This window comes from Geotrypetes seraphini, chromosome 18 (assembly GCF_902459505.1).
Source record: "Geotrypetes seraphini chromosome 18, aGeoSer1.1, whole genome shotgun sequence".
Taxonomy (NCBI): Eukaryota; Metazoa; Chordata; class Amphibia; order Gymnophiona; family Dermophiidae; genus Geotrypetes; species Geotrypetes seraphini.
In genome coordinates this window covers 26888019-28041451 of record NC_047101.1, presented here as the reverse complement: position 1 = coordinate 28041451, position 1153433 = coordinate 26888019, and the positions used below count along the sequence as shown (strand labels likewise).

General features: G+C 43.5%; 8 protein-coding genes, 1 long non-coding RNA gene and 1 pseudogene across 19 annotated transcripts; 3 read left to right on the top strand and 7 right to left on the bottom strand.

Moving 5' to 3' along the window:
- The first annotated feature begins 10782 nt into the window (after positions 1-10782).
- On the top strand, positions 10783-53422 carry LOC117351839. The gene is made up of 3 exons (XM_033927685.1): positions 10783-11183; positions 44742-45377; positions 53406-53422. Exons 1-3 carry the CDS (start codon positions 11060-11062, stop codon positions 53420-53422), a joined length of 777 nt encoding a protein of 258 aa, XP_033783576.1. The 5' UTR covers positions 10783-11059.
- Positions 53423-87676: 34254 nt separating this feature from the next.
- Positions 87677-89585, bottom strand: LOC117351838 (putative nuclease HARBI1). Its single transcript, XM_033927684.1, has 3 exons — positions 89289-89585; positions 88881-89172; positions 87677-88017 (listed from the first exon to the last, which is right to left on the bottom strand). The coding sequence occupies exons 1-3, from the start codon at positions 89583-89585 to the stop codon at positions 87677-87679; spliced, it is 930 nt and encodes a 309-aa protein (XP_033783575.1).
- Positions 89586-117609: 28024 nt separating this feature from the next.
- On the bottom strand, positions 117610-211787 carry LOC117351778. Of its 2 annotated transcripts, none has more exons than XR_004537510.1 (4): positions 211598-211787; positions 141991-142276; positions 141706-141915; positions 117610-118688 (listed from the first exon to the last, which is right to left on the bottom strand). It is a non-coding gene; the product is annotated as an uncharacterized LOC117351778 (long non-coding RNA). The 2 variants fall into 2 exon arrangements; XR_004537509.1 differs by lacking the exon at positions 211598-211787 and adding an exon at positions 150736-150796.
- Positions 211788-295944: 84157 nt separating this feature from the next.
- On the bottom strand, positions 295945-299119 carry FOXI1 (forkhead box I1). Its single transcript, XM_033926925.1, has 2 exons — positions 298506-299119; positions 295945-297440 (listed from the first exon to the last, which is right to left on the bottom strand). Exons 1-2 carry the CDS (start codon positions 299068-299070, stop codon positions 296890-296892), a joined length of 1116 nt encoding a protein of 371 aa, XP_033782816.1. The 5' UTR covers positions 299071-299119; the 3' UTR covers positions 295945-296889.
- A 40141-nt stretch (positions 299120-339260) lies between these two features.
- Positions 339261-940788, bottom strand: DOCK2 (dedicator of cytokinesis 2). Of its 5 annotated transcripts, XM_033927247.1 has the most exons (53): positions 940536-940788; positions 911425-911544; positions 826294-826377; positions 822592-822632; positions 816224-816279; positions 812238-812334; positions 811372-811520; positions 803699-803831; positions 795352-795506; positions 789889-789970; positions 781479-781614; positions 773295-773370; positions 747024-747100; positions 718827-718952; positions 696973-697088; positions 687555-687653; positions 685296-685368; positions 681686-681789; positions 680240-680423; positions 680058-680155; positions 654942-655031; positions 634386-634486; positions 607632-607766; positions 605141-605249; positions 604057-604127; positions 600666-600772; positions 585037-585179; positions 575200-575295; positions 573313-573411; positions 567870-567964; positions 549737-549815; positions 545426-545526; positions 536212-536270; positions 534780-534928; positions 523111-523196; positions 512262-512418; positions 509026-509066; positions 498102-498192; positions 458085-458204; positions 457266-457355; positions 432999-433103; positions 411368-411509; positions 408720-408801; positions 407441-407525; positions 398104-398190; positions 394027-394203; positions 391358-391441; positions 384476-384613; positions 381488-381615; positions 372307-372487; positions 371674-371791; positions 353830-353969; positions 339261-339605 (listed from the first exon to the last, which is right to left on the bottom strand). In XM_033927247.1, the coding sequence occupies exons 3-53, from the start codon at positions 826349-826351 to the stop codon at positions 339534-339536; spliced, it is 5418 nt and encodes a 1805-aa protein (XP_033783138.1). In that variant the 5' UTR covers positions 826352-826377; positions 911425-911544; positions 940536-940788; the 3' UTR covers positions 339261-339533. The 5 variants fall into 5 exon arrangements, with proteins under 5 accessions (XP_033783138.1, XP_033783143.1, XP_033783141.1 ...); XM_033927252.1 differs by lacking the exons at positions 911425-911544; positions 940536-940788 and adding an exon at positions 878288-878547; XM_033927250.1 differs by lacking the exons at positions 911425-911544; positions 940536-940788 and adding an exon at positions 878350-878403.
- Positions 878384-913661, top strand: PAIP2 (poly(A) binding protein interacting protein 2). 6 transcript variants are annotated; one of them, XM_033927255.1, is made up of 4 exons: positions 878384-878509; positions 883663-883828; positions 894821-895000; positions 912355-913661. In XM_033927255.1, the coding sequence occupies exons 2-4, from the start codon at positions 883685-883687 to the stop codon at positions 912409-912411; spliced, it is 381 nt and encodes a 126-aa protein (XP_033783146.1). In that variant the 5' UTR covers positions 878384-878509; positions 883663-883684; the 3' UTR covers positions 912412-913661. The 6 variants fall into 6 exon arrangements, with proteins under 6 accessions (XP_033783146.1, XP_033783149.1, XP_033783144.1 ...); XM_033927258.1 differs by having other exon boundaries at positions 878397-878509; positions 883668-883828; XM_033927253.1 differs by having other exon boundaries at positions 878493-878607.
- Positions 940789-941089: 301 nt separating the features above from the next.
- On the bottom strand, positions 941090-983478 carry PFDN1 (prefoldin subunit 1). Its single transcript, XM_033926912.1, has 4 exons — positions 983357-983478; positions 971582-971748; positions 947758-947842; positions 941090-941383 (listed from the first exon to the last, which is right to left on the bottom strand). The coding sequence occupies exons 1-4, from the start codon at positions 983396-983398 to the stop codon at positions 941300-941302; spliced, it is 378 nt and encodes a 125-aa protein (XP_033782803.1). The 5' UTR covers positions 983399-983478; the 3' UTR covers positions 941090-941299.
- A 582-nt stretch (positions 983479-984060) lies between these two features.
- LOC117351570 lies at positions 984061-984293 on the bottom strand (annotated as a pseudogene).
- A 16964-nt stretch (positions 984294-1001257) lies between these two features.
- Positions 1001258-1122653, bottom strand: HBEGF (heparin binding EGF like growth factor). The gene is made up of 6 exons (XM_033926882.1): positions 1122511-1122653; positions 1121942-1122088; positions 1121135-1121315; positions 1078231-1078386; positions 1060058-1060136; positions 1001258-1002267 (listed from the first exon to the last, which is right to left on the bottom strand). The coding sequence occupies exons 1-5, from the start codon at positions 1122548-1122550 to the stop codon at positions 1060064-1060066; spliced, it is 597 nt and encodes a 198-aa protein (XP_033782773.1). The 5' UTR covers positions 1122551-1122653; the 3' UTR covers positions 1001258-1002267; positions 1060058-1060063.
- A 19542-nt stretch (positions 1122654-1142195) lies between these two features.
- On the top strand, positions 1142196-1146130 carry LOC117351835 (dynein regulatory complex protein 1-like). Its single transcript, XM_033927680.1, has 2 exons — positions 1142196-1142232; positions 1144780-1146130. The coding sequence occupies exons 1-2, from the start codon at positions 1142196-1142198 to the stop codon at positions 1146009-1146011; spliced, it is 1269 nt and encodes a 422-aa protein (XP_033783571.1). The 3' UTR covers positions 1146012-1146130.
- The last annotated feature ends 7303 nt before the right edge of the window (positions 1146131-1153433 follow it).

Here is a 1153433-nt window from a genome sequence, read left to right as displayed (position 1 = left end):
ATCGGAGCTTTTACCACCACAGCCAGCGATAAAAAACCCTAACACAGCTTCATAAAAGGGGGGTATGGCGTCAAATACTGGCACAATCCCTTCCTCCTCCTCCATGTCCTTCCAGTAAAATGACATGAATTCTTGTGACTACAGGGTCAGAATTGAAGGGCAAAATATAGCTCTTGCCTACTCTTAGTCCAGCCTAGCTGGCACAGAAATCATGACTAAAATTTTAAAACAATGTTCCAACCTTTGTGTCTATAGCTCAGTTTGGGTTTTTTCTTGAGCTTCAGATTCCTTCTTTTAGATAAGAATTTTCTTCCAGTCTTCCTTCATCATTTCTTTTCCTCATTGTATATTTGTGTTTCTCTCCTCACACTTTCTTTGTTTTACTCCTTCCTCACCTTCATGTCTGTTCTCTCCACCATGATCCCTCAGGCTACTTCCCCCCCCCCCCCCATCCCACAATGCTGCTCCCTAACTCATTCTGTTTTCCTTTCAGGCTACCAGTGGAATTGTTTTCTATCTCCCCCTTATATTATTATTTTTGGTTAACTTCAAGTGGGTCACACTAATCTTCATATTTGCAGTACAGACTCTATGGTTTAAAATTTTCATTTCATCCTTTTGTAGAAATGCTTATCTATTGCACCAATTTACAGAATTTATAACAGGAAAATATGATTTCATTTATTCAAGATAGCGTTTACTATTCCTGCTCTTTAAGGTTGAAAAATGGAGCTGTAAAAAACTATTTTATTTAGTGTAGTACCATACAGCAAACAGCAGGAGGAGCTCTTCCCCTTCTTTATACAGTACAGTATATTGAGCTTATTGTAGAAATAAGCATCAACAAACACATTTGTTGGTCAAACACTTCTTGGACTGATTCATTATCTCTTCATCAGGTCAGTTACACCAGGCTTAAATAGTAAAGTGCCAGCTAGGCCTAAGATTATTTGCATGTACTGTTACTCATCCATTCTCAAGTGGACTTACTTTTATAAAGGTTCTTAAATATATCGTAGGCCACTTTTTATTGCAGCATCTGTGCTCAACTGCCAACATCTGAAAACCTTACAAAAAAGGAGTTCTAGATAAAGAGCAAGCACATCCTTAAAATGTGCTGGAATCAGGGACTTAAATGGCAGGAGAGACTGGCATAAAGAAGGAATCTCACTCCGAAGCACTGCTTGTGGAATCTGCTGCCTCCCAATTGACTTAAATGTGGAGTTTATAATACAGAGAAATTTGTCATTCTGAAATTCTTTTCAGATGCAACTGTTTATGTAAATAAATCATTGTCTGCTTATCCCCTCCAAGTGCCAAATGTTAAGGGGGTAATTTTGTAAAGCTTTTTCTGTATCTGTAAAGCCTCTTGTACATGCTGAAAAAGTCTTTTATAAAATTATATGGTCGCTTATGCACATAAAAAGTAGATGCATGGAAAGATTGTGCCTAATTGCAATCTGCATGTAAGCATTTTGCGAATAGTTTGGAGCAGAGGTGGGACTGAAGTGTACGTGTATATAGCATTACTCACTGATGCTTTCTGCACTGTAACAGGTGTGATATGAACATAAGAATTGCCGCTGTTGGGTCAGATCAGTGGTCCATAGTGCCCAGCAGTTCGCTCCTGCAGCGGCCCTTAGGTCAAAGACCAGTGCCCTAACTGATCCTAGCCTTACCTGCATACGTTCTGGTTCAGCAGGAACTTGTCTTTGTCTTGAATCCCTGGAGGGTGTTTTCCCCTATAACAGCCTCTGGAAGAGCTTTCCAGTTTTCTACCACTCTCTGGGTGAAGAACTTCCTTACGTTTGTACGGAATCAATCTCCTTTTAACTTTAGACAGTGCCCTCTCGTTCTCTCTACCTTGGAGAGGGTGAACAACCTGTCTTTATCTACTAAGTCTATTCCCTTCATTATCTTGAATGTTTCGATCATATCCCCTCTCAGTCTCCTCTTTTCAAGGAAGAAGAGGCCCAGTTTCTCTAATCTCTCACTGTATGGTAACTCCTCCATCCCCTTAACCATTTTAGTCGCTCTTCTCTGGACCCTTTCAAGTAGTACTGTCCTTCTTCATGTACGGCAACCAGTGCTGGACGCAGTATTCCAGTTGGGGGGTGTACCATGGCACAGTACAGCGGCATGATAACCTTCTCCGTACAGTAGCATGATAATCTTCTCCGAACTGTTTGTGATCCCCTTCTTAATCATTCCTACCATTCTGTTCGCCCTTTTCGCTGCTGCTGTGCATTGCGCAGACGGCTTCATTGACTTGTCAACCAGTACTCCCAAGTCTCTTTCCTGAGGGGTCTCTCCAAGTACACCAAATATCCTGTATTTGTGTATAAAATTTTTCTTACTGACATGCATCACCTTACACTAATCCATGTTAAACCTCATTTGCCATGTCACAGCCCATTTTTCGAGTGTGTTTATGTCACATTGCAGGTCTTCGCAGTCCTTTTGCGTCCTCACTACTCTGAATAACTTTGTTTCGTTTGCAAATTTAATCACCTCTCTCATCGTACTAATTTCCAGGTCGTTTATAAATATGTTGAAGAGCACGGGTCCAAGCACCGAACCCTGCGGCACTCCACTCGTGATGCTTTTCCAGTCCGAGTATTGTCCATTTACCCCCACTCTCTGTTTCCTATCCGCCAACCAGTTTTTAATCCACGTATTTCACCCTCGATTCCGGGAAAGGGACCCTGGGGTGTCTCAAGATGGAGAAACAATGTGACAAGGCGGTGAACAAAGCAAAAAGAATGCAGTTTGCGTCAACTATTTCTTGCAAGACGCAACAAAATCACTTATCTTTTAAGACATTTAGTTAGGCTTGCTCTTTCCATTCAATTTCTTCAGAGTGTTGGGAAGGGACTGGTCGACATGTTTCGCCCTTAGGCTTTCTTTATTGCTGTGTACCATCCCGACTGTGCCGCTTTGAGTTATTATAAGCGGTATATCAAGCACCAATAAACTTGAACTTGAAACATCTAAAATCGGATTTAAACATCAAACTGAAAATGCCCCTCCACATCTCTTTCACCAGGTGGGCAAAGTTGTTCATCCTAAGAAACATTCCTCTCTTAGCAACCATTATCCTATATAATAAAAAGCTAGCCGCGCATGCGCACTTACCTGCGTGCTTCCATGACGCCTGATCTGTGATCAGTAGGTCTGTGGCCAGCAGGAGTGCGGATGGCGGCTAGACAATCGGGAAAGCGGAGAAACAGCACAGCCGGCGGCTCCCCCCTCCCCTCCCGCCCTCACTCAGTGCCAAAACCACCACCGCCAAAGCCTCCTCCTCGCTGGCTCACCCGCATTTAAATTGAGAAAAGCACTGCACCGCGCTAACGCTGGCCTCGCTGTCTTCTGTCCACTGCGGCCCGCCCTCTCTACTTCCTGTTTCCACTAGGGTTGGCCGCAGTAGATAGAAGACGCCGAAGCTAGCGGTAGCGCGGTGCAGCGCTTTTCTCAGAATTTAAACATAGCGGCTGGGAAGGGAGCGGCGGGAAATGTTGCTGCTGTACAGGCAAGTGTGTGTGTGTGGGGGGGGAAATGCTGCTTGGGGGGAGGGGAGTATCAGACTTTAAACATGTGTGCTACTTTCACAGAGAGCTAAAGGCACTTCCAGAGTAGGTACAGGGGCACTGAACAGCCAACGTGTAGGAGACGTGAAAAGACGCGATTTGGAACTGGGGAATGGAGGATTTTTGGAGTTTTCACTTTTTCTTTCCTGCAAACTAACGGAGATTCCCCATAACTTAAAATGTTAACTATAAGGGGGGCGCTGCTGAGCCCGCACGAGATGGCAGCATAAGACCGAAGCTCCCTTGATCTCCCGCCTAAAAACGAAGCAAACGGCGACATAATTTGAGCATTTCATGAATCGAACGATCGCACTCGATCATACAAGCGTGGGGCATAATTATAACATACCTTGCCAGTTCCAAATATCAGCGATGACGGATAAAAAGGTGGGTAAACGGCACAAGCCAGACCCTGTGTCCCCGTCCAAGACACCACTTCCTGCTACATTGGAGGACACAAATCGCGAGATTTTAAATGAACTCAGAGAATTAAAAGAATTGGCAGCAGATACTAAAACGAGCACAGACGAAATAAATGAAAAACTATCTGCTTTAACTGCCGATTTCACCCAAATGCAAACACGTGTCTCCACACTAGAATCCAAGATGGAGGCGTCCTCTATACAAATCACTGAGCTCCGCAGACAAACTAATAGAATAAATTTGCTAGAACAAGAGCTGGAAGATAGTAATAACCGCTCCAGACGCTGCAACCTGCGCATATTAGGTGTTTCAGAAACTGTGCGTGACTGTGATCTAATAAAGCACCTTGAAACACTGCTGCCCAAACTGCTTGACATCACCTTTCAGCGCGACTTCGAAATAGAAAGAGCTCACCAAGTACCCTCCTTTCGTATGCCTGCTGACCGTCGGCCCAGACCAATTGTACTCAAATTGCTGAGATACCAACAAGTGCTGGACATCCTTCAAAAAGCGAAGATAAAATCTCCGAGTCAGCATGAGGGATCCACAATTCTATTCTTCCCTGACCTGAGCAAGTCCACAGCCTCCAAACGCAAACAGCTCCTCTCATACAGGCCACAACTCAAAGCTTTGAATGCTAGATTTGGCATGATGTATCCAGCAAGGCTAAGAGTGACATTAAACAACCAAACTAAAGATTTTACTGCCCCGGAAGAGCTGGCTACATACATTGAACTCCATTCACCAACACCGATTAATCAGGTTTGAATGGCCCCATGATTTATCTGGCATGATCTCAGTGTCTCATAGAATCTCATATAACTGTATAGTTACTGCTTTGTACTTATTTCTGGTTTTCACTTTCACCATAGATTATGTGGTGTTTGCTCAATCCACTATTTGCATTGCTCTTACTTATATAGATTTGTGATAAGTTACGTTTGCCTGTTAAAAATACTGACAAGATTGGGAGTTTGGGTTTTTTCTCTCTGCCTCTCTGTTAACTTAGCTGTACTCACGCTGTGTTATAGAGGTGCACACTTTTGCACCATTGCTTACTAGATGTACACCTTACAGATAAAATCGAAATGGCTCTCTCTTGAACTGCTCAGGACATGTATAATTGTATGGTTTGATACTAGCTCCATGACATTTTTTCCATTATTAATATGCATATTTGAATGCCTGCTTGTATATGTTATTATACCTCACCATCACAATGTCTTTTAATATTATTTCATTGAACACAAAGGGTCTCAACAATAAAGTGAAAATGAAAAAAATCCAGACATATATTGATAAATTTAACCCTGACATAGTTATGCTTCAGGAAACTCATCTTAATAAGGAATTCTCCTCGAAAGTTCATTTCTCATGGTCTTTGAATCCATTTTACTCTCCTGCTTATGACCGTAAGGGAGGAGTAATCACCTTAATCCGTAACAGACCAGACATCACAATAATTTCTTCAACTACGGACCTTAATGGAAGATGGGTCAAAGTTAAATTTAATATAACAGGTGAGACCTACTGCCTGTTGAATATATACGGCCCCAATGCTGATAAACCTGAATTTTTCCATGAAATTAAAGCAACAATCCTGGAAGACATCGACTCACATGTGATACTGGCGGGAGACTTTAATATGGTACTGAATCCAACAAAAGACAGAAAATCTAACTGTGCCTACAAAAAAAACAAAGCATGGTACGCATTACAAGATCTAATCACTGATTCTTCGCTCCTTGACATTTGGAGACAGATGCATACTAATGACAATTCTTTTACATTCTTCTCTCCCCCACATTCATCCTATTCCCGTATTGATATGTTTCTGATCAGTGACTCTCTCACAAATTCAGTTGTGAAATCTGATATCTCTCCTATCTGTGTCTCAGACCATGCAGCCATTACTATCTCACTTAAATGTTGTCTGACCTCACCTCTGCCTAAGCAATGGCGCTTTAACAACTCGTTGCTGCTGGATCCACACTTTTGCACCCTGATGAAGTCCAGGATAGAAGAATACTTTCAACATAATAAACCTGAGCACACTACATGGATATGTTGGTGGGATGCCTTCAAGGCATATATCAGAGGTATTACTATTACCTACACAGCACACAAACATAAACAACTGAAAGAGAAGACCAGTCTCCTAGAACATGAGATATCAACTTTGGAGAACAAACACCAGAACTCACCTTCCGATGTCTCCATATTGATTCAACTAAATAAAGCGAGATTTCGCTATAATTCTCTATTGAGCCACAGAGCGTCGCAGGAGATAACACAGCAATCAGCATCATATTTTGCAGGGAACAATAAATGTGGGTCTTTACTGGCCAAATATCTTAAAGGGCGTAGAGAAAAATCCACTATTGCGGCCCTTAAAGCGGATACAGGCGACGACATTACTGACCCATCAGAAATATCCCAAGCCTTCATGGAATTCTATCGTACTCTTTATACATCAGAAATCCAACTACCACACAGAACTACGGAATTCTTAGAACCTATTCCGCACAATTGTCTTTCCCCAGATGACAATGAACTATTGGATGAACCAATAACCCTTGCAGAAATCTCTTCAGTAATAAAATCCATGGCACCCAAAAAAACTCCAGGACCAGATGGACTGACTGTGGAATACTACCGAGAATTCCAGGATGTTCTGGCTCCATATTACTTACAATTTATTGAACACCTCATGGAAACTGGTGAAGCTGCCGGATCATTCACAGAAGCGACAATTATTGTCCTTCCCAAACCGGATAAGGATAAGAGAATCATATCCAATTACAGACCATTATCATTAATTAATGTAGATGCGAAGATATACGCCAAATTACTATCTACACGTTTGCAAAAAGTCATCACTAAACTTATATCAGCAGACCAAACTGGATTCATTAATGGTCGATACTCCTGTGAGAATACACGTACCTTCTCTCACGTTCTTACACAAGCACATACCCAACATCAGGACATTCTCGCAGTAGGGTTAGATGCTGAGAAGGCATTTGACCGTATTGAATGGCCCTTTCTTTTCCAAACAATGCGCTGGTATGGCTTCTCTGAGAATTACATTACCAAAGTTAAGATCTTATATTTCAAGCCTTCCACCAGAACATATGTCAATGGTCGCCTATCAACACCTTTTCATCCAACTAGAGGAACTAGACAGGGTTGCCCCCTTTCGCCACTCCTGTTTAATCTGGCACTCGAGCCCTTGTTACAAAATATACGTCACAATCCTAGGATCACCGGTCTCAAGATGGAAAGTCATGAACTTAAATTATCGGCGTACGCGGATGATGTCCTGCTGTACATGACTCCTGCTTCATTCCCTCACCTGCTGGAAACCATCAAGGACTATGCTGCAGTATCAGGTTATAAATTGAACACAGGCAAGACGGAGGTGATGTCGATCACTTGCCCGGCTGCTGAATTTGACATAACATCACATGGGGTTAAATGGTCTTCTTCCTCTATGAAATACTTAGGAGTGCTCTTTGGTCCTACCATATCTGAATCTATTCAACTAAATTGTGCACACCTCCTGGAAATTCTTAAATCGACAGTAACTAAATGGTCTCCCTTAACATTGACTTGTGGGGAAGACTTGAAACCATCAAGATGATGTTGACCCCTAAAATCAATTATATACTGTACATGCTCCCGTTTCAGTTGCCCTCTCATTTCTACAAACAAGTTGACTCCATACTTACGAAGTTTTTATGGAACTCTAAACAGCCACGCATTGAGTTAAACAAATTGAAGGCTCCACGTAAATTTGGAGGGGTTAACTTCCCGTCATTCTTTCATTACCATAATGCATTCATCATGAGACAATGGTCGCTGGGGCATTACCTTATGGTCAGAGATCCTAACCCTCCAACATGGATACGGATTGAACGAGAGCTATATGGGGAACATAGACTTCAACTATTGGCGGGTGCGCTCCTGTCTAAAATAGACGTCACTGACCCTATTCTTCAGGCCTATAAATCAACCATTCATAATCTTGACTTAACTTTTAAGGATAAATGGGAAACATCGACCCTGATTCCTATTTGGAGGAATGATCGCTTTAAAATCCAAAACTCAACTGTATCCTGGAGAGAATGGCAAGGATGTGACATTTGGACTGTGCAAGATTTAATGACTTCAGCTGATTGGACTCCGTTTCAAATACTTGTAGAGAACAAAGGACTTCCTGCCACCCAACATTACAGATGGTTACAACTTCTGCATTGCATTCGAAATTCCATACCTACGATACTCACTTCCAACGTTGACTCTGGTCTACGAAGTTTTCTAAATAGGAACACTGGACAGGTACTCACCGCATCAATATGGTATAAAATCCTGCAGATGACAGCTTTTCCTGGATCTACAGAACTAGAACAGAAATGGAATTATAAACTCAGTCTCCCCTCCGATGCTATTGATTGGGAAGAGCTCTGGAAGATCTTCTTCAAATCCATTCGCTCAGCTTCACTATTGCAATCTATTTACTTTGTGATTCACAGAGCTGTATGGACCCCACAATTGTCTCATAAAATTGACTCAAAAATGTCCCCTCTCTGCTGGTCTTGCAACTCAGATGAGGGTTCCTTGGAACATTTACTTTTCTCCTGTTCACACATCCAAATCTTTTGGGATAGAGTTTGGGAAACTGTATGTGCAGTTCTTCAGATACATGAAACAAGGTCATCTGCCATACTCATTGGTATGAGTCAATCATTATCGACCCCCATACCTAAACCCTCAGAATACTTACTTACCATTATGTTGGCGTTAGCTTTACAAACAATTCTATATTGTTGGAAAGATCTCACTAAAGTTGAGTTTCATATGTGGTGGAATGCTCTCTGTAACACTGGTAAATATGAAAAAATCTACGCTGAAAAATCTCATTTAATGTCTAAATATTACGATATATGGAAACCATTACTTGATTACTGCTCTGATTGACCTTTTGTGTCTTTGTCATATGCATATCTCATAGGATACACATACTTGGAAAACTTACCGTGAGCAGGATATAAATTGTATACAAATATGTTCATGTGCTTGTCTGAGTTGTTGGAGAGATAACTGTGATTATATGTACATCTGTTCATATGATATTGTATTTCCTCTTACTATAATCAATAAAAACATTTGAACTTAAAAAAAAAAAATGTTAACTATAGCTGTAAGAATTGTAAACAGCAGGGGGCGCCAAACCCTGGCTGGGGAAGCGGGGTAGTGCCTCCTGCTCTTCAAATAGAGGCCAGTGGTACTAGATGCGCTTTGACCGTACTTAGGGGGCGCCCTAGAGTGCTAGGTTTATATGCGTTTCTTTTTCTGGTTCTTACATTACAGCCCCATCACCAAATTACAGATTGAAAATTGTAACAAAATGACACTGCAGACATCAGCACTTGAAATTTGCAGACCTGCCAAGTTATCTATTCCAAGAGGGAGATTTTTAGGCTGGTCCTGTTTTTTGTTTCTAAGTTAACATCCCAAAGCAGTATATAGTCTATGATTCTGTCCATTGGAATCAGGGCTGCAGATCCCAGAATGCACCAGGGAAAAATGCTTCAGCACCTGAATAATTTCATGTAAACCATTCTGAGCTCCTCTGGGAGAACAGTATAGAAAATTGAATGAATGAATAACATATATTCTAGCACATGTTAATGTAACGTGCTTATACACTAGTGTATATATATGCAGCTTTATACATTTACCCTACAGCAGCCAAGTTATCCAGGTCTAGAGGTAAGACTATAGGGCAGTGTATCACAAACTGTGTGCCTCCTGAGATTTCAGGTGTACCGTGGCACACTGGGGAGAAGAGGCAGTGGTTGACTGTTTACAGGATGTGCCTCTTGCAATGAGAAGCATGTCCTGTAGGCAATCAGCCGGTACCGGCGCCTCTCCTTCTCTATGGCCCTCTTCCCTGCTGGCACCATCTGGAGGGCCTTCACGCATGCGCATAATGTCATTACCACGACGTCCGCACACTTCCGGATGCCTTGAGCCTTTGCTGTAAATTGAGAAAGTTTGCAGGACACTGCTATAGGGCAACCTTGGGTTGATAGTAAACCTCATTCTAATGCAGCATCGATTTCAAGGGCTAGAATTAGGGAATAGAAATGCCATACTGCTTCGGGATGTAAGTTCCAAATCAAGGCCGGTCTAAAATTCTCACTCAAACTGGGTAAGATGAAAAAAATGCAGACATTTTTGGTGTGAAAATGGAGAGTAAGTAAGATGCCAGGGCTTATATGTGTGCAATAGGCCTTATCATACATCATTCTTCTCCTTGAGACCAGCTAATCCAGCATTGCTTGACCTTCACTGCATACTATCAGGAATATCTCTTTTTTATTTTTTGTTGATTTGTTTAGAGGCAAATACAGCAAGGAACAGGCCGAGGAGAGTCTGTAGCTACTGACCTTTTCTCTCCCTCTCCCTGTTTGTAAGGACACAGAGATACAAGTGGGCACAAACAGCTTTCGCTTCTGTTACAGGTCCTGGCATATTTTGCAAAGAAACATGGCTTGTTAGCTGTTGAAACGTTTTTTGCATTCCCTGAAACAAATGACAGTATTCTGACTATTTTCTGTTCTCAGTAGTAAACAGGTCTGGGGTGTGTTGACAATGATAATATTATATTCAAAAATATATTTGCATTTCTGTATTTTGTAGACTTTATTGTATTTATATAAATCCCAGAGCTAGGGATTTTCTGAGCACACTAGGAGAAAGCAAAGTGTAATATAACGTTTTGTTGTAGAGCAAAGAGGGCTAGCAGATGCTCTCCTTAGCCTGAACCTATGGATTGGAAAAGAAGGACAAGGATGGAAATACCTTAACAGTTTAATTAGACCTATGGACTACAAACTACAAAGAGAAATTTTGCTTCCTAACTGCACAGATAAGGAGAGCCCCAGGAGTATGATTTCCTATTTGAGATTGCAACCTCGAATCTTATTGCAGCTGAAGAGAAGTAAGGAAATTTGGGGGAAAAGGGGAGAGAGGTCATTGGCATGAGGATTATATGGCCTTTTGGTTCTGACTTGGCATTTCACATAATACAGGTACAATCACGGAGGAAAGATTGCTGTTGGGAACTGACACATGTACAGATGCTGAGCAGATTTCTATATCCAGGTGGGTACAATGAATTATAGGTTGCCCAATAACGAAGGACTATAAACCTATTTCTAGACATGTTTGGGCAAAAGGTATGCTTGTTCATTGTGAAAAGTGACTTTTAATAGACTTGTGGAAAATCACCATGCTTTACAGGAAGTTTGCCAAATCTTTATCTGAATCCCCTTGCATTCAGTTGAGTTACAGGGACTGTTGGAAATAAGCACAGCAGCTGGTGCAGCTATTGCCAGGTTTTGGGGAAAGAACAGCACATGCTGGACTCCAGCTGGAATTCCAACCCCAAGAGCAGAGGACATGGGATGTGCTTGCCAACCACTCAGCTGTGAGCCCTAGAAGGAACTGCTGCAACTCACAGAAAATCAGTGATGTGAAGCTCCCTCCCCCCCAAATATAAGCCTATTATCCTAGTATTTTAGATTTTTTTCTTTATGGATGAGAAGTTCCTTTGGTAGGTGAGTCACTCAACACTTGACCTGTCATGGGTAATGATTTGGTGAGAGAGCACTTAACCATCAACAAAATAAGTAGAATTGCAATGTTTGAGCCACCATTTTAATGCACTTGTAGAAGAAGAAGCATTCATTAATTGTAGACGAGTAACGTGTCTAGAAGTAACCACTGGCCACCATTGTCATGCTGACCCAACTATACCCCAGTATACTGAACAATCGGGTTTTCTTGGACAGAGATGCTAATGTAAATACTAAGAATAATATTCATTTGGTGGAAGGCTATTTGTGTAAGGGGGTGCCCAGATTTAAATGAGCCTCTTCTGGCACTGTTTTGTGAAGACACATGAGGAACCTATGTGACTTTATAAAAGAACAAATCCAGCAGTGATAGCACTTATATTGCAGGAGCAGATATTACATCCACTCGGATTGTAAATGTTTATGCTCATATCCCTACCTCTGTTGTGCTGTTAAAGTGCCCGTTGGGTATGACCTAATTTTATAAAATTATCCTCTGGTAGTCTGCTGAAGGCAGAAATCTATAGGAAGACATGTTAAGGTTATTATCCACTATGGTGTAGACTATAAATTTATTTTAAAAATTTTAAATCAATATTGTGAATCAGAAAGAACTTGCGATGTAGGGGAGAAGACAAATGTGGCCATATGAGCAGATTTATTGGCTGCAACACATGGATCAGGTCTTGCTGAGATCAGCAGTCACATTCTTAATATTGATCTTAAGCTGTGTTTAGGTATATTTCTGTTGTTATACTGTCCTCTGCCAAATAAATGAAGGCTGGGTATAAATTATCACAGGAGATCCACAAAGACCTCATCTCTGTCTTTTTTCAGCAGATGACACAAATTCCTATCCTCATCAGAAAATAGGGCAATGCTAGGAAAATACAAAACAATGGCAAGGTTACTAAAGTCTTCACACCCTAAACTGACACCACAGATATAACAGTTTAGTCCACTGTAAATATAGTTTTTAAAAAAATATATTTCTGTTATTTCTGTGATGTGTTTAATGTAAACTGTCTGGCAAATGGAGAGTAGGTTAATTAAAATAAGAGTGAGAAAGGAAACAAAAAAAACCTTTCTAAATCTTTTTTGTGTCCTTTGCCCTCTTGCTGTATAAATTCTTCCCCAGCTGGTTCTGTTTCCCAAGTGAACATAAATACTTATGAAAAATGTCCACTGTTAGAAGTTCTAATAATTCACAGACGAGATATTGCATAACACTCCCCCCCCAAAAAAAAACACACCACACACAACAGCATTAAAAACCTTTCTCACACACACTTCTCCCTTGAAAAGAGGAGACTGAGAGGGGACATGATCGAAACATTCAAAATACTGAAGAGAATAGACAGCAGATAAAGACAGATTGTTCACTCTCTCCAAGGTAGGGAGAACGAGAGGGCACTCTCTAAAGTTGAAAGGGGATAGATTCCGTACAAATGTAAGAAAGTTCTTCTTCATCCAGAGAGTGGTAGAAAACTGGAACGCTCTTCTAGAGTCTGTTATAGGGGAAAACACTCTCCAGGGATTCAAGACAAAGTTGGAGAAGTTCCTGCTGTACCAGAACGTATGCAGGTGAGGCTAGACTCAGTTAGGGCACTGGTCTTTGACCTGTGGGCCGCCGCGGGAGCGGACTGCTGGGCACGATGGACCACTGGTCTGACCCTGCAGCGGCAATTCTTATGTTCTTTTACACTAGCCCACCATAGCACACATGCAGCATGGGCACAAGGAAGAAATAACTTGCCTTACCAATCTATTAGAATTTTTTTTAAAGTGTAAATAAATATATGGATAAAGGCTGGACAGTCCCTATATTGTATCTGGATTTCAGGAAGGCATTTGACATAATTCCTCATGAGAGACTGATCAAGAGGGGCCCCTGAAAAGTTCTCAGTCCAACCAAGAAGAGAATGATGTGGAGCCATGAAACTCACAAGTTATTCCACACTTTTCTTGACACTTTTTCATTTCATTTCATATCATTGAAAAGAAAAGTGTGGAATAACGTGTTTCATGGCCTACATCATTCTCTTCTAGGTTGGGTTGAGAACTTTTCAGAGACCCCCTAGTGATTTGTAATGATTAAAATCTAGAAAGAAAGAAAGGCTACATGGTGAATTTGCTGAAAGGAGCAAGGGGACTAGGGAACTACCTCAGGGGTCTGTAATGGGACCTGGAAAAGGATGCAGTGAATTAAGAGGATAACATTTGAAGACGATGCAAAATTCTTCAATGTAAAACATGAGCAGATGAGCAGGTACCTTTTTTTGGAGATGAATAAATAAATGTGACCAAATAGTTAGGCAGTAAACATATCAAAGCAATTAGGAAAGCCAATAGACTGATGGGGGTCATTTACTAACACTGTTAACACATGAACGCACTTGTTAGTAACATCTTCAGTAATAGAAAGTAATATGTTACTGCATTCTGAGTCGGAGTCACCACCTTAAGAAAAGATCTTGGAGTCACAGAGAACAACATTAAAAATCTCATTCTAGAAACACAGAAACAGACAGCAGATAAAGGCCAAATGGTTCATCCAGTCTGCCCATCCACAGCATCCACTATCTCCTCTCCCAAGTGATCTTGCGTGCCTTTCTTGTGCTTTCTTGAATTCAGATACAGACCATATCTCCACTGGGAGGCTATTCCACACATCTACCACCCTTTATGAAAAAAGTATTTCCTTAGATTACTCCTGAGCCTAGAACCTCTTATGCCCTATCATTCTGGAGTTTTCCTTCATTTAAAAAGGATGACCTTCTGTACATTAATGTCATGGAGTGGTAGTGCCCAACATCTCCATGCTATGTGCCCCCTGCTCTTGCCTGCCGCTTAAGCAACACCCTGCCCCTCGCTGCTTGAGCACCTGCCCCCGTCTACCTCTTGAAATATTTGACAGTACAAGGAGAATCTTCCACCTGCTACTTGTACCAGCCTCGGTTCCAAGAGGTACACCAGGGGAGCAGAGAAGAGGAGAGTCACCAGCACTGGCGCCTCCACAAAGACGGCGGCCGGGGTGGTCTGCCCTTGCCCCCCTTACTACACCACTGCCATGGAGTTATTTAAATATTTCGATGTATGTATCATACCCCTTCTCTCCTTCCTTTCTTCCAGAGTATTTTGTTTCTGTTTAGGGTTTTTGGTGTTGCTGCATCTCTTCCTTCCAAAAAAGGGATTAAAGGAGTCAAGATTTTTAGTCAATCTTTAAGCTTTCTTAACTTTGGAATGATCTTCCATTTCTGTTAAGGAGTTCCGGCTCACTTCAATTTTTTCGCAAATCTTTAAAAACTACTTTATTTGCTAAACACTTTGAAAATTAATTTCCTGAAATTTAGTCTTTTTTTAATGGTTTTTATTTAAGTTAATTATTGTAAACCGAGTCAAGCTTTCTTAGAATGAAGACTTGGTATATAAAGCCAAGCCTTAGAATAGATTAGATTAGTCCTGGTTGCTCAATTTCAAAAAGTACTGCAAAACCCGAGGGAACAGTACAGTTTAGGGGGTGAAGAACTTAAGTGCACGAAGAGAAGAGTGGGATTTGGGTGTGATTGTATGTGATGATCTTAAGGTGGCCAAACATGTTGAAAAGGTGACGGCAAAAGTTAGAAGGATGCTAGGATGCATAGGAAGAGGTATGGCCAAGTAGGAAAAAGGAGGTATTGATGCCCCTGTATAAGACTTTGGTGAGACATCATTTAGAACTAATTCTTCAAAGATCGCCATAAGCAGCTGTCCTTTTACTTAATATAATTAAGATCTTCTTTTCCTGTCCCCCTTCCTCTCCATTCTCCCTCTGTACCCTTGCCTTCCTTTCCCTCTTCAAGTCGCCTAGAGCCTGTTTATGTGTATGCAACACAAATATTAAATTAGATTATATTAGAATATTGTGTGTAATTCTAGAGGCCACACCTTCAAAAAGATATAAAAAAGGATAGAGTCGATCCAGAGGAAGGCTACTAAAATGGTTGGTGGTCTTCATCATAAGGCATATGGCGACAGACTTTCAATTTCCTAAGGTCTTCCTGCAAATTTTCACAATCTGCATGCACTTTAACAAGCTAAACTTAACCTTAAGTTTATATATCGCATCCTCTCCATAAAGATAGAGCTCGGCACGGTTTACAGCAGTGGTCTCAAACTCAAACCCTTTGAAGGGCCACATTTTGGATTTGTAGGTACTTGGAGGGTCTCAAAAAAAATAGTTAATGTCTTATTAAAGAAATTACAATTTTGCATGAGGTAAAACTCTTTATAGTTTATAAATCTTTCCTTTTGGCTAAGTCTTAATAATAATATTGTAATTTATAGCCAAAGAGACATATGATCAAAAAACTGTTTTATGTTACTTTTGTGATTATGATAAAGATACCGAGGGCCTCAAAATTGTACTTGGCAGGCCGCATTTGGCCCCCGGGCCGCGAGTTTGAGACCACTGGTTTACAGGAACTTTAGTATAAGGAAGGAAAAACATAATAAGAATTAGTGATTATAAAGAGGGTAGCGAGATTTACATTTTTGAGAATAGCCAGGTTTTCAGATGCTTTCGGAATAATTGGAAGGAACCCAGATTCCAAAGCAGGGCTGGAAGGTTATTCCAAAGCTCAGTGATTTTGAAGAAAAGAGATTTCCCTAATTTTCCCGCATAGATAATACCTTTTAACGAGGGGAAAGATAGTTTAAGTTTTTGGGTGGATCTGGTAGTGACAGGTCTTATAGAATTCCAAGATAGTGGAATTGGGGTGGGGGAAGAATGCCATGCAGGATCTTGAATGTTAGGCAGGCACATTTAAAGTGAACCCTAGAAATTACTGGAAGCCAGTGAAGTTTTGATAGAAGCGGGGAAAACATGATCAAATTTACTTTTGCGAAGATCAACCTAGCCGCATTATTCTGGATCTGCTGAAGTCTTTGAAGACTTTTATTGATTAGACTTAGATAGATGGAATTACAATAGTCCAGTCTGGAAAGAATGATTGGTTGTACAAGGATAGCAAAATGTTGATGGTGGAAGCAGGATCTCACTTTTCTCAACATGTGATGACTAAAAAAACATTTTTTTACCAGAGTTGAGATGGTCATTAAATGAAAGTGTAGAGTCAATAATGATGTTTAGTGTCATCTGCAAATTTAACCACCTCACTCATTCCAATTTCTAGATAATTTATAAATGAGTTTCTATGTTTCTATATAGAAAAACTAGAAATGTTCGGAGAAAGGTGACAAATATAATAAAGGGAATAGATCACCTCTCTTACGAGATTTAGAGTTTTTGAGCTTGGAGAAAAGACAATTATGAGTGGGATGGATTGGTTAAATAGGGAATAGTTGTTTAACTGTTCAAACCTTGCAGAATCGCAGCCTGGTGATGTGGAAGTCTGGCACCACCTGCAAACACACCCATTTCTGGGCTTCGGCACTACTAGGCGCCATGGACCCAGGTGCCAGTCGCTGAGGCCACCTAGGAGTGCCTAATTTTTTTTAATGAGTTTTAATTGGTTTTAAAGATGCAACCAATTATTGTGCCACTTAAAACCAATTAATACACACATTAGATGCCTGTAGGCGCAATCTAGGTATCTGCCAGTGCCTAACTTTCAGCAACTTTTTGCAGAATCCAGCCCTTACTACCTAGAAAATAGGTACTGGCAACGGCTCCAGTGTTCCCGCTAAGCTGCGTTGGCCTGCGCTCGCGCACAAAATATTACATCGCAGCGCAAAGTTTCTCTTCACAGCGCACACACGCGTCGGTAAGGTAAGGGGACGCATTGGGGGGATTGCACTTCCCCACAATTGCCATGCTTCGGTTCCTCTTCTTCCTTCCTTCCTCCCTCCCCCCCCCCCCCCGCGGGACCCTGCGGCACCATCAACTCTTACTCCCTCTAATGTCGGCCCTGCAGCTCCAGACTTCCTCGCACCTTCTCCCCTCCCCCTTTGGATCGCTATTATTTTAAATGTTATAGCCGCGGAGCTGTATCCATCAGTGGAGATGTCTAACCTCGGCCTGCCCCGGAACTCTTACTGCAACAGTGACTTCCTGTTCCTGCCTAGACGGGCGGCTGCTGCAGTAAGAGTTCCGGGGCAGGCCGAGGTTAGACATCTCCACTGATGGATACAGCTCCGCGGCTATAACATTTAAAATAATAGCGATCCAAAGGGGGAGGGGAGAAGGTGCGAGGAAGTCTGGAGCTGCAGGGCCGACATTAGAGGGAGTAAGAGTTGATGGTGCCGCAGGGTCCCGCGGGGGGGGGGGGAGGAAGGAAGGAAGAAGAGGAACCGAAGCATGGCAATTGTGGGGAAGTGCAGAGCTGCAGGGAAGAGTGTTGCGGTACCCAGCTGGAGGGAGAAGGAAGATGAGGGAGGGAATTAAAGGAGATGCCAGGGCTTGGAGCGTAGGAGGAAGGTATGCCAGTCTAAGGGAAAAGGAAGGGGGAGATGTGAGAGCATGGAGGGGGAGCGAAAGATGGAAGAAAAGGAAAGGAGAGAGATGCCAGAGAATCAGGGAAGGGGAGATACCAGACTATGAGGAGAGGTGTGGGAGAGGGAAGGCGAGGAGAGAGATGCCAGACCAATGGGGTGAAAGGAGAGATGGAAGGGGGAGGCATACAGTTTCTGGAAGGGGCATAGAAGGAGAGAAGATGCCATATAGGGGAAGAGAGACGGCAGACAGTGGATGGAAGGAAGAGAGTTACAAGAAGATGAGGAAAGGAGAAACCACAGAAGACAAAGGTAGAAAAAAATTTCTATTTATTTATTGCTTTAGGAGACATGTGTCACTGTTTCTGTGAAGCATTGTATGCAGAGTCCAGCTTCTTGCTGGTTCAATTTAACCTTTGTCTATGTATTTTTATTTTATCCCCCCTTTTACAAAACTGTGAAGCGTTTTTAGCACCAGCCTTGGTGGTAGCAGCTCTGATGCTCAGAATTTTATGAGCATCAGAGCTGTTACCTCCGTAGCTAAAATCCACACTACAGTTTTGTAAAAGAGGGAGGGGTTAGTTTGTGATTACATATTCCTTACTAGGCGAAGGTGTTTTCTGTGTTCTGTGTGTTCGAAAGACATGGTTTTCTGTTAGGATTGACGGTGTAGGATTGATCTGTGCTGGTCTGGCTTGTTTAGTTTTACAATGGGTGTATTGATGTACTGCTCACTGCAATATGTAAGATGCTGCCTTTTCCTAGGTACTCATGTGTGACGTGTGGTTTGTTACTAAAAATCATGTTTTTCTTACAGATGGGGGGGGTGCCAAAAAATGATGGGCCCCGGATGTTACATATGCTAGGTACGCCACTGTATGTAAAGATACCAGAAAGCTGGCGTAGCAAAAACTTCTAAGTTTTGAGTATTTAACCCTCCCACAATCTCACGGGCACTCGTTTCAAGTTTATTGAGATTTTGATTTAAACGCAATATCAAATATTTTCAATGCGTATAACAAAAATAAATTTGGGGAAATAAATAAAACCATTTGAACCAGTGTTCCCGCTAAGCTGCGCTGGCGTGCGCTGGCGCACAAAATATTACATCGCAGCGCACACGTTTCTCGTCACAGCGCACGATCGGAAGAGGCGTACGGCAGATGGCAGGGCGGCGAGAGGAGAATCGGGCGAGTTGGCTCATAACTTGCTGGCGCCCGATATTTTTGGCTCACGGTGAAAAAAGTTTGCTCACAACACCCGCCCGCTTAGAGGGAACACTGAACGGCTCATGTGCTGATGGCCATATACTAATCTGGAAATGAGTGCGTGGTCATTAATAGTCAAAATGGAAAATGGGGTCATTTTACCACCACATTAAGGGCTCCTTTTACGAAGGTGCGCTAGCGTTTTTAGCGCACGCACTGGATTAGCACACACTATAGCGAGCACTAGCCAAAAAACTACCGCCTGCTCAAGAGGAGGTGGTAGCGGCTAGCGTGCGCTATTCTGCGCGTTAAGGCCCTAATGCATCTTCGTAAAAAGAGCCCTAAAAGTGGCCTCAGTGCATGGAAAAGAGCCGTGTTGAGGATAGTGCTGGTCACTTTTTAGTGTTTTCTAGAAAAAAGCCCCATAGTAATTAACCTAGTAGATTTGGGAGGCCCATTGCTCATCCCTAGAAATGAGCTATGAGAAGTAAACCTATTTTTTGGGATCTGTGACCCATACTAAGACAGGGTGTTGGACATGATGGGCCTTATGTGACTCCCACCTCAAGAATAGTGTTCAAATCTAGATCTGCAGAAAGACATTGATATAGCAGGGACCAAAGGACTGCTATGCTTCTAACTAGAGACACACAAGGTTGTCTTCCCTGTTTTGCCTTACCACTCTGAAAAAGGAGTCATTGTGGATAATTGATTGAAATCGTTGGGAGATGATATTTAGGAATTATCCAGGTAGGATAACTCCTTCTAGCCAGATCTAACCCAGATTTTCAGCAGTCTTTACTTGAATAGTGCCACTCATCAAGGCAGACTGTCTTGGCATTATTTAGGCCAGTGGTTCTAAACCCTGTCCTGGAGGACCACCAGGCTAGTTGGGTTTTCAGGACAGCCCTAATGAATATGCTTGGAGCAGATTTGCATGCCTGACACCTCCATTATATGCAGATCTCTTATGCATATTCATTAGGGCTATCCTGAAACCCCGACTGGCCTGGTGGTCCTCCAGGCAGTAAACAAAATCAATCAAGTTCAGAAACAGTGGTGTAGATATTTAGGATTACTAAAATCACTCTCTTTATCCACTGTGTACTAACAGTGACACCAAATCAATATATATCTAATAAGATCTTTTTTATTATACTTCTGTTTAATGGTGGGAAAAAGTCTCTGATCTGGAGCGAAAGCACCATCTGTATGTGATAGCTCACAGTGCTCTTGATTTAATCACTGGCAAAAAAACCACCACCCTTCCTGTTTCTTTAAAACTTCCTTCTCTATTTTCATTTCTTTTTCTTTTCTATCTGTTTATTTTTCAGGAAGGTTGTGTAACAGGGCTGTATCCTTCATCCCCACCCATTTCCACATATATCAAAGTCATTTAGGGCTCCTTTTACTAAGGTGCGCTAGTGTTTTTAGCGCGCGCTGCATTGCCGCGTGCGCTAACCCCACGCCAAGAATTAACACCAGCTCAATGCTGGCGTTAGCGTCTAGCGTACGCGGCAATGCAGCACGTGCTAAAACTGCTAGCACAGCTTAGTAAAAGGAGCCCTTAGTTTATATTTGGTGACACTCAAATATGAGAAAAGCTGTCAACATAAGGGAATCCAAAAAGTCTTTTCTTTTAACAATCCAGCCAGTACTTCCAATTTTCTTTGTTCTCCCGTTTCTCCTTTTTTGTAGTAAATGACGTTAGCTGCTTTTTTCTTACCAACACGGCCAGCGTTTCACGGTCTCATTTAACCGCTGCCTCGGGGTATGTTCTCAATAGAATGGCTTTTTTGCCCAGACTCTATATAAACTTTCAAACTGCCAGTTGCGGAACAGTATTTCATGTGTGAATTTCAGTGCAATATAGACAGGTTAAGAAAGAGAAGCTCAGCCTGAATGAATTGTTACTGCATGGTGGATCCAAAAATTCAGTCTTTCTATGGTTTAAAGCAGGGGTGACTAACCTGCGGCCCTGTGAAGTATTTTGTGCGGCCCCGGTCGAGGGCAATGCAGTGTTTTCCTCTGCTGCTCCCGGGTGTTTACCATCTTGCCGGCTCCCTCCTCTGTCTTGCTGCAGCGTGTGCGTGGCCCCAGAAACATTTTTTTTTGGCCAATGCGTCCCAGGGAAGCCAAAAGGTTGGACACCCCTGGTTTAAAGTTTGCAACACAATATTTCATTACATGCATTGAAGTTAAGATGATTATTAATGTTTGGTATTTTATTATGCTACAGAGTTATGTGAAAGATGAGAAAGCATTAGGTCAAGACAGCTTCCTTGTAAATTTGGGCTCAATTTATAAAATCATGAGTTTTTTTTCATGCTTTGCAATTGTCCACAATTCTACTACTTATCATTTCCCTAGTGCTACTAGACACATGTAGCAATTATCATGAAAGAAAAAGGCAAACTATCCTGCTTATGTACAAAGTATTAGCTCAGCCACATCAAAGTAACTCAAAGAAGATGAGCACAAAGTGCAGTGGCAAGGGGGGAGGGTCTGCCCTCAGCATCATCTTCCTCAGGGTGCTGACATCCCTTCACCATACCTTTTTAACTATGGCGCAAGCAGTCACTAACATCATCTTTGGCGCTCTCTCTGACCCACGCCGAGGAAGTGATATCAGAAAGAGTGCCGAAGCCGACGTGGCTGCTTGCGCTGAAGTTCAAAAGGTACGGGGAAGGGGTGCATGCACAAGGCAGAAAGAAGACTTGGAGAGGCCCCACCGCCCCTTGTCCCAGTAGTGTGCAGCAAGTTAAAAGGAAATGACTAGGAGACAGCCCATGAAATTAACTAGTAGCTAGAGCTGGTGTAGTAAGGGGGTGATCTGCCCCAGGTTCCATGTTGGTGGGGGCACCAGCACCCCTCCTCCCCTTGCCACATGTGTGCCCCCCTTCCCTACCCCATACCTCTAGTTGTTCACTGCCACCAGCAACAACCTCAACGTGTTCCTTGTGATCGTTGATGTCACTTCCGGGTGCTGCACATGGGAAGTGATGTCAGAGGAACAGCCGCCGGGGTCGTGAGGAGCACTTTGAAGTTATTACTCGTGGCGGTGAACAACTAGAGCTACAGGGAAGGGGGGAAGAGCGGGAGGCGGAGATGAGGGATTAGGAGGGGCGCCTCTTGCCCTCACTAAGTTACTGGCTGTACCGAATAGCATATTTTACTATTCATCTAAATACGAATAATGAAAAATATTACTCAGCTGTGCACAAATACTGAATCTGAATAAGGGACATGAAGCTTTCCTATAACAAATAATGAAAGAAGCAACATGAAATCAGAGCTCAAGAGTAGAATCCCGCTTATTCATATTAGAATTTAAATCACTATTCGGCCAAATCCAAATAATAGATTCAGGACCAAATCAAATTGAATACAAATATTCGGTATAGCCCTACTAGTAGCAGATTTAAAACAGACTGATGAAAATGTGGTCAAGACTAGAATTAGAAAGTGTGCACTCTTCTGTTAATTGTGCATGCATCTGCACACTATCAGGAAAGAGTGAGCACTCTTTGCACATAGGGCAGGGGTCGGCAACTATTTTACAGCAAAGAGCCAATTTATCCAAAATATTTGACCCAAGCATTACAAAGAGCTTATTTCCCCTCCAACCCCTTGCAGGTCTATGCACCTCTCTTTCCTCCCCTACCCCTTCCCCCAACCCATAAGTCAAGCTTCTCTCGCCTCTCCAGGCCCCTACCCTTTAATCTCCCTCCCAACCCTACCCCCATCCTGGGCTTACTGAGATACCTGGTGGTCCAGCAGAGGTTTTTGTGGCAGGAACATGGGCCTCTTCTGCCTCCTCGCAGCTGTCCTCTAAAATGGCTGCCATGACCTCACATGGCAACTCGCGGTACTACAGGAAATGTCATGAGCAGCTGCGAGAAATTGCACCAGCTATTTAAAAAGGCAGCTGTGAGGAGGCAGAAAAGGCCCATATCCTTGCCACAAAACCTCAGCTGGCCCACTAGGTATCTCGGTAGGCCCAGGGGGATCATGGGGTTGGGAGGGACATTAAAGGGTCAGGACCTGGAAAGCCATAGCCACATGCAAGAAGAGTCGCATGTGGCTCACAAGCTGCAGGTTACCAACCCCTGACATAGGGCATACTTTTTCAAAAAAGTGCACCTTTTCTGCTCATAAAATCAAATTCTATATACAGTATGTAGCTGACAAAAATCTGTGCTTATTACTATTCTATAAACCACTTCTGGTGAGGGTTATAGTGCAAAATAGTAGAAACAATTATCAAAAATAAAATTGTGGAACATGTAGACAAACTTAGCTTAATGGGACAGAGTCAACCAAAGAAGATCTTGACTCAAGTTTATAAAAAATTTTTATGCCTTACCAATTTGCTGGATTTATATATAAATGATCTGGAAATTGAATGATGAGTGAAGTGATTAAATTTGCAGATGACACTAAAGTTGTTAAAATGCATGCAGATTGTGAAAAATTGCAGGTAGACTTTAGGAAACTGGAAGACTGGGCGTCCAAATGACAGATGAAATTTATTGCAGATAAATGCAAACCTTCTGTCCAATGTGTGGCAGCGGCAGCCATAAAAGTAAACAAGATGCTAGGAATATTTTAAAAGGGATGGTTAACAAGACTCTTTTGGAACTCCTCAAACCCACACTCCACTAGACCCTCACAAAAACTGAAACTGTCTTTCCCCTCTATAAAAGGTATATCCCGCGCAGGAAAACTTGGAACATCCCTCCCCTTTAGAACCACAGAACTCTGGAACAACCTCTCACCCCCGCTCAGAAATTCAAGCTCCTTCCAATCCTTCCGCAAACACTTGAAAACTTGGCTCTTTTCAAAAATCTAATTACCTCCCGTTCTCTAGCATCCGGTCCCTCTCTATCTTCTTAGTCCCTCTCCTTTATCCCTTCATTGTAGTTCCTTTCCTCTTAACTTCTGTAAACCGTGCCGAGCTCTGCGCTTGCGGAGATGGCGCGGTATACAAACCTAAGATTTAGTTTAGTTTAGTTTAACAATGTTATAATGCCTCTGTCTCACTCCATGGTTCAACCTCACCTTCAGTAAGTACTGCATTGAATTCTGGTCGCCTTATGTCAAAAAAGTTTTTGCGGAACTAGAAAGGGTTCAAAGAAGAGCGACCAAGATGATAAAGGGGATAGAACTCCTGTCGTATGAGGAAAGACTAAAAAAGTTAGGGCTCTTCAGCTTGGAAAAGAGACGGCTAATTGAAGTCTACAAAATCCTGAGTGGAGTAGAATGGGTACAAGTGGATTGATTTTTCACTCCATCAAAAATTACAAAGACTAGACTAGGAGACACTTGATGAAGTTACAGGGAAATACTTTTAAAACCAATAGGAGGGGCTGCTTTTCCAATAAAAATTATTTAAAAAATAAAAAAAAAAAAGGAGGAAATAATTTTTCACTCATAGAATAGTTAAGCTCTGGAACTCATTACTAGAGGATGTGGTAATAGCTGGTTTTAAAAAAGGTTTGGACAAGTTCCTGGACAAAAAGTCCATAGTCTGTTATTGAGACAGATATGGGGGAAGCCACTGATTGCCTTGGATTGGTAGCATAAAATTTTGCTACTATTTAGGCTTTTGCTAGGTACTAGTAACCTGAATTGGCCCCCATGAAGACGGACTACTGGGCTAGATGGACCCTTGGTCTGACATAGTTAGGCCATCCACATGACTAATATCTAGGCACAGCCATTTATGCCAATGAAAACCAGGCATAAATGACTGCGCCTCAATTGTATGTGGATCTGGTGCATTCTGTTAACTTTTAGAAATGGCCATGAGCTGCCTGTGCCTCTCCCATGGCCATGCCCCTTTTGAGATCTGTGCAGTAGAATTTACATGCACCAGAGGCTGAAAATTACAGACCGGTAAGTCTCACATCGATAGTGTGTAAACTTATGGAAACGTTGATTAAACACAAATTAGATACGATCCTAAACGATGAGAGACTAAGGGATCCCCACCAACATGGATTTACAAAGGGAAGGTCCTGCCAATCCTGTCTGATCAGTTTCTTTGACTGGGTAACGAAAAATAGATATGGGAGAGTCCCTGGATATCGTGTACTTGGACTTTAGTAAGGCTTTTGACAGTGTCCCACACCGTAGGTTATTGAACAAGATGAGTTCGTTGGGATTAGGGGAAACATTGATGGCATGGGTTAAAGACTGGCTCAGCGGCAGACTTCAGAGGGTGGTGGTAAATGGTACTCCCTCCGTAACGTCGGAAGTGATCAGTGGAGTGCCGCAGGGCTCGGTCTTGGGTCCCATCCTATTTAATATCTTTGTACTGGACCTGCCTCACGGACTTCGAGGCAAAATTGCATTATTTGCCGATGACACTAAACTGTGCAACATAGTGGGCAAAAGCACAATGCCCGACAGTATGACACAGGACCTACTCTTAATGGAACAATGGTCCGCAACTTAGCAACTGAGTTTTAATGTCAAAAAATGTAAAGTTATGCACCTTGGCAGCAGAAATCCATGCAGTACTTACACTCTGAATGGTGAGACCTTAACAAGCACTGCTGCAGAACGCGACCTAGGAGTAATCATTAGTGAAGATATGAAGACTGCCAATCAAGTAGAGAAAACTTCATCCAAGGCTAAGCAAATGCTGGGATGCATCCGAAGAAGTTTTGTCAGCCGGAAGCCCGAAGTTGTAATGCCATTGTACAGGTCCATGGTGAGACCTCATCTGGAATATTGTGTTCAATTTTGGAGGCCACATTATCAAAAGGATGTGCTGAGAGTGGAGTCGGTTCAGCGAATGGCCACCAGGATGGTCTCAGGACTCAAGGATCTCCCATATGAGGAACGTCTAGGTAAGTTGCAGCTATACTCTCTCGAGGAACGCAGAGAGAGGGGAGATATGATAGAGACGTTCAAATATGTAACTGGCCATATTGAGGTAGAAGAAGATATCTTTTTCCTTACAGGACCTACGGCAACAAGAGGGCATCCGTTGAAACTCAGGGGTGGGAGATTTCATAGCAACACTAGGAAGTATTTCTTCACTGAAAGAGTGGTTGATCGTTGGAATGATCTTCCACTTCAGGTAATTAAGGCAAGCAATGTGCTCGATTTTAAGAAAAAATGGGATAAGCATGTGGGTTCACTTTGTAGAAGTGCTTAGGAGGGAGGGTCCTTAGAGTGGGCAGACTTGTTGGGCCAGTGGCCCTTTTCTGCCGTCATATTCTATGTTTCATTTTATAGAAAGGCTTAGAAAGCTGTGCATGTAAATTCTAATTAGTTCCCACTGGTGATAATAATTGTTTGTTAATTGGCAATTATAAGTTAAGTATTTCCCTGCAGTTTCATCGAGTGTCCCCTTGACGGAGTGAAAAATTGATCCACCTGTACCCATTCTATCCACTCAGGATTTTGTAGACTTCAGTCATATCTCCCCTCAGCTATCTCTTTTCCAAGCTGAAGAGCCCTAACCTTTTTAGTCTTTCCTCATATGAAAGGAGTTCCATCCCCATTATCATCTTGGTCGCTCTTCTTTGAACCTTTTCTAGTGCCGCTATATCTTTCTTGAGATAAGGAGACCAGAATTGAACGCAATACTCCAGGTGAGGTCACACCATGGAGCGATGCAGAGGCATTATAATATATTTAGTCTTGTTAACCATCCCTTTTTAAATAATTCCTAGCATCTTGTTTGCTTTTTTTGTTGCTATCGATGGGGAAGGTGGTGAATACCATCAGCTACATTTGAGACTACGTTGAAGGAGGTTAACAGTTAAACAGTTTGCACTTTTACTTTCTTGTTCGTGTTGTACATTGTATGCCATAATAAAATGATGATATCAAATGCCATGTTTTTTGCTTCTCCCCTACCAGACTCCTGCACTCATCTCATGGCAACATTAAGAAATACATGTCACACACTTTCAAATGTATATATTAGATTGCCAAAGTTGACGCATATTCAAGAGAAAAAAACATAGTTGCCATGACTTATGAATCAACCCTTGTATATGGAACAAGTATTGTGTCTCTCATTCAGATGCTCACTGGAACAACGACACTCATTTTCTGGCCTTACTTTTTAAAGGTTCTCAATTCAACAAGAACATTTTGTCCTTTAACTAGAACACCTGGCTTTATTTACACTAAATAAAGATAGCCTTACTTAATAGTTGTTTTATTTTGGGCATGCACATTGTGATCATGACCAGTCCTAGCAGGAAAGGGCTCAATTTCCTCATCACGAAGAGCTGATGTGTCCTGTGCCCCCCAAGATTTCTTCAACAAATGGCAAACTGCGATGATGCTCTGTTTATGAAAGTGCTGCTTTTACACTGTAGGAGATAAAGCTGTTACCAAAACAGCTTTTCATATAAGCTCTCCACCCAAGTCTCACACAGATATCACTGTGACCTTGAAACTAGACTCAAGGTTGGAAGGAAGTTAAATACAAAAGGACTATTTCAAACGTCCTTAAATAAATGAAGTCTTTGTTGCTCTTGTTCATCTTAATAAAAGATATCACAGTCTAATTCAAGTGTATCTTTTTACTATTCAGAAAGTAACAATTACAATTGCTGCCAGCACTAGTTCATTTTTCTGTTGTGTTTTAGAAGCACTATTCACATCCACTTGGATGCCGGTCATACATATGGACATCTAATGCTGAGGAATGGCCAAATGGCAGGGAGTGGCCTGGGCAGGTTTAGGAGAAGCCTAAAAGTACAAGGCTCGAGGTTACATTTATTTGTTTAACCACATAAAGGCCTTTACAATAAAATTCAGCAAAGGAAAGAGAAATACAACATAAATGAAGAGACAGAGTTCTCCAAGTCTGCACTATCCACGGTCAGCAGAAATTTACCTTTAGTATGTATTAAAGGCTAGTCGGAATAGATGTGTTTTTATTAGCATTTTGACGGGAAGAGAATCCTGACTACATAGTGCTGTGGGAAAGCATTCCATAATGTGGGCCTTACTACATTGAACATCAATTTCTGAAGGGACAGACAGTAAATATTGTTGGCTTGAATGCAGAACAAATGTCGGGTCGAGTGGCAAAAGATGTGATGACAGAAATCGAGGTGAATGGTTTATGGCAGGGGTCTCAAAGTCCCTCCTCGAGGGCCGCAATCCAGTCGGGTTTTCAGGATTTCCCTAATGAAACAAGGCTGCCCTGTGAACATCTAAAAGCTAAGTTACTCAGCATTTCATATTCTGCTCTTTTCACTGGTTTTCAGCATTATATCTGCTTAATTTCTCTTCTCCCTGTTTCTTACTAAAAAAAAATATAAAAAAGCACAAAAAAATAAATCCTTCTCTTTCCTCTGTTAAATCTTATTTCCTCTTCCTGCATTTTTGTTTAAAATACTGTGTTTTAGGTGGTATAGAGCCTATATTTCTGGTGCCTGTGGCTCAGGGTGACTAAAGTAGGGAAAATCCTGTTATAAATCCTGTGTTTTAGGGTAGCACTGATAGAACCTGCAGTTTTGTTTAAAATACTGTGTTTTAGGTGGTATAGAGCCTATATTTCTGCCTTACTAGTAGTCTTACTTATAGTCCCACCAACCCCAGGGACCACTATTCATATATAGAGACCCATATAATCAGGACTACTCAAATCAAGTCACTTCACAACCAATCAAGATGACCTTTATTCTATGCAATCACTGTGGTGCTTTAATTCCAAGACATACTATTTGGAGGCTTAAGGCTTGCCCCATCTGTCTTCAACTTGCCAGTATTAAGGAGGAGCTCTGCAAACTTAAACAGGAATTGAATACAATTAAAGCAGCTTCCATCACTCCACAAAATCATACCAACTTACCACCTCTACCTCAAAGAATAAAACAGCCCAGGAATAAATGGGTCACAGTAGGCTCAGGAAGACTGCGACATGTAACACAGAAACATCCACCTTCACTAATATTACCTCTACAGAATTATTTCGCTCCACTAGTGCACTGCGATACTCAGGAAAACAGAAGGGAGGTGGGACTGGAACCAATGAAGGTAACTCAAGAAAACAAGCGCACCCTAAGTACAAATAAAAAAGCCAAAAACAGAAAACTATTACTGTTGGGGGATTCCATCATCAGAGGCATTAACCTTGGAACACAGGGCGAGGAGACCAAAATAGTGAAATGTCTTCCAGGATCCTCAGCTACCAGGAGTTCCAGGCAAATACTGACTATAATTAAGGAAGAAACTAAGGATTTTAACACTGATGTTGTTATCCATCTGGGAACAAATGACCTGGCCAACAACTCCACACTTGCAGCACAGAAAGCTTTTCGGGAGCTTGGTGAGGGCGTGAAACCTTTTGTAAAGACTTTAGCTTTTTCTGAAATACTGCCTGCATATGGAAAAGGAGAGCAAAGAGTGAAAAACACAGAGGACTTTAATAGATGGCTCAGAGCCTGGTGTCATCAAGAAGGCTTCAGGTACATAGGAGGATGAGGAAATACATGGAAGGACAAGAAGCTATATTGCACTGATGGGCTACATATTACTACAGCAGGAAAAAGAAACCTTGCAGAGAAATTTAGACAATATTTTTCTAGGCATTTAAACTAGAAGGTGGGGGTGGTGTATGTACGAAGGACAATTATAGAGACCACCCCCGGCAAAAGAAAAGATGTGATAGTAGTAAAGGCTGCAACATAAGCAATATCAGCAACTCATTTCTTAGTATTGCAACGGAAAGTGAAACGACACAAAAATCCATACTAAAAAGGAGATTATCGCTGAAAAATAGCTGGAAAGCGATGACCACAAATGCTCGCAGTCTAAGCAACAAAGTTCATGATCTGCAAACCCTGATATTAGAGGCAGATCTAGATATTGTTGCTATCACAGAGACATGGTTCAGTGAATCACATGGATGGGATGCAAACATACCGGGATATAATCTTTTTAGGAAGGACAGAGATGGTCATAAAGGTGGAGGAGTAGCTCTCTATGTAAAGATCAATATCCAAGCGATCGAAATGCAAGGGACCTGGGGAGAGGAAGAAGCGATATGGATTGCTCTGAAAAGAGAAGATGGAACTTCTATCTACGTGGGTGTAGTCTACAGACCTCCGACTCAATCGCAGCAAATTGATAAGGATCTGATTGTGGATATCCAAAAGTTTGGAAGGAAAGAGGAGGTTCTGCTGTTGGGAGATTTCAACCTGCCGGATGCGGACTGGAATGTTCCGTCTGCGGAATCGGAAAGAAGTAGGGAGATTGTGGATGCCTTTCAAGAGGCTCTGCTCAGACAAATGGTGACGGAACCCACAAGGGAAAAAGCGATATTGGATCTGGTCCTCACAAATGGAGAGAGTATCTCTAATGTTCGAGTGGGTGCTCACCTGGGTAGTAGCGATCATCAAACGGTTTGGTTTGATATAACGGCTAAAGTGGAGAGCGGCCGCACGATACTTAAAGTCCTAGATTTCAAACGTACGGACTTTAATGCAATGGGAAAGTACCTGAAGAAAGAGCTGTTAGGATGGGAGGACATAAGAGAAGTTGAAAGACAGTGGTCTAAGCTGAAAGGAGCGATAAAAATGGCTACGGACCTTTATGTGAAGAAAATCAATAAAAACAAGAGAAAAAGGAAGCCGATATGGTTCTCCAACCTAGTGGCTGAGAAAATAAAGGCGAAAGAGTTGGCGTTCATGAAATATAAAAAAACCCAAGAAGAGGAGAGCAGAAAGGACTACAGGGTGAAACTGAAAGAAGCCAAGAGAGAGATATGTTTGGCGAAGGCACAGGCGGAAGAACAAATGGCTAAAAATGTAAAAAAGGGAGATAAAAATTTTTTCAGATATATTAGTGAAAGGAGGAAGATAAAAAATGGAATTGCTAGGCTAAAAGATGCTGGGAACAAATATGTGGAGAGTGATGAGGAGAAAGCAAATGTGCTAAACAAATACTTCTGTTCTGTGTTCACAGAAGAAAATCCTGGAGAAGGACCGAGATTGTCTGGCAAAGTTACACGAGAAAATGGAGTAGATTCTGCGCCGTTCATAGAGGAGGGTGTTTATGAGCAACTTGAAAAACTGAAGGTGGACAAAGCGATGGGACCAGACGGGATCCATCCCAGGATACTAAGGGAGCTCAGAGAGGTTCTGGCGAGTCCTATTAAAGACTTGTTCAACAAATCTCTGGAGACGGGAGTGATTCCTGGGGATTGGAGGAGAGCGGATGTGGTCCCTATTCATAAAAGTGGTCACAGGGATGAAGCAGGAAACTACAGGCCGGTGAGCCTCACTTCAGTTGTTGGAAAAATAATGGAAGTGTTGCTGAAAGAAAGGATAGTGTATTTCCTTGAATCTAATGGGTTACAGGATCCGAGGCAACATGGCTTTACAAAAGGTAAATCGTGCCAAACGAACCTGATTGAATTTTTTGATTGGGTGACCAGAGAGCTGGATCGAGGACATATGCTAGATGTAATTTACTTGGATTTCAGCAAAGCCTTTGATACAGTTCCTCATAGGAGGCTGTTGAACAAACTTGAAGGGCTGAAGTTAGGACCCAAAGTGGTGAACTGGGTCAGAAACTGGCTGTCGGACAGACGCCAGAGGGTGGTGGTTAATGGAAGTCGCTCGAAGGAAGGAAAGGTGACTAGTGGAGTCCCTCAGGGTTCGGTGCTGGGGCCAATCCTGTTCAATATGTATGTAAGTGACATTGCTGAAGGGTTAGAAGGAAAAGTGTGCCTTTTTGCAGATGATACCAAGATTTGTAACAGAGTAGACAACGAAGAGGGAGTGGAAAATATGAAAAAGGATCTGCAAAAGTTAGAGGAATGGTCTAATGCCTGGCAACTAAAATTCAATGCAAAGAAATGCAGAGTAATGCATTTGGGGATTAATAATAGGAAGGAACCGTATATGCTGGGAGGAGAGAAGCTGATATGCACGGACGGGGAGAGGGACCTTGGGGTGATAGTGTCCGAAGATCTAAAGGCGAAAAAACAGTGTGACAAGGCAGTGGCTGCTGCCAGAAGGATTCTGGGCTGTATAAAGAGAGGCGTAGTCAGTAGAAGGAAGAAGGTGTTGATGCTCCTGTACAGGTCATTGGTGAGGCCCCACTTGGAGTATTGTGTTCAGTTTTGGAGACCGTATCTGGCGAAAGACGTAAGAAGACTTGAGGCGGTCCAGAGGAGGGCGACGAAAATGATAGGAGGCTTGCACCAGAAGACGTATGAGGAGAGACTGGAAGCCCTGAATATGTATACCCTAGGCAGTGGAAAGATTATGGGCAGTAGAGCACTGGAAGGCAGCTCTAGTCACAGAAAAGGAGATGTTTAAATACCTATGGGAAGTGTGTTAAAAAAAATTAGACTCAAAAGTTCCATAGTAACCGTATGAGCTGCATATTGTCCCAAGACTCCGTCATATATAACTGTCTGGTATGTAGTTGGCGTGATGGTGAATTGCCAACTTGTGTATAAGCATGACTGACTATAATCTGGACTGAGTGGTGGGTGAAGCTCTGGCTGCCTTGTTGAGCAAACTGGATGGACCATTTACTGGTTACCAAAGACCTGGATATTCCATACCAGTATCGGGACATGGCAGTAGTCAACTCGCAGTAGTCAGAGCTTTTAAATTTGCTGACTGCCATGCTAGATATTGTGTGTATGTGTGTGTGTTGGTTGTGGTAGTGGTGGGGTTATTTCTGAATGTGCTAGCAGATGGAAGAAAAATGAAGCAACTATCCCCCCCCTTCCATGGGAAAAGAACATAAAAACATAAGAATTTGCTGCTACTGGGTCAGACCAGTGGTCCATCGTGCCCAGCAGTCCGCTCCCGCGGTGGCCCCCAGGTCAAAGACCAGTGCCCTGAGACCAGCCCTACCTGCTTACGTTCCGGTTCAACAGGAACCCATCCAACTTTGTCTTAAATCCCTGGAGGGTGTTTTCCCCTATAACAGCCTCTGGAAGAGCGTTCCAGTTTTCCACCACTCTCTGGGTGAAGAATAACTTCCTTATGTTCGTATGGAATCTATCCGTTTTATCTTTAGAGAGTGCCCTCCCGTTTTCCCTACCTTGGAGAGGGTGAACAACCTGTCTTTATCTACATAAAAAATCAATTCACGGTAACATAGTAAATTGCATAATCGCACCTTTCAACAGATCCCCTCTTCATCTCCTCTCTCAGTTATAGACACACAGAAAACCCTATGCAGACATAAATACACACATATTTTAACACACATGTAAGCATTCATGCAGAAACATGCAAGTGTGCAGACATACATGCATTGACATACAAATGTGTATACATATGAACACAGAGATATATCAGTCCACAAAGATACACACACACACACATATGGATTGGAAAGGATTCCATGAGCCATGCTCTGCATGCTTTCCCCACTTGTTAATCTTTAATTGTTTTATTCCAATAAAGATGGTTTTAAAAATGCATTTCAGAGACAAATGAAAGCAAAAAAACAATCCAACTGGTCTGCAGTGAAAACCAATCAGAACAAACAAAAGAAAAACTGCAGACAAGAGAACAAGATGCAGGCTAAGTTTATTGAAACAAATATATGTTGCGGTTAGTGTCACCACCTTTTAACAAACCAGGGGACCCGACACAGTCCATGTTTCGGTTAACACGCCTTCATCAGGGATCCCTAATTTGAAAGGTATCGAGTAAAACCGCAACTAAATTAAACTTAAGCCTGTAAAAAAATGAATAAAAGTGAAACTGGTCGCCGTAGCAGTAACTCCATGCAAGGTATTGCAATACATTTCAAACATTTTACTCTTGATTGACATCAGGGGAGGGGGGGGGGAGCAATATAATAAGAAATAAGAATAGCCTTACTGGGTTAGACCAATGGTTCATCCAGCCCAGTATCCCATCTTCATGGAAGCCAAGTACCTGGCAAAAAAACAATTAGTAGTAGCATTCCATGCTACCGATCCAGGGCAAACAGTGTCTAAGTCCATCGTCTGTCTCAACAGCAGACAATGGACTTTTCCTTTAGGAACCTATCCAAACATTATTTTAAAACTAGCTACATTAACCACTCTTACCACAACCTCTGGCAATGCATTCCAGAGCTTAACTATTCTTTGAGTGAAAAAAAAAAAAATTTCCTCCTATTGGTTTTAAAAGTAACTTCATCAAGTGTTCCTTAGTCTTTCTAAATCTTGATGCAGTAAAAAACCGATCCACTTGTAGCCGTTCTCCACTCAGGACTTTGTAGACTTCAATCATATCTCCCCTCAGCCGTCTCTTTACCAAGCTGAAGAGCCCTAACATCTTCAGTCTTTCCTCATATGAGAGGAGTTCCATCTATGTCGCTCTTCTTTGAACTTTTTCTAGTGCCGCTCTATCTTTTTTGACATAAGGAGACCAGAACTGAACGCAATACTCAAGGTGAGGTCACACCATTGAGAGATACAGAGGCATTATAACATTCTTAGGTGTTCGTTTACTAAGGAGTGCTAGCCATTTTAGCATGCACCAAACGCTAACGCGTTCATAGGATATAATGGGGCGCATTAGCATACGCCTTAGTAAAAGGACCCCTAAGTCTTGTTTGCCATCCCTTGTCTAATAATTCCTAGCATCTTGTTTGTTTTTTGCCCACCGCTGCACATTGGGTGGTAGGTTTCATTGTATTGTCATTTTCTTGAGTGCTGATCCCCAAGGTGGACCAGGTTAAACTGTATTTATTTATCTGTACCATCTCCCAAGGTAACTCAGAACAGTTTACATGAATTTATTCAGGTACTCAAGCATTTTCCCTGTCTGTCCCAGCAGGCTCACAATCTATCTAATATAGCTGGGGCAATGGTGGGATTAAGTGACTTGCGCAGGGTCCCACAATCTCACGGTGTTGAGGCTAAAGCTTTAACCACTGAACCACACTTTCCAGCTTGGGAATTTTCTGCAGCTACCAGTAGAATCTTAAAGGGGTTTAGAAGTTGGGAATGTTTCATAGAATCAGGCTAGGTCTGTGTCCGGGTCTCTGTAATGCTATCTGCAGCGCTTCAGGCAATAGAGGAGCAGGAAGTACTTTTTAATATCAAGGCTCTGAAGTCTTTTCAGGGAACTGGGACAGTGATAATCCAAGACCTCCCACAGTATTCCTGTACCAGCCAGTTTCCCACCTCTCCCGTCTCTGGATTTCGTTTATGAGCTTTACCTAGTAACAGCCAAATTTCTGATCAAATAAAGCTTTGTGCTTCTTCCCATATCACCAACTTCTGCAGCAGCAGCTGAGCTCATAGAATGGGGTTTGGGAAAGGTAGTCCAGGGGGTGGTGCCTGTGTCCTGGCTGGCGCTAGGTCAGCTCCGTGAAAGCAGCCCAGCACTGTAATTAGCTTGCATGATTGCCACACAGGCGTTGTTTTCCCTGAGCCTTTAATGTTCCTATAAAGCTACAACTTCTGCTGCCAGCTTTCATTTTGAGACGCTTTCTGAAAACAGATACGCGTGGTAGGCGGTGTGTGCAGGGATGGTTTGAACAGGACTGATCCAGGCTGTCTTGGAGTGTGCAACACTTTCTTGTTTACAGGTGAAACAGAGAAGATGCCGGTGTCCTGAGGTGTGCCTGCTAACCCATAACATCAGGCAGAGTGTAAACACACAGAGCCTCCCTTGGCTCATACACCACAATCTGTCCTCTGTTTGCAGGTCCCCAGGCTTGAACATTAATAACAAGCAAAGTCAGCAGCGTTGTCGAAACCTATGTGGCTAAACACAACCAGGAGTTTAAAAAGATGCTTTCATTAAGAAAGTGAAACCTTCTTATCACCATCTTCAGGAAATTCACAGAATAAGGGGTGAGGGTCTGAGAATAATATGGCCTACACTTGTTTTACTTTATAATACATGGGGGTGAGATTTAAGGACTGCAACCAAACTGCACGCCCTCTCAGCGGCATCCCTCCTCATCAGTGCCCGCTCTTCTCCTTGCCATGCACCCCTTGCCTTCCCCAGTACCATTTTTACTTCCCCGGCGCAAGGTTGCTGCCCGTGTCAGCATCGGTGTTCTCTCTGATGTCACTTCTGGGACCCACGCCTAGGAAGTGACGTCAAAGGGCAAGCCAACACCAATGTGGACATGGTATAGGGAAAGGGAAGGGGGCAATGTTTGTGGAAAAATCCTCCCATTTCACTATGCATAGAAAGAAAAATGTGCAAAATATCTGCAGAATTGCAGAGCATAATATAGTCTGACCTGTTAGCTTTGCTCAATGCAGAAGCACAGCACTATGGGGGGGGGGGGGGGGGGGGAGGGAGGGGGATCTGTTCCTGCATAAAGAAATCAAGTGCTTCCAAGGCTTATCCAAGGCTATTCAGGGAATGGGGACTTTTTATGGCTTTGGCATTTCAAAGCTGACATTCAAGAGGATTAAGTGACTTGCTTGAGCAGCACTGGGATTTGATCTCACAACCTCTGGGTCAACCAGTGAGCCACACCCTCATGCGTGCGTGCATGTCCCAAAAGGCTTCACTTAAAACAAGACTATAGAAACATAGAAATAGACGGCAGATAAAGGCCACGGCCCATCTAGTCTGCCCACCCCAATGACCCTCCCCTACCTTTCTCTGTGAATAGATCCCAAGTGTCTATCCCATTTGGCCTTAAAATCAGGCCCGCTGCTGGCCTCAATAACCTGAAGTGGAAGACTATTCCAGCGATCAACCACCCTTTCAGTGAAAAAGAATTTCCTATGTCGACTTCAGGAAGCTGGTGAAAGCTCAGTTCTTCTCTCATACCTTTAATGTAAGAAGCATCTACAGTAGCAGATACTTGCTCCACGTGCAAATTTTCCTTAGTCACCCTTGTTTTCTATCTCCTGGTGTTCTCTCTTACCTGTTTACATGTTGCACCTCTGTATACAGCCCATGCTGTCTATTACTACTATTGCTTCTAAAACTATTAACATGTTTTAATGTGCTTTGCGTTGCTGAGATAGGACAATTGAGGAAAGACAGTGATAGACTAATTGTAGATCTGGCCAGTACATCAAAAGATCTGTAACCTGTCGCTAAAATTCTCTGTAGTGCCTGAAGATTGGTGGGTGGCCAAAGTTATGCCGATTTCTAAAAAGACTTCCAGGGGAGATCCAGGGAATTACAGACTGGTAAGCCAGTAACATAAGTAGGATGACTGATTGGTATTAATAATGCTGTATTGTAACACCTATACAGAAGCTCATGTAGTATAACACTTTTACAGAAGCTTATGCAAATCGCTCTGAATCAACTCCCCAAAAAGGATCCCACTTTAACCTGCTTCTAAATCTTCATCTTAAGTGTGTCCTTGTTGTCCTGTACTATGAAAAATCCTAGTCTCACCCAGCCCAAAGGAGTACAGGTAGAACTTTTCAGTTCTTATACGAGAAGTGCAATGCTGTTTCGCATATCCCATAGCTATGGAAAAGGATCCATTGGAGGTAGGAGCTGGACTGGGGGTCACATAGCTATACACAAGGCCTCTTTCCTTCACCTACTGCACATCATTTATCATTTTTAAAATTTGCTAAATCAAATAGGTAATGGTGATTTACAATATATGTAAACACATAAAAAGAAAGGAATTTCATATTATAGTAGGAATGTACGACATACACACCAAAAAAACGAGAACATCACAACCAAACCACTGATCAACACAGGCAACAGCACTTAAATCTGGTTTATTTAATCCTCTGTACCACTCTGTCCCTTTTATCTTCCCCCCCCCCTCCTGGTGGTCCGTTCTGTGTCTTGTACCACCCGATCCAAGCCTCTCTTTCACTAAAGAAGGCAGCACTTCATGCAGTGTCTCGCTGCTTCCTTAGGCCCTCAGTGGTTAGAAATTTTGAAGAGAAGCTGGTCCAGTCTGGTTTTGCCTCACTGCTACTAAAACCTCACAGGTATGCTGTTCCTATTGTTTTCACTAAAGAAGGAAGGCAGCACTTGTCTTACTTTGTCTTGAATCCCTGGACAAAATTAGACAAGTTCATAATGAACAAGATGTACGCTGGTAGGACTAGTCTCAGTTAGGGCACTGGTCTTTGACCAGAGGGCCGCCGCGTGAGCGGACTGCTGGGCATGATGGACCACTGGTCTGACCCAGCAGCGGCAATTCTTATCTTCTTATGTAAGTTTTTAGCATGTTATTGTATTGTTTTTGTAACTTGTGTAGAATTGTGAACGAGCAATAATTTTTTTTAAGTAAATAAAAATAAGGTGCATCTCACTTTCCTTCTACAATAGATCTTGGTAACTGGTTTTGTTGCTGCTGTTCAGGCTGCACAAGTATCCAGGGGCCTTGCTTTGATTCATCTGGAGCAGCTAAAAGTGAGGAATAGGATTCCAGGGATACTGTATTTATTTACTTTCTTTACCTGGACAGTTTCCATATAAAACGCTGTCTTCATGACATTTTTTTCCCACTTCCATCTATTAACCTGTACAAATAGAAATCTTTCCTTACATGAAAGCAGAAGGAGATTCTTGCTCTCTGTTTTTCCTAACTCCTACATGAGTTACAAATACATAAAAGCAAAAACAAAAACAATACTAAACATGCTAAAAACATGTATAAACAACATAGCAATTCTTTTCATCATTACATCAGGTCTCCTTTACTGATAATGTTGCATGAACAAAATAGTTTTGTTCATTTTCCTAAAACTAATCAAAGAAGTAATCTTTCTAACGTCAAGCGATAGAGTGTTCCAAACCAAAACCTTAAGAACATAAGAATTGCCACTGCTGAGTCAGACCAGTGGTCCATCATGCCCAGCAGTCCGCTCACGCAGCGGCCCTCTGGTCTAAGACCAGCCCCCTAACTAAGACTAGCCCTACCAGCGCACGTTCTTGTTCAGCAGAAACTTGTCTAACTTTGCCTTGAATCCTTGGAGGGTGTTTTCCCCTATAACAGCCTCTGGAAGGGCGTTCCAGCTTTCTACCACTCTCTGGGTGAAGAAGAACTTCCTTACGTTTGTAATAGGACTACGGGATTTTGTTACAGATAGTCTGAAAAATATTCCCAGTCAAAGAGAAATTCGAATGTCCCAGTGGGACTGAGGTGCTCAGGGCACTGTCTTGCACTTAGATTGATGCAGCTGCTGCCACTTACCTTCTGTTCCCTCAGAATTAACTAAACTAAACCAAACCTTAAGCTTATAGACCTCATCTTCTCTATAACGATAGAGCTCGGCACGGTTTACAAAAAATTTAAAGGAAGGAAATATAATAAGAATTGGTGATTTATAGAGAGCACCGAAATTTACATTTTTGAAAATAGCCAAGTTTTTAGATGTTTTCGAAATAATTGGAAAGCAAAAATATTAAGTAGGATATTAAGTAGAGAATGACACAGGGACAAATTTTTCCCCATCCCTGTGGGAACTCATTTTCATGTCCCTGCCCCATTCCTGCAAGCTCCGTCCTCATCTGCACAAGCCTTAAACACTTTAAAATCATAAATGTTGCAGTGTTGTGTGGTTAAGGCAGAACTTACAGGAATGGGGCAAGAACAGATACAAAACTTGCGGGGATGGGACATCAAAATTGAGTTCCTGTGGGGACAGGGGAAATTTGTTCTCGTGTCATTCTCTAATCTTAAGGCATTACTTAATTAATTATGTGCAACCTGCGAAAAATAAGAAAATTCTTCGACAAAGAACAATATAGGCTCATAGTCCAATCCCTAGTCCTAGGACTATTGGACTACTGCAACATCCTATACCTACCATGCCCTGCAAACATGAAAAAACAATTACAGACTGTACAAAACACAGCCCTCAGACTGATCTATTCACTGAACAAATATGACCACATCACCACCGCATACCTAGACTCACACTGGCTAACGATACAAGCGCAAATACTATTTAAATTCTACTGTTTATTATTCAAAGTAATGAATGGCACTGCCCCCACATATCTAAACAACCGCCTAAACTGGAACAATACAACTAGACAAAGGAGAACTCAGTCCCCTTTTACCTACCCCTCATTCAAAGGTACACAGCGCAAGATGTATGATAACCTACTAGCAACGCAAGCCGCTAAACTCGACCAGCCCATATCCAACATGCTGACAACAACGACCAACTTCAAATCATTTTGAAAAGAAATCAGAACCCTGCTATTAAAAAAATTTATCTAGATATCAAAACTCATCCCATGTCTATACCCTCTCTTGTAAACTTCCCCTTTCTTATAAACTTCCCTTTAAAGTCTCAATCATGTAAACAGCACCCTAAATTGTAATTTCCTGGAAATGTCCAGCTATCTTCTTTTGTAATCCGCCTAGAACTGCAAGGTACTGGTGGAATAGAAGTCACTAATGTAATGTAATGTACTCGCAGAACCCTTCTAAGCAGTTTCCATGTAATTCCATCTCTTTTCCACAGGAGGGAGCTCAGCACATGATCTAATCTGGGGACAGAATTGCCAAACCTTCCTCCCAATATAACAGTTTAGAGGAGAGTACAGAGCTCTAGAAAAGAATACCTTCCAAGATTCATTTTTCAGCTCCAAATCAGTGAGGTGTGGGGGTGTGCCAGGCTTTCATTTATAAACGGAACATCCTTGATCCTTGTGTGGTTGTTTCAGGCCGTAATGCTGAAGCATTAGCTGGTAGTGTCTTCTGGAATCTATGGCTCCAAGTACTTCAGCAAGTGATTGGCATTTTGAGTGCTTAACCTGGCAAGATATGGTTCTGCCTAAGAAAGGAGTTTTTGCAATATCATGTTCACCGTTTGTATAAATTCATTTAGTTAGTCCACTGGACTGAACAGATCCAAGATTTTAATGAGATGTCCTGCTGATCTGTTTCATTGTTCTTAGTTCAATCTACTTATTCAGTTTTACAACCACAGCCCCAAGCAAAAATCAGTATTAGGTCAGTTAAATTACATCACAGAAAAATGTAAGACAAATAAAGTCTAAAATTCTGAGGGATTCACTATTAAGTGCCTAATTGTTTATTAATAGGAGAACCAGCCACAAAGGAACCCGGGATCACCGCTATACAATTTAAACATTTACAAACCATTCATTTGCTTTGCCATGCCCGCTGATTTGACCAATTCACCAAACTCATTTTACATTTGCATTGGCTATCAGTACATTAGCTATGTTTAACTCATAGGTTGCTTCATACTGGTCAATCTCCCTACTTATCATACTTGGTTCTTCCGTACTCTCCTCTCAAGCTTTCTCACTATAGCCAATTCTCTGACCCTTCCTAACCCGAAACAAACTTATTATGAATCCACCAGAATGTCAGAATTCTTCTTTGTAGCCCCCAAACTTGAATGCTTGCCCTCTAAATCTTCACTCTGAACCATTTGGTTTCCAAATTCAAGGTTTTGTTAAAATCTTATTTTCTCCATATGGCTTTTAATGTGGAGATTGCTTGATGTGTCCCAGGAAAGGTTGTGACCACGAGGTTTGTCTTGTCCTTTCTTTTAATGAATTTTTAATTATTGTAAACCACATTGATCCACTCGATAAATTTTGCAGTATATCAAGCTTCAATAAACCTTTATCCTAAAGAAATATTGTAAATTGTTCTAGCTCCTAAAACATATTTTGAATTTCACAGCAGAAATTTTCTCAGAACATAGTTTTTTGTTTGCATTATACTTGGTGTCATAAATAGAAATCTCTTCCTCATATTCTAAATATTACATTTGGAAACATCTTTACTTTTAATGTAAAATACACAGTTTCAATATGATGGGGGAAAAAAGTCTGAGTCCAATACCGATTTTACAATTATTTATAATTAGCTTGTGGCTTTTCACCAATAGTACAAGACAAGTCATATCCAGGTAGTACTAACTATTCAAAGTACTAACAATTCAGAGTTTTACCCAAGATGATAGAGTGAAATTACTTTTCTAACATCACAAGTAGCATCAATGGGATTTGAACTCTAGTTTTCCTGACTCTGAGCCTGCTGAAAAGTTCTCATCCCAACCAACTTCCTAAATTCTAAGCATTATTTTACCACTGTAGCTGAAAAGAGTGTTATTTTATTTCACAAATTGCTAATTTGCAGAAATATAATGCTATTATTTGGACATTGTTTCAGACCATGTCTGGAATTTTCAAGTGTGTAATTCCAAGCCGTCAGAATTCCTTTCAAGTGTGTAATTCCTATTCCTGCAGAAGAAAACTCCAAAGAAAATCCATGAAAAATTGAGTGACAAATGCCCTTCATGCTCCACAGTGCAAACTTAAAGCATGGAGATTTTGAGAACAAAGATGCAGCAGGGTCTGGGAGGCCTCAAACAGTATCAACTCCTGAAATTGTTAACCATGTCCAAGACCTGATTTTGGCAAATCAACGAATATCAGCTAAAACAATTGCTGAGACATTACAAATATCCAGGGAATGTGTTGGCAGCCAAGTGGGTGCCCAAATGTTTGAATGCTGATGAAAAATAATGTTGAGTGGACACTTTCAAGTCGATTTTGCAGCATTTTTAGCGAGCTGGTGCCAACCTTTTGGAACAACTAGTTACTGTTGATGAAACATGGTTGCATCACTATAATCCTGAGACAAAACAACAGTCCATGCGATGGCAGCACTCAGGTTCTCCAAGGCCAAGGAAATTCAAGACCCAAAAGTCAGTAGGAAAGGTCATGGCCAGTGTTTTGGGATCAGGAAGGTGTTGTAATGACTGACTATCGTCCAAGGGGCCAAACAGTTAATGCAGAATACTACTGTAACTTACTGTGCTGATTAAATGAGGCACTGAAAGAAAAAAGGAGAGGAAAGCAAAGGAGGTTGGCAAAATGATGGATATTTTGACGCAGTTGGGGTTTTAGTGCATAGACCATCTACCCTACTCACCAGATCTTGTTTCATATGACTATTTTCTGTTTCCAAACCTTAAAAAGAGTTTGAAAAGGTGACAATTTTTGAGAGGTTCGGAGGTGATTGCAGCAGCGGAGCAGTATTTCAGTGATCAGACAACAGAATATTTTTTGTATGGGTTTCAGAAACTGTTGAACTTAGGGGGTGAATATGTGGAATAACTTGTAAGTTTCATGACTCCATGTCATCCCCTTCTTGATTAGGCTAAGAACTTTTCAACCCTCTCAGTGGGTAGACTAGGGGCTAATTACTTTTCCAGCTTCCCATGGAAATGGTAAATATTTGTAACAAGAATTTGTGCACGGTTGTCAATCAATCTCTAGGTGTCCTTTATAGAATCACACCTAGTGGCGCATAAACAAATTTAGGTGTCACTAGGCGTCCATTAGGGCAACTTTTCATTCGCCTAATTTGGCGGTGCCTATGTTGGATGCTTAACGACACCTAACTCAACCACATCTATTCTCTGCCCATAACTACGCCTACTGTTTGATAGGTGTCGTAAAGCGTCCTTAGAAATACCTCCACTTAGGTGTCGCTAGGCACCCTAAGAGTTCAGTGCCAAATTGTTTAATTCATTTTTTTGATTGGTTGAAAACCAGCATGCCAATTAAAAAATCAAAGGCACGGATCCCGAACTTAGGCATTGCTAGGCAGCTGAAATTAGGGTGCCTAGAGACACCCAATGTAGGTGCTGTTTATAGAATATGGCCCTTAGTCTACAGCTGAAATTATGTTTAATTGTTCATGGTATTGCAGAGACATTCTGTTTGTGTGTTTTGTTGACATTGTGATTTTTATCACGTATAATGTGGAAACTGCCTAGATTTAGGCGATGCATAAATAAAATGTGTATGTTTTACTTGTAATCAGCCTAAAAACAAACTGATAGAGCAGAATATAAATGTAATAAATAAAGATAGTGCAAGGTTTAGGGATTATGAAACTTGACTACAGAGAGAGCAGGGCAGCAGGAGAGAAGCGAGGAGTGAACACTGCCAGGGAGAGTCGGGAGATAGGAGAACCCAGGGCAGAGGAGAGCCGCGAGGCAGAGGGAGAAGGCAGGAGACAGTGAGGGGCAGTGGACCGCGTGCTGCAGGAGAGGTTCAGCGGACCAGAGGGGAGGAAGGAGAAGCCGCCGAAGGAGTCGGGCAGAGGCAGGCAGGCAGGAATTCAGCTGGGGTAGCGGTGAGAGGAAGCTCCGCCCACCCCCCCGCATCAGGGGCAGAGTCAGCACCCGGGCTCCCCCTTAAAAGGGGGCGAGGCAGAGGGAGAAGGCAGGAGACAGTGAGGGGCTGCGGCAAGAGTTAGCTCCGCCCACCCCTCCGAGCCTTAAGAAGAGCCAAACAGAACACCGTAGGGCATATCCTTCATTCTAAACACCCTATTGCTCAGATCTCTCTAACACCTAACTCTTCAACTTTACTCCTCAGAGGCCCTAACCTCACATACTCTCATACTATCTCTCATTCCATCTCTCTCTCACATATTTACTCTCTCATACTATCTCTCATACTCTCATACTATCTCTCATACCATCTCTTATACTCTCACATTTACTCTCTCCCTTTTTGTTGTTATGGCAGGGCGGACTAGGAGTGTGAAACCTACAAGCAAGGTCGGCATCCCCTGCACTGAGGTGATCAGGGAGATGACCTCAACCTACGTACAGACGGAGGAGAACATAGCACCAGGAAAGGATGTCTCCGTGCAGACCGAGACCATCCCACAGCAGTACATTACGGCCTCCACACAGACAGAGGAGGTCAGCCAGCAGGATGACGACATCATGCAGGAACTCAGGAGCCTCAGGGAGGAGGTGAAGCGTCTGAGAGGCATTAGAGAGGATGAGGCCTATATCGATGGGATAGTGCAGGAACTGTCCCAAATCACAGAACGGGCCCGTGACGGATCTCCCATGGTGACGCCAGGGCCGTCACCACAGAAACCAACTGTTGGAGTTCAGGAGATGGATGGAGACACTGACTCCTGGCAGTTGGTGACCTCATCCACAGGTAAACGTAGGAGACCCCGTCCCCCATTTACAAACTCTTCACCTTCTTACTCTTTCTCTCACCAGGACAGCTCCACATCGACTCCACATCTGAACCTGAAGAACAGATTCCAGGTCTTGCAGGAGGAGACTACCAACGTGGAGCAAGACCAGGAACAACATATATCTGCTTCTCCGGGGACAATGGATCGACACACCCAAAAGAAGCGTAGAGTCATAGCCATTGGGGACTCCATGTTGAGGGGCACCGAGGGACCAATATGCAGACCGGATATGCAGTCGAGGGAAGTCTGCTGCCTTCCTGGAGCCAGAATATGAGATGTGACCACCTGTCTTGATAGACTTCTCAAGCCCCAGGACCACTTCCCCATGCTGCTCATCCACGTCGGAACGAATGACACTGCCAAGAACACCCTGGAGGACATAGCCAGAGACTTCGGAGCTCTGGGAAAGAGGCTGAAGCAGACAGGAGCACAGGTAGTATTCTCTTCAATTCTTCCTGTTAGGGGCAGAGGAAGGGACAGGGACGAACGTATCCTGAAGACGAATGAGTGGCTACAACGATGGTGCCGGGAGATGAACTTCGGATTCCTGAATCACGGAGAGACACTACAGGGACTACAGGGACCAGACGGACTCCACTTGACCAACAGAGGTAAGAACGTCTTCGGACACCGACTAGCCCACCTACTTCGAAAGGCTTTAAACTAGGTAAGTTGGGGGTGGGTACCCACTTTTACACCAGAGCAGTAAGAACAATCCTGATGTGGCGAACCAAAACTCCGCTTCTAAGTCTAAGGTAAGTACCCTTACTGCAAAAGAATTGCTAGGAGTCACTTTAACTCAAATGGGTGGCTCTCTGCATGAGCTTAGTAAACAAAAAGAGTGGAGAGCTATGTATGTTAACGCACACAGCCTAGGGAATAAATTTCTAGAACTGGAAACAGAAATAGTTAATGCAGACCTAGACGTAGTAGCAATTTCAGAGACATGGTTTACAGACTCTCATGGGTGGGATATAACTATACCAGGATACAACCTGCTTCGCCAAGACAGAGAGGGTAAGTTAGGAGGAGGGGTAGCATTTTACATCAAAGAAAACATCAAGACAACCAGAATCACGGATATCAAGTATACTGGGGAATCCATCTGGGTAAACCTGGCCAGAGGCGGAGAAAAATGCCTGTATCTTGGTGTGGTGTACAGACCTCCAAGACAATCGGAGCACAAGGACATTGAATTAATTGAAGACATTGAGAATATCACCTTACGGGGAGACGTTGTTCTGTTAGGAGACTTTAACATGCCTGATGTAGATTGGAACACACTCTCAGCGACTACTTGTGATAGCAGGAGGATATTAACATCCATGAAGGGAGTACAGCTCAAACAATTGGTATTAGAACCCACTAGGGCCCAGGCCATCCTGGACCTGGTACTTACGAACGGGGAAAGCGTCTCAGAGATCTCGGTGGGAGAACCGCTAGCCACCAGTGACCATAACATGGTATGGTTCAACCTTAGGAAAGGCTTCCCTAGATCACAAACAAAAACAAGGGTACTCAATTTCCAGGGCACTGACTTCACACGCATGGGAGACTTCGTCCATCAGACGCTTTCAAGAAGTAACGGATAATGTGGAGGTTATGTGGTCAACCTTGAAATCGACCCTTCATGAGGCAACTATCCGCTACATAAAATCAGTAACTAAACAACAAAGAAAAAAGAAACCCCAATGGTTCACTGATGAGGTCTCGTACCTCGTCAAGGATAAGAAAAGAGCGTTTCTCTTGTACAAACGCACGGGGGAAAAAGAAGCAAACATTGAATACAGGACAAAGTCTGCAGCGGTCAAAACAGCAGTCAGGGAGGCCAAACTTCGAATGGAAGAAACTCTAGCAAAGAACATTAAAAAAGGGGACAAATCCTTCTTCAGGTACATTAGCGACAGGAAAAAGAACGCAGACGGGATAGTACGCCTTAGAATGCCAGACAGGAATTATGTGGAAACAGATTCTGAAAAAGCCAAACTACTGAACGATTACTTCTGCTCAGTCTTTACCTGCGAGGCACCAGGGCACAGGCCACGGCTGGAAGCAAAAGAAAGCAAGGAAGACCCATTTCTGAATTTTGAGTTCACACCAGCTGATGTTTACACAGAACTTTCAAGACTCAAGGTGAACAAAGCCATGGGACCGGACAATTTGCACCCAAGAGTGCTCAGAGGGCTGTGCGATGTTCTGGCGGAACCGTTAGCCATGCTCTTCTATCTCTCCCTAAGTACGGGGAGAGTCCCCCTGGACTGGAAAACAGCCAACGTCGTTCCTCTGCAGAAAAAGGGTTGCAGAGCAGAGGCTGCAAATTATAGACCAGTGAGTCTCACATCAATAGTGTGTAAACTCATGGAAACTCTACTTAAAGGTAAATTAGACACGATAATGGATGAAGGGAATCTAAGGGATCCCTGTCAACATGGATTCACCAGAGGCAGGTCATGCCAATCCAATCTTATAAGCTTCTTCGATTGGGTGACAGGAAAGCTAGACTCGGGAGAGTCTCTGGACATAGTGTACTTGGATTTCAGTAAAGCTTTCGACAGTGTCCCACACTGTAGACTATTAAACAAGATGAAATCGCTGGGTTTGGGTGAGAAACTAACTGCATGGGCCAGTAATTGGCTGAGTGGAAGACTTCAGAGGGTGGTGGTCAACGGCACCCTCTCTGAGACATCGGAGGTGACTAGCGGAGTGTCGCAGGGCTCAGTTCTGGGACCATCCCTTTTCAACATATTCATAGGGGACTTGACCCGGGGGCTTCAGGGTAAAGTAGCACTGTTCGCCGACGATGCCAAACTGTGTAACATAGTAAGTGAAAGCAACCTCTAGGATAGTATGACACAAGATCTGATCACGTTGGAAAACTGGTCCTCGACATGGCAGCTAGGCTTCAACGCTAAAAAATGTAAGGTCATGCATCTCCGCAGCGGAAATCCATGCAGAACATACTTCTTGAATGGAGAAACGCTAGCTAGGACTTCAGAGGAACGGGACTTGGGGGTAATCATCAGTGCAGACATGAAGGCTGCCAAACAAGTAGAGAAGGCCTCATCAAAGGCAAGGCAAATGATGGGATGTATCAATAGAAGCTTCGTCAGCCGTAAACCTGAAGTCATAATGCCACTCTACAGAACCATGGTGAGACCCCATCTGGAATACTGTGTGCAATTCTGGAGGCCACATTACCGGAAAGATGTGCTTCGAGCTGAGTCGGTCCAGCGGATGGCCACTAGGATGGTCGCGGGGCTCAAAGGTCTCTCATACGAAGAAAGACTGGGCAAATTGCAGCTCTATACCCTAGAGGAGCGCAGGGAAAGGGGTGACATGATTGAGACATTTAAGTACGTCACGTGTCGTGTCGAGGTGGAAAACGATATATTCTTTCCCAGGGGACCCTCGGTCACAAGAGGGCACCCGCTCAAACTCAGAGGAGGGAAATTTAGTGGTGACACCCGGAAGTATTTCTTCACAGAAAGGGTGGTAGATCACTGGAACAGACTTCCGGTGCAGGTGATAAAGGCCACCAGCGTGCTCGACTTTAAGACTAAATGGGACATCCACGTGGGATCCCTACGAGGGTCGAGTTAAGGAACTAGGTCATTAGCATTCAGACTTAATGGGGTGGGTCAATAGAGTGGGCAGACTTGATGGGCTGTAGCCCTTTTCTGCCGTCATCTTTCTATGTTTCTAAAGTGTTGTATCAAGAAGCTTCATAAAATCATATGAAACATCTTCAGCTCTTACACTGGAGAACCGGTTTTTATGCTGTTACTGCAGAGAATCCTAGTCTAAAACTTCTATTGTATCTTTCTCCATTCCCTAACATCGATGCCTCTTCTTATCATCGCTTACAAAAGGTCCAAGTGAGCATCTTTCTGATCCAAGCCATCATGCTGTCAATCTGTCCATAGGTGATAGTCTTTCTCCTCTGCTTACTTTCTATCTTTCTTGGTGCCTGGGATCTTCATTCCACTGTTCTTCATGCTGTTTTGCCCTTTCTGAGGAGAAATGACTGCCATACCTCCCAGCCTTCAAATACTGAGTGATCTCTGGGATAACATTGCTTAACCTAACAAAAGTTTGAGCACCTAAGTACTTTAGGAGATCCTGAATATTGTGATAACACTTAGAATCCTGATTGAACCCCAGTGGTAAAATCTGGACATCTTGCTACATACCCTGTAACTTAGTTTCTCAAATCTTGTTTAACTGTATATTAATAGGTTTTAATTTGCCATTTCCAAATTTACTTCATTGATTGTATTTATGCTTATAGCTGGTCATGTTACTATTGTTATGCTGTTAACAAAATTGTAAATTTTATGTTAAGCTAAACTTGCTGCATACTGCCCTGGATGAATCTCTTCATAAAGGCATAAGAACATAAGAATTGCCATACTGGGACAGACCGAAGGTCCATCAAGCCCAGTATCTTGTTTCCAACAGTGTCCAACCCAGGTCCCAAGTACCTAGCTAGATCTCAAGTAATAAAACAGATTTTATGCTGCTTATTTTAGAAATAAGCAGTGGATTTCCCTCAAGCCATCTCAATAATGGCCTATGGACTTCTCCTTTTTAAACCCTGCTAAGCTAACTGATTTCACCACATTCTCCGGTAATGAATTCCAAAGTTTAGTTACAAGATGTATGAAGAAGCATTTTCTCCAGTTTGTTTTAAATCTACTACTTAGTAGCTTCATCACATGCCCCCTAGTCCTAGTATTTTTGGAAAGAGTAAACAAGTGATTCACATCTACCCATTCCACTCCATTCAGTATTTTATAGACCTCTAACATATCCCCCTGAGTCATCTCTTCTCCAACCTGAAAAGCCCTAGCCACTATAGCCTTTCCTCATAGGGAAGTCATCCCATCCCTTTTATCATTTTCATTGCCCTTCTCTGTACATTTTCTAATTTCACTACATCTTTTTTGAGATAAAGTGACCAGAAATGCACACAGTATTTGAGGTGCGGCAATACCATAGAGCAATATAAGGGCATTATAACATTTTCATCTTTATTTTCTATTCCTGTCCTGATAATTCCTATCATTCTTTTGCTTTCTTATCCATCACCGCACATTGAGCTGAGGGTTTTAACATATCCTCAACAACGACACCTAGATCCTTTTCCTGGGCCATGACTCCTAATGTGGAACTCTGCTATAGCTATAGTTTGGGTTCCTCTTTTCCACATGCATCACTTTGCCCTTGCTCACATTAACTGCCTCTTTTACAAAGCCGCACGGCAACGGCCCCGAAGCCCTTTAAATTTCTATGGGTTTCAGGGCCTTTAATACATCACAGCCTCTAGGGTGGCTTCGTAAAAGAGGCCCTAAATGTCATCTGCCATTTTGACACTCAATCTCCCAGTTATTACATGGCAATAAATAAATACATACCCAACCTTTTAGCCTTATTGCCTTGGGTTCTTTATTTATAATTTTATGTGTTACAATCCTACTGTCCCAGAAGCTGTGTTTGGGAGAACAAAATAGAGGAATGTTTACATTCCACTCCAATCTTCCTACTTTTGATACCTTGGATTGCTGTTGCGTCTGTGGAAGTTGCCTGCCAGTAAGTTTTAAACGGTGACAGTTCTCTGTAGGAAAACACAGGAGTGGTGAGCAGACTACGACCACAGACAGGTCCCCCTTCAGGGCTTAACACTATGGATGTTAGAGGAAGGGAGATCGGTAGCAACCATCAACTCAAACCCAGAACCCAAGGTGAGAACCAGAAAGCTGAGGAACCCTGGCGAAATAATTTGAAATCCTACACTGAACCAAATGAGTGATTGAACAACAACTGAACAAAAAGGTTTCGATTCATCCATTCCAATTAGTTCTTCAGATATGTGAAGGGGAAGCAACCGGCAAGGGAGGAAGTGGGGCCATTGGATGATGGAGACAAAAAGGGAGTGGTAAAGGAGGAAAAGAGATAGCTGACAGGTTGAATAAGTTCTTCACGTCAGTCTTCACGAGGGAGGACACATCCAATATTCCATGAACCGGAGGACATCGTAAATGGGGATCGGGATGAAAAGCTGGTCCAACTAGAGGTAAGCCAAGAGGATGTCCTCAGGCATATAGACAGACTAAAGAGCGACAAATCGCCAGGTCCGGACGGCATTCACCCAAGGGTACTCAAGGAACTAAAGAACGAAATAGCAGAGCCACTTCGCCAAATATGTAACCTATCTTTGAAAACTGGAGAGATCCCGGAGGACTGGAAAATTGCAAATGTCACGCCCATCTTCAAGAAGGGTTCAAGGGGGGACCCGGGGAATTACAGGCTGGTGAGCTTGACCTCGGTCCCGGGAAAGATGATGGAAGCACTGATTAAGGACAGCATCTGTGAACACATAGAAAACAATGGACAGCTAAAGTCGAGTCAGCACGGCTTCTGCAAGGGTAGGTCATGCCTCACAAACTTATTGTACTTCTTTGAGGGGGTAAACAGCCAGGTGGATAAAGGGGAATCCATCGACATCATTTACCTTGACTTTCAAAAAGCCTTCGACAAGGTACCGCATGAAAGGCTGCTTAAAAAGCTGTGGAAACACGGAGTGCAAGGGGAGGTCCACCGATGGATCAAAAACTGGCTGGCAGGCAGGAAACAGAGGGTTGGAGTAAAGGGCCATTACTCAGACTGGCAATGGGTTACGAGTGGAGTTCCGCAGGGGTCGGTGCTGGGACCGCTCCTGTTCAATATATTTATTAATGACCTGGAGGTGGGAACAAACTGCAAAGTTATTAAATTTGCGGATGACACCAAACTCTACTGCAGGGTAGAAACCATGGAAGACTGTGAAGATCTGCAAAGGGACCTAACGACACTAGAAGAATGGGCCAAAAAGTGGCAAATGAGCTTTAATGTAGAGAAATGCAAGGTCATGCATGTAGGGAAAAAGAACCCGATGTTCAGCTACAAAATGGGGGGATCACTGCTAGGGATAAGTAACCTTGAAAGAGACCTGGGAGTGATGGTAGACACAACACTGAAGGCGTCGGCACAGTGCGCCACAGCCTCAAGAAAAGCAAACAAAATGTTGGGTATCATTAAGAAGGGTATCACGACCAGGACGAAGGAGGTCATCCTGCCACTGTATCGTGCAATGGTGTGCCCGCATCTGGAATACTGTGTCCAGGCCTGGTCGCCGTACCTCAAGAAGGACATGGCGGTACTTGAGGGAGTCCAGAGAAGAGCAACTAAACTGATAAAGGGTATGGAAAACCTCTCATATACTGACAGACTGAAAGAGCTGGGGCTGTTCTCCCTGGAAAAGCGGAGACTTAGAGGAGACATGATAGAAACCTTCAAGATCCTGAAGGGTATAGAAAGGGTAGACAGGGACAGATTTTTCAGATTATGGGGAACCACAAGTACAAGGGGGCACTCGGAGAAATTAAAAGGGGACAGGTTTAGAACAAATGCCAGAAAGTTCTTTTTCACCCAGAGGGTGGTGGATACATGGAATGCGCTTCCGGAGGCTGTGATAGGCTGGAGCACGTTACAAGGCTTCAAAGAAGGTTTGGATAGGTTCCTAGAGGATAAAGGAATTGAGGGGTACAGATAGGAGTAGAGGTAGTTTTAGGGATAGTCTGGGACCACTGCTCAGGCAATGGGCCTGATGGGCCACCATGGGAGCGGACCGCTGGGCGAGATGGACCTCTGGTCTGCCTCAGCGGAGTGTTCTTATTAGAAAAATAAAAAAGCAGGCCAGAGGAGTATTTACACTAGAGTAATTTCACATTCTAATGACAATACAATCAATGAGTGACAAACCAGATTCTAAAATTAGAACCATTTGTAAAGATCTTCTGTAAAGGTTTGCTGGCAATGCCCCCTGTTTTGTTCATTTCTGATAAACAAAAGTAAGACATTATGCTGCCTCTCTGTGGACCTGAATATCATTTTTTATCAATAGCTTCTTTGTGCTCAGAAAAGGCAGAAGGAATGAGGCTTTTGTTATTATCCTCTGAATGGATTCTTGCATTAGTGGCAATAAATTACCAAGGAAGAAGAAAAACACTGGTACCGGGGCTTTCCCTGGTTAGGGTTAGCGTATGGCTCCAGAAAAAAGGAGGATAGATTGAGACATCTAGGTTTTATTTCCGTTGTCTCGATCCGTCCTCCTTTCTCTAACCCTGTCCCTGATATTCTCCCTTCTTTTGCAGACTTCATGTGCCCTTAAACAGATGAGGTGATAAGAAGCATAAATTCACATTCAAAATAGTTATGATTTGTGTTTCAATGGCTTGATCTGTGATTAATCACTGGGAGGCAATCAGGTCAGTGAAATTCTGCCCCTTTCAGCAGGTGCAGCTGTCAACCTCCCTACCAGCCTCAGTGCACCACAAACAAGAACCCTGGGGCCAAAACCAAGGCACGGAGCAGAATCCCACACACACATAAATGTAAGCAGACAAGACATGAATGATGGGTTAACTGAACACTGTTCATGTCTGCACCAGTCCAAACAGAATTCTTACTGGAAAAAACCTGTTTTGGGCTCCCACAATTAGCTGCTGATTGGCTACGTTTTAAAGTGCACTGTCAGATGATGAAAAGAAATACCCTCGGATATCTCCTCTACTCATTTGCAAGGCAAAATTTTTTCTGCAGTTATTTGCTGTGGGAATCTTAGACATTTCAGTATAGGAAGAATCTGGCACCCCTTGTACTTTATTTGAGGAGCGTAAATAAATACCAAATTGTCAGCTGTGGGGATTTGGGCATCAGGCTCAGAATCAGTGGAAGATTTGGCCTCTGGGACAACTATACTGCGTGTCAGCACTAAGGGTGACATTGCTAGCATCTAGATGTAGGGACGTTAGGCTGGGAAGTATTCTGCTGCACTTTCAGATATGTGGAGCCTGCACAGAGTGTTGAAAACCATAGAAGAAAGAGTGTGGCCTATGTATTTCCAGCAACTGAATGATTTTTTTTAAAGGGGCTGCGGCAGCTCCAGATTAAGAGTGGCGCTGTGCGCATTCTTAAAGGCACAGAACCATGATGGCGAACAGCCAGCATGGTAGAGAGGTCAGAGAACAGAATCAAAGCCTGATGTCCGAGATTAAAAAATAAATAAATGAAGCACACTGGTAGCATATGATAAGGGGCCTGAAGGGTCCTGTAAGGAATTTAGGAGCCTTTTTATTAAGCAGTGCACAATCCTCAGCGCGGGTCTTTCCCATGAACTAGGGCTACTTTTAGCATGGTGGTAAAATGGATCGATTTTGCATTATTCCAATTAATGCTGAAAATTTCTCAGCCCAATCAACCAACTTCCTAAATTCTGAGTGTTATTTTGCCACTGTAGCTGAAAAGAGTGTTAAGTGTCAATTTGCAGAAATGAAATTCTCTGGTTTGACATTGTTTCAGATCATTGATTGGTCCATAGCCATGTCATTCTCGTCTTGGTTGGGCTGAGAACTTTTCAGCACCCCTTGATAACCAGAGCTGATATTCTGATGTCATAATGCCTTATTCCACCAATAAGAGCCACCCTCATCAGTGATGTCACAAAGGCTTGATTGTCCTATACTTGGTTCACTTTTATTACATGCAAGTTTCCAAGTTTATTAGTTTTTTAATATCCCGACCATCAAGCAAATGTCTGGCCGGTTAACAATGCAAGGAGTTGCTGACAAGTTCTCAGCCCAACCAACCAACTTCTTAAAGAAAAGAGGCACCCACTTGATATCAACATCATATATGCATTTTAGAAAGCTATTAAAAACCCATATGTTCTCAAAATTCTTGTAATCCCTTCAAAGCAGCATACTGATGTGAAACTATTGTTTACTCGCTAATACCAATATTCTATCTATTGTAGCCCATCTCTTTTGTAAACCGCATAGAACCGAAAGGCTTTTGCAGTATATAAATAAAAATGTATGTTATGTTATGTTTATAAAATAGCGCCCTGTTAAAATTATACTCTAAGTATGAATATCATATATTAACAGTACCTAAAAAAAACTATGTAACCCTTACATTTCCTTCCAAACATCCAGCGCACACTGCTGGAGGTAGTAATAGAAACTGCAGGAACCAGAGAAAAGATTGACTTATGATGGTTATATTTTGGGAAAGCTAATTCACTTAACATGTATTGTAATAATTTAAGGTCACTTGCAGAAGAACATAAGAGTTGTTCTAGTGGGTCAGACTGAGCATCCATCTAGCCCAGGGTTAGGCAGGTCAGGTTTTCAGGATATCCACAATAAATATGCATGAGATAGATTTGCATCTCAAGAAGGCAGTGCATGCAGATCCATCTCATAAATAACAGTGGCCAGTCCAAATTACAAACTCTTGGCATAGTCTCAAAAGTAGCAAGATTCCACACTACTTATTCCCAGTGGCTTAGCCCTGGGTAGACCTGGGTTGGGGCCCACCCAATTTGGATTCAAGCTCAACCAAAACTGTGGCACTCATGCTGAGGCTAAAACAAAAAGACAACCTAAGGTGGTTTACATCATAGAAAAATATATATGACTAGAAATATGATGTGAATACAATTTTTTTTTTTAATAAATTGAATATTTACAATATCCAATAATACAAAAAAAAAGGGGATAATCTCATAAGCAATACATAATCAATCATAGACAATTCCTTTTTAAGCCCACATAAATGGGGAGACATGATACATTTTCACCAAACAAATTATAGGAAAAGATAAAGTACAATCTTTAAAAAGGCAAAGACTGTGGAATACAATATTCTTGAAGTCATATTTGTTAAAATAATAAAGGCAAATACATCCACTATAAGGAGCAGCTGACCCAATCGATAGCAGCAGACCCAACACGGTCCGTGTTTCGGCTTATACAAGTCTTCCTCAGGGGTCCTGGGAGTGTGACTAATGGGAAAAAAGATTAGGAGTAAGTGCTGCCATAGTGAAATTCATGGTGCATGGCAGTGATACGACTATGAGGACATCAGCTGTGAAGACATTGTAGGGTGCAAGAGAGATGAAGTGTCTGTACATGGATAAAAAAGGTATAGCTTGCAAATGCACAGAAATGTCAGAGCAGGACTGATTAGATTACAACCAATCTTTACATATCAATGTAAAAAACACTTATTATTTTTAATTATTTGAAAAAATAGAGGGAGAAACATCAGACTTATATGATATAAATAGATCATAGGGCCTCCTAAAACACTAAAGTTATTTCAGGTCCTGATCTACAGACTCAAGCCTTTAATCATTTGAATCTCTCCTCTGGGCTGCCACACCAACATTAATTGAAAACAATTGTTAAAGTTTTTTAAATACTGAAATTTCTGTTCAGCCTAGAGGAGAGATTTCAATGTTTAAAACTTTAAAACTCATTTTCAATTAAAGTTGGCGTGGCAGCCCAGAGGAGAGATTCAAATGATTAAAGGCTTGAATTTGTAGATAGGGACCTGAAATAACTTTAGTGTTTTAGGAAGCCCTATGATCTATTTATATCATATAAGTCTGATATTTCTCCCTCTTTTTATTTTTTCAAATAATAAAAAATAATGTTTTTTATATTGATATGTAAAGATTATATTTACATTTCTGGTCATATATATTTTTCTATGATATAGTCCACCTTAGGTTGTCTTTTTGTTTTGTTTGCTAAGAGTAGATTTATTGATCTGTTTGTATCTTCTACTTCCCTGGCAACTCATGCTGTGGCTGGAAGGGATCCCTAAAACCCACCAGCTGAAGATTTCCTCCTCCTCTTCCAAATGGCAGCCGGCAGCACTTGCCTCAAGCTGACACTGACAATGACCCCTCTGTACATGCTCAGTTTTCATGCATGCGCAAACACTGAGCATGTGCAGCCTTCTGGAAGTGGCAGGAGCTCAAGACAAGTGCTGCTGGCTGCCATTTGGAAGAGCACTGTTTGCCCAAGGAAGGGGAATTCTTCAACTGGTGGGGTTTGGAGATCCACTGCAGCTCAGCTATTAAATATTTTAGATTGGTGGGTGGGAAGGGGCACAGAATGGAGAGGGGAGGGGAGATGAATACCAAGCCCATCCACCTTGGGCTCAAACCTACCCAAAATCAGCCATCTGGCTATGTCCCTGCTTATTCCTAGGGATAAGCTTTCCCCAGGTCTAGACTCTAAGCTAGGTTTTTATTTTCCATTGAAGGGAATTCTTCAAACCCTTCCTTGGTCCTCATCAGCATCTTTTTAGGAATCAATGGCAGGATGTGGCAGTGAAATTATTTGGAAATTCTGGTACAGGCCCGGTCATGACATGGTAGAGGCCATTCTCAGCAGTAAAGTGCTTTGCTTGATTTTCAAGTTGTTGAAATGCGATGGGACACCTGCACTAGGTTCTCTAATGTAATTTTACCAACCTACACAAGCGTTACAATCGGCAGATAAGCTGTGTTTGGTTGTGTCATCCTTGACTGCTGTGAGGCTTTCTAGCCACCATAATACCATGTTGATGATACAAGGTCCAATATGTTTGAATTTATTGCCCTTAGAGATAAGGCAATTGTCGGGCTTGTTACAGTTCAGGAAATTGGTGAAAACTTTTTTATTTGAGCAAACATTCTGTTCATAATTTGTTTTTATGTTTGTTGTATTGTGATTATCTGTTTTTAAGATTTTTAGTTTTAGGGTTTGTTTATTTTTATGGCTAATTTAAGTTTTAGTTTCTTATTATTGTCAATTTGATGATGCTGTATGTTCATTGAATATGTGTGTTTGTTGTTACCCGCCTAGAATTGTAGGATAGGTGGGATATAAATTGTTTAAATAAATAAATAATTTAGGATTGTAGCTATTAATGAGAGTTAAAGAAATAAAACATAATACTTGCCTTTTAACATGCATTAAACAGCAAAACTGTGTGTTATTTTACTGTAATAAGTTAGTATAAGTCACTGTGGGCTGCATAACAATGAGATACAAAGCACCACGTTATTTTTATGCTAGCTGAATAACGCAGCTTGTATTAAACTCCACAAGTGATACACAAGGTGTATCCAGACTTGATCACACTGGGGCTGATTGCTCTAGAAGATCTGGGTTGCTTCAGTCTTATAGCATGGCTCTTGAGTGCACAGCGCTAGCTAAGAAAGGATATTCAGAAGTGGCCATTACCACCCTATTGAAGGCCAAGACGCCATCCACTTTTTTGGCATATGCCAAGTCATGGGATACTTTTCAGTGCTGAAGCAATAAGTATTGTCGGTACTGGCCTTCCTTCAGGAGGGCCTGGACAAGGGATTAGCAGTGGCATCCCTTAAGATACAGATGGCAGGCCAGACTTGCTTTATAGGCTGAGAGAAGCAAGTCTTTCTGGCTGCTCACTCTCATAATGGAAAAATCCACTAGGCTGCATCTTAGACGGCACTCTCACAATGGAACCACAAATATCTAACCTTACGAAAAAGACCATCTACACGTTAACTGCAACTCATAAGATCATACTTCCACCAACACCACTTTGCTCTGATCGTTCAGATGATGGTCCTATCTCAACTGGACTATTGCAACTCCACCTACCTTGGCATCAAAACCACTCTTATCCACAAATTACAACTCATCCCAAACACTGCCGTTAGACTAATCTACAAATTAAAGAAATTTGATTCAATCTCAACCTTCATCAGGCAGCTACATTGGCTCCCAATATCATCCCGAATAATCTTCACATCATCCTGTATCCTATACCAGATTCTATACGGAAGCTCAGCAGCCCCTCTCATCCAACATCTTGGCCAACATCAAAAAGAATTCTTAATAGAATCCAACTAAACCTGCCATCCACAAAATACCTCCACTACAAGTAAATTTTCCACTTTATGTTAACTTATCTAGGTGTTAAAACCTGGAGTGACCTACCAGACACTATCAGGAAAGAGAAAAACTACACCACATTCAGAAAAATCCTGGACAACTCACCTCTTTGACAATTAACTGTCTTAGTATATATATTTTTACTGCCCCAGCGAATAATATATAGAGATTTAGCGTTTGCTAATATTCCGGTCAATTCTGCTCTCTGTCCCCGACCCTGAAGAAAATCTTGAAACGCATCGGTGGGGAACGAGGCAGACCCGGTTTAAAGCTAAGTTACTTACCATGTATTAATTAAGATTATAATGACTTACAAATAATGCACTGACACTTTATAAATTATTACAGCTTATTAGAATTTAAAACTAGCAGTAGTATAGTGTTCAAAAATCACGAAAAAAATGTTCCAGTGAGGATGGCTACCACACTACTTTATCGTGTGGCATTCTGAGGAACTAAGCGTGTCATGAACACTTGCACAGTGGTGGTTTGATTTCTCATTTAGTCTATATATAACACCCCCTATTTCTAGGTCCCTCTTCTTACTTCTCCCACTAAACCTGCCATCCTCAAAATACCCCATCACTTTTCCATGCCCCTCCCCTTTTCTTTCCCCTTCCTCTTTGATCTGTCGCCTTGAGCCTGTATAGGTATGTGCGACTCACAAATGGAAGATTAGATTAGATAAGATAAATAGCACTAGCTCAAAGTTGGCAATAATTTTTCCTGACTAGGAATATCAGGCCTCTAATATGCAGCCCAATGTTGCTAGGTACATAGTAACATAGTTGATGACGGCAGATAAAGACATGAATGGTCCATCCAGTCTGCCCTATGTTAATGGGGCCAGAGCTCCACTGCTAGAGAAGTGCTCTCCTTCCATCTTATTGCTGGAGAATTCCAACACCCTGTAATCCCCATTAGACCTCCTAAAAACCCAGCTTCTGGCTCCCTGATCCCACCCCCAGGCCTCACAAGCCTAACCCAGCCATTCTTAGTGGTCTAGGTGGTTTGGGGCAGGTGCAATTCCCAGGTACTCCTGCCCATGCCAGATTCAAAGGGTTGACCCTTAACAGTAGTATCGTGAGAGTACCATTAGGGATCATCTGTACCATTTTGAGCTCAGTGCCAGTAGGGGCAGGAGTGACTGGGGATTGTTTTGGCCCCAGACCAGGTAGGCCACAAGGTCCACTGGTGGGGAGGAATCTTCAGAGGGGGAACTTGTGCGGAGTGGAGGTCAGGGGGGCCTATGGGAGAGCTAGGGGTCTTCAGGGAGATGGGGAAGAGGGAGAGGTAAGAGGCTGAGCTCCTGTCCCTTTAAGAAAGACTCCCTAGGAACACTGGGTCTCACATTTGTAACCTCGTACTCTAGTGGCACAATTATTCATTTATCACAAGAGTCACTAACCTGTGGTATAGCTCCGTGGTAAACTAAACTGCAGTAAAAATTTAGGCGGCCTTCAAAAAAATAGGCACTATGCTTGGCTGCCTTTTAGTTGTGCCTAGAGCCAGCCTATTTATTGGGCGTCTCCAAAATAAGTGCCGCTCAGCATGATTCACTAAACTAGCAGCCAATTTTACTTGAATCGTGCTAAACAGTGCCTAAATTTTGGCCACTTATAGAATTTGCCCCTAAGTGCTTAATGGTCTTTTTGTTGCTTTTTAAAATAAATAAATAAATTTTCAAATGAATGCACATCTCCGCTTTTTATATCTCTGGAGGAGAGAGACTCAGATATTCCCAAGCATGTCCTTTGCTTATGTAGAAATTGGTTACAGGCCAGCTCTTGGAAAAACAAGTCCTACCTTCTACTGTTTTGAGCAGTCATTCACTCACCCGACTCATTCAATTCAAATCCCTGCACTTCTGTTATCACCTCAAGCTAAATTTCTGACTTCTTCCCAGAGTAGTTTGTATTGTAATGTCAGCAACTTTCATGCAAAGTGTGTTTGTGAAAACCCCACGCAGTGAAAACAGACAAACATAATGTACCAAATACAATCTAGAGTACCCTTCAAGCAAAAAGGTGGAGTGTCTGCTCTTTATGTCTCAAGCCAGGAAAATGACTGGATGCAGGTGATGCTGTTATAGTTGAAACTGTACCCATTGCTCTGTTCAAACCAGACAATTTAGGGAAGTTTTAAAAACACTCTATATCTGTTCCCTGATCTGTCTTGTCATTACTAGCTTTGTATCCAGTACAGTTTTTCCTTAAAGAAATATCTTTTCTCAGAAGCCTTCCTAGAAATATTAATGTGACTGAGGTATGAGGCATGGTGCTACTAGGTGAACTTATTACATAAGCTGTACGCAATAATTGTAATTGTGAAAACTTCTGTACTACCATCTCATCACCGTTTACTGTACTTCAGGGGTGTCAAAGTCCCTCCTAGAGGGCCGCAATCCAGTCGGGTTTTCAGGATTTCCCCAATGAATATGCATGAGATCTATTTGCATGCACTGCTTTCATTGTATGCTAATAGATCTCATGCATATTCATTGGGGAAATCCTGAAAATCCGACTGGATTGCGGCCCTTGAGGAGGGACTTTGACACCCCTGCTGTACTTAATCCATGCTTGTTCATCTAGAGCAGGAGTAGGCAATTCTGGTCTTCAAAAGCCACAGGCAGGTCAGGTTTTCAGGATATCCACAATGAATATGTATGAGATGGATCTGCATGCACTGCCTCCTTGAGATGCAAATCTATCTCATGCATATTTATTGTAGATATCTGGAAAACCTGACCTGCCTGTGGCTCTCGAGGACCGGAATTGCCTACCCCTGATCTCGAGCACTCAATCCATGTTATAACCAAACCAACCAACATCAGAAAATCCATCATTATAAAGCACACTAAGGGCTCCTTTTCCAAAGGTGCGCTAGCGTTTTTAGCGCGCGCTAACCTCCGCTCTACATGGAAAATACTAACGCAAGCTCTATGGAGGTGTTAGCATGCAGCACGCGGGGCAATGTAGCGTGCATTAAAACCACTAGCGCACCTTCGTAAAAGGAGCCCTAAGGTAAAGTGTAGATGAAATGCAAGGATATAATGTTGAAACGAATAAAAGAACAGAAAACCACATAGTGAAGCTGACAAAAGAAGCAGTCCAAAAGAGCTGTATTGTAATCTTCAGTAATTTCAGGAAAACTCAGGATAAAATAAACACGTCATATCAAATTCTGTATATCTAACACTACATAATAATAATATATATATTCATTTTCACTCTACTAATGGAGCTATAGATTTTAATGTGAATTCTATAGATTTTGTCCACACTATATGATTTTAGTCCGGGTTTGGATTCATTGTTTATAGGGAGGATCCCAGGTTTTCCCAGCATATTTGTGCATCGATTTTCCCTCTAGATTTAATCAGTTTCCATTTTGAACCTGGGTTGGTGTGCAATTTTGAACATTTGAAGCAATATATGATCCAGCAGAAGGAACTGATCTCTCTTTTAGAGTCCTGTTGTGGGAATAGACTACTGTGGATACTTTATTTTTAAAGCAAGAATGAGTTTCCAAAATATGCTAATTTTTTAAAAATATATATTTTAATTTCTCTAGTGTTCTTTGAGAATCTCAGAGTACATAAAATCTCTGGTTTTGGTCTTTTATCCTGCTTTGTAGTAAGGACTCTCTAGATTGCAATCTAGCTTTCCTTAAGGCTCTTGACATACAGGTTTTGTGATAAGCTCTTTGAATAAAACAATTTGCCATTGCTTTAAAGCAGTGGTCTCAAACTCAAATCCTTTGCAGGGCCACATTTTGGATTTGTCGGTACTTGGAGGGCCTCAGAAAAAAATAGTTAATGTCTTATTAAAGAAATGACAGTTTTGCATGAGGTAAAAACTCTTTATAGTTTATAAATCTTTCCTTTTGGCTAAGTCTTAATAATAATATTGTCATTTATAGCTAAAGAGACATATGATCAAGAAACTGTTTTATTTTACTTTTGTGATTATGGTAAACATATTGAGGGCCTCAAAATAGTACCTGGCAGGCCGCGAGTTTGAGACCACTGCTTTAAAGTGTCTTTCAAACTCTTGTGAATCAGTGCATAATCTACATAGTCTGAGAAATTGTGAATATGGTAAGTTGTTTTCTAAACTTCTGATGTGAAAACTGGTAAATTGTAGATTCAACAGTTGGGTTATTTTGTAGATAGTGGTGTTAAATCTATACAGAGCTTTTGTGATCATAATGTCCAGATAAAAAATATCTTGAGTGTGAGATTGCATTTTAAATTTGAGGTTTGGATCACATGTATTTAATCATGTAAACAAATCAGATCTGACACACTTTACATTCAAAGTCCAAAACTAAAAGCAATCACTATTTTTTAAATATTTTTTACTATATTTTTTTTGTTAGGGGAAAGGGCCTTAGAAAACCAAACCATGGATAAAAAATATTTTGTGTATCTGTCAGCTCTTTTAGGTTCTACTTTCATTCATTGGTCAAAAAAACCCCTCAGTTTTTTACTTATTCTAAACTTCATTTCATCCTGCCCATTTGTTACTTCAAAAAATTCTTCATATGTCTTTGTGCGGCAGATGGAAAGACCTCCCGCTTTCCTTCTTGGGGAGGGTAGCGCTTGTAAAAATGGTGCTGCTTCCCAAACTTTTGTATCCTCTACAAATGTTGCCAGTGTGGGTCACTCGGAAGGATGAAGGATTTTTTTGGGAGTTGGTTAGCTCTTTCATTTGGCAGTCACAGCGGGTGTGTATTAGTTATTCGAAGCTCACTTGGGGTTGCACGCGGGGTGGGGTTAATTTGCCAGATATCCAGTTGTACAATGTGGCAGCCTTGCTCTGGTGGATTCATGAACTTCACACGGCGCAGCTTATTTTGCGCCTTGTGACTTTTGGTCTGCCTTTTCTCATCCATGTTCGGTGAACAGCCAGTTATACTCTAGAACAGTGGTCCCCAACCCTGTTCTGGAGGACCACCAGGCCAGTCGGGTTTTCGGGATAGCCCTAATGAATATGCATGAGGCAGATTTGCATGCCTGTCACCTCCATTATATGCAAATCTCTCTCATGCAAATTCATTAGGGCTATCCTGAAAACCCGATTGGCCTGGTGGTCCTCCAGGACAGGGTTGGGGACCACTGCTCTAGAGGAATTCAGGGAGGCAGCCTTCCAGGGTTGCTGTGGCCCTTAAAGTTAGCTTGGGACTGGTGGCAAGTACAGGTGGGAGGGGGGGGGCTTTCCCCGTTTAGTGAACTCCAGGCTATTCCTGATTTTCCAGCAGGGTTGGATGCCTGCATTTTTTATGCTTGGATGGGGAGAGGCTGTAGGTACCTGGGTCATTTGAATTGTCCTGCAGCTTGTGCTTTTTCCAATATTTACAGCTTTAACATCATTATATGTCTCTGGGAAGGCAATCAGGACATCCTGTACAGTTCACACTTTTAGATAAGACTTTTTATGCAAATGTCTGTTCCGCACAATAAGCTGTCCACTTGATATGTCATGGGTAGGGAGTTTCAGTCTTCACCCTCTTTTGGGCAGTTGGCTATCTCCTGGGCTGGGCTTAATGTAGAGGGAGTTACGGAGGATGAACTTACTACAGCATTTGTTACGGCCTTTAGAATTACCCCTAATGTGGGCCTTCATGAAATTCAGTATTTAAACTATCGTTGATGCAATATTTGGCTCATAACCTAAAAACTGGGAAGTTCCTCTCTAATAATGGTCACATAATAATAATCCCAATTCTAAAAAATCGAAAAGAATCTTCAGCTATAATATCCAACTATATCCAGTAGCATCAATTCAGTTTATTGTAAAAATTATGGAGGGATTAGTACACATCCAACTGATGGATTATCTGGATCAGTTCTCTCTCCTACATGAAACTCAATCCGGTTTTAGACCGTTATTCAGTACTGAGACAGTAATTGCGGCTATTTTAGACAATCTGCGCCTACTGTTTAGTAAGGGCCTTAATGCCCTGGTTATGCAATTCGATATGAGTTCTGCCTTTGATCTAGTAGACCACGGGAAACTGCTGCAATGCCTAGATGCCATTGGTAACAGGGACGAGGTGCTGAATTGTTCCGTGGCTTCCTTATGTCCCGCACTTATCAAGTACGTTTTAATTATGAACTTTCAGTTACCTGGAGCAATCCATCCGGTGTGCCACAAGGGTCTCCGCTATCTCCATTGCTCTTCAACGTCTACATTTCCTCACTAGGCACGCAGCTAACCCAGTTAGGGATAAAACTATTTAGTTATGCAGATGATTTTACGATCATCATCCCATTCGTTAATTCTATCTCTGAAACTATTCCTAAAGCTTCAGAAGCCATAAACGTGATGGCGCACTGGATGACAACCTTTAGGCTCAAACTTAATTCAGAAAAGACAACTTTCTTCGTTGCTTCGCCACATCCGCTTGACACCAAATCACCATTATGTATCAATAATCTTAATTACCCTATCCAACCTACCATAAAGATACTAGGTGTAACTTTGGATCAGTGCCTAACCATGAGAGACCAGGTGGACTCCTTGATCAGAAAGGGATTTTTTCACTCTCTGGAAACTCAGATCCATTAAAGCTTATTTCAATACAGCGGCATTCAGAACCCTAGTCCAATCCCTTGTACTGAGTCTACTTGACTACTGTAACATCGCCTATTTAGCAATTTCCCAAAAGAACATGCAGCGTTTACAATTGATGCAAAATGCAGTGGTTAAACTGATCTTTGGGCTGAGGAAGTTTGACCACGTGACACCCTACTACCGGCAGCTGCATTGGCTGCCAATGGAGGTGCGCGTAAATTTTAAATTTACCTGCTTCTGCTTCAAAGCACTACACGGACTTGCCCCTAAATATATAACTGACCTTTTCGTCTTCTCAGCCAACAGACACAAGAGAAGCTCACATTCCAACTTCGTTTCCCCCCCCCCCCAGTGAGAGGTTGTAAACTGAAAAAACACCATGAACATCTTCTCTCGCACCAAGCAGCATCATGGGGTAAAGACCTAGAACAATTGCTTTCGCCCACTACTTATGAGGAATTTAGGAAACGTCTGAAAACACACCTGTTCCTAAAGTATCTAGACAACTGATCCTCTCTTCTCTCTCCCCTCTATAGCGATTAACTTGTTCTATTGATCACTCTCTCCTCAAAAATGGATTTCCTGTCCTATTAACTCTCTTTCTTCCTCCCCTCTTATAGTCAATCGATTTGTACCTTTGCTTAATCTTTGTAAACCGCATGGAACTTCACGGTATTGTGGTATATAAGCTGTTATTATTATTATTAAAACAAGCTTTATAACTTTTTACCCTTACCTATTGTTTTTTCCCCTTAACTGTGCTCTTTTTCTCAAAGATTGTAGTTCTTGCCCTTCTTTCCTAACTGTGTGAAGTTAGTACATATGTTTTGGTATGTGTTTACTAACCTATCCTGGTTCTGTTTAGTATTTTAATTTGTTTTTAAGAAACTTTTTTACTCTGTACACAACCTAGAAATTTGATTAAGCAGTATAGAATTTTTTTTTAATAAACTTGAAACTTGAGTGAGCTTCGATGGCAACTCCAGTAGCTGGAACCTAAGCACATTACTGGGCAGACTTCTACAGTTTATGACTCAGAAATATCAATGAACAAAAACCATTGAACTTAATCATGGATTTTTATTATTTATTTATTTCGATTTCTATCCCGTTCTCCTAGAAGCTTAGAATGGGTTACAAGTAGATATTCACAATCATTTGAAGACAGATTAGTCATGACAACAAATAGGTTACAGTAGACAATAACAGAGCTTATTCTAGAGACCAGACTGGTCATAGCGAAGAGTACTAGGAGAAGTATATTGAGGAAGCAGTTTTTAATGGCCCAATTGGCAGAAGAGAAAGGTCTTTGCTGCTCTGCGGAAGGCATTAGTGAGTCTAGCAACCTGATCTGTGTGGGTAGTCGGTTCCATAGCTGAGGTAGGAAATGGCTGTAGGATCGTTTATACGCCGTACTCAATCGGAGGGATCTCCCTGCGGGAATGCTAAGTCTTTGTTCTGCTTTGGAGCGGTGGAAGCAGTTAGGGGTGTATAAGCATTTGTAATGCATGTACCTATTGGGCACACTGGATGGACCATTCAGGTCTTTATCTGCTGTCATTTACTATGTCACTCACAAAAGTACCCAGCACAAAGCAAGAAATGATAAAATGTGAGGGGAGCTGACATAGAATAGACAATGAACACGTGTGGGGCCAGAGGTATAGGGTTTCATGGGTCAAGCATTTGTGATGGGGATGGAGGGGAGGGATGCACAGAGCAGGCAGAGATCATACTGTACTCATATAGTTTTGAATTGTTTGATGAAGCGGGTCACAGACAGTTCTCCTACGGTATTTCAAAAGATCTTGATAGACATCAGTTTACATGTAATTGATTTGCCAGCAGAACTATACAGGTTAAACTTGTTTTATGAGTCTGCCCATACAGCTCTGTGCGTATATATATATATATATATATATATATCCAGAACAGTTAGCCTCCTACAATGCAGTAACAAGGGCAGCAAGATCTGTCACTGGCCATGGAATTGCAGGATTATATCCGAATAGTAGAAACACAGACCTTGTCCCTCTCAACCCCACTGATCCCTGATTCTTTCTCTAATTGGTATTGTGTGGCACTACAGTTTCTCTCGTGCTTGAAAACAGAATTGTAGATCATAGTGGCAGCGGAGGAGAAGATGATACAGGCCACTGCCATTTCTTCATGTTGACTTCTGATTTGTGATGGAATGAATATATGCGTCCTGAGCTTGCCTGTCTCCACGGGCCCTCACACGCTCTCTCCCTAGGACCTGCCTTGCCCTCGAGGGGACACCTGGCAGGGCAGATCGAGGAGACAAAGGGCATGATTGCTGTGTGAACACTGTCTGGTCCACTGTCTCATCTTCCACATCTTGCATGGTGGGCAGAACTTGATCCACAGGGTTGGTCAATTGAGAACATTCTAAAAGGGGAAAAAAATAAGGTTAAAATAGGTTAAAAACAAATCAATAAATATTTACCAGACACTCACACCTTGCACACAGCAGACAAACAACTCACCTTCGTCTGCATAAAGGTCTGGTGACAAACAAGATGATGGTCCCCCGACCTGACCCAGTAAAGCCACACACGACGTCTCCTCCTGTGTATGCTCTGAAGGAAGAAACAAAGCAGTTATTTTAGATAATAGACATAAATATGCACCGTACAAGAATACATCACACCCTCCTGAAATCACAACTCACCATCTTCAAGATTCATATTCGGCGTGGCAGAAACTTGGTCAACTGCTGTACATCTCCTTTAATGTCCTCATCCAACACCCAATGTGCCCTCCTGTGCCTCCTATGAAGGAAGATAGAGAAAGGTATTTGAGATGACAGACATATATATGTAATGTACAATAAAACATGCCATCCTACCTAGATGCCAGCTCACCTTCCTCTGCATTCCTAGACTTCGTAGGGGCAACTGGTTCAACAGTACACAATCTTCTTTTGTGTTCTCTTCCCCTGGGAAATGCTGAAGGGTCTAGGGCACCTTCAGCCCCTGCCTGGCCATTAGACAAAAGAGAATGTGTTTGCATAGTAAGGTAAAACACAAATCAGTTGGAACAACAAAACAGCATAAAACATGGATGTAGAAATGTGAACCCCAAAAAAGGACACTAAACTCACCATTTTCATCATCACTGGCTGGCGCTGATGTGTCCACAACACCAGGGACACTCACTATCTGTTCAGGCTGCAGGGTCTGAGGAATAAGATGCTCCAGGTCAGTCAGCTGTAGAGCACATGGAGGGCCACCGCCGGTACCCTTTCCATGTCTGTAAATCTTGCTGGACTTGGCCTTTATCACGTCATGGATGTCCTGCCAATGGTGCTTGCATTGCGGGACAGTGCATTTACAAACACCGAGGGCGATAACATCAGAAGCTATTTTGGGCCAAATAGCCAGTTTCATCCCAGAGGAAAGCCTTGTGTTCTGGAATAGATCTTTAAACTTTTCCACCATACCATCTACAAGAACAGCAAGCTCTTCATCTGTGTGCTCTGACCCTGTGACTCCAAATCTCCTGCAATTGAAAGTAACACCCAGGTTAGAATAACGACCCCCCCAAAAAAAAGAGTACTCTCATATCGCCATACCCTCCAAACTTAAGGTTTAGATACAAAAATGCCCGTATATAATAATAATGATAATAGTTTTAGTTATATCCTGTCATACCTATTCAGCTCAAGACGTATACAGTAAAGCAGGTATCATGGCAAAATGAAGATTACAGCATTTTAGAGAGTGGGTGCATGTTGGAATTTTAGGTGGGAAGGATGGGTTTCGAAGGATCAGATATACTTGTTGAATAAGTAGGATTTCAGAGATTTTCTGAAGGATTGGTATGATGGGGAATTCAAGAGGAGGGTGCTTAAAGTGTTGTTCCAGATGCCTGCCTGGAAGGATAGTGTCCTATCAAGGAATTTTTTGTATCGATATCCCTTAGATATGGGGAATGAGAATAATAGAGTATTGCGGGAGTGGTCCTGAAGAATGAAGTGCTTCATGAGGTAGGTAGGCGAGGTGTCGAATAGTGTCTTGTAACAGATGCAGCCAGTGTAGTTTTTTGAGTATGGGGAGATGTGGTTGGAATTTTTCAGGCAGAAGATCAGTCTTACTGCTGTGTTTAGTCTCTTAATGTTTTTTTTTGTGGAATCCTAGGTAGATAATGTTGCAGTAGTCCAGTGAGCTTAGAATTAGAAATTGAACTAGCAGCGTAAATGGGGCAAAGTCAAAGTAAGGTTTTAGCGTGCGTAGTTTCCATAGTAGGCAAAAGCATTTATTGATCAAGATGTTGGTTTGGGCATCAAGAGTGAGTTGTTGGTCGATGGTAACACCTAGGATTTTTATGGTAGGGTTGATTGGGAAAATGCTACCATTTAAATTGAAGAGTGGCAAAGTCAAAGTAAGGTTTTAGCGTGCGTAGTTTCCATAGTAGGCAAAAGCATTTATTGATCAAGATGTTGGCTTGGGCATCAAGAGTGAGTTGTTGGTCGATGGTGACACTTAGGATTTTTATGGTAGGGTTGATTGGGAAAATGAAGAGTCGATGGTTTTGTCTGATGGGGTTGAAATGAAGAATTTAGTTTTATCTGGGTTGAGTTTAAGTTTGAAGTTTTTTGTCCATTGAGATACCTAATTGATGACTGAAGAGATGAAGGATCTGGTTTTGGTTGATAGGGTGGGGATGGGGATGATGATTGTGATGTTATCTGCATATATGTAAGATTTGATGTTCAGCTTTGACATTGCTTGGCCTAGAGAGGACATGTAAATGTTAAAGAGGGTGGGGGAGATTGGGGAACCTTGCAGGACTCCACAGGAGTTGACCCATGATTGTGAGTAGGATTGGTCACTGATGACCTGATAAGATCAGTTTTTCAGGAAACCCTCGAACCAGTTTAGAAATTTGTCTGTAATTCCGATAGCATCCAGACAGTTAAGTAAGATTTTGTGGTCCACCAAGTCAAAGGCACTACTCAGGTCAAATTGGAGTATTAGTGCTTGGCTCCCTACACTAAGTAAGTGAGAAATGTGATCCATAATGGAGGCTAGTGCAGTTTCAGTGCTGTGGTGTTTGCGGAATCCTGATTGGCATTCGTGTAGCGTAGAAAATTTATCCAGATAATTTGTTAGGGCAGTGTTGATCAGGCCTTCCATCAGTTTGGTGAAGAAGGGGATGTTGGCTACTGGTCTGTAGTTGGGGGTTGATGATATGGGGTCCTTGTGGTTCTTTATGATGGGAGTGATGAGGATGTGGCTAAGGTCCATTGGGAATTCACCATTGGCCATCCCTTGTGAGATCCAGTCGTAGAGTAGAGCTTTGAAAAGCGTGGGAGCTGATTTCATGATGGTGGGTAGGCAGTTGTCGAAACAGCAGTGAGAGTTGGCGTATTTGTTGTAGAGTTGGAGGAATTGGAACCAATTGTGATTTTCGAAGTGGTCCCAGAGCATGTCAGCTGGGATGGAGACGGAGTGGGGATTAGTGGTGGAGAAGGGGGATGGGGGGAGAGTTTTGGATGAGTGCGCGTAGCATAAGGATTTTTTCCTTGAAGTGAGATGCAAAGGATTCCACGGATGGTAGTTGGGTGGAGGGAGATCTTTTATGGTGGTTAACATATATGTCCTTGAATTTACAAGAACTGCCAGGTTACAACGAACAACCCCCTATCCGAGGGTAGTATCAAGTACAGTACCGCCTTAACCTACAGGTCTCCTCACACCCTCCTCCCTGATCCGCAAACAAACAGCCTATACTATTAAACAACTTACCAAAACAGGAGAAATAAGATAGAGAGTTGTGAAGCCAGCTTACACTGAATAACCTACCTGCCCCCTACCCGAGAGTACAGTATCAAGTACAGTATCGCCTGAACCGACGGGGCTCCTCTCACCCTCCCCCCTGATCCACAAACAAACGGCCTACACTTTTAAACAACTTACCAAAAGAAGAGAAATAAGATGGAGAGTTGTGAAGCCAGCTTACACTGAATAACCTACCTCCCCCCTACCTGAGGGTAAAGTATCAAGTACAGTATTGCTTGAACCTGCGGGTCTCCTCCCCCCCTCACCCCCAAAACACGATCAAACCGGCAACACTTTTAAACAACTTACCAAAAAGAAAGATAAATAAAATGGAGAGTTGTTATGCTGGTTAGAAGCGCGCGCTACAAACTTCGAGCTCACTCCATAAAAAAAGGACAAACTCGAAGAATTCCTCCACCAGCAGCACTGGTCACTGCTTAAACAGCTTGCTCACAAACCTCCGATGCAATTGTTCCTTAAACCTCCAACTTCAACTCCAAAATTTTCAAAAAGCAACAGTCACAGCTTATACAGCTTGCAACAGAACTCAAGAAAAGAAGAGGTTGCTCTAAACTAAAGTTCTTTATATTGCATTTTTTTACGACAACAATGCTTTGCGGTTGGCGCATTTGGAGCCCAATGACATGCGCGATTAAACCCCACCCCATTACTATGCAGTGAAGTCCTAAGAGCTAGTGCATGTGTTATTTGCTTCAAAACCAACAAGGATACTGTGCGCATGCGCTTCGATCGCTCTTACAGTGATCAGTGAGCGAATGGGGGGTGCTTACGATCAAATCATTTGCATGAACAAGCTTTACTGAATCAATCGGCCTGAATGTTTCAGACACATAAGAACATAAACATAAGAACATAAGAAGCGCCATCTCCGGATCAGACCTTCGGTCCATCAAGTCCGGCGATCCGCACACGCGGAGGCCCTGCCAGGTATACACCTGGTTTATTTTATAGCCAACCATACTTTATATGCCTCTCTCAAGGAGATATGCATCTAGTTTGCTTTTGAAGCCTAGGACTGTCGATTCTGCAATAATCTCCCCTGGGAGAGTATTCCAGATGCCAACCACTCTCTGTGTGAAGCAGAACTTTCTGACATTAGTCCTGAACTTGTCCCCCCTTAGCTTCATTTCATGTCCTCTTGTCCGTGTCAAATTGGACAATGTAAATAATCTTCTCTGCTCTATTTTGTCGATTCCTTTCAGTATTTTGAAGGTCTCGATCATATCCCCACGCAGTCTCCTTTTCTCAAGGGAGAACAATCCCAGTGTTTTAAAGTCGATCCTCATATACCAGTTTCTCCATACCCTTCACTAGTTTGGTTGCTCGTCTCTGCACCCTCTCCAGCAGTTTTATATCCTTCTTTAGGTAGGGAGACCAATGTTGGACGCAGTATTCCAAGTGGGGGCTGACCATTGCCCTATAAAGCGGCATTATAACTTTCTCCGATCTACTCGAGATTCCTTTCTTTATCATGCCCAACATTCTATTTGCCTTCTTTGCCGCTGCTGCGCATTGTGCTGACGGCTTCAGGGTCCTATCTATCAGTACACCCAGATCCCTTTCTTGTACACTTTTTCCCAGACTTGCACCTGACATTCTGTACTCATATTCCTTATTCTTACTGCCTAAATGCATTACCTTGCATTTCTCCACGTTGAACTTCTTCTGCCATTTCTCCGCCCATTTTTCTAACCGACACAAATCGCTCTGGAGTTCCTCACTATCCTCCTGCGATCTGATTGCCCGGCAGAGTTTTGTGTCATCTGCAAACTTGATGATCTCACTGGATGTTCCGTTTTCCAAGTCATTGATATAAATATTAAAAAGGATCGGTCCAAGTACTGAGCCCTGGGGTACACCACTAGTCACTATCTCCCAGTCGGAGAACTTCCCATTAATGCCCACTCTCTGCTTCCTGTTATCCAGCCATTTGCCTATCCATCTTTGTATATCTCCCTCTATGCCATGGCTTTGTAGTTTCCTGAGAAGTCTTTCGTGTGGAACTTTGTCGAACGCTTTCTGGAAGTCCAAGTATATTATGTCCACCGGCTTTCCACTATCAATTTGCTCGTTCACGGTCTCAAAGAATTGGAGTAAATTCGTCAAACACGATTTCCCTTTCCTGAATCCATGTTGACTGGATTTCATCAAGTCGTGTGTGTCCAAGTGCTGAACTATGCTATCCTTGATCAGTGATTCAATCATCTTGCCTGGGACAGACGTAAGACTCACAGGTCTATAATTGCCCGGTTCTCCTCTCGATCCTTTTTTGAAAATTGGCGTGACGTTCGCTTTCTTCCAGTCGTCTGGTATCTGACCAGTTCTGATTGACAGGTTTGCAAGTTTTTGCAATAACTCTCCGATTTCAACCTTCAATTCCTTCAAGACTCTTGGGTGAATTTCATCCGGTCCAGGGGATTTGTCACTTTTAAGTTTGTCGATCTGGTAGTATATCTGATCTAAGTTCACTTCAACTGTGGTGATGCTGTCCTCTATTTCTCCTGTAAACAGTTTCTCCGCTTCAGGTATTGTTGAGGTGTCCTCCTTCGTAAAGACGGACGCAAAGAAGGAATTTAGTTTGTCTGCGATCTGTTTATCTTCCTTGATGTACCCTTTTCTTCCCTTATCGTCCAGGGGTCCCACTGCCTCTTTTGCAGGTTTTTTCCCCTTCACGTATCTAAAGAAGGGCTTGAAGTTTTTGGCCTCCCGGGCTATTTTTTCTTCATAGTCCTGTTTTGCATCCCTCACCGCCTTGTGACATTTCTTCTGTTCATCTTTATGTTTGTTCCAGGCTTCGGTTGTCTTTGTGCATTTCCATTTTTTGAAAGAGTCCTTCTTTTCTTTTATGGCTTCCTTCACCTGTATGGTAAGCCATGCCGGTTTTCCTTTGCCTTTAGTTCTCCGATCTTTAGAAATCCTCGGAATGTAGAGATCTTGCGCTTCTGCAATAGTATTTTTCAATAGGCACCATGCCTGATCTACTGTTTCAAGTTTGTCCACCATCTTCTCGGATCGGATCGGACACGGATCGGATCGCTTTGAGGACTTTAGTGAATCTAGCCCTTTGTATTGTCTGCAACAGTTAATATACTCTAATAACTTCATCCTTAACTTCACACTTCTGAACAGGTAGTAGTGCAAGTTAACATAATTAAGGATGGTACGAGAGGCTAGATCTGAAAGAGATGTTTAAATATCTACATGGTATAAATGCACATAAAGCGAGTCTCTCAATTGAAAGGAAACTATGGAAAGGAGGTGGTGGAGATGAAGAGAGAATCTGATTTCAAGAAAGCTTGGGGCAAGTACATTGGATCTCTAAGGGAGAGGAAGGGATAGTAGATGGCATTGATAGGCAGACTAGCTAGGCCATATGGTTTTTATTTGGCCTTCATTTTCTGAATAATGATCCCTTTCCTCAGCAATTTTTGGTTCCAACAGCAAACAGGCCTCTCCCTCCCTCACCCCTCACCCTTGTATTGTTTCTTCTCTGTTTGCTTTACTTTTTAAATATTGTAGTTCTCCCTACTTACCTCTCATTTTGTTCTATGTCAATATTATGTCTTGTTCAGTTAGTCTTTGATTGTTTTCCCTTTTTATCATTGCAAAATGCCTAGAATTCATGATAAGCGTTTAATCAAATTTGAATAAAACTTGGAAACAAACAGCATACTCTGAAGAAAGTCACAGCATGATGGCTGAAACGTTAGTTCTACCTGACAAGATGCAGCAAGACCCGGAAACCCATAACAAGCATGATGCCAGCTGCGGAAACCCTGAGAGAACATATAACCCAGCTACAGTGAGGTGGGACAGGGGGGGGGAACATCTTTACATTCTTCAGAGACTTTTCCATTCTATAGGAAAAAGCCCAACTGATTTTTCCACTAAAAGTCAAATTTGTGACCAACTGACTTTCTCACCAAATTCAAATTGGTGACCAATAGATTTTCCTGCCTTAATCACCTCAATACCTTATCAAACAGGGTTTGAGGACCTACTATATAAAGACAAACTGCAGACCTCACAGCATACCCTGAAGAAAGCCACAGCATGATGGCTGAAACGTCGGTTCTACCTCACCAGACATGGCAAGACCCGGAAAACTGCAACAAGTTTTATAGCATGCAACTCCAACAGGAGGGGCATGAAAGGGTCGGGGCAAGAATTTAAGCACAATATTTAAAATTCTGTGATATATGCACCAGCTCCCATTAGTTGGGTGCTAGCATTTACACTACCCTTTGGAAGGTGCAAATTTTTATTTATTTATTTATTTCGATTTCTAGCCCATCCTCCCCGAAGCTCAGAACAGGTTACATAAGAACATTCACAATGCAGACATTTTACAAAAGTGCAGACATTTTATTTTACAGAGATGACGGCCATGACTGGTCAAAGGGTAGTGGTACATAGAGGGAAAAGTGTTGAAAATTCATAGAGACTAAAGGGCTCAGAGGAGGGAAGAGAAAGGGAGAGGCAGTCTGTTTAGCTGAAAAGGAGGGTTTTCACTGCTCTTTGGAATGTCATTAGTGAGTTCTGAGATCTTATCTGGTCAGGCAACTGTATAAGCGTTTCCGGGCCGTTTCCATCTGGAGAGATTTTCCTTGTGGGATGCACAGTCGTCTTTCAGCGGCTGAGCAGAGGGGGCAATTGTGGGTGTACTGTTGTAATTTGGAAGCTATGTATTTGGGAGTTATGTTGTAGAATCTTTTGTGAGCAATTATTAGAGCTTTGAAAATGCAGCATTTTCTGATAGGTAGCCAGTGTTCTGCTTGGAGAGCTGGAGAGGTGGGGTTGCGGTAGTTGAGGTTATATAGGAGTCGTATTGCTGCATTATGGACCCATTGGAGCCGTCTGAGTTCCTTTGTGGTGATGCTGTTGAATAGAGAGTTGCAATAGTCTAATCTTGAAAGTACATAGGCGAAGATGAGTTGGGTTAAGTCGGGTTTGGAGAAGTAAGGTTTAATCCTTTGGAGTTGTAGGTAGTAGAAGGAGGTGGAGGCTACCTTTGAGATGTGGGCTGAGAGGGATAAGTGGCCATCCAGTATCACCCCGAGGCTACGTACCTGGTCCTTTGCTGTTAGGGAGGTTGATTCCCAGGTTAGTGTCGGGCGGGTGAAGTTGTTGCTTCTTTTCCTGATCCAGAGGAGTTCGGGTTTTGAGGTATTCAGCTGGAGTTTGTTGGCGGTCATCCAGTTCTTTAAGTCGGAGAGGCAGTGTTGGAGATTGGAGAGCTGGGAAGATTGATTTTCACTTAGAGGGAGCAGCAGCTGGAGGTCATCAGCATAAGAGTGGATTTTGATGTCATGTTTATGAGCGATATCTATGAATGGCCTAATAGAGATTGAATAGGAGTGGGGACAATAGGGCACCTTGGGGGACTCTGTATTTGATGGATTTGGGATCAGATTTGCTTGGGCCTAATAGAACAGATTGTGTTCTTTGGTGGAGGAAGGAGGTGAACCATTTGTGGGCGGAGTTCTTGATTCCGAGGTCTGCACTAATAGGAGTTGGTGGTCGATTGTGTCGAAGGCTGTGCTTAGGTCAAGTAGCACTAGCAGGGCGTCGCTCCCTTTATCAAGTATTGACCAGCTGTTTATCAAGCTGTTTGTTTATCAAGTATTGACCACGGACAGATTCCGTGCTATGTCCTAGCTGGAAGCCAGATTGGAAGGGGGGATAGGGCTAGGGTTCCCTGCTCTTCTATGAATGGTAGTAGATGATGGAGGACTATTCATTCCAGGAACTTGGAGGCAAAAGGGAGGTTGGAGACTGGTTGGTAGTTGCCAGGGATGTTTAGGTCTAGGGTAGCTTTTTGAGGGTTGGCTTGATAATAGCTGATTTCCAGCTGTGCGGAATCTTTCCCGTTGCTAGGGAGGTGTTTATGATGAGGAGGATGGATTCTGCTAGGGTGTCTGCTGTGAATAGAAGAAGGCTGGATGAGCAGGGGTCCAGGATCGTGTAGGAGGATCTGAGTTCTTTCAGAGTTTCAAGAAGTTTGCTGTGTGTGGTCGGGTGTAACTGGGAGAGGGTTCTATTTGACACAGTTTCAGCAGTGTGTGGGTGGAGGGTTTGGGGGAGCTTTTACTAAGTGGTATCTAGTTTGTTGCGGATGTTATCAATTTTGGATTGGAAAAAGTCAGAGAGATTTTCACTGTTCAGGTTAGTAGGGGTGTTGTTGTCTCCCTGGGCGGTGGTGAGGCAGTGGTTCATCAGTGTGAATAGTCTTTTAGATCTGTTTGGAACTCTCTGTAGGAGTTGTGTGTAGTATGTTTTCTTTGCTTCTAGAATGGCAGTTTTGTAAGAGGTTGAGAGGTTTTTCCAGTGGGTCTTAGTTTCCCCATTTTGGTTCTTGACCCACTGCTTTTCAGCTTGCCATAGCATTCTTTTGAGGGTGCGTAGGTTGTTGGTGAACCAGGGGGCTGGAGGTCTGTTGGTGGGTAGTCGGGCTGTTCTCTTCTGGGCCAGGCTATTGTTGATGTAGTGCTGTTGCAGGTATTACTGAGGTTGGTTGCAGGTATTACTGAGGTCTCCGATGCCAGCAGCCATAATTTGAGGATTGATGAAGTCACTGGTCTGCGCTTGTGTGGTTTTGGGGGGTCCATTGGGTGGGATGTGGGTCGCTGTGTGAGGGAGTTGCAATTCAATGAGGTGGTGGTACAGTTCACCCGTCAGGGTTCTATGTGTAGGTCTTTGTGTGTGAAGAATAGGTCTAGTGTATTGCCGGTTGAATGTATGGGGGTGGATTTTGCTTGGTGAAAGCCTAAGTTTGTTATGGAGGAAAGGAAGTCCTGACACATCCCAGAGGTTAAGGGGTAATCTGGGAAGTTCTCCTAAGATGGTCACGTGTTTATGAGAGATGTGTAGTTTTGTGATGAAGTCAAGGAGGGTTTCAAGGGCCTCCATGGGGGAGTGGGGTGCTCTATACACCAGGATGAAGGTGATCTCATCCTTGGGACCTATTGTGAAGGCTAGGGCTTCTAGTGAAGGGAGGGTGATGGAGTCCAATAGTCTAGGCGAGGTGTATGATTTGATGATAGCTGCTGTTCCGCCACCCCTTTTGGTGGAGCGGGAGCAGGCTAAGGCTTGGTAGCCCGGGGGGCAGAGCTCACCCAGTGCTACCCCGCTGTTGTCATGGAGCCAGGTTTCTGTGATTATAAGGGCATCCCAGCCTTTGTCTTGGGTCAGGTCGTGGAGGGTGGTTGTTTTGTTTGCAGATGATCTGGTATTGATGAGGGCCAGTGAGAGAGGGTTGTCAGTTGGGGTGGGTGGGGATGAGGTTTAAGGGGTTCCTGGTGCAGTAGCTCTTGTATTGTGAGCTTAGATCACTGTACTTGCCTTGACCTGTGATGATTGGGATGGTGGAGTATATGGTTGCCAGCAGTGTTGGGTTTGCAGAGGTTCAAAGGTGGTTTTGTGGTGGTTGCCATTGTGTGTTTCTGCTCCATGCTGTGGGGGGGGGGGGGGGGTAAGGGTGGAGGGGAGATGTAAGGTTGGGGGCATTGTGGTTCGGAGGATGGTAGAGGGGTCAGTTGAGAGAGGAGTGAGCAAGAGTGTGCTGCAGTGGAGTTGCATATGAAATGCGATCTAAACTAGTATTCTATAAAGTTCCCTTTGCAGAATACTAGCTTAGCCCAGATCATTTTGGCACCTGACTTTGGAGCCATCTGTTGAATTCCTCTCCTCTTGGATACTCTTCTTGTCTGTAGTTGTACAGAGCTGTGTACTTGGATGGGGCTTTACGAATTATATGAAGAGTTGCAAAGATCAAACTTACTAAAACCTTAATGCCTCCCTCATGGACCAGGATCTTCTAATCTCTTCTGGTAATATACCATGGAACAGAGTCATTTGCCAAAGAAAAATATAAACCAATTAAAGATACTTATTATAAGAAGAGCTTGAAATTCAGCCCATGTCTGACAGCAAAAAAAAAAAAAAAGCTGCTTGTAGCCTCTTTTGTTTGACAGTTGAACAGGTTAGACTAGAAATACTGATTTCAAGCAGAAAATTCCACCAACGGTCAGGGAGATTTTAAATCAGGTGCTGGTTTCCCTATCCAGCAGCAGAAACTGTGGCTCTCCACCCAGGAAGCAGCCTGACTGCCAAAACCTCTGCCCCCGCTGTGGGGCTCTGACTCAGAAGTGAGAAGAACTCATTGTCTACAATACTGCTAGCTAGCTCTCTCGCAAAGGTGGCACCTGCTTAGCTGATTCAAAGAACAGCCATTCAATGCAGCTGAACATCTTCCTCTTAAAAGCTCTAATGCTATGTACACTGGGCTAGTTTCAGCAAATGGTATATTGAGGGTCCATTGCAGCCAATTAGTGGCACTGTGAAGGTAATTCTATAAGTGGGCACCACAAATATGCATTCAGGGGTTGCTTTAGCAGTCTATTCTTTAAAGACTACGAATATACAAGCCTATAAGTTAGGTAAGGCACTGATGCCTGCCATAGAGCTGATGTAAGTGTGTGAGCCTAGTACTGGAGATACATGTCCTATCTAGACTCCTCCTTTGTATATGCGCAAAGTAGCGTAGCAGGAGGTGATCGGCACCCGGGGAGGGGATGCCCCTCTCCCACACACACCCGCCCCTTCCATGTACCTTTTTATCTTTGGTGTGAGCAGCCACAAACTTGCTGTTTGTGTCGGCTTTAGCGCTCTCTCTGACATCAGAGAGATCGCCAAAGTTCATGGCTGTTCGCGCTGAAGTTAAAAAGGAACTGGGTGAAGGAAAGGGGCGTGCACACAGCAGGGGGGAGGAGTGGGAAGGAAGGCAGAGAGGAGGGATGCCCCCCAGGAAGACCATGCCCAGGGTGGACTGCACCCCCCCCCCCCCATTGTATGGTATGTGGGTATTTCCAGATCAGCATTTAATTTACTGTTAAAAATTATTATGGCACAGAAACTAAGAAAAACTGGGACAATTCAGGAATTTAAATAATCAATAATTACACACACAGTAACACAGTAAATGATAGCAAATAAAGACCTGCAGGGTCCATCCAGTCTGCCCAAGAAGACACATTCACTTAAAAGAATTTAAAAAAATGAACCCAAATTAATTATTTAACAGAAAATATTTCTGGAATAAATAAAGTTTTCACAGCTCTTCTAAATAACCGAAGATGCCTGATACAAGAAAGATGTTAATTGCCTTTGCTAGCTATCTAAATGAATGGTTGGAAAACATAATAGCATCTAATTTCAAAGGCAGAACATGATCCATCACATGTAATGGTGCAACTCCATGCAACATCTCATATGTTAACATGCACAGCTTAAAATTCACTCTGGCCTCAATCAGTAACCAATGCAATTTTATTTTTTTTTAAATGGTGTTATTTTGTCAAACTTATCACAGAACATAGCTGTATTATGGACTGTTTGCAAATTTCTGATTACTGCCTTAGAACATCCATTGTGATAACAATAATGACTGAACAACCAGATTGAAAATAAGTAATTCAAAATTCTTCCTGATTGATCTGAGTTTTCACAATAGCATAAAAGATTGTTTTTTTTTATTTTATTGACTTGATTTTCCATCAATGATTGGCTTTCTATTTACACCCCTAAAAGCCTCGTGGAAGATTTGAATTGCTATGATTCATTATTTATCTTGAATGCTTGATTATTCTAGCTACGGTAGGTTCAAACATACCCACCATAAAAAAAAAAATTGTTTTCTCCCTGTTAAGCTTCAATTTATGTCTAACTATCGCTATCTATCAGGTCAATACATTCTCTTATTTGTATGAAAGGATCATTTTTAAAAGGGCCTATTGCCAGAAGAACTGTGATATAATCATCACATCAAACACTGTAGGGGACAGTGGAGATCCCTTTGGTACTCTCTATTGGGCTGGCCATGTCTCTGATAGTACTCCCTGCATTTTCACCCAGAGGAAAAGAAGGCCACTATGGTTCTTAAAAGTAGTAGTTTAGAAGATAAGGGAAAATAAATTAGCTTTCATAAACTACAAAAGATTGCAGAAAGAGGAAGACTTCTGTTTCATTTCAAGAAATTAGATTAGGTAGTTGAGTGGTTAACATATAATAGATTAAAAATCAATTCTCAGAAAACATCTACTATGATGTTTTCCTCTACCAAATGTCTACAAAAAACTCCATGTTCACTTTGAAAGGTATTCCCTTGTCATGCTCATCATCTATTAAGATTCTTGGAGTAACCTTAGATAACATGTTGTTGTTGTTCCATTCACACATTTCTAGCGTTGTCTCTTCCTTGTTTCTCAAGCTTTATCAGCTTCGTTCTGTCAGGTCTTTTCTTAGTCACAACTGTCTCTGGATTCTCTTACATTCCATGGTCTTCTCCAAGCTGGGTCTTCTCCAAGAGGGTAATTCCCTCTTCAAGTTTCAAGTTTTATTAAAATTTGATAAAACACTAATCATACATTCTAAGCGTTTGACAATTAAAAAATTAAAATGGGGAACAATTAACAAACTTACGACAGTACTTACATGAAAACAGGATGGTAGGGAGAAATACAATTTTAAAAGAAAAGAGAACAATTAAGGTTAAAACCAAAAGGGAAATGAGAGGGATCATATCAGTGTTGAATATAAGTAAAACAGAATATGGCATGGAAGGACCAAGAGATCATTTAGCAATCATAAACATCTTTAAATAAGAAGCTTTTAAGATTGCCCTTAAATTTATCTAAATTTTTCTCAGACCTTAAATGTGATGGTAACGAATTCCATATTGTAGGGGCTATTGTTGTGAATGAAGTAGCCCTACGTGTACTAACGATTTTTAAGGATGGACTTCCCCAATATCAACTCCGTCGCCTTCAGCTTGTCCAAACACCGCTCTCCATCTCCTTTACTAATGCTCAAAATATGACCACATTACTCCCCTATTTAAATCTGAACATATGCTTCTGATATCCTAGAGAATATCATTCAAATACTTTCCAGATCCAGAACTCCAGACTTCCATCATTTTTGTCTTGTCTGCTGACCCCCTATTCCCCCCTTAGAGTTCTTCATTCTTCTAACCAACACCTGTTCCCTCTTTCAGACAGATATTTCTTGATATTAACCGGACTCTAGTTTCTCAGTCATGACTCCCACTCTTTGGATCGCTCTACCGCTATATTTAAGGTTGGAAAATCTGTTAAGAAATTTAAGTCACAGTTAAAAGCCTACTATTTTATAAAGGCATCTTTGCAGACCTCTTCACTTCGAACAATGTGGTTTGTTTTTTTTACCCCTTCCCTTTGTTGTGTCCCTTCATGTTCTCTCCTATAACATATTGTAAACCTTTCCCTCCCTTGTCATCCCAACTGTCTAATATGTTTTCCTTATTATTGTCTATTTATTATGTTGGGTTTTATTGGGTTTATTTATTTTTTCCTTTTCCCTTGGTTTTATTATTGTTAAACTGCTTTGGTTTAACTTTCTTGTTAATTAATTGCAGTATATCAAATAAATATAACTGTAAAACTGTATAAATATCTGGAAATGTTAAGAGAGGCCGGTCGAATATTCAGGAAAGCAAAGATGCAAATGGAAGAAAAAATAGCAGACAATAAAATGGAGGGACAAGACATTTTTTTAGATATATTAGTGATAGGAGGAAGTGCAAAAGTGGCATTGTGAGACTCAAAAGTGAAGGGGAGGAATATGTAGAAGCTGATAAAGAAAAGGCCGAATTGCTTAACAGATATTTCTGTTCTGTGTTCACAGTTGAAGCACTGAGAGCAGGACCACAGAAAACAAAAGCAAATAGGGCTGAAGGTGTGGTAGACCCTGATCGGTTTTCAGAGGATTGTGTTTGTAAGGAGCTCATAAGAATTGCCATACTGGGACAGACTGAAGGTCCATCAAGTCCAGCATCCTGTTTCCAACAGTGGCCAACCCAGGTCCTAAGTACCTAGCTAAATCCCATGGTGGATAAAGTGATGGGGCCTGATGGTGTATATCTAAGGGTACTGAGGAACTTAGAGAAGTTTTGGTGGCTCCACTGGCTAACAGAAGCCCTGACAGTAGACACTGGAGGTTGCTTCTCCTGTCACTACTGTCAGGGCTCTGCACATGTCTCAATTGCTCACTGAGCAATTGAGTCAGTGGGTTTGCATGCAAATGATTTGCCTAGCCTTGGAGAAAACTGGTTAGCCTTAGTTCTGCTCAGCCTCGCCCTCAACCAGGTGCTGTCACAGTCTGCAGATGAATTAAGGCTCTAATTCAGGTCCCGGTCCCCGTCCCAGCCTGACATCCAAGTCAAACGCTGCTACCAGCTCTCCCTGTGACTCGTTTGTATTCTGTCTCAGGCCCTGTCCTCTCCTGTTGCAGTAATATTTTGCACTGCCGCATTGTCTGTTTGAGGCCCGCCCAATCTCTCCCACTGCAGTACTATTTAGCCTGAAACAGACACTTCGGCTGTGCAGAATATTACAGTGGCGGGAGAGACTGGGTGGTCCTGAGCTGAGACTGGGCGGGCCAGGCCTGTTCTGATGAAACCATCCCCACCCTTTCATCTTCCCACTGGGTGTGGCTGTTTTGAAACTGAAAGTACTTATACCCCTACCCCCCACACATTGAAGTGCTGTGCCTATAGGTAGGTTGAGGTGGAGAAGGTAGTGCTGCCTGATTCGCATTGATTCACCAATTCACTTCGGGTGAATCGATTTGGTTTTTTAAAAAAATCGAACTTACCGATTCGTTGGCCCCTTGCTAGAGACCCGTTCGGGTTTTCCCTCTGTCACCGGAGTCCTTCCATCTAATGTAACTTCTGGTTTTGTTACTATGATAGGTAATTGTGTATGTAGTATGCAACCAATGCACGCTATGGTAACCCTGACTTCATATTCTTACTGCACACAGGTCACGCACAACATGCTGCTGAGGGCATAGCCCAGGAGGTGGTGCAGGACATATGCCTATAGGCAGCCAGTGGCAGAGGCACAGGCAGAACAGGAGGTGGAAGGCTACTCTGCCTCCGAGGAAAGTCTGCCACCTGAGGATGTGGTGGAGGTCTCAGATGTGGAGGACCAGGCCCAGGTGGTAGAGGCAGAGGTGAAGCAGCAGCACATGGTGGAGGAGCAGGGCGCATTGGAGGTCCCTGACCTCTATGAGGATATGCCCCATCTTGAAGGGGATGAAGAGGGTCGTGGAGGCAGCAGCCCCGGCCCCATGCCATGATTTGCAGCCAGCGGCCCCAATAGTTCCTCCCCCTCCTGAGGCATATGGACAGCTGCTCAAAGTTGTGGGACAAATGCGCAGCAAACTGCAGGAGGGGAGGCTCGAAACTATGCAGACCCTGCAGGAGATCGTCAGCCTTCTGCGGCAGCTGGTTTCCATCTTTAAGGAGCCCATTTAGGGGATGAAGGGGCAAGCTGGCAATGGGCCATTGAGGCCCCAATCATGTTACCAACAGTGTCCGTGACAGCCCACAAGTAGCTGGCAGAAATCCAATGACTGAAAGGACATCACACGGCCTCTCCTTCACATATCCAGGAGACTTTACCTACTGTATCTCATTGGGACATACTTGGATGTTAACCTACTTGATGTTACTGGCTGTCGTGTACAATGCTGTCACCATATTCTCTGCCAATGATTGCAAGTGTTGAGATGTGATGTACAGATGCAAACTGTACAGTGATGGTTAAGGTGTGCAATAGTTGCACTAAAGGTGTGTTCCAATCCCATGACTAGAGTAGGAAGACATGCATATGGTGGGACAGTGTTAAACGCAATAAGGGGTACCCTTCCCATATCAGTGGAAAACAGGTATCCAGTGAAATGAAAAGACCCTACCATCAGATGGGATGTGGTGAGGAGGCCATAAAGATTGACACCGAGAAAGTGTGAATGCTAGGCTGCATTTCTGAGGTCACAAATAGCTTCTATAACCTATGGGCCAATGGATGATGATTTAACCAAGCCAGGGGTACAGGGAGCACCATTGAGATTAGAAGCCGCAACCTCTGGAGACAGAGATGGCTGTAGCAGGACAGCCCTCACAGATATTTGCTGACCCTTACAAATGAAAAGGTATGTGGGGCTCAGAACTGCTCGCTTACTTTGCACAGGTTGGAGCAGTGTTAGGCATGTTGAGGCAATTGGACAGGCGTGTGCCATGTTGTTACCATAAGTATGATATTGTATGTTCTCATAATGCGTACATATTTGTATGGCGATTGTTCTATGACAGTCATTTGTGACCATGTGTTCTACCATTCATGTCTACCTCAGCAAAGGTGTATGCATTTATATTTGAATCATGACTACAAAAACAGACCAAAATAAATACCAGATATCTACCTCTAAACTGGGTGTCATGTGTGATCCCTTCATATCATGTCACTGACCTGCACCTAACAAAAGGGCAGGCAGGCAGCCAACTGAAAGTGGGAACGTGGCCATCTTGTAAGTAAGATCTGCCTGAGACCAGGACCATGTCACATGCAAGACCTGAGACAGAGGTTGTGTTAGTGACAGTTCCAGAAAAAGGGGGATGTAGGCTTGTGAGTTCCATGATTTGCAATGGATGTAACACCTGACTGAATAGCTCTCCCTCTTTCTAGAGGCCTGTGCTAACCCTCGACTGAAGGGACATATTTGTAATGTAATGTAATGTAATTTATTTCTTATATACCGCTACATCCGTTAGGTTCTAAGCGGTTTACAGAAAATATACATTAAGATTAGAAATAAGAAAGGTACTTGAAAAATTCCCTTATGATTGAGGACTCATGTAAAAGGGAGCTGGTGACTGCTGTGCAATGCTGCCGTTCATATGCAATAAGTTAAATCCCATAAGTACACATGTGCGAGGTGAGACACTAGGAAGCAGACCAGTGTCAACTGAGAGGGTATCCCCCCTCCCAATGACACCAAAAAGCTGTAACAGCTGAGCCACCAAGGCCACACATACACCTGTGGCCAGGATCAAGGGTATGTAAGGAACGAATCCAAGGGGAGGGGAGTGGGGGGGGGTAAGGTGAAGCAATCATTGGGGGAAGGAGGTGGCATTATGGGATAAGGAGCTCCCCCCCTAGGCAGGGATGGGGGACAGGGAGAGGGAAGAGGTGTGTTCCAGGAAGCTCACCCAGTCTTTGCCCTTACCCTGTTATGGCCCCTATGCAGATTGCTCCCCCCCTGTTTGTCTAAATGCTATTTCAAACAGGCTTTCCAGAGGGTAACCAGCAACATGAGCCCAACCATTTCTATAAGCATGTAAAACATCATTGATGAAGCAGGAATACTTGCTTACCTGAATACAGCCACACGCTTGAAAAGGCAGACCATGTAATGTGTATCATCCAGCAAACGGGTTAGGATTGCATCAGTAGATAGGACGGTGTCTCCGAACAGATAGGAGATGGGCGTTCATGCTGATGTAGACGTATCCTGGCCCCCTGGATTTAAACGTACCAATAAATGTGGCCTAGACGTGTTTCGGATTTGTCCATAACCGACCAGATGGATGTATTATGTGAAGCTGTCCAACTGACGGTTTGTTGGACGTGCTTAATTGCAAATAAATACGTCTAACCTCATATTATCAAAAATGTGGGTACTTTGACACCATGGCTCCCAAACCGGTCAAAGTTCTGTCCCGAAAGCCTAACTTCTCCCAGGCTGAGACTGAAATGCTGGTGCAGGAGATGCACACACACCACCAGCAGCTCTGCTCACCCCAAGGAGAAAGACTCGGGGCATACACCAAGAGTAAAGTGTGGACAGCAATAGCTCAGCGCCTGAATGCAGTCCACCGCCATAAGTGAGATGTGGAGGACTGCATGAAGAAATGGAGAACCATCAAAAGGGAGGTCCGAGCTAAGATGGGCAACCGGCCTCCAGATGCTGACATGGCAGACCTCAGCCCCCATGGACCAGCTGGTGCTCACCTTTGGTGTTTCTTTAAAAGAACCTATTGTCTGTGCTGTGTACAAGCTTCAGCTTATGTACACTGAAGCTGACTATTGTCTGTGCTGTTTACAAGCTTCAGCTTATGTACACTGAAGCTGACTATTGTCTATGCTGTTTACAAGCTTCAGCTTATCTGCACTGAAGTTGACATTAGCCTGGGCTGCTTGTGCAGTCCAGTTAAATGGCACTGGACTGATGGAAGGGTTGGTGGGGTTGTAAAGCCTCAGTTATATGGCACTGAAGCTGACATTAGCCTGGGCTGTTTGTGCAGTCCAGTTAAATAGCACTGGATGATATACTGTCAGGTGGCTAGGGTACAGCATCCATTTCACAGGAAGTGGGTCTGTATTAGACAGTGCCTGGCATTGAACCCTTCCTGGCTGGCACTGTGCTCAACTCTGTGCTGTGGGGGTGGGAGAGGCTCGTCATCATCGCCATCAGGTGGCTGCTGCAGTTGTTGCTGTGGGGGATCCGGCAGTGGCTGGGGTTTGCGTACTGCAAGGTTATGCAACATGCAGCATGCCACAAAGATCTGAGCCACCTTCTCAGGCCTGTATAGCAGCTGGCCCCTCAAGCGATCCAGGCATCTAAAGCGGTTTTTTAACTGCCCAAATGTTCTTTCGATGATGCTCCTGGTGGCTCTGTGACGCCGGTTGTATTCCTCCTCTGCTGCAGTGTGAGGGTGAACAATTGAAGTCATCAGCCAGATTTGCTGAGGATACCCTTGTCACCTATGAGACATAGAGAAACAGAGAGAGAGAGAGAACAATGATGAGTGGCAGTGATTTGCAGATGCAGGGAAATATGATCATGTCAGCCCTCTCCTGAAAGAAGCACACTGACTGCCCATCACACACTGCGTTACTTACAAAACCGTCATGTTGACATTCAAAATCAAACTCTCCCATCAACCTTCCTTCCTCAATAAGCTCCTCATTCCATTGCGCCCTACACGGACGCTTAGATCAGCAGACCAGAACTTACTCTCCATTCCTTCTATAAAGGATTTTTTCTATACCAGGAAATCAAATTTTTCAGTAGTAGCCCCAACTCAATGGAATGCCTTACTATCTCATCTCTCCCATGAAAAACTAATCGATAAATTTAAGATTAACTTAAAAACTTTCCTATTTCAAGATGCTTTCAACAGCTCTTGAATTACCTCTTTCTCACTCAACCAACCGCTTTCAAGAAGCGATCCCATCCCTCATGTTTTACTCCTATCCCTCCATTTCCTTTCAACACCCTTTTTTTTTTCTCCCTCTCCTTTCTAATAATGTAACTTTACCCCTCCCCTTCCTCTTAATCACCACTCTCAACTTTGTCCCGTCTATGTCCTTAATGTACACTCCCCTTCTCCCTAACAAAACTTTACTTTTATAAGCATAACCTTTTATCCCTATTTTAACATTTTATTGTAAACCGGCTAGATACCCGTTGATGGTTGGTATATTAAAAATGAATAAAACTTGAAACTTGAGTGTTGGGATGGGGGGGGGGGAACAGGGTAGCTGTGTCCCTAAGGTGCTTACCAAGAAGCCAAGCGCCATTGAAGTGCCCCTGGGTTGCTCTCCTGTGGAGGCCACAATGCTGCACTTTGTAGGCATCGTGTGTTGAGCCAGGGTATCTGGCACACATATCCAAGATCTCTCTCTGGGCATTGCACACCACCTGCATGTTCATGGAGTGGAACGCTTTCCTATTCCGGTAACTGGCCTCATCTGCCCGAGGGGGTCTGAAGGCAATATGAGTGCAGTCTACCACTCCAATAACGGAGGGGAATTGTGCCACATTGTAGAACTGCCTCATATTGTCCTGTAGGGCCTGGGGAGTGGTGGGGGGGAGATGTAGTCATGGGTGTGGGTTAGGAAGGCATTAAGAAATTGGATGAGGCAGTTGGAAATGGCAGGTTGAGTGAGCCCAGTGCTGGATGCCAATACAGACTGGAAACTCCCAGTTGCCAGGAAAGCGAGGGCTGTTGTTACTTTTAAATGCACTGGCATTGGGTAATTACGGCGAGTGTGGGCCTGTAGCAGGGGCTGCAATTGGAGGCAGAGATCCTGGATGGTGGCCTTGTCGAATCGGTATCGCTCCACACACTGCTGGTCAGTGAGCTCAAGGAAGCTGGAGCGAGGCCTAAGCAGCCTCCTACGGTAGACTCGATGATGGGGCCTGTCATTCTCCAGCTCCTCCTGCAGAAGGAGTTCAACAGCAACAACCACATTGACCCCTTCCATAGCCCACAAAGAAAGCACCTGGCAAAGAAAGCTGAGCTCATTACAGTCTAAACAGGCCCCAGCCAAGCAGTCACCCGACAACCCCCCATCCCCCCAGGGAATGAGGTAGGTGGTGAAACAGAACACTAACTCATGCCACACTACAGAGACCACAGTGCATGAGTAAGCTGTCATAGATGTAAGAGAAAGAACTAGTGATGGTGATAGGAGGTAAGTGGGATGAGAGAGGGGTGTTTACAGAGATGAATGAAATGTGGGGAGACACACAGCAGTGAGAACACAAGTGGGGAGGTTGGGAGAGATGGTCAGAGTGAGGGGGTCCACACACACGAAATTACACACCCTTCCCTTACCTGCACACAGGACGGCACACACTGAGGAACAGCTTAGACGTTCTGAAAGCAGGTCTAAGTCAAAACGCTACTTTGAATGCACAGAGCAAACTGATTTAGCTTTGGTTATCGTATTTGTACGTTTAGGGCCTAAGCCCGCCCTCGGAACGCCCCCATTTTGTACGACTTACGTTAAGACGTTTTGCAGCATAGGACGTGCAGCTGGCCGAACTTTGATTATGGTCGCTTGAACATTTTGCCAAGTAAAACGTCCAAACTCCGACTTAGGCGGTTTTTTAGACGTTTTTGTGTTTTGATTATGAACCCCTTAGTGTTCAAGGCCCAGTTAAAAGCTCATATCTTGGGTTCTGCATCCCTAACCCTATATGTCATGTCTGGCTGTCCAAGTTAGATTGTAAGCTCTTCTCAGCAGGGACCATCTATAAATGTACAGCGTTGCGTATGCCTTTCAGCGCTATATAAGTGAAAAGTAGTAGTGGTAATTATTGCAATTTATTGACCACATTTATCAATGAATTCTTTATTCTTTCAAAAAGTGCAAAAACTAGTGGATGAAGTTACGTGGAAATAATTTTAAAACAAATAGGAGAAAATATTTTTCACTCAACAAATAATTAAGCTTTGGAACTTATTGACAGGCAATGTGATAAACGCAGTCATTCAAGATTCAGTAAATGGCGCTGAAAAATAGTACAGAAAAGCAGCACTCTTGAGTTGTGCATTGTTTCTAGTGCTTGGAGCCAATTTCCATACCAACCTTTGGTGTAAATCCTGGTGTATAAGTTAGGTGCAGATCCCTGGTATTTAGTAATACTGCGCACATCTTTAGTAAATACCCCTGTCCCACCCATGCCCCTCCCATAACCACACCCCCTTTGGAGTTGCAAGCTATAAGGTTTACATGAGGATTTTTGTATAATAGTGTGCTGCAAGTCCAAATTGGTAGAAATCTGGAACGCTCTTCCAGAAGCTGTTATAGGGGAAAGCACCCTCCAGGGATTCAAGACAAGGTTAGGCAAGTTCCTGCTGAGCCGGAAAGTATGCAGGTAAGGCTAGACTCAATCAGGGCACTAGTCTTTGACCTAAGGGCTGCCGTGTGAGCAGACTGGACCACTTGTCTGACCCAGCAGCAGCAATTTTTATGTTCTTATGAATAATTGATTGCTAGTACCAAGAAGTTGTAAAGAATTTTAATCTCTTGGGCTCTTTCATTAAACAAGCAACTAGCAAGGAAGAAATACTATGCAGAATAGCACTTGGTCGCTCTTCAATAAAGGCTCTCAACAAAGTATTCAAAGGCAAGGAAATAACACTCCAAACGAAGATCAGACTTATCCACGCACTCATTTTCTTAGTGGTCAATTACTGATGACATGACGGAAACAAGACAGAAAGAAGATTGAGCTTTGGCACTGGAGAAGGATTTTATGCATGCCTTGAACCACCATCAATTCTGGAAGAGATCAAACCGGTTATGTTACTCAAAGCCCAAATGATGATATTACAACTGTCCTATTTTGGTCACACCATCAGAAAAGAACGATCATTGGAGAAGGACATCATGTTTGGGAATCTTGAAGGAACCAGGCGAAGAGGGCAACCTGAAACAACTGTAGGGATGATGCTGGAGGACCATACTGGAATAGCACAAAACTGATTTATTTTTAGATCTCTAATTCATCAAGTTTCTAGGACTCGAAAATGAATTGATGGCACCTAACATGGTACCCAATTATCAGCACTAATTGACTTTTTTACCAATTTAGTTGTGTGTGCATCTCAAGATAGCATACAATTTTGCCCATGTATATTTGTATGACATTTTTAGAATCTGGGTGTTAGCATGTCTGGCCTTAAAAACGTCAGACAAATTCCTGGAGGAAAAGCTAATAAACTGCTATTAAGGTAGACTAAGGCAAAACCACTGCTTTCTCCCGGGGTAAGCAGCATGGATTCAGTCAGGAACTTGTGATCTAGATTGGCCACTGTTAGAAACAGGTCTGACCCAGTATGACAAGTCTTATGTTCTTATGTTCCTCTGTCCTCCTTTGCACATCACGTAACCAATTTCTAAAATATATGTTATTTGGGAGTGACTACATAGTGGGAAGATTAAAAGCACCAAATTGTCAACAGAAATGAAATAAAAACCTAACTGAGAAAGGAACATCTTAATGAAGGTTTCACATTCACATTAGCTGAATAATATAGAACATTAGTTTTGATTAAAGGTCTACAAAGTCAATTGCTAAGACATGAATAAGTTAATGAGTACAGATCTCTGTTTCAAATTTTATTGCAAAGATTTCTGAATTAAACAATTTTAAGCCCCAAGCAGTTTACTATAATTAAAATATATTGGTTGGGCCATTCTAGGTCTCTCAGTCACATTGTAATATTTGCATTTGCAATATTCTTCATGCTGACAGTAAAATTGTTCAAGAGGAACAAGATATGGCATAAATGCTCAGCCTAAAGAATGTTAATACTGTATAGGATTCATGTTGATTTTGGAGAAAACTAATTTTGGCAGGATATATAACTTGCCAGGTACTTGTGTCTTGGGTTGGCCACTGTTGGAAACAGGATACTGGGCTTGATGGATGTTCAGTCTGTCCCAGTATGGCAACTCGTATGTTCTTATGTTTTTATATTTCCAGTTACATTAACAGAAGACCTGATGAATTTCTGATTGAATTACTGATCTTTCTGGATCAGATGTGCTTAACAGGTTTTCCCATTTTAAGTCACTATGTGCCTTTATCAAATACTGTAGGTTCCCAGATGTAATCCCAATAGTGCAAAAATGGAAGTGTGCACATTATAGCTGAGAAAGATGCAAAGCCATGCACATACTGAACATGTGTGCTTCCATATTTTATAAAATAAGAACATACATCTCAACTCCACCATCTTCTTCACCCAAACTCCATCTCTGGGAACACCTACACTCACATTGCATAAAATCAGGCTCTCACATTCTTTTTCCCCAGATTCTGTATATAGAGCTCAAAATTGTGTGTGGAAAATTGGCTGTGTGCCTAATTTTTGCATACGATGTAATTGAATAATGAACCATTTAGCACTGATAATTGGATGCTAATAATTATCAATGGTAATTGGAAACAATTAGAATTAGGTGTATGCTATAAAGATGTCTACGGAAATCTTAAAAGGGGGCATGGCCATGGGAGAGTCTAAAGGCCAATGATCCCATTCTGCCTTCTCCCCAGGATCTTGCAAATTATTAAACAACCTACATAAAAACCTACCTGCTCGCTTAAAATCTGGACGCATATAGCCCCAGCTTTCTCCCCACAGTACTCTTACCTCTCTCAATATCCCTTCTCCCTCTGAACTCGTGGCTGTAGTCAGCTCCGTTAAATTTTGCACGACGCCCTGGGATTCCATCACTTCAAGCTTTCATCATGTTCTTCATCCATTCCTTCTATGATTTTCTCAAGCTTAACTAATGGCCATGTTTCATCTGCATGAAAAACTGTATCTATACGACCAAAACTTAAAGATCCTTCAATTTCTTCATCTGTCTGCACTATCAGCCAATAGCCAACTTCTCTTTTATAGCAAAAATAGTAGAAACTGTAGTCCATACTCAGGACTTTCTAGACAAAAATAACACTGTATGCCCAGGGCAGAATTAATTCTTCGAGGGCCGCTAGGCACCCAAGTACGCTGGGCCCCCCCGGCCCTGCCCCACCCATGCCCCGGTTTCTGGTTTCTGCTCTCCTCATCTTCTTGTCACTCTCTTCTTTTCATCTTCTTTCTGTGCCTCTTCCAGAAATTGTCTGCCTCTCCCTTCCATCTCTTCTTCCTCCCCCATTGGTGTGGCATCCATCCTCTTCACTTCCCTCCTCCAATGGTCTGGCATCTCTCTCCTCTCCTTCCCTCTCCCACATCCACATGGTTGGACATTTCACTCTTTTCTCTCCCTTCCTCCCACTTTCATCAGCATCTGCCCCCTTTCTCTCCCTTCAACCCAATTCCATCCAGTATCCTTCCCCTTATATCTCTCCCCTTCCCCTGCACACCAATTCCATCAGCCCCTTTCTCTCCTTCCACCATCCTTCCATCCTCCTTTCTCTCTCTCCCATGGCAACGCCTCTCCCCCGCAGCAACAGCAACGCCCCCCCAGCAAAGCCCCCCCCCCCGCAGTAACGGCAATGGGCCTCCCTGCAGTAATGGCAACGCCCCCCCCCCCCCCGCAAAAACGGCAATGGGCCACTCCCCGCAGTAACGGCAACAGCAACACCAACGCGGCCGAATATGTTACAGGAAAGTCCCGCGATGACTGCTTCTGCCGGTCCAGTCCCCTCCGACGTCACTTCTTCCAGAGCAAGTAAGTGACGTTGGAGGGGGCTGGACTGGCAGAAGCAGTAATCGTAGGACCTTCCAGTAACACATCCGGCCACATTGCCGTTGCTTTTGCTGCGGGCGGGAGGTCCGTTGCTGTTACTGCATGGGGGGGGGGGGGGCCCGTAGCTGTTGAAAAATAGCAAGGTGAGTCGCCCTCCTTCAGCAGGCCTCCCTCACAGTTTCGGGCCCTAGGCACGTGCCTACTTGGCCTAGTGATTAATCCGGCCAAGTGTATGCCCTAATCAGACAGGATTTAGGCGCAACCACAATACTGAAACCACTTTATTAGGCATCATAACATATATCTACTATTCCCTAGATCAGTCCAAGTCAGTACTTCTGTCCATTGACCTATCTGTAGCCTTTGACCTTGTAGATCACTCTGTCCTGCTTCACAGACTATAAGAGCTTGTTCTATGATACACTGCATTAGACTGGTTTTCCTCTTATCTTTCCAATCATTCTCATATAATTTAAACTTGGCAAAGAACATCACTCCCTTGTACCCTTGCCCCAGGGGTTCTGAAGGGATCCATTCTTGCACCCACTCTTTTCAACATATACCTGGCACCATTACTATCCTTCAGTCCTTAGACTTTACTTCATATGTTTACGCTGCCTACATCCAGGTCATGTGCACTTTAGATCCCACTGACCAAACTCATATCACTTCCATAAGAATGCTTAACTACCTGACTAGCTAATAATAGACTGCTTCTCAACCCTAGCAAGTTCAAATCACTACTTTTCTCCAAACATGATGCTCTCTTCCCTCATTCTACTTTGCTCTACATCTGTCCCTCCTGTAACCACTACTTGCGTATTAGGGGTCTTCCTCGACTCAGCCTTCTCTTTCACGCCCCAGATTTCTACTGATGTTCAATGATCACTTTAAATTAAGTGGAGCATAAATGCTAAAAATAAATAAACTACAGCTGATCTGCTCTATTCAGAGTCTTCTAAAGCCTTCCAATTTAAATGTTCTGGTCCATTCTTTTGTCATCAGTTACTTAGATTACTGCATCTCAATTTATAAAGGCATCAGAGTGAAAGATCGTAAATGATTCCAGATCATACAAAACACTACCATAAAATTTTTTTACTGGCTATCATAAATTCGATTATGTCACCTCACTACTTAAATCTGCTCACTGGCTCCCCAGATCTCATCATATTACATATAAGATCCCACACTCGTCTTTAAGACCCCACTACTGAAACACCCCTCTAACTTTACAGATATTCAACCCCTACTGTCCCTCTTGGACCCTTAGATCCTCAGCCCAAATCCATCTTATTGTTCCCACTTTTGCAAAATCATTTCAAATACCAGTCACAGCACCATATTTTCCGTTTGGGACCTGACCTATGGAATCTATTCCAACCTCAAAACTTTCCTTTTCTCTGATGCGTTATTGAAGAAATATCTGCATTAGTTATTAGATACATTAAGGAGCTGGATACTAAAAAGAAATCAATACAAGAGTAAGAAGAATGAAATAGAGAAAAGAAAGTATATAACCTAGAGCAGGGGTGCCCAACGCGTCGATCGCGATCGACCGGTAGCTCAGGAAGGCAACGTGAGTCGATCGCAGAGCCCATCCCGGGCTCTGTGATAGACTCGTGTTGCCGTCCCGATCTACCGGGCCTATCAGCCTTCCTCTCCCCGACGTCAAAGACGCCGACGCCGGGGCATCCACTTTAGGCTGTTTTTGTCATTTCGGGGGGGGAGGGGGGGGAGGGGAGCATGGCAGCAGCAGCAGCAGCCTGAAAAAGAAATCATCCTGGCCGGGGTCGGTGTCATGCTCCGGAGCTTCTACAGCCTTCCTATCTCCCTCTCCCTTCTACCTGCTTCCGGCCACACCCCCTGCTCCGCGGCTCTCTTTGGCAACTCAGCAGCAGCGATCAACACAAGCTTCTGACGTCAGGGCCTACCCTCTGCGAGTCCCGCTTGTTTCAACTTCCTTTTTCCACAAAGGCGGGACTCGTAGAGGGAAGGCCTCGATGTCGGCAGCTTGTCTTGATCACTGCTGCTGACGAGTTGCTTAAGAGAGCCGCGGAGCAGGGGGGTTTTGCCAGGTGCAGGTAGAAGGGAGAGGGCCAGATGCAGGACTCGTGGGTGAGGGAGCAGAAGAGAGAGAGAAAGAGAGAGGGGAGGGAAACAAAAGGAAATATTTCATACTGGGCTGGGCCGGAGTGGAGGGAGGGTGGAAAGATTCTGGCTACAGGGTGCATTAACAAAGGAAAAGGGGGGAAAGCTGAAAATGGAGATAGTGGCACAAAGAAGAGAAAGGGTAAGCAGGACCTACTGAATAAGGATAGAGATACAGAGGGGACATGAAGAGGAGTTGAAATAGAGACATAGAAGTAATGCTGAAAAAGTGTGTGTGGGGGGGGGAAATAAAGACATTGAAAGAGCAAATGGTGAACATGGGGTAAAGACAAGGACAGAGACAAATGAAGATTCTGAAAAAGTGGTGAGATAGGGATATAGGTGAGATGGACACAAAGAAGGGTGATGCTGGAAAATAGGTGGAATGGTAATTCTGACAGACACAGAAGGGAAATGCTGGATCAAGGAGAGATGGGGCTCAGGCTGGATGGAATGAGGAGAAATGCCTTGTTGGCCCGGAACTTCCTCTCCTACGTCAGAATTGATGTCAGGGAGCGAAATGCTGGTCAGTGCGACGCTTCTGCAGGGAAAGCTTGGGACGGCGGTGGCTTGGGGGCTGTTCCCCGATGGCGGTGGCAGCAAACCGAGTGGCTTGGGGGAGGGCACGGAGAAAGAAAGAAAGGGGGCAGACAGGGAGACAGAAAGAAGGGGGAACAGGGAGACAGAAAGAAAAAGTTGGGGGCGAGAATGAGGTCTGGAGGAGAGGAAACATACAGGAGGCTGAAAGAAAGGAAGAAAGATTGGATGCACAGTCAGAAGAAGAAAGTGCAACCAGAGACTCATGAAATCACCAATCAGCAAAGGTAGGAAAAATGATTTTATTTTCAATTTAGTGATCAAAATGTGTCGGTTTTGAGAATTTATATCTGCTGTCTATATTTTGCACTATGGCTCCCTTTTACTAAACCGCAATAACGTTTTTTAGCGCAGGGAGCCTATGAGCATTGAGAGCCGCACGAGGCATTCAGCGTAACTCCCTGTGCTAAAACCTACTATTGTGGTTTAGTAAAAAGGGAGGGGGTGTATTTGTCTATTTTTGTATTTTGTTACTGAGGTGACATTGCATAGAGTCATCTGCCGTGACCTCTTTGAAAACACCCGGAATATGAATAATTAACATGTTCTCTGCCTTTCAGTGTGCTTTGTGTGTTTTTTAAATTTTATTGTTGGTAGATCATTTTGACTTAGTCATTATAAAAGTAGCTCGCAAGCCCATAAAGTGTGGGCACCCCTGACCTAGAGTCTTTGTGTAACATTGTCCATGGGTCTATAAGACAAAGTTGAGTTATATCATCTTGTAATTATACTAAGATTTACATTTGTTGTACTTCAAAGTCTAAAATCAAGTTGAAGTCTCCTCTAATAATGCATGCAATGCCTCCCTCAGTTGCAATTAAGTCAGCTATATTACACTCATTTTTGATGCCTCAAATGCTAGACCTGTTTCTGGGTATATTTGACCTGCTGATTCCAAATAGGGCACCAGTTTTCTCTCATCAGCTCTAGTTTCTGAGATACAGAACATTTCCCATATACCACTCTTCACTCTGCTCACCCATTAAAAAATCTGGATATTTTAATGTAGTGATTAAATTAATATCTTTTAAGCATGATGAAAACATATTAAAAATTAAAAGAAAAGTGTACAACATGAAAATCTACTTATTTCATACCAAAAGCATAAGTTTATGATACAAACTTTCCAGTCATTTGACATACAAGAAGCTCCTTTTGTAAGACATCGAAGAGTGAGATCTCCCTCAATATCTTTCCTCATTGCCCCTTTGCCCCCTCCCATGAACTCCCCTATGCCCCCTCCCATGGCCCCTCCTTCGCCTAAAAGCCCTTGTTTTGGGCGTTTGGGACTTAGGCTTTTTTTAGGTTGATTATATGGTGTAAGTTTAGATGTAGTGGTGGTCTGGGCATTTAAACAGCTGAACGTAGAGGCAGACCATTATCAAAAAAAACCTCCTTTCGGACGTTTTTTTTGAGAATGGACATTTTCCCTGCTTCTACTTTCAACGTTTAGAGCCTTAGGCCAAAAGGGGATTTAGACGTTCTTTTTTATTATGCCCCTCTACCTTGTTTCCGGATGCCAGTGAGCCCAGCTGCTTCCTCTGCCGGCGATCCCGCCCTTTCTCTGATGTCAGAGAAAGGGCGGGACCGCCGGAAGAGGAAGCAGCGTAGCGCAGGGCTCAGAGAAGGGGCGGGACTGCCGGAAGAGGAAGCAGCTAGGCTCACTGGCATCCGGAAATAAGGTAGACAGCTTCTCCATGGGGGAGGGGGGGAGGCTGTGGGGGTGCGAGCGGTTCTTCGGGTGGGAGTGCGAGCGGTCCATCGGGGTGGGGGTGCGAGTGGTCCTTCCGGATGATGAATCGGGCGTCGGGAGGGGGGGCATCAGGCTTTCAGGATGGGGACAGGACTTCAAGGGAGGACAGGCAGACCTTCAAGGGGGGACAGGACTTCAAGGGGGGGCAGCCAGAGGAGAGTCGGGGCAGTGAACGGAGAGTCGGGGTGGGTGAAAGGAGAGTCGGGGCGGGTGAAAGGAGAGTCGGGGCAGTGAACGGAAAGTCGGGGTGGGTGAAAGGAGAGTCGGGGCAGCCAGAGGAGAGTCGGGGCAGCATGCACGGTCTACCCGTGAGCGCGGTTTATAAAAATTTCTTTACATAAATGTGTGTTTCCCGTGTGCTATACCCGTGTGCGCGTTTTACACGGGTGCGCGTTATCTACGTGAAAATACGGTAGTATTTGCACTGATCTACCTGTACTAGCAACCCTATTGAATGTCCATGTCAATCTGTCCATTATAACTTCCTGGGTAACTGACCCAACCTCTTGTAATGTAATCTGACCTTGAACTGAATAGGTAAAGGCGGAATAGAAAACCCGATTAACGTAACATAACATAACATAAATATTAGTAAAGCACCTTGTCAGCTTCTCTGATCTCCTTGTTCTGAGATCCAGGTTTAGTGTCTGGCATTTCTTTTTGTAGCCAATCATCTCTTTTCTTTATAAATAAAGTGGCTAATATTCATCCTATAATAACATTTTTAAATAAAAAGTGCAGTGCAGGTGTCTGAGCAAATATGGCCGAGAGCTGCAGAAAAAAATCACAAACATGCCTACCAGTTGTAACTTGCCTTGAATTACAACTGAAAAAGGCATGAGCCAAATTCCAAAGAAGAAATACATATGATGCGCAGTCACTGCTCTCTTTTGCCTTCCAGGGGAAGGCAGTGGTCAGCAGGCTGTGCCTCTTAATCCCTCACTCTTTCTTTGTCAGGGAGACCATGGAGTTCTGTGGGCCTGCAAGAGTTAAAGAGGCAGCAGGAGCCTGGCATGCTCCTGCTGTTTGCTGTAAACACAGGACACAGGCTTCAAGGCAGGCTCAAACCTGCTTCCTGTGATGCAAGAAACAGCTGGCGGGCTCAGCCTAGGGCACTGCACGCACCTACTGGGAATGTATTAAACACTTGCAACACCAGAAAAAGCAGCATCCACCCCTCAGACAGCATTTTTCCACACACTGCCATCTGCATTCCACTAGAAAGTTTGAAAAAGGGCGCGACACAGGTTCCACACCAAATAGAAAGAAGACAAATCTTGGGAAGTGAACATGTGACTCAGAGATCAGCTCTAGAAACTGAGATGCAGTGGATGTGTCTAGATCAGGGGTAGGCAATTCCGGTCCTCGAGAGCCACAGGCAGGTCAGGTTTTCAGGACATCCACAATGAATGAGATGGATTTGCATGCACTGCCTCCTTGAGATGCAAATCTATCTCATGCATATTTATTGTGGAGATCCTGAAAACCTGACATGCCTGTGACTCTTGAGGACCGGAATTACCTACCCCTGGTCTAGGACATCGATTTTCATAAATCACTTAGCACAGATTACTATTACCTATTTGGACCTGACTGCCATAACAAAGAAGGGCATCATTCAATAGATTTTTTTTAAAGTTTTTTTCATTTATTTTAGGTAACAATTCAAACTCTACTGTCTCATTTTCAAAGTAACCCACGGCACGGCACCCAGTTATCTAAATAACCGTTTTCACCACTACCTCCCACCAAGAAGAAGGAGAACACAGAACCTTTTCACCTACCCAACCACTCAACGGTACTCGTCGTAAGAAACTTTACGACAACCTCCTGGGGACACAGGCAGCTAAAATAGACTGACATCTCAAAATTACTGACCAAAACAACAGACATAAAAGAGTTCCGCAAAGAAATAAAAACATTACTGTTCAAAAAATATCTCCCATCACTCTAACCACCACCCAATGAGCTCCCAATCAACGACTTCGGAAATACCCACCTATATTATCTTTTTATCTGTGATCTAGAATGTACTGTAATTCTTCTACACTACACCCGATTTAACCGATCGAGTTGACATGCATTACCTCTGTAAAATGCATTATCTTCTGTTATATGTATTATCTTCTGTAATAAGTATTATCTTCTGTGAAATTGTATTATCATAACTCATTACTGTTCCTGTAACTTACTCTTATCCTGAAATGTAATTCTACTGGACTGTCCCAGATATTTTCTATACTGTAATCCGCCTAGAACCGCAAGGCACAGGAGGAATAGAAATCCCTAATGTAATGTAATTTATATACTGCCTATCAAAGTTATCTAAGCGGTTTACAATCAGATACTCATGCATTTTTCCCTATCTGTCCTGGTGGGCTCACAATCTATCTAATGTACCTGGAGCAAAGGAGGATTGAGTGACTTGCCCAGGAGGAGTGTGAGATCTTCTGAACCCACAACCTCAGGATGCTGAGGCTCTAGCTCTAACCACTCCATCCTGATGATTCCTACATGCGAGTCTCGTGAGAAATGGCGGCAACTATTAAAAGGAGTTGCTCAGGGACGGGCAGGAGCACAGAAAGCTCACTCCTGCCCAGTACACTGCTGGGCTGCGAGAACTCAGGCAGCCATTCAGGGAGGGAGGGGTTCAGTGTGGGGTAGGAACGTGGAAAGCTTGCTCCAACCTGATACATCGCTGGACCACCAGGGATTCAAAAAGCCAAAAAAGGTACACAGGGGGAGGTGGGAGGGAAGTAAAAAAATTGTTAGAGTCGGCCGGGACAGAAGACGGGAGGAATCCCTCCTGAATCAGCTTATCACTGGACCACCAGGTCATACAGCAGGCTTGGTGGAGGCCTGCAAGGCATTGGGAGAGAGGGGGAACAGGGTGCAGAGTCTGGCAGGGAGGGAGGGGGGACAGGGTGGAGAGCATGGCAAGGAGGGAGAGGGCTGAGTGCAGAGCCTGGCAGGAGAGGGAGTGAGGGAAGGAGTGGCAGAGCACAGATCCTGGCAGGGCATATGAATATTAATCCCCCTCCCCCTGGTCTTATATTCTAGTCAACCTTTTTTCCTTCTTTTTGGGGGAGAAAAGGGTACCTCGTCTTATTATTGAATCAACTTATATTCGAATATAGGTGCCAGCATTTCCACAAGCCATAGATATGGACCCTTACATTGGCTGATCAGACCTTATTGACCATATCTCCTATCAAGGAATTCTACTACATTAGAAATATTAATTTTTCTGTTGTAGCTCCAACTTTATGGAACGCCATGCTACTTTAACTCCGCCACGAAAACTCACTTGAAAAATTCAAGACTAAACTAAAAACATTCTTATTCCAAGACACATACCATAACATCTAATTATTTGCTTTTCCAATAGCATAGCAGTTTATAAAACGAATCACTTTTAAGAAGCGATCCCCCTTCCTGGTGTTTTCTTCCACCCCCCTCTTCCCCTTAATTAATTTGTTTTAACGATATAATTATTAATTTTTCCTCCCTCTTCACCCTCAACTCGTGTTCATAATCGTAATTTGTCTATTTAATGTTCAAATTTTCTCCCCTTCAAAAACATATTTTAATATTTTTAGCTTTGTAAACCGGACAGGTGCACGTTGATGGTCGGTATATTAAAATTTAAATAAACTTGAAACTTGAAGGGACTGTTTCTACTATTTTTTGATGCACAGCGCTGCATATGTCTAGTAGTGCCATAGAAACATGATGGCAGATTAAGGCTGAATGACCCATTTATTCTGGCCTTCCAAAGCAAGCACTATCTCCTCCTCTCCCTAAGAGATTCCAAGTACCTGTCCCATGTTTTCTTAAATTCAGAAACAGTCTTCATCTCCACCACCTCCACCGGGAGACTATTCCATGCATCTACCACCCTTTTTGAAAAGAAGTATTTTCTTACATTACTTCTGAGCCTATCACCTCTTAACTTCAACCTATGCCCTCTCCTTCCAAAGTTTTATACCTTTGAAAAATACTCACTTCCTGTACATTAATGTCACAGAGATATCACTATCATATGCCCTCTCTCCCATCTTTCTTCCAGAGCATACATATTAAGGTCTCTAACTCTGTCCCCATACGATTTATGGCCAAGACCACTAACCAATTTTGTAGCAACCCTCTAGACTCCCTCCATCCTATTTATATCTCTTTGAAGGTGCGGTCTCCAAAACTGCACACAGTAAAGCCCATGTACACTACATCTAGTGCCCATCTCGTATCCATCTGTTTGGTCACCCAGTCAAAGAAATCAATCAGATTTGTCTGACAAAACCTGCCTCGTATAAAACCATGCTGTCTTGGGTCCTGCAGTCCATTTGATTCTAGAAAGCTCACTATTCTCCGTTTAAGCATTTGCATTAATTTACTCAATACCAAGGTCAGGCTAACCAGCCTATAATTCCCGACCTCCTCCTTATTTCCACTCTTGTACAGAGGGACCACATCCACCCTTCTCTAGTCCTCTGGGACCACACCAGCTTCTAAGGAAGTATTGAAAAGACGCAACAGAGCCGTCAGAACCTCTCTGAGTTCCTTGAGTACCCTTGGATGTATCCGTCAGGCCCCATCGCTTTGTCTATTTTTAATTTAGCTAGCTTCTCACAAACACAGTCTTCTGAAAATCTTTCCCAATCTACTACAAATCCATTCCCATTTGCATTTGTTTTCTGTGGTCCCACTCCCAGTCTTTCATCCATGAACACAGAACAGAAAGAATATAGAAATGATAAATACTAGTAGTAGAACGTGGTCATGTCACCTAACTTTTAGCATCAATTAGAAGTCTCCCCTAAATCTCTATTTTCCCCTGAAGCAGACTAAAGAAGTCTGCCTGGCACCAGTCCTACTTTCCAACTACTAGAGTTGCCGTTGAAACCCAGAAACAGAAAAATGAAGGCAGAAAAAATCATTACGGCCTATCTAGTCTGCTAATCCTTCATTCAGAGAGCCTGTGTCTTAAAAAAAAGAAATAAAGAAAATAAAATAGAATCAGTTTGTAGAAACGCTTTCCATTAAAAGCCCTGCCATGTCCTGGCTTGTAACTGAAAACTTTCACAATCATTAAGGTAACAGCCCCTGTCTGCAATCCATCAATCACCTGTTTCAATTACTAATTAAGTTATAAAACAGGTGAAACATGCATCAATATGAGTCTTTATGTTAAGTATAGTAGCATAATGGTTTATTTTGTTCCCCAGTTTTTGAAAAGTACAGTACCATATACATCTTTTTCTGCTGGCTTAATAATGCTGACTACCCAAACAAGGACTTCTGCAAATGGTGAAGAGCTGTTTTTAAGGGAAATACAGAGAATGCCTCATTAGAAGAGCTATATTAGCCACAAGATTCAAAGTGCCCCAACAATGAGTTGTCAAGAGACTCAAGTTGAAGCAATATTCTAACTGTACAGAAAACCTACCAAGCTTTCCATATCATATACGCAAGCTGACTTTGAAGATGCATATATACCTTTTGCCCTTCTCTCCACCCCCTCTTCAGTTACTTTCATGGAAACACCTACTGCAATAGCCAGGCCTTTACTACTTTCAGTACCTAAAGAATCCTTTACTGAATTGCAGCAAAACGTGACCTTAGCATGAGCCTTTCCCACATGCTAAGCTGTTTTTACCACAGCCTTAAAATGACCACTTTTCTATTTTTTGTATGAATGACCCTGACTAATGTTGCAGCCAACTGTAATAATTACCGTGTTCGCATTTGCCAACGCCCATTCGGTATACAGTAAGGCCCTGATTCTATAAAAGGTACCTCGGCTGGCACCTAACTTAATTTTTTGAACAGCACTATTAAAAACCAATTGAAAAAATCAAGTTTCAGGTCGGCTTCTAATTTGGCAGGTGCCGTGCAAACGTCTACACCGAGGGTGGTTATGGGCGGAGTGAGTGTGGAATCAGTTAGGTGCCACTAGGCATTTACCTTAGGCACTGGCCTAATGTACTGCGCCTAAATTAGAGACAACTACCGGTGCCAAATTCAAGTTAGGCACCGCTAGGTGCAATTTAAAAAACAGTGCCTAACTTTGAATGGCATGCCATAGGTGCTATTTTCAATGGTGCCTACAGATTTAGGCACCATTTATAGAATCAGGGCCTAAGGACTCCCGCGAGTTTCTGCAATAACTAGCAAGCAAATGATAATGTAGATAAACTAAGCGGCTAGCACAAAAATGAAACACCCCCTCAAAACATTAGAACTCTCTTTTAGCTTGCAGTCATCATGCACATAAGAACATCGTGCCCAGCAGTCCACTCCCGTGGTGGCCCCCAGGTCAAAGACTAGCACCCTAACCGAGACCAGCCCTACCTGCGTACGTTCTAGTTCCACAGGAACTTGTCTAACTTTGTCTTGAATCTCTGGATGGTGTTTTCCCCTACAACAGCCTCCGGAAGAGCGTTCCAGTTTTTCACCACTCTCTTTGAAAAAATTATTAAAAACTTTTTTGTTTCAAGACGCTTTTGATGTGTAATATGACCCATCTTGGACCTCTCACATTTTGCTACGGATATCAAACTCATTAACCCCTTTCACTCCCTATTGTTTTTTTCCTTTTATGTAATTTCCAATAGATAATGAAATTGTAACTTTTCCCCCCTTTCCTTCTTTAATCATGTCTGTCTTTAATATAATTGCAAAAATGTTAATGGACTTATTTAGTTTGTATGTTGTTTAGTTTGTCCAATTGTATGTGAGACCACTATCTAGTGGCTTTTTAAATTGTACATCGCTTAGAAAATTTGTATAAGCGATTCATCAAATGGTAATAAAACTTGAAACTTTGGGTGAAGAAGAGCTTCCTTACGTTTGTACGGAATCTATCCCCTTTCAACTTTAGAGAGTGCCCTCTCGTTCTCTCTACCTTGGAGAGGGTGAACAACCTGTCTTTATCTACTAAGTTTATTCCCTTCATTAACTTGAAAGTTTCAATCATGTCCCCTCTTAGTCTCCTCTTTTCAAGGGGGAAGAGGCCCAGTTTCCCTATCTTTCGCTGTACGGCAACTCCTCCAGCCCCTTAAAAATTTTAGTCGCTCTTCTCTGGACCCTTTCGAGTAGTACCGTGTCCTTCTTCATATACGGCGACCAGTGCTGGATGCAGTATTCCAGGTGAGGGCGCACCATGGCGCACTACAGCGGCATGATAACCTTCTCAGATCTGTTCATGATCCCCTTCTTAATCATTCCTAGCATTCTGTTCGCTCTTTTCACTGCCACTGCACATTGCGCAAATGGCTTCATTGACTTGTCGACCAGTACTCCCAAGTCTCTTTCCTGGGGCGTCTCTCCAAGTACTACACCGGACATCCTGTTTTCGTGTATAAGATTTTTGTTACCAACATGCATCACCTTACACTTATCCATGTTAAACCTCATTTGCCAAGTCGTGGCCCATTTTTCAAGCGTGTTTATGTCACATTGCAGGTCTTTGCAATCCTCCTGCGTCTTCGCTACTCTGAATAACTTTGTATTGTCCGCAAATTTAATCACCTCACTCGTCTTACCAATTTCCAGGTCGTTTATATATATGATGAAGAGCAAAGGCCCAAGCACCGAACCCTGAGCTCATCTAATGGTACTCCATTTTTAGCTGAATTGGGTGTGAGTTAGTGTCTAACCCAGCTTAGTAAAAGGGCCCTTGACTTTCAACGTTCTTGATAAGGAGATAATAGCCTAAAAAGGCAGAGAAGCATGTTGTCTGATAGTTGTCCAGCATGTTATAAATGTAATCTCATTTCTAGTAACCGTTTTACAAGATGAAGTATGAAGGCTGATGCTTTTTATATGATCTATACAATTTTATGATCTAGTGACTTTGATGTTTTTGATATGTTTGTTTTGTTATGTTTGGTTGTAATCTGCCTTGTTTAATTGGAATATAAATAAACTATAACCAAGATAAATGTTATGATCCTAATAAGAAAACAGCCTTGAAAACCAGGCAAAGAATTTTAAACTGCAGTCAACATCTGGCCAGCAGCCAAAGAAGCTCTATAGAGAAAAGAAATTAATGACAACGCATGTAATGAGTAAACATGTCAAAAAGAAGTCTAAAGGTCATGGTGAAAACCTACTAGAAATAAGTATTGAAAATGCTTTTGAAATCTATAAACAATTCAATCATAAAAATGTAAAAAGTGCATCATTCTATAACTCCACCCATGTACATCAAAAGATTTTATCAATGATGTGGACTGTATAATCATTTACTTGCCTTTTAAAAGTAAATTTAAAGTGCACTTATCTGAATATCAGTATGTTTAAAGTCAAACCCTGAAATTAGCATTTTGGCAACAGAATGCCTGTTTCAAGGGGACTTATGTTTATGAAAAGTCATCTTCCAAAAAGGTTCAATTCTCAGAGATATGTACATTATTTGAGAATCACATCTTTTTTAAAGATGACCTTTCAGAAACTAAAAATGCCCTTGACAGAGGTATAGTGTTGCCAAAACACTAGCATCGGGCTTTAACTTTAAACACACTGATATTCAGATAAATGTACTTTAATTTTTATTATGGTATAGATACTGCTTTTATTAATTGCCCACATATACTATATATTTGAATTTGCTCACACCTTTTTTTTTTTTTTTTACTAGTAGTTTAATGTAAATTTTATTGAGGTACTTCCCTGTCAGGCTCACAATGTAATTTTGCATGTATTTTAGGCAATTGAAGGTTAAATAGCTTGGCTAACTCACAGAATAGTGGTGGGATTTCAACTAGGTACCCTTGAAGGTCAAGGCCAATGAGCTACTCCTCCACTCCTAAAGAAGGCCTCACTAGTAACTGATTACGCTTAATTTATAAATGCGTGTGTTTGCATTAGTTAACACATGTGTAGTACTGACAGTAAGCCCTAGCATGATTTTCGGGGTAGGTCTTAATATAAGCCATACTCCAAAAATAAGCCCTAGTCCCTGGATTCGCTGGCAGCAGCACTTCCCCCACCGCACAGCCAAAACTCTGTTGACCCTCCCATCTTTCCATCTCTCCCTCCTATCCGAACCCCGCCAACCCTCCAACTGCGAGACCTATAAAGAGCAGCGTTGGCATCACTCTAAAAAGGCTGCTTCACGGCCTTCTCCCGCCGGGACATTCCCTCTGCCACAGGACTGATGATGTCATCAGGAACTCGGCATTCCCTCTGCTGTATCAGTAATGTCATCAGCAACTCAGCACACGGAAGGCTCCAGCGGGAGAAGGCCACGAAGCAGCCTGTTTAGAATGCTGCCGAAGCTGCTTTTTGCAGGACGATATGTAGGTCTCGTGGTTGGCGGGATTCGGGTGGGAGGGAGAGATGGAAGGATGGGAGGGTCAGTGGAGGTTCGGATGCGTGGCGGGGGAGGGGGGCTACTCAAGGGTTCTGCTGCACGGAAGGGAGGGATAGAAACTGGGCAAGGGATGGGAGGGATAGAAAGATGCTGCAGAGAGAAGGCAGGAGAGGAGGAAAGATGCTGCACATGTGGGGGAGAGAAAGGAAAGAGGAAGAATTGGGGTGGAGGAGAGGAATAGAGAGATTTTCATTGTATATGAAAAAAATAAGACATACCCCCCAAATAAGACCTAGTGTGTTTTTTGGGCCCAAAATTAATAAAAGACACTGTCTTATTTTCAGGGGAAACACGGTAGCAGCAATAGTAGCAGCCATCTATTATGATCAAGTCCTGGCCAAGAAAATGTTACATGGCTCTAGATCTGTGCATCTTTTTATAATTCCTACCTGCAGGACAAGAGAAGACCATGTCAGTGGAGGAGCCATACTGCTGTTGTCAAGCAGCCCAACAGAAGGGTACAAGAAGGGTTTTTGCCTTTACTTCAACAATAAGTTACCATAAAGGGAACATCAGAGGTTAAAGAGGCGATGCCGATACAGCCAGAAGGATCAGAAGAAAAAGACGAAGGATCCTGAATAACACAGAGATAAAACAGCAGCAATAACAAATAACTCAGGCATCCACAAGGACTCAAGATTTATCTTTACAAGGAAAGACATTATCAATGTGGGCCATTATTTCATTGTTAACTCAGGTCATTAGTAACTAGATTTCATTGCATAAAATGAGACCTGTGCTGATAAAATAGCACAAGTTAATAGCAAAATAACTCATCTTAATGATAGTCAATTTTGATAACTTCCCCCTAAATGATGACAGTTCTTGAAGACTCTTCACTTCTCTCAGATATTATTCAGCATGAACAACAACTCATAAAAGGTCCTTCTGAAAGAACTATCATTAGTGTATTGAATTTGCATGTTATAGTTGTTGACCCCTGTTACAGACAGAATACACTGAACCATGGCCTTGTCATGTCAATGTTAATGCTTTGATCTTTTGTTGCAATTTGGACATCATAATAAACCTTGAATCATGGTAGACTCTTGAGTTGTTTGTCAATCCTCCCCTTGTTCTTTTCCATGTGAGAAGGAAGATCAGACATTGTAAAGGCAGAAAAAGAATGCCAGAGCTTACGGGTGATGCAGCTGTGAACATCTTTGCTTGAAGGCCCAGAAAATGAACTGAACACTTGTGCAGAACTCATGTCCCAGAATGAAATGTTTATGGAGGCACCGGCAAGCCTGAAGGGTGAGCTCTGCATTTTGAGCACATGCAGATGATATTAGATAGCTTTCTGAATCAATCTATTCCCTTCTTCTCCTTTCTACTACCTTCCCTTCTTTCTTACTTCTCTATGAGCTCAAGTAGACAAAGTTCTATGGATTATGTTGCAATGCTCCTCAACTGCATTCTCGGGGATGACAATAGGGGTCAAGAGCTCTAATTATCGTCCTATCTCGAGTTTACCATTTTTAGCCAAAATTACAGAAAAGGTAGTATTCCAGCAATTATCAGACTTCATTGACAAAACTCAGGTTTTACATCCTAATCAAACTGGATTTCGGAAAAATCATTCTACAGAACATTCATTAATAGGTCTTGTTACAACTATTCAATATTTTCTGGACCAACATAAATCGGTTATACTCATTTCTGTAGATTTAGCTGCAGCTTTTGATACTATCGATCATTATTTACTACTACAGCGCCTTTCATCCATTGGTATTAAAGATCAAGTATTAGACTGGTTTCGATCTTACTTTTCTGAAAGATCTTCCACTGTGTTTTTCAACAATGCTTTTTCAAAGCCGTACCAAAACAATTATGGAATACCTCAAGGATCCATACTTTCCCCATTACTGTTCAATATTTACTTGGCCCCACTTTTAACACTCTGTCAATCCATAGGCTTTACAGTATATGCCTATGCAGATGATTTTCAACTTTTGCACACTATTGATCCCAACAGTTCACATGACATATCAGAAATCAATCATAAGTTAGCCAAAATTCATGAATGGTTAAATAACAATCAACTATCTCTAAGTATAACTAAAACTTCCACTGTGCTTTTCTCAGGGAAAGAAGGAGTTCAACTTACTAGTCCAATAATAATTGACAATAAGCCCCTCAATCAAACAACTAACACAAAAATTTTGGGAGTCTTAATAGACAACAATCTCACTTTCCAAGCACACATCAGTGCTCTCGTTAAAAATTGTTTCTACAGATTAAAGATGATCCGTTCGCTTGCCCCACTTCTCGATTCATTTTCCCTTAATACATTAATTCACTCCTTAGTTATCGCAAAATTAGATTATTGTAACTCCTTATTAAAAGGAGCTTACCAAAAGGATATAAGACGTCTTCAACTCATTCAAAATATTGCAATAAAGATTATTACAGGTTCCAAAAAGTTTGATCATGTCACACCTCTATTACAAAATGCTCATTGGCTGCCTATATCTTACAGGATTAATTATAAATTAGCTCTTCTAGTTCATAACACATTAAAAACCAATACTCCTGCTTTTATAGATAGGCTCCTGATTCCTTACAGTTCATCCAGAGTTCTCAGATCAGCCTCTCAATCTACCCTTAATGTTCCTTCACTGAAAATTATTGGAACCCGCCGTGCTTCAATTTTCTCTGTTACTGCCCCAATGTTATGGAATTCTCTCCCTTTGTATTTAAGATTAGAACAAGATTTGCAAACTTTTAAAAAGAACTTAAAGTGTCTTCTTTTTAAAGAAGCATTTAACTGATAGTTCTCTTTTTTAATTATATCAGTTAATTCCTGAGCAATAATATCAGTTAACTTCTTTTCCCTTAAATTTATACCTTTATACTTTTATAATGACATTTTTTAGGCCTTTTTATTTTCCTTACCTCCCTAATGTGTTTCCCTTTTATGTTCTCTTTAAACAAAAATTGTATTTCTTCCCTATTTTCCTACTGTTTCTAGTTTTCTTTTTGTCCAAAGGATGTTACCCTAGTTTGTGTAGTATAACATTATGTATAAGTTAGTTTTGTTTTTAAACTCTGTTTTTAATTTTGTAAAACGCTTTGAAATTGGAAAAGCGTTTAATCAAACAATTTAATAAACTTGAAACTTGATAGCCTCTATCTCCCATAGGGTGATGATGGAATAAATCATTTTCCAGGAATAATTTTATTCATGTAAAATACTTTTTAGTTTATGCAATAAATAAAACTTGCAAAAGAATACTGTCCAAATATACCAAAGATAAATGTAATATCAAAACTACATACATAACACAATTACTTAATAGGAAAGATTTTTTTGTGTATGTTTGAAACCGACAAGTAGAAACATCTGTGACTGTCAAACCCACCATCCAAGTTTAAACTTGCTTAACTGTCATGCACTGAAAAATCAGTACCACTCCCTGTTCTTGAATTAAGTTCAGTGAGTCAAACTATTTGCAAGACCCTAAGGTCAACTGTCTAGAAAATAGCTTAGAGCATATGTACAGTATGCAACCCAGGCTCACATGTTATTATTTGAATGCATTTAGAAAGAAGGCACTTGTATTATTTTATTTGATACTATTGTATGGGTGTATATTTTGATTCATTTGTTCTATGATGAGACTGGATTTATGAATTGAAAGAAATTAAATGAGATATATTATGGAAGGGTCCTAATTCCACTGGCAGGGACAAAAATATCCAAGGTCCTCTAATATCTCCCTTGAGCCGTCTCAACCTGGAGAAGAGACAGCTCAGGGGAGATATGATAGAAGTCTATAAAATACTGAGTAGAGTGGAGTGGAGCAGGTAGATATGAATCACTTGTTTACGCTTTCCAAAAATACTAAGACTAGGGGGCATGCGATGAACCTGGAGAAAATATTTCTTCACTCAACATGCAATAAAACTGTGAAATTTATTGCCGGAGAATGTGGTGAAAACAGTTAGATTAGCAGGCCAGAAGAACAGACCAAGCAGGAGGGAGTCCACCAGTGCAGCTCCACACCAAGTTGCCCCGTCTCAAATAAGACTAGGCCTGAAGAGTCCAGCGTGGAAGCTCACGCCACCCCTCCTCCCCTCCCAGCGATCCTTGTGGTGCCTACCTAGGCAATGTGCCTAGCGGCAAGCTGTCACTTGTTAGGCCACCTAAGGCACAATCCAAAGACGCACTCTTTATTGTGCTCCTTTGCGCAGCGATTTCAGCAACAACCTGCTACATGCATCTCCTACTTATTACATTCTTCTATGCCCACAAGTTTCCCTCATCTCATCAAGAATGACCTACCACAAGTGTATATAAAATGAATTGGTTGTATCTGCTAGTAATTTTTCTATTTGGCCAATCAACCCTGGATAAAACTCAATATATGGCCTTCCATGCTATTCCAATTCATTTGTCCAAGTAATGAAAATCCAAAGAATAACTCACCTAACTCCAAGGCGGTTTCTATACCCATTATACATACCAGAAAACAACAACCTCAAAACCACTAAATGCAAAAAAGCAAGGCAATTTATACCCAATTACTATAACTAATCAAATTACCAAACATAAAACAACCACCCCAGTGCACCTATGTCAACGCAAGATCACTTGCAAACAAACTACAAATAATAAAAGATCTACTCATAGAAAATAATAGTGGTATAGCCTTTTTTGCGGAGTCCTGGCTAAATGAGACAAATAGTCCTGAGCTCCCCCATGTCTGTCCTGGTGGATACAGTATATTACATGCACAAAGACACATCAAAAGAGGTGGAGAACTAGCACTGATTTAGAACAGCCTCTTCAATATTTCCTTGCAGGATTTAAGCATTCAACATGATCTTGAATACATGACATGCAAGCTTCAAGATGAAACAGACCATCTTTCCAGCACCATAGGGTTATAAGAATTGCCGCTTCTGGGTCAGACCAGTGGTCCATCGTGCCCAGCAGTCCACTCCCGTGGTGGCCCTTAGGTCAAAGACCAGTGCCTTGAGTCTAGCCTTACCTGCGTACGTTTTGGTTCAGCAGGAACTTGTCTAACTTTGTATTGAATCCCTGGAGAGTGTTTTCCTCTATAACAGCCTCCGGAAGAGCGTTCCAGTTTTCTACCACTCTTTGGGTGAAGAAGAACTTCCTTACGTTTGTACGGAATCAAACCCCTTTTAACTTTAGAGAGTGCCCTCTCGTTCTCTCTACCTTGGAGAGGGTGAACAACCTGTCTAAGTCTATTCCCTTCATTATCTTAAATGTTTCAAGTTTATTAAATTTTTGTTATGTATGCAATATCAAAAGCTTCAAGGCGCATAACATTTAAAAAATGGGGGGTAAAACAAAACTCTTACATAATTATAATAAAATTCTATCCATTCTAATACATAACTGGTACGGAAGGTGAAAGGGGTGAACTACAATCTTTAAAGAGAAAGAAAACATTTAGCGGGGAACACATTTGGTAGGTAACACAAAAAGGAACAAAAAGAGAAAAAAGAAAGGAAGAAAAAAAAAAAGAAGAAAAAAGATGAATCTATAATCTATACAGAAATCTAATTTAGATCTAAGAAGTTTGGTGATTTGTAAAATTGTGTTGTCTATTTTTCAAAAGCGTCCTTGAACAAAAAACTTTTTAGGGAACGCTTGAATTTTTCTAAAGAAGATTCATTACGAATATAAATTGGTAGATTGTTCCAAAGCTGGGGTGCTATAACTGAGAAAATGTCCTCTCTCAGTCTCCTCTTTTCAAGGGAGAAGAGGCCCAGTTTCTCTAATCTCTCACTGTATGGCAACTCCTCCAGCCCCTTAACCATTTTAGTTGCTCTTCTCTGGACTCTTTCGAGTAGTACTGTCCATCTTCATGTACGGCGACCAGTGCTGGACACAGTATTCCAGGTGGGGGCGTACCATGGCCCGGTACAGCGGCCTTCTCCGATCTGTTTGTGATCCCTTTCTTAATCATTCCTAGCATTCTGTTCGCCCTTTTCACAGCCCTGTTTGCCGCCCCCGTGCATTGCGCGGAAGGCTTCATTGACTTGCTGACCAGTACTCTCAAGTCTCTTTCTTGGGGGGTCTCTCCGAGTACTGCTCCAGACATCCTGTATTTGCGTACAAGATTTTTGTTACCGATATGCATCAACTTTCACTTATCCACGTTGAACCTCATTTGCCATTTCGCGGCCCATTCTCGAGTGCATTTATGTCTCGTTGTAGGTCTTCGCAATCCTTCACTACTCTGAACAACTTTGTGTCGTCCGCAAATTTAATCACCTCACTCGTACCAATTTCCAGGTCGTTTATAAATATGTTGAAGAGCATAGGCCCGGGCACCGAATCCTGCGGCACTCCATTCATGATGCTTTTTCAGTCCAAGTATTGTCCATTTACCCCCACTCTCTGTTTCCTGTCCGCCAACTAGTTTTTAATCCATGTGAGTATATCACTCTCGATTCCATGGCTTGCAATTTTTCGAAGTAGACATTCATGCGGGACCTTGTCAAACGCCTTCTGAAAATCTAAATATACAGTGTCGACCGGATCAACCTTGTCTATCTGCCTGTTTACTCCCTTGAAGAAGTGCAGTAAGTTTGTCAAGCAAGATCTTCCTTTGCTGAAGCCGTGCTGGCTGGTCCTCATCAAACTGTGTCCGTCAAGGTGATCAATAATGCAGTCTTTTATCAGCGCCTCTACCATTTTTTCCAGTACCGAAGTCAGACTCACTGGTCTGTAGTTTCCCGGATCTCTGCTCAAACCTTTCTTGAAGATCGGCGTAACATTTGCCACTTTCCAGTCTTCCGGAATCTTTCCTGATTTGATCGCCAGATTGGTTATTAGTTGAAGCAGTTCAGCTATAACCCCTTTAGTTCCTTGATTACCCTCGGGTGGATGCCGTCCAGGCCTGGGGATTATCATTTTTAAGCCTATCAATCTGCCTCAGACTCTTCCAACGGAGTATATGGAACATCCATTCATTAACTCTGGCAGTATCAAACAAACAGGTTCTATTGTGCTCTGTTAATCGTATTAAAAACTAGTTTGCTTTAACCATCATCTGTATTCCCTCTGTATACTGGAAAGTTTGTTGTTTTTTGCTCCCTCCTCCTCTTGCTGCAGTAAATGTTCAAAGCTGCGGGCAGCGGATCTTATGTGCTTCTTGCGGCTGACCCGGAAGTGTTCTCTCTGACGTCGCGATGTCAGAGGGAACACTTCCAGATTAGCCACAGGAGGCGCATGGAAGCCGCTGCCCACGGCTTTGAGCGAACGCTGCAGCAAGATGGAGGAGGGAGCAAATATGTTAGCTTTGGGATATGTGCATCACAATTATTTTTGTATTCAGTGACGTAGTCATATACAGCTAATTTGGGGGAGGGACTGGAGCCCAAAATTAGTGGATGGGCACCAAAGTTTCTCCCTGCCTGAGTGCAATTTATAAATACTTGAGCTGGTTGGGATTCCCAAGCCCTGCCAACTGAAGACATCTTCTTCCGGTCTGGCAACTCAAAATCTCTAAGCTTTGCAGCCAATGGCAATATCCTCAAGCTGCCCCTGCTTTTATGCATGCATGAAAGCCAAGAAGGGGGGGGGGGGCAGGGATGAGGGAAGGCAGCCGCTCTGCAATATTGCTGTCAGCTGCAGAACTTGGGAAGTTGGAGGTGAAGGAGGTGGTTGTCAGTTGGTGAGGCTTGGGGATCCCTACTAGCTACAGCAGGAGAGATATTCATTTTGAGGAAGTCTAAGCTCAAAGTGGGAGGCCCAAAAAAGCAGTAATATTTACCCTGATTAAAAGATCCTCCATGTGCGCTGCTGACAGCTGATTCAGCATCCCCGCTCTGATGAGGCTTACCTCTGAAGAGGCTCACCATAGCTGTAATAGAAGTGAATGGGAGAACCAGGAGCGCGCCTCCCTGCTCATCAGAATGGCTGCTCCCACTGTCAGCAGTGTACGTGGAGGATCACTCAGTCAGGGTATTACTGCTTTTTGGGGTTCCTCTCCACAGTGTCCCTTTAATGAAGGTTTATTATTAGATACGTACATCTTCTATATTAGTGATTGCAAATTTGAGACCTGCTCAACCTTTTTTTTGCTCTTCAGCTAGTGTTAGAGTTTGTGCGGCCCCAGAAAAAAAATTTTCGGCCAATGCAGCCCAGGGAAGCCAAAAGGTTAGACACCCCTAGTCTAAAGTTCTCACTAATCAATATCCAGTTCAAGAAGTCATTATAACAGTCCAAATACTAATCAATTTGCATCTGTGTACTTAACTTCAGCGTTTAAATGGCTGACTCAACTTTCCAGTGGCATGCTGCATTCAAATGGCTCTAAATAAAGCCAACATGAAATCCCTCCCCTGCAAAACACTTTGCACAAACTTGTGCAAAAACCATATTTAAAACTTTACCATACTATAACAGCACTAACAAGAGTAATAACCGCATCAGTGAAAAGGCAGCAATGTAAATATTAACACTACGCCCTGAAACACCAATACACCACCTGCTATGGATCTTTATATAGAAACTACATACTAGCAGATAACCACACCTTGGTAACATGCACAAAGCACAGAAAACCCCTCAGCAAATAAGTAGCAATGCATCCCAGATCAATTATAGAGAGTTGAAGGCACAAGACTGAACTAGAACTTTCAAAAAAGTTCGACTCTGCATACAGCTAACATAGGCCCCCTTTTACAAAGCGTTTTAGTGTGGGCCAGTGTGGTAAATGCCCCGAAGCCCATAGGGATTTAAAAGGCTTTGGGAATTTTGCCACATGACACTCATTAGCTTTGTAAAAGCGAGCCATATAGAAATAGAACCTGAAATGCAAGGTAGTGCAGCGCTTGATAAAGGATAATTTCACACCTGTTCTTTTAAGATTTTGTTTTTATCCAATCTGGTTTTTCTTATATTCTGCGTACCAACAACTGGGACCCCTGAGGAAGGAGTATTTCTTTGAAACACAGACCATGTCGGGTCCAGTCCACATGAACCTTTGGACCAGCAATTTGGATATTTTTATGTATTTCATTTTAATACCTTTTGACTGATTAAAATTCCTGTACCCTGTACATTTCCCTGCAGTTTTGTTTTGTTTGCTTGTTGTGTACCCGTACTGCAGAGTTTGTTGGTTTTCCCTTGCTTTGCCCTAGGTTTCAAAGCTGTGCCTTTCCAAAATTTGACATATTCCAATTAATACATTCAAAGTAAAATACTTTTTTTCTATCTTTGCTAAGTATTTTATTTTTTCCATTCACTTTGGTTCCAGTGTTTCTGTTCTGCTTTCCTCTGTTTTTTTCTTGTTTTTACAGGGTATCTGTTCATTTGACATTTCTTCTCTCTCGTGTCCACTAAAAAAAAAAAAAGAGAAAACTAAAAGAATGCCAAAAAGCACAGAAAGAAAATAAAGAGGCCAGTGGGAAACACCAGGCAAATGAATATGGGATACAAGAAAAACAGTTCTTTATTGTAGGAATACACAGAAGGGACTCAACACAGGCCATGTTTTGGCCGATGCCTTCATCAGGAGTCCATAGAACACTAAATAAAAAGGAGACCAATATGACCATATGACAATAAAATAATGTAATAAAATTAACAAAACAATAATAATTGATGAATAAAAATGACATTTAAAAGTGACTAAGGGGCTCATTTTGAAAAGAGTCCAAATTGCCATTTTTGAAAGATTTTTTAGACAGTTTTCTATGTGGTTTGTCTGCAGTATGTCTGTATATAAAGGGGACGGACATGTTGGGTAGTGTTTTGGGTGGGATTAGGGCAGATTTATGATTTGGATGTTTTTCTGAAATATTGGTAAGACACCAAAATATAAGTTGGGCGTGCCCTAGGACATTGCAGAAAATTTAACTCCCTAGACGCCACCAAAAATATATAAAACTAAAATCAAAATTTTTAAGATAAGAAGCACCCTCAGCGTGAATTTGAAAGCTTTAAAGAGCAACTCAAAGAGCAGCTTTAGAGCTTAAATAGCAGAGCCAGCAAACACTGAGCAGAGATTACCATTCACTGCCAGCCGCACACCATCATCTGGGTGCTCCTGTGTGCTTTAAAGTGCAAGTCGAGTGCAAACAATGTGCAATAAATAAATATATCTAAAAGTGGAAGACAAAAAGTTCACTGTCCTGCAATGCCCTGAATGCCTAACCCACTGAACTGAACAGAGAATGAAAAAATGAGTCACTTGTCCCTCCAGTTACTTAGCTGAATAAAGGTGCTGTAGTCAAATAGTAGCAAGGAAAGTCCAGCTTTTTTTGGGTCAAAGACCAAAGTTAAGGTGCAGTCCTCTTTCAACATGGCTCGACCCAGCAGTGTTTCAGGGCAATAGCCCCTTTCTCAGGAACCGAACAGGCCAACATGACTGTAGGTCAGAGTGATTTCGGGCAGGCAAGGCAAAAAGGGGGAGGAACCGGAGACACAGCAACAGCTTTAAATTCTCAGGCAATTAGCAGCATAATCACATTAGAGTTTACAACAGCATTCCCCTAGCAGGGAAAGGAGAGCCTGGAGAGAAGAAACAACGGAACATTGCAGAAAACATCCAGAGCAAAATTTGTTTAAATAACAAATAAGTGCAAAAAAAGTGGCCAAACTGAACATATGACCACTAGAGGCATGACCCCTTATTCTCCCAGTGGTCATTGACCCCCTCCCACCCACCAAAGATAAGAATAAAACAATACATACCAGCCTGTATGATAACTTCAGATGTTATGGCCAATCCTGTTAGAGCAGCAAGGTCGGTGGTTTGAGAAGGGCCATTTTCTCTACTGGAATTTTGGACATTTTTCCAAAATATCCAAAATTAGATTTAGATGCCACATTGAAAATGCCCCTCCACACATGGCACATGATAGACAATGTACTTGTGCAACACTTAATAATTACGGTACATTAAAATACTCTCCTTCATGTCCACCATCCATTTTCCATCATGCATCTGCATTTCTATTTGACCTGTTTAGCATTTCTCTTCTGTATCCCAGTGCATATCCTATCGCTCCCCCCCTTGTTCAGTATCTGTCCTCTCAATTTCCCCATTCCTCTATGTAAATGCATTACAAGGAGCTCATTAGTATTCTAATGAGCTTTCCTTGTGATGCATGAAAAGGAATTCCCCCCCTTTTATGGTGCAAAAATTTATAGTTGTGCGTGTGTTGTTCCTAAGTCCCTCAAGCCCCTCCCCCATGCCCCTGATAACTCCTCCCATCATGTCCCCACTCAAACCCCCCTCCCCCTGGTGGTCTAGTTACTGGACTGGACTCCCAACTCAAGAACCTTCCCTCTCCACCTGGCCAAAGATAGCCCCACCCATCCCCCTTCCCACCAAGACTCCGCCCAAAATCCTGGTAATCTAGTGGGCTGGGTCAAGTGAGAACCCTCCATCTCAAGGACCCTCTCCCCACCTGCCAATATGGGCTGGGAGCCCCATGATCCCCCGTACCTGATTTGAAAAGTGGCAGGAGGGATGCCCACTTCCTCCTGCCTTTTCAAAATGGTGTAGCCCAGCCCCTGCCCTGTGCATTCTGGGATGAACTGGAAGAGGCCTAAGTACCATATAAGGAGTTTTCTCCTTATATGGTATTTAGGTCCCCCCCAGTGCAATCCAAGGATATGCTAGGCAGGGACCGGGCCATCATTTTGAAGAGGTAGGCCTTAAGGTGGAAGGAAGTGGTCATCCCTCCTGCCTCTCTTCAAAACAGGTATGGGGTCATCGGGTCTGACCTGACCCAGCCTACTAGACCACCAGTTTGTTTTTTTTGGGGGGTAGGGGTGCCCAGGGGGGATAGGGGCTACCTTCGGAGGGCTGGGGGTGGGTGGAATTGGGGCAATTTTGGGGGTTGCTGATTCATGTCTTCCCCTGCAGAGGAGAAGAATGGTGGCTGCAGGCAGGGGGAAGAGCTGTGCCTAGTGATTGCTCTTCTGTGCAGGTGTCTGTCACAGTTCGTTCCCTATTTTATGGGACTATTTCGAACAAATAGCATGCATATGATTTACATGCTATTTATTTGTGCATAGCCCTGTAAAAGAAAATCACTACCACCATGGTAATTTTTACTATGGTGTCAAAGCATTATGCATCGGCCTCTCAGTGTCCTGATCTCCCCATTCCCCTTCTGTTTCTTTATCTTCCTCCTTTTAAGCATTGTTCCTCTATATCTCTATCTCCTGCACCCTTTTTCAGAATTGCTCCTCTATAGTATCTTTAAGAAAGAACTAAAAATCACCTTGTTTAAGAAATTTATAACCTAACCAGACTTCTCCCCTAAAATCGTGGCCTCCTCCCATCCCAAGGAGTCCGTCTACCCCTTCTGCCAAAATTTCTACCTCTAATTGTTACCAGTTTTCCCACAGGTGCCCGTCCTTCGTTCAAATGTACCAAGTTAACAACTTACTTCTCATCAACATCTTATGTTACCTTTCTCACCTTTGCAGTCTTGCACCTTTGTAACTCAAAGCGCAATCTCCTTTCTCTTTCTCCTACTAATGCTCTGAATACCGTCGACTGTATAATGCTACTCATTGTGAAACCGTGTAATACACAGACCATGTAACTCTCCTGTTACTATCACTAGATGTTCAATGCTATATTCTGTAATTCGCTGTCTGTACAGTTTCTCTTCATTGTAAACCGCCTAGAAGTCGCAAGATTGTTGGCGGTATATAAGAATAAAGTTATTATTATTATTATTATGTCCCTATCTAACCTCCTTTCAGTATTGCTTCCCCTTTGTCCCTATCGCTCCCTTTCAGCACTGTCCCTTGGCATCTCTGTCCTTACAGTTCTACCTGCCCCTTCTCTTTATCCATGGTTATTTTTATGTCCAGCTTCTTCCCTCTCTCTTCCATTATTACTGAACCCTGTAGCCAGCACACAACAGAAATACAAAATTTAAAACAACATATTATTTTAATTCTGAAAGTTTAAAATGCAAGGTAAAATGATTTTTAATTTCAATATCACTTGTATCACCCCTGCTTGAAACACTATGCACTACTGGGGAAGAAAGAAGGCTAATTAAAAGCTGGTACCAGAATTGTCGTACTGGGTTTTAAGAAAAACATTTGTAACCTTGTTAGCACTTTAACTGAGATATGAGGGTTTTTTTAAAATTGTTTACTGCTGGTAAAGTTGCTCCTGAGCCCAGAACCAGCCTTGGCAGTAGTAGTGATAAAGTCTGTAGGAAAGGAAAGAGCCTGAAGTTCTAAATCAGGGATCTCAAAGTCTCTCCTTGAGGGCCGCAATCCAGTTGAGTTTTCAGGATTTCCCCAATGAATATGCATTGAAAGCAGTGCATGCACTTAGATCTCATGCATATTCATTGGGGAAATCCTGAAAACCTGACTGGGTTGCGGTCCTCAAAGAGGGACTTTGAGATCCCTGTAAGAGGAACCTGTCTCATCACCCACAATTCTGCCTAGACTACCTCAGCTCCTACACTTGGAGGAGGCTATTGGCATGCTAACATGTTGATTTATTTTGGCCTAATAGGGTTTAAGCCCTGGAGTGGATTCATTCTGCCATAGCACGCAGCTCTATAGCTGAGACATGAGGGCTGAACTTATCCCTTAAAGATTTTAATAACTATACTAAACATACAAGTTGGAATTGTATCTTATTAGGAGAATAAGTGCTTAGGAATAATATCAGGTTAAGACATACATTCTTTTCAGTAAGATTCCTATACAGATATTTCATTGACAGTAGATAATAGTAGGGTTCTCCATCAGTGATCCGAGGAATAACTTTACAGTGACTGCTTTCACAAACTAGTCATTACATGAATTACAGTAACAGCTGGTTTTAAGGGGCAATAAATTGCAAAGGACTAAGGATAAACTGTCATGGGATGGAGTCACCCAGAATTGGATGGTGCATTTCTTCATAACCATTGTGGATCTCTCTGAAGAACAACAGCACATTGATTGAGTCATGTTACCAAACTAATGGCCAGATCCTTCTTTGTGAACTTCAGTCTCAATGCATTCTGGATATGAGGAATGCAAAGAAATGGAACTGAAATAACGAGTCACAATCTGAAATCTTAGTTCAGCAGGGCTTTTGGTTGGCATCCCTCACACAAGTAATGGAAACTATCTTCTACTGTAGTGCTGCATCATTCCATCCAACCTTATCATAGCAAAATGGTTATGAACTTTTAAGTCTCATATTCAAAGTTCCAGCCAGTGAATATTACTTGGCTTAGTCATAATTTTTCAGATTGTGTAGGGATAGTATTGGACTGAAAATCTGACTGAATGATATAGAACAATCCAAATAATAGAAATCCAGATTTGGGGCAAAATGAGGATGTACTGAAGGTATTTGGGAGGCTATGCTTAAGCTAAGTGCTTTTTATTACATGCTATTTTTAAACAACATTACAAGTTAAAAGCTACTTTATGCAAAATTGAGATACATTTAAGAGAAATTAGGAATCAGATGATTTGTCAGTTATGAAAAGGTTTTCCTAAGCTAACTGGACGAGACTGATCCATTTAAAAATAAACTGAAAAGTGGTGGGGTACTTATGTTTGTTACTAGGTGCTGACATCTACACTCATTTAATATAACCGTAGAGTGGCATAATAAAAAAAGTCTAAGTCCATTTTGAGCCTAAGGTGCTAGTCGCTCAAAGTTGGCAGCGTCTAAAGTCCATTCTTGAAAAATACGTACAAAATATTTTTTTTCGAGAATCGTCTACTTCTACGTCCAGCTGTTTGATCATCCAGACTGCTAAGTCGCCTATTTTTATACCCCATTCTCATCCAAAAATTTGTCCAAGTCAAAAACGCCTAGAACAAGACATTTTGGACGTGGGAGGGGTCAGCAAAGTGATGGACTGGACACCCAGACATGGCAACATAGTGGGGCACCTTACAGGGCACTGCTGCAAATTTCACAAAAAGGGTGTCACATAAACATCTCACCACATTCCCTTTAGGTCATGGTGAACCCCCTAAAACACCCCACAAAACCTACTAGACCCACCTGTCTACCAAACCAATAGTCCTTATGGCTGTAGGTGCCACCTATATGGCAGTACAATAGGGTTTTAGAGGGTGCACATTTTTCACCATGAATGCAGTGGTTAGAGTGGCTTATGGGCCTGGGTCCTACTCTCTATGGTTCACTAGCCCACCCCTCAGACTACTTAAGCCACCTCTGTGAAGCTCTACTAGGCTTTCCTATGCCAGGTGCTAATGTTCTGGAAGCAGGTATGTACGTTTTTATTCCAATTTTTATGGCAGTGGGGGGGAGGGGGGGTCAGTGATCACTGGGGGAGTGTGTGGAGGTCTGTACTTTGTGTCTAAAGTGGTTATCTGGGCATTTAGACCTGTTTTTAGATCGCCTAAGTCACTATGTATAAGTTCCGTCTAGGCAGTCTCGTTAAACTTTCAGTTATACTTGCAGTACGACTAAGTCTAGGTCAGCCCACGTCCCACCCAAAATCCCACCCTTACCACTACCCCTAAAATGCCCCTTTCAGCTCTAAAAAGGCCTAGGCTGTTTTTAGATACGCATAAAACCTGTTTCGATTATCGGCACTTGGACGACCTGTCTTTAAGGTCATCTAAGTGCTGATTTAGGCAAGATTTTAGACACATTTCTGTTTCGATTATGAGCCCCGTAGCATATTATGTTAAGGAGGGCATCAAATCAAACAGTCTAAAAATGCTACAGGAGCAGAAACACACCTTGGAATCCCTATGGGTAGAAATTCCATGTGTAAGGGGGAAAAGGATAGTGATAAGAGTGTACTACCGTCCATCTGACCAGGATGAACAGACAGATGCTGAAGTGTCATCAGAAATTAGGGAGGCTAACAAATTGAGTAACACAGTAATAATGGGTGAGTTCAACTACCCCGATACTGACTGGGTAAATGTATCATCAGGACATATTAGGGAGATAAAATTCCATGATGAAATCGAGGACTGCTTTATGGAGCAGCTGGTTCAGGAACCAATAAAAGGTGAAGCAATTCTAGATTTAGTTCTTCGTGGAGTACATGAATTGGTGAGGGAGATGATGATACTGGGGCCACTTGATAACAGTCATCAGATTTGATTTAAGCCCTGGAATAAGTTTACACAGGAAATCCAATACAACTGCACTTAACTTAAAAAAAGAGACTATGATAATATGAGGAGAATGGTAAAAAATGAAACTTAAAGGCGCAGCTACAAAGGTTAAAAATATAATAATAATAATAACTTTATTTTTCTATACACACCAGGCATGGATGTTATTTAAAAATTCCATTACGGAAGCACAGAATAGATATAGTCCCTGTATTTAAAAAGGAGGAAGGAAGCTTATTGGGAATTTTCTTTTCTATTCTAATATGCTGCTGATATTGCTGATAGACAGCGTGCTGGTTTGTTTTTGTACCACAAATTTGACCGAGCCCTGTGGCACTCCACTGGCCACTTCCGACGTTTTGAGGGAATACCGTTTACCATTACTCTTTGAAGTCTGCCGCTAAGCCAGTCTTGTACCCAAGCTGTTAGTGTGTCTCCTAGTCCTAGCGAGTTCATCTTGTTCAATAACCTGCAGTGTGGAACGCTGTCGAAAGCCTTACTGAAATCTAAATATACTATGTCCAGGGACTCACCCCCATCCAGTTTTTTTGTTACCCAGTCAAAGAAGCTTATCAGATTGGATTGACAGGACCTTCCCTTTGTAAAGCCATGCTGGTGGGGGGTCCCTTAATCTTTCATCATCCAGAAACGTGTCTAGTCTGTTCTTAATCAACTTTTCCATGAGTTTACTCACTAGTGATGTGAGACTCACCGGTCTATAGCTTTCGGCTTCTGACCTGCATCTCTTTTTGTGGAGCGGAATAATGTTGGCAGTTTTCTAGTCCAGGGGAACTCTTCCCTTGCTTAAGGAAAGATTGAAAAGCCCAACTAATGGTTCTGCTAAGACATCACTCAATTCACGAAGTACTCTAGGGTGTAGATTGTCCGGGCCCATAGCTTTGTTTACTTTTAATTTTGATAGCTCTTGGTAGACTTCGCTTGCAGTAAATTCCATGTCCCGGAATGGGTCCTCCGAACTATCCTTTGTCTGTATCTGAGGACCGGATCCTGGTTCTTCACAGGTGAAGACTGAGCAGAAGTAGTTATTGAGTGTTTCTGCTTTGTCTGCGTCCGAGTCCGTAAAGTTGCTGTCAGGTTTCTTTAGGCGCCCAATACCGCTTGTGTTCTTCTTCCTGTCGCTAACGTATTTAAAAAAGGATTTCTCCCCCTTCTTTACCTGTCTTGCTATGTTTTCTTCCATTCGAAGTTTGGCCTCTCTGACTAACGTTTTAACTTTTCTGGATTTATCCATATAGGTTTCTTTAGCTTCCGGTCGTTGTGATTGTTTGTAGATAACGAAGGACTTTTTTGTTTGTTTGTTTTACTAGTTCTGAGATCTCTGCAGAGAACCACTGTTGCCCATAGTTTCTGTGTCTTTTGCTCACGGTTTTTATGTATATATTGGTCGCTTCATTGAGGGTGGACTTTAGAGTTGTCCATAGTTCTTCTACATTGTCCGTCGTGCTTTGGTTTTGCAGCATTTTGTAGACGTGGTCCCCTATGCCTTGAAAGTTAGTGCCTTTAAAATTTAGGACCTTGGTCAATGTGTTAGACCTAGTGGTTCCTTTTTTGAGGTGGAACCAAACCATGTTGTGGTCGCTGGATATCAAGGTGTCTCCCACCGATACTTCTGTGACACTGCCTCCGTTGGTGAGCAACAGGTCCAGGATTGCCTGGTTCCTGGTGGGTTCCAGTATCATCTGCTTGAGGCGTGTTCCACACATGGAGGCTAGTAGTCTCTTGCTGCCACTGGTTGTAGCAGAGGGTTTCTTCCAGTCCACATCGGGCATATTAAAGTCTCCCACCAGCACTGTGTCTCCACATAGCGTGATGGTCTCGATGTCTTCTATTAGTTCATCGTCTGCCTCCTCTTTTTGTCTTGGAGGTTTGTCGCCCTTACAATCACTCCTTTCAGTTTTGCCTACTGCATTTCCACTCCTTCCAGACATTTCCATCCAGACAATAATTCCTTGATGTAAACCCCCATCCGAACAAAGTTAGTTTTAAAAAAATCTAGAACCTTTGCTTTTGAATGAGCCCTCTCCATACCCATCTTAATATTACCAGATGATCATCCACAGTAACATCAGAAACACTTTCCCCGTTTGCAAGCACTAAGTCCAGTATGATCCCATCCCATTCTCACACATTCTTTAACTATTGATGAGTTAGACTTCCAGAATATGTTTAATATCAAAGCTATAAAATGAACAAGCACATGAAGAACAGTCCGAAACAGGAGGACCTTGTGTAGGGAGAGAGCTCTAGAATGTGTGACAAAAGAAGTAAAACATTGAGCTCCTTTTACAGAGCGGCACTACCAAAGAGTGTGCACTGAATGTGAAGATGACCATGGGAATTAATTGGGCTTCATTGCCTTCAGTGCATGGCCAATTGACGCTACACTCATTGTGCCCCAGGATTAGCTTGCTACACACACTAACTAAATCAGTTCCTTTATCTTGTATAACTGTATAAACAACTTGCTTTGAGTTTAGCCTCCCATCTGTTTATCCCAATGGACTCTGTACTACCCATCTAATAACTACACTTGGCCCCCTCGGCTATAGGATAAGCCGTACTGTAGAAAAGCATTAGCATCATATCTATGTTATTTGAATGTGTACTTATTAGGTGCTTCATAAGTAACCTGATCTGAGCTCTTTGGGGAAAACAAACAGAAAATGACTTATGTGAATTTCATTCCTATTATTAAGGGCTCCTTTTACTAAACTGCGATAGAGCTTTTTACCGCAGACCTGTGAGGTAAATGCTCTGATACTCATTTAATTTCTATGAGCAGTAAGAAGCGGTTTAATAAAAGCCAGTGAAAGTTTTGATTTACTGATTTTGAGTTCACCTCATTCATTGTATTTAAGTTTACATTTGGTCTTTTTACTGCTGTAAGCTATATGTCGAATTGTACTTGCTGTACTGTATACCACCTAGGGTGAATCTCTTCATAAAGGCGGTTAATAAATCTCAACAAATAAATGGTAGTGCTGCTTTGTAAAAAGAACCCATTATCAGGATTTTCTTCAGTGGTTTCCTTTTTAATGCAGTCCAAAAATGCAATTAGATCATTTCATTATGTTTCTTTATTTCTACTTTGCATGGCTGTGCAATATTTATTCAAACCATATGCAAACCATTCATCTTGGAAGCTATTCCAAGTTGGCTGAAACGTTTAATCAAATTTGACTGTCAGAATGACCTGCTCCTCCACATTTGCATCAGAAGAACCTGAGCCTGAAATTGCAGATGTTTTTAAAACAGCCTTTTTCCTTAATGTGAAGATATCTCAAAATATAAACATAACTGTTTTGTGTTTCTATTGTTTCTTGTCTTTTTCTGCTAATCTGTTTATTTTTTCTTTAATAAGGGAGGACGGGATATAAATTGAATTAAATAAATAAATAGTTTATAATGTAATTCCTCCCTAAAGTCTACTATTTGGCTGTTTATGTTCTGCTAATATTTTCCAAATATTAGTGTTCTGCCTGAATTAAGTTTCTGATTGAATCATCAAAACAGTGTTCCTAATAAGGGTGACTGAGAAAAAACCAACAGATCTACTTAAGAAATATCATTCAGTTTATCTAGAGAAGGGATTGGAGAGGAGTCATACAGCGAGATGGCTGCTGTATAGATGATATAGAAGCAGGACTAGTTCATTTACAAATTAATTTAAGAACATAAGAATAGCCTTACTGGGTCAGACCAATGGTCCATCTAGACCAGTATTCCATCTTCACAGTGGCCAGTCTAGATCACAAGTACCTGACAAAAAAAACAAATGGTAGTAACATTCCAGGGCAAATTCTATAAGAAGCGCCCAAAAGTTAGGCGCCGAAATAGGCACCTTTCAGTGCGATTCAAGTAAAATTAGATGCTCTTTAGTGAATCACACTGAATGGCACCTATTTTGGAGGCGCCCAATAAATAGGCCAGCTCTTGGCACAACTATAAGTTAGGCGGCCATGCGAGTGCTTAAGCACGCTTAAGAGCAGCGATTCTTCAACAAGGCACCTAACACAAAGCCACGCCCAACATGCATAGTGCCAATTTTTTGAAGGCCACCTAAATTTTTAGAGGCGCCTTGTTACAGAATCACTCTTTCTTGATAGGCGCCTAAGTTTCAATTATTAGTGATTAAAAACCTTAATTGAGCTTGTTGTTCAATTTAGATAGGCGCTTATCTAGGTGGGCGCCTCCAAAATAGGTGCCTAACATTAGGTGCCGGTTACAGAATTTGGGCCTCCATGCTTGCTTTGCCTGCATGAAACTAGCAAGATTGACTGTTTTATAAAATAGGTGCCTAAGTGTCTCCACTCTTCCTGTTCTTTGCTCCATAAAATGCTTATGATGCTCAATTTCAACACAAATAGATGTCTCAAAATGTCCCCCAAAAATTCCATCTGTCAAAAATGTCTAAATCACAATTTTCAAAATGCAAAATTAGGACTTGTTTCACTGAAGTTCATCCAAATAGTAAGAAGGAATGTTGGAGATGTGTTTTTCAGCATAACTAGGGTAGGCCCAAAATGAGGACGTCTTTAAGTAATATTGGAACAGGAAGAAAAATCCAAGGCAAAAAAAAAAGGATGTGTTTATCTAGATCTATTTCAATCACAGAATGTGGAAACGATGTTCTTGATTAAAAGTTTTAATGACAAATGTTCTTCAAAAAAAAAAAAAAGCGATACAGTAAATAGAAATCAATCCAAATGATATACAGCAATACTTTACCACTCTATAAACTCTTATCATTCAAACCACCATAAATACAATCAAACCCCCCTGCAGCTAAGGATTTGGCTATTCATTTTCAAGATAAAATAAACACTATGAGAGCAACCATCATTACATCAACTCATAAACAGACATACCAACAACATCTCTTCTCCAATACAATTTCTTGCAGTATACTGTATTGATTCCTTCCCCAGCAGAGCAGAAAAGCACAGTTACTTACCGTAACAGGTGTTATCTAGGGACAGCAGGCAGCTATTCTCACATATGGGTGACGTCTTCAGCGGAGCCCGGATGCGGAAGCTCGCAAGCAAACTTGCTTGAAGAAAACTCGAAGTTTCAAGTCGACCACACCGCGCATACGCGAGTGCCTTCCCGCCCAGCGTAGGGCGTGTCTCCTCAGTTCAGATAGTTAGCAGAGAAGCCAACCAGGGGAGGTGGGTGGGTTGTGAGAATAGCTGCCTGCTGTCCCTGGATAACACCTGTTACAGTAAGTAACTGTGCTTTATCCCAGGACAAGCAGGCAGCCTATTCTCACATATGGGTGACCTCCAAGCTAACCAAAATGGGATGGTGGGAGTGTTGGCAATTTAAGAGAATAGATTTTGTAATACTGTTTGGCCAAACTGTCCATCCCATCCGGAGACAATAGTGAGAAGTGAAAGTATGAACCGAGGACCAAGTAGCAGCCTTGCAAATTTCCTCAATAGGAGTAGATCTGAGGAAAGCTACTGAAGCTGCCATTGCTCTAACTTTGTGGGCTGTGACTTTACTGTGTAGGGGTAATCCAGCCTGGGCATAGCAGAAGGAGATAGAAGCAGCCATCCAGTTGGAGATAGTACGCTTAGAGATAGGATGTCCCAACTTATTTGAATCGAAGGAGACAAAAAGTTGAGGAGCAGTTCTGTGTGATTTGGTGCGTTCCAAATAGAAGGCCAAAGCACGCTTACAGTCCAGAGTATGAAGAGCTATTTCTCCAGGATGAGAATGAGGCTCTGGAAAGAAGACTGGATTGGTTGAGATGAAATTCCGAGACCACCTTAGGGAGGAATTTAGGATGAGTGCGAAGGACCACCTTGTCATGATGAAAAACCGTGAAAGGTGGATCAGCAACTAAAGCTTGCAGCTCACTGACTCGTCGAGCAGAAGTGAGGGCAATGAGAAACACCGCTTTCCAAGTGAGATACTTCATATGAGCTTTGTCAATTGGAGGCTTCATCAGTTGAGCAAAGACAACATTGAGGTCCCAAACCACAGGAGGCGGTTTGAGAGGAGATTTGACATTGAAAAGTCCTTTCATGAATCTGGAAACCACCGGATGAGCAGAGAGGGGTTTCCCTTCGATAAGCTGATGGAAAGCTGCAATTGCACTGAGATGGACTCGTATCGATGTAGACTTGAGGCCAGAAGTCGATAAGTGCAAAAGATAATCCAAAACAGAAGATAGGGAGGAATGTTGGGGCTCCTTATCATGAGAAAAACACCACATAGCATTGTCTAGTGGTAGGTTTCCTAGAAGCCTCCAAAATGGCTCTGACAGGTTGAAAAAACTGCAGAGGAGTCATGTTGAGAGGTACCAAGCTGTCAGGTGTAGAGACTGCAGCTTGGGATGAAGTAGAGATTCCTGACTCTTTGTAAGCAGAGATGGAAAAACTGGTAGAAGGTATAGCTCCCTGCTACTGAGTTAAAGTAGAAGGAGTACAAGATTGTCTCGGCCACCGAGGAGCAATCAGAATCATGGTGGCATGATCGTTCTTCAACTTGACCAAAGTCTTGAGAATGAGAGATAATGGAAGGAATGCATAGAGGAAGAGATTCGTCCATTCCAGGAGAAAAGCATCTGCCTCGATGAGGAGAGTACATCCTAGAGCAGAACTGAGGCTGTTTGTGGTTGTGGGGAGCTGCAAAGAGGTCTATCTGAGGTGTTCCCCACTGTGAAAAAATGTGATGAAGAAGCGAGGAATGGAGTGTTGCAAAAGACGACTCAAGTTGACCGCCAAACAATTTTTCGCCCCTTGGATATAGACAGCTTTGAGGAAGGTGTTGTGGCAGATTGCCCAGTCCCAAACCTTCAGAGCTTCTTGACAAAGGGAGGCAGATCCCGTCCCTCCCTGTTTTTTGACATAATACATGGCGACTTGGTTGTCCGTCCGAATGAGGACTACCTGGTCGTGAAGAAGATGTTGGAAAGCGTAGAGAGCCTTGAGGATCACTCTGAGTTCCAATAGATTGATATGACACCGACTATCTGTACTGGTCCAGTGGCCTTGAGTACGGAGACCATCGAGATGAGCACCCCAAGAGTAGGTCGAAGAATCTGTCGTGAGGACCTTCTGATGGGGGGGGGACATTTGAAAAGCAAGCCTCTGGAGAGATTGGAAGAGAGCATCCACCAACGGAGAGACTGCTTCAATGAAGGAATGACTGTTATGTGTCGAGAAAGTGGGTCGCAAACCTGCGTCATTGAGATGCCAGGGTCCACTGAGGAATTCTGAGGTGAAGTCTGGCAAAAGGAGTTACATGTACTGTGGAGACCACGTGACCCAGAAGGACCATCATGTGTCTCGCCGAGATGGAAGGGTGAAAGGACACTGCATGACAAAGATGGAGAAGAGCTTCCAGACGTTGTTGAGGAAGGAATGCTCTGAGTCCAGAACGGCCCCGATGAATTGAAGAGTCTGAGATGGCTGTAGATGGGATTTGGGAAAGTTGATTTCGAATCCCAGACTTTGCAGGAACCAGATAGTCCGTTGGGTCGCTATGACGACTCCTTGAGACGTGGAGTCTTTGATGAGCCAGTCGTCGAGGTATGGAAATACTTGAAGACCATGGTTCCTGAGAGCTGCGGCCACCACAACCAGGCACTTGGTGAATACTCTGGGTGATGAGGCCAGACCGAAAGGAAGTACTCTGTATTGAAAATGCAGATTTCCCACTCGAAATTTGAGGTACTGACGGGAGGCCGGATGGATGGGAATGTGTGTGTAGGCCTCCTTGAGATCCAAAGAGCATAACCAGTCGTTCTGCTCGCGGAGGGGATAAAAAGATGCCAGGGTCAACATGCGAAGTTTTTCTGACTAGGAATTTGTTGAGCACCCTGAGATTCAAAACAGGTCGCAAATCGCCCGTCTTCTTCGGAACAAGGAAGTACCGGGAGTAAAAACCCTTGTTCTGCTGAGCCAGAGGAACTGGCTCGATAGCTCGAAGCTGAAGTAGAGCTTGAGCTTCCTGAAGAAGAAGGGCAGTCTGGAAGGGATTGGAAGGATACTCTCTTGGAGGATGTTCCGGAGGAACTTGATGGAATTGAAGAGAGTATCCCTCCCTGATGATGGAAAGGACCCAGAGGTCGGTAGTAACCGTCGTCCTCGGTGGTAAAAATGATGGAGACAACCTCCGATAGGGGGGAAAATGGAAATGGCAGAACGACTGAGGTTATGCTCTATTCTAGACAGTCAAAAAGGCTGAGAAGCCTTAGGTACAGTAGGTGGCTGAGGCTTTTGCTGCTTCTGGGGATGCTGCCTCTTGACAAGCTGACGAGTAGAAGGAGCCTGCTTTGGAGGAAAACGCTGCTGATAGATTTGAGGAAGGCGTGTAGGACGAGGAGGAGCTGGCTTCGGTTTCGGTTTGAGAATGGATGCAAAAGACTTCTCATGGTCCGAGAGCTTCTTGGTGGCTGCCTCTATAGACTCCTCAAAGAGGTCATTGCCTGCGCAAGGAACATTAGCCAGCCGGTCCTGTAGGTTAGGATCCATGTCGATAGTACGGAGCCAAGCCAGATGTCGCATGGCCACAGAGCAAGCAATAGCTCGAGCAGACAGCTCGAAAGCATCATAGGACAACTGAAGAAGTTGCAGCCGGAGTTGTGACAAGGATGCAAGGACTTCTTGGAATTCAAAGTGCATATGAGAATCCAGATAAAGCATTAACTTTGGAAGAATGGAAAGAAAGAACTCAAAATAGGTGATGAAATGAAAATTATAGTTGAGGACTCTGGAGGTCATCATCGAATTCTGGTAGATGCGACGACCAAATCTGTCCATCATTTTACCTTCCCTTCCCGGAGGAACAGTGGCATACACCTGAGAAGGGTGAGCTCGTTTTAAAGAAGATTCAACCAGAAGGGATTGGTGAGACAATTGAGTATTGTCAAACCCCTTATAATGTACTGTCCTGTTTCTAGAGTCCAATTTGCCTGGAACAGCTGGAATGGAATAAGGAGTTTCCAGACAGTGGACAAAGGTTTGATCCAAAAGCTTATAGAGAGGAAGCTTGAGAGATTCAGCCAGAGGTTGAGGGAGATGCATGGTCTCGAGATAATCCTTGGAGAACTTCGAGCCAGTCTCAAGTTGAATATCCAAGTCAACCTCCATCTGACGCAGAAAAGATGAAAAAGACAGCTGATCTGCTAAAGCCTGGCCTCGAGAAGGATTCAAGGACTTCAAGGCAGCTTGGTCCAGCGAAGAAGGAGACCTGGATGGAGAAAAAGAACCCACCGGGTCCTCGAGGTTCAGAAGTGGAAGGGTCGATGTGGGCGGTGGAGAAAATTGAAGAAAAGGCTGCTTGCGATGAGGCGAGGCATGCCTGGATGAATGCTTCGAAGAATGCCTCGATCTGTGATGCGAGGTGTGTCTCGAAGCAGGCCTCGATGATCGAGGAGAATGTGTCCCAGTCGAAGCCCCCAAAGAATGGATAGGGCTGGAGGCTGTGGAACGAAGCAATGGAGGCTAAGAGGAGGAACCTTGATGCACTCGCAAAGACTCTGCTCCTTGCTTTGAGTGTGAGGGTTCCAACGGAGGCATTGGCAAAGAATCTGCTCCTTGCTGTCCATGCCTAGATGCCAGACCAGACACTCGCAGAGACTCTGCTCCCTGCAAAGAGTGTGCATAAGACTGAGACATAGGAGGCGGATCGACCACGCGGGAAACCTCGGTATGCCCAGGCAGGATTTCTGAGAGAAGCTTCGGCCCCATGGTAGTAAAGAGCTGAATGAATTGCTTCTCTAACAAGGTATGGAACGAAGCCGGCAAGGATGGATCCGAGTCTCCAACGGGACCACCTGCACGGGCCTCGTGTTCCCTTGAGGCAGTGTGACAGTGATACATAGTAACATAGTAACATAGTAGATGACGGCAGATAAAGACCCGAATGGTCCATCCAGTCTGCCCAACCTGATTCAATTTAAATTTTTTTTTTTTTCTTCTTCTTAGCTATTTCTGGGCGAGAATCCAAAGCTTTTCCCGGTACTGTGCTTGGGTTCCAACTGCCGAAATCTCTGTTAAGACTTACTCCAGCCCATCTACACCCTCCCAGCCATTGAAGCCCTCCCCTGCCCATCCTCCTCCAAACGGCCATGCACAGACACAGACCGTACAAGTCTGCCCAGTAACTGGCCTAGTTCAATCTTTAATATTATTTTCTGATTCTAAATCTTCTGTGTTCATCCCACGCTTCTTTGAACTCAGTCACAGTTTTACTCTCCACCACCTCTCTCGGGAGCGCATTCCAGGCATCCACCACCCTCTCCGTAAAGTAGAATTTCCTAACATTGCCCCTGAATCTACCACCCCTCAACCTCAAATTATGTCCTCTGGTTTTACCATTTTCCTTTCTCTGGAAAAGATTTTGTTCTACGTTAATACCCTTTAAGTATTTGAACGTCTGAATCATATCTCCCCTGTCTCTCCTTTCCTCTAGGGTATACATATTCAGGGCTTCCAGTCTCTCCTCATACGTCTTCTGGCGCAAGCCTCCTATCATTTTCGTCGCCCTCCTCTGGACCGCCTCAAGTCTTCTTACGTCTTTCGCCAGATACGGTCTCCAAAACTGAACACAATACTCCAAGTGGGGCCTCACCAATGACCTGTACAGGGGCATCAACACCTTCTTCCTTCTACTGACTACGCCTCTCTTTATACAGCCCAGAATCCTTCTGGCAGCAGCCACTGCCTTGTCACACTGTTTTTTCGCCTTTAGATCTTCGGACACTATCACCCCAAGGTCCCTCTCCCCGTCCGTGCATATCAGCTTCTCTCCTCCCAGCATATACGGTTCCTTCCTATTATTAATCCCCAAATGCATTACTCTGCATTTCTTTGCACTGAATTTTAGTTGCCAGGCATTAGACCATTCCTCTAACTTTTGCAGATCCTTTTTCATATTTTCCACTCCCTCTACGGTGTCTACTCTGTTACAAATTTTGGTATCATCTACAAAAAGGCACACTTTTCCTTCTAACCCTTCAGCAATGTCACTTACATACATATTGAACAGGATTGGCCCCAGCACCGAACCCTGAGGGACTCCACTAGTCACCTTTCCTTCCTTCGAGCGACTTCCATTAACCACCACCCTCTGGCGTCTGTCCGACAGCCAGTTTCTGACCCAGTTCACCACTTTGGGTCCTAACTTCAGCCCTTCAAGTTTGTTCAACAGCCTCCTATGAGGAACTGTATCAAAGGCTTTGCTGAAATCCAAGTAAATTACATCTAGCATATGTCCTCGATCCAGCTCTCTGGTCACCCAATCAAAAAATTCAATCAGGTTCGTTTGGCACGATTTACCTTTTGTAAAGCCATGTTGCCTCGGATCCTGTAACCCATTAGATTCAAGAAAATATACTATCCTTTCTTTCAGCAACACTTCCATTATTTTTCCAACAACTGAAGTGAGGCTCACCGGCCTGTAGTTTCCTGCTTCATCCTTGTGACCACTTTTATGAATAGGGACCACATCCGCTCTCCTCCAATCCCCAGGAATCACTCCCGTCTCCAGAGATTTGTTGAACAAGTCTTTAATAGGACTCGCCAGAACCTCTCTGAGCTCCCTTAGTATCCTGGGATGGATACTTAGTGCTTGGACTTAGAAGCCTTAGGCACTTTAAGCACCACCGGGGGAATGGGCTGCTGCCCTATCTGACCTGAAGAGACAGAGGAAGGCATCGCAGCAGGCATCGAAGACAGAGCCAGTACAAACGAGGCAGGTTTGATGATGCTCGGAGTAGAAGCTGTGGAAGCCGGAAGAACTTCGGATGAGGTCGAGGGCGAAGCACCCTTCGAGGTCGAAAGCTCCATTGAAGACTCCATGCTGAAGAGCTGCTCCCATAGGATACAATGACGCTTGAAAGCACGAGACTTAAGTGTTGAGCAAGGCCGGCACGATTTCGGGAGATGTTGAGGCCCAAGACACCGAATACAGCGTCAATGAGGGTTTGTGAGGGAAATTGCGCGCTGGCACTTGGAACACTTTTTAAAACCGGTTGCAGGCCGGGACATAGGCCGAAAAAGCGCCGCCGTAAGATCGAAGCCATGGGGCTGCGGCCACGAGGCCTGCCTGGTCGAATGAACGGAAGAAATTTTTTTTTTAAAAGAAAAGAACAAAGAAGAAAACAGCGATTCGTGACAAAAAGAACACAAAACCGCAGTCGAAGGAAGGCACCACGGTGCGGGCGACTCGAAACTTCGAGTTTCTTCAAGCAAGTCTGCTTGTGAGGCATCCGCATCGAGGCTCCGTCGGATGACGTCACCCACTTGTGAGAATACCTGGCTGCTTGTCCTGGGATAACATACTGTTATCAAGTGCAGTGTTCTCCCCAGAAATTTTTTCCAGCCGGGTGGCATGAAAAAGTAGCCGAGTGGGGCGGGATGGGGAAATTTGGTGGTGGGGAAAATTAACCCCCTCTTTTACTAAGGTGTGCATGATTTTTAGCGCACACAAACCCCTGTGCTATGTGGGAAAACTAACGCCAGTTCAATGCTGGCGTTAGCATCTAGCGCATGTGGCAATTCTCCGCGCACTAAGCGCACGCTAAAACCACTATTGTAACTTAGTAAAAGGAGCCCTAAATGTGTACTATTTTTATTAGTTAATTATTATTATTATTATTTTCCAATGCTCAATATGACTTCCTTTTTTAGGGTTTGACACTTGTGCCAGAATATTTTTACTAAATTTAAGAAGTATTTGCCCTCTTTCAAATGGTATAGAGGTTAAAAAAAAGGAAAGGCGTTAATGAAGTCATTAGGTTCAATCTAGCCATTTATTTCTGCATGAATTTAAACAACTAAAAAAAAAAAAGATAAATATAGCTGATCCAGTCATACAAGAAATGGCTCTACAGCAAGGGTGCCCACACTTTTTGGGCTTGCGAGCTACTTTTAAAATGACCAAGTCAAAATGATCTACCAACAATAAAATTAAAAAAAAAACAACAACCACAAAGCACACTGTACGCAGAGAAAATGTTAATTATCATTTATATTCCGCAGGTTTTCAAAAAGGTCAAGGCAGATGATTCTATGCAATGTCACCTCAGGAACAACTATACAAAAATAGACAAATATACCCCCTCCCTTTTTACTAAATCGCAATAGCGGTTTTTAGCGCAGGGAGATGCGCTGAATGCCCTGTGCTGCTCTCGATGCTCATAGGCTCCCTGTGCTAAAAACCGCTATTGTGATTTAGTAAAAGGGGGCCTTAGTGCAAAATATAGACAGCAGATATAAATTCTCAAAACAGACACATTTTGATCACTAAACTGAAAATAAAATCATTTCTCCCACAATTGGACATGCTTAGTTACGTCAGCTCTATGGCTGCTTTAACTGTAAGGTGCCTGAATCTAAGGCTATATGCTACGATTCTGTAATGGAACCTGGGAGCCCATTCACTGCTATAGAATAGGCGTTCCCTGTACAGTCTCAGGGTGCCTATGAGGAAGAACCCACTTGGAGAATTGCCCCTTATTTTTTAAGGATTATAAAAACAGAAGCAATAATGTGAAAAACAAAACCCAGCCTTAAAACAGGCTGAATTAATTTGTGAACGATTATTTAAAGGATACTCAGAAAAAATATTGTTTTCCCTTAGCTTAAATGAAATAAACATATTCCTATCCATCGTTTGACTATAGCTAAGTGCAAAAGAACATTAGCTCGAAAAACCTCATAGAGCTGCAGTGAAATAGAAAAGTGATTTCGTTTTACTGTAATATCTGCATTAAGTGGATTTGCACACCCCAAGCTCCTTAAATCCTGATGCACTTCTAGCTTTTCCTGTATCAGACTTTGCAAGATTAATAAATGGAGCATCCTTCTGCCTGCCAGTTAAAGGATGAAAAACAAATGCCTATAAAGTTCAAATCATAGCTTGACTAAACTTGAACTTTTTTGATTTCATTCTTCCTGGCTGACCACTTTATCTTCCACAATAGGCACCAAGGTTGCTTGGATTGGAGCTTTAAAAGAGCAAGGAGAATCGGGTCTGATGTTCGTGCGTTTGTTTTTCTCAAATGGTATACCACTACACTTGCTGCTTTTACTTGCTTCGGGCCTTCCTTGTTGCCGGATCCTGCCTACTTTCTGTTTCCGCGAAGGCAGGACCCGGCAGCGAAGAAGGCCCGAAGCAAGTAAAAGCAGCAAGTTGTAAGCTTCCCTCCGGGGCTCTATCGTATGCGTGCTGGCTTCCCTTCTCTTCCCTCCGAAACCGGAAGTAGCGTCCCGGGGGGGAAGAGAAGGGAAGCCGTCACGCACACGATAGAGCCCCGGAGGGAAGCTTACAACTTGCTGCTTTTACTTGCTTCAGGCCTTCCTCACTGCCGGGTCCTGCCTTCGCGGAAACAGAAAGTAGGCAGGTCCCGGCAACGAGGAAGGCCTGAAGCAAGTAAAAGTATGCTGGCACAAAAATAAATAAATAAATAAATAAGGCAGGCGTCAAACAAAATTTTCGGCGGCGAGTCAGCCCGGGAAGGAGCATCGGCGGTAGCAGCAGGATTCGCTGGGCGGTCATCTAAATTAGCCGGGCACAGCGCCCGGTTATAAGGCCCTGGGGAGAACACTGAAGTGGCCCCAGCACTTTACTTCCCGCACCCATTCATGCACTCCACTAAGAACTAGGTGTAGAATAGCTTTGCATCAAGTCAGTTCCTGAACCAGCTGCTCCATAAAGCAGTCCTTGATTTCATCAAGGAATTTCATCTCCTTAGCATACCCTAATCTTACATTTACCCAATCAGTATTAGGGTAGTTGAATCACCCATTATTATTGCGTTAACTAGTTTGTTAACTTCTCTCTTTTTTTTTTTTTTCAGTTCAGTAAATTTTTATTATAATTTGAATAATACATTATCCAATGATATAAAGGTAAAAAAGGATCTCTAAACAAAGTACATAATCATTCATACATAATTCCTTTTTAAGCCCACTAAAAGGGGAGACATGATACATTTACAACAGAAAAGTATAGGAAAAGATAAAAGAATTAATTCTCAGATCATCTACGCGAACCTTGAATCATTCCTTACTGTAATGGGGATAGATTTCTCCTCACATTTCTTAGTGATGAAACTGAATAATAATAAAAAATAAAAAAATAAATTAAACTTATTTCTGTTCTCGAGCAACTAAAAATTGTTGTATTTGAATAGGATCCCAAAAAACATATTCGACATCTTTTAGTTTGACTAAGTATTTACATGGAAATTTCAAATAGAAAGATGCCTCTAGAGCCAAACTCTAACTTTTAACCTCAGAAACTCTTTCCTTCTAAATTGAGTGGCTCTAGAGACATCAAGAAAAATTCTAACCAAATCGCCACAAAACTTTGTTAGCCTATTTTTGAAGTAAAGTTTCATAATTAACATTTTATCAATCTCACTCATGCATGTTATTACCAGTGTGGATCGATTCTGAATCACATCTTGAGTGTCTTCCAAAAATTCAGTTAAATTAATTTCAGTTGTGACCAAATGACCCACTTCCTGGGCAGATTCTTTTTTTTTTTTTTTTGAGGAACATAATAATGATTATTTATTGGAAAATTCTCCGCATTGGGCAATCCCAGTATTTCTTTAAAAAATTTCCTTAACAAAATATCAGAAGATAGTAAATGAGTTACAGGGAAATTGACCAAGCGGAGATTTCTCGCTCTATGCATATTTTCCATTGATTCAATTTTAGTATGTATCACAGTAGAATCTTTAACAGCAGATACTGAGACAGCTTGTAGTGTATTACATTGAGCTTCCATAACATTTAGTCGTTTATCCAAACAGCTCCAAGTTGGAATCCACATTTTCTAATTTATGAGAAACAGCCTGTGAAAAGTCCACCGTTTGTTTCATCATTGATCGAAGAAACCCTTCAACCCTAGAAATACCTAAGCACAAGTCTTTAAGGGTAATATCGTGTGCTTCCCCCGTACTTGGGTGTTCCTCCACTACTCCTGAAAAATCCTGTGCTTTAGGTATTTCAGTATATATTAATCTGAGTGGAAGCCACCACTTGTTCGGCGGATATAGTGGGAATGATATTCCTACTTTCACATGATACTGGATGAAGGGGAGGAGATCGTTCAAGGGGACTCATTGAAGCACCTGACAATGAAGAATTCATGTTAATTGGTGCAACTGAAGAATTTTCAGTTACTAGTGTTAGATGCCTGTCCATGGGGCCAAATATGGCTGGTGTAGAATTCTTTGGTTTAATTTTCCTTTTCCCCATGTTAATCTATCACTATTGTACTATATTTAACACCAACTTATCCGTTCCAGCTCCCCACTCCTCGTGGATCCAAGGGGCTCCCAGGGGGCTTGGCATGTCCCTTTGGGCACGCCCCTTCGGCCATGCCTTGTGGCTACAACAGCGGTGGCAGCTTCAATTTATCAAGTTGGAGACGGACCCAGTGATGTCAGAGGTCCGTCTCGGTCAGTGCCTGCCAGCGAAATTGCAACGAAAAGAAACCGCTGCTACGGGAGGCTCGGGGGTATCAATAAGTCACCTCGTTTCCCTCCAGGTAGTTGTCTGGCTCCCCGTTTGTTAACCTCTCTAATTTCTATAACATTTTAGCATCTGTCCGTTCATCCTGTTCAGGCGGATGGTAGTACACTCCTATCACTATCCTTTTCCCCTTTACACATGTGATTTATAGCTATAGGGATTTCAAGGTGTATTTCTGTTCCTGTAGAATTTTCAGTCCATTCGATTCAAGGCACTTCTTAACATATAACACTCTGCTTCCACCAATTCTATCCACCTTATCACTGCGATATAGTTTATACACTGGTCTATACAGTGTCTCATTGGTTATCTTCCTTCCACCAGGATTCTGTAACCAGCGCCAGATCTCATGTCACCAGGTACAGAATGTGTACAATCTACAAAGCCACTGGAGGGACCTGCTGTGATGAACTGCGGTCCCAAGAACAGAGGCAAAAGACCAGGTTTACATGTTTTGCTACCCTAACTAAGACAGCAGCTTCTACATCGCTTTCACCCCTTGCATTTTTGAATTCACAAACCTCAAAGACCCCTGAGGAAGGCATAGATTGCAGAAACACGTCCCGTGTTGGGTCTAGGCTTCAGTGTTCGCTGATGCAGTTAGGAACTTGAAATAAAGATTTTAACTTTATACTCCTGTGTCCAGGAACAGGCTCCACGTGGTGTGCTTTGTGGACACCAGGTACAGAATCACATCTCTGGCAAAAATAGATGCCGGAAATGTAGGTGAGGGGTTTCCTGGCCTAACTATGAAGTGAATTGCACCTATAGAGGCACTTTAGGTTGTGTAACACCACTCCCGGCATTAGCCAAGCTCGCAGTGGCATTAGACAGCCTAAAGCACCTACAGGCACCTAAAAAATTGAAGTCAGTTTGAGAATCTGGGTCTAAATGCTTGAATGGTAGCTCACCTGTTTGCAGGTTACAGACAATCCATGGCTATAAACAGCTGCAAGTGCTTCCTTTGTAGCTTCTTCTTAACATAATGCATCACTCCTTCCTCCCAACAAGTGTTTACATTACAGGAATCACCTCCAATAGCTTGAAGACTTTTATCTGCTCCTTTTTCTTTCAGCTATGCAACCAAATTATCATCAATTATTTCTGCATGAGTCTTCTACCTGCAGGAACAAAATGCCATAGATATCTGCCTCCTGGTTCCATACAAACTGTGTAATATTCCTCTTTTACCATACCTGGATACATTTTCCCATTCTCTTCTGCCTTTAACGTAACGCTGGTATCTTCACGACAACAATCAAACAAAATGCAACTGATGTCATTCTGCTGCAGTTCCTCCTCAAACTGTACATCCAGTTTTTTCATGATTCTCTCCTGAGCCCTCTTCACCTTGTTGTGACCAATCACCAAAGCAGTGGTTTGCTCCGATGGTAACAATGGGTTCTAACGGGTTTTGCCCTCACGGGCTGCTTCAGAGAACCCACACCACTTCTTGCTATGACCAAGAAGGTTCCTCTTTACCTACAATAAATACATAAAAACTCTCAGTAACCGAATTAGTTGTTAAATCAGCTTCCATGGCGCTGCTGGAGGGTACCTTCCGTTCTTCAAAACTGCATTTTCTGTTTGTGACACCACTCCCACTTCGGCCTGTTAAATCACTGAAGTTAGTGAAGAAACGCCCACCACTTGACCTCACGATTGTCTTCCAATAAAAAATCTATGCTTGTTCCCTCTTCCAAAGGCATGCTTTTATATTGCCACCCCGCTCAAGCTTTGGACTTTCTAATACTACAAATCTCAATTCCTCCACTTGCAGCCATTTATAGAATCCGGGCCTTAGTGTTTTGTTGTAGCATTCCTTTCTTTTTTAAAAATTTGTTTATATAATGTAAATTGCTTATATCCTCATGGGCAAGGTGGTATATTGAATTTTAAATAAACTGTAAAACTGTATGTTGAAGAATGAAACTAATTAGGGACATTTACAAAACACTAAGACGTCCAAAAAATGGCCTAAATCGGCACTTGGGTGTTTTTCTCGTCTTTTGGGAAACATCCAAAATCAGACAGATGTTCTATTGAAATGCCCCTCCAAATGTTAGTATCAATATGGGTAAATAAGTAAGATAAATTGATAACTGAGGCACAATATAAAGGACAGCACAATACAAAACATAAATGAAACTATAAAATAAAACTAAATGAAACATAAAATGAAACTATAAAAAACAAAAATGAAAACCGTATACTTTACAATTACTTTGCATTAACTGTCTGCCCTGTGTGATAAATGCAGGGAACACACCCTGAATTCATCACACAGGCTTTGTACTTTAGTAAAAGAGGTCCTAAATAGATGGATTAAGTTAAACATTAGCATTTGACTTACCTCTCCTCCCCCCTTTTACTAAGCTGCGGTAGAGGTTTGTTCCGCGGCCTGGAGCACTAAATGTTCTGACGCTGCTCCGATGCTCATAGAATTCCTATGAGTGTCAGCGAAGCATCGGAGTATTTAGTGCCCCGGGTCACTGTGGAAACCTCTACCCCAGCTTAGTAAAAAAGGACCTTCATTTGTTCACTAGCTGAATAGGAGCTTGAATAATATAATAACAATAATAGGCATCTTCATCCCAAGCTCATATTGCTTTCTGCCTTAGTTCATTCTGCAGAGCTATTGTGCAGTAAAATAAGCAATGGTTCTACCTGTATGTCTGAACTGGTTTTGCAGGGTAACCTGTAGATCTGAGAAAATAAACACTGAAATGACATTATAATTGGAACATTAAGAGGAAATGTAAAGTGCTAACTGTGAATGTGGAAGTTCCCAATTATTCCAGTTATTTAGAAAGAATAGTAACTCTGTGACAGAGTAAAATGGAATAAGGAAGAAACTAGGTAGCCGTGTCAAAGAAGGGCTTTGCACAGCTTAGGAAAAAGAAACAATCTTTCATCTACTACTACTACTGTTATTTTCCATCTATGCTACCAGCTGTGTTTCTCAGATGCTTTATCATCTGGTTCCATTGTTTTTGACCTTGCTATCCAGTTTGGGAAGCTTATGGAGTAACATTAGCCTTGCCTCCATCCTTGATGTCATCAGTACTTGCCTGATTCAAGGGTAAAAGTGTGCCAGTATCTAAGGACTATTATCTGATATTTTCCATCTATGATACCAACTGTATTTCTCAGACACTTTACCACCTACTTCTACTGTGTTTGATCTTGCTGTCTAGTTGGGGTAGCTTGTGGTGCAGCACTAGCCCTGCCTCCATCCTTGACATCATTAGTACCCACTTGATTCATGGGTAAAAGCAGACCAGTTTCTAGGGCACATCATCTAAGGCACAGTTCTTCAACTGCCGGTCCGCAGAAAATTTCTGCCGGTCCACACAGGACCGGCGAGATCAACATCTTCAATTTCTTGCCGGTCCGCGCAGGACCGGCAAGATCGAGGAGCTGTAGTTGCGCAGGGCCGGAGAGATAATGGGTAGCCTCAGACTGTGCTTTCTCCCCTCCCAGCGGCTCTCCTTAACAAACGCAGTGTTTCAGGAAGGAAGCCTTGAAGCTTTTGCTGAGTCGGGCCGCCTCTGATGATACAACTTCCGCTTTCCTCAGAGGCGGTGCGACCCAACAAAGGACCCAAGGCTGCCTTACTGAATCGCAGTGCTGGCAAGTAAGGAGAGTTGCTGGGAGGGGAGAAAGCTGCTGGGCATGGTGAAAAAAAAAAGGGACAGCTGCTACTGGACCTGGAGAGGGAGAAGGAGAGATGCTGCTGGGAGGGGAGGAGGGAAAGGAGTCTGGGAAGCTGCTGGGCAAGGGGAAAAAAGGGACCGCTGGTACTGGACCTGGAGGGAGGGAGAAGGAGAGATGCTGCTGGGAGGGGAGGAGTGAAAGGAAAGGGAAGAGAGTTACTGCTGGACAGGGGGAGGAGGGAAGGGAGAAGAAAAAAGGAAGGAAACGGCTTGCAGGGAGATTAGAGGAGGGGAAGGGGAAGGGGAGAGACAGGAATGAGATAGGAAGGGGGGTCAGCAGAGAAATTGAGAGGGACAAAGATGCTAGATCTGGTGTAGGAGAGATAAAAGTGAAGAGAGCAGTGAAGCTGGAATGAATCGTGTAAAAAGGAGAGAAGGGCATAGGCTGGATGGAAAGGGGAGGGGGGCATAGAAAGAAGACAAATACCATATGGAAGGGGCAGATGCTGGATTAAAGAGACAGAGATGGCAGACGCTGGAAGGAAGAGAGTGAAAAGAAGATGAAAGCAGAAACCAGAGACAACAAAAGGTAGAAAGAAATAATTTTATTTCTATTTTGTGATTAGAATATATCAATTTGAAATATATATCCTGCTAGAGCTGGTGTTAGACATAACTGGGGACTGCAAAGTCCAGGCAGTGGCTTAGGGCTCTCTCTGACCAGGAAGGCAGTTGCCCTAGTTGCACTCCCCTAACCCTATTCCTGCTATGTGTGACTGCGGTATTCTGTTAGCATGATATTTCTGTGTAGCATTCTGTAATAATTTGGCTTATTCAGTTTTCTTGATAGTAGAGGGGATATATGTGAAGGGGAGGGGAGACAGGGGTTTTGTTGATCCTTGCTCTGTATTATTTGTATTTATAAAATGACAATTGTACAGAATATTGTTTCTTTTTATACTTTAATAAAATAAATTCAGTATAAAATCATAACTGAGGCTTGTGCAGATGGGATCAGATGGTTTGCGAGGACCGAGCTCGCAGAGACGGGGCGGAAACGGGGTTTTTAAATTTCAGTCCTAGTAGTTTTCCGGTCCACAAAATAATTTTTTTTCCCCCCGCGGTCCATAGGTGTAAAAAGGTTGAAAACACAGATCTAAGGGGTTTAATGCTTTAGTGTGCCCCTCTATGGACAACTGAAGGCAGTACTGAGATGTCCTTTTGGTGTTTCATTTGGTAGAACAGAGGTAAAAGTGTGGATTTTCTTGTTTTAGAATAGAGTAGGAGTGACATTTATTGTTAGATCATGTAATGGGTAGTGGTGGTATTTCTCTGGCTATTAACCATGAAAGAATTGTTTGGGTACCTCTGTGGGTATATGTAGAAATTCCTATTCTTGTTTTAAATTTTAAGAACTACAAGGAAGCCGGAGGTCATCAGCCGTAAGCTGGAGGTCATCAGCTGTAAGCCGGAGGTCATCAGCCGTAAGCCGGAGGTCATTATGCCATTGTATAGATCCATGGTGAGGCCCCACCTGGAATACTGTGTGCAATTTTGGAGGCCGCATTATCGCAAGGATGTGCTGAGGATGGAGTCGGTCCAGAGAATGGCCACCCGGATGGTCTCGGGATTCAAGGATCTCCCGTACGAGGAACGATTAGAAAAATTACAGCTATACTCACTCGAGGAGCGCAGAGAGAGGGGAGACATGATCGAGACGTTCAAATATCTCACGGGCCGCGTGAGACAGAGGAAGATGTCTTCTTTTTCAAGGGTCCCTCGGCAACAAGAAGGCATCCGTGGAAAATCAGAGGCGGGAAACTGCGAGGTGACACCAGGAAGTTCTTTGTTACTGAAAGGGTAGTTGATCGCTGGAATAGTCTTCCACTTCAGGTGATTGAGGCCAGCTGCTTGCCTGATTTTAAGGCCAAATGGGATCGACACGTGGGAATCTATTCACAAGGTAAAGGTAGGGGAGGGTCATTAGGATGGGCAGACTGGATGGGCCGTGGCCCTTATCTGCCGTCTATTTCTATGTTTCTATGTAAGATAGATGTTTAATAGATTGTTCAGAGAGAATAGTTCATAATATTGAAAACGTTGAAACAAGGAATAGATTTGTAACATCTTATCATTCTTTTTAGGTCAGACCAGTAGTCCATCGTGCCCAGCAATCCGCTCACTCCGCGGCCCTTAGGTCAAAGACCAGTGCCCTAATCAAACATAAATTAGACGCAATCTTGGATGAGGAGAATCTACGGGATCCCAGTCAACACGGATTCACCAAGGGTAGGTACTGCCAATCCAATCTCATCAGCTTCTTTAACTGGTTAACAAAACAGCTAGACTTGGGAGAATCCGTGGACGTCATATACCTAGACTTCAGCAAAGCTTTCGATAGTGTCCCGCATCGCAGGCTGTTGAGCAAGATGAAATCAATGGGGCTGGGAGAAACACTAACTACATGGTCAATGACTGGCTGAGTGGCAGACTTCAGAGGGTGTTAGTTAACGGTACCCTCTCTAAAACATCGGAGGTGACCAGTGGAGTACCGCAGTCTTAGGCCAGCTCCTTTTCAACATATTCATAGGGGACCTAACTCAGGGGCTTCAAGATAAGATAACGTTATTCGCTGACGACGCCAAACTATGCAATATAGTGAGAGACGACAATTCACCCAATAGTACAGGACCTACATTTGTTGGAGCTTTGGTCCTCGACCTGGCAGCTGAGCTTCAACACTAAGAAATGCAAGATCATGCACCTCGGCAGCAGAAATCCGTGCAGAACTTACACCTTGAATGGTGAGACCTTAGCTAGAACTTCAACAGAACGAGGCTTGGGAGTGATCATCAGCGCAGACATGAAAACTGCTGATCATGTGGTGAAGGCTACATCTAAGGCAAGACAGTTGTTAGGTTGCATCCACAGGAGTTTCGTCAGTCGGAAGCCTGAAGTCATAATGCCATTATACAGAACCATGGTGAGACCTCATTTGGAATACTGTGTGCAATTCTGGAGGCCACACTACCGAAAAGATGTGCTGAGAGTAGAGTTGGTGCAACAGATGGCCACCAGGATGGTCTCGGGGCTCAAGGATCTATCGTACGAGGAGACATGATCGAGACGTTTAAGTATATTACCGGCCGTATCGAGATGGAAGAAGAGATTCTCTTTCTCAAAGGACCCTCAGCCACAAGAGGGCATCCGCTCAAACTCAGGGGCGGGAAATTTCATGGAGACACCAGGAAATATTTTTTCACCGAGAGAGTGGTTGATCCTTGGAACGAGCTCCCGGTGCAGGTGATCGAGGCAAACAGCATGCAAGAATTTAAGAGCAAATGGGATGCCCATGTGGGATCCCTTAGAGGGTTAAGCCAAGGGAACCTGTCACCAGGAGTGGGATTCCTAGGATAGTAGACTTGGGGTGGGTCAGTAGAGTGGGCAGACCTGATGGGCTTTGGCCCTTATCTGCCGTCATCGTCTATGTTTCTATTTGAGTCTAGCCTTACCTGCGCATGTTCTGTTCCAGCAGGAATTTATCCAACCTTTTCTTGAATCCCTGAAGAGTGCTTTCCTCTATAACAGCCTCTGGAAGAGCGTTCCAGATTTCTACCACTCTCTCTATGAAGAAGAACTTCCTTATGTTTGTACGGAATCTATTCCCTTTTAACTTTAGCGAGTGCCCTCTCATACTCTTCATCTTGGAGAGGGTGAACAATCTCTCTTTCTCTACTAAGTCAATTCCCTTCAATATCTTGAATGTTTCAATCATGTCCCCTTTCAGTCTCCTCTTTTCAAGGGAGAAGAGGCCCAGTTTCTCTAGCCTCTCATTGTATGGCAACTCCTCCAGCCCCTTAACCATTTTGTTGCTCTTCTCTGGACCCTCTCGAGTAGTATTATGTCCTTCTTCATGTACGGCGACCAGTGTTGGATGCAGTATTCCAGGTGGGGGCATACCATGGCCCGGTACAACGGCTTGATAACCTTTTCAGATCTGTTTGTGATCCCCTTTTTAATCATTCCTAACATTCTTCAGACACTAGATGCCATAGGAATAACTGGTAAAGTTCACAACTGGTTCCAAGGCTTCCTTCAAACAAGATCAAAGTTTTATTTTATTTTTCTTTCCAGCTTATGATTTATCTTTAATCTTATCTATTGTTTTGCCTTTTGTCTTTGTTTTGTTCTATTTCTATCATTTAAATTTCTCCAGAATTCTACTGTTCAACGACTCCCCCTTCTGCTTCTATTCCTTTCTCTCCTCTCTTCTACCTTCCAAAGTATTTAGATCAATGCTGTCTTGTTAAAATGTTTATTTTATTTTTATTTTTCCTCTAACTCTACTTTTCACTTCTCTATTATCCTCCAGGTACTTTAGTTAGATTGTGAGCCTTTGGGACAGTAAGGGAATTTTTCAAGTACCTTTCTTATTTCTAATCTTAATGTATATTTTCTGTAAACCGCTTAGAACCTAACGGATGTAGCGGTATATAAGAAATAAATTACATTACAAATTACATTACATCATATAGAGTTAAGTCAAAAGATATTTTATCTGAACCATGGACAAACCCCTGCGGAGTACCACAAGGATCCCCACTATCGCCCATACTATTCAACCTCTTCATAGCTTCCTTAGGCACTGCCCTAGACGCCCTAAATATAACATCTTTCAGTTACGCAGATGACATAACCATCATTCTCCCATTTGACATACAAGACCCCAGCTCCAATGAACACCTGATAACAACACTAGAAACTGTAGAAAAATGGATGAAGAACCATAAATTGAAACTGAATGCAGAGAAAACCAAATTCCTACTACTAGAGAAGGAACAAAAGCAATCTATAACAGAATTGGAAGTAAATACAATCAAATATCCCATACAGAGCACTCTAAAAATTCTAGGAATACAATTAGATAGACGCTGCACTATGCAGACACAGATACACAAAGTCATACAGAAAGCATTCTTCACCATGCGAAACCTAAGAAAAATAAGAAATTTCTTTACCAAAGAACACTACAAGATCATTGTACAATCCCTCACACTCAGTAACTTGGATTACTGCAACAGCCTCTACCTAACATGTCCTAACAATATGATAAAACAACTACAGACAGTTCAGAACACTGCCATCAGACTCATCTACTGTCTCAGCAAATTTGACCACATCACTCCCGCCTATATAGACTCTCACTGGCTTCCGATAAAAGCAAGAACTCAATTCAAGTTCTATTGTCTGCTGTTTAAGATAACCCATGGAACTGCCCCCTGTTACCTAAACAACCGCCTAAACCATTACCGCTCATCCAGATCAAGAAGAACTCAAAACCTATTCACCTTCCCACCTAATAATGGAACCCGTCTTAAGAAACTATACGACAGCCTTCTAGCGACACAGGCAGCAAAAATTGACCCCACAATCACCAAACTAATGATCAATACAACAGACATCAAAGTGTTTCGAAAAGAAATCAAAACATTTCTATTCAGAAAACACATCATTACCAACTAATATCCTCCCTTTATGCACAAGCTCTCCCTCGATAGAATAACACATTAATTCAATTCTTAGAACCTTTCCTATCATACATACTCTGATTCCTATATAAACATTTTCCACACTATCCAATAAATTTCTTACTTCATTATTAGGTAACTTCCAATCTGTAAACCGTATATACTGATAATCTCCACTATATTCTGTTATCACTTGATTCCCTTGATATGTAATTCTCAAAATTGAATCCTCTAACACACCATTTAATGTACACGAATCACTGTTATGTAATTTATCTAGATAATCTTTATTACGCAATTCTTTTGGTAATTCCTATAATTTGTATTCCGCCTTGAACAATATATAATGTATAATGTATTCGAAATTAATTTTCCTATGAACTGTTTTCCTATCTTATTTTACTCTATGTTTATAACCTAACTAATTTATTTTTCTCAAGTACTTTAGCAAGAATGTGAGCCTTTGGGACAGTCAGGGAACTCTAAGTACTTTCTTTTCATCTTAATTAATCTTACTTATTGCATTTCTTCTGTTTCTACTGTAAACCGCTTAGAACCTCACGGTACAGCGGTATATAAGAAATAAAATTATTATTATTATTCTGTTTGCCCTCTTCACCGCTGCCACACATTGCGCGGACGGTTTCATTGACTTGTCTACAAGTACTCCCAAGTCTCTTTCCTGGGGGCTCTCTCCGAGTATAGCACCGGACATCCTGTATTCGTGCATATGATTTTTGGTACCGACATGAATTACCTTGAACTTATCCACGTTGAACCTCATTTGCCATTTCACAGCCCATTCCTCGAGTATGTTTATGTCTCGTTTTAGGTCTTCACAATCCTTCTGTGTCCTCACTAAATGATCTGGAAATTGGAACAACAAGTGAGATGATTAAATTTGCAGATGACACAAAATTATATCAAAACTGTTAAAAACATGTGAGGATTGTGAAAAATTGCAGGAAGGCTGGGTATCCAAATGGCAGATGAAATTTAAAGTGGTCAAATGCAAAGTGATGCACTTTCAGAAGAACAATCCAAATAATATTTACCAGATGCTAGAGTCCACCTTAGGTGTTAGCACCAAAGAAAAAGATCTAGATGTCATCTTAGACAATATGCTGAATCTGCCAAGTGTGTGGCAATAATAATTATAATTTTAAATACCAATGGTAAGAGAGCTAATGCCATCCAAAAGTTGCTCAGAAAAAGTGAAACTCTGAAGGGAGGTGGATACCTTCCCTTGGTAAAAGAGTTTACCATCCAATCATTGCATTTGTTTTAAAAGGCATCACTCTTTAACCAGGTAAAAACTTCAATTGTATGACAAAATGCTTAATCGACAAAGATTGTTCAAAACTCTTATATATGAGAAAATCTCTTGTTTGCACTTATCTGTGCAGACTTGCAAAACTGTGAATATAAGGGCTCTGGGGTCTCAACGTGGCCCCGTTTCGATAAACTGCTTCAGGAGACCCAATACAATGCTGCACACTGGTGTAAATGTATCTTCCCAAGAGATGATCTAAAAGTAACAACAAAAAATTTTTGTAACAATCACAGCGCAACAAAAACTCAGAAATGAAGCGCTGAGAAACTAAATTGCTTCTTGGCAGCCTAAGGGCAGAGGAGAAAAGCACTCACATACCGTTTGTCAAAATTTGAAGAATCCAAACGACGGAGACCGCTCACCTCCTCACTATTTTTATACTACAGTGAGGAGGAGGGGTGACCTCCAACGGAACGTGATGACGTCACTAAGTTGATGACGTCAAAAAGGTTAATGTATGGAAAAGAGAACACTGTCATTGTGAATAAAGAGCTATTGAAAAAAACTACTGATGGAAAAAACTACTGATGGAAAAAACTGCTGTTAACCCTATGCTGAGAAACCACCAATTCACAAAAACGCCACCCACTCAATCTCATTATTTAATCCGCTGGGATGAAGTGTGTTGAGCTCAAAAATCCACTTCTGTTCCTTGCGCCAGAGGAGTTTGGGTATATCACCCCCTCTGGTAGTAATGACTATGTCAAGTACTGAAAATCTCAAAGTGGAAATGTCATGCCGCTGTTGCGTCCAATGCTGCACAAGGGGAGCTTCTTGTATACCAGAATTTATCCTGCTTATATGCTCACCTATCCTAGTTTTAATACTACGTACTGTGCAGCCCACATAGCTCAAACCGCAAGGACATTGTATTATGTATACAACTTGCTTTGTGTTACAGTCTGAAGCTGTATGGCAAAGTTTTCTTTTAGTGATCAAATTCATGTACTGTAGGGGTACACTGTACTGACACATTCTACAGTGCCCACACGGATGATGTCCACGTGTCCAGATTTGAAAATACTTTTTTGTACCCTTCTGTCTATTGGCAGCAGTTGATTCTTTGGAAACGCTATATAGACGACATTTTTGGTATATGGACAGGCACAGCAGAAGAACTGGACCAATTTGTAGGATGGCTGAACAGTTGTGATGCTAATCTGCAGTTCACTCTATATAAAGATCAACATCAAGTACCTTTTTTGGACATTAACATTCAGTTGAGTAATGGGAGTTTTCAAACATCTATCTATCGTAAGCCTACTGACCGTAACAATCTTCTTCAATATGATAGCTTTCATCCGAAGCATTTAAGGGATAACATCCCAGCAGGTCAGTTTTTGAGACTCCGACGACTGTGTACTTCTACACAGGATTATGTTTCTAAAGCAGAAGTTATGAAGGCCAGGTTTGAAGAAAAGGGTTATCCCGTCTCTGTCATCAAGAAAGCATACAAGAGGGGATTGTACGCTAACCGGTCTTTACTATTAGAAACACATCCCAAGAGTGATGATCAATCTTTAGTATGTGTTTTACCCTACTCACATCTGGCATTTCACATCAAACGGACTATTAAACAACATTGGCATGTCATGCAATACCATTCAGAGTTTCTAGAACCCCCTCGATTTGCATTCTCCAGAAATCACAATTTAAAACAAAAGCTGGTTCATTCCCAGTTCCAGCAATCTTTTCAGGACATTTCTACAAACAGTGGACATCATCCGTGTGGGCACTGTAGAATGTGTCAGTACAGTGTACCCCTACAGTACATGAATTTGATCACTAAAAGAAAACTTTGCCATACAGCTTCAGACTGTAACACAAAGCAAGTTGTATACATAATACAATGTCCTTGCGGTTTGAGCTATGTGGGCTGCACAGTACGTAGTATTAAAACTAGGATAGGTGAGCATATAAGCAGGATAAATTCTGGTATACAAGAAGCTCCCCTTGTGCAGCATTGGACGCAACAGCGGCATGACATTTCCACTTTGAGATTTTCAGTACTTGACATAGTCATTACTACCAGAGGGGGTGATATACCCAAACTCCTCTGGCGCAAGGAACAGAAGTGGATTTTTGAGCTCAACACACTTCATCCCAGCGGATTAAATAATGAGATTGAGTGGGTGGCGTTTTTGTGAATTGGTGGTTTCTCAGCATAGGGTTAACAGCAGTTTTTTCCATCAGTAGTTTTTTCCATCAGTAGTTTTTTTCAATAGCTCTTTATTCACAATGACAGTGTTCTCTTTTCCATACATTAACCTTTTTGACGTCATCAACTTAGTGACGTCATCACGTTCCGTTGGAGGTCACCCCTCCTCCTCACTGTAGTATAAAAATAGTGAGGAGGTGAGCGGTCTCCGTCGTTTGGATTCTTCAAATTTTGACAAACGGTATGTGAGTGCTTTTCTCCTCTGCCCTTAGGCTGCCAAGAAGCAATTTAGTTTCTCAGCGCTTCATTTCTGAGTTTTTGTTGCGCTGTGATTGTTACAAAAATTTTTTGTTGTTACTTTTAGATCATCTCTTGGGAAGATACATTTACACCAGTGTGCAGCATTGTATTGGGTCTCCTGAAGCAGTTTATCGAAACGGGGCCACGTTGAGACCCCAGAGCCCTTATATTCACAGTTTTGCAAGTCTGCACAGATAAGTGCAAACAAGAGATTTTCTCATATATAAGAGTTTTGAACAATCTTTGTCGATTAAGCATTTTGTCATACAATTGAAGTTTTTACCTGGTTAAAGAGTGATGCCTTTTAAAACAAATGCAATGATTGGATGGTAAACTCTTTTACCAAGGGAAGGTATCCACCTCCCTTCAGAGTTTCACTTTTTCTGAGCAACTTTTGGATGGCATTAGCTCTCTTACCATTGGTATTTAAAATTATAGTCAGTTTCTCATTTATTATACATTTACTTCTCTGACTAGCATACATATATGTCCCTGTAAGCCTTCTTGACGAAGTGTGTGGCAATAGCAAAAATGCAAACAGGATGCTAGAACTTATTAGGACATGGATGGTAAATAAGATCAAGAATATTATACTGCCTCCGTATTACTCCATGGTGTGACCGCACCTTGAGTATTGAGTTCAAAAAAGATATAGAAGAATTAGAAAAAGTTCAAAGAAAAGCAACTAGGATGATAAAGAGGATGGAACTCCTTTCATTTGAGGAATAGCTAAAGAGGTTAGGGCAGAGGGAAGATATGACTGAAGTCTACAACATCCCAATTGGTGTAGAATGGGTACAAGTGAATCAATTTTCACTCTTCCAAAAATTACAAAGACTAGGGAACATTCTTTTTTTTCTTAATCTTTATTAATTTTCAAAACTAATACAAAATGCCAGGAATTATACAGACATTAATAATCAACATAAGCACTTAAATTCAATCAATAACAATGCAGAAGAAAAATATCCCTTCCCTCTCATCCAACAATTTAATCAAGAAATAAACCAAAAAGATATCCTCCTCCACCCCCCCCCCCCACTCCATCCTGGATATGTATAAAAATAAACAAAAATGAAATAAAAGACAACTATGTTGAAGTAACAAAAGATGTCAACGGGCCCCAAACCAAAAGACTAGGGAACATTCAATGAAGTTACATGGAAATAGTTTTAAAACCAATAGAAGAAAGTATTTTTCCACTCAAAGAATAGTTAAATTCTAGAGCTCATTGCCAGAGAATGCATGATAACAGCTAGGTTTAAAAACAGTTTGGTTAAGTTCCTGTAGGAAAAGTCCATAGTCTGCTGTTGAGACAGACATGGGGGAAGCCACTGCTTGCCCTAGGATCAGTAGCATGGAATGTTGCTACTATTTGGGTTTCTGCCAGGCAGTGGCGTACCTAGGGTATGTGGCACCCGGGGCCCATCATTTTTTGACACCCCCCCCCCCCCATGTAAAAATTTTTTTTTTTTTTTTTTTTTTTGCAATAACCATGAAATGGAATAAATGGTCAGAATAGAAACAGGCAGTGAAAATTTTCTTTTATTGAACCTCATATATGTAACCATTATTCCAAACATAACATAACATAAATTATGTCTAAATTGTCATGACATTAGAAGTACATATGGAGTAGTTGCAGGTGATGCTTGGGACAGTTCTGATTGTGTTAGTTCGGTTTTATGTGTTTTTTGAATAGAAGGGTTTTTATTTCTTTTTGAAGGTTTTGCAGTCTGTGATTGATATCAATTGGTTGTAGAGTTGGGGGTCGAGTGTTGCAGCTCGAATGGCTAGGAGGTTGTCGAACAGTTTTTTTCTTTTGACGTTTTTGGTTGGAGGGTGTGTGAATGGTGCACAAGTTCTCCTATGTCTGTTTGAAGTGGATTGAATTATTTAGCTGAAGAAATTAGTTAACCCCCATTCCACACACATTAATTCTCTTCCATTTTTGTTCCCATTATAAAAAACACTGATAAGTTCCCAGAAAAAAAATACATTAAAATAAGAAGTGAAAACAAAGGCCCCTACAGATGAGAACATAACATAAGAATAGCCTAACTGGGTCAGACCAATGGTCCATCATGCCCAGTAGCCCATTCTCATGGTAGCCAATCCAGGACACTAATACCTGGTCAAAACCCAAAGAGTAGCAACATTCCATGCTACCGATCCAGGGCAAGCAGACACTTCCCCCATGTCTTAATAACAGATTATGGACTTTTCCTCCAGGAATTTGTCCAAATCTTTCTTAAAACCAGCTACACTATCTGCTTTTACCATAACTTCTGGCCACTTCATTTTTAAGTTTAGATCTTTCCTTTCAAACAGAGACCTTGCTAGATGTCAAATACAGCACAAGGTAACTTCACATGGACTTAGCTGTGCAGGAAATGTGAATCTCCTCATACACCCACCATATAGTGCAAAAATGTGCAAAGGTCTGTTTTTTTCTTTCGATCACTACATAGCCTAATGCCACACAAGCAGCGCTGTTACAAACATATTCTGTAGGTCAATGCTAAGGATAACAAAGTTTCCTTCCTTGGACCAGAAGGAGATAAACCACTGGAAGAGATCCCAAAACAACACCCAAAGACCCACTCAGTGTGTGAATCAGTTGAGTGGAGTGGACTAACTGGGGGGTGGAAATGGGCCCGTAGTTTGCTCAGCAGAATTTCCCAGACCACCTCTTCCTCTCAACACATTGACACGCTGCCACCATCACCACTAGGAACACCTCACTGGGTAGGCCAGCTATGCTATAAACTTTATAAAACACATTATTATATTTTCTTATAAAGCACATATTTTAACTGACCTCTCTGACATCCTCAGCCTTTCCATTCACAAAAATAGAAGGAAGAAAATTTCCCATTTCCTGCTGTCTCATGTCCCCGGCCTATACAATATTTTTTTTCTGCAGACCCTTCAAAAGTCTGACCAAATCCTCGTTTCACTTGCATTATAAAGTACTGAGGATGCCATCTCTCCCCAATCCCAGGTCCTAAAGTCTAAGACAGTAGCGCAAACTAATGCTGCCAGATACAGGAAAAAAAAATTTTGATTCGATTCAGCCCTATTGAATTGGTTTTTCAATTCGATTTTCCTGCCCAGTTGGGTGATTTTTTTCAAAACTCCTGGTGGGTTTTATAGCTTTTTCACCCCCTTTGGCTTCTCCTAACCACACTGGCGCTGTGGTGTAAATAAAATAAAGAAACAAAAAGGACTTTTCCTCTTTCTGTTAAATCCTAGCTCACGTTTGCAGTCCAACACCAGCTCTGGCAGGATACACATTTCAAATCTGACATGTTATAATCACAAAACAGAAAATAAAATTAATTTTTCTACCTTTTGTTGTCTGGTTATATTTCAAATTTTGTTGGTCCAAGGCTCTGGTTTTCTTCTGATAACTTGCTTGCCAGGGTCTCCTTCTTTCTGCATGCTAACCATCCATCTGCCAACTCTGTCCTCCCTTTCCATTTCCCTTCCCTTCCCAGGAAGTCTGGTATCTTTCCTTTTTTTCATCTCCCTCCACAGATCCACCTTTTCTTAAATACCCTTTCATCCGGCATCTCTCCCTCCTTCCCCACCATCCCAGAGTCCACCATCTCTCCGTTTCTTTTCCTAATTACCCTCCTATCCAGTATCTCTATCCCTCCTCCACACCATCCCTTGTGTCCAATTTCTCTCCCTTTCTGTTCCTTCCCTCCCTAAATCCCATGGTCCATCATCTCTCTCCCTCTCCTCTATTTTCAGACCCATTATTTCTTCCCCCCCCCAAAGTTTGGCATATGCATGTCTCTTTGAACACCCCCTTCCCTCTGTGTACTTCTAAATCATGGTCCCCCCCCCAAAGGCCTGTCCCCCCTTAAAGGTCTGCCTGTCCCACCTTGAAGGCCTGCACCCCCCTTGAAGGCCTGTCCCTTCCCCTTGTAGGCCTGTCCCCCCCTTGAAGGCCTGCCTGCCTGTCCCCCCCTTGAAGGTCTGCACCCCCCGAAGGCCTGCACCCCCCGAAGGCCTGTCCCCCACTTGAAGGCCTGTCCCACCCCCTTGTAGCTTCTCCCCCCCCCCTTGTAGGCCTTTCCCCCCTTGAAGGCCTGCCTGCCTGCCTTTCCCCCCTTGAAGGCCTGTCCCCCCTTGAAGGCCTGCACCCCCTTGAAGGCCTGCACCACCCCCCTCGAAGGCCTGCACTCCCTTGAAGGCCTGCACCCCCCTTGAAGGCCTGTCCCTTCCCCTTGTAGGCCTGTCCCCCCCTTGAAGGCCTGCCTGCCTGCCCCCCCCTTGAAGGTCTGCACCCCCCGAAGGCCTGTCCCCCACTTGAAGGCCTGTCCCACCCCCTTGTAGCTTCTCCCCCCCCTTGTAGGCCTGTCCCCCCTTGAAGGCCTGCCTGCCTGCCTTTCCCCCCTTGAAGGCCTGTCCCCCCTTGAAGGCCTGCACCCCCTTGAAGGCCTGCACCACCCCCCTCGAAGGCCTGCACTCCCTTGAAGGTCTGCACCCCCCCCCCCGAAGGCCTGTCCCCCACTTGAAGGCTTGTACCACCCCCTTGTAGCTTCTCCCCCCCTTGTAGGCCTGTCCCCCCCTTGAAGGCCTGCCTGCCTGCCTTTCCCCCCCTTGAAGGCCTGCACCCCCTTGAAGGACTGCACCCCCCCGAAGGCCTGCACTCCCTTGAAGGTCTGCACCCCCCCGAAGGCCTGTCCCCCCCTTGAAGGCCTGTCCCACCCCCTTGTAGGCCTGTCCCCCCCTTGTAGGCCTGTCCCCCCTTTAAGGCCTGCCTGCCTGCCTTTCCCCCCCTTGAAGGCCTGCCCCCCCCTTGAAGGCCTGCACCCCCCCTTGAAGGCCTGTCCCCCCCCCTTGTAGGCCTGTCCTCCCCTTGTAGGCCTGTCCCCCCCTTGTAGGCCTGTCCCCCCCTTGAAGGCCTGCCTGCCTTTCCCCCCTTGAAGGCCTGCCCCCCCTTGAAGGTCTGCACCCCCCCCCCCGAAGGCCTGCACCCCCCTGAAGGCCTGCCTGCCCCCCTTGAAGGCCTGCACCCCCCCCCCGAAGGCCTGTCCCCCCTTGAAGGCCTGCCTGCCTGCCTGTCACCCCCCTCCCCCTTGAAAGCCTGCTTGCCTGCCCGCCCGCCCCACCCTGAAGGCCTGATGCCCCGACCCACCCCGAAGGACCGCTCGCCCACCTGGCCTCCCCGCACCACCTATGAACAGCCGCAGCAGGATCGCGAAGTCAGCGTCAGCGATCCCTGCGCTGCTTCCTGCGCCACGGTCCCGCCCCTCCTCTGACGTCAGAGGAGGGGCGGGATCGCGGCGCAGGAAGCAGCGCAGGGATGCTGACGCTGACTTCGCGATCCTGCTGCGGCTGTTCATAGGTGGTGCGGGGAGGCCAGGGGGGCGAGCGGTCCTTCGGGGTGGGTCGGGGCATCAGGCCTTCAGGGTGGGGCGGGATCGCGGCGCAGGAAGCAGCGCAGGGATGCTGACGCTGACTTCGCGATCCTGCTGCGGGCTGCTTCACAGATGGTGCAGGAAGGTCAGTGGGGCGAGCGGTCCTTCGGGGGTGGCGGGGGACTGAACGGCAAGGCCGGGAACACCCCCTTAGGGCTGGTACCCGGGGCGGCCCGCCCCCCCCGCCCCCCCCTAGGTACGCCACTGCTGCCAGGTACTTGTGACCTGGATTGGCCACTGTGGAAACAGGATACTAAGCTGATGAGGTTGGTTCTTAGGGATTGGTGGAATGAGGCATTATGACATCACAATCTCAGCTCTCAAATGTTGCTACTATTTGGGTATCTGCTACTATTGGGGTTCCTACATGTGACCTGGATTGGCCACTGTGGAAACAGGATACTGGGCTAATAGACCATTGGTCTGACCCAATAGGGCTACTGTTATGTTTTTATGAACCTCTATATAAATCAAATGGGAGAAGTAAAGATTCCCAACCATAACAAAATATCTTATAGAAATCTAGTAAAGCCTGACAGATAAAGCACTGTATACTTAAATCTTATAGGATATTTTGAGAAATCCCAGATTGTTTAAAATGTTCTGGTCCTAACTACACTTTGTTTTGAATCTAGTTTCTTATCACACGCTGTGTTGTAACTTGTGTTTAATACATTACCCTTATATTGGTTATAAAAACAGATTTGCCTGCCATTAAAGCATATGCAGTGTTGATTGTCACGTGTAGAAAACAGTGTTTCTATCCATAAATTATGACTTATGATTAAGATCACTGTCTTGATGGAGCACAGTGTCACCCACTTCCTACACATGGTCTTCATCTGTCATTTTGATATTGTTCCTCTTCTCTTTTAATTAAAAATTTGATTTTTGGCTCACAGCCTGCATTGTCTCTTTTGCTCGTTCAGGGCCAGGATTTCCTGCTGCTTTCTAGTCATACACGGTCATTGTTTATCATAAACTAGAAATGGCACAGACTCAGCACATATTACAAAACTCCCTTCTCTTATGCTAATTCATTTCTTGGCACTTTTCTTTCATTCATAATATTTCCAACATTAGGACTTCACGCTGTTATAGGTTTTTTTGTCATTTGTAAACACAGATGTACACAGATGTACAGATGATTGGAAAATGGTGCTTCTTGAGCTGGTCTTGGAGGAATTTCCCCCTCCCTCCCCAGCTAGTTAAATTTTCAAGATATTCATAATAAATGTGTTTGAAATGGATTTTGTGCACTGCCTCCATTTCATGCAAATCCATCTTGAGCATATTTACTAAGGATATCCTGAAAACCCAACAGGCCAGGAGATCGAATAGGAAAGAAGGGCGGGAGAATTGCAGTTATTTATAGACACTCCTTCATCAAGGATGTTATTTCATTGCCACAAAGATCAACTATCGAATATCTTCAATTTAGATTAAATACAAATCTCCAACTGGAAATGCTGCTTCTTTATGTCCCACCCCCAATAAATTGAGACGTTATTACCCTGTTTCAATCAATATTATTTGACTTTTGCACATCTACAGAAAACCCACTAATATTGGGTGATTTTAATGTCTATGTCGATGTGCAAGAGAATGCTTTATCATCTGATTTAATAGATTTCATCTTCGACTTAAATCTAGCCACCATGATTTCTAAACCAACACACATTGATCCTGGCTTCAAACTCCCTAAAGTCAAATTTTTCGGTACCAAAAATCTATTCTGTACCCTGGTCCAATCATAGTCTAATAACAATAAAATATTTTCAATCACTACTCTAACCTAGATGACTCGTCAGTCGCCTCATCTATTAAGTTGAACATCAACGACTTTGATAACTTGTCACTCGAAGACCAATTATCCAAGTGGGATAATCTTTGTACAAACTTGATGAACGAACTGGATCCTACCGTAAAAAAATTGATTTCCATAAAAAACAAAAAACAAAAAAACAACCCTTGGTATACCGCCGAGTTAACATTCATTAAAAATCAATTGCGTGCTCTTGAACGAAAATGGCGTCAGACTAAAACATCTTCTAATTTATCAAAATATCAGAAACAAGCAAACCACTATAAAATTAAAATAAATGCAGCAAAGAAAGAGTACTATAAGAAATGTATTGGAAAGACAAAAGACTCTGCCGTGCTATTCTCAATATTAAAATCATTAACTATGTTTAAACCCAAAAGAAATATCAATTCTGAAATTTCAATTTCCGCCCAAGATCTTGCACACTACTATAAAGAAAAAATCATCAGCATTAGAAGTCAATTTAGATCAAAAACTGACCCAGACCCCACAGAGCCCGATAATATCTCGCCATTCTCAAAATCTACCATCATTAAGCAACATTTAACGGTTGTTTCAATCCATAAATATAAAAAGCAGTAACTTTGAAATCATTCTGTCTTTTTTAAAAGTTAGGGCCATTCATACATAAACTCATCACCAGCAGTCTAGAAACAGGATCTCTTCCAAAATCCTGGAAACATTTGATAATCCATCCAATTCTCAAAAATCCAAAAGTAAACCACAACGACACCATGAATTTTTGACCAATAGCTAAAATTCCATTCTTAGCTAAATTGACCAAAAAGGTAGTGTTCAATCAGATATCTGAATTTATAGATAAAACAGGTGCACCTCATCCTAATCAAACAAGATTTCACAAACATTATTCAACAGAACACTCGATGATAGGTATGACCACATTTATTTTCTGGATCACCACCAATCTGTTCTCCTTATATCCATAGACCTTTCTTCCGCATTTAACACCATTGATCACCATCTTCTTATAAAAACACTGAAATCCATCAGAATTAGTGATATTGTTCTTCAATGGTTTCAATCTTATTTCTCAGATAGATCATCAAATGTTATCTTTAATAATTCCACTTCAGACATGATCTCTACCAACTATGGTATCCTGCAGGGGTTGATATTATCCCCCCTACTCTTTAACATCGTTTTAACCCCTTTGCTCTTTGTCAATCTATTGGGTTTACAGCATTCACCTATGCAGACGATCTTCAACTTTTATTTCCATTAGATTCATATTCTACAGAGAAATTTCTAAATGTCAATAAGAAATTAGGTATAATTTCAGACTGGCTAGATGAAAATAAACAAGTAATGAACACAGATAAAACAAAAATAATGCACTTCCCATGGAAAGAAGGAATAAAACTCAACGCCCCGATTAACATAAATAATACTCATCTACAGGAAGTTACTATGATTAGAGTTCTGGGGGTTATTATTGATCAAAAATTGACATATCACAACCAGATCAGTGCAGTAGTGAGAAGCTGTTTTCAGAGGTTAAGAATGATTAGATCAATTGCCCCATTCTTGGATTCATCCTCAATGAATGTCCTTGTACATTCACTGATCATTTCAAAGTTGGATTACTGCAATTCACTCTACAAGGGAGTCGCTCTAAAAGAAATCCATCGATTATAATTAATTCATAATATAGCAATCAAAATTATAACAAATAGGAAAAAAATTTGACCATGTAACTCCTCTCCTCAAAGAAGCTCATTGGTTGCCAATTGCCCACAGAATCTCCCTTAAAATAACATTATTAACATTCAAAATATAAACAACTAAAGCCCCATCATTCCTAGAAAGGTATATTCAAAGACTGAAGGGAATAGACTTGGTAGATCAGGACAGGTTGTTCACCCTCTCCAAGGTAGGGAGAACGAGAGGGCACTCTCTAAAATTGAAAGGGGATAGATTTTGTACAAACATAAGGAAGTTCTTCTTCACCCAGAGAGTGATAGAAAACTGGAATGCTCTTCTGGAGTCTGTCATAGGCCAGGGATTCAAGACAAAGTTAGACAAGTTCCTGCTGAACCGGAACGTACGCAGGTAGGGCTAGTCTCAGTTAGGGTGCTGGTCTTTGACCAGAGGGCCACCGTGTGAGCGGACTGCTGGGCATGATGGACCACTAGTCTGACCCAGCAGTGGCAATTCTTATGTTCTTATTCCATAAATTCCTACTAGAAGTTTGAAATGAGAGGACAAAAACCTTCTAGTAATTCCATCGCTTAGAATAATAAATACCAGACAAGATACGATCTTTTCTGTTACTGTACCCAAAATATGGAACTCTTTACCAGCATTTATCAAGGAAGAAAAATCGCTAAGTAAATTTAAAGGGCTCTTAAAATGCTGGCTGTATAAGGATGCCTTTGAGACATAATCCTCGTCGGATTCTTTTTTTGACCACACTCATTGCAGAAACTTTCGTTTCCTCTGTCCCAGGCCTTGAGAAACTACAAAATTTTTAGTTTCCTTTTTACTTTTATTACACTTTTAAAATTTTTACCCTCCCGTTGTACTTACCTTTCATGTTTACTTTACTATGCTTATTGTAGTTCCCCCCACTTCCCCTATGTATAAGTCCTTAATGTCTGTGTGTTTGTGGTAGTTAATAACTGAGACACCATTTTTAATTGTAAATCACTTTGAATTTATGATATTGCAATATATCAAAATTTTAATAAAACTTGATACTCAGGGTCTAGCTTGACAAACAGTAGGGATGGACATGCATTTGAAATGACATGAGAAACATTAATATTAGTTTAATAGAAACAAGAACTTCTTCCTTATTTCAACTAGCGACCTGTTCAGATAGTTATTAGGCCCTCAGCGTCACCACTGAGAACTCAAACGTATCACTGTTCTGAGCTTTACGTGGCAAATCGTCACTGGGTCTAATTTTTCTAATTTTCCATTTTAGCTTCCATCAAGAGCTTTAAATATTTCAGTGCTTATAGCTTTCTATAATTTATAATAATTTCATTTCACTTAGCTTATGTGTTGTTGTCTCTATTTAGAGATGTCTTTTATCAAGCAGGGTGACATAGCCTGAAGTTTTGTATGCTATAAATATTTGATGAGAAACATTAATGGCATTTCCCATACTGTTTTATGTTATTCTGACGGCATATAAAGCACAGTTACTCACCGTAACAAGTGTTATCCAGGGACAGCAGGCAGCTATTCTCACCTATGGGTGACGTCATCGACAGAGCCCAGATGCGGACGCCTCGCAAGCAGACTTGCTTGAAGAAACTCAAAGTTTCGAGTCCCCCGCACTGCGCATGCGCGAGTGCCTTCCCACCCAGCACAGGGTGCGTCTCCTCAGTTCAGATAGCTAGCAGAGAAGCCAACCAGGGGAGGTGAGTGGGTTGTGAGAATAGCTGCTTGCTGTCCCTGGATAACACCTGTTACGGTAAGTAACTGTGCTTTATCCCAGGACAAGCAGGCAGGTATTCTCACATATGGGTGACCTCCAAGCTAACCAGAATGGGATGGTGGGAGTGTTGGCAATTTAGGAGAATAAATTTTGTAATACTATTTGGCCAAACTATCCATCCCGTCTGGAGAAAGTATCCAGACAATAGTGAGAAGTGAAGGTATGAACCGAGGACCAAGTAGCAGCTCTATCAGCTCTATCTGAGGAAAGCTACTGAAGCTGCCATTGCTCTGACTTTATGGGCTGTGACTTTACTGTGAAGGGGTAATCCAGCCTGGGCATAGCAGAAAGAGATACAAGCCGCCATCCAGTTGGAGATGGTACGCTTAGAAATAGGATGGCCCAACTTATTTGGATCGAATGAAACAAAAAGTTGAGAAGCAGTTCTGTGTGGTTTAGTGCGTTCAAGTAGAAGGCCAAAGCACGTTTACAGTCCAGAGTATGAAGAGCTATTTCTACAGGGTGAGAATGAGGCTTTGGAAAAAACACTGGAAGTACAATAGATTGGTTGAGATGAAATGCTGAGACCACTTTAGGTAGGAATTTTGGGTGAGTACAAAGAACCACTTTGTCATGATGGAACACAGTGAATGGTGGATCAGTAACCAAAGCTTGCAGTTCACTGACTCGTTGAGCGGAAGTGAGGACTATGAGAAACACCACTTTCCAGGTGAGATACTTCAGATGAGCCTTATCAATTGGCTCAAATGGAGGCTTCATGAGTTGAGTAAGGACAACATTGAGGTCCCAAACCACAGAAGGCGGTTTGAGAGGAGGTTTAACATTGAAGAGTCCTTTCATGAATTTGGAAACCACTGGATGAGCAGAGAGGGGTTTCCCTTCAATAGGCTGATGGAAAGCCGCAATTGCACTGAGATGGACTCGGATAGATGCAGACTTGAGGCCAGAATTGGATAAGTGCAACAGGTAGTCCAAAACAGAAGATAAGGAGGAATGCTGAGGCTCCTTATGATGAGAAAAACACCACGTAGAAAATCTAGTTCACTTTTGATGATAGCATTGTCTAGTGGTAGGCTTCCTAGAAGCTTCTAAAACATCTCTTACAGATTGAGACAACTGAAGAAGAGTTGAAAGGTACCAAGCTGTCAGGTGTAGAGACTGCAGGTTGGGATGAAGCAGAGATCCTTGACTCTGTGTAAGTAGAGAAGGAAAAACTGGTAGAAGGTATGGCTCCCTGGTGCTGAGTTGAAGTAGAAGGGAGTACCAAGGTTGTCTTGGCCACCGAGAAGCGATTAGAATCATGGTGGCATGATCGTTCTTCAACTTGACCAGAGTCTTGAGAATGAGAGGAAAAGGAGGGAATGCGTAGAGGAAGAGATTCGTCCATTCCAGAAGAAAAGCATCTGCCTCGAGGCGGTGAGGAGAGTACATCCTGGAGCAGAACTGAGGCAGTTTGAAGTTGTGGGGAGCCGCAAAGAGGGGTTCCCCACTGTGAAAAAATGTGATGAAGAGGTGAGGAAAGGAGAGTCCATTCGTGAGGTTGCAGAAGACGACTCAAGTTGTCTGCCAAGCAATTCTTCGCCCCTTGAATGTAGACAGCTTGGAGGAAGATGTTGTGGTGGATTGCCCAATCCCAAACCTTCAGAGCTTCTTGACAAAGTGAGGCAGATCACGTCCCTCCCTGCTTGTTGACATAATACATGGTTGTCCATCCGGATGAGGACTACCTGGTCGCAAAGATGTTGAAAAGCATGAGAGCCTTGAAAATTGCTGAGTTCTAACAGATTGATGTGACATTGACGATCAGTACTGGTCCAGTGGCCTTGAGTACAGAGACCATCGAGATGAGCGCCCCAAGCGTAGGTTGAAGAGTCTGTCGTGAGGATCTTCTGATGAGGGGGCGTTTGAAAAAGCAAGCCTCTGGAAAGATTGGAAGAGAGCATCCACCAACGGGAGACTTCTTCAAGGAAGGAGTGACAGAAATGTGTCGACAAGGAGGGTCACAAACTTGCGTCCATTGAGATGCCAGGGTCCACTGAGGAATTCTGAGGATGACACCAAACTCTACAGCAGGGTTAAAACCACGGAAGACTGCAAAGATCTCCAAAGAGACCTAACGACACTGGAAGAGTGGGCCAAAAAGTGGCAAATGAGCTTTAACATAGGGAAATGCAAGGTCATGCATGTAGGGAAAAAGAACCCGATGTTCACCTACAAAATGGGGGGATCACTGCTAGGGGTAAGTAACCTTGAAAGAGACCTGGGAGTGATGGTAGACACAACATTGAAGGCATCGGCACAGTGCGCCACAGCCTCAAGAAAGCAATCAAAATGTTGGGTATCATTAAGAAGGGTATCACGACCAGGACGAAGGAAGTCATCCTGCCACTGTATAGTGCAATGGTGCGCCCGCATCTGGAGTACTGTGTCCAGTACTGGTCGCCGTACCTCAAGAAGGACATGGCAGTACTTGATAGAGTACAGTGAAGAGCAACTAAACTGATAAAGGGTATGGAAAACCTCTCATATACTGACAGACTGAAAAAGCTGGGGCTGTTCTCCCTGGAAAAGCGGAGACATGATAGAAACCTTTAAGATCCTGAAGGGCATAGAAAAGGTAGACAGGGACTGATTTTTCAGATTATGGGGAACCACAAGTACAAGGGGGCACTCAGAGAAATTAAAAAGGGACAGGTTTAGAACAAACGCTAGGAAGTTCTTTTTCACCCAGAGGGTGGTGGATACATGTAACGAGCTTCCGGAGGCTGTGAAAGGCTGGAGCACGTTACAGGGCTTCAAAGAAGGTTTGGATAGGTTCCTAGAGGATAAAGGGATTGAGGGGTACAGATAGGAGTAGAGGTAGGTTATAGGGATAGTCAGGGACCACTGCTCAGGCAATAGGCCTGATGGACCGCCGTGGGAGCGGACCGCTGGGAGAGATGGACCTCTGGTCTGCCTCATCGGAGGCAACTTCTTATGTTCTTAAGTCTGGCAAAAGGAGTCACGTGTACTGTGGAGGCCATGTGACCCAGAAGTACCATCATGTGTCTCACTGAGATGGAAGTGCAGGTAGACACTGTATGACAGAGTTGAAGAAGAGCTTCCAGACATTGTGGAAGGAATGCTCTGAGTTGGATAGTGTGCAGAACAGCTCCAATGAATTGTAGAATCTGTGAGGGCTGAAGTTGAGATTTGGGAAAGTTGATTTCGAACCCGAAATTTGTAGGAACCAGGTAGTCCGTTGGGTCGCTACAATAACCCCTTGAGACGTGGAATCTTTGATGAGCCAGTCATCGAAGTAGGGGAATACCTGAACACAATGACTCCGGAGAGCTGCCGCTACTACTACCAGGCACTTGGTGAACACTCTGGGAGACAAGGCCAGGCCGAAGGGTAGTACTCTGTATTGATAATGCAGATTCCCCACCCGAAATCTGAAGTATTGACGGGAGGCCGGATGAATGGGGATATGAGATCTAGAGAGCATAACCAGTCGCTCTGCTCGAGAAGGGGATAAAGAGATGACAGGGACAACATTTGAAACTTTTGACTAAAAATTTGTTGAGAGCCCTGAGATCCAGAATGGGCCGCAGATTACCCGTCTTCTTCGGAACAAGGAAGTAATGGGAGTAAAACCCCCTGTTCTGCTGTTCCAAGGGAACTGATTCAATGGCATGGAGAGAAAGCAGAGCTTGAGCTTCCTGAAGAAGGGCGGTCTGGGATGGATTGGAAGGATACTCTCTTGGAGGAAGTTCTGGTGGAACCTGAGTGAAATGAAGAGAGTATCCTTCTCTGATGATGGTAAGCACCCAGAGGTCGGATGTAATTATCGTCCATCGATTGTAAAAATGATGGAGACTGTCCCCTTTTCCCCCTATAGGAGGTCGAGACAGAACGGTGGAGGTTATGCTCTGTTGTAAACAGTCAAAAAGGCTGAGAAGCCTTAGGTGCAGCAGAAGGTTGGGGTTTCTGTTGCTTCTGAGGTTGCTGTTTTTTCAGAGGAGGGCGAGTATAAGGAGCCGGCTTCGGAGCAAAACGCCTTTGATAGATAAGAGCAGGGCGTGCAGGCTTGGCAGGAGCTGGCTTTGGCTTAGGTCTGACTATAGAAGCAAATGATTTCTCATGGTCAGATAATTTCTTGGTGGCTGCTTCAATGGATTCATCAAAGAGGTCGTTACCCTCGCAAGGAATGTTAGCTAAGCGGTCTTGAAGGTTAGAATCCATGTCAATGTTACGAAGCCAGGCAAAACGATGCATAGCTACAGAGCTATCAGCCACTCGGGCAGATAACTCGAAGGCATCATAAGATGATTGAAGGAGATTCAGACGTAATTGAGAGAAAGAAGCAATGACTTCTTGAAACTCAAAATGCATTTGGTTATCCAAATAATCCAAAAACTTTGGTAGAAGAGAAAGAAGAAATTCAAAGTAAGTGATGAAATAAAAATTATAATTGAGGACTTTAGAGGACATCATAGCATTCTGGTAGATGCGACGTCCAAATTTGTCCATAGTTTTCCCCTCCCTTCCAGGAGGAACTGTGGCATAAACCTTGTAAGGATATCTTCAAGGAGGATTCAACAAGCAGAGATTGATGAGATAACTGTGAGTTGTCAAACCCTTTGCGATGCACAGTTTTATACCTAGAGTCCAATTTTCCTGGAACAGCTGGTATGGAAAAAGGGGTTTCCAAGCATCGACCAAAAGTCTGATTCAAAAGCTTATGAAGCTTATGAAGCGGAAGCTTAAGACACTCTACCAGAAGTTGAGGAAAATGCATGACTTCTAGATACTCTTTAGAATACTTGGAGCCAGTATCTAATTGAATATCCAAGTCTACAGCCATCTGTCGCAGGAAAGACGAGAAAGATAGCTGATCTGCCAATACTTTGCCTCTAGAAGGACTTGAGGACGTCAATGCAGCCTGTGTCGAAGAAGAAGCTTCGGCAGGGAAAAAGGCATCAAAGGAACCTGGTGACTTGGACGAGGCAATCGAGACCGGAACATGCTCGAGGTCCAGCATCGGAGACCTCGAACAAGGAGACGGTGGTCTGGTCGAGGTTGAAGTAGATCAAGGCTTCGAGGAAGATGGTCTGTCATGAGAAGAACGATGCCTGGAGGGATGCCTCGATGAAGGCCTCAAATGTCGGTGAGAACTGTGTCTGGAACCAGATCTCGAGGATCGAGGAGACTTTGCCTCGGAGACGTAGGCAGCCGATGCCGATGTATGAATAGGACTAGAGGCTGTAGATCGAAGCTCCAGAGGCTTGGTGGAGGAACCTCGATGCACTCTCAAAGACTCTGCCCCTTGTTTAGAGTGTGAGGATTCTCGTTGAGGCACTCGCAAAGAATCTGCTCCTTGCTTTTCGTGCTTGGATGGCAGACCAGACACTCGCAGAGACTCTGCTCCCTGCAGAGTCAGACTGGGGCAAAGGAAGCAGCTCGACCTTGCGGGAGTATGCTGAATGCCCAGGCTGGATAAGAGGAAGCAGTTTGGGTCCCATGTTAGTAAGGAACTGAATAAACTGCTTCTCTAACATGGTCTGGAAAGAAGTCGGCAAGGATGGATCCGCGACTGAAACCGGACCACCTGCTTTGGCTGGAGGTTCCTTCGAGGTAGTGTGAGTGTGTTTCGACTTAGGAGTCTTGGACACTTTAATCACCACCGGTGGAACCGACTGCTGAGCTATCTGACCTGAGGAAACAGGGGAAGATACAGCAGATGACGTCGAAGCAAGAGCCGCTGTAAACGACGAAGGTCTGATGAGGCTCAAGGTGGAAACAGTAGGCGCAGAAGGAGCATAGGTGGAAGTCAAGGCCGAAGACGCCTTCGAAGTCGAGAGATCAGTAGGAGACTCCATCTCGAAAAACTTGTCCACCAGAATGCAACGACGCTTAAAAGCACAAGGCTGAAGTGTTTGGCAAAGCAGACACGACCTAGGATGATGTTTCAGCCCAAAGCACTTGAGGCAGCGTCCGTGAGGGTCCGTAAGAGAGATCATGCGCTGACACTTGCTACACCTCTTGAAGCCTGTAGCAGGGCGGGACATAGATGGAAAAATAGCCGCCGCAAAGTCGAAGCCTTCGGGCTGCCCCAGAAAACGAACGGAAGAAGAAAAATTTTTTTTTTTTTTTTTTACTAAAATAAAAGAAAATAAAACAGCAATTCGTGAAGAAAAAAAACACAAACCACGGTTGAGAGAAGGCACAAAGTGAACAAAGTTAAATGCAGAGTCAAAGATGGACTTCTCGGCTCCACGGAAAGCTGAGAACTGAGGAGACATGCCCTGCGCTGGGCAGGAAGGCACTCGCGCATGCGCGGTGCGGGCGACTCGAAACTTCGAGTTTCTTCAAGCAAGTCTGCTTGCAAGGCGTCCGCATCTGGGCTCCATCGATGACGTCATCCATATGTGAGAATATCTGCCTGCTTGTCCTGGGATAAAGACCCAAATAGTCCATCCAGTCTGCCCAACCTGATTCAATTTAAATTTTTTTCTTCTTAGCTATTTCTGGGCAAGAATCCAAAGCTCTACCCGATATTGTACTTGGGTTCCAACTGTCGAAATCTCCATCAAAACCTTCTCCAGCCCATCTACACCCTTTCAGTCATTGAAGCCCTCTCCAGCCCATCCTCCCCCAAACAGCCATATACAGGTAAAGGGGATGGTTGCAGGTTACAGGTTGAGTTTGTCTTACTATACAGTACATAAAGTGGTTTACAATTCAAATTTAAAACTTGATATACACTTTTTCTGTGACATGGGGCAAAGAAGTGTTATCTGACTTGCCCAGAGTAAGGTTACAGAAAATCAGAAAACAGAAAATCTGGACCCCCCTAGACCTGCCCCCATCCCCGCCCAGTTCCACCCATCCCTGCCCCATATCCGCACCCCCACTGCCTACTCTCATTGGGCAGGGCATCCGTGCATGTGCAGATGCTACGCAATGATGTCACACACACATGTGCAAGTCATCTCGTGGCATCCATGCATGCGCGGATGCCCTCCTGCCCGATGGAGATTTGTTGGAAGCTTTTCAAAATCCAGATAAAGTGCCGGATTTTGAAAAGCCGTCCAGAGAAATCCGGATGTCTGGTAACCCTAGCCCAGAGTCACAAGAAGCTGCAGTGCAACTTAAACTTACATGCTCAGGGTGCTGGGGCAGCTGCTCTAACCACTAGGCCATGCTTCAAATGAAATGACAGGGAGAACTTTCCTTCTCAGTTGTCTTATCTGCAATGTGAGCAACTATTTAGTGCTTCTTCATCAGAGATGTGATCCAATCTCTATCATTTTATTTTTACTTTTTTCTGAACTTTTATCTAATTTTATTATATTGTTGTTGAGATGGACAGATGAAAACTGCACACAGTCTTAGGTACATTATTTCAACATGATTAGGGTTGTCAAAACAATACAAATTACTCCTTTCTGAACGTAATAAAGGAGCGTGCTCAGTATTGGGGGTACTGTTTACTCAACATGTAGTTGTACCATGAATCTATACAGAGGCAAAATGATATTCACGGCTTTGTTCTCCATATCTTTCTGAATAATTCTTAACATTCTAGTTGTTTTCTTGGCAGCCACGTCATACTTGACTGAAAATTTCAACATGGGGTGCATTTTCAAAAAAAACAAAAACAAAAAACGTCTAAATCCAACTTGGATGTTTCCAGCTGAACGTCCAAAGTTGGAGGAACAAAAATAGCCATTTTTGAATGCAAACTGCTGAATGTCAAAATATAATAATAAAATCATCTACTTATACATCTACTTATGCCCCATTTTCAATCAGAAAAACATCCAGGTTGAAAATGTCCTAATCCTGACCATTTTGACATAGTAATGGTCTGAAATCAAAAATAGGAGAGGTGAGGATGATTGTACAAACAAAATTTTCAGGGCTGTGAAGTCAAAGCAAAATATATGTAAAACAGAAAGAAGACTTCTCAGAAGAAAGGTCACAAACTTATTTTTAGAAGAAGATTCAGTTACTGTAAAGGACACTTAGGCATACACTCAGAATATGTGTAGTCCGACTAAGAGCCAAAGCTCCTATAGCCGAACCCACCGTCCCATCACTGTGTATGGCTAGTAAGTGTTGAAAATAAGGTGTTCTTCTGAAATATCTGACTAAATTTTTCAATGGCAGGAAGGATAAAGAAATCCTACTTAACTTAAATTTGTTAGGAGGTCCCGACATGGGCCATGTTTCGTGGTCTTTTTCAAGGGGAAGAAATGGAAAAAATTCCAATGCCAAAGAAAAGCAGGGTGATGTAGACAAGAAGATAATTCATAAATTTAAGAAACAGCTTCGTGGCGTGATGCCGAAGTTTCCAATGGTCTGGCCACATAGACATCCCGACAGAGCAATGGGACACCTTAGAGGGCACTGCTGTGAACAGTGCCAACTGTATATCTCACCATAAGCCCCTTATAATTTAGGTGAGCCCACCAATCTCCCCCCCCCCCTCAAAATCTATTATACCCTCCTGTGTACCACCCAATAGCACTTATGGCTGCAGGTAGTACCTATATGGCAGTATAATAGGGTTTGGGTGGGCTCACACGTTCTACCATAAATGTAGTGGTTAGATTGGTTTATGGGCCTGGGTCCTCCACTCTATGGTTCATTAGCCCACCCACCAGGCTACTTTAAGACACCTGTGTGCAGCTCTACTAGGCTTCCACATACCAGATACTGCTGTTTTAGAGACAGGTATGTACCTTTTTCTTCTCATTTTTCTGTGGTGGAAGGGGAGTCAGTGAGCACTGGGAGAGTGTGAGGGTGTCTTATCTTGATGCATGCAGTAGTCATCCGGTCAATTTGGGTACCTTTATGGCACTTAGACCCTTCTAAAACTGGTCTTGTTCCAAGCGTATAAGTTCCATCCAGGATGTCTTGCAGAATGTTTGATTATTGCTGCAAAATGTCCATGTCTAACCTGCTCTTGAGACCGGCTAAAGCCCACCCATAACACACCTTCACCACATGCAACTCGTGCTCTGAACGCCTAGAGACTGGAACACCTCGCTAGATGTACAGAAAGACAGTTTTGATTATAGGCACTTGGACGTCCTGGTGATTAGAATGTCCAAGTGCCAATTTAGGATCCTTTTTGGACATCTATGTTTTTTGATTACTAGCCTCATACTGTCCATAATGACTTCAAGATCTATTTTTTGGGTGATGATTCCTATGCCAAACTAAACTAAACTTTAAGTTTGTATACCGCATCATCTCCATAAAGATAGAGCTTGGCACGGTTTACAGGTAATTCAATAAATGCCCCCAGCATTTTGTAGGTGAAGATGCGTTTATTTTTTTCTATGTGCATCACTTATCCACTTTTAAATTTTATTTGTCATTTAGATGTCCAGTCTCTAATCTCAGAAGTGACTTCTGCAGTTCTTTATCAAGCTGCGCTAGAGGTTTTTAATGCAGGCTAGTGAGGCAAGTGCTCTGATGCTCATAGGCATTCTATGAGTGTCAGTGCATTTACTACATCAACCCACACTAAAACCCTCTAGCACTGCTTCATAAAAGGGGCCAAAAATTAGATTGTTTAGCTTTTACTAATTTATGAACAAATTATTTCATGCATCTATGACTTTTAATGGTCTTTTGCATCTTGCATGATACATAGGTTTCAAGAGGCTAGCTACTATACTGTCCAAGATATAAACATTCACACCTGCAAAAATCAAAGGGGGTCAAATTGACCCTTTGACATTTCAGTCATTTTACTGTGGCTTTCTTAAGGGTAAATTACAGGAGTCTAAGTGTGGGACTGGGTTTTTTCTGTAATACTCTATCTGGATGTTTGAGATGCTCTGTCAACAAGCAGCTTTTTTCCTACTAAAGCACATGCTTGAACCAAGTACCTTTTGAAGGCTTCCCATACTTAAGACAATCACCAACCTGTTGACGTGTATCATCCTCAAGTTTCTAGTCCCTTTCTTGAAGGAAAGAAATGTTACTAGATCAAGAGTACAAACATTGTGGGAAATGTGAGTCAGTCACAAAGAGAGGTTCCACCATTGGTGAATAACTTCCAAATGAATCTCTGACATTATGGTGATTAAGCATGGAGATTGAACTCTCACTGTTTACCAAGGAAAGGTAAACCGAGGTTGACCACAGGATACTGGGCTACATGACCCAGTAAGGTTATTCTTATGTTCTGCTGCTGGGCACCCTAAATCCAAATATCCATATTGGAAATGACAGAAAGAAGATGCCCGATACAGTAGATCTATTAATGAAAATCATCTAATTATTCCTTCCTTTTGTCAAATTACATCTGATACGCATTGTTGTGCCATTTTTTCTGTACAAGGTCCTGAACTCTGGAATCTCTTGCCAATCCATCTAAGACTCCACAAATCTCTAACACAATTTATAAAGGACCTCAAAACATATCTTTTTGCAGACGCTTTCACATAATTCAAGATTCTAGTTATCGGCTAGATGCAGACGATTGGTTTGAAAGACCAATACCTTATACCTCACGCTCTTTCCCTCCCACTTTACTTTTTAAAATGAAGTTCCTTTCACTACTTCCTTTATCTTATTTATAACTGTAAGCCACTTAGACATATTTTGATAGGCAGGATATCAAAACTGAAATAAACTTGGAACTTGGAAACTCAAAAGTATTCTATGAAATTGGAATTTGGAAAGTCACAGATGGCCACCCCAGGTTTTCTACAACATCCTTAAACTGTACGCAATACTGTTACTGGCAAGATAAGTCAGCTTGAGTTTATCCTCCAGTTAGCTTTGGAGCTTTGATAGCATCACATCTCCTCAAGAAAGCATAGGCCAGAGGCACCTGCCAAACAGGGGTCTGGAGGAGCATTGGATGTCAGTAACCTGTAGTTCTGACTCCCTTTGTAAATCAAGGTGCGGTGAAAGCCCAACTTTTACTGCACCTTGATAACTTCTCTCCTTAATTAATAGAACCCAGGTTTAAATTATTTTGCCCTAGTACAGAATTAATTGCTTTGTGAACTGAATTAATGTTGGTTTGTTCAGTGGTGAAGTTGCCCACAAAGAACCTTTATTGGGATTGCCAAGTTCCTGGTGGAGTGATTTCCTGGATCATTTAAGTGATTTTGCATAACTTACCTTATTTTTATTTTAACTCATGATTGAATATTTTTGGGATTCAGTTTAGCTTTAAATGACATTTTTTGACCATTGACATTGATTTTCAATAGTCTTTTTCTCCATTACTGGCTATTTATGAATTTTGAATTATCGATAGTGATTACAGCATGGACTGTGTTTTGTACCTGTGTTATACATACATACAGGAGTAAGAACACTGATCTTTGCCTGAAGATTGCTATTATTTCTGTGACCCTTCGGAATTCTTTTGCTTTTCAGCTAAATAAATGTCATGGCAGGAAATTCTAGGGAGGTAAGGATCCTAGATGAAATAAATAACCGATTCATGGAGCAACAAGTATAATGGGATTTATTGTAATAATAATAATAACTATTTTTTTCTATACCGCCATAATCTTGCGACTTCTAGGCGGTTTACAGTGAAGAGAGCTGTACAATCAGCGAATTACAGGATAAGAATCGGTAGGATGTCACTGAGTGGTTACAGGGTACAAATAGGTTACAGTATAATCTTAACATGTTACATCGAAATGGCTGGATGATCAGCAATTTACAGAATACAATTGGTGAGGAAGACACTGAACAGTCGAGTGAAGAGCAGAATATCATTCGAGAAGAAGCGTAATATCAGCATGAAAAGAAAAGCTTTAAATAAAGAAGGGGGGGCATTGTTTGGCTAGGAAATAAGTCTATTGAACAGAGCGGTCTTGATTTCTTTCCGAAAGGCGCCGTAGGTCTGCCTGGCTTTGTCAGTGAAGTTGCCTACCCAGGTTTGCTGTCTGCCAGCTTGAAACTTAAAAGTTCTATCCAGAAAGGTTCTATATTTGCAATCTGTGATCTTCAGGTAGGCAAAGAGGTTGCGATTTATGGTTGTCCTTATGGGGGTGTGAAGTTCGAAATGAGGTAATAGATATGTTGGGGCCATTCCCCACACCAGTTTATAGCAAAAACAGGAGAACTTGAATAAGATCTGTGCCTCAATTGGCAACCAGTGTAGCAGTTTGTAGTAGGGTCTAATGTGATCACTTTTCTTTAGTCCGAATATTAGTCGGACGGCCGTGTTTTGCACAATTCTTAATTTTCTCACTGTTTTTTTAGGAATAACCACATAGATGATATTGCAGTAGTCTAATGTGGATAGGATCAGTGACTGTACCAATAATCTGAAAGATAGAGGGTCGAAATATTTTTTGATGGTTTTTAGTTTCCAAAGTGTGGAGAAGCATTTTTTAGTCACCGATTTCGTGTGTTCGATCAAGGTCAAGTGGGTGTCTAGGGTGACTCCTAATATTTTTATAGTTTTAGATATAGGGTGATCGTGACCATTTAGGCGTATTGTTGTTGTAGTGATTATGTCTTTTGGGCTTGCCATGAAGATTTTTATCTTTTCCGAGTTTTGTTTCAGTTTAAAATTACTAGTCCATCTATTTCTTTGTCCATGAGTTGACCTCCTTTTACCAAGTTTCCAAGTTTATTTAACACTTGATATACTACAATGGAACAACATCTATGTGGTTTACATATAAAATGAATAAAACTTATAAGTAAAGGTAGAACTGCAATATCAATAGTAAAGATGAAAAAGTCAAGAGATGTAGGATTAAAAACAGATTTTGCACCCCTTCTTTCAGATTGGTCTCCGTAAAGCTCCTTATCTCTTGCCAAGTCTCTGAGATGCCTAGTATTTCTAACACTTCATTTGGGGGTGGGGTGGGTGGGAGTCTCATCAAGGTACAGTAAAAGAATTCCCTTTACCACATATTGATTCCTCATGGAATTCAGCAGACTGTGGGATCCTGGTACCACAGGTTGATGAATCCTTCCTTAAAGGAATAACATTGCTTGCAAGCTACTTTGCCAGTGTCAGGTCACACTAAGCTGTGGATTAATATTCCTGGCCTGCAGCTCTTGGTCCCCTCCCCTGACTTAACCCTCCGATGTACAGCCCTCCCCATAAAGGCTACCTGAAATAGAACATTGGAAGTCCGGGGAGGGGGGGGGGGTTCCAGGGGTGGTCTGTGGGTCTAGGAACTCTTTAACCAGGAATGATGCCCAATGGCACTCCTAGCGATAGTTTCATGTGACTATTGCTAGTGGCCATATTTCCTGATTCTCCCAAGTAGCATTAGACTATTTGCAAAGTAAAGATAAGCAACACATGCATTTGCATATTTTGCTTCTCGTTACTAAAATGCTGCAGCTTAAATATCGCCATACTATTTTTTAAAAATGTTAGGGATGTTTAAAGACAGGTTAAGGAACAACTAACATGACTTAAAGATCTAACGCTGCTTGATGAATAGTAATTATAACAAGATCAATAAAAATATAAATTTATTAGTATGGATCCACATTTAGTATGGAACTGGCATTTCACCATGTTTTAGTATGTAAAACGCCTACCTCAGGGATCAAAATAATGCACCATACAGAGATGTTCTAAATAAAATCACCAGTGTATGTAAAAAAGTATTTTGTGGATATACCACAGTCTGAATAACATCCAGTGCTAAGGAAACCTGTGTTTGCCAGTAACACTGGTAGATGCAGTCATCTGCCACACACAGACACTCTTGTGGATCCATATAAATAAATTTATGTTTTTATTGATCTTTTTGGCTCTTCTTCATTTGGAAAGACTGTTGTCCAATCCCACTTCTTTCTACTGGTAATTTTTCATTCTGGGCTTTTGTTTTTTGCTGGACTCCTTCCTGATGTGCCACTGGAAAAAGTTATTTAATCGTGTTTGGTCACCCGGCAATAAGAAAAAAATGTTGTCAATATATCATTTATAGAAACAAATGTCTTGGAAAGGGTGCTTTTGTAAATACTGCTTTTCAAAATGGGCTACATAGATATTGGCTATATCCAGTGCCATTGCAGGGCCCACAGCTGTACCAATTATTTGTTAATAAAATTGGTTTGAAATGCAAAATAATTCTTTGTCAGTACAATCAAGGCCAATGCCAAGATCAGACAATTTGGGATCCTTCGATCAAACTGTTGACCGTTCAAGGTGTTCTCAATGACAAGAGCACTAATCTGGGGGATATTCGTATAATGAGCATCAATGTCCAGAGTTACCAAAAGGATATTTGTCAGATCAGGAGTTATGGTAAAAATAATAAAGAACTGAGTTACATGAATAGCAGTTCATTAATATTAAATTGGATTAAAGCAAATTGTGTTAAAGCCAAGATGGAAATGAAGACAGGGAACTGTCAGACAGCAAAGATAACTGATCAGGAAAAGTGATAAAACAGTGCTCCATATAATTACTACTATCTTGATTAATATACACATCTGTCTCTTTCTAGTAATGCTGCTCCCTGTACTTTGAATGCATTTGAAAATCTCTTGCATGTAACTTCTAAATTACTACCTTGGCTTTCTGCTAATTATTTTAATGCAACAACTTCCCTGTCTCCACAGATTGATTGACTGACAAGATATCCACCAAACTACGCCCCACACTAACCTGTGACAACTCATTCTCTGGCAAAGTCCCTCCACTAACCTCATTGAAGCAGTCAAAAGGTCCATACTAGCTTTGCGTGAGCATAAAATGTTTTACCCTTCTTCCTGTGACACTCATATGGCCCTGCCCTTTGCCCTGCTGAGTTTACTTTACCAATTTACTCTCATCTTATGAGACTTGCCACCACTATTTCACAAACCTCAATAATCTGTCTTGCACCATCATATCCAGGACATAAGAACATAAGAAATGCCTCTGCTGGGTCAGACCTGAGGTCCATCGTGCCCAGCAGTCCGCTCACGCAGCAGCCCAACAGGTCCAGGACCTGTGCAGTAATCCTCTATCTTTATTACATTTGCTTTATTAGGATTTTATATACCGCCTATCAAGGTTATCTAAACGGTTTTACAATCAGGTACTCAAGCATTTTCCCTATCTGTCCCGGTGGACTCACAATCTATCTAACGTACCTGGGGCTATGGAGGATTAAATGACTTGCCCAGGGTCACAAGGAGCAGCGCGGGGTTTGAACCCACAGCCCCAGGGTGCTGAGGCTGTAGCTTCAACCACTGCGCCACACATTCCTCCATACCCCTCTATCCCAGCAGGAAATTGTCCAATCCTTTCTTGAAACCCAGTACCGTACTCTGCCCTATTACGCTCTCTGGAAGTGCATTCCAGGTGTCCACCACACGTTGGGTAAAGAAGAACTTCCTAGCATTTGTTTTGAATCTGTCCCCTTTCAACTTTTCTGAATGCCCCCTTGTTCTTTTATTATTTGCAAGTTTGAAGAATCTGTCCCTCTCTACTCTCTCTATGCCCTTCATGATCTTGTAAGTCTCTATCATATCCCCTCTAAGTCTCCTCTTCTCCAGGGAAAAGAGACCCAGTTTCTCCAATCTCTCAGGAGGAGTGTGTGGCGCAGTGGTTGAAGCTACAGCCTCAGCACCCTGGGGTTGTGGGTTCAAACCCCGTGCTGCTCCTTGTGACCCTGGGCCAGTCACTCAGTCCTCCATAGCCCCAGGTATGTTAGATAGATTGTGAGCCCACCGGGACAGGTAGGGAAAATGCTTGAGTACCTGATTGTAAAACCTCTTAGATAACCTTGATAGGCGGTATATAAAATCCTAATAAACTTTATGAAAGGTTTTCCAAACCCTTTATCAGACACGTCGCTCTCCTCTGAACTCTCTCGAGTAACGCCATGTCCTTCTTAAGGTACGGCAACCAATATTGGACGCAGTACTCCAGATGGAGGCTGCATGAACCCAGCGGAGCTACCCAGTGTACTGCATCGAGTGTCATATGTAGTATGGAGGTAGTCATACATATGACACTCGATGCAGTACACTGGGTAGCTCCGCTGGGTTCCTGCAGCCTCCATTTCTTTTTCCTTGCTCCTGTGGTCCCTCGGTGTGTATGAGTGGTGCCCGGCGTGCAACTAGCTGAAAGAGTAGAGAGAGAAGAGAATAATGTGAGAGAAGAAAAGTACCTTTTTTTATTTATTTTTTTTTTTTTTAGGTCAGATTTTGCTGCTGGGCTGTCTGGGCTCCTTCTCAAGGCTCCTTCGCAAAGGCGCTCTTGCTAAGGCGAGCACCTTTGCCACTCGCCTTCGCCGTGCGCCGAATAGCTGGGCGCCATTGGCTCCCTTCTTCTTAAAGGGGAGCCCGGGCCCGATGCAACCTGTGACGCAGGTGGGGTGGGTGGAGCTACCTCTCGCCGCAAACCCGGTCTCCCATCCTGCTCTGCCTACCTTCCCCTCAGCAAAATATAATAATACAATAAAAATACTGGCTGGCGAACAGGAAACAGAGAGTAGGAGTGAAGGGTCACTATTCTGACTGGAAGGGGGTCACGAATAGCGTCCCGCAGGGATCAGTGCTGGGACCGCTGCTGTTCAATATATTTATTAATGACCTGGAAACAGGGACGAAGTGCGAAATTATAAAATTTGCAGATGACACAAAACTCTCCGGTAAGGTTAGAACTGTTGAGGAATGTAGAGAACTTCAAAGGGACCTGAACAAACTGAGTGAGTGGGCAAATAAATGGCAGATGAGCTTCAATGTGGAGAAATGTAAAGTCATGCACATGGGGAAAGGAAACCCGATGTACAATTACACAATGGAGGGGATATTATTGGGGGAAGGCAACCTAGAAAGGGACTTAGGGGTTATGGTGGATAGAACAATGAAACCGGCGGCATAATGTGCCGTGGCATCAAAAAAGGCAAACAGAATGTTGGGCATTATCAAGAAAGGTATTGCTACCAGAAGCAAGGAAGTTATCCTCCCGCTGTATAGTGCGATGGTGCAACCGCATCTGGAGTAATGCGTTCAATACTGGTCGCCGTACCTTAAGAAGGATATGGCGATATTGGAGCGGGTCCAGAGAAGAGCAACAAAAATGATAAGGGGCATGGAGAACCTTTCGTATGCTGAGAGATTGGAGAAGCTGGGGCTCTTTTCCCTGGAAAAGCGGAGACTTAGAGGGGATATGATAGAAACTTACACGATCATGAAGGATATAGAGAAGGTAGAGAGGGACAGATTCTTCCGTCTGGCGGGGGCAACAAAAACTAGAGGGAATTCAAAAAAATTGAAGGGAGACAGATTCAGAACGAATGCCAGGAAGTTCTTCTTTATTCAGAGAGTGGTGGACACCTGGAACGCGCTTCCAGAGGATGTGGTAGAGCAGAGTACGATTTTGGGTTTCAAAATGGGACTGGACAAGTTCCTGAAGAAAAAGGGGATTGAAGGGTACAATTGAGGGGTACTATACAGTACAAATGCTTTTGAGTAATAGATCACTTACAGGTCATTGACCTGGGGGGCCACCGCGGGAGCGGACTGCTGGGCATGATGGATCTATTATCTGACTCAGCAGAGGCGATGCTTATGTTCTTATAAGATACAATTTCAGTACAAAACTCTCATTAAGTAATTTTCGAAAAGAGCAATAAGATAACATAGCTTATTGATACCCAATTATTAATGATTATGAGTTTCGTTAGCCAATTAATTTGTATGCACATCTCTACAGTGTGCTTGTGACGTGCCGCGTGTGGTCTTATCTGGTCTTCTGCAGTTTGCTCCAATCTATTCTGGTCCACTCCGGTCACTATAATCCCCTCCTGTCTGTCCCAGCCTTTCCTCTCTGGTCACTCGGGTTTACCGGGGGTAGGCATAGGCCTCACTAAATCGGTTCGTGTTCCTCAATTTGGCATTTACCAGAGGATGCTGAGCACATCCCATGGTATACCATTTAAAGTACGATAAGTGTGTGCTCGTGTTTACTGCAGCATCGAAAAGGACCCCTTTGTTAATCTGTGCCACAGATGCAGATATGCAAGCAGAGATGTCTGACCCTGAAGAGACAAGTGAAAAAGAAATCAGTGACAAAATGTGATGCATACGGGGATGCCAAATTTTATAGTACAAGAACAGAAAATACTTTCCATTTCTAGTTAGATATGAAGAGCATGCAAATATTTAAAAAAGTATACAAATATGATCTGAAAGCCCTGACAACGTATCACTGAGGATAATTAGCTTGTCTGTAAGTACAGAAGTAACATTAGAAATGTCAAGTCATTAGCACTCGGACTTAATGGGGTGGGTCAGTAGAGTGGGCAGACTTGGTGGGCTGTAGCCCTTTTCTGCCGTCATGTTTCTATGTTTCTATGTTTCTAAGTATTCCAAAGGAGTGTTTGTCCTTGAAGCCAATTCAAATAGGCTGGGTGGGGAATTCCAAAGTTAGAAGAATGTGCTCCATTTGTAAATAGTATATTTTAAATACAAATGAGAAGCTGTTTTGAACTGATCTTCATCCCCCCCTTGTTCATGTGACACTTATTTTACTATGGATGATCCAGATGGAACAAGGAATTCATCTTCAGTGCCTGCAGTATGAAAACAGCAGCTGACTGCAGTGTCTGGAGCTCAGGATTTGGGAGTGGGAAAAACAATAAGTGAACCTGTTATGTCCATTCTGGGCTCTTTTGGGAGAACAGGCAAAAAAAAAAAATCGAATCAATAAATAAATGATGCTACCCTAAAGCCACATGTTTCATTTGCTCTGAGCCTTCCATTATCAAAGAAGTAGAAAATGATTGCGGAACATCAGCAAAACTAATAACACTCAATGAAGAATGGCACCTGTGGTGTAAATTTTATCTTGTATTATGCTCTGCTTTGACTGTTTTGAGAGGGATATTTACTAAGATGCAATAAACTGCAGTGATATTCAGCATGAAAGTGACCAACCTTTGGTATCTGCTTGCTATACAAATAATTGCTTGTTATTCATCTGCATCCAAAACTGTGCACTTAACTTTGAGCCACCTCTACAGAATCTAGGAGTATTGGCAAAATTAGAACCTATGTGGTCCTTCTGATATAGCTGAGAGCAAAATTTATCATGAATTTCAGTCAACCTATTTTTGAGAACCTGCCAGTTACAAAAGTAAATTTTCATAACATAACTTTATTTTTCTATACCGCCTCAATCAAAAGAATTCTAGGTGGTTTACACAAAAGAGAAAAACTGGACAATCAGCGAAATATAAAATATTACTAGTAAAAATAAAGCATATTAACTAAAATGACAATTAAAAAATGTAAGTTAATGCATAAAATTATTATGTTGAGAATAAAACATCAAATTAAGAGATAACCCTAGCAGGCTCTTCTCCAATCTACCTATCCGAGCACCTTGAAATTGCTGGCCCCTCTCGTACACGAAACACCTACCTGTTCTCCTTTCCTTCCCTGAAAGGCTGCCTCTATAAGAAATTTCTCGACAGATCCCTTGCATTCCAAGCGGGCAAATGGAACAAATGCCTCACAGCACTCATCTCCAATTCCCCCCCCCTACCAAATGTTCAGGAAGGCAATTAAAACCTACCTTTTTGATAAATTCCTCTAACTTCTCCCCCCCTCTTCCTTGGCTCCTCCTCGGACCTTGACTTACCTCAGACTCTCGACTCCTCCAATCCTGTCAGCCACCAAATGGCTTAACAAAATGGATCACCCTATCCAACTAATCACCCCTTCTTCGTTACCTCCCTTACTTAATGCCTCTGCTCGGCTTTATCGAACTCCGCAGTATATATCACCTCTGTATGTAACACTACTGTATGAACTCCGCTATATAAATGTAACTTACAACAAATGTAACTTCTCTGCAATAGTAACCGACCTGTAAAATAACTTCACCGCAAATGTAGTGTTGCCGAAAATGTAAATGTAACTATGCCAAAAAAAAAAAAAAAATGTGTAACTTCGCTGTAATGTACAGTTTCTTCTTCTGTTAACCGCATAGAACTTCCATGGTAATGCGGTATACAAAAATAAAGTTATTATTATTATTATAAATTTATCAAATAGTACTGTCTTAATTTCTTTTCTGAAGGCACCGTAAGACAATATGGCTCCACTAATATAGTTGCTCAACTAGGACTGTTGTTTGCTTGCTTGAAATGCAAGCATCCTGTCTAAAAAAGACCTAACTTTACAGCCTAAAATCTTCGGGTATGCAAATAAGTTACAATTCCTGGTCACCCTCACAGGGTTAAATAGCACAAAATGAGATAACAAGTAGGTAGGGGCCAATCCCCAGACCAACTTGAAACAAAGGCATGAAAATTTGAACATTACTCGTGCTTCCACTGGCAACCAATGTAATAATCGATAATAAGGACTGATATGGGTATGAAATGTGAGTAGGAGCGTTTGCGGGCTGTTTCAGTTTTGAAGGAGTGGCCAGGAGGTATGGTCAGTCATTTTTCTCCTTAGGATCTCAGTGGTCGCTTTGGGAAGTAAATTTATAGTTTAGTTTTCATGTAGTACAGAATCGTTTCATGGAAGGTTTTGAAAGCGAGGACCAGGGCCTTGAAGGTGCAGCGTTTTTGAATGGGCAGCTAGTGCATGGAAGCTAATGCAGGGGTAACATGGTTGCGGAGCCTAGGTTTTTCAGTTTGCGGATTACAGGGTTTTGCACTCTTTGGAAGCGGGATAGAGTTTTGGTAGGCAGGCCCACTAGTAGAGTGTTACAATAGTCTACGCGGGATAGTTGAGCAAATTCGGGTTCTGAGAAGTATGCATGTATGGTTTTTAGCTGGCAGAGGTAGTAGAACGAGGATGATACGAGTTTGGATATGTGATCTGTCACTGATAAGTTAAAGTCAAGAGTTTCTCCTAGGCTGCGGACGTTGTCTTTGGGTGTAAGGGTGTTTGTGGCCCAGGAAAAGGACGGATGGGGGTATATGCATAGATCTTTGTGGATCCAGAGAAGTTCTGACTTGGATTCATTTAACTGTAACTTGTTCCCGGTCATCCAGGTCTTTATTTCAGTTAAACAAGATTGGAGATTGTAGATTTGTGTGTCTCGGTGATAGCCTAAGGGAACATACAAGCCTATCAATCTGCCTGCATACCTCTTGTAGACTGACCGTCAACCCAATCAGTTTCCTGTCTTCATTTCCTACGTATAGTCTGTCGGCTTCCGGTATGTTGCGTATATCCTCTTTGGTAAACACAGACGCAAAAAATGTGTTCAGTTTGTCAGCAATGGCTTTGTCCTCCTTTAGCACTCCCTTTATTCTATGGTCGTCCAATGGCCCCACCACTTCCTTCGCGGGTCGTTTCCCCTTAATATATCGAAAGAACGGCTTGGAGATTTTTGCCTCCTTGGCTATTTTTTCCTCGTAGTCCCTTTTGGCCCCTCTTTTTTGGCACCTGCTTTGATGTTTGTGCTTTTTCCAGTTTTTGTCTGTTTTTGACCTTTGCCATTCTTTAAACAAAGTCTTCTTGTCTCTGATCGCTTCTTTCACTGCTACAGTGAGCCATGCTGGTTCCTTGTTCTTTTTCCGCTTGGATCCCTGGTTGATACGCGGTATATATAGATTTTGCACCTCGGTGACTGTGTTCTTAAAAAGGGACCATGCTTGCTCTAGCATTTTTACAGCGCTTATCCTCTTCTTAATCTTTTTCCCCACCATGAGTCTCATCCCTTCGTAATTCTCTTTTCAGAAGTTCAACGCCGTGGCCGTCATTCTGAATCGTTGCTTTGCCCCCCCATGTCCAGGTTGAAGCAGATCATATTGTGATCACTCCTTCCCAGCATCCCTTCTACTTCTACATCTTGCGCCGGTTCTCGTAGTCCATTAAGAATTAAGTCCAGAATTGAATTTCCTCTTGTATTTTCCTTGACAAGTTGTTCCTGGTCTCCCTTTCGCAGATGGAGATGCCTAGTTCCAGTCTATCTCTGGATAATTGAAGTCATCCATGATAACTGCGTTGCCTCCCTTTCAGTTGCGTTTAATCTCATCCGTCATTTTTCCATCTGTTTCTTCGGATTGCCCTGGGGGGTCGGTAGTAGATACCGATCTTCGTTTCCATTCCATTCGTTCCTGGAATTTTGGCCCAAAGAGACTCTACCTTATTTTTCGTTTCAGACGTGTTCTCTTCGTAGACTCAATTCCCTTTTTGACGTATAGGGCAATACCTCCACCTTTTTGACCCACTCTGTCTCTGCGGTATAGCTTGTATCCCGGTAGCACAATGTCCTAGACGTTTTCCTCTTTCCACCATATTTCCGTGATGCCAACGATGTCAAGGTTATCTTTTTATGCCACAGCTTCCAATTCCCATCTTATTTCTTAGGCTCCTTGCGTTTGTGTACATACATTTGAGGCCTGTTACTTTCTTGCTTTTCCTCCCCTCGTGTCCCTTTTGATCCGTCAGGATTTCTGCCTTGCCTATGATCCGGTGAGTCTTCCCTGCAATCTTCTTGCACAGTATCCTCTGGGTATACCATTTCCCAAACCATCGAACCTCGGTCGACTGTCAGCTTTCCCCTTCTTCCTAGTTTAAAAACTTCTCAATTTCTCGCTTGATGTTGTTTGCAAGTAGCCTTGTTCCGTATCTGCTGAGGTGGTGTCCATCCTTCCTGTATAGCTTGCTCTTCCCCCAGAACGTTGTCCAGTTGCACACAAAGTGGAATTCTTCTTCTTCACACCAGCGCCTCATCCACACGTTGATTGCTTGCAGCTCCATCTGCCTCTTCTCATCGGCCTGTACCGGCAGGATCTCTGAGAACCCTACCCTCAGCATTCTGGTCTTCAGCTTCCTTCCCAGCATCCGGAACTGGTCCTTCAGTACTTCCATGCTGTAGTTCCTGTTGCTCACGTTGTTTGCTCCCACATGGATCACCACCGCCGTATCTTCTTCCTGTCAATGTGGCTCACTATATATTCTATTTTGGTTCCCAGTAGGCAGGTCACCAGAAGATCCTGTCTTCCTCCCGCTACAAAGAAGAAATTAATTTGGCTTAAAGGAACAGCAGTGGGCTGCAGCTTTAGCTATCTGTTTAATACCTCTACTTTGGCATTGAGCCTCCTGTCCCACTAGCCTCTTATTCTTCAATCTTGCATTGACATGGACTTGGGTTAATCTAAACTCATTTGAACTCAAATATGCATACTGCAGTTATGTATTTTCACTATTATTGTAAACATTTGTTCTTTGTTGTTGTTGCTGATTGGCCAATTCTTAAAAACCCACAATGTTCTACTAGGCTCCAAAATTAGCAAAACAAGTATTTCCAAACCTAATTTTAATAGACATATGCATTCTGATATTCCATAGAGTTAAACAATCCAACTCATTGTTACTGAGATCAGAATGGCTCACTGTGACACACTGAAACAAGTTAAACAAGTCAGTCTGCCGTTACTGACCCTTCCAGCTCTCTTTCATTCTAGCTCCCCCAGGCTCCAAATCTGCTTGGTTTTCTTTCTTTTTATCATTGCTAGTAACTTGTCTTTTTATGGGCTGTCACAGTTTACAGCTTTCTCTGAAGCACTGGTACAAACCAGTCCATTTCTTTTCCTTACACTTCCTCCTTTGGTGTTATTTCTATCTCTTTCTCACCTTGCATGTAATTTTTATATTTTAAAAGCAAAGATTGACTTAATTTTTTAATCACTGCTCCCAGAGTGTGTTCTCCAGTTCTCCATGCTGCCTTTGTGCTTTATTGGTGTAAGCCTGCATAGGGTTCCAATAAAGATCTATTCTTCTACTGTCTGTGCTGTATTCATACTTTACATATGTCCATGTGAGATCTGAAAGGATCAGTTTATTTTGATCTATAAAATGGAAGCAATTCATTAGAAGTTTTAAACACTAATACTATGTTTACAAATTATCTGTGATAACATAGAAACATGATGGCAGATAAAAGCCAAATGGTCCATCCAGTCTGCCCATCTACAGCATCCACTATCTCCTCCACGTGCCTGTCCCATGCTTTGTTAAATTCAGGAACAGTCTTTGTCTCCACCACCTCTACACATCTACCACTCGTCTGTAAAAAATATTTCCTTAGATTATTCCTGAGTCTATCACCTCTTAACTTCATCCTATGCCCTCTTATTCCAGAGCCTTCTTTCAAATGAAAGAGACTTGCCTCATGCACATTTATGCCACATCAGTATTTAAAGGCCTCTCCCATCTATCCTGAAGAATATCTTTAAGTTTGTTCCTGTATGCCTTATGCACAGGCAGCGAAAACATAGCTGGAATGTGCATAACTTAGCACTTAAGCAGTTATGATGACCCACATAAAGATGTTAGATTGGTAAAGTCCTTTTTAAAAACTCACCATAAGAGGACACGTGACGTTATGCTCTGAGGAGGACGCGGTTAGCTTCTTCTCCAGCTTCTTCTGTATCTACTTTCTCCCAGTGGCCCCACTACTCACTGCGCTTTTTGTGCACTTGGCCGCATTTCTGGAGTTCGCTGGATGGCCTCCTAAACCCTGCGGAAGGACAAAGATCGGGGCTGCGCGCAGGAGCCCAAGATGGCGCTGGAAGCGAGCCCTGCTGGTCCCTCTTCAACGCTGCCGTGGGTGGCGGCTGTTACCCAGGAGGTGCCCACGGCAGTTGCCTCTATCCTCGAAGCTCGTTTTCTTGCCCTTGATAACAAACTGGACACTTTGCAGGGTAAATTGGAGGCAGTGGGCCACGATCTCACCCACTTCCAACAGCGGGTGAGCGCCTTGAAGGATCGTGTTGGTGGCATGGTGGAGAGCCAAATGACTCCGGGGCGACGATTGGAGGCCCTAGAACAGAAACTGGACGATTTGGAGAATCGCGCCCGGTGGAACAACCTTCACTTTGTGGGCCTTCCGGAGACCCTGCCCGACTCAGAGCTCCGCGTTTTCTTCGAGCGATGGCTGCCTGAATCCCTAGATCTCCCCGCGGAATTGGGCCCCCTGCGGGTTTAGCGCGCCCATCGGGTTGGTGTGCGATAAGAAGGGGCTGAGCGGCCCCGGGTGGTTATCTTGCACATCCTGAACTTTGCCCACTAGGAGGCGGTGCTGCAAGCGCTACGAGGTGGCCGCCAATTAATTTATCAGTCTCATCGGGTGCTCTGCTTCCAGGATTATTCCTAGGGGGTGGCCCAGCAGCGATGCAGATTTAGTCCAATCTGTTCTCGCTTGTTCAACCAGAAAATCCTCTTTGCTCTGTTGTATCCAGCGAGGCTCCGGGTCACCCATAATGGCTCCACTTGTTTCTATGCGACTGTGGCGGAGGCCCAGGATTTCCTTACTCGTTTGGAGGATCCGGGTGGCTCCCCTTCGTCGACGGCGCCATGATTGCCTTCTTTTCACCATTTGTTGCCTTTGCTGCCCGCTGGCCTACCCGCCTCGGTTTTAGCTCCCTGGCTGTTTGTGGCTTTTTGCTGGCTTGCTGCCCTGTTGGACTTCTTTGTGTTTGGGATTGGGACTCCCACCTGATCATGCTCTGATTGCCTTGCTGAAGCCGTCTCCTGGATTGCTGATTCTGGCCTGGGACCCGCTGCCTGCTGGCTTCTTGACCTTTTATCTGTCTTCTGCGGGCCCCCTGGTGGCTATGCTGATCTGACTATTCCCAAGCGCTAAGTCTTGCTGACTGTAGTTTCTCTGTTGTACCTTTTTGATGGCATGGAGCGTTTGCTCGGCATGTCTGGGGGGGGGGGTCGCCTTGTGACTATTTTCTCTCTTTTGGGTTCTTTAGCTGGGGGCAGATGTTGGGTTTGCGCCTGTTATGCTTTTGGCACTTTGGGGTTTCTATCTAATGGGTCCTTTTTTTTTTGGCGTGTGTATGGATTGTTTGGTGTGTGCGCTCTGGTGTTTGGCTTGTTGGTTGAGTTGGATGCTTTATAGTGGGGGTTGGGGGGGATCTTTGTTCTCTGGTTGCTTGTCTATACTTGTGTGGGATCCTCCCGTCCCGGGAGTGGGTTTGTTTTTCCTTTCCTGTGATTAGGTAGGGTTGGGAGGCGTCAATTTGGGCCTGGCTCCTTTGGTGGGAACCTGGATCTTTTGGGGTGGGGTGGGTGGGGCCTCTGGTGGGTTTTGGGGGTTGGTGGGGAGGGGGGTTTCTGGAGGGTTTTGGGGGTTGGTGGGGAGGAGGGTGATGGGGCTGTTTTTCTTTTGCTCTTTCTTTCTTTGGGTGAGCCCGTTTGTTTTAGGTGTGGCAGTGGCTGCTCCTGGGGAGCCCGTTTTTTCTTTGCACATCTGTCTCATTGCTGGATGCTGTAGGCTGGGACGGCATCCTAGCTACCGTTCTTGTCTTTTATTCTGTTTCAGTACTTTTTTGTTCCATTTTTTTTGTTGGTTGAATGGTGCGCCTAGTTACTTGGAATGTTGGGGGTATTAACTCCCCTATTAAACGCACAAAAATTTTGCAAAATTTGCAGAGACTTCGTGTAGATATTGCATTGTTGCAGGAGACACACCTTACTGACCTCGAGCATGCTAAGTTACGCAGAGGTTGGGTTGAACGGTGTATAACCACGGCTACGGTCGGGAAAAAGCGGGGAATGGCTATTCTTTTTCGTAAATTGGTGGCTTCTCAGATTACTCCGGTGGCTGTTGATGTGAATGGCCGTTATGCCTTTTGTACGGCAGTGATCACGGGAGTTACGGTGCTGATTGGCTGCGTCTATGCTCCCAATACCTACTATAAATCATTCTATGCTGGTTTAAAGGCTCTGTTTTTGCGGCGTGCTCACCTTCCGATGATTTTAGGCGGAGATTTTAATGTTGCTTGGGACTCCTCTGTAGATAAATCTCATTCTACTTCAGGTGGTGCGGTGACTGAGGCCAAGGGTCTCCCCCAGTTGTGTCAGCTTTTGGATCTTTTGGATGTTTGACACCTTCTTCACCCCGGGGAGCGGGATTACACCCATTTGTCTCATGCTCACTCTACTCAATCTCGTATCGACTATGTGTTGATCTCTCGATCTCTTTTCTCCAAGGTACAGCGTGCTGAGATTGGGCCTTATGCGATTTCGGATCATGCCTGGGTGTGGATTGATTGGATCTCGGATGTGGGGCTTCGCTCCCTGGGGTCTTGGGCCTACCCCCTCTGCCTCCAGGAGGATCCTCATTTTCTTTCTTATCTCCAGGAGGAGTGGAAAGCTTACCAGTTCCATAATCGTCAGCATGTGGAGGATCCTGTTTTATATTGGGAAACAGAGAAGGCGGTTCTTCGCGGAGCTATTATTAGTTATGTTAGTAGAGTTCGTAAAGCCCGTGATCGGGAGCTGCTCCGTTTGTCCACCCAGTTAACGAACGCTCGCCATGCTTTTGGTGCTCAGCCTACTTTAATTAATAAACAGAGTTTATTATCTCTGCAAACTAGGCTCAATGAGATTTTACACTATAGGGCTTCGCGTTCTCTTGCTTATTATAACTACCGCTTATATGTACATGGCAATAAGGGGGGGTCCTTTTTGGCCCTACTGGCTTCCCAGCAGGAGAGCCATAAAAAGATATTACATCTTCGCACTGGTGACTCAGCTCATGTCACGGGTGATGCTGACATCTGTGAGGTTTTTTGCTGCTTCCATGCTAACCTTTATGCTCCGCCCCCGGATTTGGGGCTTCCTGGTGCCCTCTATTTGGATGGTGTGGATCTTCCTCGTCTTACTGATGAGCAGTTGGCTCGCTTGAATCTGCCTATTAGTTCGGGGGAGGTGGAGCTTGCTATTTCTCAAAGCCCTACTCTGCGAGCTCCTGGCATTGATGGGTATCGAGCTGAGTTTTATAAACTTTTGAAATCTGAGCTTGTGTCGCCCCTGGTTAATATGTTCAATGTGATTGTCAATGCTGAAGCGATGCCTGAACATCTTAATGTGGCTCAAATTATTGTTCTTCCTAAACCTGGGAGGGATCCTACACTTCCGGGATCGTACCAGCCTATATCTCTGTTCAATTTTGATGTTAAGCTTTTGGCTAAGATTTTGGCCAACCGGTTGGCCCGGCTTTTGCCGTTTCTTCTCCATGAGTCTCAGGTTGGTTTTGTTAAGGGTCGTTCGGTGGCGAGGAGCTTGCAGAAGATCTTGACCTCTTTAGAATATAGCACACGCATAGCGTCGCCTTCTCTTCTTATTAGTTTCGACACTGAGAAGGCGTTTGACTTGATTTGGTGGGATTTTTTGTTTGCTACTCTGACCAAGTATGGTTTTCAAGGCCGCTTTGTCTCGGCTATTCGCGTGCTTTATGCTCTTCCCCAGGACACTCTGTGGGTTAATGGCTGTCGATCTTCCTTATTTGAGATTCATAGGGGCACCCGTAAGGGCTGTCCCCTCTCTCCTTTGTTGTTTGTCCTAGCTCTTGATCCACTTCTTTGCGATATTTATTCGAACCCGGATGTTAGGAGGGTCACCCTGGGGTCTCAGAGTTTTAAATTAGCAACTTTCGCGGACGATCTTTTAGCTCATCTGACGGCCCCTTGCCACTCTTTTGGAAACTATTAGAGAATATGGGGATTATGCCGGATTTCGTTTGAACTTGCTTAAATCCGAAGCTCTTCCCTCCTCTTTGGCTTTGAGAGCTCAGTGGGGCGCTTCTTTCCCCTTACTGTGGGCTCCTTTAAATATTTGGGGGTGCATCTTTTGATCTCTATGACCCACCTCTATTCTCTTAATATCTCCCGGCTCCTGGCTGATACTAGGGCTCAACTTGAGACCTGGGGTGACCTTCCTTTATCCTTGATGGGCCGTATCGCCTTGATTCGTATGGTAATCTTTCCCCGTTGGTTGTACATGCTGCAAACTTTACCGCTTCGCCTGTTGAAGAAGGATATCGTTAGATTACATCGTTTATTATCTCGCGTTTGTTGGCGATCCTGTAAGCCGAAGCTGCGCTTTTCTTATTTCGTGGGCGGCTGGAAGCAGGGGGGCCTTGGCATCCCCGATTTTGGTCTTTATAATGAAGCTTGCTTGCTTCGACACTTGAAGGATTGGCTACGGGGTAGCTAACAATATACTCCCTTGGCTTTTGAACGCGCTCTTTATTCTCCTCATTCTCTCTTTAGTCTTTTGCATTTGCCTACTAGGGAGCTTCCTCCCTTGTTTCATTCCAGTGTTCTTTTGAGATCTATGCGTGCTATGTGGGGCAGCTTGGTTGGTAAATTGGGAGGAGACCTCCATGTGACGAATCAATTGCCTCTCCAGGGGAACTCGGCCTTTCAGCCGGACCGGGATAATCCTACTTTTCTTCGTTGGGCTGATCGGGGCATTACCTTGGTGGAATATTTGTTGACTGAGGATGGAAGTTTGCAACCCCTTGCTGCTTTTGCTGATCGTTGGGTAGGTGTTGGGGTGATACTTTTGCCTATTGTCAGGTTAATCACTATGTTCTTTCTCTTCTTTAGGAGTGCATCGCGCGGCCGATAGGAGTCCACCTTCGGGTTTTCTTTGCTGGGGTGACGGTTAGTTCCACCTTGGTGTCGGCTTACCGGCTTTGAACGTCCCAAAGATGTCTCGGGGATTCAGAGGGGTTGGGGTCGGGAGCTCCGTTGCGACCTTGGCCGCTGGGACATTTTGCATGCCTTACATGTCCCTCGCTTGGTAATGGGAGTGCAGTTTCAAGAATGTTATGTTCGAGTGCTTTACAGAGCCTATTTTACTCAGGTACAATTACATAAAGTGGGAGGCATAGATTCCCCTCTCTGTCTGAAATGTGGCCGAGATCCCAATACCTTTGCTCACTCTTTTTGGGACTGTTGGACCATACAAGCTTTTTGGCAGTCCATTGTCCAGTATCTTCGGGGCTTATTTCCGGGCCCCCTTTCGGGCACTGTAGAGAACTTGGTTTTGGATCTTCCAGGGGCTTTCCGCGGCCTTCCCATGGGGGGTCCCCTTTAGTGTTGGAAGGTGTGTCTCCTTGCTCGTAAGTGCATTTTGCAATCTTGGACGACTTCTGAGCCTCCCTCTTATTGGACTTGGAGATCTCTGGTACATACTTTGGCCGCTTGGGAGGCTCGTGAGGCGTCTGGTAGCCCTCGTTGTCAGCGCACCTACCTGCAACTTTGAGGTGCCTATTTGGATTCCCTACCTCCTAGAGGTCGTAGCCTCCTTTTTGAATTCTCTTGCTTAGCTTCCTAGTGCTCCCTGTGCTTATTCCCCAGTTCAGTCACTGCCTTTTTTTTTTCGGGGGGGGGGGGTCCTCTGGTTGTAGCCCATGGGTCAAAAGAGTACGGGCCTTTGGTGTTTGGGAGACCTTTTGGTTGTTTATGCATTTTGCTGGTGGGGGACCCCCAGGGGGATTGTTGTTTTGTGGGGGGGGGGGGAGGTTGGGTGGTTGGATGTGCTCTTTGTACTGTTTTTGAACATTGAATATTGTTGGATGTCATCCAAGATGGCCGCGAGCCGATGAGAGCGTGTGAGACGCCTTCAGAAATCCTAACGGAAAACTTTTACCTGGTGCCGTTTCGATGCCGAAGAGGAGAGGGAAAGGCGCTTCTGGAGCCTCGAGGCGCCTGGAGTCTCCTCTGCAGATGTCTATGGAGGATTTTTTACAGCGTTTGAACCAGGAGGCAGCAGTTGCATCGGGGAGTCGCCCGCTGGAATCGCCGGGGAGGAGTGAGGTCGCGGCAAGCTTCCCTGGGCTGGAGTCGACTCTGAGCCCCGATGCTAGAACCCCGCCCCCTCAGCCGCAGCGTGCTAGCTCTCCACGGGAGAGTAGCCAGCCCGAGGAGGCAGACTTCGTTTCCCGGGAGGCTGGAATGGGCGAAGCACTGGAAGAAGATGAGACTGCGGTGAAAACAACAAGGGGACTTGGAATGGAGCAAGGTTTCCAGAGAGAGAGGACTGCCACTGTAGTGGAAGCTGGGACAATGCAAGCAAGTATATTCTCTGTTCCTAAACCCATGAATGTTACCCTAGACTCAATTTGGGACTTGGTAATTACTCTGGGACAAACATTGTCACCACAAATTAAAGTATTAGAAGAGAAATATTTAGAACAAAGAAATGAAATAAATGGACTTAAACAGGAAAATATATCGATGAAAAATAATGTGGAAAAAATAGATAAAAAGATAATTGAAGTAACTCAAATCCAAACGACACTGATTAAGGATAATCTTAACCTTAGGAGAAAGGTGGAAATGATGGAAAATAATATGCGATTGAATAACCTTAGATTTTTGAACTTTCCAAAGATTCCTTCTTTATCAGCAAAAGAAGTTTTGAAAAAGTACTTTTGTGAAGTTCTTAATGTTCCTAATGATGCCTTTCCTCCCTTTTCCAAAATTTATTATTTGCCAACATCAAAAAATTTGGAAGAACAGCGACCATCAGAACAACAGGGTCAGGGTGAACAAATGGATATAACATTATTATTGGAATCTTCAATGAGGGAGGTAGCTATTCCAGCTACCCTATTAGCTACGGTGGTTTTATCACCAGATAAAAATTGGATATTACAGCTTTACTTTAAGAACAGACATAAAGAATTTCTTGGACATAAAATTCAAATATTTCCAGATGTGACAAGGGAGTCTCAGAAACGAAGGAAAGAATTTTTGCTTCTTAAGCCTGGGGTCACTGCAATGGGGGCATCATTTCTTTTACGATATCCTTGTAAATGCATTGTAAAATATAAATCTTGCAATTATATTTTCTTTGAGCCCTCTCAGTTGACAGGATTTCTCTCTAGGAAGGGCCTTGAAGGGGATAAAAAAGATCTCAATGTATAAATTTACTCTTGGTCCACTCTCATCTGACCGCCTAATTGCAATTTGAATTTATTCTTTTTCTTTTAATAATTCTCACTCAGGAACATCTTGGATCTCAATTTAATTTTGGGACTTTAATTATGATGAGTAAATAGTAATTTTGTCATATAACTGTTACTTCATTTGTTTTATATTATGTTGACTCACTCATATTCTGTACAAGAAGATTATTCTTGATAATATGTTTAAAATTTAAATAAAGATTAAAAAAAAAAAAAAAAAAAATATTGTTGGATGTTGATTCCTTTGTTCTTCTTCTTCTTGCTTTTGTTTTTTCTCACGTTCATAATAAAACTGTTTTGAACATAAAAACTCACCATAAATCTGAGGCTTTTTCTTTCATCCTGAATTAGCACAGTGATGTTTAGCAATACTTTCTGCAGTGGATGTTGCTGAGACCCGATATTCATCCAGGTCTTCAACTACTTCTGCACCACTTTCTCCAGGTCAAGCCCTCTCTCCATCCACATATACGAGCCCCTCTTAACTACTTTAGACTTGAATTACTGTCTGCTGTCCCACTATTTCTGTAGGTATTTCTCTAGGAAGCACTTTACCACTCCAAGGCTGCAGAGCCATAAAGCTTTTCTACATGGCAGGCCATTAAGAACATAAGAAAAGCCTTACTGGGTCAGACCAATGGTCCTTCAAGCCCAGTAGCCGTTCTCACGATGGCCAATCCAGGTCACTAGTACCTGGCCAAAACCCAAGGTGTAGCAATATTCCATGCTACCAATACAGGGCAAGCACTGGCTTCCCCCATGTCTTTCTTAATAACAGACTATGGACTTTTCCTCCAGGAACTTGTCCAAACCTTTCTTAAAACTAGCTACACTATCCGCTCTTACCACATCCTCTGGCAATGCGTTCCAGAGCTTAACTATTCTCTGAGTGAAAAAAATTTCCTCCTATTGGTTTTAAAAGTATTTCCCTGTAACTTCATTGAGTGTCCCCTAGTCTTCGTAATTTTTGACGGAGTGAAAAATCGATCCACTTGTACCCATTCGTTATACTCCATGCAGGATTTTGTAGACTTCAAAATCCTGAGTGGAGTAAAACGGGTACAAATGGATCTATTTTTTACTCCGTCAAAAAGGATGTTCAAGTCCAATTTGGGTGTTTCCCACAAAACGTCCAAACTTGGAAGCACAAAAATATCAATTTTTGAAAGCCAAACTGCTTGACATCCACCCAATTTTTTTTTCTTCAAAAATCATCTACTTGGACATCTAGGCCACTGGGATGCCTAGCCCACCAGGATGCCTTTCTTTATACCCCATTTTCAACCAAAAAATCATCCAAGTTAGAAATGTCCAAATGGACACCACTTAGACATGGGAGGGGCCAACATTCTAATGGACTGGCCACATAGACATCCAAACAGAGCAGTGGGGCACCTTAGAGGCATCACCTTGAACTTCACAAAAAGGGTGTCACAGGTACACCTTCCCCAAAAACTTCCCTAATACCTACAATCCTCACGTACCACCCCTATAGCCCTTATGGCTGCAAGTAGCAAATTATATGGCATTAGAGTACGGTTTTGGTGGCCTCACACTTTTACCATAAATGTAGTAGTTAAGAGGGGCTTATGGGCCAGGGTCTTCCTCTCTATGGCTCACCAGCCCACCCACTAGTCTACTTAAGACACCTGTGTACTATGCTACTAGGCTTTCCCATAGAAGATGCTGCTATTCTAGACACAGGTATGTACTGGGTTGGTTTTTTTATTTAGAAATTTGGGGGGTAAGAGGGGGTTAGTGAGTACTGGGGGAGTGTTGGGTGTCATGCCTCCAGTGGCCATCTGGTCAGTCTGGAGATCTTTGTGGTACTTACTTCTAAAACAGGTCTATGTGAAAACATCTACACTAAGTTCCGTCTACGACATCCTGCGAATTTCTTTCCGCTGCTGATTTTTCACAAGATTAGAAGAAAGCTGTAGTTACTCCCCTACTAAAAAATCAAAGATCTGATTCTACAATTGTAGCCAACTACAGACCTGTTTCTAATCTTCTTTTTGTTTCTAAAACCATCGAGAAAGTGGTTGCTATTCAGCTTTCTAATTTTTTGGCAAAAACTATTGTATTACAACCTCGCCAGATGGAATTTCAATCGCATCACTCTACTGAACACACCCTATATGGGGCTAGATTCACAAAGCAAACCGATCGTGTACCGATCGATTTGCGATCTCTTTGTGACCGATTTTACTGCAGCCCAATTCACTTACCTCTCTGCTGATCCGATTCCAATCCGCGCATGCAAATGAGGGAAACATCATGCAAAGTAGGCAGGGACGCGATTCACAAAACAAATTTTGCAAACCGACTAGGCTGGCCGATCAACCCAAGAAGCGACTGTTGGGGACCAGTTACAAATGTCCTTTCCGACTCTCCAGCTCCATTGCCGCTCTACTCTCTGCACGCCCTGCTCTCTGCTGCCCTGATCTCGCTGCCTTCACTCTGCAGAAGCCCTGGGGCTGGATTGGGAGGAAAGTAGTGGCTGTTGGCTGCATTGTTTAGTACCTCTCGCCGCCCTGCTCTCTGCCCTTCTCCTGCCTTCCAGCCCCGCCGCCCCGATTCTCCTCTTGCCGCCCTGCTTTCTGCCCCAACTCACCACCCTGCTCTATGCCCCAAATTCAAACTCCCCCCTACTCTCTGCTGCCCAGACTGATCTCAGCTGCCCAGAATCTCCTGCTCTCTGCCTCCTTCCCCGCAGTGCGAGCCCACGTGTTTAAAGCGGGGCTGCACTACGCAGTGCAGCCCCACTTTAAACCTGTGAGCTCGCACTGCAGAGGGCCAGTGAGTTTAAGAGGCTGCTGTCGCCAGGGTTTGCCCTTCAAGAGAGTCGCCCCCCCCCCCAATAAAACGGAGCAGAAACAAACATGAATGCATGCACAGACCATCTACAAGGAAAGCAGATGGTCTGCGCATGCTTCTGGATCGCACACTTGCGATCCGTGTCGGCAGATGTGGGTGTTCCTCAGATCGCCCCCCTTAGAATATTGTTGGTTTCTGAATCAATCGGAGCTGCCCGGATCGGATACGGATCGGTCACAATCAGGCATGTTAGTGAATCTAGCCCTAAGTGTCATAAATCATATAAGACAAATTCTTGATAGCAGATGAGATGTTGTTCTTTTTTTCCCTTGACATGTCAGTGGCCTTCGACTTGGTCGATCATGTTATTCTTCTTAGTCAATTGAAAGAAATTCAGGTGATTGGATCTGCTTTTCAATGGTTTCAGTTTTATTTCTCTAACCATACATATGTTGTACAATATTTAAATGCATTTTCTATTTCTAATTCACTGTCATCAGGTGTTCCCCCTTTACTTTTTAATATTTTTCTTGCATCTTTAACTCTTCTTCAGTCTCTACACAGTTTGTCTTTTAAGAAGTGGGCAAAACAAGGATTACAATACATCTTTCAATTGTATATGGAAGAGGGACATTTTGCCTCTTTTGCTTCTTTGAAATGAACGTATGGCTTACCAGAGATGGACATTTTTGCATATTTTCAAGTGCGCCACTATGTACACTTGTTGCCTGCTTGTCATTTAAAGGAGGATTGCCAGGAGGCCCTATCTGAGATGTTTAGTCTCTCTGCTCAACAACTAATTCCTCTTTGATTCCACCATGGATTAAGTGATAGTCAACCAGGCCTGAGCGACAGGAACACGTCTCATCTCTGAAGCCTGAGCCACAGGAACACGTCTCATCTCTGAGGCTTGAGCCACAGGAACACGTCTCATCTATGAGGCTTGAGCCACAGGAACACATCTCATCTCTAAGGCTTGAACCACAGGAACACGTCTCATCTCTGAGGCCTGAGCCACAGGAACACGTCTCATCTCTGAGGCCTGAGCCACAGGCACGTCTCATCTCTGAGGCCTGAGCCACAGGAACATGTCTCATCTCTGAGGCCTGAGCCACAGGAACATTTCTCTACCAAGGCCTAAGCCACAAGAACATTTCTCTACCGAAGCCTAAGCCAAGTACTTGCGTGCTCCCGCACCACCGGAAGGCAAAGGGAGAGGTGCTTGTGCTGCAGTGCACAGGGAACTGTGCCGGCACCTGGGGTCGGGCTTTTCTTCTTATGGGAAAGGACTCTACGACAACATCAGCTTTTCTCTTCACCTTTAGGGAGGGTGGGGAAGGGACCTGTGTAGGCCCAGGTATTACCCTTAAAGTTGGCTCAGTCTGGCCAACTCCCCTAGGCTCTACTGAAGCCACAGCAACAGGAGCAAACAGTCTTCCATCCTCAAGGAACCAGGAACCAGAACGATAGCGGCCATTTCTCAGATCCAGGAAACTGGTGCAGGTAGCTGCAGTCAAGCCTGGCTTGAAATCCACTGCAGAATTGAGGAGCTGTGAGGAACCCATCCATCAGTCTGCTTGAGATAGAGTATACTGGTAGCCAGGAGGCTGTGCATCCAAGATATACCCGAGGATAAATCAAGTGCTCTCTATCTACACCTGCTAGTTGATGGGCATAACCCCACTAGTCTCTGGATTCATCTGCTGTTGATGACAAAGAAGATATGGTTAGATGATCAGAATTGTGGTGGCTTATGGATCTACCTCGTAGTTCAGTGAATCTGGGAAAGCTATCAAGGGCATCTCCATATAAGACAGGGGTGTCACAGTCCTTTCTCGAGGGCCGCAATCCAGTTGGGTTTTCAGGATTTCCCCAATGAATATGCATGAGATCTATTAGCATATAATGAAAGCAGTGCATGCAAATAGATCTCATGCATATTTATTGGGGAAATCCTGAAAACCTGACTGGATTACGGCCCTTGAGGAGGGACTTTGACAACCCTGATATAAGGTTTTAAAAGCCAGACAACACAACTTATTCATTTTCTACTGGGAACCACTGTAATTTCATTAGCAGTGGCGTGATGTGATTGAATCTTAATTTGTAGAATATACAGTAAGTCTTGCTGCAGTGTTTTGTATCAGATGAATTTTCTTCATTCGTTTCACTGAGATTTCTGAGATTAGTATATTGCACTAGTTCAGTGAGGACAGAATCCTTTATTGTACTAAGAACATAAGAATTGCCACTGCTGAGTCAGACCAGTTGTCCTACATGCCCAGCAGTCCGCTCATGCGGCAGTCCTCTGGTCCAAAACCAGCACCCTAACTGAGACTAGCCCCACCAGCGCACGTTCCTGTTCAGCAGAAACTTGTCTAACTTTGTCTTGAATCCTTGGAGGGTGTTTCCCATATAACAGCCTCTGGAAGAGCGTTCCAGCTTTCTACCATTCTCTGGGTGAAGAAGAACTTCCTTACGTTTGTACGGAATCTAACCCCTTTCAACTTTAGAGAGTGCCCTCTTGTTCTCCCTACCTTGGAGAGGGTGAACAACCTGTCCTTATCTACTAAGTCTATCCCCTTCAGTACCTTGAATGTTTCAATCATGTCCCCTCTCAATCTCCTCTGTTCGAGGGAGAAGAGGCCCAGTTTCTCTAATCTTTCGCTGTACAGCAGCTCCTCCAGCCCCTTAACCATCTTAGTCGCTCTTCTCTGGACCCTTTCGAGTAGTACCGTGTCCTTCTTCATGTACGGAGACCAGTGCTGGACACAGTACTCCAGGTGAGGGCGTACCTTGGCCCGGTAAAGCGGCATGATAACCTTCTCTGAACTGTTCGTGATCCCCTTCTTTATCATTCCTAGCATTCTATTTGCCCTTTTTGCTGCCGCCGCACATTGTGTAGACGGTTTCATCGACTTGTCGATCAGAACTCCCAAGTCTCTTTCCTGGGAGGTCTCTCCAAGTACCGCCCCGGACATCCTGTATTCGTGCATGGGATTTTTGTTACCGACATGCATCACTTTACACTTATCCACGTTAAACCTCATCTGCCATGTCGATGGCCATTCCTCAAGCTTGATTATGTCACGTTGCAGATCTTCACAATCCCCCTGCGTCTTTACTACTCTGAATAACTTCATATCATCCGCAAATTTAATCACCTCGCTCGTCGTACCTATGTCCAGATCATTTATAAAGATGTTAAAGAGCACGGTCCAAGCACCGAGTCCTGCGGCACCCCACTGGTGACTCTCTTCCAGTCCGAGTATTGTCCATTTACCCCCACTCTCTGTTTCCTGTGCTCCAGCCAGTTTTTAATCCATGTGAGTATTTCACCCTCAATTCCATGGCTTGCAATTTTCTGAAGTAGTCATCCATGCGGAACCTTGTCAAACGCCTTCTGAAAATCCAGATATACAATGTCGACTGGATCGCCCTTGTCTATCTGTCTGTTTACTCCCTCAAAGAAGTGTAGCAAGTTCATCAAACACGATCTGCCTTTGCTAAAACCGTGCTGACTGGTCCTCATCAGCCCGTGTACGTCAAGGTGATCAATGATGCTATCCTTTATCAGTGACTCTACCATCTTTCCCGGTACCGAGGTCAGACTCACTGGTCTGTAGTTCCCCGGATCTCCCCTCGAACCTTTCTTGAAGATCGGTGTAACATTTGCCACCTTCCAGTCTTCCGGAATCTTTCCCGATTTGATCGACAGATTGGCTATTAGTTGAAGCAGTTCAGCTATGGTCCCTTTCAGTTTCTTGATGATCCCTCGGATGGATGCCATCCGGTCCCGGGGATTTATCGCTCTTAAGCCTATCAATCTGCCTACATATCTCCTCTAGACTGACCGTCAATCCTGTCAGCTTTCCATCTTCGTTTCCAGCATATAGCCTGATGGGTTCTGGTAAGCTGTGTGCATCTTCTTCGGTAAATACAGATGCAAAAAATGTGTTCAGTTTGTCAGCGATTGCTTTGTCCTCCTTTAGCGCTCCCTTCATTCCATGGTCATCAAATGGTCCCACCACTTCTTTTACGGGTCGTTTCCCCTTAGTATATCAAAAGAACGGCTTGAAGTTTTTCGCCTCCTTGGCTATTTTTTCCTCGTAGTCTTTTTTGACCCCTTTTACCGCCTTATGGCACCTGCGTTGATGTTGTTTGTGCTTGTTCCAGTTTTCATCCGTTTTTGACCTTTTCCATTCCTTAAATGAAGTTTTCTTGTCTCTGATCGCTTCCTTCACCTCTACAGTGAGCCACACCGGTTCTTTGTTCTTTTTCCTCTTGGATCCCTTGTTGATACACGGTATATATAGATTTTGCGCCTCGGTGACTGTGTCCTTAAAAAGGGACCAAGCTTGCTGTAGCATTTTTACAGTGCTTATCCTCTTCTTAATCTTCTTCCCTACCATGAGTCTCTCCCTTCGTAATTCCCTTTTCGGAAGTTCAGTGCCGAGGCTGTCGTTTTGGACCAATGTTTCTCCCATGCGTCCAGATCAAAGCAGATCATATTGTGATCGCTGCTTCCCAGCGTCCCTTCTACTTCTACATCTTGTGCAGGTCCTCGCAGGCCATTTAGAATTAAGTCCAGAATTGCATTTCCTCTAGTATTTTACTTGACAAGTTGTTCCAGGAAGCAATCGCCTACAGCATCCAAGAACTTGGTCTCTCTAATGCAGCCGGAAGTGCCTGGGTTCCAGTCTATTCCCGGATAGTTGAAGTCACCCATGATAACTGTGTTGCCTCCCTTGCAGTTGCGTTTAATCTTGTCTGTCATTTCTCCATCAATTTCTTTGGACTGCCCTGGGGGTCGGTAGTAGATGCCGATCTTCGTTTCCAGGGCATTTGTTCCTGGAATTTTGACCCATAGAGACTCTAACTTATCCTGTAGTGTTGGAAAAAGTAGGATATGACTCTTCTTAATGTCTACAGTGTGAGAAAGAATTTTTGAACTAAGTTGTTAACATATTCTTCAAAACTCAATGAGCTGTCAAAAATGACTCTCAAAACCTCAGTGGATTTTTCAACATTGAAGCCAATTCCTTTTCCTAGTCTAATAGTAGATGGGATTAAGTTCACACTTAACTTTATGTACAGTGATGCCAATCTATGCCAAGTTGCCACACTGGGGTAAATATTCAGCTAGCAGAAGTGAGCATTTTGCTGACCTCTTGGAAATTCAATGCCAGCCAAATATTAGCTTTTGAATTGAATATCCTGTTTATGCAGCTCCAGCTAACACATAGCTGGTTAAGTTGATATTCATAAAGATAAGACTGTGTTTTATGTGGTCCCATTTATGTGGCTACCCTGGCTGGTTAAGTGCTGAATATTGACACGTGCTGACTCCACCCCAGGAACCCCCCAAAATAGCCTGTCTTCATTTAAGCACTAAATGCTCATTTTTATTGTCTTTATATAGAAGTTTTACAATAAGTGGAAGAACATTTTTCATACAATAAGTGGAAAAATTTTTTCAAAGAAGCATAACATAAGAACATAAGAACATAAGCAGTGCCTCCGCCGGGTCAGACCATAGGTCCATCATGCCCAGCAGTCCGCTCCCGCGGCGGCCCAAACAGGTCCCTGTCTGAATCATCAGAAGGGGCCCCCTTGCCACCCTGGTTTCCCATTGAAGTCCTATCTTCCCATCGAAGTCCTAACCCTCCGGTTTTGCACATGCACGACCTGGTCGGGTTTCTATACTTATTTCCTGGATACTTCTCTCAGTATCCCACGATCCCTTTATCCCTCAGGAATCCGTCCAATCCCTGTTTGAATCCCTGTACCGTACTCTGCCCGACCACCTCCTCCGGCAGCGCATTCCAAGTGTCCACGACCCTCTGGGTGAAAAAAAACTTCCTTGCATTTGTTTTGAACCTATCTCCCTTCAGTTTCTCCGAGTGCCCCCTCGTACCTGTTGTCCCCTTCAGTCTGAAGAATCTGTCCCTATCCACCCTCTCTATGCCCCTCATGATCTTGAAGGTCTCTATCATATCTCCCCTGAGCCTCCTTTTTTCCAGGGAGAAGAGCCCCAGCTTATCCAACCTCTCGGCGTATGGGCAGTGTTCCAGCCCTCTTACCAGTTTCGTCGCTCTCCTTTGGACTCTCTCAAGCACCGCCATGTCCTTCTTGAGGTATGGCGACCAATACTGCACGCAGTATTCCAGATGCGGACGCACCATCGCTCGATACAATGGCATGATGACTTCCCGCGTCCTGGTTGTGATTCCCCTCTTTATGATGCCCAGCATCCTGTTGGCTTTTTTCGAGGCTGCTGCGCACTGTGCAGATGGCTTCAGTGATGCATCCACCAGCACACCCAAGTCTCTCTCAAGTCTGCTGTCTCCCAACAATGCCCCCCCCATTTTGTAGTTGAACAACGGGTTCTTTTTCCCTATATGCATGACCTTGCATTTTTCCACATTGAAGCGCATTTGCCATTTGTCTGCCCAGTCCTCCAGCTTCTCCAGGTCCCTTTGCAGGTCCTCACACTCCTCCCTGGACCTAACTCTGCCGCACAGTTTGGTATCATCTGCAAATTTTATGACCTCGCACTTTGCCTCTTTTTCCAGGTCATTGATAAATATGTTGAAAAGTAACGGCCCCAGCACCGATCCCTGTGGCACACCGCTCGTGACTCCCCGCCAGTCAGAATATTGGCCCTTTACTCCAACCCTCTGCAGTCTACCCGACAACCAGTGCTCGATCCATCTGTGCACATCTCCTCCCACCCCGTGGTTCCACAGCTTCCTAAGCAGTCTTTCATGTGGCACCTTGTCGAAAGCCTTTTGAAAATCGAGGTAAATGATGTCGATGGGTTCCCCATTGTCCACCCGACTGCTTATTCCCTCAAAGAAGTACAGAAGGTTCGTTAAGCACGACCTTCCCTTACAGAATCCGTGCTGGCTTGTTCTCAGTAGACCATTTCTTTCAATGTGTTCGCAAATGCCGTCCTTGATCATAGCTTCCACCATCTTCCCTACAATTGAAGTCAGGCTCACCGGCCTGTAGTTCCCAGGGTCACCCCTCGATCCCTTCTTGAAGATAGGTGTGACATTTGCCAATTTCCAGTCCTTTGGTACCTCTCCAGTTTTCAAGGATAGGTTACAAACATGCTGGATTGTGCCCGCTATTTCCTGTCTTAGTTCCTTCAGAACCCTTGGGTGGATCCCGTCCGGACCCGGTGATTTGCCGCATTTTAACCTGTCTATCTGTTTGAGGACATCCTCCTTACTTACCTCTATGTGTTCCAATTTTTCCGCCTGTTCCCCACTCATGAGCTCCTCTGAGTCCGGTATATTAGATGTGTCCTCTCTCGTGAAAACCGACGAGAAGAACGTGTTCAACCTCTCAGCTACCTCTTTATCCTCCTTAATCACTCCCTTCCTATCCCCATCGTCCAACGGCCCCACTTCCTCTCTCGCTGGTCGTTTCCCCTTTACGTAACTGAAGAATGCCTTGAAGTTTTTTGCCTCCCTGGCCAGCCCCTCTTCGTATTTCCCTTTTGCTTTTCTAACCTCTCGGTGGCATTCTTTTTGGCATTTCCTGTGCGCCTGGTGGTTTTCCTCCGTTGGGTCCTTTTTCCATCTCCGGAAGGATACTTTTTTGTCATTTATTGCCCTCTTTACTTCTGCTGAGATCCAAATCGGGTCCTTTGACCGCTTGTTCTTGCAGCCTTTCCTGAAATTGGGGACGTACATTTTTTGTGCTTCTTGCAGGGTGTCCCTGAATAGGGTCCAGGCGCTTTCCACAGTCTCCATCTTAAAGATATTTCTGAGCTTCTTCCCCACCATTTTCCTCATAGCAACATAGTTCCCTTTCTTGAAGTTGAGCGCAGTTGTTGCGGTCCTCCTTACTATGGGTGTCCCCCTTTCTAATGTGAATCTGATCGCATTGTGGTCACTGTTGCCTAGTGGTCCTCCCACTTCTACCCCGCTTGCAGGCCCCCCTAATCCGTTCAGGATGAGGTCAAGAGTAGCACTCCCTCGCGTCGGTTCCCTGACCAGTTGCTCCATGAAGCAGTCCCTCACAGCTTCTACAAATCCTGTTTCCCTAGTGCAGTTGGAGTGACCCGTACTCCAGTCTATCCCCGGGTAGTTAAAGTCCCCCATCACTGTTACATTTCCAGTCCTGCACTCCTGTCTCAGTTCAGCTTCCAAGTCGTGTCCGACTCCTTCTGGCGTACTAGGTGGGCGATAGTACATCCCCAGTTTTATGTCTGCACCCTTGTTTCCCGGCAATTTGACCCATAGCGATTCCAGCCCCTCTGCCTTCTTTGCCATATCCATCCCGACTGAGTCGATAGAGTTCTTTATATATAGTGCTATGCCTCCCCCCTTCTTGTGGGTCCTATCCCTCCTGTAGAGCTTGTACCCCGTCAGCGCCACATCCCATTGATTCTCCTCAGTCCACCATGTTTCTGTAATTCCAATTATATCCAGGTCTTCCCCCTTGGCCACGGCCTCTAGTTCACCCATCTTGGCCCTGAGGCTTCTTGCATTTGTGTAGAAGCACCGCAGGTCTCGTCGTTTTTTCTCCACCTCTGCATTCACCTCTGCATTCACCTGGGCCGCCTCTCCTGTTCCCTGTACTTCTGCTTTGCCCTCCGCCTTTACCCTTGTAGCTTTCAGCTTCCCCACATTTCCGCCACTCCACTTCCCCGCTTTTCCTCTGGGTTTTCTTCTGTAGTAATGTCAACAATACAAATAATATCTTAGAAAAAAAAATATCAAGAATCCTTAACAAGTGTATGAAATAAAGATTAAGAGGTAAGTGTAATAAATCATCATAACTTTGAGAGATTAATCAACGGCATCATAAGATATAGAGAAGAGAGATAGCAATTATACAACCAAGAAATTATATGATTATACAATTACCGTAAGTAGTGTAGAATATTAGCAGATGGCCCCAAACAAATCAGCTGTTCCGTTTCGATTAATATAGAATCAGAGCTCAGCGCAGAGCACAGAGGTGCCTAACTTGAGAGGACTCTAGAGAAGGCTGAACCATTTTAATCTATAAAAGTAATATAAGGTTATTTTTATATACTTTCAATGGGGAATTCGGCACAAGTAAGTAAAAGGGAAACACATGTGCGTAAGAGCAAGCTTACTAGTTACAAGCAATCAAACTGCAGCTTTCTTTGCAAAATGGTCTTGCCCTTATCTATTTCACAATCGCATTCTCTTGAGGAGAGGCCTGGTTGGGATGGAGTGTGCCATTTGTTTATGTATAAGCAATGTGCTTAATCCTATCAGCACATGCTGTGTTGACACTGTACATAAAGCTGGAGAGGCAGTTTGTGTTGGGTTTGCTTTGCAGTTCAAGTGAAATTAGTCAGCCTGGTGGATATTTCTTAAAAGCCATTGATAGGAAAATAGAAGGTCAACTTCTAACAATAGTAAACGTTTCCCTAGGTGCCTCAAAATAATTTGGGGGGACTCTACAAGTACCTCAGACACAAATTACTCGGGAAACTGAAAGCTATGAGATTTTATTTATTCAAAAACCTGTCAAGTGGGTAACTTAAACACCCAGAGATTTTCTAAATAAACATTATTGAATAAAACAAAGTCCCAGTTATCCACACAAATTTAATTGGGTAGCATTCAATTGGACTCTACCCAGCCAAAATAAGTTAACCTGCCTGTGTCATGCCTTCAGCCATGCAACTTTTTTTTACTAGGTAATTCTGAGCTGTTACCCTTTTGAACATTGAACTCACAGATGATGCTATACATAGTACTAGTTCAAATTGAGTTTAACAAATTACATTTGTGACAGACACTACAATATTCTGTCTCTCCCTTCCTTTTGGTTGAACCTCAACCTCAACTTTGAATCCTACTGACTGAGCAGTTAACATGTAAATTCTTGCAGACCTGTGCTAACAGTGCAGCAGTTTGACACTGCAAACTAATTCCAGCATTATCTGCCTATGTGGCATCGCAGCTGTTGATGACACTTGAATTGCATTATGCAGTTAGCATGCAGTAAAGACCTTTACATAGTAACATAGTAGATAATGGAGGCCTGCATGGTCCATAATGCCGTTGTACAGATCCATGGTGAGACCCCATCTGGAATACTGTGTACAATTCTGGAGGCCGCATTATCAAAAAGATGTGCGCAGAGTTCAGCGAATGGCCACCAGGATGGTCTCAGGACTCAAGGATCTCCCGTATGAGGAACGACTGGGTAAGTTGCAGTTGTACTCACTCGAGGAACGCAGAGAAAGGGGAGACATGATCGAGATGTTCAAATATGTCACGGGCCGTATCGAGGTGGAAGAGGATCTCTTTTTCCTTAAAGGACCCACGGCAACAAGAGGGCATCCGTTGAAAATCAGGGGTGGGAAATTTCATGGCGACACCAGAAAATATTTCTTCACCGAAAGGGTGGTTGACCGCTGGAATAATCTTTCACAACAGGTAATTGAAGCCAGCAGCATGCCAGATTTTAAGAAAAGATGGGATTGGCATGTGGGATCTCTTCATGGAGGTAGTTAGGGGGTGGGCCATTAGTGTGGGCAGACTAGATGGGCCGAGGCCCTTTTCTGCCATCACTTATTCTTGAGCTGTCCTTGCCATTTTCAGGGCACAAACCAAAGAAGTCTGCCCAGCACTGGCTTAATTTTCAACTACTGCTGTTGTCATTGAAGCACACTCCGGCCCAATCAGATCTATCTGCCCATAATCGGAACATAGATGTCTGCCCGACACTAGCCTTACTTCTCAACTGTTGGATTTGTTGCTTAAACACGGCTAAGTTTTGATTCCATTCTCTTTCCATATAGGAATCCTTTATGCTTAATTCCACATAGTCTTGAATTCCATTACCATTTTCATCTCCACCACCTCCCCCAGAAAGGCATTCCAGGCAGTAACCACCCTCTCTCGAAAAAGTACTTCTCATACTACTCCTAAGTATCAGGTTGGGCAGACTGGATGGACCATTTGGGTCTTTATCTGTTGTCATCTACTATGTTACTAGGTTACTATAAGTCAATCCCCCTGCAACCTTCATTCATGTCCTCTAGTTCTGTATCATAGCACCCCTCTCCCGCCTTTCCTAGAAATACCTAAAACAAAACATAAAGTACATTTTTTTTAATTAGCTTTCAAAGCTAACCCTTCTTCTTCAGTTCAGAAACAAGCAAATGTTGACAAATATCAGAATATACAATATAAGTGTAACATAAAAGCATTCCAAGGACAGTCTCACAGGAAGAGGCATCAATTTATAGAACTGCTCTTCATATATTCAAGTGTAAAGAGTGAAAACACCTGCATAACTTACAACAAATGGGTAACTGATCCATTTAATGTTCGACACTGGATACACTCTAAAGGGGGAAGTTATCAGCATGAGCTGTTACACAGAGTTATTTTGCCACAAATTGGGTTATTTTAGCCCAGGATCTCATTTGTGCAGTGACACCCTGTGCAAAAATAACTTGTCTTGAGGTAAAATAACCCACCTTAACAATAGCCCACAGTGATAAAATCAGTATTTAGGGGAAACATTTAATAATAATAATTTTATTTCTTGTATACCGCTATACCATGAGGTTCAAAGCGGTTTACAGTAGATACAGAAGAGATGCAATTAAGTAAGATAATTAAAATGAAGAAAAAGTACTTAGAGTTCCCTGACAGTCCCAAAGGCTCACAATCTTGCAAAAGTACTTGAGAAAAATAAATTAATTAGGCTAGAAACATAGAATAGAAGAAGGCAGGAAAACAGTACATTTCCATTTGTTTGTCCCTCCTGAATATTTTTTTATCTATTTATCAAATTTCATTTAAATTTTTTTTTTTTTCCCACTGACAGAAAATCCCATGAACCTTGATTCACATGCCTTTGAAAACCTCCCCAAACTATCCCAATCCTTCTACTAATTTTCAACAGGCTATCAAGGTCAATTCAGCTCAGTTCATCCCAGGGAGATCTAAGCTCATATTGGCATGGGTGCTATGGGAAGTTCAGAAGTAATATGAGTTAATGTGTGCAATCAGATGAGTAGTCAGAGAAAATCTTTATTTTAGACTCCTCAGGTGGATATGTAGGAGGGGGTTGGTAAATCAGGATTTTTTTTGGATCCTACCAGTGACATGGGATCTGGATTGGAAACAAGATATTGGGCTTGATGAAACTTTGCTTTGACTTTCTGCTTGGTTCTGGATGTCATGGAAGAGTGGGGTGTCAAACCCAATCACATTAAGGGGTCAAAATCCAAAACACAGGCTAAGTCGTGGGCCAGACCCCGCCCCCCCAATAGTACTAATTATAACACCATTTTTTTCCATTCATTTTCATATATACACACACACACAATATAATTTTATTAACACATAATGGTTAACCACAAAATTAAACTATACAAATCCCACTGTATGCTTCTCAATATTCATTCCTACCAGAACACAGATAACCCCTATGCAAATACAGGACTAAAAACTAAAAGTACTAATAAATATAAATATATATATATATATATATATTTATTTTTTTTTATTTTTTTTTCAAGAGTCTGCAGTACAACCCCCAGAGAAAAAGAAAGAAATGTATTTCTTCCTGAACAGACAGCAGATGAAAATTCTCAAAATGAAAATTAAATAATTGCCCCTACCTTCGTCGTCTGCCTCCCTCCGGCGGGTGTCCGACGCCCCCGGCGTTAGCTTCTGGCCCGCTCCCTCCTCCTCACAGCCGACTCGCGTGCAGCGGCTCTTCCCGCGTTCTGCGCCTGAAGCGGAAGTCCTCTCGCCCACGTCGCGACGTCAGAGGCGATGCTTCCGGATGAGGCGCGGGAAGCGCGAGGGGCCTCGGGCGACCTGTGAGGAGGAGGGAGCCGGCGCGAGGTGCCTAAAACGGGCCTTGAGTTTGACGCCTGTGGAAGACAATTGGCTAAAGTAAGACGGAACTTTTTTGTTGAGGGGTTGGGGAAGGTGGAGGATGAGGTGGGTTGTTGGTATTTTGTTCGTTATTAAATTGTAATTGTAAGGGGGTTGTAAAATTGTAATTGCAGAGTTGGAATTGTTGAATGGTAACGCGCTTCAGGCATCTTCATGCTTAAGTGTATTGTGAAATGGAACCAAATAAAGAAAACTCATGCTTTTGAAAGCTGTTCTGTAATTAGCTGGCACCTGTAGCCAAACAAGGGAGTTTTCATATACCTTCTTGTTCAGTCCAAGAAATAACTGTTTGGAGGAGACAGGAAGTCATCAAATTTGGTTTTCGGGGGGAGGGGGAACTCCTCCTAGAATACCTGGGATAAGTTAAAAACATCAGCTTTGTATTTTCATAGATTAAACCTTCTAAAAATCCCCTCTGTTGCTCTTCTGTGGCAACCAGTTATAGACTGTAATGTCAACAGACACTTGGTGATGGATGGCACCTTTCAAGACACCTTCCCTCACAGTTCCCAATCACCTGGACCCAATCATATGTCCCAGAATTCTGACAATTGAAAAATGAACTTTCAGAGCTACTGTTAGTAATTTCTAATTAAAAAAAAAAACAACAACCTACTACTGGAAAACTGGAAGGTGACCAACGCATCGTTGATTTGTAAAAAGAGTTCCAGAGGTGATCTGGGAAATTATAGGACTGATGTCAGTGCTGGGCAAAATGGTAGAGACTATTAAAAAGAACAAAATGACAGAGCATATACCTAAGAGAAAAAGCCAACATGGATTTAGTCAAGGGAAATCTTGCTTCACCAATCTATTGCATTTCTTTGAAGAGGGAGAATAAACATGTGGATAAAGGTGAACCGGATGATACTATGTATTTGGATTTTCAAAAGGAATTTCACAAAGTACCTCATGAAAGACTTCTGAGGAAATTAGAAAGTCATGGGATAGAACAGACATGGGCAAAGTACGGCCCACGGGCCAAATCCAGCCCGTTTAGTTTTTTAACCCGTGGCATCAGAGGTGGCTGTAGTTGCTCTCGCGCGGTACACGGGCCGCCCGTCCGTCCGCTTGCTGCCGCCCGATATATTTACTTACAGCCCTGCTGGTGCTACAACGAAGGGAATGGAAGGATCAGGCGCGTACCCACAAGCCTTCTCCCAACGTCAGTTCTGACGTTGGAGAGAAGGTCTGGGATTGGCTGGCCCTGACCCTCTCTCCTACGTCAAAATTGACATCGGGAGAAGGCTAGTGGGTATACACCTGGCCCTTCCCTTTGTTGCAGCACCGGCAGGGCTGTAAGTAAATATAATGGTTGAGCGGTGGTGGCGAGCGGATGAACGGGTGGGGAGCAAGCTGATGGACAAACAGGGGGGTGCCGGACCGGGAGGGGGGAGGAGGAATCGGTGGCGGGTCGGCTTGGAGGCAGGCGGGCTTTGGGGGATGGCGGGTAGTAATTAAATGCAGCAGGTGCAGGTCGGCTTGGGGGAGGGAGGGATGAAGGGGGCACTGAGAACATAGGAAGGAGGCACTGGGGCACTAAGGACATAGGAAGGAGGCACCAGTGGCATAGGAAGGAGGCACTAGGGCACTAAGGACATAGGAAGGGGTACCAAGGACATAGGAAGGAGGCAATGGGGCATCAAGGACATAGGAGGGAGGCACAATGTGCAAAAAGAAAATTTGCGAGGATTCAGCAGCTGGCAGCCACGGGAGTTTATTAGGATTTCAAGTTTTATTAGGATTTTATATACCGCCTCTCAAGGTTATCTAAGCGGTTTTACAATCAGGTACTCAAATATTTTCCCTGTGCTGTTTCTTCCTGCAGCATCAGACCCCCCCCCCCTCGTCATGCCCCACCTGTCAAATTTAAGAACCCACTGTGGCCCACAGGTCAAAAAGTTTGCCCACCCCTGGGATAGAAGGTAATGTCCTTTTATGGATTAAGAACTGGTTGAAAGACAGAAAACAGAGAGTAGATTTAAATGGTCAATATTCTCAATGGAGAAGGGTAAAAAGTGGGGTTCCAAGTCCAATGCCAAGCATTTATATTTAAACAAGGAGGAAAAAAGCCTAAGATCCCCTTCCTCAGTCAGAGTAAATCTTGCTGAAGAACTAGAAAGGTTAGACACCTCACTGGCTTCTAAAAAAAACCTCCTCGTGCTTATTGTATGTTTTAAATCTCAATAATAATGGTTGTTAAACACAGACTTTAAATAAAACACAGTTCTATACTTCATCAATTCAACTGTAATGAACAACTTGGGCAGCAGCTACTGTATTATATTATTGTGCCATGTTGCTAAAATCCTTTCTGAGTACGCTGCCAAGGCCCTCATCCCCGCTCTAATCACTTCTCGTCTGCATTGTTATACTGTGCTTCTTGCAGGTTTTACACAAAGCCATCTCTCTCCACCTCAATCTGTTCAGAATTCTGCTGCGTGTCTCATTTTCCACCAGTGTCGTTATGCTCTCTTCAAGTCACCTCATTGGCTCCCTGTCACTTTCACATGCAGTTCAAAATCTTATTGATTACAAGTGTGTTCACTCTGCAGCTTCTCATCTCTCCCTATACTCCTCCCCAGGAACTCCGTTGGTCAGGGAAGTCTCTCTTGTCTGTTCCCTTCTCTTCTACTGCCAACTTCTGACTCCATCCTTTTTGCCTTGTTGTGCCATATGCCTGGAAAAAACTGCCTGGCTCGGTACATTGGGTTCCATCTCTGATGGTATTCAAAACCAGGCTAAAAGCCCACTTTCAGAAAGCTGTGTTTAAATCTTAACCACACCAACTTGTAAAGCACCATATTTGTCTGTCATCCCTTCTGTACTCCCTGACCCTCTCTACCTCTTCATCCCTTTGTATTTCTCTACATGAACTGCATATATTTATTTACCATTTTTGTCCAGTTTGTCTGTCATGTTGAGAAATGTAAAGTATTACATATGGGAAACAGAAACCCAAGGTACAACTATACGATGGGAGGGATGTTATTAAATGAGAGTACCCAAGAAAGGAACTTGGGGGTAATGATGAACATGACAATGAAGCCAACGGCACAGTGCACAGCGGCCATTAAGAAGGCAAACAGAATGCTAGGCATAATCAAGAAGGGTATTACAACCAGAACAAAAGAAATTATCCTGCCATTGTATCGAGCGATGGTGCGTCCGCATCTGGAGTACTGCGTCCAATATTGGTCGCCATACCTTAAGAAGGACATGGCGTTACTCGAGAGGGTTTAGAGGAGAGCGACACGTCTGATAAAGGGGATGGAAAACCTTTCATACGCTGAGAGATTGGAGAAACTGGGTCTCTTTTCCCTGGAGAAGAGGAGTCTTAGAGGGGATATGATAGAGACTTACAAGATCATGAAGGGCATAGAGAGAGTAGAGAGGGACAGATTCTTCAAACTTTTGAATAATAAAAGAATAAGAGGGCATTCAGAAAAGTTGAAAGTGGACAGATTCAAAACGAATGCTAGGAAGTTCTTTACTCAACGTGTGGTGAGCACCTGGAATGCACTTCCAGAGGACGTAATAGGGAAGAGTACGGTACTGGGGTTCAAGAAAGGATTGGACAGTTTCCTGCTGGAAAAGGGGATAGAGGGGTATAGATAGAGGATTACTGCACAGGTCCTGGATCTGTTGGGCAGGTGAGCGGACTGCTGGGCACGATGGACCTCAGGTCTGACCCAGCAGAGACATTGCTTATGCTCTTAGATTGTAAGCTCTTTCAAGCAGGGACCATCTCTTGTGTGTTTAATGTACAGCATCGCATTCATCTAGTAGCACCATAGAACTAATAAATAGTAATAGTATATTATATCATCTTATTAAGGGAACTTCAGGCTACACACTTTACTAAGGTGTTTCTGAATTTCTGAACAGCTGTCATCCTGCCAGTCTTGATCTACACTGGTTTAAGTGGGCAGCCTGGAGCAACTGGGATTTTCCTCTTGCCAAACAAGTTTTAATTAGCAGTTTTAACACAGTACAGAACAAGGTGAAGGCTTGACAGTGACCTTAACTAAAAAGTCTCCTGGCTGCAGGCTTCCCATACAGTATACCTATTAACACCATATAGCAATGCGAGTTGAAGGATTAATGATAGCTCTCAAAATGCATTTTAGGGCTTAGCCTGAAGAAAAAATTTAAATAGATACATCTTCTATTCAGAGGTTCTCCTTCCCATTGCTCCTGGGTGCTTGTGAGGTGTGAAGTACAGGAGATAGACAAAAAGAGAAGGGGATGCCTGAACTAGAAGTTTTGCACCTTATCTGACCACTCAGAATAAAATGGAGCACTAAGATGGTCTGCCCTGCGGGACTAAGAAAGGTCACAGAGAGCAAAATGAAGATTATCTGCACATTATGTCTATTGGTTGATGTTTGTTTATAAATTCTTTCATTGAGTCTCATGTGTTTATATCATAATAGGAATCAGAACCATATCAAGATATACATTGGCAGAACAATATTACAATGGGGATTTACATATGTTTGAAACTGCATAGGTCACAGGAAATGTAACCAATATTTCCCTTATTGCATTTCATATTGTTTCTACATTTCCCTTGTTAATTCATATTGTTTCCAACCTGAAATAACAGATCTTCCCATGTAACTTCAATTGCAAAATGGCTGCAAGGATCTCCCATAGCAATTTCGTGAAACTACCATGGGAAGGCACGGCAGCCATTGTGATAAAGCTGCAGCACAGGGCAAGAATGAGTGGGATTTGTTCCTGCCCTTAAAGATGCCACTTTAGACCAGAAGGCCATCCTAAAATAGGCCTGGGAAAGACTTAGAAGTGGGATGGGAGGAAGTGATCTGGGGAGGAAGGCATGAGTTTCTGGTTTCGATCCAGTTTCCGTTCTAAATCTAAAACAGAAAGCAAAATTTGATTGGACTGTACCTGTCATGTGGTTCATTTTCCTCAGGTAGAGGGATTCTGTGCCTTAGTACCAAAAAGTTCAGGATGCAGCAGGCCAGGAAAATTTTGCAGACCTTTTCAGTAGGTTTGTAGAGGAGCTTCCCCTCCAGATCTATCAAGGCATCTGAATTTGTCTTCAGCAATCCAAATGTTCTCTCTGTGATTGCCCTTATGTCCCAGAGTGCCCTGTTGATTTTTTTCCTCAGCCTAATTTCTTGAACTGATAATGAGTGTCATCAGCCATCTCCTCTGAGGGTGAATTTGGTCTAATGACAGTTGGTCTTAGGATACAATTCATCTCTTTGGACAAATTGTTAATTTGACTAATGGACAATTGGTCTAAAAAATTAAATATTCAAGATAAAGATTGTCATGTGGCAGATCACTCTTTTAACGTCAATAATGAGAACACCACATGCATTAATCTAGTCAAGGCATTAACTCTGGAAATCAACAGAAAAATAATGAAAGAAGCTGTGAAGATTGTATTTTGTCTATTTTTGCATGGTGAGCTTACTACATTGTTCAGAATTCTTTATGTGGCACTGCCCACAATCTGAGCATTTATTATCCCAGGACAAGCAGGCAGCATATTCTTGACGGCACCGACGGAGCCCCGGTATGGACAATTTTAGAGTGATTGCACTCTAAGAACTTTAGAAAGTTCTAGCTAGGCCGCACCGCGCGTGCGCGAGTGCCTTCCCGCCCGACGGAGGCGCGCGGTCCCCAGTTTCTTAGTTTCCGCGGAGCTAAGAAGACGCGTGTTTCCAACAGCTGTTGGAAATTTTTTTCAAGTATTTTCGCCTTCCCGCTCGCGCGTTTTTTCTCTTCGAGAATTTTTTCCTTTTCTTTTAATTTGTTCGTGTTAAAAAAAAAAAAAAACTACTATATTTCGGTTTTTTGCGGTCGGCCCAAGCGGGGCCTGTTGGCACCATCGAAGCCTTGGGCTTCGATTTTGCTACAGCCGTTTTTCCATTCATGCCCCCGTCACCGGGTTTTACAAAGTGCCAGCGGTGTGCGCGCCCTATATCTCTTTCCGACCCGCACAAGTGGTGCTTACAGTGTCTGGGTCCGGACCACAGGGCTAAAACCTGCACCCGCTGTAGTTCTCTTCAAAAGAGAACTTTGAAAAACCGGCAAATACAACAGCGGATCCTGTTCGGTACCGCTAAGGAAGTTCCTCCGGTATCGACGTCGGCAACTTCCTCCAAACCGACACCGACAGTTTCGGCACCGCAAACTACATCACCGGTGTCGCAACCAGTAGGTAAGCCGGCTAAGAAGCCTTCTCCTACTGTCCTCGGGCCGCCAGTCGAACAAGCAGTGAGCCAAGTCCTGCAGACTGCGCGCCGGCCCCGTAAACGCTCCGCTCCCATCGAAGTCACTGCCTCATCATCGGCATCGACTTCACCAGAGCGTCGAGCTGCACCGCAGGTACCGAGCAAGAAAAAAGCGGTACCGGTGCCATCGGGACCAACGTTGGATGAGCGTATTGCCTCTATCCTTCAGGCCCAACTTAAGGAGCAACTGCAACAATTGCTCCCGGCTCTATTGACTCCGACCCTTCCAGTGTCGGTACCCACTGAGCCTTCGGTGCCGATTGTCGATCAGCCTCTATTATCGGCATCGGCATTATCGGCACCGCAGAAATCTTTATCCATGCCTATTCTATCAGCAGAACCAAGGTCTCATCGACGCACTGTTCTTTCACTTTCTGATCCGGTACCGGTCTCTGAAACCCGTACCGCTGTGCAGTCCCCAGGTACCGTATCGACCCGCTCGGGGAAATCGGTACGCAAGACAAAACATACCGAGACATTCACTCCACTCTCTCAGGGCCACCTTCAATCGGTACGGGACCCTGACTTGTGGGATGACTCCGATGATCCCCTCGGTACCGAGGAGGATTATTCGTCTGAAGAGGATGATCCATCGGTGCAGGATCCTGCTACTAAACCAGAGCACTCCTCCTTCACCAAATTCTTAAAGGAGATGTCAGACACTCTTTCTATTCCTCTAGAGTCTGACTCTAAAAAATCCAAAGCATTTCTCGATGCTTTGGATTTTGACCAACCTCCCAAAGAGTTTTTAAAGTTGCCCCTCCATGACATCTTGAGGGAAACTTTCTATAAAAATTTGGAAACTCCTTTGACAATACCAGGAGCCCCGAGAAAACTAGAATCTCTTTATAAAGTGATTCCTATTCCAGGGTTTGACAAACACCAACTCCCCCATGAGTCTCTGCTGGTGGAGTCGACCCTGAAGAAATCTGCAGGAGCTAGTGTTTATGCCTCTGTCCCTCCTAGCAGAGAGGGCAAGGCCATGGATAAATTTGGGAAACGCCTTTACCAAAATGCGATGTTGGCCAACCGTTCAGGTAACTACGCGTTCCACTTCTCTTTTTACCTAAAACATCTCATCCAACAGGTGACTTCTTTTCAAAAGTATATACCGGACCGTAAACTTCCTGCTTTTCAGCAATGCACCTCTAGCCTTTTGCAACTCAGAAAGTTTATGGTTCGTTCAATTTATGATACTTTTGAACTGACATCACGGGCCACTGCTATGTCTGTGGCAATGAGAAGGTTGGCATGGCTTCGAGTCTCAGACCTGGATGTAAACCACCAGGACCGACTTGCCAATGCGCCCTGCCTAGGGGATGAGCTGTTTGGGGATTCCATGGATACCACCACCCAAAAGTTATCTGCCCATGAAACTAGGTGGGACACCTTGTTGAAAAACAAGAAGAAACCTCCTCCTCCTCGTCCATTTAGACAACAATCTTCCTATCAGAGGAGATTTTCGGCTCGGCCGGCTCAGCCTCATCCTCCCCAACCTCGGAGGCAACGTCAACAGCAACAACAGGCTCGTCAGCAGCAACAACCTAACGTTAAACCTGCTCCTCAACCTAAGCCGACACAGCCCTTTTGACTCCCTTCTCCAGGGCATTGCCAGTCTTCCCCCCTCCTGTTCTCTTCCTCAGCCCATAGGAGGTCGACTTCGAATTTTCCTCTCTCGCTGGGAAGTAATCACCTCCGACCAGTGGGTTCTTTCAATCATAGCCCACGGCTACTCCCTAAACTTCCAGACTCCTCCACCTTTAGGCCTGCCAAAAGAGTCTGCTTCCACCCACTCTCAGTCCCTCCTACTGGCTCAGGAGGTTCACTCCCTCCTCCTTCTCAATGCCATCGAACCAGTTCCGCAAGACCAGCAAGGCCTGGGATTTTACTCCCGGTACTTTCTAGTACCCAAAAAGACCGGAGACCTCAGACCTATATTAGATCTCAGAGATCTCAACAAGTGTCTGGTCAAGGAGAAGTTCAAAATGTTATCTCTTGCAACCCTATATCCTCTTCTCTCTCAGGGCGACTGGCTATGCTCTCTCGATCTCAAGGAGGCGTACACTCACATTCCTATCCATCTAACGTCCAGGCAATATCTACGCTTCCTCGTCAACCAGCATCATTACCAGTACAGGGTGTTACCCTTCGGTCTAGCCTCCTCTCCCAGGGTATTCACCAAATGTCTGATTGTGGTCGCGGCTTATCTCCGCTCTCACAATTTTCAAGTCTTCCCTTACCTGGACGACTGGCTGATCAAGGCTCATTCTCCGCAGACCGTTCAACTTGCTACCAATCAGACCATTCTCTTCCTTCAACTGTTACGGTTCGAAATCAATCGACCCAAGTCGCATCTAATTCCAACTCAATTACTTCAATTCATTGGAACCATTCTGGACACACTTCAGATGAGGGCATTTCTTCCAACAAATCGCCTTCACAACATACTTCATCTCTGTCAACGGGTGTTGCAGCAAACGTCCATTTCTGCAAACCACATGATGGTGCTCCTGGGGCACATGGCCTCCACAGTGCATGTCACTCCCTTCGCACGTCTCCACCTACGTACTCCTCAATGGACCTTAGCGAACCAGTGGTCCCAAGCGACGGATCCTTGTTCACAACTCATATCTGTGACCTCGTCTCTTCGGCAGTCGCTTCTTTGGTGGTTGACATCTTCAAATCTATCCAGAGGTCTGCTGTTCCATCTACCTCCTCATCAACTGGTCATCACCACGGATTCCTCCCCCTATGCATGGGGAGCTCACTTGAACGAGTTCCAAACTCAGGGGTTTTGGACTACCCAGGAAAAGAAACATCACATCAATTTCCTGGAACTCCGAGCGATGTTTTACACCCTCAAGGCTTTTCAACATCTTCTTTTTCCTCAGGTACTACTCATTTGCACAGACAACCAAGTTGCAATGTACTACATCAACAAACAGGGAGGGACGGGATCCCGTCTCTTGTGTCAGGAAGCTCAAAGGATTTGGACCTGGGCGACTGCTCGTCACTTATTCCTGAAGGTGGTCTACATCCAAGGGGAACAGAATTGCTTAGCAGACAATCTCAGCAGAATTCTTCAACCTCACGAATGGACTCTCAATCCCTTGACCCTCCAGTCCATTTTCTCTCAATGGGGCACACCTCAAGTGGATCTTTTTGCAGCTCCCCACAACCATCAACTGCCCCTGTTTTGCTCCAGACTTTACTCTCCTCACCGTCTGGAACCCGATGCATTTCTCCTGGATTGGACCAATCTCTTCCTTTATGCATTTCCTCCTCTTCCGCTCATGCTGCGCACATTATTCAAACTCAAGAGGGAACAAGCCACCATGATTCTCATCGCTCCACGGTGGCCCAGACAGCATTGGTTCTCCCTTCTACTTCAACTCAGTTCCAGGGAACCCATACCTCTTCCATTGTTTCCTTCACTACTTACACAACATCAGCAAACTCTACTTCATTCCAGCTTACAGTCTCTGCACCTGACAGCTTGGTATCTCTCGGGCTGACTTTGGCTCACTCTCTCCTTTCTCAGCCTGTCCGTTCTATTATTGATGCCTCCAGGAAACCGGCTACTCTTCAATGTTACCAACAAAAGTGGTCTCGGTTTTCTTCCTGGTGCCTCTTACATCACCATAATCCCATGTCTATAGCAGTAGGACTGGTGATAGACTATCTTCTGTCCTTATTTGACTCTGGTCTTAAATCCTCTTCGATAAGAGTTCACCTTAGTGCTATTGCAGCTTTTCATGAGCCGATTCATGGAAAACCCCTCTCAGCTCATCCCTTGGTTTCTAGGTTCATGAAGGGCCTTTTCAATGTGAAGCCACCTCTTAGGGCCCCTCCTGCTCTCACTTCTGCCAGGAGGGTCAGTGAGCTCCATGCACTGGTGGCTGATCCACCTTTCACTGTTTTTCACCATGATAAGGTCGTCCTCCGTACACATCCAAAATTCCTTCCTAAGGTTGTGTCTGAGTTTCATCTTAACCAATCCATCGTCCTACCTGTTTTTTTCCCAAAGCCTCATTCTAATCCAGGTGAACAGGCTTTGCATACCTTGGATTGTAAACGTGCTCTGGCTTACTATCTTGAACGCACCAAACCTCACAGATCATCTCCTCAACTGTTTTTGTCCTTTGATCCTAACAAGTTGGGTCATCCTGTATCTAAACGCACCCTGTCCAATTGGCTTGCTGCTTGCATTTCATTCTGTTATGCTCAGTCGGGCCTGACACTGGAAGGTTCTGTCACGGGCCACAAGATTAGAGCTATGGCAGCGTCTGTAGCTTTCCTCCGTTCCACTTCCATTGAGGAAATCTGCAAGGCTGCCAATTGGTCCTCAGTTCATACTTTTACATCTCACTATTGTCTGGATGCATTCTCCAGACGGGATGGACACTTCGGCCAATCTGTTTTACAAAATTTGTTTTCCTAATGGCCAACCTTCCCTCCGTCCCTCTTTTTGTTAGCTTGGAGGTCACCCATCAGTCAAGAATATGCTGCCTGCTTGTCCTGGGATAAAGCACAGTTACTTACCGTAACAGGGACAGCAGGCAGATATTCTTGCGTCCCTCCCACCTCCCCGGGTTGGCTTCTTAGCTGGCTTATCCTAACTGGGGACCGCGCGCCTCCGTCGGGCAGGAAGGCACTCGCGCACGCATGGTGCGGCCTAGCTAGAACTTTCTAAAGTTCTTAGAGTGCAATCACTCTAAAATTGTCCGTACCGGGGCTCCGTCGGTGCCGTCACCCATCAGTCAAGAATATCTGCCTGCTGTCCCTGGATAACACCTGTTACGGTAAGTAACTGTGCTGAACAACTTGACAAACTTTTATGCTTTTTAATTTGCTTGAATTAACTTTCTTCACTCATATATACACATTTATAAAATTAACTTTTGTGCTATTGTTTAATTTCTGTATCTTGCTGTAATTTTTTCTTACAAGATTTTATTGAAACTGTTGACCCTTTTGTTTAGCTATAACCAATACAAGGTGGAACCAAGGAGAAACTTAATGGGTCCTAAATTTTTTATTTTTAGGGAGGAAAAGATCTCAGCATAAATGAAGGACCGGCAAGACAATGCATATAGCGGGGCCCCCCCAAAAACCTTCTTATCATCGGCCAAAAAACCTCCAAACATATGTGCTGTTACTATACAATTATTGTTGACACATATGTTTGGAGGTTTTTTTGGCCAATCAGGGACTTCCTTAGACTTCTCCCTAAGGAAGGCCTTGATTGGCTGAGGTGCCCCAGGCCCCTCCCAAGGGAGGAGCCTAAGGCGCCTCAGCCAATCAGGACTTTAGACCCCTCCCCGAGCATCACATGATGCACTGGGGCATGGCCTAAGGCCATAGTTGTTGTCGGAGGAGGCCTGGAGCATGAGAAACTGAGCACCCCCTCCTGCTCCCAATGATTTTAAAGGTACAGGGAGGGGCTGGGCCCAGCCCAGCCAGGATGGGTTTGAGATGGCAGGAGGGAACTGGCATCCCTCCTGCCTTTTGTTCTACAGCGAGGCATCGGGGGGGGGGGGGGGCGAGCATCAGCACAGGGGGGGCGGGTTAAACCTCACGGGCTGGCAATGCGTTTTACAGAATATATAAAAAAGGAAGAATTCCTTTTTTATGTATTCTGCAAAAGCGCATTGTCAGCCCGTGGTTTTAAAGGGCAGGAGAGTCGGTAAGAAGTGAAGCGACTGGTCCTCAGCAGTTGCTTCACTTCGGATCGGCAAGCCCAATCGGTCTTCCTTCTTCTGTTTAGTGAATTGTGTCCCTGCCTACTTTGCATGCCGTTTCCCCTCATTTGCATGCACGGACAGGAATCGGATCGGCACAGAGGTTAGTGAATCAGGTCGGAGGGAAATCAAGTCGCAAACCAATCGGTACATGATCGGTTTGCTTAGTGAATCTAGCCCCTAGTGCCTGCAATCTACGGGAGCTCCCCACAGCCATTTTCTAATGGCGATCTGCATGGGACAGGAGCGTAGGAAGATCGCTCCTGCCCCGAAAGCCCGCTAGAGCACCAGGTAAGGCCGGGAAGGCGGGAGGGAGGCGGGGGTGGGTCAGAACTGGATATTTGCGGTTTTTCGCTATTTGCGGTCCAGCTCTGCTCCTATCCCCCGCGAATCCGGAGGGAGAAGTGTAGCTGCAATTTACTCAGCCTTTCCTCATATGGGAGATCCTTGAGTCCCGAGACCATCAACTCTCAACACATCTTTTTGGTAATGTGGCCTCCAGAATTGTACACAATATTCCAGATGAGGTCTCACCATGGAACTGTACAATGGCATTATCATTTCGGGCTTCCAGCTGACGAAACTTCTACGGATACAACCCATCATTTGTCAAGCCTTGGAAGAAGCCTTCTCCACTTGATTGGCAGTTTTCATATCTTCACTAATGATCACTCTCGTTCCGCTGTAGTCCTAGCTAAGGTCTCACCATTTAGGGTGTAAGTTCTGCATGGATTTCTACTGCCAAGGTGCATGAACTTACATTTTTTAGCATTGAAGCTTAGCTGCCAAGTCGAGGACCAATGTTCCAGTAAGAGTAAATCCTGTGTCATACTGTCGGGCAAAGTGCTTTTACCTACTATGTTGCATAGTTTGGCGTCATCGGCGAATAATGTTATTTTACATTGAAGCCCCTGAGTCAGGTTGCCTATGAATATGTTAAAGAGGATTGGGCCAAAGACCGAGCCCTGCGGCACTCCACTGGTCACCCTCGACGTTTCGGAGAGGGTACCGTTAACCACCACCCTCTGAAGTCTGCCGCTTAGCCAGTCATTGACCCATGCAGTTAATGTTTCTCCTAATCCCATCAAATTCATCTTGCTCAACAACCTGCGGTGTGGGACACTATCAAAAGCTTTACTGAAGTCCAAGTACACGACGTCCATGGACTCCCCCATATCCAGCTTTCTTGTTACCCAGTCAAAGAAGCTGATTAGATTGGATTGGCAGAACCTTCCCTTTGTGAATCCATGTTGATGGGGATCCCGTAAATTCTCTTCATTCAGAATCGTATCCAATTTCTGCTTAATTATTGTTTCCATGAGTTTACTCATGTGAGACTCACCGGTCTGTAATTTGCAGCCTCCGTCCTGCAACCCTTTTTGTGGAGTGGAATGACGTTAGCTGTCTTCCAATCCAGGGGGACTCTTCCTGTACTTAGGGAAAGATTGAAGAGCACGGTTAACGGTTCCGCCAGGACATCACACAACTCTCTAAGCACCCTGGGGTGTAAATTGTCCGGTCCCATGGCTTTGTTCACTTTGAGTTTTGATAGCTCACAGTAGACGCTGCTGGGTGTACACTCGAAATTCCGAAATGGGTCTTCTGAGTTTTGCCTTGACTGCAACTGTGGACCGGACCCCGGAGCCTCGCAGGTAAAGACTGAGCAGAAGTATTTATTTAGTAGTTCAGCTTTATCGGAATCCGATTCTACATAATTCCCGTCTGGTTTCCTAAGGCGTACTATCCTTAATATTTTCTTCCAGCCTTATGTCCCATAGTAAAAGATTCCATAAAAATGGAGCAATAAAATAAAAACTCTCTTTCTAGTAGTTTCCCATTTTGCCCTATTTGTTGATGGAAGGACTAATCTATTATCTTGAATAAACCTCAAAATTCTTGATGGTGCATAAGGGTTCGTCAAAGAATGTACATAACCCAGTTGCTGTAAGTAAAAAGCTCTATGTGTCAAAATTAGAGCTGTGAAACCGATTCTATAAAAAATTGGTAACCAATGAAATTGTAACTAGAGTGACACTACTCTATAGAAAATAAGGGGACTGAGTCAGAAAGGTGAATGAATATAATCTCAGCTAGGGTAGGAATGGATAAGCAAATCCCAGTGCATGGTGCAGCTTTTGTTACTCCTTGTGTGTGTATTTTAACTTAATGTCAAAGTAGGGATGTGCATTCATGAATGCATGTTTAGTTAATATGGATATCTACAAGTTTAAAGTGTATTGCAAGTTACTTGTACACATATATACCTATAAATTAATGCATGTACATTTGATTTGCTTGTGCAAAATTATTTCTTTCAAGCAATGTGTGTAAAAACACATGAAAATACAGAAAAATCATAAAATCTTCATTTCAAAGGAAGACCAACATTTTTTGGCCGTGTACACTCCAAATGTATATAAATTTACACCAGAGTGATGGCTTCTTTCATTCATTCCTAACAACATAGAATGGTACCTTAGGTGTTTCAGCAAATGGTACTTGCATCAGAAGCTGTGTTCATATGTCTCTTCCAATGCATTATCAGCTTCTAAAATGGAACAGCACTTGTGGATTACAATATTGTCAAGATTTAATCCTGACCTATTAAACACCATAAGAGGCATCACTCCTAGTTCTCAGGACCAAGATCTCCACGAGCCCCTGCCTTGCTGTCAGAACTACCCATAACTAGCTGACGGCAGTCTGAAGCTGTCAGAATGTAGTCCTGAAACTATCTTTGAGCACCTGTTACTGTTCAGGAATGTGGATGCAGTCCAGGGAGTATCAGAGCCATTTAAACAAATATATATTTTAGTTATATTTTAACAACTTTAACTCTCTGTGGCCAGAAACGGAGCCACTTCCCAGTTTTTGTCTTGAGGTCCATTTCTGCAGCCTGCACCTAATGGCTTTGCATTAAACTGAGCACACCTTTGATCTGGCAGGTGGCTCTGGTAAGAATAAATACTGCCAATTTGTCTAAGAAAGACTTTTAGTAAACGCTGGTAGACTGTCTGACCCCATAGCAGAGAGCATAAAAGAGGGGATTATTTTCTGATGTTGCAGTTTCTTCTATGACGACTGCACAGCTCCCTCTTCTCTTAGTTCTGCATGCCTCTCTGCCATGCATCCAACAAACCTCTGCAGCTCCATCTGACTTACAGTATACTTGACACCTTTTCTAGGTCCATCTGTCCTGCATCCTGTTTGAGTCTACCTGCAAAGCATAGATTTTTCTCTTCCTTGACTACCAAAGTGATTCCTTCTGCCTGGCACCTTACATGGTTATTCTTCCCTAACTGGGTTTTCTGCCCTGCACACTAGTCCCCTAATTCTATAAAAAGCACTAAAATTTATATGCGCAATTTTGGTTTTGCACCCAAATAACAGTCCAATTAGCATCAATAATTAACATTTTAATAAGCAATTGTTGGTGCCAATTAGATCAATTATACCTTGGCGGCTTCCCTGGGCCCCAATGCAGGCCTACAGGAACTACAATATAAACTTCAGCAGGTCCAGGGGTAAACAGAAGGGATTATAGGACGATGATTATTGTTTTAAAATAAGACGGGCTGGGGCTCTCTTTTACATTCTTTCTTGGAGTTCCCTACCTTAATCCATTTTTGGAATGGAATGGAGCTCGGGCTACAGAGGACTGCGAAAAGTTGCAAAGGGACTTGAACAAATTAGAAGAATGGGCGGCGAAATGGCAGATGAAGTTCAACATTGAAAAATGTAAAGTATTACATGTGGGGAGCAGAAACTCGAGGTACAACTATACAATGGGAGGGATGTTATTGAATAAGAGTACCCAGGAAAGGGACTTGGGGGTAATGGTGGACATGACAATGAAGCCGTCGGTACAGTGTGCAGCGGCTGCTAAGAGAGCGAATAGAATGCTTGGTATAATCAAAAAGGGTATTACAGCCAGAACGAAAGAAGTTATCCTGCCGTTGTATCGGGCGATGGTGCGCCCGCATTTGGAGTACTGCGTCCAATATTGGTCGCCGTATCTTAAGAAGGATATGGCATTAGTTGAGAGGGTTCAAAGGAGAGCAACACGTCTGATAATAGGTATGGAAAACCTGTCATATTCTGAGAGATTGGAGAAGCTGGGTCTCTTTTCCCTGGAGAAGAGGAGACTTAGAGGGGATATGATAGAGACTTATAAGATCATGAAGGGCATAGAGAGAGTAGAGAGGGACAGATTCTTCGAACTTTCGAAAAATAAGAGAACAAGAGGGCATTCGGAAAAGTTGAAAGGGGACAGATTCAAAACAAATGCTAGGAAGTTCTTCTTTACCCAACGTGTGGTGGACACCTGGAATGCGCTTCCAGAGGACGTTATAAGGCAGAGTACGGTACTGGGGTTCAAGAAAGGATTGGACAAATTTCTACTGGAAATGGGGATAGAGGGGTATAGATAGAAGATTACTGCACAGGTCCTGGACCTGTTGGGCCGCCGCGTGAGCGGACTGCTGGGCACGATGGACCTCGGGTCTGACCCAGCAGAGGCATTTCTTATGTTCTTATGTTCTTATGGGTGTTCCGGGTCCTGGGGCAGGTGGTTGAGAGTCATTGTGAATGGTCCTATCGGATTCTTTTGCTGGGCTTGATGGCTGAATTGGAGCAGCAGGGTTACCAAGATGCTGGAGACCGCTTTCTTATGGTGGGTGTTCTGTTAGCTAAAAAAGCTATTCTCCAGGTTTGGATGGCTGCAGAGCCTCCGGTTTTACAAGTATGGCACAATTCTATGTCTGAAATGGCGTTGTGGGAGTGTCTTCGTTGTTCGTGGCAGAGGCCCACACTGACTGCTTATACTTCACTCTGGCAATGATTTAAGCAGGGGTCTCCAACCTTTTGGCTTCCCTGGGCCGCACTGGCTGAAAAAAATGTTTCTGGGGCTTTCTGTCTGGGTTCCTGGACAGACTTTTTCAAACCGGCAATTTGTCTGAGTTTTGGAAAGCACCAACGGGCTCTGGCCACATCTGGAATTCCTCTGAGCATGCACAGATGACGTCACACATATCCATGCATGCTCAAAGCCTTCCAGACGTGACCAGAGCTTGTCAGGGAAGATGAGGCTTTGAGGGGGTGGGGCTGGGGGCAGAATGGGACGGGACTTGAGGCAGAACTGGGTGGGACTAGAGGCAGAACAAGGTGGGGATGGAGGCAGGATGGGGTCTGGTTTGTGAGGCTCCAAATATGGTCACCCTACACAGTAAGCCCTTTTAAGTTGCGACAAGCACACGCTAGTATTTACTGTAGCTTTGAAGGAACTCATAATGAACTATAAAGCCAAAGAGCAGAAGAAGTAGGCAGTAAGGCCCAGATTCTCTAAAATAAAAAGAAATGATAGCCAACAACCTGCACACCCCTAGTAATAATCTATTGCTCAAAAACAGAAATATTGTTGTCAAGATCTGCTCATATATATTATTGAAAAAGAGGTTTAAAAAAAAGTAAAAAATCTTATGCAGCAAGTCACTGCGAGACCTTTTTACTAAGCTGCGCACTTACGGTAAATGGGCTTTGCATTTCCTAATGTGGCACTTTCCTGTGCGCTAAGCCCATAAAATGGGCAATTTTCTGTTTGTTGAATTTCTGATATGTGCTATTAGCATTAGCATGCAGCTGTCTTCAGCAGCTGACGTAAGCATAGAGGGAGGTTAACACAAAAAACGCTGTGGCCATCTTGTTCTGAAGAGATTATTGGATCGGGATGGTGCAGGACAGAAATGTGATATGGATACTGAGGTTACAGTAAACTAGAAATAACCCAGTGTCTATATTATACATAATCTCACAAGAAGTATATGTATTTTATGTTACAGGAGACTCTTCTTGATACAGCCTTCAGGCGAAACATGTCAGAGAACTGATAGGTCCCCTCCCGATACGACTAACAAAAGATAAGTCAAAGTTTAAAAGATAAAATAAGTTTGAATAAGCACAGAGCACGTTAAAAAAAATAGTGTAGGTCAGATGACGAGACCAGTGCCAAATAGCATTATAGCCATTGAAAACACTTGACTATTACTAGCACTTCTGAAGACCTTGAAGAAAATTTTTAAAAAATACAAAAAGTTATATAAAATAACTGTTGTGTGTAAATTATGTGATGCTGCCTAGATTATGGTTTGCCATTTAAAATAGGGCACTAAGGGATTCTGTGTTATGGACACACTAACCAGTTAGCTGAATAGCACCTCCACACCCATTTTTCTGCGCCCCTCAAAAAAAAAAAGATACATAAATTCCACACACTTATGGCCAGATTCTGTAATTGATGTGCAAATTTCCATGCTTAAAATTGTGCATGCAACTTAGGCCCCCTTTTATCAAGCCGCAGTAGAGCGTTTTAGCACTGGATGGCAAGGTAAATGCTGTGACGCTCACAGGAATTGAATGAGCATCGGAGTATTTACTTCTCCAGCCAGCGCTAAAACGCTTGATAATAATTGGCTACTAACAATTAACTATTAGCATTAATTGGCAACATTTTTGGTTTGCACGTGCATCTCCTCTCTTCTGCATTCAAATCTTAGTGTGCAATTCAAAGGGAGGTGTAGCCTTGCGAGCGGGACATTCACTAAAGATGCACTTAGTATTAATGAGTACCAGGGAGCTGCACCTAACTTACATGCCAAGATTTAAATCCTTGTGCTAAAACGTGGGTGCAGATCCTGAATGTGGAATACTGATTATAGAAAATCATTCAACACTGATTTTTTTTTCAGGGCCAAATTTTGAGCACCGTTTACTGAATCCAGACCTTAGTGCATGCAAATGGCAAAATTAATGTAAAACCCTTTAGCGCAGGGGTGTCCAACCTTTTGGCTTCCCTGGGCCGCATTGGCCAAAAAAATGTTTCTGGGGCTGCGCAAGACAGAGGAGGGAGCCGGCAAGACGGGGGCAGCAGAGGAAAACACTGCATCGCCCTTGACCGGGGCCACACAAAATACTTAACGGGGCCGCAGGTTGGACACCCCTGGTTTAGCGCATCCTGCATTAAGCATGTGTTAGCACTTTCTGTCGACTCCCTACCTATTGTTATAGAGGATAAGGAGCTGAGAGTGAGTTCTGATTAGAGAATGACACGGTGGCGGTTTACCCGCGGCCACCGCATTTTAGCCGCGGGTCACCCGCCGAAAACGGGGAAGAAAACTAGCAGTCGCTGCGGCGACGGGGACAAGGCCATTCACCGCCCGCGGGGCGGTGAATGGTCTTGTCCCCCGCAGTGAGGCATGAAGGATCGCGCGGTCCCCGCAGCTTACACCCGCCTGCCCAATCGATTCTAGTGTTTAGCCAGCTCTCTCCCTTCTCCTCACCTTAGTTTGTAGATTTTCTTTTTCGGCGACCCGCACGCTATCAGAGAGCCGCGCACGCGCGGCTGCTCAGTGTTCAATCTTCTGCTCTGACGCAACCGGAAACAGGAAGTTGCAGCAGAGCAGAAGATTAAACACTGAGCAGCCGCGCGTGCGCGGCTCTCTGATAAAGTGCGGGTCGCCGAAAAAGAAAATCTACAAACTAAGGTGAGGAGAAGGGAGAGAGCTGGCTAAACACTAGAATCGATTGGGCAGGCGGGTGTGAGCTGCGGGGACCGTGCGTTCGCTAGTGTTCCCGGCTCAAATTGGAAGGAGGGAGTGAAAGGGAAAAGGATTCTGGGCCAAGGGGATGAAAACGGAAAGAAAAGCCCACAGCAGGAAAGAAAGGGAAGGACAGGCAGGTGAGCCAGATGCTAGAAGCAGGGGGGGGGAAGAAAGAGGGAAAAAAGCTAGATGGGGTTGAAAAGAAGAGACACACTGGTATGGAAGAGGAAGATAGGGGAAATCTGGACACAGGAAGGTAACAGAAAGAGGGGAAATTATGTGCATGGGGCATAGGGACAGAGACATAAAGGGGACATGCCATGGGGATGGTATATGGACACAGGGGGGGCAATGACAGATACATAGGGGAGATATTAGAAATGGAGAAAATAGGAGCACAGAAGCGAGATGGTTTGTGGGGATGGGACAGGGACCGAGCTCGCAGGCTCCAGTGGCTTGCACAAATTACATTGTAACGTGCCATGAAAATAAGAGGGAGGAAGGTAGATAGATAAGCCACGTGAGAGGAGCTGAAGGGTAGTAGAAAGGAACAGATGGTAAAGGAGGGAGGGAAGGGTGGTGGTGGAAAGGAATAGGACAGACATTGAAGGAGGGTGGAGAGGAACAGACCCCGAAGGGAAATGTGGAAGACAGAGTGGGAAGAAGACAGATGCCAGACTATGCGGGAGCGGAGGGAAGAAGATGGGTGCTAGACCAATTGGGGGGGGGTGAAGGGAGAGGCACAGTAACAGCAAATGGAAGACGCAGAGAGAAGACACACAGTGGATGGAAGGAATTCAATGAGAAGATGTGGAAAGCAGAAACCAGACAACAAAGGTAGAAAAAAAAATTATATTTATTTATTTATTTTTTGCTTTAGGATAAAATAGTATATTAGTTGTGTTGATAAAAATTTATAAACAAAGCCCTGCCAGCTGAACATCTCTTTCTCTAGTTCAGCAGCAGGAACTTTGATTTATAAGAAAGGAATAAGCTAAATATTACAGTACTAAGGCTTATATGGATGCAGCGGGGACGGTGACGGGGCAGTGAATGGGATGGCAGTGGCGGTGACGGGGCGGTGAATGGGATGGCAGTGGCGGTGACGGGGCGGTGAAAGGGATGGCGGTGACGGTGACGGGGCGGTGAAGGGAACGGCGGTGACGGGGCGGTGCAGAGGATGGTGGGCCGGTGACGGGGACAGATTTTTTCCCCGTGTCATTCTCTAGTTCTGATCTCAATCAATCATGACAGCTGGCATGTCAAAATGAACATTCCATATAAAACATAGCCTGAGCTTCATATCCCATTCCCTGTCTGCAGGAAGTGAGTGGTGAAAAAAGGGCCATACTGTTATTGGAAGCAAGTCAGAAATGTGTGAAAAGAAAGACATCAGCTATACCCACAACGAACTGTCTTATGTAGCTGAGTGATGGACACTCTTGGAAGAAGGGCTAAGGCAGGCAGTATGATGTGCCTGGCATATTTCTGAGAGGTCAAAATCATACCACATTAATTGGTGTCTTATTTATTGCTGGCACATTTAATTATCCCCCCCACCCCCCTTTTACAAAACTGTGCCAGAGGTTTTTAGTGCTGGGCAGCACATTGAATGCTCTGCACTTCTCCGACACTCATAGGAACTCTATGACACTCTATGACTGTCAAAGCAGTGCAGAGCATTCAGTGTGCTGGCTGGAGCAAAAAAACTCTTGTGCGGTTTTGTAAAAGTGTGGGGGGGGTAAATTTTAAATATCCTGGTTAACATATTTAGAAGTACACTGTTTCCCCTAAAATAAGACCTATCCCGAAAATAAGCCCTAGCATAATTTTTAAAGATGCTCCTAATATAAGCCTTACCCCAAAAATAAGCCCTAGTTAAGATTGACCCCCCCCCGAAGCCCTCCCCACTCAAATGTCCCCAACTCCATCCCTGACACTAGTGCTGCCTGATTTGCTGAAAAAAATTGGACTCATCGATTCAGCAACCCCCACCCCTGCTGCTTTAGGAGGCCTTGGATTCTGCTGCACAGGGGGATGGGAGGGAGGGGGATAAAGGAAAGAGAATGAAATGGGGTGGAGGAGAGGAAGGGAAAGATGATTGTTGTACATGAAAAAAATAAGACATCCCCCGAAAATAAGCCCTAATGCGTTTTTTGGACCTAAAAATAATAGACAACTGGCTTATTTTCAGGGAAATATGGTATTATACTAAACTAAACGTTAAGTTTATATCCCGTATCCTCTCCATAAAGATAGAGCTCGGCACAGTTTACAGGAACTTTAATATAAGGAAGGAAAAACTTAATAAGAATTAGTGATTATAAAGAGGGTAGCGAGATTTACATTTTTTTAGAATAGCCAAGTTTTCAGATGCTTTTGGAATAATTGGAAGGATCCCAGATTCCACAGCAGAGCAAGAAGGTTATTCCAAAACTCTGTGATTTTGAAGAAGATAAATTTCCCTAATTTCCAGCATGCCTTTTAACGAGGGGAAAGATAATTTAAGTTTAACTGTTCTGAGAACAGGAGGACAAATGTGCTTTAACAAATTAAAAAAATAAAAGGTAGAAATGGAAAACATGCACACTGAAAAAGTGCCCAGTAAGCCCTAAATTCGCCACACTGTGATTCATGGAAACCTGTTCTCAGTGGGCCAGGCTGGATGGGAAGGTGCGTCCTGATGGGAGCTATATTGGCTTAGGTTCAGGCTGTTGTTCACTTTGCACCTTTGGTTACACTATAAACAGAAGAACGAGGAGAGGAGAGAAGAAGAGACACAGCCAAGCTCTCCATTTCAGGCAGCTGCTAATCACAGGTTGCCGAGCTCGGCCTGCCTGACTTCATGCTCTGCCCTACAGCACCAAGGAAGGAAACATGAAGAGGAGATTCACAATTCTTTCTGTTTTATAGGGCATGAGGGAAGGGGGAGAATCATAAAGCGGGTAAAAGAGATTGCAGTCCGGTTTTCAAGATCTCCACTATGAGCATGACTGTTTCCATTGAGCACATATTTATCTCATGTGCATGCATTGTGGGTATCATGAAAACTAGACTGGTCTGGTGTGTCCTGAGAACTGGATCCTCTATGTTTATTCCCCACATTTTGAAATTCAGTCAGTTTTATTCCCCTGCATCTCCAGGCGTATTTCAGGCATCCAGTATCCTTTCTGTGAAAAAACATTAGGATTGTCGGAAAAACTGTGTGAATTGGAGTTTTTCCCATGAATTTGATTATGCTTGCTCAGAAAATAATTTTTTTAAATTATTTAAGTCCAACCTGGGGTTCCTCAAAGCCACCGATTTCTCTGTATTTCTTAAAATTTGCTATTATTTTTGCTTAATGAAGCAAATTTCTTGGCATTATAGCTATAACTTTCATGTTTTCACACTCAGCAATAATACATTGATAAAAAGGCTTTTTTTTTTTTTTCCAAAAAAGCTAGAAGTATTTTATTAAATGAAACTTCAATGTCTGCATTTTATTGTGGAAAATGACAGAAATTTAAGCTACTTCGCTAATGGCTAAACACAAAGGGTGCAGTCATCTACCAATTGTGTTCAATGTCTTCTGGAGATATTCAGCAGAAAGCCTGCAATATCATATTAATGCAGTGTCCTGCAAACTTTCTGTAGTCACAGCACACCAAACTCAGGGCCGTGGCCACAGGGCATCCGGAAATGTGTGGCCGTTGACGTGATGCCATCACACGCATGGTGTGAAGTAATCACATCAATGGCCATGCGTGCGTGGAGGCCTTGCAGTGATGGCCCTGAGCCTACGCCAGTTGGGGAGGGGGTTGCTGAAGGAGGAAAGGCGCTGGCGCAGGCCTCTTGCTACAAGCAGTCAGCCAGCGCCTCAGGGCACTCCCGGAATCTCGTGTGCCACAGCAAATAGTTTGTGATGCACTTTACTAATGCGATTCCGCTTCTTCATATTTTGATGAAGATATCTGAATTTTTTTCAGTACTTCCATCTATAGCAGGGATCTCAAAGTCCCTCCTTGAGGGCCGCAATCCAGTCGGGTTTTCAGGATTTCCCCACTGAAAGCAGTGCATGCACATAGATCTCATGCATATTCATTGGGGAAATCCTGAAAACCCGACTGGATTGCGGCCCTCAAGAAGGACTTTGACACCCCTGATCTATAGGAAACCAACCAACAACAGTTCATTTGCACTTCACGAGTTTTAACAATAGGAGTCTTAAGAAAAATTTGCCTCCTCTCTTTTAGATCTCTAAAGCTGAAAACAGAATTTATATGCACCCTCAGATTTTCCATTATGCACATGACATTCAAGCCATTATTAGGAAACATTGGAACAATCCAGAATAAGGAACATTCCACATATGGGTCATGTTCACCGCTTAGATAATGTTTGTGGAAAAGCAGGGTATCGAGTAGACAATACCTCTTCAGCTCCAGCCACCGCAAGGGAAGGAGTTGGCCGGCGTGGGAGACCAACTCTGCCCCCAACAGCTCTTGCTGAGCCGTTTCCCTCGCCGAAAAAACAGCCATCTTAGGACCCCAGCTCCTCTTCAGCTCCAGCCACCGCAAGGGAAGGAGTTGGCCGGCGTGGGAGACCAACTCCGCCCCCAACAGCCCTTGCTGAGCCGTTTCCCTGGCCGAAAAAACAGCCATCTTCGGACCCCAGCTCCTCTTCAGCTCCAGCCACCGCAAGGGAAGGAGTTGGCCGGCGTAGGAGACCAACTCCGCCCCCAACAGCCCTTGCTGAGCTATTTCCCTGGCCGAAAAAACAGCCACCTTCGGAGCTGACACTGCCCACCCCTCCTTTGTATTCTTCCAGCGCCGGATTCTTCTTCAGCCCCTCAAGGCCGCCGAAAGATTCCTCCCCCCCAGCGACTTTTCCCAGACTGAGGAAGGAGGAAGCTTTCCTTCATCTTGCCCCTCCTTCCTCCGCCTGACGCCACTTCAGCAAGAGGGATCAGCTCTGCCTCTGCCCTCAGAGCCCTGTTCTCCCCCCAGCCTCTGGGGATCGCCGACTCAAAGGTTCCTGCCGGTGCAAGTCCGCCCGGGCTGACTCTGCTCGCTTCTACTCCGAATTCTTACAGCGCCGGACTCATCTTCAGCCCTCCAAGGGCCGCCGAAAGCTTCCAGCGTCGGATTCATCTTCAGCCCCCCGAAGGCCGCTGAAATCCCCCCCCAGCGACTTTTCCCAGGCTGGGGAAGGAGGAAGCCTTCCTTCATCTTATCCCTCCGCCCGTTGCCGCGTTAACAGGCATCCTAGCTTTCTTAAAAAAAAAACCCAACAAAAACAACAACAACAAAAAAAAAACAACAACAACAACAAAAAAAGTCCTGCCTCCCCTTTCCAAAGGCTCCCCTATTCTTACCTGCCTCCTCAATTCTTACCTGCCAGCCCAGGCCCCCCCACAAAACAAGGGAATTTACTAACTTCATTCTCCGCTAAGGATCGGGCTCTGCTGCCTAGCTCTTCCTCCATCCTAGCTTTCTTTAAAAAAAAAAATCCTGCCTCCCCTTTCCAAAGGCTCCCCAGTTCTTACCTGCCTCCCCACCCACTAAGGCTTCTCAATCTCTCACCATGAATCCACCCTCGTGGCTCCTTCTCCTCCTACTCTGCTCCTCGCTCAACACCACCCTCTGCTTACTACCTCCCTCTCCCAACCTCCTTAATTCCGCAAGTGTCAGTAATATCTGCTCTGGCTTCAGAATCCCCACGCTTATACGCACCAGAAACCATCCCCCCCAAAAAACCCTCGATGAACCAACCTTGCCTCTCTAAAGCCTATTCCCCCTGCCAACCTCCCAAACCTCGCCTCCGACTCCCATGCAACAAGATCCAAATTTTGAAGGATCTACTCGAGGATTCTGACCCCGGATTCCTATGCATCACGGAATCATGGATCACAAAAGATGACCAATTCACTCAAAACGAACTCTGCTCCCACGGCTACCATGGCCTCTTCTCTCCCAGAACCAACCATAAAGGAGGTGGCCTGGGATTACTCTACAAATCATTCTTCGATGTCCAGCTCCTCGAAAAAGGCAGTCACACCTCACTAGAATACATGCTAGCCTCTGTCAACGATGAACTCCACCCCCATGCACTGGGTATCCTGCTTCTATATCGCCCACCCACCCCTTGGAACAAATCCTTTGAACTCGTCCTCGAGACTATAACAAATGCCTTCCTCAAATTCCAAAGACTTGGGCAGACTTGAACGGTTTGTGTCTGTATATGGCCGTTTGGTGGAGGATGGGCTGGGGAGGGCTTCAATGGCTGGGAGGGTATAGATGGGCTGGAGTAAGTCTTAACAGAGATTTCGGCAGTTGGAACCCAAGCACAGTACCGGGTAAAGCTTTGGATTCTTGCCCAGAAATAGCTAAGAAGAAAAAATTAAAAAATTTAAATTGAATCAGGTTGGGCAGACTGGATGGACCATTCGGGTCTTTATCTGCCGTCATCTACTATGTTACCTAGATGACCTCACCAGCAAGGACACAACCAAATTTATTATCTTCCTCACCTCCCTTGGCTTCCCCCCCCTGCCCCATCCCCAACCCATGAAAAGGGGCACACACTTGACCTCATTAGCTTCCTCGATCTTACCGCCCACAAAACTTTAGCCGGCGATACTCGCTGGGATCATGTACCCTGGTCCGACCACCTCTTAGGGATCTTCTGTCTCCCCATCTTCATGTCGCCTTTTGGGGCCCTGCCCTGCACTTCCAATTCCATTACCTTCTGCAAAAAAATTACGAACGACCTGTTCTGGACCAAATTTCTCAACCTATTCTCCACTCCTCAGCCTGCAGACCCAGAATCCAACTGGCATAATTGGGTCACACTTTCCCAGTCCACTTATCACTCCCTCGCCCCTCTTTCCACTAAAACCATCTCCTACTCCCGTAAGGCCCCTTGGTTTCTCCTCTATCACAGAGAACTAAAGCAGAAATGTCGAGCTCTGGAGCGCAAATGGAAAAAATCTTCCCCTATCGACAGACAGTCCTGGAGGGTCAACATCAAGTTCTACAATACAGTTCTGAAAAAAACAAGACAGAACTTCTACGGTGATAAAATCACCAGATCCAACAACCAGAGCAGTACTCTATTCAATATCTGGCGTTCCTTAACTTCCAAAAAAGGCTCCACCTCAGTCCCCTCCTCCCCCTCAGCTGGTATTCTGGCGAAATTCTTCAACGATAAGATCACCACCTTGAGATCCCCCTTCCAACCCACAGTCCCCTACAACTCCCTGGTGCCCACCGACTCTAATCCTACCCCATCCCAGTCTACAGATACTGGTCCACCTTTGCGCTCATATCCGAATCCACGGTCCTCAAACTTTGCCTCAAACTGAAATCCTGCAACTGCTCCTTAGACCCATTCTCCTACCTATATGAGAAAATTCCCGCGCAGACCATCTCTTCTATTACCGAACTCATCAATTCTGCCTTACACTCGGGCCTTTTCTCCCCAGAAAAGGGCCATATTGCCCTGACCCCTCTACTGAAAAAAATCTGACCTAGGCCCCTCCACACCATCTAGCTATCGCCCAATAGCAAATATCCCTCTATTAACCAAGTTGCTCGAGTCCATCATAGCCACCCAACTCACATCATATTTAGAGAGATTCTCTATCCTCCTACCTTACCAATATGGATTTCGTCCCAATTTCAGCACTGAATCACTACTGACCTCCTTAATCTCAAAGGTCCAACTACTCCACTCTCGAAATAAGTTTGCCGTCCTCCTTCAATTCGACCTTTCCGCTGCTTTTGACGTTGTTCACCATGACATCCTAGTCTACCAACTCTCCGAGATAGGCATCAACTCCACAGTCTTAGACTGGTTCTCAAAATTCTTACGTTCTCGTTCTTACACCGTCAACATGAATGGCACCTCATCCGCCCCCTGGCAACCAATGTGTGGAGTCCCGCAAGACTCTCCTCTTTCTCCTATTCTGTTAAAGTTTAGAACTGACTTCATTCTTTCTCTTTTAAGAACATAAGAACATAAGAAGTTGCCTCCGCTGAGGCAGACCATAGGTCCATCCTGCCCAGCGGTCCGCTCCCGCGGCGGCCCATCAGGCCCATTGCCTGAGTAGTGGTCTATACCTATCTATACCCTTCAATCCCTTTTTCTTCTAGGAATCTATCCAAACTTTCTTTGAAACCATTTAATGTTTTTTTGTCTACAACAGCCTCTGGAAGCACGTTCCATGTATCCATGAGTGAAAAAGAACTTCCTAGCGTTTGTTCTAAACCTGTCCCCTTTCAATTTCTCCGAGTGCCCCCTTGTACTTGTGTTGGTCCTTAATTTGAAAAATCTGTCCCTGTCTACTTTTTCTATGCCATTCAGGATCTTGAAGGTTTCTATCATGTCTCCTCTAAGTCTCCGCTTTTCCAGTGAGAAAAGTCCCAACTGCTTCAACCTGTCGGTATATGGGAGATTTTCCATTCCCTTTATCAGTTTAGTTGCTCTTCTCTGTACTCCCTCAAGTACTGCCATGTCCTTCTTGAGGTACGGCGACCAGTACTGGACACAGTACTCCAGATGCGGCCGCACCATTGCACGATACAGCGGCATGATGACTTCCTTCGTCCTGGTCGTAATACCCTTCTTAATGATACCCAACATTCTGTTAGCTTTCTTTGAGGCTGTAGCGCACTGCGCCGATGCCTTCAGTGTTGCGTCTACCATCACTCCCAGGTCTCTCTCCAGGTTACTGACCCCTAGCGGTGTTCCCCCCATTCTGTATGTGAACATCGGGTTCTTTTTCCCCACGTGCATGACCTTGCATTTCCCTATGTTGAAGCTCATTTGCCATTTTTCGGCCCACTTTTCCAGCTGCGTTAGATCCTTTTGGAGATTTTCGCAGTCTCCCCTGGTTTGAGCCCTGCTGTATAGTTTGGTGTCATCTGCAAATTTAATAACCTCACACTTGGTTCCCGCCTCTAGGTCGTTTATGTAGATATTGAACAGGAGCGGTCCCAGCACCGACCCCTGCGGAACTCCGCTCGTGACCCCTTTCCAGTCTGAGTAATGGCCCTTTACGCCAACCCTCTGTTCCCTGTTCGCCAGCCAGTTTTTGATCCATCGGTGGATCACCCCTTGTACCCCGTGGTTCCATATCTTCTTAAGCAGCCTTTCGTGTGGTACCTTGTCGAAGGCTTTTTGGAAGTCAAGGTAAATGATGTCTATAGATTCCCCTTTATCCACCTGGCTGTTTACCCCCTCGAAGAAGTGCAATAAGTTTGTGAGGCATGACCTACCCTTGCAGAAGCCATGCTGACTCGGTATTAGCTGCTCATTGTTTTCGATGTGTTCACAGATGCTGTCCTTAATCAGTGCCTCCATCATCTTTCCTGTGACTGAGGTCAGGCTCACTGGCCTGTAGTTTCCTGGGTCTCCCCTTGAGCCCTTCTTGAAGATGGGCGTGACATTTGCTATTTTCCAGTCCTTCGGGATCTCTCCGGTTTTTAAGGATAGGCTGTATATTTGTCGAAGTGGCTCCGCTATTTCGTTTTTTAGTTCCTTGAGTACCCTTGGGTGAATGCCGTCCGGACCTGGAGATTTGTCACTCTTTAGTCTGTCTATCTGCTTGAGTACATCTTCTTGGCTTACCTCTAAATTGACCAGTTTTACATCTTGGTCTCCTTTTACGCTCTCTTCAGGTTCTGGGATGTTGGTTATATCTTCCCTCGTGAAAACTGACGTGAAGAACTCATTTAACCTGTCAGCTATTTCTTTCTCTTCCTTTACCACTCCCTTCCTGTCTCCATCATCCAATGGTCCCACTTCTTCTCTTGCCGGTTGCTTCCCCTTGACGTATCTGAAGAACGACTTGAAGTTTGTTGCTTCCTCTGCCAGTCTCTCTTCATATTCTCTTTTTGCTTTTCTAACCGCTCGGTGACACTCCTTCTGGTGTTCTTTGTGCACTTTTTGGTTCTCCTCTGTTTTGTCTTTTTTCCATTTTCTGAACGATGCTTTCTTGTCGCTTATCGCCTTCTTCACTGCATTTGTTATCCACACTGGGTTTTTTGTTCTATTTTTTTTGCACCCTTTCCTGAACTTGGGGATGCACAGGTTTTGCGCTTCGTGCACAGTTCCCTTGAGTAAGGTCCAGGCTTTTTCTACGGAATCCATCTTCCCTATGTTACCTTTGAGTTTCTTTCCCACCATTTCCCTCATGGCATCATAATTTCCTTTTTTGAAATTGAGTGCCGTCGTTGTGGTTCTTTTCCCCTTTGATGATCCAATTTCTAGCCTGCACTGGATCGTGTTGTGATCACTGTTACCTAGCGGGGCTAATACTGTCACCTCCTTTGCTGGCCCCTCTAGTCCGTTGAAGATTAGGTCAAGAGTGGCGTCACCCCGTGTTGGTTCCGTGACCAGTTGCTCCATGAAGCAGTCCCTCATGACCTCTAGGAATTTGGTCTCCCTTGCGCAGTTTGAGTGCCCAATACTCCAGTCTATCCCTGGATAGTTGAAGTCCCCCATCACCATCACCTTTCCGCTTCTGCATACCTGCCTCAGTTCTGCCTCCAGGTCCTGGTCGATTTCTTCAGGTTGTCCTGGTGGGCGGTAGTACAGACCCATTTTAATGTCTGCCCCAGTTCCTCCCTGTAGCTTAACCCATATTGATTCCAAGCCATCCGCCTGTACTGTTGTTTCCATCCTGGTTGAGGGTATGGAGTCTTTTACGTACAGCGCTATTCCTCCACCCTTTTTATGTGCCCTGTCTCTCCTGTATAGTTTGTACCCTGGTATGGCCACATCCCATTGATTTTCCTCAGTCCACCAAGTTTCTGTGACTCCAATTATGTCTAGGTCCTTTTTGCTAGCAGTGATTTCTAGTTCTCCCATTTTGGCCCTCAGGCTCCTAGCATTTGTGTACAGGCAGTTTAAGACCCAGTTTTTTGCCCTCTCTTTTTGTTCTCCTCGTGTTTTGGTACTCCTGCAGTCCTCCTCATGGTTTGCCAGCCCCCGAGCTTCATCCTCCTCCTGCTGCTGTGTGTCTGTGACATCCTCAGCCTGTTTCCCCTGCACCACTTGTTGTCGTAATTTTCTCTCAGTTCTGGTCTCTATTTCACAAGGTCCTTGCTCCTCTGGCTCCTGTTGTTCCATGTTGGTGTCTCTTATGAGTTCCATTTGTGCCCTCGGTCCCTGCAATGCGTCCTTAGGTCCTTTTTCAAAACATACACACTCAGTCCCAAGCTTTCCTTCCCAATGTCCCAGGTCAGTATCCTTGTCAGGTACTGAAGTCCGATGTGTCGAGGCCGTTTCTACTATCGGCTTTCCCCTTCTCTTCAGTTTAAAGCCAAGTCTATGACGTTCTGGACGTTGCGTGCCAGCATCCTCGTCCCAGCTGTGCTAAGGTGTAGTCCATCTCTTCTGTAGAGCTTGTTCTTCCCCAGGAAAGTAGTCCAGTTCCTAACAAAGTGGAAACCCTCCTCATCGCACCATCTCCTCAGCCAAGCGTTAATTGCTTGTAGTTCGCTCTGTCTCCTTGTGTCCGCTCTCGGTACTGGCAGGATCTCTGAGAAGGCTATCCTCCTTGTCCTTAGTCTCAGTTTCCTCCCCAGGATCCTGAACTGGTCAGTTAGTGTAGTCCTGTTGAAGTTTCTCCTGCTGATGTCGTTTGTTCCTATGTGGATCACTATTGCTGTCTCCTCCGTCTCGGCTCCCTCCAGGATCCTCTCGATATTGTTGATGACGTCTTTTGTTCTTGCCCCCGGGAGACATGTTACCAGTCGGTTCTCTCTCCCTCCGGCTATGTGACTATCTACTCCTCTCAGGATTGAGTCTCCAACCACGATTGCTGATTTCCCCTTCTTTAACTGTCTCTCTGGTCTCAGATCTGTGTCATATGTGCCGTCCATTCGTCCGTCGTCTGGGTTCAGCTGTGTCTCCGCCCCTGGTCTCAGGTCTGTGTCCTCTGCGCAGTCCGCTAGTCCATTCTCCTGGCTCTGATGGGTCTCCTCCTCCTCTGTCTGCCCAGGTCCTCCGCAAGGTCCTATTCCCATGGTGTCTGGTAGTTCCTGTCGTCCAACTGTCGGTTCTCTCCTGGTGTGTTGGTGGTCTCGTGCCTCCATCCTCCTGCAGGCCTCCTCAATGAACTTCTCGAGCTCCCTAACTTGTTCCGCGATGTGGCTCCCTCTGGTGGTGTCTTCAGTTTCCCAGCATTGCTCCTCCATGGTGCAGAGTCCCTCCAGCTCCTGGACTCTAACCTGCAGTCTCCCGACCTCCTGTTTCAGGCTGTCCAGTTCCTGGCATCGACCGCATATGTATGCCTGCCTCCCGGAGGGGAGGTAGTCATACATATGGCACCCGATGCAGTATACTGGGTAGCTCTGCTGGGTTCCCACATCCTCCATTGCTCCTTTCTCTTTCCTATGTCCCGAGGTGTGAAAGGATTGTGCCCGGCGCGCAGCTAGCTGAAAGAGTAGAAAGAGAAAAGAAAGAGAAATGAGAAGTGAGAAGAGGGGGGAAGTACCTGTGGTATATTAGATATTGCTGCTGGGCTGCCTGGGCTCCTTCTTAAGGCTCCTTCGCAAAGGCGCTCTCGCTAAGGCGAGCGCCTTTGCCGCTCGCCTTCGCCGCGCGCCGAACGGCCGCGCGCCGTTGGCTCGCCCCCTCTTAAGGGGGAGTCTGGGCTGAAGCCGCTGACGCGGTGGGGGTGGGCGGAGCTACCTCTCGCCTGCCCCTGGCTCTCTGCTGGCCTGTCGGCTCTCCCCTCGCGCTGGCCCGCTGAAAAAAAAGAAAAAAGAAAAGAAAACCTCTTTTCTCTGCTCCTCTCCTGTCCCTCTCCTCGCCTGCCCCTCTCCTCTTCTCCGACGCCGAAGCAGTAAGCCCCTTGCCGCGGATCGCCCCCTCTTAAGGGGGAGTCTGGGCTGAAGCCGCTGACGCGGTGGGGGTGGGCGGAGCTACCTCTCGCCTGCCCCTGGCTCTCTGCTGGCCTGTCGGCTCTCCCCTCGCGCTGGCCCGCTGAAAAAAAAGAAAAAAGAAAAGAAAACCTCTTTTCTCTGCTCCTCTCCTGTCCCTCTCCTCGCCTGCCCCTCTCCTCTTCTCCGACGCCGAAGCAGTAAGCCCCTTGCCGCGGATCGCCCTCTCTTAAGGGGGAGTCTGGGCTGAAGCCGCTGACGCGGTGGGGGTGGGCGGAGCTACCTCTCGCCTGCCCCTGGCTCTCTGCTGGCCTGTCGGCTCTCCCCTCGCGCTGGCCCGCTGAAAAAAAAGAAAAAAGAAAAGAAAACCTCTTTTCTCTGCTCCTCTCCTGTCCCTCTCCTCGCCTGCCCCTCTCCTCTTCTCCGACGCCGAAGCAGTAAGCCCCTTGCCGCGGATCGCCCCCTCTTATTTATTTATTTTAAAAATTTCTATACCGTTTAAAACTAAACAATTTACATACATAATTTTAAAACAAAAACATGATAAAATAAACATACAAACAATCCTCAGAAATCATGTCAAGAAATAATACCTTAGTTTGAATAGTAAAGATCATGAATAATTCATCAACTCTGCCAGAGAGGAAAATTACTGGCTAAAGAAAGGCATCTACAAATAACTGCATCTTAAGTAGTTTTCTAAATATGCCCTTTTCACGACAGTTTCGTATCTGACCCACCATAGAGTTCCATATCTTAACTCCTGCACAACAAAATGTCAGATGAGCAGATTTTTTTTTTACCCATTCTTCAAACCTACATTCTTAGGTACCCTCGGTGCTCATATATCCATGCCTCTCATGTGTGAACTCTCTCTGGTAAGTTTACTATACCAACCTACTTCTCACCTTCATTTTATGACACTATTTCCAGGCAATGTTGACCATTCTACCATTGTCTCAAAAGCCTCATCTCATCAATCTAGGCCTAGGAAACTCTCCCACATCCAGGATAAATCTCATTGTCCACTAAGGAAGTGGCTAGTACCAACTCCTTCTCCTTCCCTCCCCTTCCCCCTGATGACTCCTGTGTACCAACTCCTCCTCCTAATACTGACTTTTCCCAATCTCTCATCACTCTAAACCACTTAACCCCTCTCCACCACATAACTCACTTTTTGATTTCACCACATCATCCTCTCTTTTGTCCTCTATACTCTTTTCAGCCTTCAACACTTTCTTATTCCACCATCCCTACTCTACCTGTATGCATTTTGACTTCCTCTCTCACACTCATCTGTATTTTTTATTTATTTGGTATTTTATCCATTCATTCAATTTTTCTATACCGTTCTCTCAAGGGAGCTCAGAATGGTTTACATGAATTTATTCAGGTACTCCAGCATTTTTCCCTGTCTGTCCCGGTGTGCTCACAATCTATCTAATGTATCTTGCCCAGGGTCACAAGGAGCAGTGTGGGTTTGAACCCACAACCTCAGGGTGCTGATGCTGTAGCTTTAACCACTGCGCCACACTCTTCCCTCCTTCCAGGAGAGCTCAAAACAGCTCAAAAAAGTTTACATACATAACAAAGCATGATAAAATGTACTCCTTCTCTTGCTCTCTGCTGGGGTCATCAATCCCAATCCTGGTCCTCCCAATCAGCCCTCATCCTACTCATGTGAGTCACACCACAATATAACCATTCTTATTTCTATTCCTTTCCTCCTCCCTCATCTCTGCTTTTCTCATATATTCTGTGTAATACCCACACTGTCTCCAACAAACTCACTTTCATCTATGACCTCTATCTCTTGAACTCTCTACCCTGCTGGCACTAACTTACGGCAGGATGCACAAAACTCTCTGACTGTCTAATGATCACCACTAAACCAGTTTGACTAGTTTAGCGAAGACTTAATTTGCCGACCCAACGTACAAAATGGCCCATCGTGTGTTTTTCCCGTGCATTCATTCATTCTCCAACTTTGCCGTGCAAATGACCACATTAGAATTAAAATGAGGTCACTAATATTAAAATGAGCTCTCCCTTATATTATTGGTATGCACCAAACTGGATTTGTTGCTCAGAGACATTCTTCTAATAATACCAGATTGGCTTTTCAAATGTTATATTTAACAAAAGATATGAATGATCCAGCTTTTTCTGTTTCCTTGGATGCAGAGAAGGGATTTGATCGGGTGAAATGGACCTTTATGTATCAAGCTATGGAGTGGTTTGGTATAGGGACAGGTTTTATACAAATGATTCAATCCTTGTATAACTCCCCAACTGCTAGAATATATATTAATAATAATTTTTCGGAAAGGTTTTGTTTGCAGAAGGGGGTTAGACAGGGATGTCCCTCGTCTCCTTTGATTTTTAATATTGCATTAGAACCCTTGTTATTAGCTATTCAACAGACAAAGGAGATACAGGGTATTCCCTATTCAGAACGGGAATATAATGTCTCAGCTTATGCAGATGATATACTACTTCATTTGAGAAACCCTGAAACAACCATTCCATGCTTGCTTGAATTAATAGAGAAATTTGGAATGTTTTCTGGGTATAAGATTAATTGGAATAAATCTGAAGTTCTTCCACTTAATATACATTGTACAAAAGGTTTGTTTGACTCATTTTCCTTTATCTGGAAGGAAAGTGGAATAAAATACTTAGGAATTTGGATAAAAAATACACTGGAAGACACAATGAAAGTAATGAAAAAGCTTTATTACTGAAGGTAACAGAAATGTGTGAGCATGGAATCCTTTACATTTATCTTGGAGGGGGAGAGTCCAAACGATTAAAATGATGATACTGCCTGTGGTTTGTTACCAAATGGGTATGATACCAGTTTTTTTTCAGGGGTCCTTTTATAAAAATAGAATTCTTACAAAATTTGTTTGGCTTGGTAAAATTGCTAGAATTGTTTTAGTGTCTTTGCAAAAGTCAATTAGGGAAGGAGGGGTAAATTTTCCCAATTTTTATAGGTATCATCAAGCCTATATTATGCGCCAAGGTATGTATTGGGTCCTCCCAGAGCCCATTGATAATATTCCAGACTGGTTGTGGTTGGAATGGCGACTCATTCCTCTGCGATTAAACCATGTTCTTAGTATCAAAATGCCTAGGTTATATAAAGAAAACAGAGTGTTAGTTGATACATGGAAAACTTTGAGATTTGTGAATAATTTAATAATAATAATAACATTTTATATACCGCAAAACCGTGAAGTTCTATGCAGTTTACAATGATTAAAAGGTATTACAGATCGAGTGGAATAAACAAAGTTCAGAGTTAGTGAATAACAGTTCTAAAGATCATTTGTTGAGGACTAAAATTGTATAGGCCAGTTACCTAAGTACTTCAGGAACAGATATGTTTTTAGGCGTTTCCTGAATTCCCTATAAGTAGTAGGCATGAGCAGTTGTTCCAGGTCTTTACCCCATAATGCTGCTTGATGTGAGAAAAGATGTTGGTGATAACTTTTAAATTTACAACCTCTAACCTGTGGAGAAACAAAGTTTGGATGTGAGGTTCTCCTGAATCTGTTGGTTGTGAAGGAGAAAAGGTCTGATATATATTTAGGGGCTAAGCTGTAAAGTACCTTGAAGCAAAAACAACCAAACTTGAATTTCACATGTGCCTCCATCGGCAGCCAGTGCAGAAGTCGATAGGAAGGTGTCACATGATCAAACTTCTTCAGTCCACAAAGTAACCTAACCGCTGCATTTTGTACCAGTTGCAATCGCCACATGTTCTTCTGGGAGAGTGCCAAGTAGGCAATGTTACAATAATCGAGTTGACTCAGTATGAGGGATTGTACCAGAATTCTAAATGATGAGACATCAAAGTAAGCTCTGATGGACCGAAGCTTCCAGAGAGTGAGAAAGATCTTTCTAAACAGGGAGTCTACCTGGTCTTTCATGGTCAGGCTCTGGTCCAGTGTTACTCCCAATATCTTCATAGTGGGTTGAATGGGATAACTAAGGTTATTGATGCACAGTGATGCTTTAGTGTGAAGTGGGTGTGGCGATGCTATAAAAAATTTTGTTTTCTCTGAATTTAGCTTTAGTCTAAATTCAGTCATCCATTGCTCCATCCGATTTAGTGCTTCTGTTGCATAGGGGGTGACTTCTGAGACAGAGGTAGTAAACGGGATAATTATCGTGAAGTCATCAGCGTAGCTAAATAGTTTTATCCCCAGTTGGGACAATTGCGCACCCAATGAGGCCATATAAACATTGAAGAGCAGTGGGGATAATGGTGATCCTTGTGGCACACCAGATGGATTGCTCCATGTATCAGAGAGATCGTAATTAAAACGGACTTGGTAGGTGCGTGATATAAGGAAACCTCGAAATCAGTTTAATACCTCTCCTCTGATTCCAATTGCGTCTAAGCATTGTAATAGTTTCCCATGGTCCACCAAGTCGAAGGCAGAGCTCATGCCAAATTGCATGATTAGGGCATTGAGGCCCTTACTAAACAAGTAGCGCACATTGTCCAGGATAGCCGCAATTACTGTCTCAGTGCTAAACAGAGGCCTAAAACCAGATTGAGTTTCGTGCAAGAGATATTCCATCAGTTGGGTGTGTACCATTCCTTCCATGATTTTTACAATAAATGGGATGGATGATACTGGTCTATAGTTGGTTACTGATGTTGGTGATTCTTTACGATTTTTTGGAATTGGGATAATATGACCATTATTAGTGAGGAATTTTCCATTGGTTAGGTAATTCAGTAGAGATATTTTAAAGTCTAATGGAGCTGCTTTCATAATTTCTGGGGAACATGAGTCCAGGACACAGTATGATTTAGAGTATTTGTTATATAACTTGATGTAATAATAATAATAATTATAATAATAATAACTTTATTCTTCTATACCGCCATAATCTTGCGACTTCTAGGCGGTTTACAATTGAAGAGAGCTGGACAATCAGCGATTTACAGTATGCAGATAGAGAAATTACAGTATACAGAATCTTAGAAATGCAGCAATTATACAGTTTGTTTAGAAATTCTCTAGTCTTTCTTCTACTTACTGTCCCCCTACCCTCTCTGCCTCTTTCTCTCCTTCTTTCATCGCTCCTTCCTATGTCCCTCTCACTGCCTTCCAGCCTTTCTCCCATCCCCTCCCAAAAAGCCTGCCGGCCTACCTCCCCCAAAGCCAGCCTGCCTACCCCAGAGCCAGCCTGCCTCCCCCAAGGTCAGCCAGTCTGCCTGCCTACCTCCCCCAGAGCCAGCCTGCCTGCCTACCTCCCCCAGAGCCAGCCTGCCTATCTCCTCCAAAGCCAGCCTGCCTGCCTCCCCCAAAATCAGCCAGTCTGCCTGCCTTCCTCCCCCAGAGCCAGCCAACCTGCCTACCTCCCCCAAAGCTAGCCTGCCTGCCTGCCTGCCATTCTAAATTGTGGAATGAACTCCAAATCATGTCCGCTGGTATTTCATTTCTTTGTATATCAGTTGATTGATGTTCGTAATTGGCAATTATCAAGTAGTTATTTTTTAGGTTTCTAATTTTTGAGTGGTTGATCGCTGGAATAATCTTCCACTTCAGGTGATCGAGGCAAGCAGCGTGCCTGATTTTAAGAAGAAATGGGATCGTCACGTGGGATCTCTTCACAGAGTTAAGTAGGGGAGGATCATTAGGGTGGGCAGACTAGATGGGCCGTGGCCCTTATCTGCCGTCTATTTCTATGTTTCTATGAAATGTTATGCTAGATCATTTGCTGAGGGTAACTAGATATTATGCATGGGTTGAGTGTAGTGTGTGGTGTCAAATAAATTTGTAACTATGTTGAACACCTGTTCCTATACATAAATCAACAAATCAAATTATATGGCTTAACTCCAAGATTCAAATAGACGGATTTAAGGTAGAGAGCTGCACGGGAACGGGGACGACGGGAATCCCGTGGGGACGCCTCCTAGGGTCGCGGGGATCCCGTGGGGACGCCTCCTAGGGTCGCGGGGATCCCGTGGGGACGCCTCCGAGGGTCGCGGGGTTCCTGCGGGGCTGGATGTACTCAGTCGCGCGGCTCTTCTCCCTACCTTCTCTGCTTGCAGCACAGAGCCGAACGGAAGTCTTCTCGACGTCAGCACTGACGTCGGAGGGGAGGGAGGGCATAAACAAAGCCCTCCCTCCCTCCGACGTCAGCGCTGACATCGGGAAGACTTCCGTTTGGCTCTGTGCTGCAGGCAGTGCAGGTAAGGAGGAGAGTAGCCTCGCGGTTCGAGTGGCTATCAAGGGAGGGGGCGGTCCGCCCCGCCACACCCCGCCCCGGTTGCAGCACAGCCGGCCAGGTCCCCTTACTTTTGTGGCACTTCCCCGACCGACAACAGCCCCGGTCCGACAATCCTCCCTGCCCTGTAGCCGCGAATCTAAATTATCTTCTTACAGCAGCTGTAATAAGGTAATTTAGATTTGCAGTTAAGGGCAGGGAGGTTTGTTGGACCGGGGCTGTTGTCAGTCGGTCGGGGAAGTGCCACAAAAGTAAGGGGACCTGGCCGGCTGTGCTGCACCCGGGGCGGTAGAGAAGGAGTGGGGAGAAGGACGCTGAAAGGCCATGGGGAAGACGGGAGGAGGGGGGGAAGGACTCTGAAAGCACTTGAAGACAGAGGAGGGAGAAGGACGCTGAAAGCACATGAGGAATACAAAGGGGTGGAGAAGGACGCTGAAAGGCCATGGGAAGGGCGGGGGGGAAGGACTCTGAAAGCACTTGTGGAAGACAGAGGGGGGAGAAGGATGCTGAAAGCACATGGGGAAGACAAAGGGGTGGAGAAGGACGCTGAAAGCACATGGGGAAGACAAAGGGGTGGAGAAGGACGCTGAAAGGATATGGGGAAGACAAAGGGGTGGAGAAGGACGCTGAAAGGCCATGGGAAGGGCGGGGGGGAAGGACTCTGAAAGCACTTGTGGAAGACAGAGGGGGGAGAAGGATGCTGAAAGCACATGGGGAAGACAAAGGGGTGGAAAAGGACTCTGAAAGCACTTGTGGAAGACAGAGGGGGAGAAGGATGCTGAAAGCACATGGGGAAGACAAAGGGGTGGAGAAGGACGCTGAAAGGACATGGGGAAGACCGGGGGGGGGTGGAGAAGGACGCTGAAAGGCCATGGGGAAGACAGAGAGGGAGAAGGACGCTGAAAGGACATGGGGAAGCAGAGGGGGGAGAAAGACACTGAAAGCACATGTGGAAGACAGAGGGGGGAGAAGGACGCTGACAGGACATGGGGAAGATGGGGGGAGAAGGATGCTGAAAGGAAATGGGGAAGAGAGAGTAGGGAGAAGACGCTGGCAGGGAAGAAGACAGATGCCAGACTATGGGGGGAGCGGAGAGAAGAAGATGGGTGCCAGACCAATTTGGAAGGGGGAAGAAAGGGAGAGGCACAGTAACAGAGCAAATGGAAGATGCAGAAGGAAGAGAGACAGTGGATGGAAGGAATTGAATGAGAACATGAGGAAAGCAGAAACCAGGCAACAAAGGTAGGAAAAGAATTATATTTCTTTTTTTTTATTTTGCTTCAGGATAAAGTAGTATATTAGTTGTGTTGATAAAAATTTATAAACATTAGAGGCTCTGGTAGAAACCCATTTGCAAAGTATGTATTCTTCCCAATTAATATTTTCAAATTAATAAAGTCTTTTTGCTTATTTGTAAATGGGTTTCTACCAGAGCCTTTAATTCAGTAGCATAATTAAATGAAATAACTATTTCTGAAGTTTATATGGATGGGCGGGGACGGAGGGGATTCCTCGCGGGGACGGGTGGGGACGGAGGGGATTCCTCGCAGGGACGGGTGGGGATGGGTGGGATTTCTGTCCCCGCGCAACTCTCTAATTTAAGGTCATCTGGAAATATTGGGTTATGGCAGGTATAAGAACTTTGGACGATGTTATATCTAATGGTAAACTGCTTGATTTTTCACAGCTGCAACATAAATTTGGTCTTAATAAATCACAAAGTTATAGATGGTTGCAACTGAAGCAGGCCATTCAGGCAGTGTTCCCTGAATGGGAAAAATCTTAATAACCAATATAGTCTAGAGTTCTTGTGTTTTCAGGTGGACTTCCTTGGACATCAGGCCGCACAGTGGTATAAATTGATATCTGGATTTATGAATAAAAAACCAAAAACTGGTCTTAGAGACATTTGGAGCATTGAGATTAAGCATCAAATTACTGCATCTCAATGGCCACGAATTTGGTCTTGGAGGATGAGTTATACAATGTTGGCATTTCTTGAGACAAACTTGTTTTTTTCTGTTGCACCAAGCTTCCTGGACCCCTGTTTGTTTACAAAAATTAGATAGGTCTAAGTCTAATAGGTGTTGGCACTGTTGGGATAGAGGAAACGCTAATGCTGCTGCACAGGGAACTGGTATGGGGGGAGGGAAATGGAGGGGGAGGGAATGCTGCTTTGTACAGACAGACAGAGGGAGGAAGGGAAACAGAAAGAAAAGAAGAAAGACACAGGGGCAGGTGCACAGAGAACTGGTGTGGGGGGAGGGAAATGGAGGGGGATGGCATGATGCTTTGAACAGACAGAAAGAAAAGAAGAAAGACACAGGGGCAGGTGCACAGGGAACTGATGGAGGGGGAGGGAATGCTGCTTCGGACAGACAGAGGGAGGAAGGGAGACAGAAAGAAAAGAAGAAAGACACAGGGGCAGGGAGATACACAGAAAGGCAGACAGACAAAGGGGGCCAGGGACAGAGACAGACAGAAAGAAAAACAGCGGGAGTCGTGTCAGGAGGGGTGCGGGATGCAACAGAGGGAACTTTTCCAATGGGTTCAACTGGGCGGCTTTTGGGAATCTCTGATCAGGGGCAGAGCAAGGTAAGTGTATCATAGGGATAAGAAGGAGGGGGGAGAGAAAAAGGAAGGGACGCCTACTGCTGGACAGGGGGAGAAGGAAAGAGGTGCTGATGGACAAGGGAGGTGAAGAAAAAGGAACGGAGACCTAATGTTGGACAGGGGGAGAAGGAAAAAGGTGCTGCTGGACAGGGGGGAGGTAAAACAAAGGGAGAAGGGCTGCTGATGCAAAAGGAGAGCAGTGAAGGGGTGGTGGTGGACACAGGGGAGGTAAAAGGAAGGGACAATGGACAGGGGGAGCAGGCAAGGGGTGGTGATGGACAGCCAAGGAAAAAGAAAGAAAGCGGCTAAGGAGAGAGAGACAAAGAAATAAAGACAGACACACACACATATATTCTAGCACCCGTTAATGTAAAGGGCTATAAGACTAGCATTATATATTATGTGATATATGCAACTACACATGAATTAGTAAGGTTGGGAGGGAGGGTTTAAACACTATAATTTAGGTTAAATTGATAGAGAATCAAGTGATATTGTATAAGTTCAAATGTTATTTTATGATACACTTGATGTAAGATATAAAATGAATAAAGAATTTTTAAAAATGAGCCCTCCGAGCGAAGCCCTAAAATCATTAAGGCATCTAGCAATGGCTGCTAAGGGCCAAAAATTATGGGAGAGGCCTTATGTATCCAGGCCAATCAGGGACTTAAGCCCCTCCCAGTGCATCCCAACTGACTTTCCCGCCAAAATTCAAATTGGTGGACTGCCCTGTTCCCAATTAGGTCAGTGAACCTTCTATTTACAAAGTCAAACTGCGGACTTTTCTGCAGACTATAAAATGAAATGAAAGTTCACAGAAATAAAAATAAACCTGTGTGTCCCACATAGAAGCACTGAATACTTAAGAAAGAATAGTTATTATAGATGGAAGGCAATTATGGAAATGTGTTTAAATTACCACAAAAATGAACCATCGTGACTAAAATGGAAAGAAAAATTAACCTTATGGAATCTTCCAAATAACAGTTCTCTCAAGTTATCAAACTTTTGGTGTTGTTTCATTTTGATTTATTCTTGGTTTTCTCTTTGTTTATGCAGTTTTGTCTGGTTTGGTTTTGTTTTTTAGTTATTTGGAAGACTCCATAAGGTTAGTTCTTCTGTCCATTTTAGTCACGATGGTTCATTTTTGTGGTAATTTAAACACATTTCCATAATTGCCTTCCACCTATAATAACTGTTCTTTCTTGGGTATTCAGTGCTTCTGTGTAGAATACAGTTTTATTTCTATTTCTGTGAACTTTCATTTCATTTTACAGTTCTTATCAAGTTTATTAAAATTTTTGATTAAATGCAAATCATGGATTCTAAGTATTTTACAAATTATATTAAAAAAGGGATACATAATAGACAAAAATCCACTTAACAAAAGCATTAGGAAAGTTGGGAGAACTACAATTTAAAAATAAAGAATACATAAAAGGAAGACCACAATAGGGAGGAGTGACAATCAGGATTATCGAGTAGCTCTGGTGAAGATTGAAATCTATTTAAGGATCAAATGCATCATGGAACAGGTAAGTCTTTAGATTTCCCTTAAATTTGGCTAAGTTTTTCTCCGCTCTGATGTACAGTGGTAATAAATTCCATATCGTGGAGGCTGTGACTGCGAAGAAATGAGCACGATATGAGCCAATAATATTTAATGAAGGTGTATGAAGAAAGTACTGAGAGGAGGATCTTAAGACTCATTTAGGTTCATGTAGAATAAGAAGTTTATGAATAAAGGCCAATTCTTTAGATTCCTGAGACTTAAATGAGAGAAGAGCTTTTTTATAAATGATTCGATGTGGAATAGGCAGCCAATGAACAGATTTTAGCAGAGGAGTGATGTGATCAATGTTTTTCTTATTAGTGATAATTTTTATAGCAGTGTTTTGTATCAGTTGTAACCGGCAAATGTCTTTTTGATAAATACCCTTATACAGTGAATTACAATAATCTAGTTTAGATATAATGAGAGAATGGATTAAAATGTTGAGGGATAAATGATCCAAAATCTTCACCAGGGATCTAATCATCCTTAATCTAATGAAGCAGTTCTTTACTATGGCACTAATTTGTAAGCAGTACGTCAGTTTATTATCTATTATTACACCCAAGATTTTAGTAGAAGACACAGAAATGATAGGAGTATTATTTATTACTAGTGTTTAAGCCTGTTACATTAACAGGTGCTAGAATATATGTCTGTATGTCTTTCTTTCTTTCTGTGTCTCTTCCTACCCCTGTCTCTTTCTTCCTTTCTTTCTGTCTCTCTCCCTCCCGCTGTCTATCTTTCTTTCTTTCTGTCTCTCTCCCTGGCCCCCTTTGTCTGTCTGTCTTTCTTTCTTTCTGTCTCTCTCCCTGCCCGCTGTCTTTCTGTGTGTCTGTCTTTCGTTCTCGTGCGCTGCCTGCCTGTTCGGTCTCTCTCCATGACCCCCTTCTGTCTCCCCCCCAAATTAAACCAAGATTGCTCCCTTTCCCCCTTTCCCTCTCCCCCACTTCCCTTTGCAGTAGCAACATTTCCCTCCCACCCTTCCCTGTGCTGCAGCAGCAACATTTCTCTTCCTCACTTCCCTGTGCAGCAGCATTTCTCTTCCCCCCACTTCCCTGTGCAGCAGCAGCAGCATTCCCTCCCCCTCCACTTCTCTGTGCAGCAGCATCATTTCCCTCCCCCTCCACGTCCCTGTGCAACATTTGCAGCATTCCCCCCACTTCCCTGTGCAACATTTGCAGCATTCCCCTCCCCCACTTCCCTGGGCAGCAGCAACATTCCCCCCCCACTTCCCTGTGCATCAGCATTTCCAACCCCCCCTTCCCTGTACAGGAGCATTTCCCCCCTCCTTCCCTGTGCAGAAGGGTAGCAGCATTTCTCTTAGTCGTTTCGGGACGGCTCCCTTGCCAAAGTCATTTATGCGTTCAAAGGAGCCGACGCGGCGGCTTTGAACTCAAAAATAACTTTGGCAAGGGACTGAAGAATAACTTCAGTAAGGGAGCTGAACAGACTGCGGGCCGTAGAATAGTACCTGGGGGCCTGTGTTAGACGGAGTGAGGGCGGGAGGGGGAATCACCGCCTCCGTGCATTTGTGCTTAAGGTGCCTCCACATGCGCAGTAGAAGGAGCCAGCATCGCCAAGGGAGGGCGATGGGGAAACCACCGCTGGCTCCTTCTACTGCACTTGTGTGGCACAGAAGCACAGATTACGGACGCAGGGATCATGAAGACTGAAGTGTGCATGCGCGTTAAGGGTTTTATTATAGCGAATAATGGGATGACAAAGCTGGATGTTATCTTTCCATGGAAAGAGAAGACATTTAGATTTTGGTATACTCAGTGACAGCATATTTTCATGTAACCATTTGACAGATTTTATCTAATTTAGAATGTTGATGTTTTTACCATTATTTGATGCTTTATATTGGTTTCATTTAATGAGTAGTTTTATTCAGTGCAGTCCATTGTTTTATATATTTTTAAATTTATTTGCCAGGCATAATCTGTCATCAAATTTAATTTATTTAAATATGCATGCATGTTCATTGATGCATTTATAATTGGGGGTTTTTAGTTTGTTTGTAGATAATATATGCATCCCTGATGCAGGTCTTTCAGACCAAAACACAGACTGTGTCAGGTCCTTTTTAATAATAAAAAATACATTTATTATAATTCAGTTTTATCCAGTGTATTCAATCACAATTGATGTGTGGCATTCCATCTCCAATTTTTGTGGTGCTTGTTTACTTACGTGGGGCTATTTTTTATTTCTTTCTCTACACTTCATCTAGCGCACTCTCTCTATCCAATTTTCTGGTCACACAGATTTGTCTGAGAAGATCTACTTCTAGTGAATCCATGTTGCCTCCGGTCCTGTAATCCACAGGATTCCAGAAACTTCACTATTCTCCGTTTTAAAAGTATTTCCATTAATTTGCTTACCACAGAAGTAAGACTTACTGTAGAAGGTGGTTGGAGCTTGGAATGCTCTCCCGGAGGAGGTTGTGGCGGAGACTATTGTTCTGGGTTTCAAGCGCAAGTTGGATGCACATCTTCTTGAAAACCATATTGAGGGATACGGGAAATCCGGGTCTCCCAAAAGGTGTACTTAAATGGGCCACCGCGTGCGCGGATCGCCGGACAAGATGGACTTCGGTCTGATCCGGTGAAGGCATTTCTTATGTTCTTATGCCGCTGTACCGGGCCATGGTACGCCCCCACCTGAAATACTGCATCCAGCACTGGTTGCCGTACATGAAGAAAGACATAGTACTACTCAAAAAGGTCCACAGAAGAGCAACTAAAATGGTTAAGGGGCTGGAGGAGTTGCCGTACAGTGAGAGATTAGAGAAACTGGGCCTCTTCTCCCTTGAAAAGAGGAGACTTCGAGGGGACATGATCAAAACATTTAAAATACTGAAGGGAATAGACTTAGCAGATAAAGACAGATTGTTCACCCTCTCCAAGGTAGGGAGAACGAGAGGGCACTCTCTAAAGTTAAAAGGGGATAGATTCCGTACAAACGTAAGGAAGTTCTTCTTCACTCAGAGAGTGGTAGAAAACTGGAACGCTCTTCCGGAGGCTGTTATAGGAGAAAACACCCTCCAGGGATTCAAGACAAAGTTAGACAAATTCCTGCTAAACTGGAATGTACACAGGTGAGGCTGGGCTCATTTAGAGCACTGGTCTTTGACCTGGGGGCACGATGGACCACTGATCTGACCCAGCAGCGGCAATTCTTATGTTCTTATGATAAATTATTTAGGTAACCTTCACGTCTGTGTTTCATTCTAACTTTAGGCAAGGGTAAGCTAAAACAGCCCATGCTATGACATGGTAAAGTAAGAAAAGGGCCTACTGAGGCATTCAGGAGCCATCCTCCAAATTATTCGTAAAGCATTTTCACCTGAAACAGGTGATGTTGGATAATATTCTGTACTGCCAGGATAACTGGATCAACTAAAACAGTAGGAAAAAGAGCAACATTGTAGCAAGAGAAGTGCAATGGAACATAATCCAGAGCTCTAGGGAATAGAGATTGGTATCTGCTCTCTAATATTTGTACAGCAGCATGGTTATAACATGCAGCACAATTAGCACCATCTTAGCCTCCGGGTAAGACTTATTGTCTACTTGGCTTCTGCCCTTCTAGTTAATGATAGCTCTGAAGAAGGGTTTGGTTCTCTCTTTTCAGAAACAGAGGAACATGTTAAACCCAAGATTTGAGTCCAAAAGAAAGATAGCAGCAAAAATTAAACTTGGTGTTATTGACTAGTACCAGTTGCATTTCATGTATCTTTCCTTTATCTGTTTTATTTATTTTTCATTTTATAGATCTCCTCTCCCAATACAGGCTATAACTTCTGCTAAGAGGAGAGAGAGTCCCTGCTGTGCGGTGTTTATAATCTAATTCTCTGATGGTCATTGAAGGCAATCATTGAAAAACAAACATTTAGCATCTTAAATGTAGTCAGAATGTTAGACCAGAATTTTTTCTCTCTCTTCTTTCCCATCAGCAATTAGCAGATGGTTAGAACATAAGAGTTGCCATACTGGGACAGACCAAAAGGTCCATCAAGCCCAGTTTGATTATTTATAGATTTATTGCAATCAGTATTGGGAGGACTGTGTCTGCTGTCAATACCAGTTCATTAATTAATAAGTTTTCAGTTATATATGATCACTTGACTGACTTGCTATGTATTACTGATCTTGAAAGGGCAATCAAGACCTAGTAACTCACAAGGGGAAGGGTGGGGTAGTAACCATTTTTCATGACTCTCGCTCATATTTATAGGAGAAAAAGATAGGAGCACCACAAATAAAATAGAAATACCATAACAGAACAATATAAGCTCTGTGTGAAAATATCTTTATTGCTAATAGAATGATCAAATAAAACCTGATGTTGGCTGCATCAATGATAATCACTGGATATATTTATTTTAATTCTTTATTTATGCATTTTAACTTTTTGACAAACACATGATCAAAAAGAAAGAAATATATGCAATGCCAGTTTAACAATTATACGCAAAGAAATATATCACAGTTTACCAAGAAAAAGAACAACTATACTGGCTTGTATAATTAGTTCACAATAAAGGAGGCTAGAACTGCAAATTTAACTGAAATATTACACTGGTAATTATTAAAAGAAGAAAATAAAGATGTGGCTGGTTGGGCTTCGAACTAAACATAGAAACATAGAAAATGACGGCAGAAAAGGGCTACAGCCCATCAAGTCTGCCCACTCTGCTTACCCACCCCCTGTCTATGCCCTAATGACCCAATTTCCTTATCTTGAGGTCTGCACGGGAACGGGACTCCCACGGGGACGCCCCCTGGCCCACGGGACTCCCACGGGGATGCCCCCTGACCCATGGGAATCCCACGGGGACGCCCCCTGGCCCACGGGACTTCCACAGGGATGAAAACAGGCCTACCTAAATTCTGGTGATGCAGGCATGCAGCTTACAAGTCCAGCGTCGTGGCAGAAACAGCCATGCTGAGCAGTGAGCTCAGCACGTACACAACTGAAAACCTTGCTTGCTGATTGGTCCGGTGGGGCGGGGCCGGTGGACCAATCAGCAAGCAAGGCTTTCAGCTTTGTACTTGTTGAGCTCACTGCTCAACATGGCTGTTTCCTGCTGAGACGCCGGACTTGTATTTAAGCGGCATGCCTGCATCGCCAGAATTTAGGCCCATCCGCAGCATACGTCAACTAAAGTACATGTATGTAAAACGAGAGGAGCGAGAACATGGTAAACAGAAGCAGGTATTTTACCTGTAAATCAGGCAAACTCTTATTGGAAATCAATAAAACCCAAAACCATGCAGAGGAGCTGTTGTTAATGTACAGCGGCGCACGGATCCAATGAGTGAACATCAAATATGTCACATGTGAGCTTCCTGAATAATTAAGGATCTTCACAACACCTTTTCTTTTCCCGCACTTCAGTTATCATAAAAAAACAGCAATTGTTCTTGATGTTTTATTTCCCTGAAAGTGCTGAAAAGTGGAAATGACAAAAATGAATGCACTAGAGCAGGGCTGCCCAAGTCTGGTCCCGTGCTCTATGGCTGCAAGTCTCCTTACTCTGGGGCACCAGACCTCCCTCATACAAAGGCCGGGAATGCAGAATTGGTTCCGTTCTCAGTAGGGGATGCCGATCTATCTCCGCTCTTCCTCCTTTCTGCCCCCTCTGTCATCCCATCCATCATCCACCCATCTTTCCCCCTTTTCAGCCCAGCATCTGCTTCATTTCTCTTTCTCCCCCTTCTATTCAGCGTCTGCTCCATCTTTCTCTTTCCTCCCTTCCATTTGTATCCTCCCCCTCTCCTCCTTTCCATTCAATGTCGTCCTCCCCTCTCCTTTTCTTTACATCCATCATCTGTCTTTTTCTCTCTTCCAGCTTGTCTTATCTTTCCCCTTTCATCTAGTGTGTCTGATCCCTCCCCCTTTCTATCTACAGTCTGTCTCCTCTCACCTCCTACATCCAGTATCTACCCCCTCCCACCTGAAACTTCAGCCGCCGCCAGACTGATGCAAAGCTTTCCCTCCGATGTCAGCTCTGATTTCGGGGGAAGACTTCTGGGTCGGCTACATATGGCGTGCTGCAGGCTGCCTCCAACCCCTGCTGTTATCTGGACTCGAATGAAGTGGTGGAAGGGAGTGCATTTTTGGACACAGAAGTCATGAACTGGGGAGAGAGGAAGGGAGGGAAAGAGATGCTGAGGTGGGGGAGGGAATAGAAAGGGAGAATTGGGTGTGAGTGTGTCAATGAGCGGGAAAGAGAGATGGTTGTGTACACACGGCAAATGGAAAAAAGAGGAGAATTTTTGGTCGTAGGGAGGGAGGTACAGAATATGATAGGGAAGAAAAAGATGAGAGTGAGAAATGTGGCAAGGGAACAATGGGATAGATTGAAAGGGATGCAAGAGGGAGGAATGTTGGACAGTGGTGAAGGGAATGGAGGGAGAGATGTGGCATGGTGCTGGAGAGGGGTGATAGAAGGAGAAATGTTGGGCATGGGGCTGGTGGGCAGGCACGAAAGATGAGAAAGAGATAAATGCTGGACCATGGTAGGGGGAACCAATGGACAGCAACAGAAGAATTTACAGAAGATGGGAAAGTGGAAAAAAGAAACTGGGACCAACTTTATGGAAAAATAAGTCTCCAGACAACAAAGGTAAAAAACAGAATTTATTGACTAAAATATGTTAGCTTTGGGAAATGTATATAGCAGATGTCTTTGTATTATGTTCAAAAGAAAAGGAAATGCATTTCTGGTTTTATTTCTACAGTGTTAAAGTACTTGCTGACCCTTGCTGTGACTGGTGGGGATCTCCAAGCACCGCCAGCTGAGGACCTCCTCTAGAGATGGCCAGAACTTCCCTCCACCAAGCGCAGCAGTCGCTGGCAGCATCCATGAGCCACTGAGGTGCCAGCATTTGTGACTCAGGGACGCTACTGCTGCCTGCCAAGTTTGGCAAAAGGGACCCCGGGCCAACTGCAAAGGAAGTCCTCAGCTGACAGCTTGTGGGTTCTCATCAGCTGAATATTTATATTTTATATTTACATTAGAGGTTTTGGTAGAAACCCATTTACAAAGTATGTATTCTTCTCAATTAATATTTCCAAATTAATAAAGTCTTTTTGCTTATTTGTAAATGGGTCTCTACCAGAGCCTTTAATTCAGTAGCATAATTAAATAAAATAACTATTTCTGAAGTTTATAGGGAAGGGTGGGGACGGAGGGGATTCCTCGCGGGAACGGGTGGGAACGGAGGGGATTCCTCACGGGGACGGAGGGAATTCCTCGCAGGGACGGGTGGGATTTTGGCGGGGACGGGTGGGATTTCTGTCCCCGTGCAACTCTCTACTTCGAACTTAACTTTCTTGATCTAATATACCAGTAGCAGGTCTCATCTGATATCTACACTTTGCCCTTTGGCAGAAAAAAATTTTGACAACTGCTGAGGTTCAAAAATACATTTATCCCAGGACAAGCAGGCAGCTATTCTTGACTGATGGGTGACGGCACCGACGGAGCCCCGGTACGGACAATTTTAGAGTGATTGCACTCTAAGAACTTTTTAGAAAGTTCTAGCTCGGCCGCACCGCGCACGCGCGAGTGCCTTCCCGCCCGACAGAGGCGCGCGGTCCCTCAGTTTCTTAGTTTCCGCGGAGCTAAGAAGACGCGTTTTCAACGGCTGTTGAAAATTTTTTCATACTTGCCTTCCCGCTCGCGTAAACGTTTGGCTAATTTGCCTTTTTTCTTTCTTTTATTTTGTTTAAAAAAAAAAAAAAAATTCTTTCAATTTTTTCTTCAATTTCGGTTTTCCCCGGCGGGGCCTTCTGCCACCATCGAAGCCTCGGCCTTCGATTTGGCGGAAGCCGTTTTTCCTTTCATGCCCCCTCAACCGGGTTTTAAAAAGTGCCAGCGGTGTGCTAGGCCTATCTCTCTCACGGACCCACACAACTGGTGTTTACAGTGTTTGGGTCCTGAGCATCAGGCCTCCTCTTGTACCCGCTGTGCTACTTTGAAAAAACGAACTTTAAAAAATCGCTTAATTCAACAGCGATTGTTGTTCGGTGCCGAGATGTCCGACCCCGTTCCTTCGACTCCGGCTTCGGCACCGATTCAGTCGGCACCCTCGTCTTCGACGCCGCGTGATTCCACACCGGCATCCCAACAGTCAGGTAAGCCGGCTAAGAAGCCTTCCCCGCTGGAACGTCTTCCGGCCTCGAGTGCAGTGAGCCCAATCCTGCCGCCGGTTCGACGCCAGCGGAAGCGCTCCGCCCCTATAGAGGTGAGTCCCTCGACATCGGGCTCCTCATCTCCGGGGCGTCGAGCGGCACCGCAGGTACCGCAGAAGAAAAAAGCGGTACCGGTGCCATCCCTCGATGACCGCATTACGGCCATCCTTCAGGTGCAGCTGAAGGAACAATTAGAACGACTCCTTCCTGCTATCATGACACCGAACCTTCCGGTGCCAGTTCGCACCGAGCCATCGGTACCGGTTGTTGAACAACCTGTATCGGTACCGATTGTGGAACCCGTTTTAACCGCTTCCACTGTTTCGGTACCGCTTCACCTAACCTCATCGGTATCGATGCCAGTCCTTGCACCGGAGCCGAGAGCTCACCATCAATCGGTGCAGACTTCGGCACCGGTGCGTCCGATAACTTCTCCGGACACGGTATCGATGAGGTCGGGTAAGTCGATACGCAAAACCCGACACATGCAAACGTCGACACCTGAGTCTCGGGACCATTCTTCCCATGTAAGGGACCCTGATCTGTGGGGAGACTCAGAGGAACCCTTTCTTTCTGAAGGAGAATGTTCCTCAGAGGAGGAGGATTCGGCTGTCCCTGACCCATCCTCCAAACAGGCCACTTCCTCTTTCTCTAGTTTTTTGAAAGAGATGTGTGAGTCCTTGTCCATTCCTTTGGAGGCTGAATCCAAAAAGTCTAAAGCTTTTTTGGATGCCCTTGATTTTGATCAGCCTCCAAAGGAATTTTTGAAACTTCCCCTTCATGACATCCTAAGGGAAACTTTCTATAAGAATTTAGAGACTCCTTTAACTGTCCCAGGGGCCCCACGTAAACTGGATTCTCTATATAAGGTAATTCCCATTCCTGGGTTCGACAAACCTCAACTACCACATGAATCCTTATTTGTCGAATCCACCCTTAAAAAGACTTCAGGAGCCAGTGTATATGCATCTGTCCCTCCTGGCAGAGAAGGAAGGGCCATGGATAAATTTGGTAAGAGGCTCTACCAAAATGCTATGTTAGCTAATAGGGCTAGTAATTATGCTTTTCATTTTTCTTTTTATTTAAAGCATCTCCTTACCACCATGGCTTCTTTCGAGAAATATCTTCCTTCACGAAAGCATTCCGCTTTTCACACATGCTTGTCGTCTCTTCTCCAATTGCGTAAGTTTATGGTGAGATCCATATATGACACTTTTGAACTTACATCCAGAGCGACAGCAATGTCAGTAGCTATGCGTCGTTTGGCCTGGCTTCGGGTATCCGAGCTTGATGTTAACCATCAAGATCGGTTAGCCAATGCCCCATGTCTAGGGGATGAGCTCTTTGGGGATTCCATGGACTCAACCACACAAAAGCTCTCTGCTCATGAGACGCGCTGGGATACCCTGCTCAAAAATAAAAAGAAGCCTCCTCCGCCAAGACCATACAGGCAGCAATCGGCCTATCAACGCCGTTTCACAGCCCGTCCATTGCCTACCACTGCTCAACAACCTAGGCGTCAGAGACAACAGCAACGTCAGCCTCCCAGACAACAGCAACAGCAACAAGCTGTAAAACAACCTCCTCAGCAAAAGTCACAGCCCTTTTGACTTCATTCTCCGCAGTATAGCCAGTATCCCTATTCCTGCTCTCCTGCCTCAACCAATAGGAGGTCGACTTTCTCTGTTCCTCAGCCGGTGGGAAGTAATCACTTCGGACCAATGGGTCCTCAACATCATCCGCCACGGCTACTCTCTCAACTTTCAGACTCTCCCACCTCAAAGCCTGCCAAAAGAGTCTGCTTTGAACAGTCCTCAATCAGCCCTCCTTATTCAGGAGGTCCAATCCCTCCTCCTTCTGAACGCTATAGAGGAAGTTCCTCTAGATCAAAAGGGGCAGGGATTCTACTCCCGCTACTTTCTAGTTCCCAAAAAGACAGGAGATCTCAGACCCATCCTGGATCTTCGCGATCTCAACATTCATCTGGTAAAAGAAAAATTCAAGATGCTTTCTTTAGCCATCCTTTATCCCCTTCTAAATCAAAACGACTGGCTATGCTCCCTCGATCTCAAAGAGGCTTACACTCACATACCGATCAATGTAACCTCAAGACCATATCTCCGATTCATGATCAATCATTGTCATTACCAGTACAAGGTGCTGCCCTTCGGTCTTGCCTCATCTCCAAGGGTATTCACCAAATGTCTCATTGTGGTGGCGGCTTTTCTACGCTCTCACCACCTGCATGTATTTCCTTACCTGGACGATTGGTTGATCAAAGACACTTCTGCCCAAGCGGTCCTTCTGGCCACCAACCAAACCATCCAGTTTCTACAACTTCTGGGATTCGAGATCAATCTACCCAAATCCCATATCATTCCCACTCAGAGACTTCAATTCATTGGAGCGATCCTGGATACACTCCTCATGAGAGCTTTCCTGCCATCCAATCGTCTTCAGACCCTTCAGTCTCTATGTCACCAGGTACTTCCTCTGCCGTCCATCTCAGCAAGGCAAATGATGGTGCTCTTGGGACACATGGCATCCACAGTTCATGTCACACCTCATGCCCGTCTTCACCTGCGCACTCCTCAATGGACCCTTGCGACTCAGTGGTCCCAAGTGTCGGACCCTTGCTCACGACACATATCTGTGACATCATCTCTTCGTCAGTCTCTGCAATGGTGGTTGGTATCCTCAAATCTATCCAGAGGTCTTCTGTTCCATCAGCCTCCTCATCAACTAGTCATCACCACCGACGCCTCCCTGTATGCATGGGGAGCTCACTTGAACGAGTTCCAGACTCAAGGTCTTTGGTCAGCCCAGGAGAGGAAACATCAAATCAATTTCCTGGAACTCAGAGCGATGTTTTACGCCCTCAAGGCCTTCCAACACCTTCTCTTTCCTCAGGTCCTTCTGTTGTGCACAGACAATCAGGTTGCGATGTACTACATCAACAAACAGGGTGGGACAGGCTCTCGCCTTTTATGCCAGGAAGCCCAGAAGATCTGGACTTGGGCCATAGATCATCATCTCTTCCTGAAAGCTATATACATTCAAGGGAAACAGAATTCCTTAGCAGACAAACTAAGCAGAATTCTCCAACCTCACGAGTGGACACTCGATCCCGTAACTCTGCACTCTATCTTCACTCAATGGGGCACTCCTCAGATAGACCTCTTTGCAGCTCCTCACAATCATCAGCTGCCCCTATTCTGCTCCAGACTTTACTCTCCACACCGTCTAACAGCAGATGCTTTTCTCCTCGACTGGTCGAATCTGTTCCTGTACGCCTTCCCTCCTCTGCCTCTCATGTTGAGAACCTTGTTCAAGCTCAAGAGGGAACGAGCCACCATGATTCTGATTGCTCCGAGGTGGCCCAGGCAACATTGGTTCTCCCTTCTACTTCAACTCAGTTCCAGGGAACCTTTTCTTCTTCCTCTGTTTCCTTCGCTGCTTACGCAACAGCAGGGAACCCTTCTGCATCCCAACCTCCAGTCTCTACACCTGATGGCTTGGTATCTCTCGGGCTGAACTCGACTGATACTCTTTTATCTCAGCCCGTTCGTTCCATTCTGGATGCCTCCAGGAAACCAGCCACTCTACAATGTTACCATCAAAAGTGGACGAGGTTTTCTTCCTGGTGTCTTCTTCATCATCTTGATCCCACTTCCCTAGCGGTGGAGACGTTGTTGGATTATCTTCTTTCTTTGTCTGATTCTGGCCTGAAGTCCTCTTCCATCAGGGTCCACCTCAGTGCCATTGCAGCTTTTCATGAGCCAGTCCATGGAAAACTTCTTTCAGCTCATCCCCTGGTATCCAGGTTCATGCGTGGGCTTTTCAATGTGAAACCACCTCTTAAAGCCCCTCCGGTTATCTGGGATCTCAATGTGGTTCTTTCAGCTTTAATGAAGCCTCCATTTGAACCTTTAGCTACTTCTCCTTTCAAATTTCTCACTTGGAAGGTACTTTTCCTTATTGCTCTTACCTCTGCCAGGAGAGTCAGTGAGCTTCATGCACTGGTTGCAGATCCACCTTTTACGGTCTTTCATCATGACAAGGTGGTTCTGCGTACACATCCAAAGTTTCTCCCCAAGGTTGTCTCGGAATTTCATCTCAACCAATCCATTGTCCTACCGGTTTTTTTTCCAAAACCTCATTCTCATTCTGGGGAACAAGCTCTGCATACTTTGGATTGTAAAAGGGCTCTTGCTTACTATCTGCAGCGTACGAAACCCCACAGATCAGTTCCCCAACTTTTTCTGTCCTTTGATCCGAACAAATTGGGACGTCCTGTTTCTAAACGCACGTTGTCTAATTGGCTAGCAGCGTGCATTTCTTTCTGTTATGCTCAGACCGGACTGACACTGGAAGGTTCTGTCACGGCCCATCGAGTCAGAGCAATGGCAGCATCTGTAGCTTTCCTCCGTTCCACTCCTATTGAGGAAATCTGCAAAGCTGCTACTTGGTCCTCAGTTCACACTTTTACATCTCATTATTGTCTGGATGCATTCTCCAGAAGGGATGGTCACTTCGGCCAATCTGTATTACAAAATTTGTTTTCTTAATGGCCAACCTTCCCTCCATCCCTCTTTTTGTTAGCTTAGAGGTCACCCATCAGTCAAGAATAGCTGCCTGCTTGTCCTGGGATAAAGCACAGTTACTTACCGTAACAGGTGTTATCCAGGGACAGCAGGCAGATATTCTTGCGTCCCACCCACCTCCCCGGGTTGGCTTCTTAGCTGGCTTATACTAACTGAGGGACCGCGCGCCTCTGTCGGGCGGGAAGGCACTCGCGCGTGCGCGGTGCGGCCGAGCTAGAACTTTCTAAAAAGTTCTTAGAGTGCAATCACTCTAAAATTGTCCGTACCGGGGCTCCGTCGGTGCCGTCACCCATCAGTCAAGAATATCTGCCTGCTGTCCCTGGATAACACCTGTTACGGTAAGTAACTGTGCTATCTATTCCCTTGATAGTGCATAACACATTTGCAGGGGTGTGTCAAAACAAATGTTGCACTCAACTGCATGGCCTGGGGCCTCAAAATAAGAAACTGTTTTCTTCTCCTCTGAGTTGAACATGACACATCTGGATACATCTCACCACTTTAGACACCTGGAGTACTACGTACAGCACTGGACGCCGTACATGAAGAAAGACACGGTACTACTCGAGAGGGTCCAGAGAAGAGCGACTAAGATGGTTAAGGGGTTGGAGGAGCTGCCGTACAGTGAAAGATTAGAGAAACTGGGCCTCTTCTCCCTCAAACAGAGGAGATTGAGAGGGTATATGATCGAAACATTCTAGGTACTTAAGGGTATAGACTTAGTAGATAAGGACAGGTTGTTCACCCTCTCCAAGGTAGGGAGAATGAGAGGGCACTCTCTAAAGTTGAAAGGGGATAGATTCCGTACAAACGTAAGGAAGTTCTTCTTCACCCAGAGAGTGGTAGAAAACTGGAACGCTCTTCCGGAGGCTGTTATAGGGGAAAACACCCTCCATGGATTCAAGACAAAGTTAGACAAGTTCCTACTGAACAAGAACGTACGCTATAGGGCCAGTCTCAGTTAGGGCGCTGGTCTTTGACCAAAAGGGCCGCCGTGTGAGCGGAATCCTGGTCATGATGGACCATTGGTTTGACCCAGCAGCGGCATCTCTTATGTTCTTATTCCTTGTCTTTAATCAGTGCCTCCATCATCTTTCCCCTGACCTCAGTCCCGGGAAAGATGATGGAGGCACTGATTAAAGACAGCATCTGTGAACACACCGAAAAAAATGGGCAGCTAAAAACGAGTCAACATGGCTTCTGCAAGGGCAGGTCATGCCTCACAAACTTATTGTACTTCTTTGAGGGAGTGAACAGCCAGGTGGATAGAGGGGAATCTATAGACATCATTTACCTTGACTTCCAAAAAGCCTTCGACAAGGTACCACACGAGAGACTGCTTAAGAAGATATGGATCCACGGCGTGCAAGGAGAGGTCCACCGATGGATCAAAAACTGGCTGGCAAACAGGAAGCAGAGGGTTGGCATAAAGGGCCATTGCTCAGACTGGAAAGGGGTCACGAGTGGAGTTCCACAGGGGTCGGTGCTGGGACCGCTCCTGTTCAATATCTATATAAACGACCTAGAGGCGGGTACCAAGTGTGAGGTCATTAAATTTGCAGATGACACCAAACTATACAGCAGGGCTCAAACCAGGGAAGACTGCGAAGATCTCCAAAAGGATCTAACGCAGCTGGAAAAGTGGGCCGAAAAATGGCAAATGAGCTTCAACATAGGAAAATGCAAGGTCATGCACGTGGGGAAAAAGAACCCGATGTTCACATACAAAATGGGGGGAACACCACTAGGGGTCAGTAACCTGGAGAGAGACCTGGGAGTGATGGTAGACGCAACACTGAAGGCATCGGCGCAGTGCGCCACAGCCTCAAAGAAAGCAAACAGAATGTTGGGTATCATAAAGAAGGGTATTACGACCAGGACGAAGGAAGTCATCATGCCGCTGTATCGTGCAATGGTGCGGCCGCATCTGGAGTACTGTGTCCAGTACTGGTCGCCGTACCTCAAGAAGGACATGGCAGTACTTGAGGGAGTACAGAGAAGAGCAACTAAACTGATAAAGGGAATGGAAAATCTCCCATATACCGACAGATTGAAGCAGTTGGGACTTTTCTCCCTGGAAAAGCGGAGACTTAGAGGAGACATGATAGAAACCTTCAAGATCTTGAAGGGCATAGAAAAAGTAGACAGGGACAGATTTTTCAAATTAAAGGGCACCACAAGTACAAGGGGGCACTCGGAGAAATTGAAAGGGGACAGGTTTAGAACAAACGCTAGGAAGTTCTTTTTCACTCAGGGGGTGGTGGATACATGGAACGCGCTTCAAGAGGCTGTTGTAGACAAGAAAACATTAAATGGTTTCAAAGAAGGTTTGGATAGATTCCTAGAAGAAAAGGGGATTGAAGGGTATAGATAGGTATAGGCCACTACTCAGGCAATGGGCCTGATGGGCCGCCGCGGGAGCGGACCGCTGGGCAGGATGGACCTATGGTCTTCCTCAGCGGAGGCAACTTCTTATGTTCTTATGAATCAATGGCAAATTGTACAAGCAATGTTGCGGTAACAGTAACCAGTATCTCACTATTAGATCTCTCCAGGAAATTCAATAGATCCAAACTATCAGCAGATAAATTCTGGTGGTTTGGATTTTGAGCCTTGTCTCTATTAGGTAAAAATCACTGGATATATTTAACCATGAAACAAATAAAAATACATGCATTGCATACAGCACATAAAAATCATAAAATCAAAACAAAGTGATCAAAAACCCAATTAAAAGAAAGACCTTTTTCAAACTACTCAAGAGCATACAACCATATCAAATTAAGGCCCCCTTTTATCTAGCTGCATCAGAGGGCTCTTTTGTAATCTCAGGCCACTGCAATTAAAGCTCTGACGCTCATATTATTTCTATGAGCATCAGACCTTTTACCATAGCGACTCAAGATAAAAAACCTTAAAGCAGGTTAATTAAAGGGGGCCTATAAGAATTACTAGTATAACTCTCAGTTAATAAGCTTAACTATTTATTTGGCATTATTGCTCAGAAGCAACCTGTGTTTCTATGGCTCTTATGGGAGATCTGCATCTCGAAATGGCTGTTACCTTGGCACTCTTGCTCTCTCGTTCAACATCAAGTTACATAAAGCAGCCGTTTTCACCATCTGCCAATTAAAGAGTTAAAGAAATGTTTAAAACTTTGGACATAAAAAATACTAACATCAAATCTCATATCCAAGAAATAAATGTAACTTACCAAGCAATCTTTGCAATCCGAATCAGGAAGTTTTTTAACCTCCTAATATCTAGAACATTTCCTAAGAATTCTTGATTACTGTAAATTAGCTTCTCCTTTTTGCCACTTCAAATCTTCTCAAATAAAACACATGAGATTCCTACCTCACAGTATCTAAAATAATTATTTATTAATATACTGTATTAGTTCCTTTTTCATCTTCAAAAATCAATTATTCACTATTGTAAACAATACAAAATTACGATACTCTCCTTCATTGCTATGAAAATATAAAATAATTTATATCCAAATGCCTCTATGTACTTAATTGCCCATAGCAAAATCTAACATTATGGGCTGCTTTTACTAAGCCGCCTTAGGGCTTTAACGCATGGAATAGTGTACGCTAAATTGCTGCCTTCGCTAGACCTTAACGCCAGCATTGAGCTGGCGTTAGTTCTAGCTGCATAGCTGCGTGCGCTAAAAACGTTAACACAGCTTAGTAAAAGGAGCCCAATATGTTTCAAGTCATGTCAGTCACATGGACTGATTTAACCACTCTATCAATATTATTTGTCTAATTATACTTATAAAATTGTAAGACCATGGAAGAATACCACCAAAAATTTAGGTTGTACAACACAGTAATATACGAGACCCTATGTCAAGACAATTTCCACACCACAATGAATATTGGTGGCAAAAGAATTGAAGAAACACTTGAACTCAGCATCACTGGATGGACTGATGTTGCCAACCCCAATCTATTCCCCACGAGTTGTAGAAAAACAAAAATAGAAAATACTCTTTGAAAGTATTTATTTTATTTGCATGTCTATACTTCAACTACCCGGGAATAGACTGGAGTACGGGTCACTCCAACTGCACTAGGGAAACAGGATTTGTAGAAGCTGTGAGGGACTGCTTCATGGAGCAACTAGTCAAAGAACCGACGCGAGGGGGTGCTACTCTTGACCTCATCCTAAACGGATTAGGGGGGCCTGCAAGAGGGGTAGAAGTGGGAGGACCACTAGGCAACAGTGATCACAACGCGATCAGATTCACATTAGAAAGGGGGACACCCATAGTAAGGAGGACCGCAACAACTGCGCTCAACTTCAAGAAAGGGAACTATGTTGCTATGAGGGAAATGGTGGGGAGGAAGCTCAGAAACATCTTTAGGATGGAGACTGTGGGAAGCGCCTGGACCCTATTCAGGGACACCCTGCAGGAAGCACAAAGAATGTACGTCCTCAGTTTCAGGAAAAGTTGCAAGAACAAGCGATCAAAGGACCCGGTTTGGATGTCAACTGAAGTAAAGAGGGCAATAAATGACAAAAAAGTATCCTTCCGGAGATGGAAAAAGGACCCAACGGAGGAAAATCACCAGGCGCACAGGAAATGCCAAAAGGAATGCCACCGAGAGGTTAGAAAAGCGAAAGGGGAATACGAAGAGGGGCTGGCCAGGGAGGCGAAAAACTTCAAGGCATTCTTTAGTTACGTAAAGGGGAAGCGACCAGCGAGAGAGGAGGTGGGGCCGTTGGACGATGGGGATAGGAAGGGAGTGATTAAGGAGGATAAAGAGGTAGCTGAGAGGTTGAACACGTTCTTCTCGTCGGTTTTCACGAGCGAAGACACATCTAATATACCGGACTCAGAGGAGCTCATGAGTGGGGAACAGGCCGAAAAATTGGAGCACATAGAGGTAAGTAAGGAGGATGTCCTCAAACAGATAGACAGGTTAAAATGTGGTAAATCACCGGGCCCGGACAGGATCCACCCAAGGGTTCTGAAGGAACTAAGACAAGAAATAGCGGGCACAATCCAGCATGTTTGCAACCTATCCTTGAAAACTGGTGAGGTACCAGAGGACTGGAAATTGGCGAATGTCACACCTATCTTCAAGAAGGGATCGAGGGGTGACCCCGGGAACTTACAGGCTGGTGAGCCTGACTTCAATTATAGGGAAGATGGTGGAAGCTATGATCAAGGATGGCATTTGCAAGCACATTGAGAGGAATGGCCTACTGAGAACAAGCCAGCATGAATTCTGTAAGGGAAGGTCGTGCCTAACGAACCTTCTGTACTTCTTTGAGGGAATAAGCAGTCGGGTGGACAATGGGGAACCCATAGACATCATTTACCTCGATTTTCAAAAGGCTTTCGACAAGGTGCCACATGAAAGGCTGCTTAGGAAGCTGTGGAACCACGGGGTGGGAGGGGATGTGCACAGATGGATCAAGCACTGGTTGTCGGGTAGACTGCAGAGGGTCAGAGTGAAGGGCCAATATTCTGACTGGCGGGGAGTCACAAGCGGTGTGCCACAGGGATCGGTGCTGGGGCCATTACTCTTCAACATATTTATCAATGACCTGGAAAAGGAGGCAAAGTGCGAGGTTAAAGAGGGGCATAACAACCAGGACGCGGGAAGTCATCATGCCATTGTATCGAGCGATGGTGCGTCCACATCTGGAATACTGCGTTCAGTATTGGTCGCCGCACCTCAAGAAGGACATGGCGGTACTTGAGAGAGTCCAAAGGAGAGCAACGAAACTGGTAAAAGGGCTGGAACACTGCCCATACGCCGAGAGGTTGGATAGGCTGGGGCTCTTCTCTCTGGAAAAAAGGAGGCTCAGGGGAGATATGATAGAGACCTTCAAGATCATGAGGATAGGACAGATTCTTCAGACTGAAGGGGACAACAAGTACGAGGGGGCATTCGGAGAAACTGAAGGGAGATAGGTTCAAAACAAATGCAAGGAAGTTTTTTTTCACCCAAAGGGTCGTGGACACTTGGAATGCGCTACCGGAGGAAGTGATCAGGCAGAGTACGGTACAGGGATTCAAACAGGGATTGGACAGATTCCTGAGGGATAAAGGGATCGTGGGATACTGAGGGAGGAGCTGGGATGTAACACAAGTATAGAAAGCTAACCAGGTAATAAGTATAGAAACCCAACCAGGTCGTGCATGTGCAAGACCGGAGGGTTAGGACTTCGATGGGGAGATAGGACTTCAATGAGAAACCAAGGTGGCAAGGGAGCCCCTTCTGGTGATTCAGACAGGTCGTGACCTGTTTGGGCCGCCGCAGGAGCGGACTGACGGGCAGGATGGACCTATGGTCTGACCCGGCGGAGGCACTGCTTATGTTCTTATATCTATGATATTATTAAATAAGATTTTTTTTTTTTTACATTAAATGCTGTTTTCCTAGGAAAAAGGTGCCAGTACTCTTGCAGAACCAATCTTTGGTGGGGGAGGGGTCATCAGAGCACCTAACTTCATTTTCTTAATTGACTTAATCAGTGCTGATAATTGAAAGCACCATTAAAAATTAATTAGCTGGTAAATACTTAGCTCGGTAGGTGCCTACCATTCAAGGTACACATTTACTCTAAGGCGCCTATCAGCGGAGAGAGGGACCTTGGGGTGATTGTGGCTGTAGCCAGAAGGATGCTAGGCTGTATAGAAAGAGGAATAACCAGCAGAAGAAGCGAGGTGTTGATGCCCTTTGTTATAGGTCATTGGTCAGGTCGCACTTGGAGTATTGTGTTCAGGTTTGGAGGCCGTATCTGGCGAAGGATATAAAAAGACTTGAAGCGGTCCAGAGGAAAGCAACAAAAATGGTAAGGGGTTTGAACCAAAAGAAGTACGAGAAGAGACTGGAAAACCTAAATATGTATACTCTGGAGGAGAGGAGGGACAGAGGAAATATGATACAGACATTTAAATACTTGAAAGGCATTAATATATGAAAATATATTGATGCTGTGGAGTGGTGGGGCTGAGGCTCAAAAATCAATATACAGGAAACTAATATAAAGTAGGCCCTTTAGGGGCTTTTTAAGCAGGGGTTTTCTGGAGGTATTTTTGAGAAAGATGCTAAATTATTAACTCAGAAGAAAAAGAATAAATTAAAATACATCATTTTATGATAGGATAACTGAATTACCGACAGGTCTGCAGGTTTTTTGACAGGCCTGCCTGTCTTTTTTATTCATTTTTTTTCCATGGCACAGATATTTTGCATGTGTTACACATGCAAAATATCTGCCCCATAAAAAATTAATAAAAGACAGGCAGGCCTGTCAAAAAATGTGCCCCCCTCTGAAGAAAAAAGGAGGGATGCCAACTCCCTCCTACCATCGGCGATTCAAAAAAAAAAAAGACTCCAACTCTCCCTCCTGCCATCCCCCCAACCGGCTTGGCCCTTGCTTCCCCCCCCCCCCCAACCAGCACAGCCCTTGCCCCCCTTCCCCCCCAACTTGCACGGCCCTAAAACGTTGGGAGCAGTCCTTCCTGCCTGGCACCCCCTAACTCCCCCCCCCATACATTATCGGCAGGAAGAATGTTCAATCCCTCCTGCCGGAACCCTCCCATCCTTACTGAACATTGGAATGCCCCAGGGAGGGCACTTAGGCCTTGATTTGCCAAGGTGCTTAAGGCCCCTCCCATTGAAGGGGCCTTAGGCACCTGGGCCAACCAGAATCTTAGACCCAATTTGCAGTGCATTCTGGAATGCACTGGATGTGGCCTAAGATTCCAATTGGCCAAATCCCTTAGGCCACTCCCACAACTTCTGGCAATGCGTTCCAGAGCTTAACTATTCTCCAAGTGAAAAAATATTTCTTCCTATTTATTTTAAAAGTATTTCTCTGTAACTTCATCGAGTGTCTCCTCTCTGATCACCCCCTCTCTCTCTGGACCCCTGTTTACCCCATCTCTCTGGACTCTTGCTTATCTTCCTCTCTGTCTCTCACAGCATCTATTTAGGAAATACAGTGGTATCTTGGTTTACGAACATAATTCGTTCCAGAAGCATGCTCGTAAACCAAAATACTTGTATATCAAAGCGAGTTTCCCCATAGGAAAAACTTTAATACGTTCCCAACCCCCGAGGCCCCCTCCCCCCCGCGATCTGGCAACCCCCTCCGCCACGATCTGAAGTCCCCCAGACCCACTCGAACCCGCTTCGTACTTTCATCTGGCCTTGGCACCGGCATGTCCTGTGCGTTGGTGCCGGTGCCCAAAGATCGGCCTCCTCTTCTGTGCTGGGCCTTGAGCATCTGTGCATGCTCAAGGCCCAGCACAGAAGAAGAGGCCGATCTTCGGGCACCAGCACCAACGCACAGGGCATGCTGGTGCCGAGGCCGAGATGAAAGTATGAAGCGGGTTCGGGTGGGTCTGGGGGACTTCAGGTCGCGGCGGGGGGGGGGGGGTACCGGATCGCGGGGGGGAGGGTGCCGGATCGTGGGGGGGGGGGGGGGGGGCGGCACTTGTAAATCAAGGCATGCTCAGTTTCCAAGGCGCCGATTTTGCGAATGTTTTGCTCGTCTTGTAAAACACTTGCAAACCGGTGCACTCGTAAACCGAGGTATCACTGTACTGTCTTTTCTCTCTCATTCACAAAAGCATAGAAGCAGCCTTTAAATCTAACTGTATACTCTGTACTTGTAAAAGCCTATTTCTATCTTTATAATATAATATTTTTCTATACTTTAGTACCAAGCATATGTTTGATGTATCTTTCTACTAAGCATTGCTTCTCTGTTATATTAAGCCTATTTCTACACAATATATTCTTTATGCAACCACTGTTGGCTATCTGTGTCATTAATTTCACTTCCTGCTGAACCTCCTCTGACGAGGTTGTAGGGCCATAACCTTACATTTTGGGGGCTTATCCCCAAAGTGTCCCCAATGTGACCATCCTTAAACTAACCTTATCTAATCTGCATGCTGGAAATGGCAATAAGAATAGGAATGAAATCTGAACTGGTTCACTGATTCCTAGCTGGAAGCAATGAGGTACATCCTGCTTTGGCTCAAAGCAGAGTGAATTTCATTTATGAAAGATGCAGAACTAACTGGGATCTCCTAGTCCCAGGCAGTACACCCCAGCTTAGTTTGTCAATATCTGAGAACTGATCACACTATTACTTTTTGAATAGATTTGTGCTAAGAATTGAAAGCCACAGAACTAGCAAGTTGCTTTCCAATCAATTCTGTTGCCTATGCAGTAAAAGATTCTCTTTCATAGTGTTACATCAGAAAAGCAAGATTGAATGTGTAAGTGACTATGTTTATTGCTTTTAGGCCTCCTTCAGCCTCTACTTCTTTGATAGATTTGGCAGAATTTATTACAATCTTAACTACTTCCCTGGATCACTTCTGCTGATTGGGATTTCAGTATTCATTCTGATATACCTGCATTGCTGTGGTTAGGTAAAAGGCAACTTATGATATATGTTGATATCTGTGTGCTGATAGCTACTGCCTTGAGTTAACTTCAGCACAGAAACCCTTTCTAAGTTCAGTGGTCATTAGCGAACATTTAAATTGTTCGTTAACCACCATGGTAGATTTCTACATTGTCCTCTCAGTTGTTGTGTTGATGTAATTATTAAAGAAAAAAAATATTTTTTTTGCTAGTCCTTGACTTGGGTTCCAGTAGTGATGGTGGGAAAAGGGGGGGGAGCATCAATTTCTTCTCTTTATGCTACTGCTACTACTTATCACTTATATAGCGCTGAAAGGCGTATGCAGCACTTTACATTTTGACATTTATAGACGGTCCCTGCTCGGAAGAGTTTACAATAACTTGGACAGACAGACACAACATATAGGGTTGGGGATGCAGAACCCAAGGTGAGAGGAGTTAGGAGTCGAAAGCACTCTCAAAGAGGTGGGCTTTTAACTGGGTCTTGAACATTGCCAGAGACGAAACCCACTTTAGGGATTCGGGCAGCTTGTTCCAAGCATATGGCGCAGCAAGGTAGAAGGGATGGAGTCTGGAGTAGAGAGTTGCATGGGGACAGAAATCCCACCCGTCCCCACCCATCCCCGCGAGGAATCCCCTCTGTCCCCGCCCGTCCCTATAAACTTCAGAAATAGTTATTTCATTTAATTATGCTACTGAATTAAAGGCTCTGGTAAAAACCCATTTACAAATAAGCAAAAAAACTTTATTAATTTGGAAATATTAATTGGGAAGAATACATACTTTTTAAAAGGGTTTCTACCAGAGCCTCTAATGTTTATAAATTTTTATCAACACAACTAATATACTACTTTATCCTGAAGCAAAAAAAAAAAAAGAAATAAAATTCTTTTCCTACCTTTGTTGCCTGGTTTCTGCTTTCCTCATGTTCTCATTCAGTTCCTTCCATCCAATGTCTCTCTTCCCTCTGCGTCTTCCATTTGCTCTGTTACTGTGCCTCTCCCTTTCTCCCCCCTTCCAAATTGGTCTGGTACCCATCTTCTTCCCTCCGCTCTCCCCATAGTCTGGCATCTCTGTCTTCTTTCCTGCCAGCGTCTTCTCCCCACTCTCTCTTCCCCATTTCCTTTCAGCGTCCTTCTCCCCCCGATCTTCCCCATGTCCTGTCAGCGTCCTTCTCCCCCCTCTGTCTTCCACATGTGCTTTCAGTGTCCTTCTCCCCCCTCCGTTGGAGGGAGGGAGGGCTTTGTTTAAGCCCTCCCTCCCCTCTGACGTCAGCGCTGACGTCAGGAAGACTTCCGTTCGGCTCTGTGCTGCAAGCAGAGCAGGTAGGGAGAAGAAGAGCCGCGTGACTGAATACATCCAGCCCCGCAGGAACCCCACAACCCTCAGAGGCGTCCCCATGGGATCCCCGCGACCCTAGGGGGCATCCCCATGGGATTCCCGCGACCCTAGGGGACGTCCCTACGGGATCCCCGTGACCCGAAGGGGGAACCCACCGGATTCCCGTCGTCCACGTTCCCATGCAGCTCTCTAGTCTGGAGTCGGCAGTTGAAGAGAAAGGCACAGATAGGAGGTACTTACCAACTGAGCAGAGCTAATGGGAACATAGGAGGAGATAACTGAAGAGAGATAGTGAGAGGCAGCTGAGTGAGTGCATTTGTAAGTCAGTAATAACTATGCCAGTTTGGGGGTGACATAAGGATAGGGGTGGGGAATGTAAATTTTTTGAGGAATAAGAAGAATGACCAACAGATTATACCACTTTGTCCAGAGGGAATAGAAGGGGTTTTATTGCAATAGAATCTTAGATGGTTAGTGGGTTGTCTTATTTGTATCTATGAAAAGAATCAGAAGTGTGAATTGAATTTATTGTTAATGTATCAATTCAGTGTGAATATTATTTGATCATGGCTTGAGGTTTAATTTTAGTGTGAATGGTAGAGAATTTGAGAGAGCTAAAAATATTGCATTGAATATCAAACTGTGTCAGTTTATTCAAGGTCTGATTCACCAGGTAGGTCATACCTTGGATTTAGTGTTTGAATATGCATGAGATTAATTTGCATATACTGCATTCTTGGTACGCAGATCTCTTATGCATATTCATTGTGGATATCCTGGAAACATGATTGGCTGGGGTTAACCCAGGATAAGTTTGAGAATCACTGCTTTCGAATAATCTTACAAATGATAGGCTGATATCTGATTATTATTTCATAAACTGAGAACTTGGTTATTACATTACATTACATTAGGGATTTCTATTCCGCCATTACCTTGCTGTTCAAGGCGGCTTACAAAAGATTAATAAAATGGGGGTTACAATGGGAGAATTATTGATTAACTAGAGAGGTAAGTAGTAGATCTTTTAACATTTCTCAGGTTGTTAAGGGTAAGGCGGCTTACAAAAGAATTAAAAGGGGGTAACAATGGAAGCACAATTGTTGTTACTATTGAAGTAAAGAGTAGATCAATTGTCAATTTTAGAGTTATTAAGAGTATGTGATGTTATGGCTGCTTCAGGAATTTCTTGAAAAGTATAGTTTTTATTTCTTTTCTGAATGTCTTGTAGTCTGGGGTGGTCGTCAGAAGGATGGAGATCTGGTTATCCAGTCTTGCGGCTAGAGTGGCTAGGAGGCCGTCGTGTAGTTTTGATCGTTTTATTTCTTTGAATGGGGAGTACGTTTTTCTGTGTCTGGTAGTGGATGCTTGGATGAGGCGGTTGTTCAGGTAGGATGGGCTGTCTCCGTTTAGGGTTTTAAATAACATGCAGTAGAATTTAAATTGTATTCTTTCTTGGATTGGTAGCCAATGTGAGTTGATGTAGGCTTCTGTGATATGGTCATGTTTTCTCAATGAATAGATGAGTCTCAAAGCTGTATTTTGGATTGTTTGAAGTTGTCTAATCATAGTAGCAGGGCATGGAAGGAAGAGGATGTTGCAGTAGTCCAGCAGTCCTAGAATTAGGGATTGTACTATAAGTTGGAATTGTGTTCTTTCAAAGAATTTCCAGACTAGTCTCAGATTTCTCATGATTGCGAAGGATTTCTGTATTGTTTTATTTATTTGCGGTTGCACGGTGCAGCATCTGTCTATAGTCATGCCAAGTAGTTTTATGGTGGTTTGGATGGGATAGTTGATTGAGTTGAGTTCTAAATTGGTTATGATTTGGACTTTGTCATTTTCAAGGAGGATGAATTTGGTTTTGTCTAGGTTGAGTTTAAGTTTGTGATCTTTCATCCAGGTCGTGACTGTTTCTAGTGTTCGATGTAGTGTGTTTGTCATGGTGGGCTTAGGCTGATCATATGGGATGAGGATGGTAATATCATCTGCATAACTATAGGTGGTTATGCCTCGATTGTCCAGATGTAAGAACTATGGCAGCATCTGTGGCTTTCCTCAGATCAACTCCTATTGAGGAAATCTGCAAAGCTGCTACTTGGTCCTCAGTTCATACTTTTACGTCTTATTATTGTCTGGTTGCATTCTCCAAACGGGATGGTCACTTCGGCCAATCTGTTTTACAAAATTTATTTTCCTAATGGCCAACCTTCCCTCCATCCCTCTTTTTGTTAGCTTGGAGGTCACCCATCAGTTAAGAATATGCTGCCTGCTTGTCCTGGGAAAAAGCACAGTTACTTACCGTAACAGGTGTTATTCAGGGACAGCAGGCAGATATTCTTACATCCCACCCTCCTCCCCGGGTTGGCTTCTTAGCTGGCTTATCTTAACTGGGGAGCGCGTGCCTCTGTTGGGCGGGAAGGCACTCGCGCGCGCGGTGCGGCCTAACTAAAACTTTCTAAGTTCTTAGAGTGCAATCACTCTAAAATTGTCTGTAACGGGGCTCCGTCGGTGCCGTCACCCATCAGTTAAGAATATCTGCCTACTGTCCCTGGATAACACCTGTTACGGTAAGTAACTGTGCTTTCTCCACTATCAATTTGTCTGTTCACTGTCTCAAAAAATTGAAGTAGGTTCATCAAACATGATTTCCCTTTCCTGAACCCATGTTGACTGGCTCTCATCAGGTCGTGTGTGTCTAGGTACCGGACTATGCTATCTTTGATCAGCGCCTCAACCATCTTTCCAGGGACAGATGTGTCAATCCAACCTCATCAGCTTCTTTGATTGGGTAACAGGAAAGTTGGACTCAGGAGAGTCTCTGGACATAGTATACTTGGATTTCAGCAAAGCTTTTGACAGCGTCCCACACCGCAGGCTACTAAATAAGATGAAATCAATGGGGTTGGGTGAGACGATAACTGCATGGGTCAATGATTGGCTGAGTGGTAGACTTCAGAGGGTGATGGTCAATGGTACCCTTTCTGAAACATCAGAAGTGACCAGTGGAGTGCCGCAGGGCTCGGTCCTGGGTCCTCTCGAGGCGGAGGAAGATATCTTCTTTTTCAAGGGTCCCACGACAACAAGAGGGCATCCGTTGAAAATCAGGGGCGGGAAACTACGAGGTGACACCAGGAAATTCTTTTTCATTGAAAGAGTGGTTGATCGCTGGAATAGTCTTCCACTACAGGTGATTGAGGCCAGCAGCGTACCTGATTTTAAGGCCAAATGGGATCGGCACATGGGATCTCTTCACAGGGCAAAGGTAGGGGAGGGACATTAAGGTGGGCAGACTAGATGGGCCGTGGGCCCTTATCTGCCGTCTATTTCTATGTTTCTATGTTTTAACATATTCATAAGGGACTTGACACGAGGGCTACAGGGTAAAGTAACGTTATTCGCCGACGATGCAAAATTGTGCAACATAGTAAGTGAAAGCTTTTTACAGGATAGTATGACACAGGACCTTCGTATGCTGGAAAACTGGTCCTCGACATGGAAGCTAGGCTTCAATGCTATGAAATGTAAGGTCATGCACCTCTGTAGCAGAAATCCGTACAGAACTTACACCCTAAATGGAGAAACATTAGCCACGACCTCAGCAGAACGAGATTTGGGAGTAATCATCAGTGCAGACATGAAGGCTGCCAAGCAGGTAGAGAAGGCCACATCCAAGGCAAGGCAAATGATGGGATGTATCAATAGAAGTTTCGTCAGTCGGAAACCAGAAGTCATAATGCCGCTGTACAGAACCATGGTGAGACCTCATCTGGAATACTGTGTGCAGTTCTGGCGGCCACATTACCGTAAAGATGTGATTAGAATCGAGTCGGTTCAGCGGATGGCCACTAGGATGATCTTGGGGTTCAAGGGTCTCTCATACGAAGAGAGACTGAGCAGACTGCGGCTCTACACTCTAGAGGAACGCAGGGAGAGAGGGGACATGATTGAGACATTTAAATACATCACAGGACGTGTCGAGATGGAAGATGACATCCTCTTCCCCAAAGGACCCTCGACCACAAGAGGGCATCCGCTTAAGCTCAGAGGAGGGAAATTTAGTAGTGACACCAGGAAGTATTTTTTCACGGAAAGGGTGGTAGATCACTGGAATAAGCTTCCGGTGCAGGTGGTCGAGGCCACCGGCGTGCTTGACTTTAAAAATGGGACATGTACGTGGGATCCCTACGTAGGACGAATCACTAGCATCTAGACTTATCAGGGTGGGTCAGTAGAGTGGGCAGACTTGATGGGCTATAGCCCTTTTCTGCCGTCATCTTTCTATGTTTCTATGTTTCTTTCTATGAGACTCACAGGTCTGTAGTTGCCTGGCACTCCTCTCGATCCTTTTTAAAATATCGGCGTGACGTTCACTATCTTCCAGTCATCCAGTATCTGTCCTGTTTTGATTGACAGGTTGGCAAATTTTTGCAATAGTTCTCCGATTTCAAATTTCAGTTCTTTTAGGACTCTCAGATGAATTCCGTTCAGTCCAGGAGATTTATCACTTTTAAGTTTATCGAACTGGTGATAAATTTGGTCCAAGTCCACTTCTACTGTGGTGAGGCTGTCCTGTACGACTCCCTTGAACACTTTCACTGTGTCAGGTATTGTTGCGGTGTCTTCCTTTGTAAAGACAGACACAAAGAAGGAATTCAGTCTGTCTGCAATTTGTTTGTCAACCTTGACGCACCCTTTTCTTCCCAAGTCGTCCAGTGGTCCCACCGCCTCCCGTGCGGGTTTTTTCCCTTTTACGTATCTAAAAAAGGGCTTGAAATTTTTGGCCTCTCGCGCTATTTTCTGCTCGTAGACCTTTTTGGCAGCCCTCATCGCCTTGTGACATTTTTTCTGATCATCTTATGGAATGTATACATTGTTCAGCATCAAGAGGGGAGGGAAGAAGAACAACAGAAAAGAGAGGGAGCAAAATGTTTGACCAAGAGGAGGAGAGATAGAAGGAAATAGGAGGCTGGGAAAGGAGTGAGATGGGAAATGGGAGAGTTACAGAATAAGAGAAGACGGAAAATTGATAGGTACCTGAAAATTTAAAAAGGAGAAGGATGAGAAAGAGGACGAGATTTGAGTGAGCAGAGGCAGAAAAGAAGAAAGAGAAAAATCAATATGTTGGAGACAGGGACTGGAGCAAGAGAGAAGAGGAGAAAAAAAATGGACAGCAGACACTGGAAAGAGAATTAGAAGATAGACAAAATCAGAAAGAGAAACTGAGACTAAAAGCAAAATGACCAGGCAACAACAAAAGGTAGAAAAAATAATTTTATTTTCTATTTTGTGATTACAATATGTCAAATTTGAAATGTGTATCCTGCCAGAGCTGGTGTTAGTCAGTAAGCGTGAACTAGGACCTAAAAGAGAGGAAAAGTATTTTTTATTTATTTTGTAGCTAGCGTGGGGTTGGAGAGGTTGTATCCCTATACTTCTACTAAGAATAACCCCCCTCCTTTGCTGGCACACAGCGTGGGTTTTGGCGCTGGCAGCAGCGATTGATCTGACGCTCAAAGAAGTCCTGTGAGCATCGGAGCAGCCACCGGCACTGAGGCACACACTGTGCGTCAACAAAGGAGGGAGTACATATCTTAATTAAAAATCCGGCCCACGACTGTGTTTTAGATTTCGGCCCCTTATGTGATTTGAGCTTCACACCCCTGATCTATACCATCCTCATCATCTCTTTCATTCTACTGATAAAAACACAATCCAATGTTCCATCATCATATGAATACTGTATCTAGTATGAAGCAGCAAAGCTTCAGGAAAGGGAGTAGAATGAATATATAATGAAATTAAGGATTCTTTAATAAAAGAATCTGATATTTATTATCAATGGAGCAATTCATCACAGATGGTAAGAATAACAGCTCTGGATCTTTCCAAGTTATTATATCATATAATTTAAAATAACCATTTTGTTCTTGGTTATGCAACACTGTATCAACAATGGTGGCTTTTATGAAATTCTAAACCATACCCACTTAATTTCCAGGATGAATCCTCTTTTATTCATAAAATATTTTCTTTAATTTTAAACAACTACCAATAAGTCCCTTCTCTTCCTGTAAGTATCTCATGTCAATTGAAGATTTACAAAAGAAAGTCCTATTTCTTGGAGACCAGTTTGCCAGGTGTTTATTATAAAGAACCTCATTCAAAACAGTTTTTCTGTAATCACAGGATGGGGAAATAGCCATTCTGAATAAGACAGTTCATCATTTCAGATCACAATATAAGCTCCATCTTTACCATGAAAACTATGGCATCATATTTTAATGAGCTTTGTAAATGAATAACTGTTTCCTGTAAACATTTACATCTTCTTAGCAGCAAACAGCCTTATATTGGATTAAAGTCCCATGCAGGACTTCATGGCGGCACACCCACGTGTCATACAATTATCGGAGACCACATACTGTGTCGAGGAAGTTTCTTGACTTTAACAAGATGAACTGTACGTAACGTTTGGACTGATGAACTTTGGATTTTTTTTGGCCCGTAAATGTATTCTACAATATTGGACAGTGTGGGACCCTCTGGCGTACTGGCATTGCTGGAATCAGTTGCATCATTTGGTTACCTGAGAGGCCAGGGATGCTCAGGGGGTCGCAAAAACGGAAGCTTTTATTTTTGAGCATTTGGGATCCTTATTTGTAGTCTTTGCACCCCAGAGGGCGCAATTCGAAACTTATGTGGTTGACTTAAAGCCTGGTTTAGTTCCTGTATTGTTGGGGAAGAGAGTACCTGGGGGGTGGGGTGGCTCTTTGGATTGGCTGTGATTATTTGGATTTGTGAATAAGAGCCTTCGGGGGTGGGGGGATTTGAGTATTATTTGTGTTACTACTTTTTGACAGCAATTTTTTCTATTTGATAATGTGTTGTTGAGTGTGTTTTGGTTGTTATCCCAGGACAAGCAGGCAGCATATTCTCAACATATGGCTGATGTCATACATGAAACCCCGATGCAGACAGCTTCACAAGCAGACTTGCTTGAAGATCTTTTGGAAAGTTCGTAACTGCCGCACCGTGCATGCGTGAGTGCCTTTCCACCCGACATAGGGTGCGCATCTCCTCAGTTCTAAGTTTTCCGCGGAGCTGAGAAGCCCTCAATTCAAAGCTCTGCGCTAGAGTTAGTTCAAACTCGTTCCTTCTCTTCACCGCGGCTCATGTAATTCTTTTCTTTTTACAGGGTCGTAGTGGAGTGTTTAAAAAAAAAAAAGTATATTTCTTGTTTCTTTTTCATTGTGTCACGATGGGGCCTACTCTGCGGCCTCAGCCTGCGGGCTTCAATTTTTCCGCAGCCGTTTTTCAATCCATGTCCCGGCCGGTCACGGGGTTCAAGAAGTGTAGTCAGTGTCAACACGTGATTTCTATCACTGACCCACATAAATGATGTGTACAGTGTTTAGGACCTGATCATCGTCCAGAATCATGCACCTGCTTTTCTACATTTCAAACTCAAGCCCTTAAACGTCGTTGAGTTAAAATTGAGAAAATCTTTGGGGATATGGATCTTTCCTCAGCTAAAGCCTCGACCCCGATTGCGCTCTCAACCTCGACTTCAACTCCATTGAAGTGTTCTGTGGGGCTGAAACCTTCAACCTCAGCCTCGTTAAAGCCTTCCTCGATGGGGAAATCCTCATCCTCGGGAAAGTCTGCTAAATCATCGTCTGAAGGGCCGTTATTCTCAGTGTTTCCATCAGGTAAGATATCTAAGCCAACTCTTCTGGAGTCCCAGCCCATGCCACCCTTAGAACCAGTGGTTCCAAGAGAGACACTCGAAATCGAGGCAACACTCTTCTTCCAGGTTGTCTTCCTCTGAGTCCATAGCCACATCAACTGTACCAGCTTCAGTGGTCTTGGTGCTGGCTTTACAGAATATGTGGGAAACTATTCTGCATCAGGAGTTTGGTAATATGCTTGCCAAATTGACTTCTGCCTTGACTCTGCTGAGCACTCAGCAGTAATACAAGGAGTCGAGTCCTTGAGAATGTCTCGAGTCCAACCTACACACTCTATCCAAGGAGTTGAGTCCTTAAGAGTACCTCGAGGTCAGTCTGAACACTATTTACAAGTTGCTGAGTCCTTGCAAGTGTCTCGACCTCGCTATTCAACTTCCAGCCCTATCTCTCAACATAAGGTATTGCCCTCTTCGAGGCACAGGGCGAGGACTCCTCGACATTCTACATCGAGGCTGGATTCAACATCACTGCCTTGTTCTTCAAGGCACAGTTCATCTCCTCGTCAGCTCTCAAGGCATTCATCAAGACCGCGGTCTTCGTCTCGAGACAGACCTCGTTTATCGAGGCATCGAGACTCTTCTAGACAACCAACTCCCTTATCGAGTAAAACTCCTGTGGAACTTAACATTCGACATCCACAGCATTCTTGCCAGTCGAGTTCTTCTCCGGTGAGGTTTTTTTCACCAGCTGGTTCTTCAAAATGAAAACGTTCTGCTTCTCCTACTCATTCCAGGAGTGGACGTTCCTCTTCATTTTGGAAAACTCTAAGTACTCTAAAGAATATTTGGAAGAACTGGGTAAGCTTAATCATCCTAGGGATTCTCTCAAATTACCCATGAATGCCATTCTCTCTCAGACTTTCAAAAGTATTCTGTTCCTGCAGTACCAGCAAAGCTAGAATCCCGTTATAAGATGGTTCCTTCTAAGGGATTTGAGAAGTCTCAACTATCCCATCAATCTCTTCTTGTGGAGTCTTCTCTAAAACAAACCAATCCTGCAAAAATTTATGCCACAGTTCCACCTGGCCGAGAGGGAAGGACCATGGACAAGTTTAGCCGTCGGCTGTATCAAAATTCTATGATGACAAATAGGATTTTGAACTATAATTTTGTCTTCACTTCCTATCTGAAGCATTGGGTCAATGCTATGCCTACATTCTTTAAGTATCTGCCTAAACATCGGCTTCCAGATTTTCAGCACATGCACCATACTTTGAGTCAACTGCGCATTGTAGCGTGGCCATCCTTTAGGGCATAGCAGGGACCGGCACACGACTACTAACTAGCCCCGCCGTGCTTCCTCAAGAGGGAGGAAGTCCCTATAGTGGAGAGCTTACTATAGTGTGCAAGAGTCAGGATACTATCATACCAGTAAGCAGTCAAAAGAATGAAATCAAATTTATTTATCATCCAGTCTTGGCAAAACAAAAATGCGGGAAAAGAGAAAATACATAAGTAACAGCAACAATAATTGTAACAAAACAATGTTGCACTCACCAGCCTGGTCTGGTTAACTTTCAAGTGTTCAGCTTATGTCCCAGGTAAGTCCTACTACATAGTAGCAACAACAGAACAAAGCACAATTTAGTCTCAAGCATTCTTTAGTCCAAACACAAAAACTATAACTTTGCAATGCTGCAGATCTTCTCTCCTTTACAGGAATTAAGGAGCAGAAGGTTGATGGATTTGCCGAATCAGCCCCTTATCAATGCAAAGAGCAAAAAATAAACCCTCAAAACCCACCACATAGATGTCGGGCAGATCCTGCCCCCAACCTACAAGGTTTGCTCAGCTCTAGGAAGCACTTCACTGGAGCCTAACTGCAGCCCAGCCTCTGCTTGCAGCAACCATCTTAGATTTTAAAAAAAAACCCTTTCAAACACAACAACCATTTGCTAATAGTTTTCCTTCCTCAGCAAACACAGTCAATTTATCTTTCTCACAAGTGACAGTTTCACAAAACATTTCTGCAGCTGAATAGTTCACCCAGAAAGAAGGCAGCAAAGCCAAAAATCAGAAAAAAAAACTTTTCAAGAGCAAACACATAGTCAAATCAGCTTACTTCCATTTCTTCTGGAAGAGCAAGTTCTGGCAGAGCATTCCAGTCCATAGCCTCTGTTTCCTGGTTCCTCTGGGCTTCTTCCTCTGCCTCTGGACTTTACATCTGCTGGGGCTTGAGAATGTGGAGACTCCTCCAACATGGGAGCTTCCCTGGGCTGCCTCTTCCTCTGGGACAACCAGCTCTCTAAGTGTGGCAGAGCTGTGGTGCCATGCCCAGCTCTGCGCAGGGGGAAGGGCATTCTGCAGCTCAGGCTGTCTTTCAGCCTGTTTGGTCAGCAATTTCAAGCTGGGAGTTCTTAAAGGGACCAAACCTGATTTCTCTAGGCTATGCTCCAAGTTCTGTCTGGTCTCAGCCTGAACTTCATAGTCCTGTTCCTGTACTGCAGGGACATAATGGTCAGCTCTGACCAGTTTCATAGGGCAATTTCTGGGGCTCCTAACTGGCACAAGGCTGGTATGGGAATTGGGCTTATGACAGCATGCATATGTTTCAGGCTGCATAAGATGCGTTCAAAATGTCCTCCAGAGTGATGGCATTCTCAGGGTACTGAGGTACGTGAAAACCTGAAGGCCATGACAGCGCAGAGCTGCTGCTCTTGGCACTTGGTGAAAACTCTGGGAGATGATGCCAGGCCGAAAGGTAGCACTCTGTATTGAAAATTATGATTTCCCATCCAAAATCTGAGGAATTTGTGAGAGGGGATATAAGGATGCTAGAGACAGCATCCAAAATTTTTCTTTGACAAGAAATTTGTTGAGAACTCTGAGGTCCAAGATAGATCGTAGATCCCCTGTCTTCTTCGGGAAATGGAAGTAACGGGAGTAAAATCCCATGCTCTGCTGTTCCAGAGGAACTTCCTCGATGGCACAGAGATGAAGCAGAGCTTGGGCTTCCTGAAGAAGAAGGGAGGTCTGTGACTGATTGGAAGAATACTCTCTTGGGGGAAGATCTGGTGGAACCTGAAGGAAGTGAAGAGAGTAACCTTCCTTAATTATTGTGAGGACCCAGAGGTCGGATATAGTTTCCATCGCTGGTAAAAAAAAAGATGAAGATGACCTCCGATGGGAATAGGAGAGGACAGAGGCAGAACGATTGATGTTCTGCTCTGTATTAGATGATCAAAAAGGCTGAGTGAACTTTGGTGTAGCTGGAGTCTGAGATTTACGCTGCCTTTGTTGTTGTTGCTATTGTTTCTTAGGCAGTAGCTTGGAATACGGTGCTGACTTTGGAGGATAACGCCTCTGATAGGATGGAGCAGGCCTATAACTTTTATTAGTGAAAGGCTTCGGCTTCAGCCGAATTAAAGAGGCAAATGATTTCTCATGCTTCGACAAGCGTTTTGTAGCTGCCTCAATGGAGTTGTCAAATAACTTATTCCCCTGACATGGGATGTTGGCCAGATGATCCTGTAGATTTGGGTCCATATCTACAGTGCAGAGCCAGGCTAAACTTTCCAAAAGTTCTTCAAGCAAGTCTGCTTGTGAAGCTGTCCGCATCGGGGCTTCATGGATGACATCACCCAAATGTTGAGAAAATCTGCCTGCTGTCCCTGGATAACACCTGTTACTCTAAGTAACTGTGCTGTGTGCTTTGTGTAGTTTAATTTTGTGGTTAACCATTATGTGTTGTTAATAAGATTATATTGTGTTTATATATGAAAAATGAATGGAAAAAATGGTATTACAATTAGTACTATTATTGGGTGGGGTATGGGGCAGAGCATTCATGCCCCTCCCAAACAAAAAAAGCATTCCACTGTTTATGCCTAGAATGACTATTTGAATTAAGTTTGGATTAAGTATGGTAACATCTATGAGGTGAAAATAACAAGGTGAATCGCTGAAATGGTGTCTCAGGGTGAGGAAGGATCTATACTTCTACTAAGACTAAGGCCTCCTTTTATTAAATTGCATTAGCAGTTTTAGCACCAGGAGCCGCGCTGCTCCTGACGCTCATAGGAACTCTATGAGCATCAGGAGCAGCGCTGGGCATTCAGCGCAGCTCCCCACACTAAAAACTGCTAGCGCAATTTAATAAAAGGGGTAGTAAGTATCTTAATAAAAAAATGCGACCTGCGACTTAGCCTGTGTTTTAGATTTTGGCTCCTTATGTGATTGAGTTTGACACCCCTGCCCTAAGTCTAATAAATATCAACCGAGTGCCCCCTGACCCCACCCCCCACATAATAGTACAAATTGTAATGCAATTTCTTCCGTTCATTTTTTATATTTAAAAAACACAAAGCATACTGTACGCAGAGAAAATGCTAATTATCATTTATATTCAAGGAGTTTTTTTCAAATGAGGTCAAGGCAGATGAATTTAAAATATGCAATGTCACCTCAGTAACAACTCTAGAAAAATAGACAAATATAGTGCAAAATATAGACAGCAGATATAAATTCTCAAAACTAACACATTTCAATCACTATATTGAAAATAAAATAATTTTTTCTACCTTTGTTGTTTGCAGATTTCACGAGTTTCTGATTGCACTTCCTTCTGATTGTGCATCCAATATTTCTTTCTTTTTGCCTCCTCTCATCTGGACCTCACTCCCTTCACCCAACTAACATCTCTCTCTGTCCCTCCATGAGGGCACCCTCTAAAGTTAAAAGGAGATAGATTACATACAAATGTAAGGAAGTTCTTCTTCATCCAGAGAGTGGTGGAAAGCTGGAACGCTCTTCCTGAGGCTGTTATAGGAGAAAACACCCTGCGGGAATTCAAGACAATGTTAAACCGGAACGTACGCAGGTAGGGCTAGTCTTAGCTAGGGCACTGGTCTTTGACCTAGGGGGCCGCCGTGTAAGCGCACTGCAGGGCACGATGGACCACTGGTCTGACCCAACAGCGGCAATTCTTATGTTCTTCTTCTCTCTTCCACCCCCACTAGCAACATGTCTCCCTCTCTCTCTCTCACTGTCCTTCTATCATTCCCTCCCTTGCTATGAAGGAAGTAGGGAAAGAGAGAGAGAGATCCAGGGTGCATCTCTCCTACTCTGTCTACTGCCACATCCAACATTTTCCCTCTCTCTCCCCTGGATCATGTGCAGCATTTGTCACCACTGCCCACCAGCCCCATGCCCATTTTTCCTTCTATCACCCCTCTCCAGCACAATGTCACATCTCTCCTTCCATCACTATGTCCACCATTCCTTCCCCTTGCATCCCCTTCAATCTGTCCCTCTCCACCACCATATCCAACATTTCTCCCTCTCACCCCTTTCTACCTCTTTGTTTACTCCTGGCAGAATTCTGTGCATCTCTCCATCACTTCATTCTGCTCCTGGATCCATCTCTCTCCTTCTCCCCTTCCACCTCCTGTGTATCTCTCTCTCCCTCTCATCTATCCCCATGTCCAAACACCTCTCTTTCTCCCTTCCTTGTGCCCTTTGTCAAATCTCTCTACCCCCTCTATGCACCATCTCTCCCTTCCTCTCCTCCATTATTTGCAATTTCATCTTCTCTTCCCCTCACCATGCATGTATCCCTCTATTCCCCCATCTTTCCTTCTTCTCACCCTCTCCTCTCATTCCCCTGTACCACCAGATTTTCTTCCTCTTACCTCTTCCCTCCCCCTGTGCCATGAGATATCCTTCCTCTCCTTCCCTGTACTCCAAGGCTTGCTTCTTCGGGTTGCGGTATCGGCAGTGACTCTCACATGCTGCCTGCCGCTAACCCAGAAGTCTCCCCTCTGCCGTGGAGAGACTTCCGAGTCAGCGGCAGACAGCATGTGGGAATTGCTGCCGATACAGCAATGAGATTCATAAGAACATAAGAACTGCCATCTCCGGATCAGACCTTAGGTCCATCAAGTCCGGCGATCCGCACACGCGGAGGCCCAGCCAGGTGTACCCTGGCGTAACCTTAGTCATTCGATGCTGATTCAGCCACCCCCCCCCCACCTCCAATTCAATGCTGATTTGCCCTCTCCCCCCTGCCTCTGACCTAAACAGCAGCGGTAAGCAGCCTGCTCGGCGGCCTGCCTACCAGGGCTTCCCTTTGCTGCATCATCAGTGATGTCATCAGTAATGTGGCAGAGGAAAGGCCCCAACAGGCAGGCCAGGAGCAACCTGTTCACCACTGCTGCTGCTTTGACCCGGAGGAAACAAATCCATTCAAATCAATTCAAAGTGAATTGGTGAATCGATTCAAATGAATTGGGCAGCACTACCGCGTACCCCCAACAAGCGGCTCGCATACCCTTAAGGGTATGCATACCACGTGTTGAGAAACTGCCCTAGTGGTCACTGATCCCCCTCACACCTCCCAAAGTTGTGACAGTACATACCAGTCTGAGATGTAATGGCTAGTCCTATGGAAAGGAACAAGCAGGTCTCTGGAGTAGCCTGGTGGTCAGTGCAGTGGACTGTCTGCTATCATTTGTACAAAATTGGCCACACAGACATCCCTGAAGAGCAGAGGGGCAACCTAGTAGTCAATGCAGTGGACTTTAAACATCGGCCCCCAAATGCAAATCCCACCTTATGTTATTGTGAGCTCTAGAGGAACAGATAAAAATCTACTGTACCTATAGGTCCACCACTACAATAGTCATCATACAATAGGTATTTCTATGTTCCAGGAGGGTAGAAATATTACAATAAGTATATGTTTTCAGGATTGTCAATTACTTGATTTGCTGTTGGTTATTGCTTTGAAAGTTATTTGTTCCTCATGGAATGGTTTATCTGAATTGTCTTATGTTAAATGGTGGAACTTGATTTGTCTAACTTATAGATATATGAATGTTATTTAGCTAGAAAAGAGAACAATGTTTGATCTCATGTTAACAAATGGTCTGCTCTGAAAGAATATCTATCAATGTTTTATGTTTGTTTGTTTTTTTGCCTTTTCACTACACATAGATATTGTATATTTTGAGTTTGGGGTTGTTGGTTTTTTTTTTTTTGTTAATTGCTATATTTTCTTATACTGTTATGTTGGTCATTATTTCATAAGTAAACTGAGTCTAAAAAAAAAGTGGGAGTTATACTTGGGCCCAGTTGTTCAAAGGCCATTGTACTAAGCTACTCCTTACACTTGTGAGCCCATTCGGGAGAGTGAAGTCCAAAGTGCCTAATGTATTTAGTTTTTAAACTGTGTAATACTCGTGTACAAGTGGTATTTCAAATTTAATAAATACAATACAATACAATGTTTGCTTGGAATGGCCATAACAACTTAAGCTGTCATAGAGCCTGGTATGCACTGTCACTTTCACTTCTGAGGGGGGTGGGAGATGAAGGAGGGGGTCATGCCTTCATCCCTCTGGTGGTCAGTTGCCCAATCAGAGCATCTTTTTGATTAAAACAGGTCTACATAAAAACATCTTTCTTTTTTTGCCTCGGACATTTCTTCTCATTCCATTATTGCTGAAAGACGCCCTAATTTTGGGCTCACCCTAGTCCCACTTCCCAAAACATGCCTCCAATATGCCCCTCTTGATATTTGAATGAACTGCAGTGTAAAATGAGTAAATTCTGCCTTTCGAAAATTGAATTTGGGATATTTTCAGCAGATGGACTTGAGAAACATTTTTATCCAGCATTGAATGCTATATTGAACCCTTTTTTTTAATAAAGATTATTTGTTCATACCTTGTACATCAGTTTCTGCAGTTTTTCTTTTGTGTATGTAAACTAGGCTGGGAGGAGGTGGGGTTGTAGTCAAATTGAGTATTATGCATTGTGATGTGTATAAGGTGGTGTAATGAAGAAACAGCTTGCACCGTATGAAAATACAGTTGATTCTTTGTGTACATTTTTTAAATAAAATTGAGTTCAAAAATTTCTCAGCAGGAGAAAGGTAGGCAAACCGTATGTTTGAGGAACCAAATTAAAAGTGAAGCAGAGAATCGTACATTTTACCTGCTTAGGACCCTCAACACTGGACTAATCCTAACTGGAACATAAAGCTATGAGCATGTTTACTCCATATCTTCGACAACTGCATTGGCTGCCAGTTGTGTTTCGAATTCAGTACAAAGCAATCATGTTATGTCATCAATTTCTATATGGCACGATGCCTGAAATTTTTAAGAACATGATGTCTCGTTACCAACCACAAAGATCCTTACGTTCTGTAGGTGCGGCCAACCCTAAACATGTAGATACGAATGCCATGACTTTTACGTGTGCAGGAGTCAAGTTATGGAATGGCCTTGTTGGCCAGATTAGACAATGTGGAGAGAAGAATTCCTTTAGGAAAATGTTGAAGACCCAACTGTTCGTTAAAGCATTTTTCTGAGCAACTGACTTTGTTAGACTGAAGATGTCTGTTTTGATGGTATTGATGCATTTTTCTGGGCAATTGATTTTATGTTAGACTGAATATGTCTGTTTTATTTTCTTATTTTTTTTAGATTCTTAACTTTTTATGTATGTAAATCCTTGTAAACTGTTTTGGATAAAAACAGTATAGAAATTAAAAAAATAAAATAAATGAAATAATGTGGTCGCATAGCCCAGGTGCTAATGTTATAACTAAGTACATCAGTGCTTTTTACCTCTGGGTACGCTGCTGCATTTTCAGACTGAAAGCACTCACATACTTTCACTTTGAAAATTATCCCAGAGAACTATACACATCTGCACCTGTTTTCTGTAATGTAAAATCTAGAAACCCTGCCCTTGAGAATGTGCACACAGGAAGGGCAATTTTGTAAAAGTCCATTTCGTTGGCAAAAGCTTTGAAAATTACCATCCCCCTTGGGCAATTTAAACTTGGGCAAGCAGCCATATTTTATACAAGCTGGATCCTGCACAAACCTCCCGACCCATCATCATAGAGCACATCAGCTTTTTAAATCTGGTGTATCAAGCAGGAAAAAAAATGCTCAGTGTCTCCTAAACTTTGTGGTCATTCCTGAGGCTCAAAGACGGGCAGAATTTATTCCTCTTTTTAAAAGGGGAGAAAGAGGAAAGTGGAATACAGTGTTGTTTAAAAAAAATGACAGTGATGAATGTTGAATCCAGAAGATTACATGACTCAAGATACATCAAAGCAAACACAGGAGGGTTTAGGAAGTTAAGGACTTCTTGTTATCACGCTGCTTACAGATCTTCCCCTCCCCTTCATTCCACCACTGTAATGTTATCTGTGTCTCATTTGAATACTAGGGCAACATCATCCTTTAGGTGTTCATGTGGTTTTATTTTTATTCTGTTATAGAGATGATGCTTTTCTAGTAGTAGCATCAAGAAAAGTTACTTTCGGGTACAATAGGTAGATTGTTTTGACCTGAAGGAAACTTAGGCAACAACTGTTTTGTTAGTCAAATAAAAAGGTGTCACCAACAATGTGTTTAATTGGCTGATACTCATGAACAGACTGAAGGGGTGTCTGCGTGAAATGCAGGTGCATTCACCTCTGAGCAATATTTTTAAGTGACACTGCAGAGGACTCAATAGGAATAGTTTGTGTTTTTGCAGGCGATGCTTAATTCTCATACAGAATACTTTGTTCTTTTTCTTCCCTTCTTTGAGACACATGATTATTGCACACCTGAGGAACAGGCTACCAAGATATTTTATAAATATAATTTAGAAATGAAATCAGGCACCTGTTGAGACACAGGAAGAACCAGGTTAGATCAGTTGTCCCAGAGAGCCGCTGTCCTGTTACAGATGATGGACCAGGGTCTTGTTGCTTTGCTGAAACACAATACAGTTTTCTCCGTTTGTTCTGCTGTTCTGTTTTATACAATGATTTAGTGCAGAAAGATTGGGCCCCTTAGATTTTAACTGTGTTGATATGAAGGAGTTACATCACAGAGAAATGCCAACTTACAAATATTTTATTAATAAAAAATATCCCCATTTTTCCATACAATAAATTCAGACTCTTACTATATAAAATTCAGAAAAACAGTGATCAATTAATACCTGTACAAAAACGCACAGTCAGGCTGTGACTGTCCTGGTATAAGTACAATAGCACAAGCTGGGTCCAGCTGTATTGAAATGTTTGTCAGCCCCAGTAGCCACATGTTACAAAAGACTTACAACAAGTAAACTCATAAATACAGACATATTTAACTCATATATTCTGCGTTCTTTCAAGGACTCGACTGCGTTCTCCATGATCCGTTAGGAGAATACGTGTTTCCTTCAGCAGCATTCAGAGGAAACTTTCTGGGTAACGTGTGAAATTAAGGAAAAGTTCTCTTTGAGAGACTTAATATTGTCTTCAGAACTTGCAACAGGAAAATAGTTAGCTGCTATAATATTCTTGCTCTTATTCATTATCCCTTTCCTAATAGTTCTTAGCATTCGGTTTGTTTTTTGGCCCGGGGCACAAACCAGGTGAAACGAGGAGTCTTTTACTATCTTTGGTACAGACATCGTGCTATACTATCAAAGCTTGCCTGTTGCACTGGATTTCCTATTTCATTCCTTTATTTGGAAAGATATTGACCTATTTTCTGCATGAACGTGGGCAGCTGCTGAATTGGCATTGAGGAGTTTAGCTGTCAACAAATGTGTGTCCCTAGGCATAAAATACACACAAAATTCAGGTCTTCCCTTGTAACTGAAACAGGGCCCCACACTCAAGTAGCCTCGGTGCATAACACCCACCATTTGAAAAAGGTATGACATTTCTATTGAGCTTGTTTTATGGCTCACTTTTATTCCCTGTACCTCAAAACACCTGTGGGACACATAGACATGTAGCTCTACTGTATTTTCCCAGTCTTTCAAGTCTAACGGCAGGCAGTGAGAGATTAAACCTCTGTTCCTTCTCGAGGATACAAGGCGCTGTTTGAACTGATACTATTGTAGAAATGGGAATTAAATTGATTCAGGACTGAGCTACCATAGCCAAAGTGGCTAGATGATACTGGATTAGCCCATTCTGAGCCTCCATGATTGGGAATGTTAGCCATTGGAGTGTAAGAATTGAAGCCTACCATGTTTTGTCCCATTTTATCAGCATTTTCATTTGTGAGTCCCAGTGGCACAGGCCGACTCACTGTGTTAGTACCGTTAACATAGGCAGTCATGCTGGAGAGGAAATTGGTGAGGCAGGGGTTGGTGGAAGGAGGTGATGCCCTCTTTTCAGGAGAGTTTTCCGCTCCTGGGGAGGAACTTTCCATAATATCCTGGTGATCACCAGTCTTAGAGCTGCTGCTCAAGGGACTGTCCTCAGATTTCACTGATGCAAGGCTGTTCGTACTGGGGTTGGCATCAGACTTTCGTTTCCTCTTTCGCCGGAAGTTTCCATTGTCAAACATTTTCTCACAGTTAGGATCCAAGGTCCAGTAATTCCCTTTACCTATAGGCACACATAAACAGTAATGTCAAGAGAAAGCTATTACAGACAATTCCTTGTCAGAGTAGAATTGCATTCAACCTAACCTGTGATATCTAAGAGGATAGAAGTTATCAGTTATGCTGTAACTTTCCTTTCTCATATATACCAAATTCACTGCTCTGAAAATTCCTGGTCATTGTGGACATTTCACACAGGCATGGATCTGACAGTTTGCAGTATTTAAATAAAACCCTGCATCTCTTTAGATACAAAGCCATGGAAAATACTCCCGGCACTGAGAAATAAAGACAAATAGGATGAGCGCTGGTCACAGCCTGCAGTCTTGATGTCCCTGGTTTAACAATGTTGCTTTCTTCTTTTTCCCTGTATATGCGGAGGAGGGATGGAGATTTGTTGCCAAACTTTAGCCTTCTCAGAATTAGGTTTTGATTTAACAATTAAATAGAAACAAAAGCACTGCCTTTTAAAAATTGGACAGCACTATTGATTCATCTTTGCTGTTAACACCCTCCAAAGAAAACATGCCATTTGCTTTCACTGATTTTTGCGTTACCGGTAATTCTGTTTCATTCACAGTTTCTAAACTACAGGGCACATCAGCCATTGGCAGGTGCCCTCCGTTCTACGCTGCACTGCCTTGCACTTTTGAACTCCTGTCTTCCTTACTTCACTTTCACTCTCACAGACTGTCTGAATATCTTGAAGTGTTCTCAGATACTTGTCCCAGTACTACACTTTAAAGGCATATGCGGTAACTTAAGATGGGCATTTTGGTTTACAAAAGAATCTAGTTGAGGAAGTGCCTGCTTTGACTTAATGTATTGGCCACCTCTATCTTACTGGCTAGTTTTCATTTACAAAACAGAACTGGTATAAACAGTATTCTTATGCTACCATGCAAAACAGGTTGCTTGTTTATTAGTTTCCTGCTACACAGATTAAATCACTTGCTCGGGATTACGTAGCAGGTACTGGGGGTAGGATTGGAACCAGAATCTCCAGTTCTGATAGTTCTATATTCTACCTACACTGTCAACCATAGGACAAAATTGATAGCTGACTTACCTGGATCATCCTCATCTCTTGGGACTTTCTTGAAGCAGTCATTGAGGGACAGATTGTGCCTGATTGAATTCTGCCAGCCAGCTTTGCTTTTGTTGTAGAAAGGGAAGTTGTCTGCCACATACTGGTAGATTTGGCTGAGAGTCAGTCTTTTGTCCGGTGCCCCGTGGATGGCCATGGCAATAAGAGCAGAGTAGGAATAAGGAGGTCGCACCAGCTTCATGAGCTCTTCCTGAGAAGGGATGGGCAGCCAGCTGAGATCTCCATGCATATTCAGAGGCAGCGGCCGTTGCATCCCATATGACTGTGGCATGAAGGGGCTGCTGTTAGATCCCGGCAGGTAGGGAGATGGTGTGATCGAGGGACCATTGAGCCAGAGGTAAGGGTTTGGGCTTGTGCCATAGTCACCAGCATCATAGGCAGAAGGTCGCTGAGGACTCGGGATGTTCTGTGGTTGGAAGAAGTTCTCACAGTAGAGATTCATCTCAGGAGGCTCCTGGCCAATGCTTGGAAACTGTGGACTGCAGCGTGGTGGGGAGTGTGTCTGAGGATCAAAGGAGCCCATCATCTAAAACTACAGAGTTCCCAGAGCCAAAAAAACACCTGTGTTAGCTTTGTATCTGAGACAGGTGCATCGCCTGTGCCCTCACCCTCCTACTTATACACCTGTATGTATTTGGTTTCCAGCCCCTAGCCCCTCCCACTTTATCCTGATTGGCTATAGATCAGATTGATATCCCTTTATGGAATGCTGGCAGCTCTGTAATTGCTGTCAGATCAGCCAAATTTAAAATTTATGACTGTTTATCTTTTAAATGAATGGAGGAATTTTCCACTACTGTAAAAAATACAACAGTAGTGAGCTGCCATCCAAAGGAGGTTCCATTGTCTTCTACCAGGTCAAGATGCAGCAGTGAAAGTCTCGAAGGCTTTCCTGGAGGGGGAGATCAACCAAGGGGACTGTAAACCTGCAGGTGTCTTATGAAAGATGCAGCCAGATATTGTGAACCTTTGCCCAGGAAGGTAGATTTGATTTGATTTCCTGAGATGTTATCCTTTTGGCAAGTTGTGCAAAGGGCTGGAAAAGGGACAGTTTTGTGACTTAAGAGTCAGAGGCAAAAGAGCAAAGCTGCTTTCAAGTGCATGCCCCAGGCTCTTTGCCCCAGTCTTGCTCTTTTTCTTTCACTGTTCAGAACACTCACATCTGTCATTAGTGTTTCTAGACGCATTTCTTGCAATGGAGATTCCCTCCTCCTGAAACCCTTAAAAGATATTCTCTCCACTGATCAGAAATCAGATGCCATTTTGCAACTGAGGACTAGGGAAAGCTAGCTTGAACTCACTCTATAAAAGCTGCTATTGGGAAAAGGCAGCCGAGACAGTGTTTCAAGATAAAACTTAGAGCCTCAAAGTTCAGAAAGTATTGGAAAGGGAAATGAACTAATATAGGGTTCACTGGGTAAAGTGCATGTGAAGAGACATGGGGAAAAGTGATATTTACACACAATACAGATTATAAACTAGTAAACACATTAAAACCTAATTAAACTAAAAGGTTTTGCCATCCATAGTCAATGACAGATTAGTGTTAGAGGAATACTTTGAATGGCTTGGCACAGTATGTAAAACTTGACTAGTCATACATAAGGGCAGTGTTAGAGACGTATCAGTCTATATTGCTTGGGTAGTGCATTTATGTATATCAGTAAACTTTAATTAGATTCAATTAGCCAGACTTATTCATATCTCCCTGCAATAAATTCACTTACCAGATAGTCAGTTTTGGAGGTCACCTTAGCTGATTAGGGTGCATGGAGCTGAGTGGATGACACTTCCATTTTGCATTTTATTCCCCTCTGAAAGGGTACGGCAGGACTGCAGCTCACTGACCATGAAAAGAATGTGTGAAACTTAGCCCTTGATCTCTGTCTGCTTAAACAACAAATATATTCAATTCTTGCACCTTGGATTCTGTGATTTAGTAAGACTTAAAAGCACAAGAAGTTTAAGTTCACATCAGACTATTTTTGCCCAATGCTGTTTTTCTAATACGTACAGTTTGGCTTTCTTGAAAATTCAAAATAAACAAGAGGCGAGGGGGCAGCCAGTAATCTCTGGTGGGTTTTTAACTCCCATTCTGGTGCTTTATGATCTTTCGCCAGAACAGCAAAACTGCAGCAGAACCTTGTACACAGTCACAAAACTAGATTTAAGTTCTCACAGAACATCATTTATTAAATGACCCTTTTTTTTTTTTTTTTGGCAAATGATTCTTTTAGGCAAAACTTGTGCTGAAGGAGTTACAGTGCTCTCAATTGAAGGAGTACTCGGGGTGTTTCAGCTAAAGTCAGACAAGCCTAGGGCAAGAGCTTGAATTCTGGATGACTTTTCTACTTTTGAAAAGATGGTGTGAGTCCTTTGGTTCTACCTGCAAAAGGATTTGGAATTTGGGATGCAATCCTTAAAATTTACCCTGTGGAAAACAGGGATGGGTGGGATCTTTTTAAAACTTCAGAACTATCCAGATTCTGCTCCATTTAGGCAAGAGGTGCCAAAATCCAATGTAACATATTTAGGACCTTTTTTGCACTGCAGGGAAGGGTGAAAGAGTCGGGGCAGGCAAGCGATCCGGGGCAGCGGGAGAGTCGGGGCAGCGGGAGATCGGGGCTGACGGGGCAGAGAGCAGGACGGCAGAAGGCAGGGCAGTCGGAAAGGGCTTGAGCAACTGGTCCTCAGCAGTCGCTTGTTTGTGATCGGCCAGCCCAGTCAGTGTTGCAGGGTTTTCGTTAGTGAATCGCATCCCTGCCTACTTTGCATGCCGTTGCCCTCATTTGCATGCGCAGATCGGAGGATGGTCAGCAGAGAGGTAAGTGAATTGGGCCAGAGGGAAATCAGGGCGCAAAGGGGTTGCAAACCGATCGGTACATGATCGGTTTGCTTTGTGAATCTAGCCCATAGTATTTTTATATGCAGGACTTGCTTTAACGTTCCCACTAGCAGGTAAGTGTTCCCAAGTTAATTGTGAATTAGCTGATGAAGCATATGGTAAGTAAAATGCACTAGCTGTATAATGCTTCTGTGCCCATTCCCCATCCATGCCACACCTCATGAGAGAAAAATTCTGAGAAAGTTTACTGCATGATAACAGGCAAAAAACAAACTGCAGAAACGGTTTAAAGCTCAGGCCAGTGCGATGAATGCTCTGTGCTCTGCCTGCACTAAAAACCACTTTCACGGTTTTGTAAAGGGAAGGGGGGGGGTTAATATGGTTGTGTTAACACGCTGTTAATGTATAAAAACAGGCTAAGTGCCTAACGCCTTTAGTAGAAGGATCCCTTACAAAGAAGTTATCAGCAGATACAGATTTCTTGGTCCATTTAGTCTACATAGTTGCCCATTTTACAGTGTTACCCTAGCTTACTTGATAGCCAGTCTTCTTTCCCTCTTCCTGCTGTGGTGTACTTAGCTTAGCTGCCACCGGGGGACCCCCCCCCCTCATCCATTTAATTCAAACCCCCCTCCATGTAGTGAAAGTGTGAAATGAGCAGTTGCAGAGCTGCAGTCTACATGCATGCAATTGTCCCGGAGCAGGGGCAGGGGACTGGCAGAGCCAACAGCCACGAGCATGTAGACTGCTGCCAGGGGGTAGTTTGGTTGTCGATGGGTGGGCGACAGCAGTTGCGGCAGTGGTGGCAGGAGGGAGTGAGCATCCCTCCTGACTATCATAGTGGGGGTGTTTTTGGTGTCTGGCAGAAAGGAGTGGGCATCCCTCTGGTTGGAGGGTCCTCTGTCTGTCGCAGCCGGATCAGCTGATCGTGGCAGGGGAATTTCCCTCCCGATCAGCTGAGCTGGCTGAACTTCCTGAAGCCCTGCCGGCTCAGCTGATCGGGGTGGGGATTCAGCTGCCATGATCTGCTTATGGCTGCTGCGGTCTAGCAGCAAAGATAGGCGACTGAAATGTAGGCCAGGGTTTTCCAGGACTACATTTCAACCACCTATCTTGGCGTGAATCAAGGCTAGATAGCCGCTTTAGCCTGCCTAACTTCACTTCCACCATTGGTCATGCCTACTTTGGTGTTCGGCAGCCTATAGTGGTTACCTAACCGTGATTCCTGCCGCCTTATATTTAGGCATCAGTAGGCGCTTCAGCACTGCTGTTTTTTGCCATTTCTGACGGTGTTTTTCAGTTAACTTAGGCATTGGCATGGCACCTACCGACTCCTAAGTTTAGGTACTGATTATAGAATTTCCCTCTTAACTCCTAATTCCTGCCAATTAGATACAATTAAGACCTAGTTGACTAAGTAGATTTAACTCACATCTGAGATCCACAACCTAAATAGAATCTGGGAATGGTCTACACTTTTTCTGAAAGACTGTATGTACTGTATGCTCATAGTGGTAGATTCTACAAAAGATGCCAAAAATATGGGTGCATGGCACCCAGTCTGTAACGACAATTGCACACAAAACTGCCATTATAGAATAGGCCCTAATTCAGCATATGCATCTCTGACTTTAGGCAGGAGCGCTTATGCCACATCAAAGGCTGCTGTAAATGCTCACATTGAACTAATGGCAGTTGTGCATTGGTTCTTAAATGTAAAACATTATGGCTTAGATTCTGAATAGTGCGTTTAAACTTAGGCATGCTTTAGACGTCCGCAAAGCGCATGTTTCAATTAGCGATACTTAGGCGTTACTTAGGCTTCTCCTAGACATCTGTATAATGCTGAGCGCGAGTTAGACGCGACTTTCTGAAACGTCATCTAGACGTCTCTACATGGCCGTTTTTAGACGCCAGATAGATGTCCCTACGATGTTATATATATATATAAAGGTAGTCTTTACTGATTTATTATCATTATTTCAGCATTGTAAGTTTTCACATAATTAACCAAAAGTATAGGATCATTAAAAGGATAATAAAAACACATAGTTTCAGTGGGAGTTGATCTGGGAATATTGAAAAAGATGACATGCTAACCTTCAGTCTAATCCGCTGTGCTAGACAACGAACCATGCAATAATAGCAATTCTGATTTGATTATACTACGCCTTATAGGTAGGGAATGGCAGTTAATTCTGCTAGGAGACAGAAAACACTGTTGTGTTGTATCTTTATCCTTCATGATTTATTAGAAGTGATATTTTGCTCTAAATAACACTCTCCTCGTCTTAAAACATTGCTACAATTAGCTCATTCTTCAAACCAAAGGGAATGCCCATAACTTACACTTGACAAACTTAAAAACAGAATAAAAACATAGAACAGACCTGAATGTGGCTTCTAGTTCATAGCAAAAGGAAGTAGCCAGCAGCACAATGCTGACCTCATTGTGACATCATCTAGGTGCACCTGGAAGGTAGATATGCCACAAGTAAAAGACAAGCCAGGAGTTGAACCCACAACCTCTGGAAGATCACTACAGCACTTTTACTCCAATGTCTTTGGCTCCCCTGTCATAGCATACCTTAGTGATCTGCTAAGGTATAATCTGCTTAGCTATTATCTCACAGTTAGCTGAGACAAAAGACTGGTAGCTCAATGGTTTAAAGCACTGCTGTCAGTGACGCAAAACCCATATTCTCAAGTATGGTTCAATAAATGTAACATGGAGTCAAATTATGCTGTTTTTTATCAAACGCAAGCTCAACTTTTTAATGTATTGTGTGTAGTATTGCTAATGTGTTTGAGATGAAAATTAGATGGGATTGGTCTGTATCTTGTAATATTTATTAAAATGAGTATTGTGTCAGCTGAAGGAATTGAGGGAGTCGAATCCAGACCACGCTCATACGCTAACCTTCCTTGTAACCACTGTGCTTCTGAATCAAGTATAAATTTGTAAGTATTCTTCTGTTTCACATAGACGTCATGCGGAAAATTGGCATTATTTGCGCTTTGCGATCAGCGTCATTGCGGATCTATGAGCACACCTAGGTGGCGCCGAAGGACATCATGCCGTTTTAGCGTTGTGACATCACAGAATCGCCGATTATTACAACGCAATTCATTTAGCAAAAAAATGGCAGCCAAAAGAAATCCCAACTTTGGGACAGAAGATTCCAGGCTTCTGGCCTCACTGTTCCTGCAAAAGGAACAGTGGCAGACAAAAAGAGGACCTTCCTGCAGTACAGAGCCTCCTGGGAACGGCTCACCAGGAGGTTCAATCGCCTGGCTTCGTTTCCCAGGAATGTAAGTATTCATATTCCGGTGATCACAAACAATAATGTTAAACAATTTTCTTTATATAAACCTGTACAAAACTGTTCTTTTTACAAATACCCCCTCAAAGGTGGCAGATGGATTTGAACTTACAACCTCCAGTTCTTCATCATGTTCATTTACTCTTCGTGCCACATGCAAGTGATACCGAACAGCCCCTATATAATAGAAACTTATTAAAATCCACTTTGAAAAAACAAAAATGTTAAATATTAAAGTGCATGCCTCATTACATATATGTACCTGTAGTTTTCTCTTTGGCATATGTACACAGCAATCTGTATCGCAGCACACCCTCAGCACCCTGAGCTTGTAAGTTCATAACCATGCTGCTTCTTCTCATCCTGGCCAACCCATTTAATTGCCACACAAGGATAAGAGAAGAAGCCTGAATACATTTATTTAAACTATTGGCATAATGGTACATTTATTAATGTTGTTTCCCATAGCCCAGGCCGCAGCATTGTGGCCTGCCAACATCCATGTGTGCTCCCTATCTTATTATCACTGAAGGCCAGCAAATCTTGTCACCCATTTTTCTGTGATATAGAGGTCTAGACATAAATAAGACACACTGCAATATGACACTCATCCTCTCTCTCCCCCTCTCCTTCTCCATTATGCAGATGGAGGACCTACGCAAGCATGGCCGGTTCCTGCGACGGGAGGAGCAGGGCTTTCTGCAGGGGATGCGGCAGGAACTTGCTGTGCAAGCTGGTGAGTAATACTGTAAACCATTCAGAGAGCACAGTAGACATAGGTTTTTCATGAAATCATGTCCAAACATTTTGCCTCACCAAAAACAATATGCATGAGAGAGTTTGCCTGCACTGCTTCTTGGTATGCAAATCTCTCATGCATATCCTGTAAAACTTGCCTACAAGGAGATCTCGAGGACCAGAACTTCCCACTCTTTCTCTCCTCTCCCTTAACCCTCTTTTTTCATGCTGCTTTGATGTAGAACTCAGAACTTACACTGCACCATTTGCTATTGGCTGTTGTCAAGACTAGTGGCGTACCTAGCAAATGAGACACCCGGGGCCCATCATATTTTGGCATCCCCCCAATCTGTACGAAAAACATGATTTTTAGTAACAAGCCACACATCATACATGAGTACCTAGGAAAAGGCAGCATCTTACATATGCAGTGAGCAGTACAACATCAATACACCCATTATAAAACTAAACAAGCCAGAGTAGTACAGATCAATCTACAGATCAATCCTACACCGTCAGTCCTAACAAAAAATACCTTTGCCTAGTATGGAATATGTCATCACAAACTAACCCCTCCCCCTTTTACAAAACTGTAGTGTGGATTTTAGCCACGGTGGTAACAGCTCCGATGCTCATAGAATCCTGAGCATCAGAGCTGCTACCACCATGGCTGGCGCTAAAGAACGCTCCACAGTTTTGTAAAAGGGGGGATAAAATAGAAATACATAGACAAAGGTTAAATTGAACCAGCAACAAGCTTGACTCTACATACAATGCACCACAGAAACAGTGACACATGTCTACTAAAGCAATAAGTAAATAGAAAAGTTTTGTTCTACCTTTGTCTTCTCTGGTTTCTGCTTTCCTCATCTTCTTGTTACTCTCTTCCTTCCATCCACTGTCTGCCGCCTCTCTGCCCTTATATGGCATCTTCTCGCCTTCCAGAAACTGTATATGCCTCCCCCTTCCATCTCTCCTTTCACCCCCATTGGTCTGGCATCTCTCTCCTCTCCCAAACCTCTCCTCTGCAATCCCTTTCCCTTTCTTCTCTCATTTTCCTTTTCAATTTATTGTCTGTATCCATCTAGATTACGTTCTTACTACCCTCTCATCAATTTCCTTTTCTACTCTGTTTCCCTCACCCCCTCCAATATTTCCCTAACTCAATCCTTTTCCCCCATCATGTGCCCTCCTTTTATTTATCCCCTCCTTCCATCATCTGCCCCTTTTTTCTCTTTTCCCCCTCCTTCCATCATCTGCCCCTTCTCTCAATCTCTCCATCCACCACAGGCCCATCTTTCTCCCTTTCTCACCTTTCCGATTTTGGCAACAAGATCAGCAAGGCCCCCCTCCCGTGACATCACTCAGTGGCATCGGCACCCCCCTGCCCCTTGACAGCACTCAAGTTCGGCCTCCTTTTCCCGGCATCAGCAGAACTTCAGATCAGCAACAGGTGCTCAGTCAAAAGCTTTCCTCTGACTGAACTGCCTGGGCGGAAACAGGAAGCTGAGTCAGGGGAAGCTTTTGACTGAGCACCTGTTGCCGATCTGAAGTTCTGCTGATGCCGGGAGAAGGAGGCCGAACTTGAGTGCTGTCACGGGCCGGAGGGGGGCGGCGATGCCGTTGAGTGACGTCGCAGCCCAGGAATTTTCCGGAACTGTCAGGCTGTGCACCCCCCCTTAAGACTGAACAAGGCCCGGACCTCCCCCCTACCCCCCCTTGGTATGCCACTTGTCAAGACTTTACAATTCTGTCTCATTACTCACAAATAGGCACTGCTTCAGCACAAGTAGAGCTAGCAGCAAGGCTTGCAGATGTCACAGGGGCTTGCCTGTCTCCCAAATGTTAGTAAACTTCCTTCTAGGAGGTGGATGCTTTGCAGTTTTATTAACATTTCATGTCATGTTCAAAACTGTACTTCACCTACCTGATGGTGGTATCCCGTTTCCTTCCTGTCCAGATGAAGCAGCTACACCCCCTGAGAGTCCGGGAGCCGGCCATGAGGAGGCCATGGAGGCTCAGGAAGAGGCCATGGAGGCCCAGGAGGAGGCCATGGAGACCCAGGAGGAGGCGGCGGAGGCCTGGGAGAGGGCCAAGGTCGAGGCCTAGGAGAGGGCCGAAGCCGAGGGTGAGGCCTGGGCAAGGGCAGACAGCCATCCCACACCCCTTCCCCCATCACACCCTTTCTCCCCTCCACACCCCTTCCCCCTCCTCTCCACCCCTTCTATTTTTACACCCCACCCCATCCCTTTCCCTCTCTGGCTCCCCCCAGAGCAGCATGACCAGCCTCAGGAGGAGGCTGGCCTCCTCCATGCGCCCTCAACCTCTCCAACCCAGACGGTTCCAGGATTAGGGGCCGCTTTGGAGAGGTTGAGAGTGATAGAGGAGGCCCTGGTGACACTCATGAAGGAGGTCCAGTCATGCAGGGAACACCTGGCTAGGGTGGAGCATGCCCTCGGACTCCAGGATGGGGAGGGAGGGCATGCATCCACCCATTTGCCAGCGATCTCTCCATGACTGGCCGTTTCCATACCTCCTGACTCCTCCTGAGGTAGCTCAAGCTGCCCTTGGGGGGGGGGCACCCACCCTCTCTTTCCCCCTGTGTAAATAGTTTTGTTTCTTTGCTAAGTTTTACAAAATATATTAAAATTTTATTTAAAAAAAGTTTATATCGGTTTATAGGTTTCCTGTGTGGTTTTCTCTTTGGAGGTACTGCTGAATTGGCCCTGCCATTCCCTTTCAAAATAAGAACAAGGTGACTTAGTAAAGGTGTATAGGCACGGTATAAGATTTTAATTGCACAGTCCAGGAAAACAGCATGTAAGTGGAATATCAGCAGCTGAAGTTCAATGAGATGGATAAAGAGAAAGTTTTCAAGTTTCAAGTTTTCAAGTTTATTAGATGACTTGATTAACCGCTTAATCCAAATTTCTAAGCGGTGTACACTTAAAATTTACATATGTTAGGGAACAAAACAGTCCATAAAATTAATAAATAAGATTAATATACTAAAAATTAACATTGCTAAACAATAGGTAAGGAGGGCTGAAATACAATTCGTAAAGAAAAGGAGAGACATCAAGGGAAAATACAAAAGGGTAATAAGACATATAAGGGGAATAAAATAAACCAAAGCAATAAGATAACAGATTAATTTGCGAATGCATCTTTAAAAAGAAAAGTTTTTAACTCATTTTTAAATTTCGCAAACTCCTTCTCCTCCCGTAAAAACATAGGGAGGGCGTTCCAAGTCTGCGGTGCTGTACAAGAGAAGATAAATTGTCTCCTCGTATTAATAACTTTTAGTGAGGGAATAGATAAAAGATTCTGTTCGCTAGATCGTAAGATTCTCTTTGCAGAATAAGGGATAAGTAATCTAAATAAAAAAGCTGGGGTCTTATTATATAAGGTTTTAAAAATAATTGTACATAATTTATGAGTAATTCTATATATGACTGGAAGCCAATGAGCCTTTTTGAGGAGTGGTGTTACATGATCAAACTTTTTGGATTTAGTTATTAATTTAATTGATGCATTTTGAATAATTTGTAATCGTTTTATTTCTTGTAAAGCAATTCCTTTAAACAGGGAATTGCAATAGTCTATTTTAGACATCACCAGAGAATGAATCAGTATATTAAGTGCTTTAGGACAGAGAAACTTAGAAATGGAAAGAATTTTACGCAATCTGTAAAAGGTAGTTTTCACAATGCTACTAATATGATCATGATAATTAAGTTTATTATCAAAGATTACTCCTAGAATTTTTATATTTTTAACTAATTGAAGGGGAACATTTAGAATTGCAATAGGAGTAACAAGAGAAAAACTATCCTTCCAAGGAAAAAGCATAACATTTGTTTTTTTGATATTGAGAGCCAATCTATTTTTGTCCAGCCAATGATGAACTTGATCTAGTTTCTCATTTATAGCCGAAATTTCATTTATATTGTTATTGCAATAATTGTATATCATCGGCATAGGCAAAAATATGAAATCCAATTGATTGGCATAATGTCAACAGCGGAGCCAAAAAAATATTAAAAAGCAAAGGTGAAAGAATAGATCCTTGTGGGACCCCTTGTGAAATATGTGAAGGTAAGGATGAAGATTCATTGAAAATAACTGTGGATGTGCGATCACTAAAGTAAGATGTAAACCAAGCTAGAACCTCATCTGTAACCCCTATAGAATGAAGTCTAGCAAGGAGTAATTGGTGATCAATCGTATCAAATGCTGCTGAAAGATCAAGCGAGGTTAACAGCACCGATTGATGATGATCTAAGAAGTATTGAATAGAAGTTGTCATACCGATGAGAGAGTGTTCCGTATATGGTGCTGTCTAAAACCTGTTTGATTTGGATGTAACACATTGGTTTGTTCTACAAACTCTGAAATTTGGTTGAAAACAATTTTTTCAGTTAACTTTGCCAAAAATGGAATGTTGGAAATTGGTCTATAATTAGACAGGTCAGTTTGACTAATATTTTTCCCTTTCATAAAGGAAGATGGATTGAAACAAAGAAGAGTTGATTGGTTAATTTCTCTTGGTAAAAGAGAGCCTAAAACTCACCAATGTACTGTTTTCTCATTAAATCTTCTAAAACCTATACACCTGTGAAGGGAAAAAAAAAAGTGTGACATGTGTTAGTATTGTGAGAATATAGATAACTAGTATTTTAGCCCGTTACATTAACGGGTACTAGAATATATGTCTGTGTCTTTTATTTTTGTCTCTCTCTCCCTCCCGCTGTCTGTCTCTCTCCCTGCCTCCTATGCAGCAGCATTTCTCTCTCACCACTTCCCTGTGCAGCAGCCACAGCAGCATTCCCTCCAACTCCATTTCCCTCCCCCCACACCACTTCCCTATGCAGCAGCAGCGTTTCCCCTACCCCTCCTTGCCCTCATCCTTCCATCTGTCTCTCCTCACCTCCTGCCTCTGTGGAGTTCTCGCAGCTCCTCCTCGTCCTCCAGCCAGGCTTCAGCCATCTGCCGCCGTGGCCTGCCACCGCCGACAGCCGCGGCAGCCGACATCCGCCTCAAGGGATTCTCTCCGATGTTGCCTGGCACCGACGCCAGCCACCTCAAGCTGCCTCAAGTTGCCCTGGTACTGGCCCGCTCCCGGCATTGCTGACACCGCCGCCATCCATGCTGGGCAGGAAGGTGGGCTCCATGAGAATAACAACTACAATGAACAGAAGCAAAAATAAAACAATTCTCAGCAGCCTGTTCTCTGTCATCCTAGACCCCCTCCCCTACCCCAACACACACTCCTGCAGCATAAAACCCTAACCCTAATGATGAAAACAGCAAAGTCCACCATATATATATATATATACTCCTTTGAGAGCTAATAGGAAGCTGTGAAAAAGAGCGATGGTGAGGGTGGGAGTTGAACCAGCGAGCTTGAGAGGTTGGACCAGGCGCATTAACCTGGTGAGCCAGAAATGCTTTCTTTGAGCTGATTGTGACATAGCTAATGAGATGATACTTAGGCAGGTCAGTCAAGTATGATATGAAAGGGCAGTGAGATCCACCTAAGTAGAAGCTGCTGTAGCTCTATGGGTTAAAATCCTGTGCTAGTCGTACAGAGATTGTGAGTTCTACACCCAGCACATCTTTTAATTGTGGCATAATACCTTGAAGGTGCGGCTTGATGATCTCACAATGAGGTCAGCTTTGTGAAGCTGAAGAACTCCATTTTGCAATGTGGGAAAATGCATGTTAAGGTCTTTCTTTCCCCTGACGAAACGGTGGGGAAAAAGAAAGTGCTCACTGCGGGTACGGGGACAAGGCCATCTACTACCCCATGCGGTGAATTGCATTGTCTATGCAGTTAAGGGAGGGAAGACACGCGGTCACCGATCGTGCGTGGCCCCCCTTCCTCCTGGCCTCCTCCCTCCTTCCTATCTACTGGCCATATCTATTTCCCTCCCTCCTCTTACCTTCGTGGTGCGTTACAGTGTAATTTGTGCAAGCCACCGGAGCCTGCCTGAAATTGCATGCATCTGCGGACAGCTACTTCAACCCAACTGACATCCCGCTCACCCGCAAATGGTCAAAACCGATTTGTGGCAGAGCCTAGAGAATGACACGGGGAAAAATTTATCTCCGTCCCCGTGTGCTCGGTTCCCATCCCCGCACACCACCTGATACCATTCACACAAGTCTCAAATAGTTTTATACTGAATTTATTATATTAAAGCATAAAAAGAAACAATATTCTGTACAATTGTCAATTTATAAATCAGCGTCTTCTCCCCACTCTCTCTTCCCCATTTCCTTCAGCGTCCTCAGCCCACTCTCTCTTCACTTCCCTTCAGCACATGCACATAAAAACAAGCAAGCAATTTTATATCATTTTCATTCTATTCATTCATAGAAATTAAAGTCTAAATAATGCCAGTCACATAACAAAACATAATTTTACAAAAATAATTCCCTGCACAGTCAAGCCTGCAAGGATTACTAGATGTCTTTCAGCAGCTCCCCTCCCTCCCTCCCCCTTACCTTCGTGGCCAAGTCAAAATGATCTGCCAACAATAAAATTTTAAAAAACACAAAGCACACTGTACACAAAAAAAAATGTTAATTATCATTTATATTCCGCGGTTTTTCAAAGAGATCAAGGCAGATGACTTTATGCAATGTCACCTCAGTAACAACTATACAAAAATAGACAAATATACCCCCTCCCTTTTTACTAAACTGCGATAATGGTTTTTAGCACAGGGAGCTGCACTGAATGCCCTGCACTGGTTTCAATGCTCATAGGCTCCCTGCGCTAGAAACTGCTTTTGTGGTTTAGTAAAAGGGGGCCATAGTGCAAAATATAGATAGCAGATATAAATTCTCAAAACAGACGCATTTTGATCACTAAATTGAAAATAAAATCATTTTTCCTACCTTTGGTAATTTCATCAGTCTCTGGTTGCACTTTATTCTTCTGACTGTGCATCAAATATTTCTTCCTTTCTTTCAGCCTCCTGTATGCTTCCTCTCCTCTAGACCTCATTCCCTCCCACAACTTTTTCTTTCTTTTACCCTGCCCCCTTCTTTCTTTCCCTCTCCATGCCCCCTTTCTTTCTGTATGTCTGTCTTTCTCTCTCTCCGTGCCCCATTTCTTCCTTTCTTTGTTTCTCCATGCCCCCTATCTTTCTCCCTGCCCTCCCACAAGCCACCGCCATTAGAGAACATGCTGCCACTGCCGCCGGGGAATAGGCTGCCACTGCTGCCATCAGGGAACAGGTTGCCACCGAGTTCTGAGCTCTCCCTGCTTCCCTTCCCCACGGGGCTGACCAACTCTTGCCACCCGATGTCAATTCTAACGTCGGAGAGGAAGTTCCGGGCCAGCCAGGCAGCAATTGGGCCCAGAACGTCATTTCCGATGTCAGAATTGACGTCGGGTGGCGAGAGTTGATCAGCTCTGCGGGGAAGGGAAGCAGGGAGATCAGAACTCGGCACCAGCCTGTTCCCCAATGGCGGTGGCTTTGGGGAGGGCAGTGAGAAGGGAGGGGAAGCAGGTTGGGCATCCCTGCTCTAGACGAGCCACGAGCCGCACTCAAGTGGCTAAAGAGCCGCATGCGGCTTGCGAGCCGCAGTTTGCCGACCACTGGTTTAGGATAAAGTAGTATATTAGTTGTGTTGATAAAAATTTATAAACAAAGCCCTGCCAGCTGAACATCTCTTTCTCTTGTTCAGCAGCCAGAACTTTGATATACAAGGAAGGAATAAGCTAAATATTGCAGTACTGAGGCTTGTATGGATGCTGCGTGGACAGTAGTCGCGGGGATGGGGCAGGGACAATGGTTGCGGGGATGGGGACGGAGCGGGGACAGTGGTCACGGGGACGGGGCGGTGACAGGGATGGTGGTCGCAGGGACGGTGACGGGGACAAATTTTTTCCCCCTTGTCATTCTCTATTTCAAATTAAATGCATTTTAAAACAAGGTGGCATGTTTTGCAGTATCACTCTTATTTTCAAGAGCTTCCTAGGTTTGCATTTTTTCTCAACCTTTTCAAGCCAAGTACTCCCTAAGCCTAACAAATATCAACCAAATACACCCCACCCCCTTTCCCCCTCCTGTGGTCTGGAATCTTTATCTTCTTCTTCCCACAATTTGGCATCTCTCGTCCCTCCTTCCTTCCCCCCCCTTTTGTGGGCTGGCATCTGTCTTTCACTTCCTCTCTCCCTGCCTTAGTTTGGAATCCCGCCTTAGTTTGGATTCCCTGGTCCGGGATCCTGGAACCAAATCCTTTCATATCAATGAGTACAATGCAATCACCAAGAGCAGAGAAGGGTTAGTACCTAAACACAGCTTTGAAAAAGTGGACTTTGAGCTTGGATTTGAATACCGTAGAGATGAAGCCTAGTCTACCGATTCAGGCAGTTTGTTCCAGTCATACAGTGCAGCAGGGCAGAAGGGGCGGAGTCAGGAGTTGGCAGTAGAAGAGAAGGGTACAGACAAGAGAGTCTTTTCCAAAGAACAGAGTTCTTGGGGAGAAGTGTAGGGAGAGATAAGAGAGGAGAGCTATTGAGGAGCCGCAGAGTGAGAACACTTGTAGGTTTGTAAAAGGAGTTTGAACTGTATGCATAAGTGTACAGGGAGTCAATGAAGTGACTTGAGTAGAGGGATAACATGAGCATACTGACACTGGCGGAATACAAGGCGTGAAGTAGAATTCTGAACAGATTGAAGGAGGAGAGATGGGTTAGCGGGAGATCCATGCTCAGAAAGGAAATTCTTGATTTTAGCAGTGTTGTATAGAAAGAAGTGACAAGTTTTGGGAGTTTTTTTAGATATGCAAAGAGAAGGACAGAGACAAGTCAAAGATGACCCCAAGGTTGTGAGCCGACAAGACAGGGAGGATATGAACTTTATCCACCGAAATCAAGAATGTAGAGAGAAGAGAGGCAGGTTTAAGAGGAAAGATAAGTAGTTCAGGCTTGGCCATGTTTGATTTTAGATGGTGGCAACATATCCATGTAGTAATATCAGACAAACAGGCCGAGACTTGGATCTGGATTGCCATAGAAATTTTGGGTGTAGAGAGAGGGAAGATTTGTGAGTCGGCATAGAGATAGAACCAGAAGCTGTGGGAGGAGATTAGAGCACCAAGGGAAGAAGTGTAGATAGAGAAATAAAGAGGTCCCAGGACAGAGCCCTGAGGTACACTGACCGTTAGTGGAATGGTAGAATAAGAGGATCCTCCAGAGCAAAGGTCTCCAATTCAAACCCTTTGCAGGGTCACATTTTGGATTTGTAGGTACTTGTAGGGCTTCAGAAAAAAAAGAGTTCATGTCTTATTAAAGAAATGACAATAAAACTCTTTACAGTTTCTAAATCTTTCCTTTTAGCTTAATAATAATATTGCCATTTATAGCTAAAGAGACATATGATCAAGAAACTGTTTTATTTTACTTTTGTGATTATGATAAACATACCGAGAGCCTCAAAATAGTACCTGGCAGGCTGCGAGTTTGAGACCACAGCTCCAGAGCATACACTAAGGCCCTGATTCTGTATAGGACGCCCGGGAGAGGTGCCCTATACAGAATCGGGCCTACACTAACCCCGATTCTGTAACCGGCATCCATGTTACAGACGCCGGTTAGAGAATCGGGTTAGATTAGACGCGGCCGCTACACTTATCGCGGCAAGGGATAAGTATAGCGGCCGCCTGTCCGATCGACGGCAGGAGGGTGCCGAACCCCTCCTGCCGGAACGCCGCCCCCCAAACTCCCAATCGCCGGCAGGAGGGTGCCGAACCCCTCCTGCTGGAACGTCGGACCCCCTCTGGACCCCCATGCTAACCCCCCTAACCTTCCCCCCCAACTAACCTTTAAATGTTGGTCGGTTGGATGGGTCTTGCTGCAGTCCAGCCGATAGGCCCGCTTCGTCAAAATGAGATGGGCCCACCCCTTGCCCGCTAAGTCTAAGGCCTGATTGTCCAAGGCTCTAGAAGCCTGGACCAATCAGGCCTTAGGCATAGCGAGTCCGCCCATCCCCACTAACCCTAAGGTGTGATTGGCCCAGGCTCGTAGGCATTTTGCTGGCCTACATTTTAAGCGTCTCTTCCTCTACTAGAGAGACGCGTAGGGCCGCCTAGGTTCGCCTAAGGCCCTTAGGCTCCCGGAGGCGCCTTCAATATAGTCGGCCTGCCTGGGGAGCATTTTTTCAAAAAACGTGCATCCCGATTGGTTGATTAGACAGCTGTAGGACGCCTACAGTTGCCTAAAATCGGGACAGCACTTTTCAGAATCAGAGCCTAAAAGTGTAATGGGAAAGGTAGGAAGAAAGCTATGAGATAACAGAGGACAGTGTATCAATGAATAGGCGGTGATCTACAGTGTCAAAAGTCACAGATAGATTAAGGGGGATGAGGACAGAGTAGTGGCCTTTGGATTTGGCCAGGAACAGGTCATTGGTAAGGGTAGTTTCAATAGAATGGAGATGGCAAAAGCTCAATTGAAGGGGGTCCAGAATAGCTTGCCATGAAAGAAACAAGGTTAATCTTGTTAGTCTTGTCATGCAAGTACACAGCCATGGTCTGGGGAGAAAGTCAAGGAGGAGTAGGAGGTGAGGGCACTTTGAGTAGAGAGTTAAGTGTGGCAAAGAGACGGCGAGGGTTGGATCCAAGAGAATTATCAGTCAAGCAGACATAGTAGTCTTGTTTTGCAAGCGAAAGGGTGGATTGGAAGGAGGACAGCAGAAAGTGAGCATGGGATTTTAGCCAGTGACGTTCTGCAGATTGGGCACTGGAACAGCCAGGGTTTTGTACAACTTACAGGATGTAAAATGGGAGAAGCAAGGATATCAAGGCCAGAGAAAAGAATAGTATTATATGAAGAGACTGCTTCATTGACAGATTTGCATAGTGTGGAGGGGAATAATTAAAAAAAACATCTAAGTCCATTTTGGGCCTAGGGCACTAGTTGCTCAAGTCGACCGCGTCTAAAGTCCATTCTCGAAAAATACATCCAAAATATTTTTTTTGCGAAAATCGTCTGCTTCTACGTCCAGCCATTTGATTATCCAGACCGCCAAATCATCTATCTTTATACCACATTCTCACCAAAAATTCATCCAAGTCCCAAATGCCCAGAACAAGACCTTTTGGACATGGGAGGGGCCAACAAAATGATGGACTGGCCATCCAGACATGGCAACAGAGTAGTGCGGCACCTTACAGAGCACAGCTGTGAAATTCACAAAAAGGGTGCTACATAAACATCTCACCACAACTCTCTTGCAGGTCATGGTGAGCCCCCCCTCAAAAAAAACCCCACTATACCCACCTGTCTGCAATCCCAATAGCCCTTATGGCTGCAGGTAGCAACTATATGGCAGTACAGTAGGGTTTTTGGGGGTGGTTTTGGGGGCTCCTATTTTCCACCATGGATGTAGTGGTTAGAGTGGCTTATGGGCCTGGGTCTTCCTCTCTATGGTTCATTAGCCCACCCCCCAGACTACTTAAGCCACCTCTGTGCATCTCTACTAGGTTTTCCTATTCCAGGTGCTGATGTTCTGGAGGCAGGTATGTACGTTTTTATTCCGATTTTTATGGTGGTGTGAGGGGTCAGTGATGTAGTGGGAGTCACTGGGGGAGTGTGTAGGGGTCTGTACTTTGTTCCTGCAGTGGTTCTCTGGTCACTTTGGATACCTTCTGGGCACTTAGACCTGTTTTTAGATCGCCTAAGTCACAACGTATAAGTTCTGTCTATGAAGTCTCGTTAAACTTTTGATTATCCCTGCAGGACGACTAAGTCTAGGTCGGCCCACATCCTGCCCACCTTCTGCCCTAACTACTCCTCCAAAACGCCACTTTGAGCTCGGCGCACAGCGGCATTCAGAGGCCTAGAAAGTCTCTGGATATGTTTAAAAACCTATTTTGGTTATCGGCACTTGGACGACCTGTCTTATAGGTCATCCATGTGCCGATTTAGGCGGGTCTTTAGATGTATTTATTTTTCAGTTATGAACCTCATAGTGTTTAAACATAAAAACATGATGACAGATAAAGGCCAAATGGCCCATCTAGTCTGCCCAACTGCAGTAACCATTATCTCTTCATTTCTCGAAGAGATCCCACTATCTTCCCCCCTTTGAGAGAAGGGAGGTGATAGTGGCGCCACTAAGCGTCTATGTAGATGCAATTCCAGCACCATGTTTTGTAGGCGTCTCGTGATGCCTACTTTTTTTCTTTTCATTTATTTTGTATTGTTTTTTAATGGCACAATCAATTTATTTATTTCAAAATCTATATACCCTCTATCAACTAGGCAGTTTGCATATACATATATATAAAATTCAAACACAAATATTAAGCAGCAGCATCATAACATATTCTCTCTTAAAAATAAGCCTACTACTTCACTAATTTAGCAATTGCTTCACAAAAATGCTGAAACAATTGTGGTTTTAATAGTTTTTAAAATTTTAACCTATCTGCATATAACCACAATTGACCTAACAATGAATTCCCTAGTTTGATACCAGGTGGTCAACCTAATATCGAATCCAAGAACGCCATTAATAGCCAATTAAAACAATTAATTTAGGCGCCAGTAGAGCACCCACCACTTCCTATCGTCACCAGTTTTAGAATCCAGGCCTATATGTAAAGAGGGTACATTCTTGCAAAAGAGTAGATTCTGTGTGAAAGAGGGCATCTCCGGTATTCTTAAATTGCTTTGAAAGTTGGCCCCAGTGAGTTCAGACAAAAAAAAAAACCAAAACACCTCAAACCAGGTCAATTCTGAGGCCTTGAAGGAGTACGGCATAGTTGACTGGCGCTACAAATTCATTAGAACCCACAGATTTTATACCAGATAAAATATTTCCATATGTCTGCAAACTCTAACCTCTCCTTACCTCTAGCTAACTTAAATAAAAGCACATTGTACTATGGAAAAACAACAAATAAATTTGCAATTAGAAAAAAATCCAAAACACTGCAGTACAAATACTACAGTTATGGGGCATATATTTCTATAGGGGACAGGTGTGCTGACATATGTCAAAGCATAACTGGTGATTGCCTTATATCCTTTGCTGAACAGAATAATGTAATAATGTGAAAGCGTTATCAGCGAAGATGCAAGGGGATGGGTAAAAATGTACAAACTTGTACAGAATTTAAAAAAAAATAAATAAAAAGGCCTGAAAAGACTGGAGGGTGAGATATCCACTCTGGTAGATTTATAGTGTGGAAGAGTAAATAATGCATCCAGTGCCAGAGAGCTTAGATGATCTTTAGATGAGTCTGTGTTGTGGTCTGACAAACTGTTTGCAGTAAATTGATGCAGGCCGGCAGAGACTGAACTAGAACAGAAACAGAGAAATGAGCATTGTGAAACCAGGGAACCAACCCTCATGATGAAGTGCTCCAAGCCATTCTCCATACCTTCCAACATGAAACATGGCCTTGTTAGATTGGCCAACTGGCTATTTAAATGAATAATAAAATTTAATTTGGGGAGAACTATGACATTGGGACCTAATTCAAAGTTGTATTTTTATTTATTTATTTTAAATGTTTTTACATCGCATAACACCTACACGTTTTACATAAAAGTTTAACAATACATACGTAACATAACAAATTTTTATTTATATACCGCAAAAGCCTTTCAGTTCTATGCGGTTTACAAAAGAGATGGGCTGAACATTGTCAGTAAGCTACAATAGATAGAATATTGATATCAATGAGTAAACAATAGTTTCACATCAGTATGCTGCTTTGAAGGGATTACACTTCCCCCTTCCCATTCGCGGTTTCTGCACTTGCGATTTCACATAATCGCAATTTCTTTCTGGGGAGGGGGAAAATAAAAAAAAAACATATTTTTTACCTCCCTGCTGCCTTCCCAGCCTTACCTGGTGGTCTAGCGGGCTTTCGGGGCAGGAGCGATCTTCCTACGCTCCTGCCCCGTGCAGATTGCCATGAGGAAATGGCTGTAGGGAGTTCCCGTTGTATGGCAGCATCCAAAGCTTCCATCGCCTGTTGGGTCAAAGAGACCATTGCTTCCGCTTACTTGATGGCAGGGAAGCGGTTGCCAGAAGAGCTTCATGCCCATTCAAACAGAGCAATGGCTACCTCTTGGGCCGAATCCAGGGGTCTTTCCTTGGAGGAGATTTGTCATGTGGCTACTTGGTCTTCTAAGAATATATTTTCTAAGCATTACCGGTTGGATGTGGCAGCACGTGCGGAGACTGGTTTTGGTGCTTCAGTCATTGCTTCCCACCCAGATTGAGGATTGCTTTGCTACATCCCACTAGTCTCTGGATTCATTTGCTGCTGTTGCTAAGGAAGGAAAAATTATGTTCTTACCTGTTAATTTTCTTTCCTTTAGACGCAGCAGATGAATCCAGAACCCCACCCTTTCTGAATATGGTCTGTCAGTTTCTCTATTGCAAGTTTTAAGTTTTGTTATTGTTGGTAGTTGTATTCTGTATTTTACCCTTTGCAATTTGTTAATGGAAAGAAGTTTTTTTACATGCTCAATATTTCCTAGTTCCAGATGCTTGGGCAAGGAGCAATACTGAAGATACAGGAGGAGTGCCAACCAGACCACCTGTTAATCAGTTTCTCTATCTCCACCTGCTGGTAGATGTCTGCTATCCCACTAGTCTCTAGATTCATCTGCTGCATCAAAGGAAAGAAAATTAACAGGTAAGAACATAATTTTTCCATATATACAGTGGAACCTTGGTATACGAGCATAATTTGTTCCAGAAGCTTGCTCGTAAACCAAATTACTTGTATATCAAAGCGAGTTTCCCCATAGGAAGTAAGGGAAACTCGCTTGATACGTTTCCACCCACCCCCATCCCCCGAGGCCAGTGGCGCTGCTCCCCCCTTCCCCCCGAGAACCAGCATTGCCCCCCCTCCCCTCCCCCGGCGTGAACTGGCACTGCCAGCCCGAACAGCATTCAGCCTTATCCAATCTGGCACCAGTACACAGCCCACAGGACGAGCTGGTGACGGTGAAAAAAGTTCCTACCTCATGCCTGGGCCTTGAGCATCTGCGCATGCTCAAGGCCTTCTGGTTCTCGCTCGCTGAAGATGCAGAAAGAAATGTCAATAAAAATATATATAAGATGTTACCTTTTTTGTTATACTAATATACTACATTTCCAGTTTGATATTCAAAGTGATTTAACTGGCCAGAAACGGCTCCTGGCTTGTTAAATAGCCTATTTGGAGCTAAACACTCATTTCCATCAGCATTTAACTGGTTAAAATTACTGAAAAGGTCCAGCCATTTTGGGGATGTTCCAGTGCCAATATTCAGTACTTAACCAGCCAAGGCAACTACATAAACAGGACTGCATAAAAGTCAGTCCAAGGAGTATCTTTATGTAATGTTCCATAGCTAGTTGACTGCATCACTCAGCACTTAACCACAGGGGTGATTTAGACATTGTGGAGCCCAGGGCAGAAAATAAGAAGGGGACCCAGATCCCCTTTCCTCCTTGTTCTCTCCCCCACCTCCTGTGATCTTCCCACCATTACTACTACTCATAATACAACTTTAGTTTAATTTTATATTACTAATATATCAAAACAGCAAACATATGATAAGTAATCTCCTGGCAGTGGCTTTCCACCCAGTCTATCTCAGTAATAAGTGTTTAAACTCTTTTAAAGCCCAGATGCAAACTTAGATTTTAAGCCTTCTAGGGATGGGGAAATACAGTATATACTGTATCTAAATGTAATTCATCATTATTACCAGTTGCAGGACATCAAAATGTGTCTTTCACTGAGGGTGGTAGAGAAGGAGAGGGGAGATGAGATGAGATCATGGACACCAGTGGCATCATTAGACAGAAATATTTGAGGTTTCAACAGGGTGGGAAGCTTAAGTACTGGGTGTGGAAGCCTCTTTCAGAGGTTTGTAGGGTGTAACATCAACCAGCAACATATATACTTTGATATATTGCTTGTCAGTTATACCTTATAAGTTTCTGAAGGAAGCTGTTTTTCATACAATGAAATAATAATAATAACTTTATTCTTCTATACCGCCACAATCTTGAGAGCCAGACATTCAGCGAAACACAATATGCAGATATACATAGGAAATACAGATAGCATAGACTTTAAGAAAGCAAGAATATAGAAATACAATTTGCTTAGCAAGAGTATAAGATGTACATTTTGGTAGGTAATGTCCGAGAGGACCTGTTTGGAATAAGCCGCATGTTTTAGAAAATAACAACGAAAAATTACGATATTATAGAGATAATAGTATATATGTATCACAGTTCCATGAGATTCAGGTGAACTAAGGAGGGGGAGGGATTAAGGTAGGGGGTGGTGGGAAGAGGTAAGGGGGGTAAAGGTAGGGGTAGGGATAGGGAAGACCGTTCTTGGGAAGAGAGAGGGGAGAGCGGGTCAATTGTTTAGGTATTTCAGGAACAGGTATGTTTTTAGGCACTTCCTAAATTCCCCGTAGGTAGTGGGCGAAAGCAGTTGATCTAGGTCTTTACCCCATAGGGCTGCTTGGTGAGAGAGAAGGTGTTCGTGGTGTTTTCTCAGTCTGCAACCTCTAACTGGAGGAGAAATGAATTTTGAGTGTGAGTTTCTCTTGCGTTAGTTGTTGGAAAATGAGAAAAGGTCTGTTATGTACTTGGGGGCAAATCCATAAAGTACTTTGAAGCAGATGCAGGCGAATTTAAACCTTACTCGTGCTTCCGTTGGCAGCCAGTGCAGCTGCCGATAGTAAGGTGTCACGTGGTTGAATTTCTTCAGCCCGAAGATAAGCCTGACCGTAGCATTTTGCATTATTTGAAGTCGTCTCATATTCTTTTGGGAGATTGCTAGATAGGCGATGTTGCAGTAGTCGAGTTGTCTCAGTACGAGGGATTGCACTAGGATTCTGAAAGTAGATGTATCGAGACGGGGAAAAAGATCCCATCGTGTCCTCGAGCTCCAGCAGAGGAAGAGGCGAAGTAGCCGGTGGTGAATACTCGAAGAAAGGCTGCTTCCGATGAGTGCCTTGAAGAATGTCTCGATCGATGATGTGAGCTGTGTCTGGAAGTAGGCCTCGATGCTCGAGGTGAGTGAGTCTTCGACGAGGCCCTCAGCGAGTGGATGGGGCTGGAAGCGGTGGATCGAAGCAGAGGTGGCTGGCTGGAAGCACCTCGAGGCCCCTGCAAAGACTCGAGTCCTTGCATCGATGGGACCGGTTCCAGTGGCAGCACTCACAAAGACTCTGCTCCTTGCATCGAGTGAATCAGTTCCAGTGGAGGCATGGGAAAAGACTCTGCTCCTTGCAATGCATGCATCGATGCCAGACCAGACACTCGCAGAGACTCTGCTCCCTGTAGAGAGTGTGTGTATCGCTGAGGCACTGGAGGCGGCTCGACCTCACAGGAGGCCTCCATGTGCCCAGGCTGAATTTGAGAGTGAAGCTTCGGCCCCATGGTGGTAAAGAGCTCGATGAATTGCTTCTCAAGTAAGGTCTGGAACGAAGCCGGCAAGGTGGGATCCGCATCAGCAATGGGACCACCTGCACGGGCTTTGTGCTCCCTTGAGGCAGTGTGAGAGTGCTTGGGCTTAGAAGCCTTGGGCACTTTAAGTACCACCGGAGGAATAGGCTGCTGCGCTACCTGACCTGAGGAGACAGAGGAAGGCATCGCAGCCTGCGTTGAAGACGGAGCCGGTACAAACGAAGCAGGTTTGATGAGGCTCAAAGCAGAAGACGTGGAAGCCTGGGGAGCCTCAGGCGAGGCAGCTGGAGAAGCCCCCTTCGATAACGACAGCTCCATTGAAGACTCCACAGTGAACAACTGCTCCCACAAGAAGCAACGACGCTTGAAAGCACGTGCTGTGAGTGTGGAGCAAGGCCGGCACGATTTCGGAAGGTGTTGGGGCTCGAGACACCGAAGACAGCGTCGATGAGGGTCCGTCAGCGAAATCGCGCACTGGCACTTGGCACACTTTTTAAAACTGGTAATAGGCCAGAACATAGGCCGGAAAAGCTCCGCCGCAAGATCGAAGCTGCGGGGCTGCGGCCACGAGTTCTGCCCGGTCGAACGGATGGAAGAAAATTTTTTTTTTTAAACAAGAAAAGACGACGAAAATCAGCGATTAAGAGAAAAATATTCACGGACTTCAGAAGGCACAAGTGAACGAACTTCACCCAGAGAGTCGAAGACGGACTTCTCGGCTCCGCAGAAAAGTAAGAACTGAGGAGATGCGCCCTGTGCTGGGCGGGAAGGCACTCACGCATGCGCGGTGCGGACGACTCAAAACTTTGAGTTTCTTCAAGCAAGGCTGCTTGTGAGCATCCACATCGGGGCTCCGTTGGATCACGTTACCCACTAGTGAGAATACCTGCCTGCTTATCCTGGGATAAACTACATTACAAATTAAACCCTCCCCCTCTTTTATGAAGCCATGTTAGACTTTTTTATCTCCAGCTGTGGCCTCTGAAAGCTAGCTGGAAAATGTAGTAGCTTACTCCAGCTGAAAGTTATCACCTTATTTTCCATGTACTGTTTGTAATATGTTAGTTTTTGAAATTTACACCTACTATTTTTATATTTTCCACCATTCTCTTTCTGTGGTATTGCATTGTGTTCAGTGTCTGGCTTCTTAAAGGTTCCATTTAATTTTTGTCTACATATGTTGTACTTTTATTTATTAACCTTAGTTTAGAGCATAATAACACAGCTATGGAACTACTTTATACAAAATTAAAAATGAAATTCTTTTTTTCTGCCTTCATGGTCTGGGCCATTTAATTTTTCTAATCTTGTTGATTCCGCGGAGTCTCTAATTTCTGCCTTCCTCTGTTTTTGTTTAACTGTTTCCTGTCTATTTCTCCTTCTTTCTTCACTTCCTCCATTACAAACATCTCCAGCAATGATATTTTCCTTTCAGCTTCTTCCATGTATATTTTCCTCTTTGTCCAGTCTTCAATTTCCCTCTTTGTACTACAGCTACCTAAAAGTCTCCATCTCTTTCCCTCAACCTGGCCCTCCCATTCCTCATCCTCATATTTCTCAGACTTTCACTAGCTCTGTCCTCTCCTCCTTCCATCCTCCTTCTCTCCTCCTATTCCCTCTCTCTGCCCCTTCCAAGCAGCATATTCCTCTTCTCTTTTTCTGCTTCCATATACTGTTTTCCCTCTGGCTCTCATCTTCCATTGTCTCCCTTTTCCCTCTTCCATCCAAAACCCTATACCAGGATCTCAAATTTATTCATCATTTGATATACTGTTTACCAAATATTACCTAAATGGTTTTCAATGGAGAGATAACGGTATAGTAAATAAAATTTTAAAAGGGGGATATGTAACAAAAAGAAATACTGGAACATCTTCTCGATTTCTTCCCCATCTAAGAACATAAGAATTGCCACTGCTGAGTCAGACCAGTGGTCCATCATGCCCAGCAGTCCGCTAAGACCAGCACCCTAACTGAGACTAGCCCTACCAGCACATGTTCTTGTTCAACAGAAACTTGTCTAACTTTGTCTTGAATCCTTGGAGGGTGTTTTCCCCTATAGGAGGAGTGTGTGGCGCAGTGGTTGGATCTACAGCCTCAGCACCCTGGGGTTGTGGGTTCAAACATCGCGCTGCTCCTTGTGACCCTGGGAAAGTCACTTAATCCTCCATAGCCCCAGGTACGTTAAATAGATTGTGAGCCCACCGGGACAGATAGGGAATATGCTTGAGTACCTGATTGTAAAAACCGCTTAGATAACCTTGATAGGCGGTATATAAAATCCTAATAAAACTTAAATAAACTTAATAACAGCCTCTGGAAGGGCGTTCCAGCTTTCTACCATTCTCTGGGTGAAGAAGAACTTCCTTACGTTTGTATGGAATCTATCCCCTTTCAACTTTAGAGAGTGCCCTCTTGTTCTCCCTACCTTGGAGAGGGTGAACAACCTGTCCTTATCTATTAAGTCTATCCCCTTCAGTACCTTGAATGTTTCGATCATATCTCCTCTGTTCGAGAGAGAAGAGGCCCAGTTTCTCTAATCTTTCGCTGTACGGCAGCTCCTCCAGTCCCTTAACCCTCCTCCTCCAACCCCTTTTGTCTGTCATCCCCCATTACCATGTCTTTCTTCCCCCCTCCCCTACATTCAACATCACCTGCCTCTTCCCCAATACTCCTACCCCACTGTTTTCTCCTTTCTCCCATCATGCAGCATGGTCCCATCTTTCTTCCCTGGCCCTCACCCTACTTTTGTCCTATTTTCTCCCCTTCTGACTCCTGGTCACTCATGGAAGCAACTTCCTGGTCCCTTCCTTCTGGAGTCCAGACAGTCTGTAGGAGCAAGGAGCTCATTTCCCTAGTTGTCACTCACTTGTTGCCTGCCTACAAACAAAACAAAACCGTGCTATGAGGCCCTAGCCTTGTGTGTGCCACTGCTGGCGTCCCTCCCTTCCCTGTTTGTCATTGACTTGCTCTCCCTCCTTCCCAATGCCTGTATACAAAATCAACCCATGTTGTGAGGCCCTAACGCTGTGCGTGCCACTGCCCGCTTCCTCTCTCCTCCTCCTCATGACATAACTTCCTGTTTCACAGAGTTAGGACAGAATCCAGCAGCAACACGCACAGCATTAGTGACCTGCAGCATGGGTTAGTTTTGTTTACAGGCTGCAGCTGTGGCGGGAGCGAGAGAGGGAGGGCAGCAAATTAGTGACAGGGAAGGGAGGGAAACCAGCAGTGGCATGCACAGAGTTAGAGCTCTGCAGCAGTTTTATTTGCAGGTGGCTGTGGCAGCGGGAGGGAGGGCAACAAATGAGTGACAGGCAGGGAAGGGAAGCTCGTGGTTCCTCCTGGCTGCTTTCTTCTGGAGTCACAATGACCTGGAGAAGCAATTGTTTAGGGCCAGGGTTATAAAGGGATACCTGGTAGGGGCAGCTTGTTTGGGGGGGAGGGGGGGGAAAACCCCATGCTCTTTTTCCTCTAGTCAGGGGTAGGGAACTCCGGTCCTCGAGAGCCATATTCCAGTCGGGTTTTCAGGATTTCCCCAGTGAATATGCATGAGATCTATTTGCATGCACTGCTTTCAATGCATATTCATTGGGGAAATCCTGAAAACCTGACTGGAATACTGCTCTCGAGGACTGGAGTTCCCTATCCCTGCTCTAGTGAAAGTTGTAAACTGCTCTTGCTCAGGGCCGCCTCCTCCACCCACCACTCATCTCCTGCATGTGTTAATTCATTCAGCCCAGTGGTGGCAGCTAATAATAATCTTGCAGCCTTAGAAGAGTACTTTACATTTTGCCATTGTTTGATGGTTGATTCTGTTGACAGAAGACATAAGATGAGGGGGAAAACCTAAAGGGACAGGCAGAAACCTTTAAAAAGATTTACAGCTTATGAGGAAAATCGGTGGTGGTGGTCTGTAAATCTTCTTTTTAAAGGTTTCTGCTTGTCCTTTTAGGTTCTCCCATCTCTATAATCCTGAAATCACTAGTTTTTTTCTTTTTGTTTCAGTGTTTTGAAGCTACTTTTTGGCATCAAAATGCTGCCGCTTCAGCCATCTTTGATTGCCCAATTTTAAAAACCAGCAGCCTCAAATCACCTCGTTTTGCCTCAAAACTGGCAGGGATGGAGCCCTCTGGCTGTTTTAACCCTAACTCATGCCAGGTTTGTGCTGGATGGGCACATGAAGAGTACCCTTGCACCACATGTAGCACAGCATGTGAAGGTGGGATGAGAGTGGTCGTCTTAGCCTCCCCTTTGCTCTCTAGGGCTGAGGAACGGGCGGTAAGCCAATTGGTTGGGGCTAAATTCCTTCTAGAGCTCCAGAATGGCTAGTGTCCTAAACATAGGGGCACAGAGGCTGCGGAGCCCAAGAGACATAAACTAGAGTCCTCTACAGGAGACTCAGCACTGCCTAATACAACATTTTCTTCAGAATTTGTTAATTTGATGTGGAGAGCCTTTCAGGATAGCCAAAATTCCAAAGGGAAGTCTGGCAGCGCACCTGAAGGCGCACAAGTGGGCAGGGGCTGCTTCTGCCTTGTTATCTGAGTCTGGCCAGGATCTAAAGGGCATTTTCAAAGGAGATTCAGAGGATGAAGGGTCTCTTACCATGCCCTTACTATCTCAGGGCATGCCCTCCCTGTCGGGAGATGCAGGATGGCAGACAGGTGTGTGTGCATTAGACCCAGTGGTAGCCCATGATCAAGGGAGTGATCCCACCATCCTCCGTCTGTTCAAACCCTCAGCTCTGTTGGATCTTATTACCGATTCTCTGTGGGAGTTAAACTTGGACTCCCAGCAAGTCTCCTCTGCTCCCTGCTCTATTATGAGTGGAGTGAGAACCCAGCCTTCTTCATTTCCCTGGCATCCTGTTATCAATGTATTGGTTATGGAGCATTGGGATGCTCCTGAAAGATCCCTTAAAGTAGCCAGGACAATGGCTCGGCTGTAACTGATGGTGCAGGAGTGTCACTAGCTGTTCACTCAGACCAAGGTGGATTTCTTGGTAGGACAGGCTACCAAACTCGTGGCAAGTGAAGGAGGTGTGGTATTAAAGGATATGCAGGATCGCAGAGTGGATGTCATTCTCAAAAGACAGTTCAAAGCTTTGGCCTTAGGAATCAAAGTGGCCACAGTCCCATTTTGTGACATGATCCTGAAATACCAGATTGCGGAGTCTTGAGCTGGCGAGAGGTAAGCTTTTGCCCCAGAGGTGGATTATGTGACAGATGCTCTTTATGACATCATCAGAGTCATGAACAAAGTTTCCGCTTATTAGATTTCAGCCTGCAGAATGTTCTGGATCAGGCAATGGGCTGGTCCTTTCAAGGAACAAAGGTTGTATGGTAAGGGACTGGAGATTTCATGACCAGTGTAGCAGATCATTGACCAAAATCTCTGCCTGACAGCAGACCCAGAACCTCTAGAGGCTCAGGGCACTCTAATTTTTGCGGGTCCAGATGTTTTTGGCAGTACTGAGGAGGAACTTCCTCTCAGAGAGCCTTCCAAGGATCCAGGCAGAGGTTCTCACGTCCCAGGCAAAGCCAGGCCTCCGGTTCTTATTCCGCTACAACTTCCAAGAAAACACAAAGACACCAGATCCAGAACAGTTTCCCTCAAGATAGGGGGATGACTCTCTGAGTATGTGGAGGCCTGGGCACAGAGCTGGTCGGATCGCTGGATACTGGAAATCATTCAGAGCAGTTATAAGCTGGAATACACCCGGCCCTTAATGGACTGCTTTGTGAACTCCCCAGTGAGATGACCAGAAAAAGCATGCAGGGAGGCCACAGTGCAGAGATGTTAGATATTCAAGTGATAAAGCCTGTGCTGCCTGAAGATTTGGGCTCTGGTAAATACTCCATATACTTCAGAAAGGCTCAGATGATTGGAGACCCATTCTAGATTCTCAAAGTTCCCTGCTTCCGCATGGATACAGTTTGATCTGTCATAGTGGTGGTTGCATTGGGGGAGTTTCTAGCCTCTCTGGATTTGACAGAGGCCTATTTGCACATTCCCATATTTCCAGACCACAGAAAGTTCCTGAGGTTTCATGTTCTGGAAAAACATTACCAGTTCTTGGCCCGTCCCTTTGGGCTGGCGACAGCTCCTCACAAGTTCACCAAGGTGATGGTGGTGGTAGCTGCTCACCTACATAAGATGGGCTTACAGGTTCATCCATACCTGAACAACTGGCTGAGCACAGCTCCATCATTCACCGAGGGACAGCAAGCGGTGGCTCATGTGGTCCGAGCTTTGCAGAATGAGTTAGATAGTGAATTTCCGAAATAGCCATCTACATAGTAACATATATAACATAGTAACATAGTAGATGACGGCAGATAAAGACCCGAATGGTCCATCCAGTCTGCCCAATCTGATTCAATTTAAATTTTTTCTTCTTAGCTATTTCTGGGCAAGAATCCAAAGCTCTACCCGGTACTGTGCTTGGGTTCCAACTGCCAAAATCTCCGTTAAAACCTACTCCAGCCCATCTACACCCTCCAAGCCACTGAAGCCCTCCCCATCTGATTCCATCACAGTTTCTAGAATACCTGGGTGTCTTATTCAACATGGCTCATAGCCGTGTCTATCTTCCAGAAGCACACAGACAAGCTCTGTTCTCAGATAATGAGCTTGCTATCCAAGCCAGCTCCATCCGCAAGGCACTACCTGTAAGTGCTAGCTTCCATGGTGGTGACAATAGACATAGTTCCTTGAACGAAAGCTCACATGCATCCTCTCCAAAACGTGTTATTGCGCTGGTCACTTCAATCAGACTCCCTGCAGATACAACTACCCAGGACACCGGAAGCCTGGACTAGTATGGACTGGTGGCTCCATCTTCAGTCGTTAGCCATCGGGGAGAGGGGGGGGTCCCATCAGGAGGGATTGCAAACCCTCCTGCTGGCAATCATTGAGAGGAGGGGAGATTTTCTGGGCAGGAGGGATTGGCCATCCCTCCTGCCGCGTTCGTTCAGGGAGGGGGGACTGGCAGCTTAAGGGTATGTAGAATCAACTTTTCTATAGTATTCTGGGCTCCGTGTTTCTGTTTGCCATGTTTGTTTTCATGTTTTAATTGTTCAGTGGTAGCATTTAATGTAGCCATTATGTTTTCAGAGCAGAACAGAATTGTTCTTCAAGGAGTTTACCCATATCCCTCCTTTACAGGTTTTTATAGAGGGGGCTATTGCCTGCTTTGGAACAAAATGAAGGAGGCAGCAGAGTCATCTGGTAACATAACAGGGATTCAAAAGCTGGAATAGATTCCTTCTGCTCAGCTCGTGAACACCCATTCATCCAGCTTGATACACCTATCTACTAAAAAAGATATTAGCAAGGTAAGAACCTAATCAGTTTTTTCAAAATGCTTATACCCATAACTTGTAGCCTTTGCAGTAACCAGCCCAGTTCAGTTCATCAGCTGCACTCTGTCTCCTATCCTATCTTTTTGCTAATGCATTATCCAACTCTATTCCATCCTCCCTTATACTGAAGATTGCTTCCTTCTTTTCATATTGGAATTGTAAACTACTCAGAAAAATCAGTTGATGGGTGGGTACATATCAAATGTTAATAAATTTGGAAACTTGGATATGAGAAACACTACAGATATGAGATCATTTATTCACAAATATGACAAACTATATAGAATGGATTCTGAATGTGGCATAAACAGTTTATAAAGTTGTCTCAAAGTCAGATGATGATTTTGCACTGACATATTGGAGTACAGTTCTCAAAAGACTATAAAAAATGACAACAGGAACTTGTTTAAGTGCAATTATGCTATTTATTCAAGATGCATTTACTACATTGAGATCACAAAAATTACTATATCATGGATAAATGTCTCCCTCTAGCGAAGCATCCTAAAATGTATTGTTTGTCCACTAAAAAATGGTATCAGATTATTTTCTTTTTTTTTATGTTGTTTTTTTGTTTTGTTTTAGTTCTATTTATTACCTTTATGGTAGAGTAACATGGCAACCACACTATTTTATGCTTTTACACCAGTCACTTGCATGAATATCCTATTCTGTTATAATTCCAAAAAAGCTGTTTAACAATTATATTGCTATACTTTTGGGAAGCTGAAAGTAAGATTATGAAAGTAATGAAAAGTACATCAGAAAGTTGAGTCAGCCTTGAATCAATAGTGAAAGACCATCCATGAAGGATATTGTCTCTTAAACAGATCACAAGACTCTAGAGAGCACCCCGTTATATAAACATTATTACTCATCGTATAAGACTGTGATGCATTTGTCAAAGATGAATTATTACTCACTTTAATTGAACCTTTATGAAAGCCACTCACTGCGAATCTTCTATCTTAGCTAGTTATTTGTTCTGTTATTCTGATGCTTCTTAAGAAAGCACTGACCTGTCCTTTGATGATAACTTCTTTGCCTCTAAGATATATCTGTCATTAGGGGACCTGCTTATTTTAGTTATTTATTTACATACCGCCTATTAATTGTCTTAAGTGATTTACATTCAGGTACTCAGTCATTAGTCCTTATCTGTCCTGGTAGGCTCACAATATGTCTAATGTACCTGGGGCAAAGGAGGATTGAGTGACTTGCCCAGGGTCATAAGTAGCACCATGGGGCTTGAACCCACAAACTCAAGGGTGCTGAGGCTGCACCTAAGCCACTCTTTCCTTCTTGTTCAGGAAAACTTTCATCACTGGTTATGCCGACCTCTACATTTTTACAAGTATTAATTCTAGAACCCTCTCCAATTTTTTTTTTTCAGTTCAAAAGATTTTATTAATTTTGTGAAATAAGTGAAAATAGTCAAGACCAAACAATAAGTAGAGATTTTAGTAAAGTAACTGCTGCCCCAGGTACATTAGTTAAGACTATGAGCTCACCACGATAATAATAATAACAGTTTATATACCGCAGGACCATGAAGTTCTATGCGGTTTACAATGATTAAAAATGCTACAAATTGAGTAAAACTAACAAAGTTGAAAACTAGTGACTAACAGCTCTAGAGATCAGTTATTGTGGGAAAGATTGTACAAATCAGTTACCTAAGTACTTCCCCCATTTTGTTTCTTAGGCTCCTTGTATTAGTATACATGCAATTTAGATCCTGGCATTTTGTCGTCTTCATTTCCTTTCCCTGTGCTTTGGTCATTGGTGTCTTCTCTTTTGCTTCAATCTTTCTAACCTCCACTTCTGGGTTAGTCGACTCCTGTAATTTGTCCCTTGTTTCTTCCCAGCCTTTTTTCCCCTTAGTATCTTCACGGGATACCTTCTTCCGAATTGTCGACGCTAGGTCGACTGTCGGCTTTCCCCTTCCTCTTAGTTTAAAGCCTGTTCTATTCCTCTCTTGACGTTGTTTGCTAGAAGTCTTGTTCCCGCCGCGCTCAGGTGCAGTCCATCTCTCCTGTAGAGCTTGCTCTTGCCCCAGAACATTGTCCAGTTCCTCACGAAGTGGAACCCTTCTTCCTCACACTATCTCCTCATCCATGCATTTATTGATTGTAGTTCCTCCTGCCTTTTCACATCTGCCCTCGGTACCGGTAGGATCTCTGATAATGCTATCTTCTGGGACCTCATCTTCAGCTTCCTTCCCAGAATCTTGAACTGTTCTATCAGTGTGCCTCTTCTGTAGTCTCTCCTGCTGACATCATTCTTCCCAATGTGGATCATTACTGCGGTCTCTTCCGTCTCCGTCCCTTCCAGGATCTTCCCAATTTTGTCCACGATGTCCTTTATACTCACTCCTGGGAGGCAGGTCACCAGTCGATCCTCTCTTCCTCCTGCTATGTGGCTGTCCACATGCCTCAGAATCGAGTCTCCCACCAGGATCGCTGACTTTCCCTTCTTCAATTTTCATTTCAGTCTCAGGTCAATGTCCTCGGTGTGCTTCGTTCTCTCTTCTTCTGGGCATCGACTAGCCAATTTTTCCCCCTCGTACGGTATTCCTCTGTGGGTGTCTTCTTTGAGGTCACCTGCTTCTTGCTCCACCTTCCATGTTGGTGTTGGTGTAACTTCATCTCTTATCTGGAGTTCGTTCTCTTCTACCCTCCTCCTGTATGCTTCCTCAATTAATTCCTCGAGTTCCCTGACTTCCTTCTCGATGTGTCTCTCACTCCTGAAGTCTTCAAATGCCCTGGTAGGGTCCTCTGGGGTGTAAAGTCCTTCTAGCTCCTGTATCTTGTCCTCAAGTCGCTTGACTTCTTTCTTCAAGCTTTTCAGCTCCTGACACCGAATGCATGCGTATGACTGTTTCCCTGAGGGGAGGTAGTCATACATATGACAGTGTGCAGAACACTGAAAAGCTCATCTTCTGGTTACCTTCTGCTTCCATCGGGGTTACTACTTTAAGAAAACAGTTAAGTTTACGTGTTCCTTCTGTGCCTGCTTCCTTCTGCACCTGCTTCTTGCCTTGTTGCCTTCTTCTTTTGTGTGGGCTGCCTACGCTCTACCTTTCCTTACTTTTGCTTGTGTGTTTGTTCCTTCTGTGCCTGCTGCCTTTGCACAACCTTGCCTAACTCTTGCTTGTGTGTGGTTGTTCCTTCTGTATCTGCTTCTTGCCTTGCTGCCTTTTGTGTGTGCTGTCTTTTCTCTTCCTTACCTTACTACTTGTGTGTGTTCGTCCCTTCTGCGCCTACTTCTTCCTTACCTTCTGTGCTTGCCGCTTCCTTACCTTTCAGTCCTTCCCTGTGCTCTTGGGTGTAGTGACTTGGCCCTTCTTGAGGCCCTTCGCAAAGGCGCTCTCCTTTGCCGCTCGCCTAACGGCTGCGCCCTTGGCTCCACCCCCTTTTATGGGGGAGTTCGGGTGCTGACTTTTCCGACGCAGTGGGGATGGGCGGCGCTAACTCTTGCCATGCCCCTAGCCTCCTGCTCTTCTCTGTCTCCCTCCTCTGCTCGTTTCTGCTTTTAAAACTGCTTTTCTCCCTTGCTCCTGCTACTCTTCTTGGTTTCTTGCTAACTTCAATGGCATGGTCAATTACCACGCCATTTAAACTAATTAACACAATTTGGGTTGCAAAGGATTTTAGTTAGGTGTTGCTAGGCGTCTGTGATTAGGGTGTCTAGCGATGCCTAACGTAGGCACCATTTATAGAATTTGGCCCTATGTGCCAACCACACACATGCCCAACAGCCTTATATCATCCATGCATTCTATTATACTCTCCTACATTTCCACAGTTTGAATGCCTCCCATTATATCCCCTCTCCAGTCTTACACAATTTTTGCATTCCTTTACACCCCATATGAATTAATTCTATTAACCCCCCCCTAAATCTTATACCATGCATACCTGCCATTACATAACCTCTTTACAATATACCATGTTTCCCCGAAAATAAGTCAGTGTCTTATATTCATTTCAGGCCCAAAAATCGCACTAGGTCTTATTTTGGGGTAGGGCTTATTTTTTTTCATGTACATGATCATCTCTCCCTTCCTCTCCTTCATCCCAATTCTTCTTCTTTTCTTTCTCTCCCCCTCATGTACAACATCTTTCCTCCCCTCTCACCCATCCCCTTGTGCCTTCCCTCTACAGCATCTTTCTATCCCTCCATCCCTCCCATCATCCTGTGCAGCAGAACCCTTGCCCAGCTTCTATCCTTCCCTCCCATCCCTCGTGCAGAACCTTTGAGCACCCTCCGCTGCTCTCACCGCGCAGCCAAACCCTCGCTGAGCCTCCATCCTTCTCTCCTATCCGAACCCTGCCGACCGTGACCATAAATACCTTCCGGCAGAGCAGGGTCGGGCCAGCAGCATGCTAAACAGGCTGCTTCGCGGCCTTCTTGCCAGGGCTTTCGGTGTGCCGCATTATTGATGCCATCATCAGTGATGCAGCAGAGGGAATTCCCCTGGCGAGAAGGCCGTGAAGCAGCCTGTTTATCATGATGCTGGCCCGACGCTGCTCTGCTGGTAGGTATTTATGGTCGTGGTCGGTGGGGTTCGGTTGGGAGGGAAGGATGGAGGGTCAGCGGGGGTTCGGCTGCGGGGGCAACTATCTGGAAGACCACAACATACACCACCCCATGCAATCCAGCTTCAGAACCAACTTCAGCACAGAGACACTACTAGGCTCCCTTGTTGACACAGCTAGACAACACCTCAGCACAGGAAAAAAAATGCTGCTCATACAACTGGATCTGACCGCAGCATTTGACCTGGTAGACCATAACATCCTACTGCAAATTTTGGACACAATAGGTATCACTGATAAGGTATACTCATGGTTTGAAGGATTCCTAAAATCCAGAACCTACAGAGTAAAGGTGGACAAAGAAAAATCAGAACTTTGGTCCAACCCCTGCGGCGTACCCCAAGGATCCCCACTATCCTCTACGCTCTTCAATCTCTATACTGCCTCCCTCGGCGCTTGCTTGGACAAACTAGGCCTAACTTCATATAGCTATGCAGACGACATCACCAATCTCATACCTTTTGATCAACCCAAGCCCTCTATGTTCAGACACACTACACCAAACACTAGAAACAGTAATAACATGGATGAAAGATTATAAACTGAAGCTGAACTCAGACAAAACAAAATTCATCCTCCTCGAAAATAAAAAAGTCCGAACCATAACCAATATAGAAATTAACTACATCAATTACCCCATTCAACCCACCCTAAAACTACTAGGAATGACGATAGATGCTGCACCATGCAATCACAAATCAATAAAATACAGAAATCATTCGCAATTATGAGAAACTTAAGACAAGTTTGAAAATTCTTCAATAGAACACAATTTCATCTCTTAGTACAATCCCTAGTCCTAGGTCTTTTAGACTAATGCAACATTCTCTACCTCCCCTGCCCAGCAACAATGATAAAACAACTACAAACAATCTAAAACACAGCATTGAGAATTATCTATTCATTGAGGAAACACGACCACATCACAGAGGTATACCTCAACTCACACTGGCTTTCAATTCTGGCAAGAATACTATTCAAATTCTACTGTCAACTATTTAAAACCATAAATGGCGACAGCCCAACCTACCTGAACAACCGCCTCATCTAAACTACATCAACTAGGCCAGGGGTGTCAAAGTCCCTCCTCGAGGGCCGCAATCCAGTCGGGTTTTCAGGATTTCCCCAATGAATATGCATAAGATTTATTTGCATGCACTGTTTTTATTGTATGCATATTCATTGGGGAAATCCTGAAAACCAGACTGGATTGCGGCCCTCGAGGAGGGACTTTGACACCCCTGAACTAGACATAGGAAAACCCACACTCCACTCACGCACCCTCCAATCAAAGAAGTCAAATGGAAAAAACTATATGATGGCCTCCTACCCACACAAGCAGCAAAACTCGACAACCAAATCTCCAATCTACTAATTATGACCCAGAAAAGAAATAAAGACTCTACTTCAGGAAATTCCTGCAAACGACTTAATACCGCTAGCTCCTTCCCACTTCCCAATACCTTCCCGATTCCCCAAAGCAACCTCATCTACTCTTTATCTCCTCTAGAAATTACCAGATATCTTCTTCTTGTAATACGTTTTTTGTAATTCTTTTGTAATCTGCCTTGAACCGCAAGGCAATGGCAGAATAGAAATCTTTAATCTAATGTAATGTAAATACATTTCAAATTGTGGAACATGTACTTAGCTTGCTTTGCAGCTATACCCCTCCGACGTGATATCTCAAAGCTTTTCGAAAAGAAATCAAAACCCTACTTTTCAAAAAATTTATCCAGATATCTTAACCCAACCCTTCCCCCTCCTCCTAGATAAATTCTCCCCCAAAACCTCCACTTAAATAATCTCTTCCTCCCCAAAACACCAACCAAGTATTCAGATCCCTGAAATATAGCATAATCTTATTTGTACTCTTACTGTAATCTATTTGTTATATCACACAGTAACGTACAGTCAATTTAATATCCAATTTGCAAGTTCTTCCGGAATTAATCCAGGTACCTCTCATCCCTTGTAACCAAAAAACCCCCACAAAAAACCCAAAACTGTTGTAACTTCACTGGAAATGTCCAGTTAGCTCTTTTGTAATCCGCCTTGAACTGCAAGGTATAGGCGGAATAAAAGTCCCTAATGTAATGTAATGTAATGTAATCTCATTTCAACACTTTCATCAGGGATGAGGTGAGTATAAAAGCATGCTGCAAGGCAAAGCCCACAATTACTAAATGAACAAAAAACTTAGCAAAATTAACAGACTAACCGGTCAAAAAAATTAGCAAATATAAAAACCTGTTATACTAATTTTTTGTACTCAGTATGTTTGTTTGTTCATTTAGTAATTGTGGGCTTTGCCTTGCAGCATGCTTTTATACTCATCTCATCCCTGATGAAAGTGTTGAAACGAGATATCACGTCGGAGGGGTATAGCTGCAAAGCAAGCTAAGTACATGTTCCACAATTTGAAATGTATTTAGCAGTGTAAGATTCATTGTAAAATTAGCACAATTTAAAGTAAATTAAGAAGAAAAAGAAAAATATGATAAAATAAAAGAAGAAAATATTACTAAATAGGTTTCAGTAGATATAATACCAACGGGTCTAATGAGGAGTCCAGCCAGCATGAGTCTTGTGACCCAGCTGGTATTCTGAAGCTCCCATGGTACTTAGTTTGGTAGTTTCATTAGAAAAACACCATCTGGGGCAATATATAAATATTTTTATGTGGATAAACAATTGTTTACTTGTGTAAAACCATTTTTTGTAAACTGCCCCTGTGTATGCATGGAAAAATACATGTCTGGTTATACAGCATAAAAGGAGTATAGTTTGGTTTGGAGGAAGGAAAGTATACATGGAGATCTCCTTTTTTCACATCTCTAAGCATTTTTTTGCACCTACAAATGTTATGTTATATTCACTAGTGTTTTCAAAGAAATTTCTCAATGAAAGTGAACTTGCATTCCTGAGAGTGCAAGTACAAAGAACATGGGGAATAAAAGACAGCTGAGCTGAGTGGATGTACAGGATCTATCTACTGTAGATAGGTATATAGAAATAAAAGTGATGCACACTCTTGGTTTTGCACATCTGAGATTATGTTGGTCAGAATTATGTTCTGGTAAAAAAAAAAAAAATATATATATATATATATATATATATATATGCAATGTTGGGTTTTGAAAGGCTCTATACCAAGGGTGCCCAAAAGGTCGATCACGATCAACCAGTAGATCGCAAAGGCAACGTGAGTCGGAGCCCATCCCGAGCTCCGCAATAGACTTACGTTGCCTTTGCGTTCTGTTCTCCCTGCTTACCCGACGCCAGGCCAGGCGCGTACAAGCACCGGGCCCACAGCCTTCCCACCCTGACATCAGTTCTGACGTCGGAGAGGAAGTTCTTAGCTAGCCAATCACTACCTGGCTGGCCCGGAACTTCCTCTCCGATATCAGAATTGATGGGATGGGAAGGCTGTGGGCCGGCGCTTGTACACGCCTGGCCAGGTGTTGGAAAAGCAGGGAGAAATAGGTGGGGGAAGGGTGAGAGAAAGAGAGACCGACAGAAAGAAAGAAAGGGGGGGGCAGGGAGAGAGAAAAAGAAAGAAAGAGAGCGGGGGAGGAATTTTGGGTTGGATAGTATTGCCTTATACTGAAGAGTACCAGTATGACTGTTTATGTTTTGGGGTGAGAATTTGGCTATCTGGTGTATTGGTTGTATTATTTTGTGCTGTATTTGCCATTGTGGAAATTCAACAAAATTTGTTAAAATAAAATTTAAAAAAGAAAGGGGGTGGGGCAGAGAGAGAAAGAAAGGGGAGAGGGCAGGGAGAGAGGAAGAAAAAGTTGGACTCATGGAGGGACAGAGAGAGATGTTGGTTAGGGAATGGAATGAGGTCTGTAGGAGAAAGAAAGAAAGAAATATTGGATTTATAGTCAGAAGAAGGAAGTGCAACCAGAAACTCATGAAATCAACAGAAAGCAAAGGTAGGAAAAATGATTTTATTTTAAATTTAGTGATCAAAATGTGTCCAAATTTATATCTGCTGTCTATATTTTGCACTATGGCCCCCTTTTACTAAACCACGATAGCAGTTTTTAATGCAGGGAACCTATGAGCGTCGGGAGCAGCACGGTGCATTCTCCCTGTGCTAAAAAATGCTATCACGGTTTAGCAAAAGGGGAGGGGGTATATTTGTCTATTTTTATATAGTTGTTACTGAGGTGACATTGCATATTTTAAAGTCATCTACCTTGACCTCTTTGAAAAAAAAACCCCAAATATAAATGATAATTAACATTTTCTCTGCATAGTGTGCTTTGTGTTTTTTAAAATTTTATTGTTGGTAGATCATTTTGACTTGGTCATTTTAAAAGTAGCTCGCAAGCCAAGAAAGTGTGGACAACCCTGCTGTAAACAATGAAAATGTTAGAGAAATAATCCTTTATTGAAAATGCATTGTGCAATAAACACAAAATAGGAGCAAGCTCTTCTTACACAAAGACAACATGAAATTATTTGAACACCCAACCATCCCAGATCAGGCTTTATTTTCCTCTATTTGGATTTTAACCAAGGTTTTGAGCAGAAGTCTTTTTCTAGGTCATTGCTATACAAAAATTAATATGAAATCCATACTCCCCAGGGAAGAGGGGCATGAGGGTAAAATCCCGCTAGGGGGTCCATCTTGGCTTAAAGTCACAGGTCTATGGATAACTGTTCAGATAACTGCTCTGAAGTCTGTTTTCCATCTTCTCCTTTAGAAGTCAGCTACAAAAAGAGAGAGAAAATTGTACAAACTGAAGTGCATGTTATGTATTGAAACATCTGAAAACTACAAGGGAACTCACTTATCCAAGGTGATACTGTTAAATAACTCCCACTAATCACCTTTTTTCTTTATATCCAACATTATTACTTAATTCAACACATAGCTGATGTGGTTAAGTGAACACTCAGACCCACAGCTGAGGTCCCAGTGAAAAAATCACAGAGCAGCTGTATAGGAGACCATCATAGTTGTTCACAGTCTCCTCCACCATGCAAAGACTGAATAACTTTAAATCAAATGAAATAAAATAATTCACAGCTTCAACTTAACTTTGAATGGTATGGGTAGTAAGCACAATTGCTCCGGGCTCCTCCTTTATTCTCATTACCGACCCCCCAACCTAGGTTTCACCCGCTGGCTTAACCTAGGTTGGTGGGTCGGTAATGAGAATAAAGGAGGAGCCCGGAGCAATTGTGCTTACTACCCATACCATTCAAAGTTAAGTTGAAGCTGTGTATTATTTTATTTCATTTGATTTAAAGTTATTCAGTCTTTGCATGGTGGAGGAGATTGTGAACAACTATGATGGTCTCCTATACAGCTGCTCCGTGATTTTTTCACTGGGACCTCAGCTGTGGGTCTGAGTGTTCACTTAACCACATCAGCTATGTGTTGAATTAAGTAATAGTGTTGGATATAAAGAAAAAAGGTGATTAGTGGGAGTTATGTATTGAAACAGCCACACAGCTCTATGAGCTATGCTGATAAGTTCCGTGAATAACAGGGCTGGAAGAATATTATACAATGAGGGTTGATGCAAAGTCCAGGGATACGTTTTACCTACAGATTCTATAATAATATTCAAAATTAAAGTATTCATACCCTTTTGTATTGGAAATTGCCTAAGAAAAAGGTTCCACACATATTTACACTTGCTAATTTGTTTGATACTTTCTTCAAATGTTGAAAATTCCAAGATATGCATTTATTTGCAGACTGTACCCCAGGAATGCCTGCCCCTATTCTGGATAAAACTGTATATATAGGAGGTAGTGGTTGATGCAGCAAATGTGTACAAATGAGAATACTTGTATGAATGCATGTCTGATCACACAACTATGGCTACATGTGGTTCTGTAAATACACAGCAGGGATGTAATTTGATCCCATGAAACGTAGGCCACGTTGGGCTGAGAGTAGCAAGCAACAGCCCTGGTTCTTAAAGAGTATAAGCTAAGTACTTTAAGTTTTAAGAAGTTTCAAAAGTCAAAATGAAACAAAAAACTTTACAGCACAAATGCACTTTTGATACAGCACTTTAAAGCACAGTTCTTCAACCGCCGGTCCGCGCAGGGCCGGCGAGATTGATTAAGTTCAATTTCCTGCCGGTTTGCGCAGGGCCGGCAAAATCAACGAGATATTTTAGCTGGTCCGCACTGGGCAGGAGAGATCATGGGGAGCCTCCGACAGTGGCTTTCTCCCATCTGCAGCTCTCCTTTACTTCTCAGCGCAGCGATTCACGAAGGCAGCTTTGGGGCTTTTGCTGAGTCGCGGCTGCCGATGATGCAACTTCCTCTTTCCTCAGAGGCAGCGCGACCCAACAAAGGACCCAAGGCTGCCTTCCTGAATCGCTGCGCTGGGAAGTAAGAAGAGCTGCTGGGAGGGGAGAAAGCCACTATTGGAATCTGGGAAGCTGCTAGGCAAGGGAAAAAAAGGGACAGCTGCTACTGGAGAGGGAGAAGGAAAGATGCTGCTGAGAGGGGAGGAGGGAAAGGAATCTGGGAAGCTGCTGGGCAAGGGGAAAAAAGGGACAGCTGCTACTGGAGAGGGAGGAGAGATGCTGCTGGGAGGGGAGGAGAGATGCTGCTGGGAGGGGAGGAGGGAAAGGAGTCTGGGAAGTTTCTGGACAAAGGAAAAAAAGGGACAGCTACTGGACCTGGAGGGAAGGAGAGATGCTGCTGGGATGGGAGGAAGGGAAGAGAGTTACTGCTGGATAGGAGGAGGAGGGAAGGGAGAAGGAAAAAAGGAAGGAAACAGCTGGAAGGGAGATTAGAGGAGAGGAAGGGGAGAGACAGGCATGAGAAAGTAGAGAAATTGATGATGGGAAGGGGTCAGCAGAGAAATAAGCAGAGAGGGACAACGATGCTAGATCTGGTGTAGGAGAGATGAAAATGAAGAGACCAGTGAAGCTGGAATGAATCATGTAAAAAGGAGAGGGGGCACAGGCAGGATGGAAAGGGGAGAGGGGCATAGAAAGAAGACAGATAACATATGGAAGGGGGAGAGGGCAGACAGTGGATGGAAGGGGCAGATGCTGGATTGAAGAGACAGAGAGGGCAGATGCTGAAGGGAAGAGAGTGAAAAGAAGATGAAAACAGAAACCGGAGACGTCAAAAGGTAGAAAAAAATAATTTTATTTTTATTTTTTGATTAGAATATATTAGATTTGAAATATATTTCCTGCTAGAGCTGGTGTTAGACATAACTGGGGACTGCAAAGCCCAGGCAGTGCTTCTTTAGCTTCCAGCTGGCTTAGGGTGCTCTCTGGGTCAGTTGCCCTAGTTGCATTCCCTTAACACTATTCCTGTCATGTGTGACTGCAGTATTCTGTTAGCATGATATTTCTGTGTAGCATTCTGTAATAATTTGGCTTGTTCAGTTTTCTTGATAGTAGAGGGGATATGTGAAGGGGAGGGGAGACAGGGGTTTTGTTGATCCTTGCTCTGTATTATTTGTATTTATAAAATGACAATTGTACAGAATATTGTTTCTTTTTGTACTTTAATAAAATACATTCCATATAAAATCATAACTGAGGCTTGTACGGATGGGATCAGATGATTTGCGAGGACCGAGCTCAAGGAGGTGGGGAGGAAATGGGGTTTTTAAATTTTAGTCCTAGTAGTTTGCCGGTGCACAAAATAATTATTTTATTTCTGCCAGTCCACGGGTGTAAAAAGGTTGAAAAACACTGCTTTAAAGCATAAGAACATAAGCAATGCCTCTGCTGGGTCAGACCTGAGGTCCATCATGCCCAGCAGTCCGCTCACGCGGCGGCCCAACAGGTCCAGGACCTGTGCAGAAATCCTCTATTTATACCCTTCTATCCTCTTTTCCAGCAGGAAACTGTCCAATCCTTTCTTAAATCCCAGTACCGTACTCTGCCCTATTACATTCTCTGGAAGTGCATTCCAGGTGTCCACCACACGTTGGGTAAAGAAGAACTTCCTAGCATTTGTTTTGAATCTGTCCCCTTTCAACTTTTCCAGATGCCCTCTTGTTCTTTTATTTTTTGAAAGTGTGAAGTAGAGAGTTGCGCGGGGACAGAAATCCCACCCGTCCCCGCCAAAGTCCCACCCGTCCCCGCGAGGAATCCCTCCGTCCCCATCCGTCCCCGCGAGGAATCCCTCCATCCCCACCCGTCCCCGTGAGGAATCCCCTACGTCCCCGCCCGTCCCTATAAACTACAGAAATAGTTATTTCATTTAATTATGCTACTGAATTAAAGGCTCTGGTAGAAACCCATTTAAAAATAAGCAAAAAGACTTTATTAATTTGGAAATATTAATTGGGAAGAATACATACTTTGTAAACGGGTTTCTACCAGAGCCTCTAATGTTTATAAATTTTTATCAACACAACTAATATACTACTTTATCCTTAAGCAAAAAAAAAAAAAGAATTTTTTTCCTACCTTTGTTGCCCGGTTTCTGCTTTCTTCATATTCTCATTCAATTCCTTCCATCCACTGCCTCTCTTTTCTCTGTGTCTTCCATTTGCTCTGTTACTGTGCCTCTCCCTTTCTCCCCCCTCCCAAATTGGTCTGGCACCCATCTTTTTCCCTCCACTCCCCCCATAGTCTGGCACCTCTGTCTTCTTCCCTGCCAGGGTCTTCTCCCCATTCCCTCTTCCCCATTTCCTTCCAGTGTCCTTCTCCCCCACCATCTTCCCCATGTCCTGTCAGGCAGCATCCTTATCCCCCCTCTGCCTTCCCCATGTCCTTTCAGCGTCCTTCTCCCCCCTCTGCCTTCCCCATGTCCTTTCAGCGGCCTTCTCCCCCCTGTCTTCCCCATGTCCTTTCAGCGGCCTTCTCCCCCCCCCCATGTTTTCCCCATTTCCTTTCAGTGGCCTTCTCCACCCCTGTTTTCCCCATGTCCTTTCAGTGGCATTCTCCACCCCTTTGTCTTCCACAGTGCTTTCAGGGTCCTTCACCCCCCTCTGTCTTCCACATGTGCTTTCAGCATCCTTCCCCCCTCCTCCCGTTTACTCCATGTCCTTTCAGCGTCCTTCTCCACCCCTTTGTCTTCCCCAGTGCTTTCAGCGGCCTTCTCCCCCCTTAAGCGTCTTTACTTCTCTACTCCACCTTTCCTCCCTCCCTGCCCCTTACCTTTGTGGCATTTCCGCACCCGACCGACAACAGAACAGGCCCGGTCGGACAAATCTCCCTGTCCTTTAGCCGCGAATCTAAATTACCTTCTTACAGCAGCTGGAGTATTGAAGCTGCTGTAAGAGATAATTTAGATTCGCGGCTACAGGGCAGGGAGGTTTGTCGGCCGGGCCTGTTGTCGGTCGATCGGGGGACCTGACCGGCTGTGCACATTCTTCGGGGTGGACCGCCCCCTCCCCCCTCTTTCGTTCGCCATTGCCTTCTTCCTACCTGCCCTGCCGCACACAGACGACCGGAAGTCTTCCTGATGTCAGCACTGACGTCGGAGGAAGGGAGGGCTTTGCTTAAGCCCTCCCTCCGACGTCAGCGCTGACATCGGGAAGACTTCCGTTCGGCTGTGTGCTGCGACAGTGCAGGTAAGGAGGAGGAGACTACCCTCGCAGCTCGAATACACTGCGATCGAACCCCGCGACCCTCGGAGGCATCCCCACGGGATCCCCGCGACCCTAGGGGGCGTCCCCACGGGATCCCCGTGACCCAAAGGGGGAACCCGCGGGATCCCCGCGGGTCCCGCGGGATTCCCGTCATCCCCGTTCCCGTGCAGCTCTCTAGTGTGAAGAATCTGTCCCTCTCTACTCTCTCTATGCCCTTCATGATCTTATAAGTCTCTATCATATCCCCTCTAAGTCTCCTCTTCTCCAGGGAAAAGAGACCCAGTTTCTCCAATCTCTCAGCATATGGAAGGTTTTCCATCCCTTTTATCAGACGTGTCGCTCTCCTCTGAACCCTCTCGAGTATCGCCATATCCTTCTTAAGGTACGGCGACCAATATTGGATGCAGTATTCCAGATGCGGGCGCACCATCGCCCGATACAACGGCAGGATAACTTCTTTCGTCCTGGTTGTGATACCCTTCTTGATTATACCTAGCATTCTATTTGCTTTCTTAGCGGCCGCTGCGCACTGTGCCATCGGCTTCATTGTCATGTCCACCATTACCCCTAAGTCCCTTTCCTGGGTACTCTCATTCAATAACATCCCTCCCATCGTATAGTTGTACCTCAGGTTTCTGCTTCCCACATGCAGTACTTTACATTTCTCAACGTTGAACTTCATCTGCCATCTCGTCGCCCATTCCCCTAGTTTATTCAGGTCCCTTTGCAATTCTTCGCAGTCCTCTTTAGTCCGAGCTCCACTGAATAGTTTGGTGTCGTCTGCAAATTTTATTATCTCACACGTCGTCCCTATTTCTAGATCATTTATGAATATATTAAATAGTAGTGGCCCGAGCACCGAGCCCTGCGGAACACCACTTGTGACCCTCTTCCAGTCCGAGTAGTGGCCCTTCACCCCTACCCTCTGTTTCCTACCCGCCAACCAGTTTCTGATCCATCTATGCACATATCCATCCACCCCATGGTTCTTCAGTTTCCGGAGTAGACGCTCGTGAGGCACCTTGTCAAAGGCTTTTTGGAAATCTAGGTATACGATGTCTATGGGGTCTCCTTTGTCCGTCCGTTTGTTGATTCCTTCGAAGAAGTGCAATAAGTTAGTTAAGCACGATCTCCCCCTGCAGAAACCATGTTGGCTTGGTATCAGAAGTTTGTTTCTTTCCAAATGTTCATCGATGTTTTCTTTTATCAGCGCTTCTGCCATTTTCCCCGGAACCGAGGTCAGACTCACTGGTCTGTAGTTTCCCGGGTCACCTCTTGATCCCTTTTTGAAGATGGGCGTGACGTTGGCTATCTTCCAATCCTCTGGTATCACACCTGTTTTCAGGGATAGGTTGCAAACTTGCTGCAGTAGTTCCGCTATCTCCTCCTTTAATTCCTTCAGAACCCTTGGATGGATTCCGTCTGGACCCGGGGATTTGTCAGTTTTTAGTTTTTCTATCTGCCTGCGCACATCTTCAAGGCTCACTTCCATGGATGTTAATTTTTCTGCTTGATTTCCATTGAAGAATTGCTCAGGTTCCGGTAAGTTGGTTGTGTCTTCGTTCGTAAATACAGACGAAAAGAACATGTTGTCTTTCTGCGACTTCTTTCTCCTCCTTCACTACCCCCTTCCTGTCTCCATCATCCAGCGGTCCCACCTCCTCCCTAGCTGGCTGTTTCCCTTTAACATATCTGAAAAATGGTTTGAAATTTCGTGCCTCCCTGGCTAGCCTCTCTTCATACTCTCTTTTGGCTTTTCGAACCACTCGGTGACATTCTTTTTGATACTTCCTGTGCTCCTTCCAGTTCCCCTCAGTTTTGTCCTTTTTCCATTTCCTGAATGAATTTTTCTTATTGCCTATCGCTTCCTTCACTATTTTAGTCAGCCATACCGGGTCTTTTGTTCGACTCTTTTTGCTCCCCTTTCTGAATCTGGGTATGTACAAATTTTGCGCCTCGCTCACCGTGCCAGGCATGTTCTACCGTTTGCCATTTCTTGGAAGTGTTCCTAAGTTTCTTCCTTACCATTTCCCTCATTGCTTCATAGTTTCCTTTCCTGAAGTTGAAAGTTGTTGCTATGGTTCTCTTTCCTTTCGGTATTCCTAGTTCAACTTTGAACTTGATCATATTATGATCGCTGTTTCCCAACGGTCCCACTACTTCCACTTCCTTTGCAGGGCCCATTAACCCATTTAGGATTAGATCCAGAGTGGCATTTCCTCTCGTCGGTTCTCTAACAAGCTGCTCCATGAAGCAATCTTGTGTAGCCTCCAGAAATTCTGTCTCTCTAGCGCATCCGGAGCTTCCAAGTTTCCAGTCTATCCCGGGGTAGTTGAAGTCTCCCATAATAACTGTGTAACCACTTTTGCATTCTCGCTTCATCTCGGTTTCCATTTCTCTGTCGATATCTCCGGTTTGCCTGGGTGGACGATAGTATAGGCCCATCTTTATTTCATGTCCTTTCCTATCCGGTATTTTAACCCATAGCGATTCCAGCTTGTTGGTCATCTCCACTGTGTCCATTCTTGTCGATTGTATGCTTTCTTTTATGTATAGAGCTATTCCACCTCCTTTCTGTCCTGACCTGTCCTGGCGATAGAGCTTGTACCCCGGCAGTGCTGTATCCCATTTGCTTTCCTCATTCCACCATGTTTCAGAGATTCCAATGATGTCTATGTCCTCTGCATTGGCCAAAGCCTCTAGTTCCCCCATTTTGTTACTTAGGCTCCTTGCATTAGTATATATGCAATTTAGGTCCTGGCATTTTGTTGTCTTCACTACCTTTCCCTGTGCTTCGATCCTTGGTGTCTTCTCTTTTGCTGCACTCTTTCTAACCTCCTCTTCTGGGTTAGTCGACTCCTGTAATTTGTCCCTTGCTTCTTCCCAGCCTTTTTTCCCCTTAGTATCTTCAAGGGATACCTTCTTCCAAATCGTCGACGCTAGGTCGACTGTCGGCTTTCCCCTTCCTTTTAGTTTAAAGCCTGTTCTATTCCTCTCATGACGTTGCTTGCTAGAAGTCTTGTTCCCGCTGCGCTCAGGTGCAGTCCATCTCTCCTATAGAGCTTGTTCTTGCCCCAGAACGTTGTCCAGTTCCTCACGAAGTGGAAACCTTCTTCCTCACACCATTTCCTCATCCACGCATTTATTGATTGTAGTTCCTCCTGCCTTTTCACATCTGCCCTCGGTACCGGTAGGATCTCTGAGAATGCTATCTTCTGGGTCCTCATCTTCAGCTTCCTTCCCAGAATCTTGAACTGTTCTATCAGCGTGCCTCTTCTGTAGTCTCTCCTGCTGACATCATTCGTCCCGATGTGGATCATTACTGCGGTCTCTTCCGTCTCTGCTCCATCCAGGATCATCCCAATTTTGTCCACGATGTCCTTGGTTCTCGCTCCTAGGAGGCAGGTCACCAGTCGATCCTCTCTCCCTCCTGCTATGTGGCTGTCCACATGCCTCAGGATCGAGTCTCCCACTAGGATCGCTGACTTTCCCTTCTTCAGTTTTCGCTTCGGTCTCAGGTCAATGTCCTCGGTGTGCTTCTCTCTCTCTTCTGGGCATCGACTAGCCAATTTCTCCCCCTCTTGTGGTATTCCTCCGTGGCTGTCTTCTTTGAGATCATCTGCTTCTTGCTCCCCCTTCCATATTGGTGTAACTTCATCCTTCATCTGGAGTTCGTTCTCTGCCACCCTCCTCCTGTATGCTTCCTCAATGAATTCCTCGAGCTCCCTGACTTCCTTCTCAATGTGTCTCTCACTCCTGAAGTCTTCAAATGCCTTGATAGGGTCCTCTGTGGTGTAAAGTCCTTCTAGCTCCAGTATCTTGTCCTCAAGTCGCTTGACTTCTTTCTTCAAGCTTTTCAGCTCCTGACACCGACTGCATACATAAGACTATCTCCCCGAGGGGAGGTAGTCATACATATGACAGTCTGTGCAGAACACTGGAAAGCTCATCTTCTGGTTTCCCTCTGCTTCCATCGTCGTTCCTACTTTTAAGATAACAGTTAAGATTATGTGATCTTTCTGTGCCTGTTTCTTGCCTTGCTACCTTCTTCTTGTGTGTGCTGCCTACGCTCTACCTTTCCTTGCTTTTGCTTGTGTGTTTATTTCTTCTGTGTCTGCTTCTTGCCTTGCTGCCTTCTTATGTGTGCTGTCTTTGCTCTTCCTTACTTTACTGCTTCTTGTGTGTGCTGGTTCTTTCTGCGCTTGCTTCTACCTTACCTTCTGTGTTTCTGTACTTGCCGCTTCCTTACCTTTCAGTCCTTTCCTGTGCTCCTGGGTGTAGTGACTTGGCCCTTCGCAAAGGCACTCTCGCTAAGGCGAGCGCCTTTGCCGCCCGCCTTCGCCGCGCGCCGTTAGCTCCTCCCCTTTTGTAGGGGAGTTTGGACGCTGACTCTTCCGATGCGGTGGGGGTGGGCGGAGCTTACTCTCGCCCTGCCCCCTAGCCTTCTGCTCTTCCTCCTCGGCTCTTTTCTTTACTTTAACTGCTTTTAAACAGCTTTCTCCTGCTCCTCTTCCTCTCCCTTAGCTATTCTTGCTGCTCCTCCTGTCCGATGCTGTGCACCGCGTGTGTCTTTGACTCCTCCACTTTTGTAGGGGAGTTCGGACGCTGACTCTTCCGACGCGGTGGGGGTGGGCGGAGCTTACTCTTGCCCTGCCCCTAGCCTCCTGCTCTTCCTCCTCGGCTCTTTTCTTTACTTTAACTGCTTTTAAACAGCTTTCTCCTGCTCCTCTTCCTCTCCCTTAGCTATTCTTGCTGCTCCTCCTGTCCGATGCTGTGCACCGCGTGTGTCTTTGAACTTTTTGAACTAGTGCACTTTTGTCGGTTATGAGCTTCTGAAATGAATTGTGAGGTTTAAATAGTCCCAAATATTAATGAATTATGAGGTTTTTAGGAATTAAGTATTTAAAATATTGAGTTTATCTTAAAGTAATAGTAACCTAGTTAAGTAATTTTAGTATAAATTAATTGAATATTATAGAGTTAGGATTGAAGAAATAAAAAATTAAGTTTAAACGTTAGGATTGAGGTAGGAAGGACGGGTTCAAGCCAGTGATGTCAATAGGAGTAAGAGAAAATAACTGTCTTTCTCTCTGAAAGAACCCCGAATGGGCAAAACTACATAATCTGAGACTTGTCCCGTTTATAGGATAAAAGAAAGAAGAAAAAAGAAAGAAGAAAAGACAAATAACTACCTTCAGTGTCATTTTGGCCTATACCGATTGTTTTATAAACTGTATTCAATTGATAGGTAACCATCAGGTTTTCTTTATTTATTGTTCTGTAAATACATACACATCTTTAAAAATTCATATATTGCACGTGGCTAGAATTGGTGGAGTATGTGCAAGGCAAACACACTTGAGTAACTTATAGGTTATGAATGTTGGCCAATATTCAGCACTATTTAACTGGCCAGAAACAGCGCCAACTGGTTAAATAGTGCTTAACTGGTTAAATGTGACTATTCAGTGTGAGATAACCAATTATCTCCACTGAAAATTCATGGTTAGTGGCTAAAAGTTAACCAGCAATTTTCAGTGCTGAACAACTATGTTTAGCAGCCAAATTGGACTCTGTAAACAGCAATCCTATCATTGGCCACTATAAACTTAACTGATCAGCCCCGAATATTGATTTAGCCAGTTTACTTTGAGATAGCCAAAACATCCTCAAACATCCAGTCACCGGAAACTGTCCAGCATTGAATATCCATGGTCAGCCCCAGCTGCAGGACTTATTTGGGCTGCTTCTTGGTGGCTGAATATCGGGTTTAGTGTCTCCCACATCTAGGCATGGGCATTTACACCAGCTCTATGTCGGCATAAGAGCTCACAGCTAACTGCATACAGGTGTACTAAAAGAACTCAAACATGAAATTGCTAGCCTGCTGTTAGTGATCTGCAACCTGTCGCTAAAATCGTCTGTAGTACCTGAAAATTGGAGGGTGGCCAATGTTACGCCGATTTTTACAAAGATCCCATATCTACAATCACCAACTATAGACCCATAGCCAACATCCCCTTCATCACCCAATTGATGGACGGGCTGATCTACACTGATCTAACAAACTACCTGGAAAAATTCTCAATATTGCACGAATATCAATCAGGATTCCACACATACTACAGCACCGAACCAGCCATAGCATCCACTGTGGACTACATCACCCACTCAGTTTAGGGAACCATGCACTAGTTCTCTAATTCGACCTGAGCAGTGTGTTTGACCTTGTAGACCATGACATACTACCATGCTGCTTAGATGCCATAGGCATCTCCGGTCATGTGTTAATTTGGTTCAAAGAGGCTTCCTGAAAAACCGATCCTACCAGGTCATCAAACAAGTCTACTCCCAATCATGGACCAACTCCTGTGGTGTCCCGCAAGGCTCTCCACTATCACCTACCCTGTTCAACCTATACATGTCTTCACTAGGCCACGAACTGTCCAAATGTACATATACGCTGATGACATTACAGTCATGATCCCCTTCTCCACCTTATCGACCGAAACCAGACACTTCATTTCATCCATCATCAATCAGGTAGAACAATGGACATAAAATTTCAAACTAAAACTAAACCCTGAAAAAATTAAAATATTCATGGCCACCCCAACAAACAAATACAAAGAACCATCAATCAGCTTATAAGGGAGAAACTTTCCTATTAACCCCACTATAAAAATCCTTGGAGTGACCTTAGATCAGCAACTGACATTTAGCGCCCATACTGACATCTTAGTAAAAAAATGCTTCTACCTACTATGGAAACTACATACGATAAAACCATACTTTTACTTTGCATCATTTAGACTATTAGTACAATCACTAATCCTAAGCTTACTGGACTACTGCAATGTCATTTACCTAGGATCCTACAAAAAAACTACCAAAAGATTGAGAACAATCCAAAACACAGCCATACGACTGATTTTTGACCTGAAAAAATCCGACCACATCACTCCATATTTTTAAAAACTACACTGGCTACTAATCGAGGCCAGAATAATTTTCAAATTCGTTTGCCTATGCTTCATAGCACTATTCGGCATGCACCCACCTACCTTCTGAATCACTTTGTTCTCCAAGACAAACTCCGCTTCTCCGACTCCCAAAGGATGCCAATTCAAAAGATTCCTCAACAAGACACTTTCCTTCCAAGCAGGAATCTGGAACAATACCCTAAGTGACTTACTCCTTAACCATTTATCATACCAATCATACAGAAGGTCACTGAAAACCCATTTATTTGACAAATTTATTTAACTTCCTTAATCATTTTCCTCTACGTCTTCCAGCATGCTCCTACCTCCTGTTGTACATAACTATGTTACCCGCCTGTTTGTTTCCTCCTACTTCATGCTCATGATGCAACTTAGCTGCATTCATGCAGCCTCTCTTGTTGTAAACCGTCTTGAACTGAAAGGTATGATGGGATATAAATAAAGCTATTATTATTAAAATGTTTTACTACTTGGGATCTAGCTAGGTACTAGGGACCTGGGTTGGCTACTGTTGGAAATAGGATGATGGCCTTTGGTTTGTCTCAGTATGGCAATGCTTTTGTTCTTATGTTCAGATATTTGGGGAGTGGTAGGAGGTCAGTGATCACTGGGTGAGTGTGTAGGGGCCATATTTTCATCTCTCTAGTGGTTATCTGGTCAGTTTGGGTACCTTTTTGGACCTTATTTGTTTTAAAAACAGGTCTACCCAATATGTCCAAATTGTGTCCTGGATGTGTTGTAAAATGTCCAAGTGCTAATTCTGCTCAAAATATGCCTCTTATACCCCCCCCCCCAGACACATTGGAGACAAAATGACCAGAAAGATATCTAAAACGTCAGTTTAGAAAATGCCTACTTGGATGTTTTGACTAATAAGATGTCCAAGTGCCAGTTTATGCCATCTTTTTGACATCTATGATTTTTAAAAATGAGTTCCATAGGCTACAGGGAAGTTAGGTCAAATTATACTTTGCTATATAGCTGTCCATACCATGTCTGAACTGCATTTTATAAAGAGAATTAATCTTCAAAACCATGACAGGTTTATCCCCAACCTATCTGTCTCACCAATTTGAATTCCCAGGCACAACTTATACACACAGTACCTACTTGTTCGCTTTTCCATCCCTATAGGGCTGCACCTACAAGAGATACCTCAATAGAACACTATCATTCCAAGCAGGCAAATGGGACAAATGTTTAACCAACTTCATCTCAAATGCACTTTCATACCAAACGTTTAAAAAGTCAATAAAAACCTCTCTCTTTGACCCCCACCTCAACCTGATGTACTTCCAAAACACTTCCAGATAAACCTGACTAAACTTAGCATGCCAATGTAATTTCGAAAGTTATCTGTAATGTCGCTGTCTGTATACAGTCTCTTCCCTTGTAAACCGCTTAGAACTGTTTATGGTATGGCGGTATATAAAAATAAAGTTATTATTATTATTATTGATTCAAGCTGGAGTACTAAAGAACATTACAATGTGGAGCTGAACTGTTTATTCTAGATGAGATCATGGGACAGAAGAACCATGATGATCTTGGACAATTATGCCCACCTATGTAGGTGGTCAGAGGGCAGTTTTGTGCAGACTCTCTTTGACAGGTCTGTGTATGCTTAAGCTGATTAGGCCCTTGCATCATATGACCTTGAAGTTATGAGTTCAATTCCCACTGCAGCTCCTTGTGACAATGGGCAAGTCACTTAACACAGAAAAAGTGGTATATCTTGTCCCATTCCCTTTACCTTAAGCTGCACCAATCATAAAATGCCAAGCTACATTACAGCCATGTTAGCTTGTCATTGCCAATGACAGGACTTGCCATTAATGGCTATGGAGACAACTCCAGAGTGTGAGTGTATACGTGAGAGTGAGTTAAGTAAACAAGGGATAGCCAGAATGAGGGTGTGGGAATGTGACAGAATTTGAGAGAGTTGGAGTATGTGAAAAGAAAGTGGCCTCCAGCCTAGTAGAGGAACTGGAAAGATGTACCATGAAGAAAGAAATCTCACCAAGGGAGAGAGCAAGAATCTCTCCATGGGCAGAGGTGAGAAATATCTATTCAAATTGAGCTAACATCAGAAATGCTGCTACAGGGAAATTCTGTTTTTAAATCAGACTCTTTTTTGAGCAGTACTGGCATGACAGCAACTGTCCAGTTTAAGGGGATAAGCTAGAGCAAATATGTGGCATTGACTGTGTGGAAACATTAAACATAACATCAAACTGATTCACAGAGATTGTAAATGTGTACATACATATTTCTTTAATCTGACCTTAATTAAGATTGTTAATTAATCTGTGTTACTATTCATTTGAACTAAAAATTAGGAATAAACAGATCTTTTAACACCTGTACTTGATGTCTCATTTCTTTCTTCATATCTTACCATAGTTTTGAAGAACTGGTTGACTTTGTTCTTTTTCAGTGTTTTTCTCTCTCCCTCTGAGGCAATGGAGAACTGCTGGCTCAATCTCTGGGGCATGCTTAGCTCTTCACATACAGAATCAACAACCGACAGAGTCAGTGCTGAAAGGAAGGAGACAAACCACAGACATGTTTTAACTCCATTCCTGTACAACCTCTCTTCCTTCATGTTCATTCAGGTCTCTTCAGGGAGCTATCAAGTAAAACTACCTACTTTTTAATCCTCTCTCTCAGCTATCATCACAAGGACAATTATGCATGGCCTCTCTTCTACCACATCCTTATTCTAGCCTTCATCATGGATATATTAGTCCTGAATTATCTCTTCCTGCCTTTGAGATCCACCATTAATAGATGAGAGAGCTGAAATCAGTCTCCACTAAATCCTGCATTGCATGAGTGTCTTGCTAACAACTCTGCTAGGAATCTCATGACATTTGTGTAATGAGTTCTGTATGTGTGAGGTAATTTGTGGCTATTAGTAGGTTAGTGCAGCAGTGTAGGGTAGTAGAGAAGTTGTGCAAGGATGTGTGAAAGGGTGTAGAAATATGAGTCCAAGCTGTGACAAAGGGGGGGGGTGTAACAGTGAGTTGTGTAACTATAATTAGCTAAGCCTAGGTAGGCTGTGTGTGACAGAGGTGAGTGTAACTGTGAGTAGCAGAGCCTCAGTCTGCGTGTGACAGAGTAACTGCGTGTGTGTAACTATGAGTAGCTGAGCCCATGATGTGTGTAGCCGGAGGGTGTATGTGATTATGAATAGTTGAATCTCAAGCTGTGTGTGACAGAGGGAGTGTGTAAATATGAATAGATGAGAGACAGGGTATATGTAACAAAGGGTGTGTAACTTTGAGTAGATGGAAGTCACAGTATAGGAAGATGAATGTGTGAGTGTTTTAATGGAGAATGAGTGTCAGGGTATGTGAGCACACAATTGCAGGATGTGCAGAGCAAGGAAGAGGCACTGTGGATCAATTTGGAAAGAGGGAATGGTGAATATATTTACATTGGTGTGATTTACAGGCCTCCTTCACAGACGGAAGAAGTAGAGAGATTTAATAGTAGACATTCAGAATATGTCTAAAAAAGGGGAAGTCTTACTAATAGAAAAGCTCAAAACTCTACTTTTCAATGGACCAAATCCTTAATGCTCCCCTCTTCCGCCTTAACGCTCCCCCTCTCCACATTAGAAAACAGATCGAACACTCTTCTTTGCATCAGATCAAATCCTTCTCTCCCCTCCCCCCTCAACACTGCCCACCTTTCTTTACTTTTTCTCCCTTCTCACCCCCCTTCCAAGATCCCTGCCCCCTCCCTCTCATATAATATGCTCTGTTCCCCCCTCTCACAAATTCAATTGTACTCTCTTACAGTACATACCGTATGTGCTCTGTATTAGCCCTCCTTCACTTAAATTGTCAATGTAAACTAGTTGACCCTTCGATTGCCTTGTTATGTTCTTCTTTTTTCAATTGCACGGTATGTAACTCATCTATTTGTTGTGAACCGCCTAGAACTCCCTGGGTATGGCAGTATACAAAAATAAATTATTATTATTATTGTTAGATGATTTTAACATGCCGGATGTTGATTGGGGTATTGCGGGGTCTTCTAGAAGTAGGGAGATCCTGGATTCTCTACAAGGAGAACTGTTCCAGCAGTTGGTACTGGAACCCACACGGGATGGGGGTCATACTGGATTTAGTGCTTGCAAATGGGGAAAGTGTTTCTGATGTTACAGTGGGTGATCATCTGGCATCCAGTGATCACTGCATGGTATGGTTTAATATTAAGATGGGTATAGAGAGGTCTCATTCAAAAGCAAAGGATCTAGACTTTTAAAAAACTAATTTTGTTCGGATGGGGGTTTACGTCAAGGAATTATTGTCTTGATGGGAATGTCTGGAAGGAGTGGAAATGCGGTGGGAAAAAACTGAAAGGAGCGATTGTAAGGGCGACAAACTTTTTTGTGAGGCAAGTAAGTAAGAGGAAAAGAAGGCCACTTTGGTTCTCAAAAATAGTAGCTGAGAAGGTAAGGAATAAGAGGTTAGGTTTCATAAACAACAAAAGATCACAGAAAGAGGAAGACAGGCAAAAATATCTGGAAAAGTTAAGAGAGGCTGGTCTTGCAGTAAGGACAGCAAAGATGCAAATGGAAGAAAAAATGGCTGACACAGTAAAACGGGGAGACAAGACATTTTTTAGATATATTAGTGATAGGAAGAAGTGCAAAAGTGGCATTGTGAAATTCAAAGGTGAAGGGGAGGAATATGTAGAAGCTGATAAAGAAAGGGCCAAATTGCTTAACAGATATTTCTGTTCTGTGTTCACAGCTGAAGCCATGGGAGCAGGACCGCAGAAGACAAACGTGAATAGGGATGGAGGCATAACAGACAGACCCTGATTGATTTTCAGAGGGTTGTGTTTGTGAGGAACTAGCTAAAATAAAGGTAGACAAAGCAATGGGGCCGGATGGTGTACATCCTAGGGTGCTGAAGGAACTTGGGGAAGTTCTAGTAGCTCCGCTGACTGACCTTTTCAACGAGCCTCTAGAGTCATGAGTGATACCGGAGGACTGGTGAAGGGCGTTTGTGGTCCTTCTCCACAAAAGTGAAAGTAAGGAAGAAGTAGGGAATTACAGGCTGGTAAGTCTGTCTTCTGTGGTAAGCAAATTAATGGAAACACTTTTAAAACAGAGAATGGTCAGGTTTCTGGAATCCTGTGGATTACAGGACTGGAGGCAACATGGATTCACTAGATGTAGGTCTTGTCAAACAAATCTCGGGATGGGTCCCAAAGTGACAGGCTGGGTCAAGAACTGGTTGAGTGGAAGGCGACAATGTATCAATGGAGATCACTCTGAGGAAAAATATGTTACCATTGGTATGCCTCAAAGGCTCTGTTCTTGGGCCTGTTCTTTTTAACATTTGTATAAACGATATTGCTGAAGGGTTGTCGGATAAGATTTGCCTCTTTGCAGATGATATGAAAATCTGCAATAGAGTAGACGTGCCGGGTGGTGTGAATAACATGAAGAAAGACCTGGTGAAGCTTGAAGAATGGTCTGAAATTTGGCAGTTAAAATTTAATGCTAAGAAATGCAAGATCATGCATTTGGGATGCAAAAACCCAAGGGAACGGTACAGAGTAGGGAGTGAAGAACTTATGTGCATGACAGAAGAGCGGGACCTGGGTGTGATTGTATGTGATGACCTTAAGGTGGCCAAACAGGTTGAAAAGGTGATGGCGAAAGCTGGAAGGATGCTAGGTTACATAGGGAGAGGTATGGCTAGTAGGAAAAAGGAGGTATTGATGCCTCTGTATAAGACTTTGGTGAGACCTCATTTAGAATATTGTGTACAATTTTGGAGGCCATACCTTCAAAAAGATATAAAAAGGATGGAGTCGATCCAGAGAAAGGCTACTAAAGTGGTATGTGGCGTATTGGGGAGACTTAGAGATCTCAATCTGAATACTTTGGAGGAAAGGCGGGAGAGAGGAGATATGGTAGAGACGTTTAAATACCTACGTAATGTTGTTGTTTTTTTAATATTTTATTTATAAATTTTTCATTCTTACAATAATTTAATTTTACATAAACTTCAATTAATACATGAAAAATTGTGATTACAAGTAATTCATCTTATCACATAAAATATAACCCTCCCCTTTCTTCATTTCTTAAATCCATATAATATACATTTCCACCCTTCCCCAATCTAATATATTCATTACTAATGTGCTATGAAACCTGATCATTGGAATATCAAGTCAATGGTTCCCAAATTTTCTTAAAATTATGAATATTTCCCTGTTGTAATGCTATTGTTTTTTCCATTTTGTATATATGACAGACTGAATTCCACCAAAATGTAAAATTTAATTTGGTGTAGTCTTTCCAATTTTGAGTTATTTGTTGTATGGCGACCCCTGTCAATATTAATAATAGTGTGTTATTGTTTGCTGAAATCGGACTCTGAGTTCTCATTGCTGTACCAAATAGTATAGTATCATATGAGAGTCCTACATGATTTTCTAGTAGTTCATTAATTTGGGGCCAAATTAGTTTCCAAATTGCATTTATACAGGGACAAAAAAAAATTAAGTGATCTAATGTCCCGACTTCTACTCTGCAATGCCAGCATCTATTAGATCTAGTACTATCTATTTTTTGTAAATGCATAGGGGTCCATAAAGTTCTATGTAACAAAAACAACCAAGTTTGACTCATAGATGCTGACTTTGTAGATCTTAATCTCCAGGACCAAAATCGTGGCCATTGAGATTCAGAAATTGTCTGACCAATCTCAATACTCCAAATATCCCTAAGTCCAGTTTTCTTTTTTTTGTTTAAAAATCCATTTAACAATTTATACCATTTTGCAGCTTGGTGACCCAAAAAATCCGCCTGGAAACATAGAACCTGCAGACTATATTGAGTATTAAGAGCTTTCCATTCAGGGAACCCTGCCTGAATAGCTTGCTTCAATTGCAACCATTTAAAATATTGTGTTTTATTTAATCCAAATTTATGTTGCAATTGTGAAAAACTAAGCATTGCTCCTTCTGAAATAACATCATTCAATGTTCGTATACCTGCAATTATCCATTGTTTCCAGACGATTTTGTATCCGCCAATCTTGATCCTGGAGTTTACCCAAATTGATTGATTTAATGATTTAGCAATTGGTTCTGGTGATAGATTACTAACATATCTTAACGTCTTCCAAGTATCCAATAAAATTCTGTTATCCTTATTCTTGGCATGTTTATACTAATTAGATGTTCTGGATGTAGTGGGAACAGGAGCCGCCATTCTAGATATAGCCAATCTGGTACATTCTCTATGAGATCTGGGAGGATCCAATACATACCCTGTCTTAGAATATAGGCTTGATGGTACCTATAAAAATTTGGAAAATTTACCCCTCCCTCCACAATTGGTCTTTGTAAAGATACTAAAGCAATTCTGGGTCTTTTCCCAAACCAAACAAATTTTGTAAGAATATTGTTTAACTTTTTATAAAATGACCCCTGAAAAAATATTGGTATCATACTCATTTGATAACAAACCACAGGCAATATCATCATTTTAATTGTTTGGACTCTTCCCCACCAAGAAAGATGTAAAGGATTCCATTGCTCACACATTTCTGTTATTTTTTTTAATAAAAGTTTTTCATTTTCTTTTACTGTATCTTCAATTGTATTTTTGATAATAATACCTAAATATTTTAATCCTTCTTCTTTCCAAATAAATGAATATGAATCAAATAATCCTTTGGTACAGTGAACATTAATTGGAAGAATTTCCGATTTACTCCAATTAATTTTATATCCAGAAAATTTCCCAAATTTCTCTAGAAGATTAAGTAAACTTGGAACAGTATTCCCTGGTTCTCTTAAATATAATAATATATCATCTGCATATGCAGAAAGTTTAAATTCCCAGTAAGAAAATGGGATTCCCTTTATCTCCTTAGTTTGATTAATTGCAATTAATAAGGGTTCTAAAACAATATCAAAAAGTAAGGGGGACAAAGGACATCCTTGTCTAACTCCCCTACGCAAGTTAAATCTATCTGATAAATTGTTATTAATATATAATCTTGCACCAGGAGAGCTATACAATGTCTGAATCATTTTAATAAAACCGGGGCCTATTTCAAACCATTCCAGAGCTTGATACATATAACTCCATTCCACTCTATCAAATGCTTTTTCTGCATCTAAAGATAGCATAAAAGCTGGATCATTCATATTTTTCACTAAATTTAAAGAGTGGAATGCTAATCTAGTATTGTTTGATGAGTGTCTTTTAGCAATAAATCCTGTTTGGTGTACATCAATAATAAAAGGAAGAGCTTTTGCCAATCTTATTGCTAATACTTTAGCAATCAACTTACCATCTACATTTAATAAAGAGATAGGCCTGTAATTTGAAACCAAGGTAGGATCCTTGTTTGGTTTTGGTAAGACAATAATTACCGAATCAGCCATAGTACCTGATATATTCCCATTATTTATTTGATATTGATACAAATTTTTTTTTTTAAAAGTTCTTTATTCATTTTAAATTTCTTACATCAAGTGATAAATATATAATACATATAATTTTCAATATACACTTGAATATCCATCAATATATATTTTAATACAAACATATATAAAAACCCCTTTTGCAATAAATTATAAATCATCTGTTATTATAATATTGTACCCACCCTAACCCCTATTATATGATCTATCATTGTGCTATGATATCTGATCTTTAGAAAAAAGAGCCAATGGTCCCCAGATTTTATTAAATTTTTTAATATAACCATGTTGTAACGCTATTGCTTTTTCCATCTTATATATATGGCAAATAGAATTCCACCAAAAAGTGAAATTTAATTTTGTATGATCTTTCCAGTTTTGAGTAATTTGTTGTATGTTAATATCAATAAAAGTTTATTATTGTTTGCTGATATTGGACTCTGTGTTCTCATTGCTGTTCCAAATAAAATTGTGTCATATGTAAGTCCAACATGATTTTCTAATAATATATTAATTTGGGGCCAAATTGTTTTCCAAAAGGCATTTATACAGGGACAAAAATAGATTAAATGATCTAATGTCCCAATTTCTACCTTACAATGCCAGCATCTATTAGATTTAGAACTATCTATTTTTTGTAACCGAGTAGGGGTCCATAAAACTCTATGTAATAAAAATAACCATGTTTGACTCATAGATGCTGACATTGTAGTATGTATTCTCCAGGACCAAAATTTTTGCCATTGAGTTGCAGAAATTGTCTGTCCTATCTCAATACTCCAAATGTCCCTAAGTCCTGTTCTTTTTTTTTTATTTAAAAATCCATATAATAATTTATACCATTTTGCGGCTTGGTGTCCCAAAAAATCTGCCTGAAAGCAAAGGATTTGCAAACTATATTGAGTATTAAGATTTTTCCATTCAGGGAACCCTTCCTGGATGGCTTGCTTCAATTGCATCCATTTAAAATATTGTGTTATGTTCAATCCAAATTTCTGTTGCAATTGTGAAAAACTAAGCATGGATCCATTTACTATAACATCATTTAAAGACCGTATACCTGCAATTATCCATTGCTTCCATATTATTTTGAATCCACCAATTTTGATCCTGGAGTTTACCCAAATGGATTGATTTAACGATTTAGTTATTGGATCTGTTGTAATATTACTAATAAATCTTAGTGTTTTCCATGTATCTAATAAAATTCTGTGATCTTTATATCTCTTGGGCATTGTTATACTTATAAGATGTTCCGGATATAATGGAAACAGGAGTCGCCATTCTAAATATAACCAGTCTGGTACATTCTCCATGAGGTCTGGGAGGATCCAATACATACCCTGTCTTAAAATATAGGCTTGATGATACCTATAAAAATTTGGAAAATTTACCCCTCCCTCTCTAATTGTTTTTTGTAATGTTGCTAAAGCGATTCTTGGCCTTTTCCCAAACCAAACAAATTTTGTAAGTATTCTATTTAATTTTTTATAAAATGACCCCTGAAAAAATATCGGAATCATACTCATTTGATAACAAACCACAGGTAAGATCATCATTTTTATTGTTTGAACTCTTCCCCACCATGAAAGATGTAAAGGATTCCATTGCTCGCACATTTCTGTTATTTTTTTTAATAAAATTTTTTCATTTTCTGTTACTGTATCATCAATTGTATTTTTAATAACAATTCCTAAATATTTTATTCCTTCCTCTTTCCATTGGAATGAATATGAATCAAATAATCCTTTGGTACAATGGACATTAATTGGAAGAACTTCAGATTTTTCCCAATTTATTTTGTATCCAGAAAATTTACCAAATTTATCTAATAAATTTAATAAACATGGAATGGTATCTTCCGGTTTCCTCAAATATAAAAGAATATCATCTGCATATGCAGATAATTTATATTCCCAATTTGAAAATGTGATCCCCTTTATTCCCTTAGTTTGATTTATTGCAATTAATAAGGGTTCAAGAACAATATCAAAAAGTAAGGGAGATAAAGGACAACCTTGTCTAACCCCCCGTAACAAGTTAAATCTTTCTGAAATGTTATTATTTATATTTAATCTTGCTCCAGGAGAGCTATACAATGTTTGAATCATTTTAATAAAAAAGGGACCTATTCCAAACCATTTTAAAGCTTGATACATAAATTTCCACTCCACTCTATCAAATGCTTTCTCTGCATCTAACGATATTAAGAAAGCTGGTTCATTCATAGTTTTCGCTAAGTTTAAAGAATGAAGTGCCAGTCTGGTATTATGTGAGGAATGTCTTTTAGCAACGAATCCTGTTTGGTGTACATCTATAATAAAAGGAAGAGCTTTTGCCAATCTTAATGCTAATACTTTAGCAAGCAATTTTTCATCTACATTCAACAATGATATGGGCCTGTAGTTTGAAACCAATGTAGGATCCCTGTTTGGTTTTGGTAAGACAATAATTACAGAATCTGCCATAGTACCTGATATATTTTCATTATGTATCTGATATTGATATAAATTTAATAAATAAGGCAATATAATATTTTGAAATGTTTTATAAAATTCAACAGTATATCCATCTCCACCTGGAGCGGATCCAACTCTAAGAGATTTCAATGCTAGTTCTATTTCTTTTAATGATATATGTTCTTCTAAACTTCCTTTTATATGTTCTGGAATATTTGGTCCAATAATTGAATTTAAAAACTCTAAGCCATCTTGTTCTTTATTTTCACAAGAATCTGAAGTATATAGACTCTTATAAAAATCAAGAAATTGTTTTACAATATCTTTAGTGCTGGTGTGTGTATTACCTTTTGTATCTTTTATTGCAATAATTTTAGTTTTTCTTTTTTTTGCTTTAAGAAAATTTGCCAACATTTTTCCAGCTTTATTTGAGTTTCCATAATATCTAAATTGCTGACAGAACATTTCTTTTCTAACAAATTGTGAAGAGAGTTCATTATATTTAGTTTTAACTTTTAATAGTTTTTGTAATACTACATTTTCCCATTTAATAATTAATTTTTTTTCTAATGATTTAATTTCTTCCTCTAATTCCATAAATTGTTTTTTAAGCTGTTTTTTCATAAAAGCCGAATATGATATAATGTTTCCTCTCATTGTAGCTTTACAAGCATCCCATATAATTTCAATATTCATATTGTCTGTGCTATTAATTTGAAAAAACTCTTTCATCTTTACTTTTAGGTCAGTTACAAAATTTTCATCAGCAAGTAAGGCATTATCAAATTTCCAAATTGATGTAAAATTTGTTTTTATATCATTTTTTAGATCAATCCACACACCAGCATGATCAGAAATTATAATAGGATCAATAACTGCTTTCATAACTTTTTGTGCTAAATTACTAGAAACAAATATATAATCAATTCTTGAAAATGATTTATGGACCTGAGAACAAAAAGAATATTCCTGATCATTAAAATGAAGAATACGCCATATATCTACCAAATCACAAGATTGTATCAAATTTTCTAGCCCTAATGATTTTATAATTTTACTAGGTTTCTTATCCAAAATAGGATCCATAACAGCATTGAAATCTCCAGCTACTATCAAATTTGAAGTAGCCAATGGTAGTAATATCTGTTGAATTTTTTTAAAAAACTCCATTTGATTTGAATTAGGAGCATATAAATTAAATAAGTCCAGGGTTGTATTTCCCATTATCATTTTGATATGTACCCATCTTCCTAATGGATCAATTTTTATAAGTTTAAAATCAGCAGTACATTTCTTATTAATAAGTATGGCTACTCCTGCCTTTTTCCCTAAGGCAGGAGCAAAAAAACATTTAGATACCCATCCCCCAATTAGTTTATTAGATTCATTCCCTGTAAGATGTGTCTCTTGCATGAAATAAATATCTGCATTTTGCTTGTGAATGGAAACCTAACATTTTTTTTCTTTTTACTGGGTGATTCAGACCATTGACGTTAATGGAAAAAATTTTAATTGTCATTTAATAATTTGAGTAAAATTAAATATCTTCTTAATAATAAAATTTTGATCAGATATCTGCACTTTTCTTTAATTATTCTAGATTTAATTATTAATTTTCCCCTCTTCCTATTCCCATCCCCCACCCCACCCTCCCTTTTAATTAAAAATTGTGTATACTTGGTAACACGCATCTTAAGTCGATAATAAAGCACTCCATAAGACCTGTTCTTATTGTATTCTATAAATTAAAACATTTGTTATTTAAATGAAATATAATATAATTTAGCCATGTTACACACATATATATATATATATATAATATTCAAAGCATATTATATTGTTAATTTATCTAAATTGTTATTTTTGTAATAAATATATATCAATAAATAATCCCTTATTTGTTTTATTTTAAATAATATGGGAATTCAATGATATATAATTAAGTATTTTATGATCAAAAAATCCCCCTCCTATGGAGGAACCCACCGTAAAAGCACATCTCGATTTCACATATATATTTCTTTTACTTTTATGTTAGTTGAATCCAGAAGAGAGAATAATTTCAATACAAACTCATTTCCTTCAAGTATATCTCAGTCCACCTTTATTCTTGATTGTAGTTTTCTATTCCGTTTTGAATTTTCATTTTCTCTTCTTTTTTTCTTTTTTCAATGTATGTAGTTCTTCTCTTTATATGATCAATACGATGCAACAACAAGATCTGTCCATAAGTTCAACGGTTATACAAAAGTCTTTCTTTATAGTTCCGGTGTCTGCTCTGTCCATCACATGTAGTTCCCTCGCTTTGACATCTGGGAATCTGAGTCTTTATTCTCTCCTCTGTATCTAGTGTTATATATGTTCGAGATGCACCCCCACTGCGCATCCCCCCATGGAGGAAGATCTTTACTTTATATTGTATTAAATTAATTAAAATTATAAAGTAATCTTTCAAATATTTTCTATTTTTCTAAAAATGAAAATCATTTATCTGAAAATTATTAATTAATATTGAATGTTCCTGAACATCTTTCCTTATAAATTCATTCTTTAATATTATATTATATTTTCCTTTAATACATTCATATCTTCCTTTAATAAACTTAGTTCATGTTTAAAACATTCACTTATTCCCTTAATAGAAGTTTTTTGTTTTTTTTTTGGAATTTTGATTTCATTTGAATTCCATTTTTGAATATCGTTAGTGTAGAATATTTGAATTGATTTGAATATATTACATTCTATATAGTTTTTCCAAATCAATTTATAATACCTTTTTATCAAATTAGTTATTTAACTATATTCAGTTATCTACATATAGGAACTAAAATATGATAAACAATTTAAGAAGACATTGGTACTTCCTGGTTTTGAATAAATTTTTCTAATTTCTCTGGATCATTGAAAGATAAAGTTTTGTTTCCAATTGTCACTTTCATAGTAGCAGGGTATACCAATCCAAACTTCGCTCCTAATTCTCTCAGCTTTGGTCTTAAATCCAATAACTTCTTTCTTTTTACAGCTGTATTTTTTGCGAAATCCGGCACTAGATGTATAAAAGCATCCTGATACTTCAAACCTTTATTTTTCTTGGCCAGTTGTAATATTTCTATGGCCTGTTGGTGTCGCAATAGTTTAAAATTAAAAGGTCTTGGTCCTTGCTGGTTTACTGCTCTTTTTAACGGCACTCTATGTGCTCTTTCTATTTCTATGGGAAATTTCGTTTGCAAAGGAAGTAGCTTGGGAAGTAATTTTTCAATGAAGGTGACAGGATTTCCTATTTCTGCTCCTTCCGGCAAGCCAATCAGACGGATGTTACTTCTTCGTTCACGATTCGAAAAATCTTCCAGGTCTTTAATAAGTATTTCAATTTTTTTCCTGTCTGCTTGGCTATAACAGATTTCCTCTTCAACTGTCAGCATTCTTTCTTCTAAGTTGTTAGATTTCAATTCAAGCACATCCATCTTCTTATTTATATTTGAAACCTCTTCTGTTAAATCGGTAACTTTTTTAGTAATAATAGAAAGCATTTCTTTAATTTCTTTTAACTCTTTCATAACTTCTGTGTCTGTCAGTTTTAAACTGCTCTCCTGCTCCGGTTTTGCCCTTTTGCTACTTCCTGATACAGCGAAGTCGTTTTTATTCTGTTTACCAGTTGCCATCCTTTTTTCTTCTTTATTATTCATAGGACCAGTGAAATTTTAATATATCTTCCGTTTTCATTCAATTTATTTAATCTTTCAAGGTCTTTTTAACGGAGCTCTTCAATTACACGACTTTCTTCATGCGTGTCCAAGCCACGCCCCCCATATTGATACAAATTTAATAAATATGGTAAGATGATATTTTGAAATGTTTTATAGAATTCAACAGTATATCCATCACCACCCGGAGCGGATCCAACTCTAAGAGACTTCAATGCTGATTCTATTTCTTTTAAAGATATAGGATCTTCTAAACTTCGTTTTATATGATCCGGAACATTTGGTCCAATAAATGAGTTTAAGAAATTTAATCCCTCTTGTTCTTTATTTTCATAAGATTCAGAAGAATATAAATCTTTATAAAAATCAAGAAATTGTATTAAAATATCTTTGGTGTTAGTGTGTGTGTTGCCTTGTGTATCTTTAATTGCAATAATCTTAGATTTCCTTTTTTTTGCTTTAAGAAAATTAGCTAATAATCTTCCAGCTTTGTTTGAATTACCATAGAACTGAACTTGCTTATAGAAGATATTTTTCCTCACAAATTGAGAAGAAATCTCATTATATTTCGCTTTTATTTTTAATAAATTTTGTAATGTATTATGTTCCCAGTTCTTAATTAATTTATTTTCTAATACTTTAATTTGGTTTTCCAGATCAACATATTGTTTTTTAAGTTGTTGTTTGATAAATGCTGAATATGAAATATTTCCTCTTATTGTTGCTTTAAATGCGTCCCACAAAATCTCACCATTAATATTGTCCAAATTATTTATTTGAAAAAATTCATTCATCTTTAATTTAAAATCTTCCAGAAAGTTCGAGTCCGCAAGTAAAGCATTATCAAATCTCCAAATTGGATCGAAATGTACTATATCATTATTCTTAAAGTCAATCCACACACCAGCATGGTCTGAAATTATAATGGGATCAATAACTGCATTCATCACTCGCTGCGCTATATTATTAGACACGAATATATAATCAATTCTTGAGAAAGATTTATGGACCTGAGAACAAAAAGAGAATTCCTGATCATTAAAATGAAGAATACGCCATATATCAACTAAATTACAAGATTGAACCAAATTATCTAAACCTAACGATTTCAAAATTCTACTTGGTCTCTTATCCAAAATTGGATCCATTACAGCATTGAAATCCCCTGCTACGATTAAATTAGAAGTAGCCAGTGGTAACAGTAATTGTTGAACTTGTTTGAAAAACTCCATTTGATTCGAATTAGGAGCATATAAATTTAATAAATCCAGGGTTGTATTTCCCAGAACCATTTTGATATGCACCCATCTTCCTAAAGGATCATAGTTTATTAATTTGAAATCAGCATTGCACTTCCTATTTATCAGGACAGCAACCCCAGCTTTTTTCCCCATTGCAGGTGCAAAGAAGCATTTAGAAATCCAACCCCCAGATAACTTTTTAGATTCAATATCAGAAAGGTGCGACTCTTGAATAAAATATATGTCCGCATTTTGCTTTTTAAGGAACGTTAGTACTTTCTTTCTCTTAATAGGATGATTTAAACCATTGACGTTAATAGAATAAATTTTTATATCCATCTATTTTATAATTAAATTTTGGCAAATATTTCTAAAATAAAAAAGATGACCAGACCTCAGCACATTAAGTAAATATAATTCATTCATCCAATTCCCCCATCCCTTCCCCCCCCCCTAAAATAAGATTATAAAAGAAAAATTCAAATTTTACATTTATCCCATTTTCAATCCTCATCAATATATTATTACTGTGAACCCCCCTCCCTCTCTCTATGCTCCCTCCCCTCCCCCCCATAATCATTGTCTGATCTGGAACACACATTGGTATAGCAGACCCTAAACCCCCTCCCCCAGACAACTAATATCCCTCCATATTGAATTAATCTCTCTCAAAAATTCAACTATTCTTTTTCCCCCACATATTTAATATTTCATTATTTCTATCCATACATATTCAATCATTAAATTAATAATTATTATCATTAATATTAATATTTCATTGTAGCAAATAACATAAAATTATCTATAATGAATTCAAATATAACTATTCAAATAAATTTTCATTCATATAAGTTAGTCATATAAATAGTATCTTAAAAATCTTTATCTCCTTAGTAATTATCTCTTCTTTAAAAAACCCAATTCCCAGACTTAACCCTTTATTTAATAATTTTTGTATTTCATATCAATTAGTATCTAGGTAAAATATATCATTATATTAAGAATCATACTTAATTAATTCATATAAATTATAAATATATCTTCCTTTCAAAGTAATATATATCCTATCTTAATATTTGTTAACATTTTCAATTTTAACTATAATTCCATGTATATTAAATATTCATTGTTAATTTAAATATATTCATTCATAGCGTTAATATATTACTAATATTAGCATCTAACCAATTTATTTATAACATTCTCATTTAAAAATCAATCATAATATATTCAATATAAATAAATATTTGAATAAAATATATATTTTCATATTTATTAATAAAAGTCTACAATTATTTCCTATTTTATTAATAATCCCTTTTGAAATATGTAATATCCTATATATATTTCCTCATATTAATCAATTATTGTTATTCAGGATGGTTAGTAATTAGTAGTTAGGTAAATATATATATTATATTTATAATATCTCTCATAGATAATTTCTTGTTAAATTAAAAATGTATCAGTAAATTCACAATATTGAAAAATTAGTCAAAAGCTCTTCATCTGCAATAAAATGCAGTAAAAATAACTTGGACCAGTATCAATCCACTTCATTTTTTTTTTTTTTCCTTCTGTCTTCCTTTTTTTTCCCCCTCTTTTCTTCTCTTCAAAATGAGTCTTCTCCATTTTCTCTTTTTCCTTTAATCAATTTTCCTTTATGTAGACATTGGTTCCTCTTGTGATAGAAATTCTTTAAGTTTTGCAGGGTCTTGAAAATACCAGGACTTATTTCCAGTAGATATTCGCATTGTAGATGGATAGTACAAGCCGTACATGTAACCTTTTTCTTTCAACTGCTGCCTCAGCATAAGAAACTGCTTTCTGATGTTTGCAGTATGTTTTGCAAAGTCTGGAACCAATAACAATTTAGACCCTTTATAATTTAAATTTTTGTTCGCTTTTGCTACTTTCAGGATTTTTAAAGCTTGCTGGTATCTCAAAACTTTAAAAATCAAGGGTCTGGGGCCATTCTGATTCACTGGTTTTTTTGAAGGGATTCTATGTGCCCGTTCTATTTCCAACGGCCACTTGGAGTTTAACTGTAACAGTTTAGGTAGTAAGTTCTCTAAAAACTGTACAGTGTCTCCCCCTTCAAGATTTTCAGCCAGTCCAAGCACTCTGATGTTCTTCCTTTTCCCCCGATTCTCCAAATCTATCAGCTGATTTTTCAAGCTTTCTACATTTTGTCTTTCACTGTCACACTTTTGTGTGACAGTTTCCAGCAGTTCAATTCTCTCCTCAATCACAGACATCCTCTGCCTGTCAGTCTGGATCTCCTGTCTCAGACCCAGCACCTCCTCCTTTACCTCCGAAATTTTGGCAGCGTTGTCTGTCAGCATTAATTTAATTTTAAATAGCTCTGCCATTATATCTGCTTTATCTGAGAATTCCTCTGTTTCCAACGGGATCGGGACACTCGACGGTGACACCGGAGTCACTTTAGATCTTTTTGCCGATACACCGGAAGTGCACGGCTTCTCCGATTTGCCTTGCCTTGCCTTGTGGTAGCCATTTCAGAAGTTATTTTTTGTTTTTATAACGCAGGTGAGCGATTCTTAGCAGCTGTTTCCTTTCCTTTAGTTGTCTGAGTTCAGGGAGCTCTGTTGCTATGCGACCATTTTGCGTGCTCCAAGCCACGCCCCCAATACCTACGTAATGTAAATGTGCATGAGTTGAGTCTCTTTCATTTGAAAGGAAACTCTGAAATGAGAGGGCATAGGATGAAGTTAAGATGTAATAGGCTCCGGAGTAATCTAAGGAAATACTTTTTTACAGAAAGGGTGGTAGATGCATGGAACAGTCTCCCAGAAGAGGTGGTGGAGACAGAGATTGTGTCTGAATTCAAAAGGGCCTGAGAGAGGCACATGGGATCTCTCAGAGAGAGAAAGAGATAATGGTTACTGCGGATGGGCAGACTAGATGGGCCATTTGACCCTTATCTGCCATCATGTTTCTAAGTTTCTTGGGTGTGCATGTATGAGAACGTGTGAAGGTGTATGCTCAACAAGAGCATTAAGATCAAACTCTCAAAATGTACCAGCTGTCCCTTCTATGATACTACACGAAAAACAATCTTTTCAGTTACAGCACCCCCCTCTGAAACTCATTACCAACCCCTCTGTATGAGGAGTCATCTTTAGATAAATTCAAATCCAGCCTAAAAAGTTTTCTATTCAGAGATGCCTTCAGTCTGTAAACACTTTATTCTCCCTCCATGCAGAAAGATTACTCCCCTTCCTTATTATACTTTCCCTTCATTGTTTATCTTTTCTATCACACATTGTTATTTCTCCCCTAGATACCTTATGTTTAACCTTGTTACGTTTTGTCAGTCATATAGTCTCTGATTTCCCCCCAAAATCTTGGATTTTATATTTCTATGTAAGCTGCTTTGATTACAATAAAGTGGATATCAAATTTTTTGTAAACTTGGAAAATTGTGACGAGTGTACATTAGGAGAGTGACTGAGTATAAGTGGATGAATGAAGGATGAGAGTATGCGTACCAGAGAGTAATTGTCAGGGTGTATATTAATGGAGGATGTGAGTGAGTGTGTGTGTAAGGGGGGAAGAAAGAGATTATATGCATACTAAGTGAAAGTGAGAATGTATGAGTAGTGGGTGAGGTCACTTGTCTGAAAGAATGGGTTTCAAAGTATTCCTAAGGGAAAAGTGGTGGGTAACACACAAACAGAAAATAACGACTTTTCCAGTTTACCCATCTACACCGATTACTAGAGGATATAAGTATGTGAATGTGAGCACATATAGGCAGTGAGAGCATATCTTTTTTTTATTTTGAAATTAACAATCTAGTCCACATCATGGGTGACAAGGAGGGAAAATATTAGGTGATCTCATCTATGAATCTCTTCCTGATCACTCTTACTTTGCTTCCTTCCCTAATAACACCTTTCTAATTGATCTGGTTGAAAGAAGACATAATGCTTATCAGGAAAATTAACCAAACATTTAGAACTTAAAAGGAAGAAATCATTTGCGCAGTGAGAGTATATGAAGGCATTTTTCTGAGTGGGTATATTTAGAGAGGAGTAATGTGTGCAAGTATGACTGATAAGTGTCAGCTCAAGGGTGTTGGAAAGGATATGAGAAATAGGAGTATTAGAAAGAGGCTGGTTACTCCCCGCTGCTGTTATAGCAGCAAAGGTTCTCTGTAACACTACTAAAGCTGCTGGCACAAGGCCACGTCAACAGTTTTGAGATCCTGACTGCCCCCCCCCCTCCCGTGACCTCCCCTGCTGCCAGTTAATTCCCAGACCTGCTGGGAAACAATAGGAAATATATCTAAAAATATATTAAGTAAGAAATTGGAGGACAAGCAGTGGAAGGCTCTGGATACCTGGGATAGTGGGCATGGAGCGACTGGCAAGGCTCATTTGTTTAAGCAGTGCTTTGGGTGCTGTTGCTGCATGCTCAGAAAGGTTGGTGTCACTCCTGAACTCTTGCTTCCTGGACAACTGCAAATGAAATAGCATATGGTGAAAGAATTGTTCTGCTCTATAAATGGAAAATAGAGATATGTTGGAATCAAGTTCCAGGCTCTTGTAAAAGAGAAGAAAGTCTAGAACTGCACTCCCAACATTCAGACTACATAACTCACACATCAGACAACCAGCAATGTAGGGAGCAATCCAAAGTAGCACAAGTAATGCTTTCCCACTGGTGTGAAGCCGTGTAACCACTGAAACCAATGAGACGCAGAGAAAAGGAGGCAAAGGGTGAGGGGACCAAAGAGTGACAAGACCCAGGATGCTGGAGAGAGAAGAGAAGAGGCAAAGTAAATTTTGCAATCTTTGAGGGGATAAGAAGCTTCTTGTTCCCTTCCTCTGCTAACACCTAAGAATAGGGTTAATTACATTTGGCGATGTCTGGGATGGATGTCTAAATGTTTCTTCATAGCATGGCTACAGTCACATCCTGAAAGCCCGTGCTCTTTAAGAACCAGTTGAGAAACCCTGGAGAAGAGCCTGACCTGTTTCATGTTGGGAAGGGCTAAGTCAGCCGCTGCTTTCTCATCTGCGAAGAGCACACTGCTTCTCTTCAGCTTCTTCCGAGACCTGCGCAACTTCACCTCTGGCTCCTTACGTACCTGCAATAGGATATCTTCTCCTTCACAGCTAAGAGATTTTGTATTTGTTGCTTCTAGCTGAAAACTGCATGAAAATGAAATAAAAATAGAAATAATTTCAGGAGTTCTTTGTACTCTGTTGATTTATACATAGTAACATAGTAAATGACGCTAGATAAAGACCTGAACGGTCCATCCAGTCTGACCATTAGTTATACCCATTAAAAATGCATGATTAAATTAACTTGTCTCTTCTTTCACATTTCTGGGTCATAGACTGTAAAGTCCACCTGGTATTGTACTAGGTTCCAAATGCTGAAGCTGTCGTCCAAGCTCAGTTCAGCCTATCCAACCATCCTGTTTGCAGGATATCTACCATAAAGTCTGGCCAGTAACAGCCTCTTGTTCCAAGTTAGTGGAGTTCCCATTGATGCCCTCCCCAGCCCAATCCTACACCAAATCATCACATATGGGACACAGACCATGCAAGTCTGTCCAGTACCGGCCTTAGCTCTTTAATTTACATTCTTCGTTTTCTAATTAGAGATCCTCTATGTTTGTCCCACACTTTTTTGAATTCCATCACCGTTTTCCTCTCCACCACTTCCCTCGGGAGGGCATATACAAGGCCTGGCACTGGTGCTAGCCTAACTGATGCAGAGCCTTCAAGTCCATCTGCTCATGAGGCCTTGTCGATTCCTCCTCTTTGACGCAAACGTGTCAAAGTGGGTGGAGCCGACAGCCTTCCTGAGCGCGTTGAAGAGCACGAGGGAGAGTGTGGTGCAGTGGTTAAAGCTACAGCCTCAGCACCCTCAGCTCCTTGTGACCCTGGGCAAGTTACTTAATCCCCCCCCCCATTGCCCCAGGTACTTTAGACAGAGTGTGAGCCCACCGGGACAGATAGGGAAAAATGCTTGAGTACCTGAATAAACCCATGTAAACCGTTCTGAGCTCTCCTGGGAGAATGGTATAGAAAATTGAATAAATAAATTAATAAGGCTCTTCATTGAAGTTAGTGCTGGTGCCGGGCCCTGTGTGGACTCCAGATTTCAGGTCAGGCAGTGGTAGGGTGGCAGAAGGAGGAAGGTCTACTGCCCAGTACATAAAAACAGAAGATGTGCCATGCTCAGAATGAGGGGCTGATTCCATAAACGGGTGTCCTGATTGTAGGCAGAGGTAGGCGTCCTACCATTGTCTGGCAGCCAATTGGGATGCACATTTATAAAATTAAAGAAAACCAGGGCAAGCTGCCATAGAAGGGGCCTTGGGCCTCCTTCCCGATGCATCCTGGTATGTTTCTTTTTCCAGGTTGTAAGACTGATTATTTTGCCACAAAGTAGTTTGTAAGCCTCCCAAAAGGTAGCATAGGAGATTTCAGGGGAAGTTGTATTATTTATTGAATCTTCATGAGGTAGATTTATTTTTTGTGGAATGATTTTTCAAGAAAATTGAGACTGGTGCATGGTCAGAAATAAGTACTGTATGGTAGATTTACTACCACTACTTATCACTTATATAGCGCTGAAAGGCGTACGCAGTGCTGGATCAGTAGCATGGAATGTTGTTATTCTTTGGGTCTGGGCCAGGTACTAGGGGCCTGGATGGGCTACTGGGCTTGATGATTTTTTTTGGGGGGGGGGGTCTGACCCAGTAAGTCTACTCTTATGTAAATTTTGACATTTATAGACAGTCCCTGCTTGAAAGAGCTTACAATCTAACTTGGACAGACAAACACAACATATAGGGTTGGGGATGCAAAACCCAAGGTGAAAGGAGTTAGGAGTTGAAAGCACTCTCAAAAAGGTGGGTTTTTAACTGGGCCTTAAACACTGCCAGAGACGGAGCCTGCCAGGGATTCGGGCAGCTTGTTCCAAGCATACGGCGCAGCAAGGCAGAAAGACGGAGCCTGGAGTTGGCAGTTGAAGAGAAGGGCACATATAGGAGGGACTTACCAGCTGAGAGGAGCTCACGAGGGAGGGGATCATAGGGGGAGATAAGTAAAGAGAGAAAGTGAGTGGCAGCTGAGTGAGTGCATGTGTAGGTCAGGTAGGTTAGGTAGGAAAGGGAAACAAAATTTAAAACAGTCACTTTACATGTATACAATAGTATTCATAAGAACAGTCATTCATTCAATCAAGAAAGAAGACACTCAAACATACTCTCTAGGTCACTATGGCGTCACTAATACTCTTAGCAAAGGCCTTGAGAAATAAGGAGAAATTAGGTTCTTACCTGCTAATTTACTTTCTTTTAGCTTCTCCAGACCAGTAGAGGTTAACTTTACGAGTGGGTATATATCTAATCATGACCAGCAGGTGGAGACTGAAAACAAAACTTTGGGACAGTATATCCTAGCCCCTCCTCTCTATTTCCCTCAGTCTGCCGAATAGCCAAGCAGAACCAAGAACTGGAAAAAAAACAGAGAGAAAAAACAATACTCCGAAAGGAGTAACAAATAACATACCCAAAATGCTGTTGGAAAATGCAGAGGAGAAATTCCCGAAGGAAGAATGTCCCCACAGCTCGCCAGCTAAGCCAGCCGAGCCACAGCCGCTGTTCTTTAATTCTCCCCGGCCCTAGAAAAATACTAGAACCCGCAGCAAAAACCAAAAACTGCCCGCGCAACAGCCCCAACAACAACAACAACAGACAGGGTGGGGACCTCTACTGGTCTGGAGAAGCTAAAAGAAAGTAAATTAGCAGGTAAGAACCTAATTTCTCCTTCTTTAGCACTCTCCAGACCAGTAGAGGTTAACTTTACGAGTGGGACGTACCAAAGCAGTCCCTCTTACGGGCGGGACCCCCAAAGGGCCGAAACCAGAACACGCTCACCGAACACCGCGTCCCGACGCGCCTGAACATCTACCCGATAATGTCGAACAAAGGAATGCAAGGAGGACCAAACCGCAGCCTTACAAATATCCACTGGAGGCACGAGCAACGACTCAGCCCAAGAAGCCGCCTGACCCCGAGTGGAATGAGCCTTGAGAAACTCCGGAACAGGCTTCTGTTTCAGAAGATAAGCGGAAGCAATCGCCTCCTTGATCCAGCGCACAATAATAGCCTTAGAAGCGCCAGCACCCCGACGAGGACCCGCCAGAAGGACAAAGAGATGATCGGATTTCCGGAATTCCCGAGTCCGCTGCACATAAGAGCGGAGAACCCGACCGACATCCAACTTGCGCAGCTGCTGTTGCTCAGACGAGCCCTCCCGATTTCCCAAGACCGGGAGGACCACCGATTGATTGACCTGAAAAGAAGACACTACTTTCGGCAGAAAGGAAGGAACAGGCCGCAAGACGACCCGCTCCCTAGAAAACTCCAAGAAGGGAGCCCTACAAGAGAACGCCTGCAGCTCAGAAACACGCCTAGCAGACGTAATGGCCACCAAAAAGACCGCCTTCAAAGTAAGGTCCTTCAAAGAACAGCCATCCAAAGGCTCAAAAGGCGGACGCACCAGAACCGAGAGAACCAGATTGAGATCCCAAGAGGGAACCGAGGGCCGAATGGGAGGCCGAAGCAACTTGGCCACCCGCAAAACCCGAATCACATCAGGAAGGGCCGACAAAGGCTGACCTGACACCAACCCTCGAAAAGCCGACAGGGCCGCAAGATGCACCCGGAGAGAAGACCAAGCCAGGCCTCTATCCAGGCCATTCTGCAAGAATTCTAGAATGTGAGGCAGGGAAGCGCGAAAAGAGACCACTCCCCGCGCCCGGCACCATCCCTCAAAGAGACGCCAAACCCGCACATAAGCCCGAGAGGTAGAAAGCCTACGGGACCCCAAGAGTGTAGAAATTACCTTGCCTGAATAACCCTTCCTGCTCAGGCGACCCCTTTCAAGAGCCACGCCGTAAGACAGAAGGGAGACGGGTCGAACATGGGACCCTGCGTCAGAAGGTCGTCCAAGAGAGGCAGAGGAAGAGGATCCGCCACCAGATGCCTCACCAAATCCGCATACCACGGACGCCGAGGCCAATCCGGAGCCACCAGAACCACCAGTTCCGGATGGCGAACAATGCGAAGAAGTACTCTGCCCACCAGCGGCCAAGGAGGGAACACATACAGGAGCCCCTCCATTGGCCACGGCTGGACCAGAGCATCCAGACCCTCGGCCAGACTGTCCATGCGCCAACTGAAGAAGTGGGGCACTTTGGCGTTGCCACTCGTGGCCATCAGGTCCATCAGGGGCTGCCCCCAAGCCTGCACTATCAACCGAAACGCTCCGGCGCCGAGAAACCACTCTCCTGGATCCAGGAAGTGACGACTGAGGAAGTCTGCCTGAACATTTTCTACCCCGGCTATATGAGAAGCCGAGAGGTCCATAAGATGGGACTCCGCCCAAACCATGAGCCGAGCCGCCTCCTGCGCCACAGGAGTGCTCTTGGTGCCCCCCTGACGATTGACATAAGCCACCGCCGTGGCATTGTCCGACAGGACTCTGACCGACTTGCCCAGCAAAAGGGAGTGGAAAGCTAACAGCGCCAGCCTGACCGCTCTGGTCTCCAACACGTTGATCGACCAGTAGGCCTCCTCCGCGGACCAGGTGCCCCGAGCTGAGTGGCCCATAAACTGAGCTCCCCAACCGAGGAGACTCGCATCCGTAAGGAGCACCGTCCACTGCGGGAGATCCAGACCCACCCCCTGAACCAGGTGAGGGGTCCGGAGCCACCAGCGCAGACTGCAGCGCGCCAAGCCTCGCAGGGGAACCGGAACATCCAAATCTTGCCTCCGGGGAGACCACCTGCGGAGCAGAGCATACTGAAGAGGACGCATGTGGGCCCGCGCCCACCTCACCACGTCCAGGGACGCCGCCATTGACCCCAGGACTTGGAGGAAATCCTGCGCCCGAGGACCCCGGGACGCCAAAAGCAGGCGAATCTGAGATTGCAATTTGCTCACCCGGGCCTCTGGAAGGAAGACCTTCCCCAAGGAGGTGTCGAACATAACCCCAAGGCACTCCAGACGCTGAGCCGGGACCAACCGACTCTTGGAAAGGTTGACCACCCAGCCCAGCGACCGGAGAAACTCCACCACCCGAGCCGTAACCCGGGAGCTCTCCTGCAACGACTTTGCCCGAATCAACCAGTCGTCCAGGTAGGGGTGAACCAGGATGCCCACCGACCGCAAGGCTGCCGCGACGACCACCATTACCTTGGTGAATGTCCGAGGAGCCGTGGCCAGACCAAAGGGAAGCGCACAGAACTGAAAGTGCCGCCCCAAGATCGCAAAGCGAAGGAAGCGCTGATGAGAGGCCCGAATTGGAACCTGCAAGTAGGCCTCCGTCAGCTCGAGAGACGTAAGAAACTCCCCCGGCTGAACCGCCAGAATGACCGACCGCAGCGTTTCCATGCGGAAAGACGGAATCTTGAGAGCTCTGTTGACCCCTTTCAAATCCAGGATGGGCCGAAAGGTCCCCTCCTTTATGGCCACCACAAAGGGTCTGACGAAAAGCCTGCGTCTTCCATGGAGTCTGACATGGAGAAGCGAGAAAAAGGTCCGGCAGAGAGCGGGTGAACTCCAGAGCGTAACCGTCCCGCACCACCTCAAGGACCCACTGATCGGACGTGATCTCGGCCCATTTGGGGAAAAATTTGCGCAGCCGGGCCCCCCACCGGAACCAAAGGGGGCGCCGGCAAGGAGTCATTGCGCAGGACGGGAAGCGGGGGAACCGGCGGAGGGATTCCCTGCCCCCCGACGGGCCCCCCCGAAAGGGCTGCATGCGCTGGAAGAACCGACCCCGGGAAAACCCCGGAGACTGGAAAGAAGCAGCCCCACGCCCAGGGCGATACTTGCGAAATTTCCGCAAACGCCCCCGGGCCGCACCCCCCCGAGACGCCGGGCGGGCACGGTCCTCCGGCAGACGGGGAACTTTCGAGTCCGACAGAGTCTGAATCAACTTATCCAAGTCCTCTCCAAATAAAAACGACCCCCGAAAGGGAAATTTAGTAAGCTTAGCTTTGGACGCAGCATCCGCCGCCCAAGCGCGCAGCCACAACACACGCCTTGCGGCCATGCCAAAAGCCATAGACTTAGCCGAGATCCGCACCAAGTCAGAGAGAGCATCTGAGAGGAATGAGGCCGCCATCTCAATCTTCGCTACCTCCTGATCCACCAGAGACCAGTAGTCAGACTCTCGATCCAAGACCCGCTCCGCCCACCGAAACACGGCGCGAGCGACCAGTCCCCCACAAATAGCCGCCTGGACCCCAAAGGCAGAGACCTGAAAATTTTGCTTAAGGATGTTCTCCAATTTGCGCTCCTCAGAGTCCCGCAAGGCAGAACCGCCCTCAACAGGCACGGTATGCCGCTTGGAAATTGCCGAGACCACCGCATCCACGACTGGCGAAGCTAACGTAGCCCGATCCCCTTCAGGAATGGGATACAGGCGAGCCATGCTGCGCGCCAGCCGAAACGGCGTCTCCGGCGTTTTCCACTGCTCCAGAATAATATCCCGAATATCCTGATGCATAGGAAAAGAGCGGGAAACGGAACGGATCCCCCGTAACAGGGGGTCCCCCACACGCGGAGTCCCCGGCGGCGCGTCCTCAAAACGCCAAACCGAAGAAACCTGCTGAATAAGGTCAGGCAGCTCATCTTTCTGAAAAAGGCGCACAACGGACGCCTCGTCACTGGAGAACGGGAAATCCGACAACCCGCCGCCAGCTTCCGTCCCCTCCAGAGGGTCCTGGAATTCCTCCGAAGGGTCCAGGTCCTCCTCCAGACCGACACGTTCCTCCGACCACAAATTCTCGTCCCACGACACCCGCGGACGCTTGGACAAGGGAGGCGGCGGAGGGGACGTCACGTCAGACGAGAGAGGCAAAGCCGCAGGGAGCGCGGAGGAAACCCCACCCCCCGAAACCCCCTGGGCGCAACCGGGACCCCCAGCCGCCTGAAAATAGGCTCTGCATAAAGAAAAGAAAAATTCAGGGGAAAACCCCCCGAGGGTCCCAAGGGACTCCCTGCCACAGCAGGGGACCCAGCAGAACCTTGCCCCTGCATAGTCAAAACAGGGGGAAGGTCACCTGAGGTGGAAGACAAAATGGAGGGGCCAGACAGAGAAGATGGCGGTTTTCCCGCCAAAAAAGCTCCCTCCATAGCCTGAAGCGGCTGAGAAACCTGAATAGTCTCAGCCGCTAAAGCAGGCAAGCCGGCATCAGCTGTCAAAAAAATCAGCTGAGAGGGAATCCTCTAAAACCCGACCGTCGGCGGCTCGGGGATTCCCTCCGTGGGCGGACGGAGAAGACCGGGCTTCCCCACCGTTCCCTGCCGACTCGCGAGGCACCATCGGCGGGGAGCTCTGGGCGCCTGCAGCCGCTGCCGACGGAGCTCCACCACCTCACCGACCCAAACCGCCGAGTTCAGGCCGGCCGCGAGTGCCTCGCGGCTGGACTAAATTTGTGTCCTACTCCCCCGGAGAAGGGCACAATTGCTCCATACGCGACCTAGCTAGAAAAAAGTGCCGGTTACATGAAAAAATACAGTAAAATACAGTTTTCTTAAAGGGAAACAACCCTTCAGACCAGCACTACCTCAGGATTTTTTTTTTTTTTTTTTTTTACAGAACAGACTCCACAGGCTCTCGAAGCAATATGCCTTGCTTGATTTAGGGGGCAAGGCTTACTGCTGAGGCTCCTCTAAAAAAATGTGGGGAGGTGGAGGAAGTGGGGGGAGGGACCCCGCTCGTGACCCGCCGGGTTTGACACCCCCGAGGTCGGACGAACCCCCAAACAGAGTCCGCCCAAGCTCCGTCCGGCCAAAAACAGGGACAATAAACCCCATAAACAAATTCCAACAGCCCTACCAAGGGAGATGGGTACAGATCACATCAACACCTGCTGGAGACTGAAAGAAGACTGAGGGAAATAGAGAGGAGGGGCTAGGATATACTGTCCCAAAGTTTTGTTTTCAGTCTCCACCTGCTGGTCATGATTAGATATATACCCACTCGTAAAGTTAACCTCTACTGGTCTGGAGAGTGCTAAAGAAATATGGTTTTAAAAAGCCTTAAATTGTGGGAAAAAGAGATCTAATCGAAGGGGGGCTGGAAGTGAGTTCCAAGGAGAAGATGCAGTAAAATAGTGATCTCATCTTTTGCAAGAAACTGAAGGGATGTGCAAGCAATGACTATTGATAGTAGGTATATAGAGAACAACAGAAGAAGAATATTAAGTAGGCCTTTATGAAAGAAAGACTTTATAGGTAAGAATGAGTATCTTTTATTGGATGCGATAGTGAATGGAGTAATGTGGTCAAATCTATTAGGCACACTAGAACAGGGAAAACAAAACTCAAAAGAGCAAAACCAAAGTGGAATTGTCCAATCAGAACGAGTCACTGTATGAATTTGCACAACTTTGGATGAATAAAGGCATTTGGATTTATCAGATGAGTTGAAAGACACTTTCTTTGTGCACCATTCTGATTGGACAATTCCACTTTGGTTTTGCTCTCGTCAAATCTATTAGCACATGAGAGAATCCTTAGGGGCCATGTTTTGTATGGGCTGGATTCTGTATAGGACACCCAGTCCCAGCAGCTGCCTAAGCGGCTTTTGAGAATCACTCATAGGCATCCTATATAGAATCATGTCGGTCCTTATGGACAGACGCCTGACCACCCTGATTTTCTAACCGGTGTCCATGTCACAGGCATCGGTTAGAGAATCGCATTGCCGCTGAACTAATCGTGGCATGGGTGGTATACAAGTCCCAGTCCCTTTCCATTATCTGGGTATTTGGCTGAGATATCCAGCCAAAAATGATATGTTCAGCAGCCAGAAAGATTTTAGAAGTTATATCCAGTTCAATAATTAACCGGATAAATCCTCTGAATATTGGTCCTAATATGTTTTATTTGTGGCACAGCATGTCATACACAGACAATTCTAAATGATCTGTGATATAAGAACATGCTCTATGCTAAAGATGCTGCGCTTTACCTGTGATGAAAAGGCACATCATATAGAACCAAGACCATGTTTTTAATTACGACATGTCAAGAATATGTTAAGAGATGCAATGAGGGTGGACAGAATGCTGCTCACTGCTTGTATCCTGCTGAAGATTAGTGTGGTACTGACCTTTCTGATACAGGTTTAGTTGGAGTGCTGCAGTCAGAGTTCATAGAAGTCACTGAGATGATGGATATCTGTCGGTAAGATCTCAGCATCGATCTGGGTCGGCCAATTCTTCTGTCATCAAAATCAGGCTGCATAAATGGAAAAGATGAATATGACTATTGTAAAAGTCCATACACTGCTCTCTGAGGTCTCCTGTTGTTATTCTCCTTGTCACCTTGAAAATTGATTATCAAAAGTAAGCAAACATGCTGTGTAATGATCTAATAGTAACAATAACTGTGACTTCAACCATTTTTAGAATTCAGGTTCATTAAATTGCTGCTCAGGGGTATCTGAGGCAACAAAGAACTCAGGGCCAAATTTTATAAATGCTGCCTGTCCAGCCAGTCGGGACGCACGCTTTCGTAGGTGCCTCCGAGAGCCTAGGGAGGCGCGCAAGCCCGCCTAAGCTCCCCTAAGGCTAGGTGTGGGCGTGCCTTGGCCCAGAAGTAGCCTTAGGTGGCCGTACATGCCTCCCTAAGCCAGCAGGAGATGCATACAATGTCCGGGAGGATCCAGCAGGTGGGATGCCCATAATGTACGGGGGAGGCGTGGTTCCGACAGGAGAGACTGAGCATCCCTCCTGCCGGTGATATATGGGAGGGGGCACATTTCAGAAGGAGGGATAGAGCAGCCCTTCTGCCCACAATGTTTGGGGGGTGGGGGGGTTCTGGCAGGAGGGACTGGGCATCCTTCCTGCCGGCGATGTACAGGGGGGCATTCCAGCAAAATGACATGGACCAAAAGATGTATAAGAAGAGACACAAGGAACTGAATATGTAGAGCAGACATGTCAAAATCTGGCCCGCGGTGTGTTAAAAATTGGCCCACCAGACATTTTAAATTTTATACTAAATCTGGCCCGCCAGCACAAACCACTGCCGCTGCTCTTCACTCGCGTCTGCCTTCACCTGGTCTCCTCTTCAAAGCAGCCTGCTGAGGATCGCCAGCCAGCTGTAGCGAACCTCGCAGGCCGCTGTCAACCTCGGTAGCACGTTTCCTCTGACGTGATTCTGTACATTAGAGGAGGGGCGGGACTGCGGCAGAGGGAACGTGCTACCAAGGTTGACATTGGCCTGTGAGGTTCACTACAGCTGGCCAGCGATCCTCAGCAGGCTGCTTTGAAGAGGAGACCAAGCAAAGGCAAACGTGAGTGAAGAACAGCAGTGGTTCGTGCCGGCGGGCCAGGGGAGATCAGGAAGACGGGATGGAGGGAGGATAGGAACGGCAGCCAAATCTGAAGGTGAGACCAGGAAGAAGGGGGGAAAACATGCAGGCCTTCGGGACGGGAGTGGGCCCTGGTGTAGAAGTACCCGGAAGGAGAGGAGGGATCCAGATGTGCATATGCCGGACTGAGTGGAGGGTAGGGAGGGGTGGGGTGGGTAAGAAATAAAACAGCGGAGAGGGAGAGAGATGGTGGGCAATGGGATGGAGGGAGGGAGGGAAGGAACATAAAGAGAGAGAAGTTGGACACAAGGGATGGTGTGGAGGGGGGGATAGAGATACTGGATAGGAGGGTAGTTGGGAAGAGAAACAGAGAGATGGTGGACCCTGGGGTGGTGAGGAAGGAGGGAGAGATGCATGAAACAAGAAAAGGTAGAAAAAAATAGTTTTATTTTCTGTTTTGTGATTACAATATTTATTTTGTTTACACCACAGAGCCGGTGTGGGGTTGGAGATGTTATAACCCTATACTTCTACTAAGACTAACCCCCCCTAGCGGTTTTAGCACAGAGAGCCGTGCTGAATGGCCCGAACTGCTCCCGAAGCTCATTGAGTTCCTATGAGCATCGGGAGCAGCGCAGGCCATTCAGCGCGGCTCCCATGCTAGAAACTGCTAGACAGTTTCGTAGAAGAGGGGGTAAGCCTTAGTCACTTAGGGGTCCTTGCATTTAGCATGCGCTAAATCGGTTAGCGTACCTTAATTAAAGGACCCCTAATTATCTTAATTAAAAATTCGGCCTGTGACTTAGCCTTTTTTTTTCAGATTTCAGCCCCTTATGTGATTGAGTTTAACACCCCTGATGTAGAGGAAAGAAGAGATAGATATGATTTGATACAGACATTTAAATATTTGATTAATATGCAAATAAATCTTTTCCAGAGAAGGGGAAGAGGTAAAACTACAGGACATAAATTTATGTTGCAAGGGGGTCAACTTAGAAATAATGACAGGAAGTACTTTGAGTGGTGGATGCCTGGAATGCCCTTCCACGGGAGGTGGTGGAGAAGAAAACTAACAAAATTTTAAAAATGTGTGGGTTAAACACAAAGGATTCTTATATGGAAAGAGAATGGAATCCACACAAAATTCCACTGATTGGAAAATAAGGTCAATGCCAGGCAGACTTCTGTGGTCTGTGGCCTAATTATGGCTAGTCAGATCTGGATGGGCTAGCATGGACTTTGACGGCAACTCCAGTAGGTGGGGGAGTTTGTCCAATGCTGAGCAGACTTCTATAGTCTATGCCCTGAAAATCGCAAGGACAGATCAAAATCAAGAATATATAGGATATATTGCATCCACTGCAACGAGTTTATCTTATTGGACAGACTGGATGGACCGTGCAGGTCTTTATCTGCTGTCATCTACTATATTACTATGAAAATCACCTCTAAAATAAGTTGTAGATGGAACTGCACAGTAGAGGTAAAGAAAGAGAGATTGCAAGACATAAGAAAAGAAAAAGTGACCAGAGCAAATCTAGGCTTCAAAGAGGGTCTTACCCAATCAAAGGCAGGAAGTAAGTAAAACCATCCTACCATCACTGAGAGCTCATCCATCATCAATTCAGTACTTTCAACACACCAGCCAAACTGATGATTAAGAGATGATCTTACACTAAGCACACATTTTACTCTCAGTTTGGATTAAAAAAATGAAAGTTTGGAATCTGGAAATGCATCCATAAACTGAGAGTCATGAGGTGGAAAGAGTGAAAATCTCACCAGCTCTCTTATGCCATAATGCTGCTCCACTTTGGCTTTCAAATGTCTGAAACATTCTTGCATCCGGCTGTGGAAAGGTCGAAGATCATCACCAACTCGCTTGTCATGAATCTTGATTCCAGCCTCAAGTAAAGGAATCTTGAATTGAAAATAAAACACCACAAAAGACAAGCAAATTTGGCTACAAGTTTCAGTGTCACCTGGGTAGGCAAAACAGATATTTTTGTGGAGACTTACTGGCAACAAAAAATATATATATATTTTTTCCTACCTTTTGTCATCTCTGGTTTCTTTCCTCATCTTCTCTACACTCTCTATTCCAACCAGCATCTGCCCTCTTTCTCTGTCCCTTCCATTTTTCTCTTTCTGTCTCCACTAACTCCCCCATGCTCTGGTATCTCTTTCCTCTCCTTTCCTTCCCTCCTTCCTACCACAACTGGCATCTGCTTTTCTTCCCCTATGCCCTGGGATCACTCTCCTCCTTCCATCTCTCCCTCTCCCTCCTTGCTCTGGCATCTCCTTTCCCTCCCTCCCTCCCTTCCTGATGGTCTGGCATCTCAGTCTTCTTCCCTTCCTCCATGCCACGGTTTCTCTCTCCTCTCCTTCCCTTCCATCTATCCCTCACCCTCCATGCTCTGGTATCTCCTCTCTTTTTTCCCCTCCTTTCTCCCTGGTCTGGCATGTCTGTCTCAATCCCTCCCCTCTCCCCATGCCCTGGCATCTCTTCCTCCCTCCCCCATGGTCTGCCATTTCCCTTTTCTTCCTTCCTTACCCTCCCTCCCCCATGGTCTGGCATCTCTCTTTCCTCTCATCTCCCTTCCCTGGTCTTCCTTCTCCCTCCCTCCCTTCCTCTCCCCAATCAGTTGCAGCTTGTCTTTACCCATCCCTCCCTCCTTTTTTCTTTGTCACTACCTAGTCAGCAGCGCAACATTCAGAACTTGCTGCTCTTGCCAATGTTGGGGCTTCCTCTCTGCTAGATCTTGCCTACTTCCCCTCTGCTAGGTCTCACCTGCAACAGAGAGGAAGACCTGACGTTGGCAGAGCAGCGAATGTGAACACTGTGACTATGCTGCCGGAAGGAGAAGATGCTGGCCTTCAGAGCATCCCCTTATAGGCTGTACCCAAGGCAGACCGCCCCCCACTGCTCCTCCCCCCTTGGTAAGCCACTGCAAGCCAGATATTCAGATGGGCTTGCATAAGATATGAGTGTCCAACACCCAGACTTAGCCTCCAATAGCTGGTACCTGTGACATGGACGCAGGTTAGAGAATCAGGGTGGTTTGCATGGGGTTAGGCGTCTGTCCATCAGGCAGACGCGATTTTATATAGGACACCAGTGTGAAATTTTCAGCAGGAGATCGGTGTCCTATACAGAATTTCCCCCTTAGTGTATTTCATTTTTCTTGTTTTAAACCTAGTTACTGAATCATAAAGTTATGTACAGTGACACTGCTTCAAGTTGCTCTGTGTACTGCCAGCTAGTGGATGATAATTAAGCTTTGGAACAGTGGTTAGGTATGTAATATCTAATAGTTTGCTGTATTATCAAACTTGGTTTGCAATATTATTGCATTAAGATTCATTTTATTATTTTCCCAAATCAATGGAATGTTTGGGCACTGTTCTAATACCATTCCCTTTCTTCTCTAGGTCAGAGACACATGCAGAGAAATTCCCTTATATCAAATATCTTTATTGCTCAAACAAGAGATGAGGCAAAAACTCTGAAAAGGAACAGGTTTGACCAAATCGGTTTAAACCAGAAACCACCCTAATACCCCCCCCCAAAAAAAAAAAAGAAAGGAGAGGAGGATCCCAAATCCTGCACACACATTTAACACATTACTATGAACACTCATCATCAAAGGGGACCGAAAAGACTCCCACACAGATTGAAGCTGGTGTCCTTTAAGGGAGTCCATGCCAGTAACCACCATCAAAATACGCCATTGAGCCAGGGAGGGAGAGGCAGTGTCCAGCCATTGCAACAGTGTCTGTTGTAAAAATCCACATAGGCCTTTTGGAATTGGATGAGTAATAATGGATGAAGAGAACAGCATTTTAGGAGATCAATGAGAATTTCAAAGTTTAAAAATGTGAGTATGTAAGAGATTCCAAAAGCTCAATATTTTTGGATAAGCATAAAACATATGGCCCAGCAAAGGTCCAGAGAGAGCGAGGCTCAATATGCTCTGGATAGAGAGAGAAATAATCACAAGGTCAACTTATAGTGTAGTTCAAACAGGGAGACAGAAGTCTAGTTCTGAGCAGAAGATTTCAAGCTAGTTTGTAATAATGCAGCAATAATAGGAACATCCAGGGCAGATGACCACCGCTTGCACAGAGTCAAAGTTCAGACCTTGTGCCTCTTCTAGCAAAAACGTATGATGAAAACACAGAGGTATCAAGCATTGCACTTTCAAGCAAAATGCTTCCTTCAGTGTCTCTAAAACTTCTGCGATTAATGTCGCTGCAGTACATCTTTATCTATCAGTTTATATTTCCTAGCTAGTTTTTGATAAAAATATAAAGCACCAACATCCGTGAGAACCTGATGAAGATACAAAATGCCACACGAAGTCCAGGAAGTGAATAAAGATGTTTCTATACCTAAGGCAAAAAGAGGATTGCCTCTAATAGCAAAGGTAAACTAACAGAAGAAAGTTTAAGTACAGGTTGATAAACAGGATATTGAGTTAAGACAATTTTAAGAAATTTTTCATGAGCATGCACGAGTGTGTCCATCATGTAGGGTAAACGTATGTCCAGGTCCACATCAGTAAAGGAGAAGTAGGAAGTCCCCCCTAAACAGTTATTTAAATGATACAACTGGCAAGCTATAGACATTAAATAGATATTCAATAAACCCAATCCTCCCTTCTCCTGACAAGGAAGATCTTACCTCTCCTATCTGCTTTGAAAATAAACTGATCAAAATGGATTCTAAGATAAAATTACTTGGAGTCATTCTCAATAATAAACTTTCTTATCATGGCCAGATCAGTTCTGTTCTCAAAAAATCCTTCTATAAGCTTAAAATGATCAATTCCATTTTATGATCTCATTTACTGCAAATCTATAAAAATGATTTAAACATAAAATGATCTGTTCCATATCTACGCTTCTAGATGCCCCTTCACTAAACATCCATATCCATTCCCAAGTAATTTCTCAGATAGACTACTGCAACTGCCTATACCAAGGTTCGACACAAAAAGAAATCTGTAGACTCCAAAACACGGCCATTAAGCTTATCCACAAAGCTAAAACATATGATCACATGACCTCTCTACTCCGCAAAGCACATTAGTTACCCATCTTTCATCGGACAAACTGTTTCTCCTCACCTTTAAAACAAAACTCACTCATTCACTGGCTTTCATCGACAAATTCATAATCCCTTATTCCTCTTCCAGAAACTTATGCTCTAATACTCAAAATCTTCTCACAACCCCTTCCAATCACGAAATCAATATTCTCTGTCACGGCTCCAATACTAAGGAATTCAATGCTGAACACACTCAGTCACGAATCATCCCTATCCCTATTCAAATCCAAACAAAACCTTCCTATTCCAAGATGCATTCTGTGAAGGTTAACTCCCTATGATAAAACATTCTTAATGAAAATTCCCTTCCCCAATTATATTTACCCTCCCCCTTCCTTGTCTATCCTCTATTTTATTGTAACTTCCTCCCCTTCCCCTCTTTCCTTATATGTTTCTTTCTGTCATCCCCCCAAAAACAAAATTAAAATTTATATATTTCTATTCTTTTTTATTTCTTTCCTTTAACTTTAAAATTGTAAACCGTCTAGATACTTGTGATGGACGCTATAACAAAAATCTATAAAACTTGGAAGTGTTAGTTTTGCATAAAACATATGTGTATGCTTACCAACTCACAAAAATCTCAGCACTGTCCAATGACGTCTGCTATGATATACAGCAGAGAGTAACATGGGTAATATTTGAAAGAAATACAGCCATTGTGGAACAACAATCATATATAATGCAATATGTCCCATCAGAGATAGAGGATAAGAATGTCACGCATGTAATTTAAGTTCAATTGACTGTATTGGAGGATCCATATTAGCACTGCTCAAGCAGGTTAAATCACTAGGCATCCAAATTCGCAAATATTTAAGCTGATGTTCTGCCCACTTGAGTGGAAACAGACTCTCCCATTGCTGCCTTATAGAGTCAGGAACTGCCAAAGCTTCAGATTTATGGGCGTTCAAATGATAGAATAGTAGCTAAATTCTTCTAAGACACCCAATGCATGAGACAGGGAAGTGTGAACATTAGTGAGAACTAATATGATGTCATCTGCAAAGGCTAAATTTTTTACAAGACTAGTAGAAAACTAGACTCCCGTCACATCCGGATCTTTCTGAAGGGTACACAATAAAGGTTCAAGATACACAAAGAACAGTAAGGAAAATAAGGGACAGCCTTGGCGTGTTCCTCTACAGATTGGGAAGGGAGCAGTTACATAACCATTAATCAACAGAGAGGCTTGGAGGTACCAACCTCACAATCCTACATATTCTAAAACTTGAAAGAAAGATGACCAATTAATTGGTCAAACGCTTTCTTAGCGTCTAGGCCCACAAACATCAGTAGTATCTCCCTAACAGTACAATGCACCAATGACATTAAAGATCTTCTGTACATTAAGCACTGATTGGTGCCCCCTCATGAACCCCACCTGCTCAGGGCAAATCAACTGAGGTACAACTGCAGCCAACCTATCTGCCAACACTCTGGCCAATAGTTTGATGTCTACATTTAAAAGGGAGATAGGGTAATAAGAGTCAGGGCATTGTGGAGGCTTGCTTGGTTTCAAAATTAAAGTTATCAAAGCCATATTGATTCTCTCAGGAAACTGTCCCTTCTTGATTCCAGTCTCATAGTAACTAACCAAGGGAACACACGCTAAGTGAGAAAAGATTTTAAAGAATTCAGGGGTGTATCCATCCAATCCTGGTGCTTTTTCCCCCTTCAGACCCTTAATAGCTTTTTGCACTTCTAAAGAAGTCAGAGGGGTGTTCAACCCCACTAAGATGAGGCAGGCCGGCATCTTCCAAGCAATCCACTAGGGAGGGACCCAAGCTCAAAGGTACTTCACCATAGAACCTACAAAAATAATTATGAAAGACATCCGCAATGTCTGAAGTTGAGGTCACCCTACTGCCATCCTGCTTCTCCAAGACATTAATAAATCGAGAACCCTGCATATCACGCAATATTCGGGCCAAGAGGCAACTCGACTTACTACCATATTTATGATAAGTGCGGGTACGATGGTAAAAAAATCTTGTCATGCTTGTTCATGTAATAAAGAACTAAGTACAGCCCGAGGAGACAAATAATTGTCTTTGTTAGACACAATAGGGGAGGAAATATAAGCCAACTTGTAGGTTCTAAACTTACACTCTAAAAAAATAATCCCTTGTGTATTACGTTTCTTACAAGCTGCTGTGTAAGAGATTACATGGGAAGATTTTTGATCTCTTTATGGGAGAGTTGATACAGAGACATTCCAGGATGCAATCCTTAAATTATATCTACTAGCATAGATAATAAGGCTGGGGATGAGGACAAGAAAAGAGCTGTACATAATTCTGAGAAAGAAGCATCTCTCAGGCCCCAGCCCTAACCTGGAAGATACAAAACAGTTTATAGTCTCCATAAGCAAAACTTGGGCTCCCACCTCAACCATACAACACACATATTAAAAGGAAAAAAGAAACAAATCAAAAAGCACCAAACAAGATTAGTGAAAAAATGTCCTACTCCAAACTTCCATCGCACATTCAGCAACACCTACTCCTTCCCCAGACATATTTTCTGCAAACCCACAAAATCCCATTCACCCCATCTCAAGTACCACAATGTCGCAGTGCACCCACACAGAGTGCAGAGTCATTCTCTAGTGCTTCAAGAACTCCCGACACCACTAACCCCACAGAAATTTTCAGACCAGTGGGTGAAAGAGATTTAAAAATTCTTAAAGGAATTGCTGCAGTATCTGGACCAACTAACAGCGGGATCTTAGGTTTTGCCAAGAGTGAAGGTTTTCATTATGCGCATAACATAGGTGCCTCCTTGAGGGCCAACTCAATCTATGATTAATCACATACACATTGGCAGTCCTTAATTGTCTCTCATTATACAGAAAGTCAAATGAGAATTAGCCCTTTGGTGGGCCCTAGGTAAACAAGCACATTGAACTCTACTCCTTCCTCCATTATAATGCAAATATATTTTTAAGTACTCACAAAGAAGGACCCCTGTATCTAACTGGAAGGGAAAACATGAGAAACCAACATGGTAATAAGCACTTCCTGATTTCTAGAAAACAATGCACAGGGGATAGAGAGAATGGAGACATCTCTGCAGGGAGTAGTGGCTCTGGTCCCATCTTATTCTTCATTCCATCAGCAGCTGACATCTTAGGGCAGGGGCCCATGAGAGCCACAACCCAACTGGGTTTTCAAGATTTCCACAATAAATATGCATGAGATTGACTTGCATGTACTGCTTCCACTGTAGGCAAATAGATCTCATTCATATTCATTGTGAAAATCTTGAAAACCCAACTGAGTTGTGGCCCTTGAGTACTATGGTTGTCCACAACGTCCTACGGGAAAAGCTTCCTTGAGAACTGTTGAATTAGCACATCCGACAGGGACTCTCCTAAACACAAGTGTCCTATGCACAAGTCTAGTTTGCCTATGCCTTTATCCCGCCCTATAGACAATACAGTTATTGCCCCCATAACCTCTCATATTTTGTAATCTGGTATCTTCTGCCTTTCAGATTTTAAAAAAGATGCCTTAAGCAAATAATACAGTATACAGCTGTAGTCATATTACCTGCCATGCAATGAGGTCTTTCAATTTGCTCAGTTTTTCACTGTCCTCTGGGTGTTGCATTACATACTTCTCTGTAAAAAATGCCTGAAAAAGTCAGGCAAAGCTTTAGTCAATTCGAGTGATAGCCTGCATATTTCCACCAACATCTACAACATAACTCTTATGTCTTCAGAAGACCATAGTTCAGTTCTGATCTTCTAACTTACAGTTCAAAGCATACTGAAAGATCAGTTTAAAGAAAGTACCTGATGATTTTAAAAACTCCAAATTATTTCTGTTGACTGCTAGACAAGACTAGTTGCAAATATAAAAGATCCCCCCCAGTGAAGAGAGTTAGGAGAATGGACAAATATATCAGTTTATTGTGTAAATCCACAAAGATTCTGACCTGGCAAGGCACCGTATTTCACATGGAATTTCTGTCCAGTGTATTTGGTTTCCTGTATTTCTATTTGCAGCATTGTGTTTCGATGTATGGCTCACCTGCCTCAGAGGTCAAAAACACTTTCTGAGTCGGACCTCATAAAAATCAGCAACATAAGTAGGGAGATAAACCATCTTGCAATATTGCAATACTTGTAATCCAGAGATCTACAAGGCTGTTTAGCTCCCTGCTTATGTTGTTGATTTTTTTGCGGTCCAACTCAGAAAGTGTTTTTGACCTCTGAGGCAGGTGAGCCATACATCGAAACACAATGCTGTGTCAAGTCAGAATCTTTGTGGATTTATTTGCTCATTCTCCTGGCTCTTCATTGGAAGTCCATTGTTCAATCCCACTCTCTTCACTGGTTATTTCTTTGTGGGCTTTTCTCTTGTTGGACTTTTCTATAGCAGAAAAAAAAATACTTTTGGAATGTCTATAGCTCTGGAATGAGGGACATAGAATGAAGGAGAAAGGGAACAGACTCAGGAGTAAGTTGAGGAAATGTTTCTTCAGGGAAAGGTCGTTGAACTTTAAAAATAGCCTCTCGATGGAGGTGGAGACAAAGACTGTATCTGAATTCAGCTTGGAAAAAGTACAAACTGTAGGATCTCTAAGGCAGAGGAATGGATAGCAAACTGGATAGGCCACATGGCCTTTATCTGCTCTCATTTTTCTCTGTTTCTTTAAAAAAGATGGGAGAGTTGGAGTGCACAACACAGAATGGTGGAAAAAGGATCACCAATGGTCACTCTACATTTAGCATACAAATTATATTGCAATAATAGGATGGATCAAATTAGTGTAGGGGTGCTGCTTTATGTTAAAGAAAGCACTGTGTCAAATAGAAATACAGGAAACCAAATACACTGGACAGAAATTCCATGTAAAAAAGAGTAGAGAACAACATTTGGGGATATACTACTGTCTGCCTCTCCAAAATGAACAGACAGCTGATGAAATGCTTACAACATTTGCAAAACAAAGAATGGATTTACTCTTTGGAATGCTATAGCACAAGTACCTGGTGAGGTTATGGGATCGAATCCCACCACTGTTCCTTTTGACCCTGTGCAAGTCATTTAATCCTCCATTGCCCCATATGTAAACCACTTTCACAGCAGTTTACAAGTCCCATGTGCCATGTTTTCTTACAGTAAGCCAATTCCATATATCCTGCTAGAGCCACGTAATGGCTAATGCCATGACTCTGTGACCCTGGCAAGCCACGTAATCCTCGATTGCCCCAGGTATGAAAACTTCGATTGCGAGCCCACTAGGCACAGAGAAAGTAACTAAACATAATAAAAGTAAACCATTTGGGTTGCAGCACATATCAAATCCAGTTCCATCTTAGATTGCGCATGTGATGAATTCTCCTTTGGTTTATTGACTTTTAAATCACAAATAAAGAACATCCCCACATCCATCAAAGCGAGCCAGGATTTATAAATGTATCCATCAGTCTGACAATAAGAATCCAACACACCCCAGACTTTTAGAACATATGGCAAACGTTTCTGTTTTACAGCAGCTACTTCTGAACCAAACAAACAGCATTTCACCAGGCACAATCTTAGCCTTACTTTTGGGAGGGCTAATTCCTTCACTAATTTCTCTTCCTTTGAACTGCCTTAGGCTTGGCACAACAACTTTTGAAATATTTCTCACTTGTCTCTCCCATTTTTATATTTAAGGGCTCCTTTTAGAAAGCCGCAGTAGTGATTCTCTTGCAGAAAATCCGCTGAAGCCTATAGGAATTGAATCAGCTTTGGTGCATTTCCTGCCAGAAAAACGCTACTGCAGCTTTGTAAAAGGATTCCTTAGTTTTGATTGTATTTTGCTCCCTATAATGCTGATTTTTTTATTTTTAATACTTTGCTTTTTGTAACTGATTTGATTTTAGTTACATTTTATGGTATATCAAATACAACTGAATCAGGGGTCTCAAAGTCCCTCCTTGAGGGCCGTAATCCAGTCGGGTTTTCAGGATTTCCCCAATGAATATGCATGAGATCTATGTGCATGCACTGCTTTCGATGCATATTCATTGGGGAAATCCTGAAAACCCGAGTGGATTGCGGCCCTCAAGGAGGGACTTTGAGATCCCTGAACTGAATGTTGAACCTTTAACTTTGAACCATGGCTTGTTCACTGCCAGAGACAGGATGTTATGTTGGGTGGAAATGCAGTACTTGTATATGAAACCGGAAGAATCATGTTTTCAGGGGTTTGTTTGTTTTTTTACCTTCTCATACTTTGCAAATCCTCCCATGACAGCTGGATCGACAATTCCATTGAGGAGCATGGAGAGAGGATTGATTGGGAGGTTCTCATCACTCTGATATTGATTAATCATCATCAGAATCTTTTCATTTGTATTTGACATTGTTTCAATGGCATTCTCCAGAGGGCTGATGGTTGTCTATGAAAGCATACATGAAGATTATTATCCCTGCAGGAATCCACATGTGCAGCAAATATATGTTATTGTATGCGCGAGAAGTAGTAGAGCTGTCGTATGAGATTAAATAAGCATAAATCAAGGATCACCATGAGAAATGTTCAAGCACTGTTGGCTCAACATTGGCTAGATAAAGATCATCAGATTTGGTATTTGAAATGGAAAATTATTGATCAGGTTATATATAGTTGGGTGGGAGGGTGGCAATTATGAATATTTTTTTTTAAATTACTGAAGGAGTCTGGGACTGGTTTTTCTGAGTCTTGAACTAAGTTTTCTCATTAATAAAAATGCTGAATTATGTTTAATTGCAGACCTGACTTATTTCATGTTCTAGCCTGCCTACACTTGGTGTTGTAGCTTGGGTGTTAACTTCTTATTGTGTATGCTGAGATAACCATTTTGTATTTCACCCTCCTAGACATGTTAACAGAAAGACTACAGGATCTAGATAAGTGACCTGCTCCCTATAGGACTATAAGGTTAACCCCCTGAACCAATAATAAGTGTGAGCTTAGGACCAATGATTGTTAAGAAAATGTAGCAAAAGTAACAAATGAGAAGTTGTATCTAGCCAGAAAATGCATAAATATCACTGTAACTTCCTGGTTTTGGCACTTCTGAAGCTGCCAGCTTTTGTGCTCAGGAGTCCTGTCACAACCCTAGCATTAAAGCTAAGCATATTCCAGACAAGGCTTCTTCTAACCCTAGCCCTCCGTTAAAAAGGGCTCACCAATGTGACAGGGCAACCCCTAGTTCCCAGCTAGGATCAGAGTTCCAGTTTAAGCACCAAGTCACTAAGCCCTGGGGAGGGGAGGGGAGGAAGAAGGGGAGAATAGCCTAGAGCGGCAGGAGGTGTGTCCTGGAGAACAGCAGCCTAGGAAACAAGTTCCTAGGGCAGGTAATACTCAGCTGCAAGGAATTAAAGCACAGAGGAAAGCTCAGTGTAAGGAACAAGCTGCCCTGCCCCCTTTCAAGCTAGGGCATGGTCAGCTGCATGCTCTAGAGGCTGCCCTGAGGAGAACTAGGTCAGTCTACCCTGGATCATCCCAGGAAGCAGGATCCCAGGACCGGACTCCTGAAGCTGCCCAAAGCAAGAACATTGAAATGTCTGAGGCAGCTCCTGTCCCTGAGGCCAGCCAAACAGCTAACCTGGAACCCTTGGAATTTCTGGAGACTGCCATGGAACCTCAGGACAAATTAATGGATGAAAGTTTAAGTGCATTAACTTTATTTTTGTCTTGTGGGTTTAAAACTTTGGTGTGTTTTTTTTTTTGTTTGAGAATTGCTACAAACACCAATGTGAAGCTAGGTGAGCTGTGCAAAGCTCACAGCAATGAGGGAGCTGGTTTGTAGACTTTAAAGCCAAGTATATTTTGTTTGGCAAGTTTTGTGTTCTGCCTTTTTGCAGAGTGTTTGGGACTTATTGTGTGAAGGAACAGTAGCGGGGGAGAATCCACTAACCATCCTCGGGTTGGGTTTGTGGGGCCAATTTTGGCAAGCTGACTAAAGGCTAATTTCAGGTGGATTCAGCTACTCCCTTCCCCCCACCAGTGTGCTTATTTGGTTGGGGCAGGCCGGTTACAGACCAGGCCTCTGCAACATTGTTCTCAAGCCTAGGAGCAACCTTTTGAAAGACTCTGTTAAATCTGGACAATTATGATGGCTGTATGGTGTTTTTCTTTACCTGCTCAGATATTGGGACTATTGGAGCTGAGCTATTAGGTATTGCTTGGGACACTTATCTGTTTGCACCTGTCGAGAAGGTGAGGGCTATATTTTTGAAAGCCCTAGTTTATTTTGCATATTTCTTTGAACTGGAAAATTTACCATGGATGAAGTGTTTTATTGCCAATAAAGTGAGACACCATTTGAGGAAAGAACTTTATTAATCCTGACCCAATGTTCTTTTCTTATTTATAGCCAGCAGGACCTCCAACTTATTTTGAAGGCACGTGTAGGTCGGCCGTGGCTGAGCGGTGAACAGGGCCTAAGTCTAAACCCGGCACCTGCCTTGCCACAGTCCGCATATGCTGAATAAAACACCTGTGCTTTCTTCATGTCTCTAAGTTTTGTGGCTGACCAAAGTGACCTTTCATTACTAAGAACAAAATTGGATATTTAAATTGAATACTGTGAGCCCAGCCGGTCTGAATTCAGAGATTGAATGGATGACACTGATATGATGATGAGCTCTGTGATTGGTTGTGAGTGAATCAGCTATTTGAGTCTAGAATATCTGAATGCATCTTGAAACGTCGCCACCATCTTGAACTGGAAGAATATAGGTTAAAGATGCCAGCGGCATAATTCTAAAGGTATTGTTAAACTTCTTTAGAAATGTGATGTTAAAAATATTATTCTGCATGAGACTAAATGCTATTTGCAATATTTTTTGCAGTGGAGAGACCTTGATTCAGCAACTGGCGAGACATGCATGTTGGTTGCTGAATTCCTTCCTTGTAGAAATTAGAGAGAAGTGAAACGTAAAACATATTGGAGATAAGTGCAATGTGCATTTATAAGAGAAAGATTAATTATATTGAAAACTTAGAGTAGCATAAGCTTGATGATAAAGTGGGGCCAATGAAGAGGTGATGTTTAAATCCCTACTGATAATAAAATGTTGAATCGGCACGGGTGACATCATGAGGCGCCTGAAGAGATTAAAGACTATGGTGTGCAAAACTGTTTTCAGATGTGCTAAGCAGTATTTATGGTTACTTTATTTAGTTGTGTCTATTATATATAATGCTTTTAAATATATAAAAGCTGCCTATTTGGGAAGATTTCTGCTTATATATCACATGCTAATATGAACATTAGTGTGCGGCCATAATTGAAAAATACAGGAATCTGGCCTTTATATCCCAGAAGTAAAATGGCCTTAGTGTGCGGCAGGGACATCCATAAGGGCATGCTAAGGCCATTTTATAATGCTGTTTGGTAAAGGGGCCCCTAAAGTTTTATCATGGTTCAGTAAAGAGGCCCCTTAATGACTTTAAGATGCATTTTGAAGCATTACTTTTATCAACAAGGGTATCCTAAATCAGATTTGAAACATGTTACCATATATACGCGAATATAAACCAAGGTACCGGTAACCTTTTTTTTTTTTTTTTCTCCTAAAGAGGGGGGAAAAGATTGGCTCAAATATAAACCAAGAGTTTATATTTAAGAGCCCTGCCAAGTTCTGCACCCGGCCCCTCTCCCTCCCCAACCCTCTCCTGCTCTGCACTCTGTCCCCATTCCCTCCCTCCTTCAATTCCATAAGCCCTGATTTATATTCGAGTATATATGGTATGTTTTGTTATGTGCAATCTTATATCCCACCAAATCATCATTATTTTGAGTTCTAGATGGGTTACAGGCAACACATTGTTATATAGAATTTCATTTCAATTAAATATGTTACAAAGAATTATATGTGCTACATAAAGTTCTCAAATTATACATAGGTTCTGAGGTAATATATCATAAATAGCAGCTGACCATTAGCATGCTTATCTTAGAACTAGATATGCTCAAAGACTCATCCAAGGTCAGAAGAAAGAACAGGAAGATTAACTTTTGAATTTCCCTATTCAAAATTATCATTACAGTGACAGCATAGTGCTATCTAAACTAAACTAAACCTTAAGTTTATATACCGCATCCTCTCCATAAAGATAGAGCTTAGCACGGTTTACAGGAACTTTTATATAAGGAAGGAAAAACATAATAAGATTATGAATCCCTACAAACGTATGTACATAAACTAAGTCTAGCATAGCAAAATGCCGCACTGCAAAGCCAAATAAATTAGTTATCCTCACATGGTGAAATAAAGATATAACTGGCAGATAATATATTTACACATACATGTGACATGGCAGTAACCTCAAACCAGCGCAGGATCCCAGGAAGCTTGTAAGCTGTAACAAATGTTGTTCTCTCGATCCACATGGACTATAAAAGTAAAACAAATTTCAAGTTTATTGAGGCTTGATATACCGCTTTAATTACCAAAGAAGTTAGCATTATACAAAATTGAAAATTTAAGTAAAAATGGGGAAATGAAAACGCAAACTATAAGATACTACTGATGAAACATGGTAGAAAAGGGAAATGGGTGGGATTACATTACTTGAAAATAAAAAGGGGAATGGCAAGAACGAAAGGGAGAAGGGGAATGTGGCCTTTCTCTGCGTCTCATATGCATTTAACCCTAAGTCTAAATCTTGTAGGCATCTTTAAAGAGAGAGGTTTTGAGGCTGGATTTGAAGTTATTGGAGTTAGTTTTCTGTCTTAGGACTATATTCCATAATGTATTGTTTCATAGAGCAGCTGTCGAACAGAAGGAACTGTTGGAAGATATTGTTGTGAGGAACAAAGTGATCGCGAAGTTTCGTATGGGATCAAAAGCCTGCCAATAAACAAAGGGGTGTGATTAGATTGAACTTTGAATGCAACAAGAAGAATTTTAAATGTAATTCTATGGGTGATAGGTAACCAATGGGCTTTTTTCAAGAGTGGAGTAAGTAACATGGTCAAACTTCTTTGCATTAAAGATAATTTTTATGCCTGTGTTGTGGGTAAGTTGTAATCTCCTGATCTTCTTTTGAGTAATACCCTGATAGAGAGAATTTCAATAGTCTAATATGGAAATTACCAATGAATGAATAAGAATGTTAAGAGATTTTGACCCTGATTCAAAAAGGGCGCCCAATGCTGAGTGGTACTCAGGCGTCCAAACTAAGTGGTTAATGAGCCATTTAAGGGTCTTAACAAGCAATAATTGGCACATGGACATCCAAAGGATATGGACGTCACTTTGTAGATGCCTCCACAATTTTAAGGATGCCCACTGGGAAAACTCACACCTAACGGAATAGATGTGGGCGTAGAATGGGCGATGATTCAATATGGGCGTCCTTTGATTCATTTACGTAACGCTGAGTGAATGAAAACCAGGTCTACTTTTCAGCATAGTTTGAGCTTCAGACCTGAGTTCTATGGATGGAACTTAGGCACAGTTTGGACTTCCTTAATGCAATCTGCTAAACAGCCCTCTGGATTTTTATTTTTGCTTTCTTAAGCTCAAAATACATTTAGTAAGGCACCACATAAACAAAGCACATCAAAACACATATATTGCATGCAAAACCTTCTATTTTTGTGGACAAATTGTTAATTAGAGGAAAACATTCATTAACTGAAGCAGAGCATATGAAAAAAACTACAGCTTTAGGTTTCTTGCTAAAAAGCTACCCTTTTTTTCTGACTAAACAGTGCTCCAATCAACTCATTCTTGAAAGCAAAGAAAACACATGAAAAAAAAAATATATAGATTGCATATATAACTTCATTTGCAAAAACTTAAAAACTGAAAAAAAAACCAAGATACAGACCTTAGCATGGCTTCTACTTTATTGAAAATGGACCAGAAGGGAGCAGTGAAGGAAGAGAAAGAGGTCGCAGAAAGACTTAACATGTTCTTTTCGTCTGTATTTACAAGCGAAGACGCAACCAACATACCGGAACCTGAACAAATCTTCAATGGAAATCAAGCACAAAAGTTAACATCCATGGAAGTGAGCCTTGATGATGTGCGCAGGCAGATAGAAAAACTAAAAACTGACAAATCGCTGGGTCCGGATGGAATCCATCCAAGGGTTCTGAAGGAACTAAAGGAGGAAATAGCGGAACTACTACAGTAAATTTGCAACCTATCTCTGAAAACAGGTGTGATTCCGGAGGATTGGAAGATAGCCAACGTTGCGCCCATCTTTAAAAAGGGATCAAGAGGTGACCTGGGAAATTACAGACCGGTAAGTCTGACCTCGGTTCCGGGGAAAATGGCAGAAGCACTGATAAAAGAAAACATCAATGAACATTTTGAAAGAAACAAACTTCTGATAACCAGCCAACATGGTTTCTGCAGGGGGAGATCATGCCTGACTAACTTATTGCACTTCTTCGAAGGAATTAACAAACAGATGGACAGAGGAGACCCCATAGACATCATATACCTAGATTTCCAAAAAGCCTTTGACAAGGTGCCTCATGAACGTCTACTCCGGAAACTGAGGAACCATGGGGTGGACGGAGACGTGCATAGATGGATCAGAAACTGGTTAGAGGGTAGGAAACAGAGGGTAGGGGTGAAGGGCCACTACTCAGACTGGAGAAAGGTCACAAGTGGTGTTCCGCAGGGCTTGGTGCTCGGGCCGCTGCTTTTTAACATATTCATAAATGATCTAGAAACAGGGACGAAGTGTGAGATAATAAAATTTGCGGACGACATCAAACTATTTAGTGGAGCTCGGACAAAGGAGGACCGCGAAGAATTGCAAAGAGACTTGGACAAACTAGGGGAATGGGCAGAGAGATGGCAGATGAAATTCAATGTTGAGAAGTGTAATGTATTGCATGTGGGAAGCAAAAACCCGAGGTATAATTATACGATGGGAGGGATGTTATTGACTGAGGGTAATGGTGGACATGACAATGAAGCCGACGGCACAGTGTGCAGCTGCCGCTAAGAGAGCGAATAGAATGCTAGTTATAATCAAGAAGGGTATTACAACCAGAACGAAAGAAGTTATTCTGCCACTATATTGGGCAATGATGCGTCCACATCTTGAGTACTGCGTCCAGTATTGGTCACCGTACCTTAAGAAGGATATGGCGTTACTCGAGAGAGTTCAGAGGAGAGCGACACAACTGATTAAGGGGATGGAAAGCTTTTCATACGCTGAGAGATTGGAAAAACTGGGACTCTTTTTCCTGGTAAAGAGAAGATTAAGAGGGGATATGATAGAGACTTACAAGATCATGAAGGGCATAGAGAGAGTAGAGAGGGACAGATTCTTCAAACTTTCAGAAAATAAAAAAACAAGAGGGCATTCGGAAAAGTTGAAAGGGGACAAATTCAAAACAAATGCTAGGAAGTTCTTCTTTACACAACGTGTGGTGGACACCTGGAATGCAATTCCAGAGGACGTTATAGGGCAGAGTACAGTACTGGGATTTAAGAAAGGATTGGACAAATTCCTGCTGGAAAAGGGAATAGAGGGGTATAGATAGAAATTTACTGCACAGGTCCTGGACCTGTTGGGCCGCCGCGTGAGCGGACTGCTGGGCGCGATGGACCTCAGGTCTGACCCAGCGGAGGCATTTCTTATGTTCTTATGCACAATGCTGACCTCATTGTGAGATCATCAAGGTGCACCTGCAAGATAGAATGCCACAATTAAAATATGTGCTGGGATTTGAACCCATGACCTCTGGAGGATGAGCACAGGGCTCTTACCTGGTGAGCCACAGCTGTTTCCTTTCGGTCATGGGGGTTCCTACCATGAAAGCTTAGAGATCCTAGCCATGTGAAGGTAAAAATACCTGACAAGATCATAGCTTAGCAGATCCATAAGCTATCATATCAGATGTGAGGAAGAAAGACATTAGTGGAAGCTGCTTGGCTCAATGGGTAAAAGAAGAGGGAAGTCAGGCAACTGAAGGATAAGATACATGAACTGGAAGGACTCTACATCACAGAAGACCCACCCAGGACAGCGGAGGAATTCAAGAGAGGGAGACGCACTGAGGAAGAAGTCAGAGAACTTGAGGAATTCATTGAGGAGGCCTACAGGAGGAGGGTGGAAGAACATGAACATCAGAGGAAAGATGAAGACACACCAACATGGAAGGGAGAAGAAGTGGAAGTTGACTCCAAGAAAGAAACCCACAGAGGAATCCCGCAGGAAAGGGAGGAATGGTCTAGTAGATGCACGGAAGAAGAAGCATCTAAGCATACCAAGGACACAGAAGAAGAAGCAGCGAAGCACCCCGAGGACATAGACCTGCGACCGGAGCGAAAACTGAAGAGGGGAAAGTCCATGATCCTAATGGGAGATTCAATCCTCAGGCAAGTGGACAGCCACATAGCAGGTGGGAGAGAGGATCGACTGGTGACCTGCCTCCAAGGAGCGAGAACAAAGGACATCGTGGACAAAATTGGAAAGATCCTAGAAGGAGCAGAGACGGAAGAGACTGCAGTAATGATCCACATCGGAACAAATGATGTCAGCAGGAGGAACTACAGCAAAAGTGCACTGATAGAACAGTTCAAGATTCTTGGAAGGAAGTTGAAGATGAGGACTCAGAGGATAGCGTTTTCAGAGATCCTTACAGTACCGAGGGCAGATGTGAAGAGGCAGCCGGAACTACAATCAATAAATGCATGGATGAGGAGATGGTGTGAGGAAAAGAGGTTCCACTTCATGAGGAACTGGACAACGTTTTGTGGCAAGAGCAAGCTCTTCAGGAGAGATGGACTGCACCTGAGCAAGGCGGGAACTAGACTTCTGGCAAACAACGTCAGGAGAGGAATAGAACAGGCTTTAAACTAAGAAGAAGGGGAAAGCCAACAGTCAACCAAGTGTCAATGATTCAGAAGAAGGTATCCTGTGAAGAGGATAAGTGGGAGAAATGCTGGGAAGAAACTATGGGCAAAACACAGGAGCGGATTGAGCCAGAGGAGGAGGATAAGAGGATTGTTGCAGAGAAGAAGAAAATAAAGATCGATGCACAGGGAAAGGAAGTGAAGACTAAAAATTACCAGGACTTAAATTGCATATATACTAATGCAAGGAGCCTAAGGGACAAAATGGGGGAACTAGAAGTCATGGCCAAAACTGAGAACCTAGACATTATTGGGGTCTCCGAAACATGGTGGAATGAAGAAAACAAATGGGACATAGCACTACTGGGTACAAACTCTATCACGAGGACAAGTCAGGGCAGAAAGGAGGAGGAATAGCTCTATACATAAAAGAAAGTATACACTCTACCAGAGTGGACACAGCAGTGACGACCAACAAATTGGAATCACTATGGGTTAAAATACCGGGAAGGAAAGGGCCTGAGATAAAGATGGGCCTGTATTATTGTCCACCTGGGCAAAACGAAACTACCGATGAAGAAATGGAAGCTGAGATGAAACGAGAATGCAAAAGCGGTAATACGATCATTATGGGAGACTTCAACTATCCCGGGATAGACTGGAGTCTTGGAAACTCAAAATGCGCTAGAGCAGATTCCTGGAGGCTATACAGGACTGCTTCATGGATCTGCTTGTCAGAGAACCGACAAGAGGAAATGCCACTCTGGATCTAATCCTTAATGGGCTAAGAGGACCTGCAAAGAAAGTGGAAGTAGTGGGACCGTTGGGAAACAGCAATCACAATATGATCAAGTTCAAAGTTGAAGTAGGAATACCGAAGGGAAAGAGAACCACAGCGACATCTTTTAACTTCAAGAAAGGAAACTACGAAGCGATGAGAGTAATGGTAAAGAAGAAACTTAGGAACAGCACAAAGAATTGGCAGACTGTAGAACAAGCCTGGTCTTTATTCAAGGACACGGTGAGCGAGGCGCAAAATCTGTATATCCCCAGATTCAGAAAAGGGTGCAAAAAGAGCCGAACAAGACCCAGCGTGGATAACTAAAGAAGTGAAGAAAGCGATAGGCGATAAGAAGAATTCATTCAAGAAATGGAAAAAGGGCAAAACCAAGGAGAACTGGAAAGAACACAGGAAGTATCAAAAAGAATGTCAGCTTGTGGTTAGAAAAGCAAAAAGAGAATATGAAGAGAGGCTAGCCAGGGAAGCACGAAATTTCAAACCGTTCTTCAGATATGTTAAAGGGAAACAACCGTTTAGGGAGGAGGTGGGACCGTTGAATGACGGAGATAGGAAGAGAGTGGTGAAGGAGGAGAAAGAAGTGGCGGAAAGACTAAACAGGTTCTTTTCGTCAGTATTTACAAAATAAGACACATCCAACATACTGGAACCTGAACAAATCTTCAAAGGAGACCAAGCAGAAAAATTAACATCCATTGAAGTAAGCCTTAAGGACGTACACAGGCAGATAGAAAAATTAAAAACTGACAAATCACCAACCCTAGGGTATTGAAAGAACTAAAGGAGGAAATAACAGAACTACTACAGCAGGTTTGTAATCTATCTCTGAAAACAGGCGTGATCCCGGAATATTGAAAGATAGCCAATGTTATGCCCATCTTTAAAAAGGGATCGAGAGGTGACCCGGGGAACTACAGACCAGTGAGTCTGACCTCGGTTCCGGGGAAAATGCCGGAAGCGCTGATAAAGGATAGCATCGAGGAGCATCTAGAAAGGCATAAGCTTAAGATAACAAGCCAACATGGCTTCTGCAAGGGAAGATCGTGCCTGATGAACTTATTGCACTTCTTCGAAGGAATTAACAAACAGATGGACAAAGGGGACCCCATAGACATTGTATACTTGGACTTCCAAAAAGCCTTTGACAAGGTACCCTTTGAACGCCTACATCAGAAACTGAAGAACCATGGGGTGGAAGGAGACGTACACAGATGGATCAGGAATTGGTTGGCGGGCAGGAGGCAGAGGGTAGGAGTGAAGGGCCACTACTCGGACTGCAAGAAGGTCACGAGTGGTGTTCTGCAGGGGTCGGTGCTTGGACTGCTGCTATTCAATGTATTTATAAATGATATAGAAACAGGGACGAAGAATGAAGTAATAAAATTTGCAGATGACACCAAGCTATTTAATGGTGCTAGGACTAAAGAGGACTGCGAAGATTTACAAAGGGACCTGAACAAACTAGGGGAGTGGGCGACGAGATGGCAGATGAAGTTCAATGTAGTGAAATGTAAAGTCTTACACGTAGGAAACAGAAACCCGAGGTACAGCTACACGATGGGAGGGCTGTTCCAACCACTAGTCCACTAATACTCAAGAAAGGTACTTGGGGGTAATGGTGGACATGACAATGAAGCCATAGGCACAATGCACAGCGGCCGCTAAGAAAGCAAATAGAATGCTGGGAATAATCAAGAAGGGTATTACAAGAAGAACAAAAGAAGTTATCCTGCTGTTGTATTGGGTGATGGTGCGCCCGCATCTGGAGTACTGCGTCCAATATTGGTGGACATACTTAAAGAAGGATATGGCAATACTCGAAAGGGTTCAGAAGAGAGCGACACATTTGATAAAAGGTATGGAAAACCTTTCATACGCTTAAAGATTAGAGAGACTGGGGCTATTTTCGCTGGAGAAGCGGAGACTTAGAGGGGAAATGATAGAGACTTACAAGATCACGAAGGGCATAGAGAAAGTGGAGAAGGACAGATTCTTCAAACTTTCGACAACTACAAGAACGAGAGGGCATTCAGAAAAATTAAAAGGGGACAGATTTAGAACTAATGCTAGGAAGTTCTTCTTCACCCAACGGGTGGTGGACACCTGGAATGCGCTTCCAGAGGGCGTGATAGGACAGGGTACGGTATTGGAGTTCAAGAAGGGATTGGGCAATTTTCTGCAGGAAAAGGGGATAGAAGGATATAGATAGAGGGTTACTATACAGGTCCTGGACCTGATGGGCCGCCACGTGAGTGGACTGCTGGGCATGATGAACCTCTGGTCTGACCCAGCAGAGGCACGGCTTATGTTCTTAATGGATCTTTTCCTTTAATTAGCAAATAGCATTGCTGTTTGTCCACAAAAATAGAAGGTTTTGCATGCAATATATCTGTTTTGATGTGCTCTGTTTATGTGGTGCTTTATTAAATGTATTTTGAGCTTAATAAAGCAAAAATAAATCCCAGAGAGCTATTTAACAGATCGCATTAAGGACATCCAAACTGCGCCTAAGTTCCTGTCATAGAACTCAGGTCTATCTGAAGCCTAAACCATGCTCAAAAGTAGACATCCTTACAATGCCTATAAGATCTAGTTTTACAATTGCTATGCAGCTTGCTAGCTCACTCTGTAGCACACAGGTTAAACCTACAGCCTTCTACCCTAATGTTGCTGGTTCGAATCCTAGTCACTCTGTCTGATGGAAGAGAAATAAATAAAAGCTTTAAACAAACCCAACTCCCAGTATCACAATTATAATGAAAAACATCATAAAATCTCCATTCAAATAACATCATAATAATAAAATATTATAACATTAAGGACATTGGACGTCTAACTGTCACCTAAAACCTGATTCTCTAAAGGCCATTTCAAAAATTAGACATCTAAACATTGCTAAGCATCACTGAGTGCGATTCTACAAAGGACACCTCTCTTAGACATCCAAACCGTGCCTAACTTTAGACACACTTTGCAGAATCAGGACCTCAGTTACAGTTTTCACCTCGACATTCAGCCCACAACACTCAGCAATTTTTGAATCACTGGCCACCACGAGCAGTTTAGATCTACAGGCCATCCCTGGATACCAGCACTGAATATTTGGGGACTGGGTGGTGGCCAATGTTATCTGAGTACTAGTGAAATTTGGACCAATATCCAGATATCTCAGATCTTCCCCTGCCCAAATGTTTCCCCCATGTCTCTTCCTCTCTCTGCTTCCTCTCATTTCTCTTTGTAAGTCGCCTTGAGCTTGCTTAGGTATGTGCGACGCAGAAATAGAAGATTAGATTAGATAACATTAGGTCAGTCTTTGTGCTATTCTATCTTTTTGCGAGTAATTCCCCAATAAGGAGGCAATTCTATAAGTGGGCAACTCCTTTGAGGCACCCTGACGCTACATGGTAACAGCCTATTCCTACATGGTAACAGCCAGATTCCATTACAAACTAGAGGCATAACCTGGTACTTCCAGGTCTTACTTTTGCGCACTCACAGTTACATCAGTCATAGACCTGGAGTTACTGTAGTCACATAAATAGTTAATGTTCTAGAATCAGAAGGGTTGCAAGAACCGAGACAACATAAATCTGATTGATTTATTTGACTGGGTGATCAAAGAATTGGATAAAGACATGCTCTTGATGTAATCCATTTGGATATCAGCAAAGTCTTTGATATGGTTTAGGGTGATCAGGTTACCCATTCCAGAAGGGTGGTAGATGCATGGAACAGTCTCCTGGAAGAGGTGGTCGAGACAGAGACTGTGTCCGAATTCAAGAAGGCATGAGATAGGCATGTGGGATCTCTTAGAGAGAGGAACATATAATGGTTACTATGGATGGGCCATTTGGCCTTTATCTGTCATCATGGTTCTCTATATATTTTGGATCAGAAATTCCTCTAGTGCATTTCATTGTAAAATTAATAGGTGTCCCTCATGTGCAGAGGGACCATGTTAGCTCTATTATCCAAAATAACATTCTACATCATCACTAAGTTTAAGTGATACTCACAGCAAACTCATTTTCAGGATCAATAGAGCCCCTCTGCACAGGCCTGGAATACTGGAATCTTTGTACATAGTTGGACTTGTAAAAACTGAAAAATTTAAAACCATGTAAAACACAAAAGAGAAAAAGCATCATTTGTATTTTCTCCTCACAAGACGTCCAGCTTATAATGGAAATTCTACAAACACCAAATAATAGCATGGCGCTATTCAGTAACATATGCAGCCATTGCCATTCTTCTGTATATTTGAGGGGGCATATACAGGGTGAAGCATGGGCGGGCAAAGGGTGAGATTGACATGGTGTAACTGATCATGGTCATATATTGTCACATATCTCCCTCATGCATCTGTATTCCTTGGTGCCATTGTTTCTGGTGCTCATTTCTTGAAATCCTTTCAAGAATTGCCTTCCTTATGTATAACCTCCAATTCATCCATATTTCAGTGTCTGAATCAGGATGCATCGCCTCAGTTAAACACTGATTATTGTACTCGTATAAAAACATTGTTGGTCTTTCCTGCTTCTTCCAAGTTTATTATATAATTTGATTAATCGCCTATCTCAATTTCTAGGCGATATACAGTTTACATAAATAATCAAATATAGGGAACAGAACAGACAGACAATATTCAGATCAAATTAAAATACTAAATACAAACATTTCTATACATAGTTTAACTTATACATATAATATCAAGGCAAAGGGAAAATTATTAATGGGTTACAATCCATATTAATTTAATATCGTTTAAGGAAAGAACAATAGGAAGGGCAACAGGTAAAGTTTATAATAGTATACAAAGTAAAAAGAAAAAAGGAAGCAAGTCTTTGTGATTTATTCATTAAAAGCGTCTATAAAAAGGAAACTCTTAAGTTTGGATTTGAATTTATCTAAGTGCTTTTCCTCTCTAATAAATAGTGGGAGGTCATTCCAAGATTGGAGTGCTGTTATTGAAAAAATGGTGTGACGCCTCGTATTGATAACTTTCAGTGAGGGAATGGCCAATAAGTGTTGATCTTGGGATCTTAACTGTCTCGAAGTAAGATGAGGAATTAAAACTCTAAATATAAAAGCAGGGGTTTTAAATAATAATGATTTCAAAGTAAGATTCGGTGTGCAACTGGGAGCCAATGTGCTTTTTTAAGTAATGGAGAAACATGATCGAATTTTTTGGCTATCAGGGCAACTTTATCAATATCTATACTAAGACTGGAGCTTAACACTCACTGGACATGTAGCTATGACATGTGGTAATAAATTGGTATAAACATTTCTTACTTTATGATCTGATCTGGCACAGGCTTATTCATAAATTGGGGCTGCTCCTCCAGCACAGGCTGCACTGTAAAGCACTGGATATCTAATGGACAGACAAATTAAGGTAAATGGGAATATGACAATAGCATACAATGCCCACTGCAACAACATTGTACTCGACCCATGATAGGCTGATGAACCACAGGGAAAGGAGTGACAAAAAGAAGGAAGCCAGATTTCCTGCCGAAACCCAGAATTACAATCATGGGCAGGGCCATTTTCAATATGACCTCTCCCCAGTTTTGAACATTTTGGAAACAACAGCCAAAAATACAGCAGAAAAATGGCCATTTCCAAAACAGAAAAAGGTCTAACTTTTTGATTCAAAAATTGCCATTTGCTAGACATTTTTGAGCTCATTGCCTCTATCTTTTAGGACCATTTTTGAAGAAAAAAAAGTCCAAGGGAAAAATGCACAAAAACAAGCCATTGAGATGTATTGGGGCCCAGCATTCTTAGTAGACTGGCCACACAGACATCCTGGTAGTAAGGCACCTTAGGGGGGAACTGCAGTAGACTTCACATAAAGGTCCTAGGTACACATCTCACCATTACCCCTTCAAAACCTACTGTACTCAACTATACACCACAACAGTATAAGAACATAAGAATTGCCGTTGCTGGGTCAGACAAATGGTCCATCGTGCCCAGCAGTCTGCTCCCGCGGCGGCCCTTAGGTCAGAAACTAGTGCTCCGAGTCTGCCCTTACCTGTGTACATTTTGGTGTAGCAGGAATTTGTCTAACTTTGTGTTGAATCCCTGGAGGATGTTTTCCCCTATAACAGCCTCTGGAAGAGCATTCCAGTTTTCCACCACTCTCTAGGTGAATAACTTCCTTACGTTTGTTAGATGAGTTCCTGCTGAACCGGAACGTGCGCAGGTAGGGCTGGTCTCAGGGCACTGGTCTTTGACCAGAGGGCTGCCGCGTGAGCGGACTGCTGGGCACAATGGACCACCAGTCTGACCCAGCAGTGGCAATTCTCATGTTCTTATGTACATGTTTATGATATGAAATAGCAACATAAGTATGTATGTACTAGAACGGGGTAGGCAATTCAAGTCCTCAAGAGCCACAGGCAGGTCAGGTTTTCAGGATATCCACAACAAATGTGCATGAGATAGATTTGCATCTCAAGGAGGCAGTGCATGCAAATCCATCTTATACATATTCATTGTGGATATCCTGAAAACCTGACCTGCCTGTGGCTCTCAAGGACTGGAATTGCCTACCCCTGTACTAGAACATACACATTTTATGTTGGTCAGTTTAGAGCTGTCACAGAAGCCTAGTGTATCTTGCCAGTTTCACCTTACAGGGGACATCAACCACTAAGCATTACAAGGGCAACCTCCCCTAATGCTCAAGAGGAGTGATTCTCAATATGATCACTTTTCTGAAACCTAGACATCCCAGGTAGCAAGTAGAAAAACCATCGTTGATCTCTTTGGACATATATCCCAAACATACCTAGATCATGCCACTTTCTCTTGGGTTCTAATTCACTACAGCTTAATATACCATGGGAGTAATCACTGTGGTATCTCTGTACTGCAGGTTGCTGATTCCTATATAAAATGAATAATGCTGCTTATGAGCCACCTTGCATGCAGTGTTGTTCCAGCTTACCCAGAGCATTTGCTCACAAAGATACCTGAATAAAATATGTGCATATCTCTGAATCCTGATGTCCATCCATAGCCTCTCCTATTTGCATATGTTTTAGCCAGAAGTTGATTTATTTAGCCAAAAAGGAAGACTATCAAAATCAGGTGGCTGCCAAAGTTGATCAAGTAAATCCTTTGAATATTGCCCCTTTAGTACTATTCACAGCCTATTTATCATTAACCATTGATTCAAGTAGTTTAGAATCATCATTATTTAAATCCACCTGAGCTACCTTGGCTTTTTTTCATATCCAATCTCTCAAAGATAGTAATCTCATTTTTTAATGGTATCCTTTGAAGATATCTCATTTCAAACTATGAGCACCTAAGTTCTATTTCGTTTAAGGTAGAATAAGCTCTTGCCTCTAAAAAATGTTTCCTAGTTACTGGAATTATGTACTGCAAATTGTGGTGAAACAGACTTCTTCTATGTAAAATTATTCATTGTTTGTCTAAAATGTATTTACTTTAGCAAAAGTATGTTTTCTGATGAGCTCTAGGCTGGCCAGCAAGTGGTGGCATAATGGTGCAAAGTTCTGCAGTCTCAGGATGAAGGGACTAATTTCTGAGATATGATATCAGCTCACTGAAATGCAGATTGAAACAGTTACTTTTGATATCTTGAAGAAATAGAGTTTGAAATCGAAGGAACATGAACGTGCATGGACACGGTGGTAACAGCTCCGACACAAAGAATTCCTGTCAGAGCTGTTACCGCCACAGCTGGCGCTAAAAACCACGCTACAGTTTTGTTAAAGGGTTGGGGGGGTAAAAGTAGCCTCAGAAAAGTGAGCTCTTAAATTAGATTAGAAGTAATTTATAAAGAAAGAAAGGAAAAAAAAAAAAAAGAATAGGAGTAATTTATAGGTTAGAAGGTTTTGGTTTTTTATCAAAGCAATTTCTAAGAGAATGATGCAATATTTAAAGATTGCAGATAAGGATACATTGGCCAGGAGAATTTCTGACATCATTTTCAGGAGATGACGTGGTGTTCATCCTTTCAGAAAATGGAAATTGGGTCATGAGCTGTATCTGGAAGTCTTCTCTATGCTCATACTCCTTCCCCCGACAGATAAACACCTTGTTCTGAAAGGTACCAATGGAACAAAGTGAGACAGAAAAATGGATACTGCTGTACGCAAAGGTGCATTTAGAAAATATAAGAAATAATACAGATAGCAATTCTTTTTTTTTTATAAATCTTTATTCATTTTAAATTTTACAAGTGTACAGAAAATCATTCATATAATATACAATTCCACTTGAATTTCTACAATTCTCACAGAAAAAAGTTTAATCCTTCCCCACTCCACATATAACAATCTTTATATTAGATATCCCATAATATAGTAATTACATCTTTTCCATTTAACCTTAAGAAAACTAAAACCCACCCACCCTCCCTATACCATCTATATTAAAAAGGGGAAAATACTGATTATTCATTATAATAATTCATTAATGGCCCCCATACATCCTTAAATTTCTTAAAACATCCTTTTCTAACAGCTAATATTCTCTCCATTTTATACACATGACACACCGTACTCCACCAAAAAAAGTAATTCAATCTTGTGTAATCCTTCCAATTAAAAGTTATCTGTTGAATGGCAACTCCTGTTAGAATCATTAAAAGCTTATTATTATTGGAAGATATTTGAGATTTAGCCCTCATAGACATACCAAATAAGATGGTGTCATATGATAAAGCTACAGGGTTTTCAAGCATACAATTTATTTGATCCCAAATCAATTTCCAAAAAGCATTAATAAAAGGACAACAAAATAATAAATGATCTAAAGTTCCAGCCTCAAGATGACAATGCCGACACCTATTAGACCTAGAGCAATCCAATTTTTGTAAACGCACAGGGGTCCAGAGTGCTCTATGTAACAGGAAAAACCATGTTTGCCTCATAGACGCAGACATTGTACAACTCATCCTCCAAGACCAAATGCGTGGCCATTGAGATGCATTAATTTGATGCTTAATCTCAATGCTCCAAATTTCTCTAAGTCCACTTTTTGGTTTCTTGTTCAAATAGCCAGATAATACTTTATTACATTACATTACATTAGTGATTTCTATTCCGCCATTACCTTGCGGTTCAAGGCGGATTACATTCCAACTAAAAAACAGGAATTACATACAAATTAAAAGGAGTAGAATAAGCGATGACATAGAATTTTTAAGGTAATAAACATTGGATAAAGAGTTACCAAAGGGAAGTGGAGGTCTTTAGGAGGTAAGAATATGGTGAAATTATGGGTTTTAGATAGTATTTGATAGGTAAAAGTGTTGTTAAGAGTAAGAGGTTTTAAGGGTGGGTGTGGTTAGGACTGTTTCAGGGCTTTCTTGAAGAGTATAGTTTTTATTTGTTTTCTGAAAATCTTGTAGTCTGGGGTGGTTAACAGTAGGTTGGAGATTTGGTTATCCATTCTTGCAGCTTGAGTGGCTAGGAGGCCGTCGTATTGTTTTGACCGTTTTACTTCCTTGATCGGGGGAGGTGTGAAAGGGGAGTGCGTTTTTCTATGTCTGGTTGAGGTTGCTTGGATGAGGCGATTGTTTAGGTAGGCTGGGCTGTTTCCATTTAGGGTTTTGAATATCATGCAGTAGAATTTAAATAATATTCTTTCTTGGATTGGTAGCCAGTGTGAGTTGATGTAGGCTTCTGTGATATGATCATGTTTCCTCAGTGAGTAGATGAGTCTCAGAGCAGTGTTTTGGATTGTTTGTAGTTGCTTGGTCATCGTGGCAGGGCAGGGGAGGTAGAGGATGTTGCAGTAGTCTAGCAATCCTAGGATTAGGGATTGCACTATGAGCTGGAATTGTGATCTTTCAAAGAATTTCCGGACTTGTCTCAGGTTTCTCATTATTGCAAAGGATTTCTGTATGGTTTTATTTATTTGCAGTTGCATAGTGCAGCATCTGTCTATTGTCACTCCTAGTAGTTTTATGGTGGTTTGGATTGGATAGTTGATTGAGTTAAGTTCTAAATTGGTTATAGTTGGGACTTTGTCATTTTCGAGGAGGATGAATTTAGTTTTATCTGGGTTGAGTTTTAGTTTGTGTTCTTTCATCCAGGTTGTAACTGTTTCTATTGTTTGGTGTATTATGTTTGTCATGGTGGTCTTTGGCTGATCATATGGTATGAGGATGGTGATGTCATCTGCATAACTATAGGTGGTAATGCCTAGGTTATCCAGGTATGCCCCGAGAGAGGCAGTGTATAGGTTGAAGAGAGTAGGGGATAGTGGGGATCCCTGTGGTACGCCGCAAGGGTTTGACCAAGGATCTGATTTTTCTTTGTTTGATTTTACTCTGTAGGTTCTGGATTTTAGGAAGCCTTCAAACCAGGAATATACTGTATCTGAGATACCTATTGCATCCAAGATTTGGAGAAGGATGTTATGATCAACTAGGTCGAATGCTGCAGTTAGGTCCAGTTGTATGAGAAGCATTTTTTTTCCTGTGCTGAGGTGTTGTCTGGCTGTGTCCATAAGGGAGCCCAGGAGTGTCTCTGTGCTGAAGTTAGTTCTGAATCCTGATTGCATGGGGTGGAGTAGGTTATGGTCATCTAGATAGTTTGTGAGGAGTTTGGCTACTAGGCCTTCTGTAATTTTGACATATAGCGGTATAGAGGCAATGGGTCTGAAGTTGGATGGTTGGTCTGTTGGTCCTTTTGGGTCTTTTTGAATTGGGGTGATGATAATTTCGCTGAAGTCAGTAGGGAAAAAGCCATCTGTGAGTGTTGTTTGTATCCATTGCAGAAGTAGAGTACGGAATTTTATACTGGAGGTGGTAAGGAGATATGCTGGGCAGTGGTTGAGGTCACAGGAGGCGTGGCTGTATTTTTTGTAGAGTTTATTGAATTCGGACCATTGTATGTTGGGGAATTGAGACCATGTTCTGTCCGCTGTAGTAGATTCTTTATCCGTGGGTTGGATTGTGATTTCGTTTAGGTGGGATGGGGTAAAGTTGAGGGTGGCTCTGGCGTTAGTGATTTTGTTCTTGAAATAGTCTGCTAGAAGGGTGGCTGAGGGGGTTGGGTTGTTGTTAGTGGTCGTGTAGGGTTTGGTGTCCGTTAGGTCTTTTAATATTTTGAATAGTTTTTTGGTATCTTGGGTTTCTGTGCCTATTAGGTTTGTGTAGTGAGTTTTTCTCTTGTCTTTTAGTAGGATTTTATATTGTTTGTTAGTTTTTTTCCAGGCGGTTTTCGTTTGATCTAGGTTTGTTTTTCTCCATTTTCTTTCTAATCTTCTGCATTGTCTTTTAAGTTGGAGCAGATCATTGTCAAACCATTGGTCTGATCTTCTACTGGTTCTAGTTTTGGTTTGTAGTGGGGCTAGTTCGTCCTGGGTGTTGGTGGCTAGAGAATTCCAGTGAGAGATGAAGTCTTTTGGGTCGCAGTCCTGGAGTGTTTCATCTATTTTTTTCCAGAATACAGTTGGCTCGATATGTTTGCGTGAGGTGTATGTTGTTTTTTGGGATTTAGGTGTGGTTTTGTTCTTGGTCCAGTTAATGCTGAAATTGTAAGTGTAGTGGTCTGACCAGAGGGATGGGGACCAGGTTCCATTGGGTGTTTGAATTACTGGGGTGGTTGATTGGTGGGTCATGAAGGCTGCAATGTCTAGTTGATGTCCTTTTTCATGAGTGGTTTGTGGGTCTAGGATTTGGAAGGATAAGGCATTGAGAAATGCTAGACAGTTTTTTGCTGGTGTGGATTTTGGGTCTTCTAGGTGGAGGTTTAGGTCTCCTAGGATAAGGTTATATTCTGCTGTTAAGGAGTTTTGGTAGATGAAGTTTTCAAATTCAGGTCTCGTTGTGGTCCAATTTCCCGGGGTTATGTAACAGAGCATGCATGCTAGTGAGTTTTTTAGTGTGGAGCTTGTGAGATGACAGGCAAGGAAGTCCATTTGTGTGGTGGATGTTTTTTCTTGTATATTTAGGGTTAGGGAGTCTTTGAATATTATTGCTAGTCCTCCTCCTCTTTTTTTCTCTCTGCAGGTCACTGTTATTTTGTACCCCTGCGGGCATACCTCTGTTATTCTGGGGTCTGTGTCTGAGGTTAACCAGGTTTCTGTGAGGAAGAGACAGTCTAGGTTTTCGGTTTTTAACCAATTTTTTATATGTTCTGTTTTGGATCCTAAGGCTCTGATGTTTAGGTAGGCACACGTTAGAGTAGTGGTTTCTGTTTGATTCTTGTGGGTCGTTTCAGGGTAGATGAGTGTTTTGGGAGGAGGTTGAGGTTTGGTCTTGGGAGGAGTTGTTCTTTTTCTCCAGGTTGTGGTGATGGAATGTTGGGTGCTGGTCTGGTGGTTCGAGTTTCTTGTTAAGAAGGTTCTGCCGTTATGGAGTTGGAAATTGGTTACAGAGGAGCTTGTGGGTGTGGTGTATAAGTTGTTTGCTACTACTTTCCAGCTGGTGATGAGGAGGATTATTATTAGGGTGGCTTGAGTATGTGTTTGTGTGGATAGCTTCATCTTTGGTGGCAGTTGGTGGGGGTCTGGACTGATTCTGAAAGTCGTTTGTCCTGTTGTTATTGGTGAGGGAGATAGATCTTGTTGTTTTGTGGTAGATGGGTTATGTTGTATGTCTGATCAAATGATTGACCTGTTCGGGACTTCGGGGGGGGGGGGGAGGCGGAGATTGGACTTCCACGCGGCCGGTGTTCCTACCCTGCGGCAGTCGATCCGGTTTTTGTTTTCGTTGGGGCAGCTCCCGGTTTCAGTGGGGCTGCTCTGAAGAGAAGAGGCTGTGTGAGCTGCTCTGCAGGGGGCTTCGGGGGGCGGAGTTGGGCTCCCACGCGGCCCGAAGTTCCTTCCCTACGGCAGGGGTCTGTTTTTCGTTGGAGCAGCTCCCGGTTTCAGTGGGGCTGCTCTGAAGAGAAGAGGCTGTGTGAGCTGCTCTGCAGGGGGCTTCGGGGGGCGGAGTTGGGCTCCCACGCGGCCCGAAGTTCCTTCCCTACGGCAGGGGTCTGTTTTTCGTTGGAGCAGCTCCCGGTTTCAGTGGGGCTGCTCTGAAGAGAAGAGGCTGTGTGAGCTGCTCTGCAGGGGGCTTCGGGGGGCGGAGTTGGGCTCCCACGCGGCCCGAAGTTCCTTCCCTACGGCAGGGGTCTGTTTTTCGTTGGAGCAGCTCCCGGTTTCAGTGGGGCTGCTCTGAAGAGAAGAGGCTGTGTGAGCTGCTCTGCAGGGGGCTTCGGGGGGCGGAGTTGGGCTCCCACGCGGCCCGAAGTTCCTTCCCTACGGCAGGGGTCTGTTTTTCGTTGGAGCAGCTCCCGGTTTCAGTGGGGCTGCTCTGAAGAGAAGAGGCTGTGTGAGCTGCTCTGCAGGGGGCTTCGGGGGGCGGAGTTGGGCTCCCACGCGGCCCGAAGTTCCTTCCCTACGGCAGGGGTCTGTTTTTCGTTGGAGCAGCTCCCGGTTTCAGTGGGGCTGCTCTGAAGAGAAGAGGCTGTGTGAGCTGCTCTGCAGGGGGCTTCGGGGGGCGGAGTTGGGCTCCCATGCGGCCCGAAGTTCCTTCCCTACGGCAGGGGTCTGTTTTTCGTTGGAGCAGCTCCCGGTTTCAGTGGGGCTGCTCTGAAGAGAAGAGGCTGTGTGAGCTGCTCTGCAGGGGGCTTCGGGGGGCGGAGTTGGGCTCCCACGCGGCCCGAAGTTCCTTCCCTACGGCAGGGGTCTGTTTTTCGTTGGAGCAGCTCCCGGTTTCAGTGGGGCTGCTCTGAAGAGAAGAGGCTGTGTGAGCTGCTCTGCAGGGGGCTTCGGGGGGCGGAGTTGGGCTCCCACGCGGCCCGAAGTTCCTTCCCTACGGCAGGGGTCTGTTTTTCGTTGGAGCAGCTCCCGGTTTCAGTGGGGCTGCTCTGAAGAGAAGAGGCTGTGTGAGCTGCTCTGCAGGGGGCTTCGGGGGGCGGAGTTGGGCTCCCACGCGGCCCGAAGTTCCTTCCCTACGGCAGGGGTCTGTTTTTCGTTGGAGCAGCTCCCGGTTTCAGTGGGGCTGCTCTGAAGAGAAGAGGCTGTGTGAGCTGCTCTGCAGGGGGCTTCGGGGGGCGGAGTTGGGCTCCCACGCGGCCCGAAGTTCCTTCCCTACGGCAGGGGTCTGTTTTTCGTTGGAGCAGCTCCCGGTTTCAGTGGGGCTGCTCTGAAGAGAAGAGGCTGTGTGAGCTGCTCTGCAGGGGGCTTCGGGGGGCGGAGTTGGGCTCCCACGCGGCCCGAAGTTCCTTCCCTACGGCAGGGGTCTGTTTTTCGTTGGAGCAGCTCCCGGTTTCAGTGGGGCTGCTCTGAAGAGAAGAGGCTGTGTGAGCTGCTCTGCAGGGGGCTTCGGGGGGCGGAGTTGTGCAGCCTTTAAAATTTTTTTATAACTTCCTTTCTGTATTGCAATTGCTCTTTCCATCTTGTAAATATGACACAGGGAATTCCACCAAAACGTATAATTGAGATTACTATAATTTTTCCAGTTGTTAGTAATATGTTGCATAGCAACACCTGTCATTATCATCAAAAGCTTATTGTTATGTGCTGATAATTGACTTTTTTTCCTCATAGACATACCAAACAGAACAGTATCATATGATATTTCCACATGATTTTCCAATAAGCAATTTATTTGAGACCAAATTGAATTCCAAAAATTCCTAATGCAGGGGCAATAAAAAATTAGATGATCCAATGTCCCCACTTCTAGATTATCTAGCTATCCAACTTTTTTAAACGAACTGGGGTCCAAAAAGCTCTATGTAATAAAAAGAACAAAGTTTGTCTCATAGATGCTGACACTGTACATCTCATTCTCCAAGACCAAATTCGTGGCCATTGAGAAGCAGAAATATTATGCTTAATCTCAATGCTCCAAATGTCTCTCAGACCAGTTTTTGGCTAGGTGTCCCATGAAATCAGCCTGGAAACATAGGAACTCCAAACTATATTGAGTTTTAAGAGTTTTCCATTCAGGGAATCCCATCTGAATAGCCTGCTTCAGCTGCAACCATTTAAAACTTTGTGATTTATCAAGACTAAATCTAATTTGCAACTGTGAAAAGTCAAGCAGTTTACCATTTAAAATAACATCATTTAAAGTTCTTATGCCCGCTATAATCCAGTATTTCCATAAAATTTGAGCTCCACCAATTAGAATCTTGGAGTTTATCCATAAAGATTGATTTGTTGATTTGCTTTTTGGAATAGATGTTAGATTACTAATGTATCTCAAAGTTTTCCATGTATCAATCAAAATTCTGTTCTGTTTATATCTTCTAGACATTTTTATATTAACAACATGAACTAAATGTAAAGGAAACATTAGACGCCACTCCAAATATAACCAATCTGGAGCATTATCATAGAGTTCTGGGAGGATCCAATACATACCCTGGCTTAAAATATAGGCTTGATGGTACCTATAAAAATTTGGAAATTTAACCCCTCCCTCCTCAATTGGCTTTTGTAGAGATACTAGAGCAATCTTAGGTCTTTTACCCAGCCAAATAAATTTCATAAGAATACCATTAAGTTTTTGATAAAATGACCCCTGAAAAAATATTGGAATCATACTCATTTGGTAACAAACTACAGGCAGAATCATCATTTTAATTGTTTGCACTCTCCCCCACCATGAAAGATGTAACGGATTCCAATGCTCACATACTTCTGTTATTTTTTTTAATAAAAGTTTTTCATTCTCTTTCAAATGTTCAATCTTGCAGAAGGGGAGCTATACAAAGCTTGAATCATTTGAATAAATCCCGGACCAATACCAAACCAACCAAGTGCTTGATACATAAAAGACCATTCAACTCTGTCAAACGCTTTTTCCGCATCTAAAGAAATGGAAAAAACCGGATCTGCAATTTCTTTAGATAAATTTAACATATGAAAAGCCAATCTAGTATTATCAGAGGAGTGTCTTTTTGCCACGAAACCAGTTTGATGCATATCAATGATAAAAGGGAGAGCCTTAGCTAATCGTAAAGCCAAAATCTTGGCCAAAAGTTTACCATCCACATTTATTAATGAAATGGGCCTGCAATTTGCAACCAAAGTAGGATCTCTATTTGGCTTTGGCAAAACAATTGTTACTGATTCCGCCATAGTACCTGTAATACATCCCTTAGACAACTGGGATGTAAATAAATGTAATAATTGAGGTAATAGAGAAACTTGAAATGATTTGTAAAATTCCACTGTAAATCCATCCCCACCTGGAGCAGATCCAACTCTAAGAGATTTCAACGCCGTTTCTAATTCTTTTAATGATATAGGCTCATCTAAACTCCTTTTATATGATCTGGAACTTTCGGACCAATAATTAAATTTAAAAAATCTATACCATCCTTCTCTTTACCCTCATAAGATTCAGAAGAGTATAGTTCTTTATAAAACTTTAAAAACTTACTTAAAATGCTCTCAATTTGAGAATGCATCTCACCTTTCTCATCTTTAATTGCAATAACTTTTTTTGTTCTTTTCTTTGCTTTAAGGTAATTAGCCAATAACCTACCCGCCTTATTTGAATTTCCATAATACAAAGTTTGTTGATAAAAAAGGTCCTTCCTTATCAATTTTGACGCTAATTCATTATAATTACCTTTTGCTTTTAATAAATCTTGTAAAGTGTCATGTTCCCATTTATTTATCAATTTAGCTTCCAAAACTTTAATTTCTCTTTCTAACTTAGAATATTCATTCTTAATTTGTTTCCTAATATAAGCAGAGTAAGAAATAATATTACCTCTTAAAGTAGCCTTAAAAGCATCCCAAATATTTTCCATTGAAATTTCGTCTGATAAATTATCTTGAAAATACTCATTAATTTTTAATTTTAATTCATCTAAAAATTTTGTATCAACAAGCAATGTGTTATCAAATCTCCAAATAGGTGTACTATACTCTTGCTGATCTATTTGAAGCTCAATCCATACACCCCCATGATCAGATATAATAATTGGGTCTATAGAAGCTTTTAACACTTGTTGAACTAAATGAGTTGAAACAAAAATATAATCAATTCTAGAAAAAGACTTATGAACTTGTGAACAAAAGGAAAATTCCCGATCATTAAAATGAAGAATACGCCATATATCTTTTAAATCACATGAATGTACCAAATTGTCTAACCCTAATGATTTTATATCTCTGCAAGGTTTTTTATCTAATAATGGATCCATAACAGCGTTAAAATCTCCAGCCACAACCAATTTGGAAGCAGCCAGTGGGAGTAACAATCTCTGTACTATCTTAAAGAATTCATTTTGATTCAAATTAGGGGCATACAAATTAAACAAAGCCAGGGTATTATTTCCCATTCTCATCTCTACATGGACCCATCTTCCCTTTGGATCTGAACCTACCATTTTAAAATTAGCAGTACATTTCTTATTAATAATAGCTACCCCTGCCTTTTTCCCATCAGCAGGAGCAAAAAAACAATGTTTCACCCAATTCTTTTCCAATTTTTTTGATTCTAATATAGACAAGTGAGTCTCTTGGATGTAATAAATATCCACATTCTGCTTTTTTAAGAATGCTAATATTTTATTCCTTTTAACCTGATGGTTGAATCCATTCACATTTAAAGAAGTTTCCAAGTTTATTAGTTCTTAATATCCTGACCATCAAACAAATATCTGGCCGGTTAACACTAAAATTAAACAAGAGATTAAAAATAGTAACGAGAGATTAAAGATTGTAGAAAGTGCGTAGGAATATCTGAATTGAACATAAATGACAAAAACTAGAAAGTGAGGGTAGTGGGGGAGGAATGGGAAAAAGTTACATTGTTTAGATGAAATGGAGAAAGTGGGGAGGGGATAAAACGTAAGGGTGAGGGCATGTTGTGGTTATATATACTTGCTTGAAGAAACAAGGAAGAAATATGAGAAAGAGAAAGAAGAAAAAAAAAATATATGAAACATGGAGAGGATGAAAGAAAAGAATCTAGGTTTGGTTGAATGCGTCCCGAAATAAAAAAGTCTTTAGGTTAGTCTTGAATTTGGCTAATTGTAGTTCGTCGCGGAGGTATTGTGGCAGAGAGTTCCATAATGTAGGAGCAGTTACTGCAAAGTTTGTTTTACGTGTATAATAGAAATCTTTTAGGGACGGTATGAATAGAAGTTTTTGGTCAGATGATCTTAATGTGCGAGGAGAACTTTGTGGTATAAGGAGTTTATCAAGAAATAAAGGTTGGTGAGAGAGTTTGATTTTAAAAGAAAGTAAAATGATTTTATAGGAAATGCGGTGGGAGTTAGGGAGCCAATGAGCTTCTTTTAGGAGTGGAGTAACATGGTCGAATCTACTTTTTTTATGAATAAGTTTTATTGCGGTATTTTTAAAGTTACTCATAACCTTTTTTATAAGAATAATCTAACAAAAATAAGTAAATCAAATTATTCCACAGTTCCTGAATATGCATCATTTTCCAAAATTCTAATTTTTTATACAAAACCTTATACCTGTAACCCCAACCCTCCCTATCCCACCCCCCACCCTTATTCATCATTGAGAACTTGAAAACACACATTTGATGGTAAGTTCTGAGATGTACCCCACAAGCTTAAACATTGCAAATAATATCAATATAATAAGCCAAAAAAGAATTGAGTGCATATATCATTCATTAATCAGCGATTATTACATATCCTTAAACAAGAAATAAAAAATCATTATACTACATCTCATACATTTTAATTTCATTCAAATGAGATGACATATATATATTAGATTATTAAAGACTCATCTCTCAAATTAACTCTTCCTAAAACTGCAAAGATAAGTTAAATTAATAATAATTTCATTTGAAATAAGGAAACCTATTTCTCTCAATTCATTTCCTCCCTAATATAATACCATCTTTTGCATCTTATTTTAATTAACTATTATGTGTTATCTTCTTTTAAACTCTTACCACAAAATGATATCATCTTCCCATCCATAACATAGATTCCTCAATATAATGAACAGAATAATTATATAATACACATCTCTCACAAAAAAACGAATATGTTATCAGAATTCTCATCTAACTCTTCATAAAATGCTGTCCAAAGAACAAACACGCAGTGTTCTTAATATATTTTTAATTCTAATTTCCTCTAACCCCCGTCCCCCCGACCAAACTAATAATCCCTTGCCTCCCTCCCTACCCTTCCCCTCTCCCCATGCAACAATTATTGGATCTTTTTGTAATTGTCACTGGTTTATGCCATATAATTGTTAACCAATTCTCTGCACCTACATTGTTTAAATCGCTCTGAACTGTTTTTCGATATGCTGTAACCTCGATGTAACTTCGCTATAACTAAGCTGTAACTTCGCTGTAAATGTACAGTCTCTTATCCTGTAAACCGCTCTGAACTGCTTTGTGGTATTGCGGTATAAAAAAAAATAAAGTTATTATAAAGTTATTATTATAATACTTCCTTGTTTTCTGTGACCCGGAAGTAAAGAAGCAAATCCTTGGACTAAACCATTATCTCATAAAAACCCTAATGAGACTATAAACTAAAAATAAAACAAAAGAAAGCAAAGCAGCAAATGATACTAAAACAACTAAACACTTTCCATATCATTGTATTTTCCCCCACTTTTTCATCTCAAAAACAGAGATACTCGGAACATTCCCTGTTTGTTGCTGTAGTTCCATCGTATTTTTCACCAATCTCTTGAGCTCTTCCAGCACTGCTGCAACATAGCATTATGAAGACAGATTGCCAGGAACCATTCTCCAAGTAAGAAGCACAAAGTAAAGTTTTTCTTTGTAGATTCCTAAGAATTTTCCTATATGCCCCTAAATAAATCCTCAGCGTTTTTATTAAAAACATGGCACACTAATACCATATGGCGCATTTAGAACAAGATGATATAATAGAATCTGCACAGAAAGAAATTCTCTAATTTACTTCTTCTTTCCAAGTAATCCAAATAGAATGTTAACTAATATTACTGCGTGTTTGAGGACAGTTAATTCAGTTGAATTCAAAAAAGATTCCATTTCTCCAAACATAAAATATAAACATATCTTAACTTTATCTTTTTACTTCTTTTCTTTTCAATCCTTCAAATAAAAAAATACAGGTCCATCGGAACTTTTTATCTTCATCTTATGATATCATCAAATGCTCACAATCATCTAAAAAGTCTTTCAATTTGTCAGGACAATCAAAATTCATGGTTTTATTGGCATAGGTTACCCTCATTATAGCAGGGTATAATAAGCCAAACTTAGCTCCTAATTGCCTCATTTGTGGCCGTAAATCCAACATTTTTTTCCTCTTATCAGCAGTGGCCTTAGCAAAATCCAGAACTATGTGAATTTTTGCATCCTGACATTTTAAGTTCTTATTTTCCTTTGCAAGCTTTATGATTTCCATCACCTGTTGGTGCCTTAACAGCTTAAAAATCAAAGGACGTGGTCTTAAATCCTTGCCAACTCTTTCAAACTCTAAAGGAAATTTTAATTTGAGTGGTAAAATCTTAGGAAGAAACTGTTCAAGAAAGGTGATGGCATCATTATTTTCAACACCTTCAGGGAGACCAATAATTCTCAAATTATTCTGTTTTTCCCTGTTAATAATATCTTCCATTTCTTTAGAGAGAAATTCCACTTTTTCTTTATACATTTTACATTTCTTTAACTCAGCTTCATTTGCTGACATTCTTTTTTCCATCTAGTCCGTTTTTAGTTCAAATCTTTCTATTCTCGCTGTGAGACTTTTCATTTCTTCTTTCACCTCCTTCAGATTTTTAGCGTTGTCCGAAACTATCTCAATTATTAGTTTCAGTTGAGCAGAAATGTCACCATTATCCTCTTTCGGCAACGGCACTTTCGCAGGATCCAGCTTTGATCTTTTAGCACCTCCACCACTTGTGCTAGCTCCTTCGTTCTTCATCTGTTTATTTGTAGCCATAACCAGACTTGAAATCACTCAATCACTAAAATAAAACTAAATTAGTGACTTATTATTTCCTTCAGAAAGCTTGTGATATCAGAACTCACTCAGCACTCAACCATCTGGCTGCGCTTCCAAGCCACGCCCCCCTAAAAATTGTTTTAATATAGGTCCATTTTGAGACCGAGTATCTCCTTTTTCATCTTTAATTGCACTTATTTTAGACCTTCTTTTTTTAACTTTAAGATAATTAGCCAGTAATCTTCCCACCTTATTCGAATTACCATAATACAAAGCTTGCTGACAAAGAATACCTTTCTTAACCAATTTAGAAGAAACCTCATTATATTTATATTTCACTTTTAAAAGATCTTGTAGCTTGGAATTTTCCCATTTTTCTATCAATTTTGCCTCTAAAATCTTAATCTCTTGCTCTAACTTAATAAATTGCTTTTTTAATTGTTTTTTAGAATAAGCTGAAAATGATATTATTTGTCCTCTCATAGTTGCCTTAAAAGCATCCCACAAGATTTCTAACGAGACTTCTTCCGTATTATTAATTTGAAAATATTCATTTATCTTTGTCTGAAATTCTTCACAAAATTTTGGGTATGCAAGCAATGCATTATCAAATCTCCACACAGGCCTATCATTATCTTGATCAACAAAATTTAAATTTATCCAGACACCACCATGATCAGATAAAATTATTGTCCTTGGACACCGTCTAGTCCGCCTACTACACAGGGCTTTAAACTAGGTAAGTTGGGGGAGGGTACGGGCACAAACAACCTACCTGGCGAGCTAAGCTGCCAATACTTTTTTGCGACTAAGGTAAGTAAACACCGATCTGGGTCAGGGGAGAGTATACACACTTTTGAGTCTGGAGTTGGCTCACGTTATAATTCTGGGTCACATTGTAATTCTGGGTCTAAGGGGAGTACACATTGGAATTCTGGGTCTAGGGGGAGTACACATTGTAATTCTGGGTCCAGCGAGAGAAAACACATTGCAAATTGTACTAAAGGAGTTCAAGTAGCCCAAGCGGGAATATCCCCACAGGGTACACACATTTCCGAGTCTGGGATAGGAACACACTGTAGTTCTGGGTCTGGGGAGTCCGGGATAGGTGCATGTTGTAACTCTGGGTCTAGGGAAAGTACAAAACATGCGAATAATGCTAAAGGTGTCCAAGTAGCTCAAGTGGGAACATCCCCACTGAGACGTAACAAACATACAACATGGAGGGCTATGTACGCAAACGCCCACAGTCTGGGAAACAAGATCCTGGAATTAGAAACAGAAATGAGGAATGCCGACCTGGATGTGGTGGGACATAGTCATACCGGGTTACAATTTGCTTCGCCGGGACAGAGAGGGCAAAATGGGAGGAGGTGTAGCATTATATACTAAAGATGACATTAAGGTCACCAGAATCACAGATGTCCATTACACTGGGGAATCCCTTTGGGTAAATTTGGCCAGAGGGAAGGACAAAATGCCCATATCTTGGTGTAATATACAGACCCCCAAGACAACAGATGACTTAGATATGGAATTAATCGGAGATATAGAGAATATCACCTTGCGTGGGGACACAGTATTGTTAGGTGACTTCAACATGCCTGATGTGGATTGGGAAATGCTTTCCTCTGCTTCCGGCAGCAGCAGGAGGCTATTAAACTCTATGAAGGGAGCAAGATTCAGGCAACTGGTGTTGGAACCAACAAGGGATCAGGCAATACTTGACCTCAGGAAAGGTTTCACTAAATCTACCACAGTGACCAAGGTCCTCAAATACAAGGACACAAACTTCAAAGAAATGGGAGACTTCGTTCACCAGGAGCTACAAAGCCAAGCAGAAACTGATAACGTGGAAGAAATGTGGTCGACTTTGAAAGCCACCATACAAGAAGCAACAAACCGCTATGTTACATCAGTAAGTAAACGGCGAAGGAACAATAAGCCACAGTGGTTCTCTGCGGAGATTTCGGACCTCATCAAGGAGAAGAAAAAAGCATTCATCTCTTACAAACAATCAGGGAAACAAGACTCTAGGGAAGTCTATCTGGCCAAGTCAAAAGCCGTCAAAACAGCAGTTAGGGAGGCCAAATTCCGCATGGAGGAGTCTCTAGCGAAGAACATCCAAAAAGGAGATAAATCCTTCTTCAGGTATATCAGTGACAGAAATAAGAACTCAGGCGGGATAGTACGTCTTAGGAAACCAGACGGAGACTATGTAGAAGCGGACTCAGAAAAAGCCCAACTGTTAAATGAATACTTCTGTTCAGTCTTCACCCGCGAGGCGCCAGGACTCGTCCCTCAGCTACAGATAAGGGTTGACGCAGATGACCCATTTAGTAATTTCGAGTTTACACCCAGCGGTATCTACTGCGAGCTGTCAAAGCTTAAGGTTAACAAGGCAATGGGGCCTGACAACCTACACCCCAGGGTGCTTAGTGAGTTGTGTGATGTCTTGGCGGAACCGCTATCCGCGCTCTTCAATCTCTCCCTTAGTATGGGTAACGTCCCGTTGGACTGGAAGACGGCTAACATCATTCCACTCCACAAGAAAGGCTCCAAGATGGAGACAGCAAACTACAGACTGGTGAGTCTCACATCAATAGTGTGCAAACTAATGGAAACTCTAATCAAACGCCAATTGGATACGATCCTGAATGAGGAGAATCTACGGGATCCCCGTCAACATGGATTTACTAAGGGGAGATCCTGCCAATCCAACCTGATCAGCTTCTTTGACTGGGTGACGAGGAAGCTGGATGTTGGGGAGTCCCTGGTCATCGTATACCTGGACTTCAGTAAAGCATTCGATAGCGTACCACACCGTAGGTTGCTGAGCAAGATGAGTTCTATAGGATTGGGCGACACATTGACGAAATGGGTTGGGAACTGGCTTGGAGGTAGGCTTCAGAGGGTAGTGGTGAATGGCACCCCCTCCAAAATGACGGAGGTAATCAATGGAGTGCTGCAGGGCTCGGTCCTGGGTCCGATCCTATTCAACATCTTTATAAGAGACTTGGCAGAAGGGCTGCGAGGTAAAATAACATTATTCGCCGATGACGCCAAACTAAGCAATGTAGTGGGCAAAAGCACAACAGACAAATTCAATGTCCGACAACATGATGCACGACCTACTCCTACTGGAGCGCTGGTCTAGGTCCTGGCAACTCAGCTTCAATGCCAAAAATGCAAAGTCATGCACCTGGGCAGCCAAAATCCATGCAAGACTTACACCCTTAATGGCGAGATCCTAACAAGAACTGAAGCAGAACGAGACTTAGGGGTGATCGTCAGTGAGAACATGAAGACTGCCAATTTCAAGTGGAGCAAGCTTCATCCAAGGCAAGGCAAATCATAGGTTGCATACGCAGGAGTTTCGTCAGCTGCAAGCCTGAAGTCATTATGCCATTGTATAGATCCATGGTGAGCCCCCACCTGGAATACTGTGTGCAATTCTGGAGGCCGCATTACCGTAAGGATGTGCTGAGACTGGAGTCGGTCCAGAGAATAGCCACCCGGATGGTCTCGGCTGGATAAGTTGCAGCTGTACTCACTCGAGGAACGCAGAGAGAGGGGTGACATGATCGAGACATTCAAGTATCTCACGGGCCGCATCGAGGTGGAAGAAGATATCTTCTTTTTCAAGGATCCCGCGGCAACAAGGGGGCATCCGTGGAAAATCAGGGGCGGGAAACTGCATGGGGACACCAGGAAATCCTTTTTCACTGAAAGGGTGGTTGATCGTTGGAATAGTCTTCCACTTCAGGTTATTGAGGCCAGCAGAGCGTGCCAGTCTGGAATATTATCAAAGGATTCCATTGCTCACACATTTCTGTTACCTTCTGTAATAAAGCTTTTTCATTTACTTTCATTGTGTTTTCCAGTGTATTTTTTATCCAAATTCCTAAGTATTTTATTCCACCTTCCTTCCAGATAAAGGAAAATGAGTCAAGCAAACCTTTTGTACAATGTACATAAGTAGAAGAACTTCAGATTTATTCCAATTAATCTTATACCCAGAAAACTTTCCAAATTTCTCTATTAATTCAAGAAAGCATGGAATGGTTGTTTCAGGGTTTCTCAAATGAAGCAGTATATCATCTGCATAAGCAGAGACCTTATATTCCCATTCTGAATAGGGAATACCCTGTATCTCCTTTGCATGTTGAATAGCTAATAACAAGGGTTCTAATACAATATCAAAAACAAAGGAGTCAAGGGACATCCCTGTTTAACTCCCTCTGCAAGTTGAAGCTTTCAAAAAAATTATTATTAATATATAATCTAGCAGGATTGAATCATTTGTATAAAACCTGTCCCTATACCAAACCACTCCATAGCTTGATACATGAAGGTCCATTCCACCCGATCAAATGCCTTCTCTGAATCCAAGGAAACAGAAAAGGCTGGATCATTCATGGCTTTTGTTAAATATAACATTTGAAAAGCCAGTCTGGTATTATTAGAGGAATGTCTCTGAGCAACAAACCCAGTTTGGTGCATACCTATAATATAAGGGAGAGCCTTGGCTAAGTGTAAAGCCAAAAGTTTAGCCAAAGGTTTGCCATCTACATTAATTAAAGAAATAGGCCTGTAATTTGAGACCAATGTAGGATCTTTATTTGGCTTTGGCAAAACTATAGTTAAAGACTCTGCCATAGTGCCTACAATACAACCTTTATGTAGTTCAGCCTGATATAGATTTAACAAATATGGTAATAGGGTATTTTGAAATGATTTTAAAAACTCTACCGTGAAACCATCACCACCTGGAGTGGATCCAACTCTAAGGGATTTCAACGCTGTTTGCAATTCTTTTAATGATATAGGCTCTTCAGGACTTCCTTTTATATGTTCAGGAATTTTAGGTCCCTCTAATAATTTTAAAAATTATAAACCATCTTTTTATTTATCTAAATAAGGCTCAGAAGAATAAAGAGCTTTATAAAATATTAAAAATTGTTTTAGAATAGGTTCAACTTGAGTGTAAGTATCACCTTTCTCATCTTTAATTGCAATTATTTTTGACTTTTTTTTTTTTTTTTTGCTTTAAGATAATTTGCCAATAATCTTCCTGCCTTATTTGAATTTCCATAATACAAAGCTTGCTGAGAAAATAAATCATTCCTTACCAATTTGGAAGAAATCTCATTATATTTACATTTAGCTTTTAAAAGATCCTGGAATACAGAGTACTCCCATTTATCAATCAATTTTGATTCCAAAAATTTAATTTCTTGCTCTAGATTGGAAAATTGTTGTTTGATCTGTTTCCTAATATATGCCGAAAAAGAAATAATTTGTCCTCTCACGGTTGCCTTAAAAACATCCTATAAAGTTTCAATAGAGATTCCTTCAGTGGCATTAATTTGGAAATATTCATTCATTTTTATATTAAATTTTTCACAAAATTTTGGATCTGCAAGCAGTGTCTACCATCTCCTATTTTAAGTTCAACCCACACACCCTCCATGATCAGATAAAATAATTGGGTCTATGGAGGCTTGTGTTATCTGTTGTACTAATTGGTTTGAAACAAAAATGTAATCTATTCTTGAAAAAAATAAGACATCCCCCCCAAATAAGTCCTAATGTGGTTTTTGGACCCCAAATTAATATATGAGCATAAATACATCTTAACAAAGAACTTCAACTACATAAGTTGAGTAATACAATATAAAGAAATAAGAATCTAGAAGAATAATATGAATTAATATACCAGCAGCTGAAGTCCTATATAGTTATGTCATACTAGGTTCGTTCCAGTGACATGTGGTCAAGGCCTTCAGGAGATTCACCCCACCCCCTAAAGGCCCTGAGGGCACTACTCTGAATTTTATTGGTTGAACAGGCACATGCTGCTCAGCCAATCAAATTCAGATCAGTACTTTCAGGGGATTCAGAGAATCCCCAGCCCAAAAGCCTTGCTTTTTTGTTTGTTTGATATAGTTTTACTGGTTGAGCAGGCTGCCTACTCAACAAATCAAACTGCCTCAAGCAAAAAGTAAACAAACAACAACAAAAAAGCAGGGCTGTAGAGCTGGGGATTCACTGAATCCCTTGAAAGCCCTCACTGCACACCACTGCTCAGACAAATGGTGACGGAACCCACAAGGGAAAAAGCGATATTGGATCTGGTCCTCACAAATGGAAAGAGTATCTCTAATGTTCAAGTGGGTGCTTACCTGGGAAGTAGTTTGGTTTGATATAACGGATAAAGTGTAGAGCGGCCGCACGATACTTAAAGACCTAGATTTCAAACGTATGGACTTTAATGCAATGGGAGAGTACCTGAAGAAAGAGCTGTTAGGATAGGAGGACATAAGAGAAATGGAAAGACAGTGGTCTAAGCTGAAAGGAGCGGAAAAAATGGCTACGGACCTTTATGTGAAGAAAATCAATATAAACAAGAGAAAAAGGAAGCCGATATGGTTCTCCAAACTAGGGCAGAGAAAATAAAGGTGAAAGAGTTGGCGTTCGTGAAATATAAAAAAACCCAGGAAGAGGAGTGCAGAAAGGACTATAAGGTGAAACTGAAAGAAGCCAAGAGAGAGATATGTCTGGTGAAAGCACAGGCGGAAGAACAAATGGCTAAAAATGTAAAAAAAGGAAGACAAAATTTTTTTCAGATATATTAGTGAAACGAGGAAGATGAAAAATGGAATTGCTAAACTAAAAGATGCTGGGAACCGATATGTGGAGAGTGATGAGGAAAAAGCAAATGTGCTAAACAAATACTTCTGTTTCTGTGTTCACAGAAGAAAATCCTGGAGAAGGACCGAGATTGTCTGGCAAAGTTACACGAGAAAATGGAGTAGATTCTGCGCCGTTCATGGAGGAGAGTGTTTATGAGCAACTTGAAAAACTGAAGGTGGACAAAGCGATGGGACCAGACGGGATCCATCCCAGGATACTAAGGGAGCTCAGAGAGGTTCTGGCGAGTCCAATTAAAGACCTGTTCAACAAATCTCTGGAGACGGGAGTGATTCCTTGGGATTGGAGGAGAGCGGATGTGGTCCCTATTCATAAAAGTGGTCACAGGGATGAAGCAGGAAACTACAGACCGGTGAGCCTCACTTCAGTTGTTGGAAAAATAAAGGAAGTGTTGCTGAAAGAAAGGATAGTGTACTTCCTTGAATCTAATGGGTTACAGGATCCGAGGCAACATGGCTTTACAAAAGGTAAATTGTGCCAAACGAACCTGATTGAATTTTTGATTGGGTGACCAGAGAGCTACATTGAGGACATATGCTAGATGTAATTTACTTAGGTTTCAGCAAAGCCTTTGATACAGTTCCTCATAGGAGGCTGTTGAACAAACTTGAAGGGCTGAAGTTAGGATCCAAAGTGGTGAACTAGGTTAGAAACTGGCTGGCGGACAGACGCCAGAGGGTGGTGGTTAATGGAAGTCGCTCGGAGGAAGGAAAGGTGAGTAGTGGAGTCCCTCAGGGTTCGGTGCTGGGGCCAATCCTGTTCAATATGTTTGTGAGTGACATTGCTGAAGGGTTAGAAGGAAAAGTGTGCCTTTTTGCAGATGATACCAAGATTTGTAACAGAGTAAACACCGAAGAGGGAGTGGAAAATATGAAAAAGGATCTGCAAAAGTTAGAGGAATGGTCTAATGCCTGGCAACTAAAATTCAATGCAAAGAAATGCAGAGTAATGCATTTGGGGATTAATAATCGGAAGGAACCGTATATGCTGGGTGGAGAGAAGCTGATATGCACGGATGGGGAGAAGGACCTTGGGGTGATAGTGTCCGAAGATCTAAAGGTGAAAAAACAGTGTGACAAGGCAGCTGCTGCCAGAAGGATGCTGGGCTATATAAAAAGAGGTATAGCCAGTAGAAGGAAGAAGGTATTGAGGCCCCTGTACAGGTCATTGGTGAGGCCCCACTTGGAGTATTATGTTCAGTTTTGGAGACCGTATCTGGCGAAGGACGTAAGAAGACTTGAAGCAGTCCAGAGGAGGGCGACAAAAATGATAGGAGGATTTTGCCAGAAGATATATGAGGAGAGACTGGAAGCCCTGAATATGTATACCCTAGAGGAAATGAGGGACAGGGGAGATATGATTCAGATGTTCAAATACTTGAAGGGTATTAACGTAGAACAAAATCTTTTCCAGAGAAAGGAAAATGGTAAAACCAGAGGACATACCACCAGAGGGGTGGTAGATTCAAGAGCAATGTTAGGAAATTCTACTTTATGGAGAGGGTGGTGGAGAGGAAAACGGTGACTGAGTTCAAAGAAGTGTGGGATGAACATAGAGGATCTAGAATCAGAAAATAATATTAAAAATTGAACTAAGGCCAGTACTGGGCAGACTTGCACAGTCTGTGTCTGTATATGGCCGTTTGGTGGAGGATAGGCTGGAGAGGGCTTCAATGGCTGGGAGGGTGTAGATGGGCTGGAGTAGGATTTAACAGAGATTTCGGCAGTTGGAACCCAAGCACAGTACCCGGTAGAGCTTTGGATTCTTGCCCAGAAATAGCTAAAAGAAAAAATTAAAAAAAATTGAATCAGGTTGGGCAGACTGGTCTTTATCTTCCATCATCTACTATGTTACTATGTTCAAATCTTACATTTTGTTTTCTTTTTTTGTTTTTATTTTTCCTTCGTGCATATTTTGCCCAGTTACTAGACTGGAGTGTTACATATCTTTATAAAGAGAGATTTACCCGAAGGAATGTGGGGAATCCTTGTCCATAATATCCCACGGCATAGTAATCAGGCTTAGGTCTTAGAATCTTCATAATGCTCTCATAGAATTTTGCCTGCTGTATCTGAATGCAAAACAAAGAGAGATGATAAGTTCCTGAGCTTCACTGTTGGGCAGCAGACAATTTGATGTAACACTTGTGGATTTCTTTTTTGTTTCTCAGGACCAAATTTGATCGATTTGCCAAATAAGCATATTAAGCATGACCTTGACGTTTCAAAGTGATTTACAGATGTCCCGTGTAAATGGTACAGGTTGCTATGACAACTTACCATTGGCTCCACTGAAATCAGCAAGGCAACATCCAGTTAGCTGAGATCCTACTACTGCTACTCCTTATCAAGTTTCAAGTTTATTTAACTCTTGATATATCGCCTATTTAAATATTCTAAGCGATGTACATAATATAATAAAACATAGAAACATTAATATACATTTAAAAACAGCAAATTTCAATAATGACTAACAGGAAAGCGAGGGAAAGGGGGCAAAGTTACAATAAGGGCATAGGAAAAAAGGGAAAAAACAAAAGGTTGGGTAAATAGTTACAAGGCACTCTTTAAGAAAGTTAATTTAAGCAAAGTATATACATTAGAGCTTTAAAGATCATGATGGAGCAGACCAAAAGATAAGACAAACAAGACTCGCAGACAAGATACATAAGAAGTGTTCATTATAGAACTAAGAAATAGAGAAAACAACAGCTTATAAAGACCATATGCCTACCCAGAGCAATCATCCCTTCCATTCCATCAGAAATCCTATGGTCTTTTCCCATGCTTTCTTAAATTCAGCCACAGTCTCCACCCTTTTATGCATCCTTTTAATAAAGAAATATCTCCTTTGATTACTCTTGATTAATTCTAAATGGGCTGCGAGGACTGGCACAGGATGTAGAAGTAGAAGGGATGCTGGGAAACAGCGATCACAATATGATCCGCTTCAACCTGGAAATAGGGGCAAAACATAGGTCCAGAATGACGGCCATGGAGCTTAACTTCCAAAAAGGGAATTACGAAGAGATGAGACGCATGTTGGGGAAGAAGATTAAGAAGATGATAAACACTGTAAAAACGCTAGAGCAAGCTTGGTCTCTTTTTAAGGATATGGTCACCGAGGCGCAAAATCTATATATACCGTGTATCAACAAGGGATCAAAGAGGAAAAAGAATAAAGAACCGATGTGGCTCACTGTAGAGGTTAAGGAAGCGATCAGAGACAAAAAAGACCTTATTTAAGGAATGAAAAAGATCAAAAACAGATGAAAACTGGAATAAGCACAAACATCAACGTAGTTGCCATAAGGCAGTAAAAGGGGCCAAAAGAGACTATGAGGAAAAAATAGCCAAGGAGGTGAAAAACATCAAGATGTTCTTTCCATATATTAAAGGGAAATGACCCGCGAAGGAAGCGGTGGGACCGTTGGATGACCTAGGAATAAAGGGAGCGCTAAAGGAGGACAAAGCAATCGCCGACAGACTGAACACGTTTTTTTGCGTCTGTATTTACCGAAGAGGATATACACAGCCATAAGGCTATATGCTGGAAGTGAAAACGGGAAACTGACAGGGTTAACGGTCAGTCTATGCAGGCATGAGGTATGCAGGGAGTCTATGCAGGCAGAGGTATGCAGGCAGATTGATAGGCTTAAGAGCGATAAATCCCCGGGACCAGATGGCATCCATCTGAGAGTCATCAAGGAACTGAAAGGGACCCTAGCTGAACTGCTCCAACTAATAGCCAATCTGTCGATTGAATCAGGAAAGATTCTGGAGGACTGGAAAGTAGCGAATGTTACACCGATATTCAAAAAAGGTTCGAAGGGAGACCCGTGAAACTACAGACCGGTGAGTCTGACCTCAGTACCGGGAAAGATGATAGAGGCGCTGATAAAGGACTGGGCCGCCGCGTGAGCGGACTGCTGGGCACGATGGACCTCGGGTCTGACCCAGCAGAGGCATTTCTTATGTTCTTATGTTCATTGATCACCTTGACGGGCACGGGCTGATGAGGACCAGTCAGCATGGTTTCAGCAAAGGCAGATCTTGTTTAACAAAACTGCTGCACTTCTTCGAGGGAGTAAACAGTCAGATAGACAAGGGAGACCCGGTCAACATGGTATATCTTGACTTTCAGAAGGCGTTTGATAAGGTTCTACATGAACGACTACTTCGGAAAATTGCAAGTCATGGAATCGAGGGTGAAGTACTCACGTGGATTAAAAACTGGCTGGAGCACAGGAAACAGAGAGTGGGGGTAAATGGACAATATTCGGACTGGAAGAGCATCACCAGCAGGGTGCCGCAGGGCTCGGTGCTTGGACCCATGGTCTTCAACATCTTTATAAACGATCTGAACATAGGTACGATGAGCGAGGTGATAAAATTTGCGGACGATACGAAGTTATTCAGAATAGTGAACATGCAGGGGGATTGCGAAGATCTACAACGTGACATAATCAGGCTCGAGGAATGGGCATCGACATGGCAGATAAGTTTCAAAGTGGACAAGTGTAAAGTGATGCATGTCGGTAGCAAAAATCTCATGCACAAATACAGGATGTCTGGGGCGGTACTTGGAGAGACCTCCCAGGAAAGGGACTTGAGAGTTCTGATCGACAAGTCGATGAAGCCGTCTACACAATGTGCGATGGCGGTGAAAAGGACGAATAGAATGCTAGGAATGATAAAGAAGGGGATCATGAACAGATTGGAGAAGGTTTCATGCCGCTGTACCGGGCCATGGTGCGCCCTCACCTGGAGTACCTCATATAGCACTGGTTGCCGTACATGAAGAAGGACACGGTACTACTCAAAAGAGTCCAGAGAAAAGTGACTAAGCTGGTTAAGGGGTTGGAGGAGCTGCTGTACATCGAAAGATTAGAGAAACTGGGCATCTTCTCTCTTGAACAGAGGAGATTGAGAGGGGACATGATCGAAACATTCAAGGTACTGAAGGGGATAGACTTAGTAGACAAGGACAGTGTTCACCCTCTCCAAGGTAGGGAGAACGAGAGGGCACTCGCTAAAGTTGAAAGGGGATAGATTCCGTACAAATGTAAGGAAATTCTTTTTCACCCAGAGTGTGGTGGAAAACTGGAACGCTCTGCCAGAGTCTGTCATAGAGGAAAACACCCTCCAGGGATTCAAGACAAAGTTAGAGAAGTTCCTGCTGAACAAGGACGTACGCTGGTAGGGCTAATTTCAGGGCACTGGTCTTTGACCAGATGGCCGCCGCATGAGCCAACTGCTGGGTATGATGGACCACTGGTCTGGCCCAGTAGCAGCAATTCTTATGTTCGAGTCTATCCCCTTTCCCTTTCAATCTATTGTGACTGTGACATATTTAGTAACATATTATTGACTATAATCACATCTAGATCCTTTTTTCTGGGCAATGACCTCTAACGTGGAACTCAGCATCACATAGCTATAGTTTATCATTTTGTACTTGCTTACATTAAATGTCATCTGCATTTTGATGCCCAGTCTCCCAAGGTCCTCATGCGATTTAAAGACTTTGAACAACTTTATGTCATCAGCAAATTTAATTATCTCACTAGTTATTTCCAACATATGAATAGCCTTACTGGGTCAGACCAATGGTCCATAAAGCCCAGTATCCCATCTTCACAGTGGCCAATCCAGGTCACTAGCACCTGGCCAAAACCCAAATAGCAACAACATTCCATGCTATTGATCCAGAGCAATCAGTGGCTTCCCCCATAACAGACTATGGACTTTTCCTTCAGGAAATTGTCCAAACCTTTCTTAAAACCTGCTACTTTAGCCACTCTTACCACATTCTCTGGTTCATAATCTGTTGCGCGTGAGACACCAGCCTGCCGACAATCCAGTGCTGACAATTCGGCGCAAGAAAGAAGCGCGCTGCAGAAAAACTTAATTTTAAAGAGCTCCGAAGCGGAGTGTGAGTGGGGAACCCCCCCTCTTTACTGCATAGTGTTTGTGCTGCTGTTGGGGGTTTGTAACCCTGCATTATAGAGAAAATGGAACTCTTTCTGATTTTTTTCGGGAAAAGTTCTGTTTTCTCTATAATGTGGGGGGTTGCACTGTCCACCCCCACCAATGGCAGCGCATCCCCTGTTGGAGCTCTTTAAAACAAAGTTTCCCCACGGCGCACTTCTTTCTTGCACTGAATTATCAGCGCTGGCTTGTCGGCACGATGGTGTCTGGCGCGTGATTATCCCATCACCCATTCTCTGGCAATGCGTTCCAGAGTTTAACTATTCTCTGAGTGAAGAAATATTGCCCATCTCTAGATCATTGATATATATGCAGTGTTCTCCCTAGCGTCTTTAGCCGGGCGCTGCGCCCCGCTAATTTAGGTGAGTCCCCGGCTGTCTTCTTCGAATGATGCGTTTCCCCCCAGTCAGTGTCTCACCTTTAAAACGCTCAAGTGCTAGCTCTGCGAGAAGATCCCCATGGAGGCAATGTGATGTGTAAGCAGTGCAGAGGTTTTTAGTGCGGGCCAGCGAGGTAAGTGCTCCGCTGCTCACATGAATTCTATGAGCACCGGAGCATTTCCTGTGATGGTCCGCGCTAAAAACCTGTAACGCAGGGGCAGATCCAAGATGGCCGCATGCAAGGTTGTCTGAGCTCTCCCTGAAGCTCCCTCAAATTCACTTACTTCTGTATTTTTTACTTGCCCAGAGCAATGCCGAAGAGGAGGGGACGTAGCGCTGCTGGAGCCTCGCAGCGCTCCAGAACAGCCGTCTTCGGCAACATCGAGGAGCCGGTGAGAAGAATGCAGGGCATGCCGATATCATCGGGGAGTCCTATGCAGGAGATGCACGGTGGAGGCGAACCTGTGCCATTCTCCATAGGGTTGGAGACATCGCTGAGCCCCGATGTGAGAGCACCTTCCCCACGTCCTCAGTCCACCAGTTCCCCGCGAGCGGATGTACTTCCAGAAGTCGGAGTTCACCTCCTCCTGGAGGCTAAGGAGAATGAGAGGGGGACTATGTTGCCGGATTCCTTGCCGGAGCAGAGGAACCTGAGCATGGAGACTGAGGAGGAGGTGGAGGGGGACAAACGAACTCGACAGGACGTTCGACGAGATATGTTGCCAGAGGGTAAGCTAACTCAATTAAAATTACACTCTGTTCAAATTGAGAAGCCCCAGGAGGTAACATTGGATTCTCTGTGGGATCTTGCAGCTAATTTGGAAAGATCTATAAATCCGAAATTACAACAACTGGAAAGGAAATTTAAAGATCATGAAACTGAGATTAAAAATTTAAAGATTGAAATTGAGGACTCTAAGACTTCAGTACAGAATGTCCACCAAGAATTAAAAGTCTCCAAGCAAATCACTGAGACATTAATTAAGGACAAAACTAACTTAAGAAGGAAGATGGAGGCAATGGAAAATTTTGCTCGAAACAATAACCTTAGATTGATTAATTTCCCTAGGGTTCCTATGATAGCCCCTAGGGAAATGTTGAAACGTTATATGATGGAAGTATAGGAGCTTTCTGAAGAGTCATTACCACCATTTACGCAGGTTTATTATCTCCCGCATAGGACCCAGGATCAGCAACAACAACAGAAATTGGGACAAGACTTAATGAATATATTTAATATTTTGGAAATATCTGACAAAGAATTAGTGACCCCAGTAACTTTACTTTTGACAGTAGCTCTCGCACCAGATAAAAACTGGTTGCTGAGACTTTTCTTTAAAAATAAACAAAAATAATTTTTAGGTTGTAAAATTCAGATGTTCCCAGATTTGGCTAGGGATACACAGAGAAGGAGATGTGGACGAGGACTACTGTGTCGTGAAGGAGATGTTGAAAAGCATGGAGAGCTTTGAGGATCGCTCTGAGTTCCAACTGATTTATATGACACTGACAATCTGCTGGTCCAGACGCCTTGAGTACGGAGACCATCGAGATGAGCGCCCCAAGCGTAGGTCGACGAGTCTGTCGTGAGGATCTTCTGATGAGGGGGCGTTTGAAAAAGCAAGCCTCTGGAAAGATTGGAAGAGAGCATCCACCAACGGAGAGACTTCTTCAAAGAAGGAGTGACTGTGATGTGTCGAGAAAGAGGATCGCAAACCTGTGTCCATTGAGATGCCAGGGTCCACTGAGGAATTCTGAGGTGAAGTCCGGCAAAAGGAGTCACGTGTACTGTGGAGGCCATGTGACCTAGAAGCCCCATCATGTGTCTCGCAGAGATGGAAGAGCGAGAAGACACTGTGTGACAGAGGTGAAGCAGAGCATCTAGACATTGTTGTGGAAGGAATGCTCTGAGTTGGATAGTATCCAGAACAGCTCCAATGAAGTGTAGAGTTTGTGAGGGCCGAAGGTGGGATTTGGGAAAATTGATTTCGAATCCCAAACTTTGTAGAAACCAAGTAGGCCGTTGGGTCGTTACAATAACCCCTTGAGATGTGGAATCTTTGATGAGCCAGTTGTCAAGGTAGGGAAATACCTGAAGACCATGGTTCCTTAGAGCTGCCGCTACCACAACCAGGCACTTGGTGAACACTCTGGGAGACGAGGCCAGGCCGAAGGGTAGAATTCTGTATTGAAAATGCAGATTCCCCACCCGAAATCTGAGGTATTGACGGGAGGCCGGATGAATGGGAATATGAGTATAGGCCTCCTTGAGATCTAGAGAGCATAACCAGTCGTTCTGCTCGAGAAGCCGATAGAGAGATGCCAGGGTCAACATTCGAAACTTTTCTTTGACTAAAAATTTGTTGAGAGCCCCGAGATCCAAAATGGGTCGCAGATCGCCCGTCTTCTTCGGAACAAGGAAGTAATGGGAGTAAAACCCCCTGTTCTGCTGTTCCAAGGGAACTGGTTCGATAGCATGAAGACGAAGCAGAGCTTGAGCTTCCTGAAGAAGAAGGGCGGTCTGAGATGGATTGGAAAGATACTCTCTTGGAGGAAGCTCTGGTGGATCCTGAGCAAAATGAAGAGAGTATCCTTCCCTTATGATGGTAAGTACCCAGAGGTCGGATGTAATGACCGTCCATCTGTTGTAAAAATAATGGAGACGATCTCCTATAGGGGGAAAAGGAGACAGACAGAATGGTAGAGGTTATGCTCTGTGTTAAACAGTCAAAAAGGCTGAGAAGCCTTAGGTGCAGCAGAAGGTTGGGGTTTCTGTTGCTTCTGAGGCGGCTGCTTCTTCAAAGGAGGGCGAGTGTAAGGCGCTGGCTTTGGAGGAAAACGCCTCTGGTAGATAACAGGAGGGCGTGTAGGCCTAGAAGGAGCTGGCTTAGGTTTAGGTCTGACTATGGAGGCAAAGGATTTAGCATGGTCAGACAATTTCTTGGTGGCTGCCTCGATGGATTCATCGAAAAGGTCATTGCCCTCACAAGGAATGTTCGCCAGGCGGTCCTGAAGGTTAGAGTCCATGTCAATGGTGCGAAGCCAGGCTAGACGACGCATGGCCACAGAGCAAGCTGCTGCTCGGGCAGAGAGCTCAAAAGCATCATAAGATGATTGCAGAAGATGGAGACGTAACTGAAAGAAAGAAGCAATTACTTCTTGAACTCAAAATGCATGGTATCATCCAAGTAATTCATAAATTTTGGCGAAAGAGTCAAAAGAAATTCAAAATAAGTGATAAAATAAAAATTATAATTAAGGACTCTAGAAGACATCATAGCATTTTGGTAGATGCGACGTCTGAATTTATCCATGGTTTTTCCTTCCTGGCCAGGAGGAACTGTGGCATAAACCCTAGAAGGATGGGATCTCTTTAAAGAGGATTCCACAAGCAGGAATTGATGAGACAACTGGGAGTTGTCAAAGCCTTTATGATGCACCATTTTATATCTGGAGTCCAACTTTCCTGGAACTGCTGGAATGGAAAAAGAAGTCTCCATGCATCTAGTAAAAGTCTGATCGAGAAGCTTATGTAGTGGAAGCTTAAGAGATTCAGTTGGAGGTTGAGGAAGATGCATGACCTCGAGGTATTATTTAGAATATTTAAAGCCAGTGTCCAATGGAACGTTCAAGTCAAGGCAGCTGGAGTCGAAGAGGAAGCCTCGGCAGGAAACCATGTTGCGAAGGAATCTGGAGACTTGGACGAGGCACTGGAAATCGGAATATCCTCGAGGGCCGGCATCGGAGACCTGGAACGAGGAGTTGGTGGTTTTGTCGAGGCCGGAGAGGATCGAGGCTTTGAGGAATGATGTCTAGAAGAATGGCTCGAAGCAGGCCTCAAGTGATGTCGAGAACTGTGTCTCGAACTGGATCTCGAGGACCGAGCAGAGTTCGCCTCGGAAGCAGAAGATCGAAGATCTATAGGCTTGGAGGAGGAGCCTTGAAGCACTTTCGAAGACTGCACACCCTTTGTAGAGTGTGAGATATCGTGTCGATGCACTCGCAAAGAATCTACTCATCTATTTTGTGCTTGGAAGCCCGACCAGACACTCGCAGAAACTCAGCTCCCTTAATCGAGTGTGGAGGATCAGACTGGGGCAAAGGCGCCTCGACCTCGCGGGAGACTGCTGCATGCCCAGGCTGGAGAAGAGTGAGCAGTGTGGGTCCCATGGTAGTAAGGACCTTAAGAATCTGCTCCTCCAAAGAGGTCTGGGACGAAGCCGGCAAGGAGGGTACCGCGTCTGAAACCGGCCCACCTAACATGGCTGAAGGATCCCGCACATTGATGTGAGAGTGTTTCGACTTGGGAGGCTTCGACACCTTAATCACCACTGGCGGAACCGAGTGCTGAGCTATCTGACCTGAGGAGAAGGGAGAAGATATGGCAGCCGAAGACGTCGAAGCAAGAGCCGCTCCGAAAGACGAAGGTCTGATGAGGCTCGAGGTGAAAGCAGCCGAAGGAGAGGCGTCGATGGAGGTCGAGGCCGAAGACACCTTCGATGTTGAGGGATTAGTAGACTCCATCTCGAAGAGGCTATCCACCAAGATGCAACAACGCTTAAAAGCACGAGGCTTAAGTGTTTGGCAAGGCAGGCACGAGGTAGGATGATGCGTCGGCCCAAGGCAGTTGAGGCAGGGTCCATGAGGGTCCTTGAGAGATATCGTGTGCTTGCACTTGCTACACTGTTTGAAACCGGTAACAGGCTGGGGCATAGACAAAAATACAGCCGACGCAAGGTTGAAGCCTGCGGGCTGCGGCCGAGCGGCCTGTACCGGGCGAACGGACGGAAGTAAACATTTTTTTTTTAAAGAAAGAAAAGTAACAATACAGCGATTCGAGAGAAAAATAAAACACAAACCGCGGTGAGAGAAGGCACGATCGACGAAGTAACCGGAGAGAGCCAAAAAGACGGACTTCTCGGCTCCGCGGAAAACTAAGAACTGAGGAGACGCGCCCTGTGCTAGGCGGGAAGGCACTCGTGCATGTGCGGTGCGGGCGACTCGAAACTTCTAGTTTCTTCAAGCAAGTCTGCTTGTGAGGCGTACGCATCGGGGCTCTGTCGGATGACGTCACCCATATGTGAGAATACCTGCCTGCTTGTCCTAGAATAAAAAATTTTATGTATAACAGAAAAGGAAATAGTAATATCGCCATCTGGTGGAAACAGTAAAAAAAGACAATGAATGTGAATGGGCTGCAAAGTAGAGAATGACATGGTGACAAAATTCATCACCGTTCCCGTCCCCGCGGATAACCGCGGGAAATAATCCCATGTCATTGTCTAGTGTCTATTTCAACCTCGGTCCTTTTACACCAGCATTCTTCAAAGCAAAGCTTGCGGGCAGTGGTTGTGCCCAATTATACTCTGATTCTTTCCTCTCTCCTTAAAGAATGACATGAAGACGGTTTCCCGCGGTTATCCGCGGGGACGGGAACGGTGAAGAATTTTGTCACCGTGTCATTCTCTACTGCAAAGTAAAAGATACAGTATTTCAATTACAATGGCGCCATCTGGTGGAAACAGTAAAAAAAAGTGAATGTGAATAGGCTGCAAAGTAAAAGATATTTAAAATAATGCGGTAATGGCCCCCTCCATTGGAAATCATCACAAAGGACAACAAATGAACAAAATGAAAAGAGATGTAAAGTAATATATAATATTTTTTAAAGTCTCAGTATTCAAACGGAAAAGGTGAAGGGCATCAAGCTCATGACTCTCTGTTTTTGTCGATGTCGCCTTACCTTAAAAACAAACACAGTCAAACTTTATGACACAGTTAATGATGCAACCAGTTTGGAACGGAACCAAAAGAGGTCAGTGAGAAAAAGGAACCGCACATGCCCAAAGGCATTCAAAAATCCCCAAGGGCTTCCCTTTCAAAGCTGCAGTAGGGAGTCCCCCGCGAGAAATGCACCAAAGCCCCTAGGGACATGCAGAGAAAGTGAAATGCCATGTGTCAATACAGAAAACACCCACAAATACATAGCAAAATAAAATAAAAATCAACCTGTAGGTAAATCGTGGGCGAGAAAATAAACATACAATTTAAATAAGCTGAAACTAAGGGGGAAAATATATGTATAATAGTAATGTAGTAATATCACCATCTTGTGCAGATGGTAAAAAAAGACAATGAATGATGAATGGGCTGCAAAGTAAAAGATACAGTATTTCAATTACAATGGCACCATCTGGTGGAAACAATAAAAATGGCAATGAATGGAATGGCTCCCTGCGCTAAAAACTGCCATAGCAGTTTGGATAGAATAGTTTATCACATGGACAAATTATGATGTAAACAACTTGATAAGCATTGCAATCGGATGAATGATGTATATTGAAACCTTTATTAGTATGTGGATCTGTGAAGGAATCAATGCATACCACACGTTTTCAGACAGAGCAGCAACCGCAGGCTCGTTGGCCAGTGTATGCAGGTAGCTGAGTGTCTGAGCCAGGTAAAATAGATGGCATCAAGATCTCACATAGATTCCTGTTTCTCGTATAGGCAATAGTAAGCCTCGCTTTTAAAGCATGAATGGTGACCAGGCAACATCAATAATATTTTATATAGGGAAGAAAAGAGACTCCGTTATCAGCTTAATACCCTTCACTATTATGGTCTGAATGCTGATATTTATTATATTGCCTTTTTTTTTTTTTTCCTCTGTCTGACAGCAGTGACTCTGGGCAACGGCCAGGGATGGATTTCCGATGGGTGATCTGTGCCTAGAGGTGTCTTTTGCCATGACTTTAAAGAGTGAGCTGCATCTGCTGTCTTCTGCGCAGGCTTTAACCTGACCTATGGTTAATTGGAGGGGGTTCCCCACTTCCTTTATTTGGTTTTAGAATTTTAATTTGTGAACCCCTTTGACTTCTATTACAAATAAGTTCAGAATAAACAATAACTCTGAACTGTACAGAACTCCAGAGTCTCATAGGGTCTCCACTAGCTCCAAAAACTGATGAAAGCAGATAAAAAGCTCTAATAGGAGGGAGAGCTCATATATGCTGGGAGGAATAAAGATTAGAACAGGAAGAGAAGGCAGTCAAAAATCAGCTTAGAGGCAAGTGAGATGTGAATGGAGCCTCCAACCCAGAGCTCTAGTAATGGACCTCGCTCCTGCCCACAACATCGCCAGTGCCAAGACCCTCTCTCACACACACAGAGTTCTTCTATAACATCGCCTCCTATTCTAGTATACTTGCTCTCCCAATGCACCTTCTTTCTGCTCTGCTGTTCCAGTTCCGAGACCCTCACACAGACAAAGAGATCCTTCTGCCAATGCATCTCGCTCCTTCCCTGGTACGGAGACCCTCATACACAGATCTCTGCCAATGCACCTCATTCCTGCCCTGCAGCACCCTCTCTACTGCCTTCAGCTACCTATTCCATTCATTCTCTACATGTATCATTTCATTTGTCATACTTGTGTATCACATTCTTACAACTTCTAGATGTGTGATGGTCACATGAGACTCTGCTGAAAATCTGCTTTCCAGCTATCTGTATTGTGTTCATGCTATTACAGGGGTCTCAAAGTCCCTCCTTGAGGGCCGCAATCCAGTCGGGTTTTCAGGATTTCCCCAATGAATATGCATGAGATCTATGTGCATGCACTGCTTTCAATGCATATTCACTGGGGAAATCCTGAAAACCCAACTGGATTGCGGCCCTCGAGGAGGGACTTTGAGATCCCTGTGCTTATTATGACTATCAGAGGGACACTTGCATAGGGCTCTGAAGGTCTGCTCTTCAGCTGTCTGTGCTGTATACAAGCTGTATACAAACTGTGTGCGTCTTATTAGAAAATTCTCAGGAGGAAATCGAATACCAAGGAACATAGGTTATTTCACTGGTTTTTGAGCAGGACCTGAATTTAATTATGAAGGCCTTTTTTCGATTTCCCCATAGTCTTTTTATGGGACAAAAAATTAGAATTTTCCCAGATATTACTAAAATAACACAGGACCGCAGAAAGTTGTTTCTAGTTGTGATGGAAGAAGCTGTAAAAATGGGATCAAATTTCTTGTTATCCTATCCATGTAAATGTCAGATAAAATATGTATTTGTTGAGCCAGAGCAGCTTCAAACCTTTTTGGATGCAAAAAAATTAATGCAATAGTATTAAAGCTGAAAAGAAAAGAAGACCGGTTTATACTGCATTAAGCTTTACTTGTGCGATGTCTTCTACTGCGAGCACTGCCAACTGCCTCGCGGGGCCCTGGCTAAGCATCATCTGGTAACCCCTGCTCAGGGCCGGGTGAGCCACAGCCTGAGCCCCCACAAGATCGCCACCTGCACGGCCCACGAGCTGGAGAACCACAGCATGTACCTTCTGCTACCAGTGCCTGGAGTTGGGCAAACATTCCAGGGGCCATGTGGAAGCTGCACAAGGTGAGTGCACATAATTAGTGCTGGAGGGGTGCAGTAGCAACCAACACAATCTGTGCATTGGCACTCCACACGGGCGGGCCACCTCGAGGGATGGCAGGATGGGCAAGCTGCAAACATAGAGAGGCTAAATAAATAGCTTAGCCCGCACTGAAAGGATAATTGGGATACCCTGTGTTCATTTGGTTGATTTTGCGGGCACGGTGGGGGCGGAGAGCAGTGCTGCACGCTGCAAGCTTCCCTGAGTACTTATCAGCTTGTGGGGGTTGTGTGTTCTCACTGCTTTTCCTTTCCCAGAGTGCATTGCCAAAATCCAGGCTTCCTTTTCTGCAATGCAAAGGATTTTCTGCAGAAAGGGGAATTAGCAGAGGAGTTGTGGACGTGCTAGGCAGTTTGGCTACTGAGGGGAAAGGCAATACTTAAAATGTAAACAAGCTTAAACTAATCTGACCTTTCAGAAGGAAGCAGGGTAACAGGAGGGGCCTAGTTACTAACAATTTTATCCTGTTTGGTGCCTATGGGAATGGAAAAATATGAGTTCTTAGTAAATAGGACTCTCATTTTAGATTTTTATTTTACTGGCCTTTTCCTTTCAAATCTTTGCTGAAAGACAGTTATATTCAGGTACACTGTTAATCTTTGTGCAAGTGGACTTAGAAATCAAGTTGTAATTAGGTTTGTATGCATTCTGACTGGATATAAATCTAAATTACTCAAAATTGATGTTTGAAAGGTTTAAATTTAGGGAACGACCTAGAGGTGGGAACAAAATGTGAGGTTATTAAATTTGCGGATGACACCAAACTATACAGCAGGGTTAAAACCATGGAAGACTACGAAGATTTCCAAAAGGATCTAACGACACTGGAAGAGTGGGCCAAAAAGTGGCAAATGAGCTTCAACATAGGGAAATGCAAGGTCATGCATGTGGGGAAAAAGAACCCGATGTTCAGCTACAAAATGGGGGGATTACTACTAGGGGTAAGTAACCTTGAAAAAGACCTGGGAGTGATGGTAGACACAACACTGAAGGCGTCGGCGCAGTGCGCCACAGCATCGAAGAAAGCAAACAAAATGTTGGGTATCATTAAAAAGGGTATCACCACCAGGTCGAAGGAAGTCATCCTGCCACTATATCGTGCAATGGTGCGGCCGCATCTGGAATACTGTGTCCAGTACTGGTCGCCGTACCTCAAAAAGGACATGGCGGTACTTGAGGGAGTCCAGAGAAGAGCAACTAAGCTGATAAAGGGTATGGAAAATCTCTCATATACTGACAGATTGAAACAGTTAGGACTGTTCTCCCTGGAAAAGTGGAGACTTAGGGGAGACATGATAGAAACCTTCAAGATCCTGAAAGGCATAGAGAAAGTAGACAGGGACATATTTTTCAAACTAAGGAGGACCACAAGTACAAGGGGGCACTTGGAGAAATTGAAAGGGGACAGGTTTAGAACAAACGCTAGGAAGTTCTTTTTCACCCAGAGGGTGGTGGATACATGGAATGTGCTTCCAGAGGCTGTGGTAGATAGGAGCACTGTACAGGGCTTCAAGGAAGGCTTGGATAGGTTCCTAGAGGACAAAGGAATTGAGGGGTATAGATAAGTGTAGAGATGGGTTATAGGGATAGGAGTAGAGGTAAGTTACAGGACTAGGAGTAGAGATAGGTTATAAAGCTAGTCAGGGACCATTGCTCAGGCAAAAGGGCCTGATGGGCCGCCGCGGGAGCGGACCGCTGGGCGAGATGGACCTCTGGTCTGCCTCAGCGGAGGCAACTTCTTATGTTCTTATGCTAATTGAACTATCAATAGGATTACCGGTAGTTTTACTTTAATACAATTTTACAATGTTCAAACAAAAATAACTTTCCTTTCCAGAACCCACAGTGCATCATCTGCTCTTTTCTGATTCATTTGTGCTGTGTATTGTGTTTTCTTTCTTCCTATGTTGTCATCCCAAATTGATATCAAATACTTAAGCAGGTAGGGGTGAGTGAGGGATGACTTTAGCTGGTTAACAATTATATAAGGTGGTTAGGAAATGCACTTTGCTCTTCATTTCATAACTTTTAGAAACAGAGAATTTCAGAAGGGACATTTCAGAATAATGGACAGGTAGAATTTTGCAAATGAAAATAATATGCATTGGAAAAACAAGTACAGAACTGTATTATGTACATCTGATACAGGTAAATGGAACTGCATGTAACTGCTGTGAAGAATATACAATTGATCGATTTTCATAAATAACTGCAGAATAAAATCATTAGGATAATTTTGTGAGTCTGTTTCCTCTCGTATGCTTTTCAGCTTTGCTAGTGCCCCATGTCCCTTCATTTGCAACTACGATGTGCTGCTGAAAAGTTTTCAGCCCAACCAAGAAGAGCAGTGTTCTCCCTAGCGTCTTTTAGCCGGGCGCTTCCCCCTCAGTGTCCTCCGGATTCCCCCCTAGTCTCACTGTCTCACCTTTAAAGCTAATTACAGCAGCCTGCAGAGCGAACCTAGCAGGCTGCCGTTGGCCTCTGCAGCACATTCCCTTTGCCACAGTCCCGCCCCTGGGTTTTGGCCAGGTAGTGACCTGGATTGGCCACCATGAGAACGGGCTACTGGGCTTGATAGAACATTGGTCTGACCCAGTAAGGCTATTCTTATGTTCTTAACGTCCTGCGGAGGCTCTGCAGGCTGCCTTAATTAGCTTTAAAGATTGGTCCTCAATAAGCGACGGTCACAGCGTGGAAGATGACCTCTCTTGCTGGGTGTGGGAAGCAGCTGAGGTAAGGCCCCGTCCATCGCGAGGGCCCCAGCGGAATTGGGATTGCCATAGAGACACTGGATCTGGACACCGGGGGAGGGAAAGAGACAGAAAAAGACCTTGAGGAGGGACGGGAAAGTAGACTTGAACCAAAAGGGAGGGGGAAGACAGGGCAGATGCTGGACTAGAGGGGGTAGATAGGGGAAACACCCTGAACCGAGGAGAGAGAGATGCCAGGCCCTGGAGAGGGGGAAGACAGAGTGAGAGGGACAGAAAGAACTGGATCAAAGATGGGAAGACTCAAAATGTTAGAAGGAAGATAGAGTGAGGGAGAAACCTGAAACAAAGAGGCAGAAGAGAGGGGGGCCAGATGTTGGACTTAGGGGTATATAGAGGGAAGAGAGAGGGAGAGACTGCAGAGAGGTGGAAAGATTCTGGACCAGGGAGGGAGGAAGGAAGAGAGAGAGAGAGGTAGAGAAAGGAGAACAAATGCTAGATATGGGGGGGGGAGGTGTTGTAAGCAGAAGAAAGAGAGAGATAGGCCTGGACCAAAGGGGAAAGACAGGAGGCAGATGCTGAACTATGGGAGGTGCAGACAGAAGAGACGGAGGGAGAGAGACCCTGAGGAAGAACAGAAAGATGCAAGATCATAATAGAGGAGGGAGAGAAAGGGAGACATGTTGCCAATAGGGGTGGAGGAGAGAGGAAAAAAATTTGGACTCATGGAGGGACAGAGAGATATGTTGGTTGGGGGAAGGGAATGTACAGTCAGAAGGAATTCCTCCCAGAAACTAATTCACCAGACAACAAAGGTAAGAAAAATGATTTCATTTTCAATTTAGTGATCGAAATGTGTCAGTTTTGAGAATTTAGAATCTGCTGTCTATTCTTCTATAGTTGTTAGTGAGGTAACATTGCATATTTTAAAGGTATCTGCCTTGACCTCTTTGAAAAATATAAATGATAATTAACATTTTCTCTGCATAGAGTGTGCTTTGTGGGTTTTTTTAAATTTTGTAGTTATCATTATGAATTAATAAGATTATATTGTGTGTACATGAAAAATGAATGGAAGAAATTGCATTACAAGTACTATTATAAAGGGGGTGTGGGTCAGAGGCGGAGCTTGGGCTGGAGTACTTGGTTGGTATTTGTTAGACTTAGGGGGTACTTGGCTTGAAGAAGTTGAGAAACACTGATCTAGATGACTATGGAGTTCATGCAGTAAGGGCCCCTTTTACATGGCCACAGTAGTGATTCTCCCATGGCAAATGCACCATAGTCCATTCAATTCCTATGGGCTTCAGTGCATTTGCTGTGGCAGAATTGCTATTGCAGCTTTGTATAAGGAGCCCTAAGGCAGGAACTACTGTCTCTATGCATTAGATTCAACATGAGTTTGAAGTTGGTTGAATACCACTCTCTCAAGTATGGTAGTTTTGAAAGAAATGGAAGGTTTGATACTTGCCAGTAGTTATTTGGAATAAGAGGATCTGCATTACTTTTTTTCAAGGGTGGCTTAAATACTATTGGAACACTGCCTAAGTGTCAAACCTTAAAGGAAGTCATATTGAGCACTGGAAAATAATAATAATTAATTAATTAATTAAAATAGTGCACATTTCATTATCGCCGCCACCAAATTTCCCCGTCCAACCCCACCCGGCTACTTTTTCGTGCCATCCGGCTGGAAAAAATTTCTGGGGAGAATACTGCATATGTTAAAAAGCAAGAGTGCCAGCACAGATCTCTGGGGAACCCCACTATTTACCCTTTGCCACTGAAAGAAGGTTTTAGCTATTTCTAAAGATGCATTTCCTCTTATTTCTATAGCTTATTATATCTCCTCAAGGTAATATATATACATATATACAGTGTTCTCCCCAGAAATATTTTTCAGCCGGGTGGCATGAAAAAGTAGCCGGGTGGGGCGGGACGGGGAAATTTGATGGTGGGGAAAATTAAGGGCTCCTTTTACTAAGCTGCAATAGCGTGTTTAGCACATGCAGAATTGCCGCGCTACATGGCTAGAACTAACGCAGCTCAATGTTGGCGTTAGCGTCTAGAATGTGCGGCAATTCTGCACGAGCTAAGCGCGCGGTAAAACCACTATCGCAGCTTAGTAAAAGGAGCCCTAAATGTGTACTATTTGTATTAGTTAATTATTATTAGTTATTTTCCAATGCTCAATATGACTGCCTTTCTTAAGGTTTGACACTTGTTCCATAATATTTATATTAAATTTAAGAAGTATCCAATTCTAGAAGTGAATAATTAGATATTTGCCCTCTTTCAAATAGAGCAGCGTCTCTCAAACTTTTTTAACTCCGGCACACTAAACGGAGCAAATGTTTTTTGTGGCACACTAAATGCAGCAAATGTTTTTCATGGCTGGAAAAAATTTCTGGGGAGAACACTGTTGCCGTTAGTTTTAAAGGTCCAATCACGTCAAAGAATGATGCTTATCTGGGCAGTTGTATAATAAAAAGAATGGATAAGATAACATGAGAAATGAAATTGTCATGAATCAGAGGGATACATACCCTGTAGGTCCTAAAAGCAGGCTTGTGGATTAGATATAAACTATGAAGGCAATTGCGTACCTAGCATATGTGACACCCGAGGCCCATTGTTTTTGACACCCCCCCATCTGTATGAAAAACATGATTTTTAGTAACAATCCACACATCATACAAGAGTGTACCTAGGAAAAGGCAGCATCCTACATATTGCAGTGAGCAGTACATCAATACACCCATTGTAAAACTAAACAAGCCAGACTAGTACAGATCAATCCTACACAGTCAATCCTAACTGAAAACCATGTCTTTCGAACACACAGAACACAGAAAACACCTTCGCCTAGTATGGAATATGTAATCACAAACTAACCCCTCTCCCTTTTACAAAACTGTAATGTGGTTTTTAGCCATGGTGGTAACAGTTCAGACTCTCATAGAATTCTGAGCAATTACTACCATGGCTGGTGCTAAAAAAAACGCTCTACAGTTTTGTAAAAGGGGGGATAAAATAGAAAAACGTAGACAAAGGTTAAATTGAACCACCAAGAAGCTGGACTCTGCATACAATGCAACACCACAGAAACAGCGATGCATCTCCCCTAAAGCAAAAAAATAAATAAATATAATTTTTTTCTACATTGTCTTCTCTGGTTTCTGCTTCCCTCATAGTCTTGTCACTCTCTTCCTTTCATCCACTGTCTACCCTCTCTCTGCTCCTTCTATATGGCATCTTCTCTCCTTGTATTCCCCTTCCATCTCTCCCTTCACCCCTATTATTCTGGCATCCATCTTCTTCCATTCCCTCCTTCAATGGTCTGGCATCTCTCTCCTCTTCTTCCCTTCCCTCTCCCACAACCCCATGGTCTGGCATTTTACTCTCTCCTCTAACTTCCCCCACTTCCATCAGCATCTGCCCCCTTTCTTTCCCTCCAACCCAATTCCATCCAGTATCCTTCCCCCTTATGTCTCTCTCTCCTTTCCCTTACTCAAAACCAGTAGTATTTATATAGATTTATAACCAACCCACTCAACTAGTAGTATATAAATGCACTAACTGGGTTGTTATATCAATGCAGTAATATGCTTAATCGAAATACCTCAGCCCCACCACTCCACCGCAATAATAATTTTTTCTAAAGCGGGAGATTTACGTGGTGCTTCATCACTGGTAAATCGTTTCTAGCGCCGTGATTGCATTTAAATGTTGTTTTTATATGTATATTATTTATGTATATTTTATTTTCAACTTATCAATGAATAAATAAAGAGTTATAAAATGTGAAAGATAATATACTTAACGTCTATACACAGCTAGACCTGGGAGTCTGACCCGACATGTTTCGCACTAATTGTGCTGTCTCAAGGGTCTCCCGAGGTAGCCACAGTCATCCGACTCTCAAGTGTAATGTCTGTAGTGAAAGTAGCATATGGCACCCGTAGTACTGTTAGTGCTTAGAATAAAGAACCGTGCTGTACATGAGGAGAAAAAAGAAAGAATGAGGCGATAAAATGTAAAGTGCTGCCCCCTCACTGTACCACTTGATAAAACTAAGGAGCGATGTTCTAGAGCAGGGGTGCCCACACTTTTTGGGTTTGCAAGCTACTTTTAAAATGACCAAGTCAAAATGATCTACCAACAATAAATTTTTTTTAAAAAAACACCCCACAAAACACACTGTACGCAGAGAAAATGTTAATAATCATTCCTATTCCGGGGTTTTTTCAAAGAGGTCAAAGCAGATGACTATGCACTGTCACCTCAGTAACAACCATACAAAAATAGACAAATACCCCCCTCCCTTTTTACTAAACCACGATAGCAGTTTCTAGTGCAGGGAGCTGCGTTGAATGCCCAGCGCTGCTCTCGACGCTCATAGGCTCCCTGCGCTAAAAACCGCTATTGCAGTTTAGTAAAAGGGGACCATAGTTTAAAATATAGACAGCAGATATAAATTCAGACATTTTGATCAGTAAATTTAAAATAAAATCATTTTTCCTACCTTGTTGTCTGGTGATTTCATGAGTCTCTGGTTGCACTTTCTTTTTCTGACTGTGCATCCAATCTTTCTTCCCTTCTTTCAGCCTGTATGCTTCCTCTCCTCCTGACCTCATTCCCCTCCCCCAACTTTTTCTTCCTCTCTTCCTGCCCTTTCTTTCTTTCTCTCTTCATAGAAACATAGAACATGACGGCATAAGAGGGCCACGGCCCATCTAGTCTGCCCACACTAATAGCCCACCCCCTAACTACCTCCATGAAGAGATCCCACATGCCAATCCCATCTTTTCTTAAAATCTGGCACGCTGTTGGCTTCAATTACCTGTTGTGGAAGATTATTCCAGCGATCAACCACCTTTTCGGTGAAGAAATATTTTCTGGTGTCGCCATGAAATTTCCCACCCCTGATTTTCAACGGATGCCCTCTTGTTGTCATGGGTCCTTTAAGGAAAAAGAGATCCCTTTCCACCTCGATATGGCCTGTGACATATTTGAACGTCTCGATCATGTCTCCCCTCCCTCTGCGTTCCTCGAGTGAGTACAGCTGCAACTTACCCAGTCGTTCCTCATACGGGAGATCCTTGAGACCTGAGACCATCCTGGTGGCCATTCGCTGAACCGGCTCAACTCTCCGCACATCTTTTTAATAATGCGGCCTCCAGAATTGTACACAGTATTCCAGATGGGGTCTCACCATGGATCTGTACAACGGCATTATGACCTCGGGCTTACGGCTGACGAAACTTGTACGGATACAGCCCATGATTTGTCTAGCCCTGGATGAAACTTTCTCCACTTGATTGGCAGTCTTCGTGTCTTCGCTAATGATCACCCCCAAGTCACGTTCTGCTACAGTCCTTGCTAGGATTTCACCATTTAGGGTGTAAGTCCTGCATGGATTTTTGCCGCCAAGGTGCATAACCTTGCATTTTTTGGCATTGAAACTTAGTTGCCAAGTCTTTGACCAATGCTCCAGCAGGAGTAGGTCCTGCTTCATACTGTCAGGCATTGAGCTTTTGTCGGGCACTGTGCTTTCATCTGTTGTGCGGTTGCCTACTATGTTGCATAGTTTGGCATCATCGGCGAATAATGTAATTTTACCTCAAAGCCCCTCAGCCAAGTCTCTTACGAAGATGTTAAATAGGATCGGGCCCAAGACCAAGCCCTGCGGCACTCCGCTGATCACCTCCGTTGTTATCGGAGAGGGTACCATTTACCACTACCCTCTGAAGTCTACCTCTAAGCCAGTCCCTAACCCATGTGGTTAATGTTTCACCCAGTCCTATCGAACCCATCTAGCTCAATAACCTGCGGTGTGGGACGCTATCAAACGCTTTGCTGAAGTCCAAGTACACGACGTCCAGGGACTCCCCTATATCCAGCTTTCTTGTTACCCAGTCAAAGAAGCTGATCAGATTTGATTGGCAGGACCTTCCCTTCGTAAAACCATGTTGATGGGGATCTCGTAGATTCTCCTCGTTCAGGATCGTATCTAATTGGCGTTTGATTAGTGTTTCCATAAGTTTACTCACTATCGATGTGAGACTCTCCGGTCTATAATTCTCAGCCTCTGTCCTGCATCCCTTTTTGTGGAGTGGAATGACGTTAGCCATTTTCCAAACCAATGGGACTCTTCCTGTACTTAGGGAAAGATTGAAGAGCGTGGATAACGGTTCCGCCAGGACGTCACTCAACTCCCTGAGCACCCTGGGGTGTAGTTTGTCCGGTCCCATAGCTTTGTTCACCTTGAGTCTTGATAGCTCCTCATAGACACTGCTGGGCATAAACTTGAAATTTCAAAACGGGTCTTCTGAGTTTTCCCTCGTCGGCAGCTGAGGGCTGGATCCCGGCGCCTCGCAAGTGAAGACCAAGCAGAAATATTCATTTAAAAGTTTGGCTTTGTCGGAGTCCGATTCTACATAGTTCCCGTCGGGTTTCCTAAGGTGTACTATCCCATCTGTGTTTCTTTTTCTGTCACTAATATACCGGAAGAAGGATTTATCGCCCTTCTTGATGTTCTTCGCAAGGTTCTCCTCCATTCAGAGTTTGGCCTTCCTGACTGCCGTTTTGACCGGTTTTGACTTTGCCAGATAGTCTTCCTTGGATTCTCGCTTCCCTGATTGTTTGTAGAGGATGAACACTCTTTTCTTCTTTTTTATAAGGTCTGAGATCTCCGCAAAGAACCTCTGTGATCTATTGTTTCTTCGCCATTTACTTACTGATTTAACGTAGCGGTTGGTTGCTTCGTGTAAGGTTGATTTCAGAGTTGACCACATTACTTCTACATTATCTGTTTCGGCATGGTTTTGCAGTGCCCGATGGACGAAATCTCCCATGCTTTCGAAGTTTGTGCCCTTAAAGTTGAGAACCTTGGTTGATGTGCTTGACTTAGTGAAACCTTTCCTGAGGTTGAACCATATCATGTTGTGGTCACTGGAGGCCAACGTATCGCCTACCTAGACCTCTGTGACACTTCTCCATTGGTGAGTATTAGGTCTAGTATCGCCCGATCCCTAGTGGGCTCTAATACTATTTGTCTGAGTCTCGCTCCCTTTATAGAGATTAATAGCTTCCTGCTGCCGCTGGTTATAACGGAAAGATTGTTCCAATCCACATTAGGCATATTGAAGTCTCCTAACAATACTGTGTCTCCACGCAAAATGATATTCTCAATGTCTTCGACTAATTCTATATGTTGAGCAGCAGCAGAATTTAGCTGGGCGGTCATCTAAATTACCCGGGCGGTTCGCCCGGCTGAAAGGCCCTAGTGTTCATATATATATATATATATATATACACACACACACACACACATATACATATACATATTACAGGTGGAGAAACCTCAGGATCTTAAATTGTTCGTAAAGATTACTCGGCACAAAAAAAATTTATCAAAAGGTTATCAAAATTTATAGCAGTTACTTAGCTTAAGAGCAGTCATTTATCTTCCAAGTCTACTGCTTCTTTGTCAGTCCATTGATGATCATATTTCCTCCTTTCTCCAGATCAAATGATGTTTATAATCCAAAATTTGCAAAACCTTCTGTAATACTCTCAAAATTTGCAAAGCTCTCTACTATATTCCAATAATCTCTCCCATACATACTGACCTAACCCTAAGGGAGAAATATATCAAGTAACAGAAGGAGTTGGATAGATATTCCCAGGCTGCTTTGACAGGCTTTTACAAGAACATATAGTCATAGCAATTTACAGCTGCTCCGAGGAAGACACTATTTCTCAGATTTTATATACGGCACTCAAAGTTGCCTGTGCAATTTGAGTAATGAAAAAATTAGCATCAGTGATCAGGTGGATTTACGTGTGCATCTTGGCAGGTGATACTCAGATTTTATACAGATGCACACATAAATCTTTTAGCGCTCAACTGAAAAGGGGACATGGCTATAGGAGGAGCATTCATTAAAGTTGTGTGCACTATTATAACATTCAGAGGATTCATGCCTCATTTACGTGGAAGAATATACACCAGGTTTCATTTGGTGTAAACCAGAATGCCATTTATAGAATAGCATTAAATGCTCATTTTTGGGGGCACCCATTCATCCATATTTACACATGTGTAATGTGCAGAGTGGCATAAGTAAGGGGGAGGGGGTGGTCCGCCCAGGATGCCGTCTTGAATATAGCTACTTCCGAGAAACCATGAGAACTGTAGGAGTAGCTTACAGAATTTAAAAAAGCAGCAGACAGTCACAGAAAAAGCATGCCATGTATCACCACACACATAAAACAGAGACTACATGCACATATCAGCCACAAAGGACAGTTTTATTTCACTTTATTGCTTTTATACCTTTTCAATTATTATGCACATTTTGTATTGTATTGTTTTTACTGTAACTATTATGAATGGTTTTGTTCCCTGCTTTGAGCTGATGTAAATGCGAGCTAAATTATTTTTTAAATAAATAAATGTACTGATCACTCGGGTTCTCAAACATCACCATCTTATCCTGATACACAAGAATTTCAGATACCACTTTGTCTTCCTCCTGCTTTGTTTTGCTTGTTTCTGTTCTTCCTCAGTTTCCAGCTTTGCAGGTTACGCTTTACCCTGGTTTGGAGTTTTTTGGCTCATCCCAGAGCCGCACCCTCAGTTGTCATCCCACCCCCTATATTAGATGAGTTCTGCCTTGGAATTTCAGAGATGTTCTGGGAGATGGTTCTTACCAGGCACTTGCTAAGAAGTTCATATTCAAATGTTTCCATTTCATATTGTTCTGTCAGCTCCTTGCATAAGGCTATTGCTTCCTCCCACATCTGCAATGTAAGCATACATTGAAATCTGCATGGATAAGATCAGAATCCATAAAACCCCCCATATAAGACAGCATCCGTACATTACATCACACCCTTCTCTTCTTTTTACTTTTAGTCATGATTGTCCTAATCATACTCCTCCCTTCTCCCAGTAGGAGGCTGTCCCATACCATTAATCTGATGCAGTACTGTTACCAAGATGGAGAAACCCCGAGGCTGAAGCATAACATTAATGAATGTAGCCCAACACCCTTTTTATTACCTAGCCAAAGAATGCATGCAAATTTGCACTTGCTATTTGTTCAAGAACTCCTAGGATGGGACTTGATATACAGTACTGCTTTTTCTGTGTGGTTACAATCAACGCGGTTTATATATTTTAGACATGTATTTCTTTTGTACCTGGGGTAATGAAGTGTTAAGTGACTTGCCCAGAGTCACAATCTTGGGGGTGCTGAGACAACTGCTAAAATTTCATGCATAGTTTTGGAAATACAAATGTATATGTTTGAATGTATTTCCTGCCCCAACTCCAACCCCACAAATGGCCTATATGTGTGAGTGTAGTTGTATTATATAGATGCTCATCTGCACATAGGATGAGTAAATTTCAAAAAGCAAATTTTCACACATTAAACTATGCCCTCTTAAAAATCAACTATGCAACAGATAGAAGAAAATATATGTGCCTAATATGTTTGGTTTCCAATCCATTTCTTAAAGCTTTACCTTGCCTTTATCAAAGTAGCCAATGATGGTTTCATAGAGATGTTCTTTCAGCTGCCGATGGGTCTGTGTGCAAGGAAATTCTATCTGCATGACCTGTGGAGAGCAGTGCTCTTCTGACCACTGAAAGGGAAATTCAGAACAGCATTGTTTTCAAATAGCTCATAAATTGAAAGTAAAACATTGCCTTCTTGAATGTCTAGAAGGAAAGGAACACAAACAAGCTGTGAGATCTTTCATTGGACTCATGTAATACATATGCTCCTAGCTTCAAGAGCTAAGCTTTTCAGTGTGCAGCGGTAGCTAAGAAAGCAAGCAGAGCGTTAGGAATTATTAAAAAAGGAATGGAAAACAAAATTGAGAATAATATAATGGTTTGTATCACAGTTATGTTGGGTGGTCCTTCACAAGCTACTCCTGCCACATAATTTATTCTGCATCTTGCTTCCAGATCTGACATTTGATGCCACCCTCCCCCACCCCCCACCCTAGAAACTCTCACTTAGTGTACCTTAGTTTCTGGATGGCAGCAGCAATGTGCATCTACTACTTGTGCAAACTCTGGAAGCTTCCCTATGCCACATCCCATCAGAGAGATAAGAGGAAGTTACATCAGCGAGAGCGTGCATAGCGTCGCAGAGGGAAGTCTGCAGGATCAGCACAGGAAGTGAACACGTGCTGGTGCTGATGCCTGCAAAGGTGATGAGGTTTGGTTTAGAGAAAGGGAGGGAATTGCTGGGCTGTGGGCTGGTAAATGGGGGCCACTGCTGAATTTTCTTGGGTTGGCCTAAGTCAACATTAACTACTCCATACCACAATACTGTATGTAATTTTATCACATCTTAAAAAAGATACCTTTTCTAATCGTCTTTCTTGTAAATCCATGCCCTCTTCCTGGACAACTGGCTTATGCATCCCATGTCATGAGACTGCTTGTAGGAAGCCTCATTTACATAATTTTTTCAGACCCTCCCCTCTTACCTCAGGACTGCCCTCAGGATTTCAGTTCATGCAAAAGCAGACATTGACATCTGTAGAGGGCATAGAGAAAAAGGAAGGGTAAGGGGAAACTCCCCGACCAACTGCCCATAACATGAAAAAGCTCAAGTATAAACAATTGAAACAGGTTATTAAACAGTATAAATCTGAAAGAAACGGTGCTATAAGGAGACACAGCCTGCACTATAAGAGGGGGACGCCACCTCGAGGGATCCTCCCCCCGAAGGCAAAATGCTTAACATAATCAGATGGTACTCTTAGAAAGCTGGTCAAGAAACCATAAATCCAGCTTACAAATACTTATGAAGTCAGACAATCAGCGAATCAGGAACTCCCAGGGCAGGTTGCAGGAATAGAGTGTGGATTTACAAGAAAGAAGATTAGCAAAGGTAAGAACCCAATCTTTCCTTCTTGAACAATCCCACTGCATTCCTGGACAAGTGGGACGTAATAGAGCATCCAGTAGAGTCAAGATGGGACTAATGAGTCTGCTGCCAAAACAGAGGAACCAAAAGCAGCATCCTGCTTGGTTGCCACATCAATCCTGTAAAACTTGGTAAAAGTATGCAAGGAGGACCAGGTAGCATCCCTGCAAATATCCTCCAAAGAGATTGCTGATGACTTTGCCCAAGAGGAGGAAACACCGTAGAATGAGCCCTCACTGAAATAGGAGGCTTCCTTCTGGCTGTGATGTAGGCAGAAGAAATAGCCTTATGGATCCATCTTGAAATGTTGGCTTTTGAAGCTGGCCTGCCCTTATGGACAGGACCCACCAGTATGAACAGATGGACGGAAACCCGAAACTTGTTTGTGACCTCCAAGTATTGCAACAAAAGCCTGCGCACATCCAGCAACCGCAACACTGGGTCCTGCTCTCTCAAGCAGGAGGGAATAAAAGTAAGTAGTTGGACCTTCTGGTTGATGTGGAAACTAGAGACCACCTTCAGAGAAAGGAGGGAACAGTTCACAGAAACAAGCTTGAATTTGTAATCCGAAGAATAGGATCTCTGCAGGATAAAGCCTGAAGCTCAGAAACCTTGCAGGCTGAAGCTATGGCCACCAGGAAAACTATCTTGACAGTGAGGTCCATCAAGGACGCTTACTCCAGAGGCTCATAAGGCAGGCAAGCAAGCGACCGGAGAACTAGATTGAGATTCCAAGTTGGACAGGGTATCCGCAGAGGGGGACGAAGCTTCAAGGCACCCCTAAGAAACTGGAAAACATCCGGACTGCTAGTCTTCTGACTGCCCCTCCAGCCCGACACCAATGGCCAGGGACCTCTGCCACCTACGGAACACCCATGCATGTGACCTTCCGGAGGAATGTGGTTGGTTCTGATCCCAGGCACACCTCCATGAAGCTATGCAGCCTGTGCTTAAACCCACTAGCAGATGAAACTGGGATGAGCCAGCTCCCAAAGGAACAGTCCCTAAACCCTGATCTGAAGGTGCAGGCTGTCCAGAAGGTGCACAGTAAGGCAGCCAACCCCCTGGAAACACAAAGTCTGCAATCTCCTGCAGCCAGAGCTGTTCCCGCTGGGAACCTCTGCAGCATGAAGATGCAAAATGCGTAAAAATACCGATTAGAAAAAAAATTAAACACAAGCAGAAAAGACTAGCTCCTACTGTCTCACTTGTAGGAAAGCAGCTGGAATCATGAGGTAAGAGGGAAGGGTCTGAACAAATTCTGTAAATTAGGCTTCCTACAAGCAATCTTGTGACATGAGATGCATAACTCATTTGTCCAGGAATAGAGTGGGATTGTACAAGAAAGCAAAATTAGAAAAGATAAAGAGGGGTGATGAAAATGATTTAAAAAAATAAAAAATAAATAATCCTGTAGCTAGGACCTGCCCACCAAGGGATGCAATTTCCTCTCACACTGAGGAAGTGTCTCAAGGGGCTTCTGCCCAAGAGGAAAGGGTTCAGGCAGTTGTTGTAGTTGGTGATTCAATCATTAGGCATGTAGATAGCTGGGTGGTTGGTAAGCATGAGGATCGCAGTTTTTGACCTAGTAGACCATGACATCCTATTACAAATACTAGATTCAATAGGAATCACAGGTAAGGTACACACATGGTTTCAAGGATTCCTACAATCTAGGACTTACAAAGTCAAACAAAGGAAAATCAGAACCATGGTCCAACCCCTGCGGCATACCCCAAGGATCGCCTTTATCTCTCACACTCTTCAACCTCTACATTGCATCCCTCGGCACCTGCCTAGACAAATTAGGCATAACCTATAGCTATGCAGACGACATCACCATTCTCCTTCCTTTTGATCAACAAGCGCCCTTCATGACAGACACACTACACAAAACACTAGAAACAGTAGCAATATGGATGAAAGAGCACAAACTGAAACTGAATCCTGACAAAACAAAATTCATTCTCCTCGAAAATAACAAAACCCCAACCATAACAAACCTAGTAATAAACTCAATCACATACTCCATTTAACCCACTCTAAAACTTCTAGGAATGCTGATAGACAGAGGCTGTACCATGCAGCCACAAATCAACAACACAATACAGAAATCATTTGCAGTCATGAAAAACCTAAGACAAGTTTGAAAATTGTTTGACAGAAAACAATTCCAGCTCTTGGTCCAGTCCCTAGTCCTGGGTCTTCTAGACCAGTGGTTCCCAACCCTGTCCTGGAGGAACACCAGGCCAATTGGGTTTTCAGGCTAGCCCTAATGAATATGCATGAAGCAAATTTGCATGCCTATCACTTCCATCATATGCAAATCTCTCTCATGCATATTCATTAGGGCTAGCCTGAAAACCCGATTGGCCTGATGGTCCTCCAGGACAGGGTTGGGAATCACTGTTCTAGACTACTGCAACATCCTCTATCTCCCCTGCCCCGCAACCATGATAAAACAACTACAAACAATACAAAACACAGCTCTGAGACTTATCTATTCACTGAGGAAACACGACCACATCACAGTGGCTTACCTCAATTCACACTGGCTCCCAATACAAGCAAGAATACTATTCAAATTCTACTGTCTACTATTTAAGACCATAAACGGAGTCTGCCCAGTCTACTTGAACAACCAACTAATCCAAACAACCACAACCAGACATAGGAGAACCCACACTCCATTCATGCACCCTCCAATCAGAAATGTCAAATGAAAAAAAATGTACGATGGCCTCCTGGCTACTCAAGCAGCAAAACTAGACTACCAATTCTCCAATTTACTGATCACAACCCCAGACTACAAATCCTTCAGAAAAGAAATAAAAACCCTGCTATTCAAGAAATCCTTAAAGACAAATTAACACAACAAGAATCATCTCAATCCCCAATAGCAACCGGCTCCACTCCATAATACCATGGGAAATGTCCAGAAAACTCCTTATGTATTCCTAAATGTCCAAATAACTCCTTATGTAATCCGTCTTGAACTGCAGGGTAATGGCGGAATAGAAATCACTAATGTAATATAATGCAATCGCTTGGTCACTTGACTACCTGGTGGAAGGTGGCGGACCTCATTTATCACTTAGATAGCATTTTAGATAGTGCTAAGGAGGAGCCAGCTGTCTTGGTCCATGTAGGTACCAATGACATAGGAAAATATGGGAGGGAGGTTCTAGAAGCCAAATTTAGGCTCTTAGGTAGAAAACTGAAATCCAGATCCTCCAGAATAGCATTTTTTAGAAATGCTCCAAGTTCCACGTACAGGACCCAAGAGGCAGGCAGAGCTCAAAAGTGTCAAAGCGTGGTTGAGACGATGGTGCAGGGATGAGGTATTTACATTTGTTAGGAACTGGGCAACCTTCTGGGAAAGGGGGAACTTGTTCCGAAAGGATGGACTCCACCTTAACCAGGATGGAACCAGGCTGCTGAGAAGCGGCAGAAAGCCGACAGTCACCCAGGAGCAGATAGTTCGGTTTGAGGTATCTTTGAAGGATACTATTGAAGCAGGATATTTAGGGAGTAGAGTGGTTTCAATAATGGTGAAAGAAAACCAGGAGGTTTTAAGAAGGCTGAGTAATAATTCCGAAACCCGGCAAGCCTGCGTCGGAAATAGAATCATACCGCCCAATCTCCCTTATAAATGTTGACATAAAAATCTTAGATAAAATATTAGCTAACCGTTTGGCTGTCTTACTCCCTCAACTGATAATACCGGAGCAGGCGGGCTTTGTGAAAAATCGACATTCGGTTGTTAATGTTAGGCGACTGTTGACCGCGATGCATAGAACTCAAGTTACTCGCACCGCTGGCATCCTGGTTAGTTTAGACGCGGCCAAGGCTTTTGACCAGGTCAATTGGAATTTTCTGTTTGCGGTCCTCACACATATGAGAATAACGGGTTGGTTTTATAACATGATTCAACTGTTATACTCGGCCCCGACGGCTAGTGTCTTGGTCAATGGTGTTGGGACGGAGCCCTTTCCCATATTGCGGGGTATGCGCCAGGGGAGCCCTCTTTCTCCTCTCCTGTTTTTGCTCTATTTAGATCCTTTCTTGCGTACCTTACTAAATGATGATCAGTTAAGTGGTCTCCCAGAAGGGGATTCTCAACTTCGAGTCCTAGCCTTTGCAGATGATATTTTGCTGACATTGTCTTCCCCTCAGCCTTCTTTGACCAGGGCATTGGCCATCTTAGATGAGTTTAGTTTGTATTCGGGGTTGGTTCTAAATTATCAAAAATCAATGGTATTGCCTCTGTCTAGTGAGGTTCCTGGCACTTGGAGGGGAGATTTTCCCCTAAGGTGGTCAACAGATCATTTGACTTATCTGGGGATTAAGATACCCATGGACCTCACTAGATTATACTCCTTGAATGTCTTGCCACTCCTGACTCTTACTCAACAAAAATTGCAACTTTGGAGGGAGTTTCCTTTATCACTGCTGGGCAAAATTGCTCTATATAATATGGTTTTGGTGCCTCAATGGCTTTACATGCTTCAAATGCTTCCGGTTTTACTGTCCATTAAACATGATAAATTGGTGGGCAAAAGTTTAACATCCTTTTTATGGAATGGGAAGCGTGCGAGATTGGCACTGCCGGTCTTAATGCTTCCCAAGTCCCAAGGGGGTCTGGGATTGCAGAATTTACGATTACTTTCACAAGCGTGTCAAATGCGCCACTTGAACGATTGGTTCCGGGGCACTCGCTACTTTTCGGTGACTGCCTCGGAGCTTACGCTTTGTGGCTCATACCACTTTAGCTATTTGCTCCACACTCGTCATCTTCCTAGTGGATATGGTGGAGGTATATTTATTCTTCCGCTTCGCCAGGTGTGGCGGAGGTTATGTAAGTCCTTACAAATACCGCATACTGATACTCTTTATTTGCCTTTTTTGGACAATAAGGACTTCCCTCCGGGAACCTCTATTTACCCACTTTCGATATGGAGATCTACCAATACTCAATATGTCTTCCAGGTGGTTGATTCGCATGGTGTTGTACCACCCTTTACAGTGATGCAAACGGATTATCAATGGTCACCTTGAGATTGGCTAGCATATTCTCAGATGGTCTCCTATGTGCGGTCCCTTCAGAAGAAAGGATTAACCAGTTGTAGTAGAGAAGCTCTTTCGGAAGCATTGTGTTTGTCTGCTCAAGACCATATACCTCTGAAGTTCCATATTAGATATCTTCAGGAGAGTCAGGGACCAATTTCTTACGATCATTATGCTTCTCTATGGTCTAGAGATTTACCTTGTGAGGTCACTGGAGTACAAATTCAGACTGGTCTTAAGCGAATACATGTACTTACGACCCATGTTGCCTTGATTGAAATGAACTATAAATTTCTTCTTCGACTTCACCGGTCCCCGGTCTACCTTCATAGAGTCAAACTGAGTGCTTCCGATTCATGCCTTAAGTGTCATCAGCCTCAGGCTTCATTGGGGCACTTATACTGGACCTGCCCTCACATTCAAGACTTTTGGACAATACTACATAGGCACATTACCTCTATGTGGCATCATGTTTATTCTCAGGGCCCTGAAATGCTTTTTACATTGGACCGTCTTCCTAGAACATCACCTAAAGGATTTCGAGCATTTCTGGAGAGGGCCTTTCTGCTTGGGAAAAAATCTATTCTACATTGTTGGATTGTACCTGACTCGCCCACTTTGTCCCTTTGGCGTACTCTCATGCTTCGGCAGGCGTCCATGGAGCGCTTGCTTGTACGAACGCTAGATTCTCCTAAGGGACGCATTTATTGCTCCATTTGGGAACCGTTTTGGCTTACTCTCACACATAGAGCTCGAAGTAATTTGCTAAACCCATGACAATTCCTTCTCTGGAAGACGGTTATTTACTTTGTAATTGTGATTGTGATTGTGGGATTGGGTGGGGGGTGGGAATGGGGGGGGAGGGGGGAGTGTATTTGTACTATTGTGTGGGTTGTTTCTTTGTTGAATTTTTTATTGCAAAAATTTAATAAACATATTTACACATAAGAAGGCTGAGTAAAAGACTCAAATTTTCCCAGTCTTCTCAGCAGCCAATAGTTACAAGAAAAAACACAATTTGGGGCGTGGCTTGGAGCTGCATTAAGATGGTCGGGTGATAGCGCGGCTCCTTCATAGCAGGTTAATGATCTGAGAAAATAAGCTATGGATCTTAAATTTTTTAATTGAAACTGAGCTTTTGGAATATATGATGGCATCGTCAAAGCATTTGAAGGGAGAGATGGCTAGTACAAGCGCAGGATGCGCTAAAAGATCAAAAACAGAGCCGATGGTTCCCTCAAAAGTTCCATTGCCGGGAGATGACAGTTGCGATATTGTGGCTGAGCTCAGGCAGATCAAAGAAATTGTTTTAAACAACTCTAGGAAGATTCAAGAGGCTATAGATGAAGTGGCTAGCCTCACAAGGCAGATGGCAGTTCTGGATGTAAAAGTGGATCAAATGGAAAAAAGAACTGAGGCAAATGAGACTGAAATTCGGCAGTTGAAGCAGGATAAAAAATTAATTGAAAGCCTGTCAAGAAATCTTGAGGATTGTGTTAACCGTAGTAAACGGAACAATTTGAGAATTATTGGCTTGCCAGAAGGCATTGAAAAAAATGATCCGGTCTCGTTTTTGGAGAATTTTTTGCCAAAGATTCTGCCACTGAAATTCAAATTTCCTATGGAGTTTGAAAGAGCCCATAGAATTCCGACTAAAAGATCAGAAAAACAGCGGGGGCCATGTCCTTTAATATTTAAGCTATTGAGGTTCCAACAGGTTACAGAGATCCTCAGGATGGCAAAAGAAAACCGTAACTTAAAGTGCCAGGACTCAAAAATTTTCATTGTGCCTGATTTTGCCAGGGCCATGGCACAGAAAAGGAAAAAGTTGTTGGAGCTGAGACCAAGATTGAAAAGTCTTGGGGCTAGATATGGACTGATATATCCAGCCATAATGAGAGTCACATATGAGAACAGGACTCTAAATTTTGAAGACCCGATGAAATTAAGTGAATTTTTGGAGAACTGTGAACATCAGATGTCTATGTAGTCTACCTTTATATATAAATAATTTTAAAAACAAAGGCATGAAGCTCTGTTGAATGAACATTCTAAACGGACCTGTTTACTGGATATAGAAGACAACATTCTCTGCTATGGTGTGGTTTGCTCCAGTTTATTTAAATGTGATTGGCTTATATATGAAAAGACAGAAATGTAAATGAAACAGATCTGCTTGAAGCAAAGTCAGTGCTGGTGACTCGGGAGTTTGATGGACAGTCATATAAATTAGTGATATTATTTGCTGACATCAAGAAATAAATCTTTTGAAGTGATTAGGACATGGCAACTTACGAAAATACCAGAGTGAAACAGTTTATGGAGGATCTGGAGCATGATAGACTGAGAGGAATTCAGAATATGGCAGCGTATGAAGGAATCAAAACATGGAAGCTTATGAAGGAACCAGAGCATGGCAGTTTATGAAAAATTCAGAATATGACAGCTTATTAAGGAACAAAGTATGAAAGTTTATGAAGATTCCAGAGCATGGCAGTTTATGAAAGATCCAAAGCATGGCTGCTTATTAAAGAATTGGATGGTGATAATAATTAAAATAGGTGGCTCTTCTGTGAAATTTCTCAGAGGAATTTAAATGTATAAGGTGCTGTATCTATTGTAATTTAGGAAAGAAAGGATATGAAGGTTAAATGTGCATAACTACTGCATATAAGGATCCTGGGTTGTGATACTACAGAAAAAGATAATATATTGAACATTCGGGATATATATAAGTTATGCTATGTTTCTGAAGGGTGTCTGAAAAGTTGATTTAATGGAGATCTGAGTTACTTGTACTGTGGTTGAAGTTTGTGTGGCTTTGAAAGTTCATATTTAATATTAATGTATTATTTTACTATGCAATATAAAATCTATGTGCAGAATATTAATATAATTTTAAGTCAAATTGAGTTCAATCATTAAATCAAGGAGATTTGGGTTCAGGGTAGTATGGATATTGGTTTTAAGTTGGTATGGAATGTTATTTTATGTCAGGAGATTGATATTTAAAGATGGATAGTTTTAAACTAATCTATTTTTGGGTTAATTGGGTATTTGTAACAGTTGCTATTAAAGTCCTATAATATTGCATATAAGAAAAATAGTGTTAATAATATGAAAATTTGAGATTTTGTTCGGTAAAATGAATTAATATTCTTAAGGTCCTGGACCTGTTGGGCCGCCGCGTGAGTGGACTGCTGGGCGCGATGGACCTCGGGTCTGACCCAGCGGAGGCAATGCTTATGTTCTTATGTTTTTATGTTAATGAAGTAATTTTCAAATGATAAAGTAATTAGTTTTAATTTGGGTGGAATGAGTGTAGTTAGCTTATGACTTTTAAAGATTCTGATGTAAAAGTTATTGGCCTGTGGGAGTTGCTTGTCACTTGTTACCACATGCGTGTTTCTAAGTTTTCACTTTTATTTAGGGGGGGATGGGTAGAGGTAGGGTGGGGAGGAGGGAAAGGGGATTTTGGAAGGGGGGTTTATGTTTTTTCAGATCCTGAATTTGGGGAAGGTGTAAATTTTAATTGGTTGCATTATAATGTATTTATTGAAAGATTTATGAAAGTATATTTTATATAGTAATACAATGACTCTTAAAATATTTTTGTTAAATGTAAATGGTCAAAACCAGTGTTCTTCAACCTTTTTACACCTGTGGACCGGCAGAAAAAAAAGAATTATTTTGTGGACCGGCAAACGACTAGGACTAAAATTTAAAAACCCCGTTTCCGCCCCATCTCCGCGAGCTCGGTCCCCACAAATCATCTGATCCCATACACACAAGCCTCAGTTATGATTTTATATTGAATGTATTTTATTAAAGTATAAAAAGAAACAATATTCTGTAGAATTGTCATTTTATAAATACAAATAATTCAGAGCAAGGATCAACAAAACCCCTGTCTCCCCTCCTCTTCACATATATTCCCTCTACTATCAAGAAAACTGAACAAGCCAAATTATTACAGAATGCTACACAGAAATATCATGCTAACAGAATACTGAAGTAACACATGACAGGAATAGTTTTAGGGGAGTGCAACTAGGGCAACTGCCCCCTGGTCAGAGAGCGCCCTAAGCCAGCTGGAAGCTAAAGAAGCACTGCCTGGGTTTTGCAGTCCCCAGTTATGTCTAACACCAGTTCTAGCAGTATATATATTTCAAATCTGATATATTCTAATCACAAAATAGAAATAAAATTATTTTTTTCTACCTTTTGTCGGGTTTCTGCTTTCAATCTTTTTTTCACTCTCTTCCTTCCAGCGTATGCCCTCTCTTTCTCTTCAATCCAGCATCTGCCCCTTCCATCCACTGTCTGTCCTCTCCCCCTTCCATATGGTATCTGTCTTCTTTCTATGTCCCTCTCCCCTTTCCATCCAGCTTGTGCCCCCTCTCTCCTTTTTACATGATTCATTCCAGCTTCACTGCTCTCTTCATTTTTATCTCTCCTACACCAGATCTATCATCGTTGTCCCTCTGCTTATTTTTCTGCTGACCCCTTCCTATCATCAATCTCTCTACTTTCTCATGCCTGTGTCTCCCCTTCCCCTCCTCTAATCTCTCTGCTAGCTGTTTCCTTCCTTTTTTCATTCTCCCTTCCCTCCTCCTCCTGTCCAGCAGTAACTCTCTTCCCTTCCTCCCCTCCCAGCAGCATCTCTCCGTCTCCCTCTCCAGTAGCAGCTGTCCCTTTTTTTTCCTTGCCCAGCAGCTTCCCAGATTCCTTTCCCTCCTCCCCTCCCAGAAGCATCTCTCCTTCTCCTTCTCCCTCTCCAGTAGCAGCTGTCCCTTTTTTTTCCTGGCCCAGCAGCTTCCCAGATTCCTTTCCCTCCTCCCCTCCCAGAAGCATCTCTCCTTCTCCTTCTCCAGTAGCAGCTGTCCCTTTTTTTCCTGGCCCAGCAGCTTCCCAGATTCTTTTCCCTCCTCCCCTCCCAGAAGCATCTCTCCTTTTCCTTTTCCCTCTCCAGTAGCAGCTGTCCCTTTTTTTTTCCTTGCCCAGGGGCTTCCCAGATTCCTTTCCCTCCTCCCCTCCCAGAAGCATCTCTCCTTCTCCCTCTCCAGTAGCAGCTGTCCCTTTTTTTTCCTGGCCCAGTAGCTTCCCAGATTCCTTTCCCTCCTCCCCTCCCAGAAGCATCTCTCCTTCTCCTTTTCCCTCTCCAGTATCAGCTGTCCCTTTTTTTTCCTGGCCCAGCAGCTTCCCAGATTCCTTTCCCTCCTTTCCTCCCAGAAGCATCTTTCCTTCTCCTTCTCCCTCTCCAGTACAGCTGTCCCTTTTTTCCCTTGCCCAGCAGCTTCTGATAGTGGCTTTCTCCCCTGCCAGCAGCTCTTCTTACTTCCCAGCGCAGCGATTCATGAAGGCAGCCTCGGGTCCTTTGTTGGGTCACGCCGCCTCTGAGGAAAGAGGAAGTTGCATCATCAGAGGCAGCCGCGACTCAGCAAAAGCCCCCTTCGTGAATCGCTGCGCTGGGACGTAAAGGAGAGCTGCAGAGAGGGGAGAAAGTCACTGTCGGAGGCTCCCCAAGATCTCTCTGGCCCAGCGCACGCTTCCGATGCTGATCTTGCCGGTCCTGCGCGGACCGGCAGGAAGTTGAAATGAGTCAATCTTGCCGGCCATGCGTGGACCGGCAAAAATTTCCTGCGGACCGACACCGGTATGCGGACCGGCGGTTGAAGAACTGTGGTCTAAACCATCCGATTAAGAGGAAAAAAACGCTCTTATTTTTAAAAAATCAAATGCGGATATATGTTTTATCCAAGAGTCTCATCTGTCTGCTGAGGAATCCAAGAAGCTGGAGGGGAATTGGGTGAAGCATTGCTTCTTTGCCCCTGCGGTAAAGAAAAAAGCTGGAGTTGCTATTTTGGTTAACAAAAAATGTAACGAAGTGTTTAATTTAATTGCTTTTGATCCCTTAGGACAGCGATGGCGAACTATGGCACACGTGCCAGCTGTGGCACGCGAAGGCCTTGCAGCTGGCACGCGGGAAGGTCCGCAATAGAGAGCTGCATGGGTCGCGGGGATCCCGTGGGGACGCCTCAGAAGGTCGCAGGGTTCCTGCGGGGCTGGATGTACTAAGTCGCGCGGCTTTTCTCACTACCTGCTCTGCTTGCAGCACAGAGCCAAACGGAAGTCTTCCCGACGTCAGCGCTGACGTCGGTAAACAAAGCCCTCCCTCCCTCTGACGTCTGCGCTGACGTTGGGAAGACTTCCGTTCGGCTCTGTACTGCAGGTAAGGTAGGTAAGGCGGCTCGAGTGGCTTCCAATGGAGGGGGGCAGTCCGCCCCGCCCCGCCCCGTGTGCAGCACAGTCGGCCAGGTCCCCTTACGTTTGTGGCGCTAACCCGACCGACCGACAACAGCCCTGGTCCGACAAACCTCCCTGCCCTTAACCGCGAATCTAAATTACCTTCTTACAGCAGCTGTAAGAAGGAAATTTAGATTCGCAGTTAAGGGCAGGGAGGTTTGTCAGACCGGGGCTGTTGTCGGTCGCGGAAGCGCCACAAAAGTAAGGGGACCTGGCCGGCTGTGCTGCACCCGGGGCGGGAGAGAAGGAGGGGGGAGAAGGACGCTGAAAGCACTGGGGAACACAAAGGGGTGAAGAAGGACGCTGAAAGGCCATGGGGAAGACGGGGTGGGGGGGAAGGACACTGAAAGCATTTGTGGAAGACAGAAGGGGGAGAAGGACGCTGACAGGACATGGGGAAGACGGGGGGGGAGAAGGACGCTGAAAGCACATGGGGAAGACAAAGGGGTGGAGAAGGACGCTGAAAGGACATGGGGAAGATGGGGGATGGGGTGGAGAAGGACGCTGAAAGGCCATGGGGAAGACGGGGGTGGTGGAGAAGGATGCTGAAAGGCCATGGGGAAGACAGAGGGGGGAGAAGGACGCTGACAGGACATGGGGAAGATGAGGGGGGGAGAAGGACGCTGAAAGGAAATGGGGAAGAGAGAGTGGGGAGAAGACGCTGGCAGGGAAGAAGACAGAGATGCCAGACTATGGGGGGAGCGGAGGGAAGAAGATGGGTGCCAGATCAATTTGGAAGGGGGGAGAAAGGGAGAGGCACAGTAACAGAGCAAATGGAAGACGCAGAAGGAAGAGAGACAGTGGATGGAAGGAACTGAATGAGAACATGAGGAAAGCAGAAACCAGGCAACAAAGGTAGGAAAATAATTCTATTTCTTTTTTTTTGCTTCAGGATAAAGTAGTATATTAGTTGTGTTGATAAAAATTTATAAACAAAAGAGGCTCTGGTAGAAACCTGTTTACAAAGTGTTTATTCTTCCCAATTAATATTTCCAAATTAATAAAGTCTTTTTGCTTATTTGTAAATGGGTTTCTACCAGAGCCTTTAATTCAGTAGCATAATTAAATGAAATAACTATTTCTGAAGTTTATAGGGATGGGCGGGGACGGAGGGGATTCCTCACGGGGACAGGCGGGGACGGAGGACATTCCTCGCGGGGACGGGTGGGATTCCTCACGGGGACGGGTGAGACTTTGGCGGGGACGGGTGGGATTTCTGTCCCCGCGCAACTCTCTAGTCCGCAATTAAGATATGCGGCGCGGCGGGAGGCGAGTGTGCCGGTGTCTGCTTTGCAGCTCACCTGGCAACAGGGCCAGACTGGCCATTGGGAGGACCGGGCATTGTCCCGGTGGGCCGCGGCCCATCCTCCTGTGCTGGCTGCAGTCCTGTGAGTGGATGTTTAGCCTGCCTGTCTTCCCCTTAGTATCCTATGAGCCAGGCAGTGTGTGAGGGGGAAGTGGGGGGAGGAAGAGAAGCTTCACACTGAGTCTGTCACAGGAACTCAGTGAGGCTGTAGTGTGACTCCACATGTGACATCTGTAATCAGGAACAGTTCCTAGTGCTCCCATGCTAGAGAGGTGAGGATATGGGGGGAAGTTAATGTGTCTAATAATCTGCTCCTCTGTAAAAACCTCTGTATCTTCCATGGGGGACATGCTAAATTTGAGGAAATAAAAAAGCTGCTTATGATGATTGCATAGAGAAGTTCAGTAAGCTGAGAGGAGGGCTGGGCTCTCTGTGAATAACCAACACACTAATCCTCTGCGCTGTACCTTATGGAAAACTCAATATAGCAAAAAACAGTAAAGTGTATATGTGGCCCTACACAGTGCTTTTGTAAACATCATAATAAAATAACAAAGGCTCCAATAATGAAAAATAAAAGTCCTTTTCCCATACACTCAGGTTGCACAAGTCCGGTTTTCACCCGGACAGTATATTTTTTGACCAAAACGGATGTCTACAATTAGTAAAATTCCCCAATCACATATTTTTTTATGGGGACGGATTTGTATACAGCACTTCATTAGATTTTTTTTTATTATACAAATTTTATCTTTTTGTAGACTTGAAGTCTTGAACAAAGAAAATGAGTACAGCAAAAAAAGCAAAAACAGATAGTGGAAGACCATTCCAAGAGGCCTGGACAGAGTACATATGGAGTGATTGAACGCAGTGGGAAAGCATTGTGTATTATGTGTAATGAAAGTGTTGTGTCTCGCACATCAAGTGTCAAACGTCACTTTGAGACCAACCATAACAGTGTTGCAGAACTTGGTTTAGCTCAAAGAAAAGAGTTCCTTGTAGGAAAATTAAAGAAATATCACTCCCAGTCTCTTAGTTTTAGCAACTATCTTTCAAAAACTAATCATATTACAGTTGCCAGCTTTCAAATTTCACTGTGCATGGCAAAACATGGTAAGCCCCTCTCTGATGGAGATTTTATCAAAAAGGCAATTTTGGCTTGGAGTAACTCACTCTTCCATGATTTCCAAAACAAGGATAAAATTGTGCAGCGCATCTCTGAGATGCCGCTAAGCAGAAATACTGCAAAAGATAGGGTTCTGCTAATGGCTGCTGATGTTAGTCAACAGCTTACTTGCGACTTACAAAAAGCACCCTTCTACTCCATGTGCTTGGATGAAAGTACAGATATTACTAACCATGCAAGACTAGTGCTCATTTTGCGTTATGCTACTGGTGACATCATGAGAGAAGAGCTGGTAAAACTGCTGTCTTTGCCTGGAAGAACACAAGGGATAGATATCCACAATGCTGGTGCAAGAAATGATAGGGGTGCAAGAAATGATAGGGGATGCCGGTCCCTGGCAACTGGTAACCTCCTCCACGGGAAAACGTAGAAAACCCCCCCCCCTTTTCTCACTTCCCTTTTCTTCTTTTTGTCCCAAACAGGGTAGCTCACCACAACTCAGCCTGAAAAACAGATACCACGTCTTGCAGGACATTACTACCGAGGAGGTAGCGGAAGAGGCTCAGGAAGAGACCCAGCGCACAACTTGGACTCCAAAGCACGCTGATCAGCCCCCCCGGAAGGAACGCAGAGTGGTAGTCATTGGGGACTCCATGCTGCGAGGAACCGAGGGTCCAATTTGCAGACCAGATTTGCAGTCAAGGGAGGTCTGCTGTCTCCCTGGAGCCAGGATTCGTGACGTCACCACCTGTCTCGACAAACTACTAAAACCTAATGACCATTTCCCTATGCTTCTTATCCATGTAGGTACAAACGACACTGCAAGGAACACCTCAGAGAACATACCCGATGACTTCAGAGCCCTGGGTAGGAAGCTGAAGCAAACAGGTGCACAGGTGGTCTTCTCATCCATCCTCCCAGTTAGAGACAGAGGAAGAGCCAGGGAAGAACGCATCCAACGTACCAACGAGTGGCTTCGCAACTGGTGCATAGAGATGAACTTTGGATTCCTGGACCATGGAAAGGCACTCCAGGGACTGCAGGGACCAGATGGACTTCACCTGACCAGAAGAGGTAAAAACGTACTTGGACACCGTCTAGCCCGCCTACTTCGCAGGGCTTTAAACTAGGTAAGTTGGGGGAGGGTATCCACTCACATTCCAGAGCAGTAAGGAATCATCCTATGGAGGCGAGACACAACCGCCCTTCTGAGTCCAAGGTAAGCACCCATAATACGCATGACAGCCCTAGCAAACACAAGGGATGGAGGGCCATGTATGTCAATGCACACAGTTTAGGCAATAAAATTCTGCAATTGGAGACCGAGATAGTGAATGCCGACCTAGATGTGGTAGCGATATCCGAGACCTGGTTCACGGACTCTCATGGGTGGGATATGGCTATACCGGGTTACAATTTACTTCGTCGAGACAGAGAGGTTAGGGTAGGCGGAGGGGTAGCGCTATACATTAAAGAAGGCATCAAAACCACCAGAATCACGGACGTTAAGTACACCGGGGAATCCCTCTGGGTGAACCTGGCCAGAGGGAGAGAAAAATGCCTGTATCTTGGTGTGGTATATAGACCTCCAAGACAACCGGAAGACAAGGACACGGAACTAATCGAAGACATAGAAAATATCGCTCTACGGGGGGACGTTGTACTAATGGGAGACTTCAATATGCCGGACGTAGACTGGAACATACCTTCAGCAACAACCAGCGGCAGCAAGAGGCTATTAGCCTCCATAAGAGGAGCACGCCTCAATCAAATGGTAATGGAGCCCACTAGGGCCCAAACGATCCTTGACCTAGTACTCACCAATGGGGAAAGCGTCTCAGAAGTCTTCGTGGGAGATAAGCTAGCCTCCAGCGATCATAACATGGTATGGTTCCACCTGAGGAAAGGTTTCTATAGATCAAACACTAAAACAAAGGTACTCAACTTCCGAGGAACAGACTTTGCACGCATGGGAGTCTTCGTCCATCAGGCGCTCCAGGCCCAAACTGAGACAGGGAATGTGGAGGATATGTGGTCATCCCTGAAATCTGTCATACACGAGGCAACCGGCCGTTACATAAAATCATCACACAAACGGCGAAGAAAAGAAAAACCCCAGTGGTTCACCGCAGAGATCTCGCGTCTCGTTAAGGAGAAGAAAAACGCATTTGCTTCCTTCAAACGCACGGGGAAAAGCGAAGATCAACTGCTACACAGGATCAAGTCCACAGAGGTCAAAACGGCAGTCAGGGAGGCCAAACTACGAGTGGAAGAAACTCTAGCAAACAACATTAAGAAAGGGGACAAATCCTTTTTCCGGTATATCAGTGACAGGAAAAAAAACACAGACGGGATAGTACGCCTGAAAAAAACAGACGGGAATTACGCAGAATCGGATCCCGAAAAGGCCGAACTACTAAATGAATACTTCTGCTCGGTCTTCACCTGCGAGGCGCCAGGGTCCGGCCCTCAATTGAAGCCACAGTCAAACACAAAAGACCCGTTCCGGGATTTTAAATTCACACCCAGCGAGGTTTACTTTGAGCTAACAAAACTCAAGGTGGACAAAGCCATGGGACCGGACAATCTGCACCCCAGAGTGCTCAGGGAGTTAGGTAATGTCCTGGCAGAACCGTTAGCCGTGCTCTTCAATCTCTCACTGAGTACAAGGACAGTCCCCTTGGACTGGAAAACAGCTAACGTCGTTCCTCTACATAAAAAGGGATGCAGGACAGAGGCTGCAAATTACAGACCGGTGAGTCTGACATCGATAGTATGCAAACTCATGGAAACACTGATCAAACGCCAATTGGACACGGTCTTGGACGAAGGGAATCTACGGGACCCCAATCAACATGGATTCACCAAGGGTAGGTCCTGCCAATCAAACCTCATCAGCTTCTTTGATTGGGTAACAAAAAGACTGGACGAAGGAGAATCACTGGACATAGTGTACCTGGACTTCAGTAAAGCTTTTGACAGCGTCCCACACCGCAGACTGTTAAACAAGATGAAGTCGATGGGGTTAGGAGAGACTCTGACGGCATGGGTCAATGATTGGCTGAGTGGCAGACTTCAGAGGGTGATGGTTAACGGTACTTTCTCTGAGACATCGGTAGTGACCAGCGGGGTGCCGCAGGGCTCGGTCTTGGGTCCACTCCTCTTCAACATATTCATAGGAGATCTGACTCAAGGGCTTCATGGTAAAGTAACATTATTCGCCGACGACGCCAAACTATGTAATATGGTAAGCGAGGGCAAACTACAAGATAGTATGGCGCAGGACCTACGTACATTGGAAAGCTGGTCCTCAACCTGGCAGCTGGGCTTCAATGCTGGAAAGTGTAAGGTCATGCACCTGGGTAGCAGAAACCCGTGCAGAACTTATACCTTGAACGGTGAGACCTTGACCAGGACTTCAGCAGAACGAGATTTAGGAGTAATCATCAGCGCAGACATGAAATCTGCCAATCAGGTGGAGAAGGCTTCATCAAGGGCAAGACAGATGCTGGGTTGCATCCGTAGAAGTTTCGTCAGCAGAAAGCCTGCAGTCATAATGCCATTATACAGGATCATGGTGAGACCTCATCTGGAATACTGCGTGCAATTCTGGAATCCACATTATCGCAAGGACATGCAGAGGGTCGAGTCGGTCCAAAGGATGGCCACCAGAATGGTCTCAGGGCTTAAAGGTCTCTCGTACGAAGCAAGACTAAACAGTTTGCAGCTCTACACTCTCGAGGAACGCAGGGAGAGGGGAGACATGATTGAGACGTTTAAATACATCACCGGACGTATAGAAGTGGAAGATAACATTTTCCTTCTCAGAGGCCCCTCAACCACAAGGGGGCACCCGCTCAAACTCAAGGGCGGAAAATTTCACGGCGACACCAGGAAGTATTTCTTCACGGAGCGAGTGATTGATCAATGGAACAAGCTTCCAGTACAGGTAATCGAGGCCAGCAGCGTGCCAGATTTTAAGAATAAATGGGACGCCCATGTGGGATCCCTAAGTGGATCAGGGTAGAACATTGGCTAATATTAAGGGGAGGGTCTATAGAGTGGGCAGACTTGATGGGCCTTGGCCCTTTTCTGCCGTCATCTTTCTATGTTTCTATGTTCTATGCTGTGACGAAGGCTTTTTCATCACTAGACATAAGTCCAGAAAAAGTAGTTTCAGTTACTAGCGATGGAGCACCTAGCATGGTGGGGACAACATCAGGATTCATTCATTTCTTTGCTAAGGAAGCAAAACATCCACTGATTCAATTTCACTGCATAATACATCAAGAGGCTCTCTGCGCCAAAGAAAACAGCAAAAAACTTGACGATGTCCTCAAAGATGTAACAAAAATGGTGAACTTCATCATGGCGCGTGCTCTTAATTTTCGACAATTTCAAGCCCTTCTTGATGAGGTTCAGGCACAATATAACACTTTACTGATGTACAATAATGTCCGGTGGCTGAGCAGAGGACGAGTGTTAGAGAGATTTGTGGCCTGCTTGGAAGAAGTTAGGCTATTTATGAACGAAAAGGGGGAAGACTATCCTCAACTCACCAACATGGCCTGGCTTACCAACCTCATGTTCTTTACAGATTTTACTAACCACTTTAATGTACTAAACAAAAAATTACAAGGCATGGGAAAAACAGCAGAAAGCATGTTTAATGACATCAAAGCTTTTGAGAGAAAATTGCATGTTTTTGAAAAAGACCTTGAGAGTGGACAGCTAAAATATTTTCCCAACCTAAAAATACATTTGGATAATTCTACAACATTTGTGGACAGTCATAAAAAACACCAGGAAATCCACAAAGCATATTCCACCATTGTAGCCGAAGCAAAGGAGAATTTTAGTAAAAGATTTTCTCAGTTCTATAAGATGGAGACAACCCTTTCATTTATAACTTCCCCAGAAAAGTCAACATTTGAAGATCTTGATCTTTCCTGCTTACAGTGGTTGGATATTCAAAATTTGGAAATGGAGCTACTGGAATTTCAAGAAAGCTCTATCTGGAAAAGTAAATTCAATGACCTGCGTGCGGCTCTTGAACGTATTGAGTGTGAAAGGGTGACAAATGAAATCACTGCTAGCAGTTCTGAAAATGAAATCCTAAAAGCGTGGAATTCTCTGCCAGACAATTTTAAGTCCATGAAAGCACTTGGGATTGCTCTTCTTACTTTGTTTGGGTCATCCTATGCTTGTGAGCAGCTGTTTTCGGCTTTGAATCATATAAAATCTGATGCTAGAAACAGATTAACGGATGACATGAGTACTGCATGTGTTGCTCTGAAATTAACGCAATATGAGCCAAGGATTGACAGGTTATCAGCATGCATGCAACAACAAAAATCACATTAATTTTTTTCAGAGCATGCCCAATGCATATGTTTACATGAAGCAGTGTTTTCAGTTTGCAGTTAAGACACTTTCTAAGTTATTTAAATATTATTTAAAGATGTTATTTAAAAAAGGGACTTTACATGGCCCTGTTGTATTCCAATCTGGAATTTCCAATAAAAACGGTTGGTTTAATTGAAAGCTCTTTTGTTTTTTTTACATCATATTATTAGAAATGTAATGATTTAACTATTTTCTAATTTGATTGTAAATTTTACAAAAAAACATGTATAGACTCTTTGGGAATGCACACCGAGTCTTGACACAGTTAACAGTTTTAAGAAGTTTATCTTTTTTTTTACTCAGGATACATTTGACATGTTATGTGAATAATACATTTAAAATATATTGTGTAACTGAATCAAATTCTTCCTAAATTCATTAAATTGAATGAAATCATTAAAACATTATAAATTGCCAATAAATTGAAATGAAAACCAAAGGATTGTGAATCAAATTGATTCTCTGACAATACAAAGATTCCAACCTTTAAAAATGATGTTACATAGTTCAGGCAACTTTATAAAGAGTTTTTAGATACTAAAATCTTGTTATTAAGGTTTAATTGACGTGCTGGCACTTTGAGGAAATTCTTTGGTTTTGTGCGGCAGTTGGGCACTCGGGCTCAAAAAGGTTAGCCATCACTGCCTTAGGAAGATGGGTGCATGTTGATATGAGTACGGGTAATACTACTTTGGCGCTCTTCAATGTATATGCCCCTAATTCGAAACAAATAGAGTTTTTTAAGTCTCTACAACAATTGATTTTGCCACTGGCTGCTTCTAATTTAGTAGTGGCGGGATATTTTAATGCTGTTATGGATCCTTTAATGGATAAAAAAACCTAGCAAAATTATAAAGTCATTAGGTTTGGATAATTTTGTACAGTCTTCCAATTTAAAAGATATATGGCGTATTCTTCATTTTAATGATCGAGAATTTTCTTTTTGTTCCCATGTTCATAAATCATTTTCAAGAATTGATTATGTTTTTATTTCAGATCATTTAGTACATCAAGTAACACAAGCCTCCATTGATCCTATCATTTTGCCTGATCATGGGGGGGGGGGGGGTGGGTTGAATTTAATGTTACTGATCAAGATAAGAGTAGACCAATATGGAGATTTGATAATGATTTGCTTGCAGATCAAAAATTTTGTGAAGAATTTCAACTAAAAATGGATGAATATTTTCAAATTAATAATACAGAGGAAATTTCTATGGAAACTTTATGGGATGCTTTTAAGGTAACTATGAGAGAGCAAATTATTTCGTATTCAGCTCATGTTAAAAAACAAATAAAAAAACAATTTTTTAGTTTAGAACAGGAAATAAAACTTTTAGAAGCTAAGTTGATTGATAAATGGGAGCATTCCACTTTGCAAGCTCTTTTAAAAATTAAATGTAAGTACAATGAGATTTCTTCTAAGTTAATTAGAAATGATATTTTTTTCGTAGCAAGCTCTGTATTATGGAAGCTCTAATAAGGCGGGAAGTTTATTGGCTAACTATCTTAAAGTCAAGAAAAGGAAAACAAAAATTAGTATAATTAAAGATGAAAAAGGGGATACACATTCTCAAATTGGTCCTATTTTAAAACAATTTTTAAATTTTTATAAAGCCCTTTATTCTTCTGAGTCTTATTTAGATAGGGAAAAGGATGGCTTTGAATTTTTAAATTTAATTGAGGGTCCAAAAGTTCCGGATCATATAAAAAGAAGTTTAGAAGAACCTATATCACTAAAAGAATTACAAACAGCATTGAAGTCTCTTAGAGTTGGGACCGCTCCAGTTGGTGATGGTTATACTGTAGAGTTCTATATGTCTTTTCAAATTACTTTGTTGCCCCATTTATTAAATTTATATTTGACCCAACTGAATAAAGGTTGTATTACAGGTACTATGGCATCATTAACTATTGTTTTGCCGAAGCCAAATAAAGATGCCACTTTGGTTTCAAATTACAGGCCTATTTCTTTAATTAATGTTGATGGGAAATTATTGGCTAAACCAGTGGTTCCCAACCCTGTCCTGGAGGAACATCAGGCCAATTGGGTTTTCAAGCTAGCCCTAATGAATATGCATGAAGCAAATTTGCATGCCTATCACTTCCATCATATGCAAATCTCTCTCATGCATATTCATTAGGGCTAGCCTGAAAACCCGATTGGCCTGGTGGTCCTCCAGGACAGGGTTGGGAATCACTGGGCTAAACCTTTAGCCTTACGTTTGAAAAAGGCTCTTCCTTACATAATTGGAATGCACCAAACGGGTTTTGTTGCTCAGAGACACTCTTCTAATAATACCAGATTGGCTCTTCAGATGTTATATTTAACAAAGGACCTAAAAGATCCGGCCTTCTCTGTGTCTTTAGATGTGGAGAAGGCTTTTAATCGGGTAGAATGGGTCTTTATGTACCAGGCTATGGAATGGTTTTGTATGGGTTCAGGATTTATACAAATGATTCAAGCGTTGTATAGCTCCCCTGTTGCTAGATTATATATTAACTAGTATTTTAGCCCGTTACATTAACGGGTGCTAGAATATATGTCTGTCGGTCTTTATTTTCATCTCTCTCTCTCTCTATCCTGCTGTCTTTCTTTCTGTCTGTCTCTCCCCCTGACCCCCTTTGTCTATCTGTCTTTCTGTGTCTCTCCCTGTGTCTTTCTTCTTTTCTTTCTGTCTCTCTTCCTCCCGCTGGTGGTAGAAAATATGTCTGTATTTCTTTCTGTTTCTCTCCCTACCCCTGTCTTTTTCTTTCTGTCTCTCTTCCTCCCGCTGTCTTTCTTTCTATCTCTCTCCCTCCCTGGACCCCTTTGTCTGTCTGTCTCTCTTCCTGCCCCTGTGTCTTTCTTCCTATCTCCTTCCCTACTTCCCTGTCCAGCAGCCGCAGCATTCTCTCTCCCTCCATTTATCGCGAGAGGAGCCTGCACGGACCTAACAGCCCAAGCCCCCAGCAGTGTAACTTCCCAGCGGTTCCGCTCACGATCGCCACCTTCTCCGATGCAGGAGCGGCTGGTGAGAGGAGCCGCTGCAGCGTCTTTGAAGTTAAAAAAGAAACTTCGGAGATCACGTGATGCACTGAGCCAAGGCAGAAGCAGGCTGCCTGAGCTCCCGGGCCCCGAATCCTGAAGCGCCCTGTTACTAGCCTTTGAAGGTGAGCCGGGAGACAGCGCTTTGCAGCGCTTGCTGTGCACAATATATGGACAGATTTCTGTCCTCTCCTGCGTCGCCGATGTCCACCCGCACTCAAAAAAAGGATCGGGACCGCACACAGCACGGCGCTGACAAAATGGCACCGGTCACCTCCACAGCTGCGATTCAGCAAATAGCGCCGGAGGCGCTGACGGCCCTTAGTCAAGCAGTAACAGTGGCAATGCAGCCAAGCATAGAAAAACTTTCTGAACTCCAAAAGCTTGAAAATCTACTTATGGAGACTACTAGCCGCACCACAGCGCTGGAGACTCGGGTTTCCAGCGTCGAGGATACACAGCAGGCACATGACACCACGTTACAGGAACTGCAAGCTCTGACTCAAAAACAAGCAGAAAGACTGGATGATCTTGAAAATAGATCCAGAAGATCTAACTTACGTTTTTTGGGGATTCCGGAAACAGTACCCGGTCCTAAGCTCCTGCAGGTGCTGGAGGCCTGGCTGACCAGTTCCTTTCCCTTGAAGGAGGGCCTGGGGCCTATTCGACTGGAGAGAGCACACCGGCTAGGCTGAGAACAAGCAAGAGAGGCGAGGCCTCGCATGGTAATAGCCAAACTTTTAAACTATAACCATAAAGTGGAAATCTTGCGCAAATATAAACAACTTCGGGAGACTTTAGCATTTGAGGAGTCTGAGGTGCGCATTTTCCAGGACTACTCTGTGGCCCTAACGGAGCACAGGAAGCAATTCTACCCACTTTGCTCCTCTTTGGCTGAAAAAAAAAATACGCTTTCTCTTTTTATATCCAGCCACTTTGAAAATTTACCATCAGGGACGCTGGCAGGTATTTGAGGCCACGGCTGAGGCGGCCCTTTATGTGAACACTCGGGTGTTGCCCCAGTCGGACCTTACATGAAAGAGCACATGGTGTGCTTCCTTGTTTGTCACATGCTCCTGTGTGCCTGTGGCATTGTGGATGCACCGGGATCTCCTGGTTTGGGGGAAGCCTGGATCTCAGATAATATGGCTGTTACTTGCTATTCTGGTTTAAGTTTGTTTACAATTTTGTGTTTTTTCCTGTTCTAGTTCAGAAATTGATATACTGTATATTTGAGCTCATCCTAATGTTCATTTGCTCTGCAGACTGCTCTTATGACTATTGTATTTACTGTATGGGAACTCAGGGCCCGGAGTGGCATTGTTTTGTGATCTTTCACACCTTTGGGACCGCCTAGGGCGAACCTGAGGCTGTGACCACAACCATGCATTGAGAGAGAAGGTAGGGGAGAAGGTAGGGAAGGGAGGGGGGGTTGGGGTTCCAGAGGGGGAGTCCTTGGCCTACGTGGTTGCTGCTGATATTCTTTCAATTATTGGGAAGGGTGGGATCAGACCCTGCTGCGAGACTCCTGCACCTGACATTTATCATGGTACTGGTGCTGCTCAGGCAGGTCCTGAGCGTCATGTGGCTGCCCTGGGTATGGCTGGGAACCCGGGGTGGATTTTTTCCGCACTTAGCATTTTATATGTTTGTATTAGCCCCTTTTATACCTGCTGGCTAACACTTTGAGAATAGTATCCTGGAATGTTTCGGGCATTACCTCTCCCATAAAAAGAACAAAAATTTTAACACAGCTCAAATGACATAAGGTTGACATAGCCTGTCTACAAGAAACCCGACTTACAGACTTGGAACATCAGAAATTGAGGAGGTCCTGGGTAGCCGCAGTGCATGCAGCATCTTCAACTCATAAGCGGGCAGGGGTGGCGATACTGATTAGTAAGATATTGCCTTACACTGCGAAAGTAGTAGCCTCGGACCCACAGGGCCGCTACCTCTTGCTGCAGTTGTCCGTAGGCACATATTCCTTTTACTTGATGAATGTATATGCACCTAATACCTATGACCATTCTTTCTTTGAGGGTCTAACTGCCATGCTTCTTGGGCGGGTTACTGATCCGGTATACATTGCAGGGGATTTCAATCAGGTATTTGACCCGATTTGTGATCGTTCTCAGCCAGGACCTGGTGCAAGTATATCTCATACCAGAGGCCTGCCCTATCTTTGCGCCACTTTAGATCTGGTGGACCCGTGGAGAATTCTCCATACCACTGAACGGGATTACACACACTGCTCCAGAGCACATAACACACAATCTAGGATAGATTACATCCTTACCATGCGCAGAGCATTTCTGAATGTGGATGCAGCGGTAATAAGCCCGGTGGTGATTTCAGATCACGCGATGATCTGGCTAGATGTGAATGTGGGCTTTGGTTTACGCGGACCCGTACGTTGGCGCTTCCCTAGTTATCTATTTTTTGATGACCATTTCAAAACATACCTAACGACTAAATGGGGTGAATTCCTAGACTTTAATGGTCAGCATTGCAATGATCCGACACTGTTTTGGAGCTCGGCTAAGGTGGTGCTCAGAGGCGATTGTATAGCTTATGTAATAGCGCGTAATCGCCGTTTGTCCCGGGGAATACTGCGGTTGGAAAAAGAACTAGCAAGCACTAAGCGTCAGTATACCCTGTTCCCGACCCGCCATGCTAGGGGACACTTAGCTTCCGTGGAAACGACCCTCAACTCCTATATACATGAGCGCACGGTGAAAATGCTCTTGTATCAAAAATTTCGCTACCATCGCTATGGAAATCGGGCAGGGAAGTTATTAGCCCGCTTGACTTCCCAGGTGCGGGGTCACCGTTATGTTTTGGGATTGAGGGATAATGCGGGCCAATTTCAACACACTACTGAACACATTGCACAAATTTTTCAGTCCCACTTCGGGAAGATATATGGGCGCCGGGACTCGGGAGCTGAACCCCTTATTAAGGACTATTTCACGGATTCCGGTTTACAGCCGCTCTCTGACTCGGATGTTAGGTTTCTTAATGCACCCATCACCCCTAAAGAACTACATAAAGCTATCCACAATCAACAAAATTTTTCGGCTCCAGGGCCGGATGGCTTTACGGCAGAATTTTATAAACTGCTCTCAGGACAGCTTAGTCCTTTTTTAAGGGACTATTACTCCCAGGCAATCCAGGATGAACATTTCCCTGGAGAAGCGAATGAGGCTTTGATCACGTTGATATTGAAGCCTGGCAAAGACAGTTCTGCTCCCGAGTCCTATCGTCCAATTTCTTTGCTGAATGTAGACATCAAAATTCTGTCCAAAATCTTAGCTGATAGATTAGCGACCCTTCTCCCCGATGTGATTGCATCCACACAAGTCGGCTTTGTACAGGGTAGACAAGCAGTACACAATGTACGTAAAGCATTGATAGCCTTAGTGCACACGCAATTCCATCACACTCCTATGCTTCTACTCAGTTTGGATGCGGCACAGGCGTTCGACCAGGTCAATTGGACGTATCTCTTTGAAGTGTTAAATTGTATGGGGATATCTGGCTGGTTCGCCTCGGCATTACGCACTTTATATTCTACTCCAACAGCAAGACTACTTGTCAATGACATTATTACTGACCCAATACCTATTGAGAGGGGAACTCGACAGGGCTGTCCCCTGTCACCCCTCTTATTTCTATTGTACCTCGAACCCTTTCTTCGCACAGTGTCTCAGGACCCCGACATAGTGGTGTGGACTTCGGGACTCATTCACTCAAAGTGTTGGCCTTTGCAGATGACATATTATTTTTGCTAACTGACCCCGCGCACTCTGTTCGATATTTATTGCAAGCGCTTGACGAATTCAAATTTTATTTGGGATTTACATTGAACTACCAGAAATCTAGGCCCTAGCTAGCCCCATGACACTACAACAGACATGGAGCGGTCACTTCCCATTTACGTGGGCTCAGACTTCAATTCGCTATTTGGGGGTACAGATCCCCCGAGACCTTACGACCCTGTACACCAGCAATATCACCCCATTGCTCCAAGACACCTCACAACATCTACAGAATTGGTCCACTTTTCCCTTATCGGTGGCGGGCCGGGTAGCCCTTTTTAATATGGTGCTCTTTCAAAATTGTTATATCGCTTTCAGGTTTTACCTCTGCTGCTGTCCCATGCCCATAACATTCATTTAATGAAAGAGCTACAGCGTTTTCTATGGGGTAAGCGACCACGTATGCCCTTGCTACGGATGTGTCTGCCCAGGGATAGGGGGGGCTATGGTTTATTAAATGTACGTTGGTATGCTATGGCTTGTTAGATGAGACATATTAATGATTGGTTTAGAGGAACATCTGATTTTTCTGCTACACCACTGGAGTTATCTTTGCTGGCTCCATTCCATGTGAGCTATTTTCTACATGTGGCGGATCCGAGGATGCGTCCTTTGGTGTCTCACTACCCCATTTTTACGCCGTCCAGAAGGACATGGAGATGGGTCTGTAAAACAGCCAAATTGTCTTCTAGGGTGTCTTTATATTTGCCTATACAGGGCAATGGAACTTTCCAGCCAGGCATGCAAAATGCCACCTTTCTTAGGTGGCAAGCACAAGGTCTACAATATCTTTTTCACCTGTTTTCGGAGGAGGGGAGCCTGGCCACATTTGCCGAGCTGCAACAAACTTTTGACCTACAGGCTAATGATCTCTTCGCCTATTACCAGATCCGTCACTATGTTCAGTCCCTCCCAGTGGCTGCCCTTACTGAAGTCTGCAGGGAGGCGCTTTCGGAACTCTTCAGCCTTTCAGCCCAACAGCGGATTCCTCTACAATTTCATATTGTGGGGATCCGGGATTGCCAACCAAGTACGAATCTGGATATATTAGTGACAGTGTGGGCTGAGGACTTGCATTGCCAGTTGACTGCTCAACAATTACAACGGGTCCTGAAGAACATTCAGAAGATGTCACCAATATTACTCACTGGGAAATGCAATTGAAAATTATTCTTAGACTTTACATTCCACCGGAACGTGTAGCCCGGATGGGGATTACTGCGTCGCATTCTTGCCCGAAATGCAATCAGGCTCACGCATCTTTGAGTCACATGTTTTGGGCCTGCCCCGCAATCCAACAGTTTTGGAGACATCTTGGCCTATATACCACATCGCTTTGGGGAAGGTGATGGCTTCTGCAACCGAGGGCGTTATTTGGATTTTATAATATAGCCTCGCCCAAACCCAGGGGAATGTCAGCATTTATCTCCAGAGCCCTTTTGATGGGAAAAAAAGCCATCCTCACCAACTGGCTCTCCCGTGATCCCTCGTCATATGCACAATGGAGATCCCTAATGATAGTGCACGCAACACTGGAGAGACGCATGGTGGGAGACTTGACTCTTGGCCCGGATCGCAAATTTTGTCAGGTGTGGGAGCACTTTTGGCAGGACCTCACATCGCGTGCTCGCAGTAGACTTTTGAATCTTTAAGATTTTATTCCCACTCTCAGCTGTTGGACTGGCCATGGATTCTTGGGGGGGGGGGAGGGGGGGATGGGAGGGGAACTGATTATATTGTTGAAAATGTTATTTCCTGACTGGTACTACTGTTTGTATAGCAATGTTACTTACCGTAACAGTTGTTATCCAGGGACAGCAGGCAGCTATTCTCACTAGTGGGTGATGTCATCCGACAGAGCCCCGATACGGACATCTTGCAAGCATGTCTTGCTTGAAGAAACTCAGAAGTTTCGAGATGCCCACACCGCGCATGCACCAGTGCCTTCCCGCCCGATGTACCGGGCGTGTCTCCTCAGTTCAGGTAGCAAGCCTGAGAAGCCAACCCAGGGGAGGTGGGTGGGACGTGAGAATAGCTGCCTGCTGTCCCTGGATAACAACTGTTACGGTAAGTAACATTGCTTTATCCCAGGACAAGCAGGCAGGTATTCTCACTAGTGGGTGACCTCCAAGCTAACCCCAATGGGATGGTGGGAGAGTTGGCAACTTAAGAGAACAAATTTTGTAACACTGTTTGGCCAAACTGTCCATCCCGTCTGGAGAAAGCATCCAGACAATAATGAGAGGTGAATGTATGAACCGAGGACCAAGTGGCAGCCTTACATATCTCCTCAATCGGTGTCGATCTGAGGAAGGCTACAGAGGCTGCCATTGCTCTGACCTTATGGGCTGTGACCTTACAGGGAAGGGATAATCCAGCCTGGGCATAGCAGGAAGAGATACAAGCCGCCATCCAGTTAGAGATGGTGCGCTTCGATACAGGGTGTCCCAACTTGTTTGGATCAAAGGAGACGAAAAGTTGAGGAGCAGTTCTGTGAGGCTTTGTGCGATCCAAGTAGAAAGCTAAAGCACGTTTACAGTCCAGAGTGTGCAAAGCAGATTCCCCAGGATGAGAATGAGGCTTTGGAAAGAACACTGGAAGCACGATGGATTGGTTGATGTGAAATTCAGAGACCACTTTAGGCAAGAATTTTGGATGAGTACGAAGAACCACCTTGTCATGATGGAATACAGTGAACGGTGGATCTGCCACTAGGGCCTGAAGCTTACTGACCCGGCGAGCAGCCGTGAGGGCCACCAGAAAAACCACCTTCCAGGTGAGATACTTAAGTGGAGCCTTGTTGAGAGGTTCAAACGGGGGCTTCATGAGATGGGACAGGACAACATTGAGATCCCAAACCACAGGAGGAGGTTTGATAGGAGGGTTGACATGAAAAAGACCTTTCATAAATCTGGAAACCACAGGATGCGCAGACAAAGGTTTCCCCTGTAGAGGCTGATGGAAAGCCGCAATAGCACTCAGGTGGACTCGTATAGAGGTAGATTTGAGACCAGACTGAGATAGGTGCAGAAGATAGTCCAATACAGAAGAAAGGGAAGCTCGCTGAGGTTCCGTGGCATTGGAAATACACCAGGAAGAGAATCTAGTCCATTTTTGGGAATAGCATTGTCGAGTAGCCGGCTTCCTGGAAGCCTCCAAGACCTCCCTCACTGCTTGAGAAAACTGGTGAGGAGTTATGTTGAAAGGAACCAAGCTGTCAGGTGGAGGGACTGCAGGTTGGGATGAAGTAGTGAACCTTGATGTTGAGTGAGTAATGAAGGAAACACTGGAAGAAGTACTGGCTCCCTGCTGCTGAGTTGAAGTAGAAGGGAGTACCAAGGTTGTCTGGGCCACCGAGGAGCAATCAGAATCATGGTGGCATGGTCTGATCTCAACTTGACTAGAGTCTTTTGAATGAGAGGAAATGGAGGAAACGCATATAGGAAGCGATTCCCCCAATCCAGTAGAAAGGCGTCTGCCTCGAGGCGATGAGGAGTGTAGATCCTGGAGCAAAACTGAGGCAGCTTGAAGTTGTGGGGGGCTGCAAAGAGGTCTATCTGAGGCGTTCCCCACTGAGCAAAGATCTGATGAAGGGGGTTGGAGTGGAGCGTCCATTCGTGAGGCTGGAGAAGACGACTCAATTTGTCTGCCAAGACGTTGTCCTTCCCCTGAATGTAGACAGCTCTGAGGAAGGTGTTGTAGCGGACCGCCCAATCCCAGACTCGAAGAGCTTCCTGGCAAAGAGGGGCCGAGCCCGTGCCCCCTTGTTTGTTGACATAATACATGGCGACCTGATTGTCTGTGCGAATAAGGACCACCATGTCGTGAAGCAGATGCTGAAAAGCTTGGAGAGCATTGAAGATGGCTCTGAGCTCCAGAAGATTGATTTGATGGAGTCGTTCCGCACTGGTCCAGAACCCCTGAGTGCGAAGACCATCCAGATGAGCCCCCCATGCATAGTTCGATGAATCGGTCGTGAGAACTTTCTGGTGGGGAGGAGAGTGAAACAGCAAACCTCTGGATAGATTCGAAGAGGTCATCCACCAGGATGCAGGAGTGACTACAATGTGACGGGACAACGGATCGGACACCTGAGTCCACTGAGATGCCAGGGTCCATTGAAATTCTGAGATGAAGTCTGGCAAAAGGCGTCACATGAACTGTAGATGCCATGTGGCCCAAGAGGACCATCATGAGTCTCGCTGAGATGGATTGGCGAGAAGACACCGACTGGCAGAGTAGAAGGAGAGCATCCATGCGTTGAGGAGGAAGGAATGCTCGAAGTTGGATGGTATCCAGGACAGCCCCGATAAAGGGGAGAGACTGGGTGGGCTGAAGATGTGACTTGGGAAAGTTGATCTCGAAGCCCAAGTTCTGCAGGAAACAAATTGTAGTCAAGGTCGCCGAAATGACCTCTGGAGCCGACGGCGCCTTGATGAGCCAGTCGTCGAGGTATGGAAACACCTGGAGACCCATGTTCCGGAGTGCCACGGCCACCACCACCAGACACTTCGTGAAAACTCTGGGCGACGAAGAGAGGCCGAATGGAAGCACTCGATACTGTTGATGCAGATGTCCCACCCGAAATCTGAGGAACTTGCGGGAGGCCGGATGAATCGGGATGTGAGTGTAGGCCTCCTTGAGGTCCAGAGAGCATAACCAATCGTTCTGCTCGAAGAGGGGATAGAGAGAGGCAAGGGTCAGCATACGGAACCGCTCCTTGACCAAAAACTTGTTGAGGACTCGAAGGTCCAAAATGGGACGCAGATCGCCCGTCTTCTTCGGGACCAGGAAGTACCGGGAGTAAAACCCTCGGTTTTGCTGATCTAACGGTACCAGCTTGACGGCCCGAAGCCGAAGCAAAGCCTGAGCCTCCTGGAGGAGAAGAGCGGTCTGCGTTAAGTTGGAAGGATACTCTCTTGGAGGGTGGTCCGGGGGGACCCGTTGGAAATGAAGAGAGTATCCCTCTCTTACGATGGTAAGGACCCAAAGGTCCGTGGTGATTGTCTCCCATCGATGACAAAAATGATGGAGACGACCCCCTATGGGAAAAACTGGGGAAGACAGAACGAGGTCGGTTATGCTCCCTGGAAGACAGTCAAAAAGGCTGAGTAGCCTTGGGTGCAACCGGCATCTGAGGCTTCTGCTGAGTCTTTTGGGGAGGCTGTCTCTTCGCAGGCTGTCTCGCAGGAGGAGTCTGCCTCGGTTGATAACGCCGCTGGTAGATCAGAGGCGGTCTAGAGGGACGAGACTGCTGAGGCTTCGGCTTAGGCCGCAGGAGAGACTGGAAGGACTTCTCATGGTCCGAAAGCTTTTTAGTAACAGTCTCGATAGACTCATCGAACAGATCCGCTCCCGCACAAGGCACATTTGCAAGTCTGTCTTGGAGGTTCGGATCCATATCAATGGTACGAAGCCATGCCAGGCGACGCATGGCGACCGAACAGGCCGCAGCACGTGCCGAGAGCTCGAAGGCATCGTAGGAGGATTGCATCAGCTGCAGGCGTAACTGGGACAGGGTCGCCACCACCTCTTCAAACTCGAAACGAGCCTGAGCATCGATGAAAGGGATGAACTTGCGGAGCACCGGCAAGAAGAAATCCAAATATGAAGAGAAGAAGAAATTGTAATTGAGCACTCGAGTCGCCATCATCGAGTTCTGATAGATACGTCTACCAAACTTATCCATCGTTCTCCCTTCTCTGCCCGGAGGCACGGAAGCGTAGACTTGGGAGGGATGAGAGCGCTTGAGGGAGGACTCGACCAGAAGGGATTGATGAGAAAGTTGAGCTCCCTCAAACCCCTTGTGGTGAACGATGCGGTATCGAGCATCCAGCTTACTGGGAACTGCAGGTATGGAATACGGTGTCTCAAAACAACGCATGAAAGTCTGGTCCAGCAGTTTATGTAGAGGAAGCCGGAGCGTCTCCGCCGGAGGGTGAGGCAAATGCATGGTGTCCAGATACTCTTTAGAATATCGAGAACCAGTGTCCAAAGTCACATCCAAGTCATCCGCCATCTGTCGGAGGAAGGATGAAAAAGACAGTTGGTCCGCCAAGGCCGGCCGGCGAGACGGACTAGAAGAAGTGGAGGCCTCCGGTTCCAGGGAGAGCTGGGAGCGGCACGGAGAATAGGAGGTAGATGGTTCCTCATACTCTGGTCCCTCAGGCGGGGATAAATCCGACGAGGAGTATCCCAAACGCTGCATCTTCTTTTGCGGAGACACCTCCGAATGACGTGAGGAGTGTCGAGAAGAGTGCCGAGATCGATGCCCCTCCCGGTGACGGGACGGGGAACGAGATCTTCTATGCATCGATCGATCCCTCGAAGCCTCGAAGGAATGGATAGGACTAGATGCAGTGGATCGCAGAGGTGGCAAAGATGCGGACTCACGCAGTGCCACCCAGGTCTGGTATGGAGTGCGGAAGAACTCCTCCTGCGATGTAGTATGCCCAGGACTCCGATTATCAGGGGCCGACCTAGTACCCTGTTGTCGTGGAGGCGTGATGGGCTCCAAAGGCGGCATATCAGGAAGGGAAGCTCGCCTGGAGGATTCCGCCGCCCTCCGCCGATCCCACTCGTCGAGCAGGGAGATCGAACGACGAGGAGGAGGGGGAGGGGGCGGACCGCCCCCCAGAACCGGGACCGGGAGGTCACCCTGAATAGTGGCGATAAGCCGGGGTCCCATAGTCTGCATAAGCTCGACAAACTGAGCTTCTAGCAGGGATCGTAGCGAAGCCGATATGGAGGGATCTGCACCGAAAGGGGGTCCTCCTGCACGGTCTTCGCGTTCCTTCGTGGCCAAGTGCTTCTGCTTGCTAGCTTTAGGCACTTTGATGACCACCGGAGGAACAGTGGAAGGCGGTACCTGAACCGAGGAGACGGAAGCAGGCACCGATGCTGAACTCGATGCTGAAGCCGGTGTGAACGATGCCGGCTTCACAATGCCCGATGCAGGAGTCGTCGATGCAGGTTTCGAACGGACCGGCAAAACCTCAAGAGAAGTTGAAGCAGACATGTCCTTGGCAGTCTCCATCTTGAACATCGACTCCCAGAGCAAGCAGCGCCATTTAAACGAGCGCGCAGTGAGCGTGGAACAAGGCCGGCACGATTTCGGAACGTGTTCTGGACCAAGACACTGAAGGCAGCGTCGATGCGGGTCCATCAACGAAATCGCACGCTGGCACTTCCTGCACTTTTTAAAACCGGTGATTGGCCGGGACATAGGCCGGAAAATCGACGCTGCAAGGTCGAAGGCGCTAGGCCGCAGCCACGAGGCCGGCCCGGCCGAACCGCTGGAAGAAATAATTTTAACTTTTTTTTTTTTTTTTTAGAAAATATAAATTGAAATTGAAATAAATTCAAAGAAACAAAAAACGCGGGTTAAAGAAGGCAAAATACTGAAATTCAGTCAGCGCAGAATGAAGAGAAACTTCTCAGCTCCGCGGAAAGAAAAGAACTGAGGAGACACGCCCGGTACATCGGGCGGGAAGGCACTGGCGCATTCGCGGTGCGGGCATCTCGAAACTTCTGAGTTTCTTCAAGCAAGACATGCTTGCAAGATGTCCGTATCGGGGCTCTGTCGGATGACATCACCCACTAGTGAGAATACCTGCCTGCTTGTCCTGGGATAATTGCTTCTTACTGCTGGAATAATAAAAATCATTTAAACATTAAAAAAAGAAACTTCGACCCGGCTCCGTGCTCGCCGCTGTGGCCTGCAGCCATCGACAGCCACCACGGCCTACAGCTGCCGTGGCCTGCAGCCTTCGCGGCCATCATCCACCTTGAAGAGAGAAAGAGAGAGATTTGCGCGCATACAGAAGTGTCTCCCTCTCCTCCTGCCCTCCCCATCCCACATAATGGCAACCTTAAGTGCACAGAGACCTAAAGAAACATATTACACTTAATCAGAGTTAAAAGTAATTAAACACACTTGTGCCATGTCAAAATCAGAGAGAGGGAGAAGTACCAACCATCTGTAGTTCAGACAGAAAGACTTGAGCTCTGCTTTTCCATCAGCAATAGCAAACTGCCACTGGTGTCTCATCTTGCCTCTGAGGATTTACCGCAAGAGGAGCCTGCATGGACCTAACAGCCCGAGCCCCCAGCAGTGTAACTTCCTGGTGGCTCCTCTCACGATCGCTGCCTTCTCCGACGCAGGAGCAGCTGGTGAGAGGAGCCGCTGCAGCGTCTTTGAAGTTAAAAAATAAACTTTGGCCCAGCTCCGTGCTCAGCTGCTGCGGCCTGCAGCCGCCAACAGCCGCCGCGGCCGACATCCACCTTGAAGAGAGAAAGAGAGATTTGCATGCATGCGCACTCCTACCTGCGGTGCCCTACAGCGCATGGAAAATGGAACACGCGGTGGGAGTGCGCATGCGCGGCTTAGGCTTTTATTATATTAGATAATTTTTCAGAATCTTTTAGGTTGCAAAGGGGGGTTAGACAAGGTTGTCCTTTGTCTCCTTTGCTTTTTGATATAGTACTTGAACCCTTGTTATTAGCTATTCAACAGGTAAGGGAGATACAGGGTATTCCGTATTCTGGAAAAGAATATAAGGTATCTGCTTATGCAGATGATATACTGCTTAATTTGAGGAATCCTGAAACAACCATTCCATCTTTGCTTGATTTGATTGAGAAGTTTGGGAAATTCTCAGGATATAAAATAAATTGGAATAAGTCAGAAATTCTTTCTTTAAATGTGCATTGTATAAAAGGTTTATTTGATTCATTTCCTTTTATTTGGAAGGAGGAAGGAATAAAATATTTAGGTATTTGGATAAAAAACACATTTGAAGAGACAATGAAAGTTAATGAAAAAGCTTTATTACAAAAGGTTACAGAATTGTGTGAACAGTGGAATCCGATGCATTTGTCTTGGTGGGGAAGAGTCCATACTGTTAAGATGATGATATTGCTGTTGTTTGTTACCAAATGGGTATGATACCAGTTTTTTTTTTTCAGGGGTCTTTTTATAAAAAGTTAAACAGTATTTTGTCTAAATTTATTTGGCTGGGTAAAAGAGTAAGAATTGCTTTAGTGTCCTTACAAAAGCCAATTGCAGAGGGTGGAGTAAATTTTCCAAATTTCTATAGGTACTATCAATCCTATATCTTGCGCCAAGGTATGTATTGGGTCCTCCCAAAACTCATGGAAAAGCTACCTGATTGGTTATGGTTAGAATGGCAGCTCATGTTTCCTATTAGGCTTCGTCATCTTCTCAGTATTAAAATGCCTAGGTTACGGAAAAACAATAAGATATTAATGGACACATGGAAAACTCTAAGATATGTTAATAATTTAACACCTCTTCCAATTCAAAAATCTACATATCAAAATATCTGGCTAAACTCCAGGATCCAAATTGGCGGTTTTAAGATTGTCTGGAAGGATTGGATTAAAGCAGGTATACGAACCTTAAATGATGTTATATCTGATGGTAAACTGCTGGATTTTTCAAAGTTGCAAATAAAATTTGGTCTTGATAAAAAAACAAAGTTATAAATGGTTGCAACTGAAGCAGGCTATTCAGGCAGGGTTCCCTAAATGGAAATCTCTTAATAATCAATTTAGTTTAGATTTCCTATGCTTTCAGGCAGACTTCTTGGGTCATCAAGCCGCGCAGTGGTATAAATTATTATCTGGCTATGTAAATAAGAAACCAAAAACTGAACTTAGAGATATTTGGAGCATTGAGATTAAGCATCAAATTAATGCATCTCAGTGGCCACGTATTTGGTCCTGGAGGATGAAGTATACAATGTCTGCTTCTATGAGGCAAACATGGTTTTTCCTGTTATATAGAGCACTCTGGACCCCTGTTCGTTTACAAAAATTGGATTGCTCTAGGTCTAATAGATGTTGGCATTGTCACCTTGATGCTGGAACTTTAGATTACTTATTGTTTTATTGTCCATTTATTATTTATTGTCCATTTATTAAAACTTTTTGGATGTCTATTTGGGATCAAATAAATCATTTAATGGAAAATTATGTAGCATTATCATACGATACAATTTTATTTGGCATGCTGATGAGAGCTAAGCCTCAAATATCTGCTAATATTGACAGGAGTTGCCATTCAACAAATAACGTATAACTGGAAAGATTGTTCAAGACTGAATTATTGTTTTTGGTGGAATTCAGTATGCCATGTGTTTAAAATGGAAAGAGCATTAGCAGTTCAAAAAGGTTACTATAATAAATTTAAGGATGTGTGGGGGCCATTATTAAATTATTGTAATGATTAATTTACACTTTTCCCAATTTTAATTATTATATATTGTGACAGGGATCTGGCTAGTCTTAATAAAGCCCGGGGAAAAGCCCGGGGAAAAGCCCAGGGAAAAGAGCAGGGAAGCATTAATAATGTGCCAGGGACTAAGGAGAAGAAATATCCTGTGTATAGGGAAAATCCTGAGCACAAGGTTAAGAGGGAGCCTGTACCTTTAAATGCTCACAGAGCTCAGGCTGGAACGGGAAGGACAGGGCTCTTTAAGGAATTAGCTAAAGCTGCTGTGAGGGGGCGTGGTTATGTGCCGAGGCTCCCTTTTTCTGAAGTTCCCTGTCAGTGAGAGGGGAGGGACAGCTGGGACTGGAAGCTCAGGGGAAGCTGAGAAGGAACCCAGCTAAAGCAGCTAACTTTTGGCCAGCCTTGGAAAGTTCTCACCAGGATAGGGAAATGCAAAACCTTGAAACCCAATTTGAGGTTTGTGACATGGACTGGTTAGAGAATAATGCTATGTCTTCTGAGGAATAACACCCTATGGAATGGGAATAGGTTTAGGAAAGCCTGAATGTCCCTTTTTCCTTGGTGAAAGGGTTTTTTCTTTCTTCCTTTTTGGGGTTTATGTTTTGTGAAGGATTTTGTATCCGTGTTTCAAGCTGGGGCTAGAAGCTGCTGAATTTACTTTTGTGTTAGCTGAGTGGAACAGTGGCCACACCTGTGGGAGTACAAGTCCCTCTGCTCCTAGTGAAAGGGAACTGCCACTCAATTCTTCCAGAAGCCTAATTAGTGCCTAGAACCAGGTAGCTTAGCTATTGCCAAGGCAGGTACGGTTCTAGCACTGCTTGGGGGAAATAACACTTAACAGGAACTGTATGTTATGTTCTTAATTTGTGAACTTGAATTGGCCAGCACTGAAGGTGTAGTGATAAGAACTGGCACATAAGAGAAAGAAAGCAGAACAAGAGAAAATTGGAATGTTTTTGGGTTTTTACTTTGAATGCCAAATTTTGACCTTTTTTGTTTGAAACTTTCCTTGTGGATAAATAAAAGTCATATATTTGGACAAAACCCGGCCAGTGTGGTGTGCAGTTTATGGGAGGCACCAGGCCGCTGTGTGCCACCACGGTTACGCTCGCGCCAAGACTGGGGATTCTGTGGAGTTACTAGGCCTCGCCAGGATCCCGGTCCCACAATATGGATCGGGGGTTGGATTTCTATTAATAATATATATGAATGATAGATATTATATTTATGTGATATATTTTTTTGTTGTTGTTGTATATGAAAGTGAGAAGGGGTGGGGGTAAATCTTTTTGTTGTATGATATTGTAGATTTTCAAGTGATGTTATATTCTAATTATATAAGATGTACTGTGCACTTGTTGTAAATTATAAAATGAATAAATATAAAAAAAAAAAAGAAAAGAAAAAACACAATTTGAAGTGTTTGTATACAAATGCTAGAAGCCTAAAAAATAAAATAGGAGCATTAACAGTATATAGCACTGAATGATGAGGTAGATATCCACGGGGGTTAGGGGCAAAGCCAAAAAACCGCGAATAATATTCACCGGTTCTGCCTCTAACCCCCCAGCTATTTTAAGCCCTATAAGCCCCCTCTTAAGCCTTAGCTGGTGGTCTAGCAGGTTTTCGGGGAGAAGCAATCTGCATGGGACAGGAGCGTGGGAAGATCGCTCCTGCCCCCGAAAACCCGCTAGACTACCAGGTAAGGCTTAAGAGGGGGCTTATAGGGCTTAAAATAGCCTGAAAAATTAAAATGGGTTTTTTGTTTTAAAATCGCAAATAATCAAATCCGCGGATGCTGAAACCGCAGATTCAGAGAGGGAAGTGTAATAGGCATCTCAGAGACCTGGTAGAAGGAGGACAATCAATGGGACACCTGGGTACAAATTATATTGCAAGGATAGAGTAGATCAAATTGGAGAGGGGGGGTTGCGCTATATGTTAACAAGGGAATTGAATCAAATAAACATTCTGCATGGCATAGATAGCAGTGTGGAATCCTTATGGATAGAAATTCCATGTGTGAACTGAAGGAATATAAAGGTAGGGTTATACTACCATCCCCCGGGACATAATGAGCGACAGATAAAGAAATGTTTTCAGAGATCAGGAAAGCTGGAGAAATAGGCAACAGTTCAATTACTACTGGAGAACAAGTAAGCTGCCATGGGAATCCAACTCACAATCTTAGGATGCAGAGGCACCTGCTTTAACTACTAGGCCATTCCTCTACTCCACATGATTCCATCTCACCACAGACAAGTTGCTATTTCTTTCTTACCTTTAGGAGTTTAGTATGGAGTAAGAGAGTGTAAGCAGCTTCAGTGTAATTCTCACCGTCCAGATGAAGATCACGCAGCTTGTACAGGTACCTATTAGACAGGTGACAACAATGAGCAGTTCAGGACTTCCCATCTCTAAGCACAACTTATCAAATTACTGGAAGAAAAGCATTTATAACTCTACCATGAAATGGAATTTTCTAGAATGCTGATATTTAGTTGAGATGGTCTGGAGTTAAGAGTAAAACCCTCTACTCTATGTTATTGTTATATATCACTCACTAATGTAGTACTTATGTGTTTGTTATTTATGTTCTGTGTACTAAAAAGATTCAAAATAAAGAGATTATAGTCATGGTTTGGACAGTTAAGCCTCAAAGGTTTGATGTTATGAGAATCAGGACAATTTCCATGTGTAGTTTTCCTGGCTGTTCTTAGGGGGAGGGTGTTGTATAAGAACATAAGAATAGCCTTACTGGGTCAGACCAATGGTCCATCTAGCCCAATATAACACCTTCAAGGAGGCCAATCCATGTCACAAGTACCTAGTAAAAACCCAAATAGTAGCAGCATTCCATGCCACCGATCCAGGGCAAGTAGTAGCTTCCCCCATGTCTGTCTCAAGAGCAGTCTATAGACTTTTTCTCCAGGAACTTGTCTAAACCTTTTTTAAAACCATCTATATTAACTGCTCTTACCACATCCTCTGGCAACCCATTCCAGAGCTTAACTATTCTCTAACTACATCAAGTGTCCCCTAGTCTTTGTAAATCTTGATGCAGTAAAAAAAAATAAAAATCGATCCACTTGTAAGCATTCTACACCACTCAGGATTTTGTAGACTTCAATCATATCTTCCCTCAGCTGTCTCATTTCCAAGCTGAAGTGTCCTAACCTCTTTAGTCTTTCCTCATACAAGAGAAGTTTAATCCCCCCTATCATCTTGATTGCTCTTCTTTGAACCTTTTATAGTGCTGCTATATCTTTTATGAGATAAGGAGACCAGAACTGAATGCAATACTCATGAGGTTGCACCATTGAGCGATACGGAGGCATTATAACATTCTTAGCCTTATTTACCGTCCCTTTTCTAATAATTCTTAGCATCTTGTTTGCTTTCTTGGCTGCCGCCACACATTGGGCGGAAAGTTTCAGTGTATTGTTCACAATGACACCCAGATATTTTTCTTGAGCGCTGACCCCCAACATGGACCCTAGCATCCGATAGCTATGATTTGGATTATTCTTCCCAATGTGCATCACTTTGCATTTGTCCACATTAAATTTCATCTGCCATTTGGATGCCCAGTCTTCCAATTTCCTAAGGTCTTCCTGTAGTTTTTCACAGTCCGCATGCATATGAACAGTTTAGTATCACCTGCAAATTTAATCACCTCACTCGTAGTTCCAATTTCCAGATCATTTATAAATAAGTTAAATAGCACTGGTCCCAGTACAGATCCTTAAGGCACACCACTATATATTCTCCTCCATTGAGAAAAATGGCCATTTAACCCTACCCTTTATTTTCTGACCGATAATCAATTCATAATCCGCAATTGAACATTGCTACCTATCCCATGACTCTTTAATTTTCTCAGGAACCTCTCATGAGGAACTTTGTCAAAAACTTCCTGGAAATCTAGATACTTTACATGAACTGGCTCGCTTTTATCCACAAGACCTCCCTTGGCTGAACCCATGCTGACTCTGTCTCATTAAATTATATTTGACTACACTGGTTGCTGTGATCAGCAAGATGAACTTCTTAATAGGGGCCAAGTTGTTCTTAGATCCTTAGATTTGTCACATTGCTTGATCTGATTGGTCATCAGCTTGTTTTTCAATGGTTCTCTTCCTTTTTAATGTCTAGGTCTTTCTATGCTATTCTACAGATTCCTCTACTAATCATATGCTTCTCTGAGAGGTCCCACAGGTTCTCTTTTGTTTCCTATTCTTTTCTTTTTTTTTGTAAACTCATTTTTATTGAGCAAAAGGTCTACAGCACAACACACAGTACAGAAATCATTGCCAGGAATGAAAGTAAGAAGAATTTCAAATAACATAGGTAGTACAAGTAATACAAATAATACAAATATGTCGAGTGACGGGAGCTGATTAAATCATAACCTGAAATTCGTAGCATAGCATTCCTGGCTCTAGAAAACCAGCACAATACGAAAGAGAATTCAGAGAGGCCAACAGTGGCACAATGTGCGAACATGAGAAAAGGCGATGGCACTATACACCAAAATGCTCAAGAGTTATATGATAAAGAAGGGTTCAAAGCACCCCAAATTGCAGTGAAAAGAACCCGTATCGGCTTTCCCCAGATCCCAACATTCTACACCACACCCACCCGCAATCAAAACCGCATATACGCACAAATCCCCAACATCCCCCCATTCACACATACACGCACACAACATACATCCAGGCAGTCAGAGAGAAGAATGGAGGCAATGCACGAAGCGAGGAAAAAGAGTAAGAGAATGGGAGGATAAGAAGAACAATAATCATGCGAATAATAAGAATATTAAAATAAAAAGAATAATAAGAATAAGAGTAATAAGAAGAAGGATAAAAGGTGGAACATAGGTATTTGAGCAGGCAGAGCACAAGCGGGGCAGAAGCAAATCCAGCCAGTCAGGGGCGAAGGAAAAAATGCAAGAAGATCAGCCCCATCAAGACGAACGCTCCTGGCAAGATGTCAGAAATCTACCCCATATAGCACTATAGTCCTTCCAGTGATCCTGAGTACGAGAAGAATAAGTTTGAAGCTCATAAAGACCCAGGACCTTCATGCGAGCCAGCCAGAGCAGGTAAGTAGGGGCCTCAATAGACGCCCAATGTTGCAGAATAAGCTGCTTTCCCAGCATGATCGCATGAAGGACAAATTTCTGAGAAGAGGTGTTGAGCTGCTGTTGAGACAAGTCCTGTACATCACCCAAAAGCAGTGCGGACGGGTTCCAAAGCAAGGTACAACAAAGAGTTGTATCAAGACTAGCACGAACGGAGTCCCAGAAGGAGAGATTAGGACAGAGAAAGAAAGAATGTAGATAGGTTCCCGGAGAGAGATGGAATTTGACACAAAGATCATCTGGTCAAAGCTTCATGACAAAACCTTTGGATCTAGAGAGATAGGCACGATGTAATATCTTAAATTGGGTCTCTCTTAATGATACATTTTTGAGAAAAAGGTATATATTCTGATAGGTGGTCTGTAAATCCTGAGGAGAAACCAACAAGCCCAAATCCCGGGACCATTCATCCGCTATGGGTTGAAGGCAGCGCTCCCCCTGAAAATCCCGACCCTCTTTATACCAAGTAGCAATCCTGTTCTTGTGAGGAGGTGTAAGTAAGGCCCTCTCGTCGATAGCACCGCAAGACCAAGAGTTTGAAGTGACAGCAGAGAGAGATGAATAATAATGCTTAATTTGAATATAAAGGTAAGCCTGTGTGGTGGGGAGCCCCCAGTGGGTGCACATAAGGGAAAAAGAAGGAAATTGGCCGCCCCCCAAATGCAACAAATCAAGTATGGTGGACTCTCGTTCAAGGCAGTCCCTCAAGCCTGGCAGACCCCGAAGTCCGGTTACAAACCCCGGATTACCCATTAAGGACAAAAAAGGAGATGGATGAGGCACCCTATGCTGTAGACGTCTCCACCATATCCACGCTTTGCGAAAGGCGAGGAGAAAGTCCAAGGTAGGGTAGCGTAAAGAGACTGACGAACCCGGACTCCCATGGACAAACGATATAAAAGATATAGGGGAGCAGCAAGAAGCTAGAAGGCCCGGCGGGGAATATCTACGATGTGAAGTCAAATGTTCATGAATCCACCGGAATAGGGACGCAACATTATAAAGACGGATGTCCGGTAGGCCAAGTCCCCCCTGCTCCTTGCTCCGAGTTAGTTTGGGGAAACCTATACAAGCCCGCCTGTCCTGCCAGATAAACCTACGAATAATAAAGTTATAGTGACGTTCATCCTCTCGACTAACCCAAAAGGGTACGGTTTGAAGAGCGTATAGAAGTTTAGGAAAGAGGACCATCTTGACCAGGGCTACCCGGCCCATTAGGGATAAGGGAAGGGAGCGCCACCGATGACAGAGGGACTTGATCCGTCCAATAGCTGCCGAGATATTAGATTCATAGAGTTTGCCCGGGTTCCTATATTTCAATTTCCCCAAATATTTCAATTTCCCGGGCGCAATGTCAACCCCCAGGCGTTCAAACCACTTGTCACCCATCGAGTCATTGAGAAGGAGAGCTTCAGTTTTATCATAGTTAATTTTTAATCCAGTAAAGGAACCAAAGGAATTAATAATATGCATCAGATGGGGAAGATGAACGTCTGCATGTTTGACATAAAGTAACATATCATCTGCGAACATACTAATACAGAACTCAGACCCCCCCACACTCAGGCCCTGCAGAGTCGTATCCTGACGGATGCGGATAGCTAGGGGTTCGAGAGAAAGAAGGAAAAGCCGAGGCGATAAGGGACAACCCTGCCGGGTGCCACGGCCAAGAGGGAAAGGATCAGAAATTCCACCGTTAATCAATAGCTGCGATTTAGGTGAAGAATATAGAGCAGATACCCAATGCACAAAATCTCCAGATATACCATATTTTGCAAGCACCCAGAAAAGATGACGCCATGACACCATATCAAATGCCTTTTCCACGTCAAGGCTGGTGATCAAGGCCTTGTCCGAAGCTTGGTAAGACAATTGTAGTACTGCAAGGACTTTTAGCAGATTCATTGAAGCATGCCTACCAGGAACGAAGCCTACCTGATCCTCATGGATCAGTTCCGGAAGCAGTACATTTAGACGCGATGCCAAAATCCCAGCCAGGAGCTTGACGTCCTGATTCAGAAGCGAAATCGGCCGATAGGAGCCCAACTGGTCCATGGGTCTCCCCGGTTTCGGCAGAATGATCACATGGGCATTGTTATGCGTGTTTCCCGGAGGTGTTTCCGAGCGAAGGCCCATAAAATAGTCCTGAAGGGCGCATAAAGCGGAAGGTGGCAAGAGCTTATAAAATTCCGGTCCAAAACCGTCCGGGCCCGGAGTTTTGGCTAGTTTAAGACGTCGAATGGCCGTTTGCAGTTCCTCTCCACTGATCGGCCGATTAAGGAGAAGATTTTGAGATTCAGATATGCTAGGCATACACAAATCAGAAAAGAATGTATCCCGGGCCTGATCATCAGGAGGCTGCTCCGCATAAAGTTGTTGGTAAAACTGGAGAAATTGGCTCGTGATCTCCCGCTGCTGAATATGCAATTTGCCTGCCCGATCCTTTATTTGCGTGATAACATGACGAGTACGTGGGGGTCGGATCAGGTTTGCGAGTAACCTGCCAGTTTTATTTCCCCATGCATGCAATTTGTATTTGTAAAAGTAAATACTGCGAGAAGCCCGCTGAGATAGAATGTCATTTATTTGATGTTTAACCACTTGAAGTCGGTCCCTCAGTTCCCGTGTGAGACTCGAGATACGAGAACGCCGCAAATCCTGCAACTCGGCAGTCAAGTTCAATAAGTCCCCATCTCGCTTTTTCTTAACAGCTGCAGAGTAAGCAAGCATGTGGCCTCTCATAACGGCCTTAGCGGCCTCCCAATATAAAACCGAACTGACATCCCCCACACCATTAGTGGCAAGGAAGTCCTCCCATCTGCGCTCCAAATAGGGTTTGAAATTGGGATCAGAGTACAGATGGGGACATCCACCAAATCCGCCAAATCCTGCCAGGAGAGGCCGAAGAAAACTGAAAAGTAGTTCCCAAAAGTGCATGATCCGATACCAGTGGAGCGGCCATAACAGCCCGAGACAGCTTCGGAAACAGTCCAGCAGAGATGAGTATGTAATCAATTCTAGTATATACATTGTGAGGGTGGGAGAAAAAAGAAAAATCGCTATCATCCGGATTCAGGGTCCACCAGGCATCCAACAATCCCAATTCCCGAAGAAGGAAGGGAATACCCCTGTCATAGTGGCCCTTAGTAGCAGATTTAGCAGGCTTGCGATCCACAAGGGGCTCCGCCACCACATTAAAATCACCCCCGAGAATCATTTGATGAGACGAATAGGGTGCCAAGAGTCCCACCAAGGAAGAGAAAAAGTCATGAGAGTAAATGTTTGGGGCATAGATAGTACCCAAAACTAAAGGACAGCCCCACAATTCTCCAATCAGAAATAAATATCTGCCCTCGGGGTCCTTAAGTTCCTTATGAATAGTAAAGGGGATTTTTTTATGAATCAAGATTGCCACCCCTCTCTTCCGGGAAGAGTAAGCAGAGAAACCCACCTGTCCCACCCAGTCCCTCCGAAGTTTGAGATGTTCAGTTGGGGACAGGTGAGTTTCCTGAAGGAGTGCTATGTCACATCACTCTTTTTTCAAATAAGTCAAAATTTTTGTACGTTTCACCGGGGAATGGAACCCATCCACATTCAGAGAGTTAACAGAAAGACTAGCCATAGGAAAGGAAAGCAAGATCAGACAGCAGAGAAAAGTAGCCCAAAAACCGCCAAGTACCGGGTGGGAGGCATCCCAGCCAATTCCCCCCAACCCAGTCCCGGCGAGAAGTAGGTATCCCCCTAATAGCCACAGCAACCAAACCAGAATCAAGTCCTTGCACTTCTGTCGCCCATAAGAAACACAGCCATCCAATCCACACCCATACAAACACCCACACCCATACTCACATCCCACCCCAGTCCCCCATATTTCCCCCTCCCTCCCTCCCCACCCCCACCCCAGACTATGTAGTCTACCCCTGCACAACATTATAGCATAGAAAACACCAGCTCCGGGCCGCCTCAAAGCAGCCAATGATCAGCACAAAATAAGAAACCCTTAATAGAATCAAAGAAACACTGCATACAGTTTAAGCCCAGAGCTTGCACGGCGTATAAGCCACAGCGAACAGTTTATAAAAGAAATGCAGTTAGGGAGATAACAATGCCCAGTACAAAAAGCAAGGCCCAATGGTGAGTCTGAACGTAGACATCTGCATAAACCAGAGCAAGAAAAACTCAAGAGGGCTAACAGCAAGATAAATGAACAGAAAAGAAAAAGTGCGCCCCTCAGGGAAAGCACCCTCTAAACATCAGTCACAATTAACAGCATGGGTTGTTGCACCTGCGTCCGCAGAGGTGTAGCAAATAGAGGCACACAGAGGTGGAGTAGGGTACCTCTAGAAAGTAAAGTAAAAGAAAAAATACCATGTGCATCCCCATTACTCCTCGTGCCACGACCCAAAGCTACAAGAGACCCCTGTCAGGATCACAAAAGAATACCAAAAACTTGCAAGGGTCTCCCATAATCCTGAACTATATATATATTCCAAAGTCAATAGTCCTGGTAACACAATCAGTCAGCTACCCTGGAAGGTTCCAGGCCAGAAGGAAGCTTTTGAATAAATTGCTCCATTATCTGCGGAGTTTCCAGGAAGGTAACCTTGTTATTATGAAAAACCCGGGCGCGTGCAGGATACTGAAGAGTGACTCTAATATTGCGCTTGTAAAGCTCATTACAATAGGGAGCCATAGCCCTGCGCTGGTATGAGACTTGAGGCGAAAAGTCCTGAAACAGGAGAATCTTCTGTCCCTCAAATTGTACTGCTGCCCCTCTTCGGTACAAAGAGAGGATTCTTTCCTTAGCTGCAAAATTAAGAAATCGCGCAATGACAGGGCGCGGGCGTTGGTCATCTTCCTTGCGAGTGCCCACTCGGTGAGCTCTCTCAAGCAGCAATGGGGTTAAAGGTGGTTGCATATCGAAGACTGTAGGCAGCCATGCTTCCAATCGGGTACGGAGGTCCACATCACGTACCGAAGCAGAGATTCCAATAAAACGCAGATTATTTCTGCGGCCGCGGTTTTCCTGATCCTCCGCCCGATCTTTCAAAGCGGAGGTGGAAGTTTCCAACGAGCGCAGCCTCTCTTCAAAGTTGTCTGTACGCACCTCCTGCTGTGCGATGCGCTCCTCCGCTCGCTGCAATCGATTAGATTGAGAGTCCAGGCTTTCCCTCATTTCCTCCATGAAGGATTGAATTTTTGTAAGTTTGTCATCCATCACAAGCGTGAGGGATCGAGTGAGCTCCTGCACAGCGGCCTCCTGTAAGGTGAACATTGGCACCTCGTGTTTCTCCCCCATTTTGGGTGCCAGCGAGGTAAGTTTGGCCTTCACTCCTCGCTGAGATTTAATCGGCATACCCCAAGGAAACGCCGCTGGAGAGGTATTGCCGCTTGTGCCAGAATGTAGAAGGAGCTCCGGTGCCGAGCTGCAGGGCTGTATAGTAGGAAGTCGGGTGGTTATCGAAGATTTAGGACGAAGCAGCCCGGAGCTGTGGAGAGGCACGTCCGATCAGGTCTCCAGCATCACGTGACCCCCCGTTTCCTATTCTTTTCAATCTATTGTTAAGTTCTTTGGCATTACCCACCCAAGAATTAGCGATCTTGGCCTATTTTTTTTTTTGCTGATGATATTAAGTTGTTAACTTTTGTTGACCCTATAATACCTCATGACTTAAGGACCAGCATTTAAAACTGAAACCATCAAAATCCAAGGCTATTAGTTTACTTGCTTTTTTACCAGCTTCCTTGATTTCTCCCAAATTATTGGGGCAATTATCTTTTGCTCATCTTTAAAAATATTAGAAGTTATCTTTGGCTCTCGGTTGTCTTCTGAATAACTTTCCGCATCAATAATTCAGGGCTCTTTTGGTATATTATACCTCGTTAGAGCATTAAAACCCTATGTTGATAAATCATCCTATAAGCTTGTTCATGCTTTAGTATTTAGCAAAGTTATGTTAATTCACTACTCAATGGTCTTCTTAATTAAGAAACTTCAATCAATCCAGTATTTAGCCCTTAAAGGGAATTGGATCTGATTCTGTAGAGAATCTCAGTTAACCAATACTTGGTAAACCGGCACTCTCAACCAAATGGCAAAAAAATCCCCCGGCAACAGTCCTGAGACACAAATTCCTCTCCCTTCCTCAAGCCCCAAAGCAGTAGAAGCAGCGGCAGTCCTGACCCGCAAACCCACTTCCTCCCTCCTGAAGTGGCAGCCCGCCAACAGGAGGCAGTGCTCAAAACAGACTGCTCACAACCAGTCTTGGCAGGGCCTTTCCTCTGGAAGAAAAGTCCATAGTCTGCTGTTGAGACAGAAATGGGGGAAGCCACTGCTTGCTCTGGACCAGTGGCATGGAATGCTGCTACTATTTGGATTTTTGACAGGTACTTGTGACTCGGATTGACCTCCAAGAAGACGGGATATTGGATTAGATGGACCATTGGTCTGACCCAGTAAGGCTATTCTTATGACCAGTTATGTCTACTCTGCACCAAGGAGTAGAATCTGTGGGCTTTGCCCTTTAGTTGTATTATTTTTTCTGTAGTATAAGTTCTTTTTTCATGTTTTATTATTGCCATGTGTTGAATTAGGCCTAATGTCCTATTATCACATGTTGCTGATGATTTTTTCAACCTGAAAGACTGGTCTGAATTGTAGATACATCTAAGAATTGCTGAAAATTTTTAAGTTAATTGAGACATGATGGCCCAAAGGAAAGAAATCAAAGAGCTGACATTAAAGGAAAAGGTTGATTTTCTACATTTTCTGGAAAGCAGCAGCTAAAGAAAGACGGCAAAACATTTTGGTGTTAGCAAGACCACAGTTAGCAACATTCAAAAAAAGTAAACATGAGTACTTGGAGAGATATGTTAAGGAAAGTGGAGACCTACAGCGGAAAAGGAGGAAAAAACTTCCCTTGATGAAGTAAATGAAGCCACATTAAGCTGGTTCAAACAAATGAGGGCAGTTAAACGCCCAAATCTCTGGGCCGATGAGTCACCATCAGGTGAGAGTTGGCAGAGGGGAGAGCGGTAGCTGCCAGCTTAGCTGATTCACGGCATCCCCTGCTGGCTCTGGAGCCCCAATCAGCAGATTGGACCTTTCCCTGCCAGCTGGCCGCTATCAGCTGATTGGACTTCCCCTGTCGGCCCCTGCTCAACCAATCAAACAAAAAGTAAACAAACAAACAAAAAGCCTGGCTATATAGCTGCGGGGTTCACTGAATCCCTGAAGTGGACTCTGGTCCTCAAAAACCCTCAATAAAATGGTTAGTATATAAGATATTGCAGCTACAGTGCAGTAATTACTAAAATTAACATGTAGTAACAGTGAAACCTCTACATTAACTGTTGACTGCATTCCCAGCAGCTTCCCATTCAATTAATGCAAAGAAAATATTTTTAATGCAGAGTTGAAGTGGTGTTACAGTAACTGTTACATGTCATCTAATATGTTATTATTATTTCTCTATTAAATATAAGGTACATCCACTGGCCATTTCCCTCTTATTATATGCCCCCTTCCCCATTAGCTGGTAAATAAGAAATTAACTTGCATTAATTCCTATATTCAGAAGTTAAGACGGCTTAGTAAATAGGGGTGTTATTCTGGTAAAGCTGGCAGAAGAAAGTAATATTTAAATCAGCCAGATTTATCCTTCTAGCTCCTAAAGTTAGAAAATCTATCTTACCAATTCATTCATTACAAGATGAATACATGCACAAAAATGAAGAGTGCAGAGACAAACACTTGAGAAATCGTAGGAATAAAAGCTAAATTTAAAATGCTAATGTAAATTCACTGGGAAATGGAAGTAATTTGAACTGCAACAAATCCTGGTGTGGCGCGGGACTTAGAGCTATAGCCTCAGCACTCTGAGGCTGTGGGTTCAAATCCCTCACAGCTCCTTGTGCCCCAGGTACACTAGATAGAGTTTGAGCCCACCAGGACAGATAGGGAAATAGGATAAAATACCTGAATGTAAACCACTTAGGATAGGATATAAATGGTATATATAAATAATAAAAGAAATAAATATCAGCCAACAGCTCCACATACCTTATATACATGGCTTCACGATTAATGTCTCTGTAGAAATTCTAGGAAACAAAACAATATTGCCAAAATTATTTCACTATGTTTTCCTAATGTACGCATGGAAAACTTTCAAGAGTAAACACCTGCACTAACAAAGTTTAATTTATCAAAGGTTAACATATATTGGTTTAGGCCAGTATAAATTCTGTTACAGTATTCTCTCATCTTTTTCACATTTGGGGGTTCAGTTATTAATATGGACTACCATTAAAATTAAGATACTTACTTGCAGCAGATGTTCTTCAAAGACAGTACTACTGCTACAGAGTCACAAAGACAGTCCCTGCTCAAAGAGCTTACAATCTAAACAGACAAGACAGACATAGAAACAGAAAAATGACGGCAGATAAAGGCCAAATGGCCCATTTAGTCTGCCCATCCGCAGTAATCAATATATTTTTCTCCAAGAGATCCCATATGCCTCTCCCAGGCCCTTTTGAATTTAGACACAGTCTCTGTCTCCACCACCTCTTCCGAGAGACTGTTCCACGCATCTACCACCCTTTCCATAAAAAAGTGTTTCCTCAGATTACTCCGGAGCCTATCACCTCTTAACTTCATCCTCTACCCTCTCATTGCATAGTTTCCTTTCAAATGAAAGAGACTCAACTCATGCACATTTATATTACATAAACATCTCTATCATATCTCCCCCCTCTCCCTCCTTTCCTCAAAAGTATACAGATTGAAATTTTTAAGTCTGTCGCCATACGCCTTATCACAAAGACCACACACCATTTTAGTAGCCTTCTTCTGGACTGACTCCATCCTTTTTATACACAATATTCTAAATGAGGTCTCACCAGAATCTTGTACAGAGGCATCAATACCTCCTTTTTCCTACTGGCCATACTTCTCCCTATGCAACCTAGCATCCTTCTAGCTTTCACCGTCACTTTTTCAACCTGTTTGGCCACCTTAAGATCATCACATACAATCACACCCAAGCCCCGCTCTTCCATCGTGCACATAAGTTCTTCACCCCCTAAAATGTACTGTTCCCTTGGGTTTTTGCAGCCCAAATGCATGACCTTGCATTTCTTAGCATTAAATTTGAGCTGCCAAATTTCAGACCATTCTTCAAGCTTTGCCAGGTCTTTCTTCATGTTATTCACATCATCTGGCGTGTCTACTGTATTGCAGATTTTGGTATCATCCTCAAAGAGGCAAATCTTACCCGACAACCCTTCAGCAATATCATTTATAAAAATGTTAAAAAGAACAGGCCCAAGAACAGAACCACATCCCTTTCCTCAGAGCGATCTCCATTGATCACTACCCTCTGTTGCCTTCCACTCAACCAGTTCTTGATCCAGCCTATCATTTTGGGATCTATCAAGAGGGCACTCAGTTTATTTATTAGTACACATCCTCTATCTAATTCTCTGGTCACCTAGTCAAAGAAATTGATCAGATTTGTCTGATAAGACCTATCTCTAGTGAATCCATGTTGCCTCTAGTCCAGTAATCAAGTTTATTATTTTAAAAAATTTTATACCGCTCAATCAGACAGGATTCCAGAAACTTGGCCATTCTCTGTTTTAAAAGCATTTCCATTAATTTGCTTACCACAGAAGTCAGACTTTCTGGCCTGTAATTCCCTACTTCTTCCTTACTTCCACTTTTGTGGAGAGGGACCACATCCACCCTTCTCCAGTCCTCTGGTATCACTCCCAACTGTAGAGGTCATTGAAAAGGTCAGTCAGCGGAGCCACCAGAACTTCCCTAAGTTCCTTCAGCACCCTCAGATGTACACAATCCGGTGCCATTGCTTTGTCTACCTTTATTTTAGCTAGCTCCTCATGAACACAACCCTCTGAAAATCGATCAGGGTCTATTACTCCTCCATTCCTATTTACGTTTGTCTTCTGCAGTCTTACTCCTGGTGCTTCAGCTGTGAACACAGAACAGAAATATCTGTTAAGCAATTCAGCCATTTCTTTATCAGCTTCTACATATTCCTTCCCTTCACCTTTGAGTCTCATAAAGCCACTTTTGCACCTCTTCCTATCACTAATATATCTAAAAAATGTCTTGTCTCACCGGATGTCATGGATACAGTTAAGGGGAACAGTTAATCTGCTGGTTGGGTTGGTGGGCATAGGGGAGTAGGGTTATGGATTGAAGGCTATATCAAAAAGGTGGGTTTTCGGTCTGCTTTTAAACAAGGGAAGGGAAGATGATTGGTGGACAAACTTGGGTAATTTATTCCAGGCATAGGGGAAGCTAGAATTGACAGTGGAGAAGGATACAGCTAAGAGCAGCTTATCTGAGGAACAGAGTTCTCTGGGAGCCAGTTAGGCATAGATATTCAGTGCCAAACTGGCTATGTTTAACAGTTTCAATAGGCTTCATGAATAACAGGTCTATCTTTAACTGGTTAGTGCTGAATATTGGCTTAACCGTTAAGTTGCCACAGACTAAAATGAAACCAGATATTCAATGCTGGTTATCGGATACAGCCCGGTATTGAATATCTGGGTTGAATGCTAGTGGTGGGTAGTCAAAGCACTCCCTGCTGCCTGCTGAATATTGAACCCAGGATTACAGCCAAACGAGGCAAATGGAAAGATGTCAGAGAACCTGAACTTTTGAAGATAATAGTTATTACATTACATTAGTGATTTCTATTCCGCCGTTACCTAAAGGATCTATCTGGCTATTTCCAGAAGAATTCTAGAATAGATTGGTTCATAGAGATGAGGTGGTTCTTGTGGCGTTAGGTTGTTTTAGAGAGTAGAGATGCTTTAGGTTGGTTTCAATTGTTGGGCATCAGGGTTTTTTAAAAAAAATAGTATAGTTTTTATTTCTTTTCTAAATGTTCTGTAGTCTAGGATCGTTATCAGCAAAGTAGAGAGTTGGTGGTCTAATCTCGCTGCTTGTGTGGCCAGGAGGCCACTGTACAGTTTTTTCCGTTTGACTTCTCTGATTGGGGGGTATGTGAATGGAGCGTGGGTTCTCCTCTGTCTGGTTGAGGTGGTTCGGATTAGGCGGTTGTTTAGGTCTGTTGAGCTGATGCCGTTCATGGTTTTAAACAGAACTTGAATTGGTAGCCAGTATGAATGGAGGAGCGCCTCGGTGATGTGGTCATGTTTCCTCAGTAAGTAGATGAGCCTCAGGGCTGTGTTCTGGACTGTTTGGAGTTGTTTAAACAGGGTTATCTCCTTTCATTAGCTAATCAGTACCAAGACACTCACCAGTAAGTTCACTGTGCAGCTCATACGGTTGCCCTTGCTCTCGTCACTCATCACAGCCCTGTAATCCAACAGTTTTTCTAAGAGACCTTTCACGAGATTAACAAAGTTCTCAAGTGGCTGGGAGATGTCAGGGAACTCAGATACACACTCCAGAAGTCTGAAACCAAAGGTAGGAGAAGAAAGCAATCATCTAGGGCTTTTTTCTATGACAATACAGACATTATCACATAAGATAAAGCTTTGTTGCTTACCTGTAACAGATGTTTTCTATAATTTGTGCCGGATGCAACTTTGATCATGTGACACCCTAGTTGAGACAGCTTCTCTGGCTGCCAGTAAAATACATGATTGTTTATAAGGTTCTTGTGTTGATTTTCTTTTTTTTTAATCTTTATTCATTTTCAAATCGAACAATAAGTGCACAAAAGTATATCACAAAAGTACTTTCCATATAGCACTATAATATCTAACACATAAAATCTAATAGTGTAAAATCCCCATCCACCCACCCTTCATCACATTCTCAACTAAAATAGAATATATTATATTATACAACATATTCTAACATATCGTATTAAATTACATCCCAAATCCACCCTCCTCCTTGAGTGTGCTAGATATAACTAAAAATGAAAAAGGAGGAAAGAAAATGATGTTTATTCATCACAATACCTTTCCAATGGCCCCCATATCTTTATAAAGTTATTATATGACCCTTTTTCTACTGCTATTGCTCTTTCCATCTTAAAAATGTGGCATAACAAATTCCACCAGAATGTGTAATTAAGATTCTTGTGATTTTTCCAATTATTGGAAATATGTTGAATGGCAACCCCTGTCATAACTAATAAAAGTTTATTATTATGTGATGATATTTGACTTTTCTTTCTCATAGCCATTCCAAATAAAATTGTATCATATGAAAGCGCAACAAGGTTTTCCAATAAAGAGTTTACTTGAGTCCAGATTGAATTCCAAAATAACTTGATGAAGGGACAATAATAAAGTAGATGATCTAATGTCCCTGGTTCCAGATTACAATGCCAGCATCTATTAGACTTAGAGCTATCTAATTTTTGTAAACGAACAGGGGTCCAAAACGCTCTATGCAACAAAAAGAACCACGTTTGCCTCATAGATGCTGACACTGTACATCTCATCCTCCAAGACCAAATTCATGGTCATTGAGATGCAGAAATCTGATGCTTAATCTCAATGCTCCAAATGTCTCTGAGACCACAATTTGGTTTTCTATTCAAATATCCAGGTAGTAATTTATACCACAATGCGGCTTGATGTCCTAGGAAGTCTGCTTGGAAGCAAAGGAACTCCAGACTATATTGATTGTTAAGACTTTTCCATTCAGGGAACCCCACCTGAATAGCCTGCTTCAATTGCAACCATTTAAAACTCTGTGATTTATTAAGACCAAATCTATGTTGCAATTGTGAAAATTCAAGCAGTTTACCTTCTGAAATAACATCATTCAGAGTTCGAATGCCTGCAATAATCCAGTTCTTCCAAAGGACTTGGGCTCCGCCAATTTTAATCTTGGAGTTTATCCATAAGGATTGATTAGTTGATTTATTAATTGGAATCGGTGTTAAATTGCTGATGTATCTCAATGACTTCCATGTGTCCATTAAAATTTTGTTTTCCCTATATCTCCTAGGCATATTAATACTTGGTACATGTACTAAATTCAAAGGAAACAAAAGGCGCCATTCTAAATATAACCAATCTGGTGCATTATCTATGAGTTCTGGGAGGAACCAATACATACCCTGACGTAAAATATAGGCTTGATGATACCTATAAAAATTTGGAAAATTTACCCCGCCCTCTTCAATTGGCTTTTGCAAGGATACTAAAGCAATTCTAGGCATTTTACCAAGCCAAAGAAATTTCGTAAGAATACCATTAAGTGTTGATTTTCAAAGCTTTACATCACGGTGTCCCCTGGTATTTGAGCCAGATACTGAAAATATACCAACCAAATCGTCATCTGAGATCAGAGGGGACACTGCTACTAGTGAGTGAGGAATTAACTACAGTACATTATGTTAGAACAAGATCTTCTGTAGCCCAAGTCCTTTTAAGTTAAAGGCCAGAGTTAAAGTGCAGTCCTATTTCAATACGGCTCAACCCAGCGGGGTTTCAGGGCCAAAGCCCCTTCCTCAGGAACCAAGTAGGAAACACGCAGCAGTAGATCAGAGTAAATCTGGACAGGCAAGGAAAAATGATAAACTCTTTTGAGCAGGGACTGTCCCTTCTAAGTTCTGATGTATAGCACTGCATATGTCTAGTAGTGCTATAGAAATAAGTAGTAGTAGTAGAATTGGATGCAGGAAGCTAGCTGATTTACTAGAGTATTTTTGCAATTGCAGCATCAGTTTTGTGGGATCGAAGGAGATTAACAACTGCATAGAGATTCTGATACTCAGTTTTTTTCAGGCAGTCCAGTACTCCCCTGATATTCTGTTCCAAAAACCCCCGTGAATATCAAAAAAACGTGAATACGGGACAAGGAGCTGGAGGATGCTCCCTGCCTGGTGCCGCTGCCCCGCACCCTGAAGCTCCTGGACACGGATTCGGAGCGCTACAGCTTGATCCTGGATGGGCTGGATTTGGTCACTCCAGGTTGCCCTTCGGATCTGGAGCGCTCGCCGGTCATCGCTTACCCACCAATGCCCGAGAGCAACCCCGTATAAGCCCCCGCCTGCCTGCACTCTACGTGCAGCTGCACGGGGAAAGCGCCTGCTGGCTGGATCCAGAACGACTACCTGCTGCAGCTGGGCTTCAGAGACCGTGGCCGGGTGCAGGAAGAGGGCATGGAGGCCTGATTTAGGTGGTTTTTCACCTGGGGAGGCAGGATAGGGCAACTGGTGCATCAGTGAGTGAAGGAAATCATTCACAGTATGCTCCGACCGCCTATTCCTGCATTAAAGTCAGGCTTCACCAATCAGGAGCTGCTTTGACATGCAGCTCCTGATTGGTGAAGCCTGACTTTAGCACAGGAAGTCCCGGTCAGAGAATACCGTGAATGAATGGAACTGCGAACCGCAAATGACCGGGGGAACACTGTACATGAGAGTTTACAATTCAGTGAGATCATCAAGTTTGCAGACGACACAAAACTCTGCCGGGCAATCAGATCGCAGGAGGACAGTGAGGAACTCCAGAGCGATTTGTGTCGGTTAGAAAAATGGGCGGAGAAATGGCAGATGAAGTTCAACGTGGAGAAATGCAAGGTAATGCATTTAGGCAGTAAAAATAAGGAATACGAGTACAGAATGTCAGGTGCAACTCTGGGAAAAAGTGAACAGGAAAGGGATCTGGGTGTACTGATAGATAGGACCCTGAAGCCATCGGCACAATGCGCAGCAGCGGCAAATAGAATGTTGGGCATGATAAAGAAAGGAATCTCGAGTAGATCGGAGAAAGTTATAATGCCGCTTTATAGGGCAATGGTCAGACCCCACTTGGAATACTACGTCCAACATTGGTCTCCCTACCTAAAGAAGGATATAAAACTGCTGGAGAGGGTGCAGAGACGAGCAACTAAACTAGTGAAGGGTATGGAGAAACTGGAATATGAGGATCGACTTAAAACACTGGGATTGTTCTCCCTTGAGAAAAGGAGACTGCGTGGGGATATGATCGAGACCTTCAAAATACTGAAAGGAATCGACAAAATAGAGCAGAGAAGATTATTTACATTGTCCAATTTGACACGGACAAGAGGACATGAAATGAAGCTAAGGGGGGGCAAGTTCAGGACTAATATCAGGAAGTTCTGCTTCACACAGAGAGTGGTTGACATCTGGAATACTCTCCCAGGGGAGATTATTGCGGAATCGACAGTCCTAGGCTTCAAAAGCAAACTAGATGCATATCTCCTTGAGAGAGGCATATAAAGATATGGTTGGATATAAAATAAGCCAGGTGTATACCTAGCAGGGCCTCCGCGTGTGCAGATCGCCGGACTTGATGGACCGAAGGTCTGATCCGGAGATGGCGCTTCTTATGTTCTTATGGGGTTCTTTGTGGTTTAGGTAAAAAGGTAGGAAAATTATTTTTCCCCACTGGGTATTCTGGTATTATATCATCTCCCAATTCCTTGGAATAAATCCTCTGAACTTGTCTTTGAGATCATAACAAGCACTTTTCTAAAATTCCAAAGATTACTGATTATTGGTGCTATTAACCTCCATCTAGATCAGTGGTCTCAAACTCAAACCATTTGCAGGGCCACATATTAGATTTGTAGGTACTTGGAAGGCCGCAGAAAAAATAGGGGTCTTTTTACTAAGGCGCACTAGCTGATTTAGTGTGCGCTAAATGCTAACATGTCCATTAGATTCTAGATTAGATCTAGATTAAATGCTGCTCTCCTCGCACCCGTGGAATTTACTCCTTCGGGGGGGAGGTGAAGAAAGAGAGAAAAAGTGAGGGAAGCGCCAACAATCGGAAATCCTCAGAACAATGGTGACTTGAAAGGGACAATCCTAATCCAAACAGGAAACCTGCCAGTGAGGTGTCAGGCAGTGGCGTACCAAGGGGGGGGGCGGGGGGGGGCGGTCCGCCCCGGGTACCAAGCCCTGAGGGGGTGCTCCCGGTCCGGTCCAGTTACCCCCCCCTGCGCCGGGTGTCGCGTCTGGAAACAGCCTGCAGCAAGATCGCGATGCCAGAGATCTTTGCCTGCTTCGACTGTTTCCTCCGCCACGGTCCTGCCCCTCCTCTGATGTCAGAGGAGGGGCGGGACCGCGGCGGAGGAAACAGCCGAAGCAGGCAAAAATCTCTGGCATCGCGCGATCTTGTTGCAGGCTGTTTCCCCAGGGCAGTAGCGTACCAAGGGGGGCGAGGGGGAGGTCCATCCCGGGTGCCGCCTTAGGGGGGGGTGCACAGCTGGCCCGGTCCCTATCGCGCTCCTACCCTCCCAGCGAAAGCAGCATCGGCGCCATTATCGAAAAAGGTAATGGCGCCAGGCCTTGGAGCACCAAGGCAGACCGCTTCTCCCCCCTCCCAGCCGAAACCCCGCTGACCATCCTATCTCTCTCTACCCCCCCCAAGTGAACCTTTCTGACCCTCCCAGCGAAAGCAGCAAACCTCCCTCCAGTAGCGTCGGCTTTATCCTCCCTCTGCCGCATCACTGATGACGTCATCAGTAACGCGGCAGAGGGAAGAGAAAGCCGCGAAGGAGGTTTGCTGCTCTCGCTGGGAAGGTCGGAAAGGTTCACGGGGGGGGGGGGGAGATAGGAGGGTCAGCGGGGGTTCGGCTGGGAGGGGGGAGAAGCGGACTGCCTCGGTGCTCCATTACCTTCTTCGGGCAGCAGCAGCGTTTACAATTCGCTGCTGTTGCCGGCTTCAGGCCTTGTTCTCTGCCGGGTCCTGCCTACTTCCAGTTTTCATGAAGACAGGACCCGACAGAGAGGAAGGCCTGAAGCCGGCAACAGCAGCGAATTGTGAATGCTGCTGCTGCCCGATGAAGTTCAGGACATCGGGGAAGGAGCAGGGAGAAATCGGCTGCTGGCTTGGGGGTGAGGGTAGGGAAAGAATCGTGGAAGTGGAGAAATCGGCACGATGGCTTTGTGCAGGCTAGGGGGAGAGAGAAAGAAAGGAAAAAATAAAGAGGGGGGGGGCCAGGGGGAGAGAGAAAGAAAGGCAGAAAGAAAGAGGGGGACCAAGGGGAGAGAAAGAAAGGCAGAAATAAAGAGGGGGACCAAGGGGAGAGAAAGAAAGGCAGAAATAAAGAGGGGGTCAAGGGGGAGAGAAAGAAAGGCAGAAAGAAAGAGGAGGGCCAGGGGGAGAGAGAAAGAAAGGCAGAAAGAAAGAGGGGGACCAAGGGGAGAGAAAGAAAGGCAGAAATAAAGAGGGGGGTCAAGGGGGAGAGAAAGAAAGGCAGAAAGAAAGAGGGGGGCCAGGAGGAGAGAGAAAGAAAGGCAGAAATAAAGAGGGGAGCCAGGGGGAGAGAGAAAGAAGAAGGATCAGAAGAAGGACCAGAGACTCATGAAATCACCAGACAAAAAAGTAGGAAAAATGATTTTATTTTCAACTTAGTGATCAAAATGTGTCCGTTTTGAAAATTTATATCTGCTGTCTATATTTTGCACTATGGCCCCCTTTTACTAAACCGCAATAGAGTTTTTTAGCGCAGGGAGCCTATGAGCGTCGAGAGCAGCGTGGGGCATTCAGCGCAGCTCCCTACGCTAAAAACCGCTATCGCAGTTTAGTAAAAAGGGAGGGGGAATATTTGTCTATTTTTGTATAGTTGTTACTGAGGTGACATTGCATAAAGTCATCTGCCTTGACCTCTTTGAAAACCCGCGGAATATAAATGATAATTAACATTTTCTCTGCGTACAGCGTGCTTTGTGTTTTTAAAATTTTATTGTTGGTAGATCATTTTGACTTGGCCACAAAGGTAAGGGGGAGGGAGGGAGGGGAACTGCTGAAAGACATCTAATAATCCTTGCAGGCTTGACTGCAGGGAATTATTTTTGTAAAATCATGTTTTGTTATGTGACTGGCATTATCTAGACTTTAATTTCTATGAATGAATAGAATGAAAATGATATAAAATTACTTGCTTGTTTTTATGTGCGTGCGCTGAAGGAAAGTGGAGAGAGAGTGGGCTGAGGATGCTGAAGGGAAATGGGGAAGAGAGTGGGGAGAAGACGCTGATTTATAAATTGACAATTGTACAGAATATTGTTTCTTTTTATAATTTAATATAAACAATTCAAGGCTTGTGTGGATGGAATCAGGTGGTTTGCGGGGATGGGGACCGAGCTTACGGGGATTAGTCCAATAAAATTGTATTTTTTTATATCTCATTATTTGTTTTATTTTTATTTGTTAATTTATAAAGTGGTGATTGTTATGTATCAGTTTTTTCAAATTTACATCTACTGTCTTTATATTTTGCACTGTATTAGAGGACATGTGTTACTGTTTTTTGTGGTGTTGCATTGTATCCAGGGTCTGGTTTCTTGGAGGATCAGTTTAACTTTTGTCTACATATTTCTATTTTTAGTTTGTGATTATTCCATTTTGGGCGAGGGTGTATCTCTGTTCTGTGTGTATGAAAAAGACATAGTTTTCAGTTGGCATTGACTACAGGACCAATTGACTGTGCGGGATCTGGCTTGTTTAGTTTTACAATGTATGTGTTGGTGTTCTAGTGCTCACTGCAGTGTTTAAGATGCAGCCTTTTCCTAGGTACACTCTTGTGGTGCGATATGTAGATTGGTACTAAAAATCATATTTTTCATATAGATGGGGGGGGTGTCAAAAAATGATGGGCCCTGGGTGCCACATACCCTAAGTACGCCACTGCCTGCAACTACTCCATATGTACTTCTAATGTCATGACAATTTAGACATAATTTATGTTTTGTTATGTTTGGAATAATGGTTACATATATGAGGTTCAATAAAAGAAAATTTTCACTGCCTGTTTCTATTCTGACCATTTATTCCATTTCATGGTTATTGCAAAAAAAAAAAAAAAAAAAAAAATTTTACATGGGGGGGGGGGGGGGGTGTCAAAAAATGATGGGCCCCGGGTGCCACATACCCTAGGTACGCCACTGGTGTCAGGTAGGGGGGCAAGGCGAGCTTCGCCACGCAGTGGTGCGCTTGGACTGAGATAGCCATAAACCGAGGGCCGCAAAATAATACCTGGCGGGCCACAAATTTGAGATCACTGATCTAGATTATAACACTAGTAAGGATGTAATTGAATTCAGCAGTTTTCTTACTTCTCTGGGCTTTCCCTCTCTTAAGATCTCTTCAACCCATGAAAAGGGGGCACTCTCTTGATATCATCAGCTTTCTCGACCTGATCATAAAACTTTAGTTGAAGATTTTCGTTGGGAACAAGTCCCTTGGTCCAACCACTTTTTAGGCGCTTTCTGTCTTCCTCTTTTTATGTCTCAACTTGGGGTTCAATCCTGTGCCTCAAAACCTATTGCCTTCCACAAGAAAATTGCAAGTGAACAGTTCTGGACCCAATTTCTTGAGCAGTTCACTCTCTGCCCTAAGCCCGACACCTCAGAAGTCAAATGGCATAAATGGGTAACTCTCTCCTAATCGACTTACTGCTCTCTTGCCCCCCTATCTACTAAGACCATTTCCTATTCCCTCAAGGCCCCTTGATACCTTCCTTACCACAGAGAACTGAAGCAGAAATGTTGAGTACTGGAGCGGAAATGGAAAAAAATCCAAATCTCCTGCGGATAGACAGTCTTGGAGGGACAGTATCAGATTTTATAATACAGTACTAAAAAAAACTAGAAAAAATTTTTATGGTGACAAAATTACCAGATCCAATAATCAAAGTAGTACTCTATTTAACATCTGGCACTCCTTAACTTCTGGCAGATGATCTAGCCATACTGGGATGGGTGAAGGCATGAATGTAGCTCAATGTGTGAGGCTAGTTTTTTACTTAAGTGGGCTTCAAGGATTTTTGTTAGAATAGGATTGCCAGCAATGGGCCTATAGTTTGAAGCTATGGAAAGGTCTGCTGTTGAAGTTTTTGGTATGGGTGTGAGAGCGATTTTACTCATTTCTTTGGGTAGTTGGCCTAGGTTCAGGGAGCCAGGCTATGAATTGGTGGGGAGCGGCTGAGAGGAGGTAAGCGGGGCAATTGTCTAGGGGGCTACCCTTTGTCTCCTTCCACTTAACCAGCTTCTAATCCAGTTCATCACTTTGGGGCCCATATCGCATGCATTCAGTTTATTTAGCAGTCGCCTATGCGGCACCTTGTCAAAAGCTTTGCTATAGTCCAAGTACACTACATCTAGCACTCCTCCCATATCCAACTGTTTGATTTCCCAGTCAAAGAAATCAATCAGATTTGTCTGACAAGACCTACTTCTCATAAAATCATGCTGCTTCGGGCCCTGCAGTCTGTTAGTGCAATCCTTGCATTAACCTGAACCAGCAAGGTGAGTAAGCTTTAACTTATAAATATTATTTTAATGGACAGGTAAAACACTACAAAGAACATCAGAACCCTTGGCCTCGGTCATACATTTTCCCCTATAATAGCCCCCTTTCCCTTTGGGTTGAGCCTTCTAGTACATGGAGTCTGCCAGGACTTTGAGCCCAAGCCTATGTTGTTCCCTGTGGCAGCAGAATAGATCCCCCAGACACCCAACAGAAGCAGGCAGGTGATGGACTGAGCACAAGAACTCCAAGATCAGATACAAAAGGACATTCTGCAGAATAGGAACAATACGGGCAGAAAAGCAATCAAGAAATAAGCTAAGGTCAGGCCAATCAGTGCCTTAGGCCTCTCCCCATGCATCAGATGATGCGCCGGGGCGGGGCCTAAGGCCGTTATTGGGCGGCAGCTGGCCAGAGAGCAGGAGCAGGAGGACTTTCCTCCTGCTCCCGAAGATTTTGGAGCAGCGTAGGAGCAGGAGGAGGGTACGGGCACCCCTCCTGCTCCCGAAGATGTTGGGAGCCTCCAAGGAGCAGGAGGGACCGGGCACCCCTCCTGCTCCCAATAATTTTAAAGGTACCGGGGTGGGTGGGGTTGAGACATTCCATGTCGGGGGTGGGCCGTGCTGTGTCGGGGGAGGGCCAGGAGGGGGGGAGGGTTGTGCCGTGCTGCTTCTTTTTTTTTCTTTTTAACGCTGATGGCAGGAGGGAGTTGGCATCCCTCCTGCTTTTTTCTCTAGGGGGATTGGGGGGGCGCAGCAGAGAAGGGCAGGCAGGAGAGATCGGGACCTAGGAGTGGTGTCGGGCAGATCTCTCTTGCCTGCTCCCGTACTCTCCTGCTCTCTGCCGCAGTTCAGGCCCGCTTTAAAACTACGGGCTTGCACTGCAGGGAACGGCGGCAGAGAGCAGGAGAGTTCGGGAGCAGGCAAGAGAGATCTGGGCTGCTTCTCCTGTCACTACTGTCAGGGTGTGCGCATGAGTGGGGATTGCTCTGGCCGTGGATAGGGAGGCGTGTTAACGATTGTCCCCATTTGCATGCAGGCCTTTACTGAATTGGTCGGCCGGCATGCAAACGGAAACGGATCGCATACAGTTTGGAGGTTTAGTGAATCTAAGCCAAAATATCCAGCTATGCTGTTAGCGGTCAGTGCAGAATACCATCCTGCATAAGTGGATTAACTGGCCAGAAGCCTTTCTTGCCTGCTTAAATTGCTCTGAATATCAGCCCCTTTGCAGTTTTCCTTCATTCTTATTCCAACTCACCTCAATCTAATTCATGAACCAAAACCTGATATCCAACCAGTGGATGCCAGAATTACACAGCAGTTGGGACTTCAATTCACAGCATCCTCCACATAACAGCTCAGTTATCAGGTGACTTGTCTCACTGAGCAAGTCAGACTGGTTGTAGACAGTCTAGCTTGCAAGTAAGTACACTTTGTGTGAAGCAATGCAAGGAACGCCCACCTTGCAGTGGTCAAAATTTTCCAGCAGGTCTAGAGTTGTTGATAGCTTTGGTAAGAGCATTTTTACTTGAATTTAGGAGCAGTTGGTGTTTAGGCGTAGGACACATATGTATATAAAACATGCAAAAGAGCTGTGTCTGGCGATCACATCAGCCCACTGGGCTGGTGCACAAAAACTGTGCCTACCACTCAGCCCTTGTGTGCAGATGTCAGGCAAGTTCCTCACCTTTTACCACCGATATTCAACACATACAAAGTGCATATAATTTGCATGCTGTGTGTGTTGCGCATCGCATGAGAAGTTAGAATCGATCTGTAACCCGAAGATTTCCACTGGTTTCCTGGAGTTTTGTGCATCTGCCCCACTGTGTCAATTCTCAGATTATCTGAGCACAGAGTTTAAGCCTGAAACCAGAGTTCAAAGGTCTTACATGGACTCAAACAACTGCATGTACTGCTCATCTCCACGGCCTCCTTCCACCTCATGGTCCAGTTTCAAAACAATTTCATTTTCAAACTGTGAAGAAAAAGAAATATAATGAAAAAAAAAATTTCAAAACCCCACCCAGTACCAATGTAGAAGCCAGAGCTGGGTAAGTAAAGTATTCTCTAAAGGGGCCTGAGTAGAGAAGAACTACTTTAAAGAGAAAATACCCCTCCAATACTTCTCACTTTACATCCTCAGCTTCCTTGTCTGTGTCTCACTTACACTCCCAGCAGTTTTCTATCAGGAGAGTGCCATTTAGAACTAGCTGCATAGGCCGAGGGCATGAAGAGAGCTTAAACATAGGACAGAAGAAAGGATCATGGATTTGATATACAGTGGTACCTTAGTTTGCGAGCATAATGGAAAGAAAATGGCGTAAAAATAAATCTGCTGAAAATTTTAAGTTTTATAAAGACCAAGCATCAATATACAAGATAAAAATTAATCAGACCAAAAGAAATTATTACTCTAATAAAATCTTAAAGGCTAAAAATCCATCTGTTCTTTATTCCATCTTAAAATCTATTGTTCCCAATTCCCAGAAGGAAGGTAAAAAAATACAACCTAACAGCTCAAGATCTCGCCAACTATTTTCTTAAAAAAATCAGTGATATCTGTCAAAACTTTGATCAGTTAGTGCCAGATGATTCTATTGATAATTCTTACAATAACTACCTTCCCACCGCTAAATGTTCCACCTTTAACCTACCCTCTCTAAAAAATATTGAAGATCTTTTCCAAAGAATCAACATCAAGGGTTCACGATCAGAAATTATTCCTCCAATAATTTTAAAAAAATTCATTCCTTCATTTTAAAAAGCCTTAGTACAGGTTTTGTGCCAGTATCTTGGAAAGCTGCAAAAATTTCACCTATAATAAAAGATCATACAATAAGTTCTAAGGAGGTTTCAAATTACCGCCCTATCACCAACATCCCATTTTTGGCTAAGTTAACTGAGAGAGTAGTTTTCGAACAACTATCTGACTTCGCCGAATCTACTAACGTGTTACACCCGAATCAAACAGGCTTTAGAAAAAACCACAGCACAGAATATTCAATGATCGGGCTTACTACAAATATAAACTATCACTTAGATCACCATAATTCTGTTATTCTCTTTTCTTTGGACTTATCGGCTGCATTTGACACTATAGATCATACTTTACTTTTAGATAGATTAAAATCTATCGGTGTTTGTGACCAGGTTTTACAATGGTTTGTTTCTTTTCTAGCAAACCGACAATACACAGTTCATTTCAATAATTCATGTTCAAAACCTTTCTCTCTTAGCTATGGAATTCCTCAAGGATCTATACTATCACCTTTACTGTTTAATATCTTTCTTTCGCCGTTACTGGGTCTATGCCAATCTATTGGCTTTACTTCATACACTTATGCAGACGACATTCAACTGTCTCACCCTTTAAATCCTGAACACTTAGAAGAAATTTCTCAGATCAACAAAAAACTCGACATAATTAAAAATTGGCTTGCTGCGAATAGATTAGCATTAAACATCCATAAAACAAAAGCAATACTTTTCATATGGATACAAGAATAAAGTTAGCTACTCCTTTTATTATTAATAACATTCATATAGACTTAGTTTCTTCATTAAAAATACTTGGGGTTATTATTGATGAAAATTTTTCCTATCATGAACACATAAGTAACATTATCAAATCTTGCCTCTACCGATTGCGAATGATCCGTTCAATTTCCAAATTTCTGGAGCCTAAATCTTTAAATATTCTAATACACTCATTGGTTATAACAAAGCTCGACTACTGCAACTCGTTACTAATCAACATAACACAAAAAGAAAAGAAACGTCTACAGATAATTCAAAATATCGCTGTCAAACTTTTACATAAAGGTAAAAAGTATGACCATGTAACTCCTTACTTGATTGAATCGCACTGGCTCCCCATTACCCATCGCATTACTTATAAAATTTTGCTTCTGGTATTTAAAACTCTATCTACGAGTGAACCATCATTTATAAATCGGATGCTTATCCCGTATAACTTATCACGCACTCTTCGATCTTTAGCGCAAGGATTATTGGCAGTTCCTTCTTTAAAAGTGGTAGGCACCAGACGTCATGACATGTTTTCAATAGTGGCCCCCCAAATTTGGAACTCCCTACCACAATACATAAGAGATGAAAAGGAACTCAGTCTCTTTAAAAATAAACTAAAAACTTTCCTTTTTAAAGATGCCTTTAGTCTCTAAAATAAACATAATCTAAACAGTGTAGCCAAGTCATCCCTCCTTATGTCTTTTCCTTGAATGTTCTCTTTTCTTTTTTTCAAAAACATTTACTATGTAACTTTTCCCCTTTTATCCTTTCGTGTTTTTGTTTCGTTTGTTTATGAGTCTGTTTTTTACCCTTTTTTTATATATTATTTGTATGCTTTTTTAATATGTTTATATAACTTATTTTAACTCGCTTAGTAAATTATGGATAATTCATCAAATTAATAAATAAACAATAAACAATAATTTGTTCCAGAAGCATGCTCGTAAATCAAAGTGCTCATATATCAAAGCAAATTTCCCCATAGGAAGTAAGGGAAACTCGCTTGATTGGTTCCCGCCCTTTCCTGAGGCCACCAGCACTGCTCACTTCCACCCCACCCCATTCCAAAAAGATCCCACAACCCCACCACATCCCCTAAAGATCACCCACCACCAATGGCACGCTTCCACCACCCGATTTGCGATTCCGCCCAAACCCTTACTCCGATCTGGCACCGGCACGCAGCACCAACCCATAGGACATGCCGGTGCCTGAATATCCTGCCTCTTGCTGCTGGGCTGGGTCTTGAGCAATGCGCATGCTCAAGGCCTTCTGGCTCCCGCTCTCTCTGAGATTCTCGGGGGGGGGGGGGGAGGTGGCGATGCCGGTTCTTGGGGGGAGGCTCGCAAATCGAGTCAACACTCGGTTTGCAGGCACGATTTGCTTGAGTGTTTTGCTCGTCTTGCAAAACACTCGCAAATCGTGTTACTCGCAAACCGAGGTATTGCCTTTCTGTGGTACAAAAAAAGCACAGTTACTTACCGTAACAGGTGTTATCCAGGGACAGCAGGCAGATATTCTTAACTGATGGGTGACAGCACCGACGGAGCCCCGGTACGAACAATTTTAGAGTGATTGCACTCTAAGAACTTAGAAAGTTCTAGGTGGTCCGCACTGCGCATGCGCGAACGCCTTCACGCCCGATGGAGGCGCGCGGTCCCCAGTTAAGATAAGCCAGCTAAGAAGCCAACCCGGGGAGGTGGGAGGGTCGTAAGAATATCTGCCTGCTGTCCCTGGATAACACCTGTTACGGTAAGTAACTGTGCTTTATCCCAGGACAAGCAGGCAGCATATTCTTAACTGATGGATGACCTCCAAGCTAACAAAGACGGATGGAGGGAAGGTTGGCCATTAGGAAAATAAATTTTGTAAAACAGATTGGCCGAAATGTCCATCCCGTCTGGAGAATGCATCCAGACAGTAATGAGAAGTGAAAGTATGAACTGAGGACCAAGTAGCAGCCTTGCAGATTTCCTCAATAGGTGTAGATCTGAGGAAAGCCACAGATGCTGCCATAGCTCTAACCTTATGGGCCGTGACAGAACCTTCCAGTGCGAGTCCGGCCTGAGCGTAACAGAACAAATTGCATGCAGCAAGCCAGTTGGAAATCGTTCGTTTAGAAACAGGGCGACCCGGTTTATTAGGATCAAAAGAGAGAAAAAGCTGGGGAGACGATCTGTGAGGTTTGGTGCGCTCTAAATAGTAAGCCAAGCATATTTACAGTCCAAAGTATGCAAAGCCTGTTCCCCAGGATGGGAATGAGGTTTAGGAAAGAAGACTGGTAAAACGATGGACTGGTTAAGGTGAAAGTCAGAGACAACTTTAGGCAGGAACTTAGGATGAGTACGAAGAATCACCTTGTCATGGTGAAAAACAGTGAAAGGTGGGTCAGCCACTAGTGCATGTAACTCACTGACCCTCCTGGCAGAGGTGAGAGCGATAAGGAAGATCACTTTCCAAGTGAGAAATTTGAGATGAGCTGAGGCCAATGGTTCAAATGGAGGCTTCATTAAAGAAGAGAGAACCATGTTAAGGTCCCAGATAACAGGAGGGGGCTTAAGAGGTGGTTTCACATTGAAAAGACCCCGCATGAATCTGGAGACCAAAGGATGAGCAGTGAGAGGTTTTCCGTGAACGGGCTCTTGAAAAGCAGTAATTGCACTGAGGTAGACTCTGATGGAGGTAGATTTGAGACCAGAGTCAGACAAAGAGAGCAAATAGTCCAACACTTGTTCCACCGCCAACGAAGTTGGATTATGCTGATGGAGAAGACACCAGGAAGAGAACCGAGTCCACTTCTGTTGGTAACATTGGAGAGTGGCCGGCTTCCTGGAGGCATCCAGAATATGATGAACAGGCTGAGAAAGGAGTGTATGAGCCGAACTCAGCCCGAGAGAAACCAAGCTGTCGGGTGTAATGATTGCAGGTTGGAATGTAGAAGGGACTGTTGATGCTGAGTAAGCAGAGTAGGAAATACTGGTAGAAGTATGGGCTCCCTGGAACTGAATTGAAGAAGGGAGAACCAATGTTGCCTGGGCCACCGTGAAGCAATGAGAATCATGGTGGCTGTCTCCCGATTGAGTTTGAAGAGAGTCCTCAACATGAGAGGGAGAGGAGGAAAGGCATAAAGAAACCGATGCGTCCCAATTGAGGAGAAACGCATCTGCTGCCAGACGATGAGGGGAGTAGAGTCTGGAACAAAATTGGGGCAGTTGATGGTTGTGAGGCACTGCAAATAGGTCCACCTGAGGAGTGCCCCATTGAGCAAAGATGGATTGAAGAGTGACAGGATCGAGAGTCCATTCATGAAGTTGAAGAATTCTGCTGAGGTTGTCTGCTAATGAATTCTGTTCGCCCTGAATGTAGACAGCCTTCAGAAAGAGACTGCGAGCTGTCTCCCAAGACCAAATCTTTTGGGCCTCCTGACATAACAGACGAGAGCCCCTCTCACCTTGTTTGTTGATGTAGTACATGGCGACTTGGTTGTCTGTGCACAGAAGAAGAACCTGGGGAGAGAGAAGGTGCTGAAACGCCTTGAGAGCATAAAACATCGCCCTGAGTTCCAGGAAATTGATGTTATGTAGACACTCCTGGACCGTCCAAAGACCCTGAGTACGGAGATGGTCCATGTGGACTCCCCAGGCATATGAGGAAGCATCTGTTGTGATGATCATGTGATGAGGAGGCAGATGAAACAGAAGACCTCTGGAAAGATTGGAGGAGTTCAACCACCAGTGCAGAGACTGCCGAAGAGACGATGTCACAGATATGTGTCGTGAACATGGATCTGTCGCCTGTGACCATTGAGTGGCCAGGGTCCACTGAGGAACGGCTAAACAAATTGCAGCTATACTCACTCGAGGAGCGCAGAGAGAGGAGGGACATGATCGAGACGTTCAAGTATCTCTCGGGCCGCATAGAGACGGAGGAAGATATCTTCCTTTTCAAGGGTCCCACGACAAGAAGAGGGCATCCGTGGAAAATTAGGGGAAGGAAACTACGAGCTGACACCAGGAAATTCTTTTTCACAGAAAGGGTGGTTGATCGCTGGAATAGTCTTCCACTGCATGTGATCGAGGCCAGCAACATGCCTGATTTTAAGGCCAAATGGGATCGTCACATGGGATCTATTCACAGGGCGAAGGTAGGGGAGGGATCTATTCACAGGGCGAAGGTAGGGGAGGAACATTAGGGTGGGCAGACTGGATGGGCCTTGGCCCTTATCTGCCGTCTATTTCTATGTTTCTATGAGTATGCAGGTGAAGACAGGCGAGGGGTGTAACATGAACTGTCGAGGCCATGTGTCCCAAGAGTACCATCATCTGTCTGGCCGGAATGGTACATTGGAGGAACACGTGATGACAGAGTTGGAGGATGGTCTGAAGACTATTGGATGGAAGAAACGCCCTCATGAAAGTGGTGTCCAGGATCGCTCCAATGAATTGAAGTTGTTGAGTGGGAATGAGATGAGACTTCTGGTAATTGATTTCGAAACCCAGCAGGTGAAGAAAAGAGATGGTCTGGTTGGTGGCTTGAATGACTTGCTGATATGAAGGAGCTTTGATCAACCAGTCGTCCAGGTAAGGAAAAACCTGGAGATGGTAAGATCTCAGAAAGGCAGCCACCACTATGAGACACTTTGTGAATACCCTGGGAGACGAGGCTAGGCCGAAGGGTAGCACTTTGTATTAATAATGACGGTGATGGATAAGGAATCTGAGGTACCGTCTGGAGGTCAGATGGACAGGGATGTGAGTATAGGCCTCTTTGAGATCTAGGGAGCATAGCCAGTTGCCCTGATTGAGAAGAGGGTAAAAGTGTGGCTAGGGAGAACATTCTGAACTTCTCCTTGACCAAACACTTGTTGAGGTCCCTGAGATCCAAGATGGACCTGAGATCTCCGGTCTTTTTTGGGACCAGAAAGTACCGGGAGTAAAATCCCTGCCCCCTCTGTTCTAGAGGAATTTCCTCTATAGCGTTCAGAAGAAGAAATGATTGTACCTCCTGAGCCAATATGGAGGATTGAGACATGTTGAAAGCAGACTCTTTTGGAGGACTGTCGGGTGGAAGAGTCTGAAAATTGAGAGAGTAATGAATGATGAATGATGGAGAGAACCCATTGGTCTGAAGTGATGAATGATGGAGAGAACCCATTGGTCTGAAGTGATGAATGATGGAGAGAACCCATTGGTCTGAAGTAATGAGTTCCCAACAGTTGAGAAAAAACTGGAGACGTCCCCCGATAGGCTGAGGCAGAGGAGATGAAGGGGGGAGACCGGCTATGTCCTGAAGAATCATGTCAAAAAGGCTGAGCAGCTTTAGGCAGAGCAGGTGTTTTCATAGGTTGCTGCTGTTGTGGACGAACCTGTTGCTGCTGCTGTTGACGTGGCCTATGAGGCTGGGTGCGTGGCTGAAGAGGATGAACAGAATAACATCTCTGATAGGAAGACTGCTGTCGAAAAGAGCGAGAAGGTGGAGGTTTCTTTTTGTTTTTCAATAAAGTATCCCACCTGGTCTCATGAGCCAATAATTTTTGCATGGTGGTAACGAGAGACTCTCCAAGTAACTCATCACCCAGGCAAGGAACATTAGCGAGGCAGTCTTGGTGATTGACATCAAGTTCTGAGACCCGAAGCCAAGCTAAACGCCGCATGGCGACAGCCATTGCAGTAACCCTGGAACTGAGTTCAAAGGTGTCGTAGATAGAACGGACCAGGAACTTCCTAAGTTGGAACAAACTGGAAGTATACTGCTGAAACAAAGGGACTTTACGTTCAGGTAAATATCTTTGGAGGGTAGAAAGCTGCTGAATTAAATGTTTCAGGTAAAAAGAAAAGTGAAAGGCATAATTACCTGAACGATTGGCCAGCATAGCATTCTGATATAAACGCTTGCCAAATTTATCCATGGCCTTACCCTCTCTGCCAGGAGGGACAGAGGTGTACACACTAGCGCCTGCAGCTTTCTTTAGAGTAGACTCTACTAGCAGGGACTCATGTGGGAGCTGAGGCTTGTCAAACCCTGGAATAGGAATAACCTTGTAAAGGGTGTCAAGCTTACGGAGAGTTCCAGGAATGGTTAAGGGAGTTTCCATGTTTTTATAAAAGGTTTCCCTCAGAATGTCATGGAGGGGTAACTTCAGAAACTCTTTTGGAGGTTGGTCGAAGTCCAGGGCATCAAGGAATGCCTTGGACTTTTTAGAGTCAGATTCCAAGGGAATAGACAGTGTCTCTGACATTTCCCGTAAGAAGTTGGTTAAGGAAGTCTGATCAGGCTTACTGCCAGGCTCCTGAACAGAGGGGTCTTCCTCATCAGAAGAAACCTTATCATCGGTACCGAGAGGTTCTTCAGAATCATCCCATATGTCAGGGTCTTGCACCAATGGTAGTCGCCCTCGAGAGACCAGAGTGGAGATGTCACCATGCAGGGACTTACGCACCGACTTGCCCGACCGCATCGATACGGTACCCGGGGAAGTATGGGAAATGTGGTGTCGAGTTGGCTCCAGAAGCGGTACCGGCTCGGAGACCGACTGGACGGTATGGTGTGCGGCTTTCGGTTCCGCTGACAATACTGGCATGGATACCGAGGAAGCGGATTGTACCGGTGCCGATAACGTCGACACCGATAATACAGGCTGAGCAACAATCGGCACCAGTAGCTCAGACTGAACAGGCACTGGAAGGTTCGGTTGCAAAAGAGCAGGGAGTTGTTATAACTGCTCCTTAAGTTGGACTTGGAGGATAGCCGTGATGCGGTCATCCAAGGAAGGCACCGGTACCGCTTTCTTTTTCTTCGGTACCTGTGGTGCTGCTCGACGCCCTGGAGATGAGGAGGCCGATGACGAGGCACTCACCTCAATAGGAGCGGAGCGTTTACGAGGACACCGCGCGGTCTCACTGGTTGGCTCACTGCGGAGTCGACCAGTGGGCACAACAGGGTAGGGGAAGGCTTCTTAGCCGGCTTACCTGGGGGATGCGACACTGAAGAAACTTCTAGCGGTGTCGAAAGAGTCGGTACCGATTTAGTCGAAGGAGCCGAAGAGGAGTTTCTGTTGAAGTTGTCGATTCTTCAAGGTGCGTTTCTAGAGAGAAGCGCAACGGTGCACGAGGAAGCCCTATGGTCCGGACCCAAGCACTGGAGGCACCAATTGTGAGGGTCTGTGAGGGAAATAGGGCGAGCACACCGCTGACACTTCTTAAAACCCGACTGAGGGGGCATGAAGGGAAAAACGGCGGTAGCAAAAATCGAAGGTCGAGGCTTCGATGATGCCAACAGGCCCCGCTGGGGCTGACCGAAAAAAGAAAGAAAAATTGTTCTTTTTTTTTTTTTAATATATACTATATTTTTAAGTTGTTAAAGAAGAAAGAAATTGAGAAAGGAAGTAAACTTCCACAAAAAACGCGCGAGCAGGAAAGCGAGAAAAAAGATTTTCAACGGCCGTTGAAAAAAATATGTCTTCTTAGCTCCACGGAAACTAAGAAACTGGGGACCGCGCGCCTCCGTCGGGTGGGAAGGCACTCGCGCATGCGCGGTGCGGACCACCTAGAACTTTCTAAGTTCTTAGAGTGCAATCACTCTAAAATTGTCCGTACCGGGGCTCCGTCGGTGCCGTCACCCATCAATTAAGAATATGCTGCCTGCTTGTCCTGGGATAAAAGTGGTTTACTTTTATTATATGTACATATTCAGTCCTTTTTAACTGGCCAGAAATGGCTCCTGGTCAGTTAAATAGCAGACAGCCAGCTATGTCATGCGACTTAGACAACTATCTACGAAATTTAAACTGCTAGCTGGCTATTTTTAGCACCCAAATCGGTCTCTCTTTAGAACAATCTAATCTAATCTTTGATTTTTTTATACCGATTGAGCCCAACAGGAGGTCTCGATTCAGTTAACAGAATATTAATAAAATTATACGGGAGATTAGAGCAGAAACTATGGGCTCCTTTTACTAAGATGCGCTAGCGGTTTTGGCGTGCGCTATACACTTACGCCTCCATAGAGCTTGCGTTAGTATTCTTAAATGCTATCGCACCTTAGTAAAAGGAGCCCTATATCTTTTATGATTGATTATTTGAAAAAGAAGGATCATTAGTAAATTTCTGAAATAAATATGTCTTCAGTACTTTACGAAATGTGGGTGAATGAGAGAGAACTCTAATTATAGAAGGAAGGTCATTCCAAACTTTTACGAATAAAGATTGACAAATATTGGCCATAGTTTTTATTCTTTTAACAGTGGGAAAGCCAAGTTTATATTTCTGAGAGCTCCTAGAATTAGAGAGTTCTTGAGAAAAAATACCATCTAGGATTTTGAAAATTACAGTTGCACATTTAAATTGGATCCTTCAGTAAACAGGAAGCCAGTGAAGAGATCTCAATAAAGGTGCGACATGATCATATTTATGTTTACCTTATATCAGTTTAGCAGCCATATTCTGGATAAGTTGTAGCCTCCTCAAATTACATTTACTTAAAAAAGCTTAAAGCGAATTGCCATAGTCCAACTGAGGTAAAATAATGGCCTGAACCAAAACTGCAAAATGTTGCTGTAAAAAACATGACGTACTCTTCTAAGCATCTTTAAACTAAAAAAAAACATTTTTTAGTAACATGATTAATTTGATTAGATAATGAGAGTGAAGAATCCAGAATAAAACTCAGAATTCTAGATGAAAAATCAATTTTCAGTGAATCACCAGAGGAGCTAGGCAACTGCTCAATTTTTACCCCAAACCATAATAATTTTGTCTTGGTAGTATTTAATTTCATGCACACTCCCGGAAGAGGTGGTAGAGACAGAGACTGTGCCTGAGTTCAAGAAAGCCTGGATAGGAACGTGGGATCTCTTAGAGAGAGGAAGAGATAATGGATGCTGCAGAGGGGCCGACTGGATGGGCCAATTGGCCTTTATCTGCCATCAGGTTTCTATGTTACTATAAACTTAGCCGCCCAGCGATGAATATTGCCCTAGCCAGCTAAGTTTCTAGCAGCCAAAAGTAGATTGGATATTCAATGCCAGTCACCGGAAGTGGCCCAGCATTGAATACTTGGGCTCAGTGCTGACCGTGGGAGTCAGCCTGGCTAACTCCCACAATCAGAATATTGGGACCATATTACCTCTCTCCCTAATGGATTTATAATCTAAGTTTTTGTACCTGGAGCAATGAAAGGTTAACTAACTTACTCAGGATCTCAAGGAGCAGCAGTTCCCTTGGTTCTCCACCCACCACACTAACTATTAGGTTAAGGCTGTTAAGACCTGGGATAAAGAAACCTGTAGATTTCACAAGGAGGAAAATAGTGTGGCAGGAAAAGTTTTTGCATACGAGAAGAGGGCAAACTACTTATCATCTTCACCACCAATATGATTTCTTTTGCACATAACAATTTGTGCACTCTTTGTGCAGTATAAATTCAATGTTGTCACCGTTGTTGCATCAAACACAATCCTTCCCTTCCAACACTGCTCATCTGCTGCTGCCCAGATGGGGGGTACATCATTAGTCTGGCCTTAGGAGGCCTTGATGGTAGTGAAACTACTGACAGCATGTGTGCAAGCCCAGTGGCATGACAAGCCCATGTACCATGAGTGGAGATGAAGTACAAGCATATTTTATAAAGTGTATGTGTACGCTTACACTAACTCCTGAGCAGGATGCATTCTACCTTTGATTGCTGCACTTTTTTTCAGGCTATTTTATAAAAGCTGATAGGTGCCTATGGGTCTTTATACAATAAGCTTGAAAACAGACATCCACATGGCCTTCACATATAGGCAACCTTTTGTAAAATTATCCCTACAGCATCTACTTTTATGATATATATATATATATATCATATACTGGTACTGGTACTGGTATCACGGTACTGGTGTTCCTGGGAGTGGTATTGGCACTTAAGTACATAGTTTATATTGGTCATGCTGATAGCGGGTTAAATCTCTTTAATATTCCTCTTTTTATGTCATACCCATGTTCTAGAGATTTCTATTTAATATTGCTTTATGTGATCTCTGACTTCTTACCTTTTTGAATTCTCCAGTCATCTGATATTCACACAGCATCATGTCAAAAAAGATTGGGATAGTGGCCTTGCGCAGCTCAACTTCTGGAATAAGGGTCATTTCTAAAATTGGCCCAACCATTCCAGGAATGAAGCATCTTTTGTTTTGTCCTGCAAGAGAGAGATATTCCCATCCTTATAATAACCTTCAGCCTTTCTTTAAACACTCATCACTGTCATCTAGTTGAGACCTAAATAGTCAATGCTGGTCCTATTCAGGCACCAACCATTTTCCTGTAGTCGTACTTTCAAAAATTAAGTGCTGCTAAAGTAGCTTTCTTTTGCGACATCAATCCAGGTATTAGCTCAAATTTGATCATGTTATGATCACTATTTCCCAACGGACCCAAAACATTTACCTCCTGCATTCCACTAGGGACCAAATCTAAAGTAGCTCCCCCTCTTGTCAGTTCCTGGACCAGTTGCTCTCATTTTTTTGATGTCTAGGAATTTTACCTCCCTAGCACTCCCTGATGTAACATTTATCCAGTCATTGTTAGGGTAACTGAAATCACTCTTTATTCTACTGTTGCCCAATTTGCCAGCTTTCCTAATCGCTGAAAACATTTCTTCCTTTGTCTGCTCATTCTGTCCCAGGGGATAGTAGAATAACCCTACCTGTATATTCCTTTTTTTCGCACATGGAATTTCCATCCATATGGATTCTACACTGTTATCTGCAGTATGTCATGCAGAATATTTATTTTGATTCAATTCCCTCCTTAACTGGAAACAATGCAGCTGGAGGACTCCCACTCAGTTTAGAGGGAACAGTGTCTCCTTCCCACCTCTTCTAATATAAAAAGATGTTCTAGAGCATTCTCTCACTAAATATTGCTTCCTGGTATTTACAATAAAAGCTCTTTGCCTCTAGGCTCCTATCTGCTCTCACCTCTATTCAACTGAAACCTCAAAATTGTTAAACCCTCCTTGCCCCCCCCTAAAAAAAACAACCCAGGTCATATCTGGAAGGAGGTTCAGGTTTACAGCCCTGATGCCAACATCCAGTGTTATTTTATCAGCAACACAAATAGCTTATGTTATCAGTGTTGTTGCATGCAGGGCTTTGCATGCACAGTAGGGTCTCAGGCCTTAGGCGGGCTTGCGGGCCTCCCTAGGCTCCCGGAGGCGCCTTCAATATAGGCGGCCTGCCTGGGGAGCATTTTTTTAGAAAACGTGCCTCCCGATTGGCACGCCTACAGCTGCCTACAACGGGATGCACTTTGCAGAATCAGGGCCTCAGTGTACAGCTCACTATGCCCTGGGCATGTTAAATGGCTTTGACACATACACTAGCCATTTAGATTTATATCAGACATTATAGATGGTCTATTATAAAGATGTACCCTTAGTCACACACACATTCTTGGAACTGAGTATCTGTTCGTACTTACCAAGCTTGTACCACATGTCACGAATAGCAAAGCCAATCAAGCATCTCATATCACTGTATCTAGAAAGAAACAGGAAAATAATAAGAACATTAAATAAGCCATGCTGCATCAAACCAAGTCCCACTGAATCCAGAATCCTGTCTCTGACAGTAGCTAGATCCCAAAAAGTGGATCTCTGACCTACATAGAAACATAGAAGATGATGGCAGATAAGGGCCATAGCCCATCAGGTCTGCCCACTCTACTGACCCACCCCCAAGTCTACTATCCTAGGGATCCCACTCCTGGTGCAGGTTCCCTTGGCTTAACCCTCTAAATTCTTGCACGCTGCTTGCCTCGATCACCTGCACCGGGAGCTCGTTCCAAGGATCAACCACTCTCTCGGTGAAGAAATATTTCCTGGTGTCGCCATGAAATTTCCCGCCCCTGAGTTTGAGCGGATGCCCTCTTGTGGCTGAGGGTCCTTTGAGAAAGAGAATCTCTTCTTCCATCTCGATACGGCCGGTAATATACTTAAACGTCTCGATCATGTCTCCTCTCTCCCTACGTTCCTTGAGTTAGTACAGCCGCAAATTTTTCAGCCTTTCCTCGTATGATAGATCCTTGAGCCCCGAAACCATCCTGGTGGCCATCCGTTGCACCGACTCTACTCTTAGCATATCTTTTCGGTAGTGTGGCCTCCAGAATTGCACACAGTAGGCTGCCAATCAAGTGGAGCAAGCTTCCTCCAAAGCAAGGCAAATCATAGGTTGCATACGCAGGAGTTTCGTCAGCCGTAAGCCTGAAGTCATTATGCCATTGTATAGATCCATGGTGAGACCACACCTGGAGTACTGTGTGCAATTTTGGAGGCCGCATTACCGAAAAGATGTGCTGAGACTAGAGTCGGTGCAGAGAATGGCAACCCGGATGATCGCTGGTCTCAAGGATCTCCCTTACGAGGAAAGGCTGGATAAGTTACAGCTCTACTCACTCGAGGAACGCAGAGAGAGGGGAGACATGATCGAGACGTTCAAGTATCTCACGGGTCACATCGAAGTGGAAGAAGATATCTTCCTTCTCATGGGTCCCACGGCAACCAGGGGGCACCCGTGGAAAATCAGGGGAGGGAAACTGCACAGTGACACCAGGAAATTCTTTTTCACTGAGAGAGTGGTTGACCGCTGGAATAATCTTCCACTTCAGGTCACTGAGGCCAGCAGCGTGCCTGATTTTAAGGCCAAATGGGATAGATACGTGGGATCTATTCACTGAGTTAGGTGGGGAAGGGTCATTGCGGTGGGCAGACTGGATGGGCCGTGGCCCTTATCTGCCGTCTATTTCTATGTTTCTATGTATTCCAAATGAGATCTCACCATGGTTCTGTATAATGGCATTATGACTTCAGGCTTCCGGCTGACGAAATTCCTGCGGATGCAACCTAACAACTGTCTTGCCTTAGATGAAGCCTTCTCTACATGATCAGCAGTTTTCATGTCTGCGCTAATGATCACTCCCAAGTCTCGTTCTGTTGAAGTTCTAGCTAAGGTCTTACAATTCAAGGTGTAAGTTCTGCACGGATTTCTGCTACCGAGGTGCATGATCTTGCATTTCTTAGCATTGAAGCCCAGCTGCCAGGTCGAGGACCAAAGCTCCAACAAATGTAGGTCCTGTGTCATACTATCGGGTGAATTGCCATCTCTCACTATATTGCATAGTTTGGCGTCGTCAGCAAATAACGTTATCTTATCTTGAAGCCCCTGAGTTAGGTCCCGTATGAATATGTTGAAAAGGAACGGGCCCAAGACTGAGCCCTGCGGTACTCCACTGGTCACCTCCGATGTTTTAGAGAGGGTACCGTTAACTACCACCCTCTGAAGTCTGCCACTCAGCCAGTCATTGACCCATATAATTAGTGTTTCTCCCAGCCCCATTGACTTCATCTTGCTCAACAGCCTGCAATGCGGGACACTATCGAAAGCTTTGCTGAAGTCTAGGTATACAACGTCCACAAATTCTCCCAAGTCTAGCTGTTTTGTTACCCAGTCAAAGAAGCTGATGAGATTGGATTGGCAGGACCTACCCTTGGTGAATCTGTGTTGACTGGGATACCGTAGATTCTCCTCATCCAAGATTGCGTCTAATTTACGTTTGATTAGTGTTTCCATGAGTTTGCATACTATTGATGTGAGACTCACCGGTCTGTAGTTTGCAGCCTCTGCCCTGCAACCCTTTTTGTGCAGTGGAATGACGTTAGCTGTTTTCCAGTCTATGGGGACTCTCCCTGAACTTAGGGAGAGATTGAAGAGTCCTGATAGCGGTTCTGTCAGGACATCACGCAGCTCACTGAGCACCCTGGAGTGTAGATTGTCCGGTCCCATGGCTTTGTTCACCTTGAGTCTTGCCAACCAGCTCCTTTCCAGCAATAAGCAATGGCTGTTCCAAGTCTGCCTGGCTAATAATGTTTTTATTGACCTTTCCTCCAGGAACATGCCCAAGCTACCTCTGAATCCCTCTGTGTTAATTCCCTTAACTCTTGACAATAGATTTCATAGCTTATTAATGTGCTGAAAGAAAAAAAATTCTGCTGGTTGTTAATTTCATGGAGTGTCAATTTCATTTTGATATATTGCCAATAAAAATGTTTCATCTAAGGGGAAACAGGGTATACATAAGCATTACCTGGGACAGTGGAAGATTAAGTAAGTTGCCCAGAGTCACAAGGAACAGTGCAGGATAAAAAATGTAATTACAAATCTAGCAAGGAGATATGGCATAAACAACCAGTTATTGCAGCAAATGTTTACTGCCTGAATTTTGTTGGAGGTAATTCATAAAAGCCTTGCACTGGGAGACTTTTCGCTAATGCTTTTTGGGAATTTCAATATAGTTATAGATTCCACCATAGATAAGCAATTTGTGAGTTTGAGGGGCCATGTAAAATCTAATAAAGGGTTGCCTTACTAGTTGGGGTGGTGGATGTCTAGAAGCCCTTCGCTCTCTGGAAAAGGGTTTTACATATGTAGCCTGAATGCATGATTCCACCTTCAAAATGGATTATATCTTTATTTCGCATGCTCTGCTTGAGTGGGTGGCTAGGTTGGAATTATGATCTTTGTCATCTGATCATATCCCAGTTTGGGTAGATGTCACCAGATGGGAGGGTTATGGAACATTGTTTGGTTGGAGTTTTCCAAAATACCTGTACGTATCATGATCCAAAAGTTTAGCCCCTATTTGCTGGGATGTTGGGAGGCCTATTGGGGGCATATGGAAGATCAAATGCTGTTTTGGCACATGGAAAATGCCATTTTGAAAGAAGGAAATTTAAAAAAGAAGGGGTTGCATAAGAACATTCTGCAACTGGAAAAGGATGCTGTATGGCCAAATCCTCGCTACCCAACAAGAATCATTTACTGGCAGTACTTAATATTATGAGAGTTGGAAATTATAGCCAGTCAAAAAGCCCTAGACATAATTGGAATCACAGAAACGTGGTGGGCTGATGACAATAAATGGGATGTAGTCATACCAGGGTACAAACTTTACAGGAGAGACAGGACGCACAAGAAGGGTGGAGGAATAGCGCTATACATAAAGGACTCCATACCCTCAACCAAAATGGAAACAGCAGTAAGGGCGGACGGCTTGGAATCACTATGGGTTAAGCTACCAGGAGGATCTGGAGCAGACATCAAATTGGGTCTATACTATCGTCCGCCTGGCCAATCGGAAGAAATCGACCGGGACCTGGAGACTGAACTGCGGCAGGTATGCAAAAATGGAAATGTGGTGATGATGGGGGACTTCAACTACCCTGGATAGACTGGAGTATCGGGCACTCGAGTTGCGAGAGAGAGACCAAATTCCTGGAAGCCACGAGGGACTGTTTCCTGGAGCAGCTGGTCACAGAACCTACACGAGGAGAAGCTACTCTTGATCTAATCTTCAGTGGACTGGGGGGACCTGCAAAGGAAGTAATAGTATTAGACCCACTGGGGAACAGCGATCACAACATGATCCAGTGCCGACTAGAACTGGGATCATCCAGGGTGAAAAGAACCACAACAACAGCGCTCAACTTCAGAAAAGGGAATTATGATGCAATGAGGAAAATGGTGGGGAAGAAACTCAATGGCAGCACAAGAAAGATAGAGTCCGTAGAAAGCGCCTGGACCCTGCTCAAGCGTACGGTGCACGAAGCACAGAACCTGTACGTCCCCAGGTTCAGAAAAGAGTGCAAGAAAAATCGAATAAAGAATCCAGCATGGATAACGGCTGCTGTAAAAAAGGCGATCAGTGACAAGAAAGCATCGTTCAAAAAATGGAAACAGGATCAAACGCAGGCCAGCCAAAAGGACCACAAGGAAAAACAGAAGGAGTGCCACCGAGTGGTTAGGAGAGCAAAGAGGGAATATGAAGAGAGACTAGCGAGAGAGGCAAAAAATTTCAAATCATTCTTCAGGTACGTAAAGGGAAAGCAACCAGCGAGGGAGGAAGTGGGGCCCTTGGATGACGGGGATAGAAAGGGAGTAGTGAGGGAGGAAAAAGAAATAGCTGACAAGTTAAACGACTTCTTTACATCAGTCTTCACAAGGGAGGACACATCCAACATTCCGGAACCAGAGGAAATAGAAAATGGAGATCAAGATAGCAAGCTGATCCAACTAGAGGTGAGCCAGGAGGATGTCCTCAGGCAGATAGACAAGCTAAAGAGCGACAAGTCGCCAGGTCCAGACAGCATCCACCCAAGGGTGCTCAAGGAATTAAGGAATGAAATAGCAGAGACACTTCAGCAAATATGCAACCTATCCCTAAAAACTGGAGAGATCCCGGAGGACTGGAAAATAGCTAATGTCACGCCCATCTTCAAGAAGGGTTCAAGGGGCGACCCGGGAAACTACAGGCCGGTGAGCCTCACATCGGTCCCGGGAAAGATGATGGAGGCACTGATTAAGGACGGCATCTGTGATCATATCGAAAAAAATGGACAGCTAAGGTCGAGCCAGCATGGGTTCTGCAAGGGTAGGTCGTGCCTCACAAATTTGTTATACTTCTTTGAGAGGGTAAATAGCCAGGTGGACAAAGGTGAACCCATAGACATAATTTACCTAGACTTTCAGAAAGCCTTCGATAAGGTACCACATGAGCGATTGCTCAGGAAACTATGGAATCATGGGGTGCGAGGGGAGGTCCACCGATGGATTAAAAACTGGCTGTCGGAGAGGAAGCAGAGGGTTGGTGTAAAGGGCCACTACTCGGACTGGCAAGGGGTCACGAGCGGGGTTCCTCAAGGGTCGGTGCTGGGACCGCTCCTGTTTAACATATTCATCGACGACCTGGAGGCGGGAACAAAATGTGAGGTCATCAAATTCGCTGATGATACCAAACTATTCAGCAGGGTTGAAACCACGGTAGATTGCGAGGATCTCCAAAGGGATCTTACGACACTGGAAGAATGGGCAAAAAAGTGGCAAATGAGCTTCAACGTGGGGAAATGCAAGGTCATGCATGTAGGGAGAAGGAACCCGATGTTCACTTACAAAATGGGGGGAACAATGCTAGGGGTCAGTAAGCTGGAAAGAGACCTGGGAGTGATGGTAGACACGACATTGAAGGCGTCAGCACAGTGCGCCACAGCCTCGAGGAAAGCAAACCAAATGCTAGGTATCATTAAGAAGGGTATCTCGACCAGAACGAAGGAAGTCATCCTGCCACTGTACCGGGCTATGGTGCGCCCCCATCTGGAATACTGTGTACAGTACTGGTCACCGTACCTCAAAAAGGACATGGCAATGCTTGAGGGAGTCCAGAGAAGAGCAACTAAACTGATTAAGGGTATGGAAAACCTTACATATACTGACAGACTGAAAAAGCTGGGGCTGTTCTCCCTGGAGAAGCGGAGACTCAGAGGAGACATGATAGAGACCTTCAAGATCCTGAGGGGCATCGAAAAGGTTGACAAGGACAGATTTTTCAATTTGAAAGAAACCACAAGAACAAGGGGCCACTCGATGAAATTGAAGGGGGACAAGTTTAGAACAAACGCAAGGAAATTTTTTTTCACACAAAGGGTGGTGGACACATGGAACACCCTTCCGGAAGCCGTGATAGGAAATAGCACAGTACAGGGTTTCAAGGAAGACCTGGATAGGTTCCTGGAGGACAAAGGGATTGAGGGGTACAGATAAGAGCAGTGGAAGGTTTAGAGATAAGTGTAGAGGTAGGTATAAAATTAGTCAGGGACTGCTGCTCAGGCAATATGCCTGATGGGCCGCCGCGTGAGCGGACCGCTGGGCGGGATGGACCTCTGGTCTGCCCTGGCGGAGGCGACTACTTATGTTCTTATGTTCTTACTTATGAGTGGGAAAATTCAAGATTAAGATACAGTCTGCTTTCGAGTCCTTCAAGTGAGGATATAGTTCTTTATATATTGTGGTGGTGTTACACTGAATTTAAGAAATAGGCTGCAATTGCTTCAAAATAATAATAATAATAACAGCTTATATACCGCAATACCATGAAGTTTTATGCGGTTTACAAAGATTAAGCAAAGGTACAAATTGATTGACTTTAAGAGGGGAGGAAGAAAGAGGGTTAATAGGACAGGAAATCCATTTTTGAGGAGAGAGTGATCAATAGAACAAGTTAATCGCTATAGAGGGAAGAGAGAAGAGAGGATCAGTTGTCTAGATACTTTAGGAACAGGTGTGTTTTCAGACGTTTCCTAAATTCCTCATAAGTAGTGGGCGAAAGCAATTGTTCTAGGTCTTTACCCCATGATGCTGCTTGGTGCGAGAGAAGATGTTCATGGTGTTTTTTCAGTTTACAACCTCTCACTGGGGGGGAAACGAAGTTGGAATATGAGCTTCTCTTGTGTCTGTTGGCTGAGAAGACGAAAAGGTCAGTTAGTAAGGGAATTTCTAAGTACCTATTTTACTTATAATTTTAACGCACCCTATTGTCTATTTTTCTGTAAACCGCTTAGAATCCTAACGGAGTTTAGCGGTATATAAGAAATAAATTACATTACATTACATTACATTATATATTTAGGGGCAAGTCCGTGTAGTGCTTTGAAGCAGAAGCAGGCAAATTTAAACTTTACGCGCGCCTCCATTGGCAGCCAATGCAGCTGTCGGTAGTAGGGTGTCACGTGGTCAAACTTCCTCAGCCCAAAGATCAGTTTGACCGCTGCATTTTGCATCAATTGTAAATGCTGCATGGTCTTTTGGGAAATTGCTAAATAGGCGATGTTACAGTAGTCAAGTAGACTCAGTACGAGGGATGACTAGGGTTCTGAATGCCGCTATATCGAAATAAGCTTTAATGGATCTGAGTTTCCAAAGAGTGAAAAATCCCTTTCTGATCAAGGAGTCCACCTGATCTCTCATGGTTAGGCACTGATCCAAAGTTACACCTAGTATCTTTATGGTACAGCTCTGCATTTGATTTTTAGAGCAAATAAATATGACTAGGTTACTTCTCTTCTGAATCAATTACATTGGTTGAAGATTGAGAAGAGATAAAATTTTAAATTGGTTATACTCATATAAAAACTGTTGCAGAGAATGGGACCAGAAAGTTTAATGAAGTATATAACGTTCCCAATAAATAGATCTAACTCCCGGCATAAACTGTCATTGAGGCTTGGCTATTCTATAAGTTCACATGATCGTTTGAAATCTTTGATGAACAAATCTTTTGAGTTTATAGGAACAAAGCTTTGGAATGATCTGCCAATTGCACTAAGAAAAGTTTCTAAGAACATAAGAACATAAGCATTGCCTCCGCTGGGTCAGACCCGAGGTCCATCGCGCCCAGCAGTCCACTCACGCGGCGGCCCAACAGGTCCAGGACCTGCACAGTAATCTTCTATCTATACCCTTCTATCCCCTTTTCCAGCAGGAAAATGTCCAATCCTTTCTTGAACCCCAGTACCGTACTCTGCCCTATTACGTCCTCTGGAAGCGCATTCCAGGTGTCTACCACACGTTGGGTAAAGAAGAACTTCCTAGCATTTGTTTTGAATCTGTCCCCTTTCAACTTCTCCGAATGCCCTCTTGTTCTTTTATTTTTCGAAAGTTTGAAGAATCTGTCCCTCTCTACTCTCTCTATGCCCTTCAAGATCTTGTACATCTCTATCATATCCCCTCTAAGTCTCCTCTTCTCCAGGGAAAAGAGTCCCAGTTTCTCCAATCTCTCAGTGTATGAAAGATTTTCCATCCCTTTTATCAGACGTGTCGTTCTCTTTAGAAAATTGTAAAAAAAAATTATTTTTAATGACTGTTAAATGAATAATTTTGTATGAACACAATTTTTTTAATTGCTGTTATCTGCCTAGAATAAATAAGAATAGAACAGAATAGCAAAGAGACTGGAACTTAGGCTGGAATAATGGATAAATGCCAAGAGTGGTTCGAGAAAACACTATAGGAAGAATGCAAGTAATGATCAGTGTTTGGTGAAGAAGATTCAGGTAATTAACCCCCCTAGCAACATGGATTATGGATGAAGAATGAAAACTAGATCATGCAACGCCCTATCCTATCATTTACCAGGTATCACCTCAGAGATTTAGCCACCTTGGCAACATGGGTTATGGATGAAGAATGGGAAGGCCAGTGAAAAGATTCCCCTGGTGCATTCTCTCACTATACACTCCCAACCTATTCTTTTTCCAGATTCTGCCTCCACCTCCCTCTCTCTACAGTATATATAAGAACAATACCTTCATTCCACCTCTTTATCTTCTCCCCTCTCCCTCCCCCCTCCCTATTCTACCAGAACTTATGGCACTCATATATATATAATCTGTTATCTTCATTTTATCGTAATTTTACGTTGCTATTTATTCCCAACAGGTCCTGTCGGACATTACCTACTAAAATGTACATCTTACATTTTTGCTCAGCAAATTGTATTTCTATACTATTGCCTCTTAAGGTCTCTGCTCTCTATATTTCCTCTGAATATCTGCTTATTGTATTTCGCTGAATGTCCAGCTCTCTTGATTGTAAACCGCCTAAAAGTCGCAAGATTGTGGCAATATAGAAGAATAAAGTTATTATTATTATTCTCCAGCCTCTGAATTATTTCTGGGTTAATGCCCTACGTTAGCCAAAAGTATTAATACATACCTACTGTATTAACATCCATGTGCAGAAAAGTAAAAAAAACATCCAAGGTTTATACTTTTCATTCATGGATATCTGTAAATTAAATGATTACTTACTTATTTAGGATTTTATTACGCTTAGCATGAGAGAAATTTTCCAACTGCAGAGAATCCTGTGTAATGAAAGCCACTGCCAGGTGAAAATAATTGTTCCAAAGCTGAAAATTAAAAACAGTTTTCAAATAATTTTGAACAAGAAATCTAAATATGGTAAATAATTTATACAAATAGTATGTGCTGAACTGAGTATTCATTATGCATATTCTGCAGAATAGTGATTTCAATTCAAATACAAAAAATCCCGGGCTCTCCTGTACACATTTTCCTTCTTGCTGCATCTTGCAAAACCCCTTTTAGTTCCTCCCCAGTCACCTGCCCAACCAGAACGGCGGCTGTAGGCTTTTCTTGGGTAGGTGGCGGGTGCAGCTGTTGTGCATGTGTTTGTATGCATGCACAACACACACACACAACAGCTGCAGGTAGCTCCAAAGCAGCAGGAAAATTCCCCCCATAAAAGGGGGGGTTTCCTTTTTGTGAATCAAAAGGAGAGCTCATTAAAATACTGTGGGAGAAGATTGCATTGTATAACATGGTTTTGGTACCTCAGTGGCTTTATGTATTTCAGATGTTGCCTATCTTGCTTTCTGCTAAACATGATAAGGAAATCAGTAAAGGTTTAAGTCATTACTTGTGGAATGGGAAGAAAGCACGACTATCGCTGTCTGCTCTTCAGCAACCTAAGGACTGTGGTGGTTTGGGCCTGAGAAGTTTGAGACTGCTGTCCCAGGCTTGTCAAATGAGACATTTGAATGACTGGTTCCAGGGACTCGACATTTTTCAGCTACTAGCCACAAACTGGCTCTTTGCGAACCCTACCATTTTAGTTACTTACTCCATACGAAACGATTACCTCCAAAGACATCTTCAACTAGGGATTTATTGCTGATGCCATTGCGTCAGGTCTGGAAGGTTCTGTGTCAATATCTTCATATCCTGCATCACGTGACACCTTACTTACCGTTACAGGGCGATGGTGATTTTGTTCCAGGTATGCCTCTGGAGACTGCAGAGGTATGGAAGGATGCTTCTACTCAATATATTTTTCAGCTTGTTCATTCTAATGGATCTCTCTGCTCCCTGGAGGACCTCATCTGAGACCATGGTTGGACTGCTCATCATTGGCTTGCTTACACTCAGCTCTCTTACTATGTTCATTCTTTGCCACAGGACTGCCTTACTGATAGATGCATGGAACTTCTTTCTGAGGCTTTATGTTTATCCGCCCAGACACAGATACCTTTGAGATACTACCATTGTCATCTTCAGGAATCCTTAGGTGAACTATCCTATACACACTAATCGGATCGCTGGACCTTGGACTTACCTTATGATACAGTGAGGTCTTCGCCGAGCGGCGGGTTTGACACCCAGGGTGACCTTGCTTGAAATGAGCTACAAATTTTTGTTACGTCTGTATAGGTCCCCGGCGTATTTATATAGGGCTGCTCTGTGTGTTTCTCCATGCCTGCCTTAAGTGTTCCCATTCTCCGGCAACACTGGGTCATCAGCTCTGGACTTATGTACAGGTACAAGCTTTCTAGCAGCAGGTTCATCAACATATAATGGCTATGTGGCGTTACACTTATGTTCACGGTCTAACCTTGTTGTTTACCCTGGAAACCGTACTGAGAACCTCCCTGAGGGGTTTTCGGAGTTTTTTGGAATGAGCAATTTTGATAGGAAAGAAAGCGATCCTTCATTGTTGGATATCTTCTGATTCTCCTACCCTAGCTCATTGGCGTACACTGGTGTTAGACCTTGCTTCCATGGAACGTCTTCACTTTCCTTCTTTGGACACGATGCTGGGGAGGGTGTATTGTTTTCACTGGGAGTCCTTTTGGTCTACTCTGAGACCCAGAGCTCGCAGTCATCTTTTGAATGTTTGACTTTTTCTGTTTCTGACACACTGGAATGGGGTTTATGGTTTGTTTGTCGATACTTATGTACATTTGGGAGGGGGGAGGGTGGGGGGTGGAATGCGGAGCATCATGGTGAAATGCGACAGAATTTGGAACTCATTGGTTTGAATTGTACACTGTGTTGCTCTGTATTTTCTTTTCTTTTGCTTTTGAAAATCAATAAATATCGATTCAAATCGATTAAAAAAAAAAAAATCGGCCTCTCGATTCAGTGACTGACCCTCCCCACTCGCCCTCTAAAGCAGGAGCGGCAGCGCTGCTACTCTTGCTTTAGAGGGCGAGGGGGAGGGTCAGTCAGGAAGTGCTGGTGTCCGGCTTCACCCTTGGCCTCCCACGCATCCATTTACATCATTTCAGCAACCTGCAGAGAGGATCGCTTGTGCTAGCGATCTCTGCAAGCTGCTATGGGCCTTTGGAGCTGTTTTCTCTGCTGCGATCCTGCCTCTGATGTCAGAGGAGGGGCGGGACCGCGGCAGAGGGATGACAGCTCCCAAGGCATATAGCAGCTTGCAGAGATTGCTAGCACATGCGATCCTCTCTGCAGGCTGCTGAAATGAAATAAATGGATGCGCGGAAGGTCAGGGGGAACATGCAGGCCTTCGGTGGTGTAATCCTTTGGTGGTGCTGGTACAGGCCTTCAGGGGGAGACAGACCTTCAGGGGGGGCCTGGTGTAGAAGTACACGGAAGGGGGGGTCAAAGAGGCATGCATATGCCGGACTTTGGGGGGAAGAAATAATGGTCTAAAAACAGGAGAGGGAGAGAGATGGTGGACAATGGGATTTAGGGAGGGAAGGAACAGAAAGGGAGTGAAGTTGGACACAAGGGATGGTGTGGAGGGGGGATAGAGGTACTGGATACGAGGGTAGTTGGGAAAAGAAAAGGAGAGATGGTGGACCCTGGGGTGGTAGAGAAGAGGGAGAGATGCAAGGGTAGTTGAGATGAAAGGGTAGTTGAAAAAAGGTGGATCTGTGGATGGAGACAAAAAAAAAAGGAAAGATGCCAAACCTCCGGGGGAGGGAAGGGAAATGGAAGGGGAGGACAGAGATAGAAGATGGATAGTTAGCACGGAGAAAGAAGGAGACCCTGGCAAGCAAGTTATTAGAAGACAACCAGAGCCTGGGACCAACAAGATTTGAATAATGACCAAACAACAAAAGGTAGAAAAAATAATTTTATTTTCTGTTTTGTGATTACAACATGTCAGATTTGAAACATGTATCCTGCCAGAGTTGGTGTTAGACCGCAAACATGAGCTAGGATTTAACAGAGAGAGGAAAAGTCTTTTTTGTTTGTTTATTTTGTTTACACCACAGCACCAGTGTGGTTAGGAGAAGGCAAAGGGGGTGAAGAAGCTATAAAAGGGGTGAAGAGGTTATAAAATAAACCCACCAGGATGTTTGAAAAAATACCCAATTGGGCAGGAAAATCGAATCGAAAAATTGATTCAATAGGCTGAATCGAATCAAATTTTTTTTTCCTGAATCAGGCAGCACTATTGTGAAGACCAAGTTAATTTTTTTCACCATTTGGTGACTGGAGATGAGACTTGGGTCTATCACAGAGATCCTGAGTCCAAAATGAAGTCAGTGCAGTGGAAGCACAAGTCATCCCCCACTCCAAAAATGTTCAAGACAAAAAAATCTGCAGGCAAAATCATGGCAACTGACTTCTGGGATTATGAAGAACTTTGCTTGTAAAGTTCATGCCACACAAGACAACCATAACCGGGGAGAGTTACGTTAACACAATGATCGCTTTGCGGAAGTCAATCAAGGAGAAAAGATGAGGAAAACTCACAGTAAGCATACTGTTTCTTCATGACAATGCGCCAGTGCACATCATAACAATCACAGGCTGCCATCCGAGAATGTGGGTTTCAGCAGATGAACCATCCACCCTATAGTCCTGATCTGACTCATTTGGATTATTTTCTGTTCTAAGTTTTGAAGAAATCTTTCCGTTGACAGCAGTTTTCAAGTAATGAATATGTCAAGGAAGCTGTGACTTCCTGGTGTGAAGGTCAAACAGAAGAATTCTTTCCAACGGGATTAAAATCATTGCAGGAAATGTAGATGAAGTATATGGAGCTATCAAGGCACTATATTAAAAATGTTTTAAAATATTTTTAAAACTCTTTCCTACTGAGGTAGATAAATTATTGAACGCCCCTTATAGGACAGACTCTGCAAGTCTGCCTGGTATCAGCCTTTCTTGGGGGTTGTTTATTGTGATCAGCACAGATTCTGATGCTCTCCATCTCTACCCAGTTCACCACTTTGGGGGGCAATTATTCCTTTGCTTTACCCCTCAGATAGATTTGTCCTTGTCTGGTAATTTGTATTGTTAGCTGTCATTTTATTTCATGTTAATTGTATTACATTAACTTACCTGCACTTCAAAATTTTTATTTTCCAAAAACTTTTGGTTCATGGTTTCAGCAAATGTATTAATGGCACTCAAGAATACCCTAAGAAAAGAAAAAAGTGATGGGGATAATTGTATTATGCAGAATATAAGGGGGGCATAACTAATATGTATTAGATACAATTTTAGTTAAGACCTTAAAAGACACTAATATTATATGAAAGATGTAGCTGAATAATTGGCACAGCAAGTTATAAACAGCACAGCTCACAGAGTATATATTTTTCCTTCATAGAACAAAATATTTTGGTTTAATGTCTGGAACAAGATGATGGGCCATAAAAACGGTTGCATGAAAATAAGCTAAAAGTCAAACTAACCAAACAAAAGCATCAATATGACTCTACTGCTTTCAGCAAGTAAAAGTATTTAAAGTAGCATAATGTGTGAATATAACCTAGTAGAACCTCAAAAAAAATAGAAGTTAACAAGAACACACCTAAGATAGAAAACCTAGTATGAATGATTAAAAATTCCAAAATGTTATTAAATGAAATTGACAAAATGCTATATTTCTAGCATATGAAGAGGAGGATCGAAGAGACAATAACACAATAACATCTCTTCATTGATTTTTAGCTGCTTGTGTTTTATGTAATACCATCAGATTCACTTCTGATGCATTTTCACTGACACATGGCACAATGTTGAGTCCATCTGTTAGAAATATAGTAAGCTTGTGAAACTTATGGGCATTTTGGCCCAGATTCTATAAACAGCGCTGTTATCATTTGCCACCTTAAAAACGGCCACGTGACAGCACTGTTTATAGAATCGTGCCTTCAGGAAAGGTAGGTACCAGAAATGGAGGCAAGGGGTTACAAGGTCTGTATTTCTGGCGCCTACCTTTCATGTGAATTGAACCTATGGAGGCGCTTTATGCCACCTAATGCCACTTCCGGCATTAGCCATGCCTAAAGTGACTTTAGGCATTGTATAACGCCTCCATAGGTGCGATGCAGGTACTGTTTTTTTAAGTGCCTTGAATTTTTTTTTAACCCCTTTAAACAATGTTTTGCACTTACTGGCAAACTTAGGAATTATTAAGTTGTCAACACCATGTTGTTTCTCTTAATGTGTTTCTGGTTTGTTTGTTTTTTTATATTCGCTATTTTTAACTTATCTGGTGTTCCCCATGGGGAAATTGTTCTTCCTCTCCTCAAGTTAAACCACTCTTTTTTTAAAATTTTAGATCACTTCTCATGTTTTCCACTCCCTCTGGGATGTCCACTCTGTTGCAAATGTTTGTGTCATTCTCAAAAAGCAAACTTTCCCTTCTAAACCTTTGGCAATGAATAGAATTGGCCTCAATACTGATCCTGGGCACTCCACTACTTACCTTTTTCTCCTACGAGTGGATTCAATTCACTATCACCCTTTGACATCTGTCATTCAATCATTTTCTAATCCACTTCATCACTTTTGGTCCTAAATTCAGCCTGTTCAGTTCAATCTTTCAGCAGCCTTTGATGTAGTCAACCATGATATCCTACTTTATCTGCTATCAAGTATCGGGCTGCGCCAAAATGTGTTAAATTGGTTTAGAGGATTTCTAACTATGCGATCCTATCAAGTTCATGCTAAAGGTAATTCATTGTTTGTTTGGAGATCATTATGTGGTGTTCCTCAGGGTTCCTCCTTTGTCTCCACTTCTTTTTAATATTTACATGACCACATTAAGAAGCCTTAAGCTGACAAGACTTGAATCAATCTTCACCTATACGGATGACATTTTTATATTGTTGGAGGTTGACCCATCACTGATTAACTTATCATTGGATATTAATTTCTGTATCACTAGACTTCAAACTTGGGCCTCTACAGTCCAGATGAAACTCAACTCCGCAAAGACTAAACTTTTGTGGTTTGGCCCTAAATTGGATCTTTTACCTCCATCGGTGATTTTGAAGACTGGTGACTTGTTGATACTTGAATTCTCATCAAGAATACTGGATTTCATGTTGGATTCTTCACTTTCATTTCAAAGTCAGGTTAATAATCTTTCAAGAAAATGTTTTCCAAATCTTTGAATATTAAGGAAAGTCCGTAATTTGTTTCATCAACAGCATTTTGCTATTTTGGCCAGTCTATTGTACTGGCACAACTGGATTATTGCAACTCTCTTTACACTTCCTAAGGGTAGCTTGAAGAGGTTACAGTTGATCCAAAATACAGCAGTCAAATTGATTTATACGAAAAAGAAGTATGATCAAGGTATTACAAAGGCAGCACACATAGGAAGAATAGGCAGCACACACAAGAAGAAGGCAGGAAACAGGTGCTGAGGGAAGCAGGCACAGGAGGAACAAACACATAAGCATAAGTAAGGTAAGGTATAGCAAAGGTTGCACACACAGGAAGAAGGCAGGAAGCAGGCACAGAAGAAACACGTAATCTTAACTGTTATCTTAAAGCAGGAACGACAATGGAAGCAGAGGGGAACCAGAAGATGAGCTTTCCAGTGTTCTGCATGGACTGTCATATGTATGACTACCTCCCCTCGGGGAGACAGTCATACGTATGCGGTCGGTGCCAGGAGCTGAAAAGCTTGAAGAAGGAAGTCAAACGACTAGAGGACAAGATACAGGAGCTAGAAGAACTCTACACCATGGAGGACCCAGTCAAGACAGCAGAAGACTTCATGAGTGAGAGACACATCAAAGAGGAAGTTAAAGAACTCGAAAATTTCATTGAGGAGGCATACAGGAGGAGGGTGGAAGAGGATAAACTTCAGATGAAAGATGAAGATATACCAACACCAACACGGAAGGGAGAACAAGAAGCAGATGACCCCAAAGAAGACACCCACAGAGGAACACCACAAGAGGAGGAGAAATTGGCTAATCGATGCCCAGAAGAGGAAAGAGCAAAGCACACCGGGGACATTGACCTGAGACCGAAGCGAAAATTGAAGAAGGGAAAGTCAGCAATCCTAGTGGGAGACTCAATCCTAAGGCATGTGGACAGCCACATAGCAGGAGGGAGAGAGGATCGACTGGTGACCTGCCTCCCAGGAGCAAGAACCAAGGACATCGTGGACAAAATTGGGAAGATCCTGGAAGGAGCGGAGACGGAAGAGACCGCAGTGATGATCCACATCAGGATTAATGATGTCAGCAGGAGAGACTACAGAAGGAGCACGCTGATAGAACAGTTCAAGATCCTGGGAATGAAGCTGAAGATGAGGACCCAGAAGATAGCGTTCTCAGAGATCCTACCGGTACCGAGGGCAGATGTGAAAAGGCAGGAGGAACTACAATCAATAAATGCATGGATGAGGTAATGGTGTGAGGAAGAAGGATTCCACTTCGTGAGGAACTGGACAACGTTCTGGGGCAAGAGCAAGCTCTACAGGAGAGATGAACTGCACCTGAGCGCGGAGGGAACAAGACTTCTATCAAACAATGTCAAGAGAGGAATAGAACAGGCTTTAAACTAAGAGGAAGGGGAAAGCCGACAGTGGACCTAGCGTCGATGATTCGGAAGAAGGTATCACGTGATGATACTAAGGGAATGCAAGGCTCGGAAGAAACAACGGACAAATTACAGGAGTCGTCTAACCCAGAAGAGGTTAGAAGGAGTGTACCAAAAGAGAAGACATTAAAGACCAAAACACAGGGAAAGGAAATGAAGACACTTAAATGCCAGGATCTAAACTGCATATATACTAATGCAAGGAGCCTAGGAAACAAAATGGGGGAATTGGAAGCCGTGGCCAATGCAGAAGACTTAGACATCATTGGAATCTCTGAAACATGGTGGAATGAGGAAAGCAAATGGGATACAACACTGCCGGGATTTAAGCTCTATCGCCAGGACAGGTCAGGACAGAAAGGAGGTGGAATAGCCCTATACATAAAAGAAACCATGCAATCGACAAGAATAGACACAGTGGAGACGACCAACAAGCTGGAATCGCTATGGGTTAAAATACCAGGTAGAAAGGGACATAAAATAAAAATGGGCCTATACTATCGTCCACCCGGGCAAACCGGAGATATCGATAAAGAAATGGAAGCCGAGATGAAACAAGAATGCAAAAACGGTTGCACAGTTATTATGGGAGACTTCAACTACCCCGGGATAGACTGGAGTCTTGGAAACTCAAAATGCGCTAGGGAAACAGAATTCCTGGAGGCTACACAAGATTGCTTCATGGAGCAGCTTGTTAGAGAACCGATGAGAGGAAATGCCACTTTGGATCTAATCCTAAATGGGTTAATGGGAACTGCAAAGGAAGTGGAAGTAGTGGGACCGTTGGGAAACAGTGACCATAACATGATCAAGTTCAAGGTTGAAGCAGGAATACCAAAAGGAAAGAGAACCATGGCAACAACTTTCAACTTCAGAAAAGGAAACTATGAAGCAATGAGGAAAATGGTAAGGAAGAAACTTAGGAACACTTCCAAGAAATGGAGGATGGTAGAACATGCCTGGTCTTTTTTCAAGGACACGGTGAGCGAGGCGCAAAATCTGTACATCCCCAGATTCAGAAAGGGGAGCAAAAAGAGTCAAATAAAGGACCCGATATGGATGACTAAAATAGTGAAGGAAGCGATAAGTAATAAGAAAAATTCATTCAGGAGATGGAAAAAGGACAAAACTGAAGGGAACTGGATAGAGCACAGGAAGTATCAAAAACAATGTCACCGTGTGGTTCGAAAAGCCAAAAGAGAGTATGAAGAGAGGTTAGCCAGGGCGGCTCGAAATTTCAAACCGTTCTTCAGATATGTTAAAGGGAAACAGCCAGCTAGGGAGGAGGTGGGACCGCTGAATGATGGAGTCAGGAAGGGAGTAGTGAAGGAGGAGAAAGAAGTCGCGGAAAGACTGAACATGTTCTTTTCGTCTGTATTTACGAACGAAGACACAACCAACATACCGGAACCTGAGCAATTCTTCATTGGAAATCAAGCAGAAAAATTAACATTCATGGAAGTGAGCCTTGAAGATGTGCGCAAGCAGATAGATAAACTAAAAATTGACAAATCTCCAGGTCCGGACGGAATCCATCCAAGGGTTCTGAAGGAACTAAAGGAGGAGATAGCAGAACTACTGCAGCAAATATGCAACCTATCCCTGGAAACAGGCGTGATCCCGGAGGATTGGAAGACGGCGAACATCACGCCCATCTTTAAAAAGGGATCAAGAGGTGACCCGGGAAACTACAGACCGGTGAGTCTGACCTCGGTTCCGGGAAAAATGGCGGAAGCACTGATAAAAGAAAACATCGATGATCACTTGGAAAGAAACAAACTTTTGATAACCAGCCAACATGGTTTCTGCAGGGGGAGATCGTGCCTAACCAACTTACTACACTTCTTCGAAGGAATTAACAAACAGATGGACAGAGGTGACCCCATAGACATCATATACCTTGATTTCCAAAAAGCCTTTGACAAGGTGCCTCATGAGCGATTACTCCGGAAACTGAAGAACCATGGGGTGGACGGAGACGTACATAGATGGATCAGAAACTGGTTGGCAGGTAGGAAACAAAGGGTAGGGTTGAAGGGCCACTACTCTGACTGGAGGAGGGTCACGAATGGGGTTCCGCAGGGCTCGGTGCTCGGGCCGCTGTTATTTAATATATTCATAAATGATCTAGAAACAGGGACGAAGTGTGAGATAATAAAATTTGCAGATGACACCAAACTATTTAGGGGAGCTTGGACTAAAGAGGACTGTGAGGAATTGCAAAGAGACTTGAACAAACTAGGGGAATGGGCGACAAAATGGCAAATGAAGTTCAACGTTGAGAAATGTAAAGTATTGCATGTGGGAATCAGAAACCCGAGGTACAACTATACGATGGGAGGGATGTTATTGAATGAGAGTACCCAAGAGAGGGACTTGGGGATAATGGTGGACAGGTCAATGAAGCCGACGGCACAGTGCGCAGCAGCTGCTAAGAGAGCGAATAGAATGCTAGGTATAATCAAGAAGGGTATTACAACCAGGATAAAAGAAGTTATCCTGCCGCTGTATCGGGCGATGGTGCGTCCACACCTGGAATACTGTGTCCAGTTTTGGTCGCCATACCTTAAGAAGGATATGGCGTTACTCGAGAGAGTTCAGAGAAGAGCGACACGTCTGATAAAAGGGATGGAAAACCTTTCATACGCTGAGAGATTGGAGAAACTGGGTCTCTTTTCCCTGGAGAAGAGGAGACTTAGAGGGGATATGATAGAGACTTATAAGATCATGAGGGGCATAGAGAGAGTAGAGAGGGACAGATTCTTCAAACTTTCAAAAAATAAAAGAACAAGAGGGCATTCGGAAAAGTTGAAAGGGGACAGATTCAATACGAATGCCAGGAAGTTCTTCTTTACCCAACGTGTGGTGGACACTTGGAATGCGCTTCCGGAGGACGTTATAGGGCAGAATACAGTACTGGGATTTAAGAGAGGATTGGACATTTTCCTGCTGGAAAAGAGAATAGAAGGGTATAAATAGAGGATTACTACTCAGGTCCTGGACCTGTTGAGCCGCCGCGTGAGCGGACTGCTGGGCAAGATGGACCTCAGGTCTGACCCAGCAGAGGCATTGCTTATGTTCTTATGTTCTTATGATCATGTGTCTCCTTTGTTGAGGGCTATTCATTGGTTGCCAGTTCATTTTAAAATTCAGTTTAAGTGTGCTACCATAGTGTTCAAAATTTTGAATGGAATAGTTCTGCGTTTGGTTCTTATTTCTCTTAATTCTTTACAAACTATAAGACCAAGAACCTCTCAACTGTATAAACTTTCTTGTCCTTCAATTAAGGAAATAAAGGCATTAGCCTTCTCTCCAGATTTCTGTCTTTTGGTTTAGACGTTTTTGTTCTCTCCAAGTTTTTTTCCTTTTTCCAGATATCTTTCCTTTAATTACAGAATTTCCCTCTCTCTTTCTTGATTTCCCTCTCTCTTTCTCTCTTTCTAGCCTTTGAAAAAAGGCATTTCCCTTTTTCCAAGCTTTTAATCTTTAGGACAATCCTTTTTCCTTTCTCCAGACTTCCCCACAAAACGTTTTGCACTATTTTGTTTTCATTCTAAATGGCTCGGAGGTTTGGGTGTGGCTATAAGGGGAGAATGAGGAGGCCACTAAAAAACCCCAAAAACACTAACTGGGACCTTGGCCTGCTTCGTGTTCGCCTGGTCACAATATGGAGAGCTAACTAAGCTTTTTGAATTAAAGGATGCCTTGGTGCTGGCTCTGAAGCAGCGGACGGGAATAGAGTCCGCGAAACGCTGGCCGCGTCGGTATTTGTAGAAAGCAGCTGGCACTGTTAGAGATAAATATAGAGGCATTTCTCAATCAAGTACTGTCCAAGATAAGTGACCTCTTTTTTTGTCACCTTTTCAATATACCGGATAAGTGCAAATGCTGAAATGAAAAATATGCAAATGAGCAAATATTTATGGTTTTAAATGAAGTTTAAATTAAAGAAAAATGGTTTACATTTAAGAATAATAGAATAATAAGCTAGTATGAGCATTATAGTTAAAAGTTCCCTAGCCGATGACAGGAGCAAGACTACGCTGACTTTTCGGTTGTGATTGGGCAGCTGTGTGTAGGCTCCAATTCTGAGGCCTGTGTAATTTGTTACACTTCTCCGGTGGAGTAGTGTGGTATGCGTTTTTTGTATTTTGATACCACGAGGGTTAATTGTTTTAGTTTATATAGTATTACTGGGATAGCCAGGGCCAGTGGAACGCCTTTTTGTTTAGGGGGTGCCCAAGCTCCGCACCAGACCCCACCCAAACCCTGCCCCCATAATAAAAGTACTAATTGTAATTCCATTTCTTCCATTCATTCTTCATATACACACAACATAACTTATTAACAATAAATAATGGTAACCACAAAATGAAAACACACAGAGCACACTGAAACATCAAATTCCTTAATGCCAACTCTCTCTCTTAAAGCAACTAATATAACAAGGCTAATCAACCCCATTTTACCTCTATTTAAAACGTATTAAAAATCAAACACTCAGATTGTCACAAATAGGAATTCCAGCTACTAATTTAACAATATTTACAGTAATTCAGCTTATCATTCCATATCTAATTAACTCAAAAAGGTGCACAAGGCACCTGGAAAATGTAAATGAAAATTGCCGAGCCACAAAAATATTTTTTGCTACTGGTAATGGGCTATAAATTATATTTGGGACAGTCCTCCTCGCATTCTACAACCCCCTCCCCGATGCTCTCCAATATAGCTCCATGTTATCCAGCCCACTCTCCAATGTTCTCCAAGAAGTCATAGTGCAAAGAGATAAAGTGATGCATATTTTCCCGTATTGTACAAAATATAAAGATAAATTTCAAAAACTGATATATTACAATCATTACACTATAGGTTAACAAATATTAAAAAAAAATAAATTGGGTAATATGATACCTTTTTATTGAACTAAATATATTTTTCAATTAGCTTTTAGAGGCCAAAACATCTTTCCTCCAATCCCAAGACAATAGATAACTCCCAAGGCTCCAAACCCTCAGTTCTCAAAAAACATATCGTTTTCAAAAAATAATTTCAGATTCTCAAAATTTCAGATAACTGTGTATACTAGTCAAGGATTCAGCACATTAGCAATCTGAAAAGACTGCAGGAATGAATGCCAGCAGAAAAACAACAGCTGAACACCAAATTAAATACAAAACATTTACCTCTGAGGCAATCGGAGTTGAATCAGTGCTCTTACACAGTAAAGGGATTAAAATTTTCTATTTCCCAGTATTTTGTTTTAGCAACAGGAGTCACAAAAATTCAGTTTCAATTCTGAAACACACTTTGAAAGTTCTTATCACTTTTCCTTTGAAAACCGCTAGCAAAGCTTGATAAAAGGGTGGGTGGGTAATTTTTTCAGTAGGCATCTAACTTGGGTGCTTTGTAGGCATCTATACTGAGGTGTCTACCCAACGGTAAGCATGGTTATGGGCAAAGTTTAGGCATTGATATTTTAGGCCAAGAAAAATCTGGCCTAATATATGGGTGCCTAAGACTTTTATGCTTACTGGTGCCTAATTCGAGATAGGTGCGATTCTATAACAGTACCTACCTGAGGTGCCATTTCAATAGGGGGCCTACCGATTTAGGCACTGCTTATAGAATCAAGCCCTTAGTGCTCATTTTTTTATACCATTTATAGACTTTAGTCCTACAACTCATCAGGCATCTAGATGCTCAGTCTCCTAGTCTCAGAAGATCGTTCTGTAAATCATCATAATCCTCAGCCATTTTAATTAATGATTTTATGTCATCTGCAAAGTTTGATCACCTCATTCTTCTAGATCATTTACAAATATGTTTCCTCTGGAGATTATTTATGAATAGGTTTCAGTATAAACTCTTGTGGACGCCACTGATCATTCATTTCCGCATAGATAACTGACCATTTAGTCCTATTATCTGTTTCCTGTCTTTTAGCCAGTTTCTAATCACCCAAAGGGCATTGCCTCCTATCTCTTACAAGGGACTTTGCCCAATGTCTTCTGAAGATCCAAAAACACTGTGTCAACCAACTCACTGTTAGATAAGAACATAAGAAATGCCTCCGCTGGGTCAGACCTGAGGTCCATCGCGCCCAGCAGTCCGCTCACACGGCGGCCCAACAGGTCCAGGACCTGTGCAGTAAATTTCTATCTATACCCCTCTATCCCCTTTTCCAGCAGGAATTTGTCCAATCCTTTCTTAAACCCCAGTACCGTACTCTGCCCTATAACGTCCTCTGGAATTGCATTCCAGGTGTCCACCACACATTGTGTAAAGAAGAACTTCCTAGCATTTGTTTTGAATTTGCCCCCTTTCAACTTTTCCGAATGCCCTCTTGTTTTTTTATTTTCTGAAAGTTTGAAGAATCTGTCCCTCTCTACTCTCTCTATGCCCTTCATGATCTTGTAAGTCTCTATCATATCCCCTCTTAATCTTCTCTTTTCCAGGGAAAAGAGTCCCAGTTTATCCAATCTCTCAGCGTTTGAAAGGCTTTCCATCTCCTTAATCAATCGTGTCGCTCTCCTCTGAACTCTCTCGAGTAATGCCATATCCTTCTTAAGGTACGGTGACCAATACTGGACGCAGTACTCAAGATGTGGACGCACCATTGCCCGATACAGCGGCAGGATAACTTCTTTCGTTCTGGTTGTAATACCCTTCTTGATTATACCTAGCATTCTATTTGCTCTCTTAGCGGCAGCTGCGCACTGTGCTGTCAGCTTCATTGTCATGTCCACCATCACCCCCAAGTCCCTTTCTTGGGTACTCTCATTCAATAACATCCCTCCCATCGCATAATTATACCTCGGGTTTTTGCTTCCCACATGCAATACTTTACACTTCTCAACATTGAATTTCATCTGCCATCTCTCTGCCCATTCCCCTAGTTTGTCTAAGTCTCTTTGCAATTCTTCGCAGTCCTCCTTTGTCCGAGCTCCACTAAATAGTTTGGTGTCGTCTGCAAATTTTATTATCTCACACTTCGTCCCTGTTTCTAGATCATTTATGAATATGTTAAAAAGCAGCAGCCCGAGCACCGAGCCCTGCGGAACACCACTCGTGACCTTTCTCCAGTCTGAGTAGTGGCCCTTCACCCCTACCCTCTGTTTCCTACCTTCTAACCAGTTTCTGATCCATCTATGCACGTCTCCGTCCACCCCATGGTTCTTCAGTTTCCGGAGTAGACGTTCATGAGGCACCTTGTCAAAGGCTTTCTGGAAATCTAGGTATATGATGTCTATGGGGTCTCCTCTGTCCATCTGTTTGTTAATTCCTTCGAAGAAGTGCAGTAAGTTAGTCAGGCACGACCTTCCCCTGCAGAAACCATGTTGGCTGGTTATCAGAAGTTTGTTTCTTTCAAAATGTTCATCGATGTTTTTTTTTATCAGTGCTTCCACCATTTTCCCCGGAACCGAGGTCAGACTCACCGGTCTGTAGTTTCCCGGGTCACCTCTTGATCCCTTTTTAAAGATGGGCGTAATGTTGGCTATCTTCCAATCCTCCGGAATCACACCTGTTTTCAGAGATAGGTTGCAAATTTGCTGCAGTAGTTCCGCTATTTCCTCCTTTAGTTCCTTTAGAACCCTTGGATGGATTCCATCCGGACCTGGCGATTTGTCAGTTTTTAGTTTTTCTATCTGCCTGCGTACATCATCAAGGCTCACTTCCATGGATGTTAACTTCTGTGCTTGATTTCCCTTGAAGATTTGTTCAGGTTCCGGTATGTTGGTTGTGTCTTCGCTTGTAAATACAGATGAAAAGAACCTGTTAAGTCTTTCTGCGACCTCTTTCTCTTCCTTCACCGCTCCCTTCCGTTCTCCGTCGTCCAGTGGTCCCACCTCCTCCCTAGCCGGCTTTTTCCCTTTAATATATCTAAAGAACGGCTTGAAATTTCGTGCTTCCCTGGCTAGCCTCTCTTCATACTTTTTTGGCTTTTCAAACTACACGGTGACATTCTTTTTGATACTTTCTGTGCTCTTTCCAGTTTCCCTCAGATTTGTCCTTTTTCCATTTTCTGAATGAGTTTTTCTTATTGCCTATCGCTTCCTTCACTATTTTAGTTATCCACGCCGGGTCTTTTGTTCGATTCTTGTTGCACCCTTTTCTGAATCTGGGGATATACAGATTTTGCGCTTCGCTCACCGTGTCCTTGAAAAAGGACCAGGCATGTTCTACCGTATGCCATTTTTTGGAAGTGTTCCTAAGTTTCTTCTTTACCATTCTTCTCATTGCTTCGTAGTTTCCCTTCCTGAAGTTAAAAGTTGTCGCTATGGTTCTCTTTCCTTTCAGTATTCCTATTTCCACCTTGAACTTGATCATATTATGATCGCTGTTTCCCAACGGTCCCACTACTTCCACTTCCTTTGCAGGTCCCTTTAGCCCATTTAGGATGCTTGTTTATGTCTTCAAAAAATCTAATAATGCAGCTGTATATGAAAGATTGGCCCCTTGAAGTAAGACCGAGACTACTTCCAGGGGTCAGTGATGCGTAGTGCCTTTCAGAATTGGAGCAGAAGGGGGCGGCTCCTCTTCCACACTACTGGACCATTAGGCCTTTCCTCTGGGAAAGTTCTAGAAATGGGGAGGGGGAAACACCAGGAGGAGGATACAGAGTGCACAGGGTTTGGTACAGATGGAAGAGGCTTGGACCACTTGGAAGGGGTTTGGCAAGGATCTTGAGTCACAGAGGTGTCTGATCCAGTGGGGTGGGGGAAAGAGCAGAATGGAGAGATGGCATTATTTTTATAGCAGTGACCATGATACCAGACTAAAGCAACTTCTCTAACCATCTCCATGTGAGGTGACAGTAACTACAACCATTCTATCAACAATCATGACAGCTAGCGCTTGGTACCAAGCCATGCATCAGCTGTCACAGTCTGATACTCCACTGACCCGCCCAGCTCCTGCCCACTCCCACGATAGGCGGCTTATCATGGGTTGTTGTTTTTTTTGTTTGTTTGTTTTTTTACCACATTGGAAGTGAAATAGTGCAGCAGATATTAGTGCAATTCCCAGGAACATGGAAATGTGCTCTATACAACATGCCCCCTGCCCTCACTTTCCTTGTGTTCATTCATATGTAGCTCACTACAGCCCCAGCAGGTCCAAACTAATGTGGTATAACCTATGTCAGCTACTTAACAAAAGGGACCCTAAATGTTTATCTTTTGCTCAGCAATCAACAAGCCAATGTAGTCTTCAACATTTTCCCCTGTTTGCTTCCATGTGTCTGAACCAAAAACAACAAAGACCTCTTATAGTTCAGAACACCTCCCAAAGCCCTTTCCACCTCCCCAAAATTTTCTATCTCAGCCAGTCTGATGAACAAAAACTTGACAGGCAACAAGGGAAGCCAGGGCACGAAGCAGACCTCGGCGGTTGCAGTGTCCCTTCTTTTTTTCCTGTTTTTCAGCGGCGGAGGGCAGAAGGAGGAAGCCACGAGGAGGTAGCCAGGGGAGGAAGGCAGAGCAGGCAGGAGGAACCGGGGTTGCGGTGAGAGGTAGCTCCGCCCACCCCCACCGCGTCACAGGTCGCGTCGGCGCCCGGGCTCCCCTTTAAGAAGGGAAGCCAGGGCACGAAGCAGACCTCGGCGGTTGCAGTGTCCCTTCTTTTTTTCCTGTTTTTCAGCGGCGGAGGGCAGGAGGAGGAAGCCACAAGGAGGTAGCCAGGGGAGGAAGGCAGAGCAGGCAGGAGGAACCGGGGTCGCGGCGAGAGGTAGCTCCGCCCACCCCCACCGCGTCACAGGTCGCGTCGGCGCCCGGGCTCCCCTTTAAGAAGAAGGGAGCCAACGGCGCCCAGCCGTTCGGCGCGCGGCGAGAGCGCCTTTGCGAGGGAGCCTTGCAAGGGAGCCAGAAACGCCAAGTAATTTACTTTTCCCTTCTTTTCTCTTTTTCCTTTTCTCTTTCTCTCTCTCTTACCCACAGCAGGAGCACACCAGCACTTCACAAGAGTGATGGAGGACCCAGGATCCCAGAGGTACTTTCCGATATACTGCACAGAGTGCAGTATGTACGACTACCTCCCTTTGGGAAGGCGGGAATACATATGCAGTCGGTGTCAGGAACTGGAAAGCCTGAGGATGGAGGTCGGCAGATTGAGGGTCAGGGTCCAGGAACTAGAAGGACTGGAGGAACTGCGCACCACAGAGGAGACGAGCTGGACTACTCAGAACACAGACGGAGCAGGCCCCATTGTGGACCAGGTGAGGGACCTCGAGAGATTCATTGAGGAGGCCTATAGGACGGTGGAGGAACGGGATCAGCAGCAGCACAGACGGATGTCGGTAGACGAGACCCAGGATCCACAAGGCGATACCGGGGAAGGACCTAGCGGAGGGACAACGCAAGAGGAGGAGACTGCGACTCACCAGGACCCCGAGGGAGAGACACCACACTACACCGAGGACACGGACCTGAGGCAGAGGAGGTTGCTGAGGAAAGGGAAGTCTGCTATTGTGGTGGGAGACTCGATCTTGAGAGAGGTAGACAGTCACGTAGCTGGAGGAAGGGAGGACCGGCTAGTGACTTGTCTCCCAGGGTCCAAGACACGAGACATCACTGATAGGATCGAGAGGATCCTGGACGGCGCAGAAACAGAGGAGACTGCGGTAATAATCCACATCGGAACAAACGATGTGAGCCGGAGGAACTTCAGCATGGACGCACTGACTGACCAGTTCAGGGTCCTAGGACGAAAGCTGAAGCGGAGCACACAGAGGATAGCATTCTCAGAGATCCTGCCTGTGCCGAGAGCAGATGCAAAGAGGCAGGCAGACCTCCAAGCTGTGAATGCATGGTTGAGGAGATGGTGCCAGGAGGAGGGCTTCCGCTTTGTGAGGAACTGGACGTCCTTCTGGGGAAAGAGCAAGCTCTACCGGCGGGACGGCCTGCACCTGAGCACAGCGGGAACCAGACTACTGGCAGCCAATTTGAGGAAGGAGATTGAGAGGGCTTTAAACTGAGGAGAGGGGGAAAGCCGACAGCTGATCTGATGTTGACGCTTCGGACAACAGTATCCAGAACAGATGCTGAACGGGCTGACTGCAGGGAGGAAACAGAGGGACCGGAAGATCTCCAAATCAGACAGCGAGGGAAACATCAGGTAAAGGGAGCTTGCTGGGAGAAGACTAAGGGGCATGGGGACACAGGGGGACTGGGTGGCATAAGGGCGAAAGCCGAGGGTAATATAGAGGTACCACAAGGCGAGGGGGATCAAACAGAGGCGCAAGGGATGATAGCCCAGGAGGGGGCCGGTAGGGCTAGAAATCCCAAAGGAAAAGCGGGGAAGTGGGGTGGCAGGAATGTGGGGAAGCTGAAAGCTAAGAGGGTAAAGGCTGAGGGCAAAGCAGAAACACAGAGAGCGGGAAAACTGCCAGAAATCCAAGGGCAAGTGGCCCAGGTAAATGCAGAGGTGGAAGAAAAACGACGGGACCTGCGGTGCTTATACGCAAATGCAAGAAGCCTCACGGCCAAGATGGGTGAACTAGAAGTCGTGGCCAAGGGGGAGGACCTGGATATAATTGGAATTGTAGAAACCTGGTGGACAGAGGAAAATCAATGGGATGTAGCGCTGCCGGGGTACAAGCTCTATAGGAGGGACAGGACCCACAAAAAGGGGGGAGGCATAGCACTATATATAAAGGACTTTATCCACTCGGTCGGGATGGATATGGCAACGAAGGCAGAGGGGCTGGAATCGCTGTGGGTCAAATTACTGGGAAACAAGGGTGCGGGCATAAAACTGGGGATGTACTATCGACCACCTGGTACGCCAGAGTGAGTCGGACACAACTTGGAAGCAGAATTGAGACAGGAGTGCAGGACTGGAAGTGTAACAGTGATGGGGGACTTCAACTACCCAGGGATTGACTGGAGTACGGGTCACTCCAACTGCACTAGGGAGACAGGATTTGTAGAAGCTGTGAAGGACTGCTTCATGGAGCAACTAGTCAAAGAACCGACGCGAGGGGGTACTACTCTTGACCTCATCCTAAACGGATTAGGGGGGCCTGCAAGAGGGGCAGAAGTGGGAGGACCACTAGGCAACAGTGACCACAACACGATCAGATTCACATTAGAAAGAGGGACACCCATAGTTAGGAGGACTGCAACAACTGCGCTGAACTTCAAGAAAGGGAACTATGTTGCTATGAGGGAAATGGTGGGGAGGAAGCTCAGAAAAATCTTTAGGATGGAGACTGTGGGAAGCGCCTGGACCCTATTCAGGGACACCCTGCAGGAAGCACAGAGAATGTACGTCCCCAATTTCAGGAAAGGCTGCAAGAACAAGCGATCAAAGGATCCGGTTTGGATGTCAATAGAAGTAAAGAGGGCGATAAAGGACAAAAAAGTATCTTTCCAGAGATGGAAAAAGGACCCAACAGAGGAAAATCACCAGGCGCACAGGAAATGCCAAAAGGAATGCCACCGGGAGGTTAGAAAAGCAAAGGGGAAGTACGAAGAGGGGCTGGCCAGGGAGGCGAAAAACTTCAAGGCATTCTTCAGTTACGTTAAGGGGAAGTGACCAGCGAGAGAGGAGGTGGGGCCGTTGGACGATGGGGACAGGAAGGGAGTGATTAAGGAGGAAAAAGAGGTAGCTGAGAGGTTGAACACGTTCTTCTCGTCGGTTTTCACGAGCGAAGACACATCTAATATACCGGACTCAGAGGAGCTCATGAGTGGGGAACAGGCTGAAAAATTAGAGCACATAGAGGTAAGTAGGGAGGATGTCCTCAAACAGATAGACAGGTTAAAATGCGGCAAATCACCAGGCCCGGACGGGATCCACCCAAGGGTTCTGAAGGAACTAAGACAGGAAATAGCGGGCACAATCCAACATGTTTGCAACCTATCCTTGAAAACTGGTGAGGTACCAGAGGACTGGAAATTGGCAAATGTCACACCCATCTTCAAGAAGGGATCGAGGGGTGACCCCAGGAACTACAGGCCGGTGAGCCTGACTTCAATTATAGGGAAGATGGTGGAAGCTATGATCAAGGACGACATTTGCGAGCACATCGAGAGGAATGGCCTACTGAGAACAAGCCAGCACGGATTCTGTAAGGGAAGGTCGTGCCTAACGAACCTTCTGTACTTCTTTGAGGGAATAAGCAGTCGGGTGGACAATGGGGAGCCCATAGACATCATTTACCTCGACTTTCAAAAGGCTTTCGACAAGGTGCCACATGAAAGGCTACTTAAGAAGCTGTGGAACCACGGGGTGGGAGGGGATGTGCACAGATGGATCAAGCACTGGTTGTCGGGTAGACTGCAGAGGGTTGGAATAAAGGGTCAATATTCGGACTGGCGGGGAGTCACGAGCGGTGTGCCACAGGGATCGGTGCTGGAGCCTTTACTCTTTAACATATTCATCAATGACCTGGAAAAGGAGGTAAAATGTGAGGTTATAAAATTCGCAGACGATACCAAACTGTGCGGCAGAGTTAGGACCAGGGAGGAGTGTGAGGGCATGCAAAGGGACCTGGACAAGCTGGAAGACTGGGCAAACAAATGGCAAATGCGCTTCAACGTGGACAAATGCAAGGTCATGCATATAGGGAAAAAGAACCCGTTGTTCAGCTACAAATTGGGAGGTGTATTGTTGGGAGACAGCAGACTCGAGAGAGACTTGGGTGTGCTGGTGGATGCATCACTGAAGCCATCTGCACAGTGCGCAGCAGCCTCGAAAAAAGCCAACAGGATGCTGGGAATCATAAAGAAGGGCATAGCAACCAGAACATGGGAAGTCATCATGCCATTGTATCGGGCGATGGTGCGTCCACATCTAGAATACTGCGTTCAGTATTGGTCGCCGCACCTCAAGAAGGACATGGCGGTACTTGAGAGAGTCCAAAGGAGAGCAACGAAAATGGTAAGAGGGCTGGAACACTACTCATACGCCGAGAGGCTGGATAGGCTGGGGCTCTTCTCTCTGGAGAAAAGGAGGCTCAGGGGAGATATGATAGAGACCTTCAAGATCATGAGGGGCATAGAGAGGGTGGATAGGGACAGATTCTTCAGACTGAAGGGGACAGCAAATACGAGGGGGCATTCTGAGAAACTGAAGGGAGACAGGTTCAAAACAAATGCAAGGAAGTTTTTTTTCACCCAAAGAGTCGTGGACACTTGGAATGCGCTATCGGAGGAAGTGATCAGGCAGAGTACGGTACAAGGATTCAAACAGGGATTGGATGGATTCCTGAGGGATAAAGGGATCGTGGGATACTGAGGGAGGAGCTGGGATGTAACACAAGTATAGGAAGTTAACCAGGTAATGAGTATAAACCAACCAGGTCGTGCATGTGCAAGACCGGAGGGCTAGGACTTCGATAGGAAGGCAGGACTTAAAAGGGAAACCAAGGTGGCAAGGGAGCCCCTTCTGATGATGCAGACAGGTCTTGACCTGTTTGGGCCGCCGCGGGAGCGGACTGCTGGGCAGGATGGACCTGTGGTCTGACCCGGCAGAGGCACTGCTTATGTTCTTATGTTCTTATCCTTTCAGTGACGCAGAGTGAATTAAGCCTAGGCTGTAAAGGAAGCAGTATTATTACCATGTAATTATTCAGGTCACAGGAAATATCTTCCCGTTTCTGGAGCTCTCTTCTTTTTACCTGTTTTGTACCATACTCATGGTCATCCAGTCTGAAGGATAAACATTCTTTCCTATTAGATCCTTGAACATTATGAATGTTTCCATCAAAAAGTCCTAAGAAATGGAAGAAAAGATATTCATAACAAGTCCTGGAGTGCTATAACAAAGATGAGGAACAAACATGCTGATATGTGCTATAAAGTATTCTATATCACCTTATTAAAATGGGATTTTGCGGCCTCCACATGTTGAACACATCAGTTTAAAAAAAAATTTTATGCTCTTTATAATATTAATTTGAATGTTTAGTCGACTTGGAACATCAATTTATGACGTTTAGTTTTTTAAACATCCATATGAAATCAACTCAATATATCATTTTAATACAGTTTTTACTAATTTAATACATTTTTATTAATTGCTGTTAGTGAATAATAAGGTTATATATCAACCTTTGTAGTCAATATAATATGAGAACAATAAGTTTATACATTAATTTCTGAAGTTTACACAATATGTTAAATTAATTTTCTAATTTAGTTTATTAAAGTAGATTAGGATCCATGCAAACCATCTGTAATTTAAAAAGAGTATGAATTCAAACCACATAGTTTGTTAGGATTTCTACATTTTTGCAATATTTATCAGGTTTTTTTATTTTTCCTAAATTTAGGTGCAATAATATAAGGAAGCACAGCCCCTGACGAAATAAACGTGAAACGGTTGGGCAGCCGTCGGGCACACAAGTGCTCTCCTCTTTCAATCACTTTATGCACTTAAAGCACTTTTATATTTATATTTATTGATAATTTTGCACAGCATAAGTCACTTTACCAAAGACATATGATGAGTTTACCACCCCAATAAGGGCACAAAAAATTTATTTATTTATTTTAATTCTTTATTCATTTTTAAACTTTCATCAAGTGTACAAAAATTCATAATAAACACAATTAATTTGAGCACTTGAACATCTTATCATTATAACTTATAAGTACAAATGTAACCCTCTCCCCACCTTCCCTCAAAGCACCTTAATCATTATAAGATCATATACTTGAAACCCTCCCCCCCACCCCCTACTAAATGGTGTATAATTAATAGAAAAATGGCATTCAATCATGACATAAAGATGTTAATGGCTCCCATATTTTAATAAAATTTTTATAATTTCCATTCTGTACCGCTAATGATCTTTCCATTCTATATATGTGACATACTGAGTTCCACCAAAAATTAAAATTAAGTTTACTATGATCTTTCCAATTATTAGTAATATGTTAGATGGCAACTCCAGTCATAATCATTAAAAGTTTATTATTACATGATGATATCTGACTCTTTTTTCTCATAGACATTCCAAATATCACAGTATCATAAGGTAACGCTACATGGTTTTCCAATAAACAATTTATTTGATCCCAGATTGAGTTCCAAAAGACTAAAATATGGGGACAGTAAAACAAAAGATGATCCAAAGTCCCTACATCTAGATTACAATGCCAGCATCTATTAGACAAAGAACTATTTAATTTTTGTAATCTAACTGGGGTCCAAAAAGCTCTATGTAACAAAAAAAACCAAGTTTGTCTCATAGACGCTGACATTGTACATCTCATTCTCCAAGACCAAATTTAATTTAGTAGTGCCTTGGATAATTTGAGGTCTGGTAATTCAAATATAACTTGATTTAATTTTGTCCTCTGTTCTGTATTAATTTTTGTTTTTGGACAAATTTGTGTTTTCTTCACATTTTGTTGATCTCCAGAATTGTACACAATATTCGAAATGAGGTCTCACCAGAGTCTTATACAGAGGCATCAATACCTCCTTTTTCCTACTGGCCAAACCTCTCCCTATGCAACCTAGCATCCTTCTAGCTTTCGCTGTTACCTTTTCAACCTGTTTGGCTACCTTAAGATCATCACATACAATCACACCCAAGTCCCGCTCTTCTGTGGTGCACGTAAGTTCTTCACCCCCTAAACTATACTGTTCCCTAGGGTTTTTGCAGCCCAAATGCATAACCTTGCATTTCATAGCATTAAATTTTAGCTGCCAAATTTCAGACCATTTTTCAAGCTTCGCCAGGTCTTTCTTCATGTTATTCATACCATCCAGCATGTCTACTCTATTGCAGTTTTTGGTATCATCTGCAAAGAGGGACATCTTACCCGACAACCCTTCAGCAATATCGTTTATAAAAATGTTAAAAAGAACAGGCCCAAGAACAGAACCTTGAGGCACACCACTGGTAACATCCCTTTCCTCAGAGCGATCTCCATTGATCACTACCCTCTATCGCCTTCCACTCAACCAGTTCTTGATCCAGCCTGTCATCTTGGGATCTATCCCGAGGACACTCAGTTTATTTATTAAAAGTCTGTGTGGAACACTGTCAAAGACTTTGCTAAAATCTAAATACACCACATCTAGCGCACATCCTCTATCCAATTCTCTGGTTACCCAGTCAAAGAAATTAATCAGATTTGTCTAAGAAGTCCTACCTCTAGTGAATCCATGTTGCCTCTCGGTCCTGTAATCCACAGGATTCCAGAAACTTAACCACTCTCTGTTTTAAAAGCATTTCCATTAATTTGCTTACCACAGAAGTCAGACTTACTGGTCTGTAATTCCCTACTTCTTTCTTACTTCCACTTTTGTGGAGAGGGACTACATCCGCCTTTCTCCGGTACCACTCCCGACTCTAGAGAATCATTGAAAAGGTCAGTCAGCGGAGCTACCAGAACTTCCCTAAGTTCCTTCAGCACCCTCGGATGTACACCATCCGGCCCCATCGCTTTGTCTACCTTTATTTTAGGTAGCTCCTCATGAACACAACCCTCTGAAAATCGACCAGGGTCCATTACTCTTCCATCCCTATTCATGTTTGTCTTCTGCGGTCCCGCTCCTGGTGCTACAGCCGTGAACACATGACAGAAATATCTGTTAAGCAATTTGGCCTTTTCTTTATCAGCTTCTACATATTCCTCCCCTTTGAGTCTCACAATGCCACGTTTGCACTTCTTCCTATCACTAATATATCTAAAAAATGTCTTGTCTCCCCATTTTACCATGTCAACTATGTTTTCTTCCATTTGAACATAAGAACTGCCACTGCTGGGTCAGACCAGTGGTCCATCGTGCCCAGCAGTCCACACCTGCGGTGGCCCCCCAGGTCAAAGACTAGCACCCTAACCGAGACCAGCCCTACCTGCATACGTTCTAGTTCCACAGGAACTTGTCTTGAATCCCTGGATGGTGTTTTCCCCTACGACAGCCTCCGGAAGAGCGTTCCAGTTTTCCACCACTCTTTGGGTGAAAAAGAACTTCCTTACGTTTGTATGGAATCTATCCCCTTTTAGCTTTAGAGTGCCCTCTCATTCTCCCTACCTTGGAGAGGGTGAACAACCTGTCTTTATCTACTAAGTCTATTCCCTTCATTATCTTGAAGATTTCGATCATGTCCCCTCTCAGTCTCCTCTTTTCAAGGGAAAAGAGGCACAATTTCTTTAATCTCTCACTGTACGACAACTTCTCCAGCCCCTTAACCATTTTAGTCGCTCTTCTCTGGACCCTTTCGAGTAGTACTGTGTCCTTCTTCAAGTACGGCGACCAGTGCTGGACGCAGTATTCCAGGTGGGGGCCTACCATGGCCCGGTACAGCAGCATGATAACCTTCTCCGATCTGTTCGTGATCCCCTTCTTAATCATTCCAAGCATTCTGTTTGCCCTTTTCGCCGCTGCCGCACATTGCGCGGATGGCTTCATCGACTTGTCGATCAGTACTCCCAAGTCTCTTTCCTGGGTTGTCTCTCCAAGTACTGCACCAGACATCCTGTATTCGTGTTCAAGATTTTTGTTACCAACATGCATCACCTTACACTTGTCCACGTTAAACTTCATTTGCCATGTCTCAGCTCATTTCTCGAGCGTGTTTATGTCCTGTTGCAGGTCTTTGCAGTCCTCCTGTGTCTTTACTACTCTGAATAACTTCATATCATCTGCAAATTTAATCACCTCGCTCATCGTTCCAATTTCCAGGTCATTTATATATATGTTGAAGAGCACATGCCCAAGCACCGAACCCTGCGGCACTCCACTGGTGACGCTTTTCCAGTCCGAGTATTGTCCATTTATCCCCACTCTTTGCTTTCTATCTGCCAACCAGTTTTTAATCCACGTGTGTATTTCACCCTCAATCCCATGGCTCGCAATTTTTTGAAGTAGTCGTTCATGCGAGACCTTGTCAAATACCTTCTGAAAATCCAGATATACAATGTCGACCGGGTCACCTTTGCATTTTTGCTTTCCTGACTACACGACCAGCCTCTCTTAACTTTTCCAAGTTTTATTTAAAATTTGATAAAACGCTTATATAAAATTTCAAAGCAATAAAAATACATATGTAGAACATATAATAACAGACAGACTTTAAACTTGACAAAACAGAAATGAGGGGGAAATAGGAGGAAGTACAATTTTTAAAGAAAAGAACAAGTAGTGGGAAAACATCAAGGATGGGGTCGCTGGTAATCAAAAATTGATTCCTTAGTGTTAGTTAACAATGAGGTTTGACTAGAAGTTGTAAAGCATTAATTTTAAATTAATTTCCAAAAGCGTGATTAAAATGGAAGCATTTCAGAGAACTCTTATATTTATCTAGTATTATTTCCAGATAGTTTTGCCCATCTTCCTCTTTCTGCAATCTTTTGTAGTTTATGAAAGCTAACCTCTTATTCCTTACTTTCTCAGCTACTACTTTTGAGAACCAAAGTGGCCTTCTTTTCCTCTTACTTCCTCTTACTGTTATATAGTTCCCTCCAGAAGCTGGTAGAATGTCCTGGATTCTATGAATAGTGCCTGGAGTCAGGTGCACGGTTTCAATATCTGCATTGAACTTAATAAGCTAATTGGATCAAGGAACTGACCTTGCACCCTATTCTATAACCCCCATGTCTAATTTCCACTGTGCTCAACTCCAAAGTGGGCAGATCAGGAGCATGCCTGCAAATTGGGCACGGGGGTTATAGAATATCTGCTTTTCTGCACTCGCCGTGAGCATTTAAACCAGCCTTTGTCATGTCTAAATGATCACATCTAGATTTTGGTGCAAAATGCATGCTAAGCTAGTATTCTATAAAGCTGTTCCACCGAGAACTGCTGATATAGAATTTGCATTTAGCACACTTCATCCCTAGCATTAGGTGCCTTTTACTGAATTCCCTCCAATGAGGACATATTATGCAGTCACTGGCACTTATTTCTTGAGTCTGTGAATATTGAAGCACCCTGGCACTTTACCTGCTGGGCCTTGCATACACCACTGGCTAACTTTGCCACTTGTATATCAGGACAGCTCCCAATTATTTCATTTTTACATGAGCACAAGTTGTGACATGCATCTTTGTTCAAATGTTTTCCCCAGATTGTCAGTCTCCCTGATGCTTTCTTCTACTCACCACAAGATCACAGCTCATCTGAAATGTTTCAATGTAAAAGGAGTAATGCTGCTTGTCCATCTGATTTAAAATAGCTGTCATGCATGCCACAAAATGACTCTGGAATGGGAAAAAATACAGAAATCAGCAACCAAATATGTATTTATTATCTATTATTCTATCTGCATTAAGAAAATAAACTGAAGCATACTCTCAAACTATGGCTGCTTGTTGTATCAGGCAGGAAAAAATATATTCTTAAATGCAATGAGAGTAATATGTTTTGGGGATACACGTAGCCAGACAGTAAGGACTGTTTAACTCTTTAGATTGTCTGTTTTAATTTTTGCTTCTTCCCCTTTTTCCCAGAGGCACCTAGGACCTGATTTACTAAGGCTTTTCTCCCATTCCATGTCTATAGATAAAAACTCAGCAAATCAGGTTTCCAAGGCCTAGCAGAATACATCTTTCTAATGTGCCTTTAGCTGAGCTGAACAGAATGGCCATTAATATTGTCTAATTGCCTAGCACTAGTTCACAAACCTGTGCTTGCCCTTTCCTTTCTACTGCATTGTGACCAGGAAACTGAGTAAAAATTACTCGAAAGCCAAATAACACCGACAAATTCAACATTTCATTTTGATTTTGCTAGTTTTAGCCCTGAAGAAATATCATTTAAATATGAAAAAATCTAATGCTCAGGTAGAAACATGGGCGTCTTCAAACATTTGGTATTCCCTGCAAGCAAACCTGTAACACCCATTTCAAGTGCTTGGATCAGGAAGCATTGTACATCTTTGTTATATATTTTGGCACTTTATTAGACCTGAGCATTCAGCCTCTCCTACACATACAACTTGCAGCCATTAGAGGTCGTCAAACTTCCCAATAAAGGCTCTTGCTTAGTCAAGGGTTTCCTTTTAATTTACAGTGGTACCTTGGATTACGAGCATAATCCGTTCCAGGAGCATGCTCGTAATCCAAAATGCTCATTTATCAAAGCGAGTTTCCCCATAGGAAATAATGGAAACTCGCTTTGATGCGTTTCCCCCCCCCCCCGAGAACCGGCATTGCTCCCCTCGAAGGCCCCCCCCTGCGATCAGGCACCCTCCCCCCTGCGATCCGGCACCCCCCCTGCCTCGAACCGGCACCCCCTGCCACGATCCGACCCCCCCGACACCATTGGGCACCCCCCGACATGATCCGACCCCTCCGACACGATTGGGCACCCCCCCCGACACAATCCAACATCCCCCCTGACACAATTGGGCACCCCACCGCCGCTTCTTACCCTCATCTGGGCTCTTGAAGATCGGCCTACTCATCTGCTGGGCCTTGAGCATCTGAGCATGCTCAAAGCCTGCGAGTTTACGTTCGTGAACGTGAGCTCGCAGGCCTTGAGCATGCTCAGATGCTCAAGGCCCAGCAGACGAGTAGGCCAATCTTCAAGAGTGCCCAGATGAGGGTAAGAAGCGGCGGGGGGGGTGCCCAATTGTGTCGGGGGGATGTCGGATCGTGTCGGGGGGGTGCCCAATCGTGTCGGGGGGGGGGGTGCCTGATCGCAGTGGGGGGCCTTCGAGGGGAGCAATGCCGGTTCTCGGGGGGGGGGGGAACGCATCAAAGCGAGTTTCCATTATTTCCTATGGGGAAACTCGCTTGATAAACGAGCATTTTGGATTACGAGCATGCTCCTGGAACGGATTATGCTCGTAATCCAAGGTACCACTGTACTTCTTTCCACCAAAAAACCTCCCAGAAAATGCAGCCTTCATATAAATAAAATAAATAACCCACAAGTGATCTTCAGACTCACCAAATAGAAGCAACATTTTACAATAAGGGTCCAGAATCTCAAAATGAAGAACATGCCAGAAGAGATTTCGATAAAAATGTTTGAAGGCTACTCACAATGAGGCTGTGGTCACGTCCCATGGTGATGACAGTTCTATTCACTGTTCTTAGGAGCTGCACTATGATCTCCTGTATATGATGATAGGTCAAGCTCTACAACAAATATAAGATAGGCAAGAATGCAATATCAGATGCACAGCCCTGTGATAAGGAAGATGTGGTAGGCATTGCAGATACCTTTCTCCTGATATTTACATGAACATCAGAGTAGCTTTGCAGCTTTCAACATAAGCAGAAAAGAAAGGACCACATTAAAACACCTTCGTATCCAAGTCAGCCGGTCAAGAATTAACAAGACAGACCTAAAACTAACCCCCTTTTTTATTAAGCCCAATAGCATGGACCACTGCGTTAAATGCTCTTACGCCCACAGGGATTGAATGGGCATCGAAGCATTGCTATGTGGCACTCGCTCCCACAGCTTAGCAAAAGGGAGTCTATGTTGAGAAGCAGACTACATGACTCCTTTTCGTCTGTCCATTGCTAGAAGGTAGTTCTGAAATGTGTCTGCCAATGAAAAATGTGTCTTGGTAGATGGAAATCAAGAGACAGGAATATAAGCCAACCCAAATATCAACCAAGGTAGCCATTTCTCCCCCCCCCCCCAAAAAAAAAAAGGAGGAAAAAGATTGATTCAAATATAAAACAGGGGGTTAAAATTCAAGTGCCCTGCCAGGCTCTGCACCAAGCCCCCCTCTCTCACCTTGTGCCCTGTACCCTCTCCCTCCTGATGTCTTGCAGGCCTAAACCGGGCTTGCCATAAGACATGGTGGACAAGCATCACACTCAAGTAACTGTGTGATCTTAAAAAAAAATCATTCAATTATGAATCCCTTTCCCTCCCCTTATTTTGTTAGTTGCACACAATATAACAACTATCATGATTATTAAATTTTATATGATGTCTAAAATTATAATAAGGATTATATAAGATATGTTGTATGTACAATATGTTATGGAGATATCAAGTGTATACTTAAGGTAATTGTATGAATCTTTATGACACACTTGTTATATGAAAAAAAAAAATCAATAATAAAAAAAAAATCATGTGTTTGGTTTTAAGATCAAAAGTTTTAAGTTATTCATACAAAGACACTAAAGATAATAGGGGACAGAAAATATATTCTAGACCAGTGTTCTTCAACCTTTTTACACCCGTGGACCGGCAGAAATAAAAGAATTATTTTGTGGACCGGCAAACTACTAAGACCGAAATAAAAAAACACATTTTCGCCCCGTCTCCGCAAGCTCGGTCCCCACAAACCATCTGATCCCATCTGCACAAGCCTCAGTTATGATTTTATATTGAACGTATTTTATTAAATTATAAAAAGAAACAATATTCTGTACAATTGTCATTTTATAAATATAAATATTCAGAGCAAGGACCAACAAAACCCCTGTCCCCCTTTCACATATATCCCCTCTACTATCAAGAAAACTGAACAAGCCAGAATATTACAAAATGCTACACAGAAATATCATGCTAACAGAATACTGCAGTCACACATGATAGGAATAGTGTTAGGCTTTGCAGTCCCCAGTTATGTCTCTAGCAGGATATATATTTCAAATCTGATATATTCTAATGACAAAATAGAAATAAAATGATTTTTTTCTACCTTTTGTGGACTCTGCTTTCATCTTCTTTCCACTCTTCCTTCCAGCGTCTGCCCGTTCCATCCACTGTCTGGCCTCTCCCCCTTCCATATGTATCTGACTTCTTTCTATGCCCCTCTCCCCTTTCCATCCAGCCTGTGCCTCCTCTCTCCTTTTTACATCATTCATTCCAGCTTCACTGCTTTCTTCATTTTTATCTCTCCTACACCAGATCTAGCATCTTTATCCCTCTCTCATTTCTCTGCTTACCCCCTTTCCAGCATCAATCTCTCTCTACTTTCTCATTTCTGTCTCTCCCCTTTCCCTCCTCTAATCTCCCTGCCAGCTGTTTCCTTCCTTTTTCCTTCTCCCTTCCCTCCTCCCCCTATCCAACAGTAGCTCTCTTCCCATCCCTTTCCCTCTTCCCCTCCCAGCAGCATCTCTCTTTCTACCTCCCTCCAGGTGCAGTAGCAGCTCTCCCTTTATCCAGCAGCTTCCCAGCCTCCAACAGTGGCTTCCTCTCCTTCCAGCAGCTCTCAGTACTTGCCTGCAGCAGTGATTTCCTTAGGAAGCCTTGGGTCCGTTGCCCCCTCCCCCCCCCCGAGGAAAGGGGAAGTTGCCAAAGTGAATCACTGCCCTGGTAAGTACAGAGCTGCTAGGAGAGGAGACAGCCACTGTTGAAGGCTCCCCATTATCTTACTCCTGCTGTGCCCTGCACATTCGCGAACCCCCCCCCCCCAAGCCGGCATAAACAGCTTTGCATGCAGGCCCTGCCGCCCAAGATGAGCCGGAGGCCCCTACCCACCGCATCCTGCACGTGGGCAGACTCTCAGCACAGACGCTGCTGATGGCCCCAATCCACACGCTGCCCCCCACCGTGCACGCTGACCATCTCCCTTCTACTTGCAGCTTCCCCGCGGTCCTCTTCGGCGACTCGGCAGGGGCAGCGATCAAGACAGGTTGCCGACGTCGGGATCTTTCCTCTCTGAGTCCCGCCTATTTTGTTTCAACTTCCTGTTTCCGCATAGGCGAGACTCACAGAGGGAATGCCCAACGTCGGCAGCCTGTCTTGATCGCCCGAGGCTGGGAGGAACAGAAGATTTCCGCGAACACCACTGGGGCAGGAAATTTAACGGCGTCCATCTCGCCGGCCCTGCGCGGACTGGCAGGAATTTTCTGCGGACCGGCATCGGTCCGTGGACCGGCGGTTGAAGGTGTTCTAGACAATACTTCCTTTGCTGACCCTGATAAATCAGCATGAAAACAAGGACTGGACAAAAGAAAGAAACCAAGCCACATTTTTCTTCTGTGCAATTTCATTTCAATTTTCAGCTGTTATAATAAATATTCAAGTCAATAATAAACAGTCATGGATTAGCTGGGGGAATTTGTGAAAAGTTACACTGAATACCATTTTTGAGAAGTTATTGTAGGGAAAATGTGATTATTTCTATTTCAACTTGAATCCCAGCATCCACAGAAACAAAGCATTAATATTTTGAAATGAAGACTGAAACAGCAGCAAAACCTTCCAAACAGTAGAATTAAAGATGATGATTGAAAGGAAAAATGAATTGATCCTATTCCTAGATGGACAGCAAACATTTATCTTAATTTTAGGAAATGAGTATTAGAAGTCCTGACCTGGTTCTAGGTAATATCCGGTATTATCGGTTACAGAATACAGACGTAGCTGCATCAGAACTTCTACTTTGTGAACAGCACAATCAGAAATATCATTCCTTTATGATCAACAAATTTAGTATTGTATTCTAACAGGTTTCTATTTAGAATTCTCAAGTCTCCGAAACGAAAAAAATAAAAAATAACTTACCTCCCTCCCACCTCCCCTGCGTACCTTTAATTCCCTGGTGGTCCAGTAGTGGGCTGGGACAAGAGGGATCCCACCTGCCTCCTGTCCTAGCCGACTATTACAAATTTTACCTCCCTCCCACCTCCCCATGTATCGTTAAAATGCCCGGTGGTCTACGGGTAAACCGGAGCATGAGCAGTCTTCCCACGCTCCTGCCCCATTGAGAGCCGCTAGTGAATGGCTGCAGTGAGTTCTCACAGCCCACCACTGGACCACCAGGTCTTACTGCAGGCCCGGTGGAGGCCTGCAACAGGTCTGGGACTGAGGTGGGTGGGCACTGACCTGAATATAAGCTTAGACTCCCCATTTTTGGGCCATTTGATTGGCTCCAAAATCTTGGCTTATATTTGAATATATATGGTATGTTCTTACCTTGATAATATATTTTCCAGTAGATAGGCTACTTGCATGCAACATCAAGAGAGAAATTGAGAAGTTTTTAAACTAGGAAGAAGGGGAAAGCTGACTGAGAGAGAGTCGATGGTTCGGGAACCGGTATACCCAGCGGATACCATGCAGAAACATAGAGGTAAAGACTCAATGGATCACAGGCAAGACAGCTAAAAAGAGACACAAGAGGGAAGGAAATGCAAGAAAGGAACAGGCCGCAAACTCAAGTGGATGTATATGAACGCAAGGAGCCTAAGGAATAAGATGGGTGAATTAGAAGCTATGGCACAAAAAGATTACGTGGACATCATCGGCATCACGGAAACATGGTGGACTGAGGGCAAACAGAATGCTAGGAATGATAAAAGAAGGGGATCACGAACAGATCAGAGAAGGTTATCATGCCGCTGTACCGGGCCATGGTGCGCCCTCACCTGGAGTACTGCGTACAGAACTGGTCGCCGTACATGAAGAAGGACACAGTACTACTCGAAAGGGTCCAGAGAAGAGCGACTAAAATGGTTAAGGGGTTGGAGGAGTTGCCGTACAGTGAGAGATTAGAGAAACTGGGCCTCTTATCCCTTGAAAAGAGGAAACTGAGAGGGGACATGATCGAAACATTCAAGATAATGAAGGGAATAGACTTAGTAGATAAAGACAGGTTGTTCATTCTCTCCAACATAGAGAGAACGAGAGGGCACTCTCTGAAGTTAAAAGGAGATAGATTCCGTACAAACGTAAGGAAGTTCTTCTTCACCCAGAGAGTGGTAGAAAACTGGAAAAAGAGATTATGTTCTTAACTTGATAAGATCTTTTCCAGTAGGTAAGTGAGACATTCTAAACTCCTGCCCTGTCCTTCCTGTGCCTGTCTACTGTCTCCTGTCTCATTCTGTTTATGCTTCTCCAAGTTGCTCATGGATTCTAGTCAGCCTTTCTGGGTTTTGAAAAATTCTGTATATATGTTTATATGCATGAAAGGGTCTTTCCTGAGCTCCTTTGATGCCTTTATTAGCTGTTTCAATTTGAGCTTACATGTTGAACAGTTGTGTTTGGAAATTTTCTTTGCTGTCTCTACTTCACGTTGAACTTGAGAGCTCTTGGTGCTTGGGTACTAACTGCAGGTGGTGCTATAGCTCCCAGTGAAGTACAGGAGAGTCCTTCTGCCTATGATTAAGAACATAAGAATTGCCGCTGTGGCCCTCAGGTCAAAGACCAGTGTTCTAAATGAGTCAAACCTCACCTGTGTACATTCCACTTTAGCAGGAACTTGTCCAACTTTGCCTTGAATCCCTGGAAGGTGTTTTCCCCTATAACAGACTCTGGAAGAGCGTTCCAGTTTTCTACCACTATCTGGTACAGTGGCACGATATCCTTCTCCGATCTGTTCGTGATCCCATTCTTAATCAAACCTAGCATTCTATTCGCCCTTTTCGCCGCCGAGCGTTGCGAGAACAGCTTCATCGACTTGTCGATCAGAACTTCCAAGTCTCTTTCCTGGAAGGTCTCTCCAAGTACCGCCCCTGACATCCTGTATTCATGCATGAGATTTTTGTTACCGACATGCATCACTTTACAATTATCCACGTTGAACCTCATTTGCCATGTCGATGCCCATTTCTCGAGCTTGATTATGTCACAATCTCCCTGTGTCTTCACTACTCTGAATAACTTCGTATCATCTGCAAATTTAATCACCTCACTCGTCGTACCAAAGTCCAGATCATTTATAAAGATGTTGAAGAGCACGGGTCCAAGCACCTAGCCCTGTGGCACCCCACAGGTGACGCTCTTCCAGTCCGAGTATTGTCCATTTATCCCCACTCTCTGTTTCCTATGCTCCAGCCAGTTTTTAATCCACGTGAGTATTGCATCCTCGATTCCATGGCTCGCAATTTTCCAAAGTAGTCGTTCATGTGGAACCTTGTCAAACGCCTTCTGAAAATCCAGATATACAATGTCAACCATGTCGCCATTGTCTATCTGCCTGTTTACTCCTTCGAAGAAGTGCAGCAAGTTCGTCAAACAAGATCTGCCTTTGCTGAAACCGTGCTGGCTGGTCCTCATCAGACCGTGTCCGTCAAGGTGATCAATGATGTGGTCCTTTATCAGCGCCTCTACCATCTTTCCCGGTACTGAGGTCAGACTCACCAGTCTGTAGTTTAAGAACATAAGAACATAAGAATTTGCCTCCACTGGGTCAGACCAGAGGTCCATCCTGCCCAGCGGTCCGCTCCCGCGGCGGCCCATCAGGTCCGCGACCCGTGAAGTGGTTTCTGACCACTTCTATAACCTACCTCAAGTTCTATCTGTACCCCTCTATCCCCTTTTCCTCCAGGAACCTATCTAAACCTTCCTTGAACCCCTGTACAGAGTTCTGGCTTATCACCTCCTCCGGAAGCTTGTTCCATGTGTCCACCACCCTCTGAGTAAAAAAGAACTTCCTGGCATTTGTACTAAACCTGTCCCCTTTCAATTTCTCCGAGTGACCCCTAGTGCTTGAGGCTCCCCACAGTTTGAAGAATCTGTTCTTATTCACTTTCTCTATGCCCTTTAGGATTTTGAAGGTTTCTATCATGTCCCCTCTAAGTCTCCTCTTCTCCAGAGAGAACAGCCCCAGTGTTTTTAACCTGTCAGCGTAAGAGAAATTTTCCATACCTTTATCAGTTTAGTCGCCCTCCTCTGCACTCCCTCGAGTACCGCCCATGTCCTTTCTGAGGTACGGCGACCAATATTGAACACAGTACTCCAGGTGCGGGCGCACCATTGCGCGATACAGCGGCATGATGACTTCCTTCGTCCTGGTTGTGATACCCTTTTTGATGATGCCCAGCATTCTGTTTGCTTTCTTTGAGGCTGTTGCACATTGCGCCGATGGTTTCAGCGATGTGTCAACCATCACCCCCAGATCCCTTTCAAGGTTACTCACCCCTAGCCGTGTTCCCCCCATATTGTAGCTGAACATCGGGTTCTTTTTCCCTACATGCATGACTTTGCATTTCTCTATGTTAAAGCTCATTTGCCACTTATTTGCCCAGTCTTCCAGTCTCGTTAGGTCCCTTTGCAGGTTTTCACAGTCTTCCGTGTTCCTAACCCTGCTGCAGAGTTTGGTGTCATCAGCAAATTTGATAACCTCACATTTTGTCCCCGTCTCCAGATCATCAATAAATATATTGAACAATAGAGGTCCCAGCACCGACCCCTGTGGAACTCCGCTCGTGACCCATTGCCAGTCCGAGTATTGGCCCTTTACTCCAACCCTCTGTTTCCTGCCTGCCAACCAGTGTTTGATCCATCGGTAGATATCCCCTTGCACCCCGTGATTCCACAGCTTTTTTAGTAGCCGTTTGTGAGGTACCTTGTCGAAGGCTTTTTGGAAGTCAAGGTAAATGATGTCTATGGATTCCCCCTTATCCATCTGGCTGTTTATTCCCTCGAAGAAGTATAGCAAGTTTGTGAGGCACGACCTTCCCTTGCAGAAGCCATGCTGGCTTGCCTTCAGTTGCCCATTTTTTTCTATGTGTTCGCAGATTGTGTCCTTTACCATTGCTTCCATCATCTTTCCCGGAACCGAGGTCAAGCTCACAGGCCTGTAGTTTCCCGGATCTCCCCTAGAACCCTTTTTGAAGATCGGCGTAACATTCGCCACTTTCCAGTCTTCCGGAATCTTTCCCGATTTGAGCGACAGATTGGCTATTAGTTGAAGTAGTTCAGCTACAGTCCCTTTCAGTTCCTTGATGATCCTCGGATGGATTCCATCCGGTCCTGGGGATTTATCGCTCTTAAGCCTATTGTTCTGCCTGTATACCTCTTCTAGACTGACCGTCAACCCTGTCAGTTTCCCGTCTTCGTTTCCAGTATATAGCCTGATGGGTTCTGGTATCCTGTGTGTATCCTCTTCGGTAAATACAGACGCAAAAATGTATTCAGTTTGTCTGCGATTGCTTTGTCCTCCTTTAGCACTCCCTTTATTCCATGGTCATCCAACGGTCCCACCGCTTCCTTTGCAGGTCGTTTCTCCTTAATATATCCTTGGTTATTTTTTCCTCCTAGTCTCTTTTGGCCCCTTTTACCGGCTTATGGCACCTGCGTTGATGTTATTTGTTGCTTATTCCAGTTTTCGTCCATTCTTGACCTTTTCCATTCCTTAAACAAAGTTTTCTTATCTCTGATCGCTTCCTTCACCTCTACAGTGAGCCACGCCGGTTCTTTGTTCTTTTTCCTCTTGGATCCTAGCTTTAAAACCTTTTGGGGCTATCCCTGTAAATGTCTGGTCACATTAGAGAATAATTTCTATATCCTTAGTGATCCATTGCAGCTGAGGAAATTTCTTGGCTGAGAGAGCAGTGTTGTGGTGATATCATTTTTTCTCTTTTTCCAGGCGGTTGAATGTATGATGGGGTAATTGAAAATTTTCCTGCAGTTAAGACTTTCAGTAGCTGTTTTGGTTAGTGTGTATTCCATGATGTTCACTTAAGAATCCTTGATGCAATTTACTTTTTCAATTTTTTCCCTTTTGATTCTTTTCAGTATCAAGAGACGCACACTTTGGGCTTGATTCTGAAGCGGCTTTTGAGAATCGCACATGGGATCCTATACAGAACCCCCCCAACATCCCTGCTTTAAATTGCTTTTAGCTTTGTATTATGTAAACCGCTTAGGATGTTTTAAGCAGTATATCAAGCCTAAATAAACTTGAAACATGCCCCTGAACCCTCTCCAACCCCAGCCTTAGGGAGCTTATCAGTCTTACACCACTCCCAGTTCATGAACAAAAAAAGCAAGTGAGATGTCTAGATCAACCAGTGCCCATGATTCTTGGTTTCCTCCTTATTTATCCCCCCCCCCTTTTTACGAAGTCGTGTTAGGCTTTTCTATCGCTGGCCACAGAGATATTAGCTCCAATGCTCATAGAATTCCTATGAGTATCAGAGCTAATACCACTGTAGCTGGCGATAAAAGCCTAACATGACTTTGTAAAAGGGGGGGGGGTTCCATTTCATTTCTTTTTTAGTACAAAACAGTTACTCCTAAGCAAGCGCTTTTCTTGGGCATCCTCTATAATAAAACTCTTACCCAAGGCATGCGCAGTTGAAACGGCGTGATCCCTGCTGCCGTGATTTGTGCTTCCGTGCCATATTCCATTTGCGGTGCATGTGGCGTGCGGCGGCGGTGTCCTTCGAGGTGCTGTGAGCTGGTGCTACTGCTGCACAGGGAAGTGGAGGGGGAGAGGGAAAAGGGCTGCTTTGGGGGGAGGGGTGTGCTGTGGGGCAGGCAGCAATCTTGGTTTGCTCGGGGGGCCAGAGAGAGATAGGCAGAGGGCCAGGGAGAGAGACAGACAGAAAGACAGACAGACAAGGGACCAGGGAGAGACACAGACAGCAAGAATGACAAACAGATAGGGGGCCAGAGAGACAGCAAGCAGCCAAGGAGCAAGAAAGAAAGAAAGACAGACAGACAGGGAGCTAGGGAGAGACACAGACAGAAAGAATTACAGACAGATAGGGGGCCAGAGAGACAGACAGAAAAAAAGACAGCCAGCGGCCAAAGAGAGAGAGAGAGACAAAGAAAAAAAGACAGACAGACAGCAGCCAAGGAGAGAGACAGACAGACAGAAAGCGGCCAAGGAGAGAGAGAGACAGAAAGACAGACAGAGGCTAAGGAGACAGAGAGACAGAAAGGAAGACAAACAAACATATCTACTGTAGCACCCGTTAATGTAACAGGCTTAAAGACTAGTGTTTCTATAATTCTATAAATAAAAAAATTAAAATTGCAGGAATATACATTAATAATGTACTAGAAGCAATATAAATGAGTATCAAAGTATACAGTGTAGTGAATAATATGCTTGTTACAGGAACTAATGCTAGAAACAGCTTATCTACTTATATGCCTAATCTGTGCAAACTCCAATGAAATGTATTAGTACAACTATTTCAGCCTCATTCTGGAGACAGGTGCACACTTACTGCTTCTTGACAACTGAGGACCTCTAGGACACTGCTGAGGAGATCAATACAATGTTGCTTTTCCTGGAGCTGCTGTTCTTCCTTCTGCTCCAGCAACACTTTGAGTTCCTTGGTAATCAGTGGAAGCAGGATATCACGGCATTCTACAGGGAAAATAGATACAATGTTAAAGACTCTGTTCCTGTCTGAAACAATGTTATTCCTATTCTTTACAAGGTACTGCACTGTTACAAAAGACACTGGGGGGGGGGGGGAATTCAATAAATGGTGCCCAAAGGTAGGCACTGGGATGATCTGCACTAACTCTGTAAAGTGTGTTCTGTGAGAAACAACCTTTAAAGAATACTAGCTTTGTGCACATTTAACACCTGACTTTGGGAACAAACCACTTATACCCGCAAAAGGCTAGTATCGCTGGCACTCAATTTTTTTTCCATCATTCGTGTTTAACATTTAACCGATGGTGCATCTTTCTATAGAATTTGATTACTCATATGTGTTCTTTCATATTCTATTTTACGCTGGTTTATTCATTCCTCACTTGCATTATACAATTTCATCATAAAAACATAGAAACATGATGGCAGATAAAGACCAAATGGCTCATCCAGGCATCCACTAACTCTTTCCTCTCCTATAGACTAAGGCTGTTACATTGTCCGGTCATAGGTCATTAATGGAAGAAGCAAAGCTTTCTGGGGATTTAAGTCCACAGGGCACACTTTACTTATACATCTTAGCATAAACAATTTAGGGCTCCTTTTACAAAGGTGCGTTTAGAGCCTTAATGCACAGAATAGCGCACGCCAAATATGCTGCGCGCGCTAGCTGCTACTGCCTCCTTTTAAGCAGGCGGTATTTTTCATTTAGTGCACACTATAGTGCATGCTAATCTTATGCGTGCACTAAAACACTAGTGCACCTTAGTAAAAGGAGCCTTAAACATGTTCCTATATAAGAAACTGAGCAAATGACACTTAAAATGGAGGCAGAACATAGATAAGTTACAATCTTATAATGCTTTTGTGTAGGGTTACAAGATTTTCCGTCTCAAAACTGACACAATTTCAATCACTAAATTGAAATAAATCATTTCTCTACCTTTGTTTGGTGATTTTATTTTTCTAATCATCCTTCCTTCAGTCTGTGCTCTGAACTATGTTTCCAAGGTCTTCTTATCTATTTGTTGTTTTTCTCTCTCCTTCCTTTCCTCCTTCCCAGTGGTCCGACAACTCTCTCCATCCTTTTCCCTTTCCCACAGGTCTGGTATATCTCTCTAATTCTAATCTTCTATTTGTGTGTCACGTATACCTATTCAGGCTCAAGGCGACATCAAGAGAGGCGGGATCAGGAGAAGAGAGAGGGGAAGGAGGGGGAAGGTAGGGGGAGTGAAGGAGATGAAAGGAGAGAGGAGATTTATGTGTCGAAAAAATGGGTTTTCAGTTTCTTCCGGAAGATGGTATAGCTAGGTTCTGTTCTGGTCGTTTCTGTGAGGTCATTCTAGGTTTTTACTCCTAAAAAGGTAAGCATGGAGTGGAAAACCTGTTTGTATTGAAGATTTTTTTGTGGATGGAAGATTTAGTAGTATCCTGTTAAGGGTTCTGCGAGAGCTGAACTATGCCGTTGAAAAAAGTTGGATGAGGGGAGCCGCTGAGTTTCCATGAAATATGTGGTTCATAATGCATGATATTTTGAAAGTTATTCGTGATGAGATGGGTAGCCAGTGTAGTTGTTTGGTAACAGCTGTGACCGAGTCGTTTTTTCTCAGGTTGAAGATTAGGCTTACAGCTGTGTTTTGAATGAGTTGCATTTTATGGACCAGAGCGGTGTTGATTCCCATGTAGGTGGAGTTGCAGTAGTCTAGTTGTGGTAGAATCATCAGTTGTACTATTAAAGCAAAGTAGTGTTGGTGAAAGTTACATTACATTACATTGGTGTCTTCTATCCCTCAAATACCTTGGTGTCTTCTATCCCGCCAATACCTTTCAGTTTTAGGGGACATGATCGAAACATTCAAGGTACTGAAGGGTATAGACTTAGTAGATAAGGGCAGGTTGTTCACCCTCTCCAAGGTGGGGAGAACGAGGGGGCACTCTCTAAAGTTGAAAGGGGATAGATTCCGTACGAATGTAATGAAGTTCTTCTTCACCCAGAGAGTGGCGGAAAACTGGAACGCTCTTCCGGAGTCTGTCATAGGGGAAAACACCCTCCAGGGATTCAAGACAAAGTTAGACAAGTTCCTGCTGAACCGGAACGTATGCAGGTAGGATTAGTCTCAGTTAGGGCGATGGTCTTTGACCAGAGGGCCACCGCGTGAACGGACTCCTGGGCACGATGGACCACTGGTCTGACCCAGCAGTGGCAATTCTTATGTTCTTATGTGGTTTACAACAAGAAATTAGCCTGGGCATTCCCAGGAAGATAACAAGGTTGATAGCTATAGTATGCGTCAAGATCTGGGAAGGGTCAATACAGTTTAGTTAGCTCCAGTGGCGTACCTAGGGTATGTGGCACCCGGGGCCCATCATTTTTTGACACCCCCCCCCATGTAAAAATTTTTTTTTTTTTTTTTTTTTTTTGCAATAACCATGAAATGGAATAAATGGTCAGAATAGAAACAGGCAGTGAAAATTTTCTTTTATTGAACCTCATATATGTAACCATTATTCCAAACATAACAAAACATAAATTATGTCTAAATTGTCATGACATTAGAAGTACATATGGAGTAGTTGCAGGCAGTGGCGTACTTAGGGTATGTGGCACCCAGGGCCCATCATTTTTTGACACCCCCCCCATCTATATGAAAAATATGATTTTTAGTACCAATCTACATATCGCACCACAAGAGTGTACCTAGGAAAAGGCTGCATCTTAAACACTGCAGTGAGCACTAGAACACCAACACATACATTGTAAAACTAAACAAGCCAGATCCCGCACAGTCAATTGGTCCTGTAGTCAATGCCAACTGAAAACTATGTCTTTTTCATACACACAGAACAGAGATACACCCTCGCCCAAAATGGAATAATCACAAACTAAAAATAGAAATATGTAGACAAAAGTTAAACTGATCCGCCAAGAAACCAGACCCTGGATACAATGCAACACCACAAAAAACAGTAACATATGTCCTCTAATACAGTGCAAAATATAAAGACAGTAGATGTAAATTTGAAAAAACTGATACATAACAATCACCACTTTATAAATTAACAAATAAAAATAAAACAAATAATGAGATATAAAAAAATACAATTTTATTGGACTAATCCCCGTAAGCTCGGTCCCCATCCCCGCAAACCACCTGATTCCATCCACACAAGCCTTGAATTGTTTATATTAAATTATAAAAAGAAACAATATTCTGTACAATTGTCAATTTATAAATCAGCGTCTTCTCCCCACTCTCTTCCCCATTTCCCTTCAGCATCCTCAGCCCACTCTCTCTCCACTTTCCTTCAGCGCACGCACATAAAAACAAGCAAGTAATTTTATATCATTTTCATTCTATTCATTCATAGAAATTAAAGTCTAGATAATGCCAGTCACATAACAAAACATGATTTTACAAAAATAATTCCCTGCAGTCAAGCCTGCAAGGATTATTAGATGTCTTTCAGCAGTTCCCCTCCCTCCCTCCCCCTTACCTTTGTGGCCAAGTCAAAATGATCTACCAACAATAAAATTTTAAAAACACAAAGCACGCTGTACGCAGAGAAAATGTTAATTATCATTTATATTCCGCGGGTTTTCAAAGAGGTCAAGGCAGATGACTTTATGCAATGTCACCTCAGTAACAACTATACAAAAATAGACAAATATTCCCCCTCCCTTTTTACTAAACTGCGATAGCGGTTTTTAGCGTAGGGAGCTGCGCTGAATGCCCCACGCTGCTCTCGACGCTCATAGGCTCCCTGCGCTAAAAAACTCTATTGCGGTTTAGTAAAAGGGGGCCATAGTGCAAAATATAGACAGCAGATATAAATTTTCAAAACGGACACATTTTGATCACTAAGTTGAAAATAAAATCATTTTTCCTACTTTTTTGTCTGGTGATTTCATGAGTCTCTGGTCCTTCTTCTGATCCTTCTTCTTTCTCTCTCCCCCTGGCTCCCCTCTTTATTTCTGCCTTTCTTTCTCTCTCCTCCTGGCCCCCCTCTTTCTTTCTGCCTTTCTTTCTCTCCCCCTTGACCCCCCTCTTTATTTCTGCCTTTCTTTCTCTCCCCTTGGTCCCCCTCTTTCTTTCTGCCTTTCTTTTTCTCTCCCCCTGGCCCTCCTCTTTCTTTCTGCCTTTCTTTCTCTCCCCCTTGACCCCCTCTTTATTTCTGCCTTTCTTTCTCTCCCCTTGGTCCCCCTCTTTATTTCTGCCTTTCTTTCTCTCCCCTTGGTCCCCCTCTTTCTTTCTGCCTTTCTTTCTCTCTCCCCCTGGCCCCCCCCCTCTTTATTTTTTCCTTTCTTTCTCTCTCCCCCTAGCCTGCACAAAGCCATCGTGCCGATTTCTCCACTTCCATGATTCTTTCCCTACCCTCACCCCCAAGCCAGCAGCCGATTTCTCCCTGCTCCTTCCCCGATGTCCTGATGTCCTGAACTTCATCGGGCAGCAGCAGCATTCACAATTCACTGATGTTGCCCGCTTCAGGCCTTCCTCTCTGTCGGGTCCTGTCTTCATGAAAACTGGAAGTAGGCAGGACCCGGCAGAGAACAAGGCCTGAAGCCGGCAACAGCAGCGAATTGTAAACGCTGCTGCTGCCCGAAGAAGGTAATGGAGCACCGAGGCAGTCCGCTTCTCCCCCCTCCCAGCCGAACCCCCGCTGACCCTCCTATCTCCCCCCCCCCCCGTGAACCTTTCCGACCTTCCCAGCGAGAGCAGCAAACCTCCTTCGCGGCTTTCTCCTCCCTCTGCCGCGTTACTGATGACGTCATCAGTGATGCGGCAGAGGGAGGATAAAGCCGACGCTACTGGAGGGAGGTTTGCTGCTTTCGCTGGGAGGGTCAGAAAGGTTCACTTGGGGGGGGAGAGAGATAGGATGGTCAGCGGGGTTTCGGCTGGGAGGGGGGAGAAGCGGTCTGCCTTGGTGCTCCAAGGCCTGGCGCCATTACCTTTTTTCGATAATGGCGCCGATGCTGCTTTCGCTGGGAGGGTAGGAGCGCGATAGGGACCGGGCCAGCTGTGCACCCCCCCCTAAGGCGGCACCCGGGATGGACCTCCCCCTCGCCCCCCTTGGTACGCTACTGCCCTGGGGAAACAGCCTGCAACAAGATCGCGCGATGCCAGAGATCTTTGCCTGCTTCGGCTGTTTCCTCCGCCGCGGTCCCGCCCCTCCTCTGACATCAGAGGAGGGGCAGGACTGTGGCGGAGGAAACAGTCGAAGCAGGCAAAGATCTCTGGCATCGCGATCTTGCTGCAGGCTGTTTCCAGACGCGACACCCGGCGCAGGGGGGGGTAACTGGACCGGACCGGGAGCACCCCCTCAGGGCTTGGTACCCGGGGCGGACCGCCCCCCCCCGCCCCCCCCCCTTGGTACGCCACTGGTTAGCTCATTTGACAAATTTCTTGAATAGTATAGTTTTCAGTTCTTTTCTGAATGTTTTGTAGTTGGGCGTCATGGTCAGCTGATTTGAGAGGTGGCAGTCTATTTTTGCTGCTCTGGTGGCTAGTAGACCGTCATATATTTTTTTGATTTGCATGCCTTTGATTGGGGGTGGGTAAAGTGTGCTTGAGTTCTCCTTGGTCTGGATGTGTTTTTCCTGATTAGACAATTATTCAAATAGCTTGGTCCATTTCCATTTAGGGCTCTGAATAGAGTGCAGAAGAATTAGTATTGTATGCGTGCTTGTACTGGGAGGCAGTGTGAGTCTTGGAAAACTGAGGTAATGTGGTCATATTTTTTCAGCGAGTATATTAGTCTTAGGGCTGTATTTTGGACCGTTTGTAATTGTTTTAGCATGTTGGCAGGGCAAGACAGGTAAAGTATGTTACAGTAGTCCAGAAGTCCTAGGATTAGCGCTTATACTACGAGTTTGAATTGTTCATTGTTGAATTATTTGTGCATGGTTGCGAATGCCTTCTGAACCGTTTTGCTTATTTGAAGTTGCATGGTGCAGCCTTTGTCTATCATTATTCTCAGCAGTTTTAGGTTGAGTTGTAAGGGATGTGTGACTGAGTTTATTTCTAGGGTTGTTATGGTTGGTGTTTTGTTTCTTTCTAGAAGAATTTGGTTTTGTCTTGGTTCAGTTTTAATTTGTGGTCTCTCATCCATGTGTAGTTTGTTCGTTGTGTTGGGGGTGGTTTGGTCAAAAGGCAGGAGGTTGGTGATATCATCTGTGTAGCTGTATGATGTTATGCCTAGTTTGTCTAAGCATGTGCCAAGTGTGGCTATGTAAAAGTTGAAGAGTGTTGGCGATAGTGGGGAGCCTTGGGGGACTCCGCAAGAGTTATTCCAGGATTCTGATTGTTCATTGGTTGCTTTTACTGTGTATCTTCTTGAGCAGAGAAATCCTTCAAACCAACTGTAGACTTTGCCTGTGATTCCTATTGCCTCCAGTGTTTGTAGTAGGATGTCGTGATCTACTAGGTCGAATGCCGCTGTGAGATTGAGTTGTATGAGTAGCATTTTTTTTTTTTTGCTTTTGCTTAGGTGTTATTTGGCTGTGTCTAGGAAAGAGACCAGTAGTGTTTCTATACTGTAGTTGCTTCTGAAGCATGATTGTGCGGGGTGGAGTATGTTGTGGGTTTCTAAGTATTCGGTGAGAAGTTTTGCTATGAGGCCTTCCATTAGTTTGACATATAGCAGTTTTGAGGCTATAAGGTCTGTAATTGGATGGTTGATCTGTTGCTCCCTTTGGATCTTTCAGAATAAGAGTTATGATGATTTTGGTGAGTTCTTGTGGAAATTGGCCCTCTGTGAGCATGTAACCAATCAATCGCATGAGGTGGATTTTTGTAGTTTGTCTAGGTCGTGCCATTGTGTGTCTGGGAAGTCTGACCAGTTTCTGTCTGCTGCGTAGGCCTCATTTTCTATAGGTAGTATCGAGATTTCGTCGAGGTGGTTTGGGGTCCTGGTGAAGGTGTTTCTGGCTGTTGAGATTTTGTTTCTGAAGAATTCAGCCAATTGATTGGCTGTTGGGGAAGGTGTGGTTTTGCATGGCCTGGTAGGGTTTGGTGTCTGTGAGTTCCTTTAGTAGTTTGAAAAGTTTTTTGGTGTCTTGGATTTCTGTGCCTATCTGATTGATGTAATATGATTTTCTTTTAGCTTTTGTTTGTATTGTTTGTTCAGTGTTCTCCAGGCTGTTTTTGTGTGTTCTTGGTTGTTTTTTTCTCCATTCTCTTTCAAGACGTCTGCATTGTCGCTTGAGTTGCAGTAGTTCGTTGTCAAACCATTTATCTGAGTGTCTTCGAGGATGGATGTGCTTAGGGTGCACCAGTGGTTAATGAAGTCCTTGGGGTTTCATCTTGTATCATGGTGTCTACTTTGTTCCAGAATATAGGTGGGTCGATCTTTGTGTGCTTCCTATGTTAAGTTTTGGTTATTTTGCTTGGTTTTGCCCTGTGTCCAGTTGATTTTGAAGGTGCGTGACCATGTTCTGTTTGTGGTGTGAATTTCTGGTGTGGTAGGTTGTTGGGACATGAAGCCCTTCTCGTGTGTGGTTTATAGGTCCAGGATTCTGTAAGATAGGGTTTTGAGGATAGAGAGGAGGCTCTGTTTGGTTGGAAGATTCGTCTTCCAAGTGTAGGTTAAGATCGCCTAGGATTAGGTTGTATGTTGATGTGAGGGAGTTTCTGAGTATAAATTCTTCAAATTCTGATTTTGCTATGTTCCATTTTCCTGGTGTTATGTAGCAAAGTAGGCAGGTTAGGGTTCCTTTGATTGTGGGGCCCGATAATTGGCAGGCGAGTAGATTCATGTGTGGGGTGGAGATTTTGTCCTGTAGTACTATATTTAGAGTATTTTGGGCCAGGATGGCTAGTCCTCCTCGTTTTTTGTCTCTGCAAACTACTTGTATTTTGTTGCCTTATGGGCAAACTTCCATTATTCTGGGTCTGAGGTTAGCCATGTTTCTGTAAGAAAGAGGCATTCTAGTTTTTCTATTTCTATCCAGTCCTTAATGATCTCAATTTTTGGGCCTAGGGATCTGATGTTCATGTATGCACATTTTATTTATGTAATTCTGTTTTAGTGTTGTGTGATATTTTTGGGTAGATGAGGGTGTCTACTTGGGGATTGGATTTGATCCTGGTATGGTTTCGGGAGGCATTTGTGGGTCTTCTCCCCCAGTTCTGGGGGATGCTGTAGTGCATGCAAGTGGAGCAGTCAACCACATTTATATGGTTTCTCCCTGCTGGGTAGTGGTTTCTATTGCCTATTACTATACCTGGAATTGGTGAGTTATAGTTTCCTTTTGCTTTCTAGAATGTTAGGATCAAGAGTAGTAGGGCTATGACTATTTGTTTCTGTTTTATTGTCTTTATTTTTTTTGTGGAGTTGGGAAGGGAGGATTGGGTGGAGTGAGCTCTGTTTCTTTTGGTGTTTTCACTGGTGATTGTTGTGGTCAGGAGAGGATTATTTTGTTGTAGGGGGGGTCTTTTACTGTGTTTTTTGGTATAGTTTGGTATCTTGGTCTGCACGAAAGTCCTCCCAAAGGGTCCGCTGGCAGGATGTGTCTGATTAGCCTCAGGGTGTAGAGGGATTTCTTCCGGAGGTTGGAGATTTGAGGTTCCATGGTAAGTGTGGAGTCTAGAATGCAGCCAAGGATTTTGGAGGATTCATCTACAGGGAGGGCTTTGCCTGATTGGAGGGTAATGTTTGTTGGTGCCGTCTGTTGGGCCGTGTGGAAGTACAGAACTTTGGTTTTAGTTGTGTTTAATTTTAGTTGTTGATTTTTGCCCAGTTTTGGATTCTTTCAATATTGAGTGTGACTTTGTTGGTGATGTCCATTTGATTGTTGGTTGTAGGAGGAATAAGGAGAAAAATGTCATCTGCGTAGGACATCATGCTTTTGTTTCAAATTTTATGTTTCCAAGAGAACTCATGAAAAAGTTAAATAGGATGGGGGGAGAGTGGGGAGCCTTATGGCATGCCACAGAAGGCCTTCCAGGGGTTGGAGGTTTCTCTGTATTTTTTGGCTATGTAGTCTTTGTTTTGTAGGAAATCGGAGAACCACTTTAGTACTGTGCCTGTTATGCCAATTTCTGACAGTTTTGTTAAGTTCTGTAACTGTCTAAATGTAACCTAATTCTTGTCATGACTATTCTGTTCTTAAATTGATTGTGAATGTCAAATTGTAACCCGTTTTGAGCTTTTGGGAGAACGGGATAAAAATTGAAATAAATAAATATTAGGTGGTGGTTCACTGAGTCGAAGGCTGCAAAAATGTCAAATTGGAGAAGTATTGCTTGACATCCTTCCCACAGTCTGGAATATCTCTCTCCCCCTCCTTCTCTCCCATTCCCTGGTCTGGCATCTGTCTCTTATTCCCTCTCCCTCCCAGTGGTCTGACTTCTCTCTCTCTTCCTCCTTCTAAACCCTTCTCTGGATCTGACATCTCTCCCTTCCTTGAGTCATTTCTCCTTTCCCTTCACCAGTCCATTTCTCCCTCTTTTCCCTCCACCAGTCCAACATTTTTTTCTCTCTGCCTCCTGCACACTTCTTCTCTGGTCCTCATTCTCTCCCTCAACCAACATCCCTTTCTCTTCCCTCCATAAGTCCAACTTTTCACTCTCTGCCTCTCCCCCTTCCCCTGTGATATTTATCCTTCCCTCCTTTCTGCCCTCCCCATCCAACATCTCTCCCTCTCTCCATGAGTCCACTTTCTGCCTCCTGCATGCTTTCTCTTTCTCCTTGCCCCTCCCCTTGAGTGCAACATCCTTTCTTCCTGCCCCCAATCCAACTCTACCCAACCCTACTCACAACTAACATGCTTTCTCCCATGCACCATCTCTTCCCCCTTCCCCTCCCCTCTCATCTCTCATGTCCCTATTCTCCCTCCATGCCTAGCATCTCTTTTTTGTGCATCACCCTGATGAATTTAGGCACCCTCAGTATATCAGGTCTAAAGCTGTTGTAAGTGCAAGCACCTAGAGTTTAGATGCCCCAATACAGGGATACAATAATATTCTACAATAGCATTTGGGTACCCAGGTACTAATATAAAATAATCTCTCACTGTGTGACATCAAGGCACCTACTTCTTTAATTACTTCCTTAGGCGCACACAATGCTCTGAGAGAACAATGGTTTTTGTGCTTTAAAAGTTACAATTAATATAAAGGCAGACTCAACTTTTAGGCCAGTGTTTCTCAACCTTTTCAAGCCAAGTACTCCCTAAGTCTAACAAATATCAACCAAGTACCCCCACCCAAGCTCCGCCCCAGACCCCACCCAGGCTCCGCCCCAGACCTCACCCCCATAATAATAGTACTAATTGTAATGCAATTTCTTCCATCCATTTTTCATATACACACAATATAATCTTATATAATACAATAATACATATGGTAACCACAAATACAAAGCACACTGTATGCAAAGAAAATGGTAATTCACTAGTCTGCATGATTTTGGATGACTGAAAACTAATATTTGAATATTACCTCACTTTTTTATGCTGATTCCAGAACTGTTCTTAAACTATCACATACATTTTTTCACAATTTTACTTCAAAGATTTGTTGCTGTGCCAGTAGGTAATGAGTATTGTTGGAGGGAAATTTCTCAATATGGACCTGTAAGCCTTTAGGCTGGCACAACTGTTGCTGCTAGTTGTTATTGTGTGATTTTGGAAGTGTTGTTTATTTCAGACGCTTGCATTACCAGTGCTATTCTCATTTTATTTCTCTATTGTGATTGCAGGTACTACAATGTCTACATACAAGTGTGTGAACAATCCAAATGTTTTCTGTTACATTTGTGGAAATTATACAGTGCTTAAGCAAAGAACGGTTATAACAGACTTTGTGAAAATAGCTTACTATGCTTATTTTAAAGTGAAACCTGTTGAGCAGGATAAGACATGGGAGCCAAAGAAAGTTTGCCGCTATTGTGTTGAGAGGTTAAGATTGTAGACAAAAGGAAAGAAAACGTGCATGTCATTTGCAATTCCTATGGTGTGGAGGGAGCCTAAAGACCACCTTAATTACATTACATTACATTACAGATTTCTATTCCGCCATTACCTTTCGGTTCAAAGCGGATTACAAAAAGAGTTATGGAAGAAGGGTTACAACGTTAGATCAGAGAAGGTTTCCAAGAGAGGGAAAGTAGGATCTGGGGTTAGGGAGGGGATGGTAAGAGGGGGGTTAAGCTTTATCATGGTATTAAGCTTTATTAAGGGATTTCTTGAAGAGTATAGTTTTTATTTCCTTTCTGAACATCTTGTAGTCTGGGGTTTGTTGTCAATAGGTTGGGAGACTTGGTTGTCTATCTTCGCTGCCTGAGTGGCCAGTAGTCCATTGTATAGTTTTTTTCCGTTTTATTTCTTTGATTGGGGGAGTAAATGAATGGGGTGTGTGTTTTTTCTATGCCTGGTAGAGGTGGTTTGGATGAGGCGGTCGTTTAGGTAGGTTGGGCTGTCTCCATTTATAGTTTTAAATAGTATACAGTAGAATTTAAATTGTATTCTTTCCTGGATTGGAAGCCAATGAGAATTGATGAATGCCTCAGTAATGTGATCATGTTTTTTCAATGAATAGACGAGTCTCAGAGCTGTATTCTGAATTGTCTGTAGTTGTTTAATCATTATTGCAGGGCAGGGGAGGTAGATGGATGTTGCAATAGTCTAGGATACTTAGGATTAGAGATTGTACTAGGAGCGGAAATTGTGTTTTTTTTGAAGAATTTCGGACTTGTCTAAGGTTTCTCATAACTGCGAAAGATTTCTGTATTGTTTTGTTAATTTGTGGTTGCATGTGCAGCCTCTGTCAATAGTCATACCTAGAAGTTTTAGGGTGGTTTGCAAAGGGTAGTTGATAGAATTGATTTCTAAAGTTGGTTATGGTTGGGATTTTGTTATTTTCTAGGAGGATGAATTTAGTTTTGTCTGGGTTGAGTTTCAGTTTGGTGGTCTTCCATCCAAGTCGTAAACTGTAGCTAGAGTTCTGTGTAGTGTGTCTGACAATTAAGAGCATTGGTTGGTCGAAAGGAATAGGATGGTGATGTCAATCAGCATAGCTATAAGAGGATAGGCCTTGTTTGTTCAGGTAAACGCCAAGAGAGGCCATATATAGGTTGAAGAGAGTAGGGGACAGTGGGGACCCTTGTGGAAGCGCCGCAGGGGTTGGACCAAGGTTTGATTTTTCTTTGCCTGATTTTACTTTGTATGTTCTGGATTTTAAGAAACCTTCAAAACCATGAGTATACTTATCTGTCGAGTGCCTATTGAGTCCAAGATTTGCAGTAGGATGTTATGGTCTACCAGGTCAAATGCCCGCCGTCAGGTCCAACTGTATGAGCAGCATTTTTTTTTCCAATGCTGAGGTGTTGTCTTGCTGTGTCGATAAGGGAGCCTAGTAGTGTCTCTGTGCTGAAGGTAGTTCTGAAGCCGGATTGCGTGGGATGGAGTAAGTTATGGTCCTCGAGATAGTTGGTGAGGAATTGGCTATTAATCCGTCTGTTAATTTGATATATAGAGGTATTGAAGCTATTGGTCTATAGTTGGATGAGAGGTCTGTTGGTCCTTTTGGGTCTTTTAAGATTGGGGTGATGATGATTTCGCTGAGGTCATTCGGGTAAAATGCCATCTGTGAGCATGGTTTGTATCCAGTGTAGGAGTAAGGTACGGAATCTTAGTGCTCACTGATGACAGTAGATATGGCGGGCAGTGGTTGAGTTCACATAATGCGTTGGCTGTACTTATTTGTAGAGTTTGTTGAATTCGGTCCAAATGTATCTTAGGGAATTGGGACCAAGATCTATCTGCAGCACAAGATTCATTTTCTGTGGGGAGTATTGTGACTATCGAGTAGGTGGGTTGGGTTACTAATGAGAGTAGCTCTGGTGTTTTGTAATTTTATTCTTGAAGTGTTCAGCTAGGAGGGATGCTGAAGGGGAGGAGTTTATTGTTAGTGGTCAAATAGGGTATGGTGTTAGTTAGATCTTTTAAAATTTGGAATAGTTTTTTGGTGTCTTGGGTTTCCGTGCCTATTAGGTTGGTGTAATGTTTTTTTCTCTTTTCTTTTAATAGAAGTTTGTATTGTTTGTTAATTTTTTTCCAGGCGGTTTTTGTGTGATATTGGTTGGTTTTTCTCCATTTTCTCTCCAGACGTCTACATTGTCTCTTGAGTAGGAGTAATTCTTCGTCGAACCATTGGTCTGATCGTCTGCATGTTCTGGTTTTGGTTCGAAGTGGGGCTTGTTCATCAAGGATGTTATTGCTCAAATAGCCCCAGTGTGAAATGAAGTCTTTGGGGTTATCTTCTTGGATTGTTTCGTCTACTTTTGACCAGAAAATGGCGGGCTCGATGCGTTTGCGTGATGTGTAGGTTACTATTTTGGATATTGGTTTGGATTTTGTTTTTGGTCCAGATGATGATTGAAGGTGTAAGTGTAGTGGTCTGACAGTATAGTTTACTGACCTGAGAAAAGAGGTTCTGGCCTCTGAAAGCTAATTGAAAAATGTATTAATTAGACCAATAAAATGGTATTATTTTATTTATTAATAATAATAACAGTTTATAAACAGCAGGACCATGAAGTTCTATGCGGTTTACAATGGTTAAAAGATGTTACAAATTAAGTAGAATTAACAAGGTTAGAAGCTAGTTATTAACAGCGCTAGAGATCAATTATTTCCCCCTATCCCCTTTCGCCCCCTTTTATGAAGCTGCATTAGGCTTTTTATCACCAGCCGTGACGATATTAGCTCCGACGCTCATAGAAATTCTTTAAGCACCAGAAGTTTTACCGCCACGGCCTGCAATAAAAAAACCTAACGCAGCTTCATAAAAGGGGAGGGGTTGTTATTTGTTAATTTGTAAAGTGATGATCTCAGAGAGAGAGGAAGAGATAATGGTTACTGCGGATGGGCAGACTAGATGGGCCATTTGGCCTTTATCTGGCATTATGTTTCTATTTCTGGTTTTTTTTTCAAAATTTACATCTGCTATCTTTATATTTTGCACAATATTAGGGGACATGCGTCACTGTTTCTGTGGTGTTGCATTGTATGCAGAGTCCAGCTTCTTGGTGGTTCAATTTAACCTTTGTCTACGTATTTCTATTTTATCCCTCCCTTTTACAAAACCGTAGAACATTTTTTAGCGCCGGCCATGGTGATAACAGCTCCAATGCTCAGAATTCTATGAACATCTGAGCTGTTAACACTGTGGCTAAATATTGTACTACAGTTTTGTAGAAGGGGAGGGGTTAGTTTGTGATTACATATTCCATACTAGGCAAAGGTGTTTTCTGTGTTTGAAAGACATGGTTTTCTGTTAGCATTGACAGTGCAGGATTGATTTGTACTAATCTGGCTTGTTTAGTTTTACAATGGGTGCACTGATGTTGTACTGCTCACTGCAGTATGTAAGATGCTGCCTTTTCCTAGGTACACTCTTGGTGTGCGATGTTTGGATTGTTACTAAAAATCATGTTTTTCATACAGATTGGGGGGGTCACATATGCTAGGTACGCCACGGTAAGGAACTAATGGCTGTTACATTATCTGATGCTGGAGTTAGAATTGGTGGGGGAACCATCTCTACAGTATCTTGCATAATCATCAGTGAAGAAATAAAAAAATTTTGTTCCACTGTATACAGGATCAAGGGTAAGGATACTGAAGGCATAGTTGGACAGCCCTCTACTGTCATGTTTCCTGTTAAGCAGATTACAAGCTCTTCTGAGCAGGGTATGTGTGTTGCATGTTCTAATATAGTGCTATGTAGTCTAGCAGTGCTATAGAAATGATAAGTAGTGGTTTAGGATATTCAGGAGACCCATTTTATTCAATTAGAGAAACTGGGGCTCTTTTCCCTGGAAAAGCGGAGACTTAGAGGGGACATGATAGAGATTACAAGATCATGAAGGGCATAGAGAAAGTGGAGAGGGACAGATTCTTCAAACTTTCAAAAACTACAAGAACGAGAGGGCATTCGGAAAAATTAAAAGGGGACAGATTCAGAACCAATGCTAGGAAGTTCTTCTTCACCCAAAGGGTGGTGGACACCTGGAATGCGCTTCCAGAGGGTGTGATAGGACAGAGTACGATATTGGGATTCAAGAAGGGATTAGATGATTTCCTGAAGGAAAAGGGGATAGAAGGGTATAGATAGAGGATTACTATACAGGTCCTGGATTTGATGGGCCGTCACATGAGCGGACTGCTGGGCATGATGGACGTCTGGTCTGACCCAGCAGAGGCACTGCTTATGTTCTTATGTTTTCTCTTGCATATTAATTGCAACTATACAGAAAACCAACTTAACCAACTCATACTCAACCCCATGTCAAAAAGTGTGGAATAAAATTAATACTTACCAAGCCAAAGCATAAACAATATTTAAAAAATACCAAAAATCTTAAAATAAATGATCAAGTACACAAAATATATTCAGGGCAATCAATCGAATCAACTAAACATAGTCTGGAAAAGCCTGTTTTGTAAACCTTCAAAATGGTATACATTACCTTGTTTGACAAAGAGCTTGCTGCTCACAATCTCATTCATGGATTGCACCTTCTGCTTCTGTAGCTTGTCTGGTGGAATGCATGTATAAAATTCATAAAGAAGTTGACTGTGTATGAAACACAAATGAACATATTAACATATAGGCAGTAATTCTATAACAGGTACACCAATTAAGCACATAAATGTTTAGAATAATGGCATTTATGCATGTGACAACACAAAGAAAGGGATATTCAAATACACAAAAAGAGTGCACAAGCCTACAGAGCTGGGATCAGAGATTCTTTATTTGACTAAGACCCGACACTGTCAGTGCTTCAGCCCATTAGCCTGCTTGCTGTCTCAGACATGTTCATATTACTGGATATCTTGTTTCTTTCCTCTGTCCGGCACAGTCTAGGATAGGGGAAACCACTCCTAGTTTGAAGAGACCTAGGGGGTATTTTCAAAACTCCAAGACTGTTAGTGCAGATTGCACTCTTGTTCATTCCATCTTGTTATCCCAGAGTGAGCAGTTGAAGAAATAGTGCAGTCAATTAAGATTTCATTTAATAGGATACACTGTTTTAAGTAAAATTTTATATGTATTTAGTTTCAAGTTTATTATAAAATTTGATAAATCGCTTATTAATGTTACTTTAAAGGTTAAGACTTCACCGGCTTCTCATCCATTTTTCAAACACAATTCAAACTCCTCTTACTGACCTACAAATGCATTCACTTGGTTGCCCCCTCCCCAATCTCTCCTCACTTATCTCCCCCCCCTCAGTTGGTAAGTCCCTCCTATCTGTGCCATTCTCCTCCTCTTCCAACTCCAGACTCCGTCCTTTCTATCTTGCTGCGCTTTATGCTTGGAACAAACTGCCCAAATCCTTACTAAGGGCTCCGTCTCTGGCAGTCTTCAAGTTAAAAGCCTACCTCTTTGAGACTGCTCTCAACTCCTAACTCATCTCACCTTGGGTTCTACAACCCCAACCCTTATATGTCATGTCTGTCTGTGCACTGCATATGCCTTTCAGTGCAGTAGAAGTGATAAATAGTAGTAAGAGCAGAGCAACACACTTTCATCACTAAAGCATATGGTAAGGGGCTGATACATTTATGCAATTGGGGAGAAGGTGGCTGGAAGGGAGTTGATCTGGCTGGATAGGCGAGGAAAGAGGAAGCTGGTTGGAAGGGAGCTGATGTGAGTCTCAAGATGAGGACACCAAAGCAAAAAGTTGGTTCAGAGTACTACAACCTTTTGAGCCAGCCCTGAAGATGCTGCATAAAACAATGATCAGTAGACTGAAAACAACTGTAGCAAGTTTTGTTACGCAGTGCATAATTAAGCTATGGAATCTTTTTCCGGAAGATATGATCAAAGTGACCAACAAAGTAGAATTCAAAAGAGAATTAAACAAGTCCAGAAGGATAAGTTAATAGAAAGAAACTATGGGCAATCAATCTACATTTTAGGACCTGCTAGGTACTTGTAGATTGGACTAGCCACTGTCAGAGACAGGATGCTGGGTTTGAATGGACTTTGTTTGACTCTACATGGCTTTTCTTATGCTTAAGTATCTAAATTTTCAGCTGAAAATTGGCATGAGCCAAAACAGCTGAAATGTTGCCACCTAAATAAGAAACACACTCCTTATCTTAAATCTTGAGACCCAACATCCTTTAGCCCTTTAAGCCAAACAGTTGTCATAGAATTATGTTTCCAAAGATTTTCAGGTTATCATATTTAGGGGGCAATAATGAGAGGCACATGGAGCTTTCTGTTGTATCGCTGCTGTGGTGCCTTGCTGAAGAGCTTATGAGACATTTAAATATTTAAAAGCCTTTAAATATTATATTACATTACATTAGAGATTTCTATTCCACCATTACCTTGCGGTTCAAGGCAAATATTATTTGATGAGATTATTTGAGAAACTTGCCTAGTATTGATGAGAGGGGTTTTTTTGTGTGTTTTGTTCTATTTTGAAAGTATTGCCCCCTCGAGTGGACTGTAATTCAAAATCCCCGGTTTGCTTGGATCAAAGATGGATGTATGGCAGAAATTGAAGGAGAGAAAACCAGCAAATGGATAAGGTGACCTTGGATACACAGTTAAGAGCACAGACAGAAGGAAGTACAGCCAGAGATTGCGAAAGATGGTTTGAAAACCAAAATCACCAGACAACAAATGTAGGGGAAATGATTTTATTTTCAATTTAGTGATTGAATTGTGTCAGTTTTGAGAAATTACATCTGCTGTCTATATTTTGCACTGTTAAGGAAGAAATGCATTTGTTTCTATTTCTCTGAGGTTGTACTGCATGCAGAGTCTTGAATCTTAGGGTTTCATTTATATACATAGTAACATAGTAGATGACGGCAGATAAAGACCCGAATGGTCCATCCAGTCTGCCCAACCTGATTCAATTTAAATTTTTTATTTTATTTTATTTTTTTTTAATTTTTCTTCTTAGCTATTTCTGGGCAAGAATCCAAAGCTTTACCCGGTACTGTGCTTGGGTTCCAACTGCCAAAATCTCTGTTAAGACTTACTCCAGCCCATCTACACCCTCCCAGCCATTGAAGCCCTCCTCTGCCCATCCTCCACCAAACGGCCATACACAGACACAGACCTTGCAAGTCTGCCCAGTAACTGGCCTAGTTCAATATTTAATATTATTTTCTGATTCTAAATCTTCTGTGTTCATCCCACGCTTCTTTGAACTCAGTCACAGTTTTACTCTCCACCACCTCTCTCGGGAGCGCATTCCAGGCATCCACTACCCTCTCCGTAAAGTAGAATTTCCTAACATTATATATATTAGTACTTTTAGTTTGTGGCCCCGTATTTCCATAGGAGTTATCTGTGTTCTGTTATATATTGTTAATAAGATTATATTGTGTGTATATATGAAAAATGACATGGTATTACAATTAGTACTATTATGGGGCGGGGTCTGGGGCGGAGCCCCCCACCAAACAAAAAAGTGTTCCACTGATGCTCCACAGAATGCTCCAAGTCTAAACCCAAGTCTAAGGAGCAGGAGCCAGACAAGAATCAAATCTCACTGAGACTTACAATGCTAATTGATTTATATACAGTACTCTCCCGATATTCATGGGGGTTCCGTTCCAGGAACCCTCGCGAATACAGAAAAACCGTGAATACGTTTTTTAGCAGGGGAGACAGGCGAGGGCAGCTGGCTCCAACCACCTCTTTGTGTCAAAGCAGCTGCTGATTGGTGAGGCCCGACTTTAGTACAGGAAGAGGCGGTCGGAGCATACCGCAAGTGATTTCCTTCACTCACCGGCACTCCGGCTGCCCTCTCCTGCTCACGGACCGCAAATTCGCAGGGAAGCACTGTATTCAGATTGTGGCAATTAGAATTTTACTTAAGAACTTACCTAAGTAACTTGGCATCAAAGACCATCTGAACATCATGGACAACTGAAGGAAGATATTTTAAAGCTGCAACCTAACACAAAAAAAACCAACAGGCTAAGTAAATCATGAAAATTTTTCTATTTCTGACCCACATAAAAACTATGGTCACCAGCGGTGGATTGATGCCAGTGTTGGAGGTTCTCCTATGGCCTGCCCTCTCTACCCCTCTCCTTGGAAGACTTGCACTTCTGCAGCTGCTGTAAGAGGTTCCTATTCAGCCAACCCCTAATTCTGTAATCTTGGTGTCACCAACCAGACTCTGAATTGATTGAACAGTTTCTTTAATAAATGAAGCAAAACAAACTTACAGTCAGATGGATTCAATGCAGTTCAAGCCTGTTACATATCTTCTTACAGTTCCCCAAGGGTGACCAATCAGCAGCCACGGCTGTTCTTGCTGCGGCGCCGGAATTTCATTGGTTCAGCCTAGGGCACAATGGACCATTCATAAATGACCTCAGAGTTCTAAGGTCGTTTGTGATTGGCAGCTGAACCAATTAAAAAAACAATCATCCCAAAATAGTCCATTTGACAAAAAGTTGCCCAAAAACCTGCCACCCGCCAAAGCCTTTTATTTTCACCGAGGGCTTTAAAAAGTCACCTAATTGGGTGGGAAAACCGCCAAACTGGCAACACTGGCAGGCTTATGCTCTGTGGAAGCAGCCCAGCTCTCAGGGAAAGCAAAGTCCACAGAGCACACATTATTTTTACATCTATTACATGTTTAGCATTTCTTAAATATGTATGCATGTAATTTTGTAAACCGCATAATTTTTATGCGGTATATAAATTTTTAAATAAATAGATTACAAACACTTAACTAGCTCCTATACAAGAAACTGAGCAAATGCCCACATAACATGGGGGCAGAACAATCATTGATGATTATAGATGGGATGAATAGAGGCTCATGGAAACTCGTGGTCCCATGCATTCAGCTCAGTAGCAGGCATGTTGAAATTTATCATATTTACCACTGGTGCAGAATGAATGCACATCCCTAATTAGTATTGCTGGCTCTAGAGCACCACAGTAAACACCAACCTGGAGCAGAATAGTAGTTTTATGCTGGCTTCTCATCAGGTTATTGATGGATTCAAAGAGGCTCCTCATGGATTCTTCGAACTCTGCCTGCTCTTTGCCTTCATATAGCCTACAAAGAGAGAGACTGAGATCACTGCAGTATATCATCAGCACCTAGGGCACACATGCCAATCCCTTTACATATGTCACATTGTACACATGTGTGTGATGGAGCTGCTTTAGGTACAAATCAAGAATATTTTCAATGTCACCCAAGGTCAATCATCATATTCAATAGTAAAGAATGAGCTTCTGTTTCTGATATGCCCTAAAACTAGGAAACGAGGAGAGTAATTTTTCAGCAATCATGTATAACAAATTAGTGCCAACCAACCTAAACCTCACTGAAAAATAAACCTTTAAACTAAACTAATTTATCGCTTGCATTAAGAAGTTTAGGGCCTTTCATTTCATTCCGGAAAGCCCTGAAAACTTTCTAGTTTGCCAAACATTTTGGAAACTAACCACTTACATTTCCTTTTTTTGTATTATTAACTGAGTCAAGCTCCTCTTGGTTGAAGACCTGGTCTATAAAACTAAGTTTTAGTTTAGTTTAGGTACCATAGTTAGATTGTGAGCCCATTGAGACAGATAGGGAAAATGGAGGAAAGGCAGTATATCAGATAAAAATAACTATAACCATAGGTTGTGTATATGTCTTAAGCACTACTTTATAGAATTACCTCCATAAGGCTATTGGTAGGTAAGAAATGAGGAGACTTATTGCTAAAAAGCCTCTTTCAGCTTGGAAAAGAAAATTAAGAGGCCCTTTTACTAAGCTGTGATAGGGATCTGCTAAGCTATCATCTCACAGGGCAGTCAGAGACACCTGCTTGGAAGCTGCTATAGCTCAATAAGTAAAAGCCCTGTGTTCATCTTCCAGAGGTCATGGGTTCAAAACCCCAACCATCTCCCCCAGCACATATTTTAATTGTCGCATTCTACCGTGCAGGTGCACCTAGATGATCTCACATTGTACAGCTGCAAACCTCCATTTGCAATGAAGTAGAAGCCATGCTAAGGTCTGTATCTATTTTTTTCTGTTTTTAACCTTTTGTAAATGAAGTTATGTATGCAATCTATATATTTTTGTCATGTGCTTTATTTGCTGAATCCACCTGTTTCAAGAATGACCTCATTGGAGCAACCTTTGGTGAGAAAAAAATGATAGCTTTCTAGCAAGAAACATAAAGCTGTTTTTTTCATGTGCTGTGCTTCAGTTAATGGATCTTTTCCACTAATTAGCAAATATCATTACTGTTTGCCCAGAAAACTAGAAGGTTTTGCATGCAATATCTTTGTACTGATGTGCCCTGTTTATGTGGTGGCTTATTAAATTTATTTTGAGCTTAATAAAGTAAAAATAAAAACCCTGAGAATTCTTTAGCAGATCGCATTAAGGACATCCAAACTTCGCCTAAGTTCCTGTCATAGAACTCAGGTCTATCTGAAGCCTAAACTATGCTCAAAAGTAGACTTCCTTACAATGCCTATAAGACCTAGTTTTACAATTGCTATGCAGCTTGCTAGCTCACTCTTTAGCACACTGGTTAAACCTACAACCTTCTACTCTAATGTTGCTGGTTTGAATCCCTCTGTCACTCTGTCTGATGGAAGAGAAATAAATAAAAGCATTAAACAAATCCAACTCCTAGTATTACAATTATAATGAAAAACAGCATAAAATCACCATTCTAATAACATAATAAAATATTATAACATTAAGGACATTGTTTGGATGTCTAAATATCACCTAAAACCTGATTCTATAAAGAATGCCTAAAAGGTTAGAGCCTAAACAATGCTGAACTCTGCTGAGTGTGATTCTACAAAGGATGCCTAACTTTAGACGTGTTTTGCAGAATCAGGGCCAAATAGTCCATGTATAATTTTAAAGACTATACAGGCATATTTAAATTGAACTCTCAATTGAAACAGAAGCCAATGTAGTTTACTCAGCAGAGGTGACATGTGATCAAATTTTTCTTTCCAAAAATCAGTCACATAAATGGAATTACAGTAATCCAGCGGTGCCAAGACAATGGTTCGAACCAATACTGCAAAATGATTTTGATGGAACAGATGCATTTTCTACGGGAGGAGGAGTTTCAGCTTCTATGGAACAGTACAAACGTCTAAGAGGGCTACAGAAATTATACGTAATGGTAGACAACAGCACTCTGTGGTTAAACAGCAAATGCACAGAGGGTCAGAAAGTATTGCCCACTTGTTTTAAGGCTGGTTCCTTCAATAAAGGTGTTCCATATTATTATTTATTATGAGGAGAGAACAGATATATTATCATGCCAGGGCAAGGATTTTGAGGCATATCTTCATCAAATTGTCACACTGAATTTAGAACTCATTGATGTGTGACTGTTCATGTTGACTTTGCAAGAATGTTTAGGAAGGCTAATACTCAGCTGTGTGCTCTCTTATGAAAGTTACTCACTGTGAAAATAATGTTCTGGACCGCACAATGAACTTGAATACATACTCCAATGCTTTGAGAGTTCGTAATATAGGTTCACACTGCTCCCCTCTGCTACATGTGTCCAAATAATTCTTCAAAACTGACATCAATTTCCTGAGAAGGAAAAACAATATCACTTCTTGACATAATTTAGTGATGTACATTATATTTATGTTATCATATTCACAGTGAACTCATCTGAACTACTACTGCTGTTTGAAATAGTCTATTAAAAGAAATGCATTGCATGCAGGTCCCAACAGATTTGAGACTTATGATGCTTACAAAGTACACAGTATATCATGAAATAGCATCCACATATATGGTATCATAAAACAATAATCAAAAAAACAACCCCAGTTTTAAAGAATCATCATAAATGAAGCAAAAACTTGACACAACACTATTGCTTCTCAAAAACATAGGAACAGAAAAATGAAGGCAGATAAATACCATATGACCTATTTAGTCAGCCTATCCATGCTGCTAAGAAGTTTTGATTTGGCGGTTTAACAAATTTTTAATAAACTTGATCATCATGCCCAGCAGTCCGCTCACGCGGCGGCCCTGTGGTCAAAGACCAGCACCCTAACTGAGACTAGCCCTACCTGTGTACGTCCTTGTTCAGCAGGAACTTGTCTAACTTTGTCTTGAATCCCTGGAGGGTGTTTTCCCCTATGACAGACTCTGAAAGAGCGTTCCAGTTTTTTACCACTCTCTGGGTGAAGAAGAACTTCCTTACGTTTGTACGAAATCTCTCCCCTTTCAACTTTAGAGAGTGCCCTCGTTCTCCCTACCTTGGAGAGGATGAGCAACCTGTCCTTATCTACTAAGTCTATCCCCTTTAGTACCTTGAATGTTTTGATCATGTCCCCTCTCAATCTTCTCTGTTCGAGGGAGAAGAGGCCCAGTTTCTATAATCTTTCGCTGTACGGCAACTCCTCCAACCCCTTAACCATCTTAGTCGCTCTTTTCTGGACACTTTCGAGTAGTACCGTGTCCTTTTTCATGTACGGTGACCAGTGCTGGACACAATACTCCAGGTGAGGGTGCACCATGGCCCAGTACAGTGGCATGCTAACCTTCTTCTTTCTGTTTGTGACCCCTTCTTTATCATTCCTTTTTTAATATTTTTTATTATTTATATACAGATTTAACAATTTTAATATCAAATGATACCAAGAAAAAAAGGATTCTTACACAAAATTTTACAATAATTTTTTTTTTTTTTAAGTTTTTTTTATTGATTTTTTTTCATTTAACAACAAGTGTCATAAATTTTCATACAATTATCTTAATAATACACTTGATATTTCTATAATGTATTTTATACATAACATTTCTTATCTTATATTTCTTATGATTTTATATATCATATAACTGTAATTATTTTTCTTATAAAGTTATACAACATATATATTGTAATGATTTTATCAATTATTTTTTAAATTATTAACCTTTTTCCCCTCCCTTTATTACATTGTTTTCATGTAAGAATACCATCTAGTAATAATATTTTATTTATAATTTATAATAAAGAGTATAAATCCCCCTCCCATATCCCCTCCCTCCCTTTCTTCTTTAACTATTTTCTTATTATGGGAAAATGAAATTCAATTATTACAATATTTTGTTAATGGTCCCCAAATTTTTTTGAATTTATCCATATATCCTTTTTGTGTTGCAAATGTATGTTCCATTTTATATATATGGCAAACTGAGTTCCACCAAAAATTATAGTTCAATCTGTCACAATTTTTCCAATTGTGTGTAATTTGTTGTACTGCTATTCCAGTCATTATAAATAAAAGTTTGTTGTTATTTGATGAAATTTGACTTTGAGATCTCATTGCAGTACCAAATAGAATTGTATCGTATGTCAAGGCTACAGGATTTTCTAACATCCTATTGATTTGGGGCCAAATTGATTTCCAAAATGTTAATATGAATGGACAATAGAATAAAAGATGATCTAATGTCCCTGCTTCAAGATGACAATGCCACCATCTATTAGACTTAGAGCTATCAATTCTATGTAAACGTGTAGAGGTCCATAAAGCTCTATGTAAAATAAAAAAACAAGTTTGTCTCATAGATGCTGACAGTGTACATCTTATCCTCCAAGACCAAAGTCGTGGCCATTGAGATGCATTGATCTGATGCTTAATCTCAATGCTCCAAATATCTCTAAGACCATTTTTTTTCTTTTTTATATACAAATTCAGATATTAATTTATACCACCTTGCGGCCTGGTGACCCATGGAATCTATCTGAAAACATAAGAATTCTATATTATGATAATTATTAAGATTTTTCCATTCAGGGAACCCTACCTGAATGGCCTGCTTCAATTGCATCCATCTGAAATATTGTGATTTATTCAAACCGAATTTATTTTGCAATTGTGAAAATTCAAGCAGTTTACCTTTATTTATTACATCTTCTAAAATCCGAATTCCAGCAATCATCCAATGTTTCCAGATAATTTTAAAACCGCCAACTTTGATCTTTGGATTGAGCCATATTGTTTGAGTCGTTGATTTAGTATTGGAATAGGAGTTAGATTACTTATATATCTTATAGTTTTCCAAGTATCAACCAATATTTTGTGATCCTTATATAACCTTGGCATTTGAATACTGATAACATGACTTAGACGTAAAGGAAACATTAATCTCCATTCTAACCAGAACCAATCTGGTATATGTTCAATGGGTTCTGGGAGGATCCAATACATACCCTGACGCATAATATAGGCTTGATGGTACCTATAAAAATTTGGAAAATTTACCCCCTCCCTCCACAATTGGTCTTTGTAATGATACTAGAGCAATTCTGGGGGTTTTTCCAAGCCAAATAAATTTTGTTAACATCTTATACAGTTTTTTATAAAATGACCCCTGAAAAAAAATTGGTATCATACCCATTTGGTAACAAACTACTGGTAATATCATCATTTTTACAGTTTGTATTCTCCCCCACCAGGATATGCACAGAGGATTCCATTGCTCACACATTTCTGACACTTTTTGTAATATATTTTTTTCATTAATTTTCATTGTCTCATCTACAGTTTTTGTAATCCAAATTCCTAAGTATTTTATTCCTTCTTCTTTCCAAATAAAAGAAAATGAATCAAATAGACTTTTTGTACAATGTACATTGAGTGGAAGTACTTCTGATTTATTCCAGTTTATTTTATATCCTGAAAATTTTCCAAATTTTTCAATCAATTCAAGCAAATTTGGAATGGTTGTTTCCGGATTTCTCAAATAAAGTAAAATATCATCAGCATATGCTGATAATTTATATTCTCTATCTGAATGTGGAATACCCTATATCTCCCTTGTTTGTTCTATAGCTAATAACAAGGGTTCTAAAACGATATCAAAAAGCAGTGGAGATAGTGGGCATCCTTGTCTAACTCCCCTTTGCAAAATAAATTTTTCTGAAATATTATTATTGATGTATAATCTAGCAACAGGGGAGTTATACAATGCTTTTATTATTTGTATAAAACCGGATCCTATACCAAACCATTCCATTGCCTGAAACATGAAGGTCCATTCCACTCTATCAAAAGCTTTTTCAGCGTCTAATGAAATAGAGAATGTTGGGTCATTAATGGATTTTGTCAAATATAACATGTGATGTGCCAATCTAGTATTATGAGATGAATGTCTTTGAGCAACAAAACCTGTCTGATGCATATCAATAATGAAAGGGAGAGCTTTAGCCAATCTTAATGCTAATGCCTTGGTCAAAATTTTTCCATCTACATTTATTAAAGAAATAGGTCTATAATTTGAAACCAAAGTGGGATCTTTATTTGGCTTAGGTAAAACTATAGTTATTGATTCAGCCATAGTACCTGTGATATAACCTTTATTTAGTTGTGTCTGATATAATTTTAATAAATAGGGCATTGTAATATTTTGAAATGATGTATAAAACTCTACTGTATAACCATCTCCACCTGGAGCGGATCCAACCCTAAGGGACTTCAATGCTGTATCTAATTCTTTTAAGGATATTGGTTCTTCTAAACTTCGTTTTATATGTTCAGGAATTTTCGGTCCTTTTATTAACTTTAGAAATTCTAAACCATCTTTTTCCTTTTCTGAATAACATAGTAACATAGTAACATAGTAACATAGTAGATGACGGCAGATAAAGACCCGAATGGTCCATCCAGTCTGCCCAACCTGATTCAATTAAAAAAATTTTTTTTTTTTTTTTCTTCTTAGCTATTTCTGGGCGAGAATCCAAAGCTTTACCCGGTACTGTGCTTGGGTTCCAACTGCCGAAATCTCTGTTAAGACTTACTCCAGCCCATCTACACCCTCCCAGCCATTGAAGCCCTCCCCTGCCCATCCTCCTCCAAACGGCCATACACAGACACAGACCGTACAAGTCTGCCCAGTAACTGGCCTAGTTCAATCTTTAATATTATTTTCTGATTCTAAATCTTCTGTGTTCATCCCACGCTTCTTTGAACTCAGTCACAGTTTTACTCTCCACCACCTCTCCCGGGAGCGCATTCCAGGCATCCACCACCCTCTCCGTAAAGTAGAATTTCCTAACATTGCCCCTGAATCTACCACCCCTCAACCTCAAATTATGTCCTCTGGTTTTACCATTTTCCTTTCTCTGGAAAAGATTTTGTTCTACGTTAATACCCTTTAAGTATTTGAACGTCTGAATCATATCTCCCCTGTCTCTCCTTTCCTCTAGGGTATACATATTCAGGGCTTCCAGTCTCTCCTCATATGTCTTCTGGTGCAAGCCTCCTATCATTTTCGTCGCCCTCCTCTGGACCGCCTCAAGTCTTCTTACGTCTTTCGCCAGATACGGTCTCCAAAACTGAACACAATACTCCAAGTGGGGCCTCACCAATGACCTGTACAGGGGCATCAACACCTTCTTTCTTCTACTGACTACGCCTCTCTTTATACAGCCCAGAATCCTTCTGGCAGCAGCCACTGCCTTGTCACACTGTTTTTTCGCCTTTAGATCTTCGGACACTATCACCCCGAGGTCCCTCTCCCCGTCCGTGCATATCAGCTTCTCTCCTCCCAGCATATACGGTTCCTTCCTATTATTAATCCCCAAATGCATTACTCTGCATTTCTTTGCATTGAATTTTAGTTGCCAGGCATTAGACCATTCCTCTAACTTTTGCAGATCCTTTTTCATATTTTCCACTCCCTCTTCGGTGTCTACTCTGTTACAAATCTTGGTATCATCTGCAAAAAGGCACACTTTTCCTTCTAACCCTTCAGCAATGTCACTTACATACATATTGAACAGGATTGGCCCCAGCACCGAACCCTGAGGGACTCCACTAGTCACCTTTCCTTCCTTCGAGCGACTTCCATTAACCACCACCCTCTGGCGTCTGTCCGACAGCCAGTTTCTGACCCAGTTCACCACTTTGGGTCCTAACTTTAGCCCTTCAAGTTTGTTCAACAGCCTCCTATGAGGAACTGTATCAAAGGCTTTGCTGAAATCCAAATAAATTACATCTAGCATATGTCCTCGATCCAGCTCTCTGGTCACCCCAATCAAAAAATTCAATCAGGTTCGTTTGGCACGATTTACCTTTTGTAAAGCCATGTTGCCTCGGATCCTGTAACCCATTAGATTCAAGGAAATACACTATCCTTTCTTTCAGCAACACTTCCATTATTTTTCCAACAACTGAAGTGAGGCTCACCGGCCTGTAGTTTCCTGCTTCATCCCTGTGACCACTTTTATGAATAGGGACCACATCCGCTCTCCTCCAATCCCCAGGAATCACTCCCGTCTCCAGAGATTTGTTGAACAAGTCTTTAATAGGACTCGCCAGAACCTCTCTGAGTTCCCTTAGTATCCTGGGATGGATCCCGTCTGGTCCCATCGCTTTGTCCACCTTCAGTTTTTCAAGTTGCTCATAAACACCCTCCTCCGTGAACGGCGCAGAATCTACTCCATTTTCTCGTGTAACTTTGCCGGACAATCTCGGTCCTTCTCCAGGATTTTCTTCTGTGAACACAGAACAGAAGTATTTGTTTAGCACATTTGCTTTCTCCTCATCACTCTCCACATATTTGTTCTCAGCATCTTTTAGCCTAGCAATTCCATTTTTTATCTTCCTCCTTTCACTAATATATCTGAAAAAATTTTTATCTCCCTTTTTTACATTTTTAGCCATTTGTTCTTCCGCCTGTGCCTTCGCCAAACGTATCTCTCTCTTGGCTTCTTTCAGTTTCACCCTGTAGTTCTTTCTGCTCTCCTCTTCTTGGGTTTTTTTATATTTCATGAACGCCAACTCTTTCGCCTTTATTTTCTCAGCCACTAGGTTGGAGAACCATATCGGCTTCCTTTTTCTTTTGTTTTTATTGATTTTCTTCACATAAAGGTCCGTAGCCATTTTTATCGCTCCTTTCAGCTTAGACCACTGTCTTTCCACTTCTCTTATGTCCTCCCATCCTAACAGCTCTTTCTTCAGGTACTTTCCCATTGTATTAAAGTCCGTACGTTTGAAATCTAGGACTTTAAGTATCGTGCGGCCGCTCTCCACTTTAGCCGTTATATCAAACCAAACCGTTTGATGATCGCTACTACCCAGGTGAGCACCCACTCGAACATTAGAGATACTCTCTCCATTTGTGAGGACCAGATCCAATATCGCTTTTTCCCTTGTGGGTTCCGTCACCATTTGTCTGAGCAGAGCCTCTTGAAAGGCATCCACAATCTCCCTACTTCTTTCCGATTCCGCAGACGGAACATTCCAGTCCGCATCCGGCAGGTTGAAATCTCCCAACAGCAGAACCTCCTCTTTCCTTCCAAACTTTTGGATATCCACAATCAGATCCTTATCAATTTGCTGCGATTGAGTCGGAGGTCTGTAGACTACACCCACGTAGATAGAAGTTCCATCTTCTCTTTTCAGAGCAATAAGGCTCGGAAGAATACAATTTTTTATAGAATTTCAAAAATTGTTTCATTATGTGATCATTGTGAGATAACATTTCTCTATTCTCATTTTGAATTGCAATTATTTTTGGTTTTTTTTTTTTTGCTTTGAGATAATTTGCTAGCATTCTTCCTGCTTTATTTGAATTTCCATAATACAGAGCTTGTTGTACAAATAAATCTTTTCTAATGATTTTTGAAGAAATTTCATTATATTTACCTTTAGTTTTTAACAATTCTTGTTGTGTCAAATAATCCCATTTTTCAATTAATTTTGATTCTAGAGACTTTATTAGTTTTTCTAATTCTGTAAATTGTTTTTTTTTTCTTTTTTTATTTGCATTGCTGAATAAGAAATAATTTGTCCTCTAATGTATGCTTTAAAAGCATCCCATAAAGTCTCTATGGAAATTTCTTCTATATCATTAATTTGAAAATATTCTTCCATTTTTTCCATAAGATTTGTACAAAAGTCAGTATCTGCAAGCAGTGTATTATTTAATTTCCATATAGGTTTATTTCTATTTTGATCTATTATTTTAATTTCAATCCACACTCCACCATGATCTGATAATATAATTGGATCAATGATAGCCTGTGAGACTTGATGTACTAATTGATTAGAAACAAAAATATAATCTATTCTAGAAAAAGAGTTATGGACTTGTGAACAAAACGAAAATTCTCGACCATCAAAATGAAGTATGCGCCAAATATCTTTTAAATCACAAGATTGTATCAAATTATCAAGTCCTAATCTATATAATAAAACCGTAGGCGGCGCATGCGCAGTCTTATCAGCGTGCTTCCATGATCCGTATGTCTGTGGCCGCCAAGACTGCAGCATGCCCCGCGCTTACTACGGCCCCACGCGCAGCTCAGTTCGGCACGGCGGTTTCCCCAGATAGGGGAAGCCGAAAAACTCAATCCCGCCTCATGGTCCTGCCGCCGCTCTCGAATTCCCCCCCCCCCAATCCTCCTGCAACAGCCGCTACCGCTCCTGTTCAAAGCGGCCTGCTGAGGTTCGCGGCCGCTGTAACGAACCTCGCAGGCCGCTCTCCACATGGTAGCACGTTCCCTCTGACGCAATCGCGTCAGAGGGAACATGCTACCGAGTTGGAGAGCGGCCTGCGATGTTCGTTACAGCGGCCGCGAACCTCAGCAGGCCGCTTTGAACAGGAGCGGTTGCGGGAGGAGGGGGGGGGAGTTTTAACAGGAGGAGTCGCCGAAAAAAACCTTCAGCCGCAGCAGGCCAGCACACGGGAAGGGAAGGGGGAGGGGCCGAACGGAGCAGGGCAGCTCAAGGTAAGAAGGGAATGGGGGGTGGGGGAAAATGTTTCTACTACTCAGCAGGGACCTGGAGGGGAAGGGAAAACCGCTGCTGCTTCTGCAAAGGAAAGTGGTGGTAGGGGAGAGAAGGGAATGGGGGTTGGGTGGGGGAAAATGCTGCTACTACTTCACAGGGATCTGGAGGGGAAGGGAAATATCACAGCTGCTTCTGCAAAATAAAGTGGGGGGGGAGAGAAGGGAATGGGGGGTGGGGGAAAATGCTGCTACTGCTTCAGCAAGGACCTGGAGGGAAAGAGAAATACCGCTGCTGCTTCTGCAAAGGAAAGTGGGGGGGGAGAGAAGGGAATGGGGGGGGGGGGGGGGGGGAAATGCTGCTACTACTTCACAGGGATCTGGAGGGGAAGGGAAATAGCACTGCTGCTTCTGCAAAGGAAAGTGGGGGGGGGAGAGAAGGGAATGGGGGGTGGGGGGGAAATGCTGCTACTACTTCTCAGAGATCTGGAGGGGAAGGGAAATATCACAGCTGCTTCTGCAAAATAAAGTGGGGGGAGAGAAGGGAATGGGGGGTGGGGGAAAATGCTGCTACTGCTTCAGCAAGGACCTGGAGGGAAAGAGAAATACCGCTGCTGCTTCTGCAAAGGAAAGTGGGGGGGGAGAGAAGGGAATGGGGGGTGGGTGGGGGGAAATGCTGCTACTACTTCACAGGGATCTGGAGGGGAAGGGAAATAGCACTGCTGCTTCTGCAAAGGAAAGTGTGGGGGGGGGGAGACACAGAAAGAAATACAGACAGACAAAGGAGGCTAGGGAGAGAGACAGACAGAAATAAAGACAGACAGGGGACCAGAGAGACACAGAAATAAAGACAGACAGGCAAAGGGTGCCAGGGAGAGAGAGAAAAAAATTGCAGGAGGGAGAAAGACAGAAAGAAAGGAAGAAAGAAACAGGAGCAGGGAGAGAGACATAAAGAAAGAAAGACAGACAGCCATATATTCTAGCACCCGTTAATGTAACGGGCTTAAACACTAGTGATTTTATAAATCTTCTCGGATTTTTATCCATCAATGGATCCATCACAGCATTGAAATCTCCTGCTACTATTAAATTTGAAGTAGCCAGTGGAAGAATTAATTGTTGTAGAGTTTTAAAAAATTCATTTTGATTCGAATTAGGGGCATATATATTAAAGAGCGTCATGGTGGTATTTCCCATGTCCATTTCTACATATATCCATCTTCCAAGAGGATCAGCTACCTTAAATTTAAATGAAGCAGTACATTTTTTATTTATTAATATAGCAACACCAGCTTTTTTCCCTATTGCTGCAGAAAAGAAACATTGTTTGACCCAATTACCTTTTAGCTTTATGGATTCATTATTTGACAAATGGGTCTCTTGTATGCAGCATATATCAGCGTTTTGTCTTTTTAAAAATAATAATGCCTTTTTTCTTTTAATCGGGTGATTGAGACCATTAACATTTAAAGAGATTATCTTAAGATCCATTATATATTATTGTAATTTGTAATATAACAATCCCATCTTCAGTGTTTTTAATAAACTTTATTTTCCCATATATAAGATAGTTTGAAGAATTTCCTATTTTGCCCGTACCCTTAAAATTTAATACCCTCCCTTTCCCTCCCTTCCCACCCCATATATATACGATCACTTGGAAACGCAAAATAGATCAGGTCTGACATTACTCCATTACAAGCTAAAATATTATAATTTTATAATTATTACTCCATATTAATAACATATCTTATCATTTCATTTACTGAATTAGTTTATAATTTTATATCTTTGTTTTCTTTTATATTTACTTTCAAAATTCTATATATTCTTTTATTTCTTTAGTATATAAGGAATTGCCTATATTTGACAACCTCCCTTTACTTTTATCTATCTTATCTAATGAGTATATTTGATTTCCAATTTCTTTTTTTTAAAATATATAGTTCTCTATTTTTTTTTTTCCCCATAAAGAAATATTATCTTAATTTTACTATGTTATATCTACAAAGCAATATTTTCACCTAGAGACAACATTACAATCTCTCATATATGAATGTCTTTTCTTGAAGGTCTAAATATGGTTGTATATTACTATATTATTTAAATTATAGCAACCTTTTGGGCTGAATTTCTTGGGGTTGTCACACATTGCATTTCTATCATAGAAGAGATCACAACATTTATATTTATCAAAGTAACCTCCATCAGATTCTAAATAGGTTGTTTTTTTTTTACAATTGTATATATTATAGGTGGAGGTGGACTTTATCAATATCTTGTTGTAATATCTTGAAAATAAATAGCCTTTCAATGTATCGATTTCTAACCAATTGATCAGCAGTAAGCAGTAATGATTACTTTCATAGTAATACAAAAAATTTAAATATCAGGTCTTTTTATAAGATAACAATAATTTGCTCATTTATGTTTTATCTCCAATGCAGCATTTTTAAAGTGAGCCAAAAATAAATATAAGAGAGTCATGACTATGAGGGCTGCCATCTCTCCATAATTTTAAAGATGACCTTATAATTATACATATAACAAAAAATTCCTTTTCAAGTCCACAAATCTGGGGAGACATGCTACATATCAACTAACAAAAAGTACAAAGAAAACTAAGAATTGGTTCTTGATTCATATGAATCTTGACCATTCCTATTATTGGAACTCTTACATCCTCCAACTTTCTCAGTAGTGAAACATTAAGACAACAAACCTCATTTCTGTTCTTGAGCTAATTAAAAATTGTTGTAATTGAATAGGATCCCAAAATACATATTCAATGTCCTATAATTTAACAATAACCGTTCTTCCCAAGGTAGCATATATTCAACTACCCTGATATGCCCTCATGCATAAATATTTAAGTCACTGTTCTTAAGGATCCTCAGTGGCACCACTTGGGGCTCAATACCATCTCATTGCCCCAAGCTTTATGTGTCAAATCTTCATCGGGTCCTATCTTAACTTAATTCTATCACTTTTTATACTTTTTGTACTTTTGTTTTTATAGTTTTATATATATTTATTTAATTTTTTTTAAAAGCTATACTTAGCTTTTGTCATGTGGTCTCTGGCCAAGGGATTGTCATACCAACATGTTTCGCTATGGACTAGCTTTATCAAGGATAATCCCCATGCATTAAATCCTATAGGCAGAGTGGTCGTGTTTGCTGGCGATTTAATGCATGGGGATTATCCTTCATAAAGCTAGTCCATAGCGAAACATGTCGGTATGACAATCCCTTGGCCAGAGACCACATGACAAAAGCTAAGTATAGCTTTTTAAAAAATTTAAATAAATATATATAAAACTATAAAAACAAAAGTACAAAAAGTATAAAAAGTGATAGAATTAAGTTAAGATAGGACCCGATGAAGATTTGACATGTAAAGCTTGGGGCAATGAGATGGTATTGAGCCCCAAGTGGTGCCGCTGAGGATCCTTAAGAACAGTGACTTAAATATTTATGCATGAGGGCATATCAGGGTAGTTGAATATATGCTACCTTGGGAAGAACGGTTATTGATTTGAGTCCCTTGTGGAGTATGTAAGTTGTGTTATTGCATAGCTATAATTTAACAAGACATTTACATGGAAATTTTAGATAAAATGATGCCTCAAGAGCTAAAACTCTTGTTCTTAATTTCAAAAATTCTTTCCTTCTTAGTTGTGTAGCTCTTGAAACATCAGGAAAATTTCTAACCAAATCTCCACAAAATTTTGTCAACCTATTTTTAAAGTAAAGTTTCATTATTACCATTTTATCTAGAAACATAGTGACCCTATCCTTTGGCATGACCCCGTAGGGATCCCACATGGGTATCCCATTTGTTCTTGAAGTCTGGGATGCTGCGTGCCTCGACCACCTGCACTGGAAGCTTGTTCCATTGCTCGATCACTCTCTCCGTGAAGAAGTACTTCCTTGCGTCTCCACGAAACTTCCCTCCCCTGAGTTTGAGCAGATGTCCTCTTGTGGTCGAGGGTCCCCTGAGAAGAAAGATATTCTCTTCCACCTCGACCCATCCCGTGATGTACTTAAATGTCTCAATCATGTCTCCCCTCTCCCTACGCTCTTCAAGAGTGTAGAGCTGCAATTTGCTCAGTCTTTCCTCGTACGGGAGACCCTTTAGCCCCGAGACCATCCTGGTGGCCATCCTCTGAACCGACTCAATTCTGAGCACATCCTTACGGTAATGTGGCCTCCAGAATTGCACACAGTACTCCAGATGAGGTCTCACCATGGCTCTGTACAATGGCATCATGACTTCAGGTTTCCTGTTGACGAAGCTTCTCTTGATACAACCTATCATCTGCCGTGCTTTAGATGAAGCCTTCTCCACTTGAGTGGCTGCTTTCATGTCAGCACTGATGATTACTCCTAAGTCTCGTTCTGCCGTAGTCCTGGTTAAAGTTTCTCCATTCAGGGTGTAAGTTCTGCAAGGATTTCCGTTACCGAGATGCATGACCTTACATTTCTTGGCGTTAAAGCCCAGCTGCCACATCAAGGACCAACTTTCTAAAGTACGCAGGTCTTGCTCCATAGCATCTTGTAGATTATGGCCGTTTACTATATTGCATAGTTTGGCGTCATCAGCGAATAAGGTTACTTTGCCTTGAAGCCCTTGAGTCAGATCCCCAATGAATATGTTGAAGAGGAGTGGGCCCAGGACCGAACTCTGTGGCACTCCGCTAGTCACCTCCGACATTTTAGAGCGGGTACCATTAACTACCACCCTCTGAAGTCTGCCATTAAGCCAATCTTTAACCCATGCAGTTAGAGTCTCTCCTAATCCCATCGATTTCATCTTGTTCAGCAGCCTGCGGTGTGGGACGCTGTCGAACGCTTTGCTGAAGTCCAGGTACACGACGTCCAAGGACTCTCCTGAGTCCAGTCTTCTTGTTACCCAGTCAAAGAAGTTGATTAGATTTGACTGGCATGACCTACCCTTGGTGAATCCATGTTGGCTGGGATCCCGGAGATTTCCCTCATTCAGGATCGTATCTAATTTATACTTAATTAGTGTTTCCATGAGTTTACACACTATTGAGGTGAGGCTTACCGGTCTATAGTTTTCAGCCTCAGCCTTGCAACCCTTTTTATGTAGAGGAATGACGTTGGCTGTTTTCCAATCTAACGGAACTTTCCCCGTACTTAGTGAGAGATTGAAGAGCACTGCTAACGGTTCCGCCAGAACGTCTCTCAATTCTCTGAGCACTCTTGGGTGTAAATTGTCCGGTCCCATGGCCTATCTCACTCATGCATAGCCTATCTCACTCATGCATGGCCTATCTCACTCATGCATGTTATTACCAGAGTGGACCTACTCTGGATCACATCTTGACTATCTTCCAAAAACTCTGTCAAATTTATTTCATTTGTGGCCAGATGGTCCACCTCCTGGTCGGATTGTAATTTCTTTTGCAGAATATAATAATAATTATTAATTGGGAAATTTTCCGCATTGGGTAATCCCAGTATTTCTTTAAAAAATTTCCTTAACAAAATTTCAGGAGATAATAAGTGAGTCATTGGGAAATTAACCAAGCGGAGATTCCTCGCTCTATTCATATTTTCCATCATTTCCATTTTAGAGTGTTACACCGTAGAATCCTTAACAGCAGATACTGAGACAGCTTGCAATGTATTACTTTGAGTTTCTACCACACTTAATCTTTTATCCAAACAACTTAAATTAGAATCCACATTCTCAAACTTTTGAGACACAGACTGTGAATAATCCAATGTTTGTTTCATTGATTCTCTGAGAAACCCTTCAACTCTAGAAATGCCTAACCACAAATCTTTAAGGGTAATATCTTATTTTTCCATTGCTAGTAGCTGATCCTCTATTACACTTGAAAATTCAGTGATTTAGGTATATCAATAAAAGATAATTTACTTATTTGCATAGAAGGTACCACATATTCAGTAGAAATAGGGGGATTAATCTTCCCGCTATCACTAGATACTGGGTGAAGGGGGGGGTCCTTTCGAGGGGACTCATCGATGCACCCGACATGGGAGAGTTTATATTAAGTAAAGGTTGTGGTGGATTATCTGTAGAAAAAGTCAAATGCCTTTCCATGGGCCAGGAAACAGCAGGTGTTGAGCTCTTAGGCTTAATTTTCCTTTTCCCCATGATATGACAGATTAAAGTTATACGACCTGACTTCCCGTTCCCCGGCTCCTCGTTGCTCCAAGGGGCTCTCAAGGGACTGGATCTGCCCCTTAGGGCATGCCCCTGCGGCCGCAACCGCGGCAGCGGTGTTGAATTTAAAGAGGATTAGATCAAGAGAGAGACGGACCCAATGACATTAGGGGTCCGTCTCCTGCAATGCCTGCCCGGTTCCAGCACCGAGCCCTGCCGCTGCTACGGGAGACACAGGGCAGTGAGAAAAGATCACCTCCAGTGTTCCAGGAAGAAACAAGCAGCTCCCAGTTAAACCACGGCAGCGGTGTTGAATTTAAAGAGGATTAGATCAAGAGAGAGACGGACCCAATGACGTCAGGGGTCCGTCTCCCGCAATGCCTGCCCGGTTCCAGCACTGAGCCCTGCCGCTGCTACAGGAGACACAGGGCAGCGAGAAAAGATCACCTCCAGCGTTCTAGGAAGAAACAAGCAGCTCCCATCATTCCTAGCATTCTGTTTGCCCTTTTCGCCGCTGCCGCACATTGTGTGGATGGTTTCATCGACTTGTCGATCAGAACTCCCAAGTCCCTTTCCTGGGAGGTCTCTCCAGTAACTTGAATCTACTATCCCTTCCTCTGCCCGAGATCCAATATACTTGTCCCATGCTTTCTTGAATTCAGATACATTTTTTTTGTCTCCACCAGCTCCACCGGGAGGCCATTCCCAGCATTTACTACCCTTTTCGTGAAAAAATATTTTCTGAGGTTACTTCTCAGTCTCCCTCATTCCAAAGGTTTGTTGTTTTTTATTTTTTTTTCCAATTGAATTCTAGGTTTTCAAAAATCACTCTCATATCTTCCCTCTTCTGCCTTTCCTCCAAAGTATGCACATATTGAGATCTAGAAGTCTGTCCCCATATGCTTTATGATGAAGACCACTGACCATTTTCGTAGCTGTCCTCTGGACTGACATCATCTTGTTTATATCTTTTTGAAGGTGCAGTCTCCAGAATTGTACACAATATTTTAAATGAAGTCTCAGAATCTTAAACAGGAGTATCATTACCTCCTTTTTCCTACTGGCCATTCCTCTCCCTATGCATCCAAGCATGCTTCTAAGCTTTTGCCATTTCTACCTGTTTGGCCACCTTAAGATCATCGCCTGTGATCAAACCAACTCCTGCTCCTTTTTTGTGCACAAAAGTTCTAAACTTTACTGTTCGCTTGGGTTTTTGCAACTAGATTCAGGATCCTGCATTTCTTAGCATTAAATCTAAATTCCAGACCATTCTTCAAGCTTTGCCAAGTCCTTCCTCATGTAATCCACAGCATCATGTGTGTCTACCCAATTACAGGTTTTGGTATCATCCAAAAGGAGGTAAATCTTACCCAACAATCCTTCAGGAATACTGCTTACAAAAGCATTGAAAAAAAAAACAAAATACAGGCTGGGAGGGAGGGGGGGAAGTTCTGATTTCTGACCTAAGAATGCAAAGTTCTGAGCCCTGGATAACTAATAAGCGAGATATGCTCTCCATCCTTTGCTGCGGAGGATTGAAAAGCATTCAATTAACTTTATCATTAAAATTGCTGCATAATATCATGCTTAGTGGAGCTTTGAGCACTCTAGATTTGCAAAAATTTGCTTACCGGTTTGGACTGCAAGATCGACATTCAATCAGCAATATGGTACTTGAAATGGTGGCTGGCTCAGTTTTAACTGACCAGCCAATGGTGAATGATGCAGCAAAGACGACTTCCACAGTGCCCCCAGAGAACCCTGATGATACACTGGGCTCTTGGCTGCTTTTAGTGCTCTTCTGCTGGAAATTTGAGCAGATATTAAAGAGATCAGAGCTGACCTCACAAGCAGCAGTTTTGCGGGGTGAGATTTTAGAATTAGGCCATAGGCTGGAGGAGGTGGAAGGCTGAGTGGATGATCACGCCAAGGCCATAACAAGTGTGGAGACACAAATTGAGGAATTTACTAAAAGGAAGCCTTCATTTTGGACAAAATCGAAGATTTAGAAAATTGCAGCAGAAACTGCAATGTCCGCATTCGTTGGGTATTAGAACTTCTGGATTATATTCATAGTGAAGCAGTAGTGCAGCAGATTTCAGTTATGTTGCTTAAGAAAACACACAAAATCCATATCAGAAAGTGATGTTAAACTGGTGAGAGCACATTGGGCTTTAGGGTGTAGCTTTGTGGACTTTAAGAATAAAGGCCCACAAACATGATAATGTGCAGTGGGACTCATGGATAGTTCTATTAGGCCCACACGCAGAATTCATATGTTCACCTGTCCAACAATAAAAGCCTGCTGCTACAAAATATTCCTGGACAGAACTCTTGCCTTCCAGGCAGGTAAATGGAACGACTGGCTGAGTAACATTATCATGCATTCCTCATCCTACTTCAGTTTTAGAAAATCAGTAAAAACAAATTTGTTTAATTGATTTGTAACCTAAGAATTTTATAGTTTTTCACTACATCCATTCTGTAACCTTGTATTTGATGACTTTGTATTTTGACCATTTCGCTGACCTTGTATTCGATGACTTTGCATTGTGACCATTTTGCTGATTGTCCAGCACTCTTGTTGTAAACCGCCTCGCACTATCATGGCTTTGGCGGTATATGGCTTCATCTAAGGCAAGGCAGATATTGGGTTGTATCAATAGAAGTTTCGTCAGCCGAAAGCCTGAAGTCATAATGCTGTTGTACAGGGCCATGGTGAGACCTCATCTGGAGTACTGTGTGCAATTCTGGAGGCCACATTACAGTAAAGATGTGCGCAGAATTGAATCGGTTCAACGGACGGCCACCAGGATGATCTCGGGGCTCAAGGGTCTCTCGTACGAAGAGAGACTGAACAAATTGCAGCTCTACACTCTTGAGGAACGTAGGAAGAGGGGAGACATGATCGAAACATTTAAGTACCTCACGGGACGTGTCGAAGTGGAAGATGATATTTTCTTTCTCAAGGGACCCTCGGCCACAAGAGGGCACCAGCTCAAACTCAGGGGCGGAAAATTTCATGGCAACACCAGAAAGTATTTCTTCACAGAGAGAGTGGTTGATCATTGGAACAAGCTTCCAGTGCAGGTGATCGAGGCAGACAGCGTGCCAGACTTTAAGAATAAATGGGATACCCATGTGGGATCCCTACGAGGGTCAAGATAAGGAAATTGGGTCATTAGGGCATAGACAGGGGGTGGGTAAGCAGAGTGGGCAGACTTGATGGGCTGTAGCCCTTTTCTGCCGTCATCTTCTATGTTTCTATAAAAAATAAAATGTATTTATTATTATTAATATTATTTGAGAGAACTCTATCAAGATTGGCAACAACTGTATTGAAATGTAGAGGTGAACTAAGGCCTCTCACGCATTACCAGCATTCCTTTGCTAGAGCCTTCTATCATGCTGGGAAATTGATACAACTATGCACTTGAGGAGAAACAATCTCTGCTACGGGAAACCTTTATTGTGGAGTCCCTGCCCACTGCTTCATCGGCTATGCTGAGGATTAAATCCAAACCAAGATGGCAACGGGTGGGAATGGGCAAGGGGCATTTACAGCATTAAACCTCAGACACCCACCTGACCTGCCCAGGAAAAACCTAACTGCCAAAGGATAATTTACAGGGGCCATTTAAGTGAGCATAAGAATTTATAGGCTCTTTTATGATGTGAGAACGTAAGCATGCTTCCTGCTAATTCAATGTTCACTTGCATATTACTATAATAATTATGTTTATGGAAGGCTGTATACCGTATTTTCTCGCATATAACGCGCGCGTTATACGTGGTTTTTACAAACTGCGCATACCCTTGCGCGTTATACGTGTGAGCGCGTTGTACAAAATTTTTTTTACATAGTTTCCCCCCCCCCCCCGACACCCGATTCATCACCCGGAAGGAGCGCTCGCACTCCCACCCCGAAGGACCGCTCGCACCCCCACAGCCTCCCCCCCTCCCCCATGGAAAAGCTGTCTACCTTGTTTCCAGATGCCAGCCCAGCTGCTTCCTCTGCCGGCGGTCCTGCCCCTTCTCAGAGCTCTGTGCTGCGCTGCTTCCTCTTCAGGCGGTCCTGCCCTTTCTCTGACGTCAGAGAAAGGGCGGGACCGCCGGAAGAAAAAGCAGCGCAGCAGGGCTCAGAGAAGGGATGGGACCGCCGGCAGAGGAAACAGCTGGGCTCGCTGGCATCCGGAAACAAGGTAGACAGCTTCTCCATGGGGGAGGGGGGGAGGCTGTGGGAGTGCAAGCGGTCCTGTGGGGGGGTGAATCGGACGTCGAGGGGAGGCATCAGGCTTTCAGGGTAGGGACAGGACTTCAAGGGGGAAAGGAGAGTCGGGGTGGGCGAAAAGAGAGTCGGGGTCTCCAGAGGAGAGTCGGGGCGAGCGAAAGGAGAGTCGGGCAGCATGCGCGGTATATAAAAATTTCTGTACATAAATTTGTGTTTTTCGCGCGCTATACCCGTGTGCGCGTTTTATGTGAAAATACGGTAATTATGTTCCACTTGATTCACTTTCATGAGTATGAGAGGGGGGTATCTTGCCAGGTATACAATAGAATATCATACAAGAAAATGTAGTTTTACAACTTCAGTGTATAAACGATATAAAGAGACTGGGGTGGGTAATTGTGGCATGGGAGTAAGTATTGTATGTGAGGGTTGGGTGGTTTGTTTTTCTGATGCGTATTTAATGTAGGACAAGGCAGTTAAGACAAGACTGTGTTTGCATGTGTATTTGTGCTTTTTACTATGTATGTGTTTTTGGAACCCACTTTGTATAAAGCGGGATATAAATAAAAACCGTAAACCATAACTCAGATTGGGAGCTTGGCTTCTCCCTCATCTACTAGTTATGTTAATATCAATTGCTTGGTTTAGGATGGGTAGGGGGATTGGGGATTATAGTTAAGGGAAACCCTACTTTTTATTCAGGGGTCTATGAATATAATCTGCGCATTGTCTTTTGGTCCAACAATAAAACTTAAAAATATTGGAGTGGATGTGCAGAAGGGACTAATTCAGGTTATTTAATGGGTGATGTAAAATGGGTGAAAGGTTTGAACTCTGCATTTAAGTATAGCCTGATGTTAAAGAGGCATTAAGTTTGCAAACAGAGTTAGTATTTCTCTAAGAGACTCATCTTATATCTAAACTTGAATATTTGCTACACCATAAATGTTATAAACATAAATATGGGGAGTGGGCATTGCTTTCTGATGAGAAACCTTGGCAAATACATACTGTCTTAAAAGATATAGACATCGGGGGGCGTGGCTTGGAGACGTAAGAGAATGGTCGGGTGACTGAACTGCTCCGTGAAAAAAGGCTAAATTTGTTAAATAAGCTACAAAAAAAATATTTTAAAACATCTCAAAAGAAGAGTATTTGAAGCATAATGGCATCGGGTAAGCTGACAAAAGCTAATTCAGCGGGAGGAAGTAACAAAAGGTCAAAAATGGAGTCGACAGCCCCTTTTAAAGTTCCGTTGCCAACGGATGATTCAGAGGATATTGATATTGTTAAAGAGCTTCGGCAAATTAAAGAGATAGTTTTACAGAATGCAAAAAACATTCAGGAAGTTAAGGAAAAGCTTGCAGGTCTTAAAATCAGTCTGCAGGCAATAGATGTAAAAGTGGATCAGTTAGATAAACGAGTGGAAAAGGCAGAAATAGAAATATTTCAATGCAAAAGGGACTGTAAAGAAATAAAAATATTAAAGAAGGATCTTGAGGAGTGTTCCAATCGAGAAAGAAGGAATAATTTAAGATTTATAGGGGTCCCGGAGGGGGTAGAAAAAAATGACCCTATTGCCTTTTTTGAGCAGTTTATACCTAAAATTCTACCTCTTAAAGTTAAATTTCCTCTGGAAATAGAAAGGGTGCATAGGGTCCCGACTAAAAGATATGACAATCAAAAGGGCCGTGTCCTTTGATTTGTAAACTGCTCCGGTATCAACATGTTGAGGAAATTATTAGACTGGCAAAAGAAAATAAGAACTTGAAGTGCCAGGATTCAAAAATATACATAGTGCCTGATTTTGCAAAGGCTTACAGGAGGAAAAAAATTACTTGAATTAAGGCCACAAATTAGATCGATTGGAGCCAGGTATGGTTTGATGTACCCAGCAATCATGCGGGTCACTTTTGCAAATAAAACTTCAAACTTTGATGATCCATTGAAATTCAAAGAGTTTTTGGAGCAATGTGATCAGCCTATGACTACATAAACAGACTGTATTTCTGTAGAGGGATTGCAGTAAGAAGCATTTTATTTGAGAGGTTTTTTTTTTCTTCTCTCTTCTTTGCTTTTCTCTTTGTTTTATTTTGTTTCTGATCTTTGCTGTGTGAATGACTGTGTAGAAGCTCAGATGGCATATTATGAAAAGTGGATCTCCAGTAGCGGATTGAAATCTTTCCTTTTAACTTCTGTACAAAATGTTTTGACTCCCACTGTTCCGCTGCTTGTTGTTTTTGACTTCACTGAACTGAAAGCTTACAGTGATAGTAGGAAAGATAGAGTCCTTTATGTTTAGTATGCTGTAAATAGAAATTTCAAAAACCAGAGTATTCATTTCAGCAGGTCAATACTGTTACATGTTTAATAATAAAATGTGGATGTCTGCAGAACTTACTATGGAGTAGAAGAACATTGGAGCAGCAGCCCATGAGTTTTCGCTTTTTAGTCTACTCTGCACTTTAGCTGCAAACTGCTCTTTGGATTATATTTTAAGAGCAACAGCAAGATATAGTGCATATTTAAATAAAATATACGTGGATGCATGGAGATTTGATTGCAGAATAGAAGAGACTGGATTTACTCAAATTTTCATATGACTATGAGATAAAGAAAGTAATTGAAACTGCTCAGCGAATTCTGTAAATAAGATAAAGAACGCTAAAGTTGGTTGCATAATGTTTGCTAAATTAGTTTGAGTAAGCAACCGAAGTAATGACATAATGAGATATGGCGTTGGAGGGAAGTTGAAGTTGCTCTGAGAAATTCTGTAAACAAGATGCAAGGATGCTGAAATTGTTCATTTATGATAATTACTTGCTCTTAATAGCAATTTAATGTGTATTTTAATGATAAGAAGGTGCTTTATGATAAATTGGAGGATTATAATTAGTATAATATATAATTATATGGAGTAGATAATGAAATGTGGGTAGTTGGGAGATTGAGTAATATTTTATTAACATTCGCTTGCTTTTTTAGGCATACAAGGTAGTAAGGATTTATTTTAATTTGAAATAAATTTGACTTTGTAATAAAAGGGTATTTGTATAAGGGAATGTGCTTGGTTGGATATATCAATTGGGTGGTTTTTAGTTCATAGGTTTTATATAATTGAAGGTTGGAGAGGAGAGGGGAAGAGGGGAGGGGGAGAGAGAGGGGGGAGGAGAGGAGGAGGGAGGGAAGATGAGAGAGGAAGAGGGGGAGAGGAGGGGGGAGGGGAGAAAAAAGAAAAAAAAAGAAGAAGAAGAAAAGAATATATATATATATATTTAAAGAAAAAGAAATTAAAAATTAGACTTCATAGAATATTTGAATTATATTATATTATGAGTGTAGCTTATTATGTTTTATAAATGATGTTTATGATTTTAGCCTGATGGGAGCTTTTTTTGTCACCTGATTATATATGTGCGTTTCCAAGTTTGCATTATTAATTTGGGGGGATGGGTGGGAGTAGGGAGGGGAATGGGAAGGAGAGAATTTGATATATTAATTATTAAGGATTTTGTGATTTTTTTGGATATTTATTGATAAAGTGATAGGGAGGGTATGGGGAGGGAGGGAAAGGGATAATTTAAAATATGGATATAAGGAAAAGGAATATAATATATTTTTGAAGTGGAGATTCTTGGATATTAAATTTTTATTTATGTAATGATTTTCAAAATATTCTCTCTAAATGTTAATGGCCTAAACCATCCGGTAAAAAGGAAAAAAGTATTGTTATTTCTTAAACAGCAGAAGGCAGATGTTTATTTCCTGCAAGAGACGCACTTGTCTGGTGCAGAATCAATGAAATTATCTGGGAATTGGGTTAAACAATGCTTTTATGCGCCTGCGACCAGGAAAAAGGCTGGAGTAGCAATTTTGATTAATAAAAAATGTGCTGCAACATTTAACATGATTAATGCAGATCCTTTAGGAAGATGGATGCATGTTGAAATGAGCATGGGCAATACTACTGTGGCATTGTTCAATATATATGCCCCTAATTCGAATCAAAATGAATTTTTAAAATCTCTTCAACAGTTAGTGTTGCCACTGGCTACTGCTAATTTAGTGGTGGCGGGGGACTTCAATGCTGTGATACGGGATAAAAAACCTAGTAGGATCATGAATTCTCTAGGTTTAGATAATTTTGTACAATCTTGTAATTTAAAGGATATATGGCGTATTCTTCAATTTAATGATCGGGAATTTTCATTTTGTTCACATGTTCATAAATCTTTTTCTAGAATTGATTATGTTTTTATTTCTGGTAGTTTAATACAACAAGTTACAAAAGCTTCTATAGATTCAATAATAATATCAGATCATGGAGGTGTGTGGATAGATTTGAATTTGATAGATAAGGATAATTCTAAACCTGTTTGGAGATTTGATAATGCATTGCTTGCGGATTCTAAATTTTGTGAAGATTTCCAGGCCAAAATTGATGAATATTTCTTGCTTAATAATTTGGAGGAAATTTCTATTGAAACTTTATGGGATGCTTTTAAAACAACTTTGTGTATAGTAGGAAACAGCTAGGAAAGCAATTTGTTGTTTTAGAAAAAGAAATTAAAGAATTAGAATTAAAATTGATTGGAAAGTGGGAGCAATCTATATTTCAAGCTTTATTGAAAGCAAAATGTAAATATAATGAGATTTCCTCTCGATTGGTAAGAAAGGATATTTTTTCTCAGCAGGCATTGTATTATAGTAGTTCAAATAAGGCGGGAACATTATTGGCAAATTATTTAAAAGCAAAGAAAGGAAGGGAAAAAATATGTGCAATTAAGGATGAGTTTGGTAATTCTCATTCTCAGATTGGAATTATATTAAATCAATTTCTAAATTATTATAAAGCCCTTTATTCTTCTGAGTCTTATTTAGGAAAGGAAAAAGATGGGTTGGAATTTTTAAGTTTAATTGAGGGGCCTAAGGTTCCTGATCATATAAAAAGAAGTTTAGAAGAACCAATATCACTAAAAGAGGTAGAAACAGCATTGAAGTCCCTTAGAGTTGGGACCGCTCCAGGTGGTGATGGTTTTACAGTAGAGTTTTATAAATCTTTTCAAATTACCCTTTTACCTTATTTATTAAAATTATATCAGACTCAACTAAGTAAAGGTTGTATTTCAGGCACTATGGCAGAGTCCTTAACTATTGTCTTGCCGAAGCCAAATAGAGATCCTACATTGGTTTCAAATTACAGGCCTATTTCTTTAATAAATGTAGATGGTAAATTGTTAGCTAAAATTTTAGCTTTGCGTTTAGCTAAAGCTCTTCCTCACATAATTGGTATGCATCAAACGGGTTTTGTTGCTCAGAGACACTCTTCAAATAATACTAGATTGGCATTTCATATGTTATATCTAACAAAAAAAATTGATGTTTTGGCTTTTTCTGTATCTTTGGATGCTGAGAAAGCTTTTGATAGAGTAGAATGGAATTTCATGTTTCAAGCTATGAAATGGTTTGGTATTGGATCCGGTTTTATACAAATGATTCAAGCACTTTATAGCTCCCCGGTTGCTCGCTTATACATAAATAATAATTTTTCTGAATGTTTTAAATTGCAGAAGGGAATTAGGCAGGGCTGTCCCTTGTCTCCTTTGCTTTTTGATATTGTATTGGAACCCTTGTTGTTAGCTATTCAACAAGTAAAGGAGATACAGGGTATTCCATGTGCTGGAATTGATTATAAGGTATCTGCTTATGCAGATGATATATTGCTTCATTTGAGAAATCCGAAAACAACTATTCCATGTTTACTAGAAGTGATTGATACATTTGGGAAATTCTCAGGATATAAAATAAATTAGACCAAATCAGAAATTCTTTCTTTGAATGTGCATTGCACAAAAGGATTATTTGATTCCTTCCCTTTTATTTGGAAAGAGGATGGTATAAAATATTTAGGTATTTGGTTAAAAAATACTATCGAAGAGACAATGAAAATAAATGAAAAGATTTTATTACAAAAAGTTACAGAGTTATGTGAGCAATACCATCCGATCCTCAGGTTGATTAGGAGATTGCTGTAACAGGTAAGAACGATGGGCATACAAGGCCCTCTTGTAAGCTTTACCATCCTCGTCACCTGAGGGATAATTTACCTGTGGGTCAGTTTTTAAGACTCAGGCGCCTGTGCAGTAGTAAGGAAGAATATAAAATCCGGTCTGGAGATATGTGGCAGAGATTCAAGGATCGTGGATATCCTTACAGCACCATCAAGAAAGCTTACAAGAGGGCCTTGTATGCCCATCGTTCTTACCTGTTACAGCAATCTCCTAATCAACCTGAGGATCGGATGGTATGTACACTCCCTTATTCATATAAAGAATTTGCCATTAAAAAAATCATTAACACTCATTGGCACATTCTCCAGGTACATCAAAGTCTTTTACAACCCCCTCTTTTTGCCTATTCCAGAGGCAGAAATCTTCGTGAGTGTATTTCTACCTCCCACTTTGTGAGTAAATCGGAGAGTACATTGACGCAAGTTACAGGTCATTTTAAATGCGGGCATTGCACCGTCTGTGATCATGCACTGGAAACTGCTTACATCCAACATCCCAGTTTATCTAAGAAGCATTATTTACGTCAGTACACAGATTGTGACACACAGGGGGTTGTCTATATGATCCTCTGCCCATGCAGATTACTTTACATAGGACACACTACCAGAAATATCAAGACACGTATCATTGAACATTTGAGTAAAATCAGAAGGGGAGATATGAATGCCCCTCTTGTTCAGCACTGGCACGCTACACCACATCAGCTACAGGACTTACAATTTGTTGTTTTGGAAGTGGCTCATAACATCAGAGGGGGAAATGATAAAGCTTGGTTGTGGAAGCATGAGCAAAAGTGGATTTATCACTGGCAGACGGTTTCTCCTGCTGGCCTTAACAAAGAAGTGGAGTGGTGGGCGTTTCTCCACTAGGTGATTGACACATCTTCCACAGTATAAATATGGGGTGCTCAGCTGAGCACTTACGTCACAGGAAACAGAAAAAACTACTTTTTGAATCAGGTACTCAGCCGGTAGTGCTGTGAGTGTTTTATAGGTATTGATTCTTTACTTGGATTTTCAGCTTTATAACCTCATGCACTGTGTTTTGTATGTTTAGGATATTCACAGCATTGAACTTTTCCAGCTATTTAGCGGGTTCTCTGAGGAAGCCATAGCGGCGAAACGCGTCAGGACCCAGCTGAACACTTGCTGTTGATATTTTTCAAGCTAAGTCTATTTTTGAGATTATCAATTTGAAGTTTATTTACTATTGGACATTACGCTTCTTTATGGACTAATTCAATCATGAACAAGGCTTTAACAATACTTTAAACTACCTTTAACCACAAAATGGTGCAATGATAGATACCATAAGAATCTCTACAGGGGCTTGTCCCCATATTGAGTTCTTACAATCCATCTTTGGAGTCTGAGCACTACTCTAGGTTAAAAGCATTTAAAGTAGCTTAATTGGTTCCTTTACCAGTGTCAGCATAGCAACACCCGTCATTATCATTAAAAGCTTATTGTTATATGCTGATAATTAACTTTTTTTTCCTCATAGACATACCGAACAGAACAGTATCATATGATATTTCCACATGATTTTCCAATAAGCAATTTATTTGAAACCAAATTAAAATCCAAAAATTCCTAATGCAGGGGCAATAAAAAATTAGATGATCCAATGTCCCCACTTCTAGATTACAGTGCCAGCATCTATTAGATTTAGAGCTATCCAACTTTTGTAAACGAACTGGGGTCCAAAAAGCTCTATGTAATAAAAATAACCAAGTTTGGCTCATAGATGCTGACACTGTACATCTCATTCTCCAAGAACAAATTCGTGGCCATTGAGAAGCAGAAATATTATGCTTAATCTCAATGCTCCAAATGTCTCTCAGACCAGTTTTTGGCTTTTTATTTAAAAATCCAGATAATAATTTATACCACTATCGGCCAAAGTAAACATATTTTTGACATTTTATATACACCAATAGAATGATTATATGCTGCTTTTCATTTCATCTTTGAACATTAAGACAGAAAAAATAAAGATTTTTAAAACCATACTTGTATGCCAGTGTTGCACTAAAGTGCTGCTTGAGATAGGCTTCCAGGACAGTATTAAAATGCTGAAACTTCCGGTCAGCAATAAGTCCTATTATGTAAATCTACATGGGAAAGAGCAATATAATTAATTCTTACAATCAGACAAACAGAGTAGCACTTGAAAAAAATGCAGTATTATATAAAGAATACATTTTCATTTCATGAAAATATTAAACTCTGGAATGAGAGGGCATAGGATGAAATTAAGAGGTGATTGGCTCAGGAGTAATCTAAGGAAATACTTTTTTTTTTACAGAAAGATGGTAGATACGTGGAATAGTCTCCCGGTAGAGGTGGTGGAGACAAAGAGTGTGCTTCCCTACCACTTCTTGGACCTGGGCTGAAGTTTCAAGTAGGGTCAATACTACTGTAGTGTTGCTGCATCCTTCACTTCCCTGACAATGTGGTAGTGCCTGAGCACAGATCTATGTTCAAAGTCATACATTGGGCAGTCTACTTGACAATTCAGTTCAGGTCAAGGAATGGGCAGAGTGATCCGCATGGGGACATGAAAGAAGATGCTGAATAGGGGAAGGGGGAAGAAGGAACTAGAAAGAGGCATGCTGGCTACCTGGAGGGGAAGGAGGGTACACTGGCCACCTAGCAGGGATGTAGGGAGGGCAAGAGGGATGCTGGCCACTTGGGAAGGAAGGAGAGTATGTGGAATGCTGGTTACCTGTGGTCGAGGGTAGGGAGGGGAAAGGGAGATTCTGGACTACAGGAGATTAGGGCCTTAAGCCACCCAGAGGAAGGGAAGGGGCACATAGCTGAAGGCTCTCGTAGGGCATAAACTACTCTTGGGCCAGCCCTGAGTCCAGTTACAATATGATGAAATTATCTACTATATCTGGCTAAAATAGGGCCCAAAACTTGGGTGCAGGCTCTATCTGTTATATCTCCCAAAAATCACTTCAGTACTTTCTCTGTCAAAGGTCAAAGGTAAAAGATAAATCTGTTTGAACTAATACATCATTGCTAACTTTGTCTATTACAGTGCTTCCCATACCTATGGGAGCCCCAGCCAGTCAGGTTTTCAGGATATCGACACAGTGAATTGTGCGACAGGGACTCTTGGAGTCTGTTGCCCTCCCTCCTAATCCCTTTATTGGAAACAGCCTCCGAAAGCACTACCATCTCACTCCAGGAAGCAACATATGCAGCTTGTTTTCCCTGGGAGCGGAGAAAGTTTACTCTCTGGAGTAATGGAACCAAAGAGCTGGGGTGGACCAACTGGATCTGCCAGGGAGGGAAAGCCTAGGGAAGGAGAATCAGCACACAGTCCACCCCAGAGCTTCTTTGTGCTTCTGGGTTTCACCTGGGAGTGATTTGGAATAGAGAGCTGCACGGGAAAGGGGATGACGGGAATTCCGCGGGACCATCGGGTTTCCCCTTCAGGTCACGGGGATCCCGTGGGGACGCCCCCTAGGGTCGCAGGGATCCTGTGGGGACGCCCCTTAGGATCGCAGGGTTCCTGCGGGGTTGGATGTACTTGCGAGGCTCGTCTTCTCCCTACCTGCCCTGCCGCAGCACACAGCCGACCGGAAGTCTTCCATGATGTTAGCGCTGACGTCGGAGGGAGGGCTTAAGCAAAGCCCTCCCTTCCTCCGACGTCAGCGCTGACATCGGGAAGACTTCCGGTCGGCTGTGTGCTGCGGCAGGGCAGGTAGGGAAAGGAAGTGGCGTACCAAGGGGGGGGCGGGGAGGGTGATCCGCCCCGGGTGCACTGCCGGCCAGGTCCCCTTACCTTTGTGGCGCTTCCCCCGACCGACCAACAACAGGCCCGGTCCGACAAACCTCCCTGCCCTGTAGCCGCGAATCTAAATTATCTTCTTACAGCAGCTTCAATACTCCAGCTGCTGTAAGAAGGTAATTTAGATTTGCGGCTACAGGGCAGGGAGGTTTGTTGAACTGGGCTTGTTCTGTTGTCGGTTGGGTGGGGAAGCGCCACGAAGGTAAGGGGCAGGGAGAGAGAAAGGAAGGAAAGGTGGAGTGGAGAGGAAAAGACGCTTAAGGGAAATGTGTAAAACTGAGGGGGGAGAAGGACACTGAAAGGACATGGGGAAGACAAGGGGTGGAGAAGGACGCTGAAAGCACATGGGGAAGACAAAGGGGTGGAGAAGGATGCTGAAAGCACATGGGGAAGGCGGGGGGGAGAAGGATGCTGAAAGGACATGGGGAAGACAAAGGGGTGGAGAAAGACGCTGAAAGGACATGGGGAAGATGGGGGGAGAAGGACGCTGAAAGGACATGGGGAAGACAAAGGGGTGGAGAAAGACGCTGAAAGGACATGGGGAAGATGCGGGAGAAGGACGCTGAAAGGACATGGGGAAGACAAAGGGGTGGAGAAGGACGCTGAAAGCACATGGGGAAGACAAAGGGGTGGAAAAGGATGCTGAAAGCACATGGGGAAGACGGAGGGGAGAAGGATGCTGAAAGGACATGGGGAAGACAAAGGGGTGGAGAAAGACGCTGAAAGGCCTTTGATAGGGTAGAATGGAATTTTATGTATCAAGCGTTGGAATGGTTTGGGGTGGGTTCTAGTTTCATTCAAATGATCCAGACGCTGTATAGCTCTCCTGGTGCAAGATTATACATTAACAATAATTTATCGGATCGGTTTAACTTGCGAAGGGGGGTTAGACAGGGTTGTCCCTTGTCTCCATTGCTCTTTAATGTTGTTTTAGAACCCTTGTTAATTGCTATTAATCAAGCAAAGGGGATACAAGGTATTCCTTATTCGAATTGAGACTATAAACTTTCTGCTTTATTTGATATACTGCTTTATTTGAGGAATCCAGAGACCATCATTCCATGCTTACTTGAATTGATAGAGAAATTTGGAAAGTTTTCAGGATATAAGATTAATTGGAGTAAGTCTGGAATCCTCCCGCTTAATGTTACCTGTGCCAAAGGCTTATTCAATTCATTTATTTTTGTCTGGAAAGATGATGGTCTAAAATATTAAGGCATCATTATTTGCCTAATATTAAGGCCTAAATTTGCCTTTTCGAGAGGTCCTAATTTGGGTGAAAAATTAAAACACAATAATTTTGATATTGGCACAACGATTAGGATGCCTCATCAGCCATGTGGTAAGTGTCAGGTGTGCAGTCACGTTATGAATGTTTCCCAAGTGCAAATACCGTTCTCTGGAGGTCGACGGTTTAAATTAAACACTGACACTACATGCGACTCTAAAGGAGTGATTTATTATATCCAGTGTCCTTGTCTTAAAATATACATAGGACAAACAACTCGTAAGATTAAAACCCGTATTATAGAGCACTTGAGCAACATTCGTACAGGACGCATCTCCGCCCCTTTAGTTCCTCATTGGTTGAGTGAATCACACTCGCTTGAGGATTTACGATACACAGTATTGATTCATATAAAACATTTTGAAGGAGATCTTTCTAGATTATTGATTCAGAAGGAACAACATTTTATTTACAATTGGCATACTCTTACCCCAGAGGGTTTAAATTCTGATATAGAATGGCTATTAGTATAAAAGATTGTAATGATGTCATTCCTTTCTGTTTGATCTCGTATCCGGTTCGGTCTAACATAGCTTTTCCGGTTCCCTCCTTTATAAACCCATTGTCCTGGGCTCAGGGCTTCAGTTTTCCCAACACTTTGGTTTGGTCCAGTCCCAGTGAGCCAGTAATTGGTATGTAAATTTATTGATTATATTTGTAATATTTTTCACGATATAATAGAAGTAACTACATTGTAACTAATTCAGACCCCTTTAATAGTAGTTGAGTTAAAAATATGTTGTTTTTATGAATTTCTTTCAGCATCAATGTCCCTCCCTGATGAAGACACGAAACCTGGGTCGGGGGGACAGGGACTATAAGTCGAAAGACACATAGTGAATGATTTTAAGCTCACATCACACGGTTTTTGTTTTCTTCAACGAGGATTAACATTACCAACAACCACCTGGCAAAGATAAGTACATCATATATTGTAGCAATTCACGTGGAGTGTTTTGTTTACATGATAAAGGTGGTCTGGGGACGGTGAAGGCGATGATGGTCCCCTTGTTAACCTCATTTTAGTGATAACACTAAAAACACTGGTTATAAGGTCTGAGCACTTCACATTATAATAAGGATAATAGTTATATAGGATTTATCCATATATTAGAGCTGTGATTATTTAAACAATCGTTATTAAAAACAATATTGAAGATATGGTGAAGGAGAATGAAAGACTTTTGTTAAAAAAAGTAACAGAAATGTGTGAGAAGTGGAATCCGTTGCATTTATAATGGTGGGGGAGAGTTCAAACTATTAAAATGATGATACTGCCTGTGGTTTGCTATCAAATGAGTATGATACCAGTTTTTTTTCAGGGGTCCTTTTATAAAAAGTTAAATGGTATTCTTACGAAATTTGTTTGGTTGGGTAAAAGACCAAGAATTGCATTAGTATCTTTACAAAAATCAATTATGGAGGGAGGGGTAAATTTTCCAAATTTTTATAGGTATCATCAAGCCTTTATTCTACGTCAGGGTATGTATTGGGTCCTCCCAGAGCTCATGGAGAATGTCCCAGATTGGTTATATTTAGAATGGCGACTCCTGTTTCCTTTACATCTGGTTCATTTGCTTAGTATGAAGATACCTAGGAGATATAAAGAGAAAAGGATTTTGATTGATACCTGGAAAACTTTACGTTATGTTAGTAATTTGTCACCTATTCCAATTTCTAAATCGTTACATCAGTCCATTTGGGTAAACTCCAAGATTAAAATTGGCGGATTTCAAATCGTCTGGAAGCAATGGATAATTTGAGGTATTCGAACTTTGAATGATGTTATTTCAAATGGCTCACTGCTTAGTTTATCACAGCTGCAACATAAATATGGTTTAAATAAAGCACAAAGTTTTAAATGGTTGCAGCTGAAGCAGGCTATTCAGGAGGGATTCCCTGAATGGAAGAATCTTAATAATCAGTATAGTTTGGAATTCCTATGCTTTCAGGCAGATTTCTTGGGTCACCAAGCCGCACAGTGGTATAAATTACTATACGAATATTTGAATAAAAAACAGAAAACTGGTTTGAGGGATATTTGGAGCATTGAGATCAAGCATCAAATTTCTGCATCTCAGTGGCCACGAATTTGGTCTTGGAGAATAAAATCTACAATGTCGGCATCTATGAGACAAACATGGTTTTTTTTGTTACATAGAGCTTTTTGGACCCCAGTTCGTTTACAAAAATTAGATAGTTCCAAGTCTAATAGATGTTGGCATTGTAATAAGGATGCAGGATCTTTAGATCATTTAATATTTTTCTGTCCTTGTATTAATTCCTTTTGGAAATCAATTTGGCCCCAAATTAATTCGTTATTAGAGAATTTTGTTGCCTTGTCGTATGATACAATTTTATTTGGAACTTCAATGAAGTTTAAAAGTCAAATTTCAATGTCCAATAATAAATTATTACTAATATTGACAGGAGTTGCCATTCAGCATATTACTAGGAACTGGAAAGATTATACAAGACTCAATTATACCTTTTGGTGGAATTCTGTATGTCATATATACAAGATGGAAAGAGTCATTGCTTTACAGAATGGAAATTATGCTAATTTTAAAAAGATTTGGGGGCCATTGATTGTATATTCAAATGATTAGACACTTTTCTGAATTTGAAACATTATAATAACTAAGGGGTATAGTAGATGATTTGCAGGAATTCATTGTTGATGTGGGGAGGGATGGGAGGGGGAGAGGATTTTTATGATACTTAAAGAATATTGTTTAGGATGTACAAGTGATTCTGTATATTATTCATTATAACAGGGGCGTGGCTTGGCGCGCGCGATAGATGGAAGTGTGATCGCGGCGCTCCGATAGCCAGGCAGCGGTTATTATAAATATATTATAAATTTTTGCCAAAAAATTACATTTTTGTCGTCCGGATGCTGTGAGAAGATGACCAGCACACGCCAGGGAAAGATTGAGGCGACTTTTGCGACATCCAGTACGGCAAAGCGCCTCAAGCAAGATTTGGCGGCGGCGGCAAAAGCCCTACTTCCTGAGGAAGATGAAATCGGGAAAAAAGACATAATGGCTGAACTTAAAAAATATCAAAACAGATCCAGAAGAATGCAGAAAGCATTCAAGATGTAAAAGTAGAAGTGTTAAACATTAATAGGCAGTTGGAGGCTGCTTCTCAAAGAGTGACAGTTTTAGAATCCAGGATGGATCAGATGGAACTAACTGCTGTTCAAGCTAAGGAAGATAATAAAATTATCAAAGAGTTACAGAAAAGGCTGGTGGATTATGAGAACCGTGGCAGAAGGAAGAACATCAAAATTTTTGGTCTGGCAGAAAATTTGGAAGGGAGAAACCCGGTTCAGTTCTTGGAGAATTTGCTCCCAAAGCTGCTGCAGCTGAACACTAAGTACCTCCTAGAAATTGAACGAGCACACAGGATTCCTTTCCAACGGTCAGTAAATAACTCCAAGCCTAGACCTCTGATTTTCAAACTTCTGAGGTTCAGTCAAGCATTTAAAATATTGAGCTTAGCAAAAGCTGATAAAAATTTAAACTACAAAGGCTCTAAGCTGATATTCTTGCCAGATTTTGAAAAAAGTACTGTGGCGGTAAGGCAGCAGTTTCTTCAATTCAGAGCGCAGTTGAAAGAGAAAGGATACAAATATGGCTTATACTACCCTGCAAGAATGAGAAATAAGTCACTTTACTTTGAGGATCCAGAAAAACTGAAAAGTTTCCTTGCCACCTCAGAGCCAATGTCTATGTGAAGTGTTTTCAGGAATAAAAGAGAGAAGAAATGAAAAAGATTGACTAATTTCCAGATATGTTATTTCAGGAAAAGAAGAAAGAAGATATGAAGAGGATGAACTGAGTTCCAGATATATTATTTTAGAAACAGAAGAAAGAAGAAATAAAGAGGATTGGATTGATTTCCAGATATATTATTTTAGAAACAGAAGAAGGAAGAAATGAAGAAAATTAACCGTTTTAAAGTTATATTATTATTGAGTTTTTGTTCAGTCTAAAGAGAGTCTATTGCTTTTTAAAGATGTTACTGGTCTGAGTTTATTTATTTGTGTTCTTTTCAGTATCTTTTCTTTGAATGAAGGTCATGGTATGATGATGGAAGGATGTCATAAATGTTATGTGTCATTTGTTTACTAGGCTCTTTTTAAGATTTGCTTGGATATTATTAATAGAGGCAGTAGATTTAATGAATTAGAGAAAATTGAGTATGAATTTAAGAATTTGAAGCATGGTGTCTCAATTTTATAAGATTAAAGTCTATGAAATGTGATTTAATTAACTATATAATTGAATTGTTTGATTATTTTTTTTTTCTTTTTAAAATTAGGAGTTATGAAGCAATTATATTAAATGAGAGTGATTGATAATATAAGTAAAATAGGGGTAAAGAGTAGTATATGAGGGTAATTAATTGATTTTTGAGTTAAGAATTGATCAAATATAAAGGTTTATGAATTTTACTTTATTAGGAATATTTAATTTTTTAATTAAATGAATTAAGATAAGGCTATTTTAAAAAACAAATATATTTTTATTATTGTGATAAAGATGAAATGTTTCAAACGTTGCCTGGGGGAGTGTAGGGGTTACATATTCTATGTGCGTTACAAGTGTTACCAATTGGTGGGAGGGTTTGGGAGGGATAGGGATTGGGGGTGTTTTAATAATATGCTTAATGATGAATTTTGGGAATAAAGGGAATGGCTATTTAATCTATTTATTATTAGAAATTAAGATAGTGATGTGTCTAATCATTTTATAATAATTAAAAATATATATTATTATTGGAATAGATTTTTAGTTGAATGATGGTTAAATTTTATTCATTAAATGTAAATGGCCTCAATCATATGATTAAGAAAAAGAAAATGTTAGATTTCCTTAAAAAGCAGAACTCTGATGTATATTTCATTCAAGAGAAACACCTGTCTTTAATGAATCTAGGAAGCTGGAAGGAGGATGGATTTCAAAATGTTTTTTTGCTCCAGCAAATGGGAAAAAGGCGGGGGTTGCTATATTAATAAGTAAGAAATGTTCAGCGAATTTTCAGATGGTTGCTGCAGACCCTTTGGGAAGGTGGGTGCATGTCAAAATGAGCATGGGAAATAATACCCTTGATTTGTTTAATTTATATGCTCCTAATTCGAATCAAGTGGAGTTTTTTAAAACAATTATTATACAACAATTATTATTACCACTGGCTGCTTCTAATCTGGTAGTGGCTGGAGATTTCAATGCTGTAATGGACCCGATTGTAGATAAAAGTCCAAGTAAAATTATAAAATCATTAGGGTTAGATAATTTGGCTCAATCTTGTGATTTAATAGATATATATGGCGTATTCTTCATTTTAATGATCGGGAATTTTCCTTTTGTTCACAAGTTCATAAGTCTTTTTCAAGAATTTATTATATATTTGTTTCAAACAAAATAGCTCAGAAAGTGACTAAAGCCATCATAGATCCTATCATTTTATCTGATCATGGTGGTGTTTGGATTGAATTACAATTAGATGAACAAGTTGAGGTAAAGCCGATTTGGAGATTTGATAATACTTTGATTGCAGATTTAAATTTTCTTGAAGAGTTTAAATCAAAAATGATTGAATTTTTTCAATTTAATGATTCTGGTGATGTTAATAGTGAGGTGTTATGGGATGCATTTAAAGCAACAATGAGAGGTCATATTATCTCATATTCAGCGCATGTTAGAAAACAAACTAAAAAACAATTTTATGATTTGGAAAAAGAAATTAAAATTCTAGAAAATAAGTTAATTAATAAATGGGAACAAAGTGCATTACAAATTTTGTTACAAGCTAAAGCCAAATATAATGAGTTATCTTCAAAGTTTGTTAGGAATGATATGTTTTATCAGCAAGCTCAGTATTATGGAAATTCAAACAAGGTTGGGAAATTATTAGCAAATTATCTTAAGGCAAAAAAAAAGGAAAACAAAGATTGTTGTAATAAAAGATAATAAAGGAGAATCATATACTAAAAATGAGCATATTTTACAACAATTTTTGGCTTTCTATAAGGAATTATATTCTTCAGAGACTTATAGAAACAAAGAACAAGATGGTAGACAATTTTTAAACTCAATTAATGGACCACAAATTCCTGAGCATATAAAAGGAAGTTTAGAAGAACCTATATCTCTAAAAGAATTAGAAACAGCATTGAAGTCTCTTAGAGCTGGATCCGCTCCAGGTGGTGATGGATATACAGTAGAATTCTATAAATCATTTCAAATTAACTTTTTACCGTATTTGTTAAATTTATATCAGTATCAACTAACTAATGGTTGTATTTCAGGTACTATGGCAGATTCGTTGGTTATTGTTTTGCTGAAGCCAAACAGAGATCCTACTTTGGTTTCAAACTACAGGCCTATTTCATTAATAAATGTGGATGGGAAAATTATTGCTAAATTATTGGCTTTAAGACTGGCAAAAGCTCTCCCTTTTATTATTGATACGCATCAAACAGGATTTGTTGCAAGGAGACATTCTTCTCATAATACTAGATTAGGGTGTGGCTTGGACACGCATGAGGAAGGTCGGGTAATAGGAGAGCTCCGTACAAAAAGACCTTGAAAGAGTTAATAAGTCGTAAGAAATTGAAGAATTTACAAAAATTAAACTAGTCTCATGATAAATAAAGAAGAAAAAAGAATGGCGTCAGGAAAGCAAAACAAAAATGACTTTGCGGTATCGGGAAGTAGCAAGAGAGCAAAACCTGAACAAGAGATCGGGTTAAAGATGGCAGATGTAGAGGTAATGAAAGAACTGAAAGAAATTAAAGAAATGCTCTCAATTATTACCAAAAAAGTTACTGATTTAACGGAGGAAGTTTCAACTATAAATAAGAAGATGGATTTGTTGGAAATAAAATCAAACAATTTAGAAGAAAGAATGTTGGTAGTAGAGGAAGAAGTATGCTATAGCCAAACGGATAGGAAAAAAATTGAAATACTCACTAAAGAGTTGGAAGATTATTCGAATCGTGAAAGAAGAAGTAATGTCCGTCTGATTGGCATGCCGGAAGGAGCAGAAAAAGGAAATCCGATTACCTTTATTGAAAATTTACTACCCAAGCTGCTTCCGTTACAAACAAAGTTTCCCATAGAGGTAGAAAGGGCACATAGAGTGCCGTTAAAAAGAGCAGTAAATCAACACGGACCAAGACCACTTATTTTTAAGTTATTGCGGCACCAGCAGGTCATAGAAGTATTACAACTGGCAAAGAAAAACAAAGGATTGAAATATCAAGATGCTTATATCCATCTTGTACCGGATTTCGCAAAAAACACAGCTATAAAAAGGAAGCAGTTGCTGGATTTAAGACCAAAGTTAAGAGAGATGGGAGCGAAGTTTGGATTAGTGTACCCTGCTAACATGAAAGTGACTATTGGAAATAAAACTTTAACTTTCGATGATGCAGAGAAACTGGAAAAATTTATTCAAAATCAAGATATACCAATGTCTACTTAATTTTGTTTGATACATCTTTCGTTTCTATATATTGATATGTTGAAATATGATTTTATTAGAAAAGGATAATTTGATTTATAAAGGGAAGCTTATTTGATTTCAAAAATAACGATATAGAATGTTTTTCATTCAGCTCAAATATTCTAATTTAACGATATTCTTGATTGGAATTTGAATGGAGTCAATGTTCTATAATGAAAGAATTAAGTTTATTAAGTGGATTTATATAGTATACTGAGTCAAGTGGTTTAAAAAAAAAAAAAAGGATTATTCTATATAAATAGGGAAAAGATAGAAAGATCTTAATTATCTAGGGGAACAAATTTATGGAAATATCACTAAATTTCTGTAACCTATAAATGAAATGGTGTTATTTTTTAGAATGAATATAATGGGAATGTGATTATGTGATTAATAATTAAATACGATGTTTTGTCGAGTGAAGGTTTTCTCCTGTGGAAAGTTTGCTATGGGGCTACATACTGATCATACTGATAGGATTGGTAACTTAAAAAAAAAGAATTCCAGAAGGGAGAACGGAAAAAGATCAAAACTCCTATTGAGTTCAAGAAACTCACATTTCCGAAAGCCAGTGCGAGAGGAAATACGTACAGTGGATATATCATAGTTACCGGAAATGCCAGTACTATTATAAAACTAATGGATGCATAACCAAATGACGTTGATACATCATATAATCCAAATATGAAGACGCTTTATATTTATTTTCCAAAAGAACAATGGATTATATCGGGAAAAGAAGAAAGAAGAGGAAACAGAAGATCAGAACAGAATACTACTTACAAGAACAAAGATTGATTGAAACATAATTGATGGTCCCTTTTTGTAAAGAGAATGTCCTCTCTTCTAGATATAAATAATATAAACGTAAAAGGATAGAGACATGTGTGATTGGTGTGTGCTTCCGTGGTGGCTTCTTCCATAGGGGAGAGCTCTTTACTCGTAAATTCATCGTACACATATCATTAAATTCCCATGTTACTTATAGTATGATGATAATATATAAAATGAAAAATAGGTTTTACTGGTATAGCTGTTATTACAGGTAACAATATTTTATTAACAAAATAGTTAATATGAAATACAACAGAAAAGAAAGTAATGTCTTCTCTTCTAGATTTATACTTACAAAGACATAATTACAGAATAGGAATGTAATAATAAATTGAAAATATTAGAAGTAGAATTAATTGAGAATCCTAAAATTTCTTTTATAATTGCAAATAATTTGAGTTGTATCATTATTATAATATGATATGTGTAATATTACTTCTATCTGAATTTCATTTTAAATATTTAATGACTTAATTTATAGCTTATAATAGGAAAAGGTCTTCATAGAGTGTTTTATTATCGATCTAAGATGCGTGATACCAAGTATACACAATTTTTAATTAAAAGGGTGGGTGGGGAGGGGGGAGGGAGAAGGGAGGTGGGGAAAGGTAATATAAATTTTAGTGGTATAGGTTTAATAGTAAGAAAGGGAATTTATGTTAAAAATGTGCAGATGTCTGATCATAATTTTATTATAGAGATTCAAATCAAATTTTACTTAATATATTAGATGGCGATTAAAATCTTTTCTATTAATGTCAATGGTCTAAATCACCCAGTTAAAAGGAAAAAAATGTTAGGTTTTCTTCATAAACAGAACGCGGATATTTACTTCATGCAAGAGACACATCTTACAGGGATTGAATCTAATAAACTAATTGGGAGATGGGTATCCAAATGTTTTTTTGCTCCTGCTGTAGGGAAAAAAACGGGAGTAGCTATACTTATAAATAAGAAATGTATTGCTGATTTTAAGATGATAAAATTTGATCCTTTAGGAAGATGGGTGCATATTAAAATGGTTCTGGGAAATACAACCCTGGATTTATTTAATTTATATGCTCCTAATTCGAATCAAATGGAGTTTTTCAAACAAATTCAACAGATATTACAACTGGCTGCTTCAAATTTAGTAGTAGCTGGAGATTTCAATGCTGTTATGGATCCTATTTTGGATAAGAAACCAAGTAAAATTATGAAGTCGTTAGGTTTAGATAATTTGATACAGTCTTGTGATTTAGTTGATATATGGCGTATTCTTCATTTTAATGATCAAGAATATTCTTTTTGTTCTCAGGTCCATAAATCTTTTTCAAGAATTGATTATATATTTGTTTCTAATAATATAGCACAAAGAGTGATGAAAGCAGTTATTGATCCTATTATAATTTCTGATCATGCTGGTGTGTGGATTGATCTGCAGAATGATAAATCAGAATATTCTAAATCAATTTGGAGATTTGATAATGCTTTGCTTGCAGATGCGAACTTTATAGAAGATCTTAAAGTAAAGATGAAGAAATTTTTTCAAATTAATAATTCAGGAAATATAAATATTGAAATTTTATGGGATGCTTGTAAAGCAACAATGAGAGGAAATATTATATCATATACAGCATTTATGAAAAAACAACTTAAAAAACAATTTATGGATTTGGAGGAAGAAATTAAATTATTAGAACATAAATTAATTATTAAATGGGAACATGTTATATTGCAGAAATTATTAAAAGCAAAAGCTAAATATAATGAGATCTCGTCTCAATTTGTGAGGAAAGATATGTTCTGTCGGCAAGTTCAGTATTATGGAAATTCAAATAAGGCTGGAAATCTTTTAGCAAATTTTCTTAAAGCAAAAAAAAGAAAATCTAAGATTATTGCAATTAAAGATACAAGGGGCAATACACACACTAACATTAAGGATATTTTAAAACAATTTCTTGATTTTTATAAGAGTCTATATTCTTCGGATTCTTATAAAAATAAAGAACAGGATGGATTAGAATTTTTGAATTCATTTGTTGGACCAAATATTCCGGATCATATAAAAAGAAGTCTAGAAGAACATATATCTTTAAAAGAAATAGAATCAGCATTGAAGGCTCTTAGAGTTGGATCCGCTCCAGGTGGAGATGGTTATACTGTTGAATTCTATAAAACATTTCAAAATATTATATTACCATATTTATTAAATTTATATCAGTATCAGATAAATAATGGAAATATATCAGGTACTATGGCTGATTCTGTAATTATTGTCTTACCAAAACCAAACAGGGATCCGACATTGGTTTCAAATTACAGGCCCATCTCTTTGTTGAATGTAGATGGTAAATTGCTTGCTAAAGTATTAGCATTAAGATTGGCAAAAGCTCTTCCTTTTATTATTGATGTACACCAAACAGGATTTGTTGCTAAAAGACACTCTTCACATAACACCAGATTGGCATTTCATTCTTTAAATTTAGCAAAAAATATGAATGACCCAGCTTTTCTAATATCGTTAGATGCAGAGAAAGCATTTGATAGAGTGGAATGGAGTTTTATGTATCAAGCTTTAGAGTGGTTTGGTATAGGACCCGGTTTTATTAAAATGATTCAAACATTGTATAGCTCTCCTGGAGCAAGATTAAATATAAATAATAACCTATCAGATAGATTTAACTTGCTAAGGGGGGTTAGACAAGGATGTCCTTTATCTCCCTTACTTTTTGACATTGTTCTTGAACCCTTATTAATTGCAATCAATCAAACTAAGGGAATAAAAGGAATCACATTTTCTAATTGGGAATTTAAACTATCTGCATATGCAGATGACATTCTATTGTATTTAAGAGAACCGGGGGATACCATTCCATGTTTACTTAATTTACTAGAGAAATTTGGAAAATTTTTTGGGTATAAAATCAATTGGGGAAAATCTGAAGTTCTTCCAATTAATGTCCATTGTACCAAAGGATTATTTGATTCCTATTCATTTAAATGGAAAGAGGAAGGTTTAAAATACTTAGGTATTCTTATAAAAAATACAATTGATGACACAGTAAAAGAGAATGAAAAACTTTTATTAAAAAAAATAACAGAAATGTGCGAGCAATGGAATCCTTTACATCTTTCTTGGTGGGGAAGAATCCAAACAATTAAAATGATGATATTGCCTGTGGTTTGTTATCAAATGAGTATGATTCCAATATTTTTTCAGGGGTCATTTTATAAAAAATTGAACAATATTCTTACAAAATTTGTTTGGTTTGGGAAAAGACCCAGAATCGCTTTAACATCATTACAAAAAACAATTAAGGAGGGAGGGGTAAATTTTCCAAATTTTTATAGGTATCATCAAGCCTATATTTTAAGACAGGGTATGTATTGGATCCTCCCAGATCTCATGGAGAATGTACCTGACTGGTTATACTTAGAATGGCGGCTCCTGTTCCCATTACATCTGGAACATCTAATTAGTATAACAATGCCTAGGAGATATAAAGATAACAGAATTCTACTAGATACATGGATCAATGCTTAGTTTTTCACAATTGCAACAGAAATTTGGATTGAACAAGACACAATATTTTAAATGGATGCAATTGAAGCAGGCTATTCAGGAAGGGTTCCCTGAATGGGAAAATCTTAACACTCAGTATAGTTTGCAGATCCTTTGCTTTCAGGCAGATTTTTTAGGACACCAAGCCGCAAAATGGTATAAGTTTTTATATGGATTTTTAAACAAAAAAAAGAGAACAGGACTTAGGGACATTTGGAGTATTGAGATAGGACAGACAATTTCTGCATCTCAATGGCAAAAATTTTGGTCCTGGAGGATACATACTACAAGGTCAGCATCTATGAGTCAAACATGGATGTTTTTGTTACACAGAGTTTTATGGACCCCTACACGGTTACAAAAAGTAGATAGTACTAGATCTAATAGATGCTGGCATTGTAAGATAGAAGTGGGGACATTAGATCATTTAATATTCTTTTGTCCCTGTATAAATGCTTTCTGGAAAATAATTTGGCCCCAAATTAATAATTTGTTAGAGAATCATGTTGGACTCTCATACGATACAATATTATTTGGAACAGCAATGAGAACTCAAAGTCCAATTTCTGCAAACAATAATAAACTTTTATTAATATTGACAGGGGTCGCCATACAGCAAATTACTCAAAACTGGAAAGATCACACTAAGTTAAATTTCACTTTTTGGTGGAATTCAATTTGTCATATATACAAAATGGAAAAAGTAATGGCGTTACAACAAGGGTATATTCATAAGTTTAATAAAATCTGGGGACCATTGGCTAATTTCTCTAATGATCAGATATCATAGCACATGGATAGAACATATAGGGGGGTTGGAAAGGGTAATTTATTGTAAGGGTAATTTGATATACAATTCTGTTAAAAGGGGTTTCTTTACTTTACAAAATAAGAATAATTGTTTGATATTTCAAGTGTTCGTTTAAAATTGTATGTATTACATATATTTCACTTGATGTAAGATTTAAAAAAGAATAAAGAATTTACATAATACTAGATTGGCTTTTCATACTTTAAATTTAACAAAAAAATATGAATGATCCAACTTTCTTGGTCTCTCTAGATGCAGAAAAGGCTTTTGATAGAGTGGAGTGGAATTTTATGTATCAAGCATTAGAATGGTTTGGGATGGGATCTGGTTTTATTCAAATGATTCAGATGCTGTATAGCTCTCCTGGTGCAAGATTATCTAATATAATAAAATGGTAGGACGCGCATGCACACTAAAAAAATCGTGTTCCCTGATCTGTCGCGTTTTTTTTAGTGCGCATGCGCGGGTTGTACGTCACCGATGTTCCTCCTCCACCATGCAACGCAAGCCATGTCCGCCGCCGGCCTCGAGCTACTGGGGGCCGGCGGCGCGAGCCGCCCGGCCGGTGCTGAGGCCCCGCCTCCCGCTTCCGCCCTACACGGCGACGCCAGACCCGGACCTACAAAACGCTGAGGCCCGTCTTCCGACCTACACGGCGCCGCCAAATCCGGCACCACAAAACGGCCCTCACATCCGCGAACATGCTTGCCATGGAAACAGAGGGGATCAGGATCTAAACATAGATTTAAAAAAAAAAAAACAAACAACAGTGCACAACGACAGAGACACACAGACACTCACAGAAGGACAGGGGGCTTAAGAGACAGATTGAAAAAAAATAACAAAACACTAAGGAGAAAGAGAGACACAGGTAGGGGGAGCAGGGAAGAGGGTCAGGGGGAGAAAAGAAGGAGTGCTGCTGGACAGACAGAGCAGGGAAGAGGAACAGGGGAGCAGGTAAGAAGTGCTGCTGGACAGGGTGAGCAGGGAATAATGACTGCGGAGCAGGGAAGAAGTGCTGCTGGACAGGGGGAGCAGTGAAGAGGGACAGGGGGAGCAGGTAAGGAGTGCTGCTGGACAGGGGGAGGTAAAAGGAAGGGAGAAGGCCTACTGCTGGACAGGTGGAACAGGCAAGGGGTGATGGTTGACAGCCGAGGAAAGAGAGAGACAGAAAGCGGTCAAGAGGAGAGAGAGAAAAAGAAAGAAATAAAGACACACACATCTGTTCTAGCACCCGTTAATGTAACGGGCTTAAAGACTAGTACATTAATAATAGTTTATCAGATAGATTTGACTTGCGAAGGGGTGTTAAGACAGGGTTGTCCCTTATCTCCACTGCTTTTTGATGTTGTTTTGGAGCCCCTGTTAATTGCTATTAATCAGGCAAGGGAGATACAGGTTATTCCTTATTCAAATTGGGAATATAAACTCTCTGCTTATGCGGATGATATTCTGCTTTATTTGAGAAATCCAGAGTCCACCATTCCATGCTTACTTGAATTGATAGAGAAATTTGGATATAAGATTAATTGGAGTAAGTCTGAAGGTCTCCCGCTTAATGTTCATTGTGTCAAGGGACTATTTGATTCTTTTTCCTTTAGCTGGAAAGATGAGGGTTTAAAATATTTAGGTATCTTTATCAAAAACAATATTGAAGATACAGTAAAGGAGAATGAAAAACTTTTATTGAAAAAAGTAACAGAAATGTGTCAAAAATGGAATCCGTTGCATTTATCATGATGGGGGAGAGTTCAAACTATAAAAATGATGATATTGCCTGTAGTTTGCTATCAAATGAGTATCAGGGGTCCTTTTATAAAAAATTGAATGGTATTCTTATGAAATTTGTTTGGTTGGGTAAAAAACCAAAATTTGCATTAGTATCTTTATAAAAATCAATTTCGGAGGGAGGGATAAATTTTCTAAATTTTTATAGGTATCATCAAGCCTATATTCTACGTCAGGGTATGTATTGGATCCTCCCAGAGCTCATGGAGAATGTCCCAGACTGGCTATATTTAGAATGACGACTCCTGTTTCCTATACATCTGGTGCATTTGCTTAGTATAAAAATACCTAGAAGATATAAAGAGAATAAAATATTGGTAGATACATGGAAAACTTTACGTTATATTAGTAATTTGACACCTATACCAATTTCTAAATCATTACATCAATCCATTTGGCTGAACTCCAAGATTTAAAGTGGCGGATGTCAATTCGGCTGGAAGCAATGGGTTATTGGAGGTATTCGTACTTTGAATGATATTATTTCAAATGGTTCAATGCTTAGTTTTTCACAATTGCAACATAAATATGGTTTAAATAAGACACAAAATTTTAGATGGTTGCAGTTGAAGCATGCTATTCAGGAGGGGTTCCCTGAATGGAAGAGTCTTAACAATCAATATAGTTTGGAATTCCTGTGCTTTCAGGCGGATTTCTTGGGTCACCAAGCCGCACAGTAGTATAAATTACTCAATGAATATCTGACTAAAAAAAAAGAAAACTGGGTTGAGGGATATTTGGAGCATTGAGATCAAGCACCAAATTTCTGCATCTCACTGGCCACAAATTTGGTCTTGGAGATTAAAGTCTACAATTAATGCCTTTTGGAAATAAATTTGGCCCCAAATTAATTTGCTGTTAGAAAACTTTGTTGCCTTATCATATGACACAATTTTATTTGGTACTTCAATGAGGTTTAAAAGTCAAATTTCAATGTCTAACAATAAATTATTATTAATATTGACAGGAGTTGCCATTCAACACATCACTAGAAATTGGAAAGACTACACAAGACTTAATTATACCTTTTAGTGGAATTCAGTATGTTATATATATAAGATGGAAAGAGTTCTTGCTTTACAGAATGGGAATTATGATAGGTTTAAAAAGATATGGGGGCCATTGATTGAATATTCAAATGATTAGACACCTTTAAATGCTTGAAATTTTATAAGAAGGAGGGATATAATACATATATGAATGAATTTTATTGATATAGGGAGGGCTGGGAGGAGGGGATGGGGGGTTGATTTAAAGTATTTAAGATTTATGGTTACGAATGTACAAGTGATTTTGTATATTATAAGATATCATATTGTATACTTGTTAATTGAAGTGAAAATGAATAAAGAATTTAAAAAAAATAAAAAAATTATTCATTATAACATTGTATACTTGTTGAAGAATTGAAAATGAATAAATATATTTTTTTTTTTAATAATATTTCCAAATTAATAAAGTTTTTTTGCTTATTTGTAAATGGGTTTCTACCAGAGCCTTTAATTCAATAGCATAATTAAATGAAATAACTATTTCTGAAGTTTATAGGGACGGAAGGGATTCCTTGCGGGGTTGGGTGGGGATGGAGGGATTCCTCGCGGGGACGGGTGGGATTTCTGTCCTTGCGCAACTCTCTAATTTGGAATCCTGTATAACTGCAGCCCATGGGCTAGAAGCCCTCAGGGCAGGCTAGGCTCTGGTGCTAACATTGCTGAAGAGCTTTAGAAGGATTAAAACTGTTCTCCTGGAATCCTGCTAATGCGCACTGTCTTTTGCCTGCGTTTTCTGCTTTGCTGCTTCCCCTGATGGCTGTACCCTGCTACTTGCCTTCCAGTGGGGCACACTGGGCGTCACAATATTCAGGAGAGTGGTGTTGCAAATTAACTATGATATTAGTAATACTGTAACCTGGTCTGATTTTTATATCAGACTGATATAAAAATCACTTTTTTGCTAGTCCAGTTGTTGAACATCTTTTTAGCTGTACTGGATATATAACTCACAAACGCATTTGCATGAGTGATTTTTATCACGTGGCCAAAGCAGAATATTTATCAAGACCCCTCAGCAGAAATTCCCTTCTCCCATACCCACTAATACCAACTCAGAGATACCACTGACCTAAGATCCTATCCTCTACCCCCCATAGGCAGCCTCAAGTCTACCTTCACAACCTTGAAATACAGGGCACAAATCATTCCTGCCTCATTGAGCACTGGGTTCAGAAAGGTGTTGATCAATCCCTACCACTAGGGGTCAACCAACACCGTTTTGAACACCATCCAAAGTTCTTTCCAGAAGCTTTTGATAGACCCAATTGTGTATTCTGAGTGCCTTCCTGGCAGTATCACTCAGAGAACCAGCAATTGACTTTAAAGGCTTAGAGAAAAGAAATCCAAGGGGAGATGCAAGAGCATGTGAGAATTTGCTCATTTTCAAAGCATACAGATGGCTCAGAATGCCCCCCCCTCAAAAAAAAATCTATCTGCCAAAAACCATTCAAATAGCTATTTTGGAAAGGCAGAAAAATTCAACTTGAAGTTCATCAAACTTCCAAAGGAGCATATTGGGGTGGAACTAGGGGGACCCAAAAATCGAATGTCCAACAGCAATAATCAAACAAGAAATGTCTAAGTCTTAGATTTAAGATGTCCTATCCTAAGTTAAACCTGTTTCATTCATACCTGGTTGAGCAGCTGACCACTGCAGGGATTAAGGCATGACCCCTCACTCTATCCTGAAAGTCAAACTGGAAAGGAAAACTAGGCTCTAGGACAGCCTCAGGTATTACTGCAGCTAAGCTCATTTTTGGGAAACGAAAGTATGATTATGTTTCCCCTTTGTTGATAAAGCTTCAATGGCTCCCAGTTTGCTTTAGGATCCAGTTTAAATGTGCTATCACAGCTTAGTCAAAGGAGCTCCGTATATTGACAGAGATATAGGAAAATGAATACACCGTATTTATAAAACAGCTTAGCTCTTACCAGTGCATCAAAAACAAGGATGTCATATTGGTCAGAGTGGGAATGTTCCATCATAATGTTAAACAAAGCATCCAATGTGTCTTGAAGAAACTAAAGAATGAAAAATTAAATATTAGATGAAACCAGAGTTAAGCAACATTATCTAATGCATTAAGGGGGGTGGGTCATTTACTAACCATTAGCATGCACTAATAATTAATAAAAAGCCCTGCCTATCATTATTACATTACATTAGGGATTTCTATTCCGCCATTACCTTGCAGTTCAAGGCGGATTACATAAGAATTATCCAAGATGTATCACAACAAGAACTTACAAAAAAAAAAAAAAAAATTGGTCATTTTCAAAAAGAGTAAGAAATGGGTAAGGTTATTTGTTTGGGGTAGTTAGCTTTAGTGAGAGGTGAAGTTTGAGACTTGCGGTATTATTTCTTTTTTCAGAGTTTTCTTGAAGAGTATGGTCTTTATTTCTTTTCTAAAAGTCTTGTAGTCGAGGGATGCCATCAGTAGATTGGCGATTTGGTTGTCTAGTTTGGCTGCTTGAATGGCCAGGAGGCCATAAGAACATAAGCAGTGCCTCCGCCGGGTCAGACCACAGGTCCATCCCGCCCAGCAGTCCGCTCCCGCGGCGGCCCAAAACAGGTCAAGACCTGTCTGAATCATCACAAGGGGCTCCCTTGCCACCTTGGTTTCCCATTTAAGTCCTGCCTTCCTATCGAAGTCCTAGCCCTCCGGTCTTGCACATGCATGACCAGGTTAGTTTATACTCATTACCTGATTTACTTCCTATACTTGTGTTACATCCCAGAACCTCCTTCAGTATCCCACGATCCCTTTATCCCTCAGGAATCCATCCAATCCCTGTTTGAATCCTTGTACCGTATTCAGCCTGATCACTTCCTCCGATAGCGCATTCCAAGTGTCCACGACCCTTTGGGTGAAAAAAAACTTCCTTGCATTTGTTTTGAACCTGTCTCCCTTCAGTTTCTCAGAATGCCCCCTCGTATTTGCTGTCCCCTTCAGTCTAAAGAATCTGTCCCTATCCACCTTCTCTATGCCCCTCATGATCTTGAAGGTCTCTATCATATCTCCCCTGAGCCTCCTTTTCTCCAGAGAGAAGAGCCCCAGCCTATCCAGCCTCTCGGCGTATGAGCAGTGTTCCAGCCCTCTTACCAATTTGTTGCTCTCCTTTGGACTCTCTCAAGTACCGCCATGTCCTTCTTGAGGTGCGGCGACCAATACTGAACGCAGTATTCCAGATGTGGACGCACCATCGCTCGATACAATGGCATGATGACTTCCCGTGTTCTGGTTGCTATGCCCTTCTTTATGATGCCCAGCATCCTGTTGGCTTTTTTCGAGGCTGCTGCGCACTGTGCAGATGGCTTCAGTGATGCATCCACCAGCACACCCAAGTCTCTCTCGAGTCTGCTATCTCCCAACAATACCCCCCCTAATTTGTAGCTGAACAACGGGTTCTTTTTCCCTATATGCATGACCTTGCATTTGTCCACGTTGAAGCGCATTTGCCATTTGTTTGCCCAGTCTTCCAGCTTGTCCAGGTCCCTTTGTAGGTCCTCACACTCCTCCCTGGTCGTAACTCTGCCGCACAGTTTGGTATCGTCTGCGAATTTTATAACCTCACACTTTGCCTCCTTTTCCAGGTCATTGATGAATATGTTAAAGAGTAAAGGCCCCAGCACCGATCCCTGTGGCACACCGCTCGTGACTCCCCGCCAGTCAGAATATTGACCCTTTACTCCAACCCTCTGCAGTCTTCCCGACAACCAGTGCTTGATCCATCTGTGCACATCCCCTCCCACCCCGTGGTTCCACAGCTTCTTAAGTAGCCTTTCATGTGGCACCTTGTCGAAAGCCTTTTGAAAGTCGAGGTAAATGATGTCTATGGGCTCCCCATTGTCCACCCGACTGCTTATTCCCTCAAAGAAGTACAGAAGGTTCATTAGGCACGACCTTCCCTTACAGAATCCGTGCTGGCTTGTTCTCAGTAGGCCATTCCTCTCGATGTGCTCGCAAATGCCGTCCTTGATCATAGCTTCCACAATTTTCCCTATAATTGAAGTCAGGCTCACCGGCCTGTAGTTCCCGGGGTCACCCCTCGATCCCTTCTTGAAGATGGGTGTGACATTTGCCAATTTCTAGTCCTCCGGCACCTCACCAGTTTTCAAGGATAGGTTGCAAACATGTTGTATTGTGCTCGCTATTTCCTGTCTTAGTTCCTTCAGAACCCTTGGATGGATCCCGTCCGGGCCCGGTGATTTGCCGCATTTTAACCTGTCTATCTGTTTGAGGACATCCTCCCTACTTACCTCTATGTGCTCTAATTTTTCAGTCTATTCCCCACTCATGAGCTCCTCTGAGTCTGGTATATTAGATTTGTCTTTGCTTGTGAAAACCGACGAGAAGAACGTGTTCAACCTCTCAGCTACCTCTTTGTCCTCCTTAATCACTCCCTTCCTGTCCCCATCGTCCAACGGCCCTACTTCCTCTCTCGCTGGTCGCTTCCCCTTAACGTAACTGAAGAATGCCTTGAAGTTTTTCGCCTCCTTGGCCAGCCCCTCTTCGTATTTCCCTTTTGCTTTTCTAACCTCCCGGTGGCATTCCTTTTGGCATTTCCTGTGCGCCTGGTGATTTTCCTCTGTTGGGTCCTTTTTCCATCTCCGGAAAGATACTTTTTTGTCCTTTATCGCCCTCTTTACTTCTATTGACATCCAAACCGGGTCCTTTGATCGCTTGTTCTTGCAGCCTTTCCTGAAATTGGGGACGTACATTCTCTGTGCTTCCTGCAGGGTGTCCCTGAATAGGGTCCAGGCACTTCCCACAGTCTCCATCCTAAAGATGTTTCTGAGCTTCCTCCCCACCATTTCCCTCATAGCAACGTAGTTCCCTTTCTTGAAGTTCAGCGCAGTTGTTGCGGTCCTCCTAACTATGGGTGTCCCTCTTTCTAATGTGAATCTGATCGTGTTGTGATCACTGTTGCCTAGTGGTCCTCCCACTTCTACCCCTCTTGCAGGCCCCCCTAATCCGTTTAGGATGAGGTCAAGAGTAGTACTCCCTCGCGTCGGTTACATAAGAACATAAGAACATAAGAAGCGCCATCTCCGGATCAGACCTTCGGTCCATCAAGTCCGGCGATCCGCACACGCGGAGGCCCTGCCAGGTATACACCTGGTTTATTTTATAGCCAACCATACTTTATATGCCTCTCTCAAGGAGATATGCATCTAGTTTGCTTTTGAAGCCTAGGACTGTCGATTCTGCAATAATCTCCCCTGGGAGAGTATTCCAGATGCCAACCACTCTCTGTGTGAAGCAGAACTTTCTGACATTAGTCCTGAACTTGTCCCCCCTTAGCTTCATTTCATGTCCTCTTGTCCGTGTCAAATTGGACAATGTAAATAATCTTCTCTGCTCTATTTTGTCGATTCCTTTCAGTATTTTGAAGGTTTCGATCATATCCCCACGCAGTCTCCTTTTCTCAAGGGAGAACAATCCCAGTGTTTTAAGTCGATCCTCATATACCAGTTTCTCCATACCCTTCACTAGTTTGGTTGCTCGTCTCTGCACCCTCTCCAGCAGTTTTATATCCTTCTTTGACTAGTTGCTCCATGAAGCAGTCCTTCACAGCTTCTACAAATCCTATCTCCCTATTGCAGTTGGAGTGACCCGTACTCCAGTCTATCCCTGGGTAGTTGAAGTCCCCCTTCACTGTTACAATTCCAGTCCTGCACTCCTGTCTCAATTCCGCTTCCAAGTCGTGTCCGACTCCCTCTGGCGTACCAGGTGGTCGATAGTACAGCCCCAGTTTTATGCCCGCACCCTTGTTTCCCGGTAATTTGACCCACATCGATTACAGCCCCTCTGCCTTCGTTGCCATATCCATCCCGACTGAGTGGATAGAGTCCTTTATATATAGTGCTATGCCTCCCCCCTTTTTGTGGGTCCTGTCCCTCCTATAGAGCTTGTACCCCGGCAGCGCTACATCCCATTGATTTTCCTCTGTCCACCAGGTTTCTACAATTCCAATTATATCCAAGTCCTCCCCCTTGGCCATGACTTCTAGTTCACCCATCTTGGCCGTGAGGCTTCTTGCATTTGCGTATAAGCACCGCAGGTCCCGTCGTTTTTCTTCCACCTCTGCATTTACCTGGGCCACTTGCCCTTGGATTTCTGGCAGTTTTCCCGCTCTCTGTGTTTCTGCTTTACCCTCAGCCTTTACTCTCTTAGCATTCAGCTTCCCCACATTCCTGCCACCCCACTTTCCCGCTTTTCCTTTGGGATTTCTAGCCCTACCGGCCCCCTCCTGGGCTATCATCCCTTGAGCCTCTGTTTGATCCCCCTCGCCTTGTGGTACCTCTATATTACCCTTGGCTTTCGCCCTTATGCCACCCAGTCCCCCTGTGTCCCCATGCCCCTTAGTCCTCTCCCAGAAAGCTCCCTTTACCTGATGTTTCCCTCGCTGTCTGATTTGGAGATCTTCCGGTCCCTCTGTTTCCTCCCTGCAGTCAGCCCGTTCAGCATCTGTTCTGGATACTGTTGTCCGAAGCGTCAACATCAGATCAGCTGTCGGCTTTCCCGACCATATATAGTCATCATATAGGCCATCATATAGTTTTTTCCATTTGATCTCCTTAATTGGGGGGTATGATAATGGGGTGTGAGTTTTCCTATGTCTGGTTGCTGTGTTGTGGATGAGGCGGTTATTCAGGTAGTTTGGACTGTCTCCATATAAAGTCTTAAATAGTAGGCAGTAGAATTTTAATTGTATTCTTGCTGGGATCGGAAGCCAGTGCGATTGGAGATATGCTTCTGTAATGTGATCATGTTTCTTTAATGACTAGATGAGTCAGTGCTGTGTTTTGGATAGTTTGTAGTTTTTTTGTTATGGTTGTAGGGCATGGGAGGTAGAGGATATTACAGTAGTCAAGTAGGCCTAGTATTAAGGACTGAACTATGAGCTGGAATTGAGTTTTCTCGAAGAATTTCCGAACTTGTCTTAAGTTTCTCATGACTAAGAATGACTTTTGTATTGTTTTATTGATTTGCGGTTGCATGGTGCAGCATCTGTCGATAGTTATTCCTAGCAGTTTTAGGGTGGTTTGTATGGGGTAGTTGATTGCGTTGATTTCAATGTTGGTTATGGTTGGTATTTTGTTGTTTTCTAGGAGGATGAATTTAATTTTACCTGGGTTCAATTTCAGTTTGTGATCTTTCATCTAGGTTGCTATTGATTTTAGTGTTTGGTGTATTGTGTTCGTCATGGAGAGTTCAGGTTGATCGAAGGGTATGGGAGAATGGTAATGTCATCTGCATAGCTGTAGGAGGTTATGCCTTGTTTGTCCAGATGAGAGCTGAGGGAGGCTGTATAGAGATTGAAGAGAGTCGGGGATGGAGGGGATCCTTGGGGAACTCCGCAGGGGTTTGACCAAGGTTCAGATTTTTGTTTGTCTGATTTTACTCTATAGGTTCTTGATTTAAGGAATCCTTCAAACCATGTGTATACTTTATCTGTGATACCTATTGTATCCAGGATTTGTAGTAGAATGTTATGGTCCACCAAGTCGAATGCAGCAGTAAGGTCTAGTTGTATGAGCATCATTTTTTTTCCTGTGCTGAGATGTTGTCTGGCTGTGTCGGAGAGAGATCCTAGTAGTGTTTCTGTGCTGAAGTTGTTTCTGAAGCCGGATTGTGTGGGATGGAGTATGTTATGGTTTTCTAGGTAATTGGAGAGGAATTTGGCAACTAGTCCTTCTATTATTTTGACGTAGAGTGGAATAGAGGCAATGGGTCTGTAGTTGGCTGTTTGGTCTATCGGTCCTTTGGGGTCTTTGAGGATCGGGGTGATGATGATTTCGCTGAGGTTGGTAGAGTAGTGGCCGTTTATTAGCGAGATTTGTATCCAGTTTAGAAGAAGAGCGCGGAATTTTGTGCTGGATGTTTTTAGGAGATATGGTGGACAGTTGTTGAGGTCACAGGATGCATGGCTGTATTTTTTGTAGTATTTGTTGAATTCGGGCCATTGTATATTGGGGAATTGAGACCATATTCTATCTGCTGCAGTAGAATCTTTATCTATGGGGAGAATTGTGAATTCGTTAGGATGGGTAGAGGTGTCATTGAGGGTAGCTCTTGCATTGGTAATTTTATTTTGGAAGTGTTCTGCTAATAGAGTGGCTAAGGGGGGGTAGTATTGTTAGTGGATAATTAACAAGGATATGAATTGATTTATTATTTACAAAACTGTCAAATCTCTATGCAAATATTGTAATTGAGAAAGAATGCCTATCTACAAAGAAAATGGATCAAGGCTTACTATTTTCATCAGAAATACCCCAAATCTCCTTATATTCTGTTACATTTAGTTTTTTATGGACAAAATGAGATTGAATAGTCACCTCTGCTTAATACATTAACTTTGTACCATCAATATTTGTAAGATGTTAATGGCAGATAAATTAATAATACCAGTTTGAATTTACATACTGTCTTTTATCCAAACAGGATTCCAACAAACTTAATAGTTTAATATTTCCAAAAGCTGTGGTAAAGGCACGAGAGAGAGAACTGAGGTTTAGTAGGCAAAAGCAACAGCACAGATTTGATGGTCCAAGAGATTTTTACCTGCCAAAAAAGGTCACGGTGTTAAACGTACATGCAGTCATTTGGCTTTGTATGACAGCTTTCACAAAAAAGAGAGAAGCATAATACAATTAATCCAATCGAATGCTTCAGGATCCATTCCACTTTATGAGAACAAGCACAAAAAGCCTGCAAGTCAGCTCATTGCCTTGTAGATTTTGGTTTTGGTATGTTTGGTTGTTTTGTTGTTGGGTTTTTTCCAAAATCTTAAATCTGCCTCTATTTCTTAAATATTAAGAACATAAGAATTGCCACTGATGGGTCAGACCAGTGGTCCATCATACCCAGCAATCCGCTCACGCGACATCCCTCTGGTCAAAGACCAGCGCCCTAACTGAGACTAGCCCTACCAGCGCCCGTTCTTGTTCAGCAGGAACTTGTCTAACTTTGTCTTGAATCCCTGGAGGGTTATTTCCCCTATAATAGACTCCAGAAGAGCGTTCCATTTTTCTACCACTCTCTGGGTGAAGAAGAACTTCCTTACGTTTGTAAGGAATCTATCCCCTTTCAACTTTAGAGAGTGCCCTCTCTTCTCTCTACATTGGAGAGGGTGAACATTTAGAAGCAGCAGATTGGAGCCTAATTGTTAACCCCACAACAGAATGCTGACCTGAGTCTGCTAGAAAGAGGCTGGCCAATAGTACTGCAGCAGATCATTTAACATCACACATTGTATTTGAGTCTGGTTTAGTTCCAAATCCATAGTGTATTTGTTCTTTCTAATTTCTTGTAAACCGTGCCGAGCTCTACTGTTATAGAGAAGATGCAGTATATAAGCCTAAGGTTTAGTTTAGTTAGAAAGAATCTGTTTAGATCACATGTTTCATTTATTTTTGCAAACGGTGAGCGTACATGTCAGAGCAAGTGATTTCTCCTCACAATTGGGCCATTATATAGGGTCTCAATTCTTTCACTTCCTCTCTAAGGACACTACCAAAAAGCAATGTTACTTACCGTAACAGTTGTTATCCAGGGACAGCAGGCAGCTATTCTCACTAGTGGGTGATGTCATCCGACAGAGCCCCGATACGGACATCTTGCAAGCATGTCTTGCTTGAAGAAACTCAGAAGTTTCGAGATGCCCGCACCGCGCGTGCGCCAGTGCCTTCCCGCCCGATGCTCCGGGCGTATCTCCTCAGTTCAAGTAGCTAGCAGAGAAGCCAACCCAGGGGAGGTGGGTGGGACGTGAGAATAGCTGCCTGCTGTCCCTGGATAACAACTGTTACGGTAAGTAACATTGCTTTATCCCAGGACAAGCAGGCAGGTATTCTCACTAGTGGGTGACCTCCAAGCTAACCTCAATGGGATGGAGGGAGAGTTGGCAACTTAGGAGAACAAATTTTGTAACACAGTTTGGCCAAACTGTCCATCCCGTCTGGAGAAAGTATCCAGACAATAATGAGAGGTGAATGTATGAACCGAGGACCAAGTGGCAGCCTTACAAATTTCCTCAATCGGTGTCGATCTGAGGAAGGCTACAGAGGCTGCCATAGCTCTGACCCTATGGGCTGTGACCTTACAGGGAAGGGGTAATCCAGCCTGGGCATAGCAGAAAGAGATACAAGCCGCCATCCAATTGGAGATGGTGCGCTTCGATACAGGTCGTCCCAACTTGTTTGGATCAAAAGAGACAAAAAGTTGAGGAGCAGTTCTGTGCGGTTTGGTGCGATCCAAGTAGAAAGCCAAAGCACGTTTACAGTCCAGAGTGTGCAGAGCTGATTCTCCAGGATGAGAATGAGGCTTTGGAAAAAACACTGGAAGCACGATGGATTGGTTGAGATGAAATTCAGAGACCACCTTAGGTAGGAATTTCGGATGAGTGCGGAGGACTACCTTGTCATGATGGAAAACTGTGAAAGGAGGGTCCGCCACCAAGGCCTGAAGCTCACTGACCCTGCGAGCAGATGTGAGAGCCACCAGAAAAACCACTTTCCAAGTGAGAAACTTTCGGGGAGCCTTGCTCAGAGGCTCAAAAGGAGGTTTCATAAGCTGAGAAAGGACAACGTTCAGGTCCCAAACCACTGGAGGCGGTTTGAGAGGAGGATTAACATGAAAAAGTCCTTTCATAAATCTGGAAACCACAGGATGAGAAGAGAGAGGTTTCCCTTTTAGAGGCTGATGGAAAGCCGCAATAGCACTCAGGTGGACTCGTATAGATGTCGACTTGAGACCAGACTGAGACAGGTGTAGAAGATAGTCCAATACAGAGGAAAGAGAGGCTCGTTGAGGCTCCATAGAATTGGAAACACACCACGAAGAAAATCTAGACCACTTCTGGGAGTAGCATTGACGAGTAGCAGGCTTCCTAGAAGCTTCCAAGACCTCCCTCACCGCCTGGGAAAAGTGGTGAGGGGTTACGTTGAGAGGAACCAAGCTGTCAGGTGGAGAGACTGCAGGTTGGGATGAAGCAGTGAACCTTGATGTTGAGTAAGCAGTGAAGGAAACACTGGAAGAGGGACCGGCTCCCTGCTGCTGAGTTGAAGTAGAAGGGAGAACCAAGGTTGTCTGGGCCACCGAGGAGCAATCAGAATCATGGTGGCATGGTCCGATCTCAACTTGACCAGAGTCTTTTGAATGAGAGGAAATGGGGGGAACGCATACAGGAAGCGATTTCCCCAATCCAGTAGAAAGGCATCTGCCTCGAGACGATGAGGAGTGTAGATCCTGGAGCAAAACAGAGGCAGTTTGAAGTTGTGGGGAGCCGCAAAGAGGTCTATCTGAGGCGTTCCCCACTGAGCAAAGATCTGATGAAGGGGCCTGGAATGGAGGGTCCATTCGTGAGGCTGGAGAAGCCGACTCAGCTTGTCCGCCAAGACATTGTCCTTCCCCTGAATGTAGACAGCTTTGAGGAAGAAGTTGTGGCGAACCGCCCAATCCCAGACTCTGAGAGCTTCCTGGCAGAGGGAGGCCGAGCCCGTGCCCCCTTGCTTGTTGACATAATACATGGCGACCTGATTGTCGGTGCGAATGAGGACCACCATGTCGTGCAGCAGATGCTGAAAAGTTTGAAGAGCATTGAAGATGGCTCTGAGCTCCAGAAGATTGATTTGATGGAGTCGGTCCGCACAGGTCCAGAATCCCTGAATGGAAACCCATCCAGATGCGCTCCCCAGGCATAGGTCGAGGAATCGGTCGTGAGAACCTTCTGGTGGGGAGGAGAATGAAACAGCAAACCTCTGGATAGATTCGAAGAGGTCATCCACCAGAGCAGAGACTGCCGAAGAGCAGGAGTGACCGTGATGTGTCGAGACAATGGATCCGACACCTGAGTCCACTGAGATGCCAGGGTCCACTGAGGAATTCTGAGGTGGAGTCTGGCAAACGGCATCACATGAACTGTAGAGGCCATGTGGCCCAGGAGGACCATCATGTGTCTCGCCGAGATGGTCTGGCGAGAAGACACAGACTGGCAGAGATGAAGAAGAGCATCCATGCGCTGAGAAGGAAGGAATGCTCTGAGACGAATGGTATCTAGGACAGCCCCAATAAAGGGCAGAGACTGGGTCGGCTGCAGATGAGACTTGGGAAAGTTGATCTCGAATCCCAAACTCTGTAGGAACCGAATCGTGGACAGGGTCGCCGAGAGGACCCCCGAGGCCGAGGGAGCCTTGATCAGCCAGTCGTCGAGGTAGGGGAATACCTGAAGACCCTGGTTCCTGAGTGCTGCGGCCACGACCACCAGACACTTCGTGAAGACTCTGGGAGACGAAGACAGGCCGAATGGAAGCACTCGGTACTGCAGATGGAGATGTCCCACCCGAAATCTGAGGAACTTGCGAGAGGCCGGATGAATGGGGATATGAGTGTAGGCCTCCTTGAGATCCAGAGAGCATAACCAGTCGTTCTGCTCGAGGAGGGGATAGAGAGAAGCAAGTGTCAGCATGCGAAACCTCTCTTTGACCAGGAATTTGTTGAGGACCCTGAGGTCCAAAATGGGTCGCAGGTCGCCCGTCTTCTTCGGGACAAGGAAGTACCGGGAGTAAAACCCCTGGTTCAGTTGGTCCGTAGGAACCGGCTCCACGGCACGAAGCCGGAGCAAAGCCTGAGCCTCCTGAAGAAGAAGGGCGGTCTGAGTCAAGTTGGAAGGATACTCTCTTGGAGGGTGGTCTGGAGGGACCCGATGGAAATGAAGAGAGTATCCCTCCCTGATGATAGCAAGGACCCAGAGGTCGGATGTTATGGCCTCCCAGCGATGATAAAAATGATGGAGGTGCCCTCCGATGGGAAAAACAGGGGGAGGCAGAACGAGGTTGGGTATGCCCTCGACGAGACAGTCAAAAAGGCTGTGTGGTCTTAGGGACAGCAGGCGACTGAGACTTAGGCTGACCCTTCTGGGGAGGCTGTCGCTTCGCCGGTTGCCTCGCAGGAGGAGTTTGTCTCGGCTGATAACGTCTCTGATAAATCAATGGTGGACGAGAAGGTCGAGACTGCTGAGGCTTGGGCTTCGGCCGAAGGATAGATTGGAAGGACTTTTCGTGGTCAGACAACTTCTTCGTGACAGTCTCGATGGATTCGTCAAAAAGATCCGCCCCAGCACACGGGACGTTCGCCAGGCGGTCCTGAAGATTCGGGTCCATATCAATGGTCCGCAACCAGGCCAACCGGCGCATCGCCACCGAGCAAGCCGCTGCCCAGGCAGAGAGCTCAAACGCATCATAGGCAGATTGCATCAACTGAAGTCGGAGTTGGGACAACGAAGCAACCACTTCCTCAAACTCAAACCTGGCCTGGGACTCGATGTATGGAGTGAACTTTCGAAGCACAGGTAGAAAAAATTCCAAGTAGGTTGCAAAGTGGAAGTTGTAATTCAGGACTCTAGACGCCATCATCGAATTCTGATAGATGCGTCGCCCAAACTTATCCATGGTTCTGCCTTCGCGGCCCGGAGGTACGGAAGCGTAGACCTGGCCAGGATGAGACCGCTTGAGCGAGGATTCGACCAAGAGGGACTGGTGCGAAAGCTGAGGTCCCTCGTAGCTTTTATGATGTACCGTGCGGTACCGCGAGTCCAATTTGCCAGGGACCGCAGGGATAGAGTAAGGAGACTCAAAGCAGCGCATGAAGGTCTGGTCGAGGAGCTTATGCAGGGGGAGCCGCAGGGACTCCGCCGGAGGTCGAGGTAAGTGCATGGTATCGAGATACTCTTTGGAATATCGAGACCCCGCATCCAGAGTAATGTCCAAGTCATCCGCCATCTGTCTGAGGAACGACGAAAAGGACAGTTGGTCCGCCGTCGCCGGTCCTCGAGACGGACTAGAAGAAGACGAAGCCTCAGGCTCCACAGAGGCCTGTGAGCAACAGGACGAGTAGAAAACTTCGGGGTCCTCGAACTCCGGGCCCGGAGGAGGAGACCCAGTCGAAGCAGCATACCCCAATCAAGGCAATTTATTCTGAGGTGAGACGGTTGAGTGTCGAGAGGAATGCTTCGAAGAGTGCCTGGACCGATGTCCCTCTCGATGCCTGGAAGGGGATCGAGTCCTTCTGTTCGAGACTGGATCAGACGCTTCCAAGGAGCAGATCGGACTCGATGCGGTCAATCGCAAAGGTGGAAGAGTCGGTGCTTCTCTGGACGTCGCCCAGGCTTGATAGGGAGTTCGGAAGAACTCGTCCTGCTTCCTGCTATGCCCCGGGCTAGATGGCCCCGAAGGTGGATGCCACACTGAATCACGGGGCGGAGTAATCGGTTCCAAGGGAGGCAGGTCACTAAACGAGGGTTTCCTCGAGGGAATGGGCTCCAGAGGAGGCATCTCACTAAGAGAAGCCCTCCTCGAGGGAATCGGTTCTAAAGGAGGCATAGCATTCTCGGAGGACCTCCTCGAGGACCCGGACACCACTCGCCGCTCCTCCTCGCCGAGCAACGAGGTCGTGCGGCGGGGAGGAGGAGGAGGGGGCGGTCCGCCCCTCGAAGCCGAAGCTGGGAGGTCACCCTGGATGGTGGCAATCAGACGAGGCCCCATGGTTTGCATGAGCTCAACGAACTGAGCCTCCAGAATGGACCGCAGCGAAGCCGATATGGAGGGATCCGCACCAAAAGGGGGCCCTTCCGCACGGTCTCCGCGCTCTTTAGGTGCAGTGTGCTTCTGCTTGCCAGCTTTCGGCACCTTGAGCACCACTGGTGGAACTGTAGGGGTCAAGACTTGGTCCGAGGGAACGGAGGAAGGCACCGGCGCCGAAGCCGGGGTGAATGATGCCGGTTTCAGGAGGCCCGAAGCAGCTGGGGAGGCAGCGGGCTTCGCTGAAGAAGTCGAAGCCCCCGTCGCTGTCGATGTCGAAGCTGCAGGCGCTGACGAAGCTTCCATCTTGAACATGGACTCCCAGAGCAGACAGCGGCGCTTAAACGCTCTCGCCGTCAGAGTGGAGCAAGGCCGGCACAATTTCGGAAAGTGATCCGGTCCCAGACACTGTAAGCAGCGTCGATGAGGGTCCATGAGCGAAATCGCGCACTAGCACTTGCTACACTTTTTGAAACCGGTAATCGGCCGGGACATAGGCCGGAAAAGCTCCACCGCAAGGTCGAAGGCGCGGGGCCTCAGCCACGCGGCCGACCCGGAGTCGGAAGGAAAAATGTTTTTTGTTTTTTTTTTTGAAAAAGAAATCAAAGAAAGAAATAAACGCACAGGAGAGCCCAAAAGAACTCAACCCGCGGCAAAAAGAAGGCAAAAAAGATATTCAATGGGCGCAAATTGAAGATAGACTTCTCAGCTCCGCGGAAGAAAAAGAACTGAGGAGACACGCCCGGAGCATCGGGCGGGAAGGCACTGGCGCACGCGCGGTGCGGGCATCTCGAAACTTCTGAGTTTCTTCAAGCAAGACATGCTTGCAAGATGTCCGTATCGGGGCTCTGTCGGATGACATCACCCACTAGTGAGAATACCTGCCTGCTTGTCCTGGGATAACACATATCCACGCCTTCAGCACCTCGCTCTTAGATCACTGCAACTCACTACTCTCAGAACTTCTACTAAGCCATCTCGCTTCCCTCCAATCCGTCCAGAATTTGGCTGCACGATTCATATTCCGGGAGAGCCGCTTTACTCGCATTACTCCTCTCCTAAAGTCACTTTATTGACTTCCCATCCATTTCAGACTACAATTCAAACTCCACTTACTGACCTACAAATGCCCTCACTCAGCTGCCCCTCACTATCTCTCTTCATTTATTTCCCCCCATGATCCCCCCCCCCTTGTGAGCTCCTCTCAGCTGGTAAGTCCCTCCTATCTGTGCCCTTCTCTTCAACTGCCAACGCCAGACTCCGTCCTTTCTGTCTTGCTGCGCCATATGCTTGGAACAAGTTGCCAAATCCCTACGGTGGGCTCTGTCTGTGGTAGTGTTCAAGGCCCAGTTAAAAGCCCACCTCTTTGAAAGTGCTTTCAACTCCTATCTCCTTGGGTTCTGCATCCCTAACCCTATATGTTGTGTCCAAGTTAGATTGTAAGCTCTTCCGAGAAGGGACTGTCTATAAATGTCAAAATGTATAGCGTTGCATACGCCTTTCCATGCTATATAAGTGATAAGTAGTCATAGTAGTAGTAGATCCTACTGTGGCAGCTCTGCACCATTATATAACCCCCATACCTTTACAGGAAGACTGGCAAGAGGGATGCCTACTCCCTCCTGCCAGCAGGCCTATCTCTTCAAAATGGCAGGCCTTCCCCTTCTCGGTAAATCCTGAGATGAACTGGGAAGGGCCTAAGGCCCCGATTAGCCCAAAGGAGAGGTGTTGGAGTATGGAGGGGGTCATTCAGGCAGGAGGGAATGGGCATCCCTCCTGCCAATTGGAGGGGTCTTCTGTCCACCGCAGTAGGCTGAACTAATCACAGCAGGGGAGTTTCTCCAGATCAGCTGAACTGGCAGGATTTCCCAAATCCACGGTTTGGCTGAGTCCTGCTGGCTGAACTGATTGGGGATTCCCCTGTTGCGATCAACTGGAAGCAAGCTGCGATCTAGTTTCAGGATCCACTGGCAAAGATAGACAGATGAAATGTAGGCCAGGGTTTTTCGGGCCTACATTTCAGCCATCTATCTTTGCGTGACTTGTATCTACATAGGCGCTTTAGACCACCAAATGCCACGTAAATGTGATTCTGGTGCCTTTTATTTAAGTGCTGGTAGGCACCTCAACCTTTGCTATTTATTGCCATTTTAACAGCGTTTTTCAATTAATTTAGGTGTTGGCAGAATTTCCCCTTAGGTGTTAAGTGTTTGTTTTGGCATTTACATGTGCTTAATATGCGTTACTTGGCACTTGGAGCAGAAAATGGACATGGAAGCTATTCAGCTAGTGTGCTGACATTACCAGTACGCTATCTGAAGCACCTCCTAAATAGGAGGCATTAAGATCTCCCATGGTAACAAACAGAAAAATGCCTATTTTACAGCCATTGTAGAAATAAGTTAAGCATAAGGGAAAGTCCCAAATTAGCGTGCGCTAACCCAGTTACTACCACAGCTTAGTAAAAGGGACTCTTAACCTTGCCTCTTATGTTTGAAGATCGCTGGAAGCAGTGCGAAGATTCCTGAAGGGGGTTCTCCCTCCGTTTAATGTTGAAAAACAAGTGGAATATATGATTTTACTTGTTTCATTCTAGCCATACAGATAAGTACTGTGTTTGGCTTGTATAACGATTTCCAGCTGATTTTCTTTTATCTTTTTCATTCTGGGCTTGAAATGAACTGTGTATGCTGAATTGTGCTGAATAGCAATAGTCAACATTGAATGTGGGGTTTTTAAAAAGTTTTTTTTCAAAAAATTAACACTGAGGCACAATTTTTTACACTGTGTTTCTTATGTTAATGGGAGTTAGTCCAGGGATGTTTCACTAACTAACTCCTTTGTGGGGTAGATATTGTGACAACTTTAACTGAGGACTCTCCCTTCACACAAATTATTTCTTGAGTTATTAATTTGCTTTGAAGATTTCAATGGAATAACACTTTAGTACATGTTGACTGTTGGCTATTCCCACTTTCAATAGGAAGAATTTTTTGATTGGAAGAGGGGGCCCAACATTATTTGTTTTGGGAACAAGAGCTGGGAATAATTTATCAGCTGGAGTTCCACAGTAAGCTTGCAGCAAACTTTCACTTTCACTCCAAAATAAAGCAGACCACAGCAAGGATGAACTGTTAATGCCACTTTGCTGCTTCCCAAAATGGAATGAAGCACACTCTAGAATGGTGAACAATTTTTCCAAAGATACAGGTCAACTATGCACATTTTTAAATTGCTTAACAACATGCAGTTCCTATGTTCAAACTCTGAGAGTACTGGTTAGTTCAGTGTCTCTCAAATGTTTTAGCTCTGGCACACTAAATGGATCCAATGTTTTTCACTGCACATTATAATTGAAATTATAAAATTGCAAAACCAGCAATTAAATTTAAGATTTATTTATTTAAAGTTTTTTAAGCTATATATGGTAATTGTAACAACGGTGAAACTAAAGTAGATAGATTAGAATTGCTATTCAGTATAATGGATATGCTTGTTTTTGAGTGCAAATGAACTCAAAACGGTGAAACTAAAGTAGATAGAATAGAATTGCTAATCAGTATAATGGATGTGCTTGTTTCTGAGTGCAAATGAACTCAAAACGTGGCTCGATAATTAACAAGCAAACACTCATTTCATCATCCACCATCTGCAGTCGTTCTTTTTTTTTCCAATGTAATTTCTGTCAGTTTTCAAGGACCAGTCAAGGGCAGTTGTATCCTTACGCACACAGATACTCATAACATTGATAGACTCTTGCTTATGCGACGTACATGTCATCTACTCTAGCATATACTTATGAAGGGAATTTTTAAAAATAAAGTCAAATTCTGGAATCTCTCAAGACACACCCAGAATCTCTTCGGTGTACAGTTTGAGAGACACTGGCCGCCGGACCCAAATTTGCGCCAAAAAAGCGAGAAAAGGAGAAATTAGGTTCTTACCTGCTAATTTACTTTCTTTTAGCTTCTCCAGACCAGTAGAGGTTAATCTTTACAAATGGGTATATATCCAATCATGACCAGCAAGTGGAGACTGAAAACAAAACTGTGGGACAGTATATAATATACTCCCTTCTCTAGTTACCTCAGTCTGCCGAATAGCCAAGCAGAACCAAGAACTGGAAAACAGAAAGAAAACAATACTCCGAACAGGAGTAACAACTAACATGTTGGAAAAGTGCTGTTGGAAAATGCAGAGGAGAAATACCCGAAGGAAAATGTCCCCATAGCTCGCCAGCTAAGCCAGCCGAGCCACAGCCGCTGTTCTTCAATTCTTCCCGGCCCTAGAAAAATACTAGAACCCGCAGCAAAAAACAAAAACTGCCCGCGAAACAGCCCCAACAACAACAACAGACAGGGTGGGGACCTCTACTGGCCTGGAGAAGCTAAAAGAAAGTAAATTAGCAGGTAAGAACCTAATTTCTCCTTCTTTAGCACTCTCCAGACCAGTAGAGGTTAATCTTTACAAATGGGACATACCAAAGCAGTCCCTCTCACGGGCGGGACCCCCGAAGGGCCGATACCAGAACACGCTCACCAAACACCGCGCCCCGACGCGCCTGAACATCTACCCGATAATGTCTAACAAAGGAATGCAAGGAGGACCAAACCGCAGCCTTACAAATATCCACTGGAGGCACGAGCGACGACTCAGCCCAAGAAGCTGCCTGACCCCGAGTGGAATGAGCCTTGAGAAACTCCGGAACAGGCTTCTGTCTCAGAAGATAAGCGGAAGCAATCGTCTCCTTGATCCAGCGCACAATAGTAGCCTTAGAAGCGCCAGCCCCCCGACGAGGACCCGCCAGAAGGACAAAGAGATGATCGGATTTCCGGAATTCCCGGGTCCGCTGCACATAAGAGCGGAGGACCCGACCGACATCCAACTTGCGCAGCTGCCGCTGCTCAGAAGAGCCCTCCCGACTACCCAAGACTGGGAGGACCACCGATTGATTGACATGAAAAGGAGAAACTACTTTCGGCAGAAAGGAAGGAACAGGCCGCAAGACGACCCGCTCCCTAGAAAACTCCAAGAAGGGAGCCCTACAAGAGAAAGCCTGTAGCTCAGAAACACGCCTAGCGGAAGTAATGGCCACCAAAAAGACCGCCTTCAGAGTAAGGTCCTTCAAAGAACAGCCATCCAACGGCTCGAAAGGCGGGCGCACCAAAACAGAGAGAACCAGATTGAGATCCCAAGAGGGAACAGAGGGCCGTAGGGAAGGCCTGAGCAACTTGGCCACCCGCAAACAGCGAATCACATCAGGAATGGCCGACAAACGCTGACCTGTCACCAACCCTCGAAAAGCCGACAGGGCTGCAAGTTGAACCCGGAGAGAAGCCTAAGCCAGGCCTCTATCCAGGCCATCCTGCAAGAACTCTAGAATGTTAGGCAGGGAAGCGCGAAAAGAGACCTCTCCCTGCGCCCGGCACCACCCCTCAAAGAGACGCCAAACCCGCACATAAGCCAGAGAGGTAGAAAGCCTCCGGGACCCCAAGAGTGTAGAGATCACCTTATCTGAATATCCCTTCTTACTAAGGCGACCCCTTTCAAGAGCCAAGCCGTAAGACAGAAGGGAGACGGGTCGAACATGGGAATGGGACCCTGCGTCAGAAGATCGTCCAAGAGAGGCAGAGGAAGAGGATCCACCACCAGATGCCTCACCAGATCCGCATAAAACGGACGTCGAGGCCAATCCGGAGCCACCAGAACCACTAGACCCGGATGGTGAACAATGCGAAGAAGTACTCTGCCCACTAATGGCCAAGGAGGGAACACATACAACAGCCCCTCCGTTGGCCACGGTTGGACCAGAGCATCCAGACCCTCGGCCAGACTGTCCCTGCGACGACTGAAGAAGCGGGGCACTTTGGCGTTGCCACTCATGGCCATCAGGTCCATCAGGGGCTGCCCCCAAGCCTGCACTATCAACTGAAACGCCACGGCGCCAAGACACCACTCTCCTGGATCCAGGAAGTGACGACTGAGGAAGTCCGCCTGAACATTTTCTACCCCGGCTATGTGAGAGGCCGAGAGGTCCAGAAGATGGGACTCCGCCCAAACCATGAGCCAAGCCGCCTCCTGCGCCACCTGAGTGCTCTTGGTGCCCCCCTGACGATTGACATAAGCCACCGCCGTGGCATTGTCCGACAGGACTCTGACTGACTTGCCCAACAAAAGGGAGCGGAAAGCTAACAGCGCCAGACGGACCGCTCTGGTCTCCAACACGTTGATCGACCAGGAGGCCTCCTCCGTGGACCAGGTGCCCTGAGCTGAGTGACCCAAACACTGAGCCCCCCAACCGAGGAGACTCGCATCCGTAAGGAGCACCGTCCACTGCGGGAGATCCAGACCCACCCCCTGAACCAGGTGAGGGGTCCGGAGCCACCAACGCAGACTGCAGCGCGCCATGCCTCGCAGGGGGACAGGAACATCCAAACCGTGCCTCTGGGGTGACCACCTCCGGAGCAGAGCATACTGAAGAGGACGCATGTGGGCCCGCGCCCACCTCACCACATCCAGGGACGCCGCCATCGACCCCAAGACTTGGAGGAAATCTCGCGCCCGAGGACACCGGGATGCCAAAAGCAGGCGAATCTGAGATTGCAATTTGCTCACCCGGGCCTCTGGAAGGAAGACCTTCCCCAAGGATGTGTCGAACAGAACCCCAAGGTACTCCAGACGCTGAGCCGGGACCAACCGACTCTTGGCAAGGTTGACCACCCAGCCCAGCGACCGGAGAAACTCCACCACCCGAGCCGTAACCCGGGAGCTCTCCTGCAACGACTTTGCTCGAATCAACCAGTCGTCCAGGTAGGGGTGTACCAGAATGCCCTCCGACCGCAAGGCTGCCGTGACGACCACCATCACCTTGGTGAACGTCCGGGGAGCCGTGGCCAGACCAAAGGGAAGCGCACAGCACTGATAGTGCCGAGCCAAGATCGCAAAGCGAAGGAAGCGCTGATGAGAGGCCCGAATAGGAACATGCAAGTAGGCCTCCGTCAGATCGAGAGAAGTGAGAAACTCCCCTGGCTGAACCGCCAGAATGACCGACCGCAGAGTTTCCATGCGAAAAGAGGGAATCTTGAGAGCCCTGTTCAAATCTTGAGAGCCCTTTCAAATCCAGGATGGGCCGAAAAGTCCCCTCCTTCTTGGGCACCACAAAGTAAATGGAGTACCTGCCGGTGCCCCACTCCGGAGGGGGCACTGGAACAACTGCCTTGAGATCTAGCAAGCGCTGAAGGGTCTGGCGAAAAGCCTGCGTCTTCCAAGGAGTCTGACATGGAGAGGCTAGGAAAAGGTCCGGCAGAGAGCGGGCGAACTCCAGGGCATAACCGTCCCACACCACCTCCAGGACCCACTGATCGGACGTGATCTCGGCCCATTTGGGGAAAAATTCACGCAGCCGGGCCCCCACCGGAACCAAAGGGGGCGCCGGCAAGGAGTCATTGTGCAGGACGGGAAGCGGGGGAACCGGCGGAGGGATTCCCTGCCCCCCGAAAGGGCTGCATGCGCTGGAAGAACCGACCCCGGGAAAACCCTGGAGCTGGGAAAGAAGCAGCCCCACGCCCAGGGCGATACTTGCGAAACTCCCACAAACGCCCCCGGGCAGCGCCACCCCGAGACGCAGGGCGGGCATGGTCCTCAGGCAGACGGGGCACCTTTGAGTCCGTCAGAGTCTGAATCAACTTATCCAATTCCTCCCCAAACAAAAAAGACCCCCGGAAGGGAAATTTAGTAAGCTTAGCTTTGGACGCAGCATCCGCCGACCAAGCGCGCAGCCACAAAATATGCCGCGCGGCCACGCCAAAGGCCATAGACTTAGCCGAGATCTGCACCAAGTCATAAAGAGCATCTGAGAGGAACGAGGCAGCCATCTCAATCTTCGCCACCTCCTGATCCACCAAAGACCAGTCATCAGACTCCCGATCCAGGACATGCTCAGCCCACCGAAACACGGCGCGAGCGACCAGCCCCCCATAAATAGCCGCCTGGACCCCAAAGGCAGAGACCTGAAAATTTTGCTTAAGAATGTTCTCCAACTTGCGCTCCTCAGAGTCCCGCAAGGCAGAACCGCCCTCAACAGGCACGGTATGCCGCTTAGAAATCGCCGAGACCACCGCGTCTACGACTGGCGATTCTAAAGTAGCCTGATCCCCCTCTGGGATGGGATACAAATGAGCCATGACGCGCGCCAAACGAAACGGCGCCTCCGGCGTTTTCCACTGTTCCAGTATAATATCCCGAATATCCTGATGCATGGGAAAAGAGCGGGAAATGGTACGGATCCCCCGTAGCAGAGGGTCCCCCACACGCGGAGTCTCCGGCGGCGCATCCTCAAAATGCAACACCGAAGAAACCTGTTGAATCAGGTCCGGCAGCTCATCTCTCTGAAAAAGGCGCACCATGGATGCCTCTTCGCCGGAGGACGGGAAACCCGACAACCCGCCGCCAGCGGCCGTCCCCTCGAGAGGGTCCTGGAAATCCTCAGAAAGGTCCAGGTCCTCATCCAGACTGACACGCTCCTCCGACCATAAATCCTCGTCCCACGACACCCGCGGACGCTTGGACAAGGGAGGAGGAGGAGGGGACGCCACAACAGACGAGAGAGGCAAAGCTGCAGGGAGCGCGGAGGAAACCCCATCCCCGAAACCCCCTGAGCGCAACCGGGACCCCCAGCCGCCTGAAAATAGGCTCTGCACAAAGAAAAAAAGAAATCAGGGGAAAAACCCCCCGAGGGTCCCAAGGGACTCCCTGCCACAGCAGGGGACCTAGCAGAAACCTGCCCCTGTTTTTCCAATACAGGGGGAAGGTCACCTGAGGTGAAAGACAAAATGGAGGGGCCAGACTGAGAAGATGGCGACTTTCCCACCAAAAATGCTCCCTCCATAGCCTGTAGCGGCTGAGAAGTCTGAACAGTCCCAGCCACTAAAACAGGCAAGTCGGCATCAGCTGTCAAAACATCAGCTGAGAGGGAATCCCCAACAACCCAACCGTCGGCGGCTCGGGGAATCCCTCCGTGGGCGGTTGGGGAAGACCGGGCTTCCCCACTGCTCCCAGCCGACTCGCGAGGCACCATCGGCGGGGAGCTCTGGGCGCCTGCAGCCGCTGCCGACGGAGCTCCTCCACCGCACCGGCCTGAACACCGCTTGCACAGGCCGGCCGCGAGTGCCTCGCGCCTGGAGCACAATGAGCACTTTTTCCCTTTAGAAGTGCTCATTGCTCCATACGCGACCTAGCTATAAAAAAGTGCCGGTTAGATGAAAAAATACAGTAAAATACAGTTTTCTTAAAGGGAAACAACCCTCCAGACCAGCACTACCTCGGGATTTTTTTTTTTTTTTACAGAACAGACTCCACAGGCTCTCGAAGCAATATGCCTTGCTTGATTTAGGGGGCAAGGCTTACTGCTGAGGCTCCTCTAGAAAAATGTGGGGAGGTGGAGGAAGTGGGGGGAGGGACCCCGCTCGAGACCCTCCGGGTTTGACCCCCCCGAGGTCGGACGAACCCCCAAACAGGGCCCGCCCAAGTTCCGTCCGGCCAAAAACAGGGACTATAAACCCCCTAAACAAATTCCAACAGCCCTACCAAGGGAGATGGGTACAGATCACATCAACACCTGCTGGAGACTGAAAGAAGACTGTGGTAACTAGAGAAGGGAGTATATTATATACTGTCCCACAGTTTTGTTTTCAGTCTCCACCTGCTGGTCATGATTGGATATATACCCATTTGTAAAGATTAACCTCTACTGGTCTGGAGAGTGCTAAAGAAAAGGCACTTCCCAAAATTAATAAAATTCCAATTTTAGGATTTTTCAGGTGGGGCAACACAAAGAATCACTAGAAACCCAAGAAAAAAACCCTCAAAATGAAAGATGCAAAATCGTTATTCTCCTCTTACTCACAGTACTGGATACAGAAGCTATACCTGCTTTCTAGCCCCGATGAAGAACCAGAATTAGAATTCACTGCCACACTGCTGGAAAAGCTGTCACCAAGCTGATCTTTGGGCTGCCGGTCAAACCCACTGTCTGACTATGCCTCCCAGGATGGGTGGAGGAGTGAAAATGCAGCCTGCACGCTGCGGAACACCACTGAGCCCCCTAAGTGTGCTGAACAGTCTGTGCTCGACCCGCTTAACAGGGAATGAGACCAGGTCAGGGACGGCCCTGACCTCCAAGGAAGACTAGCAGACCAGCTAACAGGTACCCCAAAAGGATCAGCCTGTCAGCTACAGACCGAAATCTGTGAATTCTCAAGCAGGCAGCGCTTCAAATTAACTTCCAACGCGAAAGGGATAAACTACGTCTAATTAAAAACAATAAATTGGGGAGAGCAGAAATACAAGAGCTGCAGCCATGCATACAAAAAAGAAAGACTGCTGGGAGGAGTTAAGCTAGCCTGTGAAGTACACTAGAGGTGGAATGAAAAAGCTGGAATGGATCTCTTCTGCAGCCCAAGCAGGTAAAGGGAAATAACCCTATGGTCTAGAACAGTGTTCTTCAACCTTTTTACACCCGTGGACCAGCAGAAAAAAAATAATTATTTTGTGGACCGGCAAACTACTAGGACTAAAATTTAAAAATCCCGTTTCCGCCCCATCTCCGCGAGCTCGGTCCCCACAAATCATCTGATCCCATCCACACAAGCCTCAGTTATGATTTTATATTGAATGTATTTTATTAAAGTATAAAAAGAAACAATATTCTGTAGAATTGTCATTTTATAAATACAAATAATTCAGAGCAAGGATCAACAAAACCCCTGTCTCCCCTCCCCTTCACATATATCCCCTCTTCTATCAAGAAAACTGAACAAGCCAAATTATTACAGAATGCTACACAGAAATATCATGCTAACAGAATACTGAAGTAACACATGACAGGAATAGTTTTAGGGGAGTGCAACTAGGGCAACTGCCCCCTGGTCAGAGAGCGCCCTAAGCCAGCTGAAAGCTAAAGAAGCACTGCCTGGGTTTTGCAGTCCCCAGTTATGTCTAACACCAGCTCTAGCAGGATATATATTTCAAATCTGATATATTCTAATCACAAAATAGAAATAAAATTATTTTTTTCTACCTTTTGTCGTCTCTGGTTTCTGCTTTCAATCTTTTTTTCACTCTCTTCCTTCCAGCGTATGCCCTCTCTGTCTCTTCAATCCAGCATCTGCCCCTTCCATCCACTATCTGTCCTCTCCCCCTTCCATATGGTATCTGTCTTCTTTCTATGTCCCTCTCCCCTTTCCATCCAGCTTGTGCCCCTCTCTCCTATTTACATGATTCATTCCAGCTTCACTGCTCTCTTCATTTTTATCTCTCCTACACCAGATCTATCATCGTTGTCCCTCTGCTTATTTTTCTGCTGACCCCTTCCTATCATCAATCTCTCTACTTTCTCATGCCTGTCTCCCCTTCCCCTCCTCTAATCTCTCTGCCAGCTGTTTCCTTCCTTTTTTCATTCTCCCTTCCCTCCTCCTCCTGTCCAGCAGTAACTCTCTTCCCTTCCTCCCCTCCCAGCAGCATCTCTCCGTCTCCCTCTCCAGTAGCAGCTGTCCCTTTTTTTTCCTTGCCCAGCAGCTTCCCAGATTCTTTTCCCTCCTCCCCTCCCAGAAGCATCTCTCCTTCTCCCTTTCCAGTAGCAGCTGTCCCTTTTTTCCCCTGCCCAGCAGCTTCCCAGACTGATAGTGGTTTTCTCCCCTCCCAGCAGCTCTTCTTACTTCCCAGCGCAGCGATTCACGAAGGCAGCCTCGGGTCCTTTGTTGGGTCGCGCCGCCTCTGAGGAAAGAGGAAGTTGCATCATCAGAGGCAGCCGCGACTCAGCAAAAGCCCCGAGGCTGCCTTCGTGAATCGCTGCGCTGGGAAGTAAAGGAGAGCTGCAGAGAGGGGAGAAAGCCACTGTCGGAGGCTCCCCAAGATCTGTCCGGCCCAGTGCACGCTTCCGATGCTGATCTTGCCGGTCCTGCGCGGACCGGCAGGAAGTTCAAATGAGTCAATCTTGCCGGTCCTGTGCGGACCGGCAAAAATTTCCTCCGGCGGTTGAAGAACTGTGGTCTAGAATGTCTCACCGAACTATCTATTGCTACAGGGCAATGGAACTCAGGTTAAACTGTAAAATTCATGCTTGAAATCTGTTTACAGTAACATGTAATGGTTTTTATTAGTCTCTCCAAACCACTAGCCCATTCAAATTGTCTGTGAACCACATGCTTTCCCACTTGTTTTCTTGGAAGAGATCATTCTAATTGATGTGTTTAAAAGTGCATACAAGCATTCTTAGGGTCCCAGTTATCCTCAATCTTGAGCAATATTATTTTCAAAAGATGACTAGAAACTTTCAAAATAGGAGGGTAAAAGTATCTAACTTTTATAAACTGATCTTTTTATATATCACTTAGGGATTAGCATCATACTAGCATGCATTCAGGTGCCCTGAAGTTCTCAAATAACAAAAGAATCTAAACACAGACCTTTACAACTTCCTCTCCATCCACAATCTTTAGCTTTTCCAAATTTTCCTGTAGAAGTTCTGGTTTCATTTTCCATTTCAGGAGACCCAACAACCCCACTGAAAAAAATGGAGAGCACAAGTTATTATACAAAGTTTTTATTTTTGAATTCCAAAACAAAGCAGTTAACTTGAATTACATACCATTCTGAGTTAGTTTTGTTGAACAAACTAGTGTGGAAATGAAGAATGCATCTCGGAAACTCACAGATAGTCCTCCTGCACTACTAGGACCACGACTTAAAGTGGATCCTTTACTGTCCATTTGACGACGAGTGGAAGGCAATGTCAAATAACAACTGGAATCTTCCATTTTCTTACCATCACCCTGTAAATAGCACAAATAATTTTGAAGTCATTTATTTATATATCATGAATAGCAAAGATTTGTTTACAATAAAACAAATACTTCATGTAAAATTTACAATCCAGTCTTAAAATTTACATTTCATAATGCATTCACCCCAAAGTAGGGTTACCAGATGTCAAATTGTGTGATGAAAGAACATCACAGGCTACTTAATGGAAGGAAAAGCCTCAGAAAAGGTCCCTCCCCAAAGGTGGCTATTAAAGGTGGTTGAGCGGTCACCTCATCGGCAAAAAAACCTTCCTTTAATAGCCACCTTTGTGGAGGGCCTTTTTCTGAGGCTTTTCCTTCCATTTTCCCCATTGAGTAGCCTGTGATATTATTTTATCATACAATTTGACACCTTGCACCACTTATGTTAAAGTGTTGTAAGATATTATCATTGATAGCTCACGATATCTGTGTCACTTGGAGATGATATTATCTGAGCACATTTAAATTAATTTTCTATTCATTTATTATTTTTGCACAGTTTATTTACATTTTTGTTACTTATAACAGTACTTTTTGAAATTATCCCTCATTTGTAGCGAATCATTTGCTACTTACAATGTTGACACAATACAGAATAAAACATCATAATAGATAGCATATGGAAGCAAAGGTAAAACATATAGATAGAAAACATATACAGGAGTCAGATAAAGAATAAGGAAACTATAGAAAGTTGAAAGGGGACAGATTCAAAATGAATGCTAGGAAGTTCTTCTTTACCCAATATCTGGTGGACACTTGGAATGCGCTTTCAGAGGACGTAATAGGGCAGAGTACGGTACTGGGGTTTAAGAAAGGATTGGACAATTTCCTGCTGGAAAAGGGGATAGAGGGGTATAAATAGAGGATCACTACACAGGTTCTGGACCTGTTGGGCCGCCGCGTGAGCGGTACTGCTGGGCACGATGGACTTCAGGTCTGACCCAGCGGAGGCATTGCTTATGTTCTTATGTCAGATTAAGGCCAAATGGCCCATCCAATTTGCCTCTCTGTAGTAACCATTATGGAGTTAGAATAGGGTATACAACTTGCAGATAATCACCTCTTTCAAGGAATGGACTACTACTACTACTACTTATCACTTAATACGCAGCACTGTACATTTTGACATTTATAGACAGTCCCTGCTCAGAAGAGCTTAAAATCTAACTAATCTAATGGACATAATTATATTACAAAAGGACTCATATTTGAGCTTTCAGGACATATGAATATATAAAATATATTACCTTTAACACAATCAAATCATGGCAGCCATCTTGCAAAGTTGTTCCATCTTCCTTCATTAACTTTACATAAGCCATAGCAAAGTTCCTCTCTCCCTTATCTTTTGCTAGAAATGAATTGATTATGATATAAAATAAATATCTTCCATATTATATATTTTAACAAGAGGCACAAATTTTCTGTGAAAATTTCTAAAAAAATTTCAGCGGGAGCTAACCAAGTAGGAGCGATTCCTAGGTACCAGATACTGTCACACTAAAAATCTGGTTAGTGCTGGTGTGATCCAAGGGCAAAGTCAGGGCAGAGCCAACTGTGTTATTAGTCTGAAAAACAGGCCTGAATTACCTAAAAACTGATTCTGAGCACATTTTAGTTTTAAAACTAAAATCTCTTCTGATCTGCCTGAAAATGATACAGACTGTGTTATTAGTCTGAAAAACAGGCCTCACCAGGTTGCTATTTGGGTACCACTGTAGAATATCCTGACAATTACCAGCTGGCTGTTAACTGCCCAAATATTCAGTCTTAGTACCTCGACAGGTACCAACATTGAATATCTAGACACAATTCAGCCAATAGCATTTTTAAAACGCTAAATGCCACCACCTGAATATTACCCTCTTCATGTCCACTGAAGCAGCAAAAGATCAGAATTATCTCAATGAAAAACTGTAACACTTCCTCCCTGCACATACTACAACTCCCTAATCCCTCTTCTGAAACATACTGTAGATATGGGGAACCACATCGACTCTCCATTCAAAATTTTTCTAACTGGGCTACTTTTCAATACCATAGAAATAATTCTGAGATTTTGTTGCTTCAGTGGACATGTAGGGGGTAATATCTGAAAAACCCAACAAAGAACAATTTTCATCAAGACACTCAATTACAAAATGAAGTTACTACAACTGAAGCTAAATTTAACACTGTTATTTCTGTAGAGCATTAATGTTATACATTTGTTCTGCTTGGTTTGTAATACCCATATTTGTGATTCATTTGTTGCACAGTTGTAGCTTGAAAAATCAATAAAGATTTATAAAAAAACAAAACAAAACACAAAACACTGTTATTTCTGTGTACCACAATGGAAATGAAATTTAGCCAGCTAATGCTGAAAATTCATGCTAGGTGTTTAAAATTTCCCCAAATTCAGACACCTTTTGAGCAGTTAAATATAGTTTAGGTTACTAGTTAGAGTAAATTTGAATCTAATCAGTTAATTTCCATAGTTATCCAACTAGAACTATTGGAGTCTATATTCAAAGCAATTTAACTAGCCAGAAACAGCTCCTGGCTGGTTAAATCATTTGTTTAGGGCTAACTGGCCATATTCAGTGATAATTAACCAGTTAGCAGAACAGCATACGTCAAACACCATAAAAAAAACTTGACAGAACACTGACCTGATCCAGTTACTCAAGAAATCACATGCACCACCTCCAAATACCACAAAAATATAAACACTTTGGAACTCATAATCAAAACAGAAATACATCTAAAACCCCGCCCAAATTGGCATATGGACAACCTAAAAGACAGGTCATCCAAGTGCCGATAATCAAAACAGGTGTTTAGATGTATCCAAATATTTTTTTTTTAGGCCTTTGAATCCCGCTGTGCGCTCAGAGCTGAAAGGGCTGTTTTTGAAGGAGTGATTAGGGTGGGATGTGGGATGACCTAGACTTAGTCATACTGCAGGAATAATTAAAAGTTTTACGAGGCTGTCTGGATGAAACTTATACGTTGTGACTTAGGCGATCTAAAAACAGGTCTAAGTGCCCAGAAGGTATCCAAAGTGACCAGATAACCACTACAGACCCCCACACACACTCCCCCAGTGATTACTGACCCCCCCCCAAAAAAAAACTGCCATAAAAATTGGGTGGGGGTGGGCTAGTGAACCATAGAGAGGAGGACCCAGACCCATAAGCCACTCTAACCTCTACATTCATGAAGGAAAATGTGAGTCCACCAAAAAAACAAACAAACCCTAATGTACTGCCATATAGGTGATATCTGCAGTCATAAGGGCTATTGGGGTTGTAGACAGGTGGGACACTGCTAAGCCTTCTATGAATGCCAAACAGCCTGTGCTCAAACCCCTGCTAAACAGTAGGTGAGAAGGTAAGCAGGGACAGCCCCAAGCTCCAAAATACTTGTGCAGGCTGACTAACAGGTACCATCAGTGATCGGCCTATCAGCTGCAGACCTCAGTCTGCTTCTTCTCTATATAGGCAGAGCCGACATTAAAGGTGAGAAGCTCTGAGAACTGAAAAATACCAAAGAAAAATCAAAACACCGAATCAAATAAGAAAAGGGTGAGCAGAACAGAAACCCCTTCCAGCTCATGTGCAGAAGGGAAAAATTGCAGGTGGCAGCAGAGCTCCCAGTGAAGTAGGAGGGTCACAGAAAAAATCCAGAGTGTATTCCTTCTGTATATGGCTCACAGCAATAGAGAGATAACCCACTTGTCCAGAAAGAGCTAGCACAGTTTGATGAATTAACTAGAGGTTGGTAGTGAACTTGGAGCTATTGTGGCGATGGGGTGAAATGTGGTTACATGAGTCAGTTTCCTTAGGTGTATGTTAGACACAGAGAGGGAAATGGGAAGAAGCTGGACATGGGGAGAGATGGGAAGAGAGTGCTGATGTTGGATATAGTGAGAGATCAGGAGAGAAAGTGAGTGGACACACAGGAGAGAGAAGAAATTCTGGACATAAGATAATAGAGAGAGATGGAAGATATGGGACATGGCAGATTTATGAACATGAAGGGTTGATGCTGGACATAAGTGGGGCATAGGAAGATGTTCTTATAGGTTCCACAAAAAATTCCAAGTAATTGAGAGCTTACAAATGACACTACATTGGAGGCTTATGTGCTGTGCTGTTTGTTTGTAGCCTCTCAAATACTTGGATTTTTTGTGGACCCTATAAGACCCCTGAGGAAGGCATTTTTATTTTGCCGAAACATGGCCCTTTTTGGGTCATTTGTATTTTATACATTAATTGGTTTTTATCTCATGAGTCACTTGTGATTGTATACACCCTATGTGAATTGTTTTTTTGTATTTGAATGCTTATTAAACTGCGATCTTCTGTTCCACAATCTTTTTGTTGTTCTGCTGTTTAGATTATGGGTCTGTTTTACAAAGCCGCGCTAGAGGCTGCTGCACGGCAATAGCCCTGAAGCCCTTTAAATCTCTATGGGCTTCGGGGCCGTTACTGCGCGGCTTTGTAAAACAGGCCCTATGTGACAATATCTCAACAGGTGGACCAAATAAAAAAATGAATCTCAACTTATACATGCACCATGATAAGTGATAGTACAATAAAGAGCTCAAGCTCTGGAGACAAAGAAGATGGAGAAGCTGCCATGTACATTGAAAAACTATCAGATGTGCATGATATGGTAAGGACCCCTTTCTGGTAATTTTACAAATGGCAGATTGAATTTCAGAAGTGCTTGCTATGCAGGATGGAAGGGTCAACCTTTCTTAAAACAAAAAAAAAAGGAAAATGCAGATGGAAAATGCATATGAAGTATGTGTGCTTTTAGCAGAGGGGCAAAATACAAGATGAAGAGGAAATGCAAAGTTCTACTCACAGTCCTGGGATGATCTATGTCGGAACATGAACCTCAGATGTATCCTTTGCATCTCTTCAATGGGAACTGCTACCTGGAAAATGGTAGAAATTGCTATTAAGGGCAAATGCTGAGAAAAATACCCTGTTATCATGTGAGTAATGTGAGCAAGGGCAGCCCAGGAACCAGGACAAACTGGAACCATACAACAGGTGCAGATAAAGGAAAATACAATTTATTATAAGTATTGGGTAGAGGTCCTGCTCCATTCACAGTTGGGAGAGAGAAAGTAAACACAAAGAGGCTCAAAATCAAAATTTTTAAACATCCAAAAACTAGCCTAAGTCGGCACTTGGACGTCCTAACAGCAGGGATATCCAAAACCAACTTTCTGGACATGCAGCAGCACTTCTAAGCTGTTCTGCATTCACAGCTCAAAGGGGCATGTTGGGAGGTGTGTTATAGGCGGGAATCAGGTAGGCTTAAAACCTGGACATACTGCAGCGATAATCAAAGCTTTCCTAGAGGGAACTTAGATGCCAGCAGTTAGACCTGTTTTAGTTGTGTCAGAGTGCCCCAAAGCTGTCCAAACTAACCAGATGACCACTGGAGAGATTAAGGTATGATCCCCCCCTTACTCCCCCAGTGGTCACCAACCCCTTCCCACCATCCAGAGATGGAGAAAAATACAGCACATTGAGGGCTTGCCATCAGCTGAGCTGGTTTCGGAGATTCCTGACAGTTCAACTGATGGGGATTTCCCTTGCCAGGATAAGCTGAGCTGTGGAACCCTACACCCCCTCCCCCCGACATCTCCAGACCATCCCCACCCCCAACATTCCCCCTACATCCCACAACATTCCTGGACCCTCCACATCACCCCAGACCTCCGACATCAAGTAACACCCCCCCCACACATACACACACACATATCACCCGACACCACCGAACATGAGGCAACATGCCCCAAATCACCCAACACCACCGAACATGAGGCAACACCCCCCATACACATACATCACCCGACACACCCTGTACCTTCTGCTGCAAAATCGACAGAAGGGAAGCCCACTCCTTCCTGCCTATAAGTCCATTTTGAGCCATCAGAGCCTTAGGCCCCTCCCACTGCATCCCAAGATGCATTGGGAGGGGGAAGGCCTGTAATTTGCAGCACACAGCCAAAAAAGATCGACGTCCTAAGAACCAAAACTTATACCTAGGTCATTTTCAAAAATAAAAGATAGACGTCTGACAGCTTTGAAAATTGACATTTTTTCTCCTGGGTTTGTGGACTTCTTGCCCAAAACGTCCAACCTCAGACTTATATGTCCTATCGAAAATGCTCCTCAAAATGTTCCTTAGATGTAACAAGATTCTCTAGAATCCTGCTCCTGCAGGACCACAGGGTAAATTACTGTCCCTCAACATGGAGGTACACTTGTCGTGGAAGAAGTCTGAGAGGGATTCACTGTCTAAGCTTGTTTTTTGGTTGTAGTGTGATCCTTGGGAGGAGGAAAACAAGTTTTTGGACAGTGAGAAGATGGCCTTTGATCTGCTTGGGATCTTGGATATTAGGTTTATGAAGTGTGCCTTTTTTGTTTCGAGTGTCGCTAGTTTGTAGTCTTTCAAGAGGGTTTTCCAGGTAGCTTTATCTTCAGCGCTGTGTGTTTTGCACCAGGTTTTTCCAGCTTTCCTGACTCTCCGTTTTCGTTCTCTCAGGTTTTCTGTGAACCAGGGTGATGAGAAACATCTTGTGTTTGTTTTGACTTCTTTGGCTTTGGCTAGAGTGACTTTATGTCAGAGAGCCACACCTGTGCCTTTTCTTCTAGCGAATTGGTTGTGGGAGCTGTGTTTAGGTCAAGTGAGGAGATGCCAATGGATAAATCATGAAGGTTGACCAACTTTGGGTCGAATGTGGTTGTTTTGTGTGATGCAGTGTTTTCTGCAGGCCTTTTGGTCTTAGTGTGTACATTGAATGAGATTTTGTGGTGGTCAGTCCAGGGGACCTGAAAATTAGTCAGCGGGGTTGGTTTGTTGTGGAGTAGCAAGCCTTTTGAGATGAAGAACAGGTCTAGAGTGTTCCCAGAGGAGTGAGTTTGCCTTGCTAAGCTGCTGTCCTATGTTTTGTCATACAATGCTCGTCATGTTATGTCACGTTATGTTTTTTTTTACCATGCTTTGGTATGTATGTAAACTTGTAATATGTTCTGAGCTCTCCTGGGAGGATGGGATACAAAACCAAATAAATAAATCATGAAATAAAAAAAGTGTATGGCATACTTTTACTGTTTCCATCCAGCGGGGCTGTTTCATCTGATAGTATAGGACTGATCTGTAATCATTCACTGGTTTGTCACCGGCTCCAATGCAAATTGCGTTCTGATTTAAAAAAAAAAATGCAGTTATCATTTTCTTGAAACTGTTTCAGAAAAAGGCAGAGCTATAATATTCTAGCAAAGAAAAGAACATGACGCTATCTATGAAAGGATTAGGTTCTCACCTTGATAATCCTCTTTCATGTAGAACAGCATATGATTCCTTACAGAAGTGCCCCAACTCACGAGTTCCTTGCAGAAGGCATCAATAATTTTTTTTCTTCACCCCCTTGTCTCACTGGGCACCACCACCTCTCCTCAGTCTGTTCCAATGCAAGTGATAATCTCTTGGAGAAGAAATAAAAACTAGGGGGGGACTCAGGGAACTCCCCAATCTAAATAAGCTTGATCTGATCTGCAATAGTAAATAAGAGTCAATAAACATCTACCCAACAGAGCAACAATTAACAGTGGAGAAAGAAACCACCTACCTGTGTTCAACCAGAACTAACCCTTGTATAGCTCTGAACAAAATAAAATGTGCTAATATCGATGTCAGCACTAATATGTAAAATTCAAAAGAATCTGATTCTCTTCTTTAATTGCCTCGAGCCAAGCCATTGGAGACACTTCCCAGCTTACTAGCCAACACAAGAATAACAGACATCTTACAGGGTGGGGCATAAGGAATTGTATACTGTTCTAAAGGAAAGAGGATTATCAAGGTAAGAACCTAATCCTTCCTTCCTGTGCAAACAGCATACAATTCCTTACAGATGGGATGTACCAGAGCAGTCCCTTGAGTCTAGGGTGGGACAGATGAGCCTGTGACCAGCATCAAGGACCTGATAGCCCTGTCCTCCTGTGCCATTATGTCCACTCTTGAAAACTTTGTAAAGGTATGGAGAGTAGACTACGTGAATTCTTAAAACACCAATCAAAGGATCTAAGATGGCTGCCGCTGTCTGATGCTGGAAGGACGCCTGAGAGTGTTTTCCTTACCTCTTTGGAAATGCCGAAAAGAAGGGGCAAGAGTGTTGGTGGTGCCTCCCAGCGCTCAGGACCCACGGTTCCTACAATTGAAGACATCTTCAGACGCCTTCAAAACGAGCAAGTCGGTTCGGGGAATCGCCTGATGGAAGCGTCGGCAGAGAGGAGTGCTTCGACGACATCCCATGGGCTAGACGTGATTCTGAGCCCCGACGTTAGGACGCCTCCCCTCCAGCCATTGCCGCTGGGAGCTAGCTCACCGCGAGAGGAGAGCACGTCAGACGAGAGTGTGTTCTCCCCTCGAGAGGCCAGCACGTCGGAGGGCTTGCAGCAGGAGACAACTCAGAGGGACTCGCTCCCTTTAGAGAAACCAGAGACTGGGACAACTCGTGCTATGGAGGAACAGGGCACTGAAGAGGTAGACCAGACATCTGAACTATCTTTGCCTACACTAACAATTCCTTTTGTTCCAGTTAAACCCCCAGAAGTCACTTTAGACTCGCTCTGTGAGTTAGTTGTGGCTTTGGGTAATTCTCTGACTCCTCAAATTAAAAACTTAGATAAAGAACTTAAAGACCAGAAAGAAGTTATTAAGAATTTGAAAGAAGACATAGAAATATTGAAATCTGATACCCAAGAAGATAAGAAGGACATAAAAATGATAAAAAGTAATCATGACTTATTGGTAAAAGATAACTTGATAATGAGGAGAAAATTGGAAGCACTTGAAAACAATTCCCGGATTAATAATTTGCGTTTAATTAATTTTCCAAAGGTCTCTTCAATTTCCCCAAGAGACATGATAAAGCGTTACTTTCTGGAAATATTAAAAATTCATGAGAATTCATTACCTCCATTGATAAGAGTATATTATTTACCTATAAAGACTCAGGATGCTCAGAAGAAAGACGTAATTGGAAAATCCCAGGAAAGTTCTATGGATGTATCTGCTTTATTAGAGCAGTCGGACAGAGAAGTGGCTATTCCAGCCACTCTCCTACTGACTGTAGTTCTGGCTCCAGATAAAGACTGGATCCTTAAACTTTTCTTTAAAAATAGAACCACAGACTTCCTGGGTTTTCATATTCAAATTTTTCTGGATGTCTCTAAGGAGACTCAAAAGAGAAGAAGGGAATTTCTAATGTTGAAACCTGGTGTGACCCAGATTGGGGGTTTATTTTTCCTTAGATATCCTTGTAAATGTGTAGTAAGGTATCATACTTTGAAATATGTGTTCTTTGAACCAGCTCATTTGACAGCCTTCCTCTCCACGAAGCGCCTTGGGAATGAAGGAAAATCAGCGTCCAAGGAATAATTAGCTCCTTTTCAGTATCAGATAATGTGATTTCCTTTAGTTGTTATTTTGTATCCTTAAATCACTCCGTTTCTTAAGTCTTGGATCCTAATTTTGAGGACTAGTGTGCGATTAAGTTGAGAGTTATTTCTTCTTTTTTGGATAGAAAGTATTTTTAATGTTGTGTTTAATATTATGTTTTCTTAATTGCACTTTCTGTACAAGATGATATGCTTGTTAAATAATGCAAAAATTTCTAAAATAAATAATAATAAAAAAAAAAAAAAGAGAGTAGACTACGTGGCTGCCCTACAAATTTTAGTGGGTAGTACTGCCCTGAACTCTGTCCAGAAGGAAGTAACACTTCTGGTAGAGTGAGCTTAAGAGGCTGGTCTTCCCTGATAGAACTTGTCAAGATAAATAGGTGATTTGACAGACGGAACTCATTTGTCACCCCAAGATAGCAAAGAACTCTCCTAACCAGTGTTCCCGCTAAGCTGCGTTGGCCTGCGCTCGCGCACAAAATATTACATCGCAGCGCAAAGTTTCTCTTCACAGCGCACACACGCGTCGGTAAGGTAAGGGGACGCATTGGGGGGATTGCACTTCCCCACAATTGCCATGCTTCGGTTCCTCTTCTTCCTTCCTTCCTCCCCCCCCCCCCCCGCGGGACCCTGCGGCACCATCAACTCTTACTCCCTCTAATGTCGGCCCTGCAGCTCCAGACTTCCTCGCACCTTCTCCCCTCCCCCTTTGGATCGCTATTATTTTAAATGTTATAGCCGCGGAGCTGTATCCATCAGTGGAGATGTCTAACCTCGGCCTGCCCCGGAACTCTTACTGCAACAGTGACTTCCTGTTCCTGCCTAGACGGGCGGCTGCTGCAGTAAGAGTTCCGGGGCAGGCCGAGGTTAGACATCTCCACTGATGGATACAGCTCCGCGGCTATAACATTTAAAATAATAGCGATCCAAAGGGGGAGGGGAGAAGGTGCGAGGAAGTCTGGAGCTGCAGGGCCGACATTAGAGGGAGTAAGAGTTGATGGTGCCGCAGGGTCCCGCGGGGGGGGGGGGGAGGAAGGAAGGAAGAAGAGGAACCGAAGCATGGCAATTGTGGGGAAGTGCAGAGCTGCAGGGAAGAGTGTTGCGGTACCCAGCTGGAGGGAGAAGGAAGATGAGGGAGGGAATTAAAGGAGATGCCAGGGCTTGGAGCGTAGGAGGAAGGTATGCCAGTCTAAGGGAAAAGGAAGGGGGAGATGTGAGAGCATGGAGGGGGAGCGAAAGATGGAAGAAAAGGAAAGGAGAGAGATGCCAGAGAATCAGGGAAGGGGAGATACCAGACTATGAGGAGAGGTGTGGGAGAGGGAAGGCGAGGAGAGAGATGCCAGACCAATGGGGTGAAAGGAGAGATGGAAGGGGGAGGCATACAGTTTCTGGAAGGGGCATAGAAGGAGAGAAGATGCCATATAGGGGAAGAGAGACGGCAGACAGTGGATGGAAGGAAGAGAGTTACAAGAAGATGAGGAAAGGAGAAACCACAGAAGACAAAGGTAGAAAAAAATTTCTATTTATTTATTGCTTTAGGAGACATGTGTCACTGTTTCTGTGAAGCATTGTATGCAGAGTCCAGCTTCTTGCTGGTTCAATTTAACCTTTGTCTATGTATTTTTATTTTATCCCCCCTTTTACAAAACTGTGAAGCGTTTTTAGCACCAGCCTTGGTGGTAGCAGCTCTGATGCTCAGAATTTTATGAGCATCAGAGCTGTTACCTCCGTAGCTAAAATCCACACTACAGTTTTGTAAAAGAGGGAGGGGTTAGTTTGTGATTACATATTCCTTACTAGGCGAAGGTGTTTTCTGTGTTCTGTGTGTTCGAAAGACATGGTTTTCTGTTAGGATTGACGGTGTAGGATTGATCTGTGCTGGTCTGGCTTGTTTAGTTTTACAATGGGTGTATTGATGTACTGCTCACTGCAATATGTAAGATGCTGCCTTTTCCTAGGTACTCATGTGTGACGTGTGGTTTGTTACTAAAAATCATGTTTTTCTTACAGATGGGGGGGGGTGCCAAAAAATGATGGGCCCCGGATGTTACATATGCTAGGTACGCCACTGTATGTAAAGATACCAGAAAGCTGGCGTAGCAAAAACTTCTAAGTTTTGAGTATTTAACCCTCCCACAATCTCACGGGCACTCGTTTCAAGTTTATTGAGATTTTGATTTAAACGCAATATCAAATATTTTCAATGCGTATAACAAAAATAAATTTGGGGAAATAAATAAAACCATTTGAACCAGTGTTCCCGCTAAGCTGCCCTGGCGTGCGCTGGCGCACAAAATATTACATCGCAGCGCACACGTTTCTCGTCACAGCGCACGATCGGAAGAGGCGTACGGCAGATGGCAGGGCGGCGAGAGGAGAATCGGGCGAGTTGGCTCATAACTTGCTGGCGCCCGATATTTTTGGCTCACGGTGAAAAAAGTTTGCTCACAACACCCGCCCGCTTAGAGGGAACACTGCTCCTAACATCCAGCAAATTCAATACTTTGTCCTATTTCTTCTTGTCTATGAGTTGAAAAGCGGGAAGCCGCACTTCCTGGTTGACAGAAATGCCAAAACCACCTTCTGCAGAAAAAAAGGTATGATGTGCAAAGATAAGCCTGTTTCCTGAATCTGAAGACAGGCTCTCTGATAAATAATGCCTGCAGTTCCGACTCTCTTCTTGCCAAAGTGATCGTGACCGAGATGACTGGGCCTACACTAAACAGTAAGGGAAAAAACCCCACTCTAAAGGACATAACTTTGATGTACTGTTTGGCAAAGAGGAGGACATGGTGATTGCAAGTCCTCCACAGTGAAATTACTATGAACTGACCACTATTTAGTACAGTGGAACCTTGGTTTACGAGCATAATTCGTTCCAGAAGCATGCTCATAAACCAAATTACTCGTATATCAAAGCAAGTTTCCCCATAGGAAGTAAGGGAAACTCGCTTGATTGGTTCCACCTCCTCCCCCCTCCCGTGGCCACCGGCGCTGCTCCACCCCCACCCCACCACAACCCCAAGAGACCCCCCCACCCCGAGGCCATTGGTGCACTTCCACATCCCCCCCGCGAACCGGCATCGCCCCCCCTGCTCGCAAATGCTGCCCCCCAGTGAACCAGCATTGCCCTCCCTTGTTAACACCCGCCTAAACTGAAGCCTTATCCCCATCTGGCACCGGCACGCAGCACCAACCCATAGGAGATCCCGATGCCGGGCCTTGAGCATCTGCACATGCTCAAGGCCTTCTGGCTCCCACTTCTCTCCAAGATTCTCGGAGAGAACGAGAGTCAGAAGGCCTTGAGCATGCGCTGATGCTCAAAGCCAAGTCCGGCAAGCAGCACGATCTTCGGGCACCGGCACCTCCTGTGAGTTGGTGCTGTGTGCCGGTGCCGGATGGGGGTAAGGCTTCAGTTTGGGTGGGCAGGCATTCACGAGGGGGGCAATGCCGGTTAGCGGGGGGGGGGGGGGTAATGCTGGTTCACGGGCGGGGGACTTGAAAATCAAGTCAATGCTCGATCTGCGAGTCACGATTTGCGAAAATGTTTTGCTGATCTTGCAAACACTTGCAAATTGAGGTTTGATTATATGTTGATGCAAACAGAAACAGAAAATGCAATGCAACAATGTAATATAACTATTGAAAGTATGAGAGTTTTTTTTAGAAAATGAAGAAAATAAGCTCCTGCAAAAAACATGCCATTATTGAGTATTCTCAAGTCCTCAAGAGGTCTAAAGAATGACAGAAAAATCTTGAATGAAAAAATATTTCAATGAAAAATATACAAAATTACTTTGAGGCCCGCAAGAAGTGAACGACATCAGAAATGGCAGTCAGAAGCTGACCTCGTAACAACCCACGAATGGCTGACAAGGCCGCAAGCAGAACTCGGAGAGAAGAGCACGCTAGGCCCATGTCCAGGCCATCCTGCAAGAACTCTAAGATATGAGGCAGGGAAACACGAAAAGAGACCACTCCACTCCTCAAATATACACCAAACCCACACATAAGCCCGAGAAGTGGACAGTCTCCATGACACAAACAGGATAAAGATGACCTTAACTGAATACTCCTTCTTACCTAAGCGATCCCTTTCAACAGCCAAGCCATAAGACAGAAGGTCGGGAGAGAGAGGCAGGCAGAGGATCTGTCACCAAGATGCACCAGGACTTCATATCACGGGCGCCTGGGCCAATCTGGGGCCATTAGAATCATAAGGCCTAGATAACAAACAATGCGTAGAAGAAGTCTGCCCACTAATGGCTACAGAGGGAACACATACAACAGATCCCCTGTTGGCCATGATTGAACCAGAGCATTCAGACCCTCGACCTGACCGTCTCTGTGACGACTGAAGAAGCGAGGCGTTTTGGCGTTGACATTCTTGGCCATCAGGTCCATGAGGGGCTGACCCCAAGCATGCAATATCAACTGAAAGGCCACGCGGCTTAGACACCACTCTCCGGGATTTGGCACGTGACTGAGGAAGTCCGCTCGAACATTCTCTACTCCTGCTATGTGGGAGGCCGAGATATCCAGAAGATGAGACTCTGCCCAGACCATGAGCAGAGCCGCCTCCTGTGCCACGAGAGTGCTTTTGGTGCCCCCCTGACAATTGACATAGGCCACTGCCGTGGCATTGTCCAAAAGAACCTAGACCAACTTGCCCGTCAAGAAGGAGTGGAAAGCTAACAGCGCCAGGGCAGACCTTCCCCCTGTTTTTCCCATACCGGGAGTAGGTCACCCGAGGCTATAGACAAGATGGAAGGGCTTCCTGCCAAAACTGGTGAAGATCCTGCCAAAAATGAGCCTTCCACAGCCTGTAGCGGTAAGCCGGCATCAGCTGTGAGGGAATTCCCAGCTGCTTCGGCAGTAAGGGAATCCTTTTTACCCTTATCAGTGGCGGCTACCAGTGATACTTGTACAGCAACATTTATACAGTAAATCTGCTCTGTAATACAGAGGCAGAAGTTTTACTGAGCCAAGAGAAAACTGGATTCTTTGTAAATTCTGGAAAGACTGGGCAAACAAATGGCAAATGCGCTTTAACGTGGAAAAATGCAAGATCATGCATATAGGGAAAAAGAACCCGTTGTTCAACTACAAATTGGGGGGGGGCATTGTTGGGAGACAGCAGACTTGAGAGAGACTTGGATGTGCTGGTGGATGCATCACTGAAGCCATCTACACAGTGCGCAGCAGCCTCGAAAAAAGCCAACAGGATGCTGGGCATCATAAAGAGGGGCATAACAACCAGGACGCGGGAAGTCATCATGCCATTGTATCGAGCGATGGTGCGTCCACATCTGGAATACTGCATTCAGTATTGGTCGCCACACCTCAAGAAGGACATGGCGGTACTTGAGAGAGTCCAAAGGAGAGCAACGAAACTGGTAAAAGGGCTGGAACACTGCCCATACGCCGAGAGGTTGGATAGGCTGGGGCTCTTCTCTCTGGAAAAGAGGAGGCTCAGGGGAGATATGATAGAGACCTTCAAGATCATGAGGGGCATAGAGAGGGTGGATAGGGACAGATTCTTCAGACTGAAGGGGACAACAGGTACGAGGGGGCATTCGGAGAAACTGAAGGGAGATAGGTTCAAAACAAATGCAAGGAAGTTTTTTTTCACCCAAAGGGTCGTGGACACTTGGAATGCGCTACCGGAGGAAGTGATCAGGCAGAATACAGTACAGGGATTCAAACAGGGATTGGACGGATTCCTGAGGGATAAAGGGATCGTGGGATACTGAGAGAGGTGCTGGGATGTAATACAAGTATAGAAAACTAACCAGGTAATAAGTATGGAAACCCAACCAAGTCGTGAATGTGCAAGACCGGAGGATTAGGACTTCGATGAGAAGATAGGACTTCAATGGGAAACCAAGGTGGCAAGGGGGCCCCTTCTGGTTATTCAGACAGGTCGTGACCTGTTTGGGCTGCTGCAGGAGCGGACTGCTGGGCAGGATGGACCTATGGTCTGACCCGGCGGAGGCACTGCTTATGTTCTTATGTTCTTTCAGTAGACCAGTGGCAGAGGCAGACTTCCAATTTTGGAGCCAAAGCAGAGGGGCAAAGGAAACCCACCCCTCATTCTTTACCTGTTATTTCCGCCCCCACTCCCCACTGGTGATGCAGCTCTCAAATTCCCCCCACCATACCTTTTAAAAAACACTTCTTTTCTGGCATTAAGCAGTGGCTGATGCGTGCTGCTCAATGCCAGCCCACAGCCTTCCGTCTGATGCAACTTCCTGTTTCCACATAGGCAGATCTACATCAGAGAGAAGACTGTGAGCTGGCACTGAGCAGCTTGCATTGCATTATTGCCAGCGAAGAAATGGCATTTAAAAGGTATGCAAAGACAAAGTCTGATATATTCAATAAAAATAAACGGTATGATCTGGATGTCAGTCATTATTGTGCTGAATGTAGTGAGGTGCTATTTTCTGAAATGTATATTGAGCATATGTACTTGATGTTCCGCAACATGTGTTTTGTTTGTGATTTGCAAAATATAATAAAACATTTTTGAACTTAAAAAAAAAGTATGCAGGAGGAGGGATGTCAGACATCTTCAGCTGGTGGGGCTTGGGGATCCCCCACTAGCCACATCATAGGTCTGCATCAACTGGTGCCACTGCAGTGGACCAATATAAAATTATACATGGATGTTGCTTTTCCTGATGTTTTGAGAACATACTGTAGATGTAACATCAGAGAAAGAGACAGCCATACTCTCAAAAGCTCTTGGATCAAACGTTATACCTCATTTCTTATTTTAAAAATTTGCTTGACTGTGCTTGGTAACTATATTCCATCAGGTTGGCTTAAAAAACAGAACACACTGCAAAAGCTCAAAGAATCTCATGGAAAGCATAAGGTCCCAGCATCCTCCTACATCTGCTGGAAAAACCAAATCCTGAGCTCTTTCTTTCAGGTATTCTACAGCAGCTTATTATATCACCAGAAACCAGTGCTAGAAATTTGTCCCTGTGCTTCAAAACTGCTTTCAGATGTGCTATGCACTAGGAAGATTAGAAAGATAAATTTCTCACCAGAATTGTTTTCCCTTCCTCATCACAGACGCACATGATCACTTCCACATTTCTCTGAGTAGTCTTGTCAAAATCTCCTTGCAGCAGTGTGATATAAATATCATTCCTGACATCACCTAAAAGAGGAAAGGGCGAAATCACAATTCAAGGGACATCAGAGTCATTCGTGGAATTCTCACATATTTTTCATTCTATGTTTTGCCTAGCAAAAGATCTCTTTTTACACTCTAACATCAGTGTATGTCCTATGCTTTCTAATTGTACAATATAGTGTAAAATTGCTTATAAAAGGGAAACCAGTACTTTCCTGAATCTTTTATTTTTCTAATCTATCCTTGTATGAAATAGGGATGTGTAATCATTTTATTTCATTGTTCGTGCTGATAAGAAATGTAAGCAAAGACAACAGCAAAGGTGACCTTGGGTGCTGAGTCACTGTTGTCTTAGATTTCCTATTTTGGGAAGGCGTTATCTCCTGTGTCTTTGTGGTGATAAGAAATGCAAGGTCATACATTTGGGCTCTGAAATCCCAAAGAAACGATTTAAAGAACCTTTGTGCACAGGGGAGCAGAGGGACTTGGGTGTGATAGTATGTGATTATTTTAAGATGACCAAACAGGTAGAAAAGGCAACTGTGAAAGCTAGAAGGATGCTTGGGTGCATAGAGGAATGCCCAGTAGGAAAAAGGAGGTAATGATATCCCTGTAAAAGACTCTGGTGAGATCTCATTTAGAACACTGCATAATTTCCGGAGACCACACCTTACCAATGATATAAACAGGATGAACATAAGAACATAAGCAATGCCTCTGCTGGGTCAGATCTGAGGTCCATCGTGCCCAGCAGTCCGCTCACGCAGCAGCCCAACAGGTCCAGGACCTGTGCAGTAATCCTCTATCTATACCCCTCTATCCCCTTTTCCAGCAGGAAATTGTCCAATCCTTTCTTGAACCCCAGTACCGTACTCTGCCCTATTACGCTACTAAAATGGTCAGTGGTATTTGTCAAAAAGTGTATGAGGACAGACTTAAAGGTCTCAAATGTATATTTTGGAGGAAGGCAGGAGAGGGGTGATATGATAAGAGACGTTTAAGTACCTACGTGGCATAAATGCACAGCAGGCGAGTCTCTTTCAATTGAGAGGAAATTCTGGAATGAGGGGGAATAGACTCAGAAGTAACCTTCACGTATTTTATGGAAAGGATGGTGAATACATGAAATGGCCTCCTGGTGGATGTTGTGAAGATTTAGATTGTATCTGAACTCCAGGATGTTTGGGACAAGTACATTAGATCTCTAAGGGAGAGGAGAGGATAGTAAATGGCAGATCTTTATCTGCCTTAATATTTCTGTTTCTATGCATTTAATGAAAAAAAGTTTTGATTTTTTAACTTTAATATAAATTTTAGAAAAGCAAAATGAAACGGTACTATCAGGGCAGAGCATAATCTGGATAAATTCAAAAGTGGATTAAAATGCTTCCTTTTTAAAGATGCTTATGAAAACATCCTGTCTTCTTAGTGTTGGTTGCCAAAGGGGTGTTGGAGGTGTTTCTTGGCAGGAGATTGGGCATCTCTCCCACTGCTAAGGGGGGTGTTGGGCACATGCAAATTTATCAAATCTTCGTTACTTTCCACCAACCTCATTTGCATGAGCATTTTTTTTTTAATGACTCGCTTTTTCTTTTGTAAAAGGTAGTAAAATATTTATGGTAATGATAAGATACGATTTGGTAAACTTGTTTTAATTGGAAATTTTTAAAATGGGTTTTATGAAAAACTTCTTTATTATAAATAACTAGGATTACATTATTGCAAGGGAAATTATTGTGGGATTACTTGATTTATAATGCATTAATGAATAAATCTATTATTTTTAAATATTGTAAGAAGAAAGATGTGATGGAATGTTGCCTGGGGGGGGGGTATTGTGATTACTAATCCTATGTGTGTTCCAAGGCAATCAATTTATGTGGCGGGTGGGGGTGGGAAAAGGGAGGGTTTTTTTTTTCAAAATCAAGGATGGGAGGATAGGGAATGAAGGGATTGAAGATCAATTTAATTTTTCATTGGTTATTATCTGTGTAATGGTATCTAATCATATTAAATTAAATAAATTTAAATATTATTGTTGGATTATACATTTGGAAGTTGATTGAGATTAAGGTATTTTCATTGAATGTCAATGGCCTTAACCATCAAATAAAAAGAAAAAAAAATGTTAGCTTTCCTAAAACAGCAAAATGATGATTTGTATTTTATTCAATGATGGAATCAAGAAAACTGGAAGGGGGTTGGGTTCGCCAAAATTTTTTTGCCCCTGCAGTTGGCAAGAAAGCTGGGGTTGCCATATTAATAAATAAAAAATGTACAGCTAATTTTCAGCTAATTGATTCAGATCCTTTGGGTAGGTGGGTACATGTAAAAATGAGCATGGAAAATACTACCCTGGAACTGTTCAATGTGTATGCCCCAAATACGAATCAAATTGAATTTTTTAAGAATCTACAACAACTATTACTCCCACTGGCTACTTCTAATTTAATAGTGGCTGGAGATTTCAATGCTGTAATGGATCCATTAATAGATAAAAAACCAAGTAAAATTATGAAGTCATTAGGGTTAGATAATTTGGCACAATCTTGTAATTTAATAGATATATAGTGTATACTTCATTTTAATGATCGGGAATTTTCCTTTTGTTCACAGGTCCATAATTCTTTTTCAAGAATAGATTATATTTTTGTCTCAAATCAAATAGTTCAGCGAGTGACAAAAGCCATCATAGATCCTATTATTTTATCTGATCATGGTGGTGTATGGATTGAATTTCAGTTTGATGAGTAGGATTATTGGAGATTTGATAATATTTTGTTTGGTTTGGGGTTTTTTTTTATAAATCTTTATTCATTTTAGATTTTACAACAAGTGTACAGAAAAATCATCAGTTAATATACAACCTCACTTGAAATTCTACAATTTCTTCAAAATGAAGATTTAACCCCAACCCACCTCCCAAAATTGTATTCAACAAATACATGCTACATACTATAATAACTTATACCATTTGATCTATAAATTAATAGTGAAATTCAAAAACCCACCCCTCACCCTCTAACAATATATATAGTAAGTAGGGAAACATGCTGATTATTCATTATAATAACTTATTAATGGCCCACACACATCCTTAAATTTATTAAAACATCCTTTTTGAACTGCTAACACTCTTTCCATTTTATACACGTGACATACCGAGTTCCACCAAAAACAATAATTTAATCTTTTACAATCTTTCCAATTATATGTTATTTGTTGAATGGCAACTCCTGTTAAAATCATTAAAAGTTTATTATTATTAGAGGATAATTGACTTTTAGCTCTCATAGACATACCAAATAAAATTGTGTCATATGCATGATTTTCTAGCATACAATTTATTTGATCCCAAATCGACTGCCAAAAAGTTTTAATAAATGGACAATAAAACAATAAATGATCTAAAGTTCCAGCCTTGAGATGACAATGCCAACATCTATTAGACTTAGAGCAATCCAATTTTTGTAAACGAACAGGGGTCCAGAGTGCTCTATGCAACAGGAAAAACCATGTTTGCCTCATAGATGCAGACATTGTGCACTTCATTCTCCAGTTCCAAATACGTGGCCATTGAGACGCATTAATTTGATGCTTAATCTCAATGCTCCAAATATCTCTAAGTCCAGTCTTTGGTTTCTTATTCGAATAGCCAGATAATAATTTATACCACTGTGTGGCCTAGTGCCCCAGGAAGTCTGCCTGAAAGCATAAGAATTCTAAACTAAATTGATTATTAAGAGATTTCCATTCACGGAACCCTGCCTGAATAGCCTGCTTCAGTTGCAACCATTTATAACTTTTTTTTATTATCAAGGCCAAATTTATGTTGCAACTGTGAAAAATCAAGCAGTTTACCATTAGATATAACATCATCTAAGGTTCGTATACCTACTTTAATCCAATCCTTCCAGACAATCTTGAAACCGCCTATTTGAATCCTGGAGTTTAGCCATATATTTTGATATGTAGATTTTTGAATTGGATGAGGTGTTAAATTATTAATATATTGTAAAGTTTTCCATGTGTCCATTAATATTCTATTGCTTTTACGTATCCTAGGCATTTTAATACTGAGAAGATGACGAAGCCTAATAAGAAACATGAGCTGCCATTCTAACCATAACCAATCTGATAGCTTTTCCATGAGTTCTGGGAGGACCCAATACATACCCTGGCACATAATATAGGATTGATGGTACCTATAGAAGTTTGGAAAATTTACCCCACCCTCCTCAATTGGCTTTTGTAAGGACACTAAGGCAATTCTTGCAATTTTACCCAGCCAAATAAATTTAGTTAGAATACTATCCAACTTTTTATTTAAAAAACCCTGAAAAAAAAACTGATATCATACCCATTTGGTAACAAACCACAGGCAAAATCATCATCTTAATATTTTGGGCTCTTCCCCACCAAGACAAATGTAAAGGATTCCATTGCTCATATAACTCTGTTATTTTTTGCAATAAAAGTCTTTCATTCACTTTCATTGTCTCAAGTGTATTCTTTAACCAGATTCCTAAATATTTTATTCCTTCCTCCTTCCATATAAAAGGGAATGAATCACATAAACCTCTTGTACAATGTACATTTAGAGGAAGAACTTCTGATTTAGACCAATTTATTTTATAACCTGAGAATTTCCCAAATTTCTCAATCAATTCAAGTAAACATGGCATGGTTGTTTCAGGATTCCTCAAATGAAGCAGTATATAATCCGCATAAGCAGATACTTTATATTCCTTTCCAGATCTCGGAATAGCTTGTATCTCCTTTACTTGTTGAATAGCCAGTAACAAGAGTTCAAGTACTATGTCAAAAAGCAAAGGAGACAAGGGACAACCTTGTCTAACCCCCCTTTGCAATTTAAAACAATCTGAGAAATTATTGTTAATATATAATCTAGCAACAGGAGAGTTATACAAGGTTTGAATCATTTGTATAAATCCCGAACCAATACCAAACCACTCCATGGCCTGATACATAAAGGTCCATTCTACCCGATCAAAAGCCTTCTCCGCATCCAAGGATACAGAGAAAGCCGGATCCCCTATGTCTTTTGTTAAATATAACATATGAAAGGCCAGTCTGGTATTATTGGAAGAGTGTCTCTGAGCAACAAAACCTGTTTGGTGCATACCAACTATATAAGGAAGAGCCTTAGCCAAACGTATATCCAAAGGTTTAGCTAGTAATTTACCATCTACATTGATCAAAGAAAAAGGCCTGTAATTTGAAACCAAAATGGGATCTTTATTTGCCTTTGGCAAAACAATAGTTAACGATTCTGCCATAGTGCCTGAAATACAACCTTTATTTAATTGATTCTGATATAAATTTAATAAATAAGGTAATAGGGTAATTTGGAATGATTTATAAAACTCTACCGTAAAACCATCACCACCTGGAGCGGTCCCAACTCTAAGAGACTTCAATGCTGTTTGTAGTTCTTTTAGTGATATCGGTTCTTCCAGACTTCTTTTTATACTAGTCTTTAAACCCGTTACATTAACGGGTGCTAGAATATATGTATGTCTGTCTTTCTTTCTTTCTGTCTCTTTCACTGTTCTTGTGTCTTTCTTCTTTTTTTTCTGTCTCCCTCCCTCCTACTATTTGTCTTTGTTTCTATCTGTCTTTCTTCCTGCCCCCTATGCAGCATTTATCTCCCCCTCTCCACTTTCCTGTACAGTAGCCATATCAGCATTTCCTCCCCCTCCATTTGCCTGTGCAGCAGCATTTCCCCCCTCCCAACTTCCCTGTGCAGTATTTTCCTCCCTCTCCACTTCCCTGTGCAGCAGCTGCAGCAGGTCCAGCCTGTTTGATGGTTTATCTGAGTAGAGCTGCACCCCTGGTGATTTTTAGGGTGGGGAGTCGTTAGCATTTATCATAACTTTGTTCCTTTAGGCAGCCTCTGTCAGCATTAGTGTTTCGCCGGTCGCCAGTGCTCAGCCGCACGTGAGAGGCTCATTTTTAAGTTCAAAGCCACCGCCGCAGCTCCTCTCTCGATCCCCGCCTGGTGCGGTTCGAGAGAGGAGCCGTGGCGGCAGCTTGAGCATAAGCCCGATGTGCCCAGAATTTAATAGACCTTGGCTTGGATTCAGTGTCAGCATTTAGGGTTTCGCCGGCCGCCAGCGCTCAGCCGCACCGTGAGAGCCGGGTGAGGAAGGCTGCCGCAGCCTTGCGGCTTCCCTGCAGCCTCGCGGCTTCCCCTTCTTTTTTTTTTTTGTAATTATGTTTATTAACAATTGCAAAGCATTTTTTAGTTCAGGCGGCCGCTTGAGCATAAGCCCGATGCGCAGACCTCGGCTGGCAGCAGCGGTGGTAAGCCCGATGCGTGTAAGCGCGCATGCGCACTCTCATGGCCGTGACGGATCAGGGAACATGGCTTTAGAGTGCGCATGCGCGGCTAACATTTTATTATTATAAATGATCAGGAACTTTTGGACCCTCAATTAAATTTTAAAATTCTAAACCATCCTTTTCTCTATCTAAATAAGGCTCAGAAGAATAAAGGTCTTTATAAAAATTTAAGAATTGTTTTAATATAGGTCCAATTTGAGAATGAATATCTCCTTTTTCATCTTTAATTGCACTTATTTTTGTCTTCCTCTTTTTTGCTTTAAGATAATTTGCCCATAATCTTCCCGCCTTATTTGAGTTCCCATAATACAAAGCTTGTTGAGAAAGAATATCTTTCCTAACCAATTTAGAAGAAATCTCATTATATTTACATTTAGCTTTTAGAAGAGCTTGTAACGTAGAATTTTCCCATTTTTCAATCAATTTTAACTCTAAGATCTTAATTTCTTGTTCTAAAGTAGAGAATTGCTTTTTTAGTTGTTTTTTAGAATAAGCTGAAAATGAAATAATTTGTCCTCTCATAGTTGCCTTAAAGGCATCTCACAAGGTTTCTATAGAGACTTCTTCTGTATTGTTGATTTGAAAATACTCATTAATTTTTAGTTGATAATCCTCACAAAATTTTGGGTATGCAAGCAATGCATTATCAAACCTCCAAACAGGCCTATCATTATCTTGATCAACAAAATTTAATCTAATCCACACACCACCATGATCTGACAAAATTATTGGGTCTATGGAAGCCTGTGCAACATTTGTATTAACTGATCAGAAACAAAAATATAATCTATTCTAGAAAAGGAATTATGAACATGTGAACAAAATGAAAATTCTTGATCATTAAAATGAAAAATTTGATAAATATCTTTCAAATTACAGGAATTTACAAAATTATCCAAATCTAGTGATTTTATGATTTTACTAGGTTTTTTGTCCAATAAAGGATCCATAACAGCATTAAAATCTCCTGCCACTACCAAATTGTTTGCAACCAGTGGTAAAACTATTTGTTGCAGAGTCTTAAAAAATTAAATTTGATTCAAATTAGGGGCATACACATTGAAAAGCGCCACAGTAGTATTACCCATATTCATGTCTACATGCAACCATCTCCCCAAAGGATCTGCAGCCACCATATTAAACACTGCAGAGCATTTTTTTATTAATTAAGATAGCTACACTAGCTTTTTTCCCTACCGCAGGTGCAAAGAAACAATCCTTCACCCAATTACCCACTAGTTTCTTTGATTCATCCACAGATAGGTGTGTCTCTTGGATAAAACAGACATCTGCATTCCGCTGTTTTAAATATAAAAACGTCTTTTTCATCTTAATCGGATGGTTAAGGCCATTAACGTTTAATGATAGAATTTTAAACTCCATTATACTAAATGAAACACAATAATTGCATATGTCCACAAAATAATTATTATATAATCTTTTTCCCCACTCTGAAAATCAAAATTAGTCCCCTCCCTTTTTACCCAAAACCCTCCCGTTATCACCCCAACCCACCCCCTCCCCTCCCACCCAAAATAACAGTGCCAGCTTCGAAACGCACATACAAGATCAAGTAAATTAAAAACTCCCCTCAGGCCAAATTCACAAATAGTTCTTGTAGATATAATCATCTTCCCAAAAATTTAATGTAAGTCATTTTATAAGAGAATCACTTAAATTATATTCCCCTTCTTCTCTTTTGTTTGTTTTGGTTTGTTTGTTTTTTTTCAAACCTTAAATATGAAAGGAAATTTGCTAGTAGTCATACAGATAAAAATTATTATTCATTCACCCAACACAATCAATCATCCCTATCAAATGAATAAAACTCAAATGTACAAAAACATCGATTCAATTGGCAAATTCAATATCCATGTCTATTCCCCTTATCTCACTCCATTTTAATGACAACACCCCACATTCCTCATGCATACGAATTATAACCCAGTAACATTCAAAAATCGAATACCATCACACATCCCTTCCAAAGTATTCATTTCCATATTCGCTCCTTTTCTAAGAGTTCATTACAAATGTATATTTAAAAACATAAACTTTGTTAGAAAAGCAATTAAAATATCTATTATAACAAATCCCTGTAGTCTTGTATAAACTCAGAGTTGTTACAATCCTTCACCTGCAGCACAGGACTTATATAATGTTGCTTTCCTTGACCAGACTGTTCCATTTTCTATGAAACTTCAGGCTCATACCACCACGGAAGATTCATAATATGACTTATAGCCAAATTCATTTTTTGCAAACCACTTGACAGATTGCCAAAAATTAATTATGTTTTGCATAAGTATAGCAATCAAATCAACTTTCCAAAAGCGCAGTAAATAAAGGCAAGTCATATTAAACTTTCCCAGGCATGGGGGGTCACGTGATGTCGAGCTGCTGAGCAGACGTCGGTGGGGTAAGCTCCCGATCCCGTTCCCACCATCAGCTTTTTTTTGACCCCGGAGAGCCGCGATTTCGCCACTGCATTTCGGCGATTACATCGCTGCTGCGTTTCAGCAGTGTCTTGCAGATTTCGGGGCTATATGACAAGTAGGCTGCCCCGCCGGGAGAGGGATCGCGGCCGCGTGGGTGACTCCAAGATGGCCGACCGCGAGTCTCCACCGCCGCTCCCGGCGCCGACCGCATGGGTGTCCGAGATTGTGGCAGAGGTGAAGCTGTTGCTGGAGGGATCCCTGACCTCGAAACTACAGCCTATTGTGGATAAATTGGACTCTGTGGACACTCGGCTGGAAACGTTGCAGGGAGAGTTTTCCTCCTAACAGCAGCGTCTCACCACTCTGGAAGATCGAGTGCAGCAACGTGAAGGGGACCACCAGCAAATGAGGGCTCAGCTTGTCGCCATGGAAGCTAAACTTGAGGACCTTGAGAACCGGTCTCGCCGGGGGAACCTGCGATTGATTGGCCTGCCTGAATCTGTGAAGGATGGTGAGCTCCATTCCTTTCTGGAAACTTGGCTGCAGCGTTCTTTAACACTATCAACAGCGCATGGTCCCCTGAGAATAGAACGTGCGCATCGCTTGGGCCCGCTGGGTGAGCCTGGTTCGAGAGCTCGCACTGTCATACTCAAGTTATTGAACTCAGCCCATAAACAAAAAATTCTGCGAGCTATTCGTACTTCGGGGCCCCTGATGTATGACAACTCCAGGGTGCTGTGTTTCCAAGATTATTCTCCTGCTTTGCAAGCCAGACGGAAGGAATTCACTCCCATTTGCTCCCAGCTGTATTGGATGAAAGTTCCTTTTGCTCTGCTGTATCCTGCCCGCTTGCGGATCAGACATGCTGGTCAGACCCGCTTCTTTACTGTGGCGGCTGAAGCTCTTCGATTCCTACATTCCATGCAGGCACCAGACCCGGCTCCTTGACTGCTTTGGAGTTCGTTATTCTGTTTTAGGTTGAAATAGTTTGATGCACAGAGCCCTATGTACTGCCTCAGCTTGATATCTCCTGGGGGCCTTCGTACCTGCTGGCCTGCTCATGCGGGGGCCTGATCGTTGCAGTGTCTTCTTTTTGCTGGCTTGAAGACCTTGTCATGGAGCCTGGGGCGATGGATTGCTATGGACTTCTATGGGACATTTATTTTCCTTCTTTCGGGGACTGTATGGATGGTTGGGGGGGAGAGCCTGTTTGTGTTGAAGGGGATGCTATGTTCTTTATTGGAGGGGGGTACTTCCTTCTTGCAGTTGTTGACCGGTTGAGGGAGTGGTGTGTATGGAAAGGATAAGGGTGGGAATGTTTGCATGTTTGGGTGGGCGGTTTTGGTGGCACATATGGAGGCTCTTTAAGCCACTATATAGTGTTTTAGAGCAATACATTGCTACGACTTGTGGTTGTCCATTTTACTGCTCAACCTGCTATTGGACATCACGCGTGTTATAGGACTTGTTTATGTATGGGTTGGGTGGGATTCAAGGGTGCTTTCAGTTTGGGTGTGTATCGGTGGGATTGCTGTGAGTGGCTGGGGGTGGTTCTTATAGGTATGGTTTGCTGGGAGGGGGAGTTGGGAGCTGATCCACAGGACCCTTGGACCACTAGTGGGTCGCATGAGGGATGGGGAAGGGGCGGCGGGGGGAGGGGTGGGGGGGTGGATATGCTGGGGGTTTCTTCTGTTCTCTCTCTATTCTTTCCTCTTTCTCTTTCTTCTTCTTTTCTTTTTCTCCTTCCGTATTCCTGGTGCCCTGTGGTTGGCCTTTATCCTTTGGTGGATGCTCGGGTCTAGATTGAGGTTCTGGGAGCTGGTCGCTGGCTGGGACGGCCTTGCTCTCGGTTTTCTTTCTGGATTTTTGCCTGCTTTTTGTCTATATCCTTTTTCTTATGAAGCCTCTTAGATGTATTTCCTGGAATATAAATGGTGTCACTTCGCCTATTAAACGACATAAGATTTTGAAAGCCCTGAACCGTCAGAGAGCTGATTTGGTCTTCCTGCAGGAGACGCATCTGTCTGCGGCGGAGCATGCTAAACTTCAGACCTGGTGGGTTGGTCAGCATTTGGGGGCACCTGCGAACAACCGTAAGGCCGGGATTTTGATTTTGATTCGGAAGGGGCTACCCTTTGTTATTCAACAGCAGTGGACGGATCCTGGAGGTAGGTATATCATCGCCAAGGCACTATTTAATCGTCGGCCTCTGATTCTTTGTAATGTTTATGCTCCTAACAACTATGACTCTCGATTTTTCTCCTCACTTATTCGCCTTCTTGGCCAACAGTCGGATGTGCCCTTGCTCGTGGGGGGGGATTTTAATTGTGTTCATGACCCCTTGCTGGATAAATCAATTCCTGCTCCCCAGGATCGGATGCATCCTACTAAAGGTATTTCTTTACTTTGTTCATCCTTGGACGTTATTGATGTTTGGCGGACGCTTCACCCAGGAGAGCGTGACTACACTCATATATCTAGAGCCCATGCGTCCTTATCCCGGATTGATTACTGGCTGACCTCTAGCGCTTTGTTTTCTCAGATTGAATCGGCCACGATTGGTTCCTTTGACGTATCCGATCATGCCATGCTTTTGTTAATCTTGCATTTGGATGTCTCTCCACCGGGATCCTTCCGTTGGCGATTTCCGCTCCGTTTGTATCAGGACTCGAAATTTCAGGAATTCCTGCTTCAAAAATGGTCTGACTATCAACTTCATAATATTGACCATCGGGCTGATTCTACGCTTTTCTGGGAGGCTGCGAAAGCGGTCCTCCGCGGTGAGATTATGGCATATTCCAGCCATCAACGTCGTGCTCGGGATAGGGAGCTTTTACAGTTGGAACGTAGGATTGGTAACCTCCGTCGGCTTTATAGTCTATCTCACGCTCCCTCTTTGCGTTCCCAGCTCTTAGCTTCCCAGTGTAAGCTTCAGGAATTGCTGCATGCTAGAACAGTCAAGTCGCTCGCTTATTATAGATACCAATTTTTTCGCCACGGGAATCAACGAGGGGCGCTTCTGGCAAAGGTGGTCCGTCGTTCGGCGGGACGTACACATATCTTGCAACTTCGATCGGCAGGGGGGGGTTTGGTCAGGACGGTTGCCGAGATTAATGCAGTGTTTTTTGACTATTATAGGAAGCTTTATTCACAGCAATCTGATTTAATGGACGGCACGGCATATTTGGATGGCCTCTCCCTTCCATGCCTGTCTGATAGGGCGGTAGCTAAACTTAATGCCCCTATAACGGCTGAGGAGGTGGCAGGCGTCATACAGAAGGGGTCCTTGTTAAAGGCCCCCGGACCAGATGGTTTCCGGATGGAATTCTATAAACTCCTACTTCCTACGGTGGCTCCAGTCTTAGCTGATACCTTCACAGCAGCCATTCAGGGGGGTGCCCTTCCAGAGTCTCTCACTTCGGCTCAAATAGTTGTGCTATTGAAACCCCATAAGGATGCAGCCCTCTCTTCTTCTTATCGCCCCATTTCACTGCTGAATGTGGAGGCCAAGCTGTTCGCCAAGGTTTTGGCTAATCGATTGGCTTGTGTTCTTCCTGAGTTGATTGCTTCCCCTCAGGTGGGATTTGTGCAGGGGCGTACTAGTGTGAAAAACATTAGATCTATATTGGCGTCTTTGGAATTCGTGGAGAGAACCCGACTTTCTTCTCTATTGGTCAGCTTCGATGCTGAAAAGGCCTTCGATCGGGTCTCTTGGAATTTTTTATTTGAGGTTTTAACTCGGTATGGCGTTACGGGCTTTTTTCAGGATGCGATTCGGGTGCTTTATCACTCTCCTACAGCTTTTGTTTGGGCCAATGGACTTTGTTCTCCTTCATTCCCCATATGTCGTGGCATGCGTCAGGGCTGCCCCCTTTCCCCCTTTCCCCATTGCTCTTTGCTCTGTCGTTAGACCTTTTGATCCGTGATATTCAGCTTAATGGAGCTATTTCGGGTATTCGAATTGGTTCTTCCGAATTTAAAATTTTGGCATTTGCGGACGATCTCCTGGTCCATATCTCGGAACCCGCAATGTCTCTTTCCAATCTGATGGCCACTTTTCAAGAATATGGAGACTATTCGGGTTTTAAGCTTAACCTTGATAAATCTCTGGCGTTGGCTACATCCTCGGTTTTGCGGGACTCTTGGCCTGGACCCTTTCCCCTTCAATGGGCTTCTTCTTCGTTTCGTTATTTAGGGATTCTGCTGACGCCTCGTACGTCCGAGTTATATCGTGTTAACATTGATTCTTTGTTCAGTTCTTCGGCTGAGTGTTTTGCTCGTTGGTCTCCTCTTCCTCTGTCCTTGTCGGGTAGGATCAATTTGTTTAATATGGTCCTTTTTCCAAAATGGCTTTATACTTTGCAGCTGCTCCCTTTATGGCTCTTGAAACGGGATATTACTAAGTTACATCGATGCTTTCTCGATTCTGTTGGGGAGGACGGCGACCACGGGTGGCACTGCGTTATCTGCTCGGCGCGTGGGGAGGAGGGGGACTGGGGTTACCACATTTTCGGTTATATAATGCTGCCTGTTTGATGCGTTTTTTGGGGGAGTGGCTTTCGGATCGTCAGGATTTTACTCCAAAATTTTATGAGAAGGAATTTTTTGCACCTTGGCATATTCTGTCTTTGGTGCACACGCCCCGTTCTGCCTTGCCGGCGGCTCTTCGGGGGAGTTTGTTGTTGCACTCGCTACGCGTTATATGGTCTTATGTGTTGGACTCCTGGAATGGTACTCCCTCGATTACTAGATACTTACCTATTCAGGGGAATCTGCAATTCAGCCTGGGCATGGAGACTGCTAGTTTTCGTAAATTGGCATCCCGGGACTTCACGTTACTTACCCATGTTCTCCAGGCAGATGGTTCTTTACTGTCCTGGGATGCTCTGGTCCGGTCGGGTGTTTTCTCTGTGGGCGACTTTCTTGCGTTTCGGCAACTTCATCATTATGTTCGATCCCTCCCCCGAGCCGCTTTGGCTTTTCCTATTGAGGACAGATTTGCGGCGCTGCTGGATCCCTACTTGGAAGATGGGTTTACAGTTTCGGGTCTTTATAAGGACTTCCATCGATTATTGGGTCCGGCTGACCGCGCTGTCCTACACGCCCATTGGTGCCAGGATCTGGAGATAGCACGGGACGCGTTAGATCTCCCTTCCTTGATTGCAAGAATCCCGGGAGTTTCCGTTAATGCAGATCTACGGGAGTGTCAGTTTAGGGTTCTTCATCGGGGCTATTTTACGAAAAGTCAGTTATATTATTCGGGTTACACGGACTCTCCTTTATGCCCTAAGTGTCTCCAGCAACCCCATTCGTTTATCCATGCCTTCTGGTCTTGTGTGAAAATCAAACGTTTTTGGCGGTAGGTTGTCACTTATGTGGAGGGCGTCTTCGGCAATGCATTACCTTTTTCTGCCGCTGGTCTCTTGCTGGATAAGTATGAGGCCTTCCGCTTGTCTGATTCGGGTCAGCGGCAGTTTATGAGACGGGTGGGGGTCTTGGGGAAGAAAGTAATTCTATCTGTTTGGATTGGGGAACCTTCTCCATCCTTTTGGGACTGGAGGAATCGTTTGCATGCTCTGCTGCTGCTGGAGTGTAAAGATGCGTCTTATAGCTTACGACGAAGGCGACTCTTTCTTCGGATCTGGGATTCTTACTTTTTTTCATTATCACCACGGGCTAGAAGTGACATTCTAAATTCCTTGTGACTTTTTCTGAGACCTGGGCTTGTTTTCCATCCTTGAGGGGCGCCAAGTATACTTCTCTTTCTCTTTCTTTCTTCTTCTTCTTTACTCTCTTTCTTCTTTCTTTCAGTGTTGGTGTTACTCATTGTCTTGGGCAGTGGGCTATCTGAGTCCAAGTCTACTGCACTCAATTTTTCTCGTTTCAGATAGGGGGTTTGGGGAGGGGGGGTGGGGTGGGTGGGATTGTTGGATCTCCTATTTTGTTTCTGATGTTTTCTTCTGTTACTGTGGTTCTGACATATTGGTCTGTTCTGTGTTCTTTGATAATAAAAATTGATTCAACATAAACTTTCCCAGGCATTCACAAAGCAGCGGTTTATCAGAACTTCTGAAGCTATCATCAAATTATTTCAACCTCAAGGTGCAGTAATGTTAAAATCGCAATCCAGCGATCTTAATTAAATATATGCAGAGAAAAAAACCTTTAGGTTGAGCAGAGGTCAGATCTAAAAGCAAGAATCAAGGCAAGGATCCAGCCGTATCATACAAGCGATCCTCACAGTCACAGTTCTGCATTACAAGATAGTCAGATCTCTCCATATTTTCAGAACAGCCCAGAAATCATCCATTTTTATATTCACTTTAATAACCTCTGACTGCTTCTTATATTTTTAAACATAACTCCAAAGAAAATGTTTATTTCTCCTTGTTCCTAACATTCTGACACAACTCTGCTCCAAGCAACTGATACAGATGATCACGTGACCATGTCAGAATGTTGAGCCCTTTCAAATTTTTAACTGTATCAGCTCCATGTTGAAGAATTATTGATTATGTTTATTCAATTTCCTCAAACGTACTGAGTCTACTTGACTATTGTAACATCGCCTATTTAGCAATTTCCCAAAAGAACATGCAGCGTTTACAATTGATGCAAAATGCAGCGGTCAAACTGATTTTCGGGCTGAGGAAGTTTGACCACGTGACACACTACTACCGGCAGCTGCATTGGCTGCCAATGGAGGCGCGCATAAAGTTTAAATTTGCCTGCTTCTGCTTCAAAGCACTACACGGACTTGCTCCTAAATATTGTCACAATCCTAGCCCTAAAGCTCGGCTTGTGCCAGGCATGGCTGTTGCTAAACCTAGCCCAGCCATTCAAAGAGCTAACCATGGGGATAGGGTTGTGACTAGAGAAAAGGAAAAACCTGTATTTCCCTTTAATTCTCATGGGGCTGATTTCTGGGGAGGAGAACACCAGGAAGACAGCAGCCTGGAACAGCCATTGAAGCATGCTACTCCCCCTGCTAGCTCTCAGCTGCAGGAGATAATTAAAGATACTGGGAAAGTTAGGCAGAAGATGCAGGCTGCCCCTCCCCCTCAGAGAACAGGGCGTGTCCGCCTCAACGCTTTAGAGGCTGCTCTGAGGAGGAGACAGTCAGTTTACCCTGGGCTAGCCAGGAAGGGGACCTACAGGACTGTTCTCCTGAGTCTCAGTCTTATTCAGACATTGAGATGTTGGATATAGCCATTGACCCTGTTGCCAACCAGCCAGCACTGTCAGAACCGATGGACTGCCTTGAGACTGCCAGCATGCCTGAAGATTTGCCTATGGAGGAAAGCTAAGTGGCAGGGCTGTGTAGTTTGTTTGAATGCCTAGGATGCTTTGATGCTTTGATCTCGGATGATGTTTTCCCTGAAGAAGGAATGAGATTAGTGCTGCACTGCTGTGTTGATGCATAAAGAAAAAAAAAAAAAAAAAAGTTTTTTTTTTTTTTGGAACTTAAATGATCTGGATTATTTAAGTTTATATTTTGAGTTCTGAGATATTGTGTGTGTGTGTGGGAGTAGTGCATACTTGGGGAGAATCCACTTTCCATTCTGGTTGGGATTGTGGGGCCATTAGTGGCATTCTGTTAAACAGAAATAAAGTTGTGGATTCAGCTACTCCCCTCCCCCACCAACTCCTATTAAGTTGGTTGGGGCCAAGCCTGCCTTTGGCTGGGCCTGGACACCACACTATATGAAAGCTACAGAGGCAGTACAATATTGAGCAACTGCCTGTTTTCAAGGGCAGCCACATTCAAGACTGTTGGCTTTCATTGACTTTGATAACCTGCATGAAGGTGAGAGCTGTCACAGATCAGTGTCCAGCTCCGGGTTTTTTTTTTTCTCTCTTTTATTTACCTGTTTACCTATGGTTTGGCAAAAGAGGGACTTGAAGTCTACTCCAAGCTTATCTCCACAATAAAAGGGGATTTGAATGAACTTTGAATTGACTTGTTTTTGAATGTTTTGTCCTTATATATTGGACGGTGACCAGCAGGACTTCCATCTTTTATGGGAAGCACGTCGGAGTTGCGCTATCGTGAGCATTGACCGGAGCCAAATCCATACATGAGCACCGGCAACGCCACAATATATAACTGACCTTTTCCTCCTCAGCCAACAGACACAAGAGAAGCTCACATTCCAACTTCGTTCCCCCCCGTGAGAGATTGTAAACTGAAAAAACACCATGAACATCTTCTCTCGTACCAAGCACCATCATAGGGTAAAGACCTAGAACAATTGCTTTCGCCCACTACTTATGAGGAATTAGGAAAGTCTGAAAACACACCTGTTCCTAAAGTATCTAGACAACTGATCCTCTCTTCTCTCTCCCCTCTATAGCGATTCACTTGTTCTATTGATCATTCTTTCCTCAAAAATGGATTTCCTGTCCTATTAACCCTCTTTCTTCCTCCCCTCTTAAAGTCAATCAATTTGTACCTTTGCGTAATCTTTGTAAACCGCATAGAACTTCACGGTATTGCGGTATATAAGCTGTTATTATTATTATTATTATTTAAAAGTACTGAAATAAGTAAATGAACAAAAACAATAATAAAAATTAAAAAAAAAATACAGTTACCAGGAAGTACCCTTAAGAGACAATAGGCAGTTCATACTGCTCCAGAAACTCCTTCAGTTTTACTGCATCTTCAAAATTAAAAGTTTTATTGTCATAGGTCACTCTCATAGTTGCCGGGTATATTAAACCATACCTAGCACCTAATGATCTTAGTTGAGGATGCAAATCCAAAAGCTGTTTCCTTTCAATTCACTTATATTAATATAATTAGCCTTTCTCCGCAGAGCTAATCATTCACCCGACCATCCCAGTACGCTGCGAAGCCACGCCCCCCAAGATTTGATAATACTTTGATTGCGGATTCAAATTTCCTTGAAGAATTTAAATAAAAAATGATTGAATTCTTTCAACTTAATGCTTCAGAAGATATTAACATAGAAACGTTATGGGATGCATTTAAGGCTACCATGAGAGGTAATATTATTTCATATTCGGTATATATTAGAAAACAACTTAAAAAACAATTTTATAATTTGGAAAAAGAGATTAAACATTTGGAAAAAAATTAGTTGACAAATGAGAGCAAAATATCCTACAGGCTTTATTAAAAGCAAAAGGCAAATATAATGAGATATCTTCTAATTCTAAATTCGTAAGGAAAGATTTGTTTTCCCAACAAACTCAGTGTTATGGAAACTCAAATAAGGCGGGAAGATTATTGGCAAATTATCTTAAAGCAAAGAAAAGAAGAACAAAAATTATTGCAATAAAAGATGAAAATGAAGAGATGCATACTAAAATTGAAAATATTTTAAGTCAATTTTTAAATAAAGACCTATATTCTTCTGAGCCTTATGGAGATAGGGAAAAAGATACTTTAGAATTTTTGAATCTAATTATTGGACCGAAGGTTCCTGAACATATAAAAAGAAGTTTAGAGGAGCCTATATCACTAAAAGAATTAGAAACAGCATTGAAATCTCTTAGAGGTGGATCCGCTCCAGGTGGTGATGGTTTCACAGTAGAGTTTTATAAATCATTTCAAAGAACCCTATTGCCATATTTATTAAATTTATATCAATTTCAACTGACTAGAGGTTGTATTAAAAGTACTATGGCAGAATCATTAACAATCGTTTTGCCAAAGCCAAACAAAGATCCCACTTTGGTTTCAAACTACAGGCCTATCTCGTTAATCAATGTTGATGGAAAACTTAAGATATTGGCTTTACGATTGGCTAAGGCTCTCCCTTTTATTATTGATATGCACCAAACAGGATTTGTTGCTAAGAGACATTCTTCTAACAATACTAGATTGGCTTTTCATATGTTAAATTTGACAAAAGCCATGAATGATCCGGCTTTCTCTGTCTCTTTGGATGCGGAGAAAGCCTTTGATCAAGTTGAATGGACTTTCATGTATCAGGCATTAGATTGGTTTGGTATAGATTCAGGATTTATACAAATGATTCAGACGTTGTATAGGGCAAACAGAATGCTAGGAATGATAAAGAAGGGGATCACAAACAGATTAGAGAAGGTTATCATGCCGCTGTACCGGGCCATGGTACGCCCTTACCTGGAGTACTGCGTCCAGCACTGGTCTCCGTACATGAAGAAGGACACGGAACTACTCGAAATGGTCTAGAGAAGAGTGACTAAGATGGTTAAGGGGCTGGAGGAGCTGCCATACAGCGAAAGATTAGAGAAACTGGGCCTCTTCTCCCTCGAACAGAGGAGATTGAGAGGGGACATGATCGAAAGATAGACTTAGTAGATAAGGACAGGTTGTTCACCCTCTCCAAGGTAGGGAGAACAAGAGGGCACTCTCTAAAGTTGAAAGGGGATAGATTCCGTCCAAAAGTAAGGAAGTTCTTCTTCACCCAAAGAGTGGTAGAAAGCTGGAACGCTCTTTCAGAGGCTGTTATAGGGGAAAACACCCTCCAAGGATTCAAGACAAAGTTAGACAAGTTTCTGCTGAACAGGAATGTGCACTGGTGGGGCTAGTCTCAGTTAGGGTGCTGGTCATGGACCAGAGGGCCCCCACATGAGCGGACTGCTGGGCATGATGGACCACTGGTCTGACTCAGCAGTGGCAATTCTTATGTTCTTATGCTGCAAGATTATACATTAATAATAATTTATCAGAGCGTTTTAATTTGCAGAGGGGGTTAGACAAGGCTGTCCCTTATCTCCTTTGCTTTTTGATATTGTATTAGAACCCTTATTATTAGCCATTCAACAAGCAAAGGGGATACAAGGTATTCCTCGTACAGATTGGGAATATAAAATTTCAGCATATGCAGATGATATACTGCTTTATTTGAGGAATCCAGAAATTACCATTCTATGCTTGCTTGAGTTGATAGAGAAATTTGGAAAATTTTCAAAATGTGCATTGTACTAAAGGCTTAATTCATTCTCATTTGTATGGAAAGAAGATGGATTAAAGTATTTAGGTATTAGAATAAAAAACATACTAGAAGACACAATGGAAGAGAATGAAAAATTTTTATTAAAAAAAGTAACAGAAATGTGTAAGCAATGGAATCCTTTACATCTTTCTTGGTGGGGAAGAGTCCAAACTATTAAAATGATGATATTGCCTGTGGTTTGTTATCAAATGAGTATGATACCAGTTTTTTTTTTCAGGGGTCCTTTTATAAAAAGTTAAATGGTATTCTTACAAAAATTTTTTGGCTGGGTAAAATGCCTAGAATTGCCCTAGTATCTTTACAAAAACCAATTGCGGAGGGTGGGGTAAATTTTCCAAACTTTTATAGGTATCATCAAACCTATATTTTACGCCAGGGTATGTATTGGGTCCTCCCAGAGCTCATGGAAAATATCCCAGATTGGTTGTATTTGGAATGGTGACTCATGTTACCTATAAACTTATCTCATGTTCTTAGTGTTAAAATGCCTAGAAAATATAAAGAGAACAGAATATTGATGGATACATGGAAAACTTTGTGTTATGTCAGCAATTTAAGTCCAAACCCAATACACAAATCAACAAATCAATCTTTATGGCTAAACTCCAAGATTCAAGTTGGCGGTTTTAAAATCGTATGGAAGCATTGGATTATTGCAGGTATACGGACTTTAGGTGATGTTATTTTAAATGGTAAACTGCTTGATTTTTCACAGCTGCAACATAAATATGGTCTATACAAATCACAAAACTTTAAATGGTTGCAGCTGAAGCAGGCTATTCAGGAGGGGTTCCCTTAATGGAAAAATCTTAACAATCAGTATAGTCTGGAATTCTTATGCTTTCAGGTGGATTTCTTGGGACACCAGGCTGCACAGTGCTATAAATTGATATCTGGATTTATGAATAAAAAACCAAAGACTGGTCTTAGAGACATTTGGAGCATTGAGATTAAGCATCAAATTTCTGCATCTCAACGGCCACGAATTTGGTCTTGGAGAATGAGATGTACAGTGTCTGTATCTATGAGACAAACTTGGTTCTTTTTGTTACATAGAGCATTTTGGACCCCAGTTAGATTACAAAAGTTGGATAGCTCTAAGTCTAATAGATGCTGGCATTGTAATCTGGAAGTAGGGACTCCAGATCATTTATTATACTTTTGTCCCTGCATCATGGCCTTTTGGAAATCAATTTGGTCTCAAATTAATTGTTTATTAGAAAACCATGTAGACCTATCATATATACAATCCTATTTGGAACGTCTATGAGAATAAAAAGTCAAATTTCATGAAATAATAATAAACTTTTACCATTCAACATATCACCAGAAATTGGAAAAATTACACCAGACTTAATTACACCTTCTGGTGGAATTCGTTGTGCCATATATACAAAATGGAAAGAATAATTGCCATACAAAAAGGGAATTATAATAATTTTAAAAAGATTTGGGGGCCATTGACAACTTATTGTAATGATTAGATGCCTTTTTACATTGAAAGTATAACTATAATTATGGGAGGGGGGTGTTATATAGTTATAATATAGGTTGAATCAATATCTATGAATATAGAACATGTATGTTATTTTTTTTGATTGCAATATTTGTGAAAAGGGTGGGTGGGGGAGGGAGATAATTTATGTATTTAAGATAACAATAGAAAAAATTTCAAGTGATGTGTACAGTTCAATTGATGTAATATTATGTACTTGATGGAAGATGAAAAATGAATAAAGAATTGGAAAAAAAAAAAAGAATGACTTGCTTTTTTAAAATCACTACTATAATGGCTGCGACAGTGGTCTGTCGGTTTTTAACACAACTTTTAGAGAATCTAGGCCCAAGTTATAAAATTGTCTTCCATCAGTTTCCTTCATACCCAGTACTTGATAGTGAATTTATCAATTATGGAGCTGTGCACATCCAGAAACAATCAAACCAGCCAATTATACCTCAGCTGAGCTGTAAAATAACAAATAACTTACCTGGCATTATTATCTCTGGAAATCCCAGCTTCCTTGCCACAACTGTTGTCCTGTCTACAAGGTGAGGAGATTCCTTCCTGATCTGTATAATGTCCCCAACAAGCATTTTCAAGGTTATCCAGAGACCTGGAAGATAAATGTTTTATAAATATATATCTAGATCTTTTAGGGGGGGCAAACCTCCATAATGTTACTAGCAAAGTCATGGACTGAGACAAATTTTGAAAAATCTATATCGAACCGATTTCTTCATCTGAATAATTTTCAATTTTGCATTTGACTCTGACATCTTCCTATTGGAGAAAGCAATAAGTGGCTGCCTTTAGAGGTCTTCGTAACTTGACTCGAAACTTATCCTAAAAAAGTTAGAGGTAACTTTGGATTTGAAAGGCTGGTGAATTGGAATACGGTAGATGATTTTGATGTTAAAAGTTTTTAACTTCGGGGCATGGCTTGGCGCGCGCGATACATGGATGTGTGATCGTGTCGCTCCATTCCCCAGGCAGCGGTTTATGATCAAAACATACCTTTGTATCGAAAAAATTTAAGTTTCTGCTGGAGAGGGTGCTGTATTAAGATGGTGAGTACACGCCAGGGGAAAATTGATACAGCCTTTGCGACTTCCAGTACGGCAAAGTGCCTCAAGCAAGATCTGGCTGCTGCATCTAAAGCCCCACTTCCGGACGAAGAGGAAACTGGGAGAAAAGACATAATGAATGAACTGAAAAAAATCTCAAAACAAATTCAAAAAAACGCGGAAAGCATTCAAGAAGTGAAATAAGAGGTATTAAATATAAACAGGCAGTTGGAGGCAGTGAATCAGAGAATGACCGTTTTAGAATACAGAGTGGAACAGATGGAAATGACTGCAGCACAAACCAAGGAGGATAATAAAATCATCAGGGAATTACAGAAAAAGCTGGTGGACTACGAAAATCGTGGCAGGAGAAAGAACATTAAAATTATTGGATTGGGAGAAAATTTGGAAGGGGGGAACCCGAGACAGTTCCTGGAAAATTTACTTCCAAAACTACTTCAGTTAAATACAAAGTTCCCATTAAAGATCGAACGTGCCCACAGGATTCCTTTCCAACGGTCCGCTGGTAACTCTAAGCCTAGACCTCTGATCTTTAAGTTATTGAGGTTTAGTCAAGCGATGGAAATATTAAGCTTGGCAAAAGCGGATAGGAATTTAAACTATAAGGGCTCAAAGCTTATATTCTTGCCGGACTTTGAAAAAGGTACTGTGGCTGTAAGGCAGCAGTTTCTCCAACTCAGAGCTCAGCTTAAGGAAAAAGGGTACAAGTACGGTTTATATTACCCTGCAAGAATGAGAATTTCCTCTGGAAACAAAACACTTTATTTTGATGATCCAGAAAAACTGAAAAATTTCCTTGCAAATGCAGAACCAATGTCTATATAAAATGTTTCCAGGAATGAAGAAAGAAGAAGTGAAGAGGATTGACTGTTTTACAAAGATATTAATGAGTTTGGATACATCTAAGAAGGAATTTTGCTTTGCAAAGAGACTATAGGAATGATTTTATTTATTTGATCCTGTTAGTATATTATATTTTGAACAAGTGTCATGATAGGTTGATAAGTGGGTGTCATAATTGTATATTTATTTGGTAATGAATAGGTTTTCAGAATATGATTAGATATTTTTTTAAAGGGGATAATAGATATAATGAAATTAAATGAATATGGTTATGAACTTAAGTAATTTAAGTATGATCTTTTACTTGTATAAGATTTATGTGGATGGAATGAGATTTACTAATTTAATTGGTAATATTACATTACATTACATTACATTACATTACATTAGGGATTTCTATTCCGCCATTACCTTGCGGTTCAAGGCGGATTACAAAAGGTTAGTTTAAGGACGGAATTACAATGGATAACAGAATTACAGAGTTACAGAATTACAGAATTATATGAATTTAAGGATAGAATTACAATGGATAACAGAATTACAGAGTTACAGAATTACAGAATTATATGAATTTAAGGATAGAATTACAATGGATATCAGAATTACAGAGTTACAGAATTATATGAATTGTAGAGAATAGCTAGAGAGGTAATATGAAGATCTTGAGGGCTTTTGGTGGTCGTGTTGTTATTTCTGTTTTAGGAATTTCTTGAAAAGTGTGGTTTTTATTTCTTTTCTGAATGTCTTATAGTCTATGGTGGTCATCAGAAGGTTGGAGATTTGGTTGTCTAGTCTTGCAGCTTGTGTGGAATAAGAACATAAGCAGTGCCTCCGCCGGGTCAGACCATAGGTCCATCCTGCCCAGCAGTCCGCTCCCGCGGCGGCCCAAACAGATCACGACCTGTCTGAATCACCAGAAGGGGCCCCCTTGCCACCTTGGTTTCCCATTGAGTCCTATCTTCCCATCGAAGTCCTAACCCTCCGGTCTTGCACATGCACGACCTGGTTGGGTTTCTATACTTATTACCTGGTTAGCTTTCTATACCTGTGTTACATCCCAGCACCTCTCTCAGTATCCCACGATCCCTTTATCCCTCAGGAATCCGTCCAATCCCTGTTTGAATACTTGTACCGTACTCTGCCTGATCACTTCCTCCGATAGCGCATTCCAAGTGTCCACGACCCTTTGTGTGAAAAAAACTTCCTTGCATTTGTTTTGAACCTATCTCCCTTCAGTTTCTCCGAATGCCCCCTCGTACCTGTTGTCCCCTTCAGCCTGAAGAATCTGTCCCTATCCACCCTCTCTATGCCCCTCATGATCTTGAAGGTCTCCATCATATCTCCCCTGAGCCTCCTTTTTTCCAGAGAGAAGAGCCCCAGCCTATCCAACCTCTTGGCGTATGGGCAGTGATCAAGCCCTCTTACCAGTTTCGTTGCTCTCCTTTGGACTCTCTCAAGTACTGCCCTGTCCTTCTTGAGGTACGGCGACCAATATTGAATGCAGTATTCCAGATGTGGACGCACCATCGCTCGATACAATGGCATGATGACTTCCCGCGTCCTGGTTGTTATGCCCCTCTTTATGATGCCCAGCATCCTGTTGTATAGGTATATGAATTTAATTTATATTAAGATTATTTAACATTTTAATTACATGAATTGAGTTTTAGGTATGATGATATTATGAGATGAACTTATTTTTGATATTATATTAGATGAACTGTTTTTAATGTTGCCTGGGGGGAGTGTAGGGGTTACATATCCTATGTGCGTTACAAGTTTTTCCATTTGGAGGGAGGGATTGGGTGGGATAGGGATGGGGGGGTTATTAATAATATGTTTAATGATGAATTTGGGGAAGAAAGGGGATGGGTATTTTTTCATTTGGAGGGAGGGATTGGGAGGAATAGGGATGGGGGGTTATTAATAATATGTTTAATGATGAATTTGGGGAAGAATGGGGATGGGTATTTATAGTATTTACTATTGGAAATTATAAAAACATGGGTGTCTAGTCATTTTACAATAATTAAAAAGGTATATTATTATTGGAATAGATATTTAGTTGAATGATGATTAAGTTTTTTTCATTGAATGTAAATGGCCTCAATTATATGATCAAGAAAAAGAAAATGTTAGATTTCCTTAAGAAACAAAATTTTGATGTATATTTTATCCAAGAGACACACTTATCATTTAATGAATCTAAGAAGCTGGAAGGAGGGTGGATTTCAAAATGTTTTTTTGCTCCAGCAAATGGGAAAAAGGCGGGAGTTGCTATATTAATAAGTAAGAAATGTTTAGCAAATTTTCAAATGGTTGCTGCAGATCCTTTGGGAAAGTGGGTACATGTCAAAATGAGCATGGGAAATAATACCCTTGATTTGTTTAATTTGTACGCTCCAAATTCGAATCAAATGGAGTTTTTTAAAATTATACAAAAATTACTATTACCACTGGCTGCTTCTAATTTAGTGGTGGCTGGAGATTTCAATGCTGTAATGGATCCGATAGTGGATAAGAGTCCAAGTAAAAATTATAAAATCATTAGGTTTAGATAATTTGGTTCAATCGTGTGATTTGATAGATATATGGCGTAGTCTTCATTTTAATAATCGGGAATTTTCCTTTTGTTCTCAAGTGCATAATTATTTTTCAAGAATAAATTATATATTTGTTTCAGATAAAATACCTCAGAAAGTGACTAAAGCCATCATAGATCCTATAATTTTATCTGGTCATGGTGGTGTTTGGATTGAATTGCAATTAGATGAACAAGTTGATTCAATGCCGATTTGGAGATTCAATAATGCTCTGATTGCAGATTTAAAATGTATTGATGAGTTTAAATCAAAAATGATTGAGTTTTTTCAAATTAATGAATCTGGAGATATTAATATTGAGGTGGTATGGGATGCTTTTAAAGCAACTATGAGAGGGTATATTATTTCATATTCAGCTTATGTTAGAAAACAAGCTAAAAAACAATTTTATGATTTGGAAAAAGAAATCAAAATTTTGGAAAATAAGTTAATTAATAGATGGGAACAAAATACATTACAAATTTTACTAAAAGCTAAAGCTAAATATAATGAATTATCTTCAAAGCTTGCTCAGTATTATGGAAATTCAAATAAGGCTGGGAAATTATTAGCAAATTATCTTAAGGCAAAAAAAAGGAGGACAAAGATTGTTGTAATAAAAAATAATAGAGGTGATTCATATACTAAGAATGAGCATATTTTACAGCAATTTCTTGCTTTCTATAAGGACCTATATTCTTCAGAGACTTATAGAAATAAAGAACAAGATGGTTTAAATTTTTTGAATTCAATTATAGGTCCAAAAATTCCTGAGCATATAAAAGGAAGTTTAGAAGAACCTATATCGCTAAAAGAATTGGAAATAGCATTGAAGTCTCTTAGAGTTGGATCCGCTCCAGGTGGTGATGGTTTTACTGTAGAATTCTATAAATCATTTCAAATTAACCTTTTACCATATTTGTTAAATTTGTATCAGCATCAACTGACTAATGGTTGTATTTCAGGTACTATGACAGATTCGGTGGTTATTGTTCTACCAAAACCAAACAGAGATCCAACTTTGGTATCAAACTACAGGCCTATTTCATTAATAAATGTGGATGGGAAAATTCTTGCTAAAGTGTTGGCTTTAAGATTGGCAAAAGCTTTCCCTTTTATTATTGATACTCACCAAACAGGATTTGTTGCAAGGAGACATTCTTCTCATAACACTAGATTGGCTTTTCATACTTTAAATTTAACAAAAACAGTGAATGGACCCGACTTTCTTGGTCTCTCTAGATGCAGAAAAGGCCTTTGACAGGGTAGAATGGAACTTTATGTATCAAGCACTGGATTGGTTTGGGGTGGGGTCTGGTTTCATTCAAATGATTCAGACACTGTATAGCTCTCCTGGTGCAAGATTATACATTAATAATAGTTTATCAGATAGATTTGACTTGCGAAGGGGGGTTAGACAGGGTTGTCCCTTATCTCCTTTGCTCTTTGATGTTGTCTTGGAGCCCCTGTTAATTGCTATTAATCAAGCAAAGGGGATACAGGGTATTCCTTATTCGAATTGGGAATATAAACTCTCTGCTTATGCAGATGATATACTACTTTATTTGAGGAATCCAGAGATCACCATACCATTCTTACTTGAATTGATAGAGAGATTTGGAAAATTTTCAGGATATAAGATTAATTGGAGTAAGTCTGAAGTTCTCCCGCTTAGTGTTCATTGTGTCAAAGGACTATTTGATTTATTTACCTTTGTATGGAAAGACGAGGGTCTAAAGTATTTAGGTATCCTTATTAAAAATAATATTGAGGATACAATAAAGGAAAATGAAAAACTTTTATTAAAAAAGTTACAGAAATGTGTGAGAAGTGGAATCCGTTGCATTTATCATGGTGGGGGAGAGTTCAAACTATTAAAATGATGATATTGCCTGTTTGTTATCAAATGAGTATGATACCAGTTTTTTTTCAGGGGTCCTTCTATAAAAAGTTAAATGGTATTCTTACAAAATTTGTTTGGATGGGTTAAAGGCCAAGAACTGCATTAGTATCTTTACAAAAATCAATTATGGAGGGAGGGGTAAATTTTCCAAATTTTTATAGGTATCACCAAGCCTATATTTTACGTCAGGGTATGTATTGGATCCTCCCAGAGCTCATGGAGAATGTCCCAGATTGGTTATACTTGGAATGGCGACTCCTGTTTCCTTTGCACTTGGTTCATTTGCTAAGTATAAAAATACTTAGAAGATATAGAGAAAATAAAATATTTGTTGATACATGGAAAATATTACGATATGTTAGTAACTTGTCACCTATTCCAATTTCTAAATCATTACACCAATCCATTTGGGTAAACTCCAAGATTAAAATTGGCGGAATTGGCGGGTTTCAAATCGTCTGGAAGCAATGGATTATTGGAGGTATTCGTACCTTGAATGATACTATTTTAAATGGTTCCCTGCTTAGTTTTTCACAATTGCAACATAAATATGGTTTAAATAAGAATCAAAATTTTAAATGGTTGCAGTTGAAGCAGGCTATTCGGAAGGGGTTCCCTGAATGGAAGAATCTTAATAATCAATATAGTTTAGAATTCCTTTGCTTTCAGGCGGATTTCTTGGGTCATCAAGCCGCGCAGTGGTATAAATTACTTAGTGAGTATTTGAAAAAAGAAAAATGGGTTGAGGGATATTTGGAGCATTGAGATTAAGCACCAAATATCTGCATCTCAATGGCCACGCGAATTTGGTCTTGGAGAATAAAATCTACAATGTCGGCATCTATGAGGCAAACATGGTTGTTTTTGTTACATAGAGTGTTTTGGACCCCAGTTCGTTTACAAAAAGTAGATAGTTCTAGGTCTAATAGATGTTGGCATTGTTATCAAGATATAGGGACTTTGGATCATTTAATTTATTTCTGTCCTTGTATTAATGCATTCTGGAAATCAATCTGGCCCCAAATTAATTTGCTATTAGAAAATCATGTTGCCTTGTCATATGATACAATTCTATTCGGTACTTCAATGAGGTATAAAAGTCAAATTTCAACATCTAATAATAAGTTATTATTAATATTAACAGGAGTTGCCATTCAGCACATAACTAGGAATTGGAAAGACTATACAAGACTTAATTTTACATTTTGGTGGAATTCAGTATGTTATATATATAAAATGGAGAGAGTTCTTGCGTTGCAGAATGGGAATTATAAGAATTTTAAAAATATATGGGAGCCATTAATGGTATATTTAAATGATTAGACATCTTTAAATACTTGAAATTTATAGTAACATAGTAGATGACGGCAGATAAAGACCCAAATGGTCCATCCAGTCTGCCCAACCTGATTCAATTTAATTTTTTTTTTTTTTTTTTTTTCTTCTTAGCTATTTCTGGGCAAGAATCCAAAGCTTTACCCTGTACAGTGCTTGGGTTCCAACTGCCGAAATCTCTATTAAGACTTACTCCAGCCCATCTACACCCTCCCAGCCATTGAAGCCCTCCCCAGCCCATCCTCCACCAAACAGCCATACACAGACACAGACCGTGCAAGTCTCTCCTTCACAAAACCGCACAGTGCCTGCAGCTGACCTGGAAGTCTTTCCTCCGACATCAAAGGGAAGGCTTCCGGGTTAGCCAAGTGCAGCGTGCAGGTACCATCGCCCAAGCCCTGCAAAGAAGCGAGTAAGGGCTAGATTCCCACCGATCAACTTCCGATCACTTAGCGACCCCTTTACGCCCCAATTTCCCTCCAACCTGACTCACTAACCTCTGTCCCAAATGAAGGGGAACGGCATTCAAATGCAGGCAGGAAGCGATTCACTAAAATAAAAAATCAATACCGATTGGGCTGGCCAATCTAAAAATAAGCAACTGCTGAGGACCAGTCGCTGAGGTCCTTTCCGACTGCCCTGCCTTCTGCCACCCAGCTCTCTGCTATCAGCCCCGATCTCCTGCCTGCCCCGAATCTCCTGCTCTCTTCTGCCTGATCCAAATCTCTCCTTCTGCCCTGACTCTCGCCCCGAATCTCCTGCCCTTCCCCCACACTTCGAGCATGTGGTTTTAACCCGTGGGTTTAAAGCGGGTTAAAACCACAGGCTCGTGAAGAAAAAGTAAAAACAGCTAGATTAAAAATAAAGTTAAAAAAAAGGTCGCTGCTCTTAAGCATGCACAGACCATCTACAGATGGTCTGCGCATGCGTCGGGATTGCTAGAGAGCGATCCTGACAGTCGAATGGGGGCGTGATTCCAATTGCCCTCATTTGCATGAGGGTGATTCGTGAATCAGCCCCCCAGACACGGATCTGATCGGATCTGATCCATGCCCTTTGTGAATCTAGCCCTAAGGCAGGAAAGAGGTGGCCCACCTGGAGGCTCTGTCTGGTGCACACTCATAGGAGAGGGGTGTGAGGAGTGGCCAGTAGGGGGTGATGTTTATGTGACGGTAATGGAATGGATATCAGAACATGATAGTGCAGTATTTTTGTGGAGTTTTTCTACAAAAGTGCCTGTTTTTCGTATGATTCTGGGTACTTCTAGTTAGATAAAAGCATATGTGTTAGTTAAGGCTACGCCCAATAGAAACGTACGACAAACTGGTGAATAAAAATCTGAATATAAATGAAGCTAAAGCCAGAAAAACACACTACAGATTAATATAAGGGAAAGAATGGTGTTCTTTTTGTGTACTTTCTGTTAGGCTAGATCATGTAGGAAATCATAAAGGATACATGGAATCCATTTTGGTTCTCTGTCTTTTCTATATCTACTCAGTCTTTGGAATCCATTTTGTTTTCCAAGTCTTTGTTCTCAGCATCGTGGTGTTAATTAATACCACATGTGCTGTAGACTGGTTAGGAAGATAATGTGTCCCAAACTAAGATATAACAAGAATTAAATATAGTTATAAATGAAAATTATGAATGTATGGAATGCTTGGCCAAGCAAGTATGAATGAAGTAAATGTGATTATATGACTGTGTATTGAACAAAAGAATGAGTTTTGAAAAAACATATGATATATCTTTGCAACCTAAAGAAATCCTAAAATAACATCTGGACATAATTAACAGTCTCTAGCATAGAGAGGGGGAACCAGCCCCTCCTCCTCCAGGCTAAGGTTTCTGTGTGAAGATCCATAACCTGTCAGCTTAGGGAGAGCTTTTATTCCTCATAGGGCTGAGAACATTTCAGCATCTTTTTAACAAATAATTTCTCTTAATATACTTTTGTGAAAATTATGATTTATATTCAGAAACGACTATAAGCAAACAAATGTACTTTTCTGAAACTTTAGTCTTTGTCTAATTTGAAACACCTTTTTTGTTGATTTTTATTGGTTGTCAAACTGATGATGTCACTGAGCCAAAAGTATATAATAGAGGGTCATGAGATCCTGAGGTGAGCTCGTTATCAGAAGGCCAGCATTTGGTAACTATAACGATCTCCCATTAGCGCAACTGTTAATGCAAGCAATTATGCTTTATTCTTTTGAATCTCATAATGGAAAAATAGAAACAATAACTCAATAAATCTTAATTATAATTTTTAAAACCTTGCGCTGGTGTCATTTTGCATGTTTTATTATTTTTTAAACCTTGAGCTTTCAAGAAGGTGTCGATGTCCCTTGCTCAGGTGCAAGACAATACTCATCACAGAACATTTTACCTTACTATGCCACTATAGAAGTGATAAATGGTAGTAGTAGTAGTAGTAGTCCCCTTCTCTTCCTCCATACATCTTTAACTTCCGTGGCACGACCAGCATCTCCAACTTGCTGCCCATGCTGGCCTTGGCCGACACGAGCAGCAGGTTAGAGCTGGGGGGGCAGAGAGGAGGAGAGGTGCCAGCGTCCCTACCAAGACTGTGCCCAGGGCGGTCCGTCCCCTTTCCTCCTTACTACACCACTGCTGTCTTCTCATGATTTGATGGTAAGTTCAGCTATGCCGCCAGCTGATGTGATGGCATAACTGAACGTTCCTGTATTTTAGCTGCCTCTGCTGGTAAAGAAGCACATTTAGAGAAATTCTCTGCCGCAAAGGTAAGGCAGGGAGGGAGATGCGATCGGGCTCAGGCGGTGGCGCTCAGGATGGAGGGAGGGAGATGCTTGGGCGGCAATCGGGCTCAGGTGGCGGCGGCAATCAGGATGGAGGGAGATGCTTGGGTGGCAGCGGCAGTGATCGGGCGGCGGCTATCAGTATGGAGGGAGCGTGATCGGTGACCGTGTGCATTCCCTCCCTTCACTGCAGAGACAAGGCCATTCACTGCTCCACGGGGCGGTGAATGGTTTTCTCCCTGCACCTGCAGCAATCACTTCCTTTCTCTCCCCCGTTTCGGCGGGTAACAACCACAGTGTCATTCTCTAAAGTGGGTTTAGGCGGGAAGAAGAGCAGCTCTTTTATAGCCATATTCGGTTTTAGATGGTAGTGGGACATCCAGGCAGCAATGTTAGACAGGCAGGCTGAGATCCAGGTCTGGGTTTCAGTAGAGCTATCTGATGCAGAAAGGTAGATCTGGGAGTCGTCAGCATAGAGGTGATACTGGAAATCATGGGAGGAGATCAGCGCTCCAAGTAAGCAAAGGAGTGGTCCCAGGATAGAGCCTTTACACCAATTTTTTTATATCTTAAGTTATTTTTTTTTTCTGTTCAATCTCTTATTATTTTGTGCAAATATAAAAAAACAGTACAGAGAAAAGAAGAAAGAAAACAACATTACAGAACTATGTCACAAAGGTTCCATGTTCACAAACACAGGAGCTACGCCAAACATAGTCAGTCAGTTGAGATAGTACTGCAGGAAGAGCATAAAAATGCCCAGAGCTAGTGTAATCATAACATAGCCAAAAGAGGGCCCCAGCAGCTATCTTTTCAAATTTAACATATAAACATAAAGTGTTCCACCAGATAGAGTCCAAGGTAGAAGAGTCTTTCCAATTAGACAAAACAGGCTTGAGTGCCAGTTGAAGCAGACAATATAATAACCAGTATTGGTATGCAATTAGGTCCTCAGTTAAAGCAGCTGAACCAAAGATGACTATTGAAAAAGAAAGTGCAGAAGTAATAGGTAAAATATCACAAATAATAGACCACACCTGAGACCAATAGGACTTGACATTCGGACAATGATATAACATATGATCAAAAGTGCCTATGTCATTAGAGCAAGACCAACATTTATTCGAGTTTTTGTTATCAATTTTTGAAAGTCTATAAGGTGTCCAGTAAGCCCTATGTAATATGAAAAACATCATTTGAACCATTGATGAAGACTTAAGAGATGTCCTAGCAGATAACCATATGTGTTCCCAGGTGGCAGGTGGAAATTCAATATTAATATCATGACTCCAGATATCACGTAATGCTAAGCAATGGGAATATTTACTATTCCTCATGAGTTTATACCAAGCAGAAGCTTCCTTGCGTTCACCACAGTATTCAGAGCACCAGAGACTCAATGATGGAGTAGCGGAAGCCAGATTTTCAATCAAGTGACAGGTGGAGATACAGTGATGTAGTTGCATCCAGCGGAAAAAATGATGCGCAGGTATATGAAATTTAGAGGCCAACATTGTAAACGGAAGTAATTTAGAGTTCTCCATTAAATGGTTTAAGGTCCAAATGCCCAGTTTAATCCAGGACTGCCATTTGATGTATTGGCCTTGGATCTTAATATGTGGGTTGTTTCAAATGGAAGAGTGAAGTGTTGAGTTCCATCTAGTGTCTGCAATTTCATCCAGAATTTGTAATGCTTTTTTAGTGGAAGAGAAGATGATATTATCCATGATGTTGTGGTGAGGTGCTGTAAAAGTTAGAAAACGCAAGCTATACTCAGTGAGCAATTCACGTTCAAGGAGAAGCCAAGATGAGGGACGTGGCTGCGGGCAGTCCAGCAGCTATTTCGATCCTTGTCGAGACAAGAAGGCCAAGTGGTATTCATAATAACTGGGAAAGTTCACACCTCCAGATTCCTTGCCTGACTTCAGTTTTTTCAGAGCTATATGAGGTGTTTTTTGATTCCAGAAAAATTTGACCAAAATTGACTCTAGTCGAGTATACACTCTCGGAGACAGCAAAAAATGAATGATGGAAAGAATATAATTAATCTTGGGGGTTCGTATCATCTTGATGGTATCCAATATTTCCAACCAAGATAATTTCAGTGGAGACCAACGTTCCGTCAGCATTCTGGCAACTTGAAATAACAAATCCGAGTTATAACTGCCGGTTTCTTCCAATGAAGGGCCAAAAAATAATCCCAGGTATTTCAGTTTTCGAGGAGACAATTGTACACCAAATTGTTTCAAGGAGTCACAGCACACTATTAAGAGGCATTATCTCAGTTTTGGAGATGTTGAGTTTGTAGCCAGAAACCCTGGCATAGCGAAAATATTGTGGAGGTAATTAGGGTCAGAGTAAAGTAATATATCGTCCGCATATCCAGAAAGTTTCGCTTGAAAAGCCCCTTGTTGAAAACCTAGGATGTGCGAGTTCGATCTGACAGCAATGAGTAAAGGTTCCAAGGCTATGTTGAACAATAAGGGGGAGAGAGGGCAACCTTGCCTGGTCCCACGGGTAGGGTGAAAAGGCTCCAACAGATAATTGTTGATCCGTAAGTTAGTTGTTGGGTTAGAGGATCCGTACCATATCAATAAAAGTTTCAGAAAATCCAAACCATCGCATCACGTGAAATAAGAAGGACCATTCAGCACGGTCAAAGGCTTTTTCAGCATCTAAGGCCACAGCCACTAGGGGAGCAGTAGAGTGTTGAGCTTGATGTATGATGTGAGAAAAAAGTCTTGTATTGTCAGATGAAAGGCGACCAGACATGAAGCCGCTTTGAGAAGTGTGTATCACTGTAGGTAGCACCGCTTGAAGCCAAACGGCCAACAATTTTGCGAAGATCTTCGCATCTGTGTTAATCAGCGATAGATGTCTATAATTCTGCACATCCAAAGGATCTTTGTCAGGTTTTAAAAGCACTATAATTGTAGCTTCAGTAAACGTTCCCTGAACGTCTCCAGTGGTAATGAGATACTCAAAAAATTTCAATAAAACAGGAATTAGGTCTTGAAACGCTAGATAGAACTCAACTGTGAGCCCATCAGGCCCTGGAGTTTTCTTCTTAGCCATGGAGAGTAAAGCCTCTGTGACCTGTGAACCATCCAGAGATGACGATAATATTGCATTGTCCATATCAGTGATGGTAGAGTGAGGTAGGTTAGCCAGGAAAGGATCAAATAATAGGGCATCAGGCATATCAGAGGCATATAAAGCAGTGTAAAATTGTCGAAAATGAGAGCAGATGTCAACATTGTTCGTCCAAAGATGATCCACGTCATCTTTAATAGCAGGTATCGTGGTTCGTTCCGACCTAATTTTAACATATTCAGCAAGTTGGTGTCCGCATTTGTTTACAGTTGCATAATAGTGTGCTGACTGCATAAAGACCTCCTGGGCAGCAGCTGAGCTGAGAAGCAGATTGTATTCAAATCTTAATTTCCTCAGAGAGTTCAAAGAATCTACATCCTTCAGATGTTGTTTGTGATAGTCTTCTGCTTCCTTTAGTTTCTGTTGTAGAGCAGATTCTTGCTCAGCAAGACGCTTTTTGCGGCGGGCCGTATAGGAGATTATCATGCCGCGAATGAAGTCTTTAAAGCAGTCCCAGGTGGTGGTCCAGGAGGTATCCTCAGGCTTATTCAGCTCAAAGAAATTCAAGATATGACTTCAAATTTCATCCAGAAATATATCATCTGACACTAGGCTGGAATTAAATCTCCACGCTCCTTTGTTGATTGGGACACCCAGATCCTGGAAAGTGAGAAGTATGGGAGCATGGTCTGAGACGGCAATTTCACCAATTGTTGCCGTGGTTACTTTCGACATTAAAGCATAACTTAACAAAAAGAAAACGAGTCTAGAATAGGATGCGTGCGGAGCAGAGAAAAAGCACAGTTACTTACCGTAACAGGTGTTATCCAGGGACAGCAGGCAGATATTCTTGACTGATGGGTGACGGCACCGACGGAGCCCGGGTACGGACAATTTTAGAGTGATTGCACTCTAAGAACTTGGAAAGTTCTGGCATGCCGCACCGCGCACACGCGAGTGCCTTCCCGCCCGACAGAGGCGCGCGGTCCCCAGTTATGATAAGCCAGCTAAGAAGCCAACCCGGGGAGGTGGGAGGGACGCAAGAATATCTGCCTGCTGTCCCTGGATAACACCTGTTACGGTAAGTAACTGTGCTTTATCCCAGGACAAGCAGGCAGCATATTCTTGACTGATGGGTGACCTCCAAGCTAACAAAAAGAGGGATGGAGGGAAGGTTGGCCATTAGGAAAACAAATTTTGCAAAACAGATTGGCCGAAGTGTCCATCCCGTCTGGAGAATGCATCCAGACAATAATGAGATGTAAAAGTATGAACTGAGGACCAAGTAGCAGCCTTGCAGATTTCCTCAATAGGAGTGGAACGGAGGAAAGCTACAGATGCTGCCATTGCTCGGACTTTATGGGCCGTGACAGAACCTTCCAGTGTCAGTCCGGTCTGAGCATAACAGAATGAAATGCACGCTGCCAGCCAATTAGACAACGTACGTTTAGAAACAGGACGTCCCAATTTTTTAGGGATCAAAGGACAGAAAGAGTTGGGGAACTGATCTGTGGGGTTTCGTACGATCTAGATAGTAAGCTAGAGCCCTTTTACAATCCAAAGTATGTAGAGCTTGTTCCCCAGAATGAGAATGAGGTTTTGGAAAGAAAACAGGCAGAACAATGGATTGGTTGAGATGGAATTCAGAGACAACCTTAGGGAGAAACTTTGGATGTGTACGCAGAACCACCTTGTCATGGTGAAAGACCGTAAAAGGTGGATCTGCAACCAGTGCATGAAGCTCACTGACCCTCCTGGCAGAGGTAAGAGCAATAAGGAAAAGTACCTTCCAAGTGAGAAACTTGAAAGAAGCGGTAGCCAAAGGTTCAAATGGAGGCTTCATTAAGGCGGAAAGAACCACATTGAGATCCCAGATAACAGGAGGGGCTTTAATAGATGGTTTCACATTGAAAAGACCCCGCATGAACCTGGACACCAGGGGATGAGCTGATAGAAGTTTTCCATGGATCGGCTCATGAAAAGCAGCAATGGCACTGAGGTGGACTCTGATGGAAGAGGACTTAAGGCCAGAGTCAGACAAAGAAAGCAAATAATCCAACAACGTCTCCACTGCCAGGGAAGTTGGATCAAGATGATGAAGAAGACACCAGGAAGAAAATCTCGTCCACTTCTGATGGTAACATTGCAGAGTGGCTGGTTTCCTGGAAGCATCTAGAATGGAACGAACAGGCTGAGACAAAAGCGTATCATGAGAAGTCAGCCCGAGAGATACCAAGCCGTCAGGTGCAGAGACTGGAGGTTGGGATGTAGAAGGGTCTCCTGATGCTGCGTAAGCAGAGAAGGATACAGTGGAAGAAGAAAAGGTTCCCTGGAACTGAGTTGACGTAGAAGGGAGAACCAATGTTGCCTGGGCCACCTCGGAGCAATCAGAATCATGGTGGCTCGTTCCCTCTTGAGCTTGAATAAGGTTCTCAACATGAGAGGCAGAGGAGGGAAAGCATACAGGAACAGATTTGACCAGTCGAGGAGAAATGCATCTGCTGCCAGACGGTGAGGGGAGTAGAGTCTGGAGCAGAATAGGGGCAGCTGGTGATTGTGAGGAGCTGCAAAGAGGTCTATCTGAGGAGTGCCCCATTGAGCGAAGATAGACTGTAGAGTTACAGGATCGAGTGTCCACTCGTGAGGCTGTAGAATTCTGCTGAGCTTGTCCGCTAAGGAATTCTGTTCTCCCTGAATATAGATAGCTTTCAGGAAGAGATGGTGATCTATGGCCCAAGTCCAGATCTTCTGTGCTTCCTGGCACAAGAGGCGAGAGCCTGTCCCCCCTTGCTTGTTGATGTAGTACATGGCCACTTGATTGTCTGTGCACAGCAGAAGGACCTGAGGAAAGAGAAGATGTTGGAAGGCCTTGAGGGCATAAAACATCGCTCTGAGTTCCAGGAAATTGATATGATGCTTCTTTTCCTGGGCTGTCCAAAGACCTTGAGTCTGGAACTCGTTCAAATGAGCTCCCCATGCATAAGGAGAGGCGTCGGTGGTGATGACTAGTTGATGAGGAGGTTGATGGAACAGAAGACCTCTGGATAGATTTGAGGATACCAACCACCATTGTAGAGATTGACGAAGAGATGATGTCACAGAGATGTGTCGTGAGCAAGGATCCGTCGCTTGGGACCACTGAGTAGCAAGGGTCCATTGAGGAGTTCGCAGGTGAAGACGTACGAGGGGTGCGACATGAACTGTGGATGCCATGTGACCCAAGAGTATCATCATTTGTTTGGCAGAGATAGAATGTTGAGGAAGCACCTGCTGACATAGAGACTGAAGAGTCTGAAGACGGTTGGATGGTAGGAATGCTCTCATGAGGAGTGTGTCCAATATCGCTCCAATGAATTGGAGTCTTTGAGTGGGAATGAGATGAGACTTGGGTAGATTGATCTCGAATCCCAATATTTGTAGAAACTGGATGGTTTGGTTGGTGGCCAGGAGAACTGCTGGAGCGGATGTGGCCTTGATTAACCAGTCGTCCAGGTAAGGAAATACCTGAAGGTGGTGAGAGCGTAGAAAAGCAGCTACCACGATGAGACATTTGGTGAACACCCTTGGAGAGGAAGCAAGACCGAAGGGCAGCACCTTGTACTGGTAATGACAATGATTGATCATGAAACGGAGATACTGTCTTGAGGTTACATTGATTGGTATGTGAGTGTATGCTTCTTTGAGATCGAGGGAGCATAGCCAGTCGTCTTGGTTGAGAAGAGGATAAAGAATGGCTAAGGAAAGCATCTTGAATTTTTCCTTTACCAGATGTTTGTTGAGATCGCGAAGATCTAGAATTGGTCTGAGATCTCCTGTTTTTTTGGGGACTAGAAAATAACGGGAGTAGAATCCCTGCCCCTTTTGATCTAGAGGAACTTCTTCTATAGCGTTTAGAAGAAGGAGGGATTGAACTTCCTGAATAAGGAGGGCAGATTGAGGACTGTTCAAAGCAGACTCTTTTGGCAGGTTTTGGGACGGAAGAGTCTGAAAGTTGAGAGAGTAGCCGTGGCGGATGATATTGAGGACCCATTGGTCCGAAGTGATAACTTCCCACCGGCTGAGAAATAGAGAGAGACGACCTCCTATAGGTTGAGGCAGGAGAGCAGATATAGGAGTACTGGCTATACTTTGGAGAAGTAAGTCAAAAGGGCTGTGTCTTCTGCTGTGGAGTTGGCTTCACAGGCTGCTGTTGCTGTTGTTGTCTGGGAGGCTGACGCTGTTGCTGTCGTTGACGCCTGGGTTGCTGAGCAGTTGTTGGCAATGGCCGAGCTGTGAAGCGGCGTTGAAAGGCTGACTGTTGTCTAAAAGGCCTTGTTGGGGGAGGCTTTTTCTTATTTTTAAGAAGGGTATCCCAACGTGTCTCATGAGCAGACAGCTTTTGAGTAGTCGAATCCATGGATTCCCCAAAAAGCTCATCCCCTAGGCACGGGGCGTTGGCTAACCGATCTTGATGATTAACATCAAGTTCAGATACCCGAAGCCAGGCCAGGCGACGCATTGCCACAGACATTGCTGTCGCTCTGGAAGTAAGTTCGAAGGTGTCGTAAATGGACCTAACCATGAACTTACGCAGTTGAAACAGAGAAGACAAGCAATGGTGGAAAGATTGTTGTTTCCGTTGAGGAAGGTATTTCTCAAAGGAAGCCATGGTGGTAAGGAGATGTTTCAGATAGAAAGAAAAATGAAAGCCATAATTTCCAGCTCTATTTGCCAACATTGCATTTTGGTAGAGCCTCTTACCAAATTTGTCCATGGCTTTACCCTCTCTGCCAGGAGGTACAGAAGCATATACACTGGCTCCTGAAGATTTTTTAAGGGTGGATTCGACAAGTAAAGATTCATGAGGAAGTTGTGGTTTGTCGAACCCAGGAATGGGAATTACTTTGTACAGAGAGTCTAACTTACGTGGGGCCCCTGGAACCGTTAAGGGAGTCTCTAAATTCTTGTAAAAAGTCTCCCTCAAGATGTCATGAAGAGGGAGCTTCAAAAATTCCTTTGGAGGTTGGTCAAAGTCCAGGGCGTCCAAAAAAGCTTTAGACTTTTTGGACTCAGCCTCCAAAGGAATGGACAGAGAATCACACATATCTTTCAGGAAACTGGAGAAAGATGAAGTGTCATGCTTAGAGGACGGGTCATGTACAGCAGACTCCTCCTCATCTGAGGAACATTCTCCTTCAGAGAGAAAAGGCTCTTCTGAATCTCCCCACAGATCAGGATCCCTGACATGGGAAGAGCGATCCCGAGACTCAGGGGTAGATGGGTCCACATGCCGGGTCTTGCGCACCGACTTACCCGATCTCATCGATATCAACCCAGGCGATGTAATCGGTTACACCGGAGCCGAAGTCTGCACCGATTGATGTTGAGCTCTCGGCTCCGGCGCAAGGACTGGCATCGATACCGATGAGGTGGAGTGAATCGGTACCGAGGGAGTGGATACCGACAGCACAGGTTGTTCCACTATCGGTACCGGCTCAGTGCGGACCAGTACCGGAAGGTTCGGTGCCAGGATAGTTGGAAGGAGCTGTTGCAATTGCTGCTTGAGCTGTGCTTGGAGAATGGCCGTAATACGGTCATCAAGGGATGGCACCGGTACCGCTTTTTTCTTCTGCGGTACCTGCGGTGCCGCTCGACGCCCCGGAGATGAGGAGCCCGATGTCGAGGGACTCACCTCGATAGGGGCGGAGCGCTTCCGCTGGCGCCTCACAGTCGGCAGGATTGGACTCACTGCACTCGAGACCGGAGGACGCTCCAGCGGGGAAGGCTTCTTAGCCGGCTTACCTGCATGTTGGGACGCCGGCGCGGAGTCTCGCGGCGTCGAAGAAGAGGGTGCCGACTGAACTGGTGCCGAAGCCGGAGTCGATGGAACGGGATCGGACATCTCAGCACCGAACAGTAATCGCTGTTGGATTTGGCGATTTTTCAATGTTCTTTTTTTAAGTGTGGCACAGCGGGTGCAGGTGATGCTCAGGACCCAAACACTGTAAGCACCAGTTGTGTGGGTCCGTGAGAGATATGGGCCGAGCACACCGCTGGCACTTTTTAAAACCTGGCTGAGGGGGCATGAACGTGAATACCGCTTCAGCCAAATCGAAGGCCGAGGCTTCGATGGTGGCAGAAGGCCCCGCAGGGGAAAAGCCAAATTGAATCAAAAACAAAATAATTTTTTTTTTTTTTTTTTCACAAAAATGAAAGAAAAAAGAAAGAGGCAAAAGCCAAAAAGGTTTACGCGAGCGGGAAGGCAAGTCAAAAAAATTTTCAACAGCCGTTGAAAAAACGCGTCTTCTTAGCTCCGCGGAAACTAAGAAACTGGGGACCGCGCGCCTCTGTCGGGCGGGAAGGCACTCGCGCGTGCGCGGTGCGGCATGCCAGAACTTTCCAAGTTCTTAGAGTGCAATCACTCTAAAATTGTCCGTACCGGGGCTCCGTCGGTGCCGTCACCCATCAGTCAAGAATATGCTGCCTGCTTGTCCTGGGATAAAAGTGTATTCTGTGTCCGTCAGATGCAATGTTCTCCAGGGATCTCCAAGATTTAGCTGTGCCAGAATTTCCTGTAGTTTAAACCAAGATCTAGATTTTCTGTAGGGCACAGTGGATTTTCTGTCTATCAGAGGATTCAGTATTAAGTTAAAGTCACCACCCAAGATGACACGGGAATCCCCAATTGATGTGATCATATTGGCAGGGCAATCCACATTAGGGGCATAGATGTTAAATGATAGTAAGAAAGTCTCCATTGATTTTTAAACGTACTGTCAGCCATCTGCCTTCCACATCGGCAGTGTGAGATATGATGACAAAGTCTTCTTGTCGACGTATGAAGGTAGCTACTCTCCCGTTTTTTTGTACAGCTGCTGAGTACAAAACAGGATAACACCATTTCAAAGAGAGTTTAGAAGAGTCCAGCATTGACATGTGAGTCTCTTGTAGGAGAATGATGTCAGGTGTAAACTTTTCAACATAGCACAATATTTTGGCCCGTTTCACCGGGTTGTGAAGCCCTTTGACATTAAGGGAAAAGCATGTTATAGACATAGTACAATAGTACAGATTCTAGGCATATAGTAGCATGAGATAATAATACGTACAATAGGTAAGAAATAAAACAATGCATGAATGACAACCTGTGTGTGAAGGAAACCAAACATAGCACAGACTGTAATGAACATCTAGTTAGCAATAGCTAACAATGACCTATGGGAGTAGTAGTCAGCACTAATAGCCCAGGGAAACGGGCTCATGGAGGAAACCAAACAGTGAAAACTGTAAACCATCAAAGTTGTATAACAGATAGTCAAGAACATGTCAAATCAACTATTCATGAAGCAACACAGCAGAAAAATAATGAGGCACAAACCCAAGTGGGCAACACATAGATAAAGGACAGGCAGTACTAAAGAGCCAAGATATTAGTGATCAAGTCTTATCTATGGTCGAGGGTTGTACAGACTCAATAAACTCTGCTAGATCGGCAGGGTTAGCAAAATCAGTAATCTTGTTCTTAAAAGTAACCCGCATGCGGGCAGGGAACAGGATACCAAACTTCGCGCCCAAATCTTTCAGTGTAGGTCTGTATGCCAACTGCTTCCTACGTTTTGCTGTTTCTTTGGACAAGTCCGACACAAAAATCAGCTTGTTGCCCTCAAAGACGATCGGGCCATGAAGCTTCACATGCTGCATTATCAGCATGGTTTGAGTGTGTCACATCATAGTCACTACGATTGGGCGTGGGTAGCGGGTCGACTGGTGTCGTTGATGTGGTACCCGGAACGCGTTATTGAAGTCCAGTTTAGGTGTTTCAGGCAGCTTCAGTATTTGTGGCAGAAGCGCCCCCAGAAATTCAACGATGTCGCACAATTCTCGGCCTTCCGTTAGGCCCATTAGACGGAATCCATTTTGTCGTGCCCTGCTATTCGCGTCCTCCAGCGCACGTTCAAGCTGTGCAGTGTGCAAGGCCTGGCGACGCAGGAATTTAAGGGATTCATCGGTCGCCATAGCCTTAGTTTCCAGGACTTCGATTCGAGTAAGCGCTTTAGAAAATTCACCTTTTAAATTGGTCAAATAGCACAGTTACTTACCGTAACAGGTGTTATCCAGGGACAGCAGGCAGATATTCTTGACTGATGGGTGACGGCACCGACGGAGCCCCGGTACGGACAATTTTAGAGTGATTGCACTCTAAGAACTTAGAAAGTTCTGGTAGGCCGCACCGCGCACGCACGAGTGCCTTCCCGCCCGACAGAGGCGCGCGGTCCCCAGTTAGGATAAGCCAGCTAAGAAGCCAACCTGGGGAGGAGGGAGGGACGCAAGAATATCTGCCTGCTGTCCCTGGATAACACCTGTTACGGTAAGTAACTGTGCTTTATCCCAGGACAAGCAGGCAGCATATTCTTGACTGATGGGTGACCTCCAAGCTAACAAAAAAGGGATGGTGGGATGGTTGGCCATTAGGAAAACAAATTTTGTAAAACAGATTGGCCGAAGTGTCCATCCCGTCTGGAAAAAGTGTCCAGACAATAATGAGATGTAAAAGTATGAACTGAGGACCAAGTAGCAGCCTTGCAGATTTCCTCAATAGGAGTGGAACGGAGGAAAGCTACAGATGCTGCCATGGCTCGGACTCTATGGGCCGTGACAGAACGATCCAGTGTCAGTCCAGTCTGAGCATAACAGAATGAAATGCACGCTGCCAGCCAATTAGACAACGTACGTTTAGAGACAGGGTATCCCAATTTATTCGGATCAAAGGAAAGAAAGAGTTGGGGAGATGATCTGTGGGGCTTAGTACGGTCTAAATAGTAAGCCAGAGCCCTCTTACAGTCCAAAGTATGCAGAGCCTGTTCACCAGAATGAGAGTGAGGTTTCGGAAAGAAGACAGGCAGAATAATGGATTGGTTGAGATGGAATTCAGAGACAACCTTAGGGAGAAACTTTGGATGTGTACGCAGAACCACCTTGTCATGATGAAAGACCGTAAAAGGTGGATCCGACACTAGTGCATGCAGCTCACTGACCCTCCTGGCAGAGGTAAGAGCAATAAGGAAAAGTACCTTCCAAGTGAGAAACTTGAAAGAAGTAGTCGCCAATGGTTCAAACGGAGGCTTCATTAAAGCGGCAAGAACTACATTGAGATCCCAGATAACAGGAGGGCTTTTAAGAGGTGGTTTCAGATTAAAAAGACCTCGCATGAACCTGGATACCAAGGGGTGAGCTGAGAGGAGTTTTCCATGGACTGGCTCATGAAAAGCCGCTATAGCACTGAGATGGACTCTTATTGAAGTGGACTTGAGGCCAGAGTCTGACAAAGAAAGGAGATAATCCAACAAGGTCTCCACTGCAAGGGAAGTGGGATCATAATGATGAAGAAGACACCATGAAGAAAACCGTGTCCACTTCTGATGGTAACATTGAAGAGTGGCCGGTTTCCTGGAGGCATCCAGAATCGAGCGAACAGGCTGAGACAAGAATGTATCATGAGAAGTCAGCCCGAGAGATACCAAGCTGTCAGGTGCAGAGACTGTAGGTTGGGATGTAGAAGGGTTTCCTGATGTTGAGTAAGCAGAGAAGGATACAGAGGCAGAAGAAAAGGTTCCCTGGAACTGAGTTGAAGTAGAAGGGAGAACCAATGTTGCCTGGGCCACCTCGGAGCAATCAGAATCATGGTTGCTTGATCCCTCTTGAGTTTGAACAAGGTTCTCAACATGAGAGGCAGAGGAGGGAAGGCATACAGGAACAGATTGGACCAATCGAGGAGAAATGCATCTGCTGCCAGACGGTGAGGAGAGTAGAGTCTGGAGCAGAATAGGGGCAGCTGATGATTGTGAGGAGCTGCAAAGAGGTCTATCTGAGGAGTGCCCCATTGAGCGAAGATGGATTGTAGAGTTACAGGATCGAGTGTCCACTCGTGAGGCTGAAGAATTCTGCTGAGCTTGTCCGCTAAGGAATTCTCCTCTCCCTGAATGTAAATAGCTTTCAGGAATAGATGGTGATTTATGGCCCAAGTCCAGATCTTCTGGGCTTCCTGGCATAAGAGGCGGGAGCCCGTCCCACCCTGCTTGTTGATGTAGTACATCGCAACTTGATTGTCTGTGCATAACAGGACAACTTGAGGAAAGAGAAGATGTTGAAAAGCCTTGAGGGCATAAAACATGGCTCTGAGTTCCAGGAAATTGATGTGACGCTTCTTTTCCTGGACTGTCCAAAGGCCTTGAGTTTGGAACTCGTTCAAGTGAGCTCCCCATGCATAAGGGGAGGCATCGGTGGTGATGACTAGTTGATGAGGAGGTTGGTGGAACAGAAGACCTCTGGATAGATTTGAGGATACCAACCACCATTGTAGAGACTGACGAAGAGATGATGTCACAGATATGTGTTGTGAGCAAGGATCCGTCGCTTGGGACCACTGGGTAGCTAGGGTCCATTGAGGAGTGCGCAGGTGAAGACGTGCGAGGGGTGTGACATGAACTGTGGAGGCCATGTGACCCAAGAGAATCATCATTCGCTTTGCTGAGATGGAACGCTGTGAAAGCACCTGCTGACATAGAGATTGAAGTGTTTGAAGACGGTTGGACGGCAGGAATGCTCTCATGAGGACTGTGTCCAAGACAGCTCCTATGAATTGAAGCCTCTGAGTGGGGATGAGATGAGATTTGGGTAGATTGATCTCGAACCCCAGAAGTTGAAGAAACCTGATGGTCTGGTTGGTGGTCTGGAGTACTGTCTGAGATGAATTGGTCTTTATCAACCAGTCGTCCAGGTAAGGAAACACCTGAAGGTGGTGGGAGCGTAGAAAAGCAGCCACCACAATCAGGCATTTGGTAAACACTCTTGGAGAGGAGGCAAGACCGAAGGGTAGCACCTTGTATTGGTAATGACAGCGATTGATCATGAAGCGGAGGTACTGTCTGGAGGCCAGATTGACCGGTATATGAGTGTATGCTTCTTTGAGATCGAGGGAACATAGCCAGTCGCCCTGATTTAGAAGAGGATAAAGAATGGCTAGAGAAAGCATTTTGAACTTTTCTTTGACCAAATATTTGTTGAGATCGCGGAGATCTAGAATGGGTCTGAGATCTCCTGTTTTTTTGGGGACCAAAAAGTAACGGGAGTAGAATCCCTGTCCCTTTTGATCTAGAGGGACCTCCTCTATGGCGTTCAGAAGGAGGAGGGATTGAACCTCCTGGAGAAGAAGGAAAGACTGAGGAGTGTGCGAAGCAGACTCTTTTGGTTGACTTGGAGGAGGTAGAGTCTGAAAGTTGAGAGAGTAGCCGTGGTGGATGATGTTCAGGACCCACTGATCTGATGTGATAATTTCCCAACGGCTTATGAAATAAGAAAGGCGTCCTCCTATAGGCTGTGGAAGTTGGGTAGAAGGAGCAAGACTGGCTATGTTTTGGAGAACCAAGTCAAAAGGGCTGGGTAGACTTTTGTGCAGGTGTAGGTTTTACCTGCTGTTGTTGCTGAGGTTGTCTAGCAGCTGGTCGCTGTTGCCTTTGACGTCTAGGTTGTTGTGCAGTTTGAGGCAGAGGATGAGCCACAAATCTACGTTGGTAGGTTGATTGTGGACGAAAGGGCCTGGATGGTGGAGGCTTCTTAGTTTTAAGAAGTGTGTCCCATCTGGTCTCATGAGCCGATAGTTTTTGAGTAGTGGAGTCCATGGAATCTCCAAACAGCTCATCCCCTAAGCAAGGTGCATTGGCTAGCCGATCCTGGTGATTAACGTCCAGTTCTGAAACACGAAGCCAGGCTAGTCGTCGCATGGCCACTGACATGGCTGTGGCTCTGGAGGTCAGCTCGAAAGTATCATAAATGGATCTTACCATGAATTTTCGGAGCTGTAAAAGAGATGAACAAGTGTGGTGAAAAGCAGACTTTTTCCGATCAGGAAGATATTTCTCAAAAGCAGTGAGATTTTGAATCAACTGCTTAAGGTAAAAAGAGAAATGGAATGCATAATTTCCTGATCGATTAGCTAACATAGCATTTTGGTATAGCCTTTTACCAAACTTGTCCATAGATTTGCCCTCTCTGCCAGGAGGGACTGAGGCATATACACTAGCCCCTTTGGACTTTTTTAAAGTGGACTCAACTAAAAGGGACTCATGAGGTAGTTGGGGCTTGTCAAACCCAGGTATAGGAAAGACCTTATACAAGGAATCCAATTTTCTGGGAGCTCCAGGAATAGTCAAGGGAGATTCCAGATTCTTATAAAATGTCTCTCTCAAAATATCATGGAGAGGTAACTTAAGGTATTCTTTTGGAGGTTGGTCAAAGTCCAAGGCATCTAGAAAAGCCTTGGATTTCTTTGACTCAGCCTCCAAAGGAATGGAGAGAGAGTCACACATTTCCTTCAAAAATGAAGAAAAGGAAGACACTTCTGGTCTAGAGGAGGCTCCTAAAGCAGATGGGTCCTCATCACCAGAAGAGCATTCTCCTTCCGAAAGATTAGGATCCTCTGAGTCACCCCATAAGTCAGGATCCCGAACCTGAAAACTCCGGTCTCGAGATTCTGGAGTGGAAGGCTCTAAATGATGGGATTTGCGAAGAGACTTCCCCGACCTGCCTGATTCGGTACCGGGAGATGTCACTGTACGCACCGGAGCCGAAGTCTGTACAGCTTGATGGTGAGCTCTCGGCTCCGGTGCCAGAATCGGCATGGAGACCGAAGAAACCGACTGTACCGGTACCGACAAAGTGGATGTCGATAAAATAGGACGATCCACTATCGGTACCGGTGGCTCAGACTGGACTGGTACCGGTAAAGTCGATGCCAGGACTGAAGGCAGGAGGTGCTGTAGCTGTTCTTTAAGTTGCGCCTTCAGAACAGCAGCTATCCGCTCCTCAAGGGAAGGCACCGGTACCGTCTTTTTCTTTAATGGTACCTGCGGTGCCGCTCTACGCTCCGAGGATGAGGACCCCAATGTAGAGGGGCTCACCTCTATTGGAGCAGAGCGCTTCCGTGGGCGCCTCGAGGTCGGCAGGATTGGGCTCGCTGCCATCGAGACCGGAGGACGCTCCAACGGGGAAGGCTTCTTAGCCGGCTTACCTGGAGTCGACACCGCCGCGGTATCGCGTGGTGTCGATGATGTGGGTGCCGACTGCGCCGGTGCCGATGTCGGTGTAGAATCAGACATTTTGGCACCAAACAATAATTTCTGTTGGATTTCTCGATTTTTAAGAGTCCTCTTTTTTAGAGTTGCACAGCGGGTGCAGGTTGACGCTCGATGGTCGGGACCAAGACACTGGAGACACCAATTATGAGGATCAGTCAGTGAAATTGGTCGTGCACACCGCTGGCACTTTTTGAAGCCGGGTTGGGGGGGCATGAATGTAAAAACGGCTTCAGCCAAATCGAAGGCCGAGGCCTCGATGGTGGCTAAAGGCCCCGCCGGGGCAAAACCGAAAATAAGGAAAAAACAGTAATGTTTTTTTTTTGTTTTTTTTTAAAAGAAGAAAATAAAGAAAAAAGGAAAGGAAATAAAATTTCCTCAGCAAGTTTTCGCGAGCGGGAAGTTTCACAAAAATTCTCTCACAACGGCCATTGAGAGAGACGCGTCTTCTTAGCTCCGCGGAAACTAAGAAACTGGGGACCGCGCGCCTCTGTCGGGCGGGAAGGCACTCGCGCGTGCGCGGTGCGGCCTACCAGAACTTTCTAAGTTCTTAGAGTGCAATCACTCTAAAATTGTCCGTACCGGGGCTCCGTCGGTGCCGTCACCCATCAGTCAAGAATATGCTGCCTGCTTGTCCTGGGATAACTGTCTTTATCTCAGCGATATCGTGGTTGGTGTCTCAGCGATATCGTGGTAGATCTTTAATGCCACGAAGTTCTTCTAAAAAGGCAGCGTTCTCATTGTCAGATTTGCCAAGGTTGTTTTTGTGAGGGGAAACAGGCTCCACACTTTTGCGTTTGCCCGGCTTCGATGCAGCCATGTTTAAGTAGCGACGAGTGGTAAAAATAACAAATTCAGAGTGGGTTATATGATGGTTTTCAGAGTCTTATCTTAATTTCCTCCAGAGCTCGTTCTCTAGGCTGCCATTTGTGTCAGAGCTCACTAGTGCCCCCCCCAAGTTATTTTATTTATTCCCCCTTTTACAAAACTGTACAACTGAATGCTCTGCACTGATCCGACGCTCCAGTTGGTGCTAAAAACCTCTTGCGCGGTTTTGTAAAAGGGGGTTAGTGTGTTATGCTGTCTTTTATTTTGAAGGATCCATTTGACTAATTTCATTTAGTTTTTAACAAAGATTTCTGGTTTTAGTCTTTGTTGAGGACCTTTTTGACAGTTCACAAAGTTTACCTAACTGATTTGACTGAATAAAGTGGGTAAGTTTCCATTTAGTCATTGAACATAAAGATGATTCATTTTATTTTTATAAAATCTGAATTGATATGTTTTTATTTATGTCTGTTATATGAGTAATTTGATTTCGTTATATGATTTGATTTTTGCCCCCATTGGTTTTTTACAATATAACCCCCTCCTTTACAAAGCCACTCTAGCGTTTTTAATGCCGGCTGCATATTTTGATCATATACATTACTCTGGTACATTGTTAGAACTTATCACCTAATGTGTTTTATTTCCTTTTCTTGAACTAATGTCTCCTCAACTTCTATTTTATTTCTGATGCATTCAATCATCTGTGACTATTATCTCACTGTGGATGCACTTCACATTTGTTAAAGACATTGTTATAATGTGTTCCTTGTTGGAGCACACGTTGTTGGCTTTGTATTTCATCTTTTATAAAATCAATAAAACTCTTTGAACTAAAAAAAAATGTGGGTTTTGGTATTGTTTTTATTTAGTTATACATGTTTTTTTTATTGTAATTGAAAGGTTTTCTTTTCCAGTCATGTATGTGATTTGATACAGTTTTATGTATTTGGGAATGAGCAACTTTACACCGCTCTCTCTTTGGAACTGAATCTTCCAGTCAACTGCAACAATCTGAAGCAGGAAAATAGTGATGCACAGAGCTTCTGAACATCCACATAAGCAACTGCTAAAAAATTATTTTATTTTGTTGTTGTTGTTTGATTAGGATAAACCTGTTTACCTTGACCTCCACTGTCTCCTTTGGATGCAGTCACCTTGTTGAGCAGTGTGTGTAAAAAATCACTTTCTGCCATCACCCTAAGAAAAGAAAGACAGATAATACTCACAAAAATGCTGCTCCTGAGAGTTTTTATGAAAATAATAGCATGAGAATTTAAGATTAAATCCAGAGGTTTGATTGAGAAGAGCGTGGTGTAGTGGTTAGAGCTACAGCCTCAGCAATGTGAGGTTGTGGATACAAACCCTGCGTTACTCCTCGTGACCCCTAGCCAAGTCACTTAATCCTCCACTGCCCCAGGTACATTAGATAGATTATGAGCTGACAATAACATATAGGGAAAATGCTTGACGTATCTGTATGTAAACCGCTTTGAGTGTGGTTGTAAAACTACAAAAAAGCAGTATAGAAGTCCCAAACCCCCCCCCACACACACACACACACACACACTTTCCCCTTTTGATTTTGACAAACTGAATTTTCTGTAATTCAGCATTTCTCACTCTATTACAGGAAAATTAGCTTCCATTTACACGCTGTGTACACTGTATACTGAACTGCCCTCTATTCACACTGAGTTGGATAACCTGAACTACCTGGTGGAGAACTACCTAGTGTATGTTGGACACTACAGCCATTTTAATACATATTTTCTCACAGTCTAAGCAGCCTTTCCTTACAAGCTAACCAGATAGAACAGCATGTACTTTGCTAATCTATGACAATGATACTCCTGCTGGCCTAGTTCTTGTCTTCCTAAGGAGGATACTTCTCCAAGGTTCGGTGACCATTGTTCATTTGTACTGAGCTGTTATCAGTGCCGTATGATATATGCAAGGCACCCTGAGAAGCCACATAAAACACCCATAACAAGTAACAACCCCTGAAGGATGACGGGGGAGTAGGGATGTGGGGGCTTGGTGCCTGTCTCTAAAGCAAGCCATGGGATCCAGGCATGGCCAGGATGCTGGAATGTCACCCTTGCATCTTTGTTTCCATTTGCTGCATAAGACTGCTTACAAGGACACCATCCTGAAGACATACAGTGTTGTATAACAAACAAATCAGCCTCAGCAAGGTGATAATGTAATGTAATGTAATTTATTTCTTATATACCGCTACATCCGTTAGGTTCTAAGCGGTTTAGGATTCAAGACATGGACAAAAGAAGTTCACGACTGCTAGGGCCCTTCTCGGGGGGGGAAGTGAGAGGCGTGGACTGGGGGGGGGGAATAATTATTTATTTATTTATTTATTTATTTATTTATTTTATTTATTTATTTATTTAGATTTCTATCCCGTCCTCCCAGTAGCTCAGAACGGTCTACAAGTGAACATACACAATGGAGAGTAATTTGACATATAAGAAGTACAACATGTTTAAATGTTTGGACTATAAGAATGTGATGAATTTAAATAAAGGGAGAATAAGCAAATTAAGAGTAGACTTTACATATAAGTAGTTTAGGTTAAGAACAGTTCTATGAGTTTAGATACAGTTTGTCAGTGTAAGGACTAGGAGAGGACTATATTGAGATTTAGGGAGAGGATAGGCAGGGGAGAGAGGAGAGAGGGGGTTTAAGGGGGGGGGAGAAGATAGAGGGTGATCTTTAGTTGAAGAGGAGGGTCTTTATCAATTTGCGGAATGTTAATAATGAGTTCTGTTGTCTGAGTTGAGGGGGGAGTTGGTTCCAGAGGTGAGGAATGAAGTGGCTGTAGGACCGTTTGCGGGCAGTTTCTGTGAGGAGGGACCTTCCGGGGGGGGTGCATAGGCGTATCTCTGATTTTGAGCGGAGGGTGCGAGTGGGGGTGTAGATGGGAAGCTTGGATTTTATGTAGGAGGGGGTGGAGGAATAAATTGTCTTGTGGGCAATTGTCAGGGCCTTGAAGGCACAGCGCTGGCTAATTGGGAGCCAGTGTTCAGCATGGAGTGCTGGGGAGATGGGATCGTGGTAGTTGAGGTTGTGTAGGAGGCGGATAGCTGCATTTTGGACCCGTTGAAGGCGTTTGAGATTATTTTTGGTTAGTCCATTAAATAGGGAGTTACAATAATCCATTCTGGAGAGAACATATGCGTAGAGGAGTTGGGCGAGGTCCGGTGTGGAGATGTAGGGTTTGATCCTTTTCAGTTGGCGAAGGTAGTAGAAAGAGGTAGAGATTACTTGGGATATGTGGGCAGATAGGGATAGGTGTCCGTCTAGGGTTACTCCTAGGCTGCGAACCTGATCTGTTGCCGTTAGTAGAGTGGAGTCCCATGTTAGTGTAGGGCGTGGGTATTTGGTGTTTTTTTTCCTGATCCATAAGAGTTCGGTTTTAGAGGCGTTAAGTTGAAGTTTGTTGTTTGACATCCAAGTTTTCATGTCAGAGAGGCAGTGTTGGAGGTTAGCAATTTGGGACGACCGGTTCTCGCCTAGAGGGAGGAGTAGCTGGATGTCATCTGCATAAGAGTGGATTTTAATGTTATATTTCTTCGCTATATCGATGACAGGCCTGATGTAGAGGTTGAATAGGAGGGGGGATAGAAGGGCGCCTTGAGGAACACCATATTTGATAGGCTTGGGGTTAGATTTATGTGTTCCTAGTAGGACAGTCTGGGTCCTTTGATGGAGGAAGGAGGTGATCCATTGGAGGGCTGTGTCCTTGATTCCGATGTCGTAGAGTCTGGATGTGAGGAGATTGTGGTCGACTGTGTCAAAGGCAGCGCTGAGGTCTAGTAGGACTAGTAGGGCATCACTGCCTTTGTCGAGTATAGACCAGCTGTCATCCATGATATCGAGGAGTACTGATTCTGTGCTGTGGCCTTTTCGGAAGCCGGATTGGGCTGGAGATAGAGCAGCTTGTTCTTCAATGAACGGGTGTAGTCGGTGGAGTACAATTCGTTCAAGGAGTTTGGAGACAAATGGGAGGTTGGAGACTGGGCGATAGTTGCCAGGTTCGTTAGGATCAAGGGCGGGTTTTTTGAGAGTGGGTTTGATAATAGCTGACTTCCAGCTGAGGGGAACAGTCCCAGTGGTTAGAGAGGTGTTAATGATGGGGAGGATGGATTCTGCCATGGCATCTTCTGTGGATAGCAGGAGGCTGGACGGGCAGGGGTCGAGGATGGTGTTGGAGGGTTTGAGTTCTCTCAGTGTTTCGAGAACTTCAGTATGAGTGGCTATATGAAATTGGGAGAGAGCGGCGGAAGAGGTGGTATTTGGAGTCGGCTGGGGCTGAGTAGGAGCGGGTTTGGTGTTGGCGTCAAGGTTATCTCGAATGGTTTGTATTTTGGACTGGAAGAAGTTCGAGAGAGTCTCGCTATCGAGTTCTGTTTGGTTGCTGTGATTTTTTCTTTGGGCGTTAGTGAAGAGTTGGTTTGTGAGGGTGAACAGTTGTTTAGATCTAGAAGGGGCTAGTTGTAGGAGGCGAGAGTAGTAGGTCTTTTTTGCTTCTAGAATGGCTGCTTTGTAGGTGATGGATGTGTTGTTCCAGTGGGCTTTGGTTTCTGTGCACGGGTGTTTGATCCAGATCCTTTCTGCTTTTCTCAGTGATCGTTTTATGGATCGGAGGTCTTTAGTGTACCAGGGGGCAGGTGCTTTGTTGGTGGTTTTTTGGGTAGTTTTTGTCTGGACAAGGCTATTATAGAGGGATTGAATGTTGGAGTGCCATGTGGAGGCAGCCAGGTCAATGGAGTGGGGATGTTGGGTGCAGGTTTCATTTAGGGTGCGAATACCCGCGGCCATGGCTTGAGGGCTGACCGAATTAGGGAGTTGACGTAGGGTGGGGGGGGTAGGATCTTTACGCGGGGTTATGGTATTTTCGAGTGGGAGTTCGAATTCAATGAGGTGGTGGTCTGACCATGGGACAGGTGTGGTAGTATAAGTTTGTTGGGGCTCTGCAGTTGGGTCTCTGAGGGTGAAGAGCAAGTCTAGGATGTTGCCTGCTGAGTGCGTGGGGGTGGTAATAGCTTGGTGGAATCCCAGGTCTGAGAGGGAGGAGAGGAAGTTGTCAATTTGTCCTGAAGTGTTGGGGTAGTCTGGGAAGTTGAAATCTCCCAGGATTGTCACGTGTTTGTGTGAGATAGATAGTTCGGTGATGAATTCGAGGAGGGTCTCTAGGGTATCTGCTGGAGAGTTGGGAGTTCTGTAGAGGAGTATGAGGGCGATTTTTTGTTTGTGACCTATGGTGAACGCAATTGCTTCTAGGGAGGGAATATTAATAGAATTTATCAGTTTTGGTGTGGCGGAGGTCTTGACAATGGTAGTCACGCCACCTCCTTTCCCAGAGGTAGGTGAGCAGGCGAGGGCTTGGTAGCCTGGAGGACATAGTTCGCCTAGTGTTGTCCCATCATTGTCTTGGAGCCAGGTTTCGGTGATCATGAGGGCGTCCCAAGTCTTATCATAGATGAGGTCGTGTAGGATGAAGGATTTGTTGTTAACTGATCTTGCATTGATGAGTGCTAGTTTGAGTGTATTGCGTGAAGGGGCTTGTGGGGAGGGAAGAATGGGGATGAGGTTGGCAGGGTTTCTGGTACGGCTTTTTTTAGGTTGGGGGGAGAGATCACCGTATCTGCCTTGGCCTGTAATAATGGGGATGGTGAAGTACAGTGTTGTAAGGAGTGTAGGGGAAGTGGGGAGGGTGGGGGAGGGTGGGGAGGTGGTTTGTAAAGTGGTGGGAGGGGGGGTGGGGAGGGTGGTGGCCTGAAGAGTTGGAAGCATGGTAGGAGGGGGGTTTGAGGCGTTGGGTCGGAGGAATTCAGGAGAGTCTCGCTATCGAGCCGGGGCTAAGTCCTACTGTTGTAGTTATGGTTTGATGGGGGTCAATTTTGACAGAGTTAGTCAGGAGCTTGGAGCCGAATTGATATTTTTGGGGCAATTGGAGGAGCAATTGGATAGGGAGAAAGCTAGGAGACAGAAAAAAAGAAAGGAACCAGAGAACAAAAAGTTGAGTTGCTGAGGATTGAATAGTTAATTGTTGTTAGTTAAAGTAAGTTGTATATGTTAGTTAGAGAGCATGCAGCTTGTACGAGATAAATGTGTATGTTAAACAGTTATACGTGAATTATATATGCAGGTTGAGTATGTAGAAGTATGCAATTTGATGTAGTTAGGGGGAGCCAGAGCGCTTAGTGCTCTGTGGAGGAGCTTGTAACATGAAAGAAAAAAAGAAGAGATAGCTCCGTGGGGGAGTCAGGTCAGAGGATTCCAGAATATTGTCAGCTGCAGGTTTCAGCCAGGGAGCCCTTCCCTGAGTGGAGTCGCTTGGAGGTCCCGTTGGGCTGAGGGAGGGGCGGAGCAGGGCTCCCACGCTCCTCTCCTCTCTTGGCCGATGGTGCAGGAGAAAAGGCTGCACTTGGTGGGGGAGAACTTTTTCAGGCTCCCGAGGACTCGCGCTGGGCTGAGGGAGGGGCGGAGCAGGGCTCCCACGCTCCTCTCCTCTCTTTGGTCGATGGTGCAGGAGAAAAGGCTGCACTTGGTGGGGGAGAACTTTTCAGGCTCCCGAGGACTCGCGCTGGGCTGAGGGAGGGGCGGAGCAGGGCTCCCACGCTCCTCTCCTCTCTTTGGTCGATGGTGCAGGAGGTAGGTATACATTTTTTGTATCATTAGGGAGTCATATGACCAGAGTTCGGGGATGAGCCTTTTGAAACAAAGCAAGAATTTATCTGTATAAAAGAACATGCATCACAAGTAGGGCCAGAGAGATTTACCTGCTTATGCCGGAGGGTGTGCTAGCCCCCTGCTCGGCATATGAGTGTAAGTGTTACTCTCCATTGCATATTCTGAACTGACAATATATATTTCTTGCTGTTATGACTCTGCTGCTATAAACTTGTAAGCCATTTTACTAACAATAAAAATATTGTCTGTTTTGGAAAATACAATGCCGTCTTGTAGTCATTCCAATGAGGTCAGCAAAGCAGCCTTTTTATCTCATTGGTGACCCCGACGTGATTCCCGCAAGCATGCGTAGGTTCCCTGCGCCTGCGTGATTAACAGACTTTTTATTTTTCAGGTGTTCCTGTGAACTTCAAAGAAAAACCCGTTCAGGGGGTGTATACAGCTGCACTGGACGTAAGGTGCTCCTGGGTGAGGGTGAGCAGGAGTTTTGGGGGCCACATTGTGGACCACTTTTTGTGCCATAATTGGACGCCAAGACTCCACAAAAACAGATTTCTAGTCACCCAGAGACCGTACGGAATTAATACTGTACAAACTGTAAGTACAACCTTTTATTTTACTTTTTATATATATTAGCGTTATCAATAGGGAAAGATAGTACAGTGTAGGGAGGCGCGTGTTTGTTTTTTTCAAGCAATTGTATATTTGTACATAGAATAAGGACTTGTACAGTTTAGTCTGCATCAAGATGTTACCTCTAGAAGTCGTAAAAACAGCCAATCATTCTCAATTAGCTATAAATATAACCCACTTCCATGAAAAATGGATCAAAGTGACAGCTAAAAAACCCAAAAACAGCACAGATAATTGGCAATGGCCGAAGGAAGGTTCCCTACTGTGGGAAGACCTGGTGAAACTTCGGACCAATATTATGCAGCATAAGACTGGAAAATCTCAGAGTGATCATTTAGAAATGTGGACCTTGTGGCGGGAGTTGTGTACTAACCCTCCCATTACACAGCAAGTAAAAATAGCTGTCAAAACAAAGCAGAACATGATCCCTGCAGAAGAGTCTAAGCCGCCGCCATATGAGGATAGCCCAGTGCCTGCGGCACCTCAGGCAGTGCCTCTCTATCCTGTGTTACCAGACTTGGACAAGCCTGCTGAAGGGTATTCTCCAGCACTTTTTGACCCTTCCCTGGTAAAAAGTGCTCCAGGGGATGTGGTTCCCACAGTAGTTTCCCCTGCCCATTTTGGAACAGGCAACCCTTTTAGAATCGAGGGAAATGTTACTCTGACCCCTCAGAGTGGATTAAATGTACCTGGCAATCACTTGCCCGCTCAGGACTCTGGATCAGAATCTGAGTTTTCTGATTCATCGTCTGATGCAGCACATGCTCAAGTGCCGGCACAGACTCCTTTCCGAAGGATGGACATCCCGTTACGACCAGAAGAGCTGGCATTAACTCGGATGAATCCACAGTTTCCACAGCTCACATCCATGCCTCCACCCTTAACACCTTACCACCCTGTAGTCGGTGCTCTTAGGGACCATTTGGCACAACACCAAATCCCACTGCAGCCACCACAACCCACCTTTGCGCAACCTATAAATGCTTATCAGAGCCCCATTTATGCAGACCCTGTCAGAACCATGTTCCAGTCAGCACGATCTCCCATGGAGATAGTGCTCTAGAACGAAGGATCTCCCACGTATGTATACGTTTGGGTATCCAATTTGGCAGGCTGGACAGAAGGACAGTCTCCACAAATGATTCCCTACCCCAGAGAGGGGTCGTTTGCAACAGTTCATATGAATACTGCCAGACTGTGCATCAAGCAAGGCACAGGAGACCCCGGCTGGGATCTCAAATACATGAAAAAAGGCTTAAAGGTGTGGGAAAAATACGAGCACATTTACAAGGGAGAAGCAGTTCAATTCCCAGGAACTGCTTTAAGACAAAGCGTGGCTACGCCCATGCCCATCATGCAAGCCCCCCTTCTCATGAGCACAAAAGAAGGAGGGGGAGTGCAGCGCTCCTACATTCCTTGGAGCTTCACTGACTTCGTGGCAATTAAACGGCAGCTTCCCCCCTTGATGCAGGGAGCTGGCCCATGGATTAAGAAGTTTGAAAAAATTACAGCTCAGTGGACCTTAGGAATAGGTGATGTCCGACACCTATTAGTCCAATTGGTAGGCAATACAACAACTGATATCTTTTCAGATGCTGGCATTCCAGATTATACACCCGATGTCACATACTTTGACGGAGCCCCATTCAATACCAGCCGCCCGAGGGTCTGGAAAGCACTAAGGGACAGATACCCTGACATTAAGGATTTTTCAAAATTAACAACTAAACACTACTCTCTGACAAATGACATTTATGACCATATCCGGATGTTTGAAGATCAATGGGAAGATGAGATGAATGAGCCTTGTAGTCATGTGACAATGAGAGGTCTGGCATACCAGATCTTAAAAGGCACGTTGCCAAAGAAGGTGCAGAGTAAGTTAGACAATATTGTAGCGATTGAAGGAAAAAATTGGAGTGAGATTGTTTCTCATGTCACTCATTTTGTGAAACAATCAAAGGAAGAGGAAGCTAAAACAGAGAAAGAAATGGTACAGATGCAAAAGAAGGTTTTCGCTTTACAGATTGAAAAGGAGGAAACAGCGAAGGTAGACAAGCAAGTTCAACATGATAGCCAGGCTATCCAAGCTAAAATAAACACGGCTGTAGATAAGGCATTACAACTTGCTCAAATTAACTGGACAGATAGCACCCGACAATCCCCCTTCCGAGGAAGCCGTAGGGGGAAGGGTGCCCCGTCTCAATCGCCTAGATCTCAGATACAATGCTTTAATTGCCATAGATTTGGCCATTATGCAAATGAATGTAGAAATCAAACCCTGCGAGGGAGGGGCAGATTCAGGGGAGGCAGGGGCAATCCTCGGCCCCCTGGCAACCCTTACAATCGAGGAGGGCATATGAATTGGGACCACGCTCCTGATTTCCCTTATCCTGCTGGAGCCCCGCACCAGTGGGAGGGCCCTGAGAATGGGGGTGAGTATACTCAATGACGGTCTCAATACCTTCATGCCATTCAAATGTCTGACACTGAACCATTGAAGTATATTCAGGTTACTAAAGAACCTAGAGTACCGTTCATTGTAGACACAGGAGCCACTATGTCATCTGTCAATTTTGTGCCCATAGGACACACAGTCTCTAATTTTCAGGTCCCCACTACTGGCATTGAAGGTAACGTCACAAACAATAGGGTCCTAAAAAGAATCCCCCTCCTCATTGATCAGGAATTGGTTATCACAGACCTCCTTTATGTCCCGATATGCCCAGTAAACCTGCTCGGGCGGGATGTTTTAAAGGAACTCAGAGCTGTTATCACATTCTCTGGTTTGCTCTCAGCTAATTTGCCACTCCCGGAAGATGTGATCACCCAACTCCCTGACCTTGAATTTGGGAAGGTCATTTCAGTTCATGAAGTAATCCTCACATTAAAAAAGCCTGGTACTGGCCCGACAACTCCACAGTACCCCCTCAAGCCTGAAGCTCTCCAAGGGATTCGCCCAGTCATTGCCAAATTGCTTGAGGCAGGAATTATTGAATTCACTTCCTCCCCTTGGAATACACCATTGTTTCCTGTACTGAAAGCAGATGGTAAAACGTATCGCCTGGTCCATGACCTCCGGGACCTGAACATACTCCTGGAACAGGAATTTCCTATAGTTCCTAACCCTGTGTCCCTTCTTACTTCTCAATCGGTGATGGCATGGCACACTGTCATTGATCTGAAAAATGCATTCTATTCAATTCCTCTAGCCATAGAGTCCCGTCCTTTGACAGCGTTCTCTGTTGGTGTGAATCGTTACCAATGGTCCCGCCTCCCTCAGGGATTAAGTGACAGTCCAGCTCTGTTCACTAAAGTCCTAGAGCACGACTTACAGGTTTTCCGGGAGGAACTGACAGGAAACACACAAGTTTCCCTTTTTGTGTATGTGGATGACATACTGCTGTCTGCATCTACCATTACAATTTGCAGACACTTTAGTGGCAGACTCTTGCAAGTGCTCACTGAAGGAGGATATGCTATAAATAAAGACAAAATTCAATTCTGCCAGCAGACCGTGACATTCCTCGGACACACATTTGGTCCGGAGTCGAAATTCCCTTCTGCTACTGTTTTGGAAGAGATCACAAACATTCCTCTTCTACAGACTATCAAAGAACTCCGCGGCTTGATGGGAATGTTTAATTACTGTAAAGATTACATCCCCTGTTTGAGTCTCAGAACAAAACCTTTGCGTGAATACTTGAAAGGCTCTCCACGGTCCTCAGACCGCATCACACTTACGAAAGCTCAATCAGATCTCATTGACCAGCTGAAACAGAATCTCCTGCAGGCTCCGAAATTTATGTTCCCCCTTCCCATACTTCCGGTCGATCTTTTCTTGATCAATGACCAGGATGGGTGGAGAGCCAGTGCTTATCAAGCCAACAGTCTGGTTTTGTACCTCAGTGGCATCTTCACCCCAGTGGAAAGATGCTTTACTGAGTGTGAACAAGCTGTGGTAGCTGCGGCTACTGCAGTTATCAAACTTTATCAGACCCTGCCTTATGCCATCATCACTATGCATTGTGTTCATGAGGTTTCCAAGGTTTTACGTGACCCTGCTGTTACGTTCACTGCTCGTCGTCTGGCTACATATCTTGCAGTGTTATTAACTGGAAATCTCACCTTTGTTCCTCCGACCAAAGCAGACTCACTCTTGGACAGAGTACAGCCATTCTTTCAATGCCTGCAACCCACACTCTTGCAAGCCCACGGATGTCCTTACAAGGACTCTCCACAGACTCTGATAGTCCCCCATAAAACAGGGATTTACGTTTTCACAGATGGTTCTCATACCAAGCGGGGCACAGCCTTTGCTCTGTTAAAATACTCAGTAACTCAGGATCAGTACAGCACTGAATGGTATTGCCTGTCTCCCCATGAGTCAGCCCAGACCGCTGAACTGGCTGCAGTACTCCAATGCCTGAGAAGCCATCCTGCTGAGCCCTTAACTGTTTTTTCAGACTCACACTATGCCCTATCCAGCATTTCTGACAACCTGCTGAAATGGAAAAAGAGGGGTTTAATTGATAGTGCTGGACGACTTCTGCAACATCTTTCCATTCTACAAGAAATCATGACTCGCCTTGATTCCAGAACCATCCCAGTAGCGCTAATCAAGATCAAAGCGCATGATGACGCTGATAAATCCCCTGAGCAGTGGTCCCACCAATTTGCAGATCTTCTTGCCAACCAGGCCACTGAGTATACTTATTGCCGCCACCCTGAGTCCCAAGAAACATCTGCCATGATTCTCACTAGGGCCCAGGTGAAACAGGGACTACCAGCTCTGGATCATGACTTTCATCCACAGATGGGCCTCACGCCTCAGGACACTGCTCATTGGGAGCGCCTCGGCTGTATCAAAGTGAAAGGTTTGTATGTTACCCCAAATGGCCAAGTCTGCTTGTCAGGCGTCTCTCTGCGCCTCCTAGCAGCCAGCCTGCATTCTGACCATCACCCTAATGCAGTTACTCTGTTGGCTAAACTTCAGCCCCACTACTGGGCTACCTACATGCGGCCTGTTTTACGTTCTGTTGTTCAAACATGTACTACCTGTGCTAAGAATAACCCTCGGGGGACCCCTATTCCCCCGGGAACCATTCCCATCCCTGAGGGACCCGCTAGGAGGTGGTACATGGATTTTACAGATATGATTTATGTTTGCAACAAGAAGAGATTCCTTTTGGTATGTGTGTGTCCTTTTTCTCAATGGATAGAGGCATTCCCTTGCACCTCTGAGTCAGCGGCTGCTGCTGCGGAGGTGCTCTGCCGTGACTTATTTAGTAGACACGGGGTGCCTGAAGTTCTGTACTCAGACAACGGCACCCATTTCCGTAACGACCTCTTAGCTGAGGTCTGTGCCCGGCTGGGCCTTGCACAAAAATTTGTGACTATTTACCACCCGCAAAGTAATGGGTACGCAGAAAAAGCCCACGATCTTCTAAAAGTGGCACTGCGTAAGCTCATGCCTCCTGATTGCTCTAATTGGCTCGCATACCTGCCTGCCGCGCTGTATGCTGTCCGGAATAGGACACTTAAATTGTACAAATTGACCACGTCTCCATTCCAGCTTCTCACAGGCCGGTTGCCTTTTGAGCCTTGGTTTCATGCCCCTGGCAACAAGTCCCTGTCGGTAGTATTACAGGATTATGTTGATTCTTTACAGACAGCTGTCCGTGAACTACAGCATTATCGCAAGGGCCCCAACACTGACGTCCCCCACTCGTGGACTTACAAGTTTCACCCTGGGCAAGCAGTCTACAAGCGCAATCATCACAAAACTTCGTGGAAGAATCAGCCGTTCCTTGGACCTTTTACTGTGGAACTGGTTTTTCCTTTTGCTGTAAAGCTGCATGGACAAAGTACTTTAGTGCATGCTAAGGATATTAAGCCTGCCCCATCTGTGGACTGTGCAGTTTTGCCTTAATTTTTCAGTTGTTCTGGACCTGTTGTGGGTCCACATGGTTACTTCATATCCTGTGATTTTTTCTGTGTTGGTTGCCCTTTTGATTCTTTCCTTCTGCATCACTGTGTGCTGTGTCTGCAAATATGGCCTGTGCTTTCCCAAACATCGTCCTCCTCCTGTTCCTCGTTCTCCTGTCTCTACCTCTTCGAGCCTCTCCATCCCCTGTATCCCCCTCTAGTCTGTGCCTACCCTGTCTCACTACCGTTCGCGCTGGCCAACTGACCACTACCACACTTCTGTATTATTCTGCTTATGATTGCCCCCTTGACAAGATATCGGGGACATGCCTATATAATGGTACTTCTTACACTGTCTGCACTCTACCCCATGCTGTTGTTTGTTTTGATCCTAGCTCTGCTCCCATGAGGATTTACCTAGAAATCTTACCTATATTTAAACCTGATCGTAAAGTGTCCATCCCCATTCCTTCTCTTGATCACCCTGCTTCTATTGTATTTGATGTCTGTTCTCTTACTACTGATCTTGATCATTCCCGAGATGATGTTGGGCTTAAAAGTGCCCGGTATGACAGACGTGGCTGTGGTAGCCTGTCTTGGCAGCGTGCCTATTCCTCAGATGGAAAGTATATGTGCCCTGCCCGTACTGCTATGACTTCCTGCTTTTCCTGGGCTGATGTTATTCATGCCACCTGGAAACCTGCCAAGTTTACCGGATTTCCAGGTATGTTTCTTACCAAGTTACCAGCCCCTTCCACCTGTAAGGTGGACACCTGCACCCCTGTAAATTTAACTATTCAGACTCCTCATATGTTCCTCACTCCCTATCGCTATGGCCTTTACATTGACAGGTCTGGCGGTGACCCTGCCGCTAGAATTGAGATTCGGGTCACCACCACTGGAGCTCGAACCTCCTCCCATAAGGTTTTCCATACTGTTTTTGAAGAACTAGAGCACAAATTTGAACCCAGTCATATTACCCGAAACTTGTTTCTTCACTTTGCTGAAACTATTGCCTCCTCTCTTAATGTTTCTAATTGCTTTGTGTGTGGGGGTACAAACATGGGTGAACAATGGCCTTGGGAAGCTAAGGAATTGTCCCTGTTTCCTTCTAATTTCTCCATACCCCTCAATTTTTCTGCTCCATCTCCTGCTGATTGGGTATTGCGTCATGGCATTGTCCTCAATGTCCGTATCTGGCGCCTCCGCCTTAATGACTCTTTCCTTTTCATGGGTCTTTCTTTGTGTAAATCTTCCTACTCTTGGAACTCCACACAATCCTCTTGGACTCCCTGGCCTGCTAATGCCTCTTCCTTCACTGACGCATTCTCCCTTCTTCTCTCTACTGCCCCTTATGCTACTTTGTTTACTTCTTTTAGGTCCTCTTCTTGGCCTGCCCCTGATGGATTGTATTGGATTTGTGGTCACATGGCTCACCGAGTCCCCCTTGCTTCCTGGACTGGTGCCTGTGGTCTGGGTACCATTCGCCCCAGTTTCTTTCTTATCCCCCTTACAGCGGGCGAGCAGTTAGGTATCCCTGTTTTTGCTCCCCGTGCTCGCTGCTCTATTGCTGTAGGTGATTGGACTGATAGTGAGTGGCCCCCTGAGCGTATTATCCATTATTATGGCTCTGCCACCTGGGCGGAAGATGGGTCTTGGGGCTACCGCACTCCTATTTACATGCTTAACAGAATTATTCGCCTTCAGGCTGTTGTTGAAATCATTACCAATGAAACTTCTTTAGCTTTGAACCTTCTAGCCAAACAAAGTGCTAAGATGCGCACTGCAATCTATCAGAACCGCCTTGCCCTCGATTACCTCCTTGCTGCGGAGGGTGGTGTGTGTGGTAAGTTTAATCTTTCTAACTGTTGCCTTGAGATTGATGACACTGGTAAGGTGATTGAAGAAATCACAGATCGCATGTGCAACCTTGCCCATGTTCCTGTTCAGACCTGGCATGGCTTTTCCACCTCTGGCTGGTTTGATTCCTGGTTCCCTAATATTGGGGCTTTGCGCCCCCTGCTCCTGTTTTTGGCTGTTATTTGTGCTATTTTCTTTCTCCTTCCATGCCTTCTTCCTTGTTGTTTTAAAGTGTTACAGCGTATTGCTGAACGTGTGACTTCCCAGTTCCTTTCCCATCATGGCTATCTCCCTGTCCCCTCTTCTGCTCAAGAGTATGTTTTCCCTCACCCTGTTGACCCTGTGGTAAATGACTCAGAGTCGAGTTTTAGATTATGTTTGTCTGAGCCTTATATTTACTCCATGCATACATAGCATACATAGTCTTGTTTTTCATCCTGAGATGTAACATCTCAACCCTGCCAGTTATGGCAGGCTTGCAGAAGATAATATTATACAATGCAATTTTTATTTGGGTACTTATGAATTCGCTGTTCACTGCGTTTGAATACTAATAAAACCAAACACTTTCTGACTTCCTAGTTTTAGGGTATCTTTTGACTTTAGGTGACATTATAATTCATTTATTTTTACTAGCATTGGTTTCTGATGGCAGGCCTTTCTGCGTTGGCTATATGAACTTTGTATACCGTAATGTATATTTTTCCTTAGGGTTTGGCTTTAGGCTTTGCAATGTATTTTGCCTAACGAGAACTTGGTGATGTTGAGAACTTACCCGGGAAGATGGAAAATGCATTTAAGTTGGAAACCTGGGTACGGTTGGTGAAGCAAGACAGCATGATTGTTGCCGTAAGTTGCAGACAGGATAGCGTAAGTTGTAGACAGGATAGTGTACGTTGATAAACAGGGTACAATGCATGTGGATCAAGACAGAATTAAGCCATATAATTTTGTCCAGCTTGAAGGAACTAGTGTTTGATACTGAGTGCAGTGGATTTGTTACAGGAAGTGCGTAATTTAAAGAGATTTGAGCCAGATAGGTTCTCGCGTAAAAGTGTGTCTGCTGGTAATAACAAAGTAAACCCAAACAAACAAAAAGTGACCATTTGTCAGACATGTGGGGATTGTGTTGGGCACCTCCCTGCCTTTGACTCCCAGTGTTGGGGGATTTAAAGTACCAGACTAACAATGATAGCGGTTAAGTATCCATATTTTTCTGAACCTTGAAATTTTTGATACACATGGGCTTGCTAACATTGCTACCAGATGGATTGTGATTCATTCTTGTTACAGTCTCCGTATTGTGTCTTTATCCTGCTGTTCTTTATGAATTATCCTGCTGTTCTTTATGAATTCTTTCTTCCCATGCACGTTTGTATAAAGTGTTATTCTCACTCAGATTCTAAATACAATTGGAAATAGAAATTCCTTTAAAACAGTAGCTGCATCTAGTCTGCAGCAGTGCCCTCTCCTCTGAGTGTAGCGGGACCCAGGTGGCATACAAGGGTTCCAGGTCTGCCTGCAGGGAACATGGCTAAGTGTCCTCAGGGGTAGTGTCACGTTACATTGTCTCTTCTTTGTCTTCGCAGTCATACATACAGAGCTGTTCTGGACCTGTTACAATGAGCCTTCTTCTAACCCAGAGAAGGAGGACACTGTTGTGCTTTCAGTATCCTTGAAATGACCTTGCACTTATTTTTTTTTTTCCCCCTTTGAATTGACATTGCCCTACTTCAGAATATCTCTATTTTAACATTGTACACGGTATCTTACTTTACCTAGTAAGTTTTGCTTCTTTTTCCAGATTGAAGCACACCCTAGCAGTTGCCTCCCTGTCTGCATTATGATTGCATTAACCAGGGCACCAAGTCAGTGTGCTCACATTCTTACATTTTCTCTTTCAGAAGTTCCAGTAACCCTTTTGATAGCCACTGTGTGCACACAATTATGATTCGTGCTATGATGGTTGTTTGTGTCTAACTGTGCATTTATTTGCAGATCTCAGTTCAGCTCTGAATCTTTGACTGATGGAAGAATTGTTCAATTGTTCCACGCCTGTACCTTTGTGTTTTCTATGTTTGTTTATGCCCTGTAATCTTTGTGTTGTCTATCTGTTTGGTTTGTGGGGTACCCCGGGGAAACCGACTATCCATTGGCCATTTTTGGATATTTTTCTTTGACCATTTTGGGAGATTTTTCTCTCCCTTTTTACATTTTTGTTTTTTCTATCTAAATTGCCTTTTGACAATACATTTTTTTTTCTCTTCTTTTCTTCTTTTTTCTCTTTCATGGCCTGCGCGCTGCTCCATTAGGGGTTCTCTTATTTAGAGAACGGTTCTGTGGACTTACTGGTATTTTTCTGTGCACTCTATTGAGTTTACACCATGTAACATGTCCTCTTCTGCATTTTGTGTACTTGAATCTTGTATCTATCTTGCTGTACTTATGACCAGTAAATGTATTATTTTTGTCTCTTGTTGACGCCCTCAGTACGGGCAACTTGTTCTCTCTTTCTTTTCTTTGACTCTCTTCACTGGATTTCGACTGCTGGATCTGGCCTTCTTTCATGATGGCGGCTGCTGCATGATGATACCTGGACTTCTTTCAAGATGGTGTATGCGCAGACCTCTTTCATTCCGAGTGTGCACCATACCGGTTTAAAGTGACTGCTTTCTTGGACACTTTCTCTCCCATGTGTTGTTTATGCCCGTTTTGCCAGTTTGCTGGACTTTATCTTTTCTTCAGTTTTGGCTCGGGACTTATTTTTGTGGAGGACTGCTTGTTTTATTCTGTATATTCTTTTTCAGTGACATTATATTTTTTATGATGTGATGCCTCGGCTAGGTAATGGACCTGTCCAGTGTGTCCATTTTTGTTGTTATTATTTGCTACCATGTCATTCGTTTCTTGTAATGCTTTATTTATATTTTGTTAGTTTGCCTCTTATACTACCACCTGAACAGAACCACATATGTCGTGTATGTCTTTCTTGCTTTCATATCTTCCTATGGTCTGGTTCTCATATTTTTAATGACTCTCAATGCTGTTCTTTACTTAGCGATGACTACTGTCTTGGTTGCTGTGGAATCCTGCTTTTTCCCACTGTTGTTTTTATGGTACCCCTCTTAGCCTTATGGCCTCCATCCTCTGGTTCTGGCATATACTGTATCTGAGTTTAGCTAGCTGGGTGGACTGCCCCTCCTCCACGCTTTTGTTACTTCCTCTCATGGCCACCCTTTGAGTGGCGGCCCTCGTTCCTTCGGCCCGCCAAGAGGGGACTGAGTTGAATAACCTGAACTACCTGGTGGAGAACTACCTTGTGTATGTTGGACACTACAGCCATTTTAATACATATTTTCTCACAGTCTAAGCAGGCTTTCCTTACAAGCTAACCAGATAGAACAGCATGTACTTTGCTAATCTATGACAATGATACTCCTGCTGGCCTAGTTCTTGTCTTCCTAAGGAGGATACTTCTCCAAGGTTCGGTGACCATTGTTCATTTGTACTGAGCTGTTATCAGTGCCGTATGATATATGCAAGGCACCCTGAGAAGCCACATAAAACACCCATAACAAGTAACAATCCCTGAAGGATGACAGGGGAGTAGAGATGTGGGGGCTTGGTGCCTGACTCTAAAGCAAGCCATGGGATCCAGGCATGGCCAGGATGCTGGAATGTCACCCTTGCATCTTTGTTTCATTTGCTGCATAAGACTGCTTACAAGGACACCATCCTGAAGACATACAGTGTTGTATAACAAACAAATCAGCCTCAGCAAGGTGATAAGGATTCAAGACATGGACAAAAGAAGTTCACGACTGCTAGGGCCCTTCTCGGGGGGGGGGGGGGAAGTGAGAGGCGTGGACTGGGGGGGGGAATAATTAGGTATACATTTTTTGTATCATTAGGGAGTCATATGACCAGAGTTCGGGGATGAGCCTTTTGAAACAAAGCAAGAATTTATCTGTATAAAAGAACATGCATCACAAGTAGGGCCAGAGAGATTTACCTGCTTATGCCGGAGGGTGTGCTAGCCCCCTGCTCGGCATATGAGTGTAAGTGTTACTCTCCATTGCATATTCTGAACTGACAATATATATTTCTTGCTGTTATGACTCTGCTGCTATAAACTTGTAAGCCATTTTACTAACAATAAAAATATTGTCTGTTTTGGAAAATACAATGCCGTCTTATAGTCATTCCAATGAGGTCAGCAAAGCAGCCTTTTTATCTCAACACCTTAATCACATGTCAAGAATTACACAATGTTTATATTTAACTTTTGCATGATATTAGCTTGATTTTACTTTTTGGTCTTATCAGAAAATAAAGAATTTCCTTGATTTATTTCCTGTGGACTAAAGTTTGAAATTTACTTATTTCTTGTATTAATTTTAAGAAGAAATTCATGTGCAACAGTGGCATAGCCAAGGCTGGTGGCGCCCGTTCAACATCACCCACACACACACGCTGGTAGGGGATCTCTTAATTGTATTCCTCCCCCCAAATCCTCTTGTAGTTGTCACCAGCAGCAAGTAGGGTCGCCTACTCACTTATCTTGTTGGCTGAGCATGCCCTCTTACATCACTTCGCAGTTTAGAAATGTGATAAGTGGGTTAACAAATTTTAATCAGCTTGAAACAAAATGCCAGGTTTTGAAAAGCTGTCTGGACCCCCGGACATGATCTCAAAAAGGAGAACATGTTCGGGGAAATCCGGATGTCTGGTAACCCTATATTAAACATAACTTTAACCACTGCATTCTGAACACTTAGCTTTCTATCCAATAGTGATCTACAGCAGAACAACCTATATAAATAATATTGACATAATCATTGAGTCAGTCAAATTTTCAGGATATCCACAGTGCATAAGAATTGCCATACATAGACCCAAGGTCCATCAAGACCAGTATCCTGTTTCCAACAGTGACCAACCCAGGTCCCAAGTATCTAGCTAGATCTCAAGTAGTAAAATAGATTTTATGCTGCTTATCCTAGGAATAAACAGTGGATAGATATGCCTGAGAAAGATTTACATACAATATAAGTAGCACATGCACATTTATCTCATATACAGGGTGCCCACAAAAACACTCCTTGATTTTAAATGGTTATAAAATCAAAACTTATTGGACTATGTTTATAAATAAGATGACAGTAAATACAAGTTCCAAAAAGCACGGTTAGGGGGCGTGGCTTAGCGCGCACACAAAATGGTCGTGTGATCGCAGCGCTCCTCTTACCTGGGCAACCGTTGAATAAATAAAGATTTCCTTTTAAACTGTTTTTGGCTGAAAACATCGGAGAGGACAGCGGGAGCATGGCGAGCACCCGACAGAGTAAAAGTGAAACCGGAGGGGCTGTGAAAAGGCAGAAGCAGGATCAAATTACCCCGAGTAAGGTTCCACTTCCTGCTGATGTATCAGAGGAGTTAAGCAAAGCTGAAGTTATGGGGGAACTGAGGCAAATCAAACAAATGCTGACAGAGACTGTGAGTAATATGGCAGAACTGAAGGAAGAAATCCTGAATATACACAGACAAATGGAAGTAGCTAATAAAAGAACAACAGAGTTAGAAGTTAAAATGGAGAGCTTAGAATGTGAAGGAAAAAGATGCAAAAATTACATTTTGGGAATAATTCAATTGAAAAGTCAGCTGGAAGATTACGAAAACCGTGGAAGAAGAAAGAATATAAAACTTTTTGGAATACAGGAAAATTTGGAAGGGAAAAATGCAATACAGTTTTTAGAAAATTTAATTCCTAGATTATTGCAGTTGGATTTCAAACAGCCTTTGGAAATAGAACGGGCATACAGGATTCCAATAAAGAGTCTGGAAAATCAAGGGAGACCAAGACCATTAATATTCAAGATGTTAAGATACCAGCAAGCAATAGAAATTTTAAATGCTGCCAAAAAAGATAAAAACTTAAACTATAAAGGATCCAAAATATGGTTTTTACCAGACTTTGCTAAAAATACAGCAAATATTAGGAAGAAATTCCTTGATCTGAGATTTCAATTAAAGGAAAAAGGATATAAGTATGGGTTATATTACCCAGAAAAAATGAGGGTATCTTGTGGGGATAAATCTTTGTATTTTGTTGACCCGGAAAAACTAAAGACCTTTCTTTCAAAATCAGAACCTATGTCATTTTAGCACAATGGGTGTTGAAATGAAGGGATAAATACTAAGACTGGATTGGTGGATATTGAACAAAAAATTAAATATAAAGAACTATGGGACTTTTGTTTGTTGGAAAAAGAAGAATATGCAACAAAGAACAGGAAATAAAAATGGACAAGTGAAAAAGAAAACAAAAGAATGTAAAGAAGAAAGTAGAAACAAGGATAGACTGGAAAGACATTAAAGTGAAGTTATTAGACTGAACTTTTAGGAGACTGAAAAATGGATGGTTGGAGTAAAGAATGAACAAGAAGGATTAAAGGACTGGACAAATTAACACAAAAGGAAAAGTGAAGACTGAATAGGAAAATAAATAGATGTGAAGAAGAAGAAAGCAGGACTGATAGACTAAAAGGATATTATAAAAAAAAAAAATGAATGACAATTGGCAGTCAAAAGTCTTTAAGAGTGGATGGATGGAGATAAGAAATAAATATGAAAGTTCAGTTTATTTAATAAGTCAGAAAAGGAGAAAGTAAAGAATGAAAGGACAATAAGGAAAAGATTGCAGAATGGACTAATGATAGAAAGGACAAGTTATATGATATTTAAATGCAAGGAAAGGAAAGGAAAATGAATAATATAAAAGAAAGATACATAAGAATTTATTGGTAGCTGAAGGAATGTAAAGATTGATGTTGTGATAATATAGTTTTTAAAAGATTGGATTTAATTTGGAGAAGAGGAAATATAAAAAGGGGGAAAAATTATTTTGAAAATGAAATACAAATGTTTAAAACAAATAGGGGATAAAAACTTATAAAATTGAAATTTTTTTTTAACAGAAATATATGAAGAGATGGATATTTGCTGATTGATATTTAAAGGAGGATAGGAGAAGATGGATTAGATAATATAAGATATAGGAAAATGATACTTTTTATTAAATATATGACTATGATAGAATTTTCTTGAATGAAATAAAATGTTGGGGGAATGAATTAGAGATTGGTGAAATGATAAAAATGCATTAATGGAATGTTAGGAAATAAATATGGTTATGTGACTAAAGGTTAAATAATAGATAGAGAAATTAATTACTTTAAAATGGAAAAAAAAAAGAAAAAAGGTTTTATGATTAGAAGAGAGATATAATTAGATATATTGTGGAGAGGTAGTGAGTTTGTCTCAATAAAGGATAAAGGGGTTATTAATAAATATTGGTTGCCTGGGGGGAAGGGGGAAGTTGGGATTACTGTCCAATGTGTGTCCTTAAGCAGTCATTATATTGGGGGGGAGGGGTGGGAAGAAGGTGGGTATTAAAGATATTACTAGGATGATTAAGGAAAAGATTAATAAGGGATTGGGTAATTTGGAGGTAAGAATGTGTGCCATGGGGAGAAGTTTTTTAGATCTTAGTTATGGAAGAAGGGAAGAGGAAGATTATGATAAGGAGTATAAAATATATTATGTCTTTTAAGATATTTTCTATTAATGTCAATGGCCTGAATCATGTAATCAAAAGGAAAAAGGTATTATCATTTTTAAAGAAGCAAAACGCAGATGTTTATTGTCTGCAGGAGACCCATCTTAATATAAAGGAATCACAGAAACTAATGGGTGGGTGGGTGAAAGAATGTTTTTTTGCTCCAGCAGAGGGTAAAAAAGCAGGAGTAGCAGTTCTTATAAATAAAAAATGTATGGCCAATTTTAAGATAGTAAATTCGGACCCACATGGAAGATGGCTACATGTTGATATAAGTATGGGAAATAATGCCCTGACGTTGTTCAATATATATGCCCCTAATTCGAATCAATCAGAATTCTTTAAAAAATTGCAGAGTATGTTGTTACCACTGGTTGCTTCTAATTTAGTGGTGGCTGGAGATTTTAATGCTGTAATGGATCCATTAATGGATAAAAAACCAGGTAAAAGTATAAAATCTTTAGGTTTAGATAATTTGGTTCAATCATGTGATTTGAAGGATATATGGCGTATTCTTCATTTTAATGATCAGGAATTTTCATTTTGTTCACAGGTTCATAAATCATTTTCAAGAATAGATTATATTTTTATTTCATCACATAAGGTGCAGCAAGTAATTAAGGCTTCCATTGATCCCATTATCATTTCGGATCATGCGGGAGTATGGATAGATTTACAATTAGATCAATTAGAAAATAGAAGACCTCCTTGGAGATTTGATAATGCATTGCTTGTGGATGAAAAATTTTTGGAAAATTTTAAAACACAAATTAGTGATTTCTTTCAAATTAATTTAGTGGAAGATACATCTATTGAAAATGTATGGGACGCTTTTAAAACGACTATGAGAGGTCATATTATATCATATTCGGCTTTTGTTAGGAAACAGATTAAAAAACAGTACATAGAGTTAGAAAAAGAAATTAAAATACTAGAAACTAAATTGGTAAGCAAATGGGAACATGATGTATTACAAGCTCTTTTGAAAGCAAAAGGTAAATATAACGAATTAGCTTCAAAAATGATAAGAAGAGACTTGTTTTCCAAACAGACATTGTATTATGGAAATTCTAATAAGGCGGGAAGATTATTGGCAAATTATCTTAAAGCAAAAAAAAGAAGAACTAACATTAATGGGATAAAAGATGATAATGGTATAATAACCAATCAAACGGATATAATTTTAAAGCAATTTCTAAAATTTTATAAGGACCTGTATTCTTCCGAGCCTTATTTGGAGAGGCAAAAAGATGGTAAAAATTTTTTAGATTTAATTATTGGACCTAAGGTTCCTGATCATATAAAACGGAGTTTAGATGAACCTATATCATTAAAAGAATTAGAAACAGCGTTGAGATCTCTTAGAGTAGGATCCGCTCCAGGTGGTGATGGTTATACAGTAGAATTTTATAAAACATTTCAAAATGTCCTTTCCCCATATTTACTAAATTTATATCAGACACAACTTATAAAAGGTGATATTAAAGGTACTATGGCTGAATCAATAGTAATTGTTTTGCCTAAGCCAAATAAAGATCCTACTTTGGTTTCAAACTACAGGCCTATATCTTTAATAAATGTGGATAATAAACTTTTGGCGAAAATTTTGGCTTTGAGATTAGCCAAAGCTCTCCCATATATTATAGACACGCATCAGACGGGTTTCATTGCTAAAAGACATTCCTCTAATAACTCTAGATTATTGTTTCATATGTTAAATTTATCAAAAAAAATGGATGAACCGGCTTTTACAGTTTCCTTGGATGCAGAAAAAGCGTTTGATAGGGTAGAATGGAATTTTATGTATCAGGCTTTAGAATGGTTTGGTATAGGTTCTGGATTTATACAAATGGTAAAAACATTGTATAGCTTCCCGATTGCAAGATTAAATATTAATAATATGATATCTGATGGTTTTCAATTGCAGAGGGGAGTTAGACAAGGTTGTCCTTTATCTCCTTTGTTATTTGATGTTGTATTAGAACCCTTATTGTTAGCAATACAGCAAGCAAGGGGGATACAGGGTATTCCATATTCTGATATGGAATATAAAATTTCGGCTTATGCGGATGATATTTTTCTTTATTTGAGGAATCCAGAGTCTACCTTATCTTGTCTATTGGAATTAATTGATATGTTTGGCAAATTTTCAGGTTATAAAATTAATTGGAGTAAGTCTGAACTTATACCTTTAAATGTTCATTGTGTAAAATGATTATTTGACGCTTTTCCGTTCATATGGAAAGAAGAAGGATTTAAATATCTTAGCATTCAAGTTAAAAATACAATTGAAGATACAGTAAAAGAAAATGAAAAATTTGTATTGAAAAGAGTTACAGAGTTATGTGAGCAATGGAATCCGTTACATCTTTCTTGGTGGAGGAGAGTTCAAACTATTAAAATGATGATCTTGCCTGTAGTTTGCTACCAAATGAGTATGATACCTATTTATTTTCAGAGGTCCTTTTATAAAAAGCTTAATAGCATTTTAACGAAATTTCTTTGGCTTGGTAAAACGCATAGAATAGCTTTGGTATCTTTGCAAAAATCAATTAAGGAGGGAGGGGTAAATTTTCCAAATTTTTATAGGTACCATCAAGCCTATATTTTACATCAGGGTATGTATTGGATCCTCCCAGAACTGATAGATAATGCACCGGATTGGTTATATTTGGAATGGCGCCTTATGTTTCCCCTAAATTTAGTTCATCTTCCAAGTATCAACATGCCTAGAAGATACAGAGAAAATAAGATATTAATGGATACTTGGAAAACGTTGAGGTTTATTAGTAAATTAACACCTGTCCCAATAAACAAGTCAACTAATCAGTCTTTATGGATAAACTCCAAGATTAAAATTGGCGGAGCTCAAATCCTTTGGAAGGACTGGATTATTGCAGGCATTAGATCTCTGAATGATGTTATTTCGGAAGGTAAACTGCTGGAATTTTCACAATTGCAACATAGATTTGGTCTTAGTAAAAAACAAAGTTTTAAATGGTTGCAATTGAAGCAGGCCATTCAGGTTGGGTTCCCTGAATGGAAAACATTGAATAATCAATATAGTTTAGAGTTCTTATGCTTCCAAGCAGACTTCCTAGGGCATCAAGCCGCATTGTGGTATAAATTAATATCTGGATATTTGAATAAAAAACCAAAAAATGGTCTAAGAGACATTTGGAGCATTGAGATTAAGCATCAAATTACTGCATCTGAATGGCCACTAATTTGGTCTTGGAGAATGAGATGTACAGTGTCAGCATCTATGAGACAAACTTGGTTCTTTTTATTACATAGAGCTTTTTGGACCCCTACACGTTTGCAAAAATTAGATAGTTCTAAGTCCAATAAATGCTGGCACTGTAATCTGGAACCTGGGACGTTGGATCATTTACTGTATCATTGTCCCTACATTAAAAGTTTTTGGAATGCAATTTGGCCACAAATTAATAAATTGATGGAAAATCATGTAGCAATATCATATGATACAGTGTTATTTGGAATGATGATGAGAAAAAAAAGTCAAATTTCACCAGAAAATAACAAGCTTTTACTAGTCATGACAGGGGTTGCCATTCAGCATATAACCAATAACTGGAAGAATCATAGTAACCTTAATTATACATTTTGGTGGAATACAATTTGTCATATATTCAAAATGGAAAGAGTAATAGCAATACAAAGAGGGACATATCCTAAATTTATAAAAATATGGGCGCCATTGACAAAGTATTGTACTGAATGAATAGTAGGATTTATCTTCTTCTTTTCTTCTTTTTCTTGTCTTCTTTATGGCACACATGGAGGGGGGGTAGTGAAAATAATTTTACATAACATGTTATAATATGGTATACAATATGTATAAGGTGATTGGAAAGTACTTGAAGGGTGGGGGGTGGGAGAGGGGATAAAAAAATTTGTTCAGAATATTATGTAATAGATATAAAAGTGATATTGTGTATTCATTAGTTGTAACTCAATATTTTGTACACTTCATGTAAAATATGAAAATGAATAAAGAATTATAAAAAAAAACCAAAAAGCACGGTTAGCACTTTCACTTTCACCCTTATAAGCTGCAATTGGTGCAGAAGTTACAACCTTCAGACAATGCAATGCGACAAAATGACCAGGTGTTCCTCAAGTGTCCCCGAGATCACCAGACATTACGGTTTGTGACTTTTCCCTTTGGAGGTACTTGAAAGACAGTGCACATACCTCCACTACCTGCAACTACGGATGATCTGCAGGGACGCATCACTGAAGTTATAAATATGATCACACTGGATATGCTACGGAGAGTCTGGTCCGAGCTCAATTATCGCATCGATGTTTGCCGAGTAACAGGTGGGGGGCATATATCGAGTGTATGTAATCAACAGATACCATATGAAACTTTATGAGTTGAGCCTCAAACATGAAAGAATTTTCCAATTAATTTTGGTTTTGTAAACATTTAAAATCAAGGAGTGTTTTTGTGGGCACCCTGTATATTCACTGTGGATATCCTGGCTGGATATGTCCAGAGGACTGGGATGAGAACCACTACCTATATCCTGATCCATGCAATCACAGAAATTCTGCAAATCATGATGCCTTATTTTTATCAGTGTAAAGAAACAATACAAAATCTTTGCTTACGGCTGAAAAGGAATGAAATGCTGCTTCTCCTCATCACTTTCCACTTTTCCTTTTATGATATCAGTTATATCCATAACTACAAGAAGGCAGAGATGGGGTCGTTACTATTTATAAGTACTTATGTTAAAAAGTCAAAGTACTGGGCTCCCAAAAGAAGTGAAGTAAAAGTAGATTGTCCAAGTCAAAAAATACTTAAAAAAATAAAAAGTTTAAAAAAGTACAGCTCTTAAAACTACTTTTTAATTACAAAGTAAAAAGTATTCTTAACAAGTTGGATCTCAGAATCTACTATGTTTACAAGCAATATTGTATTGTGAATATGTAAATATCAACTTGTAATATGTCTAGCTCTCTGTGGGTACAATGGAACAGAAACTTAATAAACTAAATTACATCTAAATTGTGCAGTCCAACTATGCGTCCTGTGTGGCATAGTGCCCCACAATGGCTCACTTATCAGTTGCAATGGGGGGTGGGGTGAAAAGAAACAGAATTTTAAAACTTAGGGTTACCATATGGCTCCAGAAAAAAGGAGGATGGATTGAGACACTCAGGATTTACTTCCATTGCTTTTAATGGAAGTAAAACCCAGACGTCTCAATCCGTCCTCCTTTTTCTGGAGCCATATGGTAACCTAAAAAATCTGTTATTCCCCCCACCAACCACCACGAAATGTGATGTCCATCAGCATGAAATATAAAACATTTTATAAATGAATATTGCAGAGCATATCACCATCCAGAACCCTACCTCTAAGTTGTACAGCTGCCCGCCTTCCTTCATCCTGCAGTGCACCTGTCGCTGATTGCTGTTCATATGGGAGAGCTTTGTCCATCCACTAATCAGGGAGGCAGAACTGGAGCTTGATGGCCAATCAGGAGCACTTCTACAAGAATCCCCTGTTACCAATCTCGTTGGAGTTTGCCTTAGGGTTACCAGATGTCCGTGGATCCAGATGGCTTTTCAAAACCGGCATTTTATCCATGTTTTGAAAAGCTTCTGGCAAACTTTGGGACGGCATTTGCACATGCATGGATGCAACGAGGTGACATCATCGCGTCACACCAGCGCATGCACGAATGCTGTCCGACATCACTCGTTGCTCGTGCAGGTCGAGTGGGGCGGGCCTGGGGGCAGAACAGGGCATGACCATGGGTCCAGATTTTCCGTTTGGAAAATCTAGTAACCCTAGTCTGCCTTGCACTGGCTCACCTTACAGACTCATTGCGGCTGTACAAAAGATTTACTGCAGCAGGAGAGACTGGGTGGGCCTGGAGCTGCGAGGCAACATGACTCTGCAGCTCAGGACTACCCCTCATTAAACTGCACTTTATCAGCAAGTCTAACCCACTCCGGTTTAACAATCATCATCAGCAGGGGGTTGAGGGGGCTTTTTTCATTTTTTTTGTATGAGACAGATATTTTGCTTGTGTGCCATTGAAAAAAACAAAACAAAAAAAGGCAGACCTGTCCATTTTTATAGATCGCTAAAACCCTTGCTTTTTTTTTGTGCATAGCCAAGCGATGTTAGTGCATCAATCACTTGGCTAGTTTGCATGGGGTTTTAGCTAATTTGCATGGCCGGATCAGAAAATGGGCGATCGAGGGAGAAAACATGCAGTGAGCCATTTTGTGAATCAGGTTGGCAAATGCGGTCTTTGCTAAAGCTGGCAAAACAGGTTTACAGATGATTGCTGCCTTTAGTGCATCTGGGTCTGAGTTTCCACTTTTTTCGTTCTATATTTTTCTGAGGGAACAAAAAAAGTGGAAACTCGCTGGACTAAGGCCAATTTCAAGGGGCTCCCCTGCTGCAGCAGGCTCAGCTGATTGTAGCAGGGGTATTCCCCCCACCCACCCACAATCAGCTTAGTGGGCAGACCTGTTGGCTCAGCTGATCAGGGATTCCCTTGCCACGATCAGCTGATGGCAAGGGATCCCTTGATTAGGAAGGCATGATTCTGTAACCAGCACCAGTGACATGAGTGTTGGTTAGAGAATTGGGGGGGTAAGCCATCTGTTTTTTTAAGACAGATGCAATTCTGTATAGGATGCCAGTGTGCGATTCTCAGCCGCTTCTAAGGCGGCTGCAGAGACTGGCATCCTATACAGAATCAGCCCCTAACTATTTAGTGCTGGAACACCCACTCTTTGCTCTGTGACATGCCCCCTCCAAAAAAACAGCACCTGGATTAGTACCTACATTTAGTATATGTAAACCACTTTGATTGTACCCACAGAAAGGCAATACAGGCAGTCCCCGAGTTACAGACGCCCGACTTAAGTACAACTCGTACTTAAGAACGCAGTCGTGGCTTCATTTGATTTCACTAAGCAGTATTTCCAGTGGGGCATAGACTCCTGCACCTCTGTTGTAGCAGATTCAGGAATGATGCAAGGCCAGATTAAGAACAGTGTGTGGTAAAGCACAGTTACTTACCGTAATAGGTGTTATCCAGGGACAGCAGGCAGATATTCTCTACATGTAGGTGACGTCATCCATGGAGCCCCGACGCGGACAGCTTTTCAAGAAAACTTGATTGAAGATTTCAAGTTTGCTGGTGCTACACCACGCATGTGTGTGCCTTCCTGCTCCACTAGAGGGCGCATCCCCTCCTCGTGGTCTTCAGTTCAGATAGCTAGCAAAGAAGCCAACCTCAGGGAGGTGGGAGGGTTGCGAGAATATCTGCCTGCTGTCCCTGGATAACACCTGTTATGGTAAGTAACTGTGCTTTATCCCAGGACAAGCAGGCAGCATATTCTCTACATGTGGGTGACCTCCAAGCTAACCAAAAAGGGACGGAGGGAAAGTTGGCAATTCAGGAAAAAAGATTACGCAAAACCGACTGGCCAAACCGGCTGTCGCTTCTGGACAAAATATCCAGACAGTAGTGAAAGGTGAAGGTATGAACCGAAGACCAAGTGGCAGCCTTACAGATCTCCTCAATTGGCGTGGACCTGAAAAAGTGACAGAAGCCGCCATCGCTCGGACTCTATGTCCCGTAACCCGACCGCGCAGCGAGAGACCAGCCTGAGCGTAGCAGAAGGAAATACAAGCAGCCAACCAGTTGGACAAGGTGCGCTTGGAAACCGGACGTCCCAAATGATTAGGATCAAAAGACAAGAAAAGTTGAGGAACCTTCCGATGAGACTGGGTGCATTGAAGATAGAAAGCCAACGCCCTCTTACAGTCAAAAGTATGCAAAACCACCTCCCCAGGATGAGAATGGGGCTTAGGAAAAAATACTGGAAGAACAATAGACTGATTAAGATGGAAATCCGAAATCACCTTAGGCAAGAACTTAGGATGAGTATGCAGGACCACCTTGTCATGATGAAATACAGTAAAAGGCGGGCCTGCCACCAGTGCCTGCAGCTCAATGACTCTGCGAGCAGACGTGAGTGCAAGCAGGAAGATCACTTTCCAAGTAAGGAACTTCAGATGAGCTTTATCCATGGGTTCAAAGGGAGGTTTCATCAACTGAGCAAGAACCCAAACCACAGGTGGAGGCTTGAGGGGAGGATGGACATGCAAGAGACCCCTCATAAAACGAGAAACCACAAGGTGAACAGAAAGCGATTTCCCATCAAGCTGCCGATGAAAGGCAGCAATCGCACTGAGATGAACACAAACCAAATTGGTCTTAAGACCAGACTGAGACAAATGAAGCAAATATTCCAGAACCGAGGACAACGAAGCAGACAGAGGTTCCACACGATGCGAAGCACACCATGTGGCGAAATGAGTCCACTTCTGAGAATAGCACTGCCTCATAGAAGCCTTCCGAGAAGCCTCAAGGACATCCTGCACCGACCGGGACAACCCAAGAGAAGGGGTCAGGTAGAAAGGAACCAAGCTGTCAGATGAAGAGACTGCAGATTGGGATGCAGCAGTGAACCCCGACTCTGAGACAGCAGAGAAGGAAAAACAGCTAGGTGTAGAGGGTCCCTGACATTGAGTTGTAGAAGCAGAAAGAACCACGGCTGCCGAGGCCACCGAGGAGCAATCAGAATCATGTTGGCATGCGCCAACCTGAGATGCACAAGCGTCCTTAAAATCAGAAGGAAAGGCGGAAACGCATAAAGGAATCTGCCCTCCCAATCCAAGCGGAACGCATCCGCCTCGAGACGTCTGGGGAGTACATCCTCAAGAAGAATTGAGGCAACTTGTGACTGAGGGGGGAGGCGAACAGATCGATCTGCGGAGTCCCCAAGCAAACGAACACCTGACGCAGAGTCTGGGAATGGAGAGACCACTCGTGCGGCTGCAGGAGGCGACTCAACTTGTCCGCAGACAGTTGTGCTCCCCCTGGATATAAACCGCACGAAGAAAGACGTTGTGGCGGAACGCACAATCCCAAAGGCGAAGAGCTTTCTTGCAGAGAGACAGGGAACCTGTGCCCCCCTGTTTGTTGACGTAATACATCGCCACCTGGTTGTCCATGTGCACCAGGACCACCCGGTCCTTAAGCAGATGACGAAAAGCGACCAGGGCAAGGTAAATGGCCCAAAGTTCCAGCAGATTGATGCGACAACGACGATCTGCACTCGACCAAAGGCCCTGAGTCCGTTGACCGTCGAGGTGAGCCCCCCAAGCATACGCTGAGGAGTCCGTGGTCAGGATCTTGTGATGCGGAGGCATGAGAAAGAGCAACCCTCTGGAAAGATTGGAAGAGTTGGTCCACCAACGGAGCGAGCATCTCAAGGAAGGAGTCACCGCAATGTGCTGGGAAGCAGGATCCCGTCCTGACGCCAAGATCCACTGAGGAACCCGAAGATGCAGCCTGGCGAACGGCGTGACATGAACGGTGGAGGCCATGTGACCCAGCAGAATCATCATCTGCCGGGCCGAGACCGAATCTCGCAGGGAAACCGCCTGGCTCAGCCGAACCAGAGTGGCCTGATGAGGAGGAGGCAGAAAAGATCGTAGGCGAACCGTGTCCAGCACAGCCCCGATCAACTGTAGAGACTGAGTGGAGCACAGCTGAGATTTCGGGAAGTTGACCTCGAACCCCAGACTTTGGAGGAATAAAATAGTCCGAGGGGTCGCTGAAATAACTCCCACCCTCGACGGGGCTTTGATCAGCAAGTCGTCAAGGTAAGGAAAGACTTGGAGTCCTTGGGACCTGAGGGCCACAGCCACCACCATGAGACACTTCATGAAGACTAGAGGGGACGAAGCAAGCCCGAACGGGAGAACCCGATATTGAAGATGCAGGTCCCCCACCTGAAACCAAAGGAACCGGCGACAAGCTGGATGCACCGGAACGTGAGTGTATGCTTCCTTCAGATCGAGGGAACACAACCAGTCCATCAAGGGGTACAGGATGGGGAGCGAAAGCATCCAGAACTTCTCCCGAACGAGAAACTTGTTCAGCCTCCGGAGGTCTAGGATAGGCTGGAGGTCCTCAGTCTTTTTGGGGACCAGGAAATAGCGGGAGTAAAATCCCTGCCCCCGCTGACAAGGGGGAACCTCTTCCACCGCCCGAAGGCAAAGAAGAGCCCGAGCCTCCTGAAGAAGCAGCGGATGCTGCGCTCGGTTTGAAGGAGACACGCCGGGAGGACAGTCCAGCAGCAACTTCCGGAAATTTAGAGAATACCCCTCTCTGATCACCGAAAGGACCCAAGCGTCCGAGGTGACGCTTTCCCAGACCGGATAAAAGGCGCGGAGGCGGCCTCCAATAGGGAGAGAAACGGGACCCAGCGCGGAGGAGGCCAGCCCCCTCCCGGCAAGCCCGTCAAAAGGACGGCGCGGGTTTAGTCGCAGCCAGGGTCTGAGGCTTGGGGGGAGCCCGTTGCTGCTGCTGGCGTCACGGAGGAGTGGGCTTCGAGTTGGATCGCACCAAGGATGCAAAAGAACGCTCGTGCTCAGAGAGGCGTTTCGTAGCCGCCTCGATAGAGTCATCGAAGAGTTCATTGCCCAAACAGGGAAGGTTGGCCAACCGATCCTGAAGGTTAGGGTCCATATCAATGATCCGGAGCCACATCAATCATCGCATGGCAACCGCAAAGGCTGAGACCCTCGAAGAAAGCTCGAAAGCATCATAAGCTGCATGAAACATGTGCAGACAAAGCTGCAACAGAGTCCACCAGCTGTCAAAACTCCCCGCGGCGCGCAGCAGGCAAGTCCTCCTGAAAGGCGGGCAAGGATTTGACCAGAACCTTGAGATAAGAAGTGAATGTAAAATTATAATTCAAGACCCGGTTAGCCATCATGGAGTTTTGGTAGAGGCGTCTGCCAAACTTATCCATCGTCCTCCCTTCTCGGGGTCCAAGGAACCGAGGCCCGATGGCGGCGAGGAGACACGCTTCGGGAAAAAGAAGGGGACCCTTGTGAGGCCGGGACCTCCCAGCACGGAGCCCCGGACCGGGAAGGCGACTTGAACAACCGGGGGTTGGACAAAGTCAACTCCGAGACCCAGAGAGCCCCAGCTGTGCGACCACCCGGGGACCAGCCCCACCTCGGAGGGGAGTCCCGGGGCCGCTTCGCCAAGCGATGAGATGGGGTCGAGGCACGCCCTGACCGGCGCTTCGACCTCAGATGCCCCAAAGGCGAAGAATGCCTTGAGGGCGGAGGCGAAGAGTCTGAAGAGGAAAGACGCCGAAACTGACACACCCTGCCCCGAGGGGCCTCGAAACGACGCTCAGGCTGGTCTGCCACACGTGAAGTCGAGGCCAGGGTTAAGTGGGCCAAAGCCAAGGAGAGTTCCAAGGAAATCATTGCCTGGGAGTATATTATTGAACACAGGCACCGACATCATGTTAGGCATGTCCCGTGCAGCAGTGCATTCTACCGAGGGCGACCTCGAAGATGAGTATTCCTTGGAGGTGGAAGCACGCTTGGAGGGCTTAGAAGGTCTCGTCGAGGCCGGCGGGATAGCACTCCCCCCATGGACGGCCAGAGACTCCGAGGTTGGCTTCTTCGCCTGCGCCGACCCTGAAGAAGGAAGAGGGGACTTACCCGGAGCCGAGGACTTCGAGGTCGAGGCCGATCCTTTCGAAGTCGAGGGCAGCTTACTCGGAGCTGAGGTCTTCGAGGCCGAGGCCGGAGCTGAAACCAGGGCCGGCTCCACCACAAACAGCTCAGCCATGTGGGCCCGACGACGACGCAGGGCACGCGACTGGAAAGTGGCATACCTGGGGCAAGAGTCAGTCGGATGATCAGCCCCCAGGCACAGGATGCACCAGTGGTGCGGGTCGGTTATGGACAGCAGCCGACTGCACTGCGAGCACTTTTTAAACCTGGTAAGAGGCCGGGACATAAGGAAAAAACAGGCCGTGGCCGGTTCGAGGCCAAGCGGCCACGGCAACCCGGGAGCCCCCAGATGCCGAATCGATGTAAAAAACACATGAAAACTCGCGAAACAACAAAGAGAAAAGCGCACAGCGACTCCCGCAAGAAAACAAAGAAGCTGCGGTGCTAGAAAGGCACTTAGACATGGAGAGAAAAACAACAGGGCTTTCTGGCTCCGCGGAAAACTAAGTACTGAAGACCATGAGGAGGGGATGCACCCTCTATTGGAGCAGGAAGGCACACACATGCGTGGTGCAGCACCAACAAACTTGAAATCTTCAATCAAGTTTGCTTGAAAAGCTGTCCGCGTCGGGGCTCCGTGGATGACATCACCCACATGTAGAGAATATGCTGCCTGCTTGTCCTGGGATAAAGTCTATGTCTCACTAAAATTTGTCCTACCCATACTATAAATGTTCTCCAGTAATCCGTTCTGGGCTCCTTTGGGAGGACGGGCTAAATAAATAAATAAATGGTTTGAGTATGCTGTACCTTAGAGGGAACACTGGATAGTTGGCCCTTTTGTCAGCTGGGAGCAGAGGTAAGAAGCAAGAATCTTAAAATCTACAAGTTCTGAGTTACATGCAAATCCAACTTAAGAACATCTTTAAAAACGTAACTCATTCATAACCCAAGGACTGCCTGTATATCAAATCCATGACCCTTTACCTTTTAATTTGGCAGTTACTGCAGGATTCCTGGTCTTGTCCCGCAATATGCCATTTTAAGTTGTATTAGGCTCACATTCATGGTAACTTAAACCACAGTATTGTGTGGAACCAAGAAACATGTTCAGGTTCTGAGCTTTTACTGTACTGTTCTCACAAGAAAATGTGTTTATCCTTCCAGAAACTACTTATGGAACAGAGATAGCTCTTATCTAACAGTGTTACCTGCAACTCCAAATGGGCGCCTCAGGCCTTGAGTGCATTTCTTAATGTTATTCTCCTTCAGGTCCATTCGTCCAACCCGGACTATCTGGCATACCAGATAAATCTTGTCTCTGTTCAAGTCTTTGTTTCCAAGGTCCTAACAAGGAGCGGAAGGAAAGCTATATCTTAAGAGCTATTTTAAATTTCTACAGCTATATGTTGTCAAGAGATCGCTTCAGATTTCCTTGGGCAGCACTGCCCATTACAGAATGCTGGAAAGAATCTATGCACTGTGGTTAGCTGCATCAATAAACTATACACATATTTAATGGAAACACCAACATTTTGAAATATAATTTTCCTGTTTATAACAGTTACTGTAAAAGTTCCAGTATCACAGTCACTCTTTCTTTCTCTTTCCCCAAGGGTCAGGATTCTCGGGCAGTCTGAATTTCTTGCATCTGGGATTTTGTACTTGTACTGTATTTTAGTTTTTAAAAATATAAAGACATAAGGGAAATATAAACTACTCTTAACAGAATTAACTTTCATTTCAATTCATTAAGTTGAGAAGTTTTTTAAACTAGGAAGAAGGGGAAAGCCGACAGTTGACCAAGACAGAGAGTCGATGATTCAGGAACTGGTATACCCAGAGGATACCGTGCAAGAAGATAGAGGGAAAGACTCACCGGATCACAGACAAGAGAGATTGAAAAAGACACAAGAGGGAAGGAAATGCAAGAAAGGAACAGGCCGCAAACTCAAGTGTATGTACACGAACGCAAGGAGCCTAAGGAATAAGATGGGTGAATTAGAAGCTATGGCACAAAAAGATAACGTCATAGGCACCACTGAAACATGGTGGACTGAGGAAAACGTCTGGGACACTGTGCTACCAGGATACAAACTATACCACAGAGACAGAGTGGCTCAAAAAGGTAGGGGCATTGCCATCTACGTCAAAGAGGAAATTTAATCTACTGGAGAGAACACACCACAACAGACAGATAAGTTAGAGTCTCTATGCGTCAAAATTCCAGGAACAAATGGACTGGAAACGAAGATCAGCATCTACTACCGACCCCCCAGGGCAGTCCAAAGAAATTGATGGAGAAATGACGGACGAGATTAAACGTAACTGCAAGAGAGGCAACGCAGTTATCATGGGTGACTTCAACTATCCGGGGATAGACTGGAACCTAGACACCTCCGGCTGCTGTAGGCGATTGCTTCCTGGAACAACTTGTCAAGGAAAATACAAGAGGAAATGCAATCATGGACTTAATTCTAAATGGACTGCGAGGACTGGCACAAGGTGTAGAAGTAGAAGGGACGCTGGGAAACAGCGATCACAACATGATCTGCTTCTACCTGGACGCAGGGGCAAAACATCGGTCCAGAACGACGGCCATGGCACTGAACTTCTGAAAAGGGAATTAAGAAAGGATGAAACTCATGGTGGGGAAGAAATGCTAGAGCAAGCTTGGTCCCTTTTTAAGGACACAGACCCGAGAAGCAAAATCTATATATATCGCTTATCAACAAGGGATCCAAGAGGAAAAAGAACAAGGAACTGGCGTGGCTCACTGTAGAGGTGAAGGAAGCGATCAGAGACAAGCAAATTTGTTTAAGGAATGGAAAAGGTCAAGAACGGACGAAAACTGGAATAAGTACAAACAACATCAACGCAGGTGCAATAAGGCGGTAAAAGGAAAGTGGCGAATGTTACGCTGATCTTCAAAAAAAGTTTGAGGGGAGATCCGGGAAACTAAAGACCGGTTGAGTCTGACCTCGGTACCAGGAAAGATGGTAGAGGCACTGATAAAGGACCGCATCATTGATCACCTTGATGGACAAGGTCTGATGAGGATCAGCCAGCATGGTTTCAGCAAAGGCAGATCTTGTTTGACAAACTTGCTGCACTTCTTTAAGGGAGTAAACAGGCAGATAGACAAGGACGACCTGGTCGACATTGTATATCTGGATTTTCAAAAGGTGTTCGACAAGGTTCCACATGAAATACCTTTTTCCGCATCCAAAGATATAGAAAAAACTGGATCAGCGATTTCTTTAGATAAATTTAACATATGAAAGGCCAATCTAATATTATTAAAAGAATGTCTCTTTGCAACGAATCCAGTTTGATGCATATCAATAATAAAAGGGAGAGCCTTGGCCAAGCGCAAAGCCAATACCTTAGCCAAAAGTTTACCATCAACATTTATTAATGAAATAGGCCTGTAGTTTGAAACTAAAGTGGGATCTCTGTTTGGCTCTGGCAAAACAATTGTTAATGATTCAGCCATAGTACCTGTAATACATCCCTTAGATAATTGGGATTGAAATAAATTTAACAAATGAGGCAATAGGGAATTTTGAAATGATTTATAAAATTCTACTGTATATCCATCACCACCTGGAGCGGATCCAACTCTAAGAGACTTCAATGCTGTTTCTAATTCTTTTAGTGATATAGGCTCATCTAAACTACTTTTCATATGATCAGGAACCTTCGGACCAATAATTAAATTCAAAAAATCTAAACCATCTTTCTCCCTACCATCATAAGATTCAGAAGAGTATAGATCTTTATAAAAATTTAAAAATTTACTTAAAATATTATCAATTTGGTTGTGCATAACTCCTTTCTCATCTTTTCTTGCACTAATTTTTGTTCTTCTTTTCTTTGCTTTAAGGTAATTTGCCAATAACCTGCCGCCTTATTTGAATTTCCATAATACAAAGTTTGCTGAGAAAAAAGATCTTTCCTTATTAATTTTGAAGCTAATTCATTATATTTACCTTTTGCTTTTAAAAGGTCTTGTAAAGTGTCATGCTCCCACTTATCAATCAATTTAGATTCCAAAATTTTAATTTCCTTTTCCAAATTAGAATATTGATTTTTAATTTGTTTTCTAATATAAGCAGAGTATGAAATAATATTACCTCTTATAGTAGCCTTAAAAGCATCCCAAACATTTTCCAAAGAAGTTTCATCTGATAAATTATACTGAAAAAATTCATTAATTTTTATTTGTAATTCATCTAAGAATTTAGTATCTATAAGCAATGTATTATCAAATCTCCAAATAGGTCTACTATACTCTTGTTTATCTATTTGTAGTTCAATCCATACATGATCAGATAAAATAATTGGATCTATGGAAGCTTTAATCACTTGCTGAACTATTTGAGTTGAGACAAGAATAAAATCAATTCTAGAGAAAGATTTATGAACTTGTGAACAGAAGGAAAATTCCTGAAGTATAAAATGAAGTATATGCCAGATATCTTTTAAATCACATGAATGCGCCAAATTATCTAACCCTAATGATTTTATATTTCTACAAGGTTTTTTATCCAATAATGGATCCATAACAGCGTTAAAATCTCCAGCCACAACTAATTTAGAAGCAGCCAGTGGGAGTAACAATTGCTGTAACATTTTAAAGAACTCATTTTGATTCGAATTAGGGGCATACACATTAAACAAAGCCAGGGCATTATTTCCCATACTCATCTCCACATGGACCCATCTACCCTTTGGATTGGAACCTACTAATTTAAAATTGGCTGAACATTTTTATTAATCAGAATAGCTGCCCCTGCTTTTTTCCCATCTGCAGGGGCGAAAAAACATTGTTTCACCCAACTCCCTTCCAGTTTCTTTGATTCTATTATAGACAGGTGGGTCTCTTGAATATAGTAGATATCCGCATTCTGTTTTTTTTTTAATGCTAATGTTTTTTTTTCCTTTTAATCTGATGGTTGAGGCCATTTACATTCAAGGAGAAAATTTTAATATCCATCCTTAAATTATAAGTAAAATAATCTTTCCAAAACAATAAAACAAATATTCCCAGTCTTCATAAATAAGCATCATTTTCCTGATTTTATAAATATGAACCTGAACCTTACCCCTATTATCCCAACCCTCCCTAACCCCTCCCCCCCATTTAATAGTGAAATCTTGGAAACACACATTTGATATCAGGTGAAAAAATACTCTACACAAGCATACATTTAAATTGATTATAGCAGTATGATAAGCCACTAAAATACAATTAAGTTGAATACAAAATATTTTTCATTAGTAACTAAAGCATATTAATTATTAATTAGCAAATAATAGTATTAATTATGAACTTTACTTTAAAAAAAATACCATTAAGAATCAAATTATGAAAGAAATAAATGACTTTACAATATTTTAAATAATATTATCCAAAACTTTAAGTTATAATCCTTTTGTCTAAAGAAACCTTAAAATGAAATGAGATAAAATATAAATCTATTATTATATAATGTCCCATCTAAAAAAACAACCCCTCATATCATTACTTATTAGTCCATAACATAAAAATTAATGTATTAAAAAGAACCATCACGTAAACTCCATTCAAAACATATTCAAACTTAAATGTGCTCCAGTAAATTATTCTTAAATTAAACAACAACTAAAATCTCTTCAATTAATTCTCCAAAAGTATAATGTATTAGTTAGTACTAATATTAAATGAAAACATACCCATCCTATTTCATTTAATAACCACACCACTCTGTAATTATCCTTTGAATTATTAATAACTAAATATGACCCGAAGTCATCCTATTTAGATCATAAATATTTAGATAACATATATTAAATAAAACATTAGAATCTCAAGGTTGTGTAAATAAATAACCAAAACAGTCTCATATCCTAAACTAAGGTTTGTATACCGCACCATCTCCACAAGCATAGAGCTCGGCACGGTTTACAGGGTTAGATTCATGTCCATCCATCGAGCAACAGCTCTTCCTTTTCATACGAACGATGCTTAGTCCTTTGAAACTTTTTTTTTTTTCCTCTGGCGTATAAATTGCTTCCGTGTTACCTTTGACCCAGGAAGAACAATAACAGACTGAGGAATATACCATTAGCAAAATCCATCCTTCCAATCACGCTGAAAAAACAATTTACATAAGAAACCCATGCAATGACATCCAAAATACAAATTACAGTCCCCGAACCAAAGTGAAGATCTTTCTTTCGTTTCACCAAGAAGACTGAACCGATAAATTCAAACGCTAGAAATTGATATAGTTCAATCCACATTGACCCCTCACACTTGCACAAATCCATCGCTATCGCACATATCCTTATGAAGAAATATTTCTGGATCAGGCATAAAGTAAGAACAATACGTTATATCTTTCATAAATATTATACCAATATATCTAGTAGTATGTCCATATGAAGTCCGATGAATCCTGACGATATTTACAAAAAAGTCAACATGGAATCATTAGCAAATAGAATTTAGAGGTCTTAGTCCACGAACCGATTTGCATAATTCCATGGAACTTCTTTTGAAGAATTCTAAAAAGAATTTATCCACCAGAACCATGTATCCAAGACAGTTATTGCAATCGAATTTAAATAAGATTCTATCTTTTCAACGAATCAATCTCTTATATAGCAATCACTGGCATGAAAAAATAAAAATCAAACAAAATAAAGACATTTTAACATTGAGACACATTTCTTTTTTCCTTAGTTCCTTTTATGACACCATCGGTTGCTCACATGTATCCAAAAACTCTTTTAACTTGTCCGGATCATCAAAACTTAGTGACTTATTGGCATAAGTAACTCTCATTATAGCAGGGTAAAGCAATCCATATTTAGCACCAAGATGTCTCATTTGAGGTCTTAAATCAAGTAACTTTTTCCTTCTTTCGGCAGTGGTTTTAACGAAATCTGGCACAATATGAATTTTTGAATCTTGATATTTCATCGGACGTGGTCTCAGATCCCTGCCAGTTCTTCTTGCAGGGATCCTATGAGCCCTCTCAAATTCTAATGGATATTTTGATTTGAGAGGCAGAATCTTTGGAAGAAATTGCTCAAGGAAAGAAACAGCATCATTATTTTCAACTCCCTCCAGGAGCCCAATAATTCTCAAATTGTTCCGTTTCCCCTATTAATACAGTCTTCCAGCTCCTTAGATAAAGCATCCACTTTTTCCCTGTATACTTTACATTTCTTTAATTCCATTTCATTTGTTGTCATTCTTTTTTCCATGTTTTCAACTTTTAAATCAAACTGCTCCATACGTGCTGTGAGACTCTTACCTTCATCTTTAACCTCCTTTAATTTCTGAGCATTGTCAGAAACTATATCCGTAATTAGCTTCAACTGTGCAAAGATGTCACCATTATCATCCTTAGGCAATGGCAACTTAGAAGGAGTCACCGGCTCTATCTTTGATCTTTTAGCGCTCCCCCCTCCTGTGCCAGCCATTTCATTTTTCGCCTGTTTACTCGAGGCCATTATGAGATTTGAACCTCAAAAATTATTTAAAAAGGAAGCTGAATTAGCAGCTTAAAATAACTTTCAAATGCTTGTAAATGCAGAGCTCAGTCCTCACCCGACCATCCGGCTGCGCTCCCAAGCCACGCTCCCTCTGCGATTTTTTGTAGTGTATGAAAGCTAACCTCTTATTCCTTACCTTCTCAGCTACTACTTTTGAGAACCAAAGCGGTCTTCTTTTCATCTTACTTTGAAGGAATATTATTAATACCTACCAGAGTTGTAGCACCTAATTTGAATTTTATTGAGGACCCATGAAGCCTTTCAAACTGAGGTCCTTTTTTCCCCAATATTTTGTGTTTGGGTGCTCCTCCGATTTTGCACTGTTAGAAACAGATTCCTTATAATCCAGCTTGCCTGAATTGAGTGTTCAGCATATATTTTTTGCTTTGTAATTGAAATCACCTATTATTATACTGTTGCCCAATTTGCCAGCTTTCTTAATCTCTGAAAACATTTCTTCATCTGTCTGCTCATTCTGTCCCAGAGGATGGTAGTATAACCCTACCTTTATATTCGTTCCCTTCACACATGGAATTTCTAGACATATAAATTCTACACTGCTATCTATGTCCTGCAGAATGTTTATTTTATTTGATTGAATTCCCTGTTTAACATATAGCCCAACCCCCCCCCTCCAATATGATCTACTCTATCCTTGCAATATAATTTGTACCCAGGTAATACATTTTCCATCGCTATCTCCCCCCATAAATCTGCAGAAAGGATGGTAAGTTCAGAGTGGACCACTTTTATGTCTATTTTGATTTCCTCAAGAAGCTGGCGAAACTCCAACATTGGGTCTGACATAGTAAGTGAGACAGGTTGCACTCCAATACCAGTCTGTGGCCCTGCCAACAGGCCTTCCTGTGTATCTGCCATCTAAGGTAGCCAATTCAGAGCAGATGGAGATTGGTAAGCAAAAATCGTGAAATCCAGGTGCATTGCCAGAATACTATGCATACTTCCGAAAAGATCCTCTGTTAAAACAGTAGTTGCTCTGTCACTGTGTAAATACAACCAGAGCTAGATGCTAATAATTGCTAAAAAAAAAAAGCGAAGCCCAGGACCTAAGCAGCCAGCATGGACAATGATGTCACTTCCCCCTCCCCCCCTTAGTTCACTTTGGAATGTAGTTTTAATTTTGATTGCATGCTCTGCTCTCAGTGTTTTACCTTTGATCTAACATATTTTGATATTCAGTTTATATATCTGGGGCAATAATTTTAGCAACTTGATATCCAATTTCTGCCCGTATCAAGCTTTTGGAAGAATGTTGAAAACACATTTATTTGCAAAATTTTATAGGTAAGAATATAATTTCCTGTGCATGTACAGTTCTTGCATTTGTTAACCGCATAGAACCGGTATATAAGTGGCTTGTTACGTTATGTGTCCCTGGATACAGCCTTTAAGCGAAATGTGGCCATGTTAGGTTATTGCTTTAATAAACTGCTTGATTCTACATTTACTGGTCTGCTCAGTATTAGCTCTTTGGATTTCTTGCAGATGATTGTCTCTTAGTTGTCTCCTGTCATTATAAAATAGGCACCAATGTGTCCAAAACACAAAAGGTACCTTTACAAAATGATCTCCTTAAAAGTAGTAACAATCTAAGCTGCTGATTCTGTAAACTTGTGCACCGAACTTTACGCTTAGCAGAGAAAATTGCAAGTATAAGTTATAGAATAAGGTCAGTTATACACCAATTAAATAATAAACTAATAATTGGTATTAAGCAATAATAAGCCTTAATTGGTGCAAATTTTATTATGCACAACTACTAGGGGGCTGTGGCCATGGGAGGGGCATGGGTAGATCAGGGGCGTGTCTAGCGGTTATGCATGCATTTTATAGAATACTAACATTTCTACACCTAACTGCCTACCGTTAGGCTTGAGCATATAGCGTAAGTACTCTTACTTAAATTTAGGTGCTTAACCTAACATGGCCACACGGACATGGACTTCCCTATTCTATAACAACAATTGTACATGCAATTGCATTATAAAATCTGTGCTTAGCATGCGGTATCCCAGTGCCCTTTCTTGAATCTTAAATATTTCAGGTACTCACTGTGAATACCACCTTCAAGTTATTCAGCAGATCAATTTCCTTTGGAAATCCTTTACTTCCCCATCTCACCAAATAGTTTTCACTGTTAAACAAACAAAAAGTAAAAATATGTGGGTTGGCGGGTAATTCTCTAACTGGGCACAACCAATTAGACTCCCAAAAGGCATGCAGTCGACTCGTATTCTATAACAGAACCCAGGGGCCTGGACTCCATTACAGAATACTAGTGTAACTTGATATTAGCAGACCTAGCATTTAGGCACCCTCATACCAATCATAGGTGCCTAAATGCAAAGGGATGCACATAACTTACAGTATTCTATAAGTTAGGAATGTATGTGGGAGCCTCCTGTGTCACGTCCATGCTAGTGTTCTAAAAATGTATGCATGCAACGGGCACATAAATACAGTGGTACCTCGGTTTACAAGTGCACCGATTTGCGAGTGTTTTGCAAGACGAGCAAAACATTTGCAAACTTGGTGCCTCTTAAACCGAGCTTGCCTCGCTGTACGAGCGCCACCCCCCCCCCCCGTGATCTAGTATCCCCCCAGCGATCCGGCATCCCCCCCCGCTCGCGTTGCCCCCCCTCCACCACGATCCTACTTTCCCCCCCCTGAGTACGTCAATGACACTAACTTTACCCCGTCTTGGCACCAGTGCCGGTGCCCAAAGATCCTCCCTCTTCTGGCACGGCCTGGGCTGGGCGGTGCGTCGGAGATCCTCCCTCTTCTGGGCTGGGCTGGGCTGGACTGGCTTTGAGCATTTGCGCATGCTCAAAGCCTTCTGGTCTCGCTCTCAATCTAGAGAGCGAGACCAGAAGGCTTTGAGCATGCGCAAATGCTCTAAGCCAGTCCAGCCCAGCCCAGACCAGAAGAGAGAGGATCTCCGACGCACCGCCCAGCCCAGGCCGCGCCAGAAGAGGGAGGATCTTCGGGCACCGGCACTGGTGCCAAATTGGGTAAAGGAAGTATCATTGACGTGCTCGGGGGGGGGGGAAGTAGGATCGCGGTGGAGGGGGGGCAACGCGAGTGGGGGGAGGATGCCGGTTCGCAGGGGGGGGAAGCCGGATCACTGGGAGGGGTTTGGAACAGCGTCGGATTCCTCAAGGGGGGGAGAATGGAGCAGCGCCAGTAGCCTCGGGGGGGGGGGGAGGAGGTGGAGCCAATCAAAGCAGTTTCCCTTACTTCCTATGGGGAAACTTGCTTTGATATACGAGCAATTTGGTTTATGAGCATGCTTCTGGAACGAATTATGCTCGTAAACCAAGGTTCCACTGTATTACCACCTACTTTATAGACTTGCCCTTGGTGTACGGATGGATGAATAGATAGATAGATAGATATCGAATCCACACTTTATTCCAGGACCAGTGGGTTATTTCCATCTATCCGCCAGGACTTTGTAGGAATCCTCCAACATCAGAGACTTAAACACCTCCCCCTCTTAGCTCATCACTGTCCCTGTAAGCATCAATTAGTCTTAAAGCAGCCATGAACATCTGTAGAGAATAAGAACACGAGAGACAGGGGAACAGGGGAAACTCCCCGACAAGTAAGTCTATTTTGCTCATATCAACAAATGCCAACAATGAAAAATGAGAGAAGGAGAAATTAGGTTCTTACCTTCTAATTTACTTTCTTTTAGCTTCTCCAGACCAGTAGAAGTTACCGTATTTTCACATAGATAACGCGCACCCGTGTAAAACGCGCACACGGGTATAGCGCGCGAAAAACACAAATTTATGTACAGAAATTTTTATATACCGTGCACACCCGTATACCGCGCATGCTGCCCGACTCTCCCGTCGCTGCCCGACTCTCCTTTCGCCCGCCCCGACTCTCCTCTGGCCACCCCGACTCTCCTTTTGCCCGCCCCGACTCTCCTCTCCCCCTTGAAGTCCTGTCCCTACCCTGAAAGCCTGATGCCTCCCCGACGTCCGATTCACCCCCCCCGCAGGACCGCTCGCACCCCCACCCCGAAGGACCGCTCGCACGCACCCGCACCCCGAAGGACCGCTCGCATGCACTCCCACCCGCACCCCCACCCTGAAGGACTGCTCGCACCCCCACAGCCTCCCGACCCCCCCCCATCATGTAGAAGCTCCTACCGGTGTCCTGCTGCTTCCTCTTGGCGGTCCCGACTCCCCGACACGATCGGGGCAAGAGGGAGCTCAAGCCCTCTTGCCCCCCCAACTCCCCGACATGATCAGGGCAAAAGGGAGCCCAAGCCCTCTTGCTCCGCCGACTCCCCGACAATATCGGGCCAGGAGGGAGCCCAAGTCCTCCTGGCCCTGGCGACCCCCCCCCGCTAGTTGTTCGGGCAAGGAGGGAGCCCAAACCCTCCTGGCCACGGCGACCCCCTACCCCCACCCCGCACTACATTACGGGTAGGAGGGATCCCAGGCCCTCCTGCCCTCAACACAAACCCCCCTCCCCCCAACGACCGCCCCCCCAAGAACCTCCGACCGCCCCCCCAGCTGACCCACGACCCCCCTGGCCAACCCCCACAACACCCCCACCCTCCTTCCCCGTACCTTTGTGTAGTTGGCCGGACAGACGGGAGCCAAACCCGCCTGTCCGGCAGGCAGCCAACGACAGAATGAGGCCGGATTGGCCCATCCGTCCCAAAGCTCCGCCTACTGGTGGGGCCTAAGGCGCCTGGGCCAATCAGAATAGGCCCGGGAGCCTTAGGTCCCTCCTGGGGGCGGGGCCTTGGGCACATGATCGAGTTGGGCCCATGTGCCTCAGGCCCCGCCCCCAGGTGGGACCTAAGGCTCCCGGGCCTATTCTGATTGGCCCAGGCGCCTTAGGCCCCACCAGTAGGCGGAGCTTTGGGACGGATGGGCCAATCCGGCCTCATTCCGTCGTTGGCTGCCTGCCGGACAGGCGAGTTTGACTCCCGTCTGTCCGGCCAACTACACAAAGGTACGGGGAAGAGGGGTGGGGGTGTCGTGGGGGTCGGCCAGGGGGGTCGCGGGTCGGCTGGGGGGGCAGTCAGAGGTTCTTGGGGGGGGGCGGTCGTTGGGGGGAGGGGGGTTTGCGTCGAGGGCAGGATGGCCTGGGATCCCTCCTGCCCGTAATGTAGTGCGGGATGGGGGTAGGTGGTCGCCGTGGCCAGGAGGGTTTGGGCTCCCTCCTGGCCCGATCGTGTCGGGTGTCGGGACCGCCAAGAGGAAGCAGCAGGACACCGGTAGGAGCTTCTACATGATGGGGGGGTCGGGAGGCTGTGGGGGTGCGAGCGGTCCTTCAGGGTGGGGGTGCGGGTGGGAGTGCGTGCGAGCGGTCCTTCGGGGTGGGGATGCGAGCGGTCCTGCGGGGGGTGAATCGGATGTCGGGGGGGGGAACTATGTTAAAAAATTTTTGTACAACGCGCTCACGCATATAACGCGCAAGGGTGTGCGCGGTATGTAAAAACCACGTATAACGTGCGCGTTATATGCGAGACAATACAGTAATCTTTACGAATGGGTATATATCCAATCATGACCAGCAGGTGGAGACTGAAAACAAAACTGTGGGACAGTATATACTATATTCCCTTCTCTATTTACCTCAGTCTGCCGAATAGCCAAGCAGAACCAAGAACTGGAAAACAGAAAGAAAACAATACTCCGAACAGGAGTAACAAGTAATATACCCAAATGCTGTTGGAAAATGCAGAGGAGAGATACCAGAAGGAAAATGTCCCCACAGCTCGCCAGCTAAGCCAGCCGAGCCACAGCCGCTGTTCTTCAAAAGATTTTTCTATAAAATTTTATCTTTTCAAGCTGGATCATGGGATAAACCTTTTTCTGTCCTGATAACAAACTCCAACTTGAAGTGCCTGTGTGGAAACCGCTTTGAGTGTGGTTGTAAAAACTATAAAAAGGCGGTATACAAGTCCCTTTCCTTCAGAAAAATGCTAAAGACCTTCTTATTTGACAAATTCTTTTGAATGTGATTGTAATACACTGTGCTTGTATAGTCTCTTGATTGTTGTTAACCGCGCTGAACTGAGAGGTTACTGCGGTATATAAGTGAATTTATGTTGTTATGTTATGTTATATGTTGTGATATGCAGGGTATGCTTGCTAGGGCTGTTCCTAATATAAAGCCCACTGCTGGAGCAGATAGTGCCCAAGTTGCTCTGTTTAAACCCCAAGGTAACATTTTGCCTACAGTTACTCCTGGGTCCAGCAGAGGGAGTGCTGGTGCCAGAATGCAGATTTCCCTTCCCCCATCTAGGAAGGGAAAGGAAGTCAGGATATCCGGCACACCTGAGCGTTTGGGGCGTGGTCCCCAGCTCCTAAACCTCAGGTATGCATGGTTGGAGGGAGAGAAGCAAGCAGGCAGCAAAAGCAAGCAGTCGCAAAGCTCAGGGCAGAGAGCTCTGCAAAGCTGTTCGGTTCCTGAGCAGATGGAACTAGTAGAGGCTGGAGCAGAGTTACCTGAAAGACCTTTGGAAGAGTTCCAACCCATGGAACTGGATCTGGAGCCGGAGTCTTTACCTGAGTTAACTGCCAGCACACAGCCCATGGAAGTCTGCTAACCAAAGGCAAGTGTTCAAGTGTTGTATAACTGTGGATTACAAGTGTATAGGTTTTTGGAAGGCCTATTTTTGTGCAAGGCAGACTGTGTTTGGTTTGAAGGTGGTGGGGTTAGCCCCACGTCAAATGTGGAGGGATAGAGGGCCATTTCTTGGCAATATTCCATCACGTGGAGCACACCACCTTATCCAGCACTACTGCGGCTGGAGGAATCAGTGCCGGTGCACTGGTTCAGGCACAAGTGTTTTTGGTGAAGAATAAGGACTTATGCTGGGACTATATTATTGGATGTGCAGAGAAACCTTATTGTTTGGGAACGCTTGCTACAGAGAAGAATCCTTTCTGTTGAGGTTTAAGGTTTCTAGTTTTGAGTTTTGAAACCTCTTTCTTTTGGAGAAATATTGGACTGCAATAGGACTGTTAAGTTTGCCTCTTTTGGAACATTATAAAGACTTACCTATTGGCGGCCATTGCCTGATAAAGTTTAGTTTTTGATTACTTTATTTTGAAGACTGATGTCAAGCTGATGTATGAAGCAACCCTTTTTGTTTTTGGATATTGCACCATTAAATCCGGTCCAGGTTTTATATTCTTACTTACCGGTTTGGAGTGTGTGTTTTTCTTTTTTGGGTTGAATCCTGACTTATCTACTCTTGTGTAGCTAGCCGCAGCACACAGGAGCCAATACTTCTGTGTCCCAGCGGCTCGGGACCAATTGCCCTGACCCCGCTGGTGACAATGTACACTAGTGGTGATAAAACAAATTATATTAAAGTTTGTACTGGGTGGTTAGTGAGTTATATTGATATCTGTATATCCCCAGTTGAAAATCAGCCTACAGTAGATTAAGCTATGTCTGAAGAAGCATTTTCTTTCATAATCTGCAGATTGTTGTTGAAGAGTGACCTCCAACTAGCTCATGTTTACCAGGACTCACCTTATGACTGCTTGTTTCTGAGGATCATACAAGGACATAAAGAGCTCTGCATCCTCTCCTATTCTGCATACAAAGTTCCTTACAAAGACATAGAGGCTGTGGGTTGGAGATGATGATATTCGAGAAGATAGGTTGAAGTCAGTTTGGGCTCTGGACTAAAATTAAAACAGAGATCATGTATTATGTCAGAAACAGTAGACATATTGGCGATTGGTACAAACTTGAGCATAGAAGCCAACTTTTCAAAATGATTGGGGGTGCTCAACGTGTTTTTAAAAAAACAACACCCCCCTTAGTTTTAGGCAACAGAAATGCAGATAAATCCCAATTACAGAACACTTCATGATAAAAAGCTGAATGCCAGAAAACCAGATAGCACAGTTACTTACCGTAACAGGTGTTATCCAGGGACAGCAGGCAGATATTCTTGACTGATGGGTGACGGCACCGACGGAGCCCCGGTACGGACAATTTTAGAGTGATTGCACTCTAAGAACTTGGAAAGTTCTAGCAGGCTGCACCGCGCACGCGCGAGTGCCTTCCCGCCCAACGGAGGCGCGCGGTCCCCAGTTAGGATAAACCAGCTAAGAAGCCAACCCGGGGAGGTGGGTGGGACGCAAGAATATCTGCCTGCTGTCCCTGGATAACACCTGTTATGGTAAGTAACTGTGCTTTATCCCAGGACAAGCAGGCAGCATATTCTTGACTGATGGGTGACCTCCAAGCTAACAAAAAGAGGGATGGATGGAAGGTTGGCCATTAGGAAAACAAATTTTGCAAAACAGATTGGCCGAAGTGTCCATCCCGTCTGGAGAATGCATCCAGACAATAATGAGATGTAAAAGTATGAACTGAGGACCAAGTAGCAGCCTTGCAGATTTCCTCAATAGGAGTGGATCGGAGGAAAGCTACAGACGCTGCCATAGCTCGAACTCTATGGGCCGTGACAGAACCTTCCAGTGTCAATCCGGACTGAGCATAACAAAAAGAAATGCACGCTGCAAGCCAATTTGACAACGTACGTTTAGAAACAGGACGTCCCAATTTATTCGGATCAAAGGACAGAAAGAGTTGTGGAGATGATCTGTGGGGCTTAGTACGGTCTAAATAATAAGCTAAAGCCCACTTACAGTCCAAAGTATGCAGAGCCTGTTCTCCAGAATGAGAGTGAGGTTTCGGAAAGAAGACAGGCAGAACAATGGATTGGTTGAGATGGAATTCTGAGACAACCTTAGGGAGAAACTTTGGATGTGTACGTAGAACCACCTTGTCATGATGGAAGACTGTAAAAGGTGGATCAGCAACTAGTGCATGTAGCTCACTGACCCTCCTGGCAGAGGTAAGAGCAATAAGGAAAAGTACCTTCCAAGTGAGAAACTTGAAAGGAGTGGTAGCCAAAGGTTCAAATGGAGGCTTCATTAAGGCGGAAAGAACCACATTGAGATCCCAGATTACAGGAGGGGCTTTGAGAGGCGGTTTCACATTGAAAAGACCCCGCATGAATCTGGACACCAAGGGATGAGCCGAGAGAAGTTTTCCATGAACTGGCTCATGAAAAGCAGCAATAGCGCTGAGGTGGACTCTGATGGAAGTAGACTTGAGGCCAGAGTCAGACAAAGAAAGAAAATAATCCAACAAGGTCTCCACTGCAAGGGAAGTGGGATCATGATGATGACGAAGACACCAGGAAGAAAACCGTGTCCACTTCTGATGGTAACACTGCAGAGTAGCCGGTTTCCTGGAGGCATCCAGAATGGAATGAACAGGCTGAGACAAAAGAGTATCATGAGAGGTCAGCCCGAGAGAAACCAAGCTGTCAGGTGCAGAGACTGAAGGTTGGGATGCAGAAGGGTCTCCTGATGTTGTGTAAGCAGAGAAGGAAACAGTGGAAGAAGAAAAGGCTCACTGGAACTGAGTTGAAGTAGAAGGGAGAACCAATGTTGCCTGGGCCACCGTGGAGCAATCAGAATCATGGTGGCACGTTCCCTCTTGAGCTTGAACAAGGTTCTTAACATGAGAGGCAGAGGAGGGAAAGCGTACAGGAACAGATTGGACCAATCGAGGAGAAATGCATCCGTTGCCAGACGGTGAGGAGAGTAGAGTCTGGAGCAGAATAGGGGTAGCTGGTGATTGTGAGGAGCTGCAAAGAGGTCTATCTGAGGAGTGCCCCACTGAGCGAAGATGGACTGTAGAGTTAAGGGATCGAGTGTCCACTCATGAGGCTGGAGAATTCTGCTGAGGTTGTCCGCTAAGGAATTCTGTGCTCCTTGAATGTAGATAGCTTTCAGGAATAGTTGATGATCTGTGGCCCAAGTCCAAATTTTTTGGGCTTCTTGGCACAAGAGGCGAGAGCCTGTCCCACCCTGCTTGTTGATGTAGTACATCGCAACTTGATTGTCTGTGCACAGCAGGAGGACTTGAGGGAAGAGAAGATGTTGGAAAGCCTTGAGGGCATAAAACATTGCTCTGAGTTCCAGGAAATTGATGTGATGCTTCATTTCCTGGGCTGTCCAAAGTCCTTGAGTTTGGAATTCGTTTAAATGAGCTCCCCAAGCATAAGGGGAGGCATCGGTGGTGATGACCAGTTGATGAGGAGGTAGATGGAACAGAAGACCTCTGGAGAGATTCGAGGATATCAACCACCATTGAAGAGACTGACGAAGAGATGATGTCACAGATATGTGTCGTGAACAAGGATCCGTTGCTTGAGACCACTGGGTAGCTAGGGTCCACTGAGGAGTGCGCAGGTGAAGACGTGCAAAGGGTGTGACATGAACTGTGGAGGCCATGTGACCCAAGAGTATCATCATTTGCTTGGCAGAGATGGAACTTTGTGGGAGTACCTGCTGACATAGAGATTGAAGGGTTTGAAGACGGTTGCATGACAGGAACGCTCTCATGAGGACTGTGTCCAGCACCGCTCCAATGAATTGAAGTCTCTGAGTGGGTATGAGATGAGATTTGAGAAGATTGATCTCGAACCCCAGAAGTTGCAGAAACAGGATGGTTTGGTTGGTGGCCAAGAGCACTGTCGGAGATGAATCAGTCTTGATTAACCAATCGTCCAAGTAAGGAAAGACCTGAAGGTGGTGAGAGCGTAGAAAGGCAGTCACCACAATCAGACATTTGGTGAACACTCTTAGAAAGGAGGCAAGACCAAAGGGCAGCACCTTGTATTGGTAATGACAATGATTGATCATGAAGCGGAGGTACTGTCTGGAGGCCAGATTGACGGGTACATGAGTGTATGCCTCTTTGAGATCGAGGGAGCATAGCCAGTCGCCTTGATGGAGAAGAGGATAAAGAGTTGCCAGAGAAAGCATCTTGAATTTCTCCTTGACCAAGCATTTGTTGAGATCGCGAAGATCTAGGATGGGTCTGAGATCCCCTGTTTTTTTGGGGACCAGAAAATAACGGGAGTAGAATCCCTGCCCCTTTTGATCTAGAGGAACTTCCTCTATGGCGTTCATAAGGAGGAGGGATTGAACCTCCTGAAGAAGGAGAGACGACTGAGAGGTGTTCAAAGCAGACTCTCTTGGCAGACTTTGTGCAGGAAGTGTCTGAAAGTTGAGAGAGTAGCCGTGGTGGATGATGTTGAGGACCCACTGATCCGATGTGATGTTTTCCCAACGGCTGATGTAACAAGAAAGACGTCCTCCTATGGGTCGAGGGAGCTGAGTAGAAGGTGGACTACTGGCTATGCTTTGGAGAACCACGTCAAAAGGGTTGGGTAGACTTTTATGGTGGAGGAGGCTTCACCTGTTGCTGCTGGGCTGGCCTAGGAGGTTGTCGCTGCTGTTGGCGCTGACGTCTAGGCTGTTGAGTAGCCGGTGGCAAGGGACGAGCAGCATAGCAGCGCTGGTAGGCGGATTGTTGGCGAAAAGGCCGAGCAGGTGGAGTCTTTTTCTTAGTCTTCAGGAGAGTATCCCACCGAGTCTCATGGGCAAACAGTTTTTGTGTAGTGGAATCCATGGACTCTCCAAAGAACTCATCACCTAAACAGGGAGCATTTGCTAGGCGGTCCTGATGATTTACATCGAGCTCTGAGACTCTGAGCCATGCCAACCGACGCATGGCAACAGACATAGCCGTGGCTCTAGACGTCAATTCAAAAGTGTCATAAATTGACCGAACTAGGAATTTTCGTAACTGGAGAAGAGAGGAAGAACAGGCATGAAAAGCAGATTTTTTTGCGGTCAGGGAGGTACTTTTCAAAAGCAGCCATGTTTTGTATGAGGTGCTTTAAATAAAAGGAAAAATGAAAAGCATAATTCCCTGACCTGTTGGCTAACATGGCATTTTGATATAAACGTTTGCCAAATTCGTCCATGGCCTTTCCTTCTCTGCCAGGAGGGATGGAGGCATACACACTAGCTCCCGCTGATTTCTTAAGAGTGGATTCTACCAAAAGAGACTCATGCGGGAGCTGAGGTTTGTCAAAACCAGGAATGGGGATAACTTTGTACAAGGAGTCCAATTTACGAGGAGCTCCTGGTACAGTCAGGGGAGTCTCCAGATTTTTATAAAAGGTCTCTCGCAAGATGTCATGGAGAGGAAGTTTGAGAAATTCCCTTGGAGGCTGGTCAAAGTCCAGAGCATCAAGGAATGCCTTGGATTTCTTAGACTCAGCCTCCAAGGGAATAGAAAGAGATTCACACATCTCTTTTAAGAAAGAGGTAAAGGATGTGGAATCCTGTTTAGAAGAGGGATCTGCAACAAGGTGATCCTCTTCATCAGAAGAACACTCACCCTCAGACAAAAATGGCTCTTCGGAGTCACCCCACAAATCAGGGTCCCTAATATGAGAGCTACGGTCTCGAGACTCCGGAGTGGAGGGTTCTAGGTGTCGGGATTTGCTGGCCGACTTACCCGACCTCATAGACACGGTACTGGGGGATGTTACATGCTGCGTCGGCCCCGAAGTCTGCACCGCCTGGTATTGAGCTCTCGGTTCCGGTGCTAAGATTGGCATCGAAGTCGATGAAGCAGTGTGCGCCGGTACCGACAAAGTGGATGCCGATAAAAGAGGGCGTTCCACTGTCGGTACCGGTGGCTCAAGCCGGACCGGGACTGGAAGGCTCGGTGTTAAAAGTGCGGGAAGGAGTTGTTGTAATTGCTCCTTAAGTTGCACTTGCAGGACAGCAGCAATCCGCTCGTCCAGCGAAGGCACCGGTCCCGCCTTTTTCTTCTGCGGTACCTGCGGTGCTGCTCTACGCCCCGAGGATGAGGAACCCGATGTCGAGGGGCTCACCTCAATAGGGGCGGAGCGCTTCCATGGGCGCCTCGAGGTCGGCAGGACTGGACTCGCTGCTACTGAGACCGGAGGACGCTCCAACGGGGAAGGCTTCTTAGCTGGCTTACCTGCGGGATGCGACGCCGATGCGGTATCGCATGGTGTCGACGAAGTAGGTGCCGACTGAGATGGTGCCAATGTCGGTGCCGGTGCTGCGGAATCAGACATCTCGGCGCCAAATAACAACTGCTGTTGAATCTGGCGGTTTTTTAGAGTTCTCTTTTTCAAAGTCGCACAGCGGGTGCAGGTGGACGCTCGGTGGTCAGGACCAAGACACTGCAGACACCAGTTGTGCGGGTCTGTGAGTGAAATTGGTCGAGCGCACCGCTGACACTTTTTAAAACCGGGTTGAGGGGGCTTGAAGGTAAAAACGGCTTCTGCCAAATCGAAGGCCGAGGCCTCGATGGTGGCAACAGGCCCCGCCGGGGCGAAACCGAAAAAATGAAAAAGAAAACAAAATTAGTTTTTTGGGTTTTTTTTTAGAGAAATAAAAGAAAGTAAAAGAGGGAATAATATTTCCGAACAAGTTTACGCGAACGGGAAGGCGATAAGGAACAAAAGTTTTCAACAGCTGTTGAAACGTGCGACTTCTTAGCTCTGCGGAAACTAAGAAACTGGGGACCGCGCACCTCCGTCGGGCGGGAAGGTACTCGCACATGCGCGGTGCGGCCTGCTAGAACTTTCCAAGTTCTTAGAGTGCAATCACTCTAAAATTGTCCGTACCGGGGCTCCGTCGGTGCCGTCACCCATCAGTCAAGAATATGCTGCCTGCTTGTCCTGGGATAAATATGTTTATTAAAATGCTTATATACCACCTTTCACAGTGCCATCAAGGCGGGCTACAATAGTATCAGAAAAGAACTCCGAGTTTCAAGTTTATTTAGCATTTGACATACCACCTATGAGAGGACTACCTAAGAGATTTACCAGATAGTGCAGTGCAGAGGAAAAATAGGAAAGAGAGAAAAACACCAGAAGGGTGTCAGTCCCAAATGACTACCTGGCAAATCATGTGGAGAAAGTGAAGATTCTCAAGTACCAAGAAAGGTAGTCCAAAACTAAGTATGGCAGAAAAATGCAGAAATAGTTTTGGATGCCACAGGTTTGATTAAAAAAAACTTCCAAGTGCACCTATACATGTTAACATCTTATGAACTCTAGAAAGAAGCTCTATGGCACAATGCAAGTACTATGGTGAGCATTAGCAGTAAATTTGACAGACTGAGACCACTCTCCACATGCCCTGGTTTAGGAGCAAGGTTCACTCCTGTCATGGTATGTGCAAAACTAACCCACTTGGAAAAATTGTCCCCAACAGAAACACCAACTAGCAGAAAAGTATACACCATGTTTTGATGGCACGGCGTTCACCTGGGTAGAGATTGGGCAGAGAATGAATGAAGCAAGCAAATACACATGTAAATGATAGTATTCTAACATCTAGGCATAGGGCTACGTTAAGTGATTGCACCTTATATGTAGGCATACTTTCTGTCACTTGTGAAACCCCCTCACTGGATTGCACTTTTGAATAATAATCCTAATTCTCACCTTCCTGGAGTACTGAAAATGCTGCCTCTGCACTATCCCCAGCCAAACTGAAAAGAGTAAGTCCCAAGTCTGAAAGCAAACTGAGGACCACCTTCTGGCAAGGCTGAAGCACATTATTTTATCCCATCTTGTGAGATGAAGTGGCCCATTATTAAATTAGAATTAAATATCTACTTAGTGAAAGAAACTGGTATGTGTATGGGATATTTTCTCTCTGTTACTAAATAACCCAAACCACCCACATTGCTCGCTCCTTCCTATGATTTTCAGGACTGTTTGGGAAGTAACATCACATTTTAGGCTACATAAGAATAGCCTTACTGGGTCAAACCAGTGGTCCATCTAGCCCAGTAGCACATCTTCATAGTGGCCAATCCAGGTCACTAGTACCTGGCAAAAACCCTAATAATAGCAACATTCCATGCTACTGATCCATGATACAACCATACATCTGGCTGATCACTGTCCAGCTAATATTCAGTGCTTTTTAGATGGCTGGGAACAGCTCCCAGCCAGCTAAATAGCACATAGCTGGCTATCGATATTTAGCACGACATAGCCAGTCACTGTCAATATTCACTGGCTGATTGGCCAAGTCAGTGGTCAGAGAGGCCCACCTAAAAAGCAGGTCTATTTTTGGCAGCTAGGCCTTAGCCAGCCAGCCATTGCAAATTAGCTTGACCAGCTAAGTCTACAGCGCCAGCATTTAACCCAGAAGTTCAATGCCAATGGCTGGATATGGCCTTGGCATTGAATACCCAGATTTTCTTCAGACAGCCGGAGGTAGCCATGCTGTCTTCAACAGACTGATATTGGCCCCTTTATATATAACACACTGCTTGGAACAATGTTTTTGAAGTTCAAATACACTGAAGTCACTTCTTTCCCGGGATGGTGCCAGGGTATTGGATGCCTTAGGCAAATTGTCTGCCTTCCACCCCCTCAATTATCTTTCATGCTCCTATACAACCTAATATTTTCATAATTAAACTAAATAATCATAAATTTCTAAAAATTGCCAAGATGGACCTCACACTTTTGAAATATTAACTGTGTTTTCTATGCACATATGTAAGTGAACACAATTCCAAAAGCCATTTACCCATTTAAATGGGCTCTTTGAAACTGCGCACCCTTACCCCAATGACACACCCTGATGGCTCTGTGAGTTGTCTGGCTGTCAGAATCTACTGTTTTGCTTTAATGGCAGATACTCTTTGCTTGGCCCTAGAAACTGCCGTCCAGGGAGACTGTCTTGTTTGCCTAATAGCTAAGCCAGCCCTTTCCAATACTGCTCACAGTAACACCTGAAACTCAACCAAATGTGACAGTTGCTGGCAAACATAATTCACTTTGAATATCATTCCTAAAGTTAACTCCAATTATATATGACAAGTTTTTAGTAAATTAGTCTCCATAGTTCCAATCTCAGCTAAAACAAATCTATATGCATGCTTCTATAGCACTTGATATTAAAGATGTTATAAATCAAACTAATACCACCTCTTCTTTTATGCGCTCTGTAATTTTGTTGTTGGCTTCTTCATGTGCATGGAACAGCTTGATGACATTAGTGTTGTCTGGGTCCAGAATATTTCCATCTTCATCTCTAACAATCAGATCCAATTCCAGTATCCTGCAGAAAGAGAGATTGTGATGTATACTATGAGGTTGCTATTTCATAAAGAGCTGGATTCAGCAAATGGCTCCCAAATTTATGTAACAAAACCAACGAATAGGACTCCAATGAATAGTCTATTGGGCTAAAAGGAATTTTTACCTTGAATTCCCATACACTCAGAATTGTGTAATTCAGCCTAGGACCGAAGTCCCAACAGCCGAACCCACCACCCAGTCACTGTGTATGGAATATATATATATATTTTTTTTTCAATAATCAGATATCACTAAAAAAAAGTCCTGTGAGACTTCATAAGCTAAGTCATTAGCACTTTTTTTTGAATGTCTGCAAATGTTAAACTAAACTAAACCTTAGGTTTGTATACCGCACCATCTCCATAGTCGTGGAGCTCGGCACGGTTTACAGGAATTGGGATGAGAAAGGAACTCCAAGGAAAGGATGAAGATCGGAGGAAAGAGGAATGTTTAGAGGACTAGGATATCAGAGTAGGAGGGAGTGTTACATTTTTGAGAAAAAAGCCAGGTTTTCAGATGTTTACGGAAAAGTTGGAGAGAACTCAGGTTCCGAAGAGGGGAGGTAAGGTTGTTCCAGAGCTCAGTGAATCTGAAAGGGAGGGAAGTTCCCAGCTTTCCTGGATGGGAAATGCCTTTTAATGAGGGGAAGGATAGTTTCAATTTTTGGGTAGGTCTGGTGGTATTAAGATTAGAGGAATTCCATGAAAGTGGAATAAATGGAGGAAGGATGCCATGGAGGATCTTGAAAGTTAGGCAGATGCATTTGAAGTGGACTCTGAAAATTATCGGAAGCTAATGAAACTTGGATAGGAGCGGCGAGACGTGATCAAATTTACTTTTTGCAAAGATAAGCTTGGCCACGGCATTCTGAATCCATTGGAGTCTGTGAAGGTTTTTTTTCGTTAGGCTTATGAAGATAGAATTGCAATAATCCAGTCTGGAAAGGATGATGGATTGAACGAGAATGGCAAAATGTTTTTGATGGAAACAGGATCTTACTTTCCTCAGCATGTGTAGGCTGAAAAAGCATTTTTTTACCAGGGAGTTGAGGTGGTCATTGAAGGACAATGTAGAATCAATGATGATGCCCAGGACCTTGCTGGAGAATTCGAGCTGCAGAGTGGAGCCGGAGGACAGTGGGATTAAGGTGGGTAGCTGAACAATTTTGGGCTGAGCCAAAGTAGTTTTGTCTTGGATTCATTCAATTTCATTTGGACGGTGTGAGCCCAAGATTGGAGGTTCGAGATACAAGAGGATATGTTCTCTGAGAGATTGGTGAGGTTCGAGTCGGTCTCGAGGAGGACAAGGATGTCATCGGCATAAGTGTAAATTGTTTCAAGGGGGGAATAGATGGAGGAGTTTTAGAGAGGACATGTAGATGTTGAAAAGGATAGGAGATAAAGGTGAACCTTGCGGGACTCCAAAGATTGGTTTCCAGGGGGAGGATGAGGTGCCATTCATGTTGACAATGTAGGATCGGGAGCGAAGGAATTTTGAGAACCATTCAAGGACTGTAGAGGAGATGCCAATCTCGGAGAGTTGGTAAATTAGAATATCATGGTGGACAACGTCGAAAGCAGCAGAAAGATCGAATTGTAGGAGGACGGCAAACTTGTTGCGAGAGTGAAGTTGTTGAATCTTGGAAATTAGGGAGGTCAATAGGGATTTGGTGCTGAAGTTGGGATGAAAGCCATATTGGTAAGGAAGGAGGATGGAGAATCTCTCTAGATAGAATGAGAGTTGGGTCGATATGATGGACTCGAGCATCTTGGTTAGGAGAGGGATATTTGCTATTGGGCGATAGCTGGATGGTGTGGAAGGGTCGAGGTCAGGTTTTTTCAGTAGAGGGGTTAAGGCGATATGGCCCATTTCAAGGGAGAAAAGGCCTGAATGTATGGCGGAGTTTAAGAGTTTGGTAATAGAAGAGATGGCCGGAGTGGGTATTTCCTCGTAGAGGTAGGAGGGGAAAGGGTCTAAAGAACAATTGCAAGATTTCAGTTTGAGGATGAGGGATTCGGATAAGTGCTCAAAGGCAGTCCAGGATCTGTCGGCTGGGATGCGGCTAGAGACCATTAGAGTAGGGTTGGAGTCAGTGAGCACCAGGGAGTTGTAGGAGACTGCAGATGGGAAGGAGCATCGTAAGGTAGTGACCTTTTCATTGAAGAATTTTGATAGAACTTCGGCTGAGGGAGCGGAGGGGAGAGAGGTGGAGTCTTTTTTGGAGGTTAGGGAGCGCCAGATGTTGAAAAGTGTACTACTCTGGTTGTTGGATCTTGAGATTTTGTCACCGTAGAAGTTCTTCCTTGCTTTTTTTAGTGCTGAATTATAGAGCTTAATATTGGCTCTCCAGGACTGTCTATCTATAGGGGAGTTAGATTTTTTCCATTTGCGCTCCAGGGCTCGACATTTCTGCTTTAGTTCTCTGTAATATGGGAGATACCAAGGGGCTTTGCGAGGGTAGGAGATGGATTTGGTGGAACGGGGGCAAGGGAGTGGTAGGTGGACTCGGAGAGGGCGATCCAGTTATGCCAGTTGGTTTCTGAGTCTGCAGGCTTAGGGGCAGAGGAGAATTGTTTGAGAAATTTTGTCCAGAACAAGTCGCTTGAAATTTTTTGCGAAAGGTAATGGAATTAGAGAAGCGGGGTGGAGCCCCAAGATGCAACATGAAAATGGGGAGGCAGAAGGTCCCAAGGAAGTGGTCGAACCAGGGGACATGTTCCCAGCGAGTGTCATCGGCTGAAGTTTATATAGTCACAAACTGAAACTATTTTTAAGTGATATCTGATTATTGAAAAAATAAAATATTCCATACACAGTGACTGGGTGGTGGGTTTGGCTGTTGGGACTTCGGTCCTAGGCTGAATTACACAATTCTGAGTGTATGGGAATTTAAGGAAAAAATTTCTTTTAGCCCAATGGACTATTCATTTGAAAACCTATTTGTTGGTTTTGATTCCGTATCTTTGATCTCCACATTCTCACACGTTAGTTCTTTAATTAAACTCTTCCCTACTTTATTAATTTTTTGCCCAAATTTATGTGCCAAGAAAGTTCACACTAAGATAGTATTCTCTGCAGAGTTTGGTATGTTTCCCATGCCTTTGGGTGTGAAAACTTAAACCTACCAAAACCTGATATAAATCCTCACACCCAGCTGATGGCAGTTGGATACACAAATCCAAGTATTTTATAACATTGCCCCTCCCATGACTATGCTCCCTTTTGAGTTACGTGCACCTAGGGCACATGTGCATGTATCTCCAACTTGTTGGCAAGTAACATCAATTATTGATTGTTGATGGTTCATTAATTTCTGTGCAAGTCTGGGTTCATCACCCAAATTGGAGCAATCTATATAGAATCTGGGACAAAATGTATTGAATATAAAATGAGCTATTAAGATGTTTAAAGCACCTGCAGAGCAATTCTAGAACAGTGCACCTATATATAGTAGTCCAGGGGGCACCAGTCTGTGCCTTCCTTTATACTGTAGAATCCTAGCTTAAAAGAGAATATATATATAACTAACGTGTGAGAATATCACTGGAACTTAGGTGTGAACATTTATACCACCCCTATGACTGGAATAAGTACTTACACCTAAATGCATGTGAGTGTATATATATATATATATGCATGTGAGTGTATATATATATATATATATATATATATATATATATATATATATATATATATACACTCACATGCATTTAGGTGTAAGTACTTATTCCAGTCATAGGGGTGGTATAAATGTTCACACCTAAGTTCCAGTGATATTCTCACACGTTAGTTATATATATATTCTCTTTTAAGCTAGGATTCTACAGTATAAAGGAAGGCACAGACTGGTGCCCCCTGGACTACTATATATAGGTGCACTGTTCTAGAATATATATATATATATATATATATATATATATATATATATATATACACTCACATGCATTTAGGTGTAAGTACTTATTCCAGTCATAGGGGTGGTATAAATGTTCACACCTAAGTTCCAGTGATACACATCTAGTTTACGGTATTCTATAATTGTGTGCCTTACCCAGATGCCACCTACTTGTATGTCCACAAGCAAATTACATGCTCCACTTAGTTAGGGAGATTTCAGAAAAAGAAAACAGACATCTGTAAAAGCTAAGAGAACCTGGGAAAGTAGTCAGGAAAACAAAAATGCAAATTGAAATAGCCTATTGAACATGGGATACCGCGTCCCCATTTAACAAGGCTACTTCCTAAGCCAATAACTCACACAAAAGGTATGCATTTTTCTATAACAAATTATTGATTTAGATTCAAATTAAAATACCAATTAATTATATGCATTTCCATAAAACAAAACCTCATAATTGCCCTTTGTATGAGGGAGATCCTTTCTCACAATGGACCAAAATTGTCCCTGCTTATGGAAGAGGATTGTTTGGACACTCTCTTATATACTGTTGAAATAACTGACACATCATCTCTCCAAACTCCAATACTTGGGTCCCTTAGAAGGCACGACTATTTCAGACAAATAAAATTCCTGAGCTTTGAAACATAATAAATCAGTTAAAGGTTTCTCGCATAAGAGATTCATCAATAAATTCTTATCCTACCATGCAGTTTCTAAAGATCCAATCCCACTCTAGCCCCCCCCCCCACCCTGCTACCTGCTCTTGTTGGGCAGGAAGGCATCCGCATGCGATGCAATGACATCACGCACATGCAAGTGTGCGCAAGATGTCATCGTGTGGCAAACGCGCATGGCCAATGCAATTTCAAAGAAACTTTTCAAAACCCAGATAAATTGCCAGGTTTTGAAAAGCTGTCCAGACTCCCAGACATGTCCTCAAAAAGAAGGACATGTCCAGAGAAATCTGGACGTCTGGTAACCCTAATGATTTTGGAGACAAGGTGAGGGAGTTAAGAGAAAGGGAGATACTACTGGGCAAAGGATGTCAGTGATCAGCAATGTGGTGTAGGAAGTTTCTCAAATCTTCTCCAGTCTGATTGGGTCCAAAGTAGGGTTACCAGATGTCCGGATTTCTCCGGACATGTCCAGGGGTCCGGATGGCTTTTCAAAACCCGGCACTTTGTCCGAGTTTTGAAAAGCTTCCTCGAAATCACATCGGGCAGGAGGGCATCCATGTATGTCATGTGATGATGTCACACGCGTGACTTCACTGTGTCACATCCGTGCATGTGCGGATTAGAGAATGACACGGGGAAAAAATCTGTCCCCGTCACCGCCCCGTCCCCGGCCCACCATCCTCTGCACCGCCCCGTCACCGCCGTTCCCTTCACCGCCCCGTCACCATCACCGCCATCCCTTTCACTGCCCCATCACCGCCACTGCCATCCCATTCACCACCCCGTCACCGTCCCCGCTGCATCCATATAAGCCTTAGTACTGTAATATTTAGCTTATTCCTTTCTTATAAATCAAAGTTCCTGCTGCTGAACTAGAGAAAGAAATGTTCAGCTGGCAGGGCTTTGTTTATAAATTTTTATCAACACAACTAATATACTACTTTATCCTAAAGCAAAAAATAAATAAATAGAATTTTTTTTTCTACTTTGTTGTCTGGTTTCTGCTTTCCACATCTTCTCATTCAATTCCTTCCATCCACTGTGTGTCTTCTCTCTGTGTCTTCCATTTGCTGTTACTGTGCCTCTCCCTTCACCCCCCCCCCAATTGGACTAGCACCCATCTTCTTCCCTCCGTTCCCCCATAGTCTGGCATCTGTCTTCTTCCCACTGTCTTCCACATTTCCCTTCAGGGTCTGTTCCTCTCCACCTTCCTTCAATGTCTGTCCTATTCCTTTCCACCACCACCACCCTTCCCTCCCTCCTTTACCATCTGTTCCTTTCTACCACCCTTCAGCTCCTTTCGCCTATCTATCTACCTTCCTCCCTCTTATTTTCATGGCACGTTACAATGTAATTTGTGCAAGCCACTGGAGCCTGCGAGCTCGGTCCCTGTCCCATCCTCACAAACCATCTCGCTTCTGTGCTCCTATTTTCCCCATTTCTAATATCTCCCCTATATACTGCCATTGCCCCCCCCTGTGTCCATATACCATCCCCATGGCATGTCCCTTTTATGTCTCTGTCCCTATGCCCCATGCACATAATTTCCCCTCTTTCTGTTACCTTCCTGTGTCCAGATTTCCCCTATCTTCCTCTTCCATACCAGTGTGTCTCTTATTTTCAATCCCATCTAGCTTTTTTCCCTCTTTCTTCCCCCCCCCTCCTGCTTCTAGCATCTGGCTCACCTGCCTGTCCTTCCCTTTCTTTCCTGCTGTGGGTTTTTCTTTCCGTCTTCATCCCCTTGGCCCAGAATCCTTTTCCCTTTCACTCCCTCCTTCCAGTTTGAGCCGGGAACACGAGCGATCGCACGGTCCCCGCAGCCACCACCCGCCTGCCCAATCGATCCTACTGTTTAGCCAGCTCTCTCCCTTCTCCTCACCTTAGTTTGTAGGTTTTCTTTTTCGGCGACCTGCACGCGCGGCTGCTCAGTGTTCAATCTTCTGCTCTGCTGCAACTTCCTGTTTCCGGTTGCGTCAGAGCAGAAGATCGAAACTGAGCAGCAGCGGGTGCGCGGCTCTTTGATAGTGTGCGGGTCGCCGAAAAAGAAAGCCTACAAACTAAGGTGAGGAGAAGGGAGAGAGCGGGCTAAACACTAGGATCGATTGAGCAGGCGGGTGGTGGCTGCGGGGACCGCGCGATCCTTCATGCCTCACTGCGGGGACAAGACCATTCACTGCTCCACGGGGCGGTGAATGGCCTTGTCCCCGTCCCCGCAGCGACTGCTATTTTTCGTTCCCCGTTTTGGCGGGTTACCCGTGGCTAAACGCGGTGGCCGCGGGTAAACTGCCACCGTGTCATTCTCTAGTGCGGATGCCTTCCTGCTCGACGAGAGTAGGCAGCGGGGAAGGGGCTGGGGTAGGGCTAAGGAGGGATTGTGGCATGACGGGCGGGTCTAGGGGTCTGGATTTTACTAAAGTACAATTTGGTAACTCTAGTCCAAAGTAGTCCTTCCTTAAAAATGTGTTAAGCATTCTGATTTAGTATATTTGTTCATTTCATTAGTTAGTGCTGTCTTCCTCCTCCCGATTTATATTTTCAATAAAAAGGAAAGGGAAAGGTGATGGGGCCTTTCTTTGGTTACAATCAAAGTGACTTACATATTATGTACAGGTACTTATTTAGTACCAGAGGGTTAAGTGAAGAGTCACAGGAGCTTCAGTGAGAATTGACCCTGCTTCTTCTGGCTCTTAGGCTCCTCTTCCACTCCACATAGTTACATGTGTCCTTTATCTAAAATAACTCCATGCAAAATAACCTAAAGAAGCCATTACTGAACTCTGCACTGAACATTCTAAGGCAGAAGACAGATATGCTATAAATCCTGTCATGTTTAACAAGAGACAAATTATTGTTACGTTATTATGTGGTTTTATTGTACCTCGTGCAGAACTGGTGGATGTAGTGGGTTATAATTTTTCAAAATAAATTTAAAAGATTTGCACCTGTTTCCATAGTCAATTTTTGAAGTCACTTTCTGTTTAAGTTCTTTGAGTTCATCTTTTGGCAAAGTTCCTGATAGAAGCTGTGATCTCCATTCCATTAACTCATGCATCATACAACGCACCTGTTGAAAGCATTCCACTTTTCTTGTCTAAAAAATAAAGAATGGAAACTGTAAGTAGTCATCTCCTAGAAATATGGCTCAGACTGATGGTCCATCTATCCCAGTATTCTGTTTCCACAGTGGTCAATCTGTGTTGGGGTCCACATTTTCTTTTGATTTATTTATGTGCGTACTTGTGCTAATTTAACATTTTAACATATTTAACATTTTAAATAAACGTATTTGTCCACACAGTGGTTTGACCAGTGCCCCTTCCCCACTTCCTTTCTTGTTCTTACAATGTAGTGTCATCATTTTTACATGCCTCCTCTGAATCTCAGCAAGTTTACAGAATTGCCCTTCACTTCTGTGTTTATTTATTTGAATTTTATGTGTGTTCTTTGTAACTTACCTAGTAATGTTAGGATAGATGAATTATAAAATACATTGAATGAATAAACAAATGAATAATAACTAGCTTTCTTTCATTATCCTGTATTGTACCTTGCATTGATTTCTTCAGGGACGTCTAGTGACAAAATAGTACATTGAAGCAGCATATTGATTGATAACCTGCTTGGGTCAACCACAGTTAAACTCTTAATATTACTGAGACAATATCAAGCTTCTAGGGATAACCGACAGAGTGGCTCTGGCAGAACTAATATTAAATAAGCAATATAGCTATGCATGGACATAGATGTGTCTGCTATGATTTCTGGATTGAACTGAAGAGGTAAATACATGCAAGGAAACTACTCTTACCAGATACAGCTGTTTCCAGATGTTGCCCCATTCACGCAGTGTAGAAGTAACTTCCTGCACCAATGGGATTTCAGCAGGTATTATATGCTCTTTTTTCCTGTGAAAAAGAAACATACTTATTCTCTAGCAGTCACTTATAGAAACAGTTCAAAGCTAGACCGCTGGCCTGAACATAAATAATTCCTAATAAATAAACAAACTGTAAATGCCTACACTCGCCTTCCAAGCAGGGATACGGAACAACAACCTAATCCTGAATTCACTAACATACCAGATATTCAGAAAATCACTAAAAACACACTTATCCGACAAATTTGTCTGAACCTCCAAAATAGCTCAACACCTACCGCTTCTTACACGTTCCCCCACCCACCCCCCTATGCTGTCCAACCACATAACCGCCCACTTACCCCTTCCCAATTCCAACTGATGTTAACTCGCTGTTATCAGCGCCTCTTATTGTACACTGTCTTGAACTGAAAGGTATGACGGGATATAAATAAAGCTATTATTATAATTTTCCTATGTACACGAACAAAGCAAAATCAACTTTTATTTAGATATTCCAGCTAAGTGAAAATGAACAGAAATAAAAAGTTTATTGGAATTGCTATCTTGTGGCAGGAGAGGTTTTAGGTTTTATTAATTTTAAATTTGTTTTATTGTTTGTATGATTTGTATTTTTATTGTACGATGTGAAACCGGAAGTTACATCAAGAGAGGGACTTGTTAGCAGAAGGAAGGCCTCAGAATAGACATCTGAAGATTTTTCATTATCGGCGCAGCTAGCTCCTTCAGGCAAAGCTGTTAGGATGGGAGGACATAAGAGAAGTGGAAAGACAGTGGTCTAAGCTGAAAGGAGCGATAAAAATGGCTACGGACCTTTATGTGAATAAAATCAATAAAAACAAGAGAAAAAGGAAGCCGATATGGTTCTCCAACCTAGTGGCTGAGAAAATAAAGGCGAAAGAGTTGGCGTTCATGAAATATAAAAAAAACCAAGAGGAGAGCAGAAAGGACTACAGTGTGAAACTGAAAGAAGCCAAGAGAGAGATACGTTTGGCGAAGGCACAGGCGGAAGAACAAATGGCTAAAAATGTAAAAAAGGGAGATAAAATTTTTTTCAGATATATTAGTGAAAGGAGGAAGATAAAAAATCGAATTGCTAGGCTAAAAGATGCTGGGAACAAATATGTGGAGAGTGATGAGGAGAAAGCAAATGTGCTAAACAAATTCTTCTGTTCTGTGTTCACAGAAGAAAATCCTGGAGAAGGACCGAGATTGTCTGGCTAAGTTACACGAGAAAATGGAGTAGATTCTGCGCCGTTCACGGAGGAGGGTGTTTATGAGCAACTTGGAAAAACTGAAGGTGGACAAAGCGATGGGACCAGACGGGATCCATCCCAGAATACTAAGGGAACTCAGAGAGGTTCTGGCGAGTCCTATTAAAGACTTGTTCAACAAATCTCTGGAGACGGGAGTGATTCCTGGGGATTGGAGGAGAGCGGATGTGGTCCCTATTCATAAAAGTGGTCACAGGGATGAAGCAGTTGTTGGAAAAATAATGGAAGTGTTGCTGAAAGAAAGGATAGTGTATTTCCTTGAATCTAATGGGTTACAGGATCCAAGGCAACATGGCTTTACAAAAGGTAAATCGTGCCAAACGAACCTGATTGAATTTTTTGACTGGGTGACCAGAGAGCTGTATCGAGGACATATGCTTGATGTAATTTACTTGGATTTCAGCAAAGCCTTTGATACAGTTCCTCATAGGAGGCTGTTGAACAAACTTGAAGGGCTGAAGTTAGGACCCAAAGTGGTGAACTGGATCAGAAACTGGCTGTTGGACAGACGCCAGAGGGTGGTGGTTAATGGAAGTCGCTCGAAGGAAGGAAAGGTGAGTAGTGGAGTCTCTCAAGGTTCGGTGCTGGGGCCAATCCTGTTCAATATGTTTGTGAGTGACATTGCTGAAAGGTTAGAAGGAAAAGTATGCCTTTTTGCAGATGATACCAAGATTTGTAATAGAGTAGACACCGAAGAAGGAGTGGAAAATATGAAAAAGGATCTGCAAAAGTTAGAGGAATGGTCTAATGCCTGGCAACTAAAATTCAATGCAAAGAAATGCAGAGTAATGCATTTGGGGATTAATAATAGGAAGGAACCGTATATGCTGGGAGGAGAGAAGCTGATATGCACGGACGGGGAGAGGGACCTTGGGGTGATGTGTCTGATGATCTAAAGGCGAAAAAACAGTGTGACAATGCAGTGGCTACTGCCAGAAGGATGCTGGGCTGTATAAAGAGAGGCGTAGTCAGTAGAAGGAAGAAGGTGTTGATGCCCCTGTACAGGTCATTGGTAAGGCCCCACTTGGAGTATTGTGTTCAGTTTTGGAGACCGTATCTGGCGAAGGACGTAAGAAGACTTGAGGCGGTCCAGAGGAGGGCGACAAAAATGATAGGAGGCTTGCGCCAGAAGACGTATGAGGAGAGACTGGAAGCCCTGAATATGTATACCCTAGAGGAAAGGAGAGACAGGGGAGATATGATTCAGACGTTCAAATACATGAAGGGTATTAACGTAGAACAAAATCTTTTCCAGAGAAAGGAAAATGGTAAAACCAGAGGACATAATTTGAGGTTGAGGGGTAGTAGATTCAGGGGAAATGTTAGGAAATTCTACTTTACGGAGAGGGTAGTGGATGCCTGGAATGCGCTCCCAGAGAGGTGGTGGAGAGTAAAACTGTGACTGAGTTCAAAGAAGAGTGGGATGAACACAGAGGATTTAGAATCAGAAAATAATATTAAATATTGAACTAAGGCTGGGCAGACTTGCATGGTCTGTGTCTGTATATGGCCATTTGGTGGAGAATGGGCTGGGGAGGGCTTCAATGGCTGAGAGAGTGTAGATGGGCTGGAGTAAATCTTAACAGAGATTTCGGCAGTTGGAACCCAAGCACAGTACCTGGTAAAGCTTTGGATTCTTGCCCAGAAATAGCTAAGAAGAAAAAATTAAAAAATTAAAATTGAATCAGGTTGGGCAGACTGGATGGACCATTCAGGTCTTTTTCTGCCGTCATCTACTATGTTACTATGTGTGACTGAAGTATTCTGTTAGCTTAATTTTTCTATGTAGCATTCTGTAGTAATTTGACTTCAGTTTTCTCAATAGAGATGGGAATATTTGTGAGGGGGAGGGGGGAGACAGGGGTTTAGTTGATCCTTGCTCTGTATTATTTGTGATTTATAAAATGACTATTGTACAGAATATTGTTTCTCTTTATACTTTAATAAAATAGGTTCAAAAGAAATCATAACTATTCAATGCTTCTGCCGATGGGATCAGATGGTTTGCGGAGACCAAGCTTGAAGGGACCGAGGTTGTGGGGATGGGGATTGAGCTCGCGGGGACATGGCAGGGACGGGGACAAATTTTTCTTCTCATTATTCTCTACTAGCCTCCTTTCCATCTAGCCCAGTTTGAGCTTAAGCTCCCCTTAAAAACTGCAGTACCAGATTCATGGCTGATGGGTGCTCAAGCTCTACTAGCCAAAGAAGATTTGTGGCCTGAGCCCCCACCGTGCTGCCTGCACAGCAGGAAGCAAATGGAATGTTCCAGTCACCAACGCCAGCACTTCTGCACATGCTCAGTTCATGCATTTGAACTGAACGTGCATGGAAGTGCTAGCGTCAAAGGATGGAGTATTCTGCTGGCTTTCTCGTTGTTTCTGCAGCACGGGGGGGGGCTCCAGCAGAGAATCTCTAGCTGGTGGGGCTCTAGCTGGCGGAGCTCAAGTATCTCTGCCAGCAAAGGTATGATTCAGTTACGGTGGCAGTGGTAAAATACTTTTACCTCTTCAATAAATGAGTTCTGGCTTTGCCCCTGAATGAATAAACAAATCTAGAGTTCCAAAATTTACTGTTCAAAGGAAAATGTAATAAATGAAAATGTAAGAATATGGGTTAAAAAAAAAACACCCTATAGAATACCTTGTTTTTTCAACTGTAACTTCCTTGACATGGATAAATGATTTAGGAAATATTCCCTGTCAGAAACAAAAATATATTCAGAGTTATTGGACAAACATACTGCACAAAGTGATTAGCTGTAAATATGAATAAGAAGCCTTATTTCTATTTAACCCCATTTAAAAATTGAAGCAGACTGGTAGGATATCTTGATTTCTTTGCTTATCTTAATATAAAAATCAAGATCAATTAAAAAAAATCCTTACTGTGGAATTAACATTTCTGAGATGGAAATCCAGTAGACAGCTAATATCAAATATAACATGCTGTTCATAAATGATATTTTATATTAACTATTGTAGTTAGATTGCGAGCCCGCCGTAACATATACAATACAATTTTTATTTGTATACCACCAATACCTCTTCAAAGTTCACAGCGGTTCTCAAACAATTAAATATCTTTTTTTTTTAAATAAATTTTTTATTGATTTTCAAACTAAAACAGTGCAATACAAATAAAAGAACAAAATTACTACATACATTGCATTATTATCTGTATAGGTAACATATATATCATTGAAAATTCTTCCATTTATCCTGTATTTATCAGTAAAATAACATATGATATTTTATGTAATGATAAACTTAAATTACCCAAGTGTAATCATCAAAAATTATTTCCCTCACCCCAACCCCCCACCCTGGATGTGTATAAGAAAATAAACAAAGAAAAGAAAAGATAAATAGACATCATTATAATTTCATAAAATTAGTCAATGGGCTCCACACTTTATTAAATGCACCACTATTACCCCTACACTCTGCGTTCATTCTTTCATATCTGTATATAGTACACACATTCACCCACTGTATTTATTCTATCACAGTTTTTCCAATTACTTGTAATCAATTGAATAGCTATACCTGTCAAAATCATAAAAAGACGGTTCTTATATTTGTCTAAAGTGGGTTTAACATGTAGTATCGTTCCACAAATTATGGTTTCATATGTTAGCATTTGATTCGAGTATAAGATTGATTTGTCCCCATATGGACTTCCAAAATATAAACTTAGAAAACCTCCCTAACTGTCCCATTGGCTCACAATCTGACTAAAGCACCTGTGTAAACAATTGCTTACAAACTACAAGGTTAAATAAAAATAATACCCTGTCAGATTAAACTACCCGCATTTTGAAAAGATCAAGCCACAATCAACCTTTCCAACGCCTAGGAGACAGAAATGTAATGTGACAAGGATTCTCCACGCCAGCTCCAGACAGCATAGCCAGAGCACCCATCTCCACCTCCTCCAAGATCTGCCTCAAAGTTTGTCCAGGAGGATGTTAGGACATTTATGTAAATAAAGTAAATAACCTAAAATAAATATCAGTATCAAACCAAAATTTAAAATCTTGGGTTTCTTTTACTAAGGCACGCTAGCCAATTTAGCACACGCTAACGCGTCCATTATATTCTATGGACGCGCTAATATTTAGTGCACGCTAAATCAGCTAGCGTGCATTAGTAAAAGGACCCCCTTATTGGTTATATAGACTAATTAATTAATTCAATTAATAATTAAAAGAGGCTATTAAAGATAAAACCAAATAAAAAGAAACAAAAGAATACTAAATAAAGCATACAAACTAATACTAAGACACCCTATAAATCAAAACAGAAACAAAAAGAAAATTCAAATAAATTAGCATAAAATAAACAATAGTCATAACCACAAAGCACAGTTACTTACCGTAACAGTTGTTATCCAGGGACAACAGGCAGCTATTCTCACAAGTGGATGACGTCATCTGACGGAGCCTCGATGCGGACGCCTCACAAGCAGACTTGCTTGAAGAAACTCGAAGTTTTGAGTCGCCCGCACCACGCATGCACGAGTGCCTTCCTGCCCAGCGCAGGGCGTGTCTCCTCAGTTCAGATAGCTAGCAGAGAAGCCAACCCGGGAAGGTGGGTGGGATGTGAGAATAGCTGCCTGCTGTCCCTGGATAACAACTGTTACGGTAAGTAACTTTGCTTTATCCCAGGACAAGCAGGCAGGTATTCTCACTAATGGGTGACCTCCAAGCTAACCAGAATGGGATGGAGGGAGAGTTGGCAACTTAGGAGAATAAATTTTGCAGTACAGTTTTGGCCAAACTGTCCATCCTGTCTGGAGAAAGTATCCACACAGTAGTGTGAAGTGAAGGTATGAACCGAGGACCAAGTGGCAGCTTTACAAATCTCCTCAATCGGCGTTGATCTGAGGAAGGCTACAGAAGCTGCCATCGCTCTGACCTTATGGGCTGTGATTTTTCTGTCAAGGGGCAATCCAGCCTGGGCATAGCAGAATGAGATGCAAGTTGCCATCCAGTTGGAGATGGTGCGCTTAGAAACAGGACGTCCCAACTTGTTCGGATCAAAGGAGATGAAAAGTTGAGGAGCAGTTCTGTGTGGTTTGGTGCGTTCCAAATAGAAAGCCAAAGCACGTTTACAGTCCAGAGTATGAAGAGCTGATTCTCCAGGATGAGAATGAGGCTTTGGAAAAAACACAGGAAGAACAATGGATTGCTTGAGATGAAATTTAGAAACCACTTTAGGAAGGAATTTCGGATGAGTACGAAGAACCACCTTGTCATGATGGAACACTGTAAAAGGTGGATCCGCAACTAATGCTTGGAGTTCACTGACTCGTCTAGCGGAAGTGAGGCCAAAGAGAAAAACCACTTTCCAAGTGAGATACTTCAGATGAGCTTTGTCCATTGGTTCAAATGGAGGTTTCATCAGCTGAGGAAGAACAATATTGAGGTCCCAAACCACAGGAGGCGGTTTGAGAGGAGGTTTGACATTGAAAAGTCCTTTCATGAATCTGGAAACCACAGGATGAGCAGAGAGAGGTTTCCCTTCAATAGACTGATGGAAAGCAGCAATTGCACTAGGATGGACTCGTATTGATGTAGACTTGAGGCCAGAATGAGAAAGGTGCAACACATAGACCAAAACTGAAGATAAGGAGGAATGTTGAGGCTCCATATGATGAGAAAAACACCAAGCAGAAAATCTAGTCCAGTTTTGGTGATAGCATTGTCTAGTAGTAGGCTTTCGTGAAGCTTCCAAAACATCTCTCACAGATTGAGAAAACTGGAGAGGAGTTACGTTGAGAGGAACCAAGCTGTCAGGTGTAGAAACTGCAGGTTGGGATGAAGCAGAGATCCCTGATGCTGTGTAAGCAGAGAGTGAAAAACTGGTAGAAGGTATGGCTCCCTGCTGCTGAATTGAAGTAGAAGAGAGTACCAGGGTTGTCTGGGCCACCGAGGAGCAACCAGAATCATGGTGGCATGGTCGGTCTTCAGCTTGACCAGCGTCTTTTGAATGAGAGGGAATGGAGGAAACGCTTATAGAAAGAGATTCGTCCAGTCCAGAAGAAAAGCATCTGCCTCGAGGCGATGAGGAGTGTAGATCCTGGAGCAGAACTGAGGCAGTTTGTAGTTGTGGGGAGCTGCAAAGAGGTCTATCTGAGGCGTTCCCCACTGAGAGAAGATGTGATGAAGGGGCATAGAATGGAGAGTCCATTCGTGAGGCTGTAGAAGACCATTCAAGTTGTCCGCTAAGGCATTGTCCGCCCCCTGAATGTAGACAGCTTTGAGAAAGGTGTTGAGGTGAACTGCCCAATCCCAAACTTTCAGAGCTTCCTGACAGAGGGAGGCAGATCCCGTGCCGCCTTGTTTGTTGACATAATACATTGCGACCTTATTGTCCTTGCGAATGAGGACTACACGGTCGTAAAGTAGATGCTGAAAAGCATTGAGAGCATTGAAAATCGCCCTGAGTTCCAGTAGATTGATGTGATACTGACGATCTGTACTGGTCCAATAGCCTTGAGTACAGAGACCATCTAGATGAGCCCCCCAAGCGTAAGTTGAAGAATCGGTCGTGAGAACCTTCTGATGGGGGGGCGTGTGAAAAAGTAAGCCTCTGGATAGATTGGAAGAGAGCATCCACCAGCGAAGAGACTGTGTCAGAGCAGGAGTGACCCGGATGTGTCGAGTCAGAGGGTCGGAAACCTGCGTCCATTGAGATGCCAGGGTCCACTGAGGAATTCTGAGGTGAAGTCTGGCAAAAGGAGTCACATGTACTGTGGAAGCCATGTGACCCAGAAGAACCATCATGTGTCTCGCCGAAATGGAAGAGCGAGAGGACACTGCATGACAAAGCTGGAGAAGAGCTTTCAGACGTTGTAGAGGAAGGAATGCTCTGAGTTGGATCGTGTCCAGAACGGCCCCAATGAATTGAAGAGTCTGAGACGGCTGTAGATGGGATTTGGGAAAGTTGAATTCGAATCCCAGACTTTGCAGGAACCAGATAGTCCGTTGGGTCGCTACGACGACGCCTTGAGACGTGGAGTCTTTGATGAGCCAGTCGTCGAGGTATGGAAATACTTGAAGACTATGGTTCCTGAGAGCAGCGGCCACCACAACCAGGCACTTGGTGAAGACTCTGGGTGAGGAGGCCAGACCGAAGGGAAGTACTCTGTATTGAAAATGTAGAGTCCCCACCCGAAATTTGAGGTACTGACGGGAGGCCAGATGGATGTGAATGTGTGTGTAGGCCTCCTTGAGATCCAAAGAGCATAACCAGTCATTCTGCTTGAGAAGGGAATAAAGAGATGCCAGGGTCAACATGCAAAATTTTTCTCTGACTAGGAATTTGTTGAGCACCCCGAGATCCAAAATAGGTCGCAGATCACCCGTCTTCTTCGGAACAAGGAAGTACCAGGAGTAAAAACCCTTGTTCTGCTGAGCCAGAGAAACGGGCTCGACCTCGATGAAGAGTATTCCCGTTAAGTGGAGGCACGCTTTGGTCTGGACAGGGAATGGGCAGTCGCACCCCCCTGAGACCCCGGGGTATGCTTCATCGCCAAGGAACCTGAGGGAGAAAGAAGAGACTTACCTGGAGCCACAGGTTTCGTCGAGGCAGACGAGGACTTGACAGACGAGGGTGACTTCGACGAAGTTGAGGCCTTCAAGGCCGAGGCCCCCACCAGGGCTGAGGTCAGTCCTGCTGCTGGATCCATGCCAAACAGTTCAAGGATCCTGGCCCTTCTCCTCCGAAACACCCGCGGTTGAAGAGTAGCACAATGCGGGCAGGAGTCCAAACGATGTTCAGCCCCGAGGCACTCAATGCACCAACAGTGGGGGTCAGTGATAGAGATCACCTGACCACACTGAGTGTACTTTTTGAAACCAGAGACCGGCTGGGACATAGGCCCAAGTGACGCCGCAACCACGCGAGGCTGACCGGCCAAGTCGGACTCGGAGCCCCAGGTCAACGACAGAAGTCGGAAGAAAAACTTAAAAAAAAAAAAAAAAAACGCGCCGCACAGTGGCTCACCTGACAATAAAAAAAATGAAGTAAGCCGCGGTGCAAGAGGCACTCCGATCTCGCAGAGCAGAGTAACTGGGCTTCTGGCTCAGCGGAAAATGAAGAACTGAGGCCACGATGAGGAGGCGCGCCCCCTAACTCGAGCGGGAAGGCACTCGCACATGCACGGTACTCTCACAAGCTTAAAGATCTTCAAGCAAGTTTGCTTGCGAGAGTGTCTGATCGGGGCTCCGTAGATGACATCACCCACATAAGAACATAAGCAGTGCCTCTGCTGGGTCATGTGGAGAATATGCTACCTGCTTGTCCTGGGATAAAGGTAGCGATGCATCGCTAGAATATATGCTAGCTACTGTTAACGATGAACTCTCCTGCCACCCATTAGGTATTCTGTTATTTTATCATCCCTCGATTCCTTGAGTGTTGTCAGTTCGTCTACTGCGAACTGACAACACTCAAGGTGAATAAAGCCATGGGACCAGACAATCTACACCAGGTACGCCACTGAGTAAAGATGCATCATGGGGCAAAGACCTGGAAAAACTACTTAGGCATACAAACAACTCTGGTGAATTTAGGAAACGCCTAAAAACATATCTGTTCTTGAATTACCTAGGTAGCTGATCCGCATAATCTCTCCCACAACAACCGTTCTCATATTCTGTTAGTCACTAACCTCCAACTATGTAAATTCTACTCAATTGTAGCATTCTTTTTAATCATTGTAACCCGTATAGAACTTCACAGTCCTGCGGTATATAAACTGCTATTATTATTATTAATATGCATTTACTAAATTGTGTTATGTGTTGCTGTTAACAGATCCCTTTAAGAATAATTTACAGTACAAAGCTATTTCCAAGGGTAAGTTGATAGACTGTAAATTACCTACCATGGAGGCAGTAAATTATTAGGCAATTTTCAAAATTAAATGCTGATTTTGCTGCTAGTGGGTGGAATTCACTCCTTTATGAATAACCCATGGAAATTCTTCTTTAAGAATCTTACCTCAAATACTCTGCGTTTTACAAGATATCCCCTGTACCAACCTATAAAACAAAACCAGAAGATATGACTGAAAAGAATCAGAAGCAACAAAATGCACATGCAAGTACTGAAGAATGACAAAAAAATTCACAATGTAAGACATGTTGATCTAGAAGACTGTTTTGCCAGAAGTTTTCATAGTGCTTATTACCCAGTTCACAGCTGCATTTTTACAATAATTTGGTAAAAATATTATTTTATTTATATGGCTTACTGATATAAGGGAATTGATATACCACTTTCAGTGGTTACAATCAAAGTGGTTTACTTCTATTTATCAATTTTATTTCAAATTTTGCCAATATAGCAAAGAAATGGGAATTTACAAACAAAAAAGAAAAATCTTAATCTTAATTACATTTCAGTAATAACATCATTATCCATCTAGCCTACATTAATGGAGGACCATTCAATATTTTATAAATATCAAAACACAAGTAATCAAGAGAGTAATACACTACTAATAGGAAATTTATCTTCACAAAAAGATATAAACAAATCTTATAGTAGACTATATTTCCCTCTAACAAAACGGTGATGAATCAATTCTTTGACTACTCACGAAAGACCAAAAGTGTTGTTCCCATTGGATTACAAACTGTTCCAACTGATTTACATCATGATCTTGGAGTTTAATTATACATTTGCAGGGAAACTTCAAGTACCGTATTTGCCGGCGTATAAGACGACTTTTCAGTACCTTAAAATCCTCCCCAAAGTCGGGGATCGTCTTATACGCCGGGTACTGTTTACATCACAGTTCTTCAACCGCCGGTCCGCGGTGCCGGTCCGCAGAAAATTCCTGCCGGTCCGCACAGGACCGGCGAGATGGACCAGTTAAATTTTCTGCCCCGATGGTGTTTGCAGAAATCTTCTGTTCCTCCCAGCCTCGGGCGATCAAGACAGGCGGTCATTCCTTCTGTGAGTCTCGCCTATGCGGAAACAGGAAGTTGAAACAAAATAGGCGGGACTCAGAGAGGGAAGGTCCCGACGTTTGCAGCCTGTCTTGATCGCTGCCCCTGCTGAGTCGCCGAAGAGGGCCGCGGGGAAAGTGCAGGCAGAGAGAAGATGGTCAGCGTGCGCGGGGAGGTCAGCGTGTCGATTGGGGCCATCAGCAGCGTTTGTGCTGAGTCTGCCCACGTGCAGGATGCGGCGGGTAGGGGCCTCCGACTCGTCTTGGGCGGCTGGGCCTGCGGTGCAAAGCTGTTTTTGCCGGCTTGGGGGGGGGGGGTCGCGAATCGGAAGAAGGGGTAGTCTTATACGGCGAGTATATAACAAACTCTATATTTTAACTGTAAAAGTTGGGGGGTCGTCTTATACGCCCAGTCGTCTTATACGCCGGCAAATACGGTAATATGTACAGGTGTTTATGTTGTACTTGGGGCAATGGAGGGTTAAGTGACTTGCCCAAAGTCACAGGAGTTGTAGTGAGAAATTGAACCTAGATCCCCAGGTTCTCAGGCTGCTGTACCAACCACTGGGATACTCCTCCAAGCAGATGCCATGCTCACAACCATGGGGTCATGTTTGATTCCTCTCTTTCTCTGCACATATCCACCAAAATACAATCTTTCCTTTCCAAACACAGTACCAAAACTCTTATTCACACTCTTTACACTTCTTGCCTAGATTACTGCAATTTCCTTCTCACAGGTCTCCCACTAAACCATCTCTTTCCCCTATAATCCATTCAAAATTCTACTGCATGACATATATTCTGCCACTGTTGTTATGCTCACATTACCCCTGTCCTCAAGTCCCTTTATTGGCTCCCTATCCATTTCCACATACAATTCAAACCCCTCTTATTGACTTATAAGTGCATTCATTCTGCAGCTCATATCTTAGCAGTAAGGTTTGAAAATTTTACAGAGCAGAATAATTGAATTTTGGAAAACAAGTGAAGATTCAAACTGGATTTGAACCCAGGTCTTCACAGAAGTCAGGTAGTCCTGTTACTCATTAGGATACTTCTCTGCTGTGAAAAATCAGGCTACAGACTGTACTGAGAGAAACATAGTGTACAGCGCTTATACTAGAGCAGGGATGTCAAAATCCCTCCTTGAGGGCCGCAATCCAGTTGGGTTTTCAGGATTTCCCCAATGAATATACATGAGATCTATTTGTATGCACTGTTTTCATTGTATGCTAATAGATCTCATACATATTGATTGGGGAAATCCTGAAAACCCGACTGGATTGCGGCCCTCGGACTGACTTTGACACCTGTGGACTAGAGAGTTGTGCAGGGACAGAAATCAAGCCTATCCCTGCTGGAATCAAACCTGTCCCTGCTGTAATTGAATCCGTTCCCGCATGTAATCAAATCCGTCCCTATAAACTTCAGAAGTAGTTATTTCATTTAATTATGCTACTGAATTAACAGCTCTGGTAGAGACCCATTTATAAATAAGCAAAGACACTTTATTAATTTGGAAATATAATTAGGAAGAAAACATACTTTGTAAACAGATCTCTGCCAGAGCCTCTAATGTAAAAATTAAAATTAAAATACTCCAGCTGATGAGGACCCCCAAGCTATGTCAGCTGAGGACTTCCTCTGAAGGGGGTCCCTTTTGCCAAGCTTGGCAGACAGTAGCAGTGTCCCAGAGACACAGATGCTGGCACCTCAGTGGCTCAAGGATGTGGCCAGCAACTGCTGCGCTTGGTGGAGGGGAGTTCTGGCTGTCTTTGGAGGAGGTCTTCAGCTGAGGTGCTTGGGGATCCACACCAGCCATAGCATTTCCTTTTCTTTTGAACACAATATAAAGACATCTGCTATATTCATTTCCCAAAGCTAACAATACATTCCTTTTTTACTTTTGTTTTCTGGAGATTTATTTTTCCATTAAGTTGTCCCAGTTTCTCTTTTTTCTGCTTTCTCATGTTCTGCAGATTCTTCTGTTGCTGTCCATTGCTTCCTCTTACCATGGTCCAGCACTCATGCTCAACGATTCTCCCTTTCTATTCCCTCCCTCACAGCATGTCTTTCCCTCCCTTCCTTCATCCTATGTCCCAAATGCATGCCTCCTTCCTCTCTCCTTTCTCTGTCCCAAGTTCATACTCCCTCCCTTCATTTTGTGTCCAAACACACTCCCTTCCTTCTGTGTCCCAAGTTTGTGCCCCCCTCTCCTTCCAGCCTTTGTCCCAAGTTCATGCCCCTCCCATGCCCCAACATGTTCCCTCCTTTATCCCAAGTTCATACCCCCTCTCTCTTCCTTGGTCCAACACACATGCGCTCACTTGCTCGCTCCCTCCCTCTTTTCTGTGGCCCAGCTACCTGGATTGGCCACTGTGGAAACAGGATACTGGGCTAGATGGACCATTGGTCTAACCCAGAAAGGCTAGTCTTATGTTCTTTGAAGCTTTAGGTACTTTTGAAAAGTATAGTACCAAAATAGTACATTAATCTGCATACTATCATAATGAAGTGTATATTCATGAACAGCTAATTGAGAGGTTTGGTTACAGTGCATTCAAGCCAGATACTAAGCTCATCAATATAATAAAAACTTGTTACAATAAAATGTACATTTTTTATATAACTTTTTAAGATTTGGGAGCATTTTAGATCAATATTAGACAGGATAAATAGCAAAAGATTAAATAAATAAAGCATACAATTACATTGGACTAGAAACTGATAGCATTTTTCTATCTTACCATCACAAGACTCCAGTATGTGCACAGCATCCCCAATTTGCAATGACAACTGCAGCATTCCAGTGGCTTTAAAGTTATATATTGCTGTAAATATAAACACAGATAAGCATTAAGAAATAAAAAAGTATTTATTTATTGAGATACCTGCCTTGCATCACTCAAAAGTAACTTTCCTCACAGTGAGTTACAACATAGGGCTCCTTTTACTAAGGTGCGCTAGCGTTTTTAGCGCACACAGAATATTATCGCGTGCTATGCGGCTAGAACTAACACCAGCTCAATGCTGGCGTTAAGGTCTAGCGTGCGCGCTATTCCGCACATTAATGCCCTAACGCACCTTAGTAAAAGGAGCCCATAGTCACATTAAAGATTACAATGCACATAAATAAGCAACATGCATTCCTGAATTTAATTAAAATAAAAAACACTTATAGCCAATACACATCTAAAGAAGATCCCTTCAATCCGGTCCAGTCCAGTCCACCACTGCTTAAATAAAAGCTCTTAAGAAACTTTAGCTGTTCCCATTCAATAGGCAACCAAAGCAACACCAGTTCCGTGCCATCGCTTCAAAAGTTCTTTGCACAGGGGAATATCTTCAGCTGAAGAGAAAGGGAATCATTGTTTATTGTAAAAAGAGTTCAGGAAAAAGAGGTAAGTGCTAGGTTATGAGGTAAGTGCTAGGTTATTGCTGTGCTGATAATAACCCATACAATGCCCATACAATTTGGTACTGCTATTAGGTAACTGTTCCTATATTTAAACAGTGACCGGTATATTTCTCAGTAACAGTCCTCAGCGACACCACCAGGGACTCAATACATTCATAGTCCATGGCTTTAAGTGTCCTTTCCTCATCGGACCTATTTAAACTTAATTTTCTGCTTTTTAACTTTTTTCAATTTAATAATACCATAAAATATATAAGTACTTAGCTTAGTGGTCGATATGCAGTGATGTCAGGCCAACATGTTTCACCTATTAAGGTTTTTTCAAGGCAATAATCCCTTCCTGCTTATAGCCACTGTGTAGACCACAGCCACAATTTGGTATACATAGGACACACCTCTTGCCCAATTAAGATTAAATGAACACAAGTCCAGGATTTAGCAGAAGGTTTTAAGAGTTCCATTGTGATTCATTGGAAAGAAAAGCAGCATAGTACCAGTGATATACGCTGGTATGTTTTGGATATCATTGTATTAGGGAGGGGATCCTGAACATTTGTTGAATTACAAAGAACAATGGTGAATATATACTTTGAATTGTGTATAACCCAAAAGACTCAATCTTGAGATAGATTGGATGTCAGCCATTTAACTTTGAAAATCATGTCCTCATTGGCTTGAATCAGTCATATGATTTATCCTCACTAGGGAAAGGCAAGCTCTGCCTGTCATTCTTTGTGAGATGTGTGGAGGAAAGCAACAGTGTTGTTTCTGATGTTACAGTGGGTGATCACTGGATGGTACGATTTAATATTATGATGGGTATAGAGAGAGTGAACGGAATGTTTTGAGAATTTTATTGCTTAAACTTCGACAATGAAGAACACTCAACTAACAAGATAAGTTGCTTGGTCGAGTTTTTCAAATTTGGACTTTACACACAGTAGTTTGATATGGAGTACCCAATTTAATGTCATTAAGTCTATAGCACTTTAGAGTGTGGGGTTACTCTATTAAATTTTAGTAAATTCAGCAAGTATATAAGATGTTTGATAACATTAGATTTAGAGGCCAATGATTGGAGCAGGAGCATGTATATACGCAGATTTCCTCAGTTGATGACTGTGTCGTTATGCGTAGGCTCCATTTCTGAGGCTATTTAGTTGGATAAGTACAAAAATCTATAAAAAATATAAAAAATAGATAATAATAGTGTGAGTATACTGAGGTGTAGGGTCTGATAGAGTGGTATTTTACTCCTATTGTTTGTATTTATAGCTAATACCACAGGGTTATATTACGTTGGGTATAGAGAGAGCTCATTCAAAAGCAAAGGTTCTAGACTTTAAAAAAAAATTAACTTTATTCAGATGGGGGTTTACATCAAGGAATTGTTGTCTGGATGGGAACGTTTGGAAGGCGTGGAAATGCAGTGGGCAAAACCGAAAGGAGCAATTGTAAGGGCGATAAACCTTTTTGTTAGGCATGTAATTAAAAGTAAGAGGAAAATAAGGCTGCTTTGGTTCTCAAAAGTAGTAGCTGAGAAGGTAAGGAATAAGAGGTTAGCTTTCATATACTACAAAAGATCGCAGAAAGAGGAAGACAGGCAAAAATAAAGAGAGGTTGGTTGTATAGTCCAAAGATGCAAATGGAAGAAAAAATAGCTGACACGGTAAAACGGGAAGACAAGACTTTTTTAAATATATTAGTGATAGAAAGAAGTGCAAAAGTGGCATTGTGAGACTCAAAGGTGAAGGGGAGTGTTAGGCCTAGGGCCCGGGGATAAATAAACTCAGCATACATGTCTCCTCAAGTCTGCTTATCTGAGTGTTACCTTGACAACCCCAAAAGGACAGTAAAGTCTGTTTATCTGACATCCTGACCTCCTTGATCTTCAAAAGGACAGTAACACCAGATGGGACCTGAATGTTGACAAAACAACATCAAAGGGACAATGAACTGAAACACCTCCTTGTTTCCTGACTTCCTTTGCCTGCGTGTCTCTCAATGGGACACCGGGCTCTGTAACACCTTCTGGATAACATCAAAGTTTGCTTCTCTGACTTCCTTTTCTCTGCGTGTCGCCCGATAGCATCAAAGGGACACCGATCTCTGCAAACACCTCCTTAACCTAGGTGTTGTCAAAACAGAGAACAAAAGAGCAAGACCAGCTGTTTATGCTTTACTAAGAACCCAGCAGCTTTTCCAGCTTTTCACCCAATATAAAAGACGGGACTTGCCTCTAACCTTAGAATCCATGATGTCTGTAGGGAGAAGCCACGATGTCTAAAGGGACAGTCCTTTGGTCCACCCATCTATCAATTGCAAGGATTCCAAATTGTGAAGATGGTCGTTGTATGGGGCAAGGTGATGCTATTTTATATTTAATTCTAATATATGTACAATAAAGTATTATTGTTTATGCTTTATATTGTCTGTGTGCTTTTCTGAGTGTCACTGATCATCCCATTTGACAGAAATAAGTGGCAGAACAAATTGGTACCAGAAGTGGGGTTGATCAATGTGGTCAGAAAAGCTACCTAGGAAACAAGGGGTTGAGGAGCAGGCTCCCAATCCCTCCATTCCGCATGGGAATGACAGTATAGGTAAATTAATGGCCAATGAGTGGTCTGTAGAAGCAGGATTAAGTGAATCCTGTACTTTTGGAAGTGGGGATCCACATGAATTATGTGCCTCCTTACAAAAGGTGAAAATCTCAAAAGGAGAAGAGCAAGAAGTAATTTCTAGACAAGGAAGGATGATTTTGTCAGACTGGAGGAATTTGCATGAAGCTAAACATGAATTACAATTGAAATCAGGAGAGCTGGAAAATAAAAGGTGTAATCAACAGCATGCCATTAGAATGCTACAATGTCAGAATAAGTTGTTAATGGATAAGGCTGCGCGATGTGCACGATATAAATACAAAAAACGGAGGCGGAAAGTGAGTTACAGAAAAGTTAAAATCTTAATTTATCATCTGCCGGATCCAAACAAACGGGATGGGGATATTTGGGATTCAAATTATAATAACAGTGAGGAGTATATATGTGTTGAAGGAGAACAGGCAGAAAGTTTAGAAGCAGAGCCTGTGAGGAGACAAAGATTACAGGGAAGTCTACAAACAGGAGAAAATCTAACTAGAAATAATGTTATGGAGGATGTTATTCCACATGAAATCATGGATACGATGGCACGCTTTATACTGCAGCCTGGGGAGCCACTAATACAATGGGTAATTCGGGTGCAGGAGATGGGCGCAGCAGGGATTATGTGGGATGCCACAGATGCCCCTAAATTTGTTCCAATTAGTCAAGAAGTAGCAGTACAAAATGCGTTACGGGAGGATCCTTATCCTGCAAATAATGCCCAATGGTCTTTATTAGAGATAATTAGTAGGGGTGTCACGAAGCGATATCCACTTGAATCTGATTGGCCCTCAAATGATAAAATTTGGTATACATTAAAAGATGCTCAAATGAAAATTAAGGAGGAGACTATGAAGGTAGACTTAGTAATAGGTCACACTGACATATATATGTCATTACCTTTTACTGTGTCCATGAGAAATAAAATTATTAAGTATGCTGCACCAGCATACAAACAGGTAATGATAACTTTGTTGATCAATCAAATAGACAGGACTATTTTGGAAGCCTTAGAAGCGGTCCAACAGTTAGGAGATTGGGGGGACTGGGGACCTCAAAATACTTTTGATAAAAAGAGAAAAGGACAATCCAATTCAAACAGGGCTAAGCGGGTGTCTCGGAGGAATATGTTTTTGGCATTAATAAAAGATGGTGTAAAGAGGGAAGAAATAGATGGAAAAGATACAGGGACATTATGGGGAATGTACAAAAGTAGAGGACTGGGAAAGAAATCTATGCCACAAGCACAAGTGAACAAAGGAGAGAGGGAGGATATTTTGGTGCCAACGGCCCCCCTGAGGAAACTGCTTCCATTCTTTATCCTGATTTAAAAGGGTGGAAGTGTTGGGAGGATCAATAATGTGAATGCCGAGCCTCAGTGTTTGCCTGGACCAAATTAGAACAGCGTCCACAGGTAGAGATAAATATTTAGTAGAAATCTGGGGAGCAAAAAGTACAAGCTGTAATGGACACTGGGGTGGAGGAATATAAATATCAGGATTGGGGGGGGAAAATTATACAAGCAGGAAGAATATTACAAATTTTAAAGGTTAACATTATAGCTTTCCGATGGAATCTATAGTTTTGGTAAATTGCCAGACATTACTATGAGAACCAATGCATTTTTTTTTTACTATTCCTATAGTGGAGCAATGTCCAGAACAATTTGCATTCACTTGGCAAGGGAGGCAATATACATCTACCAGACTACCACAAAAATACTTACATAGTCCCACTTTCTATCACAAGATTATAGCAGAAAGTGGGCAAAAGGATGCCGAGAGGGGATAGAGAAAGTTAAACAGAAAATTGTAAATTTCCCTTCTCCCCAAAGTAAAAAACAGACTTGGGCCTTTTTGGATTCTGGAGGCAACATATTTCACATCTGGGGTAACATATGGGGTAGGTTGGACAATAAAAAAGTAGAAATATTGATAAGTGACCTTTATAATGTATAAAGTTTTGTTAGATAGTATAAGGAAGTTGCACTCCAAGTAATTTTGCAAATGTGTCTTGCAAATGTGTCTTTTACCTCAAACACTAACATTGTGAACCACTGTACCTGCACGTAAACTTCTCTTGTATATTTTATAGATTAAAACTTCCCTGCTTGCATTCTCTTACGATTGTGTGACAGAGCTTTGAAATGGAAGAAAATAGAAAAGAAGACCAGTAAAACTATAAAGAGCAATTAACTTGTTTCTATCTCTCTTTCTTTTAGAAGCTTAGTATCCAGACATGGTCCGGAGAACCAATTTCACTGTGCCACATTTAAAATACTTCCAGCACTGTGACCTGATAGTGGGAATCCAATGGATACCAAATTTGTTTATGACTCTTTTGATTAATAGTGTGCTTATTTACAGATTAAATTCAACCCTGAATCATTACCGATGAAAGAAAGCATGCCGGAGCTCTGTGTTTGTCTGTTTCTGTTATGTGTTGTCTGTTTTAGCTTATGGGGTACCCCAACATTGCACATTGGCCATTTCCAGAGTTTATTCCACCCCTTCTATTAGTCCAAATGGTACCATATCCCTTTCCAAAAAAGATTCCCCCACATACAAGAAAATTTCTTATGAAAACCATGCTCACAATGATTTTATGGTATGGCTCATACAGCCCAATGATAATTTAGTTAGGGGTTATATTATAAGAGGATATCTGAAGAGAAAAAATTAGAAAGCTTTATACCTGGTAAAATGGTGTTTATTGGTATTTGAAATAAAATAAAAAATGGTCTCTCTTTATTTAACTTACCAGGTATAAACAGTGCAGTGCACATCTCTGACATAAGTTATTTTGGTATCACATTCTGTACGTGTGTATGGTCTCTCTTAAATGACCTAATAATTATGTCCAGAACATAAAAAGGTGTATTTTCTGAATGTCCTACAGAATACCTTTAAGTGCATTAGTGTTGTTTCTCTTATCTCAAACAAATACTACCTTACACACCAGTATTGTGTCACATGTTATCACATTCTGTATATAAAGTGTTTGTTTTTTTTTTTTCTTTTTCTTCTCGTTTACCACTAGGGGTGTTTAATGTAACTAAAGCATTGAAGCTAAACAGTCATGATGAAATATTTTCCTTGGAAAATCACGTACTGGGAAATGTTATTCCATATAGACTTTCATCCCTTTGTGATAGAATTGGTCAGCTCTGCTCTCTTATTCTTATGATTTGGCTAACATGCTGGGTTAAGAGAAAATTTCACCAGATCAAGAAGATGATGTCACGCAACCAGACATACAGTGCCGTGCCATGACGCTATTATGTGGCACCGACTTGGGAATAGAAGTGAGCCTATAACCTGTCACTTCACATTAGGGCTGGTCTCTGGGGGTGGTGCTCGTGAATCTTACGTGAGTGAAGGCATGTGAGTGGCATAGCAAGCCTATTGAAACTGGAGCATAGCCAGACCCTAACCAAAGTTGCTAAGAAAAACGGGATACCAGATAACTGCAGTGATCGATGGTGAATATGAAGCTACCCTAAATGTATGTAAGCCATGAGTAAGAGCACAAATATAATATTAATAAGATTATTAATTTCCATGATTCCCTATACGTGATACTTTCAAGTAAAATGCCTAATTAGCAAGAAATATTAGGGAATGCAAGAATACCAGGTTTAGAACATAAGGAAATAATTTATGAAGGGAAAATTAATTTTCCCATTTTGCCTTTATAAATACTATTGTTTCTAAAATACTGGCTGGCAAACAAGCATATTTTGGCTCCAGAGTAGCAGATGTATTTAGATGGGAAGGTGAATGGGTGCCAAATACTGTACATAATTATGAACTAACGCTACGATATGATCAGTTAATGTTACATGTTGTTAATGATATCACAAAGAATTAACTTTATCTTATTGATTTAAAACCACATCACATTCTGTACCCTTAGATAGAAAATGGTGTAATTTTGAAATGAAACAATGTGTCCTTTTACGGTGATGCCTTTGGCATTGGGACCCCAATTAGGGTTTCCCACTTATCATAGGCAACAAATAGATGAACAAAATAAAACAAACGTGTCATTCTATGACAATTTGTGCCAATGGATCATTCCACCGCAAGGTTATACAAGGAATATCACATAAAAATGTTTTTGTTGCTAGCAGTACTGTTAAACTTGTGATTCATGTTATTCAAGCTCCCTTTTCAGTATTTGTATATCAAATGTAAATATTAATTTTTCTTTTGCCGATGTATTTTATTGCTATCTATAAAGAAAGCCATGCAAAATATAGCAATAAGATCACATTGAAACTACCACTGCACACCCTTGGTGGGATGCTTTTACTAGAGGCAGTGCTATGGCACAAAAGGTGTTTCTTCATTTCTTACTCTACCTATTGTGTATACCAACGGACACTCTCTCCCTTTATTCGGAGGACTTCTTATTGGGAGGAGCAGACTTGAGAATCCAGGGGTGGAATGTTAGGCCTAGGGCCCGGGGGTAAATAAACTCAGCATACATGTCTCCTCAAGTCTGCTTATCTGAGTGTTACCTTGACAACCCCAAAAGGACAGTAAAGTCTGTTTATCTGACATCCTGACCTCCTATATCTTCAAAAGGACAGTAACACCAGATGGGACCTGAATGTTGACAAAACAACATCAAAGGGACAATGAACTGAAACACCTCCTTGTTTCCTGACTTCCTTTGCCTGCGTGTCTCTCAATGGGACACCGGGCTCTGTAACACCTTCTGGATAGAAACATAGAAATATAGAAGATGACGGCAGAAAAAGGGCTATAGCCCATCAAGTCTGCCCACCGTACTGTCCCTTCCTCTTAAGTCTATACCTAGTGACTATTTATTCAGATTGACTCTCTTAGGGATCCCCTCTTTCCTCCTCTGACCCTCGTAGGGATCCCACATATGTATCCCATTTATTCTTGAAGTCCAGCACGCTGTTGGCCTCGATCACCTGCGCTGGAAGCTCATTCCAACGGTCAACCACTCTTTCTGTGAAGAAGTACTTCCTTATGTCGCCACGAAATTTCCCGCCCCTGAGTTTGAGCGGATGCCCTCTGGTGGCAGAGGGTCCCCTGAGAAAGAAGATATCATCTTCCACCTCGATACGTCCTGTGATGTATTTAAATGTCTCAATCATGTCTCCCCTCTCCCTACGTTCTTCTAGAGTGTAGAGCTGTAGTTTGTTTAGTCTCTCCTCGTATGAGAGACCTTTGAGACCCAAGATCCTCCTGGTGGCCATCCGTTGAACCGACTCGATTCTGAGCACATCTTTACGGTAATGAGGTCTCCAAAATTGTACACAGTATTCCAGATGAGGTCTCACCATGGTTCTGTACAATGGCATTATGACTTCAGGCTTCTTGCTGATAAAACTTCTACTGATACATCCCATCATTTGCCTTGCTTTAGATGAAGCCTTCTCCACTTGATTGGCAGTTTTCATGTCTGCACTGATGATTACTCCTAGGTCTCGTTCCGCCGAAGTACTAGTTAAAGTTTCCCCATTCAAGGTGTAATTTCTGCATGGATTACCGTTACCGAGGTGCATAACCTTACATTTCCCAGCGTTGAAGCCCAGTTGCCAGGTAGAGGACCATCTTTTCAATGTAAGCAGGTCCTGTGTCATACTATCCTGTAAATTACATTCACTTACTGTATTGCATAGTTTAGCATCGTCGGCGAATAATGTTATTTTACCCTGAAGCCCCTGAGTCAGATCCCCTATGAATATGTTGAAAAGGAGTGGGCCCAGGACTGAACCCTGCGGTACTCCGCTGGTCACCTCTGATGTTTTAGAGAGGGTACCGTTAACCATTACCCTTTGAAGTCTTCCGCTTAGCCAATCCTTGACCCAAGTAGTAAGTGTTTCTCCTAACCCCATTGATTTCATTTTGCTCAACAGCCTGCGGTGTGGGACGCTATCAAATGCTTTACTGAAATCCAGGTACACAATGTCCATAGACTCTCCCAAGTCTAGCTTCCTTGTCACCCAGTCAAAGAAGCTGATGAGATTGGATTGGCAGGACCTACCCTTGGTGAATCCATGTTGATTGGGATCCTGTAGATTTCCCTCATACAGGATCGTGTCTAATTTGCGTTTAATTAAAGTTTCCATGATTTTACACACTATTGATGTGAGACTCACCGGTCTGTAATTTGCAGCCTCTGCCCTGTGTCACAAACCCCCTTGCAGTCCAGGGCTGGCGTGTGACAAACACACTGCTTCGGGCGCGTCCCTTTTAACTAGGGGTACCTCCAGGATTTTTAGGCGGCCCCAGACAACGGTCTAGGCCCCTCGAGATATAGGGGAAGTACAAGGTTTCACTATATCACCAAGCAAACGAGTTCTTTAGGAAAACATAAGTGGTTTATTCTGACCTCCAGGTCAAAAGATATGCAACAGCAAAACAATATCACTTTGCAGGTCATTGAACAAAAATAGTAAATTGGCAAAAATCAAACTTACAGTACATTTTCAAGCAGACAAGAACTCAGTAGGCAAAAATCGTCACAGCACACTCTGTTAGCAGTACAGCTTTTCTCTCAGCTCCTACGTGCAGGCACAAATCACACAGCTGAGACGGTTAATCTAATTAGCTCCCTGCAACGGGAGTCACAGTAACTTTCCTACAGTTCCAACAGCACTTTAAACAGTTCAGCCTGCATCTGGTTCACAAACTTGATTCAGACTTCAGGCAAGTATTATTCTCCAACTTCCTATGCTTATACAGCTCAATATATATATCCCCTTCCTCAGGTTTAACTTGGGCAGCAGAGAGAGAAAAAAAACGATATGCAAAAAGAAAACACAAAGCACAAACAGTTTCCCTGTTGCTGCATTCTTTCATTCAGAATTCCATACCTTCTAACTGGCCTTCTACCCTAGGGCCAGCTATTTCTATCTCCATGCCTTCTACCTGGTCTGGCACTGGATAGTTTGAAGGGGTTAAGCCTTCCTCCAAATCCTGCATGGGATAATCCAGCACGTTCTCCTCTGCTGCCCTGTTCCACAGCTCCTCTCCTCCCTTGGGCTGTGGGAGTGACTCGCCCTCTTCACTCGCTCCTCCTCTACCTGTTTGTCTCTGCCTGCTTTTAAACAGATCAGAGCCAATCCCCTTTAGCTTGTAGCGGGGGATGGGTTTTGGCTCTACAGCAGTTTTCCTCTGCCTGAGTTTTTCAACTGCAGCTATTTTCCTTGTGGCTTCTTTAGCTGTTCTAAAGCCCGGACGCTGCTGTTGCCAACCTGCCTGCCTCTGTTCCAGCTCACTATCACTTTGATTATAGGGGCAAGGGAGGTCAGCCTCAAGTTGAGCGCCAGAATCAATCTGGTCCATTCTTCTGCACTTAATCCTATCAGGGGATGGGCTAGTGCTGGTGCTGGGTTTGTCACATTCCCCCACCCTTAAAGGATGACCCTCACTTGTACCCTGAGGAGTCCCTATATTCACAGGAATATGTGACAGCCTAAATAAATTCAATGGCGTTTCCTATTTTTGTTTCTTTTATCAGAAGGGCTCGGACTAGGGCTTGTATCACAGAAGTCATCAGGCCACCGTAACACTGGGACTTTGTTTGACTCACAATCATCTAAGCCCTTTGTGCACTCCAACCCTTCTAGACTGAATACCCTGTGGGCTAAGGCTGCTACAGCCTCTGATATTTCTTCCATACCACCCTCCTTTGTCTGTTCCAGTTGAGCCTGTAAGTCACCCAACACCTCTTCCACTCTGTTCAACTGAGATTTATACTGGCCTAGCTGGGTTTCAAATATTTGATTTTGCTTTACCCATTTACATGTTTCACCCTCCTTGTCTTTCCATTTTCCTGCCAAACCTTCCATAAGCTTTTTTAACTCACTCTGCTGTTGCTGATTTCCTGCGACCTGCTCTCCCACTTGAGAAAGTTGCTTGGTCAAGTCCTCTAGAGCTTTATTAAAGGACCCTATCTTTTGTTGATTTCGTTCTTCAAGTTCCTGCTGTATTTCTTTACCCTGATCCTCTTTATCCTTTGTCAGAGCTCTTATCTGTGCTTGTAATTCCTCCATCTCCTTCCTCCATTCGGCCCCCTCACTGTGTTCCCCCTTGTGTGAGTCCCCAGGAACCGGGAAGGTTGCCGGAGTATGTGTTTCCGAATTCTGTATTTGGATGGTTTCTGTCCCCTTACTTTCCACTTGTGTAGGTATCTTATCCTGGTCAGTCACTCGTTCGTGTGTACTAGGCTGTGTGTTCCCCGATGACCCAAAGCCTTTCATACCCCTCTTAGTCTCAGGGAAGTAAACCCATCTCTCCAGTCTTGCCACCCATATACGTTCACACACTATCTGGGCAATGCAATCTCCAGGCTGTACTTGGAAGGGTACAGACCCGTGATTTACCAATAGGACCGCTACATTACCCCGAAAATCAGGGTCGATAACTCCTGCTGCTACATCTACCGAAGCTTTCCATGCTAAACCTGAGCGGGGCGCAATCCTTAAATACGAGCCTGGTGGCGGAGACAACTGTAAATCAGTATTAACCAGGGCTCTCCCATTGGCGGGAATCAGTTGTTCCTGTGCGGCATAAAGATCGTACCCTGCAGCCTTCCCATATGCTCGTGTAGGGGCCTTTGCTTTTTCAGATAAGGGTGCCCATCTGATTGTGGGCTGCCATTCTTTTCCACCATTTCTAGCTCGCCAGTCCCCTGCTCTTCTGGCCCTCCTGGATTGGAACTGATATTGCTTAGACCATGCTCCCAATATCAGTCTACCCTTAATCTGGGTCTCTTCCCCCCTCCTGCATCCGGTAGGGGTCTTGTAATCACCCCTAACCTTGGTTCTGAGCCAATCCTGACCCAGGATCAAGGAATGAGGTATATTCTGAGCAACGGCTACCTTTAGCTCAATCATTTCTCCCCCAACTCTCAAGTTCACCTGCTGACGGGGATACTCCCTCATATCACCATGCACACACCACACCTTCACTGTATCCAACCCTTTATCACTGGGGCTGGCACCCCTAATTTGATGCCATAATTTCTGTGCCATAACGCTCTGTTCTGCCCCCGTATCAATCAGGGCAGACACTGTCCTACCAGCCACTTGTACTTTCTGAAAATATTCTCCGTGACTAGCTCTCTTTACCCCACATGCAATAGTAAAATCCCTTCTTTCCCTGCATTCCCTTTGACGGTGTCCTTTTCCCCCACACCTGAAGCAAAAGATGGGAGCTGGGTTAAAGGGTTTCTGTACATGATTCTGAGGGTTCCTGGGTGGCATGTTATTATTAGTAGGAGCCTGAAGTGTAGTGTCCCTCTGGAACTGTGTCTGGGGTCTATAACTTGGGCCTGGTTTCTCGGGAAGCCCCTGAGCATCCAGATAAGCCTCTGCCACAGATAGTGTCTGTGTCAGATCCTGGCATCCCTGTTTCTGGATCCACCCCTTTATGTTCTGGGGCAGAGCTTCTAGGAATTGTTCCCTGACTAACTCAGCGAACATAGCTCGTGGGTCTGCCAAGAAAGGCTGTAACCACCTCTCTGCAGCTTTCGTTAGGCGTTGTAACAGCGCCTTGGGTCTTTCTCTAACCTTTAACTGGAGAGCACGAAAGGTTTGCCTGTAATATTCTCTTGTATACCCCAGAAAGTCTAGGATATGTGCTTTCACAGCTGGGTAACTACTGGCCTGCTCCGCAGCAATGGTCTGAAAAGCCGCACGGGTCTCGCCAGCCAAACATGGCAGAAGGCGAACCGCCCACTGCTCTGGAGGCCAACCTGCTGCAGCAGCAACCCTCTCAAAAGAGTTTAAAAAATCATCTGGGGCATCCTGTGGTGTTATTTTGTTCAAATTCAATAAACCTAGAGAGTTTTGCCCTACCACAGGTAGATTACCCCCAGTCCCCAATACCGGTATATGCATCTGTCCACCAGTCGTAGGCTTCAATAGCTGCGCCATTAATTGAGACTGCTGCTCCATAGCTCGCATAAAGTCACTGTGATGACGTTCACTAGCCTCCTGGCTTGCTTGCCATAGTCCGTGGCTAGTCTCCAGGACCTTCTTTAAGTCCTCATTCTGCCTCTGACGTTCTCCCGCAACCACTGCTAACGCCGCCGGCTCCATGCTGACTCTGTAAAAAAAAATGAAAAAACACACCCTCCAAGTGCGATACCACACAGTTCTTTCTCCCCGAAACTATCTTCACCAGCCCCTCTGTTGTATATGCTTACCAGAGGTACTGATGCATCATCGCCTGCGTGCTCATTACAGGGTGCACCACCCTTCTTCAGAGACCTCTTGGTCCCCCTTTTGTTCCTCGCCAGCTCAGGATGATGGCCTTGACCCCCGGTCTGCTATCCACCCTTCCTGCAGCCGTCAAACTCCGGACACTGGAACCGATATCCTTGGAATGTTCAAGCCGCTTCCATTCACCAGCATTTATAATCCTGGTTCCGATGAACCAAACAATAGTAGAGAGTAAAAAAAAAAAAATTTTCCACCTTTGCACTCCCCAATCTTCACCTGAAGAGGTAACCGACCGCACTCCTGATACCAAACTGTCACAAACCCCCTTGCAGTCCAGGGCTGGCGTGTGACAAACACACTGCTTCGGGCGCGTCCCTTTTAACTAGGGGTACCTCCAGGATTTTTAGGCGGCCCCAGACAACGGTCTAGGCCCCTCGAGATATAGGGGAAGTACAAGGTTTCACTATATCACCAAGCAAACGAGTTCTTTAGGAAAACATAAGTGGTTTATTCTGACCTCCAGGTCAAAAGATATGCAACAGCAAAACAATATCACTTTGCAGGTCATTGAACAAAAATAGTAAATTGGCAAAAATCAAACTTACAGTACATTTTCAAGCAGACAAGAACTCAGTAGGCAAAAATCGTCACAGCACACTCTGTTAGCAGTACAGCTTTTCTCTCAGCTCCTACGTGCAGGCACAAATCACACAGCTGAGACGGTTAATCTAATTAGCTCCCTGCAACGGGAGTCACAGTAACTTTCCTACAGTTCCAACAGCACTTTAAACAGTTCAGCCTGCATCTGGTTCACAAACTTGATTCAGACTTCAGGCAAGTATTATTCTCCAACTTCCTATGCTTATACAGCTCAATATATATATCCCCTTCCTCAGGTTTAACTTGGGCAGCAGAGAGAGAAAAAAAACGATATGCAAAAAGAAAACACAAAGCACAAACAGTTTCCCTGTTGCTGCATTCTTTCATTCAGAATTCCATACCTTCTAACTGGCCTTCTACCCTAGGGCCAGCTATTTCTATCTCCATGCCTTCTACCTGGTCTGGCACTGGATAGTTTGAAGGGGTTAAGCCTTCCTCCAAATCCTGCATGGGATAATCCAGCACGTTCTCCTCTGCTGCCCTGTTCCACAGCTCCTCTCCTCCCTTGGGCTGTGGGAGTGACTCGCCCTCTTCACTCGCTCCTCCTCTACCTGTTTGTCTCTGCCTGCTTTTAAACAGATCAGAGCCAATCCCCTTTAGCTTGTAGCGGGGGATGGGTTTTGGCTCTACAGCAGTTTTCCTCTGCCTGAGTTTTTCAACTGCAGCTATTTTCCTTGTGGCTTCTTTAGCTGTTCTAAAGCCCGGACGCTGCTGTTGCCAACCTGCCTGCCTCTGTTCCAGCTCACTATCACTTTGATTATAGGGGCAAGGGAGGTCAGCCTCAAGTTGAGCGCCAGAATCAATCTGGTCCATTCTTCTGCACTTAATCCTATCAGGGGATGGGCTAGTGCTGGTGCTGGGTTTGTCACACCTGCAACCCTTTTTGTGCAGAGGAATGACGTTGGCTGTTTTCCAGTCCAAGGGTACTCTCCCCGTGTTTAGGGAGAGATTGAAGAGTGCGGCTAGTGGTATCGCCAGGACATCGCACAACTCTTTGAGCACTCTTGGGTGCAGATTGTCTGGTCCCATGGCTTTATTTACCTTTAGTCTTGCCAGTTCGCTGTAAACTTCACCTGAACTCAAAATTCACCTGAACTCAAAATTCTGAAACGGGTCGTCCGCATTTGACTTAGCCTCTAACCGAGGACCATGTCCTGGTGCCTCGCAAGTGAAGACCGAGCAGAAGTATTCGTTCAGTAGTTCAGCTTTATCTGAATCTGCTTCCACGTAATTCCCATCCGGTTTGTTAAGGCGTACTATCCCGTCTGTGTTCTTTTTCCTATCACTAATATACCTGAAGAAGGATTTGTCCCCCTTCTTAATGTTCTTTTGCTAGAGTTTCTTCCACACGAAGTTTGGCCTCCCTAATTGCTGTTTTGACTGCTGTAGATCTGGTCCTATATTCCATGATAGCTTCTCTTGTTTTCGTATGCTTGTAGGAAAGAAATGCTTTTTTCTTCTCCTTAACAAGATGTGAGATCTCTGCGGTGAACCATTGGGGTTTATTGTTTCTTTGTCGTTTATTTACCGATTTTATGTAGCGGCTAGTTGCTTCATGTATGGTTTATTTCAGTGTTAACCACTTAGCTTCTACATCATCAGTCTCCACTTGGTCCTGCATCGTCCGATGGACGAAATCTCCCATGCGTGCGAAGTCTGTCCCGCGGAAATTGAGTACCTTTGTTTTCGTGTTTGATCTAGGGAAGCCTTTCCTAAGATTGAACCATACTATGTTGTGGTCGCTGGAGGCTAACGTATCTCCTACTGAGACCTCTGAGACGCTTTCCCCATTGGTGAGTACCAGGTCAAGGATTGCCTGGGCCCTAGTGGGCTCCATCACCATTTGTTTGAGACGGGCTCCCTTTATGGAGTTTAATAGCCTCCTACTAGCGCTGGTTGTCGCTGAAAGTGTGCTCCAGTCTGCATCAGGCATATTGAAGTCCCCAAGTATTACAGTGTCTCCCCTTAGAGTGATATTCTCAATGTCTTCAATTAAGTCTGTGTCCATGTCATCCAGTTGTCTAGGGGGTCTGTACACCACACCAAGATACAGGCACTTCTCTCTGCCTCTTGCCAGGTTTACCCAGAGGGATTCCCCTGTGTATTTGACATCTGTAATCCTGGTGGTTTTCATGTCCTCTTTAATATATAATGCTACCCCACCACCTAACCTGCTCTCTCTGTCCCGACGAAGTAAGTTATAACCTGGTATAACCATATCCCACCCATGAGAGTCTGTTAGCCAAGTTTCGGATATCGCCGCCACATCTAGGTCTGCATTCCTTATTTCAGTCTCTAATTCTAGAATTTTATTACCTAAACTGTGTGCATTAACATACATAGCCCTCCACTCTTTATGTTTGCTAAATCCCTTTGAGATTTTTTCTACCTGAGTTGGTGTGACCCCTAGAGAACTGTTTGTAGTGTGGGTACTTACCTCGGAGCTTTGACTCATCTCATCAGGATAGTTCCTTACTGCGCTGGTATGTGAGTGGGTACCCTCCCCCGACTTACCTAGTTTAAAGCCCTGCGAAGCAGGCGGGCTAGTCGGTGTCCGAAAACGTACTTACCTCTACTGGTCAGATGGAGTCCGTCTGGTCCCTGATAACATCAAAGTTTGCTTCTCTGACTTCCTTTTCTCTGCGTGTCGCCCGATAGCATCAAAGGGACACCGATCTCTGCAAACACCTCCTTAACCTAGGTGTTGTCAAAACAGAGATCAAAAGAGCAAGACCAGCTGTTTATGCTTTACTAAGAACCCAGCAGCTTTTCCAGCTTTTCACCCAATATAAAAGACGGGACTTGCCTCTAACCTTAGAATCCATGATGTCTGTAGGAAAAACCACGATGTCTAAAGGGACAGTCCTTTGGTCCACCCATCTATCAATTGCAAGGATTCCAAATTGTGAAGATGGTCGTTGTATGGGGCAAGGTGATGCTATTTTATATTTAATTCTAGTATATGTACAATAAAGTATTATTGTTTATGCTTTATATTGTCTGTGTGCTTTTCTGAGTGTCACTGATCATCCCATTTGACAGAAATAAATGGCAGAACAGGGAGGAATATGTAGAAGCTGATTTAAAAAAAAGGCCAAATTGCTTAACAAATATTTCTGTTCTGTGTTCACGGCTGAAGCGCCGGGAGTGGGACCACAGAAGACAAATGCAAATAGGGATGGAGGAGTAAATAGACCCGGAAGTCATAATGCCATTGTACAGAGTCATGGTGAGACTTCATCTGGAATACTGTGTGCAATTCTGGAGGCCACATTAACGCAAAGATGTGCTTAGAATTGAATCGGTTCAGCGGATGGCCACCAGGATGGTCTCGGGGCTCAAGGGTCTCTCGTACGAAGAAAGACTGAACAAATTGCAGCTCTACACTCTCGAGGAACGTAGGGAAAGGGGAGACATGATTGAGACATTTAAGTACATCACGGGACGTGTCGAGGTGGAAGATGATATTTTCCTTCTCAAAGGACCCTCGGCCACAAGAGGGCATCCACTCAAACTCAGGGGAGGGAAGTTTCGTGGAGATGCCAGAAAGTACTTCTTCACAGAAAGAGTGATTGATCATTGGAACAAGCTTCCAGTGCAGGTGATCGAGGCCAGCAGCATGCCAGACTTTAAGAATAAATGGGATACCTATGTGGGATCTCTACGAGGGTCACTAGGGTACAGACTTGAAGGGGCGGGTCAATAGAGTAGCGGTATACTCAAGGGGGTTAGTAGAATTAAAGGGGGAGGTTAATAGAGTGGGCAGACTTGATTGGCTATAGCCCTTTTCTGCCGTCATCTTTCTATATTTCTATGTTTCTATGATCGATTTTCGGAGGGTTGTGTTCGTGAGGAGCTAGCTAAAATAAAGGTAGACAAAGTGATGGAGCTGGATGGTGTACATCCGAGGGTGCTGAAGGAACTTAGGGAAGTTCTGATAGCTCCGCTGACAGACCTGTTCAACAAGTCTCTAGAGTTTAGAGTGGTACTGGAGGACTAGAGAAGGATGGATGTGGTCCCTCTCCTCAAAAGTGGAAGTAAGGAAGAAGAAGGGAATTACAGGCCAGTAAGTCTGCCTTCTGTGGTAAGCAAATTAATGGAAACGCTTTTAAAACAGAGAATGGTCAAGTTTCTAGAATCATGTGGATTACAGGAATGGAGGCAACATAGATTCACTAGAGGTAGGTCTTGTCAGACAAATCTGATCAATTTCTTTGACTGGGTGACCAGAGAATTGAATAGAGGATGTGCGCTAGATGTGGTGTATTTAGATTTTAGCAAAGCCTTTGACAGTGTTCCACACAGACGTCTAATAAATAAACTGAGTGCCCTTGGGATGGGTCCTAAAGTGACCGGCTGGGTCAGGAACTGGTTGAGAGGAAGGCGACAAGAGGGTAGTGATCAATGGAGATCGCTCTGAGGAAAGAGATTAATGGTGTGCCTCAAGGTTCTGCTCTTGGGCCTGTTCTTTTTAACATTTTTATAAATGATATTGCTGAAGGATTGTTGGGTAAGATTTGCCTCTTTGCAGATGATACAAAAATCTGTAATAGAGTAGACACGCCAGATGGTGTGAATAACATGAAGAAAGACCTGGCAAAACTTGAAAAATTGTCTGAAATGTGGCAGCTAAAATTTAATGCTAAGAAATGCAAGGTCATGCATTTGGGCTGCAAAAACCAGAGGGAACGGTACAGTTTAGGGGGGGGTGAAGAACTTATGTGCACGACAGAAGAGCGGGACTTGGGTGTGATTGTATGTGATGATCTATAGGTAGCCAAACAGGTTGAAATGGTGACGACGAAAGCTAGAAGATACTAGGTTGCATAGGGAGAGGTATGGCCAGTAGGAAAAAGGAGGTATTGATGCCTCTGTATAAGACTCTGGTGAGACTTCATTTAGAAAATTGTGTACAATTCTGGAGGCCAAACCTTCAAAAAGATATAAAAAGGATGGAGTTGGTCCAGAGGAGGATACTAAAATGCTGTTTGGTCTTCATGATAATGCGTATGGGGACAGACTTAAAAATCTCAATCTGTATACTTTGGAGGAAAGGCGGGAGAGAGAAGATATGATAGACGTTTAAATACCTACGTAATATAAATGTGCATGAGTCGAGTCTCTTTCATTTGAAAGGAAACTCTGCAATGAGAGGACATAGGATGAAGTTAAGAGGTGATAGGCTCCAGAGTAATCTGATTTAATAGTTTTTTACGGAAAGGATGGTAGATGCATGGAACAGTCTCACGGAAGAGGTGGTGGAAACAGAGACTGTGTCTGAATTCAAGAGGGCCTGGGATAGGCACGTGGGATCTATCAGAGAGAGAAAGAGAAAATGGTTACTGCGGATGCGCAGACTGGATGGGTCATTTGGCCTTTATCTGCCGTCATGTTTCTATGGTTCGGAAAATAACTAAAAGTAACACCTAATATGTTAACTTATTTAAAAATATGAACATAGAAAACTAACAACAGAAAATATGTAGATTGATATCCCAGAGATGGAATCTACCAACATTAGAAGCTGAAAAAGCCAAAGGAAAAATTAGTCTTCAAATCCTTTAAACAAAGGGGAGATGGAAGGGAATTCCAGATAGCAGAGGCAAGGTTAAAAAAAAAAAAAAAAAGCTGAATCTGCTGTGAGTGGAGTAGAATTTAATCTAGATCTATGAGAGGCTGCTGAAAGGTTCTTAGCCCAACCAAGAAGAGAAAGATATGGAGCCATTCTCGTCTTGGTTGGGCTGAGAACTTTTCAGCGGCACCTTGTAAAAAACCATGCTATAAAACGATTCCAATTCTTTGACCTCAGTACTCGTGCTGGGCCATAAGGAATAAGTAAATTAGCCAAGTGCTCAGATAGCCCTGAGTGAAAAACCTTATGGGCTATAACTTGAAATTTATATTTAATTTAGTATATGCCTGGCAACTGATGAGCCTCTTTTGTGCAAAATGCACCTTCTGTTATGGTTTGATAGTTAGATCTAAGTTTGTGGCCTGACCTATGCTTTTAGTTAACATTACATAGAATCCAAAATTCTCTTGTAATGCTCCCCCCGCCCCAGTTTCTTTAATGTACATCATAAGCTCTGCCACAGAAGTGTTCTGCTACCCCAGCTGCACCTACCCACATCCTGTCTTTCATGGTGAAAATGTTGCAAGAAAAACAAAGATTGAAATACCTACCCACTCCATATCTCTCCTTTGCAGTTTTGTGCCAAGGAGTCATCTCTTTGGAGGAGAATGGGGATAATTCCACCTGTAAGAATCTGAGGTGTAATAAGTCTCCTCTGAAATAATTCAGGCTGCGTGAGAGAGTACACCACCTTAGCCCAGGACTCGCTTATCAGGCGCACACTGCTAAGCCTTGCTCTCTCCTCCACTGCATGCAGTCCTCTGTAGTTTGTGCTGTGAAGCCTCCTTCTCTCTCTTGCTCACTTCCACGCTCTAGCTGCACTATGCAACTCAATTTGTGTGAGTGGTGGGTGGCTCTCTCTGTAACTGGCTTCTTCCTTCCTCTTCCGTGCTTGTACAGCTAATGCTCAGAACTTCAAAAGTGAGGTTTCAACATGCTTCTTTTCTTCTTAGTCAGCAGGGATTGAATGTAGAACAAAACTAGAGATTCAAATCAGAAGCTGCAGCAAAGTTCCTGGAATCTGCTTGTGCTTTTCTGAGGGTGCATTCTACAGATTTTGTGCATAGGCAGCACACACTCCTTTGATGCAAAGCAGTTTTGTTTCTTGAGTTATAGAAAAAGATCTAACAATTAGCTCCTCTTGCCTGCATCCTTTGCCACTTGGTCTTCTCTAAAATATGGGCTAAATCATCCAGTGACGTAGCGAGGGTAGGAGACGCCTGAGGTGGTGGTGCCCACACTCTCCTCTTCACTACTATTTATTATTTCTATGGCACTGAAAGGTGTATGCAGCGCTGTACATTTTGACATACAATAGACAGTCCCTGCTCAGAAGAGCTTACAATCTAATTTAGACAGGACATTTCAGGGTTGGGGAGATTATAGCGGGTATAGGTATCTGTCAGCAGTGAGGAGGAATTAAGAGTTGAAAGCAGTTTCAAAAAAGTGGGCCTTTAGCTGGGATTTGAACACTGCCAGGGATGGAGCATGACATATTGATTCAGGCAAACTGTTCCAAGCATACAGTGCTGCAAGAAAGAAGGAACTGAGTCTGGAGTTGGCAGTGAAAGAGAAGGGTACAGATAAGAGGGGTTTGCCTGACGAGCAGAGATCATGGGGGGGAGCATAGGGGGAGATGAGCGAGGAGCGATATCGGGGGCTTCAGAGCGAACGCACTTGTAGGTCAGCAAGAGGAGTTTAAACTGTATTCGGAAATGGCGGAGAGTCAATGAAGCGACTTGAGTAGAGGGGTAATGTGAGAATAACGGCTCTTCACTCCCCACTCCTTCACTTTCCCACCTCCAAAGCTCTTAAAATCTTCGCCAGCACGAGCAGCTTCATCAGCCTGCTCACACTGGCTTTCCCTCTGACATCACTTCCTGGCCCTTGACCCAGAAGTGATTTCAGGGAAAGCCAGGCTGGCATAAGCAGCAGGCTAGAGTAGTTGCTCACGCTGGCCAAGATTTTAAAGAGGTATAAGGAAGGCAGGAAGGGAGAGTGCGAGCGTGGTGGTGGGGGAGGGGGGGCAGAGGGGTGCCGGCACCCCCAACAAAACAGCGTCTGAGGTGGTTTGCCCCCCACCTACTATGCCACTGAAATCATCAGTCAAGCCTTGTTTAGAATCCTGGGTCAGATCTTTCTCATTCTGAAGTTTACCACTAGAAACATAGAAACATAGAAAGATGACGGCAGAAAAGGGCTATAGCCCATCAAGTCTGCCCACTCTACTGTCCCACCCCATTAAGTCAGAGTGCTGCTCGACCCACGTAGAGATCCCACGTGGATGTCCCATTTATTCTTAAAGTCAAGCACGCTAGTGGCCTTGATCACCTGCACCGGTAGTTTGTTCCAGTAATCCACCACCCTTTCTGTAAAGAAATACTTCCTGGTGTCACCACCAAATCTCCCTCCTCTGAGTTTGAGCGGGTGCCCTCTTGTGACTGAAGGTCCCTTAGGAAAGAATATGTCGTTTTCCACCTCGACACGACCTGTGACGTACTTAAATGTCTCAATCATGTCACCCCTCTCCCTGCGCTCCTCCAGAGAGTAGAGCTGCAACTTGCCCAGTCTTTCCTCGTATGAGAGACCCTTGAGTCCGGAGATCATCCTAGTGGCCATTCGCTGGACTGACTCAGCTCGAAGTATATCTTTATGGTAATGTGGCCTCCAGAATTGCACACAGTACTCCAGATGAGGTCTCACCGTGGTTCTGTACAGTGGCATTATGACTTCAGGTTTACGGCTGACGAAGCTTCTATTGATACATCCCATCATCCGCCTTGCCCTGGATGAGGCCTTCTCTATTTGTTTGGCAGCCTTCATGTCTGCACTGATGATTACTCCCAAGCCCCGTTCTTCCGGATTAGCATTATACTGAGTCCCGTTCTGCTGGATTAGCATTATACTGAGTCATAGGCAAACATATATTTGTGGATCCCCCCTAGCAGGATTTTCCTTTCCCCTTATCCCCTGATTTACTTCTTTTCTCAACCTCACACCCAACCCAAACCCCCCCCCCCCCCAATATTTCACTTCTCCAGAAGTAGCAGGGAAAGTGTAGAGCCTATCTATGGGCAAGATTTCAGAAATATTTGGTAGGTGAGCACATGCCTCAAATAGAAAGGCTTAATGGTTAGAACTGGAGAACTACCAAGTTACCCAGTTCGAGAAGGGAGATTCTGAACTAGTCCTGAATCTATGCAACCCTATCCTGGTACATTATGGGACATTATAAGAGATGCAATCAATCATTAGGTATGTAGATAGCTGATGGGCATGAGGTTCACCTGGTCACTTGCCTACCTGATGCGAAGGTGACGGACCTCATGCGTTACTTAGATATTAGATAGTGCTCGGGAGGAGCTGGCTGTCTTGGTGCGTGTAGATACTAATAACATAGAAAAATATGGGAGGGAAGTTCTGAAAGCCAAATTTAGGCTCTTAGGTAGAAAGTCGAAATCCAGATCTTCCAGGGTAGCATTTTCACAAATGCTCCCCGTTCCAAGTGCTGGACCCAAGAGGCAGGCAGAGCACAGAAGTCTCAATGTGTGGTTGAGATGATGGTGCAGGATTGAGGGATTTAGATTTGTTAGGAACTGGGCTACCTTCTGGGAAAGGGGGAGCCTATTCCAAAAGGATGGACTTCACCTTAACTGGGATGGAACCAGGCTGCTGGCGCTAACATTTAAAAAGGAAATAGAGCAGCTTTTATACTAAGACGGGGGAGGGGGAAAGCCTATAGTCACACCAGTGGCGTACTAAGGTGGGTGCGGGGGGGTGCGGTCCGCCCCGGGTGAACACTCCAAGAGGGTGCACAGCCAGCCGGATCCAGAACCTCCTGCGCTGCTTCAACCGGCACTTCAGCGCGGCTGCCGTACTTAGAGCAGAGTCGGCAGCCGCGCTGAAGTGAAGAAGGTCCCGCGATGACTGCACCGTTTCCCTCCTCTGTTTCGGAAGAGGTAAGTGACGTCGGGGGGGGGGGGGAGGGTGGACCGGCAGCTGCAGTCATCGCAGGATCTTGCCACAACTAACTGCGTCTGCCGGCCCAGCCCCCTCCAACGTCACTTACCTCTTCCATCGGAGCAGAAACAGTCATCGCGGGATCTTTGGGATGGAGACAGAAAGAAGGTCAGGGCATGAAAGGGTGTGGAGGGTGACAAAGGGGGATCAGGGTGCTATGGAATCATGCTGAAGGGTGACAAAGGAGGGTTAGGGTGGTAGGGAATCATGCTGAAGGGTGTCAAAGGGGGGTCAGGGTGCTATGGAAACATAGTAAGGGGTGTCAAAGGGGGGTCAGGGTGCTATGGAATCATGCTGAAGGGTGACAAAGGGGGGTCAGGGTGGTAGGGAATCATGCTGAAGGGTGTCAAAGGAGGGTCAGGGTGCTATGGGATCATGCTGAAGGGTGTCAAAGGGGGGTCAGGGTGCTATGGGATCATGCTGAAGAGTGACAAAGGGGGATCAGGGTGTTATGGAGTCATGCTGAAGGGTGACAAAGGGGGGTCAGGGTGCTATGGAATCATGCTGAAGGGTGACAAAGGGGGGTCAGGGTGGTAGGGAATCATGCTGAAGGGTGACAAAGGGGTATCAGGGTTCTATGGAATCATGCTGAAGGGTGACAAAGGAGGGTTAGGGTGGTAGGGAATCATGCTGAAGGGTGTCAAAGGGGGGTCAGGGTGCTATGGAAACATAGTAAGGGGTGTCAAAGGGGGATCAGGGTGCTATGGAATCATGCTGAAGGGTGACAAAGGGGGGTCAGGGTGGTAGGGAATCATGCTGAAGGGTGTCAAAGGAGGGTCAGGGTGCTATGGGATCATGCTGAAGGGTGTCAAAGGGGGGTCAGGGTGCTATGGGATCATGCTGAAGGGTGTCAAAGGGGGGTCAGGGTGGTATGGAGTCATGCTGAAGGGTGACAAAGGGGGGGTCAGGGTGCTATGGAATCATGCTGAAGGGTGACAAAGGGGGGTCAGGGTGGTAGGGAATCATGCTGAAGGGTGACAAAGGGGGGTCAGGGTGCTATGGAATCATGCTGAAGGGTGACAAAGGAGGGTCAGGGTGGTAGGGAATCATGCTGTAGGGTGTCAAAGGGGGGTCAGGGTGGTATGGAATCATGCTGAAGGGTGTCAAAGGTGGGTCAGGGTGTTTATTGTTTTAGTTTTTGATTAAACGCTTTTTCGATTCTACAAAGCGTTGTACAGAGTATAAAATAACATTTCAACAAAACGGAAAAAAATTTAGCAATTAAAACATACTTTCTATAAACTACGAGACTGACTACAATACGTACTAGGTTATTATGGACTGACAAGCAATGGCCACAAGTAGGAAAGGGGGGAGAAATACAATTGATATAGTAAATGGGAGCAACAATTAAGGTAAACACAAAAGGGACTGGGAAAATAAATGTAGTTATGGAATCATGGTGATGGGTGACAAAGGGGGGTCAGGGTGCTATGGAATCATGGTGAAGGGTGACAAAGGGGGGTCAGGGTACTAAGGAATCATGTTGAAGGGTGACAAAGGGGCTCAGGGTGGTATGAAATCATGGTGAAGGGTGAGAAAGGGGGTCAGGGTGGTATGGAAGCGTGGTGGAGGGAGAGAAAGGGGCAGATGCTGATGGAATTGCAGAGACAAAGACATAAGGGGGAACGATACTGCATGGAATTGGGTTGTAGGGAGAGAAAGGGGCAGATGATGGAAGCAGGGAGAGAGAAGAGGGCAGATGATGGAAGTGGAGAGAAGGGGGAGAGAGAAGAGGGCAGATGATGGAAGTGGGGGAAAGAGAGAGAAGGGGAAGATGATGGAAGTGGGGAGAGAGAAGAGGGCAGATGATGGAAGTGGGGAGAGAGAAGGGGGCAGATGATGGAAGTGGGGAGAGAGAAGGGGGCAGATGATGGAAGTGGGGAGAGAGAAGGGGGCAGATGATGGAAGGAGGGGATAAATAAAAGGAGGGGATAAATAAAAGGAGGGCACATGATGGGGGAAAAGGATTGAGTTAGGGAAATACTGGAGAGGGTGAGGGAAAGAGGTGGGGAGCTGTAGGTAGACAGTAAAAAAGGAAATTGATGAGAGGGTAGTAAGAACATAATCTAAATGAATGCAGAAAATAAATTGAAAAAGGAAAATGAGGGAAGAAAGGGATTGCAGAAGAGAGGTGTGGGAGAGGGAAAGGGAAGAGAGAGATGCCAGACCAATGGGGGTGAAAGGAGAGATGGAAGGAGGAGGCATACAGTTTCTGGAAGGGGCATCGAAGGAGAGAAGATGCCATATAGGGGCAGAGAGATGGCAGACAGTGGATGGAAGGAAGAGAGTAACAAGAAGATGAGGAAAGCAGAAACCAGAGAAGACAAAGGTAGAAAAAAATTTCTATTTATTTATTGCTTTAGGAGACATGTGTCACTGTTTCTGTGGTGTTGCATTGCATGCAGAGTTCAGCTTCTTGCTGGTTCGATTTAACCTTTGTCTATGTATTTCTATTTTATCCCCCCTTTTACAAAACTGTGGAGCATTTTTAGCGCCAGCCGTGGTGGTAGCAGCTCTGATGCTCAGAATTCTATGAGTGTCAGAGCTGTTACCATCGTGGCTAAAATCCACACTACAGTTTTGTAAAAGAGGGAGGGGTTAGTTTGTGATGACATATTCCATACTAGGCGAAGGTGTTTTCTGTGTTCTGTGTGTTCGAAAGACATGGATTTCTGTTAGGATTGACGGTGTAGGATTGATCTGTACTAGTCTGGCTTGTTTAGTTTTACAATAGGTGTATTGATGTTGTACTGCTCACTGCATATGTAAGATGCTGCCTTTTCCTTGGTACTCATGTGTGACATGTGGCTTGTTACTAAAAATCATGTTTTTCGTACAGATGAGGGGGGATGCCAAAAAATGGTGGACCCCAGGTGTCACATATGCTAGGTACACCACTGAGTCACACAGGAGCAGATGGTTCATTGTGGAGTATCCTTGAAGGATACTGTTGAACAGAACATTTAGGGAATCTCTAAAATAGAGAGGTTTCAATAATGGTGAAAGAAAGCCAAGAATGCTTAAGAGGGAAGCAGAATAAAGATGCCATGTTATTGCTGTCATCTTCTAACAGCCTGTAGATACAATTTGAAGTGTCTGTATACAAATGCTAGAAGTCTAAAAAATAAAATAGGAGAGTTAGAATATATAGCACTGAATGATGAGGTAAATATAATAGGCATCTCTGAGACCGGATGGAAGGAGGACAATCAATGGGACACTGTTTTTTTATACAGATTTTATTAATATTATGATATAAATTAACAAACTTACCATTTAACTGTACAAATCTTGATAGTATATACATATGATTATGTAATAACATACATGAAGTAATACATAGTGGAGTCAGTACACACATTATCTGAAGGAGAAATATTGTGAATATGGAGTACACTCAACGAGCATATTAACCCAACAAAAAGTAGTCATTATATGTATTAAACAATATGTTTTAAAATTACTGTATGTCAATGGTCCAAAACACAGTAATTTTGGACGGGGCTCCAAATTTTAAGAAATGCGCCATTGGATTGATGTTTTCCTGCGATTGCCCCTTCAAACTTGGTAGTGATGCATACAGTGTTCCACCAGACCATGAATTCCACTTTGGACAAATTCTTCCAGGAATGCAGTATGTTCTTAATAGCTAAAAACAATATATTGAGGCGGCGAGCATTTGGTTCTGAAAGAGGTTGCGTAAGGCCCTGTTGGCCACGGACAATAATTTTAAGATGTAACAGTTTGTGAATCTTCAATATGGATGTGATAGTATGCCAAACCTTATCCCAGTAAACTGTAAGATGAGTGCATTGAAATATCATGTGGGGTAGCGTTCCCACTAATACCCCACAAGACCAACATAAATTAGAAACTTTGTGTGAGAATTTGCTAAGCTTATATGGGGTCCAATGAGCTCGATGTAGGAAGAAGTATACTTATTGAAGAACTGAAGCAGATCTAATTGACTTAAAAGCTCTGGACCACACATCTTGCCATAGCTTAACACCTGCAGTAATATCTAAGTCAGCATTCCACTGACACTGTGTTATATTGCAATGATAGAGTAAATCAAATTGGAAGGCGGTGCAATATGTTCTTAGAGCAGAGAGCTAGCTACCTTTGACTATTTTTAAAGATTCAGAGTTTTTCAGTCTGAAAACAGTATACAGAGCTCAGAAGGCAATTAGAGTCAGAAGGGAGTAGGGAGAAACAGTTTGTTTCTTTCTGGTTAATAGTTTTATGAGAGCTGGGAGAGAATTTCTCTAAGCAGCTGGCTACTTCTGTGCATATAGCTCAGGGGATCCGTGTCCCAGAACCCTGAATATACTGGTAACGAAGGAATTTCTATTAGCACTATTAACGCTCCTTTTACCTAATCATGTCCTTCTGGCCTGCCTCCTGTACACATAGCCAGCCACAGGGTACCATAGGAGGCTGGGGGTTACATGTTAAAGAGGGAAATTAATCAAACGGAATCCACCCTAGGGTATTGAAAGAACTAAAGGAGGAAATAGCAGAACTACTACAGCAGGTTTGTAATCTATCCCTGAAAACAGGCGTGATCCCGGAGGATTGGAAGATAGCTAATGTTACACTCATCTTTAAAAAAGGATCGAGAGGTGACCCGAGGAACTACAGACTGGTAAATTTGACTTGGGATTCAGGGAAGATGGCGGAAGCGCTGATAAAAGACAGCAACGACAAGCATCTAGAAAGGAATAAACTGATGAAAACAAGCCATCATGGCTTCTGCAAGGGAAGATCGTGCCTAACGAACTTATTGCACTTCTTCGAAGGAATTAACAAACGGATGGACAAAGGGGACCCCATAGACATCGTATACTTAGATTTCCGAAAAGCCTTTGACAAGGTACCCCATGTACGCCTACTACAAAAACTGAAGAACCATGGGGTGGAAGGAGACGTACATAGATGGATCAAAAATTGGTTGGCGGGTAGAAAGCAAAGATTGCCATCTCGTCGCCCACTCTTCTAGTTTGTTCAGGTCCCTTTGTAAATCTTCACAGTCCTCTTTATTCCCAACTCCACTAAGTAGTTTGGTGTCGTCTGCAAATTTTATTACTTCGTCCCTGTTTCTAGATCATTTATAAATACATTGAACTGCAGCGGTCTGAGTACCGACCCCTGCGGAACACCACACGTGGCCCTCCTCCAGTCCTAGTAGTGGCCTTGAGTGAAAGGCCACTACTAGGACTGGAGGAGGGCCACGTGTGGTGTTCCGCAGGGGTCGGTACTCAGACCGCTGCAGTTCAATGTATTTATAAATGATCTAGAAACAGGGACGAAGTAATAAAATTTGCAGACGACACCAAACTACTTAGTGGAGTTGGGAATAAAGAGGACTGTGAAGATTTACAAAGGGACCTGAACAAACTAGAAGAGTGGGCGACGAGATGGCAATTAAGTTTAATGTAGAGAAATGTAGAGTCTTGCATGTAGGAAACAGAAACCCAAAGTACAGCTATACGATGGGAGGGCTGGTAATGGGTGAAAGTACCCAAGAAAAGGACTTGGGGTAATAGTGGACAATACAATGAAGCCGTCAACACAGTGCGCAGCGGCATCTAAGAAGGCGAATAGAATGCTGGGTACTATCATGAAAGGTATTACAACCAGAACGAAAGAAGTTATCCTGCCATTGTATTGGGTGATGGTGCGCCCGCATCTGGAGTACTGTGTCCAATATTGGTCACCGTACCTTAAGAAGGATATGGCGATACTTGAGAGGGTTCAGAAAAGAGCAACACGATTGATAAAAGGTATGGAAAACCTTTCATATGCTGAAAGATTAAAGAAACTGGGGCTCTTTTCCCTGGAGAAGCGGAATCTTAGAGGGGACATGATAGAGACTTACAAGATCATGAAGGACATGGAGAAAGTGGAGAGGGACAGATTCTTCAAACGTTCGAAAACTACAAGAACGAGAAGGCATTCAGAAAAATTAAGAGGGGACAGATTCAGAACTAATGCTAGGAAGTTCTTCTTCACCCAAAGGGTGGTGGACACCTGGAATGCGCTTCCAGAGGGTGTGATAGGACAGAGTTGGGGGTTCAAGAAGGGATTAGATAATTTCCTGAAGGAAAAGGGGATAGAAGGGTATAGATAGAGGATTACTATACAGGTCCTGGACCTGATGGGCCGCCGCGTGAGCGTTGCTGGGCGTGATAGACCTCTGGTCTGACCCAGCAGAGGCACTGCTTATGTTCTTAAACAAAATAAACATTCTGCACGACATAGATAGCAGTGTGGAATCCATATGGATAGAAATTCCATTTATGAAACGAAGGAATATACAGCTAGGATTATGCTATCATCCCCCAGGACAGAATGAGCAGACAAATGAAGAAATGTTTTCAAAGATTAGGAAAGCTGGCAAATTGGGCAACAGTATAATAATGGGTGATTTCAACTACCAAAGAAAAATCAAAAATTATGCTTGACACAGTAATGATCACTCCACTGACCACTATATAGTACAATATAAGGTGAGAGAGAAACGCAGTATTTTGCACTAAGCTAAACACAGCATATAGATATGTGGAGAAAAATGCCTCAGTTAATGCTTCATGAGCTCACAAAAACTCCACAACAGTGTTTACTGCAGTTCTATCACAATGCTCCCTACTCTCCAGACATGGCTCCATGTGACTTCTGGCTATTCCTCAAGCTGAAAATGCCCTCGAAAGGGACCAGATTTCAGAAAAGCGAAGACATCATGCAGAATGTGACAGACAAGTTGCGAGCAATCTCAAAAGAGGCGTTCTAGCGCTGCTTCCGACAGTGGTAGAACTGTTGGAAGAAGTGTGTGGTAGCCCATGGGGACTACTTTGAAGGAGATTAGTATAAGATTATTGTATCAGAATACAAGTATTTTTTATGAATAAACGGTCTGATACTTTTTGAATGGCCCTCGTATGCTTATGAATTTGCTGTTATGTGCCCAATTGTAAAAAAAATTGTGTTGATTTTCCAGCTTTAGTTTGACTGCATCCTAATGCATTTTAATTACTAGATTGTTTCACATTCTTTTTTGTCTCTGAGAAAGAAAAATAGGTTTCTGACACAGCTTTCCCACAGACCTCCCTCCTGCTCATGATTGGTCTTCTAGCAGCGCTATTCATTTCAGCCCACCCCCACTTATATTCCCCTATTGACACTCTGTCTATTTTAAAGCATAATAAGTTGCTTGCAGTGGAGTCATCTTGTAGTGGTATCCCTGTTTTATCTGCGGGAGTCTAAGGTTGCTTTGGAAGTGACAGTGTGAGATCTGCAGGAGCATTTATTATCTAGTGAACCTAGCTTGGACACAGTCACAGTCTAAGGCTGCTGCTCATATACATGCTGAATAAATGCAATATGTGGGTTACTGCTTATTGTGACCAGAATGTTCTTCGTTCTAAGCTGGCTAAAGCTGAAACAGGTTGACTTCCTCCATCAGACTCTCTCTATTGAGAATTCTGAACTTCTGGGCCTGAGGACTTTATTGCTGTCTCATAAGAATGTGATGATTTCAGATGTTTTTTTGAAAAACAGAAGTTTGCTGCTTCTGTTTTCCGTCAGTATGTAGCTGTGATGCATGGGGAAGTCTTTCTCCCTTGATACAACTGTGCCCCTTCTCCCATCCCTCCTGTGTCTCAGCATGTTCCTTCTTCAGCTGGGGGGGGGGAGGCAATGCATTTGGTTTCTGATTCCACACCATCTCATCTTGATTGGCTGTTATCTGACATCAGGTCCTGCCCTGTGAAATTGCCTATTTATGCCTCATGTGATGATGCAGTACGTCAGATTGATACCCAGTCCTGCCTACTGAGGTCAAATCTGATTTCTGAACATTGTTCTCACAAGCAGCCACCAGAGGGAGCTCATCTACTACAAGATACACATACATATACAGTAGTATGTTTTAACAAGGAGCATTTTAGCTTCTTTGGATGGTGCCTACTGTTCCTGGATTGGGGACATTGCGACCAGCTTATGGTTCTCTGTTTTGCAATTTGGGCTGATATGCCTTACCTTTGTTTCCATTTTCTTTTTTTGGGGACCCTTTTGTTGATCTAACAGGTGTCTTGCGGGGTGTTTTGCTTGTTGGGGCGGGGTGTGTATGTGTAGTGGATGTGCTAGGTGTGATGGTGGAGCTGTGAGGGTGGGAGTGGGAGTTTCTGAGGTTTGTTTCTTTCTCTTTCTTGTTCCTCTGGGATGGTTTGCTTGATGGGGCGTGTAGAATTGGGCTCCGGATGGCTGTACTTCCTTCTGGTGTATGGTGGGGACTAGCGGCCACCCCTATTACCTGGCTTTGGTTCCGGCTGCTTGGGGTTTTGGGAGGGGGGAGATTGTTGTGGGGGGAGACCTTTTATTGCAGCAGAGTTTTGCCCTTTCTTTTTTTCCCCTTTAGTAGGGGCTTCATCGTATGGTTCTTGGGTTGGGTTGTGGGGGGACTGTGAATTTGTTGCTGGTTTTGGACATAACGAGGGGGCTCTGGGGCGCTCGAGGCAACCCTGGTTGTCCTCTGGGACGCAGGTGCTTCAAGGGGGGGGTATGGGGGCTATCCCTATGGGGGATAGGGGAAGGGGGGTTGTTGGGAGTGGGGGGGCTGCTGGGGATTGGTCTTCTTCTTTCTTTTTTTCTTTTCTGCTTGTTCTGGTATTTTTATTTTTAGTATTTTTCTTTTTCTAGTTGCTTGGAGGTCTGGCTGGGGGGGGGGTCTCTTCCGGGGCTCGAGGCCTCCGTAGGCATCTTGGGATAATGCTCACCGCTTGGATAGAGTTGAGGACTTGGTGGGTCTGTAGGCTGGGACGGCCTCACCATCCTTATACTTCGTTGTCTTTTGCTCTGGGTCTTTTTGGATCCTGATGGTTAAATTCATATCTTAAGAACATAAGAACATAAGCAGTGCCTCCGCTGGGTCAGACCACAGGTCCATCTTGCCCAGCAGTCCGCTCCCTCGGCGGCCCGAACAGGTCACGGCCTGTCTGAGTCACCAGAAGGGGCCCCCTTGCCACCTTGGTTTCCCATTGAGTCTTATCTTCCCATCGAAGTCTTGACCCCCTAGTCTTGCACATGCACGACCTGGTTGGATTTCTATACTTATTACTTGGTTTGCTTTCTATACCTGTGTTACATCCCAGCTCCTCCCTCAGTATCCCACGATCCCCCTATCCCTCAGGAATCCGTCCAATCCCTGTTTGAATCCCTGTACCGTACTCTGCCTGATCAATTCATCCGGTAGCGCATTCCAAGTGTCCACGACCCTTTGGGTGAAGAAAAACTTCCTTGCATTTGTTCTGAACCTATCTCCCTTCAGTTTCTCCGAATGCCCCCTCGTGCCTGTTGACCCCTTCAGCCTAAAGAATCTGTCCCTATCCACCCTCTCTATGCCCCTCATGATCTTGAAGGTCTCTATCATATCTCCCCTGAGCCTCCTTTTTTCCAGAGAGAAGAGCCTTGGAATGTTAACGGGGTTACCTCACCTGTTAAGAGACAGAAGATATTGCAGACCTTAAATAGACACAGGGCAGATGTTGCCTTCTTACAGGAGACGCACCTGACCTCTTCAGAACATGAGAAATTTGCTCGCTGGTGGGTGGGGAGGGTGGTGGGCGCAGCCGCTGTACACCGTAAGGCTGGGGTATTGATTCTTTTGCGCAGGACCTTGGACGCTGTAGTGCACGGGGTCTATGAGGACCCGCTCGGAAGGTTTGTGCTGGCTCATGTTACGTTGGCTAGGAAGTCTTTTCTCCTTTGTAATATTTACCCACCGAATGTCTATGATAAAGTATTTTACACTCGCTTGTTTAAAGCGCTGACCGGGTATTCTGGTGTACCATTGGTGATGGGAGGTGATTTTAATATTGTCCATGATCCCTGTTTAGATAAGTCTGATCCCCGTCCCCATGAGCGCAGGGATTCTTCTAAGGGTATTCCCCTGCTGTGTTCTTCTTTAGATCTGGTGGACATTTGGCGCACGTTGCATCCCGGGGAACGTGATTATACACATTTGTCTCGGGCTCATGGTACCCAATCCCGGATTGACTATTGGCTCTTCTCTTCTAGCCTTTTCTCTTCGGTAAGAGATACGGGGATTGGCCCATATTGCGTTTCTGATCATGCTTTTGTTTGGAGTACTTTGGATGTAGGGTCGGAAAATGTGGGCTCCCGGAGATGGCGGTTCCTGCCCGCGTTGTACAAAGACCCAGGGTTTTCTGATCATCTGCTTCAGAAGTGGACAGATTATCAACTTCACAATGTGGGTCATATGGATGATCCTGTCCTGTTCTGGGACGCAGCCAAGGCTGTGCTCCGTGGGGAAATAATCGCGTATGCTAGTTTCAAGAGGAGGGCACGGGATCGGGAGATCTTACGCTTAGAAAAACAGGTGAGGGCTGCTCGGATGTGGTATGCTTGTGCTCCGACACCTTGGCGACGTAGTAATCTATTGGCGTCTCAGGCCTCATTGAATGAGTTGCTGCAGGCTCGCTCTGCTCGTTCGATGCTATATTTTAAACATCAATTCCATTTGCATGGCAATAAGGGGGGTAGGCTGTTAGCTAATCTGGCACGTATGGCGGACGGTCCTCGCCGAGTGCTGCGGGTGGTGGGGGAGGGGGGCGAATTGGTTGGCTCGGATGCTGCGATAGTGAAGGTTTTTCGCACCTTTTATCAGCAGGACGAGCCGGACCTACCTAGTGCTCTTTATTTAGATAATGTTTCTGTGCCTCGAGTGACTGCTCTTCAATAACAGCGGTTGAATGCGCCCATCTCCACTGATGAAGTGGCCTTGGCAATTCAATCTAGTCAGTTGTGGAAGGCACCGGGACTGGATGGCTTTCGAGCTGAATTCTATAAATTGCTTTCGTTGGAGATCACTCCTCTTCTGGCCTCCACCTTTACTGTTTACGTTGCACAGGGATCTCTGCCATTGTCTTTACGCGACGCTCACATTGTGCTACTCTTGAAACCGGGACGTGATCCCACCTTGGCGGGTTCCTATCGTCTGATTTCCGTCCTTAACTTGGAAGCCAAATTTTTTGCGAAAATTCTGGCCAACCAATTGGCTCGAGTCCTCCCTGACCTGGTCGATGATTCTCAGGTTGGATTTGTTCGGACCCGCCAGAGCTCCAGAAACATCCGCCGTCTTTTGACTTCCTTGGAGTTTGTCGCTTCTCGTCGCGTGCCTTCTTTGTTGGTCAGTTTTGATGCAGAGAAGGCCTTTGATAGGGTCTCTTGGTGCTTCATGTTTGCCACGCTTCGGCATTATGGTTTTGATGGGTTCTTTCTCGAGGCCATTACTGCTCTCTATGCTTCCCCGTCGGCAGCACTTTAGGTGAATGGTATCCTTTCTGAGTCTTTTGATATTTGGAAAGGTACGCGGCAGGGATGTCCTTTGTCCCCTTTATTGTTTGTTCTTACGTTGGATCCGTTGATTCGGGAAGTGTTGCAGAACCCTGACATTAGTGGGGTTCGTATTGGTCGGGAGTCTTTTGTGGTTTCTGCTTTTGCGGATGATCTCCTTGTACATCTTACTAATCCGGTTACAACCTTGCCTGCTCTTTTGATGACGATAGCTGAGTGTGGGGATTTTTCCGGTTTCCGGTTGAATTTAGACAAGTCTCTAGCCCTTCCGACCTCCCCGGAGGTCCGGGATTCCTGGCCGGGGATATTCCCATTGCGTTGGGCGACCGGTGCTTTTTGTTACTTAGGAATCCAATTGACCTCTTCGGTTGATTCCCTTAAGCAGACAAACTTACGCCTGCACTTTGATTATACTCGTCAACGGCTGGACCAATGGAGATTTTTTCCCCTTTCGGTGCATGGTCGTATTCACCTTTTTAATATGATTATATTTCCCAAATGGCTGTATGTCCTGCAGTTATTGCCTATACGTTTATTGCAGAAGGATCTTCGGGCATTTTATAGACTTCTTTCTCGGTTCCTTTGGAATGGGAAAAAACCGCGGATGCAGTTCCGCTTTTTGATTGGGTCTTGGTCGAGGGGGGGCATGGGTCTCCCCGATTTGCAGAAATATAATCAGGCTTGCCTGCTCCGTTATCTTGGGGATTGGATTCTGGACCAGGACGTTTATACTTGCTTTGCTTATGAACGGGCGTACTATTCTCCTTGGCATTTATCTTCCCTGTTACATGCGCCTCGGTCTTCCGTGCCTTCTTCCTTGCGCTCTAGCTTGTTGTTAGGATCTTTACGTGATATCTGGAAGATTTTGGTGTTGCATTTAGGAGGGAGGCCGGGGGTATCTGACCAGTTGCCTCTGCAGGGGAATCTTCAGTTCTTGCCAGGTACTTCTTCGGCTTCCTTTAGGCGTTGGGCCCAACTTGGAATGACTTCTTTGGAGCATGTCCTCACCGAGGCTGGGACTCTCTGCTCTTTGCCGGCATTTCGACTCCGGACGGGGATTCGGGAAACTGACTTTTTTGCATATCTACAATTAGACCATTATGTTCATTCCTTGAGGGCGGAGGATTTGCAGCTGGGTTTGGGCGGCCGACTTCGCTCATTTTTCGCTAGTTTTGCAGATGGGGGGCTTTCAGTTTCAGTGTTGCATAAAGCCCTCTGTTTGTTGGCCCCGCCTCGCTCTTGGGACTCTTTGTGTGTACGGTGGGCCCCGGATTTGGGCCTTCTCCCGGCGGTCTTGGATGTGGGAGGTCTTATTCGGCGCATCCCAACTATTTCTGTTTCTACTGAACTACGGGAATGTCAGTTTCGGGTGCTCCATAGGGCTTACTTCACAAAGGTTCAGCTGTTCCGCTCTGCCTTGACCGACTCGGCTCAATGTGAGAAATGTAATGCTGCCCCTAAATCCTTCTTTCACGCTTTTTGGAGTTGTCCGATTGTTCAGTCCTTCTGGAGGAGGGTGGTCCGCTTTTTGGAGGCTCTGTTGGGCTGTTCCATTCCTCTTACACCAGTGGGGTTTCTTTTAGACAAATTTGAGGCTTTTCATTTATTGCCTGGTGTAGGCAGTTTATTCCTGCGGAAGGCGGGCTTGGTGGCCAAGAAGATTATCTTGACCGAGTGGGTGTCAGCTGACCCTCCTGCGTATTGGGCCTGGTGCAATCGGCTGCATGCCTTGATGTTACTAGAGAGGGGTCGGGTGCGTGCTTCCTTTCGTCAATCCAAGATTTTTCTGCGGGTCTGGAGGCCCTATATCTATTCTCTGTCTCCTAGAATTCGGAGTTCGATTCTTAATACTCTGAGGCTTTGACCTGATGGAGCGGTGGGCGTTGTTGCTCTGGGGTGCCCCTCCCTGGCCGAAGACCTCCTATTCCTTTATTTCTCTTTATTCTAATTTTAGTTAGGGGATGGGGAGGGGAGAGGTCTGGCATTTCTTCTCAGGGCTCATCAGAGTACAGGGCTCTGTTTGTATGGTATCTTTGTATATATTGTCTATGCCTTTCCATAGGTCAGCGCTTGCAGTTCTCTGCTATCAGCCGTACACATTCTTGCTTTCTCCGTCATCTCCTTTTTTTTTTTTAATTTTATTTTGGAGGGGTGTTGGGTTGGGTGGAGGGGGGGATGGGGAGGGAGTTGGGCGGGAAGGGAAGAGTTTGGAGAGTTGTTGTCTACTCGCTGTACCGCCTGTGCCTTTCTTGTGTTTCTTTGCTCTGTTTATGCTGATATTAGAAGCATATCTGTATTTAGCTAGGCGATGATGGACAATTTCTTGACATTTGCTCCAGCTCTCCCTGTTTTCTCTGACCTGTACATGTTTCTGCTGCTTTTGTATGTTTATTGTAACTTTAATAAACAGTTTGAACATAACAAGGAGCATTTTTCTCGCCAACAGCCACAAGAAGGAACACCTCTACCACAAGATAAATATATAGATTTTATTTCTAAAAATTCTTCCCGCAAACTTTCACATGAGAAAACTCCTCTAACACCTGATATACACACACATTATGAAGAATTTTCATCAGTTACTAGGTCAGTTCCTACTGGGAAAAGGCAAATCTATTGAAGCCCACTTGTCCACGGTTCATGATTTGACAGCTTCATTCATGACAGTTTAACAATGGATCTTTGCTCAAGTGGACTTTCCATGAAGAATGTCAAGAGCATGCAATCATGGCTGATACTGCTGATTTGGCTTCTATGGAGCAGCAATTAAAGAAATGCTATGGACATTATCCTTACGCCACCAAAGCACGACGAGCTGCATATAATATGCGCTGCACACCAAGGAAAGCCCCCATGAATTTGCCTTCCATCTGAAACAGGTCTATTTTCAGGGGATGTCTCCTTCTTCTGCCGACTTTGAGTTTGGCGATTACCACAATCTTTTCCTCAAGGGCCTGACTGATTATTTGAAGATCCCACTGACAGGTAAACATCAGGATGAAAAGTTGATGGCGAAAGCTAGAAGGCTGCTAGGGTGCATAGGGAGAGGTTTGGCCAGTAAGAAAAAGGAGGTATTGATGCCCCTGTATAAGACTTTGGCAAGACCTCATTTAGAATACTGTGTACAATTCTGGAGGCCCCACCTTCAAAAAGATATAAAAAGGATGGAGTCTGGCCAGAGGAAGGCTACTAAAATGGTGCGTGGTCTTCATCATAAGACGTATGGAGACAGACTTAAAGATCTCAATCTGCATAATTTGGAGGAAAGGCGGGAGGATATGATAGAGACATTTAAATACCTAAGTGATATAAATGCGCGTGAATCGAGTCTCTTTCATTTGAAAGGAAGCTCTGGAATGAGAGAGATATGATGAAGTTAAGAGTTCATAGGCACTCTCCAACTTACTGATCTTGACCACAGACTACAAAACCTTCAAAAAAGAAACAAAAACCCTACTACAGTATTCCCTGGTAGTCCCGGTCATTCGCGGTATTTTCTGACCGCGACCGCCGACAGGGAGAGGCAGGAGAGAGCAACCGGAGTACCGCGAATGCAGGAAATCACTTGCGGTACGCTCCGACCGCCTCTTCCTGCACTAAGTGGGGCCTTATCCATCAGGAGCTGCGTATCAAAGTGATTTCCTGCACTCGTGGCGCTCTGGTTGCTCTCCTGCTGCCCTCTTAAGGCTCCCCCATGAAAAACTGTATTCGCGGTTTTTCGAGATTCGCGGGGGTTTTTGGAACGGAACCCCTGCAAATCTCGGGGGCGTACTGTATTCAAAAAAATACATAAAACCAAATTAACACAGCTAGATCTATCTCAAGCATCACTTTAGCAACTTAGAAAAAGTCCAGACTACTCCTTATGTACCTCTAAATGTCCTGACAATTCATATGTTATCCGCCTTGAACCTGCAAGGTAATGGTGGAATAGAAATCACTAATGTAATGTATAGGCTCAGGAGTAATCTAAGAAAATACTTTTTTACAGAAAGGGTGATAGATGTGTGGAACAGTCTTCTGGAAGAGATGGTGGAGACAGAGACTGTGTCTGAATTCAAGAAAGTCTGGGATAGGCATGTGGGATCTGAGAGAGAGGAAGAGATAATGGTTACTGTGGATGGGCAGACTGGATGGGCCATTGGCCTTTATTTAATCTAATCTAGTCTTCAGTACAAATACCGGCTCATCTTTCGAAGGAGCTTGACTCAGTTTACATGTGGTCAAGGCCAGACTATGCATTAGTATGAAAGAAGAGATTAGTTAATCTGTGATTAAAATGGATCTTATGATGCTGTCAGTTAGTTGATTCCATAGATAAACTGTTCAAATACTTTGAAAACAGCAAAGTTTTTAAGACTTTACGAAATCAGTGTAGCTGATCTATCAATCTAACAGAGTCGGGGAGTCCATTCCAAGTCTCTACCAACTTAAAAGCAAAGGACTGACTAAGCTTTCAAACAGATGTATTTCCCTTGAAAGAGGGGAACAACAATTTATATCTCTGTGTATTCCTCAAGTAGCAGGATCTGAGAGTGTTCTAGTGTAAAGGGACCAAAGGGTCAAATATTCCATAGAGAAATTTCTCTGTTTCTAGTAACTGAAAGAAATGCTAGCTGTGCAGATGATCTTAATGACCCCTCTCTCACACAACATACACATGACATACCTCATGTACCTCTTACACACAGGCCAGAAGCAATGCCAAATTTACCTGAATCAGCCAGTGAATTTGAACTTCTACCTGGGCTAAACAGTTCCACAGTTGATAACAGTCCTTACAAGAGAATATTGGCAGACATTAATGTTCCTGTACGTTTAATTGGTGTAACTAGGGAAAATGCAGCTAATGGTGAAAGTATGCCTACTGTTTATGCTGATGATACTGTAATGCTACGCAGTTCAGACAGGACCCATAAACCTGTTGCATAACTTGTTTATGATAAATTGGGCACCTCTACTAATCAGTCTCTATAAATTTCTGCAGACTGTCATTGCTGATTTGTTGACAGTTCTTGAATTCATGAGTAAATATGTTCAACTGGTTAGTCAGGACGACTTTGCTGTACTAGGTAGCACTTGTGCTTACCACACTGGCCTTACAGGTGGATGTGGGGACCCATCCAATGGTGGCAGGGGAAGAGTGTGAGAAGAGGGGATTAACCTGTTCATTGAATCTCTTAGAGCACAGTTCTTCAACCGCTGGTCCGCGGACCGGTGCCGGTCTGCAGAAAATTCCTGCTGGTCCGCGCAGGACCGGCGAGATCAACATCTTTAATTTCCTGCCGGTCTGCGCAAGACCGGCAAGATCGAGGAGCTGTAGTTCGCGTTGGCCCAGAGAGATAACGGTGAGCTTTCTCCCCTCCCAGCGGCTCTCCTTACTTACAAGCGCAGCGATTCAGAAAGGAAGCCTTGGAGCTTTTGCTGAGTCGGCCGCCTCTGCTGAAGCAACTTCCGCTTTCCTCAGAGGCAGTGCGACCCAACAAAGGACCTCAGTAGGCAGGACTGGGTATCAATCTGACGTACTGCATCATCACATGAGGCATAAATAGGCAATTTCACAGGGCAGGACCTGATGTCAGATAACAGCCAATCAAGATGAGATGGTGTGGAATCAGAAACCAAATGCTTTGCCTCCCCCCCCCCTGCTGAAGAAGGAACATGCTGAGACACAGGAGGGATGGGAGAAGGGGCACAGCTGTATCAAGGGAGAAAGACTTCCCCATGCATCACAGCTACATACTGACGGAAAACAGAAGCAGCAAACTTCTGTTTTTCAAAAGAAAATCTGAAATCATCACATTCTTATGAGACAGCAGCAGAGAAATTGAGAGGGACAAAGATGCTAGATCTGGTGTAGGAGAGATAAAAATGAAGAGAGCAGTGAAGTTGGAATGAATCATGTAAAAAGGAGAGAGGGGGCATAGGCTGGATGGAAAGGGGAGAGGGGCATAGAAAGAAGACAAATACCATATGGAAGGGGGAGAGGTCAGACAGTAGATGGCAGGGGCAGATGCTGGATTGAAGAGACAGAGAAGGCAGATGCTGGAAGGAAGAGAGTGAAAAGAAGATGAAAGCAGAAACCAGAGACAAATTCCAACAAAAAGGTAGAAACAAATAATTTTATTTCTATTTTGTGATTAGAATATATCAGATTTGAAATATATATCCTGCTAGAACTGGTGTTAGACATAACTGGGGACTGCAAAGTCCAGGCAGTGACTTAGGTTTCTCTCTGACCAGGGGGGCAGTTGCCCTAGTTGCACTCCCCTAACCCTATTCCTGCTATGTGTGACTGCGGTATTCTGTTAGCATGATATTTCTGGGTAGCATTCTGTAATAATTTGGCTTATTCAGTTTTCTTGATAGTAGAGGGGATATATGTGAAGGGGAGAGGAGACAGGATCCTTGCTCTGTATGATTTGTATTTATAAAATGACAATTGTACAGAATATTGTTTCTTTTTATACTTTAATAAAATACATTCAATATAAAATCATAACTGAGGCTTGTGCGGATGGGATCAGATGGTTTGCGAGGACCGAGCTCGCGTTAAATTTCAGTCCTAGTAGTTTGCCGGTCCACAAAATAATTTTTTTTTTTCCGCCGGTCCATAGGTGTAAAAAGGTTGAAGAACACTGTCTTAGAGGTTTCTCTATTGCCTCTGATGTCATGGCAATGGGGAGATTGTCATATGCACTATTGGCTCTTAGAGCAAAGAGCTACCATTGGCTTTTAAAAGATTCAGAGTTTTTCAATCTGAAAAACAGCGTACACAAGGCAGTTGGAATCAGAAGGAGAGTATGGAGAGTTTGTCTCTCTTTGGTTAATAGCTTTGTGGGAGCTGGCAGAGAATTTATCTAAGCAGTAGGCTACCTCTATGCATATAGCTCTGGGGATCAGCATCCCAGAATCCTGAATATACTGGTAAAGGGGGAATTTTCTATTTGTCTTTGTTACTTTCCTTTACCTGAGTGTTCTTCTGACCTGACCTCCTGTGCACATAACCAGCCACAGGTTACAGATCACCAGACCCCTGGTCACACAATTGAAGAAAGATGTGCCTCGGACATAGTTTCTATATGGCAGCTTCCTGTTCAAGACTACAGAGTTGCATGGGACAGAAATCCCACCCATCCACGCCAGAATCCACATCTGTCCCCACCCATCCCCACGAGGAATCCCCTCTGTCCCCCCATTAAAGTTACCTGTCCCCATAAAAAGCAGCAATTACTTCTGACAGTTTTAACTGTTTTTTAAGTCTTAGTTTATTTAAACCAACAATAAAATACAATATAAACAAATAACAGTAAACAGAAATAAGAGATGCATACATCACCGGAAAGAATTAGAATAGACATTAGGTTATGTGACTGTAGGGTCGACCATTTCTTGTTAAAAGAAATAAGAGTTGGATTTTTTTTTGGCAATATAAAGCTCATATCTGTAGATCAAACAAATCTGGTTCCATAGGTAACTTGTGTGAGGTTCTTCCAAGATCCACAAATGGTTTTTAATGCAGCAATGAGTAAAGAATCAACCAATACAGAATCAAAATCATTTAAAGCAGAATTGAGAGGCACTTTTCAGGACAATGGTTGCATAAGAAAAATGTGCCAAAACTGAACTGGAAACCCCAAAACAAACTCAGCAAGTACTTCATTTTGTACTAAACACAATTGATGGCATGACCATGAGAGGGGACTGGGCCTCCCAATTTGATCATAGCCCCTCTCAAAATGAACCTCTCCCTTGCTGTAGCTGGTGGGACATTTTGTTTTTCCATCATCTTGGTTGTTTCTGCTTTTGTCTATCTTCTACTAATTCTCTTTCCAGGCCTCGGGAACCCTGGTTCCACCCCCGTGGGAGTCCCTTAGACCTGGGGGGGATCCCCGCGGGAGTCCCGTAGACCTGGGGGGGATCCCCGCGGGAGTCCCGTGGAACCCGTGAGATTCCCGCAATCCCCGTTCCCGTGCAGACCCATATTCAGGACCCCAAAGGATCAGCTTAGCCATTTTCCTTGCCTTATGTACCCTGAGGGAGTTTGCAAATTCTTCATCGATCTGGGATTCTCCAGCCATTCTATGAGTGCTGCCTTATATAAGAAGTATGATTCTGACAAGCAGGTTGTGGCCCATGCCAGCAGAGGCTTCAAGGATGTCAAAAAGAAGTATTCAGAATAAGAGAAAGCACTGCTGTCTACTATTTGGGCTTTTCAATATTTCAGGAGTTACATCCAAAGAGAGAAGCTGATAGTGGAGACATCAGTTTCTTGGGTAGTGACTGGCTCAAGGACGGTCAATTCTTCAACAGCCGGATAGTCTTTTGGACTTTGGTATTTCATGACTTTCAGAGCTAAGGTATACTCAGAAACATCACAATACTGTAGCTCAAGGTATGGCAGATCTGCACGAGTGTGCAGAATATAATTCTTTTGGAGGTATCCCAGAACCTGACGTTCCACCAGAGGAGGTGGAACCTCATCATCATCATTTATATAATGAGAAACTCTGTGCCAATATTCCCAAGGTCTATGTGGATGGCTTTGCCTTCCATCAAGCATCAGACCATAATTTGGTTGCAGGAGTGTGTATGGTCTGGAATCCAACTACACATACAGAGACCTTGAAGCATCAATTAGCTTCTAAGACCAATCAATATGCTGAGATTGTTGCAGCTCTGGTTGCTGTACAGTCGGTGATACAGAAAGGGATTCAGGAACTGATTATTTGCACAGATTTAGATTTTGTAAAACAGAATTTTGTTTCTCATCTTCCAATTTTGAAGAACAACATGTTAAACCAGGGGTGTCAAAGTCCCTCCTCGAGGGCCGGAATCCAGTCGGGTTTTCTGGATTTCCCCAATGAATATGCGTTGAAAGCAGTGCATGCAAATAGATCTCATGCAGATTCATTGGGGAAATCCTGAAAACCCGACTGGATTCTGGCCCTCGAGGACCGACTTTGACACCTGTGTATTAAACGCCAAAGGAAAACCTATCCATCATGGAGACTTGATTCTAGCTTTAGATCAACTGGTACAAGACAATGACATGAGCATCTATTGAAAGAAGGTGAAAGGTCACACCAAGGGAATGACCTCATGGATCAACTGGCCAAAAAGGGTACTTTGTCAGGAGAGTTATGGCAATGCTCAGAGTTTCAACCTTGCTGGTGCATGCTGTTACCTGATGCCAGGTGAAACAGGTTGCCAAGACTCTTGTGCTGCAGTAGTGCAGTGAAGTCACACCATTTGATCTTGTGACTGCTCAGAAAGATCCAATCCTTGGAAGGTTTTACAACTTCAGTCAGAATCCTCAGGAGCATCCTTTGTCCAAAGGACGAAAAGATGAAGAACTTAAGATACTCTATGCCTTCAAAGATAAATTCTCAATCCATTAGGACCTGCTTACTCGAATGAGCAAGCATGGTATTGTGCACTGGGTTGTACCTCATGCCTATCGAGGCATCATGTTATAACATGCTCATGATGAACCCTGTGCATAGGTTACTTATGAAACACTGAAGCAAGTGGCCTACTAGCCCCACATGCGGCAGAATGTGCAGCTGTATACTAAAGGTTGTTTGACCTGTTGTCATTTTCAACCATCCTCAACGTTGAGGAAGAAGGGTCTTACTATGCACTGATCCAACATCCAGATTGGCTGGATTGGCCCTATGGTTCATTCTACTTGTGTTTACCAAGTGGACTGAGTGCCTACCTGCACCAATTGTACAGCAGAAACCTACCTTGCTACTGAGGACAAAAACAGTGGAATCGATGAATTTCCTTTTGCCTGTACTGCTCAGATTGGCAGCACAATTCTCTCACATGCACAGTATTTTGAATGCTTATAGCATGTGGTTATATCTGACAGGACCCCAGAAGGTCTTTGTGACCAAAACAAGGACTGTGTCGAATCCATACTAATAATTTCTAAAGCGCTACAAGGCGAATTCAAGAAATATACTACCCCGAGCTAACAACATTGCTGGAGAACATCATAAATTCCTTACTGTTTAACAGAAGGAAAATCAGGGTAAATAGTCTTAGAACCTTAAGAAGAAATCTTTCTTTAAAAAGAAAATCCCAAAAGCAGACTTCAATCATGCCCCTATTTGATGCAGTAATAAGAAATGCCATCATAGTTGTGCATTTAATTCTCAGTTGTAGACATTTCCAGTATCTCAGTAAGATTAAGCCTGGATGCAAGTGCCAGGGTGAACATTCCATCCTCGTCTATACGATGGGAGGGGAGAGTATTGGGGGAAGGCAACCTTGAAAAAGACTTGGGGGTATTGGTGGACACAACGATGAAACCAGCGGCACAATGTGCAGCGGCCTCAAAAAAGGCGAACAAAATGTTGGGTATTATCAAAAAAGGCATCACCACCAGAACGAGGGAAGTTATCCTGCTGCTGTATCGAGCGATGGTGCGCCCGCATCTGGAGTACTGCGTCCAATACTGGTCGCCGCACCTTAAGAAGGATATGGTGATGCTCGAGAGGGTCCAGAGAAGAGCAACAAAAATGATTAAGGGCATGGAAAACCTTGCTTATACCGAAAGGCTGGAGAGGCTGGGGCTCTTCACCCTGGAAAAACGGAGACTTGGGACATGATAGAGACCTATAAAATCATGAAAGGTATAGGTAAGGTAGAGCGGGACAGATTCTTCAGGCTAGTAGGGACATCAAAAACAAGAGGGCACTCAGAAAAACTCAGAGGAGACAGATTCAAAACGAATGCTCGGAAGTACTTCTTCACTCAGAGGGTGGTGGACACCTGGAATGCGCTTCCAGGTGAGGTGATAGGACAAAGTACAATAAAGGGTTTCAAAAAGGGCTTGGATGACTTCTTGAAGGAGAAAGGGATGACAGGGTATAGATAGAGGGGTACTTTACATGGTACTTAAGTATTAGAGCATAAACAATTCAGGTGGAGGGAACTTACAGGTCAAGGACCTGGAGGGCCGCCGCGGGAGCGGACTGCTGGGCGCGATGGACCCCTGGTCTGACCCGGCAGAGGCAATTCTTATGTTCTTATACCACAACACATTTACTGTGTATCTTTGGATTGTCCTATTGATCTGCACCATTTATTGTGAAGACTTTTCAATAATATTACTGAATCAAAATCATCGATTCCAGTTTTTGTCCTTTGTGTTTGGTTTCTCCTGTTCTCCTGTGGAATTTGTTCTCGGTGGATCTTTTTGTTTTGCTTCGTACCTTGCTACTGAATCATGTGTTCAGTAGGTGGGGGTTGCCCATGTGTGTGGACTCAGACCAAGGACCACAGACATAAAACACATTTGGAAGACGCTTGGAGTGAAGAGTAAACTGTACATAAGAATTGCTGCTGCTGGGTCAGACCAGTGGTCCATCGTGCCCAGCAGTCCACTCCTGCCGTGGCCCTTAGGTCAAAGACCAGTGCCCTGAGACTAGCCTTACCTGCGTATGTTCTGGTTAAGCAGGAACTTGTCTAACTTTGTCTTGAATCCCTGGAGGGTGTTTTCCCCTATAACAGCCTCCAGAAGAGCGTTCCAGTTTTCTACCACCCTCTGGGTGAAGAACTTCCTTACGTTTGTACGGAATCTATTCCCTTTTAACTTTAGAGCGTGCCCTCTCTTTCGCTCTACCTTGGAGAAGGTGAACAATCTGTCTTTATCTACTAAGTCTATTCCCTTCATTATCTTGAATGTTTCGATCATAACCCCTCTCAGTCTCCTCTTTTCAAGGGAGAAGAGGCCCAGTTTCTCTAATCTCTCACTGTACGGCAACTCCTCAAGCCCCTTAACCATTTTAGTCGCTCTTCTCTGGACCCTTTCTAGTAGTACTGTGTTCTTCTTCATGTACGGTGACCAGTGCTGGATGCAGTATTCCAGGAGGGGGCACACCATGGCCCGGTACAACAGCATGATGATCTTCTCCGATCTGTTCGTGATCCCCTTCTTAATCATTCCTAACATTCTGTTCGCCCTTTTCACCACCCTCAATCATCAGGACAAGTAGAAAAAGCAAACAATATCATCATTATCATCCTGAAGAAGTACACGTCTACCTCTGGCAAGGATTGGAATATGCATTGGTCTTAATGGTTATTTGTGCCACACCCCATTGTTCCATGGGGGTGTCTCCTTTTGAAATGATGGCAGGTGATGTTACCAATTCTTTTGTTGTATAGGACTAATGATGTGAACCTTTGCTGCTACTGCCCATGTCACCCATTTATGCTAACATTTGCAGAGTACATTTGCCTTTGCCAAAATATTTTTGGAAAATGCTGATAAATGTAGAAAAGCCTACTATGATCAAGGGACTACCTCAAAGGAATACCAAATTGGTGACAAGGTATTCTTCTACAACTTTAGCAAAAACAAGTTCAAAGAGAATAAATTCTTGCCCAGCTGGCATGGCCTATTCCCTATTGTGGAAAAAGGTTCACTTGTGGTTTACCAAACTCACACAAAGAAAAATGTTCAATGTGAAGATGTCCTTAAGTAGGTCCACATTAATCAGTTGAAACCATGTCATCCCAGTAAACTGCCCCTAATGAGCATACTGTTGTGATGAATGCCATTAACCCAGCAAAAGCCTAGGCTGTTCTCTTTTTTAGATGCAGAAATGAGTTGTGAAGCTGCTGTTCCTAGCTTCCCTGCTGATTGGAGCTGTTGCCAAATTGGCTTAGCCAGGTCCCCTGCCCGGTGTCATCCTTCAAGAAACTCCTGGTTTCCTGATTACCCTATCCCAGATTGTTCCTCAGAAAGTTTTTTCCCTGTATCTAAAGTGAAATATGTTGTATTGTGGAATACAGTAGTATCACCACCAAATATGAGAGTGTTATAGCTGAAAAACACAATTCTACCAGTACTTTTCTCAAAGTATGGGACCCTATTCAGTCTTATTGTAGTAAAGACCATTGATGCATTAAGGCTATTGTCCGTGTCAACCCTTCAAAATTTGACTTGGCTGATTGTTGTTGCGTGGTGCTTACTGGGAAACCCTCCCCCTTTCTTTTTCTACTATTTTTACGCTAACATTTTAAGCTGGTTTTGTGCTACGAGTTTGACGTTTTGACTAGTTGTAACATGTTTAAAACACAGATTTTAATGTAGCTTGTCTGTAACATGTCCTGCTTCCATTTCTGTACTTAACAGTTTTTGTTAAGTTGGGATTTATATCATATCTATGGTATAATATTATGACTTAAAATTTCAATAAAGAAAGAAAGTTTTTCCCTTGAGTTTCTCTGTTCTATCTTGACACAGATATGTGGTTGATCTTGAAGTTATGGACATTTTCTATGGATATCACATCAACTTTACTCATGAAATCAATCAGGTTCTTATGTTCAACCCTCTCACACACTGTTGAACTTGAAGATGATAGTTCTGACCTGCATGCTGCTGGCTACTACGTTGACTCTCCTGATGTCCATGAAGTTGTTGCTGCTTATAGTCTTGATCTTCTCATCACCTTGATCATCCTACTTTTCTCCATCCTGTGGGTCATCTTGTTCTGGACAACTGTCTTTTAGATGTGAGAGTCCTCCAACCAATGTCTTATTCATCACCGCTCATCTCCAATGGACTTGAGACTGCAAGACTTTGTTGTGGCTGTGCCCAAGTGATTTTCTGTGCTACTGTATTTTTCCTTTCGATTTTCCAGTAAAAACTTATGCTTTGGCACATATTTTTACAGTCATGCATTTAGTTTCGATTCTGATTTTCCATGTGCATGACATTGTACTAACATTTTATCAGGTTTTGGTTTTTTTAATAATTTCCTTATGGTTTTGGTCCATTTTTGCTGTTCTCTTGACCATGGCCTTATGATTTTAATATGTTGATTACTGGTTATGTCCTGCCTTGTTGCTGATTTTGTTAGTCATATGAAATGTAAATTGCTTAAGTTACTATTTATGCATTTCCTTTGTCTCTCTCATGTGTCCCGGTTTAACCTATCCAATTGTATTCTAGTTAGGTTGAAGGTGAAATAGACTGCTTTGTAGCTATGTGGAACAGTAGGAGTAGCCCTCTTCTGGAGGCTTTAGGCCTAGCTCAAGCCATGATCCATCTTTTCTCTCCAGAAGCATTATTGACTTATTTACAAGCTGTGTGTGTTCACAACCAAGGTCAACCACCAACCATTGGGCCCTTCCTGCTCTGTGAAAATGTATAGGTGCAAGTTTTGCATGCATCGCTATAAACTGTATCTTGTTCTGTTATCATCTTGGCAAGACATGCTGTCTGACCAGAAGATTCATCCTCAAGAAGTCTATTCACTATTCTGTGTGTCCAACAATGCCCCTTTTGGACAGATCCTGATTGGTCTATGTGTGTCACCTGTGCACGGCGAGAGTGAGAGAAACTGTGCAAACTAGATTAAGTAGTGTTTCGACTTGGAGGAGGTCATGTCTGAACTTAGGGAGCTCAGTTGAGCATTTGGAGGAAAAAAGAAGAAAAATAAAAGAAAAAAAACCTTCTTGGTTGCCGTGCATCCCAACAGCTGATTGGGAGAGACTGTTCTGTGTCTGGACACTAATGAACTTTCTGTTACATCCACTCCGAAGTCAGTACGATAGATGTTTTTTCTGAATTCACAAACCAAGTCTTGCAGAAAGTCACACATTGTTTTCTGCTTCTCCTACATAGCAGAGGAATACAGAGCCCCCTACAGTTTTTTCTTTCTGCAAACGAACCATGCAGAAGTCTTTCTGATCTGCTCTTATTTTATTCTTTTTATTGAAAGTAATTTCATTCTTTTCAGTGGTTTTGGTATCTTGAGACCCATTATTCAGGGGTTCTCTGCCCTCCTTTTACTAAACCACGGTAGAGGTTTCTACTAGAGAATGACACGGTGACTGTTACCTGTGGCTAGCCACGGCTAACACACCAAAAAGGGAGAGAAAAAAAATCTGGTTGCCGCAGATACGGAGACAAGGCTATTCATCACCCCGTGGAGCGGTGAATGGCCTTGTCCCTGCAGTTAAGTATTTTACGTGCGTTGCCTCATCACACCTCGCGATTGCCCCCTCCCTCCTTCCCAATCGCCACGTCCGGGCATCTCCCTCCCTCTCTTCCCCTTTGCTGGCGATTTTCAATTTTCTGTCTTCGAGTAGCATGAGCCTTTTCACAAGTCACGCGCAGCTGCGAGAAACTTCTCCTCCAACGCAACCGGAAACAGGAAGTTGCGTCAGAGAAGAAGTTTCAGGGCAGCCACACACAACTTGAGAAAAGGCTCGGGCTGCTCGGAGACAAAAAAATGAAAATCACCAGCGAAGGTCAGGGGAAGGAGGGAGGGAGATGTCTGGATCACGGTGATCAGGAGGGGGCTGCTGGACCGCAAAAAGGGTGCTGAACGAAAGTGGAGAGAGAGGGGGAGGGGAGAATAAACAGACACTGAAGGGAAATGGGGAGGAGAGCGTGGGGAGCAGATGCTGCATGGAAGTGGTTAGGACATAGAGAGGAACATGCTGGAAGTGGAGAGAGAGGGGGAGGAAGGAGCAGATGCTGCATGGAAGTGGGTAGGAGAGAGAGAGGGAAACACACTGGAAGGAAGTGGAGAGGGATGAGCAGATGCTGCATATTAGTGGGTAGGAGAGAGAGGTGAGAAGATACTGAAGGGAAGTCGGGAGGAGGGCATAAAGAAAAAAGGGCACATGCTGGATTGGGGAGACAGATACCAGATCTGAGGGGAGGAAAGGAGGAGAGAAATGCTAAAAACTACCTGGGTGAGGGAAGGAAAGATGGAAGGGAAGAAGACAGAGATGTTAGACTATAGGGAAGCAGAGGGAAGAAGATGGGTGCCAGACCAATGGGAAGGGGGGTGGAGGGAGAGGCGGACAGTTTCTGGTAGAGGCATAGAAACAGAGCAGATGCCATATGGAAGAGGCAGACAGTGGGTGGTAAGAATAGAATGACTAGAAGAGAAGGAAAACAGAAACTAGACAACAAAGGTAGAAAAAAATTTCTATTTCTTATCTCTTTTTTTGCTTTAGAATAAAGTAGTTTTGTAGTTTTGTTGATAAACATTTACAAACAAAGCCCTGCCAGCTGAAGATCTCTTCCTCTAGTTCGGCAGCCAGAACTTTGATTTATAAAATGACAATTGTTCAGAGTACTGATTCTTTTTATACTTTAATAAAATAAGTTCAGTATAAAACTATTTGAAGCTTGTGCGGATGAGATCAGATGGTTTGCAGGGATAGAGCAGAGACGGGAACAAATATTTTCCCCGTGTCATTCTCTAGTTTCTATCTTATCCAGGTCTGAAAGCTCCAACGCTGCTCTGACGCTCATAGAATTCTATAAGCGGAGAATTTAGCGCTCCCGAACGTGGAAGAAACCTCTATTGCTACTTACCGTGTTTCCCCCAAAATAAGACCTACCCTGAAAATAAACCCTAGCATGATTTTTGGGGTAGGTCTTAATATAAGCCCTACCCAAAAAAATAAGCCCTAGTCGCCGGCAGCAGCGCTCCCCCCTAAACCCCCCCCCCCCTACACGAGGGAGGAATAGAAAGGAAATAGGAAGAATTGGGGTGGAGGAGAGGAAGGGAGAGATGATCATTGTACATGAAAAAAAAAAAATAAGACCTAGTGCCTTTTTGGGCCCAAAATTAATATAACAGTAGTAAAACAGGCCTAAAATAATTACAAAGTATTCCCTAGGAAACGCTATTTTCACAGAATAAACTTTTCTAAAAAAAAAAACCAAACCCTTAGAAAGTCTGCCGCATCAGGACTTTTGAGAGGCCATTAAGACCTTACGAACTCCACTTACAAGATAACAGTCCGCATTGGCCTCTTTCTAGCTTGACCAATTCATTTTGAGGGCTTTCCGACCTGACTAGAGCAGCATCGCTCCCGCCTCCTTTGACCAACATCCGGGCACTGCGCGCCTCATTCCCATTGGGTTCTGGGATCGCTCCTTCCTCGTCCCGTGGACATTCAAGGAGACGGCTGACGTCACTTCCTGTCTGGCTGTTTGTTTGGAAAGAGGAAGGTAAGGCGAAATCCTTGATAAAGGCGGTGCGGGAGCGGCGCGTGATGACTGTCCGCCGAGGGTTGCAGGGACGGGAGGGCTGCAGCGCAGATGCCAAGGTGCTTTTCGCGGGTTTTGAAGTTGAGGGGGAAAGAGGGAGGGAAGGGGGGGGCCGTCACGGAAGGAATGCAGCGGCAGCAGCTTGGGAGACGCGAGTTAGTCTCGAGAATGCCGCTCGCGCCTCGGGCTCTTGAAACGGGCTTCATGGTTCCCCTCGGCGGGAGCTTGGCAACGCGCAGCGCATGCTGGGAACTCCCTGCCAACAAAGCCCATTGTGGGAGCAAAGGAGTCCTGCGCCCCCGCGAGTTTTGACCATGTAAACCGATAATAGCCCTCACTGACAGAGAACAAAGGAATCTGTGTTTCTGGGAGGTAATCTAGGATATGACAAGGCAGCAAAGGAGGCTACAGTAGAATAGGCTACCCCAAATAGACAGTTCTAAAACATGTACTAAGAAGTGAAGAAGATTGAAGCCTTTTCTGAAAGGTATGGAGACATAAAGCAGCTCTGGGTTTGCTTAGGATCACCCCCTCTAAGCCTGCCATAAGGGCTGAACTCAACACACGTTAGTTCCTCTTTCTGAACATACTGAAGGAGTGGTTGTAGTTGGCACTTTGGGCAGGTGATAAAAGTAATTTTCACCAATTGTTGAATATACTGACTGATCAGTGTAACACAAGTAGGTGTGATGATGGGTGTAAGTTTAATTAGGCCTGGACAAATCTTCTAATCTGGGAAGACTAAAAGATCCACTTCCAGGTCACAACTACCTAGTAGGATCTCAAAAGGTAGATAGATTCCATACTGCTTACACCCAGGGATAAACAATAGCTTTTTCCAAGTTCATGGATGTTTCGTCCAGGAATTTTTCTAAATACTTTTTAGATCCGGCTCCATTAACCGCTTTTGCTACTTCTTCCTTCACAAATTCTATACTTGTGTGTCAAGTGAAAAAAAAAAACCTTTGTCTGATATGCTTTAAATATTATTCTTGAGTGTGCACAATTCCTCATGGGCAACAGAGATGCTGTTCACTCTCTTTTCCCCTCCAGTCTTAAACTCCCACAGCAAGAAGAGAAGGAAGTGAATGGCACAATGTTCATTCTAAGGACTGAGCTGACATAAGCAAAAGGTTTTCATTGCAAGCAAAATTAATGTACACACACACTCCTTACTCTGCATGCTTTTCCTACTTGTTTGCCTATACTTTATAGCTACTCTGAATTTTACTCAGATACTGGATATTACGCACAGCTTAAAAATGAACAATGCTCCCCTTGTACAAGCACCACTGTGTTAAAAAAAAGGGGGGGAGGGGGGAGAGACAAGGGCACTTTTGAATACAGCAGGAAAAAATACCTTCACTATCTTCCAGCTACCCCAGCAGTACAAAAGTATATATGTAAATTATGTAAACCGTTTAGTTTTAAATGGTACAGAAATTTTTAAAATAAATAAAATAGTATCTCTGTTATTGATGTTATTATACACACTGTATACACTTGGGAATTATGTACCAAAAATCAAAATAATGCAACTTATCAAACAGAATAGTATTTACAGTATTCTGGAAATATATGCAGTTACTTTAACATTTGGCTCTCGGTCAGCCCTAGCTCTTCAGTCCAGCATCTTCCTGTTGGCCATGTAATGTTCAGCAGTACTGTAACAGAAATTTTGAGGTTATTGGCAAACATAATGTACCTGTCAGTGTTTTAAGTAGATTGACAAATGGCCACTAGGCTTCAGCTCTGCTAGTCTTTCAATATCTGCTGAGTTACCAAACATTAAGTATTATCTATATTAGCTGTTCCTTATGATTAGAGCAGCAGGCTGAGAGCGAAGCTAGGGTTCAATTCCTACCTATGCTCCTTGGCATCTTGGACAAGTCACTCTGTTGCCTCAGATGCAAAATTTACCCTCCAGAGACAGAAAAATACCTACTGTACTTGAATGTAACTTGCCATGAGCTACTACTGAGACAGGTTTGTGTAAATCCAATATGAGGCATAACTTGAAGTAATACAAAACACTGCATATGCCACGCAGGACCTACAGAACAATTGTAACATACTATAATTGCAATAACTTCCATAAGTCGCACAACGAGGATGTACTTGGGAAAAGACAGCACTACAGTAGGTGCTAGAACATCAATACACTGATTGAAAAACTGGGAAATTAGTGCCAGGTTAGTGCAGATTAATCCTGCAGAGTCAATGCTAACAGAAAGCCATGTCTTTTTCACACTTGCAGAACACAGACCCTCACCCAGAATAGAATAAGTAACTAAAAATAGAAATAAAATTTAAATTGAGGCCAAGAAGCCAGATTCTGCAAACAGTGCAACACCAGAGAAAGATAAACTGTGAATTATGTCCCCCTGTACTTCGTAAAATATAAAGATAGCAGATGTAAATTTCTAGAATTGACATTCCAATCGCTACTTTACAAGCTTATAAATAGAACAAGAAATGGAAAATATGATACCATATTATTGGACTAAATACATTTTTCAATTAGCTTTTTGACCTGAGGAATGTAGTTTTGGTCTCTGAAAGTTTGTAAAAAAATGTATTATAATTAGTCTAATAAAAAGGTAACACCTCATTTCCATTTTCTGTTTTTATTTATTAATGTTTATTAACACAGCTACCACACTACTTTTATCTTAAATGGAATTTTTTTTTCCAATTATAGTCCCAGTCTCTGGTTTCTGCTTTTCTTGTTTTCTTTGTAGTTTTTCTCTCTTTTTCCTTTCAGTTTTCTTCAGTTTATTTTCTGCCTCTACCTAGATTAAATTCTATCTTACTATTCAGTTATCATTCTTTCTTTTCACTGTCTATAGCTTGCTACCTCTTTCCCTCACCCTGTCCAGTATCTCACTATCTCTAGCCTCTTCCCCCATCCAGCACATGCTCTTTTTCTTTAACCCTTCCTTACAACCAGCATGTGCCTTCTTTCTCTACACCCTTCCATCCAGTGTCTGCCCCCTCTCTCTTTCCTTCCCACTTACATCCAGCATTTATTCCCTCTCTCCTCCCCACTTAGATCCAGCGTCTGCCCCCCCCCCTCTCTCTCTCTCTCCTCCCCACTTACACCCAGTGTCTGGCCCCTCTCTCTCTCTCTCCTCCCCACTTCCACCCAGTGTCTGGCCCCTCTCTCTCTCTCCTCCCTACTTCCACCCAGCATCTGGCCCCTCTCTCTCCTCCCCACTTCCATCCAGCGTCTGGCCCCTCTCTCTCTCTCCTCCCTACTTCCACCCAGCATCTGGCCCCTCTCTCTCTCTCCCTCTCTCCCCCCCCACTTCCATCTAGCGTCGGGCCCCTCTCTCTCTTCCCTACTTACATCCAGCGTCTGGCCCCTCTCTCTCTCCTCCCCCCTTCCATCCAGCGTCTGCTTCCCCACTGGTCGCTTGCATCCAGCGTTAGCTTCCCCCTCACTGCTGCTGCTTTCCTGAACCCATAGCAGTGGCAGTAAACTGAAATCCAGCCATTGCGGGAGCTTCCATGTACCTACCTGTGGCTAACCACTCTTCCCAGGAACAAGGAAGTGACATCAGAGGGGTGGTCTGGCAGCCAAGGGTAGATGCAGGAAGGCCCCATGGTGGCTGGATATCAGTTTGCTGGTTTGGGAAAGAGTAGCAGTGGTGGCAGAGTAGGATGGGAGGTCCTGATGTGCTGACTATGCAATGAGGCTGTGCGTTCTCATATCAAAAGGTGTGCTGCCTAGAGGGAACAATGAAACCACTGTTCACATAAACAGTGAGGTCTTAAGTCAGCATAGGAGGATGAAGTGACCTATTGTGTAGTGGATCACCTCCTCCATGGGGGAAGGGGAAGAGAGACTGAGCAGAACTAGCGCCCAAGAAAAGGATCTGGGTATCATCGTAGACAATACGATGAAATTTTCCACCCAATGTGTGGCGGCAGCCAAAAAAGCAATCAGGATGCTAGGAATTATTTAAAAGGGATGGTTAACCAGACTAAGAATGTTATAATGCCCCTGTATCACTCCATGGTGCAAACTCATCTGGAGTATTGTGTTCAATTCTGGCCTCTTTATCTCAAGAAAGATATATCAGCACTAGAAAAGGTTCAAAAAAGAGCAACCAAGATGATAAAGGAGATGGAACTCCTCTCGTATGAAGAAAGACTAAAAAGGTTAGGGCTCTTCAGCTTGGAAAAGAGAAGGCTGGGGGAGATATGATTGAAGTCTGCAAAATCCTGAGAGGAGTAGAACGTGTACAAGTGGATTGATTTTTCACTCCGTCATAAATTACAAGGACTAGGGGACACTCCAATGAAGTTGCAGGGGAATATTTTTAAAACCAATGGGAGGAAATATTTTTTCTCTCAAGAGAATAGTTATGCTCTGGAACGCATTGCCAGAGGTTGTGGTAAGAGTGGATAGCATAGCTGGTTTTAAGAAAGATTTGGACAATTTACTGGAGGAAAAGGCCATAGTCTGTTATTGAAAAAGATATGGGGGACGCCACTGCTTGCTCTGGATCGGTAGCATGGAATGTTGCTACTCTTTGGGTTTTTGCCAGGTACTTGTGATCTGGATTGGCTACCGTGATGACTGGCTACTGGGCTTGATGACCATTGGTCTGATGTGATGATAATGCTTGTAGGTTGACTATGACTTTACTCCCCAGAATGAGAATAGTTTTAAAATCTAAGCTACTGTTTTTTATTTATATGGTTTGTTATATATTGTATTGCTATGATTATCAAACCTATTCTGGGGGCCTCCTAGCCAGTCAGGTTTTCAGCACCTTGGCTTGAACTTGTATAAAAGTATAGTAATACCTTCTGTTATTTTAGTGATGCTGGTACCTGTTCTTTCAGAATTAAAAATTTACTTGTTTCATGCAAAGCCCAAAATGGTTTACTGCTAGTAATATTTTTCATTAGTACTAAGCTAAGATGAAATTAAAAGTGATCTAGAAGTTAATGTCCTTATCTTCTATGAGAGTGAAAAATGCAAAACCCTTTTCAAATTTCCTGATCCTTAGAGACTTAGACATTTATCTTCCAGTCCCCTTGCCACTTTTACTGCTAAAATATTGCAAAACATTTATAGGTGCCTTTTTTTTTTTCTTTGAAAGTTTAGTGTCCCAGAGCGCCATCATGAAGGACCCAAGCCGCAGCAGCACCAGCCCCAGTATAATGAGTGATGATGTGATCATTAATGGCCATGCCCATATCCATGAGGATGACAACCCTTTCGCTGAGTATATGTGGATGGAAAATGAAGAAGAGTTCAACAGGCAGGTGAGGTTATTTAAAATGTTCTTATGTAATCTTAAGAGAGAGGGTTTTTCTCGTACAACACCATTCTGTTCCTGAACTATTTGTGAGATCTCTTGTAGATCTGTTTGGTCCTTTCCGGAATCGATACTAAAGGTGTTTCACCTCAAGCCACAAACACTTTTCTCTCCACTGCTCCTCCCAGTTGGCTGAGGCATATAGAGCATCCTGCAGTTTTCATTTCTGCAAGCAAACTGTGCAGCAGTCTTTCTGCTTTTCTTCTTTTTTTTCACTAAAGTTTGTCTTTTTTTTCCAATGGTTTTAGTGCCTTGAAACCCCTTTGGAGGGATTCTCTGCCTGGGAAAAGCTTTGGGTGGACTTGTGGAGCCAGCCTGCTGTGTTCCACCTTTGGAGTGTGCTTATCTTCTGACCCTGTCAGTGGTTTAAGCACAGGCTGTTTGCGCCCTGAGTAAGAGCCCTTGGAGTATCAGGGCGCAGGCTTCGTTTTCCTGACCCCTGGTCGTGTGAGGAAATTTTGAGGAGGCAGAGTCTGTTGGGGTCCATCCAACTGGTGGCCAAAAATGAATTTGAATTTGCTTGTACTTACATTACATTAAAATACATTTCTATACCGCAATACCTTCCATATTGATGCGGTTTACATAATCTGTTAGAAGAAAATTTGAGGCAAAAATTCCTTTCCCTTCATTTCAGCTGCACAGTCAAAGCTGACGACAAGCACTTTGGAGGCTAAATATAACCCCATTGCTTCCTGTGGGAGAATCGGGGGTGGGGGGGATCTGAAAATGGGGTTTTTAGCACTTTCTGGGAATAGGGGTCAGGTCTTTCAGGCGATTTAGGGTTTTGGGGGGTGGGTCAGATTACTGAGCAGTGAGAGCCACCTGAAAGTTCCTTAAGACTGACTAAGATCATGACTAAGCTTTATCCTATGGTGCTGGATTTTCAGCAGCTATTTGAGCAGCCAAAGGTGGATTTGGCGGTGACCAAGCATACTGCCCTTCCAAGTGAAGGAGGAGTAATGCTGAAAGATTGTCAGGACCACAGGGTGGACATAGTCTTGAAGAAGCTTTTTGAAGTGGCATGCTAGGATCGGAGCATCAATGATATCTGTGGCTGGCGTAGAACTATGGAATGCCTTGCCTGGTGTCCTGCAGTTTTGTATGGCAAGGATTAATTTTAAGAAAATGCTGACAACTCAATTATTTGCCAATGCCTTTTTGTATATTTCAGTTGATAACTGCCTTTTAGAACTCTTTTGAAAGCAATGTATGATTTAAAGTTTGATTGTATTTCTAAATTGATTGAATTTGTGCTCTATTCCTGTTTATAACAGGGACAATTAATGATGTTGTTTAGACATATCTATGTTATATGTGGTAATCACAGGGAAACAAGATTTTATGTATGATATGGAAACTGCATAGTTATAAGCGGTATATACATTTTTTTAAATAAATAAATAAATAAATCTTTGCATATAAAGTCTGGCAGCAGCTTATTTTTTGCTTTGCATGTTTGTCACATGAGGTTACACTGAGATCTTTCAGCGGAGGACGACACCTGTCCCAAGCCGGTGCTTGAGGGGGTGGATTATGTCGCAGATGCCTTATTTGACCTTGTAAAGATTCTAGGCAAAGTTTTGGCTTATTATGTACCATCTTGCAGAACACACTGGATTCGCTACTGGGCTGATGATTCAGCCTCCAAGGCAACTTGACTCCCTTTTAAGGGTCAAATGCTTTTTTTTGGCAAAGGGTTAGATGACCTTATGGCTAGTGTGGTGGACCGCCTTCCTAAGTCTTTCCTGGATAACAGGCCTCAAATGTGCTCTGGGAGGAGGTCACAGCAATTTTCATCCCTCACACAGGTTTCACCAAACTTCCACAGGCTCATCTGTCCAGAGATAATTCCAGAGCTGCAAACAACGCTATAGCAAACCCAGACGCCAGCAGGCTTCGGGTTCTCACACCTGCATCACCTCTAAGAAATTCCAATGACACCAGGGCCTCAACTGCGCTTTTTTATATTGGAGGCTGGTTGTAGGAGTTCCTCCAGGAGGGGAAACAGATCTCCTCAGATCAATGAGTTCTGGACATCCTACGGGAGGGACACAGGATAGACTTCTTTCACCTCCCTCCAGATTTGTTTTTGGACTCTCCTGTGGGGAGACCAGAGAAAGTGCTAAGGGTCGAGGCAACTCTACAGTGTCTCTTGAATATTTAGGCTGTCGAAACAGTTCCCAGAAGTGAATCAGGCTCCTGTAGATACTCCGGATTCATCGTGCCAAAGAAAGGCTGAGAAGACTAGATACCCGTTCTAGATCTCAAGTCATAGAAACATAGAAAAATGACATCAGATAAGGGCCATAGCCCATCAAGTCTGCCCACTCCACAGACCCCCCCCCCCCCCGAGTCTGCTCTCCTGGAGATCCCTCTCCTAATGACCCATCCTTAACGCCACCCTCTTAAGGATCCCACATGGGCATCCCATTTACCTTTAAAATCTGGCATGCTGTTGGCCTCTTACCTGTATTGGAAGTTTGTTCCAATGATCAACCACTCTTTCGGTGAAGAAATACTTTCTGGTGTCCCCATGAAATTTCCCGCCCCTGAGTTTAAGTGAATGCCCTCTTGTGGCTGAGGGTCCTTGGAGAAGGAAAATATCTTCTTCCACCTCGATATGTCCGGTGATGTATTTAAATGTCTCAATCATATCTCCCCTCTCCCTACGTTCCTCGAGAGAGTAGAGCCGCAGTTTGTTCAGCCTCTCTTCGTATGAGAGATCCTTGAGCCCCGAGACCACCCTAGTGGCCATCCGCTGAACTGACTCTGCTCTTAGCACATCTTTACGGTAATGTGGCCTCCAGAATTGCACACAGTATTCCAGATGTGGTCTCACCATGGTTCTGTATAATGGCATGATGACCTCAGGCTTCCGGCTGACAAAACTTCTGCGGATACAACCTAACATTTGTCTTGCCTTAGATGAAGCCTTCTCCACTTGATTGGCAGCTTTCATATCTGCACTGATGATCACTCCCAAGTCTCGTTCTGTTACAGTCCTAACCAAGGTCTCACCATTTAAGGTGTAAGTTCTGCACGAATTCTTACTGCCGAGGTGCATGACCTTGCATTTCTTGACGTTGAAGCCCAGCTGCCAGGTAGATGACCAACGTTCCAACAAAAAAAGGTCATGCGTCATATTATCGTGTAAATCAGAGCCGCTCACTATGTTACATAGTTTGGCGTCGTCGGCAAATAGTGTTATTTTACCTTGAAGCCCCTGAGTCAGGTCCCCTGTGAATAAGTTGAAAAGGAGCGGGCCCAAGACTGAGCCCTGCGGTACTCCACTTGTCACTTCTGACATTTTAAAGAGGGTACCGTTTACCACCACCCTCTGAAGTCTACCACTTAGCCAATCCTTGACCCATGCAGTTAGCGTCAATGTCTTTCTGCTGATTCCGTACTTTTGCATGGAAACAGTGCATTCAGTCATCATAAGAACATAAGAATTGCCGCTGCTGGGTCAGACCAGTGGTCCATCATGCCCAGCAATCCGCTCACATGGCGGCCCTCTGGTCAAAGACCAGCCCCTAACTGAGACTAGCCCTACCTGCATACGTTCTGCTTCAGCAGGAACTTGTCTAACTTTGTCTTGAATACCTGGAGGGTATTTTCCCCTATGACAGACTCCAGAAGAGCGTTCCAGTTTTCTATCACTCTCTGGGTAAAGAAGAACTTCCTTACGTTTGTACGAAATCTATCCCCTTTCAATTTTACAGAGTGCCCTTGGAGACGGTGAACAACCTGTCCTTATCTACTAAGTCTATTCCCTTCAGTACCTTGAATTTTCGATCATGTCCCATCTCAATCTCCTCTGTTCGAGGGAGAAAAGGCCAAGTTTCTCTAATCTTTCACTGTATGGCAACTCCTTCAGCCCCTTAACCATCTTAGTCGCTCTTCTCTGGTCCCCTTCATGTACGGCGACCAGTGCTGGACGCAGTACTCCAGGTGAGGGCGCACCATGGCCCGGTACAGCGGCATGATAACCTTCTCCGATCTGTTTGTGATCCCCTCTTTATCATTCCTAGCATTCTGTTCACTCTTTTCGCTGCCGTTGCGTGGACGGCTTCATCGACTTGTCGATCATAACTCTCAAGTCTCTTTCCTGGGAGATCTCTCCAAGTACCGCCCCGGACATCCTGTATTCGTGCATGAGATTTTTGTTACTACATGCATCACTTTACACTTATCCACGTTGAACCTCATCTGCCATTTTGATGCCCATTCCTCGAGCATGATTGTCACATTGCAGATCTTCGCAATCCCTCTGTCGGTCAATGTCTTTTCTGCAGATTCCGTACTTTTGCATGGAAACAGTGCATTCAGTCATCGCTACGGTGTCTCCAGGAGAATTTCTTGCTTCGCTAGATTTAACAAAAGCTTATCTGCATATTCCTGTCTTCTTGGGACACCGGAAGTACCTGAGATTTCATTTTCAGCAGCATTTCCAGTTTATGGCCCTGCCCTTCGAGTTGGCGATGCGAACCAAAAGTGATGGTGGTGTAGCAGCGTATTTCCATAGAATGGGAGTCCTAGTTCACCCATATCTGGATGATTGGTTGATCAAGGCACCATCCAGAGTGGAGTGCGAACAAGCGATGAAGACTGTGGTGTGTCGTCTTCAGTGTTTAGGCTGGGTTGTCAATTTCAGGAAAAAAACAGCTAACCCCGTCTCAGCCATTGGACTATCTAGGAGTTTGATTCAACCTGCTCCAAGGCTGCCTCTCTTCCCAAGCCATGCAAACAGAAGCTCCAGAAACAAATTATGGATCTTTTGGCGATCCCAAGTACCACTACTTGGCAGTATCTTTAGGTCCTGTGGTCCATGGCAGCCTCCCTGGAGTTAGTGCCTTGGACCCAAGCACACATGCAACTGCTACAGCAGTCCTTCCTGTCCTTACAGAGTCCCTTTCCTTGGATAGAGCCAGTGTGGAGTATTCTGCACTGGTGGATTCGGAGAGCTGCGCTTGAGAAGGGCATTAGGATCATAGAGTGGATTGCTCTTAAGACTGATGCCAGTCTCTGGGGCCAGGAGGCTCATTGCGGGGATTATTCCATACAAGGCTTGTGGACTTATAGTCAGAAGAGCTGGTCAATAAATCGTCTAGAGTTTCAGGCCATACGGATTGCACTCAGAGCTCTCCAAAACACCCTGGAAGGGAAGGCAGTGTGGGTCTTTACTGACAATTCCACAGCAGTAGCATATCAAAAAGGAGGCATCAGAACTGTTCCCATAAGTCAGGAGGCTTAGATGCTGTTCGATGGGCATTAGTTCATCTTCTGGCTCTTTTTGCAGCACACGTGGCTGGCATGGAAAATGTGCAAGAAGACTTCCTTAGTCAAATCCTGGGAGAAAGGTCGCACTCAGAGAGGGCGCTTTGTCTCATTGTGAGTCGCTGGGGCAGACAGACGATGGACTTGATTGCTTCAGCCAAGAGCTCCAAAGTCAAGCGCTTCATCAGTTGAAGAACAGAGCCAGGAAGCTTAGAACTGGACACGTTGGTTTAACCCTGGCCATCTCAAGAGCTCCTTTTCATCTTTCCACCTTGGCCCATAGAGGGTCAAGTCATACACATGATCCAGTCTAGGTGTTTCTAATGGCCCTTGTTGTCCATGGTATGCAGTTCTAATCCGTCTTCAAAGGGGCACGAAGCTCAGGCTCCCTCTTCGTCGAGACCTTGTCAGTCAGGGGCCTGCACCTATGGAGAACCCTGAGTGCTTGGGTCTTATGGCATGGCTCTTGAGCGCAAGGCCTTAATTCAACGAGGATACTATGACATGGTAGTTGCCACTCTTCTGAAGTCTAAGAAGCCTTCTACTATGATGGCTTGCACCAAGGTCTGAAAGGTTTCCCAACAGAGGTGTGCCAGAGACCAGGTGGATTTGTTGAGTACTTCTATTCCAGTGGTCTTAGCCTTCTTGCAGACTGGTCTAGAAAAAGGTCTAGCGGTGGCTTCCTTCAAGGTACAGATGACAGGTTTTTCCTGTTTCAGAGCGCACAGTGGTTCCAGTTCACTTAGGCTCATCTGGATGTGACCATATTTTTTAGAAGGTGCTTTATTTGTGGCCGCCCCTGTGTCGGCCTTTTCCAACATGGAACCTTAACGTGGTGCTAAAAGGGCTTCCTGAAGCTACTTTTGAACCACTGAAACATGTGTCTACTGGATTTTACAATCAAAACAGTATTTCTCGTGGCAATTGTCTCAGCAAGGCGTAATTTGTAGTTGTAAACTCTCTCTCCAGATCACTGAGGCCGTGGTCTCCCTCCATACAGTTCCTTCTGAAGACACTGGTCCAAAGGTTGTGGGTTATCAATTGATTGTTCACTTCATTTCTTCCGAATGTTGTTTCAGAATTCCATGTCAACCAGGAAGTTCAGATCTTGCAGAAACTGGATAAAAACATAGAAACATAGAAATAGACGGCAGATAAGGGCCACGGCCCATCTAGTTTGCCCACCCCAATGACCCTCCCCTACTTATCTCTGTGAAGAGATCCCACGTGACAATCCCATTTCTTCTTAAAATCAGGCACGCTGCTTGCCTCGATCACCTGAAGTAGAAGATTATTCCAGCGATCAACCACTCTTTCTGTGAAAAAGTATTTCCTGGTGTCACCGTGCAATTTCCTGCCCCTGATTTTTCATGGATGTCCTCTTGTTGTCGTTGGACCTTTGAGAAGGAAGATATCTTCTTTTACCTCGATACGGCCCGTGAGATACTTGAACGTCTCGATCATGTCTCCCCTCTCTCTGCGTTCCTCAAGTGAGTACAGCCGCAATCTATCCAGCCGTTCCTCGTACGGGAGATCCTTGAGTCCCGAGACCATCCGGGTGGCCATTCGCTGGACTGACTCAAGTCTCAGCACATTCTTGCGGTAATGAGGCCTCCAGAATTGTACACAGTATTCCAGATGGGGGTCTCACCATGGATCTATACATTGACAAAATGACTTCAGGCTTATGGCTGATGAAACTCCTACGTACACACCCTATGATCTGTCTAGCCTTAGATGAAGCCTGCTCCACTTGATTGGCAGTCTTCATGTCTTCACTGATGATTATCCTTAAGTCCCGTTCTGCTACAGTCCTTGCTAGGATCTCGCCATTAAGGGTGTAAGTCTTGCATGGATTTTGGCTGCCAAGGTGCATGACTTTGCATTTTTTAGCATTGAACTCAGTTGCCAGGTCCTAGACCAGCGCTCCAATAGGAGTAGGTCATATATCATATTGTCCATCGTGCTCTTGCCTACTATATTACATAGTTTGGCGTCATCGGTGGATAATGTTATTTTACCTCGAAGCCCCTCAGCCAAGTCCCTTATAAAGATGTTAAAAAGGATCAGGCCCAAGATCGAGCCCTACGGCACTCCACTGATCACCTCCGTCGTTTCGGAGGGGGTGCCGTTCACCACCACCCTCTGAAGCCTACCTCCAAGCCAGTCTCCAACCCATTTTGGAGAATCTTGCTTCACTACTTGGAGAGAACCAATGACTTCCATCTTTATGACTGTCTATTGCCAGGTGGATTCATATGGCAATTTCATCAACTTGCATCACCTGTGGTAGACAGCTGCCGGTATCTCTCAAAGTTCATTCAACTAGAGGTGTTGCTGCTTCATGGGTGATTAATCTGGCCGAGATCTGTAGAGTGGCCTCTTGGTTTCTATTCATAAGTTTACCAGATTTTACAGAGTAGATGTGGCAGCTCGGTCCGATGCTGCATTTGGGGCTTCGGTGTTGCGGGCAGGCTCTTCTGTCCCACCCTAGACTTTGCCATTGCTTTGGTATTTCAACTTTAGTATTGATTCCAGAAGGGATGTAACAGAATGAAATATTAGGTTCTTACCTTTGGTAATTTTTTTTTTTTTTTTTTTTTGGTCTGTGAGTCCCTTACGAAATCCATTTGGCCCACCCTTTGTGTTTTTCAGTATCGCCTGCCTATTTCTGTCTCGGATGTTTCTCCTTTCAGGCTTCAGTATCTTCCAGCCAGCAGACATGCCCTGTAGGGAATCCTTCTGTATGAACAAATCCAGATCTTTATTGAAGGCAGGCTACTCTTTGGGTTTTGGCCCGATACTAGTCACCTGAATTGGCCACTGTGAGAACGGGCTACTGGGCTTAATGGGCTGTTGGTCTGACCCAATAAGGCTATTCTTATGTTCCAGTTTGTAGTTGTTGCATACGGCAGGTTGGTTCCATGTTATTACCATGTTCTTGCCTATGGTTTTTGTTGCCTGTTTATTAATTGTTCTTTTACATTGCAGAGCAGAACAGAATGCTGTTGTGTTGCGGGGAGATTCCCCATGCCCCCTTTCTTTCTATGCTTTGTTCCAGTGATATTTGGAGGTTTTTGGACGTCACTGCATGGAGTTTTGTATTCCTCAGCCAAGTGGGAGGAGCAGTGGAGAGAAAAGTGTGTGGATTTCTGCAAGACCTGGTTCGCGGGTTGAGGTGAAACACCTTTAGTATTGATTCTATAAGAGACAGAAAGAAGATTACCAAAGGTAAGAACCTAATTTTTCATTCTTGTACAACCCACTCTATTCCTAAACAAATGGGTAGTCAATTCAATCTCACGAGATCTCTTGTAGGAAGCTTCATTTGCATAATTTAGCTCCTTCTCTCTTACCTCTAGATTGCCCAGCTACTTCCAGTTGTCTTCCTACACGCAAGACAGTAGGAGCTAGTCTTTTCTGCTTGTGTTTATTTTTCTGCTACTTTGTGAGTAGCACAATTTCTTTCTTGTGCTGCAGAGGATTCCTTGCAGGGACAGCTCTGGCTGAAGGGCTGAGCCTGCTTCCAGGGGGTTGGCTGCTTTGTAGTGCACCCACCTGGACAGCCTGCATTCACAGTTTGGGACTCAGGGACCGTTCCCTTGGGGAAAATAGCTCATCCCAGGTTCATCTGCTATTGGGTTCAAGCGCAGACTGTGTGGCTTCGTGGCAGTTATCCAGGATTGGGGCTGACTGCGTTCCTCCACTCGTTAGCATGCACAGAGGTCTCTGGCCCATTTGGTAGGCCTGAGAAGCAGTCAAGGCTTCTTGAGACAGAGGATCTCCCTATAAGCTATTTTAGTTTCCATCTTGCAGCTCCCAGCACACGGCATGGCGCAGTGAGAAACAGGCTGACTGTAGCATTGTGTTTAGCTTCCCCCCCCCCCCTTGGGAGGGTTCTGGTGCACAGTCTACCCAAGGACCATCCAAAAAGTTCATATGGGAGCAGAGTAAGTGTGTCCCCAGCGAAGCACAGCTGCGATTCGGTGCCAAAATCACACAAAAGCTCAAAACAGGATCCAGAGGAGTCCTCTGTTCTCCTGGGGCATGAATTTCCCCCTGATTTTATTAATATGATGTTTCAAGTGTACTTGGTTAACAAGGGTTCTATGAATCCAGTTAACTTAGCAACCCTGTTAGTGCCAGGGGTCTCTTCTACCAAGAGTGCAGGTACCCAAGAGAAGAGCCATGCGTAGTCAGGGAACAGTCTGCCTGCGGACAATTCTGATGATCTGGATGCTGTTTTTATACCTTACATTTTCTGGCAGGTACTTCCATTGTAATTGACGATTCTGCGGTCACAGACCTGCAGGACCCATATCTGGGGATGCTCCAGATATAGGGAGGACACTTCTGTGTGCAGACTGTTCAAACCATCAATGCTGATGGGGATGATTTTGGAATCTCTTCAGGAGTTACAGCTAGAGACTCCTCAGGCCTTGACAGGGCAATGCTCCCTTATGAGTAGAGCTAAACCTCAGTCTTCCTGTTTTCCAGACCATCACAAAGATGCTCAAAGATCACTGAGAGGTACTGGAAAGACCTTTGTGAATGGCAAAGGCTGTGTCTAAGCTCTATCCGATGGCAGATACATTTAATCAGCTTTTTATTCCCCAAAGGTGGACTCTCTGGTGGCACATGTTACTAATCACATTTCTTTTCCCAGTGAAGGCGGTGTGGTGTTAATGCCCAAAACCGCATAATTCAGTCTTTGTACCACTCACTTCCCAAATACATCTTGTCCATATTTGTTCTGATTTTGCTGTGTGTGTACTCCTGTACACACACATTCTGGGCTCTTTTGGAAGGACCGGCTAAACAAGAAAACAAATAGATTTTGTACTCAAAGGCTGTTTGACTCCGCGCCTCTGAGTTGAAAGCGACTGCGGCGGCATCTTTTGTTGCCAGAGCTTGTCACGATCCTGACACTATTCAGGATAGGGACCTTCCATTTTTTATCACTAGAGTGGACTACATGGCTGATGCCCTGTATGACCTGTTTTGAGTGGCGAGCAAGCTGTCGGCTTACTTTGTCTCTGCACACCACATGCTGTGGATTAAACAGTAGTTTGGTGATTCGCTGTCCTAGGCGACCCGAAGTAAGTCACACCACTGTTTGAATGACTTTTATCATAGCAAAACTTCAACTATTAAAAAAAATGCTTATCAAAGATTGAAAAGAACTTATCTTTGCGGGAGCTGAGCAACACTTGTGCAGGTTTTGACGCGTTTCGCAGCAAGCTGCTTCACAAAACCCGATGTTGATTTTTACAGATGCTGGTCTCACTGTGATCTCATCATGTTCTTTAGTGCTTCTTCAACCAAGAAGACCCTGCTCTTTCTCTCTGGGCAAGGAAGGGTGGTATTAAAAAGCTTTATTAGGATGGGTTTGTGTTACAAGGGTGTGCTTATTTTTTAGCTGGGCTCTTTTGCTGCTGTTGTTTTTTTTAATTTGTGGGAAATAGGGGTAGCTCGGATCTTTAAGGGATTTTGTTTTAAGCTATTGCAATACATTTAATAGAAGCCCTGAGCAGCCTTTTTGCTGGGAGAATAGCATATAAATAATGAAATCTGTCATCTGAGATTTGACAAGCTTTGCCTCCTGATCGTTCAGGAATGTGCTAGTTAAAAGCCTGTTCTGCTTTCCTCAATATTACAGATAGAAGAGGAACTATGGGAAGAAGAATTTATTGAGCGTTGCTTCCAGGAGATGCTAGAAGAAGAGGAGGAACATGAGTGGTTCATTCCAGCACGGGATCTCCCTCAAACCATGGATCAAATCCAAGATCAGCTTAATGACCTCGCTCTTACAGACAGTTCCTCCCTAGAAGACTTAGTGGTATGTTAACATTCTAGATTTTCTTGCTGAGCTGGATTTTTATATACAGTACTGTCTTTTTGCATTTTTGTTTTTTTTTCTGTGTTTAAAATTCTATAATTGGTAAGGTTGAAGAGAAACAAAAGTTCCATCAGGTTCAATCACCTGTTTGCCAAAATGCTTTTTATGTGATCATCTAGAGCAGTAGTTCTCAACTAGGGTGTCATTAGAACTTTGATACAAGGAAAGCATGGGCCTGTAGGTTAAGGAGAGCATAAAGCAGAGAGCCAAATACTTGAAATCAACATAACTGCTTCCTAATTCTGCTTCTCTATGCCCCCAGTGATGACTGTTGCCACCAGCCCAAATTGGAAATGTGCAGATCTGTTTCCCTCACCTCCTACTGGCAATTAGCATTACTGTTGCATCCAAAACCTACCTACCTATGCTTCCACTGCAATCACTGTTGCCACTAGTCCAGAATGGAAATACTGCATCCTGCCCTCTCTTCTGTGGCTTTAATTACTGCCATTTCTGTCTGCAGAGAAAGAAAAGATAGCCTGAGAAAACCCCCTGGCACACACTCTTCTTAAATTCACCTTTGCCAACCAATGGCAGTCATTGGTTGGCAAAGGTGAATTTAAAAAAGGGAGACTGATATGGTAAAGGATGTTGAAAAGGGAAAGAGATGATATTCATGCCAGTGGGGAGCATAGAGTTGAGAGAGATGGGATATAGGCCAGAAACATGAGAGAGAAGGTATGAGTGGTGGAATGGCTCTCCAGATTGAAAGTAGGTGTCTTCAATATGTTCAGTTCCATTTGACTTAACCAACACAGCATCTTTTGGAGCACACAGTCCTGGATATTTTTGTGTTGTACAATTAGTCCAGCTGCCTCCTTACCCAGACCCCTAAAAACTTAATTTTCCTTAGATCCTACTTAAAGTAAAGTGGACCCTGCTAATCCTTCATGCTCTGCTCATCAAAAAGATTTAGTAAAGCTGATTTTCAACCCTGCAAAGGCTTCAAAATTGGAAAAAATCTTGCATAGGAGAATTCTATACTTAAAAGGACCTCCATCACTATTATGTACCAGCCCACCAGGACTTTCACTAATTTATCTACAACAGATGATGCATTTTAATGGATTAAAATGATCACTCCCCCCCTGCCTGTTTGAGTAAGAGGAAAGTCATATAGCCAACCCAAGATGACATACGCAGTTGCAGCATACATCAGGTGTGTTTCTTGCAGAAAAACAATTTGCAGCCCCAGCTACTACAACATTGACAACAACTTTATATGCTTAATAGTTGAGTGGATGCCATCTTTATTAAATAAAACTACCGTAACCTTACCTTTGATCCAGTTTACTCTTCAATTTGTTTAGTATACTGCAAAGTCAAAGCATATCTAAGCAGTTTACATATATCAAATAAGGAAAGTAGCAGAAAACAACTTAAAGGACAATAACAGAATAGGGAAACTTGGTTACATATGTTCATAATATAAAGAAAGGGAAAGAGGGGAGCATTTAACATAGTAACATAGTAGATGACGGCAGATAAAGACCCGAATGGTCCATCCAGTCTGCCCAACCTGATTCAATTTAAATTATTATTTTATTTTATTTTTTTCTTCTTAGCTATTTCTGGGCAAGAATCCAAAGCTTTACCCGGTACTGTGCTTGGGTTCCAACTGCCGAAATCTCTGTTAAGACTTACTCCAGCCCATCTACACCCTCCCAGCCATTGAAGTCCTCCCCTGCCCATCCTCCTCCAAACGGCCATGCACAGACACAGACCGTACAAGTCTGCCCAGTAACTGGCCTACATAAATCCTACATAAAGAAGGGAGGAGTTTTCTGTAAAGAAGCACACACACAGAATTGAATTACCAACCAGAACCACAAATTCTTACAACAGAACCAAACGCCTTTATAAAGTAATGCAATTTTAAAGCAGTTTTGGAATGGAGGCAATATCAGAAAAGTAGATTGGTTACTAATTTGTTCTCACAGTGATAAATCAAAGTCAAAGCTGGCGCCTCTACCCTTAGCAGAATATGGGACCCACCAGGCCAGGCACAGGGCACCTGCCCCCCACCCCTCCTACCAACTGAAGGCCCTTCCCAAGCCTACCATTAGATGTCCTGATCATCTAGTGGCCTTTTCCAGGCAGGAGCAATCCTCATTCATTACATTACATTACATTAGTGACTTCTATTCCGCCTTGCAGTTCTAAGCGGATTACAGTATAAGATAGATGGACATTTCCAGGAAGTTACAATTTAGGGGATGCCAGTGCCCATGCCAGTGTCAATTTCAAAATGGCTGCCAGGATTTCCTGTTCTTGGAGGCAGGAGCAGCTGAGGATTGTTCATGCCTACAAAAGGCCACTAGACAAGTAGGGCATTTAATGGTAGGTTTGGGAAGGGCCTTTGGTTGGTGGGGGGAGGGGTGGGAGCCTAGCCTGGTAGGTCCTATTCTCTGCTGGGGGTAGAAATACATATTTTGACTTAGTTTCAATGTAAATTACATTTTAGTTGCTCTCTAAGGGTTTTTTTTTTTACAAAGGTGTGGGAAAAAATAGCCTTGGTGCTCAAGACAAAGGCATGCTAAAAAGTCACTTTTTACCATAGCAGTAAAAGGGCTGATTTGCCTTTAAAAAAAAGAAATATTGATTATGTACTAATGCTGCCATTAGCATGTGAACATTTACCCATACCTATTTTGTAAGTTGTAAGAGCTCCCATGCTAACTGATGAGTACTGGCATGTCCACTCTGCACCCTCCCCTTAACATGGCTCCCTCTCATGAAATTGAAAATATTTTTAGCGCAGGTAGGCCCTTTTAAGCTGTGGTAAGTTAATGCTAGTGCTTACTGCAGCTTAGTAAAAGGACCTCTAAATACCTTTCCCAGATTAAATTTTGTGCATATACAAGGGCGAAACTGAAATATTATTTATTTAATACATTTTCTATCCCATTCTCCTTAAAGAGCTCAACGAGATACAAGTTAACATATAATAATATACAGTTAACAGGTTACAATTTGCCATAGCTACAGTACAAGCTTTTTTGATATGAGTTTTATCCTAATTTGACACATACTAGGGATCTTTTACCAATATACATACTATAGAGTTTACAGGTTACAAGTTCTTATGATACAAGTTTTATCCTAATTTGACACATACTAAGAACTAAAACTAGAAAAAGATACCGGAAAGTTCAAGAAGGGATAAAAAACATTCTCTTCATAGACTACTTTAGGCTCGACTGCTGTAAAATATAGGTAAGTTTAATAAAAATCAAGAGTCGGCTTACAAAAACTATATGATCCCAATAAAGGACAAAGTAAGAACTGCAGGAATATCTGGAGGTGTTCGGATCACGTCGGGGTCACCAATGGAAACGTGAGTCCCCCTTCCCCCCCCAAATAAAATCTAGAATTCGATAGGTAGAACACAATAGAATATAAATAAACCAAGGGCTGAAGCCAAGAAAACTAGACTCTAAAAATTCTGGACTTAATTCTAAATGGACTGCGAGGACCAGCACAAGGTGTAGAAATAAAAGGGATGCTGGGAAAAGGCGATCACAACATGATCCGCTTCGACCTGGACGTAGGGGGGAAACATCGGTCCAGAACGATGGCCACGGCACTGAACCTCCGAAAAGGGAATTACGAAGAGTTGAGACTCATGGTGGGGAAGAAGATTAAGAAGAAGATAAACACTAAAAAAGCTAGAGCAAGCTTGGTCCCTTTTTAAGGACACAGTCACCGAGGCACAAAATCTGTGTATACTACATATCAACAAAGGATCCAAGAGGAAAAAGAAGAAGGAACCGGTGTGGCTCACTGTAGAGGTAAAGGAAGCAATCGGAGACAAGAAAACTTTGTTTAAGGAATGGAAAAGGTCAAGAACAGACGAAAACTGGAATAAGCACAAACGACATCAACGCAGGTGTCATAAGGCGGTAAAAGGGGCCAAAAGAGACTATGAGGAAAAAATAGCCAAGAAGACGAAAAACGTCAAGCAGTTCTTTCGGGGAAACGACCCACGAAGGAAGCGGTGGGACCATTGGATGACCATGGAATAAAGGGAATGCTAAAGGAGGATAAAGCAATCGCCGACAAACTGAACACATTTTTTACGCCTGTATTTACCGAAGAGGATATACACAGCATACCCATCAGGCTATATGCTGGAAATGAAGACAGGAAACTGGCAGGTTGATGGTCGGTCTAGAAGAGGCATGCAGGCAGATTGATAGGCTTAAGAGCGATAAATCCCTGGGACTGGATGGCATAAGATGAAACTGTTGTCTCCCTAGTTCTTTCTTTTAAGGATCAAATCAACTCTGTGATTAAGAAATGTATTTTTCAACTTACGTATGCTGAGAAAGGTCAGACACTTTTTTCATCAACACCATTTCTCTATTTTGGTTCAGTCTATTATTCTTTCTCACCTTGACTATTGTAATGCTCTTTACCTTACTATTACTAAAACCTGTCTTACTAGACTACAATTAGTCCAGAACACAGCTGCTAGAATGATTTTTGGGAAGTGCAAGTTTGATCATATAACCCACTGCTCTATAATCTTCATTGCTCCCTGTATATTTTAGAGTCCAGTTCAAATGTGCTTGTGTCACTCTTAAAATCCTCTGTGGTATTTTTACTTCCCTAGTCCCTTTATCTTGGAACTCTTATAGATTCTCTTTTGCAAGGGGTGACTAACAATTCAAGCTGTCTGTCCATCTAGTAAAGGTATTAAAATAATCAAAACTCTTAGTCAATCTCTATCTTTTAAGCTTACCCAACTCTGGAATGACCTTCCACTTCGTTTAAGAAGTTCCGGTTCCCTTCCTTTTTTTCGTAAGTCTTTGAAAACCATTCTGTTAACTGAACATTTTGGAAACTAATCTTTCTGATAACTCTCTATATGCCTTTACTGGCCTAACTTAATCGTTGTAAACTGAGTCGTGCTTTCCTAGACTGAAGTCTCGGTATACAAAACTAAGTATTAGATTAGATCTGGGAAACTACAGACAGGTGAGTCTGACCTCGGTACCAGGAAAGATGGTAGAGGCGCTGATAAAGGACCGCGTCATTGATCACCTTGACAGACACGGTCTGATAAGGACCAGTCAGCATGGTTTCAGCAAAGGCAGATCTTGTTTGACAAACTTGCTGCACTTCTTCGAGGGAGTAAACAGGAAGATAGACAAGGGCGACCTGGTCGACATTGTATATTTAATTTAATTTAATTCATATATACCGCTAATAACCGTGAGGTTTCTAAGCGGTTTACAAAAATGATGCATAAAAGATACAATAAATAAAAACTAAATAAATAAGATAGGTACTTGGAAATTCCCTAACTGTCCCAAGGCTCACAATCTAACTAAAGTATCTGAAGAAACAGTATGAAAAATAAAAATAAAAAGACAGAGGTAGAGATAGAGATAGAAATGAAAAATAAGTAATGAATAAATAATTTAAAGATAGAATTAAAATAATAATTAAAGTAAACAAAATAGAGATAAAAATAAGCATAGAGAGAAACAGAAACACACTCCAAAAAAGCATCAAGATCTTTGACTTGTAATTATTACAGATCTTACATGCCTTTCCGGAATACATCATATCCCTATCCCTCTCCATACCCACCTCCATCTCCACCCCAATTCACTTCAACCACCATTCCCATTCTATTCTTTAACTGCCGTCAACCCCAGTTCTGATGGCTATTATCTGGGTTCCGTGTTTCCTCCAAGAACAGGTGACATCTCTGGCAAGGTAATCTCCACCGCTGCTGCACATGATGCGAGATCCTCAGAGTAGACCCTTCGGAATGGGGAAGGAGTGAAGATGGTGTCGGGTACCCTGCTGGAATGGGCTCCCGAACCAACCGTTGGTCTGAGCGTCGGACTACAGCTCTCCTCTGTCGGCTCTCCCCTGCTAGAATGGGGGAGGAGTGAAGATGGTGTTGGGTGCCCTGTTGGAATGGGCTCCCGATCTGGCACTAGTGAAACTGGCAGTTGGTGCCGAGCACCATCAGCGCTGCTCCTCCTGTAGTTCTCTCCCCTGCTGGAACGGGGGAGGGGTGTAGATGATGCTAGGTGCCCTGCTGGAAAGGGCTCCCGATCTGGCCATTAGTGAAACTGGCAGTTGGTGCCGAGCACCATCAGCACTGCTCCTCCTGTAGTTCTCTCCCCTGCTGGAATGGGGGAGGGGTGTAGATGATATCTGGATTTTCAGAAGGTGTTCAACAAGGTTGCACATGAACAACTACTTCGGAAAATTGCGAGTCAAGGAATTGAGGGTGAAATACTCACATGGATTAAAAATTGGCTGGAGCATAGGAAACAGAGTGGGGGTAAATGGACAATACTTGGACTGGAAGAACGTCATCAGTGGGGTGCCGAAGGGCTCGGTGCTTGGACCCATGCTCTTCAACATCTTTATAAACCATCTGGACATAGGTACGAGTGAGATGATTAAATTTGCGGACGATACGAAGTTATTCAGAGTAGTGAAGATACAGGGGGATTGTGAAGATCTGCAACGTAACATAATCAAGCTCGAGAAATTGGCATCGACATGGCAAATGTGGTTCAACGTGGATAAGTGTAAAGTAATGCATGTCGGTAATAAAAATCTCATGCGTGAATACAGGATGTCTGGGGCAGTACTTGGAGAGACCTCCCAGGAAAGAGACTTAGGAGTTCTGATCGACAAGTCGATGAAGCCGTCCACGCAATGTGCTGCCGCGGCGAAAAGAGCAAACAGAATGCTAGGAATGATAAAGAAGGGGATCACAAACAATCGGAGAAGGTTATTATGCCGCTGTACCGGGCCATGGTGCGCCCTCACCTGGAGTACTGTGTCCAGCACTGGTCACCATACATGAAGAAGGACACAGTACTACTCGAAAGGGTCCCGAGAAGAGCAACTAAAATGGTTAAGTGGTTGGAGGAGTTGCCGTACAGTGAGATATTGGAGAAAGTGGGTCTCTTCTCCCTTGAAAAGAGGAGACTGAGAGGGGACATGATCGAAACATTCAAAATACTGAAGTGAATAGACTTAGCAGATAAAAGCAGATTGTTCACCCTCTGCAAGGTAGGGAGAACGAGAGGGCACTCTCTAAAATTGAAAGGGGATAGATTCTGTACAAACGTAAGGAAGTTCTTCGCTCAAGAGAGTGGTAGAAAACTGGATCGCTCTTCCGGAGTCTGTTATAGGAGAAAACACCCTCCAGGGATTGGGATTCAAGACAAAGTTGGACAAGTTCCTGCTAAACTGGAACGTATGCAGGTGAGGCCGGACTCATTTAGAGCACTGGTCTGTGACCTGGGAGCCGCTGCGTGAGCAGACTGCTGGGCACGATGGACCACTGGTCTGACCCACCAGCAGCAATTCTAAAAAAAGAAAAAGACTCCTTCAAAGATAAATATACTAGACTCCTTCAAAGATAAATATAAAACACGATACAGATACATGACACAATAGGATATAAATAACCAAGAGCTGAAGCCCAGAAAACTAGACTCTGCAGAAGACTAGACGGAAGAAAGATAAATATCCTAGACTCTTCAAAGATAAATATAAAACATGATACAGATACATGTATATAGACTATATTTAGTTGAATAGGCCAAACTCCTTAGAAGGTTTGTAAATATTGTGTATTTAGCTGCTATAGTAAACCTAATATTAGATGTGAATAAAGGGAGGATGATTAATTTCGTATTAACAAATACATATAAGTAGGATGATCGATGTGCCGGTGACATAAGTAGGATTATTGATTATGCCATAATTATGCCAGTATTAATAACTGTATTGTAACACCGCTATAGAAGCCCCTGTAACTTTGTATAGAGACCATGTATTGTAACACCTTGCAGAAGCTCTTTGTAACTTTGTATTGTAACACCTTTACAAAAGCTCATGTTTTGTAACACCTTTTTACAGAAGCTCATGCAAACTGCTCTGATTTGACTCCCCAGTCATTAGTAACGGTATAGAAGCTTACAATAAACAATCTAAAACTAATATACAGGGTAAATTTGACAGTTACAGTGCAAGATTTATCAATATAAGTTTTTATACTATGTGACACATACTGAGGATCTAGTACCAAGATGATAAAGGGAATGGAACTCCTCACGTATAAGGAAAAACTAGAACGTACACGTACGCGGGAGTGGGCTGCTGGGCACGATGGACCACTGGTCTGACCCAGCAGCGGCAATTCTTATGTTTTTCAGCTTGGAAAAGAGACAGCTGAGAGGAGATATGATTGAAGTCTGCAAAATCCTAAGTGGAGTAGAACGGGTACAAGTGGATTGATTTTTCACTTTGTCAAAAATTACAAAGACTAGGGGACACTCGATGAAGTTACAGGGAAATACTTTTAAAACCAATAGGAGGAAATTGTTTTTCACTCAGAGAATAGTTAACATAGTAACATTGTAGATGGCAGCAGATAAAGACCCAAAAGATCCATCCAGCCTGCCCAACCTGATTCAATTTTAATTTTTTTTTTTCTTCTTCTTCTTAGCTATTTGTGGGCAACAATCCAAATCTCTACCAGGTACTATGCTTGGGTTCCAACTACTGAAGTCTCCGTCAAAGCTCACTCTAGGCCATCTACACGCATTCTCATCCAAAAGGCCATATACAGACACAGACCGTGCAAGTCTGCCCAGTACTGGCCTTAGTTCTTCAATATTCAATATTAAACTCTGGAACGCATTGCCAGAAGTTGTGGTAATAGCGGATAGCATTGCTGATTTTAAGAAAGGTTTGGACAATTTCCTGGAGGAAAAGTCCATAGTCTGTTATTGAGAAAGACATGGGGAAGCCAGTGCGTGCCCTGGATTGGTAGTATGGAATGTTGTTACTCTTTGGGATTTTGCCAGGTACTGATGACCTGGAATGGCCACCGTGAGGACTGGCTACTGGGCTTGATGGACCTTTGGTCTGACGCAGTAAGGCTATTCTTTTTTTTTTATTATTATTCATTATTTATAATTTTCACATACAAATCACAAGAATACATCTTGCTCCTGAAACATAGGGAAAAAAACAATTTAAGCAATAATAGTTACCTTGCAGACCCAGAATAAGGTTCCTCTGAGCTACAATCATATAGCACTTTTGGACTCCTCTCCTACCCTTGTGTATCACACCTGTGCAGAGACAGAGTCAGATCTCTCCATTACCTTGTCAGAGGCTACCTTTAAGACCTTTGTTCTTGCTATTCATCAGGTTATGGTCAATGTAGCCTGTTGGGAGCTGCAATATAAATTTGCTGTTTGTCTACTTGGCTGGGATAGCTCAGACCTCCAGCTGTCTTAAGTGTTGCTGTCAGAAGGCCTCTTTGGGTCACATGTTCTGGCAGTGCCTTCTGGTGCAGTACTTTTGGGACCTGTTGTTGCGGGCCCTCTCCTCGGCAGTGTGGTGTAAAACTGGAGGCCCAAGTCCTTTTTGATGTTTTCTCTTTGCAATCCCCTACACCGAAGGGCTACCCTTCTTTTCTTCAATAGGCAATACTTCAAGGAAAAAAGACTTTTGTTGCTTTGGCTGTAGCAGCAGGCACCTACTCTTAAACAATGGAGGCAGGATATGACCACTTTACTGAAAATGGAACGCACCCAGCTTTGCACCCTGGATTCTTCAGCAGGCTGGCAGTTCCTGCGCATTTGGGGTCCCTTCTGGAATTACTTTTCCCCAATTGCGAGGAGTAGACTATTGAACTGCTAAGATGCTGTGGAGTTAAGCAGTGTATCTTCTGTTTGTGCTCTTTCCTTTTGTCCTCTTTTCTCTCTTATTTTCTTTCGCTCACTTGCCTTCGTTTTTGGCCTTGGGTGGGTGATTGGCAGGGTGGGTGGGAGGAGGATTGGGGGGGGTTAAGCCTGGTGTTTAAAATTGAAAATTGTTTGAGCTTGCTACTTGCTGTTTTTGTTACTTTTTTGTATTGCTGGTTCTCGTGTTGGATGTGCTTGTTTTCTGCTGCTCAATAAACATGATTTAAACATAAGTGTAATGTGAACATGGGGATGGGTGGGATAAGGGGCAGGCTTAGGCCTTAAGTCTGTGAGCATGATGTAGCTGTGGAAACTATACCTAAAGAGGGCCTAGAACTCAGGAATACATGTTTGCAGGAATACATGTTTCAAGTCAGGAACTGACCCAGAAAAACAGCTAACTGGGTTTCCAAGTAGAGAAAGATAGGTAGGTACAGCTGATTTAAAATGAGTGCTGATTAACAAAAGTTTGTATATAAAGGCTCTGCAGTGTGCTTCAATGACTAGCCCTGCATAGGAGCCTGGAAAGAGAGAAAGCAGGAGGTCAGAGTGTGAAGGAGAGAGGTCTGGAGGAGAAACAGAAAAAGGAAAATTGCCAGCAAAGGTGAGGGGAGGGAGGGAGATGCCCGGACCGCAGCGATTGGGAGGGAGGAAGGGAGCTGCTGGACCATGTGAAGGGCGCTGAAGGGGAAGGGAGAGAGGAACAGGCACTGTAGGGAAATGGAGAGGAGAGTGCGGGGAGCACATACTGGATGGAAGGAGGGGATAAAGAAATAAGGGCACATGCTGGACTGGAGAGACAAAAACTAGATCTGAGGGGGGGGGGGAAGAAGGAAAGAAATGCTAAAAAACACCTGGGGGAGGGAAGGAAAAATGGAAGGGAAGAAGACATTGATGTCAGACTATGGGGGGAGCGGAGGGAAGAAGATATGTGCCAGACCAAGGGGGGGGGGGGAGAGTGGAGGAAGAGATGGAAGGGAGAGGCAGTTTCTGGAAGAAGCATAGAAATAGAGCAGATTCCATATAGAAGAGGCAGAGAGAAGGCAGACAGTGGATGGAACAAATAGAATGACGAGAAGATGAGGAAAGTAGAAACCAAATGACAAAGGTAGAAAAATTTCTATTTTCTTTTTTTGCTTTAGGATAAAGTAGTATTGTAGTTGTGTTGATAAACATTTATAAACAAAGCCCTGTCGGCTTAAGATCTGTTCCTTTAGTTCGGCAGCCAGAACTTTGATTTATAAAATTATAATTGTAAAGAATATTGTTTATTTTTATACTTTAATAAAATAAGTTCAGTATAAAACTATTTGAGGCTTGTGTGGTTGGGATTAGATGGTTTGCGGGGGGCGGGGCAGGGCAGAGACAGGTACCGAGCTCACGGGGTGGGGACAGGGACAAATTCTTTCTCCATATCGTTCTCTAATTTTACTGCTTTATTCAAATGGTAGAGTAAACAGTCTTAGAAAAATATCATACATACATGTTTCTAGTCAGGAGCTGACCCAGAATAAGCAGCTAACTGGGTTTCCAAGTAGAGAAAGATAAATAGATACAGCTGGTTTAAAACGAGTGCTGATTAACAGAGAAAAGTTTTTGTATGATGTTACCAGTGTTGTGCCTCAAGATTCTGTTCTTGGGCCTGTTCTTTTTAACATTTTTATAAATGATATTGCTGAAGGGTTGTTGGGTAAGATTTGCCTCTTTGCAGATGATACCAAAATCTGCAATAGAGTAGACATGCCGGATGGTGTGAATAACATGAAGAAAAACCTGGTGAAGCTTGAAGAATGGTCTGAAATTTAGCAGCTAAAATTTAATGCTAAGAAATGCAGGGTCATGCATTTGGGCTGCAAAAACCAAAGGGAATGGTACTGTTTAAGGAGTGAAGAACTTATATGAACGACAGAAGAGCGGGACTTGGGTGTGATTGTATGTGATGATCTTAAGATAGCCAAACAGGTTGAAAAGGTTATGGTGAAAGCTAGAAGGATGCTAGGTTACATAGGGAGAGGCATGGCCAGTAGGAAAAAGGAGGTATTGATGTCCCTGTATAAGACTCTGGTGAGACCTCATTTAGAATATTGTGTACAATTCTGGAGGTCGCATCTTCAAAAAGATATAAAAAGGATGGAGTCAGTCCAGAGGAAGGCTACTAAAATGGTATGTGGTCTTCGTCATAAGGTTTTATGGGAACATTCTTAAATATCTCAATCTGTATACTTTGGATAAAAGGTGGGAGAGGGGAGATATGATATAGACTTAAATACCCACGTAATGTACATGCACATAAGTAGAGTCTCTTTCATTTGAAAGAAAGCTCTGGAATGAGAGGGCATAGGATGAAATTAAGAGGTGGTAGGCTCATGAGTAATCTAAAGAAGTACCTTTTTACAGAAAGGGTTGTAGATGCATGGAACAGTCTCCCGGAAGAGGTGGTGGAGACAGAGAGAATGTGCCTAAATTCAAGAAAGCCTGGGATACGCATGTGGGATCTCTTAAAGAGAGGATGTTTTCTAAGTTTCTGTGATGTTATAGGAAGGTTAAGTTTGTTCCTGAGAATCTGTGTGGTTCTCTACTCCTGAAGATGCTGTGATTAAATTTGCAAATGACACTAAACTGTTCAAAGTTGTTAAAACGCATGCAGATTGTGTAAAATTGAAAGCAGACCTTAGGAAATTGGAAGACTGGGCATCAACGTGGCAGATGAAATTTATTGTGGACAAATGCAAAATGATGTACATTGGGAAGAATAACCCAAATCACAGTTACCAGATGCTAGGGTCCACCTTGGGGGTTAGCACCCAAGAACAAGATCTCGGTATCATTGTAAACAGTACGATGAAACCTTCCACCCAATGTGTGGTGGCTGCCAAAAAGCAAACAACATGCAAGGAATTATTAAAAAGTGATGTTTAACAAGACTTAAGAATGTTATAATGCCTCTGTATCGCTCCATGGTGCAACCTCATCTGATGTATTGCATTCAATTCTGGTCTCCTTATCTCAAGAAAGATAAAGCTGCACTAGAAAAGATTCAAAGAAGAGCGGCCAAGATGATAAAGAGGATGGAACTCCTTTCATATGAGGAAAGACTAAAAAGGTTGGAGCTCTACAGCTTGGAAAAGAGACGGCTGAGGTGAGATAAGATTAATATCTACAAAATCCTGAGTGGAGTAGAACGGGTACACGTGGATCAATTTTTCATTCCTTTAAAAATTACAAAGACTAGGGGACGCTCAATGAAGTTACAGGGAAATACTTTTTAAAACCAATAGGAGGAAATATTTTTTCACTTAGAGAGTAGTTAACTGTGGAGCATATTGCCAGAGTTTGTGGTAAGAGCAGGTTTAAAGAAAGGTTTGGACAATTTCCTGGAGGAAAAGTCTATAGTCTGTTATTGAGAAAGACACGGGGGAAGCCACTGCTTGCCCTGGATCAGTAGCATGAAATGTTGCTACTCTTTGGATTTTTGCCAGGTACTGGTGACCTAGATGGGCTACTAGGCTTGATGGACCATTGGTCTGACCCAGTAAGGCTATTCTTATGTTCTTAGGAGTCTGCACCCAAGAAAAAAAATCTAGGTATCGTCATGGACCGAAAGTATGGATAATACATTGCCCAGTCTGTGGTGGTGGCAGCGGCCAAAAAAGTAAACAGAGTGCTAGGAATTGTAGGAAAGGGATAGAAAATAAGACAAAAGAATATTATAATTCCTCTGTATCGTTCCATGTTGTGATCACATGTTGATTATTGTGTGGTATTCTGCTTGCCATATCTTAACAATTTATATAGCAAAATTAGAAAAGTTTCAAAGAAGGGTGACCAGAATGATTAAAGAGGATTAAGAGGATAGAGCTCTTCAGCTTAGAAGAGAGACAGCTCGGTGGGGGGAATATGATAGAGGTGGTGTAGAACAGTTAAATGTAAATTGATTTTCTCTTTCAAAAACTACAAAGACTAGGCAACACTCAAGGACGTTACAGGTTACTGGAAGAAATATTTTTTCATTTCACAAATAGTTACGCTCTGAAACTAGTTGCCAAAGGATGTAGCATCAGCAGTTAGTGTAGCTGAGATTTAAAGTGGACAAGTGAACAGGTTTCTGGAGGAAAGTCCATAGTCTGCTATTGAGATAGACATGGGGAAAGCCACTGTTTGTCCCTGGGTCAGTAGCATGAATCTTGCTACTATTTGGGATTCTATCAGATACTTGTGACCTGGATTGATCACTTTTGGAAGCAGGATACTGGGCTATGTAGAGCATTGATCTGATCCACTATGGCTATTCTTATGTTTTCATGAGGTATATATATATATGCAGAACTACGGTACATATTTTCTAGGTTTTGTTCTGGTAATACAGCGTAACAACATCCTATCTTAGAATTCTGGTCATTCTTTTTTTAATTCCTAGGTGTCCAGACTGCACAGCCAGTTATTATCTAGGATTAATCATTTAGATTTATTTAAAAATTGACATTTTGCATTGTTGAACAAAGTTTAACCCTTGAATACAAATTGATAAGTAATCAATTTTTTTTTTTAAATTAATAAATACAAGTTTGTAGCTCTTTTGACATTGGGTAAGCTTTTCCAGGCTCTCCCCATTATGCTTCCCACCATCAAGTGCTCGCTTCGAGGCCGGTACAGCTAAAACCAGTCTCTCTCTTTCTTTTTCCAAGGGCCCAGCTGTCACTCTTTGTGTGTATGCATGGCTGTTCCAACTCCTGTAGTTCTGGCTAGCTTCGCAGCTCTGCTTGTACGCGGTACTGAATGGCATTGTGGCTCTAGTGCTGCACATGGTTGTGACCTGAGCACTTCCAGGTCCTCAAGTGTTTCAACTCTACCCCTCCTGTCTACCAGCACCCTGCAACAGAGCCTAGAATCAACTGGGCTTAAAATGCCCCTTAAGTAATGAATAAAACTTTTCTTTTTTGTCATTTTTAAAATAAGTTTTGTAGATATGATAAAGATTGGTTTAAGCAGTAAAAAAAAAAAATTGTTGCTGACTTCCATTCTTAAACTTGCTTCCCTCTTGATTTAGACAATGCCATTGACAACTAAAGAAAAGTTGCAGAGAAATAGAGCTAGAATTAGATGAAGAAAAGAAGGACCTGATAAAGAAAAAGGACAGGGAAAGGAAGAGGATTAAAAGAGAAGGTATGAGAATGAGAGATCTGAAAAAGAAATAGAAACTAAATCGAGAGTGGGTGAAAAAAGGAAGCACCCGGATAGATTCTTTTAGTTTTAGGGAAGTAACATGCCATTGGCACTGCAGCGAAGAGTGACTAATCATCCTCCAACGCTTCGGGAAAGGCTAAAAGAAGAGTTGAAAAATTACTTCCAAAATCCCCAAGAAAATGGACTGCTCTAGTAGCAAAGCTAGCGAAAGATGAAGAGGACATATATCTGTTGAAGAGGAGGCAGATCGGTCCTCGGGTTCCTCCTATATTCCATACTAAGGTCTAGTACTCATCAAGTGTAGCAGCAAAGCCTCGATCAAATGCTATGTTGGCCAGAAACTTGACATACATAATGATGAAATTCAAGCAAAGTTCTTAAAAAGAAAACAAGTTATTTGTTTGGCAAGATAGATAATATTGACTGGATGGTTATGGAAAATGTTCTCTGTTTTTAATCAGAGCCTGATATGAAACCCCGTAAGATTTGCATTTTACAAAGATTTAAGTGGCTTTCATGTAGTGTTGACACCAAGAAAACAATAACTAGAGTAATTTTTATCACCTTTTTCATTAAATAAATATTGACAAGTCATTCATTTAATTTTATTTAGTTTTTTATTTCAATAAGAACTGTACTTTGGAATATGTAGTTCTGTTATCAGGCTAAGGCATATTTTGTTTAGCCTTAATATAAGTAGCAAACTCTTTATTTTAGTCCCCTAAAGTATAATGTCCACTGCAGGTAATTCCATTACTGCTGGTAATTATTGTAATTAGTTATGTGCAAGTAGAAGTTTATATAAACGTTACCTACTAGTAAGAACTATAAGTAAAATTTATAGTACATTGTTTGATTTAGTTATGCACTGCATTAAAGTTCAAATTTTAAAAATCTTATGCTTGCTGTGTGTGAATTGTAATTCCATTACCATGGAATGAACCTGGAGTGAGGTTCATTCCTGTCGTGGAATGCACAAAACTACCCCATATGGAGGTACTATTCGAAATGATCTATTTACCCCAGGAATGTCTGTCCTCAAGACTGATTTTGGAAACAACTGCAAATACCAGCATGCTGAGCCAAAGGGTTTGCTGGCATACAAGTCAACAGCATAAAGGACTTTGGAGCTTAATGCCTTTGGCTTTGATAGAGCATATCAGAACAGTTTCTGTGTTACATATACAATGCAGCTAATGACATTTGTTCCCGTCCTCGCTGGAACTCATTTTCCTCATCCCGTCCCTGCCCCGTTCCTGTATGCTCTGGCTTAACCACACAGGCCTCGAACACTTGTGATTTTAAAGTGTTTGAGACTTGTGCAGATGAGTTTGCAGGACGGGGACAGGATGGGAAAATGAGTTCCCCCAGGAACGGGGAAAAATTTGTCGGTGTCATTCTCTAGGCTGGACTTGGGGCCGGATTCTCAAAACTTACCGTGCCTTTAATGAAAGTCGCAAAACCATTTCCAGCTGGTTTAGTGTGCCAGTATTTTACCGCCCGATTATCAAAATGGCTCACCATGGTCTTTTTCAAGCTTCCTAGTAGCCTCTGACTCTGCAATGCAAATATAATACAATTAGGTCATTACTATTAAAATGGTAGTAAATGGTCTCATTAATATTTAAACAAGCACTTTGGGCAATTCTCTATCATCGCCGGGTTATTCTCCAAGCGAAGCCCTTCTTTAAACGACCAGAAATTACCGGCTGATCAGAGAGTGCTGTTGCTGTGAAAAGCACATCTTAGGTGTGTGTTTCTGGCTGAGGCCCATAATAAAAACACACTTCACATAAATTATTGTAATATAGTGATGGGTTAAAAAAATCTCAAAAGCACACATCTCGACTGTGTGAATTAAAGGTGTGTCTTATACGCGATTGTTGAAGCCGGTTGCACCTCCCCTCTATCCAATAGCACTGGTATGTCTATGATTGACACAATATGTCATTGGTGGTTCATCACCCCTCCTATCCACCCATGCCTCTTTCTGTGGACTATTCTGCGCATGTGGCGATTGCTGTCACCAGCGACTGATCTCATGTAAATTTGGCGACCCTCTGTGAATCTTATTTGCATGCACGGTTCTTCGAGAATGACTCATCTTTTTTGAATCATTACATTTATGGTCGCTACAGCGTCCTGTCTGATTTTACTGGTGATATTAGAGAATCTGGCCTTCAGGTTTTTTTATGCAGAAATGTTCAGTGCTGCCTAAGCTTGTTTCAATGCTTGTTCATAATCATTTTGGATATGTATTTTTGGACTTTTCTCAACTGCAGATTTTCTCAGAATACTCCTTTAATATTGAGCAGTAAGTGCTGATCAGTGCAACTGCTTGTAACATTCTGTGCATTGTTTTTCTAGGTCAAAAGTAACCTGAATCCAAACGCAAAGGAGTTTGTTCCTGGGGTGAAGTACTGAGCAGATCAGTAGACTGGTCCTCTTGGTGGATGTAGCACAATTTCCACACTGTGAAGCCAGTATTAGAAGATTCATTGTAAAAGCTCTCTTCTTGTCACTGTTACACTTATGCATTGCCAAAGTTTTGTTAGTCTTGCATGCTTAATAAAGTGCTGGGACTGTTACTAAGTTATAAAAACAAAATAAGTTTTTAAACATTTCCTAATAAGATGGGCAAGTACCACCAAACAAGTAAAGACATGAGCTTTATATTAGCCTTAAATTTAAAACAGGCAAAACCCCTTTTTAAAGCATTTCAGAATCTGATGAAAATTGGTCTGAAGTTTTAATAATTTGAACAGATGTTAATCTGAAATCATTTAATGGCTTTACATTTCAGTTTTTTAAAATTAATTGGCAAATGATAAAATCTGTTTTTCAACACAATCTTGTTAAGTCCATTTATTTTGTGTCACTCACTCCTTCCCCCACTCCCAAGAGATTTTTTTCCACAAAAAAGTATTGATAATCAGAATAAGAATTGCATTACTTATTAAAGACCTGGAGAATGTTCTAGAACAGGGCTGGGCAATCACAGTCCTTCAGGGCTGCAACCCAGTCGGATTTTCAAGATTTCCACAATAAATGTGCACGAGATTAATTTGCATGGACTGCTTCGATTGTATGCAAATCAATCTCGTGCATATTGATTGTGGAAATCTTGGAAACCCAATTGGGTTGGAGCTCTCAAGGACCACGATTGCCCAGCCCTGGTCTAGAACTTGGCTGCCACAATAGTAATGGTGACAATAGATATTGAAATTACAAATTTCTGAAAAAAGGAGTGTGCATGAGTCCCATGATCCAAAGAGGAGATTGTTTTGGACTTGGAGCCTTCAGAGCAGAAAAACAATCTCCAGAGGATGAAATGAATTCCAGTGGCCTCTTTGTAATGCCATGCATAGCAGTGCCTCTGTAAATATGGCCATGAGGTTTGCTCCCTCCCCTTTGGCTGAACTGAATGGTGCTTTAATCATCCCTGCACAAGAGTCTACAGCACAATGCTTTGTTTTTTTTTTTTTTGTGTGTGGGGGGGGTTGTTTTTGTTTAGTAAAGATAAAATGGTTTTGGCGTCTTAAACTTTGTTTGGGTAGCTTAAACTTCTGCCATTCATGTTAAATGTGAATAGTGTTTAAGTTGAAAATACTGTAAAAATATATATATATTTTTTCAAAAACGTTTAAAAAAAATTAAAATACAAGTAGAAATTATGTGATTGTGTGTGTTTTGGTTTTTTTCACTGTCTTCTCAGTTTTAGTGCTTTGGACCCTGAAGGCCAGAAAGCGTTCAGCCAAATTGTTTACCTCCTTTCAAGAATTGCAGCTTTTTTGTTGCTACTTGGTGTTACAAACAATCTCTTTTATAGCTATAAACACATCTGTTTTATTTATATTATTGAACAAAACAAAATAAGTCCAAAGTATGAAGTGCAAAACCATTTAAGACACACGTGTTAAAATTTTGCAAGTAGTGCATATGAAAACCAATAACTGTTCAAGGCATTCCTGCACTTTGAGGAAGGCAGTAGTCCCAATTTAATAGGGGAGTAGTTGCTATTGTAACATAATGACAAGGCTGCTAACATGGAATGCAATTAACTTCACCTCAGGAGATGTAGTTTACTGTTCTGTATTATCCAGCCTGTTAAATATTGTGCATTAAACAGTTCCAGTGTTAGCTACAAGGGCCACCATCTGCCTCAAGTATGAAATTACAGATGGTAATTGGACTAACAGTTGATGATACCTTGAAATCCTCTGTTCAGTTGGCAACGCCAGCTAAGAAAGCAAATAGTGTTAGGAATTATTAGGAAGGTAGTACAGAACAAAACTGCTCTGTTTTTGAATCTGATGGATTCTTGGATGCAGGAATTATAATTAAATCAAGAAAAAACTAAATTATTTTTTGCTTCTTCACAAAAGACCCTAATCGAACCATCGCTTAAGATAAACGCATCATCTTACACGATACGCTCAACCATTAAGATATTGAGTGTTATTTTCAATCAACGTCTCACTATGAAGAACCAGATTGAAAAAGGTAGAGACGCCGCTGAGATAAATTGGCCATAAAGGCTCCAAAATCCTCCTTATGGGAATCCGGCATGACCCCATAATACCTGGGCAACGCCTTCACCATCTGCCTTAAATAGGATGAGAAGGAGAATGCGTAATTAAGGATCCTGGCAGCCATCATGGAGTTGGAATAGAGGCGACGACCAAACTTGTCCAGGGTCCGCCCCTCCCGCCCGGGGGGAACCGCAGCCGAGACCCGAGAAGGCTGGGACTTCTTCAACACCGACTCCACCAGCAACGACTGGTGAGACAACTGCGCTTTATCGAAGCCCTTACAAGGGATTGTCCGGTACTTAGACTCCATCTTAGATGGAACTGCTGTGACTGTAAGAGGGGAGTCCAAGTTCCTCAGGAAGGTCTGGTGTAGAACCTTGTTAAGAGGCAGCCGGGGAGTCTCTCTGGGAGGAGAGGGCAAATCCTGCTCCTCCAAAAATTCCTTCGTGTATTGCGACCCTGACGCCAGATCAAGGTCCAAAGCCCTCCCCATATCCAGCACAAATCGTGAAAAGGAGGAGGGCTTCGAAGGCGGCAAGGGAGAATGAGAAGCCCTCGTTGCCAAGAAGGAAGGGGAAGCCTCACGAGAATAACGAGGTTCCTTCCCCGTGCCCGAACCCGAACCCCAAGAGGCCGCACCAAGCGACCTCGACGGGGTCGGAGACCGGCCATGCCCCGAGGAATCCCTTCGGGAGGTCCCCAGGGTATGGGGGACCGAGGCACGCCCCCTCCGTCTCGGCGAAGAGTCCCTCGAGTACTCAACCTCGGAGGAACGGAGAAGCCTCTGATTATCGAGGCGAAGCTCGGAGACCCGAAGGGTCTCGGCCCCGGTCGGCGAGGAGCGACCGCGTCGTCGAGGAGAAACCCGTTGACGTTTGGGCTTCCTCGACCGACGCTTCACCAGAGGCCGACCCGAGGGCGAGGAGCCCCGGGAGGATCTCGACGAGGAGGAGATCCTCCGAACCCTCCGCACCTTGTCCCGAGGCCGCACGCTCCGCTCAGGCTGGTCAGCTGAGGTCGAGGGCAAGGCCGGGGCCGAGGCCGAAGCCGTCCCGGGGGCCGAAGTCGAGAGTACCGAGACCGAGGCCGCCGATGCCGGGACCGCCGAAGGCGGCTGGAGGTGCGCGAGGGCACCGGACAGCTCCGAGGTAATGAGCGCACGGAGCAAGTCCTGAAAGGCCGGCACCGCCATCATGGCAGGTAGATCCGGGGTCGGCGGGTGCTCCCTCGAGGGCGACCTCGGTCTCGAGTATTCCCGCGGGGCACCCAACTTCGATGCTCGGGGCGGGGCAGAGGACGACCCACCCGCCCCTGTCGATGAGCCTGAGGATGGCTTCTTCGAGGCTGGAAGAGAAGAAGGAAGTGAGGACTTACCCTTCGTTGACTTCGGGGTCGAGGAGACCGGCTTCGACGACGCGGGCTGTCGGGGCGAGGTCGAGGGAGATGAGGCCGAGGTCAAGGCCGGGGCCGACGTCGAGGCCTTCCCCGCCCCGGCATCCACCGTAAAGAGCTCCGCCATACGAGCGCGACGGCGGCGGAGGGCCCTGGTTTGAAAAGTAGAGCACCGAGTACAGGAGTCGGTCGGGTGCTCAGGGCCCAGACAAAGTAAGCACCACCGATGAGGATCGGTGATCGAAAGGAGACGATCGCACCGGGTGCACTTTTTAAAACCCGTCAAGGGACGGGACATGGCCACGAAACCCGGCCGGGAACGAACGAGGTCCCGCGGCCGCGGCTCCCGGGAGCCCCCGGAGCCAAACGGAAGAAAAATAAGTGTGTTTTTGGGTTTTTTTCGACGAAAAACGATACACAATCAAATAAAAAAACAAAGTAAGCACAGCAACCGAGAGGGAAACACTCAGCCACGGTGTCAGAAGGCTAAACAAGAAGAGCACAATTTCCACAGGGCTTCTGGCTCCGCGGAAAAGACTGAACTGAGGACCACGAGGTGAGGATGCGCCCTCTAGTGGGCAAGAAGGCATGCACATGTGTGGTGCAGTGTAGCAAACTTGAAACTTCAATCAAGTTTGCTTGAAAAGCTGTCCGCGCTGGGGCTCCGTAGATGACGTCACCCACAAGTGAGAATATCATGCCTGCTTGTCCTGGGATAACATCATTTACTTGTCAAGTACTAAGAAAAATATGAATAGGTTAAAATTGATTCAATATGCCGCAGTTCGACTGATTTGAAATACAATCGCGTGACACCTTTCTATCATAAGTTGCATTGACTTCCCGTGGAGACTCATGTTGTCTTTAAGTTGGGATGCCTATATTATAAAGTTGCTTCTGATTTAGCCGCCTTATATCCAGCAGACAGATTTTACATAGCGTCACATAAGAATAAAAGAAAGTCACATCCTCCTTTCGTTTTTCCACCCGTTAAGGGATGCAAAAGTAAACTACCTTGAACATACCTTAGCATATCAAGCAACTCATCACGATAAAAATTTTTGATACTTATTGTTTACAACCAGTTCTTATGAACAGTTTAGAAAACAACTGAAAACTTTTCTCTTTTCAAAATTTCTGAACTAATCACCTTCATTGTACTAATTTTTATAAACTTTTGTAAACCGCATTGAACTAATGGTTATGCGGTCTAGAAATCTGATGTTATGTTAAGCTCTATGGAATGACTACATCTCAACTATCGTTTGCAGTTCTGGTTCCTGCATCTCAAAAAGATATAGCAGAATTAGAAAAGGTACAGAGGAAACAACCAAAATGATAAAGGGGATGGGATAATCTCCGTATGAGGAAATACTAAAGAAGCGAAGGTTCTTACAGAAGAGTTGGCTGAGGGAAGAGACAAGAATGGAACAAGTAGATGTGAATCACTCGGTTATTCTTTTCAAAAATACAAAGACCAGGTGGTGCACAATGAAGCTACTAAGTACTGGTTAGAGTGGGATATGGGACTACTACTACGACAACTATTATTTCTATAGCGCTACCAGATGCATGTAGTGCTGCACAGAGTCACAAAGAGTAAGAAAACAGTCCCTGGGTCCATTTCTGTATACTAGGTTACTCCATAACATCTGAAACTATCAGTGCATGGGTATCTACTGTTTTTCACATCTTTGGAGGTGGGGATAGATATACGAAAAAGCAATGTTAATTACTGTAACAGTTGTTATCCAGGAACAGCAGGCAGCTATTCTCACTAATGGGTGACGTGATCCAACGGAGCCCCGATGCAGACGCTTCTTTGAAGAAAAACTCGAAGTTTTGAGTTGCCCACACCGCGCATACGCGAGTCCCTTCCCACACAGACCAGGGCGCGTCTCCTCAGTTCAAATAGCTAGCAGAGAAGCCAACCCAGGGGAGGTGGGTGGGAAGTGAGAATAGCTGCCTGCTGTCCCTGGATAACAACTGTTACGGTAAATAACATTGCTTTATCCCAGGACAAGCAGGCAGGTATTCTCACTAATGGGTGACCTCCAAGCTAACCAGAATGGGATGGAGGGAGAGTTGGCAACTTAGGAGAATAAATTTTGCAGTACAGTTTTGGCCAAACTGTCTTGATCTGAGGAAGGCTACAGAAGCTGCCATCGCTCTGACCTTATGGGCTGTGATTTTTCTGTCAAGGGGCAATCCAGCCTGGGCATAGCAGAATGAGATGCAAGTTGCCATCCAGTTGGAGATGGTGCGCTTAGAAACAGGACGTCCCAACTTGTTCGGATCAAAGGAGATGAAAAGTTGAGGAGCAGTTCTGTGTGGTTTGGTGCGTTCCAAATAGAAAGCCAAAGCACGTTTACAGTCCAGAGTATGAAGAGCTGATTCTCCAGGATGAGAATGAGGCTTTGGAAAGAACACTGGAAGCACAATGAATTGGTTGAGATGAAATTCTGAGACAACTTTAGGAAGGAATTTCGGGTGCGTGCAGAGAACAACCTTGTCATGATGGAATACTGTAAAAGGTGGGTCCACAACCAAGGCTTGTAGCTCACTGACTCTTCGGGCAGAAGTGAGGCCAATGAGAAACACCACTTTCCAAGTGAGATACTTCAGGTGAGCCTTGAGAAGAGGTTCAAATGGAGGCTTCATAAGTTGTGAAAGAACAACATTGAGGTCCCAAACCACTGGAGGTGGTTTGAGGGGAGGATTGACATGGAACAGTCCTTTCATGAATCTGAAAACCACAGGATGAGCAGATAGAGGTTTCCCTTGAAGAGGCTGATGGAAAGCAGTGATTGCACTGAGATGGACTCGTATCAAAGAAGACTTGAGGCCAGAATGAGACAGGTGCAAAATATAATCCAAAACCGAAGACAAGGAGGAGTGATGAGTAGAGAGCTGCACGGGGACGACGGAAATCCTGTGGGTTCCCCCTTCGGGTCACGGGGATCCTGTGGGGACGCCCCTAGGGTCGCGGGAATCCCATGGGGATGCCCCCTAGGGTCGCGGGAATCCCGTGGGGACGCCTCCGAGGGTAGCGGGGTTCCTGCGGGGCTGGATGTACTCAGTCGCGCGGTTCTTCTCCCTACTTGCTCTGCTTGCAGCACAGAGCCAAACTGAAGTCTTTCCAACGTCAGTGCACGGAGCCGGCGCATGGAACATTGGCAAGCCTGTCCTGGAGGTCGGGGGTCCATGTCGATGGTCCGCAGCCACGCCAGCCGGTGCATAGCCACCGAACATGCTGCGGCCCGAGCCGCCAGCTCGAAGGCATCGTAGGAGGATTGCATAAGCTGTACCCGAAGTTGGGATAATGAGGCCAGCGCCTCCTGGTACTCAAACTGAGCCCTAGGATCCATGTAGGGCATAAACTTCTGGAGTACGGACAAAAGAAACTCCAAATATGTTGTGAAGTGGAAGTTGTAATTCAGAACTCTCAAGGCCATCATGGAGTTCTGGTAAACTCTCCTGCCGAACTGGTCCATGGTCTTTCCCTCTCTACCAGGTGGGACGGAGGTGTAGACCTGGGAGGGATGGGACCGCTTCAGTGAGGACTCCACCAAAAGGGATTGGTGGGAGAGCTGCGAGCTTACGATGGACAATGCGATATCTGGTGTCCAATTTACTCGGCACTGCGGGGATCAAATAAGGTGGCTAGAGGCACCGTGCGAAGGTTTGGTCCAGCAGCTTGTGTAAGGGAAGCTTGAGGGACTCCGCAGGTGGTTGAGGGAGGCGCATAGTCTCGAGGTATTCTTTCGAGAATTTGGACCCCGGAACGGGCTCGATGAGGTCGAGGCCACCGGATCCATTGGGGATCGAGAAGGTGAGAGAGATCCCATCGTGTCCTCGAGCTCTGGCATCGGTGGGGGAGTAGTAGTCGGTGGCGAATACTCCAGGTATGCTTGTTCCGATGAGGCGAGGCCTGCCTGAACGAGTGCCTCGAGGAGTGCCTCGATCGGTGATGCAGACTGTGTCGAGAGGTCGGCCTCGATGGGCAAGGCGAGTAGGTCTTCTCTGAGGCCCCCAGGTACTGGATGGGGCTGGAAGCGGTCGATCGAAGCAGGGGTGGGTGCCGTAGAGGCTCGAACCACGTCGGGGTGATTGGCTCCAATGGAGGCATTTACAAAGACTCTGCTCCTTGCATCGAGTAAATCGGTTCCAATGGAGGCATTTGCAAAGACTCTGCTCCTTGCATCGAGTGAATCGGCTCCAATGGAGGCACTCGCAAAGACTGCTCCTTGCATCAAGTGTATCGGTTCCAATGGAGGCATGGGAAAAGACTCTGCTCCTTGCGATGCATGCGTTGTTGCCAGACCAGACACTTGCAGAGACTCTGCTCCCTGTTGTGTTCCTCACTGAAGCACTGGAGGGGGCTCGACCCCACGGGAGGCCTCCACGTGCCCAGGCTGGATTTTGGAAAGAAGCTGAGGACCCATCATGGTAAAGAGCTCGATGAATTGCTTCTGTAGCATGATCTGGAACGAGGCCAGCAAGGATGGATCCGCATCTGAAAATGGGACCACCTGCGCGGGCCTCGCGGTCCCTCGGAGCAGTGTGTGAGTGCTTGGACTTGGCCTTGGGCACTTTTAACACTACTGGGGGAATGGGCTGCTGGGCTACCTGACCTGAGGTTGAGGAAGGCATCGCAGCAGGCGCCGGAGTCTGAGCTGGGGCAAACGAGGCGGGCTTGATGAGACTCGGCGCCGCAGAGGTGGTAGGCTGTGGAGTTGCGGATGATGTCGAAGGCGAAGGTCCCTTCGTTGTCGATGGCTCCGTCGAGGACTCCATGAACAGCGATTCCCACAAGACGCAACGGCGCTTGAAAGCACATGCGGTGAGTGTGAAGCAAGGCCGGCGCGATTTTGGAAGATGTTCAGGCCCGAGACACCGAACACAGCATCGATGAGGGTCCGTTAGCGAAATCGCGCTGGCACTTGTCACACTTTTTAAAACCGGTGATAGGCCGGGACATAGGCCGAAAAAGCTCCACCGCAAGATCAAAGCCGCGGGGCTGCAGCCACATGGCCTGCCCGGTCGAACGGAAGGATGACTTTTTTTTTTTTTTTTTAAACAATAAAACACGACAAAAATCAGCGATTAGGATCAAATAAAACCAAAACCGTGGACTTAGAAGGCACAAGTGAAGAAAACTGCAATGAGAGTCAAAGACGGACTTCTCAGCTCCGCGGAAAAGTAAGAACTGAGGAGATGCGTCCTGGTCTGGGCGGGAAGGCACTCGCGCATGCGCGGTGCGGGCAACTCGAAACTTCGAGTTTTTCTTCAAAGACGCGTCCGCATCGGGGCTCCGTTGGATCACGTCACCCATTAGTGAGAATACCTGCCTGCTTGTCCTGGGATAATTATTCTTTCTAATCGAGCAGAGTTCATTAGCAACCACACTACTGAATTATTTTATGTAGCAAAAATAAAAACCAAAACATGCATAAAGTGTGGAAAAGAGAAGGTCCTCAGTATTCACAACTTACATACAGGAACTTCCTGCTCTAAGAGTTGTTGATTTTATATGTAACCCAAGTGGGTAATTAAGCGTGAAACATCCTTGGACCTCTCAATTTGTGTCTATCAACCAAAAATAACATGAAAGAAATCAACACTTGCAAAATCTCTCAAAGTGTGCTCTTCCCACTCCCCTTCCCGTGGTATGGTATCTCTCTCTACTCTCCTGCCTGCTGTATGACATATCTCTTCCCTCCTTCCATTCCTGGTCTGGCATATCTCTCCTTCCCTTTCCCTTCTCTTCCAGTGGTCTGACATTTCTCTCTCCCTCCTCTGGAATCTGACATCTCTCCATTCCTGGAGTCACCTCTCCTCCCCCCAGTGTAATATTTATCCTTCCCTTCCTCCTTTCTGTCCTCTGCAGTCCAACATCTCCCCTTCCTTCCTCCTTTGAGGCCCCTGTCTGAGTCCAACATTTTCCCCTGCTTTCCCTTCACCAGTCTAACATTTCTTTCTGTCCACCCTCCATGAGTCCAACTGTTCACTCTCTGCCCTCTCCCCCTTCCCCTGAGTGTGACACTTCTCCTTCCCTCCTTTCTATCCTCCCCATCCAATATCTCTTCCTCTCTCCACGAGTCCAACACCTTCTGCCTCCTGCACTTTCTCTCTCTCCTTACCCCCTTCCCTCGAGTGTTGTATTTGTCTCTCCTAGGTCAACTCTCCCTTTGTCTCCTTGAGCGCTCTCTCTGCCCCCACTTTTTTCTACTTTGCCCCATAATCTACCTTCATATAAGACCCAAACAATGTCGCTGGCAGCAGCCAATCACATCTGCTACCCTGCTGCTGGCACTGCTCTTCTCTACTGCAGGCCATAGTAGTGAGAAGACACCAGTGCCAGTAGCAGGGCAGCAGAAGCGATTGGCTGCCACCAGTCCTTTGGGCTGCAAATTAAAATAGGACCACCCCTGCCCCAAACGATGATCCTGCCTACTTTAGGGGTATGTTCCTACGCCTATGTTGCAGACCCCTGGACTAAAAGGATCAGTCACAATCTCTCCCACTTCTAAAAGTTGGGTAATGGCTTAAGCTTTGGAACTAATTGAGATCTCTTCACATACAAAGGGTTGTGCAAGCTCTGAAATCTAAATAGATTCTAAATGGTAGGAGAGCAGAGTTGTTCCTGAGTTGTCAGCTGATTTCCGCTTGCAGTGGCGTAGTAAGGGGGTGGTCGGGGGAGGTGGACTACCCAGGCACCATAGTGGTGGAGCGCTGGCACCTCCCTTCCCCCCACCTCAAATCTTCATCAGTGTGAGCAACTTTTCAGGCCTGTTGCTCGCGTTGGCTAGGCTCCCCTCTGCAATTACTTCTTGGTCACAGGGCCATGTTTCCCCGCTTCTGTCAAAACTTCACTGGCTTCCGGTGATTTCTAGGATTCACTTTAAATGTACCTGCCTAATATTCAAGATCCTACATGGCATTCTTCCTTCCCTAGTTCCACTATCCTGGAATTCTTTGAGACCTGACACTACCAGATCCGCCCACAAATTCAAACTATCTTTCCCCTCGTTAAAAGGCGTCATGTATGCAGGTAAATTAGGGAAATCCCTTTTCTTCAAATTCACTGAGATTTGGAATAATCTCTCTGCCCCGCTGCTGAACCTAGGCTCATTCCAATTATTCCGAAAGCATCTGAAAACCAGGCTTTTCTCCAAAACGTAAAGCTATCTAGCTATCCTCTTCATAACCTCTAATTTCTGATTATGTCCTTCCCTCATTTATTGAATTTACCTGTAAACCGTGCTGAGTTTTATCTTTATGGAGATGATGCAGTATACAAACTTAAGGTTTAGTTTAGTTTAGAGGGAAAGCCAATGCTGCCGCAAGCAGCAGGCTGAAGAAGCTTCTTGCTCTGGTGAAGATTTAACAAGGTACAGAAGGGCAGGGCATGAGGGTGGTGTAAAGGGCAGGCAGAGAGGAGGGTGGGAGGTGCCAGCGCCCTAGGCACCTCGAGAGCCTTATTCCAGTTGGGTTTTCAGGATTTCCCCAATGAATATGCATGAGATCTATTTGCATGCACTGCTTTCATTGGATGCTATTAGATCTCATGCATATTCATTAGGGAAATCCTGAAAACCCGACTGGATTGCGGCCCTCGTGGAGGGACTTTGACACCCCTGCTCTAGACCAACTGGAGGCAACCTTTCATGGTGCTGGTCATTAGGTTTGGGGCACACCTTCGAGTGTTTGGTAGGTAAATCAACCAATCCCTGTCTTATCCCACTCATGATTTAAAAAAAAACCCAAAACCAACAAACTACTTCTATATGTGCCCTGGTCTGTTTTTCTCAAAGCTGAGGAGCCCTAAGCTGCTTGGCCATTAGTATGGAGGTTTTCTATCCCCTTTTTGTCATCTTGGTCTGAACCTTTTCTAGTTTTACTGTATCCTTTTTGGAGATGGGGCAACCAAAAGGGTAGATATGCCTTTGATTTATACAGAGGCATAAAATTCATGGCTCTAAGAAATGTTATAGCTCAGCTAGCACAGCCATATCCATCTTTTTATCCTTGATTAATGCAGGCCAACAATCCTACAGCTCTGCCAAAATACCTGTTTTGCTGCATTCAATAATTACAAAATTTCTTTCTGGGCATTAAATTGAAGCTGGAGCAAATCAGAGCCTTCTAGAAATTTATAAACACGGTTTAACAAATATTGCTCTAAACCTCTGTGACAGCTGACAGTTCTCCCAAAGTTACATTCTTAAAGAAAACGTGACAAAAATATTTCCCATTGTTTTGGTTGCCACAAGATTCATTAAACAAATTTTAAATTTCAGAGGGAAGCTGTTTTTGGCAAGATGCAGGTACTACATACAGTGAGTGTTGGCAGTAACTTTGTGAGATTTGTTTTAAATGTGAGGTTCATTCCTGTCATGCATGATTGCATGAGGTTGATTTGCATACACATTAAACTAAACTAAAACTTAAGTTTATAGACCGGGGCATACTCCAAGACTGACTTACCGTGTTTCCCCAAAAATAAGCCCTAGTCCCGGGATTCTCCGGCAACTGTTCAAAACCACCCCCCCCCCCATGCAGCCGAACCCCTGCTGACCATCCTTCCCTCCCCACCGACCGCGAGCGACCCCTACCTTCAACCGAAGCAATGTCAGACCGGCAGCATTTTAAATAGGCTGCTTGGCCTTCTCCGTTGGGGATTTCACTCTGCGCGTTACTGATGATGTCATTAAACTATTCTTCTAATTTTTGTAGATCCCTTCTCCTATTATTGCAAATCTTGCTGCCATTTGCATCAACCCTTCAGCAATATCACTCATAAATATGTTGAATGGAATCAGGCCCAGTACAGACCCTGAGGCACTTCACTACTTACATTCTTTCCTCTGAGAAAACTCCATTAACTACCATGCTCTACCTTCTATCAACCAGTTTTCAATTCAGTTCACCACTTTATGTCCTAACTTTAGCCCACCTTTGAGGAGCTGTGTCAAAAGCCTTACTGAAAAATTCAAGTAGACTACATTCAGCACATGTCCAATATCCAATTTCTTTGTCACCCAGTCAAAAAAATTGATCAAATTTGTTTGGCATGATTTTCCTTTGATCCTTGTAACCAATTGGTTTTCAGGAAACTCGCTATCTTTTCCTTGAACAGTGCCTCCATTACCTTTCCAATCACCTATAGTTTCCCATCTCATCTCTGCCTCCACATCTGCTGTTCTCCAATCCTATGGAACCTCCCTAGTCTCCAAGAACTTATACAAATCTTTAAGAGAACCCATCCGAACCCCTCTGAGGACTAAAGCTGAAGTGCATTCAAAAAAGGTTTAAGAGGAGGACCTATATACGAGGACTCTTGCATTTTTAGACGTTGCATGGAATACCACAGCACATCCAGGAGAAGGATCCTGTCTATAATAAGTCACAATAGTGAGCAAAGCCCAATCAAGATAGTGTAGTGTCCTGAAGTAACGTTTGTTGTGCTCCCATTGAAATCAGTCTTGCAGTTTGAACTGCCATCAATGCTTTTTTTCTAATGTTAAGCTTCTTTCTTCCTTTCCTTTTCCCCAACTCCTGTGGGTCTGGCATCTCACCCTACCTACTCTTCTGTAGTCCTACAAATTTTCTTGTCTTTCACTAATAGCGATTAAGCCATATAAAGTCCTGGGAGCTGTCCCTCTGCTGCAATTTCCTTTTGCTACATAGGTGAGCACACCTTTTGACAGCCATTGGTTAGCTCTTTTGGCTGTTTCTCTTTGTCATATCTGTCTGTCCAAGTTAGATTGTAAGTTCTTCCGAGCAGGGACCGTCTATACAGCGCTGGAAACACCTTTCAGCACTATATAAATGATAAGTAGTAATTAAGTGATGTCATAAACCCAATAAAATGGACAGTCACTTATAATTCAGAGAGATTCTTGGTTGGTAACTCCCAAGGCCTTGAATGTTTTAAACTACACATTTGTGCCTGGTATTCTTTTTTTTCCTTGGTTTCCAGAGATGGAAGAAAGGGCTGAGCAATATGAAACCTGTCCACGTAGGTTATCAGAGCAAACAAAGCCAGGTATTCTGGTGAGAATGAATGTTGGCACACATTGTCAGTGTGATGGCCCCACATATATATGTTTGCTCTCCTTCAGTATTTTTGGACTGAAAGCGTCCCCCCAACTTAAAAATCACTGAAGCATCATAGATCACACTCAGTAAAGAATAAGAAATTTAAGATTAGAAACAAATATACCCAAACTCAACAAAAAGACACTGTCATTCATCAATTTTGTAAGGAAATAGAACAGTTGAGTGCTTGAGTGGGACCTAAGTTCTTCATCCCTTAAACTGTACTGTTCCCTTGGGTTTTTGCAGCCCAAAATGCATGACCTTGCATTTCTTACCATTAAATTTTAGCTGCAAAATTTCAGACCATTCTTCAAGCTTTGTCAGGTCCTTCTTCATGTTATTTACATCATCCTGGATGTCTACTCGATTGCAGATTTTGGTATCGTCTGCAAAGAGGCAAATCTTACCCGACAACCCTTCAGCAATATTGTTTATAAAAATGTTAAAAAGAATAGGCCAAAGAATAGAGCCTTGAGGCATCCCTTTCCTCAGAGCGATCTCCATTGATCATCACGCTCTGTCGCCTTCCACTCAAGCAGTTCTTGACCCAGCCTGTCACTTTGGGACCCATCCCGAGGGCACTCAGTTTATTTATTAGACGTCTGTGTGGAACACTGTCAAAGGCTTTGCTAAAATCTAAATACACCACATCTAGCATACATCCTTTATCCAATTCTCTGGCTACCCTGTCAAAGAAATTTATTAGATTATCCTATTATCTAAGTTCCCATGTAGATCAAAGGCTATGTTCTCATAGTCGAAAAACTTGTTCTCCTCCTCCCAAGGACCACCTCAGGACCAACAAACAGACAGTGAATCCCTCTTTACTTTCTTCCACGACAAAATATGAGACACCCTAGACGTGGAGGCCAAAGCTCTGCCAAACAGCCTAACATCTTCAAAATAGGATAACCTAACAAAGAGAGAAACCCTATACAGCTTCAAACCAGTCTCCATAGATAATCTGAAAAATTCAATAGATTCCCTGCATCCCACAACCTCAATCTTAGATCCATGCCCATCCATAACACTTCTAGCTACCAATGAAATCTTCTTGTCCTCCATTCTACCCTTATTAAACAAGTCCCTAAAATCAGGCATAATACCACATTGTTGGAAATCTGCTGTAGTGAGACCAGTTCTAAAAAAATCCACTATGGACCCGGAAAATCCAAGCAGCTGTAGACCAGTCTCAAACCTTCCTTTTATCTCAAAAATACTTGAAAAGATAGTGCTCACACAGCTAAGAGACATCATAGAAACAAATGCTAGTCTCTCCATCTTCCAATCAGGATTTAGGAAACACCACAGCACAGAAACAGTACTACTAGACATAGTAGACAACTGCTGGAAAATTCTAGATGAGGGGAAAGACGCATTATTGATACTATTAGACCTAAGTGCCGCCTTTGACACTATTGACCACTCACTTCTATCCAGACTACAATCTATTGGAATCAACAATATTGTACTAGCTGGGCTCTCCTCCTTCCTTAATGAAAGATCGCAGAGAGTACTATTAGAGTTTAGCTTTCATAAACTACAAAACATAAGAACTGCCGCTGCTGGATCAGACCAGTGGTCCATCGTGCCCAGCAGTCCGCTCATACGGCAGCCCTTAGGTCAAAGACTAGTGCCCTGAGACTAGCCTTACCTGTGTACGTTCTGGTTCAGTAGGAAGTTGTCTAACTTTGTCTTGAATCCCTGGAGGGTGTTTTCCCCTATAACAGCCTCCGGAAGAGCGTTCCAGTTTTCTACCACTCTGGGTGAAGAACTTCCTTAGGTTTGTATGGAATCTATCCCCTTTTAACTTTAGAGAATAAAGTGAATTGGAGCAAATCAATGGCCATGCCCTTGTCTTTACATGTTTATAAATCTCATCTGGGTGATGCTCAACTAAAATGGGTTGATAAAGTGAAATATTTAGGTATCTGGTTTGGATATTCTGTTGAAAGTTAATTGGAACTCAATAGACAATCGATACTTACCCTGGTTGATGAAATTTTTGTGCGCTGGTCTCCTCTATACTTGTCCTGGTAGGGCAGGTTAGAAGCGATAAAAATGGTATTAGCTCCCAAAGTGAATTATATACAGAACATGATATCTCTCTCATGATACCTCTCATGTTCCTGGATAAGCCCCCCCCCCCCCCCACTTCCTTGGCAGCCCTCTATGGAAGGATCTTTTGGTGCTGTAATGGAGGAGGGAGGCATTATGAAGGACTCCATAGAGTGCTGGTTCCTTGACATGGAGGCCAAGATTGGGTGCCAGATGGTGGCCCACAGATCAGCTGTCGAGGGTCACGTCCTGACACACAGGGCTGCAATGAAGGGGTGCAAGGTGGTCCTGGAGGGCAAGATTGCCAATATGGAGGCCACCTTCCACCATATATACCACACTTTAGGGCAGATAGTGGCCAACTTGCAATTTGGTCACATTTGGGGAAATCAGTGCCCCTACTGTCATGAAAGCAGCCTTGATCCCCCTCCCAATGGCTGGTGCTTCCATCTTAACCCCACCCCTCACCTAGCTCTCCTTCCATCCCTTTTATTTTGTATTTAATGGCAGATTGCCTTTTTATGTTGGACTTTTTTGTGTTTCATTTCTTTTATATATTTAGCTTTATTTTTCTTGAGCTGTTGTGTTGTATTTTTGCAATCTCAGGGATTCACAATGACAGCCTATGATACAAGGAGGGTGTTTAGTGTACTGTTCAGTATGTGGGCGAGTACTACATTTCATTGCAGTCACTCTGACCTACTGTTACCCTCTGCCTCCACAAAAAGGAGGACAGATTTAGACAGCTGACTTGAATTTGCATTCCTCTGCTTGGGAAAAAAAAGCCAGCTGTCTCAGTCGGTGTCTGGGTGTGGTGTCTAACACAGTCAGTACAAAACAGAGGACATGAAGACCCAGGAACTTCCATAATCTGGAATAACACATTTGCTTTATTGTTGGACAGGGTTATCTCTATCTGGCCTCCCATTATAGCAAAAGTCATCTGTTTTTGCTAAATCTGGAAGATCTTTAGCCTTTTTTGGTCAGCTTCAATCTGTGTCTGACTCATAGGGTGTGGCTTGAAAATGATCCCAAAGCTGAACAAAACTGCTTGTTTTTACTGTGCAACTGTGTGTATGGGAATATTAGGTTGGGAATAAGTGTGCCTCCAATTTCCCCTAGACAGTTCTTATTTCATGTCTGCATGAAGCTTGCTCAGACCTAACATTACTTTCTGAGCAGCATACCTTTACATTGAGTTATCTCCCTACTTTGGTTTGGTTGACAAGCCAATGTTGAAAGAGTTTCAGTTTACAGCCTTGTTTAGCTGTGTGCTTCCCTCGCTAGCTGTATACACTAAGTAATCTGCCACCAGATGACTGCAACTGAGAAATGCAGTATTTATTTGTCTGAGAAAAGAAAATATGGTAGAGAGGAGGTAGGCAGACTCTACTGCATTCTCATAAATCTTACATGTAGTCAAAATGGGGTTTGGGGAGCTTCTCACCCTACAGTCAGAACCTATTAGGAAAAGGGCCTATTCATGTCTGCTGATTAGGTGTAGAAGGGAAGGGCTGGAATTTACTAAGGTGACTGCATTATATCTGGGACAGTGCTGAGAATAAGACTGCCTTGAAAACTTCTGAAAGCTAAGTTACTCAGAATTTCATATTCTGCTCTTAACACTGAGTTTTAGCATTATATCTGATTAATTTCTCTTCTCCTCCCTGTTTCATACTTAAAAAAAAATAATAATAATAATATTTATATATATATATATATACACACACACACATATTGTATATATTCTAATCTAATCTTCCATTTGTGAGTTGCACATACCTATACAGGCTCAAGGCGACAGATCAAAGAGGAAGGGGAAAGTAGTAGGGGAAGGGGGCATGGAGAAGCAAGATTAGGGACTTAGAAGTAGGGGGTGCTATACAGAAACTAAGACAGTTAATTATCAAAGAGGACTTTTTCTTTAGGCTTTTTCTGAATGTGGTGTAGTTTGTCTCTTTCCTGATAGTTTCTGGTAGGTCATTCCAGGTTTTTACACCCAGATAAGTTAGCATAGAGTGGAAGATTCGCTTGTAGTGGAGGTATTTTGTGGATGGCAGGTTTAGTTGGATTCTGTTAAGGATTCTTTTTGATGTCGACCAAACAGTAGAGCAGGGGTGCCCAACGCGTCGATCGCGATCGACCAGTAGCTCAGGAAGGCAACTCGAGTCGATCGCACTCGTGTTGCCGTCCTGATCTATGGGCCGATCAGCCTTCCTCTCCAGTGTTCTCCCTAGGGCCTTTTAGCTGGGCGGTCCGCCCAGCTGTCATCTGCCGCTGCTGAACATTAAAAAAAAACCGGCTTGGAGACGGAAGTGACGTCATCTCGCAAATGGCTGAGTAAAACAGGAGCTCCGTCGGGCTTCTGTGTATCATAGCGCTTGGCGCTTCCAAAGTGCGCGTTTTTGCCACCACTTTCGCCTGCACCGGCTCCCTTCTCTATGGCCACTCGAAAGCGCCTGGAAAAGTTTAAGTTCTTCGGCGATCCGCCGGAGAAATCGGCTCCGGAGGCGGCGGGCAGCATGGGGGACAGAGAGAAAAAAAAAATGGCGACCGGACCAGCGACTCAATCGGAGTCGGAAGATGAGGGTATCCCCGATCAGAGGAGAGAGGTTGGTGATGCGCCCCAGAAGTCTATCACAGACTGGTTTAAGGAGCTCAAGGCAGATATTAATGGGGTGCGGAGCGACGTGAGAGCGGCGATAGCGGAGCTGCGGGCAGAGGTCGGCGAGCTGGGAGCCAGAGTAACAGCAACAGAAGACCACGTGGCTACCCTGAATACGGTGGTGACAACTACCACGGAGGATTCGGCTCGCCTGTCCTCTGAACTGCGGGACCTCCAGACTCAAGTTGAAGATCTGGAAAATAGGTCACGGCGCTGCAACCTACGCTTTAAGGGCATCCCTGAAACGGAGGAGTACAAGGATTGCAAGGCGGTGGTACGGGACTTCTGTGAGCATTTGTTGAGAGCTGATGGGGCTGACCTGCCTGATAATATGATTCTGGTGCGGGCCCACCGCAGTCTGGGAGCTGCACGAGCTCAGAACACGCGTGATATCATTGCGTGCTTTGGAGAATTCACATTGAAGGAACGGATCTTGCTGGCTGGCCGGCGACAGGCCACACTCCGGTGGAAGGATATGGCGGTGGGTGTATTTCAAGACCTAGCGTGGTCCACATTGCAGAAGCGCAGGGCATTCAAAGATGTCACCTCAGCCCTGCGCACTGGGGGACATAAATACCGCTGGCTTTTCCCCTTTGGGATGTGGATGACTGTTAATGGGGCATCCCGGAGGGTGAGTACAGTGTCGGAAGCCTGGGCGGAGATGCGAGCCTTGGGATGCGGGACATCGCAAGTGGAAGATCGGCCCCCTGCAGTGGCATCTACATCAGCACAGGGTGCCTCATGGAGCACGGCATTGCGGTCTGGGAAGAAACCAGCGAAACCTCCCTCCTGACTGAGCTTGGACATTGCCCTGCTTTTGCAGGGAGGGAGTTGATCCCTTGGCTTTCGTGGAGCCTGCATACATATGTTCGGTGGTGTTGGAGATTCTGGGGGCTTCCTGAGCTCTCACTGTTGTATGACTATCTTTAACGCACTGTATTTTATTCCAGGAAATGTTGTACTGGTTCATAATTGTTTGATGTTGGGAGACAGGGGGGGTATTTGGCGGGGTTGAAAGGGGCTTGGTGAGTGTGGGGAATGTTTGAGATTTGAATGTAGGTGGGGGGGGGGGAAGGGTGGCGTTTGGAATATAAGTGTGTGGTTTTATGCTTTGGGGGATTCAATGCTTCTGAAAGTGGGATATATGCCTTTGGGAGGGATAGCACTTTCTGTCAGCTGGCGAATCCTAATCTACAGGGTTCGAAGCAGCGTAGGGGTGGGGGGCGGGGGGAGGGGCTGGGGGGAGTTCAGGTGGGAGGGGGGAGGGGGAGGGTAGAGGAGAAGCTGTTTACTATAGGTTCGTGGAATGTTAATGGACTTAATAGTCATGGGAAGCGTAGTATTGTGGCTAAGGAATTGAATCGCATGCAATGGGATGTTTGTTTACTTCAGGAAACACATTTGAGGCCTCGAGATGTGGGGGTCTTAAAATCACGCTATTATGATCAGATTTGGACCCACCAGGGGTCGACCCCAGGGAGGAAGGTGGGGGGTTTGGCCATTCTGGTACGAAAGGGCTTGGGGTTGGTGGTCGATCATGTCTATAGGGATGGTGCAGGGAGATGTTTGGCTCTTGTGGCTAAGTTGCAGGGTTGTACAATTACCCTTATCAATTTGTACGGCCCCAATAAGGGTCAAGCTAGCTATTTTGGGTCTATCAAAGAAGAACTGGTTAGTTTTGCAAAGGGGTCGGTGTATCTCGGGGGGGATTTTAATGTTACACCTGATGTTACTCTGGATCATTCTGGGGGTGGGACTAGGTCTCCGTCCAGGGCTGCTAGACGGGCTTTACTGTCTCTATTCTCTTCTCTGGGCTTGGTGGATAGCTGGAGGTTGTTGCATCCTACACAACGCACTTATACCCACTACTCACATGCACATAAATCATACGCACGCATAGATGGGTTGTTGGTCCACCGCAATTCTTGGGGAGGGATTCGCCAGGCGGAAATTGGACCTATTCAAATTTCTGATCATGCGCCTGTGTGGGTAACTAGTGGGGGGTACTGGACAGGGGAGGGATGCCGTTTCTGGAGACTTAATGAATCTCTATTGAAAGATCCAGCTGTGGTCCGGGACGTGTATGATACTGTGGACCAATACCTTCAGATTAATGACAATGCTACGGTTACTGATGCGATATTGTGGGATGCCCTGAAGGTGGTAATACGGGGTATCTTTATCAAATGGGGTGCTCGTCGTAAGCGCTTCAGGGCTCAGCGCAACCTGAGGTTAAGGGAACAATTGGAACGGTTGGGGAGGCTGCACCAGAGACACCAGGACCCCTTAATATATGAACAATTAGTTAAGGCACGGGCGGAGCTCTCCCTACTGCAGATGGAGGAATATGAGTTTTTGAGGACACGTTTGCGGCAATCGGTCTATGAATATAATAATACACCTGGATCTCGCTTGGCTCGATTGATTAAGCTGAAACAGGCGAGAGCGGCTATTACTCAGATACGGGATGCGGGAGGGACGGTGCATCGGACTGACTCAGATATTAGATCAGATTTTCTTAAATTTTATTCTGATTTATACAGACCCTCACAGGGGCGAGATCCGGCTGTTATTGAACAATACCTTTCACAGATGCGGCTTCCTCGGCTTTCGGATAAGGACAGGGAATTGCTCAATGAGCCTATAGAGTTAGGGGAGGTCTTGGGAGTCATTGCTGAGTTGAAGTTAGGGAAATCGCCGGGCTTGGATGGCTATACTAATCAGTTTTATAAACTTTTCCGGGAGGTCCTGGCTCCGTTGCTGGTTCGGGTTGCGAACGGGGTGAGGGATGGCTCTTCGTTGCCGTCCACCATGGGGGAGGCTGGGATTTCGGTCCTACTTAAACCAAACAAAGATCCGATGAGCTGCGGGTCTTACCGACCGATTTCGTTACTAAATACTGATGCAAAAATCCTTGCTAAAGTGTTGGCCCTTCGGTTGGGGAAGGTATTGCCGTCTTTGGTACACTTGGATCAATCTGGATTTGTGCATAATAGACGGGTAGGTGATAATATTAGACGCACTTTACACCTTATGTGGGCTGCTCAGCGGACTTCTGCTAAAGTAGCTTTTCTGTCGATTGATGCCGAGAAGGCTTTCGATCAGGTTGACTGGACTTTTTTATGGCAGGTGATGTCGAAGATGGGGTTGGGCGTTTTCTTTTTGGCATGGGTACAGGCCTTTTATGCAGCTCCAAAAGCTACTGTGTGTATTAATGGGATTTATAGTGACTTTTTTTCCATTGCGAGGGGTACTCGACAGGGGTGCCCTTTATCTCCTCTGCTGTTTGCCCTTTCTATGGAACCTCTGGCCATTCGTATTCGGGAACATGGTGACTTGATGGGGTTACGAGTAGGAGATATTGAACATCGTATTGCACTTTTTGCTGATGATGTGTTATTGTATGTTAGGGACCCGGAAGACTCGTTGCCACTCTTAGTTGATCTCTTTTTAGAATATGGGCAGCTTTCGGGGTTCACGGTAAACATGGATAAATCTGAATTGTTGAATGTAACCCTGGGGGAGGAGGATCAGCGTCGTTTAGCTGTCCGGTTTCCTTTTCGCTGGGCTCCTGGGGTCATTCGCTATCTGGGAATTCGTTTACCGACCGATCTAACTCAATTGTATACAACTAACTATGCTAGAATTATTCAACAAGTTAGGACTGATATTCAACGCTGGAATGGGTTTTGGTTGTCTTGGTGGGGTCGCATTGCAGTGTTGAAAATGAATGTCCTACCCCGGTTGCTCTTTCTCTTTCAAACGTTGCCGGTCGCAGTCCCACATTTGGTGTTGAAGCAATTACATGCTTTGTTTTTTCGCTTTATTTGGCAGGGGAAATCTCCTCGTATCTCCAGAGCTGCTTTGTGGGCAGCTAGGGATAGAGGGGGACGCGCGGTACCTAATTTATTGTGGTACTACCGGGCTGCTCAGCTGCGGCTATTATTGGATTGGGAGATTGCTGATTTTAAGTTGGCGGTGCGTATTGAACAACATTTTGTGGGACGCCCATGTTTGAAACGCTGGCTTTGGTCCTCCTCTATTGATCTTGAGCGACTGGCGGTCCCAGGAAATCCGTTTTTGGAACATCTTCTGGGAGTGTGGGGGGTTACTAAACGGCGTTGGGGGGCTGGGGTAGGCCCCTCGATTCTTGGTGCGGTGCGCGGTGAGCCTCTGTTCCCGGCGGGTGGGGAGAGTTCTGTGTTTGTGCGGTGGGAACGGTTGGGGTTGTCTACCTTTCGAGATGTGCTTCAGAAGGGGGTCCTGGTGTCTTTTGAAACCTTCCAGATTAGTGCGGATTTGCCCAGGGGAGACTTTTTGGCTTATTCTCAGATACGTCATTTCCTTCACTCTCAAAAGTGGGATAGGGGACCCATTCAATCTCTAGATCCCTTCGCTCACTTGTGGGTCACTCTTCGGAACTTACCTAAACCCATTTCTGTTCTTTACCAATATATTCGGGGCTCCTTTTCCTTTCCGGCTCTCTATCAACGGGCTTGGGAGGTAGACTTGCACTGTACCTTTTCTGTTGAGGAGTGGTTTAAAATTCACATCGAAGTGGGAAAAGCCTCTTCTTGTGCACTTATTAAGGAAAATGCCTATAAAGTAACCATGCGCTGGTATTACACACCTGCCCGTCTCCATCGTATGTTTCCTACAGTATCTGCCTTATGTTGGAGATGTGGGGTGGATAGGGGGACCTTTTTACATATATGGTGGGATTGTCCAGTTCTAAAGCCCTTTTGGAGGACTGTTGTGGGATGTTTATCACAATTGTTACAGATTTTCTTGCCTTTTTCTCCACAGGGATGTTTATTAGGCCTTTATAATGTTAGTCTGTACTCTTGGCAGACAAAGCTCCGACGTTGGGGTTTGGCGGCAGCAAAATGTTTGATTGCTGCCCATTGGAAACAGGGACTGGCACCTACTCATTTGGATTGGACTTTGAAGCTTCAGTTTATTGTTCAAATGGAATTATCTATTGCAAAGCGACATGGGTATTATTATACTTACACCAGGACTTGGACGAGAATAATAGAAAAAATCGAATCTTTACACTGAGCTTTTTTTCTGGGGGGGGAGGGATTGTGTCCAGGGGGACTTCCCTGAAGAAACCACAGGAAGTCCCTCTCTGAGGGTAATACAGTTGGTATGATGGGGGGGGGGGGGGTTTTGTGGAGTTCTGATTGATGATATGTATTGGGGGCTGTTTGGGTTCTGTTGGGAGAGATTTCTGCTGTTTGTACTGCTGGGGGAGCATTCTGTGACTTGGGAGCTTTTTATATGCTTGCTCTCCTATCTGTTGATGTCCCTGATATTTATATTCTGGTTTGTATAATTTTCTCAAAACTTTTTCAATAAACATTTATTGATTAAAAAAAAAAAAAAAAAACCGGCTTGGAGATTTCAGCCCCTAGCGAACTTATGCTCCGGGCTCTAACGTGTGCATGCAGGCTTCTCTTCTCTTCCCTCCGAAACCGGAAGTTATGTCCGGGGAGGTGGGGGGGGAGAAGGGAAGCCGGCATGCACATGTTGAGAGCCCTGAAGCAAGCGTTCGCTACGGGCTAATGCAGGAGACAGGTTAGTGAAGCATTTGTTCTTGTTCCTGCCGGGTCCTGCCTACTTTCTGTTTCCGCGAAGGCAGGACCCGGCAGCATTTCCCCCAATAGGTTGATCACGATCTTGGGCTGATCAGCCTTCCTCTTCCCGACGGCAGAATTGACGTCGGGGAGAGGAATGCTGGTTGGCCGAAGCAGGGAGAGCTTGGGGCCTGTTATTGGTGGCGTTTGGGTCCTGGTCCCCGATGGTAATGGCAGTGGCAGTGGCTTGGGGGAGGGCAGGGAGAAAGAAAGAAAAAGGGCAGGCAGGGAGACAGAAGGAAAGAAGAGAAACAGAAAAAAATGAAAGGGAGGCAGAGAGAAAGAAAGGGCAGGGAAGAGGAAGGAAAAGTTGGGGGGAAGGAATAAGGTCTGGAGGAGAAGAAGCATACAGGCTAAAAGAAGGGAAGAAAGATTGTATGCAGTCAGAAGAAGAAAGTGCAACCAGAGACTCATGAAATCACCAGACAAGGTAGGGAAAATGATTTTATTTTAAATTTAGTGATCAAAATGTGTCTGAATTTATATCTGCTGTCTATATTTTACACTAAGGTCCCCTTTTACTAAACCGCAATAGAGGTTTTTAGCGCAGGGAGCCTATGAGTGTCGAGAGCAGCGCTGGGCATTCAGTGCAGCTCCCTGCGCTTAAAAACTGCTATCGTGGTTTAGTAAAAAGGGAGGGGGTATATTTGTCTATTTTTGTATGGTTGTTACTGAGGTGATAGTGCTTAGAGTCATCTGCTTTGACCTCTTTGAAAAACCCTGGAATAGGAATGATGATTAACATTTTCTATGCATACAGTGTGCTTTGTGTTTTTTTTAAATTTTATTGTTGGTAGATCATTTTGACTTGGTCATTTAAAAAGTAGCTCGCAAACCCAAAAAGTGTGGGCACCCCTGCAGTAGAGAATAGTTGGATGAGAAGGGCTGCTGAGTTTCCGTATAGAATGATCCGGAGATGGCAGTTCTTATGATATTGGGAGCCAATGTAGTTGCTTGATGAAGGTTGTGATTGAATCAAATTTCTTTAATTTGTAGATTAGTGTAACTGAGTTGCAGTTTGTGGATAAGAGTAGCACTGATGTCAAGGTAGGTGGAGTTGCAATAGTCCAGTTGAGGTACATAAGAATTGCCGCTGCTGGGTCAGACCAATGGTCCATCATGCCCAGCAGTCCGCTCATGCGGCGGCCCTCTGGTCAACGACCAGCACCCTAACCGAGACTAACCCTACCAGCGCCCGTTCTTGTTCAGCAGGAACTTGTCTAACTTTGTCTTGAATCCCTGGAGGGTGTTTTTGCCCTATAACAGCCTCTGGAAGAGCGTTCCAGCTTTCTACCACTCTCTGAGTGAAGAAGAACTTCCTTACGTTTGTACAGAATCTATCCCCTTTCAACTTTAGAGAGTGCTCTCTCGTTCTTCCTACCTTGGAGAGGGTGAACAACCTGTCCTTATCTACTAAGTCTATCCCCTTCAGTACCTTGAATGTTTTGATCATGTCCCCTCTCAATCTCCTCTGTTCGAGGGAGAAGAGGCCCAGTTTCTCTAATCTTTCGCTGTACGGCAGCTCCTCCAACCCCTTAACCATCTTAGTTGCTCTTCTCTGGACCCTTTCGAGTAGTACCATGTCCTTCTTTATGTATGGCGACCAGTGCTGGACACAGTACTCCAGGTGAGGGTGCACCATGGCCCGGTACAGCGGCATGATAACCTTCTCTGATCTGTTCGTGATCCCCTTCTTTATCATTCCTAGCATTCTGTTTGCCCTTTTTGCCGCTGCCACACATTGCGTGGTCGGCTTCATTGACTTGTCCATCAAAACTCCCAAGTCCCTTTCCTGGGAGGTCTCTCCAAGTACCGCCCCGGACATCCTGTATTCATGCATGAGATTTTTGTTACCGACATGCATCACTTTACACTTATCCACGTTGAACCTCATCTGTCATGTCAATGCCAATTCCTCGAGCCTGATTATGTCACGTTGCAGATCTTCGCAATCCCCCTGCGTCTTCACTACTCTGAATAACTTCATATTGTCCGCAAATTTAATCACCTCGCTCGTTGTACCTATGTCCAGATGGTTTATAAAGATGTTAAAGAGCACGGGTCCAAGCACCGAGCCCTGCGGTACCCCATTGGTGATGCTCTTCCAGTCCGAGTATTGTCCATTTACCCCCACTCTCTGTTTCCTATGCTCCAGCCAGTTTTTAATCCACGTGAGTATTTCACCCTTGATTCCATGGCTCGCAATTTTCCGAAGTAGTCGTTTATGTGGAACCTTGTCGAACGCCTTCTGAAAATCCAGATATACAATGTCGACCGGATCGCCCTTGTCTATCTGTCTGTTTACTCCCTCAAAGAAGTGCAGCAAGTTCGGCAAACACGATCTGCCTTTGCTAAAACCGTGCTGACTGGTCCTCATCAGCCTGTGTCCGTCAAGGTGATCAATGATACTGTCCTTTATCAGTGACTCTACCATCTTTCCCGATACCGAGTTCAGACTCGCAGGTCTGTAGTTTCCCGGATCTTCCCTCGAACCTTTCTTGAAGATCGGCGTAACATTTGCCACATTCCCGATTTGATCGACAGATTGGCTATTAGTTGAAGCAGTTCTGCTATGGTCCCTTTCAGTTCCTTGATGACCCTCGGATGGATGCCATCTGGTCCCGAGGATTTATCACTCTTAAGCCTCTCAATCTGCCTACACACCTCCTCTAGACTGACTGTCAATCCTTCAGCTTTCCGTCTTCATTTCCAGCATATAGCTTGATGGGTTCCGGTATGCTGTGTACATCTTCTTCGGTACGATCAGAGCAAAGTGGTGTGGGTGGAAGTATGATCTTGTGAGTAGCAGTTGATGCATAATGTAGATGGCCTTTCTTCGAAGGTTAGATATTTGTGGTTCCATTGTGAGAGTGTCATCTAAGATGCAGCCTAGTACCTAGTTCCTCCTCATAGGAAAAAGGGTAAGACTTATATTCTAATATTCCAACTTTCTGAGACAGGCATTGATTCCACAGTCTTAGACTGGTTCTCAAAATTCTGGTAACTCTATACATCACTAACAAGCTCACTTTCACATATCTTTCAGATCAATACATTAATGAAGACTGAATCAGTAAGCAGCTCTTGTAAGCCTTGCAAACCTTAAACTACACACTTTTGTACCTTAATTTTAGCATAATACTTACCTGTGTGAGGTGGCTATCATACTCCTGCAAGGTCATTTGCCCCCCTATGCATGGAATAAATTACCTGAGTTTGTCTGTCAAGCCCCTTCCCTTGTTCAAAACCAGACTGAAAACTCACTTTTTTTATATAGTCTTCAATTCTTAACCCTACTCCTCTGCCCTACAACCCAGTCAGCTGATTAACCGTTCTCTTAACTGTATCCATGACATCTTGTTTGTCTGTTTAGATTGTAAGTTCTTTCAAGAAGGGACTGTTTTCTTCTTCTTTGTGACTCTACAGCACTGTGTACGTCTGGTAGCTCTATAGAAATCATTCATAGTAGTAGTAGTAGTGTGACATAGTAACAGAGTAGATGACGGCAGATAAAGACCCAAATGGTCCATCCAGTCTGCCCAACCTGATTCAATTTAATTTTTTTCTTCTTAGCTGTTTCTGGGCAATAATCCAAAGCTTTACCCGATATTGTGCTCGGGTGTGAAGAGTTTCAGTCTTTGGGAAGCAGAGCTGAGATTGTGATGTCATAATGCCTCATACCACCAATAAGAGTCAACCTCATCAGTGATGTCACAATGGCTTGATTGTCCTGTACTCCCCTCTGCCCTCCAACTCAGCCAGCAGATCAACCCTTCCCCTTAACTATATCCTATTTGTCTGTGTTTGCTGTTTAGATTGTAAGCTCTTTCGAGCAGGGACTGTTTTCTTCTTTGTGACTCTGTACAGCGCTGTGTATGTCTAGTAGCACTATAGAAATAATTAATAGTAGTAGTAATAAAAAAAGACCAGCACACAGCCCACATGGAAACTGGGAGGTGAAAAAAGAAGTTCACCACAGCACAATCTACCTGTGAAGGACAGTAGCCTAAATGGGCACACACAGACTACACAAAGTTAGCATTGACATTTTTAGATGTAGTTTTGTGTCCACTAGCCAAACCACCTGTGTGGAAGACAAGACAGTTCAGAATAGCTCAGATAATATACTGGAAGTACACAGAATAATGGAAACATTACCTGGAAGCAAGCAGACAGCCAACCAGCATGTCCAGCAGACTCCTGAAAAAGCTCTTCAGATGGGGCGCTTTATACTGGATACAGTACATATCTATGAAAGTGCACAAATACCCTTTCCCTCGATCTCTCCACCTGCCATTACTACCACACATAAAATAACTTTAAATGACTTCTTCACATACAAAACACAGATTGACCTTTACCAAATACAGAACAAGGATCACAAACAGAAATAGAAACTGAACTGGAAACCCCAAGAAATTAAACTCAGCAAGTACTTCAGCACTTTTTTGTATTAAACACACAGGGGTCTCAGGCCCAGGTCACCAAGCTCTGCCAGCTGAAGACCGGAAATCTCCAAGCTCTGCAGCTGGCAGCAGTGGCTGTCTAGGGAGATGCTGAAGACTTTTTACCAGGCCATGACATATATTTCCTTTTTGAGAACTACTGTGTAGGCTTTTGCCTCTAATTTTATCTTTAGATGTTGAAGTATTTGCAAGAATTAAATACTGTAGATGTGAATACATGACTGAATAAAGAATATAAACTTTAGATCATTTTGAGAAGGATATAATATCAATTAAATAATTTATTGATTACTGTCAAAACATTTACAATATCAGTAGATCAATCATTATATCTAATGGTAAATGAAGTATATGAATCAAGTTTTAAAGGTGAAAGACACAAGATTGGTCTAGAATGATATGAACATTGAACATAAGCAGAGTCTATAACGTAGATTCTTCACAGTGATGCACCTCTTACTGTGCTCTTCTGGCCATCAGCATTTCCCTAATATTATCCTCTGCATCTTTTACACTTCGTTCCAGATATGATTTCTTCTGCTGTAATACAGGAAGAAAAAGACAGCGATTACAACTAGGTGTAGGTATCCATAACTACATTCAGAAAAACCGGGCTTGATGGACCTTCAGTCTGTCCCACTATGGCAATTCTTATGTTTTTAATCTTATCAGAGTTTCTTTCAATAATGCTTATGTTCCATTTTCAATAGGATATCTAAGTCTGAGTTTGGACGTTTTAGGAAAGATGTCCAGAAATGTTAATTTTCAAAACTGCAAGACATCTATCTTTAGACGTTTGGGCCCTTAGTATATCTATTTTTTTGGTCATTCTCAAATATGAAGACATCCACATGAAAAGTGCACAAAAGCAAATTTTTCTGACGTCCAAGCAGCCAGCATTCTTAGCAAAATATCACGATTGAGTATTCCTGTGTACAGCAGAAGGGCACCCTAAGGATTACTGCAGTGAATGTCATATTTAAAATCCCAGGTACAGATGTCACTATAACTTGTTTATATAATATTGTGAGCCCTCCAAAACCCACCCAAAGCTTACTGTACCCACCTGTATCAATAGCCTTTAAGCCTGCAGGTGTCATCTTTATGTAGGTACAGTAGGTTTTGGAGGGCTCATCATACAATATAAGCAAGTTATAGTGCCCCTCTGCCGATGAGCCATGTGAATCTCATATGGGCTGGACAGTACTGGATTTTTTCACATCTTTGGGTAGTGGGAGGGAGTCAGTGCCAACTGGGGAGTAAAGGTGACGGGGGGAGGGGGGATGCCTTAATTTCTCCAGTGGTAATCTGGTCAGTTTGGGCACCTTATTAGCATTTAGACACTTTTAAAACAGGTCTAGCTCCAAATGTCTAAAAAAAGCCCTGGATGTTTTTTTAAAGGTTTATCCCTGCAGAGCATTCAAGTCCTAAGTCTGCCCAAAACACGATTAACAAGCCCCCTTAAGATTTAGACACACTGGAGACAAAACACCCAGAAAGAATCTAGAAAGTCTGTTTTGAGAATGCCCACTTGGATGTTCTGACTAATAAGACATCCAAGTGTTGGTTTATGCTGTCTTTTGGAAGTCTATCTTTTTTGAAAATGAGCTCAAAACAGTCCACTACAGAGTTCCATCTCAATCTTGTGGGAATGTTAGCTTGAATGCACGTAGAGAACACATTACTCCGGTGTTAAAGAAATTGCATTGGTTCCCGGTGGCTCAAATTTATGGGAGGTGTATCAGCCGGGGAGGAAGTTGAGGTCAGAAGGAACTATGAGACTGATCTCTATGAAGGAAAATGTTGTCCGATATGTTAAATTTAGAATAGCAATGATGTCTGTGGCAGGAGTGAAATTATGGAATTATCTTCCTGGCATCCTGAGGACCTGTTCTTACTGGTTAAAGTTTAGAAAAATGTTAAAGACCAAACTATATGTTGAGGCCTTTTTTTAATTTCATGGTTGCAAGTTGGTCAGGATATCTTGAATGTGATTAAGATGATTTAATGTAGTATAGTTTGCTAATATATTGCCTCCCCAGTTTTCGAGGGATACTGCTAGTATGTGATTGTGCTGTAACTGCAGATTTCTTTATGTATTTTGTCTGGAACTACTGTGTATGTTTTATTGTGAACCGCTAAGGGATAGGCGGTCTATAAATTTTAGAAATAAATAAATACTTTCAGAACTGCTTCTGCATTGCTGTTGAAGTATTTAGCAATTCCAGTGACAGATTTACTAAAAAATTTAAACATTGTATGAATATACAGCCTCATGGTACATAATTAAAAACAAATCCTTATTTCATGATGGACTATAAAGAAAGATTAGGTTCCTACCTTGATAATCTTCTTTCCTGTAGACGGGTGTAAAGGTCCTGAACAGCAGGTTAGTCACCCTCAAACTATGTGTTTTTGCAGAAGGCACCAATCATTTTCTTTGGCTCTGCCTCCCTTCCTCAGTGGGCTTTGCTCTAATCCCTCAGTTTGTACCAAAGCAATCAAATAGCACTATATAATTAAAATATAAAGAAAGGAGAGGGTACAGGGAAACTCCCCAAATAACAGCCACTGTTCTATTCTGCTCTGTAAACAACATGCATAAATCACATGAATTTAAAAACATTCACTAAACTAAACTAAGCCTTAAGTTTATATACTGCATCATCTCCATGGAAGTGGAGCTCGGCATGGTTTACAAAGCTTAAAAATATAAGAAGAGAGATGGGAAAGATTTACACAAACTTAAAAGATGGACCAAACAAGTCTGAGTGCAACCCGCACCACAGTAAAGGATTTGTTACTTGTACTTGTTAGGCTCCTGAACTGAGGCAGTCGACTCTACTGTAGTACTCTTCTTGACACCCTAAGCAGGCTCAATCGACTCTACTGTAGTACTCTTTTTGACACCCTAAGCAGGCAAAACAAACTAACAGATGGGCGAGTTTCAGGACCTCTACATCCATCTATTATCAAGGTAAGAACCTAATCTTTCTTTCCAGTGCAACGGATGTAGAGGTCCTGAACAACTGGAATCCCTAAAGTGGGCAAGATGAGCCTGCTGTCAGCACTGAGGACCCAAAAGCTGTGTCTAGGCAAGCCATCACATCCACCCTGTAAAACCTTGTGAAAGTAGCTGCCTTACAGATTTCATCATGCAGGATCGACCAAGATTCTGACCAGGAAGCTGCCACACCGCTAGTGGAGAGTGCTTTTAGTGATATTGAGTTTTATTTTCCATTCCTGATGTATGCTGCCGATATAGCCATGCAAATTCATCTGGTGATGGTAGCCTTAGAAGCCGGCCTTTCTCCAACAACTCGGATTTGTCAACATAAACATGATCAGCTAGCTGAAACTCATTAATCTTTTGACATCCAACAACTGCAAGATCTTATCCTTCTTTTTGGTCTGAATGCGGGCAGACCAATTTCCTGATTTACATAGAAGGGCAATATAACCTTCGGCAAAAAGGATGGTACTGTGTGTATAGATACTCCAACTTCACCAAACCTGAGAAATGGCTCTCTACAAGACCCTTCTTGCCAATGTGATCACCACTAGACACACCAACTTCATAATAAGGTGACCCAGATGGAACAGCTTATGGAGATGGGGCTGGACGAGAGTCAAATAAGCCAAGAACACGATATGGAGGTATGTGGTTCTGTGAAGTCAGCAAGAAATAATGCTTAATTTTGAAAAGACTTTGCAAGCTGTGGTTTTCTGAAGAAATTGTAAAGACTGTGGGTTTTGTACTGGTAAGGACTGGACTACAAAACCTTGGAGAAAGCAGGGAAAGTTTTCCTTACTGCAAACATTTGTTTTTCCCCAGCAACACTTCTCCCTTCCTTTTACCTCCCCCCTTGTCCACCAGTACCCCTTCTCCCTCTCCCTGCTCCCCTTTTCCAGCAGTACCCCTTCTCCCCTCCATCCAGCAGCACCCATTCTCCCTTCCCTGCTCCTCTTGTTCAGAAGTACCCCTTCTCTGCTCCCCTTGTCCAGCAGTATTCCTTCCCCCCCGTCCAGCAGTAAGAACATAAGAATTGCCGCTGCTGGGTCAGACCAGCGGTCCATCGCGCCCAGCAGTCCGCTCACGCGGCGGCCCCCAGGTCAAAGACCTGTACCCTACCGAGACCAGCCCTACCTGCGTTCGTTCTGGTTCAGCAAGAACTTGTCCAACCTTGTCTTGAATCCCTGGAGGGTGTTTTCCCCTATAACAGCCTCTGGAAGAGCATTCCAGCTCTCCACCACTCTCTGGGTGAAGAAGAACTTCCTTACGTTTGTACGGAATCTATCCCCTTTTAACTTTAGAGCGTGCCCTCTCGTCTTTATCTACTGAATCTAATCCCTTCATTATCCTGAATGTTTCGATCATGTCCCCTCTCAATCTCCTCTTTTCAAGGGAGAATAGGCCCAGCTTCTCTAATCTCTCACTGTACGGCAGCTCCTCCAACCCCTTAACCATTTTAGTTGCTCTTCTCTGGACCCTTTCGAGTAGTGCCATGTCCTTCTTCATGTACGGCGACCAGTGCTGGACGCAGTATTCCAGGTGAGGGCGTACCATGGCCCAGTACAGCGGCATGATAACCTTCTCCGATCTGTTCGCAATTCCCTTCTTAATCATTCCTAGCATTCTGTTCGCCCTTTTCGCCGCAGCCGCACATTGTGCAGACAGCTTCATCGACTTGTCAACCAGTACTCCCAAGTCCCTTTCCTGGGGGGGTCTCCCCAAGTACCACCCCGGACATCCTGTATCCCTTCTCCCCTCCATGCTCCCCCTGTCCAGCAGTACCCCCTTCTCTTCCTTGCTCCCCCTGTCCAGCAGTACCCCTTCTCCCTTCCCTGCTCCCCCTGTTCAGCAGTACCCCTCCTCCCTTCCCTGCTCCACTTGTCCAGCAGTACCCCTTATTCCCCCATCCAGCAGTACCCATTCTCCCTTCCCTGCTCCCCTTGTCCAGCAGTACCCCTTCTCCCCCCTTGTCCAGCAGTACCCCTTCTCCCTTCCTTCCTCCCGCAGTACCTGTTCTTCCTTCCTTCCTCCCCTTCTCCCCTGTACAGTAATACCTGTATTTTGCAGCCACAGTCTCTACATGATCTCGCACACTGGGCAGGAAGAGAGACTCCGGCATCAGCTGGCTTGCAACTTCCTGCTGCTGTCGCATATGCTTGGACTCCTGCCTTTGCGTATCCGGCAGATATGTGAAGGCAGGAGTCCCGTCATATGCGACGGCAGCATGAAGTTGCAAGACAGTTGACACATCTCTTCCTGCCCAATGTGCGAGATTGCGCCGGCACCAGCTGACTTGCAACTTCCTGCTGCCGTGGCATATGCCGGGTCTCTTGCCTTCATGTACCTACTAAATACATGAAGGCAGGAGTCCCGGCATATGCGACGGCAGCAGGAAGTTGCAAGTCAGCTGGCGCAGGAGCCTCTCTTCGTGCCCCGAGTGCGAGATTGCGTACAAGACCGCAAGTTTTAGACCGCTGATGTAAACAAACCCTTTCATAAAACAAATCAGGCACAGTACTTGTTGTAAAAAAGCCCATAAAAAAGAAAGAGAAATTCTCTCGATATCATCTTCCTAATTGGCTGAAGAGCCTATAAATCAAAGGCTAGCCTTGTGAAGGTGGAGGAAGCAATTAAACACTAAACTGAGGCTTTCCTCAAGTGATATCTGTGCTTTGAACTGTTATCTTCAGCCCTAAAATGCAACCTGAAATACTAATCTAGACTCTAAAACATTTTTTATATAAAACATTAACAGAAATTTTACACTACTGACTTTGCTTAATTCTCAGAGTAATTTAAAAAAAGACAATGAAATTGCCTGTTGAACGCCAACCATGCAGCCACAGTGGGGATAGTGAATCACAAATAGTGACACCAGTGAGAGGAGAGATGAAGAATTTGGAGTATGAGACCCTGGCTCATTGCCTGCAAGAGAGATCCGGCAAGCAGGCGATGTCAGAGGAGGATCTCCGAAACAACTGAAAACACTGTCGGCCCTATGGAAAAGGGGGCCAAAAGGAGCCCATCTTGCCCCTTTAGAGCATCAGCAAGATACTGGCAAAATCCAAATACTCTTATCATTGAAGAATTACTGTATTTTTCGTTCCATAAGATGCACTTTTTCCACTCCCAAAAAGGAGGTGGAAAAGTGGGTGTGTCTTATGGAGCGAAGACGACACCCCCCTCCTCTCAGTACCTTTTTAAAACACCGCCTGCCCTTTAAAAACACAGCCTGCTCGCCAGCCCTTTCTTTTAAAACACCCCCACCCTTTAAAAACACCCCCTGCCCCGCAGTACCATTTTAAATGCCCTTTAAGCCTGGTGGTCCAGTGGTGTATGGGCCGGCAGGAGTGTGCTTTCTGCACTGCTGCCTGGACCCGCCCCGTTTTCTGAATGGCTGCATCAACACAGATGTCTCTGCTTTTAAGGATACTTCAATGATTCATCAAAAGCTAGAATTGTTTGAAAATTTCATTAAGAACATAAGAAATAGAAATTTTCATTTTTGAAAATTCCTGTTTACTAGATTCCTTAGAGCAGAGATCCTTTTGATTAAATATTTTAAGGAAATCATAGTTCTCCCTAAATATGGAGGCAAGAAGGATATCTTCCTGTTATTATATTCCAATTAAGTTTCCTGTTACCAGTGAGGTAGAAGGTTTAGACTATCAGCGTGTATACTATCCTTTTTTAATGAATTTTTCTTAAAACACTTTTCTCTTGTAATCATTCTATCATTACACATATGTGCTATGAGAAGCTGATGATCATAAATTTCTTATTCACTGTGGGCCAAAGTCATCCAGTTTCTGGTAAATTACTCCCTAAAATATACTTTTGGTAAGACAAACACAAATTTTAACAAACATCAAGAATACCTCATTAGCAAAACACAACTCACCTCAAGTTCTTTTATCTTCTCCTCAGCCACTTTCTGCTTTTCTAAAAGCTGAAAATGAATTTCTGACTTAGACTGAAGAATAAACCTACAGAAAAGGTGAAAGAGAGGATTCATTTCAGAACTGCTTAAAACACTTTTATATGGAAGTTTTGAGTAGAAGCTAAAAACTACAGTAAATTCAACTGCCATAAGGCACATGGAATTCTCTAACTGTAACTCACTATGAACTATTCCAGAAAAGTTATGAGATAATCCTGGTAATAACAATTCTATAATGTGTTTGCAGTGTAAAATGATTAAATACAGCAAATGAAAATTTTAGCAAGCTCCCTAGCCCAACCAAGAAAAGATTAGGTTCTTACCTCGATAAATCTATCATGAATAAGGGCATACATAGAAACATGATGGCAGATAAAGGCCAAATGGCCCATCTAGTCTGCTCATCCGCAGTAACCATTATCTCTTTCTCCGAGAGATCCCACGTGCCTATCCAAGGCCCTTTTGAATTCAGACAGTCTGTCTCCACCACATCTTCTGGGAGACTGTTCCATGCATCTACCACCCTTTCTGTAAAAAAGTATTTCCTTAGATTACTCCGGAGTCTATCACCTCTTAACTTCATCCTATGCCCTCTCATTGCAGAGTTTCCTTTCAAATTAGAGAGACTTGACTCACGCGCATTTACATTATATGTAGGTATTTAGACATCTCTATCATATCTCAAGGAAGGATTTGAATTTGAACTATTGGATTCCAAAATGACCAATTAGTTAGAAATATTAGCCTGTAAAATTAGCAATAAGGAACTAAAAGAATCCCTTTCTAGCATATTATTTTATGTCCCACCGAAAAGTTAGACAAAAGCCAGAGAGGACTTCTGCGAATTTGTCCTACATAATTCAATTACTCCTTCATATAATATTATTGCAGGAGACATAAACTTACATTTAGATGAAGAGGACAATCCAGATGCAAAAGATTTTTAAAACTTTCTATTTTTGCTTAATTATAATCTCCCTTTACCCACACAAACACATGAAAAAGGCTATCATTTAGATGTGGTAGCTATGTCCACAAAGGAGATTTTAGATCCTTCTATCTCTCTATCTGATGGTACTTGGTATCATGATATCTGGTCTGATCATTTTACTTATTATTTTAATTTAATCTGGACTCATCTAAAATCTAAAACATATCAAAGGATTAAAAAAAGAACATCTCACAAGGGGTCATATGTGTTACATTCCAAAATGGAAATGTTGGAAAATATGCATAGGGCGAGGAATCTCTGCTTGGTTAATTTCCCAGTGACTCATTTGTTATCTTCAGAAGTATTGTTAAGGAAATATTTTTTAAAAATACTGGGATTACCCAATGTGGAAAGTTTCCCAATAAATAATTCTTATTATATTCCGCAAAAGAAAAAGAAATCCGACCATGAGGTGGACCACCTGGTAACAGATGAAATAAACCTGACAGAGTTTTTGGAAGACACTCAGGATGTTACCCAGAGCAGGTCCACCATGGTAATAACATGCATGAGTGAGACAGACAAAATGTTGATAATGAAGCTTTACTTTAAAAATGGACTGACTAAATTTTGTGGAGATTTAGTAAGAATTTTTCCTGATGTCTCAAGAGCTACGCAATTAAGAAGGAAATAATTTTTGAAATTGAGAATAAGAGTTTTAGCTCTTGAGGCATCTTTTTATTTAAAATTTCCATGCAAATGTCTTGTTAAAATACAAGACATTGAATATGTCTTTTGGGATCCCATACAATTGCAACAATTTTTGCTAGTTCGAGAACAGAAGTGAGTTTGTCTTTTGTTTTTCTTCTCTTTTTGTTTTTAATGATTCATTACTGAGAATATGGTAGGATGTCAGTGCTTCATATATTAGGGAATGATTAGGATTCATATGAATCTAACCCATTTCTTTGTTTTCCTTTTTATTTGTGGTAGAAAAGCAACATGTCTACCCAATATTGTGGGCTTGAAAAGGATTGTTTTGTGTTATATAAGTACCGTATTTTCACGTAGATAATGCGCACCCGTGTAAAACGCGCACACGGGTATAGCGTGCGGAAAACACAAATTTATGTACAGAAATTTTTATATACCGCGCACACCCGTATACCACGCATGCCGCCCCGACTCTCCCGTCGCCGCCTGACTCTCCTTTCGCCGCCCCGACTCTCCTCTGGCCACCCCGACTCTCCTTTCGCCCGCCCCGACTCTCCTCTCCCCCTTGAAGTCCTGTCCCCACCCTGAAAGCCTGATGCCCCCCCCCCGATTCACCCCCCCCGCAGGACCGCTCGCACGCACCCGCACCCCCACCCTGAAGGACCGCTCGCACCCCCACAGCCTCCTGACTCCCCCCCCATCATAGAAGCTCCTACCGGTGTCCTGATGCTTCCTCTTGGCGGTCCCGCCCTTTCTCTGACGTCAAGCCCTCTTGCCCCGCCGACTCCCCGACACGATCGGGGCAAGAGGGAGCTCAAGCCCTCTTGCCCCAGCCAACCGCAGCACCCCCGACACGTTCGGGGCAAGAGGGAGCTCAAGCCCTCTTGCCCCCCCCCCGACTCCCCAACTCCCCAACAATATCGGGCCAGGAGGGAGCCCAAGCCCTCCTGGCTCTGGCGACCCCCCCCCCCGCTAGTTGTTCGGGCCAGGAGGGAGCCCAAACCCTTCTGGCCACGGCGACCCCCTACCCCCACTACATTACGGGCAGGAGGGATCCCAGGCCCTCCTGCTCTCGACGCAAACCCCCCTCCCCCCAACGACCGCCCCCCCAAGAACCTCCGACCGCCCCCCCCAGCCGACCCGCGACCCCCCTGGCCGACCCCCACGACACCCCCACCCCCCTTCCCCGTACCTTTGTGTAGTTGGCCGGACAGACGGGAGCCAAACCCGCCTGTCCAGCAGGCAGCCAATGACGGAATGAGGCCGGATTGGCCCCTCCGTCCCAAAGCTCCGCCTACTGGTGGTGCCTAAGGCGCCTGGGCCAATCAGAATAGGCCCGGGAGCCTTAGGTCCCTCCTGGGGGCGGGGCCTGAGGCACATCTTGTAAATACGTCTTGGATCCATTTCCCTCATACCTATATGAGAAAATTCCCACTCAGGCTATCTCATCGCTCACCAGACTTATAAATTCTGCTTTACTGTCAGGTCTATTTTCTGAAGACATGGCCACATTGCTCTGACCCCACTACTGAAAAAAGTTGGCCCAGACCCTTCCTCACCATCTAGCTACCAACCCATAGAGAACATTGCCCTCTTGACCAAAACGTTAGAGCCTATCATATCTGCTCAACTTTCATCATATCTAGACAGATTTTCCATTCTGTTACCTTGCCAATATGGTTTCAGATTTAACTTCAGTACCGAATCTCTATTGGTCTCACTAATCTCAAAGGTTCAGCAACTACACTCTTGGAATAAGTTTGCTATTCTATTACAATTTGACCTATCTGCGGTCTTTGATGTCGTTCACCACGACATTCTGATCTACCAACTTTCTGAGATAGGCATTGATTCTACTGTCTTAGACTGGTTCTCAAAATTCTTACGATCTTGCTGTTAATATGAATGGCATCAGGCCATCACCCTGGAAGCCGTTATGCGGAGTCCTGCAGGGATCACCTCTGTCCCCTATTCTTTTCAATATCTATATGTCCACCTTGAAGCTTTTCCATCTCTCCCCCTTTGAAACACTGTATACATATGCAGATGACTCTTCGTCCTTCTCGAGATAGATTCAAATCTTACTAACCTTACCAAGAATATTGTAGAATGCATAATAAAACTTCAATCTTGGGGTCCTTACTGTACAAATGAAGCTAAATGAGTCCAAAACAAAACTACTATGACTTGGCCCAAAGTTAGATCAGCTACCTCCGTTCATTGCATTGCCTTCTGGACCTTCACTGCAGATTGAATTCTCAAGCTAAGTTTTGGGCGTCATTATAGACTCAACATTTTTATTTACTGATCATCTTAACTCTCTAGTAAAAAAAATGCTTTTTTAGCCTTCATTATGTTGAAGAAAGTGAGATCCTGTTTCCACCGACAACATTTTTCTGTCCTTCTTCAATCAATCATTCTTTCGAGGCTGGACTACTGCAACTCGGTCTATTTAAGTCTGACCAAGAAAAGTATTCAAAGACGTCAGCAGATACAGAATACTGCAGCTAGGCTGATCTTTTGACCATGTTTCTTCGCTCTTGCTACAACTCCATTGGCTCCCAGTAATTTCCAGGGTCTACTTTAAATGTGCCTACCTAACTTTCAAGATCCTGAATGGCATTCTTTCCCCTTTAATTCCTCTATCTTGGAATGCTGCGAGACCTGACATCACCAGATCTATTCAAAAGCTCAAATTATGTTTCCCCTCACTAAAAGGGGTTACCTACATTGGAAATATTTCCTGCCCAGCTGTGCAACCTGAGCTCTTTCCAACTATTCTGAAGACACCTGAAAACTTGCCTATTTTTAAAAATGTAAATTTCCGCTTCCCCCTACCACCAACTCCCACTGTACTTCCCTTTTAATTTTTATAAACCGTGTCGAGCTTTATATTTTTAGAGAAGATGAAGTATATAAGTTTAAGGTTTAGTTTAGTAACTAATCTCGTATGGCATGACAGTATGGCACTTAACATGGTAGAACCTAGAATGGTGGACATGGGAAGGTAAATATAGTGAATATAGCATGTGAATTTGTAACATGGTAGATATGGTATGATAAATATAGTAAGAATGATATAATGTATAGTAGAGTGGGAGAAAAGGTGACAGTATGACAAAATGTGGCAAAGCATTGTATGACAAAAACATGGTGTGGTCAGACATAGTATATAGTAGATGATACGGTGGGATCTTACATAGTGGAGGCTATATATTATACCACAAGTGACTTGGTAGGGTAAAATGTGATAGTTCATGGTATGGCGGGCATAGCGCATCAAAGTTAGAGATTCATGACAGCAAAGGGCTGGTGCTCTTCTTTGTAAGGTTTGGGAATTTGGGTAGGTGCACTCTCATAAAGGGTCGAGGGAAGAGATGGGTTTTTATTGCCTTCCATAATACTATTCTCAAAAACTTAAGGAGATATTTAAATATAATTACTTGTGTTATATATTATATACTAAAAATTCTCCACAAGTTAATATTCACTCATTATATATACAAGATCTGAATTTATCCCGCTTTGTTGGGGTTATCTTAGTTGCTTTAGACAACGCCCCCTTCCTGACGCTACTGCGAAACTCGAGTCAAAAAAGAAGGGAGGCTTTCCGCCTCTTAGTACAATCCTCCATCCTCAGCATACTGGACTACTGCAACATCATCTACTTGAGTTCCACAAAGAAAACCATCAGGAGATTAAGGATGATTCAGAACACCGCTGTCCGCCTCATATTTAATCTGAAAAAATGGGACCATATCACCCCTTTCTACCACAAACTCCACTGGCTCCCACTAGAATCCAGAATCACATTCAAATTCGCCTGTTTTGCTACAAAACAATATTTGGTTTATCCCCAAGCTACATCACCCCTCACTTCACCCTTAACCACAACTATAAGAACTCCCGAAAAATTCAACTCTTCTCCTTCCCCTCCCTAAAACTATGCCACTCAAAAAAATTCCTCGAGAAAACCTACGCCTTCCAAGCTGCCAAACTAAACCCTTGGCTAGCCCAAATGGTCCTCAAGGCCTACAACTACCTCGACTTTAGAAAATTACTCAAAACTCACCTACTCCGAGACCAAGACCCTTAATGCCCCTTTTCAATCCTCCCCCCGCTCTGATCTACTCCCCACCCCCATCTCCCCCCTACTTCTCTCCTTGCTGTTCGCAACTCTATGATTCAATTCGATATGTAACCATTTGTAACTACTCTCGCTTTGCTGTTTGCAACTCTATGTTCAATTTGATATGTAACCACTTGTAATCTCTGTCTAACTAATGTGAACCGCCTAGAACTCTTCGGGGTATGGCGGTATACAAAAATAAAGTTATTATTATTATTTTATGTTGGTAACAAGAACACAGCTACTAAGGGTGATAGTGGAATTGATGCAAGCGCAGGAACCCACACTTCACTCATCAGATAAGTGGTTCATTGATTATACTCTTGTGAACACTTTTTAGTAAGTCATCACTGATAGTGAAAGCTGGCTGAGGGACGTTAATGGTGCTATGATGGTCCCTCACTACAACCGGCACTTGTACTTTTAGTAGTACCTTTTGCACTTTTCGGTTGGTGACTGAGCACTTTATTAGCACTTTTTGTATATATAGTGAATATTAACTTGTGGAGAGTTCCATAATACTATACCAGCTTCTCTTAGCTTTTCCAGATATTCTTGGATTTTAGAGGAGGAGAGACCAAAAACCTAACCACAGAAACATTCAAAACAGTTTTCAAGACCCCCCCATCCCCTGATTTTCCCCATAGGCAGTCACAGCCTATACTCGGCCTATGTGCAGGGGAAATGGTGCTGTAGATTATTTCAGCTCCTTTAAAGTGTAGCTGGATCTTGAGGGGTTCTTCAGGCTGCCAGTTGGACCACAGTCAGATTGATTCTCTACCCCTCTGGGCTGTGATACATGATGCAGAAAAAAAGGGGGGGATGTGCAGCTGCCTAACTGCCCCAAAGGACAGTTATCCTGCTCTCAAGCTCCTGACCAAGTCAAAGAAGTAATCAAATGCTGAGGGCCCAGAATCCTGAGCTCCATAAATCTTCAGTAGGCTGGCTGTACAGAACCCCGAAGGATACACCTGCCAGCTGCAGACTTAAACGTCTTCCCATCTCCAAGCAGGCAAAGCAGTCCCTTGAAGCCATACAAAAATTCCACAAACAAGCTGAAAACCTGAAAAAGACACCATAAAACAATAAAGAAATAAATGGAGCAGGTCAGAGACACCTTCATGCTCACTCTCAAAAGGAAGAACTGAAGGGGGCAGCAGAGACCGTAGAGAAGGAGGAGACATTGAAAAGCTGTGATTGACATCTTTTGCAGTATGCTTGCAAGCACAGATGGATAACCCTATGGTTTAACATACCATCCCTAATGCACTGGAACATAGGGTAATAAACTCTAGTTTCCCCTCATAACACTATACCAATATTACCACAGAAGACAGAAGGCATTTTCATTGGAACTATGTGTACGGCACAGAACATTCATTGACATTTACTTTTAACAACAGCTGCTGCCAACGCCTTTTGAATACTGACCTGTATATTTAAGAACATAAGAATAGCCTTATTGGGTCAGACCAATGGTCCATCAAGCCCAGTAACCCATTTTAACGGTGGCCAATCCAGGTCACTAGAACTTAGCCAAAACCCAAGATGTAGCAATATTCCATGCTACCGATACAGGGCAAGCAGTGGCTTCCCCCGTGTCTTTCTCAATAACAGACTATGGACTTCTCTTCCAGAAACTTGTCCAAACCTTTCTTAAAACCAGCTACGCTATCCACTCTTACCACATCCTCTGGCAACGCATTCCAGAACTTAACTATTCTCTGAGTGAAAAAAAATTTCCTCCAATTGGTTTTAAAAGTATTTCCCTATTAACTTCATCGAGTGTCTCCTAGTCTTTGTAATTTTTGACGGAGTGAAAAATCAACCCACTTGTACTGGTTCTACTCCACTCAGGATTTTGTAGACTTCAATCATATCTCACTTCAGTCGTTTCTTTTCCAAGCTGAAGAGCCCTAACCGTTTTAGTCTTTCCTCATACGAGAGGAGTTCCATTCGCTTTACTATCTTGGTCGCTCTTCTTTGAACCTTTTCTAACGCTACTATATCTTTCTTGAGGTAAGGAGACCAGAATTGAATGCAATACTCCAGATGATGTTGCACCATGGAGCGATACAGGGGCATTATAACATCCCTTTTTTAATAATTCCTAGTATCCTAATTGCTTTTTTGGCACTGACAATTTATGATTATCATCCTATTAAGAAAGATTTGGATTTAGCTCATATCTTTATTAATAAAATATTCTAATAGTTCAATCCACTAGTTCAAGGAATCCTGAAAAAAACAAAGCAGTCCTGATATTCCACCTCTGATACCCTTTTTCTACCAATGCATATCTAATATATATGCCAATACATAAGAATATATATATATGGGACAAGTCAGGCAGAAGGGAAAGATTTGTTCCTTTGCTAAGCTGCAGGAAGAGTTTCGTATTTTAAATAAATCATTCTTTCAATATTAACAGCTTACAGATTTGTTAAGTCGTAAGGCAAGTAAAGATCTTGGGTTGGAGGAACATCTTCTTGAAACAGCTTTCTTGACTGGTATGGGAGTGGGTGGGATTTCTCACCTGTACTTGACCTTAATATCACATTCTAACCCTATCTCTAAATATGTTGCTCGCTGGGAAGCCAATTTGGGGAGATCTTATTCCGCTCACATGTGGAATAGGGGTTACAAAGGATTGCTGCGCCTGACTATCTCCACTCCTTTGGTAGAGAACGGTTATAAACTTTTATACCAATGGTATTATACACCTTTGAAATTATGCAAGATGTTTAAAGTTGGGGATGGAAAATGTTGGCATAATAGTGGGCAGATAGGCTCTTTTATGCATATCTGGTGGGACTGTCCCAAAATATCTGCTTTTTGGATTAAGGTTCTGATAAATCTTCGGCTGTGTACTTCTCTCTTTTATCCTAAAAGAGCAGAGAGTTGTTTGTTGAACTTCCCTGTTCAGGGTATTCCTAGAGAGATCTATTGCCTGGCAATATATATGTTTACGGCAGTCAGGATGGTAATTGCTAAAGAGTGGAAGATGCCAGAGGCTTCTGATATGGTTTTATTGTATTCTAACATCTGCTGGATTATGTATGTCTGTCTGATGCCTCAGAATTTTTAGATATACTAATCATCAAGGAAGATTTGCAGTTGAAAACACAGTTGTTTAGAAAACCAGTTGCTCGCAACACTCTCCTACACTTTTCCAGCCATCACTCTTACCATCTTAAGTTTAATCTCCCTATCAGCCAATTTCTGAGAGCCCGTAGAATATCATCAGATGACCAGGATTTTAGAGCAGCGGCTAGGGAACTTGAACAGCGCTTCATAGATAGGGGCTACCCTTTGAGAGCGATAAAACAGGCTTTTACCAGGGCAAAATATGCTAATAGGGATTTTCTCTTAGCTGAACAACAACATGATGATAGCACCAATAGATTAATTTGCGTTCTTCCATATTCTGTTGCAGCTAAGGAACTCATTTTTTTGATAAAAAAAATATTGGCATGTATTACAGATACATCATGTGTTAGATGAAATCCCTATGTTTGCCTTTAAAAAGGGTAAAACGATTGGACAGACATTGATTCAGCAAAAATTAGGTAATTATAGAGAAAATATGACTGGCTATCACAATGAATGTGGACACTGTCAATGGTGTTCCACTACTATTAAGGGAGCCACTTGGACGGATCCCCAAACAGGTAAAACTATAAAGTCCTTTTCCAATACAAACTGTCAGTCTGCGAACGTGGTTTATATAATTGTTTGCCCGTGCAGTCTGGTATATGTGGGCCGGACTTCACGTCCTATACACATTAGACTGAATGAGCATAAATCGCGTCTCAAAACTAAAAATATTCAAGCCCCTCTGGTGGAACATTTCTTAAGCACTCAACATAATATTGATCAGGCTCAATGGCGAGTAATAGAGAGTCTTGAGGTGGGAAGGGAGGGAGGTAATAGTGAAGAAATGTTGAACTATAAGGAACAACGGTGGATTTATTCCTTAAATACAGTAATACCTTACGGTTTGAATGGAGAATTGGAGTGGGGTTCTTTGATCTAATCCTATTGCTCTGGGTGGGGGGGCTCCTGATAGAATTAAAACAGTGCTACCACCTTAAAACCGATAGGCGGTCCCGTGACGCTGTTGCCACGTATCACATGAGTACAGTGATCCCGGGTTCGGCTCTATTTAATTTCAGCAGAAGACGCCGCCGCCATCTCTGAGGACATAGTGGTCTTATGTGCTGGCGGTTTATTATTTGGGTGAGATATGAAATGCTGTCTTGGTGACTTGTTAATAGATTAGGTTACTTGGAGAGCAATAGTAAGGTATATACACTAATGTATACTTTTGCTGTTTCCTTAGGGGTTACCCTTGATAAAGCTATTCATAGCGAAACATGTCGGTATGACAATCCCTTTGCCAGACACCACATGATAAAGCTAAGTAACAGCTTTTTAAACACTATTTAAGTCTAAACTAAAATGAAAAATTTTTAAAATATGCAAAAGTAAAGAATATTATTGAATATCAAATATTATAATTATAATAGGACCCGATGACGAGTAGACACGTAAAGCTTGGAGCAATGAAATTGTATTGAGCTCCAAGTGGTGCCGCTGAGGATCCTTGAAACTTGTGATAAGGTTTCAGCTCATAAGGGCACACTAATGGTGGTTAAGTTTGTGCTACCATTTGAATTACAGAAACATAGAAACATAGAAAGATGACGGCAGATAAGGGCCATAGCCCATCAAGTCTGCCCACACTATTTACCCACCCTCTTAAATCTACTGACCCCCTAAAGAATAATTGTAATTATACTGTCACTCTACTGACCCGCTCATTCAGTCCTAGTGACCCTATCCCTTGGCATGACCTCGTAGGGATCCCACATAGGTATCCTATTTGTTCTTGAAGTCTGAGATGCTGCGTGCCTCGACCACCTGCACTGGAAGCTCGTTCCAATGCTCAATCACTCTCTCCGTGAAGAAGTATTTCCTGGTGTCTCCACGAAACTTCCCTCCCCTGAGCTTGAGCGGATGTCCTCTTGTGGTCGAGGGTCCCCTGAGAAGAAAGATATCATCTTCCACCTCTACCCGTCCCGTGATGTACTTAAATGTCTCAATCATGTCTCCCCTCTCCCTACGCTCCTCGAGAGTGTAGAGCTGCAATTCACTCAGTCTTTCTTCGTACGGGAGACCCTTTAGCCCCGAGACCATCCTGGTGGCCATCCGCTGAACCGATTCAACTCTGAGCACATCCTTACGGTAATGTGGCCTCCAGAATTGAACACAGTATTCCAGATGCTGACATGTCCAGACACATACATGGACACAAATTGTTGTTACATAAAGGGGTCTTAAATATTCTTGAAAGATTATCAATCTTCTTTTATTTCTAATTTTCAAAAAGAAAAGAAAGTAACAAGTAGGAAATTTAACATAAACTTCATACAAAGGAAAATAAGGAATTATGGATCTTAGTAGCTGGCATGGAAGGGCAGACTGGAGAGGCTGCAAAGTATATATTCCATCATTTTCTAAATATCCATGCTGTCTGTTCTTACACTAGATGCACTAAAATACAGGATGACCCAAAGTCATCAATTCAGACAGACTTGAAGTATATATTTCTAAATCTGTTCTTGTGTCTCTTACTTATAGGTATGCTGGAATTTAAAAGGCCTCCAACTATCCAGACAGACTTTGCTCTCCTTCAGCATTTCACCACAGTTGTCCTAACTGTTTAAATGATGTCAGATCAGAGGCAGGCAGCTGGAACAACAAAAACTAGAAACTGGCACACTAATGTATCATGAGCCTTTCAAGAGACTATGAGGTAACACCAATAACATCTCCTGGCAGCTTTCCATAAAAATGTTGTCTCTTATTAGAATGGATAGCCAAAGGTACCACAGTATGTTAGAATAAAGAAAGCTGCAATCCAACATGTTCAAACTTCAGTTGCAAATTCAGTAGTTCTGCATCTACTAGAAATAAACAAATAATCAGGCAAGTCACCTAATGTTTAAAAAAATGTACAGACGCCTTATAAATAAACTAAGTGCCCTCGAGATGGGTCCCAAAGTGACGGGCTTGGTCAAGAACTGGTTGAGTGGAAGGCGACAGAGGGTAGTGATCAATGGAGATCGCTCTGAGGAAATGGATGTTACCAGTGGTTTGCCTCAAGGTTCTGTTCTTTTTAACATTTTTATAAACAATATTGCTAAAAGGTAGTCGGGTAAGATTTTCCTCTTTGCGGATGATACCAAAATCTGCAATAGAGTAGACATGCCAGATGGTGTGAATAACATGAAGAAAGATCTGGCGAACCTTGAAGAATGGTCTGAAATTTGGCAGCTAAAATTTAATGCTAAGAAATGCAAGGTCATACATTTGGGCTGAAAAAAACAGAGCGAACGGTACAGTTTAGGGCGTGAAGAACTTATGTGCACAACAGAAGAGCGGGACTTGGGTGTGATTGTATGTGATGATCTTAAGATAGCCAAACAGGTTGAAAAGGTGACAGCCAAAGCTAGAAGTGTGCTAGGTTGCATAGGGAGAGGTATGGCCAGTTGGAAAAAGGAGGTATTGATGCTTCTGTATAAGACTCTGGTCAGACCTCATTTAGAATATTGTGTACAATTCAGGAGGCCACATCTTCAAAAAGATATATGGAGTCGATTCATAGGAAGGCTACTAAAATGGTGTGTTGTCAACATAAGATCATAAGAACATAAGCAATGCCTCCGCTGGGTCAGACCTGAGGTCCATCGTGCCCAGCAGTCCGCTCACGCGGCGGCCCAACAGGTCCAGGACCTGTGCAGTAATCCTCTATCTATACCCCTCTATCCCCTTTTCCAGCAGGAAATTGTCCAATCCTTTCTTGAACCCCAGTACCATACGCTGCCATCTTACACCCTCTGGAAGCGCATTTACACGTTGGGTAAAGAAGAACCTCCTAGCGGTTCATAGTCTAAAGCGCGCGAGGACAAAGCCGACAACCGAGTGCAGGACTTCATCGCGCCAAAGAAAAACCGTATTTTAAAGGGCTCTGACGGGGGGGTGTTGGTGGGGAACCCCCCCCCCCACTTTACTTAATAAAGATTGCGCTGTCGTTGTGGGGGGTTTGGGGGACTGTAATCCCCCTTATTATACTGGAAACTTAACTTTTTCCCTGTTTTTTAGGGAAAAAGTTAAGTTTTCAGTATAATGTGGGGGTTACATCCCCCACACCCCCCCAACATGGCAGAGTGAGGCAGCGCGATCCCTATTAAGTAGAGTGGAGGAAAGACGGGAGTGGGGAGATATAATAGGAGATATTTAAATACCTACGTGATGTAAATATGAAAGAGTTGAGTCTCTTTCATTTGAAAGGAAGCTCTGGAATGAGAGGGCATAGGATGAAATTAAGAGGTGATAGGCTCCGGAGTAATCTAATGAAATACTTTTTTACAGAAAGGGTGGTAGATGCATGGAACAGTCTCCCGGAAGGGGTGGTGGAGACATACAGTGTCTGAATTCAAAAGGGCCTGGGATAGGCACGTTAGATGTCTCGGAGAGAGATAATTATGTTTAGACATGTCTATGTTATATGTGGTAATTGCAGGGAAACAAGATTTTATGTATGTGATATGGAAACCGCATAGTTGAATGCGGTATATAAATTTTTAAATAAATAAATAAAGGTTATTGTAAATGAGGAGACTAGATGAGCCATTTGGCCTTTATCTGCCATCATGTTTCTATGTTTCTATGCTCTGTGGCCAGGGCTGGACTAGAATGTCCAGGCCCTTGCTTTTGGGCTCGTATCTTCGACTGAAGAACCTGTTCGCCTCTTTGTTTTTTGCCATAGCCATCAGGTCAAATTGCGGCTGATCCCAGTGGCAAAAAATGGCCTGAAATGTTGTCACAGAGAGTGTCCATTCACCCAGATGCAAAGTGGGCCTGCTGAGGAAGTCAGCTGGGACATTGTCCACTTCCACAACATGCGCTGCCGAGAGCGCCTGTTGATGACGTTCTGCCCAGGTGAAGAGCAGGCAGGCCTCCAAACTCAGATGGGCACTCTTGGTGCCCCCCTGCCAATCGATATAGGACACTGCTGTAGCCTTGTCCAAGAAGACCCGGCCTGCCTGACCTTCTAGAGACCTTTGAAGGTTCTCCAGTGCCAAACAAATGGCTCAAAGTTCTAGCCTGTTGATCGAGAACTTCATCTGAGTGGACAACCAATGTCCCTGAATCAGCTGACGGTTGCAATGAACTCCTCAACCAAGAAGACTGACATCCGTCATCACTACTACATAAAGAGAGATCCGAAGGGGTAGGCCCTTGAAAGGGAGAACAGAAGGAGAATAGGGAGCCCCTCCCAACAAAACTTTAATCTGCTCATAAATATAAACACATAGCTCCTAAACACTTCATGGGAAGAAAAGAACCAAATAACAGTCTTTATTAGCAAAAAGCCATATAAAACTGTGGGACTCTGGGGAAACCCCAAGTAAATATATATATAATCAGTATACAATGTCTTCCAATATACTATAGCTGGCAGAGAGGTCAGAGATGCAACCTTCAAGTAGCAGGAGGTTCAGGCAGGTGCATCAACAATATTGGGCAGGGGGCTCAGTATACAATCCCTATCTACTGGAAAAGATATTATCAAGGTAAGAACCTAATCTCTTTCTCCAGTACAATAGGGATGGTATGCTGAGCCAAGGGACATACCTAAGCAATCCCAGAAACTCCGGGTGGGAGAGAGAAGCCTGGCTTCAAAACTAAGGCTCCAAAGGAGGAGTCCTCTTTAGCTGTTATGTTCACCCAATAAAACTTGGTGAAAGTATGAAGGGATGACCTAGTCGCCACCCGGCGAATCGTCCTGGCTTCAGCCCAGGAAGAGGCAATCCCTCTCGTCAAATGTGCTCGAATCATGAAGGAATGCTGCTTACCACAGGCAATGTAGGACGACGATATAGCGGACCTGATCCATCTTGAAATGGTAGTCTTGGAAACCAGCCTCCCCTTCAACACAAAGAGATGGTCCGAAAGAGAAAAGTCATTCATAACCTCCAGAAAATGCAAAATAAACCTCTGAACATCCAGCATCTTCAAGACTTTGTCCATCTTCTTAGAACCTGAGAGTTGAAAAGCTGGAAGACAAACATCCTGGTTGATGTGAAACACCCTTTGGCAAGAAAGAAGGAACCCCAGCCTCTGTGATCGCAGGTAAGGGTCACCTCACAGAAGCGATGACAACCAGAAACACAGAAAGTCCATTAGGGTGGCATCCTGCAAGGGCTCAAAAGGAGCCCTTCCAACATGAAGTTCAGATTCCAGGACAGACAGGGCTAGCAGAACTGGTGGCCACAGCCTCAGAGCACCCTTGAAGTACTCAACAACATCCAGGTGCGCAGAAAGATAACTTCTGGCATCCTGTAACCTAAAACAAGAAATTTCAGCCACTTGAACTTTCAGTGAGGGAACCGCCAGACCTTCTTGAAGAAAGGACAGGACAGTAGATATAGAAATCATGGCAGGATCCAGCTGCTCTTTGCAGCACCAACATTGGAAGGTATTCCATGCCTTGGCATATGCAGCAAATATGGCAGGCTTCTTGGCTTTCAAAAGAGTGCATATAACCAGATCCGAGTAGCCTTTCTGGCTCAAAGCTGAGCCCTCAAGAGCCATGCCCAGAGACCAAAGTGGTCCGGATCTGGCAGGATGATTGGACCTTGAGAAATCAGGACCAAGGAATGGCTAATATCTCAGAAGACGGCCAACCTGAAGACGCACTAGGCATGTGTACCAAGGATGTCAAGGCCAGTCTGGGGCCACTAAGATAACCCATACCTGATACCTGGCCACTCTTCTCAGGACTCTCCTTACCATGGGCCAGGGAGAGAACATGTACAAGAATTTGTCCATCAGCCAAGGCTGAACCAGAAAATCGATCCTGGTGCTTCTGAGTTCTTATCTGCAGCTGAAAAATCACATCACTTTCTTGTTGCTCACCATCACCATGAGATCGAATATAGGCTGCCCTAATGGTCAGCAATGCTCTGAAACGCCTGAGGCCCGCTCTTCCAGGTCCAGAATCAGCCTGTTGAGAAAGTCTGCCTGCAAGTTTTGTACTCTGGTGACGTGAGCCGCAGTGATAGCCAGCAAATGAATCTCCGTCTAAAGAGAACTTTTGCCTCCTGCTAGAGACCGATACTCCCGGTGCCTCCTTGCTTGTTGACATAAGCCATTGCTGTCATGCTGTCGGAAAACACTCTGACCACTTTGTTTGATAATTGGAGCTGAAACCAAATCAGTGCCAACTGGATGGCTTGGAGCTCCTGTCTGTTCAAGGACCAATGGTACTGCGATGGGGACCATCGCCCTTGCACTGGGTAATTCTCGCAATGTACTCCCCAGCCCAATAAGCTGGCATCTGTCAAGAGTTGATCCTTAGAGGCATCCCTGAGAACAACTGAGGTCGAAGCCACCAAGACATGCTGCTGCACGTCTCTGTAAAAAGGGTCCCTCTGCAGAGACCAGCGAGAGAGAAGAGAGTGCTGCAGGGTGCATATGCACTCTTGCCCAAAGAACCACTTCTATTGTGGCCGCCATCAAGCCCAGGACCTGAAGATAATCCCAGGTCAACAGAGACTTCTGGGCCAGGAGAGCTGAAATTTGATTTCCAAGTTTCAGTCTGAGTGCCTCTGGAAGAAACACCCAGCCTGTCTCCATGATGAATCAGACACCTAGGTACTCCAGGGATTCAATGGGCTGCAGCTGGCTCTTCTTCAGGTTAACAATCCATCCTAGGCCTTGAAGGGTCGCCAAAACGGTCAGAACCGCTTCCTCCAATGGGGTAAAGAGTCCCCTGACTCCATCAGACAGTCACTGAAGACCCACTGAAGACAATCTCGTGCCGCATAAGAACTACATACGGTAGAGTCAGGGCTACCACCCCAAAGGACGCCTTCAAGGTAGATTCTAATCTCCTATCATGGGGATCTTTAAGAGCCATTCCTCCTTCTACCGGTAGCATGGTCTTTTTAGCCACTGCCGCCACCAGTGCATCTACCTTTGGCAGCCCAAACTTCACCAATTCTTCCTGTGCTACCGGATACAGTTGTTTTATAGCCTTGGCTACCCTAAGGCCAGACTCCGGTGTAACCCATTCTGTAGAAATCAATTCCAACATGGCCTCATGCACTGGAAATGTTTTGTGAGGTTTCCTAGTGCCTGCCATAAGGGGATTAGGCAACGCCGACACCCCTGGGTCAGGTGGAGAAGTATGAAGGCATTCCAAGGCCTTTGAAATGAATGCCATTAGTTCCTCTCTATGGAACAGCCGCAGAGCTGAGGGATCCTCCCCTTTAATCTCAACAGCTGTTTCAAATGTGCGGGAAAACAGCACGCCCTCCAACGCTGACAACCCAGCTCCCGTGTCACCTGAACAACCGGCTATGCAAACACCAGCCGGCGTTCTCCGCTTCCCACAGCGGGAACACCGTTTTGCCGCCTCCACTACCATCCACGCCCCCTCCGGCCACCCGCCGGCGAAGAATCAAAAAAAATTGACAGTATTCACGTGCTCCTGCTCTTACCGGAAACCACCAAAAGTGCTTGTGCTGCAGCGCACAGTGAACTGTGCCAGCACCCGGGGTCGGGCGTTTTTTTTTTTAATGGGAAAGAAATTCCTGACCACCGCAACCTTCTCTCTCTCTGCTAGCAGGGTGGGTGGGGAAGGGACCTGGATGGGCCCAGGTGTATCTCCCAAAGTTGGCTCAGTATGGCTAATACCCCTGGGCTTTACTGAAGCCGCAGCAACAGGAGCAAACAGCCTTCCATCCTCAGGAGATGAAACAATGAACCAGAATGATAGCAGCCATCCAACTTGCTGGAGATAGAGCATATTACTTGGCAAGAGGGGGGTCCATTCACATATACTCCTGAAAAACAGGGCTCTATCTCCACCTGCTGGTAGATATGTGCTATCCCATTGGTCTCTGGATTCATCTGCTGCCGGCGCTAAGGAATGAGGCACTTTGAGAGCCACATTGATGTACTTGAGGTCTAGGATGGGCCTCAAATCCTCTGAGCCTTTCTTCAGCACGACGAAGTATATGGAGTATCTGCTAGAGCCCAAATCTGTGACTGGAACCTGCTCGATCGACTGAATATCCAGCAACCTTTGGACAGTCTGCCCACAGGCGAGTCCACAAACCAAGCAGACAGAGGATGAGCAAGCTCCAATTTCTTACCATCCCTAATGATTTCTAGAATCCATTGGGTGGTCTTGATAGCCTCCCAAGCTGCCAGGAAGTCCTGCAGCCTGCCTCTGATTTTGTTCAGGGAGGAATGGGGTCGGCGTCATTGCGACTTCTTGGTCTGACCCTCTGGTGGGAGGTGGAGACCTGGGATTTTCTATTTCTGGAGAATCTCTGCCATGAGCTCTGGGACAAGGAACCAGAGAAGAAAAGGCGGGAGCTGCAAAAGGATCCACGGGCTTGCCCTATAGAGGTCCTAGGCCTACTGTCCAGGAGCAACTTTGGGCAGCGATCCTGGACCCTAGCCATGATGTCATCCAACCCCTGGCTAAACAGCATATTTCCCCTTAAAGAAAGTTTACTGAGCGTCACTTCAGAGCAGACGTGTCCAACCTTTTGGCTTCCCTGGGCTGCATTGGCCAAAAAAAAATGTTTCTGGGGCCGCGCAAACGCTGCAGCAAGACAGAGGAGGGAGCCGGCAAGACAGCAAACACCTAGGGGCAGCAGAGGAAAACGCTGCATCGCCCTTGACTGGGGCCGCACAAAATACTTCACAGTGCCGCAAGCAGCCCTTGAGCCGCATGTTGGACACTCCTGCTTTAGAGGCAGAATCCCCAGCCCAATGTCTGATCCACAGGATTCTGCAAGTAATGTAATGTAATGTAATGTAATTTATTTCTTATATACCGCTACATCCGTTAGACACAAAATAAACCAAGACTTTGCCCACTACCTGAAGCAGATCATACAAAGCAGCAGACACATAGTCCACTCCCACCAGCAACAGCTGGTAAGGAAGATCCGAATGCGTACCACTCAAGTCATGCAATCTAGAATGGCATGCTCGAGCCACAAAGGAGGTTGCCGCAGCAGCCCACACCACCAGAGACAAGGCCTCAAACTGCCTCTTGAGCAACATGTCCAGCCTGCAACCCTGTTGATCCTTAAGCACTACATACACCCCCCTCGCACTACACCCCCCTCACAGGAAAGGGGTGTGCATTTGGTCACCTGAGCCTCCAGAGTCCACTTTACGCATAGCAAATATTTGCTGGAAATCCTGATCCATAGGATATAGTTTGGACATTGCTGTTGCCACTTTAAGGGAGCCTTCCGGGTTCTCCCAGTGTTCAGAAGTCAGGACTTTAATATCCGGGTGCCATGGAAATCTGGTAGGCTGAGAGCGGACCCTGCTCAACAGGGATTAGCGGGATCAATTCTGAGCTCCTTCAGAGACTCAAACAGAAGATCCATCCAAGCAGCAGACTTGAACAGCCTGTGAACTGAGGGGCCCTCGACCTGGCCGCAGCAGCGCTCAGACCCTGATCCACTTCGCCCAATGTTTCATCATCTCTGACCAAGGCTTCTGCCCTGGAAGAAAGGATAAGCGCCAGATCATCATCTTCAAGGACACCATCTGACCTGCTGATGGTGTCCGAGGGACACAAGGGCCTCCATGGAGAAGCAGATGCTGGAACATGGGGAGGCTATGCAGATGGTCACTCTCCAGCTGACCCAGAAGGCGTCATAGCACCGCTGACATAGGCTTGCAAGAGCAAGTTCACAAAGTCAGGCATAAATGGCATAGAGGACCGAGAACCCCCTTCAAGAGGAGGGTTAGAGCGCTTTTCACTTTGGGGCCATCAGAACCTTTATTAGGCACTGGCATCACATTACAGGACCCCTATCCATTCCAACAGTCATTTGGCAGCACTAAGATGGTGGTCAGAGGCTAAACCCAAGGTTCCCGCCTCACCAGCATGCGCAACAGAACATGCAGTGCAAGGGTACTCTTTAGGTGCCTCGCTGGTACAAATATTGCATGAATTCATGTCAGTGGAGAATGAGGACTCCATCCCTGGTGGCTAGAATCAAAAACACGGCTTTTTAAAGAAGTCTGAAAACTCAGAATTCAAATCGGGAAAAATCTAAGATGGCCACCGCCAGAATTTCCCGTTGACTAAAATAGATGTAACTCCACTGGAGGACTTCAAAAACTAGCAAGTCTGGTGGTGCTATGGGCTTCATAGCACCAGAGCTTCTGGTGCAGACACAGGAAGTTGTGTCATAGAAAGGTCCTCGATGTTACTTAAGGCTTCCTGACTGAATCACTACTAGACTAGATTCAGAAATGAAGTAAAGAGGACTATTTAGAAACATAGAAAGATGACGGCAGAAAAGGGCCAAGGCCCATCAAGTCTGCCCACTATAGACCCTCCCCTTAAGATTAGCTAGTGTTTTGCCCTGACCCTCTTAGGGATCCCACATGGGCGTCCCATTTATTCTTAAAATCTGGCACACTGCTGGCCTCGATCACCTGCACTGGAAGCCCGTTCCACCGATCAATCACTCGCTCCGTGAAGAAATACTTCCTGGTGTCGTCGTGAAATTTTCCGCCCCTGAGTTTGAGCGGGTGCCCTCTTGTGGTTGAGGGGCCTCTAAGAAGGAAGATGTTATCTTCCACTTCTATACGTCCGGTGACGTATTTAAACGTCTCAATCATGTCTCCCCTCTCCCTGCGCTCCTCTAGAGTGTAGAGCTGCAAATTGTCTAGTCTTGCTTCGTACGGGAGACCTTTAAGCCCTGAGACCATTCTGGTGGCCATTCTTTGGACCGACTCGACCCTCTGCACGTCTTTGCGGTAGTGTGGCTTCCAGAATTGCACGCAGTATTCCAGATGAGGTCTCACCATGGCCCTGTACAATGGCATAATGACAGCAGGCTTTCTGCTGACAAAACTTCTACGGATGCAACCCAGCATCTGCCTTGCCCTTGAGGAAGCCTTCTCCACCTGATTGGCAGATTTCATGTCTGCACTAATGATTACTCCCAAATCTCGTTCCGCTGAAGTCCTGGTCAAGGTCTCCCCGTTCAAGGTATAAGTTCTGCACGGGTTTCTGTTACCTAGGTGCATGACCTTACATTTTCCAGCATTGAAGCCCAGCTGCCAGGTTGAGGACCAGCATTCCAATGTGCGCAGGTCCTGCGCCATACTATCTTGTAAATTGCCCTCGCTTACCATATTACATAGTTTGGCGTCGTCGGCGAATAATGTTACTTTACCTTGAAGCCCTTGAGTCAGATCTCCTATGAATATGTTGAAGAGGAGCGGACCCAAGACCGAGCCCTGAGGCACCCCGCTGGTCACCTCCGATGTCCCAGAGAAAGTACCGTTAACCATCACCCTCTGACTTCTGCCACTCAGCTAATCTCTGACCCATGCCATCAGAGTCTCTCCTAACCCCATTGATTTCATCTTGTTTAACAGTCTGCGGTGTGGGACGCTGTCAAAAGCTTTACTGAAGTCCAGGTACACTATGTCCAGTGAATCTCCTTCGTCCAGTCTTTTTGTTACCCAGTCAAAGAAGCTGATGAGGTTTGATTGGCAGGACCTACCCTTGGTGAATCCATGTTGATTGGGGTCCCGTAGATTCCCTTCGTTCAAGACCGTGTCCAACTGGCGTTTGATCAGTGTTTCCATGATTTTGCATACTATTGATGTCAGACTCACCGGTCTGTAATTTGCAGCCTCTGTCTTGCAACCCTTTTTGTGTAGAGGAACGACGTTAGCTGTTTTCCAGTCCAAGGGGACTGTCCCTGTACTCAGTGAGAGATTGAATAGTACGGCTAACGGTTCTGCCAGGACATCACCTAACTCCCTAAGCACTCTGGGGTGCAGATTGTCCGGTCCCATGGCTTTGTCTACCTTGAGTTTTGTTAGCTCAAAGTAAACCTCGCTGGGTGTGAATTTAAAATTTTGAAACGGGTCTTTTGTGTTTGACTGTGGTTTCAATTGAGGGCCGGACCCTGGCGCCTCGCAGGTGAAGACCGAGCTGAAGTATTTATTTAGTATTTCTGCTTTTTCGGGATCTGATTCTGCGTAATTCCCGTCTGTTTTTTTCAGGCGTACTATCCCGTCTGTGTTTTTTTTCCTGTCACTGATATACCGGAAGAAGGATTTGTCCCCTTTCTTAATGTTGTTTGCTAGAGTTTCTTCCACTCGAAGTTTGGCCTCCCTGACTGCCGTTTTGACCTCTGTGGACTTGATCCTGTGTAGCAGTTGATCTTCGCTTTTCCCGGTGCGTTTGAAGGAAGCAAATGCGTTTTTCTTCTCCTTAACGAGACGTGAGATCTCTGCGATGAACCACTGGGGTTTGTCCTTTCTTCGCTGTTTATGTGATGATTTTATGTAACGGCAGGTTGCCTCGTGTATGACAGATTTCAGGGATGACCACATATCCTCCACATTCTCTGTCTCCGTTTGGTCCTGGAGTGCCTGATGGACGAAAACTCCCATACGTGCAAAGTCTGTTCCTCGGAAGTTGAGTACCTTTGTTTTAGTGTTTGATCTATGGAAACCTTTCCTCAGATGGAACCATATCATGTTGTGATCGCTGGAGGCTAGCTTATCTCCCACGAAGATTTCTGAGACGCTTTCTCCATTGGTGAGTACTAGGTCAAGGATCGTTTGGGCCCTAGTGGGCTCCATTACCATTTGATTGAGGCGTGCTCCTCTTATGGAGGCTAATAGCCTCTTGCTTCCGCTGGTTGTTGCTGAAGGTGTGCTCCAGTCTACATCCGGCATATTGAAGTCTCCCATTAGTACAACGTCCCCCCTTAGCGCGATATTTGGGAGGGGGGTCTGAAGGAAAGGCGAGGAGAGCAGACAGCAGAGAACCTGAAGGCAGCAGTACAATCCTCCCCCCCCACACACACACGCCTAAGTTACCATCAATACCCAAGAACAGTGAGCCACCTCAGAAGGGAAACCAACAAACAATATGGACAACGAGGCCAAAACTCAAAAGATGACATGGCCCGCTGCCACAGACAGCAAGCTCAGCTTGGTAGCCACCAGGGAAAGGAGAAGGTCATCAGTAAGTAGGAGAGGTTGCCAGGGAGGGAATGAGGGCACAACATCTGCCTGCGGAAAAACAGAGCGTAGGAGGGGAGACAGCAGTGTGTGGAGCTCTTAACCTGATTTGCAAGAACAGATATAATGTTATATGGATGAAAATACAGTAATCTTGGAATCAAACTCAAATCACATGTCTTCAAAACAGCTCAGCATAACTCACCACAGCTATCCATGTGCCATCGCTAAACCTAGTTAGCTCTATCTCCTGTAATATTTGGTAATTTTGTGCAAGGGGAAGCAGAATGCATAAGAGGTAGAAGGAAATGCCCCTTGGCACTGTTATCAATCAACCACTGGGCACCACTTACAGAATTCTGACTAGTGGTACCTAGAGATAGGCGTTGGTATATTAGGACAGATTTTACATGGTGTAATTTAAGGGCGCCTAACTCAGATACCTAGTGACACCTAAGTCAACCCTGCCTATTCTCCATCCCTAACCACACTTATTTTTCAGGTAGACATCATTAGGCGTAGGAGGTCCACCTCTACTTAGGTATTGCTAGGTGTCCTAAGAGTTTGGCACCAAACTCTTAATTGGTTACTTTATTATTATTATTTTTTTGTTGTTGTCTGAAAACTGCAGACCTCATTTACTACGCCAATTTGAAAAAAAAAAAGTTGAGCGCAGATTCTGAAGTTTGGTGTCATTAGGCATCTTCAATTAGGGTGCCTAGCTGTGCCTAATGTAGGCATTCTATACAGAATCTGGCCTCATGTGCCCAAAAATGATAGCTTCATCTGTAATATGTAAAATGTAGCACCTACAATTCTGTTCCTCTTCAACTACGTTTGATAGACACAAGAGGAAAATTATCTTCTTAAAACAAAAAAAAAATTAATTAACAATTACTTACATACGTCCTACTCCTTCATACATGCGAGTATCATCTGACAAGGTCAGAATTTCAGAATCTGTAAGATGTGCATGTTTTATGGTCCTATTTAATTGATCAATTTGTATATCTGCAAGTTTCACCTTCTGCTGGGTATCAATAACTTTTGACTGAAGTTCAGTAAAGGCCTGTAATGATGAAAAATAAGAGGTAATGAGAAGGAATATATCCACTCAATAATATAAGAACATCTTGTCAAACCAGGCTGCAAGTATCCAGCAGAATCCCAAGGAACAGATAGATCCATCCACTATAGTTCATTCCCAGATATGAACAGCTGCTTTCTGTAGCCTAGATGGCTAAAAAGATGTTTTTTACCTTGATAAATATTTTCCAGTAGATAGGGATGGTATGCTGAACCAAGATCTTGCTCCTGCTTCCGCAAGTCTATTGCAGGAAATACTGATCATTGTTTTCAGTACCTCCTCCTTCTCCCTGCTCTCTGTTGCCCTCAGTCAGTTAGTTATAAAGAAGAAAATGCCGGGGGGAAAAATCCTGTTCCTGCGAGCTTGGTCCCATCCCCGCAAACCATCTGATCCCATCCGCACAAGCCTCAAATAATTATGATTTTATATTTAATTTATTTTATTAAAGTATAAAAAGAAACAATATTCTGTACAATTATCAGATATAACTGAAGTCTACAAAATCTTGAGTGGAGTAGAATGGGTACAAGTGGATCGATTTTTCGCACCGTCAAAAATTACAAAGACTAGGGGACATTCGATGAAGTTACACGGAAATACTTTTAAAACCAATAGGAAGAAATTTTTTTCACTCAGAGAATAGTTAAACTCTGGAACGCGTTGCCAGAGGATGTGGTAAGAGCAGATACCATAGCAGGTTTTAAGAAAGGTTAGGACAAGTTCCTGGAGGAAAAGTTATTGAGAAAGACATGGGGGAAGCCACTGCTTGCCCTGTATCGGTAGCATGCAATATTGCTACACCTTGGGTTTTGGCCAGGTACTAGTGACCTGGATTGGCCACCGTGAGAACGGGCTACTGGGCTTGATGGACCATTGGTCTGACCCAGTAAGGCCATTTTTATGTTCTTATGATTGGGTGACCAGAGAATTGGATAGAGAATGTGCGCTAAATGTAGTGTATTTAGATTTTAGCAAAGCCTTTGACCGTGTTCCATACAGACGTCTAATAAATAAACTGAGTGCCCTTGGGATGGATCCCAAAGTGATGGGCTGGGTCAAGAACTGGTTGAGTAGAAGGCAACAGAGAGTAGTGATCAATGGAGATCGCTCTGAGGAAAGGGATGTTACCAGTGGTTTGCCTCAAGGTTCTGTTCTTGGACATGTTCTTTTTAATTTTTATAAACGATTTTGCTGAAGGGTTGTCAGGTAAGATCTGCCTCATTGCGGACGATACCAAAATCTGCAATAGAGTAGACATGCCGGATGGTGTGAACAACATGAAGAAGTCCTGGCAAAGCTTGAAAAATAGTCAGAAATTTGGCAGCTAAAATTTACATTACATTATATTAGTGTCTTCTATCCCAATACCTTTCAGTTCTAGGCGGTTTACAAGACTTGGCCTGGGCATTTCCAGGGAGAATACATGGTTAATAGATGTAGTATGCGTCAGGGTCTGTGGAAGGTTAATCAGGTTTAGTTAGATCATTTGACAAATTTCTATAATAGAAAAGTTTTAAGTTCTTTCTTGAATGTTTTGTAGTTGGCTCGTCATAGTCAGCAGATTGGAGAGGTGGTGGTCTAGTTTCACTGTTTTGGTGGCTAATAGTCCATCGTATATTTTTTTGCTTTGTATACCGTTGATTGGGGGGGGGGGGGGGTGGCTGAAATGTGCATGAGTTCTCCTTGATCTGGATATGTTTTTCCTGATTAGGCGGTTGCTCAGATAGTTTGGTCCATTTCCATTTAGGGCTTTGAATAGGGTGCAGTAGAATTTGTATTGTATGCGTGCTTGTACTGGGAGCCAGTGTGAATCTCGGAAAGCGGTGGTGATGTGGTCATATTTTCTCAGCGAGTAAATCAGTCTAAGAGCTGTATTTTCGCCTGTTTGTAATTGTTTTAGCATGTTGGTTGGGAATGACAGGTATAGAATGAGTAGTCCATGAGTCCTATACAGTAGTCCATGAGTAGTATACAGTAGTCCATGAGTCCTAGGATGAACACTTGTACCAAGAGTTTGAATTGTTTGTTGTTGAAGTATGGACCCAGGGTCTGATCCGGAGATGGCAATTCTTATGTTCTTATTTTCATATTTGCCTTAGGTTGCGCATGGTTGCGAATGCCTTCTGGATCGTTTTGCTGATTTGAAGTTGCATGGTGCAGCCTTTGTCTCATTATTCCCAGCAGTTTTAGGTTGGGTTTGCTTGGGGTATGTGATGGAGTCTATTTCTAGGTTTGTTATGGTTGGGGTTTTCTTTTTTTCTAGAAGAAATTGGTTTTGTCTTGATTCAGCTTTAATTTATGGTCTCTCATCCATTTTGACACTGTTTCTAGTGCAGTGTGTAGTTTGTTTGTTGTGTTGGGGTTGGTTTGGCCGAAAGACGATGGTGATGTCATCTGCATAGCTGTATGAAGTTATGCCTATTTCATCTAAGCGAGTGCCAAGTGTGGTTATGTAAAAGTTGAAGTTGGAGGTAGTGGGGAGCCTTGGAGGACTCCGCAGGGGTTGTTCCAGGATTCTGACTGTTCCTTGCTTGCTTTAACTCTGCATTTTCTTGAGCGAAGGAATCCTTCAAACCAATTGTGGACTTTGCCTGTGATTCCTATTGCCTCCAGTGTTTGTAATAGGATGTTGTGATCTACTAGATCAAATGCCGCTGTGAGATCGAGTTGTATGAGTAGCATATTTTTGCCTTTACTTAGGTGTTGTTTGGCTGTGTCTAGGAGGGAGACTAGTAGTGTTTCTTTGCTGTAGTTGCCTCTGAAGCCCGATTGTGAGGGGTGGAGTATGTTGTGGTTTTCTAAGTATTCGGTGAGAAGTTTTGCTACGAGGCCTTCCATTAGCTTGACGTAAAGTGGTATGGAGGCTATAGGTCTGTAATTGGATGGCTGATCTGTAGCTCCCTTTGGGTCTTTCAGGATAGGGGTTATGATTTTGGATAGGTCTTGTGGAAATTGGCCCTCTGTTAGCATGTAACTGAGGTGGGTGTGGAATTTAGTGCTGGCTGCTTTTAACAGATATTGGGGGCAGTGGTTAAGGTCTCAGGCTGCATGATTGCATTTGTTGTAGAGTCTTTCTAGGTTGGGCCATTGTAAGTTTGGGAAGTCTGACCAGTTTCTGCTGCATAGGTCTCTTTTTCTATGGGTGGTAGTGAGATTTTGTCAAGATGACTTGGGGTTCCGGTGAAAGTGTTTCTGGCTGTTGAGATTTTGTTTCTGAAGAATTCAGCCAGTTGGTTTGCTGTGTGGGGAGGGGCGGTTTTGGTGGCTAGGTAGGGTTTGGTGTCTGTGAGTTCCTTTAGTAGTTTGAAAATTTTTTTGGTGTCTTGGATTTCTGTCCCTAGTTAACTGGTGTAGTATGATTTTCTTTTTTCCTTTTAGAATTTGTTTGTATTGTTTGTTCAGTATTCTCCAGGTTGTTTTTGTGTGTTCTTGGTTGTCTTTTCTCCATTCTCTTTCAAGATGTCTGCATTATTGTTTGAGTTATAGTAGTTCGTTGTCAAACCATTTGTCTGAGCGTCTTCAGATTCTGTTTTTTATTTGGGGTTGTGTCATGTCGTCAAGGATGGCTGTGCTTAGAGTGCGCCAGTGGTTTAGGAAATCCTTGGGGTTGTCATCTTGGATTCTACTTTGTTCCAGAATTTAAGTGGATCGATCTTTTTGTGTGTTTCGTATGTTAAGCTTTGATTATTTTGTTTGGTTTTGCCCTGTATCCAGTTGATTTTGAAGGTGTACCTGTAGTGGTCTGACCAGAGGGTGCGAGACCATGTTCCGTTTGTGGTGTATATTTCTTGTGTGGTGGATATTTGGGACATGAAGGCAGCTATAAAAATAATAACAGTTTATATATCACAGGACCGTGAAGTTCTATGCGGTTTACAATGGTTAGAAGATGTTACAAATTAATTAGAATTAACAAGGTTAGAAGCTAGTTATTAACAGCACTAGAGATCAGTTACTGCATGTATCTTGTTGTAAACCATTTTGAACTTATGGTATAGCGGTATATAAGAAATAAAATTATTATTATTATTATTGTGGAGTAGGATTGTACAGATTAGTTGCCTAAATACTTTAGGAACAGGTATGTTTTTAGGCGTTTCCTAAATTCCCCATAAGTAGTATGCATGAGCAATTGTTCCAGATCTTTGCCCCATAGTGCCGCTTGATGTGAGAGAAGAGATGCTATGTCAAGTTGGTGGCCCTTTTCGTGTGTGGTTTGTAGGTCCAGGATTCTGTAGAACAAGGTTTTGAGGAATGCGAGGAGGTTTTCTGTTTGATTGGAAGATTCATCTTCTAGGTGCAGGTTAAGATCACCCAGGATTAGGTTGTTTGTTGATGTGAGGGAGTTTCTGAGAATAAATTCTTCAAATTCTGATTTTGCTATGTTCCATTTTCCTGGTGCTATGTAGCAAAGTAGGCATGTTAAGATTTCCTTGAGTGTGGAGCTCAATAGTTGACAAGCGAGTAGGCTCATGTGTGGGTTGGAGGCTTTGTCCTGTAGGGCTATATTTAGAGTGTTTTTGGTTAGGATGGCTAGTCCTCCCCCTCGTTTTTTGTCTTTTCAAACTACTTGTATTTTGTAGCCCTGTGGACACATTTTTGTTATTCTGGGGTCGGTGTCTGAGGTTAGCCATGTTTCTGTGAGGAAGAGGCATGCTAGTTTTTCTGTTTCTATCCAGTACCTTATAATCTCAGTTTTTGGGCCTAGGGATCTGATATTCATGTATGCGCATTTTATTGATGTAAATTCTGTTTTAGTGTTACTTGAAGTTTTCAGGTAGATGAGGTTGTTTGCTTGGGGGGTGGATTTGTTCCTGGGATGGTTTCGGTTGGCGTTTGTAGGTCTTCTCCTCCAGGTCTGGGGGATATTGTGGAGCATGCAGGAGGAGCAGTTAACCACATTTATATGGTTTCTCCCTGCTGGGTGGTGATTTCTATTACTTGTTACTAAAACTGGAAAGTTGTTGTTTCCTTTTGCTTTCCGGTTTGTTAGGATCAAGAGTAGCAGGATGATGACTATTTGTTATCTTCATTTTGTGGAGTTGAGAGGTGTGGGATGGTTGGTGTGTATGTGAGGAAGTTTGGAGTGTGTTGTGTTTCTTTTGGGGTTTTCTTTTTTCCCTGGGTAGGATTCTTTTTTGTTGTAGGGGGAACTGGAGCGGCTGTTCTGCAATGAAACTTTTCGACTGCCCTCAAATAGGGCTGAAGAGGAGCTGGAACTCTTCTGTGGACAGAGTCAGACCCAATCCTCGCGTCTGGAGTGGTGTCAAATGGAGGATGGAGGGACAAGATGGAGGGAACCTCCTCCTTCCTTGTTGTTCTGCAAAAACCAGAGGGCACAGTACAATTTAGAGGGTGAAGTACTTATATGTACGACGGAAGAGCGGGACTTGAGTGTGATTGTATATGATGATCTTAAGGTGGCCAAACAGGTTGAAAAAGTGCCGGCGAAAGCTAGAAGGATGCTAGGTTGGCATAGGGAGAGGTATGGCCAGTAGAAAAAGAAGGTATTGATGCCTCTGTTTAAGACTCTGATGAGACCTCATTTAGAATATTGTGTACAATTCTGGAGGCCGCACCTTCAAAAAGATATAAAAAGGATGGAGTCAGTCCAGAGGAAGTCTACTAAAATGGTGGGTGGTCTTTGTGATAAAGCGTATGGGGACAGACTTAAAGATCTCAATCTGTATACTTTGGAGGAAAGGCAGGAGAGGGAAGATATGATAGTCGTTTAAATACCTACATAATATAAAATGTGCATGAGTCAAGTCTCTTTCATTTGAAAGGAAACTCTGCAATGAGAGGGTATAGGATGAAGTTAAGAGGAAATACATTTTTATAGAAAGGGTAGATGCGTGGAACAGTCTCCCAGAAGAAGTAGTGGAAAGTGAGACTGTGTCTGAATTCAAGATGACCTGGGATAGGCACATGGGATTTCTCAGAGAGAGAAAGAGATAATGGTTACTGTGGATGGGCAGACTACATGGGCCATTTGGCCTTTATCTGCCGTCAAATTAATTCTTTGGTTAAAAAAAGTTTCTTAGTTTTGTAATCTTATTTTGATTTCTCATCTTTCAGACTATTGGTACAATCTCTGATTTTAAGCATACTGGACTATTGTAATATTGTTTATTTGGGCTCCTATAAGAAAACTATCAAAAGGATGGAAGTTATACAAAATACAGCTGTGCGCTTGATTTTTGGCTTGAAAAAAAAATCAGATCATGAAACACCTTACTATCAAAAGTTACATTGGCTACCAATAAAAGCAAGGATAATTTTCAAATTTGCCTGTTTATGCTAGAAAACAATATTTGGTCTTGCTCCAAATTATCTGAAATTAATCGCAGAACCCATAATAGCATATTGTTACTTTTCCATCTTTAAAAGGTTCTACATGTAAAAGATCTCTCAAGATGACTTTAGCCTTCCAAGCAGGTAAATGGAATAAGAATTTAAGGGCTTTATCACACATGACTTTTTATCACACGCTAACCCCTGCGCTAGCCCAAAAACTACCACCTGCTCAAGAGGAGGCGGTAGTGGCTAGTGCAGCTGGCAGTTTAGCCTGCGCTATTATGTGCATTAAACCGCTAATTCGGCTTTGTAAAAGGAGCCCTAAGTGGTCCGATTATGTCTTCTCATTCTTACCAAGATTTCAGAAAACCACTGAAAACTTATTTGTTTGGTAAATTTGTACAATTTCCTAATTTTTTGAATTAGTGATTGACAATGTTAAGTTACTGTATTATCACTGTATTTGTGCAGTTTCCCTCTTGTTGTTAACCACATTGAACTACGAGGTACTGGGGGTCTACAAATAAAGTTATTATTGTTATTATTTGTTTTACTGATGAAGACCAAATAAACAAAATTTGTTGTTGCAAAGAAATGCCAGGTACTACAAGAGGTTAAGATATACTATATTTAATACTTTAACCGCCTACCTTGAAAAATGGGAATTTTCATGGAAGTCATCAAGTTTAATTAAAAATTTGATTTGATTGCAAAATCATAATCCAATGCGATTACAAATAACAATAAAATTAGGTTAAGAGGAAAAAAAACCCACATTAATTAAACCTAAGGTGACCATACGTCCCGTTTTGAACGGGACGGTCCCGTTTCCAGACCTCCTGTCCCGTTGTCCCCACAGACAGCTTCGGGACACCAAAATGTCCCGTTTTCAGAGACAGCGTCCCGAAGCTGTGCTCAGGGACCACGGGACAGGCGATCACTTCCTGTCCCTCCCTGCCGCAAAAAAAAAAAAGCCTCCCCATCTTTCCCCCTGTCTGCTGCTCTTACTGCCCTGCTGCTAAACCCAACAGGAAGTTTTCTTTCTGACGTCAATTCAGACGTCGGAGAGGACGTTCTGAGCCAGCCAATCGCTGCCTGGCTGGCCCAGAACGTCCTCTCTGACGTCAGAATTGACGTCGGAAAGAAGACTTCCTGTCGGGTTTAGCAGAGCAGGGCAGTAAGAGCAGCAGACAGGGGAAAAGATGGGGAGGCTTTTTTTTTTTTTTTTTCGGCAGGGAGGGAAGGAGATAGGTAGGCAGGCAAGCAGGCTGGCTTTGGCCAGGGAGGGAGGGAGGGAGAGAGGTAGACAGGTAGGCAGCCTGGCTTTGGCCAGGGAGGGAGGAGAGAGGTAGACAGGCAGGCAGGCTGGCTTGGGGGGTGGGGGGTGGGATAAAGTGAGGAAGGTAGTGAGAGGGACATAGGAAGGAGGCACTGGGGGCACTAAAGATATGGAAAGGAAGCACTGAGGGCACTAAAAACATGGGAAGGGGCACTAAAGACATGGGAAGGAGGCACTGGGGGCACTAAAGACATGGGAAGGGGCACTAAGGACTTGGGAAGGAGGCACTGGGGGTACTAAAGACATGGGAAGGGGCACTAAGGACATGGGAAGGAGGCACTGGGGACACTAAAGACATGGGAAGGAGGCACTGGGGCACTAAAGACATGGGAAGGGGCACTAAGGACTTGGGAAGGAGGCACTGGGGGCAATAAAGACATGGGAAGGAAGTACAGGGGCACTAAGGACAGGAAGGGGCACTAAGGACATGGGAAGGAGGCACTGGGAACACTAAAGACATGGGAAGGAGGCACTTGGGGCACTAAAGACATAGGAAGGGGCACTAAAGACACAGGACGGAGATACTGGGGGCATTAAGGACACAGGATGGAGGCACTGGGGGCACTAAGGACACAGGATGGAGGCACTGGGGGCACTAAGGACATGGGAAGGAGGCTCTGGGGACACTAAGGACATGGGAAGGAGGCTCTGGGGACACTAAGGACATGGAAGGGAAGGAGGGAGGGAATAGAAAGGGACAATTGTTGGGCCTGAGTGCAGAAAGAAAGAAACAAAAGAAAGGATACACAGACAGAAAGAAACGCAACCAGAGACTCATGAAATCACAACAAAGGTAGGAAAAATGATTTTATTTTTAATTTAGTGATCAAAACGTGTCAGTTTTGAGAATTTATATTTTGCACTATATTTGTCTATTTTTCTTTAGTTACTGAGGTGACATTGCATATTTGAAAGTCATTTGCCTTGACATCTTTGAAAACCCCCCAAATATAAATGATAATTAACATTTTCTCTGTATAGTGTGCTTTGTAGTTTTTGAAAATTTTATGGTTACCATTATGAATTAATAAAATGTGTACATTAAAAATGAATGGAAGAAATTGGGGGCGGGATTGGGGTGGGTGGAGCTAGGGCAGGTTTAGGGTGGGGCTAGGGTGGGATTGGGGCGGGGCTAGGGTGGGATTGGGGGCGGGACTGATAATTAATAGATGTCCCCTTTTGATGATAAAATAAATGGTCACGTTAATTAAAACAGACAAATTAATATAACTTTTGATCAAACTGACACAAGAGGAAGAAAAAAAAAGATTACCGTAAATACAATTCATGAACAAATAAAAAGGGCATGGGTAATGAAACAATAGGATGGGAAAAGGATACCCGCTCAATTTTCACTTAACAGCACTATGGTAGATTGTATGACAGGGTATGCAGCGCTTGTAAAACAGCAAAATCCCAATGTTATTATAACCCATTGCTTTCTGTACAGAAGTCCTCATTTCAAAAACATTAGGAATTGAATTAAAAAATGTTTTGGACCAAGCTGTTGAAATGGTTAATTTCATTAAAAATAAACCACTATGGGCACAGCTCCCACCACCACAAAGGGCCTGCAGCCAGGCCAGGAACTGCCATCTGTTCCCAGATCCTCATCCCAGCAGAATAAGGAGAAAGCTCTCCAGTCTCTCCTTACCCCATTGAAGTTGTCACCGAGATCACCATTGGAGGCCCTGTCCTCTGACACCTGGGCCCAGTTCCCACCACCCCAAAGGCCCTGCAGCTAGGCCAGGAACTGCCATCTGCTCCCAGTTCCTCATCCCAGCAGGGTAAGAAGGAAGTGCTCCAGTCCCTCCTTACCCCACCAGCGTCGATGCCAAGATCACCATTGGAGTCCCTGCCCTCCTGAAGCTGCAGTCAGTTGTTCGAAGCCCTTTAAAAGGCCTACGCCCAGGTGTGCCTCTCCCACTGGTGGGCCCAGTCAATTATATGTAGCCTTTTGTGTGGTCTGCAGAAGGACAGAGAAAATCAAACCTAAAGAAGTGTGCCACCAGCAAGACTGCCGTGACTACTTGAAAACAAGGTATTGAAATCCCTAACACTATTTTTAGCAAAATCTATTCTTCTCCCCTTAAGAACAAACTGACAACAGCCCCCACCCATATCAAAACTCACTGAGTATATCACACCACAAAAGATAAGATGACATGTACGAATAGCCACAAGATGTTCTGGTCCACCACACATTCTCTGCTTACTGCTCAGCAGCAAGGGAATCAAATTTTATCTAATTTCTTTTCACCACAGATCAAAAGTTAACCACCTCTTCATCTACAAAACCCCATTTAGAAATACTGGCATATCTTTGATCACTAACCTACTCTACTGTACTGAACACATGCAACAAATGATACGGACAATAACCAGCCCACCTAGGTACAGAAAACCACAGTACAAAAACCATGGAGAACAAAGATGTCCCAAACTGATAAAAATCCACCTTACCCAACCGAATACCGATATACACATGCCTATCCCATGTAGACACATAAACTCATGATCAGCAGCTAACAAAATGGAGGGACTTTGAGACCCCTGGCATACAAGGACAGCTAGACGCAGGGAAGTTGCTTGAAAAGGGGTGATTCTGACAGAGAGATGATGGAAGCAGGGAAATAGAGAGAAACAAAGAGGAGAAAAGCTCAGGATAGAGACGGGAGGGGACAAATGTTGGACAGATGGGGACAAAATGTAAAATAAGTGATCCTGGGAAGACAGTTAAAAAAAAACAACAACAAAGAAAAGGGAATCTGGAACCTAAGTGAATGGACTGGGCATCCCTCCTGCCGGGGGATGTCTTGGGAGGGGGGAGTGGTGGCAGAAGGAATAGGACACTCCTGCCACAGACATGCAAGGGTGGAGTGGGGGGCTTTGGGGGATCCGGCAGTAGGGACTGGGCCTCTCTCCTGCTAGTCTTCTTCACAGGGAGTGGGAGAAGATGGGTTCCCTGCTGCGCCTGCTAAATTGATCACAGCAGGGAGATTCCCTTGCTGCAATCAGCTCAGCGACAATCCAATTCTCTAACTGGTAGGCAGGCTTAGACACGATTCTATACTGTATAGGATGCCCATGTGCGATTCTCTAAAGCCGCTTAGGCAGCTTCTGAGACTGGGCATCCTGTACAGAATCCAGCCTGTTATGTCCAGAAGTTTGAAGAGCTTTTAATTTTAGTAAGTACTTTTACATTAAGTGCTTGTTTTTATTGTGTTTTTCCTGAATGTTTTGTATTTGAGTTTTGGTCTTTTGTACACCATTATGGACTGTTTGGGATATGTGCAGTGTATAAATAAAGAGTTTGTATTTGTATAATGTAAATGATAAATTAGAGGCATTTCCAGGGGCAATTGTTTGGGCTACTCCAACACAAGTTGGGCTGGAAATTTTGCCAACTGGCAACCCTGCAAGATTTGAGAACAAGTGAAATAAAGTTTGGAGAGCAATTAAGATTGGCACACAGATCTGGTGAAGAAGAGGGGAGGCTAGAAAATGTTTCAGTGAAATCTGGTATTCTTATGGCTTGTTGAACATCACAACTCTAAAAAGTGATATTTTCCCATCTTCTCTCAACACAACCAAGTCTGCACCTTGTGATCAAGACTAACAGGGTGGCTCCACTTGATCAGTGCCAGCCTGTTAGGTTTTCTTCACTATATCTGCTTTTCTAAAATAACTAGAATTATATATCAAAAATACTATATTAAAAAAATAAGCCTGGCTCCACTTTGAGAAACTGGAGGCAAATAGCAGCAAAAAACTCTCCAAAGGGACAAATATCATATCACTAGGGTGTCCTCGAAAACTACACTTTCTGCCCCGGCCAACCTCAACACGCTTCAGCGGCCCCCTTGAACCCGTTACCCGTAAGTCACCAAACGCTTCACTTCACCACATCTCGCTATCGACAACCCCAGATACGATAAAATCCTTCCACACTACCTTCTTCAGCTCGAGGTCCACAGCCACCGCCATCTTACGCATGCGCACTGCTGCTGGACGCAGGCGCGCACTACTTCCTTCAGCTCGCGACCCGCAGCCACCGCCATCTTGCGCGTGCGCGCTGCTGCTGAACGCGGGCGCGCACTACTTTCTGCAGCTCGGGCCCGCAGCCACCGCCATCTTGCGCATGCGCGCTGTTGCTGCTGCTGAACGCGGGCGCTACTAGAGCTGTGTCTGCTCAGAGTTACAGAAGAGAAGCTAACGGCTTTGTCTAAATATGAAGGACAGAGTTTGACTTTATAAGTGGTTTTAAAAAATGTACCTGTAGCATAGCCAGACAAATAATTGCGGCTGAAAACCAAAAATATCCAAACTACATTTTGTTAACAAATGTACAAGGGCATGCATAATCGAGATTTGAAAGTTTAATTTACAACCGCTTCAATGAAGACACCCCCCCTTTCCCTTCATACCTCCTCTTACTTGTATTTTCACGAAGTAATTATTAATCTCCCACACAACTCATTTTGTATCCAGATTTATAAACTATAAAGAGTTTTACCTCATGCAAAATTGAAATTTCTTTAATAAGACAATAACTAATTTTTTCTGCGACCATCCAAGTACCTACAAATCCAAAATGTGGCCCTGCAAAGAGTTTGAGTTTGACACCACTGATATATAAAGAAGATGGAAGCCTTTGGCTATTGGTTGGCAGCCTCACAAGCATATATCCAGTCACTACACATCCACAGCTTCTGAAAGGTAGGTTATAGGAGTCTAGACAAACAGTACACAAAATCACCCCTGTATTTCAAGCCCAGTCCATTTTCACATCACAGGATTTTTAATGATTACAGAAGGGACAGGTGAATTGAGTCTCCAGAGTTCCTGTCATCTTCGGAGGAGGCTTGCATTTTGATTTTCTATGACCCATTTTTTGAGCTCAGTCTGTCTCCTTAACGCTCGCCCAGAATGAGACCCGCTTTCGCACTCTCTCCTTCCCCACACAAACAAACCACACGCCGACACAGACACTGCTCCGCCGGAGTCCCCAATGGTGGCTGCCACCACCGATCCTCTTTCCTGCCTCTGGCTGACACAGAGAGGGAGGCACGGGGCTACTGGTTGGAGGAGAAGAGGAAAGCAGGAGTCCTGGCAGTGTATCGGCAGCAGAAGGCAGGAAGTTGCAAGTCACCTGGCGCCTGAGCCTCTTCCTGCCCAGTGTTCCATGGCAAATGTGAGTTCTCACCTTGTTTAGAGCGACCGCAGGCTGCAAAATAGTACCTGGCGGGCTGCATGCGTCCCATGGACCGCAACTTTGAGACCACTGTTATATATATATATACAGTATATAATAATAATAATTTTATTCTTATATGCCGCCATACTGAAAAAGTTCTAGGCGGTTCACAACAAGGTGAGCTAATACATGGGATACAGATAAAATACAAATTAGAATAATGGACTTAAAAACAGATAAAGACAGAAAGCATTTACAATATAATTCAGAAAATACCGGCATGGCAGGGAAAGAAGTAATACATAGAACAGATAAAATACATCAAGTTGAATATAAGGAACTTGATTGAAAAAATGAAGCAGAATGCATTAAGATACCAGCCTATCAAAGAGTTGAGTCTTTTAACAATTTTCTAAAATCAAGATAGGAAGAGACCGCTAACATTATTTTTCCAAGCCATACATTCAATTTAGCAGCTTGAAATGAGAGGGTTCTCTCAAGGAACTTCTTATAACGACAGGATTTTATATAGGTATATATATATGAATTCTTCTCTCCCCACCCCTGGACCAGTAGCAGCAGCTCAGTGTGATTTTAACTTAACCACACAGCTGCCGCTAGCATTAGATTATACCCGGTTTCATTGCTAGGCCAGCCCACTTCAATGATATGAGGCAGATAGGCCTAGCAAAGGCCCCGAGGCTGCCTGATGAAACCGTGTGTAAACTACTGCTAGCGGCAGCTGTGTGGCTAGGTTAAAATTACACATTGAACTGCCGCTAGGCTAGAGAAAGGAAGGGACGGGAGAAGGGTACTGCTGGACATGGGGAGAGGGAGAGGTGCTGCTGGACAGAGGGAGGGACATGGAAGGGAGGATAGTTACTTTTGGTCAGGGGGGAGAGAAGGGATGAGAGTTACTGCTGGACAGGAGAAGGAGGGAAGGGAGTAGGGGTACTTCTGGACAGGGGGGAGGTAAAGGAAGGGAGAAGAGGTGTTGCTGGACCTTGCAGGGAGAGTGAGATGGTGCATGGGGAGAGAGCATGTTGAGTTAGGAGGTGGGAAGGAGGGATGCCACTCGAGGGACGAGGCAAGAACTGAGAGAGAAAACGTGCAGGAGGCAGAAAGTATTAGACTCATGGAGAGGGTGAGATGGATGGGGAGGACAAGAAAGGAGGGAAGGAGAAATATTACACTGGGGAAGGGGGAGAGGGTAGAGAGTGAAATGTTGTGACTCATGGAGGGAGAGAGAGATGTTGGTTGGGGACCAGAGGAGAAGCATGCAGGAGGAAGAGAGAAAAAAATGGACTGGTGAAAAGGAGGGAAAAATGTTGGACTGGGAGGAAGGCGAGGAAGGGAAGGAAGATGGACTGCAAGGGGCAGAAAGGAGGAAGAGAAAGATAAATGTTACACTGCGGGAGGGGGGAGGAGAGAGATGTCAGACTATGGAAATAGGGAGGGACAGACAGAGAGAGAAATAGGAAGGGAAGGTAAGACATAAAAAAGTAGATTTTGAGAAGAAAGCAGAAAAATGCAACCATCAATGAGCACTAGAGAAAGGTTGAAGCTCACGGGAGATATAGACAAATATATCCAAACAATTGAAATTAAAATAATTAATTAAATAGTATGTGTATCCTCAGTGTGATTGTTAAGATATACCTCCCAGGAAAGAGACTTGGGAGTTCTGATCGACAAATCGATGAAGGTGTCTGCGCAATGTGTGGAAGCAGCGAAAAGGGCAAACAGAATGCTAGGAATGATAAAGAAGGGTATCACGAACAGATTGGAGAAAGTTATTATACCGCTGTACCGGGCCATGGTACACCCTCACCTGGAGTACTACATCCAACACTGGTTGCCATACATGAAGAAGTTCACTGTTCTACTCAAAAGGGTCCAGAGAATAGCGACTAAAATGGTTAAGGGGCCGGAGGAGTTGCTGTACAGTGAGAGATTGGAGAAACTGGGCCTCTTCTCCCTTGAAAAGAGGAGACTGAGAGGGGAAATGATCGAAACATTCAAAATATTGAAGGGAATAGACTTAGCAGATAAAGACAGATTGTTCACCTTCTCCAAGGTAGGGAGAACGAGAGGGCACTCTCTAAAGTTGAAAGGGGATAGATTACGTACAAATGTAAGGAAGTTCTTCTTCACCCAGAGAGTGGTAGAAAACTGGAACGCTCTTCCGGAGTCTGTTATAGAGGAAAACACCCTTCAGGGATTCAAGACAAAGTTAGACAAGTTCTTGCTAAACTGGAACGTACGCAGGTGAGGCTGGACTCATTTAGAGCACTGGTCTTTGACCTGGGGGCCGCCTTGTGAGCGGACTGCTGGGCACGATGGACCACTGGTCTGACCCAGCAGCAGCAATTCTTATATTCTTAACACTGTTTTACAGGATACACTCAGCTGCATGGGTCTGTAGATGCTAATCGATGAAAAAGCATCTAATGTCCTTTCTTTAGACATCTTATAGATAGTTGGAAAGAAAATATCATGATCTATTTCAGATCTCTATCCCTGCTATGGCCAGTTGTTGGGTTTTTGAAAGGTTTTTGAAGACTGTGCTAATGTTCTTGTTTCTATGATGTATTCATTTTATGACTCTTTTCTGTTGTATGCTTTACTTTAGGTGTGCTGGACCATAAGTTTGAAAAAATTGGAACGCTCTTCCGAAGGCTGTTATAGGGGAAAACACCCTCCAGGCATTCAAGGCAAAGTTAGACAAGTTTGTGCTGAAACAGAACGTACGCAGGTAAGGTTAGTCTCAGTTTGGGCACTGGTCTTTGACCTAAGGGCCACCGCGTGAGCGGACTGCTGGGCACTGGTCTGACCCAGCAGTGGCAATTCTTATGTTCTTAACAGTCTTCCTCCTAGGTGTATGCATCTTCTACTTTCCTATATGTAGATATTGAGGAGTAGATGAAAGAAGGGGATAGAAGAATGTGGAGCATGTGAGATGGGAAATGGAGAGCTAGAGCATGAGAGATGAAAAGTTGGTAGGTAGATGAAAAAGGAAAAGAGTGAAATTTGAGTGGATGAAGTTGCAGGAAGAGCTAAAAAAGGAAAGATCAGTATATCAAAAACAGGTGTAGAGAGGGAATGAAACAAGAAAGGAGAGAGGAAAAAAGACATGGACAGCAACCACTGGATAGGGAATTTATTAGAAGTTCTCTACTCCTCATTACCATATTTCTACCGCTGTACTTACTATCCTCCTCTCATTCACCTACTTGCCTCTGCCCCGTCTCTCAAATTCCAGAATTTCCAATATATCTCCACCTTCCATTCTTCTAACTAAACATCTCCGTCCTTTATTCCTCCATATGCCTGTCCCTTCCTCTACAGTCTCATCTCATCTCCTCCCCTTCTCATGGTCCAACATTGCTTCTAATCTCTTTCCTGCTGTTCTTTCCTCCTCTCACTCCATCATCCAGTATCTTTCCTGCCCATCCCAACCCCCTCTAGACTCTTCAGTATGGTTTCAGGTGAAACCATAGTACTGAATCTGCTTTGTTGTTGAATATGGATGTGCTGTGGCATCTTGTTACATCTCTTTTTTTTTTTGGTTCTGCTGGACATTTCAGCAGCGTTTCATACAGTAAATCATACAATTTTGTTGAATAGATTACAGACTTGTGAGCTTGGTTTGAAACTTTTTCAAGTGATAAGCTGCAAAAAGTTTATGTTGATGAACAGATTTCTAGCTGTAGGGCATTCGTGACTGGCAGTAATGTTCAATATCTACTTGAGTCCTTTATGCATTTATGCAGATGACATTCAATTCTTTGTTGAATTTGAATGAGATTTAGGGCCTGCAGTTTAACGTTTGCAGAATGTTTTTGGTGACATTACAGATTGGTACTGAATGTTAGTAAAACTGAGGTAGACAATAATTATGACTCAACAGTTTAGATAATTTTTTAGATTCACAGCTGAGTTTAGCACTGCATAAATTTAGGATGTGGAATAAACTGAAACCCTTTATTGCCGTATCAGATTTTCATCCTGTGGTTAAAAGTTTGTTTTGAATATTTTTGATTATTGTAACTCACTAAGTTGCGGTAATGATTCCCTTGTGGCAAATGCAACATAGCCTGTTCAGTTCCTATGGGCTGGATCACATTTGCCGCACCTGGACTCGCTTACCTTGGCTTTGTAATAGGGACCCTATATTTGGGTTTGCCTTTGGTGAAAATACATACATTGCAAGTATTTATTTTTATTTAAAAAATTTCTATACCTTTTTATTCCAAAACGGTTTACAATAAAGTTGTGCACATCCTGCCTTGTTACAGGTTGCTTTTTCATCATGTCACACTAGTTTTGCATAGCCTGCACTGGCTTCCAGTAGAGAAGAGGATTTCCTAAAAATGTTTTGGTTTTGATATATAAAGCAATAAAGGGGGATTCTGGGGTCCTTTTACTAAGGTGCGCTAATTGATTTAGCGCACGTTAACACCCATTATATTCTATGGACGCATGCTAATCTTTAGCGCACACTAAATCGACTAGTGCACCTTAGTAAAAGACCCTGTCTGTGCATTAACTCTCCTCTGTGCCAAATCGATCACTTAGGTCGGTGGGGTTGTTTAAGAAGCTGTCTTTTCTAGCCCTGCAAAGGATAGAAAAAAACTTGTAAGAACAACACATTTTCTGTAGTAGGTCCGATGATGTGGAAATGTATACTGTATATTAGAACCACTGCAGATCCAACACAATTTAAGAAGCTCTTAAAGCATTATTTCTTTGTTAGTGTCTAACATCTGAATGACATCTAAAGTAGCAGGAAGGTGTGTGATTGGGTTCAGTCTGTGGAGGGAAATGAAGGGGGTTATTAAGGAAACAGGCAGAAGAACTGATATGGTTATGGTGTAGTAGAGCTTGTCATGCTCCAAATTGACTTGCTGGAAGATAAATAGTGCCACTCAGTGGATTGGAGGGATTCGGAAGGCAGAAATCGCAGGTGAACACAGGCAGAACACCAGCAAGACTCCAACCCTGGAGCTTTAATTTTTCCAACTCAGGTTATAACAGAAGCACACAAACAAAATTGTAATCTACAGTGTTAACAAGGTTTAACTTGGTTGAAGTCAAACAATCATAAAACTTAAAACCCCAAATACAGGATACCCAGAGAAAAAAACCTAGAACCAAAAAGGAGCCGGATAACGGGGTTAAAGTTCAGTTCATCCCAAAAAAAGTTTATCCCAGGATAAGCAGGCAGTATATTCTCTACATGTGGGTGACGTCATCCACGGAGTCCCGTCGCGGACAGCTTTTCAAGCAAACTTGATTGAAGATCTCAAAGTTTGCTAGTGTTGTACCACGCATGCGTGTGCCTTCCCGCTCCACTAGAGGGCGCGTCCCCTCCTCGTGGTCTTCAGTTCTTAGTTTTCCGCGGAGCCAGAAAGCCCTGTCTCTCTTCTCTACGTTTTTCTACGTGCCTTTCTTGCACCGTGACTTCTTAAATTTACTTAGTTCGGGAGTCGCTGTGCTCTTTTTTTGTTATTTTTACTTAGTTTCATGTTTTCGGCGAATCAGGGGCTCCTGGGTTCGCCTTGGCCGCCTGGCCTTGCGTGGCTGCGGCTCTCTTTTTTGACTTATGTCCCAGCCCTTGACCGGGTTTAAAAAGTGCACTCAGTGCGGTCAGGTGATTTTGATCACTAACCCGCACCGCTGGTGCATCTTGTGCCTCGGAGTTGACCATCCTACGGACTCTTGCCCTTGTTGTGCTACCCTCCAACCTCGGGCTCTCAGGAGGCGTCGAACGCGGATTGCGGAGCTCTTCCCTATGGAGACTGATCTACCTGCGGGCCTGGTCTCGGCCTCGGTTTCGACGTCAGCCTCGAAGACCTCGGTTCCGGGAAAATCTCCCTCGACCTCGATGGCCCCGGCCTCGAAATCCTCCACCGCAGATAAGTCTCCTCTTCTGTCTTCAGGGTCAGTTCAGCTACCTAAGAAACCCTCCTCGGAGTCTCTGACTGTCCAGGTGGTGGCTGCCGCGACGAAACCGCCTACTAAGGCCTCCAAGCGTGCCTCCACCATAAGGGAATACTCTTCCTTGTGGTCGCCCCCTGTGGAGTGCACTGCCGCACCTGTAGGGCCAAATATGATCTCGGTGCCGATGTTCAAGGATATGCTTAAGGCTATCATCTCCTCGCAGCTCTCCTCTGCTTTGGCTCGGCTTGCCCCGTACTCGACCTCGCTCGCGACGGACCAGCCTGAGCGTCGCCATGAGGGTTCTCGAGGTAAGGGGCGTCGGTCTCAATGTCTGTCCTCCCCTGACTCCTCCCCGCTTCCTTCGCATTGGGGTTCCCCCGCCGCTCGGCCTCGTTCGAGGCACCGTTCGAGGCGTCTTTCTCCCTCATCCTGGAGACCCGCTAAGAAGCCCAGGGATTCCTCCCCGAGGTGGGGTAGATTGCCAGGCCCTCGTACTACGGGGTCCATTAAAGCCTCGGACCTGGTGTTGTCTGATCCGAGTCTCCAGTGGTCGCCAGTGCCATCCCGTGGGGCACCGACGTCGGGAGCTTCTGCCTCTTTTTCCCGACGCTTGTCGTCTTCCCGGGACCCTCGAGGGGGGCTTCGTCGGTGCCTTGGACCCCTGGGTTCTCGCCTGTGGGGACCTCTAAGCGCAAGCTGTCCTCGACTCCCCCCCATTCTTTCAGCGGGGCTTCTTCGACATCAGTGCTTGTTGACACTGACATGCTTGCGCAGTACTCCCGGGAGGCTTCCCCCTCTTTTTCTGCTGCCTTGTAGTCTCGCTCGACCTCCCCCCCCTTGAGGGGCGGTCTGAGAGCAAACCCTCTTCGCCCCATTTTGGATCTCCGGGGGCTGAACAAGTTTCTGGTCAAGGAGAAGTTCCGCATGCTCTCTCTTCCCACTTTATATCCTTTGATGGAAGAGGGGGACTAGTTGTGTTCACTAGACCTGAAGGAGGCTTACACTCATGTGCCGATTCACCCGGCCTTTCGATGCTTCCTTCGCTTTCGGGTGGGGGACCTTAATCTGCAATATCGGGTCCTCCCGTTCGGGCTTGCTTCATCCCCACGGGTCTTCATGAAATGCCTCGTGGTGGTGGCGGCGGCCCTCAGGTCTCGAGGTCTTCAGATGTTCCCATACCTCGACGACTGACTAATCAAGGCGCCATCGAGGGAGGGGGTTATCTCAGCGACCTGTCAGACTATTATCTTCCTTCAGCATCTGGGGTTCGAGGTCAACTTCCCAAAGTCCCAGTTGTGTCCCTCTCAGTCCCTGCAGTTTATTGGAGCCGTGCTGGACACGGTTCGCCTCCGGTCGTTTCTGCCTCAGTCTCGGCAAGCCACCCTCGTTCAGCTCAGTTAACAGGTCTCCCTGAGGGCTTCAGTCTCGGCCAGGCAGATGATGATCCTCTTGGGGCACATGGCCTCCACCGTTCATGTGACGCCCTTTGCCAGATTGCACCTCCGTGTGCCTCAGTGGACTCTGGCGTCCCAGTGGAGGCAGGATCGGGATCCCGTATCTCAGCACATTGCGGTGACTCCCTCCTTGAGACGCTCGCTCCGTTGGTGGGCCGACTCTTCCAATCTTTCCAGAGGTTTACTCTTTCTCGTACCTCTGCCTCGGAAAGTCCTAACAACGGATTCCTCATCTCGATGGCCTTTGGACTCAGGGTCCTTGGTCAGATGCAGACCGTTGCTGCCACATCAACCTGCTGAAGCTCCGGGCCATTTACAGGGCGTTGGTGGCTTTTCGTCACTTGCTGCAGGATCAAATGGTCCTGGTGCGTAAGGACAACCAGGTGGTGATGTATTATGTGAACAAGCAAGGGGGTACGGATTCCCTGTCGCTTTGCAAGGAAGCGCTTCGGCTTTGGGAGTGGGTGATACGCCACAACGTCTTCCTTTGCGCAGTCTATATCCAGGGCGAGCAAAATTGCCTGGCAGACAGGTTAAGTCGCCTCCTTCAGCCGCACGAGTGGTCACTCCATTCCTCGACTCTGCGTCAGGTGTTTGCTCGGTGGGGGATTCCACAGATAGACCTGTTCGCTTCGCCCCTCAATCACAAGTTGCCTCGCTTTTGTTCAAGGATCTACTCCCTGGATCATCTCGAGGTGGGTGCTTTCCTTCTGGATTGGACTGGCAGGTATCTCTATGCGTTCCCTCCCTTTCCTCTGATTCTGAAAACTCTCGTGCACCTCCGATCGATGCACGCTGCTATGATTTTAATAGCACCTCGGTGGCCCAGGCAGCCGTGGTTCTCCCTTCTTCTCCAACTCAGTGTCCGGGAACCTCTTCTGCTGCCTGTATTTCTGTCTCTGCTGTCTCAGAGTCGGGGTTCACTGCTGCATCCCAATATGCAATTTCTGCACTTGACGGCTTGGTTCCTTTGCACCTGACTTCCTTCCGGGAGTTTTCTCAGTCGGTGTGCGATGTTCTAGAAGCTTCTAGGAAGGCTTCCACTAGCCAGTGTTATTCTCAGAAGTGGTCTAGATGTGCCGCGTAGTGTGTTTCCCAACGCGTTAAGCCTTTGTCTGCCTCTTTGTCCTCAGTGATGGAGTACTTGCTTCATTTGTCTTGGTCTGGGCTTAAAACAACTTCTATTAGAGTTCATCTCAATGTGATTGCTGCTTTTCATCGGCTACTCGATGGGAAATCGCTCTCGGTCCATCCGCTGATTTCTCGCTTCATGAGGGGCCTCTTGAATGTCCATCCTCCTCTCAAGCCTCCCCCGGTGGTTTGGATCTTAATGTGGTTCTTGCTCAATTGATGAAACCTCCATTTGAACCCCTGGATAGGGCCCATCTGAAGTTCCTTACTTGGAAGGTGATGTTCCTGATTGCTCTCACGTCTGCTCGTAGGGTCAGTGAGCTACAGGCTCTGGTTGCGGACCCGCCTTTTACTGTATTTCATCATGACAAGGTAGTCCTGCGTACTCATCCTAAGTTCTTGCCTAAGGTGGTTTCGGATTTCCACCTTAATCAGTCTATTGTCCTTCTGGTGTTTTTTCCTAAGCCCCATTCTCACCCTGGGGAAGTGGCGCTTCACACTCTTGACTGTAAGCGGGCATTGGCTTTCTATCTTCATCGCACCCAGTCTCATCGGAGGGATCCTCAACTTTTCTTGTCCTTTGATCCTAATCGGTTGGGCCATCCTGTTTCCAAGCGCACCTTGTCCAACTGGTTAGCTGCTTGTATTTCCTTCTGCTACGCTCAGGCTGATCTCTCGCTGTACGGTCGGGTCACGGGGCATAAAGTCCGAGCGATGGCGGTGTCTGTTGCTTTTCTCAGGTCCACGCCTATTGAGGAAATCTGCAAGGCCGCCACTTGGTCTTCGGGTCATACCTTCACCTCTCACTATTGTCTGGATGCTTTTTCCAGACGTGACGGCCAATTTGGTCAGTCGGTTTTGCGTAATCTGTTTTCATAAATTGCCAACTTTCCCTCCGTCCCTTTTTGGTTAGCTTGGAGGTTACCCACATGTAGAGAATATGCTGCCTGCTTGTCCTGGGATAAAGCACAGTTACTTACCGTAACAGGTGTTATCCAGGGACAGCAGGCAGATATTTTTGCAACCCTCCCACCTCCCCAGGTTGGCTTCTTTGCTAGCTATCTGAACTGAAGACCACGAGGAGGGGACGCGCCCTCTAGTGGAGCGGGAAGGCACACGCATGCGTGGTACAGCACTAGCAAACTTTGAGATCTTCAATCAAGTTTGCTAGAAAAGCTGTCCGCGACGGGGCTCCGTGGATGACGTCACCCATATATAGAGAATATCTGCCTGCTGTCCCTGGATAACACCTGTTACGGTAAGTAACTGTGCTTTATGCCCACTTGGCAGGTTCCAGAACTCAAGGGAATCCCAACCCAGTAAAGCTAAAGTCCCCCAAAACACAGTCTTCAAACAGTTCAGAGTTTATCACAATGTCTAGTCCAACGCTCTTACAAGTTACAGTTTGAAGAAAAAAACAACAGTACCGTAATTCAGAGCTTATGTCAGCACAGCATAAAAATTCCTAAGAAAAAATGAAGTCTGCCTCCTAAGCAGCTTTACTACCAAGACTTCCGTGAAACAAAATGTACACTGCCTCCATTCACCTCTGAATCTTTTGTTTCAGACCCAAAGGTTAGGCATGAGATCTGTCCCCAAAGCAGCATATAGCCAGACACAGAAACTTTCAGTCACTTCTAAAACAAAGTGTAACACAAACCCTTGTTTGAGAAAAACATAACTCAGGGCAGTTTTAAAAGAGTACCTTTTATGAGAGGTCCATTTTCTCAGTAGCACTTGTAGTGGGCTTCAAAGCCAGCTGTTCCGAGGGCTCCCAGTCTGCCTCTGGGAGTTACAAGATTTCTTCCATATGGCCCTGTTCTGCCCCTAGTCACACCCAGCCCTGCCTGCACATGAACCTCATCTCTTTTTTTCTCAAGCTCAGGGCCGTGTCTGGAGGTCCTTCAAGCATGTGTGGATATGACACGATGATGTCACACGCATGCATGCCTGCATATGTCATCATTGCGTCAAATCTACCCATGTTCAGAGGCTCTCCAGATGCAGAACCAAGTTTGAGGCTTTCCAAAATCAAGACAAACTGCCAGGTTTTGGAAATCCATCCAGGCACCTGGATAGTCCTCTAAAAAGGGCCATTAAAAGCAGTCTGTCTTACTTCCTGGGGAATCAAGAAGCAATCAGAAACTCTGTGTATAAGAATCCTCCTCCCAAGGGAACTAGTTGGACATTCCCTCCCCAGCGGATGCTGCTGTTCCATCGCAGCTTTTAGGTCCTACTGTATCAGAGTATGTACTCCTTTCCCACTCCTGACAGAGAAAACAGGCTATGTGTGCTGCATGTCAGGGAGAGATCTGAGCTTTGGGATGCTGTCTCCTAGAGTGAGAACAAGGATTAAAGTGTCCCTATCAGAATCCCTGTCACAAGTAAACAGTGGGTTTTAATTCTGTGTTTGACTGTTTTATTTGTATCAATTGTAATTATGTGTTTTATTGACCATACATTTATTTCTGTACTCTGCTGAGAGATAGAAATAATAACAATGAATAAATTAAACTAAGTTATGGCTTTTCAGCCTGGAGAAGAGATGACAGAGGAGACTTGATAGAGGTCTATAAAATCATGAGTGGGGTAAAATGGATAAATCAGGGTTGCTTATGGTTTCAAATAGGATTATGAGGGGCTGCTGAAAAGTTCTCAGCCCAACTAAGGAGAGAATGATGTGGAGCCATGAAACTTACAAGTTATTCCATACTTTTCTTGATACTTTTCGTTTCAGATATGAAATGAAAAGTGTGGAATAACTTGTAAGTTTCATGGCTCCACGTCATTCTCTTCTTTTTTGGGCTGAGAACATTTCTGCAGCCCCTCATGGGATATGGGGACATGCCATAAAACTAATATACTGTATAGCACTTTTAAAACAAATTGAAAAAGAAAATTGCTTCATTCAGTACACAGTTAAACTGTGAAATTTGTTAACACAAAATGTGGTAAAAGCAATTAGCATAACCCTGTTTAAAAAGGACTTAAACACATTGGTACAGGAAATGTCCATACAACAACTTTTACCCAGGTAGATTTGGAAAAGCTACTGCTTACCCTTGGATATTTAATTTAGTTTAAGTTTACATCTATATTCCACATAACCAAAAAAGATTCAAGGCAGATTACAATCTACAGTAGAATGTATATTTCACAGTAACCCTCAATTCTCTAACACCAAATATAAAACTATCACAACTTCTTCTCTATATGAACCTCAAAGGGATTCTCAATAGGTAGCTCAAGATGCAGGAGATAAATATCCGATATGAACAAAGAGGACTAAGGCCCAGATTCTCAAAAGATTAACGCCATCGCTTAAACTGTTTTCCAGCTGTTTAGCCTGCATGCATTTTAGTGGCAGATTATCAAAATGGCTTATCTCTGTTTTTAGCGAGGTTTCTAGCAGTCTCCGATACTGACATGCAAATGGACTTTTCAGCATTAAAATGAGCACTCTGGTGGATTTTTTAAATTTTATTTCCGAGCCATTCTCCAAGAGCAGCATCAGCTTTTGGCGACAAAAATCAGTGACTGGTGCAGGGGTGCCGGTAAAGTGAAAGCACTATTTAAAACCCTGGCTTAGCAGTGTCGGAGACTGCTAGAATAGCTATTTTGAGAAGTGCCCCCCCTCTCAGCAGCGGGAGAGATGCCCACTCTCTCCCACTACCAAGCGACCCCGCCCCGGCAGCAACAGGAGAGATGCTCATTCTCTCCTGCTACCACACAACACACCCTGTCTGCAGCAAGAGAGATTCCCATTCTCTCCCGCTGCCACACAATACCCACCCCTGCAGCGGGAGAGATGCCCACTCTCTCCCATTGACAAGCGAAACCCCCCCCCCCAACAGCAGGAGAGATGCCCATTCTCTCCCACTGCATCACAACACCCCTCCCCTGCCCCTGACCCCTCTCCCCTGTATCTTTAATTAGATGGCTGACTGGAGGGATGCCTCCTCCTCCGGCCAGCTGGCCCACCTCTTCCAGTATGGACCTTTTCCTCCCCAGTGCATCCAGGGGGCAGCGTGGGCTCTCTGTGCTAAAAAACGCTAGCGCGGTTTCGTAGAAGAGAGGGTAGGGAATGGGGATGGGACTTCATATACTGTGGTTACAATCAAAGTGGTTTACATATTATATAAAGCTCTTGTTTTGCACCTACTTATTTTGTATACTACAAGATACAATGAAACAGGGGAACCAAACTAGAATGGCATTCTAGAATCCGAGCAAGAACAGTATGTCAAGGAGTAGATTCTGAATAATAGTGCTGGCCATGAAGTCAGCACTGGAAACATTGGGTTGAACTGGGTAGAAAATTAAGGCAGTATATCAAGTCCATGATCCTTTGCCCATTTTGAACTCAAGATGGATTTTATGAACTTTGTCATGAAGGAAACCAGACAAAATCTTGCTAGGGAAAGAGTGAAGGGGAATAGATAGAAGAGGCAGTTTGAGGAGAAAGACACAAATAGATATAGTATAAGTATAAGATTACCAGATTTTGGGGTTCCACATCTGGATCACCTTGATGGGGTTGGGCAAGGCCAAGTGTTTTGAGCAGGGCAGAGCCTTTCCATGACAATTTTCCATCTTTAAAATTATAATTTCTACATCTTTCCCTTCCACTCTTCTAGTTCAGCCATCTCTAACTCTCTCTTTCTTCTGTCTTTCAATCCAACCATCTCTGCCTTTCTCTCTGTTGCCTTCCAGTCCAGCTATCTCCATCTCTTCTCTGTCCTTCTAGTAAGTCATCTGTATCTCTATTTCTCTCTCCCATCCACTTTCCAGCCCAGACATCTCCACTTCAGGGCCCAGTCCAGCACTTTCACCTCTCTCTCATCCCTTCTGGCCTTGCATCTTTCCTTCCTCTACTTCCCCAAACTCTCAAACCTCCATTTGCAACTCCCAGCTCATTCCCTCTGATGTATTCTTCATGTTATATTTGTGGGGGCCCAGCAGAGATGCATAGCACTATACTTCATAATGGTGACAGGAATGCAAAGGGAGGTTTGAGGGGAGGGGCTGACACCAGTGGTAGGTGGTGGCAACAGAGAGAAATGCAGGATCACACAAAATTAAACTATGGCAGCTCTGTCCTAATTACTAAAATCAGGGACAGAGATTTGACAAACAAGGGAGAATCAAACACAGGGATCTGAAATTGGGGACATTTCCCCCAAATTTGGAATGTCTGGTAACCCTAACATAGTAGTAAAGTGGAGGAGTAGCTTCATGGTTAGTGCAGTGGGCTGAGAACTTGGGAAACTGGGTTTGATTTCCACTGCGGCTCCTTGTGATCCTGGCAAGTCATTTAACCCACAAAAGCTTAGATTATGAGCCCACAAGGGTCAGAGACAGTATCTGTGTATAATAAATGTAAACTGCTTTGGTTGTACCACAGAAAGGCAATATATTAAAATCCATGACCCTTTTACCTATTTCCCTTGCCCCTTTCAATTTCAATAGTGGGATGGATGGCTTACTGAATAACAGATGAGATGTGTATCAATTTGAAATGTAGGAAGTCTGTATGTAAATGGTGTTTTAAACAGAGATCTAATCTAATCTTCTATTTCTGCATCACTCATACCTAGGTAGGCTCAAGGCGACTTAAAGAGGGGGGCGAGGGAGGGGGAGGAGAAGAGAAGAGGAGGGGAGGAGGGGGTAGGGAGAGGTGTAGAAGTGCAGAAATGAATATTAGAGGATGAGCCAAGACTGATGTTTGGTTCGTCTAACGGGATAGGGCTATCTGAAGCAGAGAGAAGAGTATGATGCTATAACAGGAACATTTTTAGAAACCTGCAGTATGGAGATAATTTAATAGGGCCCAATATTCAGCTAGCGCTGACTGCCACCAGCCTTAAGCCTGGAAATTCAATTTCAGGACAGGTCCAGGCACCTGCATTGACTTTCTGGATTTGTAGAGCCAGCTAATGCGCAGCCTATTAAATGCGATATTAAACACTTAAGCGACTATGGGTTAAGTGCTACTCCTTGGGTCAGGTACTAGGGACCTGGATTGGCCACCGTGAGAATGTGCTAATGGGCTTGATGGACCATTGGTCTGACCCAGTAAGGCTATTCTTATGTTCTAAATATAGGACTGATTTTAGGTGGTCCTATTTATGCAGTTAACCTGGTCAGTTAAGTGCTGAATATAAGAGCACTTACCTGGAACGTCTCCAAAATAGCCAGTCTTCAGTTTAGCACTAGCTGGTTATTTTCAGTGGCACTAATCTTTATGTGCATATAATGCATCATAAAACGATCCTTTGTATAAAAGTACATGTTTGGTGTAGGCTTGTCCTTAGGTGGAGAATGGACAGCGCCACTATTTAAATGTGTATTTTATATCAGCTCCTCAGCTGGTATAAATGTACATGGATTCATTTTCCCCATGATTTCTACTAGATTTGTGCTAGTATTTTATTTTGGCCCCTTTTTACAAAGCCATGGTAGAGGGAACTACCATGAGCCGGTAAGGTAAATCAATGCTCAGAGCATTTACCTCGACCACGGTAGCTTTGTAAAAGTCAGCATTTATTTACAAAGACACGTAGGACCCTATGCTGGCAGTTTTATAAAGGGATATGCTTAGCACTAGTTCTATATGGCTTAAGACAAGAAATCTTTTCTTCACTCAACATGCTTTGTATCAAATCACACACCAAAAGAAAAGAGCAATTATTTTCAAACAATTGATATCCTAACTGGATAGCAATTATATAATGAACTAAAGGCTCAATTTTATTTTTTTAAACTAAATACAGGAGATAAAAAGACCACAGATACCCCTTCATATGAAAAAATATGATGTTTAAATATCATACGAGTATGTCATCTGGGGTTGGTATCAATCACTGGTCAAAAGAACCTGCTATAATTTTTCAAAAATATAAATATTCAACAGTTCATTAATAATAGAACAAGAAAGCTGCACTTTTCCATCTGTAATCCTCCTATATTTGGTATAAAAAATTAAAAAGTGAGCCTTGATTTCATTGCATAACCACCATTCTGTTACCACCATCCTGTTAAGGGTATTAATTGTTTGAAAATAATTGCTCTTTTCTTTTTGTATGGCCTAAGCCATTACAGAATAGCAACACAAAGCTGCATTGGTGTGCCAAAAGTTAGGCATGCCTGCTTATGGTAGGTCAATGGCTGGCATTAAGTGGGCTTTACTAAGATTACAGTGCAATATGTGCAATTGATAGTGTTCCCTAAATTGTGCCTGCTCCATAAACGTGTATATCTCCTGAAAGCTGTCTCATCATCCATTAAACTTGAAATTGACACTTGCACACGTGGAGGGGCATAATCAAAAGAAACATCTAAGTCCCCTTTTGGCCTGAGTCCCTAGGCACAGAAAGTAGGCAGCAGAGAAATGTCCATTCTCAAGAAAAACGGCCAATCAGGCCGTAGGCCCCACCCTGGTGCATCCCACAATGCACTGGGAAGGGGCAGGCCTGTCATTCAGAGGAAGGTGGGCCTGCCGGCCAGACAGAGGGAGAACCCGTCCGGCCATTTATTAAGATTAGAGGGGGGTTGGGGGTTTAGGGGGGTCCATCGGAATGGGGGGGTTCCGGAGAGGGGCTTGGGTGTGCCATCGGGGGGGGATGTTTTCTGGCAGGAGGGCTTAGAATCCCTCCTCCGATGATCAGTGCGGAGAGTTTCTTTGGCAGGAGGGCTTGGGCTCCCTCCTACCGATGATCGTGGGGAGGGGGGGTTCTTCGGCAGGAGAGCTTGGGCATCTCTCTTGCCAATGATCGTGGTGGGGGGATCACGGCAGGAGAGATTAGACATCTCTCCTGCCGCGATCGTTACTGGTGCGGGGGGATGGGTTGCCTAGGCTGCTGAGCTTATGGCAGCTACGATCAGCTCAGCGGCCCGATTCAGAATTTATACCTGTTTTAACTTGGTCTAAGTCAAAACGTATAAGTTCTGTCTGGTAACCTATCAAACCTTTTTGGTTATGGCTGCCTGATGACTAACCACCTCTTTTATGAAACTGCGATAGCAGTTTCTAGCGCAGAGAGCCGCACTGAATGGCTCGTGCTGCTCCCAATGCTCATAGGAACTTTATGAGCGTTGGGAGCAGCACGGGCCATTCAGCGCAGCTCCCCGCGCTAAAAACTGCTATCACAGTTTCGTTAAAGGAGGCCTAAGTGTAGGTCGGCCCACCTCTCACCCTATCCTCCAAAAATGCCCCTTTTCGCTCTAGGCGTACAGAGGCAGGGTAAAAGCCTAAGTTGGATTTAGATACGTCTAAAACCAGTTTTGATTATCAGTACTTGGACGATCTGTCTTGTTATCATCCAAGTTCCGACTTAGGCTGCTTTTTGGACTTTTTTTTATTATGAGCCCCTTAGCGATTAGGTGCACTGTCTTGTACTTAAGTGTAAAATAGCTTATTATTATTCTTTAAACTAGGCATACCATTGGAGCCTAAATTTAGGTGCCTGCTTATAAAATTGTCTTTCATTTTTCTTGATAAAATAGGCTGCAAACAGACACCTTTTGCCTTCTTAATCCAGGCATCCAGTTATGAAATTACCCTCTAGATTTGTAATATACTGTTCGTTAAAAGTAAATAAGTAACAAGAATATACTGAAAATAAGTATACCCCCCTTTTTACAAAGCCACATGGAAAAAGCTCCAAAGCCCTTTAAATCCCTATGGGCTTTGGGGCAGTTAATGCAGTGGCTTTGTAAAAGGGGGAGGGGGATAATAATTTAAATGTTAGTAAGAAAATTTTACATATTAATTAAGTTTCCAGTTCTATGATCGGATCTCCTTGGCTGCTGAATTTTTCATTAGCTTTCCTAAGATAACCACCTCCCTACAGGTAGTTGAGATTCGTTTGCTCTTCAAGAAGCATCGATAAAGCAAGATCCAACATTCTTTCTGCTATCACAATACATTTTCCAGAGTTCTTCTATCTGTATTACTTGGACATTAGTGACGAGGTATTTGGCTTCTCTTTGTGAAACTTTGTAGACACTCAAGAGTAGCTGGCACTTTCAGAGCTGTTGAACAATTCTTCTCTCATGTTAAAGTGTAGCCAATAAATTATTAATAAATTAAGCAGTTGAATATTGTTTTTAATCCTGGGGTAGGGCTTCAAGGCAGGATCCTGAAATTTAATTAAAAATTGTTACTCAATGTATTTTTTTCTCAAGACCATGGAACAAGTTGTTAGAATTTCAACACAATAATAATAATGACAGCCTTATTTATATCCCATCATACCTTTCAGTTCAATCAATAATTTCTTCCTCACCAGGAAATAAGGCAAACATTAAGATGCATGTTTAAAATTAAATTACTACCTTTAAGTCTGAAATTTAGCTAATCTGTACACTTTTTCTTTTCTGTCTTGTTAAAAATGGTCTTTACTAGCAAGATTATACACTGATATGCAAATTACATGGTACCCTGTTTACCCAAAAATAAAACACTGTCTTATATTAATTTGGGGTCCAAAAACGCACTAGGGCTTATTTTTGGGGATTGTCATTTTTTTGTGTACAATGATCAACTCTCACCCATCCCCTTGTGCAGCATCTTTCTATCCCTCCCTCTCATATCCCCCCGTGCAGCAAAATCCCAAAAGCAATTTCATTATGTTGCGTTAGATCTAATCTAATCATTTTTTTTGTATGCCACATCTTCCCTATAAAATAGAACTTTAAATGATAAACAAATTACAGATCATCCTTAAATAAACTGAATTTCAGATGTCATAACACGAAGCCATTCCCCCCGTGCAGCAGAACCCCGATAACCTTGCTAACCCATCCCCCCGCACAGCATCTTTCCATCTCTCCTTCCCATTCCCCCTGTGCAGCAGAATCCCATTGACCTCACCAACCCATCCCCTTGTGCAGCATCTTTCCATCCCTCCTTCCCATCCTGTGCATCAGAACCCCACCAACCCTCCCACCGCGAGGCCGACATAACCTCCGTTCCAGATAGCAGCGGCGGCAGCACTGAACAGGCTGCTTCACGGCCTTCCCCGTTGGCGTGTCAGCCTCATGGTGGGAGGGTCAGTGGGGTTTCTGCTGTGCAGGATGGAAAGATGCTGTGCAAGGGGGGCAGAAAGCACTGCCGCCAGTGAATCAGGGAGTGTTAGGGACATTCGAGAGGGGCTTCAGGGGTCGATCCAACTAGGGCTAATTTTGGGGGTATAGTTTATATTAGCACCTACCTCGAAAATCATGCTAGGGCTTATTTTCAGGGTAGGTCTTATTTTCGGGGAAACAAGGTAGGTATAAAAAATATTACAAAAATGAGATTAAAATTGTTTATCAGTAAAACTTTTGTTCCATAATTAGTTTAACATTTTATTTTCAGCTTTGACACCTACTGATTTTCAATCAGTGCTCCAAGCTCTAATTTTCATAAAATTGTATTTTTTTATTATTTTTTTTTAATTTCTTTATTCTTTTTCAAACTTACATCAAGTGCACAAAAAGAACAACATGAAATACTATCGTATAACACTTGAACATCATACATTATATTCTTAATATGTAAATTAATTAAAAACCCTCCCCCCTCCCATCTTTCTATACAATCATTAAAACTATCATATTCCTTCAAAATTTCAATTTTGCTACATCTTATCTTCCAATCTCCCCACCCCCCCTATGTATATTATCAAAGAAAAATGATGCCTATTCACTACAAAAATCAACCATCGGTCTCCATATCTTTAAAAAAGTAAAATTGTATTTTTATTTATCTTAAATAATAAAATGCTAGCCCGCGCATGCGCAGTAGCAAAACGTGTTCCCTGATCTCTTTTCTGTCGGGATGTGGCCGCACGAGTGCGCATGCGCGCGTATTACCTCACAAAGGTAAGCTCTGACACCAACGGCAGCGCCACTGAGATCAGGAAAGCACAGCACAGCCGGTGACTCCCCCCTCCCGCCCTGACTCACTGCCAAAACCACCACCTCCTCCTTCTCGCCGGCTCACCCGCTTTTAAATGCTGTCTTCACCTGGCTTTGCTGTCTTCTGTCCACTGCGGGCCGCCCTCTCTGACTACTTCCTGTTTCCGCTAGGGTTGGCCGCAGTGGATAGAAGATGCCGAAGCCAGCGACTGTAAGCGCCGATCTCCGTTCCTCCGTGGGGGGGGGGGGGTCTGGGAGGAGAGGGATCGCGGCCACTCAGCGCCCCCACCAAGGAGCCCAGCAACTTTCCGCTGCCCGGGACCCGACTCATTTGCCGCCTCTTCCCTTACCGCGGGCCCGACTGGCGATTTAAGCAGCGTGTCAGCAGTCTTCACAAGCTGCTTCGGGCCCTTCTACTGCCCTGATTTGCTCCGGACGTGCCAGAGTAAATCAGGGCAGTAGAAGGACCCGAAGCAGCATGTGAAGACTGCTGACACGCTGCTTAAAACGCCATGTGTAGTCGGGCCTGCGGGAAGAGAAAGGGGGTAGAGGAAACGCTAATGCAGGCACAAGAAACTGGTGTGGGGGGAGGGAAATGGAAGGGGGAGGGATTGCTGCTTTGGACAGACAGACAGAGGGAAGAAGGGAGACAGAAAGAAAAGAAGAAAGACGCGGGCAGGTGCACAGGGAACTGGTGTGGGGGGAGAAAAATGGAGGGGGAGGGAATGCTGCTTTGGACAGACAGACAGAGGGAGGAAGGGAGAAAGAAAAGAAGACACAGGGGCAGGTGCACAGGGAACTGGTGTGGGGGAAGGAAAATGGAGGGGGAGGGAATGCTGCTTCGGACAGACAGACAGAGGAAGGAAGGGAGAAAGAAAAGAAGACAGGGGCAGGTGCACAGGGAACTGGTGTGGAGGGAGGGAAATGGTGGAGGAGGGAATGTAAAGGAAAGAGGTGCTGATGGACAGGGGGGAGGTAAAACAAAGGGAGAAGGCCTGCTGCTGCATAAGGAGAGCAGTGAAGGGGTGGTGGTGGACACAGGGGAGGTAAAAGGAAAGAAGAATGGACAGGGGGAGCAGGCAAGGGGTGGTGATGGACAGCCAAGGAAAAAGAAAGACAGAAAGAAAGAAAGCGGCTAAGGAGAGAGAGAGAAAGAAATAAAGAGAGACACACACACATATATTCTAGAACCCGTTAATGTAACGGGCTATAAGACTAGTTTATTTATATTCTGCTTACCCTACAATTCTATTCGGATTAAAAAATTGTTCAGATACTCAAGCATTTTTTCCTATCTGTCCCGGCGGGCTCACACTCTATCTAATGTACCTGGGGCACTGGAGGATTAAGGTGTCCTTTTACTAAGGTGCGCTAGCCGTTCTAGCACGCACTAAACGCTAACACATCCATAGACTATAATAGATGCTTTAGTGTTTAGCGCACACTAAAACGGCTAGTGTGCCTTAGTAAAAAGACCTATAAGTGACTTGCCCAGGTTCACAAGGAGCTATGCTGATATCTACTATGGAGGCACTTCAGCGTGTTTAGAACGTGACAGCTTGTTAACAGCTTATGAACATATGTGGAGGGGCATTTTTGATATGATGTCCAAATCCAAGTTTGGACATTTTGTAAAAGACATATCTTTTGCAGGCAAATAAATATAGGTATTGTATTTTTCGCTCTATAAGACGCACCTCACCATAAGACGCACCCCAGATTTAGAGGAGGAAAATAAGAAAAAAACCCATTCTGAACCAAATTGTATACTAATACATACCTGGCACCTTTTAATTCTGTCCCAGTCCCCCCCCCCATCAATCATCACATTTACATACCCCCTAGCACCTTTAAATTCCATCCCAGCCCCCCAATCAATCATCACTTTTACATACCCCCCAGCACCTTTAAATTTCATCCCAGCCCCCCGGCACCTTTAAATTCCTTCCCAGCCCCCCAATCAATCATCACTTTAACATACCCCCCAGCACCTTTAAATTCCGTCCCAGCCCCCCCAATCAATCATCACTTTTACTTACCCCCCAGCACCTTTAAATTCTATCCCAGCCCCCTGGCACCTTTAAATTCTGTCCCAGCCCCCCAGTCAATCAACATTTTTACATACCCCCAGCACCTTTAAATTCCATCTCAGCCCCGGCACCTTTCCGTTACTTGATTTAAGACCTCAAATGAGACAACTTGGTGCTAAATATGGATTGCTTTACCCTGCTATAATGAGGGTTACTTATGCCAATGAGTCACTAAGTTTTGATGATCCAGACAAGTTAAAAGAGTTTTTGGATACATGTGAGCAACCGATGGTGTCATAAAAGGAACTAAGGAAAAAAGAAATGACTCAATGTTAAAATGTCTTTATTTTGTTTGATTTTGATTTTTTCATGGCAGTGATTGCTATATAAGAGATTGATTCGTTGAAAAGATAAATTCTTATTTAAATTCAATTGCAATAACTGTCTTGATACATGGTTCTGGTGAATAAATTCTTTTTAGAATTCTTCAAAAGAAGTTCCATGGAATTATGCAAATCAGTTCGTGGACTAAGACCTCTAAATTCTATTTGCTAATGATTCCACACTTACTCCGTCATTAACTTTTTTGTAAATATCAGCAGGATTCATCGGACTTCATGGACATACTACTGGATATATTGGTATAATATTTATGAAAGATATAACGTATTGTTCTTACTTTATGCCTGATCCAGAAATATTTCTTCATAAGGATATGTGCGATAGCGATGGATTTGTGCAAGTGTGAGGGATCAACGTGGATTGAACTATATCAATTTCTAGCGTTTGAATTTATCGGTTCAGTCTTCTTGGTGAAATGAAAGAAAGATCTTCACTTTGGTTCGGGGACTGTAATTTGGATTTTGGATGTCATTACATGGGTTTCTTATGTAAATTGTTTTTTCAGCGTGATTGGAAGAATGGATTTTGCTAATGGTATATTCCTCAGTCTGTTATTGTTCTTCCTGGGTCAAAGGTAACACATAAGCAATTTATACGCCAGAAGAAAATTTAAAAAAAAAAAAGTTTCAAAGGACTAAGCATCGTTCGTACGAAAAGGAAGAACTGTTGCTCGATGGATGGACATGATGATTTGAGACTGTTTTGGTTATTTATTTACACAACCTTGAGATTCTAATGTTTTTATTTAATATATGTTATTTAAATATTTATGATCTAAATAGGATGACTTCGGGTCATATTTAGTTATTATTAATTCAAAGGATAATTACAGAGTGGTGTGGATATTAAATGAAAGAGGATGGGTATGTTTTCATGTAATATTAGTACTAACTAATACATTATACTTTTGGAGAATTAATTGAGGAGATATTATTTGTTGTTTAACTAATTTAAGATTAATTTACTGGAGCACATTTAAGGTTGAATATGTTTTGAATGGTGTTTACGTGATGGTTCGTTTTAATACATTAATTTTTATGTTATGGACTAATAAGGAATGATTTGAGGGGTTGTTTTTAGATGGGACATTATATAATAATATAAGAGATTTATATTTTATCTAATTTCATTTTAAGGTTTCTTTAGACAAGAGGATTATAATTTAAAGTTTTGGATAATATTATTTAAAATATTGTAAAGTCATTTATTTCTTTGATAATTTGATTCTTAATGGTATTTTTATTAAAGTAAAGTTCATAATTAATACTATTATTTGCTAATGAATAATTTATATGCTTTAGTTACTAATGAAAAATATTTTGTATTCAACTTAATTGTATTTTAGTGGCTTATCAAACTGCTATAATCAATTTAAATTTATGCTTGTGTAGAGTATTTCTTCACCTGATATCAAATATGCGTTTTCAAGATTTCACTACTAAATGGGGGGGGGGGTTTAGGGAGGGTTGGGATGATAGGGGTAAGGTTCAGGTTCATATTTGTAAAATCAGGAAAATGATGCCTTTTTATGAAGACTGGGAATATTTGTTTTATTGTTTTGGAAAGATTATTTTACTTATAATTTAAGGATGGATATTAAAATTTTCTCCTTGAATGTAAATGGCCTTAACCATCAGATTAAAAGAAAAAAAACATTAGCATTTTTAAAAAAACAGAATGCGGATATCTACTATATTCAAGAGACCCACCTGTCTATAATAGAATCAAAGAAACTGGAAGGGGTTGGGTGAAACAATGTTTTTTCGCCCCTGCAGATGGGAAAAAAGCAGGGGTAGCTATTCTGATTAATAAAAAATGTTCAGCCAATTTTAAATTAGTAGGTTCATATCCAAAGGGTAGATGGGTCCATATGGAGATGAGTATGGGAAATAATGCCCTGGCTTTGTTTAATGTTTATGCCCCTAATTCAAATCAAAATGAGTTCTTTAAAATGTTACAACAATTGTTACTCCCACTGGCTGCTTCTAAATTAGTTGTGGCTGTTGATTTTAATGCTGTTATGGATCCATTATTGGATAAAAAACCTTGTAGAAATATAAAATCATTAGGGTTAGATAATTTGACGCATTCATGTGATTTAAAGGATATTTGGCGTATACTTCATTTTAATGATCAGGAATTTTCCTTTTGTTCACAAGTTCACACATCTTTCTCTAGAATTGATTATATTCTTGTCTCAACTCAAATAGTTCAGCAAGTGATTAAAGCTTCCATAGATCCAATTATTTTATCTGATCATGCGGGTGTATGGATTGAACTACAAATAGATCAACAAGATTATAGTAGACCTATTTGGAGCTTTGATAATACATTGCTTATAGATACTAAATTCTTAGATGAATTACAAATAAAAATTAATGATTTTTTTCAGTATAATTTATCAGATGAAACTTCTTTGGAAAATGTTTGGGATGCTTTTAAGGCTACTAGAAGAGGTAATATTATTTCATACTCTGCTTATATTAGAAAACAAATTAAAAATCAATATTCTAATTTGGAAAAGGAAATTAAAATTTTGGAATCTAAATTGATTGATAAGTGGGAGCATGACACTTTACAAGACCTTTTAAAAGCAAAAGGTAAATATAATGAATTAGCTTCAAAATTAATAAGGAAAGATCTTTTTTCTCAGCAAACTTTGTATTATGGAAATTCAAATAAGGTGGGTAGGTTATTGGCAAATTACCTTAAAGCAAAGAAAAGAAGAACAAAAATTAGTGCAATTAAAGATGAGAAAGGAGTTATGCACAACCAAATTGATATTATTTTAAGTAAATTTTTATAAAGATCTATACTCTTCTGAATCTTATGATGGTAGGGAGAAAGATGGTTTAGATTTTTTGAATTTAATTATTGGTCCGAGGGTTCCTGATCATATGAAAAGAAGTTTAGATGAGCCTATATCACTAAAAGAATTAGAAACAGCGTTGAAGTCTCTTAGAGTTGGATCCGCTCTAGGTGGTGATGGATATACAGTAGAATTCTATAAGTCATTTTAAAATTTCCTATTGCCTCATTTGTTAAACTTATTTCAATCCCAATTATCTAAGGGATGTATTACAGGTACTATGGCTGAATCATTAACAATTGTTTTGCCAAAGCCAAACAGAGATCCCTCTTTGATTTCAAACTACAGGCCTATTTCATTAATAAATGTTGATGGTAAACTTTTGGTTAAGGTATTGGCTTTGCGCTTGGCCAAGGCTCTCCCTTTTATTATTGATATGCATCAAACTGGATTCTTTGCAAAGAGACATTCTTTTAATAATACTAGATTGGCCTTTCAAATGTTAAATTTATCTAAAGAAATCGCTGATCCAGTTTTTTCTATATCTTTGGATGCGGAAAAAGCTTTTGATCATGTTGAATGGCCTTTCATGTATCAAGCATTGGAATGGTTTGGTATAGGTTCGGGATTTATACAAATGATTCAAACTTTGTATAGCTCCCCTTCTGCAAGATTATATATTAATAATAATTTCTCTGATCGTTTTATATTGCAGAGGGGGGTTAGACAGGGTTGTCCTCTGTCTCCTTTGCTTTTTGATATTGTATTAGAACCCTTGTTATTAGCCATTCAACAAGCAAAGGGGATACAGGGTATTCTCTTTTCTGATAGAGAATACAAAGTTTCGGCATATGCAGATGATATTCAGCTTTATTTGAGAAATCTAGAAACTACCATTCCATGCTTATTAGAATTGATTGATACATTTGGAAAGTTTTCAGGTTATAAAATAAATTGGAGTAAGTCAGATATTCTTCCTCTTAATGTGCATTGTAATAGAGGTTTATTTGATTCTTTCTTATTTACATGGAAAGAGGATGGATTAAAATATTTAGGTATCATAATAAAAAATACTCTGGAAGACACTTTGAAAGAGAATGAAAAACTTTTATTAAAAAAATAACAGAAATGTGTGAGCAATGGAATCCTTTACATCTTTCTTGGTGGGGGAGAGTTCAAACTATTAAAATGATGATTTTGCCTGTAGTTTGTTATCAAATGAATATGATACCAATTTTTTTTCAGGGGTCCTTTTATAAAAAACTTAATGGTATTCTTACAAAATTTGTTTGGCTGGGTAAAAGGCCTAGAATAGCTTTTGTATGTCTGCAAACGTCAATTGAGGAGGGAGGGGTAAAATTTCCAAATTTTTATAGGTATCATCAAGCCTATATTTTACGCCAGGGCATGTATTGGATCCTCCCAGAACTCTTTGACAATGCTCCAGCTTGGTTGTACTTGGAGTGGCGTCTCTGTTTCCTTTAAATTTAGTTCATGTTGTTAGTATCAAAATGCCTAGGAGATATAAACAGAACAGAATTTTGATTGATACATGGAAAACTTTGAGATGCATTAGTAATTGAACACCTATTCCAATAAATAAATCAACAAATCAATCTTTATGGATAAACTCCAAGATTCAAATTGGCAGATCTCAAATCTTATGGAAGCACTGGATTATTGCTGGTATAAGAACTTTAAATAATGTTATTTCAGAAGGTAAACTGCTTGATTTTTCACAATTGCAATGTAGATTTGGTCTTAATAAAGCACAAAGTTTTAAATGGTTGCAGTTGAAGCAGGCTATTCAGGTGGGGTTCCCTGAATGGAAAACTCTTAAAAATCAATATAGTTTGGAGTTCCTATGCTTCCAGGCAGACTTCCTGGGACACCAAGCCGCGCAGTGGTACAAATTATTATCTGGATTTCTTAACAAAAACCCGAAAACTGGTCTTAGAGACATTTGGAGCATTGAGATTAAGCATCAAATTTCTGCATCTCAATGGCCACGCATTTGGTCTTGGAGAATGAGATGTACAGTGTCGGCATCTATGAGACAAACTTGGTTCTTTTTATTACATAGAGCTTTTTGGACCCCAGTTCGTTTGCAGAAGTTGGATAGCTCTAAATCTAATAGATGCTGGCACTGTAATCTAGAAGTGGAGACATTGGACCATCTAATTTTTCATTGTCCTTGCATTAAGAACTTTTGGAATTCAATTTGGTCTCAAATAAATTGTTTATTAGAAAACCATGTGGCACTATCATACGATACTGTTCTGTTTAGTATGTCTATGAGGGAAAAAAGTCAAATAGCACATAACAACAAACTTTTAATGATAATGACGGGAGTCGCTATTCAGCATATTACTAATAATTGGAAAAATTATACTAATCTTAATTATACATTTTGGTGGAATTCCTTATGTCATATTTATAAGATGGAAAGAGTAATTGCTTTACAGAAAGGTAGTTATAATAATTTTATAAAGATCTGGGGGCCATTGGTTAAATATTGTAATGAATAGGCATCGTTTTCTCTGATGGCATTTCTTTCATATAGAGGGGGAGGGGGTAGAATGGGGAAAAATTTGATTTAATAATGAGTTTATAATAAATATATGGAATGTTTAATGGTAACAAAAAGGTGGATAGGGAGAGGGAAATTAATTTATTTATATATTTATGATATTATTAAAAGAATTTCAGACGTATGAATGTCTTTCATGTTGTTCTTTTGTACACTTGTAAGTTTTAAAATGAATAAAGAATATTAAAAAAAAACAACTTCTGAATAGCTGCCTCAGTTCTTGCTTTTTTTTTTTTGGGGGGGGGGAAATGCGTCTTATGCAGCAAAAAATACGGTAATATTTGTTTTTACCATAAGCTCAAGATTCAGGTACGTTTTCAAATTTATATATATTAGTCTAAAAAATATTTTTTATTACAATAAAATATCTCCCCCACTTAAAATGTTAATTTGGATCAATCGATAATAAGGTTTAATAAAACTAGCTTTTATACAGTATATATCTCTATTTAAATGTACTGTCTTAATGTCCTCTGGATATTACTACTAGGAGACAGAAACCTACTGCTGAAATTGCCTAACAACCCATGAACTATAGACTTCAAAATCTTCATAATGGCTTGCCACCTCACCTTAAATCATCTAGACACAGCACACAACAAAGGAGATGCGTTAGACTTCTTAGCCAACAACCATCAACACATCATATCCAATATCAAGTGGAATCCAGTTCCCTGGTCAGACCACTAATTACTCTCCTTCTCCATCAATCTCTATATGGAAAGAACCTCCTGTTATGCCCCTAATAAACAAATCCTTACCAGAGGCAAAATAAACCCCACCCAATTCTGGACCACGATCACCATTCACCTCACAAAAATCTCAGAACACCCCTCTGAAATGATCAACCACTGGAACAGCGTCATAACTCAAGCACTCGATTCCAGCGCTCCTCAATGCTGTCACTCATCACAAATCATAAAACCACTACTATGGTACTGAGAAGCTCTAAAAGCAGAAAAGAGATCATGCGGACAACTAGAAAGACAGTGGAAAAAGAATCAAACTCCCTACCACAAATCACAATTGAAGTCTACAAATTTCACATAAAAAAACAATATTTTGCCACCAAAATAGAACAAAACACATTGAACACTAAAAAACTATTTGAAATTATGTGTTCTCTAACCGCTCCGCCCAGCCTAGATCTATTTGACACCACATCCCAATCAAGCTCACAAGATCTAGCAGATTTCTTCCAGAACACAATAAAAAAAGGTATAGGAAAACATTAAACAAGTGACAGTCCTCAGCATACTCAACAATCCTCATGCACAAAAGAACGGTGATCACTGCCCTGCTGATCACACCAGGAACGAATTTGATACTATCACAACAGAAAATATTATCCTAGTACTCAACAAACTCTCAATGCGAAGCTGCACCCTAGACCCTGACAAATTTACCTGTAACAATTACACACTGGCTAACAGCGTTCCTCAACTCCATCCTCTGCACTGGTCACCTACCATACTAAATTCAAGGAATAGACCTACCATACTAAAAATTCAAGGAATAGACCTCAATCTACCATCCAACTACAGACGAATTACAGGAATACCCATCTTAACCAAACTATTAGAAACACTAGTCTGTAAACAACTTAGCAAATACATTGAGCATCATTCAAGTCTCCTCCTGACACAGTATGGATTCAGAACTCATAATAGCACAGAACTTCTACTCCTGACCCTCACTACTATCGCCAGGCAAACACTAAGCAATGGCCTACAAGCCATTCTGCTCCAGTTCGACATCTCTGCAGCTTTTGACTCTGTGGATTATGACCTCCTAGTATCTCGACTCAGTGAGATCGGCATCGACGGCTCTGTACTCAACTGGTTCTATAACTTTTTAAATAACAGAGAATATGTACTTTGGTAAAACAAAACCAACTCCAAAACCTGAAAATTATTCTGTGGAGTTCCTCAAGGTTCCTCACTATCTATCATCAATCCTCTTCAATCTCTACATGAGCTCTTTAGGAAACAGCAGCTTCAGAGGAGATGAACACCTTCTGACATACGCAGATGGGACGAGCAATCACAACATGATCAACTTCAAACTTGATGTTGGGAAAGGGAAAGGTACCAAAACCTCAACCACAACTTTAAACTTTAAAAAGGGAGGATACGACAGCATGAGAGCCATGGTGAAAAAAACGGATCAAGAAAAAGATGGGCAAAGTCATAACAGTGGAACAGGCATGGTCCCTACTGAAAAATACTATCACGGAAGCACAAAGAATCTACATTCTGCGGATGTCCAAAGTAAAGAAAACCAAAGGCAAAAGAGAGCCGGCGTGGCTTACTAAAGAGGTGAAGAAGCCATAAATGAAAAGGACTCCTTTAAGATGTGAAAATGCACGAAAACATCCGAAGCTTGGAACAAACATAGAGATGATCAGAAAAAATGTCACAAGGCAGTGAGGGTTGCCAAAAAGGTCTACGAGGAGAAAATAGCGCAAGAGGCCAAAAATTTCAAGCCCTTTTTTAGATACGTAAAAGGGAAAAAACCCGCACGGGAGGCGGTGGGACTGCTGGACGACCTGGGAGGAAAAGGGTGCGTCAAGGATGAGAAACAAATTGCAGACAGACTGAATTCCTTCTTTGCGTCTGTCTTTACAAAGGAAGACACCGCAGCAATACCTGACACAGTGAAAGTGTTCAAGAGAGTCGTACAGGACAGCCTCACCACAGTAGAAGTGGACTTGGACCAGATTTACCACCAGATCGACAAACTTAAAAGTGATAAATCCCCTGGACCGGACGGAATTCATCCAAGAGTCCTAAAGGAACTGAAATTTGAAATCGGAGAACTATTGCAAAAACTTGCCAACCTGTCAATCAAAACAGGACAGATACCGGACGACTGGAAGATAGCGAACGTCATACCGATATTTAAAAAAGGATCGAGAGGAGTGCCAGGCAACTACAGACCTGTAAGTTTCATGTCTGTCCCTGGAAAGATGGTTGAGGTGCTGATCAAAGATAGCATAGTCCGGTCCCTAGACACATACGACCTGATGAGAGCCAGTCAACATGGCTTCAGGAAAGGGAAATCATGTTTGATGAACCTACTTCAATTTTTTGAGACAGTGAACAGACAAATTGATAGTGGAGAACTGGTGGATGTTGTATACTTGGACTTTCAGAAAGAGTTCGACAAGGTTCCACAAGTAAGACTTCTCAGGAAATTACAAGGCCATGGAATAGAGGGAGATATACTAAGATGGATAGGCAAATGGCTAGAGAACAGAAAACAGAGAGTGGGCATAAATGGGAAGTTCTCAGAATGGGAAAAAGTGACTAGCGGTGTACCCCAGGGCTCAGCACTTGGACCCATCTTATTTAATATTTTCATAAATGACCTGGAAGAAGGAACATCCATTGAAATCATCAAGTTTGCAGACAACACAAAGCTATGCCGGGCAATCAGATCGCAGAAGGACAGCGAGGAACTCCAGAGCAGATGAATCAATTGTAGAAGTGGGCAGATAAATGGCAGATGAATTTTAATGTGGAAAAATGCATAGTGATGCATTTAGGCAGAAAAAATAAAGATCACAAGTATAGTATGTCAGGTGTAACTCTGGGAAAGACTGAACAGGAAAAGGACCTGGGTGTACTGATAGATAGGACACTGAAACCGTCGGCAAGAAATCAAATAGAATGCTAGGCATGATAAAGAAGGGAATTACGAGTAGATCAGAGAAAGTTATAATACCGCTCTACAGAGCCATGGTCAGACCGCACCTGGAATACTGCGTCCAGCATTGATCTCCATACCTAAAGAAGGATATAAAACTGCTAGAGAGGGTGCAGAGACAAGCAACGAAGCTAGTGAAAGGTATGGAGAACCTGGACTACGAGGAACGACTTAGGAGACTGGGGTTGTTCTCCCTTGAGAAGAGGAGACTGCGAGGGGATCTGATCGAGACTTTCAAAATACTGAAAGGATTCGACAAAATGGAGCAGGGAAAGCAGTTATTTACAATGTCCAGTGTGACACGGACAAGAGGACATAGACTGAAGCTGAGGGGGGACAGGTCCAGGACGAATATCAGGTAGTTCTGTTTCACGTAGTGAGTGGTGGACACCTGGAATGCTCTCCCAGAGGAAGTAATTGCAGAATCCACCGCTCTAGGATTTAAGGGTAAACTAGATGCACATCTCCTTAAGAGTGGCATAAAGTGATACGGGTAAGGGTAAATTAGATGCACATCTTCCTTGAGAAGCATACAGTGATATGGGGACTAAAACTATGCCAGGGTACACCTGGCGGGGCCTCCACATGTGTGGATCACTGGACTTGGTGGACCCAGGGTCTGATCCAGAGATGGCAATTCTTATGTTCAGATAGATCCGTAGGCACCGTGCGCAACGGCCGCTAAGAAAGTGAATAGAATGCTAGGTATAATCAAGAAGGGTAGTGAACTACCTAGACAAATTATCATCCTTAGTGAACATCAATCAGGATTCAGAAAAGGATACAGCACGGAAACAGTTGTTGCTTCCATCCTAAACCACTTATGCGATCTTTTCAGCAAAGGTAAAAGTGCCCTGATTTTGCAACTTTACCTTAACAGTACGTTTGATCTAGTAGACCACGAAATTATGCTACTATGCCTAGACACAATGGGCCTCTCGAGAAAGGTAAAGAAATGGTTCCAGGAATTCCTAACCAATAGATCATACCGAGTAGCCAGCGAAGGGAAGTACTCTAAACCATGGAAAAACCCCTCAGGGGTTCCCCAAGGCTCCCCACTATCACCCACACTATTCAATATCTACATCTCATCCTTAGGCCATCTATTTAAAAAGTTAAGCTTAAACCACTATATATATGCAGATGATATATCCATCCTGATCCCCTTAAATGACATAATAAACAAAACAATAAATAACCTTTCTCACATAATGACCGAAATCGAAAAATGGACAACCAACTTCAAAATGAAGCTAAACACAGAAAAAAACAAAAGTCTTCTTGGCAAGCCCCAAGGATAAAATTACCAGAACATCATTAAAATTAAATGGCCACAACTACCAAATCTCCAAAACCATAAAAATACTGGGTATCACACTGGACTAGAGAGTTGCGCGGGGACAGAAATCCCACCCGTCCCCACCCGTCCCCGCCAAAGTCCCACCCGTCCCCACCCGTCCCCGTGAGGACTCCCACCCGTCCCCACCCGTCCCCGCGAGGAATCCCTCCGTCCCCACCCGTCCCTGCGAGAAATCCCCTCCGTCCCCACCCGTCCCCGCGAGGAATCCCCTACATCCCCGCCTGTCCCTATAAACTACAGAAATAGTTATTTCATTTAATTATGCTACTGAATTAAAGGCTCTGGTAGAAACCCATTTAAAAATAAGCAAAAAGACTTTATTAATTTGGAAATATTAATTGGGAAGAATACATACTTTGTAAACGGGTTTCTACCAGAGCCTCTAATGTTTATAAATTTTTATCAACACAACTAATATACTACTTTATCCTTAAGCAAAAAAAAAAAATAATAATAATTTTTTTCCTACCTTTATTGCCTGGTTTCTGCTTTCTTCATGTTCTCATTCAATTCCTTCCATCCACTGCCTCTCTTCTCTCTGTGTCTTCCATTTGCTCTGTTACTGTGCCTCTCCCTTTCTCCCCCCTCCCAAATTGGTCTGGCACCCATCTTTTTCCCTCCGCTCCCCCCATAGTCTGGCACCTCTGTCTTCTTCCCTGCCAGCGTCTTCTTCCCATTCCCTCTTCCCCATTTCCTTTCAGTGTCCTTCTCCCCCACCATCTTTCCCATGTCCTGTCAGGCAGCATCCTTCTCCCCTCTCTGTCTTCCCCATGTCCTTTCAGTGGCATTCTCCACCCCTTTGTCTTCCCCAGTGCTTTCAGGGTCCTTCCCCCCCTTTCTCCCGTTTACCCCATGTCCTTTCAGCGTTCTTTTCCACCCCTTTGTCTTCCCCAGTACTTTCAGCGGCCTTCTCCCCCCTTAAGCGTCTTTTCTTCTCCACTCCACCTTTCCTCCCTCCCTGCCTCCACCTTTGTGGCGCTTTTGCACCCGACCGACAACAGAACAGGCCCGGTCGGACAAATCTCCCTGTCCTGTAGCCGCGAATCTAAATTACCTTCTTACAGCAGCTGGAGTAGTGAAGCTGCTGTAAGAGGTAATTTAGATTCGCAGCTACAGGGCAGGGAGATTTGTCGGCCGGGCCTGTTGTCGGTCGATCGGGGGACCTGACCGGCTGTGCACATTCTCCGGGGCGGACCGCCCCCTCCCCCCTCTTTCGTACGCCATTGCCTTCTTCCTACCTGCCCTGCCGCACACAGCCAACCGGAAGTCTTCCTGATGTCAGCGCTGACGTCGGAGGAAGGGAGGGCTTTGCTTAAGCCCTCCCTCCGACGTCAGCGCTGACATCGGGAAGATTTCCGTTCGGATGTGTGCTGCGACAGGGCAGGTAAGGAGAAGGAGACTACCCTCGCGGCTCGACCAACCCCGCTGCGATCCAACCCCGCAGGAACCCCGCGACCCTCGGAGGCGTCCCCACGGGATCCCCGCGACCCTAGGGGGCGTCCCCACGGGATCCCCGTGACCCAAAGGGGGAACCCGCGGGATCCCCGCGGGTCCCGCGGGATTCCCGTCATCCCCGTTCCCGTGCAGCTCTCTACACTGGACACATACCTAACCATGGTAGACCACACGAACTTAGTGATGAAGAAATGCTTTTGTACACTCTGAAAACTAAGGACCATCAAAAAATACTTCGACGCTACATTCTTTAGGCTACTGGTGCAGTTTCTGATCTTATCAACGCTGAACTATTGCAACATTGTTTACCTAGGTATCCCAAAAAAAAGTACAAAAATTAAGAATAGTGCAAAACACAGCAGTTCGTCTGATCTTCGGATTGAGGAAAAACGACCACATCAGCCCTTACTACAAAAAGTTGCACTGGCTGCCAATAGAGGCGCGCATTCTGTTCAAATTTGCATGTATTTGTTTCAAGCAGGTCTGGGGTCTAGCACCTTCCTACCTGCTATCACACTTCATATTTCACAACCCCATACGACCAACCAGAAACCGAAACATATTTACTTGCCCAAAATTCACAGGCTGCAAATACAAATCCTTTCTGGACAGGACTCTCAAGTTCCAAGCAGGCAGACAGCAGTCCTGGCTGGACAACTACATAAACAGAGCCAGTATGACCTTAAAGCGCATTCCGAAAATCAATTAAAACCATTCTATTTGACAAATTCATCTCCTAAACAGAAGCCTCTAAATTATATATTCTCCCTCTCTCTACCTAGATGTAATTTTGCTGTTTTTTTGTTGTTCCTTTACCTTTTTCTTATGTAACCCTCTCTTCTTACATCCTGTATTTCGCTGATTATCCAGCCTTCTTCGAATGTGAACCACCTAGAAGTCTTTCGACTAAGGCGGTATAGAAGAATAAAGTTGTTATTATTATTATTACAACCAGAACGAAAGAAGTTATCCTGCCGTTGTATTGGGCGATGTAGTGAACAAGAGCACAACAGACAATAATTCAATGGCAGATGATATGATGCATGACCTACTTCTACTGGAGCACTGGTCTAGGTCCTGGCAACTCAGTTTCAATGCCAAAAAATGCAAAGTCATGCACCTGGGAAGCCGAAATCCATGCAAGATTTACGTTTCCCATGTAAATGTATAGTAAGATATCGAGATAATAAGTATGTGTTTTTTGAGCCATCTCAACTTACAGCTTTTCTGACACTGAAACGTCTGGAAAAAGAGAGTATAACAACAACTACCACAATAACAACTAAGTAATTGTTGGACTTGGTATAGAATAATTCCTCAAATCAGACACATGATACTGTTCTTTATTATATAGAATTTACAATTGATTTCCTTAAAAGTTCACTCTTTTATATATATCTTGGATCACATAATTATTGAGGACTTGAGATTGTCCGATTTGAATTTTGTTCTTATTATGTTAATGATTTACTTATTATTTGTGTTCGATTTGACAATCTTTCAGTACAAAATGTTTTGATTTTGTTAAAATTTTTAAAATGATAAATAAAGGAAGAAAAAAAAGATTTACACCCTAAATGGCGAGATCTTGACAAAAACTGAAGCAGAAAGAGACTTAGGGGTGATTGTCAGGGAAGACATAAAGTCTGCAAATCAAGTTGAGCAAGCTTCATCCAAAGCAAGGCAAATCATAGGTTGCATACGCAGGAGTTTCGTCAGCCGTAAACCTGAAGTCATTATGCCACTGTATAGATCCATGGTGAGACCGCACCTGGAGTACTGTGTGCAATTTTGGAAGCCGCATTACTGCAAGGATGTGCTGAGACTGGAATCGGTCCAGAGAATGGCCACCAGGATGGTCTCGGGACTCAAGGAGCTCCCATACGAGGAGCGGTTAGGGAAGTTGCAGCTATGATATGATCGAGAGATATGATCGAGACATTCAAGTACCTCACAGGTCGCATCGAGGTGGAAGAGGATATCTTCTTTTTTAAGGGTCCCGCGGCAACAAGGGGGCATCAGTGGAAAATCAGGGGCGGGAAACTGCATGGTGACACTAGGAAGTTCTTCTTCACCGAAAGGGTGGTTGATCGCTGGAATAGTCTTCCACTTCAGGTTATTGAGGCCAGAAGCGTGCCAGATTTTAAGGCCAATTGGGACAAACATGTGGGATCTATCCGCAAAGATAGATAGGGAGGGTCATTGGAGTGGGCAGACTTGATGGGCCGTGGCCCTTATCTGCCGTCTATTTCTATGTTTCTATGGTGCGTCCACATCTGGAGTACTACGTCCAATATTGGTCGCCATACCTTAAGAAGGATATGGCAATACTCGAGAGGGTTCAAAGGAGAGCGACTCGTTTGATAAAAGGTATGGAAAACTTTTCATACGCTGAGACACTGGAGAAACTGGGGCTCTTTTCCCTGGAGAAGAGGAGGATTACAGGGGATATGATAGAGACTTACAAGATCATGAAAGGCATAGAGAAAGTGGAGAGAGACAGACTCTTCGAACTTTCGAAAACTACCAGAACGAGAGGGCATTCAGAAAAGCTGGAAGGGGACAGATTCAAAACCAATGCTAGGAAGTTTTTCTTCAACCAAGCGAGTGGTGGACACCTGGAATGAGCTTCCAGAGTGCATGATAGGACAGAGTACGGTATTAGGGTTCAAGAAGGGATTGGACAATTTTCTGAAGGAAAAGGGGATAGAGGGGTATAGATAGAGGACTAATACAGGTCTTGGGACCTGTTGGGCCGCCGCGCGAGCGAACTGCTGGGCACGATGGACCCCCTGGGCTGACCCTGCAGAGGCACTTCTTATGTTCTTATAATAATAATAATAACAGCTTATATACCGCAATACCCTGAAGTTCTATGCGGTTTACAAAGATTAAGCAAAGGTACAAATTGATTGACTTTAAGAGGGAAGGAAGAAAGAGGGTTAATAGGACAGGAAATCCATTTTTGAGAAGAGAGTGATCAATAGAACAAGTTAATCGCTATAGAGGGGAGAGAGAAGAGAGGATCAGTTGTCTAGATACTTTAGGAACAGGTGTGTTTTCAGACGTTTCCTAAATTCCTCATAAGTAGTGGGCGAAAGCAATTGTTCTAGGACTTTACCCCATGATGCTGCTTGGTGCGAGAGAAGATGTTCATGGTGTTTTTTCAGTTTACAACCTCTCACTGGGGGAGAAACAAAGTTGGAATGTGAGCTTCTCTTGTGTCTGTTGGCTGAGAAGACGAAAAGGTCAGTTATATATTTAGGGGCAAGTCCGTGTAGTGCTTTGAAGCAGAAGCAGGCAAATTTAAACTTTACGCGTGCCTCCATTGGCAGCCAGTGCAGCTGCCGGTAGTAGGGTGTCACATGGTCAAACTTCCTCAGCCCAAAGATCAGTTTGACCGCTGCATTTTGCATCAATTGTAAACGCTGCATGTTCTTTTGGGAAATTGCTAAATAGGCGATGTTGCAGTAGTCAAGTAGACTCAGTACGAGGGATTGGACTAGGGTTCTGAATGCCGCTGTATCGAAATAAGCTTTAATGGATCTGAGTTTCCAGAGAGTGAAAAATCCCTTTCTGATCAAGAATTCCACCTGGTCTCTCATGGTTAGGCACTGATCCAAAGTTACACCTAGTATCTTTATGGTAGGTTGGATAGGGTAATTAAGATTATTGATACATAGTGGTAATTTGGTGTCAAGCGGATGTGGCGAAGCAACAAAGAAAGTTGTCTTTTCTTAATTAAGTTTGAGCCTAAAGGTTGTCATCCAGTGCTCCATCACGTTTATGGCTTCTGAAGCTTTAGGAATAGTTTCAGAGATAGAATTAACGAATGGGATGATGATCGTAAAATCATCTGCATAACTAAATAGTTTTATCCCTAACTGGGTTAGCTGCGTGCCTAGTGAGGACATGTAGACGTTGAAGAGCAATGGAGATAGTGGAGACCCTTGTGGCACACCAGATGGATTGCTCCAGGTATCTGAAAGTTCATAATTAAAACGTACTTGATAAGTGCGGGACATAAGGAAGCCACGGAACCAATTCAGCACCTCGTCCCTGATACCAATGGTGTCTAGGCATTGCAGCAATTTCCCGTGGTCTACTAGATCAAAGGCAGAACTCATATCGAATTGCATAACCAGGGCATTAAGGCCCTTACTAAACAGTAGGCGCAAATTGTCTAAAATAGCCGCAATTACTGTCTCAGTACTGAATAACGGTCTAAAACCGGATTGAGTTTCATGTAGGAGAGAGAACTGATCCAGATAATCCATCAGTTGGGTGTGTACCAATCCCTCCATAATTTTTACAATAAACGGAATGGATGCTACTGGTCTGTAGTTGGATATTATAGTTGAAGATTCTTTTCGATTTTTTAGAATTGGGGTTATTATGTGACCATTATTAGAGAGGAACTTCCCAGTTTTTAGAAATCCATCTAGAAAATGGGTTTCAAAAATAGTAACTGAAAGGGTTTGGCCCCTTTATGCCACTTTTTGGATGGGTTTGTTTGTTTTTTTTAACTGAGCCCCATAATCTGTTCTTTTGCCCTTACAGTTATTTGGCATGTCAAATTAAATTGATTTGTTTGATTTTTTCAGGTATTGTCAAGTGATGTGCCTAAATACTTTACTAAGGAGAAGATTCTCAAATATTCACGGTAAAATCCGACAAGCTGCTGTCACAGCCGCTAATGTAACAAATTCAAAAAGGTGAGTCATTCTTTAAAAACCGCGCATGCAAATAAGGTTCGTGGAGAGTCATAGAGGGTTGCTAAATTTGCATGTGCCGATCACTGGTGATAGCAATTGGCACATGTGCAGAACAAACCCACAAATAAAAAAGACCCCAAATTGAAGATTGACAGGAGGGATGCCCACTCCTTCCCGCCACTGCCATTAAGCAACCACCCTCTGACACACACCCCCGGCAGTGAGAGGGAAGCCCGCCCACTCCCTCCCGCCACTGCCTTTGTGCCTCCGATGATCCTTACCTTGTTTACGAAGGCCAGCCGGAGGGATGCCTACTCCCTCCAGCCAGCAGCCATGCCTCTTCAAAATGGTGGGCCTTCCCCTCCTCAGGGCATCCTGGGATGCACCGAGGAGGGGCCTAAGGCTCTGATTGGCCCAGATTGCTTAAGGCCCCTCATATGGGTATACAAATGCAAGAAGCCTAAAAAATAAAATAGGAGGATTAGAGTATATAACACTGAATGATAGATATAATAGGCATCTCAGAGACCTGGTGGAAGGAGGACAATCAATGGGCCACTGTATTACCTGGGTATAAATTATGTTATTAGGATGGAGTTGATCAAATTGGAGGGGGGGAATATTAAAGAGGTGATTAAATTAAATAAAATAAACATTCTGCAAGACATAGATAGCAGCGTGAAATCTATATGGAAAAATTCCATGTGTGAAGGGAAGTAATACAGAGGTAGGGTTATACTACTGTTCCCCAGGCCAGAATGAACAGACAATTCCTGATACAAAAAAGAACCCCCCCACCAAAAAAAAGGAGAAAGAATTCAGTTCTGCTTCATGGGTCTAAAAAAACTCCACTTATCAGTCCAATTTTAAACATCCGGAAACATCTCTGGAAACTTAACTAAGTTCTCATTTATTCACTGTGCTTATTCAGTACTTCTATTATATTTGACAGAGTGAAACCAGTTTCTTGAGATGTGTTTTTAGATGTTTAAAATTGGACTGATAAGTGAAGTTTTTTTTAGACCCTTGAAGCAGAACTGAGGTCTTTTTTTCCACTTTTTTTTTTTGGGGGGGGGTTCATTTTTTGTTTCAGAAAGTGGAAATGGATAGTATATAAGTGGGGAACAGGTTTCTGTGTCTTGTCCTGTTTGTCCAGTATGTCCTGTTTTTGATATACTGTAGTAGTGGATTAAATGTGCTCTTTCTCTTATTATTAAGTGATTTCAATTACCCCAACATTGACTGGATAAATGTTAACATCAAGGAGTGCTAGGGAAGTAAAATTCCTAGACATCATAAGAACATAAGAATTGCTACCCTGAGACAGACAAAGATCCATCAAAGCCCAGTATCCTGTTTCCAACAGTGGCTAACTCAGGTCCCAAGTACCTAGCTAGACCCCCAAGTAGTAAAACAGATTTTATGCTGCTTATCATAGGAATAAGCAGTGGATTTTTCAAAGCCATCTCAATAATGGCCTATGAACTTTACTTTTAGGAAATTATCCAAACCTTTTTTAAACCCTCCTAAGCTAACTGATTTCACCACATTCTCCAGCAACAAATATTTTCTACAGTTTGTTTTAAATCTACTATTTAGTAGATTTATTGCATGCCACCTAGTTTTAGTAGTTTTGGAAAGAGTAAACAAGCGATTCACATCTACCATTTCTACTCAACTCAATATTTTATAGATCTCTATCACACTCAGCTGTCTCTTCTCCAAACTGAAGAGACCTAGCTAGTCTATTCTTTCCTCATAAGGAAGTCATCCCATATCTTTTATCATTTTTGTTGTCCTTCCCTGTACCTTTTTAGAGATACGGCGACCAGAATTGCACACAGTATTTGAGGTGCAGCCATACCATAGAGTGATACAAGGGCAATATAGCATTTTCAAATTTGTTTTCCATTCCTTTCCTGATAATTCCTAACATTCTATTTGCTTTCTTACCTGCCGCCACACATTGAGCTGCTTCTTGGAACAGGAACCGACAAGAGGAGAGCTATTTTAGATTTGGTCCTTAGTAGAATGCAGGGCATAGTACAGGAAGTAACTGTGTTGGGTCTGCTGGGAAATAGTGATCATAACATGATCATATTTAGCTGATATCTGGAGTGACATGGCTAAATAAATCTACTGTAGCAGCACTTAATTTTTGCAAGGGCTGCTATAATAAAATTAGGAAAATGGTTAAAAATAGAGTAGAGGAGTGGCCTAGTGGTTAAGGTTGCAGCCTCAGCACCCTGAGGTTGCAGGTTCAATCCCAGCACTACTCCTTGTGCCCCTTGTGATTCCTTTGCCCCAGGTATTAGTGATCTTGTATATTAGTCAGATTGTGAGACCACCAGGACAGATAGGGAGAAGTACTTGAGTTCTGAATGTAAACAGCTTACACTATAAGTGGTACATAAAAAAAATAAATAAAAAGAAGCTAAAAGGTTTGGTGGCAAAGTTTAGGATTGTAAACCAGGTGTGTATGTTATTTAAAAATACCATTGTAGAAGCCAAGACCAGATGTATTCCACCTATTAACAAAGGTGGAAAGAAGAGGAAATGAGAACCAGCATGGCTAAAAGGTGAAGTGAAAGAGGCTATTACAGCAAAAAAAAAAAAAAAAAAAATCCTATAAAGAATGGAAAAAGGATCTAATTAAGAAAATAAGAAGAGACATAGGGGCTCATAATTTTTAAAAAATGTTCAAAAAGTAGCCTAAATCGGGTACTTGGACAATCAAAAAGCCAAATTGTCCAAGTACCGATAATCAAAGCTGGTTTTAGATGTATCTAAAACCAGCTTAAACCTTTACCCTGCCTCTAAACGCCTAGAGCGAAAAGATGCGTTTTTAGAGGAGGGGAAAGGGCGGGAGGTGGGCCAACCTAGACTTAGTCGTACAGCTAGTATAACCAAAAACTTTAACAGGTTGCCCAGTTGGAACTTGTACGTTTTGACTTAGACCAAGTCAAAACAGGTATAAGTTCTGAATAGGAACCGCTGAGCTGATTGCAGCTGCTGCGATCAGCTCAGCAGCCCCGGTAACCTGCCCACCCCCCCACCGCAACGATCGCAGCAGGAGAGATGCCTCATCTTCCCCTGCTGCGATCGCGATCCTCCCCCCTCGTCCCCCCCGTGAACTGCCACGATTCACGGCAGGAGAGATAGCCCAATCTCTCCTGCCACGATCGCGATCCACGTCACCCAGACAATACCAGCAGGAAGGAGCCCAACCCCTCCTGCCGAGGCATGAGACCCCCGTGCCCCCCCCCCATATCCAACACAATACCGGTAGGAGGGAGCCAAACTCCTCCTGCTGAGGCAACCCCCCCCCCCCTAAAATACAGGCAGGAGGGATCCCAGGCCCTCCTACCCACGTGCACCTCCAGGGTTGAGACCTGTTCATCCGGCCAACTTACTGTAAGTTCGGGGTGGGGGTCGAGGGTGAAGAGGGGATGATCGGGGGTTTGGGGGTGCGCTGTGGACAGTAAGGCCTGGGATCCAACCTGCTGGTATTTTAGGGGGGGTCACCTTGGCAGGAGGAGTTGGGCTCCTTCCTGACGGTATGGGGTCAGGGGGTCGCCTCTGCAGGAGGGGTTTCCCTCCTGCCGGTATTGTCTGGGGGGGGGGGTCACGGGGTTGCCTCGGCAAGAGGGGTTGGGCTCCCTCCTGCTGGTATTGTCTGGAGGGGTGGGGAGGTTGCAGGGGCTCGCACCTCAGCAGGAGGGGTTAGGCTTCCTCCTACCGGTATTGTGTAGGGGTTCGGGGGTGGGAGGGATTGATCGCGGCAGAAGAAAGGAAGTATTTATGCCCCTGTAGAGGTTGGTGAGGCCCTATTTCGAGTATTGTGTTCAGTTTTGGAGGCCGCATCTGGCCAAGGACATAATGTTTATTGGAAGCTTCTATACTGCTACTAATGACTGGGGAGTCAATTCAGAGTGGTTTGCATGAGCTTCAGAAAAGGTGTTACAATAACATTAGCTTTGGTAAAGGTGTTTACAGTACATGAGATTCAGTAATGGTGTTACAATACATGAGTTAAATATATGTATATCTTACCTATATATTCTATCTATGTACATATAGTACTATTATATTTTCTGTATGTCATATATTCACCTTTCTTTGTATTATTTGTGAATTCATCCGTTCATGTTCCAAGTGGGTAGTAGCCTGCTATTTTCTCCATATTGCTATTCCCCTAATTGATTCTTTATTTGCTAATGTGTTCTATGCTATTCGCCCTAATTGTTTCTTTATTTGCTAAAGTGTTCTGTGAAGAGTATCGTCTTTATTATTTTCTTGAAATTTTTGGTGTCCTTTTCTAGTTTTAATTTTCTTGGAAAGAAATTCTACCACATTGGGGCCATCACCGAGAACATTCCTATCCTGATACTTTTGTATTTGATGTCTCTGAAGGAGGGTATTTCCATTAGGTATTCTAGGCTCAAGCATAGGGCATGAGTTGGTTTATGTCTATTGTTTATGTCTATTGACCTGGGAAACTACAGGCCGGTGAGCTTGACCTCGGTTCCAGGAATTAGAGAAAGCGATTAATCAAGAATAAATAAAAAACTTGAAACTTGAACTTGAAAGATGATGGAAGCACTAGTCAAGGACGCAATCTGCGAATACATAGAAAGCAATGGACAACTGAAGGCGAGCCAGCACGGCTTCTGCAAGGGAAGGTCGTGCCTCACGAACTTACTGTATTTCTTTGAAGGAATAAACAACCAGGTGGATAAAGGGGAATCCATAGACATCATTTACCTTGACTTCCAAAAAGCCTTCGATAAGGTACCTCACGAAAGACTACTTAAGAAACTGTGGAGCCACGGGGTGCAGGGGGATATCCACCGATGGATCAAACACTGGCTAGCAGGCAGGAAGCAGAGTGTTGGAGTAAAGGGCCATTACTCAGACTGGCAATGGGTCACGAGTAGAGTTCCACAGGGGTCGGTGCTGGGACCAATCCTGTTCAATATATTCATCAACGACCTGGAGACGGGGACGACATGTGAGGTTATCAAATTTGCTGATGACACCAAGCTTTGCAGCAGGGTTAGAAACGCGGAAGACTGTGAGGTCCTGCAAAGAGACCTAACAAGACTGGAAGAGTGGGCAAAAAATGGCAAATGAGTTTTAATATAGAGAAATGTAAGGTCATGCATGTAGGGAAAAAGAACCCGATGTTCAGCTACAAAATGGGGGGATCACTGCTAGGGGTAAGCAACCTTGAAAGAGACCTGGGGGTGATGGTGGACACAACATTGAAAGCATCAACTCAGTGTGCAATGGCCTCAAAGAAAGCGAACAGAATGTTGGGTATCATCAAAAAGGGTATCACGACCAGGACAAAGGAAGTCATCATGCCGCTGTATCGTGCAATGGTGCGCCCACATCTGGAGTACTGTGTCCAGTACTGGTCGCCGTACCTCAAGAAGGACATGGCAGTACTTAAGGGGGTCCAGAGGAGAGCAACTAAAATTATAAAAGGTATGGAAAACTTTTCGTATGCTGACAGGTTGAAGATGCTGGGGCTCTTCTCCCTGGAAAAGCGGAGACTTAGAGGAGACATGATAGAAACCTTCAAAATCCTGAGGGGCATAGAGAAAGTGGACAGGGACAGATTTTTCAGACTGTGGGGAACCACTAACACAAGGGATCACTCGGAGAAATTGAGAGGGGACAGGTTTAGAACAAATGCTAGGAGGTTCTTTTTTACTCAGAGGGTGGTGGACACATGGAACGCGCTTCCGGAGGTTGTGATAGCCCAGAGCACATTGCAGGGTTTCAAGGAAGGTTTAGACAAGTTCCTAAAAGATAAGGGGATTGAGGGTTACAGATAGAAAGAAGAGGTAGGTTACAGAAATGGACAGGAACCACATTACAGGTCATAGACCTGACGGCTGCCGCGGGAGCGGACCGCTGGGCGCGATGGACCAATGGTCTGACCCAGTGGTGGCAACTTCTTATGTTCTGTTTGCTAGGTATTGTGGTTCTGAAAGTTGAATGATTTTGTGCGTCAGCAGCATGATCTTGAATTTCACTCTGCTTTCAATTGGGAGCCAGTTTAACTCTTTCAGTAGTGGAATGGCACTTGTCTGCTTTGATTTTCCCAGCAGAAATTTAGCTGCAGTATTTTGTACTATTTGGATCTACCCAATCATGTACTTCGGGACACCTAGCAGAATCGCATTGCAGTAGTCAAAGATTGAGAGTACCAGGGATATTACTACATTGGACATTGCTTGATGGGTTAGGTAGGGTTTACTCTGACCCAGTAAAGTTTGCCATAAGCATTTTTCACGATACGTTTGGTGTGTATCGTCATGTCTAGGTTCAGATCTAGCCATACTCCTAGGTTTCTCACTCCTTCCATGGATGATTTTATGGTGTTGCCATTCAGAGCTAGTTGGTAACTTGGGCTGTTTCCACCCCATTTTTGTTGATTAGAAGTAGTTCTGTTTTTTCTCTGTTGGCTACTAGTCCATTTATTTGGAACCAACTGAAGATTTTCTCTAGGCCCGTCTTGATCTTTTGCTTGGTCTTCACATCCCATGTCTTCAGCAAGATGACCAGTTGGACATTGTCTGCATAGATGTATCATTCCCATCATTGTTTTCTGATTAATTTTCCCAGTGGTTGGAGGAAGATGTTGAACAGCATAGGTGACATTAATAGCATTAAAGTGTTAACTTCCCCCCCCCCCTTTTTTTTTTTTTTTTTCAAAACTGTAGCACGGTTTGTAGCATCAACCATGGCAGTAACAGTTCCAATGCTCATAGAATTCCTATTCTTGTTCAGCCCTAGTATACAGTATATGTAAACCAATTTGCATATACAAGTCCCATTTTCTTTCATTTTTTTGTCTGCATTTTTTTGTTTCCCTATTTTGTGCCCCTGTGGTACTCCTATGTCTGTTTCCTTCCAGTTGCTTGTAGTCCCCTGCCATTCTACTCTCGTTAGTCTTTTGAATAGAATAGAGTCTAACCATACCATGAATTTTCCTTTGAGGCCTAATTCTCCGCATCTTGATTTTAGCAGCATCTGATGGACTAGATCAAAGGCCACCAAAAGGTCCAGGAATCCCAGCAGCATGTCTTCTCCTTTAGCATGGTGTCAGGCCACCAAGAGGTCCAGGAATCCCAGCAGCATGTCTTCTCCTTTAGCAAGGTGTTTGAGGACTGAATCCTGTACCGCTACTAGTGCTGTTTCCATGCTCAGATGTCTCTTGAACCCTGATTGGACCTGGCCTAGCTTTGATGAGTTTCCTATTTGTTGGCAGGCTAGTTTGTCTGTTAGTTTAGATGCCCCCGGTTGGTTTGCTACTGGTCTGTAGTTGGATAGATCTTCTAGGTCTTTTTCTTTGTTCTTCAGAATGGGTTTGATGACTGAGAGTTTCCATTTGAGTGGGACCTCTCCTGACTGTAATAATTTATTGATATAAGATGACTTGAAGCAGTCCAGAGAAAAGCAAAAAAAATGGTAGGGGTTCTGTGCCAGAAGAAGTACAAAAAGAGACTGGAAGATCTCAACAACTCTGGAGGAGAGGAGAGACAGGGGTGATATAATACAGATGATTAAATATTTGAAAGGTATTAATATAGGACCAAATCTTTTCCAGAGAAAGGAAATTGGTAAAACTAGAGGATATAATTTGAGGTTGAGGGGTGGTAGACTTAGGAGTAATGTTAGGAAATTCTTTTTCACTGAGAGGGTGGTGGATGCCTAGAATGCCCTCCCAGGTGAGGTGGTGGAGAGGAAAACTTAGGAGTAATGTTAGGAAATTCTTTTTCACTGCGAGGGTGGTGGATGCCTAGAATGCCCTCCCAGGTGAGGTGGTGGAGAGGAAAACAGTGACTGAATTCAAAAAAGCATGGGATGAACATAGAGGATCTCTAACTAGAATATGAATGGACAAACTTTCACGTTCTGAATCCTGCAAAGGAGATGGTTTAGACAGGCTGGAGTAAGTTTCAACAACAACTCCAGTAATTGGAACCTAAGGACAGTCCTGGGTGAATTTCCATGGTTTGTGACCCAGAAGAAACAAAGAAAAAAAAAGACAATTCAGTCAAGAAATTGTAATGCATGTAGTTACTGGGCAGGCTGGATGGACCGTTCAGAGGTCTTTTATCTGCTGTCATTTACTATTACTATAACCAAGATGATAAAGGGGATGAAACTCTTCTCATATAAGGAAAGACTAAAGACATTAGGGCTCTTCATCTTGGAAAAGAGACGGCTGAGTAGAGATATGATTAAAGTCTAGAAAATCCTGATCAGTGTAGAACGGGTACAAGTGGATTGGTTTTTTACTCCATCAAAAATTACAAAGACTAGGGTACACGATGAAGTTACAGGGAGATATTTTTAAAATTAATTGGAGGAAATATTTTTTCACTCAGAGAATAGTTAAGCTTTTGAAGACATTGCCAGAGGATGTGGTAAGAGCAGTTTTAAAAAGGTTTGGGCAAGTTCCTGGAGGAATAGTCCATAGTCTGCTGTTGAGACAGATATGAGGGAAGTCACTGCTTGTCCTGGATTGGTAGCATGGAATGTTGCTACTGGTTAGGTTTTTGCCAGGGACTTGTGACCTGAATTAGCTATTGTGAAGACGGGTTACTGGACTAGATAGACCATTGGTCTGACCCAATAAGGCTATTCTTATATTCTTAGTCCTCTAGAGGCATTGTTGCTAGTGGGAGGTAGTACTTCAGTCACTAGGGTCAGACAGGTCCTCTGGGGTTCAGCAGAACTTACTTTTCTCTTAAATGGGGGGAGAGGACAACTTCAGACCAAGTGGGGGGAAGAGGGGAAGAACATCTCACCCGCAGGCCCCACCAGGAGCTGCCCTGCTTGACTCCCCCCCCGCCCCTTATCGTTTTGGAAGGAGGAGGAGGAGGACGGGAGAGATGCTGGATGGGAGGGTATTAAGAAGGCAGAGATGGTGGGTCTGGGGGTGGTGGGTAGTGGTGAAATATGCTGCACATGCTCCAGGTGATGAGAGAGGGAGAAATGTTGGATGTGGCAGTAGAGGGGGTGGGAGAGATGCCTGGATCTCTCAAGACAGTATATTGTTTCTTTTTATACTTTAATAAAATACATTCAGTATACAATCATAACTGAGGCTTGTGTGGATGGGATCAGATGGTTTGCGAGGACCGAGCTCGCGGAAAAGGGGTTTTTAAATTTCAGTCCTAGTAGTTTGCCGGTCCACAAAATTATTTTTTTTTCCCGCCGGTCCATAGGTGTAAAAAGGTTGAAGAATACGGACCTAGAGTATGATGGCCCAACAAGTCTGCCCACTCAAAGAACCCTCCCCCAAGCATTTCCCCGGAGCAAACCCACATGTTTATCCCATTGTCTCTTGAAGTCAAGCATGTTGCTGGCTTCGACTACCTGCGTGGAAGACCATTCCAACGATCAACCACCCTTTCGGTGAAAAAGTACTTCCTGATGTCACCATGAAGTCTCCCACCCTTGAGTTTGAGCGGATGCCCTATTGTTGCCGTGGGACTTGTAAGGAAAAAGATATCTTCCTTCACCTCAGCTCGGCCTGTAAGATATTTGAACGTCTCTGTCATTTTTCCCCTCTCCCTGCGTTCCTCAAGAGACTATAACTGCAGCCTGCTTAGACATTCTTCATATGGGAGATCCTTGAGTCCTGAGACCATCTTAGTGGCCATTCTCTTCACATCCTTTTGATAATGTGGCCTCCAATACTTAACACAGTACTCCAGATGAGGTCTCACCATGGACCTGTACAACGGCATTATAACTTCAGGCTTTCGGCTGACAAAACTTCTTTGGATGCAACCCAGCATTTGTCTAGCCTTGGTTGAAGCTTTCTCCACTTGATTGGTAGTCTTCATATCTTCACTAATGATTACACCCAGGTCCCGTTCTTGTTAAGGTTTCACCATTCAGGGTGTATGTTTTGTAGTGGTTACCACTACCAAGGTGCATAACCTTACACTTTTTGGCGTTAAAACACAGTTGCCAAGTATTTTACCATTTTTCCAGTAAAAGTAGATCCTGCTTCATAGTGTCGGGCACAGTTGCGCTGTCCACTACGTTGCATAGATTAGCGTCATCGGCAAATAATGTAATTTTACCTCAAAGTCCTTGGGGAAGGTCTCGTACAAAGATATTAAATAGTATCGGACCCAAGACCAAGCCCAGCGGCACTCTACTGGTCACTTCCGACATTTCTGAGGGAGTACCATTTACCACCACCCTCTGAAGTCTACCACTGAGCCAGTCTTTAACCCATCCAGTCAATGTTTCTCCTAGTCCCATTGTATTCATTTTGTTCAATAACCTACGGTGTGGGACACTATCAAAGGCTTTACTGAAGTCTAAATATACTATATCCAGGGACTCTTCCCTATCTAGTTGTTTCGTTACTCAGTCAAAGAAGCTTATCAGATTGGATTGACAAGACCTTCCCTTCGTAAATCCACGGTGGTGGGGATCCCTCAGCCTCTCGTCATCCAGAATCGTATCCAATCTGTTTTTAATCAATGTCTCCACTATTGATGTGAGACTCACAGGTCTGTAATTTTCAGCCTCTGACCTGCATCCCTTTTTGTAGAGCGGAATGATGTTAGCAATTTTCCAGTCCAAGGGGACTTTTCCCTTGTTTAGTGAAAGATTGAAAAGCACAGCTAATGGCTCTGCCAGGACATCTCTCAATTCCCAAAGTACCCTGGGGTGTAGATTATCCGGTCTCATGGCTTTGTTCACTTTCAGCCTCGATAGCTCATGGTAGATGCTGCTCGCGGTAAATTTAAAGTCCTGGAACTGGTCCTCCGAGCACTCCCTTATCTGCATCTTCGGTCCAGATCCCGGTGCCTCACAGGTAAAGACCGAGCAGGAGTAGCCATTGAGTAGTTTGGCTTTATCTGAGTCCGAGTCTACATAGTTACCGTCGGGTTTCCTGAGGCGCACAATCCCATCTGTGTTTTTGTTCTATCGCTAACATACCTGAAATGATTTATCTCCTTTTTTAACATGCCTAGCTATGTTTTCTTCCATCTGGAGTTTGGCATCCCTGACTGCTGTTTTAACAGTTCTAGATTTCACCAGATAGGCTTCTTTAGTTTCCGGTTGTGATTGTTTGTAGGATACAAATGCTCTTTTCTTCTGCTTTACAAGTTCCGAGATCTCTGCAGAGAACCACTGGGGTCTATTATTTCTCCGTCTAGTTGTGGAAGGGAATGAGGTCCGGAGGAGATGAAGCATGCAGAAGGCAGAAAGAAAGAAATATTGGATGCACAATCAGAAGTGTGACTAGAGACTCATGAAATCACCAGACAACAAAGGTAGGAAAAATGATTTTAATTTCAATTTATTGAAATGTGTCAGTTTTGAGAATTTATATCTGCTCTCTATATTTTACACTACTGTATATTTGTCTATTTTTCTATAGTTGTTACTGAGGTGATTTTGAATATTTTAAAGTCATCTGCTTTGACCTCTTTGAACCCCCCCCCAAATATAAATAATAATTAAGGTTTTCTCTGCATACTGTGTGCTTTCTGTTTTTTTTAATTTTGTGGTTACCATTATGTATTATTAAGATTATATTGTGTGTATATGAAAAATGGATGGAAGAAATTGCATTTCAATTAGTACTATTAATATGGGGGTGGGGTCTGGGGCGGAACCTGGGTGGGGACACTCAGTTGATATTTGTTAGAGTTAGGGCAGGGGTGTCAAAGTCCCTCCTCGAGGGCCACAATCAAATCGGGTTTTCAGGATATCCCCAATGAGTATGCATGAGATCTATTAGCATACAATGAAAGCCATGCATGCAAATAGATCTCATGCATATTCATTGGGGAAATCCCAAAAACCCGACTGGATTGCGGCCCTTGAGGAGGGACTTTGACACCCCTGACTTAGGGGGTACTTGGCTTAAAGAAGTTGGTCATGCAGAATGTTTATTTTATTTGATTCAGTTCCCTCTTTAACATATAGCGAAAAAAACCCTCCCCTCCAATTTGATCTACTTTATCCTTGTGATTTAATTTTTATCCCAGGACAAGCAGGCAGCCTATTCTCACATATGGGTGACGTCATCCACGGAGCCCGGATGCAGACAGCCTCGCAAGCAGACTTGCTTGTAGAAACGTAGAAGTTTTGAGTATGCTGCACCGCCCATGCGCGAGTGCCTTTCCACCCAGCACAGGGCGAGTCTCCTCAGTTCTCAGTTTTCCGCGGAGCCGAGAATTCTGTCTTTGACGCTCTTCGCTAACCTTCATTGCTTCGTGCCTTCTCTTTACCACGGTTTGTGTTAGTTATTTTGTGCATCGCTGTGTAAATTTCTTTATTTTCTATTAAAATAAAGAGACTTTTATTTTTTCTTTGTCGCTAGCAGGGCCACTCGCTCGCCTGCAGCCTTCGGGCTTCGACTTCATAGCGGTTATCTTACCTCCTATGTCCCGGCTAGTCACGGGCTTCAAGAAGTGTAGCCAGTGCCAGCGTGCGATTTTCCTCACAGACCCACACCGCTGTGTCTTCACTGTCTCGGGCCAGACCATAATCCGAAGTCATGTCCCCACTGTGCCACTCTTCAACCTCGAGCCCTTAAATGTCATCGGGTTCAAGTGGAAAAGCTGTTCAAGATGGACTCTTTAGCTACACCCTTGGCCTCGGTCTCTGACTCAGTTCAGGCTTCAGCTAGAGTTCCTAATGTTTCCACTACGACCTCAAGCCTCATCAGACCTTCCTCGTTCGGATCGTCGTTGACCTCGAGTACACCTGCCTTATCTTTTCCTGAGCTTCCCTCAGGTCAGATACCTAAGCAGAAGGTTCCTGCGGTGGTCCTTAAGTTATCCAAGCATCAGACCAAGTCGAAGCATGCTTAAGAACATAAGAACATAAGAACTGCCATCTCCGGATCAGACCTTCGGTCCATCAAGTCCGGCGATCCGCACACGCGGAGGCCGTGCCAGGTGTACACCTGGCGTAATTTATAGTCCACCATATCCTTATATGCCTCTCTTAAGGAGATATGCATCTAGTTTGCTCTTGAAGCCTAGGACGGTCGATTCTGCAATAATCTCCTCTGGGAGGGCATTCCAGGTGTCAACCACTCTCTGAGTGAAGCAGAACTTCCTGACATTAGTCCTGAACCTGTCCCCCCTTAGCTTCATTACATGTCCTCTAGTCCGTGTCAAATTGGACAATGTAAATAATCTTCTCTGCTCTATTTTGTCGATTCCTTTCAGTATTTTGAAGGTCTCGATCATATCCCCACGCAGTCTCCTTTTCTCAAGGGAGAACAATCCTAGTGTTATAAGTCTGTCCTCGTATTCCAGTTTCTCCATACCCTTCACCAGTTTTGTTGCTCGTCTCTGCACCCTCTCCAGCAGTTTTATATCCTTCTTTAGGTAGGGAGACCAATGTTGGACGCAGTATTCCAAGTGTGGTCTGACCATTGCCCTATAAAGCGGCATTATAACTTTCTCCGATCTACTCGAGATTCCTTTCTTTATCATGCCCAACATTCTATTTGCCTTCTTTGCCGCTGCCGCACATTGTGCCGACGGCTTCAGGGTCCTATCTATCAGTACACCCAGGTCCTTTTCTTGTTCACTCTTCCCCAGAGTTGCACCTGACATTGTATACTCGTATTCCTTATTCTTATTGCCTAAATGCATTACCTTGCATTTCTCCACATTGAACTTCATCTGCCATTTCTCCGCCCATGTTTCTAACCGACACAAGTCGCTCTGGAGTTTCTCTCTATCCTCCTGCGATCTGATCGCCCGGAATAGTTTTGTATCGTCTGCAAACTTGATGATCTCACTGGATGTTCCTTCCTCCAGGTCATTGATATAAATATTAAAAAGGATCGGCCCAAGTACCGAGCCCTGGGGTACACCACTAGTCACTTTCTCCCAGTCGGAGAACTTCCCATTTATGCCCACTCTCTGCTTCCTGTTTTCCAGCCATTTGCCTATCCATCTTTGTATATCTCCCTCTATGCCATGGCTTTGTAGTTTCCTGAGAAGTCTTTCGTGTGGAACTTTGTCGAACGCTTTCTGGAAGTCCAAGTATATTATGTCCACCGGCTTCCCACTATCAATTTGCTCGTTCACGGTCTCAAAAAATTGGAGTAAATTCGTCAAACATGATTTCCCTTTCCTGAATCCATGTTGACTGGGTTTCATCAAGTCGTGTGCGTCCAAGTGCCGGACTATGCTATCCTTGATCAGTGCTTCAACCATCTTGCCGGGGACAGACGTAAGACTCACAGGTCTATAGTTGCCCGGTTCCCCTCTCGATCCTTTTTTGAAAATTGGGGTGACGTTCGCTATCCTCCAGTCGTCCGGTATCTGTCCAGTTCTGATTGTCAGGTTTGCAAGTTTTTGCAATAACTCTCCGATTTCAACCTTCAATTCCTTTAATACTCTCGGGTGAATTCCATCTGGTCCAGGGGATTTGTCACTTTTAAGTTTGTCGATCTGATAGTATATCTGGTCTAAGTCCACTTCAACTGTGGTGAGGCTGTCTTCTATTTCTCTTGCAAACACTTTCTCCGCTTCAGGTATTGTTGAGGTGTCCTCCTTCGTAAAGACGGACGCAAAGAAGGAATTTAGTTTGTCTGCGATTTGTTTATCTTCCTTGATGTACCCTTTTCTTCCCTGGTCGTCCAGGGGTCCCACTGCCTCTTTTGCAGGTTTTTTCCCTATCACGCTTCTACTGCCACCTCAGAGCCTACAGCCTCAGCAAGAGGTCCAGTTTCAGACTCGGATCCACAATTGCAGGCTTCTCTCCAGACCATGTTAGAGCTGAAATTTGTTCAATTACTGAACAAATACATTCCTGCCTCAATTCTGTTTCCTGAAGTCCAGCCTGGGCAATCAGCAGTCTCCCGTGAGGTCGAGTCCCTGCCTGTGCCTCGAGCTGAGTCTACAAACTCTATGCAAGGAGTCGAGTCTTTGCGAGTGTCTGGTCTGGAATCTACACACTCTATGCAAGGAGTCGAGTCTTTGCGAGTATCTCGACAGAAATCCTCACACTCCATACAAGGAGCCGAGTCTTTGGGAGTGCTTCGAGATTCCTCAATCCAAACCACTGAGTTTCGATCTACAGCTTCTAGCTCTATTCCTTCACCAGTGGCACTGCCCGTTTCCAGGCAAAGGGAAAAGTCTCCTCAATCTCAACCGATACCTACTTCCAGGCACCACTCTCGTCATAGATCGAGGCCATCATTGAGGCATCCATCGAGGCGCAGGTCTTCTTCCGCAGAAAAGCCTTCCTCATCCAAGCCTCAATCCAGACCTTCCAGCTCTTCGAGGCCTCCAACTCCTCGATCGAGGTCTCCACTTTCAGACCCCAAGGACTCAGTTGATGCCAGTGCCTCCTCCAAGTCTGTCTATTCCTTGGGTTATCAGTACTCTACAGCAGCTTCGCTTTCCTTCTCCACTCGAGATGCCTCGAGATCATCGAGTCCTTTTCGAGGCCGGGCTCTGGCAGGTCAATTTATCTTTTTCCTCCTTTCTTTGTCAAATGGCTGACAACCTGGAAATTAAATTGGACACTGGTTCTAAATATTCAAAGGAATATTTGGAAGAAATGCACCTGCTTCAGTCTCCTGCAGAGTCACTCAAGCTTCCTCTTAATAGACTTTTGTCTCAAACTTTCAAACAAAATCTGGAGACTCTGTATGCTATACCAGGCAAATTGGAATCGAGGTATAGAACACTGCATTGCAAGGGATTTGAGAATTCACAGCTATCTCACCAATCCCTTCTTGTGGAATCTTCCTTGAAGAGAACCCATCCTTCCAGAGTCTATGCCACAGTACCTCCTGAAAGAGAGGGCAAGACCATGGACAACCATGATGGCCTCTAGAGTCCTCAATTACAATTTCATCTCACGACTTATTTGAAGTTTTTGATTGACCATCTTCCAAGTTTTATGAAGAACTTGGATGAACGTAGACGTGGAGTTTCTGGAGCTCAGTGCTACTTTGGCGCAACTCCAGTTATATCTTCTCCAGTCATCTTACGATGCTTTTGAACTTTCTTCCAGGGTCACTGCTTTCTCAGTAGCGATGCGCCGCCTGGCCTGGCTTCGCTTCGCAACATTGATATGGACCCTAATCTTCAGGATCATCTGGCTAATATTCCTTATGAAGGCAATGAGAGTACCCAAGAAAGGGACTTGGAGGTATTAGTGGACATGACAATGAAGCCGACGGCACAGTGCGAAGCGGCTGCTAGGCATAATCAAGAAGGGTATTACAACCAGAACGAAAGAAGTTATCCTGCCATTGTTTCGGGCGATGGTGCATCCGCATCTGGAGTACTGCGTCCAGTATTGGTCGCCGTACCTTAAGAAGGACATGGCGTTACTTGAGAGAGTTCAGAGGAGAGCGACGCGTCTGATAAAGGGGATGGAAAACTTTTCATAAGCTGAGAGATTGGAGAAACTGGGTCTCTTTTCCCTGGAGAAGAGGAGACTTAGAGGGGATATGATAGAGACTTATAAGATCATGAAGGGCATAGAAAAGTGGAGAGGGACAGATTCATAAGAACATAAGATGTTGCCTCCACTGGGTCAGACCAGAGGTCCATTGCGCCCAGTGGTCCGCTCCCACGGCGGCACATCAGGTCTATGACCTGTGAAGTGGTTCCTGACCATTTCTATAACCTACCTCTACTTCTATCTGTACCCCTCAATCCCATTATCCTTTAGGAACCTATCTAAACCTTCCTTGAACCCTTGTAATGTGCTCTGGCCTATCACAACCTCCGGAAGCACGTTCCATGTGTCAACCACCCTCTGGGTAAAAGAGAACTTTCTAGCATTTGTTCTAAACCTGTCCCCTCTTAGTTTCTCTGAGTGACCCCTTGTACTTGTGGTTCCCCACAGTCTGAAGAATCTGTACCTATCTACCTTCTCTATGCCCTTCAGGATTTTGAAGGTTTCTATCATGTCTCCTCTAAGTCTCCGTTTTTCCAGGGAGAACAGCCCCAGCATTTTCAACCTATCAGCGTATGAAAAGTTTTCCATACCTTTTATCAGTTTAGTCGCTCTTCTCTGGACCCCCTCAAGTACTGCCATGTCCTTCTTGAGGTACGACGACCAGTACTGGACACAGTACTCCAGATGTGGGCGCACCATTGCACGATACAGCGGCATGATGACTTCCTTCGTCCTGGTTGTGATACCCTTTTTAATAATACCCAGCATTCTGTTCGCTTTCTTTGAGGCTGTCACACACTGTGCTGATGCTATCAGTGTTGTGTCCACCATCACCCCCAGGTCTCTTTCAAGGTTGCTAACCCCTAGCAATGATCCCCCCATTTTGTAGCTGAACATCGGGTTCTTTTTCCCTACATGCATGACCTTGCATTTCTCTATATTAAAACTCATCTGCCAATTTTTTGCCCACTCTTCCAGTCTCGTTAGGTCTCTTTGCAGGTCTTCGCAGTCTTCCGTGTTACTAACCCTGCTGCAGAGTTTGGTGTCATCAGCAAATTTAATAACCTCACATTTCGTCCCCATCTCCAGGTCGTTGATAAATATATTGAACAGGAGCGGTCCCAGCACCGACCCCTGTGGAACTCCGCTCGTGACCCATTGCCAGTCTGAGTAATGGCCCTTTACTCCAACTCTCTGTTTCCTGCCTGCCAGCCAGTGTTTGATCCATCGGTGGACATCCCCCTGCACCCCGTGGCTCCACAGCTTCTTAAGCAGTCGTTCGTGAGGTACCTTGTCGAAGGCTTTTTGGAAGTCAAGGTAAATGATGTCTATGGAATTCTCCTTTATCCATCTGGCTGTTTATTCCCTCAAAGAAGTACAGCAAGTTCGTGAGGCACGACCTTCCCTTGCAGAAGCCATGCTGGCTCGCCTTCAGTTGACCATTGTTTTCTATGTGTTCGCAGATTGTGTCCTTAACCAATGCTGCCATCATCTTTCCCGGAACCGAGGTCAAGCTCACTGGCCTGTAGTTTCCCGAGTCACCCCTTGATCCCTTCTTAAAGATGGGCGTGACATTTGCTATTTTCCAGTCCTCTGGGATCTCCCCAGTTTTTAAGGATAGGTTACATATTTGGCGAAGTGTTTCCGCTATTTCATTTCTCAGTTCTTTTAGTACCCTTGGGTGGATGCCGTCCAGACCTGGTGATTTGTCGCTCTTCAGTCTATCTATCTGTCTGAGGACATCCTCTTTGCCTTACCTCTAGTTGGACCAGCTTTTCATCATGGTCTCCTTTTATGATCTCCTCGGGTTCTGGGATATTGGATGTGTCCTCTCTTGTGAAGACTGACGAGAAGAACTTGTTTAACCTGTCAGTTATCTCTTTTTCCTCCTTTACCACTCCCTTCCTGTCTCCATCGTCTAATGGTCCCACTTCCTCCCTGGCTGGTTGTTTCCCCTTCACATACCTGAAGAATGGTTTGAAATTTCTTGCTTCCCCCGCCAGTCTCTCCTCATATTCTCTTTTTGCTTTTCTAACCACTCGGTGACAGTCCTTTTGGTGCCTTTTGTGCTCCTTCTGGTTGTCCTTTGGTCCTTTTTCCATTTTCTGAATGATGTTTTCTTGTCACTTATCGCCTTTTTCACTGCATTTGTTATCCATGCCGGGTTTTTGGTTCGATTCTTTTTGCACCCTTTCCTAAACCTGGGGACGTACAGGTTTTGTGCTTCATGCACCATGCCCTTGAGTAGGCCCAGGCTTCCTCAACGGTCTCCATCTTCCCTGAGATGTTGCTGAGCTTCTTTCCCACCTTTTTCCTCATGGCCTTGTAATTTCCTTTAATGAAATTTAGTGCTGTCGTTGTGGTTCTTTTCACCTTTGATGTTCCTATTTCTAGCTTGCACTGGATCATGTTGTGATCGCTGTTTCCTAGTGGCACTAGTACTACCACCTCCTTTGCGGGTCCCTCTAGCCCGTTGAGGATTAGGTCAAGAGTGGCATCTCCTCGTGTTGGTTCCGTGACCAGCTGTTCCATGAAACAGTCCCTCACCGCCTCCAGGAATTTTGTTTCTCTCATGCAATTTGAGTGTCCAATGCTCCAGTCTATTCCAGGGTAGTTGAAATCCCCCATCACCACCATACTTTCGCTTTTGCATATCTGCCTCAATTCAGCCTCCAGGTCATAGAAAACATAGCAATAGACAGCAGATAAAGGACCACAGCCCATCTAGTCTGCCCACTCCAATGACCCTCCCCTACCTTTCTCTGTGAATAGATCCCACGTGTCCTATCCTATTGGCCTTAAAATCAGGCATGCTGCTGGCCTCAATAACCTAAAGTGGAAGACTATTCTAGCGATCAACCACCCTTTCAGTGATAAAAGAATTTCCTGGTGTCTCCGTGCAGTTTCCCCGCCCCTGATTTTCCACGGATGCCCCCTTGTTGCCGCGGGACCCTTGAAAAAGAAGATATCTTCTTCCACCTCGATGCGGCCCATGAGATACTTGAATGTCTCGATCATGTCACCCCTCTCTCTGCGTTCCTTGAGTGAGTATAGCTGCAACTTATCCAGCCGTTCCTCGTACGGAAGATCCTTGAGTCCCGAGATCATCCGGGTGGCCATTCTCTGGACCGACTCCAGTCTCAGCACATCCTTACGGTAATGCGGCCTCCAGAATTGCACACAGTATTCTAGGTGGGGCCTCACCATGGATCTATACAATGGCATAATGACTTCAGGCTTACAGCTGACGAAACTCCTGCGTATGCAACCTATGATTTGCCTTGCCTTGGATGAAGCTTGCTCCACTTGATTGGCAGTCTTCATGTTCTCACTGACGATCACCTCTAAGTCTCGTTCTGCTTCAGTTCTTGTTAGGATCTCGCCATTAAGGGTGTAAGTCTTGCATGGATTTTGGCTGCCCAGGTGCATGACTTTGCAATTTTTGGCATTGAAGCTGAGTTGCCAGGACCTAGACCAGCGCTCCAGTAGGAGTAGGTCGTGCATCATGTTGTCGGACATTGAATTTATGTCTGTTGTGCTTTTGCCCACTACATTGCTTAGTTCGGCGTCATCGGCGAATAATATTATTTTACCTCGCAGCCCTTCTGCCAAGTCTCTTATAAAGATGTTGAATAGGATCGGGCCCAGGACCGAGCCCTGCGGCACTCCACTGATTACCTCCGTCATTTCGGAGGGGGTGCCGTTCACCACTACCCTCTGAAGCCTACCTCCAAGCCAGTTCCCAACCCATTTCGTCAATGTGTCGTCCAATCCTATAGAACTCATCTTGTTCAGCAACCTGCGGTGTGGTACGCTATCGAATGCTTTACTAAAGTCCAGGTATACGATGTCCAGGGACTCCCCAACATCCAGCTTCCTCGTCACTCAGTCAAAGAAGCTGATCAGGTTGGATTGGCAGGACCTCCCCTTAGTAAATCCATGTTGACGGGGATCCCGTAGATTCTCCTCGTTCAGGATCGTATCCAATTGGCGTTTGATTAGAGTTTCCATTAGTTTGCACACTATTGATGTGAGACTCACCGGTCTGTAGTTTGCTGTCTCCATCTTGGAGCCTTTCTTGTGGAGTGGAATGACGTTAGCCATCTTCCAGTCCAACGGGACGTTACCCGTACTAAGGGAGAGATTGAAGAGCGCGGATAGCGGTTCCGCCAAGACATCACACAACTCCCTGAGCACCCTGGGGTATAGGTTGTCAGGCCCCATTGCCTTGTTAACCTTAAGCTTTGACAGCTCGCAGTAGACACCGCTGGGTGTGAACTCGAAATTACTAAACGGGTCATCTGAGTCAACCCTTGTCTGTAGCTGAGGGCCGAGTCCTGGCACCTCGCGGGTGAAGACTGAGCAGAAGTATTCATTTAACAGTTGGGCTTTTTCCGAGTCCGCTTCTACATAGTCTCCATCTGGTTTCCTTTTTTTTTTGAGTTCAATAATTTTATTGAATATTATAAATAATATACAGAAAGCAGTTCAAGTACATGAAAATTGAATAAGAAATATTGATGTAGAAACAAAAGAAACCGTAATTGCATTCATTTGCATATAACAAATTATTAAGAAGCATTCAGAGTATTTGAAACTGCTAAGAAAAGAAATAGAAAGGGTAGATAAGCAGAGAGGATGAAGTAAAAGAAAAAAGAAAGTGAGGATGAAGTAAAAGAAAAAAGAAAGGTAAAGAAGGAGAAAGAAAGAGGGAGAAAAAGAGAGGGGTAGAAGTGTCTACGAGGCAGAATGAACATATGAATCCAAGAACGACCAAGGTGATTTATTTTGCATCAATTTTGTAGAGAAACGAGATATCATGTTTTTTTCATATGCATATGATTCGAATTTATGGTACATGCTCAAAGAGTTCCACCAAAAGGTGTAGTCTAGTAATGTAGATGATTTCCAATTTTTTAAAATGTGCATAAGAGCTGTCACAAACATGGTGTCAATGAGTTTGGGAGGACAGTTTGATAGTGCGAAGCAAGGGTGTTGAGAACGAAGGATTATAATGTCCATGGAAATAGGTTCTGAACATTTGGTAATAGATTTTATGGTGTCCCAGATACGAATCCAAAAGGAATGAACCATAGTACAGTGAAGAAGCATGTGATCAAGAGTTCCAGGCTCTTTCAAACAGTTCCAACAGGTAGGATCTTGTTTCAGTTTCGCTTTCCACATTCGAAACGGAGTCCATACTGCATTCCACATAACAAAGAACATTGATTGCGAGACTCTTGAGGATAATAGAGGACGATTTGTAGATGACCAGAAGAGTTCCCAATCTATTTCAGAAAGCTTGGTCTTTAAGATAGAGCCCCAGTGGTTCATGGATTGAGGCGTAAAAGTGAAGGTGTGATCTCTTAAGATACTATAAAAAAGAGATATCGCCCTACCTTTCAGTAAAGCCAAGGTAGACCAGTGACGAATAGTTTGATGAGAGGTCATAAAGTCAGGGCGCATTTGCACATTAGATAGTATTCTAGTAAGCGTAAGCCATTGAGGATATACAGAGGATGGGAGTGAGTTTACAGAACAAAAAGTATCAAATGGGACAAATGAAGAGGAGGAGATCAATTGATGGTTTCTGGTTTCCTAAGACGTACTATCCCGCCTGAGTTCTTATTTCTGTCACTGATATACCTGAAGAAGGATTTATCTCCTTTCTGGATGTTCTTCGCTAGAGACTCCTCCATGCGGAATTTGGCCTCCCTAACTGCTGTTTTGACTTGGCCAGATAGACTTCCCTAGAGTCCTGTTTCCCTGATTGTTTGTAAGAGATGAATGCTTTTTTCTTCTCCTTGATGAGGTCCGAAATCTCCGCAGAGAAACACTGTGGCTTATTGTTCCTTCGCCGTTTACTTACTGATTTAACATAGCGGTTTGTTGCTTCTTGTATGGTAGCTTTCAAAGTCGACCACATTTCTTCCACGTTATCGGTTTCTGCTTGGCTTTGTAGCGCCTGGTGAACGAAGTCTCCCATTTCTTTGAAGTTTGTGTCCTTGAATTTGAGGACCTTGGTCAGTGTGCTAGATTTAATGAAACCTTTCCTGAGATTGAACCATACCATGTTGTGGTCACTGGAGGCCAGTGTGTCGCCCACCGAGACCTCTGTGACACTTTCTCCATTGGTAAGTATCAGGTCCAGTATTGCCTGATCCCTTGTTGGTTCCAACACCAGTTGCCTGAGTCTTGCTCCCTTCATAGAGTTTAATAGCCTCCTGCTGCTGCCGGAAGCAGAGGAAAGCGTGTCCCAATCCACATCAGGCATGTTGAAGTCACCTAACAATACTGTGTCCCCACGCAAGGTGATATTCTCTATATCTCCGATTAATTCCATATCTAGGTCATCCTGTTGTCTTGGGGGGGTCTGTATATTACGCCAAGATACAGGCATTTGTCCTTCCCTCTGGCCAAATTTATCCAAAGGGATTCCCCAGTGTAGTGGACATCTGTGATTCTGGTGACCTTAATGTCATCTTTAGTATATAATGCTACATCTCCTCCCATTTTGCCCTCCCTGTCCCGGCGAAGCAAGTTGTAAGCCGGTATGACCATGTCCCATTCATGGGAGTCCGTGAGCCAGGTCTCAGATATCGCCACCACATCCAGGTCAGCATTCCTCATTTCTGTTTCTAATTCCAGGATCTTGTTTCCCAGACTGTGGGCGTTTACGTACATAGCCCTCCATGTGGTATGTTTTTTACGTCTCAGTGGGGATGTTCCCGCTTGAGCTACTTGGACACCTTTAGCATTATTCGCATGTTTTGTACTTTCCCTAGACCCAGAGTTACAACGTGCACCTATCCCGGACTCCCCAGACCCAGAACTTCAGTGTGTTCCTATCCTAGACTCGGAAATGTGTGTACCCTGTGGGGGTATTCCCGCTTGGGCTACTTGAACTCCTTTAGTACAATTTGCAATGTGTGTTCTCTCGCTGGACCCAGAATTACAATGTGTACTCCCCCTAGACCCAGAATTGCAATGTGTACTCCCCCTAGACCCCCTAGGTCCTGGTCGTTTGCTTCCGGTTGTCCTGGTGGGCGATAGTACAGTCCCAATTTTATGTCTGCTCCATTTCCTCCTGTCAGCTTAACCCATAGTGATTCCAAGCTGTCCACCCCTATTGTTGTTTCCATCCTGGTTGAAGGAATGGAGTCCTTTATATATATAGCGCTATTCCTCCACCCTTCTTGTGTGTCCTGTCCCTCCTATAGAGTTTGTACCCTGGTAGGACCACATCCCATTTGTTGTCTTCGGACCACCATGTTTCTGTGACTCCAATTATGTCTAGGTCCTCCTTACTTGCTCTCCCATTTTGGTTCTTAGGCTCCTAGCATTAGTGTACAGGTAATTTAAGTCCCTGTTGTTTACCTTCTCTGTTGGTTTTCCTCGTGGTTTGGTGCTCCTGCCAATCCCTTCATGGGCTGCCAGCCCCCGAGCCTCGTTCCGTTCATCCTCCTCCTGTGGTGTGTCTGTTTCAACCTCATCCCCCTCCTGTGGTGTGTCTATCTCGTCCTCAGCCTGCTTCCCCATTTTTGGGTGTCCCTCTGGCTCCAGCTGTTTCCTCCTTTTCCCGCACTTTAGTTTCATTAGTTCCTTGGGCCCCTGCATTGCGTCTTTTGGTTTTTTTTCATAAAATGTCCACTCAGTCTCGAGCTCTCTATCGCCTTTTCCCGGTTCAGTATCCTTGTTTGATACTCTAGTCCGATGTGTCGATGTCAGATCGACTATCGGCTTTCCCCTTGTCCTCAGTTTAAAGCCATGCCATTTTCGATGTTGCGTGCCAGCATCCTCGTCCCAGCCGTGCTCAGGTGCAGTCTGTCCCTCCTGTAGAGCTTGTTTTTCCCCAGGAAGGTTGTCCAGTTCCGTACAAAGTGGAAACCCTCCTCTTCGCACCATCTCCTCAGTCAACCGTTTATTGCTTGCAGCTCGGTCTGCCTTCTTGCATCCGCCCTCGGTACTGGCAGAATCTCTGAGAAGGCTATCTTCCTTGTCCTCAGCTTCAGTTTCCTCCCCAGGATCTTAAACTGCTCGGTCAGTGTAGTCCTGTTGTAGTTCCTTCTGCTGACGTCGTTGGTTCCAACGTGGATTATCACTGCTGTCTTCTCCGTCTCAGCTCCCTCCAGGATTCTCTCGATTCTGTCGGAGATGTCCTTTGTCTTTGCCCCCGGGAGACATGTCACTAGTCGATCTTCTCTGCCTCCTACTATGTGACTGTCCACCTCTCTCAGGATTGAGTCTCCCACTACGATTGCAGATTTCCCTTTTCTCAGCTTCCTCTTGGGTCTCAGGTCCATATCAGTGACTCGATCCTCCAATCCTTCCTCCGGGTTCTGATGGGTCTCTGCCTTCTCTGCCCGCTCAGTTTCTCCGCAAGGTCCTTCCCCCCTGGGGTCTGGTGGATTCTGTCCTCCATCTGTTGGTTCCCTTCTGAATTGCAAGGCCAGCCGAAGGGAGACTGTAGGAGCTGTGCCTAGTCCTGAGCACATGGTAGCAGAGTTCTGAGCACATGGCAGAACAGTGAGCGGAGAGTGTGCTAGCAGGAAGAAGCAGAGAGAGGAGCAGAGAAGGCGGTGCTAGCAGGGGAAGAGGCGAGAGCTAACTCCGCCCACCCCTGACATCACCAGCCAAACTCCCCCCATAAAAGGGGACGAGCCAACAGCAGAGAGTTCACAGTGCAAGGCCAGCCGAAGGGAGACTGTAGGAGCTGTGCCTAGTCCTGAGCACATGGTAGCAGAGTTCTGAGCACATGGCAGAACAGTGAGCGGAGAGTGTGCTAGCAGGAAGAAGCAGAGAGAGGAGCAGAGAAGGCGGTGCTAGCAGGGGAAGAGGCGAGAGCTAACTCCGCCCACCCCTGACATCACCAGCCAAACTCCCCCCATAAAAGGGGACGAGCCAACAGCAGAGAGTTCACAGTGCAAGGCCAGCCGAAGGGGAGACTGTAGGAGCTGTGCCTAGTCCTGAGCACATGGTAGCAGAGTTCTGAGCACATGGCAGAACAGTGAGCGGAGAGTGTGCTAGCAGGAAGAAGCAGAGAGAGGAGCAGAGAAGGCGGTGCTAGCAGGGGAAGAGGCGAGAGCTAACTCCGCCCACCCCTGACATCACCAGCCAAACTCCCCCCATAAAAGGGGACGAGCCAACAGCAGAGAGTTCACAGTGCAAGGCCAGCCGAAGGGAGACTGTAGGAGCTGTGCCTAGTCCTGAGCACATGGTAGCAGAGTTCTGAGCCCATGGCAGAACAGTGAGCGGAGAGTGTGCTAGCAGGAAGAAGCAGAGAGAGGAGCAGAGAAGGCGGTGCTAGCAGGGGAAGACGCGAGAGCTAACTCCGCCCACCCCTGACATCACCAGCCAAACTCCCCCCATAAAAGGGGACGAGCCAACAGCGCACAGCCGTTCGGCGCGCGGCAAAGGCGAGCGGCAAAGGCGCTCGCCTTAGCGAGAGCGCCTTTGCGAAGGGCCTCAAGAAGGGCATCAAGAAAGGGCTATCAACTATAGCCGGACTCCCAACTTGGCCCTTTTCTGCCGTCATCTTTCTATGTTTCTATGTTTCTATGTTTCTATAAGACTAGCTAACTAATCAATTGTCTTCAGTCTTTCTTTAGCGTTCTACCAAGTCTTTAACTATCAATCTACAACTTTCTACCAAGTCTTTAACTCTCAATCTTACAACTTTCTATCTCACCAACAAGCTACTAAATCTTTCTCACTAAACAGGCACACTAACAAACAGACGTTCTTAACTGACAATTAACTAACAGTTAACTAACTAACTACTACAACTAACTAACTAACTACTCCATCCCTCAGACCAAGAACTAACTAACTACCTCTATCCCTCCCTCAACACTTACTGACCAACACCTAACAGCCCCCACCCTAACAAACATCCTTAAAAAAAAAAAAAAAAATTAAAATTAAGAAATAATAACAATAAACCTTTGTAATGGCAGGTAGGACTAGAAGCAGCAAGACTTCAATCAAAACAGGCAGTTCAGTCACCGAGAGCACCCAGGGGATGGCTATGGTCCGAGTACAGATGGAAGGAGAACCAGGACGGAGGGCAGAGGTCTCTGTACAGACCGAGGCCATCCCCTCAAAGATGTCTACAGTCTCAACGCAGACAGAAGTAATGGTTCAACCGGACGAAAGCCTTTTGATGGAGCTAAAGAGCCTGAGAGAGGAGGTTCAGCGCTTAAGGAGCATCCGAGATGACGAGACCTTCATCGATGGAGTCATCCAGGAGCTGTCTCAGATCGCTGAACAGGAACCTGACAAGACCACCCTGGGAACACCCATAGCATCCAAAACGGCCACCTTGAGACAAACTACCGGAATGCAGGAAGTGGTTGGAGACGCTGACTCCTGGCAGTTGGTGACTTCCTCCACAAGAAAATGCAGAGGACCTAACTCTGTCTCTTTTTCCCCCATACAGGACAGCTCAACATCGACACCTCATATCACCCTGAGGAACAGATATCAGCTGCTACAGGAAGGTCCGGAGAAAGAGCTACAAGTAGTTGTTCAGCAGACGGTTCCAACTCCGGAATCAACAGTACAGCCCACCCCTAAGAAGCGCAGAGTGGTGGTCATCGGAGATTCGCTGCTGAGGAGCACCAAGGGACCAATCTGCAGACCAGACCTACAATCAAGAGAGGTCTGCTGTTTGCCGGGATCCGGGATGTCACTGCTTGCATTGACAGACTCATCAAGCCCCGAGACCACTTCCCCATGGTTCTAATCCATGTCGGAACCAACGACACCGCAAGGAGCAGCCCAGACAGCATACCTGAAGACTTCAGGGCCCTGGGGGAGAAGCTGAGGAGGATGGATGCGCAGGTATTCTTCTCCTCGATTCTCCCAGTGAGGGGCAAGGGCAGAGCCAGAGAGGATCGAATACAAAGGGCGAACGACTGGCTGCGAGGATGGTGCAAGGAGATGAACTTCGGGTTTCTGCACCATGGAGAAGCATTGCAAGGACTACAGGGACACGACGGGCTACACCTAACCAGAAGAGGGAAGAATGTCCTTGGACACCGCCTAGCCCGCCTACTCCACAGGGCTTTAAACTAGGTAAGTCGGGGGAGGGTACAGGCACAAACAACATACCAGGCGAACTAAAATGCCAATACATTTATGAGGCTGAGGAAAGTAGACACCGAAATTCTGGGTCAGGGGTGAGTGCACACACTTTTGAGTCGGGAGTAGGGTCACATCATATTTATGGGTCACATTGTAATTCCGGGTCTAGGGGGAGTACACACTGTAGTTCTGGGTATATGGGGAGTACACATTATGGTTCTGAGCCTCAGGAAAGCACAAATAACACAAACAATGCTAAAGGTGTTCAAATAGCTCAAACAGGAATATCCCCACTGAGACATAACAAAAATATAACATGGAGGGCTATGTACGTCAACGCACACAGTTTAGGAAACAAGATCCTGGAATTGGAAACAGAAATAAGGAATGCCGACCTGGATGTGGTGGCGATATCTGAAACCTGGCTCACAGACTCCCACGGGTGGGACATGGTCATACCGGGTTACAACTTGCTTCGCCGGGACAGAGAGGGTAGGAAGGGAGGGGGTGTAGCATTATATACTAAAGATGACATTAAGGTCACGAGAATCTCAGATGTCCAGTATACTGGGGAATCCCTTTGGGTTAATTTGGCCAGAGGGAAGGACAAATGCTTGTATCTTGGCGTAATTTACAGACCCCCAAGACAACAGGATGACCTGGATATGGAAATAATCGAAGATATAGAAAATATCACCTTGCGTGGGGACACAGTATTGCTAGGTGACTTCAACATGCCTGATGTGGATTGGGTTACACTTACCTCTGCTTCCGGCAGCAGCAGGAGGCTATTAAACTCTATGAAAGGAGCAAGCCTCAGGCAACTGGTGTTGGAACCGACAAGGGATCAGGCAATACTGGACCTGATACTTACCAATGGAGAAAGTGTCATAGAGGTCTCGGTGGGCGACACATTGGCCTCCAGTGACCACAACATGGTATGGTTCAATATCAGGAAAGGTTTCACTAAATCTACTACACTAACCAAAGTCCTCAAATTCAAGGACACACATTTCAAAGAAATGGGAGACTTCGTTCACCAGGCGCTACAAAGCCAAGAAGAAACCGATAACGTGGAAGACATGTGGTCGACTTTGAAAGCAACCATACAAGAAGCAACAAACCGCTATGTAAAATCAGTAAGTAAACGGCGAAGGAACAATAAGCCACAGTGGTTTACTGTGGAGATCTCAGACCTGATCAAGGAGAAGAAAAAAGCATTCATCTCTTACAAATAATCAGGGAAGCAGGACTCTAGAGCAGACTACCTGGCCAAATCAAAAGCCGTCAAAACAGCAGTCAGGGAGGCTAAATTCCTCATGGAGGAGTCTCTAGCAAAGAACATCCAGAAGGGAGATAAATCCTTCTTCAGGTTTATCAGTGATAGAAGAAAAAACTCAGGCGGGATTGTACGTCTTAGGAAACCAGACGGAGACTATGTGGAAAAGGATTCGGAAAAAGCCCAACTATTAAATGAATACTTCTGCTCAGTCTTCACCCGAGAAGCGCCAGGGCTCGGCCCTCAGCTACAGACAAGGGTTGGCTCAGTTTACCCGTTTAGTAACTTTGAGTTTACGCCCAGCAGTGTCTACGGTGAGCTGTCAAAGCTCAAGGTTAACAAAGCAATGGGGCCGGACAACCTGCACCCCAGGGTGCTTAGGGAGCTGAGTGATGTCTTGGCGGAGCCACTGTCCGCGCTCTTCAACCTCTCCCTTAGTACAGGCAGCGTCCCGTTGGACTGGAGGATGGCTAACGTCATTCCACTCCACAAGAAAGGCTCAAAGATGGAGACAGCAAACTACAGACCAGTGAGTCTAACATCGATAGTGAGCAAACTAATGGAAACTCTAATCAAACACCAATTAGATAAGATCCTGGATGAGGAGAATCTACGGGATCCCCGACAACATGGATTTACTAAGGGGAGATCCTGCCAATCCAACCTGATCAGCTTCTTTGACTATGTAACGGGGAAGCTGGATATAGGGGAGTCCCTGGACATCGTGTACCTGGACTTTAGCAAAGCATTTGATAGCGTACCACACCGCAGGTTACTGAGCAAGATGAGTTCTATAGGATTAGGTAACACATTGACGAAATGGGTTGGGAGCTGGCTTGGAGGTAGGCTCCAAAGGGTGGTGGTGAACGGCACCCCCTCCGAAATGACGGAGGTGATTAGTGGAGTACCACAGGGCTCAGTCTTGGGCCCAATCCTATTCAACATCTTTATAAGAGACTTGGCAGAAGGGCTTCGAGGTAAAATAACATTATTCGCCGATGACGCCAAACTGAGTAATGTAGTGGGCAAATGCACAACAGACGAAGATTCAGTGCCCGACAACATGATGCACGACCTACTCCTACTGGAGCGATGGTCTATGACATGGCAACTCAACTTCAATGCCAAAAAATGCAAAGTTATGCACCTGGGCAGCCAGAATCCATGCAAGTCTTATACCCTTAATGGCGAGATCCTAGCAAAAACGGTAGCAGAACGAGACTTGGGGGTAATCGTCAGTGAGGACATGAAGTCTGCCAATCAAGTGGAGCAGGCTTCGTCCAAGGCAAGACAAATCATGGGCTGCATACGAAGGGGTTTCGTCAGTCGTAAGGCGGAAGTCATTATGCCATTGTATAGATCCATGGTGAGGCCCCACCTGGAATACTGTGTGCAATTCTGGAGGCCGCATTATCGCAAGGATGTGCTGAGACTGGAGTCGGTGCAAAGAATGGCCACCCGGATGGTCTCGGGACTCAAGGATCTACCATACGAAAAACGGCTTGACAAATTACAGCTATACTCGCTCGAGGAGCGCAGAGAGAGGGGGGACATGATCGAGACGTTCAAGTATCTTACGGGCCGCATCGAGGCGGAGGAAGATATCTTCTTTTTCAAGGGTCCCACGACAACAAGAGGGCATCCGTTGAAAATCAGGGGCGGGAAACTATGAAGTGACACCAGGAAATTCTTTTTCACTGAAAGAGTGGTTGATCGCTGGAATAGTCTTCCACTACAGGTGATTGAGGCCAGCAGCGTGCCTGATTTTAAGGCCAAATGGGATCGGCACATGGGATCTATTCACAGGGCAAAGGTAGGAGAGGGACATTAAGGTGGGCAGACTAGATGGGCCGTGGGTCCTTATCTGCCGTCTATTTCTATGTTTCTATGTTTCTATCCTGTGCCTCCACCATCTTGCAGGCCTCCTCGATGAATCTCTCGAGCTCTCTAACCTGCTCGTTGATGTGGCTCACTCTGGTGGTATCCTCAGTTGCCTCAATTGCCCATGGTTCCTCTACGGTGCGGAGTCCCTCCAGCTCCTGGACCTTGACCTGCAGTCTCCCAACCTCCTTCTACAGGCTATCCAGTTCCTGACATCGACCGCATATGTACGCCTGCCTCCCGGAGGGGAGGTAGTCATACATATGACACACGATGCAGTATACTGGGAAGCTTCATTGGGTTCCTGCTGCCTCCATTTCTCTTTTCTCGTACCTAAAGTTCTTCAGTGTGTTGGAGTGTGCTCGGCGTGCAGCTAGCTGTTGATGTTACGTATGTAAGTGCCTTCTGGTCTGCTTTGTGTCCTCTCTCTCTCTGGCTGCTGCTGGTGTCTTTTCTCTCTCTCTCTCTCTGCCTGCTGCTGGTGTCCTCTCTCTCTCGCTCTGCCTGCTGCTTGTGTCCTCTCTCTTTCGCTCTGCCTGCTGCTGGTGTCCTCTCTTTCTCTCACTCTGCCTGCTGCTGGTGTCCTCTCTCTCTCTCGCTCTGCCTGCTGCTGGTGTCGTCTCTCTCTCTCGCTATGCCTGCTGCTGGTGTCCTCTCTCTTTCACTGCCTGCTACTCGTGTAGTGACTCGCCCTTTCTGAAGGCCCTTCGCAAAAGCGCTGTCGCTAAGGCGAGTGCCTATGACGCGCGCCGTTGGCTCCTCCCCTTTTAAGGGGGAGCTTCGGATCGGTGTTTGGCTGACGTCAGAGGGGTGGGTGGAGCTATCTCTTGCCTCTGCTCCTCACTCTTGCCTGCCCTGCTTCTCCGATTCCTTCCTTCTTTCTCCCCTCTCTCAGCTCCTCTTTGCCTGCCTCGTGGTTTGCCTGCCTCGCGGCTTGCTACTGCCTGCCCTGCTCACTGGGCTTTCGAATAATAAAAGAACAAGAGGGCTTTCAGTAAAGTTGAAAGGGGACAGATTCAAAACGAATGCTAGGAAGTTCTTCTTTACCCAACATGTGGTGGACACCTGGAATGCGCTTCCAGAGAGCGTAATAGGGCAGATTACGGTACTGGTGTTCAAGAAAAGATTGGACAATTTCCTTCTGGAAAAGGGGATAGAGGGGTATAGATAGAGGATTACTGCACAAGTCCTGGACCTGTTGGGCCGCCGCATGAGTGGACTGCTGGGCACAATGGACCTCAGGTCTGACCCAGCAGAGGCATTGCTTATGTTCTTATGACCTCTTTGATGAATGCATAAAGGTCGCCAACAAGAAGTTGTCTGAGCATGAAAAATTTTTTGCTTCAATTGTCAGACCTAAGCCTAAGCCAGCTTCTGCAAAACCTTCTAGACCTCTTCCATCTTTCCAGAGGTGTTATCCTCCTTGGGCGGCTCCTTATACTCAAGCAGCCCCCAAGAAACAACAGCAACAGAAGCAGTAGAAATCTCAGCCTTCTGCTGCACCTAAGACTGCGCAGCCTTTTTGACTGTCTCAAACAGAGCGTAACCTCCATTGTTCTGCCTCTGTCCTCCCTTCCCCCATAGGAGGTCATCTCCATCATTTTTACCATCGATGGGAGACTATTACATCCGACCTCTGGGTACTGTCAATAATCAAAGAAGGATACTCTCTTAATTTTACTCAGATTCCACCAGAGTTTCCTCCAAGAGAGTATTCTTCCAATCCATCCCAGACTGTCCTTCTTCTTCAGGAAGCTCAAGCTCTGCTTTGTTTCCGTGCAATCGAAGAAATTCCTCTGGACCAGCAGAGCAAGGGGTTTTACTCCCGTTACTTCCTAGTTCCGAAGAAGACGGGCGATCTGCGACCCAAGTCTTACATGTAGAAAACAGAAACCCGAGGTACAGCTACACGATGGAAAGACTGTTATTGAGTAAGAGTTCCCAAGAAAGTGGACATGACAATGAAGCCGTCGGCACAATGCGCAGCGGCTGCTAAGAAAGCAAATAGAATGCTAGGAATAATCAAAAAGGGTATTACAAGCAGAATAAAAGAAGTTATCCTGCTGTTGTATCAGGCGATGGTGCGCCTGCATCTGGAGTACTGCATCCAATATTGGTCGCCGTACCTAAAAAAGGATATGGCGATACTCGAGAGGGTTCAGAAGAAAGTGATACGTTTGATAAAAGGTATGGAAACCTTTCATACGCTGAAAGATTAGAGAAACTGGGGCTTTTTTCGCTGGAGAAGCGGAGACTTAGAGGGGATATGATAGAGACTTATAAGATCATGAAGGGCATAGAGAAAGTGGAGAGGGACGGATTCTTCAAACTTTCGATAACTACAAGAACGAGAGGGCATTCCGAAAAATTAAAAGGGGACAGATTCAGAACCAATGCTAGAAAGTTCTTCTTTACCCAACACGTGGTCGACACCTCGAACGCGCTTCCAGAGGGAGTGATAGGAATAGGGTACAGTATTGGAGTTCAAGAAGGGATTGGACAATTTTCTGAAGGAAAAGGGGATAGAAGGGTATAGATAGAGGGCTAGTATACAGGTCCTGGACCTGATGGGCCGCCACGTGAGCGGATTGCTGGGCATGATGGACCTCAAGTCTGACCCAGCAGAGGCACGGCTTATGTTCTTATGATCTTATTTTGGATATCAGGGCGCTCAACAAATTTTTAGTCAATGAAAAATTTCCCATGCTGTCCCTGTCATCCCTCTATCCCCTTCTAGATCAGAACGATTGGTTATGTTCTCTAGAACTCAAGGAGGCTTACACTCACATTCCCATTCATCCGACCTCCCGTCAGTACCTCAGATTTCAGGTGGGGAATCTGCATTATCAATACAGAGTGCTACCCTTTGGCCTGGCATCATCTCCCAGAGTGTTCACCAAGAGCCTAATGGTGGTGGCAGCAGCTCTGCAGAACCATGGTCTGGATTATTGTAATTCCATTCTTATCGGTCTTCCAAAGTATCAGCTTTGCCAGCTTCAGCTAGTTCAAAACACAGCTGTGAAGACATAAGAACATAAGAAATGCCTTCACCGGATCAGACCTTAGGTCCATGTAGTCCGGTGACACGCACATGCGGAGGCTAAGCTAGGTGTTCCCTAATGAAGACCTTGTTTACCCGTATCCCTCAATGTGATTTGCAAGCAAGTGTGTATCCAACTTGCCCTTGAATCCTAGAATGGTGGTCTCCATCACAACCTCCTCCGGGAGAGCATTCCAAGCATCCACCACTCGCTGTGTGAAACAGAACTTCCTGACATTTGTCCTGGGCCTGTTGCCCCTCAGTTTCAGTCCATGACCTCTTGTCCGAATCACATTTGACAATGTGAATAACGATGTTTCTTGCTCTATTTTGTCGAATTCTTTTAGTATTTTAAAAGTCTCTATCATATCCCCTCGCGTTATCATAGCATGTAACTCCTCTTCTAAAAGCTGAACACATTTTGCCCATTGCTTATTGTATTCCTTTCAAATACAATGTTCTTTCCTATCAGATACTTTCCAGCGGTCTTCTCTCATTTCTATTCAGTCTTCTGGTATATTACTCACCAAAGAGAGCCCTCCGATCTTCACAACAACTGCTATCTGTCCCATCATTTAGACAGTTATTCCTTAATATTCACAGGAACTCTTCTTTCTCGGTCATGGTTCCTACAATTTGAAACGTCCTACCATACAATGTCGACCGGGTCACAATTGTCTATCTGCCTGTTTACTCCCTCGAAGAAGTGCAGCAAGTTCGTCAAGCAAGATCTTCCTTTGCTGAAGCCATGTTGGCTAGTCCTCATAAGATCGTGTCCGTCAAGGTGATCAATGATGCGGTCCTTTATCAGCGCCTCTACCATCTTTCCCAGTACCGAGGTCAGGTCTGTAATTTCCCAGATTTCCCCTCGAACCTTTCTTGAAGTTCAGCGTAACATTCGCCACTTTCCAGTCTTCTGGAATCCTTCCTGATTTGATTGACAGATTGGCTATTAGTTGAAGCAGTTCAGCTATAGCCCCTTTCAGTTCCTTGATTACCTTCGGATGGATGCCATCCGGTCTCGCGGATTTATAATTTGTAAGCCTATCAATCTGCCTGCATACCTCTTCTAGACTGACCATCAACCTTGTCAGTTTCCCGTCTTCATTTCCTGCATATAGCCTGTCAGCTTCCGGTATGTTGTGTATATCCTCTTCAGTAAATACAGACATAAGAAATGTATTCAGTTTGTCAGCGATGGCTTTGTCCTCCTTTAGCACTCCCTTTATTCCATGGTCATCCAACGGCGCCACCGCTTCCTTTGCGGGTCGTTTCCCCTTAATATATCAAAAGAATGGCTTGAAGTTTTTTGCCTCCTTGGCTATTTTTTCCTCGTAGTCTCTTTTGGCCCCTCTTACCGCCTTATGGCACCTGCTTTGATGTTGTTTGTGCTTTTTCCAGTTTTCATCTGTTTTTGACATTTTCCATTCCTTAAACAAAGTCTTCTTGTCTCTGATCGCTTCCTTCACCGCTACAGTGAGCCACGCCGATTCCTTGTTCGGTAACTGTGTCCATAAAAAGAGACCATGCTTGCTCTAGCGTTTTTACAGTGCTTATCCTCTTCTTTATCTTCTTCCCCACCATGAGTCTCATCCTTTCGTAATTCACTTTTCAGAAGTTCAGTGCCGTGGCCGTCGTTCTGGATCGATGTTTTGCCCCTGTGTCCAGGTTGAAGAGGGTCATATTGTGATCACTGCTTCCTAGCGTCCCTTCTAGTTCTACACCTTGCGCCAGTCCTCATAGTCCATTTAGAATTAAGTCCAGAATTGCATTTCCTCTCGTATTTTCCTTGACAAGTTGTTCCAGGAAGCAATTGCCTACAGCATCCAGGAACTTAGTCTCCCTACCGCAGCCGGAGGTGCCTAGGTTCCAGTCTATCCCCGGATAATTGAAGTCACCCACGAAAACTGCGTTTCCTCCCTTGTAGTTGCGTTTAATCTCGTCCGTCATTTCTCCCATCAGTTTCTTCATCCCAAAGCTCTGGCCCAGTGCCTGCACAGATGGAGAGAAAGGTGGCTGCTCCCTAGCTTAGGGAACCCCCAAGCGCTGTTTGTTGAGATGCTAAGGGAGCAATTTGTGGAGTCCCTGCCCAAGCACTTGCAAACATGGGTAAGGATGCCCTTGCCCAGAATGGGGGGGAGAGAGTGCAAGGAACAAATGAACCCCAGATGCGGTAAAGGATAGAAAAGATTCTACTAAAGGAACTGCATGGGGATGGGCAGTGCAGAAGGGGGCTACCCGAGGGATTCCCCACAGACTGTCAGCAGGGAAGTAGGGCCCAAAATGTTTCCAGTGTGGGTTGAAGGGACATCTGCAAAGGAATTGTATGATCCAAAATAATTTTGACACCCTGACAGGTGACTTGAGATGGAACTGATCTCCTTTTCCCCATCAAAATAACCTAACCCCCTTTACTGAGGTCCCAATCTCTAAAGGTGTCTGGATCAGCTTCTCTGTGGCAGAAGCTCTAATCCTGGGTTTCAGCACCATATGTGAGAAATTCTTGGCCAGGTTTTTACAGGAATCCTGCACCTTCACACAAACACCAAGGCAGATACAGTTGGAATTTACAAAAGCTTTATTTCTCACAGTTCCTGAGTCTGTTTCTTCACAGACTAAAGGATTCCAACATAATTCTCACTTCATATGATATCAGTTTATTCCAGCAGATTAATTCTCTTGTTGTAAACTCCAATCTATGGCTGTGGTCAATCTCTGTCAAGCTCCAACAGTTTATTCATCAGAAAATACTGGCCCAGCTCATAGTTGCCTCACCTGGACAATTCCACATTTTCCCAGGGTTCTGTAGCAACCCATGGCTAGAGAAATGTTTTACCTCTGAGCTTTCTCTGCTCAGGGAAGTCTCTTCCTCGGGGACCTCTCTTAATGACTCTCCTCTGGGGCAGTATAGGCCTCACTGCCTGAGTCCTGCGCCTTCTGACTTAGCAGGCTCTGTTCTGGGCAGTTAGCGCCACCTCATGGAGGATAGTCTAACTGCCAGCTCAATAAACCAGCGCCCTCTGCTGCCCATTGATAGAATAGCATCATTATTGGGGGAGAATCCCTGACTCTCACAAGCATGTTGATGTATACAGTATATGTATTTGAGAAAAATTACAGTAAATATAAAATTTAAAGAATTATTTATAGAGAGCAAAGGCTACAAGCAGAGGTGGAAAGTAAAGACAGATAACAGAGTAACAGGAGTTTAGACAGATATGGGTGACTAACTTGTTTTTAGTGACCTGAAGAAGACCCCAACTTCATTTTCTCTTCATTTTCTACATCATAAATGCCTCTTTTGTGATACCTGAAAATACAGTTATAGAGCATTTTGAGAATTACTTGCATAATACTGGCAATCTGTATACTTGAGACACCGAAATCAAGCATGCTATGTAATTCCCAATACCAACCTCACCAAAACCATGTTTATCAATATTACAAACCTAAAAATGAGTGCAGCTCATACTTTGCTGAGATGCACTTTGCCTAAAGAAATATTTTAAATGTGAAATTGACCAATCACACTAGTATCCTAAAACCAATTATGCAAGCAAAAACAAGTTAACTTTGCCAAATGTACACCCCCAACTATGTATTGCCTCCTGTGTATATTCCCAACTTCATTGTATGTTAACTACAACTTGTATCTGGGATCACCTTCTAGAAATCCTGGTTTCAACTGTTAACTGAATTGAGGTACAGTGAAAACAGAACTGATTAACTACACCTCCAACTATGTATTGCCTCCTGTGTATATTCTCAACCTCCTCGTATGCAAACTACTACTCAGTGGTAGCTGGGACCACCTTTTAGAAAGCCTGGTTTCAACTGTTACCTGAACTTATGTAAAGTGAACACTGAACAGATTACCTAATGTCGTCTTATACCTCCTTACCGTTGATATAGGTCTCGACTCTAACACTATGTATTAACCTTCTGCATCTGTAATTACACACCAAGGAATGTATCAAATATTTAACTGTCACCCTTACTGTAATATGTATGTAACTGTTCTGAGCTCTTCCTGGAGGATGAGCTATAAAACCAAATAAATAAATGCACATATTATTAAAACGCATGTTGTGTATATTGTGACAGGGAACCTGCACTGTGCAGACAGGACCCAGAGTCCCACACCAATCATTGACCCAGTCCTACCCCTGAACCCAGCTTTAAACCTCGGTCTGTCCAGAAGGAAAGAAAGAAACAGCTTGGAGTACGAATTTTGAATACTGGCCCTTTAAGAAATGAGAATGAATAGTTCCCTTTAAAGATTCAGGTGAAATAATTAATTTGTTTTTAATGATGTAATTAACTTTCCCCTCCCCCTTTCCCCCTCAAGCTCATATTTGTATTTGTAATTTGTCTATTTAATGTTCACATTTCCCCCCACCTACAAAAATATATTTTAACCTTTCATTTTTAGCATTGTAAACTGGCTAGGTGCACGTCGATGGTCGGTATATTAAAATTAATTAAACTTGAAACTTTAAATAATCAAGGGGGGAGGGACGAGTGTTCTGGCCACCGGAAACGGAAGTGAATGGCGGGTTAGCGACCAAACTCACCTGGACTCCATGCTGATGAGGAGTAAACTAGCATGTCGCCTCATTAAGTTCTAACGGCACTGGCAGTGAAGATGAGAGTGTGAATTGCAGAGGAGAAAGCCCTGCGTTCGGCGGACCGCGGTGAGTATTGCTGGGAAGAAGAGGAGGGGCTGTTCTATAGCGCTCCTGCCGTAGGGACGAGCTGCGGAGGAGCAATATGCATTCCCTCCGACGAACCTGACCAGACTCCGTTGGAGATGAGGAAGAGTATAAGAGTGGAGGAGCGGCTTGACTCTTGAGAACCCGAGAATACATTTGGAAGCAGTGAGAAGAAGAGGGATTAATCCCTCCAATGAACCTTCCTGCACCCCATTAGGAGTAAAGAGTGTATGGTAGTGGGCATTGGTGTGCCGCCCCACTAAACGCTAGCTCCATTGGAGCACAGAAGAGCTACCCTCGGGTATTCTGATTGGGATTATATGAGCAGTAAGAGGGAAACTAAGAGCTGCAGAGGAAAGTGCTTTGGGCCCGGTGGACCATAGCGAGTTCCACCGGAGGAGGACAGGAGAAACTACCTTGCGGTGATTCTGCAGCAGGAGCCTGTTGTAGAAGAGAAAATAATCCCTCCAAGGGTATTGCTTTGGGCCAGGTGGACCACGATAGGTCCAACTGGGGGTGAAGAGGTGTGCTCCCCCTCACCCCCAAGGCGCTCCGGCTATAAATACAAGCTGCAGATAAAGGGATAATCTCCCAACGGAGCCCCGATGCGGATGCCTCACAAGCATTTTTGCTTGAGGAAACTCGAAGTTTCGAGTCGCCCACACTGCGCATGTGCGAGTGCCTTCCCGCCCAGACCAGGGCGCGTCTCCTCAGCTCAGATAGCTAGCAGAGAAGCCAACCAAGGGGAGGTAGGTGGGACGTGAGAATAGCTGCCTGCTGTCCCTGGATAACAACTGTTACGGTAAGTAACATTGCTTTATCCCAGGACAAGCAGGCAGGTATTCTCACTAATGGGTGACCTCCAAGCTAACCACAGTGGGATGGTGGGAGAGTTGGCAACTTAGGAGAATAAATTTTGTAATACTGTTTGGCCAAACTGTCCATCCCGTCTGGAGAAAGTATCCAGACAATAATGAGAAGTGAAGGTGTGAACCGAGGACCAAGTGGCAGCCTTACAAATCTCCTTAATCGGTGTCGATCTGAGGAAGGCTACAGAGGCTGCCATTGCTCTGACCTTATGGGCTGTGACTTTACTGTGAAGGGGTAATCCAGCCTGGGCATAGCAGAAGGAAATACAAGCCGCCATCCAGTTGGAGATGGTATGCTTAAGAGATGGGACGTCCCAACTTGTTCGGATCAAAGGAGATAAAAAGTTGAGGAGCAGTTCTGTGTGGCTTGGTGCGTTCCAGGTAGAAAGCCAAAGCACGTTTACAGTCCAGAGTATGAAGAGCGGATTCTCCAGGATGAGAATGAAGCTTTGGAAAAAACATAGGGAGAACAATGGATTGATTCAGATGAAATTCCAAGACCACTTTGGGGAGGAATTTTGGATGAGTGCGGAGGACCACCTTGTCATGGTGGAATACTGTGAAAGGTGGATCCGCAACCAATGCTTGAAGTTTACTAACTCGATGAGCAGAGGTGAGGCCAATAAGGAACACCACTTTCCAAGTGAGATACTTCAGATGAGCCTTGTGAAGAGGTTCAAATGGATGTTTCATAATCTGAGAAAGAACAACATTGAGGTCCCTAACCACTGGAGGCAGTTTGAGGGGAGGATTGACATGGAAAAGTCCTTTCATGAATCTGGAAACCACCGGATGAGCAGAGAGAGGTTTCCCTTGGAGCGGCTGATGGAAAGCAGCAATTGCACTAAGATGGACTCGTATCGAAGTAGACTTGAGGCCAGAATGAGAAAGGTGCAAAAGATAATCCAAAACTGAAGACAAGGAGGAGTGTTCTGGCTCATGATGATGAGAAAAACACCAAGTAGAAAATCTAGTCCACTTTTGGTGGTAGCATTGTCTAGTAGCAGGCTTCCTTGAAGCTTCTAGGACATCTCTCACAGGTTGAGAAAACTGGAGAGGGGTTATGTTGAGGGGAACCAAACTGTCAGGTGTAGAGACTGCAGGTTGGGATGAAGTTGAGATCCCTGATGCTGTGTAAGCAGCGATGGAAACGCTGGTAGAAGGAAGGACTCCCTGCTGCTGAGCTGAAGTAGAAGGGAGTACCAAGGTTGTCTGGGCCACCGTGGAGCAATCAGAATCATGGTGGCATGGTCTAACTTGAGTTTGACTAGAGTCTTCTGAACGAGAAGAAATGGAGGAAACGCATATAGAAAAAGGTTTGTCCAGTCCAGAAGAAAAGCATCTGCCTCGAGGTGGTGAGGAGTGTAGATTCTGGAGCAGAACTGAGGCAGTTTGAAGTTGGGGGGAGCTGCAAAGTGGTCGATCTGAGGTGTTCCCCACTGAGAAAAGATGTGATGGAGAGGCGTTGAGTGGAGGGTCCACTCGTGAGGTTGCAGCAGACGACTCAAGTTGTCCGCCAAGGCATTGTCCGCCCCCTGAATGTAGACAGCTTTGAGGAAGATGTTGTGGCGAATCGCCCAATCCCAAACTTTCAGAGCTTCCTGACAGAGGGAGGCCGATCCCGTGCCCCCCTGCTTGTTGATATAATACATGGCAACTTGGTTGTCCGTGCGAATGAGGACCACCTTGTCTTGAAGCAGGTGCTGGAAGGCATTGAGAGCATAGAAAATCGCCCTGAGTTCCAGGAGATTGAAGTGGCACTGGCGGTCTGTGCTGGTCCAATAACCCTGAGTGCGGAGACCGTCCAGATGAGCCCCCCAAGCATAAGTGGATGAGTCGGTCGTGAGGACTTTCTGATGCGGGGGCGTTTGAAACAGCAAACCTCTGGATAAATTGGAGGATTGCATCCACCAGCGAAGAGACTGTTGCAGGGCAGGGGTGACCCGGATGTGTCGGGACAGAGGATCGGATATCTGCGTCCACTGAGATGCCAGGGTCCACTGGGGAATCCTGAGGTGAAGTCTGGCAAAAGCAGTCACGTGAACTGTAGAGGCCATGTGGCCCAGGAGAACCATCATGTGTCTCGCCGAGATGGACGGGCGAGAGGACACCAAGTGGCAAAGATGGAGGAGATCTTCCCGACGTTGGGGAGGGAGGAATGCTCTGAGTTGGGTAGTATCCAGAACAGCTCCAATGAAGGGAAGTCTGGGAAGGTTGTAGATGGGATTTCGGAAAGTTTATCTCGAACCCCAGATGTTGCAGTAACCAAATCGTCTTCTGGGTCGCGAGGACCACTCCCTGAGACGTGGAATCCTTGATGAGCCAGTCGTCCAGGTAGGGGAATACCTGGAGGCCGTGGTTCCTGAGCGCTGAGGCCACCACTACCAGGCACTTGGTGAAGACTCTGGTTGACGAGGTCAGGCCGAAAGGAAGCACTCGGTATTGAAGATGAAGATGTCCCACCCTGAATCTTAGGTATTGGCATGAGGCCGGATGAATGGGAATGTGAGTGTAGGCCTCCTTGAGATCCAGAGAACATAATCAGTTGTTCTGCTTGAGGAGGGGGATACAGGGATGTCAGGGTCAACATGCGAAACTTCTCTTTGACCAGAAACTTGTTGAGCACCCTGAGATCCAAAATGGGTCGCAGATCGCCCGTCTTCTTCGGAACAAGGAAGTAAAAACCCTTGTTCTGTTGAGACACAGGAACCGGCTCGACAGCTCCGAGCTGTAATAAAGCCTAGGCTTCCTGAAGAAGAAGGGCGGTCTGGGTCAAGTTGGAAGGATACTCTCTTGGAGGATGTTCCGGGGAGACTCGATCGAACTGGAGAGAGTATCCTTCTCTGACGATGGAAAGGACCCAGAGGTCGGTGGTAATGGTCGTCCATCGATGGTAAAAGTGATGGAGACGACCTCCATTTGGTGGAGCAACTGAAAATGGCAGGACGACTGAAGTTATGTCCTCTATGAGACAGTAAAAAGGGCTGAGAAGCCTTAGGGACAGTAGATGGTTGAGACTTCTGTTGCTGCTTTTGGAAATGCTGCCGCTTCACAGGCTGTCGGATGGGGGGAGCATGTTTAGGTGGGTAATGCCGCTGGTATATCAACGGTGGGCGTGATGGACGAGGAGGAGCAGGCTTGGGCTTTGGACGCAGGATGGATTGGAAGGATTTCTTGTGGTCCGAGAGCTTCTTGGTCGCTGCCTCGATGGATTCATCAAAGAGGTCAGTACCAGCACATGGAACATTGGCAAGCCTGTCCTGGAGATTAGGATCCATATCGATGATCCTGAGCCACGCCAGCCGGCGCATGGCCACCGCACATGCTGTAGCCTGAGCCGAGAGCTCAAAGGCATCGTAGGATGACTGCTCAGCTGTAACCAGAGCTGGGACAGCGAGGCCAGAACCTCCTGGTACTTGGATTGTGCCCTAGGGTCCACATAGGGCAAGAACTTGTGGAGTACCGACAGGAAGAAATCAAAATACGTGACGAAATGGAAGTTGTAGTTCAGAACCCTGGATGTCATCATGGAGTTATGATAAATCCTCCTGCCAAATTGGTCCATGGTCTTGCCCTCTCTACCAGGTGGGACGGCAGCGTAGACCTGAGAGGGATGAGACCCCTTCAGTGAGGACTCCACCAAGAGGGACCATCAAACCCCTTATGGTGCACCGTGCGGTATCTGGTATCCAATTTGCCCGGTACAGCAGGGATGGAATAAGGTCTTTCAAGGCATCGCATAAAGGTCTGATCCAGCAACTTATGTAGAGGAAGCTTGAGGGATTCAGCAGGTGGGTGAGGGAGGTGCATAGTCTCCAGATATTCTTTGGAGAATTTGGAACCTGGGTCCAGGTGGATGTCCAGGTCATCTGCCATCTGTCGAAGGAACGAGGAGAATGACAGCTGGTCAGCTGAAGCAGGGCCTCGAGAAGGGCTCGAGGACGTCGAGGCCTCTGGATCCAAGGAGGACGGGGATTGTGGTGGTGATAAAGACCCCAGCGTGTCCTCGAGCTCCGGCATCGGAGGAGGTGAAGTAGCAAGTGAAGAATACTCAAGAAAAGGCTGCTTCCGATGAGGCGAGGCATGCCTGGACGAGTGCCTTGATGAATGCCTCGACCGATGTGAACTATTTTTGGATATTGGCCTCGAGGGACGAGGCAATTGGATCTTCGCTGAGGCCCCCAGGAGGTGGATGGGGCTGGAAGCGGTTGATCGAAGCACAGTTGGATGGCTGGAAGCACCCTGGCGTACTCATAGAGGCTTGAACCCCTGCATCGGGTGGATCGGCTCCAATAGAGGCACTCGCAAAGACTCTGCTCCTTGCATCGAGTGGATGGGTTCCAATGGAGGCACTCGCAAAGACTCTACTCCTTGCATTGAATGAATCGGTTCCAATGAAGGCATGGGCAAAGACTCTGCTCCTTGCGATGCATGCACCGATGCCAGACCAGACACTCTGCTCCCTGTAGAGAGTGTGTGTATCGCTGAGGCACTGGAGGCGGCTCGACCTCGCGGGAGGCCTCCCCGTGCCCAGGCTGGATTTGAGAGAGAAGCTTAGGCCCTATGGTAGTGAAGAGCTCAATGAATTGCTTCTCTAACAAGGTCTGGAACGAGGCTAGCAAGGACGGATCCGCATCAGCAATGGGACCGCCTGCACGGGCCTCGCGTTCTTTGGGGGTAGTGTGTGAGTGCTTGGGCCTAGAAGCCTTGGGCACTTTTAGCACTACTGGTGGAATAGGCTGCTGTGCTACCTGATCTGAAGAGACTGAGGAAGACATCGCAGCAGGTGCTGGAGTCGGGGCCGGCACAAACAATGCAGGCTTGATGAGACTCGGCGCCGCATTGGTGGAAGGCTGGGGAGCAGCGGATGAAGTCGAAGGTGAGGGTCCTTTCGATGATGATTGCTCCGTCGAGGACTCCATGCTGAACAGCGACTCCCACAAGACGCAACGGCGCTTGAAAGCACGTGTGGTGAGTGTGGAGCAAGACCGGCACGATTTCGGAAGGTGTTCAGGCCCAAGACACCAAACACAGCGTCGATGAGGGTCCGTTAGCGAAATTGCGAGCTGGCACTTGGCACACTTTTTAAAACCGGTGATAGGCCGGGACATAGGCCGGAAAAGCTCCGCCGCAAGATCGAAGCCGCGGGGCTGCGGCCACGTGGCCTGCCCAGTTGGACGGATGGAAGAAATTTTTTATTTTTTTAAACAAGAAAGAACGACGAAAATCAACGATTAAGAGAAAAATAACCCAAAACCGCAGACTTTAGAAAGCACAAGTGAAAAATCTTCACGCAGAGAGTCGAAGACGAACTTCTCGGCTCCGTGGAAAAATAAGAACTGAGGAGATGCGCCCTTGACTGGGCGGGAAGGCACTCGCGCATGCTCGGTGCGGGTGACTCGAAACTTCGAGTTTCCTCAAGCAAAAATGCTTGTGAGGCGTCCGCATCGGGGCTCCGTTGGATCACGTCACCCATTAGTGAGAATACCTGCCTGCTTGTCCTGGGATAATATCCTGTTTCAATAGTATCCTCCAAGGAAATTTCACACTGAACCATCCGCTCCCGGGCGACTGTCGACTTCCTTCCACATCTCAGTTTAAAAGAACATAAGAGCATAAGAATTGCCATCTCCGGATCAGACCCTGGGTCCATCAAGTCCGGTGATCCGCACACGCGGAGGCCCCGCCAGGTGTACCCTGGCATAGTTTTAGTCCCCATATCACTGTATGCTTCTCAAGGGAGATGTGCATCTAATTTACCCTTACCCGTATCACTCTATGCCACTCTTAAGGAGATGTACATCTAGTTTACCCTTAAATCCTAGAATGGTGGATTCTGCAATTACTTCCTCTGGGAGAGCATTCCAGGTGTCCACCATTCGCTGCGTGAAACAGAACTTCCTGAACCTGTCCCCCCTCAGCTTCAGTCTATGTCCTCTTCTCCATGTCACATTGGACATTGTAAATAACTGCTTTCCCTGCTCCATTTTGTCAAATCCTTTCAGTATTTTGAAAGTCTCAATCAGATCCCCTCGCATCAGAGTAACTAGGCAGTCTAGAAATTTGTTGATTTTCTTCACCTGAACAACTCAGCCCAGAACCACATCTATGGCTTACTATTCTTATGTTTGATTTAGCATAGATATTTAGAACTTTATCTCCAAGAAATTTCCCCACAATGTGAGGTCGGCACTTTCAATTGTTAGCCACCTAATTTTCCACAACACATTCTATTGAATGTTCTATTAATTAGTTGTCTTTAAATTTCATTCAATGAATATTATCACATTACTTTTCCCCAGGTCTTAACATAAGGAAGCTCTTTCTAATCCAAAACAGACCCTTTACTTAATAGCCAATAGAATCTCAAACCTACTGGCCTCAGGGCCTCCAGGCTTTCCCCAGCCTCGGATATAATATGTAAGACTTCTCCACATCCCTTCCACAGGGGCTACTGAAGTGCCCAGCTAGAAGTCCACTGCCCAGACTGTTGCATTTTAAGGAGTCCTGGTAGAGAAATTCCAATAATGGTGAAAGAAAGCCAGGAGTGTTTAAGAGGAAAGCAGAGTAAAGGACTCAGATTTTTCCTGTCTTCTCAAGAGCATGTAGTTGCAAGGAAAAAAACAAAATTTGAAGTGTCTGTATGCAAATGCTAGAAGCCTAAAAAATAAAATAGGAGAGTTAGAGCATATAGCACTGAATGCTGAGATAGATATAATAGGCATCTTGGAGACTTGGTGCAAGGAGGGCAATCAATGGGACACTGTGTAACCTGGGTACAAATTATATCGCAAGGGTAGAGTAGATCAAATTGGAGGTAGGGTTGCGCTCTATGTTAAAGAGGGAATTGAATCAAATAAAATAAACATTCTGCATGGCATAGATAGCAGTGTGGAATCCTTATGGATAGAAATCCCATGTGTGAAGAGAAGGAATATAAAGGTTGGGACAAAATTAGCAGATAGAAGAAGAAATGTTTTCAGAGATTAGGAAAGCTGGAGAAATGGGTAACACTATAATAATGGGTGATTTCAATTACCAAATTAATAGGGAAGAGTATGTAAAATCAACAACAAAGCTCATACTATATAAAGAAATATATCTATAGAACCCCCTACAATTCCACTCAGCACTGTCAAATAATCACTCACAGATAGAGGAAATACACCACCGCAATCATATACCACACACTAGATTCAAAGCAGAAACACAGGGAAAAAGACCACAAGAGAACCAGAAAAGAAAAACAGAAAATTATGCAGGCTGGCTAGCAGGTACCCAGTGGGATCGGCTTGTCAGCTACAGACCGAAGTCTGTGTGTTCTCAAAGCAGGCAGAGCTGAAAAAACGCTCCAAGCACCAGAAATCCCAAAAAAGGGATGAAAAATACACCGTATAGAAGATGGTAGCAGTAAGGTGATAGCGTCTCCTCTGGAGTGTTGTGGACGGACCTGAAAAATTACCTGACACTCACTATGCCGTATACTAAATGAAAGGGAATGTTAGCACTGATCCCTCGGTGGCTTGGACTTCTTCTCCCATTCAGTGCTCAATTCAGGAGTTTGCCGCCACTGTGGGACCCCATAGAAAGCCTAGAGAGTTTGCCGCCGCTCTGTTGGCGAAAGGAGAAACTGCGGAGCTGGAACTCAAAACATCTCTCTCGCCTCCGGGAGCTGATCCCCCACTGTGCTCTCTTCTAGCCACGATTATGCAGGAGGAACCCTGCGAAGAACTTCTCGTAAGGGAGACCACATTTCAAGGGGAAGAAGTCACGAGATATATGACAGAGCAGGAAATGTTGGGAGCTAGAGAAGAAGTCAGCTCCCAGATGGAGAAACCACCAGTGATAATGCTGGAGAGCATATGGGAAGCTCTCCAAAAGCTAACCAATGTAGTCACCAAGTCTTCAAATGACACTTCTCTACTAGTAAGTATTGTGGAAGTATTAGGTAAAAGTCTGGATGGTACATGAAAACAATTTTCAGCTGATGTTAAACACCTTAAAGAAAGTGTGTAAAGCCTTCAAGACGTAACTACTGGGATCATCAAAGATAAGACTCTTTTCAATAGGAAGATAGAACAGCTAGAAAATTATAATCATAAGAACATAAGAATTGCCACTGCTGGATCAGACCAGTGGTCCATCATGCCTAGCAGTCCGCCCTACCAGCCTACGTCCTTGTTCAGCAGGAACTTGTCTAACTTAGTCTTGAATCCCTAGAGGGTGTTTTCCCCTATGACAGACTCCGGAAGAGCTTTCCAGTTTTCTACCACCCTCTGGATGAAGAAGAACTTCCTTACGTTTGTGCAAAATCTGTCCCCTTTCAACTTTAGAGAGTGCCCTCTCGTTCTCCCTACCTTGGAGAGGGTGAACAACCTGTACTTATCTACTAAGTCTGTCTCCTTCAGTACCGTGAATGTTTCAATCATGTCCCCTCTCAATCTCCTCTGTTCGAGTGAGAAGAGGCTCAGTTTCTCTAATCTTTCTCTGTACGGCAGCTCCTCCAACCCCTTAACCATCTTAGTCGCTCTTTTCTAGACTCTTTCGAGTAGTACCATGTCCTTCATGTACGGCGACCAGTGCTGGACGCAGTACTCCAGGTGAGGCGGACCATGGCCTGGTACAGTGGCATGATAACCTTCTCTGATCTGTTTGTGATCCCCTTCTTCCTAGCATTGTGTTTGCCCTTTTCGCTGCCGCCGCACATTGCACAGACGACTTCATCCTCTTATCAATCAGAACTCCCAAGTCCCTTTCCTGGGAAGTCTCTCCAAGAACCGCCCTGGACATTCTGTATTTGTGCATGAGATTTTTGTTACCAACATGCATCACTTTACACTTGTACACGTTGAACCTCATCTGCCATGTCGCAGCCCATTGCTCTAGCCTGATTATGTCATGTTGTACATAAGAACATAAGCATTGCCCCTGCCGGGTCAGACTAGGGGTCCATCGTGCCCGGCAGGCCGCTCCCGCGACGGCCCCCAGGTCCATGACCTGTAAGTGCTCCTAACCTACAACTTCCATACCCTATTAGCCTAATGTCCATTGAAGTAACCCTCTATCTGTACCCTGCTATCCCCTTTGCTTCCAGGAAGTCATCCAGTCCCTTTTTAAACCCCATTATTGTACTCTGTCTTATCACCTCTCCTGGAAGCGAGTTCCAGGTGTCCACCACCCGTTGAGTGAAAAAGAACTTCCTTGCACTCGTTTTGAATCTGTCTCCTCTCAGTTTTTCTGAATGACCTCTTGTTTTTGTTGTCCCCGCTAGACTAAAGAATCTGTCCCTTTCCACCTTCTCTATGCCTTTCATGATCTTATAAGTCTCTATCATGTCCCCTCTCAGTCTCCGCTTTTCCAGGGTAAAGAGTCCCAGCTTGTCCAACCATTCGGCATATGAAAGGTTCTCCATGCCCTTTATCATCTTTGTTGCTCTCCTCTGGACCCTCTTGAGTATTGCCATGTCCTTCTTAAGATATGGCGACCAATATTGGACGCAGTATTCCAGATGTGGGTGCACCATTGCTCGATACAGTGGCAGGATGACTTCCTTTGTTCTGGTAGTGATACCTTTTTTGATAATGCCCAACATTCTGTTCGCTTTCTTTGAGGCCGCTGCACATTGTGCCGCCGGCTTCATTGATTTGTCCACCAATACCTCCAGGTCTTTTTCTAGGTTGCCTTCCCCCAGTACCCTCCCTCCCATCGTATAGCTGTACATTGGGTTCCCCTTCCCTATGTGCAAGACCTTACATTTCTCCACACTGAAGCTCATCTGCCATTTTTTAGCCGACTCACCCAGTTTGTCCAGGTCGCTCTGCAGTTCTTTGCATTCCTCAACAGTTTTGACCCTGCTGGAGAGTTTTGTGTCATCCGCGAACTTGATAACTTCACACTTCGTCCCTGTTTCCAAATCATTAATGAATATATTGAACAGCAGCGGTCCTAGCACTGACCCTTGTGGAACACCACTCGTGACACCTATCCAGTCAGAGCAGTGCCCCTTTACTCCTACCCTCTGCTTCCTGTCCGCCAGCCAATTTTTGATCTATCTGTGTACGTCCCCTTCCACCCCATGGCTTCACAGTTTCCTCAGCAGGCATTCATGGGGTACCTTGTCGAAGGCTTTCTGGAAATCCAGATATACGATGTCTATGGGGTCACCTTGGTCCAATTGCTTACTTATCCACTCAAAGAAATGCAATAGATTTGTCTGGCATGATCGTCCTTTACAGAAACCATGCTGGCTTGTTCTCATCAGATTATATTTTTCTATATGCTCATTGATACCTTCCCTGATCAGTGATTCGGCCATCTTCCCCGGAACTGAGGTTAAGCTCACAGGTCTATATTTCCCCGGGTCGCTTCTCGATCCTTTTTGAAGATCGGTGTAACATTCGCTATCCTCCAGTCCTCCGGGATTACCCCTGTTTTCAAGGATAGGTTGCAAATATGCCGCAGTAACTCCGCTGTCTCATCTCTGAGCTCTTTCAGTATTGTCGGGTGGATCCCGTCTGGGCCCGGAGATTTGTCAGTTTTTAATCTATCTATCTGCCTGAGAACATCTTCGAGACTTACCTCCATGCATGATAATTTTCCCTCTTGATCCCCCTTGAAGATTTTTTCCGGTTCCGGCACGGTTGGATGTGTCTTGCAGACTTTTTCCTCTTTCACCACTCTCTTTCTGTCACCCTCATCCAGAGGTCCCACCTCCTCCCTCGCTGGCTGCTTCCCTTTCACGTATCGGAAAAATGGTTTGAAATTTCAGCTTCCTTGGCTCCTCGTACTCTTTCTTGGCTTTTTTGACCACTTGGTGACAATCTTTTTGATGCTTCCTGTGCTCCTTCCAATTTCCTTCAGTTTTGTCTTTTTTTCCACTTCCGAAATGATTTTTTCTTGTCTCCTATCACTTTCTTTACTTCATTGGTTATCCATGCAGGGTCTTTCGTCTGATTCTTTTTGCATCCTTTCCTAAATCTGGGTATATACAGATTTTGCGCCTCGTTTACCGTGTCCTTGAATAGGGACCAGGCTTGCTCCACAGTCCGAGCTTCCTTGGAGCTTTTCTGAGCTTCTTCCTCACCATTTGTCTCATGGCATCATAGTTCCCTTTCTTGAAGTTAAACGTTGTTGCCTTGGTTCTCTTTCCCTTCTTTAATCCTACTTCCACTTTTAACTGAACCATGTTGTGGTCACTGTTTCCTATCGGTCCAACTACTTCCACTCCCCTTGCAGGTCCAGAGGGTGTTACGGGGCTCCTGGTGGGAGTGTCCGGGTGGGGTACCTTTGAGGGGGTGGGGGTGCCCAGTAGGAGGTACTGGGCATCCCTCCAACCAACAAACTTTCGGGGGAGGGCAGTCCGGCAGGAGAGATTGGGTATCTCTCCTGCTGGAGAACTATCGGGGGTCACAGTGGGTGCCAGGCAGGGGGGACTGGGCATCCCTCCTGCCATGATCATTGCCAGAGAGGGGAGGAATCAGTTGTCTGGGCCGCTGAACTGATCATGGCAGCCGCAATCAGCTCAGCGGCCCGATCTGGAATTTATACCCGTTTTGACTTGGTCTAAGTCAAAACGTATAAGTTCTATCCAGGCAACCTGTTAAACTTTTCGATTATGGCTGCTGGATGACTAAGTCTACGTCAGCCCACATCCCGCCCTACCCACTCCTCCAAAAAAGCCCCTTTTCGCTTTGGGCAAACAGAGGCTGTGAAACGGCCTAAGCTCAAGTTTCAAGTTTATTAGGATTTGATATACCGCTTATCAAGGTTATCTAAGCGGTTTTTACAATCAGGTACTCAAGCATTTTCCCTATCTGTCCCGGTGGGCTCACAATCTATCTAACGTACCTGGGGCTATAGAGGAATGAGTGACTTGCCCAGGGTCACAAGGAGCAGTGCAGGGTTTGAACCCACAACCCCAGGGTGCTGAGGCTGTAGATCCAACCACTGCGCCACACACTCCTCCTAGCTGGTTTTAGATACGTCTAAAACCCTGTTCAATTATTGGTACTTGGACGACCTGTCTTTTTGATCATCCAAGTGCCAATTTAGGCAGGTTTTTAAACGTATTTTCTTTTTATGTACCTCATAGTATATATATACATACATATGGTAAAGATACATACATATGTAGCATGGTAAACATAGTATACAAGCGTCTTAGAGGGACAGTATCAGGTTCTATAATACAGTACTAAAAAAGCTAGAAAAAATTATGGTGACAAAATTTCCAGATCCAATAATCAAAGTAGTATTCGATTTAACATCTGGCGCTTCTTAACTTCTAACAATGATTCATCCATACATCCTTCCCCCCAGTAGTGGATGATCTAGCAAAAATTTTTAACGACAAGGTTGCTATTATAAGAAACTCTTTTCCATCATTGGTTTCTTATGACTCTCTGGTGCCTAGCGACACCACTTTTACCCCAGTAGACAGATTCTGGACTACCTTCGAGTATCTACCTGAGGCTCAGGTTTCAAAACTGTGCACAAATTAAGATCTTATAAATGCGTCTTGGATCCATTTCCCTCATACCTATATGAGAAAATTCCCACTCAGGCTATCTCATCGCTCACCAGACTTATAAATTCTGCTTTACTGTCAGGTCTATTTTCTGAAGACATGGCCACATTGCTCTGACTCCACTACTGAAAAAAGTTGGCCCAGACCCTTCCTCACCATCTAGCTACCAACCCATAGAGAACAATCCCCTCTTGACCAAAACGTTAGAGTCTATCATATCTGCTCAACTTTCATCATATCTAGATAGATTTTCCTTTCTGTTACCTTGCCAATATGGTTTCAGATCTAACTTCAGTACCGAATCTCTATTGGTCTCACTAATCTCAAAGGTTCAGCAACTACACTCTTGGAATAAATTTGCTATTCTATTACAATTTGACCTATCTGCAGCCTTTGATGTCGTTCACCACGACATTCTGATCTACCAACTTTCTGAGATAGGTATTGATTCTACTGTCTTAGACTGGTTCTCAAAATTCTTACGATCTTGCTGTTAATATGAATGGCATCAGGCCATCACCCTGGAAGCCGTTATGCAGAGTCCTGCAGGGATCACCTCTGTCCCCTATTCTTTTCAATATCTATATGTCCACCTTGAAGCTTTTCCATCTCTCCCCCTTTGAAACACTGTATACATATGCAGATGACTCTTCGTCCTTCTCGAGATAGATTCAAATCTTACTAACCTTACCAAGAATATTATAGACGTATCTAAAAGCAGCTTAGGCCTTTTCCCTACTTCTGTATGCCCAGAGTAAAAAGGGGCATTTTAGGAGGAGTGGTGAGGGTGGGATTTGGGCGGGAAGTGGGCTTAGTTGTACTGCAAGTATAACTGAAAGTTTAACGAGACTGCCTGGATGGAACTTGTACATAATGACTAAGCTGATGTAAAAACAGGTCTAAATGCCCAGAAAGTATCCAAAGTGACCAGATAACCACTGCAGACACAAAGTACAGGCCCCCCACACACTCCCCCAGTGATCACTGATCCCCCCCTACAATACTATAAAAATCGGAATAAAAACGTACATACCTGCCTCCAGAACATCAGCACCTGGCATAGGAAAGCCTAGTAGAGCTGCATAGAGGTGGCTTAAGTAGTCTGGGGGTGGGCTACTGACCCATAGAGAGGAAGACTCAGACCCATAAGCCATTCTAACCACTGCATTCATGGTGAAACATATGCACCCCCCAAAACCCTATTTTACTGCCATATAGGTGCCACCTGCAGCCATAAGGGCTATTGGGGTGGTAAACATGTGGATCTAGTAGGTTTGGGGGTATCTTGGGAGGCTCACCATGACCTATAAGAGAGTTGTGGTGAGATGTTTATGTGGCACCCTTTATGTGAAGTTCGCAGCAGTGCCCTATAAGGTGTCCCACTACTCTGTTGCCATGTCTGGGTATCCAGTCCATCACTTGGCTGAACGCGCCCACATCCAAAAGGTTTTGTTCTAGGCAATTTTGACTTGGACAAATTTTTGGACGAGAATGGGGTATAAAGATAGACAACTTAGCGGTCTGGACGATCAAACAGCTGGATGTAGAAATAGACGATTCTTGAAAAAAATAAATATTTTGGATGTATTTTTTGAGAATGGACTTTTAACATGTCCGACTTTGGGCGACTAGCAACTTAGGCCCAAACGGACTTAGACATATTTTTTTGATTATGCTCCTCCACATATTTTATTTGTTAAGTTGCTTATTTTTCTTTTGATTATCTTTCTGTATTTCTTGAACAAGATTACTCTTGTGAATTATGATAAATTGCAATAAATAAATAAAAAATACACCATATAAAATAATAAAATGGGCAGAACAGAACAAACACTCCTGCAGAAGGAAAGAACTGCAGGTGGAGCTACACCACTTAGAAACCTGATTAAGAAGTTAAAAAAAATCTTTTAATAAACTTAAAACTTGAAGGAGCCCAGTGAAGTACAGCAGAGGCAAAAGAAAAAATCTGAAGTGGATTCCTTCTGCAGATGCACATGGCTATGGGAATATACCGTATTTTTCGCTCCATAAGACGCACTTTTTTTTCCACCCAAAAGTGGGTGGAAATCTCAGTGCGTCTTATGAAGTGAAGGTACAAAGTTTGTTACTCTCCCCTCACCCATACCATTTTAAAATCCGCCCACTGCCACCAAACACCTTTCTAATCCCACCCGCTGCTGCCGCACCACCTTTTTTTTTAACCTCCCCCCTCCGTCCGTCCTTCGCCGTTCCCCCTTTTTTACCTGGTGGTCCAGCACCCTCATCTTATTTCCCGGCCAGCAGCGAAACAGATCAGCAGTGCGGTCGTCAGGAGCAAGCTTTACGCTCTCCCGCTCGTCCCTGCGCTGCTTTCCAAATGGCCGCCGTAGGTTGTCATGGGACTCGTGAGAACTTAGGGCAGCCATTCGTAAAGCAGCGTGGGGCTGAGTGGGAGAGCGTAAAGCTTGCTCCTGATGTCCACGCACCTTTTTTTTTTGCCACTGCCTGGGAAATGAGGACCCAGAAGAGCGAAGGTGGCAGGGAGGGAGAGAAGCCGGCTGGAGCTGCTGGGCAGAATTTTAAAAGGTATGGGGGCTGGGGCTGACTGGTTGGCCTGGCTGGCTTGGGGCTGGATGGATGGCTGGCTGGGGGCAGGCTGGTTTGGGGCTGCCTACCATTAGACGTGCCTACCACTAGGTGTGCCCTGTACCCTGTCCCGGCCTACCACTAGACCACCAGAGGGGGGACAGGATACAGGGAATTTTTTTTCTTCGTTTTTCCTCTAGAGGTGGGTTCGTCTTATGGTCAGGTGCGTCTTATGTGGCGAAAAATACGGTAACCATCTGTCTAGAATGTTTCACCTATTGCACCGGAATTTCTTTTTTAGTTTAAGGACTTTTACATTAGATTTTGAGTACCTTTAAGGGCATTTCCGTAGATTGTCTATTCAGTACACTGCCTTGAATTTGGTTGAAATCGCCTCCTGTGATAATATATTGTTGATCTGATTTAGCAATTTTGAAAGCAATTTCTTGAAAGAAATCTGGGCAATCTATATTAGGAACATATATGTTTAAAAGTACATAATTTACATTATAAATATTTAGTTCTATCAAAACCCATCTGCCCTGTGAGTCATTAATTTGTCTAATTGTTGTAGTTTGAAGTGAGTTATGGGTGAGAATACTCTATTATGTTTGCTAATAGTGGGAGAAATGGAAGTTTTAATTCTTAAGTTTATGTTTATAAAATAATAAATTGGTCTTTGTTTTTTTATTTCTTCTACTTACACTCTGCTCAATTATATCAAGAATTTACCTGAGCAGCAGTAAAGCAGTAATAATAATGAGGCAGACAGTTGAAAGCACCACTGCTAGGACAGCCAGTGCTGTGGTGTGATCATAATTGGTTGGGGGATTCTCCAGTGGCAGAGAGAGTGCATGGCACCTTTCCCCATGGTAACCCAACAGGCATCTGCAAACAAGAGCACAAGAAACAAAAATAAGTTTCCACTTTAAAATAGCGGTTAAGACAGCAAATATACTTTTAAAACTTTCCATAAATTATATTAATAATAAAAGAGCAAGAAAATTTGCAGGTTCTTTGTGGACAAATAGTGAAATACATTTCTGGAGATGAAATAAACCAAAAATTCGTAGTGCCTGATATTTAAAAGAACTTTGACAAGGTACCCCATGAACGCCTACTATGGAAACTGAAGAACCATGGGGTGGAAGGAGAAGTACATAGATGGATCAAAAATTGGTTAGCGGGAAGAAAGCAAAGGGTAAGAGTGAAGGGCCACTACTCGGACTGGAGAAGAGTCACGAGCGGTGTTCCGCAGGGGTCGGTGCTCGGACCGCTGCTGTTCAATATATTTATAAATGATCTAGAAGCAGGGACGAAGTGCGAAGTTATAAAATTTGCAGACGACACCAAACTATTTAGTGGAGCTAGGACTAAAGAGGACTGCAGTTGCACTGACCTAGGCTGAGTTTGTCAGCCCTGAAGATTGTTTTGGATTTTGTTTGGAGTTCTTCTCATTTTGATGAATGTATGAACTGTGAATTAAATGTGGACTCAGCTCTGCTGGAAGGAAGAGTTTTGTTGTATGCATTTGGACTATCTTTATCTGATATACTCTCAGAGACTAATTGCTTATATATTTTTGCATTATTGATTTTTGGGACTATTCTTATGCACAGAAACATCCTGACAAATTTCTGATTTTATTTTGATTTGGAAAATAAATTCAAGATTGCCTGAAGAAGTACTTACCTGGTGCAGTGGTGTTTCTTTCTCTGAACGTTTCATTCTTTTTTTCCTTGTGCAGCCTGCAGCGTCTCACAAGAGCATTTCTTGTACTGGTGGCCCAAAACCCATTGCCTTGAGGCTGCCGGTTACAGTACCCACAATGCACTGGTATGTTGCGATATAAGGTGTGCAGCACTTTTTACTGCCGAGTTAGTTCAGGAGCCTTTACCACCTGCAAAAAGGCAGGCAGTAAGGGCTTTTCAAATGCACCGTTACCTCAGCGCATGTAGGTGGAAACCTGCCTCAGCAGATACACCTACAATCTGTGCTTTTTAACCCCATGGTAATTTCTGAATTGCTATTGGCCAAAACTGATGGTAGGTGCCTGCGATACCAATTGTGACCATAGGCCTTAGTAAAAGGGCTTCTTAGCATAACTTCAGGAACTTTCCATCAATATAAATAGTATTAAACCTATAGAGATTTTTTTTTTATTAAGAATTTTCAAAATACAATTTAAGAAAAGTAGTGCAATCCTACATACATAGATTCATATATAAATTCAGCAACATCAATTTACAAACAATCCATGTAATTAAAAATAAGGTAATGTGGAATAGGAATACATAAAATTAGAAGAAAAAGAAAAGACACAAAGTTAGAAGAAAAAAATAAATAACAATCCCCTTCTATCAGTTTAATCCCTGTAATTACTAATTACCTAATTCTATCAACAACAAAACATTTATTATTTATTCAATTTTTTAACCTATCCTCCCAAAAGAGCTCAGAATGGGTTACAAATCAGGTATGCAAGCATTTTCTCTATCTGTCTCAGTGGGCTCACAGTCTATCTTAATGTACCTGGGGCAGTGGAGGATTAAGTGACTTACTCAGGGTCACAAAGAACTGCGTGGGTTTTTGAACCCAAACCTCAGGGTGCTGAGGCTATAGCTCTAACCACTGCGCTATTACCTTCCTCAGATATTCAACGGTGTAGAATTGCCAATCTCCACTTATACTTCTGATGAATTCCTGTGATTTAGATTCCTGTATTACAATCAATTTCTCCAATTTTGTGGGGTCAAGAAAAATATGTTCTTTTCCCTGAAATTTAACCTGGCATTGTCTAAGAAATTTCAGGAAAAAGTCATTCCAAGAGACAACACGCTAGGTCTCAGTTTTAGAAATTCTCATCTGAACCCCTAGGTTCTCTGAGACATCAGGCAAAATATATATTGGAGAGCAATGAAAAAGAGCTTATCATTTATGAAAGAAATTAATCAATACTTTATTTTTATCCTTACCATTATAAAAGGTCTGGTAGCCCTGAAAGTTACCTCCTGAATAGAAGTCTCCAGCATAGTGGTTAAGTCTACCTAACCACCATAACATTTAGAAATTTTTGAAATAGTTGATCCATGGATAAAACCTCAACCATATACTTTTCAACATTTCACTTGTAGAATTATAAGGAAAATTTAAAATAAGCAAATTGTTAGCTCACATCTGGTTCTACACATAAGAATATAAGAATTGCCTCTGCTGGGTCAGACCAGTGGTCCATCGTACCCAGCAGTCTGCTCACGCGGTGGCCCCCAGGTCAAAGACCAGTGCTCTAAAATGAGTCCAGCCTCACCTGTGTATGTCCCAGTTTAGCAGGAACTTGTCCAGCTTAGTCATGAAACCCTGGAGGGTGTTTTCCCCTACAACAGACTCTGGAAGAGCGTTCCAGCTCTCCACCACTCTCTGGGTAAAGAAGAACTTCCTTACGTTTGTACGGAATCTATCCCCTTTCAACTTTAGAGAGTGCTCTCTCGTTCTCCCTACCTTGGAGAGTGTGAATAGTCTGTCTTTATCTACTAAGTCTATTCCCTTCAGTATTTTGAATGTTTCAATCATGTCTCCTCTCAGTTTCCTCTTTTCAAGGGAGAAGAGGCCCAGTTTCTCCAATCTCTCACTGTACGGCAACTCCTCCAGCCCCTTAACCATTTTAGTGCTCTTCTCTGGACCCTTTCGAGTAGTACCGTGTCTTTCTTCATGTACAGCGACCAGTGCTGGACGCAATACTCCAGTGAGGGCGCACCATGTCCCGATACAGTGGCATGATAACCTTCTCCGATCTGTTTGTGATCCCATTCCTAGCATTCTGTTCTCCCTTTTTGCTACCGCAGCGCATTGTGCAGACGGCTTCATCAACTTGTCAATCAGAACTCCCAAGTATCTTTCCTGAGAGATCTCTCCAAGTATTGCCCTGGACATCCTGTATCCGTGCATGAGATTTTTGTTACCGACATGCATCACTTTGCACTTATCCACGTTGAAAATCATTTGCCATGTTGCTGCCCATTTCTCGAGCTTGATTATGTCACTTTGTAGATCTTCGCAATCCCCCTGTGTCTTCACTACTCTGAATAACTTCGTATCGTCTGCAAACTTAATCACCTCACTTGGCGTACCAATGTCCAGATTGTTTATAAAGATGTTGAAGAGCACGGGTCCAAGCACCGAGCCCTGCGGCACCCCGCTTGTGACACTCTTCCAGTCTGAGTATTGTCCATTTATCCCCACTCTCTGTTTCCTATGCATCAGGCAGTTTTTAATCCACGTGAGTATTTCACCCTCGATTCCATGGCTCACAATTTTCCGAAGTAGTCGTTCATGTGGAACCTTGTCAAGCGCCTTCTGAAAATCCAGATATACATTGTCGACTGGGTCGCCCTTGTCTATCCACCTGTTTACGCCCTCAAAGAAGTGCAGCAAGTTCGTCGGGCAAGATCTGCCTTTGCTGAAACTGTGCTGGCTGGTCCTCATTAAACCGTGTCCATCAAGGTGATCAATGATGTAGTCCTTTATCAGCGAAAGATTAAAGAAACTGGGCCTTTTCTCCCTCGAACAGAGGAGATTGAAAGGGGACTTGATTGAAACATTCAAGGTACTAAAGGGAATAGACTTAGTAGATAAGTACAGGTTGTTCACCCTCTCCAAGGTAGAGAGAACGAGAGGACACTCTCTAAAATCGAAAGGGGATACATTCCGTACAAACATAAGGAAGTTCTTCTTCACTCAGAGTGGTAGAAAACTGGAACGCTCTTCTGGAGTCTGTCAAAGGGGAAAACACCCTCCAGGGATTCAAGACAAAGTTAGACAAGTTCCTGCTGAATCAGAATGTATGCAGGTAAGGCTGGTCTTTGACCAGAGGGCCGCCGTGTGAGCGGACTGCTAGGCACGATGGACCACTGGTCTGACCCAGCAGCGGCAATTCTTATGTTCTTATGTTATGTTCTTATGCCTCTACCATCTTTCCCGGTACTGAGGTCAGACTCATTAGTCTGTAGTTTCCCGGATCTCCCCTCAAACCTTTTTTGAAGATCGGCATAACATTCGCCACTTTCCAGTCTTCCGGAATCTTTCCCAATTCGATCGACAGATTAGCTATTATTTGTAGCAGTTTAGCTATAGTCCCTTTCAGTATATATAGACATTCCTTCATTCATCGCCCTGAACTCCACATACCCACTCCCCCAGAGAGAAAACAGCTGTCTTCCGAAGAGAGCAGCAAATCAGAGAGTGAGGGAGATGTAGATCCAGTTTACAATATCAGTGGTGCAGCTGATAAGAGAAACTCATACTATCCAAACTAAAAAGACCTCAATGACTTGATCAGAGATTTTGGTCTCACCAAATCCAGTGCAGAGCTTTTGACATCTAGCCTCAAGCAGTGGAAATTGTTGGATGAAAGTGTGCAAGTCACAGATCAGAGGAAGTGTCACCAAGCTTTTTCTACCTTCTTTTCCCATCAAGATATAAGATTGCTTCTGCCACAATGTGACCAGGCTTTTTGAAGAAATTGGAATTGCCTGTAACCCGAAAGAGTGGCATCTGTTTATCCAGGAGCATCAAAGCCATGCTGTTCGATAAAAGGAAAAAGTATCCATCTCTTCTACTGGCTCACTCATTGCACTTCAAAGAGTATTACAACAGCATCAAGGTACCTTGAAGTATAATGAGTATAGCTGGGAGGTCAACAAAGACTTCAGAATGGTAGCATTTCTAATAGGTCTCCAAGGCGGTTTTTAACAAGTTTCTCTGTTATCTTTGCCTTTAGGACATTAATGACAGAAAAGCACACTACCAAAGGTGGGATTGGCCACAGTAGACAGTGTTCTCTGTAGGGAGAAACAAAGTCTAATGGGAACCACTTGAAGACCCCTGGAAGGTGCTGATGCCACCACTGCACATCAAATTTGGCCTAATGAAACAATTTAGCAAAGCTCTAGATAAGGAGTTGGCAGCCTTCAAGAACCTTCAATACATCTTCCCTAATCTGTTTGAGGCAAAGATCAAAGCTGGTGTCTTCATTGGACCACAGATATAGAAAATCCGAAGTACAAGGAATTTCCCAAGAAGCTAATTTGGAAGGAGAAAACAGCTAGGAACAGCTTTATCGCAGTGGTTTGGGGCTTCCTGGGCAATAAAAGGCTGAAAACTACTTGGTATTGGTTGAGAATCTGGTGAAGAATTACAGTAAAATGGGCTGTAGGATGTTTCTCAAAGTCCACGTTCTTGATGCTCAACTTGAGTCATTCAAGGACAACTTCCACCAAGATATTCTGGACTTCAAATGCTGCTACCAAGGACAATATAATGAGAAGATGATGGGAGACTGCATTAGTCAAAGTGACTTACAATGTAATTGCAAATTTTGAAAAACTACTCACTTCTAAATCTTCTGTGGTCATCTTTGCATAAATTCAATATACATACATATTAATTGTGATTCATATGTTGCTTTTTATGACTTTATAAAAATGAAAAGATGAAAATTTGGCATTTTCACGTTTTAAATAGGTAAATTGCAAAATTTGACTATCCTTGTCACAAAAGCAAAGTTTTATGGGAATAACAGACATTTTCTATACTTTATAGACATGAGTAATTGGGAAATTACTCTTATTGCCCAGGAACAAAAATCATGTTGCATAGTGTAATTTTAATTGTACAAACTGTGGTTAAAAAGGCAGAAAAAGTAAAAGAAGGAACATAAGACTTGTTTTAATGTCCTATATAAGAATCATAATAATCAATTGGGATACTTTAAGAAGGAAGTTAAACATATTAAATATGGAAAATATAAAAGAAATGAGCTAGTTTATAATTATAATTCAGTTTATCTATGGCACAAGAGAGAGAATCAATCAAGATACAATTAAAGACAAAAGTAGGAAACCAGTAAGGATTGAATTTGAAAATGATAATACAATTAAAAGTCCAGCACCTGAAAGCAGCAACAAGAGTAAGAAGAAATTAAGATGAAGTGTTCGATCCTTTAGTTTCATTATATACCACATCACGTAGATACAACCTAACAACTCAGGGTTTTCAGTTGAGAAAATATGGAGAAGAGGTTTAAATTCAGAAACAATAACCCAGAGACAAGATATACCAGTCAGAGCCAAAAAAACGCTTTATTATACAACGAGAGAAAGAGAAGGGAGGAGAAAGGGGCTCACAAAACCATCAGGACAGGAATACAGACAGGTTTTGGAGATAAACATAGGACCCAACCAAAAGTACAGTCAAATGCTTGCCTTAGAAAAAGTCTTCAATCTTTTCAACAGGACACTTAACAAAAATGAAATCATTCTTCAAAAATGTCTTTTGTGCAATATAATGCTTTTAACACTGAGTAGATCTTTTGAAATTGACCAAAAAAAGAAGATAATTGATTATTTTTCTAACAAGACTGTTTAATACTGATATACACCTAATTAGGGTTACCAGATCTCCTCTTTTAAAAAAGAGGACACAGCCCCACCCTGTTCAGCCCATAGCCCCACCCTCACACAAATCCCATGTTTCATTTCCCAAGCTCTGGGCTGTGTCTAGAGGGCCTCTGCGCATGCACATGATGTCGTCATGTTGACATCCGCATATACACAGAGGCCTACCAGACGTGGCCCCAAGCTCAGGGCCTTCCAAAATCTGCCAACAAATATCTTCCTACTTGGGGCCATGACACCAATAATGCTTCATGATATTCATTCCTACCAGAACACTGGCCTTGGTCACACGTGCAGAACACAGATAAATCCTATGCAAATACAGGACTACAAACTAAAAGTCCTATTATACGTAAATGAAACCCTAAGATGCCAGAGAAATAGAAAGAAATACATTTCTTCCTGAAAAATGCAAAATATAGACAACAGATATAAATTCCGAAAACTGGTATTTCAATCACTAAATTGAAAATAAAATCACTTTTCCTATCTTTGTTGTCTAGTGATTTTATTTTTCTGCTCATCTTTTCCCAGTCTCTAATGCACTTTCTTCTGTCTGTGCTCTTAACTATTTCCATGGTATTCTTATCCAATTGCTCTTTTTCTCCTTAATTTTCTGCCCTGAACCTTATTTATAAGCTAAGTGAAAGCATTATAATTCATTAACATAGTGATGGTTGCATTTTGTTATAAGAAGAGAAGATATCACTCTCAGTATGGTATTGTTGGATGTCTAAAAAGGACTTTGAAAACAACTCAAAACATTCACCATGTCTTAGAGTGTGATCATTGCTTAAAGAAGTTGCAATGACTGGAAGGTGAACTCTTACAATAGGGAGGTTTTCATCCTCTCTGAGCAATTCATATATACATTTTTGATCACTCTCTATAGACAAGGTACTTTAATGAAGTCAGTTGGTTTTGTTGCAATTTAATTAATTTTTTCTGACTTCTCCCATTTTTTCAAGTATTATCCCTGAGTTTTCTGAAGGAAATAAATCTGTATCCATCTTTGGCATTAACTTTTAACATTCAACTTTCTTCCATTTTTCTGCTTCCTCCTCAAATCTATCTACTTTCCATGTCTTCCCTTCCCATCTATCCATGTGTACTATTTTCTCCCTCTTTCTTCTCCCCTATTCCCATCTATCTATAAACACAATTTCTTCCCTTCCCCACTCCTCCCATCCCTATGCATCATCTCCTCCCTCGATTTCCCCTTCTCCTTCCCCACTCCTCAAATCCTTGTGCAACATGTCCTGCCTCTCTCTCCGCTTCACCTTCATCTTTGTGAACCATCTCATCCCTCTATTTCCTTCTCCTATGGTCTCACATCTGTCTTCCCCCTTCTAATAGTCTGGGATCTTTATCCTCTCCTTCCCATAGTCTGACATCTCTCTCCTCTCCTTTCTTTCCCTTCTCCCTCCATTGTGGTCTAGCATCTCTCTGTCTTTTCCTTCTTCCCCTCCCTCTCCCTGGCCTGACATCTCTCTCTTCTTGCCCCCATCCCCTTCCCTTCCCTATCCAGTGATCTGACATCTCTCTCCCTTCCCATGGAGGTCTATGACATATTTTTTCCACTTTCCTCCCCATCCCCGTTGTCCAGCATCTTTCTCCACCCCTCCCCTCCATCCCATGTTTGCTCACCCAGTGCTGCTGTAACCCTTCGGCCATCGTCAGCGGCAGTGAACTAAACACGCTGCCTTTGCAACCCAGAAGCTTTTTCTCTGCAGAGAGAAAGCTTCCAGGTCACCGAAGGCAGCATGTTTAGTTCATTGATGCTGATGATGGCCAAAGAGTTACAAAAGCGCCGGGTGAGCAAGTACAGGATCCTGAGGGGAGGGAGGAGGACTGCAGATAGGTGTGTGGGGGAGGAGGCAACAGGACTCTAGATAGGTGCACATGGGGGGGGAGGGAGGACAACTCCGGATAAGTGCACGGGGGAGGTTAAGGACTCCGGATAGGTTGAGCAGCTATAGGGTTACTAGCTGTCTGGTTTCCCTGGACAAAAGTTGTTAAATTATAAAGCTGCCCGGACTCCTGACAGATTCCTCACCCTACCCATAATAAAGGAAGGTAATATCTGGAACCCGCCAGATATAGTGAAGCCAATGATACAGACCTTAAGTCATTAGAAAAGATGAATGAGTCTATTTTTTAACCTTTTGAAGGAAGAAGCCAATTAATTTGCTTAAAATTATCCAGATATTAAGCAAGCTGATAAAGGTGGGGTAGTTGTAATGATGAATAAGAGTGATTATTTGAGAGACGTGAACAGGACTAGCTTCTATAAAGCCCTGCGAGGCGATCCCACTCCAACGCAACAGAAGAAAGTTGATTCTCTGTTAAAGACTGGTAAGTCAGATATTTAATAGATAAAGGATATGTTCATTTTCCAAGAATCCATGTGATTTACATATTGCCAAAGATTCACAAAGTGCTTCCCTCCTTGCCAAAGAAACCTATTGTGTCTGCAATAAGTTTAGTATTAGAACCTTTATCAACATTTGTGAATATATTTTTGAGACCATTGATTCCTCTCATTCCATCATATACACAATGTTCTACAGGGAACAGTGGCGTTGTAAGGAGGGGTGGGGGGCTGGCACCCTTCTCACTCCCCCCAGATACTACCACACACATAGAGACATCATTTTCCCCTACAGAAAAAGAACCAATCACAGCAGATAGAACCTGGTCCCATTTCTCACCCATACATAAGAAATGCCTTCACCGAATCAGACCTTTGGTCCATCTAGCTGGTGACCCGCACACGTGGAGGCCAATCCAGTTGTTCTCTGTTTAAGACCTAGGTGTTCCCTGATGAAGACCTTATTTTCCCGTATCCCTCAATGTGATTTGCAAGGAGGTGTGCATCCAACTTGCACTTGAATCCCATAATGGAGGTTTCCGTCACTACCTCCTCCGGGAGAGCATTCCAAGCGTCCAACACTCGCTGTGTAAAACAGAACTTTCTGACATTTGTCCTGGGCCTGTCACCCTTCAATTTCAGTCTATGACCTCTCGTCCGAGTCACATTTGACAACGTCAATAATGATGCTTCTTGTTCTATTTTGTCGAAACCTTTTAGTATTTTTAAAGTCTCTATCATGTCCCCTCTCAGTCTTCTCTTCTCAAGGGTGAACAAGCTTAGTTTTCCGAGGCGTTCTTTGTAGCTCAAATTTCCCATACCTTTTACTAGCTTTCTGGCTCGCCTCTACACCCTCTCCAGCAGGGTTATATCCTTCTTTAGGTAAGGAGACCAGTGTTGGACACAGTACTCCAGGTGTTGTCTGACCATTGCTCTGTAAAGCAGCATTATGACGTCCGCCGATCTACTCGTAATACCCTTCTTTATCATGCCCAACATACTGTTCGCTTTCTTTGCCGCCGCTACGCATTGTGCCGATGGCTTCAGGGTCCTATCAGTACCCCCAGGTCCCTTTCTTGTTCGCTCTTGCCCAATGTCACACCTAACATTTTATAATCATGTTCCTTGTTTTTCGTACCCAGATGCATCACTTTGCATTTGTCTGTATTAAACTTCATCTGCCACTTTTCCGCCCATTTCTCTAGCTGGTTCAGATCTCTCTGGAGTTCTTCAATGTCCTTTTGTGATCCAACTGATCGACATAGTTTCGTGTCATCTGCGAACTTGATTATATTACTCGTCGTTTCCTCTTCCAAGTCATTTATGAATATGTTGAATAATATTGGTCCAAGAACCGAGCCCTGGGGCACACCGCGTGTCACCTTTTCCCAGTCCTAGAACTTCCCATTTATGCCTACCCTCTGCAATCTGTTCTCCAGCCAATTTTCTATCCATCTTAGTATATCCCCTTCAATCCCATGGCTTTGTAGTTTCCTCAGAAGCCTAGCGTGTGGAACCTTGTCGAACGCCTTCTGGAAGTCCAAGTATATTATATCCACCGGGTCTCCACTATCGATTTGTTTGTTCACCTAATCAAAAAATTGAAGTAAATTCGTCAGGCATGACTTCCCCTTCCTGAAGCCGTGTTGACTAGCTCTCATCAGGTCGTGATTCTCCAGGTGTTGCACTATGCTATCCTTGATTAATGCTTCAACCATCTTCCCAGGAACCGACATAAGACTCACAGGTCTATAGTTGCCCGGTTCTCCTCTCGATCCTTTTTTGAAGATTGGAATGACATTTCCTACCTTCCAGTCGTCTGGTATTCTTCCGGTTCTAATTGACAAGTTAGTTAGGGTTTGTAAAAGCTCTCCGATTTCTATCTTAAGTTCCTTTAGCACTCTCGGGTGAATTCCATCTGGTCTAGGGGACTTGTCACTTCTTAGTCTGTCGATCTTATAATATATCATGTCCAAGTCCACATCCACTGTGATGAGGCTATCCTCAATTTCTCCCCTGAATACTTTCCCTGGTTCGGGCATTGATGCAGTGTCCTCCTCGGTAAAGACAGATTCGAAGAATGAATTTAGCCTATCCGCAATCCATTTGTCTTCCTTGATGCACCCTTTTATTCCTTGGTCATCGAGAGGGCCCACTGCCTCCTTTGCTGTTTTTTTTCCCTTTTATGTATCTAAAAAAGGGCTTGAAGTTTTTGGCTTCTTGCGCTATCTTTTCCTCATGGGCCTTTTTGGCATCTCTTACCACCTTGTGACACTTCTTCTGGTCTACCTTGTGACTGTTTCAGGCCTCCGTTGTTCATTCGCATTTCCATTTTTTAAACGAGTTCCTCTTTTCCCTTACCGCATCCTTCACCCCTTTAGTTAGCCAAGCTGGTTCTCCTTTGTTCTTATTTTTCCTTCCTTTGGATATCTGCGGAATGTAGAGAATCTGCGCTTCAGTGATGGTATTCTTTAGTAGGGTCCATACTTGGTCGACCGTTTTGATTTTGGCTGTCATTTTCTTGAGTCGTTTTTTTACCATGGCTCTCATGCTGTCATAGTTCCCTTTATTGAAGTTAAAAGTTGTGATTTGGGTCTTGGTTCGTTTCCCCGTCCCGATGCCAGTTTTAAAATTGATCATGTTGTGATTGCTCGTCCCCAGCGAGACCGTGACTTCCACGTCTGTTGTCCTTCCAGTTATGCCATTTAGGACTAAGTCCAAGGTTGCGGTTCCTCTTGTCGGTTCTCCCACCAATTGTTCCAGGAAGCAGTCCCCTATTATTTCCAGGAACTTTGTCTCCCTGCCGCAATTTGAGGTTCCTAGGTTCAGTTTATCCCCGGAAAGTTGAAGTCTCCCATGATCGTTACGTTACCTGTTCTACATTCATGGTTGATTTCCTCTATCATTGCTGTGTCTGCTTCTTCCGTCTGTGCTGGGGGTCGATAGTAAAGGCCAATTTTTGTATGTGCTCCGCTCTGTCTTGGAATCTTTATCCAGAAGGACTCTAGTTTTTCCTTTCCTTCCGTCTTTCCTTCTCTGATGGACTCTACTCCTTCATGGACATACAGGGCAATACCTCCCCCTCTTTGCACCATTCTATCTCTTCTGTATAGTTTGTATCCCTGCAGTACTGTGTCCCATTCATTCTCTTCCACCAAGTTTCGGTTATTCCAATGATATCTAGTTCTTCTCGTCTTGCAAGTGCTTCCAGTTCTCCCATTTTGTTTGATAAGCTTCAGGCATTCATATACAATGGTCAGACTTCAACAATCTTTATAATAAATACAGCCATGCAGCCATTGCCCCCCCATACCTACTCAGGTACACTATTCCGCTCTCTGCTTCTACAATGGATACACTCTTTACTACTAGAGGGTCATTTCCCACAAAAACTCAGTGAAATCATCATAACTCCGATATTAAAAGATCCCAGAGGAGCAATGGACCAACCCAACTACAGACCCATAGCCTCAATCCCACGGTACGTCAAACTGATGGAAGGCCTCGTAGCCAAAACTTTTGCCTCATACCTAGATAACAACAACCTACTCCACTCCACATAGTCGGGCTTCAGAGCCAACTACAGCATTGAGACCCTACTAGGAACACTAAGGGACACTGCCAGACAATACCTCTGTACAGGCAAGAAAATCATGCTCATACAACTAGACCTCTCTGCAGCCTTCGACCTGGTAGATCATGACATTTTTCTACAAACTCTAGACTCCATAGGAATCTCAGGCAAATTACTTGCATGGTTCAAAGGTTTCCTACAATCCAGAACCTAAAGGGTTAAAACAATGCAAGAAAAATCAGAACCATGGTCCAACCCCTGCGGAGTTCCCCAAGGATCACCCCTATCACCCACACTATTCAATATAGAAACATAGAATATGACGGCAGAAAAGGGCCGATGGCCGATGGCCCAACTTACCACCTCTACCTCAAAGAATAAAACAGCCCAGGAATAAATGGGTCATAGTAGGCTCAGGAAGACTGCGACATATAACACAGAAACATCCACCTTCACTAATATTACCTCTACAGAATTCCTTCGCTCCACTAGTGCACTGCGATACTCAGGAAAACAGAAGGGAGGTGGAACTTGAACCAATGAAGGAAACTCAAGAGAACAAGAGCACCCTAAGTACAAATAAAAAAGCCAAAAACAGAAAACTATTACTGTTGGGGGATTCCATCATCAGAGGCATTAACCTTGGAACACAGGGCGAGGAGACCAAAATAGTGAAATGTCTTCCAGGATCCTCAGCTACCAGGAGTTCCAGGCAAATACTGACTATAATTAAGGAAGAAACTAAGGATTTTAACACTGATGTTGTTATCCATCTGGGAACAAATGACCTGGCCAACAACTCCACACTTGCAGCACAGAAAGCTTTTCGGGAGCTTGGTGAGGGCGTGAAACCTTTTGTAAAGACTTTAGCTTTTTCTGAAATACTGCCTGCTTATGGAAAAGGAGAGCAAAGAGTGAAAAACACAGAGGAATTTAATAGATGGCTCAGAGCCTGGTGTCATCAAGAAGGCTTCAGGTACATAGGAGGATGGGGAAATACATGGAAGGACAAGAAGCTATATTGCACTGATGGGCTACATATTACTACAGCAGGAAAAAGAAACCTTGCAGAGAAATTTAGACAATATTTTTCTAGGCATTTAAACTAGAAGGTGGGGGTGGTGTATGTACGAAGGACAATTATAGAGACCACCCCCGGCAAAAGAAAAGATGTGATAGTAGTAAAGGCTGCAACATAAGCAATATCAGCAACTCATTTCTTAGTATTGCAACGGAAAGTGAAACGACACAAAAATCCATACGAAAAAGGAGATTATCGCTGAAAAATAGCTGGAAAGCGATGACCACAAATGCTCGCAGTCTAAGCAACAAAGTTCATGATCTGCAAGCCCTGATATTAGAGGCAGATCTAGATATTGTTGCTATCACAGAGACATGGTTCAGTGAATCACATGGATGGGATGCAAACATACCGGGATATAATCTTTTTAAGAAGGACAGAGATGGTCATAAAGGTGGAGGAGTAGCTCTCTATGTAAAGATCAATATCCAAGCGACCGAAATGCAAGGGACCTGGGGAGAGGAAGAAGCGATATGGATTGCTCTGAAAAGAGAAGATGGAACTTCTATCTACGTGGGTGTAGTCTACAGACCTCCGACTCAATCGCAGCAAATTGATAAGGATCTGATTGTGGATATCCAAAAGTTTGGAAGGAAAGAGGAGGTTCTGCTGTTGGGAGATTTCAACCTGCCGGATGCGGACTGGAATGTTCCGTCTGCGGAATCGGAAAGAAGTAGGGAGATTGTGGATGCCTTTCAAGAGGCTCTGCTCAGACAAATGGTGACGGAACCCACAAGGGAAAAAGCGATATTGGATCTGGTCCTCACAAATGGAGAGAGTATCTCTAATGTTCGAGTGGGTGCTCACCTGGGTAGTAGCGATCATCAAACGGTTTGGTTTGATATAACGGCTAAAGTGGAGAGCGGCCGCACGATACTTAAAGTCCTAGATTTCAAACGTACGGACTTTAATGCAATGGGAAAGTACCTGAAGAAAGAGCTGTTAGGATGGGAGGACATAAGAGAAGTGGAAAGACAGTGGTCTAAGCTGAAAGGAGCGATAAAAATGGCTACGGACCTTTATGTGAAGAAAATCAATAAAAACAAGAGAAAAAGGAAGCCGATATGGTTCTCCAACCTAGTGGCTGAGAAAATAAAGGCGAAAGAGTTGGCGTTCATGAAATATAAAAAAACCCATGAAGAGGAGAGCAGAAAGGACTACAGGGTGAAACTGAAAGAAGCCAAGAGAGAGATACGTTTGGCGAAGGCACAGGCGGAAGAACAAATGGCTAAAAATGTAAAAAAGGGAGATAAAAATTTTTTCAGATATATTAGTGAAAGGAGGAAGATAAAAAATGGAATTGCTAGGCTAAAAGATGCTGGGAACAAATATGTGGAGAGTGATGAGGAGAAAGCAAATGTGCTAAACAAATACTTCTGTTCTGTGTTCACAGAAGAAAATCCTGGAGAAGGACCGAGATTGTCTGGCAAAGTTACACGAGAAAATGGAGTAGATTCTGCGCCGTTCACGGAGGAGGGTGTTTATGAGCAACTTGAAAAACTGAAGGTGGACAAAGCGATGGGACCAGACGGGATCCATCCCAGGATACTAAGGGAGCTCAGAGAGGTTCTGGCGAGTCCTATTAAAGACTTGTTCAACAAATCTCTGGAGACAGGAGTGATTCCTGGGGATTGGAGGAGAGCGGATGTGGTCCCTATTCATAAAAGTGGTCACAGGGATGAGGCAGGAAACTACAGGCCGGTGAGCCTCACTTCAGTTGTTGGAAAAATAATGGAAGTGTTGCTGAAAGAAAGGATAGTGTATTTCCTTGAATCTAATGGGTTACAGGATCCGAGGCAACATGGCTTTACAAAAGGTAAATCGTGCCAAACGAACCTGATTGAATTTTTTGATTGGGTGACCAGAGAGCTGGATCGAGGACATATGCTAGATGTAATTTACTTGGATTTCAGCAAAGCCTTTGATACAGTTCCTCATAGGAGGCTGTTGAACAAACTTGAAGGGCTGAAGTTAGGACCCAAAGTGGTGAACTGGGTCAGAAACTGGCTGTCGGACAGACGCCAGAGGGTGGTGGTTAATGGAAGTCGCTCGAAGGAAGGAAAGGTGACTAGTGGAGTCCCTCAGGGTTCGGTGCTGGGGCCAATCCTGTTCAATATGTATGTAAGTGACATTGCTGAAGGGTTAGAAGGAAAAGTGTGCCTTTTTGCAGATGATACCAAGATTTGTAACAGAGTAGACACCGAAGAGGGAGTGGAAAATATGAAAAAGGATCTGCAAAAGTTAGAGGAATGGTCTAATGCCTGGCAACTAAAATTCAATGCAAAGAAATGCAGAGTAATGCATTTGGGGATTAATAATAGGAAGGAACCGTATATGCTGGGAGGAGAGAAGCTGATATGCACGGACGGGGAGAGGGACCTTGGGGTGATAGTGTCCGAAGATCTAAAGGCGAAAAAACAGTGTGACAAGGCAGTGGCTGCTGCCAGAAGGATTCTGGGCTGTATAAAGAGAGGCGTAGTCAGTAGAAGGAAGAAGGTGTTGATGCCCCTGTACAGGTCATTGGTGAGGCCCCACTTGGAGTATTGTGTTCAGTTTTGGAGACCGTATCTGGCGAAAGACGTAAGAAGACTTGAGGCGGTCCAGAGGAGGGCGACGAAAATGATAGGAGGCTTGCGCCAGAAGATGTATGAGGAGAGACTGGAAGCCCTGAATATGTATACCCTAGAGGAAAGGAGAGACAGGGGAGATATGATTCAGACGTTCAAATACTTAAAGGGTATTAACGTAGAACAAAATCTTTTCCAGAGAAAGGAAAATGGTAAAACCAGAGGACATAATTTGAGGTTGAGGGGTGGTAGATTCAGGGGCAATGTTAGGAAATTCTACTTTACGGAGAGGGTGGTGGATGCCTGGAATGCGCTCCCGAGAGAGGTGGTGGAGAGTAAAACTGTGACTGAGTTCAAAGAAGCGTGGGATGAACACAGAAGATTTAGAATCAGAAAATAATATTAAAGATTGAACTAGGCCAGTTACTGGGCAGACTTGTACGGTCTGCGTCTATGTATGGCCGTTTGGAGGAGGATGGGCAGGGGAGGGCTTCAATGGCTGGGAGGGTGTAGATGGGCTGGAGTAAGTCTTAACAGAGATTTTGGCAGTTGGAACCCAAGCACAGTACTGGGTAAAGCTTTGGATTCTCGCCCAGAAATAGCTAAGAAGAAAAAAAAAAAAAAAAATTTAAATTGAATCAGGTTGGGCAGACTGGATAGACCATTCGGGTCTTTATTTGCCGTCATCTACTATGTTACTATGTTACTAAGTCTGCCCACTCGAGAACCTTCCCTCCAACTAGTCTGCCTACTCAAGGACCCTTCTTCCCTGGAGTATCTATCGATTGAGCATAACTCTGTAGTACTCCCACCTGTTTGTCCCATCGACTCTTGAAGTCGAGCACGCTACTGGCCTCGACCACCTGGCGGGGAAGATCATTCCATCGATCAATCACCCGTTCGATGAAGAAGTATTTCCTGGTGTCACCATGAAATCTTCCTCCCTTAAGTTTTAGTGGATGCCTTCTTGTCGCCGTGGGACCCTTTTAGAAAAAAGATTTCCTCCTCCACTTTGATGTGGCCCATGATGTATTTAAATGTTTCTATCATGTCCCCCCTTTCTCTGCGCTCTTCAAGAGAATATAAGCGCAGTTTAATCAGGCGTTCTTCATATGGGATGTCTTTAAGTCCTGAGACCATCCTAGTGGCCATTCTCGGTATCAACTCCTTTCTCTTCACATCTTTTTGATAATGTGGCCTCCAAAATTGGACACAGCACTCCAGGTATATACATAGCCTCCCTCAGCTCCTACCTAGACAAACATGGTATAACTTCATACAGCTATGCAGATGACATTACTATTCTCCTACCCTTCGACCACCCAGAGCCCACCATGACAAGCACAATACACAGAACACTCGAACCAGTAGCAACATGGATGACAGAGCACAAATTAAAACTTAACCCTGACAAAACAAACTTCATCCTCCTAGAAAACAACAAAACTCCAACCTTAACAAATCTAGTAATAAACTCGATCTCATACCCAATTCAACCCACACTAAAACTTCTGGGAGTAATAATTGACAGAGGTTGTACCATACAACCACAAATCAACAAAGTAATAAAAGCATCATTCGTGACCATGAGAAATCTTAGACAAATCCGATAATTCTTCAACAGGAAACAATTCCTACTTTTGGTACAATCTCTTATCCTTAGACTAATAGACTACTGCAATATACTATACCTCCCATGCCCAGCGACCATGATAAAACAATTACAAACAATACAAAATACAGCCCTGAGACTCGTCTATTCACTGAAAAAATATGACCATATCACAGAGGCATACCATGACTCACACTGGCTTCCAATACAAGCAAGAGTACACTTCAAATTCTATTGCCTACTTTTCAAGGCTATTAACGGAGAAAGCCCAGCCTACTGGAATAACAAACTAACTCAATCCTCTTCAACCAGGCACAGGAGAACCCACTCACTATTCACACACCCATCATCCAAAAATGTCAAACGAAAAAAAACTATATGACAACTTAATAGCCTCCAAAGCAGCTAAACTGGACAGACAAATCACTCTGTTATCATCGACCACAAAACCTTCAAGAAAGTTATTAAAACCATACTCTTCAAAAAATACATAAAACCCATCTAGCACGACCAGTCCCTACCCAATCCCCTCCAACCCTCTCTATACCCTTAATATACTCTAAAGTGCTTCTAACTACCCAACAAAGTCTAAAATGCTTCCAGTTTACCCAACACTTATCACCTTAAGATCTCAACTTCTCTTTGGTAATTCTTAGTACCCAACATTTATCAACTTAAGATCTTGACAACTCTCTGGTGCTTCTTAAGTAAATATTATGACATCGCTTATGCTATTCCTATTTGGTACTTCTTAAGTAAATATTATGACATCGCTTATGCTATTCCTGCAAACTTTTAATGTAATTCTTGATAACTTTGATGTAATCCGCCTTGAACTGCAAGGCATTGGCAGAATAGAAATCACTAATGTAATGTAATGTAAATTTGGTGAATTAGTACTCCTTAAACTGTTACTAATAAGCATGACATCACCAACTACTTTCCTTTACCTTGTAATGTTTGTTTGATTGCTGTACCCAAATATTCCTTTGTCAATGTTGGTGGAGTTTCTCTGTTTTACTAAGAAACTGAAATCCTTGATGCTTTCCGTGGTCATCCCACTGAATTCACCCAAGAACTGAATCAGTTAGTCTTTACAGACTCTCATACTCATATGATTGAACTCGCTGTTGGTAGTATAGACATTCAAGTCACTGACCTCAACCACAATGTTCCTGTTTCTTCCAATGGTCCGGACACCTTTACCATCCTGTTTCTGATTTCTTTCATTTTGATGTGAGAAGTTTGGGCTCTCCATCTTCTCGTTCATACCAGCCCAATCCTGTTACCAAGAAATCGCAAGATTTTGTGGAGAAATAGCAGAAACACAAAGCAAGGCAGTGGCCACAGGCGTATCACAAGAGAATTTATTCAATCCAGCAACAGGTGGCATATACAAAGAGACCTAGCACAGCTGTGTGTCAGCATAGAAATGCCTGCATCAGGGGCAGTGGCATAGTAAGGGAGGGGGGCGAGAGGGCAGATTGCCCCAGGCACCATCTTGGTGGGGGCACCAGTACGACTCCTTATTCTTCCTCGCCCTGCCCCTACCCTACCTTCCTTCTCCCCCGGCCCATGCCTCTAGCTCTTCACCGGTATGAGTAGCATCTCCAACCTGCTGCTTGTGTCTGCCTTGGCTGTCCCTCTGAAGTCACTTCCTGGTCGTGGGAACCGGAAGTGACTTCAGAAGGAGAGCTGAGGACAATGCAGGCAGCAGGTTGGAGATGTTGCTTGCACCAGCGAATTTGAAGATGTATGGGGGAAGGAAAGGGTCACATGCTCGTGGCAGAGGGGCGCCACCACCCTGTGTGCCTCCTACCCTCACTACGCCACTCATCAGGGGTCACTAATATCAGAAGAAGTTATCCTTCTTTTTGTCTTACTGAAGATTTTGTGGAGGTCACCATTGATTGATCTCTCCATTACGATGCATGAATATTACTTGTTCTGTTATGTACTACAAGGGAGTACTGAAAAGTTCTCAGCCCAACCAATCTCCTAATTCTGAGCGTTATTTTGCCACTGTAGCTGAAAAGAATGTTAAGAGCCAATTTGCAGAAACAAAATTTTGTGTTTTTACATTGTTTCCGATCATTGATTGAACCATATCCACATTAGAGAATGACATGGGGAAAAATTATGTCCCCATCACCGGACCACTATCCTCTGCACCGCCCCGTCCCCGCTGGTCCTTTCACCGCTCTGTCCCTGTCTCTGCCGTCCCCTTCACCGCCCCGTCACCGTCCCCCATCTTCAGCGTCTTCTCGCCATTCCCCCCATCCCCAGCACCCTTCACGCGTTCCAGCAGCTCCCTCCCGCCGGCCAGCCATGCATTTCCCTTCCTCCCTCCTTTTCCCTTACCTTTTCTTCTTGAAACTGGCGATTTCTATAAGTCGCGTCAGGTTGCCTGCTAGAAAAGTCTCCTCCGATGCAACCGGAAACAGGAAGTTGCGTCAGAGGAGACTTTTTCCAGCAGGCAACGCGACGCGACTTCAAGGCTCCGGCTGTAATACAGCCTTATAGAAATTGCCAGTTTCAAGAAGAAAAGGTAAGGGAAAAGGAGGGAGGGAGATGCATGTTCGGCCGGCGGGAGAAAGTGGGCTGCCGGATCGAACGCTCGTTCACTGCGTGTTCACTACTTGTTCACCGCCCCGTGCTACCATTCACCACTCCACGGGGTGGTGAATGGCCTTGTCCCCGAACTCGCGGTGACCTTTTTTTTTGGGTCACCGTTTTGGTGGGTTACTATAATAATAATAATAATTTATTTCTTACCGCCAAAGCCATATAAGTTCGAGGCAGTTTACAGCAAGAGGCGCTGGACAATCAGCGAAGAGGTTACAATCAAAATCAGCAATACAATCTTACATAATAAAGAATATGAAAGCTAAAAGGTTCATAGGGTTACAGGATTGAATAAGAAGTGGTGAGTAGATTCTTAGTTAACAAATCGATTGAACAGACTTGTTTTTAATAGTTTTCTAAAATTGAAATAGGATGAAGAGTGCGCGAAAACGTTACTAAGCCAGTCATTCCATTTGCCTGCCTGAAAGGCAAGAGTTCTGTCCAAGAATCTTTTGTAGTAGCAGGCTTTTATTGTCGGATAGGTGAACAGATGAATTCTTCGTTTGGGCCTAAGATAATTTGCCAGATTGAAGTGGGAAACCAGGTAAGTGGGAGCTAGACCAAATATTGATTTATAACATAGACAAGCGAACTTAAACAGGATTCGCGCCTCTAGGGGCAGCCAATGGAGTCTTTGATAGTAGGGGCTTATGTGTTCCCATTTTTTCAGCCTAAAGATCAGTCGAACTGCCGAATTTTGAATAACTCTGAGTCTTAGAATGGTTTTTTTTTTTGAAGGAACCCAAGTAAATAATATTGCAATAATCGAGCAAGCTCAGGATGGATGATTGAACCAGTAAGCGGAAGGATGATGCATCAAAATATTTTTTGATGGTTCTGAGTTTCCATAGAGCCGAAAAGTATTTTTTAACTAGTAAGTCTGTGTGTGCATTTAGAGTGAGACCGCGGGTAACAACCACCGTGTCATTCTCTAATCCACATCATTCTCTTCTTAGTTGGGCTGAGAACATTATAGCACCCTCTCGTAGCCATATACATATTTCCATTTATTATTATTATTGAATTAAGACTTTGCTAGCGCATTTGTCCGTGTATTCATTTACCTGCTATGTATGCTCATTTATGAATTTCTGAACATTACTGCATAAATCACTTTTATGCTTGTGTTAGTTACCATCCAATTTTGCTTTCTTAGTTTTCAGATGTTTGCTACATCTCTTTTGTCTTAACTATGCCCTTGGTTCAAATCTGTCTGCTTATTGCTAGTCATGTTGAAGATGGAATAGATTCCATTGTAGTGATATCCCTGGTAAGTCACTTTTGCGCAACAGAGCCCTATAAACTAAACTCTGACTAGGCCTGAACCAAATCTGTCATGGCTGCATACTGCTTCCTGCATCTGCATACACTGGCATACCAAGGAACATCTGCACTTCATCACAGTGTACCAAGAGGGAAAGAAGACAAATTTATGGGACACCAGAATGTCATAAGATTCTTTAGTGGCACCAGTATCATCAGCATTGATGTCTGAATCAACATGGACTGGAGAGTTCACTTGGCCTGTTTTCTATTTTCTGGACATGAGAAATGTGTGATCTGAATGGGCCAAGACAGACACTTGAACAGTGGACCAAGATACGCTGGGTCTAAAGACAAAAAAAAGGAATTTGGGCTTTTGGAGAGGACAGACAGATTTCTGTGAGTTTCAAGTTTATTATATTTTTGATATACCGCCTACAGTATTTAGAATCTAAGCAGTTTACATAAAAATTTTACAAAAATATAAAATTAGGAGAGATTTACACGGATTATTAAAACTATTAACAAACACCACTGGACACAAAAGGGAAAACGGTAAAAAGATACATCACATTAAAATAAAAAAGTCATGGGAAAGGAACAAACCAGGAGGGTGGGAAAGAGAGAGAAGAAGAAGAAAAAAAAAAGTATGAAGCCTTCTAAATAGAAGGGCACTTTCATATCAAAGGCTTCCCACTTTATGTGAGGGATCAGTAACAGTTGCTAACTATGATCCAAAGCTGTTCCTTTGCTTCAAATTATCTGAAGTGATTGCCACGCCTGATCAACATGTGCAAAGGGAATACCTCATTCATCAGGTCAGCCAAGTCTGAGCTATGGTGAGCATTGCTGGGGATTCGTACTGTGGATAGCTAGACTTGATTGTCTCTGACATAAGGGCATTGTTGTTAGCCTAAGACATTCTGCTGCTAGAATTCTTCTCAGGAAATTCCTTTAGCACTGTAACAAGTTATTTATTTTAATTTAATTTAATTCTTATATACCGCTTATAACCGTGAGGTTTCTAAGCGGTTTACAAAAATGATGCATTTAAAGATACCGCTTATAACCGTGAGGTTTCTAAGCGGTTTACAAAAATGATGCATTAAAGATACAATAAATAAAAACTAAATAAATGATAGGTATTTGGAAATTCCCTAACTGTCCCAAAGGCTCACAATCTAACTAAAGTACCTGAAGAAACAGTATGAAAAATAAAAGACACCTTTTGGTATTCTGCACTAATAGCTGTTATCATATGTCTTGTCGTCTTTGTAGTATTCACCGTGTTTTCGTATGCATTTAGCTAATTGTTATATTCATCTGTGACTACAGTATTATAATCTGAGTCACAATCTCCATAGCTTTAACCTCTTAATGTCCAGATCCTCAGAAGCACCACCTGAGGCTCAAATAATCTCACTGTCCCTGGCTTCACGTGCCGCCTCGTCACTGGATCATATCATATTTATTTTATTATTATTTTTCAAAATATATTAGATATAGTGCTAATTACATCACTGTGAGTAAAGCGAAAGCAGTACTTAGCTTTATGTCTATGTGGTCTGCCGCTAGGGTATATCACTCTAGTGGCAGATCACATAGACAAAAGCTAAGTACCGCTTTCACTTTACTCACAGTAATATAATTAGCACTATATCTAATATATTTTGAAAAATAATCACAACTCGACTGTGTATTAGGCAATGGGACCTCCACTACATGACTAAAGGTCTTGAGGTATGGGAGAAATATGAAACCTTTTATAATGGGGAGCTGGCGCAAGCACCTCATTGCTGGGATGTCCGGCAAGCAGGAGCCAGGGTCATGCCACTCCTTCAGGCCCCATTGATCATCGACTCCAAAACAGGAAATCCTAAGAAGAATTATGTCCCTTGAAGCTTTACTACATAAAGATAAAAATATATGTGTTTTTCAAGATTCCATGAATAATTAATAACCAAACCACTGTATAGTGATGAAGATGAAACTGGAAATATTTTTTGGTTGTCAGGGTTGCAAACCTCAGAATTTGGAGCTATTTTTACCCTGTTAGGGTTATTCAGTGGATATCATCCACTTGCTCCAGCTCACATCTCCAGCCATATCCTGCCCTCCTCTCACTAAACTGTATTTAAACAATCACTTTATTTTTATTCTCAAAATTCTTTTATACCTTTAAAATTAGATTTATATGATCTAACAAATCAATAATTTATAATTTCTTAATATAGCTTCAGCTTAACTCTTTAAAACGTTCCAGCTCGTTTCAGAACCCAGAATTGGCAGGCTAGTGCAAGGAAAAACTGTAAACCATTTTAGATCATTATTTCTTAGTTGAGGATTCCTGATATTGAAGTAATAAGCTCTCACAATAGGGGGCAAATTTTCCAATGGTATGGCCAAAGTTCCTTGAAAATATTTCCTAACCATCTTCACTGGTGAGATGACAGGACATTTAGGAAAGTTTAGAAATCTTAAATTATTCTTTCTCAATTGATTTTCAAAGTTTTCCATTTTTTGTGAAATATATGATCTTTCTTTAACCATTTCTACTTCAACCGCTTTCATTTCATTAATCTTAACTTCTTGCGTCTCCACTTTTTCCTTTAAAGTAGATAGCAATACCCCCTGTTGCTCCACCTTGGAATGGACCGTCCCATAATCAGTTTTAATAGCTGAAAGAGTCAATTTTAGATTGGAGTCCATAACAGATATGGCTTCCCAGAGTGCTTCTAAACCAACCTTCTCTGGCTTTTTCAACTCCCCAAAATTGATGGTTTTCTCACCTGAAGCAAGTTCTAGATCTTCCTTAGCTGTGCTGAGAGAATACAGATGAAAATGACCTGCTCCTTCCTCCAATGAGTCTGGTGAAGGCGTCCCTCTCATGCTGGAATCCACACTTCCCTCTTGGGATAACCTGACACCAGCTACTCCTTGCACTGTAACGCTTCCGGGTTGGGGAGGAACCAGTCTCTGCTCCGGGCTCAGTAAAGCCTGGCTTGGTCCTGCGCTGAGTTTTCCAGTTGAACCTGGATAGACCTCCGTGGTAGGTCTGTGTTCTTTGCCCAAACAAGCAAACACGCTAGATATGGTCAGCTGTGTCATTCGCTGGGAGGTTCCCATCGCCAGAGGGTTAGGGCGGGCAGTCCCTTTCCTCTTCCCCCACATTGAACGGGAGAGAGTCACACCATGCGCTGAACTCAGCCGACATTCAGCGCTGGCCGCTTAGGCGTCCGCTCCCGACGCCAACATGATCCTGTTACTTTCCTCTTTGGTATGTTTCTCTCTCCAAATTCCCTGTGATACCCTAACCCAGAGGTAGGGAATTCCAGTCCTCGAAAGCCATATTCCAGTCGGGTTTTCAGGATTTCCCCAATGAATATGCATGAGATTTATTTGCATGCACTGCTTTCAATGCATATTCATTGGGGAAATTCTGAAAACCCGACTAGAATACGGCTCTCGAGGACCAGAGTTCCCTACCCCTGCCCTAACCTGTACTGAGTGTATCACTGAAGTTCAAGTTGCTAACATGTGGCCCATGTGAGTGTGTAAGTTTTGATTCCCTGCTGATAAGCCTGTTTCTCAAGGACACTGGACGTGCTGAAGGCAGGAGTGCAATAAATCATGCCATGTCAGCAGGCATTCCATATATGGGCACACTGGCTCCAGGAACCTAAGAACTGATAAGAAAATGCCAGACCTCAAAAGTAGGGGCTAATATAATGCACTGTACTCGTGTGAAGAATGGAAAGTTCAAGAAGCAGAAAGTTCAAGAAGACATTCCTGTCCTTGGCCCCCCAGGGTAGAATGGAGGTGTGGACTAGGGGTGAGATAGATAGCAGATTTGCACCTATAGGGACAATACATGGACAAATTAGCCCTTCTGTGTTCATATTCCATCCCCATAAAGCATAATACAGCTTTGTTTCCCTGCCCTATGCCCATCACCTCCCCTCTCTCCCTCACCCCCACCAATATGTCTCACTCCTCTTTGATCTCACCCATCCAACTTCTTTCCTTCTCTCTCCCTTTCAGCATCTGGCTCTTTCTCCTGTTGTAGGTTAAGCATTTGTCTTCCTCTTCCTTCAGCCTCTTGGCCTAGCATCTTTCTCCTTTCCCTCTAAAGAGAAAAAGGAAACCGATATGGTTCTCCAAACTAGTGGGGAGAGGGACCTTGGGGGTGATAGTGTCTGAAGATCTAAAGGCGAAAAAACAGTGTGACAAGGCGGTGGTTGTTGCCTGAAGGATGCTGGGCTGTATAAAGAGAAGCGTAACCAGTAGAAGAAAGAAGGTGTTGATGCCCCTGTACAGATTGTTGGTGAGGCCCAACTTGGAGTATTGTGTTCAGTTTTGGAGACTGTATCTGGTGAAGAACATAAGAAGACTTGAAGCGGTCCAGAGGAGGGCAACAAAAATGATAGGAAGTTTGCGCCAAAAGACGTATGAGGAGAGACTGGAAGCCCTGAATATGTATACCCTAGAGGAAAGGAGGGAGAGGGGAGATATGATTCAGACGTTCAAGTACTTGAAAGGTATTAACGTAGAGCAAAATATTTTCCAGAGAAAGGAAAATGGTAAAAAAAAGAGGGCATAATTTGAGGCTGAGGGGTGGGAGATGCTTGGAATGCACGTCCAAGAGAGGAAAATGGTGATCTAGAATAATAAAATAACAGTAAATATTGATGAACTGGGCAGACTTGCACGGTCTGTGTCTTTATATGGCTGCTTGGTTGAGGATGGGCTGGGATGGTGTTACAACCTCTAAGCAGTGCATAACAGTGGGCATGGGAGACACTGTTCTTTTTAGCTGAGGTCACACACCTGTCAATTACGACGGTTATCACATGACTGGCTAAGTGTCCCCTGTCACAACATATACCAGAGTTTAATATACATGTTTGTTTTAAATTTTATGACCAGCATTTAAAAAACAAAAACAAAAAACAAACAGCTTTAAATATTGGGTCATATATGTTTTATAACAATCATCATGCCTAGTAATATACTAGTTTTACTATATTTACAAGATAACTGTAAATCCTATCATAAAACTAGGAACTCTATCTAGAATAAAATTTGTCTCAAATTTGCAGTAGCAAAACAATTGAATTAACTGCTAGGCAAGCACTGTGTTTCTCATTTGCATGGAATATTTCTTTAGAGCACACAAAGGAGCCTACAGTTTCTACCATACAGCATTTATTCACTCTTGTCAAGGCCAATTTTATGACCTTTTACTGGAATTTTTGAGCAGTTTTCTAAAAGTCACTGATGCTGTGAATACTGTTACAAAGTCTTACAATAGACAGTCCCATGACTAAAGATTTTATTTATCAGGATGTCATCATGAGTTGGGATAAGTTCTTACTCATATTGGGCTAATTTTATAAGGGTGCCTATATGAATTGTCCAAAATTGTTTCCATATTATACCTGTTTTATAAAGATATTTACCAGCCCCAAAAATGTTCACTCAAAATTTGTTTTAAATAATTTTGAACTATTAAAACACAGAGCATTGTTAAGTGAAACAAAACACATTATCTTTATTTATTTTTATTTTATTGTATCTTTAATGCATCTTTATTGTAAACCGCTTTGAACCTAACGGTATAGCGGTATATAAGAAATAAATTAAATTAAAATTAAAATTAATTAAAATTAGTATGTCTTAGATGCACAAAAGTCAGCAATCGTCTTAACGATCATCGCTAAACCGATTTTGACTGGTTTAGCAACTATCGGATTTGCCAACCCGATGCACAAAAAAACTCACTGAGTGGTTTTGTGCATGATCACTCATTCTCTGATCTAGCCATACAAATAAGGTCATTAATATTGAAATGTCATGTAAACTAGCAGAATGACTGATGCTCTAACATGGCTTCCCGATGCACAAAAAAAAGTGATTGCTTTTAGCGATCCGAAAAAAGTAACTGGTCAAGACCACACCCCCGGACCAGCAGTGGCAGGTTAGAGAAATGAGGTAATGAGTCCCGGCAGATACACGAAGGCAGGAGTCCCAGCATATGCAATGGCAGTAGGAAGTTTCAAGTCAACTGACGCTGGCGCCTCTCTTCCTGCCCAGTGTGCGAGTTCAAGTACAGACTGCGGGCAGCAAAATAGGACCTGGGGGAGCTACATGTGTTCTGCGGGCCACAAGTTTGAGACTACTGATATAGAGCATAAATCTTTGATTTCAGATACAATATACTTTTGATTAGCTTGAATTGTGGATTTCAAGTCAGGGTAAAATTTGAGTCCAAGGTATTTAAGCCCATTAGTTTGCCATTGGAATGGAAAGTTCTGGAAAAAACCTTTAGTACAGTGTACATTAAATGGTAATAGTTCATATTTTGTCTAGTTGATTTTATATCCAGAAAATTTGCCAAATTGATTGATCAAATCTAACAGTGAAGGTATAGTTACATCTGGCTTGATAAGATATAAAAGGATATTATCTGCATATGCTGAGAGCTTGTACAATTTATCCTTAATTCCAGAAATGCTAGCATGATCTTTAATGGCTACTAAAAGGGGTTCAAGAGCGAGATCAAAAAGAAGATGGGACAACTTTGTCTAGTACCTCTATATAATATGAATGACTTTGCAATAACATTATTTATATATAGACAGACACTGGGTTGAAAATACAGTGATTTAATCATGTTACAACTTATGCAGTTCTCTAAATATCTTGAAGAACCTGCCTTCTCGGTATCTCTTGATGCTGGAGCTTTTTGGTTTTGATCCATATTTTTGTAAGCATAATCGAATATTAGAAGAGTGTCTATTAGAATTTAAATCAGATTGGTCAGTATTTCACTCAACCAGTTCCTAATCCAGTTCCTCACTTTGACTCCTAACTTTAGCCCCTTTCAATTTGTTCACAAACCTCCTATGAGGAACCACCTCAAAGGCCTTGCTGATATCCAAATAGATGATGGCTAGTGTGTGCTCTCTATCCAGTATTCTAATCACCCAGTCAAAAACAAACAAACCAGATGTTTGACAGTTTCCTTTGCTAAAACCATGTTGATAATATCAAGGGAAGAAATTAAAAAAAAATTATTAGGAAGACTTACACAACCAAACCTACGGAAACTAATCAGAATTCTCATTATCCCCCCTTTTACAATAGTGTAGCACGATTCTTAGCGCTGGCCGTGGCGATAACAGCTCGTTCGCTCAAAGGAATTCTATGAGTGTCAGAGCTGTTACCGCTGCCAGCGCTAAAAACTGTGCTACGCTTTTGTAAAAGGAGGGGGGTAAATTAACATACTGCACCAAAATAGATACAACAAAAGTCATTTCTCCTACATCCAATGCACTAGCCTCATACTTCTTGATGAAGATCAAAGCTATTTTTAAATTCACAAGGCAACAAAAAAATGTTTTCAGAATTATCTGATAACAGCACATTTTTCTAAATCAGTTTTTCACGCTAATTTCAGATCTGTTATTAATTTTTTTCAGTCACGTAAACTTTTAAAGTTATGACTAATGTTAGTTTATAGCCCCAGGTATGTTAGATAGATTGTGAGCCCACCGGGACAGATAGGGAAAATGCTTGAGTACCTGATTGTAAAAACCGCTTAGATAACCTTGATAGGTGGTATATAAAATCCTAATAAACTTGAAACTTATAGTGTTTTAGCATATAGGGTTTTGAGAATTGCACATCAACTTAAAGAAATGTTGCAGTATCTTCGGTCCAAAGTCAAATAAGCACATAGTATAATTATACTGGACTGTGTCACTTAGCAACCAATATTTCTTCAAAAATGTTTAGAGTTGTGTCTGGATTGTCATGGCACAACATCAAGCATACTCTCATTCCAGAAACCTTGGTAGCGATGCTCCATTAACTGAATGTCCTAGTGAAAATGTTCTCCTTGCTCGTCACTCAGCATACCAAGATTTTCTGGAAAAAAAAGTCAAGATGTGAGTGCAAAAAGTGTATTTTTAATTACATGCGACAGCCAAGTTTCTGATACGAATCAAGGAGATTCTGAACTTCTTCCTTGTATGAAGGAGACTTACGGTTGCCCAGCATGTTTTCCACTAACCACTTGAATGCCTCCCAAGCTTCAAGCTCAGCTGCTGAGAGTGATTGCTTAACATCTTCATCCTGCATAACGGACTTGATTTGTGAGCCTATATTGAAAACCTGGCGAGTTTGCTTTACCCATGGCCTTTACCAGGTTCTTCATCAACCCCAGCTTGATATGAAGAGGTGGAAGAAATATTTTATGAGGATCCACCAATGGCATAAATTTCACATTGCTTGTCCCTGGGTTATAGGTATCCCTCAGCTAACATAATGTTCAGCTATAGATCTGCTATCCCACAAGCACAGGAAACACCAATATTTAGTGAATCCTCCTTGCATTCCTATTAGTATGCCAATGACCTTCAGGTCACCACAGATGTTCCACTGGTGTGTTTTATAACTGATTGCTTCTAGTAAATTCTTCATATTCTCATAAGACTTCTTTAGATGAGCAGAATGGACAATTGGTATACTTGGTTTGGAATGTCCGTTGTGTAGTAACACTGCCTTCAAGATTCTCTGTGAAGAATCAATGAAGAGACACCATTCATCTGGACAATGCACTTGTGACAAACTGTTGAAGAGCCCGTTGATGTCATGACAAAAGCACAATGAACCATTTACAGTGAAGAATGTTAAGTTTTGATTCCTTTTTCTGTAAGCAAGTGCTTTTGCTTAAGCATTGAAGCAAGAAGTTCTTTTTCTTTTGAAAGATTTAGATCACAAATAAGATCATTGAGCTCAGCTTGTGTAAAGGTTTCTGGTTCTGAGTCTTCATCATTCACATAATCAGGATCACATAATTCTGGATTGTGACCAGCTGCTGCATCGTCTTCACATTCCCCTTCATGTTCCACAGAAGCAAGACCATCTTGTGGAGGGACAGGCAGTGAGTCATCATGAGGAACAGGCCTAATAGCAGAATCCAGAGTTGGATATATGACATTGCTATCTTTCGTCAATTGAGACAGTCAACGAAGTCTGTTGGAACAACTGGTGCAGATGATATGTGAAGCCTAAGACTTATCCAGTAGACAGCCAAAGTACAATTTGTAAACCTTAAGATCTACGGTAATTGGGTGACGTGCTTTCGTCGTGAACCACAGACGTAACAGAAACTATCTGGATGATTAGTGCAATGTCTTGGCATGATAAAGACTGATATTAATCGCCGTCTGTAGCATTAAAAAACAGACAACTGTCATTAACCCTATTTATACATTTATCCTATAAACGCATGCTATATCGCCCAATTAACGTTTATAATTAAATATAATGAGCCTCATTACAAAAAAGAGACATGCTAGTGAAAAACTAAACACAGATTTGAGATCAGCATGAAAATTACTACAAAACCCACCCAACATTAACTCTGATGAAAATAATGTCCTGTGTTATTTGACAAGACCTCAGACAATCTAATAGAAGATGATACCTAAAAAAATAATATAGACAATATACCAGCAGACAGAATGTGGACATCACTTAACACTGTTACATCAACTAAAATAAAATGAACAGTGAATACACTATCTAACACGGGTTGCTGATTAGATCTATGCCTACCCTATATATATCGGGACATGAGAGATGACATACTAAACTGGTTGGTGGAACTAGTGAATACCATACTCAGTGTTCTCCCCAGAATTTTTTTCAGCCGGGTGGGTCGAGATAGGGAAATTTGGTGGTGGGGAAAATTAAATGTACACTATTTTTATTAGTTAATTATTAATAATTATTTTCCAATGCTCAATATGACTTCCTTTTTTAAGGTTTGACACTTAGGCAGTGTTCCAGTAGCATTTAAGGCACCCTTTAAAAAAAGTAATACAGATCCTCTTATTTCGAATAACTAATGGCCAGTATCAAACATTCCATTTCTTTCAAAACTACCATACTTGGAGAGTGGTATTCAACCAACTTCAAACTCATGTTGAATCAGTTAATGCTTTGCATCCCCAGCAATCTGGTTTTTGATTAAGACATAGCACAGAGACAGTAGTTCCTGTCTTAGGGCTCCTTATACAAAACTACGATAGCAATTCTGCCACAGCAAATGCACTGAAGCTCAAAGGAATTTAATGGACTTTAATGCATTTGCTATGGGAGAATCACTACTGTGGCTTTGTAAAAGGGGCCCTTACTAAGTGAACTCCATTTCACCTAGACCAGTGTTTCTCAACTTTTTCAAGCCAAGTACCCCCTAAGTCTAACAAATACCAACCGAGTACCATACCCCAGCTCACGCTCTGCCCCAGACCCCACCCCCATTATAATAGTACTAATTGTAATGCAATTTCTTCCATTCATTTTTCATGTACATACAATATAATCTTATTCAGAATTGTAACCACAAAATTTAAAAAACCCCACAAAGCACACTGTATGCAGAGAAAATGTTAATTATCATTTATATTTGTTTTATTTTTCAAAGAGGTCAAGGCAGATGACTTTAAATATGCAATATCACCTCAGTAACAACTATAGAAATATAGACAAATATAGTGCAAAATATAGACAGTGGTTTATAAATTCTCAAAACTGACACATTTCGATCACTAAATTGAAAATAAAATCATTTTTCCTAACTTTGTTATCTGGTGATTTAATTAGTTTCTGGTTGGACTGCCTTCTGACTGTACATCCAACATTTTTTTTCTTTCTGCCTCCTGCATGCTTCCTCTCCTCCAGACCTCATTCCCTTCCCCAGCCAACATCTCTCTCTGTCCCTCCATGAGTCCAACTTTTTTCTTCCTTTCTCCTCCACCCCTATTGGCAACATGTCTCCCTCTCTCTCCCTCCTCTGTTATGATCTTGCATCTCTGTTCATCCTCAGGGTCTCTCCTCCTCTGTCTCTTCCTGAAAAATAGGTCCTACCAGGTAGTTAGTATTAGAAAATATTCTTCTAAGTGGGTAAACTCTCTCCAACTTTATTTAATGTTTACCTAGCATCATTGGGTTACTTATTATATAGCTTACAAGTAAATTTTTTTTCCCCATGAAAGTTTATTAAGATTTTGAGAAATACAAGAGAATATAAAACTGAAACATCAATGAGGTTCACAGTACATCAGTGCATGAATCAATACAAAACATAGAGTTACAATATCTGTTTGTATGCTTACATTCAAACTCAATGGAACAGAATAAAATTTTATATTTACGCATATGACATAACCATACTTGTCCCTTTAACTGCGTTTACATCAGAAGTGATGAACTAAATTGCATTTATTCATATGCAAGTGGAAAATTTGATGTCTACATTTAAACTGAAACTCAATCCGGAAAAAACAAAGTTTTTCCTTGCAAGCCCTAATGAAAAACTTACTGGAACAACGCTTCATTTAAATGGTCATAACTACCCCATAGTTTCTACTTTAAAAATATTAGGAGTCACATTAGATCGTACATTATCATTCAAAGCTCATACTGATTTATTGATCATGAAATGCTTTATTATCCTTTGGAAGTTGTGTACCATTAGGAAATATTTTGACTTTGTCTATTAAAATTTTGGTACAATTGTCTGTTCTTTCAGTATTAGATTATTGTAATATCATCTACTTGGGTTCTTATAAAAAAACAATTAGTCAATTGAAAATAATACAAAACACAGCAGTTTGTCTGATCTTTAACCTTAAAAACATGATCATATTAGCTTATATTATCAAAAGTTTCATTGGTTGCCATTTGAGGCCAGAGTGTTATTTAATTTTTGGCTGTATCTGTTTTAAGATTTTATTTGGTCTAGCACCATCTTATCTTTATTCCCCCCTGAGATTTTAAACTATTAAAAAAAACATTTGAAGACCAGGTTGGTTCTCTCTTCCATCACTAAAAGCATGCCGTTATAAAAATATTTTATACAGGACCTTGAAATTTCAGGCTGGAGTAATAAATTCATGTTTGAATGTTCTTATCTCCCCATCCCTTTCCTATTATCAATTTCGGAAAGATCTTAAAACTTATTTATTAAAAAAACATGAAACACAAAATTTATTTTAATTTTTAAATTTTATTAATTCAATTAAGTTTTTTATCTATTATTTGATGAATTTGTACTATCAACCTGTATTCTATTTCTTACAAGTTAGGATGCTGTAAGTTTCTTGCCTAATATTGTATTACTTAGATTTGTGTTATTTCCTTTTTTAATAGTGGAACACTATATCAAACTGCTTACAGAAACCTCAATGAGTAGTCATTTCAAAACAATAAATCAGGTTTCTACACCAACTTAAAAGTTGTTGTACAGTTGAGAGGAAGGGTCTCAGAAATTCTGCAACGTTCAATTCTTGAATGCCAAGATGGTAACGCAGGTAGGATTCTCGTTCATCGACCCGACACTCTCACTCATTATTTAAAGCGAATTAATTAATTTTCAATAAACAGAAAAGGCATTTATCTTTAACTTTATATGAAAAAGTGCTGATGTGGATGATGCTGAGGGCGATGCGATCAGTTGCCCATGCAGTAATGACCCGACGGGGCCCGTTTTGCCACTCGTTAGTGGCTTCTTCGGGGGTTTAGTTAGAAAAATGTTATCAGCTTATGACAACGATATACATAACAAAATGGCACCATTTTGTTATGTATATCGTTCATATAAAGTTAAAAATAAGTGCCTTTTCTGTTTACTGAAAATTAATTAATTCGCTTTAAATAATGAGTGAGAGTGTCGGGTCGATGAACGAGAATCCTACCTGCATTACCATTTTGGCGTTCAAGAATTGAATGTTGCAGGATTTCTGAGACCCTTCCTCTCAACTAGACAACAACTTTTAAGTTGGTGTAGAAACCTGATTTATTATTTCCTTTTTTAATACTGCTGTATACTTTAGTACTTCCAATGCCCAGTGCATTATTGTTGTGAACCGCCATGAACTGATGGTTTGGCGGTATATAAAAATAAACTATTATTATTCTTATGTCTACACCTCCCATAGTCCAGCATCTGCCTCCTGTCTTTCCCCTTTGGTCCAGGCCTCTCTTTCTCTTTCTTTCTTCTGTTTACAACCTCCCCCCCCCCAGGTCCAGCATTTGTTCTCCTTTCTTCCAGGTCTTTCTCTGCCTCTCTCCTTCCTTCCTCCCTTGCTGGTTCAGAATCTTTCCACCTCTCTGCAGTCTCTTTCTCTTCCCTCTATAAACCCCCAAGTCCAACATCTGCCCCCTCTCTTCTGCCTCCCCTTTGTTTCAGGTTTCTCTCTTTCTCTTTCTTCCTTCTGCTAACATTTTGAGTCCTCCCACCTTCGTTCCAGGTCTTTCTGTCTCTCTCACCATCTTTGTCTTCCCCCTCCCCAGGGCCTGGCATCTCGCTCTCCTTGGTTCAGGGTATTTCCCCTCTCTACCCCGACATCTGCCCTGCCTTCCCTCTCCCTTTTGGTTCAATTCTGCTTTTCCACTGCTCCTCAGGGTCCTTTTCTGTCTCCCCCCCACCGGTGTCCAGATCCAGCGTCTCTATGGAAACTACCATCCTGTCGGGGCTCTTGTGACGGACACAGCCTTACCCTGACAGGCATGGCCTTATCGCCGCTGCTTCTTGCACCCAGCAAGAGAGGTCGTGTTTCACGCTGTGACCGCCAATTGTTGAGGACCAACCTTTAAAGCAAATTACGGCAGCCTGCAGAGGATTGCCAGTGCTGTAGCGAACCTAGCAGGCTGTCATCGGCCTCCACAGCACATTCCCTCTGCCGCGCCCCTCCTCTGGAAGATGTACTAAGCCAAATCAACAAGTAAAAAAGTGATAAATTGCCAGGACCAGATGGTATACATCCCAGGGTACTAAAAGAACTCAAACATTAAATTACTGACCTACTGTTAGTGATCTGTAACCTGTCACTAAAATCATCTGTAGTACCTGAAGAATGGAGGGTGGTCAAAGTTACGACAATTTTTAAAAAGGGATCCAGGGGAAATCCGGGAAATTACAGACTGGTAAGCCTCATTTCAGTGCAGGGCAAAATGGTAGAAACAATTATAAAAAAATAAAATTGTGGAATACATAGACAAACATGATTTAATGAGACAGAGTCAGCATGGCTTCAGCCGAGGGAGATCTTGCCTCACAAATTTGCTTAACTTCTTTGAAGGTGTGAATAAACATGTCGATAAAGGTGAGCCAGTTGATATAGTGTATCTAGATTTTTCAGAAAGCTTTTGATAAAGTTCCTCATTTGAGGCTCCTGAGAAAATTAAAGTGTCATGGGATAGGTGGCAAAATTCAGTTGTGGATTAGGAATTGGTTATCGGATAGAAAACAGAGGGTAGGGTTAAATGGTAATTTTTCTCAATGGATGAGAGTAAGCAGTGGAGTACCGCAGGGGTCTGTACTAGGACCAGTGCTATTTAACTTATTTATAAATGATCTGGAAATTGGAACGACGAGTGAGGTGATTAAATTTACAGATGACACTAAACTGTTAAGTTACAAAGTTGTTAAAACGCATGTAGGTTGTGAAAGATTACAGGTGGACCTAAACTAAACTAAACCTTAGGTTTGTATACCGCATCCTCTCCACAATCGTAGAGCTCGGCACGGTTTACCGGAATTGGAATAGAAAGGAACTCCAATGAAGGGTTAAAGGTCAAAAGAATGAAGAATGTTTAGAGGGCTTAGTATATCAGAGAGGGAGGAAGTGTTACATTTTTGAGAATAGCGTCCAAATTGCAGATGAAATTTAATGTGGACAAATGCAAAGTGATGCACATTGGGAAGAATAACCTGAATCACAGTTACAGGATGCTAGCGTCCACCTTCAGGGTTAGCGCCCAAGAAAAGGATCTGAGTATCATCGTAGACAATACAATGAAATCTTCCGCCTGAAAAGGATCAAACCCTACATCTCCACACCTGACCTCGCCCAACTCCTCTACGCATATGTCCTCTCCAGAATGGATTACTGTAACTCCCTATTTAATGGACTAACCAAAAATAATCTCAAACGCCTCCAACGTGTCCAAAATGCAGCTATCCGCCTCCTACACAACCTCAACTACCATGATCCCGTCTCCCCAGCACTCCGCGCTGAACACTGGCTCCCAATTAGCCAGCGCTGTGCTTTCAAGGCCCTAGCAGTAGCCCACAAGAGAATTTATGCCACCACCCCCTCCTACATAAAATCTAAGCTTCCCATCTACACCCCCACTCGCTCCCTCCGCTCAAAATCAGAAATACGCCTATGCATTCCCCCTGGAAGGTCCCTCCTCTCAGAAACTGCCCGCAAACGATCCTACAGCCACTTCATCCCACATCTCTGGAATAAACTCCCCCCCCAACTCAGGCAACAGAACTCTTTATTGACATTCCGTAAAATGGTAAAGACCCTCCTCTTCAACTAAAGATCTCCCTCAGTCTACACCCCCCCTTAAACCCCACCTCTCTCTTCTCTCCCCTTTAACTTCTCCTAAATTTCAGTATAGTCCTCTCTTAGTCTGTACTCTGATAAATTGTCTGTACTCTGAAAAATTGTTTGTACCCTGATAAATATTGCACAATTTTGTATGTCCAAGCACCTAAACCTATTGTACATCTTATTTGCCTAATTACTTCTACTGTGTATGTTTACTTGTAGACCGTTCGGAGCTACTGGGAGAACGGGATATAAATCTAAATAAATAAATAAATAAATAAATAAATAAAATAAATAAATGTGCTGCAGCAACCAAAAGAGCAAACAGGACACTAGGAATTATTAAAAAAGGGATGGTTAACAAGACTAAGAATGTTATAATGCCCCTGTATCACTCCATGGTACAACCTCATCTGGAGTATTGCGTTCAATTCTGGTCTCCGTATCTCAGGAAAGATATAGCAGCGCTAGAAAAGGTTCAGAGAAGAGCAACCAAGAAGGTAAAGGGGATGGAACTCCTTGTATGAGGTAAGAGTAAAAAGGTTAGGGCTCTTCAGCTTGGAAAAGAGAAAGCTGAGGGGAGATATGAATGGGTATAAGTGGATCGATTTTTCACTGTGAAAAATTACAAAGACTAGGGGACATTTGATGAAGTTACAGGGAAATACTTTTAAAACCAATAGGAGGAATTTTTTTTCACTCAGAGAATAGTTAAGATCTGGAACGTGTTGCCAGAGATTGTGGTAAGAGCATATAGCGTAGCTGTTTTTAAGAAAGGTTTGGACAATTTCCTGAAGGAAAAGTCCATAGTCTGTTATTGAGAAAGACATGGGAGAAGCCACTGCTTGCTCTGGATCGGTAGCATGGAATGTTGCTACTCCTTGGGTTTTGGCCAGGTACTAGTGACCTGGATTGGCCACCATGAGAACGGGCTACTGGGCTTGATGGATCATTGGTCTGACCCAGTAAGGCTATTCTTATGTCTGTGTGAACAAGGTGTACTTGGTTGGAAAGATTCTCTTGAAATGTACTTAGAGCATTCCAAATTGCCCACAGCTCAAACAGATTGATGTGGAATGTCTTCTCCTGAGCAGACCATAGACCTTGTGTCCTGAGATCTTCTAGGTTAACCCCCAAGCATGCATGGACACGTCCATGGTGAGTACTTTCTGATGTGGATGAACGAAGAGGTGAGGTGACTGTGATTTTTTGAGATAAGGGATTGAGAGTTTAGGACCATTAAGGTGCTAGAGTCCACTGAGCTGTTCTGAGATGAAGTCTTGTGAAGGGGGTAACATGAACTTTGGAGGTCATGTGACCCATGAAGTGCATCTGTCTTGCTGAGATGGATTACAGAGTAGAGACATAAGTGCAAATATGAAGCAAAGTGTCTTGTCTTTGTTGAAGTAGAAATGCTCCGAAGTGAACGGTGTCTAACAGGGTTCCTATGAAGAGAAATTGTTGAGCAGATTGAAGTTTTGACTTTTGAAAATTAACTTAGAGCACTAGGAGTTGAAGAAATTTTATCATGAATTGCATTGCTGATTGTACTGCTGGAGTAGATGTAGCCTTTACCAGCCAGTCATCTAAATATAGAAATACTTGTTTCCGCAGTGTTCCCGCTAAGCTGCGCTGGCGTGTGCTGGCGCACAAAATATACATCGCAGCGCACAAGTTTCTCGTCACAGCGCACGGCGTACGGCAGATGGCAGGGCGGCGAGAGGAGAATCGGGCGAGTTGGCTCATAACTTGCTGGCGCCCGATATTTTTAGCTCACAGCGAAAAAAGGTTTGCTCACAACACCCGCCCGCTTAGAGGGAGCACTGCTTGTAAGCCATGAGTATGAAGTGTTGCTGTCACGACTATCAGGCACTTGGTGAAAACTCTTGGAGATGAAGCTGGCAGAATTTTATATTGAAAGTGTTGATGAGCTATCCGAAAGCACAGACATTTTCTTTGAAGAGGATGTATGGATAAGAGTGTGTAAGCCTTTTTGAGATCTAGAGTGTGCAGCCAATCATTTCATTCTAGGAGAGGATATAAAGTCTATAAAGATAGTATGCAAAACTTCTCTTTGACTATACATTTGTTTAAGTCTTGGAGGTTGAGAATTGGATTAAGACCTCCCGCCTTCTTTGGAATTAGAAAATACCTGCAGTAGAAACCCTGATTTTTCTGAGGCATTTTGTTGAAGCAGAGCTTCAATTTCCTGAAGAAGGGACATCTGCTGAGAAGTGAATGAAGATTCTCTTTGAGAGTTGCTTGGAGAAGTGGTAATGAAATTGAGCAAGTAACCTTCCTTGATGACTTTGAGGACCCAAAAGTCCATTGTGATGAGAGTCCAATGCTGATGAAACAATTGCAGATGACCTCCAATAGGTTGGGGAAGAGGTTGAAGAGGAGGGATCTTGGCCATGCTCTCTATAAGCATGTCAAAAAGACTGAGCTGTTTTTTGCTTTGAAGTCTAAGACTTTGAGGCCTCTGTTCATAAGATCATAAGAACATAAGCAATTTTGCCTCTTCTGTGGTGGAGGCTTAGAAGAAGAGGATGCTGGATAATGTGACAAACCTACTGCAATACCAAGGTTTATCACAGGAAAATATAGAATATCACACAAACCCTGGTGCAGAAGGGCAGACCAGTTCAGAGCCTTTGACAATAATATAGCTGCCTACCCTATGAGCAGTGAAGATGAGTTTGACACAGAATGGCAGGACAGACTAGAACAGGAAAGGTTTGCCTTACCTGAAGCAGTGTCAAAGCCAAGCAGAAAATCTCTGCCCTGCTGTTACCCAGTTCCTATAAGGCAGAAACCAGAAAGAAAGTTTTCCGTCAGAGATACGTCACAGGCTGAGGCAGGAAAGCCCTTCCCCCCTCAGAAGCCAAGGGTGTGTGGTTTTTCTCAGCTTAAAGTGAGGCTCAGCAGAGAGCAAAGAGGAGAGAGTCAGGAAGCTCAGTCGGGGACTGGGCTTGCCACAGACCAGCCAGCTGAGGTACACAGCACGGATTGGGAAATGACAGAGGAGCAAGCTGAAGGGAACTTGCCTTCAGAGTTCTTTTCCTCAGAGCTGAGTGAGGCTATGATTGTTGAGGACAACAATGCTGCAGCTGAAGATTGGCCAGAGAAAATGGAAGTGGCTTGAAACAAATATGAGTTTGCTGGATGTTTTCCTTTGCTGGTTTTTTTTCTGGTATGCAGACTGTGGGTGCTGCAGGAGAAGGTATTTTGGGGATTGTAAAGTTTCTGCAATTTTTCCTCTGTACCTTAAAACTAAGGGACTGTATCCTCCACTGTACAGAACAGTGGGTAAACTAAGTCAAATGCTGGGCAGGAAACTCAGCCTGTTTTGTTCCTATGATTCACTGTTAGCAGATCTCCGTGTGGTTAGCTGTTGCCACTGCAGCACCTTTGATTGCACTGAGCCTGCATGCTTCTCAGAAACGTATTGAAAATCCCTGAGGTTAAAACTGGTATGTTAACCTCCATCCCAGTTTTGATTTAGTTCATCTTTAAGAACCAGTGTCTGCTGGCTACTGTATGAATGCCATAAAAGCTGTCTGTGTGCCTTGCTAAAGAACCTTCTTCACAGAAGTGTATATTGTGCTGTCTCTTTCTCCTGGCTACCTGTGCCTGTAGCCCAGCATTGCTGGCTTGTTAATCACTGCAGTAAGCCCTCATCCTGCAGCTCAGGAACAGAGAGCTGCTTATTTTGGGTTGCTGAAAAATAGTGGAACAGTTAATCAAAATGATTGTATTTTTTTTCTTGTACAATGCATTCCTAACATTAGACTCTGGTGAAGAGAACTATGTATGATCTACCTACTAAAGTCCAGAGCTTGGGACTGAGTTAAAGTTTGTTTGGAGGAATATTTTCTTTTGGTTATGTTTTGCTTTCATGAAAACCTGTGGGGAGCTTAGGTTTGTGTTGCAATACCAAGCCCATGATATGAACTATGATTTTGAGGCCATTGGCCAAATAAAGTTTATATATTTTTAAGGCCATTCTGACTAGCTCCCTCTTTTACAAAGGTGCGCTATGGTTTTTAGCATGCGTTAACCACACGCTAAATGCATGTTATCCTATGGACGCATTAGCATTTAGCGTACATGTTGTTTTAGCGCGCCTTTGTAAAAGGACCCCTAAGTGTTATTCATTGCAAGACCAATTGCAAGAGCAATTCTAGGCTGTTGCCTAGGGAGTAATGTCTTGAGAGGCTCCCCTAGTTTCAGGGGGACCATGCCAGATTTAAACAGCATGTCCGTCATGCTCTTTGGGGACAAGGGGTGACAATATCCTTTTGTAGGAATAAGAAGCAGATTTTGCTGCAGGATTAGACTACTGACTCTTAGCTTTAGATCTGTTTAAAGAGTTCCAGTTTTGCTCATGCTGAGTAAGCTTTTGAGTAGCCGCCTCTATCTGGTCACCAAAGAGTTCTTTACCCAGGCTTCATAGCAACAGACATGGCCGAAGCTCTGGATGTTAGTTCAAATGCATCAAATACAGTTTTTGCCATTTACTTTCTGGTTTGTAGGATACTGTGAACTGTGTTCTGAAAATCCTCAAGACGATACGAAGTAAGATGTTGCTCAAACTTAGACAAGTGCCGTGTCAGATGTTTAAGATATAAGGACATATAGAAGTTATAATTTAGAACTCTATTGGCCAACATAGAATTTTGATAAATGCGACAAACAAATTTATCCAAAGTCCTTCCCTCCTGCATTGGTGGTGCTGAGGCATAAAACCTGGAACTTTTGAATTTTTTAAGGGTTGATTCTACAAGCATGGGCTGATGTTGGAATTATGGCTTGTCAAACCTCAGTCAGAATATTGACAGGAAGGCAACACTGGACAAGAGTCCAGAAAAAAATACTTTGCTCCATGGAAAATGAAGAACTGAAGTACCAAGAACTGGCGTCGGGCGGGAAGGCACTCACACATGCGTAGTGTGGGCAGTTGCAAAGTTTCTAAAAACTTAAAATGGCAATATACATTTACCACTGTCCATAATGGTCTCCGTGGATGATGCCACCTACATATGAGAATATCCTGCCTGTTTGTGCTAGGATAACTATTTTTACAGCAACTCTCAAGCAACCAGAAACTACAGTTATTCGGCATCCACCAATCCCCATGGGTGCCGGATCATTGAGAATCTACTGTATTTTACAATCTCAGCATGCAAGTGTCACATACATTTTAGTGCTCACATCATAGAATGAGGGAGTAAAAGCTTAAAACCCTTTCATTATATCCATGCTCATGGGAAGAGGAACTTAAACCATGTAAAATCAGACACTAAACTATTTTGAATGCACTTTAGTGCATGACTAAAAGGGTTCAACATTTCCCATTTTCTTTTACTAACAGTGTTTAGTGAATCTGTAAACTTTTCACTTTCATTGGTTATTGGCTAGGAACAAAAAAAAATTGCACAGTGTAACACTTGGAACAAATCCAAACATTCCACAGGCTAAGGCTGCAACATGATCTATGAGATCACATACAGTGCTGCAGCATAGCCCCTTGCAGAATTTAAAAAGTCAGAGTGCTTTATATTTCTTATTTATCTAGGACTGCAAAGTTTAAATCTACAAAATTCAATGTTATTTCAATCAAAACCCTTGACTTGGGCTGCAACACACAATAATATAAGAAATAAGATTACAACTTACATGCAAGAAGGCTTTTTCAGAATTTTTATGTATCTACATTCTCCATGAATACAAAAATCCTTGTACTTTCTCTTACAGGGGTCTCTCTTTCTCCCTTTTCCCTTGCCTTTCCTGTTTTTTCTTTTTCCAGTTTCCTCTTTGTTTGAACTTATTACAGCTTGTGGTTTATAGGAAAAAGCAACTGCAAAAGGAAAACAATATTAAAAAACCCTTCAAGTCCTGCTCCATCAACATCCTTCAAAACAAGCTAATGAAGTGACATTATCACATGTTTTTCTATATGATATGCTCATATTTATGTACTTGACTTGTACTGGATCAAATGCAAACACTTTTACAATACACTTTTATGTTAATACCAGTGGTTTGTTTGTTTTTAATGCAACCAATTGTAAGGTAAGGAACTATTTATAAAGCTAAAGGAAATGGAATATTTTTTAAACAAAGAAATGTCAAATCAGAAAGAAATATGCCAAAAATAAATGTTCTAGTTCATCTTTTTAAACATGTAAAAAGTTCTGTAATTTATTCATAATATTTTCTGCTATAGAATGATACAATAGTTATAGTCTATTTTTTTTGCATACACTCACCAGATACAGAGATTCACAATTGAAAATTGCTCCAGAAAATAGACTTTGCAATGCAAGATTCTAAGCTCTATGCGTACTTTGCTCAGAACAGACAAACTGGCAACAGTTATTCTTTTAAAATCTTAAATTATAGCTCAAAGAGTAGCCGACTGATTCCACTTTACAAAACAGAAATAAGCCCAGAAGTTTCTGTAGGTTAAAACAAGAGCCCTACCTCCTGGAAGTGCAATCAAGTCTTCTCTGGAGGAAACACTCTGTTGAGCTTCATAGTTATGCTCTATATTTCTCTGCGGGCTGCTGTCTTTAGAAAATGCTCCATTCTGAAGTTTTAGTGTTGTTCCATTCACGAAAAGGACAGAAACTACACAAACAAATAGAAAAAAAAGTGACATTCCACATAGGGTCAGCTCAATCCTCATGAGTCTTTTTGGAAGGTGCCAACTTTGCCTCCTAACTTCAAAAAGCAGAAAAATCTGATGCCCTCTTAGTGATTTTCCTCCACAGAAAATTTGCCAGAGCTAAGTCCATATGAAAGGAAACCACAATACACGCAGCCATTCAGTGCAAACCTATCTTTCATATGAGTTTAAAAACAAAATCTAATTTTACCACAGCACACTAAAACCATCATATTAAAAATATTTAACGTCCACACAATACCAAATGGTTGTGTCGCAAACTAAGTTTAAATCTATTATTTACCCTTGAAAGATTTGTACTCTGACCATAAATAAACTAGAAAAGAGTTTCATCGTCTCATCTCTTATATTTTACATTTCTTACATGCAGCCAGAAACACGTTTGTAACTGTAAGACCCTTCATATTTCTGAGAGAAAGAAAAAAATGTATTTTTTCCAGTAATCGTGCTAGAAATTATGTAGTTCAGGTTTCTTCAGGATCAGTTGAGCATGTGAAGTTTCCAGCTGCTCCCCACTGCTACTGATCCTGTAACTTCTCAAACTTCCAAGTCTGAGCCAAAGTCCCTCCCAGCTTGTCAGAGCCCCTCCTTGTCCCTCTGCTTTGACTGTTGTGTTGGGTTTTTTTTTTGTGCTGTACTTTGTTACCCTGTACTGTATAAACCACAGCTAACCCTATAGCTAATATGACCTTCACTATAGGCATAGGGTTTTTATGTTCAAATCTGTTTTATTATGCAAAACAACAGAAAGCACAACTGCGATAGTAAAACATGGTATACAATGTCACCCAACAACAGCCGCGGAGGACTGGACTCTGATGTCCCCCGCGATTGAACACCGCCCCCACCTCACAGAAGAAACCCCCCCCCAGCTCCCCCCATCCCACCCCACCCCCCCAATGAACATACAACTCTCAAGTAGGGTACAGCAATGGTGTCGAGAGGAACGGACTCACAAATGGAGCCTATTCAATACGCGGCTACGACTTTCAGGGGTCAAAATGTTCAAATATGGAGTCCAAGTTTGAACAAAGTCTCTGCTCCGGCGACGAGAAGAACAGGCCAAACGGGCCTCCCAGCCCATAAGTTCGTGAAGCCGATTCCTCCAGTGCCAAAAGGAGGGGGGCTCAAGAGAAAGCCAGCAACATAAAATACATTTCTTCCCCAAAATAAAACATTTACTGAGAAACAATTTGTCAGAAGAAGTATACATAGACAGGAAAGAGAATTGGGCAAACAACATAGAATTCACTGAGACAGGCACAGGTGTTTTCAACAAGCCCTGCAAAAAGGAGGCCAGCGCCTTCCAAAATGCCTGAGTCCCCTCGCAGCTCCAAATACCATGAAAGTAAGTGTTAACCTCCCCCGAGCAGCGGGTGCATAATTGAGTACCAACACACCCCATATAGTAAGCCTGACTTTGGGAAGCATAGGCCCGCAAGACAGTGTGATAATGACATTCTCGTAATTCCGCACTATGTATTAAACCCGAAGTACGTTTCAGGACGTTCAACAAGAAATGGTCCCCCAAATCCCTGCCCAGGTCCCGCTGCCAGGCAGCCAAAACACCAGGAAAAACCCTCGGTGGGCGAAGAGCCATTATCTGACCGTGAAAAAAAGAGATAGAGACCCTATTATCAGAGTCAGCAGTCAAAAAAGCACTAAGCTGGGTCCCAAAATCCCCTTGCAGGGAACTCCCCGGGAGAGACGCCACGTAATGGCTAAGTTGACAATAGGCAAAGGGGAGACCAATCTCGGGAACCCCCCGTCCCACTAACTCAGCACATGAGAGGAGAGACCCATCATCCTGCAGAACATGCCTCAACTGCTCCACCCCCCGAGCCCTCCAGCGCCCAAAAACTGAGGGGCCAACCCCCGGAGGAAAAGCCAGGTTCCCCACCAATGGCAACAGGGTACTAGTATGGGAATCCTGATTCCATAACCCAAGGAGTTGATGCCACACTGTCCACAAAGATCGGAACAGAAGGCTACACTTACAAGATCTCGACAATTTGGACAATGGGGCATGAAGGAGATACAAAAGATGAAGAGGATAGAAATGATCCCTCTCCATTGAAAGATCCGTATAAAACGAGGTGCCCATCACCCAATCACCCACATGACGTAGCAAACAAGCCTGGTTATAAACCCGGATGTCTGGCACCCCCATACCACCCCTAGAAGCGGGCCCCACCAACAAGGACCATTTCATTTTAGGTCTCCGCCCTCCCCAACAAAACCGGGACAACATGGAGTAGAGGGATCGAATATCCCTCTGCAACAAGGAAAGAGGAAGAGTCTGGAGAACGTAAAGCCACCTCGGGAACACAACCATACGAAACAAATGAATTCTACCCAACAAAGACAGCGGCAGCGCCTGCCATTTGGCCAGTAACAATTTAGTGTCGACAAGGAGTTTATCTATGTTAAGGCGATACAAGTGGGCTATTATTTTTTTATTATTAGGATTTGATATACCACTTATCAAGGTTATCTAAGTGGTTTTTTACAATCAGGTACTCAAGCATTTTCCCTATCTGTCCCGGTGGGCTCACAATCTATCTAACGTACCTGGGGCTATGGAGGACTGAGTGACTTGCCCAGGGTCACAAGGAGCAGCGCGGGGTTTGAACCCACAACCCCAGGGTGCTGAGGCTGTAGATCCAACCACTGCACCACACACTCCTCCTACCTCCAAAGTCAGCCGGATCCCCAAGTAACGAAACGAGGAATTAGCCCAGCGCAACGGAAAGTGATCCCCCCAAAACCGCTGAAGATGGGCTGAGGAGGCCAAAGCCTCAGATTTTGCAAAGTTCAGAACGAAGCCGGAGAAATCCCCGTATTCCCGCAAACTCTCCAGCAATATGGGCAAGGAACGCTGCGGGTCCGTTAAAAAGACCAAGAGATCATCCGCAAACGCCGCAAGTTTAAAATGGGAATCTCCCAATACCATTCCCCTAATATCCGCATTAGCCTGAATCTCCCGGAGTAATGGATCCAAAGAAAGCACGAACAATAGCGGCGACAGGGGGCAGCCCTGGCGAGTCCCCCGGTGAATATCAAAAAAGCCCGAGAGAGTCCCATTGACCGAAATCCGCGCAGCTGGATCACTGTATAACGCCTGTATGGCCCCATAAAAGAAAGGGCCCAAACCGTACGTCCTAAGTACCGCGAAAAGGTAACCCCACCGCACCTTGTCAAAAGCCTTCTCAGCGTCAAAACTAATAAGCATGGAGGGGCCACCCCCCTGACCCGCTCTTTCCAGAGCCAACAAGATACGCCGGATATTCTTAGCTACAGGGCGATCCCGCACAAACCCCACCTGAGAGTCCGAGATCACTGAGGGCAGGACGCGCGCCAGGCGGGTAGCTAGAATTTTAGCTAAAAGCTTCGCCTCGTAATTTAACAGTGAAATAGGACGGTACGATTCAGGTAAAAGAGGGTCCTTGCCGGGTTTCGGGAGAACTATAATAGTCGCCAAATTCACGTAACGTGGTAAAAAGCCCTTAGCAACACTCAGATTATAAACTTCAGCCAGCACAGGCGCTATCTCCGTCACCAACAATTTGTAGAACTCACTCCTGTACCCATCCGGGCCCGGCGCCTTTCCCAACGGACTGACCCCTATCGCCCATTCAACCTCCTCAACTGCAATGGGAAGATCCAAAGCGGCAGCATCTCGCTGAGAGATACAGGGCAAATCGAGGCTATCTAGATAAAGTTGCCCATCCAAAATCTCTGAGCCAGGATCCGCATACACCTCAGCAAAAAACTCCCGCATCAACTCACAAATCTCCACCGGCCGATGATGCAGCAACCCATAGGAGTCCCGAAGTGCGGAGACACCCTCCCGTCCGCCCCATGGGCGCGCCATGCGGGCCAACAGTCTGCTACTCTTATTCGCAAACCGAAATAATCGAAACTTAAAGTACGCCCGCGTCCGCATAGCCCGGAGGTGCAATAATTCGTTCAATTCCTGCTGGACCTCCAAAAGCTGCGTACGAAGCAGAAAGGAGGGTGCCCCGCTGTACTGCCTCCTCAGCGCAGTCGCCTTTCGTTCCAAAGCCAAAACCGTCCTGAACCTAAGCTTCGACTCTCGGGCCACATAAGCAATGATATCCCCCTTAATACAGCCTTAGCCGTCTCCCAATAGAGAATGGGATCCTCGCGATGCTGCTGATTAGTGTGGTGGAAATCTTGCCAACGCTTCACCAGATATTCCTGAAAACGAGCCTCCCTAAACAAATAACACGGAAACCGCCAGGGCCCTCTAGGGCATGCAGAATCGCCCCAGGTCCACTGCAATCCCACCCATGCATGGTCAGAAACTTCAATGGGCCCCAGATCCACCCCAACACCCGGGGAAGCAGGTCGCGGGAAATAAGAATAAAATCAATTCGAGAAAGCGTCCCGTGCGCCCTGGATATGTGGGAGTAATCCCTCTCCAATGGATGGAACACCCGCCACACATCCAACACCCCCAGGGTAGATTCCAAGAGCTGGGCCCCAGTGAAAAGTTTAGAGGTCTCTCTGCCCGAAGAAGCAGAGCGATCTAACTTAGGATCCGGCACCTCGTTAAAATCCCCGCCCACCAGCATGGGAACATCACCAAACTGCAAAAGCTGATTGCGAAGCCCCCGAAAGAACCTGCCCGATGGATTGTTAGGAGCATAGATATTACATAACAAAAGGGGCCTATTATCTAGTAACACTAAGGCAACGATGTAACGCCCACGCGGATCACGGAGCACTCTCTGGGTTTGAAGACGAAGACCCTTTCGGATCAAAATAATAACACCTCCCTTTCCCCCCACTGCGGGCGCCTCCAAATGGGAACCCACCCACCAGGTACAGAGCTTAGCGTGTTCCACTGAGGATAAATGGGTCTCCTGTAAAAAGGCTATGGAGGTTTTAGAGCGATTCAAACGCTGCAAAATTTTTGAGCGTTTAATAGGGGAATGAATCCCCCCAACGTTCCAAGAAGTTAAAGTATATTCCAGAGTTGCCCACTTAGTGGAAAAAGAGAACATAGAGAAGAAACCAGTAATGCACCAGAGAAGCGTCCCAGCCACTTCTCCAGTATCAAGCAGCCGCCTGCCCCAAAAGGCGAGCCATACCCCCGCCGCCAATCCAGACCCAGATCAAACAGCCCCCCCACCCCACTCCCACTAGAATCTACAAGTACCCCAACCACTGAATCCCCAAACCCCTGCTCAACCTCCCCCCACCCCCCAACCCCACCCCTCCCCTCCCCTCCCTCCCCCTGCCACAACCAACCCTCACCCAACTCACATCCCAGACACCCCAAAAAGGGCATCACTTCCAGAAAACCTTGACCACCCTCCCACGGGATCACTGACCAAGAACCCCCGGGCCTCAGTCCCCCACAATAAAAAGACCAAAATGCAACCCCAGTAACCAAAGCTACCCCGAGCACTCAAACACACCCCACCCCTCCCCGCTCCCTACCACCACATCTCCCACTTGCTGCCACACTCTTCCAGCAAAGACCCCAATGGATACAGCACAAGATTGAACAGGCCAAACACCACTGGGAAACCTCCTGGATCTGAAAAAAAAAGAAATGAAGAAACACACAAACCAAGAGACCCCATCGCCGGACACCAGCAGGACCAACGGGTCAGTCTCCCCTCCAACCACACTCCCATCAGCATCATCCACGCTTAGAGGGACCCATAGGTTCCAAGCAGACAAAGTGTTAAATGAAAGGAAAGGAAAAACAGGCCACCAGTCCATACATAAACTACAGGACAGTCCACCGAAGATAGGGTTCCTCAAACCCCGACAGCTCTCTGCGCCTGTTCTTCTGGCATCATCTCCGTCAGGAACTGCTGCGCTGCCTCCAGTGTGTCAAAGTGATGTACCCTTCCCAGGTGGGTCAACCGCAAGCGAGCTGGATACTGCAGAGAAAAGGCAATGTGGCGTTGGATGAGACGGGTGCACAAAGGTGAAAACCGGCGCCGTGTCTGAGAGACTTCCGCTGAGTAGTCCTGAAAGCAAAGAACGGGCCTGTTGTCATACAAGAGTTTCTTGCCCTGCCGCAACGCACGCAAAATCTCCATCTTATGATGATAATTCAGGATACGGCAGATAACCACTCGTGGCCGGTCAGCATTCTCTCGCCGCTGCCCCAAGCGATGCGCCCTCTCCACCCGCAAGGGGCCCGAGGAGGAAGATAAAGATAAGGTCTCCGGCAGCCAGCGTTCCAACAGCGCTCCCAGCTCCACATCTCGCACCGACTCTGGCAAACCCACAAAACGGAGGTTATTCCTGCGGGACCGGTTCTCGAGGTCATCCACCTTGGCTCTCAATGCAGCCACAGAGGCAGCCTGGGCTGACTGCTCCTGAGTAAGCCGCTGGACAGTATCCTCGGTAGCACTCACTCTTTGCTGGGTCTCTTTCACCTCCGAGGAAAGGGAAGCAAAACGCTGATCTAAACTGTCCAATTTGTCCAGTATGCGCTGCAGCTTGTCTCCGAGGGAACTTTCAAGCGCCGCTTGGACCTCCGCAGACACCGCCGACACCCAGGAGGAGTTAGGAGCCTCCGGCGACGGGGGAGCCACATGGTCCGCCATTTTGGAGTCAGGCGGCTTGCATCTCTCCTGCTCCTTACGGACCGTCTTCGTGGCCATCTCAGCGCGCCGAACCGTGCAATCTGCTCGCACACCTCCTGGGAACACACCACCTCCGTGGGGGGACCGAGTCCGATGATCAAAATGCGGCGAATTTGCCGAGCCGCGGTCGGGTGGTACGGAGCTGTAGCTACTCGCGGTCTACAGCTCCATGTTTCCGCCGGAAGTCCGGCATAGGGTTTTTAAAAACTAATTCAAATGAGTGCAACTTGCCCTCACCACTTGCTTGCAACAGCTGCATTAACACATCCTCCTTCTCTGAGGTAAATCTTACGCCTGGTGGAATTCTGCACTACTACACAGTGCAGAATTTGCGCAGAATTCCCAAAGGGACACAGAATTACCTGAGGTCTGCACATATTTTGGTGTCAGGTTGTCACTCCATTGCTGTAGCCCGAATCACTGATGGCAACATCTCTGGGCAGCCTGCATGAGCTCTTTGGTGGGACCGTGGTAGAGGGAAGCCTGCAGAGCCGACAGTAGGTTGCCATTAACTGGAATCAGCAACACAGAAGTAGTGAATAGGAATCCTGGATTAGGGACAATGGAGAGAAAGTGAGAGATGCTAGCTGAGGGGGGGGGGGCAGGGAGAGATGCTAGCTGGGGGGACAGGGTTGAGAGAGTAAGAGACGCTGGCTGGGGGGACAGGAGTAGTGGATAGAAATGCTGGATTGGGGACAATAGGGGGACAGGGGTGAGAGATGTTGACTGTGGGAGGGTCAGGGGTAAGAGATGTTGGCTGAGGGGTGAAGAGAGGGTTGAAAGATGGCTGTGGGGGAGGACAGAGGTGAGAGAGATGTTGGCTGTGGGGGGGCAACAGAGGTGAGAGAGATGTTAGCTTTGGGGGGACAGGTGAGAGAGATGTTGGCTGTGGGGGGGGGGACAGAGGTGAGAGATATGTTGGCTGTGGGGGGGACAGAGGTGAGAGAAATGTTGGCTGGAGGGGAGGGACTGGTGAGAGATATGTTGGCTGTGGGGGGGGGACAGAGGTGAGAGAGATGTTAGCTGTGGGGGGCAACAGAGGTGAGAGAGATGTTGGCTGTGGGGGACAGAGGTGAGAGAGATGTTGGCTGTGAGGGGGGGGAGAAAGGTGAGAGAGATTTTGGCTGTGGGGGGGGGACAATGGTGAGAGATGTTGGCTGTGGGAGGCGACAGAGGTGAGAGAGATGTTGGCTGTGGGGGGCGACAGAGATGAGAGATGTTGGCTGTGGGAGGGAAACTGGTGAGAGAGATGCTAGCCTGGGGGGACATGGATGAGATGGCTATTGGGGGGGACAAAGGTGAGAGAGATGCTGGCCTGGGGGGACATGGGTGAGAGAGTGAAAGATGCTGGCTGGGAGGCAGGGGTAGTGGACAGAAATGCTGGATTAGGGACAATAGGGGGACGGGGTAAGAGATGTTGGCTGTTGGAGGGACAGGAGTAAGAGAGATGTTGGCTGAGGGGTGAAGACAGGGGTGAGAGAAAGGCCACATTATCGAAAAGATGTGTTGAGAATGGAATCGGTTCAGAGATTGGCCACTAGGATGGTCTCGGGACTCAAGGATCTCCCATATGAAGAACAGCTAGGTAGGTTGCAGCTATACTCTCTCGAGGAACGCAGATTAAAACATGATAGAAACGTTTAAATATGTTACTGGCCGTATGGAGATGGAAAAAGACATTTTTTTCCTTACAGGACCTACGGTGACAAGAGGGCATCCGCTAAAAATCAGGGGTGGGAGATTTCATGGGGACATCAGAAGTATTTCTTCACCGAAAGGGTGGTTGATCATTGGAATAATCTTCTACTCCAGGTAGTAGAGGCCAGCAACGTGCTCAATTTTAAGAATAAATGGGATAAACATGTGGGTTCACTTCAAGGAAATGCTTAGGGGGTGGGTTATTCGAGTGGGCAGACTTGTTGGGCCGTTGGCCCTTTTCTTCCGTCATACTCTATGTTTCTGTGTTAGCTGTGGGATGAAGACAGGGGTGAGAAATGTTGGCTGGGGGGGGACAGGGGTGAGAGATATTGGCTGTGGGGTGAAGACAGGGGTGAGAGATGTTAGCTGTGGGGGGGGGGACAGGGGTAAGAGTGATTGTGGCTGTGGCAGGGAGGCATGGGTGTGGTTTAGGACAGGGATGAGAGAGATGTTGGCTGGGGGGGGGCAGGGGTGAGATATGTTGGCTGGGGAGGAACAGGGATGAGAGAGATGCTGGCTCTTTGTTTTCTCTATTATAATTTAATGAAAATACTGAATTGTACTGAAATTCAGCATGATAATTAGCAAAAATATTGTTTAAATATAGAATTTGCAGATTTTGTGCACAGAATTTGGAAAATTTTTTTGCATGGAATTCCACTAGGAGTAAAATCTGTAAAGTGCAAGAGCTGAAGCAGGTCATATCAGGAGATAACACACACACTTAACTGCTACTTCTGCTGATGACTGGAACTCTGGTTGCCAGGATTTAGCGGTTTATAAGTCTTCATATAACATAACATGATCTTTATAATGGCTTGAGGAGTTTTTGGAGGTAGGAAAAAGGCATGCAGCTGTTTTGTTTACTAGGGGGCTATGCTCCCTCTAAGTTGCGTAGCTGGTTTTATCCCAGGACAAGCAGGCAGGTATTCTCACTAGTGGGTGACGTCATCCAACAGAGCCCCAATGCGGACATCTCACAAGCATACTTGCTTGTAGAAACTTTTAGAAGTTTCGAGTTGCACACACCGCGCATGCGCGAGTGCCTTCCCGTCCGATGCACCGGACGTGTCTCCTCAGTTCTTTCTCTTCCGCGGAGCTGAGAAATTTGCCTTTGAAACTCTCTGCGCGAAGTTCCTTTTTGTGCCTTCTGTGCCCGCGGGTTTGGGTTTTTTGTGCTCATTCCTGTTGGCTCACGTTACGTTTTGTTGTTTTAAAAAAACAAACAAAAAAAAATTTTGTTCGATCGTTCGACCGGGCAGGTCGTGTGGCTGTGGCCCCGCGGCTTCAACCTTGCGGCGGAGCTTTTTCGGCCTATGTCCCGGCCTGTTACCGGTTTTAAAAAGTGTGTCAAGTGCCAGCGCGCAATTTTGTTGACGGACCCGCATCGACGCTGTCTTCAGTGTCTCGGGCCTCAACACCTTCCGAAATCATGCCGGCTTTGCTCCACACTCACAGCACGTGCGTTTAAGCGTCGCTGTATTTTGTGGGAGTCGCTGTTTGGCATGGAGGCGTCCCCGGTGCTGCCCTCTTCGCAGAGCGCCACGCCTTCGACTTCCGATTCTACATCTTCGGCCTCTAGTCTGCTCAATCCTGCCTCGTTCGTGCCGGCTTCGACCTCGACGCATGCTGCGGTGCCTTCCGATGTCTCTTCAGATCAGGTAGCGCAGCCTCCTATCCCTCCAGTGGTGCTTAAGGTGCCCAAGGCCTCTAAATCCAAGCCCCTGGTGGCCGAGTGACCGATGTCCGTGCGGGAGGTCCCATTGCTGATGCAGATCCCTCTTTGCCGGCGTCGTTCTACACCCTGATGGAGAAGCGATTTGTCGAGCTCTTTACCAAAATTGGGCTTCTCTCCCAGATCCAGCCTGGGCACACGGAAGCCTCCCACGAGGTCGAGCCGCCTCCAGTGCCTCCTCGGCGCACACTCTCGCTGCTGGGAGCAGAGTCTCAGCGAGGGTCTGGTCTGGCTTCGGGACATGTCTCGCAAGGAGCAGAGTCTTTGCCCATGCCACCTTTGGAGCCGATACCCTCGATCCATGGCTTGCCTGGTCCGGACCCTTCCTCTGCGATGCCGGGCCTCGAACCTTGGGGAGTGCCTCGGGGGACCTCGTCTCAGCCTCTGATGCTTCGATCCACAGCCTCCAGTCCCATCTATTCGGTGGCTGCCTCATCTGGGCGTCGCTCGCCTCGTTGCTCGAGGCCTGCTTCTCGATACAGCTCCGGTCGTCGATCGAGGCATTCATTGAGACACGCCTCGCCTCGTCGGAAGCAACCTTTCCAGGAGTCTCCGGAATACTTGCCCCCTCCTCCTATGCCGGAACCTGAGGACTGCGGGGTTCGTTCTCTCCGTGCCAGTCCTCGGCATCGGCGGACCAGGCCGCCTCATCGTCTTCAAGCCCGCCTCGAGGCCCGGCTCTGGCGGACCAGTTGTCATTCTCGTCCTTCCTGAGGCAGATGGCGGTGAATCTGGATATCACCCTGGATTCGGGTTTCAAGTTCTCTAAGGAGTATCTGGAGACGATGCATCTTCCTCAACCTCCTGCCGAGTCTCTACGCCTGCCTCTATACAAGCTTCTGGACCAGACTTTCATGAGGTGCTTCGAGACCCCGTACTCCATCCCGGCGGTCCCGGGGAAGTTGGATGCTCGATACCGCACGGTGCACCATAAGGGCTTCGACGGGGCACAGCTCTCGCACCAGTCTCTTTTGGTTGAATCCTCTCTGAAGCGGTCTTATCCCTCCCAGGTCTATGCTTCCACTCCTGGCCAGGAGGGCAAAACCATGGACAGATTTGGCAGGCGCATCTACCAGAACTCGATGATGGCTTCTCGAGTCCTCAATTACAGCTTTCATTTTGCGACCTACTTTGAGTTTTTTCTCTCCATTCTTCAAAAGTTTTTACCCTATCTGGACTCTCAGGCTCGCTTCGAGTACTCGGAGGTGCTGGCATCATTGTCTCAACTCCGCCTGCAGATGATGCAATCGTCTTACGACGTTTTTGAGCTCTCGGCCAGAGCGGCAGCCTGTTCTGTGGCCATGAGACGCTTGGCGTGGCTTCACACCATCGATATGGACCTGAATCTCCAGGACAGGCTGGCGAACGTTCCCTGTGCGGGAGCGGACCTTTTCGACGAGTCCATCGAGGCGGCAATGGAGAAGCTATCCAAACATGAAAAATCTTTTCAGTCTATCCTCCGCCAGAAGCCCAAGCCTGCCATCTCTCGTCCTCCTATGATTTATCAACGGCACTACCCGCCAAAGCAGGCCCCCGCCATTCGGCCGCCAGTGAAGAGGCAGCATCAGCAGAAGCCCCAACAAAAGCCTCAACCTTCTGCTGTCCCCAAGGCTCCCCAGCCTTTTTGACTGTCTCGTAGGGAGCATAACTTATATCGTTCTGCCCTCCCCGCTTTTTCCCATCGGAGGTCGTCTCCATCATTTTTACCATCGATGAATGACTATTACCACCGACCTTTCCATCGTAAGAGAGGGATACTCTCTTCAGTTCCATCATGTTCCTCCGGAACATCCTTCAAGAGAGTATCCTTCCAACTTAACCCAGACCGCCCTTCTTCTTCAGGAAGCTCAGGCTTTGCTCCGGCTTCGCGCCGTCGAGCCGGTCCCTGTGTACCAACAGAACAGGGGTTTTTACTCCCGGTACTTCCTTGTTCCGAAGAAGACGGGCGACCTGCGTCCTATTTTGGACCTCAGGGTGCTCAACAAGTTCCTGGTCAGGGAGAAGTTTCGCATGTTGACCCTGGCTTCTCTCTATCCCCTCCTCGAGCAGAATGACTGGTTATGCTCTCTGGATCTCAAGGAGGCCTACACTCATATTCCCATCCATCCGGCCTCCCGTCAATACCTCAGATTTCGGGTGGGACACCTTCATCTTCAGTACAGAGTGCTTCCTTTCGGCCTAGCTTCGTCTCCCAGAGTCTTCACCAAGTGCCTGGTTGTGGTGGCCACAGCACTCAGGAACCATGGTCTGCAGGTGTTTCCCTACCTCGACGACTGGCTCATCAAGGATTCCACGTCTCAGGGGGTCGTCCGGGCCACTCAGAGGACAATCTGGTTCCTACAGAGTCTGGGATTCGAGATCAACTTTCCAAAATCCCATCTTCAACCTTCACAGTTTCTCCCCTTCATCGGAGCTGTTCTGGATACTATTCAACTCAGAGCGTTCCTTCCTCCTCAGCGCCTGGCGGCTCTTCTTCATCTTTGTCACTCGGTCTCTTCTCGCCCGTCCATCTCAGCGAGACACATGATGGTGCTCCTGGGCCACATGGCCTCTACGGTTCACGTGACTCCTTTTGCCAGACTTCACCTGCGGATTCCTCAGTGGACCCTGGCTTCTCAATGGTCGCAGATTTCTGACCCTCTGTCTCGTCACATTCAGGTCACTCCTGCTCTGCTGCAGTCGCTTTGCTGGTGGATGCTCTCTTCCAATCTTTCCAGAGGTTTGCTGTTTCACATGCCTACCCATCAGAAGGTTCTCACGACCGACTCCTCGACCTATGCTTGGGGGGCTCATCTGGACGGGCTCCGCACCCAGGGCTATTGGACGAGTCTGTGCCATATCAATCTCCTGGAACTCAGGTAGATTTGCAATGCTCTCACTGCTTTTCAGCATCTACTTCACGACATGGTGGTCCTCATTCGTACGGACAATCAGGTCGCCATGTATTATGTCAACAAACAGGGTGGCACAGGATCGGCCTCCCTCTGTCAGGAAGCTCTGAAAGTTTGGGATTGGGCGATTCGGCACAACGCCTTCCTCAAAGCTGTCTACATTCAGGGGGCGGACAATGCCTTGGCGGACAACTTGAGTCGCCTTCTACAGCCTCACGAATGGACTCTCCATTCCACGCCCCTTCATCAAATCTTCTCCCTGTGGGGAACGCCTCAGATAGACCTCTTTGCAGCTCCCCACAACTTCAAACTGCCTCAGTTCTGCTCCAGGATCTACACTCCTCATCGTCTCAAGGCAGATGCTTTTCTTCTGGACTAGGGGAATCTCTTTCTTTACGCGTTTCCTCTCATTCAAAAGACTCTGGTCAAGCTCAAGTCCGACCGGGCCACCATGATTCTGATTGCTCCTCGGTGGCCCAGGCAACCTTGGTACTCCCTTCTTCTGCAACTCAGCAGCAGGGAGCCCTTCCTTCTACCAGTGTTTCCATCTCTTCTTACGCAGCATCAGGGATCTCTGCTTCATCCCAACCTGCAGTCACTACACCTGACATCTTGGTTCCTCTCAGCGTAACTTCCCTTCAGTTTTCACCAGCTGTGCGGGATGTTTTGGAAGCTTCAAGGAAGCCTGCTACTAGACAGTGCTATTCCCAGAAATGGACTAGATTCTTTACTTGGTGTTTTTCTCATCACAAGGAACCTCAACATGCCTCCTTGTCCTCTGTTTTGGACTACCTTTTGCACCTGTCTCATTCTGGGCTGAAGTCTACATCGATCAGAGTCCATCTTAGTGCAATTGCTGCTTTTCACCAGCCTCTTCAAGGGAAACCTCTTTCTGCACATCCTGTGGTTTCCAGATTCAAGAAAGGACTTTTCCATGTCAATCCTCCCCTCAAACCGCCTCCGGTGGTTTGGGACCTCAATGTTGTTCTTTCTCAACTTATGAAGCCTCCATTTGAACCTCTTAACAAGGCTCCTCTGAAATTTCTCACTTGGAAAGTGGTGCTTCTCATTGGCCTCACTTCTGCCCGTCGAGTGAGTGAACTTCAAGCGTTGGTTGCGGATCCGCCCTTTACAGTGTTTCATCATGACAAGGTGGTCCTTCGCACTCATCCCAAATTCCTCCCCAAGGTGGTCTTGGAATTTCATCTGAATCAATCCATTGTTCTTCCTGTGTTTTTTCCAAAGCCTCATTCTCATCCTGGAGAATCTGCTCTTCACACTCTGGACTGTAAACGTGCTTTGGCTTTCTACCTGGAACGCACCAAGCCTCACAGAACTGCTCCTCAACTTTTCATCTCCTTCGATCCGAACAAGTTGGGATGCCCTATCTCTAAGCGCACCATCTCCAACTGGATGGCGGCTTGTATCTCTTTCTGCTATGCCCAGGCTGGATCACCCCTTCACAGTAAAGTCACAGCCCATAAGGTCAGAGCAATGGCAGCCTCTGTAGCTTTCCTCAGATCGACACCGATTGAGGAGATTTGTAAAGCTGCCACTTGGTCCTCGGTTCATACCTTCACCAGGCGGGATGGACAGTTTGGCCAAACAGTGTTACAAAATTTATTCTCCTAAGTTGCCAACTCTCCCTCCATCCCATTGTGGTTAGCTTAGAGGTCACCCACTAGTGAGAATACCTGCCTGCTTGTCCTGGGATAAAGCAATGTTACTTACCGTAACAGTTGTTATCCAGAGACAGCAGGCAGCTATTCTCACGTCCCACCCACCTCCCCTGGGTTGGCTTCTCTGCTAGCTATCTGAACTGAGGAGACACGCCCGGTGCATCGGGCGGGAAGGCACTTGCGCATGCGCGGTGTGGGCAACTCGAAACTTCTAAAAGTTTCTACAAGCAAGTATGCTTGTGAGATGTCCGCATCGGGGCTCCGTTGGATGACGTCACCCACTAGTGAGAATAGCTGCCTGCTGTCCCTGGATAACAACTGTTACGGTAAGTAACATTGCTTTATGAAAGGTTTGGACAAGTTCCTGTTATTGAGAAAGACATGGGGGAAGCCACTGCTTGCCCTGTATTGGTAGCATGGAATATTGCTACACCTTGGGTTTTGGCCAGGTACTAGTGACCTGGATTAGCCACCGTGAGAACGGCTACTGGGCTTGATGAACCATTGGTCTGGCCCAGTAAGGCTATTCTTATGTGAGCAATCACTCATACACTTTAGCAGCTTCACTCACAGATTTGACATGGTCGCTCTGGCTTGGTAGCATGGAATTTTGCTACTATTTGGGTTTTTGCAGGTACTTGTGAACTGGATTGGCCACTGTGAAGACGGGATACTGGGCTAGATGTGATCCAGTAAGGCTATTCTTATGTTCTTAATCTGGAAAATTGTTGGTTTTTAGAACTTGTCTCTCACATGAGAAAACATTTGCATGTACCCAGTGGCGTACCAAGGGGGGGGGGGGGTGGTCCGCCATGGGTGCAAGCCCTGAGGGGGTGCTCCCGGCATCGCAATCTTGCTGCAGGCTGCTTCTCTAAGGTAAATGGTGCAGGGAGGCCAGGGAGATGAGCGGTCCTTCGGGGGGGGGGGGCCAGCGGTCCTTTGGGGCGGGGCAGGGCAGCAAGCCTTCAGGGTAGGGCGGGCGGGCAGGCCTTCAGGGGGGAAGACAGGCCTTCAAGGGGAGGGGACAGGCCTTCAAGGGGGGGAGAGGCCTTTGGGGGGGTGCAGGCCTTCATGGGGGGGAGACAGGCCTTCAGGGGGGACAGGCAGGCCTTCAAGGGGGGGGACAGGCCTTTGGGGGGGAGCAGGCCTTCAAGGGGGGGGATAGGCCTTCAGGGGTGGGATGCAGACCTTTAAGGGGGGGACAGGCCTTCAGGGGAGGGGGGCCCTGGTGTAGAAGTATATGGAGGGAAGGGGGGTTCAAAGAGACGTGCATATGCCGGACTTTGGGGGGGAAGAAATAATGGATCTGAAAATAGAGGAGAGGGAGAGAGATGATGGACCATGGGATTTAGGGAGGGAAGGAACAGAAAGGAAGAGAAGTTGGACACAAGGGATGGTATGGAGGGGGGGATAGAGATACTGGATAGGAGGGTAGTTGGGAAAAGAAAGGGAAAGATGGTGGACCCTGGGGTGGTGGGGAAGGAGGGAGAGATGCTTGATGAAAGGGTAGTTAAGAAAAGGTGGATCTGTGGAGGGAGACGAAAAAAAGGAAAGAGGCCAGACCTCCTGGGGAGGGGAGGGAAACAGAAGGAGAGGACAGAGTTGGCAGATGGATGGTTAGCATGCAGAAAGAAAAAAGAAGGAGACCCTGGCAAGCAAGTTATCAGAAGACAACCAGAGCCTTGGACCAACAAGATTTGAAAAATAACCAGACAACAAAAGGTAGAAAAACTAATTTTATCTTCTGTTTTGTGACAGTATGTCAGATTTGAAAAGTGTATCCTGCCAGAGCTGGTGTTAGACCACAAACGTGAGCTAGGATTTAACAGAGAGAGGAAAAGTCCTTTTTGTTTCTTTATTTTATTTATACCACAGCGCCAGTGTGGTTAGGAGAAGCCAAAGGGGAGTGAAAAAGCTATAAAATAAACCCACCAGGATGTCTGAAAAAAACACCCAATTGGGCAGGAAAATTGAATCGAAAAACCAATTCAATAGGCTGAATCGAATCGAAATTTTTTTCCTGAATCAGGCAGCACTAGTTTGCGCTACTGTCTTAGACTTTAGGACCTGGGATTGGGGAGAGATGGCATCCTCAGTACTTTATAATGCAAGTGAAACGAGGATTTGGTCAGACTTTTGAAGGGTCTGCAGAAGAAAAATATTGTATAGGCTGGGGACATGAGACAGCAGGAAATGGAAACTTTTCTTCCTTCTATTTTTGTGAATGGAAAGACTGAGGATGTCAGTGAGTTCAGTTAAAATATGTGCTTTATAAGAAAATATAATAATGTGTTTTATAAAGTTTATAAGCATTGCTGGCCTACCCAGTGAGGTGTTCCTAGTGGTGGTGGTGGTGGTGGTGGTGGTGGTGGTGGCAGCGTGTCAATGTGTTGAGAGGAAGAGGTAGTCTGGGAAATTCTGCTGAGCAAACTCCGGGCCCATTTCCACCCCCCAGTTAGTCCACTCAACTGGTTCACACACTGAGTGGGTCTTTGGGTGGTGTTTCTGGGTAGTTGTTTTGGGATCTCTTCCAGTGGTTTGTCAGTATCTCCTTCTGGTCCAACGAAGGAAACTTTGTTAACCTTAGCATTGACCTTCAGAATATGTTTGTAACAGCGCTGCTTGTGTGGCATTAGGCTATGTAGTGATCGAAAGAAAAAAACAGACATATTTTGCACTATATAGTGGGTGTATGAGGAGATTCACATTTCCTGCACAGCTAAATCCGTGTGAAGTTACCTTGTGCTGTATTTGACATCTAGCAAGGTCTCTGTTTGGAAGGAAAGATCTAAGCTTAAAAATGAAGAGGCCAGAAGTTATGGTAAAAGCAGATAGGGTAGCTGGTTTTAAGAAACATTTGGACAAATTCCTGGAGGAAAAGTCCATAGTCTGTTATTAAGACATGAGGGAAGTGTCTGCTTGCCCTGGATCAGTAGCATGGAATGTTGCTACTCTTTGGGTTTTGACCAAGTACTAGTGACCTGGATTGGCTACCATGAGAATGGGCTACTGGGCATGATGGACCATTGGTCTGACCCAGTTAGGCTATTCTTATGTTATGTTCTCATCTGTAGGGGCCTTTGTTTTCACTTCTTATTTTAATGAATTTTTTTTCTGGGAACTTATCAGTGTTTTTTATAATGGGAACAAAAATGGAAGAGAATTAATGTGTGTGGAATGGGGGTGTAACTAATTTCTTCAGCTAAATAATTCAATCCATCTCAACCAGACATAGGAGAACTCACGCACCATTCACACATCCTCCAACCAAAAACGTCAAAAGAAAAAAACTGTTCGACAACCTCCTAGCCATTTGAGCTGTAACACTCGACCTCCAACTCTACAACCTATTGACCTCGACCATAGACTACAAAACCTTCAAAAAAGAAATAAAAACCCTTCTATTCAAAAAACACATAAAACCGAACTAACACAATCAGAACTGTCCCAAGCATCATCTGCAACTACTCCATATGTACTTCTGATGTCATGACAATTCAGACATAATTTATGTTATGTTATGTTTGGAATAATGGTTACATATTTGAGGTTCAATAAAAGAAAATTTTCACTGCCTGTTTCTATTCTGACCATTTATTCTGTTTCATGGTTATTACAAAAAATATTTTTTTACATGAGGGGGTGTCAAAAATGATGGGCCCCGGGTGCCACATACCCTAGGTATGCCACTGCATACACCTGCCATTGCAAAATGCAGTAAGCATTAGTGCTGCTCAATTCACTTTGATTTGTTCAAATTGATTTGTTCTCTGAAAAAAATTGGTGTCACAGATTCAATGACCAACAAATCCACCCCCACCCTGGTGAGACCTGACATACTTCTGGAACTCCTAAAGCAGCATCAGTGGCTGGCAGTGCTCTGAACAGGCTGTTTGCGGCCTGCCCTGTCGGTGCCTCCCCTTTGCCATATCACTGATGATATACTGCAGAGGGAAGCCCTATTAAGTCAGGCTGCGAGCAACCTGTTCACAGCACTGACTCTGCCAGCCAGCCATCTCCACTACTGCTGTTGTGAGAGACCCGAAGGTATGTTAGGTCTGTCGGGAGGTGCTGCACAGGGGGAAAGGAGGGGAGAGAGGAAGAATTGTTGGATATGGGATGGAGGAGAAGAAAGGAGAGATGCAACAAAGAGGTAGAAAGTGGTGAGAGGGAGAAAACCTGATTATATAGTAGAGGGGAGGGAGACATGCATGGAGAAGAGAGAGGGAGAAATGTTGGACATAGGGTGGAGGGCGGGGAGAGATGGTGCATGGGGAGAGAGAAAGAAATGTTGCACATGAGAACGGAGAAGAGGAAGAGAGAGATGCTGCATTGAGGGGAATAGAGAGGTTTGACCCAGAGCACAAGGCAGGGAGAGAGAGGTACAGAGATGGAATACGGATGGTGAGCACAAAGAAAGAAGAAAATGTCAAATGGACAGGAAATCTTGGTGGGCTAGTTAACAGAAGACAAACAGAAACAAGAACCTGAGACCAACATGATTTGAAAAATAAAATGAGCAGACAACAAAAGGTAGAGAAAATCATTTTATTTTCTATTTTGCGATTACAATATGTCAGATTTTAAATGTGTATCCTGCCAGAGCTGACATTAGATAGGGAGGAAAAGTCTTTTTTGTATATTTTGTTTACACCACAGCACTGGCATGGGGTCCAAGGGGGCATAGGGGGGTGGGGTTAGGGTTACCCCTAGGCCTACCCCATTCTGCCCAAGTCACGCACTGTTCTGCCCTAGCCCGTCTCCTCTTAACTTGTTCTCATGCTCGGAGCCGTATTGGGAGGGCATTTGTGCATGTGCAATGCGATGACATCTCATGTATGCGTGCATGTCCGTGACATCATCGCATTGCATCCACACATGTGCAAATGCCCTTCCGACGCAGTCCCAAGCTGGAAGCTTAAGTGCCATGTTTTGAAAAGCAGTCCAGACATGTCCTCTAAAAAGTGTCTGGGTAAATCCGGGCGTGTGAAGAGGCTACAAAATAAACCTACCAGGATGTTTGGGAAAAGCAAATTGAGAACATTTTTCTCTGAATCGGGCAGCACTAGGAAGCGTGGAGGGGCATAATCAAAAGGGACGTCTAAGTCCGTTTATGTCCGTCCCGCAAGTCGTCCAAAGTTAAAAAGACATTTTTGAAAGACGTCCAACTTTTTTTTACTTTAGAAAATCGTCTAATTATACGTCCTGCCGATCTGATCGTTCAAGCCGCTAAATCGTACATTTTTATACCACATTTCTGTCCAACTTTCCGTCCAAGTCCAAAACGCCTAGAACAAGCCCTGTTGGACGTGGGAGGGGTCTGCAAAGTGATGGACTGCACACCCAGACATGCCACCTAAATAGTAGGGTACCTTACAGGGCACTGCTGTGAATTTCACAAAAACGGTGCTATGGCTTCTCCTCCCTACAGCTCCGTTAAAGGTCATGGTAAGGCCCCCAAACCACCTCCAGAATCCCCTAGACCACAGGTGTCAAAGTCGGTCCTCGAAGGCCGGAATCCAGTCGGGTTTTCAGGATTTCCCCAATGAATATGCATGAGATCTATGTGCATGCACTGCTTTCAATGCATATTCATTGGGGAAATTATTCATTAGGTAAATGCTCCAATGCTCATAGGAATTCTATGAGCAATGGAGCATTTACCTCATCAGCCCACGGTAAAACCCTCTACCGCTGTTTAGTAAAACCTAGCATATATTTTAAAGGGACATTGGTTACCAGTAATTGCAAGAACTCATTTTAAACTGTGTTCTGGTATTCAAATCTTATATGGCCTAGCTTCCCAAAATTTGGTAGAAACATAGAAACATGATGGCAGATTAAGGCCAAATGGCCCATCTAGATTGCCCATCCGCAGTAACCATTATCTCTTTCTCTTTACAAGCGATCCCACGTTCCTATTCCAGGCCCATTTAAATTTAGTCCCATTTGACAGTCTCTGTCTCCACCACCTCTTCCAGGAGACTGTTCCATGCATCTACCACCCTTTCTGTAAAAAAATATTTCCTCAGATTAATACGGAGCCTATCACCTCATACCTTCATCCTATGCCCTCTTATTGCAGAGTTTCCTTTCAAATGAAAGAGACTCAACTCGTGCGCATTCATATTACGTAGGTATGTAAATATCTCAGAAGGCGAACAGGAGAGGAGAGAAGCTGGAGAGAAGGGAAGCAGGAACAGAAGGCAGGAGGGACTGAAGGGCAGCAGCGAGAGTTAGCTCCACCTACCCCCGATGTCATCCATTGGAGCACCCCCTTAAAAGGGGAGGGGCCAACGGCGCCGAGTTAAAGTCTTGCAAAGAAGCTAGGAGACAGGAGAAGAACAGAAGGCGAATAGTTGAGGAGAGAAACAGGAGAGAAGGGAAGCAGGAACAGAAGGCAGGAGATAGTGAGGGACAGCAGTGAGAGTTAGCTCCGCCCACCCCCATCATCCACCGGAGCTCCCCTTAAAAGGGGAGGGGCCAACGGCGCTCAGCCGTTTGGCGCATGTCGAAGGCAAGTGTTAAAGGCACTCGCCTTAGCGAGAGCGCCTTTGCGAAGGGCCTTAAGGAGGGATGAGTCACTGCAAAAAAGAGCATAGGGCAACCACAGCAGACACAGAGGACACACAAGCAACAGGCAAGCAAGAAGAGCAGAGGGCAACCACAAGCAACAGGCAAGCAAGGGTAGCAGGCTTAAAATCAGGCAAGGGACCTCACAGTAACACCAAGGACGCTACATAAGGAACCAGGGAGAAGCCACTTCAGACAGCAGACCAGCAAGCGGACTGCAGTGGAAGCAGCAGACAGAAGCAGGATGTTGAGCTAACCAGTTTTCTGCACCGTTTACCATATGTATGCACTCGATGCGAGGAACTGGAGGACCTGAAGAAACAAGTTAGACTCCTGGAAGGCAGAATACTGGAACTAGAAGCACTTCGAGCAGTGGAAGAGGAGGACAGAGAGGCAGAAAACTTCAAGACAGAGGAAACAATTGAAGAAAAAGTCAGGGAGTTAGAGAAGTTCATCGAGGAGGCATACAGGATGGCCGTGGAAACTGCCAAGATATACCTACAGCGAGTAAGGACCACCTGGAGGACAACCACAAGGAAGAAATGGGTGACACAGCAGTGACATCTTGAAACAGTGGAGGGAACCCACAGGAAGATGAGTCCAGTGTAAGCCAACACCAAGTTGACGGAAGATGGAAGTGCACAGAGGACACGGACCTATGGCTGGAGAGATGGGCATACACCGGGGACACGGACCTGCAGCTAGAAAGACAAAAGAGGACAGCGATCATCATGGGGGACTCCATCATCAGACAGGTCAACAGCCACATAGCAGGAGGAAGACAGGATCGGCTGGTGACCTGCCTACCGGGAGCCAAGAAAGAAGATATAGCAAGCCGCATTGACAGGATCATCGACAGCGTGGAAGAGGAAGATATGGCGGTGGTGATCCATGTGGGGACAAACAACATGAGCAACATGAACTACAGCAGGGAAGTACTGAAGGACCAGTTCCGGATGCTAGGAAGGAAGCTGAAGACCAGAACACCAAAGGTAGCGTTCTCAGAGATCCTGCTGGTACCCAGGGCCGATGAGAAGAGGCAGATGGAGCTGCAAGCAGTCAACGCGTGGATGAGGTGCTGGTGTGAAGAAGAAGAATTCCACTTCATGCGCAACTGGTTGACGTTCTAGGGGAAGAGCAAGCTATTCAGGAAGGATGGACTCCACCTCAGGGGAGACGGAAGAGACATTGAGAAGTTTTTAAACTAGGAAGAAGGGGAAAGCAGACAGTCGACTACAAGTTGATGGTTCGGTAACCGGTATACCCAGAGGATACCGTGCAGGAAGATAGCGGGAAAGACTCACCGGATCAAAGACGAGACAGAAATCCTGACGGATCGAAAGAGACACAAGAGGGAATGAAATGCAAGAAAGTAACAGGCCGCAAACTCATGTGTATGTACACGAATGCAAGGAGCCTAAGGAATAAAAAAGCGGGATGAAGAGAACACAATCACAAAAGCCCAACAAAAGAGGAAGCTTAATCGATTGCATGATGTTCTCAACAGCTTGAAACAGAAACTAGCAAAGCAAATAAAGCAGTATCAAGAGGAGAACCAAGCATTGGCAGATGATTATAAAAGAATAGTGGAGCTCTGCAAGGATGTGCAGAGAAAAATGAGACATTTTTCTATCATCGATAAAAAAAAATTTGAAGACATCTGGATAATGAATGAGGAAGAAATGAAAGAAATGATGCGAAAAGCCTTGAAAACCGATAAGATAATTCATGAGCAGCAACTGGGTCTTCCCTGGGTGAAACCCGACTATTGGTTCCTAGACAATGTAGGACCCATTGTACCACAGTCCAGGAAGAAGAAAACAGCCAGTGAGGTCGCAGAGGAAGTCATGTTATTAGCAGTTGACAAGCACATACAAATTAAAGAGGATAAGGAGTTCAAGGAGTCAGTCTGTATGGATAGTGGATCAACTGACACCAAGATCGATCCTTCTCAGCAGTTCTCGCCAAAGACAGTTAAACAGATCCTGGAGATCCTCTGTGATGAATCAGGCTTTTTGATGGAAGATAAATTGCTGAAACTACTTTCACCACTGGAAAAAGATGAGCGCTCCCTTTTGAAGCTTGATTCTGTCTTTCAGGCCCTTGGAATTGAGAGTGAAGATGACTTATATAAACTTGTGGATTTCTTTCTTAAATACAAAACTCAGCATTTATCATCAGAACTGGAAAAAGATTATGAAATTGATGAAACTGAACTTGCTGAAGAACCAGAAGAAATATTATGTGCCCAGTTGCAAAAAATAATCTCAAGTGAGCTTATCCACCCCAATGATGTCCTCCATGCTCTTCGAGCCTTTGTCTTTGAATACAAGAAGCCAAGAGAAAAAACTTTACAGACAAAACATACTTTGTTAGAAGAGAGAGACAACAGTGAAGATGCTGCATATTGGGATGCCATGGTGAAAGTAATTCCTGAGTCAAAGCTAAAGCTTTGGAATGCATTGGAAGAAGCACTGGAGAAATATTACAATGTTCTAACTCAGAGGTCAAAGCTCCTGAAGGATACAGCCAGTTTGAGGCAGCAAAACTCAGAGCTGCGGGTGTTAATGCATCAATACCTCAACTCCAAGGTGAATACTGAATTGCAAGTCCCCCCTTCTCAAGTGCTTCAGTTGGACTTTTATCAGGCATAAGATAATGCAACAGAACAGCATCTGATGCTTTGCATACTGTATTATGGATGTGATCATTATTCCAAACTGCGGAGAGAGCAGTAGGAACTTTTGTCTATTTTTCATAAATCTAACATAAAATTCAAAAAAAAAAAAAAAAAAAAAGGAAGCTATGGCACAAAAAGATAACCTTGACATCGGCATCACGGAAACATGGTGGAACGAGGAAAATGTCTGGGACACTGTGCTACCGGGATACAAGCTATACCGCAGAGACAGAGTGGGTCAGAAAGGTGAGGGTATTGCTCTATACGTGAAAGAGGAAATTGAGTCTACCAGAGAGAACATGCCGGAAACAAAAAATAAGTTAGAGTCTCTATGGGTCAAAATTCCGGGAACGGAAACAAAAATCAGCATCTACTACCGACCCCCAGGGCAATCCGAAGAAATTGATGAAGAAATGATGGATGAGATTAAACGCAACTGCAAGGGAGGCAACGCAGTTATCGTGGGTAACTTCAATTATCTGGGGATAAACTGGAACCTAGGCACCTCCGTCTATGGTAGGGAGACCAAGTTCCTGGATGCTGTAGGCAATTGCTTCCTGGAACAACTTGTCAAGGAAAATATGAGAGGAAATGCGATTCTGAACTTAATTCTAAATGGATTACAAGGACTGGTGCAAGGTGTAGAAGTAGAAGGGACGCTGGAAAGCAGTGATCACAATATGATCCGCTTCAACCTTGCCACGACACTGAACTTCCGAAAAGGGAATTACGAAGGGATGAGACTCATGGTGGGGAAGAAGATTAAGAAGAGGATAAGCACTGTAAAAATACTAGAGCAAGTGTGGTCCTTTTTTAAGGACACAGTCACTGAGGCGCAAAATCTATATATACCGCATATCAACAAGGGATCCAAGAGGAAAAAGAACAAGGAACCGGCATGGCTCACTGTAGCGATGAAGGAAACGATTAGAGACAAGAAGACTTCATTTAAGGAATGGAAAAGGTCAAAAACGGACAAAAACTGGAAAAAGCGCAAACATCAAAGCAGGTGTCATAAGGCGGTAAGAGGGGTCAAAAGAGTTTACGAGGAAAAAATAGCCAAGGAGGCAAAAAACTTCAAGCCGTTCTTTCGAAATATTAAGGGAAAATGACCCGCAAAGGAAGTGGTTGGGCCGTTGGATGGCCATGGAATAAACGGAGTCCTAAAGGAGGACAAAGCCATCACCGACAAACTGAACACATTTTTTGTGTCTGTATTTACCGAAGAGGATATACACAACATATCGGAAGCCGACAGGCTATACGCAGGAAACAAAGACGGGAAACTGACAGGGTTGATAGTCAGTCTAGACGAGGAATGCAGGCAGATTGATGCAGGCTTAAAAACGATAAATCCCCGGGACTGGTGTAATCAAGGAACTGAAAGGAGCTATAGCTGAACTGCTTCAACTAATAGCTAATCTGTCGATCAAATCAGGTAGGATCGCGGAAGACTGGAAGGTGGCGAATGTTACGCTGATCTTCAAGAACGGTTCGAGGGGAGATCTGGGAAACTACAGACCGATGAGTCAGACTTCGGTACTGGGAAAGATGACAGAGGCGCTGATAAAGGACCACATCATTGATCACTTTGATGGATATGATCTGATGAGGACCAGCCAGCACGGCTTCAGCAAAGGAAGATCTTGCTTGATGAACTTGCTGCACTTTTTCAAGAGAGTAAACAGGCAGATAGACAAGGGTGACCCGATCAACATTGTATATCTGGATTTTCAGAAGGCGTTCGACAAGGTTCCGCATGAATGACTACTTCGAAAAATTGCGAACCATGGAATCAAGGGTGATGTACTCACGTGGATTAAAAACTGGCTGGCGGATAGGAAACAGAGAGTGGGGGGTAAATGGACAATACTCGTACTGGAAACACATCACAAGTGGAGTGCCACAGGGTTTGGTGCTTGGACCCGTGCTCTTCAACATAGTTATAAATGACCTGGAAATTGATACGACGAGTGAGGTGATTAAATTTGCAGACGACACAAAATTATTCAGAGTAGTGAAGATGCAGGAGGAGCTGCAACGTGACATAAATACACTCGAGAAATGGGCTACGACATGGCAAATGAGGTTTAACGTGGATAAGTGTAAGGTGATGTATGTTGGTAACAAAAACCTTATACACGAATACAGGATGTACGGTGCTGTACTTGGAGAGCCCCCCAGGAAAGAGACTTGGGAGTACTGGTCGACAAGTCGATGAAGCTGTCCACGCAATGTGCGGCGGCGGCAAAATGTGTGAACAGAATGCTAGGAATTATTAAGAAGGGGATCACGAACAGATCGGAGAAGGTTATCATGCCGCTGTACCGGGCCATGGTACGCCCCCATCTGGAATACTGCGTCCAGCACTGGTCGGCGTACATGAAGAAGGACATGGTACTACTTGAAAGGGTCCAGAGAAGAGCGACTAAAATGGTTAAAGGACTGGAAGAGTTGCCTTACAGTGAGAGATTAGAGAAACTGGGCCTCTTCTCCCTTGAAAAGAGGAGATTAAGAGGGGACATGATCGAAACATTCAAGATAATGAAGGGAATAGACTTAGTACCGTATTTCCTCGCATATAACGCGCGCGTTATACGTGGTTTTTACAAACCACGCATAACCTTGCACGTTATACGCATGAGTGCGTTGTACAAAATTTTTTTTACATAGTTCCCCCCCCCCCCGATTCATCACCCGGAAGGAGCGCTCGCACTCCCACCCCGAAGGACCGCTCGCACCCCCACCCGAAGGACCGCTCACACCCCCACAGCCTCCCCCCCTCCCCCATGGAGAAGCTGTCTACCTTGTTTCCGGATGCCAGCCCAGCTGCTTCCTCTGCCGGCGGTCCTGCCCCTTCTCAGAGCCCTGTGCTGCGCTGCTTCCTCTTCAGGCGGTCCCGCCCTTTCTCTGACGTCAGAGAAAGAGTGGGACCGCCGGAAGAGGAAGCAGCGCAGAAGGGCTCAGAGAAGGGGCAGGACCGCCGGCAGAGGAAACAGCTGGGCTCGCTGGCATCCGGAAACAAGGTAGACAGCTTCTCCATGGGGGAGGGGGGGAGGCTGTGGGGGTGCGAGTGCTCCTTCGGGTGGGGGTGCGAGCGGTCCTTCAGGGTGGGGGTGCGGGTGCGTGCGAGCGGTCCTTCGGGGTGGGGGTGCGAGCGGTCCTGCGGGGGGGTGAATCAGACGTCGTGGGGGGGGGCATCAGGCTTTCAGGGTAGGGACAGGACTTCAAGGGGGAAAGGAGAGTCGGGGCGGGCGAAAAGAGAGTTGGGGTCTCCAGAGGAGAGTCGGGGCAGGTGAAAGGAGAGTCGGGCAGCATGCGCGGTATACGGGTGTGCGCGGTATATAAAAATTTCTGTACATAAATTTGTGTTTTCCGCGCGCTATACCCGTGTGCGCGTTTTACATGGGTGCGTGTTATCTATGTGAAAATACGGTAGATAAAGACAGGTTGTTCACTCTCTCCAATGTAGAGAGAATGAGAGGGCACTCTCTGAAGTTAAAATGGGATAGATTCCATACAAATGTAAGGAAGTTTTTCTTCACCCAGAGTGGTAGAAAACTGGAACGCCCTTCTGGAGGCTATTATAGGGAAAAACACCCTCCAGGGATTCAAAACAAAGTTAGACAAGTTCCTGCTGAGCCAGAACGTACGCAGATAAGGTTAGTATCAGTTAGGGCACTGGTCTTTGACCTAAGGGCCGCTGCATGAGCAGACTGCTGGGCACGATGGACTACTGGTCTGACCCAGCAGCGGCAATTCTTATGTTCTTATGATCTCCCCTCTCCCGCCTTTCCTCCAAAGTATACAGATTGAGATCTTTAAGTCTGTCCCCATAAGCCTTATGATGAAGACCACATACCATTTTAGTAGCCTTCCTCTGGACCGACTCCATCCTTTTTATATCTTTTTAATGGTGCAGCTTCCAGAACTGTACACAATATTCTAAATGAGGTCTCACCAAAGTCTTATACAGGGGTATCAATACCTCCTTTTTCCTACTAGCCATGCCTCTCCCTATGCAACTTAGCATCCTTTTAGTTTTCGCTGTTACCTTTTCAACCTGTTTGGCCACCGAAGATCATTACATACAATCACAACGAAGTCCCGTTCTTCTGTCAAGCACATAAGCTCTTCACTCCCTAATCTGTACTGTTCCCTCTGGTTTTTGCAGCCCAAATGCATGATCTTGCATTTCTTAGCATTAAAGTTTAGCTGCCAAATTTCAGACCATTCTTCAAGCTTTGCCAGGTCTTTCTTCATGTTATTCACACCATCCGGCGTATCTACTTATTGCAGATTTTCGTATCATCCGTAAAGAGGCAAATCTTACCCGACAACCCTTCAGCAATATCTTTTATAAAAATGATAAAAAGAACAGGCCCAAGAACAAAATCTTGAGGCACACCACTGGTAACATCCCTTTCCTCAGAACGATCTCCATTGATCACTACCCTTGGTCACCTTCCACTCAACCAGTTCTTCACCCAGCCCTTCACTTTGGGACCCATTCCTAGGGCACTCAGTTTATTTATTAGATGTCTGTGTGGAACACTGTGAAGGCTTTGTTAAATTCTCTGGTCACCCAGTCAAAGAAATTGATCAGATTTGTCTGACAAAACCTACCTCTAGTGAATCCATTTTGCCTCCTGAGATGGATAATCTGGACATACTGGACTAACTTGTGTATTCTGGACATTACAGACACTTTAATGCATATTTTCCCACAGCCTAAAAACCAGCCTTCTTTTACAAGATAACCAGATGGAACAGCCTGTACCTTGCTATCTGTGAACATATGTATCCTTTGAAATGCTAACCCAGCTGGACTTTGCTACAAAGTTCTTGTCTCCATTCCCTGCTGGGAGGATACTTCTCCAAGGTTCTGTGGCCATTGTTCATTTGTGCTGAGCTGTTATCAGTGCTGTATGACTTAACATATGCAAGGCACCCTTAAAAGCCATAAAACTTTTATAACAAGCAACAACCCCTGCAGGATGAAGGGGGAGTAGAAACCTAGGAGCCTAGTACCAAGACAGAAGTTTTAAACCACAGGCTAGACATTTGCTGCCTGTCTCTGAAGCATGGTATGGGAACCAGGCACAGCTGGGGTGCTGGAAGGTCACCCTTGCCAACTTTCTGCATAAGACTACCTACAAGGTCACCATCCTGAAGATGTACAGCGTTGTAAAACCACAAATCAGCATCTGCAAGGTGATAAGGATTCATACATGGAGGAAGAAAGTTCACGAAGTGCCCTCTGTTTCTGCTCGGGCCCCCCTACTGGGGCGGGGAGTGAGAGAGGCTTGGATTGGGGGGGGGAATAGTTAGGTATACATTTTTTGTACCAATAGGGACGTACATGACCAGAGTTTGGGGATGTGCTTTTTTAAAAAAAACAGAGAGAGAATTTCTCTATATAACAATCCATGCATCACAGGTAAAACCAGAGAGATTCACTTGCGTATGCCAGTGGGGATGTGCTAGCCCCCCTATTAGGCATATCAGTGTAAGTTCTACTCTCCATTGCTTATTCTGAACTGACAATTTCTTTCTGCTATGTCTTTGCTGCTGTAATTTTGTAAGTCTTTATACTAACAATAAAAATATTGTCTGTTTTGGAAAATTCAATGCTGTCTCGTAATCATTCCAATGAAGTAAAATAAGCGGCATTACTTCACTCCGGTCCTATAATCCACAGGATTCCAGAAACTTCAGAATTCTCTGTTTTAAAAGTGTTTCTATTAATTTGCTTACCACAGAAGTCAGGCTTACTGGTCTGTACTTCCCTATTTCTTCCTGTGGAGAGGGACCACATCTGCCCTTCTCTAGTCCTCCGGTACCACTCCTCACTCTAGAGACACATTGAAAGGTCAGTCAGATGTACACCATCTGTCCCCATCGCTTTGTCTACTTTTATTTTAGCTAGCTCCTCACAAACGCAACCCTCTGGGCTCTGGCCCAGAAATATCTAAGAAAAAGGACCATTTAAATGATTAATTTATGGAGCATGTATGGTTGGGCAGACTGGATGGATCATCAGGTCATTTACTATTTTATTATGTATAGTGTCAGGATCATGATGCAGCATGAAGTGACAGGCCCTGGTGACAAAGGATGCTGCTGCGGCTTCTCTCAAACCCAATGCCATATAATCAAAAAGCCTTTTGAGCACAAAATCTATTTTGTGGTCTTGGGTGTCTTTTATCACCACACTGCCTTCACAAAGAAGTGCGCTCAGTAACCTGTACCACTAAAGAATCCACCTTTGGGGAAACAAAAAGCTGATTAAAAGTATCCACCATTGGATAAAGCTTAGATATAGCTTTGGCCACATAGAGGACCTTCCCAGTGATCCATGAGCATCTTTGCAACATCTGGATGGTCAGGAAGACAATAAGACTGCAACTGGAGTCTCTAACTTCAACTCCTGAAGGGATTCCAAAAGATCCATATCAGCGCTGAAGGTTTAAAAAGTTGACACACTGGGGCCTCCCAAGATTCAGAACAAAAGAAACTGTGGAATCTGATGTTGCTGATGCAGGCTTTATTCAGACATGAAGATATAAAGACAGTGAAAATCATCCACAACTTAAGTCAAGATCCAGAGTATCCTCAGATCCAAGTCCTGCAGATTTGTGACTGCAGCCAAATCCTCAAGTCTGGAAATGCCTGTCAGAGAAAGTAAAGGCATGAGATCATCCAAGTTATCTTCAGGCAGACTGTTGTCGAACTGCGCATGGCTTTGTTGCTGGGGACCTGCTGCTGCATACCTCAGCGCTAACAAGGACGGCATAGTAGGCAGATTTGACAAACTTTTGTTTTTGTCAGATATGCTTGGAACAGCATATTAAACTCTGGGGGAAATCCTTGTCCCTGAGAGGCAGGTTCTCCTCTAAGCATTTTTTTTTTTTTTTTGGAGCCTATGGAGCTGCGTTTCACCGGGGATGTACATGTGCTGCCCTGTCCCTATTTTAGCCTTTTTGGCCAGTCCAAGGATAGCCTGAGCAATAGAACCCGTGAAAGGGCGGGGGGCTAAAGCAGATGTCACCTTCCCCGCACCCTCACACGACATATAGAACACGGATGCTCACCCAACAACCATCCGCCACAAACAGGGCATGAGTCCATTTCATCTGTTGTCTTGCAAAAACAAAGTGTTTTGAGGCAGATAAAAGTTTAAAGTTCAAATCAGGAAAGTCCAAGAGGGCCACCAAGGAGCAATTTTTACATTAAAACAGCCCAGGAAATTCAAATTTAGCAATAAAAATCAAATGTTTTAGGATTTTTGGGTTGGGGGACCTAGGGCTAACCTCTAAAGCACTCAAAACCTAAATCTGGAGACCCCCCCCAAATTGATCTCACAGGCTGTCAGCTGTCACTGTGCCATGCTATG

Bases quoted from the DNA above. Each gene is read 5' to 3' on its own strand.
- LOC117351839 (XM_033927685.1), top strand. From the start codon at position 11,060: ATGAGGATTATATGGCCTTTTGGTTCTGACTTGGCATTTCACATAATA. The intron at 11,184-44,741 runs GTGGGTACAATG...TTGTTATGGCAG, and splicing joins GAGCAGATTTCTATATCCAG to GGCGGACTAGGAGTGTGAAA.
- LOC117351838 (XM_033927684.1), bottom strand. From the start codon at position 89,585: ATGGAAGGGGTCAATGTGGTTGTTGCTGTTGAACTCCTTCTGCAGGAG. The intron at 89,173-89,288 runs GTATTGGCATCC...ACCACTCCCCAG, and splicing joins CAACTGGGAGTTTCCAGTCT to GCCCTACAGGACAATATGAG. The intron at 88,018-88,880 runs GTAAGCACCTTA...CTCACACTGCAG, and splicing joins CAATGGCGCTTGGCTTCTTG to CAGAGGAGGAATACAACCGG.
- FOXI1 (XM_033926925.1), bottom strand. From the start codon at position 299,070: ATGATGGGCTCCTTTGATCCTCAGACACACTCCCCACCACGCTGCAGT. The intron at 297,441-298,505 runs GTAAGTCAGCTA...GTGTGCCTATAG, and splicing joins AAGAGATGAGGATGATCCAG to GTAAAGGGAATTACTGGACC.
- DOCK2 (XM_033927252.1), bottom strand. From the start codon at position 878,390: ATGTTGGTCAAAGGAGGCGGGAGCGATGCTGCTCTAGTCAGGTCGGAA. The intron at 826,378-878,287 runs GTAAGTGGAGTT...TTATATTTACAG, and splicing joins CCAATGCGGACTGTTATCTT to CAATATATAACTTTAAAGCC. The intron at 607,767-634,385 runs GTATGGTTTTAA...TTTCCTTCTCAG, and splicing joins AGTGCAACACTGGCATACAA to GAAATTGATGTCAGTTTTGA.
- PAIP2 (XM_033927253.1), top strand. The intron at 883,829-894,820 runs GTGAGGTTATTT...TCAATATTACAG, and splicing joins AAGAAGAGTTCAACAGGCAG to ATAGAAGAGGAACTATGGGA. The intron at 895,001-912,354 runs GTATGTTAACAT...TTGTTTTTCTAG, and splicing joins CCTCCCTAGAAGACTTAGTG to GTCAAAAGTAACCTGAATCC.
- PFDN1 (XM_033926912.1), bottom strand. From the start codon at position 983,398: ATGCGTAAGATGGCGGTGGCTGTGGACCTCGAGCTGAAGAAG. The intron at 947,843-971,581 runs GTAAGTAATTGT...CCTTTTCTGTAG, and splicing joins TATGAAGGAGTAGGACGTAT to GTTTATTCTTCAGTCTAAGT. The intron at 941,384-947,757 runs GTGAGTTGTGTT...CCTGTATTACAG, and splicing joins AGAAGATAAAAGAACTTGAG to CAGAAGAAATCATATCTGGA.
- HBEGF (XM_033926882.1), bottom strand. From the start codon at position 1,122,550: ATGAAGGGTCTTACAGTTACAAACGTGTTTCTGGCTGCAT. The intron at 1,122,089-1,122,510 runs GTAAGAAATGTA...TTGTTTGTGTAG, and splicing joins AAACGTGTTTCTGGCTGCAT to TTTCTGTCCTTTTCGTGAAT. The intron at 1,121,316-1,121,941 runs GTAGGGCTCTTG...TTCCTTTTGCAG, and splicing joins CTTGATTGCACTTCCAGGAG to TTGCTTTTTCCTATAAACCA.
- LOC117351835 (XM_033927680.1), top strand. From the start codon at position 1,142,196: ATGGCTTCTCCTCCCTACAGCTCCGTTAAAGGTCATG. The intron at 1,142,233-1,144,779 runs GTAAGGCCCCCA...AAGGAGCCTAAG, and splicing joins CAGCTCCGTTAAAGGTCATG to GAATAAAAAAGCGGGATGAA.